Source organism: Bubalus bubalis, chromosome 18, assembly GCF_019923935.1.
Source record: "Bubalus bubalis isolate 160015118507 breed Murrah chromosome 18, NDDB_SH_1, whole genome shotgun sequence".
NCBI lineage: Eukaryota > Metazoa > Chordata > Mammalia > Artiodactyla > Bovidae > Bubalus > Bubalus bubalis.
Genome location: NC_059174.1, coordinates 35,619,029 through 36,564,836, shown reverse-complemented (window position 1 = coordinate 36,564,836; position 945,808 = coordinate 35,619,029). Strand labels below are relative to the sequence as shown.

Here is a 945,808-nt window from a genome sequence, read left to right as displayed (position 1 = left end):
CGTGAGGTGATGGATGTGTCAATGAACCTCACTGTGGTAATCATTTTACGACATGTACATGAATCATCGCATTGTGCACCTTAAACTAACACATTATGTCAATTATATCTCAATAAAGCAGGGGAAAAAATATACTTAACCTGGGGCTTCCCTGTACCTCAAGGCAGACAGATGATGCCTCAGGGATCTGTGTCCTTGTTCAAGAGTAGGGATGGGATAAAAGCCAAAGTTGAATGCATGAGCTACTCCTCCCCGACCCCACATGCCCCATATTTTAACCAACGTGAACCAATCACAAGAGTTGGCAAACAACCATGACTATAAAAACCAAAGTTCAAGGATGAGATACATTCCATCCCAGGAGGAAAGAATGCTTCTACACCCACAACTCACCAAGGCCCAGATGCTCATGAGGGAGGCATCACTGAGGTGGGAGATGTGCCCCTTGAACCAACCCCAGTGGGAGTCCTGGAACAGCAGAGCCTGTCCTCCAGACGTATTCACTGCTGTACTGGCATCGTCTACCCTACTGCTCACCCTGTAATTATACAGAAAACGAACCCAAAATTGTCCTTGAGAGTCTGGACAAGACTTGTGCCAACTCTTGCCCAAATAAGAACAAATGACAACGCCAAGACAGAGCACCATTACAGGCTCAGCCGGACCCAAGGCCTCTGAGGCCATCAGTGCCCCCTGGGCAGTGACGTCAGGCCATGGACTCAGGGTGGGTATTGAAAGGACTCCCACTCCCCAGTCTTTTCTTTCCCCAAGAAAAGGAAGGAGAGTGATGCTGGTACCTTTCTGCCTTTACCCCTAGTTAGTGTGATTGTTTTTGAACTACATGCCAAGGCTCTCTCATTATTAAAAATCATGACCATGGACTTCCCTGGTCCAGGGATTGGGACTCCCCACTGCCACTGTAGGGGGCACAGGTTCAATCCCTGGTTAGGGCACTAAGATCCACACATGCTGTGCAGTGCAGCCAAAAAAAAAGACAAACAAAAAATCATGGCCACATTCAGGACCTGGGACATGGAAGACATGCTAAGCCAAGACTATTTCACCTGAGCTAGGATAGTGTGTTAGTTATCTACTGCTGCATAACAAATTACCATAAACTTTAGCTGCTGAAAACAATATACATTAGTTCTCACAGTTTCTGTCAGGAGCCCAGGCACAGCCTAGCTGGGTCCGCTGCTCACCGACACTCACAGGTGGCAGTCAAGGTATCGGCCGTGCTGCTGCTGTCTCAAGGTTCCAGGAGTATGTGGCTGCTCGCAGGATTTAGTTCCTCACAGGCTGTTGGACGAGGGCCTCGGTTCCTCACTGGCTATTGACACCAAGAGGCCCTCAGTCCCTTGCCATGTGGGCCTCACCACCATGGCAGTTTGCTTCATCCAAGTACACAAGCCAAGGGAATTCCCTGGTGGTCCAGTGGCCAAAACTCCACACTCCCAACACAGGGGGCTTGGGATCGATCCCTGGTTGGGGAACTAGATCCCACATGCTGCAACTAAAGATTCTGCACGCTGCAACAAAGATCGAAGATACTGTGTGTCTCAACTAAGATCCGGCACAGTCAAATAAGTGAATAAATACATACTTACCTTTTTTTTTTTTTTTTTTAAAGAAAAGTACACAAGCCAAGAAGGCAATGGAGAGTCAGTAAGCAAGAAGCAGGTCCCAATCTTTGGTAATTTAATCACAGAAGAGAGAGCCCATCGCCTTTGCAACATTCTGTTTGTTAGAAGCAAGTCTCTAGACCACTCGCACTCAAGGAGAAGGAATGATACCACAAGGTGTGCATATCAGGAGGGGGTCATGGGGGGAACTTAAGAGGCCTGTCCCCTACAGATAAAAATAAGCAACCCACAATCAACTACAATAGGGTTTTCATTTTAAATTTCAGTGCCTAATGAAAACCTTAGAGTAAAGATGTTAATAGAAAATGCAGAAGCAAAACACTCCTCTTGTTTATAAGCAGGACTACCTATTGCCCCCCAGTGGCTTTGGAGGTGACAAACCAAAACAAAATAAAACCCCTAGAGTTAGGAACCAAGTCAATGCTCTTCAGAGATAAGGTGCAAAATCATGGCTGATTAGCAAAAATCAGTTCTGTTTTTAGAGATGCTGGTGAACCTAGAGTCTGTCATAAGAGTGAAGTAAAGTCAGAAAGAGAAAAACAAATATCATATATGAATGCATATATATGGAATCTAGAAAAATGGTACTGATGAACCTATTATGTACAGGACAGAAATAGACACCCAGACTTGTGGACACAGCAGGGGGAGGGGAGGGTGGGACAAACTGAGAGAGTGGCACTGACATACACACAATCGTGTGTAAAGCAAGCTGGCGGGAAGCTGCTGTGTAACAGGGAGCTCAGCTCGGTGCTCCACGATGACCTGGAAGAGCAGGATGGGGGAGAGGCTCAGCAGGGAAGGGATATGTGTATACATACAGCAGACTCGCACTGCTGTACAGCAGAAACAAACATGATATTGTAACAATGTCCTCCAATTAAAAAAATAAACAGGAAAAAAGTCCTGACATACACGTATTAATATTTATCCTTCCTCCCTCCCGAGACTGTACTAAAACGAGAGCGAATGAATGTCAAAGATTTCCTATTTTCCCCTTGCCAACTGACCCAATTTGAGAGGCAGCAAATAAAAGGTGGACAAGGGAATTCGACACATTTCTGGAAGGAGGAAATTAGGAGTAGTGACCAAGCAGCAGGAGCCCCAGCCTAGAATTCACACAGCAGGAGCTAAGCCAACAAGGGTTCTGAGCCAGGAAAGGTTCAGGCTTAAGATCGGAGTTAGTGCCACGGGGGTAAACACAGCAGCTTAGTGGAAAGTCAGTATAACAGAACAGCCAAGCCCTCGTGGGGACCTCTTTGCACAGCTGCAAGCTGCCCGCAGGCAGACCTATCAAAGGAGAGGAAGTTAACTGAGACAGCAGATGAAGCGCCTCTCCTTCTCCAGACTCGCTGAAACAACTGTGAAGAACGCTTTATGAAAAGTTTTAATCCACAAGGGCAGAGAGAACATTAGAGGATTCAGCAATGGGCAAGGTCGTTTAACAGAGTTTGGACATGGAGGAGTGTAACTAACCAAGGAGAAATGTTAACCTCAGACACAGGGAGATGCAGACAGGAAATGAGTGAGTCCTCAGAGACTCAGTACTTAGGGGCAGCAGGAAGGCAGGAAGAAAATTAAAAACTGGGGTATGTAAAAGTTTCTACACAGAAGAGTGGGTCCCCGCCCCCAAAGCCCTGTACAGTTTGGCTCCCTCCACTCTGCTGGCTGCAGGGACTCGAGCCAGAGCAGAAGGCCAGAGGGAAAGAAAAGGTCAGTGGTCAGGACTCCAAGAACCCTGGCTCCTTCCTGCTTCTTACTCCCAGGAAGCCTATAGGCAGGCCACCTGACTCAGGTATAGTCTCCCACTCAGGTGAGGTGCAGAGGACTCATCTCTAGACAAACTGATCACCCCCCAGAAAACAATGACACTTAAGGCTCCATGAGTCCACTAGCCACCTACTGCCCTTACAGCGAAGACCTTCAGGCAAGAGACCACTCATGAGTGTCTTTCTCAGAAATGCGGAGCCAAAATTTCTCAGTAGGGAGTTGTTTTCTTCCTCCTCCTCCGTCTGCACTCATTCTTTCCTGTCTGATGGTTTTGCAGCTGCCACGTCCTGTCCTGCTGACCATCCATTCTGCAGCCTGGTCTTTGAATGGCAGTTTGGGGCCCTAGCCTAGAGTAACCTGGGTTACTGTCACAGATCCAGGCTACAACCAGTGGGATGGTTTGGCTTAAGGGGTTTTCCTCCTTGGGCCTCCATCTTTCTCAAAGCCATATCAGGTACACAACTGGTGCCCACCCCCCATCTATTCTGGAGCATACTTAGATCCTTTACTCCACAGCAGCTGAACTCTCAGCGATCACTGCCAGGCTCTAGGTGCAGCAGACCCAAACGGTTCCATCTTGCCCAACGTTCTGCATTTTTATTTATAACCTATGAACTTATTTGTTTCTGAGCCAGTCTTTTCTCTCTTTTTTATATTTTGTGTTCTCTCTTTTTTTTTTTATGGTTGTGCAGCCAAGAAGCTGATCAAGTCATGAGTTCATGGTACCATTTTGATGGAACCCCCACATTTTGATTTCTAGTACTATTTTAGACCAAAAAGAACCAGGGCTCAGTGGAGGAGTTGATTTTGTGTTTGGGCAAAAACAAAAAACAAGAGTTGGGATTCGATGTCACAGAGACCATCAAGGACATCTGGAGATGTGAAAAGAGAGTCAAGGTGAAGGGGCCAAAATTGTGACAAGCATCAAAAAGAAAACAATGATCACCGTCACTGGGATCGACTGAGTTGGAGCGAGGCCCTGAGTCCAGGATGATGTTCAGAAGGTACAAATAACAGATAGCATGCCAAAGATAAATCACGTGCCCTCTCTGAGTCAGCTGATAGGTGCTTGATTCGCAGCATGGACCACAGGAAAGTGAGTTTGTGACTGTGGAACTTGAACCAACCTCAGAATCAGAGCATCCTGGAGAAAAAGATTCATGGGGCAGACTGCTGAGAACTGAGGAGAGGTAATAATTCTGAGCACTGACTCAATTTTCTTCCCAAAGATGAAACTGGGGCCTTGTTGCTAAGTTTAGCTCAAGACCAAGAACAGCCTGATGTTTATAAGCGTTCCCCTGAATGGAAGCACATAGATCTTTAGTATAAGTTTTTCTAGAAGGTTGCCGTGAGCTCTGATATAGAAGGACAGTGGGGGAGCAACAGCTAAGCTTTCCAAATCCAGTGAGGTCTTACTTATGTAAAGTCTTGAGCCCCACTAAGGACTTTGAGCAGAGTCAGATCTGCTCTTCACTTCCAAAATAATTCTGCAGCTTTGGCTAATTTTATCAGGGACTTATTACAGCATGTAGAGGTGGGGACCCTTCCTGACTGTCTAATTTAACTTGAAACACTTCAGAGTATGAAAAAAAAAAATGAGGTTATAATAAAAGCAAAGATCAGTAATTAGAAACCCTAGGGTTAAAGAGCTGTATGAAGAATACATATTTGTATTACATTATACCATTTAGTTCCGGAGTAAACAGCACTTATATCATTATAGTAATATTAACATTTTTCTTGCTTTTCAGTTTTCTAAATAAACCTTTAGAAAAAGTAGAGCATTATGGTTACAGAATAGAACATAAATGTTTAAAAACAAACAAACAAACAAAAAACTTTGATCATGTAAAAGTACGAGGGAAGATGCCCAGAGTTAGGAGATGGAAATGTGAAAGGACTGGAAGAACAGACAGGGGAGTTCACAGATCCAGTTCCCAGAGTGGCGTGGCAACGGGTCCTGTCCACCACTAAGGCTGTTAAAACAAGAACCTTTTTGAAGGGCAACTGAGTAGAATTTGCTGGGATTTTAAAATCTATCTGGAAGGATCCGAAAGAAACCAGCAACAATAGTTGCCTCCAGATGGTGATCAGAATGCCCAAGGAACAAAAGAGGGGGGCTTTCACTGTGAACCCTTCCTATCCTGGAATTTTAAACCTTTTTAAAACTTTTACTCAGTAGTCCAACTCTAGGACTGCCGACTCCCAGAAAAGCAGCATCGGTGTACAAGACCTGGCCGAGAGGCTTCACCAGCAAACTGCTGGACACAAATGCAGTGCCCATCAGGACAAAGGTGGGTGTGTTACAGAACAACCATGACATGGAATATCACACACTACAGAATTCACTGGACCTAGGCTGACGGGCACGGAACGGTGTCCCTGCTATCTCATTTAATGAGATGAGTTGCTTAACATGTGTAAGATCTCATTTTTAATATACTTTTAAATTATATGTACATATGATTTATACACATAAAATAGTCTGGAAAGACAGCAAACTGAACAGCAGCTACTTCGGGAGATAGGAAAGGGGAGAACAATTTTGACTAGGGATGTTTTATTTGAATTTATTATGAGACGTCTGTATAACACATGAACTTTTGTCAAAACCTCCTCAAAGTACAGCATAGCCCTGTCAAGTGAGAAATGGCTTTGGTGTTGGGGGTAGTGACTTCGGTTGATGAACTCCCAGGAGAAGATGCTCTGCACACCTCTGCCTTCCCCACCCCACCCCAGAAAGACGCCAGATCAGAGCAAGGCTTGATCCGGGACAAAATCACTTCCATGTCAAAAGCATCAACACTGCGCTGATGGGTCCTATCAGAACCTTTAAGTTCAAAAAAGTGGGTGGCAAGCCCCTGGCTGACCATGAGCTCAAGTCCAGGGTATCCCTCTATTATCACAGAATTCAAGAAAACAGGAAATGTTTCTCAAATGAATGGCTACCCAGGAGCTGGTCCTAAAAGCCGTCCAACTTGCAGCCTCGGGCTGTTGATGCTCTGGTGTCATGGCAACTGCCCAGAGAAACCCAGGCCAAAGGTAGCCATGAGGCAAATGAATGAGAGCTGAAGCCCGCGATCCTTGAAGACTGGGCCACCCATCAAAAGTGTGGCTGTCTCAGTTAATGACACACAATTCTCAAAACCAGCAAGGTCATAGCATTTCCACCCCTGTGTGGACCTGGAGGGTCTGTGGGGCCCAGAGACCTTTTGCCTGGAGGACAGTGACTTTGGACACATCCACACCAACACTGCCCACAGCTGCTGATTGTTTATTGCACAAGAAACTGGCAATACCAAGGCAAGGGGGTGGGCATTACAAAACAATCTGGTGACCAACTCAGAGCTACCAAAGGGCATTCCGTACAGACACCTCAGTTATATACACGTATGTACACACACACCCACATGAACGCACTCTGCACGCCCACAAGCCTGAGGCTCCCAAACCCTGCATAGCATGGTGGCTTGCGCCCCAATCCCCAACATGGTGAGACACCGCAGGGAAGCACAGCCAACAATCCGAGGGAAGGAGGAAGTTGGGCTGCGGTGAGCTGAGCTGCTCGCATCAGTACACACAACAGAGCAGACGTGGGCCAGGGTGGCGGGGGGAGGACAAGGACCTGGGAGCACGAGCCTGTCCTCAGACAGCCCCGTGGGTGGCCTGACGACCTGCACGGGGACCCAGCAACAATCACCACTCCAGCCTCCCAGAGGAGTGTGTTCGCCTGGAAGATCTGAACTCATGGCAGGACGCCCACGGCAGAGGTCGGCAGGAGCTCCAGCAATCAAGTCAGACTGTGCACAGCAGCTCAGGGTCCTTCTGCTGGTTTCCAAGAGCGTCGTCTCTTTTGTGCAGGTAAAGCCACACTTCGAGGCAGAGTGAACACACTCTACAGTAGCAGGAACACACTTCATTCTCCATCCGGACGCACGGGCCGCCTGGAGGTCCAGGGTCTTAGCAGGTCAGCCCCACGCACCCCCATCACTCCATCTAGCAAAGGGAGTTCTCCTCTCTTGGAGGCAGCGAGGTTGGGGTGACACTCAGGACAATAATCCCCTTCCCCCCTTCTCTGTCAAAGGCTCGGGGACAAGGCTGCTGGGAAACTGAGCCACTGGGTCAGGCCTGCCGGAGCTCACAGAACTGTGAAGCAGGCTCCTAAGAGGAGCAGCTGTTTGGAAATTCTTGGACCAACGGTGCTGGGTGCCTCTGGGTCCCAGCCATGCCTGGCGCACCAGCTCCTTGACAGGAAGTGACAGCAGCATACCAACCACAGAACACACAGCGGCCCTACACACAAAATGCTTCAAGTTTATGTAAAAGGGAAAAGAAAATCTGAGGGGGTTTCCATCCCCCTGACATCCAAGCAGCTGGTGACCACCCTTTATCTGCTGGAGGGAACAAGCTGGCCAGCACTGAGTAGAGAGAGGGGCCGTGTTGCTCAGCCTCCATGGCTGGAGCTGGCTAGCCAGGGACAAGAGGTGACCTTGGTCCAGAGCTCCCCTCCCTCAGACCTTCATTTATATAGATCACTGGAAAAGCTCTATACAAAATAGAACCTCTTTTACTGACAAAGACCCTGGGCTTCCTCAGCCCAGAACAGCTACCCCAAATGGCCAGTCTCCCTCTCACCTAACCAGCCTGTGAGGCCCAGGGCTTCAGCACAGGGCGCCCTCCCTTGCACACTCACACCAACCTAGGGTTGGTCTCAAGGGAGAAGAAGGATGAGCTTTGCAGAGAGGGTCAGCCCTCCAGACTTTGCAATGGCTGATGGGGCCAAGGGTGACATGGGGGCTTTATTCCAGGCTGCCACCAGTGGGGAGGAGCGAAGGGCAGGGCAGGGCCTCTTGAGGTCAGGCTCTGCTGCCACCAGCCTGATGACAGTGCGGTCCTACACAGGACTACCATCCTCAGGGGCCTCCCGGGGGCTACATGGCCAGCGGCCCCTCGGGCAGGGAGGACTCAAGACTACACATGTGCTGGGGGTTGGGGTGGGGGAGAGCCTCAGTTACTCCTGTCCAAAGCCCTCGGTCTCCTCAACAGCGTACAGCAGCTTCTCCTTCAGCTGTTCATAGCTCTTGTATGGCGGCAGGTCCAGCCGGTTGAAACTGTCAAGAAAGGAGAGTAGGGCAGTCAGCACGGGGCACAGGTCAGAGCTCTAACAGCCACAGGGGTATTGAGAGATCCCATACTGTGACTCAACCACGATGCCAGCTGGCCACACACAACAGGGTGCTCAAAGGCCCCGCTGTGCCCCTGGACCACAAAGGGATTAGAGGCGGGGACAGGGCTACAGGGGAAATGGAGAACTGCAGAAGAAGACCGGGGACAGAGCTCTTTGCCGACTGGAATAGGAGTGTTTCAATACAGCAAGTTCCCTACATATGAACGAGTTCCGTTCCAACAGCATGTCTGTAAGCCCAGTTTGTTCTTAAGTCCAATAAAGTTAGCCTAGGTACTCAACTAACACAGGTGGCTATCCAGTTGTTGTTCTTCAGTCATTAGTGTCTGACTCTTTGCAACCCCGTACACGAACTGCGGCACGCCAGCCTTCCCTGCCCTCCACTATCTCCCAGAGTTTGCTCAAATTCATACTGTAATATCTTTATAATACTTTTCATACAAATAATACACAAAAAACAAAACATTTTCTATCTTACAATACAGAGCTTTGAAAAATAGAGTACAATAGCTGGAATACACGGACTTGGCATCCAGTGAACAGGCAAGAAGAGTTCCTGATTGGAAGAGGAAGACGGTAGAGCTAAAGGATCATCAGCAATAGGAGATGGTGGGCAAGCTGCACTCCTGACGTTGATGCCACAGGTTCTGGTTCCTTGCTGGATTCAACCCTGTCTACCCTCTTGAAAAAAAATGATCCAGTGATGTCTGGGTGGTAGATCTTTTTTCCCTCATCACAGGTGACACGGTAGCACTGGATTACATTCTGAACGGCTGCTGCAACCTTCATATACCATTCTACATTTGGGTCCTATGCCTCAAAAACTAACGGTGCCTCCTCAGATAAAGAAAATCCCCTTGCCACTTTCTGCTCCTTGTAGAGGATGCACGCACGTGACAATGTACGCCAGAGGTGTGAGCGAACTTACATGACTAGACACATGAACTCACGTTCGCATCTTTGAAAGTTCACAAGTTGAAGGTTTGTATGTAGGGGACTTACTGTATTTCATAGCTGGTATGGCTGTCAAGGCACACAGATACTGTCACAACTCCCGAAAGACCAGAGGCCCAGGCACACCTCAGCCCCATCTGCCCAAACCTAAGCACCGCGCAACTACACACAGGTTGCCAGGATCAAGGCACTGAAGCCGCCTCGGCCTCAGGGCTGCTCTTGGGGGCTCACTGGGTCTCGGGTTCCAGCCACCTCCCCCTGCAACTAGCACACTCACCAGGTGTGGCTCCTGGGCAGCCAGGTTTCCTTGCCAACCTTGTCAATGCAAAACTTCTGTGGGCCGTTGCTACCTGTATCCAAAGGAACACATGTTGTCTATGCCAAGTCGGCCCCTTCCTGAGGCAGGACCCTCCGACGCCACCACAGACAAGTCACACTGACTTGCTTCCAGGAAGACATGAGGTCTTGTCCCTGCTTTGGGCTGTCCTCACCTCCAGCCAACAGCACCAGCAGGGCAGGGAAAACGTACCGATGAGTTCAGTGAATCCCCCGACAGGCAGGCGGCAGGTCCCAGTGACAAACTGCAGCAGCCGGATCCTCTTCTCATTGTCCATCTCCTTCACCACCTGGAGCCCCGCAAGCCAGGCAGAGTCAGGGCCCACTCAGACCAGCACTTCACCCTGACCTGTAACCCCGCAATGAGCCAGGGCCCCTCTTTGGGGCTGAGAACATGGAGCCCCAGCGTGGTCTGTGGGGGTGGGTGACAGTTACCCCCTGGGAAGCCCCAAAGCCGCTCTAAGAGGCTGTGTGTATACATCATTCCCACCAGTCTATGCGACATCTCTTGGTTCCAGGCCAGAAATTCTCTTCCTCATCCAAGTTCCACTTTTTAAAAAAATTTGTATTTATTTAGCTACATCGGGTCTTGGTTGCCTCGTGCAGGATCTTCGGTTGTGGCACATGGACTCTCCAGTTGTGGCCAGTGAGCTTAGTTGCCCTGCAGCACGCGGAACCTTAGCTCCCATACCAGGGGTCGAACCAGTGTCCCCTGCACCATAAGGTGGGCGCTCAAGCACTGGACCACGAGGGAAGTCCCCCAAGTTCCATCTTTAAAAACATACAAAGGATGAGACTGACTGCTTTAATAGGTGTGAGATTTCTTTCTGAGGGAAATGAAATGCGTTGGAATTCAACAGTGGTGACGGTGGGCACAGCACTGTCAGAAGCCACTGTAAGAGCCACTCCAAGCACTTAATGTGGCGAATTTTATGGTATGTGAACTTCACCTCCACAGAAACCCTACCTCTGCTCGTTCTGTTTTATGTACGCTATACCGCACAGTGATAACAACGACAAGACCCGCACGTACAAAGCAACTGACTCCTTATATGCAGGACAAGGAGCTCTTTCAGTTTCTCTGGAGCCAAGCCCAAGCTTTCCGTTCCACCCAGCTGGAGACCACGTGACCTGCAAGAACTTTCCTCCCTGCTCATGGCCCCCTCCCCACCAGCCCGCACACCAGCATCCGAGGCTGGCCCACTGCCAGCAACACCTCCTGTCGAATGCAGCGGCCACAACCCAGCTCCTATCGTCCCAAGACTGGGTTTCTCGCCTCCTTTTGGGAGTTGGGGGAGGTGAGGAGAGTGTCGAAGACGAGGAAGGTGATGACACAACAAGTGTCCACAAGCTTGGAGCTCAATCTGGTCTCGCTTCCTGGGGGCACCGCCCAAACACGCCTGCCCAGAGCCTCTGCGCTTACTGTGGGGACAGACCCAGGGCCCACCTGCCAGAACCACTGGATCTGCTTGCTGTTCTTGGTGTAGTGCCGGTAGATGGTGTGCTTCTGCCAGTCGGTCAGGTCTATCTCCTGCATGCCGCACAGCATCAGCTATGGAGGAGAGAGGGGGTGTCAGGCACCCAGCACCAGCCCCGTCCCCACGGCACACACGGCCCCGTCTACTCCCTGGCAGGAGGAAGCACCCCACACGTCTCTGTCGGCAGTTTTAACAGTATGGGTAGCCCAAGTCTTGCATGATAACCCCTTGCAAACAAGAGCCCAGGTAAGGGCAGGTGCAAGACCCAAATTAACCGTATGTGCCTGCTGATGCCATCCTGGGAGAGCATGGAGTTTTACTGGTGACTTGCTGTGGGTGATCGGCAAGGCTATCAAAGGGCAGGACAGCCCCAGGGGCCGGGGGTTCAGGGTCCCCACAATCTCAGCTCTCACCTCCAGCTCTTTCTCGTCAAAGTAGCGCAACCACTCCAGGGGGGCCACCTCGTTGAAGCCGTCCAGGAAGGCTTTGGTCTGCTCTTCCACACCCCGGGTGAAACGCCAGTCGGTCAGCAGCCTGAAACCAAGACTGACCGTCGGGGGAGCCCGAGACCCACTCCTCTGGGGCAGCTCAGGGTCTGCTGGGAGGTGGCCACTGCTGGCAGCAAGGAGGCAGCTGAGAGCCAACCTGGGCGGGCGGGACACCTGGGCAACTTCGGCCCTAGAGCATGGCCTTTAAAACCTCACAGTAACCCACAGACACCTGAATCTTCAACATCTCCTCCTCCTGCTCCTCCCATCACCGCTGACTGACGCTCAGATGAACGGGGGTTAAAAGACTGGCCCAAGGGACCTGAAGTGAACAGGCATGTTCGTGTACAATCCCACAGGTGACGGTGGGTTTAAGCAGGCAGAGCACAGATGCCCTTTCAGTTAGGAGAACAAAGAAGGAGTCGTCGAACTTTTATGCCTCTTCAAAGAAATTCTGTCCTGCAGTCATGAATCTATGACTTGGGAACAAGGAGCACCCAGGGGCTGGAACAGAGGGCCTCGGGCTCTGGCTACCTGGCTCTGGCCAGCACATGACTGCCACGGCAGCCATCTAAGGTCAGTGCAAAACAGAGGGTTCTTCCCATCCCTGGAGACCCACGGGCCACACGAGGGGGCCTAGCTGAAGACGGTGCCCTGGGATAAGAGCGTGAGGCTCTTCCTCTGCGGCCGGCTGTATCTCTGCCCCCACTTCCCGGGCCCCGCCGGCTCCCTAGCACTTTCGACTCACATGATGTACTCTTCCTTGTTCTCTTCCGTCACTCGGATGCTCTCGCCCCCTTCCTTCAGCTCGTGGGTCGTCACCTTGCCCAGGATCTCCATGTCCTGGATGAAGTACAGCTCTAGGCCGCACTCCTCCAGGTTGTTCTCCCTGGGGGCACAAGAGACCAAAAGGGAAGGTGTCTGTCTTAGAAGGGTCTTCCCTCGGTCCTGCCCCGTCACTCACTTTCAGTGCCCGTGGGACACAAGGACTCACAGGTGGCCTAGAGCCCAGAACAGCATCCCAGGACAGGGGGACCTAGAAGCTGGGCATCTCCACCCGCCTACTACCCACCCAGAGACCCCTCCTCTCCCAGCACCGGGCAACAGAGGGGACCCACTTGATCCAGACAATAGAGTTGTAGAATTCAGGGTCAATGGATTCCAGGTCTTTCAGGGTCGGTCTCTTGTTTAGCATCCGCTTGTAGAAAGGGAGTGTGAAGCCTGTATCAATGAACTTTCCATGGTACAGAGCCTGGGGACAGAAGAGGCACAGCAGAGCGGTCTGGTTTTCCTCAGATGCCCCATATCAGAGCCCAGCTACTGCTCCCTGCGGTCCTGAGCATCTGGCTCTCCCAGGGGCCTGAAGGCTAGGTCTGCAGCCCTCTTGATCCCACCTGCAGACCACAAGGACCCACCTCTGGCCCGCTGCGTGCCCACCAGCCCCTCGCTCTAGCAGAGGTCTGCCTCCACGCACACAGAGGAGACTCGCTCAGCACAGCCCCAGGTGGCGGCCCTGACTCACTGCTGCTCAGAGCTGGGCAGCAGAGGCAGCCAAAAATAATGCAGACGCCCCTGCTGCTGCTGGCGGGCCAGCAGTGAGTAATAGTCTAGGGTTTTACTGGTCTGTCCTGTCAGCCACAGGGCCAGGCGGGTCTCTAGACCTAGGAAGAATGTGCCCACTTCCTGAGCCCAAGCACCTTGGCCAAGAACCTCCAGACAAAGGGAAGGGACATACTTAGTCATGGGCTCCTGGGTCCTCCTGAGAGGGGAGCAGGGCTGACGCTCACTCAGGAAGTGAGAAGAAGAAGCAAAGGCAAATAAGCAGCGAAAGCTCTCCAACGACCAAACGTGGCAGAGGGACCGGGCCTTCCATGGGCTCCCCTTTCTCCATCCTGGGTCTTGGTGCTCACGAGGTACTCAACCGGATGCACACAAGGTGACGCCCTTTCCAAATTTACACTGTGCTCCCGTTTCTACATAAATACAAACGCCCAACTCCCCATTCCCTGCTCTTCCCTCCTCCTGCCAGATGACTCCAACATCCTGCACCGGTCGATTAACTAGGGCCCCATTCTCAGCTAGTGTAGATTCCCCATCCCCTTCCAGAAGGCCCAAGTCTCAGTCGGACACTCCCAGACACCGCCACCCAGCTCATGGCAACACCCAGAGACAGCCCGTCATCCTCCACCCTTGACAGCACATGCACTGAGTGTTAAGTGAAGACTTTGATCCGGGGACCCTGGGCTTTCTCTTGACAAGTCCTACACAAATGAACGTGAAAACCTCCTCAGTACTCTGGACTATTTCCAGAACTCTCACTAGCTTTCTGCATCTTTAGTGAGTTCTGTAAAGATGAGGGCAGAGCTCAGAGAGTGGCCACCCAGCCTTCAGAGCTGCTGGTGGTCTACAGGTCTGTGACTGCACTCCCTGGAGGTCTGATGACAGCGAATCTTACCATGGCGATGAATCGGCCGATAAAGCGGAAGTAGGTGAGGTGGTCGGGGTTGATGGAGGAGGCAGGGTTGATCTGCAGGCAGTAGTTGTTCTTCCCGGCGTATTCAAATAAACAGTACATGGGGTTGAGCACCTCGTGGGACAAGAGGAAAAACCACTCTCTGTGAGAGAAGAGAGAGGAAAACAGGACTAGTGGATCACACCCTGCTCACCTGCTCTGCAGGCACGAGTCTCTTCTGCCGTCAAACAGTACATAGTCTGGAGACATGCATCCTGGAGAGGCAGCCCCACTGCGATCAACCCTGGGCTAACCTCTGTGAACAGGGCAGGGTCAGACCTAGGGTGAATCAGAACAACTGCACTGGACAACAATGCTCAGGCAAACCCGTGTGTGTGAGTGTTGGCTCCAGGTGCTGTATTCTGGGGCTTTCCATCTGATATCCAGAGCATCTAATGGCAAAGGGGCTCCTTGCATGCTGGGTTGCCATGCACAGTTGTGTAGACTGTGCACTGCACAAGGACATGACGTTAAAGTATCATAGATGTGTACATTTGTCACAACAAATTTCCTGAAAATAGCATCAAGCTGCCTTTTTTTTTTTCTAATAAAACCAGTATATTGTGACCATTTTCCAACACAGAAGTGTCTTGAGAAAGGACATTTTTTTCTAAATCTTGCAAAAGGGCTCTATGACCAGCAGTCACCCTGCTTCCACCCTACCTAAGCAGTCTAATATGAATACACAGTAATGTGTTCTTAATCCTTGATGCAGGACAATTCTGTTCATCAGGTTGTGTCTACACCTCACTCCCACCACCCCACCATCCCTTTACCCCAGACCCACCACCATACCCTTCCCCGTATGTCCACGAATTCATCTGAACCAACGCCCACACCTTAGCATCTCTTTGCACCCTAGGTACAAGCCTCAAGCCAGAATTCAGAGTCCTTTGAGGCTTGAGCTACACAAGCAGGGGGACGTCCCAAGGGGGGCCAGTCCTTGGCTGCTGGGCTGTTTGTGGCCAGGCAGACGAGGAATCTCTTCGATGCAGAGGGTGCCCCGGTATCCTGTCCGTGGTTCTACCCTGTGGTAGAACAGCATGACGTAACCTACCATAGGGTAAAACCACTGGCAGGACACAGAGAGACAGACACACACGGGGCGGGAGCCACACCACCAAGGAGAGCCTAGAGAGGAGGTCACCACGGTCACCATGGAAAAAAAAGAGCAATCGATCCACGGGGGCCAACACAGAGGGCAACGCCACCAGCACACACAGGACCAGGAGCGAGTTAACCCAACACCAAGCGAGAAGACGTCCCCACACCAAGAGAGGCCAGCAGGCTGAACGGTCACCGCAGCCAAGACGCTCTTCCTCTCTGCCGGGGCCCTCATGCCCCATCGTCCAAGGCAACATTTTGCCAGACAATCTATTAACTTTTGTAGCAGCACTGGGGTGAGGGCAAGACAATGCTTTGAGTCCTTTTTAGGAGTATATCATTTGTTTTCATTTTATTGTCACTGTGCACATGACATGCAGCTGAGTATTGATCAATACCCTTTGGATTGGGACACAGCTTATATATGCCAGATCTATGCCAAGACCCCCAACTGAATCCACCCCAGCTGCCTCAAGAGGAAGTGAAGTCCAGGGTCTATTCCAATGGACAACCACTTAATACCGGTATCTAACCACTGCCCACTGGTGCGACTAGATGGGGTAAAGTAAAGAAATAATGACAAGTTGGTTGGTAAAGAACCATTGTTCTCAACAAAGACCTACTGTACAGCACAGGGAACTCTATTCAAATGGTATGTGGCAGCCTGGATGGGAGGGGGGTTTGGAGGAAAATGGATACATGTATATGGACGGCTGAGTCCCTTTACTGTTCACCTAAAACTATCACAACAGCTTAACTGACTATACCCCAATACAAAATAAAAAAAATTTTTTTAAAAGAGCCATCATCTTGAACCCCTCCCCTAGAAACCACCCCCCGGCCTCCCCTTGACCCAGCAACTAGAGGGCTGATGCCCAGCCCAGAAGAGGACCCCAGGACCCAGTTCTCATGCCCCTCCGGACCACCCACACTCCTGCCCACTCCTGAAGGTGCAGGAGAGCTTTGGCAACTGTCTGAGAAAGGAGGCAGCTTCCTGGCCGGGTGCCCTGCAGCTTGGGGAAGCGGGGTGCAGCACGGCCTTTCAGGGCTCCCAGCTCACCTGGCGATGCCCCCGTAGTCCAGGCCCTCCTCGCCACGCATGATGATGTAGAGCCGGCGGCGCAGGTCGTAGGGTTTCATGTTCATGATCTGGGGAGACAGAAGGTCGTGGCCAGCCTGCCATTCTCCCTTCCATGGCAGGCCAGGGGCAGGCGACCAGGGACTCCCAGGCCTGCTCTTCAGCTGATCCCCCATAACCAAGGCCCACGTCTTAAAAACCATATCATGCGGGTTTAAAGGGCCACACAAGAGAAGATAGGGTGGTAGCAGAGGGCCTTGTCCCTGCCCTGGGTCTTAGACTCAGTGATTATTCTCTAACCTGTTGGAAAGAATCCTCAAAAAGTGTCTGCCTGGAAACGCTGATCTTCACGTGGCTGGGGAGAGCATTTGACTGAAAAGAAAAGGAAAACAGAGACCTCAAATTGGGGCATTGGTGGTAACTATTCAATCTGATCACTTGTCTGTTGAATAGGCTTCCCCTACCCCCTACCCCGGGTTTGGAGGGTAGAGAACTTGGTCCCCTAGGAATGGAAGACAATGTCACATAACTGCTCAGAGTGAGACAAGTGACCTGCTCCCACCTAAGACACAAGTGTTCCAATGCCTGCAATTAGGCTAGGAAGCTGCTGAAATGACTCTGTAACCCCAATCTCCAGGGGGAGGCCCCAGTACCAGAACTCACATGGCAGAGGAAACGGAATTGGTGATACTTCCACCGAAAACTTCGGTCGTAGGCGCCAGGGGACCCTTGTTTTGTCCTGGGAAGAGCAAAGTTGTTCTGGAATCCACGAGATTTCTCAAAACTTGGCAACTTATTAGCCCTAAGGAAAGCTACTGCTCTGTTAATTTAGAGACGAGTAAAGTAAAGCATAAAAGAAAGGAAGGGACTGCCACTAAGATCTTCTGCAGACTTGAAGGTTAAAAAGAAAATCTAGAAATAAAGCCAGACCTCTTGCTTTTAGGGAAAGACCACCGGTGTTAGTCTCAATAGAGAAGCCCCTTCCCTCCCCATCGCCACTGGCGTGGCACCAAAACTGGCCACTAGAGGGTGGTAAGAGCAGCTATACTAGGCCTAAGCTAACAGTGATGTCACCTGCGCAAAGTCCTCGGTGCTGGTGCTCAGGCGCTCAGTCTTGTCCGACTCTTTGTGACCCCATGGACTGTAGTCTGCCAGGCTCCTCTGTCCATGGGATTTTACAGGCAAGAATACTGGAGTGGGTTGCCATTTCCTTCTCCAGGGGATCTTCCTGACCCGGGGATTGAACCCATGTCTCTTTCGTCTCCTACGTTGGTAGATAGATTCTTTACGACTAGCGCCACCTGGGAAGCCCTACATGCAAAGTCCTTACCCTGACTCAAACCCCGGGCGAGGATCCTTAAAGGTGGTGGTGCGGGTATTGTGGTCCACGAAGTAGCGCACCCCCTCGCTGGTGTACTTCATCTCCCACCCTGGGGGCAAAGCCGGCTCCTGGATCATCCTGGAAACACGGGAAGAGAGGGGCTGCAGGGCCTCATATCTCACCTTCTGGGCTTCCATGCTAAGGGGGCTGGGGTCCCCAGAAGGCTGGAGCTGCCTTCTCTCTGCTTTTACCCAGGACCCGCAGAGGCCTCAAGGAAATGTAATTGGCAATACCCAAGGTCTGCAGCGGAGAGAGATCATTACTGTCCCAAGGCGCAAAGAATCCCCGCCCTGGGTGGATGGCCGTGGCCTGAGCGGCCACCAGCAATCCCAAGACATCAAGTGCCCCATCCCAGACTAGCTTCTGGGGGGTGGGTAGTAGAGGAGTATTGGGGTCAGGGGGAGTTCTCACATAACTCTTCTGAAATCACTTCATCAGCAGCTTGTACAACAGAGACCAGCAACACCGGCCACTCAGGCCACACTACAGCCATGAGGAAGGCCAACGTAAGGTGCCACTTTCAAGCTCTCACTATATCGTGAGGGTCTGGGGGCACTTGTGTGTGTTTAAAGGTCCCAGAACATCAGCCACAGAGGCCAAATACAGTGCGAGGCCACCAGGCCAACGGAGGTGCACAGGGCCCACCCAGAGCTCTCCCAGCCTAAGTCCTCACCCCTGGGTGCGAGGGTCTTCCCACTGGGTTGTGCGTGTGTTGTGGTTCACGTAATACACCCGTCCGTTGTCCTGTCTCTTCTCTGCCGGGGAGGAGAAAGAAAAGTGGACGCTCAGATTGAGACACGCTGAGCCCATGTCCTCTCCCCTCTGGCTCCCACCTCCTGGGTGCTAGGTCTGCGTCTCTGCCTCTGTCCCCACCCTGTTAGAGAACCAGAGCAAGCCTGGCTCACTCATGTCTGTCACTGGCGAAAAAAAGGACAAAGAGAATCTTTCCCTACTGGGGAGCAGGGGAGGGGTATACACGTTTTCAACTCAAGATGAAGCACCGTCTTCGGTTGGTCGGTCGGTTGGTTTGCTGGAGGGAAGCGGGCGGTGTGGCAACACAGAGGGGGAAGCAGGCCAGCTGAAACCAGAGGCGTAATTGCATCCAGCTGTGTGCAAAGTGGAGACACAGCCCAGCCTCCCCTCGACCCTGGCGCCCACCCCAGTCCATCACGGCTACTCTCTGGTCCTCGGATGCAGCCAACCTAGGCATCCCTGTCCCACAGGCAGGGTCACTGGGGGTGCGGGGGGGAGGCTACCTTTTCCCTCATACCTCTCTGCTCAGCACCACCGGGCCTCTGTACCCTCCTGCTTAAAGGCAAAGTTTGGTTCTCAAACTCCCACATCCCAGCAAAATCTCTATACTGTGCATACATGCAGACACCTGGGGCTGTGGGCGTCCTGGTATTATTCCTGCGTGTGTGCTTCAAGAGGGGCAGTGTCTGGTGAGCTCAGACATACTTTCTCCTTTGGACAATATTTACTCCCTGGCCCTCTACTGCCGTACTAACGATGGCTCTGAGTTGTTTGAGGGAGAAGCATGGGCTGCAGGGGCAAGCTCAACTCTAGCTGCTGATTCTGAGACGGACTGAAGGGGGCACCCGCTGGTTCCAGGTGGATGGCAGGCAACATAGCGCTCACCTTTCCCAACTTAAAAGTTTCTCGGCTTCCAACACTGTTTCTGTCCTGAAAACAAACAATGTGCATGGCCCTCCCTCTTTACCGATGACAGGGAGAAATTAAAGAAATAAAAATAATCAGTTCCAGAAGCTACAGGGAACCCAGAAGCTGAAAAAGATCCAGAACTATGGAGCCCAGCCCCCACCCCTTGAGCAGCAGCCTGCAATGTTCACAGTATCAACCAAGGGTCCTGGTCCCTGTCTGCCTTACCTGGTATCCATTACTTGATGGAAACTTCAAAAAACAACAGACAAAAGGAAAAGAAAGAAAAGAAGGTGCCTGGGATTATGACAGAGCTCCCATCACCTCAGAACAGCCAGTGGGACCGTTCCACAGAGGACTGGCTTCCTGACAGGGTTGTGAGGGGATGGGGAAGCCACTCCCAGCCCAGAAGCTTCTGCTATGAACTAGATCGTCCATGTATTCTTGGCCAAGGACCAAAGCCAAGCCTGGGGGATCTGTCTAGCCAGCCGATGCCATTGTCACTACGTGAGGGCCTCCCACGGCCCACGGGAACCACCTCGCTGCATACAACGTGGTAGTTTGAGGGCTGGGAAAGTCCTTAAACATCCTAGCCCAACTTCATCTAGGAAGAAAGGGACTCGGGAGCATTCAGTCACACACCCAGGGTCAGAGGAGCTGAGGCGACGTGGATCTAAACCTAAGGTGTCTGGACCCCTGGGTCAGTGCTTGGGGAGAACGTGGAGTCTCTGCTGGAGGAGCAGAAAGGGACCCGGGACTGAGCACAGTAGACTCAACAGCAGGCTTGCCCTAAACGCAACTCTCCTCTGGTTTTGCTACTCTTAGACTCTTAACTCTCCCTGGGGAGACGGGCCCTGGGGAAGCCAACACAAAGCCCAGAGGACTCCATCAGGAAGGTTCCCGGGCCCTTGGCCAGACGCTCCTTTTCCTCTCAGTTTCACATCATCACAGTCTTGTGTGTTTTCCTGATCATTCATAAAATACTGCTGACTCCAGCCATGGCTCCTATTCCCATCTCAGCTATTTCACACCTGGCATCTGGGAGCTGTTCTCAAGACCCCACTGCAGCTCCTACTTGGTGACCATCATTTAGCAGAACTGGTATGGAAACAAACCACTTGACTCTAGGGATCCAGGAACAACTCTGGGATCCCCACTGTAGGTCACAGGGTCTGCCAGATAGCTTTACACAGTTCTCATTTCATCTGATGAGTCCTTTCCTGCCCAGCCAGGGAACCTATTTGACCCGCTCCTGTTTGACTTGCTGTCAAACTCTGAGACAACAATGAACTATGACCTTTCATCCTTTCAGGGAGTCAGATGGATCACCTGTGTGCCTAAGGGATTCCTGAGCTGAAAATCAAGAACTAAATGGGGGACCTCACTAACAGATATATCCCACTAGAAGGACTAGAGGGTCTTTGCAGTGCCCTGGAATGCAGTGGTAATTGACTAAGTGATACCCTCGGGGTCTCTGGGGGTTGATGTAACCCCATAAATTACGACCAGGCAGTAGTTGCGTCTGCATCAACAGGATCCAGCTCACAAGCTGCACTTTCCAGGCGATGCTCATCCTATCATTGTCAGCTCCTTTGCTGGGAAGCACACCCCTGCCCAACTTCACACCACCTGTGAACACCACCGAACCGGCGTCCACTGTCTCCTGCAGACCTAACAAACAAATTAAACCCGACATATGCCAAGTTTTGCAAAGTCTGCCCTCTTCAGCTCCCAAGGACTCTCGGCATACATACTGAACAAAACCCTGACCCAGATCAGAGCTGCAGAATGCGCTGAGTCCCACCATCTCTCATGACCGCTTTTGGCACAACCACTCCTTCCCAAAATAGTCATAAGGCCTACCATCTCTCTCAGGTCACGGCTGTCCATCCCTCTAACTCATTACTGGCCAACGACACGAAGGACTTGGGATTCTCCAGTGACAGGGAGAATCCAGCATGGCATTATAAACTAGCAATGGTACACTTTCCTAATGTCAGCAGCCCACACTCAACTCTCTCATCTGCTTCCCTCTGGCCCCTTTCACAGCCATTTATCACAAGTAAAAAGATGGCTTCCATGATTCAAAATCGAGCTGAAGTCCTCCACCATCTCAACTGCAAAGAAAGGTATGGTAAGGTGTCTCGGCAGACAGCCACAGACCTACAAATGCATCTAGGAATCAGCCAGTGTCACAATGCCTTCATCACATAGGATGGATTCTTGAGGGGGCACCCTGAAAGTCAGCACTGCAACCCAACAGTCCCATGGCTGCTGGGACATTTCTTGCATAGGGTCAGGCCCCTGCACTGACGGCGGAGGAGGTGTTCCAGGGGTGCAGGAGAACTCGGCTATTTTCCCCACCTTCCAGCCCCATCGCCTGCAACTGTTTCAGCTGGGCATCCCTGGAGGGTGTGCTGGAAAGAGTCCAAACAGGGGAACGGAGGCAGGAGAATGAGGAAGACGCATGGGGAAAGAGGACAGAGCGCCATGGAGCCATCAGCTGATGCCCTGAGGGTACAGAACAGAGAACTCAATACTTACCCCAGCCGGAAGGGAGCGGGCCCAGTGGGTCATGGTCAGTGGAAGCACTCGAAGACTAAACACAGAAACACAGCAAAACACAGGGGTTAAAAAAAAAGCCGCTGGATAAAAATAAACCAATCGATCAAAATTAAAACTGCCAAGGACTAGTTTCCACATTTCAGCACTTTGCAGAGCAGACAGTGGGGCCTTAGGTGGCCTCTGCTCCTCTCCAAAGTCTTCTTCTTCTTCGAAGGAAAAAACCCCAAAAGAACCCTGCACACTGAGGGCCGGGACAGGTAGTGAAGAGGGTGGAGCGAGGGGGAGGGAGAGGTGTGCAGGTGAAGGTGAGCCGAGGCCCAGAGCGGGCCCCAGGCGTGGCAGGAGGGCCCGAAGAGGGACCGGCAAGCTCGGCCTGGTGCCTCCTCTCAGCTCCTGCTCAGGGCAGCCAAGGCGACTGAAATCACCACCACCACCTCCAACTTTCTCCAAGAACCACACACGGGAGGGGAAAAAATATCGCAGGCCTTTCCAATGAAATCATTCCCACAAGCCCTGCCCACGCCCAGAGCTTCCTGGCTGGGGGCTGGGCCCTCCTCCCTCCACCCCACTCCTGGGTGCGCAGGGAGAGGGAGCAGCCGTGTGTGCGACGGACTGAGGGCACATTCAGGCCCCAGGCCCCTCACCTCCCCCAGGAACGCTTGGCTTCCCTTCACAAAGCACCTTTATTCTCCTCCGGCCTGAACCTGAAGTTGTTCAGTGTTCTGTGGGCGCCTGTCTGGGGAGGTGGGGCTGGGGGCGAGGTGGTGAGAGAGAAGGGGAGACAGGAGAAAGAAAGAAAGAAGCAGGGTTGGGGAGGCTGACTCCAGGCCTTGAGGGTCACTGTTTACATTAGAGCCCCCCAGCCCCTGCCTAATTCTGCTGTGGGGTCCCTGGGGCTAGGCTGCAGCGGCCCGAGAGTTCTCATATCCTGCAGGGAAGGGGGTGCTGTCAAAGACTCTTCAGAGTGAAATAAAACAAGCATTGTTCCCTGCTTGCTTTCTCTCTTTCTGTTGTTTTTTTTTTTCTTCTTCTTCTTCTTCTTCTCTCTCGCCGAAGCATTTTTATTTCACTTACTAAAATTTAATCGCTATGTTAGGGGGATCAAGTTCTCAGTGCAGACTTCGGGCTGCCTGGCTGGCCCCGTCTGGGGCCGATGGAGCCACACACGGGCAGGAGAATGAATGGAGCTCAGTCTCAGCTTGAGAAAACATTGGTAGAACTCAACGGCCAACGAAACCCCTTCCACCCCCAGCTGAAATGACAGAGCAACTTTCTTTCCGAGGTGGTGGCGACACAGGCCTCTCTTCCAAATCAAGTTGCAACAAAGACGTTTAAGTCTGGAAACCACAGGTCCCTTGATGGAACGGAGTCACCTTTCAGCAAAGGCAGGGTGAGACTGCTCCAAGGTGTGGGACGCTAGGCTGTCCTCAATTTGGAGCATGTTGCCCTCAACCTTACGCTTGTCACCACAATTCAGATTTGTCTGATGGTTACTGGGGGGAAAAAAACACCTCCCAAATTCACAGAGGTTTTTTTTTTTTTGGTGTGTGTGTGTGGAGGTGGGGAAATGAGGGGAGTCAGCATCTCATAAAATCCAAGCTCCTCTGACTTTTTCGTAGCTATACTCGGCAACGAAGGAAAGCAACCACCTTGTGAAACACACATGCGCTTCAGATAATGAAGCCAAACAGAAAGCAGTGGGTGAGCACTGAGCTAGAGCAATGAACGTCCTTGCAAAAGGGAAGGACTACAGGAAAGATTATTTCAAGAAATTAAAAGCAGCAGAATTTGATGTAATTTTTGGTGGTGGGTTTTTTTTTTTTTTTTTTGCTTATTTTTCTGTGTTTTTGTTATTGTTTATTTTGTTTTGTTTTCAGAGTAAACAAATGATCTGCAAAGCATCCAGGAGCTCTGATGGGAAATTAGCTCCCAACTGGTACCAACCAGGCTTCAGTGGGCTTACAGTCATCTCCTGTCTAATTCTACAAATCAATACACCAAAAGGTCTTTCCTCACAGCCTCTGTGACCTGTACTGAACTAGAAATGAAAAATGTGTGGGGCTTCCCTGTTGGCACAGTGGTTAAGACACTGCAATTCCAATGCAGGGGGCATGGGTGTGATCCCTAGTCAGGAAACTAAGACCCCGCATACTGCACGCTACAGCATAAATAAGTAAATAAAGTTAAAAAAAAAATGTTTACAGGCCCCTTTCTTAGGCTTTGCCTTCTTTTAATGTCAGAAACTTTACACGATGTTAACTCTTTCTCATCCAGGTGGTTTTTCTGACAAATGCCTTTGGTATGCTCTCATTCTCATCCTATTAGATCACCCCCTCCCCAGCACGGGGTCAGGGGGAGAGAGAGAGGAAGGGAGAGAAGCCAGAGACTGATAAACATGAGCAAATATATGAAACGGGTCAGTGGAAGCTGACACTCGTGATTTTACCTCTTAACAGTTAAAGCAAAGCACTTGATTATTTCAGATATTTCTTCCCTAATGTATACAGTACAACTTGAAATATGTTTAGAGGAGATGAAAGAAGCCAAGGAGACATTAAAAAAATTAAAATCTATATTTGCTGGCCAGCAAACCCAAACCCCAAAATCCCATGTCTGCAATGAGCCAATCACCTGCCCCTTCTCTTCTTCTTCCACACCTTCCCCTGAAACAAGAGATCGCAAGTGCTACCTGGAGCACAGCCGGGAGAGCACAGAGGGGTGTGGGGAGACTGCTGGCAGAAGGGGGACCCTGGGGTGTGCCAGTGACCCCAAGAGACCAAGATAGCTTCCTTTATTATCAGGAAGAGAAAGGAACGCTGTTGAATGATTTTCCTGGTAACCGTCCCTGGGTGGGGAGAACTGGGGTGCAGGCCATGAGCCAGAGGGCTCATGTGAGTTCAAGTTCCTCAGGGACTGAGCGATAATTTCCAGTAATATTTTAAGATACCAACTCAGAAATAAAGAATGTCTAGCAAATACAGCCGAGGGCAAGACAAATTCTGGGGAGAGCACAGAGGTTACAGTGTGGAAGGCAGGCTCCTTTCTTTTCTTTTTTTTAAAGGATGCAACCAGTAGGCGCAGAAAAAACCTCAGGTGGCTTGAGAATTTGATCCAAGGGACTCTTTACAGAGTAAGAAACACTGTTTCTGCATAGAGCACTTTTGCGTCACACGTTAGCAGCCACAGAGTGATGTGTTTCGGTCTTGCTGACACTGGCTGTTCTCCTCTGATTATTAGGGGAGGATTCATGTGGCAGAGGAGGAGGAGGAGTGGCCACAGAAATGGCAGCAGGCTGCGAGCAGGGTCCTTTTGCAATTAGAAGATGCACAGGAACAGGCTGGGCTTGCTCTGTGGACGGCAGCAAGACCACGAAAACAGATGGCAAAGCAAGACAGCATGGGTCAAACACAAGTGTGCATGTGATGATCACAAGTAACAAAGGCACTCTGGAGCATCAGGAGAGGGAAACGTGTCAGAAATAAGGGACCGAGGGACTTCCCTGGTGGTCCAGTGGCTAAGACTCCATGCTCCCAAGGCAGGGGCCCAGGTTCCATCCCTGATCAAGGAACTAGATCCCACATGCCACAACTAAAGAACCCGCAAGCCACAACAAAGACTGAAGATCCTGCATGCTGCAACTGAGACCTGGTGCAGCCAAAATAAATAAATATTTTTTTTAAAAAAAGAATGATCGGGACTTCCCTGGTGGTCCAGTGGTTAAGACTCTGTGCTCCCAATGCAGGAGGCCCGGGTTCAATCCCTGGTCAGAGAGCTAGATCCCATATGCTTAATTAATTAATTTTTAAAAAGAAGTAAAGGAACAGTAACAGAGAGATAGAAAAAGGTGTGTGTTGAGGCTGGAAGGAATTGCAGGAGGCTGCCATCTGGGATTCCCTAGACTTCCCACGTCAAACTGTATAGTTCATGTTCTCTGCAGGGCAGCAAAGAAGAATGAGGTCTGGTTTTGGCCCAGGAGCGTCAGCAGCAGCAGCAGGGGCGGAGGAGGAGGAGAGGGGGGAGGGGAAGCGCTGCTACAGTATCAGTTCTTAAGTCTTCCGAGTCAAACCCTGGGTCAAGGCCAAACCCCAGAATAACTCTATGAAAGCGACTCTTCTTCCTTGTAACCAGGACATGGCACCACAGCAAACAAGACGGGTAAACCAATTCCAAAGAGGAGGGAAGTCAACAGAGAGACATTGAGAGCTGACCCAAAAAAAAGAGGCCTGCCCATTTTTCAACATGAGTCTTGTTTCAGGGAGAAAAGGGCATCATCACTCCATCTAGAACCCTCCCAGATCCCCAGCCACGCTGAGGAAACCGTGTTAGAGGACTCAGAACGGACTTTTTTATTTTAAGCACTGAACTTTTACTTTCAGGGGACACTCCAAGTCAAAGTTCTACCTCTGCAGGCCCAGAACGGTGTTGCTGAAATGAGAGAGGCAGGCGAGGGGGATGAGGCCTCCAAAAGCACAAGCAGACGTGAGCTCCAGAATCTTCCCTTTCACACACCAAACATCTGGGCCAACCGACAGAACCCACTCGGTGTGTGGGAAGGGAAGCGGGAGAAGGAGCCCTTCAATGGATTTTTCTTTTTCAATTTGAGAAAGTGGGTAAGCAGGGAGACAAAACTATGCAAGGCTCCTAAAATGCGTCCTTGTCTCTAAGTCAAAGGACAAAGCTGCTCAGACCATCCCAGTTTTGCAGCCACGACCACCCAAAGAAATGGCAGGGAAAGTCCTTGGGGCCAACTCAAGAGGAATCATTTCTGAAATGCAGGGAAGGGTCAGAGTCCACCCAGTTTTGAAACATGCCAGAACGTGATACCCAGCATATGTAGAGGGGCTGTGGAGTGGGCAGCCAGATGCCCAGCAGTATAGATGCTGAACTCGGTACACACCACGGGGCGCGGGTGTAGACAGACATCAAGCTGACCTTGGAGGCAACTCAATGTGACAAACAGCAGACTTTCTGCTCATTCATACTAAGCAAACACTATATGGTGAGCAGTCAGCCCCCACGAACAAAAGAAGTAACAAGCCAGCCAAGGGCAATGTCTTATGGTTGATGCGGTGGCTCATGCTTTGGGTGAACAGAGAAAGAGGTGGAAATGATGGCAAAGCTGATGATGAATGCTATTCAGTTAACTGGAATTACAGGTTTTCTGAGCACTTAGACATGAGTTGTAGGGTTGAAGTTCAATTCAAATAGAAATAATGTTTGTTAAACATGGTAATATCATAGACCAGCTCAACAAGTTTCCAACCTCCAGTATACCACACCTCGTACAGGTTCCATATTACAGATCCCAAGCTTCAAATTCAAGAGGCTCAGAGAAAATGCAATCAGAGTTACAACTTGAGAATCCCACCTCTCTGTCAAAGAGGCTCCCCACCAGGCACTGGGTTGCTGGGAAGGGCTCCAGTGAGACAGAGACCCAGGAAGGAAAGTTCCTAAAGGGACACAGGACCACAAAACTCTGAATCCTGGACTAGAAAATTTTAATGTTATTCTGAAGGTAATGGCCACAGAAGGTTTTGAACCAGTGATCAATTCAGAGCAAAGCCCCCTTTCCTTAAACCCTCCACAGCGATTTTTTTAAAAAGTGACAAAATGACAGTGATATTTGAAGACAGCTCTGCTCAAAACAGCACAGATCAGAGAGATGCCAGCAAAGAGACAATCCCAAGGCTGCCTTCACCTTCCAGGTGGGAGGAGAAGGGGAAAATCAACAATCAGAGAGAAGAAAGTTGATCTAGACCGGTGGATCCATACAATTTTTCTGTAAACAGCCATAAAAAAACTATTTTAGACTTTATGGGCCACCTGGTCTCTGTTGCGGCTACTCAGCTCTGTCACTGCAGCACAAAAGCAGCCACAGTCAAAACCTTGACTACCGAGTGTACATGTGTTCCAATAAAACTTTAATTTACAAAACCAGATGGGGGCCAATTTGGTCCAGAGGCCATAGTTTGCCCATCCCCAGATCCAGGCGAACATTCAAGTCCCTCCAGCTTTTAGAATCTGTCAGATACTAGTTATATCTCATAAAACCATTCTTGTGTTCATTTTCGAGGAAATTACTGTAAGTGTATCTTCTAGGGCCAGTGTGTTAAGAGACCTTTTTATGCTGAAATAAAAACTCAGAGAGTTTCAATATCAAAAAAAAAAAAAAAAAAAGAATCTGTCAGATAATAAAGATCTGAAAAGGTGAGGTATGGGAGAGGTCACAGTGACCTTCAGGTCTCAAGGCAGGATAAATGGACCTGGATGGAAGGACCGGAAGAGAAATCCAGTCTCAGAAGGAAGATGGGAAATTCGGTTACAGACACAGGTACTGAGCCCATAAATACAGAAGCTAGACACTGAGTCACTAAGTTAGAAATGCCGGAGTTTTGAGGAATTTCATTGTAATGAGTAAAATCTCCAGGGTCAGAGCACTGACATTTCTACCCACCATTTTCCCTACTCAACCGAACAGGTGGAAGGAGAATGTGTGAAGCTGCCTGTTTCACAGCGCCAGGAGGCTCGCCCTCCGCCCTGCGGCCGGCCCCCGCGTCTCACCTGGTAGAGGAACCTTTGGCTGAAGTGCTGCATGGCGCCCTGGAGCTGGTTGCGTTGGGACTGCCACTGCTCGTAGTTCCGCACGTACTCGGCTGTGGGGCGCTGCCATGTGGTGGTCCGGGTGTTGTGGTCCACATAGTAGAACCTGCCGCGGGGGTCTGTGCGTTTCTCCCAGCTGAAAACATCAAGCTCCGCGTGAACACGGTGACCACCTCACCCCTAGGCTCACATAGAGAAATTGGGCAGGCTGGCAAGGAGGATGGCGAGGAAAGGTCTGGTGTAGGGTCTGGCCCAGGAGCTTGGTTGCTCCAGGGAGGCAGAGCCAGGTAGGACCCAGTCACGGACGCTTTGGGGGCCAGGATGATTCTAACAGACATCTGTGGTTGCCCCTGCAGCAACCAATCTCAATCTTTTTTTTTTTTTTTTTAACATTTAAAGATTTTTTTTTAATGTGAACTTTTTTTAAAGTCTTTATTGAATTTGATACAAGATTGCCTCTGTTGCTTATGTTCTGGGTTTTTGACCATGAGGCCTGTGGGATCTTAGCTTCCTGACCAGGAATCAAACCCACACGCCCTGCACTGGAAGGTGAAGTCTTAACCACTGGACCACCAGGGAAGCCCCAACCAGTCTCTTCTACCAACAGGCCCTGGATTCCATGTCAGAGATCCAAGTGGCTCTGGGGCAGCCGACTATACTCCTGACCCTGGAGTTGAATGGCTGACTGGACCGGGAGTGGGCATGTGACCTATGTCGAACCAATCAGGGTGAATCTCATAATTTTTAGTACTTACAGTGGGAAAAATGTAGTCTTCCTTGCCAGATGTGATTGAGAAAGCATGCAGTGCTGGGACTGGCTAACATCCTGGACCCAAACACAATATGAAGTTGACCCAGTGGATGGCAGAGCAGAAAAATGGAGGAAAAAAGCCAGTCCCCTGGGGATACCATTTGAACCATTGGATCATGGTTCCCTTGAAACCAGGATCTATGTCTAGAATTTTCAGGATCATGAGACAGTGAAATCTCTTCATTATTCAAGCCAATTTAGATCCAAATTTTTCTTCCTTGCAACTGAAACTGTCCTGACATAAGATGCCAGCAAAAATATATTGACTGGTCATAGGAAGAGTTGGTGCAAAAGACAGCAGGACTCTCCATGTTATCTTTAGTGAGGAAGCAATCTTCCAAAGTTGGCGCTAAAATATTCACGGGCAAGGCAGGGCTAGAACAGAGAGTGAAAATTCTCAGCTGTGCTTGGTAGGTGTAGCTTGATTTCCACATATATGGTGAAGAAGTGATCAAAAGAAAGTAAGAAAGAGAGCTCTGCAGGGTGAGAGAAACGTTTTACATTTTGATGGAGTGTGCGTGACATGAATGTATGCATTTGCCAAAACTCAGTGAACTGCATAACAGAGATATGTTTATCTCACTGTGCATAAATTATATTTCAATTTTTAAAAAATGAATTTAAATCTAATGAAGCCTCCACATCTAATGACCAGTTTGCCAGGAAAGATAAGGAATAAAGGAGCATGTATAACACAACACCAGGAATCACAATCAGCCACATTCATTATGTGAGAATTTCTACAAGACAGATGTCCAACATTGTCAACAAATATATAGTTTAAAAAAAAAAAAAAAGAAAAGGTTAAAGGAACTTACAGATTAAGAGAGACTTATGAGATTATCAGCCAAAAGCAATGTGTTGATCTTGAGTTTGGATCTGATTCAAACAAAGCAAGTGTGAAAATGTTTTTAAGACAATCGGGGGGAATGGAACACAGACTGCACATGACATGAGGTAACAGAAGTCCTGCTAATTATGTTGGGATAATGGTATTCTGATTTTTTTTTTTTAATCTCATCTATTAGAGGCGTATGTGGTGTATTTATAGATCAAAGGATAGGATGACTGGGACTTGCTGGACAATTCATCAGTTGCCTCCCCTAAAGAGTGGGAGGTCAGATGAAACAAAATCTTACTAACTGTTAGAACCAGGCCATGGTTACAAGGGAGTTATTGTACTATTCTCTCAAATTTGGTGTATGCCTGAATTTTCCATTATAAGTCTGAAATGAGAAGGGGGAGAAAAGGAGTTTCAAGAAGATAAGATGGAGATACTACTGAAGAAAACAGGATTCACCCAGTGAAAAAAGGAACCCACAATGGATCACACTGGATGATTCCAAAGTGTCAGAGGGTCTCTGTTCCCTGACTACCTTCTCACACCATCTCTGAATTCTGATCTTACTCACAAGATTATAATGCTTTGGGCTGACTGATACTTTCATCAGCTTTCAGGGTTAGCCTCCTAGCTGACTTTTGCTGCCACCTCTTCAATGATTCTTTCAAACTGAAAGGCTCCCTAAAATTGGCTTCTCTTCACCTCCCAAGGCCCGTTCCTGGATTGTGCATGGATTCCGCCTGCTGGACTGCCTTGCTTTCATGATCAGCCATCACTCTGGATTCACCTAAACACCATCATTCTCGCCCCACACCTGAATCTTCCACAGTCTTCCTTCCATCAGTCCACCACCCAGGAATGCAACCACACCATCATTCCTGACTTTCCCTTTCTCACTGATGTCAGTAAGCCGCTCAGCCTCAGGGCTTCTTTTTATTTTGTCTCCCTGTCCTTGACTTTCCATTTTCATGTCCAAGTATCCTTGAATGAACCTTCCCATGCAATCCAGCCCATAAACTACCATCAGGGTAACCCCAGCAGACTGACCCTTTATGAAATGCTGGAGTCAAACTGTCAAATTAGTATTTAAGGCTCACAATAGCCTGGAACCTTCCCACCTTTCTCATAAATTCTCCCAACTGGTGATCTTTATTTATTTTTAGTTGTTAGCAAAGGAATCATGTATCTATAGTTTGAAACACAAACAGTACTACAGGAGAGACAATGAAATCCAGTGTCTCCTGCCCTCTTCCCCATTGCTGAATTCTGCTTCCCGGGGGCAACAATTACCTTCAACTCTTGATTGTATCTTCTAAATAAATGCTTACTCCATAATTTCTTGATTTCTGCCAAGTCAGAGATTACTATGGACTTGCCACTCTCAAAGCTGAAGAATTAGTTCTTGTACCCTACCAGCTAACACACACAAAGCTCTCTCCTTTCCTGTCCTCCAAATTTAGAAAAGCATCATTAAATCAATATTTGGGGTTTGGATTATAACTTTCTAGAATACTATACATACACATCCTTACTTGTACAACTTTTTCTTTTTCTCTAGAGTTAAGAACTGCATGTTTTATTCAGCTTGGACTTCAAGGACCTGCCACTAATTCAGCCCCAGACTCTTGACAGGGCAGGTGCCACCAGGGTCACTTAACTCTTGGCCTCATCTGTCCAGCACCCTTTGTCTGGGGCAGAAAGTTGTTCTCCAGGCCTGCTCTACATTCCTGTCCTAAGTCATCCTCCTTCATCTTCCTCATGGCCCCTGAGCTGAGTCAGTCTCCTGTGTCCTGCATCTCACGATTTCTTTCTCTGTTTCTTCTTGTCTGGTGGAAGGAAACAGCTAGGAGTTTCTGAGAGAGGATGGACCAAAGTTAATTTTTTGAAACCCTGCATATCTGATGATGGCTTTATATCAATCCTCCTGAGTGCTAACATGTCTAAAAGCTGATTTCTGAATTTGCTCACTTGTTTCACTTGAAGATCCTCAAATATCATGATCTATAGTTTTCTCCCCTTAGACTGGTCACTGAAAGAAAGTGAAAGGGAAAATCCCTCAGTCGTGTCTGACTCTTTGTGACCCCATGGACTATACAGTCCATAGGATTCTCCAGGCCAGAATACTGGAGTGGGTAGCCATTCCCTTCTCCAAGGGATCTTCCCAACCCAGGGGTCAAACCCAGGTCTCCCTCACTGCAGGCAGATTCTTTACCAACTGAACCACCTGTCACTACCCCAGCAAAAAAAAAAAAAAAAACAACAACTTTCCAATCTTTTCCCTGAGGATAGCATTCTCACTTAATCCCTTTTTCCTGAGTTCATCTCTGCCTTCAGCTATGACCATGTTCGCCACACTGGTTCTATTCTACCAGGAACTTCTTATACTAGCAGCAGCCATGTGGTTGCATGTGTGTGTGTGTGCACACATGTGTGTGGCAGGAGGTTGTGAGTGATGGCTGACAACCTAGGAATCTAGCTGCTCCCTGCACAAGTTTTAAACTTCAGGTATTTAGTCTCATTACACATAACACATTCACATACACATACCCCGTATGTCCCTGAAGGCTGAGGCTTTCTAGGGCTCCATGGTGCAGACTGGCTGTCTTTTGGGTGGAAACCCCACACTGGAAGCTTGGGTTTCAGCTTTCTCAGTTCTACCAGCAACTAAACTTTGATTACAATCTCCCATATGCTTTTTCTCCTCTTCCATGCCTTTATCATTATACTTTTTTAAATAACTTTTATTGCCATTTTAGTGGGTTTCCAAGAAGAAATGGAAATAAACATGTTTGATCCATATGTTTAACTAGAAGTCCTCTGCATTGGTGAATTTCTGTCTGTCAAACAGCATAATCACACCCTTGATAGCAGGTGAAATCTTACACAGAATTACAATTGATAAAAACAGAGCAGCAGTTGGAGGCCCTTTCATGCTGTTTGATTCCAGGGGGCAACTGTACCAAACCCTAGGACCTTACTAGACATACTTTGATCATCTCTGTTTCACACAAACCCTCCACTCCACCAAAACTGCTCCATGTATCATTCCCTAAATGCGCTTTTCACATTCACACTGTTTCCCTAACCTGGATCACCTTCCTCTTTTCACGGAAGTCCACCCCTAGCCTTTCTTAAAGCCCAAGTTGGAGTCCTCTGTGACAGTGGTCCCCAATACCATGCTCTATAGTGCCTATTCCCCCTGCTCACCTCTGGTCTGAGAACCACCTAAGAGTGTCTGAAGACAAATCATTGCACTCATATGAATTACCAGGTCCAACACTTTTTGCTCCTGGATAAAATGACTGGTTGCTTTTTTTTTTAACTGAGATCTAATTGACATGTAACATATGAGGTTTAAGTTTTATCTTTACAACATAAAGATTCAATATTTGTATATATTGCAAAACAATCACCACAGTAAGTGTAGTTAACATTTGTCGCTGCACCTGGTTACAATTCTTTTTTCCTGTGATGAGAACTTTTAAGATCTACTCTCTTCAGTTCAGTTCAGTTCAGTCGCTCAGTCGTGTCCGACTCTTTGCAACCCCATGTATCACAGCACACCAGGCCTCCCTGTCCATCACCAACTCCCGGAGTTCACTCAAACTAACGTCCATCGAGTTGGTGATGCCATCCAGCCATCTCATCGTCTGTCGTCCCCTTTTCCTCCTGCCCCCAATCCCTCCCAGCATCAGAGTCTTTTCCAATGAGTCAACCCTTCACATGAGGTGACCAAAGTACTGGAGTTTCAGCTTTAGCATCATTCCTTCCAAAGAACACCCAGGGCTGATCTCCTTCAGAATGGACTGGTTGGATCTCCTTGCAGTCTAAGGGACTCTCAAGAGTCTTCTCCAACACATCAATTCTTCGGCGCTCAGCTTTCTTCACAGTCCAACTCTCACATCCATACATGACCACTGGAAAAACCATAGCCTTGACTAGACAGACCTTTGTTGGCAAAGTAATGTCTCTGCTTTTCAATATGCTATCTAGGTTGGTCATAACTTTCCTTCCAAGGAGTAAGTGTCTTTTAATTTCATGGCTGCAGTCACCATCTGCAGTGATTTTGGAGCCCAGAAAAATAAAGTCTGACACTGTTTCTACTGTTTCCCCATCTATTTCCCATGAAGTGATGGAACCAGATGCCATGATCTTCGTTTTCTGAATGTTGAGCTTTAAGCCAACCTTTTCACTCTCCTCTTTCACTTTCATCAAGAGGCTCTTTAGTTCCTCTTCACTTTCTGCCATAAGGGTGGTGTCATCTGCTATTCTCTTAGTGAAGTGAACTCGCTCAGTCGTGTCTGACTCTTTGCGACCCTGTGGACTGCAGCCCACCAGGCTCCTCTGTCCATGGGATTCTCCAGGCAAGAATACTGGAGTGGGTTGCCATTTCCTTCTCCAGGGGATCTTCCCAACCCAGGGATCGAACCCAAGTCTCCCACATGGCAGGCAGGTGCTTTATCCTCTGAGCCATCGGGGAACACATATGGTATTATTAAGTGGCAAGAGCTTTTGTAAGCTATGAACAAGTTAGGACAATATGTATTTCAACCTTTATTCTAACTGGAATAATGATTCTCAATGTGAGGATAAAACATGTAAACGACTGGTCTTTATACAAGAGTCCCATGGGTCAGACAGAGGGGACAGACAATAAAGTGAAGCTTTCGGCTCAGTCTCGCTCCTGGATGACTAGGACTGCTGATACAATGCAATGGCTCCATCTGTAGTTTCAAGATTGCTCGCACCATGGCAATTCTTCCTAGAGCAGAACTTCTCCCATAAATTAGCAATGAAAGCTTGAGCATTCTGTTCTCTCCAGGTTCCCTATTACATCATAGAACTAAGTGCCAGGAGTTCAAAGGGCCTAAAGCTCAGGAAGAACTCATGGGCTATAGAGGGCACAGAGCTGAGCCAATAAAACATTACAGGGCTTTCCTGGTGGTCCAGTGGTTAAGAATCCACCTTGCAATGCAGGAGACCAATTTGATCCCTGTCCAGGAAGATCCCACATGCCACAGAGCAACTAAGCCCTCACATCACAAGTACGGAGCCCTCATGCTGCAACTACTGAAGCCCGAGCACCTAGAGCCTGTGCCCCACAAGAGTAGCCCACGCCCGTCACAACTAGAGAAAGCCCACACACAACAAAGACCCAGCACAGCCAAGAATAAATAAATGAATCTTTTTCTTAAAATATCATTGTAACTCTCTCGAAAATAAGAAAGCTGGCTCTAGTATCCCACCTCAACACTTAAACAAGAGTAAATCCTCAGCCATTCTTAGAAGACACTATTAAATATCTTCATTTAGATATCATCATACGTTCACCAGGTCAAGGCTTCCGTAACTTATAAACCAGAGAGGTTAAGAGGCAAGCAACCAGCACACTTAAAGAGTTTTATGTGCTGTAAACACACAAAGTACAAGTGTGCAACACATCCTGTTAAAAGTTGATGATTAATTTGTGAGACAACTGGAGAAATCTGACTACTGACTGGCTATTTGATGGTAGTAGGTAAACACTTAAAAATACAGTGGTTTTACTTTTAAAAGAGACATTTTTTAGACATGTATACTGAAATTTGGATGAAATAATATGATGTCTGGGATTTGCTTCAAAATAATCTAAGATGGGGTGGGGGAGGGGTGAACGAGGATGACAGAGCAGGAGTTAGCATATGTCTTCTACGAAGGGTTGCAAAGTAAATATTTTAGTCTTTGCTGGCTATACAGTCTGTGTCACAATTACTCAACTCTCCCAATGAGCACGAGAGCAGTCATGGACCGTAAGTAAACAAATGAGAGGGGCTATGTTCCAATAAAACTTCATTTATGAAAACAGGTGGCAGGTGGATTTTGCCAACAGGTCCACAGTTTGCCAACTCCTGGTAATGAAACAAGGATGGCCTTGAGATGATAATTACTGCAGCTAGGTGTTGAGAGTGTGGGGATTCTTTGTGCACATTTGAAAACTTCAATATGAATATTTCTAGAATTTCCATAATAAAATGTTTAATCTTTTTTCTAAGAAGTCAACGTTTAACTTTGGTAAGTTCCTTGGACTTTAAATCAAAGGAGAAAACAGGGACTTCCCTGGTGGTCCAGTGGTTAAGAAGCCGGCTTGCAATGCAAGGGATGCAGGCTTGATCCCTGATTGGGGAACTAAGATCCCACATGCCGTGGAACAACTGAGCCTGCGCACTACAAGTAGAGAGTCTATGTGCTGCAACGAAAGATCCCGCGTGACACACCTAAGACCTGACACAACCAGATAAATAAATAGTAGAAAAAATAAAATAAACGAGGTTTTCTTCGTTTAAGAAAAGCGAAGGGGGGGGCTTGAGAACTAAGGATGGTGGATTACGAGTGTGACTTCCACAAGGACAAGGAAGGAAAGGAAAACACAAGCATTCTACTAGGGAAACTGAAAGTAAAAGCAGTCCATGCATGGAAACCTGTAGGACTGGGAAATGGGGTGGTATTTGCCCAGCACACGCCTGACAGGTGAACAAACCAGAGCACAGGGCTCTCCCTGCCCACTCTGAAAGCCTCTCGCTCCACCAGCTTCAGAAGAGGAAGTCAGTGTTCATGTTCTGCATAGGAGGCCTTCATAGCTACTCTACTGGTGATTCTTTCCTGAGAGCAGAATACATTCCCTTTCAAAAGCTCTCAGGACTGGGAGACACATGTGGAAAGAACTTTCTGTCCCTGGCAGGCAGGGAACCAAACCCTTTCTCCTTGAACTTGGACAGTCTTCCCTTACTTGGAAGCCTCACTTATCCTCGGGTTTTGGAGAACTTAGCTGCGTTCTCACAAAGCCCAGCCGAATGCCGCAGCACACTGTCTCCGGGGGCTGGCGGGACGCAGGGTGCTGCGAAACTCATCAACACCCTCTCTATCTTGGCTTCCTTGTGCACTCTATTCCCCCCATAGATGCTCTAAATATCCTAGTATGTCCTAAGAAATGAGAACAGAATTAAAGTGGGTAGGAAAAGCAGTCAAAGGACCCAGAATAAATGTCCCTAAACTTTGCTACATCTGCTGAAACTGAAAACTGCACTCTATAGGTTATTTCTGCAGGTGAAATGTCTGAAGCCACTGAGAGACCAATGGCTTCAGAGGCCTCCCAAGTCCTCCTTCCTCCAGAACCCAACAGCCATGGGGGTCTGAATATCACTTAAGAAAGCCCAGGGCCAGGGGATTACGTTGGTGGTCCAGTAGCTAAGACTCCATGCTCCCAATGCAGGGGGCCCGAGTTCGATCCCTGGGCACAGAACTAGATCCCACGTGATACACCTAAAAGATCCCACATGCACCAGAAAGGTCGAAGATCCTGCATGTCACAACAAAGACCCAGTGCAGTTAAATAAATAAATAAGAAAGAAAAGAACTCCCATGGCCAAGGCAACAAATGGAGGGAGAAGGGAAAGTGCAATGAGAGAGCAGAGACCACAGAAGAGCAGGACTATGGGAGGAGGGGAAAAGAGACAGAGAAAGGAGGAGAGTGGGGGAAATTGAGAGATGATTGTGGCAGAGTGGTGGAGAAGCCGATAGGGGACTCTTGGTGCCAGTTCTAGAGCCTCAGGGCTCATTGGTCCAAGTCTTACCCTGGAGGAAGAGGCCGCTCCCAGGTGGTGGTCTTGGTGTTATGGTCAACATAATAGACACGCCCGTTGGGGAGCTCTCGCTGCTCCCATCTGCAAAATAAAGTCAAGGGAGGCATGAGACATGCTGGCGAAAGGCATAAGTCCTGGTTCAATGGGGTCCTTCACTACTGATGTGGCTAATTTGACAGAAAACATCAAAGACAACATGCAAAACCAACCCACTGGTCAGACCAGCTCCACGCCATCCCTGATAATGGGACCCATGCCTGCTTCTAGAGAAAACTACGAGAACTCCCCTTTATGGACTCAAGGTTATTAGATATCCCACAGTTAGTGCTAAATTCCCCTACATAACCCCTATGAATCTACATTCCCATGGATTTTTCCAAATCACTGTTTACTGGCCATTTGGGGACCAAAGGTCCTTTTAGGGAGGTAATGAAAGCTGAAGACTCTTTCTCTCCATGCACTTACCAACAAAAATGTGTGCAGTTTCTGGGATTCACAGACCCCCACACCTAAAGTTCACCCATGGACTCTCCAACCCTTGCAACCTGTTACCTCTTAACGTCACAAATTATACAATTCCCCTTGTTCTCCTAGCATCATATATATTCAAGATCACATTTCTTTTTAAGATACAGGACTCATTTACAGAGGGTCTTTAAAAGAGATCTGGATGAACCAAGAAACACAGCAAACTGCTATTTATTGGCTTTTCCACCCCTGTCTCTGTGTGTGGGTGCTAAGGGTGGCTCATCTGTGCCAATGGCAGAAAGACAAGGTAGCAGATGATCCAAACAGTGGATCCAAAGGCAAAATCACTACAAAACAGAGAAAAGGACCACCCATCCCCATACTCCTGTTATTCCCACACTCAACACAGTCTGACAGTAACTCCACTGACCCAGAATATAGTAACCGACATATAAGGGATGCAAAGATTTATCTTTGTTTATAAAATGATTACCATTTTATAAAGGATGCGAATGGTCCCTTCGTCTTTATGTTTTACACGGATTTTATCTACTTCTACTTTTGGGCACTTTCAAGAGGAAGGTGGACTTTACCAGGAAGCTAGTACAGTCAGTTCTGCTGAAATGCGTATTTTAAAGACATAGGTCTATGCCAATGTGATTTGATACTTAAGGGAACGTGAGCATGATGTGAATTTTGCGTTTGCTGTGCATGTATTTGTCTTCTAACCATACTATGAACACAGAAGACTTCCCCGGGCTGAACCCAGTATTGTAGGAACACAAAAAACCACACACATCTACCGGCTACCTCACTTTGGAGCGTGTTACATATCATACTCACCCACATCTGGTGTTACAACTCCTGTCTGAGTTCAGAAAACCCTCCTTGTACCACTTTAAGACAACACTCAACAAGCTCTAATCCTCAGGCATCTGCTTCCACAAGCAAACTGCAGGTCTTCTCGTGGAATCCTGCATCTTTATTGTAGTATTATCATCTCAACCCTTTAACATGTGTAAAACCGTGCTACTATGTTATTACATTCTTGTTTGTGTGTGTGTCACTGACAAATTTTTGTCTGTTGTGTCCTTAACCCATTTCTTCCCATAAACCCTGTGGTTTTTGTTGCATGATTTGGCAGCGGTGATTTCTAGGAACACATACGTTATAGCAGAGTTGACTGTATACTGAAACAAATGTCCTAACTTCTATCACTAAGCCTGCTGTATCTACTCAAATAGATATGAGCTTTATTTGATACTGTTTCTCACATCTGATCAATGGACACCACTGATGAGCCTCTCAGAGGCTAATTCAGATAGAGATACATGCAAGGTTTCCAAGGCAAAAATGGGAAGGGGTAATCATCACCCACAGAGCATCCACAATGAGTTGCAGGCTCCTGTTTTACCTCATCCAGTCCTGCCTCCATCCTTTAAGGTGGGACATGCCTTCATGAGCAAAGAAAGCGAGGCTCAGAGGGGCTAAATAAAACTCAGCTCAGACTCTCTAGCCTATGAGTTTTACCATGGACCCCTGAAAGGAAGAAAGGAAGGGCAAGTGGAACTTATATGGAACCCACAACCCAGCAGACAAGGTGCCGGGTGCCTTTCTTCCACCCACCCCAACGTGAACAGCTCTCCCTAGCACAGGAGTCTAGGTAGGGAGCCCTGCAGGATCATGACGACTGGGGAGACATTACAGTAAATCCACCTCATTCATTTCTAGGCTCCATTTTTAATTAGAAACCCCTGCTCAGATATCTATAGGAAGAGGCTACACACTTTGCACCATTAGGAGGCTTCCCCCGGGAGCACTGAGGTCTGCTTGTTCCACATTCCCTCCTCTCAAAAGGGATCCACTACTGGTTTGAGGACCAGAGTACTACAAACACGATTAAAATGCCCTCAAGGACACTTGTTCTCCTGGGTATTCCCGCTCCCTGGGGCTTCCCTGTAGCTCAGATGGTAAAGAATCTGCCTGTAAAGCAGGAGACCCAGGTTTGATCCCCAGGTCAGGAAGATGCCCTGGAGAAGGGAATGGCAACCCACTCCAGTATTCTTGCCTGGAGAAAACCCAAGGACAGAAGAGCCTGGTGAGCTACAGTCCACGGGGTTGCAAAGAGTTGGACATGACTGAGTGACTAACACTATATTATATGTTCCCACTCCAGCTTCTGGCTGAAGCGGTTACTGGTAACCTGGCCCAAGTGCCCTGGCTCCTCCCTGCTCTGGCAAAAGGAAGATCTATGCACTTTAGTTGGTATTTTATTAAAAGGCCAGAACTAAAAGATCCCCCATGCCGTAAATATAGACCCTGAGTGCTGCAACTAAGACCCGGCATAGCCAAATTAAAAAAAAAAAAAAGAAGAAGAAGAAGCAGTGGGGAGAATCTTCTGGCAAAAGTGATCAGGTGAAAAGACACACAGGGCGAAGTTAAAGCTCTTCTCCCTCTCAATGCCCTTTTGAATTAAAGATAAAAGAGTAACAGATATTGCAAGTTTCAAGAGGCTAGTGTCCCATCTCTGGGGATCAAGTAGGGACTTTTCAGCCACAAAGGAGGCTAACAGAATGATTTCACACCACCTCTTCAAATTCTTCCTGTCTGCTTGGTAATCAAGCAGCAAATTTGATACTCTCTTTGTTCATCTGAATTTGGAAATAAAGAAAGTCTTGAGAAAGATATTTGGCTTAAGGATAAGTACTGAAATATGGAAGCTCCTCAAGGCAAGGGTAGTAAACCACTCTTTCGTAACATTTGCTCCTAATAAAGATTTAAGGAGCCGAGAATTCCTCAGCATTTCCTAAGAAATTAGCTCTATCCTTCCTGTCCTTGGCAATTTCGTGGCACAAAAGCCCCAATAAAACAACTTTGCTCATTTTGAGGTCACTGTTTGGAAAACTGACCATAATAGGCAGGTGGGGCTTCCCTTGAATAAAGACAAAATACGTGGTATTGTAGTTGGAGAGAAAAGGTGCTAAAACACATTTTTCTTTATTTCAACAATTCTTTTGTTATAACTTTCATCTCGTAAGTGGTCTCAACTTCTGGCTTCTTTTCTATTTCATGTGAGGCAAGGAGAGAACTTTGGTTTTATTATACTCTGACTACTATTTTCATTTGAAGAAGGGACAGTTCTTAAAATTCCATGAAGTAAATGCCTTTAATTGACACAGTGGTCTTCCTGCACTGTCAGGAAGGAAATCGGCGTGAAGTCCTCTTTGCTTATATTTAAGAGTTATGGCTGCTCCTCCCAAGCCTAGACAAGACCTGTCTATCCTGTCTTTGATCCCAGTTGATCCTTAGAAATGAAAGGCTCTCTTTCAGACACTATTATTGCCCGGTGAATCTCAGTGTCCTTCTATGAACCCTCTCAATTGGCTTAGCTAGAAAAATACTTACCAAGAGGAATAAGACCTTTCTTCCATTACCTTTCTTTTTCTTTTTCTTTTTTTTTTTTTTTTTGATATCTACATTCTTCCTTTTAAAATTGGACTCCTGCTCGGATTAAATGTCCATGTGGGTCCTCCCTGATCTGTGACCTGGCCTAGCTGCTCTTCCTAGAGAACTCTCAACTCCTCCCTACCTGCACGGCTCCTCAGAATTCATACAAATCCCTCCCCTCCATTCCTGTGGCAGAGTCGGTCGATTCTATCGTCAATCAAATGAGCCTCCCGATTCTCCTCTCCCCTCTGTAGCTGCTGACCCACATAGATTAAGCCTTCTGACTGTCTTGGTTTGGTCTCCCCATGCCAAGAAAGTGATACTGGCAGCAATCTTTCATCAGTGCATCCCTGGCAGGGGTTAGGTTTCTGAACCTTATAAGCATCTTCTTCATGCTGAGATTAAAAGGCTTTTCAATGAAACTACCCATGGGTCTCGATACTGCATCCTGGTCACGTGGGTCACATCCTCTCCCACTGAATAGCTTCCTTTGATGCTCTCAGAAACAGTGTTCAAAAGCCCAAGTTCGATTCAGGTCCCTTCCCAACACATTGCTCCTTGGCCTTCAATGCGTAACATTCAGTTGGACCATGGACTACACAGGGTCTTTCTATTTGAAAGGACTTAAAAAACAGTCTTCAGTTTCAATTAATCTCTGTACTTTTTTAAAAAACCTAGATTCCCTTTGCTCCTATGGATTTTAACTGTCCTTTATTCAGTTTGTAATAGGGAAGAACACATCTGATTCCATATTAGATCTGTTTCTCTTGCTTTAAACTTTGTGTGCTTAGTCATGTTGGCTCTGCACCTATTGTAAAAGAATGTTACATATAGTCTGAAATATACAGGATAGCCCATTCTCAAGGTTCCAACCTTTAAGAGTCCATTCATATAAAAAGTTCCAGAACAGAGAATAATATTTGTCTTGTTGGAGGTTTATAGGAACATCGTGACCTGACCTATGTGGACAGCTGCAAGAACAAAGGATTCCAACACCAAGAAGTCTGCAACAACTAACCACGTCCTTTCCTCACCTTGCCTTTGGAAGTGCTTTGCTGAAACCCTCTGGGGAGTTTGGGATTTTAGGGGGCACAAGCCACCCATCTTCTGTACAGTTCTGCAATAAACCTTTCTCTGCCCTCCAAACCACAACGTTTAGGTATTGTCTGGCCTCACTGTGCATCAAACACACGACCTTGTGTTTGGTATTAATAACAAGTTGTATCTCTTCCATGCCCCAGTTCTGCCCCAAACCACCATCATTATTGAAAAGGTAAAGGCAGAAAATCTCAATTTCATTATTAGGATGGCATGCAATCATTTCTATGTTATCTGAAAGGAAATTGTCTGGTTACCTGAACCACATTTTCTTGTGGAAAGTTTCCTAAAAGGTCTTCAGGAAATCAGTTCTCAGTTACTTGCCGTTACAGTGTATATTCAACCATCCTGATTCACACACATCTTGGTCAGATTCCCGTAAGTTTGGACAGAATCACAGTTTCACCAAGAGTCAAATTAAATTGAGAAGGAATTTAAATCTGACAGTCCAAGTATTTTGGTTTAAGATCAGAGATGAATCACAAATTCTTACTAAGAGCATTATAAACTTGTATTTTTTATAATTTGTTAATAAATTTTATTAACACAAGCACTGGGCATTAGTGAAGCTGACTCTCATTCAAAATACACTCTCTTCATCAGCAAACAAAGTCCTACCAGAATACTTAGGTACCAGTAAACAAAAGATGCCTTGCTGGTTTACTTAGACACAAACTAAACTTCAGAAAAATATACTGAAAGTATTCAGGTATTCTTAAAGCTACCTATGTAGAGATTCAACTTCCCTCAGGCAAACATTACGGGAAATTCATATTTTCTTACGTTATGATCCTATAATAAATTTTAACTCTGAACCAAATCCCATTTATTCCCCAAGCTCTGGCCACTTCCTGGGTGAACCATAAGATTTATTTCCTCTGTAGGGACACTGTCAGACTGTTTTATGAATCAAAAATCTGTGTGCAATGGAACACATCTCCTTGCCACTGTTTTCATTGCTTCAGGAGGTCCTCTATAAACTGGGTAAGAAGTATGTTAAACTCAGACTTTCCCCCCAGAACCCTTCTTGAAACACTGAGCTTTCCTTTAAATCCAAGCACACTAACCCCCTTTTTAAAACTATCAACAACCAGCACTTTATGCCCTCTAAGCATAGTGGGGCACAGTAGTAGCTACTGAGGACTCTGAATTAAGGTCTGTTTTTCTCCTCCTTTTTCAACCATCCCTTTTTTTTTTTTTTTGACTTGGAGAAGTCCACACAGCCCTTCAATGGAAGATGACAACATTAAAAGATATGCTTTCACAGAGATGCAAGACAAGTCCTAGAGATGGTGTCTACTAAAAAAATAAAAACTTTTTTTAAAATCAAATTTGAAGATTTTAAAAATTGTAGATAAGTTTGGTAATGTAGGGAAATAGTCACTCTTAAAAAATAGTTGAAGAGGGCTTCCATGGTAGTTCAGTGGTAAAGAATCCACCTGCCAACGCAGGAGACAAGGGTTCAATCCCCGATCCGGGAAGATTCCACTTGCCATGGAGCAACTAAGCCCATGGGTCACAACTATTGAGCCTGTGCTCCAAAGCCCAGGCGTCACAACTACTGAGCCTACATGCTGCGACCACCGAAGCCCCCATGCCCGAGAGCCTGTGTTCCGCATCAGGAGAAGCCACTGCAATGAGAAGCCCACGTACAGCAACTAGAAAGTAGCCCCCACTCACCACAGCTAGAGAAAAGCTCAAACAGCAGTGAAGACCCAGTACAGACAAAAATAAATAAATAAAATCATTTTTAAAAAATTGTTGGAGAGTGTAGGACACATTGAGAAAGTAGCACTGACATATATCCACTATTGTGTAAACCAGGTAACTATCGGGAAGCGGCTTATAACACAGGAAGCCCTGCCCAGTGCTGTGATGACCTAGAGGGGTAGAACGGAGGGGGTGGGGGGTAAGGGGACTCAAGAGAGAGGAGAGAGATATATCATTATGACTGATTCGACTTTATGGAAGCAGAGACCACCACAACAATGCAAAACAATTATTCTCCAGTAAAAAAAAAAAGTTGGTGGGGGACTTCCTCGTGGTCCATTCATTAGGACTCCATGCTTCCAATGCAGGGGGAGCCGCTTCAATTCCTGGCTAAGGAACTAGGATCCTACAGGCTGCATAGCATGGCCAAAAAAAATTAAATTAAAAAAAATTTAAGTGTTTAAAAGACATAGTTGATAGGAGCAAAAATGGATATATATGCTCCCAAGGGCAGTTTTGCAACTTGGTTAAAAACTTCTCCTACATGAACATCCTTTAATTCAGCAATTCTACTTTGAAGATATAGCCTAAGGAAATAATTATGTGTCAAAGATTTAGCTGTAAGTGTATCTGTCACAGTATGTTGTAACATGTTACAGAAAAACTGGAAAAAACCTAAATGCTTTAAAATGGAAAATTAGTAAATTATGTTAATTCTATAATGAATATTCAGTCATTTAAAATATTATTTACAATATGCTGAGTGGAAAAAATAACATGCATAAGATAAACAAAATTTTGTTTAAAAATTATAAAAGTACTCGGCCGCTGCTGCTGCTAAGTCACTTCAGTCGTGTCCGACTCTGTGCGACCCCAGAGACAGCAGCCTACCAGGCTCTTCCATCCCTGGGATTCTCCAGGCAAGAACACTGGAGTGGGTTACCATTTCCTTCTCCAATAAAAATACACTATTGTTCATTAAATCTAAAATGCCACCAATTATAAGATTTTTAACATATCACCAAGAAAGGAAAAAAAAAAACAAAAACTCTGTCAATTAAACTATAACATTCTAATGCTTGTAAATCACACCTTGATTTTAAAGAAATTAAATGTGAAATAACGTACATATCAGAATCTACAAAACATGGGGGTCAGGGGGAGTCATGTATGCATGTAAAATTTTTGCATAATCAGAGTAAGGAAGTATTTCAGACAAGACACAAAAGGCACGTGAAAAAGATGAACAAACTTGACTACTTAAAATCTGAACTCCTGTACAATAAAAAGCAACACAAAAATGTTTAAAGACAAGCCACAGAAAATATTTGCAATGCACATAACTGAGAGGCAACTGGTACCCAGCACATATTAAGAAATCCTGCAGATTATAACAACAGATAGCCAAACAGAAAAATTGACAGGAATACATGAACAGACAATTCACAAGAAAAGAAACTCAAAAGCCAAATTTTTTAAAAATATAAAAAGCGGTTTAATCTCAAGGATAAGGAAGAAAATTCAAAGTAAACCAGCACGAGACACCCCATTCACATCCCTCAGACTGGCCAAAGTGAAAACTATCTGACAATTTTGCTTTAGCAGGAATGCTTATATATGCTCATGGGAGTGTGAATTGGTGAACTGACTCAAAACGCAATTTGACAGCATCTACTAAAAGCAAAAACCTTCATCCTCCTACAAAGAAGAAATTCCAGTTTGAGTGCTTGCCCTAAAGAAACAAACATGCACACAAAAAGGCATGCACAGAAAACACTTCATTGTAGCACTGTTAATAAAGGCAGAGAGGTAATTATAACATAAACAAACACAAACATAAAATGTTATTTTATATTTATATATCTATCACATACATGGTAAATATAAATTTTAATTATAACAAATAAAATTATACCTATTCATACAACAGAATACCATAGAGCAGTTTAAATGAATGTCCCCAGTTCCATGTATCTCTGTATATAGGGAATGGGATCGAGGAGGCATTCACAGGGACTTTCAACTTTATTTATAATGTCTCCTTCATAAAGAGGTTAAAAATCAAGGTAAGGAGGAGGAGGTTTATACTAAATGCAGCATAATGCTAAAGTTTGATAAGACTGAGTTGGGGAGCCCACAGGTATTTCTTATATTACTTTCTATTCTTATTTGCATGCTTAAAATATTTTACAATTAAAACAATAAAATTTAAAAGCACATGCCCTAAGATTATTAAATTTTGGTAGATTTGTGTTTAATGTTTACATGTACATGTCTGTACATGTGGTCTTGGGCAAACCACTTAAAGTTTCCTCATTTGCAAAATAAGGATAAAAGTAGCATAGCAGCTACTACAGAGTGCCATGAAGACTGAAATAACCCACCTATGAAACCTAGCACTCCCAGAACGCTGAAAGCATTTAACATGTGTTAACTATTGCTAATGATCAGGCAAAAATAGATACAAGGTGCGTGAAATGTGCCAATAGTTATATCTAGGTGGGTGTCTGTTAGTGTTGTTCTGTTTCTTCTATTTTCCCAATTTTTCAAAAAAAAAAACTATAAAAAATTGTAACAGCTATTGAGAATGAAAATACCTATCTAGTCTTTCAACAACCACTTCTCACTCCATCTCTCTAGAAGCCAAGTACTATGCTCGGCGCTGGGAACACAGAAATGGGGGACACAGCAACACCAGCTCCTGAGGAGCTCTCAAGAAAGAGTAGTAAAATGAAAATTCCTAGTTACACACAAAGACATACATAGAACAGGGCAAGAACTTCTCATGGGCCAGCCCTGACACAGTAGGATCTTTGGAAACAAGGATTTCATTCTGAGATGAGGAGGAGGAAGCCAGTAACATGTACTATCTGGCATTACCTAAGCATGTAATAATCCTTGCAGAGTCAAGAACTAAACCATACTACTTAGCACAAAGGCACAGATTCTCCAGTATAATCCTTTAATCCTTTGCTACTCAAACTATGGTCCATGGCTCACACTGTTACTGTTCAGTGACCAGAAAAGTTCAGAAGTTGGTAGGCTTTTAGAAACTTTTGTACCAATTTGACATTGCCACAACATCCAAATACATGATCTGTAGATCTGTTTCATTAAATAGAGGACCAAAGTAAGAGTTCATAAGAGACTGAAAAAAAATTAAAACAAACAAAAACAGTGGGGGAAAAAAAGGACTAGTTTTTCACAGACAGTTTGAAAAGCACTGTTTTAAAACTCCTTGGGTAAGGATCTTTGGCTAGCGACAAAATTGAGTTTGGAATGAAATTCAATGGGAGCAGCTGGTTTATAACTTAGCAGAGAAGCTGCAAATTCCAATGTCTCTTAAAGTGTCTCCAGGAAGAAAACATCAAAGAACTCTTACCAGGTTGTCACCCTTGATACTGTGTCAAGGACCACCTGGAGAAAGGACCTCTAGCTCTGCAGAATTGGACCTGGGGGTAGGGGGAGATGGCAAATCCAACAGATCCAAAGTACACCCTCCTCAACTAATTCTCCTCTGAGGCAGGAAACAGCCGGGGCAGCCAATGACTGCGGGAGGAGAGGGATGGTGTGAAATGGCAGCGCTGAGGTAAGCCGGCAGAGTCCAAACACAACGGCCTCCCTTATGTAAGGAACCACAGCGCAGCGCGGGCTGCCAGGCTGGAATAATGCGCCTCTGTGCGCAAGGGCCTGGGCGAGCGGCGGGGCCCGGGACGCGCTTGGAGTTTATCTAAGCCATGTACACACGGTCTGTTAATGAGCATTTGGTCCCCAAAGTGGGCTCCCTGCTGATAAAAACCAGATGCAGGGCCAGCTGATCAAAGCAGGCATCCCTCCCCACTGCCCTTCGCCCAGGCCACTATCTCACCACGTCTCTCGAGCCTGGCTGGCACCCCTTCCCTTGACAGGCCTTCGCAGCCTGAAAGCGCCACGCCCTTCCAATTGGCTCCTTTCTTGCTAATTAAATTAAAAGGTACAGAAGGCAGGAGGAGGGTTTAGAGACCGGGAGACAGGAAAGGGTGTTCTGTTTGGATTGAGGCAGCCCAGGTTTCGGTGGCCTTCAGTCACTAAAACACAGGCGGATGTGACATCTTTATGACCAGTTGCATCTGCTGCAAGTTTCAGAAAGGCCATGTGGCAACTGGAAAAATAAGCCCTTGGCACCCCCAAGTGAACTGTGCCTGACTGCTCTGTGAAGATGAAGAAGTTGAGAAGGTACGGCTGGAAAGAGACAGAGTCGGCTGGATGTCTCAAAAAAAGCAGTCTAGCGTGGCTCACAAAGGCCACACAAAGGGGGAAACATGCTCTGCAGTGTTCCCCAGGCATAAAGACCCCTAGTGAGCAGGAAGGAGCAGCCCGACCCTGTGAGAGTCATACGTGAACCCAAAGCCAGACAACCTAGTGAGGGATCCATTAAGGTCTTGCTCTTAGGAAGAAAATGTAATTCCTGTCATAGGTCCTCTTTATTTGAGGCATCAAAGAAGCAGAAAACATTCATCCAGGTGGAGGAAAAAAAAAAAAAAAAAATATATATATATATATATATGGCATTTAAACTGATTTATTGCTGTTGCTCAGTCGTTCAGGCATGTCCAACTCTTTTGCAACCCCGCCAACTGAAGCCCACCAGGCTCCTCTGTCCGTGGGATTTTCCAGGCAAGAATACTGAAGTGGGTTGCCATTGACTCCTCCAGGGGATCTCCCCGATCCAGGGATGGAACCCATGTCTTCTGCGTCTCCTGCATTGGCAGGCTGATTCTTTACCACTAAGCCACGTGGGGAATCCTCAAAAAACTGGTTCATTAATGCACTACAAGTATGTCTTGGGAGCTGACTTTGTGCCAGGCTCCTTGCCATCTTGGCATTTACAGTCCAGCTGGGTAGAGGGACGCAGAACACGCAATTACGCATGTGAGAAGAATTGCAATACACAGAGCGGTCTGATCTTGTCTACTGGGGATTGAGGAAGGATTCCCAGAGCAAGTGCTGATTAATCTGAGACTTGAAGATGGAGAGAAATTAACGGACAAAATGGTGAGGAAGGTTTCAGAGTGGTAACAAGCATGACAGTCCCCAACCCAGAGAAAGGGTGCTATACTTGTCAAACTAAAATAAGTCATTATGGGTAGAGCTTAGAGAGCAAAGCAAAGTGTGTCTTCCATGGAAGGTTTGAGGGGTAGATGAGGCCTTGTCCTGCAGAGCTTATCAGGTCTTATTAGGGATTTGAGAACTGACTCCTAAAGACAAGAGGAAACCAGTGAGGGATTCTAGGTGGTGAAACGTTATGTTCAGAATTTTATTTAAAAGGTTAAAAGTAGTTCCCCTGACTCCTGAATGTAAGATACCAAGAAGGGAAGGATGATCCACCTTGTCTGGATCTCCTAAACTTGTAAGTAAGCTGTTAGGGTGGAGACAGCAGGGCTGTGAGTTGGGAGGCTCGGGGTGGAAAGTGTGCCCTTTCTGGCTTGCCATAACAGAACAGAGAACTGAAAGCCTGCCAGCTTCACCACCATGCACTCAGCACTGCCAGTGGCAATCTCCAGGCCCCGAGATAGCCCACAAAGTACCAGAACTCCCAGTGGGCACCTGGAAGCCCCTCTGGGTGGCCAAGACTGGGTCTCAATGCCTTTCTCTGGACCATCACTCATGTTCAAGTGGGAAGCAGCCTCCTCAGACCTACCATCGCATTCTAAACGCTCCAGGGAGAAGATGCTGTTCAAACTCTACCCAAGAGAAGCAGTTCAGCCTCCGGTTGGGGTGGGAGGCCAAGTAGGAAAACCAGCTTCTCTGAGCTGCTCTGACCGCCAGACTCAGAATAAAGAGTGTTTTCAGGGCCTGGAGTTTTCCAGCTGCCTGGAAACAGGAAGGGCCCAATCCAGGAGAACAGTAACCCTCACACACGCCCTACATAAAGACGCCTTGAGCCAGTAGCCCTAATTGCCTGTGACTGACACACGGGAGGGAAGCCCGCATTCCAGGCTTTGCTCAGCGGAAAGCAAACAGGCTCCTGAGGCACCGGGCGGCCATCTTCTCTCCCTCTGCCAAAAGGATCCCACTCTGCTCCTCCCAAATTATATACAGATTTCAAATTATAAACCAAACAAAGGTCTTTCGAGTATTCCTTACCACATACACAAGAGGAAAAAAAAAAAAAAAAAACCTCTGTAGGAAGGAGTTGCACACAAGCAAGTAGTTATAAATCTTTTCACAAAAGGAAAATTTTCACAGAAGACTTTGGAGCCACCTCTCAGTACCCCCTGATTCTCTATGGGTCTGAGGGATTAAAAACCATTTGTGATATTTTTCATGTGTTCATTGTGTTTTGTTAAGAAATGTAAGTTGTGTGCCAGATGCTAGGGATGCGAGATGTAAGTGGTAAAAATCCCAAATGCCTTCAGATTTAGGATTTTTTTGTTTGTTTGGACAATGGGGTTTTCTAAAGTGGCTGAAGAACAGTATGGTGTATTATACATCAGTATACCATCCTTCCCTTTTATCACAAGGGCTTCCCTGGTTCCAAGCTGATAACCAGGATGGGCGGTGGCACCGCATGGAATTGGCCCTGACAAGTGATTGGGAGCCCTGAGATAAGACTGTTTCCCAGTTCAGAACCATTCCCTTCTTCTATGATTCTTTCATAACCACTTCAAAAATATCATTCACCAGGTGTAACACTCACCATTGGGTGAGGGCTTCACATACACTGTCTTACTGGAGCCCCTTAAAGAAATCAATCCTGACTATTCATTAGAAGGACTGATGCTGAAGCTGAAGCTCCAACACCATGGCCATCTGATGCAAAGAGCTGACTTACTGGAAAAGACCCTGATGATGGGAAAAACTGAGGGCAGGAGCAGAAGCAGGCAGCAGAGGATGAGATGGTTGGATAGCATCACTGACTCAATGGACATGAGTTTGAGAAAACTCCAGGATATGGTGAAGGACAGGGAAGCCTGGCATGCTGCAGTTCACAGGGTCACAGAGAGTCAGACATGACTGAGTGACTGAACAACAACAAATTCCTGGGGAGGTAGTTATGCATGATTATCACCTCTACCTTACCTAGATGGTAAGTCACCTGGGCAAGGTCATAAAGGGTCAAGTTAGGATTCAAATCCAGATCTACTTGATTCCCAGGTCCCTGTGCTTCATTTCCTCTCGCTTTTGGCCTACGGGGGCCATCTTCCTATCACCCAAGGCCTTTCGCATCAGATTTCATTCTGAACCAAAAGGTGGGGCAAGAAAACTATGAGTCCACGTTAACATCAGCCTCAGCCATGGAAAAACATACAGTAATACTCAGGGCCTAAAGTCTTCCATGGGCCATTGAGATAAAATGCAAGGGATAAAAGCTGTTTTCTAGGCAGGAGCTGGGCAAACCCAGTGATACTGGAGGGCAAAATGAGCTCCTTGTTCCATAAAAGCCACATTCTTTGAGTCGAGCTGTTCATTTCAAGTCACCGTATAAGGTAGCATTGATTCAGCCCCAGATGATTTAGGTCTTTTTCAAGATTTATGTAGAATAAGCAGTCCTTCCACACCTTCTTCCCTCCTATGCATGGCAGCCTCCCCAGGGACTGCTAGCCACCAGGTAATGAATAACCACGTTGTTTTTGCCCTGGTGAAGGAGCCCCAGTTGGTTTTTTTCTAGGGGGTCGGGGGGGGGGGGTTGCTGTGGTGGGACAGAAGGCTACTCACCCAGCAGGCAGAGCATCGGGGGCCTGGGCGGCTGCAGGGAACTGCTGAGTGCCCGAAGTGCTGGGCTCCTCCCCTTCGGCTGGCGTGGCTGTGGCAGGGATAGCCGCAGCGGTGGGGTTCGGGGTCACACTGGACACTGCAACAGGCGGGGATGCCACACCAACCACAGAGGGTTCTTCGGGATCAGTGGTTGCAGTGGGTTCGTCATTCACTGAAAATACATAAATGGTATTTTACAGATCAGCTCAGCATTGTGTTCACATTTACCAGGTTTCTCACTTAGTGGTATAACACAGAACCTACAAGGCTACCACACATGTTACCCGGTGACAGCAAAAGATTTTACAGAACATAATACTGGAAAAGACAGTAAGTCAGTAAGAGCCTGCAAGAAAAAAAAAAAAAATGGAAGATGGATCTGAAATAAATAGATTATTAAATATTACCTCCTTTATATAACTTTATTAAAATTTTCTAACATACTATGGTTACATTTATTGCAATAAAAGCAGCAGGAAAAGTAAGGCACCAGGGAAGTGTGTTAGTGATACATGGAGCATAGTCAAGGCCAAAGTCAAGTTTATAGGGTTTTCTTTTAAACTTATCACTTGTCTGCTAGGTACAAATAAATATCACCTTCTTTCAAAAAGCTCCATTCACACTAAGAGATAGTAAACTTTGAGTACCGTGCTTGTTCTTTTAAAGATACATACTCAAAGTAAGGAGCAAAGATTAACAGCCTACACAGAAAAGATGGCATCCAAGGGAACAACAGACAAAGATAGAGGTGAAATGAGCTGATTCCTGAGTCTCCTCATTTCTCCAGGTCTTTGATGATTACTCATGTTCACAAGGACCCCAAGGCACTGCAATATCCTCTCACTCAGAAAGGAACCAAACATGGTCTGAAACATTTAAAATTCTTTGAAAATGGATAAGCCATAAATATACAAAGAATTTTCCACATATGTGATTTGGGCTTTACTGTCTGGTGACTCAGACAGTAAAGAATCCACCTGACGATGCAGGAGACCTGGGTTCGGTCCCTGGGTTAGGAAGATCCTCTGGAGGAGGGAATGGTTATCCATTCCAGTATTCTTGCCAGGAGAATCCCATGGACAAGAGGAGCCTGGTGGGTTACAGTCCATGAGGTCGCATTGAGTTGGACACGACTGAGCGACTAACATATATGTACATTTACACTAGAATTCCGTAGGAAAACCCCTTTGGTTTAGCCTCATCTTGGTAATTCAGAATCTCTTTTTGGTGTTTCCTAGTGGCCATCCAGATCCTTATTGAACATTTCTTCTAAGAAACAACTCACTATAGAGCCATTCCATTGCTTCTTTAACTTTTTATTTATATTGGGGTATAGCTGATTAACAATGCTGTGATAGTTTCAGGTAGCTGATAGAACAGCAAAAGGATTCAGCCATACATATACATGTATCCATTCTCCCGCAAACTCCCCTCTCGTCCAAAGAGCCATTCCACTGTTGAACAGAAGTAGCTACCAGAAAGACTTTCCTTATGCTAAACCGAATTCCACTAGATGGTTTTAATTCCCATGCTCTCAAGCAATACAGAATAAATATCTGGCCACCCTGTTTCTCATTCACTTTCTCTGTTCCAGTGAAAGGCCTGCCATTTCTTTAATGTCTCTAGGTCACGCCCTATTCTAACGGCCTGGCTGCCCTTTTCTAGTTATCTTCTATTGCCTTTATTTCTAAATAATGATATCACAAACTGAACATAATAAATGAGATAATATCAGACCAGCAGAGTTAGATTTCCAATATAAATGATAACAGCAATGTTTAAAGAACACCAGTATGTACCAAAGTGCAAAGCCTTTTAAATGATCTCATTTAAGCCCATTTTACAGTTGAGGAAACTGAAGCTCAAAAAGGTTAAATAAACTTCCAAGGTCATAGGGCACCTAATTCGCACCCCTGCTGTCTGCCTTCAGAGCCTGAACCACTCACTTGCTACAGACTACTTCTCCCTCTCTGCACATCCTCTGATGTGACCCAGGATTATAATAACTCGGAAGCAACCACATGATCCTGTCAGCTGATGTAAGATTGGTTGTCAGCTGAAACTATAATTTCTTCACATGATATGATGCCAAGCTTGATCCTAACAAACAGCAAAGAGCCTAGGAACCACCTGTGATTAATTTAAATAATCTGCTTTCTCTCCAATATATTAAATATTGTCTGACATGCAGAGCAAATTAGTTAATAAACAACTTTATTTTGTGCAACTGATGTTTCCCCTAAATAAATGCAAGAATTTTTACTTATATTCCCAGCATCTTGGTTGAGTTAGTAAAACACAACAGATGGCAAGTCTCTTTACACAAAATATATAAATTTTACTCAATTTCAATTTAAAAAACCCTGACTTTTTTGAGAACCAAATACATTTATTCAATAATGTATAAGGAAAACTAAACACAGAAGAATAGCCATAAACATTCTAGACATGAAGAGTCTTGCGTGTATGAGGAAGTAGGGGCAGGGGTGCTCTCCAAAGTATTAGCTGACACATACTATAAAGTTACAACAGCTAAAACAATGTGCACTGATACATGAATAGACAGATGTCGATTAAATAAACAAGAAAGTTCAGAAACAGAATTAAATACACACTCGAATTAAGTAATTCAGTATATGACACAGGTGACATTTTAAATTCCTACAGAAAAGACAGACTGTTCAGTAAACTGTACTACGGCAAGTGGCTAGTGTACTAGACAAAAACTGAGTTACATCCCTATTTCACTCCTTGCATCAAAATCAACTCCAGATAGACTAGAGATTTTGACATAAAGAGGAAACCATGAAGGAACTAAAAGAACATAGAGGAGAATACTTTTATAATCTCAAAGCAGAAAAGAGTGTTTAAGGTAGCATACAAAATCTACCAATAAAAGTCATACTCTGTGCTTCCACTGGTCAGGGAACTTGTATCCCACAAGCCATAAGACATGGCCAAAAATAAATTAATTAATTAACAAAATGACCCCCCAAAATCTAAAAGTCATAAAAGATTGATGAATTCAATTATATTCATTTTTTAATTGAAATGGCAAAAAAAAAAAAAGCAAAAGCAAAATTAAAAGAGAAAACAATGAACTTGGAAAGATCATTATCAACTCATATTACAGACTAGTGGCTAATTTCTTTGATATGAAAAAAGCTTCTACAAATCAACAAGGAAAAAAAAAATGCACAGAGACACTTCACAGTGAAGGAAATACAAATTACCCCATACATATGAAGTACTCCCATCAGGAGACACAGAATGTCTGGTGTCTCTCCTGCAATGGTAGCAGCCATTGATGATTATTGCCTGAATCCACTAATTGGTGAGGGACTGCAAAACAGTAATAATCTATCATGCCTCTAAAGAGGAATTTCACCTATCAACTATTTGGTGGACTTCCCAGGTGGTTAAGAATCCACCTTGCTAAAAAAAAAAAAAAAAAAAAAAAGACTCCACCTTGCTGTGCTGCTGCTGCTGCTGCTGCTGCTAAGTCACTTCAGTCGTGTCCGACTCTGTGCGACCCCATAGACGGCAGTCCACCAGGCTCCATCATCCCTGGGATTATCCAGGCAAGAACACTGGAGTGGGTTGCCATTTCCTTCTCCAATGCATGAAAGTGAAAAGTGAAAGGGAAGTCGTTCAGTCGTGTCCAACTCTTCGCAACCCCATGGACTGCAGCCCACCAGGCTCCTCCGTCCATGGGACTTTCCAAGCAAGAGTACTGGAGTGGGGTGCCATTGCCTTGCCTTGCTGTGCAGTGGACACCAATTCAATCCCTGGTGATGCCACAGGGCAACAAACCCGCACACTGCAACTACTGAAGCCTGCCCGTGCTAGAGTCCACACTTTGCAGCAAGAGAAGCCACTGCAACGAGAAGCCCAAGCACCACGACTAGAGAGGAGCCCCTGCTCTCTGCAAGTAGAGCAGTGAAGACCCAGCACAGCCAAAAATAAACCAATAAATGTATTTTTTTTTAACTATTTGGCTACCTCAAGGTTCAGTTTGTGAAGAAAAAGAAGGAAAATAGTTGGTCTTTCCTTTTATTTACCAGTTTTCAGAAGAATGAGCTGATACTCTCACATCCTCCCAAAAAAGTGAAATTTTATTCTGTTTAAAAATCATTATGAATTCTTGGATTTAAATATGTTTCAAGTATTTCATTCATGCTGGGAAAGATTGAAGGCAGGAGAAGGGGCTGACAGAGCACGAGATGGTTTGATGGTATCACTGACACAATGGACATGAGTTTGAGCAAGCTCTGGGAGACGGCGATAGACAGGGAAGCCTGGCGTGCTGCCGTCCATGGGGTCACAAAGAGTCGGACACAACTGAGCAACTGAACAACAAAAAGCATTTCAATCTGCTGTGATTATTGTTCTTATTGGAACTAAAATTGTTTCCTTCTTTAACTGGGGTTAACAGGAGACAGAAGGGGCAAAGATTTTCAAGTCAGTTTCAAGTTTTTTGGAAAAAATTCTAAGATGATTTAAGTGGGAAAGTGAAGAACAGCAGGTATATTGTGCTAACATTTATGTGTATACGTTCAAATAATATATATGGACATGCTTGTATATTCAAATTAGAAAGAATTATAAGAAACAGAACAGGAACTGCTCTGGGGAGGGAAGGGGAGGCTGGAGGACAAGAACAGGAAAGAGACTTTCTTTACACTGTTTAAGCTTTTTTACTTTTGTATAAAGTGTTGACAACATGTATGTACTGCCTATTAAAAAACTATGATGAAATTGTCAACCAGGAAAAGAATAAAACCAGAGCCTTGGGGCATGCCAGTGGAAAAGATTTGGGGCATGCCAGTGGAAAAGACTGTCCAGTCAATACTATTTGGATCTGACCATTTGTGCAACTGCAAATCTAGTTACAAAGGTTCCCACCAGGACTGAGTCTGTGCGCAGAGCTATCCGAGAGCCTGTGATTTACCAGAGTCATTCATCTGTTTAAGAGTTTTGTGCTATCTCAAGTTTGGATTGGAGACAAAATATGAAAGCCAGATATCCTAGCATTGAAACTTTACGCATCAATGCTTATCCTCTCTGCTCTCAAAAAAACTGTGTGTGTGTGTGTATGTACAGACATACATCAGAGTTATTGCAGGTATGATTCCAGATTACCACAATAAAGCAAATATCATGATAAAGCAAGTCACATAATTGCTTGCCAAGGGCATATAAGTTGTATTTACACTATACTATGGAGAAGGCAATGCAACCCACTCCAGTACTCTTGCCTGGAAAATCCCATGGAGGGAGGAGCCTGGTAGGCTGTAGTCCATGGGGTCATGAAGCGTCAGACACTTACTGAGTGACTTCACTTTGACTTTTCACTTTCATGCACTGGAGAAGGAAATGGCAACCCACTCTAGTGTTCTTGCCTGGAGAATCCCAGGGACGGCGGAGCCTGGTGGGCTGCCATCTGTGGGGTCGCACAGAGTCGGACACGACTGAAGCGACCTAGCAGCAGCAGCAGCACATTATACTATACTCTATGAAGTGTACAATAGTATTATGTCTTAAAATATAATGTACACTTTATTGCTAAAATGCTAACCATCAACTCTTTTGCTGGTAGAGGGTTTGAAATATTGCAAGAATTATCAAAATATGACAGAGACACGAAGTGAGCATATGCTGTTGGAAAAATGGTGCCACAGATTTGCTTGAGGCAGCATTGCCTCAAACCTTCAATTTGCTTTAAAAAAATTTTTTTTTAATTATCTGTGAAGTGCAATGGGCTTCCCTGGTGGCTCAGTGGTAAAGAATCCGCCTGCCAAGCAGGAGATGCAGGAGACATGGGTTCCATCCCTGGGTCAGGAGGATCCCCTAGAGAAGGAAATGGCAGCCCATTTCTACTATTCTTGCCTAGGAAATCCCAGAGACAGAGCCCGGCAGGCCACTGTCCATGGGGTCACACAGATTCGGACACAAGTTGGCAACTAAACAACAAATGAAGCATAGTGAAACAAAGAGTGATAAGATAAGGTGTGCCTGTGTATATACACATGTTCTTAGAACATAAGGACTTGAAATTTCAGAATTAAATCCACCCCATCGCAGCTTATAGTCAGGAGAAACCAAATTTCAGACAATTCAGTTACTGCCCCATGGTCACCCTGGTAAAACAGTGACAGAGCATGATCCTTGAGCCACGACTTAACGTAGAGAGAAAAACTGGATTGTCAAAGACGAGGAGTTACAATTTCACCACCCCTTAGAGAAATGCTGTATGTTACTTTTAAGCTCTATTCAATATAGCCAGTGTTCTTAATCCTAATTATTTGATGTACACAACTTATCTGTCCCAAAAAACTTATTCTTCTTGAAAATGAGGGAAATCTTGTTTTCCTTTGTTTTTTGCTACTTTTAGTCTCTACCTCCTATGTCCTTGCCTCCATCCCTCTCTCACCTCAGCCCCCCTTCTTTACAGGCTCTTCCTACTGCTTCAGCCCAGACGGGTCCCTCTGCAGAGCCCACAGTACCTGTGGTCTCAGCTACTCAACCACACAGCCCCTGTGACATCTACTGTGTTAGCACTTGGCAGACTGTCTTTTCAGCTTCTTTCCCTGAAACAGACTATAGAGCAGAGGCTCATTTTATATTTCTTTAAACTGTCATAGCGCTTAGTAAAATGTCATTTGACAAACATTCATTGAACATATACTTATTTAATAGGCCTAATAATCTAGCAAAAGATATCTGAAATAAATGTGCCTCACATTTGGATAACACTATCATTGCAAAGCAGGTTCTTTTTAAAATTTTTAAATTTGGGAATAACTGCAAATTTATAGAAAAGTTGCAAACACAGTACAAAGATAGCATGCCCTCCATCCATGCTATATAATATTACTACCTTGCTTAACTATGGCACATTTGCCAAAGCTAAAAAAAAAAGTAACATTAGTACATTACTATTAATTAAATCCCAGTCTTTATCTAGGTTTCACAGCTTTTCCACTAATGTCCTTTTACTATTCCAAGATCTAATCCAGGATCCCATGCTGCTTTTCACAAGTTCACTCTCATGAGCTCAATTTTCTTCCTAGTAACCCCATAAGGAAAGTGGTATTATCCCCATTTTACTGAAGGTAAAACAGAGGCTCCCAGAAGTACCATTTAGAGAGGTGACAAGCAAGTAGCAGAATCAGCACTCAAACCCAGAAGACCACTAAACAAACACAATGGAAGGGGCTGGGGGAAAGAGAAACAGAGATGGCTTAGATAGCTCTCATGTATGGGAATGAGAGGGTAAATGGGGTAAGGAGGCAAAATGCCTGATTTCTGCAACTCTGGGTGTTTCACAAAGTTCCCTCTGTGATGCTGGTTAAACACTGTAACTTTATGAATCAGATATTCATTGAGGGCTCAGACATACTCTAGTCACAGTTAGCCAAAAAGAGATCAGGAATTGGAAATTCCTCTGCTTAATCCCAGACCCGCGGCCAGCTCACTGTGTGTTCCAAGATCTTTAGGTGTGTGTGTGGTGCAGCACAGACTCTCACTGTACACACACGTCTTTTCAGCCCCCTCACTCGGGTGTGGAAAAGGCGCCTGCCAACAATGGAAGCTTTTTAAAAGGAAGACCAGCTCATAACATACGACACACAGTAAAGCAGTCAGCATGTCTCACCATGAAACCCAAGCAATGCCTTCCAATGCAACTGATCAACTGACCGCTTCACGAGACCAACCAAAACCAGAAAAACAGTTCATGACTAGCATGACATGGCGGTGGGTGAGGATTATATAAAGAAAGCAATTAAATTAGATGGAAAAAAGGAAAACTTGAAAATGGATCAAGTCATACTATGTCACCTGATGGGAAAGTTCCATCTTTCCTTGGTCAGTACACAGATTCAAACAATTTCCATTTACCTTCCACCAATTTTTTAAAGGCTTCCTTGGCAGGCTACAGTCCCCATGGAGACTGCAAAAGAATCGGACATGACTGAGCGAGTTACACTTTCATTTTTTTTTTAAGTTCCTAAGCATTCAAAGTCTGAAATTTGTTCTGAAAATATATAAGCTATCAAAGCATATCATGGAGAAAAAGCAGTAAGATGGGACTAGCCTTTCCAGGCATTAAAAAAAATGTCAATAATCGAAATCACAAATAAACAGGATAAGTAAAGAGTCCAGAAATGAATTCTCATTGCATATAAGAATATAAGAAAGTAAGAATATAAGAATATAGTAAGTGATAAACATAAAGTATCACCACAATTTAAAAAAAAGCAACTAATGTTCATAGGATAATAGGATCTCGCTACAGGGAAAAATTAATTGAAACTCAGCCTTCATTATACACATAATATGAATGTATACATACATGTGCATATACAGATATACCACTTTAATTTCTGGTGGGATAGTTTAACATGAAAAAAAAAAAGTGAAACAGAAGAAAATATTTATTCCATCTAGAGACATGAGAGAATCTTTTCACTATGGAAGCAAAAGTTGAAATTACAAACACTAAAAAAAATGCTCAGGCATAGTTTTTTTAAGTTTTTAACTACTTTTCTAGAAAAACCACAGAAAAGGAGATAAAAGGCAAAACAAAAATATAATAAAAACTTATAATCATAAAAATAACCAGTAAAACTTGTGTACCTAGATATTTTACACATTAGGATGTGTAAGGATGTGTAAACATTAGGATGACTAAGTATTAAAAAGAAAAAAACAAGTGTTCACAAAGATGTGGAAAAATTGGAACCCTCATTCACTGCCAGTGGGAAAAGAGTACATCTGCTGTGGAAAATAGTTTGAGGGTTCCTCAAAAGCTAAACATAGAATTACCATATGAACCATCAACTCTACTCCAAGGTGTACAGCCAAAGAACCAGAAGCACAGACTCAGACAGACACTCAGACATCCACATTCACCACAGCATCAGCCACAACAGCCAAGTAGAGGACACAACCAAAATGTCTATCAACAGATGAATGGATAAACTGTGTTTACATGTGGTAAACACATACAATGGAATATTATTTAGCCTGGAAAAAGGACAAAACCCTGATACTTGTTACAACATGGGTTAATCTTGAAAACATTATGCAAGTGAAATAAGCCAGAGTCAAAAGGACAAATGATTCCATGTAAAATATGAACTACTAGAATAAGCAAATGCATAGAGACATAAAGTAGAACACAGAGGACGTTTCTGGTGGTCCAGTGGTTAAGAATTCACCTGCCAATGCAGGTGGGTTCAATCCTTGGTCTGGGAAGATTCCACATGCTGAGGGGCAGCTAAGCCATGTGCTGCAACTACTGAAGCCCGCACACTCAGAGCCTGCGCTCTGCAACAAGAGAAGCCACCGCATGAGAAGCCCACACCCCGCAACTAGAGTAGACTCTGGTCACAACAACTAGAGAAATCCCGTGCAGAGCAACAAAGACCCAGGGCAGTCATAAACAAATAAGCAAACATAATGTAGGACAGAGGTTTCCAGGGGATAGGGTTGGGGAACAGAAGGAAGGGAGGATGCTTTTGTGTGAAGGGTACAGAGTTTCAGTTTGGGATGATGAAAAGTTCTGGAAAAGGACAGTGATGAAGCTGCACAACATTGGGAATGCACTCAACGCTGCTAAATTATTCACTTAACAATGGCTTAAATGGTAACTTTTATGTTATGCGTATTTTACCACAATTTTACTAAAAAGACTATATAAATCTCTAAAGTTAACCTCTATAACTCCACAAGTCAAATAACTGAACACTATGAAAGAAGTCACGTAAGAGAAAAGCAACTGATAACTGTAGAAACACGATAAGCTTAAACGATGAGGTGGGACTCTATACCTGTTAGCAAAACGACAAACTAGTATTTACAAGGTCAAGGGAAAAATAATCTTCATATGCCACGAGGAAAATTTTACAATGCCTTGGCATATATGATTATTATAACACCAGATTTAGGCAATCTGGTAACACACTTCAGCTTTTTAAATGTTCACATCCTTTGACTTGGGGCTTCCCTCGTAGCTCAATCAGTAAAGAATCTGCCTGCAGTGCAGGAAACCCGGGTTCGATCCCTGGGTTGGGAAGATCCCCTGGAGAAGGAAATGGCAACCCACTCCAGTGTCCTTGTCTGGAAAATCATGGACAGAGGAGCCTGCAGGGCTGCAGTCCATGGGGTCGCAAAGAGTCTGGCACAACTGAGCAACTAACACTTACTTACTTATCCTTTGACTCAAGAACTTCATTCCAGAAGAAACCAAGTTGTGTGTAAAGATGTTTACATCAGGATTATCTGCTTTATTGACTATGCCAAAGCCTTTGACTGTGTGGATCACAATAAACTGGGAAATTCTGAAAGAGATGGGAATACCAGACCACCTGACCTGCCTCTTGAGAAACCTATATGCAGGTCAGGAAGCAACAGTTAGAAATGGACATGGAACAATAGACTGGTTCCAAATAGGAAAAGGAGTACATCAAGGCTGTATATTGTCACCCTGCTTATTTAACTTCTATGTAGAGTACATCATGAGAAACGCTGGGCTGGAAGAAGCACAAGCTGGAATCAAGATTGCCCGGAGAAATATCAATAACCTCAAATATGCAGATGACACCACCCTTATGGCAGAAAGTGAAGAGGAACTAAAAAGCCTCTTGATGAAAGTGAAAGAGGAGAGTGAAAAAGTTGGCTTAAAGCTCAACATTCAGAAAACGAAGATCATGGCATCTGGTTCCATCACTTCATAGGAAATAGATGGGGAAACAGTGGAATCAGTGTCAGACTTTATTTTTTTGAGCTCCAAAATCACTGCAGATGGTGACTGCAGCCATGAAATTAAAAGACACTTACTCCTTGGAAGGAAAGTTATGACCAACCCAGATAGCATATTAAAAAGCAGAGACATTACTTTGCCAACAAAGGTCCGTCTAGTCAAGGCTATGGTTTTTCCAGTGGTCATGTATGGATGTGAGAGTTGGACTGTGAAGAAAGCTGAACACCGAAGAATTGATGCTCTTGAACCGTGGTGTTGGAGAAGACTCTTGAGAGTCCCTTGGACTGCAAGGAGATCCAACCAGTCCATCCTAAAGGAGACCAGTCCTGGGTGTTCTTTGGAAGGACTGATGCTGAAGCTGAAACTCCAGTACTTTGGCCACCTCATGTGAAGAGTTGACTCACTAGAAAGGACTCTGATGCTGGGAGGGATTGGGGGCAGGAGGAGAAGGGGACAACAGAGGATGAGATGGCTGGATGGCAACACCAACTCAATGGACGTGGGTTTGGGTGAATTCTGGGAGTTGGTGATGGACAGGCAGGCCTGGCGTGCTGCGATTCATGGGGTCGCAAAGAGTCGGACACAACTGAGCGACTGAACTGAACTGAAGAGAAATGCACAAGGACTGAGAAATGGTTATATGAGCTATGGCATATTAACTGATAAACAGTATGAAACCACTAAAAAAAGGTAAACAGAAAGACCCTGAAACATGGACACGTGTATCAAAAATAATGAAATGAGGACCTCCCTGGTCCTCATTTGCCTTCCCATGCGAAGGTGAGAGTGAAGGGGTGAGAGTGAAGGGATACGGGTTCAATCCCTGGTCAGGGTGCTAGGATTCCACATGCCTCTCGGCCAAAAAAACAAAACATGAAACAGAAGTAATAGTGTAACAAATTCAATAAAGACTTTAAAAATGGTCCACAACAAAAACATCTTTAAAAAAAATAATGAAATGCAGAAAAGAACGTCTATCCATGCTACATAATTATAACCATATGAAATGATTTGCCAGGCTAACATCAAGAGCTTACTATGTACCTGGCACTGTGCTAGACATGCTATATGTCTTACATAATTTATTCCTTATAACAAGCCTAGGAGATATAAACTCTTGTCCTGATTTTATTAATTAGAAAATAAGGGCCATCAAGTCCCTGGGCGTTATACACATGCTGCACATGGGGATGTAGAATCTGACCACAGCCTGTGTGACTCCTGACCTTATATGCACGGAAATCACATTTAAGGGAGAATTGAGTGAGAGATGTAATTTTTTGAGGGGGATAAAGTTTTCAATAAAAAAAATTAGAAAGTAAATCACTGCACACAAGTCTCAATAAAGTGCTATGCCATTATCCTAGACCCGATTCCACCACTTCTAAAACCTTAGAAATATTATATTTATACAGACAGGCTGCCATTCACCTTCTTTTTATAAAAAATGGATACTTTACAGTTGTGACAACGTGAAAAAACCACCTGGAACTCAGCTCCCTTTTTGCCCCAGATGTCTTTTTCATGCACAGCTGCAGAGCACAGCCAAAAACAGGCTTGCTGAATAAATCTTGTGGGTCTCTGGAAACCTTCCCTGGAGGCACGGCTCACTACCACCACCATTTTGGAACTGGTCCTCACAGTTCGAACAGAGACATATTGAGTGATGGAGGTGTCCTCAGTCAGAGCCACAACCCCCTTCTCGTTTTGCACTGCCAAAAAGAGGGGGCTCCTGTCTGCTCCCTAAAGGAAAACTGAGATCTTTCTGTACCCTTTGGATAGACATTAAAAAGCCTACCAGGTCCAGGCTGGCTGTGAGGCATGGTGAACCATCTTCAGAGCAGAAAAGAGAGAGACGAGACAGGGGCCAAGGCATTTGAAAGGTATTTGAACAGGCAGAAATCCCTAACGTGCAACGACTGTCCTTCACAGACTGATTTGGGAGCGGTTTGGACATTCAGACACAGCACCATAAAACATCTCTAAGGCAGTTTGGGGTTACAGATACTTGGCTTTCAGAAGACGTGGCTGGCACCTGCCCCGTCTGCTGAAATACATAATGTTCCTGGAGATAAGGACAATACGCGAAGGTACCTAAAAATAAGCCAAGGGGAAACACAGACCTGTTTAAATGTCCAAGGAGACTGACTCCAAGACCGTAACCATAGAAACGGAATTTACCCATAGCTGGGCTTTTTTTTTTTAATGTGGATTTTTTTTTTAAGTCTTTATGGAATTTGCTACATTATTGCTTCTATTTAATGGCTTGCTTTTCTGGCCACAAAGCATAGGAGATCTTAGCTCCCCTAGCAGGGATCGAGCCCACACCCTGTAGGGTGCCCATGGTAGGGACCTACTCCTACCCATAGGAGGGAATTGTCCTTATAAGACAAGCAGAGATGGCTGAGGGAGACCAGCATCACAAGAATGGAGGCCCCTGGAAGGACACAGAGGCTGGTATCATGGCCGTGGCATTGAGGCACAACCGATTCTGAAAGCCAGTTCCTCTTGCCCATCTGTGAACACCTGCCCTCTTCTAGTGACTTGTTTTTCTGAGAAGCACGTTTACTGGCGCCCACGGTGCTCACACAGTTTTCTCCAGCATGACCCATGGCCACCACCTTGCTGTCTCCACCACACAGATGGGAAGCCAGGCCACCCTTGGCTTCTGTGACTGGCAATGCCAGCGCCTGGACACAGTGGCTGGCACAGGAGCGCCAGGTAGGCCGAGACGGCAGCCCAGCCACTCATCCTCCTCACCTCCAGTGCTTCCTCGTCCTCAAGGCTCAGGGCCAGCTGGCCAACTCAGTTTCTGCAGGCAAGTCCCAAACTCCAGAGAGAAAGTCAGGCCACCACACAGACAGTGAATCTCGCAGGACCCAGGCCACTCTGTCCTGCAGTCCGCCACAGACAACATCATGGCCGACACCCTAAGCTATCACAGTGGCTCTGGAGCCCTCAGATGGTGCTGCCAGAGAACTGAAAGTCATTAGAAGGTAGTCCCAAACGATGCCTCCTGCTCAATAAGTTTGTTACAGAAAGGACAGTAACAATACCAGGCTAATGCTTGCATGGAGAAGCTACGCTGCTATGTTCAATCCAATGACACTTAATTTTTAATTTAATACTTCCAGTAAATAAAAGAAATATTAAATAGTGATCTTGCTAAATAAAGATTAGAAATTAAATATTGTGCTGTAAACATAATAAAAAGAATAAAACAAATTTGTAATAATTAAAAAGAAGAAGCTATGCCGCTCCAAATTTCCTGTCCTTGCCACACTTCTGCTACTACAAGCATCTACATTTATTTGTGTCACTTTCTGGTTTAAACACCTGCATTCCCCCACCTACAGTTTATCAAAGCAAGTGGCCATGACCCTTCCCAACTGCCCCAAATTAAGACAAATCACCAATTGACCAGAAATCTCAAAAGATTTGACAATCCTCAAGATGTTTAGAAGAATAAGCCTTTGGGGGTTGGTTTTTCCCTTTTAAATTCAGCACTGTCCCGATGAGACGGAAGGAAAGCGGGACAAAAATGGATTTGTTTTGAAACAGGTCCTTCTCTTCCCACTTACGGGGAAGCAGGATCAAGTGCAGAGAAGTTCGGTGTGGATGTGGAAGGGCTCTCCTCTCTCAAATGGGACAAATAGTCCCAATGGAACAGCTACAGGAGGCCCCCTGGTGGCACCAGGGCTTTGCCCCGGTTCAGCATCCCAACCCACTCAACAGCACCACCATCTTCTCTAAGCCAGCTCTTAACAATAATACTTAGCCTTCTTTCTCCTTAGTCTGATCATTTCCATAAATTAGGGAAATGAAAAAAAAAAGTATCACTTAAAAAAGATATCCCCTCTCAAGAAATCCAAGGTTGATAAGAAATGAATTTAAAAATTAATGCTTTTTATTTCTGTGCCAAGGAAGGTTTGAGAAGCGTGCAGTCATATGGAGAATGACCTTGGCTGTACAGACTATGCCAGAGAGAAAAGAAGATGGGTCATGGAAAGAATGATGAATTCAAATTCCAGCTCAGTTTGGGAGTCTTCTCTCACCCACCCAGCATTCTGACACGGCAGACAGAGCCCCGGCTCCATGTGAGCACTGGGTGAGTCCGGGCTGGTGCTCTGCGCTGTCACTCACCTGTGCCATTGGCCAAGCCACTGTGGCTCGGGTTCTTGACGGGCTGGTGGTGCCGGCTGCTAGTACCGGGGCTCTGCTCTCCGGCTACTGTGGCTGGTCTGGCTGAACCACTTGAATGTCTGTGCGTCCTGCAGGTTCAAAATATAAAACAGACAGACATAAGTTACCATGAAGAAAAAAGAGCTGTGCCCCCACCTAAGTCACCGTATTCCCTCTCTCACTATTTATGGGAAATAAGCCCTGTAATAGTCCTGCTGGTCTTTGACTCAACAGAAGCTGGCCCCAAACGGAGAAACCCAGGTTAAGCTTCCTTCTTGGTAAAAAGTACAGAAGGTAACTTTAGGTAAATTTTTCCACTTGAAGTAAACAAATCCAGAGTGAATTGCCCCTACATCTGAAATAACTGGCAAAATATCCTGTGACCATCACATTATTTTTATTGGGCTTGACCGTAGGAAATAAACAAGAAAATCACTGGATGGGCTACAGACAACATATTTTTCCCATTAGCCAAAAAAGCAGCCCCAAACTTATCCAAATCCATTTGCTCTATAGCTAGAAACATGTCTGCCTTGGGAATAAATGTTAAGGGCATTAGACAACTTCAAGCAATGTGCGTGTTGCCATGTTTTACCCAGAAAAGGTGACTCAACAGTCTATGGAAGTAAATGAGGAACAATGCAGAGAGGGATCTGTTCAAGAAAAGTGGCGGAATCAGCAACAGAGACCGTCTGACATCTTTAGAGAACGCAAGGCAACAGGCAGTATGTGTCTCCACAGTCTTGTCATAGCTTGACTTCTTCATTCAATGAAAATGACTGAGCTTCCCTGCCCTTTGGCTTCCGTTTTGTCAAAGGAGATTATCCTACTACTCCATTACATACAACTTTTCAACAGTGAGAGGATTTCTATACTACCCAGGGAAGAAAAGACCACCCCTGTCCAGAAGAGAGAGATCCAGGGAACAATTTATAACCACAGGACGAGGGGCAATGAGAATACCACCTACAAAAGTGTGGAAGCAAGGACGATGCTGAAGCTGAAGCTCCAATACATTGGCCACCTGATGGGAAGAACTGACTCATTGGAAAAGGCCCTGATGCTGGGAAAGATTGAAGGCAGGAGAAGAAGGGGACGACAGAGGATGAGATGGTTGGATGGCATCACCAACTCGATGGACGTGAGTTTGAGCAGGCTCTAGGAGTTGGTGATGGACAGGAAAGCCTGGCATGCTGCAGTTCATGGGGTTGCAAACAGTCAGAAACAACTGAACGATTGAACTGAACTGAAGGACGAAGGAAGTATTTAATATGCACTGGGCTAGAATATCAGGTTCCAGGTACTAGTGGTATGCTGTGCATTTTGCACATATTATCTCATTTAACATGGCAACCCCAGAGGTCGCCAACTATTATTATGTCCATTTTACAAGTGAGAAAACAGACACCAAGAAAGTGAGCAATGGAGCAGAGATTTGAATCTAGGTACTCTAAGTTCAAGAGTCCATGCTCTCGGGTTGGAGGCTGGGGCAGGGGTGGGGGAAGCCTGGACTTAAGTTGAATCCCTTTCGGGCTATTCATGGGTTACTCGGCCAATGGTGAGATGAAGACCTTGAACAGAAAGCTCCCCCATGGGAAGGTTCCACACCCACCAGAACACCTCTGCTGGTGAGACATTCTGGTCCAGCATGCTGGGAAAAACTTGCAGCACAACAAACTCCCCAGGGGAAAGACGTGGCCCCATGACTACCTTCTCCAACATGATGAGTACACACCCAAGTGTTTACAATGACTGTCTTTGGACGCTGGGAATATGGATGTTTCCTTTTGTGCTTTCCTAGGTTTTTCTGATTTTCTTCATTAAACTTGCCTACTTTTGCAGGAGGAAGAAACACAATTATTTAAAAAGAAAAAGTTTTTCTTGGGCCAAAACTACAAAAAAAAAAAAAAAGAAGAAGAAGAAAAAAGCAACCTAGCAAACCCTGGAGTCCTTGGTACCTAAGGCTGCGTGGCAGTTAAAAATGGACAGGAGAGCACAACTGAGCTATGGAAATAAAGATTTAATTTGGACTGTTTTTCCATCTTATTTTTCCCTGAGCTAATTTCATAAATCAAAGCTGTCAACCACACCTCAGTCAAGAAAAATATTTCAGAGTCCCCACTCCATGGGAAGGAATATTAGCACTGAGCACTTTACCACAAGTCCTCATCGAAAGCAGGAGTGCAGGCTAGTTCCAGAGGGGAAGATGGTCATTAGCTGCTGGTGAACGTGTGTGTATGTGTTGAGGGCTGAGAGCTTGAGAGAGATCAAATTGGTTAATAGAAGGTCTATTTCAGCCAAGAATCCCCTTAAAAGGACAAAAGAAAAAAGCCTCTGTGATTGGGTGCTCAGAGCCCACAGCAGAGGGCTGGACCCTCCAGGCGGGGCAGGCCGTGTAGGGCAGCGCAGAAAACGAGGCACCAGTTGTGTCCCACGCACGGGCTCTGACAGGCCTGTGACTCCTTCCAGCCCCCTGGGCTCCTTGACCCTCTGGAGGGCAGCTGGGCATGACAACAGGGTGGGTCCTGTTACTCTCCTGGCCCCTCCCTCCCTTCCCCGAAAGGGCATGTGGTCAGAGTTGAGAGAGAACACTTTCAGAAATATTCAACCACTAATGAGAGCAGCACACCCGGAATGACAGGCTGCAGCAGCGCCGGGATCAGCCCAGAACCAGGGGCAGCTGGGACCGCTTTGCGTGGATTGCTGCCTCCCTGCCCATGGCCCATGGCCACCCCGCTACCCGTCCACCACCACACACACACACACACACACACACACACACACACACACACACACACGGCCTCCCCACTACCTGCCCACCACACACACACCCACACACCCACACACACACACACATGGCCACCCCTCTACCCGTCCACCATACACACACAAACACACACACACACACGGCCACCCCACTACCCGCCCACCACACACACACACACACACACACACACACACACACAGCCACCCCACTACCTGCCCACCATACACACACAAACATGCATATACACAGACACAGACACACAAGGCCATCCCACTACCTGACCACCATACATACATGCATGCATACATACAGACACACACACACACACACCCTTACACATACATACACACTTCCCCCAGATTCTTCCCTTGCCTTAAATCTGGAGCTTCCACTTTTCCCCTCTTGAATTATCTTTAAAATAAGACTCTTAGAAAGAAGAGAAGGCCTCAACATTTGAGGAAAATCTTTCTCTTCAGCAGTTGCTTCTTTGGGAGGACTCAGTTCAGTTCAGTTGCTCAGTCGGGTCTGACCCTGTGACCACATGGACCACAAGTCAGCACGCCAGACTTCCCTGTCCATCACCAACTCCCGGAGCCCACTCAAACTCATGGGAGGACTCACTCAACCCTTAAAAGATGGGACTGTGTCGTGATTAAAAAGCTGGCCCAAATGCTGAAACCACACACCATAAGCCAAAATAGTACCAGGACGCAAATGGGGTGATGGGTGGAGATGAGCTGGGCTCCACCACAGGCAGCCTGGCTTCGGCTCTGCCAGTGACTTCAACCTTGGCCTGATCCCTCCGCCATTTTGGGGGCAGGAGGGAACAGCTATGCAGACCCTGGGGCAGTCACAAGGTGGCAGAACAGCAAAACTCCACAAATGGTTTTGAGTCCTCTAGTTACCGAGATTCAGCCTCACTAGAGTATGTGCTTTCTCAGAATGCTGGTGTGAACTTATTCCTCTCTCAAGTCAGAAACTAAGGCCTCCCTAAGGAATACCAGTCAAGGTCCGGGTCCTGGGATTATCTCCCCATGTTCCAGAAAATGATCTGATGCAAGTGAGGCCCCCAGGAGAGGGCTCTTGGCTGTCCCTTGCCATTCAAGCTTTGACATTCAGTGTTGGCCTTGGTCCTCAGCTAACCCTGAGAGCCACAGCCTCAAATGCTGTGAGACATTCGGCACTGTCCTTCATGAAAGCCAGTAACTTGAATTCAATCATTATTTTCTGATCTATTAGGCCATGTTCTAGAGCTAGCAACAAAATAAAAAGAAATCCTGACCTCAAGGATCTACATGTTAGGGGAAATGCAGTGACTGATAATTCTGCTCAGACACAAATTTGCATCACTCCCTATGAAGCTGGTGTGTGCGAGTCACTGGCTAGTGAGTGAGCCTGGCGGGTAACTTAGCACTTATCACCCAGTGCAGCTTTGTTAATCATCATCACATATGCAATCGTTTATATGGAGTATAAACAAAACTTTGTTAAAAAAAAAAAGAACAAACAGGCAGCCTTACTATCAGTAATGTAAGTTAAAACAAAATGAAGAGTCAAAAGAAGTAATAGCTCACAAAACAGAAAAACAAAAGTTTCTGCTAAATTAAAAAATGAAATTTAAAATTTGGTGGTGGCTCAGAACTTGGGATTGGTAAGTCTATCATATCCCTTACGAGGAAATGGATTTAAAAGGCACGTCATTAAAATTCAAAACTTCTGCCCTTCCAAAAACACTATCAGGAAAATGAAAAGCCAATCCCTAAACTGGGAAAAACTATTTGTAAAACATGTATCTGATAAAGGATTTCTATCAAGAATATATAAGAAAAAACTTTCAAAACTCAGTAATAAAAAGAATAAACCAATAAAACTAACTGAAAAGTTTTAAAAGAGAAGATCTACAAACAGCAAATAAACACAAGAGAAACGCTCAACATCAAGTCATTGGGAAAATGCAAATTAAAACCACAGTGAGATACCATCACACAACTATACGAATAGACAAAGTAAAAACAAAACAAAAAAGCCTGACACACACAAACAAAAACAAAACAAAAAAAACCTGACAGTAAACAGTGTTAGTAAGAACACAAAGCACCCAGGTCTCTCAAACACCGCTGAAGGGAATGCAATGTGGTTCTATCATTTTGCAAAAATGTTTGGCGGTTTCTTATAAAGTTAAACATGCACTTAGTGTACCAACCAGCAATCCTACGCCTAGGTATTTATACAAGAGAAAAGAAAACATGTTTATACAAAACTTGTAGGCAAACTATTTTGGGTGACTATTCATAATTTTCAAAACCATAAACAACCCAAATCCGTGAATGAACATACCGAATGTGGTACATCCACACAGTGAAACACTACTCAGCAAACAAAAGGAATGAACTGCTGATGATGAAACACCATAGATGAATCACAAATGAATTATGCGAAGCAGGAGACGGACACAAGAGGCTACAGAGTGTATCATTCTGTTTTTATGACATTTAAGAAAAGGTAAAACTGCAAGGACAGGAAACAATTAGTATCTGCCAGTAGCTGGAGAAAGAAGTAGGGGCTGACTGCAAAGGGGCAAGAGGGAACTTTGGGGGGAAATGACACATTCTGTATCTTGATTTTTGGTGGTGGTTACCAGACTCTATGGGCTTCCAGATGGCACAGTGATAAAGAATCCACCTGCCAATGCAGGAGATGCAGGAGACATGGTTTCGATCCCTGGGTGAGGAAGATCTCCTGGAGAAGGAAATGGCAACCCACACCAGTATTCTTGCCTGAAAATCCCATGGAGAGAGGAGCCTAGAGGGCTACCATCCACGGGGTAAGGAAGAGTCTCAGGCACAGCTGAGTGACTGAGGACACACCAGACTCTATACTTCCATCAAAACCCACAGAACTGTACATTGCATAGGGTTTATGTTACTGTATGCAGATTATACCTTCACAGACCTATCTTCATTTTAAAAAGCAATCTGTGTGTTTCAGTCACTGCAAAAACAACTAATCACATGAGAAAAAATTTTAAAGTAATCAAAAAGTTTTAAAAGAAAACTTAGGTATGGTATAAGGATATGTGTGTGTTAGTCACTCAGTCATGTTCGACTCTTTGTGTTCCCACCAGGCTCCTCTGTCCATGAGATTTTCCGTGCAAGAATACTGGAATGAGTTGTCATGTCATTTCCTTCTCTAGGGGATCTGTCCCCCCAAAAAACACCCAGAAAACAAGAACATTGAAGGGAATATGATTCAGGCAATACTCTGCTGCTGCTGCTAAGTTGCTTCAGCCATGTCCGACTCTGTGCGACCCCATAGATGGCATCCCACCAGGCTCCCCCACCCCTGGGATTCTCCAGGCCAGAACACTGGAATGGGTTGTCATTTCCTTCTCCAATGCATGAAAGTGAAAAGTGAAAGTGAAGTCACTCAGTCGTGGCCGATTCTTAACAACCCCACAGACTGCAGCCCAGCAGGCTCCTCCGTCCATGGGATTTTCCAGGCAAGAGTACTGGAGTGGGGTGCCATTGCCTTCTCCGTAAGGCAATACTCAGAACTCTACAAACACTCTGTATTAATATGGGGATTCTTCAATGCCCGAGGACACATCTCTTGCAAATGTCAAGAATTCATGGCTGACCGGATACTGGGTGCCAAGCATATTTTTCTATCTTGGTAAAAGAGGCCCAGAATACTAAAGGGAAGTTCTTTGACCTCAGAATTCAAGCCCATTAGCTGGGCAAAAGAGAAGTTTCTGGGCAGAACCACTGATAGTAGGGTTTTTCCTCCCTTTAAATTTATTAAAGGAAAAAAAAACAGACACAGAAGTTAAAATTGCCTAAATAACTTAAAACTGTTCTCACATCCCAATCCAGGGAATTGATTTTTGCCTAGATGACTAGAAGCAAGAGGGTGGCCATCCTGCCCCTCTTCCAAGTCCTCTTAACTGGGCATTGTCTTTTAATAGCAGCATGGAAACAAAATGAGTGAGGCTGGGCCGGTTTCCAGTAAAAGAATCAGAAAAAAAAAAAAAAAAAAAAAACAGTCACTTAAAATAGAATCATGGAGGGAAAAATGGGAAGCAGTGATGGGAAAAGAAATGGTTTCCCTCATTCAGAGAGGCGTCACTAAGCAAACCTGCTCCCACCTACATGCAGCCTCCTCAATTCTTCCTGTTCATTCAAATGTGGACAAGGAGGGGGGGAATGGGAGGGGGGTAAAAGGGGGCGGTGAAAAGGGAAAGGCACAATTAAGAGTTAAAAATGGGACCACTGGAATCATTCTGAGGGTAATTTACGGCTCCATTCCACACCCTACCCCTGGCTGCCAGCCTCAGAAATGACAGGAAAGGTAAAAATAAAACAACTGCCAAGCCCATTCTACATGACAGAAAGACAAGTGATTTACTTCTGCCCAATCTGGAGAACAGAGAAATATTCTCAACGGTGGCAGCTTTCTGAGACTGAAAAATTCACTTTAAGAGAGACTATATACTACATTTTGACTCCTCTCATCCCAGGTTGTATGCTGGGCTTTAGCGGAAGCGGTCAGTGTCTCATTCCATCCCACCCCCACTCGGAGCAGCAGGGAATGACCTGGGGTTCCCTGAACACAGAAGCCCCTCACTTATTTGTCCCATGTCCTGAGATGGTACAAGGGCACAGGACGCTCCAGCAGCTCAGGAGACTGTCAACCTCCACTGATACACAGCAGGAAGCTGCAGGGGGCCGACCCTGAACACGGGGCTCTAACTTCTGCTTTAGGTGGGCCAGAAAAGGCTCTTCCACCTTCTTCCCCCTGGCATCACCTCTTGCTTGAACCTGGCCCATCCCAGAGCATCCCTGAGCTACAGCCACAGACCTGAAAGGACCACACAGTACCAGAATGACAGCGCCCAGGGCGTTATTTCTAAGTGTTCTGACGCAACAAATCACAAAGGCAGGGATTGAGCAGGAAGGAGGCACGCTCCTAAAAGAATATGCTCATCAGACGTTCCTCCAAACCTCCCTCTAAACTCGTCCCAAGGAAAAGTTGGAGCTTTTGCTGATCGACTCGCTGGCATCCTCTTCTCTGGACTCTTCGCCCAGCTGGCTCCTCATTCAAATCCTGGTCTAAATGTCCCTCACCTCCCAGGCTGCACTAAACTCCCTGACTTCTCTGGCACAGCATTCTATCCTTTTCCTTAATGGCCTTTTTTTTTTTTAACTTTTTATTTTGTACTGGGGTATAACCGACTAACAATGTTGTGAGAGTTTCAGCTGAACAGCTGAAGGGACCCAGCCTTTCTATTTGTAATTTATGTTTGTTTATCTGTTTAATGTCTAACTTCAACAAGGCCCATGAAGGCGGAAGCCATGTCTGTTTAGGTGTAACTTTGTATAACCAGAACCTAGCATATGCTTGGCCCCACAGTAGGCACAAAGAAACATTTGCTGAATGAATAAAAGACGCAAGCTCTCAAGTACAAAAGCACTCTTGGGCCTGTAACCTCTAATATTTCCCATGTTCCTAGCAATCCAGTCACTCCTCACCTCCCTGTCTCCAACCACCTCTTTAAAGAATGGAATCTATGCCAAGAGATGGAATCCACAAGGTAGTAGGTATTGAGAAGTGTCAGAGCTAGTGTCTTCCAAAAAGGTTAGCCCTCAACGTCATGTAAGAACATTCTCTAGTCTACAAATCAAGGTCTACAAATAAAAATCATTTCATTACACTTTTTTTGTGCCACATACACTAAAATTGCAAGACAATCCCCACATCCGACCAAATTTTATTTATCATGGTTTTGTTGTTGTTGTTCTAGCTATAATTTTCAAGCACTCTCCAACAGGTAAAGACTAGGCAAGTGATTGAACATGGGAATTAAGAGAGATACCTTGTGTGGCAGGAATATTTTCTAAAATGCCCCTCCTCCCAAAAACACCCCACCTCAATGCATAAAACCAGGGAATGTGATGACATATCACAGCCTGAGTTCCTGCTGAGCACATGGCCTCACTCAAGTTGGAGGGCTTTATAGAGACATGGCAATGCCCTGTGGAATCAGTGCTCATCTCACAGGCGTGCCATTTCTGTGATCCAAATATCCTTCATGAGACACACACTCCTGACATTCCAACCATCAGTTGGGGATGTGAATAGTTACCTATACGTGGGACATCACTGTTCTCAGAGGGTGAGTAAGTAACACTCTCTCCTGGTAGAGTTCAGGAACATGGACGTTACTACACATGCTTTTTCCAAATAAGACATATTTATGTGTCAGCTTATCTTGGATTCCAATGCTAACCATCGAAGTTGTAAGGACTTGAAAAGAACAATCCAAGAAAAAGGTTCAAAGTGGAAGTATCAATCATGAAGAATAAATAAAACAGGAGGAGCAGAGACTTCCCTGGTGGTCCGGTGGTTAGGACTCCATGCTTCTACTGCAGGGTGCGTGGGTTGGAGTACTGGTCAGAGAATTAGGATCCTGCACACTGCAGCCAAAAAAAAAACCCAGGGGGAACCACCACGCTCTTGGCGGTCTCACTAAGCTTTAGAAATACAAGGCTGTCCTGATAAAAAGTCTCCCCTGTACCCTGTGCCCCTGAAACCATCACTTCTCAGGGAGTCGAGGTGCCAAGGAATGTAAACTGGTAGCAAGACCCACCCTGAAGTCCTGGCAAGTGAGAAGCAGGAACACAAGACTCTTTCAACTCAACAAGGATTCACTGAGCTGCTGCTACGTGCAGCAGAGCACTATTCGGGGGCTGGTGGGGACACAAAGATGCATAAGGCCCAGATAAGTTTGGCTGAGAATTCCCCCTGTACCCCTCCCCAACCTTCAAAACAAGAGTGCCATAGATGGGAGAGAAAAAAAAACAACTCCTCAGGAGTCCCCATTTCATCATTCTTCTCTACATGTAAAGCAAAACTGTAGGGTGTGATTTCAAATAAAGGTTTTGCTTACCATTTTTTAAGGGAAAAATTTTAAACAGAAAGAACAAAACCAACCATATCCTCATCTCCCCTTCTCCTTCATCAAACAGCAGTGATTCACACTATCTCCTACTCTAGACTTTCACGAATCTCACGTTAAAAATTGTTGTCAATTTCTTTTTTCAAAGTTGTAACTTCAAAGGCCATTTACGAGCACACAAAATAGACCCGACACATAGACGTGCCATGAAAGTCCAAGAGAAGTCCCAGTCCAAACAGAAAATCTTCAGACAGGGAGCCGGGGAAGAAATTCTTATTCTCTCTACGCTGTTAGGTGCAGAATTTCGCACTCCATTATCAAATAATTCGTGAGCCCAAGATACCTTCAACTCATAAAGACAAAGAAAAGGCAGGCCAAACACAGGCTTAAAGTGGCTGGTTGGCTTAGCAAAAAGAGACAAAGAAAGCAGAACAGACAGCACTTAAAAGGCAAGAGGATGAAAAGATATCACGAATCACAAGAAACAAATGGACCAACCATAACAGTTTAAAGATACAAGGTATTATATTGGTTTGGGTTTGTTTTTCAATCTTTTTTTTTTTAATTGAAGTATTGCTGACATACAAACTGTATTTCTTTCAGGTATACAACATAGTCTTCCAACATTTCTATACATTCTGAACTGATGTATATAAAGTCTAGGAATCATCTGCCACCAAAGTGATCACAAAATTATTGCCCATATTCTCCACACTGTACATTACATTCTCATGACTTGTTTATTCTATAACCAGAAGTCTGCATCCCTTAGTCCCCCTTCATCTAGTTCTTCCAACTTGCCACCCTCCTTGTATTGTTTGTTAAAAACCCAGTTCAATGATGTTTCGAGCAACACCATCTAATATATAAGCACCAAAAATGTGGAAACTAAATGGATGCAGAAAATATGACAAGAAAATACAAAACAACAGGAAGCTGGGGAAGTTATGTTAATTAATACCAAACTAAACAAACTTTTTAAATGATTTTTAAAATTCAGGCATAATTTACATATAGTAAAATTCACTCCCTTTCAAGGGTATAGTTAAATGAGTTTTACCAGCATATACAATCATGTTATCATCACCACGATCAAGATATAAAACACTTACACTGCCCGCCAAAATTTCTTGGTGCCCTTGGTAGTCAATCCCTCCCCTCAATTCCCAATAATTGCTAACAGGATTTCTGTCCCAATCATTTTGCCTCTTCCAGAATGTTATATAAATGGAATCACATAGAATATAGCCTTTTGTGTCTGGCTTTTTTTAATTTACCATCTTAACCATTTTATTTTACTTATTTATTTACTTTTGACCCCACCACCTGGCTTGCAGAATCTTAGTTCCCCGACCAGGAATTGAACCTGGCCCCAGACAGTGAGGATTCCCTGATAGCTCAGTTGGTAAAGAATCCACCTGCAATGCAGGCTGCTGCTGCTGCTAAGTCACTTCAGTCATGTCCGACTCTGTGCGACCCCACAGACAGCAGCCCACCAGGCTCCTCTGTCCATGGGATTCTCCAGGCAAGAACACTGGAGTGGGTTCCCATTTCCTACTCCAATGCATGAAAGTGAAAAGTCAAAGTGAAGTCGCTCAGTCGTGTCCGACTCCTAGCGACCCCATGGACTGCAGCCCACCAGGCTCCTCCGTCCATGGGATTTTCCAGGCAAGAGTACTGGAGTGGGGTGCCATAGACCTCAGTTAATTCCTGGGTCAGGAAGATCCCCTGGAGAAGGGAAAGGCTATCCACTCCAGTATTCTGGGCTGGAGAATTCCGTGGACTGTATAGTCAGTCCATGGGGTCGCAAAGAGTCAGACAGGACTGAGCGACTTTCACTTTCTCTTTCACCTTCCAGGTAGTGAGAGCGTGGACTCCTAACCACTGGACTACCAAGGAAGTCTTTTGTATATCTGGCTTCTTGCATTTAGCATAATTCTTTTGAGAGTCATCTATGTTGTTTAATGCTATTCCTTTTTACTGCCCAGAACAAATAAAACTTTAAAGGTGCTAGAAAAAGAGAGGATCACAAGATAAAAATTTCAATTCACCCATAAGACATATTTCAAACTTGTATAGTGGGTCCAAGAATAAAACCTTTAAATACACAAAGCAGAAATTCTTGGATACAACCTGGCCCCACCTATTAACTGCCGTCACCTCCTCCTATTTTCCCATCATTCCCTCCACTCCAGCCAGACTGGCCTCCTTCAACTCCAAAGGCCCACTCCCAGCTGGGTTCCTTGGCAAGAGCCACTCCTCTGCCCAAAGTCTTCCCTGACGAGAGAGCCTCATGGAGAAATCCCTCACCTTCTTCAAGGCTTTGTTTACAGGTCGCCTTCTTAACCATACCTCTCTCAACTGCATTATTTCATGCTGCATCCTGTTGCTATGTAACGAGTCCACAAGATCAAACCTGCAGACAAGGTCAGCTGGGCCTTTGCGGCTGTAATCTTAGCAGAATGGTAGGGGGCGGGTGCCAGAATGAAGTGAACTAATACATAAATAGGAATAAGGATGGGAGACTCAGAATATTGAGACTAGTATTTTTGCTATATTTTCAATAGGTATGGGTACATAACAACTTCAAGAAATCCTGTGATGTGTTCTGTGCTTTAGTTCTGTGACTATTTTTACCTAATGCTAAGTGAAAAACCTAAATATAGAATTGTTCCAGTGTATAAAAAGAGTCATTCTATTTAGGTTATTGAGTATGCCATCATAAAGACAGTCGCTAAACCAAACCCTAAATCTCCACTTCCACAGACCTTGGCGCTTTCGAAAGGAGCCAAGCAGGGCCAACAGACTCCTAAAGGAACGTCTAACCTCATCACACCAAACCACAGCCACAAACACCATGGCTTCAGCAGTCCTTTTCCCCGCCATCCACATCCGTCCAAAGCATTTCCAGTCAGTTCTGTTCCGATCTTTGATCATCACATACCCAAACTGTGCTAGTTCCTGTGACTCAAGTCTTTTCTCTGAGATCCATACTCTTTACTGACTTCTCTCTAAACATTTTCCCTTTCGTTGTCTTTTTTTTTTTTTTTAATTATTTATTTATCTGGGTACTCCACGTCTTAGTTGCAGAATGCAGGTTCTAGTTCCCTGATCAGACTACTGCATTGGGAGTGTGGACTCTTAGCCATAGGACTACCAGAGAAGTCCCAACTCTTGCCCTTTCAATTACAATTTTCTAGGACAGAGAAGTCCTAGAATCCAGATACAGGTCTCGTTAAAGTAGAAATGTCACCCCTGCCCCCTGAATCACGGAGACCCTTATACTGTTACCTTATACTGGTACCACTGTTCAATGTCAGGAATACACTTTGTGGTCCTCTGCATCTCCTAGGTTTGGCTTGCGTTCTCCTCCTATGGATACACTTTGAGAGGAACGACTCTGCCGAGTCACTCAGTACCACTGTTCCACAGAGCCTACTAAGCACTAATCACGACCATTATGGGGGAAGTCATTTTAAAGTGACAGCTTCAGACTTCCCTGGTGGTCCAGTCATTAAAACTCCACACTCCCAATGCAAGGGCCCCAGACTCGATCCCTGGTCCAGGAGCTGGATCCCACGTGCTGCAACTAAGTGTCTGCATGCTGCAGGGGAGCCACCACCTGCAGCTAGCCCTCCACTCCTCTCTCTCCAGTTCCCACATCAATGCTCTTGATCCCGAGGTCTTGGGACCTCAATCTAGGAATCTCTAGGTCCCTGAGCCTAGCCTTGGCCTCCACTGTGTCAAGACATTCCTACCTTCTTCTGCCTTCTCCTGTGTCCCTTCTCCTACACCTTCATTCCAGGGGCTAGTAGACTCTCTGACAATAAGGCAGCTAGGTTCTGGAAGCACTTTGTTGTTTTAGTTGCTAAGTCATGTCCAGCTCTTTTGCAACCCCACAGACTGTAGCCCGCCAGGCTCCTCTGTCCATGGGATTTCCCAGGCAGGAATACTGGAGTGGGTTGCTATTTCCTTCTCCAGGGGATCTTTCCAACCCAGGGACTGAACCTGTGTTTCCTGCATTAGCAGGCGGGTTCTTTACCACTAGTGTCACCTGGGAAGCCCAAATGAATGAGTATGTGCTGTATTCAAATAAAATTTTATTTACAAAAAGAAGTGGTCAAGAGGATAAGAAGACAAGACGCAGATTGGAAGAAAATATTTGTAAAACCATATCTTGATAAAAGACTCTTATCCAAAATATACAAAGACCTCTTAAAACTCAACAACAAGAAAAGGAAAAACCTGATTTAAAAACTGGGCAAAAGGCCTGAACAGACATCTCACCAAAAAAGATATATAGATGGCAAATGAGTATATGAAAAGGTGCTCTACATTGTATGTCATTAGGGAAATGCAAACGAGACACCACGACATGCCTATTACAAAGGCCAAAATCTAGAATACTGACAACACCAAATGCTGGTGAGGATGTGGAGCAACAGGAACTCTCATCCGTTGCTGGTGGGGATATAAAATGGTATAGCCATTTTGGAAGACAATTTGGCAATTTGTTACAAAACTAAAAGTACTCTTTTGCTCTTACCATGCAACCTAGCAATTGCTCTCCTTTGTATTAATCCAAAGGAACTGAAAACGTGTACACATAAAAATTTGCACAGGGCTGTTTACAGTAGCTTTGTTCAAAATTGTCAAAACTCGGAAGCAACCAAGATGTCCCTCAGTAGGTGAATGGATAAATAAACTGTGGTATGTCCAGATTATGAAATATTATTTCAGTCAATTCAGTTCAGTCGCTCAGTCGTGTCCAACTGTTTGTGATCCCGTGGACTGCATGCAGCATTCCAGGCATCCCTGTCCATCACCAACTCCTGGAGTTTACTCAAACTCATGTCCATTGAGTCGGTGATACCATCCAACCATCTCATCCTCTGCCGTCCCCTTTTCCTCCCGCCTTCAATCTTTCCCAGCATCAGGGTCTTTTCAAATGAGTCAGTTCTTCACATCAGGTAGCCAAAGTATTGCAGCTTCAGCTTCAGCATCAGTCCTTCCAATGAATATTCAGGACTGATTTCCTTTAGGATGGACTGGTTGGATCTCCTTGCAAGAGTTCAAGGGACTCTCAAGAGTTTTCTCCAACACCACAGTTCAAAAGCATCAATTCTTCGGCACTCAGCTTTCTTTATTGTCCAACTCTCACATCCATACATGACTACTGGAAAAATCAAAGCTTTGACTAGATGGACCTTTGCTGGCAAAGTAATGTCTCTGCTTTTTAATATGCTATCTAGGTTGTTCATAACTTTTTTCCAAGGAGCAAGCATCTTTTAATTTCATGGCAGCAGTCACCATCTGCAGTGATTTTGGAGCCCCCCAAAAAAGTTTGTCACTGTTTCCATTGTTTTCCCATCTATTTGCCATGAAGTGATGGGACCAGAAATATTATTTAGTTCTAAAAAACAAACGAACTATCAAACCATGAAGAGACACAGAGGAACCTCAGATGCATATTACTAAGTGAAGGGCTACAATCTGAGCTACAAATTTTATGATACCAGTTAGATGACATTCTAGAAAAGGCAAACTATATAGACAGTAAAAAGATCAATGGTTAACAGGGAGAGAGGGATGAACAGACAGAATACAGGAGATCTTTAGAGCACTGAAACTATTTTGTATAATGCTATAATGGTGGATGCATGTCACTATACATGTGTCAAAATCATAAAGTACACAACACCAAGAGTGAACTCTAATATAAACTATGGACACTGGGAGATAAAGTCTCTCATTATCATTTGGGATGATGATGTGTCAATGTAGGTTCAACGATTGTAGCAACACGAACCACTCTATTGTGGGATGCTGACGGCATGCTCCCCTCTGCGGGAGGCTGTATGTATGTGGTAGGTGGGAAATCTCTGTACTTGCTGCTTAGTGTTGCTGTGAACCAAACACTGCTCTAAACAAACAAACAAGTGCAGCCTGGATTTGACCTGCAGACCATGGCTGGCTTCAGCTATCATCCTGAATATCTTGTGTCAACATTACCAAATGACTAGTATGTCTAAATGTGCCAAGTCCTCTTATTCTCAATTGCCTTTGGCGACACTGTTCCCTCAGCCTGAGCGACTTCCCTTTCCCCAACTTCACTGGTCTGCAAACTCCTTCAAAATACAGATCAAACGTGTGAAGTCTTCCCCTATTATCCCCTGGTGGATTTAGGTAAACTTTCCACTAGCTTCGCTCACCACCACTATGGGGTCCATCGCACGACACTGAACTGTCACTTCTGTCTCCCACCAGATGCCAGTCCTCAATGTCAAGGGCCATGACTTTTTTATCTTTTTATCTACAACCCAGCTCACAGCCTGGCAATTCATGTTTGTGGAACAAATATTGCCTCCAGCAAAAACTGCCTCCAATAAAGACCAATGAGATAAAACGGATCTGAATAAACAAACATTCAATAGGGAATTCCCTGCTGGTCTAGTGGTTAAGACTCTGTGCTTCCACTGCCAGAAACCTGAGTTCAATCCTTGGTCAGGGAACTAAGATCCACAAGCCACGTGGCACAGCCAAAAACACAAAAACAAAACCCTAAAACAAAAAAAGTACGATAATGCATAATTTTAATCAGTGCAGAATTAATAAATTAACATATAAATAAATGTGTACTTCATCTCGATGATGACTTTTCAGTGAGAATGCAGGGTAGCTCTTGTTCATGGTCTCAACCCTATTCCTTACACACCATCTACACAGAAGAGAGCCCTGCAAGCTCCTTCTGTGCAGGAACCGGGTCTCAGTTATTACTATATGAGTAAACAAATTACTCATATTCCTTTTCTTACTCCTATCTCTTCCCCAGCAATTGTAATGAGCCTACAGCTAGATTTTGAGTAGAAGTTATTGGGTGGGAGACCTGAATGGAGACCATAAAGACATTTGGGTCAGTGTCACGCTGACAGGGTGACATCGCCACATCACTGCAGGTGGAAGGGAATTCCCTCGTGGTCAGTGGTTAGGAATCAGTGCTTTCACTGCTGGGGCCCCAGGTTCAGTCCCTGGTTGGGGAACTAAGATCCTCAAGCGGCAGAGCGTGGCCAAAAATAACTAACTACAGTTCCGAATCAAGCACCTTTAGTCATCTCAGCGGAAGGACAGGTGGCAGTGGCCAACAATGACAGAGAGCGGCCCAGCGCCTGAAGGCTCAGTTCCCATCTGCCTCTTACTCCCATTAGCTTGGCTTCCCGGTCTTCGCTGGTCCCCCAAGGACTTCCAGCAGTGTTCCCAGCAGCCTCTCGCTCGGTGAAGTTTATTTTTCTTTCCTTTCTGGGCTAGGCTGTCTGCAGACACAGCTGATGAGCTATTTAGAGCTCACCAGAGACCTTGGGCCTTTCCATGTCTCTGAGATTAGGGCTTTTAAATCTCCAGAGGTCACTAATGCCAAGGCAAGGGAGTCAATAAATCTGATACGCTTTCATCAGAGCAGGATAAAAAGGGAGAGAGGAAAGGAGGGTGGATGAAAACTCTATCATAGGAGGGTATGAACTCACATGTCAAAGAACTGTGTGGGAGCTTGTTAAAAAGCAGATTCTGACCAACACGGCCCAATACTGACGGCTGATGGGGAACAGAGGCCTCCAGCCCTTCACACCAAACACACACACAAACATGTTCATGCACACTCATGTACATTCACACATATTCTTATAATACATACATATATAGTATATAATAAAGAAAAATTAATTACTTAAGCCCCTGTATCTTCTTAACCAAGATTTCTTTCACAGATTTCAGGCCTAAACTGAAAAACTTTATGAACCCAAAATCCAATTCAATGCATTCTTCCATTTGCTCATACCATTTCCCTGTATGATGATGGAAAATCTATAGGGATTCTAGACAGAGGAGCTAGTTGTTCAAGTTGGAAGAAATCTTTTTTTCTCATCTTTTTTTTTTTTAATGTTTTGTTTTGTTTTGGGGTATAGCCAGTTAAGGATTAACAATGTTGTGATAGTTTCAGATGAACAGTGAAGGGAGTCAGCCATACATACACATGTATCCATTCTTCCCCAAACTCCCCTCCCATCCAAGCTGCCACATAACATTCAACTGAGGTCCATGTGCCATACAGTAGGTCCGTCTTGGTTATCCATTTTAATATAGCAGTATGTCCACACCCATCCCAAACTCCCTAACTGTCTCTTCCCTCCCACCTCCCCACAACCGTAAGTTCATTCTCTAAGTCTGAATCTCTTTCTGTTCTGTAGGTTTATTTGTATCATTTCTTTTTAGATTCTGCATATAAGAGATGTCAAAGGATATTTATCCTTTTCTGTCTGCAAGTCAGAAGGAATCTTAAGTCTGTGCTTGGAGCAACAGCATAGTTCACAGACAGTCCTATGATGGTTTCACCCATCAGTTGATACCACCTTAACTCCCTGATTTCATGTAATTTCAGGTGATGAAGAATCAGCAAACCACAGAGGGATTCCAGTGCTCTGGCTTTCCACCTTCAGTCTGGAATTTCCCAACCATTTCTCACCTGACAGTACCTCTGAAGAGGGCTGCCAGTACCATCGGGGATCCCCCTGCTGGGTTCTTTTTCCCTCCATGCTCACCCCACTGTTAGCTTCTCTAGTTAACACCGTTAGCCCCTAAGCCACTGTACTGAACCCTTGGACGGTGGACAAGTCTCCCTGCAAACTTCTGCCCTCCCTCTCCTCAATGTCTTCCTCTCCACACACTCATCTCTTCTCTCTCAGAGCCTCCCATGGTGTGAAACTTCACATACATTGCATATGCCATGAAGACTGCATGTGGAAAGCAGACACCATGCTTCTGGCAAGCGTCGTGCAAGGCGATGTGTGCACGACACTGGGCACACAGGAGATTTGCAAAACCTGAATTGACTTAGGCACGGTTCCCAAGTCAGCCCTCATTCCAGCAAAATAAAACAAACACTGGGGGATTATTGGAGGGTGTGGAAGGCTTTCCCCATGCCAACTAGCACACACTTTCCCAGGGGGCTCTGCAACACTGGAACAGGGAACTCGGGCTGAGGACGCAGGCCGGGACAGCACACGCACAGACAGAGCCCTGGGTACCCCACGTAACAGTCCCCACTCCAAGCACAAAACGGCACCAGACTGGCCCTCTCGGGCCACCATGATTACTGCTATTCTGACACACGGTCTGGCAGCGGCCAGCTTTCATCTGGATCCTGTTCCCAAGGCCCAGATGACATTCTCCCGCCTGAGATCTTTAAGTGGTGGAAGCGCAGCCGCCAAGGCCAGTGTGGAGCATCGTCTTAGAATCACCAGTTCCACTGCTGTAAAGATGAACAGGGCGGAAGAGAAATGAGTGCTCGTCATCCAGCCTGGAGAAACCCAAAGTTCTGAAACCTGTCTGCCTCAACAGGTAGACGACAATCTCTGCAACCGAACACCATCCCTATTCAGCTTACCTAGATTGGTAGATGATAGTTTCTGTATTGTGAAATATATCATGCAAATGAAAGAATATATTAAATATTCAGTTAAAGAAAAACAAAACAAAACCCTGGGCTAAGAAATAGCATTCCCAGTACTCAGAAGCTTTCATTGTGCTTTTTCTTCATTAAACCCACCCACCAGTGACAACCACCCTCCTGAATTCAGGGTTAATGATTCCCTTCTGTTTTTTACAGTTTTACCACCCACGAAAGTATCCATAAAATATACACACACACACACACACACACACACACACACACACACATGGTTTTGTTTTACCTTTTTAAACTTTATATAAATGACATTATACTATATACTTTTTCTGTCATCTGCAGCTGTTGTTCAACACTATGTTTCTGAGATTCCAACACATTGACATTAACTTTCTATTCCCCATTTTTTTGCTACCAGACAGCATTTCATTGCAAGACTATACAACAGTGTGTGATATGAACTCTTTCTTTACTCAACCAGACCCACTGAGTGGATACTAACGTGGTTGGTCTGCTAATAACTTTATGCCATGGGTGGTGATACCGTGCTGGCTTCCATGTAGCAGCCCAAATGGCAAAACAACTAGAGATGTTCCACTTGATGACCCATAACGAGTGGGAAAGATCCCACTAGGAGACGGAGCTATGAGGTCCTGTTCAGCAAGCACCTGGAAATGTTGCTGGATGAACTTGGGGAAATGAATCCTTAAGATACAGCTCTTACACGGTTCCAGTTCTATAGCTTTATAAAGCAGGGGCAGGATAGGAAAAGGCTGCTTTCACACTGCAATCTTCACCTTCATGGGCACATCAAAGCACCTTTGATCATGGAGAATAGCACCCAAGTCCAAGAAAAACCTACCCTTTCAGACGGCGAAAGCTAAATATTTAGTCTGGGAGGTGGCGGGCCGAAGCCCGTCATTCTCTCTGCCACAGGAAACCAAGTACAGTGGAGGATTGTCCCTGAGTCCTGAAGGTTTGATTCATCACCCTCCTAACTACAGACTCCTGGACAGGAATGCTTCATCATGCGTTACGTCCCAGGTTTGGGGGTGGGGAAGTGGGGCGTGAAAGACAGTCTCCAGATGCAACTCTTGGCCACCTTTACTGCGCAATGCCTGTGTGCAAGGCCCTCAGATGGTACTGTGTGTTAGTCACTCAATTATGTCTGACTCTTTCTGACCCCATGGACTGGAACCCGCCAGGCTCCTCTGTCCATGGGATTCTCCAGCAAGAATGCTGGAGTGAGTAGACATTCCCTTCTCCAGGGGATCTTCCCAACCCAGGGGTTGAACACAGGTCTCCTGCATTACAGATAGGTTCTTTACCATCTGAGCCACATAACTCATCCCAGTTAATTCCTGCAGTGATCCCATGAGGCAGGCGATACCCCCATTTTATACCTGGAAAGACTGAGAGGCTGAGAAGCTTGATGACTTGCCCAATAATGTATAGCAAGTCAATGACAGGTTCAGGATTCAGTCTACATCTGCTGCCAGAGCCTCATGCTCATCCACTAGACCACCCTGCCACTCCCTGTGTGCACGGTGACTTCATAAAGGCCATACATCCACGTGTTTGCCACCAAATGGCAGTGGGTTCCACGCGAACATACAACGAATACCTAGATGGCAGAGGCCTGTGAAAATTCACAGACCACACGTAGAAAATGCAGCAGCAGCCAGACAGACAGAGGAGGCTCCCATATGGCTTCACTTACCTACAAGCACTTTGTCCACTGACAATTAACTACCAATGAATGTCCACTGTGTGTTGTGGGCAAAGTTGCGACCGATTTTCTATTGAAGTCTAGCTACTGCTCTAACAATCAACAGCCCTCAACACAAACAAGAGCACAAAGGAGGGCTATCCAGATATGTGAATTTCAAGGTCTACCAATCAGAGAACTTCAGAGAGCAACAAACAGCTCAAGAACTTAAGTCCGAACCTGTTAAGAGCCTAACGCTGCCTTCCTCCAGCCCCAAATTAAGTGACATCAGTTGTGCTTGACACAAATTTTCCAGTCAGCTCAAAGACCAAGATGGCACTGACAAGCACCAGGGCTCAGAGGCAGTATTCTCACAGCGAGCACCTGAGGTGTTCCTCTCCACCAGCCACTCGTCACTGAGGAGTCTCTGTTCTTCTAGCTCTGGGTGCCAATGGTCTCCCATCCAAGTACTAACCAGGCCCGACCCTGCTTAGCTTCCGAGATCAGACGAGATCGGGCGCGTTCAGGGTGGTATGGCCGTAGACTCTGGGTGCCAATGGTGCTACTGCTGATACAAGATTTGCCAGTTGTATTGTTGGTACTTGACCCTGTGAGACTCCAGCAGTCATGTACGGATGTGAGAGTTGGACTATAAAGAAGGCTGAATGCTGAAGAATTGATGCTTTCAAATTGTGGTGCTGGAGAAGATTCTTGAGAGTCCCTTGGGCAGCAAGGACATCAAACCAGTCAATCCTAAAGGAAATCAGTCCTGAATATTCATTGGAAGGACTGATGCTAAAGTTGAAGCTCCAATACTTTGGCCACCTGAGGTGAAGAACTAACTCACTGGAAAAGACCCTGATGCTGGGAAAGATTGAAGGCAGGAGGAGAAGGGGACAACAGAGGATCAGATGGTTGGATGGCATCACCAATTCAATGGACATGAGTTTGAGAAAACTCCTGGAAATAGTGAAGGACAGGGAAGCCTGGTGTGCTGCAGTCCATGGGGTCACAAACAGTCTGACACAACTGAGCAACTAAACAACAACAACCCTGTGAGACCCAGCTACTTTTCCCAACTTAAAGTCTCTCTTCTCCGTGATAGACTAGGCGACCCATATTCAGGATATGAGGCCAGAGCTCTGTAGAAGCTTGGAGAAGAGACAACAGAGAAATGGTACCTCTGCTCCTAATGATGTTATAGACAGAAGATCCAAACACCTAACCCTCTCTTGTTCCTGACACCTGCTGGCCTTCAAGACCTCACAAGCCCTCAAGACCGCAAGATCCAGACAGGCTGATCGCTGTCCGCAGTGCAGTCTTTCCAGATGCTGTGGGTATATAGCAGCCCCAGCTCGCTATATACTCTGTTTCTTAAAGCATCATTCCCCCATGCCCCAGGACTTGTTTGGGAAGATTCTACTAGTTATTCACCTGCACTCTGATTTACAAACTACATTCCATATGATTCTTTTCCTTAAAATTTCTTCAAAATGTCTTGGAATTTTGTACAGTGTAACAAACAATGAAACAATAAGCAATATATAATAAAAACTCCTTCCCATCTAATATACTTAAAACTACTCCCCTGCCTGGGAATTTAGTGGCCATGGAGATGAGTATGCACCATTAACATAGGTATAAGATGGAGATGCCAATAAATAAAATTAAGTCTAAAAATAACATCATTTGTGATGTGTATATAACAAGTATAATACAGCTCAGACTCTGAGTGCAGGAAGTCTGAACCAGCACTCCAAAGGGAATCATGGATTATCCCCACAAACAAAAATGTACAGAGAGAAAATGTCACATACACAAAAACACTGCTCTGGGCACCTCCCTGGTGGTCTGCTGGTTAGAAATCTTGCTGCTAATGCAGGTCGCAGGGGTTTGATCCCTGGTCCAGGAGGATCCCACAGGCCTTGGGGCAGCTAGGCCCGTGCACCACAACTACTGAAGCCCGTGTGCCCTAAGGCCCATGCTCTGCAACAAGAGAAACCACCACAATGAGGAGCCTGCGCACCGCAAGTAGAGAGCAGCCCCAGCTTGCCGTTAACTAGAGAGAATCTTTGCACGGCAAGCCTAAATAAAAAGGAAAGAAAAAAAAAAAAAAAAGAACCACTGCTCTAAGTGTTCCTTTGTATTTCCTGGAAGGATAACTGTGGCCATGATACCTGATCATCAAAAAGCAGTCAAGCTCTGCTCAACTGAGCAATAAACAACTTGATCCATCCCCATCTTTGTCAAGGAACCACTGACCCGTCTGGGAATCCTGAGTTGTGTATTCCCCTCTGGGCCATATTAACATACTTATAAGTCTTACAAGTCATTTACAAGCTTTCTGGAAATTTCTGACAGTTTCTAACATAAACTGTTCCTCGTCACTTTCCCACATGTTTTCAGGAGCTCTGAGCAACTCCTGGCTCCCCCTCCTTCACAGGGCAGGAGGAGGATGTCTTACCGGGATCTCCCACCAAAGCAGTTTGTGCTGGGGGGCTGGTGGCGGTTCTCTGGAGCAACAGCTGTCCCGCTGGATTCTCTCGAAGGTGGCTGTGAACCTGGAAAAGGGATCCATCGTAAGAAAGAAACATTGAGAAGCTCACACCTCTGTTCGAGATGTGGGTATGGCAACACCGCTAACTGCGTGTTTCCACCCCCAACGGACAGCGAGTGTCCACTAAGCTGCAGCTGCCGGCCCAACAAGGACAGGTGAGATCTGAATGGGGCCAAGGAACAAAGGGGCTCAAACCTGGGAAACACTTCCTCTTCCTCAAGACCTTCAAGAACGTCTCAGGCACTTTACAAGCATGTTGCCTTATATATTAAATGAAACCACACCACGTGAGACAGAGGCCAGATGCTGGCCATGCAAAGTGGGGGCAAGGAATTGGGGCATCTCTCCACATCACAATCAGCGAGCTTTTGAAAAGCCAAATCAAGGACGTCCCTGGCAGTTCAGGGGTTAAGAATTCACCTTCCAATTCAGGGGACATAGGTTCCATCTCTGGTCAGGGAACATGCCACAGGACAACTGAGCCCACAACTAGAGAGTCCGTGGGCCACAATGAAGACCTGATGCAGCCAAAAAAATAAATATTTTTAAAATAAAATTTAAAAAACTTAATAAAGTCAGATCAGATCCAATCTAAATCAAATCATGACACTCTCCTGATTAAAAACCCTTCAACAGCTTTCTGCTTCTTACGTTGTAGTTCCAAATCTTTATTGAGGTCTTGGAGGCTGTGTGGCGAACTGGCCTCATCTCCCACCACTCTACTTTTCTCACTCCTCACTATCCAACTGGCTGTCCCTATGCCTATGAAAGGCCACACTCGCTTCCATCTGAGAGCCTTTGCACCTGAGACCCCTCTACCTCTTACTCAGCCACCCCAACACCTCACGTCCCCACCTTGGCCTGTCTAAACTCATGTTCTAGCAAGTCTCAGCGTCCTCAAAGAAAATCTTCTCTGGGTCCCTAATGTAGATGAGATTCCCCCTAAAGTGGAGGAACCTCACACCACCTAGTGCTCTTCCTTCCTAGCAGGTCAGTTATGATTACATAATTATTTGTGCATTTACTCGTTTGGTATCTAATATCCCCTGCCCCTGCCGAGTAGATCACAAGCTCTAGGGAGCAGAGACCATGTGAATTTTGCCCCTGCCATCCAGCCAGCACCTGGGCCAGGAGCTAGTACATACCCAGTGCTCAATTATGGACATATGTGCTGAACGAGTGAATGATGCGTGTTCTCTAGATGCACCTAAAGCGCCCCAAGCACCATGCAGCCCAGCTGAGGGAGGATTTGCAGCAGTAAGGCCCATCCAGTCACTGAGACTCCGCCCAAATGCCCTTGAAACAGAACTGGAATCTCACCCCTTGCACCTATGGAAAGCCTGGTTGGGGCCTGGAAAACGCCATAGTTACATCACATTTAATGAGAAAAAATTATGTAGAGAGCCAACCCATTTCAGACCTCAGATGTCATGAAATAATTTCCTGCTAGATCCAAAGGTGACTAATTTCAAACTAGATGAAAAGAAACAAACCGCCCACATTCAGGACAAGGCAGAAACCACTCTCCGATTTCCCTGCTTCTTGCCTGTATGTTGCTGGTGTGAATCTCTGAGACACACGGTTCCCCTCTCCCAATCAAGACCATCTCATAAAAGACACTCTCAAGCTCCCCAGGGAGTTTAAGTGCATTGGGACGAAGAAAAACGGGCCCAAGTAACATTTAATAAAGATGTTTTATTTTCCAAAGTCCGTGTGGGATGAAAAGATGTTTCTCTCTGTTCTCAAACCAAAACAACAACACACTCACCAAGACTTGACATTTATTTTGGTCCTTTATCAGCAAGCAGTCCTTGAAAAATCATGTCATGATTGGGATCCACAATGCTCAGAAAAGTCAGGGCTGGCTAAGCAGTACCTGAACCCAGATATCTGGTAGAGAACCCAGCTCTGGGGACCTCCTCAGCCCTGCCCTGCCCTGCCCCACCCTGCCCTGTCCCGGTACAGCCCAGGGGAGCAGGGCGGCACTCACCATCCGTCACGGCACTGCCATTAGGCACGCTTCCCAGATCAACAGTCGGCCCGTCCAGGAAAATTGTCAGCTCACCACCCGAGACAACACCGCCTTTGTTCTCTGTCTGCAGGTTCAGGGTCAGCTGTGTGTTCTCCACTGTTGGACACAAAAAGCAATGTGGATGGACAAACGCAAATGCACACCAAGGTTAAGATTCTGTAAGTTATGAGCTCCCACTTCACCAACTCTAGCTTCCCTGGCAACGTTTTTCACCGCATCTTCAAACTTGTCTTAAGGCATGGAAAACGGAACACGGAGGAATATGCCTAACTGTTTTATCAGGCTGGTGGGGAAGGATGTGCTTGTTTTTTGTTCTAAACATTTTAGAGCATTAGGTTTGCTAGGTAATTTCTATATTACTTATATGTTTGCTTATATGTGCAGGACCGAAAGAAAAGAGTAAGAGATATTGATTGTATGCAGAGGAAGAAAGCAGTTCCAAGCAGCATCCCCCAACCAGTATAGAGTGGGAGCGAAAAGAATCTAAACATGTCAAGAGACACTAAGGAAAAGTCATCAGGAATCATCTCTACATAAATAATTGTAGGGACTTATTATTTGGGCTAAAAAGTTTGGTTTTTTAATTAATTTTTTTGGGGGGCCATGCCTCAAGGCATTCGGGATCTAGTTCCCTGACCAGGGATTGAACCTGTGTCACCCCACCCCTGCCGGCATTGGAAGCACAGTCTCAACCACTGGACCACCAGGGAAGCCCTAAAAAAGTTATTTTTTAATTTTCAATCCTGGAAACGTTTTGCTTTGAAATAAGGGGTAAAAAAAGTTTACAACAAAAGCTCAGTACGGGCAAGTTAGTCCCGTAGTTACATGGTCCTGGCTGAGTTCCATAAGGAGAGACTAACGGACACCTGGCTCCATGAGTTGAGGTGAGAGGGCAGTTCAGAGTCACCCAGCCCCTAGAACACTAGGCAAGTTCAGCCCTATGGGCAAAGAAGAAACAGAACAAGCCGACACGAGGCAGAGGCACCAAACCCCAGGGAAGCTGGAAACTGCTGCATACACACACCCGACCCCACCACTGAGACCGGCCACAGGGAATGGCCTCCATCCAGTTACTGCCCGGGATCCACAGCCTTGCTCAGGGCTGTTCAATAATTACCAAGAAAGGGCAGCGTTTATGAGAACTTCCAAGCAGTCCTTCCATGCCTCCCCGCATCTTACAAAGCCAGACCAGGAAAATGCCATATATTCCAACCTCCCTCCCTGCCCACACTACCCATCAAACCACGACTTCATTTTATCTCTTAGTTGCTACTGTATTATTATAAGCTGGTTTTCTAGAACAAGGCAGGGTATGTATAAATAACTATCTCCATGAGCATTTCCTAGAGACAACCTTACCCCACCAAAAAGAGTCTGCCCTGCATCTCTCTAAGAAACAGATACGGTCCTTTAAGAACTTAGACCCCTAAAAAAGTCTTGATCAATTCAAGGATTTAAGGTAGGAATCAGTTATCCTTCAGGCTTTCGAGCTCTCAAGGCATCACTCACTTCTTTTAACTTTTCTTCCCTGCAATGGATCTCTCTGAATCCTTCTGAGTGTGTTTTCAGTCAGTTTCACTAAGGGGCTTGGTGAGTTCCAAATATTTCTAGAAATGAACATGCGTAGTCTGAAAACTAGTTCCTTCAAAAACCCAAGAGGGACTTCCCTGTGGTCCAGGGACTAAGACTCCATGCTCCCAATGCAGGGATCAGTGTTTGATCTCTGGTCAGGGAACTAAATCCCACAAGTTGCAACTAAGACCTTGTGCAGCCAAATAAATATATATATACTTTAATATTTCTATAGGGCCTCCCTGGTGGCACAGTGGTTAAGAATCAGCCTGCCAATGCAGGTGGTCCCTGGTAAGGGAAGATTTTACATGCTGCAGAGTGACTAAGCCTATGCGCCACAACTACTGAAGCCAGAGCACCTAGAGCCTGTGCTCCACGAGAGACGCCACTGCAGTGAGAAGCCCCTGCGCTGCAGTGTGGCTCCCGCTTGCTGCAACTAGAGAAAGCCCGCACACCACAATGAAGACCCAGCACACCAAAAATAAATTTTTTAAAATTTCTATAAAAGAACACTTGTAACCTGAAAACTAGTTCCTTCAAAAGTCCAAGAATGGAGATCCCTTTAGAAAACTAGGAATAGAACCATATGACCCAACAATTCCACTACTGGGCATATACCCTGAGAAAACCATAATTGAAAGAGACGCATGTGCTCCAATGTCCGTTCCAGCACTATTTACAATAGCTAGGACATGGAAGCAACCTAGATATCCATCAATGAATGGATAAAGAAGTGTGGTGCATATATACAATGGAATATATTACTCAGCCATAAAAAGGACACATTTGAGTCAGTCCTAATGAGGGAATGAACCTAGAGCCTATTACACACAGTGAAGTCAGAAAGAGAAAAACAAATATCATATATTAACACATACATAGATTGAGGGCAGGAGGAGAAGGGGACGACAGAGGATGAGATGGTTGGATGGCATCACCAACTTGATGGACATGAGTTTGGGTAAACTCTGGGAGGTGGTGATGGACAGGGAGGCCTGGCGTGCTGCGGTTCATGGGATTGCAAAGAGTCAGACACGACTGAGCGACTGAACTGAACTGATAATCTAGAAAGATGGTACTGATGAGCCTGTTTACAGGGCAGCAAATTGCTCAGACGGTAAAGAATCTGCCTGCTATACAGGACCTGGGTTTGATCCCCGGGTTGGGAAGATCCCCTGGAGAAGGGAATGGCTACCCACTCCAGTATTCTTGCCTGGAGAATACCAAGGACAGAGAAGTCTGGTGGGCTACAGTTCACGGGGTTGCAAAGAATTGGACGTGACTGAGTAACACTCTCAGTTTCACAGTGGAGATGTAGACAGAGAGAACAGACTTGTGGACTCAGTCAGGGAAGGAGAAGGTGGGACGAATTGAGAGAGTAGCATGCAAAAACATAAATTACCATATGTAAAACAAACAGCCACTGGAAATGAGCTACATGACACAAGGAGCTCAAATCAGGTTCTCTGTGACAACCCGGGGTGGGGTGGATGGGGTGGGAGGCGGGAGGGAGGTTCAAGAGGCAGGGGACATATGCATATCTATGGCTGAATGGTGCTAATGCATGGCAGAAACCAACACAATATTGTAAAGCAATTATCCTCCAATTAAAAAACAAACTCCAAGAGAGGGGAAAGAACCGAGGCATCTGAACCAGCAGCGTCATTTGCCAGCCATGCAGACGAGCCACCGTGGAAATGGACCCTTCAGCCTCAGTCTAGCTTTCAGATTATTGCAGCACACCCAGTGTATTGAGTGCAACTTCATGGAAGAGCTCAGGCCAGGCTGCCCAGCTAAGCTATTCCCAAAACCTGACACACTGAAACTATGAGATAATAAATGTTTACTTTTTCTTTTTTTTCATCAAGGAGCATCTCCCTACTCTTCATGCTGAGATCCAGGGCCTAAGTCCCTAGCAGGCAGTAGAGCTCAGAGGTCTAAGACAAGTAGCAGTTAGGCAGACTGGATTCAAACACAGTACCTGGTGGGCTGCCATCTATGGGGTCACACAGAGTCGGACACAACTGAAGCGACTTAGCATAGCATATCAGTTAGGCAGACTGGAGTACTTACCTTGAGCATTAGTCTCTCAACCTGCAAAACAGGAGGAGTAAGAACACACTTTCCAGAGAATATATGTTAAGAATTAAATAGTATTTTAGTAGATTCCTCGGAGAAGGCAATGGCACCCCCACTCCAGTACTCTTGCCTGGAAAATCCCATGGATGGAGGAGCCTGGTAGGCTGCAGTCCATGGGGTCGCAAAGAGTTGGACACGACTGAGCAACTTCACTTTCACTTTTCACTTTCATGAATTGGAGGAGGAAATGGCAACCCACTCCAGTGTTCTTGCCTGGAGAATCCCAGGGACGCGGGAGCCTGGTGGGCTGCTGTCTATGGGGTCGCACAGAGTCGGACACGACTGAAGCGACTTAGCAGCAGCAGCAGCAGTAGGTTCCTGGTAAGCTGTCATTTTTATTATGTCCCTGTTGTGTTGTTCCTTTAATAATTTTTAATTTAGAAGAAAGTTTTTTTGGTCACGTCATGCAGTATGTGGGACCTTAGTTTCCTGACCAGGGATCAAACTCGAGCCCTCTGCACTGGAAGCATGGAGTCTTAACCACTGGACTGCCAGGGAAGTTGCTGTTATCTCCCTGTTGATGGTCCTGTTTTTAGGCTGGAGAGTCCAAATTTCTCTTGGTCTAACTCATTCATTGTATATTCACTCTTCTCCTGACCTTTCTAAGCCTTTTTCAGGCTTCAGCAAAAGAGTCAACAAAAGTCTTCCAAGGTCACATATCCATCACAAGGACAAATGGTCTTCCATCTTATTTCTAGGACACATCCTAAAGATGTCTGACATGCCATTGTAGGAAATGTGCTGGGATAAGCATTCTAGAAGGGTTCCTCGATTCCCTTCTTGGTATCTCAAAGGCCATCACTTTACTAAGAGAGTGTAGACACCTTCCTCCCTCCTTCCTGGAGGGATGATAATATTTGACAGGAAACTAGAGGAGCCCAAGGCCTCTTGCTGCTAATTTCCACCTCCTGACAGCCACCCCACTGTGGTCTTCTGACAAACCCAGGGGCACAGACTGAATTTTCCTCTCCACTGGGCTCATGTCGAGGCGCCAACTCAATTACTTGCTCACCTTGTCGAGCACTGTCATTATACACACGTAGGTCCAGAAGTTACCTTACAAGTCTTGGAGACACGTTTGACTTTCAAAAAGAGCCAGTGACGGGGGAGGTTTTTCTCTTTAGTATTAGTCGCTCAGTCATGTCCAACTCTTTGTGACCCCATGGACTATAGCCCACCCGGCTCCTCTGTCCATGGAATTCTCCAGACAAGAACTCTGGAGTGGATAGCCATTCCCCTCTCCAGGGGAACTCCCCAACCCAGGGATCAAACCCAGGACTCTGGCACTGCAGGCAGATTCTTTAATGCTGAGCCACCAGGGAAGATCCCTTTAAACTAAGAACATAACCCTCTAGTGCTTTATTTACTAACAGAGAAACACTTCAGAGAGACCTCTGGCCGTTAGTGTCATAACCAAGTAACTGAATTGAGCATCACTAAGAGCAAGACAATCCAACACCCACATGCTTCCTGACGTGTTACAGGATGAAGTACACAACAGCACTTCTAAAGTCTTCTTATAGGACTTCCCTGGTGGTCCAGTGGTTAAGAATTCACCTGCCAAAGCAGGGGACATGGGTTCAATCCCTGGTCCAGGAAGATCCCACATGCCAAGGGGCAACTAAAGAAAGTCTCTGGGCAGCAATGAAGACCCAACACAGCCAAATAAATAAATAAATAGTCTTCTTACAAAAGCATTTAACCTGAATCCAATGAGGCCACTAAACCTCCTTCCCAGATTACATGAAATAAGGGGATAGAGGAACAAATTCAGTGATACCACAAGACAGCAATCAGACTAACCCAGAATATGGGACATCTATAGGGCAACTATCCCAGGCTCCTTGAAAAGCCAATGTCACTAAAAACATTTAAAATGGGAGGTGGGACAGGCAGGAAGAAGACTCTTAGATTTAAAGGAACATAACTACCAAATGTCTTGTGTGAATTTTGACTAAGTCTTAGTTTGAAAAATATATTCTTGGGATGATTGGAGAAATTCACATCCAGATTGGATACTGAATGATGTCTTTAATTACCATTTATTTTCTTAGGTTCAGTAATGGCACTATGTCTGTATTTAGGAATGGTTTCATTCTTGGGAGATCCAAGAGTAAATTAGGATGATATCTGCACTTACTTTCATGGTTTTGTAGGCTGGAAGAAGCACAAGCTGGAATCAAGATTGCCCGGAGAAATATCAATAACCTCAGATATGCAGATGACACCACCCTTATGGCAGAAAGTAAAGAGGAACTAAAAAGCCTCTTGATGAAAGTGAAAGAGGAGAGTGAAAAAGTTGGCTTAAAGCTCAACATTCAGAAAACTAAGATCATGGCATCTAGTCCCATCACTTCATGGAAATAGATGGGGAAACAGCGGAAACAGTGTCAGACTTTATTTTTCTGGGCTCCAAAATCACTGCAGATCGTGACTGCAGCCATGAAATTAAAAGACGCTTACTTCTTGGAAGGAAAGTTATGACCAACCTAGACAGCATATTCAAAAGCAGAGATATTACTTTGCCAACAAAGGTCCATCTAGTCAAGGCTATAGTTTTTCCAGTGGTCGTATATGGATGTGAGTTGGACTGTGAAGAAAGCTGAGCCCTGAAGTATTGATGCTTTTGAACTGTGGTGCTGGAGAAAACTCTTGCAAGTCCCTTGGACTGCAAGGAGATCCAACCAGTTCATCCTAAAGGAGACCAGTCCTGGGTGTTCATTGGAAGGACTGATGCTGAGGCTGAAACTCCAATACTTCGGCCACCTCATGCAAAGAGTTGTTGACTCATTGGAAAAGGCCCTGATGCTGGGAGGGATTTGAGGCAGGAGGAGAAGGGGACGACAGAGGATGAGATGGCTGGATGGCATCACCAACTCGATGCACATGAGTTTGGGTGAACTCCAGGAGTTGGTGATGGACAGGGAGGCCTGGCATGCTGTGATTCATGGGGTCACAAAGAGTCAGACACAACTGAATGACTGAACTGAACTGAACTGAGACAAGTTTTCTGGAATAAAGTGTCATGATATCTGCAGTTTACCTTCAAGTGGTTCAGGGAGAGAAAAAAAAATGCACACACTCACAGGCTCACACACAGAGGTGAAACAAATGTAGCAAATTCTTAACAAGTGTTGGTTCCTGGTAGAGGGCATTTGGGTGTTAATTGTGTTATTCTTTCAATTCTTTTGTATGTTGAAAAAACTGCAAGTTAAAAAGTTGGGAAAGGTTGTTTTTTTTTTTAATTGGCAAGGCTATTACAAAATTAAACCTCTGAGAACAGAACACTCTATTATTCTCTTAAAAAAAAAAAAAAAAAAAAAAACACCTGAGCCAGGGGAGCCCTACAATGCATAATGGGACTAAAGAAACCATTAGCTAATTGAGTGACAGACTCGAACATACAGGGGAGGCTGAAAGAAGTGTGGCTGGAAAACATATACTGGAATCTGAGCTATAAATAGCAGCCTTAGCCACCTCGCCTCTGAGGCCCTCAGGTTTCACTCCAGCCATGCCATGCACTCCACAAAGGGCCTTTCTCTTGCACCAGGTCTTCCCTGGACCTTTTCAGGCACTGCTCAAAAATCAAAAAGCTGATGAAAACATGGGTGTTATAAGTCAAGTTCCAGAACTGGAACCAGATTCAGCATCGGAGGCTCACTGACCTCCTTCAATCTCGTGCGGCCCTGCTCCATCTGCGGTTGTGCCATTCACACGTGTATAGCGAGCGAGCACTCACTCTTCCAGTCTCTGACATCCAACAGGTACGGAAGAGACAAAATGCTGTGCCCCTGGGTGTTTATATTCTAGCTGAGGCAAACAGACACTATCCATTTTTTTTAGTACATCACGTAATTCATTAGATTGCAGCAAATGCAGTAGAAAAAAAAAAAATGAAAGGAGGGAAAGAGACAGGGAGTGACACAGGTGGAAGGAGGCCCTGGGGTGGTGAGAAAGTCTCACCAGGAAGGTGACAGAGAAGCAAAGACCTAAAGAAGAATGAGGCAGGGGCGCCATGTCTCTGTCTGGAGGAAGGGTATTCCAGGCAGAGAGAGAGTGAGACACAGGCACCCCAAATGGGGGCCACACCTGACTGGTCTGAGCAAGGGCAGGGAGGCCGCTGTGGCTGGAGTGGATGAGGAAAGACAGAAGTAGGAGATGAGGGTGGCGGGAAGTGGGAACTCACAAGGAAGGTCTTGGGGCCCTGGTAAAGCGTCTGGAGTTCACTCTGCGTGAGACCAGGAGCCACCAGAGGGCCGTGAACAAGGAAGGGAGGTGATACCTGCGGCAGCGCCGTCACACTGGTTGCAGGAGGAGCGAGAGAGGAAGCAAATGAGACCAGGGAGGAGGTCATGGCGGGCAGCCAGTCCAAGTGATGGCAGTGTCTCCTGGGTATGGGGTGCCAAAGGGAAACACCCCTTTCCTCCTTGCCAGCATGTGTTAAGAAAGCCCTGTGGCTGCCCACCTAGCACACCAGCCAAGCTCCACTGGCCCACCAGGCTCTTGGAATCAAAGCCCTGGGCACATTACTGGCAGGGGCTGCAAAAGTGCCCACTTAGAGCATGGCTGGAAGAAGTCAGGTTCAATTACAATCAAGTGGAACATACATCATGAAAAATTTTCACTGGCAAGAGACTTCAGTTCCTTGAAGAAAGCTAAGGCCCTGAATGCATGTGAACTTTAGCAAGCCTATTTCTTCTCTTCTGTTCTATAAGAACCCTCTGGTTACCAATACCTTGTGATGCTACTTTCTGGAGGTCAAAGACAGCAGTAGGGTTAGCTATTAGAAGCTAGGGGAAAAGAATTAGGAAAATCCTCAAGTACTGTGCCAGGAAATCTCTTTAAATGCTGCAAACTGGGAGAGGCAAGAAGACATTGGGTGCTTCCTAATGGAAGCACACACCACCTCAGCAAGTAGGGACTCATGGACGACTCTTGCCACTTTTGTGGATGCTTGACACTTTCCAGAATAGTTTTTGGGGTTTTTTTTTTAGCCAGCATACTAAAGAACAGAGATTGTAAACTTGAAAAAAAAATACAAATTTAACATTACCTACACATCTTGAAAAACGAAAAAGAAAAAAATATACAATCAACCTGCTTAACGAGTAGCTCTTGACTCTTATTTTAAGAAGCTTGCAAAGCTTCAGATTTGCAAGTGGCTTCAGGTTAATAATTTCCTATTGGGAAGAGCTGTTACGTGCAACGAGGATGAGTAATATTTTTCTAAGAGTTACTTTTTCCCTTTCCTAACTTGGACTTTTTAATATGTTTTTTGCATATGGTACCAATAAGTATAGATAAACAGAGCAAGGAAGTTACCTTCCTCATTCCCACAGAAGAAGAAAAAAGAAATTATATATACCAGAACTGCCAAACTGTGCCCTTATAATGCAGTTCAGTTAAATCCAGAACCCCTACCTGGACAGTCTCGCCACCAAGTACAAAAGGACTTTCTACTTTAGAATCATCTTCTATCATGACTGTCCCTCCCTCCCCTCACACCCCCCAAAATGCATGTGCACATATACACTTCTATCTTATAAAAGGAAAAATATTTTCTTCCCTTTTTCTTCCTGACTAGGAATACAAATGGAAGGATCAACCTGAAAATTTGAGAAAAACCCAACAGGACACAAAGTAGGATACTTTCAGGGGAGACCAAGTCCTCTTGGGCCAGGAGTCTCAGAAGAAGCCCAGTGAAGACGTGACTAACCTGGCCTTAACAGAGCTGTGCAACGGAGCAAACAAACCTCCTTCTTCCTGCCTCCTTCTGCCCTTGATCCCACAGGCCCATCAGAAGAAAGTGAAAATAAGCAGGGCATTCATTAACAGGTCAGTGTTCCTTCTGCACATAGCTGTGAAACACTGGTGCACAGAGAAACGGAACTGCAGGAAATTCCAGAAGGGCAGAGAGTAAACAGACTCCTTTCCCTTCCCTGGATCCCCGTTAACTCAGACACACACAGGCTGGAGACTACCCCAGGTTTAAAGAGAACACCCTTTCACGTTCCCTACTCAGTAAAGGAAGCCAAGGGGCTTCCAGGATTCACTGTTAATGATGTCTCTTTGGCTTCCAACCTCAGTTGGAGCCTAACAAGAGAAAGCCTTTTCTACCAGGCTAGCAGCAGGTCATAAACACTGGAATTCTTGTTGGGGCACCAATGTTGACTTTGCTTCACCCCACCTTCCCGAGCCCCCGTCACTCATGCCCTCTTCCCAGAGCACAAGGTGTGAGAGTCCTAGCATGGCCTGGAAGTCTCTTCTGTAGGCTAACGCTGGGAATCCGTTCTTAATAATCATCTCTAAATTAAAGTCTTGGCTGACAGAGGGTTGCATTAACTCCTCCAGAAATGAGAAGAGCTTCATTTCACAAAGTGTGTGAACTTTTCTTTTTTTCTTGTGTATTCATTCAAGACGCATTTTCTGGGCATCCACTATTGACACTGTGCTAGAAGCTGTGTTATCATGAAGAATGGAAATAGACATGGTCTCTCTGCTTTGAGGAACCTCACCAAGTCAGTGATAAAAACAGAAGTCACTAAATAACCTCCCAGAGAAATGTAAAGCTGCAGCTGTGAAACAGATTTCATGCAGGAGACCTTATGGTGCCATGAGCGCTGGATACTTGGCCTGGTCAGAGCATCAGGAAAAGGTTCCTGAGGAACTGACAACTCAGCTGTGATCTGAAGTCTCAGGGAGAGAGCCAGCAGGTTTGGGGGGTGGGTGTGAAGTAGGCTGGACGGGCACATCTACGGGCAGCGAGATGCATCTGGGAAACTGAACAGAGACGAGTGTGTGGGTGGAATGGGGCAGGAGAGCCAGGTGGTGACCAGATGTGGCAGTGGCTTGTGCGCCCCAGTGTTGAAGTCTTTCTCTATCCTAACAGCAGCAGCATGGTACTTAACAGTTTTTAATTAATCAAGGTGTGACAACATCAGCTTCATGATTTTAAAAATCATTCCACAGTATGGAAAATAGACTGGAGGGGAGTAAGAGTAGATGCAGGCAGAGCAGACAGGAGGCCAGAGGGAAGGACTAGACGAGTAGAGGCAGAGGTTTTAGAAGGGGACAGACTTGCAAAGGTAAAAACCAAGAGAACCAGTAAACAGACCAGCAAAGAAGGTGGACAAGAGGAGTGGACTGTAGCTCAGTTGGTAAAGAATCTGCTTGCCATGCAGGAGACCTGGGTTCAATTCCTGGGTCAGGAAGATCCCCTGGAGAAGGAAATGGCAACCCACTCCAGTATTCTTGCCTGGAGAATCCCATGGACAGAGGAGCCTGGCGGCCTACAGTCCACGGGGTTGCAAGAGTCGGACACGACTTAGTGACAGAGACAGAGACCACCACCAAGAGGAGTGGAGGGATCAAAGACAATTCCTAGGTTTCTCACTTACTTAACTGGGCAAATGGAGGATCTATACATTGAAATATGAAACACTAGAAGAGGTCTAGGTCCAGGGAAGAGGGGATAAGTTCAGATTTGAATACACTGAATCTGAGGTGCTTCTGACATATCCACAAAGAGACGGCAAGACAGCAGTCAGGCACTGGGTACAGAGCTCAGAGGGAAGGTCTAGGCTGGAGATTCAAACCTATGGGTCACCTGCACAAGGTAATTATGCATAAAGAGGATAAGAATGTGAAAACAGAAGAAGCGGGTGGAATGGTAGGAAACTCAGGTCATAATCAAACAGATGAAGATGACCTTGCAAAGAAGACAGAGAAGAACAGGCAGAGAAGCAGCAGCAAAGTCAGAAAGGAGTCCTGAGAAGGCAGGAAAGGGTGGGCTCCAAAGCCTGGATGGAGAGTCTGCCCTTCAGATGGGAGGAAGAGGGATAGCTCGCCTTCAACCACAAGAATTGGGAGGAGAGGTTAGGCACACACATCCTCATTTCGGTTTATGACAGATTCATCAATCATGATTGCCCTAATTTTTTTTCTTAGTAGCTTTAAACTCTTTATTTTGTACTGGGGTATAGCTGATTAACATCATTTTTTTAGATGCAGGGTCCCAGTGTTCTAAAGTCCAAGCCCCTACAGCTACAAATGCTTTACTCTACTTGCAAAAAAAAAAAAAAAAGCACCCGCGTAAACACTCCAGAACCAGCTATTCATCAGAGTCATCTATCTAACAAGTACATTATAGACAAAGAGTCTCTCGTGAATCAACAGAGTGTCCTCTTAACACAGAAACAAACAAACAAAAAAAATGCCTCATTTGTCTTGGTGAATCTCACTGTTTGTCAAGCTATTGCCTATTTTTAAAGTGATTTAGAGGGAATAAATACAGATCTGGGAAAGGTACGTCTTTAGAATAAACTGCCAGTGTACATGAGTTATTGCTGACTTGTCACCAGAAGTCCTCTTCCCCAAGCTGGAGAAAGTCCTCATCACCCATTAATTCCTAGGATTCCTAGACCAGGCCTGTCTTAGCAGCTCATCTATTCTCTGCGCCTTCAGGGAACCTGGGCAACTACATCATCACTCTCCATTGCACAGAATCTAGGCTTTTTATTTTAAATACAGTAGAGATTGGTTTTCAATGAACAAACCTCCTTTTCAACCACATCTGAACAGCAAAATGTAGGAGCCCAGCTAGAAGAGAACTTCCATGGTTTAGGTTCTGCTTTTAAAAAAATCAGCAGAGTGAGGACTTCTTGGTGATCCAGTGGCTAAGACTCCACCCTCCCAATGCAGGGGGCTCAGTTTGATCCCTAGTTAGGGAACTAGATTCCACATGCAGTAACAGAGTTTACATGCTGCAAAAAAGACTGAAGATCCTGCATGCTGCAGCTAAGACCTGGAGAAGCCAAATAAATGAATAAAAATTTTTTTAATTAGCATAGAGGAGGAATTGGATGAAGGCAGTCAAAAAGTAACTACCTCTAGTTGTAAGATCAATAAAGACTGCAGGTGCAATGAACAGCATGGTGACTACAGTTGACACTGCTATACGGCCTACTGGAAAGATGCTAAGACAGAGACAGAGACCGCACCATCAGATGCAATGTTTCAGGGCTGTTTTGTTGGGTTTTTTCTTTTTCTTCTGGAGAAGAGAAGGAAACAGCTCATATCCAGGCAACAGTCTTGTTTTCCTATCACCCATTCCAGGTTCTCTGCAAGGCTACCATTTCATGCCTGAAACAGCAGTCAATTCAGAAGTGGATTGTAATGATCAGAGACAGCATGGGCCCTCTAGGAGGCAGCTCAGCACCACAGTATGACAGGTTTCAGAGGACTGGAGGAAGTTTCTAGAACTGCACACAGAGTACAAACTAGCAACCTGGTTTAGAAGAAAAGTCTCCCAAATCTTCCTTGAGTAACTTAACCTCTAGACATGAGCAACGTCCAATGTGACGGCCATAAGCCACATGTGGTCACTGAGGACTAGAAATGTGGCCTGTCCAGACTGAGGTGTGCTGGGGGTATAAACAATACACCGGGTTTCATATATCAAAATGGTAACACTTGGGATATACTGGACTAAAGAAAAGTGTTAGTTGCTCAGTCGTGCCTGACTCTTTGTAACCCCATGGACTGCAGATCACCAGATTCCTATGTCCATGGAATTCTCCAGGCAAGAACACTGCCATGGGTTGCCATTTCCTTCTCCTGGACTGAAGAAAGCAGATCATTAAAACCGATTTGACCCTCTTGCTTCTGTTTTTACTCTCTTTAATGTGGCTACTAGAAAACTTTAGGTTCCGTATGTGGCTCACTTCTCATTTCTAATGGACAGTGCTGCTCAGGTGCCCTCTTCCTGCCATTTTTTGGGCCATAATCATGAGTGGCTCTCACTGCCCAGGCCCAGCCAGCGTTCTCGTGTGACCTGGGTGAACCAAGTTCATTCCTGCTGCAAAGCTTCCTTCAGCCTGGAATGCTTTTCTACTGTTGGCTTGGACAATCACTTCTCATTCTTCTACAGTTCTGGCGTCACCTCCCCCAGGAAGCCGTCCTCAACAGCCCCTGTCTCCAGGCTGGGTTAAGTACCCTGTACTTTTCCTCCATTGTATCCGTCACAACGGCAACAGTCTGCGCTGGTTGCCTGTCCAGTCTGTCCACTCTCCTTTCTATATCCTAAATTCCAAGATGTCTGCCTCAGTTCACTGCTGCATCTCCAGCATCCAAGCTGATGCTCAAAGGGACTTACTGTGCGAACGCTGACAAATAAAGAAGGGGGACTTCCCTGGTGATCCAGTGGTTAAGACTCCGCGTCTCCCAATGCAGAAGGCATGGGTTCAACCCCCGGTTGGAGAACTAGGATCCCTCATTCTACACAGTATGGGCAAAAAATAAATAAATAAAAAGAAGGAAATTTCCCTGTCCCACAAAACTCTGATCCAACACTGACAAATTCGCAAGTTTAAGGAGGGGAAAAAAAGAAGAAAGGGGAAAACTATCTGACCACATACTATGGATTAAAACCCAAAAGTTCTCAATATATCTCAAGAAAAAGAAAAAAGGGGACCGCCTTGGTAGGCATTCATGCTTTGAGGGGTGGAATCACTCTTTACTTAAATATACATTCCCAAGAGGCTGACTGCCCTCCAAAGCCGATAAGTTTACAGAACACTCTGAAGGCAGCCTGAAACCCCAGGCTACACTGGGGCGGCCACGTACCGCGGGAAAGGCTTTCCTGACAGAAAAAGCTTTTCTTCTTTTCTCAAGTGAGGCTCCACAAGGCAGCCTCTCAGCCAGTGACACAGAGAGCGGGTCTGTTTTCACATGCGTTGCTGGGGCCTGTGTGTTTACTCTTTGAGGCTCCTGGCTAAAAGGACCTTTTCTTTCGACCAGCTCTCCACTGACACCGAAACCACGGATGGGCCCGGCTGTAACTCTGAGAAGCCGGTGGGGGGAAGGGGGGTCTGGGGGAGGGGGAGGGGGTGGCTTCTGGCTTCTTCGGGAATTCCTTGAGGTTCTGGCCCGGCCGTATCTGTCCTGAGGTGCACAATGATGGAAAGCAACACACAGGGAGCTTTTCAGAGACTGTTACAGACAGGTTTAAATCCTAGTGCCTGGCAGCTGGTGCCAATCAAGGAAAACAGGAGTCACCGACGTAACTGAGCCCAGAAGGAAGCAAAAATGAAAAAAGGCTTCTGCATTTGGAGGCTGGGGATGGACTCTGACCAATGTCTCCTGAGAGAGGGCACCCTGCGCCACCCTGGTCCCACCTCTGCTTCAGCCACGACACAGGCCACAAAACCTAAGTCACACAAAGATATGTTCATCCTCACTAATCTAATTAAGTGTGCCTATTTTATATATATAATATACTAATACTAAATATTATCAAATTACATTATATTGTATTAGTATCTTCTTTGTGCTTTAGTCACAAGGCTAGGGGATATACAAGAGTTAACAAAAACCAGACTTCTCTGGCGGTCCAGTGGTTAAGACTCCATACTTCCACTGCAGGGGACATGGATTCGTACCTTGGGGAAGCTCTGCAAGTCGCAAAGTGTGGTCAAAAATAAAATAAATAAACATGTTATATCAGGTAATTGCTAATATAAAAAAAAAAAAAAGAGTCAATAAAAACCAAACAATGACTGCCTTCATGGAGCTAACATACCAGTTATAAAGGACAATAAGTCAGATAAATAAGTAAAATATATATTATATGGCATGTGCATGCTCAGACACTCAGTCATGTCCAGCTCTTGCAACCCCATGAACTTTAGCCTGCCAGGATCCTCTGTCCATGGGATTTTCCAGGCAAGAATACTAGAATGGGTTGTCATTTCCTCCTCCAGAAGATCTTCCTGACCCAGGGATTGAACCCATGTCTCCTACATTGGCAGGCGGATTCTTTACCACTGAGCCACCTGGGAAGTCCAGGAAAGCAGGTAGCTCAGCTTGTATCACGTTAATTTGAGGACACTGATTAGACAGCTGGAAACACAGGGCTGCCCAAGGAAAGGCAAAGGGTACCAGTCATAGGTGTGCAGACCAAATTTATAGTCATACGGCCAGATAAGATCATGAAAGGAAGAGGTGCAAATTAACAGGCGTATGAAAACTAGGTCACTTGGGGTATCCCAATGTTTTCAGACTGGAGAGAAGGAAACTAGCCAAGGAGACTGGAAAAGAGTTACCAGAGAGATAGACAGAACACCATCCAGGCATGGTGTCCTGAAAACCAAGTGACAAGAGTAGGTCAGGAAGCGATGGATTCCAACTCAAGAAATGAGAACTGAGCCACACGGAGGTGACCGCAGACTTGGTACAATATTTGCAGCAGGGCAGTGAGAGTAAAAGCCTGCCTGAGAGTTCCTCAAGAAGGAAATGAGAGGAGAAAAGAAAAGAGATGCAAATGAAAATAACAAAGAGAAATCACTTGTTGTAGCCCAACAGACTGGCAGAGGTTAAAAGACTGGCAGTGCCCATCGCCACTGGGGGTAAGGGAAACAAGTTTACGTGCACACACACAGGGGGTGCATGAACGGATCCAGCCTTTGCAGCAGACCCAGGCCGTGGGCATCATGGAACTTGCAACTCGTCTGCCTTCTGACCCAGCAATGAATGCCTAGGAATTTACTACCCTAAGAAAAATGACAGGAAAACAAAGGTATCTTTACAAGAACTTACTGAAAAGTCATGCTTATAGTAGTAAAGAAGGAGAAACGGCCAACAATAAAAGATCTGTTAAACTATGGTACATTCATAGCAAAAAAATGCTATTGGAGCCATTAAAAGAATCTAGTTTCATTGAAGTAGAAAAACTGGGTGGAAAAAAGCAAGTTACAAGGCAATATGTATAGTCAGTTCCCAGTTTGGGAAAAAAGTTATATATTCACACATACATACATGATTGACATACCCAAAAAAGCTGAGTGGATATATAACAAAATATTAACCAGGTTAGCTCTGAATAAAAAAATGTCCATGTACCTTGTCAATTTTGCTGTGAACCTAAAATTGCTCTAAAAAATTATCTTTAAAATGCACTCCAAAGAAGACATACAGATGGCTAACAAACACATGAAAAGATGCTCAACAGCACTCATTATCAGAGAAATGCAAATCAAAACCACAGTGAGGTACCATCACACGCTGGTCAAAATGGCTGCTATCAAAAAGTCTACAAGCAATAAATGCTGGAGAGGGTGTGGAGAAAAGGGAACCCTCTTACACTGTTGGTGGGAATGCAAACTAGTACAGCCACTATGGAGAACAGTGTGGAGATTCCTTAAAAAACTGGAAATAGAACTGATATATGACCCAGAAATCCCACTGCTGGGCATACACACTGAGGAAACCAGAAGGGAAAGAGACACATGTACCCCAATGTTCATCGCAGCCCTGTTTATAACAGCCAGGACATGGAAGCAACCTAGATGTCCATCAGCAGATGAATGGATAAGAAAGCTGTGGTACATATACACAATGGAGTATTACTCAGCCATTAAAAAGAATACATTTGAAATCAGTTCTAATGAGGTGGATGAAACCGGAGCCTATTATACAGAGTGAAGTAAGCCAGAAAGAAAAATACCAATACAGTATACTAACACATATATATGGAATTTAGAAAGGTGGTAACGATAACCCTGTATGCAAGACAGCAAAAGACACACAGATGTATAGAACAGTCTTTTGGACTCTGGGAGAAGGTGAGGGTGGGATGATTTGAGAGAATAGCATTGAAACATGTGTATTATCATATGTGAAAACTAGATCGCCAGTCCAGGTTCAATGCAGGAGACAGAGTGCTCAGGGCTGGTGTACTGGGATGACCCTGAGGGATGGGATGGGGAGGGAGGTGGGAGGGGGATTCAGGATGGGGAACACATGTACACCCGTGGCTGATTCATATCAATGTATGGCAAAAACCACTACAATATTGTAAAGTAATTAGCCTCCGATTAAAATAAATAAAATAAAATAAAATGATACAAACTTACTTACAAAACAGAAAGAAACTCACAGACTTTGAAAATGAACTTATACTTGCTAGGGGGAAGGATCTGGGGAAGGGACAGTTAAGAGAGTTTGGGATGGACATGTACACACTGCTATATTTAAAATAGATAACCAATAAGAATCTACCGTATAGCACATGGAACTCTGCTCAATATTATGTGGCAGTCTGGATAGGAGGAGAGTTAGGGGAGAATGGATACATGTACATGTATGGCCAAGTCCCTTCACTGTTCCCCTGAAATTATCACAACACTATTTGTTAACTGGCTATAAAAAAAAAAGTCTAAAAAACACAAACATCCATTGGACTTCATAATAACAGAGTATGATTTGAAGCTTTGTAGGGAAAAAATAAAATTTCCAGTGATTTTTAACCTTCTCCTTCTTTGCAAGGCTTCCCTGGTGGCTCAGACAGTAAAGAATCTGCCTGCAATGCAGGAGACCCAGGTTTGATCCCTGGGTCGGTCAAGATCCCCTGCAGAAGGAAATGGCAACCCACTCTGGTATTCTTGCCTGGAGTATTCCATGGACAGAGGAGACTTGCAGGCTACAGTCCATGGGGTCACAAAGAGTTGGACACGACTGAGAGACTGACATTTTCACTTCCTTTGGAAGGTTGTAATTAACAGAGGTTGCAGACAACGACTCAGAGACCAAAAGGCCTAGGTTAAATCCCAGCTCTGCCACCACCTCCTATGTGATCTTGGGCAAGCTATCATCTAAGGGGATGGCAGTACTACCTACCTGACAGGTATACAGGAGGATTAAATGGAAAGAATATATATAATATTATATTATATTATACTATAGCATAGTATAGTATGTTGTATATGTAATATTAAGAATTCAGAACAATACCTGGTACATACTTAACACTCACAAAGTTTTTGTCTTTTTTTTTTTTTTTTCAATAAGCATGAAAAAAAAAAAAATGTCCCCCATTCACACATACAACCAAGTGTGGATCAAAAATATTCAGGGAAGGACTTCCTTGGTGGTCCACTGGCTAAGACTCTGCACTCCCGATGCAGGGGGCCCGGGTCCAATCCCTGGTCCAGGAACTAGATACCACATGCAGTAACTAAGAGTTCACGTGCCACAACGAAGATCGAAGATCCTGCAAGCTGCAGCTAAGACCCAGCACAGCCAGATTAAATAAATAATTAATTTTTTAATAAATATTCAGGGAAAAGAAATTTCAGAAGGTTCCCAGAAGTTAACCTTGAACTTGCTGTGCTCCAGCAACTGTTTACAAAGCACTGAGGTTGTATTAGGGCTGCCCTGGTGGTTCAGACGGTAAAGCATCTGCCTGCAATGTGGAAGACCCGGTTTCGATCGCTGGGTCGGGAAGATCCCCTGGAGAAGGAAATGGCAACCTACTCCAGTACTCTTGCCTAGAAAATTCCATGGAGGGAGGAACCTGGTAGGCTACAGGCCATGGGGTCGCAAAGAGTTGGACACAACTGAACGACTTCATTTTCTCTTTCTTTAGGTTGTATTAGGTGTTATAAGTAATCGAGAGATGATTTAAAGTATATGGGGGTATGTGCACAGGTTATATGCAAATACTATGCCATTTTATAGCAGAGATTTGAGCATCTGCAGACTGTGGTATTGGGGGGAGGGGGTCCCACAGACACCGAGGGATGATTATAATGTTTTCAATTTTAGGAGCAAGGCTGAATTTCTCAGAAGTCTTCTGTGAGCATTCCATAAGACTGAAATAACTAGGTCTTAGTGGTTTGCCAAGTTCATAAAAGTAACTACTTGGCTACGGCAGGACTGGTTTGGCCATTTCTCCCATCAGGCCTAATCAAGACACTGCAGTTTATAGCTATGTTCTAAATAACAGCTCCCTACCAGTTTACAGGATTGTCACATCCTTCCTTTCACTTTTGTCTCTTGCCCGCCTGCTACTTATCTGAAGAAATTGTGAATAATTTCTCAAACTTAAAACTGTTTTTAACTGAGGAGCAATTTTTTAGAATTTTCTCCCTTCTCTGACTCAGATTCCAAGGATCAATGATTTTATTTATCTTTCAGTTGAAAAACTGGAAAAACAGTGTGTTTACTTTAAAACAAATGCAAGCACTGTCTGTCAGGCCTGCCTCCTTGAGATGCCCACCCACCAGAACACTTTATCCTCATAGCAGAGGGAGGGAGGCAGTGCAGCCCGTGTGACTGGCCTATCTGTTCTCGGAACATAAAGTGCAGTAATAGCCCTCTGCTTAAAAGATTTTTAAATAAATAGGGAGCTGTTTGCTTTTTCTCCTGCTCATTTTTTTTTTTAAATCTGGGAGACACACATGGGGAAAGAAAACAGACACATATTGAAAAGGAAGAGCTAAGCAAGGAGCTTTTCGCAGGCACTTCATTTGTCACAGAGGTCTGGGTTCAACCATTCTCAAACCACCTCCTATGTATATAGAACTGAGGAAGTGAGTAAATGTATGGATGATGGTGATAGCCAGGGTTCTCTACGGAAAAGAGGAAAGTTAGAAAGAACCCTGTGAGGCTGAATTACCAATTGCAGCATGAATTCATCATGCAGAATACTGGGCTGGCCAAAAAGTTCATTTAGGCTTTTCCATAAGACGTTACAGTGAAACTGTGTGTGTGTGTGTGTGTGTGTGTATATAAAGTCTTTTAGGAAAACTGAAGGCTCAAAAGCCAAGAACATTTTGAAGAAAAAGAGCAGTGAGACGAATTATGTCCAGGGATTTCCCTGGTGGTCCACTGGTTTAGAATCCGCCTTGCAATGCAAGAGACATGGATTTTGATCCCTGGTGGGGAAACTAAGATCCCACGTGCCACAGAGCAACTAAGCCCATGCGCCACAACTAGAGAGTCCGTGCCCTGCAACAAAAGGTCCCACATGACGCAACCAAGACCTGATGCAGCCAAATAAATAAATAAATAAAAAGAAGAGAGATGTCCAACCTGAGACTGACACTCCCTCCGGTGAAAAGAGTTTAACACTGTGTAAAACCCAGGAGGAAAAAGTACAACCAGATCCTCAGCCTACACCATACATCAAAGTAAACTCCAGATTGGTTAAAGAGTGAAACATCTTAAAAACTAAATAAAGAAAACCATCACAAGTGTTACATAAGGAAGGTATCTAACTGCACTTCTTCCCACGTGGTACCTCAGCGGTTCTCAGACTTGAGCAGGCCTCAGAATCCTCTGGAATGTTTGTTAAAACACAGATCAGTGGGCCTTGCCTGCAGAGTTTCTGATTCTGTAGGACTGGGATAAAGCCTGAGAATTTACGTTTCTAATGTTTCCAGGTGATCTGGAGACCACACTTTGAAACCACTGGGCTAACTGATGGTCCCAATGCCATTTGTTCACCTTTCTTCACTGATTTTATTTCTTTATTTTTGGCTGTGTGTCACGTGGCATGTGGGATCATAAGTTTCCCCACCAGGGATAGAACTTGCGCTCCCTGCAGTAGAAGCATGCAGTCTCTAACCACTGGACTGCCAGGGAAGTCCTTTACTGATTTTAAATGCCACTTTTATCACACAGTAAATTCTATGTATATTAGATGATGTTTGGGAAAAAAAATATGATGGGGACTTATCAAAAGGATGCAGGAGCGAGCTTAAAGAGGCCAAACCAAGGATAACTTGAGCACCAAAATACTAAATTACAACACATGAATAAAAGAAGAATCCATGAGATAATAATACATACCTACATAATAATCCATGAGACTGATAATACATACCTACATAAAGGAAAAGGAAAAGCTCTTCCTTACAGCAGTATACCAAATACTAAATACAGAAGGAATGACTAAATTGGAAAAAAAAAAGTTCTGCAACCATCACAGTATTAACGGATTCAGACAAAAATCGTTCATGAATGCACAAACTAGTAGGTGAAGGCGCCATGAGGAACCCATATTTACATGTTGTCAAAGTATTGTATCTCCCCAGAAATAACTTTTCATTTATAAAGAGAAAAACAGGGCTTCCCTGGTGGTCCAGTGGTAAAGAATCTACCTGCCAAAGCAAGGGACACAAGTTGCATCCCTGGTCCGGTATGATTTCACATGCTCAGAACAACTAAGCCCATGCACCACAACTACTGAAACCCACACACCCTGAGCTTGTGTTTCACAACAAGAGAAGCCACAACAATGAGAAGCCGGAGTACCACAACTAGAAAGGAGCCCTCGCTCTCTGCAACTAGAGAAAGCCTATGCACAGCAACACAGACCCAACCCAGCCAAAAATAAAATATTTTTTTAATGTAAATAAATAAAGGGAAAATAGTCATTTGACAGTAGAGAACCTAACACACCCCACCTTAGCCTGATGGCTAAGTTCACGTCATCAATAATGAAACAAGCTGAGTAGGGTGCCCTCTGCTCTGACTCAATAACAAGGATACAACATCATTTCTAGTGTTCCTGCCAAAAATGTGTACTCCGAATCCACACTGAGGGGATTCCACAAAAAGACGGCCTGAACGCTTGAAAAAGGACACTGCTCTCAAAGACAAAAACAGGCTGAGGAACTGACAGCAGATTTATGGATAACCAAATCCAATGCATAATCTTGCATGGGATCCTGGATGGGGTGGAGGACAGGGGAAGAAATCACTTGAAATTCATTTTTGCAACAACAGGAAAACATGAATTAGATAATAATATTTTAAAAATGTCAGATTTCTTGATTTGGTTAATTTCCTCCAGGGGATCTTCCCAACCCAGGAATCAAACCCGAGTCTCCTGCACTGCAGGCAGATTCTTTACCGACTGAGCCACCAGGGAAGCCCAAGAATACTAGAGTGGGTAGCCTACCCCTTTCTCCAGGGGATCTTCCCAACCCAGAAATCTAACCGGGGTCTCCTGCATTGCAGGTGGATTCTTTACCAGCTGAGCAACGAGGGAAGCCCCTCTTAGAAAACACACACTTAGATATTCAGGGATAAAAAAATATAAGGTTTATAGTTTGAAATGATTCAACAAATCACTACACACGTAGATACAGATATACAGATGATGTTTAAGGCAAACACATCAAAATATTAGCACATGGATGAAGAGTCTAGGAAATTCTTTGTCCAAGTCTTATAACACTTCTCTGAATTTGAAATTACTTTAAAACAAAGAAGTCTGGCTGTTTTTTGTTTGTTTGCTTGTTTTTTTAATCTACTTCAAGCCATTTTCCCTCCTTGAAAGTGGGACAATCTGGTAGTGCCAAGTTCTGCAATGTTGATGAGGCCAGGTGCCAGAGAAGTGAGCTACAAGAGAAAAGTGGGTCTCAGACCCTATCTGCTACCAAGCTAGAAAGAAATGAAGATCACCCAGTGGGTGGGGACAGATGAAACATGCCGACGGTCACTGAAGTTGGGCAGGTAGGGATTATGTTTGAAAATACCCCAAACAAAAAGGTTTTAAAAATCAATATTCAACCTCAAAAGCTGGCTTCCGCACAGAGATGACCAGAACCATCCTTAAGAGCCAGATCAGGACTTTTGGTCAAGTCCTCTATGTGCAGCAACAGCCAGGTCAACATCCCCGCTGAGCTGGCCAAGGCTGACCATTACGTAACTGCCGGACTTGAGTAAAACCCTCCACTGTAGCACTGCTGGCCAGCAGGGACACAGGAAACATAAGCTGGGTCTCCCAGTCCACCTCCAAGTCCACCCAGGGGAAAACAAGGCAGAGAATGAAAGGATGAATTATGTCCCACGGAGCAGAAAAACGCCAGGTGAGGCAAGCGCCACCCTCATGCCCTTTCCCAGGAAAAGTGGTTCCAGGAAGACCCAGCCACAGTGAGAGGAGGATTAGCTCACCTACTGGGAGCCACTTCCCTACGAAACCTTAGATGCCACTGGAAACACTTCTGGCCCAGCAGCTCCCAGAGGAGAACAGATGCCAAGACCACAGTGCTGAAACGTCCTGTGTTCATTCAGCATTCACACTTGCAAAGACTGTATTTGTCCACTCTTTGCATTCTTTCTTGGAACAACCTCAGGGCTGCCTCCCCTTTAGGCAAGGAGGTCTCTGCCTGTCCATCTTTGGGATGTGAACTTTCTAATCTTTGGGAAGGAAAGTATCAGAGGAGACAGAATAATATTAATAACTACCATTGCTACTACTAATATAGTACCAACATGTGTTGGGTACTGTTGTTAGCTTACTGAACCTCAAAACAATATTTTACAGACAAGGAAACAGAAGCATGGAGAAGTGAAGTGACTGTCTGATGTACAAAGCTGGGGGAATCAGGAGTCAAGCCCAGGGAGTTTGACTTCAGAGTCTACACATTCTTAACCACTTCTCTCTACACAACAGATTTGCAATCACCAGAAGCAGCCCTGCTCTGCACGGAAGGCATTATGAGTATTATCTGTTATCAGCTATGCCATTGCCAGGTTAGGTTTGTTTTTCTAAGAAAAAGCAGCCCAGTGCCCAGATTTTTCCATCAGATTCGGATCTGATGTGCCTCACAACTCAACCCAGCCACACGCTCAAAGTGCTAAGGCTGGTGTCAGCAAGAGCAGCACGAGCTGTAGCCACTGCCATAAGCAACACAGCTCCTGGGAGCCACAGAAAACACTCTCCTGAATTGCTCTGGGCTCAAACAGAAAGTCGCAATAGCAATTACAAAAAAAGGAGCAGAATTGGCAAAACATAGGGGATGGTAAACAGTTCACCAGCAGATAGTCTCCACTAAAGCTAAACATACGCCCACCCTATGAACCAAGTCCACAAGATAGAGACAGACAGGTAGACAGATTTAACAGAAGTGCGTGCCTGTGTCCTCCAAAACACGTGTTTAAGAATGTCCACAGCAGGGGACTCCCCGGTAGTCCAGTGGCTAGGACTCCACACTCCCAAAGCAGCGGGCTCAGGTTCAATTCCTGGTCAGAGAACTAGATCCCACATGCCACAATGAAGATTGAAGAGTCCTTGTGCTACAACTAAGACCATGTGCAGCCAAATAAATAAATAAAATAAAAAAAAAAAAGAATGTTCACAGCAGTATTGCTCATGATGGCTAAAAACTGGAAGTAACCCAAATGTCTACCAACAGGAGACAAGACAAATAAACTGTAGTATATTCATACAGTAGGATACCACACCCCAGTAAAGAAAAAAAAAAAAAAAAAAACCTCTCATTTCACACAAAAGCCCAGATGCATCTCACAGATATAATGAAGAGTCAGGCACAAGAAAACACACTAGCTGATTTCAGTGATACCAAAATTCAAGAACAGGCAAAACGAATCAATAATGATCAAATTCAGAATAGTGGTTATCTCAGGGCAGGGCAAGGAAGAGACATGGGGAGACTCCTAGAGTCCTAGGAAGGTTCTCTCTCTTGATCTGAGGGGTCATTACACAGATGTGGACATACGTAAATACTCACTGAGCTGTCTCGCTTAAGATTTGTGCACTTTTAAAAGAAGAAAACAACTTCAATACCAAAGGGGAAAGAAAATCAAAAGCATGATTAAAGCAAGAATGTTTTCATTATTAAATAAGACAGGACAAAAGTAAAAAGGCACTAAGCTTTCAACTCAAACAGCTATAAACGATTGACTGAATAAATAAGGCAAATCTAGAACAAAGGGTTGAAAAAAGTTAACATTAAAAATGGAAATTAACATTAGAAAATACAATATAATTGATAAGTTCAAATACAATAGCTGTCCTGTGAAAAAATAAATCAAAAGCCAAAAATTAAAACAAAAATGTTTATGCCAGGCAAGAGAAAAAAATTGGGAAAAAATACACAAATATCATAGCTCAGTTGGTAAAGAATCCACCTGCAATGCAGGAGACCCCGGTTCAATTCCTGGGTCAGGAACATCCCCTGGAGAAGGGATAGGCTACCCATTCCAGTATTCTTGGGCTTTCTTTGTGACTCAGATGGTAAAGTATCCACCTGCAATTCAGGAGACCTGGGTTCGATACCTGGGTTGGGAAGATCCCCTGGAGAACCAGTCCAGTATTCTGGCCAGGAGAATTCCATGGACTGTATAGTCCACATGGGGTCACAAAGAGTCAGACACAACTAAGCGACTTTCACTTTCACACAAATATCAACATTTTTAAGTGAGAAAAATTAGAAACATTTTTAAAAATGAGAATGCTATCTAAAATCTTTATATTAATACTTTGACTATCTCATGAAATGGTTTTCTCAGAAAATATGAATTAACAAAATTGACACATGATAAATCAGAAAAGCTGAACAAACCAATCATTATGGGGGGAAAAGACTGAAAAAGTCATCAAAGAATTATTTCAGAGAAAGCTGCCAGACCTAGTTGGTTTTATGGGTAAGCTCTTTCCTGCACTCATGGAACAGATAATTCTCATGTTATAGAGTCTATTCCCAAAATTGGAAAGCACTTCAATTTACTTTATAAAATTAGCCTAGCCTCAATTCCAAAGCTGACAAAAATAGTACAAAACTACAAACAAATGTCACTCATGAATATAGATGGAAAATTCCCAAATAAAATATGAACAAGCAATTCTAACAAAATTTTCAAGGAATAATCTACCAGAAGCAATTAGGTATATTCCAGAAATTCTAAGGTTGTTACTACATGGAAATTAATATAATACATCAAAAGGAGAAAAATCATGTAATTATCCTAATGGCCGCTTAAAAACTATTTGCTAAAAATTCAAACCCCATCTAGATATTTTTTTAAAGACAACAATAATTAATAAACCAAGAAGACAGGTTACCAACTAATCCTCAACCTCATACCTGAAGAAGTCACTATAATATAAGCTTGGTTATTAAACAGGAAAGGATACCTATTGCATCGCCACTAAAACAGGAAGTTGTATGCAAAGCAACTGACAAGAAAAAAGTATAATTAACTCCTAAGAGGAGCAAAATTATTGATCTTAGAAACCATATAAACATCTACCAAAGGACTTCCCTCGTGGCCCAGTGGTTAAGACTTTGCCTTCCAATGCAGTGGGTGTGGGTTGATCCCTGGTCAGGGAGCTAAGATACCCTGTGCTTCATGGCCAAAAAAACCAAAACACAGAAAAGCAGAAGCAATATCGTAACAAATTCAATAAAGACTTTAAAAATGGCCCACATTAAAAAAAAAAAATGTCTATCAAAAGAAACTGTTGAAAATCTATACTAAGAAGTCAGCAACTGACTGACTATAAAAAATACAGACACTAACAGTCATATACCAGTAATAAACATTAAGTCAAAAGACATAACAGGAAATTATCCCACTAAAAATAATATCAAAGCTTCTCCAAAAATTAAAAGAATCTATCTGAAGATAACTTCAAAATGACCTGAGTGAATTTAAAGACATTCCATGTTCCTGTGTAGGAAGAATCAGTATGAAATTCTCCATAAAGGAAACTTTACATACATCAGGATTCCAACAAAATCTCAAGGGATTTGGGGTAGGAGAATAGAAAGAGGGGAGAACCCAATAAAATAAAGTTCATGTGACGGTATCATCCAAGCAAAGAAAAAAACAGGAAGATTTTGAAAAGAAGAGAAACTTGAACTGTCAGTTATAATAGCTAAGACAAAGTGATTTTAAAAGGCCAATTGAAAAATCAAACAAGGACTTCCCTGGTGGTCCAGTGGCTAAGACTCCAAGCTCCCAATGCAGGGTTTGATCTCTGGTCAGGGAACTAGATCCCACATGCCACAACTAAAAGATTCCATGCACTGCCACTAAGATCAGAGCAAATACATAAATAGATATTTTAGAAACTAAACAACAAATGAAATATAAAGTCCCCATACAGGCCCAGATATACATGTTTTTAATATATGCTTAAAGTAGCAACTCAAGTCACTGGGGATATAGATTCAATAAGCAGTGCTAAAGTAATCAGTTAAATATTTGGAAAAATTAAATTAGATCCTTATCAAGAGGGAGGGGGTATATGAACACAAGTGGCTGATTCATGCTGTTGTACAGCAGAAACTAACACAACATTGTAAAGCAATTACATTCCAGTTTTTTAAAAAATAGAATAAAAAATAAATGATATCCCTACTCACAGTGAACACAAAAATAAATTCATTTGGATTGAGAATTAAGTTAAAAAAAACAAAATCACAGTAAACTAGAGGAAAATGATCATTTACCTGTTCTCAGAATGAGGGAAGGCCTTTCAAATCATAAAAGAAAAGGCTGAAAACCTAAAAGGTGAAAGATTCGACTACAAAATGTTTAAAACATCTGTATGGAAAAAAATTTTTTAAATGATTGCAAAATTAAAATGCAAATGAAAAACTGGGAAAACAAAAATTATAAGACAAAGAATAACAACCTTAATATATAAAGAGCTCTTTCAAAATCAAGAGAGAAAAATGTCGTATAAATAAATTTAAAATGCAGTATAAATAAAATAAATGCAGTAAAGTAAATTTCAGTACAAAAATGAGCAAAGGACATTAATAAGGCAATAAACACACTTTTAAAAAACATTCTGTCTCCTGGAATAAATCACAGCCTTAAAAAAAGTGGAGTGGAGGTAGAGGGACTTTGAAAACATACCAGCCAAAAGGAGTGAGGGGACCTTGCCCAAACCCAGGTTCAGGGAAATCAACTGTAAAACAATACCTTGAGATAAATGGTGAAATCAAATATGAACTGGGTGTTAGTTGAAAATGAGGAATTCACGTAAATATTGCCAGATGTGACAATGGTACTTTTGTAAAAAGAAAAAAAGTAATTATGTTTAAAAAAAAAAAAGTCCTTTTTTAATGAGATGCATGCTGAAGAATCTAGGATAAAAGCTTGAAACATCTGTAATTTACTTTAAAATACTGAAGTCAAGGCTAATTTGGTGGTCCAGTGTTTAAGATTCCACCTTGTAATGAGGGGACATCGGTTCAATCCCTGGTCCAGGAAGATCCCATGTGCCAAGGAGCAACTAAACCCGTGTTCCACAGCTACCAAAGCCACTGCCATGAGAAGCCCGCACGCTGCAACTAGAGAGTAGCCACTGCTCATCGCAACTAGAGCCCCCTGCACAGCAACGAAGACCGAGCACAGCCAAAAATAAACTAAATAATAAATGAAACATTTTTTAAGTAATAATAATAAAATAAACAAATAATAAAATACTGCAGCCAAAGATAAATAGATGAAGCAAATCTGGCATAATGTTAATTACCAAATACACATGCATATTTTTTCTTCTTACAAACAAATCCAATAAATGTCAAAGTACAATAGAAACCAGCCACATTGGCAAAAACTGATGGCAGGGTAAACGGGGAGAACTTCTCTGGAGAGTAATCTTGCAATATGTGTCCAAAGCCTTGAAAAGTGTTTAAACCCAGCAAGTCAGTGTTCAGTAATTTAATCCAAATTTTCAACAACTGGTACAAAAACCTGTAAACTTGTAAGAGTACCATCACAGCATTATCTGTGACTGTGAAAATTATCTGTGACCACTGAAAATTACTCACGTGTTCAACCTTAAATTTTCACACAGTCATCTGACAGATGACTGCCAGACAGACATTAAAAATTGACTTTTGAAGAACAATTAAAGTTATGTTGATGTATCTTATGGTACTGCAGTGACAGAAAACAGTATGGTAGTTCCTCAAAAAATTAAGAGAATTACCACATGATCCTGCTATTCTACTTCTGAATATACTTCCAAAAGAATTGAAAGCATGGACTTGAAGAGATATTTGCACACCCATGTTCACAATAGCACTGTTCACTACAGGAAAAAAAGTAGCAGTTCAAGTGTCCTTTAATGGATGGATGGACCAACAAAATGTGGTGTATCCATACAATGGAATATTATTCAACATTAAAAAGGTGATTCCAGGGAAATACCTGGTGGTCCGGTGGTTAGGACTCTGCGCTTTCCTTGCTGAGGGCACGGGTTCAATCCCTGGTTGGGGAGCTAAGATCCTGTAAGCCACACAGCTTGACCAAGATAAAATAAAATAAATTTTTAAAAAAGAGAAAAAAGGTGATTCTGATACATGCCACGTGAATGGGCCTTAAGGACATTATGCTGAGTGAAAGAAGAAAGACACAAAAGTGCATGATTCCACTTATAGGCAATATCTAGATTCAAAGAGACAGAGAGTAGAATGGTGGAGGATGAGGGGAGCGAGGAAGTTGCTGTTTAATGGGTACAGAGTTCGAGTCTGGCAAGATGAAAAAGCTCTGGAGATGGATGGAGGTGATAGCTACAGAATCATATGAATGAAATTAATGACACTCAACTGTACATTTTTAAATGGTTAAGAAGATGAGTTTTATGTTATGTGTTTTTTATCACAATTAATATAAAAATATATTAACACATTCTAATTTTTCTTTTTTTTTTTTTTTTTATGGCCATGCCGCTCAGCATGAGGATCTTAGTTTCCTGGCCAGGGATTGAACCCATGCCTCCTACTTAAGACTTTCCTACAGTGGAAGCAGAGAGTCTTAAGCACTGAACCATCAAGGAAGTCTCTATATTAATAAATTTTGAAGAAAAAAAGGCATGTTGCAAAATAATATGATCATGTATGATCTCAATTTTGTTTCACTAACATCTTAAATATTAAGACACTGTATACAGGAAAAAAAAAAACCTCACAATGGTATATATCAAAAAGTTAATAATAATTATCACTAGGTACTGTGCTTCCAGGAGAATTTATTTTATTTTCTTTGTGTGTCTGTGCTTTTGTGCAAGTCCCAGTTTTTCTACAATTACCTTTGCCATTGAAAGCAAAAGTACGCCAACTGGACACAAGAAAAAGGAGAGAAAAGCACACGCGTGTCGGTTGATGATCCTAACAGGAGAATGCCCAGAGGTATATTTCCAAATGACATAGTAAACATAATTACCCTTGAGAATCAAATTATAAAAGGTAGACTAGCGTGTGGGAAAATAAAGACCAACTCAGAAGACAGAGCAGGGGGTAGTTCCCTGTAGAATTAGAACAGAGGCAGGCCCTGATTTCAGACGATTCCCGGATCCACAGCGGATGCACATCACTGTGTGCCCAGCAGAAAGGAAGAGACTGGGGGAGGCTCGCAAAGCACTCACGAGGCCCATCAGAAAGGACAGGCTCAAAAAGGCGAGACCCTTGAATCTCAGCGCTCCCCAGCCCCACCTCTCTCTCAAGCTACATCCACGTTCAGAAAATATTTGCTAGACAGCAGACATCAAGAGAAGAAGGAGGCTTTCTTTCTGTGGCATTCCCTCACCACATCTGGTGCTGCTCTGAATAGAGGCTTTATGAGGGAGGGTCCAGATGCCACAACCATGAGCTACTCCACTGACCACAAACAGCAATAAACAGACGTTAGGATTTAGATCTCTGTGTAGCAGACACACTGAATAATCATGATGGAGCTTCCATCACATTCCAATATCCAGGAAATGTTTATCAAGTGCCTGCACAGGGCACCGTTTGTAACACCATCCCACGCAGACACGCACGCACATGTGCACACACACACACACACACATGGAGCTCCTTTGTTCTGTTTGAGGGATCAGACTGGGAAAATAATGATTTAGGCTGGAAGCATTCAACAGTCTGATTCTACACATCACACATTAGGAAAACAGGGGCAGGGGCAGAAGGACAGCACACATATCCCTGAGGAAAGATCAAGAGGGAAATGTCCCAGCACGAAGGGCCTTGGACCAAGGGGGCTGAGTCCCACAGTAGAGGCAGAGGGTAGCCCTCAGCTTCCCTAGACCTCCAGGGATCCCATGCACAGGGAGCAGAGTCACTGCAGCCCCTGGTCCAGGAGGAAACGGCATCACCCAGGTTTATCCGCCACATGAGAGAGATCCCTGCCTTCATATCCCTTCCCCACACCCACAGATGAATCACGTCAGCCACCCCTGCATCATACATACTTTTGCCCCCATTGTTCTTCAGGACATTGGAGAGGTTGACGGAGGCGGTGCCTAGCAGTTCATTTCTCAAGGTGTGGCAGCTCCAGACCTTCAGGTCTAAATGACTCTGGGCTGTGACATTCCTGGAAAACAAATACTTGATTCATCACATCCAAGCAGACCAGTCATTCCTGCAACTTAGAAGAAGGCAGAGAAATTATACTGCTGTCATCTTGGAGACCAAGGGGGGACCCCAAAGAGGAAGACAGTCACAGATACCCTTCCCCACCCCACCCCCACCCGAGCTGACCCTGTAACCATCTAGCAAACAATGAATGCTCTGTGAGCTCGACAGTGTAAAAACACCTGAAGAGAAGGTGCCTCAGGTACCCAAGGCAGAGGACTAGAGGCTGATACACGAAACCTGGATCTCCCACAACCCCCTTCTCGACCTCCCCCAGGGGAGCTGCCTTCGGAGAGAAGGGGTTTTCTCTTACAAAATGATGATCTCGTTCCAGAGAAGCTCAGAGCTCCCAATTCGCTTTCCAGTCTTCTTGGTCTCGCTGGGGAGTCCATCCACAGCCACTTCCACAAACGAGTTAATTCGAGGTTGACGACTATGCACCTTGGGCTTTGCTGACACCACTGGCCGGGAAAGACAGAAAAAGTCAAGGATGAGTCAGAGGGCTCCCAGCTGCCCCCCTGTGGCACATGTTCTACCTCTTTTTTGTTGTTTCCTTTAAAAAGAGAAATTTTGCTTTTCCCTCATTCTAAAAAGACTTTTTTAAAATGTGAGGATATAAATATATACATATAGCACAAGAAAAGAAGATAAGAAAAAAAAAATCACTCCTAACCTGAAAACACTGGGATGATTATCATTAAGTCATACCAGACTTTTTCTGATATCTGGTAAATAAAGACTTTTTCTAGACTTTCATCTCTTACGTCCCTAATTCCTTAAAAACTCCTCTCCCCCTAAAATTTATTTCAAAAGTTACAACCTAAGCCCGTTTATAAGGATATGCCATAATTTAGTGAACTATTCTTCCATTGTTGAATAAATTGCCTCCAACTTTTGGCTCAGGAAAAACGACCACAAATGTATAAAGTATCTGCATGCATGTTTGAGTATTCTTCCAAAGGATACGAACATTTTCTAAAGTTCTTAAAACCGCTCAATTCCTTTCTAAACCCATGTAGATACCCATCAGCACTATAGGAACATATCCATTTCACCAAACACTGCATAGCACTGAGTACTATGGTTTTTTTCACTCTTGGCAAATCATGTAGGTGAAGCAAAAAAAAAAAAAAAAGAAATAGCATAAAGATAACAGCTAAGAGTTAATGAGCACTTATCACAGATACTATGCTGTGCACACATTATCTCACCGAATCCTTATAGTGAGGCAGGAAATAACCTCATCACTGCATTTCACCCACGAGGAAACAGGCTTGGGGACGCTAGGTCACTGCCCCAGGCTACATATCCAGGAGCTTTGAGCCAGGATGTGCCTCTGGCTGCCTGACTCCACACTATGCCGTACGTCATGACCGGACTTTGCTTATTTGTTCTCATTTGTTCCTTCAGTCACTAGCCAGAGTGAATATTTTTCCCATGTACTTGTTAACCATCTACATTTCCTCTTTTGTTCATTTCCTTTGTGTGGCAGCATTTCTGATGCTCACATGGTACCTACCAGCTAGTCAGGGACTCAGTACCACCTAAGCAAGCATATGCCCAGGGCTGGATGCTAGACAAGCTCCTTTTATAACTATGTATCAGCCACAGTGGAAACTCCAGGTCACTAGGACAAAACCCATCTACACGGCTTCTATCCTATGCCCCAAATCAGAAGACATAACTGACAATCCTCACCAGTGATGAGAAGACTGCCTGAGCCTGAGCTCCCACCAGAAGTTAGCATACTTCTCCCTCCCAGACCTTCTGAGGGGTGACAATCCTGTAAGGGTCCACAACCCGGGACAGGGCAAAGCCACCTCTGATTCTCTTCTAGCAATCCTTTTCTTCTCCAGGCCCCAAAAAACAGGAGAGAGAAATCAAGGAACAACAGCAACAAAGCTGTGGTGAAGTTTCAGAAGCAACAGTGGATGATCCTAGGGAAAAAGGTTGTAGTACGTGGAAATGTGGCCCAGAGTGGGAAAACGAGACTACCACACACAAAGATCGAGGTTAACTGAGGCCACCTAGTGGTAGGAGGGTAGCTCTGCATGCAGACCCTTAAATCTAAAAAGAAAATAGGGACTACTTGCAGAGTCCTACCATTTTGAGCAAGACAGTTTCTTTGAAATCAAAAAGTTCTAGCCTTTTATTTAACAGTTGGGCCAACTAAGATCCAGAGAAGTAAGACAATGTATCCAAAATCAGAGAGCTAGTCAGAGCAGTGCTCAGCCTTGAACCAAGTCTCCCAGGTCCCAGGCCAGTTCTGTGAACTCTGCCATCATGTTTCCTTTTGGCCCTTGTTTTTTGTTTGTTTAATATATTTATTTGGCTGCACCAGATCTTAGCTGTGGCATGTAGGATCTAGTTCCCTGATCAGAGATGGAACCCAGGCTCCCAGCACTGGGAACATGGAGTCTAGCCACCAGACCACCAGAGAAGTTCTGGTCCTTGTTTTTTAGTATTTACTTAAAAAAATAATAATAAAATATATATATATATATATATATATATATATATAATGTGTGTATATACATATAGACATATATATAATAATTTCAGACGTTTAGAAAAGTTGTGAGACAAATACAAAGAATTCTTATAAACCCTTCACCCAGAATCACCAAACATTAACTTTTTACTGTATCTGCTTCATCATTCTCTTTTTCTCCCCTGATTTTCTCTTATACACATATTCATTTTTAACTAAAACTAAGAGTGAGTTGTAAACACTATGCCCCTTTAGTCCTAAATATTTCAGGCTGTCTTTTCTACTAACTATGACATTTTCTAACAGAACCATAGTACAATTATCAACATTAGGAAATTCAACATTCTTTAATACTATTATCTAAGGTACAGACCTTATTCAAATTTTGCCAATTATCTTATCGATGTCCATTATCACAAAAGAGAAAAGGAAAGATTTTTTTCTAGTCCTGGATGCAAGCTAAGATCACGTAGTGTAGTTAGTGTTTTTACCATGAAGTTTCCAATTTACAGAAAAACTGAAGAAAAATAATAGCATATTCTTCACTAATTGTTATCATTTTGCTACATTCACTTTTCCCCCCTCTCTGTGACTATCACCAATGTTACCCGGAGAACCTCTACAATAATAAAAATATCTGCTCCACCACTGTTCAATACACTGCTGCAATATACACATGGCTACAAGGCACCTGAACTGTGCTAGTGAGACTGAGGATTTGAGCTTTAAATTTTATTTAATTTTAATGTAAATAGTTTTTTGTGGCTACACTTTCTAACCTACTGGATAGCACAAAATACAGATGTAAGACATCTATGTCTGTATGTGTACATATATACATATTTATCTACACAATTTAATTTTTGGTAAACTATTTGAAAGTAAGTTGTAGACCTCATGACAGATCAGCCCAAATTACTTTCAGAAAGCAACTGCTAACAATAAAGACATTCTCCCACCCCACCTCTACCCCACTGTTATCATACCTAAAAAAAAATGTATAGTCACTCCCTCTTTCAGTTGATATTCATTCCATATTCAAATCTCCCCAATTATTCTAAATATATTTTTAAAGCTGTTTTTTTCCCCAACCCAGGATCCAATCAAGATACATAAATTATTTTCAGTTGCTATCTCCTTAATCTTTTAACACCTAGAATGCACTCCCTTCTTCTTCCATGACAATGATTTTTAAAGACTTCCACCAGATGTCTCATAAAAACACACTGAATCCTGCATTCTTCTGATTGTTCCCTCGTGGGTAGATGCACATTGAACATTTTTGTCAAAAATACTAACCACTCAGGTTAGGATGTAGACTTACTGTATACACCAGGCAATCCCCTTATGGGGGATTTTGATCCTATGGTTAATGTGGGCCCAGTTTGTCAGGTCACTTCACTGTAAAGATACATTTCCTTTCAACAATTTCTAATTAATTTTGAATGCTTAAAATGGTATTTTGAATGTTTCTTATTCTTAAAAGATAAGTCAAAATAAAGGTCTCACATTCATCTAGAGTTTATTCACTATCTGAGGAAACACAAAATGCCAGTTTTCTTACACACGGAGTCAAATCTTCACATAGCATTTAAATCTTAAAGTCAACAAATAAGGTAAAAATCACATATTTCCAAAATGACATCCCTGAAGAGCTCTTAGGAAGGCAACAGAAGAGAGGTTGGCATATTATCCTTCAATAGATTCCAAACAGCCAGATTTTTGCTTCACTGTGCTGTTTTTGGTGTTCCTTCAGCTAAATATCAGATAAAATAGTTGGCTTACATTTGAGGGCCTTGGTGTCTTTAAAAATTAGATCTTAAAACTCTAGGACTAGGGGAAGGGTAACTGGGAGACTGGGATTGACACATATACATACTACTATATATAAAAGAGATAACTAATAAGGACCTACTTATAGCACAGGGAATACTATTCAGTACACTCTGTAATGACCTATACAGGAAAAGAATCTTTAAAAAGAGTGGATAGTGCTTGCTTTAGCAGCCCATATATTAAGATTAGCATGGCCCTTGCACAAGGTTGACATGCAAATTTGTGAAGCATTCCGTATTTTTTAAATCAAAAATGACACAAACAGATGGAGAAATATACCATGTTTGTGGATTGGAAGAATCAGTATAGTGAAAATGAGTATATTACTCAAAGCAATCTACAGACTGAATACAATCCCTATCAAGCTACCAACGGTATTTTTCACAGAACTAGAATAAATAATTTCACAATTTGTATGGAAATACAAAAAACCTCAAATAGCCAAAACAATCTTGAGAAAGAAGAATGGAACTGGAGGAATCAACCTGCCTGACTTCAGACTATACTATACAAAGCTACAGTCATCAAGACAGTATGGTACTACCACAAACACAGACATATAGATCAATGGAACAAAATAAAAAGCCCAGAGATAAATCCATGTACCTATGGACACCATATCCTTGACAAAGGAGGCAAAAAAATACAATGGCAAAAAGAAGACAATTCCTTTAACAAGAGATGCTGGGAAAACTGGTCAACCACCTGTAAAAGAATGAAACTAGAACACTTTCTAACACCATAACACAAAAATAAACTCAAAATACATTAAAGATCTAATTGTAAGACCAGAAACTATAAAACTCTTAGAGGAAAACATAGGCAGAACACTCTCTGACATAAATGACAGCAAGATCCTCTATGACCCACCTTCCAGAGTAATGGAAATAAAAACAAAAATAAACAAAAGGGACCTAATTAAACTTAAAAGCTTTTGCACAACAAAGGAAACTATAAGCAAGGTGAAAAGGCAGCTTTCAGAATGGGAGAAAATAATAGCAAATGAAACAACTGACAAAGAATTAATCTCCAAAATATACAAGCAGCTCATGCAACTCAATATCAGAACAATAAATGACCCAATCAAAAAGTGGGCCAAAGAACTAAACAGACATTTCTCCAAAGGAGACATACAGATGTCTAAGAAACACATGAAAAGATGCTCAACATCACTCATTATCAGAGAAATGCAAATCAAAATCACAATGAGGCACCATTTCATGCCAGTCAGAATGGGTGCCATCAAAAAGTCTACAAACAATAAATACTGGAGAGGGTATGGAGAAAAGGGAACCCTCTTACACTGTTAGTGGGAATGCAAACTAGTACAGCCACTATGGAGTACAGTGTAGAGATTCCTTAAAAAATTTGAAATAGAACTGCCAAATGACCCAGCAATCCCACTGCTGGGCATACACACCGAGGAAACCAGAACTGAAAGAGACACATGTACCCCCAGTGTTCACTGCAGCACTGTTTACAATAACTAGGACATGGAAGCAACCTAGATGTCCATTGGCACACGAATGGATAAGGAAGCTGTGGTACATATACACAATGGAATATTACTCAGCTATAAAAAAAGAATGCATTTGAGTCATTTCCAATGAGGTGGATGAAACTGGAGCCTACCATACAAAGTGAAGTAAGTTGGAAAGAGAAACACCAAACAGCATATTAACACATATATATGGAATTTAGAAAGATAGTAACAACGACCCTATATGCAACACAGCAAAAGAGACACAGATGTAAAGAGCAGACTTTTGAACCCTGGGAGAAGGCGAGGGTGGGATGATTTGAGAGAACAGCATTGAAAACATATATTACCCTATGTAAAATAGGTGATGAGTGCAAGTTCAATGCATGAAGCAGGGCACTCAAAGCCAGTGCTCTGGGACGACCCAGAGGGATGGGGTGGGGAGGGAGATGGGAGGGGGGTTCAGGATGGGGGACACAAGAACACTCATGGCTGATTCAGGTCGATGTATGACAAAAATCACCACAATATTGTAAAGTAATTAGTCTCCAATTAAAATAAAGAAATTAATCTCAAAGAAAAAAAAAGAGAGTGGATATAATAACTGATTCACTTTGCTGTACAACTGAAACCAACACAACACTGTAAATCAACTACATGTCAATAAAATTTTTAAAAAATCTCTTGGACTGCACTATGGAGAGGCACAGAGAACTAAGGCAGATAGAGGGGATAGCAGGCCACAGTTCCTGAATTACACCTGAGGCTCCACCCATGAAACACACGGGAGGAAGAACAACCCACACTGTTTAAGTGGCTGTTTTTATCCTTCTCTCTTTCCCCCACCACTTTCCTGGTCAGTATTACCAAGTTCCTATAGGTTAAGTGCATGTATGCTGAGATGCACCTGTATTATCAAGTTAGTTCTTGCCACACTAGTAAGAAAATATACACCGGGGAAAGGCAATAGAGAAACCTTCAGAAGTCAGTGTGTTGTGTTCCTGAATAACATGGCCCCAAAACAGGGACCTCAGGATATCGCAGGTTTCCATGGGCAGGCCTCTGTTTTGACCTAGTCCTGCTAATTATTAGATAAGGCAGTACGAGCTGTAATCTCAAATTCAAAACCCTGGCAGTTCACTCTAATCCTTCTCCCAAGTGCCACAACTAAGATCTTGTGCAGCCAAATAAATGAATAATTGTAGAAAAAATAAAATAGGTAGAGTGTTAAATACTACCAGGGGCTGAGAAGAAAAAGATAAAGTAGCAAAAAGAGGAGAGACATGTAGAAATCAAGGTAGGGGGTTTTCAGATGGGGGAGTCAGGGAAGGCCTAGCTGAACAGGGTGACTCTGGAGTAAAGACCTGCAGAAAGTAAGGATGTAGACGAGGTAGATAACTGAGTCAAAATGGTTATTTCACTCAGAAAGGACAGCAAGTGCAAAGGCCTAGGGGTGGGAGCGTGCCTGGCAGGGGCAATGAATAGCAAGGAAGGTCCACATGGACCTGTGCGTCTAGCCAGAGCAGAGTAAACGAGGAACAGGAAATGAGGAGTGGCAGGGGCCGTATCACGTGGGATCTTCAACTTGAACGCTGAATGAGGGAGACAGTCCTTGATATGTTTGAGCAGAGGAGAGACAGGAGCTGGCTTCCATTTTAAGGAGATCACAGGTTGTTGTGTGATCAACAGAATGAAGTGGGGCAAGGGGAAGCAGCAGGAAGCCGGGTTGGGAGGCCTCTGCCTTAATCTTAGGTGGAGATGATGCCAGCTGGTGGGACGGTGGGGGTGGTGAGAAGTGGCTGAACATGGCCTCTGTCTTGAGGGTAGACACAAGCAGATTTGCTGAATACAGGATTTTGAGGAAAAAAAGAAATCAGGAGGTCAGTTCCAGGCATGTCACATTTTGGATGTTTACTAAACATTCAGGAGGAGATGACAAATGGGCTACTGGATATACAAACCTGGAGGTCAGAAACAAGGCCAGGCTGGAGGTACAAATGTGGCAGTAATCTTATTATTGGTGACATCTTAAAGTGATATGGTTGGATGAGCTCACCAAGGGGATGAGCGTAGATAGAAAAGAGCCCTGGGGAGGGAAGGAACTGCCATTTTGTATAATTCTTCCAAAAAGTTCCTTTTTTTCTTCCTCTGCAAGAATTCCAACTTTAGGGTACTTCCATGGTAATTCAGTGCTTAAGACTCCACACTTCCAACACAGGGGGTGCACATTCAATCCCTGGTCAGGGAACTAAGACCCTACATGCTGCATGGTACAGCCAAAAAAATGTTTTAATTCTAAAAAAAATTAAGAATTCCAGCTATAATATGACAACCCTGTAAAAATGAATAGTTTTGCTCGTAAGCCAAGATGTGGTATAATTCCACCTCCTTCCCAAAGATGGATGGGGCTGGACCTTAAATGATAAACTTCATACCGTGCCACTCACCTTTCAGGATAAGCTGAGACTTCTCAAAAGGCAGGGCCACCCCTGCCCGGCTGGAGCTGGCAGATGCCATGTCATCACCAGGACACTGAAAGACAAATATAGCAGCAGGTTTAGAGGACATCTAGTAAGAGACTAAGGAACTGAGCTCAATTTTAATATCTGAGTTTAAAGAGACAGAAGCAAGAAAATTGCAACATTCAAGCAACTGCAGCCATCAGCAGCCATGCTGCTTCCGGCCGAGTGATGTCTGTCTGTCTCTCTTGCGATGACTACTGAATCTGGGCATGACTTGGATGAGCTGAGTAAGACACAGCACTGCTACATCCGAGTCTTAAGGAGAGAGAGCCTAAAATAATATCTCTAAAAATAAAGTTACAGTTCAACAATTAAAAAAAAAAAAAAAGTAGGGGAACTAAGATCCCACATGCTGCAGGGCAGCTAAGCCCACACACCACAACTACTAAGCCCGCGAGCTCTAGAGTCTGTGGTCCACGAGGAAAACCTGCCTGCCACAACTGGAGAAAGCCCAGGACATAACTAGAGAAAGCCCATGTCACAACAAAGACCCAGTGCAGCCAAAAATAAATAAATGGACAGAGGCTTTTAATAAACATTTCTCTAAAGAAGATATACCAGTAAGTGTGCTTATTGAACAAGGAAATGACAGGCCAGGATTCAACCTACATCTTCTGATTCCAAAGCCCCACAGTTACTCAGTCAACCACCCTGTGCTCACCTGCATGTTCACATGAACCAGGCCAATGAGCACGGGAAATTGCCGGGGGCCAGCACGGGAGTCCCCACCCGTAACAAGGTTATGTGGGAGAGTTCTGGTGGGCAAGGCGAGCCAGAACTCGAGGGGTGCCCCTCTGGGCCTGCCTGAGCGTCTACCCCAAAACCAGAGTCTGCCTACTTTAGTGCTTTGTGCTCTCACCTATACCTCTGACTTTACGGGGGGCTATCCCCCACCACCATCTCTCTCTCTGAAAAAGAGTTAACTTACAGCTCCAGTTAATAAAGTTCCTGGGCGTGACAAGAGTGTTTTCGTTCACAAACCCCTCAGATGGCTCTCTAACTTGCCTGACAGGCTTACCCGGACTCCTACAGCTATGCATACGATTGTTTACAGTCTTCCAACCACGAGAGGCATGGGGAGCTTAAGATATTCAAATAGTATAGAGCCTCTCGGAGAGTTAGAAATTGTCAGAATAGAACTAGTAGAAGATTTCATTGTTGAGCCAATGCTTGCTGCCAAGTTTCCACATCCCCTGTATTGTATCCTTGGAAGTGTATTAATTAATATAGTTGGTATGTAGAAAAAATAAGTAGTGGCCTTGGTGTTAACAACTTTAGACCCTTAAGGTAATAAATTCTTTCCTTTGTTGTAAACCCATTGCACCTTTGCCCTGTAGGAATGCAACTTTATCTAACACCTTCGGGAGGATGGTGCCAAACTTTAAAATAATTACTCTTAGAGAAAATAAGTCTTATGGTTGACAAACCTTTGTCAGAGTCATAAAAGGTTAACATGCCTTCTGGCCAGAAGATGATGTAAATCACCTAATCCATTTGTATACGATAAGTTTGCAGAAAAGAAACCCTGGTTTCGATAAGGATCAAAGACTGCGGACTTTGCATGATTTCACATCCCCTATTATCCTCTATGTGCAGTTTAGGGTATAAAAGCCCCTGTTGAAAATAAAGCTACGGGCCTTGCTCACCGAAGCTTGGTCTCCCCATGTCGTTCTTTCTCTCACCTTCTGGCTGAATTCCCATCTGGAGCATGGAGGCTCGTCAAGCCTACTAATTTTGCCTGGGCTTCTAAGATCTGACCAGGGAGGCCTTAATGTCTCCTCTCCTTCGGGAGAACGGGAAGACGCCTGCGGCCTACATAGGTGACGCAAACTCCTTATCTTGGAGTTTTATTGGTTTTCCACGTAAATCAAGTTATTCAGCCTCTTTTCTCCACTGAATTTTCTCACTGAGCTATCCCTATTTAACCATTCTTTATATCTCTAATTAATCTATTCTAAATCGCTGATGCCATCATCCTGAGGGAATCCCTGGATCCAACCGGGGCTGGACCCTGGTAGGAAATAATTCTTAATTGACAACATCAGCCATAAGGCATACCCATCGCTTCATCTTGGCTAGAAGCAGAAGTCTATCTTGCCTTCTGTATGGATCTTTTTACTCATATATAATTGCATAAACATCATCATTTGGAAAATATTGGTTCACTGAGGTCTATAGATAGTCCAAATGTTGACATGTTTCATCAATCTCTATCCAAAAAAGTTCAATTTGTGAATGTCACCGCTGATCTCATCAGACAAGGTTTTGAGTATTGGGAAGCTTTCAAGTTCTTTGTGGTAGATGTAAGGGTTCCAAAATTTCTAATTTTCACTTAAAACTCATATTTTATTGTTGGCAAAAAGTACTGTCAGTTGTTTTCCTTGAAGTGACAGGCTCACTTCATTCATCTTCAGGAAAATGTCTGCCAAACACCCAAATCTATTAACATTAGTTTGTTGATTTTTTTATAAAGCAAAAATGTTATTTCATGAGAAAAGCAACTATATAATTCAGCTCTCTATTCAAACAGTCATACAAGTGCTTTTTCTCAACACAGCCATTATACTGCGGTACACAGGAAAAGGTGTTTTAGGCATATTTTCCATTTTCATCACACAGAATATTAGTCATTTTACTGCTTCATCAAGCACATTTTCAAGTGAAACTGGCTTTTTCTTTCCTCTTTACTGAGTGGGTCGTGGTGAGGAACACAGTGACAGTGGCCCAGGCTGGGCACACTGCCCTGGTTTACACTGTGGCACCAACATGTTCACTGACCTTTGCTTTCACACCATGAGTGCAGATGTGTCACAGTGAAAGAAGGAAAAGTTATCCTGAGAACAGCTTTGACCCTGCAAAACCCTCAAAGTCGTGAGGGGCCACCAGGGCCCTGAGGATCACACCCAAGAACAGCTACTGTAAAAACACTATGACCAGGGCTTCCCTGGTGGTCCATAATGAAGAACAGCCCCTGCTCACTCTTGTGCAGCCTGTGTGCAGCAATGAAGACCCAGGACAGCCAAAAACAAACAAATAAATCTTATTTAAAAAACAAAAAACACCCACTATGACCCAATTTCATTCCTTTTTCTGGCTGAGTAATATTCTATTTGTAGAGACATGGATGGACCTAGAGGCTGTCATACAGAGTGAAGTAGGGCTAAAAGAGAAAAACAAATATTGTATATTAACGCATATATATGGAATCTAGAAAAATGGTACAGATGAACCTATTCGTAAGGCAGTAACAGAGATGTGGACATACAGAACAGATGTGCGGACATGGGGTGGGGGAGGGATGAGCTGGGAGACTGGAATTGATACACTACTATGTGTAAAATAGACAGCTAGTGGGAACCTCCTATACAGTACAGGGAGTTCAGCTCAGTGCTTTGTGCTGACCTACACGGCTGAGATCAGTCAGTTCAGTCCAGTCGCTCAGTCGTGTCTGACTCTGCAACCCAATGTACTGCACCACGCCAGGCTTCCCTGTCCATCACCAACTCCCGGAGCTTGCTCAAACTCATGTCTACTGAGTTGGTGGTGTCACCCAACCATCTCACCTTCTGTCGTCCCCTTCTCCTTCTGCCCTCAATCTTTCCCAGCATCAAGGTCTTTTCTAAGGAGTCAGTTCTTTGGATCAGATGGCCAAAGTATTGGGATGGAGGGGGTCTAAGAGGGAGAGGATACATGTATACATAAAGCTGGTTCACTTCGTTGTACAGCAGAAACTAATACAACACTATAAAGCAATTATACCCCAATTTAAAAAAAGAACACTATGAAATTCCTATTCCATACAACATCATTTGTACCTTCTTTCATTCTATTTGTATCTGATCTCTCCTCTTAACTCCCTCTTCTGAAGAGCTGTTTAGCCTTAAAATGTGGTTATGAATGCACCATATTATTCTAAGAATGGAAGTCCTTTGTATGAGAATTAAATGTAGCTACAGCTAAGTCACACTGACTTTGACATTTTCCACAGAAGAATTCTATGCTTCAAGATTTTAGCAAAAACAAAACAAAACCATTTGCCTTCTTTATGAGATATACCCAGTCCAAAATAAATTTTAAGGGACCAGTTGTTTTTCTAGACTAGTCTGTAACAGGCATGTTTACTTTGATCTTAAATGTAAAGCAGCGGTGGAAACTTCTGGAATGTTATGGGTAACATATAGGAATATAATACTGCAACTATTCTTATCAAGACTTCTGGAAACCAGACATCCATGGTACTAAATCCAATAGTGAATTCTCAATCCTTGTCTTAGATGACCTATTGGCAGCTTCAGACACAATGGATGGTTGACTCTTTCTTCCTTGAAATGCTTTCTCCTCTGGTCTCTTCCAGGACACCACTGCTTGATTCTCTTCCTGCCTCTCAGGCTGCTTTTTCTCAGCCTCCTTCATTGGCTTCTTCTCCGCTCCTGAACCTTCAACCACCTGTGTGTCCAATAGCTTAGCCCTTACACATCTCCCCTTGGTTATCTCAGCACATCTCATGGTTTCAGCTACCATCTCTTTGTGGACAATCCCCAATGGGTGTGTCCAGTATGAACCTCACCCTTGAACCTCAGGTCCTCTTGTCCACTGACAAAATTGAGCTTCTGACATTTGCCCTCAATCCTGTTCTGTGTCTCAGTTAATGACAACTCCTTCCATCCATACTTCTGGAAGCAATGAAAATTAGGTGGTATCTGGCAACCTCTGACTGAGTTAAAGATGCATCCTGAATATTCACTGGAAGGACTGATGCTGAAGGTGGAAGCTCCAATACTTTGGCCCCCTGATGCGAAGAGTCAGTTTATTAGAAAAGACCCTGATGCTGGGAAAGATTGAAGACAGGAGGAGAAGGGGACGACCCAGCATGAGATGGTTGGATGGCGTCACCAACCGATGGACATGAGTCTGAGCAAGCTCTGGGAGATGGTAAAGGACAGGGAAGCCAGGAGTGCTGCAGTCCATGGGTTCTCAGAGAGTCGGATCCGACTGCGAGACTGAACAACAACAACAATAACTGTACCTCCCAGGATTCCACCCGTAGGTATTTGCCGGGAGAAAATCCTCCAACTAGTGCAGAAGAAACCATGTTTAAAATGTTCAACATGGTAATGTTCATAACAGCAAACATTTGTAAATAACCCAAATGCCCAACAGTAAGAGGAATGAATACATTGTGAAATAGTTATAAAATGCGATGCTATAGATTTCTTGAAATGTAGGATTTCGGCCTACACACACAAACACCAAACTATAATACTAGAACTAAAAAGAAAAAAAAACTATCAGCATACCAATAGGACAATGCCAGTGGTATACATTTGAACCTACACAAAACAAGTGCGTCGACTGTTGTGGACACACGTAAGGGAATAAAAGTACAGAAGCATGGACTCGAAGAGACCACACCAAGCTGAGACAGCAGTAACCTCTGGGGAGCAGAGGAGGGAGCAAGGCAACTGGCTCGAACAGAGAGAGACCAAGGGAGCTTCAACTGTATCTGCCACATTTCATTCTTTAAAGGAAAAAATATTGAAGCAAATATGGCAAAATGTTAATATTCATTAAATCCAGATGGTGGCTTTTATGACTGTTATCTTTTTCTCTGAACCACTTCATATGTTTGATCTTTTTTCATAATTTAACAGTAACTTTAAAAGAGAGAGAAAAAAAAAAGATGATATCTTGAGTAATGAAGGAAAGATTAATGATTGCAAATTAAGCCTCAGGGCTTTCAGTAACAGAGGTTCAAACACTAAAAGTTGGAAATCCATTATTTGTAGACTTAAAAAAAAAAAGAAGAAGAATTTAAAAATCTTTACATCTACTGGGACTTGTTTTCTCCTAAAGCAACTCGACTGAGTATAATTTTTAAACTAGCTTGTTCTCCCTGAGCTTTAGCTGTTTTTAGCCTTTGGACGGAACTCGAGAGAATTCTGGAGGATGAAACTCAAAGCCCTCACATGTTCTGTTAAATGGGAGGAAAACCAAACCTCTTGATCTACACTTCATGGCCTGAAAACAAAATCAATCAGATAAATTCCAAAGGCAGCTCAGAACAAAACCAACAGGAAAAGCAGTAGAAATAGATAAAACTACCATGTTTTCTTTCTCTAACGTCTTTCATAATTACCGTCACTGTTTATTTACAATAACTCATATTATTTATGCAGGGCTTTGTCTGTCTCTCCAAATCCATTAGCAAGATACCACCCTGACACTACAAGCTAGGTCTTGAATTGAACCTTTCCAATCCATGTATAAATACAAATAACCATCACTATTGAAAGAAGTCAGATCCTACCCCAAAGTACCTAAGATTTCCGTCTCAGAGCCCCATGTTGGACATGGTTCCAATGGGCATGAGGTCCAAACTCCTAACACCCACTTTAGGAAGTTTATGAAACCTGAGATCCAGATTTTACACTTCGCCTGTCTAAGCAACACAACTAAATGACTCTTTACATGCTCAAGTAAATTTTTCCCCTGCTAATAGTGATGAAAGTATTTGTATTCAAGTCATTCCCAAGAAAACTGAGTTAGCATAAATGTGGGACAGGCTGAGGGAGGAGGCAGAACATGCTAAAATATCACCAAAGTTTATAGATGCACAAAGAATTTCATTATTCAAGGGAGTGATGGATTTATTGGGAGAAAAAGAGGGGAGCTGGAACTAAGTGTGGTAGATCTACCCACATTTCCTTAAAAAATAAAAAACACTGTCTTCTGAACTTCACCTCTACATAAATCTCAACAAGCACTTTTTAAAATAAAATATAAAATAACAGTAGAAAATATAAAAGTATATCATACATAAATGAAAGTGTTATTTCATAGAAACTGTATTTAGGGACTCCCCTGGGAGTCCAATCACTTAGACTCCACATTCCCAATGCAGGTAGGTAGGCCTGCGTCCAAAGCCTGGTCAGGGAACTAGACCCCACACGCTGCAACTAAAGATCCTGAGTGCTGCAACTAAGAGCAGACAGCCAAATGAATGAATAATTAACTAATTAAACACGTGTAAAGGTCACAGCCCAGGGACAGAGACCCATTAAGAGACTCAGATTTAAGGAATTCCCTGGGAGTCCAGTGGTTAGGACTCTGCGCTCTCACTGCCAAGGGCCCAGGTCAGGGAAGTAAAATCCCACAAGTCACGCAGCCCAACACCAACAAAAAAAATGAGATTCAACCATAAAATTATAAAATGCTTTCCCTCCCCCACATTCTGCCACTTTATCAAGGGTCCAAAATATTAATAATAACAGTGGATTACAGTTGAAAGAGCTAAAAGGTATATGCTCTACTTAAGAAAAAGTTCTTAGGAGGACCAGAGACACAAGGGAAACAAAAACAAGGATACTAGCATAATATGAACTGCTGCTGCTGCTGCTAAGTATCTTCAGTCATGTCCGACTCTGTGCGACCCCATAGACGGCAGCCCACCAGGCTCCCCCGTCCCTGGGATTCTCCAGGCAACAACACTGGAGTGGGTTGCCATTTCCTTCTCCAGTGCACGAAAGTGAAAAGTGAAAGTGAGGTTGCTCAGTTGTGTCCGACTCTTAGCAACCCCATAGACTGCAGCCCACCAGGCTCCTCTGTCCATGGGACTTTTCAGGCAAGAGTACTGGAGTGGGGTGCCATTGCCTTCTCTGAATATGAGCTTCAGGTACCTTCAATTACTTTAGTCATTAAATACAAGCCAACTCCAAGCCAGATTACACAAAACGCCTAACTGGATAAAAGCCTGTTCACTCACCCCAGATCTTATTATCTAATACATCATGCCTGGCTTTCAACTAGAAACTATAAGCTATACTAAAAGGCAAGAAAAAATAGTGTGAAGAGACAAAGCAAGCATCAGAATTAGACTCAGATATGACATAGATTTTCAAATGATCAGACAGGGAATTTAGAATAGCTATTATTAATATCTTAAGAGCTCTAATGGAAAAAGCTGACAACATTAAAAACAGAGGGGTAGGTAATAGTAAGCAGAGACATGGAAGCTCTAAGAAAGAATACAAAGAAAATGCAGAACACAGTAACAGAAATGAAGAAGGCCTGGATGTGGCTGAGGGAAGAATCAGTAAGCTTGGAAATAAATTAACAGAAACATTCCAAACTAAAATGCAAAGAGAAAAAACAGAATTAATGAAAAAAGAAAATACAGAAACTGCCAAGAACTGTGGGACAATTTTAAAGGGTATAAAATACACATAACTAAAATACCAGAAGAAGAGAGAATGGGGCAAAAGAAATATCTGAAGTAACGTGGACAATAATTTCCTAAAATTAATGACATACACCAAACCACAGATCCAGGAAGCTCATAAGAATCAAAAATACCAAAGTCAATTTGACTAAAAATAACAAAAATCAAAAAAGAAACTTAAAAAACAAGAAAGAAGAGAATGCAATGGGATGTTTACAGTGTTAAAAGGAAAAACCCACCAACCTAGAATTTTCCGTCCAATGAAGTTACCAAAGGAGAAAAAATGATATTCTCAAACAAAAACCTGCTCTGCAAAAACTGTTGAAAAGAAGTTCCTTAGAAAGAAAGAAAATTATATAGGTCAGAGACTTATATCTACACATAGGAAAGAGCGTGCATGCGTGCGTGCGTCTGCGTGTACACGTGCGCATACGTGAATGCCCAGTCATGTCCAACTCTTTGCAACCCCATGGACTGTAGCCAGCCAGGCTCCTCTGTCCATGGAATTTTCCTGGCAAGAATACTGGAGTGAGTCGCCATTTCCTCCTCCAGGGGATCTTCCTGACCCAGGGATCAAACTAAGTCTCCTGTGTCATCTGCACTGCAGACAGTCTTTACCACTAAGCTACCAGGAAAGAGCATGAGAGAAGAAATAAATGAAGCTCCACCCACTGGCTTCTTTATACAATAAAAGATGGGTACTGAGGGAAATGGCGTGTGTGGGGAGGCAACGTCAAATAGGAAACAAACAAGAGAACTAGAGAAGGGACAAGAGGTATTGGGGAAAACAAAGCAGTGAAGGAACACAGGGATTTGGTGGTGGGAGCTGGAAGTAAGATTTTAAAGGTTGCAGACAAGGCAAGTCTCATTTAGAAGGGGATTTTCCCTTCCGAGCAAAGGTCTGAAGAAGGGAACTGAGGGTATCTGCCTTAGAACATGCCAAGCAGACAGGGGCTTCCCGAGTGGTCCAGTGGTTAAGAAACCACCTTGTTATGCAGGGATCTCCCATGGCATGGAGCAACTAAGCCAGAGCTTCACAACTACTGAGCCCAAACACCACACCTAGAGAGTCTGTGCACAGCAACAAAAGATCCTGCATGATGCAACTAAGACCCAAAGCAACCAAATAAAGAACATTCCAGGCAGATAAAAGGGCAAGAACAAAAGCTCTTGAGATTGTACCAAATTGTACCAAGATTCTTTAGAGTGTAAAGAACAAAAAGGGGCCAGTGCTGCTGGAGGGCAGAGAAAGAGGAGGATGATAGTGTTAAGAGATGTGACTGCAGAATTCCCTGGCAATCCAGAGGTTAGGACTCTGCACTTTCACTGCTGGGGGCACGGATTCAATTCCTGGTGGGAAGACTAAGATCTCACAGGCCTCAGGGCAACTACTGAGCTCATGCTCCACAGCAACAGAAGACCAAGGGCCACACTGAAGACCCAGCGCAATTAAAATAGAAAAACAATTCTTGACCTGGACAGAATACAGAGGTGAAAATGCATGGCTGACTCTCTGTTTTTGTTGAAATATAGTTCAGGTACCATCAGATCAGATCAGTCGCTCAGTCGTGTCCGACTCTTTGCGACTCCATGAATCGCAGCATGCCAGGCCTCCGTGTCCATCACCAACACCTGGAGTTCACTCAGACTCACGTCCATCGAGTCAGTGATGCCATCCAGCCATCTCATCCTCTGTCGTCCCCTTCTCCTCCTGCCCCCAATCCCTCCCAGCATCAGAGTCTTTTCCAATGAGTCAACTCTTCGCATGAGGTGGCCAAAGTACTGGAGTTTCAGCTTTAGCATCATTCCTTCCAAAGAAATCCCAGGGCTGACCTCCTTCAGAATGGACTGTAAGTTCACCCTTTTAAAGCATACAATTTGGTGAGCTTTGGTATATTCAGAGAGTTGTACAACCATCACCACTATTGAATTCTGGAACATTTCCATCACCCCAAAAGAAACCAATAGTCACTTCTCACTCATCTTTGCTCCCCTGTCCCTAACCACTAACCTCTTCTGTCTCTCTGGATCTGCCTATCCTGGATATTTCAAATAAATGAAATCAAACAATATGTAGTCTTTCGCATCTGGTTTCTTTCATTAGCATAATGTTTTCAAGGTTCCCCACACTGTAGCAGGTATCAGTATTTCATTTCTTTTTCTAGCTGAGTAACATTCCATTTGTAAGAACAGACCGCATTTTGTTTACCCATTCATCAGCCAATGGACAACTCAATGTTTGTGTTATTAGGACGGGTTGATTCTTATGTTGCTGCAGTTGGCTGGGCTGCAGGACTTGCAGGATCTCACTTCCCTGACCAGGGATTGAACGTGGACCACCACAGTGAAAGTGCCAGTCCCAACCACTAGAATTCCCAGGATAGGTTGATTCTTTAAGCATGGGTTCATAAAGAGTCAGATACAACTGAGTGACTGACACTTGTCACTTAGCAATGGCAGATTTTGGTATCTGCAGGGGTCATGGCAGGGGACTATAACTGTCAAGGGCACCTCCAGCAAGAGGGCATCTGGCCTTCTGACCGTACCTCTTCCAAACCCCTTTGATTCAACCCAACCAGTCCTGAGCCATGGTCAGTCTTTCAACACATGTTCACAGACCCCTGGTAAGCCCCGGGTCTATGCCAGGCCCTGGAAATACAGAATGCCATGAGGCTCCTGCCCTTTGGGACTCAGATATCTTGATCTAAGAGGCCCCCATTAAATAAATCCTCAGAGAGCTTTTGGCAGGAGAAAGCAACCACACATCAGATTTAGCAAGTGACAGTGTCTGAAGTACTTGATTATTCTTATCACCCAACTTCAGCAAGAACCTTTTAGACCAGTAAGTAAATCTTTTGGAAACAGATTACTTCATCAGTCACTAGCCATCACGTGGCACTGGACAAGTTACTTCTCATCCTCTCTAAATTTCAGTTTCCTAGTCTGTGACATGAACCTAATGATAGCATTTAATGCTTACCTTGTAAGATGATCATAGGGAATAAACGAGTTCAGGTAAAGCAGCCAGCAAATACTACTAAGTGCTCTTTAAGGATTACTACAAGCTAAATGTGTCCTTGATGTTGAAATTCCAGCTCTGAGATTCCTGAAATTCTTGACCCAGGTTTGACTCAAGGAACCACTGAACACTGATCTTGAGACAGAAGAACTTGCACAGCAGATGAGGTAGGGAAGAGCAAAGACAACTCACCAGCACTAAGATTTTATTTTTAATTAAAAAATAGGTAGAAGGGCTTCCCTGGTGCCTCAGTGGTAAAGAATCCACCTGCCAGTACTGGAAACACAGGTTTGATCCCTTGTCCAGGAAGATGCCACATGCCACAGAGCACCTAAGCCATCTAAGCCCTTGCGCCACAACTAACTAGAGCCTGTGCTCCAGAGCCTGAAAGCTGAAGCTATTGAAGCTACACACTCTAGAGTGCATGCCCCACAACAAGAGAAGGCACCATAGTAAGAAGTCCATGCTCGCCACAACTAGAGAGTAGCCCCCACTCACCGCAACTGAAGAAAAGCCCGTGCAGCACTGAAGACCCAGCACAGCCCTAAATAAATAAATAAATATTTGTTTTAAAACAACAGGCAGAGCTTCTTATTCATAAGTACAGACCCATTCTGTATCCACTTCTTGAAAGAAGTGGATGAGACAGATCTGTTCAGAAGATTCCTCTTTCCCCCACCCTCTCATGCTTTTCCAACACTAATGCTTCTTTCTTGGCCTCTTTCCTCTGTCCAGCACTGAGTTCCCTTCCATCCTCCAAAGACCCATCTTGAAAAGCAATCAAATGGAACTGAACTTGGCCGAAGGCCATCCGTACAAAGACCAAGCACATAAAAAGAGAGGGAGGGACAGGGGAGGTCATAGCACTGGAAGGACAGTGGGATTGTAAGTCAGTAATGAAAGAGACAGGGATGTTCCCTGGTGGCCTAGTGGTTAGGATTCTGGGTGTTCACTGTTGTGACCCAGGTTCAAACCCTGGCTGGGGAATTGCAAGCTGCACAGCTGGCCAAAATAAAACAGAGAAGAGGAGACTGGAAAGCAGTTCCAAGGACAAAACAGGAAGCAAAAGGCATGGGTGACACAGAAAGAGGACCTGCCCTAGGTCAGGGCTGCCAAGTCTTGATAGCTGGCATTTTCCTGGAAGGAGTGATTAACGTGGGGACTGGAATGTTTTTCAAGCTGCTGGGGGAGAAGCAGGAGCAGGGGACTGTAACCTTCTCAAAAAGATTCAGTTGGTTCTTTTTAAGAGAAACAAGATTTTCCCTTTTGTCCCTACCTCTCAGAAATTCAAGAGTCTAAAACTGTCTGAAGCAACCCAAAGTCAATCAAAAGCAGTTCACTGACTTGATTCCAGTGGAAGCTGACATTCACGCATCCACTACCACAGGTCCTGCTGACAGAAGCATCAGACCTGGGTTCAGAAGACGAGACCAAGATTCAAACGCCAGCCCATCCACGTCTTAAGTTACACCACCGCGTGCATGGATCACTTCACCACAGAGAGATTCTGTTTGTTTTAAATCTATAAAACAGCAGGATGCCTGGCAACAACATGCATTCAATGCCTCTTAGGTAGAATCAACATTTCCAACAGTAAAAAGTCATTACCCGTCCTTGCGGGCTGTCTTTCTCTTTCCCATCCTTCTTGGAGGTCTCTAAATTGGTTGCCAACCCAGAAAGCCCAACTAATTCCAAAAACTGGAACTCAAATAGATTTTCAGCGGCACTACAGAGACACGCGCTTGGAAGAGTCACCTCCTTAGAAAGAAAAGAAACCCATTAGTTTGTGGTTATTCAAAAGGGTCTTTAGATGAAAAGTGAAAAGGAGAGAAAACCAAGCTCCCCAAGACACACTGCAATGCTTAAAATACCTGCTAGTATAAACCAAGATTTTTGTTTCAAAATTTAAATTCTAGCACTCCTCTTGGCTATGTATCCACATTACGCCGTAAGTGACCTTGCCCAGTCTCCTCACCTCCTCATGCTAACCACTTCCACAGGTACAACCCCAGCCCAGCCTGACTCTGGACTTCCCTACTGAACTGCCCATGACACCATCACTGGGCATTCTACAATCAGAGTCAATGAAATTGAGCCCCAGCCTTGTTTCTCCTACAGTCTTCCTGTTTCAGTCAGTTCAGTTCAGTTCAGTTCAGTTGCTCAGTTGTGTCCAACTCTTTTCGACCCCATGAATCGCAGCACGCCAGGCCTCCCTGTCCATCACCAACTCCCGGAGTTCACCCAAACTCATGTCCTTCGAGTCAGTAATGCCATCCAGCCATCTCATCCTCTGTCGTCCCCTTCTCCTCCTGCCCCCAATCCCTCCCAGCATCAGGGTCTTTTCCAATGAGTCAACTCTTCGCATGAGGTGGCGAAAGTACTGGAGTTTCAGCTTTTAGCATCATTCCTTCCAAAGAAATCCCAGGGCTGATCTCCTTGCAGTCCAAGGGACTCTCAAGAGTCTTCTCCAACACCACAATTCAAAAGCATCAATTCTTCAGCGCTCAGCTTTCTTCACAGTCCAACTTTCACATCCATACATGACTACTGGAAAAACCGTAGCCTTGACTAGACGAGCCTTTGTTGGCAATGTCTCTGCTTTTGAATATGCTGTCTAGGTTGGTCATAACTTTCCTTCCAAGGAGTAAGCGTCTTTTAATTTCATGGCTGCAATCACCATCTGCAGTGATTTTGGAGCCCCCAAAAAATAAAGTCTGACACAGTTTCCACTGTTTCCCCATCTATTTCCCATGAAGTGATGGGACCAGATGCCATGGTCTTTGTTTTCTGAATGTTGAGCTTTAAGCCAACTTTTTCACTCTCCTCTTTCACTTTCAAGAGGCTTTATAGTTCCTCTTTACTTTCTGCCATAAGGGTGGTGTCATCTGCATATCTGAGGTTATTGATATTTCTCCCGGCAATCTTGATTCCAGCTTGTGCTTCTTCCAGCCCAGCATTTCTCATGATGTACTCTGCATATAAGTTAAATAAGCAGGGTGACAATATACAGCCTTGATGGACTCCTTTTTCTATTTGGAACCAGTCTGTTGTTCCATGTCCAGTTCTAACTGTTGCTTCCTGATCTGCATATAGGTTTCTCAAGAGACAGGTCAGGTGGTCTGAAACTTCCTGTTTCAGTTAGTAGCAATTCCATTCTTCCAGGTGTTCACACCACAAAATGCGTTGCCTTAACTCCTTTCTTCCTTTCACATCCCCTCCACACTCGATGTAGGCGTACTTCAAAATAAACCCACACCGAACTGCTGCTGACCACCTCCATCACTGCCACCCACCCATCCTTCACCTGGACCACGGCAGGAGCCTCTAAACTTGTCTCCCTGCTTCTACCTCACTCCTCTTTGCTTTCTCCACAAGGCACCCAGAGTGAGTCTGTTAAAAGCCAGGATGAAATGTGTCCAATCCACTGCACAAAATCCTCCAATGGCCCCAACTCACTCTGAGTGAAAACGAACATCCTCACAGTGGTCTGCAAGGTTCCCACAACCTGCCCATCTCTCCCTTTACCCCCAGCGCCTCTCTGATCTCATCGTCTTCATTCCTCCCCTTTACCCACCCACTCCAATCACATTGGTCTCCTGGCAAGTCCACCAAGCTGCCAAGGGTGGTCCATCCTTTGGGCTTTCGAGCTTGCTCTTCCCTCTGTCTGGACCACTATGTCCCCATTTAGCCACTTGGCTCCTCTCACCTCCTTCAGATATTCACTCAACTGTTACCTTCTCAGGAAGACTTCCTAAGCACTCTCTTCAAAATTGCAATGCCAAGATTTCCCTGGTGGTCCAGTGGCTAAGCCTCTGAGCTCCCAATGCAGCAGGCCCAGGTTCAATCCCTGGCCAGGGAACTAGATCCCACATGCCCCAACCGAGAGTTCAAATACAACTAAAGTTCCCATGGGCTGCAACTAAGGATCTGAGTGCCACAACTAAGACCTGGTACAGCTAGTATTTATTACTTTATTAATAAATAAAATTTTAATGCCAGGCAACACTCCACATTCTGCCTCCCTCCTTTATTACAACATAATGTGCATTTACTTGGTTATTTTGTTCATGTGCCTTTCACCACTAAAATTAAAGATCCACAAGGACAGGGGTTTTTGCCTTCATTGTGTAACACAGTCCTGGTGCTCAGAACAGCACTGTGCACTATAATTTTTAATTTTTCAGGAAGCATTTTAAAAACTAAAAGCAAAGGAAATTTCAATCCTATTGTTTTAACCCAATAAACTTTAAATACTATCATTTGTAGCACATATTCATATTATATTTACATTATCATTATTATAATATTTTTAACAGTTAAATATTTTGCCTTTTTTCTTCATACTAAGACTTCAAAAATATAGTGTGTGTTTTATATTCATAGCCTAACTCCAGGGCTCAACACTGCAGAGTGACCACCACACTGGACAATGTGACTCTAAAACAATGCCTGGCACAGAGTGGGCACTTATAAATGTTCACTGAATGAAAAAATGTTTTCCCAGGAAGAGGCAGCTATGGTATAGCACAGGATTTTCTAAACTTCAGTTACACTCCATGTTCACAAATTTTGCTATAACCTGTACTAGCTTTCCCTTAAAATGTCATCCTTCATAAACTTGAAAAAATATTTTAAAATAAAACTTTATGTTGCTTCTATAAATGGAAAAGAATGTGCTGAAGGATAAAATGCCTGGGCCTGAGTCCCTACTCAGTCACTCACTCCAGATTCTAAAGCAAGGACTTCACTAAGCCTCAGTTTCTTCTTCTGCAGAATATGGACAATTCCAACCTTCACAGGATCACGGTAAAGATTAAATGAGATGCTGTCATAAACTCTTTGCAACTGGGAAAGTAGTCATTAAATGAAGGAGACTGAGAAGCCAACTCAAGCCTTATCTCATGCCCATCATTTTCACATGTACCAATAACAGAACATGGCAAGCACATCTGACAAGAGAAGACCAAGGACTCAGGTTCAAATCTTGTCCTCCACTTACAGGTCTGTGACCTTTAGAAACTCATTTATTTACCAAACACTTACCAAGTGCCCACAATGTGCCAGGAACTAGATTAGTAGTTAAATAAGTCAAATAAGATATGGACTCTACCCCTGAGGAATTTGCAGTCTAGCAGGGAGAAAGAGATCAGTAGATAAGAAAAAGCAAAAAAATGTAAAAAAAAAAAAAAAAATCAAGTCATCTCTCTCAGGTCTGTTTGTTCATTGTGAGATGGGAGTAACACCTTCCCAACCTAACTCACAGGACTGCCAAAAAATCAATTTTTAAATGTTTGTCAAGTACTCCAAAAACTTGAACTCATTATTCATTAGAAAAGTATTTTTTTTCCTACTTGTAATCCAAAACGACTCTGACTCCTGTTAATGCCCAGTTTACACATTCACTCCAATAACACCACATCTGTGAAATTCATTCCACTTTTGCAAATGTTAGTAAACACGAAGAAAATGAAGACGAACAGCTTTAGCACAGGTGTTTAATTTCAAAATCATGATCCAGGTCACAGTTCAGTCTTGCTACCTAGTTACAGCCCGTAGAGATAAGCAGTCACATGGTAAAGCAAACTGAATAATTTAAACTGAAGAAAGAGGAAAAGTCATAAAGTAGTGTAGGTAGACACTGTCCAAGGTTACAGCATATCTATATTGGTGAGGTAATGCTGGGACTAGGTCTTCCTCAACACTGGAGGTTAAAAGCCACTTTAAGGCCAGAGCAACATGCCCACTTTAAGTCTGGAAGTTGATCTGATCTGAGCAAACCGCTAAGATGATCTGAAGGACCAGGTTCCCAAGAAGTGGAAACCATACCCAAGCAAGACGGTCAAGATTCTATGATCCCTCCTGAAGTTTAAAACACTGAATGGGAACAAAATCAAAGTCTGGAGTACTAATCATTTCCAAAGAGGAAGAAAGGAAAAGACTCTCAGGTGAGGCTCAAGCTGCATCTTCTTGCTAATTTCTCCTTTTTTCCCCACCACGTCACTCGCCCATTCTCAGGCGACCCACTACAACTCAATCCCCCAAGTCGCCCCTTCCCCCTGCCCCGCTTCCTCAACAAAGGTCACTCCTCTTCATGCCTGGCACCTATGATGCTTTCCCTTTCCGGGACGACTTGCTGGCCGCCGCACCCAGGACGGCCTTCGCGCCCACCTCGGAGCAGCCCCCGCGCACGGCCAGCGGCGCGCCCACCCCGCTCGGGCGGGAGTCGGGACACCCCTCCTCGGAGGCCGGAACCGCCGCGCCAGGCCCCTCCCACAGGAAGCCGCCGCCCCCCGGCGCCGGGGCCGCGCCTCCCCCGGCCCACCCCGCGCCGCCCGCCGCCCCCGGACTTCCCTGCGCCCCCACCCGCCCGCTGCGTCCTCAGTGCCCGCGCTGGCTACCTGCAGCGGCCACAGAAGCGGCGCCCAACTCCTCTCCCACTTCCGCTTTCCACAGCCCGCACTCGGGCCAGGTCACGTGACCACGCGCGGTCAGCTGACCCGGAAGAGGCTGGCCGGGCCTCAGGTGTGGGCAACCTAGGCCAGGCCTGAGAACCTCTGGCCAGAAGGCTTTCTTGTCTTTTGTACGTTTAAAAAGTGGGAGGATTTTCCACTTGCTAGATGGTCTCCCAGCAAACAAATTGAAGTCTCGCAGAGCGCCAGGCGCTTCGTTTACTCCTCCCATCAACGCTGAGGGCGGGTCTATCTTAGCTCCATTTTACAGGTGAGAGGAGGCGTTCAATCTCTCAAGTCAACAGATATTTATTGAACTCCTTAGGGTTAACAGACAAGATAAAATACAGAACACCGAGTTAAATGGTAATTTTAAACAGCCATTAATACGGAGGTGTGCCCCAAAATATTGTCTGGTACAGTACATATTTATAGTTAAAAAAAAAAAACTAGTTGATACTCATATGTAATGGGCATCCTATGTTTTAATTTGCTATACCTGACAACCCTAAGCCTACTATGTGCCAGGCACGTTTCTAAGCTCTAGAAACTCAAAAGTAGCTTTTGTGGAGCATCTGTTCTTGTGACATAAAACAAAGGTAGAAAAGCTCCGAAACCTTTGCTGTTGTCCATAAGATGCCCCAGCACACCAAACTAACCCCATTTCGATAATATATGGATTAGATAGAACTTTATGAATTGGAAAATAAAACATTTTAAGTCCGTATTCTTTACCAATGGTCAAGAACTTCAGCTTTGACAAGTTGAATGAAGGCTCAATTTTTCACTTTCAATCACCATTAACTAAAATTAGTATTAATCGCCTAATTAGCCTTAAGCACTGTGCACTAATTAGTCCGTTATTCTTAGGTCTTCCAGTTGGAGGGATCAGATATGCATACAAATTAAACTGGTTGAGCATTTAGTCTCTACTTTTCCCATCCCAAATCCATCCAGGAGATGGCCTTTTAAGGAGCTACAGTCCTCTCTTAACACCTTAATTCTTACAGTAATCCCATCTATAAAACTATTAAAATATCTCTAGTATTCTCTAGATGGGAGTTGTACTAATTCTATTCTAGGGGAAGGCCTCTTTGATTTGGTGGCATTTGAGTAGGTGTTCACCCAAAGGAAAAAAGGGATTAGACAAGGCAGTCTCTCACTGTGGGTTAAAGGAGTAAAAGCTTAATATATATCCTGAATAATGGCAGCCCACTCCGGAACTCTTGCCTGGAAAAATCCCATGGACGGAGGAGCCTGGTAGGCTACAGTCCATGGGGTCACAAAGAGCCGGACACGACTGAAAGACTTCACTTTTCTTTCATAAAGTCCCTACATGGTCCCTTCCACCCCTCCCCTTTGTTTCTTTCATCTCATCTCCAACTGCAGTTTCACTCAGTACCCTGCTTCAGCCACTCTAGCCTGAGGGTCTGTGGACTTGCTTTTCCCTCTTCCTGGAAAGCTCTTTTCCTGGGTAGCCAGTTGGCTCACCCCCTCATCTCTTTCATATGTTTGCTTAACTGTCCTTTGCAGTAAAGCCTTTCCTGGTTACACTATTTAAAATCGCAACTCATCTCTTCCTTCCCCTCCTACAAGTCCCTTCCTGATTTGTTTTTTCTCTCCTTATTTCCTCAACTTAGCACTATCTGCCTTTCACATGAATGTGTATATGTATAATCTGTTACTCCCAACAAAAAAATTACGACAACAGGGGCTATAACCCAGCTTCCAAAGCAGTACCTGGCCAATAGGAGGCCTCTTTAAATAATCCGTTGAATGAATAGACTACATCAACTTTTATTGAGCTCTGAACTGGCTGCTATAGGTCCTACAATATAGGAGATATTTTAAGACACATAAAAAATCTGAACTATGTCATCATGAAAGCACCCCCAAAAAATTAAAAAGAAATTGAAATGTTCATTTAAGGAAAAAGGCCCCTAAAACAGTCCCTGACTTCCAACCTACTTAAAGAAGACAACCAAGTAACTGCAATGCAAAGCAGAAGTAATAACTGCTCATTGAGGACTAGATTTGAAATGTTTTAAGTATGGTGGGAAATAAGGGTCTAAATCTGTCCTTGGAGAAAACTCTGATTTGGGTAATCAGGACCAGTTTACAGAGGGAACAACACAGTGGCTTCTTGGAGACTAAGTAAGTGGGGGTTGGCAAGAAGAATTTTCAGGCAGAAGAGAAAACAAGGTCAAAGGCAGAGACAAGAAAGTCCGGGACACTCCCAGGAAAGTCCAGAGGAATTCTAGATATACTTACTGAATTCAAGTCGTGTTTCTTCTGCATCAAGTTTTTCTCTCCCCTACCCAACTGTTAAGTATAAAGTTTTATAACCTGTAAATTTTCCTGGAAGTGAAGTCAAATATTCACTGGCACACAATCAAGACCTTTTCTCTTTCATAAAGGGTCTCACATGTTAAAGTTGTCATTATCTCCAAATGAGTTATACGTGGAGTCCTTCTACATATGTCTGCTGCTGCTGCTGCTGCTAAGTTGCTTCAGTCTTGTCCGACTCTGGGCAGCCCCATAGATGGCAGCCCACCAGGCTCCCCCGTCCCTGGGATTCTCCAGGCAAGATCACTGGAGTGGGTGGCCATTTCCTTTTCCAGTGTGTGAAAGTGAAAAGTGAAAGTGGAGTCGCTCAGTTGTGTCCAACTCTTCGCAACCCCATGGACTGCAGCCTATCAGACTCCTCCGTCCATGTGATTTTCCAGGCAAGAGTACTGGGGTGGGTTGCCATTGCCTTCTCCGCTACATATGTTTGAAAGTGTTCATTTATTAAGGTAAACTGTTTCCAGTGACAATTTTAGTAATAATGTTTGAGATTTCTTCACTTTCTTCATTTTTTAAAAAAACAAGGATTTTCAAACAGTGTGTTTCAGGGTTCACTTCACTTCTGGGTCCTCTGAGGTTTTCTGGGTTTTGTTTTTTTTTTTTTTTTTTTGTATTTTGGCAGCATGTGGGATGGTTTCTCAACCAGGGATGGAACTGGGGTCTCCCAGTGAAAGCTCCAAATCCTAACCATTAGGCCACCAGGGAATTTCTTCCCTTCACTTCTGAGAGAACCTGTCCCCAGACACCTTCAGCTACCAAAGACATTACCCTCAACTCCCTGAACACTCCCTTTGGATTTTCAGACCTCATGAGTCTTTGCCCTCATCATCCTTCAAGATGTGGCTCCAAAGCTTAGGCCTCTAAACTCAAACTTGCCCCTCGACACTACACAGGATATCACTTTGTTCGTAGCTATCACATCACCCAAATCGTGGTGGTGTAAATTAGCTCTCGGTATGTATTTTTTTCCACCAAATGACAGTCCCAAGGCTTCAGGGGACTTGGAGACTAACATTACAGGGAAAGAGAAAAGGGATTAAAGTATTACCAAAAAATGGCAAAAGCTACAAAGTGTCAAGAAACCTATATTGACAAGTATTTTTAATGTTTACTAGAAAAAGAATGGCTCAAAGCCTGATCTTTCTTTTCCTGACTATTCTCCTAAATCAGTGGTTCTCAAGTGTGACCCCAGGTCAGCAGCATCAGTGTCACCTGAAACTTACTAGAAAGGCAGCTTGTCCATCTCTGCCCAGACGTACTGAATCAGAAACTGAGGATGAAGCCCAGCTATTTCTAGTTCTGCAGTCTCTCCAGGTGATTCGGATTTACACTCAAGTTGGAGAACATTGATCTAGGTCATTCTCCTTCACCATAGTGTCCACAGAGTTATTGCTGATTTCAATAAACCTCTTTTATTGTGGGGTCTAGTTTCTATATAATCCCTGCCTTTCCAGGCAGCAGGAGCAGTCAATTAAGGAATAAATTAGAGACAGGAATATTAGTGTTGAGTGAACTATATCTTCTAGGCATGAAATAAAAACTTAATGGGAATGAATGGAGAAGGGACACAGGTACCTCAAACCGTTTCAGAAGTGACATCAATAAACTTGAGCAAGAGGAGTACAGGTTGAAATAAAGATGACTCAGAGATTCTTACCTTGAATGCCTTTTTTGGTGATGCCATTAGTAAAAATAGGAACTCAACCAGTGAAGAAATTTTAAGCTGGGGCAGGAGAGACAATTACCTAGTTTTAACCCTCCTCCTGAGTAACAATGCCAAAAATTTTCAGAAAGATTTGGTCAAAAGACTAGGTTAGGGAATAAACAGGGATTGGACCTATAGATTCCAGAGGTATTCATATAATGTGATCATTATGACCAGTTTTTAGGATACCTAGTACTGGTGAAGGAGAAAACAGAGAGACATGGAGGCCAAGACAGTTCTGTGGATGGTGCCCTGTGCGCAAGGCAGAAGAGAATGCGCTAAAGGAGGCTGAAAAATCATCAGAGATGCAGGGGGACCATAGTGATGCATCACGAGAGTGAAGAGAGGAGAGACAGTCCAGAAAGAGGAGATGGTCAGCCATGTAAAATTCTGCAGAGGAACTGAGAATGTGAGAAATAAGAACAACAACAACAAATTGATATGATAGGGAATTCCCTGGTAGTTCAGTGGTTAAGACCCCCAGAGATATGAATGACTTTTTGGAGGTACAAGGGCTAAATTATAATCAAGGGGTGAAAACTGGAGTGAAGACTAGAAAGACAGTTTAGAATTAACACCACTGAAGATAGGTGACTGAAAACTTAAGACATTATTCAGTCAAGTTCAACAGCATGAATTTCTAACAGACCAGATTTCATAATTACAGAATTTCAGCAAGGAATTATGAGCCTTGCTTTATGTAAGTGGAGCAAGAATATTAAGGTAAAAAATTGAGAGATAGAGATCCCTGCCCCAAATTGCTCAAAATGAAGTAGGGGTAAGAAAGCAGCGGTTGGCCTGGCATAAAGGTAAGAAAGTGGCTCTGAGTTGGTTTGTTTCAGTGTTAATGCACCGTTTAGTCAATGTTAGCCTGGCCTCGTTTTCTTGAGCAACCACCCCTTGCCTATAAAATAGTATTTCATAGAGTTGTTTAGTCACGAAGTCATGTCCAACATTTTTGCGACCTCATGGACTGTAACCTGCCAATCCCCTTCTGTCCATGGAATTTCCCAGGCAAGAATATTGGAGAGGGTTGCCACTTCCTTCTCCAGGGGCTCTTCCCCACCCAGGGGTTCAGCTGGAGTCTCCTACCTTGGCAGGTAGTGTTTTTTAGTACTGAGCCACCAGGGAAGCCCAGTCTTTAGGTCATCTGAACCGACTGACTCAACAATAAAACCAAATACAGACTATTTGAATTCAAGTGTACAGAAGCTGGGGCATCTCCAGGCAAGAATATGACCCCATGGGGTGTCTCCAGGCAAGAACACTGGAGCGGGTTGCTATGCCTTTCTACAGGGAATCTTCCAGACTCAGGGACCCGAACTTGGGTCTCCTGCATTACAAGTAGATACTTTAACGCTGAACCACCAGGGACGTCCTAAGGGCCAATTAAAGTCTCTAAGGACTGCAAGGAGATCAGCCCTGGGATTTCTTTGGAAGGAATGATGCTAAAGCTGAAACTCCAGTATTTTGGCCACCTCATGCGAAGAGTTGACTCATTGGAAAAGACTGTGATGCTGGGAGGGACTGGGGACAGGAGGAGAAGTGGACGACAGAGGATGAGATGGCTGGATGGCATCACTGACTCGATGGACATGAGTCTCGGTGAACTCCGGGAGTTGGTGATGGACAGGGAGGCCTGGCGTGCTGCGATTCATGGGGTCGCAAAGAGTCGGACACGACTGAGCGACTGAACTGAACTGAAGGATCAATAGTGTTAGTCACTCAGTCGTGCCTGACTCTTTGCAACCCCATGGGCTGCAGCCCACCAGGCTCCTCTGTCCGTGAGATTTTCCAGACAAGGACACTGGAATGGGTTGCCATTTCCTTCTCCAGGGGATCTTCCCAACCCAGGGATCGAACCCGGGTCACCTGCACTGCAGGCAGATTCTTTAACGAGTGGGCTACAAGGGAAGCCCCTGAGGGCCAATCATGAAAGTGAAGTGAAGTCGCTCAGTCGGGGCCGACTCTTTGCGACCCCGTGCGACTGTAGTCTATCAGGCTCCTCCATCCATGGGATTTTTCCAGGCAAGAGTGCTGGAGTGATTGCCCTTTCCTTCTCCAGGGGATCTTCCTGACCCAGGAATCGAACCTGAGTCTCCCTCATTGCAGGCAGACGCTTTACTGTCTGAGCCACCAGGGAAGCCCTGAGGGCCAACAGTCGATGCCAAACAGCGTTTTCTCAGGCGACCATCCCTCGCCAGATCCCTCCCAAGATTTGACCGCGCCCACACCTCCCAGGCAATCGGGCGGCCGTACTGCGCAGGCGCGCCGGTGGCCCAGAGCCGGAAAATGCCGGCGCGCCCGCCAGGAGTCGCCGCTTAGCTGCAGCTTCTTTTCTCGGTTCCAAGAGGCCCGGATTGGTACTGAGCGACGGACGGAAGCTCCGCGCGCATGCGCGGTGTGGCCTCGTTGGGCCAACATGGCGCCGGTGGAGCACGTTGTAGCGGATGCCGGGGCGTTTCTGCTGGATGCGGCTTTGCAGGTACAGGATGCTTCTGTGGAGAGGAGCGGGGTCTGGGCTGGTGGCCCCTGACGGAGTTTGGGAAATCCAGCAGCCCGTTGCGTGGTGCGGGATGGTGTGAGCTGGGCTGGTCTCCCCGCAGGACATCGGGAAGAACATCTACACCATCCGGAATGTGATCAGCGAGATTCGGGACAAGGCCACGCGCAGGCGGCTCGCCGTGCTGCCCTACGAGCTGCGTTTCAAGGAGCCCTTCCCTGAATACGTGCGACTGGGTGAGTACCTCTGCCCGATGTTGATAGTGAAGCTGGGTCCCAGGTTGCTGACTGAACCTGCTCTGGTGCTAGTTGGAGCCTGGTTACTTTATCAGAGTTGGTTTAGAAACCCCACGGTCAAGATCCTGGTGGGAGAGAGGCTTCCTGAGTCATGAGTCAGCCAGGCCTTGCTGCTTACTAGCTATGTTCCCTTGCGTGTATCACTCAGACTCTCTAGGCGTCAGTTTCCTCATCTGTAAAATGGGATTAACAAAAGTACCTATCCTCGGGGTTGCTGGGAGCATTAAAGGAAGAATAATGTCACTCAGCACTGTGTCCAGCGTTTTGTAAATATTAAATTTGTTTGGATTAAAAATAGAAGTCCTGCCCTGGAAAGGACCTAGGTGGTTGAAAGTGTTTTTAGGGGTTTTAGGATTTAAAGGCTGATACTGGAGATGATGCTACCTACGCCACTTGTGACTTTAGCTTTCTCTAACATGCTAGCTTTGTGATCTTTGACAAGTTACTTAATCTTTCTGAGGAAATACTAATAGTATTTACTTCACAAGATTTGGCTAAAGCAGTCCCACTCCTAGGGATAGATTGAGACAAAGCTGTAGTAACTCAGAAAGATACATGCACCCCTGTATTCATAGCAGCACTATTTGCATTTGCCAAGACATGAAAACCACCCAAATGTCTATTTATAGACATACAATGAAATACATGAAATACAATACAATGAAATGTATAGAAATACAATGAAATACTACTCAGCCATAAAAAAGAACAAAATAATGTCATTTGCAGCAACATGCATACAACTAGAGAGTATCATACTAAGACAAATATCATATGACATTACTTATATGTGAAATATAAAATGTGACACAAATGACCTATCAGAAACAGAATCACAACCATAGAGAACAGACTTCTGGTTGTCAAGAGGGAGGGAGTTGAGGGAGGGAGGTTGGGTTATTAGCAGATGTAAGCTTTTATATATAGACTGGATAAACAACAAGGTTCTACTGTATAGCACAGAGAACTGTATTCAGTATATCCTATAATAGACCATAATGGAAAAGAACATTTTTAAAAGATATATGTATAAATGTATAGCTGAATCACTTTTTTGTACAGTAGCAATTAACACAACATTGTGAATCAGCTGTATTTCAACTTAAAATTTTTTGTAAAGATTTGACTGAAGGATAAAATGAAAAGCTTTTAACATAGCACTTGATACATAGTACCCAATACATTTTAGCTGCTGTTAATTAATAGCTGCATTTTTAGTGAGCTGTATACTTATTGTTCCTGGTGCTAGAGTAGCAAACTAAGATCATGGCATCTGGTCCCATCACTTCATGGCAAATAGATGGGGAAACGGTGGCTGACTTTATTTTTGGGGGCTCCAAAATCACTGCAGATGGTGACCGCAGCCATGAAATTAAAAGACGCTTACTCCTTGAAAGGAAAGTTATGACCAACCTAGATAGCATATTCAAAAGCAGAGACATTACTTTGTCAGCAAAGGTCCGTCTTGTCAAGGCTATGGTTTTTCCAATGGTCATGTATGGATGTGAGAGTTGGACTATGAAGAAAGCTGAGCGCAAAAGAATTGATGCTTTTGAACTGTGGTGTTGGAGAAGACTCTTGAGAGTCCCTTGGACTGCAAGGAGATCCAACCAGTCCATCCTAAAGGAGTTCAGTCCTGAGTGTTCATTGGAAGGACTGATATTGAAGCTGAAACTCCAATACTTTGGTCACATGCTGTGAAGAGTGGACTCATTTGAAAAGACCTTGATGTAGGGAAAGATTGAGGGCAGGAGGAGAAGGGGATGACAAAGGATGAGATGGTTGGATGGCATCACAGACTCGATGGACATGTGTTTGAGTGGACTCAGGGAGTTGGTGATGGATAGGGAGGTCTGGCGTGCTGCAGTTCATGGGGTCGCAAAGACTGAGCAACTGAACTGAATGTAGCAGAAGACATGTTTCTGTTAATGTGTCAAAATATTATTGTATATGCTTATTATTGATGTCTCAGGAGAATAACAACACAAGAGCTGGAGATCACTTTGTGTTAAATAGGGATGTGGGTTTTCTTGTTGGGGTGGGTTTACATACAAAAACTGTTCAATATTTGTTACCCAGTGTTTTTGTCTCATCATAGACAATAATTATTGGTTGAATCACCTTTCCATCCCACTTGTACTGTGATCATCCATTCTATTAAAAAGAATTGTTAGAATCACAGAACTTTATTGCTGAGGGAGAAGAGACTTTCTATTCTAATATAATACCAGAGCCTAGAAAAGGAACTCTTATCATTTGCAAATATTATGCTAACTTTCAGTGATTTCCTATTAACTTTTTTCTGTCCCTTCATCTGTACTCAATAAGGACATTACAGTAAACTTAACTGGCATAAATCTTGAGAGAGACAAATGTCTCGGTTCTGAGTAGAAAAAGGTCAGGAGATGAATGAGTGAGGTGTGTTTGGGGATACTGATCCAAAGTTCTTTTCATACTTTCATTACAGTTATCCAGAGTCATCTTTGCTTTTATGGCTTTGCTTATCCAGGCTCTTTGCTTTTAACTGAAGTTTGGAATCTCTTGTTTACAGTGACTGAGTTTTCAAAAAAAACTGGAGACTATCCTAGCCTTTCTGCTACAGATATCCAAGTACTGGCACTTACTTACCAGCTGGAAGCAGAATTTGTTGGGGTGTCTCACCTAAAACAAGAACCAGAAAAGGTAAATAAGAAGGATTGTTGATTTCATCCATTTTTACTTTTTTATTATGAGAACTATCAGATGTACAGAAGTAGAGGGAATAGTGTAATGGACCCAGTGTCCCCATCATTCCGCCTCCATGCTTATCAACTTATGATCAGTCTGTTTTCATCTCCACCCACTCCAGCCATGAGCATTTTGAATTCAGACATCTTATTTCACTGATATTTCTTGGTGTGTCTTGAAAGAGATAAGGTATGTCTTTTTAAAAAATAACCACAAAACCAATATTACACCTACACAAAATTAATAGCAATTCCCTGGTATCATCAAATATCCAAGCATGTGTTTGTTCACATTTCTTAATTATTTTATAAATGTTTTAATAGTTTATTTGTTTGAATCAGGATCTAGATAAGGTTCATTACATTGTAGTTAGCAAATGTGTCTCAGTCTTGACCTGTAAGTTCTTGGTGAGATTGGTTAAATTTTAAAATGCTGAAGGAGGAATTTTCCTGGTGGTCCAGTGGCTAAGACACCAAGTTCCCAATGCAGGGGTCCCAGGTTCAATCCCTGGTTAGGGAACTAAATCCCACATGCTGCACCTAAGCAGGTTTGTATACTGTAATTAAAAGATCTTGCATGCCACAGCTGAGACCTAGCACAGCCAAATTTTTTTTTTTTTTTTTAATTTAAAAATGCAGAAAGAGAGTAAAAATCAATTATATTCTCACTACTTTTGAAAAAATAGAATTCTTTTCCAGAAACAAGCAAGAAGGAATATCAAAACTGCTACCATTTTTTTCACCTCTTACTAACCTTCAAAATTCTGGGTTCCTGTTGTGCTTTTACGGGTTTGTCCAGCTCGTTTAAGTTGAAGAGATTAATGGTTTTGTGCCTGGGCACTGACTATTTCCAGGCCAGAGGATTTTGGAAGATAGATAGTTTATACTGTAATAAGTAATTTCAACTAGTGGTTACAAAGAATGACTTGATCTCCACTGTCTAAAGTCATCAAAACTAGTAGACTGTTGTGAGCACTCCACTGTCGTGGACTGGTGTTCCTATTCTAGTTGGAACTGCCTTCACTTGCTCTCAAGCAGGTTTAGAGTCCTCCAGTCCAAACAGTCTAAAAGTGATGCCTAAAATGCAGACTTGTGCATCACCAGAATGTTCTCGGGGGATGGGAGTCAAGGGAATAGTTTTACATAAAGGCTGACTTTGTGGCTGAGCCGGGTTTCTGTTTTGGCATCTGTCAACTTGAGATTCCTAAAAACCACCCTTTCCTGCAGTCTTTTGGGCAGGAGTTAACCTGTTTTGTATCAGAAGCTTTAAAACTCCTGTCTCTTGACCCAGCAATTCCACTTTTGGGCATTTATCCTAAGGATGTAACCAAAGATACTTCCAAGTTTTATACCTAATGATGTTCATTAAAGCTTTATGTCTAGGGCCAAAAAAGAAATGTCCTAAAATGGTTATTTGGTGGTAGTGGACTCCCTGAATAATTCTTCACATATATTTTTATGTTTCTCACTTTTTAAAAAACATTGAATAAATCTTTTTTATTTCAATAACCAGGGAGAAGTATTTTGTTTTCTGTTTTTTTTTTAATTACTCTTCCATATTGAATTTTCAGCCTGTATTTCTTCGCTTACTGCTGTCTCTTGTTTCTTTTTCTTTTTAAAGGTTAAAGTGAGTTCATCGATTCAGCACCCAGAAACGCCTCTGCACGTTTCTGGTTTCCATCTGCCCTCAAAGGTAATTTCTGAGACAGGCTGGGCTCTTCATGCTTTTTTCTGCTCCATGTCAGATCTCCACAAATTCCAGGGAACCAAATTTATCCCGAGAGATGCTGCAATATGTCCAGCCCTGCCTGATCTGACCTGTACATTGTATATCATGTCATCTTTAACTCTCTCTCAGTTTTCAGGTTTTAAAATTACTTTTCTTTTAATCTCAGCCTAAACCCCCACGAGAAACAGTAGAACAGAGACATCCAGCCAGTGAGCCTGAGGACCTAGAGTTCAGTTCCTTCATGTTCTGGAGAAATCCTTTGCCTAACATTGATTGTGAACTGCAGGAGCTGCTGGTAAGGCCCTGCCTTATGATCTGATGACCACAGACTAGCGTCTTCCAGCTGCACCCATGGGCAGGGAGTTTGAATTCTATTAATGTTTCAGATGGACGGAGGTGAGGATGTTCCAAGTGAGGAGGAGGATGAAGAGAATGGACTTGACGAAAGACAGGACCAAGACAGTGATGATGGGGGTGGGTGGATAACCCCCGGCAACATCAAGCAGATCCAGCAGGAGATGAAGCAGTGTGCTGTCCCCAAGGACGTGCGGGTCGGCTGTGTGACTACAGACTTCGCCATGCAGGTGGGTGGGGTGGGTACCTGTCGGCCTGGGCTCAGTGTCATACCTGTACGGACAGTGGTCCCTCGGAGGTTGGGGATGGGATGTGCAGAACTGTTACATAATGCTTCTTTTCCTGGTTCTAGAAACTTTGCCTATCTCTATGGTAATTTGCCGTTTTGCTTGGCAGTTGGGGATTCATAATATATTGACAAAATGTATATAGTACATTACATTTCTAACGTCTGACGTTCACAATCGGTTGGTGCTTTTCTTTCAGTGTGTGTAATGTTCTGTGCTGTGTTCAGTATTTTGAGACTATAGAGGTTTCCAATCCAGAAATGAATAATTTCGCTCTGACACAGTGAATGTCTCCGTTAAGAGAGATTGCTTTAAAAAAAGAGAGATTGCTCATGGGAAGTCTTGGCTAACTAATGCTCACCATCGGTGGCACTTGACATCAGAAGAATCAGGTCCTTGTCCTAGTTTACCCGTCTGAGAGGCATCCTATGCTTGCTTTTCTTGAGCAGAAGCCCTTCAGGAGCCAGACCAGGGTTTGTGAAGTTCTCTTAACTGTGATTATGCAGGTGTTAAAGATAATGTCGGTTTTGCTCTGAGTTCGGTTCCCCATTAACGTGTGTTGGTTGCAGAATGTCCTGCTGCAGATGGGGCTGCACGTGCTGGCCGTGAACGGCATGCTGATCCGCGAGGCCCGGAGCTACATCCTGCGCTGCCATGGCTGCTTCAAGTACGTAGCCAGTAGTGTGGGCGCCGGTGCCCCTTTCGAACACCCGTCTCTTCTTAAACCTTCTGTGGGCTTCTTGAAAGGGAGCCTTGCCTTCTGTGCAGGTGTTCCTTCCACCTCAGATTAGCCCCAGTGACGGGATGGTTTCTTGCACAGAATAATTATTTCCTGACCCCTGTTAAGAGGGTTCTATTTACTTGCATAGACATCAGGTCAGGGGCCTGGCTTCTCTGGCAGTTGCACGCAGCTCTTGTCTCCTGCCCCTGGGAACTGAGGGAGAATTCCTTCAGGACAGACACTGGGGCTCCTGCTTGGTCCCTGAGAGCAGCAGCTTCTCCTGTTCAGAGTCCACCATTGGGGCTTGAGAGGGGAGGAGAGAGGCCTCGGGGTCGGCCTCAACGCCCACACCCATCAACCATAGCAGCTTCGATAGTGCTTCCTGTATGTTTTGTTAATAAGTTTTCAGCATCTCCAGAGCCACCTCCTGGCATCATGCCCAGTGACATGACATTTGGGGCCAAGGTATTCAGTAATAGTTGTAATAATGTAATAGCATGCCGCTGGAGAAGGGGGGTGGTGGTAAGAGCGCTGACTCTGGAGCCATATTCCTTGGGCGTATGCATGCTACTTACTGGCTCTGTGACCTTGAGCAGCTAGCTATCTTGCCTAGCTGCCATTTCTCCACCTGTGAAATGCAGATATACCCACCTCATGGGCTTGTTTCCAGGGTACACTTTTAGCATAATGCCTGACAAAATTCGGTGAAGCGTTCACGGCCACTGTAAAAACATCCTGCTCAGTTTTCTTACTACCTGCGTCATTCTCCCCTGGAACCGTGGGGCAGCAGTGTGCGTGTATCAGCCGCGCGATACAGCCAGGCAGCCCTAGTCCAGGATGGCAGTGCAGTTCAGCCTGTCCGCTTCCACTTCTCGGCCGCCTCCTCCTCCTCCGAGGCCCGAGACTCGCCGTGCGCCCCGGGGATGGGTTTGCTGCCTGAGGCTCCAGTGCAGTGAGGCTCCTCTGTGTCTCTAGGACAACGTCTGACATGAGCCGAGTGTTCTGTGCACACTGTGGAAACAAGACGCTGAAGAAGGTGTCCGTGACCGTCAGCGATGACGGGGCCCTGCGCATGCACTTCTCCCGCAACCCGAAGGTGCTAAATCCTCGTGGCCTGAGGGTGAGTGGAATGGCTTCCCCTCCCCTGACGGCAGGGCCCAGGGTTGGGAAAGCTAGACCTCTTAGCATCAGGAGCAAATATCAGAGAGAAGAACAAACCCTTATGATTTCTACAAGATAGTTCATGAAAGCCTGTGATCCAGTTGGGGAAGGCTCACAATTCAGCCTCCCCATGAGCTTTTTGAGGAGTTTGCAGTCTAAGAAGAAATCACCAGTAATTCCACACATAAAATTACATGTGGGGTCACAGAGAGGTTGTTTGTAGGGTGGTGGAGGTTGGATGTGTGCGGGAGTTTGAGGATGGGCAGAATTTCCAGAAGCTCCAAGAACCACAGGGGAAGGGGTGTGAAGTGCTCTGCACAAGAGTTCTGCCTGGACACACAGCCGAATGGATTTGTCTTGAGGAATCAGGAGAGAAGCATTGAGAGGCCAGCGGGTATTCCTGTGGCCGACCCAGCACTGAGTTCTCTAGGCAGATGCCACTAATGTGAGAAGGGTTGTTCATTTTTAAATTTTCTATTCTGAAATAATTTTAGATTTATAGAAAAGTTGCCAAAAAACAGTACAAATTCCCATTTTACCGTTCACTTAAATTTCCCAATTTAATCGTTTACTACATTTGCTCTGTCATTTATATATATTTTTTCTTTTCCCCTAAAAGCCATCTGAGAGTAAACGCTACCTGCTGCCCTTTGGCCCCTAGATACTTTGCTGTGTGTTTCCTGAATCAAGGACTTTGGCTTTCACACCCACTGTACAGTTACTAAAACCAAGACGTTAACGTTACTCCTGCACTACTGTCCTGGCTTCCCAGATGGCACAAGTGGTAAAGAATCTGCCTGCCAGTGCAGGAGATGTTACGAGATGCAGGCTCCATCCCTGGCTTGGGAAGATCCCCTGGAGTAGGAAGCGGCAACCCACTCCAGTGTTCTTGCCTGGAGAATCCCATGGACAGAGGAGCCTGGTGGGCTACAGTCCGTGGGGTCACAAAGAGTCAGATACAACTCAGTGACCTAGCCTGCAGTTCTGTTGTCTATGGGTCATATTCAAACTTGGACACAGATTTCCTTTACAGCAAAAGAAGAAAGGGTTAGGATCACACATTGTGTTTGTCATCTCTCTTTAAAACTGAAGTAGTTTGTCAAGTCTGTTGTCTTTCACACCTTGACGCTTTTCAATGGTTTTAAAGAGTTTGGAGCAGTTCCCTAACATCACTTACCTTGGGTTTGTCTGGTGTTCCCTCCTGCTTAGGTTCAGGCTGTGCAGTGTTGGCAGGAGCACCCGGAAGTGATGCTGGGTCTCCCCAGTGCGTCCTGTCAGGGGGGGAAATGATAACTAGTTGTCCAGTTTACTGCTAGTAATAACTTTGATCACTTAGTTAAGGCAGTTTCTTATGTAATGCCAGTATAATTAACCAAAACCAAGATGATCAAATTTCCCGTAAGGTTATTATTTGTAATTAATAAGTAACTTAGAGAAAGATAGTCGGAAGTCTGCAGTCTCTCTGTCTTTATCTGAGAGTATGTAGTCAGCATACGGCTTTGGGTTTTGCATCTGTGAGGTGTGGTGAGGCTCAAGTGGGAAGATGCATGTCAGGGGCTTAGTGCACAGCAGGCAGCAGTGATAGACTCCACTGGGGTTGTCAGCCCACGTGCAGAGTTGTCAGCTGAGCTTTACGTTAGCAGGATCTGGTGTGCATGAATACGAATCCCGGTCCTTCTAATGGCCTTTCCCCTTCTTGTGTGCAGTACTCTCTCCCCACTCCCAAAGGGGGCAAGTACGCCATCAACCCCCACCTAACCGAGGATCAGCGCTTCCCTCAGCTGCGACTTTCCCGAAAGGCCAGGCAGAAAACCGACGTGTTTGCCCCTGACTACGTAGCTGGGGTGTCTCCCTTTGCAGAGAATGACATCTCCAGCCGCTCAGCCACCCTGCAGGTCCGAGACAGCACCCTGGGAGCCGGGAGGAGACGGTTAAATCCCAATGCTTCCAGAAAGAAGTTTGTGAAGAAAAGGTGAAGCATAAGCTCAATGGGCAAGCTGGACGGCTGCCAGGAGACCCAGTCTCAGGTCCCCCACTGTGCCAGCCCCACAACCCCCTGGACACAGAGAAGGGGCCTGACTTCCTCAGCGCTGCCTTGGGACTTGCTGTGGTGCCTCGGGTTGAGTTTGTGGTGGAGCCTGGCTAACCCCTGACCTGTGCGCATCCAGAGAACCGGGATTCCTGCCATGTTGAGGGAGTTTGACGAAAACAGAGCAGATGGTGCCTGGAGCAGATCTTCAACCTTTAAAGACAGGAACTTCTAAGTGGTAATATTTTTCTAATAAATGTGATTATAAGCTTCTGTGCATTTTCTTTTTTTCTTTAAGGTAATTTGAGAGAAACACTTAACGTGTGCACTCAAGGATCAAGCATTTAGGTTTTCTTTTTGCCAGAAAGTATACTAGGTACTAATTTTATTATTTAAAAATAAATTATAGCTCTTAATTTTAACTCATTTTGAAAACATTTCAGTCATCCAGGAAAATACCTAGACTCTTCCATTGTTAACATTTTTTATTTGCTTTTCCCTTTCTTCACACACAAAGTGTGTCCTAGGACAATGATATTCTTTTACATAACCACAGCACAGTGATCAAATTCAGGAAATTTAACATGACATTACTATTACCTAATACATACCACTTCAGATTTTACCAACTCACCCCAATACTGTCCTTCATAACATTTTCCCCCAGATCTGAACAATCTCTCTGCCTTTGTCATTTGTGAAGTTGACCTTTTTAATAGTATAAGCCAGGTTTTCAACATGCCCCTCTATTTGGGCTTGACAGGATGTTGCCTTGTAATTAAATGGAGGTGATCCACATGGGACAAGAAAGCTACATACACGGTCATTGGTTCTCAGTGCCTCACCCTAAATGATGGTTAACAGATTACTTGGTAAATAAACCTGCTGAGTAGAAGATTTCTTAAGTTCTTACATTAACAGTGTATTCATAGAGTGCTAGCTTCAAAAGTTCCTTACATCATGTTTTTCCCTGTATGGTTGTCTATTTGCTGCTGCTAAGTCACTTCAGTCGTGTCTGACTCTGCGCGACCCCATAGACGGCAGCCCACCGGGCTCCCCGTCCCTGGGATTCTCCAGGCAAGAACGCTAGAGTGGGTTGCCATTTCCTTCTCCAATGCATGAAAGTGAAGTCACTCAGTCGTGCCCGACTCTTAGCAAGTCCATGGACTGCAGCCTACCAGGCTCCTCCATCCATGCGATTTTCCAGGCAAGAGTACTGGAGTGGGGTGCCATTGCCTTCTATTTAGTATAAAGCTAATTGGGGGGAGCTTAAATTCAGTTTAAGGTATTTCCTGTCCTATGTATTTATTAAATGTGAAAACTCAGTTCCGAAAGTAAAAACTATGTAAACTATATGAAACAGGCGCGTGTAGAACTAAATGGCCTTCCCCTCTCATCCCCATTTCCTCTTTCTCCCTGGCTAATCCATTTCATTTGTTTCTGACTTATCCTTGTGTTTTCTTTTGCTAAAAAGTGTGTGGGTGTGTGTTAGGTTTTGGAAGACAAGGCAGTATCTCGTCCACTGCTCATATGCACACAGAACAGTACCTGGAACGTGGTGGGTGCCCGGTAAATACTTGTTGCATATATTTGGCATTTAATACTAGCCTTGTAAAAACTGAGATATATATATAACCAAACTCACCACCTGCTACTCAAAGTGTTTTGACTAGCTGGCCATGCATCACAACTTTTCTACTGACTGATTTAAGAGTTTCAGTTTCAGTTGTTGAAGACAGAGCCAGAATACTAGCTTGGTTGTGGAGGTTGCCTTTAAACCCTTTAGGGTTGTCTTTATACAGTTTCACTCTTGGCCAACAGGAAGTAAAAGGGTTCATATTTACCCTCTCACCTGAAACAACTTAATAAAGAGCTAAAACACAGAAAACCATGGTATTCAGCTTCTGGAGGTCAAGCAGGTGATCCCCAAGAGAGGAGGAGACAGGTGAGCTCCACAATTGCATTGGTTTGGTATCTAGAGAGAAGTTCCAGAAGGAAGAGGTGGAGCAACAGAGCTGGGAGTCCAGGAGGGCCCAAAGAAAGGAAAGGAGCAACCATCTCAGCGCTTGAGTGCACGCAAGCATTCCAGGTCTGCAGAGGGGCCCCTGTGCATCCTCGGCGAAGTACTGATGAGCACTTAAACGTGAGGAGTTTCCTGAGGCTGGGGAAGGAAATACCCCTCCCCACCCAAACGAGATAATCCTCGAAGCTCACCCGAAGCCAGGGACGCTTCACACTCTTGCTAAACAGAGTGGAAAACTTCCTAATTCACAGGCATCAGGCAGGTACTCCAGATCAGGAAACAATTATTTCCAGACTAAAGGCTGCTCTGGTCTCACCCGACAAAGCCAACCTTGCAAGAATCCTACTCCTAGTTTGATGCCAGAACCAGTCTTGTGGCCCCACCCAATCCCACTGGAACAAGAAACAATCCCTGGGACTTCCCCGCTGGTCTAGTGCACCTGCCAATGCACAGGACATGGGTTCAATCCCTGGTTCGGGAACTAAAATCCCACAAGCTTTGCGGCAACTGAAACTCCGTGTCTTGACTAGAGAGCCCACGCACCCCACCCACCGAGCCTGCCTGCTGCAACTAAGACCGGACGTGGCCAAAAATAATTTTTTTTTAAGAGAAAGTTCAGTGTTCTCACATTTTCAAAACACTCTTCCAAGGAAGCAGTATCATCCTAATTCATAGCCAAGCAGCAACAGTCTGGGGGATCTAGAAGAATACCCCATATATATTATTATCAATGACCCAAGTTTGATCCCTGAGTCAGGAAGATGCCTTGGAGAAGGAAATAGCAACCAACTCCAGTATTTTTGCCTGGGAAATCCCATGGACGGAAGAATCGGGCAGGGTACAGTCCATGGGGTCACAAGAGTCGGACCCAACTGAGCAACTAAACCTACCTATCTACCCCAGTATTTATGTACAGGAAGAAATCTGGAGTGGAAACATTCAACATGTCCACATCACTATGTTTTTTTGTTCATGTATTTGGAGGTAAATTCTTATAAATGAAACCTTTTGTGTAAGACGATGAGGAAACTGCAGTTCTGTGAAGCACAGTGACACTGTGCATGTTCACTAACAGCTGCTTGTACCTCTTCAGACATTGGGTGTTCTCTTTCTACACTGTTCACGAAGCTCAGTGCCTGGATCTTGAATGATACTCAACAAATGCTTGTGGAGCTGAACGCGTGACTCAGACCACTTTGGAGAACATAATTCAAGAGGCAAGAAATACTTTTTCCAAACTTTTCTTTTAGTTTGCTCATGGAAATAACAAATGAGTTCCCCATCCTGAAGGTATTTGTGCAAAAGCTGAAGAGTTACTAGTGATGTGAAAAGGATCAAGCATTGAAAATGGGTCCCTAGGACATCCCTGGCAGTCCAGTGGCTAAGACTGCACTCTCAGTGCAGGGGGCCCAGGTTCAAACCCTGGTCAGGGAACTAGCTCCCAGATGCCTCAACTAAGAGCTCGCATGCCACAACTAAAGATCTCACATGCTGCAAGGAAGAGTAAAGATTTCATTTGCCACAACTAAGACCCAGCACAGCAAAATAAACAATTTTTTTTTTAAAAGGAAAGGAAAAAAGGAAATGAGTCCCTTCTATACTTTATGTTCTCTGAGACCAAAACTCAATTTGCTACATCAGATAAAATCTCTTCACAACACATGTATGCCATTTGAAGAGAAATTTCACTTGAATCAGGGAAGGTCTAAGTCCAACAGAGGATGACCTACTTCACACAATATGTAACAGGACAAAATTCCATCAAGACACACCGGAAAACAGGGAGTCCAACATAACAGTGTGTGTTCTGTGCAGCAGTGATTGTGACTGTGAGACAGGAGGGCAAAATGGGACGGGGCTTAAAGTCGAAGCACCATCTGTCTCCTAATACCAAGGACCTATTCCCTCCATGGATACTTGGCTGGTAGCCATGGGAACCATCGAGGACAAGAGATGCCTGGGTCCCTAGACAGGCCCAAACATGGCTCTGAGCTACTGTGCTAAGTCCATCACCTGCAGCTGGAAAAAACCAAGGGGACTTTGGGGACTTCTGGATGCAGGGCCTTGGCAGGTGACTAATGAGGCTGTTTGTGTTCTTTCATCAAGAGGAGGATGGGGGACTCCTGAGGTTTCTGCCCCTGCTTCTTCTTTCTAGATAACAAAGACGATCAACAAAGCTTACGGCTCCACGGTGCTGGCATGCTCCCTGGGGATGCAGGGAAGGCCCTGAGGACACTGTTTTCAGTTGATACACAATGCCCAATACATACCTACACCTGGGACCAAGGCCTGGTTGGAGACGATCATGGGAACTGTACAGTCTTAAAATGACAGCAAGTTAAAGCTAGAGAGACCTTTAAGACAATGCAGTCCCAACCTGTATTTTTACAGATAAGGCAAACAGGGCTCAGAGAGACAAGCATTAGCAGCTGACCTGGAGCTAGACTCAAGAATTTTGACTCTAACTCTGATAACAAGGAGATAGGAGCTGGCTCTGGAGACCAAGAGCCTGAGTTCCAATTCTGGGCTACACCGCTGACAAGCTGTAGAGCCATGGACAAGCCAGTGAGCACTGGGTGCCTGTTTCCTCATCTGTAAAATGGGGGGTTTATTCCTGACCTCACGGTTTGGCAGTTTCTCAAATGTTAAATATAGAGTTATTAGCAATTCTACATCTATATATACTTACCCAAGAGAAATAAAAAACATATGTCCACACAAAGACTGGTGTACAAATGTTTGTAGTAGCATTACTCATAATAGCCAGACGTGGAAACAACACAATGCCCTTCAACTGAATGAATAAATGAATGAATGAATGAATAAACAAAATGTGGTTTATCCACACAACAGAGTATACTACAGTCATAAAAAGGGAGGAAGTACTGACATGGATGTGTAACAGAGAAAACAAACCTAACTCCATACTGAACCCGTTTCTTTAGCTCTAAGCTTTGAGCTCTGTTGCCTGTGCTTAGTCACGCTGGCTCTGCACCTTTATAAATGAATATTGCCTATAGCCTGACATTTATAGGACAGCCCATTCTCAAGGCTCTGACCTTTAATACTTTTCCATTCATATATAAAGAAAAAAAAAATCCCTGCAGTACAGAAAATAAAAATTGTCTTACTGGGTGTTTATAGGAACACTGTGACCAGACCTCTGTGGACAGCTGCAAGAACAAAGGATTCCAGCACCAAAAGGTTTGCGATGACGAGCCACATCTCCTTCTCCTTCTAGTGTAAAAGAAGCCTGAATTCTAACTAGGGTAAGATTGTTCTTTGGGACAGTATTCCACCATCTTCTGGGTATGCTGGCTTTCTGAATAAAATCACTTTTCCTTGCCCCAACAACTTGTCTCTCAATTTATTGACCTGTAGTACAGCGAGCAGTATGAACTTGGACTCAGTAGCAGATGAACCTTGAAAACATTATGCTAAGTGAAAGAAGCCAGTCTCAAAAGACCATATAATGTATATCATTTATAAGATGCCTGGAATGGCAATCAGAAAGTAGATGACTGGTTGCCTAGGACCAAAGGTCAGGGACAGCCAGGGAAATGGGAGAGTAATTGCTGCTGTGTACAAGGCTTCTTTTGAAGGTGCTAAAATGTTCTAAAATGAGATTAATGTCCTCACAGCAAAACTCTAAAAATATACTAATAGCCATTGTACTAGCCACTTTAAATTGGCACATTTTATGGCTCATATATCCTAATAAAGCTGTTAAAAAATGAGTTATAATAACACTTCTCTCAAAGGGTTTTATTGGGAATTAACATGAGCTAATACATATATAACTATATCTAGAACAGTCCTTGATGCATAGTAAGTCTTCAGTGATTGCATGATCATTATTTCCTACTCTACAGGGATGGAGGAATTAAATCTGTTGACTTTTCTTCCATGAAGGATAATGAAATTAGAAGAACTGTCCACTGATAAGCCTAGCATGGTATATTTTGATCATTTAGAAAAGCACAAATTAATACAATATGGTTTTCATAGTAATATATAAGTGTACATATATTTCATAGTAATATACAGAATAAGGGCATATGAGGGGGTTACCCCTATAATGTTCATTTTGGTAAAATTTCAGAACACTGGGAATAAAAGGATCTCAGGTGCCTACAGAGAAAAATGTAAGTGATCTACATCCAAATGGTCAGGAAGCAAATTGTATCAGATTTTCCATGACAACCATAGAATTCTACACACAACCAAATGGTCTGATATCTAATGGTCAGATATGCAATATATCAAAAAAATTACCTTTCATTTATCCTTTCTGGGGAAACTACTGGAGAAAGTAATCCTGAGTTGGGTGGGGAAGAGTAAACAAAAGAGAAACAGTTGGGCTCTAACACAAGACAGAGGTAAAAAGAATCCCAGAAAGACAGCTGTGCAGCAGACCTCAGAGAGTGATCGGCCCCAAGTGGAAGACAGGACATCCAGCGTGCCTTTCTCCAAAGACTAGAACTGACAGGAAATCTGATGAATTTCACCAAATGAAAAAATAGCATTCATGGTATGTGTGCTATTTGTTGTTTTTTTTTTTTACACATTAGATGGCATGCTTGTGAACCGTGAGTGCTTGCAGTAGAGAAAAATCATGAAAAAAGAGAGGCAAATATTGCTCTAGAAAGATAGGAAGTTGTAGGAGAGAGGAAACGTAATCATAATTCATTGCTTGGTCTGTTGTCATAATAGCATCAACGCTAAGTACTGATTCAGTCAGAGTTTTTGGTATCACCATATTGGAAAAATAGGAGGGAGAAAAGGCAGAGTTGGTGGATACTGTCCAAATACTCGTCCTCATCTTTCATAACAGCAAGCCAATAAGTACTGTCTTAAAACAGGGGTCCCCCACCTCCAGACTGCTCCCGTCTGTGGTCTGTTAGGAGCCAGGCAGCAGAGCAGGTGGGAAGCAGCAGTTGAGAGAGCGAAGCTTCATGTGCCTCTCCCCATCGCCAGCTTCACTGAATCATCTCCGCCCCGGCCCGAGTCTATGGAATAATTGCCTTCCATGAAACCCATCTCTGCTGCCATAAACATTGTGGACCACCATCTTAAAATGAAAAGTCACACACAAGACATTACTTTATTTTTTTTTTAAGACATTACTTTAAAACACAGCATACCACAAGGCATCAAGAATTTGGAAAAGGACGTACTTCCCAGGTGGTCCAGTGGCTAAAACTCTGTGTTCCCAACAAGGCTATGGTTTTTCCAGTGGTCATATATGGATGTGAGAGTTGGACTATAAAGAAAGCTGGAGCGCAGAAGAACTGATGCTTTTGAACTGTGGTGTTGGAAAAGACTCTTGAGAGTCCCTTGGACTGCAAGGAGATCCAACCAATCCATCCCAAAGAAGATCAGTCCTGGGTGTTCATTGGAAGGACAGATGTTGAAGCTGAAATTCCAATACTTTGGCCACCTCATGCGAAGAGCTGGCTCATTTGAAAAGACCCTGATTCTGGGAAAGATTGAGGGCAGGAGGAGAAGGGGACAACAGAGGATGAGATGGTTGGATGGCATCACGGACTTGATGGACCTGGGTTTGGGTAAACTCTGGGAGTTGGTGATGGACAGGAAGGCCTGGCATGCTGCAGTTCATGGGGTCGCAAAGAGTTGGACACGACTGAGCGGCTGAACTGAACTGACTAGACGGACCCTCATGTCCCCCCAAAAACTTACTGAGTAGCAAACTCTTCATTAAACTCTCATACCCCTTAAAAGTTTTCATTCTTAAATATAAACAAATAATCTTCTGTCACTTTTCATTCCTAGAAGAAATATTGTGAAACACTGTATTTAATGGTTCTGGTGGTTACACTCTGATAATGTGCTCTATTTCTTGGTTTATCAACTTTAGACAGTATCAATATAAGTCATGCGGTATTTTAACTTATTACTATTATTATTATTATTATTGGTTGTACCACGTGGCTTGTGGGATTTTAATTCCCTGACCAAGGATCAAACCAAGGCCTTCAGCAGTGAGAGCATGGAGTCCTAACACTGGACTAGTAGGGAATTCCCTAAATCATGCAATATTTATTTACTTATTTATTTATTCATTTATGGCCACACCACAAGGCATGCAGGATCTTAGTTCCCTGATCATGGAATCAAACCTGCTATCCCTACAGTGGAAGCTCGGAGCCTTAACCACTGGACCATGAGGGAAGTCCCAATCATGCAATATTTTTTTAAAAAATCAAAATTAGTGAAGAAAATCCAGGATGAAAAAAAATTAATACACTAAATTGTTTAAAATATGACAATAGCTTTTGCTATGTCCCACATCACCAAACAAATAAAGTTTCTGCTCTCCCAGAAACAGAACCTTACGGTAATCAATCAGGAATTGCCCGATTAGCACTAGATAAGCTGTATGATAGACACTTGCCATTTCCTAAAGGAAACAGCTATTAAGTATAATTATAGTAACAAAAGAAATGGAAAGCAAGTCAAAGAAACAGTTTCCAGCATGGAGTCAGAACTGGCTTTTTCTCTGCAACAAAATCATTCCACATCAAACTTAAGGGCCCCCATTTCCACCCTTGAAGGAGGCCCATGCGTGGACACCTCCCATGTTGACGGGACTCCAAGAGATTCTCTGGTCAACTTTACCAGTTATTTCTTTAAATATCCAGTAGGAAACTAAAATCAAAATTAGTGAAAAACTAGGACTTCCCTGGTGGTCCAGTGGCTAAGACTCCATGCTCCTAATGAAGGGGGCCTGGGTTTGATCCCTGGTCGAGGAACTAGATCCCACTCAACCCAACTAAGAGTTGGCATGCCACAACGAAGACTCAGCAAAGCAAAATAAATATTTTAAAAAACCAAACTGTTCTTGTATTGCAAATTGAGTCTTTACAAGAACTGAAATGTACCTCTAGAAGCAATTCAAACCACACCTTTTCTTTCTTCCAATTCCCAAACCTCTCCTATCCATCCTAAAAGGCTTGTAGATATTGTAAAACCTCTGGACTTGGGGAACAAAATTCTTTCTTGGTGAAACTTAAATTCTTTTTCTGTGCCATGTGATATGTAAATGTTCGACCTGGTCTCCTCTAGAAACAAAGGTAATTCTTATCAGAAGGAGTGTGGGGGGAGGTGATTTGGAAATTAGTGTGTTAGTTGCTCAGTTGTGTCCAACTTTTTGCAAGCCCATGGACTGTAGCCCGCCAGGCTCCTCTGCCTATGGGATTCTCCAGGCAAAAATACCCAAGTGGATTGGCATTCTCTTCTCTGGAGGATCTTCCAGACCTAATTTGGAAATTAGGCCTGTGAAAAAATCTTAAAAATCTTCACCACAAATATTAATGAAAAACTTCAGTTATTGGAGAAGGAAAACTTAACTTTAGTCCATCTGCCAGAAATACAATTTGGATCCAACTGTTCTATTTTACACTAGTGGATTTTGCATCATTGTACTTGTCCCACATATAAAATTGAAAAACAAAAGCCATAAGATCCTATTTGCCTCTGTCTGCATGTTTATGTATGTCTATATGTTATAAATGAGTCATTCTTTTCTAACTCTAGAAGGTATTATTTATAAAGAGCTCTATTCATATTCATGTGATTAGAATAATCTTTGGTATATAAAAGCTAGTTTGTGTTTTGATGAAAACATGCATGCCTTTACAGTTATCAAAATTAAATACTTTTATTCTACCTAAGTTTATTAAAAGTCAAGTCAAGTTTATGTTAGGGCTTCCCAGGTGGCTCAATGGTAAAGAATCCACCTGCCAATGCAGGAGACACAAGAGACACAGGTATGATTCCTGGGTCAGGAAGATCCCCTGGAGGAGGAAATAGCAACCCACTCTAGTATCCCCACCTGGGAAAGCCCAAGGACAGAGGAGCCATCACAAAGAGTCTGACACAACTGAGCATAGCACAAAAGACGACCCCTATGTTCATCGCAGCGTTAAACAGTCAAAGCAAGGAAACAACCCAGACACCTATCAACAGATGAATAAAGAAGATGCAAGGGTCTTCCTGTCTTCCCTGGTGGCTCAGTGGTAAAGAATCTGCCTGCCAATGAAGGAGACATGGGTTCAATCCCTCTTCTGGGAAGATCCCACAGGCCGCAGAGCAACTAAGACTGTGCTCTAGAGCCTGGGAACTGCACCTGCTGAGCCCACAAGCCACAGCTCCTGAAGCCTGGGCGCCTAAAGCCTCTGCCCCACAAGGGAAGCCACTGCAGCAGGGAGCCTGTCACAACTCGAGCGACCACAACTAGAGAGTGGCCCTCGCTCCCTGCCATGAGAGAGAAGCGGTGCATCAGTGAAGATGCAGCATAGCCTAAATGAATTAAAAAGATGTGGAATCTTTTTAACACACACACGATGGAATACTAATCAGCCACAAAAAAAGAATGAAATAATGCCATTTGCAGCAATGATTCTTATAAGTGAAGGAAGTCAGACAGCTGAAGACAAATATCACATGATACCACTTATGTAGAATCTAAAAAATAAATAATACAAATGAACTTATTTACAAAAGAGAAATAGACTCACAGATACAGAAAACAAACTTACAGTTACCAAAGAAGAAAATGGGAAAAACTAGGAGTTTGGGGTTAGCAGATACAAATTATTACAAAATAGATAACCAACAAGGTCATACTATATAGCACAGGGAACTATGTTCAATATCCTGTAATAAACTATAATGGAAAAGAATTTGAAAAAGTCTAGACTGTATACACAAATTACTGAGTCACTCTTCCATACACCAGAAACTAACACAACATTGTAAATCAAGTACACTTCAATTAAAAAAATTCTAAGTGGAGTCTTTTTAAAAAAAATATTTATTTACTTGGTTGTGCCAGGTCTTAGTCGCAGCATATAGGATCTAGCTCCCTGGCCAGGGATCGAACCCAGACCCTCTGCATTGGGAACAGAGTCTTAACCACCAGACCACCAAGGAGGTCCCTAAGTGGAGTCTTTTAAGCTCAAACTCACTTTAAGTCTTTCCAAAAGGCCCCTGGAAAATCAAAAGGATTTGTCACTCACCAGATAAGATGTTGAGCTAATTATATTTATTTGACTTGTTATATTACTTGGGAAGCATTATCAAAAAAAAAAAAGAAGTGATGTTAAGAAGTTGAACCTTCTTAGATTATATTTGTATGATGCATGTTGTTAATATAGGTGGTGTTATAGAAATTCCTAGAAATTTGACATATCCTAGTATAATGTGGCACCCCACTCCAGTGTTCTTGCCTGGAAAATCCCATGGGCGGAGGAGCCTGCTGGGCTGCAGTCCATGGGGTCGCTAAGAGTCGGACACGACCGAGCAACTTCACTTTCACTTTTCACTTTCATGCATTGGAGAAGGAAATGGCAACCCACTCCAGTGTTCTTGCCTGGAGAATCCCAGGGACGGGGGAGCCTGGTGGGCTGCCGTCTATGGGGTCGCACAGAGTCGGACACGACTGAAGCGACCCAGCAGCAGCAGCAGTATAATGTTATCAATCCTAATTCCAATTATGATCTTAAAATTTGTATATCACATAAATGACCAAATTTCCTTATTAATTCCACTAAAAAAACTCTCATCAAATCTTTAATCATGGGCATTTTCAAGTCTTTTGGCTACAGACTACTACTGTTTTATTCTGATGCTTTGCAAAGGTCAGATTCAAGAAAAGGGTGCTACCAAGTGCTTTTGATCACTGATACCCTTGTCAAATTACAAGGTGTTGAACCTTGGGTGCATATCTCACGCCTGAAGAAGGCTCTACCTGACATCTGGTCCTGTGCAAACACTGGAGACCTCAAAATCAAATTGACTAGGAAGAGAAGTAGCCAACTGCAAGGTGGACTGCTTCCTCCAAGATGTCGGACCAAGAATATTTCTACAGCAAAAAACCAAATAACCCCATCAAAAAATGGGCAGAACTCCTAAATAGTCTGTGTGTGCTCACACTATTTGCAGCAACACAGATGCAATCAGAGATTATCATACTACGTGAAGTAAGTCAGAAAGAAAGACAAGTATCTTTTGCTGAGCAAGGGGGTAACTGTGCTGTGTAGAGCCCATACCACTTGCTATACTTGGACTGACACTTCTGAGGAAATTAAGACTCAGCTACGTAAGATCACTGGATAAGCCAGCTGACTTTGAAAAGAGACCCTCCTTCAATAGTGTCTGTCTTTGACTTACTTGATTCTGACTTGCTTGGGTCTTGGGAACTATGGCTCTCAAGTGCACTCTAGACACGCCTCCTTATAAAAATCAGTCGTCTCCTTCATGTGCTGTATTTTCTCAAAAGTTTTAAATGCATATTTGCAACTGCTAACCACCAAACCAAGGATTTCCCAAAGAATCTCAGAAGAAAATCAAAGAAAAAAAAACAACTTAAAGTGAACCTGATAGGAATTCCCTGGCAGTCCAGTGGTTAAGCCTCAGTGATTTCCCTGGCCTCAATTCCTGGTCTGGGAACTAAGATCTCGCCAGGTCCACAGTGCAGCCAAAAAAAGTGTGTCTGATGTTGTGAATATAACACAGAGACTCATAAAAAATTGTGAGAATTCCAGAGTTTTTCTGGGAGTAGCACTAAAACCTTTAAAAAAATTCTTTTTAAGTTACTTCTCTCAGGCTGAGAGTCTGATCAAAAGGAGGGCATTGTTTAAAACAAAACAGGCCCAAAATGGAGTTGCCTAGGCTGCTTCAGGTCACTAAACCTCAACTTAATTAGTTTTGGTTCTCACAGAAATGGACTCTTAAATTTAGTCAATCTGGAATCTTCAGTAATCTGCCTGAAAGATTCCTGCCATCCCTTAAAGGAATGTAACCTTGCAATAATTAACCCACCTTTTGCCTCGCATAACTTCTTCTTCCTGCTTCCTTTCACCTAGAAAATTCTTCAATTTGGACAGCTCCTCAGAACTCCTTTCTGTCTGCTAAGTCTTGAATGCTGCCGGATTCCTGAATTGTTGAATAAAGCTAGCAAGAGCTTTAAAACTTACTCGACTGAATATTGTTTTTAAACAAAATAATCCCTTTCAACTAACTCTTCCTCTTGCTTTAGGTGCAAAATGGCTTGGCTTGGTAAAAGTACTAAGCCCATCTTTATTTAACATTTTAATTTTTCATCTGTTCAAGCTTTTTGCCTTCAAATGGATTTTTAATAAATTGCACTATAAAAGTTATCTTGATTGCTTGAGTTTTCTCATCTCCTTAAATTTTGCTTCTTCCCCTAGTGTGCTTCCCATTTTTCTTCCCTCGAGTTTTCTTAGTTATCACCTGTAAATTTTCTGACGGTTACACTTTTTTCTTCCATCAGCACAGGGCTAACATGCGGGGGATCCAGTTCCCAGACCAGGGATCCAATCCGTGCATACCGCAATGGATGCATAGAGTGATCCAACCACTGGAAGGGTCACCAGGGAAGTCCCTCTGATGGTTATGTTAGTATTTTAAAGTTCTGTTTTTTTTTCCTTCACCTTTTGACAGTGTCTTCCTTCTGTAGGATGAAGACTTTATTATAACTTTTACTTTTGATAAACTTAAAAACGTAAAACTTTGTTCCGATCAATTGTCCTAAGTAGGACTTTGGATAAACAGCACTACACTTTTATCTGTCTTGGCTGGTCTTTTGTTTTGTTTTGTTTTTTTGGCTGGTCTTTAAGTGCTTCCCCTGATGATGGTAACAAGCCTTGGACTAGCTCTTCAGGAAAAAAAGCTCTTCTCCAGATTATGAGGAGAAGGGGTTTGCACCCGGGTAGTGCATTCTAGGGGGGGAGCCCCACCCCCACCCCCCGGCCCCAGCAAGTGTAAAATGTGAACCTTGCAAAAGCAGGAACAAATTCATTTCTCTAGAAGCAAGTCTCCCAGGTCATCTCAGCCCTAGAATCCTAAGTCTAGTCACAATGACTCAGCGAATCTGAGTCTAAAGAACTGCAGTCCTTCGCCTTCCTCTCTCAGACCGGCCCATTCCATTCAGAGCCATTCCCCGGGGCTAGGAGAGGCCTGGATAGTGTGCCCAATGGAACCCCGGACTCCATCGGACACTTCCTCCTTTTGTCCCAGGGTGGTTTCAGAACAGGGTCCAGAAGACATCCTCCCACACCCACCCAGACCCATGGGTTCCTTACTCCCTATCCCCTAGGAACCCTTCTTCCACAAGGGTCCTTAGGCCTGCCTGCACTCAGACTGCCAGTTCTTCCTAGAACCTCAGCCAAGGCGTGCTCCGCCCTGCACCCCAGGGCCTGAGCGGCGGCTCCGCCTTTGCTGGCTCCCTAGTTTATGGGCCGGGCCAGCTAGACTGGGTATAAAGAAGCAGGCGCTCGGAGGCGGGCAGCACCGGTGACGCCTTCTAGATGGCAGCTAGCTAAGCAGCCTGAGGGCCTTGCCTTCCACCCCTCCCCAGCTTGAGTCACCCGGGCAACCAGCAGACCAGCCAATCAGCGCACCGCCGGAGCCATGGCTGGTGAGTGTCCACCCCCCTCTCCGCCCCCCAACCACTCCAGTAGCCTTGCTGTCCCCAGCAGGAGCTTGTAGTTTTCTTCCTCGACTTAAAACTGGAAACGTGGAGGCATTAGAATCGCTGGATGAGCCCTGACAGATGCCGGGAGAGGAGGGGCTCCTGTTTCTACCCCACCCCCAGAAACTACGATGGGCGGTTAGAAGAGAATTGACCTTGGAAGCAAAAGGTTCCTTCCCTCTAGGGTCAGAATCAGCCGTCAGAGACCAAATTGGCCCACTTGCACACCTTTCTTGACCTTAATAGTATTTAAAATCTTTTGGAATAAGTTGCTAACATTTAAAATAATTATAGGCAATTTCACTTAAAAAGGTGGATTCCCAACTTCTGGAGGAAAACTGGAAGATCTGGCCGTGGGGGTGCTTGAGCTGGGGAAGCTGCTTCCTTTAGTTTGATGGACATCAGACCCAGCAGCTCCAGGCTGCTGGGCTAGGAAACTTTTCAGACTGTGACCCGTGGAGTGGGCAAACCTGATCTGGGTGCTCCTCTAGTGACAGAGCCTCCCTTCTCCACCGTCAACCGTAGGGGGACCTTGGAGGCCACAGCTTGAATCTAATGTGTGAATGGCCTCTCACACATACTGGACCAGCTGCAACACCTGCTGCGGCTGGAATCCCTGTTTTCCAGAGAGCCTTACTCTGAGATTGGATATGAGCTAAACTCTAGATATCTATTTCCTTCCTAGAAGGCAGAATTCTACCTTTTTGTAATTTCCTTCCCTATGAACCTAGTTCTACCTTCTGAAAACACACACACAAACACACAACCTCATCTTGCTAAAAGTAAGTGGGTGAGGGAAGACATTGCTTTTGGAGCTGACAGACTACTTAGGTGCTCAAGAGAAAAGGGCTAAGGTAAGCTGGGGACTGGAAGCCCACCCAAGGTTTCAGGGCCTAAGGGGTAGGGCTTGGCTGACAAGGCTTCTGCCTGCAGATTAGTGGCTGTTTCCCTCTAGGTTATTTGTACCTCAGCTGTCTGGAGGGCATCAATACCCCTCTTGAAATACTAGGGCAAGAACTATTTCCCCATTCTCCAATCCTATAGAATGTTCTGTATCTATGTGTAACAGACCAAAAAAAAAAAAAAAAAGGGGTGGGGGTTGGGGGAGCTAGTGAGGGAAAATGGGAAGATTTAGATCTTATATAACTAGTACTAAGCTTCCTAGGTAGCACAGTGGTAAAGAATCTGCCTGCCAATGCAGGAGATACGGCTTCAGCCCCTGAGTAGGGAAGATCCTCTGGAGTAGGAAATGGCAAAGATTTGTTTTGTGTTGATATGTTGATGTATCCCAAATGCCTAGAGAGGTGCCAGGTGCATCCTAAGTGCTGAGTAAACCGAGGTGGGGAGGCTGGGTCCGTGAGAACATTAGCATTTCAAGGTAGGGGAAAGAAGGCTGGCTGGTGTGGATGTGGATTGGAAATAGAAGGTGTAGGATGGTGGGGACACAGAGAAATGAGGACGGACTGGGAGCATATTGCTTAGGGATTGAGACCTGAAAGGGAACTGGTGCAGGGAGAGAGAGGCATTAACAATATGTGCTTAGCTATGTTATATACTCACTCCTAGCAGATGGGTTAATCACAAGCAGGACAAGCAAAGTGAAGTGAAGTCGCTCAGTCGTGTCCTACTCTTTGTGACCCCATGGACTGTAGACCAGGCTCATCAGTCCATGGAATTTTCCAGGCAAGAGTCCTAGAGTGGGTTGCCATTTCTTTATACTGAATGGTAAATTAGAGGTACTGATAATAACCCCATTTGTCTTCCAAGACTCAGCTCAAATGCAGCTCCTTCTCAAGGCCTTTCCTGAGGGGCTGGCCCTGAAGTGAACAGTTTTCCTCTGTTAGTTACTTGTGTATATGTCTTACGCCTTTCTTTGAGTAAATTCTGATAAAGTCAAGCTTGTGTAGCTAGTTAAATGGCAGGAAGGGAAACTGAGCCCTCTAAGTCCAAAAAAACTCAGATTTGGCCATGGAAAATGACCTGAAAACTGGAGAGGTGGGCTTATCTCTTGCTTTACCCGTACCTCGAGCAAATATGCACAACTGTTCTATTGATTGCCCATTTATAACCTTTGACCATTTTTCTACTGGGTTGTTTTTAAGAAATCTATATATTTCAGATTTTGAGCTCTATTAGTTATATTTCTTGTGAATATGTTCTTCCTGTTTGAGTCTCATCTTATTTTTTTTTTTTATTTTTGAAGGTAACAGTCATGGCTGTACTGTAGTTAGTAGATGTAAGCCCTTTGAAAGCCAAGAGATAGATGTCTTGACTTACTCATTTTCTGGGAATCACCTTTATGTTTTACTACTTATAAAATGTTTGTTAATGTTGGTAAGAAGTGAAACTATATATATATAAATTTAAAAATTAAAATATACATATGTAGGTAAGAAGTAAGCCAAGAGAATAAAAACTGACAAAGCAGTATTTAGTAAACTGATATGACTAATGCAAAGATAAATCACAAAGAAAACGCATGTTAGAGTTTAATATACTCACGTTGCTTTCAGTAGTGTTTAGTCCATGAGTTGATAAGAAATTGGGTGAGAATTTGTTGAAGCAGCCTCAGGAATTCCTTTCCATTTTCCCAGGCCACATCAGAAGAAACTAAATCACTTCTGTAGCATTTAAATCATCACCAAATTTATACCCCACCGAATCTGAGTTTATGGAGTCCAAAAGGCCAGGCCAAGCTTGGGAATCCTCTTTTTTGACAAGCAGGAACCTAAAGCTTACACATGACTGAGTTTAAGCCAATGGGAGATGCCTACACCAGGTGTGGTTAATACTGAAATCAGGGAGAGGCCTAAAGGCTTACAGGTGCCTTAATTTTCTTCAAACAACACTATAAGAAGTTGCAGGTGTACTCTCTCCTCAGTTCCACCCACAGTCACTGCTTTTGAAGAGTTAGTAAGGTATGAAATTGTAGCTCCAACTTCAGGAGGATGGTAAACTTCCTTTCTCTGGTACTCTTCCCCGTGCCCTGCATGTTGTTGTGTGGATTTCTCTCTATATATTTTCAAGCTTCACCACTTAACAGGTAAAGTTGGGTAACCTGCTTAAAGTTTCTGTGCCTCAGTCTTCCCATCCCTAATGATAGTCTGTTGACCTCACAGGGTCGCTGTGACTACTGAAAAAGCTACAGAACAATGCTCAGCATGTAGTAAGCACCCTTTACACGCTCTTGTTGCAGAAGCAGGCATGTTCTAACGACTCTATTAACACAAAGGATGTCCAAGAAAAAGCTCATCTTCCCCTCTGCGTCTACCCCCTTGCCACCTCTTGCTTGCCTAAGAAAACTGTTAACAGTGTCCTGTGATCATGCCACATCTTTTTCTCTTCAGAGCAATAGACTGCAGATCTACCTACAAATATGGAGTTTCTTTCTTTTTTATAAAAGTAGATTCACATTCACGTTATAAAGATTTTTAAAATGTGGACCATTTTTTAAAGTCTTTATTGAATTTGTTAGAATATTACTTGTTTTATGTTTTGGTTTTTGGCCACAAGGCACATGGGATCTTAGCTCCCCCACCAGACACTGAATCCACAGTCCCTGCATTGGAAGGAGGTCTTAAGCACTGGATCGCCAGGGAAGTCCCCATTTTAACATTTAGTGATATATCCCGGATATCTTTCAGGGTGATCAATACATGCAGTATTCATGTATACATTCATGTATACATTTCAGTATATCAATACATGCAGCAAACTCATTCTTGGTAACAGCATAATATTCTGTTCAGTTCAGTCGCTCAATCATGTCTGACTCTTTGCGACCCCATGGACTGCAGCACACCAGGCTTCCCTGTCCATCACCAGCTCCCGGAGCTTACTCAAACTCATGTGCATTGAGTTGGTGATGCCATCCAACCATCTCATCCTCTGTCGTCCCCTTTTCCTCCTGTCTTCAATCTTTCCCAGCATCAGGGTCTTTTCAAATGAGTCAGTTTTTCGCATCAGGTGGCCAAAGTATTGGAGCTTCAGGATCAGTCCTTCCAATGAATATTCAGGACTGTTTTCCCTTAGGATGGACTGGTTGGATCTCCTTGCAGTCCAAGGGACTCTCAAGAGTCTTCTCCAACACCACGGTTCAAAAGCATCAATTCTTCTGTGCTCAGCTTTCTTTATAGTCCAGCTCTCACATCCATACATGACCACAGGAAAAACCAAAGGTTTGCCTAGACAGACCTTAGTCTGTCACTGTTTCCATTGTTTCGCCATCTATTTGCCATGAAGTGACGGGACCAGATGCCATGATCTTATTAGTTTTCTGAATGTTGAGTTTTAAGCCGCCTTTTTCACTCTCCTTTCTCACTTTCATCAAGAGGCTCCTTAGTTCTTTGCTTTCTGCCATAAGGGTGGTGTCATCTGCATATCTGAGGTTATTGATATTTCTCCTGGCAATCTTGATTCCAGCTTGTGCTTCATCCAGCCGTGTTTCTCATGATGTACTCTGCATATAAGTTAAATAAGCACGGTGACAATATACAGCCTTGACATACTCCTTTTCCTGTTTGGAACCAGTCTGTTGTTCCATGTCCAGTTCTAACTGTTGCTTCTTGACCTGCATGCAGATTTCTCAGGAGGCAGGTCAGGTGGTCTGGTATTCTCATCTCTTTCAGAATTTTCCACAGTTTGTTGTGATCCACACAGTCAAAGGCTTTGGCATAGTCAATAAAGCAGATGTTTTTCTGGAACTCTCTAGTTTTTCAATGATCCAGTGGATGTTGGCCATTTGAACTCTGGTTCCTCTGCCTTTTCTAAAACCAGCTTGAACATCTGGAAGTTCATGGTTCACATACTGTTGAACCCTGGCTTGGAGAATTTTGAGCATTACTTTGCTAGCATGTGAGATGAGTGCAATTGTGCAGTAGTTTGAGCATTCTTTGGCATTGCCTTTCTCTGGGATTGGAATGAAAACTGACCTTTTCCAGTCCTGTGGCCACTGCTGAGTTTCCCAAATTTGCTAGTATATTGAGTGCAGCACTTTCACAGCATCATCTTTTAGGATTTGAAATATCTCAACTTGAATTCTATCACCTCCACTAGCTTTGTTCATAGTGATGCTTCCTAAGGCCCACTTGACTTCGCATTCCAGTAGTATCATAAAATTTATTCAAATGTGCTCCATAAATAGGCAATTGAGGTTATGTCTAATTTTTGCTAATGACTACAAGGGTCCAAGGGTTCAGTACACATCCTTGCTCATCTATCCTGATGCTTACAGTCTGTAGGACAGATTCCCCGAAGTTGGACAACTAGATCAAAGATTTATGTGTCTTTAAAATGTCTAAAGATTCAGCTTGATTACTCTCACCAAAGGCTGAGGCAATGCATTTTCCCACTGGCAATGTGCCAGGTTTAATGCACTCTTAATAGCCCTTGATGTAATTTGTCTTTAAGTTGTTTTGCCAATCGATCAGTAAATAATGATGTCTCATTTTAATCTGTTCTTCCTCACAGGCCTGGCGGGGCACCTTCTCATTTGTTTATTGTTTTTTTTGTAATTTCCTTCTCTATCCTTATTTTTCTATTGCATTGTCTTTTTCTAATTATTTGTAGGCATCTTGGGGGCATCTGGTCCCATCACTTCATGGGAAATAGATGGGGAAACAGTGGAAACAGTGTCAGACTTTATTTTGGGGGGTTCCAAAATCACTGCAGATGGTGACTGCAGCCATGAAATTAAAAGACGCTTACTCCTTGGAAGGAAAGTTATGACCAACCTAGATAGCATATTCAAAAGCAGAGACATTACTTTGTCAGCAAAGGTCCGTCTAGTCAAGGCTATGGTTTTTCCTGTGGTCATGTATGGATATGAGAGTTGGACTGTGAAGAAAGCTGAGCGCCGAAGAATTGATGCTTTTGAACTGTGGTGTTGGAGAAGACTCTTGAGAGTCCCTTGGACTGCAAGGAGATCCAACCAGTCCATTCTGAAGGAAATCAGCCCTGGGATTTCTTTGGAAGGAATGATGCTAAAGCTGAAACTCCAGTACTTTGGCCACTTCATGCAAAGAGTTGCCTCATTGGAAAAGACTCTGATGCTGGGAGGGATTGGGGGCAGGAGGAGAAGGGGATGACAAAGGATGAGATGGCTGGATGGCATCACTGACTCGATGGACGTGAGTCTCAGTGAACTCCGGGAGTTGGTGTTGGACAGGGAGGCCTGGCGTGCTGCGATTCATGGGGTCGCAAAAAGTTGCACAGGACTGAGCGGCTGAACTGAACTGGGGGGGTGGATTTTAACTCTTTTTGGTAAGAGTTGTGAATATCTTCTCCTGGTTGTCTTTTGACTCTGTTTCTGGAAACTTTCATTAAACACAATTTTTAATGTTTCTGGGGCTTTATCTGTCAAACTTTTCCTTCATGGTTTCAGAAGCTGTAGTCTTTCCTAAAAAGTAGCCTCTGTCCAGAGGTTATACAGCTTCTCCCTTTCGTCCCATACTTTTTTTTTTAAGGTTTTAAAAATAACATTTCTTAAAAGTTAACATATGCATAATAGGAAACAAAAAAACACAAGAAGCAAAAAAAAAAAAGTTATCCCTAATCAGTTTACTTTTTGATGTGTCCTTTCTAGGTCCTACTTGCATATTTATCCAATTAAACATGCATTTTTTTATAATTAAGATTATACAGTTATGTGTCATGCTTTTTTCACAAATCGTGAATATTTACCATTTCAAAGTCCCAAAGCTATGAGTATTTTGATAACCAATGATACACTACACCAACTCAGTCTAGAAGAGAAAAATGTAATCCTGCCTTTCTTGGCAACAAAAATTTCATAAAAGACAAAAATGACAACAAGCCTCTAGATAAAGGTGTTGGCAGAGTTTATAATTTAAATACTGTGGTCCCTTGATGTTCAATTAAAAATGAGACATAAGCAGAGTACATAGAGCATCCCATGCTAGCCTAATAGTTTCAGTTTTTAAAATTTAGATCTTTAATCTGCCAGTAAGTCGTTGCTGTGTGTGGTAAGTGGGAAACTTGTATTGAATATAATAGACACACTGGAAAGTGCACAAGTTCTAAGTGAAGTTTCACCAACTGAACACACGCTTGTATAATCTGCATCCATTTCAAGAAATAGAACAGGGGACTTCCCTGGTGGTCCAGTGGCTAAGACTCTGCTCCCAATGAATGGGGTCCGGATTCGATACCTGGTCCGGGAACTAGATCCCACATGGCCAAAACAATCCTCCAAGCTGTAATGAAGATCATAGATTCCCAAGTGCTGCAATTAAGACCCAGCAAAGCCAAATACATATTTTAAAAAATAGAACACAGACAGCACCCCAGGTGCTTTGTCTCCTTCCGGTCATTATTCCCTGACAGAGGATAACCACTGTACTGACCTCTAACACTTTATATGAGATTTCTAAGGCGATAATTTTATGGGGACGACAGAGAATGAGATGGCTGGATGGCATCACCGACTCTATGGATGTTAGTTTGAGTGAACTCCCGGAGTTGGTGATGGACAGAGAGGCCTGGCATGCTGCAATTCATGGGGTCACAAAAAGTCGGACATGACTGAGCGACTGAACTGAACTAAATTTTATTTTTATGCAGATGTTTGATTAAGTATGCCAAAACGATTTATTAGATTAGCTACTGTTTCCCAGTGAGTTAAAAATTGCTCCTTTGATCAATGGGACTTATGAGAAAATGTATTTCTGGATGCAGTGGACGGGTTGCATAACCCAGTGTCTAACAAAGTCACGTCTTCCATTATGGAGCCCAGCTGGGCTCCCCTGCAGCCTGAGCTTTGCTGGTTGGTGACTGATTTTCTCCATGTGCCTTGTGTGTGTCTAAATAGTCAGAAAGGCACTGATCGTACTGGCCCACTCGGAGAGGACATCCTTCAACTATGCCATGAAGGAGGCTGCCATAGAGGCTTTGAAGAGGAAAGGATGGGAGGTCACTGTGTCGGACCTGTATGCCATGAACTTCAATCCCGTCATCTCCAGAAAGGACATCACAGGTGGGAACGGCTCTCCCCTTTAATTAGGTCTTTGTGGAACTTCTCCCTTGTGGGCTTTCTGGCCCCGCCTTGGCCCTCTGGCGTCAGCTTCTCTTTTCCTCTCTGCAGGTAAACTGAAGGACCCCGGGAACTTTCAGTATCCTGCCGAGACTGTTTTAGCTTATAAAGAAGGCCGTCTGAGCCCAGATATTGTGGTCGAACAAAAGAAGCTGGAAGCTGCAGACCTTGTGATTTTTCAGGTGTGGTAAGACATCAGAAGGGGTGTTGAGACACTTGTTTTTTTTGTCCTAGACCTGACACCTAATTAGCTATGTGCTCTTAGGAAAGTCACACCCCCTTGACCATACTCTCCTTAAAGAAGGATAATTACTTCAAAGGTGCAGGATTACACAGATTTATAGATGTTATGAAGCTGGCTGTGTATTCTTTGAAAGTATGACTGTGACTGCAGAGGTGACATGTGAGCCTTGAGCTCTTTTCCCGAGAATGTTTAGTCTTTTCTTCAATTAGTAATTTCTCATGGAATCACTCAAGTTTGCAGTTCTCACGCCATCTCCATAAGCATCCTGAAAACAGTTTGTAGAGCGAGGCATAAGAGCTTGACTTCTCTGCGATGGGAGCTCCCAGTGCAGTGTGCACTGCCCTGCTTAATGTGTTCTAGCAGCAAAACCATGGCCTTTCTCCTGGAAGCTGCCTCACCATTTAGCAGTCAGTACTGAAACTGGGTATGCTTCTTGTAAGTCACCTTTCCTGACAATGGTGGACTGAAGTCAGTGACTTTGCTGCTACCAATCGCAACCAGCTTTTTGGTATTAAACATGGAATGTATGCGACACTGGAAACTTCATAAGTTTGATACTGGCTGTGATTTTTGCAGTTATTCAATCAGCTGCAAAGACTCTAACCTTTGAAGTCCCTTATTCTACATGTTGCTATGAATCAAAGCCACATAACATTAGCCAGTGCCCCAAAGGATCCCTTTTTGGTCTACATTTTCTACTCTCTTGTTGCAGTACAGCTAAGGCAGTAGCAGTAGCAACTTTCAGTTCTGCTTCTAAGAATCACCATATTTTATAAATTGGAAAGGATGGCCTTTAAATTCAGCTTCTATCCAATGCATATGTTTTCTTTACTACCATACAACTGTATAGGTTGCACACTGCAAAACAGCAACACAAGGAAGGGCAATGTAAACTCCACAGATTTGCATATTTATTATATCAGTTTTGCAACAGATGACAGGAAAAGTCTTGTTCCAGCAAAAGCAGTGTGCTAGAAATGATAGTCTGGCAACATTAAAATAAATGTCCTGAGAAAAGACTGCCCGCATTCATACCAACGTGCCACATGGGCTAGGCCCTGCTCAGCTGTCTCACTTCTCCAAAAGGAACCTGAGAGAGTCAACTTTTAATATCAAGCAAGCCAACCAATTCTATTTTCAGCCCTGACTGTAGAACATTCACAGGGGACCAAATCTACTTGCTCGAATAACCTACACATCCTAAAAGCTGCAGATATGCCCTTCACAATTGGAGCACCTTAAATGTGAGAATATGGGAAGCTACTAGAGACCCCTCAAGCCCCTCTTTTTATGGATGAGGAAGGGGCTTGTGTTGCAGAGTTCATGCCTCACATTATTGGCAGATTCAGGGTAAGAATGCAGGTCTCATTCTCAATCGTGTCCAAAACTTGACTTCCTTATTACTCTCTTTCCTGTGGGTCAACCATTCTTCAAAGAGAGAACTACCAAGTCCTACAAATTTCTTCTCTGTCCTAGCTTTTTCTTTTAACCTCTGGGCATGTTCCTGTCATCATAGCCTTTAAGTGAGTCAAGAAGAAATAATGGTATGGCCTTGCTTGACTTTTACCAGGACAAGAGCCCCAGCAGGTCTTTCTTGTGAGAATTCCCCGATGAACCTTAGTTACACTGATCATTTGATAGCATTTGTGAGTGGTTCTGTTTATTCTAAATGATAAGATTTTACATCCGTGAGCACAAGGTACAGGTCTCATATTTGTGATACCACACCCACGGAAGCAAGTTCTTGAGAAAATATTGATTTAGGTGTCACACACTGAGGCCAACTTTGCCTCCAATCCTTGCCGTTCAGATTTTGCTGCCAAACGAGATTTCACAGAAACAAGTCTTTATTTCACGTGGCTCTCTTCACACCCACCTGATATTTGTTATTTGTATGCAGGAACAGGAGTGTCTAGCTGACTGACCAAGGGCAATGATTTTCTTTAAAATTTTCTTTTCTTGAATGTTCTACCTTCTCCAAGAGGAATGACAGGGCCTGAAGAAAGTTTCCCCCTCAGTGATGTCCTGGACAGCAGCTAAGCACTGGATCTTCTGTGCTGGGGGTGCTCCCAATCTAACCTCTCTGTCCTCTGTCCCTCAGTTCCCCCTGCAGTGGTTTGGAGTCCCTGCCATCCTGAAAGGCTGGTTTGAGCGGGTGCTCATAGGGGAGTTCGCTTACAAGTATGCTGCCATGTATGATAAGGGGCCTTTTCGGGTAGGTGGATAATTGTTCTTGGTTTTCTTTTTTCTAATGCCTGGATTTTAGAAAGACTCTGTCTTGATGCAGAGTTTTGAGTACAGTTAGATACCACAATCAGGCTCCAGGGCCCTTTGGGAGAGATGTATGGAGATTAGATAAACCTAGAATGGCAAAATACTGAGAGTTAAAGCAGGATGGTGAATGTATCATTATACTATTTCCTCTTTATGTACTGATATGAACTTTATGAACGTGTCCCATTAAAAAAAGGAGTCTGTCTTCATTTTCTAGACACCCAAAACTACACAAGAAGTATTTTTGAGACCTTCTAGATCACAAGCCTCGATACATGCCTAGTACTGTGAGGAGACCGATTTAAAAAAAACTACCTAGGCACCAGCAGTCAGCACTGATTTTGCGTTACTGTGACAGCCTTCACATGCCAGAGCATGGAATCCTGGGCCTGCCCCTCTGCGTACCACTTTCCAGGCTGGTACTTCTGCAGAGTCACACTGCATGGCTCAGAAGAGCCAATGTATGAAGTAATATAAGGAGCAGATCTAGGCGGTGGGGGGTGGGGACTTTTATATTCTTTTCCCTGGGGCTGTTTCATTAACTTCCTGTCACCAAAGAGATGTAGATGATAATGACTTTTCTTTTACAGAATAAGAAGGCAGTGCTTTCTATCACCACTGGTGGCAGCGGCTCCATGTACTCTCTGCATGGTATCCATGGGGACATGAACATCATTCTCTGGCCAATTCAGGTATCTTGTTTTCAGTGACCCTTCAGGGGGATTAACTGATTTTTCTATTGGGTCCAAACCCTCCAGATAGCATCTGGAAACAGACCTGAGGTATGAAGATCAAAGAACTATAGAAGGGGCTTCCTTTTAGGACTGACCTGTCTTCCCAGGACCCCAGGCTTGTAGAATAACTCATGTGTGTACATGGTCAAACACCACTCTCCCCTCCTAGCCAGAGGATAGCATGGATGACTCCCCCAGGTTTGTACAGCCATGTGACTGGCATCTCTCGCCAATCTCCCTGTCCTCCAAGTTGTTGCTACAGCCTCACAGACTATCAGAGCCCAAGAAAGTTAAGAAATTATTTAGTTCAGCTAACAAAACTGAAGTCTGAAGCAGGTTTTTTTGGCGGTCACTGGACCCTCAGGATAATCTCCTAAGGCTGGCAAGAAGAGCATGTGAGGTGGCCATCTACAGGATGAGGGAATCAGTATTAGTAATAACACTGGAGAACAAATGGCAAGAATACTTTATGAAGACTCGTCTGATAATGTGGAGAGGCAAAGAAACGCACCTCTGCAGGTCTTGGCAACAGTCAGCTGCTGAGAAGCTGAAACCCTCCCTGAGGTAACAGAACTTTGGGCACTTCTGGCAGATAGTGCCAGGCTGGCACAGTTTCAAAGGCTTTATTCATTAAGAGAAGAGTACAGCTGAATAGGCTAAAATAGGTAACAGCTAGGTACAGAGAGCACAAGGTGAGAGGATGGAGCTATGAACTAATTCTCAAGGCCTTCACATCAGGGTGTCCTATTGGAAAACCCAGATTAACTTTCATTGTCTGTGGTACAAGGTGTGTGGCGTTTGAGCTGTGACTCACCTCTGTGCTTTGTGTATCCTCAGAGTGGCACTCTGCACTTCTGTGGCTTCCAAGTCTTGGAACCTCAACTGACATATAGCATTGGGCACACTCCCGAGGATGCCCGAGTTCAGATCCTGGAAGGATGGAAGAAACGCCTGGAGAATATTTGGGATGAGATGCCACTGTATTTTGCTCCAAGTAGCCTCTTTGACCTAAATTTCCAGGCAGGATTCTTAATGAAAAAGGAGGTGCAGGATGAGCAGAAAAGTAAGAAATTTGGCCTTTCTGTGGGCCATCACTTGGGCAAGTCCATCCCAATGGACAACCAGATCAAAGCCATAAAATAAGATTCACAAGACCGGACTTCCTTCTAAAAATGTAACCTAATCTTGGTTTCTATTTTGAGCTTCCTTGATTTGCTTTAGTTTTTAAGATCTGTGTTTTTCTTTTTCCATGAGGAATGAATAGTAGAGAACAGACTAAATTCATATGTTTTTGGATAGCTTTATTAAATAATGTAACCAATTCTTACAACTGCTATCATGGCAAAATCTGATTAGGCTCAAAAGGGCTCTTAGGATGTAAAGCCAGACAGAAAGGTAGAAAGATGCCAGACAGTATTCTTTAAGGCCCTCTACACAATTTAATTCCTCTCTCTTTAGGGATATATTTTTAGGAATAAATCTGGCTAGAGAACATCCACCTCCTCAATGATCTATTTTTCTTTAATTACCTCTCTGTGGTTTATGACAGAAGGTTTATGGCAGAGGAAGAAATGACAGAATCTGTCTGACCTAAGGGACTTGCTTAATAATTGCTACTCTCTGCTTGTTTGTGATACATTATTAGCTTTATTACTACACAATGATTACCATGCCTATATAGGAATGTCCTTCTTCCTTCAACTTTTGTTGTTAGTTAACACAGATACCTTGAAATGAAAAGTTAATAAAAATCTTTTTCACTTCAATCTTCTGATTTAGTATCTGCAAATAAACCAAGACATCTATAACTACATCTGCTATAATGCATGAATTCACAAAAAGAAATAGTACTCCTAATACCTAAAAACAGCCTTCCACAAATAGTACTTCATTTTTTGATCCATATAACTAACCTGGAAATTTTCCCCGTATCATTTATAAACTGATGACTTTCAAGGATGTGTCTTGGTTCCATGAATCTGGGGGCAAAATTATAAGCCTAGAGTTTCACTAACTTTGGTGAACGATTTTGGCATTCATAATCTAACTTCCCGTTTAAATAACTGAGGTGCATGTCTACTAAGTGTTGGTATAATCCAAGTTGAAAATGATGAAAGAATGCCCTCTTGTGGTCCAGAGAAAGAAAACAGGAGAAACGATGCAAAGCAAGGTTGCCTCTTACCTGCCAAGGAAATGATGGCGTCAGGCAGGAGAACCTCATGTACCAGACGCCAGCAAGCATTGGGTATTCTTTCCACAAAATTCACAATGGCAGATGGCTGGATGCTTCAGTTTGAAAACATGAAAATGTTTTCTTTTGCCTTTATCCTCACTGCAGTTTTATGTAAATTTCTAAAAGTTCCAAATAAAATCCATTTCTATAAAACAAACTCAAATTCACTGGTTTAAGGCAAAAGTGGAATCTACCAGGGAAGGGATCAGAGGATTCAGTGATAAACTGTGGCCAGAAGCCTAAACAGTGACTTGACTTGAGAGCTTGCCCAATAGGGCTGCTTCATTCTGAATGGTAATGGAACCTATTAAGATTCTCTCAAGGGATTTAAAGGACATTTAAGAAGATCGAGGAAGGAGTACTTATTCACTAAGTCATGTCTCTTTGCGACCCTGTGGACTGTAGCTGGCCAGGCTCCTCTGACAATGGGATTTCCCAGGGAAGAATACTAGAGTGGGTTGCTATTTCCTTCTCCAGGAGTCTTCCCAACCCAGGGATCATGAGAGTGGTATAGAAATCAAGAAAAACACGGAATGTAATAAATAAATGCCAAGGGGCAATATTTATTGTGACTTGACTGAATTATCTTGATTAATCAATGGGGCAGGCATTCTTCTAGGCACTGGAAATATACAACAGCAGACAAAATACCTATCCTCATGGAGGTTTGCATTCCATGATAGAAGAACAAATGTCAGTCAGGTGATAAATGCTAGAGAGGGAGAGCAGGTAAGAGGGTTAGATATGCGATCCGAGTTTTATACAGGGTGATCAAGAAAGATCTAATAAGGTTATATTTGAGCCAAGACTTGATAACATTAAGAAACTGAGACATGTAGATCCCTGAAGTATAGGCATACCGGGAGTGATGTGAGCACAAACCCATGAGGTAGCAGCATGATCAGTCTGTTTTAGGGAGGGAAAGGAACTTAGTGTGACCAAAGCAGAGAAAGCAAGAGAAGGATGGGTCAGACACACAGCTGGGACAGACCACAAAGGGCCTTACAAGCATTGTGAAATGCAGAACACAGGAAGTCAGTCACTGGATGGTTTTGAGCAAAGGTGTAACATAGGACTTATGTTTAAATCTAGTTGGTAAGTGAAGAATCAAGTATGAGGAGCAATGAGAGAAGTAGGGAGAATTGCTGGGAAACTCTTATGACAATCAAGGCAACAAATGCTTTGGTTCAAAGTGATAGCAATAGCTGTATTGAGAAGTGGCTGGATTCTGGATATATTTCAAAGGTCAGAGTAACATGATCTGATGACAGATTGTATAAAGGTCAAAAAACACAAACCCTCAGAGGTATTTTGGCTTAAACAACTGGAAGAATGGATATTTCATTTTGCTCAAATGAGGAAGAATCTGGAAAGAGTATTGGGTGCAGAAGATGGGGATGGGAAGGGGAAAATCAAAATTTGATTTCAGACATGTTATGTCTGAGATGCCTGTTGTGACTGTCAAGTAGACAGTTGGGTAAGAGGAACTTGGAGTAAAGTCAACACGTAGAAGTATATAAAGCAGTGTGACTGGATGGGATCAACTGGAAATTGAGTTATGATAGAGAAGAGATCTAATGATCGACTTCTAGAGGTCTCCAACATTAGAAGGTCAAGATGATAAGAGAAAAGGCCAATGAAGCGAGAGAGATGAGCGTCGTGTCCTGAAAGCCAAGGGAAGAAAGTTGTTTCAAAGACTGTCAAATACTACTGATAAGCTGAGTGACTGAAACGGGCATGGGAATTGACTTTTGAGAGGCCATTGGTGGTGCTGACAAGAGCTACTTCTGGAGAGTGGGGTGATAAAACCTGATTGGAATGGGTTTAAGAGGGAATGGAAAGAGAGGAAGTGGAAATAGTGTATATGCGAGATGTGTGATCAAAGAAAATTGTTTTTTGAGATGAGGAACATTACAGAAAATTCATATTCTAGTGGGTACGAGAAAAGGTTTTGATGCTGGAGAAACAGGGTAATTATATATATAAAACTGAATCCCTTTGCTGTTTACCTGAAACTAACACAACACTGTAAGTCAACTATACTCCAACAGAAAATAAAAATCCAATAAAAATATGAATTAAAATTAAAAAGTAAATTACAAATAAAAAAAGAAAGAGGATAATTAAAGGACCATGTATTTGGAAAAGCAAAAGGATATGGATCCAGTGCACCAGAGGCAGAAGAACAAAGCAGTATCAGGACTAGTATGACTAATACAGAGTTAACACTTACTAGGCACTTAGCTCCTGTGTACCAGGAACTAAGTAGTTTTATGCTGATTAACTTATGTAATTTTTATAACAACCCTTAGGGGATCATTCTAGTTTTCTTCCCACCTTATAAAGAAACTGAGGAATGGAGAGGTTAAACCTTTGGTATAGGAGCCAGAACTTTACCCAAGAGGCAAACTCAAGAGCCTATGTTTTTAAATACTATTGTGCCTCAGAACAGGCAGGGACAATGACACCATGAAATAGAGCACAGCAGTAATCAGCTGTCTTCCTGAAAGACCATAAATGTTGCTATTGAGAAACTATAGTGATTTTTAAATTGGAGGATAATTGTTTTACAATGTTGTGGTGGTTTCTGCCATATAACACCACGAATCAGCCATAAGTTGTGTGTGTGTGTGTGTGTATCCCCTCTCTCTTGAGCCACCCTCTCCCTGTCCCCATGCCACCTCTCTAAGTTATCACAGAGTGCCAGGCTAGGCTCCTTGTGTTATATACAGCAGTTTCCCACTAGCCATCTAATTTACACATGGTAGTATATATTTGTCAGTAGCTGCTTTTACACTTCTAAAGTCCCCCTGTATCCCTAAGCAGGGATAAATGATGTTCAGTTCTCTGACAGGCCTAATTATATGGCTGCTGAGAATTGTTTGCTCCTCACGAGTTGACAAAGCAGGACTCCTATCAGCTTGGAGTAAAGCAAGAAAACTCTCTCCCTTGTTCTGGACACTGTAACTTAGATTATGTAACCCAGGACCACATCAGCCTTTCTGGCAGCCACTTGTAGTTCCATCTTCAGATCAAAAATACCCAAATATTTTTGATATTTATACTTACTAAATTGCATTTGGTTACTACTTCTTTCCAATGTTGCTGAAGTCCATAAATGCTAAAAGACAACTTTTAAACATATTTAGAACAATGGCAGCAGTGTTCACACACACACACACACACATATATGTTTAAAAATAATGTTTACCCATGTAAATGACCTAAAATCATTCTGAATGATTAACTTACAGAAGAATAAAAAGAGACTGCCTCTGGATGTGGGACTGAGGGCTGGGGAGACTTTGTTTTCATCAAAAGCACCTCCACAATTCATAACTTGTCACTACATGTACATATTATTTTACTAAACATGAAACACTTTAAGTAAAACAAAAATTCTATCACACCAAGTCACTTTTGTACACTACCTGGTAAAAGAGTAAGTACAAAGTCACTATTAAAAATATTTCTGTATTTCATACCTTTTCCTAATGACTTTAAGTTCAGTCACATATTCATGTTGTTAAAAACTGACATTCTTAGATATGACTTCATTCGCAAAGTCTGAGGAAAAAAGACAGTTAACCACTACAAAATGAAAACTTTCAATGTTTTATTTTTGACTGCAGCTGTTTACAGAAATATAGTTGCGAGTATACAAATGTTCCAATAGAAGCAAAATATCTTTTTAATATTTAACAAGTTATCACAGATAGCTAAAAACATAGATGCAAATGAAGTTCCCCCAGAGAATAAACTGAAGTATCTGGTGTCAGTGCTCTGAAATACCAACTATGAAAGCCATATACACAAAAATGTAACCCTTATATCATTGCAGGACAATGGAAGAAGGCAGCTCAGTGGTTGATCAGTGTACTCAAGCAAATAAAATTAAATAAAAAACTTAAATGGCAGAATGGTAGCTAAACCACTTGAGAACAGGTTAATGAAATAACTGTACTATACTTATTAAAAGACTAAGTAAAACAAATGAATGAACTCAGTAAAAAGTATCCCAAAAAAGTAACAAATACTTGGAGCTTATCAATTCAAAGTAAGGGAACAAGGTGAAGCAGATACATTCATTAGATCAAAAGAAATTAGCTCAATGTCACTGGAGTCAGTTTGTCACTGAAAGTCATAAACACTTCTGTGCAGGACAGTTCTTTAATCTGATTCCAAAGTCACTCTCCAACATCTGAGAAGGCATGTTTGTGTACATGTGTGTGTGTTTGTGTGTGCTGTCCTGAGGCTCATTAGCTAAAATAATAATAGTTATACAAACTATCTCAAATTAGGCAAATTAATTCTGGGAAAAGAAAGCATGGTAATACGGTTAAACACAGAACTTTTAAAGAAAATAATACAAGTTGGAGTTGAATAATATTGTGGTATGGTAGAATGCCTTACGTAATAAGAATATAGTATGCGATAAGGTGGTAAAGATGGTAACAGGAACAAGAAAGCAGGAATGTAGCTAGAGCATCTCCCAACAGTTTGCCTATGTATTTCCAGCACCGAAGTTTGTAGAGTAAGCCACTTACATTTCCACTGCTACTATTAAGCAAACACAGCAGTGGTGATTTTTATTTTGAAATGTGCATTTTTCTTTCATGAATTTAGTAACTGGTGATTTGTAAACACCAGCAATTATGGAGGTACTGAATTATAGAGAGAGATTAAAATGTATAAATAAATCTATTTATCTTATGGTTAGTTGCATATAATTGGAAAGGGAGAAATGCCTAAACCAAATAATACAGTGTCTTGCTTAACATCTCATCTGAACCATAAGTTCCAACCAAGGGTAGTTATATTTCCAGTGCGTCAGTTTTCATATAAAGCAAGCTATTTTAAAAGAAGATTTATCTATTAAAAAAAGAAATTAAATAAGGTGCTTTGTTGACCTGGCTAGCCATGTTGTTTAATAGCTCAGATACAAATGTAAATATAAGGAATGACAAATAATTTTGTTCTGAGAGTTGGTCTAGCCAGGACAAAACTGTCGTCTGCTAGTAAGGTAAGAGGCAATGAAAATGAAGCTTGTATTATCACTGCCCACAATGTACCCATTTTATGGATAAACAGGAGACTTTAGCACCCGTCAATTATATTAGCTACTTAAATGTCACCATAGTTAAAATAAAAAATATAGACCATTGCACCTATATATTTAAATCAGTCATTTAATGTAAACTTTTTAGTATGTGGTAGGAATACACCAAACTAAGTTAACTGAATTTTCAATAACTGGACTAATTGTATATGTACATAAAATATATTTCTATAGGTAGTACTGAGAATAAATTATCATTACCAGTAAATGATTATAGATAACCAGGTTAAACTGAATTTACATTTAGAACAATGTATAACTGTGTGAGTGGGAAAAAAGCCCTTTCTATTAATACATTTTACTGTATACACTATAAACCAGTGGTTCTCAAACTTTGGCATGGATCAGAATCACCTTTAACAGAAGGCTTGTTAAAAACAGAGATTGCTGAGTCCCACTCCAGAGTTTCTGATTCACTGTGTCTGGAATAAGGCCCAAGATTTTGTTATTTTTAACTAGTTTCCAGGTGATACAGACATTGGCTGGTGCGCTGAGGACCACATTTTGAGAACCAATGGTTTATACATACATGTAGAAAACTATATACTATGTTATTAATATGAAAAAAAATATAGGAAGAAAGCTGGTTAATTAACTCTCGAACACATAGATTAGCAAGCTGAACATTTTAATGTTTCTAAAATGATTTTCTGAAGTGTAATCATTTCCCCTTATAGTCAGTTACATCTCAAAGCCTTAGTAAGTCCTACTATACAGTCATTTTAGAGAATATTCCCATAACATACCAAGTTGGCTATCCAAAATAAAAAGGGACATAAATATTCTAAGCAGTTAAAATGTATTCATCAAAAGGAATCATCACTATACAGCATTTTTTACTTCTTTGGAATGATTAAAGTGCATAATATCATTAGGGTATTGAGAATATTGCATAAAGATCTGCAGTCTTTAGAGCCACCAACAGTCATGGAAATACTCACATAGGGAAAGCAGCTCTATCTCTAAGTCACTACTATCCTGACCTGTTTGCTGCTGATGGCCCTTTCTTTAGGCACCACCACTATGGTGAGGAGCTGGAACATAGGCAAAATTAACAAAACAAAGCAAAACAGAGGGACACCCTATCCAACTCTATCTGGCTGCAAGGAATTATTTTAGTTCTGGGGGACTCAGATATAACTTCATTTCTTTTGCAACTATTTTTCATGTGCAGATTACTAAGGTTCTGATGGGCAAGAGGCACAAAACAATGAATTATTTGACTATCATTAGAAAAATTGACATTACCAAGCTTTACCTAAACTATGTGTTATTGATTTATTTTCATCCATCTTATAATTAAGAGCAGAGCAGGTGCTTCAACTTCCTTTCTGAAAGTTAACCATACCCATTTGAGCCATAGTCTCACATATAGTAAAATTTTTGCCAGTTGGTCAGGATGAAGACAAATTTATCTAATTTATATAAAGTCTAAAAGGATCTTTTACTTATCCTCTTTCAAAGAAACAATCCTAGCTATATGTCTTTTCTGTTCCTCTTCTGCCAATGGGCGTTAGGAAGGTTTGAAACTTTTCTATGGTGATCAGGAAATGGAGAAAAGAATTACCAGAAAGAAAAAATGAAAGCCGAGACTATTAAAGTCATTTGCCTATGCGTTTTTGGCAACAATGAAAAATGAAATTATAAGAAAGGGGCACTATCATGGTAAAAAGGCACTTTTCCATAAGCATTTAATCTAGATATAAAATATTAATTTAAAAAATGTCCTAAAAGAGAAAGTGGAGTAAAAATAGATTTATATTAATAAATGAGGCTAGAATGACACAAAAACAAAGGGGGATTAAAGAAGTAATTAGAATGCTGGGACAAATCACAAATGATATTTTAGGTATTATTCTGGTATTTACTACATTATGAACATCATCTTCACTATTTAGCTCTAGTGACAAATAAGCAGATAGGAAAACCTCTTTTTAATACATGTTATGAGATTATACTACCCCATTCACTGGGGTATATGTATTCCGAGTCATTTTTCTAATAAAGCCACTGAACTATACACTCTCTTTTTTATTAAGTCCTTCCACAAAACGAAGGCATGCAGATATAACATAGCTGTCTGTCTAAGGGAAGAAGCCTGTGGTCATAAAGCAGAATGGTCAGAAGCTAATAGGTCTAATATAATTTTCAATTAGTTAGAAAATAATCAACTAGGAAACAAATACTAAAACAGAAATTCTTACCAGAAAGATGAAAAAATTCTCAAGTACTCCCAGTGAGCGTTTATAAAACCATATTTAATTTTGAGGCTTTGATTAATTTTAATTTAAGCATTTAATTTCTGGTCTATAATTGCTGATGCATCTAAACAGGTTATACTTTTCCAAAATAAGCATTTGTAATGGTTTAAATGGTCAAAAGGGATTATTCTCTTAGTTCTAAGGAGGACTTAGATATAGTTTCTTTCTCATTCCCTTTGACACAGTTTTTCCTAGGTGGATTAACTGAGGTTCTGATGGGCAAGAAATGCACTGTAATGAAACACCCAACTACAGCATAAACAATGTTACAAAAAAGAAAGGAAGGAAGGTCCCTCATAATACTGCTTCTATTATAAACAAAGCCCTTTAAAACCTGTTCTAGGGAGACTGGCGAAAACAGATTTGCATTGGTTAAATAACAACATAATACTCTAATTACAAAGGTAACAAGATAAAGCTAAGAAGCAAAACACAACTTTTAATTGTTGTATACAACTTCTCCCATGTTGGTGTAGATATATAATGGAATGACAATAAGGAATAAAGGACAAACACACACATACACACACACATGCAGACATACAGATAAGCTCCAAGCATTCATGTGAGTTCCTAAAGGCAAGAACAATTGAATGTAATATTATAAAGGAATAAAGTGTGGTTTATAGTTCACTTAAGTCCTTCTGCCATAAGTAAATTTAATAAATTGTTGTTTCCAAGGACTCTGCTGGTTCTTGGAATCGCTCTCATATATAGATGTAACTTGTAACAGTAATCTTGAATCTGTATTATTAGCACAAGTATCAACCACTGACAACTAAGCTAGCTCTTCAATAAGAAGACAAATACTTTTTTTAACCAAATATGTTCTGAATGCTGTACTTAACATTGACCTTTTAGCGGTAAGGAACATTTAACAATGTTAAAAAAAAATCATTACTGAATTAAGAATATGGTATCTTAGCACAGCCCTTGTACAAATAACCACAAAATTTATGAAAATAAAAGTTGGGTTTTCTGCCTCCATCCAATCAAACCACTACAGTTCAGGTGTATGTTCTGTTCTAAACTGAGATAGTACAAAACACAAAATTGGTCCCTGGTGACTTGGCATTGGCAATCAGCATTTTACAATGATAAACTTCTTGCTAAATAACAGAAGTCAGCACACAAGCCAGTCTTCTTGCCACCACTTCATCCATAGAGCAGTGTTAACAGTGGAACTTGATGAACAAACAGACTTTCCTGAGTCTCCTGTGTAATCTCTTGGGAAAAAATTCAGAAAACTCAGAAATAAACTTATAGCATTTTATTTCTACTTATTTTTATACCACTGGATAAGCTTTCTAACATCAGTCAATCCTCTGTAATTAGTTATCCATTTTAAAACTGAAGCACTGGATTGTGTGGCTGGTCCTTCTCATAACCTGAACTATACTGGGTAATTTTTCCTGATGGGGTGGGGAGAGAGATATATATATATATATATATATATATATATATGAAAATGCTTTTGGTTTAGAGAATTTATAAAGTAGCTCTGGATATTACAAGATGGGGGAAATGTTATTAAAATTACAAACATGTTTTTTTTAGTGTCTTTATAAATAAAAGGCATAGAATACAGAAAGCCAATTAATAATAACAATAACAACAATAATAAAATATTAAATATATAGTGAGCAAAGACTGGATGGCTCATTCTTGTGAAACACCATTTGACACAACTGCCTAGATGGGTTTCCTTACTTGAACATTTTGCTGAGTGTGTAAGATCCAGCGAACACACAGTAAGCTGACTTTAGCCCACTAATCACATCAAGGAACTGCCTGATGGAATGGCCACAGATGAACAGGTCATTTGTTTCAAAAGATACTTAAATACTCAATAAAGACATAACAAACCCCCCCCCTCACTTTTATCAGACGCCACGTTGTGGTAGAACATCAGACAAACTCACAAATTTACCACAAAAATGTGTGGCAAAAAAAGAATAGTTTATATATATGTATATATATAAATTTCTATATTTATGCCAATGTACTCACTCAGTACAAATAGCAAAATAGTATACCATTTCCTAAATACAAAATATAGCTTTCCAAAAAAATGAAACACACATTAGATATAAACCATCCAAAACTTGAACGATTGAAAACTGTATTCAAAATTAAATGACCCAGAGTGGGTCTCTTTCTGAAAAGTTCCCTTCATATCGGCAAGAAGCCTGTACTACTGAAAACATAATTCAATGCCTCTCAATCAGAGAGAGAAAGAAAGAAAGGGTTGGGGGTGGAGGGAAGGATAAATGAGACCAAAGAGAAAAAAACAAGTTAAAGAAGAGTACATTCAAAGAACCAAGGAAGACCATCACAAAAAGGGGGAAAAATCCGGCTGTATAAACAAAACCAACACCACAATTCCACAAAGTTCAACTAAGTGTATAGGATAGAAAAGACAAAAACAAAAAACAGAAATGTAGCCTTGAATGAACAATTAACAGGCTATTTTTTGCACATTTAAAAAAATAAATGAAACGGACAAGAATGCCAAAACATCTTATCTACATATAGAAGCCACACACAATTTGGCCTTAAACTGTATTAACAGCTTTCTACATGCCAAAAGGAGAATAAGACGTAAGCATATTTCCAGACAACAGGTTGTAGTGAGAAGCAGGCATCCCATGGGTGGTGAGAACACCCAAATCTGTATAACTAATACTACAACTGCAAGTTCTGGAGTGTGTTATTTTGCTCTCTATAGATGTAACACAAATAAATTCTTCACTTTAAGTCAATGATATGACCCTGTAAAGCCTAAGGCTTGTGGGAACCATCAGGTAAATGACCACTTCAAACTGTAAAGCACTGAGGTGACAAGTGAATTACACTCACTACAGCTCAGGGAGAAGTGATGTTTCAAGAAATTTTAGTTTCTCTCTTTTTTAATTAACATTTACACTGCTTCCTATAAGAGGGAAAAATTTGAAGACTTCAGAACAGCACCGTTCATGGGAAAAAAATGCATTGTTTATTTCTCAGGAGTCAGTTCCCCTTATTCCTGAAAGGGTAACCCCCTGCCTGTGCTGCAGGAGTTGCTGGGTAACCCTAGATCAACATGGTCTTTTTATTTAACATACTACAGGGTCACAAAGCTAGTAGCATATTACTAACTGTCTAAAATAAAGTGAAGAGGGGAAGAAAAACATAGATGAACATAAAAAGGGAATACCAGTCCAAGACTGGGATAAGAAGAAAAGACTCAAATTACTGTCAGTTTTAACTACTGTAGGAGGCTATCAGAACATAATTTACCATACATCATCCCCTTCATTTTTTTAATAAAGCAAGGTATTTCTTTTTCTATGCACAGTTATGACTAAAACCCTTAACAGAAACATAAGAGAATTAATGACTCTCTGAAAAATAAAATCAATAGCATTCCAGCTGTTCCCTGTTTGTAAGTGTGTTGTCTGTGATAAATAGAGGCCTCTTATCTGTGCAGAGCTCTTAATACAGCCTACTTGTCAGAATGTTATCCCTTCAGTTTCTCCATAAAAACTGAGAAAAGATTCCTTCACTATAGACAATAGCTGTGCTTTTCATACTGAAAAATCACAGCCTTAGTTATTATTTGAACTCTTTTTCATAAGCCACTACTTGACTAAACAATGCAGAAAAGAAAATACAAACGAACAAAAGTAAACATGAAACATGAATTATTTTCTAATAGCAATAATAACTGAGTGATCCAGCTTGTCAACTTAAACTGTACTTTTAAAGAAAGAGTGTCTACAGAAATAGCAATAATTAATTCTGTCAGCTGGAAACTCAAATAGATTCTCAGTCATCACTGTTATTAGGAACATAAAATATAAAGATGTTAACAATGGTGGTTAATCACTGCAATAGGTAGCCAAGGTGTGCTCTTTTGCAGCCAGAGTAAAATCTATCCATTTACTCAATCACAGTTTTTCATATTTTGTTTTCTTTTTAAAGTAACAGTTCGATAATCCTCATGGAATCACAAGATGTCAGGATATCTTGAAATCAGGATTTTCTTCATGGAATTTCTAAAAAAAGAAGACGTTTAATTTAACTCACTAGGGAGGGAAAGCATTTACAAAGTTCCTGTTGCCCTGAATGATCCCAAAGTATATTACACTACTATAAATGATACTTTACCACATTTATACTGTCATATTTTTTCAGATTCAAGGTTTACTTCTTGAGGAAATGAAATATGAGATGTAATTGTGTCCAATATATAGTACATTCAGCAGATGTTCTGTCATTTCAAGGGCAAAGAAACTTAAGAGCCAGAAGGAATGCCCAGTATTAACAATATGACTGTAAGTTATCATTCAGAGCAATCAATTCAGGGTAAAAAAGGTACCCTGTGAGAAAGCCATATTTTAAAAGATCAGAGTCTAAACAGTGTTAAATTACTTAACCCAAATATGCTAAGAATAATAAAATTTATTGATGCTTTTCAATAAGAAAGAAGCCAAAATGCATTACTTACATATCCAGTTAAAAGGAGCCAGTTAAGTTGTTCCCTTGGTTTTGCAATGAAACAAGCAAATCAATCTTTTCAATGTTCTGGTTGGTGTTTATAGAGGATGCCATTGGAGAATTCTCTGGCATTTGCTGAGAAAGAAGTGTTGTCACAGGTGGTTGGCCCTCGTTTTGTGGCTGGCCTGGTGGACTTATGGCCATCAACTGATCTGGCAATGTAGCTGGTCCAGAAGTTAAAAGCTGACTACAGTCTGCAGAGACATTGAAAACAGAGAAGCTACCTGATTAATTATTTTCTGTTAAGATTCATAAGAAGGTATTTACTAATGGCTGGGGTATATAAATGCATTATTTTGTTAAAAGTGAGGAACCTGACAGCCTCCAAAAAGGTTTTCATCAAACAGTAGTAGAATTCATCCTCCGTTGTCTCTAAGCAGTATAAAAATATAACACTGCTTGGTCATCAACATAAGTCCTATATAATTTCGTTGGTACATAAACATTAAAGAAACGTGGGTTTCTACCTCCTTGGAAACTACTTGCTTTAACTGGCTGAAAAATTTTCTGTCGTTTGTACTTCATCTTCCTTTCAAGGTTATATCTCAAAATGGCAGACACATATATTTAGATATATCACCACCTTTAATCCTCCCAATATCCTTGTCAAGTTTGTAGTATTACCACCATTTTAGATGTGGAAAGTGAGGCTCATGCATGTCAAATAACCTGTCCAAGGTCTCAGTCTGTAAGTGGTACAGCTGGGACTTGAACTCACTTCTGTCCAACTACAATCTATGCTCTTAAAACCACTGTGTTGTGCTTTCTCTGGTAACAATAACGTGACCATTTCAACCAATAACATTTAAGAAATGGGAAATTAGAACGAGTTTCTTACTATTTTGAATGCCAAATAAGAACATTCCAGATGTCTGTTGAGAAGAGCCAGGAGAATTCTGTAGCTGGTTCATTGTACCTCCTGTAGTGTTGTGAAATAAAGTAGCCTGTGGTTGAGGTGAAGATGTGGCTCCCTGGATTCCAGGCATGTTGTTCTGAGGGGAATAAAGGGGAGACTGTTGCATGTCTTGTTGGTTCATACTGGTCTGCAATGCAGACATGGATGCTGGAGAGAGGAAGAGTGTTACTTGCTGCTCTTGAGAACTGGGTGACCCTTGGACCAACTGAATCTGAGGCGAGCTATGGAACAAGGAGGTCTGTGATGATTCGGATTGGGCAGGACCTGGGTTCTGAAGTGCGGAAACCGTGGTCTGGTTCTGAAATTGCATGGGCTGCTGCTCTTGATTCATTGGGGCCATATTATTTTGTTGATGGAAAATTGATTGGTTCTGCTGCTCCTGATTCGGCACTGGATTTTGACTTGGATTGAATATCATGTTTGGTGGTGGCTGCTTTTGAGACGCCATCGGTGCCATGGCGTTCTGGTTACTGAATAAAATGCTCTGTTGTTGCTGCTGCTGTTGCTGCTGCTGCTGCTGCTCCTGGGATGGAGAGTTACTCTGGATGGCAACTATTGAGTGCTGTGACTGAAAGATTGTTCCTTGTTGGTTTTGAGACATTGGGTTAGGAGGAAGGGAGCCCAGGGAAACCTGAGGCTGAAACAGACCTTGCTGGGAGGGTTGTGCCTGTTCCTGGGAAAGCATAGGGGTCTGAATGTGTGATATTGGAGCCTGCTGCTGGAAAGCAGCTTGCTGCTCAGTGTTTGATGTTGACTGAAGTGGAGAAATTGAATTCTGAGCTGCAAAAAATGAAATCTGTTCTTCTTGGGTCACTGTGTTGGTTTGGAGATTATTCATTGGACTTTGGGAAAGAAATATGTTGGCTGACTGTTGGTCTTGAGCAACAGAAGAGCCCTGCAGCACAGCCATGGTATTTTGAGAGTGAAACATTGGAGGCTGCATTTGTTCAGAGGAGGCTGTAGAAGTCTGACTGTGGACAATAGGACTTGGATTATGAAAAATAGAACCTTGAGTTTCCTGGGAAAGGTTCTGAGCATCAGCAATAGGATTCTGAGGATGAAAAAGCTGAGCCTGTGAATGAGAAGACTGCTGCAAAAAATTCCCTGATTGAAGTGACATCATCTCATTACCTTGCTGGAATAAACCATTGCCTTGCTGCTGGGTACCACTATTTTGAACACTTATCATACTTTTTGTAGATGAAAAAAGGCCAACTTGAGGCTGACTGTCCCCACTATGTTGCATTTGGACCATGGTCTGAAAGACACTGTTCTGAATCTGTTTTGCTTGTGCTCCAGTCTCTTCTCCATCTCCTGAATTTGATGTCTGAAACAGGGTACTGCCAGAAGTTGCAACCTGCTGTGTGGTAGTTGTAGTAGTTTCATTTCCAGAAACTGCCGGAGGAGAAGAAAACAATTCACATTGCATTTGCATGTCCTCATTGGCTGATAACGCGCTCATCATATGAGAAGTCTGCTGGTAAACTGGAGACTGCTGAAGGTTTCCATTTGCTGAAGCAGATGAAGGAAACAGCTCTGACTGAATCTGGGCAGCTGCCTGGCAGATACTCTGTTGCATCTCCATCACCATTGCAGCTGAGGAGTCCATCACTTGCTGTTGCTGCTGTTGCTGTTGCTGATTAGACAATGTGTTTTCATTCTGTGGGTGAACACTTTCAGCTCTTCCAGCTATTAAATTATCTGGTCTGGTATGGACTGCTGGTTCTGTTGAGGAAAACATTCCAGGGCTTACGCTATTTTGAATTTGACTGACTTGTTGAAAAATGTCTGCACTAAGCTGTTCTTGAACATTCTCGTTACCATCTGGAGCAGAAAATAAAACTGAAGATAACTGTTGTTGTGCCTCTAAAACTTGTTGGACCAAGTCAACATTTCCATTGCTGCCAGTGGCAGTACTGCCTGTAAAACTCCCTGCCTGCAAGTGTTGTATCGTATTTTGTAGTTGCTGACTCACACTATTTGGTGATGGGAAAATATTTGATGAAATCTGCTGCTGTAAAGTCTGTGCTTGTTCTTGCAGTGGAGACTGCTGCTGTTGCTGTGATGTCTCAGTCAGGTGTGACAAGTTAACCACTGTACCATCTGACTGTAACACCTCTCTAGACTGAGTTTCTCTTGTTTGAAACTGTGTAGCCTGCTGTAGTAGTGCATCATTGCTGGGCAGCTGACTAGACGCAGAAACTGCTGGAAAAGTACCAGGCTGTGAAATGTCCTGTGTTTGGATAGTTGTCAGGGTCTCTGGGTTGTATGCCTTGGGCTGAATCTGTTGTTGCTTTTCATTTTCAGAAGTTAAGTGGGAAGATGATGATGAAAAAGACCCATTTCCTGCTATGTGAGAGATGTTTTCTAACGTTTGTTGAGTTGATCCAACTGTCTTTGTAGTCTAAAAAATAAAAGCCAAATAATATGTATATGTATAAATGAGCTCATATGATTCTTCAAAAATTATTATTATAAAAACATATACAGGACCAATTTCCCAGTCTATATTATTATTCAGAAAACAAGTGTAAGACTATGATTATCAGTGATAACATTATATATTACTGTCATCAGGATTTTTAAAGAAGCATATAAACAAAGACAGTCAAACAACAGAAGTAGACACAGAAGAATAATCAGCTATTGATATGCTTAGGACAGTAAGTACACATTAATTCTATGGTTCATGAATTACTAGCAAATTTTAAAATATCTCCATTTGTGCATCACTTATAACATTATTGGGAAGGGGAAATAAGAGAAAAATGGGAAAGGAAAGAAGAATCTTTCTTGGAAAAAGGAAAAAAGAAATAAGAGAAAAAGGAAAAAAGGAAAGAAGAGAAAGGAAATAAAATGTCTCTATAGTTTTGAAAATGTTAAACCTGTACTTTCATTATACCAAACATCACAAAGGTCCGGCTAATGTATTAATTCCTCTCTTGTCAAAAATGTATATTGGAAGTTGCTCTGCAGGCTATTTTATTTGAATATAAAATCATTTACTCTACAAAGCAAAATTCATTAAGTGCAGCCAAAGAGAAACAGCTATAAGAGAAATAGGAAAAGTAAAAAGCATCATCAGGGAAAAGAAATCAAACTACTCAAACTATAATTATTTTTATATTTGAGGTTAAGATGTGACAGGGCACTCACTAGTCAATATAGCTCACCTTAAAAATAGAAGGCGATCTTTTCTCTGCTGTTACTTCCATTGGAGTAATGTCTTCACTCTTAATCATAGTGCTTGATATGAGCGGAGTGATCAGAGCATTAGGAAGCATATTTACCTTATCTAAGTTACATCCAGTAGTTTTCATTGCTGCACACACACCAAAAGAAAAAAAAACTTGAAAATCACTGAAATCAACTGTATCATTCTACTGTGTGTTGATACCTTAGTCATGATTCAAAACACTAATTTTTTGATGCTCTGATAATAGCATGAAGATACAAATGTGCCCAAAGTGTGTCCTCCCTCTTTTTAAGTAGCAGTCCCTTGAGGACTCCTGGCAGTAGCCTGAGACTATGAGTTAAATATCAACAAGCTTGAGCACTCAGTTATCAAGTTATACCTCTCAGCACTCTTCAAAAGGCCCTGAATTACGCTGCTGGACATGACCATGCAGCCTGGATATCTCCAGGAGGTTAAAGCTGCTCAGTTACAACTGTTATATTCTCCTCTTAGTATCTGGCTGCCGGGAAATTACAAAGTCAAACTTTGGGGGATTATAGGATTGCTTGAACATTTCTCTCCTCAACAAAACTCAAGCTTCTCAGTAGAATGCCATCAACTGATCAAATAGATTCACTTTTCTAAATTAATGTCTTAGAAAACTTGAATTTGCCAAGTTGACATATGAACACATTTTTCAAGAAAGGACTTAATTTTTTTTCTTTTCAGAAATTTAAGTATGACTGATATTTTAGGTTTACCAATTAAATTTCCAAAGCAAAACCAGCAAGTATTTTTCTACTTCCATCTACTTCCATTTTCAGAAGTAGTTACAGATTAGAAACCAAGGAGAGGCAATCTGTAGCAGATAGGCAGGTTCTACCACTTCATTCTAACTGCTTTTCCCCATTGATTCTCTTTCTTCTTTTTTGTCTAGTTAAGCCTGCCAATGGCACTTAGTGGAGCATAGTGATGAAGCATCACTGAAGGCAGGCTTCTGAATTGAACACATAGCCGAATTCTGAGCTAAGGTTTACCACTACTTTGAGACCCTGTGTAAAGAAATACAGATTCCTTAGAAAGCTTAGCTGTTAAACTTTTTTTTTAGTTGAAAACTAACATAATATTTTATTAGCTTCAGGTGTACAACAAGGTGATTTAATATTTTAATACACAGATTTCTTAATTTGATACTGAAAAAGAAATCCTGGCTACAAAGAGGGTTTTAAAATGACATATGGTATATAAGCAGGATAGTTATTTTTGTAAATATTTTGACTTAAAAATATTAGAAATCTTCTGGTCTTTATTCAACCTATCTCACAGCCAATTGGCTAGAAACAATCACTATGAAAACTGATTATACTGGGGGAGGAAAAAGTGCCCACTTTTGATTTTCTGCTTTCATTACTCTAAGAAATCAATCATTTACGCATGAGTTCTCTGGATCTATTTTCACCTAGATTCTATCAATACCACCACAATTCAATTTCAATTCTGTCTGAGTCAAAGCTACAGATACAGGCAGGCATTTAAAAGTATTACAGGCCCACCTCAAAAGATAATTTGAAAGACAATTAGTATTGTCTTACGTTGATCCTGTAACATCAACTGCTATTCTTGCTTTTGGATTCTATTAGAATGTGAGTTTCATGAAGACAAGAGATTTTGTTGTTGTTGCCTGGTGCATACTACGGAATAAATAAATATTTGCTGAATGAAGAAACAAATGCTTTCTATGTCTGTACATAATGTCACATTTGTGTATCAAGTTCTAAATCTTATTGTAATTGATGGCTATTTTAAAGGATGTTATATGGAGGATTATGCCACAACACAAATTTAAGTCATTTATGTTGCTAAGACTTCATCATTAAAGCATAACTAATTAAATCTCTAAGAAGGACACCTGGGTGTTATACTAAAGCTCTGATTCCAAGGAATCACAAAAATAAGCCATTTGTCAAGGGAAATTCCTGCTTGAAAGCGACTGTCTTTTTAAAACTGATCAGGAATCTCCAATTAATGATGTTGTATTTAAAAATGACAAATGAAAAATTTAAACTGATAAAATAGTTTGAAAGTGAAAGTCGCTCAGTTGTGTCCGACTCTTTGTGACTCCATGGACTACACAGTCCATGGAATTCTCCAGGCCAGAATACTGGAGTGGGTAGCTTTTCCCTTCTCCAGGGGATGGTCCCAACCAGGGATCAAACCCAGGTCTCCGACATTGCAGGTGGATTCTTTACCAGCGAAGCCACCAGGGAAGCCCAAGAATACTGGAGTGGGTAGCCTATCCCTTCTCCAGCAGAATTTCCTGACTCAGTAATCGAACCGGGGCCTCCTGCATTGCAGGCAGATTCTTTACCAACTGAGCTACCAGGGAAGTTTGATAAATAGTTTAGTATTCAATTCAATTTTATATCTTCATAAAATTATTTTACATGATTTCAGCTGATAAAATTGTCAAAATAAGGTCTGAAGTGTGAAAAAGAATAATACGTGTGTGTCTGTTTCTTATTCATTTTTTTTAAATGACTATATCATTTTATTACCAAAAATTAAACATAGTGTTTAACACCTTTTAACCTTCAGTCTGTAATCTTGTATGAGAAATTTCACACTGGATGAGATTAGCATCCCTGATACTCTAGGAAAAAAACATCTAGGCGTTTTTGGAGAAAAGCATGAACCCATCAAAGCTGGAAAAGGAAAGATCACAAATGTCCCTAACTTTCTTTAATGATTGTTTAATTATGCTATTATTAACCTAATGAACATGGTTTGAATTATTATTGCTTAGATGTTACCTTACACAATAAAACTTGATCTATCTTTTAAAATCTTAGCTAAGTGACCTTCAGCAAATTATAGAACCTCTCTGGAATCTTGATTTCCTCATCTGTGAAATGAGAATCATAAATTATCCACCTCAGAGTTTGGCTAAACAAGATAATGCTGGTAAAGAGTGTGGTATGCTGACTAGCACTTAATATATGTTCAAGAAATATATGTTCTGCTTTGGTTATCCAAAGCAGAGACTTGTAAATTGTCCTGTAGTTAAATCAGATAATTATGCACTTCAGTTCAGTTCAGTCGCTCACTTGTGTCCAACTCTTTGCAACCCCATGAACCGCAGCACGTCAGGCCTCCCTCTTCATCATCAACTCCCGGAGTTTACCCAAACTCATGTCCATTGAGTTGGTGATGCCATCCAACCATCTCATCCTCTGATGTCCCCTTCTCCTCCTGTCTTCAATCTTTCCCAGCATCAGGGTCTTTTCAAATGAGTCAGTTCTTTGCATCAGGTGGCCGAAGTATTGGAGTTTCAGCTTCAGCATCAGTCCTTCCAAATGAACACCCAGGACTGATCTCCTTTAGGATGGACTGGTTGGATCTCCTTGCAGTCCAAGGGACTCTCAAGAGTCTTCTCCAACACCACTGTTCAAAAGCATCAATTCTTTGGCACTCAGCTTTCTGTATAGTCCAACTCTCACAACTATATAGACTACTGGAAAAACCCATAGCTTTGACTAGACGGACCTTTGTTGACAAAGTAATGTCTCTGCTTTTTAATATGCTGTCTAGGTTGGTCATAACTTTCCTTCCAAGGAGTAAGCGTCTTTTAATTTCATGGCTGCAGTCACCATCTGCAGTGATTTTGGAGCCCAAAAAAATAAAGTCAGCCACTGTTTCCATATCTATTTGCCATGAAGTGATGGGACCGGATGCCATGATCTTCGTTTTCTGAATGTTGAGCTTTAAGCCAACTTTTTCACTCTCCTCTTTCATCAAGAGGCTTTTTGGTTCTTCTTTACTTTCTGCCGTAAGGGTGGTGTCATCTTCATATCTGAGGTTTTTGATATTTCTCCCAGCAATCTTGATTCCAGCTTGTGCTTCATCCAGCCTAATGTGTCTCATGATGTACTCTGCATATAAGTTAAATAAGCAGGGTGACAATACACAGCCTTGACGTACTCCTTTTCCTGTTTGGAACCAGTATGTTGTTCCATGTCCCAGTTCTAACTGTTGCTTCATGACCTGCGTACAGGTTTCTCAAAAGGCAGGTCAGCTGGTCTGGTATTCCCATCTTTTGAAGATTTTTCCACAGTTTATTGTGATTCACACAGTCAAAGGCTTTGGTACAGTCAGTAAAACAGAAGTAGATGTTTTTCTGGAACTCTGTCGTTTTTTTAATGATCCAGCAGATGTTGGCAATTTAATATCTGGTTCTTCTGCCTTTTCTAAAACCAGCTTGAACATCTGGAAGTTCATGGTTCACGTACTGCTGAAGCCTGGCTTGGAGAATTTTAAACATTACTTTGCTAGTGTGTGAGATGAGTGCAATTGTGCAGTAGTTTGAGCATTCTTTGGCATTGCCTCTCTCTGGGACTGGAATGAAAACTGACCTTTTCCAGTCCTGTGGCCACTACTGAGTTTTCCAAATTTGCTGGCATATTAAGTGCAGCACTTTCACACCATCATCTTTTAGGATTTGAAATAGCTCAACTTGAATTCTATCACCTCCACTAGCTTTGTTTGTAGTGATGCTTCCTAAGGCCCACTTAACTTCACATTTTAGGATGTCTGGCTCTAGGTGAGTGATCCCACCATGGTGATTATCTGGGTTGTGAAGATCTTTTTTGAACAGTTCTTCTGTGTATTCTTGCCACCTCTACTTAATATCTTCTGCTTCTGTTAGGTCCATACCATTTCTGTCCTTTATAGAGCCCATCTTTGCATGAAATGTTCCCTTGGTATCTCTAATTTTCTTGAAGAGATCTCTAGTCTTTCCCATCCTATTGTTTTCCTCTATTTCTCTGCACTGATAACTGAGGAAAGCTTTCTTATCTCTCCTTGCTATTCTTGCTATTCAAATGGGTATATCTTTCCTTTTCTCCTTTGCTTTTCACTTTTCTTCTTTTCACACTAGTGCGTAATTCCTAGTTAATCTATTTTGGAAGTGTTGATGGTCAGAAATTATAATGGCAAGCAATACTGAACTGTATATGTGAATGCTGAATTTTACTATGACACAGGGAAAACTTCCATGGAATTTGATAAAATGTATTAAGGATATTATGCCCCTTAAAAATATAAGTATATAAAATTTTTAAATTTAACTCATGAATTTAATTGCAAAAATGTAAGAAAAAGCTAGAATTATAGAATAAATCAATGACCATTATGTAACTGACATCTTAACATATAATGGCACAAAAGCATCATGATTGAGTGTCACAGATGTATTAGAAATCTGCTAAGAAAAGAGTCTACTCTAATGCATTGTAACATCCTGAAGACATTGTTATTGTCTGCTTGGAAATAATGATATCAGAAGAAAGAATGGTACCTAAAGCAACTTTTTCAAATGCCAATAGTTCTTATTTTGGTTCTTCAGCCTCAACGTTAAGTCCTACTCACTGGCAGCAAGAAGCTTTATACAGCTATTTTTTCATACCTTATCGTACTCTATTATACTTTTAAGATTTTTAATATTAGGGAATAAAAAACAAAACAAAAACTCCTTAACTGTAACATATGTTTTTTAAAAAGTTGTTTATATGGCAAATGTTTGGAAATATCAAGTTAGGAAGCAAGTCTCTGCATTCAGTGAAGTTAAACAAGTATTTATTTTACAATATCAAAGATAACCTGCTAACTATTTCAAGTACACAACAGTAAATAAAATAGTAAGGTTTGTTAGATAAAATATATAGCATCACTGATTTACAATTTTTGAGCATAATTAACTTGGTACCTTTCATGGCTTCTTCGAAAGAGCAAGGTCTTGCCGGACTAGATATTTCCTTCTTTACATTCACGTTCAAAGCAACAGCTGCTGTTATTAAACAAAAAAGATTAATGTATTTATTTAAACTTATCCTGAAAAATATATATCTTAAAGTTCTTTAACAGGAGTATTTTCTCACAAAGCATTATTAAATTATTTGTTCAGCAGAAATTCTAGGTTCAGATGAGTTTTTATAAACTATAATCACCAGTTTACCCTCTAAAATGCACCACTCTCCAAGTGGGCAGAAACATATGCTTATTATTAAATAAACAAAATAAAAATAACAGCAACTTTTAAAAATCTTTCTTGTAACAGTACAAATGAGTAGAAGATTGACATGACATCTTTAAAAACGTATTAATACCAAATATACTGTAACACTAGCATGAAAAAAATTCACCATTCACCTATGTAAATTCACCATTCACCTATGTAAATTCACCATTCACCTATGTAAATTCACCATTCACCTATGTAAATGACTTTAAAAATACTGATTCAGAAACATAATTGAGAATTTTTTTTAAAAACTGTGCTGAATATACAAAATATATAGTATTACTTTTTTATAAAGCCTTAGAAATAATAATCTTTGCTATTATTAATGAAGAATTGCTACAATATTATATCTATACATATCAAGTACACCTACTATGAAAATTTTAAATTTAATAAGCATAAGAGTAGTGATCAGTTCTGAATGGTAAAGTTAAATTCCAGCTAAAAAGGTTTTTTTAAATTGACTGTATAATAATTTTATTTAAATAAATGCTAATTTCTATTTTTCAATGTATTTATATTCCTTAACTTATTCAAAATAAGAACTGAGCCAATTTATTATCAATTTATTCTTGACATCATAATGCAAAATGATGGTTAGAGAATATTAAGATAATTAACTGTGAACAAAGAGACAAAATGTACATGTTTCCTAAGAATGAGGTTAAAACATTTATCTAAGCATGCTGTATGTAAGGGCCAACAAATGATAATCTGAACGAACTGTTAATTGAATGAAATTATCAAACTGAATAGAATTGACTGGAAAAGAAATTCATAGACAATTTTAAAGCATAACATTTATTCTAACAATTACAGATTTAAGAATGGAAACTAATCTTCAAAAAAATTTTTAAGTTTCTACTTTAAACACAAGTTTTAGTCATTTGTTTTTAAAGCAACAAAAAATTATGAATAAGTATTTTATCCTCCATTTCTTAGAGCAATTACCACTGCAGAGTCACTGCAAAAAACAACTAATATGATTTCTGTGTCTTAAAAGATAGAAAACAAATTAATGGTCAAGCAGTGGTTCAGTGACTAGCAATGAAACACAGGTTTTTTAAGTCTGCAAAGTAATGGTCTAAAAGGATGCACACGTAATGTATTTTTGGCAGTAGAGACTCAGAGGGCTTTAGAGGGGCTTGTGTCTGGCAAACCATGCAGAGCCAGTTTACGTTCGCTTGAGCCCTTGCTCTAATCCTACTTTTAGACTACATACCCAAATACATAAGATACCAAAATTTTCTGCACAACTACTCTATAGACTGTGTGTGCCATCTTAAGCCTATAGGGTGAACAGAGCTTAGGAGCATCAGCTGGTGCATCAAGGCCCTCCAGGTGGAGGATGGAGCCAGGAGAGGGAAAAGAAGGGTGGCAGGCTGGGAAATCCTCTTTCTTCGTGTTGCCATATTCCAGTTTGGACCTCCAAGCAGTCTGAAAATCCTAAATTCAAATCTGGCCTTCCAGGTTATTATGAAGGTATCTAGGTCAAATTAGGATAAAATATATTTATTTGTTATTTTTTTGTCTGTAACTTAAATATTTTGACAAAATGGTGTAGCAGTCACCATTTCTACTCTTAACTCACAAAAATGAGGGTGGATCTTGTTTTAGCTGTTATAATTGCTATGTGCTAAGTGCTAAGTCTCATCAGTCATGTCCGACTCTGTGTGACCCCATGGACTGCAGCCCACCAGGCTCCTCTGTCCATGGAATTCTCCAGGCAAGAATCCTGGAGTGGATTGCCATTCCCTTCTCCAGAGGATCTTCCTGACCCAGAGATCGAACACACTATCTCTCACATTTCCTGCATTGGCAGGCAGGTTCTTTACCACTAGCGCCATCTGGGAAGCCCTATAATTATAATTATTATATGCCACTGAATATGCAAATCTTTAACCACAGTCCCCAGCTGAGTCAAAACAGCAACTAGTTTATCATAATGAGACAGTGCAAATTATCATAACCAAGTTTTCCTGAAATATTCTCTCATGTGCACACCTAAAAAGACATTCACATTTTATAAAATACAAAAAAGTGAGATTATGGGAAGATTCTTTAATTAGCTATATCATAAAGGCAGAAACTGAATCATTAGATCTCACTATAAAATTTGCACAAAATATATTTATTCAAATAAGAGTTTCTGAGAGCAACTGCTATCTAGTATATATAAAAAACAAGGGGGAAAAACATAAAAGAATAAACATATGTCAGTGATGGTCTAAATGTGGCCAAATATAGCCAATTAGTATAGGCTTTATATTTGGTAATTTATCAAAGGAAAAATTTTAATAATGAGCATTCATCACTAAGAAATGAAGATTCATAGTGCTGATGCTAAGCACTTCAAAGTCCTGAAGTTCTTTATTATTGATCAATAAAAAGAAACAAAGACAACAAGATCTCAGTATTTTAAGGATGGTAGAACTTTAAAGCTATTCCCCCTCCCCCTCCACATACTTCCTTCTCCCCTTCACATAGGAATGTATTAATTACTGTATGGCATTTTTCTCCTTCTATGAGCAAGCTTCTCTTCACATAAAATACTAAATATTCTAGCAATTACTAAAATGCTTTAACTACCATTAGTTTTAAATCAAATTTTCTTGGATTTTTGAGACTTTCCTAGAAAGAAAACAATCAACTGTTTGATTTTTAAGTATAAACCAGTATCCTCTTTCCTAGTTTTGTTGAAGCCAGTATATTATTTCCAAACTTTGTCTTTTTCTGTCTGAAATTTCTACATGTGATCTTTTATTCTGAGACAAACACTAAAATAATTTCATAAGGGCTATATTATGGCACACTTATGTAACAAACTGGTGGGAAATAACCAATGTTGTGAAAGTTGGACATGATTTACAAAAGAAAAAGGGAACAGATAACATTAAGTGATAGAGAATAATTATCAAGACTAATTATAACTCTGTTGTAGCTACTGTGTTCAACACTTCTGTTACCAGGGCTTTCTTTTCTTGCTATCATTTTTCACTTTGCACCTCACTGAATTCTGAACAATTTGGGAAAAAATGTTATCAGTAAACTTGAAGATATGGAAGAACTTCTAATTCTGGAGCATGCCTGAGATACGAATGGAGTAAATCAATGGCAGCATGGCAGCAGCCAAGTCTACATCAACAAAATATCTGAAGCATTTCCATTTCCAAAATGTTTTCTCTACTTTTCCAGGAAAAGGCTTCTCCAGGCAACTAAATGAATGTAGGTAAAAATCTCATAAGATATTTCTTACCCAGAGATATAAATTTTAAAACAACTGCTCTGGTTTCTAAAGCACCTGTTTTACCTAAATGCTTAAAATTATTTTAAAAATACTTGTTCACCAGAAGTCTTTGATATTTTTGACTACACAAATTATAAAATGTTACAGGCATATGACTCTATTTGTGGTATTATCACTTATCTCTCTGAGATTACCTTTCACCTCTCCCAAAATGCACCCTGTAAGACAGCCAGACTGAAAACTACTAGCAGTTTCCTAAAGTAGTCACTTTCACCTTTCTGTACATAAGAGGTATTCCATGAATGGTAATTCTTACCTTATCATACAAGGAGTACTTGTATGATAACTCTGTAGAGCCTGACTTCAGAGAATTCCTAACTTTTCTTTTATTACTAGACCCTAAGGCAGAAACAGTTCTCTTAACTAAGAGTAAAAGCAGGGTTTGGTGACCATCTTCTTGGGAAATAATGACATCTCCAAAAAATACTGGTATCAATTTACCTTTGCACACTACTTCCTCTTTTAGGTTGGTTAGTCTTCATATTCTTCTGAAGAAGCAGAAATGGATTACTCCTTTTGATTCAGAACTTTTTATTTTGACATACCTGGGTCTGGAGTGTAAGTGAAAGGCTGAACATCATGAGATCTTCCAGCATTGGTTACTACATATATTCCCACTGCTACTGGCAAAGTTATATGTTGATCATGATATGGGGGAACCTTCACAATAAGATGATTCTAATTGAAAGAAAATTACAAGAGGCAGAAATAAAGCAATATGTAAATTAAAAATTTGAAATAAAATATTATAATTAAGTACTTTCCTGTTAGCTGTAAAGTTTAAAAAGTTTGACTAGGGGTTCGGGTCCATGGGCATCATGACATCAATCTTAAAATTGCTTTTAAGGTAAAATACCAATGTTTTGCAATGGCATAAAAGGTCCCTGTCCTGTCAACTTTATCTCATTCCCATTCTCCTCTAGCTTGTTACACTCCAGTCACACTGACCTTCTTACACTAACACACTAAATTCATTTTTACCTCAGAGCCTTTACAACTTTGCTATTCTTTTTCACTGGAATACTATTCTCCTTTATCTCTTTAAATATCCAGTTCCTTACCCATTTCCAGGTCTCATTCAAATGTCATCTCCTCAGAGAAGCCTTCTCTGACCATCGTCTTTAAAGTGGCACCCCTCTCCAATCTGATCACAGAATCCTGTTTATTTCTTATCACCACATGAAATTACTGTGATTATCTGCTTGTTTTTTGTCTCCTTTACAACCACAAGAATGCAAGTTCCAAGAGAAGCTAGGATGTTCTGTTCTTCATCCTATCTCCACTATTAAGCACCTCACACAGAATATACTCAAAGAGATTTGTTGAAAAAAAGAATGAATATATTTTCAAGAAAAAAAATTGCCCACCAAGCACAATGTCAGTTACCATATGCTTTGTAAACCTTAACGGTGATATGTACTTTGCAATGCAGTTCACTGCTTTCTAACCACTAACAACTAATTCTCATTTAGTCTATTTAAATTTTAAATATTTCAATTTGTACTTAAAACTAGTAACTAATTCTCATTTAAAGTCAACAGAGTTCAGTTTACCCAAAACCCAGTAAATCAAGGTCATTTTTTTGTGTGTGAAAATAGTGGTAGAAGCATCCTTTTTAAGAGAAGGGAAGAGTTCCATAAATGCTTCAGCAGCACTTATTCAAGGGGACTACATCTTCTTAGAAGATATCATGAACTGCATCTGACTTATTCTCTTCTTCCCTGCTACGTTATAGTACTGGAAAAGAACAGCAAAAGGTAGTGACTGTGCTTTTGTATTCAGTATGTGATATGCAGGAGGCCAATGGTGACAGCTGAGGATGAAATGAGTTTAATGTCATTTTTTACTTATTCAGACTCTGGAAGTTGGCTGACTCAGTTGAACAGAACATGACAAATGAGGCCAAGAGTTCGATTTTTGAGTACTTAATTTGTTTCTAAGCCATCTTAAAACATGCTCTGAAATAATCATAAGTTTAAAAATAGCTTCTTATTTATGGCAATAGTAGAATGCTTTCTGAGTCCAGTAAGCTATCTCAAAAAAAACCACACTTCTAATGCAGGTGGAAAAATATACAAATGTATACATCCACAGGAATTAGGGGGCAAAAATTTGAAAGCACATACTCAATTGTATATGAAGCCATCAAAAAATGTATCTGCATTAACTCAAATTCTAAGAAATAAGAATTTTAAAATCTTGCACACTTTCATTTTTCCTCCTTTGCTTAAACACTGCAACTACATCAAAAGCAGTTCTACCTACAGTTAAGGAGATGGCTGAATGGATGGACTTCTGAAGTATCTTCCCAGTCTTAAGATTATTTGACTAACTCAATAACTGAAATTATTCTTCCAAATAAAAAATTTGTTCTTGGTAATCAGTAACAGAATTAGTATCTAAAAGTCAGATGAATATATATATATACACACATATATATATATATTTTTTTAATCTTTTACTCCACTTGTTTTAGAGTGTAGTTAAACAAACCTAATTTGAAACTTCTTAAAAACCAAATGAACAAATTATTCACACATCCTCAATCTGAAATCATGAAATTCTACAAATGATTTAAATTAAAAACTAAGTAAAAAAAACCTAATCTCAAAAATTAAGAGCAATTAACTACCACTGAACTAGGAGTACAATACACACAAAACATACAAAGGGCTGGGAGACCTGTGGAGCAGGTAGAATGTTTTCTGAGGTAAAAAGGGAAGAATATCTATATTTTAATTTCTTAGAAAAATCTGGTTGGATTCAAAATAACAATTTTCTTTATCCTAGCAGATAATCTTTTTTCAGAGTTTATAAGCAATGGTGCTAGATATTTTTCACTTTCCTAAGGTATAATTTATCATTGTCAAAATTGTCATTTTGCAGTTGGGGATATATACATAAAAATAACTGGAGACACAAAACAAATTCCTAATAAAACCACTTTGAAAACATATAACTTCAAAACTCTCAAGTCTTTGTTTAGCCTAGTTGTTCCCCAAAATTCTGAGGATCTTTTGGGCATTTCTTCTGAGAATTTTCTTTACATATTTCTACTGAAAATTCCATCTTCTTCAAAGCTCCACCTTATTTTTTTTTACTCTTACTCTCTAAAAAATACAGTATAAAGAACCCAGAAGACTAGAAGTTGAGAAATTATACATTTTTCTATTTTTAATAGGCTAATGTCTATTTCATGTTCTGTAAAACAAGTTATACTTATTCATATTATAGACCTCTGATACAAATTAACTTATTCACAAAATATAAACAGATTCACAGACTTTGAAAATAAACTTATGCTTACTAAAGGGGAAAGGTGGGAGGGAGGGATAAATTAGAAGTTTGGGAACTTACATATAGGCATTACTATATATAAAATAGATAATCAACAAGAACCTACTGTACAGCACAGGAAACTCTACTCAATATTCTGTAATAAAATTTACCCATATTAATTGCCTATATGGGAAAAGAATCTAAAAAAAGAATGGATATATGTATACGTGTACACTTTGCTGTACACTGGAAACTAACATAACATTGTAAATCAACTACACTCCAATATAAAGTAAATAATTAAGTGAAAAAAAACAAAAGCTAAAAAAAAGAAAAAAAAAAAAAAAAAAAAAAAAAGAGCTCTCCTAGGCTCTAAAATACTTGCTTCTAGTTTCCTTTTAAAATCACCTCCACATTCAAGCTGCTAATCTCTCCTTCTTTCTTTTAAAACCAACTTATCTTTCAAAACAATACATATATAGGCTGCAGTCCGTGGGGTCGCTCAGAGTTGGACACGACTGAGTGACTTCACTTTAATTTTTCACCTTCATGCACTGGAGAAGGAAATGGCAACCCACTTCAGTATTCTTGTCTGGAGAATCCCAGGGACGGGGGGAGCCTGGTGAGCTGCCGTCTATGGGGTCGCACAGAGTCGGACACGACTGAAGCGACTTAGCAGCAGCAGCAGCAGCAGAGAGGAGATTTGTCTTTAAGATATGTATCTTATATGTACATTTAATAGGCAATTAAGGCCCTACAGAATTCATCTAAAGTTGTTAAAATGTGAGTAGATATAATGACCATGTGCCTATTGCTCTTGGTATACATGAGTATGAGATATATTATGGCGTTGACTAGAAGAGCCAAATATTAACAAAGGATTATTTTCCCAGACTTTGTTAGCCTTAATTTTCAAGTAATAAAAAAGTTTAATACCTGGTGAGTTGATTTTTGGAGTTTCAAATGAATAGCTATCACAATTATATTTGCAATTTGCAAAGTCATCATTAAATGGTCTTTTCTACTTTACCATCTTCTGGTCATTTTTTGTTATTGTAGAGGCCCTTTTAACTTTTCATTATAGGCCTGTTATTTCTTTATTGACCACACTCAAAGTTTCTTTACTTTTAATGTATTTTCTGATCATATTTTCTTCTAAATGTTTAATTTGTGTTTTTTTTCTTTAATATAATATAATCTTTAGGATTTATTTTGTATATCTCAGCTCTGATTCCACTCTAACACACTTCCCAGAAAGCCCTTTAGAAAGAAAGAAAAAAAGAAAGTTTTCTCTGAAAAAGATAAAAAAATTTTAATAAATAGCAAAACCACAGAATTAATGAAAGATCATATTATGATTTACCCTGTTTACATACTTGCTTGCAAGAACCCCAGGGCCTCTATATATAGCCACCAAATGAGGGTATAATTCCTTTCCATTCCACCAAATTTTTATGATTATTCTGCATTAATCCACTGTATAATCTGTTTTACAGAGCATGAAATAGACATTAGCCTATTAAAAATAGAAAATTCCATCTTCTTCAAAGCGCCACCTTATTTTTTTTTTATTCTTACTCTCTAAAAAATACAATATAAAGAACCCAGAAGGCTAGAAGTTGAGAAATTATAATCTGATTTGTGTTCTTTTGCTATAATAAAACTGAAATTGTTAAGTACAGTGCTTTCCTGAGTTCTGTGAGTTCTACTAGCAAATCTTTGGGGGTAGTGGAAACCCTTGAATTTGAAGCCAACTGTTCAGAAGTGAGACCTGTTCGGGGGACCCCTGAACGTGCAGCTGGTGTCTGAAGTGAGGGCACTCTTAGGCAACACTGTACCTTTAGCTTTGAGTTTGGCAATATATTGGATATATAATGTTAAATTTCTTTATTTTTTTCAGAACACAAAGGAATTTTTAAAAATTTTAAACCAAAAATGAATATATACCGAGGTCCTACAAATACAGACTCTAAGTGTAATAAGTAGTGCTTCTTGAGTGCAAAAGCTAAGGAACAAATATAAAACACCTGGCACATAGCAGGTACTCAATAAATAAGTTTCTCTTATTAAAAAGTAGGTGAAGATAACCCAAGGATAATCCAAAGTAGGTAAAGATAGCAAATAAATATTAGGAAAGACATGTTTCATTTATTAATAATGGTAATTTTCTCATGGTCTTAACTTTTCAAATACAGAACTGTCATTTCTAGCATCAGTGGAATAAATCTATTTCAGTTAAAGAAACTCAAGAAAGAAACTTTAAATGATTTACATCAATTCCATATAAATAATATACAAGCAACTCCTACAGCTCAACTCCAGAAAAATATATGACCCAATCAAAAAATGGGCCAAAGAACTAAATAGACATTTCTCCAAAGAAGACATACAGATGGCTAACAAACACATGAAAAGATGCTCAACATCACTCATTATCAGAGAAATGCAAATCAAAACCACTATGAGGTACCATTTCACACCAGTCAGAATGGCTGCGATCCAAAAGTCTACAAGTAATAAATGCTGGAGAGGGTGTGGAGAAAAGGGAACCCTCTTACACTGTTGGTGGGAATGCAAACTAGTACAGCCACTATGGAGAACAGTGTGGAGATTCCTTAAAAAACTGGAAATAGACCTGCCTTATGATCCAGCAATCCCACTGCTGGGCATACACACTGAGGAAACCAGAAGGGAAAGAGACACGAGTACCCCAATGTTCATCGCAGCACTGTTTATAATAGCCAGGACATGGAAGCAACCTAGATGTCCATCAGCAGATGAATGGATAAGAAAGCTGTGGTACATATACACAATGGAGTATTATTCAGCCATTAAAAAGAATACATTTGAATCAGTTCTAATGAGGTGGATGAAACTGGAGCCTATTATACAGAGTGAAGTAAGCCAGAAAGAAAAACACCAATACAGTATACTAACGCATATATATGGAATTTAGAAAGATGGTAACAATAACCCTGTGTACGAGACAGCAAAAGAGACACTGATGTATAGAACAGCCTTGTGGACTCTGTGGGAAAGGGAGAGGGTAGGAGGATTTGGGAGAATGGCATTGAAACATGTAAAATATCATGTATGAAATGAGTTGCCAGTCCAGGTTCGATGCACGATACTGGATGCTTGGGGCTGGTGCACTGGGACGACCAGAGGGATGGAATGGGGAGGGAGGAGGGAGGAGGGTTCAGGATGGGGAACACATGTATACCTGTGGCGGATTCATTTTGATATTTGGCAAAACTAATACAGTTATGTAAAGTTTAAAAATAAAATAAAATTAAAAAAAAAAAAAGAAACTTTAAATGATTTACATCAATTCCATATAAATAAGAAATTTAATCTGTTGATTTAGGAAAATCTTGGAGCAAAACTCAGTTTCTCCGAGAATAAACAATCAAACTATAAAAAGTTTAAATTATACCTGATGAAATAATTCCATATCAATTTCAGCTTCTGACTTCCAAGAGTTTTCATCTGAATGAAATAAAAAACAGTGACTTACTAAAATTATGAAAAATTTTTTACTTTGTAGCTACAACTATATCTTCATAACAAAGTGAAACACCCAACAATTTCTAAGGCAGTGTTATGCCTACTTACCAGAAACATTTTCTTGGAAAATAACTTTAGTTCCTTTCAGAAAGTTCTTGCCAATTAAAAATACTTCTTCCTCTCCTTTCACCGAACAGCTATGCAAGCTCTTCTTTAAGATTTCTGGCACTCCTGCTGGTTGAGCTGTAGGTATATATAAGCATTCCATAAGAAGAACCACCAATACATTTCTTACCTAAAATCAACTCTCAATTATTCAGTTCTGTAAGTTGTCTTTGTTGATCCCTGAATTTGCCTTCTTTTATTCTACAGTGCAGGGGACCCCGATTCGAAACCTGGGTTGGGAAGATCTGCTGGAGAAGGAATAGCCTACCCACTCCCGTATTCTTGGGCCTCCCTGGTGGGTCAGAGGGTATAAGAATACACCTGCAATGTAGGAGACCTGGGTTCAATTCCTGGGTAAAGATCCCCTGGAGAAGGGAATGGCTACCCACTCCAATATTCTGGCCTGGAGAGTTCCATGGACAGAGGAGCCTGGCAGGCTATAGTTCTTGGGATTGCAAAGAATTGGACACAACTGAGCAACTTTCACTTTCATTCTGCAAATTAAAATTTATCATAACAGAAAGCAAAGTTACATACCACCTTTGTTTTCTCATTACATGAAAAAAAAAAAAGGCGTAAAATATGAACTTGGTCATGTTTTTGTTTTAACATTCAAAAAAAATCAATTTAATAACAAACATCTCACAATCCTAACCTTAAAAATGTTAGCTGTGCTACACCTTCACAAGACTTCTGAGGCAAAGTGAGCCTCTGGGTGGTATTAAGAGTATCTTTAAGGATCCAGATCTAGGACTTAGAGGCTCTAAATGAAAAGAACACCTGAAAACAGACTGAATCCATTTCAGAATAATTCTTTCTACCAGAGGATCTCCCTGAATTAGGATACCTTGAGGATAAAAATAAAACACACTCATTTTTCAGTTATAAAGACTAACTAATCACTAGTAAATTAACAAAGAGAGAAGTACTGAGGAGGATCCAGATCTAATAAACTATAACTGGCTTACTAATCTTCCTGATTTTCTTAGGAAAATTTAATATGTACTGTTTAGTAAAATAGGTTCCAAAATTTCCCCAAACATTTCACATTCTGATGTACACTATAAATATCCAAGAACTGGGTGTAGTACACAGTTTTCTCAATATATTTGACCCCAGAAACATTCTTTCATATTGACACCTAAGGACTAGGTTTCCACCAGAATACTCCCTGGAATACTGGTTAATGCAAATACCTACCTTTTAGGTACTCAGAAAACTACTCCCTTAAGATTAAGCACTTTGAAACCGATTACACTATTTGTTGTTTTAGTAAATCCTAATAACATACTAATTATACAATATGTATATTATATCTATAACATATAACAACAAACCTAATAACATACTGCAAAAGTAATTTTAAACATGGCTGTATAACTCATCAACTTCTAAATTAATGAGATAGTCTAATACATGTTGAATGCTACAAACCTCTGTCCATATTCTTCAGGCATTCTGTCTACCAGATCTAATCCCTTGAATCTATTCGTCATTTCCACTGTATAATCATAAGGGATTTGATTTAGGTCATACCTGAATGGCCTAGTGGTTTTCCCTACTTTTTTCAATTTAAGCCTGAATTTTACAACAAGGAGCTCATGATCTGAGCCACAGTCAGCCCCAGGTCTTGTTTTCGCTCACTGTATAGAGCTTCTCCATCTTTGGCTGTAAGAATATCATCAATGTGATTTCGGTATTGACCATCTGGTGATGTCCATGTGTAGAGTCGTCTCTTGAGTTGCTGGAAGAGGGTGTTTGCTAAAACTAATGTTTTCTCTTGACAAAACTCTGTTAGCCTTTGCCCTGCTTCATTTTGTACTCCAAGGCCAAACCTGCCTGTTACTCCAGGTATCTCTTGACTTCTTACTTTTGCATTATAATCCCCGTGATGCAAAGGAAATCTTTTTTAGGTGTTAGTTCTAGAAGTCTTGTAGGTCTACATAGAATAGGTCAACTTCAGCTTCTTTGGCATCAGTGGTTAGGGCACAGATTTGGATTACTGTGATGTTGAATGGTTTGCCTTGGAAACGAATTGAGATCATTCTGTTGTTTCTGAGATTGTACCCAAGCACTGCATTTCGGACTCTCTTGTTGATTATAAGGGCTATTTCATTTCTTGTAAGGGATTCTTGCCCACAGTAATAGACATAATGGTCATCTGAATTAAATTTGCCCATTCCCACCCATTTTAGTTCACTGATTCTTAAAACACCAATGTTCACTCTTGCCATCTCCTGCTTGACCTTATCCAATTTTCCTTGATTCATGGACCTAACATTCCAGGTTCCTTTACAGCATTGGATTTTACTTTCACCACCAGACACATCTACAACTCAGCGATGTTTCTGCTTTGGCCTAGCCTCTTCATTCTTTCTGGAGCTATTTTTCAGCTATTCCCCAGTAGCATGTCAGACAGCTACCGACCTGGGGGACTCATCTTCTGGTGTCGTATCTTCTTGCCTTTTCATACTGTTCATGGGGTTCTTAAGCAAGAATACTGGAGGGGTTTGCCCTTTCCTTCTCCAGTGGGCCACATTTTGTCAGAACTGTCCACCATGACCCATCCATCTTGAGTGACCCTGTATGGCATAGCTCATAGCTTCAAGTTACACAAACCTCTGATTCATGTGATGATTTTGGTTACCTTTCTGGGATTGTGGTTTTCATTCTGGAGGTTGTGGGACTGTAGTTCTTGCTTCTTCTGTTTGCCCTTTGATGGATGAGGCTAAGAGTCTAGTGCAAGCTTCCTGATGGGAGAGACTGGCTGTGGGGAAAGCTGGGTCTTGCTTTGGTGGGCAGGGCCATGCCCAGTAAATCAAATCCCTTACAATTATACAGTGGAGGTGACAAGTAGATTCAAGGGATTAGATCTGATAGACAGAGTGCCTAAAGAACTATGGATGGAGTTTTCTAACACTATAGAAAGCAGTGACTAAAACCATCCCAAAGAAAAAGAAATGCTAGAAGGCAAAGTGGTTGTCTGAGGAGGCCTTACACATTGAGAAAGAGAAGTTTAAGGTGAAAGGGAAAGATATAACTAACTGAATGTAGAGTCCCAGAGAATAGTGAGGAGAGATGAGAAAGCCTTCTTAAGTGAACAATGCAAAGAAATAGAGGAAAAACAACAGAATGGGAAAGACTAAAGACCTCTTCAAAAAAAACTGGAGATACCAAGGGAACATTTCATGCAAAGATGGGCACAATAAAGGACAGAAATAGCAAGGACTTAGCAGCAGCAGCAAAAGAAGCAGAAGGGTTTAAGAAGAATCAGCAAAAATACACAGAAGAGCTATACAAAAAAGGTCTTAATGACCCAGATAACCATGATGGTGTGGACACTCACCTAGAGGTGGACATTCTGAAGTGTGAAGTCAAGTGGCCCTTAGGAAGCATTACTATGAACAAAGCTAGTGGAGGTGATAGAATTCCAGCTGAGCTATTTAAAATTCTAAAAGATGATGCTGTTAAAGTGCTGTAATCAATACGTCAGCATATTTGGAATACTCAGCAGTGGTCACAGTACTGGAAGAGGTCAGTCTTCATCTAATCTCAAATAATGGCAATGCCAAAGAATGTTCAAACTACTGTACAATTTCATAGGCTAGCAATACTCAAAATCCTTCAAGCTAGGCTTCAGTAGTATGTGAACTGAGAACTTCCAGATATACAAGCTGGATTTAGAAAAGGCAGAAGAACCAGAGATCAAATTGCCAACATGTGTCAGATCATCAAAAAAGCAAGGGAATTGCAGAAAAACATCTACTTCTGCTTCACTGACTATATACTAAAGCCTTTGACTGTGTGGATTACAACTGTGGAAAATTCTTAAAGAGATGGGAGTACCAGACTACTTTACTTTACCCGCCTTCTGAGAAACCTGCATGCGTGTTAAGAAGCAACAGTTAGAACCGAACATGGAACAATGGACTGGTTCAAAATTGGGAAAGGAGTATGACAAGGCTGTATGTTGTCATCCTGCTTATTTAACTTCTATGCAGAGTACATCATGCGAAATGCCAGGCTGGATGAATCACAAGCTGGAATCCAGACTGCCAGGAGAATTAAACAACAACTTCAGATTTGCAGATGATACTATTTTAATGGAAGAAAACAAGAGGAACTAAAGAGCCTATTGATGAGGGTAAAAGAAGAGAGTGAAAAAGCTGGCTTAAAACACAACATTCAAAAAACTAAGATCATTAGTATCTGGTCCCATCACTTCATGGCAAACAGGGGGAAAAAGTGGAAATAGTGACAGACTGTATTTTCTTGGGCTCCAAAATCACTATGGACAGAGACTGCAGCCACAAAATTAAGACACTTGCTCCTTGGAAGAAAAGCTATGACAAACCTAGACAGCATATTAAAAAGAAGGGATATCACTATACAGCAAAGATCTGTATAGTCAAAGCTGTAGTTTTTCCAGTAGTCATGTATGGATGTGAGAGTTGGACCATAAAGAAGGTTGAGCACCAAAGAATGAATGCTTTTGAAATGTTTTGCTGGAGAAGACTCCTGAGAATTCCCTGGACAGCAAGGTGATCAAATCAGTCAATCTTAAAGGAAATTAACCATGAATATTCATTGGAAAGCCTGAGGCTGAAGCTGAAGCTCCAATACTTTGGCCACCTGATGCAAAGAGCCGACTCATTCAACAAGACACTGATGCTGGGAAAGACTGAGGGAAGGAGGAGAAGGAGGCAAAAGAGGATGAGATGGTTTGATGGCATCACTGACTAAATGGACAAGAGTTTGAGCAAACTTTGGGAGAAAGTTAAGGACAGAGAAGCCTGGCATGCTACAGTCCACAGGATCACAAAGAGTCGGACACAACTTAGCAATTGAACAACAATAACTAAACTTTAACCAAAGTTTTTAAGTTTTTTTCTCCTTAGGTACTTATATATTTGATAATCAATTTTATCTTTACAAGAAAGTAATGTGGGAAATTACTACTGTCAAAGTATTTATTGCCCTGTTTTCCCTAGGGCTGCCCTTTCTGTCAGAAGACTCTTGCTCCACACAAGGTCATTCTTGCCCCACTCATTTAAGGATTGGCCACATGAATTGTTTATATAATGAAATGTGAACTGAAGTAAATGTGCCACTTCCAGGCTTTACCATCTCCACATGGTTGCACTATCTTTTTTTCCTCCACTAAAAAATAGCAATATCCCAGAAAAAGGCAGCTTCTAAAGCCTGGTTTCCACAGTGAAGAAAAGCTGTTTCTCAACTGCTGCCAATATTATCATAAAATGAGGGAAAAGTAAAACTGCGTTGTATAAGCACTTAGATTTTTTTTGGTTGTTTATTTATTACTTTTAGCATCATTTAGTTTCATTTATTGATACAAACAAGTATCTTATCCTAATTAAATACCAAATAATATTTTCAGCAATGCCTAAGAGTTAAAAAAAATTGTGATTGTGTATACATATATACTGTCTAGAACCACAGGGTTAATGTATGAACAGATGGAAACAGTTATCTGTCATACACTGGTAATCATACACCCTTTTAAAACAAAGAACTAACTGAATTAATTTATAACTTTTTGGAGTAACACTGGAACTAGATACTTGTTTTTAAATGACATTCAAAAGAAAAATATGATAAATATTATTTTGATTAGAAAACAGTAAGAGGTGCAAAATTATATGAATATAGTAACAAAATGAATGGAAAGTCTATAATCTACCCCCCCATCTACTTATAAGATATTATATGGAAACTCCACTTTGCTCATGATTATCAAAACTTTTTCCTATCTCCTTTCTCCCTTTTATGCATTAAAAGGCATAAGATGGCCAAATGAGGCCCCTCTGAAGGTACAATGTTTATTTTATATATTTGTATTTACATTACACAAAGAACTAGTCTGCTCAAGATAATTTAACTTTTGACCTTAAAAGTCTTATCTGTTAAAAAATTTGGTGGTTACCTAACAGGACATACTCTATACCAAATAGAACTGAAGTCAGCATTATTTAAGCATTAGATGTTTTATTTTTACCTTTAAGAAATTAGTAAGCTGCCTCTTGAAAGGGATCACATTGCTTTAAGAAATTATAACAGAAAAAAGCAGCCACTTTTCTGGTATTATAAAGAACAATGTGCTTTTAGATGCTGTTCAAATAGGAGCCTCAAAAATAAAGCTAAAGAAAATGAATACCGAAAAATAACAAAGCAAATATTTCAACCTGTCAAAAGAATTAGAAAGCCTTTTTAAGGTCTGTGAAGAGGGCTGTATATTGTCACCCTGCTTATTTAACTTACATGCAGAGTACATCATGAGAAACGCTGGGCTGGAAGAAGCACAAGCTGGAATCAAGATTGCCGGGAGAAATATCAATAACCTCAGATACGCAGATGACACCACCCTTATGGCAGAAACTGAAGAAGAACTAAAAAGCCTCTCGATGAAAGTGAAAGAGAAAGAGTGAAAAAGTTGGCTTAAAGCTCAACATTCAGAAAACAAAGATCATGGCATCTGGTCCCATCACTTCATGGCAAATAGATGGGGAAACAGTGGAAACAGTGTCAGACTTTATTTTTCTGGGCTCCAAAATCACTGCAGATGGTGACTGCAGCCATGAAACTAAAAGACGCTTGCTCCTTGGAAGAAAAGTTATGACCAACCTAGATAGCATATTGAAAAGCAGAGACATTACTTTGCCAACAAAGGTGCGTCTAGTCAAGGCTATGGTTTTTCCAGCGGTCATGTATGGATGTGAGAGTTGGACTGTGAAGAAAGCTGAGCACCAAGGAATTGATGCTTTTGAACTGTGGTGTTGGAGAAGACTCTTGAGAGTCCCTTGGACTGCAGGGAGATCCAACCAGTCCATTCTAAAGGAGATCAATCCTGGGTGTTCTATGGAAGGACTGATGCTAAAGCTGAAACTCCAATACTTTGGCCACCTCATGCAAACAGTTGACTCATTGGAAAAGACTCTGATGCTGGGAGGGATTGGGGGCAGAAGGAGAAGGGGATGACAGAGGATGAGATGGCTGGATGGCATCACCGACTCGATGGACATGAGTTTGGGTGAACTCTGGGAGTTGGTGATGGACAGGGAGGCCTGGCGTGCTGCCATTCATGGGGTCGCAAAGAGTCTGACTGAGCGACTGAACTGAAGAGAACAAAAGTTTACTGAATGATATTAGTCGTTCCCTAAAGTTGTGGAAGAGCCAGAAATAAGTAAAGAAAGAACTTGTTAATTTTAGTAAGACTTAATACAGTATTAGTAAGATAAAACATTATATTGAAGAAAGCTATGATTAATTTTGCCACATTAAAAATTATTATATTAGGGTAGATACTAAAAAAGTATAAAAATTGATATTTTTACTTTGATCTAGTATATATATATTTTCTGGAGAAATCTAAAGGTGTGAAAGGAGAGGATTCTTCTATCCCCTTAAAAATAAACGAACTAAAAGAAAATGGATCCAATGGCCACTGTTAAACCAACAAGTAGAAGCAAGATTGTTTTTCTAAGGTCACAAGGCACAACATGAATTCTGGCATTAGGCCTTCTTTCCACTGAGTGCCTCTAGAGGGAAGATCAATTATCTGTTTCCTCTCCTCCCTTTCACCTCTAGCACCTTTTGGCCCCTCTTCCTTTCTACTTACCTCTCATCTTCCTGTTTCCTTCTACCTCCCATTCCATTTCTAACGAATTATTATTGCAAAGGTACATCTTTCTTTAAAAGAAAGTATTGCTCAAGTTTACCTAATTCAATTTCACCAAGCAGATGGCAATATAAATGCCAAATAGTCAACTAAAGGAGTAAAAATACATATCCTACACCTCCATAATAACTGACGTTTACAAAAGGAAATGGAAGGGATAATATAGGTATTCAAGCAAAATCCCCTAATATAAATTGAGATCTATTTTCTAAATTCATAAAAAATCTATAAATTACATAACACAAATCTTATAGGTAGAGGAAACAGTTTTCTAACATAATTTCATACTGTAACTATAGTCCTAACCATCTGGAAGCTATAGCTGGGATAAAATGAATCATTCAAATTTTGTTTTAGTACTGCTAAATTTTAAGTGACTGTGGTGGCAACACAACACAATGGCTAAAAAGGAGGCTTTTAATCCTGATCTTACTATATACTAGCTACGTGACCTTGAGGAAGTTATTTAAGTCTCAGTTTCATCAACTGTAGAACAGAAACAATGAAAGGCAATAGTGAGGATAAATGACATAATGCTTATAAAATTGTTAATAAAATCTCTGGCATACTGTGCAGAGTTCAAAATATGGCAATTTTTACTATTAGTTCTATATGCCTTCCACTATATGCTGCTGCTTCTTAGGACTATCATATTCACCCAGACACATTTTCCAAGGGAGATAACACTTTTTGCAACATGAACATATTAATATGTTACCATATTAATATGGTAAAATGGTGATAATTAACGAATGAAAATTATAACTACAGATGAAAAATTTCAGAAAATCATGTTTTCTGTTTCTTTTATATTTTCTATCTTTGGCTGGATACATTTATATTTATATTTTAACAATACTTCAATTAAATAGGAAATAAAGAAATGAACTACTGAAAGAAGAAACAAACAATTATTAATAAAATAAAGTTGAGGGGGTTTCGGGACAGGGGGGGAAACATGTATACCCATGGCTGATTCATGTTGATGTATGGCAAAACCCACCATAATACTGTAAAGTAATTAGCCTCCAATTAAAATAAATAATTAAAAAATAAAATAAAATAAAGTTGACAACCATCCGCCCCCAGTTTCTGCTAAGGCAATATGATCTGAATTGTCTAGCATCTCCTGGATCTGGTCTTCAGAGAGTAGCTATGGTCATGCTCAAAGTATTAGATCATATAAAAGAAGAACTGCATGTACCCCACTAAAATTGAAATTCCATCCTTATAATATTCAAGTTGAGACATATTGTGATTTATAGTAAACTAGTACCCAAATTAAAATAACTTCAGAATTCAATAAACCATCTACAGATTATTTATTCTGTCCCTATCTGAACACAACAGAATGGACAGGGAATCGACAAACTTTAAAAGGAGCATATTTATAAGTGAACATTCTCCAGAAATAGCCCAAGGAAACACTAATACCATAACAAAATTTTCATAATAATGAAAAATATAAGTCTTGTGAGTTCTCTTGAGATCACAAATATATTTACTACTACTCTTTTAAAACAAGGGTATTTGCCAAGCTAACGTATAGGTATTCACATCTGAAATGAATTAAAAGGCAGGGAAAAATAAGATTTACTAAGGGTGAATAAGTTGACAAAACTAAGCTACAATTAAATAACAAAGGCTTTGTAAATGTCTGGGGGTACCAAGGACATAATACTCATAACCATCCAATAGGAAATTCAAGTAAATGGAATTCACTCAGTCTCTTCTGCTCTTCTGAATTCAGAAGCAAGGCCAAAGAACATAATACTTAATGAAAATCTTCTTAAGGGATGTACAAAGGAAAAAATTTTCCTATGTATTACTTGTACTAATACTCATTACAGGGAAACCAGACTATATGGTGAGGCACATACAACAGGACTGAATTTAAATACACACATATACACATCATTTATTTTCTATGCCAAGGTCAGCAAAGTAAGAATTTAATTTCCCATTATACTACAGCACTTTAATTTGTAATCAGAACTCTCACTGCTATATATTTACAAAGTTCTGCTTACCTTTCTGTTTCTTTATGTTCTAACACAAAACACTTAGTATCACAGCAATTTACCACAAAGTGAAGATGCTGTGAAAATCCTTCGGATTTGTAATTTACTTAGGCAAACTATTCAAATTACTTTTTAAATCAGTATAAGAGTAACAGGAAACTACAAAACGCTACATAACTTCTGAATCTTATTAGAAATTACCCACCTTTAGCTTAGACTAGAAAACTTGACTATAGCTTTTAAAATGTTGCAAAGTTTGCATGACCATAAGCTTGAGTATGTAATACAACTGAAATTTAGAGATATCTGAACAATAACAGAAAATGGAAAAAACCCCTCTATATATTTAATATCTTCATATTTTCTTACTTACTACATAAAATTGGAGAAGAGGGTGTTTGCAGTGTCAAAGTGGAGCCATCTTTCCTTGTGATATTAACTCGAAAAACCAATCTGGCACGAGTGCTCTTTTTCTTGGAACCAGCAATTCCTATTCTGGCTTCAACATCAGCATTCCTCAATTTCAATATCCCTACGCAGTCAACCCTAATACAGAAAAAATATATTAATTGATAGTTTCTGCTGTATAAATAGTAATATATTCTTAAATATTTTCTTTTTAAGTATAATTTGCTTCTTTATTAATTTTTGAATATGTAATATAATTATTCCAAATTTTAAAAAATAGAGAAGTGTAAATTCTAAATATTCATAACTTCTCTGGTCAACTTTTTATTTATAATAATAATGGGAAAAAACAGTATAGAAATCACTATTTCAAAATCTGAACATAAGTTACGGTTTATAAGAGATATTTTGACAGTATACTAACACATATATATGGAATTTAGAAAGATGGTAACGATAACCCTGTATGCGAGAGAGCAAAAGAGACACAGATGTATAGAACAGTCTTTTGGACTCTGTGGGAGAGGGAGACGGTGGGATGATTTGGGAGAATGGCATTGAAACATGTATAATATCATATAAGAAACAAATCACCAGTCCAGGTTCCATGCAGGATATAGGATGCTTGGGGCTGGTGCACTGGGATGACCCAGAGGGATGGTATGGGGAGGGAGGTGGGAGGGGGTTCAGGATGAGGAACACATGTACATCTGTGGCGGATTCATGTTGATGTATGGCAAAACCAATACAATATTGTAAAGTAATTAGTCTCCATTAAAATAAATATATTTAAATTTAAAAAAAAGAGAAAAAAAAGATACTTTCACTTTAAAAATTTTAATTTATCCTCTTCCTTTTTGTACCTAATTCAGATATTAAAATAAGGAACAGATTTTACTTGGAAAAAAACTAGCAACTGTCTCCCCCCAAAATGGAACACTGTACCATTAAAATGTACACTTTAAATATTTAATGTTATGGGAAAATGCTCATAGTAAGTGAAGAGTAGGTTACAGAGCAGTGAGTACAGTATCATCTCATTTTATCAGAAAAAAGGATGAAAAAATAAATGTCAAAATTGTAATTAGTTCTATTAAGTTGGAAGCTGGCATTTGAGGAATATGTTTTTAGCTTTCTATTACTACTATTTTTACTAATTTTAAAATTTTATTCTGTTTTCAACTTATAAGGAATAAGTACTATTTTTATAATCAGTAACTCTCTATCTTCCACCATATACATTTACTTTTATAATCCCAAAAGTTAAAAAAAAACTTTATTAAATGTTTCAAAATTTCCCTTTTCCAACTTATTATTTCCCTCTTACTTATTCAAAATAGCTTTAAAAAAAAAACACCAAATAAAGAAGAGTCTTTAGCTATCCAATACAAATAATTACAACAAGGTCTATCCCGTATCAATATTTGCTGCTGTTAAGTTTATCTTTCAGATTAAAGGTCCTCAACAAAAGGGATAAGGAAAAAAAAATTTTAATTTAAATCCTTAACACTTGTAATATATTTCAGGAAATGAAAATGCATAACATGAAAAATAGGTAATCATAGGACATCATTTTTTTTAACACAGGAAAACAGAAATAAAAGGTAAATTTAGACTAACAATATGCTTTTTCATTCCAAGATTGGTTAAAGATACCATGAATGATGTCTGTCAGTTTCTACTGCAAACACTACAAAAGTGGAACTTAGGAAAGCAAATCAAATTGGTTGTAATTTTAGTTTTTAATGTTAATATTATAAAACCAACATATAAGTCTATATTATTTTGCAAAAAGCCAGCATTCCACCTTGCTTTTATATCCTTGCCATTCACTATGGGAATTCTCTAGCAAAGGGCAAGAATTCATTTCCTCCATTACAATTCTGCCATAATCTATTCTTTTTATTTGCAATGCTTAAAACTAAAAATCTTTTATATTTACATTACAAACTAAAAACTTTTCCTTCTATTGCAAAAGTGTAATGAACTAACAAAAAAATTTTTAGTAATTACTCACGCCAGTGTCATATTGTTGCTTGGATCAAGGCCAACTTCTATAACAGTAGTGCCTTCGATATCCACTTCTTTGCAGGGAGTTGTATTTCGCCCAGTTACCCTGCAGGCCTGATAAAATCCATGTGGTTTCACTCGACCAGAGTCATTGCCCACAAACACCTGCAACACCACTGGCTCATTATGGCCTTCCAGCTGGAATGAGATAACATGGAGCATAAACACTAATTAGCATTTCAAATAATCGAACTGTAAAAATCAAACATTTAAGGTCAAGTCTTATATTATTATATTTATAACTGGATTACAGTAAAGAAATAAGTCCTTCAGAAAAACAGAGGAAAAATGTTTTCATAAAGGAGAATTAGCTAAATTTTTCAAGAAAACTTTAAGTTTTAGTTCTGCAACAACCACATTTTAATTAAAATTTTAGATGTGTAATGAAAAATTATCATTTGTAATTAATTTTTACAACCAAATGAGAATGAATACACAATCCTTTGAGGTATTTATAAATTTGTGGACTGCCTAAGCATCTGGGTTACTCAGGATTTACCACCAACACTAATGGAAAATTCACTAAACTGTATTAGTGGCATCATCATCAAGTAAGAGTACATCTGCTAAATCTTTACTCTGTGAAAGTTATTGGGTAGGAAAGCATTTGACCTTCAGCTATATAAATAATAGAGGAACGGGGCTTATTTTCATAGACTAGATGCATATATGCAACATCATAAAATCATGGGCCAGAACATTATGATATGAAAAACTGCTGGTTCAAACCAGGACCTATGGGTCATTTACAGGTCTCTAACAAGCCTTCATAAATTAAACTACAGTTTGTATGCTGATGAATAAATAAATTGGGTTCTTGATAAGGTTTATAGTTAAACATTGAAGCTGCTAATACAGAACATAGAAAATCACAAAATAACTTGTACAATGCACATCAGAGTGCTTAAAAATAACTCATAAATGTTTTTTATTCAAGAATAGCTGCATCTCAGTATCAATGGTATCATAATGAGTCAAATAAGCAGTCTACCCAAGCTGTTAGTCAGCAGTACCACAGAACAGTGTCTGACATATAGAAGGGTACCATATCTGTTGAATGAGTGAATAAATAAACTTTTAAGATCAGGCAATTCATCCCCTATCACAGGCAATTAATCTAACAATACTTCTATAGACAAGTACTTAGACAAAACTTACTTAAAGCCAGAGCAGTTAGGTTAAAAATTTCAAACTATCAAAATGTCTGGCTAAACAAATATTTACACAAAGCGTAATTTAAATGTTTCACTTGCCTGTTACTTGTCCTAAGTTTGGGGGACTAAAGAAGGACTGGTGTGGTGAGCAGTAGAGGGGTAGAAATGATACTGTACATGTAACTATTAACCAACCTTATAATGGTCATGAGTAAGTTTCTTGATTTCAAGTTTCTACCATTATTTCTTTCATGTATAAAAAGAAAGGCAGTTCAATGAAATTGTGTTCAACTAAAACATTTACACAAACTGTATTTACAAGAATCTACCCTGTGACTAGCCAAAATTCCTCCCTGTTTAGTATTTAGCAAGGGGTAGGAACACTTGTTAAATATTCCCTACCCACTTTTATTTTGGTTTGTCTTCAAAGAGACAAAGTCTTTATAATAAGGTAAGCCAGGTGCTGAAATTTAACTGCTCCTTCTTTTTCCTTTTAGTCTAAGTTCTGAAAAGCTAAAGACTCAATTGATATCCTGTTTCCTGAACTGAAAACTTAAGTTACCTATCAATCAACTCTTTTCAGAGTTGAGTAGACCTGATTGCTTTTGACATCTCAAAAACCTTATTTTCCAAGTCCACAATAATTTCTACAATATTTCTTTGGATTCACTTTAAAATATTTTTAAAATACAGGTTTGGAAAGAATGTAAAAGAGTTGCTACCAATGTCAAACATAAAGGGAAAATAGTTCATGATTGCCATATATTTTACTTGTTAGAGCACATTCTGTTTCCATTTAAACTAAAATTCAAATGACATCAGAGCAACAATATTTGGCTTATGATTCAGACTTTTACTTTAATTTCTAATATATACAGCAATTAGTTTTATTTTAGACAGCTTTTATTGGTTAAAAACAAAATAACTAATAAATAAAAGTGGATAAAATTCTTCATTTACTGCTAAATAAAATAAGTACCTTCACTGTAGGAAAGCCTTGCTGTGTTCTGTCCTTTACTGAGCCACGACTACCCTCAGTCAAGTACCGAGCTCTGTGCTGGGTCTCAGGTTGTACAACTATCTTCAGCTCCTTTCCCTCACTTTTAACAGGATACTGTCCGCATAACATAGGGCTCTTCTTTACCCCAGTTCCTTTTTGGTTTTCCAATGTTCTGAGAAATCAAAGCACAAAGTGGAAAAAGTATCAAAAAGAGTTTTCTACAAAAGTCATCCAAGATAAAGGAAGAAAGAGAACAAGCAATAACATTAAAAACAACTAATTACCTTACTGACAAAATAAATACAGCCTAAGGAATGATACATTCCATAAGCAAAGTACCTTTTAAAACTCTGTAATTAAACAGAATGTGTGTGTGTACATATATATATATGTACACACACACATATTAAGTCACTTTGCTGTACAGCAAAGATTGGCACAACATTATAAATCAACTAAATACTTCAATTAAAAAAACTAATAATTGAATTTTGTAATAAAGTTGGACAGGGAAGACAAAGAATGCATATACGTGGCAAGAAGAAGGAAGACTGAATGCAATAAACCAAGCATAACAGGAAAGAGAATAGCTAATGTCACTGTAACCTTTCACATTGTACTTCAGTCAAAATAAAGTTTAAAAATTACATATATGTGTGAGGGTTACATAAAGTTACAAGATTATCATTATCTTCTAATAGGTCTTGAAATGCAAAAGTAGGGGTAGCAAAAAGAAAAACATAAAAGGCCTTAAAAAAAAAAACCAAAGGTACATGTGCATATTCTTTTGGATATCTTCCTCAGTATATCAAACTGAGAAAGCTATACTAAAAAAAAAAGTGATTCGATTTTTATTTGGAAATTAGCTTTATTCTAAACAATCTTTCCCAGAAGTTTAATTTTTCAGAGTATTTTCATTTGTGATTAAATAAGTAAAGCCTTCAGCATATAAAAAATGTATAATCTGGGCTTTACAGATAGGCAATTCAACATTTTTTTAAGTTGGGTTTCCAGTGTTTACTGATGTATCATGCATTTGCTATGCAGAATGTATGTTCGAAGAAATATTTCAAGTGACGGTTAGGACTTCAGGTCAATACATTTAATCTGAAGTACTGTAAATATGTGATAAAAATAAATAGAACACAATACTATAGTTTAAAAATTACCTATGTATATTTAAAAACAGAGTCAGGGCCTATAACGCTTTTGGCATGATTCTCCCAGTCCTAAAGTTTACACTTATATTGAAGATACAGGATCCAAGAGATGACTGTGGCCAAAATCCTGTCCAAAAGCAAACAGGTCCCAGGAGAAATATTATGACTTCAAACATAGTGGCTAAGCAGCCTAAAACCTAGCTCCAATGTTTACCTCTCCATTTTCTTTCTTTTCTTTTAATAAAGTTTTTTTTTTTTTAATATGTGGACTATTTTAAAACTCTATTGAATTTGTTACAGTATAGCTTCTGTTTTATATTTTGGGTTTTTATTTTTTTGGCCTTGAGGCATGTGGGATCTTAGTTCCCTAACCAGGGATCAAACCTGCATCGCCTGCATTGGAAGGTGAAGTCTTAACCACTGGACTGTCAAGGAAGTCCCTACCCCTGTCATTTCTAATCAAACTGTTGCCTCAGTAGTCAATAATAAAGAGGGAAATGCTACATTCTCAGTGGAATTTGGGACTGGGGTGAACACATGGCTAGGAAAGGGACAGAAGAATGGAGGGAAGAAGGGATGCAAAGGAATGCAGTCAGACTGACTGAGAAAAAGGGTTCAGGGTTCTGAGGGGGAAGTACTTTGCTCCATCATCTTCATATTCCTTAAACCTTGCACAATTCCCAAAACAAAAGAAGCTGAAAAATATTTGCTGATGAAGGCAAACTTGTTGATGAAGTTTGACACAATTAAGTCAAAGATTACCTGTATAAGTAATTTAAAAGGCCCTGGAAGAAAAAATTCTATGAACAAAAGTATGGAATCAAAGTCAAAACAAAGGGCAATAAATTCTATTTTTTCATTATTCTGGGTAGAAACTCAAATCTTTGCAGTGAATACAGTATTTTGCATGTGAAATTCTATAGTGATACTGTTTTTTAATCATTTGAAAAATCAAAGCAGGGACTCCTCTGGCAGTCCAGTGGTTAAGACTGTGCTCCCAGTGCAGGGGGTGAGGGTTTGATCCCTGGTTGGGGAACAAAGATCCCACATGCTGCACAGTGTGGTCAAAAAAAAATTTTTTTTATTTAAAAATCAAAGCAAAAATATTCACTCAAACCATATAAAAACATCCCCAAATATGCACTGAAAGGGACTAAAAGAAATTAGTTGCATTGATTTACTAAATTATAGATTATTTCTTGTCTTCTATTTTTCTGCATTTTTCAAATGTTTGTAACTAATATCTATTAACTTTACAATGAAAAATGGAAGACTTTTAGTCTGAAATATAAGAAAACTGTAGCGCATCATTAATTTGGCAAGATATGGCTTGTATTCACTTATGGTAGCCAAAGCAATATTTATGAGGATAAATAAGATACTAAGCTTGATTATTTCAATAAAACATTTCATTTGGGATGAAAACTATTAAGTTAATGAAGTATACACATTATGGTTTAAAGAACAACACATGTAATCAGTTTCTGAAATGATACTTTTAAAAGCCCTTAAAACTAACTTTATTCTCTAGGTTTAAATGTAAAAATGGAATACACACATATTTAGATATCAGGCTGTGTCAAACTGAACATCAACTAATTATTAGAAAAGTATTCATTCAAATTACTAATTTTTAATGCATTATGGCTTATGGAAAAAATAAGAAAATAGCAGCTATTTGTATGGGATTTTACTTTTAAATTGACTATCTAAAAAGAAAATCCACTATCTTGCCATATTCCATTCAGAAGTCTTAAAATGATACTTTAATTCCTCTGTGCTGCACATCGTTCTGGTTGCCTGTCACAAAAATAATTTTTACTACAAAATGCCTAAAACAGTTTCACATATATCATATCTTAATTTCTAGGAATATCTAGAAGAGACACTGGGCTACTGATTCTCAGGATATTTAGGTGAAGAATTTAAGAAAAATATGGGATGCTTAAATAACTCAGTAGTTTTTTAAAAATAGTTTTGTTTTCTTAGCAAATTCTTTCATTTAACATTTTAATTATACAAAATGCTATTTCCATCTTGAAGATAAATAAAAACTGCTGTACCAAAATATTTTAGAGTCTATTTTCTATAACGTAGCTTTATATAAATTGAAATTTTATGGCAAAATTTCTTTCATTTTCTAACATCTATGAACTTTTTTTTGAGATCCTCTTAACAATTGTTTCCAAAGACCTAATTTTTTTATATTTACATATGGTTTTATCCTTTCCTCAATATAGTTCTTATAAATTCAAAGTTTAAACTTCTTCCATCATTTTCATAGGCTAGTGTCAAATGTTTTTCCATTACCTAAGAAGCTGGACATTTCTTCTGCTGCTTGATGAGTTTCTGTTCCATGAATTATTTCATGAGAGATTTTGTCTTGACAAATGTTATTATACTTTCCCTGGGTAACCTCAAATCATTTCTAAGATATATCTATCATACAAAAGCAGAAGCAGAAAAGACGTATGTCAAGATATCTTTTTAACAGCAACTGCAAATCATGTGTGTTGACTAACTGTTAAGTCAAAATTTTATTTGTTCTTCATCTGAACTTTAACATTTTTTTCAGTATAAAAATGAAAATCTCTCTTATGGAACTTAAAAAAAAAAAAAAAACAACCACTTTCTCCACAGAAGCCCAAATAAACATATACCTGTATTTAATGATAGACACATATGAACCTTTTATATCTATGCTACTATGTTTCAGAGCATTATTCTACAGGTAATAGTTCTACAAAATGTCTTACAATTGTTGACTCTGCTAACAGCAATACTTTTGGAAAGGGTATATAAATATTTTTTATATAATTTCCTAACCTGGACTTTATAAAAATGAAAAATATTTAAATGGGCATTTTTATTTAACTACATCACCCCAAAGGAGTAATGGGCATTTTTTATGTAACTTCATCACCCCAAAGGAGTTTTAGATGAGAGCAGAGAAGAGAGCAGTACAGAATAATCATTGCTTAAATGGTAGATATTACTTTTAAAATATACTGAGAAAATATTTAAGGACAAGTTTAATAAACACTAAAGATATTCTAACTCTCAATCAGATTTTTATCTAAAAATCCACCAATGATGTAATCAAATAATGAACCAATCAAAAGCATCTCCATCATATTCTGTGACAACCTAAAATTGTAGGAGATCCTGGTCAACTAAAAGACCATCCAAAAAAAGTAATCTCTCAAGATCCAGTAAGTTAAACTTTATCAAACTACGTTGAATATACTGTAGGAAAATGTAATCAGAAGTCTAGCAATTAAATGTTACAATGAAAGTATCAAAGGAATTGGAAAGCTAAGTCATAGGATTCTGTACTTTAGAAGTGAACGTTCTGTAATATAGCTACTGAAATACATTTAGTATGTGTTGTAAACTGGCAGAAATGAATGAAAACTCAAAATAGGTACCATGATTCTGTTCTATTACCCTTTAAATACATAACCCAGAATCACAGAAAAAAAGTGATATATTTATTTTTAAAGAAATCCTAAACTGGCAAAATATATTAAACAAAAAGCTTAAAATAAATACATGAATCTAAATTGAGACTCAAACTATCAATTTAGTTTTTTGTTTTCATCAAATAAAAGGAAAATAAGGTCTTCACAAAAATGGAAATAAACTGAATCATATGGGGGAGACAATGTGAAAGAGAAAACAAATTAGCCCTCTGTAAAAGTCTGTTTTAGCTAGAGCCATTACATTACTAGTTATCTCAATGAGTAAAAATATTTTAAAAATCTTTTAAAGTATAAATTCATCTGAAATTTAAGTTACTTCTTAAACAGATTATTTTCATTTTCTACTACTTAATCATACCCTTACTAAGGTACCTACTGGCAAAATCTGCTGGTATTTTATTATCTTCTCTTGTGAAACCTGATCATTTTAAGTTAAAATTTTTATGTTTATCAATGATAAAATTAGTATCTTTGCTTTAGATGCAAACTTGAGCTGAGCAATTAAGAAAAATGAGGAATGACTTATTTTTTTGTTTTGCATAATGGTGAGAGAACTTTAAAAAAAATGTGAATACCAACCCATTTCCTGCTTTTGAGCTGCCTTTGTTGTCCGTGGTAAGCTGAGAAAGCACATAGTGAGGTGCTTTGGCACTGTCGGCATCAAATATATCCATATTAGATTCTTCACAATCTCGTCGTTTGACCCCCGGCCTCTGCTTTGGATTTCGTTTTCGTGATTTACGAGGTACCTCAGTGTTATCATTGTAGGAACTGGTGCTCATGTTACTGAAGTTGGAGGGGGAATCCTCCATCCACATACTGCAGCTCTGCTCAGATTCCAATCCACACCCCTCATCCTGGCAGGACATCCGACTGTTATCCAGCAAGTCCTCAGGTGGTGGTGAGATGTACAAGACTGTGTGCCTCTTCGGTGTTGATGGATGCTGCTGAACTGTGTTACTGGTTAACTGCTTTTCACTTACCCCTCGGTTACTTACCCCCAAGGCTGAGGAGCAGCTCTCGACTTGCATAGCCTTGCTGTCGGTGACTGAGGTAGAATAAATGGTAGGGCTGGAAGAGGTGGTAAAGGAGCTGCAAGCACCGCCCATGGAGGAAGAGGAGGGAGCTGAAGAAGCATCTGCAGTGTACAATTTAAGAGTAAATACACTATACATGTTTTCACCTACGCTGGCTAGCAGTCCCAATGAAAAGTGATTTGTGAACTGATTGTTTTCCCCATAATGAATAGTTGGAATTTGGTTAAGTTTTAGAATATAAATGCTTCAAGCAATACAAGGCCTAAAAATGCACAATTTAAAAAAAATGCCAAAATAGCATTATTTTACTTGTTATAATTGATAGATTTTTAAAAATCTAATTTAATGTTTTAGGCTGTAAAGCAAGAACAAAGCTTTTATTGCCTCAGCTGGATATTTCTATTGAATTTTAATCATTTAAAATAATAAAAAAAAAAACCCCAATATGAAACATATGCTTGTGGTCCACATTCAATGCCAATTAAATAATTCATTATAGAATTTGAAAAGTGGGACTGTGCTTAGCCACAAAATATTAAAATAAGTTTCTAACCTATGAAGCAGAGAACTACAGGTCATTTTTAATGCAGACACTCCCTGCTTCAGAGGCAAATCCTGGAATAAAAATATGAGAAAATAAATGAGAAAAGAGCTGCTGATTATTCCAGATATCAATTATAAAATGAGAAATAAATAGAAAAAATATATAATCAACTGACTTGGAGGCAAAATGGAACTGGTACCGTCACTACGATTATTTTAAAATCTAGAAGAATAAAAATGAAAAAGGTTTGATTTGGAACAGGCTGGGCTGCAGAAGATAAGCAAGTTAACTACTGAGGGTCTCCAGAAGTTGGAAGTGGCAGTTCAAAACCATGATCTCTAATAATACCATCCTTTGTGGCAGAATGAAAAACAGAGGAAGGACTTATTAATGGATGGATTTTTCTTGTAAAATACTTGATTACACATTCAGCACTTGGTTACCACTGTCCATTTACTCTCTCTTTAAAAGGTCTACTTGATTTGAACTATTAAGGGAATTTCTTCAGGTGAGTAAACAGTAAATTTTATTGACTGAAGTCTAACGAAAGAGTTGAACAGGAAAAAAAATCTCTGGAGAGAATCAGAATTATTAATAGTTCTTATAAAAAGGTTTTTTATAAAATCATTTCCCTTGCCTATGCCTAACCGAAAAAGTCGAAAGTAGATCTTTTCAAAATGTGTGGCCACTGGCAGATCAGTTCATTGAAAAATACAACTATTAAACCCTTTAACAACATAATCTATGGAAGCACACTTATGTTACCGTTGGAAGTTATCAGTCCTATACAATTTTATCTTGTATAAGATACAGAAGGGTTTATAATCATAAACATATACAAAAATGAAGACAGGCAACATGTGACAACTAAAAATGTTTAAATTAAAATAATTTTTATCTATAGCATATATGCTACAGTTTTAAAGTGGCATGATAAAATTTAAAACTGTGATGTCCAGTTACTAGAATTGCAACATCCACATTAATTATGTAAAGAGTGAAATATAAGAATGCCAATGTTTAGATAATCAAAAGCCAAGTGCCAAAGATCTATTTTTAAATTGAAAAAATGCACCAAAACACTCAAATCATTGAAAGAACTAAATTCATCCATAATTTTTCACTGCTGTCAAGGCTGAAGAATACTGTTACTAATATTAGCCATAAATAATGTAATCTACATGATGCCACATAGAAAGATTTTTCTCAACTACCATGAGTTAAGGCACTTAATGCAATTAGATGATACCAGTTCCATTTTCCAGTTTGTATCCTTGTCAAATGCAGTAGTTGAAATTGGAAAAATTCAGTCACTTTAAACTGCATTCCAATTTAAAGAAAAATTTTATCACTTTTGTATCATGCATTAATGCAATGTTTTCTTAGTAAATAAATATTTTAAAAGATCTGTAAAAACTACAGAATTCTAGATACTAATGTCAGTGACAGTTTAGGAGCTGATTTGTAGCCACTTTGGGTTTAAATAACAAGGTTTTCCTTATTTTTTTGAAAAATATGACAGAATTCATTTTAGAAAAGATAAAAAAGGTATTATGTCTAACATTCCTCCATCTGTTCCAACTATTGGCAAAAAAGAAACATGTTGTTGTATGTATGAGCCTATGTTCATTATTTTCAGAGAAATACAAGTATGCAGCATGCAGTATTTGCAGTGGAACACACAAAGCATGCAACATGAATGCTGTGAACTTGTATTTCTAAAAAAGACATTTTCTCCCACCCACTCTTTGAATCTAGGTACCATGCAAATGAGAATGCAGAATATGAACATCTCAGGGATCCCTGTCCATGAAAGATGGGAAGTTAGGTAAAATGTAATCATGAACTCAAAAGTAAGTTATATGATATTTATGAATTTAATATGCAAGATATAATCTAGCATTGCTCTTTAAAAGCATGTGTGATTAAATCTTGCAAGTCTTATTTCAAAATCATGGTTATAAAACCCAATTGATATAATAGTACATAAATATCTGTTCTGGGACAGGTATGCCAAACTGTGATATCATACCCTACATAAGTTAAAATATTCTCTACATTTTCCACGGACATCTAACACACATTTTGAATATTATACCTGCAGTTTCCTGGATATACTTATTAAATTAAAAAGTTCATGAGCACAAAACTATTAAAGCTGAGAACATAAACTGTCAAAAGACAGTAGCAAGCATCTTTAATTTTTTAAATTATTTTTTAAAGGTTACCTCAGTTCGATCCTAAATTACTAAAGTTCTCCTTATTTTAAGAACATAATGAATATAAGACAATTTTTTGAACTATAAAACTCTTTACAATAGTATCACTGTTCCTCTGATGCTTGATGAAGATGGTGTATAAAACCCTTCACAAAAGCATGTTACATTTTGGTTAGGAAAACATCACCTAAGTGCATTAATAATGCCAGGTGAGGTGGTAAAGTAAGGGGTAAGAACTATGGGCCCCTAGCATGGACAACATCTTTCTCTTCTTAGACTCCCCAGACACGTAACATACTATGACTTCCATGCAGTAAAAATTCTACTTTTTAATTAAATTGATTTACGGGAAGGTCAGTATTTCCTATGTATGCTGAGTTATATTAAACTGGTAAATAAATGTACCGATGTGTTAATAATAGACACCTATCAGGTTTAAAAAAAAAAGATTTACTACTCAAAATGCTTAGACTATATCTTACTATAGCAACATTATCTGCTACAGGAAAAGCTTGGAAGTAATGAGTTCAGAGGTAACTTACTTACTATTTCTACAAAAATGTGCTAAGAATCTTCTTTCTTAAAACTCAGATATAAGTCAAGTGACTTACTTGTGTGCATGCATGCTCAGTCGTGTACGACTCTTTGCAACCCTATAGACTGTAGCTTGTCAAGGCCTCTGTCTATGGCATTTTCCAGGCAATACTGGAGTGGGTTGCCATTTCCTCCTCCAGGGGCTCTTTCCGACCCAGGGATTGAACCCACACCTGCTGCAGGTGGATTCTTTACCACTGAGCCACCTGGGAAGCCCCTACATACTTGTGTATTAATCCATAAATTTACTAAAAAATTTAGCAAATTCTTAATATTATCTATTAAAAATAAATGCATAAAATAATAGCAAGAACATTTTAGATTTCAAATCTGTGGATGAAGAGCCAAGGATACGGAATGCCAACTGTAAAGTAATACATGGATTTTTGACTGTGCTAAGGGACAGCACCCCTACTCACTTCAACCCTCTGTCATTCAAGGGTCAACTGTATTATTAATTTGTTTGGAAAGATGAAAATGGAGTTTTAAATGATACTACATAGAGAAACCCATGTATATTTTACACAGTTTGCTTAAATTACATTTTAAAATTGAGAACTATTAGTTCTAGATTTGTAAACAAGAAATTAAATTATCACATTATTTCCGTGCTTTAAATACCATAAAAAAGAGATGATACTTTGTGGACCTAACTAAACTTTTTATAGAAAGCTATGAAATTAGGAACATTCTTTAAAGTCCTCAAAAGAAACAAATACCTTTCACTGATTTTTAAAAATATAACAGAAATGACATTTAACTAAACTTCCAAGATAAAAATGTGGTCTCTAGTATTTAAATATGCACTTATATTGTATAACTTTTCAATATCAGTGCAAAATCAGTTGAGTTTCCTTAAAAAAAAAAAAAAAAAAAAAAAAGCCATAAAAATTTACAAGTGTGCTAAGTGAACCCAATAGTGGAACGGAGAAGGAGTAAACAAGACTGCTCAGAAAATAGTAATAAAAAGCAACACAGGTTATCTGGAAACCATTTCTGATCTAAAACACTTACTGTTCAGCCTAAGTTATTCTTTTTAAGTATTTCATTTTTCTTACTGGTAACAATGACTTCAAATCTAAACATTTTGTTTGATAAAAGTCACCAGATATAAGAACATATTTTCAGATCAAAGAAGAAAGATATTGACAGAAAAAATTTTATAAGGCCAACATTCATGTTGCCAAGGGATTGAAAAATCTAGAACACACAAAGTGGCTGCAAACCTGCTTTGTCAACACCTTACATGCCAACCTTCATTTTCTACTTTTCTTCTTCTTCTTAAAATATTAACGTAAAGTTTAAAACTTTACATAAAGCTTTAGTTTCAATCAGTATCAATTCACTATTTAGAAACAAAAAAAGAAAGGAAGGAAGGAAGAAAGAAAGAAAGAAAAAAAGACTTATGAAGAAGTCTGAAAACGAGACCGACCTATACCCTGGGTGAGATTGGATGGGTTAAGTGTCTCTGGCACTATTTGTCTTCACTATTGACAGACACTGTCACACAACCCACCACACGATGCCTGTCTCTGAATGGCGAAGCTAGAATGCAAGTTAAGTGTATTAATAGAAAAAACAACTAGCATCCCAGCATATAAAATAAGCAATCCAGATTACTTTACCAAAAAACAAAAGTGAAAACAAAACAGAAAAAAAACCCAAAACCCAAAAATCATAGTGTCTACCATTTAATTTACATGTTTAAAGCAGTTTCAATTTCTCATTTGTACTTTTCCCACCCAACATAAGTTTATATGTTACAATAAGCAATGTTTTAAAACAAACTTTTAAAAATTAAATTATTAATACCCAAATAAATGCATATGGAGAAATTTCTTATTCAAAATTTTTGTTAACTCATATTCACCAATTTGCTCTTTTGTTTACTAATGCAATCTAATCCATAAGCCAGAATGTTTTAAGTGTTTTTAAACTGTTCCCTTACCCAAATTTCCTTAAAGAGTAGAAAATGTTATGTTCTGACAAATACACAAAAGCAGGAAAAAAAAATTTACAGCAAAAGAGTATGTTCATTTCTCAGGCCAGCTTCCAAACACTTCTTCATACCCCTCCCCGACAAAGTTACTAACGTACACTTAAAAAAAATTTTTTTTAATTTAAAAAAATTTTTGCCTGTACTACACAGCATGTGGAATCTTAGTTCCAAACTAGGGATCGAACCCATGTCTCTGCACTGGAAGCTTGGCGTCTTACCACTGAACTGCCAGAGAAGTTCTAATTTACACTTTTAAATTAGATATGCTGCTGTGCATAAAATGCTTGATCCCAGTGGCTCTATTTTGTAAAAAAATTAGCTCTACTGCTGAAACTGAAAGGTTTGTTACTGATTTACTACAGACCATCCTTTTCTCCTCCAGTTCATCAAATTGCCAGTCAGAATTCTAATACTATACAATTAACTACTCTCCCACTAAAATAATTATTTTTACCTTGTCTGAGTGCCATTAATAAATATATTCACATAATATTTATTAAATAATGTTTATTGAAAAATAAAATGCTTACAACATTTGCAAGTGTCCTGACACTTAGAGCAATGTTTTTAAAATATGTATTTTGTCCTATTCAATCCTAAGTATATAAGCACAGGGTAAAACAGGCACTGAGTACACATTATACAATTTATTTTTTAAATCTTCTCGGAAGAGAAAGATGCCTTCTATCATCCAGTGATTTAAATACTACTAGGTAGCATCAATCGTTGATATTATCCTCACCCTCAAATAATTTAAACACAATAGGGAATAACTATACTAGCTGACAACTGTATTTGTTGTTGTCAAAGACCCCAGGAAGAACAGGTTTAAAAAAAATAGACAGCAATTATACTACCTGAAAGGTAATGTTTACTTGAAGACAAAAAGAGATTACCATCACATTAACTTAAGGACTAGAGAGAAAAAGCAGTTCTGAGGGATGCTATTTGAAGGTCACTTCAATGCTTTATCATATAATGCATTTTAAAACAATTTAGATTAAATAATAAAGGCACTCCGGCCAACACCAGTCCAATGTCTTCACACTTCTTTTTTTAGAAGTGACCAAAAAAAGGAAAAAAAAATAGTTTTTGTATCATTAAAATCTTCTAACTTTATTATTCAGAATGGTTTTACAACTGGATCTGGATTAGAGTGTATATTAGATCCAACTGTAGATAAAATAAAACATCTAGACAAAAACCAAAAGCAATAAATTGCTCTACTAAAAAGTTATGATAATCGATCACCCAACTTTATTATTTAATTTTTTAAAAAGTGGGAAGAGCATTCTAGGAAGAATACTTAATCAGTCAAATCTGCAGAATCATCTCACTGGGAAATGTCTGTTCTCCCTATGATTCATAATCCTTCATCCATGTTTTTTTATTTACAAAGGTTCCTAGTGAGAGAGTGTCAACATTAAAGACTTGAGAGAGTGTCAACATTAAAGACTAACTCAGAGAGGAAATCCCACAGCCCATGTGTTGTCTGATACACAAAACTTCAAAATAATGTAAAAAGCAGAGTGAGAATGGAAAGAAAGAAACAAAACAAAGCTTAAAAACTTGTTTTTATAAAAATAAGATCAATTTTTAAAAACCTTACTAACAAATGAAAGGAGAAATCCATGTGGGAGGGAGATCAATGTTCATCTAAACATTATTAATCATCAAGCAACATTAAGTATCTATCTTCTTAATAGCCTTAAAAAAGTTGTTATTACTGTCCAGTTACAGGGGTAATATGAAAAATTTACTCAATTTCCACAAGATTCTGTCTATATGATAGAAATGATAAGAAAGCAATCAGATTCATATTAGTTCTTTATGATTCCAAAGCTCAAGCTAATTTTACTGTATTTCACATATAGGAAAAGAAAAATAATGTCACAGAAATAGGTGAAGTCTCTTGTTATATTCTACCCTTATCAATTCCCCTCACTCTAGTACAGTTGGAGTGTCTTTATATAACTTGATTACTATTATTTATATAACTAATTATTATAAAACGGTTATGGTAGTACCTTTTGCTTATTATCAATCTTATTGGTAACATAAAAAAGTAAGCCCGCTTCTGTACATTAACTTATTAATGTGAAATTCTACAAAACACAGGGAAAAAAGAAACTGTGTCTATTTGATATATGTATTTTCTCTATGAATGGTTGAGAATCTGTGCAGTTTCAAAATGCTATTTCTAAAACTCGGGTGACACAAAAATGTGCTTATTCTATCAGAAAATGAATAAATCACAATATTTATAAAAGCTGCTAGAAATTAAAAGAACAAAAAGGTAAACATTTAGGGAATAAATCATTAATAAGCCATGTGTACTTTTTGTCAATGAAAATTTACAATATGGACAGTCTCCCAAATTGGTAATTGTTTCTGAATTAACCATTACGGTTCAAGTCTGCTGATGCTTTTTTCATTCTAATAATGCAGATGTTAGTAAACATCTATACATAGGTCCATACACACATATTTCTATATGTATAAATATATGTATTTATATGGAATTTTAAAAGACAGAATCCTACTTGGCAACATGTTTGTAACTGAATTCCTTTTGGAAGTGGTCCAGTTTTCTAGGAAAAGTAGGAATTGATCATATGGAATAACCAAGTTCAATTCACCTTTCAGTTTACAACAATATCTTAATAAAGCTGTTATTTAAGAAAAATACCTGCCATATATCTTTAAAACCCCTAAATTCTAATGTGACTGTTTTAGTTCTTCTTAGTAATTCCTACTAATATATTTTAGTGTCTTATAACCTACACTATAGGATTCAAGAAACAACAAAAAGAATCCTTTCACAACTTGAATTTTTTACCTACTCCTTGAACAACTCCTTATTTTGCCAAAAAATATAATAAGTTCATGTGGATAACTTTGTTAGAAAAATGGCCTCTGTCTTAATTACCAAAAACCTACAATATTCTTCAGGAAGTCTGTACTTTAAAACTTTTATACATTCACATATTGAATCTCAAACTACTAAGAAACTTTCTAGTGGGATAAAAACATATGTTTTTTAAAAATGGTTTAAAATACAAATTTCAGACTGCTGATATTCAACTACACCTCCAGACTGTGACACCTGGCCCTCTGGAGAGGAGAGACATTGTGAGGAAGGAAGCCCTCTTTCCCCTACTCCCAGTCCAGGGTCTTACCAGACTAAAGATATTATAAATGACAGTATTAAAAGTGTGTATAATGTAGAGACAGGAAAGGAGGTTTCAGAGACATTCTTTTACCCAATATTCTGGATTGTGGATTAGCAGCATCATGTTTACTCAATCCTTCAGTAATACGTAAAGGGAAAAAAATATAGATTGGCGAATCTGAGAAACACATTTTTAATAATTAAATAATTTAAAATGTACATGACTATCTATATGCCCAGTCTCTAAATTTTAAAATTTAAATTGATTCAGAATTTGTGAAACACAAACCTTTATGGCAGAACTAGAAGTCTGTTCCCACCAGGCCCTCATACCTGATAGCAGCCAATCCAGCTCCTTCAAAACTCTGAAGAATTAACTACATCAAGAGTCATCATTTTTATGCATTTCATATTAAAACAGCAAATGCTATAGATTAAAAAATAAATCACAAAAGTCTAAATTAATGTATCTTTCCCTAAATATCTAGTCTTTTGTCCAGAAAACACTGAGTAACTGGTAATTTACTCCAAAATTCTTTTTGACATTTATGTCGCTAAGGCTATTAATATGCCAAATTTTTAAAAAGCAACTCTAAATATATATACTAACTGAACTCCCTACAATAATTATTCTGCAATTTAAACTCTCTTACCTATATGTTAGATGATGAAAGCTCTACCAATAAGACACTAGAATTCTAGAATGAGTCTATGTTGGTTAAAAGTAAATATGTGTAAAAAAAAAATTACAAATGGGTTTTAAATCACAGAAACATTCTGTGTGTGAATATATGAAAATTGTCAAGGTCACCTCCTTACTCTTTTCACAATCTTACAATGTCAATAACTGCTTGATCTAATAAAAGACTATTACTTCAGAATACTCCCTTTAGTTAATTCTTGCTGCTAAGTTGCTTCAGTCGTGTCCGACTCTGTGCAACCCTATAGATGGCCTCCTACCAGGCTCCTCTGTCCCTGGGATTCTCCAGGCAAGAACACTGGAGTGGGTTGCCATTTCCTTCTCCAATGCATGAAAGTGAAAAGTCAAAGTGAAGTCGCTCAGTCGTGTCCAACTCCTAGCGACCCCATGGACTGCAGCCTACCAGGCTCCTCCGTCCATGGGATTTTCCAGGCAAGAGTACTGGAATGGGGTGCCATTGCCTTCTCTGAGTTAATTCTTACTTTCATGATTTTTCAACTCAAAGCCTTCATTCTAATTTATCTGGAGAGGATTATGGAGGGAGAGAGGGAGGAAGGATCAACATTCCATCAGTGACTCAAATTCAAAAACTTTCAATATTTATATATAAAAACTTCTAAAACCGAGTTTGGTATTATTTAAAAGGAAGTGTTGTTCTTTTTCCAAATCTAGTTAACATTTTTCAGCTTTTAAAAGGAACTGGATCTACTGTCAACAGATGTTAAAAAGCACAGAAGAAACAGACTTTTAGTTCTATACAGATTCAAAATGGCTTAAAAAAAAAATCTCAAAAGATACAAAAGAAATCAGTTAGTCAATTTCTACCTGTGGATTTAAAGTGAAATATTTCATATAAAATTTTTTAAAAATATTTTATTATCTGATACTATTTTAAAACTAAATACTTAAATTCCAGAAAAAAATATTCAGTGCATATAAAATGAAACCAGGTCATCTTTACAATTCAATTTCTAAAAAGTTCACGATTAAATCCACAGAATCTGTTAGAAAATGTCTGGCAACACATGAACAGTGAGCAGGGCTAGTATGTTTCTTGGCCATGGTTAAAGTTTTCCTGCCCTCAACAAGGAAGGCTGCAGATTACACTGTACGGCTCGGGGGAAATATTGGTACACAAAGTGACTGGACTTAGGTTAATGCAAATAAGAAAAATACCCAAAATTCTACTTCAGTACCAATATCCTCATTTAAACCACAACCTTCCACTTCACTGTTCTCTTTGAAACAAAAAGAATTTACTGAAAACAATCCTCTGATGGATTCTAAACCATTTTAAAAGATGAAAGGTATCATATTGGGCAAGAAACCTCTAATTAGTAAGAGACAGATAAAGCTTCAGAGTATGTACATATAATTTTCTAACTTTTTTTAAAAAACCAAACACACTTAGTAATCTGCAAACCCAACTAAAAAAAGAATTACAGTTGGGCAATCTAGTATTATTGAAAGCATTCTTATTATTTATCATAATCAAGACATTTTCCTATTAATTTATCTGTCAATCTTTTAATTCAGTAAAAATTTGAACCAATTTTATATAATTATAAAGTGTATGATTTGAGAGCTGATTAAAAATAAACTTGATAAATTTCAAACATTACTTTCCATACTTTTTCACTGATATAAAAAAGTATCTTTATATAAATATTACATTCAAATCTTCCATTACTTTTGATTGAATTTAAAATAAGTGTAAGGTCACACATGTTTTTAAATGTAGGGAAAAGGTTATAGTAACACGCTACAAACCAAAAAAACACTTGGTGCTTGAGTCCTTTTTCAGATTACACGAAATAAAACATTTTCCCCTTGGAGCAAACTTTCAAAAATAACTGTTTTATAGACTCAAATGTAATTTTCTATCCACAGCTTGGTATTTAATAACTTTATTATGTGCAGTCAACCAAAGAGCTTTAAACTCACTCCCATAGTTGAAGACAAGATCCATTCTGGGAGATGGCACTAACAGATGTGCCAATGTGAAATTTTAAGAAATAATAAATGTATAAAAGTATTTTATAGAAAAAGTTTAATGTTAAAGTATGTATTTTAAAACCTCCTGAAACAAACCCTCAAATCACACTCTTTAATACAAATTTTGCCAGCACTGTTCATGTTGACCAGATAATGCTTTGGTTTTCTTTAAAAAGTAAAATGAAATGCATACCAGCAGCAACTACAGCTGGAGGAGGCGAGCCTGCCTCACCACCACTTGTCTGACTCATTGATGCTACAGGTGTTTCTCTAGATGGAGGTAACTGTAACTCCTTTGGGAGAAGATCATAGACAGATTCTGTTGGGAGAAAGAGAAAACATTTTTATGAGCACAAAATTTAATGTCTTTCCACTCACAAGAATTATATTATTCATACACACACACACTAAACTTCATGTAATTACTGTTGTAAAAATTATTAGCAACCATTTTTATTTTATTATAATTTTAGTGAAAGGCACAATGAACTTTCCATTCATTCTGACTCCCATTTTCTTCTTGGCTTTTCCTTTCATTCTGATTATATACAGAAGAAGTTACCAAAAATTTTAAACCATATAAAACTAGGCAGTAGAAATGCCAAATAACACAAGATGCTCCCACATCTCTGTTTTAAAAAAAGTATTATTTCTCATCCTTTACATGTAAGATGGCATGAACTGGTGTATATCAGCTATAAATTGGCTTCTTCAAACAGACCATTAGTCTACTCCTGCTCTTTTATCCAGCACTTACATAAAATATTTTAATTTGCTATCATATTGAATTTTTCCCTCCTAAAGACACTAAAAAGAGGAATGTTATGACTCAAGGAACTACTTCTTACTCTGAGATATCTCCAACTCAAGAAAGGCACAAGCATAGGATCCTCTGAAATGAAAAAGCATAAATGCCTTTATTAGACTATGATTAGTTTTGTATCCCAGATTAAAGAATACTGTGTATCTTTTAAATATATTTAATAATATTATAATTGTCCATAAAATCAAATTTATATCTACTATTCAAAAATTAGTTTATAATCATTATTACATGCATTTAGGACAGAAATAATAATCAAGATATCCTTTAAAGATAGTAGAATCAATGTTGGAAAAATCTTCAGAAGACCAATTAGAATCCTATGTTCATTTCTGAAGAACCAAGGCACAGAGTTTAAGGGACTTGCCTAGTATTCCAAGAAAAGCAACATTTCAACAACTAAGGAAGATTATTATTTGTACTAAGTGATTAAAAAAATAAAAGTAGCACTAGAAGACGTTTTATCCTCGGTAGCAAACAATATTGCTAGTTAACTGTTTACTGAATTCAAAAATATTTTGAACCTCCCAGTTAAAATATGTATCCTGAGTTTCATGCAGATAGGAATAAGAAAGAATATCATGAAGGAAAGCTAAAATTAGAAGTTGTAGTATTAAATGATCTTTGTTCACAATGAAGAATCAACTGAAATTTTTCTTTTGAAAAACTATTACCTAACACTTCAAATTTTCATCTTCAAAGCATTTGGCAAATTTTACATCTTTCTAAATATAATAAAAATTTTCAGCTTGTTAAACCATTGCTAAAAGCCTTAAGTGTTAGTTCTAGAAGGTCTTGTACGTCTTCATAGAACCATTCAACTTCAGCTTCTTCAGCATTACTGGTAGGGGCATAGACTTGGATTACTGTGATACTGAATGGTTTGCCTTGGAAACGAGCAGAGATCATTCTATCATTTTTGAGACTGCATCCAAGTACTGCATTTTGGACTCTTGTTGACTATGATGGCTACTCCATTTCTTCTAAAAGATTCTTGCCCACAGTAGTAGATATAATGATCATCTGATGTCCAAAAAAGATGTCCTTTTCATTATAGGGGACTGGAATGCAAAAATAGGAAGTCAAGAAATACCTGAAATAACAGGCAAATTTGGTCTTGGCATACAGAATGAAGCAGAGCAATGGCTAATAGAGTTTTGCCAAGAGAACGCACTGGTCACAGCAAACACTCTCTTCCAACAACACAAGAGAAGACTCTATACATGGACATCACCAGATGGTCAATACTAAAATCAGACTGATTATATTCTTAGCAGCCAAAGATGGAGAAACTCTACACAGTCAGCAAAAACAAAACTGGGAGCTGACTGTGGCTCAGATCATGAACTCCTTATTGCCAAATTCAGACTTAAATTGAAGAAAGTAGGAAAAACCCCTAGACCATTCAGGTATGACCTAAATCAAATCCCTTATGATTATAAAGTGGAAGTGACAAATAGATTCAAGGGATTAGATCTGATAGACAGAGTGCCTGAAGAACTATGGACGGAGGTTTGTGACACTGTGCAGGAGACAATGATCAAGACCATCCCCAAGAAAAAGAAATGCAAAAAGGCAAAACGGTTGTCTGAGGAAGACTTACAAAGAGCTGTGAAAACAAGAGAAGCAAATGGCAAAGAAGCAAAGGAAAAATATACCCATTTGAATGCAGAGTTCCAAAGAATAGCAAGGAGAGATAAGAAAGCCTTCCTCAGCGATCAATGCAAAGAAATATAGGAAAACAACAAGATGGGAAAGATTAGAGATCTCAAGAAAATTAGAGATATCAAGGGAACATTTCAGGCAAAGACAGGCATAATAAAGGACAGAAATGGTATGGACTTAACAGAAGCAGAAGAGAGTAAGAGGAGGTGGTAAGAATACACAGAAAAACTATAAAACAAAAGATCTTCATAACCCAGATAATCACGATGGTATGATTACTCACCTAGAGCCAGACATCCTGGAATGTGAAGTCAAGTGGGCCTTAGGAAGCATCACTACGAACAATGCTAGTGGAGGTGATGGAATTCCAGTTGAGCTATATTTCAAATCCTAAAAGATGATGGTGTGAAAGTGCTGCACTCAATATGCCAGCAAATTTAGAAAACTCAGCAGTGGCCACAGGACTGGAAAAGGTCAATTTTCATTCCAATCCTAGAGAAAGGCAATGCCAAAAAATGCTCAAACTACTGCACAATTGCACTCATCTCACACCTTAGCAAAGTAATGCTCAAAATTCTCCAAGCTAAGCTTCAGCAATACGTGAACCATGAACTTCCTAATGTTCAAGCTGGTATTAGAAAAGGCAGAGGAACCAGAGATCAAATTGCCAACATCCGCTGGATCACTGAAAAAGCGACAGTTCCAGAAAAACATCTACTTCTGTTTTACTGACTGTGCCAAAGCCCTTGAATCTGTGGATCACAACAAACTGGAAAATTCTTCAAGAGATGGGAATACCAGACCACCTGACCTGCCTCTTGAGAAACCTGTATGCAGGTCAGGAAGCAACGTTAGAACTGGGACATGGAACAACAGACTGGTTCCAAATAGGAAAAGGAAGACGTCAAAGCTGTATATTGTCACCCTGCTTATTTAACTTATACTCAGAGTACATCATGAGACACACTGGGCTGGATGAAGCACAGCTGCAATCAAGATTTCTAGGAGAAATATCGAAACCCTCAGATATGCAGATGATACCACACTTATGGCAGAAAGTGAAGAAGAACTTAAGAGCCTCTTGATGAAAGTGAATGAGGAGAGTGAAAAAGTTGGCTTACAACTCAACATTTAGAAAACTAACATCATGGCATCTGGTCCCGTCACTTCATGGCTAATAGATGGGGAAGCTATGGAAACAGTGACTTCGGGCTCCAAAATCAGTGACTGGGCTCCAGTGATTTTGGGCTCCAAAATCACTGCAGGTGGTAACTGCAGCCATGAAATTAAAAGATGCTTGCTCCTTGGAAGAAAAGTTATGACCAACCTAGACAGCATATTAAAAAGCAGAGACATTACTTTGCCAACAAAAGTCCATCTAGTTATTAAAGCTTTGGTTTTTCCAGTAGTCATGTATGGATGTGAGAGTTGGACTGTGAAGAAGGCTGAGCGCCGAAGAATTGATGCTTTTGAACTGTGGTGTTGGAGAAGACTCTTGAGAGTCCCTTGGACTGCAAGGAGATCCAATCAGTCAATCCTAAAGGAAATCAGTCCTGAATATTCATTGGAAGGACTGATGCTGAAGCTGAAACTCCAATCCTTTGGCCACCTGATGTGAAGAACTGACTCATCTGAAAAGACCCTGATGCTGGGAAAGACTGAAGGTGGGAGGAGAAGAGGACGACAGAGGATGAGAGGGTTGGATGGCATCACTAACTCAATGGCCATGAGTTTGAGTAAACTCCAGGAGCTGGTGATAGACAGGGAGGCCTGGCGTGCTGCAGTCCATGGGGTTGCAAAGAGTTGGACACAACTGAGTGACTGAAATGAACTGAACTGATAAGGCTTAAGTAAATTATTTCCATCTTTCAAATAATATAGAGGAAAGAGTAGGGAGAAACTAATTAAAACAGAAATGCCCATCATCAAATATTGATTTTAATACAATTATTTTTCTCAATCCATGCTGAAAACAAGAGCTTCTTATATATAAAAGAAAAGCATACTCAAGACCCTTTTTGGGGGGAGGAGATAAACAGAAAGAAATATGAAAGTAAAATTCGCTTAGATAAAAAGAGAAAGGATCTGCCAAAATGCATTTATGTCAAGGGGAAAAAAAAAACCAAACCTAGAAACAGCCCAATAACTAACCACATTTCAGTTTCCCAAAGAGGAATACAAAATTGAATCTAAATTAGAAGTATAAAAGCAGTGTTAGTAAAAATACACTGGAAAGTAACTAAATATAGAACTTCTTATATCTCAGTCTTCCCCACAGCCTACCCTCCAAACCAAATAAGTCAAGTGGAAGGTGTAGGACAGATGGATTCATTCCTTCACCAAAGGTACTTTCTGATTAACTGACTCAAGTGTTTGAAAATTAGAGAATTCAGAAGTGTTATCCTATCTTTCCAAGGAAAACAGCAGTTAATAACAGTTCATACCATCACAGGCTCTGACTTTAGACAGAACTCTGTTGGCTCCGCTACTTTAAGCAACTTAAATCCTCAATAAAACTTTTATTTTAGCCTATTACCTCAAAGAGATTCCCTCCAAGATAAAACTATACAACCTGACCACATACACTGGTCTTACTCTCAGGCCTGCATGAGTGCTAAGTTGCTTCAGTTGTGTCCTACTCTTTGCAACCCTATGGACTGGGGCCCACCTGGTTCCTCTGTCCATGGGGATTCTCAAGGCAAGAATACTGGAGTGGGTTGCCATGCCCTCTTCCAGAGGCTCTTCCCAACCCAGGAATCGAACCCAGGTGTCCCACATTGCAGGAGGATTCTATACTGTCTGAGTCACTAGGGAAGCCCAAAGAAGAGCACAGGCCCTTTAAATACATGAAAACAACAAACAATCCTGCCTCATGTTAAGCAGTCATATCTATTTTCCTTGCATTATCTGTTAAATCAGCTAAATAAATATGGGAGGAATGAAATTCTAGATTTATAAGCATAGGATATGAAGAAAGAGAATGGGAAACCTATAATGGAAAAGCAGTTTGCCAAGAAAAGACTTCCTTAGAAAACAAAAGTATAATCTGTACATTTTTTTAAAAGAACCTACTAGATTTTAAAAGAATTTTCAAGATTTTTCTTTTAGAGAGAGAAAATGGTTACAAGGTTTCTTTTTGGGGTAGTAAGAATTCCAAAATTAGATTATGGCAATGGCTACACAATTCTATAAAATATACCAACCACCACTGACTGTACACGTTAAATGGGTGAATCTTATGATATGCAAATTATACGTGGGTAAACGCTGTTTTTAAAAAAGAGAGAAACAGGAACAGAAAGAATAAAGATAACTGAGAACTGCACAAGAGTGAGCTAGGTCTATGTTCCTAATAAACTTTATGGACAAAATACCTCTTCACATAGTTTCTGTTTGTAAAAAGTAAAACTGTGAAGGCTAAACTGCAAACTAATTTAATTTGCTTTTTAAGGCTCTTCTATTAGATGAGGAAAATTTAACAGCCATAGGTATCCTACATTCAGTAAAATAACCTGATGAAAATCTTTAAAAGTTCTTATGAATAAGATTAATGTAGACTTCATAAAACAGATGCCTCTAAGCAACAGCACTCAAAAATCTTATGGGTTCCCCACCTTGATAAACGCAGTTACATCAACAACTTGAAAAAAGATAAGGAATTTGCAAATGACTCAGGCCTAAGAGGAATATATCGTATGTCGTAATTCATCACAGATAATGAAAAGCTGGAACATCTGCCCAAAAGAATAAAGTGAACTTTGATACAGATCAACATAACAGCTGGTAAAAAACTGCTCTTGTGCAGTGTACTCAAATGTACTCACTCTCTTTCTCATTCTTTTTTTCAAAATCTAGAAATGATTTTACTTTTGCTTTTTAAAGAATTCATTCCTTGGTCTGTCAGAATTGGGATGATCATATTTTTTCCATTAATGTGCTAATAATTTGTGCAATAATAATGTTAATCAACTCATTTAATTGTTCATTATAAATTTTAGTTGACCAAAATCCCAATATAAGTGGGATTAAGTATCCATGTAACAGACTTAAATCAAGTACAATAGAATAGTTACCATAAATTATTAACATAAGTGTAAGTATGAAAAAAAGAAATTAGGCAGAAAAGCAAACAAGCTCAGAAGATCAAGAATTTGTTTTATGTTAGTGCAACAGTGCAGAGCCTACAGCAATTAGAGGAATGAAATTATTTTCAGATATTAAAAGCAAACTAAATGCTTCCTAATGTTTGATGGGAAGGTAAACAATGCAAATATTGGCTGACTGGTTGGTGTGTGTGTTCAGTCAGTCATTCAATAAATTCTAATAGATCCTTTTATATCACTAGTTCTTTCTGGGCAATTTGGTCTTTAACTCTGCAACACTGGCTATAGGGGGAGTCCCATCACACTGCATCAAACTCAAGGAGACAGAAATTCTATCCTGAGGGCACAAGGCAGTGAAAAAGAAGAAAAAACTGGTAACTTAATAGTGAAGCATTTTTTTTATTCTTCTCAATTAGAAACTCTGTTTCCTAACTGCTGATCAACCAAATCACACTGTACTATTTTACATGTTGCCCAGTTTCAAAAACATGAAAGACTTCAAACCCTTATACTCCTAACTTTCCCACAGAAGAGTCCAGGGAGACAAAAACAAATGAAACAGCTGAGAAAAGACATGCTTTTCTAGTTTTTCCCCTTTGCAAAATAACACCATTAATAATGCAATTACATCTACCATTTATTGAGCACTTGGTTGTTGGCACAGGCACTGTTCAAAGGTCTTCTACATACATACTCACTTAATTTCAAAATAATTATGTGAGGTCAGTTTTACCAATAAAGAATGTAAAACTTAATAGTTAAAAAAAAAAAGGAAAAGAAAAACACATATGATAAAACAACGAAAGAAGGGAATGATAAAGTTTAGGACAGCAATTTCCTTTGATGGGGAGACAAGGATATAGGACAAAGGAGTAGCAGAAATAAGTTGGTCTGGACAGCAGGCTCAAGAATTTTCTTTTTACTAAAATATATAATCTAATCAGTAAATACAATAAAAGGCTATGCATGGACAGTGCATAGCCTTCAGAATTGCTATAAGGCTTAACTAAGATGATCTGTTAAAAAGAACTCTGTAAATTATTCTTGGGGCTTTCCTGGTGGCTCAGTGGTTAAGAATCCGCCTGCCAATGAAAGAAACAAGGGTTCAATCCCTGGGTTGGGAAGATCTCCTGGAAAAGAAAATGGCAATTCACTGTAGTATTCTTGCTTGGTAAATCCCAAGAATAGAGGAACCTGGCGGGCTACAGTTCATGGGGTCGAACATGACTTAGGGACCAAACAACAACATCGCCATTTTGCCTTTGTTGACCTGATAGCTAGCATTCAATATTCAGCTGCTTCAGAGTCAGAAAGTAAAGATCAGAACTTTCAGAGTCCACCTACTCTTGAACTTTTCTGAAGACACTTATTAACTTTCAGGTAACCAAACAAATCATAGTTGTACACAACTAATACCAGAGACTTATCTTCATGCTGAGATAAACAATATAAAAGGTGGTAGTAGAGGAATAAATAAATGAATGCTTCTATTCAACTGTCAAGCAATCAGCTAAATGGAAGTACTTGTGGTAAAAAAAAAAAAATGATACTTTGTGTTGGAAATGCTTTAAAAAATTAATGAAAAGTAAATTAATGCTCAGCACAGATATTAGTTATTCAAATAATGAGTGCTCCCAGATACTAGATGCAAACACTCTAATAATACTGGAAATGTATTTATAAATATTTGTATCTTGTTTTTAAAATAGGATTTCACTTTGTTTTTTAAGTCTATATACAAAGCTACCTTAGCATCCAGAAGAGTTAAAAAAGACTTACGAAGAGTTCTTGCAAATGGTTTGGCAAACTAATTGCCTTACTCTTCCATGTCTTTATTAACTACCTCAATAAGCTGGTGAATCCCAAGGCTATGGTTTCACATCAGACATTCTAAAACAAAATGCCTGGCACCTCCACTGTGCCAACATACTTCTGCATTGAAGAGAGACAGCATTCATTCTGTTAAAAACACTTTGGGCTTGACAGTCATCATACTTGGCATCTCCACTGGAAAATGTACTGGCTGCAGGTCTACTGGATATTTGGTTTCTAAAAGATTATTAAGTCCAAGAATAACTTGTATGTGATCTCTGTTTTAATAAAATTTTCTCATTTAAGTTTAAATCCATTTACTAGTTTGCTGTTACTTATTTAATCATATCACCTCTTTTTGAATATATTTTATTACCATTTTCCTCAAGCTAGTGGTCTACAATAATTTTAAACAATATGCAGCAGCACAGATTGCAACAATTTGGGAAATAAGAAGAATAACCTGAGATCTATTTTTTCTAATAGGTATTATTTTTCACTTTAAAATTTCACAATTATTTTCTACATAACTTAGTAACACTTATAAGATACAGAATGGATTACTCTATTTAACCATTTTTGTTATATATTATACTTTCTTAATCTATTTATACTATTTTCAGAAGAAGTTATTTAAGTCTGTTCTAGAAAAAACACTTTCAAAGTCTTACCTATGACCTGACTACTGAGTAAAACCTTTATCAATTTATAATTTCCAAACATCTTATAGGAATATTTTTTCAAATCAGCTTTAAAGAATTGTAGAGTTCAGAGTTCAAGAAGGGTAAGGAGAACTAGGGCTGAGTGTCAGAAGTAAAGAATGAGAAGGGAATCCATGGTACAGGTGGGAGTGGTGGAGGCCTGGCAAATGGTTTCAGAGCCCAAGCAGGGTGAGGAAAATATTAATGGGGACAGGGAGGGAGAGGGAGAAGATTACCAGGTGCAGAGTCCAAGCAATGTAAATAAAATATCTGCAGCCTAGTATGTGGTGTTAGAACCCAAGCATAATGAATAACTTATCTAGGGGTGGGGATGGGGAAAGGTGGGAGAGAGTAGAAGGGTGGGATGGAACCCAAGAAAGCAGGATGAGAAGAGGAAATTTTGCCTGACACACAGGACAACCTACTGGGTTAGAGTCCAAGCAAAGTCAAAGTCTCCTGGGATGGGTAGCCCAAACAGAATGAGGACAGTATGTAGAGGAGGGAAGGCAGAGAGTCTAGCACAGGGTGTCAGAGTCAGAGCATGGTGAGAAATGTAGCCTTAAGGGGATGGCACAGGATATCACAGCTGAAGACAGTGAGGTGATGGAGGATACCTAACACAGGGAAACAAAGCTTGAGCAGGGTATAAAGGGTATTCATGCAAGGGCAGCCAGCTCTAGGTCTAAGAACCCAAGCAATAAGAAGGATGTCCCTATAATAGGGCTGCCTGAGCTGGGTATCAAAGATTAAGCAGGAAGTAGAGTGTGCCCCGGAGAAGGCAGTGGCACCCCACTCCAGCCCTCTTGCCTGGAAAATCCCATGGACAGAGGAGCTTGGTGGGCCGCAGTCCATGGGGTCGCTAAGAGTCGGACACGACTGAGCGACTTCACTTTCACTTTTCACTTTCATGCACTGGAGAAGGAAATGGCAACCCACTCCAGTGTTCTTGCCTGGAGAATCCCAGGGACGGGGGAGCCTGGTGGGCTGCCGTTCTATGGGGTCGCACCGAGTCGGATACGACTGAAGTGACTTAGCAGCAGCAGCAGCAGAATGTGCCCATGAAGGGAGTGTGGAAGACCAACATGGGAATTAGAAATTTAAGCAGGGTGAGGAGGGCATTCATGTGAGGCCTTCAAGCCTGAGCAGGATGAAGAAGACATTCCCATGGATGGGCAGCCCAGCATAAGATGTTGGAGTCCCAGTGGAGTAAACAAGATATTCATGATTTCTATGTAGAGGATCATGTCATCTGCAAATAGTCAGAGTTTTACTTCTTCTTTTCCAATTTGGATTCCTTTTATTTCCTTTTCTGCTCTGATTGCTGTGGCCAAAACTTCCAAAACTATGTTGAATAGTAGTGGTGAAAGTGGGCACCCTTGTCTTGTTCCTGACTTTAGAGGAAATGCTTTCAATTTTTCACCATTGAGGATAATGTTTGCTGTGGGTTTGTCATATATAGCTTTTATTATGTTGAGGTATGTTCCTTCTAGTCCTGCTTTCTGGAGAGTTTTGATCATAAATGGATGTTGAATTTTGTCAAAGGCTTTCTCTGCATCTATTGAGATAATCATATGGTTTTTATTTTTCAATTTGTTAATGTGGTGTATTACATTGATTGATTTGTGGATATTGAAGAATCCTTGCATCCCTGGGATAAAGCCCACTTGGTCATGGTGTATGATCTTTTTAATGTGTTGTTGGATTCTGATTGCTAGAATCTTGTTAAGAATTTTTGCATCTATGTTCATCAGTGATATTGGCCTGTAGTTTTCTTTTTTTGTGGGATCTTTGTCAGGTTTTGGTATTAGGGTGATGGTGGCCTCATAGAATGAATTTGGAAGTTTACCTTCCTCTGCAATTTTCTGGAAGAGTTTGAGCAGGATAGGTGTTAGCTCTTCTCTAAATTTTTGGTAGAATTCAGCTGTGAAGCCGTCTGGACCTGACCTTTTGTTTGCTGGAAGATTTTTGATTACAGTTTCAATTTCCGTGCTTGTGATGGGTCTGTTAAGATTTTCTATTTCTTCCTGGTCGAGTTTTGGAAATTTGTACTTTTCTCCAAAGAAGACATACAGATGGCTAACAAACACATGAAAAGATGCTCAACATCACTCATTATCAGAGAAATGCAAATCAAAACCACTATGAGGTACCATTTCACACCAGTCAGAATGGCTGCGATCCAAAAGTCTACAAGCAATAAATGCTGGAGAGGGTGTGGAGAAAAGGGAACCCTCTTACACTGTTGGTGGGAATGCAAACTAGTACAGCCACTATGGAGAACAGTGTGGAGATTCCTCAAAAAACTGGAAATAGAACTGCCTTATGATTCAGCAATCCCACTGCTGGGAATACACACTGAGGAAACCAGAAGGGAAAGAGACACGTGTACCCCAGTGTTCATCGCAGCACTGTTTATAATAGCCAGGACATGGAAGCAACCTAGATGCCCATCAGCAGATGAATGGATAAAAAAGCTGTGGTACATATCCACAATGGAGTAATACTCAGCCATTAAAAAGAATACATTTGAATCAGTTCTAATGAGGTGGATGAAACTGGAACCTATTATACAGAGTGAAGTAAGCCAGAAAGAAAAACACCAATACAGTATACTAACGCATATATATGGAATTTAGAAAGATGGCAACAATAACCCTGTGTACGAGACAGCAAAAGAGACACTGATGTATAGATCAGTCTTATGGACTCTGTGGGAGAGGGAGAGGGTGGGGAGAACTGGGAGAATGACATTGAAACATGTATAATATCATGTATGAAATGAGTTGCCAGTCCAGGTTCGATGCACGATACTGCTAAGTCACTTCAGTCATGTCTGACTCTGTGCGGCCCCAGAGACGGCAGCCCACCAGCCTCCCCCGTCCCTGGGATTCTCCAGGCAAGAACACTGGAGTGGGTTGCCATTTCCTTCTCCAATGCATGAAAGTGAAAAGTCAAAGTGAAGTCGCTCAGTCGTGTCCAACTCCTAGCGACCCCATGGACTGCAGCCTACCAGGCTCCTCCGTCCATGGGATTTTCCAGGCAAGAGTACTGGAGTAGGGTGACATCGCCTTCTCTGATCAGGGTCTGTAAGTATACATATATTCCCAAGCTCTGTCTTCTAAAAGATTCTGTAAGAAGCATGACCCCAAAAGCATACTCATGGAAAATAAGCTTAGCTAGTATCCAGATCCTGGTTTCTAAATACTCTTTTCTACTGAAAGTAGTTAGGGCTTCTTTGAGAAATAGCTGTTATCAGGACTGGGATATGAAAAGTACAAGATTAGCCTGATATATATATTGTTTTGCTAAAGTAAGGAAGTACTCAAATAACTAAGGAGACATGTCAAAAGGATACAGAAACTATCTTGACCAGGCTCTCACTAAGCACCATGAGCATGAAAATAAGCAATGGAAGTTCCCTGGCAGTCCAATGGTTAGTACTCAGTGCTTTCACTGCCATGTCCTGGGTTCAATTCCTGGTTGGGGAACTAATCCTGTAAGCCATACAGCATGACCAAAAAAGACAGTAATAATAGTAACAGATTAAAATCGAATGAAAACATAAAAGTCCATACTGACATAAAATAGTAATGAATAAACTGGAAGTATGATGAGGAATGAAATATTTATACAGTTTCAAAGTACAACTTCACAAAATATTTACTGATTACAAAGGAGAAATGGGGTAACTTTAGAGAAGTCTGACAGATACCATCTTAATCAAGTGACCAAAGTGAGTATCATCAGTAATGATACAAATCAAAATTGTATGCCACCCTAGGATGCGGAAAGAATATATCATTATTTCTGTGGTATTTGTACCAAAGATGCATTATTTGAATGCAATCATCAGGAACATTCCACAAATAAGTGATCTGTAATCTTCAAAAGTATCAGAACTGTGGCAAGTCCAGGAAAGACCAATGAACTTGTCTGACACCTTATATTCCACACTCATTGGCTCAGTATTTTTAGCTATGCCATCTCATGTTTACTAACACCTTCAACGTGACAGAACAATTAATTTAAACATGCATTCATCATATATTTAGCTCCTGTACTGGACTAAGGACACAACCTAAGAGGAAATCACTCAAGAAATTCACAGTTGAAAGAAAATAAAATTAGTCAAGTTTAAAAATAATGCAATATGCTACAAATGGGAGAAAATATTTGCAAATGATGTGACAGACAAGGGCTTACCCTCCAAAATATATAAACAGCCCATACAATTTAACAACAAAAACCAAACAACCCAACTGAAAAATGGGCAGAAGACTTTAACAGACATTTCTCCAAAGAAGACATACACATGGCAGTAGGCACATGAAAAGATGCTCAACATCACTAATTATTACTGTTGGTGGGAATGTAAGTTGGTATAGTGGCTATGGAAAACAGTATGGAGGTGTCTCAGAAAACTAAAATCAGAATTACCATATGTTCTGGCAATTCTACTCCTTGGACAAAACTGTAATTCAAAAAGACAGATGCATCCCTATCTTCAGAGCACCACTATTCACAATAGTCAAAACAGGGAAACAACCTAAATGTTCATCAACAGACAAATGGATAAAAAAAGATGTAGTCCATATATACTCCACTGTATACTACTGAGTAATAAAAAAGTAGAATAATGCCATTTGCAGCAACATGAATGCAACTAGAGATTATCATACTAAGTGAAGTCAAAATGAGAAAGTCAAATACCATACAGTATCACATATGTGGAATCTAAAACATGCAACAAATCAAACTATCTATAGAACAGAAACAGACTTATAGAGAACAGATTTGTGTTTGCCAAGTTGGGGGGCGGGAGAGGAATGGACTGGGAGTTTGGGGTTGGTTGATGCAAAACTATTACATTCAGAATGGCTAAACAACAAGGCCCTAAAGTACAGCACAGCGAACTATATTCAGCAAGTATTAGTGTCGGTCACTCAGTCGTGTCCAACTCTTTGCCACCCCATGAACTGTAGCCCTAAAGGCTTCTCTGTCTGTGGGATTCTCCAAGCAAGAATACCCGAGAGGATTGCCATTCCCTACTATATTCAATATCCTGCAATAAACCATAATGGAAAAAAATATACAAAATAATGTATATATGTGTATGACTGAGTCACTTCGCTACACAGCACAGATTGGCACAACATTGTAAATCAACTATACTTCAAAAAAAAATTCAATATGTGCTTTAATAGAAATATGGACTGTTACACAACTGGAGAAGAGGGAATCCTAAACACTGTCTATAAAGGTCAGAAAAGGGTGCCTGGGGTATGTGACACCTGAGGTCAACCTTGAACAATGAATTGGGTATTTGACAAATACATTTGTGAAGAAGGAAGAGAAACTGTAAAAGAAAACCTGAACAAGGAGAGTGTTTGCATTTTGCTTATTTCGGTTTTCAAGTAATTTAGTTAAATTAGAATACAGGAGTTACATGTAGAAGTAGCAAGAGATGAGTCTACTGAAGACATGCAGGGGTAAGATCATGAAAGGCCCTGTATAATCATTCTGAGCAATAAAGATTTTATCCCTCAGCACACAGGGAGCTTTTGAGCATTTCAAGAAAAGACATGATAAGCTCAGATTCATATTTGAGGATGATCACCTGCCCAGGATATGCAAAATAAGACTACATCCTAGAGGTGGAGAAGAGCTAAGTTTTTTACAATCCAAGTTCCAAAGAATAGCAAGAAGAGATAAGAAAGCCTTCTTCAGTGATCAATGCAAAGAAGTAGAGGAAAACAACAGAATGGGAAAGACTAGGGATCTCTTCAAGAAAATCAGAGATACCAAAGGAACATTTCATGCAAAGATGGGCTCAATAAAGGACAGAAATGGTAGGGACCTAACAGAAGCAGAAGATATTAAGAAGAGATGGCAAGAATACACAGAAGAACTGTACAAAAAAGATCTTCATGACCCAGATAATCACGATGGTGTGATCACTCACTTAGAGCCAGACATCCTGGAATGTGAAGTCAAGTGGGCCTTAGAGAGCATCACTACGAACAAAGCTAGTGGAGGTGATGGAATTCCAGTTGAGCTATTCCAAATCCTGAAAGATGATAAAAGTGTAAAGCACTGTAAAAGTGCTGTACTCAATATGCCAGCAAATTTGGAAAACTCAGCAGTGGGCACAGGACTGGAAAAGGTCAGTTTTCATTCCAATCCCAAAGAAAGGCAATGCCAAAGAATGCTCAAACTACCGCACAATTGCACTCATCTCACACGCTAGTAAAGTAATGCTCAAAATTCTCCAAGCCAGGCTTCAGCAGTATGTGAACCGTGAACTTCCTGAGTTCAAGCTGGTTTTAGAAAAGGCAGAGGAACCAGAGATCAAATTGCCAACATCCGCTGGATCATGGAAAAAGCAAGAGTTCCAGAAAAGCATCTATTTCTGCTTTATTGACTATGCCAAAGCCTTTGACTGTGTGGATCACAATAAACTGTGGAAAATTCTGAAAGAGATGGGAATACCAGACCACCTGATCTGCCTCTTGAGAAATCTGTATGCAGGTCAGGAAGCGACACTTAGAACTGGACATGGAACAACAGACTGGTTCCAAATAGGAAAAGGAGTACGTCAAGGCTGTATATTGTCACCCTGCTTATTTAACCTATATGCAAAGTACATCATGAGAAACACTGGACTGGAAGAAACACAAGCTGGAATCAAGATTGCCGGGAGAAATATCAATAACCTCAGATATGCAGATGACACCAGCCTTATGGCAGAAAGTGAAGAGGAACTCAAAAGCCTCCTGATGAAAGTGAAAGTGGAGAGTGAAAAAGTTGGCTTAAAGCTCAACATTCAGAAAACGAAGATCATGGCATCCGGTCCCACCACTTCATGGGAAATAGATGGGGAAACAGTGGAAACAGTGTCAGACTTTGTTTTTCTGGGCTCCAAAATCACTACAGATGGTGACTGCAGCCATGAAATTAAAAGACGCTTCCTCCTTGGAAGGAAAGTTATGACCAACCTCGATATCATATTCAAAAGCAGAGACATTGCTTTGTCAAAAAAGGTCCGTCTAGTCAAGGCTATTGTTTTTCCTGTGGTCATGTATGGATATGAGAGTTGGACTGTGAAGAAGGCTGAGCGCCGAAGAACTGATGCTTTTGAACTGTGGTGTTGGAGAAGACTCTTGAGAGTCCCTTGGACTGCAAGGAGATCCAACCAGTCCATTCTGAAGGAGATCAGCCCTGGGTGTTCTTTGGAAGGAATGATGCTAAAGCTGAAACTCCAGTACTTTGGCCACCTCATGCGAAGAGTTGACTCATTGGAAAAGACTCTGAGGCTGGGAGGGATTGGGGGCAAGAGGAGAAGCGGACGACAGACGATGAGATGGCTGGATGGCATCAATGACTCGATGGACGTGAGTCTCAGTGAACTCCGGGAGTTGGTGATGGACAGGAGGCCTGGTGTGCTGCGATTCATGGGGTCGCAAAGAGTCGGACACGACTGAGCGACTGATCCGATCTGATCTGAAGTAAGAAATAATGAGGTCCTGAACCAAGGCAGTGAGAATGGCAAATAGAACACAAATTTAAACATGTTCAGGAAAGTGATTAACTAACTGAACTGGATGACTGGAGAGGGAGAGACAGAAATAGTTCCAGGCAGCACATAGAAATTCTGGCACAAAAAATTAATGTAAGGTGGTACAGTGTCCCATGATAAGAGAGTTTAGGAGTAAGAGTAAAACTGGAAAGTCAACAAATTAAGTTTTAAATGATGAGGCTGAGTACCTAGTGAATGTATAAACAGGAGAGGGATCTACAATTGATACTGGGTACATGACTGCTTTATTTTTCACTTTAATACACATCTTGTGCTAGAACTGGGGCAGAAAATTGTTAAAGTTATTGCTTGCTTTTGAAAATACAGATGTGTATGAAAGAAAGTAAATTTGCCCATGATCTCACCATCTAAAACATAATATATTTATGTTTTCTTTCCCTGTTTTTCTATACATATTTTTAAAAAGTTGAATAATGTACATAAACTTAGTATCAAACTTTTCATTGAACATAACATTAATTTCTCATGTGTAGTGTAACTCTGACACCTTCATATTGTTATATATCATCCTTATGCCTATTTTCTCTCTCTCCAACTACTTGAAAACTCAAGGACAGAAACTATGATATGTCTTCTTTGAATGACTAAAGTTTAGTGGTACTATACGCACAATGGGAGTTCAATGTTTGCTGATGAGGTTATCAAAATACTAAAGAATGTTACTGGGTAATAATTTTTAGTTATGAAATAAACTTCATGAAAATTTCTAATTTTCGTATTATTTCAGAAACATTGCTAATATATAAAAGAAGTAATAAATGACATATCAGCAGTGACAACATTGTACTGCTATAGAATGAAGCACTGTTGAATAAATATTCTCATTCATTTATTCATTCACTCAACAAATAACTACTAAATGCCTAATGTAAGCCAAGCACTCTCTTGGTTCCTGGAGATAAACCAGCTACAAAACAGACAATCTGTGTCACGGACCTTTCACTCAAGCTTAAATTTTGGTGATGGCTTGCTTGCTAAAAAGATAAGGAGGCTCCAGTGTTTCATAATTTTCTGTCCTTACTAAACTCACATTAACTGTGTGTGAAAGTTGCTCAGTTGTGTCCGACTCTTTGCAACCCCATGGACTATACAGTCCATGGACTTCTCCAGATCAGAATACTGGAGTGGGTAGCCTATTCTTTCTCCAGGGGATCTTCCCAATCCAGGAATTGAACCAGGGTCTCCTGTACAGCAGGCGGATTCTTCACCAACTGAGCTACCAGGGAAGCAAAATAAGTTCATTTCTGGAATATAAGCAGTAGAAGCATCTCAACCAAAAGAGTCAGACACGACTGACTAAACATAGTGCATATAATATGTATACACACTTGCAATTTAGCTTACTGTTTCCAAAACCAACACTGAATAGAAACCTGTTCCATTGCTTAACAGTTAACCATCTTAAATAGTCCTATATTTAATAAACTAAAATAACCATGGACTTATCAATGTATATAATAATCAATGAAAATGAAATAGAGCATTATTTTATGCATATTTGGTTTTGAACTTGAAAAGACAGTTAATAAATGATAATCTGCTCATTCATTCATAAAGCACATTATTTAACTGTTCATTATGTGCTAGGCACAATAATAAAATAAATAAAATAGAGTTCTTAAATTCAATGTTATTTCTAATTGCATGGACTTTGGATTACAAGGTACCTCAGGAGTTTATCTTCTAAAAGAAGAAAAACATAATTTTATCACCACTAATTTATTTTGTGTATGTAAGTGTAGACACTAAAGTGACCTGTATCTGTTTTCAAACATTTACAGTCCAGTGAAGTAAACTGCATGGAATCATCAATAATTAAATCCATTCTGCTGTTAAATAATTAATGTTTATAGTTTTTACCTTTTACAAAAATAATGCCATAAACATTCTTATATGTGCATATATATACTTCCATTGGATATATATATAGGTTGAAATCGCTGAGTCAGAAGGTATGGTTCATCAAGTCTTTTACCCATTTTTATATTTGGTTGCTGTTTTTTAAAAATATTAATTTGTAGGAGTTCACTATATATTCTAGATGCAAATCCTATGTTAAATGTACATGCTGTAAATATCTTCTCCCACATAATGGTTTGCCTTTCCACCTCCATAAAGTTACCTTTAATAAACAAGAGTTCTTAATTTTAATCAAGTTCAATATATGAATCTTTTCATTTATGATTAGTGATTTTTACATACTGTTTAAGAAATATTTGCATACCCCAAGAACATGAAGATATTCTGTTTTCTTCTGGAAGTCTTTGTGCTTTATCTTCCATATTTATATCTATGATCCATCTGGAATTGGTTTCATTATATTATTGAACTCAAAGTTCATTGTTTTTCACGTTGATATTCAAATGACTCATCAAAGAACATTTGCTTAATACTCCAGAAAGAACTATCTTGGAGGCATTCATTTTCAGAAAGATGAAGTAGACACATTTTTCACTATTCCTTCCAATAAGTTCAGCTAAAAATCTTGAACACTACATACATTTAAAAGGAAAAAAAAAAACACCAAAACTAAGAAGATTGAAAGGTGAGATAAAAAGAAAGTAGGCCAGCCAAGGATGGTGGGACCTACAAAATTTCTTGCTGACGTCTATGGGGTCACACAGAGTCGGACACGACTGAAGTGACTTAGCAGCAGCAGCAGCATACCAGACTGAGTACTGGGGAGGCCAATAATCTGGTAACACCAATGGGCACAAGTTAAAAAAGCCACAAGTTATTTTAAAAGCAGTTTCAATTTATTGATATTTCTTGTTACATTTTGTAATTTTCTGCCTCTTTCCATGACTGGTAGTTTTTGATAAAAATAAAGCAAACTTTTAGAACCATGGTAATGATTTTTGACTTGATGCCAAACATTGAGAATTTCACTTTGTGTCCTTATATTTTCATATTCCTATAAATATTCTTGAGCTTTACTTTGGGTTATGGTTAAGTTACTACGGAACAGTTTGATCCTTTTAGTTCTTGCTCATAAAGTTTTGTTAGCCGTGACCAGATCATGTTTGGTCCAGTATTACTACCGAGGCAAGATCCTTCTTAACACTACTCATGAGTAAAATGGTATTCTACAGATTCCCTGCTCCTCTGGTGGTTAAGAATCCACCTGCCAATACTGGAGACATGGGTTCAATCTCTGATCAGGAAAGATTCCAAATGCCGAGGGACAACTAAGCCCTTGCATAGCAACTACTGAGCCTTCATGCTGCAATTAATGCAGCTCACGCACCTAGAGCCCATGATCTGCAACAAGAGAAGCCACTACACTAAGTGCCCGTGTACCACAACTAGAGAGAAGCCCCTGCCTGCTGCAACTAGAAAAAAACCCTCATGCAGCAATGAAGACCCAGTGCAGCCATAAATAAATAAATAAAACTTAAAGAAAGTATTCTGCTCTTGCTGCTGCAAACAGGCATCATATCCAGCCCTTAGTGAGATCTGAGCACTGTTTCCTCTCATCCTTTTAGGCAGTTCTTTCCTCAGTCGTGGGTGGTTTTCCACCTGCATGTAATGATCACCACTTAGCTGAATAGTCAAAGCACACCCTCTGCAGATCTCTAGAATTCTCTGGCTCCATTTCCCTCCTTTCTAATATTCTGCCCCTGAGAACTCTAGCTATTTTGGCTTTCCCAGACTCCTAGTTCTACCTCCTCAACTCAGAGACTACTGGACTCTATTTGTACTTCCCCTTTCACACCAAAGCCTGGAACTTTCTCCAGGGAGTGAAGAACTTGCCAGGGCTCTTCTTGCGTTTTTTTTTTTTTTTTTCTTCTTCAAGGATCACTTTCCTTCACTGCCTGATGTTAAATGTAAAGAGAACCACTGTCTCATATTTATCTGGCTTTTTAGTTTCTTCAGGAAAGAGAGTAAGTAAATCTGGTCCCCGTGTTTAGCCTCATCTTGGCTAAACACAGAAGTCATTATAATTTTAACCCATAACAGACTGGTTTCAAATAGGAAAAGGAGTACATCAAGGCTGTATATTCTCACCCTGCTTATTTAACTTATATGCAGAGTACATTACGAGAAAGGCTGGGCTGGAAAAAGCACAAGCTGGAATCAAGATTGCCGGGAGAAATATCAATAACCTCAGATATGCAGATGACACCACCCTTATGGCAGAAAGTGAAGAGGAACTCAAAAGCCTCTTGATGAAAGTGAAAGAGGAGAGTGAAGAAGTTGGCTTAAAGCTCAACATTTAGAAAACTAACATCATGGCATCTGGTCGCATTACTTCATGGGAAATAGATGGGGAAACAATTCAAAGTGTCAGACTTTATTTTTTGGGCTCCAAAATCACTGCAGATGGTGACTGCAGCCATGAAATTAAAAGACGCTTACTCCTTGGAAGGAAAGTTATGACCCACCTAGATAGCATATTCAAAAGCAGAGACATTGCTTTGCCAACAAAGGTCCGTCTAGTCAAGGCTATGGTTTTTCTAGTGGTCATGTATGGATGTGAAAGTTGGACTGTGAAGAAAGCTGAGCACCGAAGAATTGATGCTTTTGAACTGTGGTGTTGGAGAAGACTCTTGAGAGTCCCTTAGACTGCAAGGAGATCCAACCAGTCCATCCTAAAGGAGATCAGCCCTGGGTGTCCACTGGAAGGACTGATGCTAAAGCTGAAACTCCAATACTTTGGCCACCTCATGCGAAGAGTTGATTCATTGGAAAAAGACTCTGATGCTGGGAGGGATTGGGGGCAGGAGGAGAAGGGGACCACCGACTTGATGGACATGAGTTTGAGTAAACTCTGGGAGTTGGTGATGGACAGGGAGGCCTGGCGTGCTGCGATTCACGGGGTCGCAAAGAGTAGGACACAACTGAGCGACTGAACTGAACTGAGTATGTTTACTCAGAAAGAACTTAGAATATCATCATGTTCTACTTGTGACAGTAAAGTGAAAGTGACAGTCACTCAGTTGTGTCCGACTCTTTGCGACCCCATGGACTATACAGTCCATGGAATTCTCCAGGCCAGAATACTGGACTGTGTAGCCTTTCCCTTCTCCAGGGGATGTTCCCAATCCAGGGATCGAACACGGCTCTCCCGCATCGCAGGCGGATTCTTTACCAGCTGAACCACCAGGGATTTAAAGAACTATTTTAGGTTATTCAATTAAATATCTGATAAATACTATAATGTGCCACATGTAAAAAATACTGGGTTAAGTCCTTCAAGGTTTTAAAAAAATGAGAACCATGTAAAATTACAAAAATACTCTGTACATAAAGACCCATACAAATGTACTCTTTGTATTCTATGCACAAAGGAATATGTAAAAGAAAATAAAGACACAGTAGGTTATGCCCCCTAAAAACAGAATATCTGGACTTCCCTGGTGGTCCAGTGGTTAAGAATCCACCTGCCAATGCAGAGGACATGGTTCAATCCCTGGTCGGGAAGATTCCACATGCCGTGGGGCAACTAAGCCCGTGCACCACAACTACTGAGGTCCAAGCACCCTAGAGCCCATGCTCCACAAGAGAAGCCACTGCAATGAGAAGCTCAAGCACAACCAGAGAATAGCCCCCACTCACTGCAACTAGAGAAGGCCTGCGCACAGCAACTAAGACCCTGAGGAGCCATAAATAGATCGTAGGCCAAGGTCTTGAATAATCAATAACATAGACTTTTAAGTCAGATCTAGTAAAATAGGCAGCACAAACCTATCATAAGACCAGTCTATAGCAATAAGCAATTATCAGACTCAGATATCTTCTAAAACCTAGTTGTGATTGTTCATAGCAGCAAGAGTGAAAACTGGGCTATTAAAATGTATAATTATGTGACACTATAATTATAAAATAATAGCACCAATACTTGTTGAATGAATATTTATATGAGTGCCTAATTTATGACCATGTACCATTATCTCTCCTCCTTTCTCTTTCCCTCCACACTCTCAAGATACAATGATTTTCAATACTTTAGCCATGCACTCCCTTATTTTATTTCTTTGCAAATGCTATTGTTTCTTCCTGAAATACTGACTTTTCCCACAGCCCCTTTCTACTGTTATTTCTTCCCCCAAAGCTTTTCCTAACCACTCTAGTCTTAGTTAGGTATCCTTTCTCTGTATTTCCTCTACCAGAACACTCACCACCCACTGTTTCACAATTACCAGTTTACCTCTGTGTAGTTCTTATTAAACTACATTATGTCATGAGGACAGTGGACATGACCATCTCATTCATACTGTCTTGTCAGCAACAGTGCCTGGCACAAACAGGCATTTATTTGATGAATGAACAAGAAAACAGAAGCTGTGGGAATACATAAGAATGCTGACAAACCAGATAATGAATGAAGAGGCAGAAGGGTCAGAGTGATGGAAAAAAAAGCTAGGAAAAAAAACTAGAGAAAGAGTCAGAGGATAGCTTGGAGAAAGTGTCAAAAAGAACAGGCTTGGAAGCTGATGCCCCAAAATGAAAATGCCTCATTTAGTTCGAATAAGAAAAACTGGAAAGAATGTATGTATTTGATGTGACAAAAGATATTTCTTGATACCTTTACCAAGGAAGTATCAAGGGAGTGATGGGGATAGAAGCCAGAAGGAAAAGAGTTGACGGCCAAATGGAAGTGAGGAAATAAATGCAGTGTAAGCAGAAATATAGACTACTATTTCACAAAGTCCCTGCAAGGAGATAAAAAAGAATACTTAAGGAGACAGGGCCAAATAATGGGTTTCTGTTATTTTATTGTGTGGAAGAAGAAATATGTATGCTTGACAGTATAAGGAAAACAGCCAGTAACGAGGAACAGTTTGAAGATCCAAGAGAGAACATACAGAAGAGATTTAATTAAAACACCACCACCATATCTGACAACTGTGAAGTCACAACTGAATTTCCAAAAGAATGCTTGTGTGCTAATAGACAGTTATGGGACAATTAGATGGTAAAGTTGAAATTAGTGTTTCAATGAATATAATAAAACAGTTTTCTAGGGCATTGTTATAGAATTATACTACTATAAGGAGTTTGCTTTCTAACTTTAACTATAATTTCTTTTAGAATTGTATTATTATGTGCCGCAGCAATTCCAGAGAAATTGTAGTTAAACAGTTTGACAACTACTACTATGAAGAAACAAAAAACATAATAAAAAATAATGAAAAACAAGAGATTGCCATGCCCTCCTCCAGGGGACCTTCCCAACCCAGGGATTGAACCTAGGTCTCCCACATTGCAGGTGATTCTTTAGCATCTCAGTCACCAGGGAAGCCCATGAATATTGGAGTGGGCAGCCTATCCCTTCTCCAGGGCCTCTTCCCTACTCTGGAATCAAACCAGGGCCTCCTGCATTGCAGGTGGATTCTTTACCAGCTGAGTTACTAGGGAAGCCCATGAAGGAAAAAAAAAACCATAATAGTAAATAATGAAAAACAAGAGTTGAAAACTATTAAAGCAAAGGAGTACGTTGCAGAGTCAAGTCCCGGGGATTTGAGGGTGCCTTAGCATTTCTTCTACTAACGTGAAAGAAAAATAGAAAAAGAAGAAGACCCAAAAAATTGTTGAGATAAAGAAGCAAAAAGTTGCTTTTTCATGAAGATGGCATGGAAAGTGAAGAAGGAAGCCTTTGCCCCTCCCTGCCAAATGGCACCCCACTCCAGTACTCTTGCCTGGAAAATCCCATGGACGGAGGAGCCTGGTAGGCTGCAGTCCATGGGGTCGCTAGGAGTAGGACGCAACTGAGCGACTTCCCTTTCACTTTTCACTTTCATGAACTGGAGAAGGAAATGGCAACCCACTCCAGTGTTCTTGCCTGGAGAATCCCAGGAACAGGGGAGCCTGGTAGGGTGCCGTCTTTGGGGTCGCACAGAGTCGGACACGACTGAAGCGACTTAGCAGCAGCAGCAGACAAAGCCAAAGCTAGGGCTTTGAAGGCAAAGAAAGCAATGGTGAAAGGCATCCACAGCCACTGCTGCTGCTGCTGCTAAGTCACTTCAGTCGTGTCCAACTCTGTGCGATCCCATAGACGGCAGCCTACCAGGCTCCCCCGTCCCTGGGATTCTCCAGGCAAGAACACTGGAGTGGGTTGCCATTTCCTTCTCCGATGCATGAAAGCGAAAAGTGAAAGGGAAGTGGCTCAGTCATGTCCGACTCTTAGCGACTCCATGGACTGCAGCCTACCAGGCTCCTCCGTCCATGGGATTTTCCAGGCAAGAGTACTGGAGTGGGGTGATCCACAGCCACACACACACACACACACAAAGATCCAGATGTCACCCACCCTCCAGCAACCCAAAACACTGTGGCTCAGGAGGCACCCCAAACATCTTCAGAAGAGCGACCCTAGGAGAAACAAACTTGACCACTAGGCTATCATCAAATTCCCCCTCCTCATTAAGTCAGCTATGAAGAAAACAGAAGACAACACAATGGTACTCATCGTGGATGTCAAGGCCAAAAAGCACCAAACTAAATAGGCTGTGAAGCAGCTCTATGACACTATTGTAGCTAAGGTCAACACCTTGATTAAGCTTGATGGAGAGAAGAAAGCCTATGTTTGAATGGCTCCTGACTATGATGCTTTGGGTGTTGCCAACAAAATTGAGATCATCTAAACTGAGTCCGGCTGGTTAATTCCAAATATAAAAGTTTTCACTATTAAAAAAGAGAGAGATAAAAAGCTGAGGGACTTTGGAGGGAGCACTTCAAAGTGCTCAAAGATAATTCAATTATTTCTTTTAGGCAGTGGCTGTGTGGAGAAGGAAATGGCAATCCACTCCAGTATTCTTGCCTGGAGAATCCCAGGAACAGAGGAGCCTGGTGGGCTGCTGTCTATGGGGTTGCACAGAGTTGGACACGACTGAAGCGACTTAGCAGCAGCAGCAGCACTGGCTGTGCTCTAGAAGTAGATGCTTAAGAGGCATGTAAGAAATCCTGTATCTATTAATGTTTAAAGGGCCAATTATATACAGGAATTAGGGATTAAAACTCAAGGTATGAAACTTCTAATACTAGAGGTTGTCAATATTATTATTAAACAAAAATACATGAATTTTCATTTGACTTCAATCAGAAATCAGTATCAAGAGACATTATACATAGCAGATGGTTATTAGGTATTTCCAATATTATTGTAATCATTTTTGCATGAAGTGGGGTAGGGAGGAAGGAGAAAACCACAAGGTTACACAGAAATGTATAAAAGCAGTATGATCCTTGTGTCAGGATACCATACTGTTTACAATAAATAAGAGGTAAGTAGCACGTCATAATGCAAGAGCAAAGGTAGTGAGAACTGGGCTTTCATTACAGCTCTATCTATTTTCTGACTTTAGGTAAGTTACTCATCATAGTAAGCCTTGACTGCCTCATTTATAATATGACAGTAAGCTTAAAATATAACATCTATTTATCTTGTAGAGTTGTGAGCATTAGCAATAATGTATACAACACACCTAAAACAAACTGTCCAGCATAATGTAGGCATACAATGACTATTATGCTGACAAATAATTAACTCAACCAGAAGTAATTTACTGTGAGCCAAGGATACAAAAATTAAATAAGACTAAAAGGTCCCTGTCCCTAAGGAATTTTTCTGTAATGAGAGAAACAGGAAAACAAGAAATCATTTTTAACAATTCAAAGTGGGACGAATGCTATGAAGAGGTCAAATAAGAATCTGTAATAAAGAACAAAGTGGAAACTACTATAAGAGAAGATAGTCAGGGAAGGCCTCTCTGAAAGGTTCCTGGGTATAAGTGAATCAGCAACTCAAAAAGAGCAGAAAGAGAAGTAAAATCATCTGAGGAAACAACATGTACAGAAGTCAGGAAAAGACGTGGCTTGTTTGAGTAACCAAAAGGTGCACAGTCTGGCAAAAGCAGAATAACCAAGAGAATGTGCTTCCTAGCATGAGATAAGGCAGGGATGGTAGAGGGCAGCTCTTTCAGGACCTTGGCATCTTTGATAAGGTCAATACAGTGTTTGTTAAATGGATGGATAAATGAACAGAAGTATGAAACAGAATTTAAACTTCATACAAACAACACAAGGCAGAAATACCTAATGATGTGGCCAGCACCTTTAAAAAAACAAAAATAAAAACAAGGAAGTACTACTTATTCAAATTAGTTCATTTTTTAGGGAAGCGAAACAAAGTAAAAATACAGAAATAATTACTATCCTCCTAGTAAAGCTAAAAATACAAATGTGAGGGTAAACAAGAGCTAAACACACACTAACAACACAGTACTACAGCTGTTTCCTCAACCTAAAATCTCCCAATCTAAAATGTGCCAGAAGTTTACATGTGAACTGGTTATAATTTATGGCTATCTCTACCCTAAGTCTATAAACTTTGTTATAAAGGGAGCCACAGCTGCTAAAATTACATGTATTCATTGAGGGATTACCAGGAACCATTGAGTTATGGAGATACTAATTGGAGCTCATAACACAAATAAAAGTCATAATTTCTGCCTTCAAATGGGTATGCAATGAGGAGGTTGTTATGGATATGAGACATTCCCCAAGCATTATTTTTTTCATTCCAAAGGCAATCAAGTGAATATTCATGACCATTTTAAAATTACTAATTTCACTTTGAAATGCACAGCTTTTCTTTCTGCAGGTCTTGCACTTTCTACATATCTGGAGGGCAAAAGTGTTCTGTCTGGCCTGCACAGTGTTCTAAAGCATTCTGAATTAGTAGTCAACATTTAATAATGGGATTTTACATAATCCAGATTTCTGGCTTCTCTTGACAAATCACAAGACCTGGCAACATTAAGTATATATTCCCACAAGGAAAACTTTTAGTGTGACTTCCAGTTACTGAAAGTACCACCCAGCCAATTTCACTGTTTTACATTACACCGAGTCCTGTAGGCATCTGAGTTTTCAATCTCTACAATAGGAGTTTTATGACTGAGATTTTCTTGTGAAAAATGAAAGGAGGAAAAAACAAAAGATGAATCTTTCCTGAAGAAACTTTTCAAGAGCTTAAAGACTAAAATGGTGATCTCAACTTTCTTGATCATATGGATGATTTTGATCCCTCTCCAGAGGCAAATTTAATGAGAAGGAAACTGTGTATGATAGTCAAGGGCTGGGAAGTACCTGATCTTCCAGAGTTGTGAAATAAAGATGCAGTACCAAAACACTTCATATTTTTTTAAAAAAGGTATAGACTTTTCCAGAACTTAATAATCTGATTTTTAGAGTTTATTTAGTCTACTTTTTTATTTTATAGATATAGAAACTGTATCTCTATAGGTCATAGATACCTAAACTTCATCTATATAGGGCCAAAGGTTAAGAATTTGCCCCAAATCAGATAGCTGACAGCTATATCAGAATTAGAAAGCAGTCTCAAAACCAATAGTTCATTTTTAACATTTACCAAGCACCTAAATATTTATAAGGCTCCATGCAAGATAATGACTTCCTTGGTGGCTCAAACAGTAAAGCGTCTGTCTAAATGCGGGAGACCCGGGTTCTATCCCTGGGTCGGGAAAATCCCCTGGAGAAGGAAATGGCAACCCACTCCAGTACTCTTGCCTGGAAAATCCCATGGGCGGAGGAGCCTGGTAGGCTGCAGTCATGGGGTCGCAGAGTCGGACACGACTGAGCGACTTCATTTCACTTCATGCAAGATAATAAAGACATAAACATGTACAACAGTACTTTTTAATATATTGCTTTTTCACTTTCTTTTTTGTTAATATTTTTATAGAATTTTAAAGAACCCCTAAAGGCTACTTTCAAAAAAAACCAATAAAAAAACCTACTTCCTATGCCCTGAAGAATAGAAAGCTGGTATTCAAACAAATACATGTATGTGCATATTCATAGCATGTGACTAGCAGCACTACTCACAAGAGATAAAAGGTAGAAACAACCTGCACGTCCATCAGGAAATAAATGGATAGGACTTCCCTGATGGCTCAGTGCTAAAGAATCCACCTGCCAATGCAGGAGGAGACAAGGGTTCAATCCCTGATCCCGGAAGATCTCACATGCCACAGAGGAACTAAGCCCACAAACCACAACTATTTGGAGTCTGTGCTCTAGAGCCCAGAAGCTGCAACTACTGAGCCCACCTGCACTAGAGCCTGTGCTCTGCAGCAAGAGAAGCCACGGACACGAGAAGCCCATGTACTGCGACCGGAGAGTAGCCCTTACTCGCCACAACTAGAGAAAAGTCTGCTCAGCAATGAGGACCCAGCACAGCCAAAAATAAATAAAATTTTTTTAAAAATATATGAATGTATACCTGTGGCGGATTCATTTTGATATTTGGCAAAACTAATACAATTTTGTAAAGTTTAAAAATAAAATAAAATTTAAAATATATATATATGAATGGACAAAATACATTGTGGTATCCATACAACGAAATAGTACTCATCCGTAAAAATGAATGAAGTACTAATAGATGCTACAAGGTGGATATATCTTGAAAACACACAAAGTGAAAGAAGTCAGACACAGAAGGTCACATGTTGTATGCTTCCACTTATGTAAAGTGACCAGAAGGACAAATCCATAGAGAAAGAATATAGACTGGTGGTTACCAGCGGCTAGGGAGAGGGAGAGGTAGGGAACAACTGTTTAATGAGTACAAGGTTTCTTCTGGGGGTGGTAAAAAATATTTTTGAGCTAGATATAGAGACAGCGGTTGCCTAATACTGTGAATTGCTCACTTTAAAATGGTTAATTCATGTGAGTTTCATCAATAAAGACATTTTAAAGAACAATTCCTTATCTGACCACCTAATACAAAGTAACTGCTCTTCCTATTAGGACAAAACAAAAACAAAACAAAAAGTCCCACATCCATGTAACCACCTATTAGGTACCCAAATGCAGCGCTAAATGTTTTAAATATAAATTATCCCAGCAAATCTCACACAACAACTAGGACAGATAAATTTACCATAGGGAAAGGGAGAGGCAGTTTCATTACCAAATGAATACCTCTTGAATGCCAGTTATACTGCTTGCTACAAGGTACCCCTGAACAAGTTACTTTTAGCTTGTTTTCTGAACTGTAAAATAGATGAGCTACGATGTTACCTATCCTTCAGAGGGTCCTTCTAAAGACTAAATGAGATGATTCAAGAATTTAATGACCCAGCTTCTTTGAAAGAATTAATTTTAGCTATTGTTATTATATAATTAAATGATCATTAATATAATGTAACTAATTTCATTAATTACTATTAATATTATTGGAAATCTATAACTGGTAGGTCTCTCAATCACCAAAAACTGCTCGTATATAACAGTACTGACAAGTAAACTGTTCAAATCTCAAGTTCTTTGATTTAGAATGTATGCACAAGAACAGACAATCCTGAAATTATACACATCACAGAAGCAGACCTTAATAGAGAAATATGTTCTAAGCTCTGTATAAATGAAAAACATGAAGAGGACTTAGAGGGCTGAAATAAATGCAAACACTGAAAATTAAAATCTGTGAGGAAAAATTTAAAAGATGGTATAATAAAAGTTTCATTTAGTTACAACATTCTAATACATGAAGCTTCCTGTTTTAACATTTTGTTAAATTATAAAACTGATAAAAGAGACATCATTATAGAAAACTGGGATTATTTTTTAAGTATAAAGGAGAAAATAAAGCCACTTCAAATCCCATTTCTCAGAGATAACCATTTTAACATTTTAATCTATTTCCTACTAGACTCTTTAATAAAATTGGGATCATAATTTTATATTTTCCTTAACATTCATCATGGACATTTTCTTTGATCAATAAGTATTCTTTGAATACATGATTTATAGTCATAGATTTAGTTTCATGAACATTTACTAGACAAAAGATAATGAAGATTTCTTTACCTTTCCTAACAGAAAAGGAAAGGTAAACATTAAATTGTTTTTAATTTAATTAAAAATTAAATTGCATTAAATTGCATTGTTATTGCATTTAAATAACATTAAATTGCATCTGGAAGGATTTTAATTAGCTAAATTTTAAAAAAAGTATTTATTCTTAGTTATAAAATTTTTACAAGAAAAAAAGGTTTTATGCTTTAAATGCCTTTCATTCAACAAACTGGAAAGCTGAAGTTTTGAGTTCTACAACTACAGTTAGTAGCAGAACAAGGATTTGAATTGAAAGCCTTATTATAAGTATTTAACCAAATGCTTTTTATAATTGAACAAAATGTTAAAATAGAAAGCTTCATGTATTAGAATGTTGTAACTAAATGAAACTTACATCCTAAATTTCAGGATGACCTGGGTGTGGTTTTATCTAATTACAAGTGGGTAGTCTCCTTTCAGAGAAGGCAATGGCACCCCACTCCAGTACTCTTGCCTGGAAAATCCCATGGACGGAGGAGCCTGGTAGGCTGCAGTCCATGGGGTTGCTAGAGTCGGACACAACTGAGCGACTTCACTTTCACTTTTCACTTTCATGCACTGGAGGAGGAAATGGCAACCCACTCCAGTGTTCTTGCCTGGAGAATCCCAAGGACGGGGAAGCCTGGTGGGCTGCCGTCTCTGGGGTCGCACAGAGTCGGACATGACTGAAGCGACTTAGCAGCAGCAGCAGCAGCAGCAGTCTCCTTTAGTTACTCCATTCTCAAGATAAAGCTAAAAGATGCACCTCTGAAGGAAACCCCCTGAAATTTAATAATAGAACAAATTTTAAAATAAAAGATAAATTTAAGTGGGTAGACTAGAGCTCACCATAGAGAAAACACTACATAAGTATTAGCTAATAATAGCTAATAGCTCACAGAAAATAATCATACTAGTGCAGAAAAAAAAATTGCATGACGTGTTTAAAACAGTTAAAAACATAAAACATAGTGATGTTTGTAACAGTTAAAAAATAAAATAAAAGCCCATCAAAGATTAGTTGATTTAAGTATATTTTGTTATTACATTATGGAATACAGTCAGCCCTCTGTATCCCCAGGTTCTAAATCCTTGGATTCAACCAACAGCTACAGGCTGGCAATTATTTACATAGCACTTACATTGTATTAGATATTATTAAATAAACCTAGAGATGATTTCAAGTATACGGGAGGATGTGCATAGGTTATATGCAAATACTAGCCATTTTACACAAGGGCTACACATTTTGGTATCCCCGGAGGTCCAATCCAGGATTGAACCAATCCCTGGTGGATACTAAGGGACTAGCATTTGTAATAGTTATAATAGATCAATACATAATAATATCAGGAACCAGATAAGAAAACAGGATGTACTATATCTCATTTATGCAGAAATACAATAAGAACAAATAATCTAAAGTAGATGGGGCTTCCCTGGTAGCTCAGTGATATTAAAGAATTCACCTGCCAATGCAGGAGATGCGGGTTCAATCCCTGGTTCAGGAAGATCCCCTGGAGAAGGAAAGAGCAGCCCACTTCAGTATTCTTGCCTGAAATATCCCATGAAGAGAGGAGCCTGACAGGCTACAGTCCATGAGATCACAAAGAGTCAGGCACAACTTAGCAACTAAACAACAATACATGCAGAGAGTACAGAGAGAGATGTCTGAAAGAATAATTAACATATTAATGGTGGTCATATAGAGATACAACACACTTTCATGTAATTTGTTGTTTTATATCTTTCTATATTTTAAAAATTCAAGATAAATAAATATGTAAATATTCATTATATAGATTAAATATAAGGCAGTATCAACAGGGAAAAGAAACACAAAATGAAAAAGACCAATGGAGAATAACTTCAAGGAATAGATGGTTGTAGGTTGTGTCTTGAGAATTTCTTTATCCACCCCTTATTGCTTTTCTAACATATTCATTCTATTAATCTTGTACAATCCTCAATAACCCTAACCACTCATCGTCAATAACACTAACCATTCATCTTCCTGAACCACAGCATCTAAGTTTCAATGGAGAAAATAAAAACAAACAGATTAGTACCACTATGAATTCATGGTCTTCAAAGTAGCTCAAGAAGTCTTTTTTGTTTGTTTTTTGTTTTATTTTTTGGCCAAGCCACACGACTTGCAGGATCTTAGTTCCCCAACCAAGGATTAAAGCTACACCCTCAGCAGTGAAAGCATGGAGTTCTAACCACTGGACCACCAGAGAGTTCCCTCAGCTCTCCCATCTTAAAGTCACCAACTCACATCTATCATTCTTGGTAAATGAGTGTTCATTGCTCCACAAAGAAAACAGGCAGGCTATAAGACTCGAGTTCCCCACATTCTTCCTTTCCCAGATACAAATTATCCTTACCTTTGTCCCTTTAGGTCCAAGAGAAGAACTAATCCTATGTACTAGATGCCTTTTTCCTTCCTTAGTCCTTCAAAAGTTTCTTCTATCAATAAATTCCTATTCTTTATCTTCAACTCCCTCATTCCACAAAATTCCTATTCCTATTGTATCTCTTTCTAGTTTCCAACTTCGCTTCCCTTTACAATCACGCTTAGTACAACAGTGGTCTTCACTAGCTGCCTCCACTTCCTCCCCTTACATTTATTACTCAACCTACTACTACTTGGCTTCTGTTCCCACTAGTCCATCAAAATTTCTGTCACCAATAAACTCCAATAAAACTGACTTATTTGCAACTTCTGACTCTATTACCGGTAACGCCTCTCCCCATTATCTTTTGTTTCTCTTCTTCCCTCTTTGATTCTTCTTTAGTCCACTAGTTTTTCCATTCCTCTTAAATATTTTGAGTGTTTTGCCCTGCGAAATGAATTTTCAACCTTCTTCTTTCTTATTTTCCTTTCTTGATGGTTAATTTCAATTTCAACCATAACTTCAATGATATTCATAAATTGATGACTATCAATGTTTGCCTCCAGTTCCAGATTGTTAGATATAAATACTGACTAGTATCTTCATTTGGATACTTATATAGACATTTCATCATTAGTATGTCTAAACCCAATCTCTTTATTTACTTCACCCTCCCATCAGTCTTTTACCATCTTGTTAAAAGAGAACTCCATTTTTTCAGCCTGCTCAGTTCAAAAATGTGGTCATCATCTTTCCCTTACTTTCTCTCATACCCTACACCTAATCTTTAAGCAATTCCTGTCCACTTTTCCTACAAAATATATCAAGAACTCTTACATTTCTTGCTACATGTACTACTACTATCCTGATCTAACTGTCTCACCTGGACTGTTATCTACATTGTACCCTGAATAATCCATTTAAAACAATCCATTTAATTCAAAGAAATAACTGGAAAATAAAAACACACACAAAACCTAATTCACATCACTCCTTAGCTCCCATGTCAAGTAAAACCTAAAGTCCTTATGTGATCTCAGTACCTTAACATCTCTCTCACTTTATCTCCTACAACTCTTCTCCTTATCCACTCTGCTCCAGCACACTAGCCTCCTAACTAGAGTTTCTTGAACATGCCAAGCACCTTCCCAGTCTCAAATCCTCTGAACTTAACCATTCTTCCATCTGGAAAATTCTTTCCCTAGATATTACCATAGCTGTACTCCCTCAGTTCCTTCAGGTCCATGTACAAATGAAGCACAACTTCTTTGAGGCACTCCTACTACCTTATTAAAATAGCACCCACTAGCCCAGTGTTCTTGCCTGGAGAATCCCAGGGACGGGGGAGCCTGATGGGCTGCCATCTATGGGGTCACACAGAGTTGGACACGACTGAAGAGACTTAGCAGCAGTAGCAGCATCATTTTATTGGCTTCCCTGCTCAGTTCAAAAATGTGGTCATCATCTTTCACTTTCCTTCTCTCATACCCTACACCTAATCTTTAAGCAATTCCTGTCCACTTTTCCTACAAAATATATCAAGACGGTATAAGCTCAGACGGTATGGCTCAGACGGTAAAGCGTCTGCCTGCAATGCAGGAGACCATCTTTCCTAATGCTACTTAAGTTTTTTCACTCCGTGTCATTTTTTAATCGATGTAATTTATGCAACAAAGGTGTTCCCTTTTAAACTGTGCAGTTCAGTGGTTTGAGTTATATTCACAAAGTTTTAAAGTCATCACCACTACCTAATTCCAAAATACATTAATAACACGAAATGCTATATCCATTAGCAGGTCATTCCCCACTCCCTCATGCCGCAAATCTCTGGCAACCACTAATTTACTTTCTGTCTCTATGGATTTGTCTGATTTTACCCTCTAACATTTGATAATCATTTGTTCACTGTCTCTTTCCAACTACCAGAATATAAACTGGTGAGGGCAGGAACTTTGTTTTCTTTAATTCTGTGGCCCCAGCATCTAGATTAGTGCTTGGTATATAGGAGGTGCTCAATATCCCACAACCACCTTACTTCAACATACTCAGAATGAAACTCATCATCTTCTGCTTGGCTTTCCAGGACATACTAGTGGTAAAGAATCCACCTGCCAATGCAGGAGATGTAAGAGATCCCTTGGTTTGTTCCTTGGGTCAGAAGATCCCCTGGAGGAGGGCACGACAACCCACTCCAGTATTCTTGCCTGAAGAATCCCATGGATAGAGAAGCCTGTCAGGCTACAGTCCATAGGGTCACAAAGAATCGGACACAACTGATGGGACTTAGCCTTACTTTTAGCATGAAATAATAATTTCTAAGCAGCACTTATCAAACTACACTAAAATTGTGTCTGCTCTATTATTAACAATGGTGAGTCTCTTTAAAGCACTCAGCACAAAATACATTGAATAAATGGATAAATGGCCACTTTCCCAAATACCTTAATATTCAGTGTATTAAAGACTAAAATTTGCTTAAAAATTAATAACTAAATACCATTATGGAAACAAATCGTAACTTCCACCCCTCCATTCCTACTTTCTCCCTAACATCTTCTCCAGACAACAAAGACTATTAATGTCTATCAAGGATAACGCTCACTTACTTATTCATTCTCAATTAACTTTGGGTCTAAAACCTAGTTTAGAATACACTGGAGGAAGATTAACCTACACATGCCAGAGTAGGGAAGCGAAGTAGAAATGGCTGTAGCCAGAGCTATCTCCAAGATTCACCAAGGTGAATAGTGCAGTTACCTGTTTTCAACTATCAGGATACTGTGACTTTTACTGTACAAAAAACCACAAGACATATGTAATAACTGTATAAAATGTCACTAGTTGACTATGATACTTCTGTCACATTTATTAAGCTTTCTATGATACTTGATGGTCTCTTTACTTCATCTGTGCTGCACTAATTCAGATTCTTAGCATATTCAGCCTTGGTTTACCACATCTTTCACTGTTACACCTTTTCTCTAGCTTATTCACCCCTTCCTCAATCTCTAGCTCTATGATCCAGCTGTACTGAATTTCTTTCAATTCTCCAACATACTCATCTCAATATTTTCCAATATGATATTCTCTCCTTCACCTAAAACATTCTTCCTCCAACAAAGTCCCTTCATTTTTACCTGATGAATTTTTATCATTTCAGAACTGAGTCTGGATTTCACCTTTTATCAAAAGCCCCTCTCTGATTCCCTGGCACACTGGCACCTTCTCATGTCCTACCTCATCAATCTGTATTTATTTCCTTTTTCAGAGCACCTAAACATACTATTTTTGATGGATTATTTGTTAGTCTGTTTCCCCAACCAGAAGGCAAGCTAAGTTAGGGTAGGAATAACATTTTTTTCTTTTACTATTATATCTGCAGTCAGTTGGTAAATACATGTTATTAGCCAAGATTACAGGGGAAAAAAAAGAACCGATCAGAAGTCAGAATACGTTTCAAAACCTAGCTCTTCTACTGATTAACAGTGCAATCTTAGGCAAGTCTCTCAATCATCTGGGGTTTTGGTTTTATTATCTGTAAGATGCGGATGATAACTATACCTCCCAGGTGCAAAAAGATTAAATGAAGTAATGTATATCAAAGCACTCTACAAAGCTGTGGGCAAAGTGTAACACAAGTGTAAGCTGTCTACTTGTCCATTCTCCAACAAGAGAAATAATCCTACTTGTTTATCATTACATTTTACATCGGTCTATTAAAGTTAAAAGAACTTTTCTTTAAAAGAAACCAGATTTGGAAGATATACTAGAAGCAGAATGGTTCCTATTCCATCTCTTAGCAGTTTCAACTAACAAGCAGTAGATTTTTCTGAATCTGTTAGTCAAGTGCTAAAAGGTTAATGAACAACTAGGTAGAAAAGGATAAATTCAGCCCTCTAACAGCTACAGCTGAAAATAGCACCTGGGGGGAAAAGTTCTAACATAAAAACAGGTTAAAATACAAGTTTTTTTAATTAAAAAATGCTGATAATCTTATACTCTTACACTGTACCAAAAATGGCATCATTTCATATAATAATAAACTCAATTCAATTAATTTCCTCCTATTTCCTTTTTCTCATCCTATTCTACACACCTACCAGTTTTAGAATTATATTTATATCTGTATTCTCAAAATTACTTTGTTAAAAATATAACTGTGCTGAAATATTAGAGGTGAATTAAAGTTATTCTGATGGCAAATGCCATTTCGGTCTTCTCCATAGGTATTTCACTATAATATCTTCTAGAGAGACAGATAGATACAGAAACTTAGTAAAAATTAAAAAAAAAAAAAAACTTGACCAATTAAAATAAAATTCTGACTATGATTTGTTGTTTAAGGACTTCCTTGGAGAAGGCAATGGCACCCCACTCCAGTACTCTTGCCTGGAAAATCCCATGGACGGAGGAGGCTGGTAGGCTGCAGTCCATGGGGTCGCAAAGAGTCGGACATGACTGAGCAACTTCACTTTCACTTTTCACTTTCATGCACTGAAGGAGGAAATGGCAACCCACTCCAGTGTTCTTGCCTGGAGAATCCCAGGGACAGGGGAGCCTGGTGGGCTGCCGTCTATGGGGTTGCACAGAGTCGGACATGACTGAAGTGACTTAGCATAGCATGGCAGTCCAGTGGTTAAGACTCCACACTTTCACTGCAGGTGGCATGAGTTGGATCCCTGGTCATGGAACTAAGATACTGCATACTGCAGAAAGATTTGTTTAATGCATTTATTCATATTTAGTAAAGGTGTACACATAATCTATAATATTCAAAACATACTGGTAATCTAAAACTAGTTTATTCATTTTGGACACTAATATAACTAAAAAATGCGGTTAAATCTGGCATTTTCTCAACTCTCCACAAAAAAAAATAATAATTTTTAATTTTAAAAATGCCTGCTAAGACATATTTAAAATTATTATTTTTTTTGTGGAGAGTTGAGAAAATGCCAGATTTAACCGCATTTTTTAGTTATATTAGTGTCCAAAATGAATAAACTAGTTTTAGATTACCAGTATGTTTTGAATATTATAGATTATGTGTACACCTTTACTAAATATGAATAAATGCATTAAACAAATCTTTCTGTAGTACCCCAATGTTCATTGCAGCACTGTTTATAATAGCCAGGACATGGAAGCAACCTAGATGTCCATCAGCAGATGAATGGATAAGAAAGCAGTGGTACATATACACAATGGAGTATTACTCAGCCATTAAAAAGAATACATTTGAATCAGTTCTAATGAGGTGGATGAAACTGGAGCCTATTATACAGAGTGAAGTAAGCCAGAAAGAAAAACACCAATACAGTATACTAACGCATATATATGGAATTTAGAAAGATGGTAACAATAACCCTGTATATGAGACAGCAAAAGAGACACTGATGTATAGAACAGTCTTTTGGACTCTGTGGGAGAGGGAGAGGGTAGGAGGATTTGGGAGAATGGCATTGAAACATGTATAATATCATATATGAAACAAGTCGCCAGTCCAGGTTCGATGCACGATACTGGATGCTTGGGGCTGGTGCACTGGAACGACCCAGAGGGATGGTACGGGGGGAGGGAGGTAGGAGGAGGGTTCAGGATGGGAACACATGTATACCTGTGGTGGATTCATGCTGATATATGGCAAAACCAATACAATATTGTAAAGTTAAAAAAAAAAAAAATGTCTGCTAAATGCTGATTTCAGTGTTCAAGACTGACATCTGAAGTCACATATCCTGTGCAGCCTTCGCCGATCCTTTACAGTGTTAAGGACTCCCTCTTCTCTACTTGCATAACACCCCTTATTTCTAATAAAGCACATAGTGCATTATTTTAAAGTTTGCTGATTTTATTTTCTCTCAACTGTGAACTTTGTAAGAGTGATTCCCTCTTACATTGTGTCCTGAGTCCAATACAAGAGCAGATGGCAAATATATGTGGAAAAAATGGAAACAGTGACAGACTTTATTTTCTTGGGCTCCAAAATCACTGCAGATGGTGACTGCAGCCATGAAATTAAAAGACACTTGCTCCTTGGAAGGAAAGCTATGACAAATTTAGACAGAGTATTAAAAAGCAGAGACATCACTTTGCTGACAAAGGCCTGTATAGTCACATACTGTGTTTCCAGTAGTCATGTATGGATGTGAGAATTGGACTCATAAAGAAGTCTGAGGGCCAAAGAACTGATGCATTTGAATTGTGGTGCTGGACAAGACTCTTCAGACTCCCTTGGATTGCAAGGACATCAAAAGGAAATCCATCCAGTCTATCCTAAAGGAAATCAATCCTGAATATTCACTGGAAGGACTGATGGTGAAACTGAAGCACCAATACTTTGGCCACCTGATTAGAAGACCCAACTCTTTGGAAAAGACCTTGACACTTGGAAAGACTGAAGTCAAAAGGAGAAAGAGGGCAGAGAATGAGATGGTTAGATAAAATCACTGACTCAATGGATATAAATTTGAGCAAACTCCAGGAGATGGTGAAGGACAGGGGAGCATGCTACATACAGTCCATGGGGTCACAGAGAGTCAGATACAACTGAGCAATAGAACAACAACTAAGGGGAGGAAAGGCCAGAAAAAGAGAACACAGCTTGAAATTTATAAATATTAAATTTAAAATATGACTATCTAAACCACTTTAGAAGTTATTTTCTCCATATAACCTAAGACAAAGTAACTGTAAACAACAATTTTCTAATATTTACAAGCTGAAATTCAGCTGAGTTTTATTTTAATGATACAAAGAAGAAATAATACTGTTCTGAATTACAAAACACCTCTCCTGAAAAATCCTGAGTTTCAGCTAATATGGCTTTTGTTTTTAAATAAATGCTCAAACCTTAAATTACTAGGAAACCATTTTGTTATATATCATTGCCAATCATCTAAAACAAGATTTGTCAATTTATTGGTTCATTCAGAATTATTTATTAATTAATACTTAATCAGTATTAAGTCAGTTGGTATTTAGCACTCATCTAAATCTGTACTGAGAAGACTTACAAATGTCAAAGTAAGGAAAGCTCTTTAGATACCTGGGGTGTCAAAGAATGACCTATGATGACAGATAAAATATACGGAAAAGAATAGTGAAAAATAAAGTAACAACGTATCAAAAAAAAAACCAAAAAGACGACTTCCTGCTGAAGAAAAGAAAGATTTGGAATTCAAGGGCCTTACCCTGAAGACTCAAAGGAGTTATCTGAATCATCCTGAAGTTTCTATTCAATCATAGTTGAATACTAAAATTAGAGATACTGCTTTTTACTGTCTATTCCTAGCTATTTTAACTCAAAAAAACTTCTTTACTCTCTTATTTTTACCAAATATTATCTTTTGAATTTCCACATTGAAGTTTTATCTACATTTAAGGATTTTTAGCAATCCAAATGTGGATTTGCTTATTTGTCCTAATATAGCACATCCACATTTGAATTGCTTAAATGGTACTTTTCTCACAGTATACCCCAACCTTTATGAAGAGCTATGTTTACTACAATCCATGATCTCTTCCCTATGCAATTAACACACAAGTAGATGAACAATGTCCTACTAAAAAGGAAGCAGGAAACCAAGATGGAGCGTAGCGTTACAGGGAGGCCCTTCAATACTCTGGGAAGGACCTTCCCTGTAATGCTCTGTTCATCTTTGGTTCCAGAACTAGACAGTGGTGAATATTCAAACAGTTCTTAAAGGAAGACCTAGAACCTTGCTTTCCACCAAAATACCTCTAATTTGACCTATCCAACAAATGGTTTCTCTCTCCTGGGCAATATTATAGGTTCCAATTTACAGTGATTTTTTTCCCAAAAGACCTTACTTTTCATAGTTCACTTTTTCTGTTTTATTCATAAAATAAAGGTTTGCTAAATTTCACTTTTAAATCTATTTGACTTGGGAAATTCCAACATACAGTTTATCTCTATATTGGTTGATAATTGATGTTCTGAAAAGGCCTAACAGTTAGTTCAAGAAATACTAGTATAAATGCATAGGAGAACAAAGCACATCTAAATTTAAGAGAAAATGCACTTTGGATTTAGACATAAATAAGCAAGTAAGTATGGTGAGAACACAATTACTCACTAGCTATCTTTCAGCTTTAGGTTACCTTTTTATTTTTAGAATTAGTGGCCATCTCCCTTCTGAAGTTTGCCACCTCAAGCAGCCCATCATAATTTCACCAAATGAGTAAAGCCAAGCTTGATTACAGACTTATTCTTACATATTCTTAGGAGTAGGTTGGTTTCTGTAATTAGGGGCAATATTAAGCTTATAGGTTAGTTGGGGAATCTGTGATAAAATCAGTACTCACTAAAAGCACTTGTCATTCTACAAAAATTACTGTAAATTATTTACACCTAAAACATTATTTATTCATAAACCCTACTTGTACACAGATTAATAAGCATTTACCAGTAAACTTACAAGTACTAGTCAAGATAAATTTAACTTCATTAAACTGAATCATATTTAAGTTCTCTCATTTATTCTCAAACTTAAACTTGAGCTGTGGCAATAATTTAAAAGAACGTCCTCTTAAATAGAGAACATTCTAGTAGTCTGAGGACCAAAAGAAAATAAGCACTTTAACGCTTACACAAAACAAATACTGAACTACCCAACAATGCATTTTACCCAGGTCCTCTGATGAACACAATTACACCTTTATTAATTATAGCAGTATTTGAAAAAGAATAGGTACATGTATATGAATAACTGAGTCACTTTGCTGCACATCTGAAACTAACACATTGTTAATCAACTATACTCCAACATAAAATAAAAGTTAAAAAATAATAAAAAGATAAAAGATATCATTAAGAAAATGAACAAAAACTAATAATAATCTGGCAGTTATCCAGTCCTTATTATCCTCTACTAATTATTAATATAAATACAAAAAGAACATCTTTACAAGACTTAATAGGGTTTATAGTTTCCATAAACACTATGAAAAGGCCAGAAGATGAGCCCCTCCAAACCCACGTCAGAAGGTGTCCAATATGCTACTGGGGAAGAGCAGAAGGCAATTACTACTAGCTCCAGAATTACTAATAGCTCAAAGAATGAAGTGGCTGGGCCAAAGTGGAAAAGACCCTCAGCTGTGGATGTGTCTGGTGGTTAAAGTAAAGTCCGGCGCTGTAAAGAACAATTTTGCATAGGAACTTGGAATGTTAGGTACATGAACCAAGACAGTGTACGTCAAGTGGGCCTTAGGAGGCATTACTACAAACAAAGCTAATGGAGGTGATGGAATTCCAGCTGAGCTATTTCAATTCCTAAAAGATGATGCTATTAAAGTGCTGAACTCAATATGTCAGCAAATTTGGAAAACTCAGCCGTGGCTGCAGGACTAGAAAAGGTCAGTTTTCACTCTAATTCTAAAGAAGGGTAGTGCCAAAGAAAGTTCAAACAAAAGGACAACTGTGCTCACCTGCTCACTCTTCATGCTAGCAAGGTTATGCTCAAAATCCTTTAAACTAGGCTTCAACAATATGTGAACCGAGAACTTGCAGATGTACAAGCTGAGTTTAGAAAAAGTAGAGGAAACACATCAAATTGCCAACATTCATTCATTGGATCACAGAGAAAGTAGGGAATTCCAGAAAAACATCTACTTCTGCTTCATTTTCTATGTGAAAGACTTTGACTGTGTGGATCACAACAAACTGTGGAAAATTCTTCAAGAGATGGGAATACCAGACCATCTTACCTGTCTCCTGAGAAACCTGTATGCGGGTCAAGAAGCAATAGTTAGAACCGGACATGGAACCAGAATGACTCAAAACTGGGAAGGAATACAACAAGGCTGTATATTATCACCCTGTTTATTTAACTTATATGCAGAGTTTAACATGCAAAATGCTGGGATGGATGAATCACAAGCTGGAATCAAGGTTGCTGGGAGAAATATCAACAACTTCAGATGTGCAGATGATACCACTCTAGTGGCAGAAAGTGAAGAGGAATTGAAGAGCCTTTTGAGGAGGGTGAAAGAGGAAAGTGAAAAAGCTGACTTAAAACTCAATATTCAAAAACTTATGATGATGGCATCTGGTCCCATCACTTCATGACAAATGGGGAAAAAGTGGAAACAGTGACAGACTTTTTTTCTTGGGCTCCAAAATCACCATTTGGCCATAAAATTAAAAGATACTTGCTCCTTGGAAGGAAAGCTATGACAAATCTAGCCAGAGTATTAAAAAGCAGAGACATCACTTTGCCGACAAAGTTCTGTACAGTCAAAGCTATGGTATTTCCAGTAGTCATGTACAGATGTGAGAACTAGACCATAAAGAAGGCTGAGCACCAAAGAACTGATGCATTTGAAATGTGGTGCTGGACAAGACTCTTGAGTGTCCCTTGGACTTCAAGGAGATCAAACCAATCCATCCTAAAGGAAATCAACCCTGAATATTCACTGGAAGGACTGATGCTGAAGCTCCAATACTTTGGCCACCTGATGCGAAGAGCCGACTTTAGAAAAGACCTTGACACTGGGAAAGACTGAAGGCAAAAGGAGAAGAGGGCAGCAGAGGATGAGATGGTTAGACAGTATCACTGGCTCAATGGACATGAATTTGAGCAAACTCCAGGAGATGGTGAAGGACAGGGAAGCCTGGGGTGCTGCAGTCCACAGGAGTCACAAAGAGTAGGACACAACTTAGCGACTGAACAACAACAAAATAGCTTCCATAGCTATAGAAGCATATCTCACTTCATTTATGCAATTTTTCTTCCTCCTAGCTCACTGTCATTATTGTGTGACATTTATCGGAAAACTGCAATCCTCATGCTACAATTAAATATAAACATTTGCTTTCGAAAAATTAGCAAAATGAATCAGCCATGCATATTAATAGTCAAAAAAATTTCCAATCTAAATGAAGTTAATCTACTTCATGAATTTTTCACAAATTCATCTGTAGTCTAATCGTGCTCATCAAAATTTTGTTTTTGATTATTTAAAATGTAGCATACTCAGTATTGAGATGATGCCATTTACATTTAAAGCACATTTAAATTATTCAGACAGCTAAAGTACACTGTGTTAAATGGGAAAATGAAACAGTCTCCCTTCCATGTGCCACCACACAATTACCTGTTTCATTAACTTTACCCCCAAAAAAGTTACTATATCTCAGTCTTATAATTACTTTCTTAAACATTTCATGTGTGGGGTAAAACATACATAAAATGTACCATTGTAACCATTTTTTAAGTCAACAATTCAACGGCGTTAAGTTCATTCACAATGTTGTACAATAATCATCACTACTATTCATTTCTAGGACTTCTTTATCACCCCAAACATAAACTCTATATATACCCATTAAAAAATAACTCCTCATTGCCCTCTCCCCATAGTCCCTGGTGACCATGTTCTACCTTCTGTCTTTATTCTAGATACTCCAAGGAAACTGACAATATTTGTCCTTCTGTGTCTGGCTTATTTTACTTAGCATACATTTTCAAGGTTAATCCATGCTGTAAAATGATATCAGAATTTCATTCCTTTGTAAGAATGAATAATATTCCACTGTATTTATATACATTTTAGTTATCCTTTCATCTGTTAATGGAAACTTAGCTTTCAGTACAGAGTTGTGCATCCATCATCACAATAAATTTTAGAATAGTTTTATCATTCTCCAAAGAAACTCCAAATGGTTTAACTATAATTCTCCATACCACTGTCCATCCCTAGGAACTACTAATCTACTTTCTGCCTCTCTAGATTTGCCTAGTCTGTAGATTTTATATAAATGGAATCATACAATATGTGGTCCTTCATGACTGACTTCTTCAACTGAGCATATTTTCAAGACTCATCCATGTTGCAGCATGTACCAGTAATTGATTCCTTTGGCCAAATCCTATTCTATTAAATGGACATACTACATTTTGTTTATCCATCCATTCATTAGTTAATGGACATTTGGGTTGTTTCCATACTTTGTCTATTATTAACAATACTGCTAAGAGCATATATATACAAGATTTTATGTGTACATATGTTTTCATTTCTCTTGGGTATGTATCTAGAAACGAGATTGCTGGATATGGTAACTCTGTGTTTAACTTTTTGAGGAACTATCAGATTATTTTCCAAAGTGGCTGTACTGTTTTATACTCCACCAGCAATGTGTGAGTCCTTATCAACACTAATTTTACCTGTCTTTTTGATTATAGCCATCTTAGAAGATCTGAGGTGGTATCTTACTATGGTTTTGTTCTGCATTTCCGTAATGACTAATGATGTTGAAAAATTTTCATGTGCTTATCAATTTAATATATTTTTATTAAATCAGTGCCTTCATTTTAAAACATTTATGTTTATCAATACTTATGAAAAATATATTAAAGCCAATATACTCTTAAATATAACTTAAATAAATGTTTAATAGCATGAGCAGTATTTTGCTATTAAACTAAATACACAGGAACAGTTAACCTAATCAATAAAATGAAGTATAGTTAGATTCTTCATACTGTTTCTTTATAGCCAATCATCTATGTATTTCTTTCATTTAACTAAGCTGTTTTTATTTAAATACCATCAATTCCTGTGCTCAAGAATGTCAGTCAGGTGCAGCCACTAGGAAAACAGTACAAAGGTTCCCCAAAAAATTAAAAGTAGAATCATATGATCCAACGATTCCACTTCTGGGTATTTACCTGAAGAAAACTAAACAACTATCTTGAAAAGGTATCTGCACCCTCATTTTCACTGCAGCATTATTTACAACAGTCAAGACAAGGAAACAACCAAAGGGTCCATCAATAAATGAATGGATAAAAAAGATGTGATATATATACACACATACACAGAGAAATATTATTCAGCCATAAAAGAAGGAGATCCTGCCATTTAACAACATGAATGGACCTTGAGGGCATTATGCTAAGTGAAATAAGTCAGACAGAGAAAGACAAGTATTGTATGATCTCACTTATATGAGCAATCAAAATTTTTTCTTAAAAACTGAACTCAAAGATACAGACTGGTGGTTTTGGGGGTGGGGGAGGGTGGGTGTTGTAAATGAAATGGGTGAAGGTGGTCAAGCTTCAAGAGAACCTTCTTATTTGAGTATCCCAGATTTAGTGATCAAATCTACCTCCATTTTCATCTTAATTACTTAAACCTTTGTCTTAACAGATTAAATAGCTCCAATTCTTTAAAGGCCTAGCATCCTTCCACCTGTAATAATTTTAATTTGATTATTATTCCAATCAATGCTTTCTACATGGTTTATATAACTAGAGCACAATCCTCAGACTTCCAAGACCATTCCTTCCTTCTTTTTTGCATGTGATATTCATTCATTCAGTCATCCATTCAAGCACCTTTCAGATATAAGGCACTTGTGCCACATAAGGGAATGTGAGGTCCTTGAGAAACAAGGTTATCAGTATAACTTTTTAAACAAAACTGGACTTTACTAAATGCTCTTTATGGTTTATTGCAGCTTTAATTTCCATGGTTGATTCTAATATTGTACAGTTACCTTATTGTGGTTTGGGTTTCATTTCCTGATCACATGCATAAGCTATTACTTTAATACTAAAGCTCTCCTATGTTTTGAGAGATCTTTCTTCAAATTATTTCCATAATTTTATTAAAAAACAATGATCAAAAAGAATAAAATACTTTAAAATAGATGTTTAAAAGATGTAAAACTTATGTTCTGAAAACTACAAAACATTGTTGAAAGAAATGAAAGAAAACCTAAATAAAGGAAAACACATCCCATGTTCATAAAGACTGAATACTATTAAAATGGTAATGCGCCTCAAACTGGCCTACCGATTCAATGCAACCCCTATTAATATCACAGCTCACTTTTTTGCATAAATTGAGAAGTTGATTCTAAAATTCAAATGGAAATTCAAGGGACCCTGAATAGCCAAAACAATTTCATAAAAGAACAAAATTTAAAGATTCATTCTTCCTAATTTCAAAGCTATAGTAATCAAGACAATGTGGTACTGACATAAGAATAAACATATAGATGATTAGAAAAGAACTGAGGATCCATATGCCTATAGTCAACTGATTTTCAACAAGGGTGCCAAGGCCATTCAATGGGAAACAGCAACCTTTTCAACAAATAGTACTGGGGGCAACTGGATATCCACATGCAAAAGCATGATGCTGGATCCCTACTTCACACCATAGACAAAAACTAACTCAAAATGGATTGAAGACCTAAATGTAAGAGCCAAAACTACAGAACTCTCAGAAGAAAACATAGGTGTAATCTTTCTGACCTTGTATTAGGCAACAGTTTCATAAATATGACACAAAGCATAAGCAACAACAACAAAAACAGATAAAGTAGATGTCAACAAAATTAAAAAGATTTGTGCATCATAAGACTCTACCAAGAAAGTAAAAAGACAATTCACAGAACAGGAGAAAATTTTGGTAAATCATATATTTAATAAGGGACTTGTAAAAAGAATATAAGAGCTCCTACAATTAAAAGATGAAAAGACAAATAGTTCAGTTTTAAATGAGCAAAGCCTTGAATCGATATTTCTCCAAAGATATTAATGGCAAATAAACATATGAAAAGATATTCAACATCATTAGTCATCAGGTAAATATAAATCAAAACCCCAGGAGACTGCCTCATACCCACTAGAGATAGCTATAATCAAAAAGACAGACAACAGTAAGAATGACAATAATGTGGAGAAATCAGAACCCTCCTATACTGCTGCTGAAAATGTAAAAAGGTGCAGCTATTGTAGAAAGCAGTTTGGCAGTTCCTCAAGAAAATAAATATAGAGTTACCATATGACCCACCATTTGCACTCACAGGTATACACCCAAGAGAAATGAAAGCATCTGTACACAGAAAAACTTGTACATAAACGTTCATAATAGCCAAAACAACCCAGATGTCCATCAACTAATAAATGAATGGATAAACAAAAGTATGTATCCATTTAATGGAATATTATCCATCCATAAAAAGAAATGAATTACTGATACATGCTACAACATGAATAAACCTTGAAAACATTATAAGTGAAACAAAGAAGTCACAAAAGACCACATATATGATTTCTTTTATATGAAATGTCTAGAACAGGCAAATTCTTAGAGACAAAAAGCAAATGAGTGGCTACCCGGGGCTGGGGGTGGGGAAGGGAATGGTGAATGACTGCTAAATGAGTAAGGGGTTTCTGCTTGGGGTGATGAAAATGTTCTGGAATTATATAATGGTGCTGGTTGCACACTATGAATGGACTAAAACTCACTGAATTATACATTTTAAAACTATTAAAATGATAAACTTTATCCTCTATGAATTTCATCACAATTAAAACAAAAAGATAATCTAGAACCAGGTAGGTCTTTAAGAATTTGGATTTCATCCTAAAAGCCCATGGGCACCATTATAGGATTTTTTTAAGCAAGCAATATGATTAGATTTGTATTTTAGGAACATAAATTCCGCAAGACATATTGCTGTGAATATCTAAGCTTTAGCATATAAATTTAACAACATCTGATCTGGGTGTTCACAACCTTATGCGTAATAATAAAACCCTGTTTCCTTACTGTATCTTGAGTACGTATGTTTGCCAAATAACTTAGCTCTACATATGAATTTTATTTAACAAATACTTATATAGTGCTTACTATGTAGCAAGCTCTTTAGAAATATTAACAAATATCCAATCCAATCCTCATAACAAAATATGAATCTATTAACTCCACTTTATAGAAAACAAATAGAAAGGTTAAATAACTTGCTTAAAATTACACAGTTCAGTTCAGTTCAGTCGCTCAGTCGTGTACGACTCTTTGCGACCCAATGATCGCAGCACGCCAGGCCTCCCTGTCCATCACCAACTCCCTGAGTTCACCTAGACTCATGTCCATCGAGTCAGTGATGCCATCCAGCCATCTCATCTTCTGTCGTCCCCTTCTCCCCCTGCCCCCAATCCCTCCCAGCATCAGAGTCTTTTCCAATGAGTCAACTCTTCGCATGAGGTGGCCAAAGTACTGGAGTTTCAGCTTTAGCATCATTCCTTCCAAAGAACACCCAGGGCTGATCTCCTTCAGAATGGACTGGTTGGATCTCCTTGCAGTCCAAGGGACTCTCCAGAGTCTTCTCCAAAACCACAGTTCAAAAGCATCAATTCTTCGGCGCTCAGCCTTCTTCACAGTCCAACTCTCACATCCATACATGATCATAGGAAAAACCATAGCCTTGACTAGACAAACCTTTGTTGGCAAAGTAATGTCTCTGCTTTTGAATATGATATCTAGGTTGGTCATAACTTTCCTTCCAAGGAATAAGCGTCTTTTAATTTCATGGCTGCAATCACCATCTGCAGTGATTTTGGAGCCCAGAAAAACAAAGTCTGACACTGTTTCCAATGTTTCCCCATCTATTTCCCATGAAGTGATGGGACCAGATGCCATGATCTTCCTTTTCTGAATGTTGAACTTTAAGCCAACTTTTTCACTCTCCACTTTCACTTTCATCAGGAGGCTTTTGAGTTCCTCTTCACTTTCTGCCATAAGGCTGGTGTCATCTGCATATCTGAGGTTATTGATATTTCTCCCGGCAATCTTGATTCCAGCTTGTGCTTTTTCCAGCCCAGTGTTTCTCATGATGTACTCTGCATATACGTTAAATAAGCAGAGTGACAATATACAGCCTTGACGTACTCCTTTTCCTATTTGGAACTAGTCTGTTGTTCCATGTCCAGTTCTAAGTGTCGCTTCCTGACCTGCATACAGATTTCTCAAAAGGCAGATCAGGTGGTCTGGTATGCCCATCTCTTTCAGAATTTTCCATAGTTTATTGTGATCCACACAGTCAAAGGCTTTGGCATAGTCAATAAAGCAGAAATAGATGTTTTTTTGGAACACTCTTGCTTTTTCTATGATCCAGCGGATGTTGGCAATTTGATCTCTGGTTCCTCTGCCTTTTCTAAAACCAGCTTGAACATCAAGTCACTCAGTCGTGTCCAACTCTTTGAGACCCCATGAATTGCAGCACTCCAGGCCTCGCTGTCCATCACCAACTCCTGGAGTTCACTCAAACTCACGTCCATCAAGTCGGTGATGCCATCCAGCCATCTCATCCTCTGTTGTCCCCTTCTCCTCCTGCCCCCAATACCTCCCAGCATCAGAGTCTTTTCCAATGAGTCAACTCTTCACATTGAGGTGGCCAAAGTACCGGAGTTTCAGCTTTAACATCATTCCTTCCAAAGAACACCCAGGGCTGATCTCCTTCAGAATGGACTGGTTGGATCTCCTTGCAGCCCAAGGGACTCTTAAGAGTCTTCTCCAACTCCACAGTTCAAAAGCATCAGTTCTCCGGCGCTCAGCCTTCTTCACAGTCCAACTCTCACATCCATACATGACCACAGGAAAAACCATAGCCTTGACTAGACGAACCCTTGTTGGCAAAGTAATGTCTCTGCTTTTGAATATGCTGTCTGGGTTGGTCATAACTTTCCTTCCAAGGAGTAAGCGTCTTTTAATTTCATGGCTGCAATCACCATCTGCAGTGATTTTGGAGACCAAAAAAATAAAAGTCTGACACTGTTTCCACTGTTTCCCCATCTATTTCCCATGAAGTGATGGGACCAGATGCCATGATCTTCGCTTTCTGAATGTTGAGCTTTTTCACTCTCCTCTTTCACTTTCATCAAGAGGCTTTTGAGTTCCTCTTCACTTTCTGCCATAAGGGTGGTGTCATCTGCGTATCTGAGGTTATTGATATTTCTCCCAGGCAACCTTGATTCCAGCTTGTGCTTCTTCCAGCCCAGCGTTTCTCATGATGTACTCTACATATAAGTTAAATAAGCAGGGTGACAGTATACAGCCTTGACGTACTCCTTTTCCTATTTGGAACCTGTCTGTTGTTCCATGTCCCATTCTAACTGTTGCTTCCTGACCTGCATATAGGTTTCTCAAGAAACAACAGAATGGGAAAGACTAGAGATCTCTTCAAGAAAATTAGAGATACCAAGGGAACATTTCATGCAAAGATGGGCTCGATAAAGGACAGAAATGGAAGGGACCTAACAGAAGCAGAAGATATTAAGAAGAGATGGCAAGAATACACAGAAGAACTGTACAAAAAAGAGCTTCACGACCCAGATAATCACGATGGTGTGATCACCCACCTAGAGCCAGACATCCTGGAATGTGAAGTCAAGTGGGCCTTAGAAAGCATCACTATGAACAAAGCTAGTGGAGGTGATGGAATTCCAGTTGAGCTATTCCAAATCCTGAAAGATGATGCTGTGAAAGTGCTGCACTCAATATGCCAGCAAATTTGGAAAACTCAGCAGTGGCCACAAGACTGGAAAAGCTCAGTTTTCATTCCAATCCCAAAGAAAGGCAATGCCAAAGAATGCTCACACTCCCGCACAATTGCACTCATTTCACACACCAGTAAAGTAATGCTCAAAATTCTCCAAGCCAGGCTTCAGCAGTACGTGAACCGTGAACTTCAGGAGTTCAAGCTGGTTTTAGAAAAGGCAGAGGAACCAGAGATCAAATTGCCAGCATCTGCTGGATCATCGAAAAAGCAAGAGAGTTCCAGAAAAACAACTATTTCTGCTTTATTGACTATGCCAAAGCCTTTGACTGTGTGGATCACAATAAACTGCAGGAAAAAATTACACAGCTATTAAGTAATATATGTTTTTGAAATTGTGTTTTTAGTCACAATTCAGATAAGTATATGGGACTTTGATTTACTTATTATCATCTCTAGCACTTTTAATTTATTATGAATTTATTAGAAAATCACTTCATATTCTTTGATTTCAACTCTTCTTTTTATTTGTTCTCAATTCAGGATGCACTAATTTTTTTTTTCCTATGCAGCATTTACAGTGTTACCCACTCTTGTGAAGTTTGGGAAACATTCTCAAAAAAGTCATTTTTTAGTTTTTATTTACTATATTTTACACTATAAACATGTTATTTATGCTTACTATAACAGAGCAGTAATTTGGTTAACTAATAACTTTCTGTCCTTCGATAACTTCATTATCTTGGTTTGTTTGGTTTTTTTTTAAGCAATAAAGAGTTTTTAAAGGAATTAAGTGGTGATTTTATCCAAGGCATATTATTCAATTAGTATATATGAATGTTCACTCTCTACTCAATATCATAGGCAAAAGTAAACTAAGAAAATGAAAAGTTCTTCAAAAATCATTATAAAATTACAAAATTCAAGCTGTATGTTTATATTTCCCATTCATTTACCTTACCTAAAAGTCTAGACTAGAATATAACCTAACAATAAAAATGAAAAAGAATATAGGAAACAGTTTTGGAGTTCACAATACAATTTTATAAAACCTTATTAAAGTAAACTTTTAATTTACAGTGTTTCTCAAGTACTTATAACTGCCCATAAATTGAGCATTTACATTTGTGAACATTCATTTATTATCATTAATTACAATTTTAAGTAGAAATCTTCCTTTCAGAATTCAAACCCAACAAGCAAGTTGTTACTTAAAAACTGGAAAAAAACAGTAACAAACTCTCTAAGACTTTTAACTACAAATCTATTGTGAAGAATAGCTGTTTGTTAAGACTATGTTTGGATTTTTTTACTGCTATCAGACACTTTTAAATACAAGGTTTTAATTGACTCCCCTAGAAAATTGTAATGAAAACTTTATTTTTATTTTTTAAATTTATTTTTAATTGAAGGATAACTGCTTTACAGTAGTATTGCTGTAATGAAAACTTTAATTCAAGCAAATAGTTAAGGTTAATCACACCTTCATCAATAAACATTTAATTGTTCTGTTACACTGTTTTACAAAAGTATTTTAAAGTCTAATGTTCAAACTAGTAGTATAGTAGTATAATATGATTATAGTAGTATAGTAATACAATATGATTACTGGGCAAACATGAATTTTACTCAAAATTAGCATTTATAATTCACAATCAAGCACAAGATAGTACTCACATGGGACAGAAAGCTCACACTTTTACCTTTATGATCAGTATAAATAAGTACATACCCTCCACATATTCTTCAACTCTATAACCTTCTGAAGACTTAAACAGTTTTAAAAAGAAAGTTTAAAGTTTTAAACCTCAATTTACAGTTATTAAATAGGGGGACAAATAACATTCAGATACACTCTGCACAAAAGTATTTTCCTATTAACAAACAGGAACTTCATATTAACTTCATCCTCCATTCTTGAGTGAATTATAAAACCTTTTAAAACTCTGTGTTATCACTGCTTATTTACATACAATCTCTATTACTAAACTATAAGCAATATGTGGCCAGGATACATGGGAATAAATTCACTTTGAGTGAATGAATAATAATATTACTATAATAATATAACAATAACAATAATATGACTCTGTAACGTATAACCCTGCACATAGGCATAAAAGAATTATCTCTAAAATAAGCTACACTTGGCTACATTCAGAATACAGAAATAAAAAATGCCTTACTAACTTTATGTCCTTTAAAAATCTAGTTTTCCTTTTTAGAAGGTTATGGTGGTTGAACAACAAAATTAAAGAGAAGAGTACACACTGCATACTGTAAACAGTGTGTTCTGTATAAATCCATTTATACAAATTTTTTAAAAAGGCAAAACTAATCTAGGGAAAAACAGATCAGTAGTTGCCTGAGGGGCTAGAGTGGGCAGAATTGACTACAAAAGAGTAGAAGTAGCTTCATGGGATGACTAAAACTTTCTATAGCTTGTCTGTAGTGGTTACACAATGTACACACTTGTTAAAAACTCAAGGAACACTTAAAATGGGTATACCTGTGTACATGTATAAAGATGGTTTGTTTTTGTTAAAAGAGAGGAAAGAAAGGATACAAAAAGTAACAGCAGAACCAACAAGCAAAATGTAGAGAGAACCATGAGAAAATGGAGACATAGGTAAAATGGGGAGACTGGGTGAAAAAAGAGAGCGAGACAGTGGAAAGAAGAACCAAAGTAAATTTAATAGGGCCTTTTGCAAATTATCACTATTTTTTTCAAAATCCTCTAACATTATTTCAGTTATTCTTCCTCACAACTCTTAGGTAAGCAAGTCTGATGATAATGTCCCTGATGAAGAAAAGGACCACTTATACGATTTTCCACGTGGTCTAACGGCTTAATCAAAATTAATATCCAGATTTTCTACTGCCTAACAATTTTCAGCAAGCTCAGGAACTAACACCAACCACAGCAAGAAACAGAACTAACTCCCAATATTCTATGAGTACTGCTTTTTCTATTGCTTATTCCTTCTTGGGTTTAGTTAGGCTCTGAAACATACCAGCAGAAATACGGTGCAGTGACTTCTATGCTTCTACAAACTACTGCCAAAGAAATGAAGAGACCAACGGCATCCTCCATTTTTAAAGCAGTCCTCCTTAGGTGGTGGCTTGCTTACCCCTCCCCTTTCTTTTCACTTTTGAGCACCATCATCAGTCAAAACAGGTTCAAACAGCGATGTGCTTCAGATAAATCTTCAAGACACCCACCAAAGGGAGGCATTGATTTGCTAATTTTGAGCATTAAAATATTCCTTAAAAGGGTCATCATCATAATCTTTACTGATTTTTATGTGTGGCTTATAGAATTTCTCTCATTATTTTATAGGAACTGTTAAGCTCAAGAAATCTACACAAAGTATTCTTTTTATACCACTTAAACAGTGGTATAACCTCATTAGGGCCTGAAGTATAAATACCAATTACCAAATATTTGTACTGTTAAAAGAGAGTAAGTAAAAACTCAAAACTCTGGAGTAAAATAGTCAAGTTTCAAATTCCAGCCTCCTCCACTAGCTAACTATGTGACCTTAGAAAAATCATTGAATCCCTCTATACTTCAGTTTCTTCATTGATTAAACAGGGATACTCACAGGATTTTTCTGAGGATTAAATGTGAAAAATATCTGTAAAAGCTGATAAATTGCTCAAAAAATGTTTTCAATTATTACTAACATTGAACTGATTACTCTTTCTTCTCTTTACCAACATTGTTTCTTCTAACATGTCCTACAAAGATGGCTTTACGTAGATTTTTTTTAAAACTAAAACTAAATTTGTAAAGAGTAATCAACAACTTGGCTCACTATTTATTAGTAACTTTTCTGTTCTTGTCTCATTTTAAAAACCAAGTACTAAATTTACTAAAGGACTAATATCATTTCTGAATGGGAAAGACAGGATAAGGATTCATGGCTGGCCTGCAGTAATAATCATTATCGACTTTAGCAACTAAACAACAACTTATAAAAGTAAATATTAAAAATAAAAGAGGAAAAAATCTATTTTAATAGTTATTAATAAAAGTAACTGAAAAATCTCATGCATTGCATCTTTAGTTTAAACCAAAAATATAGATTCTTCATCACAACATGAGGTTTTATTATACTTGGAAGCTGAAATCATTATCTATAGTTAATCCATAAAGATGATTTCTACCTTTTCATTCAAGTACATGTTTATAATTAGTGTATTATATACTTAATTAGATTTTTTAACCTTGATTTTTATTAAGACAGCAGGAAATAAAAGACACATGAATCTCTCTCACGCAACTTGAAATAAAATCTTAATAACAAGAAAAGAGTATAATAAGCAACATTACTATTGAAGAACATCTTTTACCTAACAGAATTATCCTCTCTCACTATATAATCAGGCCCAACTGATGGTTCAGATTAATTTGATCTTTGTTTTTTCTAATTACATGTTATCCTTAATAGAAAACAATCTAATCAGTCAACTTTTTCTAATAAAAAGTGGCTATTTATATAGTTATTGATCACAATAAGAAATGTCTTTCTGTACTTTCATTTTCAAGTTTTAGGGGACTCCTGGAATAAATACAGTAGAGTCAAGAGTGAATGAAGAGCAGACCAAGAACCATCTGATTAAATACGTATTTCTATCCTTTTGCTGTAATAAGCAACCGAATTCTAGTACTGAATAAAAATTAAAATAAAAAAAAAAGAGAAACAGAGTTTAAGAAGAGACAAAAAACAAATGAAAGGAAATTAGAGAGATGGATCCTAGAAACAAAAAGTTGGCATGAACTAGGTATAAATTTGTTATGTTTAAAATTCATTTCTATAATTATTTCAATAATAATATTTTAGTTTGTTAGGTATAGACAAATAGAGATTAATAGATTCTAACCCAGAAAAGGATTCAATAGAGTACTTTTAACATTAAATATTTCCAAAAAGTCCTTTCCAGTAAGTTATCTTAATACATATCATCGTGTATGCCCTGACTATCTTATGAACACAAGCCCTAGGAAAAAAATAAATCAGACTTAAAGGTAATTAAATATCCCAGTAATATCCCAATAAAATCTGTTTAAAAAAAAACCTGCTACTATTTTTAGGATTTTCAATTTTGAACTATAAAGTAAAATTACTGCATGATATAATATCTAATAGATTTAGAGTAGTGGTTTTTTTTTTAAGTAGTTTATTTTTCCCTAACTCATTACAATATTTCATCTTTTCTTTTAAAAATCTTCCAATCTTAAATATTTAAGTCATATTAGGACTACATCATATTGGTGTTTAGCTCTTATCTAACCAGTTCTTTAATTTGATCCATATGTAATTTCTTGACTCATACTTTTAAAAGTATTTTAATGTAATCTCTTAACTCATACTTTTTGAAGCATTTTAAAATTTTAATCCCGTTTTTATTACTCTATCTTCTTCTAATTTGCTTATATTATTTTCCCTGTTTTATCTGATTTTCTACCATCTTATATTACATCTCTATAGGTATTTCAAGAATGACTCCTTATTGCTTATTTAACTTTGTATGTCAGTTTTTACATAGCCAACTATATATGCCAAAATCAACATTTTTTAATATAGAAAGTGTAAGAAATGGTACCTTTTTTTGTAGCTGAACATTTTTTCCAGGCACAACAAAGAAAAATCCTAGCCTTAAAGTCTGAACTCTAAGTATAAACCACTTTATCTTTTAAAAAATATATACAAACTACCTTCTTTAAAGAAAGCAGGGAAAATGCAAAAATAGAATCAAAAGGTAAAAATCTGCAGAATATACTTTTGTCCAGGACTTTTTCTATGCAAGCTATTTTTAATATAATTACAACAATGTCTTTTATTTACTTATTTTATTAGGAGTTTCACATGTAACTATGGGGTCATCAGGAACATTATTTTAATGGCTATGAATCATTATATTAACTAGCTTTTCCTACTGTTGGGCAACCACTACATTAAAACAGCAGTAGCAGAACTACGTAGGGTGACAGAAGGTAACTAGACTTATGATGATCACTTCCCAATATATATAAATATCAAATCTTTGTTGTCAACTTGAAACTAATATATGCCAATTATATCACAAGTAAAAAAAGCAAAACCTAATTTCCTGTTCTTAAAAAGGAGACAGAGTAGAAAGGTCCATCACTGATATGTAAGATAAATGCAAACAAACTGAATAGTAAAAAGATTTTGAAACTATTTTTAAAGCTAAAAACTCAACTGTAGGTTTTCCAACTTTTGTTTCAAATCCTCCCCCCAAAAAAACTTTAATTTGTAAAATCTATGTTCTTTAAAAAGCTTAACAAATTGTATGATAACAACTAAATTCCCTCACTCTGGGCTGTGCACATGTGTTTAGTTGCTAAGACATGTCAAGATTCTTGAGACCCAGTGGACTGTAGCCCACCAGGTTCCTCTATCCATGGGATTTCCCAGGCAAGAATACTGGAATGGTTGCCATCTCCTCCTCCAGGGGATCTTTCTGCATCTCCTATGTCTCCTGCACTGGCAAGCAGATTCTTTACCACTGAGCCATCTGGGAAACCCCACTCAAGGCTGATGTTTTTAGTTATCAGATGGAAATCTGGACTACTGACGTAAGCACACAATAAATATTACTAGACAATACTTCATATTATATATCATAGCAAGTCAGTACAGTTTAGTACTTAAGAGCACAGACTCTAAAGTGAGACTACTTGGGTTGGAATCTTGTCTTTACAACTTCTCAGCTGTGTGACTCTCTCTATGTTACTGAAACTCCCTGTGCCTCCTTAGCTTCCTCATCTGTGAAATGGTGTAATAATAATGATCTCAAATAGCTGTTATGAGAATTGAGTTATTTGTAAAGTTCCTGGCACACAGTAAAAACTATGTAGATGACTGTTTAAATTTTTAAAATTTAGGTAACATTTACTGTGTTTACTATGTGCCAGGCTAAACGCTTTACATGAATTTGCCTCAAATAATCTTAACAACACCTATGAAGATACTATTATTGTCCCCATTTAAAAAACAGAGAAAACCGAAGGACAGAAAGACTAAATGACTAAGCTGAGATCATACACAAATGTTGAACAAGGATCTGAACGTAAGTATGACCACATAACCTACAAATCTAGCATAGATTTTCTTATACACTTGAAGCAGTAGCTTCCTGCTATATCTTGTTGAAATAAATTAGAATATGTATTTCCTGGAATAACAGAGTATTTTAAGAAGTAATACAAGAAATATCACTCTAATACAGAGGTATTTATACATGAAATGATTATGATGTCTGATATTTAATACAGCTTGAGGGAGGAGAGAGGATTAAGAAGAGTAGACATACTTTGATAATTGTTAAAGTCTGGTCATGGGTCTATATGGCTTCATCATTTTATTCTCTCCACTTTTGTATATTCTTTAAAACTTCCACAATAAAAGGTTGAAAATAGAATAGGGTACATAGATTAAACTCTTTTATCACACAAGCAAACAACTTTCTTTTGATACTTTGTATCAGAGATATAAAAGGACATGACAAACTTGATACTTATACATTTTACAATTTATATATAATCTGTAAAGGGTGATCTTACTTGAAACAAGTGAATATCCTCTCAACCAAAATGAAAAATTAGTAAAAGCATTTTGGTTAAACATATACATATTAAATTTCTGTTTGCATTTCAAAACATTTGCTTAAGTAATTAACACTCATATTTTTTCTTTTCTTTCTCCTGCCTGATATCTCTACAATTATAACACTCTAATTTGTTGCCCATATTTATACAGACAAATATAACTTCACAACATGGTCACAAATTGAACATTACAAATAACAACAAATATGCTTCACTAAGAGACGCTTCAGAAATTCCTTGCCTCAAATTGAAGTTGATTTGTATATTAATATATAACTATGGACTTTTATAAGTATAAATATAATAAATAATTCATTTGAGAACATTTTATATGTTTTAAGTTACAGTTAAGACAACTTGGCTGATACTAAAGGAACAAATACACAACATGTAATAAGCCAGACACTATACTAAGCACTTTCATACACATTAGCTCACTAAATTTAAGAGATTATATACATTTTAATAAAAGAATATTAAGACTTAGATAAAATCATTTCCCCGAGGTCACAGAGCTAATAAGTAGCTAAATGATATTCAAATTTAAGCTTACATACAAAACCCACTTTTTCCCTTGCTATATATACCAGGCTACCATATGGGAGGCAAAAACCTACACTCAAGTCAAACTTAAATATTTAGGGCCTTTTTTTAAGTGGACCATAAAATGCTTAAGTTGCGGGCTACATGTATATTACAGTGGCAGCTTGGGTTCGGGTAAAAAGTACCAACTACAACACAAAAGCACTGTTTACTTTGCTACTGTATGACTCTCCCCCCTCCCCAAGTCTCTTAATTTCAGGTTACTCATCATAAGGAAGTTAACATCTTTGCAGTCCAATTCCCAGGGTTATAAGATCCAAAAATGACAAAACTACAAAAACAAAACAAGTAGTCCTCTTTTTTTGTCTAAAAATGCTAAAGGCAACACAGAATAAAGTTTTCTAAAGTAACTGTCAGCCGTTTGTTCTACAGTCTATTAACATTTCCAGAACTTTCTAAAACCTTTTTTTCTAAGCATAACTCAATCAGTATCTCTATTACTTGGCTTTTCTCATCCTTCAAAATGATGCAACAGTAACGACATCAATGCTTTTGTAATAAATAATATTCCATTCTGAAATGCTCAGCCTACAGAAGTTTTAAATTTTGACTTTTCAAACTAAACGTGTTTGGTGTCACTCTTAGTCATATTCATTACCTTACTTAATGTTAGAGCCTTTTTACATTCAGTTTGCTTTGTAAAAAACTTGAATCAAGATACGGAATTCTAAAATAGAACACCCAACACATAATTTTTAAGTTTTGTGGGTTTTTTTCCCAAAGCTTCTCAAAACAGATACAATAGCTAACAAGGACATCAAACACAGCAATAAAATCCACTAAAACATTCAGCTGCTCTAAAAGAAGGATCAGGCTCTTCAGGAGAAAACTACATTGTATGAGTTTGCAAAGTTTCTCATTTAAACTCCATTTTAGAGAAAGCCTTTGCATACTCACACAATATGCTTTAAAATGGCACTTTGCTGACCTTCCAATAGTCCAGCTCTATGAAAATTCTGTGATGGGTGTAACTTCAGAGAATCTGAAAAACACAAAAAGCATTAAGTACTTTTTATGCTGAATGACTAAAAAAAAAGCCAAGGATAGCATACATCTCTTATATAATTGTCACGTATTTTTAAGAGCTAAAGTCCATATTTGCGAATATATTCTCTGCAAAGAAAGGCTGAATTGCCTCTACACTGGCCTTCATGCTAAACTTAGATTTTCATAAAGCATTTGTTTCATGGAAAATTATCTGATGATTACTGCACAAATGGTGTTAATGTCTTGACTATTTTTAACACCCAATTGTATCACATTAGCCCTCCTCTAAGGATCACCTCTAGATACCGTCTCTTCCTTCTGACACTCAAAATTAAATATTTTCAAGCTACTTCAGGTAATGTTGCCCGAAAAACATCCTACAGGATGGTGATTGCCGGCTAAAGTCATCAGAGCAACAACAAGACAATGGCTACAGTCACTAAGTAGGACTCTACAAACGTCAGTCGATAAAGCCCAGTACCTTCCAGAGTAAACCATCGCACTCGGATTCACTTAAGCGATTTAGATAGAAGAAGGTGAGGCTGAAGCCGCCCTTTTTGGAAGAGGTGGGATCAGCGGGTGGATACATCAAACCCAAAACTAAAGAGACCCTGAATTTCTCAGTAAAGAGGTCCACATTGGTATTCATTTTTTTAATACGTCAAAATAAATGGCTAATAGCCCAGTAATATATTTTACCCCCTCTCAATGGTTTAAAAAGTGGTGAAGAGTGCAGTGAGAGAATTTTGGTTTGATGGCCCTTGCACAAGGAACCTGTTCTAACACATTCTTGTGTCCAGTATAGGAATTTAACCCCAGTAGAGATCAGCTCAAGTGTTAATATTTTATATCCCGGGAATCCCCTCCAAGCCTTAGCCAACAGTTTTAAAACTGGAAACTCTGTGCAATGTCCCCTCCCTGCAACAAGCCCCAGAACGGCAACGAAAGAGAAAATTCTCAAAGGACAGCGTCTCTGCCCTGAGCTGGTACCCCTGGGACAGGAGAGGAATAAAACTAATGCAGAGAGAGCACCCCTCTCTTTGTAAAACAGAGGGAGAAGTAAGTAATTAGACTGTCACAGAGATGGAAAGAGAGAAAAAAGAAAAGAAAATTCGGGCTCTTTCCAGCAATAAGATGACGAGGAAAGAAGGACGCCTGGTCGAGGGGGGCCGTCCCAACAAGGGGAGGGAGTGGACTAGGCCGGAGAGAGAGGGGGGAGAACCACGGCGCACAAACAACCTGGAGGGGGAGAAAAATGGTGATCCTGCACCCAGAACCAGCTCCAGGCTACACTGCCCCTTTGGGGGCAACTTTGCTGGGGAGGGTGGTCCTGGTAAGAAGAGCCACGGCGCCCGGATCGCGGCAGCTCCAGCGCGGGGCCCAGTCCTGGGTGATCCTCAAGCCGGGGAGGCCGGGGCCGGCCGCCCGGGGAGAGGGGAGAGCCCGCCACCGAGGGGCGCTCAGAGCCACCGGGGGCCGCAGACCCGGGGGCCGGCGGTATTTGGGCCCCAGGCGGCAGGCGGCTCCGCGGGGGAGGGGCCGCCACTCCTCTTGGGCCCCTTCCACCACCGCCCCCAGCCCCTCGGCCTCTCCTTACCACCCCCACCCCTCGCAAGACAGACCATTCCGGCGGAAGCTCGGCCGCCCCCCAACCGGGACCCCTCCGGTTCCCCCTGGGTCGGGCCTCCCCGCTTCCCCCACACACACCCCAGCCCCCAGCCTGACTCACCTCGTGAGTACAGGGACTTGGGCGACTCCAGGTCTAGGTCCGCGCTGAGCAATGAGATGAAGTCCGAGGGCATCGCAACTCGACCCAGCCCGGCCCGAGGGCAGCGGGAGGGGGGGAGCGGCGGTGGCGGCGGCACCTCCTCTCCGGGACCGCGGGCACCGAACCGGGGGCGGCAGGCGAGGGCGGCTGCCGCTGCCTCCTCCTCGAGGGCAGTGACTTCCACCGAGCCGACGAACCGAGGAAACAGCGGCGGGGTGGAGGGAGAACTCCACGGCGACTAATTCCCGGCGAGCCAGGAGCGGGGGTTCAGGTCGGGGGAAAGGGAAGGGGAGAGCCAACGGGTCCGTTTCGTGCTTCTCCTCAGCGAAAACTGACGGTCGCCGCCACCGCCGCCGCCGCTGACAGGAATCTGAGCCCCGCCTCCCGCGAGGCACTGCGCAGGCGCGGAGGGGGGCGCCCCAGAGCAGGGAATAGCCCAGGCGACTACCGGAGGGCGGGAAGGCGCGCCACGGAACAGCATCAACAAGGGCTCCGCTTCCTGCTGCAGCGGCCCGGGGCTGCTGTTCACGAGCTGGGAAACGGCCCCGCCCCGCTGCCGAGAGGGAGGGAGGCTGGGAGGTGTCCGCGCCTGGGGCCCCGGGGAAGGAAAAGGTATTTGCACCGACCTGGTGGCGGCAAGCCGGAGGCGGCCGGCCCAGCTCCAAGCTGAGCTCAGGAGGACACAAACCTAGGGGAGCCGAGTTGTCTCCGGGAACAGGGGAGAACCACCCCCCTCCAACGCCCCCAGAGTCGGGACATCCCGAGCGGGCAGGCGTGGGGTCTCAGAGGGGAATAGAGTTTCGTCCCTTGGAGTTACCACTCCTTTGGGGTTTTCATAGCAATGTCTGAATTGAGTTGGCCAAAGGACTATCAAACTCATTTCTTAATTAGGAAATGGCAGACCATATCCTGGAAACCTTGAGTTATTAGTTGTTTTTAAATTAAAGAACCTTCTCTACCATCTTTACCCTTCCCCTTCTTTCTCTCCCCCCCAACCCCCAACTTTTAGAGGCTGAAAAAAAAAGAAATTTAAGTCTCTCATTGTGCTGGGATGGCCTGGTGTTTTCAGAGTGGGAGATAAAAGTCAATTTAAAAACTGAGTCCTATGAATCCACCTGACTGTTGTAGAGGGGAAAAAAGCAAACTTAAAAACCATTCTTACAGTTTTTCTTTTTCTTCTTAACCTGTGGACTATACAAGAATGGAGAAAGGACACTTAATTTGAGTTTTTGCTGTTCTATTCATGAGACCAAAAGTTTCCATTGCAAAAACTGAAAATTCTCACATACACCACAGACCGTTTCCTGACTCTAATAGACTTATGAGAAATTTTTAGTCAAGTTATTAAAAATCAATCATATCAATTGGAGTGCAGGGTATGCTACATAGGAAATAATTTTACTCTTGTGTGGAATACTAATGCCAGCAGCCACTGGGGCAATATTTTTAAGCTATTTGAGTTGGTTTAGTTTTTATTATTTACAAAGATAGTTACAAATCATTAAAAAATTGGCCTGTTATTTATATATATATACACATATATGTGTGTATACACATACATGCACACAGGATTTGTGGAACCTTTCCCCCAAGAATTTGAGCAATTCATCTGGACTTGGAGTGGTGGGGATAAGGGAGAAGCCCTAAGCAAAGGAGACCCCTGTCAAGTGTCTCTGGGGTGGGGCCCTCTGCAAAGCTTTACCTGCAGACCAGGAATTTAAACTTGTGTCACCAGGGTCCACCTATCTTTCCATCTTTACATCTGAGTCAGGTTGCCCAATTCTCTTCACTGCCTTGTGTGTAGTAATCAACCCTGTGAACATTCTCTTCCTGTCAGAGGTAAGAAAGCTTTTCAGAGCCACCCCAAGATGGCAAAGCAGAACCAGAAATTATTCTCAAAAGTACATCACCAATGTACGCTGTTGTAACAAGTCCCAACAGAAGTCCCTTCAAAACGGGCCAAAGTCCCATTCATTTGAGAGAGGAAGATTCAGACCCCACATTGCCCAACAGGCCAAGGATTAGGCCAAAGCTTTTGGATCTAAGTGGGTGTGAACACCTATTGGAGACCTCCCCACTCCATTAGTCCATACGTAATGTGAGAAGAGGAAATTCTGCAAGGTACCAGGCAGAACCCCATACAACAAAAAAAAAGTTGAATGAGTCACTCTGAACTTATCCCTCTCCCCCAGATCTATGTAATCATTCAACAGACTTAGGGTATAGGAAATCCCCATTGCTGTCCTGACCCTAGTTAACAAGTCAAGAATTGGCAAGGCCTCTTCCTTCCCCTTTCCCTTAACATTTCTCTGCTCTTTTATGACTTTTTTCCTAGTACTGTGCTAAGCTTTGTTGTTTATGTTAATCAGATTTTCCCTGATTGAGTAAAAGCAAAGTGAATAAGTTTCCCCCAAAAGGTAATTTGACCTCAACTGAATTCCAGGGATTCTTTGGGCTCAGGACCCACTCCATCAAGCCCTGCATCAAGCAGTGATTGTATCTAAACAAACATTTGAAAACTCAGTGGTTAACTCCACCTCCCATCCTTTCACAGAGATACTTAAAAAACAAAACAAAAACGCTTAAATGGATAGTTTTCATGGTCATGCTTTGCAATACCATAGAGACGCAGATTTTCAATGACTAAAAGTACAGATTCACCAGTAAACAGTGTTTGCTCTGCTCTGATCACAAAAATACAGTATGACCTTCCTAATAGTCAGGGTTACCAAAAATAATTATCTGATCATTGTGTTTTTAGTAAATTACATGCACCGTCAAGTTCCAATGGTATTTCCTTTTCTGGTCATTAATATCTCATTTGCTTTCCATTTTATCTGATATTTGAAATAGTCTCATTTTATATTTTAAAACCCACTCTATTACTAGAACATATTAGCACCCCCTTGGTGGCTCAGACTATAAAGAATATGCCTGCAATGCAGGAGATCTGGCTTCGATCCCTGGGTCGGGAAGATCCCCTGGAGAAGGAAATGGCAACCCACTCCAGTATTCTTGCTTGGAGAATTCCGTGGACAGTGGAGCCTGGTGGGCTATAGTCTATGGGGTCGCAAAGAGTTGGACACAACTGAGGGACTAACACTTCCACCAGAACATACTTCTTCATAAAACCTTTTCTATGCCCAACATGAAGTAAAACTTTAAGCATATAAAATTTGGAAATTTCCTTTCACTGGAAATTACAATAGAATCATGGGACAAAACATAAAGAAGACTTAATAGTTTATAGAATTTCTTTACATTACTTCCCAATTGTTATATCATATTCCCTAGTTATTTGATTAAGATGTTCCCAGAAACCCAGATTCAACTACAAGGTTGTGTAGATTATGCAATAGAATGGCAGTTCTTACACTGACGGTGTGTCCTTTAACCCCTCCTGGACCTGTTTAGGCACCTTAGTGAATAGCTGGATCTGCTCTCACTGAAAGAGGTTCAAATATCAACCACTGAAAAGGAATTAAATAAACTCATACAGAATAGAGGCATGTGTTGTCACAAGATCTTCAGAATTTTCGTCATTCTAATACAATTAAGGCTTTTAAAATAATTTTAGTCACGTGTATATTGTAGTGAACCTGCTAAACAAACACAAAACCTGAAAGGAAAATTTCCAGAGCAATTCAAGAAACAGACAAAAAAAAGTTTAGACCACAAATTATCTTTGCCCCACCTTGGGAGCACTCCTTCATAATAATGGAGAATTGATAGTGGTGGGAAATAGCAGGACAGCATTTGTGCTGAAACTGTAACCGAATTCTTATTTGATGATGTTTATGCATCAATTTTCACTCCTAGAACATGTTCTAGCAAATATTTCTGAAGGTGAAATTTGTTTCAATAGTTTTGCCATGGAGTTTAGAATATTTTCACTTCTGACATCTTTCAAAGTGTACCTAAATCTGATAATCAGGCATCTCATTCACTTTGATGAAGTACTTTGGCATTTTATGAGTTGCTTGGTCTGGGTCAGAGTTTTCATTTGAAGACCCATGGAGACAAAAGTCTCTCAAGATTTAGAATGGTTGCAAGTCCTGAGATACAGTGCAATCAGTTTGAATCCAGAGGATTTAGCAGTGAGGAAAGAGGTAAATGCCAGAGGAATTCAAAGGGTGGATCAGGGAGGAGTAACTTAAATGGGAAAATAGAAATTCTTGAGCCCTTTAAACCAAGAAAGGAAGGAAGACATCTCTAGGTCATCCCATCCCAAGAGTAGGCAGGTTAGACTTAGGCAAACTGCTCAAGTCCTTATTCACATTGGCCTTGATACGACCACCTATCTTTGCCATGGTGCTCTTTCCACATCTAATTATAATATATATTGAGTCTAGCAGCCCCACCTTGGCTGTGATCTTAGTTTGACCAAAAGTACAAATTAGAAGTGGTTTTACAATCTCCTATTACCCTCTCAATGGCACCCCACTCCAGTACTCTTGCCTGGAAAATCCCATGGATGAAGGAACCTGGTAGGCTGCAGTCCATGGGGTCACTAAGTCGGACACGACTGAGGGACTTCACTTTCACTTTTCACTTTCATGTATTGGAGAAGGAAATGGCAACCCACTCCAGTGTTCTTGCCTGGAGAATCCCAGGGACGGCGGAGCCTGGTGGGCTGCCGTCTATGGGGTCGCACAGAGTCGGACACGACTGAAGCGACTTACCAGCAGCAGCAGCATTACCCTCTCTCAGTTCATGGAGTTTTAACCTGAGGTCCCTTGGTTTTCTTCAAGACATCTGTGATCTCCTTAAACTTGTATACAAATTTTTCTAAGTGTGTACCTACATATGTCTCTTTCTTTAGGATGAAAGTCTTTAACTTTCTATGTTTTTGGAAAAAGAAATATACTTAACCTGGAAAAAAAAAAATGAAAAACCATTCTTCTGTATGAATACTATCTATTCTTGTGTCTTTCCACAAATGGGCCCTGGGAACTGTGCTAAGTACAAGAAACATGAAGATTTTTACAAAGAGGAATATGAGAAATACGTGTGTGTGTGCTTAGTGGCTCACTCCTGTCCGACTCTTTGCAACCCCATGGACTGTAGCCCACCAGGCTCCTCTGTCCATGGGGATTCTCCAGGCAAGAATACTGGAGTGGGTTGCCCTCCTCCAGGGTATCTTCCCAATTTAGGGATCGAACCAAGGTCTCCCTCACTGCAGGATTCTTTACTGTCTGAGCCACCAGGGAAGCCCTATGAGAAATTTACTCTCCGTCTAATGGAGGAGCTGACCTGTAAACAAGCTCACACTGTGACAGGTGCTAAGCTAGAATTCTGTACAGGTACCTAGAAATGATTTATCCTTTTACTTTCTTAGCTGATAGAGGGGAAGAGAAAGAAATGCTACCTGTCATTCTTTCTCTTCCCCCTACTATCCTCCACAGCTGATATCTCTTCACTCCAACCCTAATTTTGTAAAGTGGTTAAAAGAGGTTAGATCATTGCTGAGCAAAGTTCTAACATACCAATGTTTATATTGTGATGCATCACAGCTATTTTGTGTTGATACAAGTATTCCAAGAAATACCTGGGCTTCACTGGACTTTGTCAGTAGATGGTCAAAGAAGCAGAGTATCTTTTTCTCAGCTTTGCTGAGGATTGTGACTAAATACTTAGGTTAAGGATGCACTGACAAAATAGTTGAATTGGTTATCCATATCTAAGCTCCAGAATTGAAGGGCTAAGCTGAAGTTATAGGATAAACTAGACTGCTTTGGAAATAACATATTCCACCTGCAAACCATGTCTTTCAGCTGAATAAAGAAATGTGGACTGCTCCAGACATGGGGAAGTGACACAAAGGGATCTACCCACAGGTGTTAGGATCTAATTATAAAATATGAGGCTTAGAGAGAATATTCATCTATTTATTTATTCAGTTTCTCTACCTGCACAAATCCTACTTATCCTTCAAAGTCCAGCTCAGATATTAGTTCATCTGTGAATCCATCCTGAACCATTCCAAGCAAGATTAATTTTTCTCCCCTCTGGGTTCCCATAGCATTTTGTTCAAACTGTAGTACAGCAATTAACACAGTGAATTACATTTTATGGGTCTCTCTCTAGTATATTGTGAACACTACTTGTATAGACTCTAAGATCAAAATAGATAAAACACATCCTTGCCTTAAATAACTCATAATTGACTGTGAGCACATAATTTAGTACCAAGACAAAATGAAACAAACTCTCTAATAAGCCATTTATAGATATTTTAATAGGAATTTGATGCTGAGTACAGAGATGGATAGAATGAAAGGAGAAACAAAAGAAGAAAGAAAAGGACAGAGGCGAAAGGCCTTAAGTGTTATGCCAAACATTTTGTTCTTTATCCTGTAGTACTGGGGAACCACTGAAGGTTTTTTGAGGAGGGAGATGACTTGCCCAGAGTTGTATTTTAAGAAAGTAACAGAGGCAGCAGTGTAGAGAGTAAATTGGCAGCTGAGAGGCTGGAAAGAGAACCCAGCCAAGACGAATAAGGCCTGAAAAAGAAGAGCCGGAAAAAAATGGAAGGAAGGCTTTGTGTACAAAGTATGAAAGTAGAATCAGAAGAACTCAAAAATGCTTAAAGGATGAGTGAGGGAGACAGAAAAGTCGGAGGATATTCAAGAAAAGAAGATAATGGGACAAAGGTTTGAAATATCCACATACAGTTTCTTCATCGTTGCAGCCAAAGAGCTTAACCTATCAAAAAAATAATATTTAATGGAGATACAAACACCACTAAATCTGAACTACCCTCAAGAGACTTTACACTTTGTTATCCAGAGCAGCAAAAACTCTAACCAGAAAAGAAATTATCCTGTATTTACTTCTTACCAATAGGAAATCCAAGTAAACACAATTTGCTGAAACTCAGTAAAGGAGTAAACTGGTAAGAAACAAATCTATATGAACTTGTATTCCCAATTTTCACTCTAAACATACATCAGCATTAACACAGAAGCCTTTAAATGCTCACCTTCAGAGTAGCTACGTTTGGAAGAATTTCAAGAATCCTAGGGCTTCCCTGGTGGCTTAGTGGTAAAGAATCCAGCTGCCAGTGTGGAAGATCCAGGTTCGATTTCTGATCTGGGAGGATCCCACATGCTGCAGAGCAACTAAGCCCTTGCACCACAACCACTGAAGCCTGCGCTCCACAAGAGAAGCCGCTGCAATGAGCTGCCCTTGCACCACAACTAGAGAGCAGAGAAAAAGAAGCCCCAGCACAGTCATAAAGGAATAAATAAAATTATTACTTAGAAAAAGAATCCTAAAGGCCAACAATTTTGAAAAAAAGGAAGTAAACAAAAAGGCTCGTAGAAATAAAAAGCAACCACAATGTTTTTAAAGATCAGTTTGCAAACATTCCATTCATGGAAGAGTTGGGTAATAATGGACTTAAGGTTTACTCTGTAAGGTCTGGACCAAGACAAAAACATTTAAAAGTCAGGTACAAAAGAAGGTGCGGGAACTCTGAACTGAGCCCTGCCTGCCTGAACTGGAGCCCTAAGGAACAAATAGATCATCTGCCCTTCATAGTTATCAAGTAAGTATCCTTTTGCAGGTGCAAGAAATAGGAAAAGGGGGGAAATTCAGAAAGAGAAAAACATGAGGAAAAAACCCATGGAGAGGTGATCCAGTACATATCCCTCTAGAATAAAAAAGGAAGATTAATTTTTATTACTGCTCTTGAGCAGATTCACCCTAAGGTCCAAATCTGACTTTGTCTTCAGAGTTGGGGGCAATCTTTTGAGTTCAAATTGTTTCTAGGTAGACTTGGTATTTTCTCTTCAGGGTTCACATATACATCAGTGGCCAAAAACTACCTAAGGAGCATGTGATCACATGATCCAAGGGAATATGGGAGAGATCTGTATTTCTCATGGATGTCACATATGCCTATTTAAGTCTAGCAGAGGGTATTTGATGAAGTGGCAAATAAACTGAATTGGAACCAGGGATCCTCTAAGTTCTAGTTCTCAGCACATACTAAGCAGAGTATGTGGCCTTTTGGAATGCCTAGCAGGCAGTCACACTTCTCCTGAGTGGGGTGAGTTTCCTCCATGGAGGAGTTTTGGCTTGCCCGCTGGACTTAATCGTGGGTGGGGTCAGGCTGGAACAGCTGGCATCACCTTGCCACACAGAGGAAAAGAGCCTGTCTGAGGTGCAGGGAATGGAGAAAGCATTGCCAAGAAGTGGAGACAGGGGGACAAAACACAAATCAAAAAAGTCATTTGAGTTTCTGGAGGAAGCCACACCTGACCTCAATGATTTGAACTGATGAATCCATTTTTAAAGGTTTTTTTTTTTTCCATGGGAGGTATGGCATTGGGTATTCAGTCACTTCAAAGAAAGAAAGTCTTAACTTGATACACTCTGTCCAGGATTATGGAACTTTCTTGGGCCTTTGTCTCCTCTCTGTGAAATAAGTCAGATGATTTATCAGGCAGGCGTTGTGTTTAGATGCTGGAACCATGCTGTGCAGGGCCACTCAAGACAGACGGGCCATGGTGGAGAGTTCTGACAAAACGTGGTCCACTGGAGAAGGGAATGGCAAACCACTCCAGTATCCTTGCCTCCAGAATCCCATGAACAGTGTGAAGAGGCAAAAAGAGAGGATACTGGAAGATGAGCCCCCCAGGTCAATAAGTGTCCAATATGCTTCTGGGGAACAGCAGAGAAATTGCTCCACAAAGAATGAAGAGACTGGGCCAAAGCAGAAACAACCCTCAGTTGTGGATGTGTCTGGTAGTGAAAGTAAAGTCTGATGCTGTAAAGAGCAATATTGCATAGGAACCTGGTATGTCAGGTCCATGAATCAAGGTAAATTGGACATGGTGAAGTAGGAGATGGCAAGAGTGAACATCGACCTCTTAGGAATTAATGAACTAAAATGGATGGGAACAGGAAAATTTAATTCAGATGACCATTATATCTACTGCTGTGGGCAAGGATACCTTAGAAGAAATGGAGTAGCCCTTATAGGCAACAAAAGAGTCTAAAATGCAGTACCTAGATGCAATCTCAAAAACGACAGAATTATCTCGGTTCACTTCCAAGGCAAACCATTCAGTATCACAGTAATCCAAGTCTATGCCCCAAGCACTGACGCTGAAGAAGCTGAAGTTGAACAGTTCTATGAAGACCTACAAGACCTTCTAGAACTAACACCCAAAAAAGATGTCCTTTTCATCACAGGGGGCTGGAATGCAAAAGTAAGTCAAGAGATACCTGGAGTGACAGGCAAGTTTGGCCCTGGAGTATAAAAGGAAGCAGGGCAAAGGTTAACAGAGTTTTGCCAAGGGAACTCACTGATCATAGCAAACACTCTCTTCCAAAAACACAAGAGATGACTTCTACACATGGATATCACAAAGTGATCAATTCTGAAATCAGACTGAATATACTCTTTGTAGCCAAAGATGGAGAAGTTCTATACAGTCAGCAAAAACAAGACCTGGAGCTGACTGTGGCTCAGATCATGAGCTCCTCATTGCAAAATTCAGACCTACACTGAAGAAAGTAGGGAAAACCACTAGGTCATTCAGGTATGACATATCAAATCCCTTACAATTATACAGTGGAAGTGACAAATAGATTCAAGGGATCAGATCTGGTAGACAGAGTCCCTGAAGAACTATGGATGGGGGTTCGTAACACTGTACAGGAGGCAGTGACTAAAACAATCCCAAAGAAAAAGAAATGCAAGAAAGCAAAGTGGTTTTCTGAGGAGGCCTTACAGATAGCTGAGAAAAGAGAAGTGAAAGGCAAAGGAGAAAAGATAAGATATACCCACCTGAATGCAGCGCTGCAGAGAATAGCAAGGAGATAAGAAAGCCTTATTAAGTGAACAATGCAAAGAAAGAGGAAAACAATTGAATGGGAAAGTCTAGAGATCTCTTCAACAAAATTGGAGCTACCAAGGGAATATTTTGTGCAAAGATGGGCACAATAAAGAACAGAAATATCAAGAACCTAACAGAAACAGAAGAGATTAAGAAGAGATGATAAGAATACACAGAAGAACTACACAAAAAAGGCCTTAATGGCCTGGATAACCATCATGCTGTGGCCACTCACCTAGAGCCAGACATCCTGGAGTGTGAAGTCAAGTGGGCCTTAGGAAGCATTACTACAAACAAAGTTAGTGGAGGTGATGGAATTCCAGCTGAGCTATTCCAAATCCTAAAAGATGATGCTGTGAAAGTGCTGCACTCAATATGCCAGCAAATTTGGAAAACTCAGCAATGGCCACTGGACTGGAAAAGGTCAATTTTCATTCCAATTCCAAAGAAAGGCAATGACAAAGTATGTTCAGACTATCATACAACTGTGCTCATTTCACATGCTATCAAGATAATGTTCAAAATCCTTCAAACTAGGCTTCAATAGAACGTGAACCAAGAACTTCCAAATATAAAAGCTGGATTTAGAAAAGGCAGAGGAAACAGAGATCAAATTGCCAACATTCACTGGATCATAGAGAAAGCAAGCCTGTTCCAGAAAAACATCTACTTCTGGTTCATTGACTATGCAAAACCTTTTGACTGTGTGTATGGAAAATTCTTCAAGAGAATTTGGTTCTCCAAACCACCTTACCTTTCTCCTGAGAAACCTGTATGCAGGTCAAGAAGCTAAAGGCAGAACCTGATACGGAACAATGGACTGGTTCAAAACTAGGAAAACGGTACATCAAGGCTGTATACTGTCACCCTGCTTATTTAACTTCTATGCAGAGTACATCATGCAAAATGCCAGGCTGGATGAATCACAAGCTGGAATCAAGATTGCTGGGAGAAATATCAACAACCTCAGATATGCAGATGATGCCATTCTAATGGCAGAAAGTGAAGAGAAACTGAAGAGACTCTTGAGGAGGGTGAAAGAGGAGAGTGAAAAAGCTGGCTTAAAACTCAACATTCATAAAACTAAGATTATGGCAGCTGGTCCCATTACTTCATGGCAAATAGATGGGGAAAAGTGGGAACAGTGACAGATTTTTTCCTTGGGCTCCAAAATCACTGCGGACAGTGACTGCAGCCATGAAATTAAAAGATGCTTGCTTCTTGGAAGAAAAGCTATGACAAACCTAGACAGCAGATTTAGCAAAGACCTGACTTTGCCAACAAATGTCCATATAGTCAAAGCTATGGTTTTTCCAGTAGTCATGTACAGATGTGAGAGCTGTACCATAAAGAAGGCTGAGTCCCAAAGAACTGATGCTTTTGAATTGTGGTGCTGGAGAAGACTCTCGAGAGTCCTTTGGACAGCAAGGAGATCAAACCAATCAATCCTAATGGAAAGACCATGCATATTCATTGGATGGACTGATGCTGAAGCTGAAGCTCCAATACTATGGTCACCTGATGTGAAAAACTGACTCGTTGGGAAAATCCCTGATGCTGGGAAAGATTGAAGTCAGGAGAAGAAGGTGACAGAGGATGAGATGGTTGGATGGCATTATCAACTCAACGGACATGAGTCTGAGCAAACTCCAAGAGACAGTGAATGACAGGGAAGCCTGGTGTGCTGCAGTCCATGGGGTTGCAAAGAGTCAGACGTGACTTAGTGATTGAACAACAACATACCCAGTGGCTCACAGACTTTCTTTTTCTCATGCAATGAGTCTGGATTAGGCAATCCGGTACTAGTCTTGAAGTCCTGCAATGCCATCAGGCACACAGGCTTTCCCCTCTGCCAGAGTTTGAGATTTGGGCCCTTGTTCATATGTTTGCAAGATGACTGTCACCTCTAGGCATCCTGTCTGCATTCTAGATGAAAGGCAAATGGAAAGATGAAGAGTAAAAAGAGCAATTCTGATCCCTGGAACACCCACACAGTGGCTTCTACTTACATATCATTGGCCAGGATGGTGTCACATGATCATCTCAGCTCAAAGAAGCCTGGGAACTGTGTAGGTACACTAGATGGCTACATTGATGCTCTGAATTCAATTGCAAGTCAGTTGGCAAGGAAGAGGGGGAGAACAGATGTTGGGTAGACAATTACAAACGACCTCAGCACCTTCCACAGACTTTATAATAACGAAGGTAACCTCCCTCTCTGAAATTCTGAAATTCTAATCTATTTCATTTTGCCTGTTTCTTTCCTTTTTCTTTTCTGGCTGTGCCTCGAAGCTTGTGCAATCTTAGTTCCCATCAACCAGGGATTGAACCCACAGGCTTGGCAGTGAATGTGCAGAGTTCTAACCACTGGACCACCAGGGGATTCCCCTAATCTTTTCTTAATGAAAAAGAAGTAAATATTTTGTGGAAAGGGAGCACTTTTTTTTTTTTAATTTAAATTTATTTATTTTAATTAGAGGCTAATTACTTTACAATATTGTATTGGTTTTGCCATACATCAACATGAATCCACCACAGGTGTACACATGTTCCCAATCCTGAACCCCCCTCCCACCTCCCTCTGGGTCATCCCAGTGCACCAGCCCCAAGCATCCTGTATCATGCATCGAACCTGGAGTGGCGATTCGTTTCTTATATGATATTATACATGTTTCAATGCCATTCTCCCAAATCCTCCTACCCTCTCCCTCTCCCACAGAGTCCAAAAGACTGTTCTATATATCTGTGTCTCTTTTGCTGTCTCGCATACAGGGTTATCATTACCATCTTTCTAAATTCCATATATATGCGTTAGTATACTGTATTGGTGTTTTTCTTTCTGGCTTACTTCACTCTGTATAATAGGCTCCAGTTTCATCCACCTCATTAGAACTGATTCAAATGTATTCTTTTTAATGGCTGAGTAATACTCCATTGTGTATATGTACCACAATTTTCTTATCCATTCATCTGCTGATGGACATCTAGGTTGCTTCCATGTCCTGGCTATTATAAACAGGGGAGCACATTTTTTAAATCTCAAATTTTGGAGAAGTAGCAGTACATCTCATAAATGAAAAGACCGTAGGTCCATGTGAGCGATCAGATTAATAGTCAGAAACCCTTTACGTTTACTTTCTCTTTTGTGAAACTTCCTTCAACTTTTTAATTTCAGTCTTCAGGAAGCCTGTTCCCACTCAACTCCACTATTCTGATGTCCCCTTTAATTGAACCAAGTTCTCTAGTTTTTCCTCCTAGTTTCCGGTATGTACTTCTCAAATGACTTAGAGTCTCATCTTTTCTCTCTCCAACTAAATTGTAAACTTATAAAGAACAGAGCCCAACACTTAGCACAATGCAGGATGTGTAGAGAGCAATCGATAATGGCTGAGCAATGGCTGGATAAATGAATAATTGACATCTGAATTTCTATTTCTTTTCTCTCCTCAGAACTCTTGTCCTCAATGCACGCTTGTTAACTGACTATATCTCAGAGTCATTACCAAGGCAATTTGTATCCTGGGAAGCCAGCTTTAGAAAGTCTTTGGTTTTCTACCTTTAAGTGTCTCTGGCACTGTACATTCAGGTCAGCCCCAGGAGTCAGCAATCTGATCACCTCCCTTCACTTAAGTGTTTCACCTGTATCTTTACCTTCGCCTCCTCCCACCAGCCTTGCAACTTGCAGGATCTTCGTTCCCTGACCAGGGATCAAATCTCAGCCCACACAGTAAAAGCACAGAGTCCTAACCACTAGAGCACCAGGAAATTCCCTAGACTCTTACCATTTTAACAGATTTGAAGGTCTTACCTTGAAGAAATTTTTATATCTAAACTAAATTCTGTACATAGCCATTTCCTTCCCCTTCACTCTTAAAGTTGACAGAATGTAGCAGTAAATCACATGTTCACTAATGCTTTACAAAGGCCTGAGTAGGGTTTTTTTCATTAAAAAAAGTTATGTGGAGGTTTTATATTGCAAAAACAATATGTGTTCATTGTAAAAAAAAATAGCAGAAAATATAAATAAGAAGATAATAATTAACAATTAGTCAAAAACTAAACCACGACCTAGAGAAGATCAAATTTTTTATGCATATGTGTATCATATATACAAGAATTGGCTGCACCATGTATACTGTTATCCTGCCTTCTTGACACAACTCTGGACGTCAGTACACAGCAATAAATATTCTAAATAATGTGTGATGGCAGAGAAGTACTTAACTGTAGAATCTATCTTAATTAGCCAATCATCTACTTCTGTCATTTAGTTTGCTTCCTTTTTTTGAAAACCTTTGTAAATATGGAACACTTATTCTATGAATTTTTGTTGTTATCGTTCAGTAAAAGTGTCTCTCTATACTATAATCACTGCAGATGGTGACTGCAGCCATGAAATTAAAAGACGCTTACTCCTTGGAAGGAAAGTTATGACCCACCTAGATAGCATATTCAAAAGCAGAGACATTGCTTTGCCAACAAAGGCCCGTCTAGTCAAGGCTATGGTTTTTCCTGTGGTCATGTGTGGATGTGAGAGTTGGACTGTGAAGAAGGCTGAACGCTGAAGAATTGATGCTTTTGAACTGTGGTGTTGGAGAAGACTCTTGAGAGTCCCTTGGACTGCAAGGAGATCAGTGCTGGGTGTTCTTTGGAAGGACTGATGCTAAAGCTGAAACTCCAGTACTTTGGCCACCTCATGTGAAGAGTTGACTCATTGGAAAAGACTCTGATGCTGGGAGGGATTGGGGGCAGGAGGAGAAGGTGATGACAGAGAATGAGATGGCTGGATGGCATCACTGACTCAATGGACGTGAACTCCAGGAGTTGGTGATGGACAAGGAGGCCTGGCGTGCTGCGATTCATGGGGTTGCAAAGAGTCGGACGTGACTGAGCGACTGAACTGAACTGAATACTATAATCTTAAGTGCAAAAAACAAGAGTATATGGACAAAGGCTGAAAGATAGTAGGCAACAATAAGAATGAACTGAGATGAACATCCTTGTAGCTAATCTGTGTTTATAGCCTTATCTTAACTATTTTCCTTGGATATATATCCCTCCATAAGCTTTACTTTGATGAGCAGTAAGGGAAAAAATGTATGAAATGAGAGAATGAAGCAAGTCCATAGTAGTTTTTCACCATTATTTTGGGACCTAAAATGCATTTGGCTTGCAGGTCCCAGGGCTTACTCAGCATAACATAATGCAATGATTTTAAAATATTTTCCTGTGGCTCAACACCTGGAAATCTGAGCTCTCTGCAAAACACTGCAGAAATGCTGATGGGGAAACTTAAAATCACAAGACACATAACTTCATGCTACATCAGAAGCCATCTACTCCAGCATCTTGTACAGACAAGCAAGAGGTATCCATTTAAGAAAAACACATAAGAGAAAAATTTATAACTGAGAAAGTTTGGCCCAATAATTAATTATTGTTCTACTATAAACTGAAAAATGGCTGGCATTATCTGATTTGGTGGAGCTCAAAAACTATTAGTGCAGATGGAAAAGCAGAATAGTTTGAGTCTCTACTCTGCCACTTAGTAAATACATAAATCTCTTAATCACTCTGAAGCCTCAATCTTTTCTTCGGCAAAATGGGCTTATAATAGTACCTTTGCCATTCACAGAGTTATTTTAGGGAAAAAAATGAGCTAAGTTGTGAGAAACTGCTTTGTGAAGTATAATACTGTAACACAAATGTTACTGGTAATGGTTATTATAATTAATGAAGTGTTGAAAAATTCAAATATTCCTAGAACTGAGTTTGTCACAAAGATTGAACAGCATAAATACAATCCTAAATATAAGATTTTAATGATTTGAGAGTACTCTATATCAAAACTGTCATCAAATAAATATAGAAACAAATATTTAAATCAGCCTTTAAAAGATGAGGTTAAAAATTTCCCTTCAGTTCTAAAAGTTCTTTTATTCTGTGACTCAAGTGGGAAGGAACATTAATTCTATGAACTTCTATTGTTATTGTTCAGTAACAGTGTCTCTATACTATAATCATAAGTGCAAAAAAACAAGAGTATATGGACAAGGGCTGAAAGATAGTAGGCAACAATAAGAATATTTGCACCTAGATGGCAGCTTTACAGATTTTTCTTTTTAAAATTCCCCTTGATCATGTTACATCATTTCAAATAAAATTTTAAATGTAAAGAATAAAGTCTTTCCTTTTTGTCTTATCTTTTTCTTTTCTATTTCTTAAAGTTTATAATCACATGGGAAAATTGATTTAAAGAAATGTATCTCAAGTTAACAGTTCTTAGAGTTCTATGTCCCTTAACCAGTTTATTCTTATCCAACTTACAAAATACTTATAATTAGGCAGAAAACATATCTCTAACTCTATGTTCTAGAATAATAAAATCAATCTTCCTACCCTGGTTTGAAACAAGTCACAAGATAAATAAATGTTATAGGTGAGATGGAAAGAATATTTTAAAGGAGACAAACTTATGGTCATCTCAATCAATGTAGAAAAAAACACTGTGTCATATTTATTACTCAGTCATGATGCAAAAAAGAAAAAAGCAACGAACAACAATAAAAACTCCAAGCAAATTAGGAATAAAAAGGAATTTCTTTTATCCAATAGATGTTTAATTAAGATAAGTTTACCTGCAAATGACAAAACAAAAACAGTGGGTGAAACAAGAATTTATTTCTTACTCATGTGAATATGGGCAATTCTGGCTAGCATGACAGCTCCATGATCATCAGAAGATCAGCTATCAAGAAGGTAAGCCTGGGAATTTCCTGGTGGTCCAGTGTCTAAGACTCCGAGTTTCTACTGCAGGGGTGTGGGTTTGATCCCTGGTTGGGGAGCTAAGATCTTGCATGCCTCACAGCCAAAAAATTAGTTAATTAATTTTAAAAGCTCACATACTTTAAAAAAGAGAAAAAGGTGAAGCTATCAAGAGAAAGGAGGAGGAAAGGGAAAGGAGAGAGCATCCCCCCTTCCCTTTAAGGATATGGACCACCTTGATCATACATGCTTGGCTGAAGCTTAGAGAGAACCATATCTTCTAAATGCAAGGGAGGCTGAGAAATATAGTATGCATTTTGTGTAGCTGTTTGATCAGCTAAAAATCTGGGGTCCTATCACTGTAGGAAGAATAAAACAGATAATGAGAGATAACTATATACCAAAAATCTACAGCAAATTTACAGCAAACACCATGGTTAGTGCTGAAAAATTACAAACATTTCATTAAAATAAGAAACAAGACAGGCTTTCCTCTCTGTGCTACTATTCAACATTGTTCTAGAAGTCCTAACCAATGAAATAAGAAAAAAATAAATAAGAGGAATAAAGATTCAAAAATAATACAGAAAAATCTTTGCTATTTGCAGTTGAAATGGTTTTTTATGTAGGAAGTCCAAGAAAAACATTCAAAGAGTTCAGCAACTTGCTAGTAAAAACAACATCCAAGAATCAAAAGCTTTGGTAATGACAAAAAATACAATAAGAGCAACGAAAACTATGAGATATCCATGAAAAAACAGACAAAAGATGGACAAGACCTTTAAGGAGAAATTTACAAAACATTATTGAAGGATATAAAAAATGACTTAGGTAAACAGAGCCTATACTTTGTTGGTGAATAGAAGGACTCAAAATTAGCCTGTAAATTCATTAGTTTATAGTGTCAGTCTAGAAATTCATCATAATAATCAAAATTCCAAAAGGACATTTTATGGCTCTTGATAAACTGATCTTAAATTTCACATGAAAGAACATAATGCCCAAAATAGCCAAGATAATTTTGAAGGGAAAAAATATGGAGGAGGGAACTCGACTTACCAGATAATAAAAATTTATCATAAAGCCATATTTAAAAAAAAACAATTTGAGAATGGTTTAAGGATAGACAAACAGATTAAAGTGACAAAGGCCCAGAAACAGCTGAAATACATATGGAAACTTGGCATAAAATAGAAATCACATTATAAATCAGTGGTAAAAAATTAAAAACTCAATAAATGATGCTGGAACAATTAGCTACTTACACAAAAAAACAAAATAAATTTGTTTCCTACCTTATACTAGATAAAAAGAAATTCCAAGGTAATTTTAAAGTTTTAAGGTAAAAAAGTAACTTGCAAAAATTGTTAGAAGAGAACAAGTAATATTTTTGTGACATCAAAATAAGGAAAGATTTTCTACACAAGACTCAAAAGTACAAAAATAAACAAAAGCATCTGATGCTATTAACATTTTAAATATCTGCCCAGACCATAATATACCATAGAATGTATCAAAGGATGTTTACCAACTGAAGATATTTACAACTCAACACAACAAAAAATTAATAGATGACACAATAAAAGATTAATACACTGAATATATATAAATTCCAGCAAATCATAAAGAAAACAAATGTGTGTGTGTTAATCAGTGTCACACATTCAGTTGTGTCCAACTCTTTGCAACCCCATGAACTGTAACTCACCAGGGTTCTCTGTCCATGGAATAGCACATTTTAAAAGATAGCCAAAGGATATAAGCAAGAAATTCATCAAAGAGAATCCTGGATAGTCAATAAATATATGAGAAGATGCTCAACTTTACCAGTAACAAGAGGAATGAAAATTAAAATAACAATTAAATACCTTTAGGAGTACAAAAAATTAATAGACATTACATTCTGAAATGGCTTTAGATTTATAGAAAATCTGAGAAAACAGTGTTTCCATGTACCTCATGACCAGGTTCCCTGTATGTTGATATGTGTGATACATTTATTACAATTAATGACACATCATTATTCATTAAAGCCCCAGATTTTCTTAGCTGACCTAACACTCTTTTGTATTCTAGGATCTCTCATCCAGGACCTTTACATGTGGTCCTCATGTCTCCTTAGAATTCTCTTGGCTGTGACATTTTCTCAGACTTTCCTTGTTTTTGATAACCTTGACAGTTTTGAGGAATACTGCACAGATATACTGTGGGATACTCCTCTATTCGAATTTGTCTGATATTATTTATGTGATTATATTGAGGCAATGAATTCTTAAAGGAAGACCATGAGTTAAAATGCCACTTTCATCACATCATATCAAGCGTACATACAATCAACATGATTTATGATGTTGATCTTACACACCTGGCTAAAGAGTAGAAACACTTAGGGACCTTAAAATTCAAAATACAATCAGACAAAAAGTAAATGAGAACTTTCATACACTGCGGATCCTAGTGGAAATATAAATTGACAAAACAAAGCATAAACAAATGAACAAATCCCTAACTTTGTGTAGAAATTTGGCAACAATGTTTGGAAAGTAGGACATGTCTATACTCTTGACTTAGCAGTTCCCCTTCTAGATCTGATAAACTTTCACTCATGTATCAGTTCAGTTCAGTTCAGTCACTCAGTTGTGTCCGACTCTTTGTGACCCTGTGAATCGCAGCACGCCAGGCCTCCTTGTCCATCACCAACTCCTGGAGCCCACCCAAACTCCTGTCCATCAGGTCGGTGATGCCATCCAGCCATCTCATCCTCTGTCGTCCCCTTCTCCTCCTGCCCCCAACTCCTCCCAGCATCAGAGTCTTTTCCAATGAGTCAACTCTTCGCATGAGGTGGCCAAAGTACTGGAGTTTCAGCTTTAGCATCAGTCCTTCCAAAGAACACCCAGGACTGATCTCCTTTAGAATGGACTGGTTGGATCTCCTTGCAGTCCAAGGGACTCTCAAGAGTCTTCTCCAACACCGCAGTTCAAAAGCATCAATTCTTCGGCGCTCAGCTTTCTTCACAGTCCAACTCTCATATCCATACATGACCACTGGAAAAACCATAGCCTTGACTAGACGGACCTTTGTTGGCGAAGTAATATCTCTGCTTTTGAATATGCTATCTAGGTTGCACTCATGTATATAAACATGCAATAACATGCTTATTGCAATATTATTTGTAATATTAAAAAAACTAGAAAGCGATAATAGATGTCATCATTTAAGACCCTGGATCCACTGGTGCTGAAGCCTGACCAGCTCTCTCCTGCAACCCAGAGTTTTTCACTTACACAGCCAAATAAAAGTCCATCTTAAGCCTGTTTGAAATGATTTTTCTGTCACTTGCAAGCTTGTTGAGACCTAACTGATACACCTAAATATTATTGTCAAGTACATCTAAATCCATGCCTAGTTTTTTTTTTAAGAAAAGGCAAAAGGCAACAGCTATTAAGCCAAGCCTAAATGCCTAGACTCTAGACCCTAAGAGGATAATTAAACTACAATAACCAACATCTCTGGGGTTTACAGTGTATAAACTATTCCAGACAGGTCTTGCTCAAAGTGCAAAATCAATAAATGAAAGACATGAAATAAAAATAATACTTGAAATTGAAGAAAATATTTTTATGAAGTGATGTCTTACAAAGTTTGACATTCATGTAATCACAGTGAAGTCTTTCCTTTTGTTTATTTTAAAATAGGAAATATTTCAAATGTGCAGGAAATAGATGCCATATATCCATCACCCAGATTTAACAAATTCAACTTTTCCCTATATTTCTTCATAATTTTTAGAAAGACAGGAGACATTATACATAATGTAGAAGTATTTCTCATCCTTTTTTACCTTTTTCTACCCCTACAGTAGCCAGTATTCTGAAGTTGGAGTGTGTCATCCCATGCTTGGTTATGTACTTTTACTACATATATTTATCTCATTGTTCAAATTTGCTTATTATTGAGTTTGAGCATCTTTTCAGATATTTACTGACTAGTAAATGTCCTCTTCTGTTTATTTCCTTTGTCACTTTTTTTTCATTCGGGTGGCATGTCTTTTGTTATAGTCTTTCATATATTCTGGATACAAACTTGTTGGTTATGTGTGTTGCAAACATCTCCTCCTCCCTATCCATAGCTGGTCTTTGCCTTGGTTTATGATGTCTCAAGAACATCTGAATGACCTCAGACTTGAAAGCCAAGTCTTGGGTAAGGTGGGTCTCCATCCATTAGAGATTTGCTTCTAGGTCACAAAACTCTGTCCAATATATGAATGGACAACTGCCTCTAAAATAACTAAAGAAAGCTCTTTGTTACAGGATCAATAATCTGTAAGGCTCTCAGAACTTTCTGAGAATCTGAGAATTAGTACATGGTTGTCAACACATATTCTAATTTATGCCAGTATTCTTTTATCACCGAGTTTTTGGAGTAGCCAACTAAACTTCCTTGAGTGAATTAAGTTTTCTTGAGTGGACACAAAAAGAAGGCCCCCAATTCAGATGCTTCTATGTAATATGAGGGAGTCATATCTTAAACTAATACTCAAAATGTGTTCCACACAGGACATTACTTTTTGGGGATGTTTATAGATGTAAATGGAACAACAGAGTTTTGTGATCAAATATGTGGGAAATGTTGGGTTAAAATTCTTTTTACTTTAAACTTTTTTTTTTTAACTTCTTCACTTTTGATATCTTCCTGTGCACTGTGAATCAAGGGCTAGCTAGAACAGACAGGGTTTCCCAAACTCTTTTGACCACAGAACATTTTTTCCATGGATTTATTTTCAGCCATTAAGATTGATTAAGCAGGATCAAGCTTTCTTTTTAAAGGATAAGAAGATAGCAATAATAAGAATAGAATGAACTAATACCATCTGCAGCAACATAGATGGACCTGGAGATTGTCATACTGAACGAACTAAACTCAGATAAAGACAAATATCATACGATATTGCTTATATATGGAATCTTAAAAAAGGGTCCAAATGAACTTACATGCAAAACAGAAACAAGAGTTACAACTGTAGAAAACAAACTTATGGTTACCAGGGGGCAAGAAGGGAAGAGGGATAAACTGGGAGGTTGGAATTAACATACACACTGCTATGTATAAAACAGGTGGTTTTCTCACTAGTAAGTGAGAACCTACTATATAGCATAGGGAACTCTACTCAAATACTCCATAATGCTTATATGGGAAAAGAATCCAAAAAAGAGTGGATATCTGTATATGTATAACTGATTCACTAAGTTGTACATCTGAAACTAATGCAACATTGTAAATCAATCATATTCCAACTTTAAAATGTTTTCATTTTAAAGAGTAAAGAGATAATAATAACAGCTGTCAGTTCCTTAGTGTTTGCAACATTGGAGGTCCCACGCAAGGCACATTATTATCTCATGTCCTTGTCACAACAACCTAGAGATACATATTATTATGATCTGTGTTATATGAGAAAAGTGATGTTCAAAGGGATCAGGTATGTGGCTGAAGGTCACATAGTAGTTGGAATGGAACCTCATTCAATAGCTGGAGGGCTCTCAGTGCTGGGGAGAAACGGCAGGGAGCACGTGTGCCAGGCACAGTGAGTTCTCGATATTCCTATTATTGTTAACTCTCATCAGTGATCTACTCTGAGGCAGGTACTATTATTGTGTCCATTTTGCAAATGAGGGAACTAAGGTTTTATTCTCCTATCCTGCTCAGGATTCCCACGCCTCAAGGTGGATGTTAAGATGCAGAACAATGGTTATAGTACCAGTACTGATACCTCAAAACAACACTATATGTCACCAATTTTTATGACCTATAAATAGGAATACATGAAAAAAAACTACTCAGAATACCATATATTGTTCATATAAAATTTATGTGTATATTTCTGTATGTATACACACACATATTCAAAAATAAACTGGAAGGGAAAATCCCAACCTCATGATACGGGATGGTGGTTAAATCAGCCCTTAGCTTTATCTTCAGTGTTTCTTTTTTCTTTAAACAAACAAACAAACAAAGATTGGTAGCAAATATTAAAAAATGTTAATGGTTATTCCTGAGTCAGCTGTGAGAACATAGGTCTGGTTTTTATTTTGTTACTCTGCATTTTTCCATATTTTTGAAATGTCTCAAAATATAAAAGAATTTCTAAAGCAAAATGGGAAGGAACTACACCAAAATAGTAATAGTGATCATCCTTTCATTCTTCCTTCTGCTTTTCTATCATAATTTCCAAACTTTTGTAATAAGCACATCTATACTGGGAGGGAAATTACCACATCATTTTTGTCTTGTTCTAAAGTTTTATTTCTAGCAGACATGATCCTAATATCTGGAGGCAATTTCAGTATACAATCAACACTGAGCTATCATTTTATGCATTTTTATATACATTCTTTTTAATATAATCCCAAGGACTGAGTAGCTACAATTAAATAGGAAAAGCCCATACTGTGTTAATACTATTCCTAACTCAGATCAGTAGGTGAAAGCCCTCTCAATGAGCTTGGAGTCATGAGGACATGAGTCATGGACATGATGTCAATGTCTATTAAATCTTTAATTTCTAAAGAATATAATATATATTTGCCTGCACATGTGGGTATTCTGATATCCTGAATTGTGGTTACTGCCCGGAGACAATGGACACATTCAAGATAAATAGAAGTGAGGTATTTATTGGAATTAGATAGGGTTCCCTTACAAACTGTTGTATCATTCACTGCATTGATATTAACAGTTGGGTAACAGGAGGTGTAAGCCGGTAAAATGACCCTAAATCACAATCACGTGGCGGAAGTTAGGAAAACTGTTCATAGCATGGAAACCTTTTTACTTTTGTAACGATCTGAGCAAGCAGAGCTTGCGTTTCCAAGTCTACTGACAGATTTATTTTAATGTAATTGAATAATTGGAGTTTTCCACTGTCAGAAACTTTTATCCACTTTATTACTTAGAGGATTAAAAGAAAATGTGATCTGGTGTTTTATGGAGTTTTCACTTCCCAGGGACCTAGAGAGGGAACAACGGGGAACACATGACCCTGGATATTATCTGTTTCCACTGCATCTGACTGAGCACAGTATATATGAGATCACTGCCAAGAATTTAGAGTCAGCCTCTCCCCTCTATTGTCTCAGGATGATTGTGTTTTACGAGCTGGCGGAAAGAAACCTTAGAAATCGCTGAAACCCTCTCATTTTACAGATGAAGAAATCAGGGCATAATTTTGGCAGGAACCAGTGAAATTAAAATTAGGACTCTCTGTATCAGGCTTCCCTAGTGGATCAACGGTAAAGAATCTGCCTGCAATGCAGGAGATCTGGGTTCAACCCCTGGGTCGGGAAGATCCCCTGGAGGAGGGCAAAGCAACCCACTTCAGTATTCTTGCCTAGGGAATCCCACGGACAGAGACTGGCGGGCTGAAGTCCATAGGGTAGCACAGAGTCAGACACGACTGAAGTCACCAAGCAGCAGCATTAGCATTTTCTATACCTCAGCAATTCTACTCTTGAGAGCAACCAAGGAGATGTTGATTGCTGAATTGTTTGTAACAAAATGAAAATAAAACAGTAGAAACAATTAAAATATTCATCAGTAGGAGAATGGCTGATAAAACATAAAATGGTCGTACCATGAAGCATTATGAAGCAGATAAAAGGAAGGCACTAGATCTAAGTAGACAGATGTCAAAACCAGAGTGAATCCAAGAGCTAAGTTGCAGAAAACTGTGGGAAATACATTTATATAAAAATTCATAAAACAAATGCTTTGAATGTACTTACCAGGGGCCTGAGCTCACCTTTAAGAGTAGATGAGGAAAGCTTCCCTGATCATATGACAATATGGCCTGCTCTTTTCACTAAACATGGACAGCACCTGTCTGCCATGGGCACAGTTCTGAATAAATAAGTTCATGCCAGTGGTCTGTGGCAAGGACATCAGATGGGACTTCTATTATCTAAAGCTTGCTCCACTGGCATATCTTGGGCAGACTGCCATGAACCTAAGACTAAACCAGCTAGGGGACTTCCCCAGCGGTCTGGTGGTTAGAACTTCACGTTCCAATGCAGGGGGTGCAGGTTCGACCCCTGGTTGGGGAGCTAAGATACCACAGGCCTCGTGGTCACAAAACCAAAACGTAACACAGAAGCAGTATTGTAATAAATTCAAAACAGACTTTAAAAATGGTCCATATTAAAAAAAAAAAAAAAAAAACCCTTAAAAAAATAAAAAGACTAAACCAGCTGGTTAAAAAAAAAAAAAAAAAATGGAGCCCGGCTATAGGCACTGTCCTCCTCACAAGAGGTCTGGAGATCATAAATAATAAAGCAAAAAGAAAATCCAGGATTTACCATGTTTTATATTCCTCTAAGAATTTGAACAGAATCTCTCTCTCTCTCAGAATTTGAACAAGGCTCCCTCCATTTAGAGCCTTGACAACAAAAATACAACTGAGTAGAGAGAAATGGAAAAGACCTGTTAGATCACCAAATATCTCCATCCCCAGTGACTACGGGAATTGGGAGTCCCTGGTTGGAAGATGTGATCAGATCTTTGTTCCTTTTCTTAATGAGGCCAAAAGGGACTCCTTGGAGCTGAGGCATCTATTTTAACATGTTGACAATTGTGTTTTGAAAGCACCTTTGCATCCCACTTTAACTTCCTAATTTTTTTCTCCCCTGAAAAAGAGTGGTACCTTGGACTTAAGAGAGGGAGCTTAGCAATCTTTTGCCCTACCCATTGATATTATACATGAGAAAACCAAGGCCCAGAGAGGGGAAGCATCTGACTCACAGTTGCACAGCCGTTTATGACACAGGCATTTTCAATCCTCTTGATCTCTTCTTTCACCTATATTTGGGTGAAATATATATATATATATATACACACAAACACACACATACACATACACACACATACACATACACACACACACACACACACGAGAGAAATGTATGGAAATATATACATACATTCCCAAATATAGGAGAACATATAGATACATAAACTCAAAAGTGACACAGCTAAATGCAATGTGGGTCTGAGAGATCCTGAAACAGGAAAGGGACACTAGAGGAGAACTAGTGAAGTCCAAATAAAGTCTGAAGATTAACAGTAGTAATTTACCATATTGGTTTCTTTGTTTTGACAAATATTCCAAACACCCAAAGATGTTTACAGTAGGGGAAAGCAGATAAGGAGGATAAAGAATCTCAGCACTATTTCTGCATGTTTTCTGTAAATCTTAAATAATTCCCCAATAATATTATTTTTAAAGGTGCATTAAAACGAGTTCAAACAAAACAGAAATGTTCAAATACAAACCAAAAGGAGACCTTGTAGAGTCTTCTACACTGTTGGTGGGAATGTAAGTTGGTGTAGCCACTATGAAAAACAGTGTGGAGTTTCCTCAGGAAAAAAATAGAATTACCACACAATCTAGCAATCTCATTTGTAGGAAAACACCCAGACAAAACCAGCATTTAAAGATACATGCAGCCCTCTGTTCATAGCACCACTATTCACAATAGCCAAGACATGGAAACAACCTGTCCTTTGACAGATGAGTGGATTAAGAAGATGTGGTACATTTATACAAAGGAATACTACTCAGCCATTAAAAAGAATCCAATAATGACATTTTCAGCAACATGGATGTAACTAGGTATTATCATATTAAATGAAGTCAGTCAGACAGAAAAAGACTAATACCATATGATATCCCTTATATGGCAAATCTAAAGTATGACACAAATGAATACTTGTAAAACAAACAATCACAGACATAGAGAACAGACTTGTGGTTGCCGAGGTGGGGAGGCTTGGGGGAGGGATGGAGTAGGAAATTGGGGTAAGCTTTTATATATAGATTGGATAAACAACAAGGTCCTACTGTGCAGCACAGAGAACTAGACTCAATATCCTATGATAAGCCATAATGGAAGAGAATATTTTTTTAAAAAAAGAATGTGTGTGTGTGTGTGTGTGTGTGTATATATATATATATATAAACTGAATCACTTTGCTGCACAGTGGAAATTAACATAACATTGAAGATAACTATACTTCAATTAAAAATATAATATGTACACCAAAATAGGCCTTGTAATTCTGCCCTTAAATTCTAACCCCACTTCTATTAGCTCTTTGTGTCTCTTTCCAGGCATTTTCTTTTTTTTTTTTTTTCCCCCAGCCATTTTCTTTTATGTTTATTCAAAGAGTTGGAGACGACTGAGTGACTGAACTGAACCGAAATACACATATACAGTATTTAAATTCTATCTCATTTAAGCCTTCAACCAACCATATGAAATCACAGTCAAATGAAGAAACTGAGGCTCAGGAGGTTAAGTAACTGGGTCAGGGTCGCAGTCAGACAGTTCAGTTGCTCAGTCATGTCCAACTCTTTGTGACCCCATGGACTGCAGCACACCAGGCTTCCCTGTCCATCACCAACTCCTGGGGCTTGCTCAAACCCATGTCCATTGAGTCAGTGATGCCATCCAACCATCTCATTCTCCGTCGTCCCCTTCTCCAGCCTTCAATATTTCCCAGCATCAGGGTCTTTTCCAATAAAGTCAGTTCTTCGCATCAGGTGGCCAAAGTATTGGAGCTTCAGCATCAGTCCTTCCAATGAATATTCAAGACTGATTTCCTCTAGGATTGACTAGTTTGATTTCCTTGCAGTCCAAGGGACTCTCAAGAGTCTTCTCCAATAGCTAGTAAATATCTGGGACTAGATTCAAAGCAGATTCTACCTAACTCCAAACCCATGCTGTTCCCAGGGTCCAGGAGGCTGTGTACTGCATAAGGGGAGCCCCACTATATACTCCATCAGTCATGCACTCTGGCAAGGGCTGTATCTGACTGTGGGGCGGAGGCCTTGTTTCCTTGACATGAAGGCTTATCTTCCTCTCTCCTATGCCAAGAGGATGGTGATGCTGGCCATGGCCATGATTTTTACAGAAAATAATGAGTGTAATTTTCAATGTGTTTTGCGTTGCCAGTGGTGAAGCGTACAAAGAGGGGCGTATCCTGTAAATATCAGGAAACACAGGGGCATGGCATTTCATAACAGGCTAATAGCCAGCCCATATTCTGCCCATCATGGGCTCACATTTTAGGTCCTCCGATATTAACCAGTAGCAAAAGATTCAAAACACAAAATAGGTTCAGCTCTCTTCCCCAAAGCAGTGTGCTCTGCCTGCCAGGAATGGAATTTTCACACATTTAAGGTCAAAGTGAAATTTCTGGGAGGGATCTCAGTGAAATCATAAAGCTAGTCACCACGTGCAAGGCCTCTGAATAGGAGGAAATCGGAACAATATGCTGAGTTTTTCAGCGCTCGCCTGTGGGCAGTTCCTGAGCCCTGTGTGACCTTCCCAACAGCAGAATCACCTTTGGTTACTTTATCAGAGCAGCATTCTGTAAAATTCACTGCCAAAACAATGTATGAACATTGACCCTTAGAACAGAAGAAACTACACTGGTATTAACCTTCACCCTGTGCCGAGTCTAGCATCGCACACTTTTATGCGCTCTTATTTCATCCTCCCATCTCTCTGTGATTAATGTACTATTTTCATCCCCATTTCACAGGGGAGGAAACTGAGACCCAAGGAGGAGAGGCGACTCAACTAAATGTCACACAACCACTCAGCAGCTTAAAAAGGACTGCAATTCAGATGCATTCGACTTGGAACCACGTGTTTTTTCTAAATGTTTTAAAGTAACTTTGCAAACAAACTATATCTATCTATATCTATCTATCTATCTATATATATCTTTTTTAATCTCCTAAACTTAAAAAAAAAAAAAACTAAACCATTTCTACAGCATATGCTATTCCCACACTGTGGTTTATATTCTGAGACCAGATGGTAAAATAACCAACAGTCCTTTCCAGCACTCACACAAGCTCTGCTCACACTTTTCTACTCAAGGAAGATCTAAATACATTGGGTATGATAACCAAGGAACAGATTACACATTTCAAACTTGGCATAACATGCTTACCTTGTGCCTGACTTTTTCTAAGATTTGCTCCATTTTCTTTTTAGTAAACAGTTCTGAGATCAACTAACATTAATCTACAAAGTTACCCCTTCTCGATATTTTATTATGAAAACTTTCAAACACATAGACAAGTTGAAATCATTATTAATATATAGGGAACATATATATCCACCACCTAGATTCTACCATTAGCATTTTAATACTTAACATTTTTAAAATTGGTTTTAATAGGTGCCTAGAACTTTGCACACCTCACCTCAGCCACGCCATGAAGTTGGTACCACTATTACTCCCACTTAATGGATGAGGACACTGAAGCTCAAAGAACTGGAGTGACAGACAATGAGGATGTCTCCAAAGCCACGATTCTAGTTATAGGCATAAAGAGGGAAGCCAACTTGAGCTGAATTTAATGTAATCTTACTAGTTTAGTTCATTTTGGAGGTTTGTTTCCTGAATCAGGGAAGGAGTTTCCAGGTAAAAAATTCAGCAAAGCAGACTATATGTTGAGCAGGAAGAGGTTTGTTCTTTTGAATTCTTTATTTAAAAAGTGCACAGCAGAGATATATACACAAAGATGTTCCCTGCAGTGTTATTTAAAATAGGAAAAAATCTGAAACAATCTAAATACCCTAAATTAGAAAAGCAGTTGATCACAGTATGCTCAAAAGATGGCATATGATGCAAACGCGAAAATTCATCTTCCCTTTGCCTCATAGAAATATTTGTCAGTATAGCATAGGACATACATGCACAGTCCAAATGTAATGTGATAGTCAGAAATGTAAATGCTAAGACTGCATATTATTCTCTTTGGCATAGGAAAATAACAGATTGAATATCAGAATCTGAAAGGCATAGAACTCCAGGAGAAATGGATCTGTAAAAAGGACTATCACTGAGGACATGTATTGGGTGCGTTTAGTTCAATCTTGAAAAACCTAATATAAAGTGTAACAACAACAAATCACCAGCATCTTTGATGGTGCACACATTTATCAAGTGCTTATTAGATGCAGATACTGGAGACTCACTGGCGGAGGAAAAAGTTGCCTGTCTTAGTGGGGACAACAGTCTCTATAGGAAGTAATCGTCCTACCTCATCTCAGGGTCACATCAAATGACTTGGGTTAGCAAAGACTCCTCCATCTAATAACACTTAGAGCAGTGGTTCTCAAACAGAGGCAATGTTTCCCCTGCCCCCTCACCCCGACGGCATCTAGAAGGAATGGTTTGTCATAGTTTGGAGGGCAGTGCCACTGGCATCAGTGGGCAGAGGTCAGGGATGCCCTAAACAGCCTATAGTGCACAGGACAGCTGCACACTCCCCTCCCTCCCCGAGCAAAGAATTATCTGACCCGAATGTCAGCAGCGATGAAGTTGAGAACTCTGACTTAGAGAGACTCTCAGGATTCCCTTCCTTGGAAGTTACAGAGGAGGAGAAACATGGAAGCAGAAGGGTATCCCAAAAGCAGATGACAGCCCAGGGGGAAGGGGAGGCGGAGAGGATTTACCTGGGTAATTCCAGAGGTTGTTAGGCAACCCAAGGGTAGAGACAGCTCTGATTTATTGAGAATCCTACTGCAAAAGTTAATTTGTAAATATTTCTTTGGCATATCTTGGATCCCCTTGCCTCCCTACAGGAGAAGACCATATGGTCCAAATGAAAGGCTCCAGAGATAAAAATCAGATGATCTGGGTGGAATCCCAACTTTGTAGTGATGAAAATCACTTTTGAGAAATGGGAATGCAAGTGATCCCCCGCCCACTGAGGAGATGAGCACAGGTGTTTGAACCTGCCTGGCTCTCTTCATAGGCTCAAAGGTGACACTGTCATCATTATTGTTTGTAGGTTCACAATGTATCCTTGAGTGAAAAGAACAGTTATATAATAGCACATATGGTATGTGTCCAATTTCTGCTCAGTATGAATACCTAGGAGAAAAGAGTCTGGAGATAATTGTATCAAATGGCTAACACACATTGTGCCTGAGTGAAGAGAAACAAAACAAAATACCAATCTATTGCCAATATATGTTGCTTAAACTCTTAAAAGTTTTCTTTTTCTTCAAAAAGATGTTTTATGATATGAAGAAACACTTGATGCTGCTGCTGCTGCTGCTAAGTCGTGTCAGTCGTGTCCGACTCTGTGCGACCCCATAGACGGAAGCCCACCAGGCTCCCCTGTCCCTGGGATTCTCCAGGCAAGAACACTGGAGTGGGTTGCCATTTCCTTCTCCAATGCATGAAAGTGAAAAGTGAAAGTGAAGTCGCTCAGTCATGTCTGACTCTTAGTGGACCCATGGACTGCAGCCTACCAGGCTCCTCCATCCATGGGATTTTCCAGGCAAGAGTGCTGGAGTGGGGTGCCATTGTCTTCTCCGGAAGAAACACTTAGGATACAATTTAAGCAATAACTAAGGCAAGATAGAAATTGTATAGAGCTGGGCTGATCAACAGTGTTGCCACTAGCCCCATGTATCCACTGAATGCTTGAAACCTGGCTAGCCTGAATTGAGATGTGCTAGAGTGTAGGAGAAAAAGAAAGATTTTTTTTCTTTTTTTTTTTTTTTTGCCATGCCACTCAGCAAGCAGAAACTTCCCCAACCAGAGACTGAATCCATGTTCCCTGCAGTGGAAGTGTGGAGTCCTAACCACTGGACTGCTGAGGAATTCTCCCAAAAAAGATTCCAAAGAGTTAAAAAGAAGGTAAAATCTTTCATTAGAAATTTAATGAAATTATTAAATTTTCAAGATTTATATATTGATTTTATATTGATAAGGTAGATCTACTGGATTAAATAATTATTAAAATTAATTTTACTTGTTTATTTACATTTTTCTTTAATGAGGCTACCAAAACAGTCACATATCTTTTGAATAGTGCTGTCTCAAATATAAACAGCATAAACTTGACTGTAGAATCTGAGGAAAAAAACTGAATGGAAAAATACCAAATTCACCATCATGCCTGAATCTAAATGATAGGACTATGGGTGATTTTTTTTTTCCCCAGCTTCTTTACAGTCTTCTGAGCTTTCCAAGTATTCCGCAGGGTGCAGATACCCCTGTGATAACCTGAAACGGGCACAAAGAACCAAGAATCTCTCACACATTCCAAGGCAAAAACTGTCCTTTCTTCAAATGATCATGTCGAGCGGGGACTACTGTTTTGCGGATTGGAAAATGACCTGGTAGCTAGCTAGCTGCCCTCTCCCCTGGTCCTGGTTATGACAGAGAAGGTCCAGAACTTTGTTCCTGCTCTCCAGAGGAAGGCAGGATGATCCTCCTGAGGTCTTCCCCACAAAAAGGGAGCAGAGGGTGTGAGGATGAGAGGAGCAGCTCGGTGCAGGCTCACATCATCCCCAGGCAAGGAAATGAGTCAGCCAGTGAGTCAGCCCCGCGGCTCGGCTTTCATTCTTGGTGTTGTTCCACCTCACTGCTCCTCTCGGTCTGTCACCCTTTCCCCCTAAACCACATGCGCGGCCTCGCCAGGCGGAGCTGGCTGAGAAGGGCATCCGGGTGTGAGCACCCAGGGTGCCTCCTTCGTCCCTCCTTCATCCTTCACCTGTGGTCCCCACTTCATTTCTCACCCTCATGGCTACCTCCTTCAACATAGGTGTTGTTAGCATTCCCACCTCAAAAATGAGGAAACTGAAGTACAGCGATTCTGAGTCAAGGGCTCACACACAGGAAGAGGCCAAGGTGAGATTCAAAGTCAGACCTGAGTCCAGCCCAAGCCAGTCCTCCCAAACATGACAGACCCCATGGCTTGGCCCTTCCTAGAGCTCTCAGCCAGGTCTACCCCCCTCCACCCCCAAAAAGACTGAGAAATAATCAACGTGTGTCTTTCCATTGCCCTATATTTCAGGTGTCCTGAAATGGCCCAGGCATCTGAAATATAGGTGGTCTGCTTGCTCTCTCCCAAAATATGTCTTTGGGAAAGCATCTAAGAGTCTGATACCAGACATGTAGACCAAAGCATGACTTCAGGCCTATAATTTACTCCTTCAGGAAGAATCTGTAAGGCGAAGTCCTACTGCAGTTGTGGGGTGAAAGAGAGAAAAGAAGAGATTTCTGCCATTGGGAGACATGCGGGAGAGAGGCCTGAGGGAGAACAAGGGTGTTCTCAGTTCTGTTCCCTCTTGAGAATCCCATCGACCCAAGGAGCCAAGTCCCGTCTTCAGTCTATTAGCAGGGTGGGTGGGGCAGAGGCCGAGGAAGCAGACGCTCATGTGATGTGACTGCCACAGAATGCCACCCCCTCACAGATTCCACTGGAGGAGAGTCATGCCTGGGGATTAAAGACTTCCCCTTTTTTTAAACATTTTTATTTTTTTGTTATTTAATGTTTATATGGGTAATACTTTCACGTAATTCAAAAATGACATTTATATAAATGCGTATAAAATGACATACATTTTTAACCATGTGAATGTCTTACACACACACACACACAGTTACACTTAATAGTCTTTCTCCGATTGGGTCCCCCCTGCCCAATTCCTATCCCACTCCCAAGGTCACCTCACTGCGGTTACTAGTTTCTTGTATATCTTTTCACACATACGAATAAAAATAAATACACATGCACAGACTGCCACCCCGTTTTTTTTTCCTATAAAAATTGCAGGCTCTTTTTTCAAAAGTAAAAATGCTGGAGAGAAGAACACATTGTTACTAACACTTTTGTGCAAAGGAGTCTAGCTATTTTCTTCCTTGGGGGCATTGAGCCAGGGCCTCTTCCTTTGTTTGGACATTTTTTTTTTTTTTTAGTCTTTATTGAATTTGTATACAATATTGCCTCTGTTTTATGTTTTGGTTTTTTGATGAGGAGACATGTAGGATCTTAGCTTCCTAACCAAGGATCCAACCCACACCCTCTGAATTGGAAGGACTGCTAGGGAAGTCCCTGTTTTGCCATTTTAAAAGTCAGGTATAACGAGGCATCATTTACATACAGGAGAATTCACCCTTTTCAGTGGACAGTCCTGTGAGTTTTGACTGTCATGTATACAGTCATGCAACCACTACTGCCATCAAGATATTTAAAGATTTTATCACCTCCCCACCTCCCTTCAAAAATTCTTTCCCGACTCTTTGTAGTCATTCACTACCCACCCTCTCTGCCACTCGATTTACACTCCCATCTCTGGCCCCTGAGCCACAATGGGCTTTCCCTGTGGCTCAACAGGTAAAGAATCCACCTGCAATGCGGGAGACCTGGGTTTGACCCCTGGGTTGGGAAGATGCCCTGGAGAAAAGAAAGGCTACCCAGCCCAGTATTCTGGCCTGGAGAATTCCATGGACTGTACAGTTCATGGGGATCATGGTGTCGCAAAGAGTTGGACACGACTGAATGATTTTCGCTTCTCCAGCCCCTAGCAACCTACTCATATGTTTTTTGTCCTTACAGTTGTTCCTTTTCAAGAATGTCATATAAATGGAATAATCCAGTACTGTAACTGCTTATGTCTGCCTTCTTTCACTTAGAATACATTTAAGATTCATCCCCACTATTATTGTATACATTGTGTGTATCAATACAGTTGACTCTTGAACAACATGGGGGCTGGAGGCACCAACTCTCTGCCCAGCTGAAAATTCATGTATAACTTACAGTTCACCCTATATATTTGAGGTTCCTCTGTATCCATGGTTCCACACCCTCAGATTCAACCAATGGCATACCATGTAATACTGTATTTATTATTGGAAAAAACTGGCATGCAAATGAACCAGTATAGTTCAAACCCATGCTGATCAAGGGTCCATTGTAGTTTATTCCTCATTTTCAAGGAGTTCTATTCCATTGTATGGATATATCAGTTTGTTTATGCATTCATCAATTGAAGGACATTTGGGTTGGGGCAGTTATGAATAGAACTGCTGTAAACATTCAAATACAATTGTGTGTATGTGTGTGTGAGCATCCTGGAACATGCATTATCATTTTCTCTTGGGTGAATATATAGGAATGGGATGTCTGGGTCATATGGAAGGTGTGTATCATTTTGTTTTAACCCTTCTGATAGCCCCACATCCTGGTCTTGTTAAGCCTCATTCTCAGAGGGGAAATCTGAGGGCCAGAAAGGTTTAGCAGCCTGTGACCCTTATCACCCATCAAGTTAAGTGAAAGAGCTGCAACTTGAACTCAGATCTGAAAAAACATCCTCTGGTAACTGTGATATAATACAGTTCTTTTTGCTCCTCTTGTTAAAAGAGGTCAGAGACACATATAAGATATAAGGGCTCCAGGTATTAATGAGACACAAACCGTATTTCTAATTCCGGCTCCTTTACAAGAATTCAGACCTCCAGTTGAGAGGAAATCCTAATGCCCTCCCCGCCCCACTTGGCTGGTATACGCTCTGTTGCCTCAAGAACACCAGCTTTTCCAAAGGGAATGATTCCTAATGCTTATGAGTGGGTCTGGAATGTTCTTAAAAGTTTATAGGTCACTTAACATGCATCACCTCATCAGAGAATGATTTCATGACAAGTGGACCTGTCTTTCCCTGTAACCCACCCAGAGCCACTGACAGCTGGTGAGCCTTGTGCAGAGGGATCCTCTTTTATCCCTAATTTCACTCTACCCTGAGTCGCACATCCCTCCCTCCCTCTGTGCAGTGACAACCTGCCAATCCCAAACGCTCTCCCAGCACACCTAGATTGGCAGGGTGGAGGTCCTGGAAAGGGTGCGGCTCTGGGACTCCAGTTCTTCTCTCAGGAATCCATTGGGAATTAGGAGGGCTAATATGGGTACCAAGCATGGGACCTGGCACCCTGAAGACTGTCAGCAAACGCTGGCCTCCTTCCCTTTCCCTAATAGACAAGACAGGTACCGAGCCAGCAAACAAGATGCTCGGGGTTAATTTCTGCCACCAACATACCATTCGCTCGAGCAAGGCACCTCCCAATTCTGCACCTTTGGTCTCCACATTCATACAAGTGGACCACGTCCAAGTTCACTATATGGAATGTAATTATAAATGGAGCCTTTCTTTAAACCTAAAGAAGGGGGATTAAGGAGAAAACTCCTTAATCTCCTGGCTGCCCAGAGGCCCTGTCCTCTCCAAGCAGAGAGGAGATTTTAGAGCCATGGAGGGGAAACAGTAGGGAGAGGCCTTAATCTTACTGATCACACATTACTTCACTAGATCGTTCTGAGGTGAAATGAGACCATTTCATTTCACACCATGAAATGTGAGCCAGAGGTCTCACAAGAGTTCTGTGTGGCCTGCACGTAAGTTAACTAACCTGTCTTAGTTCACAATGCAACTTCCACACCCCAGGAAATCCCTGAGTCCTAGAATAGTTGGTCATTCTACCTACACACCCACTTTTTAAAGTTGAACTCACAGCTAAATTTCAAAATTTAGTCACATCAAACATCCCAAATGTTCAGAATCTCTTAAAAACTAGAGGCTCTGTCAACTCTTTGCCCATATTTATACATGGAAACAATGGGCTGGGGCTGAGTGGTAGCAGCTTTTTTAAGATAAATCAAGCACTCACCACTTTGCCACAGTCCCCACGACTCCCTTTTGTCTTTCACCATCATACCATGCACCTCACTTACTGACATTACCTGCCTGGCTCCTGTAGCACTGAGGTTTGCAACCCTTGGCGTAAATTCACTCAAACTTCAGAACAACTCAAAAATTTAATAGATGTAACCTGTAAATGTTGTCCCTAGGTTGCTCCTTTTCAAATGGTCCAAGATAGTATTACACCCAAATCCCAACATTTTGGTGGCTACAAATCACCATCAATTTTTTTCACTAGTGTTCTTTATTTAAAAACAAAATAATATAAACTGTAATATATATAAACCTATATTGTTTTGCCATGAAACTTAATGTATTGTTGTTTTCTAATGTAAAAGAAAATGCAAACTCAGATGTTCTCCTCCTGAATTGACCCTCAAGCATGAATTCTAGTTGCAAGTAACAGAAATGTAATCTCAAGCAGTTTAAGAAGGAAAAGAGAATGGGGGTGGGGGATGAGCAAAGAGCAAGAAAGCAAAATCAGGTGGGAAAGAGAGATTAATTTAATGGCTACTGTAATCAGGCTGCAGACAAGTGGGAGTAGGGGTTTGGATCTAGGGTCAATAGGATTCAGGAACTTGGGCTCTGCCCAGCTAGGGGACTCTGGCCTAGGTGCTCTCTGCAAATCAGCTTTAGTCTTTCAGGCCAGCTTCTGTATACAAGGGAGGAAAGGAAGAAATGGAGCTCTGGGCTCACATCTTTACGGTTAAGGAGGGAAAGGGGGATTGGTGAACTGATGGTATTTGCTTTTCTATCACTGAAAGATCCAACTGGAAAAATCCTAGGGAAGAATTCTGATCGGTCTTGCTTAATTGCTATGGCTGTTCCTGGACCAATCATTCATCTAGCCCAGAAGAAAAGAGGGATGAGTACTACATCCAAATCGCAGCCACCAACAGGTCGCTCTCTGCGGGTTAAAATGATCTCCGGGGCCCTCCAGCCTGGGACGCTCTTTTCTGCAGTCTAGTTTTTTGGTAGCAATTATGGTGATGATGATTGTGCCAGGTACTGACTTAACTGCTTTGCCTATATTCTCTCATTTAATCTCCTCATTGACCCTCATTAAGGATTTAATCATTTCTGGTTTTACAAAGAGAAGAAACTGAGATGCCAAGCAGTTGAGCAACCTGCCCGAGTGTGCTGTGATCCTGGGGAGTCAGGCCAGAAATCACGTGACCTGCTTGTATCAAAACCACCTATCTGGAAAGAGCTACCTGCTAGACTATAAAATTTTTGTCACAAATGCCCATGTGTTGGCAGTGTTCAAAGGTGTGACCACTAATGGGGTGGCTTTCCATCTGTGAGCGTGGGTGGGGGACTGGGTGAGAGGTCCGGATTCCTGCCACGCTTACTGCCTGTGCTGGGGAAGCCAGCTTTGATCTGCCTCTGAGCCACTGGGCACAGGCTATCTGTTCATCTAGCCCTCTGCCAGGCACCTTGGCCCAGACTTTCCTTTTGCTGCATTTTTGTTCCTCATCAAGTCTTTCTCCAGTGACCCAAGCCCTGAATCAGGAGTCAGAAAAATCGTATTTTGATTTTTGTTTTGTGTTCCTGGTCCTGGCTTTTACTCAAACAGAATACAAATAACAATGTGTTCCTTGTTTGGGTTTTAGGGGAGCTCGATTCAGTCCAACAAATGCGTAGTTTCTTACCCTGAGCCTAACTATGAGGCCAGGGTTAGAGCAATTAAATGAGAAGCAGACTCTGCCCTTAAAAAAATTTTCAGGCTACATTTTTGTTTTTTAATCCCCGTTCCTACACGGCTCCATGCTGGACTAGGCAAAAGCTTTCTTGACTCTCTGGGTCCCTTCAGTTTCTCGATTTTTGGACAAGTCCTATGGACCACAGCCAGCCTAAATGCTTTAAAATGCTGCTTTCATTCACAACTGGGGTGTTATTTTTTTCCCCTAACACTAAGTCAGACCTTTAACTCAGGCCTTGCTTAGAAGTGTGATAGCCTTCTCTCTTTTCCACTCCTACCAAGTGAACTGATTTGCTCCCAGTATCTTTAACCTATTATTGCCTCCTGGTTCACACTTCTTTGGAATTTGCCTTCAACTGCAGGTCTTAGTAGGCTTAGGCAGCCATGTTTGAATCACGAGCATTACCTCCTGACCGCAGTTGATTGGTTCTGAGGGGTCACCTGACCCAGGGTACCCATCTGGAGGCTGGGCTGAGCCAATCAGCTTTTCTTCCCTTGATGTTCTGACCTAAAAGGCTCAGAAAGCCAATGGGGATGGCTGAGCCTGGAGCAGGAGGGTGTTGTGGTGTTAAGGTATGAAGCTTGCACCGAGTAAAATCCTAGCAAAAGAGAGAATCGGGGATGGAAGGGAGCTGCGTGTGGAGGAAGTGGTAGAGGTCAGAGACAATCCAGGAGGTGTTGCAAGGAGAAAGGGAGGGAGAAGAACCAGCCCGGTGTACCAGATCGAGCCTTCTGGTTTCCCTTTTGAAAGAACTCTACTTTCTAGCCTTGGATATCTGGTACACCTTCCAATAGACTCAAAACTAATTTGAGTGAGTTGGGCATGGTCTCAGTTCCTTGCATCCAAACAAACTGTGATTAGAGCCTCAAAAGGTTTCTTCCCTACTCTCATGTGCACAATTATTACAATAAAGTGCAGCCATTCTGTCCACCCCCAACACATGCTGATGCCTTTTGATTCATCTTTAGAGCTCTACCACTTTCTTTGGCCTCAGCACCTGGCAAATGGTCCACCTTCAATAAAAGCTTGACGGAGGAAGGTTGATCTCCTCTACATTTTTTTGCCTGGCTTTTCAGCCTCCCCCTGTCTGGCCCCATATCTAACCTCATTCCCCACTACTCCTCACTACACACCCTTCACTGTGGTTAAACCAGTCTCACCAAGACATCCGACTCATTTCTTGGGGCCTTTCCTCATGCTGGAATGCCCTCCTCCCTCTTCCTCACCTATTTATCCTCCTAACATTGGCCCCCTCCTTCTACATTCCTTCCTTTAATATTTACTGAATCCCCATTCTGTATCAGGCATTATCCTAAGCACCAGACTGCAGCAGGGAACAGAAGACAGAGGCTTTCTGTCACCATGGTGCGTCTGGTCTCTCTCAAGCCTTCTCCCACCTTCTCCCTCTTCTCATGCTTCCTGTAAGATTAGTTCTTGGTACCTCGAAACTGCTGTCAGTTCAGTTTCTTGGAGTCAGTTTTGCCCACCACGCCTCCTCCTGCTCACTGGATTTTATGTGCCTTGAGGGCTGGAGCCTCAATTCTGTACTTTTTCTATTTATATTTATGAGGCTCAGCATTGGGGACACCGTGGACACCTCGAAAATAATTCTTCACTGCTTGGCTGTTTGATTGAAAGTGTCTCCTGCCCTCTTGGCCTGGAAAATGGAAGGACAGAGAGGCATCTGTCTCTGCAATCCCAGGAATAAACACCAGCCTGGGTTTTGGTTGATCCCCATAACCCTGGCCATAAAGCACCATCTAAATCCAGGGGCGAGAGGAACAAATAGAGGTTTCATTTGTTCTGTTTAGTGCTGGGTCCTCTGGGGAGGGCTTCACCGACCTCCTTACCACAAACCCACGCTGACAAACAAGAAGCCACTTCTCTCTGGCAGCCTTCTGAACGGGCACCCTTTTTACCTACGAGTCAACTCTCTCCTCTCCAGGTTTTCTGAAAGACATCTTTCAGCTCTGCATGTCTACTGGGTGGGAGGGGAAAAGAAAAAAAAAAAAAAAAAACAACCAGGGGCACTAGATTTCATTCTCTCCCCAGACATAAGCAAAAGTGGTTCATCCCCAAACCAAGCGCAGCGAGCCCTCACCACAGAATTTCTCTGTATAAAGAAAGTACCTTTTTGAAACACAAAGTTACTCTTTCAACTCAGGAAGGGGGAAAAAAAATTAATCCGCCGAGCAACCCCCTAAACCTGTGCTTGGCTGGGATCCTGATGTCGATGGCGGGATGGAAGTGAATCATTTCTCTCTGCTCTGACTGCATCAGCGACAGAGCAACAGGCAGACGTGTCTGGGAGCTGCTGGGTCCCCAGCAGAGGCCTCACACCACACTTGCGCCTAACTCTGATTGCCTTTTTGTTTGGAAGCAGGGCCATCTTAGCCAATGCAGGACAGGAGTTAGGTTTAACCCAATCAGCTGAGGCCGGGGACTGAGAGTTCTGAGGAAGAATCTGTTGTGTACCCATGAGGGATTACTGCTCCTGAGTCGAAAACTCAAGCCCAACTAGCTCCATCCCTCTGTCCCATTTGAATGCTCATCAAGGCCTTCAACAGGAAGTCTTACTTTATAGGTATCTCTTCACAAAAACAATAACTAGCAATTTTTGAACCAAGTCTTCCTAAGTACCCTGCCTTTGCTAAACGTTGTTTGTATGTCATTTCATTAGTTCCCAAAAACAAAAACAAGCAAAAAAACACCCATTTAAAAACCAACAACAAACCTATGAGGTCAGTGCTAGGGTTCTGTTTTATAGACATGGAGACTGAGATCCAGAGAATTGAGGTGGCTTGTCCACATCTAGTAACTGGCCAAGGCAGGATTTGAACCCACAGCAGCCAACTCCACAAGTTCTTACTCACTATGCTAAAAGTTCTCTTTCTCCTCACTTTTCCAAGGACTCCCCATTCCCCAAAGACTGAATAAAATTCCATCCCCTCCCAGGTATCTGTAGGCCCCTCTGGCCTTCTCTCATCTGACGGACTTCCTCTTACCTGTTAGCATCCCTCAGGCCCTTCTGAAGAAACCATTCACTCATCCAACAAACACTGAGGGGAACTTCCCTGGTAGTCCAGTGGCTAAGACTCTGCACTCCCAATGCAGGGGGCCCAGATTCCATTTCTGGTCAGGGAACAAGATCCCACATGACACAGCAAGGACCCTGCAACCAAGAGTTCACATGCCACAACTGGGGGAGGCAGGGGAAAGGAAGAGTAGACTTCCCTGGTGGTCCAATGTGGTTAAGAATCCACCTTCCAATGCAGAGAGCATGGGTTCAATTCCTGGTAGGAGAACTAAGGTCCCTCATGCCACAGTGAAGATCCTGCATGCAGCTAAATAAATAAATGAATAAGTATTTAAATAAGCAAAAGCTCCCAAATACTGAACACTTACACATGACAGGCACTGTTCTAGAAGACTTGGCAGTGAACCAAACATATAAAAATCCCTACCTTCATGGACTTTACATTCTAGTGGGGGAAGATAGGTTTTAAAAAAATAAACACATGAAAAATACATGTGTCTAAGATGACAAGGAGTGCCAGCAAGAGAAATGAGGCAGAGAAAGGAGAGAGAGAAGACATAAGAAAATGTACAATTTTAGGCAGGGGGGCTAGGGCCTCACTGAGAAAGTAATACCAGACTTAAGCTCTCATAGACAAGAGAAGAAATTGAGCCGCGGAGGGGGGAGGGCATTTGAAACAGAGTGAAGGGGATGTGCAAAAGCACCGAGGCAGGAGTGTGTTCGAGGAACGCCCAATGTGGCTGGAGTAAGACCAGTGAGGCAAAGAGCAGGCAGAAGTGAAGCGAGAGAAGTAAGGAGAGGAGGCCAGGCCGTGCAGAGCCTAGCAGGCCATGGCAAGGATGTTGGCGTTCACTCTGAGTGAGTCAGGAAGCTGATGGAGTATTTCAAGCAGACGTGCATTTTAACAGAATCACCCTGGCTGCTGTATTGAAATCAGGCTGATGGGGGACGAGGTTGGGAGGCTGTTGATAATCCAGGTGAGGAATGCTGGAGGCTCGAATGGAACGAAGGTGGTGAGAGCAGTCAGAGACTGGATGTCTTCTGCACTGAAGTCAGCAGGACTTCCTGACAGATTGGAAGTGGGAGGTGAGAGAAAGGGAGGAGTCGGGAATGACACCCAAGTTTCTGGCCCAAGCATCTGGAAGAATGGAGTTGCCATTTACTGAGCTCTCTGTGGGAGGAACAGGTTTGGAGGAGGGAAAGCAGGAGCTCAGTACTGGGTATGATAAATGTCAGATGCCTATTAGAGATCTAGGTGAACAGGCAGTTAAAACAGTTCCGGCATTCAAGGGAGCGATCTGGCTAGACACACAAATGTGGAAGTCATTAGGGTGTGGATAGTATTTTTTTAAGCCACGAAATTGAGTGGAGTCACAGAGAGTGAAAGTAACTAAATAGGTAGGGTGTAAGGACCATGCCCTGGGGTGCTCAAACATTTAGAGGTCAAAGATGAAGAGAAAGTCGGCAGGAGACGAAGAAGGAACAGACAGGGAGATAAGATGCCACCTAGAGGAGTCTTTCAAGGAAGAGGGAAAGATCAACTGGCAAAAGCTTCTGATCCGTTAAGTGATGAGAGAAATTCATCCATCCGAGCAAAATAAGAAATGTTTAATTGAATAGTTTTGTTTTGTTTAGATGTGCATTCATCTAGACTTCTCAACCAATCACAAGGGTGAGAAGAGCAGAGTTGGATCCTCACCCCACTGTGCTTCTGTCCCCTACTCTTCTCCCCACCTCCCTCTTCTCCTCTCCTCCCCCCATCATCCATTAACCCATTCCCCCCACCTCTAACCTCACCTCTAACTTTTGGTGGGGTTGACTTACCTAAGCCAGGGGAATCTTGGGCCTGAGCTGAAACAACAGAACAATCTCTGAGGCAAGTCATTGCTTCACAGATTTGGTGAAAGGAGCAAGCTACTCCCTCTCTTTAAAAGGGCTTCCCAGGGAGCACTAGCAGTAAAGAATCTTTCTGCCAATGCAGGAGGCAAATGAGATGTGAGTTTGATCCCTGAGTCGGGAAGATCCCCTGGAGGAGGGCATGGCAACCCACTCCAGTGTTCTTACCTGGAGAGTCCCATGGACAGAGGAGCCTGGCGGGCTACAGTCCAAAGGGTCGCAAAGATTCCAACACAACTGAAGTGAAAGAGAGGGGTGGGACTTCCCTGAAGGTCCAGTGGTTAAGACTTTGCCTTCAAATGCAGGGGGTGTGGGTTTGATCCCTGGTCGGAGAGCTAAGATCCCACATGCCTTGTAGTCAAAAAAATCAAAACACTAAAAAAAAAAAAAAAAAAGCAGCAATATTGTAACAAATTCAATAAAGACTTTAAAATGGTCCACATAAAAAAAGAAATCTCTAAAAAAAGCGGAGGGGGGGGAATAGTAAGAGGGATAAACTAAAGGTGGCAGCAAGGGAAGACACAGACACCCACGTAAAGGGAAGACAATTTGTTTTTAAAGAATGCCTGCAGCAATTTTGTTGTTGTTGCCATCAGGAAGCAAAGGAATTTATCTTGGAGCTGTACAGCTCTTTAGTTTAGGTAAAGTCTTTTGTGAGCCTTTTCTAGCTGACTCTGTCCTGGAGCCTAGAACAGGGTAGAGGTTGAGAACTAAATTCCTCCGCACTGAGTTCTCACCTAGCAGGTGAGGGAGATAGGTGTGTCAGAGGCCGGGAGCTGGGAGAAGAGAAATGGGAGGAAAATGGCTGGCAAAGAATTCCCAGGGGTGGGGTGGGGCTGAGGAACCTATTTTAAGAGCAGTGAGGTCTAACAATTTTTTTTCTCGAACTCTTTTATTGAAGTAATAATAGATGTAGAGATAAATGTCTACTACCTGCTAACTTTTCACATACACCCATATAACCAGCACTCAAGTCAGGCAATTTAGCAGCTGCCCTTGGATTCTTTTCCAGTCGTGACTCCACCCCAGGGCAGTCACTATCCTGACTTTGAACAGCATGGACTAGTTTTGCCTGTTTTTGTATATTATCAACATGGGCGTACCCTTTAGTATCTGCCTTCTTTCACTCGTCATTGTATTTGTGAGGTTCAGTCATACTGGTGCATATAGTTATATATCTTTTATTTTTCATTGCTGTAGACTGTTCCATTTTAATGATTATAATGCAATTTATTTATCCTCTCTATTGCTGATGGACAGAGATGTTATTTCCACTGGGGGCCACTGCAAACAGTGCTACTACAAACGCACTTGGACATTATCTAGTATTCACTTTTCCCCCAACAGTTTATTTTCAAATACTACAAACATAGGAAACTGCAATTATTATATAGTGAACATCTATATACATATGACTGGATGCATTTCAAAGCAAGTTGCACTTTCCCTAGCATTTCAGAATATGTGTCATTGACCAAAGTTTACTGTTTATTTATGGGGTTTCCTTTGAGGGAAGACTTACATGAAGAGAAATGCATTCATAGTAACAGTATATAATTCACTGTGTTTGAGAAATGCATACACCTGTGTAATCCAAATCTCTAACAAAATCTGAACTGTTGTTATCATCCAGAAAGTTCCCTTGTGCCTCTTCCCAATTCCCCACTACAGTCTTGTATTCTCCTTTTTTTTTCCATCAAAGATTAGTTTTGCCAGCTTTAGAACTTCATATAAATGAAATGACATAGTATGGACTCTTTTGTCTAAGGCTTCTTTCACTTGGCATAATGTTTCTGAAATTCATTCATGGTGTTGCATGAATAAGTAGTTTGTTCCTTTTCATCGCATGAATGTACCACAATTTGTTTATCCATGCTCATGTTGATTGATATCTGGGATGCTTCCAGTTTGGGGCTTTATAAAGAAAAACGCTATTACCACTCTCATACTAGTCTTTCTGTTGGACATATGCTTTTATTTCTCTTGGGTAAATAACCTAAAACCAAAATTGCTGGGTTGTTGGGGTATGTTTAGCTTCATGTGAAACTGCCATACCTTCATTTCAAAGTGGCTGTATGACTTTAGACTCCCAGCAACAAGACAGGAAAGTTAATACCGGTTCAGTACTTTGCTGACATTTGACGGTGTTTGCCTTTCGCATTTAAGCTGTTATGGTGGGTGTGTAGTGATATCTCACTGTGGTGGTGTTTTTTTTCTTAAAGATTTTTTTTAATGTGGATCATTTTTAAAGTCTTAATTGAATTTGCTCCTGGACCAGGGATCGAACCTGAACCCCCTGCATTGGAAAGCGAAGTCTTATTAACCACTGGACCACCAGGAAGTCCCCTCACTGTAGTTTTAATTTGCATTTCTCTGATAACTAAGCCATCCTTGTTAGTATAGTGGTGATTATCCCTGCCTGTCATGCAGGAGACCGGGGTTTGAGTCCCCGATGGGGAGGCAACACACCGTTTTAGGGCTTCCCAGATGGAGCTTCCAAATGTACTTCCAGATGTACAAGCTGGATTTAGAAAAGGCAGAGGAACCAGAGATCAAATTGCCCACATACGTTGGATCATTGAAAAAGCAAGGGAATTCCAGAAAAACATCTACTTCTGCTTCACTGACTATGCTAAAGGCTTTGACTATGTAGATCACAACAAACTGTGGAAAATTCTTAAAGAGATGGGAATCCCAGACCACCTTACCTGCCTCCTGCAAACGTGTATGCAGGTCAAGAAGCAACAGTTAGAACCAGACATGGAACTTATATGCAGAGTACATCATGTGAAATGCTAAGCTAGATGAAGCACAAGCTGGGATCAAGATTCCCTGGAAAAATACCTATAACCTCAGATATGCAGATGATACCACCCTTAAGGCAGAAGCAGACAGGACGAGGGAACTAAAGAGTCGCTTGATGAAGGTGAAAGAGGAAAGTGAAAAATCTGGCTTAAAACTCAACATTCAAAAAATGAAGATGATGGCATCCAGTCCCACCACTTCATGGCAAATAGATAGGAAAACAATGGAAACTGTGACAGACTATTTTCTTGGGATTCAAAATCACTGTGGATGGTGACTGCAGCCATGAAATTAAAAGACACTTGCTCCTTGGAAGAAAAGCAATAACAAACCTAGACACAGTATTAAAAAGCAGAGACACTACTTTACTTACAAAAGTCCGTATAGTCAAAGCTATGGTTTTTCCAATAGTCATGTACGAATGCGAGAATTGGACAATAAAAAAGCTGAGCACCGAAGAACTGATGCCTTCAAACTGTGGTGCTGGAGAAGATTCTTGAGAGTCCCTTGGACAGCATGGAGATCAAACCAGTCAATCCTAAAGGAAATCAACCCTGAGTATTCATTGGAAGGCCTGATGCTGAAGCTGAAGGTCCAATACTTTGGCCACCTGAAGCGAAGAGCTGACTCATTGGAAAAGACCCTGATGCTGGGAAAGATTGAAGGCAGGAGAAGGGAATGACAGAGGATGAGATGGTTGGATGGCATCACTGACTCGATGGACACGAGTTTGAGCAAGTTCCGGGAGTTGCTGATGGACAGGGAAGCCTGGCTTGCTGCAGTCCATGGGGTTGCAAAGAGTCAGACACGACTGAAAAACTGAACAAGGTGGAGCTAGTGGTAAAGAATCCACCTGCCAATGCAGGAGATGCAAGAGACACAGGTTCAGTCTTTGGATAGGGAAGATCCCCTGGAGAAGGAAATGGCAACCCACTCCAGTAGTTTTGCCTGGAGAATCCCATGGACAGAGGAGCCTGGAGGGCTACCATCCATAGGGTCACAAAGAGTTGGACACGACTGAAGCGACTTAGCATGCACGCACTGATAATTAATGACATGGAGCACGCTATCAAGTGCTTACTGGACATTCATCTCACATCCTTTGTGAAGCGTCTCTTCAAATTTTTGACATTTTTTAGTGGGTTGTTTGTCTTTTGTACTCTTGACTTACAGGAGACCTTTCTAAATCCCAAATACCAATCCTTTGTTAGATAAATGCTTTCTTTACAAAGAACATCTCCCAGTCTATGGCCTGCATTTTCCTGTCTTAAAAAAAAAAAAAATCTTTGTTTATCAACTAGTCACAAAAGATATTCTCCTAGAGAAGCTTTATAGTTTTAGTTTCTACATGTAGGTCTATGCTCCACCTCAAATAATTTTTGTATGTAAGCTAATGTTTGAGTTTTTTTTAAATTACACATATCTAGTTGTTCCAGCATAATTCAATGAAGAGTCTCCTTGCTCTGTTAGACTGCTTTAATACCTCTGTCAAAAATTAAATATTATATTTCTGAACTTCCTATTATGTTCCATTAACCTATTTGTTGATCCTTATAATAGAATCTTGATATAGAGCCTTGACTACTATAACTTTATAGTAGGTCTTGAAATCAAGTAGCAGGAGTCCTTCTTATCTTGTCCTTCAGCTCCTTTTTCTTTCAGTTTGGGTAGTCTATCAATAGGTCCTCCATATAAATTTTAGAATCAGGTTGTCATTTTTAAAAGGTTGCTAGGATTATGAAAGAGACTTGTTGAATTTCCACATTTGTAGTGATATCCTTTCTTTTATTTCTAATGTTGGTAGTTTGTCTTCTCTTTTTGCAGGGGGTGGAGGGGGGAAGTAGTACAGCTGGGGGTTATTTCTGTTGATCTTTTCAAATAGCCAGTTTTGGCTTTGTTAAATTTGTTTATCTGCTCTCTCTTTTATAACTTCTGTCCTCTTTCTTACTTCCTTCCCATCATTTACTTTAGGTTTATTTTGCTCTTATTTTTCTAGCTTCTGAAAGTGAAACCTAAGTCTTTTTTTTGCCATTTGGTTTTAAAGCTATAAATATATCTCTAAGAACTGTTTTGTCTGATCTCACAAAGCTTGTATATTTTATTTTTATAATCAATCAGTTAAAATACTTTCTAATATTTGCTGAGGCTTTTTGTATTAATTATTTGTGTGCATGCTAAGTTGCTTCAGTCATGCACAACTCTTTGTCCCCCTATGAACTGTAGCCTGCCAGGCTCCTCTGTCTATGGGGATTTTCCAAGCAAGAATACTGGAGTGAGTTGAAATGCCCTCTTCCAGGGGATCTTTCTGATGCAGGGATTGAATCCTGCATCTCTTACATCTCCTGCATCTGCAGGCAGGTTCTTTACCACTAGCACCACCTGGGAAGCCCACTAATTATTTAGATCTGTGCTATTTAAGTTCCAAGTATTTGGCATTTTTCTATATACATTATTATTACTGACTCATAATTTCATTGTGGTCAGGTAACATTCTCTGTATGATTTTAGCCATTTTATTTCATTTTATCTTTTATTTTGGCTGCACCACACAGTTTTCAGGATCTTAGTTCCCCCAGTAGGGTTGGAACCTGTGCCCCCTACAGTGGAAGCACTGAGTCTTAACCACTGAACCACCAGGGAGGTCCCAGCTTTAGCCACTTTAAATTTACTGAGAATTGTTTTACGGCTTAGCACATGATCATTGGTGAATACATCAGGGGCACTTGAACATGAAGATAATGTGCATTTTGTTGAGTACACTGTTCTGTAAATATCAATTAGATCAAGATAGTTGGGGGGGGTGTGTGTGTGTGTGTGTGTGTGCGCGCGCGCGCGCGCATGCTCAGTAGTGTCCAACTCTTTGCAGCCCCATGGACTGTAGCCCGCCAGGATCCTCTGTCCATGGGATTTTCCAGGCAAGAGTACTGGAGTGGGTTGCCATTTCCTTCTCCAGGCAATTCTTCTGGACCCAAGGATTGAACCTGAGTCTTTTCCATCTGCTGCACTGACAGGCGGATTCTTGACCACTGTACCACCTGGGAAGACAGAGATAGTTGATGAAAAGTGAAAGTAAAAGTGAGGTCGCTCAGTCGTGTCCAACTCTTTGCAACCCCATGGACTGTAGCCCACCAGGCTCCTCCGTCCGTGGGATTTTCCAGGCAAGAGTACTGGAGTGGGTCGCCATTTCCTTCTCCAGGGAATCTTCCCAACCCAGGGATCAAACCCGGGTCTCCTGCATTATAGGCAGATGCTTTACAAGATAGTTGATAGCAGCGTTCAAATCTTCTCTATCTTTTATGATTATTTTGTCTTGGCTGAAAAGGTGTTAAAAATATCTAATTATGATAGCAGATTTCTGTATTTCTTTGAATTCTGTCACTCTGTTTTTCCTTCATGAAAACTCTTTGAAACTCTGTTATGTATGATTGCTATACCTTCCTGGTGATACTTATTACCCTTTTTATCTCTGATAATAGTCACTGTTCTCGTGTGTCTTGTAGACAGGGTACAGTTGAAACAGGCATTTTTATCTGTTCTGACAATTTCCGCTTTTAATTGAAGTGTTGTAGACTATTAACTTTTAATGTAGTTATTGATTTGGTTAGATATAAGTCTACCATTTTATTATTTGTTCTTTTCTTTGTCCTCTGGTATGTGTTTGCTTCTCTCTTCTTCCTATCTTGTCTTCTTTTGGATTAAATATTTCTTCAGAAATCTACTTTGTCTATCAGATTTTTTGTTATGCTTCTTTGCACCTTTAAAGTGGTCCCTGTACCTTCCTACACTGTTGGTGGGAATGTAACTTGGTGTAGCCACTATGGATAACTTAAATTTTTATGGAGATTCTTTAAAAAACCTGAAAACAAACAAATTAAAAATAGAACTACCATATGATCCAGCATCCTACTCCTGGCATATATTCAGAGAAAGCCATAATTTGAAAAGCTACACTCACCCCAGTGCTCAACGCAGCACTATTTACAAGCTGAGACATGGAAGCAACCTAAATGTCCACGGACAGAGGAATGGACAAAGAAGATGAGGCACACACACACAATGAAATACCACTCTGCCAATAAAAAATAACGAAATAATGTCATTTGCAGCAACATGGTGGACCTAGATATGATCATACTAATTGAAGTAAGTCAGATAAAGGAAAAGTCATATCATATGATATCACCTCTCTGTGGAATCTAAAAAAAAAGTTACAAATGAACTTATTTACAAAACAAAAACAGACTCAGAGTCCTCAAAAACACATTTATGGTCACCAAAGAGGAAAGATGGGCAGGGGTGGGGGTGGGGGGAGGATAAATTAGCAAGTTTGGGATTAACATATACACACCACAATATAAAAAGACAATCAATAAGGACCTACTGAATAAGCACAGGGAACTCAATTCAATATTCTATAACAATTTATATAGGATAAAATCTGAAAAAAGAATCGACATATGTATAACTGAATCACTTTGCTGTACAGCATTGTAAATCATGTATACTCCAATATAAAATAAAAATTAGATTAAAAAATTTAAAAATGAGGTAGTCAATGTAGAAATTAAAATATATATCCTTGGGAATTCCCCAGCAGTCCAGTGGTAAGGACTTGGCACTTTCACTCTAGGCCCTGTGTTCAATCCCTGGTCAGGAAACCAAGATCCTGCAAGCCATGTGGTGCAGCCAGAAAAAATACATACATATATTTCAGGATCTAAATATATACATACATATATTTAGTTTATATATATATATCCTTAGTTTATATATATATATATATCCTTAGATATAGATTATATATATATATATCCTAACATTTCAGTCTATTTAAAATTAATATTGTGCCATTTAATGTAAAATACTTATTATTTCATAAGTATTTTAAAGAAATGAAGTATTTTCAAATGGTTCTTAATATTACTCTTTTTATTTGCCCTTCATTCTTCCCAAGATCCAAGTTTCTATCAGAGGCCATTTCATTTCACTCTGAGAAACACCCCTTTAGTGTTTCTTGCAGTGCAAATTTGCTGGCAGTGAATGATCTTAGACTTTGCTCATCCAAACATATCTTTTTTAAAAATTTAAATAGTTTCCTGTCCTGAACGGTGCTGTAGTCTCTTTGTTCCCCACAAACCTTCAGGAAAGGTCTCTTACACAAAAAGCCTTGTTGCTGATACGTTGGGGATGTGAGGAAAGAAGTGTCTGCATGGAGCGAAAAGCATTACCCAGAGAGGATCACAGCTGCCTGGGCAAGAACTTTTTGAGGGTTAGGGAGTCAGGGTAGCAGAGACTGAAAGCAGGAGCAGAGAGATGCAGTACGAACCCTTCTCCCTTTCCCTTGGGAGCATCCCAAACTATGCAATGATGCCCAAGCCTCTTGTTTGATTGTTAGAGGAAAAATAACCTCAGATTTTGTTGTTATTCAGTCGCTAAGTCGTGTTGCGACCCCGTGAACTGCAGCATGCCAGGTTCCTCTGTCCTCCAATGTCAGAAACATGGAGCATTTGAGAACATTCAGGTGACACCAAAGAGAAGTTGAATTCAATTTGACAGTATTATTAGGTGGGTAATGTGTACCTTTGTGCCTCCGTTAGGACTTTCAGAAGTTTTACTTTTCATCCAGGGAATGTGGAGACTCAGCAGGGAAGACACTCTCCCTCACTGGTCTGTCGGGTCAGCTGACCCCATGACAGCACCTGGCTGCAGGATGTGCCCCGTGAACAGATAAATGTGTCCGAATGGAAAAAGTTGAAAAAAAGTTTTCTCCTGCCATCAGTGATGCCAGGGAGAGAAATTTCAGCTCACAAAGCCAGGCACACACGGGGTGGGTGGTGTGGGAGTTTCTTGCCAGCTTTCCCTGGCAAAGATGTTCAGGGCTGGGGTGAGGCAAGAGAGATACTTGTCTCAACTGCAGAAAATTTAAAGTGGTGCCAAAAATTCAGCAATCAAGATGAATAATATTTTAGTGCAATGTTTTCTCTTCCAAAAAAGAAATATCTGTGATGAATATCAAAATTCTAGGGAAGACAGAATCTGACTCTGCACTTGTAGAAGCCACGTCATTCATCATTTTCTGATTCCAACCCTGCCGGGTCTTGCCTTCACTTAAAATACCAGCATTTTGTTCATCATGCGTTCTTTGATTCTTTTGGATTAAAGAATCAAAATTCTTTAATTTTGATTTTTTAAAAATATACCATAAAAATGGCATTTATCTTGATAGCTGTGGGTTTTGGCAAGCCCTTAAATTTTGCATCTGACTCACCCTTGTACCAGCATTGTGTATCAGTGAGAATCTCTTTAAAATCCCTCCTTCTACAGCCCCATACCCCCAAGAGAAACCCGCCAGCATACCATGATGATAAGAAGGCATTGTTTTTCATATACAAAAATAAAACGCTTACTGGTGACACTGATAACAGCCAAATGAGGAATTTGGGTAAGTTGTTGGCACAGTTCGTTTAGCAGTTTTATAACTGGGAACTCTAAAAGACTTCTGGATCTCAGAGTAAAGACTCACAACTAAAATGATCCTAAATTTTCTCATTTCAACATAATAGACTAAGAATTTAGGCTGAAAATTTCAAGAAATTTGTTATGTTTCATTATGTTTCTGACAGTGCATATTAATGTATTTGTTATATATTCAGGAATGGCTTCAGTTGGATAGAAAAATTAAAACTCAGGTCAGATACTTAGTGGTTGAGTATGGTCATCATGAGTACCATTCATAAGATACTGAATCCCTTTTATTCAGTGCCACTGCATGTGGGTAGAGGTTGCTGCTGCTGCTAAGTCGCTTCAGTCGTGTCCGACTCGGTGCAACCCCATAGACGGCAGCCCACCAGGCTCCCCCGTCCCTGGGATTCTCCAGGCAAGAACACTGGAGTGGGTTGCCATTTCCTTCTCCAATGCATGACAGTGAAAAGTGAAAGTGAAGTCACTCAGTTGTGTCCGACTTAGTGACCCCATGGACTGCAGCCTACCAGGCTCCTCCATCCATGGGATTTTCCAGGCAAGAACACTGGAGTGGGTTGCCATTTCCTTCTCCAATGCATGAAAGTGAAAAGTGAAAGTGAAGTCACTCAGTCGTGTCCGACTTAGCGACCCCATGGACTGCAGCCTACCAGGCTCCTCCATCCATGGGATTTTCCAGGCAAGAGTACTGGAGTGGGGTGCCATTGCCTTCTCCGGTGGGTAGAGGTTACACAGAATAAAAGTAGAATTTGAGATTGAGAATCCCAATTGTATTTACCTGTATCAATTTGAGCAAGTCATTAAATGTTCCTGGGTCTCACTTTCCTCATCTGAAAAAGATTGCTACAATTTACTTTAAATATCATGTCACTTAAAAACAACAACAACAAAAAGGACTTCCCTGGTGGTCCAGTGGTTAAGACTCCACCTGCCAATGTAGAGAACATGGGTCCTATCTCTGATCCAGGAAGATCCCACATGCCAAGGAGCAACTAAGCCCAGGAACCACAACTGCTGAGCCCATGCACCTAGATCTTGAGCACCGCAATGAGTAGACCCTGCTTGCTGCAACTAGAGAAAGTTCACATGAAGCAACAAAGATGCAGTGCAGCCAAAAATAAACAGATAAATAAATAAATATTAAAAAAAAAAGTGGACTTTGAGTTCACGGAGTTTACAAAACACACACACACAAAACATAATAAAACAATGATACTTATCTATATGAGATGATGAATGTTAACTTATTGTAGTTATTTCACAAAATGTGCAAGTCAAATCATTATGCTGTACACTTTAAACTTATATAGTGCTGTATGTTAATTATATCTCAATAAACCAGAAAAAAATTGTCATCTGAATGTTAATGACATCTAAACAAAAAAATCTCTACAAGAGTGTGAAAAAAGAAACTATAATTGCCCTGTTCTTTATTTATGCTAAATAACTATAGGCCATCTTAACTATGCTTGATCTCAAAAATTATAATTTTATGAATAATATAAAAAGAGATATCAAAATTTTACAAAAATTATAAAGCTCTGAAAATCAAAAAATTATTTCTAAAAGAACATTTTGAAAAGGGAGACAGGATTAAGCAGAGAGATCTTATCTGTGGTCCACTGGAGAAGGGAATGGCAAACCACTTCAGTATTCTTGCCTTGAGAACCCCATGAATAGTATGAAAAGGCAAAAAGATAGGACACTGAAAGATGAACTCCCCAGGTTGGTAGGTACCCAATATGCTACTGGAGATCAGTGGAGAAATAACTCCAGAAAGAATGTAGGGATGGAGCCAAAGCAAAAAGAATACCCAGCTGTGGATGTGACTGGTGATAGAAGCAAGGTCCGATGCTGTAAAGAGCAATATTGCATAGGAACCTGGAATGTCAGGTCCATGAATCAAGGCAAATTGGAAGTGGTCAAACAAGAGATGGCAAGAGTGAATGTCGACATTCTAGGAATCAGCGAACTAAAATGGACTGGAATGGGTGAATTTAACTCAGATGACCATTATATCTACTACTGTGGGCAGGAATCCCTCAGAAGAAATGGAGTAGCCATCATGGTCAACAAGAGAGTCCAAAATGCAGTACTTGGATGCAATCTCAAAAACTACAGAATGATCTCTGTTCGTTTCCAAGGCAAACCATTCAATATCACGGTAATCCAAGTCTATGCCCCAACCAGTAAAGCTGAAGAAGCTGAAGTTGAATGGTTCTATGAAGACCTACAAGACCTTTTAGAACTAACACCCAAAAAAAGATGTCCTTTTCATTATAGGGGACTGGAATGCAAAAGTAGGAAGTCAAGAAACACCTGGAGTAACAGGCAAATTTGGCCGTGGAGTACAGAATGAAGCAGGGCAAAGACTAATAGAGTTTTGCCAAGAAAATGCACTGGTCATAACAAACACCCTCTTTCAACAACACAAGAGAAGACTCTACACATGGACATAACCAGATGGTCAACACCGAAATCAGATTGATTATATTCTTTGCAGCCAAAGATGGAGAAGCTCTATACAGTCCACAAAAACAAGAACAGGAGCTGACTGTGTCTCAGACCATGAACTCCTTATTGCCAAATTCAGATTGAAATGGAAGAAAGTAGGGAGAACCACTAGACCATTCAGGTATGACCTAAATCAAATCCCTTATGATTATACAGTGGAAGTGAGAAATAGATTTAAGGACCTAGATCTGATAGAGTGCCTGATGAACTATGGACTGAGGTTTGTGACACTGTACAGGAGACAGGGATCAAGACCATCCCCATGGAAAAGAAATGCAAAAAAGCAAAATGGCTGTCTGAGGAGGCCTTACAAATAGCTGTGAAAAGAGAAGCGAAAAGCAAAGGAGAAAGGGAAAGATATAAGCATCTGAATGCAGAGTTCCAAAGAATAGCAAGAAGAGATAAGAAAGCCTTCTTCAGCAATCAATGCAAAGAAATAGAGGAAAACAACAGAATGGGAAAGACTAGAGATCTCGTCAAGAAAATTAGAGATACCAAGGGAACATTTCATGCAAAGATGGGCTTGATAAAGGACAGAAATGGTATGGACCTAACAGAAGCAGAAGATATTAAGAAGAGGTGGCAAGAATACACTGTAGAAGAACAAGAAGAACTGTACAAAAAAGATCTTCATGACCCAGATAATCACGATGGTCTGATCACTGACCTAGAGCCAGACATCCTGGAATGTGAAGTCAAGTGGGCCTTAGAAAGCATCACTACGAACAAAGCTAGTGGAGGTGATAGAATTCCAGTTGAGCTATTTCAAATCCTGAAAGATGATTCTGTGAAAGTACTGCACTCAATATGCCAGCAAATTTGGAAAACTCAGCAGTGGCCACAGGACTGGAAAAGGTCAGTTTTCATTCCAATCCCAAAGGAAGGCAATGCCAAAGAATGCTCAAACTACCGCACAATTGCACTCATCTCGCTAGTAAAGTAATGCTCAAAATTCTCCAAGCCAGGCTTCAGCAATACGTAAACCGTGAACTTCCTGGTGTTCAAGCTGGTTTTAGAAAAGGCAGAGATCAAATTGCCAACATCCGCTGGATCATAGAAAAAGCAAGAGAGTTCCAGAAAAACATCTATTTCTGCTTTATTGACTTGGCCAAAGCCTTTGAGTGTGTGGATCACAATACACTGTGGAAAATTCTGAAAGAGATGGGAATACCAGACCACCTGACCTGCCTCTTGAGAAATTTGTATGCAGGTCAGGAAGCAAGAGTTAGAACTGGACATGGAACAACAGACTGGTTCCAAATAGGAAAAGGAGTACGTCAAGGCTGTATATTGTCACCCTGCTTACTTAACTTCTATGCAGAGTACATCATGAGAAACGCTGGGCTGGAAGAAACACAAGCTGGAATCAAGATTGCCGGGAGAAAATATCAATAACCTCAGATATGCAGATGACACCACCCTTATGGCAGAAAGTGAAGAGGAACTAAAAAGCCTCTTGATGAAAGTGAAAGTGGAGAGTGAAAAAGTTGCCTTAAAGCTCAACATTCAGAAAACGAAGATCATGGCATCTGGTCACATCACTTCATGGGAAATAGATGGGGAAACAGTGGAAACAGTGTCAGACTTTATTTTTGGGGGCTCCAAAATCACTGCAGATGGTGACTGCAGCCATGAAATTAAAAGACGCTTACTCCTTGGAAGGAAAGTTATGACCAACCTAGATATCATATTCAAAAGCAGAGACATTACTTTGCCAACAAAGGTTCGTCTAGTCAAGGCTATGGCTTTCCCTGTGGTCATGTATGGATGTGAGAGTTGGACTGTGAAGAAGGCTGAGCACTGAAGAATTGATGCTTTTGAATTGTGGTGTTGGAGAAGACTCTTGAGAGTCCCTTAGACTGCAAGGAGATCCAACCAGTCCATTCTGAAGGAGATAAGCCCTGGGATTTCTTTGGAAGGACTGATGCTAAAGAAGAAACTCCAGTACTTTGGCCACCTCATGCGAGTTGACTCATTGGAAAAGACTCTGATGCTGGGAGGGATTGGGGGCAGGAGGAGAAGGGGACGACAGAGGATGAGATGGCTGGATGGCATCACTGACTCGATGGACGTGAGTCTCAGTGAACTCCGGGAGTTGGTGATGGACAGGGAGGCCTGGCGTGCTGCGATTCATGGGGTCGCAAAGAGTTGGACATGACTGAGCGACTAAACTGAACTGATACTGTTTTAAGAGTAAGAAGAAAGGCTTCCCTGGTGGCTCAGTGGTAAAGAATTTGCCTGCCAATGGAGGAGACACAGGCTCCATCACTAGGTCAGGAAGATCCCACATGCTGTGGAGCAACTAAGCCCATGGATCACAACTACTGAAGCCCCCATGTTCTAGAGCCCATGCTCTGCAACAAGAGAATCCACCGCAATGAGAAGCCCTCGCACCACAACTAGAGAAAAGCCCGCTCAGCAACAAAGATACAGTAAACCAAAAATAAATAAATAAAATCATAAAAAAATAAATGTAATGCGAGTTCCTTGGTGGTTCAGTGGTTAGGACTCTGTGTTCTCACTGCCGAGGGCCCAGGTTTAATCCCTGGTTGGGGAATTCAGATCCTGAAAGTCATGAGACATGGCCAAAAATAAACATATACAAATAAATAAAAGTAATAATTTCAATGGTTTTTCCAGCTATGGTTTTTCCAGTAATCATGTATGACTACTGTACACATGTATGATATGTGTGAGAGTTGAACCACAAAGAAAGCTGAGTGCCAAAGAATTGATGCTTTTGAACTGTGGTGTTGGAGAAGACTCTTGAGAGCCACTTGGACTGCAAGGAGATCAAACCAGTCAATCCTAAAGGAAATCAGTCCTGGATGTTCATTGGAAGGACTGATGCTGAAGCTCCAATACTTTGGACACCTGATGCGAAGAACTAACTCATTGGAAAAGACCCTGATGCTGGGAAAGATTGAAGGCAGGAAAAGGGAACAACAGAGGATGAGATGGTTGGATGACATCACCGACTCGATGGACATGAGTTTGAGCAAGCTCCGGAAGTTGGTGATGGACAGGGAAGCCTGGCGTGCTGCAGTCAATGGGGTCACAAAGAGTTGGACACGACTGAGTGACTGAATAATTTCAAAACTTTTGGGGGCCCAACATATTGGCCTGCAGATGCCAGATGCAAAGCAGAGACCACTTTTTTCTTTTTTTTTTTTTTTTTTTTCCATGGGGCATGCAGGATCTTGGTTCCCAGACAAGGGATGGAACCTGCATCTCCTACATTGGAAGCTCAGTCTTACCCACTGGATCACCAGGGAAGTTGCATGACTACTTCTAATCTGAAACTTCAGAGAGTTGAGAGTAGACGCTCTGGGCTAAAGCATCAGTGATCTGATGTTTTTTAAAAAAAATGGGAGGGGCACTTAACATCTGGGCTAAAGCTCCAGCAGACAGGGTAAGAAAACTGCTCTTGACAGTGGCTGACTGTCATAGAGGGTGGAAACCACATTCTCACCAGGACTTAATTAGGAATCCAGGTTCAATTATTAATCTCCTCCCCAAAGTCTAATCTTGTCAGGGTTACAGTTCATGATTCTGATTGTACAGCATTTGGTAGGTTAGAATTACTCTTTAATGATTTTAGCAGAACATATATCTGCTCCTTGCTTCCAATTCCAGCAGTTCTTTTCTACCATGCAGCCAGGTAAATCTCCTAGGACCTTTTCCACGCACCTGGCATGAGAGACATTAACACTGTCATCGAAAAGAACAGGAACTAAACCCCTATGAGGTTTCTAGGATAGCTTGTCTCTTTATAATTTTTTTTATAACAGCCTTATTGAGACGTAATTCACATATACAAGTTACCTATTCGAAGTATACAATTCAATGGCTCTTACTATATTCACAGGGTTCTGCAACCATCACCCCAAATGTAGAACAGTTTCATCATCACTCCAAAAAGAAACCCTGTATCCACAGGTGCTCACCACTCATTCTCCATGCCCCACAGCACTAGGCAACCGCTAATCCACTTCCTGTCTATAGATTTGCCTCTTCTGGATGTGGCATATAAATGAATCTTACAATATGTGGTCTTTCGTGACTGGCTTCTTTCACTTTAGCCAAGATTCATCCATGTTACAGAATGTATCAGTACTTCATTCCACTTTATGGCCAAATAATATTCCACAGAGTAAATATACCACATTTCATGTATCTATCGATCAGTGAACATTTTTTTGGCTGTTGTGAGTAATACTGCAATGAACACGTTGGAATATGTTTCCAATTCTCTCGGGTATATATCTAGGAATGGAACTGCTGGATCATGTGCTTCTCTATACTTTTCAATGGAATAATGTACCAATTATATATTCCTGCACAGGAAATAACCCCGAAAGCTTCATGCATTAAAATAATAGTAATTTCTTATCTGTCAGTTTATGCAAGTCTGAAATTTGGGAGCACCTGGAATACGAGGTTTTGCCTCCAGGTCTCTCATAAGGTAAAGCAGTTAGATGCTGGTCAACGTGGCAGTCGTCTGAAGGCTTGGCTGGAGCCAGAAGATCCACTCAGATGACACTCACATAACTGGCAAGTTAGTGCTGGTTCTTGGCTGGGGGAGGGGGAGGCGCTCAGTTCCTCTCTATCTGGGCTTCCCCACCAGGATGACTGAGTGTCCTCAAAATATTAATAGCTGGCTTCCTCTAAAACAAGCTAGCCAGGAGACCAAGGTAGAGGCTGCCTTAACTTTTACAACTTAGCCTCCTAAGTTAGACTGTTGCTTTCACCATATTCTACATAGGCCAGCCCAAATCCATGTGGGAGGGGACTAGTTCCACAAAAGGGGATACCAGAGGAGGCAAGGTTGGAGACCGTCTTGGAAGTTGGCTACCATCTTGGATAGGATGACTCTGAAGATCTGTTCTCTGTTGCTCCTAAGAAGATGATCCAAATTTAAAGACTCCAGGCAGGAGGTCAAAAAAGTACACATCAAAATCTGTAGGATCCTAACAGCTCTGTGATTCCCTCCTTCTATGGGATGCATTTAACCTGCAGTGAAGCTTCCTGAGTCCCCTGCAGGGGAATTTGAGGAGGAGAACCTTAGTATTCTTAGTGCCTGGTGGAAATAAGATAAAGAACTCCAAGCCTGCTGCTGACCTTGGGTTAATGCTCTAGGTATTCACCTCTGGAAGTGCCAACACTTTGTCTCTCTATCCACACCAGCAAAACCTTCCTGGAATGTCATTTGGGTTATTTAATCCAGAAGTCAAATCCACTTTCTTTCCTGGCAAATCAACAAGTACTTACTAACATCTACAGTGTACCCAAGAGCAAACTCCAGGATCATTTGAGACCAGTGTAGATGGAGAAGCCAAAAAAATTGCCCAGGCATGACCAAAATAGATTGTTGTCAAACCCACCTGTCTTGAGGCTTCAGAGGCAAGGAATTGAAAAGGGCTTTTTTTTTTTTTTTTTTTTTTCTTCGAGTTAACATTTAGAGAAGTCACAGTCATGAAAGTGCTTTTAGATTTAAATTTGCTTAGAAAACTCCCGAGGACATGAAAAAGAAAGACAGACTGGGGAAAGATTCTAGAGTAAAGAAGTTAAAGATACCTATCTCCAAAATGAAATGCTTATTCTGGATGAGATACTGGACAAAGGGAAAATAGCTATAAAATACCTAATTGGAAATTGGTGCAACTGGAATTCAAACTGGAGAGTAGATAACAGTGTTAGATCAATGCTCTCTTTTCTGAATCTTATGATCATATTGTGATTATGTAATAAAATACATTTGCTCTTAGGAAACACAAACTTAAGTATTAAGGGGCAAGTATGTCTACAATATACTTTCAAGTGGTTCTGGAAAAAAATTCTGTATACACACACACACATACATACATACATACACACACACACACACACACACACACACACACACACACACGGCTCCCCTGATATCTCAGATAATAAAGCATCTGCCTGCCAATGAAGGAGACCCACGTTTGATCCCTGGGGTGGGAAGATCCCCTGGAAAAGGAAATGGCAACCCACTCCAGTATTCTTGCCTGGGAAATCCCATGGTCAGAGGAGCCTGGTGGGCTACTGTCCATGGGGTCGCAAAGAGTCAGACACAACTGAGCAACTAACAAACATGGAAAGAGACAGAACATATGCAGCCAACAGACTGAAAGGTATGTAGGAATTCTTTGTGGTATGTTTGGAACTTTTTTCTAAGTTTGAAATTATCTCAAAATAAAAAGCTTTTTAAAAGAAAAGGAAGCTCCTGAGGGTCTTCTGTGAAGAATAGGATTACTTTGGTGCCGCTGCTCCTTCAAGGAATACACAAAGACAAATTGAGGTCAGATGGGTGTCAACTCCCCACATGACCCAGCCAACATTGTGGCTAGGCTGCTGGAGGTGACTTCTGTCTGAATTGACATCTCCTGACAGTTATTAGCTGCTGCTGCTGCTGCTGCTAAGTCGCTTCAGTCGTGTCCGACTCTGTGCGACCCCATAGACAGCAGCCCACCAGGCTCCCCCATCCCTGGGATTCTCCAGGCAAGAACACTGGAGTGGGTTGCCATTTCCTTCTCCAATGCATCAAAGTGAAAAGTGAAAGTGAAGTCGCTCAGTCGTGTCCGACTCTGTGCGACCCCATGGACTGCAGCCCACCAGGCTCCTCCGTCCATGGGACTCTCCAGGCAAGAGTACTGGAGTGGGGTGCCACTGCCTTCTCCGGACAGTTATTAGGAACCTGAGCATTAGGAACCACAACTTTGCACGGTGTTTGTGACCCCACCTTCAGCCCCTGGAAGTGGTGGTTTCAGCTCACTCCATCCCTGACCTCTGGTCTGACAGCCACCTGTATGGCTTCTCCATCATGTCCCAGGCTGGCCAGTGGCATCACCTGACCCCTCACTCCCCAAGAATCAGTGTATTGAGCCCTGAGTTGGAAGACAGAAATCTCTCCTGTTCCCTCCAAATCAGAGGCAGCCTAGCCAGAAAGCCATAGTGCAGAATCCCCCAAGTTTCCAAAAACATCTCAGAGCCACAGAGTTAGCCAAACGTCTCTGAGCTGGCCCTGAGTCAGAAATGCTCAGTCTCAGATGTAGGGCGCACACTCTGATTCCCATTCTATTAGGTGGGTAGGAGGCAGCCTGGAGCTCCACTGACTTAGAAGAAACAGATTCAATCAAGGTCCAGAGGATGCCCAAGTGAAACGGATTGGCCCTCTGGCCTGGAAAACTCACTAAATCCTAATTCTACCAAATACTCTCAATACCAGCCATATCCAAGTATCACCACCTACCTGCTAAAGCCAACTCACTGACTTCCAGTGAACAGTGAGAGGAAGTGGAAAGCTCATCAGTCCCAAAGGCTTTCAGAGAGAAGGAGGTCAGGGAGCTCCCTGACAAGACTCAGTCACAGCACCCACCATGTGGACAGGACAATATGGCATTTCCAGTTCCTAGGAAAGTGGCTACTGGGACTTCCCTAGCAGTCCAGTGGTCAAGTTTCCATGCTTCCAATGCAGGGGACTAGGGTTCAATCCCCGGTCAGGGAATTAAAATCCCATGTGCTGCACAGTGTGGCTAAAAAAAAAAAGATTAAAAAATTTTTAAAAATTGTTTTAATTAAAAATAAAAGTGGTTACTAGACTGTGATGGCCCCCAGTTATCCCACAGCCCGGTGGCCACCTGCTGGGGACAAAGACCTGTCACCTCCAGCTTGAATTCTCTGCTGTGTGTGGGGGAAAGATCTGCCTCTGTCTATTCACCAGTCTCCAGGATGTTCTCAGCCTTCCTGACCACCCGAGACGTGGCAAATGAATCACAGGTCCAACACACAACTTCTCAGCAGCGGCAAACACCGTCATAGCGCTTACCAAGTGCCAGGCGCTGTCCAAGTCACTTTACAGATAACACCTCGTGTAACCTCCCAGTAACCCTATGAACAGGGTACTCTCTTATTACCCCCATCTGGCAGCTGTGGAAACAGGCACAGAGAGGTAAAGCAACATGCCCCCAGCCACTGACCTAGTAAATAATGAAGCCAAGATTTGAACTCTGGTGTCTGGCTTGCATTTGTGCTTCTAGCCACTTCCTTATGTGAGGCCTCCTGGCTTGTTCTGCGAGCTGCTTCTAAAGAACCTGTAAGTGAGGAAATACACACTCATATTTCAAAAATCGTATACAGACAGGAAGAGAGGGATAAGGGCTCTGCAAAGCAGGTTGATGGGTGGTAGGAAAAAGGGAGTGGGTCTCACCATTTCCCAATACACTCATCATCTGTACTGAACCATCCATCTGCCAATTCATTACTCACTCACCCCCTCATATTTGGATTCAGGACCTACTAGATGTTAGGGTGGGAGGAAACAAGAGGAGTCCACTTTAGTTAATGAAATGAAACCTGGGCACACAAATAGTGAAATAATCAGGGAAGGAGGATTTGAGGCAGAGTGAGTGGTGCTGATGTCAGGAACAGGGTGGGATTGGGAAGGGAAATTTGGGCCAACTGCAGCGGCACAAGTCTTGGAAGTGTTACCCTGACCGCCACCACCACCCCCACCGGTTGAGCGGGGGGCCCTTTTTTAGTCCATCTGTATCCACCCACACTCACTATCCCAATTTTAGCATTTCCCACACCGAGTTGAAGTTGCCTATCTGCTTTCCTTCCCGCTATTAATTTCTGTATCCCTTGTGCGAGGCTTGGGATTAGTTACTCAGTATTTGTTGAATGACTTTCTGAATGAAGAAGGCACAAACGTACTTGTGAGGGGGAAAAACAAGCTCATAAGGGTTCTGAGGGAAAATGAGCAAGCAGGCTCATCTGAGCAGGGTGGGTTCGAGCAGTGTTTCTCAACATGCGGGCACATGAGAATTAGGTATCTTGGGAAAATGTAAATCCTGACTCAGCAGGTATGGGGTGCAACCTGAGAGTCTTCCTTTCCTACAGTCTTGCTGGTGATGTGGATAATGTGGATACTGCTGGTCCCTGGATCTCACTTTGAGGTATGGGGCCCTCAATGATCTCTGGCCCCTCCCAGCCCCAAGAGAGCCTCATTCCACCCTAGGACTCCCTTCCTCTGCCCTTGTGCTTCTCCTAAGGCCCTTCATGCTGCCTCAGCCCCTCAGCCTGTGGTTTCCATTTGGTTTTGGCCAATGTGGTCACTGCTAGGAGACCTGAGAGCAAGAAAAGAACATGGAGGGGCTTCCCTGGTAATCCAGTAACTCTGCGCTCCCAATGGAGGGGGCCGGGGTTCAATCCCTGGTCAGGGGACTGAGATCCTGCATGCCTCAAATGAAAAGATTCCACGTGCTGCAACTAAGATCTCAGTTCAGTTCAGTCACTCAGTCATGTCTGACTCTTTTGTTACCCCATGGACTGCAGCATGCCAGGTTTCCCTGTCCATCATCAACTCCTGAAGCTTGCTCAAACTCATGTCCATCGAGTTGGTGATGCCATCCAACCATCTCATCCTCTGTCATCCCCTTCTCCTCCTTAGATCTGGCGTAGCCAAAAAAATAAATATTAAAAAAAAAGAGAAAGACATGGAGATATTCCATCCTCGCTGCAGACTTACACACCTGGGCAGTGCTGCATCTCTATAGCCTCATCCCCCTCAAGGTGACTCCTCCACAGCTCAGCTCTCACTGGGCTCCCTTCGGCCTTGCCACCCCAGGATGCTAACAGCTGTCTGTTGTCACAAGTCCCAAGGCACCTCTCCATCCCTGCTGTTTCTTTCTGTCCTCCCCACTTCACTGGATGGAGTCCTGTCACCAATTACCTTACTTGATTTTATTTTTCAGTTAAACCCTTTGAGTGGACCATCTGTTCCCTGCTAGGACAGAATGTTGCATTTTTTATCAGGTACAAGGTCCTAACTTGGCTTAAGCCAAAGCAATGAAGTTCTGATTGTGGAACCCGGGGCCAGAGGGAGTCCAGAGACAGAAGGTACTTTGTGACAGGGGACGTGTGCTGGTGCCTCTCAGTGACCTTAACATCCAACTACATCAAGACCCAAAAGTTGGCTTTGAGATAATTTTATTCTGTTCCACTGCTGTGTTCCAGACACAGTGCTCAGGCTTGTGGGAACCAAGGGCAATGGAGCCCAGGCTCTGTGTCCCAGAGCCTCACATTCGGAGACACTCAGGCCAAGGCAGAATGAAAGCCCTGGAGTGGAATTGAATGTGACAGGCAGCCAAGCAGGGCAAAGCCGGCTGAGATAAGGACCTAATCAGAGTTCAGACAGAGAACAGTAGCGAACAGCAGGCAGAGGCTTTGTTCCAAAGCTCAAGACCTGGGAGGACCTCAGAGGGTGGAGGAGGAGGTCACACAGGACCTTGGAGGATCAAGAAGCCAGCCAATCAGCTGCCTCAGTGCAGAAGCCAGAGCAGGGCCCCTTTCTGCAGCCTCCTGGGGAAGCCTTCTTGGACGCTCAGGCAGTTTTATTTGCTCTGAATTCTTCTCGCACATCTTAATACTTTCCTCCCACAGCTCACACTGATGGAGAGCCTACCCTGTGCACAGTGCTGGGGCTTTGCACCTATACATGCCCAGTCAATCCTCCAATCTCCCCCTCTTGGTGGATGCTGTTTACCCCATTTTATAGCTAAGGAAACTGAGGCTCAGTTCAAGTGATAGACCCACAGTTTTATGAACAGGCCTTGGAGGAACCAGGATTTGAATCCAGACTGCCTGGCCCAGAAATGCACTCTCTCTGTCAATCACTTTTATTTTATCTGCATTGATTTCTAACTGGAGGCAGCAGTGGCGCTGAGCACTTTGTATCAAGTGCCTCATTTGCTCCTCACAGTGCCCCCATGAGGTAGGTCTGAGTATTATACCCACTTTTTGGAAGCCAAAACTGGCCTCCAAAAGGGCTCTTTCAAGGTCATGGTGGAGTCAAGGTTTGGACCCACGAGATCAACTAGGAATTCATGCCCCCACCCACTACATCCCTTGAGAGCACAGCCTAGGTTACTAACGTTTTAATACATCTTACTTTGTAGAAGGGTTTTAGATATACAGAAAAACTATGAAGATAATACAGAGTTTCCTAACTGTTCTTGCTAGGACTCTCAATACTCTGTTAAATAAAAGTTGCAAGAGTGGGCATCCTTGTCTTGTTCCTGATCTTAGAGGAGAAATTTTCAGCTTTTCACCATTGAAGACGAAGCTAGTGGTGGACTTGTCATCTATGGCCTTATTATGTTGAAGTACATTCCCTTTCTAACTTTGTTATAAACTTTGTTGAGAGTTTTCATCCATAAATGGATGCTGAATTTTGTCAAATGTTTTTCCTGCATCTATTGAGATGATCATGTGGCTTTTATCCTTCATTTTGCATCCCTAGAATAAAACCCACTTGATCATGGTGTTCAATTCTTTTAATGTGTTGTTGAACTTGGTTTGTTAACATTCTGCTGAGGATTTTTGCATCTACGTTCAACAGGGATATTGACCTATACTACAATTATCAACATTCTGTCATTCCTGTTTCATCTATCTCTCTACCCACTTCTACTCTATTTATTACTATTTTCTTATAGCCCACACCTCCCCTTTTTTTTCATCCCCACTCTTCAGGCTTCTTGCACTGAGTATGGTGTCTCTGAGGTTTCCCCACACTGTTGTGTGTGTGTCAGAATTGTATCCCTTTCTGTTACTCAGTGGCATTGCATTGAATGCATTTGCTGCAACTTGTTTATCTCTTCCCCTGTTAATGGGCATTTAGATGGTTAACAGCTTGGGCTGCTGTGAATAAAGCTGCTATGAACATTTTTGTACGCTTTGGGGTGTATGTTCTCATTTCTTGTGGATAAATACCTTTTTATATGTTTCTGTAGCCACCAATGTTTACGAGCTAGTCACTACTCGAAAAAAAAGTGAGATAAAACGAACCAAGAGCTGCTGCTGCTGCTGCTGCTGCTAAGTCGCTTCAGTCGTGTCCGACTCTGTGTGACCCCAGAGACGGCAGCCCACCAGGCTCCTCCATCCCTGGGATTCTCCAGGCAAGAACACTGGAGTGGGTTGCCATTGCCTTCCCAGCAAGAGCTGCTAGGTGGCAATAATCGTTTCATATAGTAAAGTGCATTCCATTAAGTTCCAAAGTTGAGCACAAATGCCAACAGCAAAGCCTGGATAAAAAGAAAGGACATCTGAAGTAGGGACTGAGTGATTCAGTCAAGAATTTTGAAAAAGAACAGGCTGTGAAGAAGAGCCAATATGTAAAGAAAACCAGGAGACTTCCTCCTGCAAGGGACAGAGACTTCTCTCCAAAACATTGGCTGGACTGGGAGACCAGCAGGGTGTCCCAAAGCAGGACAGTTTGGGTGGGGCAGATGCAGCTGGAGCAAAATCAATGTCCAGAGTTTGTTAGTGAGATTTGTCATGATGTTTTATTATGTCTTGTTGAAGATCATTGTTCCCCTTTGTTTTTCCTTTCTAAATCCACTCCTGACCTGCCACACCAGAACAAGAGACCATCCAGCAATCTTTCCTCTTTGGCGTGGGGAGATGTTTGTGTATAGCTGGGAAACCTGGGCTTCTGCCATTAACTAGCCATGTGTGCCTTTGTCTTCAAAGCTCCTTCCAGCTCTGAAATATCATGACCCAGCAACTATACTTCTTTTTTCAATTCATGCTGCTTCTTATTACAAAGGTACATGTATTCACCATAAATAGTTAGAAAATGTAAATAAGAGAGTCGAAGAAAATACAAAATACTCACTGGGCTTCCCTGGCAGTCCAGTGGTTAAGAATCCACCTGCCAATGCAGGGGATGTGGGTTTGATCTCCGGTCCAGGAAGAGTCCATATGCCGTGGGGCAACTAGTTCTGTGAGCCACAACTACTGAGCTTGGGCTCTGGAGCCCATGCTCTGCAACAAGTGAAGCCATTGCAAAGAGAAGCCCTCGCACCACAACTGGAGATGAGCCCTGCTCTTCACAACTAGAGAAAACCTGTGGCCAGCGATGAAGACCCAGCACAGCCAAAAGTAGATACATAATGAAAAATAAAAATAAAATCACTCACCATTTTGTCACCCAGTGCTAACCTTTATTAACCTTCACTCATTCATTAATACATATTCATTGAGTGTTTGCCACGTGCCGAGCAGCATATGAAATATACCTTTCTAGGAGATTCATATTTTAAAGAAATCATCCTGCTTTGTAGCCTGCCTTTCACTTAATAGACAGTTGTGAACATAGTCTCACGTCAGTAAATATTTTCCTACAATGTTCCAGTCTCTCACGTTAATGAACACTCTCAGAGTTAAGATTTTGAACAAACTCATAGCCGTTACTTTAAGATAATTCCCACATGTAGAAATCCTAGATTAATTAGTAATCACCCTGATGAAGCCTCTGGCAGGGGAAGCCAAAAGTCAGCCTTTCTAGCCTCTCTTGACATCCTTCCACTCAAACGTCTGCATTTAAATGGTCTATAACCCCTGCTACCCATTGCGGCAAACACTAGACACACAAGGCTGTGGATAGTTAAGTTAAAACTAATTAAAATATAGAATTCAGGGCCTCAGTTGCACCAGCCACATTTCAAGCACTCCATGGGCATAGTGTTACTGTGGCAGCAGAGAAAACATTTCCATTATTGCAGAAAGTTCTACTGGACATCACTGGTCCAGACGAGAGGTTTTACTGATGTCCATTGTTGTTAGATTGAGGTACAGAGACTTGAGGGGATTTTCTGGAGATTTCCCTTTTTATTGCATTTCTTGGTCCTTTTATCTTATTTGGCCATGAGGCTTGTGGGATCTTAGTTCCCCAACCAGGGACTGAACCTGAGCCCTGACAGTGAAAGCACCAAGTCCTAATCACTGGACCAACCAGGGAACTCCCTCCTGGTCCCTTTATAACGAGCATTTACCAATTATTGTTTTTTACATATATCATATTTAAAAGCTTTCTCCTCTTGGGAAAGGTGTACCTTCTGCTCACTGGTCCCCTGTAGATGTCTAACTATGGGAAAAGCTCAGAGCCCTTACGTCTGGTCACTGGGTTTAAATTCTGATTTCCTTCCTAGAGACAGAGCTCCAAAAGAGTTGCATTAATAATCTCTATCCAGGGACTTCTCTGGTGGTCCAGTGGTAAATAATGCAGGGGACATGGTTCCACCCCTGATCCGGGAAGATCCCACATGCAGCAGAGTAACTAAGCCCATGCCCCACAACTACTGAGCCAGCACTCCAGAGCCCGAGAGCCGCAACAAGAGAAGCCACCACAGTGAGAAGCCCATGCGCAGCAATGAAAACCCAGTGAAGCCAAAAATAAACACAGAGAATCTCTATCCAAATTTACTTACATATACATAAGGAAATTCTGGAAGGATACCAAAAAAAAAACCCTTAGGAACGTAACTTACATTCTCTATGGCATGCACATTACCTGTCTTTGTAGATGAAGACAAGAATGAGGAGATTTTCCATGTGAATGTATCACCAATTTAAAAATAGATCAAAAATAAATTTAAAATGTGTCTTATTACACAAAGAGCATACAATTGTAAAAAAAAAAATTAATAGTAGACAGCGAAATTCCTTTCACTGAAGGTTATTAATGGGAGGTTTGGTGAGACTCCTTTCAGATTTGGGTCTATTATGAACAATCATACATAATACCCTTTTTTTATATAAATAGGGTCATGGGCAATTATGCTCTTCACCGTGCTTAACACTTCTCTAAAATTTTGTCTTGTCAGTGTGATTTCACTCCTTAGACATCACCAGAGCCTGCCTTTTCCTTCCTGACAGCTGGAAAAAGTGGGCTTTTAGAGCTCTAGGAATTTTTTCTCTTATGTCTCCAGGTGGCCCTCGATAACACCTCCACGTCTCCCTCTGGAAAGCCCGTCTGTCAGACCCGTTTCTAGATGACGGCAGAACTGGCGTCAGTTGGTCCAGGTCAGTCCCACCCTCACTGACGTTGCAGAGTCGGCTCCCCCCACAACCCTCTCCCTTCCTCAGGTGTCTCCTGGTCCACACCTCTCCCAGGCAGTGGGAGTGAAGGGACTCAGAGCACTTCAAGATGGGGTGTCAGGGAAGGAAGGAGGCAGGGACACAGGGGTATGAGTCACCTCCAGGTGCTCCCTCTCCTCCTCCAGGCAGCCAATAACAGCCCCATTTTGGATCCACTTCCAGACACTGTCTTGCTGGACTTGTGTCTGAACATGCATCTTTTTCTGTGTTTCTGTGATGGGTTTCCCACACTGACCTTGGAGAATCCCTTCCCTACCCCTGCTTGGCTGCATCCTTGTCCATCATATTCCACAGGAGAGGAGGGGGCATTTCCAGAGGACTGGGTAGGCCTGGGGGGCCACAGCGAAAGATCCCATGTGCCACAACTAAGACTTGGTGCAGCCAAATAAATAAAACTATTTTTAAAGAAAGAAGTAGAGGCAAAGGATGAGTCACCTACAGGTGTCACTGATGCCCTTGAAAGTCACCCAAAACCTGGACCAAAAAGTAACCAGCCCAGCTTCAAAGACTCTGATCCTGGCCCCACACGTCTGGAACCAGCAAGTCCACAGAGACAGAAAGTAGATTAATGGTTGCCAGAAGCTAGAATTGGGGGAATGCGAAGCGACCGTCAGTGGATACAGGGTTAATTTTCATGGTGATGAAAATGTTCTGGCTAATGGTGATGGTTGCTCTGTGAATATGCTAAAAATCACTGAATTGTACACTTTAAAAGGATGAATTTTATGGAATGTGAATTGTGTCTCAATAAAAAAGGAACTTGGAGGGTAGCCAATCTATTGAGATATAATTGACAAGCACTAAAATGCACTGAAAAGGAGTACATCAAGGCTGTATGTTGTCACCCTGCTTATTTACCTTATATGCACAGTACATCATGAGAAACGCTGGGCTGGAAGAAGCACAAGCTGGAATCAAGATTGCCGGGAGAAATATCAATAACCTCAGATATGCAGATGACACCACCCTTATGGCAGAAAGTGAAGAGGAACTAAAAAGCCTCTTGATGAAAGTGAAAGTGGAGAGTGAAAAAGTTGCCTTAAAGCTCAACATTCAGAAAACGAAGATCATGGCATCTGGTCCCATCACTTCATGGCAAATAGATGGGCAAACAGTGTCAGACTTTATTTTTTTGGGCTCCAAAATCACTGCAGATTGTGACTGCAGCCATGAAATTAAAAGATGCTTCCTCCTTGGAAGAAAAGTTATGACCAACCTAGATAGCATATTCAAAAGCAGAGATATTACTTTGCCAACAAAGGTCTGTCTAGTCAAGACTATGGTTTTTCCAGTGGTCATGTATGGATGTGAGAGTTGGACTGTGAAGAAAGCTGAGCACTGAAGAATTGATGCTTTTGAACTGTGGTGTTGGAGAAGACTCTTGAGAGTCCCTTGGACTGCAAGGAGATCCAACCAGTCCATTCTACAGGAGATCGGTCCTGGGTGTTCTTTGGAAGGACTGATGCTAAAGCTGAAACTCCAGTACTTTGGCCACTTCATGCGAAGAGTTGACTCGTTGGAAAAGACTCTGATGCTGGGAGGGATTGGGGGCAGAAGGAGAAGGGGATGACAGAGGATGAGATGGCTGGATGGCATCACTGACTCGATGGACGTGAGTCTAGGTGAACTCCGGGAGTTGGTGATGAACAAGAAGGCCTGGCGTGCTACGATTCATGGGGTTGCAAAGCATTGGACATGACTGAATGACTGAACTGAACTGAAAATGCACCTATCTTAATGTAGAGTTCAATGATTTTTGACAAAGACACCCACACCACCACCACCCTAATCAAAATATAGGACATGTCCATCACCCCAAAGTTCTCCTGTGCCCCTTTAGCATTATTTTTTCCCACAAAATTTAACAGTGTAGAAACTATCAGACTCCATCACACATGGTAAAGGGTATTAATTCATAAAATTTACATTTTACTTATATTTAAAGGTATATATACACACTTTCACTTTTCACCTTCATGCATTGGAGAAGGAAATGGCAACCTACTCCAGTGTTCTTGCCTGGAGAGTCCCAGGGACGGGGAAGCCTGGTGGGCTGCCGTCTCTGGGGTCGCAGAGTCGGACACAACTGAAGCGACTTAGCAGCAGCAGCAGCATACACACACATTATAGGGTTGTGATGTGAATCACAGCAAAAAGATCTGAAAGTTCCTACTGAAACAGAAGTACCATGGAAGGTGTAGGGGGTCGTGGCAGAAATGTTATGCACTTGCTCTGAGGTTGCTATAGGCTGAGATCTCTGCTCAGCACATAAATGCAAGACTTCAGTCAATACTTACAGCCACTTTCTACGATGTGCCTCATCACCTCTTTCTGCAGATGAAGAAACCAAGACTTTACGATCTTTGCTGGAAGCTAGATCTGATTTCAAAACATACTGCCCTTAATGCCTCAGTTTTCTCTTGTTTGTTTTTCAGTCGCTAAGTTATGTCAGACTCTTCTTTTACGACCCAACAGACTATAGCTTGCCAGGCTCCTCTGTCCATGGGATTCTTTTGGCAAGAACACTAGAGCGGGTAGCCATTTCCTTTTCTGGGGAATTTTCCTGACCTGGGGATCGAACCCATATATCCTGCATGGCAGGTGGTTTCTTTACCAATGAACCACCAGGGAAGCCTCTGTTTTCTCTGTGGGCTTAAAATTCCAGCTGAAATGTCAAATCCTAGAGGATGAAGACAGTGTCTGTCAACCTCCGTTCATTCATTCAAGCACAGCAAAAACAATAAAGAGAAGAAGACACAGCCCTCCCTCCATGGAGCTTGGTCTAGTCACAGGTGTGCACACCCACCAGAGAGCCTGAAACACCACAGACAGGAACACATGTCATGTTTCTCTTTGTAAGCCTGGGTGTAACCCTGGGTGTGATGGGCTGGCTTTTCCTGTGTCCAGTTGTTGGGAATGTTGCCCCAGTCTTTTTCTGAGACAATCCCAGGCAGTCAGACAAGGTGGACCCTGCGAGGCCCACTCCCTTCTGGGTTGTTCTGCAAGGACAAAAGGAGTTCTCATGATACACAGAGTCCTGAGGCTCCAAGGACCCCAGGCCAGAGGTCCTGCTGGAAACACTGGAGTCCTCCAGAACCCTCCAGAGTCCTCCTGCCATGCAACTGGCTGCAGAGCAGCAGGGGAAGGATTTAAAACACAGAATTTCTCAGTAGAAATTACTCCTGAGTTACTCCTCCATGATAAACTCGTAGCCACCATCAGTCTCTCATTTCAAGAGTCAAGCCAGGTGGCATAAATTCTACCTTCCAGTCAGCCCTAATTGAGTTCACCCTTACTGAGTTGTTGCTAGTTAATGAGCCTGTTTACATGAAGACTCAAATCCTTCTTTCTCCCTTAGATTCTCTGGCATCATTAAATCTTCTAAACATTAGGGAACATCTCTAAATGCAAGTCTTGGACATCACCGCGCTCAGCACGCCCCATGTTCTGGAACAGTCAGGGGACTCCCCAACAGAGGCTAGTTTTCATCCAAGGAGTAGCTAAAACCCTGCGAGCTTTGAGGTTACTAAGTCCTCCTCAATGTGCTCACCTGGGATGGTGTGGAAAGCTTTGGAACCACGCTGGCCTGGGTTTGGATCCCAGTCTATCACTTGTTATCTTTGTGGCCTTGGGCAATTTACCTAACGTCTCTGAACTTGTTTTCTTATCTAAAAAAAAAAAAAAGAAAGAAAAAAGAAATGAAAGAAAACACCAAAGCAAAACAAAATAAACTATGAGCCTTGTAGGGTTACTGTGAGATTAGATGAAATCAAGGTATGCAGTTGGTACCTAATACATACCAGCTCTCCTCCCCCTCCTCCTCCCTGCCAAGGTGATTAACATTCTGCAGAGACAAGAACAGCCAAGCAACTTTCTCTAAAAGAGGATTCGTTTCTCTGTTCACGTTTTTCCTGGAAGGCACTAACAGGAAACCTTAGACTGGCAAGAGCACCTTCACTTTGGTCCTTCTGCGCAGTAATAAAGGGTTCCCACAGAGCCTCACCCGCCTGGAGCTGGCGTATATGACATGATATGAACCACGTGTGTCCATTGGAAAATGTCTCTGTCTTGCCATCTATGGCCACCAGGAAGTCAGGGCTCGCATCTCCCACTCACCTGGGCCACTAGTCAGCCTCGCTTCGGTCCGTCTTCCACTCTTGCCCTCCCCGAAGACACTTCTTCCGCGGAGGCCAAATCTCAAAATGCAAATCTGCAAATCCAGTCACAGATGCCTGCTCTGCCCCCTCCATTGTCTTTCCTGCAAACCCAACGCGGCCCACCCGCTGCCTACCACTCCTGTCCCCGTCCCGGCCTCCTTTCTCCCGGAAGCTGGACCTTCCTTCTCCCGGAAGCTGCACCAGCCACAGGTGTTTTTCCTTTTCCTTAAGCAGCCCCATTTGTTTCAGCCTCAGGGCCTTTTCAGCAGCTGCTCACTCCACCTGGAGCTCTTCTCCTCCAGATGGAAGCTGCTTTTGCAATATGTAGGTTTTGGCTCCAGTGCACCTTCTCAGTTCACATCTACTACTTCACCCTATTTTATTTTCATCCTTGTCCTTGTCACTACCTTTAAAACTCTCTGGTTCGTTGTCTGTCTAATTCACAGTGCACCCCAGGGACGCAAACCATGCCTGTTAAATAAATGAACCCAGGGAATTCCCTGGCGGTCCAGAGATTATCAGCTCTCACTGTCGATGGCCCGGGGTTCAATCCCTGGTCAGGGAACTAAGATCCCACAAGTTGCACGGTGTGGCCAAAAAAATAAATAAATGAAGCCTCTAGTCTTGCCATTTAAGTATAAATCAATGATCTTCAGGAAGGCCTCTCTTCATAGGAGAGCTTCTAGTGTGTGTCTAGACAGCCCTTTTATTTTTGGCATTTTTGGCAAAATGACTTGCTTCTGGAATTTAACAAAACCAGACAACGCCTGTCTCCCTAGTCTCACCCAAAGCTGTGTTACCTCTTCTAGAATCTCCGAGACTCTGGCTGCCCAGCTCCTTCATAATAACCAGGCATGGATGAGACAGATATTTTACAACCCCCACTGGAATATCCTGCTGCCTGAAAAAGCACCACAGACCTGGAGTCTTGAAACCAGAGGCAGCCCGAATCCAGCCAGTGTCCCTGCTCCTCAGCAGGGGTGATTAATTCAGGCAAGAGCCAGGCAAGAAGTGCTGGGGGAATTTTAAGATCCAGATGGAAAAAAAAAACCTGGGGGTGGGAGCAGGGGTGTGGGGTAGGAAGAACACACTCTTCTTCATCCAGGGGATTTTAACCTCCTAGGATTGATATTAAATGTGAAACTGGGGGTATCTGTGTGTATGTACATTTGGGGGACAGGGTCCATAGTTCTTATCAGAGTTCCGATAGGGTCTCTACCCTAAAAGGTTAAGAACTCTGGATCTGGAAGGCAGGCAATTAGGTTAGCAAATCATCATCCTAAACATGACCTGAACTGAGACAATCACGAGAAAGGAAAAGTGCTTTGTGCTCCAAAGAAAACAAAAGCTATTTCCAACAGGAATTGGCTGTCACATTCTCTGCACTTGGAAAAAAAAAAATCAACAGAGCATCCGCCCAGCCTGCCCAAGGCCCATCCCTTAAGCCCAGGTCTCCAGGGAAGGCTTCGAGCCTTTGTTTTCCAGTCTGTGGGCAACTGGTTGGGCAGAGAGCCAGAAGGCAGAGACCTTGATGGAAGAAAATATAGAGATGTGCCAAATTGTGTGGGCTAGAAGCACCTGAAGGTGGGCTCTGGCTGCTGCCATGACACCCACCAGGTGAGGGAAAAGGTGCCGGTTCAGACCCAGTTCTCTTCTGATGCCTTGCTTTGGCTCCAGCCATGTCAGGCCTGCTGTTTCCTCCAGGTGCTCTGGGCATCATGGTACTCATCGGGGCCTGGGTGCCTATTCCTAAGCAAACTTTGGACCCTTCAGAGTTAGCAAGCCCACTTTTCTCCCTGTGGCCACTGCCTATTTAAGGCTATGTGTCCCATCTGGTGTTCAGAAGGGACACTCCCTTCCCCTGGCCCTTCTTGCCTTTGTAAGGGGAGGACCTCAGACATGGCAGAAGGCCCAATAAACACTGGAAGGAGCCCCACGAGCAGGCAGGTGGGCTGGGAGCCAGAGTGCTGTGCCAGCACTTGGTGTAACCTCCAGGGAGGGTGCAGTCCACACACGTCCTGGCTTCTGAGGCGGGCGCTGGGTGTCAGCCCTCAGCCATCACCTCTCCTCCTTTGCCTCTCTGTGAACCCCACGGACTCTTGCTTGGCCTTGATTTGTTATTCTTCTGCATTTGTATAGGTTCTATCTTTAATATGTCCCTGTGCCAAGGTTTCTGACTTTCCTCCCCTAAACCTGACTCTCCTCTGAGCTTCCCCATCTCGGCCAGCAGTGCCTTCGTCACCTTGGGGCTTGACCCTTCAGGTCCCAGCTCAACAGCGTCTCCTACCTGGAAAGACCTTCCCAGACAGCCACCCATACCCCAGGATGCCCTCCTTCATGTCATCCTGTTTGTTGATCATGTTCCGTAATTGTTTTTTCTCTTTGTCTCCCCACTCAAAACCTAGTTTGTGACAACAGGGGTCCTAGGCAGCTCCCCATTTGCCTCTGCAGGGCCACCGTCCAGCCTCTTCCCTCAGGTCTTGCTGGGTCCTCCTAACCCTGTTGTCTTCCCAGGCCCAGGTGGCATTGGCCGCCAGCTGTTGCCACCCCAAGGTGCCTCGCCACCATTCCTTCACCAGGTATCTCTTAGCCCTGCCCGCACTTCTACAAACTGTCCATGCATTAAACTCTCCTTGGTGACTCCACCTGAATGTGCATTGGCTACCCAACGGTGGTTCTGACCAAAACAAGGTTCATATCTAACTCTCTGACCGCCGTTTTGCCAACAATGTGCTAAGGAACATCTGGCATGTCCTAGGTATTCAATACATGTGTTTTGAATAAATTAATGAACAATAAGGAAACTGTGTTTGTATTGACATTTCTGTTCAGATCTAATTCCCATACCACTGATTAAACGGAACATGCTTGTAATAGTGTGCTATAGAAAGTGTGGGAATCAAAGAATGATGGAGGGCCTGAGGGAAACACTAAATAAATCTCTGATAAGTAAAGAAAAGTTAAAGAGAATTAGGAAAGTTGGTGATCCCAGTAAGCAAAACAAAAATGCTTCCCCATTTGCCTGATGGTCCAGTGGATAGGAATCTGCTTGCCAACACAAGGGACATAGGTTTGATCTCTGGTCAGAGAAGATTCCATATGCCTCAGGACAACTAAGCCCATGGGCCACAGAACTATTGTGCCCCAGAGCCCAAGTTCGACAAAAGAAGCCACAGCAATGATAAGCCTGTATGACGCTCCTAGAGAGGAGCTGGCCTCAGCAATGAAGACCCATCACAGCCAAAAATAAATAGGAAAATAAAGTTGTTTAAAAAAAAAAAAGCTTCTACTCCCATGACCATTGTCTGAGGTTCAACATCAGTTTATCAAAGAGGGGGAACGTCCAGCCAAGACTAGTACCTCAGAAGGTTTAACGGAAGGTTAGAAACACACCTATTTTAAGGTTTGCAGCCTAAATGTCACATAGGAATAAAAAGGAACCCCAGTGAAGGACTCCTCACATAGAATTCCATCACAAATTAATCACAGGTTATCATAAGTTGAGGGAAATGGCAGTATAGCAGAGAGAATTTAATTTATACCTCTAATTAAGCAACATTTGAAACTTTTCTGTTTAGTTGACAGTCTGTTTATCTACTGCTGAATAATAAAATACCCCCAAACATATATATATATGTGTGTGTATGTATAATTCACATACCGTTAAATTCTCCCAAGGCATACAATTCAGTGGTTTTTTCAGTATATTCACAAATTGGTCAGACTTTCACTGCTAATTCCAGAACATATAGTGTCAAGTGTAAACTGTTAGTCGCTCAGCAGTGTCCAACTCTTTGCGACTCCATGACTGTAGCCTCCCAAGCTCCTTTGTCCATAGGATTCTCTAGGCAAGAATACTGAAGGGGTTGCCATTTCCTTCTCCATGGGATCTTTCTGAACCAGGGATCGAACCCTGGTTTTCCTGCATTGCAGGCAGATTCTTTACCATCTGAGCCACCAGGAAAACCAATACCAGAACATATTCATCACCTCAAAAAAGAACCCTGTACCCATCAATGTCACTCTGTGTTTTCCCTGCCCCCTTGCTCCTCCTGGCAATCAGTAATCTGCTTCTCTGAATTTGCCTATTCTGGACATTTCCTATAAGCAGAATGATATGTGACTTTCTGTGTCTGGACTTCCTTCACTTACCACAAAGTTGAAGTATAATCAGTGTTTCATTCCTTTTTACGCTGAATAATATCCCACGTAGGTACAGACCACATCTCACTGATCAGTTGATGGACACCTGGCCTATTTCCACATTTTGGCTATTATGAATAATGCTGCTACAAAAATTCATGCCCAAGTTTTGTGTGAATGTGTTTTCAGTTCTCTTGGGTATATACCTAGATGTGGAATTGCTGCTGCTGCTGCTAAGTCGCTTCAGTCGTGTGCAACTCTGTGCGACCCCAGAGACGGCAGCCCACCAGGCTCCCCCGTCCCTGGGATTCTCCAGGCAAGAACACTGGAGTAGGTTGCCATTTCCTTCTCCAATGCATGAAAGTGAAAAGTGAAAGTGAAGTCGCTCAGTCGTGTCTGACTCTTAGCGACCCCATGGACTGCAGCCTACCAGGCTCCTCCATCCATGGGATTTTCCAGGCAAGAGTACTGGAGTGGGTTGCCATTGCCTTGGTAATTCTATGTGTAACTTTTTGAGGAAGGATTGTTTTATTCTTTTTTTTTTTTGCCTGCACATGGGGAATGTAGTTTCCCCACAAGGAATCAAACCCACGCCTCCTGCACTGGAAGTTTGGAGTCTTAATGACGGGACCACCGGGAAGTCCCAGGATTCTGTGTTTTAAATCTGTGTGTCCCACAGCACCACACAGTAATTTCCTCGTCCTGTGGCCCCAGGTACAGGCATTTGCATAAAAGGGAACCCAAACTGACAGGGACGTGGAGCAAAGCAAGTCACACACAGCAGGGTGTCTCCTGCTTACACACCCACGAGACAGCCTTGCACATGTGCACCAGCATACAAACAAGGATGCTTCCAGTCATACTGCTGGCCCCAAATCAGAAACAATCCAGTGCCCATTCATAGTGCCTTGCATAAACACATCGTGGACTATACATCAAAGAAAATAAACGAACTACAGCTACACGTCACAGCATGGATGCGCCTCACAAACATGGTGTGGAAATAAACAAGTCACAGAGACTATGTGTAGTACAGTTTCCTTTATATAAAGTTCCAAAACAAAGAAAGTGAAATCATGTGGTTTAGGGATGCAAATGCGGGTGGAAAAACTATTAAAAATTATTTCAACCAAAAAACAGGATATTGGTTACTTCTGGCAGGGAGAGCAGGAGACGTGTCAGGGAGGGACACGGGAAGGTCCTCTGAGTGGCAGCCAATTTTCGAGTTCTTGTCCTGGGTGATGGATACACCAGGGTTCACTGTGAATTATTTTTAACTGTACATAGGTACTTACTTACTCATACACTATTCTTAAAGTTTTATTTCACAATTCAAAGGACAGATGGAACACAACCCATGTCAAGGGGTCAGGACACCTGGATTCTAGATTGGGTTACCCCTAAAGAGCCGAGTGACATAAGACCAATTCTTTAATCTCTCTGCCTTGACTTCCTCATCTCTAAAATGGGAACAATGATAATAATTGACACTTACTTAGGACTATTCCCAGGCACCACGCTAAATGTTTTTACCTATGTCATTGGTAATATGTCCCAGGAGCACAACAAACGTAACTGAAGCCAGCTTGGGCAAGAAGCATGACATGGTTGCAGAAATGGCCTCCATCACCTCCAGGCAAGGTGCAGAGAACAGAGAACAGAAGCTGTCTCTCATTGCAGCTCTTCTCTCTGGAACTGTTGCATTCTTCTCCTTTGCTGTAAACTGGTTTTTTGCACTCCACTCACATGTGAGCAAATGACCACCCACAGCTTCCAGGTTTATAACTTCTCCATACAGTAAGAGACTTTATTTTGGGGGGCTCCAAAATCACTGCAGATGGTGACTGCAGTCATAAAATTAAAAGACGCTTGCTCCTTGGAAGAAAAGTTATGACCAACCTAGACAGCATATTAAAAAGCAGAGACATTACTTTGACAACAAAGTTCCGTCTAGTCAAAGCTATGGTTTTTCCAGTAGTCATGCATGGACGTGAGAGTTGGACTATAAAGAAAGCTGAGCGCTGAAGAATTGATGCTTTTGAACTGTGTTGTTAGAGAAGACTCTTGGGAGTCTCTTGGACTGCAAGGAGATCCAACCAGTCAATCCTAATGGAAATCAGTCCTGAATATTCATTGGAAGGTGGGAAAGACTGAAGTCGGGAGAAGGGGACAACAGAGGATGAGATGGCTGGATGGCATCACCAACACAATGGACATGAATTTGGGTAAACTCCAGGAGTTGGTGATGGACAGGGAGGCCTGGCGTGCTACAGTCCATGGAGTCGCAAAGAGCTGGACACGACTGAGCAACTGAACTAAACTGAACTGATTCAAGACACCGGCCAGACGTCTCTCAGTACAGATTACAGAGTTTCTTGGAAAAAGAACTCTTAACTGCTTTAGTTTGCATCTGGCCTCTGCCCTGATCCAATCAACTGTGGCACAGGGCAGAGACACACCATGCAAAATGCCTGCCAGGGACAAACATCATGAAACCAAATGGGAACTATGGACAGTCAGCGTTCAGCCCATGGAAATCTAACTCTGGAGAGATGCCTGTTCCAAAGAGGGCGGCTCTGAGAATGGCATAGAGAATGAAAGACAGACAGTCCAATATCAACCATTATTTCATCTACTCTTCGTAACAATCCAACTAGGTACTGTCAATATCCCCATTGTAGGATGAAGAGACTAAAAATCAGATTAGAGCCAGGGGTTTCCCAGCAGCAGCACTGCTGCCATTTCGGGCTGCACAGTCCTTTACAGTAGGGAGCTGTCCTGTGTGCCGCGGGATGTTTAACAGCATTCGTGGGATGCTCCTCTAGTTGCGACGATCAAAAATGTCTCCATAGGTTGCCATATGGTGGTAAGAACAACTGACCACTCAGCTTGAGTACACTTCACAACACAGTTCCACTGGTAAGACAGAGACAGGATTCAAACACAGGTCTTAGACTCTAAGGTCTGTTCTCTTAGTCACTGTCTCTTTTATGATCATATCTAAATTACCTACCTCACAAGGCTCAGTGAGGATATACTGGATGTGTAAGCACCTTGATGAGTTAGGTGGGACAGAAATTAAGACGTCTCCACATTCTGATGAGCTTCCAGTTCTGCAGGTCAGCGTAACTCCTCAATCAGGACAGGGCTATAAGGAGCTAAGGAATTTGAATTCCATGGGTCTGACCACCAACCAGATTCCCCATTTAGTATCATGATGTAATCACTCTCCAAATCCACTCCCTCATGAGGATTTATATTACCAGCAACTTGCTACCCCAGATCCAGTTCCATTCTCCAACCTACGATTTATGGTAACTTCTATCTTTAAAAAAAAAAAAAAAAAAATTTTTTTTTAAATGTGAATCATTCTTAAAGTCTTTATTGAACTTTTAACAATATGGTTTCCATTTATTATGTTTTTGTTTTTTTGGTTGAGAGGCATGTTCGATCTTAGCTCCTTCACCAGGGATCGAAGCTGCACCCCCTGCATCGGAAGGCAAAGTCTTAACCACTGGACTGCCAGGGAAGTCCCTATGGTAATATTCTTCTTCCACAAACAACTAACTCAACATCTTCCATCCCTTCCTCCATGAACCAGAGGTCTCAACCTAGGCTGCATGAGGTTGCTGGCTGCAGTCTTCAAACTGTGGTTTCTCTGGAGTGGACCCTCCTGTAACTAGAATGCCTCTCTGAGAAAGACCAAGCCTTATGTGGACAGGCACCAGCCTGTTACCTTTCATTTTGGTTTTTAATTGTCATTGTGACTGAACTCTAAAAACGATGAAGTACTTCATCTGTAAGGATGTGACGCCCTCCCATCCAAACCCTACGGGAAAGCATTCTGGCTGAGATTAGAGAAGGCTGGCCACACACTAGCGACAGGGGGTCTTCACAATGAGATTCTGGAAGCCTATCAAAGAAAGCACATCGCTGCAGCTGAGTTTGGCTGCCTAATAAAATGACCACAATATGGCATTCATATCCTTCCACTCAAGTTATAAACAGTTTGTGTGGAGGTCTGGTTACAAGGTAATATCTCTACTAAAAGTTTACTAAAACTTTCTTTTAAAAATTGAAGTATAACCTCCATGCAGAAAAGTACACAAGCCATAAGTCTACAGTCCAATGAATTTATCCCAAAGTAAACACACTCACCAAACCACCACCCAGATCAAGAAATTACCAAGATTCCAGAAGCCCCTCTGAGGCACCCTCCCAGCCACTGTCTTCACCCTCTCCTTAAATGTAACCACGCTCCTTTTAGTCTTATGACCTCCATACTTTTTGTGTATCTGATGGCCCAGATAATTATCTCTGGAGGCCAGAGTTAATCAGAAGCTGGGAGGACTATTTCCCCATGAGTCATTCCTCTTAGGGACAGTTTATCAGTGAGGATGCTTCCAGCTGCAAGTAATAGAAACCCCGACTCAAATGGCTTAAACAATAAGAAAATTTACAATCTCTGCCTAAATGGAAGTCTTGCTGCAGGGTGCGCAAGCAGCTGGCAAGAGTCTCCTGTTCACTGTGCCAGCAGCTGGCAACAGTCTCCTGTTCTCTCCTCCACTCAGCCATCCTGGTGTGTTGCTTTCTTCTCAAGATGGTGCAAAACAGCCATAGCAGTTCTTTCTGTGACCCTTGTCTTTGGAGAGAAAATTTCTTCCACAAGTTTCATCCCACTGGTGAGAACTGGGTCATATGTAGAACCATGCGGGACAGAAGACAGGCCCAACTGTCCTAGACTTATCAGCTCGGGTGTGATGGATGTTGAGAAGCCCATGCCATTGCTCCCTACAGCAAGCCACAGAATGAAAGCGGAAAAATGCCTGCCTCCACTCATGTATATACATGCTTTATACTGATCAGTGGTAGCAAGGGTCATAAACAGGGGAGATCTGTGGCTGAATCTAATGTTAAAGAGATTCAAGGTTAGAGGTAAGTAACTCTCTGGGAGGAGAGATTAAATTGACCGTGGCAAAATAAACACAGCAGCCTTCTGCCCTCTCTCCCTCTGCTCTGAATGTCAATGATCCTTCCTCTCGGAATTGCCCATTTGGGCACTGAGTCATTAACATTTTTTGACGTTACTGGGATGGTGTCTGTTACCAGTGATGTTGAGCACAGAACATAATGCTTCAGTATACTCTTAGGACAAATCCTACCTCTTTAGAGATCCCATGATGGCAGGCAGAACTTATATAGGTAATCAAGGCTGACCTGGTGATCAAGGACAACCTCGTCAATCATACATCTTATTGATAGTATATACCCTTGACATGACACAATAGTAACAAATTACATCTAGAGCTTCCCTGGGCCCCAACCAGACCTATAACCCCAGTCTAATCATAAGAAAAACATCAAGTTCCAATTCAGGGCATCCTTCAGTGTACCTGGTCAACACTCCTCAAAACTCTAAAGGTCATCACAAAAAGTCTGAGAAATTGTCACAGTCAAGCAGAGGCAAAGAAATGATGACTAAATTTAACAGTGGAACAGAAAAAAAAAATTATGTAAAAATAGGAAGTATGAATAAATTGCAGACTTTGATAAGTGTATTGATAGTGGTTCATTAACTGTAACCAATGTACCATGTTAATGTTTAAGACGCTAGTAATAGGGGAAACCAGGTGCTGCTGCTAAGTCGCTTCAGTCGTGTCCGACTGTGTGACCCCATAGACGGCAGCCCACCAGGCTCCCCCATCCCTGGTATTCTCCAGGCAAGAACACTGGAGTGGGTTGCCATTTCCTTCTCCAATGCATGAGAGTGAACAGTGAAAGTGAAGTCGCTCAGTCGTGTCCGACTCTTCGAGACCCCATGGACTGCAGCCCACCAGGCTCCTCCATCCATGGGATTTCCTAGGCAAGAGTACTGGAGTGGGTTGCCATTTATGTCAACTCTTTGTATTATCTTTGCAATTTTTCTAAATTTAAAACTGCTCTAAAAAATAAAGTTCAGTTAAAATATATCTAGGAAACCAACAAATGCTGGCAGCTGAATTCATTTACAGAGAAGACAGAATGGATTTGTAGGGACGCAGGAGTGAATGGGGTTCTTGGTTGTTAGTGATGTGGGAAGAATTAGAATTCATCTCAAAATTCTACTTGGGAGTCCTAGATACTTCTGCAACAAATTTGGATAGGTTGCTCATTTAGACACAGCATGGTAAACCATACGGAATCTACTTGGTCCTTCCTATGGCCCAGTATAAAGCAGAACAACTTGAAGGATGCGGAAGAGGCTTCCTTCAGGAGGCATATAGTCTATTAATGAAGGCACTCAGACAAAATACACAAAGTATATAACAGTACCTGCCTTGGCTGTCTGCTTCCCCCTGATCTTTCTCCCATTCAAACCTGAGGAATGTGTCCCATTGTCTTTGATGGCACCAGAAATGGACACTCTGATACTACCTGGCTAATTACATTCTCACTTCTAAGAGTTAGTCTTCTTCACAGGTTTGGACTGGAAACCAATGTAGCCACCTTGCTTCCTACTGGTTCTAGCACACATGAGGTTCAGTTGTGCTCCCTACCCCTAGGTCCCATCAGATGCTCATTCATAACTGGTTCATAACAAGTGAAGTTCCCTTTGCAACTGTTATCTTACATACATTTATTTATCTTATTCTATGACAAAAATAAACTTGTATATATTTTTTGAATGTGTATCTTTTTAAAGTAATGAATAGTTCTTCTTTGCAAAGATACTTAAGACTTGGCACAGAATAAAATGAATCTCTGCCCTATAGGAGCTAGGTATACTTGGAGAGGCTGAACCTTTTCAAAGATGCTACCAAGGCAGGCATTTTAAGGTCAGGTAAGCTGCAGGGGCCACTGTATTCAAGATGTTTTAGAAACCAAGTTTGAACTAGCTTGAGACAAAAACCAAACATACTGACTCAAACATGAAAGGTCCAGAGGTAGAATTTAGCCCTGGGCAAGGTCAATCAAGATGTTCCAACAGGACTGCACTAGTTTACATGGATGGCCCAGCTTACAAACAAATCAGCTTTATTTCTTCCAAATGTTTTCTAAGACAGGCTAGTGGGTATATTTTTGGACCATAATACTTAAAAATGAAGGGACGCGTAGCTGAGGTGTAACCTTGTCACTTATTAGCAAAACATTAGTTTAAGGGGGCCAGATGGAGCAGAATGAAGTGTAGAAAAAGTCTAAAAACTAAAAAGCCTTAAAAAAAAAAAAAGATTAAAGGAAAAAAAAGTGGGGTGGGGGTAGTGTGTGTGTGTCAGATTGGGAGTCTTGGAAAACTCATTTTCCTGGACTGCTCTTGATTAGATTTCTTGGATAATTAAATCAGAGTGGACAGGTGTGTGAGAGGATTTCTTTTTATTGTGGACATCTCCCTATTGTTCTGTAAGGTAATGCCACCTTCCTTCCTGAAAAACTTAAATGAAGAAACTGGGGGGGAAAAAAAGATCCCCAAAGTAAACTTCTCGAAGAAGAAATGAAATTCAGGCTCCTGGGTTCTTAAATTTTTCTCTTACCAGGTCTATGTGGTTCTGAAGTTAACATCACATTGATGTCTCAGGCACAGAGCTTAGGACCAGGAGCAAACAATAGGAAACTGCTCTGAGACTGGCACTGATGAATCAAAAATGCCACTTGTCACACTTGGAACAAACAGTGTTTGTATGTGCATTATGTTGTGCTTCCTCCAATGACCTTGAATCATCTTCTGCAATGATATAAGAAAAAAAGCCAGAAATGACCGTTTCCCAGTCTCGTGTGCTTCACGGCATGAAGTGGAAGACTTTCATTTTTTGGATTTCCTCATGATATATAGTTTCAGAAGAGGCAAAGGTCAAGCCAACTTACTAACAATTACTCATCATTAATAATTTTAAGTTTACACATATTTCCAGGTTAAATCTCAACCAGAACCCTAGACTGGATTAGAGGATGGAAGAAGTTATGTAAGAACTTCTCATCTCTGCTGCCTAAGGATTTCAATAGTCTTTAACTGTTTTACAGACTACCTTTTCTCCAAAGTTGACTCTAATAATACAGTTCAAATCTAAATTCTCATTAACTAGCATCAAGAAACTGTTTCGCAAGGAAGGGAGTGAGGGTCATTCTAAATTGTTCACACTGAACCAACAGGATTCTCTTCAACAATGAAGACTTTGGGGGTGGACTCCCAAGATAGTATCTACTTTCTAGTATCTACTGATTAAGAAAAATGATTGTATTATTCATGATTCTATTTTATTGACCATACACAGAAATATCTATATATATATATATAAATGATAATCAATAGTAGAATACCAGGCATATTATTTTGGTACAACTAGAGCTCAGTTCGGAGAAGGCAATGGCACCCCACTCCAGTACTCTTGCCTGGAAAATCCCATGGACGGAGGAGCCTGGTGGGCTGCAGTCCATGGGGTCGCTAAGAGTCGGACACGACTGAGTGCCTTCACTTTCACTTTCATGTGTTGGAGAAGGAAATGGCAACCCACTCGTGTTCTTGCCTGGAGAATCCCAGGGACGGGGGAGCCTGGTGGGCTGCCGTCTATGGGGTCACACAGAGTTGGACTCGACTGAAGTGACTTAGCAGCAGCAGCAGAGCTCGGTTTTGGGGTCTTTTTGACCATGATGCATGGCCTGTGGAATCTTAAGTTCCCTCACCTGGGATTGAACTTGTGCCCCCTGCAGGGGAAAGCGCAAGCGGAGTCTGAACCACTGAACCAACAGGGAAGACTCTAGAGCTTAGTTTTCATATGGGAACAACCAACACTAGAAATTGACAGCTGTCGGGTTTAAAGTCCAGCTCACCTCTCAGCTGTGTAGCCTCAAGTCATTGGTAAAATTTGGATATACTCGATTTCCACGTAAAGACCCTGCAGAATCAGAAACGTGTGGAAGTCGTCTAAGATGCTGCGTGGCAGATAGGTGGCACATAAATGAGTATTACAACTGTGTCCTCATGTTTTGCCTAGAATCCAACCCTAGTCTCTCCTGAATGCTTCATACAAGAATTGTTTTCTAAAATGTTAAGTTTGTGATTAAGCTGACTGGCCCTGAAAATGCAGTTCCAGGCTTAGTGTGGTTTAACTTACAGTTTCTCTACTTTATGACAGTGGAAGTGATATGCATTCAGTAAAAATCATACTTTTGAATTTTGATCTTTACCTGGGCCAGCGATATCCAGTATGATATTCACTACTGGGACGTAACCATCTCATAAATGGAGGAAAACCTGCAGAGTATACAGATATCTATTAAGCTAATTAATGTTAGGTTACCTATGTTACCTGCAATTACCAATCATTTAGCACACTGTGTGAGTGCTTGGTCCCTTAAATTTACACAACTGAAATCACAATCTTCCATCTCAGGTTTTCAGGAATCAACCAGGATTTGTCAAATACTTGCCAAACACTCAGCATCAGGAACAGTGAATTATTACGACTGAAGATTAAACATTAGACTCAAACACTAGCAGCAAGAATGGGACTTTTCTATTAGTAATCCTCAATTCATGATAGTGAAATAACTACACCCTAGAACGATGTCTCATGGTAATGTTAGAAGGCTATCAGTGTGTTTTAAAAGGTCATTGTAAAAATGGCTTATTTACCTTGTTTTATTAACAGTCACTAGAACTTCGATCTCAATGCTTAATTTCCCCCAAAAGTTTAGCTATTTCCAAGACAAACAACCATTTGAAGACTGACATTATATATAACAAATATTATTACCTTGAACTGGTTTCTCTTTATCAGATGGTTTCAGTAAAAACCTGTCTACCTCGTTGCCATATCATATCTGTTAATACAGCAAAAGTCTTGGTTTGTGCCTCTCGTGATTATCAAATGAGCAACACACATCAAGGAAAGAGCAACAGCAGCAAGAATCCTGAAGAACCACAGAACTCTCTTCGGTTACACTAAACCCACTATTAGCACAGATACAGGTGGCTTTTATGCTCTCCAATTCTTTTCTTCCAGAACACCTGAGAACTACAGAACCAAAATTTCGACTAAAAAAAGAAATTAAAACAAACAAAATAACTGTAGTCAGGGCAAGAAATGGAAAACAGTATCTTTATTGTGTGTAGTTCTAAACAAACACTCACTGTGTGCACATTCCAGCAGACAAAGATCTTTGTTCAAAATATGCTGATAAAATAGGTAAACAAACTCCATTTATTGAATACACAAAAGGAATGTTAATATTACTTGCTCAGAGTGGAGGGTAAAATCAAAAGAAAGAAAGTGAAATCATCGTGCTTTGCCTGAACAGCAAATGGCGAGTACAGGTGCAGGTGCAAACTGGCCCCTCAAGTTCATGAGTGAGAAGCTGGTGTGGAGTAGGTAATCTGAAAAGTACCTCTCTGCTTCTTGGAACCTCCCCTCTGAGATCACCCCCGACAAATTACAAACCCAGCTCTCTCAGAGCACAGCCGCCAGATGGGACTAAACTCCTCATTACTTTCATGAGATTTGGCAAAAGAACAAGACGGTTGAAAGAAAGAAAGAAAGGAAAAAAAACAACAACAGTCTCTATTGACACAAGACACATGTGAATCCATTTCTCCTGGGGAAGGAAGTAACCAATATTACTGTTCTGTGTTTCTAAAATGGAATTTAATCAGACGGGTATCACTTGAGATTTTAAACTTGAGATACTCTGTAAGTAATGATATATCTGGCCTGAAAAGCATTTTTCTTTGCTCTACATGGGAACTGAGTGAGTGTAAACACAACAATGTTCTTATTTCACAACATGTGCATTTATGACAATTGCTGAAAGAACTTTACAGGGTCAAATTATAGGTTCCAATGGATTTTTGTTGCAGCTTAAGTGATCACATGAGAACTAAACACAGTGTAAACTTTGTCCCCACCACTTTCCTGTCTTTACAAAACGTAAGTCATTTGGAAACCAAAACCAACTCCTGAGAGAGGCAGGAAATCTTGGGACCTGGCACTAACATCCTTATTTGGGGGCACTAATTTCCCCTCATCTCCTCTCCTGTGATCTCCAGCCATTATGCTGACTGTATGGTGGGCGCCGGCGGTTAAGTCTTCCTTGGGAATAAACAACCCAACACTCCAGACACCCCAGGAGGCTCAGGACAACAGGGACTGGCTCCACTGGCTCTGCAGAGGGGTTTTTCACAACCCATCAACGTCGAGGCTGTTTCAAGAATTCCCATCTATGTCTTCAAAGAAAAGTCCTTTTTGATAGATTTGGCTAATATACTGTATTACTTTATTGTTTAGAAAAAAACCTCTGCAAGCTCTCACACAAGCTCTACCTTTCACCTGGCTGTTTATGTAGGCAGCAGAATAATAAGTGGACCCAAAAGTGGTTTTTATAACATAAAGTGACATCACATTAGCAGATCAAAAGAGAGCCCTGGGTATTGGATGGATTTCATGGCTGGCTAAGACAAAGTCTGAAAATCTTTTCCTCTGGCTCTGAATGAAAACAAGTCCAGATGTAAACAGGAAACGACAACCAATATGAAACAGAAAAACATACCTTTTGCAGTGGTCTTTACTGTAAAAAATATCAAAAAACACAAATTTTACTGAAGAATATTGTTCTTTAATATTTCTTCTAAGCCAGATGTTTTCCATTCAATTTTGGGGACTGCCAACACATTTTTAATTGATCCAAGTTATCTTCTGGCTTAGTTTTAGCTTGAATGTTCCCTTTTCCAGCTCTTCAATACTCCTTTGTTCTTCATTTCTACCCCAGTGTGGGCCCATGTCATCAGGTGACTTAAATGATTACAGCAATTAAATATCAATTCTTATTCAAGGAAACCCTTCTTTGCCTTCAAATTGAGGAGTAATCAAGTCACACCACCTCTGTTACATAATCATCAAAGATTTTTCTTTCAGTAAATTGTCTTAAATTGGCATCTTATAATACATACAAAATATTTTCTAAAGATGATAAAAATTTTAAAGTCAAACCCACATCCCTGACATATAAAAGCTGGCCAGAAATCCCCTAAAATTACTCCATAATGTCATAACCAAGTGCACAATTACCAGGTTAATGTTATTTTTATGAATTCTGAATTCGCTCAACTGCTAAATCACAGGATACGAGACCTGGGTTGAACTTTTTCTTAAGCAGTTTGCATGGGCAGACACTGGTTTGCTGTGTAGCTTCCTGTCCTGTCAAGTCTCTGGCAAGCAGGAAGAGGGGAGCAGACGCTGAGCAGTGACCATGGTCCTTCCTGAACCACGCGGTTCCCTGCTGTACGTGACAATGGCTCAGAGCAGACTGGTCACCCTCAAAGGACAGGGAGGAAGAATCACCACAGTCGTCAGCAGAAAACTGCCAGTGGACGGTCTCCTCAGGTGCTTCCAGAGAGGAAGAGAACAGCCAAATTCGCCAGAGAAACGCCTGAACTGAGAAGAAACAGTAATATAATTCTGAATAATAACCTACTCCTCACGGAAACAGTTATCCAAGGGAAAAAAAAAAGTAACTACCACTTTTTTCCCCCCTCTCAATGGAAAAACAACAAAACCACAAATTGGAGCCATGGAGGTAAAATACAGATGAAGTGGAAAACACTCTTGTCCCACTCTCAGACTGCTTCCAAATGCTGCTTTACCATGGGAGTTACTTTACTGGGGCAAACAGAAGATCAAATACTGTGTCTTTTATCAATTTGGAGTCTCTTACTTTTAAAGAATGGGAGATAAAAAATTGCCAATTAATTAAAAAAAAACAGCAAAATCCTTTATAAAATTGTAAAGCTCTAAAGATACACTTACTTGCATTTTACCCATAAAAGATGGTAACTTTAAAAGAAGAAAAAAGATGGTTAGGAACTGGTGCCAAATCAAAATAAAGGATGAAAGTTTTAGTGCTTCTTCTGAACTCTTGCCCTTAAAGTAGTATTTTTCAATATTTTTCAAAAGAAAGATTACTGTGAATCCACTCTGTCACCCTAATTCATCTCTCCCTCTCCCTGTTTCTCTCCACTCCCAATGAACAAAAGGGAAGCAGCGTTCTGCCCAGCACCACCATCTGATGCCTTAGAGGGTGGCAAGGGCTCCTTGCTACACTTGGCCAGTTTTAACAAATACAAACAAGGAACAGGATAATTCTGCAGTTGCATTTTAAGTCATAGATGTGCAACCTGATGCCATGAATTAAAAGCTCTTATGATAAATAATAAAATTAAGTCATAATTTAAAAAATAGGAACATTTACTTAAAAGAAAAAGGGAAAAAGAAAAGCTTCAAAACCAGAACGTGACACGCTGTTAAATATGTCTAGTGTGCGTTTGAAGCACTGGAAAGCAGGCAATTTTACCAAAGGGAATGCCACAATGACATGTGGACTGTAATCATAGAAGACAGTCCTAAAACATACAGGCACTCAAGGAAAAGAGTAAAGAGAGGAAACAAAGGCAACAATACGGAAAAATGATCAGGTGCTTTGAGAGTAAGGCTCTGAGAAATGACTTGGACTCGGCCGTGGAGCTGAGGTGGACGTCTGGCCAACCGTCTGGGTTCCAAGGGGTAAGAATACAAATGGCAGGACTTGAGAAGAGGGCACCACTGCAGGCTCCAAATAAGTCTCTAGTTCTTGCTCCCAAGTGGAAATGCTTTCCAGACTTCAACAAGGTCTCCTCAGGAGGACTTGCTCTCCGCCATGTAGTAACGATACAGAAAACCTAAGAGAATAGCACCCACGATGGGGAAGATCCAATACGACCAGTAGCTAGATGTTCAAGGGGGAAAAAAGCAATAAAATTGTGAACATTTCATACCAAATATTCCCTATCATTCAACATTCACATTTTAATATTCAAGTATTTAAATACTTTCACATTTAATAGTCTCCAAATCAAAGAATTTTGATTTGGATAAAAAAACAAAAACACAAGATTTTAATTAAAGTGAAAGTTCAACAATAATTTTAAAAGGACTAAAAATGGAACATACAGCATGATACCAAAAAAAGATAATACACACACACACACACACACACACCTCAGTATGTTTTCACAAAGACATAAATGATTATTTCTGGGTTATGGGATTACAGATAGTTTAAATTTTTCTTCAAGCCTTTTCACATATTCTACAATTAACATCCTTAAACAGGAAAAGGCCACCATTTTATGTATACAATTATCAGTGTAGAACCAATGAGACCTAATACAATAGCTGATGATATTGTATCTGCCCCAAATATATTTTTAAAATTTAATCCTCACAACAATCCTATGAAATAAGTACTATTATTATTCTCCTCTTACACATAGAAAACACAAGCTCTGCACCCAAGATCACAAAGGGAAGTTGGTCAAGCAGCTTGATTCCTAACCTCGTTTGGACACTAATAAGGACAGACACGCACACACAGAGAACATACTGACAGTGCTAATAAAGTCAGGCAAATGGTAGCCGGCTTAAGAAGTCCTGCAAAGAAATTCTCCTCAGTTTAAGGACAGTCATTATTCTCCTCAAAATAAAGAGAATTCCCTGGTGGCCCAGTGGTTAAGACGACTCATTTTCACTGCGGTGGCCCTGGGTTCAATCACTGGTTGGGGAACTAAGATCTTGCAAGTCACATGGCACAGTCAAAAAAAGAAAAAAAAACATCCTTCTTCGCTATTAGAACTTAATTAACACTGCTAGTTTTAATCCAAATGACCTGGCTGCCCGCAGTCTTAGTATTAAAAGGCTTTGAAGTCCACAAAAACCAGCTGCCGTTCAATAATAAAAATTATTCTTTTTGCCTGAACATGCCAAGTACTTGTACATTAAAGTATGGCAGAAAGCTGTTCTCGCCAAGTTTAGAATGTCAGCCAGGTAGCTTTGCTTAAAGACACAAGCAAGTTGGTCAGTATGTACAACAGCCATATGGCACAGGGAAACATAAAAGTAATCTCCCCAAAAGAGTAATGATTTCAGGTACCTTCCAGGGCAGCCCAAGAGGCAAAAGAGATCAAAAGCAGGACCCTTGACAAAACACAGAAGATAAAGCCTTCAGTGCAAAAGACTAAGAATGGTTGACCATCAGTCCTCAGATAATCCTCTGTAACTTTATGACCACTGAGAACAGAAGTAGAGGAAATGCATCTATACTGCAGCAAAGGAGATACAGGTTTAACAACAACCTCTTGCCCACAAGACAGAACTCTATTCATTCAGATTTATCCAGGTTATTGCCTGTAGCTGTGACTGTTATATTTTTATTGGTTTGTAGTATTCCACTGTGTGAATATCCCAGAATGAATTCATTCATTTTACTAATGAATGGTTATCTGGGTCATTTCCAATATTTTAATATCTTGAATAATGTTGCTATGAGCATTCCCGTAATGTGTTCACTGGTATGTATGTATACACATTTTTCTTGAGTGTGTTTGTGTGTGTGTGTGTGTGTGTATATATATATCTCCCTAGAAATGGAATTGCTGGATCAAAAGTTACTATATTATTAAATTTACTTGATAATGCATAAACTGTTTTCCACAGTGATCGTACCCATTTACATTTCCTCAAGACCCTAACAGGGCCTAAGAATATTGGTAATTCACTTCCTAAACAACTCTTCTTATTTTTATAATTTTTAATTTTGGCCAATAGGTGTGAAATATACCCTATGATTTTAATTTACATCTCTCTGATGACAAATGAAATCAAATATTTTTTTTAATATGCTCATATTTGTGCTTCCTCTTCTGTGAGGTGCTTAAATCTTTTTCTCATATTCTATAAAGTTATTTTTTAATTGATTTGTAAAAATTCTTTATGTATTCTACATAATAATTCTTAACCAATTTTAAGTGTTGTAAAAGTCTACAGCAAGTTTATGGCCTATATTTTCAAATTCTTTATGGGACTTTGGGCTGAGTATAAATCAGCTGAATTTACTAACAGTTTCCTTTAATTTCCACTTTCTAAAAATATTCTGACCATCATATCAAACAAAAAAGACATGGTACTTTTATAGGGGCGGGGTGGGGGAAGACACATTTTCTCTTTCTATGAAATGCCTTAAGTGTGATCTCAGAAAGATGAAACAGCTCTATATAATCTCTGTAAATTTTTATAAGCCAAGGATTCTACAATAATCTCAAGCAGAGACACTATTTAAGGGATGACAAATGCATATTTTTCAGGGCTACCACTACTGTATTAGCAACATTACTGCAAGGGACATTACTAGGTAAACCTTTGAGAAAACTCAAACTCCTGAATATGACTGCAATACACAATTTTTTTCTTTTGTAAAATGTAATAACAGCACCCACATTATAGGTGTGTTGTGAGGATTAAAAGAGAATAAGTTTTTAGTGGAAACTGCATAGCTGGGCTGAGCTGCAGAGACTGTGGGTCTGACTTAGGAGTAGTACTTGTCCATGTACTCTTGCCTCTTACCACGTATGACTCTGATTTATGTCACAATGAGATTTAAAAACTACTCAAGGCAAGAACTTTTTTGAGATTATTCAAGATGACTGAAACTGGAAAATTAATTTTGCTAAAGCTAAGAGACTACTGATTTGCAGTAATTTTGACCAAAAAAAAAGAATGAGCTGTCGAACTATACTCTTAAGTTATGTTACATGTGTATATTTATGGAAGGAACCTCTTTGCCACATAGTATGTTGGAGCATAAGAAAGTCTATTAAGGGAATACCAACCTTTTGCACGTATTGCTTTTCGGAGGTTCCTGAAGAAGACGCATATTTAAAAACAAACAAAACAAAAATAGATTAACACAGAGTATATAAAACTTCTCATGAATCTTCATGTAAACTATGAAACTAAAATAATAACTTCATCTTTCATGTAATTTGATGTTTGCAAGTATCCATATGTAATGGGAAGATGGGCAATTCTTTTTCTGATAATATACTGGCATTCTCTAGTAAAGAACACTATGAAAGCATACAGAAATGACCTAAATTCTTTTTATTTATTGAAAAAAAAATGCCATTGATACAAACTATATTACAATAAACTAATGAACTAATTTGCAGTCACAATGATATGCCTAGTTTAGCTGGGCTTGCCACTGGCAGTAGTTAAAATCACATTTCCTGAAAACATATTTAAAAAATAAAAACTCCTCTGTCGTAACATAGAGATCAACTGGGAAATGCTCAAAAGCATGCAGATGACTGATCTGTGACTTAGAGAAGAAAACTTGTTTACTCTCTGAAATCATAATAATTAAGATTAGAGATCTTAGGGCTTATTTCACACCGAAAACAGGAAGGGTTAAGAAAATACCAAAATAAATTTTTAAAAAAGTGGCAGCAACTAATCAAGAGGTACTGATACATCAGTGACAACACAGATGAACCCTGAAATTGTTACTTGACAAAACCAGACAAAAAGACCATGTATTACATAAGTCCATTTACATGAAATGTTCAGAACAGGCAACCAAAAGGCAAGAAAGTAGATCAGTGGTTTCCTAGGGCAGGGAGAAGAGGATCTGGAGGGACACGGAAAATGACTGCTGAAGGTTATGGGGTTTCTTTTTAGAGTGATGAAAATGCTCAAAAATTGATTTGTGATTATGGTTGAACAACTCTAAATATACTAAAATCCCTTGACCTATACATCTTAAATAGGTGAATTGGATGAAAAGTGAATTACATCTTAATAAAGCTGATACCAAAATTTTAAATTCAATTTATATAAACATCAAATGAACTTATGGATTTCATTAATTAGTTGTAGAGTACAAAAAAGCATGCTAACTTACCGCCAGAGGACAGTAACTCATTAGCATAGGTTACTGCTGCCCGAAAGATCATCTCTGCCAATAGTCAGCAGTATGCCAGGGTATGAACACATAATTACAGTTCTCAGTAATCTCCAAGAATTCCAACAACCCTACATACATATTGGCCTAGATACTTTAGAGCAGACCATGAGGTGAGTTTTAGCTTCCTATATCCAGAACACTGTAATTCAAATGAGACCATGCCTCAAACCTGAAAGAAATTCACCTACAGCCAAGTAAAACCTCTAAAAAGTTTTAGATAAATCTGATTACATTTCTTTGCGATCTCGATAATAACAATCTGGGACATTTCTCCTTGAGTAGAATGAGTCAGGCTAGTTAAAACATGTTACTGTCAATCTTTGAGAAATACAGCAAATGTTTTGCAGAGTTGAAAGGTGGGAGTGGTACTGACGGTTGTGTCTGCATCTCATTTATTACACTGCCTTTCAAAATATTCCACTACAGTAACCGAAAAATGATTGAATTCTATGAATAAAATGTCCATGGTCTTTTATGCTTTCATCATCCACAAATATACCAATGATTTATAAAACAAAAAATGTAGAATTAGCATTTTTTTTAAAAAGAAGGTAATCTGAAAGGCTTACATGAGAGCATAATGAATAATATATGTATCACTTAGCTTAACCTATAAAAACATTAAAAGCCATTAGTTCATATAAAGGAATTCTCTAGTAGTTTTTAGCTTCTTTTACAACCACAAGCACTGGGTGTGTGCTAACTCAAGTGAACCTCAGACAATGCAGTAAGCAACCCAGAGAAGAAAGAGGGCGGGGAAGAGAGGAGACATACCAAGATCGTAATACACTGAAATGGTAATAGTTCCTAACAAGCAATTTTTTTAAATTTAAATGTATATGGTTTCCATCCTTCCTTCCTACTGCTCATTCCTCCTTTTAACCAAGTACCTCAACCCGTTTTAAGATCAAGCTTTCCCTGAAGGCAAAAAGAACTACCACCCTAACACTGGAGCAAAGAGAAGAGAAAGCAGCATATCCTCTTTAGAATACTGACAGCCAAATAAATGCCAAAGGACAGTTACTCTGCTTTTAATCAACTATAAATGAAAGAGTTGTTTAAGGCACACTGCTCATGGTAGCCAAGTGCCTCAGCCAACTTCAGAAAGAAGCCAAAAAAGTTATTTTTAATTTAACAAAATTAAAAAGAAAAAAGTTCTATTAACACAGAATCTTTCTTCGAGTCTACCTTTCTGTTCTCACCGTGCACAGTTCTCATTTCCACTCCAGAGCTCTGTGCTGAGTCTAACAGATTCTTAGGTGAAATTCCTACAGTTTATGATTGACTTTAATTTACCCCTGTGGGTGTTCAGGCATATCTTGGCTGCTTATGTTCTTGCCCACATGTTAATTTACATGCAAGATTGGTCAGGAGAAGGCACTGGTCTCCATCTTTGGCACAGACAGTAATAACTACAATACCCTATGATTTTAGTTACAGAAGAGCAGTTCAAGTCCAGAGTTCTTCTACAAAAAGCTTTCTCAAGTAATTAACATCCATGTTTTCTTTCTCCTCCAACAAGTCTGGAATACACTCCCCAACAACCACATCGTTCTAAGTCTACTCTAACTTTAATTCGAAATTAACAGAAATTAACTGTTTAAACAAGGTGGTTCCTCAAGTTCAAGATTCACTAAGGCTTTAATTCCCTCATAAAATAAATATGTAAATAAATATATGCACATACATATAAATACTAAACAACAGAAATATTTCATAATTCTTGAGTAACCTTTTTATTAATGCTGATTGTAACTGAAATTACATCTGGTATCTTCGGGCTCCATGCTAAATCAGTTTCCTCACTTGTGAATTGAAAAGCTCAGATCAGATGAACCTGAATTCTAAAGTCATATTCAATTAACTCAACACATTTCTCTGAGCCAAGGGCATTGTAGCAAAACCTACAAAAGCAGACTTCTAAAGATTAGAGAAATGTTAATACCATGCTCCCACATCCAGGAAGACTGAAGGAGCACAACCACAAAGAGATGCTTCGATCTCACAGATGCTCTTCTGATATGCTTTCATGTGGTTAAAGGAATGATAAAGAAATCTCATAACTGGCAAACATATGGGAACGGATTTAGGGATCAGTGGGGGGTGATTTCAATATGAACCCTGTTTAGGGAAAAAAACATAGGAGAACACATTCTTAAGGAATGGTGTATTTTGTCACCAGAATATACATAGGAAGCAATGAGTCAAAATTATGGTTATGAGGCATTCAAATATATAGACAGGGCATTATACATATACTTCAAGCCTAAATAGCTTATATTTAGACTTTCAGAGATTTAAATAAAAGGGAAACATAAGGTATATAAGAAGCTTATGTGTTAATTCCTAAATTGAATATTTGCCATTCCTAGAGGATTCCAAGTATTTAAAATGGGAAGAAGTGGATTTTAAGCCACAGGACACCTTCAACAACTTTAATGAGTATTTGGGCAGCCTGGTAGTTTTTGTAGCTTTTTATTTAGAATAGTTTGGTTTGTATGTGGCCAGAAACATGAAAAATAACTTGGGAACTCTGGGCTTCAAACTATTGCAAAGGGTTCTCCCCTCAGAATACAAAAGACTATGTAACATTAGCTATCACTGTATGAATTCTAACGTTAGGTTCATTGTACAATCTAGGAAGTCTGAGTTTTGAAAGTACATGATGTCAATATATTCATGGCCATGGGGTATGGATCTTGAGGACAGCCTTCTCATGAAGCTCCAATGTACTAAGATTTCTTTCTAGATGAGAATACAGTTTTAACAACTACTGTCTCGTAAAGCACAAATGCCTGGTCAGCCCAGTCATACAAAAAATAGTTCCCTGTACATAAGGGCAAATGCAAACATGCAAAACACCCTGAGACAAATTTCTACACGACTTTCTCAAGAACCCACTGTGACAAAATATAGAAGTTAACACGGAAGGAAAAAATTAAAACACTCAGAGACTATTCTACTTATCACCACACTGGAGGGCTGATTTGAAAAAGATGTTACCCTTGTCCTTCTGACATCTTGTTTTGCAAAACTACCCGTCATTCCTAAATAAAGCATTACAAGGAGAGACACTAACCCTTGAGATTTCTCAAGAAGGGTGTTTTGTCTTTCAAGAGTGACCTTGCCACTACAGTCTGCTTTATTTCAAAAGATTATGTTACAAAAAACTAATGTTAGGTAAACAGTCAACAATGAAACAACCAAACAAAATTCTTTGATAAATACCAAGCACTACTCATCCAAAGGCATATCCATTTCAAATATTAATAAATTGGGTTGTAGGTATGATAGGAATATTTAACAATTCTTAAAAGGAAATTTTTAGTATGACACAACCAACTACATCACAAAACTATAAAGTACATGTTCTTTTTAGTTTCCCTCTCATAAAAGAGAAGGTAAACGGAACATTATGTATGTTCCTGTATGTAACTATAATAGAAAACTCTGTATAACAAAAGTCTGTAACACCTGGGAAAGAAAAATGTACTTGCCTTTAAATGTAATTTACAAATTACTTCTAATATAGACAGAACTGACTAGATTTCAAGTTAAATTTCTTAAGTTGAAAAATGAAGTTTAAGAAACATGCTAAGCTTTTATAGACACAACCTTACTTGCTTAAAAAGATGTTTATAAATTGATAGGGAACAGTCACTAAGGTAAAATGCTTTAGCAGAAAGAAGCAAGGCTCAGAACAGCATGTGCGAGATTTTTAAAGGATGGGGTAGTTGGTCTGTTGGTCAATCCATCTGCCTTCCACCCATCCATTTACATTTATGTATGCACAGAATCTCTTCAGAAGAGTAAACGAGAAAATGGCAGCTGGCTACCTCAGGAGAAGGGAACCTGGGAGACACAGCTGGTGATGGGAATCATTTTTATAGTATACTTTTTCGTACTATTTGAATTTTTAACCATGTACACCACAAACTTCCCATTCAAAAAATGGAAAAACGGTCAAGTTATTGGGTCTATTCACTGCAATGAGACTTGACTAGTGAAGCAGTTGGGAACTGTAACCTAGAAAATACCTTCTGAATAAATGAATGAAACAGTACCACATTTTTTGGTCAGGTCGCATCTGTATGTTACCTTATCTCCTGAACTAAAGGTAGACTCTGACTGATCAAGATTCTAACCAAGAATTAAATGCATAATCAAGAGACGTCACTGACCACAAATGTATCTTGATTACTTGCAGCACAGTAGGCAGGCAAATGGGCACAGAAAACAGCTTCTAAGGTGAGTTTCCGTAACTCAAAAGCAGACAAGAAAAATGTTAACTCAAATGTGAACAGAAGACTGGTAGCATGGGGACTAATTCAGCTGAAGAGAGATTTAAGAGAGAAAAATGTTTTTAATTCTAGTTATTTTCAACTGAAGCAGGTAAGAAAAACATCCGCAGTCTCTAAGCTTTTAAGCTTTGGTATTGTAACAAACACTTCAGGGTCTTGAACCTCAGGCATTACAAGGAAACAATGGTGACCATCAGTGTCAAAGCAAAAGTAGTATGAAGAGCAGTTTCTAAAAAACTGGGGAAAGTTCCTGATTTGCACTTGGGAATAGCATGTTTTAGGTGCTTTAAAAAAAGTTTGTTTTTTTTTTTTGCAGGGGTGTGGAGGTAGTTTCAGACGGGGAAGAGGTATGGAGTTGTGGAGGGAAGAGAGAAGCAGAGAAATAAAGGAAGAAGGGAAATGAAAACTCTGTCCATAAGGCGGAAGAAACCTCTAAATGAGGCATTGTAAAAAAAAAAAAAAAAAATCAATTCTTTACAGAGGTTCTGAAACCTTAACTGAAAGCACAGTAATGAAATGAACTTGACATTTACTTCTTCATGATAAATGTAAAAAAAATTAAGAAAAGAGATAGCTGGAGCCTAGATGCAGAAGGGCTTATTTAGAACCTATGTAAGAAATAAATCTGAAGGCTCAAGAATTTCTTTCTGGTACTAAAATCAGGCTGGACTATATAAGCTCTATGACAACCTATGTAGGTGGTCTTGAAATTTTTCCCAAAGGTTTCCCTTGGCTGGTCTGCCTGAAGTACAGCAGTGTGACTGGAAACACTCAATAATCAGACTCTCTATTTAAAGGAGACTGCAGACTTTGAGTACAGCAGACATGAGGAAAACAGAGTCTTGAAAACACTGCCCTTAATCACTGCTTAATTTAAGCTGGGCTGGGGCCAAACTACATTTGGAGACTTCTAAATTCTTATCAAATTTCATCAAATCTCACCAGTTAAAAGCGTTTCTTTTCCTTTATTTCTTATAAAAAGTTCAAGGCTCAATAGTTTTATCTGAGACATCTCTAGTTACTTCTTTGGTCTACAGAAGGCAGACAGCGCTTTCCACAGAAAAGGATTAAAAGCTCCCTAAAAGTTTTCACATGAAAAGATGGGCATGTCATTCAGCCAAATGTCTGGCGCTTGGCTACCTGGGTTACTTTAAATGCAAACTCCCACCTCCAGACAGCATGAATCAGTAGTAGTAATGGAAGCCCAGGGAATACGCACTTTGGAAAACATGCCAAGAGATTCCAATACAGGCGGTACAAGGAACAGAACTGGAAAAACACTGCTCTCCATTCCTAAGGATGGTCCTAACTACATACTATACCAGCAAGGAAGAAAAATGGCAACAAGAAGCAATTTGTAAGACTTCTGGACACTGGAACTTCTCCCCTCACGGATTTTATTTGTTTTAATATAAAAAGTGCTCTCAGGGTGCTATGAACAAGTGGGTTATGATTCCTGAATTAAGGTACATCTCCTGTACAAACAGGCATATCCCTCAAATCAGATGTTGACCTCTGAGAGCAATGGTTTCTGGACATGTTCAATATACCAAACAAGCCATTGCTTAGTTCAAATTTTACCCTAATTACACAAGTGAAGATTCAAGAATGGATAGTACATGTGTTGGGAGGGGAGGACAAACTACCAGTGCTCGCAAAGCCTTTAAGGAACCACTTCACATCCCCTTCATAAACAATTCAACAGTTCAGAGTAGCAAAGTGCAATGAGATGGAAGAGCTAATTTACACAAACACTCTGGATGGTGGGGGAACAGGTGGCAGAATCTGTCAAGCAACCTCTAGAGTTGAAAGAATCCGTGTGTCTTGGCCAACTTTGCTGTCACACAGGTTCAGTAATTCCAGCTTAATGCGGAAAGGGAAGCTAGAAGGAGGAAAAGGGGAAGGAGCATTGCCTCCAAGAAGTTCTGGTGACAACTAAGTGCTGCGTCTTTAAATTAAGAGAGTAGAAGAGTCGAGGAAAAGAGAAAAAAAATGAGGGAATAAGGGAAGTGAGGCATTCAGCTTGTGGGAAACAAAAAGGCATTCAAATTTTCTTCCTGGTACATTATGCAGTACACATTAAAGTTTTCAAATATTTAATCTTCTACTTCTGTGGTATCACCGAGTGAATGGGAAGGGTGTGTAGACCTATTTGAGCCCAGACAATAGGGTAATGTGGACAGAAAGGCCTGTTCCAGTCAGTTACTCAATTATTCCAGTCTACAACTTGTTCTAAGACTTGCAAGAATAAATCAACTTTCCAATTCTTTTTCCAACACAGAAGCAATTATTATCACCTATACTATTGAATGTAAGAACACAAGTCATAGCTTTAGAGTTTCAATTTTTTAAAAAAATGAACAGGGGCCTGAACGAAATGTTCCTATTGTTCAGGTCTCCACTACTTTTTTCTGAGATGGTACTGGATGCAAATTCCTGAAAAATGGGATTTTTGCTTGGAGGGAAAAGTAAACATTTCTCGTTAAAATACTTAAAAAAAAAAAAAAAAAGTAATTCCATTTGAGTAAATAGAAATATAAACACTTGAAACACAAGAGAAATAGAGGACTTCTTACCTTGCTACCACCTCCAGGTTTAAGGTCATTCTGTTTAAAGAGGAAAACAATATTTTAAGACGCATCCAAACAAACTCTCATTACGTACTTATTTCTAACTTTGGGACATGAGACTACCTTCTGGTAGCAATTCCCTAGGAGGTGTCAGGGTCTATAGAAAGGTCCTGCCCACTACCCCCGACCTCACCCCTGCATCCCTGACTCTGAGCACATCATAGTCCCTTGTTAGAATGGCATGGTCCACAGTTACCACTTTTAGCAAAGAATTTGCAAGAACAATCAAAGCATTATTTTAGATCATGATATTAACCTCATTACAAATAAATTAATCAACTAAAAACCCACTTCCAAAATCAGTTCCTTTTCAGAGATACTCTATGTGCTGATTTACAAACAAGAAGCTCCAGCTTAGCACAGTAAGGCTGGATGATTTTGGAGAAAATTTAGCCTGATGGCTGGGCTGAATGAATCTCCACTTTAGTCATTCATTCCCTCATCACGACCTGTGGCTGCTAGATAGCTTCTCTCTACAAGCACTCCTAGCTCAGCTGGTTCTTACCGGGTGCACGTCACCAATGTAGTACTGCTTGAGCATTTCTCTGGCGTCTGAGGAGTGGCCTACATCTTCAAAGCTTTCAGTTGCATCTCCTCCAGCTTGTTCCATCAGAACCTCTTCTCCACCAGGATGCTACAAGAAAAAGATATTTACTAAAGTAAGGGCTCTCTAAAAAGCTAACTGATGTAAAAGCTCCTCCCCTGCTGCCCTCCTCTTTTCCCTTTTCTCCTTTAAATGGCAGCAATGGGATGAACCAGCACTGTATACCCTGTGACAGGAGCAGCGGGGAGAACACTACATAATTACTGTGTCTTCTGGCCAAAAATGCATACTGTGAGTTTATGAGGAAACCTAGGAAAATTGCAAACTGAGAGACATTCTACAAAATGATCTGCCCGTGATCTCCAAAAATATCAAAGTCAAGAAAGCCAAGGAAAGACGACTTTTCTATTCCTGGTCTGGGATGATTCCACATGCTGCGGGGCAACAAGCCCACGCGCCACAACTGATGAGCCCGCAATTACCGAGAAGCACAGGCTCTAGGCCCACAGGTTTCAGTAGATTAGTTATTGCCTAATGGTTATGAAGTTTGTTTGGGGAAATGAAAAAGCTTTAGAAATAGATAGCCGTGTTGGTTGTACAGACTGTGAGTGCAATTAATGGCATCTAATGGTACAGTTAAAAATGGTTACAATGGCAAATTTTATGTGTACTTTACCACACACACATACAAAGCTTGGTTTACATACCTATAATTAACATAACCCAAAAATTTACTTTTGTCTGAATCATAGCAAAATAAAACAAGACCAAGAGAGTCTGGAGGTTAGTGAACTAGACTGGTTACCAGTGCTATTCAAATCTATCACATAGTCATAAATTTCTCCCTGTTTTTATTAAGTAGACCTAACATAAGGTGGTACACATTTCCCATTTTTTTCTGCTTTACTTTTAAATCTCATATGAATCTGCAAAAAAAGATTCTTCTGAATTTGACAGCCTTTATGTTTTAAGACTAATAGATCTTGTCTTAGCTTTTATTGTATAAGCAATTAAATAACATTACAAATATTTCAAATAAACTATATGGCAGTCAAGATCATAAACTTTCAATTGATGAAACAATGCCTGTGATGGATTCATTTCTATTTCAGTCCAGCAATAATCAAATGAAATACTTCACAGATACAAAGGAAACTTTGTGATGTTCTTCTGTGAAGGGTTTTAGTAAATTCACGAACTATATGGCAGGGAGCAAGGGAAATCTTTCAGCTTTTCATTAAGTTCATGTACTAAGTATTATTGAAAGGAGGACAGAAAATTTATATTTTAATACAGAAAAGAAAGAGGACAAATTGCTAACATAAAATAATACTTCTAGATTGCTAATTCTATGGAATGGACAAGGAACAGATGGACATAAAAGAGAGTGTGAAGAATGACAGTTACAGAATAAAAATCTTGTTGGGAAAAAAATTACACAAATTCTCTGTGAATGGAAAAAATCTCTGTGAATGGAATGGTGATGTAATAAAAATGGAACAATAGGATATGCTTAAGACCACCTGACTTGGAAAATGAAATCTAGAAACATTAAGATTACGGAAGCTGCAAAATTAGGCCAGGTTAGCCAAACAGATTAGCAGAATACTAATCATCAAAATAAGATACGGAGGTTAAAGTTTTGGAGAGGATAAAAACTACTTCGTAAAAAATAGTCTGACAACTCAAAGAAAGATAAGAGACCTGGGTGGTGAACAGCAGGAAATGGTGCAGGTCCATAGGTATTTGCGTTTGGATTAGAAAGAACCTAGTAAGGCAGGGATGTCACCTAGGAGAGGTTAACTTGATGGCTGCCAGAAAGGGTGTAACTCTGGCAGTTCCAACTGCTCAGGGTCTAAATATCAGGTCTGCAGATCCAAACGTAACTCATCCCCACCAGATGATACACCCGTATTCCCCACCATGTTAGGTCCTACTGCTACAGATTCTCACAATTCCTTAGGCATCTTCACGGTGTTTATCACAACTGCAATTGTTTATTTAATGTCTTCTTCCTGCACTAGACTATAAGCTCCCTAAGAACAGGAACCATGGCTGTCTTACTCATGGCCATATTCCTGAATATCACAGAACCTGGAACACAGTGAGATCTAGAGGGCGCTCGCGGTGCCCTCCTCCACTCCCACCTGCCCCTTCTCTGCCTCGCTGGCATGTATGCTGCACAAATACACACACCAAAGTCAAAGTGTCGATCAGGGCAGCTCACCTGGGCAGTGCTGGAGGTTAAATTTTGCCTCATGTTATTTCTAGCTTTCCCTAGGACTAGCCACATGGGCCTGTTTGAGAAAATAAAGCACACTTGCTACAGATTTGTTAATTCCACGAGCTATATAGCGACTGAATTGCACTTTCATTTGACCAGCCTTGGAGAAAGTAAGAATTGTGCTTAGTCAAACTCTGAAGCTTTCAGGGGGTGGCACCAAGCAGAGCCCACATTCTGTCTTTCCTAAAGCAAGACTACTCTACCATGCACAACAATTGCTTGTGCACAGATCTCATCTTCCTGGCAAGTCCAAAGCATCTAATTCACCTTTACATCTTCAGGGCATGTGCTAGTTACTATGCACTCAAAAGATGCTATAGGAAACAACATCAGATCAGAGCAGATCAGTTGCTCAGTCGTGTCCAACTCTTTGCGACCCCATGAATCGCAGCTTTTTATATCAGGTACCATGATAAATCTTTGTATGAATTGCCTAAATTAACTGTCTCAACAACTCTGTGGAGTAGATACTATAATCTCCCTTGAACAGATGTGAGCACATTTTCCTAAAGTTAGAGTAAAGTAGGAAACTGAACAAGACTCTTTAACCCCACAGCCCACATCCAGTCATTAGAATGTTTTATATACCAAATGAGTGTATATATACATATATGTGCATGTATATATATACATCTCACCAAAATTCTCTTCAAAAGACACCTAAGAAAACGAGAAGGCAAAATACAGACTGTGACAAAATATTCACAATATATATTTCTGAAAGGACTTGCATCCAGAATATATAAAGACTGCCTTCAAGTAAGTAATAAGAAAACAATACAATTAAAAATGAGCAAGACTGAACACACACTTTATAAGACACACACAAGGCCAATCAGCCCTTGAAGATGCTCAAAATCATTAGTCATCAGGAAAAGCAAGTTAAAACCATTGTCATATACCAACACCCATCTATCAGAATGGCTACAACTAAAAGCACTGACAACACATCATGCGTCAGTGAGGATGGAGAGAAACTGGAAGGCTGACACACTGCTGATGCGACTGTAAAATGAGGGGGCCACTCTGGGGAAAAAGTCTGCCAACTGCTTCAGATGTAAAACAAAAACAAAAGAAAACAAAAAAAATATGAGCTATGGGAATTCCCTGGCATCCAATGGTTAGGACTCAGCTTTTACTGCCAAGGGACCCCTGGTTGGGGAAATAAGACCCCACAAGCCATGTGGTACAGTCAGAAAGGAAAAAAAACAGAACAGCAATCTCACTTGTAGGTATTTCCCCAAAAGGAATGAAAATGTATCTACACACAGATTTGTACATGAAAAGTTCACAACAGCTTTATTCATAATAGTCAAAAAAAAAAAAGAGGAAACAACCCAGCATCAGTCAACAGGTGAACAGCTAAATTTTAGTACAGTTACAATGAAATAATAAGCCCTAAACAGGAACACGCTGCTGACACATAGAAAAAATATAGATGAATCTCACAGATACATTAAAAGATGTCAGGACAAAAAACAAAGTGTGAGATTGCACAAGAACACAGATGGTAGAAATGTTCTAAACAGTGATGGTGATGGGGACTATACAGGTGAGACCTCTGTCAAAGCTCATGGAACTCCACATATTAAATCTCTACGTTCTGTTGTATGGACGTTAGATCTCAATAGAGTTGACTTAGATGGGGGAAAAATCTACACAGCAAAATATTACTAACAACCCAAATGCTTAAAATAGAAGACTGCTTGAGTAAGTCAGAATCAGTTCAACAATTTCTATGAATAATAAGAAAGTGTTCCAGATGTGGATATGGAAAGACTCTTGAGATATACAGTTATGTGAAAAGGCATGTTATCAGTTACCTTATGGGTGGGGGGAAAAAAAAAGAATGAGAAGAACTACATTCACTTTTGCTTACAGGCACAAAATAAAACTCTGGAAATATTCACAAACAGTAGTAGTTAACTTTAGGAGGAAGTGGAAGTGGGCAGATGGGAAGAAGGCTTTGCACAGGATACCTATATGACCTACTCAAAAAATTAAAAAATTACCTGGGTTCCAGAAAAAAAGTGCTAGTTCTAACTTCCCTCTAACACATTCCCACCCTTTCAAATTACATCTAAGATGTGGAAGAAGGTGGCTGTAATACAGACCTAATTCTATATTCTATAGCCATGAAAAAAACAAAAAACAGAGGCAAATCCTAATGCCATGGGCACAGGCTATCTGGTCAGACTGCTTGTATCAGTGAGCATTATGACCTTTTTAAAGTTAATTCTCTGCTCCTCAGTTTTCTCATCTCTAAAATGGGCTATTAAGTGGATTAAAAAAGAAATTATATGCAAGCTGTTAGAATAATAAGCACCTAACACATACTATTACTATTCTGAATCAATTAATAGACACTGTGAAGAAGGCTGAGCACCGAAGAATTGATGCTTTTGAACTGTGGTGTTGGAGAAGACTCTTGAGAGTCCCTTGGACTGCAAGGAGATCCAACCAGTCCATTCTACAGGAGATCAGCCCTGGGATTTCTTTGGAAGGAATTATGCTAAAGCTGAAACTCCAGTACTTTGGCCACCTCATGCGAAGAATTGACTCATTGGAAAAGACTCTGATGCTGGGAGGGACTGGGGGCAAGAGGAGAAGGGGACGACAGAGGATGAGATGGCTGGATGGCATCACTGACTCGATGGACTTGAGTCTCAGTGAACTCCGGGAGTTGGTGATGGACAGGGAGGCCTGGCGTGCTGTGATTCATGGGGTCGCAAAGAGTCAGGACACGACTGAGCGACTGATCTGATCTGATCTGATCTGAAAGCTTGATTATAGAGAAGGCAATGGCACTCCACTCCAGTACGCTTGCCTGGAAAATCCCATGGATGGAGGAGCCTGGTAGGTTGCGGTTCATGGGGTTGCACAGAGTCGGACACGACTGAGCAACTTCACTTTCACTTTTCACTTACATGCATTGGAGAAGAAAATGGCAACCCACTCCAGTGTTCTTGCCTGGAGAATCCCAGGGACGGGGAAGCCTGGTGGGCTGCCGTCTATGGGGTCACACAGAGTCGGACACGACTGAAGCGGCTTAGCAGCAGCAGCAGCAGCATAACTTGATTAAGGAACAATATGATTCTATTTCTGTTTATCAGTCAGTTCAGTCGCTCAGTCATGTCCGACTCTGCAACCCCATGGACTGCAGCACTCCATGGAAGATGGAGGATTCAAATTCTTGGGGTTTAAAGAGTACCTTTCTTCCCTTCTGTATTGTTTTCCCCTTCAATCTAGTCTCAAAACTTCAGCAAAAATAATATATTTGAAATAAATTCCTTCAATGTCACCCCCATGTTAAAACACATCAGTGGTTTTCCATTTACTTATGGTATGGTTCACAAATCCATATCACCTACCCAGCCTTGCCTGTCCTGGCTCCTGCCAAGTTCTTTGGCCATTCTTGACCTTTACTGGATACACTAAAGCCACAGCTGCTTTCAGTCCCACCAACATGCCAAACTCTTGCTTGACTCTGCAAATGCCGTAGGAATGCTCTTTTCTTTCATCTTCCCAAAGCTAGTTCCCTCTCATCAACGAAAAGTCATTTTCACAGAAGCTTTCCCAGATCACTCTTATTAAAGTACATTTCCCCACCACGGCCATTTTACTTTCTCAACTTCTTGCCTGTTTCCTTCCCAGGAAGGAAACATTTGACTGTTTTTGCTTTGTCTCCCTTAGAAGAGTAGCTTCAAGAGGGCAGATCTATGTCTATTTTTATACTACCAGGACCTAGTACCACAGCACTTGAGAAGAGTTAGCACTAAACAAATGTTTGCTGAATGAATAAAATGCTATCCCATCTGTGAAGCAGATCCTAAAGCAGTATACCCACTCATCCCAACAGTCACTAAAAAAGTACATAGAAAGCTTTAAAACAGCATAATGGGTTATTTTAGGTTACTGTTGTCAGAAATGGTTAATTATACATAAGACAATGGTTTCCCAAATTTTCCCACTTGTGACACAGTAGTAAGAATATAAACTGAAACGAAGTTCACAAAATCATATTTACCCTTGCTAAGATGTACTTCGATATTTCATAGTCAATGGCATAAGATATTGTAACCATTTCTACATAATTTTTTTCAAAACCACTAAGTAACAGAAATATGATGTGTACGATTGCAATGTTTTGGTTTTTCATTTGTGATTTCAATAAATTAAATCAATACCACTGACTGAAAACTACGAAATTAATCTATTAGAAGATAATTCAATTATATTATCAACTCTAAATTATCACATTCAAAGTCCAGAGTAACACTCTAACCATATTCATTAATCAAAAAAGAAAGCAATCTATAAATGCTATATATTCAAATGAGGACCCTCTTTCTAAGGAGGAGCCCCAAAGTGAATTCAGATTGGAAAGAAAAGGATGAAAATTGATGTTTCTTCCTGATCTGATCTAACAGCAACCCAATTCCTCCAGACCTGCAAGGCAAAAACCTCAGTCACCCTTGACTCTCAAATTTAAGGCATCATTAAAAAAAAAAAAAAAGAAAGGCATCATTAAATTTATTGGCTCTACCGTCATAGTACATCCAAAATCTGACACTTCTCACTACCACTACCCTAGCCTAAGCCACTATCTCTAGCCCGAGTTACCGTCACAGCCTCCTAACTAGATTCGGGTGTTCCTTCAGTCTCTTCTCAACAGTGCAGCCAGAGATGCTTGAATAATAAACCATTAAGTCACATATTACTGGTCCTCTGCTCCACTATGCTTCGAAGAAGGCAATGGCACCCCACTCCAGTACTCTTGCCTGGAAAACCCCATGGCTGCAGTCCATGGGGTCGCTAAGTCGGACAAGACTGAGCAATTTCACTTTCACTTTTCACTTTCATGCATTGGAGAAGAAAATGGCAACCCACTCCAGTGTTCTTGCCTGGAGAATCCCAGGGACGGGGGAGCCTGGTGGGCTGCAGTCCATGGGGGTCGCACAGAGTTGGACACGACTGAAGTGACGTAGCAGCAGCAGCAGCAGCAGCTCCACTATGCTTACCCATCTCAGAACAAAAGTCAAAATCCAGCAAAACTGTACTTGACCTGCTCCTCACCTTGATCATGCTGACCTCATCTACTACTCTCCAACCACCATAACCTCCCTCACTGTTCCTCAAACACACTGGACATACTCGCACTTCAAGGCCTTTGAATTTGCTTTGAACAAGCTCTTCCTGCTGATATCCACAAGGCCAGCTCCCTTAACTTCTCTCTGATCTTTACTTTAGTCATCATCTTAATAAAGCCATTTCTGGCCACCATACCTAAAATTTCAACCCTTCATCTTCATGCTGTCACTCCATACATGTCCATAGTCCTCTTCTCTGCTTCATTTTTCTCCTTAGCACTTGACTTGGAATGAAGAAGAACACAGGGACAGAGACTCTGGAACAGGGTAAGTGAGAATGGTGAACTGCAGGTAAAGATCTGCAAGTCAAGCTTGAAAGGCCATGCTGGCACACCTATGATATCTCTGGCTTCATCAGCACGTGGTGAACCAAGCTAGTAACTGTTCAAGATTAAACTAATGACCACCACATGCACTGAGTATTCCTTCCAAGTTCATTATCTATTCTGAATTAATCAAGAAGAAATTGGAGGGGAATGAAACCACAAAAAACCCCATACTGGCTACCCATTTTGAACTATGCTTTACTGTGCTACAAGCCGCACTGGAAACTTACGAGGCATACACCAAAGTACAGCGAAGACTAGAATTCCAAAGCATTGCTATGTAGACAAGAGAAACCAAGGAATATATCTAAGACACACCCTGCCACTAATCAGTTGCCTGACCAAAATCTTTCTGAACCTGTTTCTTATATTCTTGCTAAAATAAGGATCAATACTATCCAGTGAAAGTGAAAGTGAAGTCGCTCAGTCGTGTCGCACTCTTTGCGACCCCATGAACTGTAGCCCACCAGGCTCCTCTGTCCATGGGATTCTCCAGGCAAGAATACTGGGGTGGGTTGCCATTTTCTTTTCCAGTACTATCCAACTCACTCTCAATTAGTTACTTCAAGGCTGAAATAACAGGAAAGCACTTTTAAAAGCGTTTAACTGCCATAAGCCCCACAAATACAAGAAGTTACTAAATGCTAAGATGTTAACTTCTTGGCCACTAGAAAGATTTATTAAAATCAATGTTATTTTGGGGGAACTTTAGGTTTTAAAATTTTTTTTAGAGATTTATGAATCAGGATGTAGAGCTTTATGCCCTAGGCCCCAAATTAACAGAAAGAAAACTTTTTTTACTAGTATATTTGTTTCATAAAGAGAACTAAGAGAAATAAAACTTTTTCTCAGTGTTAGTAGGTTTGCTGCTGAGTCACTTCAGTCGTGTCCGACTCTGTGCGACCCCATAGACCGCAGCCCACCAGGCTCCCCCGTCCCTGGGATTCTCCAGGCAAGAATACTGGAGTGGGGTGCCATTGCCTTCTCCAATGCATGAAAGTGAAAAGTGAAAGTGAAATCGCTCAGTCGTGTCCGACTCTGAGCGACTCCATGGACTGCAGCCCACCAGGCTCCTCCGTCCATGGGATTTTCCAGGCAAGAGTACTGGAGTGGGGTGCCATTGCCTTCTCCGGTGAATAGGTTTATATTATACAAATATGTCCAAGAAATTAACCATTAGATTATTAATCTGCTCAAAATAAAAATATACACATCAAAAATAAACCACCAAACACATTTACACTTAAAATATCCCAAATCCTCAGGGATTGGGATTGAGAGGAATGACCGCAAAAAAGCACGAGGGAAATTTTTACTGTAATGAATATGTTCTTTCTCAACTGGAGTTGTGATTACATGGATGAATATATTTGTCAAAACTCATCAAACTGTACATTTTAAACATGCACGATTTATTGTATGTAAATTACACCTCAGTAGAGTTAAACAAATTAAAAGTGTATTTCTTAAAAAAAAAAAAAAAAATCAATTGCACCAGTCTCAAGGAGAACTTGTAAAACCTAATACACATGCTTGATTTACCAAAGAGGTAACAATCTGAGTCAGAAGCCAAAAATAAAAATCTCTAAATCAGCTCATAACCTCTGGCCTCAAAGTCTGCTCAAAACAGGAAAAAGAAACGCAGCATAATGGTAGGAAGGGAGAAGGCATCCCAGCTTCTTCTCAAGAAAATTAAAACCAAACAGTGGTATTACTTCAGAAGGCACAGTGAAAAAAAATGAGTAGAGATTTTGCGCTTTCAGACCTAGGTTCGAATGACTCTAGGCTGTTAGGTGAGAAACTCTGAGGCTCGGTTTCCCCTTTCTGTAAAATGGTGATACCGGTGACTCAAAAGTTTAACCAAGCTAACAGTAAGTGCTCAATATGTGACAGAAGCATATTATTGAAGGTACCAGCACTTAATGGCGGAAGAAATGCACGCAGACCTAAGGTCCCCCCTCAACCCCACCAAACTCCGTCTCGAAGGGTCTCGGTCCCTTTTCGCACGTCTTTTCGTCCGCAGCTAGGCCTCACTTCCCTCCCACACACCCTACCAGCGTTTCGGGGCCCGTACCCCCTCAGCGCAGTCCACCTGCTGGGCCCCACCTCGTCAAGAAAGCGGCTGACATCGTAGACTCGCCCGTGGATCACCAGCCATATGTCCTTCGGGGAATTGCGCTTCGCCACCTCCTCCAGTCGGTAATAGGTGACGGAAGTCTCAACTCCTTGCTCTTCTCCATCGCCGCCGCTTGCTACCACAGTGGCCATTGGGCCTGAGATAACCTCTTTTCCACCGCTATTCCGGTTTCCACTACAACTTCCTGGAAGTCGACCTCCCGCTCTGTCCTCACCAGCTTCCGTTACCGGGGCCAACCTGCCAACAGCCAATCACGCTTACGAATAGTTTCTGGTTCGTTTTCTTTTCACCAATGAAACGAGGAATTCTATTTCAAATTCCCACACACTCCTCACCAGACCCTAGGGGCGTCGGCCTGGTTCGAGGTAAAACTAACCAATCTGGATCACCCATCCCCTCCAATCTCACCAATCAGATACCGTGATTTTGGAAAGGCGCCTAAGAGACACGTCTGTCTGAGAAAGAGGTTTCTTCTTCAGTCGGTTTATGTGCTGTCCTTAGTCGCTCAGTCGTGTCCGACTCTTTGCGATCCCATGGGCCATAGCCCGCCGGGCTCATCTGTCCATGGGGATTCTCCAGGCAAGAATTGTGGAGTGGGTTGCCATGCCGCCTCCTCCAGGAGATCTTACCAACCCTGGGATGGAACCCAGGCCTCCAGCATTGCGGGCGGATTCTTTACCGTCTGAGCCACCAGGGAAGCAGCTTACAGACCTGCAGAATTCTGAAAGACGGGGCAAAGTCACCTTTTCCCCATTTTCCTTCACCTTGTAGAGGATCCGTCTTGAGTCAAGAGCAACTTGTTCTGCTCCTACCACCACCCCAACTCTGCGCAGCTTCTGTTCCAGCCCCAGATGTACATTTTTACTTTGCACTCTCCGGGCTGTGACCTGTCTCTTTAAGGCTCAGGTTCCTCTTCACCAGTAAAACGGGCATGATAATCTCTACTTTATAGAGAAATTTGGCCGATTGAGAGAGAGAGAGCGTGTATCTGCAGAGCGCTTGGTGCCTAGTATTCAGTGTATAAATGACAAGCGGTGAACCGGCACTTGAGATAGTGTTTGAGGGTACGATATGGAGAATCCCAAGTTTGTGCCAATACTGAGAATCTGATTTTCTTGTATGTCAATTATCTCTAAATAAGGCTCAGGGCGGGGTGGGGGGAGAGATCTGTTTTTAAGTGAATTATTAAGTAACCAGGACAAGTACCGGAGAAGGCAATGGCACCCCACTCCAGTACTCTTGCCTGGAAAATCCCATGGGCAGAGGAGCCTGGTAGGCTGCGGTCCAAGGGGTCGCTTAGAGTCGGACACGACTGAGCGACTTCACTTTCACTTTTCACTTTCATGCATTGGAGAAGGAAATGGCAACCCACTCTAGTACTCTTGACTGGAGAATCCCAGGGACGGGGGAGCCTGATGGGCTGCTGTCTATGGGGTCACACAGAGTCGGACACGACTGAAGCAGCTTAGCAGCAGGACAACTACACTGTTTCTACGTGTTCTAAAATAAAATTTCGCCTCAACTGTGGCTGGTTAGAGGTCCCAGCATTTTGGAATTATAAGTTTAGTTAATATGCAATATTATGAGCTACGCATTCTTAACTGCCATTACAAATGACAAACTGGTCATGGTGAGATGTTATTTTCATCATGTCACTCTCCCATATTCTCCATGCATTCATGGATGCTAAGTCACTTCAGTCATGTCATTACTCTACATAATCCATCCCCAGCCATTCCCTTTTACAAGCCTTGTGCACCAGTCCCTGACTCCTAAACCAACTGGTATAAGCCCACATCTGTGGTCATATCAGGTCCACGCACTTATGATGCCTACTCACCTTTCAAGCTCCTCGAATTCCTTCTTTATCACAAACTCTGCTACCATCCTGAGCTCCAGTGATCCCATCTCCATATGATACTTAAGCACATTACTATTTCAGAAATTTCTGAAAGGAACAAAAACATTTACATATATATATAAATTTAAGTGCTAGCAATAGAAATTTGTAGCAAATGCAAAAGGACACAGCTCTGTAAACATATTTGTTAAATGATTATTCATACTTAACCCTGGTGTGCATGAGTCAACTAGAAGGCTATGTTAAAGATGCAAATTCCCAGGAATTCCCTGGAAGTTCAGTGGTTAGGACTCTGAGCTTTCACTGCAGTGAAAGTTTGATCCCTGGTTGGGGGAGCTAACATCCTACAAGTCACGCAGCTCAACAACAACAAAAAAGCAGATTCCCTCCAGTCCAGACTTAGAGACTTTCAGTCACTCAGTCGTGTCTGACTCTGCGACCCCATGGACTGCAGCATGCCAGGCCTCCCTGTCCATCACCAAATCCCGGAGTTTACTCAAACTCATGTCCATTGAGTCGGTGATGCCATCCAACCATCTCATCCTCTGTCGTCTCCTTCTCCTCCCACCTTCAATCTTGTAGGTGAGACTTTTCCTCACCTCAAATCTTGGCTTTCCTTGTTACTTACTTTGGCCAATACATTGTGACAGAAATGGTACTGTGCAAGTTACAACATCCAGACTTCAAGAAACCTTGAAATTTCCATCTTCACCATCTTAGAACACATCATGATGCTGTGAAGAAGTCTGGGATTAAAGATGTTACCTATACATTGGACTTGCCACCTACCTCTGCTGCTGCTGTTGCTGCTAAGTTGCTTCCGTCGTGTCCGACTCTGTGCGACCCCATAGACAGCAGCCCACCTGGCTCCCCCATCCCTGGGATTCTCCAGGCAAGAACACTGGAGTGGGTTGCCATTTCCTTCTCCAATGCATGAAAGTGAAAAGTGAACGTGAAGTCGCTCAGTCGTGTCTGACTCTTCGTGATCCCATGGACTGCAGCCCACCAGGCTCCGCTCTGCAGGCTCCGTCCATGGGATTTTCCAGACAAGAGTACTGGAGTGGGGTGCCATTGCCTTCTCCAGCCACCTACCTCTACAAGGACCAAATTATAAGCCACTGCAGCTGCAGACCTTGAACACCCCATGAAAGGAGTTAAGGTGGAGATCAGGAATGAGGCACTCTGTGCTCTGGGAAAAACTGGCAGAACAAGTCTTCAGATAATTAGGGACTTTCAGGAGATGATTTTATGAGCCCAATTTTTGCATCTCCTTGAATCTAGAAATGCACTAAAATCCTTCATGGTGACACATGCTCCTCGCGACTATCAGTAATCTGCAAATACTATGTGTTTCATTGCATGCACTCTCCCTTCACCAAAATCACATATATATATTGACATTCCCCCCTACCTCTTTGTTGCAGTTTCTCAGAGCTATATGAAATGCTATCTCTTGGGCTATAGAAATGCTGTCTTTTTGGGCCTGCTGCTGCTGCTAAGTCGCTTCAGTTGTGTCCGACTCTGTGCAACCCCATAGACGGCAGCCCACCAGGCTCCCCCATCCCTGGGATTCTCCAGGCAAGAACACTGGAGTGGGTTGCCATTTCCTTCTCCAATGCATCAAAGTGAAAAGTGAAAGTGAAGTCGCTCAGTTGTGCCCAACTCTTAGCGACCCCATGGACTGCAGCCTACCAGGCTCCTCCGTCCATGGGATTTTCCAGACAAGAGTACTGCAGTGGGGTGCCATTGCCTTCTCCGCTCTTTGGGCCTATTTTGCCCCAAATGAGGCAAAACACAGCTCACACATTGTACTTTTTTTCCCCTAGTCGACAAAGATGAGCTACTTAGGGTGTCTCAGCTGAGACTGCCCCTTAATCAATTTAATACAAACCATGACTGTTTTCAGGCTATATCAGCAGGTCAGCCCCATCAACCCCAGCATTATGAGATAATAAAACATTGTTTTAAGACACAAAAAATTTTAAAAAGCCAATTCCCAGCCCCATTTCCAGTGATTCAGGTCCAGCAAGTCTGGATATATAATCAGAAATTAACATTTTTAGCAAGTTATTTTGAATGATGCTGATGCATGTGATCTATGGGTAACTTTGGGAAACACTGAAATTTTTTACACAATTTTTAAAGGTTTCACTCATTTACAGTTATTACAAAATATTTGGCTATATGCCCTGTAGTGTACAATATGTCTTTGTAGCCTACCTTACACTCAATTATTTGTACCTGCCACTCCCGCCAGTACTGCCCCTCCCCCACCCACCTGCACCCACTGGTAATCACTAATCTGTTTTCTATTATCTGTGAGTCTTTTTTTTTTTTTTAAGCCATTCTATTTTGGTTTTTTTTCTGGCCACACCTTGAGGTTTGCTGGATCTTTGACCTCCAACCAGGGATTGAACCCTGGCCCTTGGCAGTGAAAGCACAGGGTCCTAATCACTGGACTGCCAGGGAATTCCCTGTGAGACTGTTTTGAAGCATATTTAATATGTGTTTATCTTCCATACAGTAAATTAGCAAAATCACATGGCATTTCCTTTACTACCTCCACCTCTAGGAAATTGAGTCCAACAGTGTTTTTGAAGATCCTAAGAAGCTAGCAGAGGATGAGATGGCTGGATGGCATCACCAACTTGATGGAGGTGAGACTGAGTGAACTCTGGGAGTTGGTGATGGACACGGAGGCCTGGCATGCTGCAACTCATGGGGTCGCAAAGAGTCGGACACGACTGAGTGACTGAACTGAACTGAACTGAAGAAGCTAGCATGGAAGAAACTCTCCACCAAGGGAGGGGTTGGACAAATATATTTGGAGTACCACAAAAGCTAAATTGGGCCTCCTGAGTCTGGGAAGAAGGAAGCAGTTTGGGATTCCTCCAGTAGCTTTGCCAAAAGGACCTAGGTTAGTGACAGGACTTTGAAGTGGAAAGAAAAGATGCATGCAGAAAGACTGGACCCTTGTTGCCAATGCTCCCAGCTAGCAGATATATTTGAGCATCACTGCAGAGGCTGTCAGCTCTGCCGGATCTTCAGGAAGTGACCAGTGTGGACTGAAGGACCCTCCTGAATGTTCTGCACTATGTAAAATCCCTGGGGCAGAGGAGAGAAATGCTCATAAATGACTGAGACTCAATTTGTGACCATCATGGCAACTGGAATTAGAATCAGATTAAAGTGTTTTTTTTTTAATTAATATTTAAATTTCTTTTTTAGAATTTCAAATGGTTTTTCCAGTAGTCATGTATGGATGTGAGAGTTGGACCATAAAGAAAGCTGAGCGCGGAAGAATTGATGCTTTTGAACTGTGGAGTTGGAGAAGACTCTTGAGAGTCCCTTGGACTGCAAGGAGATCCAATCAGTCCATCCTAAAGGAAATCAGTCCTGAATATTCATTGGAAGGACTGATGCTGAAGCTGAAACTCCAATACTTTGGGCACCTGATACGAAGAACTGACTTATTGGAAAAGATCCTGATGCTGGGAAAGATTGAAGGCAAAAGGAGAAGGGGGCAACAGAGGATGAGATGGTTGGATGGATGGCATCACTGACTCAATGGACATGAGTTTGAGCAAGCTCTGGGAGTTGGTGATGGACAGGGAAGCCTGGCGTGCTGCAGTCCATGGAGTTGCAAAGAGTCAGACAACTGAGCGACTGAACTGAAGTTGAAAGAATAATATAATCAATTCCCACTTTAACTTAGATTCACCAATGGTTATTATTTTTCCATATTTTATTTCATTTATATTTATTTTTATTATTGTCATTAATATTGTTAAACCAAACCATTTCAGAGTTAAGTTGCAGACCTCATGACACTTTACCTCCAAATAATTCCGTGTCTTCTATGAAAAGCCCCTGTATGATTTTCAAGTTCAGAGAATTTAACATGCAGATAAAACTATTATCTAACAGGCTGTCCACATTATTTTCCAATCATTATAATACTGTTCTTTGTGAAATTTTGGTATGTCTATGGGATCAAGGATCCAAGTCAGGGTAATGTATTGCATTTATGTATGTCTCCTTGGTTTCCTTTAATCAGGCATGATTCTTCAGCCCCTGCTTTTTTTTTTCATGACAATAGATTTTTTTTTTAAAGAATAGACATGACAATAGACATTCTTTTTTAAGAATATGGCTTCAAACTGAATTTTATTCAGGAAAATACTATGGCTTAAATAAATTCATATTCACAATGGTAGCCCATGATAGCCAGAAAGTCTAGCTTGAAATCTGTGTCCCTGCTACTCACAAACTTGGTGACCTCAGCTGGCTTTCTCAATCTCTTTTTTCCAAGTGGATACTTAGGGTCTCAACCTATTTGATGAAAACAGTTCCCCACTGAATTGTTTTCATGTTTGTCGAAAACTGACTGACCATGTAAGTGTAGGTCTTTTTCTCAACTTGCTAGTCTGTTCCAGTTATTTGTCTAGCCTTACGCCAGTCCCACACTATCTTCGTTAAGATCGCTTTGTAAGGCTGAGAGTCAAGCTTTTGTGAGTTTTCAAAATTGTTTCTGCTATTCTAGACCCTTTATGTTTTCACCAAAGTTTTAAAATCAGCTTGTTGAGCCACGTGATCAAGGTTAACCTCACCAGTGACAAATCATGTTGATAGTATGTACTCCCTGGTATGTGCTACAAAAGCACTTCCCCACTCTGGCATTCTTCCCCCAAACCCATAATTCAGTCTAAACAGGAGAAAAACATTAGGCACACCCAAACTGAGGAACATTCTACAAAATACCTGACCAATAGCAATCAAAACCATCAAACTTATTTAAAAAATAAAAACAAGGACACAAGGAGAAATTGTCACAGACCCACTTTGACTAAGGAGACAGACAACTCAAATGCAAAGTGGCAACCTGGACTGGATCCTAGAACAAGAGAAAAAGGATATCAGGGAAAAAAACAGTAAAATTCAGATTAAAGTGACAGTAATGTACCAGTGTTGATTTCTTAGCTTTGACAAATGTACTATGGTATATTCAAGATGGTAACATTATTGGAAGTGGGGTGAGAGGTATATAAAAACTCTGTACTATTTTGCAACTTTTCTGTAAATCTGAACGTATCCCAAAATAATAAGGTAACTTTTAAAAATCAGCCTGTTAATTTCTGTAAAAGCACTTATAGATGAATTTACAAAGAATGAACACCTTAATAATCCTGAGGCTCACAATCCACCAACATGGTACACTGCTCCACTTATTTGAATGTTTTTTCAATTTGTGGTTTACAGCACAGAGGTCTTCTACATCTTTTGTCAAAATTATTTCTAAATATTTTATGGTTTTCTGCTATTACAAATGGAACTATTTCATTTTCAATTGTTTGCTGCTATAATAGAGAAATATAATTGATTTTGTACATTGACTTAGTATCTTATAACCTTGCTAAACTCACTTATAGTTCTAGTGATTGTTTGTAAATTTCTTAGAAAACTCTACGTGGCAATCATATCATCTGCTAATAGGGACGGTTTTACTTGTTCCTTTCCAATCTATATGCCTTTTTCCTTGCCTTATTTCACTGGCAAGGAGTATTTCACACTAGCATTTCTAGTGGAACACTGAATAAAAATGGTAAAATGAGCATCTCTGGCTTGTTCCTAATCTTAGTAGGAAAGCATTCTGTCTCTGACAATTAAATATGATGTTTGTAGATTTGTCAGTAGATACTCTTCATCTGATAGAATTCCCCTACCTACCTTGTTTCCTGAGGTGTCTTTTTTTTTCTCTTTAAATCATAAAAGGAGACTAAAGCCTGTAAAATATTTTGTCTGCTCTATTAGGATGATGTTTATATGATTTGATATGATCATCTAGATATGCTATGCTAAGTTGCTTCAGTCGTGCCCAACTTTTTGCGACCATATGGACTGTAGCCCACCAAGCTCCTCTGTCCATGGGATTCCATATGCAGATAAATAAATGTGTATGTGTCCTTACAATGAAATATAATTCAGCAGTAAAAAAAAAAGAGCATGCTAAAACATGAATGTACCTTGAAATCATCGTGCTAAGTGAAAGAAGCCCATCCCAACAGACCACATACAGTATGACTTCATATATATATAATTTCACGAAAAGGCACATCTAGAGACCTCCCTGGTGGCCTCGTGGTTAAGACTCTGCACTTCCACTGCCGGAGGTGAGGGTTCGATCCCTGGTCAGGAAACTTAAGATCCCACATGCTGCAGGGCAACTAAGCCCACCTGCCACAACTAAGACCCCACAAAGCCTACTTAATTAAACAATTATTTTTTAAAAAGGCACATCTATAGAGACAGAAAGTACATTTAGTGGTTGTACATGGCTGAGAGGGTTGGGAAAAACGGTGAATGACCACTAATGGGGATGAAGCTTCTTTTGTGTATGGTGACGATGTTATAAAATTAGATTGCAATGATGCCTGCACAACTCTGTAACTACACTAAAAGATACTGAATTGTATACTTTTGATAGATAATTTGTATAGTATGTGAGTTATAAAGCTGTTAAGGAAAAAACAGACAAAGTTAATTTAGTGGTTAGGGGAAGGGCATAAGGAGGGAATCAAAAAACATTAAAAGACTACAATACTTCCCAGACGTGGAGCCAATGAAAAAATGGATGTAAAAAGATGTTAACACTTAGAAATTCTTTACCCGGTAAAGGGTTCTTTTTGATAAAGATGATCCAGTTCAGAGATTGGATGATGTCATTGTTTTTACTACAATCTACTGAGCCAAAGGCCACTTTGAAAAATCATAATGTTTCCATAAACACAAAGTTTCCTTTAGGCTGGTTTTTGCCTTCAGAATGTTCCAAATGTCTTTGGTCAATGACCTTTATTTAATCTGTGGAGGATGAGGGGTAAAGCACAGAAATCTCCTTCGTGATTAGATTAATCTCCAACGTGTTTTTTAAGTCAGCTTTTTAAAAATATATATGCACTAATGTACTTTTTATAACCATCATCCACATTCATTTAATGAAACACTTCCTCAGGAGAGCGGCTGGAGGAGTGAACAATGGCTATGGATTAAGTGATAAATTAATAAATTAAGATAAGAGGTAGTAAAGGGAAGAAGTTTTAAATTTAATTTTTAAGTCTTAATATATTCACATGGCTCCAAACTAAAAAAAAAAATTAAACATCTCAATAAAAAGTATCTTGCCCACCACCTTTCTACCTACTTTCCATTCCCTTCCACTCACCCACCACAGAAACCATTTAATAATTTTTTTGTGTATCCTTCCTGAGTTTCTCCATGCAAAATGCAAGTAAATACACATATTTATACTTAGTCTTAAGGGCTTCCCTGGTGGTTCAGACAGTAAAGAATCTGCCTGCAATGTGGGTTCAATCCCTGGGTCAAGAAGATCCCTTTAAGAAGGGAATAGCTACCCACTCCATTATTCCTGCTTGGGAAAACCCATGGATGGAGGAGCCTGGCAGGCTACAGTCCATGGGGTCGCAGAGTCAGACACAAGTGAGCAACTAACATTTTTATACTTAAGTTTTCTTTACATATAAAAGGTAGTGAACATCACCCTTCTGCATCTTGCCTTTTTTACTTAATGACATCTTAGAAATGTTTAGATGATGATACATAAAGTACCCCCTCATTTATTTTTACATAGTTTTTACAGTTGCATAGTTTTCTACAGTTTGGTATTCAGAGTTTGGTATGAATATATCATAATTTAACTAGTCTGCTGGAGATTTGGGTTTCTAGTGTTTTGGAATTGCAAATAATGCTGCAATTAATACAACTCTGATCTTTTATCACTGTACACATGTATAAGAAGAAATGGGAATTCTAAGTCAAAAGCACATGCAATTGTAATGTTAGCAATTGCACCAATTTATATTCTCACTGGCGATGTACATGAGTGCTGGATTCCTCACAGTCTCAGAGTGTGTGTTATCAAAGTTTTTGGATTATAACAGTGAGACATTTTTAGGACTTCCCTGGTGGACTCGGTGATAGAGAATCCGCCTGCCAATGCAGGAGACACAGGTTCAATCCCTGGTCTGGGAAATTTCCACATGCCGTGGGGCAACGAAGCCCATGCGCCACCACTATTGAGCCTGTGGCTCTAGAGCCTGGGAGCAGCAACTACTGAAGCCCAGAGCTCGTGCTCTACAACAAGAGAAGCCTGTACAGTGCTCGCCGCAATGAAAGAAAAGCCAGCACAGCACCGAAGCCCCAGCACAGCCAGCAAAACCAAACGATGAGACCTTTTAAAAATTATATCACACTGTGGTTTTGACTTGCATTTCTCTTCTTAAGAGTGAGGTCAAACATCTTTTTTCTATAGTTAAGAGTGAGAGAGGAATTTATCAACCTTCCATCTAGATCCATATCTGAAAAAAAAAAAAAAAAAAAACAACAACCCTAATGGCCAAAAATTTCTTTTTTGAGTCAAGATGGTTTGATTTCTATATGCCAAGCACAAGCCTACTTTGGGGATATTCTCTCTGCCCAACTTCACATTTAGATTTATCAGTCTAATCTCTGGTTAAATGTCAACCCCTGGGTGAGGCCTCGGTGAGCCTCCACATCCTGAGTGGCTGCTCTGTCCAAAACATCATTGTGTTTTCTTTCTATAGAGCTCATGGCTACATGATATTTTTCTTTCCTTTTTCCCTCTCAAAATCAACTTTATTGGCATTCTGGAAACTAAGCAAAAAATTACAACAACCAGGTGAACACTTAATCAAGGAAAAAAAAAAACAGATGAATCTCAGTCAGAGAACTCTGTGATGTTTTAACTTGCCTTGTCTCCATCCCCTGCTCTCCAGTTCGGCAGAAAGCTCTGACCATGGCAGTCCCCATTCCTAGCACAAGTTCCTAGTCCTGGAGGTAGTAGCAGTGATCTCATTCTTCAAAAATTGTGGCTGTTCATTTCAACCAGTCTGGTGACTCTCTGAAGGGCCAGCTCAAAAACTTTACCCTCATTTTGCTTAATTCAGAATTCCTCCAAGTACGAGGCAGCTATGGGGGGCGGGGGGTGCACTTGAATAGATTTAAAGGCAAATGTATTAGTCGCTGCCTCCCAGAACAAGAAATAATGGTTGGGCAAACAAAAGACCAACCAAAAATAATAATATTTAGGTATAAGGCATTTCTTTGAGACCCTGATTTTAATTCTTTTGAGTACCTGGAAATGAAATTGCTGGATCATATGGTAATTATATTTTTAAGTTTTTGAGGAACTGCTATACTATTTTCCATATAGCAGCTATACCATTTTACATTCCTATTCCTATCAATAGTGCACAAGGGCTCCAATTTTTCCACATTCTCACCAATACTTAGTATTTTTAAATTCTTCATACTACTCATCTGAATTGGGGCGATGGGAAAGGAATCTGGCTTTGCTACTGGGCTGCTCAGGCAGCCTCAAACCCTGAGGCTTTATTCTTAAAGCATTTAACTTCGTGCTAACTTTGAGCAGTGGACGTGAGATCCACCCCGGTTAAGTTCAGGTTAGCTTTGGGACACTGGGACATTTTCTTTCATCCATAATCATTGGATCTGGGCCTATAAATCAAATAGTTAAGAAACAAAACACAAACAAGGTCATAATTTGTTTCTTCCTGCCCTCTGTTTTTCTTGGCATGGAAAAACTCAAGCCTTTCCTGACTGGGGATGGGTAATGACACTGTTGGGGGGGCGGGGGGCGGTTGTGATTCATTAAAAGTAGCCTGAGTAACTAGCCTTTTATTTCTTCTCATTCTTTTCCCTTATTGTCTCAACTCATGTAAGGAAACACATGAGGGAACTTTCCCTCAGCTCTTTGTTCATTTGCAGCTATATGCTCCCAGAATCAGAATCAAAATCCTGGGGCTCTGGAGGCAACTATAGTAGATGTGATGGGTATTTCAGAATAGAGAAGGAAGGTCAAGAACCCTGTCTTATGGAAGCCACCTTCCTCACTCGTTTTTCTCAACAGAGGTATCTATTACGTTAGGAAATTGTTTGTGTCCCCTGGGATCCTGGCCACACGGCAGGGGTTGGGTGTGGCTGTGGTGAAGTCACAGTTCCCTGTCTCTAGTGTGATGACACCCACACTTTCCTCTCAGCTGAGGGCCACAGTGTCAGCCTTTGCTGAGGCCACGAGAGGGAAAAGGAAGCAGTGAGCAATAGACAATATTCACTTAATAGTATACACAGATCGTAATACTAAGAGAAATAATCTTTTAAGAAATAGCATAATATTTTCCTCTTTACACTACATGCTGCTATTTTATTTGAAATATTTTTATAATCTTTTTTAAAAGAAATGAAGAATACATTAAAAAATACGTATAGAAAGAAGGCTTGACAGTAACAGACCAAAATCCTAACGATAGCTATCTTAGGGTTGAGGGCTTAGAGTGGATTTCAGTTTTCATCTTTATCCTTTTCTGTATCTTTTTCCATTCTTGTTACAGATTGCATATTACTTCTGTAATCAAAAAGAAATTATAGTGTTATTTTTTAAGTTGATTTGTGTGCCCCAGCTTCCCGCACCTCTGTGGAACTGGAACAATTTATTTTCAAAGAGGTGGGCTCGGAAGGACCCTAGTGGGATGGGAGAGGTGAGAGACACACATGTGACCACACTCAGGGTCAGGGTGAGGTTGTGGAAAAATACCAGCGATGCCACACCCTCAGCACAGTTTTGGTCAAGGCTACTATTTTTACTATTTTTTTTAACCTGTGTTTTTTATTTTATTTTCAAAATTTTTACTTTTTGGCCACGTTATGCAGCATACAGGATCCTAGTTCCCTGACCAGGGATCAGGCCCACACCCCCTGCATTGGAAGCATGGAGTCTTAACCACTGGACCGCCTGGGAAGGTCCAAGTTACTCCTGAATCACCCCTCCACTGGCTTTGCCCCCCACCCGCCCATGTGAAATAATCCCAGTTTACAACCTGCTGTTGTAAATCTAGCTTCCTTGCCTCTTATCATTTTTGTGGCCACCCTCTGAGCCTGCTCCCAGCACTCCACTGTCTCTCCGGACAGCTTCTTCTGTGGGGGACCCGGCCAGGAAGGGGAGCATGAAAGGATGAAATCTGTGGGTCCCTAATAACCGAAGTGGATGGTTCTTGTTGACTTTTGAGAAGGGGCTCAACAAAAAGGACACCTCCTCCCTATTCAGGCTCTGAATCAGCTGGGGGTCTGGGTGGTGAGGAGATGAATTATCTTCTGATGAGGCTATATGTTAAGAGATGTGGCTGAGCATGTGTTTCCCCGGTAGGCTTTCTTGAATCCTAATTAAATAGACTTTCCCACAGTCCCAGGAAACACTGGACCAGGGTGCCCTCCATGGGTGGAGGAATGCTGCTTCCCAGCATCTGGACCCTGAGAGCCCAGGAAGAGGACGACACTGGGAGACTCATCTCCAGCTTCTCCTAATACTCCTTCCCTAAGTGCAGGAGAAGGAAGACATGGAGAGGAGCTGTGAGCGTTAATGCTAATTGATGACCCTCTACAGGAAGGAAATATCTGGAGTGGGGAAAAAGCATTTCCTCTCCCAAAGTTTTACTATTTCTTGGATTATAGAACATTGGGAAGATATGAAGCAAGCTATAAACTACCCCCTCAAAAAGTGCACGTAAGTGCCCATGGCTTTGGTATTAATGGTTTCTATCTGCCTTTCCCTTTCTTCTGATCTCTGTACCCCATCTTCCCAGGAGGAACTGTTCCTGCTGTAGTGTATGCGAAGCTAGCAAGGGCTGCCAATCAGATGCTGTTGGGGCATGTGATCCAATCTGTCCAATTAGAGAAGCTCATTTCCCTGGCCCTACTGTTTCAGGAAGAGACACTTGATCTAAGGTACCCAATCAGGAAACAGGACTAAAGGCAGGAAGACTGCTTAATATGAATACTGGACTTGGAAAAAGAGTAAAGCTCAGAGCTCTCCACAGCTATTTTGTCTGCAAAAGTAGCAAGAATCTAAAGAATAGAGCCCAACAAAGCAGAAAGGTGCCCTGGGGACATTGTTGACCCTAGGATCTAGTCAGAAATGAAATCTATCTAGTCTTGTGGTTACATGAGACACTAAACTTGCCCATTTCTGGCTCAAGCTAGAGTCAGGTAGGTTGTCTGTTCCTTGCAATGTATGCGCACACAGAATTTGGCCTCCACTTTCCAAGGGTGCTTAGGCTGTGAAGCCCAAACATCCATCGGACATTCAGAGCCCCTTCATGGTGCCCTTTATAAACTTGAAAATTGATCAAGTATTCTAAAAGATTCAGATAGCTCTGGTTAATGCATTGGGGCAGCAATACTTGCTTCTTCATGTTGGTGCCATTTCTGCTTGCCAGCAACCTGGACACACAGACTGGAGGGCCTACAGCTTGAGAGAAGACAAGTAATATGGGTGTGCTGGAATGCACAAAATGCTAGGAGAAAGTGACTGATTCTCTTTTCCTTTGTATGTAATGAATGAGAGCTGGAGGTAGAAAGAAGAGCAAGACAACCCCAACCACAAAGAAGAGGATGTGTGGGCAAGTTAACTTGCAAGATGGTGCTAGGATACAGGGCAGTGTAGAAAAAAACCATGGAAAAATAACAGCTAACACTTTATTTAGCATTTAATCAAGAGAGACATTAGGCACTTCACATGCATTGTAACAATTCTGGGTGGCAGGTACTATTGTTATTCCTACTCTACATCCACTAACACTGAGATGAGATGGGTTAGGCACTTGTGGGAGGGTTCCACAACCCTGGAGCCAGGACTCTACATCATGGTCATGTGAACCCCGCACTTCGTAACCATCACGTCCTCCTCTCAAGTTAAACACCTGAATTAGAACCTAGCCTCTGTCTCTTGCTTGTTGAGTGACGGTGGGCAAATCAGCCTCTCTGAGCATGTTGCCTCACCTGGACAACTCATATTATACCAGATAGATAACCGTTTTCTTAAAGCTCTTTTGGGACTTCCCTGGTGGTCCGGCTGGGGGCATGGGTCCGCTCCCTGGTCAGGGAACTAAGATCCCACATGCCACCAAGGGCAGCCAAAAAGTGAAAACAAACAAAAAACCTCTTTGAACTCAAAATTTCAGGAAAACAAAACCAAAAACTTTTAAAACACAACTCCCCAATCTAGGATTTATATTCTTGGCCTGAGCTTTGCCCCTCAAGATCATATAGATTGGTTTTTCCCATGGATTGAGGATCAAAGGGCTCCTTCGGGTTATGTGTTCCTTTGAAATGGATTCAAAGGCATGCGTTTTCAAAGTGCAGGGGAAACTGGAAAGCCTTCATCCTTGCTGAGTGAATCACCATCCCAGAGCACAGGTGACAAGTCCTGACCCATTCCTACACTGTCTGATAAACCCACAGGTCACAGGTCTAAAATCAACCCCACTTTTCCTTCTTCCTGGCTCCTTTGTGGGCTTTCTGATAAGGTGCCCTAAGTCAGCTGTGACAGTGTTTTCTCTCTCTGCAAACAACAGTCCCCAGGGCGTGCACTCTGCCTGCAAGCTCCCCAGCTGCTTCCAGCTCTCGCTCTGCCCAGAGCCTTTTAATTGCTGCATTCCAACAAATTAGCCATGTGACAGAAGATTATTTTTAACTTCAATAGAGCAGCTCCCTCTCTTTTAATATATCATGCTTGGCCCGCATTCCCTCGGTGAAAAGGGCACCATCGGCTACTTCTGAGAACTTTTAATTACTTCAATTGTTTGCAAAATCCTTAGAAGCTTAAAAAGTTCCTTCTCCTTTTCCAGTTTTCCCATTTGCTATTTAATGAAAGCTGAGGCTGACTCCAACATGGGGATTTACCAGCTTTAAGGGGTCTCCCCAAAGCCACTCTATCTGCTGCCATTCTCTGCAGGACAGTTTTCTGAAGTGCAAACCCACTGGGGGTTGAGAGGAAGGCAAGCTCCAGAACAACAGAGGCTCGTTCCTCAGCCCCACATGGAACCCCAGAAGGAGGCAGGATGGGGATGGCTGGCAGCCTTAGGAAGACTGAGTGCTAAACACCTCCTAGGTCTTGGGACCCTCCAAGAGGCTCCTGATGATTGAGCTTGACACTATGCTGAGCCTTTCCCCTTCAAGTAAACCACACAGAACAATGAGCATCTCAGGGACCACCATGTGGACCAAAGACCATTTAATTTTTCTGAATTTCCTCAACTCCAGATATATCTTGGCTCAGGTGGCCAAGTTGGCAGTGTGGCAAAAAAAGAGCAACATTGTGTCACCCACCATCACCTTGGAAGGTAGAGACAGAGTTGCATTTAAGTTCAAGTCTCCCCCAAATTGAGAAATGTACATTTTCTTATGCCTGAGTTTTATAAAGCAATTCATACAGGTTACAAAGTAATTCATACAGAAATGTATCATTCCAGCCATTTTCTATCTAATCCCACCCCTTCCCCACGGTTTTGCTTTCTACCATTTCTGTCACCCACAGTCAACCAAGGTTCAATAATATTAAATGGAAAATTCCAGAAATAAGCAACTTATAAATTTTAAATTGTGCACCACTCTGAGTAGCTTGATGATATCTCGTGCCATCCTGCTTCATCCCAACAGGGCTGTGACAAGTATCCACAATATATATGCTAACTCGATAGTTAGTCACTTAGTATTCTACTAAGTTATCAGACTGTCATCATATCACAGTGTTCAGATAAATCTTATTTTACTTAGTAATGTCCCCAAGGCTCAAGAGTAGCGATGCTGGCAATTTGGATATTCTCTTACTGTGCCTAATTTAGAAATTAAACTTCATCACCCTGAATATTCATTGGAAGGACTGATGCTGAAGCTCCAATACTTTAGATATCTGATGTAAAGAGCCAACTCATTGGGAAAGACCCTAATTCTGGGAAAGATTGAAGGTGGGAGGAGAAGGGGACGACAGAGGATGAAATGGTTGGATGGCATCAACGACTCAATGGATGAGCAAACTCTGGGAGATAGTGAAGGACAGGGAAGCCTGGCATGCAGCACATGGGGGTCACAAAAAGTCAGACATGACTTAGCGACTGAACAACAAAAGTATGTATGTATAGGGGAAAACAGTATATATGGAGTTTGGTACTCTCTGAGGTTACAGGCATCCACTGAGGGTCTTAGAACATACACCCCATGTATAAGAGGGAACTATTTTATATATTTTTTGTATTTGTTTTTATTTTTTTATATATTTCTGATGCACTGTGAATTATAAAAAGACAGATGTGCGTGTGCATGTGTGTGTGTATGGGTGAATGGGTGTGGTTATATGTTGGTAAAAAGGAAGGAGTGTTTCAGGCAGTGGGAACAGCATGCATGCATGCTGACAGGTGAGAAAAAGCACAGTGCACTTGGGGAATGGAAAAAAGGCCAGCATGACTGGGATCTGCAGGGAGCAACATGTTCTATCCTCAAACTCCAGTTCTTTCAAATTTTTTTTTTTAAGTTTTTAAAATTGAGGCATGTTTTACAAAAATCAAATATCTACATTGTAATGTGGGTCAGTGAGTTTTGACAACTGCAAACACTAATGTAAACTACAACCCAAATCAAGATATGTTTCCTTCTCTTCAGAAAGGTGCCTAGTACCCCTTTTCCAAAGTCTCTGCCCCCCCAAACCTTGGGCGGCCGCTGTTCTGATTTGTTACCTAGATTTGTCTCTTTTGTTCTTGGAATCATGCAGTGTGCACTTGTCTTTCTACATTGTGTTTTTGAAATACATCTGTGTTGTTCCAACAGCTCCCACCTGGGTGATGGTTTTCTGATGGATTTGCAGGAGTAAGTGGAAGTCATAAATTCAGGCCTAACCAGAACAATTTCATTAATGATGGATTTTCTTAGAACAGGCGTACATCAACTGCCATGGACCACAGCAGCACTATTTAGACGTGGCAAGGTGCTTCTGATTAAAAAGAAGCTGGCAAAATGTAACTCAAAGCTTATCCTTGACCTAGCTCTTTTACATTTAGGAGTTTCTCTTACATTTAAATATACTCACACATGTACAACATGATGTCTGTATAAGAATATGAATGCCAGGACAATATTTCATAGCTGAGGATTAGAAACAAACTAATGTCCATCAGTAGGGATCTGATTAAATAAATAATAATGAGTCCGGAAATGGAACCCTATCCAGTCATGAAAATAAGTGAGAAGGTTCCTTATGGACAGAAATGAGATGATTTCCTAAGGGCAAGAAGTGGAACAGTGTGTTCATTCACTTTATTCAATGAACATTTATGAAGATGCCATTTATACAGTATGCCAGGCGCCATTCTACATGCTGAGGATCTAACACTATACCATTCAAGTCCCTCTCCTCGTGCTGCATCCATTCTAGTGGCAGGAGTAGAAGGAAAAACAGACAGATGAAAAATGTATTTGTAGGGTGTGCTATCATTAATATAAAATAAAAGAATAAAAGGGGGGAAGAGGAACTTAACCCTGGTGGTCCAGTGATTAAGCCTCCATGCTTCCCCTGTAGGGGGCGCGGGTTTGATTGCTTGGGTAACTAAGATCCCGCATGCTGCAAGGCACAGCCAAAAGGCAGGGGAAAAAAGGGAAAAGAAAACATAAATGCATTCTTTTATTTTTTATTTTTAGCCATGCCTCGAGGCTTGCATGATCTTAGTTCCCTGACCAAAGAGTGAACCTGGGCCCGGGCAGTGAGGGCTCTGAGCCCTAACCACTGGACCACTAGGGGATTCCCAATGTGTTTTTTAAAAATAGGCATAAAATCTCTATCTTGAAGAAGATACTCCAACTGGTAGCACTGGGGAAGAGAACTGGGAAGCTGGGGCACATGGACAGAGGAACAAATACCACTTTGTGTTCTTTGTACCCTCTGAATTTTAAAATTTTGAATGTTACCTAACCCAGAACTAATGGATATAATTACAATTTTTTTTTTTTAAGTTGGAAGAAGTTCTTGGCAGTAGTTCCAAGCACCTGGGCCCTCAAGTTGTGGGAAACGCCCAACTGCTTTTGAATCAGGGCTGGAGGAAAGGGCTAGCTCCAGGCTGTCACTCACTGCTGTCATGAACCAAAGTTATAGCATCACTCCAGGAAGATTAAAGAACCATCAGGGGGACAGAAGGAAATAAAATCAATCTTGAGTCACTTATGTTTCACGGGTATTTATAAAAGGCTTAGGAAGCTCCTTCCTAAATATGAATTAATGTCAAGAGCAAGTCATCTCAGGAAATGCAAGTTCCTTTCTTTAAACTTTCTGGGACCATCCCATTCTGGAATGAACTGCATAGGGCTAAGTTCTTTCACAGGGAACATCTGTGTGTGGGCAGGTGGAGGGATGGAAGCATAATAAAAGGACCACCTTGAAAAAAAAAAAAAAAAGATCGAGGGAGACCGTCTAACACTGAATTTGGACCTCATCTTTTTTCTCAGCTTCCTTTGAGTTCTCCGTATGTTTGGTTGTATGGGAAGGAAGGTCTATAGGATTATTGATTGGGTTTATTCATGTGAAAGTGGCAGTCTGTAAGAGGAGCCTGACTGAACTCTGTTATCTTTTTTTTTTTTTTTCTTAATATTTACTTGGCTGTGCCAGGTCTTAGTTATAGCATGTAGGATCTAGTTCCCTGAAAAAGTGAAAGTGAAGTTGCACAGTCGTGTCCGACTCTTTGCGACCCCATGGACTGTAGCCCCCCAGGCTCCTCCGTCCATGGGATTCTCCAGGAAAGAATACTGGAGTGGGTTGCCATTTCCTTCTCCAGGGGATCTTCCCGACCCAGGGATTGAACCCAGGTCTCCTACATTGCAGGCAGACGCTTTAACCTCTGAGCCACCAGGGAAGCCACCCCTGCCCCCTGCATTGGGAGTGTGGAGTCTTAGCCACTGGACCATCAGGGAAGTCCCTGAAATCTGTACTCTTTGTGAATGTTTGTGTTCCAGAAGCTTCCCAGAATTACTGGATGATGGCTCTGTGACTACGGTCTCTGTGTGGTCTCCAGTCAACCAAAATGGGAAAAAAAAAGTCTGGCTTTGAATAACAGGTCTATAATTATCTTAACTCACAATAAATTACCCCTTTAAAAAATCCTATCATTATTTTTCTTATATTTTTATTAACTTTTAATTAGTAGTTAACATAGGAATCTAATTTTGAAAAAAGTAGATTGTTGGAGATAAAATTTTGGTTCTCTTTAATCATTTCCTACAATGCTAATTTAATTGGTCTGGAGTGTGGCTGGCAAGTATTACTTTCTTACAATGATTCTAATACTCGGCAAAGTATGAGAACCACTTGTCTAACTGATAAAGGACTCCAATATTTTTGAAAACTCAATACCTAGATGTTATGGAAAATATATATATACATTGAACATAATAAATGGTTTTCTTTCTCTAAGTGAAAGGTGAAATTTCCCTTTCAATACGGACTGCATTTTAGCAAAAGCACTTCCATAAACTTTTGGGTTTTGTAAATAAAAAGCCAACTTGTGGGACTTCCCTGGTGGCTCAGTGGCTAAAACTCTGCACTCCCAGTAGGAGGCCTGGGTTTCGATCCCTGGTTGGGGAACTAGATCCCACATACTGCAACTAAAGACGCAGCATGGTCAAATAAACAAATAAATATTAAGAAACAAAAAAGCCAATTTGCAATCCTAGAATGAAACCTGAGGACAATGAGACCCTAAACTTGTATCAAAGTTATCACTGTTGGGGAATGTTGCACCTCTGTAGATCATCAACATGTGGCTTGAGACTGGGGACTGAGGAACCAATGAAGAAGTTTCTTGGCTAGAGACAGAGAAGGTTGTCCAGACCCTTCTGGAAGGTAAGGCTGAGACACTTAAGGACTTGCTGTCCAACACAGTAGCCACCATCTGCATGTCGTTGCTAAATATAAGTGAATAAAAAATTAAATCAAATTAAAAATTCAGTTTCTCAGTCATAGTGGCTACATTTCAAGTGTTCAATAGCCACGTATAACTAGTGGCTACAATACTGGATGCGAACATAGAACATCCCCATAGTCAAAGATAGCTCTCTGGGACAGCACTACTGTAGAAATCATTTTACATGGTCTTATCCGGTTGGTAGTTTAAAATTCCCTTTCCTGAAATGTAATTACGTGCTCTCATTACCAAGCTTTCGACACAGTTTTAAAGCGATAATAACAGCTAACGTTTATTGAACACTTAACATAACCATCAGTTCTCTTGGTTGCAGACAGCAGGTTTCTCTCTTGCTAATTTAAACACGAAGGGACTTATTAAAGGGTATGGCTTTACCTCACAGAATTGGTAAGAAAGTCAAGAAACAGACTCTAGGCTAAACATCCAGGAACCACTCCCAAAATGATACTGTGGAACTCGTTGACAAGCAAGCCACAGCCTCTGTCACCGTCCGGAAGCTTCAGAACTGCTAAGCCGCCACAGCTGCTGGTTCTAGAATCACGAGGCCTTGGCCATGAACGGCCTCAGCAAAATGGATGCTTCACACCTGCCTCTTCCTCCACATAGCTCCTAGTTCTAAAGACTCACACAAATGGAATCCAAGTCATAAACAGAACTGGAGCTGCAAGGGAGTTTGTGACATGTTATGCAGGTTTATCCCTCCAGCCTCCTGAAGTTCAGAAAGTGAGCTAAGACAGGGCTGGAATGGGTTTGGAGCAAACCAGTCAGTCTAAAGTAACTGCCATGACCTGCTGTATGACAAATCCTGTGAACATGCCTGATGGCACTGCTTTCTTACAGGAATTCAGGGAGGAAGGGCCTGTAATCAACCCCCTTTGACAGAGGAGGACACTACAGGAAATGGTGGGGCACACAGTCTTAGCTGCGCTTTGCAAAGTTAGAAAAGGGCCCTCTGCCCACTCAGGGAGAGAAGGAAAGTGCAGCGAGGAGGGCACAGCTGCCTCGAGAAGCAGGGATGGAAGACGACCACACAGGAGAAAAAAAGCAGCAGTTCCAAGGTGACAAAGGACAGCCAGAATGAATTTGAGAACTCACGAGTGCTGCTGCTGTACAAATTCATGCCAGATTCCAGAGTCCCTGCCCTCTCCACAAACCCACGCCACCCCCAGTGGGAAGAACCATAACTTAACGCACAATTGAGACACAAGGACACTTGTCTGTCTACATCCCAACAACCCCAGTTGCATCTGTGGCACAGGACAGGAGTACAAAAGTAAAGAACTCAAGCAGGGAAGGCTTCCAGAAGGAGGTGAGTTTTTAGTGGGTTTGAGAGGAGATGTGTAAGCTTATGCACAGCTGTCAGAAGGCAGAGAGTTTCAGAAGAAAGAGCGCATCCATCCTCATGCCAAGACTCATGCCAAGGCTGAAAGGGGGCAGCCACTGTAGCATATCAAAGCAGTGCCCTTGACTGAGGATGAAGGAGGTGAGTCAGTGTTTGGGAGAGAGCAATAAATAAGCAGGGCTGGGAAGGGAGTTGATTTGCAGGATAAAATCATGTGAAACCCTTCCTATGATAATAATTAAATTCAAATATTCGTAAAGTATGTATTGAAACTGGATTTGAAGCAGAACAAAAATCTCGGGGACTGGGTCCTAGACATTTTCTAACAAACACTCCTGGGTTGATTCTCCTGATCTGCCTGTCCTGAGGACTATTCTCAGTCTTAGCTTTCCTTCTCTGCAATGCAGCTCAAGTTTTGGTGAGCAGGGGTTGGGGTCCCTTTGCCACATCATTCTTTCCTGGAGACATTCTAGTAGGATCAAAAGACAACTACATCAGGGAAAAGAATACAGCCGAAGGAAATGGGACTCTTGGAGTCCCATTTTAAGACTTAAAATTTAAGAAAGGGGTGTCAACACCCCAGACATATGGTAGCAAGTATGATTCTCACTGTGCTCTACCAAACAATACATTTTAATAAGTGTTTCCACCTGCCAAGTTCAATCTTAAGCCATTTAATAATATATTAAATCATTTAACCCTCACAGCAATTACCAACACTAAGCTATCCTCATTTTACAAAAGAGAAAAATGAGGCTTAGACGGTCCACAGCTAAGAACTGGACTCCACAGCCCATGGATTTAACTATCCTGCTATGCTGCCTTGATTTCTTCTTCCTCATCTGTGTTTTCTTATTATTTTTCACGTGTTATGTTCATATACTTGTCAGCTCCAAAAACTAGAAGTTTCTTAAAGTGTAATGATCAAGTCTAATAATTCATCCTTTGATACCCTTACCCCCAGCACTTTCCTGAGATGAGCACACAATGAGTGCTTAATATACATAAGTGAGACAGAACTTTGTGACAAAGTGATCATTCACCTTATACTCATCAATTCTTGCAGACATTCACAGCTTCCAGAGAACAAGTAGAAGGAGCGAATCCTCATTCATAGAGGAACCACAGTCAAGGTTCTTGGATCCTGACAGTCACAGGCTTAAATCTTAATTCCGACACTTTAGTGGTGTAATCTCAGGCAAATGTTAAAAGGAAAAATAAATTTAAATTACAATTTATAGGCACTTCCCTGGTGGTCCAGTGGCTAAGACTCTACGCTCCCAAGGTAGGGAGACTGGGTTCAAACCCTGGTCGAAGAACTAGATCTCACAGGTCATCGCGAAGAGTTTGCATGCCACAATGAAGATCAAAGATCCCGCATGCTGCAACTAAGATCTGGCACAGTCAAAAAACTAAATAAAACTAATTAAAAAAATTATAATTTATAAAGGATTATTCTTTAAAAAAAAAAAAAAGGCACTGCTGTTGGGACATGAAAAATAGCTAGGAAAGTTTATGATTCAGGATTTAAATACATATATTAAGTATGTGTTTTATAGAAGTGGTAGGTGGCTGTGTTCCCAGAAGAGCTCAGTGTCTTGCTAGCGGGCCTACTGACTCTCCCCTGCCCCTCCTATTGAGAAAGACCCAGCAGCAAGAACAGGGACTCATGGTTAAATGTTAACTTGTGTTTATTTCTCTACAACTGCCTGCTGTTTAATTTGGCCAAGCCAGTGAAGATTCTTTCGTAAGCCTGTGTGTAATTTCTAAACACCAGACCTACGACCTTTACACACATGCTAAACATTTATAGAGTGGGAGCGTTCTCCTTTTTTCTCCATCAGTGGAGTGAGTAAATACCAACATCCTCCCCACCCACCCCCTCCCAAAAAGTATTCTTTGATCTGCACTACAGATAAACCAGTAATAATTCATCCTGATCAGCTAAGAGCTATAAAGCAGATTCTTTGATAAGCCAATTAATTTCAGAGGGCACTGGGGCTTGTTTCTTCCTGATGCCGATTTAGATTCTTAAAGTCATAGAGTTTTAGAGCTGGAAAGAGATCTTTTAAGATTAGCTTGTCAAACTGTCTGATGTTAACAGAAGGTTGCTGCTGCTGCTAAGTCGCTTCAGTCGTGTCCGACCCTGTGCGACCCCATAGACAGCAGCCCACCAGGCCCCGCCGTCCCTGGGATTCTCCAGGCAAGAACACAGGAGTGGGTTGCCATTTCCTCCTCCAATGCATCAAAGTGAAAAGTGAAAGTGAAGTCGCTCAGTCGTGTCCGACTCTTAGCGACCCCATGTACTGCAGCCTAATAGGCTCCTCCGTCCATGGGATTTTCCAGGCAAGAGTACTGGAGTGGGGTGCCATTGCCTTCTCTGTTAAAAGGAGATGAGAAAACTGAGCTTCAGAGAGGGGAAAAAGGCAGCGTAGACTCACGCACAGATGTTAAGGAAGAAAGAGCCCTATAGGAATTATTTGTCACAAATTTCTACATAATTTTAAGGTTTCTTTGATATTGCTTTTTGTTTCCTTTGTAATCTGGTAATTCAAGTATAGTTTTTGGGCCTGGAATTGGAAATCTGTGGACACTGATCCTGTTTTACGCTGACATCAGAAATACGTGAGAATCATTGCTGCCCCCTGCTGGAAGTTTAAAATCTCTTAGGTTTTCCAGGTTATAGGGAATTTTTTTTTTAACCAAAAAAATTATAAAAGTAATGTTTCTTTAGGTTAAGAAGTTTAAACAGCATGAAAGGATGAGGGGAAGGGACAGTTAGAGAGTTTGGGATGGACATGTACACACTGCTGTATTTAAAGTGGATAACCAACAGGGACCTACCGTGTGGCACATGGAGCTCTGTCTGCTCAATGTTTGTGGCAGCAGGATGGGAGGCGAGTCTGGGGGAGGCTGGATGCATGTGTATGCATGGCGGAGTCCCTTAGTTGTTCACCTGAAACTGTCACCACATTGTTAATCAGCTGAACCCCAATACAAAATAAAAACTTAAATAAAAAGCATGAAAGGGTATAAAGGGAAACTAGAAATCTGCTTCCCTTCAGTCATACTTCCCAATGATAACTGTCATTAACAATTTTTGGGGAACATTCTTCCACATTTTTTCTACTTATGTATATATATATGCACATGTGTATATATGTATTACACACAAATTGGACAATACTACGCACACTGTTTTGCAACATGTTTTTCTTTTTTCTTTAATTTACTGATTTTTGAATAATACATTCAAACTAATGTTATTTCAATTATACCCCAATTTTTTTAAAAAAAGAATTGTCTTGAACACCTTTCCAAAGCAGTATATATTGACAAACCTTGTTCCTACAATAATATTTATTTCACTGCTTGGGTGTATCACAAATTATTCATTCAGTACTTCTTTGATGGAATAAAACATAAATCTCTATAAAAGTAAGGATTTTATTATTTTCTTGTTAGTGCTGTCTCTCATAATGAGAATAAAGCTCAATAAAAGTTGTTTAATGAATGATTGAAATTTTTCTAGTTTCAATTATTTTTCTGTTTCAAAAATGCTGCCCTGAATATGTTTGTGTCTGTATTTTGGGGCACAGGATAAAATTAGGAAGACATACAGGCTCAAAGGCAAACAAATCTTAAATTTTGATTGATGGCCAATTTGGTACTTTTAATGATCCAGGAATTTAATAATTCTATCATTCCCATCCCTGACTGAGCATCAAAATTCAGATTCTCCCAGAGAATTTAATTTAAAATAACTCCTTTCTGCACATACCTTTCCTGTTCTAATTCAGTTGTGTGTGTGTGTGTATGTGGAGGGAATATATATATTGAATAGCCCCTCCACAACACCGTGATTCCAATGCATACTCAGGACCAGGAACACCTTACCCACTTCTTGCTACACTGCAGCAGATGGAAATGTGCTCTCTTATATGCTGATTGTAACATGGTTACTCATTTGTTATGCACCTGATGCTTATCGCGTGCCTACTATATGCAGGACCCTGTGTTCCCTCTCCCAGAGGCAAGGCTGTACAGGGGTGTGGTATGGATTTCACCACTCCCATGGGTGGTGGTGCTGGGTTAAGTGGGTGAGTCTGTTGGCTGTACTTGTGTTGGCCGGTGGCTGGGGTTTGGGGAGGGAGCAGCATGTGGGTGAAACTTAGGAATCCTGCAGCACTACAGTGGCAAGAAGCTTTAAGAGGCCTCGATGACATGTCTGTGTGTCTGACAAACACGGAGCCAGTCCAGTTCTAGGTCCTCTTAGGCGACTGCTACTGGGGTTCCCGACAGGTGATGTGTGGGGTGGGGCACAGTCCTTTTCCTCTGGGCCCTTCTAAGGCAGATACAATGGAACGCAGATGAAACACACATGGGAAATGCACTGTGGACAGCCAACAGATCGGGGTCATAAAAAAGGATGACAGATTCCACGTCATTCGTGACCCACCCAAATGTCACATCCTTTGGCAGTTCCTGCCACAAGCAGGTTTGTTTCCACATACTTCATAGCGCTGGAAATATAACAATGGAAAGAAAAAAAATATATGGCTACTACTGCCACTTGAGGTTTATTATGTCAAAACTTCTAGTTGCTTTACTGGGCAACCCCATCATATTCCCCCAATAGTGCAGGAAACTCAGGGAAGTTAAATGACTAGATAAAAGCCACACAATTTGTTTAATGGAGTGGTCTTCATAGTTTTTCTGCTTGTAAATGTCATCACATGGGCTTCCCTGGTGGCTCAGTAGTAAAGAATCTGCCTGCCAATGCAGGAGACTTCGGTTCGATCCCTGAGTCGAGAAGGTCCCTTGGAGAAGGAAATGACAAACCAATCCAGTGTTCTTGCCTGGGAAATCCCATAGACAGAGGAGTCTAGCTGGCGACAGTCCATGGGGTCACAAAAGAGTCAAACACAACCTAGTGACTAAATAACAACAAATGCCATCAAATAATTTTGAAAAATGGTGTATCCCTAGAAGCAGACATACTTCTATGGACGTTTAACTTAAAACAAAGGAGGCACTACAAAGAGTGGGAAAAGATCTTTTTAAAAAATAGCGCTAGGATCCCCAGATACCTAATGGAAAAAAATGAAATTGGACCTTTCTTCATTTCATATACAAACATAAAATCCAGGTGGATAAAGACTTAAATGTGAAAGGCAAAAATCTACAGTTTTTTAGAAGATGATATTATCTATATCTTTATGACTTATGAATGAAAGGATTTCTTTAACAAGTCCTGTCAGCTCTCATGATATAAGAATGATAAATTAAATTATACTTAATACGTAAATTAAGATACCCAGTGGTTCTTAAGTATACTCTCTGAAGAGTATAATAATAGATAAAGCACAGAGTGAGAGACGATATTTGCAATAGGTAACCATATAATCGGGGGAGCCTGGTGGGCTGCCGTCTATGGGGTCGCACAGAGTCGGACACGACTGAAGTGACTTAGCAGCAACCATATACTCAACAGACTGTTGCATTATTAAGCTTAGGCAGCATGGTTAAATGGATTTACTGGAAAACAGGCATTCTTTGAATGTATATTTCACAAGAAAAAAAGAAAAAAATTACTGCCTAAGAATATGTATCCCCTTGTCAATTTTAAAGTTGATATCTGGGAGGGAGGCTCAAGAGGTGCAGATATATTTATACTCAGAGCTGATTCACATTGTTGTACAGCAGAAAGGAACGTAATATTATAAAGCAATTTTACTCCAATTAAAAAATAAGTTGACCTCTAAAAGTTTTTCATCTTATTTACATGTTTTAAACTTGTACAATAATGCTCACAGCAGCCTTATTTGTAACTCTCAAATTGGAAACAGCCCAAGTACCTATGGAGAATGAATAAACAAATTGTGGATTTTTGTACAACGGAACATTACTCAGCAATAAAAGGCACAACAGGGATGAATCTCAAAAACATGGTGATACAAAAGAAGTCCAGCACAGAGCATCTATTACACTACATGATTCTGTTTATATGAAATTCAGGAACAGACAAAACCAAGGTGTTGAAACCCAAAGAGCAATTGGGGATGGGGATTGGCTTGAAAGGGGCATAAGGGAATTTTCTGAAGTGGTTCATCATGTGTTAACTAGATACAAAAGATGTAACTTCTGCACATTACAGATCTTAACATTTAAAAATAAAACCATTATATTACTGTCATAAATATATCCAATGAAATATAAATGCAGTAGTGATTTGATATCTACCATCATCCATTTAAAAATAAAAAGATATGGGGATTTCCCTGGTGGTCCATTGGCTAAGACTTGGCATTACTGATGCAGAGGGCCTGGGTTTGATCTCTGGTCAGGAAACTAGAGCCTGCATGCCACAACTAAAGATTCCCTCTATTGTGTCTGAATCTTTGAGACCTTATGGACTGTAGCCCAGCAGGCTCCTCTGCCCATGGAATTTTCCAGGCAAGAATACTGGAACAGATTGCCATTTCTTCCTCCAGGGGATCTTCCCAACTCAGGGATCGAACCCGCATCTCTTATGTCTCTTGTGTTGGCTGGTGGATTCTTTACCACTGGCGCCACCTGGGAGGCCCCAAAGATTCCTTCATGTGGTAACTAAAGATTCCTGCAACTAGAGATCCCATGTGCCACAACAGAGATCCCTCGTTCCTTAATTAAGACTTGGCACACCCATATCAATAAATATTTTTAAAAATTCAAACATATCTGATCTAAGATCTAACTCAAACATACTCATTATGGTATCTTGGGCAAGTCAACCTCCTAGAGACTCAGTTCACTCAACAGTAACACTGGCAAAATGAGACCTCTTTTGCAGCATTTTGGTTAAGATTAAATGAAATGGCAGATCTAAGTCACCTTAGCATAGTAAGTGATAAACAGTAAACATGCAAAAAAATTTTTATGAGTATTATTTCTATAAATTTGTTGTCACATTATATGTTTCTATCCTTTTTCTCTTATTACCTCTTGAGCATAAAATAATCTTTGGGTCCATAATTATTATTTTATGGTGAGGTACAATTTTTATTACCAATAAAAATTCCTTACTATGAACACACAATGACTTAGTTAACAATTTTATTATCTTTTGAGTTCTGATTTTTTTTACATAACAAATAATGTTGTGATGAAAATCCTTGTACTTAAATCTTGGTGCTCTCATTCATGATTATTTCCATAGAGTAAATCTCTGAACAAGGCAATTTGTATGGCTTTTGCATTTTTTTCCCCTTTTTCTTTTTCTGAGTTGCTCTCTGGAAAAGCTGTACTGATTTACTCTCACCAGCACTGGCTGAAACTGCTTATTTCACAGCACCCTCCCTGACACTGGGTATTAGTATTTGTTAAAATTTTACTATTACTATGATAATTTAACTGGAGTGTATCAGGCATTGTTTACAGGCCTTATCTCATTTCCTCTTCACTACAACCCTCTAAAGGCTCCATTTGGTAGTCTGGTGTCCTTAGAAGACTGGGAAAACAAGGCTTCCAGAGGTTAAGGTCCTAGCCAAGCTAGTATAGGCACACCTCATTTTATTGTGGGTCACAGACGTTGAGCTTTTTTTTTTTTTAACAAATTGAAGGTAATTCGTGCGACTCACTTTATTGCAGTGGCCTGGAACCAAACTTGCAATATATATCTCTGAGGTATGCCTGTAACTTCATAGGGCCAGGATAAGCCTATTTGGTCCCTAACATGCTAACTATGGGGCTTCCCTGGTGGCTCCGCTGGTAAAGAATCTGCCTACAATGTGGGAGACCTAGGTTCAATCCCTGCCTTGGAAGATCCCCTGGAGAAGGGAATGGCTACCCTTCCATGGACTATATAGTTCATGAAGTCTCAAAGAGTTGACCACGACTAAGTGGTCATGCTGACCATGGCTTCTCCCCTATATCACACTGCCCCCTGCTGGTGCCCATTGAGAGGGCAAGAAGTCCTGAAACTCCTCCAATCAGATTCCTTAGATGAGATTTGGGTATTTGTGGTCAGGAAGAGAGTGATGCTGGGACAACCACATAATAGTGGGACTCTGAAAAATGAGAAAGCTCATCAAGCTTTTCCCTTAATATTTATGCAATTTATGTGTTACACATTAACTTTAAAAAAGAGAAAACAAGAAATGAGATTTTTGATATAGAAGAAAAGGAAAGGCTTTTCAGGCAGGCAGGCAATGAATGGATAAGTTAATAAAAGTAGCTCACACTTACTGAGCCCTCACTACAAGCCAGACCCCCTCACCAAGGGCGCTGGAAATACTAATTCATTTAATTTTTATACAACCCCTATGTGGTACCTCTGTTATTTGTGCTTGACAGATGAGGAAACAGAGGCACAGAGATGGTTAAGTAACTTGCTCAAGGTTACACATCTAGCAAATCGAACAGTCAGGATTTGAGGCAGGTAATTTGGCTCCCGGTTAGAAGCAGATAGGCTGGAGCTTCTCTGGTGGTCCAATGGTTAAGAATCTGCTCTGCAATGCAGGGGATACTGGTCCGATCCCTGGTCCAGGGAGATCCCACATGCTGTGGGGCTACTGAGCCCATGAGCTGAAACTACGGGAGCCTGCACATCTAGGGCCTGAGCTCCATTACAGGAGAAGCCAACGTAATAAGAAGCCTGTGTACTGCAACCAGAAAGTAGCCCCCATTTGTTGCAGCTAGAGAAAGCCTGTGCAGCAATGAAGACCCAACTCAGCCAAAAATAAATAAATAAGGCAGGCAGGCTGGGATCACAAAGCAGCCACTGTCACCAAAGATCTGACAGAATGAGAGGCCTCTTCCCCTATCCTGGAATGTCCACCATAAGGAGATTTTGTCAGACCAGGATACTGAACAGTTTAAGGTCCAAGTCTAATTCATTCAAGGATCCAGCATGTCATGTCACATTCTCAATGATGCTGCCACTTGTCCTCCTGAGTTCTCCTTTAGTGGCCCCAAAATAGATCTCTGCTGATTATGGTCCAGTGGCATTAGTAGAAAAACGTTTGAAGCTAGACCAATTACTGGGCCTCCCAGAGAAGAGACACATACACCCACCAGAACTGCGATTTCTCTGTTTAGTTCCGATGATGTGCGATGAATTCCAAGTGCATCAGAGACACCTATAGGTGGCTCACATCCTATGTCCCCACTTGCTATCTACACCCACAGCCCACCTAGTCCTTCGGAAATGCCCCTTATTCACTAACTCCCTTGCCTGTGGAAGATATGGTAGATGTGGAATGAAGAAGTCTCTCTAAGGTCAATGTGGCAAATCAAACACAGAAATGTAAAGAAGTAAGTAAAGCTCAGGAACCCAGTTCATGTAACCCCAAGCTGGAAGTGGATCTGGAACTGGGATTGGACAAGAAGACTTAGAAAAGGAGAGATGGACCTCTCCAGGCCTATCTACAAGGATAGAAATGGAGAAAATAACTCAGGCTATGTATCCTGTAAAGTCATAAGATTATGCAGTCAGCGGCTCTGTAGCTAGAAAATCATAACACAAATATTTAAGAAAGGGGAGGCAGTTACAAGAATGTCCCTGTTTGAGTAAATATAGTTTCCTGGTGGACACAGAATTAAATTTCAGTAAAAATAAAACACTGGTGGTACAGTTTTCCAACATGTATCAAAAGCCTTACTCATGTGCCTACTCAATTCTATCCAACCTCACATGGCAGGCCCTGGGCTAGGCTCTTGGATGCATGGCAAACAAGAAGACAGAGTGCCAGCCCCCAAATGAGCTGACTGTGGAGAATGTATTTCAGGAAGGGTGAAGTATGAGGTGCTCAGGACACAGCACAAGCAGGATTTGACCTAACCCAGAAAACCAAGAAGGGGTGAATGTCTTTTCAGTGACACCTGAAGGACAGGAAGGATTTAGGAAGGCTAGAATGGACAAGTGAAGTGAAACTCGCTCAGTCATGTCCAACTCTTTGCGACCTCATGGACTATACACAGTCCGCAGAATTCTCCAGGCCAGAATACTGGAGTGGGTAGGCTTTCCCTTCTCCAGGGGATCTTCCCAACCCAGGGGTCGAACTCAGGTCTCCCGCATTGCAGGCGGATTCTTCAGTGAGCCACAGGGAAGCCCAAGTGAAGGCTCTGAGCAAACTGAGTAGTAGGTGAAAAGGAAATGATAGAAGTTGTATACACACACACACACACACACACACACACACACACACACACGAAACAAGAGCCCAAAATGAAGTTGGCAATAGGCTACTTCTTCAGGCTTTAAAAGCCATTTTAAGGGGTCTGCATCATGTTCAAAAGTAAAAGGGAAGAGTGATGAGTGAAATTCTGATCAGTGTTCTACTGTATATTCTTTAACTCAGTAATTCTACTTTAAGGAAATTATCCTAAGGAAATAATTATGAATTTGTGCAATGATACATTTAAAAGGGTATTTCTAATATTGAGATAGTCTAGAATTACAAAATTTTGAAATAAACTGAATAACTTATAGTGGTGAAAGTGATAGTCTCTCAGTTGTGTCGGATTCTTTGTGACCCCAGGGACTGTAGCCTGCCAGGCTCCTCTGTCCATGGGATTTCTCAGGCATTGGAAGCAGATTCTTTACCATCTGAACCACCAGGTAAGCCCCCTTACAGTAGTTGTTTAGATAAATGAGACTTTGGTTCATTGGTAAAATGTTCAGTTCAGTTCAGTTCAGTTCAGTCACTCAGTCGTGGCTGACTCTTTGCAACCCCATGAATCGCAGCACGCCAGGCCTCCCTGTCCATCACCAACTCCCGGAGTTTACCCAGACTCACGTCCATCGACTCAGTGATGCCATCCAGCCATCTCATCCTCTGTCGTCCCCTTTTCCTCTTGCCCCCAGTCCCTCCCAGCATCAGAGTCTTTTCCAATGAGTCAACTCTTCGCATGAGGTGGCCAAAGTACTGGAGTTTCAGCTTTAGCATCATTCCTTCCAAAGAAATCCCAGGGCTGATCTCCTTCAGAATGGACTGGTTGGATCTCCTTGCAGTCCAAGGGACTCTCAAGAGTCTTCTCCAACACCACACTTCAAAAGCATCAATTCTTCAGCGCTCAGCCTTCTTCACAGTCCAACTCTCACATCCATACATGACCGCTGGAAAAACCATAGCCTTGACTAGACGGACCTTTGTTGGCAAAGTAATGTCTCTGCTTTTGAATATGATATCTAGGTTGGTCATAACTTTCCTTCCAAGGAGTAAGCGTCTTTTAATTTCATGGCTGCAGTCACAATCTGCAGTGATTTTGGAGCCCAAAAAATAAAGTCTGACACTGTTTCCACTGTTTTCCCATCTATTTCCCAAGAAGTGATGGGACCGGATGCCATGATCTTCATTTTCTGAATGTTGAGCTTTAAGGCAACTTTTTCACTCTCCACTTTCACTTTCATCAAGAGGCTTTTGAGTTCCTCTTCACTTTCTGCCATAAGGGTGGTGTCATCTGCATATCAGGTTAATGATATTTCTCCCGGCAGTCTTGATTCCAGCTTGTGTTTCTTCCAGTCTAGCGTTTCTCATGATGTACTCTGCATAGAAGTTAAATAAGCAGGGTGACAATATACAGCCTTGACGTACTCCTTTTCCTATTTGGAACCATGTTATGTAGCTGCTAAAGACACCATAGGAAAAAAAAAAAAACAATGACGTGCAAAGATGTTCATTACATGTTGGATGCAAATTGAAGTTTATATAAATATACATAGTATAATCTCAATTTTGTATATATACACACACACAGCGAAATAGGTATACAAGATATTGGAAAGCTATAAACCTAAATTTCAACCTTTCTTTTCATGTGGGATAATGTTAATATTAATAGCTGATTTAAACTTAAACCTTTTATTTTTTCTAATTGTTCTATATGTGCTACTTCTGTGATTTTAAAAAATTATGTCTTAGAAAAAAATTTAAAAAAAACGAAAAAAATTAAAAAAAATTTATAAAAAGAAAATAAAAAATTTTTAAAGATTATATGTCTTACATGTTTAGAGATTTCTGGGGTGCCGACCATATTCTATTTCTTGACCCCTGATGGTTTAACACTGGCCTTTTGCTTTACTTACTAAAACGTAAACTTTAGAATAAAGTTTCCTCCCTGCATATTACATTTCACGATTTTAAAAATGCTTAATAAGATGCACGTATTTTTCAATAGTTTACACATAGCCCCGCGTCTCTAACGTTCCGTAATTTCGGAGTTGACAACCGCAAACCGTGGTTAGTGTATCCGTCTCGGCAACATTGACTTCAACTCCCAGCAGGCATTGCGGCCAGCACACTGGGATCTACGGGGTCCGAGAGGGAGGCTGGGAGCCTCCGGTTCTTTCCCTCCCAGAAGCCCGCGGGCGGCTCGGAACGCCGTCCGTATCATGGCCGCGGGAGCCGGGACGGCGGGCTCCGCTTCCGGCCCGGGCGTCGTGCGTGACCCAGCGGCGTCACAGTCGAGGAAGCGTCCCGGCAGGGAGGGCGGGGAGGGCGCGCGGCGATCAGACGCGATGGCGGGAGGAGGCGGGAGCAGCGACAGCAGCGGGAGGGCGGCAGGCAGGCGGGCGTCCCGTAGCGGCGGGCGGGCTCGGCGGGGGCGCCACGCGCCCGGGCTTGGGGGAGCCGCGGAGCGCGGCGCGGGGGAGGTGCGGCTGGAGGAGGCGGTCAACCGCTGGGTGCTCAAGTTCTACTTCCACGAGGCGCTGCGGGCCTTTCGGGGTAGCCGGTACGGGGACTTCAGGCAGATCCGGGACATCATGCAGGGTGAGGGCCGGCCCTGGGGAAGGAGGCTGGGGGCTCCTGGGAAGGGGATCTGTGCACACTCCCCGCGCCCCCACGTGTCGCGGCTGGGGGTCGCCGAGTCAACGATGTCTTCTTTCCCAGCTTTGCTTGTCAGGCCCTTGGGGAAGGAGCATACCGTGTCTCGGCTGCTGCGGGTTATGCAGTGTCTGTCGCGCATTGAAGAAGGGGAAAATTTAGGTATGGCTATTTTTTTATGTTCTTCTCGTAGCTTATTTAGGGTTACATTGTTTTCAAACTTATATCCTGAAGGATTCGGGGTCTAAGGTGGGCTCTTATGTTTCAGTCACAGTGGTCTTTTTCCTTCTAGGACGAGTTTATTCTCTGGCTCTACTTTTCTCCACTTAGTATTCTCTTGGCTGCTTTTTTGTGTTTATTTCCTCCCACCTGTTTCTTGCTCGCCCCAACTTTGTTGCTATCTAAATTGAATTATGTGAAGATGGACATTTGTCCTCCATAGTAGAGTGTTTTTAAAGTATGAGCACTTTTTTTTTCTTTTCCTAAATTGATCTTGACAGCTGTTTAGCAAAATGATCTATAGTTTCTCTTTGTATCTGATTCTGATATTTAAGATGCATATGCATGTGTTAAAAAAAAAACAAAAATTTTTTACCTGTCCTGAAAATTACTGAAGGTCACTTGAAATTCAGAGATTTGAATCTGGACCCTTAACATGTTTGTAAGCCTGTAGCCAGGATATCAACAAATTAAATGCAAGTCTTAACTATATTTGCATGTTTTCTTTTATATATATAGACATAATTCTTCTGCTCTTTAGAAAACAGTTAAAGTGAAAACTGTGCTTTTTGTCCTAGACTGTTCCTTCGATATGGAAGCTGAGCTCACACCACTGGAATCAGCTATCAATGTGCTGGAGATGATTAAAACGGAATTTACACTGACAGAGGCTGTGATCGAATCCAGTAGAAAACTGGTCAAGGAGGCTGTAAGGCTCTATTTTTAATTTCTTTTTTCTTTTAACAAAGATAAGAGTTCTTTGAGGAATCAGTGCTTATCTTTCCTGTGTGGGGTGGAGGACAGACAGGGATGGAGAGAGAGCAAGTAAGCACACTCAAAACACATTAACTCACACACACAGGTGTTACTTCATCAGGTGACCCTTCCTCGTAGCCCAGTCTTGGAAAGGACTGTTGAGGCACATGCTCAGCTTTTGTGATTTTTGATGGTCTTCCTTGTGGCCATGACAGGAGGGGCCACAGTACACAGGAAGTGAGTTGGCATTGAAGAATGACATTTTGGAGGTTGTACCATTCAGAGCAGCATGTTGAAAGTGCTCAAAGTAACTGGCCTAGGATATGGTCACCCTTGTTTATTATAGACTAAGGAGAAGAGCTGGTGCCTTGGAAAATGTGGGACTGCATTGCGTTCTTTCATGCAATTACTGAGAGGCTTAGGAAACATTCCCTTTGAGCAGACAAAATCAGAGATGCTGAGATAATCAGCAAATTAGAAAAACAGTAATGGTAGGAGGTTGGTGCAGGCAGCATTCTTGACAAGAAAAAAGCTTGTAGAGTGTCTAGGAATTTGGGACTGGAACTATGTTATGGTTCAGTTAGCTTTAAGTAGTGGAACTTATTTATATTTAAAACATTGAAGTGGCCATGGAACCAGTCAGAAAAAGCTTTTTCTTCTCCAATAACTAAGGCTGGGGGTATGGAAGCAGATGCAGAGATGGAGACTGAACAACAATAGCTCAGCATTGTCTTGGTGGTGAAAGTAAGGAAATTGGTAAGAAAAGATAAGAGCACCTCCTAAAAGGATGAGATCTCAAGAGCAGAGAGGTAGGAGATAAAACCTTGCTTAGCAAAGACTTTCGGACCCTTGGCTGTGTGCTGGGTACTCAGACACCCTGTTTAAAAAAAAAGTTAAAAAACTGTGTGGGATGTTTTATTTATTCAGTTAAGGACCTTGGGGCAGGATCTACTTTTGGTATTGCAAAGAATGCTGATAAAATTCCCATTCCAAGGAGGAATGATTACAAGAATAGATTTTTAGTATCGGTGAGTCAGGTTTGTGTCAGAGATAAAATGCCAGAAAAGACATTAGCAAAGGAGAAATCCATGCCTACTTGGAAAATAGCTTAAGAATCTTTTGAATGGGAAGAAATGGTGCTAGTTCAGGGTAGGAATCTGGTAGTGATTTAACTGTGTTTCTATCTGGAAGTCTCTGATGAGATTATAGTGAAGCTGCCCGCTACGGTTGCAGTTAGCTGAGTTTTGACTCAGCCGGGGCTGATGAGTCCACTTCTGTGCTCACTCCATTGGTTGTTAGCAGGACTCACTTTCTTGCTGGCTGTTGGCTTGAAGACTTCAGGTCCTTGTCTCTCCTTAGGGCTACTTAGAGCATAGTAGCTTGCTTCCCCTAGAGCAGTAGTGATCGAAGAGAAGAGAAAGCTGTAGTCTTTTATAAACTAATCTCAGAAGTGACTTCTGCCATATGCTCTTGTTCACATAGACCTGACCAGCTGGATTAGTGTATGGAATGGGACTATGCAGGAGGTGAGGATCACTGGGAGCCATCTTAGAGGCTGGCTACCATAGTAATATCCAAGTTATTAAATGATGTTGTATCACTTGTCTCTTCAGTATATTTATTTATTTAAAAAATTTCTTATTTAGTCATAGAATCTGTTAGTGGTCATCTTTAGGAAAATATCTTGGAATGCCGAGGCTCACTGAGGCTTTTTGTTGCATTTTTAAGCTTTGTAAAGTATCACTGCAATTTATCTTAAAGTTTATTAAATTTATTTTTTAAAGTTTATCAAATAAGTTATTTGTTAAGTATGAACTTCTCCATGCATGGTCCGGGGATCTTTGCAGGTCTTTGGGACCCTGAAAGGGTTCAAAACTATCTTCATAATAATGCCAAAATGTTAATTGAGGTTTTCAGTGCACTGGCATTTTACACTGATGATGCAAAAGCAGTGATGGGTAAAATTTCTGGTGTCATAGCATGACCAAAGCAATAATAAAATGTATTAGTAGTCATTGTATTCTTCATTGGCACATGCTTACAGTTTAAAAAAAAAAAAAAGCCAGTTTCCGTTAATGTCTTTGATGAAGCAGTAGAAATTAATTTTATTAAGCCTAATTAATTTTATTAATACACCTAAGAATGTCTGATGAAGCAGTAAAAATTATAATTTTATTAAGCCTTGAACAAAATGTTTTTTTCAATATTTCATCTGACAAAATAGGTAATTTTCCTTTAGTATTTCTATTGCATACCAAAACATGATGGTTTTCTTCAGGAAAAGTACTTGTGTGATTGGGCTGCATGCTGACCTAGCTGCTTTTGTAATGGAACACTGTTTTTGAAATAATTGACAAAGTTTGGTTTTTTGGATGTGGTAAATCTGGTAGTCATTTTCTTGAGAGAGCAGAGGGAACTTGTCATGTCAATGAAAACAATTGGGAGCATGTGTTGCCAGAGATAAAATTTAAGCTTTTCAGCTGAAAATTAGAACTTTGGAAAACCTACATTCATATGCTAGTTATCTTTCCAATACTTAATTCTGATATGATTGATAATAATATTAATAACTGTGATTTTGAAAATATTTTTAATGAATGTATCAAACACATGGAAGATCATAGCTCAGTAAACCAATATTTTCCAAATGACCAATGAATTGTATTGCAAAACCATTCAAGGGTAATAGATCCATTAAAAGTGCAAGCTAGACTATCACATTTTAATATAATAATGATGAAAAGTTCACTTGCCAAAGTTTGGTGCAGAGTCAAAGAAGAATATCCATATTTTCTAAAAGAGCTCTTAAAATAATTCTCCCTTTTTCAACCTTGTGTGAGGCTGGAATTTTTTAATATCCTTCAACCAAAACAACATATCACAAAAGAATGAATACAGAAGCAGAATACCATCTTTCTTCTATTAAGTCAGATTTGCAAAAATGTAAAACAATGCCACCCTTCTCATTAAACTTTTGTCTTAGAAAATAAGTAGTTTTCATAAAGATATGTTATTTATATTAACCTGTAATAAGTTTATTGTTATTTTTCAATGAATAAATATCTTGAATTTTTATGTTTTATATTTCTAATAACAGTAAATATCAATGGATATAATCCATGTAAACAAAAATTCTTTGGGGTCCTCATTAACATTTAACAGTATAAAGAATCCTGAGACCAAAAGTTTGAGAACTGCTTCTGTAAGCTGTTAATGATATTGAGACTATGTTGGTTTTCTTTTTATAACTAAAAGAGGCCCCAGGTTTTGGTGAACACAGGAGAATAACATATATGGCATGTCCTTGGGGAAGCATTTATGTGTTGCTTTTGCTGTGCACCTTTGGTAATAGCACCTTGATTTTCTTTGGGGGGGAACTTACCCCATTTGAGGGACTGGTGCATCTCACATTGTCTTAAAATTTTAATTTCTTGAAACAGAAAGCTTTGTCAAGGCTTTTTGAGCATTTGTGGTTCCTTAACATCCAGGTTTCTTTCTGAGTTTGCTTCTTTAGCCTTTCTTCACTTCTTTGAGTTTGGCTTTCTCTTCTTAGGTCCTTTCTGGCATTTCCTCCAACATAAACCTATCTCAGCTATATTGAAAATCTGTGCTTGGAATTTTGCTTTTGTTTAAGCTATCCAGAGACCATTGCTGTTGCTTACATGATAACCTTAACAGATACATGAGAAGAAATTATCCTTATCTCTGAAAACTTCCAAGTTTTCAAAAAGCAAAGTTTCATCTCTTAAAAAAATAACAGCAGCAAACAAAAACTTCCTGGGAATCAAATTAATGCATGGTTTTTTAAAAGCTCATAGTACAAACTTTGGAGGTAGGCTTTAAATTTATATTTTGAAAGCATTCACATTTCCTTTCTTGTTTCACAAATTAAACACAGTTGGGCCTGTATTCCAGTTCTAGGGAAGATAGATAAGCATACTCTTCTGTGTTTCTTAATGCAAGTATAAATCTTGGACAGAATGAATGGAGCAGCTATCTGAGAACACAGAAATGTAAAGGCCAGTAAGCAAATGGAGAAGACCAGAGTATGAAGGTCTACCAAACTGCTGATGGGTAGATGACCATTTTTCCCCTTTCTAGTATCACCAGGCCTGGACTTGAAGGATTCTGAAACCTGGAAGTACACTCCAGGTGTGAACAGAAATAACTCCAAGAGAAGCTCTTTCTCTGGTCTGAAGAGTAGGAAAGGGGATCAGCTAAGGGTCAGAGAGGGTGGAAGAAATCTCGGGGGTTTTTCCTTCCTTTTCCCCCTTCCCTGTCCTAGCACCCAGGCAGTGTTACACTGGTGGCAGCAGTGACACAGTAACGATTACAGTGGGGGGGGGGGGGGGGGGCACCTAAAACCAGAGGAAGACAACCTTTTTCTTTAGCAGTGGAGCTGTAATTCCCAGAACTTGAAATGGATTCCCCCCCTTTTTTTTTTTGGTCTATTCTGATGCTTAGTCCTGGATGCAGATACAGTTAGTATGTGGCAGAATGGGGAAACTAAAGCCCAGGAATGCAAGGCTGGTTCAATATTTGAAAATCAATGAATGTACTTTACCCTGCTGGTCCAAAGAAAGAATCATATGATTATATCAATTGAAGCAGAAAAAGCGTTTGACAAGATTGAACATCAGTTCATGGTAAAAACACAGACCAAACTAGGAATGGAAGGAAACTTACTCAACCTGACAAAAGGCATCTACAAAAAACCTACAGGGAACATCATAGTTAATGGTGAAGAACAGAATGCTTTGACCCTAAGATCCAAAATGAGAGAAAGCTGTCTGTTCTCACTTCCATTCTACATCATACTAGAAGACCTAGCCAGTGCAGTGAAGTCAAGAAAAATAACAGATTGGAAAAGAAGGAATAAAACTGTCCCTTTTTTCAGATCACATGGCTATCCATATAGAAAATTCCATGGAATATATCAAAAAGCTATATAATAAATAGTTTAGCCAGACTGCAGGATATAAGATCAACACACAAAATCAGTGAAATGCTAGCAGTGAAATGAAATTATCAAAACAGTATCATTTATAATAGTTCCAAAGAAGAAAAGAAAAAATACTTAGGTATAAATCTAATAATAAAACATGTAGGTGGGACTTCCCTTGTGTTCATTGGTTAAGAATCTGCCTGCCAATGCAGGGGACATGGTTTGATCTGGGTCCAGGAAGATCCCACATGCTGCATGCCAACTAAACCCACGTGCCACAACTGCTGAAGCCTGCGCGCCCTAGAGCCCATGCTCTGAAACCGGAGAAGCCACCGCAAGGAGAAGCCTGACACTGCAACCAGACGGTAGTCCTGCTCACTACAGCTAAAGAAAGCCCATGCACAGCAACGAAGACTCAGCCAGCCAAAAACAAACAAAAAATATAGGATCTGTATGTGGAAAAATTATAAGATGCTAACGAAATCACAACCTAGTAAATGGAAAGAAATACCCTGTCTATGGATTAGAAGACCTAATATAGTTAAGATGTCAATTCTCTCCAACAGATCTATGGATTTACTATAATTCTAATCACAGCCTCTGCAGGATTTTCTGTTACAGACAGACTGATTCTAGATGACATATGGTAAGGTGAAAAAAAAAAAAAAAAAACCCACTAAAATCACGACAGTTCTGTAAAAGAAGAACAAAGCTAGAGGACTCACACCCAATTTTAAGAATTACTATAAAGCTACAGTATTCATGACTATAGATAGATGAGTGGAACAGAAGAGAGAGTCCAGAAATAGACCCATACAAACATGACTGATCAATTTTTAACAAAAAAATGTGAAGGTGAACTTCCCTGGTGGTCCAGTGGCTGGGACTCTGTGCTCCCAATGCAGGGGGCCTGGGTTTGATCCCTGGTCAGGGAAGTGGATCCCACATTCTGCAACTGAAAGATCCTGCATGCCATAGCTAAGACCTGATGCAGCCAAATAAATATATATATTTTTAATGTGAAGGAATTTTAGTGGAAAAAGGATAGTCTTCCATAAATGGAATTAAAACAACTGGATGTCCATATGCAAAAATAAAGGAACCTTGACCTAAAGCTCCTACAAAAATTTGATTCAAAGTGGATCGTAATCTAAATGTTAAGCAATAAAACTTTTAGAAGAAAACATTAAAAAAAAACACCAAAAACTATGTCCTGGACTTAAGGTAAAAAGCTTCTAGATATGACACTAAGAGCATGCTCCACAAGAGCATGAAGTAGACTTCATCAAAATTAAAACTTGAGAAAAATACTGTTCAGAGAATGAAAAGACAAGCTATAGAGTGGGAGAAAATATTTGCAAATCACATATCTGACAAAGAATTTATATCCAAGATATCTAAAGACCTTTCAAAATGAACAAGAAAACAAACACCCCAAAGAAAACAACTAGAGAGAATATACTGTTGGCAAATAACATTAAAAGAGGCTCACTATTTAGTCAGTGGGGAAATTCTGGCACATACCTATTAGAATGGCTAAACTTTAAAACTCCTCTAACACTAATAAGTGTGAGTGTGAATATGGAGCAACTGGAATCTTCATACATTGCTGATGGGGATGCAGAAAGGTATCTCAAGGGCATTATTGTACTAAGGGAAAGACACAGGTCTCAAGGGCATTACACTAAGGGGAAGAAGCCAGACTCAAGGCTATATCCTTTAAAAACTAAGCTGAGTGACTCCATTTATATGATGCCATGTATATGACATTCTGAAGAGATGAAATAGTGAAAAGATGAGGGGTTAGGGGCGGGGAAGAGGTAACTACAGAGTGCAGCATAAGGGAGGTTTATTGGATCCGTGGCTCTGGCATCATTGTGGTGGCCACAGGAGTTGACACGTGTCAGAACAGTACACGCAAAAAGAGCTAAAACATAATAGGACCTAAATGATTTATAAAAGGTAAAAACCTTTGTATTCTTCAAGAAAGTAAGTATAGTCTTAGTATAGTTTTTCTGCTGATAATGATGTAAAAGTGAATATGATGATCTGATTAAAATGAAAAGACTTACTTCGTCCCCTCCCTGGCAGCAGGAACTTAGTGTTGTAACTGCTATTCAGAAGCATGTGACGCCCGTTTCCTTTGCCCTGTATGGTTGTGCTCAGCCTGTTGAGGACAGAAGCACCAGAAATTTGTATTTTCTGAATTCCTTTGCTAGTCCTCCTTCCCTTGATCTGTATGTATCTCCTTAAACTCTTCCCTGTGAAGAACTGAAAATATCTGTGGACCAGTTTTCCTTCCTTTTTTTTTGTGTGTGAGGTATGTTTCTTTGACACTGTATTTAAATTAGCTCCTTTATCCTATTAGATAACTCCAGGTGGTACCAATTTTTTCCTGGCTTTCCTCATTTTTAAAAAAATGTGCACATATGTTTTTAAATATCCTTTTTAATTTTCAATCACTGTTATTTACACACTGTGTGTGTGCTCTTGGAACATAGAACATAGGTTTCTTGACTGAATGACTCTCCTTTTTCTCTGTGGCTGAGGAGACCTTCTCATCCTACGTGGAACTTGGTCCTGTTTTCTGTGCTGCTTGTGGAGTTAGCCCCCTGGGGTTTATAGTATGAGAGGCTGTGCTGGTTCTCCTACTGAATTGGCCTGAGTTCCACTAGTGGAACTCTGGTCAGCAAGTCCCTCCCCCTGTCCATCCCCCAGTATATCCTCCTCTCATTCCCCCGTTACATCAAAGCTTGTGCATCCCAAAAGAACAAAACCACCTGTTCCAGGGGTCTGCTGTCCATTTTGCCTTTCCATAGGAGGCCCTATTCAGATTGAGTAAATGGTCTGTAATCCAGTAGATCAGATTCTGCTGTATCAGCTGTCCTTTTTTTTTTTTTCCAATGTAATATTGAATTAGTGGAGGTGATGAAATTCCAGTTGAGCTAGTTCAAATCCTAAAAGATGATGTTGTGAAAGTGCTGCTCTCAATATGCCAGCAAATTTGGAAAACTCAGCAGTGGCCCCAGGACTGGAAAAGGTCAGTTTTCATTCCCATCCCAAAGAAAGGCAATACCAAAGAATGCTCAAACTACTGCATAATTGCACTCATCTTACACTCTAGTAAAGTAATGCTCAAAATTCTCCAAGCCAGGTTTCAGCAATATATGAACCTGAACTTCCAGATGTTCCAGCTGGTTTTAGAAAAGGCAGAGGAACCAGAGATCAAATTGCCAACATCTGCTGGATCATCGAAAAAGCAAGAGAGTTCCAGAAAAACATCTATTTCTGCTTTATTGACTATGCCAAAGCCTTTGACTGTGTGGATCACAATAAACTGTGGAAAATTCTGAAAGAGATGGGAATACCAGACCACCTGACCTGCCTCTTGAGAAACCTGTATGCAGGTCAGGAAGCAACAGTTAGAACTGGACATGGAACAACAGACTGGTTCCAAATAGGAAAAGGAGTATGTCAAGGCTGTATATTGTCACCCTACTTATTTAACTTATATGCAGAGTACATCATGAGAAACGCTGGGCTGGAGGAAGCACAAGCTGGAATCAAGATTGCCGGGAGAAATATCATTAACCTGATATGCAGATGACACCACCCTTATGGCAGAAAGTGAAGAGGAACTCAAAAGCCTCTTGATGAAAGTGAAAGTGGAGAGTGAAAAAGTTGGGTTAAAGCTCAACATTCAGAAAACTAAGATCATGGCATCCAGTCCCATCAGTTTATGGCAGTAGATGGGGAAACAGTGGAAACAGTGTCAGACTTTATATTTTGGGCTCCAAAATCACCACAGATGGTGACTGCAGCCATGAAATTAAAAGACGCTTACTCCTTGGAAAAAAGTTATGACTAACCTAGATATCATATTCAAAAGCAGAGACATCACTTTGCCAATAAAGGTCCATCTAGTCAAGGCTGTGGTTTTTCCAGTAGTCATGTATAGATGTGAGAGTTGGACTATAAAGAACGCTGAGCGCCGAAGAATTGATGCTTTTGAACTGTGGTGTTCAACAAGACATTTGAGGGTCCCTTGGACGGCAAAGAGGGTCCAACCAGTCCATCCTAAAGGAGATCAGTCCCGAGTGTTCATTGGAAGGACAGATGTTGAAGCTGAAACTCCAATACTTTGGCCACCTGATGTGAAGAGCTGACTCATTTGAAAAGACCCTGATGCTGGGAAAGATTGAGGGCAGGAGGAGAAGGGGACAACAGAGGATGAGATGGTTGGATGGCATCACCAACTCAATGGACATGAATTTGGGTAAAGTCTGGGAGTCAGTGATGGCCAGGGAGTCCTGGTGTGCTGTGGTCCATGGGGTCACAAAGAGTCGGACATGACTGAATGACTGAACTGAACTGAATACTGAAAATCTAGTACCTTACACACTGTAGTACCTTACACAGTTGTTCATATGGTTGAAAAATAATTGTTAGTTTTTTATACAGGAATTTGATAGAATGTGAAAAGTTCTTGGGTATATAAGACTCAGTTTTACTTTTCAGTAGAGCTTATTTTGATATTTGATATTCTGATTATATCTTTCATTATTACAACAGTTAAAAAAATTTTTCCTCCTTTTTTAGGCAGTCATTATTTGTATCAAAAACAAAGAATTTGAAAAGGCTTCAAAAATTTTGAAAAAACATATGTCCAAGGACCCTACAACTCAGGTAAATTTGATATACTTTGCTTCCATTACCTATATCCAGCTCATTGCTTTTTATGGGGAAACAGGGAAAGGGTTCTCTGTCAGGAATGTTAATATTCAGTTTCTTGAACATGTCTTTTATATCTAGGATAATTTACTGTTAGAATGGCTTTTCAAAAATTTGAAAAATTTACAGAAATCATTTACTTGACCATTTCTGCCAGGTATGTGACAAAACTAGTGATCAGCACCAGTACTAACACATCTGACTTTATTTACATAAATGCTGATCCTGCAGACTTGAGAATCTGCCTTACTGAGGACTCAATGCCTCTGTTTTCTGGTGTCAAAAACTCTGCTGGTACCCCGCTCTTTTTTTAATATATAAATATAAATTTTATTTTTGAAAAGTTAACACATGTATATAATACAACATTCATAAATACAACAAAATAGCTTAGTGAAAATTCTCTCATCTCTGACTTGGCTATCTCATTCCTCTCCTTAGAGGGAACCAATGCTTTTTTCTCCTTAACAGATTCTGTGCATATGTAGGCAAATAAGTGTGCATGTGTGTATGTACAGACATACACATATATCCAGTCTTCCTGTTCTTCCCATATACATATGTGAGTGTATTCTACATACAAACTTGACCATTAAATTGCTATTTTCACTTAATGTATCTTGGAGATCTTTTTATACTAGTACATACGGAGCTTTTCATCTGTTTCGGTTTTCTTTTTTGAAAGTTTAAAAATCTATATGTAAAAGTAGAAAGGTACTTTAGATCCTAAGTTCTTCATCTTTTTTTTTTTTCCTTTTGTATAGCTAAATAGTAACCAACCGTGACTGGTCAGTAATTTTTGACCTGTTCTACACTGTAGTGGAGAAGGCAATGGCACGCCATTCCAGCACTCTTGCCTGGAAAATCCCATGGATAGAGGAGCCTGGTAGGCTGCAGTCCATGGGGTTGCTAAGAGTGGGACACGACTGAGCGACTTCAGTTTCACTTTTCACTTTCATGCATTGGAGAAGGAAATGGCAACCCACTCCAGTGTTCTTGCCTGGAGAATCCCAGGGACGGGGGAGCCTGGTGGGCTGCCGTCTGTGGGGTCACACAGAGTCAGACACGACTGAAGCGACTTAGCAGCCGCAGCAGTTAACACACTGTGGTAGGCTTCCTTTTCTCCCAGTGCTATTCATTGACAGCACTGAGAAAGTTCTGATAGTGTTGTCTTAACTCATCACTGAATCTTTACTGGAGTTTTTCTTTCTCATGTTTCAACTATTGGTCCTTTGTGTAGAAGCTGAGAAATGACCTCCTAAACATTATCCGTGAAAAGAACCTGGCCCACCCTGTGATCCAGAACTTCTCCTATGAGACCTTCCAGCAGAAGATGCTGCGCTTCCTGGAGAGTCACCTGGATGACGCAGAGCCCTACCTCCTCACGGTGGGGCTTGGAAACATTGGTCATCCTAAGTTTCAAAGAAAACCAAAAGTCTGGCTTTTGCATGTGACCCCAAAGGTCTATGTAGGATTCAGAAACTAGATTAGGGGTGAGAGTAAAAGGACAGAAGAGGAGACATAAAGTAAAATCACTTAGTTTGTTGTCCAAAATAACTGTTTGGAATTCTTGCAACATCAAGATCCTTTTAGTACCACTCAGATTGAGTTCTCCTTTAGTATAGAAAACTATGAGCCATTGTGTGGGGAAGGAAAGAAGAAAGAAATTTAAGACAGTTCTTTAAGTTTTCTCCCTTTTTATGTCCTCCTGTAGTCTTTGCCTAAATTGGGTTTGTAAATGAAACATGCTTGCATATTGAATATGTTCATGGTAAAAGCAGAGAGTTAATGAAATTCTGTGACTTCCTATTCTTGACGTTATTTTTCCTTTCTCAGATGGCCAGAAAGGCTTTGAAATCTGAGTCCTCCGCCTCAGCCACAGTGAAAGAACCACAACCTCAGCCAGCACCAGAGCCTGTGGAAAAGCCACTCAGAGAACCTGCCAGGTAAGAGGGATGCACTTTTGTGATGTTGGGATGAAAAACAGAGGTTGTTGGAAGCATAGTCGTCATCTTAGAGCAGAGTCAGTTCTTCCTGGTGATTTGACTTCCTAACATGTTACTGAGCTACTCAAGGAAGGCACTGTGGGTTTCACAGAGCACACCCTGGGAAAATGGGAATATTGAAAACAGGATGTTAGGTCTTAGGCAGAAGTTCCCGACTGGCTATTTATTCTTCAAAGGCTCTTTCCTTCTGTTTCTCTGTCTTTGCCTCAGTACTTCCCTATTGATATGTTATCTCTTAATACAGCGTTCAGACTTGTGAATCAAATTGCTGAGACCAGTTAACAAAGCAGAGATCTCTTTGAGGGCCCTGTAGGAGATGTAAAGGAGCAAAGTGGGTCCAGGATAATACAGTTGATGGTATGGGACTGCGACCCAGAGAAAGCATGCTTTCCAGCTTTGTGTGATTGTTGCAAAAAATATTTTTTGAGATTTCCCAATTTTTGAATGTTGGTAGTTAGTCTAATTAAGGGGAAAGAAAAAAAGGTTAGACAAGACACATCTGCCAGCTAGGATTGGCATGCAGGCTGCCAGTTTGCCTTCTCCTTACAGTGTTTTCTTAAAACATACTAGCTATTCCAAATGCTCGATGAACTTTATTTTGAACAGGCAGTTTCTCATTGTTCCAAGACTGTGGCATGCCCCTCACTGAGACTTCTCAAGATCCCATTTATAAGTGTATTGTAGGAGAAATAGGGCAGAATTGAGACCACTCTTTAACTAGTCTCACATGAGGGTTGGACTGGGACGGCTGGAAGAAGAGTTTAGACTTGAAGGTGAGATTGCTGGATTATCAGTTGGTCATCCAGATGGACTTACAGCTGTTAGACATTCTGCAGAGCTCTTGCATTAACGGAAAGCATTGCTTTAGTCCATGCAGAGTAACGGATTAGTGCACCCGCTGAAGAGGTCTCTGGAGGGAGTATCATTGGCCCTAGTTCCTTTTAGGTTCTCTTGAAGTTTAAGCTTCATAATTCAATTTCCATATCATATTTAAAACCTCTGCTTAACACTTATAAATCGAAGTGCTTATAAATAAAGGCTGTATCACGCACTTTTCTTTTTTTTTAAATGAAGCGTTCTCAACTTGAGTCTATAATTTGAAGCTTCACAGTTTGAAAAAGTTGCAGCTGCTTGGACAGGCCTCAGCAGTGGTGAAACTGATTTCTCTGTGTTTGCGTTGTTTGTAGGCAGCTACAGAGCACACCCACCACCATTGGGATTAGGACTCTGAAAGCAGCTTTCAAGACTTTGTCCAGTGCACAAGATTCTGAGGCAGCCTTCTCAAAACTGGACCAGAAGGATATGGTCTTTCCTAATAAAGCGCGCCCGCCATCACCAGCCCTCAAAAACAAGAGAACAAGAAAAGATGATAACGAAAGTTCTGCCCCCACTGAGGGTGAGGGTGGCTCTGAACTGCAGCCCAAGACCAAGCGCATGACAATAAGCAGACTGGTTTTGGAGGAGGACAGCCAGAGTACTGAGCCGAGCTCAGGCCTCGACTCTTCCCAGGAGGTCACACCGGCATCACCATCCAAGCCCACTGTCCTCAACCAACCCCTCCCTGGGGAGAAGAATCCCAAGTATGAAGACCTTCTTTGTAGAAGTTTGGGGGCTGGTTGGTGGTCCTGGTTAGGCCTGGTATTGCTTCCATGAATGAAGTAACTTTCAGCTACGTTATTCACCACCAAGGCTTGCTCAGACTGCTAGAGTGTGACTCAGGGTGGGGAGGGACATCATAGCCATTCTGCCAGTTCTGAAGCCCTGTGCTGGGCTTCCAGGCATTGCACTAGGTGGGAGTGGAAGGGTGTCAGAGCCTCCTACTCACCACTGCTTCCATTTTTAGTGAACTGCTGAGTGCCTTGACTACTAAATAGTAGTCTTCTTACAAGAAGTTTGTTTGAATTGGGCCACATTATACTCTGATCCTTAAAAGAGATTTATGAATATTTATAGTTTTGCACGTTCAATGGACATTTGAAACTTGGCAAATTCAGTAAATACTAATCTCTCACATTCTGCTAGGCTCTGTGGGGCAGTGGTTAGAGTGCTTTCATTTCGCTCCACTTCATGACCCCAACCTGGCTTTCAGTTTTGCTACCTTTGTGCCCTCTTGTGGATCTTTGCTTTAGGCTGACTGGTCTGCTTGTTCCCCTTAACCCTGTTTCTGTCAGTCTGCTTTTCTTGGTGCCTCTCATTCCCCACATTTGGACTATCATTCCTCCATCGCTTGTCAGAACCCCATCCGTCTTTCAAAGGGAAGAGAAGCGATGTTAACTGAATACTTTGTGGGCCAAGCACTTTCAATTATCTTAATATCTACGCTCCTCACTCTGAGTGATTTATTAGCCCCATTTTATTGGTGAGGAAGGTTCAGAAATGTTACTAACTTACCGGAAGTCATACAGCTAAAAAGTGGCAAAATTGGGCTTTGGGATTTTTAAATCCTAGTTAGTCTTGACACAAAAACCCATGTTGATACACCATGTACACCAAGCTGCTTCACCTCCATAAATTTCCCCTGGTCAACCTGCTGTAAGTGATCACCTCACTGGTCTAAGGTCACTGCCATCTACTTCTGCACTCTGTTGTAGTTGTTTGGGGACCTATGCCCCAGCATGCTTGTGCTAGGTACTGTGTGGGGCTGTGGCATCTGATAAGTGATTTATACTCAGGCACAGTTCTGCACTATATACCACTATCTGCATTTGGAAGTGAGTCAGTCATTGGCTGGGCTAAGCTGAATAACACACAATTATTCTCATTTGATACCTGATCTCTGCCTCTCACAGCAATTCTATGAAGTATAGGTGTTGCTCCCATGAACAGATGAGGAAACTGGAAAGAGTATGATTACAGTGGCTTTATAAATGGAAGGATCTGTCAAAGGTATGAGGAAGGATGGGTACTCTTTTAAAGCAGAGGTTGGCAAATTATGGCCTCTTGATGAGTCCACCTGTTGCCTGTTTTTGTAAATAAAATTTTATTGGAACAGCCACACTTATGAATTATGTATTGTCTGTGGCTGCTACCTTGAGTTGAGCAGTTGCAACAAAGACAGTAAGGCCTGCAAAGCTTAAGACACTATATGCACTTTATAGAAAAAAGGGATTCCCTGACTCTGGTTCTAGAAGAAGCTTATGTGAGGTGCCCTGGGAGCTGCAGGGAAGAAGAGCTGACCTGGGCAGCAGAGTTGTGGGTGGGCAACCTTGCAGAGGGGCTAGCCTTGGAGAATGAGTAGGAAGTCATCCAGCATATTGGGAGCTGTGGGGTTCTGGGCAGTGGGAACCTCTTACAGCTCAAGAAAGCCTGGCATGCCCCAGAAACTGTCATGCAGTCTGTATGGCAGGAGAATACAGTGCACAGAGAGGATGAAGGGAGAAGGGTCTGGAAGGTAGATGGACCAGATTTTAGCTCCTATTATGTTCTATCAGGCAGAGATTCTCAAGTGGGGCTTCACATCAATTACCTGCAGTGTTGGGTTCCTGACTACTGAGTGAGAAGGGACGGGGAGTGCTCTCTAATCTGCTTTGCTGTGCCCCAGATAAATCTAATACACCTAATCTGAAAGCCTCTGAGCAGACATCACTGACAGCTTTTGTACCAACACTGAGGGAAAGGAGAGGAGGGTGGTGGAGCCTGCTGCCTGGTGAGCAATCAGGACTCAGGGGAGGCTGGGCCAGTGGAATCTCAAAAAAGGCGGGGAAGGCAGGCTTAGGGTCTGTCACCTTGATGGGGCTTTCATATCCCTCATGGCACCTGGCACAGAACTAGTGCTTTAAGAGGTATTTTATCAACCAAACAAAGTAACAGTTCTTGGTTCTCGGAATTTAAGGAGCCACCAGCAAAACTTCTATAAAAGGGTAAGAAAGGAAACATTTTAGCCTTTGTGGGCCACTTGTGTCTCTGTTGTATATTATTTTGTTTTTTTACCACCCTTTGAAAAATATAAAAACCATTCTTAGTTCAAGGGCTCTATAAAAACCAGTAGCCACAGGCTGTAGTCTGCCAATCCCTCTAAGACCATTAAGTTGTTCTAACTTCACCACTTAGGAGCGCAGTGAGCCAGGAGTCTGCACAGCCAGCTAGCAGTCAAGATGAGAACCAGGTCTGAGCCCTGTCTACAACATGAGAAGTTAGGAAATACTGAAACGTTTATACATGTAATAAATGCTGAGTTCAGAGGAGGCGCAGAAAGTACCAAAGTGATCTGCAAAGACAGTCTACAGAAGAATGACCAGCCACTTAGGTGAAAATGATGGACCTAGAGGTAAAAACCAGTTTTATCCCAGGACTTGGATAAATTGATGGAAAACTTAAACTCTGATCCTGACTTTTATTTATGAGTAGTACTTAACACAGCTAACATCCTGAGATGGATAAACCTCATGTAATTTTTACTCTGTCTCAAATCAGTTATTCTTAGAAATATCCTTTTGGAGGTTATGATCTAATTTAAAAACAAAGAAAAGAGTCCACTATTTGTCTCAGTCACTTAGTTAAGTAACTGTATAGAAAACTTATGAAATTTTTTTCAAGTGTATGCATTTATTAAGCAAATTGCTTTCATTGCTCATTTGAAAAATACCCAGACAGGCTTTGCAACAAAATTTCATAGTGGGGAAGAAGACAGCAGTTTGTCTGTGCTCTCTTGTCAGGTTTTTCAGGTGATTTTGATCTTTATAAATTCTTCAAAACTTAGTTCAGATACTTTCCATGTTTGTTTTGTAAAGGATGTTATAATTCTGAGGTCGGATTTGTGCTATGTACAGTAAGACTGAATATATAATTCCATTTATTTAGCAACTTGGATTTTGGATTATTTTATAGTTTTGGAACTGTTTTTGGTTGCAACTAGGTACTAAAAATTTCATGTTTACAGGGAGGATTCTTGTTTGCTTACTATTGTAATCTTTGATAGTATAATTCCTTTATGGCTCTTTGATAATCCAATTGTTAGTTTAGTTAATCTCTCTCCAGCTTCTGTTAGGGTATGTGTTACGGTGCAAGGTGTTTGGGGTAGACAAATGAGGATAATGGTCTCTGATGTCAAGGTGCTTATGGTTACAGGTATGGCGTGAAATGGTTGTGTAGTACAGTGGAAGCAGAGGAGCAAGGGATTTTTGTATGTGTCGGGCAGTCTTCATTGAGAATAGTGGCCTTGAAAGACTTCACTTGGCAGGGAAGGGAATCCCAAGCAGAGAGAACTAAACAGAGAGGCAGGAAAGTAGAGCTCATAGGAGGGAGGAGGATGAGGCTGTCCTGTTTGAGTGAGTGTGTGGGTGGTGTGGCAGGGATGTTGGTGGGGAAAGGAGGAATGGATGAGAAATTGATGGGCCAGACTGGATGATCTTGGCTCCCCTATATGGCCATTTAGTCTTAACTGTTTACAGGGTGAGAAGTATCACTGAATAGAGAGAGGGGTCTGTAAGTTTAGGATGACTGTTCAGGTGGCTTTGGAAGGAGAAGGGGCTGGAGGGGAGAGATTCCAATTAAGAGGCTAGTATGATACTGGTGAAAGGTACTGGACCGTGGGCTTGGGCTTGAGGAATGGGGAGGAAAAGGAGAACACACCAAAAAAAAAAGGAGAACACTCCAGAGATAGGAACAGAGCATCTCTATGACAGAGGGGAAGAAATTTGCAGCTTCTAGGTTAGAATAACGCTGAAATCTTTAGGAGTTCAAACCAACCAAACAAAAAGCCCCAGGAAAATGAACAGGTTGTTGAAAGGGGATGGTGATGTATTCAGTGCTGAGTTTGGGATGATTTTGTTTTACACCTTGTCCTCTCATTGATTTTACCTCAGAGTAACTAAAGGCAAGTGGAACAGCTCTAATGGGGTTGAAGAAAAAGAGACTTGGGTGGAAGAGGACGAACTGTTTCAAGTTCAGGGTAAGCCAGAAGATTCTCACTGGTCTCTCTCCTTGACACTTGCTGAAGTACAGATGCATGCTACTGTTACATCAGTGTTCCAGAAACTGCTCGTCTCCAAAATAGAAAAAAGTTTAAAAGTTCCATATAGTGATTCATGAGGAATCAGTTTTGTCTTTTCCTATTAAAGAATGGAGACTATCAAAGCAACATTTTACAGTTAAAAGAAAATTCTTGGTTTGGTTTAATAAACCCTATATTTAATGGTAGTTGATATTCTTCCCAAAGTATTTTAATTAGAAAAGGTAGACGTGGTCATTCCCTACATTTCTTATTTAACTAAATGGTCAGTTTGTGTATAATAAATGTTTTTTTTCCAAGATGAGAAATGTTCCTTTCCCTTAATGAATACTAAGCTTCATAGCATTTGCATTAGGATCCCCCGCCACCCCACCACATACTTTGCACTCTAATGAAAATATCTACATGCTAAACCTTAGTCTTGTAGATGCTGAAGACTTTTGTAACACAGCAGCAACCAGTAATCTTTTGCCGGTCTCAAAGATTTTGTCCTTAAGAATTACCTTTTGTTGGCAAAAACATAGTTGGCAAAATCAAGATTACAGAGAAGATGGGAGAAATAACGATTAATAAAAGTGGCATTAAATATGTTTAAAAACAGGATATAAAAGTTCTAGAAAACATCCACTTCTGATGCAGTCCAGATTTGTCAGTTTCAGAAATCTGCTTCTACTATATATAGTAGGAAATACTTCATAATTTAAAAATAATCTGGTCCTGTAAGTACCCCTTCTTCTGCGTTACCCTCCCTCATTCTTTAGGAAGCATTCCTGGGACAGTGATGTCTGCTAAGGCAGACCCTGCAGCAGGTTCCACGTTTATGCAACTTTGCCTTATGCAGCTTTTTAACTGGCTCTTGTTGGCTTGAGATGGCATGTGTTGTATACCCTCCTGTAGCCCTCTGGTCCTTTAAAAAATTATCTTGGTCCTTGTTTTATGAAGCCTGACCTATATCCATAATGATGAAAAGGTAGAATCTGAATAGATCTCACATGGTCTGTTGGAGTGGGAAACAATAATTATTACCCCATTCTTTTTGTTTGAGGAATTGAGCCAAATTTTACTTACATCTAATATTTTGGAAATTAAAAAACAATAAAACTGGGTTATTTCAAAGGAGTGGTTAACAAGGAGTTAACAAATTATACACACACACACACACTCATAGGTGTATGTATATACACAAATACATATATTACATATTCACACATATATATGTATGTGTATATTAGGAGTATATACATATATTAATATATATATTAGGATTTTAAATACCACAGTTCCTCAGTTAAGTTTAGAAAATGATATTGGTTTTACTAAAGAGCCTGAAATCCTGACCGTTTACTGAATGCCTGTTTGTGAAGTATTTGCTTTGTACAGATTCTCATGGACTGAAATGATTGGTATCTTGCAAGCAAAGGACAAAGACAAATTATCCTTTAGTGATATCCTTTATTCTCTCAAAGTTTGTAAAATCTGAATCAAGTTTTCCCTTTGGGGATGTTCTGTGTCTTTTTCTTGTGGGTTGTGCTGAGAAAGGTGAGCTCTGACATGAGTCTGCTTCTAATGTTTTCCAGCAGCACCAGATGAAGAGAGTGCAACCAATACAACAAAAAAGCAGGTAATTTTTTTTAAACTGTCTTTTCTAATCTTTTCTGGTTGTAGGGGTAGAAGAGAGGTAAAATAAGTACCCACATTTCACAGGCATAGACTACCCATGCACCTGGTAAAAAAATTTAATTGTAGTTTTCAGATAATCCAAACTAAAGTAATAGTTACTCTCTGGAAGAAAAATCTAGGTCAGAAAGCTGACAAATTTCCCAACCATAAACAATACATGTTTAAAGTTCTGAATGCAGAAATGATTATTAGTTGAGGACAAAACAGTAAGACACTGAGAATTAGTAGATGTTCAAATCCATGGTGTTAACTTATAATCTGTATCATGTTTTAAGAGTATAAATCCTTCCTTTGGGTTCAGGTTATTCTCCTAGACCTCTTCACTATATGAAAATGTAAGTGGAGTGAACAGGTGGTGATAAATCCTTTGCTTCTCTCTCTTCTTTTCCCTTGCAGAAGTGGACTGTAGAGGAAAGCGAGTGGGTCAAGGCTGGAGTGCAGAAGTATGGAGAAGGAAACTGGGCTGCCATTTCTAAAAACTACCCATTTGTTAACCGAACAGCTGTGATGATTAAGGATCGCTGGCGGACCATGAAAAGACTTGGCATGAACTGAAACAGGCTTTCATTTCCACAGAATTCACAGGAGCATGGTTCCTAATAATAGCCCCTGGTAGTCTGCTGTTTCTTTCAGAAGGTGGGCTGGGATGAGAATTTTGGGCATCCTCCTCTCATGTGGGGGAGGTCCCAGTTCCACTTCATCACAGTTGGAGATCATGGAGCTGAGAAACAAAGCCAAGTCCACCCCATGTCCTTGGCAGAGATGACAGGCACACAGCTTGTACAGTGCCAGAATACCATTAGTATTTCCCTTCTTTAGTGGTTTGCTTGAATTTAAATCCCTGGTAATCAGTAGAACCTTCTCCTAGGAAATGGTGGAGTCTATTAGGAGCCCCTTTTGACTCCATGACCTGTTAAAACCAGCAACATGAGCATTATTTGGAGTGAACGTCTTCCAGGTAAAGCTTTGGCCTTCTGATGCAAATGCAAAGGAACTTCAACTGTCGTGAGCCCAGGTTGATGAGAGCCCAGTCCTGGTGGAATCAGAGTCCCTTTAAACATTGTTCAGCCAATTGTGACATCAACACCTAGAAACGTGACTGCCTTGGCATTTGCTCTATTTGCTGGCCTCCGTAGGCAGGTTTAACCTCCACTTCTCACGTGGTTGAACCAGTGTGTTTTTTGGTAAAATGGTGATTGTAGATAAGCTTAGCCCCTGTCCCCATCCATTCTTCCCAATTCCCTTCTTTATGCTGGACTTTTAAAGCTTAAAAAAATCCTGATTAAGTATAAATGCCTAATTCCATTCTTTGTGAAATGGTTGCTTCCGCCTGGTTCCCTAATTGTGCTGTGTTAGTGTCTTGCACTGGAATTCAACATTCCCTTCTCCTTTTGTACTGTGTTGTGCTTGCTGTCTCTCAGATCCTTAATGACTGTCTTTTTAGCAAAAAAGAATTTCAGTAAAGTGTTTTCTGTAATCTTTTTTTAAAATGAGAACTAATTATTGTCCATAACTTGTAGCATTCTTCATTAAAGTCTTGCTTCTCTCAAATTTAAGTAGCTGTTTAATTGCAGCTGAAAAAACGGAGATAGCAAAATGCTGAACAAGCTTTGGTAAACCCTGCTGTTTGTGTTAAGAAACTAATGTCAAACTGTATTGAATGTTCTAATCCTTAGAAGCTGTGCCATACAGACATGTGGAAGTTTTTCTTAATCTGTCTCATTTCTTCATATACCATACCTCTGAGGACAAAAGAATTCCCTTTTGTCCATTTCTTTTGACAAAACAAATGTTAAAGTTTAAAAATTCATCTTGTAGTTAAAATTTGGAAACTTTGTACAGCTTTAATACCTATTTACTACATGTTTGGGGGTTTGGTACTGCTGTTTTTCTAACAGTTAGCCCCAAATTAAACTAGTAAGAAGGTGAGAACTTGGTCTCCACTTGATGTTGGTGGTAGCTAGTTGCTGTCTCCCTCCAAACCAAGCTTTAAGATCCAGTAGATTCTTTATTTTCAACTCTCACATTGTTAGATGGCACACTCTAAGTAAAAGTGTGACACTGGGATATACTTAAGGAAGCAAAATATTCCATTAAGTGTTTCTCCAATTTGAGAAATGCATAGATCCACTAGCCTCCCCCCCTCCCTTTTAATATAACTTCAATGTTATTTTTTTTACTATAATGTTACGGAATGTGTACAGAAAAACCTCTGCCTATAGTTTCTATGGGACTAGACAACTTACCATGAACTGATGACTGTTTTGGTGAATCTGTCACTGCTTACCACATATTGGTGAGCAGCGATAGGACTGGGGCAGTGGTGGGACTCCAGTGGCGGTGCCGGTCACTGCGTCACTGGGAAATGATCCCGGTGTCTCCTACCTTCACCTTAGCAACACTGCAGCCACTGTGCCTCCAGATTGCTGTGATGTCATCTGGCCTTTGCTGGAATTGACCACAATTATGAAGTACGTTCTTCATAACAGCACATACTTGGTGACAGTTAAAAGTATTACCACTCGGATTCATTGTGATGCATTCTGAAGCAATACTTGGTTAGAAGGTACTCATGCTTAAGATGATGGCTGAGAGAAAAACATGTAGAATCTGTCAGAACTCAGAGACTGACAGACATACTGTCCTGAGGGGTAGGAGTGTGAGGCCTACTCAGGGCCCCAGCTGTGCTTGTAGATGGTGAGTTAGCCCCTGGACCCTGGATGTCCATTTCATTTCTAATGTAGTAGGTAATGGTACTTCCGTTGTAGGCTTATGTGAGAATAAGATGCAGGTAAATCTCTCCTCCATGAAGACAGTGGGTGTTCAATAAGTCTTTTTCCCTCTGTGGGTGCTAAAGAAGCCACAGATAAAAGAAGACATATCAAGTGTTTGAACAACGTAACAGTCTTTCAGTGGGTTTTGGATAGCTTTAGGGGTGACTTATCATTCAGGTGGATGGTAGCAGAATGAGGAGGGTTATCTGTGGAGGAGTTTGACCACTGTCTCTTGCTCACTCTTCATCCATTTAAATGCTTCTACACACTTCCATGCTATGCTTTGCTCTCCTATGCTGTAGCACTGGGCAGAAAGAAGTCCTGAAACAGGTTTTGCCCCTTGTATCTTACAGGAGCAACAGGTATCATCTAACAATTTGATATGAATTAAAAAAACCTCCCAGCGACTGTGAGAAATAAGTCCATACATTCAAATAGTTGGAAATAAACCTACTTAATGTTTATTCCCAACAGGTAAAAACTGAAAAATGACAGCTCAAAGGAAGGGTGGAAATCGCTCTTCTGAAGTAATAGTCTATGTAGAAACCCATTAAATAGGTTTGGTAAGCCACTGAGTTTTTGAAGTTAAAGCAAAAATTCTTCCTGTGAGCCAAATGTGGGGTATCATGCCAATTCTATTCTGGAATATCTTATGCGTGGCCCTGAGACTGGCCTAAGTGTTACTTGTGGAGTTAATCATTACCCCAGCAGTGGTCTAAATTGCTTGATTCCGTGCTTGGTTCGATAGTACATATACTAAACTGCTTGATTCCACTGGGCTGCACACACAGGAGTCTCCAGGGAGCAGCATGTTCCCTATGCTTTTTGCGGCTGGACTGGTGGTTCTGAACCTAGTGAGCTCTGCTAGGAGCCAGAAGACAGAACCCCTTAGTGGCACTGGGGACCAGTCCCTCTTCCGTGGAGCAGATCGACACGACTTTGCCATTGTGATCCCTCCAGGAGGCACAGAATGCTTCTGGCAATTTGCCCACCAGACTGGCTACTTCTATTTCAGTTATGAGGTGGGTACATGGTCATACTGGGGACTTGTTTTGCTTGTTTGTTCATTTCCTTTTATAAAGGGGGTCAGGTTTTAAATAAACACAAGGTTCTAGTTGTCTTTATTATGCTATGACTCCCCACCTGTTAGTGAAATAGGTCTGCAGTTAAATGGAAACTTGATAGATGAATAATCACTAAAACATATGGCTTGGTTTCTCAAATTTGGGGCTATGGCAGTGTGCTCGAAGTCATGGGACAAACTGGGTGCCTCTTCCTGGAGAGAGAATCATCACATTTACTTGAATTTGGAGATGAGAGGGGAAAGAAAGAGTCCATTTTTTAAATATTAAAATAATATGGATATGGTACCAAGCTGAACGAAAAAAATCACACGGACTTTGGAGACAGACCCAGAGATTTCAAAGACGCTTCAGTTTATGAAGTTGGGGAAACAATATTACTCTCTTGCCTTTAGGGGTAATTCCCGCAAATTGAAGAATCACCAACTCAAGGTTTCTCTATGTAATCAGTCCTGTTGCTTAAATACTTTAAGCCAAGTACTTTAATCCATGCTGTGCCCAAGGATGGTCTGCTCACCAGTAACTTAGTTGTTCATTTCCTTTGTTCTTTACCTTGGAAACCTATTAACTTTCTAAATTTTATTTACATGTTAAAAAACTATATTAGTCTTATGCCAATGTAACTTAAAATTCATTTTATACTAACTCATCAGAGATTTTCCTTATCTCTGAATTAATAATAGAATAGTAGCTACCACACAGCTCACAGCCTGGGCTTATCCAGCTTGGAGACAAGTACATATTGAATGCCTTACTTGCTGTCAAGTATCAAAAAAGCCCAAGTCTGGTATACCACTGGGGACGTCAAAACCAAGTTGAGTTCAGCCAAGAACTACATGGCCAGATTCAAGGTCTGAGACATGTTTTCTCACCAGGTGCTATTGGCATTTTGGACAATTCTTTGTCTTGCTTACTGTTTCCAACTGGCAGGATGTTCAGCATTGCTGCCTCCCTGCCCTCCCCTACTCGCACGCAACATCAATGCGATACCTCGACCCAAATTCAAGGTGGGGGTTGGGCAGTACCATCCCTGACTGAGAACCACCATACTGATGGTCACTGGATGTCAATCTTACCATTCAGTTAGCTTCCTGATGATGTAGCACGGGCTTTCCTCCCTCTTTAATGTGTCTCGGCAGGTTCAGCGGACACTAGGAATGTCACATGACCGGCATGTTGCTGCCACTGCACATACCCCACAGGGTTTCCTTATAGAGACCTCTAAGAATGTTCGGGGACAGATTAACTTCTCTACCCACGAGACAGGTCTGTTTTCATTCTCACAGCTATTGTATTTCTTTGAAATTGGGAAAATAATGAGGAAATATTGAAATTAATAAGTACTGAGATGCAAAAGCCCTGACTTTTCCACATATGGATGGTGAAACAGTAGGGGAAAAAAATTAACCTTGAAAACCACAAACCAGATTTCCTGTAGACTGCCAATGGCCAAGGACATTAATCAGATGTCCTTGATTGGGCTCCAGAAGCTCGATTTTATTTCATCATCTCCAGTGAACCAGATTATGGGAAAGTGATCAAAACAGGCAGATCCATTTATGATACAGAATTACAATTAATAAATTTATTATGGGATAGTACCCCAGTCATCAGAACAACTTGAGCCAGTTACCAAAAAGCAGACTCAGAATATAAGGAAAATGCATGGCCATGACAAATATCCACATTCTACAACAAAGCACTTCTCCAGTCGCCATAAAATTCCCACAGTCAGATCGAGCCCGTCCTCACTCCGGACAGCACTACTCAGTATGAACTGTTCTCTGTACCAGCCAGGTGCACAAAAAAAGACAGTATTTCTCAACAGGTACATAAGACAATCCTTCAGTTCACAGCACAGGGTATCAGCATTATTATTTAACATCTTGGCCCCGATATGCCAGTAGTGCCTTCCAGTCACTTAAGACAATCAAATACCCTGCCACATCTTTCGAACCCTGCTCCTCCCCACTGCGCCCCCACCGTCACGAGCAGGAGGCGACCCCAGTTGAGAATAAGCATCAGTACATACCCCAAACCAGCAGCCCCCATACAAACCACCTTGCAGGAAGTCACTCCCGGATAGCTTCTTTCATTCATACAGCATCCATCTTTTTCCTACTTTCAAGATCAAGATGATATCCCAGCTCTAATGGTGTACAAGCAGGCAAACAATATGCTCTTAATATGCTTGTGGTTAGAAATAGCTTAGAAGATGTGAGAATTACAGGTTGAAAAAGACGAAAATGTTTTCTATCCAATACAGAGCTCAAGTTACTAAAATTTGGCAAAACATTATGGTATTTAGTAAAATACATTTCAGGTAGGATCTTCCACATCAAAAACTGAATCTTTGCAGTTTTGTCTATAGTAGCACATTTAATTTTGGAGAACAGTTATCTCCAGGGAAATTTAGAGGGCCGGAGGGTAGGAGATCAAGAACTTGGTAATGATCTTGGAATTCGTACAGGTTTTTATCGGCTTTGTCTAGCAAACCAGCAAAATCGCTTTGCTTCCGTGCAAGTATACCTCAACTTTGGAGTCTTCTACGAGGGGCCTGAGATGGACCACAAAGAGAAGGAAAGAAAACAACTGAACGATACTCTGGATGCAATTGAGGTAATTGTTCCATGGGAGAGAAACATCCATGGAAACTAAGTTTAAATTTGGAGGAAAGATTAGAATTAGTGGGAATAATATCATACTAGTGAAAGCTCATTTGGGTAGAAACCAAACAGGCAAAAAGATTTGAAGCCTTTAATTTTGTGACTTGGAGCTCTTGAAATTCCTCACTTGATGCCTCTACCAGGCATCAGCAAATAATGGCTCACAGCCTTTTAATTTAGATACAATACACCACTTTTAGTGTACAGTTTAGTGGTTTACAAGGTCCTGCAACCATTACCAGCATCTAATTCCAGAAGTTTCATCACTCCAAAAATAAACTGCATGCCTGTTATTCACTCTCTGTTCTCCATGCCCCCCTAGTCCTGGGTAATCCCTCACTAATCTATTTTCTGTTTCTACAGATTTGCCTCTTCTGTACATTTCACATGAGGGGACTCATACAATGTGGCCTTTTGTGTTTGGCTTCTTTCATTGAGCATGTTTTCAAGGTTCAGCCACATTGTACCATGTGTTAGTACTTCATTCCTTTTTCTGGATGAATAATATTCTATTGTATATAGGCACTGTATTTTGTTTCTTATCAGCTGGTAGGCATTTGGGTTATTTCCACTTCTTGGCTATTATAAATAATGATGCTGTGAGCACCAGCATATAGATTTTTGTATGAACATACTTCTATTTCTGTACACATAAAAGTGGTATACTCTGCTAGTATGATAACTTTTTAACTTCAATGAGGAACTGCTCTTTTCCACTGTGGGTAACACATTTTACATCCCACCAGCAGTGTCTGTTGAGAGCTGCAATTTCTCTATATCCTTGCCAATGTGTTATTGTCTTTGTTATAGCAATCCTAGTGGGTGTAAGTGGTATCTTGTGGTTTTTGAGTTGTGTCTCCAATGACTAATGACACTGAACATTTTTCCATGTGTTTTTTGGCCTTTTCTATATCTACTTCAGAGAAATATCTATTCAAATCCTTTGCCCATCTTAAAATCTAGTGTTTTTAAATGGTGGACTTCTAAGAGTCCTTTATATAGTCTAGATAACAGTCCTTTATCAGATATATGGTTTGCAAATATTGAATTGGCCAAAAAAGCTTGTTCAGGATTTTCTAGCCTATCTTCCAGAAAAACTTTTCAGCCAATACAGTATTTTATCCCACTGTTTGGGATCTCTCTCCACTTTCTTGATAGTCTCCCTGATGCACAAAAGCCCAGTTTTTGTAAGTGAGGTTTTACTGGGACAAAACAATGCTCATTTGACAATTACAGTTGGTCCCCCTCTGTATCTGCAAGTGGAGAATCTGAAGATATGGAGGGCTGACAATGGGACCAGAGCATCCTCTGCAGGTCCTGGGACCAACCTCCCTGAAGATACTGGGGGACAGCTAACTGGGCACATGTCCGTGGCTGTTTTTGTGCCACAGTGGCAGAGTTTAGTAACCACAACAGAGACTGTATGGCTTTCAAAGCCTAGAATATTTACTGTCTGGCCCTTCAGTAAAAAATTTGCAGGCTCTTATCTTCTACCATATACAAAGAACAGAAGACACTGCCCAGAACATCACTGATGTGCTGAGTATATGTCTACATCTAGACACACTCTGGAAGAGCTTTCTGGTTTCAGCACTGAAGTTTTTCATTGTAAAAATTATTTTTTAAAAACTGAAGTCCAAGTAATTTTTTCATATACAACAAAACTAGCCATTTACCAACAACTCCAATAGCCCTTGTTTTTTTTGTTCTGCACCCTCAATAGCCAACTTTTACATATCATAAAATCACGTGAATATAGGAGGTTAGTGCTGGTGGGTACCCAGGTGAGGCTAGATGGGAAGTAGAAAGGAACCCTTTCTGTATTTCACTTTCTGTCCCACAGGAGAGCACACGAAAGGTGCATTACAATATCTTTCACATGTGGCGACACTACAACTTCGCTCGCATGAGAAAAACAGCGGACTTTTTCCTTCTCCAATCAAACTATAACTATGTGAATTGGTGGTCAACAGCCCAGAGCCTTGTCATTGTTCTTTCTGGGATCCTGCAGCTGTATTTCTTGAAGCGTCTCTTCAATATCCCAATGACTACAGAAACACAGAAGCCAAGATGCTAAGCTCAAATGACTACAGTGCCCTAGCTCTTTCCTTCTGGGCACAAGCTTTGTCAAACCTTTGTAAAGTTGGGAAAAAAATCAATTTTAGAAAGTTGTACTCTATGGTTCTTATCTACACAAGCAAAACAGCAATAAAATAATAAAATGTGTTAAGTTCTGACACTGATTATTTCTAAAGTATGCACTAAATACTATCATCAAAATATGGCCCATCATATTGCAACCTTTTAACCTTCACTATATCTATTTAGAAATTAACAGAGAACCTTGGAAGGGAGAAGAGTTGAAACAAATGGGACAAAAATATATAAACTGGGGTTTATATGTTGCACACTAAAACAGGAGTTGTAGACTGCTTTGCTATAACTGAAAAATGCTTTCTTTTTAGAGATGTCATCTTCGGAATTTAAAATAAGCAGTATATGCACTAAGGAAACTACAATGCTATGCTAAGTCGCTTCAGTCGTGTCCGACTCTGTGCGACCCCATAGACGGCAGCCCACCAGGCTCCCCCGTCCCTGGGATTCTCCAGGCAAAAACACTGGAGTGGGCTGCCATTTCCTTCTGCAATGCATGAAAGTGAAAAGTGAAAGTGAAGTCGCTCAGTCGTCCGACTCTTAGCGACCCCATGGACTGCAGCCTAACAGGCTCCTCCGTCCATGGGATTTTCCAAGCAAGAGTACTGGAGTGGGGTGCCATTGCCTTCTCCAAAAGAAACTACAATACAGGGAGTTAAATTTTTTCTATGATATGCTTTTTTGCTAAAAAATACTTTAATAATTCTAAAAGTAATTTTGGAAGGCATGGGGGAGGACGGAAGAGCTGAATTATTATTGCAGGGTCTCTGATTAGTGCTTTTTGTCCAATCCAGTGAGGTAATTAAAGATTTATAAGAATATACATATAAATGAATCACTCTGCTGTACACCTAAAACTAACACAATATTGTACATCAACTATACTTCAAGAAAAAAAAATTGAATTAAAAAACCTAAAGATTTATAATAGAAATCAAGGTGATAAAAATAACATTCAGCAGGGGATCATACCATTCAAGAAAAAGATCAAGAAAACTGCTTGTTAAAGCCAAGGTAATATAATCAAATTATATTCATAATATCCTATTCTTAGTAACAGAAATACTCAGTATAAGTGTTACAAAAACAAGTCTTAGCATGTATTCAACACCATCATTTGCCAAGCATTGTGTTAGGTGCTTTACAATCATGATTCTAAATTCTAAAAACTATTCTTAGGAAGATGGGTAAGGTATTTTGAAAGAAGGAGAAAATGAAGCTTATTGAAGTTTAATGACTCATCAAAGACCATATAGCTGGTAAATGTGAGAAACGGTGTTTGAATCAGAGTTTTTTCTTCCATACCACACAGTACCTATCATATAGAAAAGCCACAGAATAAACTGCCCTTACTATTTTATCTATATTTCATTTGTAAAATCCCAAACATGACCTACTATTTTGATATGGCAATATCTATTTTTCATAATATTAATAAATAGTTAAAAAATTCATTATGTTCTTATCACGTGTTTGGAAAAGTGTTATCACAGATAACAATAACAAGCTATTCTTGTCCTCAGTTCCAACAATTTAGAACCTGTTACTCAGACATGAAGCCCTCTGATTCAAATATAAAACACAGTAATCTATTGAGTCACAATCACAAAGATCCAAAACCCCATTTTTGAGTCATTTCTGCATAGTAAGAATCCAGCCTGCATTTGTCCGTGATAGAATATTAAACTAAGAAGTCCCTGAAGAGGTCACAGTGTTGACAAAAATTCAACATGACGGTGGCACCTACAGAGACACAGGAAACCAAACTAGGCCCTTCCACACAGCCACAAGTCCTTGTGACGATTTTGCTTTAAGTCAATGTCTCTTCATGTCGCACATATTCCCCAATGTCTGCTTGATGAAATACCACAATCGCCATGGGGTCTACTTTCCTGCAGTCTTGTGTGGACTTTGCTGCCACCCCAAAACCCTGGGATTCAAAAGAAGAGACACTGATTCACTCAAGTCATTCAATAAATACGCATTGAGGTCTGGAAACAACAAAGACGAAAAAATACAGTTTCTTGAAGAATTCAAAAGGTGCCAAGAATTTAGCCTCTCAAGAGCAGACTGAAAACACATCCTTCTTGAAAGAAAAGATACTTGATTATTTAACAGCCACCATCTCTACTCACCAGAGGGACATCTGCCATGGAGTACACCACGACTCCCTGGTACTGAGAAGTGTTTTCAGTGATTCGCCCAAGTCCAGATTTCAGCACATGGTTCCCATACAGAAAGGACTGCTCTGCTCCAGGTTTTATCCACACTTTATACTAGAAGAAAAAGAATTAAACCCAAAAGACATAAAAATGCTAACAGTTACACCCTTGTAAATTAGCTAGCTACCATGTCTGTGGTTTATTTTTCTTATGAACTAAGCTTTCTTACTTTTACATTGAATTATGTGCGTGTATGTGTATATTCAGTTGCTCAGTCGTGCCCGACTCTGTGACCTCAAAACTGAAGTACCCTGACCTATAATACTATGTCAGTTGGAGGTACAAAACATAGTGATTGTTATTTCCACACATCATTTATTTTGTCATATGGATTTTCAGGGAAAGAGGCCTGTTTCCCTTAAACCGTTCACTGCATGACGAGAACTACCAAGAGATTCTTTCCTCAACTCTTCAATTTCTCCCATGGGCTAAACGTTTAACAGCTCTTTTTCTGTACCCCACTGGGCTCCTCTTCATAGCCACCTATTTGCTTTTCAGTCTCGAGCTGCGTCTGCATAGGCTTTTCAATTTTTGCTGGAGATAAGGACCACTACGCAGCCCCACAGGGTTAGCTCCTAGCCCCCAGCCCCAACGACGCCAGGTAGCAGATGTACAGCTTCAGGTGCTGGCACTGACCCTAGGCACGGTCAGTAACTCCGTTGCATAGCAGATGTGCCTAGTTCTACGTTCTGACGAGGCCCTCAGCCTACACTGACTCCATCCCTAGTGGCGAGCTGAAACCACCCTACAAACCTTGGCATAGGGTGCTAGGTAATCCAGAGCCGTGATGTGTAACCGAAACTTATGGGTCTTGGTGAATTTTCCGAAGCACGTCCCCAACGACACCAGCTTGTCACCGGAGATATTGGCGGCCAACTTCAAAATCTTCTCGCTGAAGGGATAGGGAAGGAGGAGGTGAGGGAGTACGGTGGGACCCAGGCCCGCACCCGCTCCACGCTGCCTACCTGGCCCCGCGCCGCCTCACCTCACGTAGTACACCCGGTCGTTGTGCAGCCTGAAACAGTAGGTGCCGTCGGGCCTGTCGACCAGCAGCTGAAGATTCTCCCCGATGCTGAGAGGAAAATGAGGACTGGAGACCGCGCCCGCAGTCGTCCACGCACCGCGACCCCCGCCCCACCCACGCCCGTCCCCGCCAACCACACACTCCCTCTTCTGCTCCAGCGCTCTTACTATTTTGCTATCTTCTCAAACATTACTCGGGTCTCCTCTTCAGTAAGCGGCCGCATTTTCCCGCTGGGTTAGAACGCCGGATCCTCGTGCCTCAGTTAGCGGAAACGGAAGCCCAGCCGCCGGGCTCTCCTTGGCAACCCCAAAGCCGGCCTCTCTAGCTGCTTTCTAATCGTTCCCCACGCTAGCGCCCCGTAATCTGGAGGACTCGCGGAAAAAGAAAGCCGGCCTGACGAGAAACCATAGAGACCGTGACACCCCCCCCCCCCCCCGCCGCTTCCGGTTCTAGATTAGAAAGTCAGCGCCCTCCCTGGACGGGAGAGGAAGTGACGCTGTTGCCGAAAAGATGGCGGCGACGGCGACGATCCCATCTTCAACTACGGCCTCGGCCACGACGACAGCCACCGCGGCTGCTCTCGGGGAGGTGGAGGATGAAGGGCTCCTGGCGTCGCTGTTCCGGGACCGCTTTCCGGAGGCCCAGTGGCGCGAGCGGCCTGACGTGGGACGCTATCTCAGGGAGTTGAGTGGCTCAGGACTGGAGCGGCTGCGGCGGGAGCCCGAGCGCCTGGCCGAGGAGCGAGCGCAGCTGCTGCAGCAGACGCGCGACTTGGCCTTCGCCAACTACAAGACTTTCATCCGCGGCGCCGAGTGCACCGAGCGCATCCACCGCCTCTTTGGGGATGTGGAGGAGTCGCTCGGCCGCCTGCTCGACCGCTTGCCCAGCTTCCAACAGAGCTGCAGGTGCGGCGGGCCCGGAGCTAGAGGGGCTTCTAATAACTGTAATAGCTGTCTTTATGATGATAGAAATACTTAACACTTAGTGCTTACCATATGCCAGCTTCTCCTCTGAGCATTTTATTAATCTTTTTAAGCATCACAGCAGCCTTCGAGGTAGGTACGCCATTCCCATTTTGTGTATAAGGAAGTTGAGACCGCCGCACGATGTTTCGAAGTCAGAATTGGAACCCAGCAGCACGTCCCTCTTATCGGGCTGTTGTGAGCACTAAATGGAATGCATACAAAGCACTTATCATTGGGTCTGACATATCATAATTTACTTAACCCTACAATTGTCAGTTTAATATATGTGCATATTTACATAAACATACACAAATCACACATACAAACAACACACACGTACATAACGATAGCTTTCAGAGATCATCTGATCCAAAACTTTCATTGACAGGAGACTGACGGGAAGTCCCATTTGGGAGCAGTAATAATCCTCAAAAAAAACCCCACAAAAACCCCACCAGACTTCCTTTTTGAACCATATTCTGCCTCTCTCCATCATAATCCCTAATTCTGCCTTCCAGCCTTTCATGAGAAAAGTGTTTTCTTTATAGAGTCTTTCAATATTTGAGACTAGCTTTCATATTCTTCCAGTTCTCTAGAATAGAGAGGGCTTCACAAAGCAGGCCTCTGCAGTTACAGAGAAGAAAGGGAGACTAGCAGGAACTAAGGTTGGACAATAGCAGAGAAGATTAATAAGAGGCTGAGGGAACTTGAGGATTAGGTTGTAGTTCAAAGCTACTTGGGGCATCACACAAATAAGAACAGCTGTTATTAAAGGAACATTTACTCCATATCAGATTCTGTGTTAAATGGTTTATACCCATCAACTCATTTAATCCTCACATCCTTACGAGGTGCGTCGTAGTACTATTTTACCAATGAAGAAACAGTTCAGAGAGACTTAAGTACCTTGCCATGGCTTGTTAAGTGGCATATCTGGATTCAAATCTTTTTTTTTTTAATCACTTACTAGTTGTGTGATCTTAGACAAGTTGCTTAAAATCTCTGGGATAAAAGTACCTGATGAGTTTGGTGTGAAGATTAGATTAATCGTCTAGCCTGGTGTCAGTTCATAGTAAGTGCTTGGTAACTGGATGCACAGTAGTGAACCACCAAATGTTCTCCTGACTGTTGCTAGGAATTTTGTGAAAGAGGCTGAGGAGATCAGTTCCAATCGCCGGATGAACACCCTGACTCTAAACCGGCACACAGAAATCCTGGAAATCCTGGAGATCCCTCAGCTCATGGACACCTGTGTCCGGAACAGCTATTATGAAGAGGCCCTGGAGCTGGCAGCCTACGTACGCCGACTAGAAAGGAAATACTCCTCCATCCCTGTCATCCAGGTAGCCAACTTGCCCAGAGAAGACTCAAACCGATGTTCTTATGGTCAGTAATTCTGTGGTTATCACTGACCCTTTAGGCATAAATCTTGGGGAAACTCCTTGCATATTTCACATCAGTTACTGCAAGGCAAGCAGGCTGGCTCATAAAGCATACATTCATTATTCAGTCAGTTGATAAATATTAACCACGGGCCAGACAATGATCTAGGTGCTGGGGAAGTAGTGTGAACAAAGGCAAGGCTGTGCTTCGTGTGACTATAAGCTGTTAACTGGCAAATAAATAATATCTTTTCAGATAGTAAAATATGCCAGGGAGCGGCCTAGAAGAGTAGGTGGGTTGCTCCAGGAAGAGTGGTCAGGAAAGGCTTTTCTAGAGAAGTAACATTTAAGCTGAGACCCAGACTATGAGAAGCCAGCCACATGATGTGGGGAGAGACCAAACCAGAAAGTGTCCAACCAAGTATAGCAGGCTAAGGAGAGAAGAAGTTGGGAGTGTTTAGAAGTAAACAAGACAGCCATTCTGGCTGGTCTGTGGTGAGCAAGGGGAGAGCGTTAGGACGCAGGTGAGGGCAGGAGAACCAGGCGGGGCCTGTGGGCCACAGTGAACCAAATCTTTGTTGGTGATCCTGCATGCATCAGTTGTAGGAAGTCTATCATACGTCAGGACAGCAGTGGGAATGTTGGTTGGCAATATTCAGGGCTAGTGGAATAGATTGTGGGGAGTGTCTTCCCCAGCGTACTGACTCACCCTGTGTTGTCAGGGCATTGTGAACGAAGTGCGCCAGTCCATGCAGCTGATGCTGAGCCAGCTGATCCAACAGCTGAGGACCAACATCCAGCTCCCTGCCTGCCTCCGTGTCATTGGCTTTCTACGGCAAATGGATGTCTTCACCGAGGCTGAGCTGAGGGTCAAGTTTCTTCAGGCCCGAGATGCTTGGCTCCGTTCCATCCTGACTGCCATCCCCAATGATGATCCCTATTTCCACATCACAAAAACCATTGAGGCCTGCCGTGTCCATCTGTTCGATATTATCACCCAGTACCGTGCCATCTTCTCAGATGAGGACCCTCTGCTGCCTCCTGCCATGGGTGAACACATGGTGAATGAGAGTGCCATCTTCCATGGCTGGGTGCTGCAGAAAGTCTCACAGTTCCTGCAGGTGCTGGAGACCGACCTTAACCGAGGGATTGGCAGCCGTCTGGACTCTCTGCTGGGCCAGTGCATGTACTTTGGGCTGTCCTTCAGTCGAGTAGGGGCTGATTTCCGGGGTCAGTTGGTGCCTGTTTTCCAGCAGGTAGCTATCAGCACTTTCCAGAAAGCAATTCAGGAGGCCGTCGAGAAGTTCCAGGATGAAATGAACTCTTATACCCTCATCTCGACTCCAGCCATCCTGGGCAGCAGTGCCCTGCCGGCTGCTGCTCCAGTCACTCAGCCGGGGACCCTGCAGCCACCCATGGTGCTCTTAGACTTCCCGCCCCTTGCCTGCTTCCTCAACAGCATTCTGGTCGCCTTCAATGATCTGCGCCTCTGCTGCCCCGTGGCCCTGGCGCAGGAGGTGACCAGGGCCCTGGAGGACGCCCTTGACAAGGTGAGCGCAGACTGTTGGCTCTCTACTGCGGCCTCTTTTTTTTTTTTTTTTTTGCCGGGGGGGGGGGGGGAGTGGGGGGTGCTCCTTTCGTTACAGGTGGCGACTTTTGTAATACACCAGTCCGTGTGACAGGGTGTCTGTTGACTTAGGTTTAGTGTGGTTTTAGAGGTTTTTCTAGTTGAAAAGGTCTGGTTAGTCCTCCTTCGTGAAGTGGCTCACCTGTAGTAATTTTTCAGTGATGTATTGGTTTTCTGTTGCTGCATGACAAACTCACACAAACATGGCAGCTTAAAACAACACATATTTATCATGTCTCAGTTCTGTGGGTCAGGAGTCCAGGCACAGTATAACTGGGCTGACCTGCTCACAAGGTTGCAGTCGAGTTGTTGGCCCGACCGACCGTGGACTCATCTGGGTCTCAGGATCCCCTCCTTTCAGGTTCATTCACGGTGGCGTATTCCTATTCCTTACAGTTGTAGGACTGAGGCCCTCAGCTCCTAGAGACCACCCCACTCCATGAGCAGTTCACAGCTTTTGATTCTTCAGAGCCAGTGGGAGAGCATCTTTCCTGCCTGAGTCTCTTTCTCAGTCCTCTTTTTAAGAGGCTCATCTAATTAAGTCAGGCCCACCCAGGATAACTTCCTTTTTCATTAATTCACAGTCAGCCGATTTGGGATGTTAATGAAAACTGCAGAATCCTTCACCTTTGCCATATCCTATTGGTTCTGCCTGTGCTCAAGGAGGAGGAGAAAACACAAGGGAGTGGGTACCAGGAGGTGGGGATCACAAGAGCCATCTTAGAATTCTGCCTAATATAAGTAACACTGCTGATCCCACTAATATCCGAGTATGGTGCACATTTTTAAACATTAAATCTTTAGATGTTGAGGTGCTTCTTATAATTGATGGCATCTTATAGTCCCTGTCAGCCAGGTGGCAGTTGTGACGTGCTTGCATCAAGTCTTTCTGTTGATGTCCTCCTGTAAGAAACAGCAAGAAAGCATGAGCAATGAAGCTTTATAGGGTCAGTGAAATTCAGGTAATAGTAATTAGCTAATATCCATCTAGAGCTTACCTCATGTCACATAGTTCATCATACTTTATACATATTCAGCCTTTATCCTCACAACTCTATGAGGTTAGGTCCTTCTGCTGGCTCTGCTTTATAGATGAGCGAACTATCAGACACAGAGGGCTTAATAATCACTTAGAGGCCACAGAAGCACTGAGTGCACAGCTGGAACTAGAGCCCAGAACATCTAGCACCAGAGGCTCTGTTATTTACTTGTTTGTTTGGCGGTACATTGCAGCTTGTGACCAGAGATTGAACCCAGGCAGGCCCTTGGCATCCTAACCACTGAACCACCAGGCAGTTTCCCAGAGTCTCTATTCTTAACCCTGTCACAGCTGTCTGTAATGTTAGCTAGGCTTGCTCTGTTATTTGTATGTGGAAATAGTGAATGTTCTTAGTATGTGGAAATAATGTATGTTCTTTTGCAGCTCTGTTTTCCTTCTCTTTTACAATTTTCTAGTGGTTCTAGCATTCTGGAACGTCAAAGGCCTTATTCAGTAAAACCTTTTATGGTATTGCTGGTATTTTCCTGGATCCATCAGAGTTCTAGTCCATCTCCCATGGGAGCCAAAAATGAAGTATTCTGTGTATTTCATGATGTTCCTGCACTGGAATTGGAAACTGCACCAATAATAAAACTAGTTGAGTAAGAAATACATCATTGAAGTGACAGAATTGTGAAGACTGACCACAATTGTGAATTTAAACAAGATAATGATGTACTGTTTGGAAGGACTGTTCTTTTGGAAAACTTGAGGGCTGCACATCTTTGTCACTGCTGATGGGGATAGATTAACAGGTAATTGGTGGTGCCCTTTTCTCCTAGGTAACTAAAGTAATCCTGGCCTTCCATCGTGCGGAAGAGGCTGCCTTCAGCAGTGGGGAGCAAGAGCTCTTTGTCCAGTTCTGCACTGTCTTCCTGGAAGACCTTGTTCCTTATTTAAATCGCTGTCTCCAAGTCCTTTTTCCTCCAGCCCAGATAGCACAGACCTTAGGTAAGAGAGGAGAAGATAAAATTTTTAGAACTATTTTATTGACATAATTCACATACTAAGTAACTCACCTATTTTTAAAATTCAGAGTTTTTAGTAAAAATGTACAGAGGTGTGCGCAACCATTGCTATCATCTAATTTTAGAACATGTCCATCATCCCAAAGATCCCTGGTGCTCATTGTGGTCATTCCCCAATCCCACCCTTGAGTGAAGTCACTCAGTCGTGTCTGACTCTTTGCGACCCCATGGACACCAGGCTCCTCCGTCCATTGGATTTCCCAGGCAAGAGTACTGGAGTGGGTTGCCTTTTCCTTCTCCAGGGAACTTCCTGACCCAGGGATCGAACCCGGGTCTCCTGCATTGTAGACAGATGCTTTGCCGTCTGAGTCACCAGGGAAGTCTCTAATCCCACCCTTAACCCCTGGCAACTACTAACCTACTTTCTGTTGCAGTAGATTCTCCCTTTCTGGACATTTCTTATCAGTAGACTCATTATATCTGGCTAAGTGAAAGAAGCCAATCACAAAAAACCACTATGATTCCATTGCCATGAATGCTTATAAACGGTGCTTATGAAGTATTTTTTTGTAATTTACTTTCGTATCCCTTTGTGCACTGTCTCTGTGCGGTGAAGGGCATGCGGGAGAGCAGTGGGCAGTGGTCCCACCAGCAGAGTGGCTGCTCTTGGCTCCCCCAGCTTCTCCTTGGCCCTGTCCGGGGAAGCTGGTGCCTGTCCAGGCTCTCCTGGCACTGTCTGTCTCCATCCGCCCTGCGCTGTGCTGTTAACGATTACCTTCACAGTCTGGCTTTACGGCACAGCTCCCTGTCCCCTATCACAAAGGTGACTTACAGTACTGAAATGTGGTAACTGTGTTCGTTACTACCAATAAGTATTTTGGGTTTTTTCCCCTTGTGACACATCAATATTTAAACTTATTAAACGCTTTTTTCACTTATGTTCTTTACCTTCTGGGTCAGGCATTCCACCCACTCAGCTCTCCAAGTACGGAAACCTGGGGCACGTGAACGTCAGCGTCGTCCAGGAGCCTCTGGCCTTTATTCTGCCCAAGAGAGAGCCGGTCTTCTGTCTGGACAAGGAGCTAGTCCCTGAGCTCCCGGCTCCAGCGCCAGCACTGCCGCCCAAGGCGCCGAGCCCCGAGCCCGTCACCCCGGTCACCCCGGCTGTCCCTGACGCGGGGCAGGAGGAGGTGGAGTCCGCGGGGCCCCCGCAGCCCGACGAGCCTAGTGCGGGCATCTGACCGGCGCTGCCTGCCCCCCAGGCTGATGCGGCGGGTATCTGGGCGTGGGGCCGGGAAAAGTTAGGCAACCCCGGTGGGAACGGGTGTTGCCGCGCGTGGGAGAGGCTGCAAAAGGCGTAATTCAAGAGGGAACCCCCAATACTGTAAAGCAACCATATTCCAATTAAATTTGAAAAATAGTGAACCTCTTGGCTATTCTTGAAAATGCTTGGTTGAACTATCATAAACGGGACTTAATAAGGCTGAAAGCCGCCGCGGAGAGGCAGGCTGCGTACGGGAAGCGGCGCCGGCGCTCCCGGAAGGTGCACGGGAACTTTACTTCCCGGCGTCCCTGGCGGCGGAGCGTCGGCTACGGGGGCCGGCGAGGGACTCGGCCGGGCGGAAGACTGCTCCACGAGCCATGGGTCTCCTGGGGCCTGGGCTGCTGCTGCGGTGGCTGCGGGCGCCGCACTGCGTTGGGTCGGCCCTGCTGTGGGGAGAGCGGGTAGCGGTCGGCGGCGTCCGGGCCTACAGCTCCACGCCCACCCGGGATGGACTCGAGGGGCCGGCGCGCCGGCGCTCCTACTGGCGCTACGTGCGGCGTCTGGTGCAGGGAACGCCGGAGCCGCCGTATCCGCGTGTGTGCCAGGTTGGGGATCCGGCGCTGCGGGCCGTGGCGGCCCCGGTAGAGCCCGCGCAGCTGGCGGGACCCGAGCTGCAGCGGCTGGTGGAGCGGCTAGTGCAAGTGATGCGGCGCCGGCACTGCGTGGGCTTGAGCGCGCCGCAACTCGGAGTGCCTCTGCAGGTATTGGCGCTGGAGTTCCCCGAGGCGCTCTTCCGTGCTTGCGCGCCGCGTGTGCGCGAGGCCCGTCAGATGGAGCCCTTCCCCCTGCGCGTGTTCGTGAACCCCAGCCTGCGGGTGCTGGACAGCCGCCTGGTCACCTTCCCTGAGGGCTGCGAGAGTGTCGCCGGCTTCCTTGCTTGCGTGCCCCGCTTCCAGGCGGTGCAGATCTCAGGTGCGGAGAGGTGGGGTCCCTGGGGCGGCGACTGGGTGCCTGTGTGATCCCCTTCAACCTATGTAGGCGGCGGGCTCGGATCCCACGAAACAGTTTACGCCAAGTTGCAGTTAAAGTGTAGACATGTTGATGGCTGATCTGAGGAGCCTACCGACATGAACAAAGAGCAGACCCTAGAGTGGACGAAATTCAGGACTGATGGGATGGGGCAGGAGGTGCCTCTGAGAGCACAGCCAGCTCAACTGGGGCACAGGGGTGGGGACTGGAAGGGTGGCCTGATTCCACTGTGAGCTCTCACCCCGTCCTCTGCCCTGTCGCTCACCCTGTGTCTCTTTACTCTCTCTCTCTCTCTCTCACACACACACACACACATCTCTGCTGCTATTAGATGTGTCATGGTGGCTTGGGAGAAGTGGAACCCAGCTTTGCCTAGCTCAGGGTGATAAGCCAGTACCTGTCTGTCATACCACAGGATATTCTGCAGAATGTGATTCTTTGCTGGAGGGTTGTGATGGTGGTTCTTGAGCAAGCCACTTGGGAAGATCATGTCTCATTTTAGCCCCATAGTGAGCCTAGCAACCCACCTGTCAGGGTTGGGAACCTGGTTGAATACTTGGTAGAGTCACAGTTCAGACTTCGTTTTTAGGATGGAGAGGCGCTGCTATCTGCATTCCCTTCTGATGTTGCCTCTTGTAAACACAGCCGGGGCAGGGAAGGTCTCAGTAGGTTAAGAATGACGCAGTTCCAGCATGTCCTCACCCAGGCTGTACCTTCCTTTGCAGGGTTGGACCCTAGAGGAGAGCAGGTGGTGTGGCAGGCGAGTGGGTGGGCAGCCCGCATCATCCAGCACGAGATGGACCACTTGCAGGGCTGCCTGTTCATTGACAAAATGGACAGCAAGACGTTTACAAACATCCACTGGATGGAGGTGAATGACTAACCAAGACACACACACTCCAGCTTTGAGCTGGGCACATCTTCCTTGCTGGACTTCGTGCTGGCTCTGCTCTGACAGAAAACAACAGATTGCCAAAGCTGCCGAACTGAGTTGGAGGAAGATGCTAAAAATGTGTACCCTGAAATGAGCTATGGACAATATATCTTCAACTTGAAAAGAGAAACATCTCCCCTAAAGGAGTGGGCATTTCCTAGCAATTTTGTATAGAGATGGGAGGTGAGGGGTGCAAATAAATAGCCACTCTTAGTAGATGTGATTTCAGAAGAGTGTAGCCATCTATTCCCCAAGCCAAGATTAGATTATGATGTAACCCCCAAACGTCTGAAAGCTGTGTTTAAAATGCAGATTAAGGCTGTGGTTGCTTGTCTTCAGCAATGTCTTATGTTACAAAGGGTCCATGTGTGTTACTTGCACAGTCTCTGTTTGTTTTGGATACCAGTCTGCCTGTGGAAGCAAAACACAGGACAGAATATCCCCAGTTCAATGACAGTCTTAACGTAACTGAGTGGTCATACATTTTCCAAGGTTCAGATACAGTTTAGGTCTCGGGCTTTTGCTTTCCACCTTTAACAGGCCTGGGGAAGGTTTTCCTGCGGAGATCTCTTAGGTAGCTGGTACGTGGCTCGTTCTTTGGGAGGAGGCCATGGAGCAGGGCATGGAGTGATACAGGTTTCTCCATGACCTGAAAGAACGTTCTGACGAAGCCTTTCCTAAGCTGAAATAGCACACAGGGAAGAAGCAGTTACGGAGGACACATCATGCTAACAGATGCACAGAATAAATCGAGATGCAGCACAAGCGCTCACAGACCAAGTGCAAAGCGATGACGGCTGGATGCTGAGATGCTGAGTGTAGCTCCTGGGGAAGGAGCTTGGTGGTGCCACTCTGGCTGCTCTGAGTGCTCGCTGCTTCTGTAAGAGCTTGCTGCAAAACAGAAGTGGAATGCTGTTTTGGCTTTTGCCTTTTTTGTTAAAGTGAAAGTCCTCTTCAAGTTTCTTTCCATTAGTGAAAACAGGTACTAATGTAGGTCTTTCATAGAAGCAAAGCAGTGCAAAGTGGTTTCAACAAGTGGGGACTGCCTGTAGTTGAGAAGGAGCAATGAGCCTTTTCCTGTCACAGTCAGGGCAGAAACAGAAAGCAGAACATCTGTTTCCTCGTCACCACACTTATTCTGAAAAAATAAACCAGCGTCATGGCGACCACAGTTTTAGCTTTAAGATTCTGTCAGAGCTTTGTCAAGAGGTGAAGGAGCTCATTTTTATGTTGAGTTTTGCCATGCAGGTACTCTTACCGAAGTCCTCCAAAATCCAAATACAGGTATAGTAAGAAGTCCAGTAAGCTGTTTATAGAGAAAATGTATCTTAAACAGTAGTTAATCAAACGACCCAGGAAAGACCCACTCTCCCCAAGTGCTTTCTCTAAACAGCCAAGTCTGGGGGGTGTGAGGCCATGCAAGCCAGCCAAGTCTGGCTTTGTGTCCCTCACACTTCAGGGAGGAACAGGGCCTAGCGCTGCCCTGAGGTAAGGACAGACTCAGCACTCTCGGAATCTGTAGTAAGCTCTCATTTATATTGAAAACGTAGCCCCTTAGGAAAATTAGGATTCAGTGAGCCTCCTTTCCCTTGCAGGATGGCATTAAAACATTCTGAAGGCTCCTTACAGGCCCTGAGGTAACAGTCCTTAATCATGCCTTTGTTATACAGATTGGTAGTATCTGCTGGACACTTCCTGACTTAAGGCCCAAAAGAAAATGACGGCTCAGTGTGGACCTCGGGGAAAGCCTGAGATTCTGTTGCTGACAATAGATAAGATTTATGGTTGTAATAAACAAGGATGGATTTGATCAATTAACCCAAGACAGTACAACCCAAAGACAACAAATCCTTGCCTTTACGAGGAAGAAACTCTCTTCCATCTTGGGCACATAGATCAGCTGCAAAACCAAACACATGATTCAGCACCTTGAGCTTATGAAAGTTTTAGAAGTCAACTTCCACAGTGTAAATCAATGTAGGCAGAGGGTTAAGAATGGAATCCCCAGGTAGGGAGGAAGTGAATTTCAGAGTAAGCACTTAGGGAAGGAAGTTCCTCTGCACTTATTAGCCATGTTGAGCATCAACATGGCTGTGCCAGCCTCAGCAGCGAACAAGACAAGTGTTTGCCCTGTCACTCAGGGTAAAGAGAGAAGTGGGAAGGCAGGGCAACTGTGATGAGAACTGTGGCGATGAGCCCCAGCAGCCCTCTGGTTTCTGCTAACCCCTGTGACTTGCCAATGTGTTCAAGCAGCGGCAAGAAGGAAGCAGGTTGGGGGAAAAAAAAAAAGGCAAGGGCCTTCCGTTTTAAATAAAGGTAACGAAACACAACTGACTAAATTGAAGCAATACAGGGAGGGGGTGGCCAGTAGTTTTTGAACGGTATTTTCAAATGGTAACTGGTGGCTGAGGGTCCATAACTAACTAATCAGGAACATGATGTGGAAACTCTCCAGCAAGTGATACAGCTCCCCCGACCCAGCACAGCACCATCTGGAGGTCAAGCCTACTGACGCTCCAGGTAACAAGAGCGGGGCTGACCCACTGCACTGGAGAAGAGCACTGTGCCTATGTCTTCAAGGAACCAAGCAAAAGCTGGCTCAATTCAGCAGACACCCCTACCCAGATCAAAGAAACACCACGGTGCAATGCTAACAATGTGGGCCATTCTGGTTGAAGGCACTGACACGAAGTTTGGGAGGGGGAGGAGAGCTAGAGCAACCGGATGCCAGGCTGCTCCTGCCGCCCCTCAGACAGTACTCCCAGGCCTGCCACCAGCTCTGGAGCCGTGGCTGCCTCACTTCCAGGAATCACCAACTCAAGGGGCCACTGGGGCTGGACAGGAAATGCCAAGGAGTGAAGCAGTCCGGATGGGGAGGGTGAGCAGGAGGGCACAGTCCCCTGACGAAGAAGGCAGATCCTGGATGCAAGGCCAGTGTTTCCCTAACCTGCTTCAGAAGCCAGAGATCTCAATTTTTGTCAGCTCTTGACTTTTAAATGTTGGCAGCAGACCAAACCAAAGGACAACCACAGGCCGTGTCTAGACCACAGGCCTCTCAGCTTGCAGCCTCTCATTTGGAAGTTGAACAAGAACTGCCCAGGTCCCTGAAACACACCCACCGCTTCCAAAGCCTTGGGGGAAGAAAGGTCTCGTGAACGCGATGGGAGAACAGGCCCGGAACTGCAGCCGCTGGTGACATTCCTGTTTACTTGCAGCTCCACTGAAGAGAAGAGAGCAGAGACCAGAGGGTCTTTCTAGGGGAAGCAAGTGTGGCCTTCAAGGAGCCCCCAGACAGGAGTCAAAGATGAGAGCACTCTCAGGTGGCTCAAGAAATGAAAAGGGTTTATTAGCCCGCTTCCAGGACAGGGACCCGGGGCAGTGGTGGGCTCAGTGTTCTCACATTCAGAGGGATTAAAAAAGAGGCAGCAGTGACACCTGCCTGACTGTGTTCCCTCGGTCTGATCTACACAGCTTTGTGCTCACAAAATCCATCCTCTCCTCCTGCAGGGAGGACACAGGGCCCGGAGGAAGCGAATGGCTTGGCTCTACTCGTGGCCCATACAGGCAGAGTCTGGACTGGGGATCCCAGGCAACAGCCATTTGGTTCACACAGAGCAATACTTGGATCTGGAAGGGAGGGGCAGCGGGGGGCGCTGGGCAGCCATTCTGAAGGGCCGCTGCGCCAACTCCAAGGCCAGGGGCTGCTCCCACTCGGGCAGGTTTTAAATTTATAAACAAGTCAAAAATCCAAGCAGCATTAATTTAGGGAACAAAGAATGGTTTAAAAAAAAAAACCATGGGAGGAGGGCAGGACAAGGAGATGGTGAGCATCCAGAAGAGGAGGAGGAAGCAGGAAGAGCCAGTACCCGCCAGGTACCGAATGTGCTTCTGCGACTCCGCAGCGGGGAGGCCCTTCCTTCCTGCTCCCCCACTGACGGCCAGTCAGCAGGGGGACGCTGCAGCGGCCTTGGGACGAGCCCTGGAGCTCTGTGTGGCCACTGACCTGGGGAGTACCGTGGATTGACCCCAATCAACCTCCCACCTTCACCATCAGGCAAATGAAGAAGCTTTTAACTCTCCTGTCCAAAGTCCTCTGAGAATTTCTTCACTTTCATGAGGTCTTCTGCATTCACAGTGGGCCGAGTGGTGGCCAAAGACCGGAGCATGTCCGACTGCAAAGAGAAGTGCAGGCAGGTGAGGGGGGCTGGGCTCCGAGCCCAGCTTAGTCTCAGCCCCACAGAGTCCAGGGTGGAAGAGGGGTGGGAAGAGCCCTGCCTCTGAGGTCACCCCCAAGTCCCAAATGCAGAACTCCCACTGCCTGCCTTCTGCCCGAAGGCCTCCTGGGGCAACCTATAACATTTCTAGACAGCCTACTTCCGGTTGAGGGAGTCTTAAGTTCCTGTTATCTCTTAACTCCTGTGAGAAGCTCTTTGTAAGTGCACGCCCACCACACCAGGCCCAGTGATCTTGCCTGACACCACCTCACAGGACAGGCAAGACCACTGGCAAGGCTGAGGTAAGGACAGGCCAAGAACAGTGAGCTGTGCCTGTGCAACTGCACCAAATCCACAGTGCTAAGGACAGTTACTGGTTCCTTCTGGGTAAGGAGGCCAACCCCAAAGGTACCAAAGCAGCAGTCCTCACCTGGCCTTTACTCTTCCTGTTGAAGAAGATACAATTCTAACACTACGGCCTCCATCCTGGGTCCCCACTGAGTCTGGTATAAGGAGCGCCAGCTCCAGAGCCCCAGAGACCATTCTGTCTAGGAGGAGCCACAACAGCACAGAACATGGGAGGGGAGGAGCAGATTTTATTCTTGGACCAAAACCCCCGGGTTCCTGGGCTCTCTGTAGTCCTCTCTCCCAGCCAGCCACTTACCATGCAAACCACAGGCTCTAGGAGTTTGTCACCAGGGACGTCCATCCAAGTCATCTCTATGGCCCCTGGGTCTCCCGGTGAGCATGGGGTCAGGAGGTCATCAATCATAACGCTAGGGTTGGTGCGGGAAGGGCCACAGACCTGAAACCAAACGGGAGCCTGACTGGCTGGAAGGGCTGCCCCTTGGCACCTGGGGAAGGGGCGGGACACCTCGGGTTTCTGAGCCCTGAGGAGAAGGTGACAGCGTGATGTGGACGAAGGCCTGGGTTTCTAGATCAGCAGTCTGATCTGAGTGATGGGCTCCTTCAAACTCTTGGGCTCTGGGAGTCTGGGTAGCTCTAAGCTGTTCCAGCTGTTGTTCTCCAGAACCACAATCTGTGACCCAAAGACCTAGAAAGCTTCCTTTCTTCATCAACTCCATCAAATCTCACCATGAACGTGGTGACGTCAAAAGTGTTTTTCCAACAGAAGGCTGCCTGCTCCGTTGGCAACATTTCCCCAAGTATCTCCAGGGCTCAACACTTACGTCCTTCAACTCCTGACTCAGTTCACCCAGGGTGCCCCATCCATTAAGAGTGCAACCTACCCACACCCGCTCCAAATCGCAGAACACCAGACCTCCCTCCCTTGCTGTTTCCACCACCCTCTATGAAAGGAGTCTTTGCCGTCTGTCCCCCCCTAGAGATGAGGCTCGTGTAAGGGTTTCCATCTGCTGTGGTCACGGGTGTCTCCCCAACACCCAGAGCACAGCCAGCAGCGCCCGCGGTGACGCTGACAGCCATCTACCGCGTGAATGCATTTCCTCTGCGTGGTGTGCCATTTTATGCCCCTCGCTTTCACACACACCGCAGGGCCCACCACGACTGGCACAGGGCTGACACAGGTGGCGGAGGTGGTGGTCACAGCGCCCTGTCCTCTGGCATCACCTGATTTGAGGTGGTTGCCCTCAAGCCAGCATTGCAGGGGTGGTGGGAGCAGGTACAGCCCTGGCCCCTGAAGGCACTTAGCCTCGGCTCCCAAGATGCGTTGTCACCCAAGCAGCCAGAGACCCAACATCCCCTTTCCTGTGACACTTTCTAAGCGGCTCCTTGTGGGCCCACTCACCTTTTTGAAGTGTGTTGCCGACTGCACTTTCCTCACGGGCTGCATGAGGGAGTCCCGCACAATGACGCTGATGTCTGCACCCGAGTAGCCTTCTGTCTTCCGGGCCAGCTCATGGATGTTGGCCTCTGTGAGGTTGTGAGGAGTGCTCCCCAGATGCAATCGGAACATCTGGGCACGGGCGGCCTCCTCCGGCAATGGGATATAAATTCGCTTTTCAAACCTAGAGAGCCAAGCACACGGCAGGACTTGAAAGCGGAAGGCGGGATGGTCTCAACGGAGAGGCTCGGGGGCCCTCCAGAAGCCGGCCTCACTAAAGGCTCTGTAGACTCGGAGAAGCCGCCAGAGAAACAGGGTCCAGCTACATGCCTGCTGCCAGCTGCAGGCTGACCATGGCTGGAGACAGACCTCGGCCCTGGGCTCCTCCAGGGAAGACTCACCTCCTTCTAATGGCCGAGTCCAACACCCACGGGATGTTTGTGGCACCTAGCACCAGAGTCCCATCATTGTTGTTCCCCACCCCTGTGGACAAAGGGAAACAGACGCCAACTCAGCACCTGCCAGGCTCAGTCAGGACCTGGGAGGGAAGGAACTTGGGGGCTCTGTGTCCTGAACTGGAGCTGTCCCCTGATACCCCTGGCAGGGCCCTGGCAAGCCTTACTGGGGTACAAGCCCCACAGCCCTGCCCACCTCGGGAGGGGCAGAGAGGCGGCCGGCCAAGGCCTCAATGAGAGGGAGCCAAGACCTGCTTCTCTGCTAGTCCCTCCACTGTAAGAGTAGTCAGATTCAGCCACAGCTAAATACCAAAGCCCAGGACTGGCTTCAGGTGGGGCAAGGAGTGGGGAGGGGACCTGGGACTGGCACACACCCTGCATCTGGACTAGGAACTCGGTTTTGATCCTGCGGGCAGCCTCGCTCTCATTCTCGTTGCGGGATCCACAGAGTGAATCCACCTCGTCGATGAAGATGATGGAGGGCTTGTGCTGGCGGGCCAGCTCAAACAGGTTCTTGACTAGCCTGTGAGGGGAGACAGGGGTGGGATCCCGGCCCAGCCCAGGTCCCTGGCACCACCCTCCTCTCGCCCTTCCCTCGGAGAGGCTGAGTCGACAGAAAAAACAGTAGTAACAAGTCCTCAGGCAGGCCTGCACTGGGAGGAAGAGCAAGCCTCAGCATCAGTCTCGAATCCCGGCAGCCCTGTTCGTTAGCGCTGGACAAGGACAAGTCCCTTCCCTTCCTCTCAGCCTCAGTCTCCTCATCTGCAAAATGGGAGCCGGTGTGGGGAATAAGTTAACCGTATAAAGTCCCCAACAGAGGACACTTAGCTGAAACCCAGTTACTGTGAGTGCCTTTCCTTTCCCCTCATGTGGACTCATGGCTCCCAACTGACCTTCCAGGCTCGGCTGGCTCTGTCAGGACAGCGTCCCACCTGACAAGCTAACAAGACACCCCTCTCCCGGCGCCTCTGGGAGGCGAGTCCAAGGGCAGGGAAGCTGGGCCGCGAGCAGCCACTGCGGCTGCTGTGGGAGCGGAGCCTGGGTGGACTCACTTCTCGCTCTCCCCCAGCCACTTAGACATCAAGTCTGAGGAGGACACAGAGAAGAAGGTGGAGTTGTTGGCCTCCGTTGCCACTGCTTTGGCCAGGTAGGATTTCCCTGTGCCGGGTGGTCCAAAGAGCAGTATCCCCCGCCAAGGGGTGCGCTTGCCTATGAGAAAGAATGAACTCGAGTGAGCTTCTTCCTGACTGGGGAAAGGGAGAGAAAAAAGCAGAGGGGCCGGAGTCACGGTAAATATGGCCGGGAATAAAAAGCTCTACAAGATGACTTTGCTGTAGGAGCAGAAGAGTCAAGGCAACTAAATCACCTGCCGAGAGCTTGGTCCCAGCCCTGGCTCCGGACCCCCAGGACCTGGCAAAGTGACAGTGGCTGGCGCTGGTTCCTGACCCTGCCTACCACTGGAACAATTCAAGGTTCTAGTCACAAAAGTGTCTCTGACATGGAAAGAAGCCAAGGAGTAGGTGACCGCGGCGAGCTGGCCCTGGACCCTCCCTTGACGGAGCGCACTCGGGACAGCCAGGCCCTCGCCTGCTAGGGGTGAAGGGAGCTGAGTTGCCACCTACCCCCTGGATGCCTGCATCACGGGGGGCCTGAGCTGGCGCTCTCAGAAGCCTGACTTTTGTGCACTGGGGCCTAAAGTGGCTTAACTCTTACCTGTGAACAAGTGCGGGAATTTAATTGGCAAAATGACAGCTTCTTTGAGGGCCTCCTTGGCTCCCTCCAGCCCAGCCACATCATTCCACCGGATGTTGGGCTTCTCCATCACGACGGCACCTGCAGGACCAAGACAGAGTCTTCAACCTGGAGCCCGACCCATCTGGGGGTCCCTGCCACCACCCACCACCACCACCCTCAGCCCCTCCCACCACCACGGGCCTCAAACTGCTTACCCATCAGCTGCTCTTGCAATTTCTTTTTCTCTGGATTATCCCCTTCACTGTCACTATCACTGCTGGGAAAGGAGACAGAAGACGACAGGCTGCAGTGAGAGGCAGCTAGCAAGGAGGCTCAGAGAACGAAGCCAGGCTCTGACAGCCAGCCCGGTGCTAAACACACACTTTCCCTGCTTGACAGTGGTTGAGGGGTGCGCAGACAAGGCACCCCAAGGACGTCGTGGCTACACATAGTCAGCAATCCCCTCTGGATCCTCCAGGAAACACTCTCCTCACCAACCCTCGCTTCTTCACGAAGGGCAGAGAACTGAGACGTGTGCGCTCTCAAGAAGGCCAGTGGGGGCCCTATGCTCTGGCTGGACATCAGGAGCAGCCGGGCAAGCACTGGGAGCTGCTCCTGGCCTTTCACAGGGACTCACAGCAGGACAGTATGTGGCTGTGCCTCCAGGGCCAAGCCCGATCCAGACACAAGTCATGTGTCATCCTTAGAACTCTTCCGGGCCCCTGGGCGGGTCCTCTCAACCCAGGAGCAGAGCTCCTCACTTGGCGGTCGGGGGGAGAGCTGACACATCACCTTTCTCTCTCCTGCTCCACCACCTCTGGGCTGCGCACCCGCCCTTCACCTCCAGGACATCACTGGCCTTTGTGCTCAAACCACAGATGTGAGGTGACAGGCTGTGGAGGGAACGCTGGCTGTAGAGTCCAAAACAGAGGCCCCAGGTCTGGGTCCAGACTCCATCAAGGAACAGCTCTGTGACCGTGGCCATCCCTGAACCTCTCTGAGCCTGCCGCTGTCCATCACATGAAGATGAGACCCCCTGATAACACAGCTGGCACTTATTTGATCCCTACTGCGCTCCAAGCTCTCTTCTCCGGGCTTTTCCTGCATCATCTCATTTGCTCCTTAGGGCAACACTGGGAGGGAGGTCCCACTACCTTCCTCCTCCTACAGATGAGGAACCTGCAGGCCCAGCAGGGTCATGGTACTTGTCCAGGGTCACATGACTAGGAAGTGGCAGAGCCAGGCTGGATCCTGACAGTCTGGCTGCAGAGTCCAGGGCTGACTCCCCACCCTGCCCACAGCTTTTCCATACAGATCTAGTGCGACAACGGATGTATGTTTCCTGTAAAGGGCTCGGTGAAAAAAAAAAAAAGGGCTCGGTGAAGGCAGCTGCAGGCATCATCTCTATTACAAGGAGAATTCCCCAAAGGACAGCACCAAGGCAACAGCACGCAGGAAACGGACCCTGCTCGCGGGGGTGTCGGGCCCGCCGGGTCCTCCACTCCTCCGTACTCACCCCTTACTCTCGCTTTGATTCTCTTTGACTGGCTTCTTGCCATGCTTCTCTTTGTTTCGTAAGTAATCCTTCAGCTTCTCCGCCCGGTCCAGGTACTGCATGCACTTGGCTCGAATGCTCTCCTTGGCTTTGTCACTGTGTGCTTCATCTGCAGAAGGGGGACCACAGAGGGGCCCCTGTGAGCTCCGTGTGCCCGCCCTCCTCTCACCGCGGCTCTGAGGCTAGGGAGGACCCTGTGGGGGACTCACATTTGATAGCGTGCAGGAAGTACTCCACGGCATGCTGGTAGAGCCGGAGCGCCTCCTCGTAATTCTTGGCTTTATCCTCTTCTGTGGCTTTTGTCACCAGATCAATGGCTTTCTGGAAATGCAAAACACACAACCCACGAGATCCAGAAAGCCCCTGGGTTCCAGGCAGCAGGAGTACACTGATAAGAGATATTGCCAGACCCGGGAATCCATCAGCTGCAGACCTTTATGTTGGCCTACTTGTCCAACATCAACTAGAAAGGCCTTGAAAGGAAGCCTTAAAAGACAGCTGTTCTGCTTCACAATATATTCATACAGTTCAAAGCAACTACCTTCTCAGTCAAGTGGAAGCCTGATCAAGTATCTCAGGTTAGGGCTCAAAAGGAGAGTTCACTTTCTATTTCGCAATTTCAGGGGAAAGAGAAATAGAGCAGGACTGAGAGCCTGCAACAGGGCAAACAGCAAAACCAACTGATTGCTGCACTGGTCAGCATGGAGGCCAGAAACTGCCCTTGACCTTGTGGGCCAGAAAGGACCCAGCCAGCTAGGAAAGTCCTTCATCAATCCAAGAGTTTTATGATATGGACTTAAAGGGATCTCTACTTTTTTGTATTAGCCTAGCTCACTTCTCTAGGCTGAAAAGAGAAGACAGTTTCCCTAAAGTTGATTCCTAGGGAAGGGATGCTTAGCCATGTGACTCAATACACGGATACCTCCAGGAAGAAAAGTGCCTGCTTACTTCAAAGGCATCTGTGTGCTGCCAGTGGTGGGGAGTGAGCTTCCAGACCCTCCTAAGAACTCTGCAAGAGTGTCTTTGTGAACCTGCTAAATCCCGCAGGCCTGTGCTCTGGAGTGAACTGAAAGCCTGCTGGATCTCTCAGGCAGCTGCCCCACACCTACACATCCAGTTTTAGAAACCATGGCTTCACCAAGTTGGGAAGCACTACCAGAATTATCCTCTTCAAACTGAGACAGCACTAGACAGCAGGCAGGCAGAGACCACTGGCCATACAACGAACAATAAGCCTCCTGACTAGCCCTTGGCAGGGCCCAGGGCCCTTTCTCATCTGAAAGTAAGGAGTCTCAGAAAGACACAGAGCGTTCTACAGAACTAACAGACTGGGACAGGTCAGGCCAGGCTGATGGTACACAAGCACACCAGCTTGAAGAGATGAGGAAAGGCTACTGTTTTCTAGCTCCCTATACTCCTTACAAACAGATAATGGCTGGGAGCCCTGAACCTTCCCAGATGATCAGCTTAAACACAAACTTCATGTGTTTACTGTCCTCCACGAGGCCTCTCTTCAGACAGACATGAGACGGGGTGCTCCTGTCACCAGTGGCTTCTCATCTCCAGAACACACCTCCAGGTCCTTGGACTTTTCCACTCTACACACTTTGCTTGGGTCTTTTTTGAAAGGGGGGGCTCAGAGCGATACTCTAGGAATGCTCTGCTTCTCAGGTGGCAAAGTAGGCCTATCCACTCCCTCTTTCTAGATCCTCAGTGCACCTCGGAGCATATTCACTGTTTCTGGCAACCATACATAAGTTTTTCACATACAAGAGGCATGAGTTGCAATTTAGAGTCAAACAGTTTTGCTTAACAGGAGGGAAAGGCAACAAAACTGTCTGTGGAATCTCCAGTAACAGGTAAGAAAAGGGTAAAAAAGACATGCTAACATGTGGCAAACTTTCCATAAAAGACCAGAATGTAGATATTTTAGACTCTCCTGCCATATAATGTCTGTTGCAACTACTCAACTCTGCCTTTGTAGCCCCAAGGCAACCAGAGACAATACGTAAATGAAATGAGCAGGGGTGGGTTCCAATAAAACTTTACAGACACTGGAATTTCAATTTCATGACTGTCACATATCATGAAACATCCCTTTTTCCAGACACTTAAAAATGTAAAAACCGGGGCTTCCCTGCTGGCTCAGTGGTTAAGGAATCTGCCTGCCAATGCAGGAGACATGGGGTTTGACCCCTGATCCGGGAAGATCTCACATGCGATGGGCACCACAACTATTGAGCCAGTGCTCTAGAGCCCGGGAGCCACGACCACTGAAGCCCTTGCACCCTAGAGCCTGTGCTCTGCAACAACAGAAGCCACCACAATGAGAAGCCTGTGCCCTGCAACCAGAGAGTAGCACCTGCTCTCTGCAACTAGAGAAAAACCCACACAGCAATGAAGACCCAGGACAGCCAAAAAATAAAATGAAATAAAATTTTTTTTTCAAAAATGAAAGAACCCATCACACAGGATCACATATTACTGATATATACTTCCATTTATATGAAATGCCCAGATTAGACAAATCCTTAGGGACACAGAATGGATTAGTGGTTGCCTAGGGTTGGGAGAAATACAGCTGGGGACTAGAGAAGTGTGACTGCTAAAGGAGGCAGCATTTCTTTCTGGAGTGATGAAAGTGTTCTAAAAGTGATTGTGGCGATGACTGCACAACTCTGTGAAAGTCGCTCAGTCATGTCCAACTCTTTGTGACTCCATGGACTACACATTCCATGCCATGGAATTCTCCAGGCCAGAACACTGGAGTGGGTAGCCTTTCCCTTCTCCAGGGGATCTTCCCAACCCAGGGATCAAACCCAGGTTTCCCGCATTGCAGGCGGATTCTTTACCAGCTGAGCCACAAGGGAAGCCCAAGAATACTGGGGTGGGTAGCCTATCCCTTCTCCAGCGGATCTTCCCAACCCAGGAATCAAACTGGGGTCTCCTGCATTACAGGGGGATTCTTTACCAACTGAGCTATCAGGGAAGCCTCTGAATATACTAAAAGCATTGAACTGTACACTTCAAATGAGTGAATTGTATGGCATGTGAGTTATATCTTAATAAAGCTTTCCTTTAAAGAAAAAAGGAAAAGGCATTCTTAGCTCACAAGCCCTGGGAAGGTGAGATCTGCAAGCCATGTTGGTCCACCCCTGTGATAACAGCTTCCACTGGTAGCTGGTAAGGTTTGGCTCTGGACACCAGCAAATTCTTGGCCTAGAACCCACTGTATTCCATGCCTCTGTTCCCCTCTTTCTCTCCACCTGGAGTAACTATCCCTGCTAGTATCTGCCACCCCCCCCTCCCCGCCCCCATTCTTTGACTACGGACCCAAATGCCTCTTCTTCCTTGACCTCTTGCCCAACTCCCCGAAGCACTGTACCTGTCACCACTTAATGAGCACTGAATATGTGCCGACACTGCGTTAAGAATGCGCCACCTGAATCACTCGATCTAGAGCCACAAGCACAACCACCCTACGGGGCATCATCCCATTTCACTGACAGGGAACCCGAGACCCCAAGATCAGCTAACGAGCCCAAGGTCACATGCCAGTGAGTGGCAGAACCAAGATTCAAACTCAGGTCTGAGACAAGAAGAGCGCGTTCCTGTTTCCCGGCCCACCTAGGTCCAGCAGCACCTGGAGGACGGGTCAGTCATGCATCCAGGTGGCGCCACCCCAGCACCACCTAACGCGATCCAAGGAATGAATGAAGGGTCTTAGGCCGAGAAGAGGAAATTGGAGACAGGGGGAGGAACGGGGGTCTGTTCGAAGGGAGGCAGGAGGAGAAGAAGGGAGATCCAGCAGCCCGACCGCGGGCCCGGGCTTCCCGGGCGTCGCTGTGAGGCCCGGGTGAGGCTGATCCCCAGGGCAGCCCCGGGTCGCCAGCTACACACAGCGACCTCGGGGCTCGGCCCGGTCTAGCGGGCCCGGCATTCTAAACGCGAAGCGACCCACGGTTCAGAGCGCGAGAAAAGAGAAACGGGCATAGAGCCACGGGGCGGGGGCGCGAGGCCGCGGCTAGGAGGAGGCCGCCCGCCCGCCCGCAGGCCCCACCGCGCTTCCTTCAGCCTCAGTAAGCCGGGCTGGGCCGCGGCGAGGTACCTGGAGGGTTGACGTTGTCATTTCATCTCCTGGGTCTGCCCCACACCCCGCAGCGCTGCTTGCGGCCTCGGTCCTGCCCCGGGAGCCGAGGAGCTGGTCCGGCGCGGAGGGCCCGATGGGTCAGCGCTGGGCGCGGGCAGGGCGGCCGCTCGCAGCCGGAGCGGAGTCCGAGGGCGAGCGAGGAGCGCGGCCCAGAGCGGTCGGGCCAGAGCCACGCGGCTGCCCCCTTGCGGCCACGGCCGGCACTGCAGGCCGCCGCTTTCAGCCGAGGCTGTGGTGCCAGGGCTTGAGCAAAGGGGCGTGTCGGGGGCGGGGGCGAGGCCAGAATCGGACCGGAATGAAATCATCAACTCCTGAATCCCACTTGGAATAAAACATCATCTGTTGGGCAGGTTTTTCTCTCACAATAAGCCTGTTCTGATGTTTAATTAAAGTTTTTAATTAGTATCTGCCTTGTCTGCCTTTTAGAGGAAATGAATGAGCGAGCTAATGTAAACAGTGTACCCCACACTGGGTCTTATTAGACCCTCTTTACTGTTATTAAGATGCCAGTGGCTCTGTCTAAAGCCAGTTCTGTTTTCCTTTATATTACTTTTCTCCCTAGGAAAGTGATTTTCTTAGGTCTCCAAAGCTAGGGGCTCAACCCAGGAGATCTTAAGCATAGCAGATTGGTTATTAACAGAAGCGCAGCGTGTTTACAAACCAATAGGAAGAATCCAGTAAAGAAAGCTAGCCAATGGGAATGGGACCAAAGCCTAGGTGGGTGGATAGGCTGTAGACAGTAAAGTGGGAGCTGAGAAGATAGATGCCTACCTTGGCTGGGCAGAAGATAACAAGACGTTAGGAGAGTACCTTTGGATGGCTTCTGTTTTCTTGGTGAATTAGAAGAAACGAGAATCTTCTGATAGAGGGAGAGAAAGTGGAAGGCCTGTGGTTTGAGGAGTAAGGATGGTTTGAAATCATTTCAAGTGAACAAAGCTGGTAAAGGGTGGCAACTCTATAAATGTATAGAGGTGACAATTTGTGTATCTGTTAATCCCAAATTCCTATCATCCCCCTTTCCTGCTTTAGTAAGTTTGTTTTCTATGTCTATGACTATTTCTGTCTTGTAAATACATTCACTTGTACCATTTAAGATTCCACTTATAAGTAGTTATAAGTAATATATCTGTCTTTCTCTTTCTGACTTCACTTTGTATGATCATCTCTGTTGTTGTTGCTGTATAGTCTATAAGTTGTGTTTGACTTTTTTGTGACCTCATGAACCGTAGCCCTCTAGGCTTCTCTGTCTGTGGGATTTCCCCAGCAAGAATACTGGAGTGGGTTGACATTTCCTCCTCCAGGGGATCTTCCCGACCCAGGGATCAAACCCTCATTTTCAGCATTGCAGGTGGATTCTTTACTACTGAGTCACCTGTAAGGTACATGGTCGTCTCTAGGTCCATCAGCTTCATCCATTTTACTGCAAATGGCATTATGTCCTTCTTTTTTATGGATGAGTAGTATTCTATTGTATATATGTACCACATCTTCTTTATACATTCCTCTGTCAACAGCCATTTCGGTTGATTCCATGACTTGGTTATTGTGAATAGTGCTGCTATGAATATTGGGGTGCACGTATCTTTTCAAATTAAGAGTTTTCATCTTTTCTGGATATATACCCAGGAGTGGGATTGCTGGATCATATGGTAAATCTATAAATTTTTTTTAAGGAACCTTCACAGTGTCCTCTACAGTGTCTGCATAATTTGTTCTTTCTCACACAGCACTTTACTATATTGGGTTCTGATGAAGCTGACAATGTGACATTTGTTGTAAACCCAAGCTTGGACCAGTAAGTCAACTCTGCTTAGCCCATACAACTTCATAAAATCAGACTGGCTCATGCAAGGAATGGGTTCTGAGAAATTTGTTAAGGAGCTTCTTGGCTGACAGCAAGAACCGTGTGGGGGAGGAGGAATAAAAACAAGGTTTAGGTTTGTAACATTTTGGAGAGGTAGGGCCAGGGCAAAATTATGCTGAGATATCACACAAAGTGACTGATACCAAAATAAATGGAGCACTGAGCTCCTAGCAAGATTCCTGAGAAACTCTCACCTCACTTTCCTCTGCGCGACTGAATGTATGATAAAGCTCAGATTGATCCAGTGATTAAGTTCCCATCACACAGATGGTCAGTGGTAGAACTAAAACAAAAACTAAGTTTTTAAGAGTTTGGAGTTGCCCTAAATCTGTTTAAAAATAGCATCAGAAGAGGCTAAGATGTGACAACCAAACACATGTGATACTGGATAGGATCCTGTGCCAGGAAGGAAATGGAGACATTCATTGTTGGGAAGACTGGCACCATTAAATGGGGTCTGTAGATGGGTGGCAGTGCTGAAGCAAAGTTGACTTCCTGATTGGGAGGGCTGTAGGGTGGCAGTACAGGAGAGTGTCCCTGTGTTTGCAAAGTACACACTAGAGAATTTAAGGGTGATGAACATCATGTCAGAAAAAGAGGACAGGGTAACGCAACAAATGTGGCAAAACGTTAACAATCGGGAAATTTGGGTGATGGGGATGCAGTTCTTTGTATTTTTTTTTTTTAAAGATTTACTTATTTTGGGCTGCACTGGGACTTCATTGCTGCACTCGGGCTTTCGCATGTTGTGGTGTGCGGGCTTCTCATTGCAGTGGCTTCTCTCGTTGCAGAACAAGGCTCTAGGCACATGGGCTTCAGGTGTTGTGGTGCATGGGCTCAGTAATTCCGGCTCATGGGCTCAAGAGCACATCATCAGTAGTTGTGGTGCACTGGCATGTGGGATCTTCCCAGGTCAGGGATCGAACCTGTGTCTCCTGCATTAGCAGGTGTTTTCTTTATCACTGAGCTGCCATCGAAGCCCCTTTGTACTGTTCTTAAAACTTTCCTGTAAGTTTGAAACTATTTTAATATTAAAAAGTGAAAAAACAAGTCTAAAAGCAATTCTTTTATTTACAGTATAAAGGTTACAAAGGTATATATGTATTTATATATATAATACCCTTAAGGTACAAACTTCATTGTAATGTACAATGCTCTATGTTGATGTGCAACTCAAGGGAAAGTGTTGTCTATGCATTACACTTACAGAGGACACATAAAGCTTTTCATTATTAAGAACGCAAATACTGCCCTGTTTTACACCATGGGTTTTGATTTGGTAGTCTGGTAATGCCAGAAGACTTGAGACCTAAATTTTAAACAATACTTAAAAAGAAGTCTTGTTGAAATGCAGGATTCCAAAAGGAAGGAAAAAACCAGAATATCACATACTTTTAACTCCTTGTAGAAGTGTTATCTTAGCTTTCTAGGTCTTAATACTTAAAAAAATGAGAGTTGTGTGGGACAGAACACATACAGAAGGGTATAATCGGAGTTTGCACAGATCAGCCAAAACAGGCCTTCATAGGTGGTGTTTTGCCACATTAGTTTCTAAAAGACCTTGGGTCTGGTACCACAAAGGAAACAGATTCTTTGGGTACCCAAGTCTTATCACACTGAACCCATCAGTTTTACAGTGTTACCCAGACTTTAAAACATAACACTGGAGTCCAAACTAGAGAAAAACAATCGGAAATTGGTTCTTATGATAGAGAAGATTTGGTTTAAAGTATGAAGAGTGTCATCAAGATTGATGACTGTGCCAAACCCCAAACTTGTAGTTTAAATCATTTCTTTTCCTCTAAATTCTATTAACTCACAAAATAAGAGGTGAGAAAATGTAACTGACACCCACCTGAACAGGACTGAGATAGATGGAAAGAACTTCTTCCAACCTAGGCAGAACAGACATTCACACAATACATGCTGGTTCCAACAGAATCATTAGCACCTGATTGTCAAAGGGGGTGGTACAAAGTGAAGACCAAGACATTATAGGGATGACCTAAATTCTGTGCACAACTACAGGACACTGAAAAGCGTGGAGAAGGAGCCCAGGAGACTGTGTTCCCTATGCTGTTCTAGTCACTAACATTTCAGCACCTTTCTGGGCATGACAAAGGCTGTGGCCGAAAGCCTGCCTCTAGTGATGGATGGGAAGCAGCCTGGATAGAAAGGGACTGACATTGAAGGAAAAAATGGAAAAACTCATGCAACCTCCCTTATTCTTGTAAGGTGCCCTTTTTACTGAGTTTGAATGCCCCAAAGTTCTAGATTAAGTGAAATTTTGCTAAGTTTTAAATATCTTCATTATTTTGATTTCTCAGATGAAGCAACAGCCTATCTACCACATGTAAGGAGTTTGAGCAAATGAGATGTTTAAAGGCTGTAAGTGTGGAAATGATTGGATCAGCAGAATCTACAAAGGGGAGTAGATAAAATATACATTGATCTCTTCTGTTGATAGGTAAGTATTTCTTTAACAAAGACTTTCTCATTGATCCACTTAGGGCAATAGAGCTTACTTTTAGTTGTGATTTGCCTTACTAAGAATATTCCACATTATTCTCCTTCCCAAACTTAAGTCTGATTTTGCATTAAGAAAAAAAAAAAAAGATGCATGATGAAAAGACCAACCTTCTTAAATGTGCTTGGAGTTCTTTCATGCTGGCGTGGACCGATGACTGAGCATCCTTTTAAACACTTTCCAGTTTGCCAGGTGAGCAGAACTGGAGGTTTACTTTGGTAAAAATGTGAGGTGGTTAATGACTTAACCTCTGACTGATAAATAGATGGCATGGTATGACTGAGAAATAATGCATGAGGTGTTGCTTGAGGGCAGGAATTTTCATTTGGACCCTTCAGAGTGCCTGTGAAGAACTGCACATGAATAAATGCTTATTAGATGAAAGAATCCATGAATTAATATATAATTAACTAGATTTGTCATTTCAAAAATTTCTCTAGGGCCCCAAAGAACCTTTTGTCTATCCATTAGGGACTTCTGTCACCTTGGAAGAGGTGATAATCAGACTCCAAGGGTCTATATGGGACTAGGATAAAGACGGACTCAAAACATTTTGCATTTGTGTCAATGGCATGGAGGTAAGATTATTATTAAACTGAGCAAAGTACTTCCAGGACTCAGAAGTTAGAAATATGCCAGAATACCTAATTTTACAATAAAATGAAGTATCATTTCTCTGTTACATCTTTTTAGTTTCAAGCAATCTATTTTGTGGCAATTCAAAGATTACAGGTCATATGATAGACTTTTGTTGAATACAATCAAATGTTCATTGGAGAGCAAGCAATATATGGCATATTTGTGCATTACATCAAGGGTAGATTTACTTTTAAAACCAGAATAAGCTTTGGTTCAGTCAGCTAAAGTGGAAAGTAAGAACAGAGGTGACAAGAAATTCAGCTCAAGTTGATAAAAGAAGAAATCCTGTTAAGATATTTTTTAAAGTTAATACATAGCAACCATTCTTCCAGTTGGCAGTTTAGCTAGTGTTGAAGAGACAGATGTGTTCTATGTGTCTATTAATTGTACCTTAACTGGAAATTACTGATCTGCTAGAAGTATGTTTGTGTGTGTGTGTGCTTTAGGGAAAGGGTTTCAAATCAACCACCTATGTAGTCTATTACTAGTGTAAAATAAATTTCACTTAATATCATTTACCATAGAAGTAGCTATATTGCTCAAAAACACATAATCCTGATATACAGCATAATTATTTTAGAATTGTCTGTCATCACACATTTAATGAGTGTCTCCATGCCCAGCACAGTGAAACATACAGCTTAAAAAGGTGGGCAGGGGTGGGAGGACTGCTGCTGTCAGTTTTTAAAGACAGTATGTATAACAAAATAATTCTAGATCACCAAGCAATTAAAGTAGGGACATAGAATGGTAGAAAATGGCAGATTCCTCTACTTTGATCTAATGGAGGGAAAAAAAGCCATGATAAGAATTCATATTTAAATGAAAGGTATTTCCAACAGGATGTAGTACCACTTGGCATGTAATATATCTGATAGACATCAGTAAAACAAATGAATATGACTATAATCAAATACAACTTAAAGTTTAAGCAGAATCCCAAATCAGTCTCTCTTCCATACACAGATATGCAGATCTCAGTATGCTTTGAGACAAAAGAGATCTAGCTTTTTACTTCTTCATTGGATATTGGGGGGAAAAAAATGACCTTTGGCTTTCTAACCAGCCATTTCATTCACGGCATCAATAGTGGATGGCAGTGACATGGAAATGTATGCTGGATATTTGGATGGTTTAAATATTATGTACAATCAATAGCTTATAACCAGTGAAAATAATAACATAATTCAGCGTGTCTAAGATATAAGAAGAAAAAAAAAAAGCAGAGAAAGTGCTTAAGTCTACAGGTCTTCCCTGAAAACTTCAAAAATGTTTATAACTTTTTAAGTAGGTAGGGCTTTTAATAGATTTTGCATAGCAGCTTACAATTTGAATTTAAAAATATGGATATAAATTAAACAAGAAGACTGGAGGTTCTCTCAAAATTAAAAACAATCCATTATAACTTTTTCTCAAAAGTGAACACACTTTTGTCCCTCAAAACCATTTACAGTGAAATGTAGTCTTGTCCAGATTCCACACAGCTTAAATTTTTTTTAAAGAGTAAATTTTGGTTTATTAGCTAAGTGCATGTAATCAGCTGAAAAAAGCTTTGTTACCATTCTGTTAGGATGATAAATTAAGAGAATAATCAGTAACAACTTTAATTATTTGTTGGTCAGAGAGATTTTTCCACTTATAAAAATATAGGAAATAAACACTTTGATCTCGCCTGCATGCAATAATTTTCAATAACTTTGAGTACAGATGACAGGAACAGGCACTATCAGACTTCGCCTAGCCTAAAAGGTGCTAAAACATGGCTTTAAAATAGGCAAATGACCTTCAAAGTAATATTTTTTATTCCTGGACATGTCCCAATATTTAATCTGAAACTTTTCTAGGTAGGTGAGTTTACAGTTATGACTACCTAATAAATACTGTATAAACATACATTAAGGTATTTCTTCATATAAAAAATTAGATACTAATTTCCAGGTAAGGTTTGCTTGAAGACTTGAGGAAAGGACTCACATTTTCCAGAAAAAGTATAATTGAGCCTTTTCTTCCTTTCCTTTTTTTTTATTTTTGGAGACGGAGGGGAGAAGTTTTAGAGAATGAGGAGGAGGAACGCTCACACCCCAGCTGGCTGCTTGTAGGCATCTGTGTGGAATGTGGAGAAGACGTCTACACCCTCAGGTGGGTCCTGAGGACACAGGACGGGTCCATCAGGATGAGGGATGCTACTCTGCGGCTCCCTTCCACTTGACACAGGGAAGCCCACCACATCCTCAACAGTCTTCCTAGTTCAAAATGAAAGAGAAATGAAAAGTCAGCTGTTCTAGAAAAGAGGTAAAATATCAAAACTGCCCATCTGCAGTTACTATTTGAAGATAATTTGCCACATTTTGGCATCTTGATACAAAATACCTATTTACCAAGGCTGTCTCATTCATAAAAAGCACTTCATTTGTGGTATGAGAGTCCCACAAACATACTTACTTGAAGAACAACCTAGTTACCCATGATTGGAAAGCTGCTGACATTTGTTAAACAAGCAGCTGAAGGGCTCTTGCTCTTGGGGGTGCTTGTGGTCAAAGGAAACCCCCCATACACTTTCATTTCGCATCAAGACTCAAAAGATGTTAAGAAACCCTAGGGATCTTGGTGCTATGACAGTTAAACCTTGAGCAAAATGAGCCAAAATGCACACAATGCCTTACCTCTCCTGCCCACATTTAAATCACACCTCTTTAATAGATCTTTTTCATATAAGGAATGAGCAGTGTGGCTCAGAAGTTGCCCCAGAAAAAATTCTCAGTGTCTTATTAGCCTTTCATACTAACACAGAAAACCTCACCAAATGACTTTGCTGCGAAGTCTATGACTGTATTGTTCAACTTCTCAGATTAATAATACTCTCACTGCAAAAAGCATCTAAGCTCACTTATCTGAGGGTATCGTGTGTTGACATTCTGCTTCTGGAAATCTTAGCTGGATCTTCAAGATATTTTCCTTCTTCTCTGACTTGCAACATATCCCAGATGGAACCAAACTTAGATTTATGAAATTTCAAAACATAAGAAAAGCTCTTAAAAGTTATACTCTAGCCTCGATTTTAATTTCCAGTTTTAAGTAGAACATTTTGGGGACTGGAGTTGGGAGAAGAACTGACTTATGGGGCGGGGGAAGACAATGAGTTTACAAAGTCTAATTTGAACCGTCTCTGCTCATTGGTCTGCTCTATGTCCTCCTGTCTATAGGTTTGTCTGCGCTCAAACCAAATAGCTCTTTGCAAATAGTACATCTGTGGGTGTTTTTTTTTTTTTTCTTTCTTATCTTTGGATTGCTATCCTCCAACACCCTCCATAGTACATACATCCTCTATGGCATTCCTAATGACTCTAGTAAATGAGAACTATTCCTAGACCCTTCCGCAGAGAGCACAGAGGACAGCCAAGTCAATGTTATCTTTTCTTTTGGATCTGGGGACTGTACTAACCTTGACATTTTATATAGCTATTATACTGTTGTAAATGGTTTCAGATATATACCTCCTTCATAATTAGGAAAAAGAAGCTGAATGCAGTTCTCCAGTACCGCAGAACCAGCACTTTCGCTGCTGCTGTGGTCTTCTGATGACACATCTGGTGATGCTGAGCGAAGCCCAGGTAGCTGTTCCATGATCTCGTTGCCCTGCCCACTGCAGGAGGTGTCACTGAGCCAGCACTGAGTGAGCAGTGCTGACGGATGCCACTCTGCTGCCCCGGAGGGAGAGGGCCTGGGCTTGGATCCCGCCTGGGCTCACACAGCCCAAAGCGACGCGACACGATGTTTGTGCGGAAGGTGTGCTGGCTTCACTGATGTGTACTCTTTAAAACAAGCTGGCTCTGCAGGATTTATCTTGCTTCAAAAGATCTACCAGTTGGAAAAGATACCACACTAAGGAAACCCACCTCAAAGACTGTTCCTCAAAATTAGAATAGATGACTTCCCTGGAATGGCAGTGATATCCAGTTATTCAAACAGTGACTAATAAAGCTCCATTAACCCTCACCAAAGGCACATTTGGTCAGCAATAAAAAATGGCTTCAGCTAAAATGAGGATTTTCTTTTAAAAGAAATCTTATCCCCTGGCTCCTACCAAAGAGAAAAATCAGAAAATCCTAAAACAAGCAAAACTTTGCTTTCAGAGCAGTGGTTACCAACTTGCTCTTCAAGTTGGTCACTACTAGAAAGGGAGTGGAAAGCAAGGCAAATCAAATCTCCTAAGTTCTAAGTCCTAAAGTGAGCACTTAGGTTTGACAAAGCCAGTGATGTGGCGGGATGTGATGGTCAGGGTGGGATACAGGGAGAGCCAGGACATGTGAAGAACCCTTTGGTGATACAATTCAAGGACTTCTGAGGGTAGGAGGAGTAAATAAGGACAGTAAATTCCAACCAAATGTCTAACCTACACAGAGTGACCAAGAAGCCCAGGCTGCTGCAAACTAGCACCTGTGAAGGGATGGTTGTTCTAAGTAAGTGGTCAAGGTTAAGCCTGAAACAAATTCTACTGGAAGGAGGAGGAGAAGAAAACTTAGATGTTTGATTACGCCCAAAATGAAAAAGAATGAGCCACCCTTCTTAGCAAGGGAAATAAACCTAATTACTTAGAAACCACATTAGGAGACTAGACAATAAATTAACAGATTCATTTTGGAGCTTATTAGAGTCCTAGAATTTCTGGCCAAGGTAGCTTGTAAAAGGCAAGCTCTTCTTTAAACATGGTTACATTTCAGCAGTGATTTGCATGTCCTTGTCAAGGCACTGTGCTGGAGGAGAGAGCAAAGAGCTTTCTTTTTGTGCTTTTTTTTTTTTTTTTTTTTGAGGTGTAAATACTTCTTATGACATTCAAGGCTCTTTAACTGATTTTTTTTTTTTTTTTTTTTGCTGCTCATACAAGCAGTCCCATGCGAGTGACTTTGGCCGACAAGAATGTGTGCAACACAAATACAATCGGCTTCGGACAGGAGTGCAGGTCCATGGTCTGTGGAGAAAGGACATTAATTATCACTACTATATAGAGATGCTTTAATACACAAACGTGCAAAGTAAACAAATTTGAACATGATATTCTACTTTTAAAAAAAAGATTTATTCATTAATTTTTTGCCTGTGCTGGGTCTTTGCTTCTTTGAGAAGGAAAACTTTCTCTGGTTGTGGCGAGTGGGGGCTACCCATCCTTGTGGTGCTTGGGCTTCTCATTTCGGTGGCTTCTCTTATTGCAGAGCATGGGCGAAAGAGAGCTCGGGCTTCAGCAGTCATAGCTCACAGGCTCTAGAGTGCTGACTCAGTAATTGTGGCACACAGGCTTAGTTGGTCCCTGGCATGTGGGATCTTCCTGGACCAGAAATTGAACCTGTGTCCCTTGCATTGCAAGGTGGATTCTTAACCACTGGATCACCAGGGAAACTACTTTTTAAAAAGAACTTGGGTAAAGGATGTGCCAGATTTATGGCCACACTTGGGCAATTAGAGCTGCAAATGGAAATATACTCAGAAGTAAGGCTATTCCATGGCATAATTAAACACTAGCGTGAGAGTTCACATCCACAATTAGGACACTATTAGGGGTGTACTAGATTCCACCATGCCAGGTAGGAAGAACTTAAAAGTAGAAGAGGTAAAGAAAAGAGGAATATCCTATATGGAAACCAGTAACTGTAAGTATATTTCCCACAGGGAATCAGTGAATGCAGCTGAAGTGTGATCATCTATTAAGATTTTTGACACCCCTTATCAGTTTGTGGTGGGAATAGCAAATCTTGAAGCTAGTTGGGAGGGCTAGCTATACCTTCCTAAGCTCAGGCCTCTAATTTGGACAGCTGACATCCGATGAATAGGCTTCAACAGGCTTTTGAAGTCCATGGCTATCCATAGTTTCCTAAAGGTTCATCATTTAAAAGATTACTAGTCACAGTTTTCTCATTTGGAGTTTGAACTATATTATTCCTAAGATCTCTGTTAGTTCTAAAACTTCAAGATTCTGTTTTCCAAATTTATACCTGTTGTGACTATATCAATAGACATAAGATTTCACATATAAGACAAAACTTGAACTACTGGCTCAATACCATAAGACATAGAGGCATGACTTTTTGAGTCCTTTATCATAATTTCTGGTTTCTGAAGTACCCTTGACACACTTCTCTTGTTCTCCAAGGGGACTCAAGAATTCCTGTGCGTATTTCCTTTAAAGGACAAGGAAGTCAAAACAGATGATGGGAGTATGGACATATATTTGCATTTTTTTTTCTGACCAGCAGAATTTCTATAGCAACTAAGTCACTACTACTTTTAACTCTTATCCCAACAAATTGCTGATAACAGCAATGGATAGAACTCATTTATTAAAGTGTGCCAGGTTTAGTATTTTATATCTTACATTTGACAAAAGCCTGTTTCTTATAAGGTTATCTAATTTCTCTTGCTGATATTCAAACAAAACTTTAAAAAGGCAATGATTCCCTAATGTGGGGAAAACACAAAACAAAACCCCAAAGCCAAACCCATGCATCTTTGAAACGTGAAGAAGAATTTCCTTGGCTTCAAATGGAATATTAGATGGTAAGTCCATAATTTTCTATAACAAGAGGTAAGAAATGATAAGAAAGAAAATACCTATTAGAATAAACATGTTTTTCAGAAACATGCTTACCAGTTCTCCTTCGGGACCACCAAAATCCAGATACAGATTTCTGATGCCATCATCAGCAGACATTTTCAGCCTTTCGAAGGGGTAGCGGTATAAGATGCTACTGGAGCCTCCGTTTTCCCTGGAGATAGTGAACCCGCTTTCATAGTGGATGGTGAGTCTCACCTCTTGGCCATTTAACGTGCAGCCTATTGAAGACAAGCAACAGACATCACTGATGAAGTTCCTACTTCAGTTAAGAGAGTGACAAAGGCTTCTTCTGACTTCAAACAAGGGAAAAGGGAAAAGAAGCTTTCTGAGAATATGTGATACCTAACCTATTTGGAATGTCCTGAAGTGAATTCTGTTTTGGTCACTCAAGTCAACATCTTGATTGCGATGAAGAAGAAATTACCATAACTTTACTTGACATCTGATCTGATTCAGTTCAATTCAGTGAGTATCAACTGAACACTGTGCGGACAGGAGGCTGTGTGGGGTGCTGGAGAAGTAAGAGGCATGGTCTCTGCTCTCAAGACCTCATAAGTGACAGGCGTAGATGTGAAATCCCTAATTGCTTAAGGTAAAGGGTATAGAATAGGACTAAATACCAAACTCAATAAGGCCCAAGTTGAGGAATGGTTTCCTGGAGGAATGGGACTTGAGAAAGGCCCAAAAATGTGGTCAAACCTGACAGGCAGTGAGGAGTAGGAAGAAGGTTTTGAGTGCGCAAGGAGGAACAGCCAAATGACAAAAGGCAGAGACACCTTTCAGGGGCAGTGACATGGTTGGTAGTTGGGAAGTCACACTGTCAGTCCTACCAAAGATAAAATTCGAAAAGATACGTCTGAATTGATGGGACCAAAAGAACTGATCATCAAGATTGGCAAATGTCTCCTGTCAAGACTGGTGAAGTCCCGGTTTCACCAACATTTAAGCTGTTTTATTGTTAGTACAGGGGCTACTGGTGAGAGGCCCTATGCCCCATAGGAATTAACACAGTCCTCTGAGAGCCAAGTTCATCATCACTCAAAGGGCCAGAGCCGAGAGAGGAAGAATGCTGTGAGCAGGAAGGATGGTTCCCAAACAAGCAAGTCCTCATACCCAGACCAATGTATCCTCTCACTGGACATGAAAAACATGCAGTCAAGGCAGCTGGCGTGTTCAAGAAATAAGGAAAAGGAATAACTCACAGAGGAGAGTTTTGCACAATGAACTCTGAATATTAATTACTTCAGAAAAGGAGCCAACAATGTAACAGAAGAAGGTGGTAACATGCATCTGAAGGACATGCCGGCTTATTTATGTCTGTGTATACATGTGTATGTGCACACCAAGCACACACACCCTATTAAAGGTGTAACAGACTAAGCGCCTGCACCACGCATGAGGACATGCACACACACACATTTTAAAGAAATCCTGGTTCTTTGCAGAGTGATTTACTTTCAGCCAGTTTAGTATGTCTGGAAAGCTCTAAATACAGAATAAGTGATTAATAAGTATATCAACTGACTTGAATTGTGGAAATGAAAAGTATTACCAAGGTAAAATATTGAAATAGAGCTGTGAATGAGAACAAAAAAATTCAAAATTACCAAAAAACAAGTTTCTTTTGTCCATTTAAAAATATAAGGAACCAGGTGGTCCTTATTTTCTCTCTATTCAAGCCATTTGTATTTAAACAATTGTGAGCCAAAGACTGAATAGGTTTTGCTTTCCTGTAATACGAAGTTTACAGACACCAAAGGAACAACACAAAACTAAAAAATGTTCAAAAGCCACATTGTACTCTTTGTTTTGGGAAGCATATCTCTCCAGATACTTGAAGATATGGTGACCCCATGTGCCAGTGCCAGACCCCTGGGACTCCACACAAGGACACAGGGCATCCAGCCTGTCCAACTGAAGACTTCTCCATCCCAGAAATCACATTCTGTGGCCAAGACAAAAACCAGAGTCCCAGAGTCCTTAATGTGGTGACCAATCACAACGGGTGGGAGACAGCAAGTGAGAAAGACAGTGTGGTGTGGTGACTTTGGTCAAATTCCAAGGCGGGATCTAGTCATTGGTGTCATCGCTTGAACCGTCGTTGTGGTTGTAAGGAAAATACAGAGCACGTCCTAAACAGCTAAAGAATTGTTACAACACTGAAAAAGCTGTCTGGTGTCACTGTTAGAAGATGGCCCATGGAAATGCTGCTCATGCAGTTCTAAAGCCACAGAGACCCCTCACTTTCCAAAAGCAACGGAAAGGAAGATAAATCACAAGACTTTCTGCTCTCAAACATTTTCTCTTTTTACATAAATCCTGTAAAACTAGGTTTAGGAAACAAAATTTAAGAAAACAGGAGCAAAACTAAACCAACTTCCAGGCAAGATGTTCAAAGTAATTAAAACCATATTAGAAACTGTAATTGTGTCTTAATTTTGACAACTCTGTGTTCTCGTTAAAATGAAAAGCAATCTGGAAATATCTATATATAACCATATACACAGACACACATGAACCCATCCCTTCAAATTCATACAGACAAGCCACAAGAGGGCGCTCCAACAATGGAAAGAGACCACCAGCGTGACTTCCTTTAGATGCTCATTTCAGTACTTACTGGGCACACCTCTTCCAACTTTGCAACAGAAACCCCAATTCCAGATTCTTCGCTTTTCTACAGATATAAGCTTTTCCAGATGGTCGCACTTTTAAGGGTGTCTATCCATGTTCCAAATCTTAACAAGAGGGTCAACACACCTAGTATTTAGTAAATGAGTCCTCACATTATTAAATATTTAAATAATGAAGAGTAAAACTGCCATGTTATGTTGTACAGAAACTGTTGTGAATGTGTTCAGAGTCACATAAAAAACTTACGAAAACTTTGCTACTGAAATAGAGAAACTCAGTTTCTTTCCATCATGATCACCTTCAGGTGTCTTATTTCAGAACATTTTTAAGTCTGGCACACAGGATAATGATTTTTACTTTAAAATAAAGAATGACAGTTCCATTTAATTACTGTTAGGAATGAAATGCCAGGATCTATACCTAGAGAGACTTCCTTGATCAACTCAGCAGCTGCATGGCAGCCCTGAACGAGTATTCGGGTCCAGGTGGACAGATCCCGGTGTGTCTCCACCCTGAAGAGATGCATCTCGATGCCCTGCCGAGAGCCTGTCCTGGTGGCGAATGTCAGGTCAGATCCAAGGGAGGGTGAGCGACACCCAGAGCCAGAATGAACCAGCCTAGGACCACAAACACAGCAAAGTTCAAAAGTCATTAATGTACTGTCAGAGGACAATCTCAGCAATTTATGCTGATAAAAATGCAGAAAATTATAAACGTCATCAGCATTTTTTAGGTAAGTATATCTCAAAACAAGATTATAGTCTTTGACATAGATACTATTCTGTTTTCCCATAAAAATGACTCCTGGTGTCACAAGCAGAACACTAGGTCAGATGGCCCAAGAACCCCAATTTCCCATTTGCTTTTTCATGCTCCCATGAAAGGCTGTACTGTGCTTAGTCACTTGGTCGTGTCCACCTCTTTACAATGCCACTAGGGAAGCTCTCCCAAGAGGCTAGGCATGTCAAAAAAAAAAAAGACTCAATTTTGATTAAGAAATAAGCCACAAACAGGCATATCCTCCCCCACTGTCAGTATCACCAGAATGGCAATTTTTTACCAAGGATAAATGTATACCAATACATCATAATCAGTCAAAATCCAGGTTTGGACAAATATATCAATATAAATACATATAGCCATTATTATTATATACAGAGAATTTTCATTGCTCTGAAAATCCTCAGTATACTGCCTACTTATCCTCTCTCTCCCTGGGCAACACCTGATCTTTTTATTGTCTCCTGGAGAATGTCAGATCTACAGCAGAAAATATACTGTTCTATCATAACAGCTAATATGGCAATTCTCAAATATCTTTTTTTTTTTTTTTTTGCCACACAATGCAGAACTTCCTTGACCAGGGATTGAACCCATGTACCCTGCAGTGGAAGCATGGAGTCTTAACCACTAGACCACTGGGGAAGTCCTCAAATACTTTTATATAAAAGCCCTATCAAAAAGGCTCAGAAGTCCAGCTGAAGAGGCTACTATAGGCCAAAGATAGACCATGATTTTTTCTTTTTTTTTTAAACTGACTGGTTCCTCAAAAAGTTAAACAGAGGTACCATATGATCCAACTATTCCACTCCTAGGTACATACCCAAGAGAAATAAAAACATATATTAGAATAAAAATTTGTTCACAAATGTACATATCAGCATTATTCTTAATAGCCTAAAAGTGGAAATAGCTCAAATATCCATCACTTGATGAGTAGATAAAATGTGGTATGTACATACAATGGAATATTATTCAGTCATAAAAAAGAAACTTTGGAACTACTTGGCTACAGCTCTTGACTCTCATTCACTTAAAATATGACACTACTCTACTACAAAAAAAAACAAAAAAAAACAAAAAAAAAATGATGTGACATCTTTTTACTTGAAAAAGTGAGTTCTAGGAATTCCCTGGCAGTCCAATGGGTAGGATTCAGCACTTTCACTGCTGTGGCCTGGGTTCAAATCCTGGCCAGGGAACTAAGATCCCATAGGCTGTGCAGCATGGCCCAAAAAAATCATCCTGGGGAGAAGAGTCAAATCAAGAATGAGACAGCAATGAAACAAAACAGAGAAGAGAAAAAAACATGAGAAACATAAGCAAGAAAGAACCTTAGTTTCTACAATGTGTCCTACATATTCTGCCCTATGAGATGCTCCTAAGAATAGGGTTTCGAGGTCAAAGATAAGAAATGTGACATTCATGAACTAAAAAATATTTTCAGATAAAAGGGAAAGAGCAGAACATTGTCTAAGAAAGTATGACTGTTAAAGCATTTTAAAAATCCCTTCAACTAATAGTGAAAAGCTTCCTACAAAGAAAATCTTAATCCCAGATGGCTTTGCTGATGAATTCTATCAAAAATTTAAGAATCAGTACCAATTCTTTATAAAGTCTTCCAAAAAACAGAAGAGGAGGGAATACCTCCCAACTCTTTCTATGAGGCCAGTAACACCCTAATACCCAGACCAAAGACATCTCAAGAAAAGAAAAACCACAGACCAAGATAATTCATAAATAAAAGACACAAAAGTTCTCATCAAATTATTAGCAAATTGAATCTAGCAAAACCAAATAAGATTTATCTCAGAAGTACAAGGTTGGTTTAATATTCAAAATCAATATGGTAATTTATTTATAAATTGATTCAATTTAAAAATTGTTTTAAAATTGATTTATAAACTGATAAGTAAAACCATATAAATAGAATAAAGGACAGAACCTACAAGATCACTGTAATAGACTTGGAAAAAACATTTTAACAAATCCAAAATCATTTAATTAAATCCAAAATTGAAAACACTCAACAAATGTGGAATAGAAGGGAACTTCATCACTCAGATGAAGTGTACCTATAAAAAAACCCATAGCTAACTTTGGGTTGTTTAGGGCTGAGGGAGAGGAAAATGAAGAGTGAATGCTAGTGGGTAAGGAGTTTCTTTTTTGGGGTGATTCAAGTGTCCTAATATTGACTGTGGTAATTGCATAACTCTGTGAAAATATTAAAAAGCATTAAACTTTAGGGCTTCCCTGGTGGCTCAGTGGTAAAGAATCTGCCTGCCAATGCAGGAGATACAGGCTTGATCCCTGGTCCAGGAAGATCCCACACGCTGCAGAGCAACTAAACCCATGTGCCACCACTGCTGAGCCTGTGTTTTAGAGCCCAGAAGCTGCAGCTAGTAAGTCCATGTGCCGCAACTACACAAGCCCACGCGCCTAGAGCCCGGGCTCTACATCTAGAGAAGCCATGGCAATGAGAAGCCCCATGCGCCACCTGCTCTTCGCACTGTATTTACTATATTAGGAAATACAGTATATTTACTATAACGAGAAATTAAAACTGATAAATCTTTAAAATATTAATTCATTTTAAAATAAAAATAACAAACCTATTAGGTGCTAATATAATAACATACTTTTATTAATAATATTTTTCAAAATGAATGTGAAGACTGGCACTGTTTTAATTTTTTTCAAATCTCTTTCATATACAGCTTAATAAAAGACAGATGAATTCTCTTATGTGTATCTGTATTCTGTCACAGTATGTAGCTGAAGTATACTCAGCCTCACACAGGTATGCAGTTGGACAAGGAAAGAGTCTTTTAATAGCTATTTCAGATAATTATGGCTATCTTTCTGTCCACCAAACCAAAAATCAACAAGTAGTTTCTTAAAGGTTAGTTGCAAGGTAGGATCTGAAACCTTATCAATAAAGTTTTTATGTGTGCTAAGTTGCTCCAGTTGTGTCTGACTCTGGGATCCCATGGACTGTAGACCTCCAGGCTCTTTTATCCATGGGATTTTCCAGGCAAGAATACTGGAGTGGGTTGTCATGCCTTTCTCCAGGGGATCTTTCCAAAGCAGGGATCGAACCTGCTTCTCCTGCATTGCAGGCAAATTCTTTACCACTGAGCCACCAGGAAACCCTCAATTATCTTGTTACATTAAAAAATCCAATGGTCTCTCTTGCAGCTTGAATAGATTTTTTTACCCTTGCATGATTTTGCAGCATGCAACTGAATTGGTCATTTGGAATATATTTTTTCATTGAGTTATGCACATTTCCAAATGTTAAAAGCATTTTATTATATAAAAAAGTCACATTTGGTAATATTGCCACTGATCTCATCACATAAGTCTTTAAGTACTAGGAAGCTGTCAAAATTTATAGTGAGAGACACAAGTTTTCCAGAATTCTAATTTTTTGTTTGAAAGATAGAAATTTTTAATTGTTAACAAATACCATCAGTGTTGTCTTTAAATGACAAATTCATTTTGAATTTTATTTTAGAAAGAATTAAAAGTCTGACAAATACCCAAGTCTGAATAGCCATAGTCTGTCAGTCAGTTTTTTTTTTTTAAAGGGAAAGTGGTGTTCCATTAAAAACAAAAACAAAAAAAAACAGCGAGTTCAGCTCACAAAAACCACACATGCTTTTCTTTGCAGCAAACCATCACACCTCCATATGCAGCAGAAGTAGACTCTAAGCACTTCCCACATCATCTCACAGATTATCAACAAGATGAATACTCAAGGGCTGAGATTAAATAAAACTAGCAATTTTCTGCCTCAACAAAGGCATTCTGAGGTTAAATTGGCATGTTTTCTCCCTGCAAGGCCATACAGTTCGGTGCCAACTGCCTTGATTCATGATAAGCAATTTTTCCAAACTCAGTGCAAATGTCAACAGTGAGAAAAGCAAACAACATGTTAGTATTACTGTGAAAACAGTTTTGAACTTACAGACGCCCTGAAGAGGGTATCCCCAGAGACCCACAAAAGTATTATTTGAGAACCACCTCCCTGAGCTGATCCCTGTAGAACCAACATGCCAATTACACATTAGCTACCTCAGCAAGAGTTAAATGAGTTTCAAAACTACTCCACATACAATCCAAGTAATACAGAGTGTGAGCAAAGTGTCAGGGTGTATTCCCCCATATTCAGTTTGATTGCTAATCTCAAATCAGACCTTAAAAAAATATAAAGTCCAGGAGAATTTTTCCTACAGATTTGATTATGAAATATTTGGCAGAGGGAAACTAATTCAAACCAGCTGCTGGACTCTTGCTGCACAGCAGTTGGTTAGAACACACTGTCAAAAGGGCCCCCTTAGTGGGAAGGCCCGATGAGCTCATGCAAAGGCGGCTTTGGCCCCATAAATCCCATAAGCATACCACCACTCAATTTTCCACATTGTCAAGTAGCCATGCTTTCTCTGGATCTTTTTCTTTTCCAAAGAAGGCATATAGGAAAAGACTACAAAATGCACATCCTGCAAAATCTACAGCACCTGTATCTAATTCTCTACCTCTATCGGGCACTTGGCTTTAACCTCAGGAAATGTGTCAAATGAAATAAGAAGAATAAAATAAAAATCCTCTTCATTTATCACTTTCTTTTACTTAATTCCCTGACCATCCCAAAATATCAACTATTAGATCAGCTTTGGTTTCTAAGAATCTGTAAATATGCAAGCCAATGTAAATAGTAACTCATGTTAATTTATATCACCCTAACAGTGTTCTTTGATTTTTGAGCTATAATTAATTAATTTATTTATCAGAGACTATCTGCCTTTGCTATTGAATCATCAAGGCCCTTTCTGCAGGACCCTTATATCCTGAAGGAATTAAACAGGGCACACCTCTCTAACTCTGAGGCTCAATAAATCCTTCATCTCTATTCTGTGATCTAAGGGCTACAGCTCTAAATTACAGAGAAACTTCTGAAAAGCTATGTGAAAATTATATTTTTAAAAAATAATGATATATATAAGGGAACTTGGCAAATTGAAGGAAATCCTACATAACGTAGAAGTCTTCCTGTAATTTAAGAATTCTTTCCTCACATGAATCTTTGTCTCCTGAAAGCAGGAGCCCCTACACTGCTCCCCATGGGACGTACTAGAGGACGCCATCATTTAGCCTTTTTGACCGCCAAGTACTTCTTTGTGGGGCTCCTTTTTAATGTGTAGTTTTTGAGCTGTATCAAAACTGGATTCTTTTTTAAGCCCAAATTAACACTGAATGTGAATATGTTTCCTAGTTTCACACTAGATAACTAGTGTCTGGTTATTTCTTAAGACATATTGGCCTCCAAATCTACACTTCTCCTTTCTTTTCCTTCCAGCTCCCTACATCTGGCATACTAGAAACATCCTGTTGCTTCAGGTCAAATAAATGTTTACTTGATGGAATCAAATTGTACTCTTATACTAGAAAGAGAAGTTGAAGAATATTTTGGCTGAGTTGTGTAGTTTATCCACAGTACCACATTCTGGTTTAAATGATTTCATCACTCGGTCAAAATGCTGCCACAATTTCAGTGGTTTTCTAGTCACAGTCAATAAGGGAAAGAAAACACCAAAACACAATTTATTTATCTTCATGAGTAAGCAAGTCTTGAGAAGAGCAGTTAGGGAGCTGCTTCGACAACTTAAAAAATACACACAAAAATACTAGTGACAGAAACCATATATTCTGAGCTAGGAGCTGCAAAAATGATCAATAGTGTTGTGAAAGAAAAGTTTTTGTCTAAATCGTCTACATCACTGCTTGAAGGCTATTTTAGGCACCTAAAAGATAACAGAAGTCATTTTAAAATTCCTTAGTAGATTCAGAGTAGGACAGATATTTTGTTGTCTTTAGTCTTACCTTGTGGCAACAAGAGGGTAGCTATGACATGGTGATGCCCAGGCATCCCTGGTCCATGGCATACAGTCATAAAGCAGCAGGTCCTTCTCAGTCACGGCCATGAGGACAGGTCTCCACTGCTGCCTTCCACCATCTAGCTTTGCCTGTTACAGAGGTGAGATCCAGAAAGTAGAGCTAACTATAATAATATGTAACCGTGAAAGTTCCTTCAGTGACCACCTAAGACAGTGGGTCTCCATTCTGCCTCCCCATCCTAACCCATGTGAGACAAAGGAAATGCCCCACAGATTCCTTCCCACTGGCAGGGCCTCTCCACTGGGAGGTGTGAAGTAGATTGTGTGTAGCTGGAGAAAGTGCTCCCTGAGTGAATTACACACATTTTCTAATGATATGACACAGTTTCTTTCCCCTACTCCACAATAACTGCTGCTGCTGCTGCTAAGTCGCTTCAGTCATGTCCGACTCTGTGCGACCCCATAGACGGCAGCCCACCAGGCTCCCCCATCCCTGGGATTCTCCTGGCAAGAACACTTGAGTGGGTTGCCATTTCCTTCTCCAATGCATGAAAGTGAAAAGTGAAAGTGAAGTCGCTCAGTCATGTCAATAACTAATTATCACCAATTCTAATTAAATACATAGCACTCAGTTCAAAATGATAGTGGTTTTAGTATATCTGATGTGGGAGTAACATCTTCTAAGTGCAAGACAGAAACTGTTACCAAGTCCGTATAATCTAAACATCAGTGTTTTTCAAATATTTTTGATCAAGACTTGCAATAAGAAATACATTTTACATTGCAACTCAACACATATATATAAATACTGAATTTTAAAATTTCCTAAAGAACCATAATTCCTATCCTTTGTACAATGCACTCTGATAATTTCTATTTTATCTTTTTAAAATGGCAAAATGACCAACTATGTTCTATTTTGGAAAACACTGATATAAACTACTGTCAAAGAGTTGCCCATTACAGTTCAGGAAGTTTATGCTTCAGTTTCAAATGTACCATTGCAGTTAATTGCATAAAGCTCAGTTATCTCTGTGATAGTTTAAAAACAAAGGAAAACAACCACTATTTATATGTATTGTCAAGGATCCAAGGCCAAAAAGCAAAAGACTATGTTCAAGTAAAACCCTGGTATCATCAAAATGTTTGCCTTCCTAAGATGAGACCTTTGAGCAGGGAGTGCGTAACAACAGTATTTCAACCCTCAACTTTTCAGCTCGCTATCACTGACAGCTTCGAGATAAATTTAAATTGATGAATCACTTTTCTCTCACTTGTCTTCAGATCCACCTTTTATCTTCTCTTCCTTAATGACTTCTGAAGGTAATTTGAACATGTCAGAGCATTTTAAGAATACGTTTATAATCTGAAAAGTGGCCTGAGTGGTTCATTTCTGTGCTGTAACATCTACACTGGGCCTCTATTCTTGCTAGAGCTATGACTGGATTCCACGAGCGGGAATGAATTCCAGCCAGTGAAGCTACCCATGTTCAACCACGTGCTGAAAGCCCAAAATACATGACCCAACCCTGAGAATTCTAGCAAAATACGGGAGAAATAATTGATTCTTTCCTTAGTGGTGAACCTGAGTTTTCTAAGACTTTATACGTCTAGGGGTAAAGATTGTGATGTCTTTCTAAGATTTTATGTGTCTAGGGGGAAAGACTAAGATTGTGATGTCTGGAGGGAAAGTATCAGCTGTAAAGAGGTTCTCTTGGATTCAATTTTGGGGTCACAGATACTACAAAGGGATTTCTAACTTATATGCACTACTAAGTCTTTGTCTCTGAGATTGTTATGGACAATGTTTCATAGGGAAAATAATATAAAAATCTATCTTCCCAAAGGGATAAAATGATAACCTGATTTTTCAAATTAACTCTTTTTGCTAAGTTATAAGACAGATTGTGAATGCTAGGTCACAGTATATGCATTTAGGAAATCTGAATTAAATGTATTTCTTCCCAAAGAAGAGAAAGGAAAACTGCCAATGTCAATAGAAACAATATCCAATTTAAAGACAGAGAACTTGTGTTTTCAATAAACAATTTTTAAAAAGTGTTTTTTCTTTAGCTCTTTCGAGTCCTTCACTTTTGGAGAATATCTTTTCCCTCTTCTACTTAATCACTGGAGAAAAATGAAACCTCAGTTTCAGTCATTCTGTTTGCCTATCTGCCTTAACTTATAAGGGTACTGTTTGCCTTCACTGGAATCAGAATGCCGCCAGCTATATATAGCACGTGCTTTCAGTTGTGGTATCAGTACAAGCAGCCTTGGGGCTCAACTGCTGAGGTGGTTTTTTTCCCCTGCTATCGAGTTTTTGGCCAGAGAAAAAAAGGATACTAATGTTAGGGTTCTGCTTTGCTTGTGTTTCAACAACCACACAAGTGTACACCTGGCCAAACAATAGTCCTCTCCAAATTTTGTTTTTTAACAACTAGAGTTGAATAGCACCAAAGATGAAAAAATTAATCATAGTTATTATTCATTCCCTAAATCTCTTCATCCTACAAATCTTTTTAAGAGGTGATATACTTCTGTTCTTTATGCATTTTAGTATTACAATAGAAAACATAGAGCAAAAAATAAACTGTGCCATTAATTCTGATTTAGTGTATATGTTTCTAATTTGAATCTTTACACATTTTGAGAATAATGAGGGACAAAGTACAAACTGTGAAAACAAAGCTTTCTTTGGCTATCTTGGTTTTCCCAACAATACTCAAATGCCTAAAATACTTATTTTGTAGATAATATATGTCTCCACACTTGGTAGGCTTAAAGAAAATTACCTCTTAAGAATATATAGTTCTTAAAAAAAAAGAATATATAGTTCTTAAGAATATAAGAGGTATAGTTAGAATATAAGACTATAAAAGTTATAGTTATCAGTCACATAAAAATCAGCATCAATAAAGAGATAAGTCCCTTGCACAGAAATTATTTATTAGTTATCAAACATCTATAGCCTAGGTTTTCCCTATTTTAGGCAAACTCAATTTATGATAATGTGAAATAACAAACAGATAAAGAAAAATCATTTACAGTTAAATAAATAATCCTTCCTTAAGTTATCTGCCCCAAATGCCTATCTTTTCTAGGTACAACTAAAACAGTTTCATTTATGTGTATGCTTTTCAGGAAATATATCTATTGCTAAAAGAAATGCTTACCTATTTTAAAAAGATTACATGATCTGAAAACAGACTGGCCATTTTCACACTCATAGAATTAAATATTACAATTAAAGAAGGCTTTGGCATTTACCTAGTTCAACTTTATCAAATATGTAAGTTCATTATAAAATTCCTCTGAGAAACAATATCCAATCTTGCTTGAACACCTTATTCTAAATGTATTTGATTTGGGTGACCGAAACAACTACTTGGAAAAAGTAAAAATCATGAACAGTTTAAAAACAGCACTTTGGATTAGTTCTGTAGTACTATTTTTTAAAGAACTTGAAACTATTCAACTTAGTATTATTTCCCAACCCTGAGCTTGTGTTCCTGGATAGTGTTTTATAATTAATGACTTGTCTACTTGCTTTTTGCATGTATATATGTAGACAAAGAAAAAAATTACTGAATATCTACTATATACAAAGCATTAGGCTAAGTTCTCTGGGGCAAAAGATTTGAGAGAAATGTGCTCCTGTCTTTGAAAAGCTCACAACTGAGTGGAGGAAACACAAACATAAAATATAGTCCATCCAGGGCAGACTGTGATAAATTTATGGCTTTATTTTTTTTCTCCTTTCTTCTGGTCTGTATGTAGCATAAACCAAATTAACTCCACTTTAAAGGTCTGGCAACTCTCATATATTGCTGGTGGGAATTTAAATTAGTTCAATCTTAATGGAAGGCAATTTGACAATATCCATCAAAATTATTGATACAAAGTGTTAGTCCTAGTGTTTGTGGTTGTGTGTGTTAGTCCCTTGGTCCTGTCCGATTCTTGGCGACCCACATGGACTGCAGCCTGCCAGGCTCCTCTGCCCATGGAATTCTCCAAGCAAGAATACTGGAGTGGGTTGCCATTTCCTTCTCCAGGGGATCTTCCCAACCCAGGGATTGAACCTGGGTCTCCTGCATTGCAGGCAGATTTATTACCATCTGAGCCACCAGGGAAGCCCACTGATACAAATGCCTGTATCTTTTGTGGTAGTTTAAAAAGATGTCCACACATTCTTTACCATTCTTCCCTTTAAGAGCTGGAGCCCTGGGGTGTAGACTGGACTTAGTAATAACTCACTTCTAATGAAGAGAGAAGAAGAGCCTAGGTCATAGCCACATAGGTATTGTAGTGTCCATCTTGTTCTCTCTCTCAGATCACTTGCTCTGAGGGAAACCCACAGCTGTATCTTGAGGACACTCAGGCAATTTTGTGGAAAGGCCTGCATGGCAAGGAGCTGAAGACTTCTGCCTACAAGCAGCAAGAAACTGAGACTTCCTGCCAACAGTGATATAGATGAATCATGTTGGAGGTGCACCTGCCAACCCATCAAGCCCTCAGATGACTGCTGCCCTGGCTGACAGCTTGACTGCAACTTTCTGAAGGGTCCTGGGCCAGGACCACCCAGCTAAATGGCTACCAGATTAACTGTGGGACATAAGCGTTATTCCAAAAACACTAAGTCTTGGGGGTAATTTGCCTTATAGAGATAGGTTATTAATAAACCCTTTGAAACAGCACTTCTGAGATGTATCCTAATGTTAATGTTAAGTCGCTTGCTCAGTTGTGTCCGACTCTTTGCGACTCCGTGGACTATAGCCCACCAGGCTCCTCTGTCCATGGGATTCTCCAGGCAAGAATACTGGAGTGGGTTGCCATTTCCTTCTCCAAGGGATCTTCCCAACCCAGGGATCAAACCCAGGTCTCTCGCGTTGCAGGCAGACGCTTTAACCTCTGAGCCACCAGGGAAGCCCAACAGATATACACATATTCAGTTCTATGAACTCTAATAATCAAAGCTCAGGAAATGATGCTAAAATTTTGGATAAATCCTTTTCTAACCAAAGTTTTACAACTTACTACCAGAAACTAAAGAACCAAATACATTCAGATAATGTGTGTTCTCTTGTTATCTGCTCTATCTGGATTCTGGAACCAAAGAGTTTGGACAACACATGTGTGAAAGGACAAACCACAAGGTTATTCATTATAGCAAGGTTATTCATTCTTTGTAAGGGCACAAGATTATGACGACACTGGAGGAAATGCTTACTTAACTACAGCCACACAATGAAAACTATAAAGTTGTAAAAAAGAATGCTCCATATATTTTGATATAAAAAGATCTCCAGGTTATATTGTTTCATGAAAAAAACCAGCAAAGTATTGATATAAAGTAGTGTGCATAATATACTTTCTTCTTTTATAAAAGAGAAAAAGAACATATTTCATATTTGCTTTTACCTGCATAAGAAAACTCTCAAAAGAGTCACTATAAAGGGATCAAAGTGATTATCTTTCTGGGGGCTGAGGGGTGGGAATTAGGTGGATGGGGAACCAGAAGGAGGGTAAGACTTCACCTATTAACTTCTCCTTTTAATCTTGGAACCTTGCCAAAGTATTTTTTTAAAGCATGCAGATTTCTAACATTGCCAAAAGCACAGAACAACTACCACTCCATTGAGTTTTTCAACCAGCATATAAAAACATAGAAACCATGATAAAATACTAAAACTTTCAAAGTCATTAAGTACTTATACCATGATTTTCATTAGTTTCTTCTGCTTATTCTAGTCATGCCTCCTAGAAATCATCACAGTACTAATTCTGTGTTCTAATTTATTAGAATCATTATTTGAAGTGTTCATAAAATTTCATGGCTGAAAATAAATAGATCAGTGGAGTCCAAAACTGATTCACCACACTATCACCTGGGGGAGCGAATGAGATTGCCAGGCCCCACCATCAGTCTACCAAATGGGGACTCCTGAGGGGGACCATGGGGAGCCAGACCCTAAAACTGTATTTAAAACAAAACAAAACAACAACACAAAGGAACAGAACCTTTATGGGCTGATACTGATGCAATCCCTGCCCCCCTGGCACACATGAAGGAACTAGGGTGCAAAGATATAAAGGAACTTTTAAAAAGAAAACCAATGAAAAACAGAGTTAGCCCCTGAACACTCATCTCTGACTCCCTAACCCTGTTTGTTTTCAGCTCCCTCTGGCTCAGCTGATGGTGAAGGCCCTGAAAGAAAAAGGATGTGTTGTAACATCATGTACAACTTTTAGTCTCCCTTTTGTCAAACTTTGGATCTAAACTAACTAGGGTTATGTTCTTCCTTTCCTTTCACCCAACCTCTATTTAAGTTTTCTGGTTTCTTTCCATTTGTCAGTTGTAGAAGACAACTATACGTGTGTTTAATAGCTTGTAAAATATTTTGTATATTTTAAACTTTACCCAGATCAGGGTAGTAAGCCTGTTGTCTCTGAAACTCTGTCAATAGACTAGAGCAAGAATTGGGGAACTATGGCCCATGGGCCAAATACAGCCCACTTTCTGTTTCTGTAAATAAAGTTTTATTAAAGCACAGCCACATCTATTCATGTTCATGTTGTCTATGACTGTTTTGCTGCTATCATGGCTGAGTTAAGTAGTCGTGGCACTAATAGCCCTTTGCAAAATAAGTTTGCTGATTCCATTCTAAAATCATGAAAATTATCTCCTGTTATTAAGGACAGAAATGATAAAAATCTCTTCATAGTTATGTTATGATGATGACTATCATGACAGTCAATTCTTCTGGTGGAAGTGATAATTAGCAATAAATAGCTAAAGACTAGGGGAGGAGAAACAAAAGATCTACAAGTTAGACACTGGAGACCTGACTGTGTGATAAACATTCCAGACATACGAAATGGGGGAACCATCCTGGCTCTGAACGGTGACCCGGTGAGACCTTGCCCTGCCTCCCAGCCTACCTGTTCTGCCAGCCAGGCAATGTGCTTAACCTCCTTGCTGCCTCCCGCTGTACTGGTTGCACCAAGCATGGCATTGAGTTCAGCCAACACCTGTGGGAGGAGAGCCATTATGTTGGTGTGGATAGCTACGAACCAGGAGTGTGCTGTGGCTGTATCCTTGCAACGGAGGATCAATGTGTTCCTGCTATCAGGAGAATGGAGCTCTATCAATCTGTGTGGAAAAAGAAAAAAGAAAATGAGCTAGATCAGAAGCCATCAAAACTGCCACGGTTTAACATATATAACTGAAAATCAACTTTAATTTTACATTCCAGAATATAAATGCTTTTTCTCAATTCCTTAGAGTCCAATTCCAGAGAAATCCACATGTGGAAAGATCATCACCAGAAAGACTAAATGCTGGGTCTGCTGTTTCAATATTCATGAAATGACCTGAAATGAGAGAACCTAGTGTAGAATCCATAGTAAGAATACTTCACTCCGCCTTCATTTCCAAGTCAAAGAAATGGAGAGCCTGCTTGCTGAATCTCATAGGCACATTGTAATGAAAGAATTTTTTTTTTAAATACTTAGAAAATTCTGGTATATAGTATTGCTAGGTAAGTAAAACTTATTGCCAAAAATTGAACTGAAATTTCCACTGTGTGAAATAAAATAGCTGAAGAATATGACTCTCTATGAAAATTTGGAATTGTTTTCTAGGGTCTGGGTAATGTCATATGATTAAATCATCCTCCAAGTAGTGGAGGAAAAATAGTTAAGAAATCTTCAATTCTATGACTATTATTTATTAATGCTCAACTAAGAACAATCTCTACTTCAAAAGTAACCTTTAGGACTTATTTAAATTTTTTTAAAGATACACGCAACCAATTCCTTATAAAGCAATTTGCTGGGTACTATCTTGTGTTTTGAGCAAAGCTTTTGCCAAGATGAATTTTAAAAATCAATCAATAAATGACTAACATATGTTCACTGCTGTGCTCTAACAGTGAACATATATATCTTTTAAAAGGGAAAAAATTAAAAGCTCTTAGGAGTGTTTTTCATGGTAGGCTGAAAACTGACAAACTGCCACTGACCAAGGAGAGAACTTTTTATTCTTTCATCTTTCTGAAGACAGTTTTTGCTTCCTTGCAGCCCTGTCACGAGATCCCTCACTGCCTGACCAACATGACTGGTTTACAGGTACAGCAATGTCTGCCTTGAAGCTTGCATCCCTCTCTCTGGTCATATTTAGAAATTCCTTTATAATTCCATTTTAACTTGCCATACTTAATGTGGCAAATATTCATTCTCATTTGAGCTCTGGTCAGTCCATCCTTTCTTAAATAAACATTTAATGAAAACCTACTGTTTTCTAGATTCTATGCTAGACACTGTATTAGAGATACAATAGTGAAAAAAATTGAGAAAAACTAGTCTCTCCTCTCACTGGGCCTATCATCTAATGGGGAAGGCAGAAAGTTTATATTTAACTAATATACAAGTTACAAAAACTACTTCTATAAAGAACTGTGATGACTACCACAAAATTCTTGGCTCAAAAAGGTACTCCTGAGATGTTAGCAGCAAAGCAGGACTGCAATGGGGGCCTCTTCACCCCTGGGGCACACTTACCGAGCTGGTATACAGCTTATAAACACACCTATCCATGCTGCCTACCTACTTATCCACTGACACGCCCTCCCACTAGACTTACCCTGCTAGCTACCTGAAGGTCTACCCACCAGTCTATCCATGTTTCATATGCCTTCACAGTTTTACAGCAATAGTTCTAGAAAACAGTCAAAACATAAAATAAGATCTGTGACCAGTCGAAACACTTCACAAAGCCCATACCTGAAGCATCTTCATAGTCACAAGCTATTTTGCTTCTGTTTTAGTTATAGTTCTGATGAGTTTATTTGATTTCCTATCCTATAGCTAAATACAGCAAGAAACAGCTTGAGATAAAAACTTTGGGGGTTTTGAATAGCAGGTTAAGTCTGGATATTAATTGGTAAGCAACGTGGAATCACTGAGGATTCTGAACAAGGGGACAATATGATCAAGACAATGAATTAAAAAATTAACTTTATGAGATATCTGTACACCTAGGTTCAGAGGAGCATCATTCACAATAACCAAAAGGTGGCAACAACCCAAATGTCCATCAATGGGATGGATAAACAAAATGGGATACACACACACACACACACAATATTCAGCTTTAAAAAGGAAAGAAACTCTGTCACATGCTATAATATGAGTGAACCTTGAGAGGATTATTCTAAATGAAACAAACCTATCACAAAAGGGCAAATATTATATGAGTCCACTTATATGAGGTACCTAGAGTAGTCAAAGTCACAGAAACAAAAACTAGGATGGTAGTGGCTAGGGGATGGGAGGAGAGGGAAATGGAGAGCTGTTGAATGGGTACAATTTTTATTGTGCAAGAGGAAAAAGTTTTGAAGATTGATATTATAGTAATATGAATATAATTAATACCATTGAACTATACATTTAAAAATAGTTAAGATGGTAAATTTTATGTTGTGTGTATATGTGCGTGCTCAGTTGCTCAGTCATGTCTGAATCTTTGCAACCCCATGGACTATAGCCCACCAGGCTCCTCTGTCCATGGGATTTCCTCGGCAAGAATACAGGAATGAACTGCCATTTGCTCCTCCAGAAAAAGAGTTATGATGGTAAATCTTATGTTATGTGTATTTTATCACAATTAAAAATAATAAGCTAAAAAATAATTTGATGGTGGGATGTAAGATGGATTACAATAGAGAAATGGCCTAGGGAGATTTAATTGGACCCAAAAAGGATGAGACTACATGCTGAGTCACCAGCAGGACACATACTCCTAGGCAGGAGGAACTCCTCCATCCAAAAAGCCCAGAAAAAGCAGAGAGAAGGAAAGAGATTTCTGACAAATAGCTTAATATTCACACTGACCTTTATTTAGTTTTCTATACTATTTTATGTTTTTTTCTTTTTAATACTATTTTTCACTATATCAATTGTTGCTGTCATGGTCCTTAACATAAATATTGATACTTGTTGGCTAAAAAATGATTATATTCTCTAAAGAAAACAATTATACACTTGTTATGGGAAGATTTAAAATAGTACATTACCCCCACTCCCTGGCTCTGAACTCCTGGCAACTATTGATCTGTTTCCAAGGAATCCTGTAGTATGTAACTTTCTCATTTAGCGATATGCATTTAAGGTTCCTCCATGTCTTTTGTGGCTTGAGAGCTTATTTCTTTTTATGGCTGAATAATATTCCACTGTCTGGAGGAACCATAGTTTGTTTATCCATTCACCTATGGATGGTCCTTTCGGTTGTTTTCAAATTTTGGCAATTATGATGAAAGCATTCATGTGTAGGTTTCTGTGTGGACCTAAGTTTTTGACTCCTTTGGGTAAATACTAAGGAGCACAACTGTGGGGTCACATGGTAAGACTACTGTGTTTAGCTTTGTAAGAAACTGCCAAACTGTCTTCCAAAGTAGCCGTTTCATTGTGCATTCCCCTCACTGATAGATAAGCTTTCCTGTGGGTGTACATCTTTACCAGCATGTGGTACTGTTTGCTGGATTCTGGCCATTCTAGTACATGTACAGTGACATCTTAATGTTTTAATTCACAATTCCTTAATAGAATATGATTTTAACACTTTTCATTTCCCTATTTGTCATCTCTATTTCTCCTTTGGTGAAGTGTCTGTTGCCCATTTTAAAACTGGGTTGTTTTCTTATTACTGAGTTTTAGAATTCTTTATATATTTCAGATGTCAGTCCTTTATTTCATGTGTATTTTACAAAGATTTTTCTCCCAGTCCTCAGCTTATCTCTTTGTTCTCTTAACAGTGTGTGATGATTAATTTTATGTGTCAACTTGACTGGGCTAAGATATGTCCAGGTAGCTGGTAAAACATTATTTCCAGGTGTGTCTGTGAGGGTGTTTCTGCAACAGATTAGCATCATCAGTAGAATGAGTAAAGGAGATGGTCCTCGCCAGTGCGGCTGGGCATCATCCAATTCACCGAGGGCATAAATAGAATAAAAAAAGCAGAGGAGAGGCAAATTAGCTCTCTTCTTAAGTTGGGACATGCATCTTCTCCAGCCCTCAAACACTGGTGCTCCTGGTTCTTGGGACTTTGAACTTGGGGTGAATTTTAAGACTGGCTTTTCTATTTCTCCAGCTTGCAGACCATGGGACTTTGTCTCCACAACTACATGAGTTAATTCCTATAATGAGTAAATAAACCTATCTATCCATCCTATTGTTTGTTTCTCTGGAGAAACCTAGTACACAGTGTCTGTTACACAGCAGAAGCTTTCATTGTTAATAAAGTTCAACTTGTAAAGTTTTCTTTAATGTACTGTGCTTTTGGTATTTTATCTAAGGAGTCATTTACAAATTTAAAGGGAATTTTTAAAAAGCATAATCTTATAAGCTCAGGGAGAAGATGAGAGGAGCGACTACAACAAAATTTTGGAAGCTGGCAAGCAGACAGAGTAGTTAAATGATTTAGCAAACCTAAGAAAAGTAGGGGAAAGTCAAATCCGAGCCAGTCTATGTTGCAGAATCCTAAAGAGGCCGAGGAATTGGAGGCACCAGTTACCTCTGGAAGTGGGAGTAGGGCACGCAGCTAAAATAGAGAGGCCAGCTGACCGGTTCAGCATTCCCCACACCCAGCAGCTAGTGACTGTCCCACCCTCAGTCCAGCAGAAGCCTGACCTCCACCCTCATCCCATCAAACTGAATGCAAGAGCCAGGGATGTCCTTAGTTTAGACTCTCTACCGGGCTGACCATTTTCTACAGAGGCTGTTCATTTCTACCTGGTTGCTTTGGCACTGTAACCAGCTTAACACCCTTAATCACATGCTAAAAGTTCAGTCGCAAAACCATGATGAAAAATTTCTTTCACTCCTCCTACTGACCTACTTAACACTAAAGGCAAGAATCAGCTCATCCTTCTCTGGGCACAAAACGTTCACCTTCTGAAAAAGCCTTCAGACTTCATACAGTTCCTGGGAAAGTCTCAGATACAGGTCCTTGGCCATAGTTAAAAGTCTGAAAATCCTGATGTTAAAGTTCCTACTTATTAATAAGTGAAAGAAAGGAAAATAAGTCTGTTACAAAATAACCTGATTAAGCAGAAGATCATGGAACCACTAGGCTAAAAAAGGGGAAAACAGGAAGTAAAACAGTTCCCTTGGACAGAATCACAAACTTTTCATCAAAAGAGAAAATCTGTAGTGTTTCTTAAAATGTGATTGTAAAATAGGAAATTAAATTAGAAGAAACAGAATATAAACTCCACAACAGGACTAATGATTCTAGGATCCAGAAGTCTGCCTTTGAAGAAGCAGCCCCTGGAGCTGATAAAGGGAACAAAGTGTTTCCTAATGTTGACTGCTGTTTTAAAAGACAAATTCAAATGAAAACTACTAAGAGTTTTGAGGCAGTCTGCCAGTCATTGTTTGGGCCCACAGGAGAGAGGAGGAGACAGCTACAGTGTGAAGAGGTCTGGCCTCCAGTCAAACCACTGAGGATTTCCTGAGAAAAGCAATTACATTCTGACCAGATGAATCAGATCATGGTTAGGTCCACAGAAGCATAAGATTCTTTAAGTCTAGCCTGCTTATTCTGTTCAGAAAAGTCTTTGTCATAAAGTATGAGTTCAATTTATAATAATGTTCAATTAATAATGTTGTTTTGTATGTTATAAAGCCAAAATTTACCTTTTACATGGAAAACAGCCAAAGCTAAGATGACCCAGACCTTGAGAACCTCAATGATAACAGTTACATTTCCAAAAAGCAGCTTTAAGAACACCGTGTTCTCGATAAACTCTGCACTGCCCATAATGCTGTTTGCTAAGGAACAGGCTCATGTTCTCTCCCTGGAGTCTGTCATTATTTATTTAGCTTTCAGTTTCCACAATGAACTGCTTATAATGATCAGAAGCATCTAGTGAGGTCTTGAAAGAGGAGAGGTGGAAAAAGCAAATAAATTTCTTCCCCCTCCTCACTTATACATTCTGATAGTCAGCACTTTTTTCCAGCTCTAGATAGTCAAACTAAATCAATGTAGTGAAACAGAGGGGAAAAAAAGGCTGCTTTCCTCTCCTGTCAAAGAAGTCTTTACATAAACACAAAGGATGAACCACAAAGAGATTCCACTATATACTCATCAGAACAGTTAATGTTAAAAAGACTGACACTCTCAGTGTTGGTATGGATGTAGCTGGTAGGAATGTAAGACGGCACAACCACTTTGGAAAAAAGTCTCACAGGTTTTTTAAAAAAATAAACATACACCTATCCTTTGAGTCAGCAGTTTCACTCCTAAGAACTTACCCACAAGAACTAAAAATGTATGCCCACAAGAATTGTAACCATCAATAGGAAAATTGATCAAGAAACTGTGGTATATCCATAAAATATGCTACTACTTAGCAATAAAGAGAAAGAACTATTGTTACACATAACAGGAAGGATGAAGCTCAAGAATCCTACACTGGAAACCAACACAACACTGTAAAGCAATCTTACTTCAATTAAAAAATAAATTAAAAAAAAATCTTACACTGAGTAAAATAATTCTATCACAAAAAGTACACATGACATGACTATAATTTTATGAAGTTTCAGAATAGTTGAAACCAATACATGACAGCAAGTCAGAACAGGAGTAGCCTTGGACGGTGGGAGAGGGAATTGACTGTGGAGGGCAAAAGAAAACTTCCCAGGGTAAGAGTAATGTTCTGTATCTTGACAGGCTTGGGTCACACAATTGAATGCATCTGTCAAAACTTATGGTTTGTATATTTTATTGTATGTAGATATTATCTCAAAAGAAAAAAAGTTACAACAAAAATACTGAACTCTATATGCATGTTTGAGTAGAGGGAAGCATAGTAATGTATGCAATTTACTTTGAAACGAATCAAAAATATAAGATGGACTGATGGATGGCTAAATGGGCCTATTTGTGATAAATCAAGCATAATAAAATGTTAATGGTAGAATCTAGGTGGTGGAAAAATGAGTGTTGACTGTAAAATTATTTCGACTTCGCCCAAGTTTGAAGATTTTCACAATAAAACATTAGGGAAAAAATTAGAGCTACAATGTGATAAATATCTTGGTGACAGATATCCTGATAAAATTTATTTTTATTGTTCCTAAATGAACTGTTTCTCTCCATGGCTTTAAACATCGCAGTTGTGTTACCTGTCATGACATTCCCTTTGACAAAGCTGAGATAAATTTAAGGATGAATGAGCTAGAAGCGATTTTATAGATACTATCTTATTTATTATTGAAGTAGTTCTAAAAAACAGAGTTGAACATGTATTATTATGTTCATTTTATGGAAGGAAAAAAATAGGAGGACAGAGAAATTAAGGGACTTATTTAAGGTTACAAGGACACCAGCAGCAGGTATAATAATAATATACTGAGAGTATTCTATGCCAATTTTATAATCATTCTCTTATTTAATCCTCACACAAGCTTTCATTTTCTACAGGAGGAAACCATGGCTTATGGAAAACAAATAGCTTGGCTGAAGTGTCAAAGTCCATCACCCTAACTTCAGTCTAACGAGTCAATGGTTCTGAACTTTTTTTTTTTTTTTTTTTTACCAAGATACACACATAGGATAAAGATCCACATTCCTGTGGGGATAACCAAAGTCACAAGTAATTTTTCCAGGTACCTGTAATTCTACTGCTTTTCTTTTTCTCTAGAAAGCACGCTTGGAATGCAAGTAAGAGTGACATGAGAATAACTTTGAATCTCTTTCGATTTATATTTTACAAAAAGCAGATCATTTGCAAATTTGGTATTTCTTTTTTTGGCTGCACCGTGGGGCATACTGGATCTTAGTTCCCCGATCAAAGATTGAAACTGTGCCCCCTGCAGTGGGAGCATGGAGTCAACCTCAGGACTGCCAGGGAGGTCCCCAAATTTGGTATTTCAAGCCACATCAGAAATGAATTGTTTTGCAGAATTAAGCCTAAGAATCTTCAACAGCCTGACTCTTCTAAGAACTTCCATTGTATAGTACACTCTGGTCAAGTAGACCAATCAATGGTCTTACTAAAAAGCATGGTATGATACACTCTTGTAGCCCAAACTGCCCTTTCCATTTGGTTCTAAAAATCTATTTCAAATCTGATCATTGATCAAATACCTTTAGCATATGTGCTAAAGAGCATGCAGCCCCAAGTTTCAATAAAGGTCAAGACTATTGAGCTCTGAAAGACGTCTTCATGGATGATAAACTAGCACGGCTTTCAGCAATAGAGCCAAGTCATTTCATCTTCCTCCTTCCTTCTTTCCTCACTCCCACAACTCCAGTATCCTACAGAAACTGTGTAATACTTTTTCTTTTCTTACAATACTCAGATATAGCAGCAGCACTCCAAGCGCTATAGACTAAATGTTTGTGTCTCCACCTCAAATCCGTATGTTAGAATTCTAACCCGAATATGACAAGATTAGCAAATGGGGCTTCTGGCAGGCAATTAGATCATGAGGGCAGAGCCCTCACAGATGGGACCAGTACTCTCCTGTGAGAGAGACCCCAGAGAGCTTTCTAGACTTCTCTGCCACTGCAGACATGGCAAGGAAATGACCATTGGAAGCGGGCCTTCACCAGACACTAAGTCTGCCAGTGCCTTGATCTTGGACTTCCCTCCTTTTCCCTAACCATGAAAAATAAATTTCTGTTGTTTATAAGCCACCCAGTTTATGTTTTTTTTCTTTTTTTTTAACAGCAGCTTGAATGGACTAAGACAACAATCTACTCTCATTCTCAGAAATGATTTATAATGGAGGGACATAGCCTGAATACTTTCCTCAGCCTGACAATCAGTTGACAAATTTAGTCACATTATAACTCTACTCTAGTCCTTACTATTTAATTTTTTTTAAGTCCATGATTAACAGATCAAAGTCTCTACATAAATCTAACTCATTTGAGAAAAAAAATTTAATTTGGATTTAAGAGGTGATTATTCACTTTACAAATTAGATTCTTACTGTATAAAAAAAATAAACATAGCATTTCTTCAAAGATCAAGCTGTTTTGTATTTACATATGATCCAATATATATATAATCTTTAACAAATAAACCTGTATGTCTGTATGTAACACAAAGTAATTTCTATGTCTTGAACTTTTAAAAGAAAGCAAATAAAAACAATACAAACATATCAGAACATAATTTTCAAAATATGTATATATGAGAATTCACTGGTGGTCCAGTGGTTAGGTGGAGAAGGCAATGGCACCCCACTCTAGTACTCTTGCCTGGAAAATCCCATGGACGGAGGAGCCTGGTAGGCTGCAGTCCATGGGGTCGCTAAGAGTCGGACACGACTGAGCGACTTCCCTTCCACTTTTCACTTTCATGCACTGGAGAAGGAAATGGCAACCCACTCCAGTGTTCTTGCCTGGAGAATCCCAGGGACAGGGGAGCTTGGTGGGCTGCCGTCTATGGGGTCGCAGAGTCAGACATGACTGAAGTGACTTAGTAGCAGCAGCAGCCAGTGGTTAGGACTCCACACTTTTACCTCTGTAGACTCAGGAACTAAGATCCCACAAGCCACATAGCAAGGCCAAACAAAACGTGTGTGTGTGTGTGTGTGTATAGGATTCCCTGGTGGCTCAGACATAAAGAACTTGCTTGCAATGCACACACACAGAGTTAAAGTTAGCAGTTAAGACTTTTTAAGCTACTATTTCTTATGATCCTGCTATGTGTTTGACTCTATGCAAAGGGCTGCATGTGGTTATCTCATTTAATCTGCACAGTTAAGCCTTTTTTCTTAATCAATGAGAATATGAAGGTTTATAGAGGTCCAGGAATTTGCTCAGAGCCCTCCTTGGAGCAAGTGACCTAGTTGGGACTCAAACCAAGGCCTGTGTGATTGCAGAACTCAGCTGTTTCCAGCATACACACAATATACTACAGAGCAGGAGCTTCTATGTCCCTATGACCTACAATGCTCAAGGTCATTCAGTTTCTGGTTGTCTTCTGTGAACCATCCCATCCTGACTAGGCACCTGGCTATGCAATCAGATCAGAGGAGACCATAAAAGTCAAAGTAGATTATAAAAAGTTTGTCCTTGTGAATGCGAAAGTTAGTCACTCAGTTGTGTCTGACTCTTTGTGACTCCATGGACTGTAGCCCACCAGGCTCCTCTGTCCATGGAATTCTCCAGGCAAGAATTTGGGAGTGGGTTGCCATTTCCTTCTCCAGGGGATCTTCCCAACTATTGTTATCTTTCTTTTTACCCTTAATGTCTATTCTAACACTAAGTTTAATGGTACCACTGCATGGCATTAATGAAGACAAAGTCATAGAAACCAAACGGTGATAGAACTAGGAGGGACATTAGAGATTATCCAATGCTCTCATTTTCAAATGAGGAAGCTGAGGTCAAGAGAAGCTAACTTGCAAGGGTGATATTAGTAGTTGATGCAATCTGATCTATAATGAAGATCTCTGATTCTTTACACTATCCATAGTATAAGGAATTTCCTTCTATGGAGATATTTTTAAAAGTTTCTTGAACAAGATTTTTTTCAGTTATTAAGTCATAATCACAATGAAGGAGTAATATTAACACTCCATAAAGGTATAAAATGAAAAGTAAAGGCCTCTTCTTTCCTTCTACCTTCTAATCCCACTTCACTCCCCAGGGATAACCATTATTAAGTTTCTTGTGTGTTCGTCCAAAATTGTTTGGCCACCTGATGCAAAGAGCCAACTCATTAGAAAAGACCCTGATGCTGGGAAAGATTGAAGGCAGGAGGAGAAGGGGACGACAGAGGGTGAGATGGTTGGATGGCATCACCGACTCAATGGACACGGGTTTAAGAAAACTCCAGGAGATAGGGAAGGACTGGGAAGCCTGGCGTGCTGAGTCCAGAGGGCTGCAAAGAAGTCAGCCAAGACTGAGAGACTGAACAACAACAATACACATATATGTGTGAAGTAATTTAAATATGGAAGCCCAGAAATGACTCTCTCCTCTCAGATTGATGTTTTTCTTTACCTAATTTAGTCAACAGTCATAATATTGCACAAAACATGCAAAAGCAGTATTATAATATATCCGTTTAAGTTTGCAAAGCTGTGAGTAGGTAGGATGTTCTCCTTAGGTACAGCTCACCTGTTCTCCAGGTCCGGCATGCTTAAGTTTCTAGCAGCAAAGCACATTTTGAGCGGGATGACCTTCCTGTCCTTGGTGCTGTTCTGGTGTTTTGGAGAACCAGAGTCCTCACTGCCACTAAAGCTGGGTGACTGGGGAGCAGCACCTTCCCAGGGCAGATCTGACACCAATGATGGCTTCTTGATATATGGCGTTACTTCTCGTATGAATTTAACTACAAACAAAAGTCAAAGAAGAAGGTCAGTATTTTTACTTCCTATGAAAAATAACAACTGAAATATATACATACAGGAACTATCTTGCATGAAGTGAAAAAAAAATACACAAAGTTAAAGAGCCCGCACACAGAGTCTTAGGATTAGAGGGTGCTTTAAGAGCACAGGTAATCCAAATGATACACCACTACTCTATCCTAAAAACTGAATTCTGAGTCTTTGCATATTGTTTCTTCTTAGGACTCCCTTCTCCCTTTGCCTGCCTGGTCAACTCACCTCCTCAGCAGCCTATTCTGTTTACTCTCTCCATGGTCCTGCCATTTACTCACTCCTCTGTAATAACTTCTAAGCACCCTGGGGGTGTAATCCTTTGTTAATAATACTTCAGTTCCCCTTCTGGCTGCAAGTTCCCCAAAGGCAGGGTTTATGGTTTATTCAATCTTGATGTCCAACATTCACACCAGTGCCTGTTCAGTAAATGTTTGAATACACGAGTAAAGGGAAAAAATGAACAATTAAATACTTGAATTATCTCAGTAGTGGGACAACACAAATGAATCTGGATATAGATTCATTACCTCCTGAGACAGCCCCATCTAGCTTTAAACAACTCTTCTCGTTCCTGGAAAATCCCATGGATGGAGGAGCCTGGTAGGCTGCAGTCCATGGGGTCGCTAGGAGTCGGATGCGACTGAGCGACTTCACTTTCACTTTTCACTTTGATGCATTGGAGAAGGAAATGGCAACCCACTCCAGTGTTCTTGCCTGGAGAATCCCAGGGACGGGGGAGCCTGGTGGGCTGCCGTCTATGGGGTTGCACAGAGTCGGACGCGACTGAAGCGACTTAGCAGCAGCAGCAGCATTTAGAAAACTTGAAACTTTCACTCATTGGTTTGCTGTCTACAGAGGCCATACAGAACAAACTTAATCTCTTCTACTTGAGGGCCCTTCAAACATCTGAAGTTCGAGATTATCTCTCTCTTCTCCAGGCTAGGTATCTCTACTTCAATTAGATTCAACTCAATCAACATTTGTAGCTACCTTCCAAGTATCAGGCATTAGGCTAGCCGCTGAGAATACAAGAGCAGCTTAGGCGTGGACTCTGCCCTCAGGAATGCCCAGTCTAGTAAGAGAGACAGTTATGAAAACAAATCATCATAGCTTTGAAAAACAAGTACAAAGATACTGTACTTGTTTTTCTATTAATGATAGCTTTCTATTAATGGTATTAAAGGGTTTTTCTATCAATGGTAGTCCCAAATTAAGATATGGCTTTTAATCAAAAGAAAACATTTTTCTTTTTAAGTTCACTTTTAAGAGGTACACTTCTTTTACCTCCTTTATGACTGGCGACTACTGTCATTTGAGGTATAGTGTTCTTATTTCAAAAACTAGATAAAGTGAACATTATTAAAATCTTAAAAAGCATTAAAATGTCAATAAATAGTTGAATATAGATAAATCAGTCATCATTTCCTCTGCTAACATCAATATATGTTACCGCAGGCATCTACCTCCTCTCAAATTACACTGTGGTAGCTCATTAGAGTAGTATCAAGGGAACTGAAAAACTAGAAAGATATGATCATTATCGATGCTTATCAATGTCATAATAGCTAGTATTAATCTTTTATAGCATTAGAAACTTTACAAGCCTTTGAAACTTTACTAATAGATTGTACGTATGTGTGTTTGTTAGTTGCAAACAAGTAAAAATTCTAGGCATATACTAAACATTCAATAAATAGTAGGTGCCTTTCTTCTTCTCTAAATTAAAAAGCTAGAAAAGTTAAAAAAATTTAACAGCCATCAGTAGAAGAGGCAAAATTATTTTCTTATAAGTTATTCAACAAGATCTGCTAAAGTTAAATGTACTTCTAGGAGATACAATAATACTAATGTCAACATTTAGAAAGATTTCTGTGTGTTTATGTGGGTGCTTTCTATGTCTAGTTATAATACGTGTATTTTCTAGGTGGAGAGAGTAAGAGTTAACTGCTTCAGGTTGCCAAGGAGACTTTTTCATCCTAGAAAAATGAGCAGGGCTACACCTCGTATATGCCTTGAGCAGCTGACTCGGGCATCTGAACACAAGCGTTAGTGCTTTCAAGAGAGAATAAGATCACAACAACTTTGGCAGAAATTCTTCAAGTTTCCAGGCACTGCTAATGGCAGAGATTTACTTTTTAAACATTTAAAGCAGTATACTAACTTTTGGGCTCACAATTGGGAGAAATTAAAAGACATTCTAAATGACTATTCTTAAATACTATAGTGTTAGAAAAGCCCCCTTTATGACATACTCAGATGTTCACTTGATCACAGAGTAGCATCAGCGAGCTTATTACTATACATATTTAAATGAAACAGACATAAGCACATAGCCTCCTGCACGGCCTTATTAAAGGAGCAATGAGTTTCACTTGAGTTGATGACAATGGCACCCATACCCCATCTAACCGGCCATCCACAACAGCTGGAGAACCATAGACAGATATCTAATTTACCTGGGAAGCAATACACAGGCTTATGTGATTTCAGTGTTCTGCTTTAAAACAAAGTAACTATCGCTTGTGTTTGTCCTGAGATTTTCAATTAATTTCATTACCCATCATCCTGGGCTTCCCTGGTGGCTCAGAGGGTAAACAATCTGCCTGCAATGCAGGAGACCTGGGTTTGATAACCTGAGTTGGGACGATTCCCTGGAGAAGGAAATGGCAATCCACTCCAGTATTCTTGCCTGGAGAATCCCGTGGACAGAGGAGCCTGGCGGGCTACAGCCCATCGGGTCACAAAAAGTAGGACACGACTGAGCAACTAAGCACAGCACCCATCTTCCTACTCCATTTCACTCCAAGGCCTGTCCAAGTCCACAGAAGTAGGAGATACATCCTTTCTGAGGATCTCAAATTACTACTGAGACGACAAAGGAGAACTCAAATTTCCTTTTAAACCTCTAAGCTACAGTGGAATAAATCCAAACAAACCAGAAATAAGGTAGCTCTGAAATTCATCCCCAACAATTAAAATTTTAGGATTTTAAAATTATGGCCTTTTATAATAAATTTATGCAAACTGGCAAAAAAGGGTATTTTTTAGGCCTCAATTAAATTCTAACATGGCTATCTATTACTTTTATTCAAAAGTATTAGCTTTCATGCTTTTATATATATGAACATAGAACAAACGGTTGAAATAATTTGGGTGTTTGGACTGTTTACTGTATAATTTCTCCTTGGTAGTCTTCTTCAACTACTAATCTTATATGGTAAAACCCACTGTGGGTCATTTATAAAGTAAATATTTAAAAAATGAATTTAAAAAGTGATTTTCTTTGGAATGTTTCTTCAAACTGCAAAAGTATATGCAAGCTTTTCATTTTTTAACAAAAAAATGTTTTAAACATCTTAGGTCTGCATTTTTAAATGTTTTTATAAGGAAGATAGCTACCAGCAAATTTCCTTGTGGAAACTGCTAAACAGTAAGTAGATGTTTGTTGAAAATCCTTTATATAACTCATCCACAACCAGAAAACACTGTGCATTTGAAAAATTACTTCAAGGTACATATTTTTCTTTTCTTTTTGGTGCTGACATTTATGTTTATTTTCTGTGACATATCTCTGTTTTTATAAGTCAATTCTACTCTTAGTACTTCTCCCTCCCCTAAAAAGAAGTACTGCTTTATGTGAAATAATGCTCCTATCTGTGTCATTCCCCTCTTGCTTACTTCAAAACATACGAAAGCAGGGACTTCCTTTTGGTCCAGTGGCTAGGACGCCACACTTCCCATGCAGGGGCCCAGGTTCGACCCCTGATTGGGAAAGTAAATCACACAGGCCGCAACTAAAGATCCTGCATGCTGCAACTAAGACCTGGCACAGCCAAATGGATAAAATAAAATAAATAAATAAATAAATAAATAATATATATATATTTTAAATAGAAAGCAGAGGACTGTTGACAACTGTAAGAAAGTCTTGACCACCTATAGTATTAGAAAAAATGGAAAGATAAAGACTTTTATTTTCACTAAAGCAGAGGCAACAAGAAAGGCACTTTGCATAAGGCTGCTTAGGAATAATTTATAATGCTTCTTAATCTCCTGCTAAAATACAAAAGTAGAGGCTAGTTTTATTTTGTTTTTTAATTAACCTTATCAGATTTTTAAAAACGATGTAAAATGACTCAAACAGTATAAAACCAGAGGCAGAACTCAGGGTATATCAGAGTTACTAGGTGAAAAAAGTAAGTTCTCAAAAGAAAAATAAAAGCTTTTATGTTTTAAAAAATTATATATAATTAGTATGTTCATAAAGTACTCAAGAAAATATGCCCATTTGCTAATAATGGTTACATCTGTATTGTAATTACAGTGATTTCTTCTATTGAAAGTTATTTCTACAATGCTTGAACTTTTAAATAAGCATGTGTTCTATTAAATAAATAATACTAAAGTTAATTCTGGGCTTCCCTTGTGGTTCAGCTGAAACCCCCTGCAATGTGGGAGACCTGGGTTCGATCCCCGGGATGGGAAGATCCCCTGGAGAAGGGAAAGGCTACCCACTCCAGTGTTCTGGCTTAGAGGATTCCATGGACTGTAGTCCATGAAGTCACAAAGAGTCGGACACAACTGAGCAACTTAATACACGCCATCAAATAACAAAGAAAAACATGGATTAGAAGCCAATTTCAGGAAAAGATTCAAGGACAGAGACAACAACAATGGGGAAAAGTGACTGTTCCATAAATGCTGAAAGAACAATGGAGTATCAGCATGTAGCTGTCGTACGTCTGTATCTCACATCCTCCAATGCATTTGCTAACCTACAGTTGATGCTCTTTGGATAATTTTTGCAAAGTCACTGAAGCATAAAAACAGAGCAACAAATTTTAAAGTCAAATGAAATTCAGTACAAGCCTTGATATTACCATTTACCTTTTGAGAGGTCTGAAGCACATAATTTTCTTGTCTAAGCCTCAGTTTCCACATTTGTAAAATGTTAAATACCAACTTCAAATGGCTATGGCGGTTGAATGAGAAATGTAAGAAAAGTGCCAATGCCTGTGCTTGAGCACACAATGAATATCAGTGTGTATTTTGGTGTGCAATTAATACAATATACTCTGGACAATGTGGCTCAGAGGTTAAAGCGTCTGCCTGCAATGTGGGAGACCCGGGTTCAATCCCTGGGTTGGGAAGATCCCCCCGGAGAAGGAAATAGCAACCCACTCCAGTACTCTTGCCTGGAGAATCCCATGGAGGGAAGAGCCTGGTAGGCTACAGTCCACGGGGTTGCAAAGAGTCGGACATGACTGAACTACTTCACTTCACTCTGGACAAAGTAGGTAGAGGCTAAGGTAAGAAATTGAACAGACCATATTTGAATTTCAGTTCTGTCAATTATAAACTTCATGATTTGGACAAATAATTCAACTTTTCAATTTCAATTTCTAGTCCACAAAACTCTAATATTAACCTTAATACCAACTATCCTGAATAACTGAGAGGATTAAATAAGATTAACTATTTTCCTGGGTTCTAAAATCACTCTGGGTGGTGACTGCAGCCATGAAATTAAAAGCTGCTTGCTCCTTGGAAGGAAAGCTATGACAAACCTAGACAGCATATTAAAAAGCAGAGGCATCACTTTGCTGACAAAGGTCCGTATAGTCAAAGCTGGTTTTTCCAGTAGTCATGTACGGATGTGAGAGTGGGGCCGTAAAGAAGGCTAAGCCCTAAAGTCTCAGGGGCTCAGAAGATTGTACAAAATCTTGATGGACTGCAAGATCAAACCAGTCAATCCTAAAGGAAATCGGCCCTGAATATTCTTTGGAAGGACTGATGCTGAAGCTCAAATTCTTTGGCCACCTGTCATGGAGAGCTGATTCACTGGAAAAGACCCTGATGCTGGGAAAGACTGAAGGCAAAAGAAGAAGCGGGCAGCAGAGGATGAGATGGTTGGATGACATCACCAACTCAATGGACATGAATCTGAGCAAATTCCAGGAGACAGTGAAGGACAGGGAAGCCTGGCATGTTGCAGTCCATGGGGTCACAAAGAGTTGGACACAATTTAGCAAATGAACGATAACATATGTCACAGTTTCTGGTTTGCTCATCTTTTCCATTTGACCAAGGGTCACTGAAGGGATTAAAAGCCAAGACTACAAAAGTCAACAATAATTACAACACATCACTTCTGTAGTGTTTATCTATCCATGGTTCTTCACTCTTTTTAGTCACTCCTCAGAACTGCATTGCTGTCTTTGCAGGACTACTTAAGGTCCTGAATACATTCTCTTGCACATTCATGAGGTGAAATTCATGTACTTTCATAACACATACACAATCTTTTTGTGACTCTGGCTTGACATCACACTTGCTTCCAACCTTTCAGAGCAAGTTTTACCCCAATCCATATGACATCACTGTAACAATATGTGTACTTAGTTTTAGTACAAATGAATGTAATACAGTGGTCAAAATTTGGCAGTATCTTGATAAAGTGCTCACAACAGGGATCATGAACATATAGATGAACCACAAATACTGGCTGATGAACTATGAAAAATTCTGTCACAAATATAGATATATTTTATAGTCCTAATTTCCCTATCCTGGGGAAAACATGAGAAATATTTATGGCATGGGTGGTAAAATCCAGTTAAAAACTGCTGCTAATAGCTCTAGATTAAGGATTTTTGCAAATATTTGAATAAAGCATCCATGTTCAACACTATCATCTTCTTTTTGATTATGTGGAAACTGGTCACTCCACAGACCAAAGGTTATCACACAAAATGCACATGAATGATCTTTGTTGAGGTTCTCGTCAACTAAATCTGTTATTAGAAAACATAAGCCATTAGAACAAAATTCTACTTAATAAACTATTATCTACTTAAACACATGGTTTGCGGATGAGCAGTTTGTTCTTGAAGTGATATAAAAATATAATATTATAGGGAGTCAATAATGGTTTAAAACATACTTCTATAAGAAAGCCCTTGTCTCACAAACCCAAGATAACATGCTTTTATCTACTCTTAACATAAATGAGCTTCCCTCATAGCTCAGTTGGTAAAGAATCCGCCTGCAATGCAGGAGGCCCTGGGTTGATTCCTGGGTTGGGAAGATCTGCTGGAGAAGGGATAGGCTACCCACTCCAGTATTCTTGGGCTTCCCTTGTGGCTCAGCCGGTAAAGAATCCACCTGCAATGTGGGAGACCTGGTTTCGATCCCTGGGTTGGGAAGATCCCCTGGTGAAGGGAAAGGCTGTCCACTCCAGTATTCTGGCCTGGAGAATTCCATGGACTGTATAGTCCATGGGGTCGAAAAGAGTAGGACAAGACTGAGCAACTTTCACTTTCAGTAACATAAATGATAGGATTTCCCTCATAGCCCAGTTGGTAAAGAATCTGCCTGCGATTCAGGAGATGTGGGTTCAATTCCTGGGTCGGGAAGATCCTCTGGAGAAGGAAATGGCAACCCACTCCAGCGTTCTCGTCTGGAGAATCCCATGGACAGAGGAGCCTGGCAGGCTACAGTCCATAGGATCACAAGAGTCGGACACAACATAGCGACTAAACCACCGACATAAATGATAGGAGACAATTTTTACTATTAAAAAAAAAAGATTGTAATGTTTCCCCCTTTTCAACATCAATGTCTATGTACAAAGCATGTAGGTTACTTAAAATGTTTAATACACACTCTGACCTCAAGTTGTTTAGTTGAAAAGGAAAAGAAAGATATACAACCCGCCCCCAAAAAGACCAATTAATAAAGGAGAAATGAGAAAAGATACTATATGATGAAGGCTGTTAAAGAAATAGAAATAAAATGTTACACAAAACTGGATGTAACAACAGCAAACAAAATTAAATAACTGAAAATTATTTAATAAAAACACTAATAAAGTAATGTTTTTCTACTAAACCAGAAAAAAAAGACCTAGCAGTTTAAGCACAAGGAAATGCTTATCCGTTGCAAAGTGGATGTCCTGGACTAGCTGGACACACCGGATGGTTTGTTTTAGACAGGCACGCCAAGTGATAAACTATAGACGGAAACACAGTATTAACCCAGCACAATAGCTGTGCTCAAGGGGTCAGCAAGCATTCCATCCTGAACATCCAGTCACTTACCACGGGGGAACAAGAACGCCATCCAAGTTTCCATCTCTTTAACCACTTCACAATTTTTTTATTGTACAAAAGAACTGCTATTAGTAACTGCCAAGCTTTTGTTGTCACGAGGGATTTTCTGACCAAATTGGCAGAATTAACTGAGTTCAGAAAGAGGAGAAAAGACAAAGATGTGTTCATTTTCTTTTCCTCCTCCTCCTTTTTTTTCCCTTCATTCTTATATAACACATGACTGAGGAGTTCAGCTGTGGTAAACCGAGAATTGCCAGAGTGCACAGACATCAACCACCGTAGTGAATTTAAGCTACAATGCAATGTACTGGTCAACCCACAACAAATAATGGCTTTCACTTATAATTCGTTTTATTAACTTTTTAAATTAAAGGGTAATTTTCAAAAAGCTGGAACAATTTAAGCATCAAAATAAATAATAGTGGTATGGGATTATAAATATCCATGAGTCCACACAGATATAAATAATTGAATAAATAAATAAATGAGGGATAAGGGATAGCTCTTAAAGATGAATTTCAATTAGAGAATTCCCTGGTGGTCCATCCACTGCTTAGGTCCATTCTTATGGCAGAGGGCCCAGGTTCAATCCCTGGTCTGAAAATTAGGATTCCACAAGCCATGTGGTGCAGCAAAGAAGCAGAAGGAGAAGAAGAGGAATTCCAATTAACAAGTGTTAAAGGAATGAGAAAAAAAGGAAATCATCATTAGGACACTACACTAATAACTGTTGTACACCAAACCAGTAATGAACACTAAAATTAGTAAAAGGCTTAAAGAATAAGGGTGAAAGTTCAAATAGTAATAGGATACTTACAGTCTCAACAGATCTTCACCAAGATATTTATTAATTACAAAGGAGGAAATGGTAGCTTTATGTGGAGAGATTCGATAGTTCTAAAGTATTAAGACATATGACATCATGCACCCTACCCTCCCATATATACTGAGAAGGCTATATCACTTCTGTAGTATTCTTGCTCAAAAAATATACAAGGTCCATTTGTTCATGATAAAATGTGACACAAATCCAAATTGATAGATATTTTACAAAATGATTCAAATGGTTCAAAATCGATTCCCACAATGAGGTTAGTTAACACATCTATTACTTCACATAATTACAATTTTTAAGTGTGGTGAGAACATTCAGATCTATTCTCTTTGCAACTTCCAAGTATATAAGACAGTTTTGTTACCTATAGTCACCAGATTGAACATCAGATCCCCAGAACTTATTCATCTTATAATCGGAAGTTTGTACCCTTTGACCAAATACCACTTTGCATTTCCCTCCACTCACTTTTAGTTTTACTTATTCTTAACAAGTCAGAGTAAATTTGAGAGGTCAAAATCATGACAAAACCAAAGAACAGTGTCATTCTAGAGGCCATTCCCTTCTCCAGGGATTGAACCCGAGTCTCCTGCACTGTAGGCAGATTCTTTACCAGCTGAGCCACCAGGGAAGCCCTTTCCATTTTAAAGGCATCTACATGTAATTCCAAAATTTCATGCCAAGCGTTCCTGTCAAATAATACTAAGTAATATTATAGTGCATCTTTGGATATGTGAGAGTTTGCCCTTGCAACTGACAGTCAATTTGTGTTAATATTAGCTTCCTATAATCAGTAAGAGTGCTTATCTTGAGATTATGTTTATCTTCATGCATTCTAAATCCATCTCTCTCCCAGAGATTATTCTAGGAAAGGAGAAAGATCCACAAGTGTAGAGTGTAGTATGTACCCTTGAATTATAGAGCTACAGTCAATATAGCCTAAATAAATGATCATATTTAGAGGTGAATGAAATAGCTATCAATTTCACATGCATTATGTTTTGACTCCTTATACACACACACAGCCGTCCAGAGTGTCCTGTGGACAAATACTAATCTAAATAATTTACAAAACTGCAGAGCTAGAGGAGACCTCAGTGATCATTTGTATAAACTGTTCATTTTTAAGGATGCTAAACTGAAACTCTAAGAAAAAGGAGGCTCAAAGAAATTTAGAAAACTTCTTCCAAGCTGCAGTCTGTGGCAAAGCCACGGCTAAAAACCCATGTCATCTTTTCCTGAATATGTCCTCAACTTTTAGTTTGGCTTTTGAGATAGTGGAAAGTCATAAAACACTGTTTCTATAAATCCATCAGCCACCAGTACAAATGAGTCAGCACTCAAACTTGCTCACTGGGTCTATACAGTTAAAAAGTGGAGTAACCAGGTCTTATCTAAGATTAACAGCATAATCTCACCGTGTGTGCAAACAAGTGAGCATTTCAATTCATGTTTCAAGAATGGGGGGGCGGGGGAATAAAAAAGAAAAAAGGGCTGGCTAACAACCTTGCAGAAGGGTGTGTATTTTATGAAGACCTTTCCATTAGCATATTTTTAAAACTCAGGTCAGAGTCCTTTCACCCTGTGGTAATTCACTTTTTCTGTATCAGACACAAGACTTTAATAATAACAACCAGGGATCAATATTTAACTCACTAGCCTGCCCATACTGACAGCACACGGTGCTCTGAGCCGGCAGCAGCACAGAGGCGCCAGGACAGTCAGAGCCACGGTCTCCATCCCCGCCGTAGGTGTGGCAGAGATAGGGCGGGGGCGGAAAAGCAGCTGGAAAGCCCCAGCCAAGACAAAACTAAACAAAAAGCACGAGTCAAGAATGCTATTTTTCAAAAGCAAATGATTACTTTTTGGAAAAGAGTGTGCTTCCATGTGTCCATCCTTCAGAAGAATTTACATCCATGCTCGTGGCTTAATTCCATTTTTTTGGAGTTCAGCTTCCTTATATGTAAAAATCATCAAGTCTATCCTTAGGGGGTTATTGTAAAGATTAAATAAAGCATGGACTGGAAAAGGATTTTATGAATTATAACAGCCATACAAATTTGAAATATTACTATTATGACCTAGTGCAGAACCCGACCGTCATTTTCACCAGTTTCACAAATTAGCACAGCACATGGTAAAAAGCATCTGTTAAATGAATGAATGTACAAACTGGTTAAGACCTCCTCCCCAGGAGCATTACCATAGAACATAAAGGATTACATGTGGTGTGAACTCAGAAAAATGACCACTGTGCCTTTCTGCATCTGCCCTAATCACAGCAGAGAACTACCGTGAGGGTTAATGAACAAAGCTCACAAAGCAGACCTGATCTCAGAGGAAACAGGCCCCTCTCAGCCCTGCCATCTCTGAAGGATGAATAAAACACATCCCATGTCTCTACCAGTCTCAAGATATAATAGAGGACACAAATATTCAATCGCCGACCTCAATACTCAGTGTTCAAAAACAGAGTTAAGTGTTTTATGTGAATAATTTCACTGAATCTCATGATACCCCTAGGAGGCAGGGACATTTATTACTTCCATTTTACAAATGAGGATATTGAGACCTTAGAGAAAAAAAAAACAAAAACTTTGCATGTGCCACTCTACTAGTAAATAACAAAGACAGAAAGACCAACCGTGTAAATACTACTATATTTTACCAATGAATAAGTAATAACAACTCACTATATTAAGCTCCATTACAGAACTATATATAGAATGTATTACACAAAGTAATAGGAGACTTATCACTGAAAGATAGCAGAAGTACCCCAGGCAGACAAGGTGGAAGTGAGTGTGCCTGGCTGAGGTTACAGCATCCAGTCGAGGACATGAAACATTCAGAGAAATGTAAGCGGTTAGGAAAGGCCATAATCAGGGTCAAGGTAAAATGCTGTGATCTGTTCTAGAAAGGTTGTTGATATTTAGTTAAGGGTGATCAAATACTGTGAAAAGTAGCCCTGGCTGTTATGGATCATTTCTCCTTAAAGAACTACCAAGGTGAATATTCAAAAAGAAAAAAGTGAGGTCACTACTGAAACACAGATCACAAACTTCATAATAAAATGGATAAATACGTATTTTAAAGAACTGAGTTAAAGAAGGATACAACCTAGATGTCACTCAACACATCACTTGAGTTGTGAGCAGGATTAGTATAAACTGTGTGCTCTGGAGCTCCTCTCCTCAGTGGCAAAATGTAATCAAGTCAAAGGATTGTTTGTCTGCACTCCAAACATACCTGCACAGGATATTTCCAATTTGTCCCTAGCCTAATCTACACACCTATGTGGGCAAAATCTGAAAGAAGTAGGCTGGAAATGCTAGATACTGGGAAGAAGAAATGGGAAGGAAAATATTATCCAATTAAAAGGAAAAGCCATTATGTTACACCCAACAAACAAGACACCAGAACTACCCCTCCACACACCCAAGGATCAGTAGGCAAGAGAAGGAAGGAAAAAGGAAGGCTAAAACTGGAGATCTTTCTCCCTGCCTTACTAGGAGCCTGTGAAATACCAATTCTGGTAACAACCTCTTCCCTGGGATGGATCTGAGGGCAAATGCAGAGAAAGTATTTCATATAACTTCCCTTAAGCTCTAAGAAAGTAAATTAGGCCATGCATATGAGAATTCTCCTTTTGCTAAGGATGGTAAAGCATCCACCTACAATGCAGGAGACCAGGGTTCAATCCCTGGGTCGGGAAGATCCCCTGGAGAATGGCTACCCACTCCAGTATTCTTGCCTGGAAAATCCCATGGACAGAGAGGCCTGGCAGGCTACAGTTCAAGGGGGTCACAGAGTTGGACATGACTGAGCAACTTCACTTCACTTCATGATTCTGTAAATAGGCAATTAAAAATATAACTTCAGGAAAACAAACTATATACATACCATGACAATGTGTGGCCAATGCAGCAGTAACATCACAAATACTTTTCATTTCCCCTTCCATAAATGAATTCAGCCCAACGGTCAAACTAAGGATTTGAACTAAGTAAAAATGTAATTGATGCCAAGAAAGATGTGGTAAACTGAAGAGCAGAAAAATACTTGTTTAAGCCACAAGCTATTCAATTAAGACAGACTATTGAAGGGGCTGAAGTTGCCAGTTTTCATGTTGGTAGGGTATTGAAAATATCTTGCTTCAGTTTAAGACTGCTACTGCTAAGTCACTTCAGTCGTGTCCGACTCTGTGCGACCCCAAAGACAGCAGCCCACCAGGCTCCCCCGTCCCTGGGATTCTCCAGGCAAGAACACTGGAGTGGGTTGCCATTTCCTTCTCCAATGCATGAAAGTGAAAGTGAAGTCGCTCAGTTATGTCCAACCCTCAGCGACCCCATGGACTGCAGCCTTCCAGGCTCCTCCATCCATGGGATTTTCCAGGCAAGAGTACTGGAGTGGGGTGCCATAAGACTGGATGCTCTTAAATATGTTTTAGGTTTACCAAAGCTTAAATCTGTAGTCAGTTCATTTAGGTGTGGGTGATGTATTTAACCTGAGATCCTTTCTTTCCATAGAGCAAAATTAATGAATCATCTGTCCCTGTGAAAAATCTGTGCTTCTGAAAGAATTTTAAATCTAAGCTAGGAAAGGCCTGAGGTGTTATACCTAAAAGGAATTGTGGCAAAGTCTGACTTCTTAGAAACTACTGTCTCAACATGTTTTCTTTTGAGGAGCAATAAAATTCCATATTTGGAATAATACCTGATGACATGAATACAACCAGTGAATCTGGAGCTAGGGGGAAGATTTCTGGTGCTCCTGGTGCTCCTACGGAAGCAAAAGCCCTGAACAGCAATGCTACCCACTCTTGCTTCCTCACACTCTGAGCCAAGGAGGACAGTCCTCACCAGTCTCTAGCTTATAAGACAACATTAAGAGAAGAATCTCAATAATAACAGATTACTAATGGAGTTAAAAAAAAAAAAAAGGCAGGAGGAAAGGGTTTGACGAAATATTGTAAATGGAAAAGGCAAAAATCCAAAGGTTAATATTTTTAGAAATTCCAATAGTACATAAAATTCACAACCTACATGTTGTATGAATAGGAACCATCACACTACCTTCTACTATAAGCTCTTTAAAGGTAGACATTTTTCTCTGTTCAAAATAATTCCTACTAACCAGGGAGGTTCAAGGACTTACTCCTGCTCTTCATAAGCCTTAAGGTAAAAACTGGGAAGGACAAACACAAGGAGAAAGCCTCTAAGCCAATGAGAAGAGAGGAAGGAGACAGGGCCAGAGGCTGTACACCCTTAAATAAATAATAAATGACTGCAAAGAAGTTTGCCTAGGTCAGGGTTAAATCTGATATGCTGGTAAGGGATCACAGAAAGGCTGGGAACAAACAGCTGTAGCTAAACATTATAGATATTCAGGTAATTGCTGAAGTCACATGAGTAGATGACCTAAACACTGGGTGTATACAAGGGAGATAAATAAGGCCCTGCTCCTAAACCAGCTAGCACCAGTTTCTCCAGACAGGCAGAAAGAGACCCTAAAATAATTTTCCATCCAGGTATAATGCATAGAAGGGAAGGAAAATTAACATTGTTTGAACACCTGTTATGTGCTTCATATAAATGGACATAAATTTGAGCAAACTCCAGGAGACAAGTGAAGGAAATGGGAGTCTGGTGTGCTATAGGCCATGGGGTCACAAAGAGTTGGACATGACTTAGTGACCGAACAACAATAACTTCATATAAAATAGTTTATGTAACCTTCGGAATCATTTGACTGAGAAACAGAGGCTTAAAGAAAATAAACTGTCTTCCCCACAACATGCAGAGGTCTAGGTCTGCTAGGTTCCAAAGCCAATGCTATTTCTTCTACAACACAATCACCTGTATGGATTCAGTCGGGTGTATTCTGCTCAACAGTAAAACTGGTGGCCTTCTGATCACCTTATTTTGTGGACCTACAGGTTCCTAGAGCATAATAAGCCACTGATTTCCTAGCTCTTGCCTTGATGAAAGCTCCTGGGCTGTGCCTATACTGGCTGACAGCTGTACAACTTACTCCTGCTGCTGCGGAGACACTGCTGGGACAGGATCATGAAAAGGCATGCGTGAACAGCCAGGAAGCTAAAAACACGTGAAAGCAGGATTCTATGGGGGTCAAGACCTCCAATTCCACCATTCTCACTAGTTGAAGAGATAAGGAAAGAGTTCACAATAGTGGATACTCCCAAAACAATGTAAATTTATGGGACTTTTTTGTTATTTTGTAGCAGCAGCTTTATCTCCAATTACATTTTGCTCAAATACTGGCCTTCCCTTGTGGCTCAGCTGGTAAAGAATATGCCTGGAGATGCTAAAGATCTGCCCAAAGATCCCCTGGAGAAGGGAAAGGCTACCCACTCCAGTATTCTGGCCTACAGAATTTCATGGACTGTACAGTCATGGGGTCACAAAGAGTAGACACGACTGAGTGACTTTCACTTTCACTTTCTTTCACTTTCAAGCAAATATTAAAATTCATCTTCTATCTCATAGTAAATGCTGCAGATTATGGTAATTCACTCTTCACCCAGAGCCAAAGAGGACAAGAGAAACTCAATTAAGATGACATATATTAGGAAAATAATAGCAAATCTGATTAATCTCATATGAATAATTCAGAGTTGATTACGCAAAAAAATGTTTAAGACAAAACTCAAGATTATTACCCTTCAAATAAGAAATCTAAAATAACCTGCTCAAAATTTTTCCTGAAAATCTGAGAATAATTTCAGATTGGTATTTTTTTTTTGGTAGTGTTGTTGACAATAAAGATGATCTAACAGGATTAACATTCCTTCTAGCTGTAATCTGTATCCTAATCTGGTTAATATCCAATGATTTAGCAACTGTTCCCCACCCCCAACTTAAAAATATACTCCTTTCTTAATTTCAGATCTCTACAAATGGATAAAATGAATACCTTACTAAGCAGTATTAAAGGATTTTGTGTCCTTGCCTCCTTAATCCTTTCTATTTTGCCACAGCCCCCTCCCCTATTCAGTATATCAACATTACAAAAATAAGTTAGTTGCTGCTTTAAGTACAGATCTGCATTTAAGAAAGCCTTAGGTTCTAAGACTGCTACTTTTGGTTCAGTGCGTTCTCTCCCATTTATTACTGTTAATCAATGGTCCTTCTAGTTCTGTGACATTAATACATCACAATGCTAATACTGCACAAGATGCTTAAACAAATGGTAAGGCATCGAAATCCTTAAATAATCATGCAGTCACACGTAATACTTCATTATCTCAATGGCAACCCTTAGGCCAGGACGCTGTTTTCCTATGGCTTTCCTGAATACCTGCTATAAAATCAGGCCCTTGGAGGCCCTGAAGGTGTAATGGGGTGTAATTACAAAAAAGAAAACAGAGAGAGATGACTCAATTTGTCTGAGATTTCAGTGAGACACCACTGAAGAGGGAAAATACAGAAATAAACAGGCAGCAGCAGTGTTTAAAGGGTTTGGTAAAAGTTATATAGAGAGTCCCCTGCCATTACCCCCAAAGAGAAATAATGAGAATATTAAAGGTAGATAACTTTTAGCAGTCAGGTTGAGGGCTATCTATAGCAAAGAAAAGTAGTCAATATACAAAAGATGACTTCAAGATGGGCTGTAGCTCTAAATTTGAAACACAAGCACAAAGCTTCTGGAAGAAAACATGTGCCCGTGAAGTGGGCAAAGATTTCTTGGACAGGAAGCATAATGCCACCATGAAAGAAAAAACTTCAGATCATCCAAATCCACCATTAAGAAACTGAGTGGTCTTACAGTTCAGGGCCTATTGACCTGTGGCAGCTCCCTATTGCTGGAGAAGGAGAGAAGGGTCTCAGATCCTTTCAGTACTCTTGGTCTTTCAGGAGGGACACAAAAGGGTCGAAGGGAAGAGGGAGGAAAAAAAATCCCTTAGATCTCGGCACAATTTACTCAAAAAGAATATAAGAGAAAAATATTCAACATGCAAAAGTCTTGTGAAGAAAAAGGAGGAAAACCACAGAACATGCCAAAGGCTGAGGAAGACAGCCCTTGGGACAGGAGGCAGAAGGAAATCCTCAACTCTCCAAAGAAGGTGCAAGCCCAGGAAGCAGAAGGAAACCTTAGAGGGCTGACTCTGCCTGGTCAGAGACACAACCATTGGGCATCTGGACCATGAAGAAATGATAAGAGGAGCAGATGAGTTGGAAAGCGTTAGAGAAGAGATAAGAAGACTAAGAAATAAATTTGTGATGATGGACTAGAAACTGGAAACAGTATGAGCAGTATGAAAAGGCAAAAAAATAGGACACTGAAAGAGGAACTCTCCAGGTTAGTAGGTGCTCAATATGCCATTGGAGAAGAGTGGAGAAATAACTCCAGAAAGAAAGAAGAGATGGAGCCAAAGCAAATACAACACCCAGTTGTGGATGTGACTGGTAATGGAAGTAAAGTCCCATGCTATAAAGAACAATATTGCATAGGAACCTGGAATGTTAAGTACATGAATCAAGGTAAATTGGAAGTGGTCAAACAGATGGCAAGAGTTAACATTGACATTTTAGGAATCAGTGAACTAAAATGGACTGGAATGGGTGAATTTAACTCAGATGACCATTATATCTACTACTGTGGGCAAGAATCCCTTAGAAGAAATGGAATAGCCCTCATAGTCCACAAGAGTCCAAAATGCAGTACTTGGATGCAATCTCGAAAATGACAGAATGATCTCTGTTCGTTTCCAAGGCAAACCATTCAATATCATAGTAAGCCAAGTCTATGCCCCGACCAATAATGTTGAAGAAGCTGAACTTGAACACTTCTATGAAGATCTACAGGACCTTCTAGAACTAACACCAAAAAAAGATGTCCTTTTCATTATAGGGGACTGGAATGCAAAAGTAAGAAGTCAAGAGATACCTGGAGTAACAGGCAAATTTGGCCTTGGAGTTCAAAATGAAGCAGGGCAAAGGCTAACAGAGTTTTGCCAAGAGAATGCACTGGTCATAGCAAATACCCTCTTCCAACACCACAAGAGAAGACTCTACACATGGACATTACCAGATGGTCAATACTGAAATCAGACTTAATCAGTCTTTGCAGCCAAAGATGCAGAAGCTCTATACAGTCAGCAAAAACAAGATGGAGCTGACTATGGCTCAGATCATGAACTCCTTATTGCCAAATTCAGACTGAAACTGAAGAAAGTAGGGAAAACACTAGACCATTTATGTATGACCTAAATCAAATCCCTTACAATTATACAGTGGAAGTGACAAATAGATTCAAGGGATTAGATCTGACAGAGTGCCTGAAAAACTATGGGCGGAGGTTCATGACATTGTACAGGAGGCAGTGATCAAGACCATCCCCAAGAAAAAGAAATGCAAAAAGGCAGAATGGGTGTCTGAGGAGGCCTTACAAATAACTGAGAAAAGAAGAGAAGCTAAAGGGAAAGGAGAAAAGGAAAGATATACCCATCTGAATGCAGTTCCAAAGAATAGCAAGGAGAAATAAGAAAGCCTTCCTCAGTGATCAGTGCAAAGAAATAGAGGAAAACAATAGAATAGGAAAGACTAGAGATCTCTTCAAGAAAATTAGAGATACCAAGGGAACATTTCAGGCAAAGATGGGCACAATAAAGGACAGAAATGGTATGGACCTAACAGAAGCAGGAGATATTAAGAAGAGGTGGCAAGAATCACGAACTACACAAAAAAGATCTTCATGACCCAGATAACCACGATGGTGTGATCACTCACCTAGAGTCAGACATCCTGGAATGCAAAGTCAAGTGGGCCTTAGGAAGCATCATATGAACAAAGCTAGTGGAGATGATGGAATTCCAGCTGAGCTATTTCAAATTCTAAAAGGTAATGCTGTGAAAGTGCTCCACTCAATATGCCAGCAAATTTGGAAAGCTCAGTAGTGGCCACAGGACTAGAAAAGGTCAGTTTTCATTCCAATCCCAGAGAAGGGCAATGCCAAAGAATGTTCAAACTACCGCACAATTGCACTCATCTCACACACTAGTAGAGTAATGCTCAAAATTCTCCAAGCCAGGCTTCAACAATATGTGAACCATGAACTTCCAGATGTTCAAGCTGGATTTAGAAAAGCCAGAGGAACCAGAGATCAAATTGCCAACATCTGCTGGATCATGGAACAAGCAAGAGAGTTCCAAAACAAAATCTACTTCTGCTTTATTGACTATGCCAAAGCCTTTGACTGTGTGGATCACAACAAACTGTGGAACATTCCTCAAGAGATAGGAATACCAGACCAGCTTACCTGCCTCCTGAGAAATCTGTATGCAGGTCAAGAAGCAACAGTTAGAACTGGACAGGGAACAACGGAGTACGTCAAGGCTGTATACTGTCACCCTACTTATTTGACTTATATGCAGAGTACATCATGAGAAATGCTGGGCTGGATGAAGCACAAGCTGGAATAAAGATTGCCAGGAAAAATATCAATATTTCACATCTCAGATATGCACATGACACCACCCTTATGGCAGAAAGTGAAGAAGAACTAAAGAGCCTCTTGATGAAAGTGAAAGCAGAGAGTGAAAAAGTTGGCTTAAAACTCAACATTCAGAAAACTAACATCATGGCATCCGGTCCAATCACTTCATGGCAAATAGATGGGGAAACAATGGAAACAGTGAGAGACTTTATTTTGGGGGGCTCCAAAATCACTGCAGATAGTGACTGCAACCATGAAATTAAAAGATGCTTGGTCCTTGGAAGAAAAGCTATGGCAAATCTGCTGCTGCTGTTGCTAAGTTGCTTCAGTCGTGTCCGACTCTGTGCGACCCCAGAGACAGCAGCCCACCAGGCTCCCCCATCCCTGGGATTCTCCAGGCAAGAACCTAGACAGCATATTAAAAAGCAGAGACATTACTTTGGCAACAAAGATCCGTCTAGTCAAAGCTGTGGTTTTTCCAGTAGTCATGTATGGATGTGAGAGTTGGACTATAAAGAAAGCTAAGCACCGAAGAATTGATGCTTTTGAATTGTGGTGTTGAAGAAGGCTCTTGAAAGTCCCCTGGACTGCGAGGAGATCCCACCAATCCATCCTAAAGGAAATCAGTCCTGAATATTCACTGGAAGGACTGATGTTGAAGCTGAAACTCTAATACTTTGGCCATCTGATGCAAAGAACTGACTCATTGGAAAAGACCCTGATGCTGGGAAAGATTGAAGGCAGGAGGAGAAGGGGACGACAGAGGATGAGATGGTTGGATGGCATCACCGACTCAATGGACATGAGTTTGAATAAGCTCTGGGAGTTGGTGATGGACAGGGAAGCATGGTGTGTTGCAATCCATGGAATCACAAAGAGTCGCACGTGACTGAACTGAACTGAACTGGAAACAAAGACATTCACGCTGCCCTCTTCATCCTGTTCGCTTTAGGCCTTGAATTCTTTTAGGTCTAATATTAAAAACTGGCCTCTGCTTTCTTTCTGTTAGCATTTTCTGGTGTTTCTCTGATTTTTGTTTTATTTTTAATCATCTGGTAGAGTTTTGTTTTAGGTAGTTTCCTTGTTACCAGCATCTGGATTTTCTGTTTTGACACATTCTCCAGGTCTATTTTTCAACTGGGAAGCTTCACACATATGCATGAAAATATGTTCACCCCATATCATAAAGTAAAATATAACAGGCTACAAGGCAGTATATTTAGTATCAGCTTACATACATAGAAGAAAATCTCAAACTGTGTATGTGTGTGTGCACGCACGTTTGTATACATACATACATATATCAAAAATTTAACTGTGCCTATTTCTACATGGTATTTCTTTCTTTTTCCGTATACATATTTCTTAAAGAACACATCAAACACACAAAAAGAATTAAAGGTTTTTGCATAATTAAGTCAATCAAAGAATCTGCAATCAGTTTATATAAGGGCAACTGGAGCACCTAAACTCTTGATGAAAGAATTGTTTAAAAAAATGTAAACCTCAAATAACCTCTTGATCTATAAGCCAGAGGAATAAAACTGGCAATTTTACAGCTTTAAAAAAAAAAGAAATTGAGTAGACAAGATACAGGATTGAAAAAATAGTTACAACATAGACATCTGACAACAGATTTGTGTCTAGAATATATAAAGAGTTCTACAAACCAACAACAAAGAGATAAACAACCCAGTAAAAATTTAGGTAAAAAGATGTCGACATTTTTTATTCCATCCCAACAAATTTCAAGAACAGAAAAAACTGGGACTTACCTCATGGCACAGTGGATAGGAATCCACCTGCTAATGTAGGCAACGAGAGTGCCATCCATGATCCAGAAAGATTCCACATGCCTCAGAGCAACTAAACCCATGTGCCACAGCTACTGAGCTCTCTCCCTAGAGGCTATGAGCCTGTGTGCCCTCGAGTCTATGCTCCACAAGAAAAGCCACTGCGATGAGAAGCCCTCGCTTGATGCAACTAGAGAAAGCCTGCACGCGCGCACACACACACACACGGCAATGAAGACCCAGCACAGCCAAAAACAGATAAATAAAATTTAGGAAAAAAGGAATAGACAAAACTAATTTGTGGTGAAAGAAATTTAAAAATGGTTACCTAGGGGTGGGGTGGGGAAAGGAATTGACTGGAAATGGCCATGAGGGAACTTTCTGGAGGTGAGAGAAATGTTCTATAGCTTATGTAGTGGTTACACAGCTGTATAAAATGGTAAAAACTCATTGAAATGAACAACTAACAACACATTATTGTATGTTAATTATACTTCAAGTTTTTTTAATGTTAAGAAGTCAGAATCAAAGTGATAGTTAAGTGATCCAGCAAAAAGAAAAACTGGACAGTTGTCTAAATTTTATCTGAATTTTAAAAACTGTGAAATATTTAAAATATGCTTAAATACATAGAGTACAGTACAATGAACATTCACATAACTCATCTTTATTGATCTTAAAATTCTGTCCTATTTGTTCAGTTTTATTTCCTAACAAAAAGCCCCCATGAACCTCTCCCCAACTCCATTTATCTTCCTCGTTGCTGTTGTTCAGTCAGCTGTGTTCTACTCTTTGACATCTAAATTCCTAAATTTATTCCATGAATAAATTTGCTTGACAATAATGGTCAACACAAATAAATATAATAAAGGGCATACTAAAAAGTGCAAAGAAGAAGGAATTATTTGGCATCTAAGTCCCAGGTTTTGGTTTTTCTTTGCAATATTCATTAAAATAGTTTTGCCCTCGCTCACTAAGAACAATGAACAAACTTCAAGTAACACAGTAATCAGTGGCAAAATTAATTGCCATCTAGATCGCTCAGTTTTCCTTCTTTCTTAAGTGATTCTCCTCTGCTTGGAGTAAAAGATAGCTTAATAAACGTTGCCTATGTTGTTCTAAAGGAGATTAGTTACTAGTTATAATGAAAGGTAGACACGACTAAAGAACAACAGAAGAGCAAAAGCTGATTTTTCTGCAAATCTCTTATCTGGCACTTCTGTGTATCTCTCTCTCAACAATAAAGTTGAGGGAATACCCTGACTGTCCAGTGGTTAGAGCTCCATACTTCCACTGCAGGGGACACGGATTCCATCTCTGGTCAGGCGAACTAAAAAATCTTGCATGCCCTGAGGTACAGTCAATAAATAAAGTGCAGAATGAAGTATTATAAACACTGAGGTTCCATCTGAATGATCAGAGAGCTTCACTATATTTAGAATATCTTTACTATTAAAATTAATTGGATTATATCCTCTCTGACAATCCATCTATTTCTACAGTCAGTTTATAGTAACTGTAACTGTGCATTCTCTATCTCATATTAGAACTATAAAATGTGAGAACTAAAAAGCATTTTATTTTTAATAGATAAGAAATGCAAGGCTTGTAATGCTAATATTTTTTCCAAGGTCACATAGGGAGCTAATGGCCACTAGAAATGCTTTGCTGTATTTTTTTTATTATTCCTATGTATCCTGTCCTCTCATGCTTCAGTTTGGGACCTAAGCATTTTTGGTACAAGATTCAGTTTCTATGACTATATCCCTAAGGGTGGAGATGCTTGAAGATCCCAAAGACTTTTCTTGAGTCCCAAGCACAGAGGAAGTAGGAGGGAATATGAGAAATAAATGGAGAATAGTGGGAGTCAACTGGTGGGTGGTAGAGAAATAAGAGCAAATTGAGATCTTTCTCTAACCACAATCTCCTTAGAGAGAGAGCAGAGGAAAAACATTCAAGAAAACATATTTCTTATCAAAATATATTGTGGGAAAAAACCCTACAAATTTGCCTTTCTGAGAATACCTGCCAGACCTGGCTGCTACAAACCAGCTTGCTAGCATTTAAAACTATTACAGTTATTTATTTTCCACTATAAATGCTTTACACTCATTTTGTGAGGATATCATTATTCTGCATCCTAAGATGAAATTAACAAGTATAAAAATCAACTATATTGTACTGTAAATGGATAAAGCAGATCAATATTAAAACATCTGTTGTGAGCAATGATTTTTAGAATTTCACTTTAGTCTTTTTTGTTGCTGTTTTGGCTGATGCTGGGAAAGACTGAAGGCAGGAAGAGAAGGGAACGACAGAGGACGAGATGGTTGGATGGCATCACCAATTCAATGGACATGAGTTTGAGCAAGCCCCAGGAGATGGTGAAGGATAGGGAAGCCTGGCGTGCTACAGTCCACAGGGTCGCAAAGAGTCAGACATGACGAACGACTGAACAACAAAGAGTCAGCTTAATTTTTTCAGTTACTTTTACTTTACGTTCACTGTAAAAATAAATGCAGTTCACAGAATTCCTTGGTAGTCCAGTGGTTAGGACTCTGCTTTCACTGCCCAGAGCCCAGGTTCAGTCTCTGGTCAGGAAATTAAGATCCCACAAGCCCGACAGTGTGGCCAAAATAAATAAATAAATAAAGCACAAATGCAGTTTTATTCTAGCATGTAATCAATAGCCTTTGAATAAATTAATACCTTCATCTTCCAGACGCCCCACGCCCATTCTACAGCCTGGCCCTCTCACACCTGAGAGAAACACATTTCTAACGTCCGTCATTCCTGTACTGCAAGTTCTCTCAGTATTTGTCCATCACTTGCATAACATGTATGAGACAATCTAGATTATGTCCGTTTATTAGCATTTAGAAAGCCATTTGGAGGTAAGGATGGTGGGGCTCATGTTTTCTTTCTGCTTCTCCGAGTGTCCAGCAGAAATGTGCATATTCAATGAACTGATTAATCACATACAGCTATCTATTTGTGCCTGGCATGGAAAATCAAAGACTGGGAGGCACTAACAATAATAACCTTCAGAGGACCAATGCAACAACCCAGAATCCAGAGCATGACTTCCTGCACATGAAGCCAATCATAGTGATAAATTCTACTGGTCTTCAGGCTTGCTAGCTTCTTAAACTGATTCATTGGAGAAGCAATCTATTAAAACAGTAAACAGCAGCAGCTGTGGAGTCTGATAAATCTGTGCCTCTACCATCCAAGTGCTGCAACCTTGGGCAAATTATTTCATCTCTGCAGGCTTCAATTTCTTCATATTTAAGATAGGCATGATGATACCTGCCTCACGGGGCTGTTAAAAGAAACTGACAATGCATGTAAACAGCTTAGCAGAGTAAAGGTCTCAATAATGTCATTATTACTTATTTCTACTGTTTTAACTTTTAAAAACTTTACAATTTAGCTACAAAAATATTTCAAGCACTCTAGCTTCAAAGTCTGCATTATTATCATGGACATAAGTTTGCTTAGCATCTACTCCATTCCACATTTCATAGTTTGGTGATGCTGCCGATCTCAACACACCAAGGATGGGTACATGAGGCAAGCCTAGATTATAGTCTCCACCATTGTGGAAACAGAGATACGTCCCAAGGGTAGACAAAGCAGAGTTAATCAGAGTCCTTCCCAGAAACTTCAGGTGCTAGAATAAAAACTTTCCTTTTTTAAAGGGGTTACTAAGTTAGGGCAATACATTCCTACAACTGCTGGCGCCATCTTAGCTGACTACACAGAATTAGATTCTCCACAGCAGATGTTGCAGCCAAGATAATTTGAGCCTTTGGATCCCTCTGGACCTAAACCTAGATCCACCCCCAGTCTTAGCAGTTATATGAGGCAATACATTCCACTTCTGCTCCGTTTGGTTTGGGTTTCTGCAAACCAAAATAATTCTTACTAAAAAAACTGTCTATGTCTGTTCTGATAGACAAAGATTTTTCTCCATCCCAGTCTACCTCTGGCGTCAGGGTCCACCTGCAAGCTCTAGATAGTTTTCTTTCCCTAGTTATAAAACAATAATCATAATACAATCTTGAAAAGTTTCTTGAAGTGTATATAAAACTGATGTTCAAAAGAGAATGCTGAGACTAATAATTTATTATGCACTTTGGAGTTTCAAGAATCTTGTGAAATGCTCCAACTAGCTCGCCTGTACCCAAGCAAAGGTATTCTTCTTGCTTTCCCTTTACAGCTGTTTATAAAGTTTCTAAATCTCTTAACTAATATGGTAATTTCTCATTTAATCTCTAATACGAACCTCTGGTGGTTTTAGAACATTGGTGTGGGTGTCAGTTGTTTATGTCTGCCTACCATCCATTCCCCCTTCTTTTGGGAACATCAACTTGATTATCTTTTGAGAAACTCCCATGTGATTTAGGCCTGGCTAACTGGAACATCCCATTATCTCCTGCCACATGCCTGGAATATATGAGTGAGGTCCAATACTTCTGGCAAAATGACTGGGAAAGAGATACTACAAAGATCTCAGTTCTCTTAAAAATTAATTTATGGATTTAATACAATTTTAATCAAAATCCCAAAGGATTTTTTTTAAGAAATGATAAAACCACTCCAAAATTTATCTGGATAAATAAGTAATTACACCAGCCTCTAATTATTCATTGTTATTTTTCCAAATTCTTCTTGACTGGTGTAATCCACTTGAATGATCAGTTATTAACTGTTAAAGTTACAACATACAGTATGGTTACAAAACACTCAAATAAAAAGTCCAGAATCAGATTGCAGAATATAAAAATTAAATATATAAACAATGGTGCAATTCAAATCAGTGAGGGAAGAATGGGTCATCCCTACAGTGGCAGGTATGTAGCATGTGTATTATATACCTCAACACAGCACACTCATTGCAGATGTCCCTAGTTAAGCATAGACTGTTCTCCTGCTGCACCCAGATATGACTTTGGAATCTTTCCCCACATGGCACTCCAGGCAGCCCCATCAATCTAGCAGACAGTGCATACAAGAGGTTATTTGACAAATGCTGAGACAATCGTTAACTATTTGGAAAAGCATAGAAAGTGGAATGTCTTGCATACCTATGTCAAAATAAACCTGGTGTAGATTAAAGAGTTAAACGTAAAAAGTGAACCCGTAAAAGGACTAGAACAAAGCTGTTGCAAAAGAACGTTCTCAGAGAGAAACAGAGAAGCTCTGAGATGAGGAGACATGAGCAAAAGTGGAAAGCGTAGTCCTCAGCACTGCCTGGGTCCTTGACATTTCTGAGGCCTGGCTGCTCAGCTTTTCCTGGAGTCCTGAGACCTGTCTATATCTTTCCAATACTTTCACCCTTCAATTTGAACTGGTGGTGAAACCAAAAAAGCCTTGAATAACACATGTGCATTATCTTTTCTTAAAAAAAAAACAACTCGTTATCAACTGATTTTACCAAAAATAAACCTTTGTCTCTTTCAATGAAAAATCAAAACTTCCCAATTTCCAAGTGTGAGGTGTAAATATTTTATATATACAACAGCTTAATTAAATTTAAAGATAAAGATTCAACTTTCTCATCTCTCTATCCCATTAACTTTACTTTCATAAAGCATTCTGAAATACTTGTAAAATTAAAAACAAGAGTAGAAGATGGTAGAAAGAAAAAAATGTTGCAGAAAAGTCAAAGTAATTTTTGTAAAAAGCTGCACTTTGGGATTTCCCTGGCAGTCTAGTGGTTAGGGCTTTCACTTTCACTCATGGGGTACTAAGATTGGCAAGCCACGAGGTTTGGCCAAAATAAAAGGTTGCACTTCACATATTCTTCACTAGTTTACATGTCGAATCATTCTAGCAATGTCATGGGAACCGAATCACAGAAACCAAACCAAATTTGAGTTTTGTAACTCTACTCTTTTTAAATCTACTGATATCATAATCACTGGCACTCTGTTTATATACAGAATTATTTCACAAATTTTTGTTTTCACACTGAAATCAAACACACATTTTATGAAAGACTCAGTGCATATTCCTTAGAATGGCACTTAAGTAACTAAATCAACTGTTACTTCTCCAGATACAAAATATTAAACTCACCCAAATATACCATCCTTTCTCCAGAAGCCCAAAACTCCTTTCGCTAATCTAGGGGGATAAAACCTTTAAAGGAAGAATATGTTCTTATGCCATGTGACTAGATGTGATGTTTATAAACTAAAATTTTTCTTCTCAATCTCCACAGCCAGCTGACAAGAGCTACGCTGCCTAAGGGCTTTATAACATGGCTGAGTGCTCCTGCTGTCCCTGTCCCAGAGTTAATTCACTATGTCCAATCTACCCCCACATCCTGTCATTTCTTCCTTCAAAACAGTGGCTCTCTAGTTTCCACTCCAGCGACTCTGAGTGATCAAATTCCTGTGCTAGTAACAGAGGCCAGAGATTCTCTACAAGTGCTCAAACTTTGGGTGTCCCAGGCAGTCAGAAGGAGGCTATCTGGGCAGGAAAAGGTCCCTAGTGGATTCTGCTGTTCCCTGGCAAGAAACCACCTGCCTTAAAGTGTTTCCTGAATTGAACCAGCCCCTGTTCCCAGTGCCACCACCGTCACCCCTCCAGCAGTTGCCATCTCTGCGTCGGCCTCCTCTTCCCTGCAACAGCTGTCCTTTTTCCTACCTTTGCTCTCTCCTCTCGCATTGCATCCAGAGCATCCGCTGCTGCCAACCCAACATTCTGTTCCCATCATGTCACCTCCTGGCTCGGGAATGGATCACATCAGTTCCCCATCCCTTCTCTCTCTTCAACCTCTCCCGGCTCGGGAATGGATTGCATCAGTTCCCCATCCCTTCTATCTCTTCAACCTCTCCCTTCTCGCCGGCCTTTTCTCCTTACTGTACAAATAGGTTGCAATTCTTTCCCTTAAAACAAAATAAAAACCAAACAACTACAAAAGTAGGATTCTTCTTGGATACTTTATTCCACTCTAGTTACCACCTTTGTGGCATTTATTTTTCTGAGAAGCTTTAGAAGCTGAGAAGTATGGTCTATTCACTGCTCTCTGCTCCTGTCACTCAGCTGAAATTGCTCTTAAGAGAACTCTCATGATTTTGTTCTCTAATCACCAAATCCAATGGACTTCTATTTCCTTCTTGACTCCTCCAGCATCTCAAGATGCTGATCACCTTCTCCTTTTTGAAACCACTCCTTTCCAGATTTCTGTTCCTCCACTCTTGCTTTTAAATAGAGCAGCTCTGCAGGGTTCCATCCTGTCCCTACTTCTCTTTTTAATTTGCACTCTCCTAACGATTACATCGACACTTACGGCATCAATCACCCCTCCTACACTAACATCTCATGAATCTTCAGCTCATTTCTGACAGTTCTCTTGACTGCAGACGTGTACCAGCCTTCTGCACCAGGATGTCACACAGGTGACTCAAATTCTACAAGTCCAAAACCAAACTTCTCTTCCCCACAAAAAAACTAGTTCCTCCCCCATTCATTCTGGTTTCACAGTTATCCACTTTCCAAGGCCAGACATCTAGGAGTTATCCTCTCTCTCTTTTCCTTTCCCCCTCAGTCTCCAAACATCATTTAGAATCACCACTTCTATCTACTTAATGTTTTTCAGTTTCATAACTGTCCTATCCAGTCTCACGAGCCTCATGGTGTCGCAACAAGCTCCTAAGTGCTTTCCCTGACCTCATAGTCTTGAGCTCCTACACTCCGCATCTGCCATGCTCTCTGGCAGATTGCTCCTTTGTTTAAAGCACTCCTTATTTAAAGCACTTTAACAACTTGGGTGGCTTGCCAGATCTAAAACTCTTGATAGTACACACCCATCAATAAACATGTGAGTCTACGCGCTCATCCTACGAATATTCATTAAAGCACACATATTATAAAACACATACAAGACATAAACATCAAGAATGAATGAGATAAAGATGAAATAAATACCCTAAATATATCCCTGATGAAGTCATGCCATGATTAGCTACTGTATGATTCAAAGTACAATACAGCCTTATATAGTTCATTATTAATGGTAATGTGTTAATCCACATTTCAAATACTCTTCTTGATGATTTCATTTTTTAGGCTGACGTCTTAACAGACAGGATTACCCTGAAATGTGACAAAGAGCTCCTACCAGGAGAAAAGTACAACTCTACTTTTTTGTTATCATTTGTATTGCTAGAATTATCATGAATCCAAGGTTTCTCTGTGCAAATCTTTAAGCCACCTGTTCACTTTGTAAAGATAAATGCAGTTAAAAGCAGATAATATATCATAAATCCACTCAACCAGGCTCAAGTAATAAGTTGCAATGATAGGAGCATAAAAATGAATAAAGTCACCACTCTCAACTCCTGTGCTCTGTGAAGTTTTCACTCTTCCCTGGAGACATCACCCTGTGTATCAAGTATGAAATGTCACTGTCTTATAAGACTGAGGAAGAGAACCAGGGTTATCTATAAACACTAATACAACTAAAGTTCTTCTTTTAGGTTTTAGGTTGCAAATATAAACTCCACTTAGAGACTACTGCTTGGCACTGCCCACAAGACCCTTACCAATCTGGTGTCTGCCCACCTTTCCAGCCCGCTCTGCTGCTACACCCTTCCCACACCTTCCCACGCTTCACTTCTCGCAACACACCAGCTACTCATCACTTCCCTGCCTTTGATAGGCCATCTCCTCTTCACTTCTACCTCTGCTTCCAGGGCACCATGTTCTCATCTCTTTTCAAACATGTATCACAGTCTGCATAATTGCTTCCCTACAAGCCTAAAGGGCAGGGATTCCTCCCAATTTTGAGTTCCCAGCATCTACCACAACACCTCACTTGCAGTAGATACTTAAGGTTGACAGAATGAAAAAGGTCCAAATTCCTCGGCCTGCTTTCAAGGCCTTGCATAATCTGGTTTCAATTTATCTACTTGGCTTAATTTTATTCCTCCAAGTCCATTCCTATCGTCACTTCCTATCACAAGTCATGCTTGTTCTGGCTTCTGCGCATGTTACCTCCTTACATTGAACTGCCTTCCAACTACAGAGAAGTGACTCATCCTTCAAACTCAGACAAAATTATCCTTTCCCCATGAGGTCACACTTGACTCTTCCATCCCCCAGTGGGTCACCTCTTCAGAGAATTCTTGAAGAGTGAGTACTATACATTGCAGCAATTACTCTCTGTTGGGTGGGTTCTCTCCCCAGTTTCAGTCTAAGTTCTCCGATGCCAGGGACCGACCACCTTCAGCTGCTTTTGCGCGCTGCAACAAGATGATGCACATGAGACGCCGGAAGTTCTGACTGACTGGCTGTAGACAGCATGGTACCAGGGAGATAGCAGTGAATTAACTGGGTCTTAGTCCAAGTTCCATAACTGGTTAGTTACATGACCTTCAACATGCTTATTTGACCTCTTTGGTCATTAAGTCTTCATCTGCAAGGTGAGACTTTTTTTTTTTTAACAATTTTCAATATTCCAGGTAAGACTTTTCCTCATGCTCACAAGAAACATGAACATTTTTCCCCTAAAAATAAAGAGAAATTCTGAGACATTCAGTAACTCACTTAACATGAATGAACTTCAATGCAATCAACATCAGCCTCAAAGGACGGTGTAAAGGTCAAATGAGAAAATACACATGAACATGCACATATAATTTTAAAACCCAAGTAAAAAACTTAAGGCACTGTCATGCTATTCAGTGGGAAATGCAAGCAAGCAGCATCATTTGTTCAGCTGGTGAGGAGAGTATGCTAGCCTAGCCAAGGACAGTGATTGAATCCTCAAATGACCCAGTCTGCTAAGCCCAGCAGAACACTGTTCCATAGCCACAGGCCCTCATCCCTCAGGTATAAAGATACACATCTGATCACAAAGTAAAGTAATCTTTATCCTTGAAGGACTATAGACCAGGGAATACATCAGTTGAAGTTCTGAGTTACAGTTGAGACCTAAATTAAAGCCCGGGTATGGTTTCCAAAAATGCTCTTAGAATTTTCATAACCACTCTGTATTAGAACCAATAAATTTCTCATATTTTTCTAATAATTTAGAGAGCATATTTTAGCAAGAAGGGGACTCTATAAGAAATAATCTGGTTACAAAGATATGGCTGCTCATATAAACATGCTTAATCACTCAAATGAAACACAATGAGGCTAGTCAAAAAAAACCAAAATCCAGAAACATAAAATGTCCTGACAATTTAGTGGTTCTTTAAGACACAGACTGATGAATATATATGGCAAAGTCTCAAAGAAAATATAAAATGTTTTCTCTAGAAGACTCTTAAACTTTCCAACACACAGTGAAGAAAACAGCAGTGTAAGAACCCAAACTAGCTTCTTCAAATGAGCAGCCTATTAACATCAGCAGTTAAATGTCCTTTAACATACACAAAGCATTAGTCATATATAACACTCAAAATCTCAAACTATAGATACAAAAATTATTTTCAGCTCTGAAATTAAATTTCATATCAGTCTACTTCCTCTATATACTTAACTATTTTCTTTTCCATAGCTTTGATAACAATAATTTTAGAATCATATTTACACAATAAAAGATGATTTTCCAGCAATATTCCAACGAGAATTGCTTCAAAATTTTACTGATCCTTTTCTCAAATTTCAGATCTTACGTTGAACACCATTCTGCCTTTCCTAACCTCCTCTGGAACACTTTTCAATGTGTAGTCTAATTCAAATATAAATTCTAGAAGCTTTCTGGATAGACTGTCTCTAACACAGAGATATAGTTTTACTCATACAATATGATGGAAGAGTTGTCACCCCTTTATGCTGAGAATCTGTGTATCTCTGCATATCTTAACATCAGACATTAGTCAAAATTACAAGTACACGGTTATTAGCAAGTTTTAAGGTTCTGAGCGACAAGTGTGAAGGAACAGGAACAATCAGAGGGATGGAAAAGTAAACGCAAAATTTAAGGATAAAAAAGTTGGCCTACATGAGAGATGACAGGAAAACAAGATTAGAAAAAGGGGTTTGCACGCAAGAAATGCAAAATCATTCTTGACCTATTCACCTAAAATAACTTATTCTTATCATGTATTTCTTTTCAAGTAAAATGGAGCCCTGGATTTTAACAACTTGATATTCTGGCTATTCTGAGTGTCTGTGTTAACTCGTAGCATACCTTCACGACCCAGTCCTACCTTCCTTATTCGGACTTTGTTTTCATTACTGTTGCTTACTGCTTCTATTCCCAGTTCCCCCAAAAGGCTCCCGGCACGTAAACTGTCAAATGAGCAACAGCCCTGTGAAGAGGTGTTATTATCATCCTGGTTTTACAGATGAGGAAACTAAGGCGCAACAAGGTTGAGTAACTTGCCTAGGGGTTACAAACCACTAGCCAGAAACATGCCCTGGTCTAGCTGACCACAAAGCCCTCATTTGTGCTCTAACCTCCCTGGGCAAAGTGACTTCTTCAGGTCTCTCACTTGTCTTTACTGGTGGTAGCTCTCTCCTTAGGGGAAGGCTTGATTCAAACTGGAACTTCTCCATCAACCTTTTCTTGGGCATCCTCAACCTCTGATGCCCACAAGGGTCTTTCTTTGTACTGCACCCTCTCCAGAGTTGTATTCTCACACTGTTTTTAGCCCTTAGCTGTACTATTTCTTAACTCTCTCTTATCTCAACTCCAAACTTCCTGAGGGCAGAAATCAGACTATCTTTAAGCGCCTCTGGCAAGTGGAAGAGCTGAATAAACCTTTGATGTATGAATGAATAATCCCTACAAATCCATGAGATTAAAAAAAAAAAAAACAACCTTCAATTCACTGGGTTCCCTAACCACAGGCAACCAGAGACTACAGCTTTGCTTTGCCCGGGGGGTGATAAAGGCATGCCTAAAATTCCCTGCACTCACCCAAAGAGCATCACGGTGCTATGCTAAGGTAGTTTTTCAAGTTTTGAGACATCAAATGGAAGGATCATTCAGTTCTAAAACTCTAAGGGCTAAGCATAAAAATCTATCTTTTAAAAGTAGCCTTCCTGGATGGGTCACTAGCTCTCAATTTTAAACGTCTGACTGATTCTATGAAATCACTGTTTGCAGTGGTTTTGCATATTATAAGCAATTTTATTTTTATATCCTTTGATTTTTAAAGTTCAGTTTCATATCTCTCCACACATATAAAAACAAAAATGCCTTGTCTTTTAGAAAATGGGAAAATAAAGTAGAACCTGTGTTAGGTAAACAGACATTCACTAAATGTTATGCTGCCATTTGTAAAGCCTCCTTCTAAAAGCACATGCGGCCTATTTTAGGTGAATGAATACTGTGAAGTGTTTACTAGATGATTTTTATTTAAGTGGTGTGAATACCAGGTTCAAATTATATCTAAACAAAAACTAGATTAAAAAAATATAGATATGGGGTTAAGAGCTGAAACATCTGCCCATCACCACTGAGCACCACATAAATAGTACTACAGTCAGTATTCTGGCTCTAAGAATTTATAACCAAATTCTTAGCTAGCACAATTTCAAGATACACATTTATGGCAACTTTTTCTTTTTTTACACACATTCCACCCACACCGCCACAATTTATAATTTTACTCCTTTTATTAACACTAATTTCTGAGTAGTGCCTAGCCCCACCTAAGCGAAATATAAGTATTTATAAATAGGATATTATAAGGTGGGACACTGGAATTTCGCAATTAGAGCACATTAAAATATTTACTTGGAAACTAACACTTTCCCAAATGTTTACTAGCAGATTTAGGAAAAAATGAAAATCACTTTGCCAAGCTGGACTTCTGGCCCCTCAGTCAGTTTGATGACTGGCCCCTTCCTACCTCCACTCTCCACCCCTTCCCTTCTGTTCTTCCTCTGCCAGGAATACCCTCTTGACTCATCCCTGCCTATGTCCATCACTTCCTTGGAGACCTGGCTCAAGACTCAGCTTCTTGAAAAACTCCTCCCTGATCAAGCTGATTTCCACTACTTTCTAACTTTGCACTCCCTTGGTATTCATATAGTTTGCACTCCACAATCTATAATTTGTAAGTTGTTTTGCATTTTTCTATCATTTTCCCAACTAGACACCAAATAGAGACACATCATCATTTATATTCTCTTCTATATAGCCAGCAATAAATGCCTCTTAAATGACTGAATGGGTGAAATAAGGCTGATTGCTCAAAAATTTCTGAAGTAATATTACCTCCAACATGCATGAGTCCTTCAAGAAGATAAAATTTATTTTGCCTTAGTTCCATAAAATACCCAGGTAATAGATCACATTCAAACTTAAAAGAATAATCCTGACTATTCAAACATAACTTGAGATTTAACACTTCAGGCTTCTGAATAAGCTTTAAAGCCTTGAAGCCTGTGAATGGTAGGAAGCTGGCACCCTGTCTCCTGCAAAAAGGGGCAAAATTCTAGTTGGCAGTAAATGTTCAAACACGTGAGCCTCCACTGTTAAACAAGGCTCATTAACCACACAAACTTGCTGTTTCAGCTTTCTGGCTTCGATGAAGTGCTATGATCTCCTTTGGTTATTGTTGAGAGCCAATGATGGGTTAAATTCCCATAAATTAACCAGCGTTTTGGTGGTTTGCCCAAGCATACCGCTGGCATCGGTGTGGATGAAATTTTTTTTTTTTTTTTTTAACAGACCTGCCTGCCCTGAGAAGCCAGAGGTGAGTGAAGAAAGCGTCACTCAGGAGGCAAACGGAGACCTTCAGAAGTCCTGCTCTAGTTCTTCGAGTCAGCTTAGCGTGCAGAGGCGGGGCTTCAAGCACGGCTACTCCAAACTAAAACCTTCCTAGGGGACTGCAAGCCACACTTCGGCGGCTGCCCAACTTTTCCTGCAGGGAGCATCAGTTTTTCCATTCTCAAAGCCCCAGCAACGGGGTTGTGGGGAAGCCTGCCGCCAGCAGAGGGGAAGGTGAGGTCTCCGGGTGGGAGGGAAGGGGCTGGCCCCGCAAAAGGGGGCAGGGTGGCAGAACAAAGTGAGCGCCGGCCAGCCCAGCCCAGCGCCGCCCGCCCGCCGGCCCGGCTCACCCTCCAGCAGCACCTCCTTGCCCGCGCGCTTCAGCGCCTGCACGGCCTGGTCGTGGGTGGCCTGGCGCAGGTCGGTGCCGTTCACCGACAGGATGGCGTCGCCCAGCCGCAGCGCCCGGCTCTGGTCGGCCGCCAGTCCCGGGAAGATCTTGGAGATGAGGATCGGCATCCGGTTCTCGCGGCCGCCCTTGATGCTGATGCCCAGGCCGCCCGCCTCCTGCTTCACCACACGGACGCGGCGCACCGGCGGTGACGCGCCCGCCTCGCCCGCCGGGCTCCGCGGCGGCGCGGGTGGACTCGGGGGGCCCAGGCCGCGGCTCGGGCTCCCGGGCAGCGAGTCGCCGGCGCCGCCGCCGTTCGGGAGGCCGTTGAAGGCGGCCGCCGCAGGCCCGAGAGCAGGCTCAGACTCAGCCGCCGCGGCGTCGCCTGTCAGGCTCAGGCTCTCCCCGCTCAGCTCGGCCACCACTCGGACCCAGCGCTCCCTCAGGAGCAGCTCCACCAGCCCCGCTTTGGTGGCCCGCGTCCACACCGCCATGGCCGGCCCCGCTCCCGCCGCCGCAGTCGCCGCAGCTACCCTCATTCCAGTGAGGCAGCCTCGGCGCTTCCCTCTTCCCGCCCGTGGGGGCGGGCCCGGCCCCGCCCTCGGCGGCGATTCATTATTCATGAGGCCACGCCCACCTTCCGGAGGTGTCGGGAGAGGACAGCCGAACCGCTTCCGGGAGGTTAAGGAGTTGCCCGCAGTCCCGTGGGTTACAGTGGTAGCTCGCGTGGTTTGGGCTCTGTCTCACCTTCTCCCTCGTACGCCTCCGATCTCCCCACCCCCAGCTCCTGACCTCTACCGTGCAACTCGCCAGAGCTGCCTGGGCACGGAGAGTAAAATCAGCTTCGAGAGGCACTTTGCAAGCCTGCAAGACCCAGTCGCAGGTACACTTTTGCATTGATTGGTTTACAGAACGAGTTGCAGATTCACTTTTGCATTGATTGGTTTATGGAAAGCTCCGCCAAGTGTGCTCCTTTTTGAGGCCTGGAGATGAGATGAATAAAATGCACCACAGCTGAGAGTCTAGTTGGGGAGGAAAAATGATAATCAGCTAACCTGATGTTATAGTATGTGGTGAGTGTCAAGTAGAAAATGCACTGTGAGCAGAAGAGAACATTTAGTTGGGCCTGGGGTCAGCCTTAACAGAGGTGACAATGAAACTCAAAAGTCCAAGCATTTGTCACTCTGTTTTGTAATCCCGTTTACTTGCCAGTAATGTCAGAGGAAAGGTATCTTTAGCCCCGCAGCCACGATAGATAGGTCTCAAAGATATCTGTAAAATGATGGTTACTTAGGGAGATGCCAGAATCCAATGTCAACAGAGGATAGGGTCAGTGGCAATGACAAGATACGAGTGTAAAAAGCCGCATATAACCACATATTTGGAGGTGTTTGGACTTGAATTTTTAGATCTAACTTTCTCACCCTGGAGGTCATGGCTTTATGTTGGGGCAAGTGCACATGGGCCTCCCCAGAAACACTGCACAATGTAGGGCCTGCAGCAGCTTTTATCCAAAGATATAGGTGATACACTCCACTTGCTTCTTCCAGTTTCATGGGCTCCAAGAGCAGAAAGTAACACAACATTGTAAAGCAATTATACTCAAAGGAAAAAAAGACATTGATTTAGTAGAATGGGGAGAATAAATCAGCTATCTCACCTTAAAATTACAAAACAAAAAAAAGAGCTGAGGAAACTGAGGCCCAGAAAGTCAAAGATTCTGGCCCAAACCCCACAATGAAGAAACAGACAACTCACGCCTCCCACCCTCCTGGTCCAGTGTTTTTTTTTTTTTTTTTTTCTTTTTAAAAAAAGAAGTCCTGACCTCAAGGATGAGGTCCAGAAATCACGCTGGGAAGATCGATCTCAAAAACATGAGATCACCGTGCCCTCTAACGTTCCTTTTTTTGGGGGGCAGGAAAAGCAAAATTCCCCTATTTTCATTTGGGCAGGAGGGGAGCTGGTGGGGGGGGCGGAGAAGGGGGATGCCAGCCCAGGGAGTGTACACCAACTCCTGTAAAAGGGGTTTGTATACCTGCTTGCTCATGAAGTTCATGTTGAAGCTCGTAAGCTGTATCCATACAACACTCTGAATGCGCATTCAAGTATGGGCAGAAACTTTCAAAGAGCCTCCTATACCAGAAGTGAAAACAATAAAAATAGAGACTAGAAGTCACCCAGAGCCCAAGTGAAGAAAGAATTCACAATGAGAAGAGTGTCTTACCCCTAAAAAATCATTACAGCAGAATCCTCTTTGCAATTGGCAGAGCAGGATTTTCCAAGCTGCAAGTGTCAGCAGAAGCTCAACCCTCCAGCCTCTCCTAAATCAACTGCAGTGAGGCCAGCTCACTGTTCCGGCAGGTCCCGATGTGCCCACGTGCACCTGCAGTCACAGACGTTTCTGGCTTTGCTCCAGCTGAGGCGTGAGCCCCCAGAGGCCTGAGTTATGTGAAATTTCTGCTTATTAGAGAGCACTTGGCAGCTGATTCCTTAGAGTATAAGCAGAATTTTGAACCTTTTACGTACATAATCACCCAAAGGTTGGGCACTTGAAGATACCCTGATGAGCAAAAGGGAAGTGCTGGAAATTCTTTCCAAAAATGTCATGACCTTTTGGTCAACAGAACTGAAGGAAGTCATAGATCTTACAACTAAATAGTAGGTGAGGGCACTTACATAAGTTATATAGCAAAATAACCCTAGGAAGAGAGAAGGTAATGGAGATTGATATTGGGATTCCAAACTATTGAACTGGTTTTATAAGCTCTTCCATCAGAACTTAAATTAATTTTCCATATTCTCTTTCATCACTACAGATTGGCCAAACTCACCCAGAGTCTCCCAAGGACGCCCCACACATTCCTGCTGGAGGCCATCCTTCTAAACGCTCCCTGCCCCTTTTAACCACTTAACCACCTTGCAAGATCTCATCCCAGTTTTCTCGTCTTCCCAATTTGTTGGGATTCTTTTTCCTTTGAACAACTTTATTCTATGCCTTGCTTGTTTGTCTAAGTAGGTTACAGAATACAGGAGGGCAGGAACCACCCATCGACTTCCTTTTGTTCCCCACTCTTCCAAAAATACCACCTTGCAGAGAAGGAACTCATTAAACACGTGATTGACTGAAATTCAGTGCCTCCTGTGCTGCAGTCATTTCAAATAATCCCTCTGAAGGTTATTGGTTCCTTGCAGAGTGAAAATTGCCATCTAGGAAATCTCAAATAGTCCGTGGAAATCTACTTACTGTGGATAATGAAATCTGAATTAAAAAGAGTACACATCTGTTCCCATAGTTTCTTAGGGATGGCAAGACAAGCACACGTAATTCTTTGAACAAGCATGCTATTTTATCTGCCTCTAAAAAAGGGAATGGCTGTGATAATTCCTAATCACCTTTCATTCCTGTCACCTATCAGTAGGTATTCTCTGCTCAAGCTGTTATCTTACCGTTTTCTCAGAATAAGGCAGGCATCATCACTACAATACTTTAAAGTGAGGGGGTTGGGTTAGCACTCTCAGATCCATAATTTCCTACAATTCTGACTCAGGCTCTGATTCTAGGCTCTCTCAAAAGCCAATGACCCTTCTTCCCCTTTCTTCTTTTCTCTCATACTACGTGTGCGATATAGCATGGTAATTAAGAGCACAAGGTTCAGCTCTGTGATGACTTAGAGGGGTGAGAGAGAGGCTCCAGAGGGAGAGGATATATGTATACATATGGCTGATTCATGTTGTTGTACAGCAGAAACTAATACAACGTTGTAAAGCAATTATACTCCAATTTAAAAAATTAACAAATAAACCTGTATCAGGTGCTTGCCTCAAACAAACAAAAATAAAAGCACAAGGTTCAAATCATAGTCTGGCCACTTACTAGTTATATGACAGCACTCAAGGGACTGAGGTCATAGGCCTCAGTGTTCTTCGAAAAACTTCAGACATCTACCTCAAAGGGCGGCTGGGACGGTTGACTGGGATGATGGTTGCAAAGTGCTTAGCAGTACTGTACCTGATACGAGTTCTATGAAGAGTGCTGCTGCTGCTCTCATTACCTGCTGACCTTTAGCAGCAGCCACAATGAAAACCTTTGGAAGAAACTCTCCAGCTGAGAGTCTATACTTTATCGAGGAATGAGTCCACCATCCTATTATTTGATTCCAGGCTTAAAGGGCAAATGGCCAAATTAATTTTGGTAACAAACAGATCTTGCGTAAAGCTACACTTCGGCTAAAAGGGAGTACAGAGTGCCAAAAGTCCGCCAAAGGAAAGAATTAGTGGATCTGGGGCTGCTTCCAAGGTTTGAGTGTTGTGTAATTTCATGAGGAAGGAGGGCCTCAGGCAAAACTGCAGCCCTTAGCAAGCCTGAAGGTTACACCACAAAGGCGGCCTGATGCCAGAGGAACAAAAGCAAGAGCTGCTCAGTCACTACTAACGAAGAGGCCAGAGGGAGAAAGCAGCTTGGAAGATAACCAATCCAACATCCAACTCTGAAAAAATATCCACCCCTGTTAGGGAACAGTGAGATCAACTGTCCCTTTCGACAGTATGACTTTGTCTTCCAGGAGAAATATCCTAGAGTGTGTTTTTCTCTCCAGCACAAACATGAAGTGCAAGAGGAAAAGGCGCCTACAGTACCCTTTAGCTGATGCAAGCGTATTTTAAAATTCATCCCACCAAGATAAATCACTATCCATCTGAAACCCACAAAAATGGATTAACTATCTCAAGCGTTATAACTGAAAACCCACATCTGTTAACCACATTCCTAATGAGAAGCAGCTGGTGACAGTTTTGTAGTTCTGTGACTTTCCTTTTAGGAAAATATTAGGACATTAACAAGCAGAAGTTTAGTTCATTGAATCCACTTAAGTTACGGAAATTCACCAGTGTTTTTTATTGACAATCATGGTAATTATATAATTTCCCATGAAATTCAAATAAGGTCCAAAAATAAAAATCCACTTTCCTTCCATACCAGTTCTAATGGAATTTCCAGTGCCTTGCAGTTAACACCTGTAGTCTTCTAGTCAGCTTAAACTCTCTTTCTTCATATACAAGTGAACAACAAATCATGTTTATCGATGCCTGTGGCATTTCCAGTAAGGCCTTCGTCTCACATGAACAGCCAACTGGGGAGGGATCATGGATCCTTTGAGCTTCCCAAGTGGCACTAGTGGTAAAGAACCCGCCTGCCAATGCAGGAGACAAAAGAGAGGCAGGTTCAATCCCTGGGTTGGGAAGATCCCCTGGAGGAGGGCATGGCAACCCACTCCAGTATTCTTGCCTAGAGAATCCCATAGACAGAGGAGCCTGGTGGGCTATAGTCCACATCCACAGGGTTGCAGAGTTGGACGTGACTGAAGTGATTTTCACGTACACATGGATCTCCTTGGGAATCAGCTGCCTGCTGGGGACCCACCCACCTCAGACACATGCACATTTGTGTAAAACTCAGCATTCAAACCTGGGGGCTCACAAAGCCCCTGAAGCCCTTCCACACACACTGTCATGGGCTGAATCGTGTTTCCTCAAAATTTATAAGGTGAAATCCAGGTCCCCAGCACCTCAGAGTGAGACTGTGTTTGGAGACAGGGTTTTTAAAGAGGTAATTAAATTAAAATAAGGTCATTAGGGTGGGCCCTGATCCAATGTAACTTATAAACAGATTAGGACACAGACACACGGGTAAGACTCAAGGAGAAAAGGGCCCTCTACAAACCAAGGAAAGAGGCCTTAGAAGAAACTGAGGAAATGTTACTTCCTTGATCTCAGATTTCTAGCCTCCAAAATTGTGAGAGGATGAACTTCTGTTGTTTAAGCTACCCAGTGACTGTGATGCAGTATGGCAACCCTAGCAAACTAATACAAACCCCGAGGTAAGAACCTACACAAGAGCCTGTTATTTGCCTCCCTAACTGCCAGTCTCTTCTGCCCTTTACTTACACAAGTGGACATTTTTACTGTGCCATCTCTTTGAATGTGAGTGGTTCATAACTGTGTCTTCCACTGAATGATAATTCTTAACTGCAGACTTCAAGGTCCACTCCCATCTGGCCCTATTTTTCACTACACATGGGCTTAAGGGCTCTTGATCCAAATCTCCTTACCTAAGCTGCTTAGCTCTCCTCTGCGCTCTCCACTCTTACCTTTCCTAGGTGCTTCATCTGCTGCTTGTTACTATCAGCTGGGGAAGCTGTCACCCCCCAGGGTGTGCCCAGGACTACGTACCCTTCAGCCCCATTTTCCTCCATTTCTGATCTATGCTGTGTTTCAACCTCATGGAACTACTGGTGAACCCTTGGACAGGCTATGCTCTTGCTTCAGACCTTTGCATGCAGAATGCTGCAGGAAGGCCTCTTGTCTTTTCCTTTCCACCTTGCTAATTCCTACCCAGTTCTCAAGGACTGTCTCCTACCTTCAACCTCATTAGGTGCCCCTTCTTTGTACTCATCTCTAATGTTGATGGGCTTCTCTCCTCAACTAGGGAGTGAAGTTCTTGAGGGCTAACACCATCTTCTGTCTGTTGGCTGATACAAAGCATATAGCAGACACTCAATAAATGTATGTTAAATAGATATTAAGTTCTAAAGACAGAACTGACACAAGCTAAGCCTTAATATCTAGATCTGTGTTGTCCACTAAGAAACCCACTTGCTACACATAGCTATTTAATTTTTTTTTTTTTTTTTGGCTGCACTATGTGGCTTATTAAATTTTAGTTCCCTGACCAGGGACTGAACCTGGGCCCTCAGCAGTGAGAGTGCAGAGTACTAACCACTGAATAGCTAGGGAATTCCTAGATTAAAGTCAATTAAAATTTAAAAATTCAGTTCTTTTGTCATACAAGCCACATTTCAAGTGCTCAACAGCCAGATGTGGCTATGGTACAGCACAGATACAGAACATTTCCACCACCACGGAGAGTTTATTGGATACATCATAAAATGCCTTGAAATATGAAAGAAAGAGACAACACATTAGGAGGAAAAGGAGAAGAGGTCATGCCATTTACACAATTAGCCAAATAGCCAAATACACCAAAAAGTGAGCAAACTCATGAGTAAACAAGAAAAGGCAGAACACTATTTTTCACCCATTGGACAGGCTAAAACTAAAGTCTATCACTACAGTGTCAAAGTTTTAAGGAAATAAGTAAGTGCTTTCAAACCCTTCTGACGGACATATATTCAACTCCAAAGGGAAACTGAAAGAAAATGAGCACCATATGAGTTAGCAAGTCCAGCCCTAAGAATGAACCTCAGAGTAACATCCCCATGAGAGCACCAGCAGACACCATGCGAGGTCATTCATTACAACACTCTCTGGTTTACACACAAGACTGCCCAGAGAACTCATGCTAATAGCGAAATCAAGTGCTCATCCAGAGCAAGAAATGCTTAAACACCTTTTCTGCAGCCTGTGGAATGGAAAATCCTTAGCAGATCACACCTGCTAATCCTATTTATGAGTGCATCCCTCCTGCTAAGAGACAGTAGAAGAATAATTATTAAGGATGCTACCTTGGCTTCTAATGAACCATTGTGTAACCATGGGAAAAATCACCTTCTCTTGTTCTCCATTTCCATGAGTGTGAGTATAAAAATGAGGCCAAGAGCCACATAGGTTTCTTTCAGAAAATCTTGGGCCTCGTTCCCCCACCCTCACCCCCAAAAGCCTAAACAGCTCCACTTTTATCTGTAGCATATATTTCAGTTCAGAACAAAGTTCCATTTGAAGAAAGTTTTGATACGTAAAAAAAAACAAACTTTAAAACCCTCAGAGTACATGATCTCTAACTTTCTTCCAATATTCCAAGATTTCAGTTTCTCTCCATCTAAACTGGTGTAATCTCCCTGGTAAAGGTTTCATTATCCATTCAGAGATCCAATTACTAGTTGCTGCATGAGAAAAGTGAATTTTTAAAGCAATTGAGTCAGGTTCGCAAATATGACCTTTCTCAAGTTGGTCTCAGCTCAAAATTTTTCTGTGGCACTCAAGTATGAGCAGCAGTCTGCAAAATGCCTGAAACAGAAACATAATGCGTCTAGGTTACACAAACTCCTAAAGTAAAATCACCCTAAAATGCAGGCCCCAAAGTGTCCCTTACATACACTATTTCCCTTTCCCTTCCCCCAATTTCTCTAACTTTCTGCCCCAATCACTTTCTGCTTCATTTGTAATTCAGAAACTCTCCGCTTAGGAAAAATTTCAAGGCCCAAAGCTTTTACTTCCCATACCATTTATGGAAGTCCAAGTCATTGGCTGGAAATGTTGCAAAGGAATGCTTTCTACTTTCAGAAAAGTTTTACTTCCTCACTCAGATGATCTGTGAGCCCTCTCTGTCAGAATTACACCTGCCACCATCAACAGGATTTCAGAATATGTTTAAAGTTAAGTAAAGCAAGTCTTAAACTAGATTCCAGTTAATAAAGAGTCTATGAATTTATAGCTCTACAGTCAGGGAAAAGCGAGTGAGTTAATATTTAAGGCATTCTAGCCTCCTTCGGAGAAAGAAGGCAATGGCAACCCACTCCAGTACTCTTGCCTGGAAAATCCCATGGAAGGAGGAGCAAGGTAGGCTGCAGTCCATGAGGTCGCTAAGAGTCGGACACAACTGAGCGACTTCACTTTCACTTTTCACTTTCATGCATTGGAGAAGGAAATGGCAACCCACTCCAGTGTTCTTGCCTGGAGAATCCCAGGGACGGGGGAGCCTGGTGGGCTGCCGTCTATGGGGTCGCACAGAGTCGGACACGACTGAAGTGACTAAGCAGCAGCGGCGGCAGCAGCCTCCTTCTGGTCATAGTCACTGTAGCTCAGTGACTTGAACTTTGATTGCAATCACACAAAAGAAGACCTCCAAGATTTCTTAGGAAGGGCAGGATATTCCAGTCTACTGAAAGCCTGGGCTAGACCAGTCAAATGCAGACTGGAAGAATATGTCTCACTAAGAAGGTGTACTTGAGAGAGAGGAGAGTTACTTTACACAAATGACCTGAAATGTTGCATCTATTTGTTTACTCTTCTCACTGGAAAAAAAACATAAAAAGATGGGGCAAAAAGGACATTATAAACCAACCATTATACACCTTGTTATATCTATTCTCTCTTAGCAAACCCGAAATAGGCTTTCCTTTATATTATATATTATAAGGCTCTGTTTATCTTATTACCTCTGTTAGTTCTACTAGAAATTCTCATTTTTTCCTCCTTTCCAGGCTGGAGGGCAATACCAAAGAATGCTCAAACTACTGCACAATTGCACTCATCTCACACGCTGGTAAAGTAATGCTCAAAATTCTCCAAGCCAGACTTCAACAGTATGTGAACCATGAACTTCCAGATATTCAAGCTGGTTTTAGAAAAGGCAGAGGAACCAGAGATCAAATTGCCAACATCCATTGGATTATCGAAAAAGCAAGAGTTCAGAAAACTTCTCTTTCTGCTTTGTTGACTACGCCAAAGCCTTTGACTGTGTGGATCACTGCAAACTGTGGAAAATTCTTAAAGAGATGGGAATACCAGACCACCTGACCTGCCTCTTGAGAAATCTGTATGCAGGTCAGGAAGCAACAATTAGAACTGGACATGGAACAACAGACTGGTTCCAAACTGGGAAAGGAGTACGTCAAGGCTGTATATTGTCACCCTGCTTATTTACCTTATATGCAGAGTACATCATGGAGAAATGCTAGGCTGGATGAAGCACAAGCTGGAATCAAGATTGCCGGGAGAAATATCAATATTTCACACCTCAGATATACAGATGACACCACCCTTATGGCAGAAAGCGAAGAAGAACTAAAGAGCCTCTTGATGAAAGTGAAAGAGAATGAAAAAGTTGGCTTAAAACTCGACATTCAGAAAACTAAGCTCATGGCATCCAGTCCCATCACTTCATGGCAAATAGATGGGGAAACAATGACAGACTTTATTGTTTGGGCTCCCAAATCACTGCAGAAGGTGACTGCAGCCATGAAATTAAAAGATGCTTGCTCCTTGGAAGAAAGGCTATGACCAACCTAGACAGCATATTAAAAAGCAGATATATTACTTTAACAAAGGTCTGTGTAGGCAAAGCTATGGTTTTTCCAGTAGTATAGGTTTTTCCAGGAGTATAGATGTGAGAGTTGGACTATAAAGAAAGCTGAGCACCAAAGAATTGATGCTTTTGAACTGTGGTGTTGGAGAAGACTCTAGAGAGCCCCTTAGACTGCAAAGAGATCCCACCAGTCCATCCTAAAGGAGATCAGTCCTGAATATTCATTGGAAGGACTGATGCTGAAGCTGAAACTCCAATACTTAGGCCACGTGATGCAAAGAACTGATGTACTGGAAAAGACCCTGACACTGGGAAAGACTGAAGGCGGGAGAAGGGGACGACAGAGGATGAGGTGGCTGGATGGGATCACTGACTCTATGGACATGAGTTTGAGTAAGCTCCAGGAGTTGGTGATGGACAGGGAGGACTGGTGTGCTGCAGTCCATGGGGTCGCAAAAAGTTGGACACGACTGAGTGACTGAACTGAAGCTGGAGGGTGGGGTTCATCTCAGTAAAAATGTTTCTCATCAGCACTTTACTCATGATGTCATCAGAGCCCTCATATTCCTCTGTCTGTACCACAGCCTTTCACCTATCCCAAACAAAACCACACATACTGGGTTTCCACAGGCATGCAACAGAATATATCCACATAGATGAGAAAGAAATCTATCTGCTTCGTTCAGGTCAACTTTAGTTCTTCATGTTCTAATTTAAAAGATCACATTAAAACTCATCAACTGATGACACCTATAAGAATAACAATGTCAAAGCAAGCAAAAGAGAACAGAAAGGGTAAAATACTATACATCAGGCTTTTGGGTCCCCACCTCCACTCCTGCTCTGTAAGAAAATGCCCAATGTTTTCCCTAACCTTTGGAATGGGCTTAGAACATAAAAAGATGTGTTACTGAGACTGATATCCCCAAACCTGATTGTTTCCTTTCAAATAAAATTTACTAGTTCACTACCAGTGGCTAAGGGCATCTATTTTTCAGATGGAGCATTACAGTTAAAATTCACTTTTGAAACATAACCCTGATTATGGCTTTTGGTAGTGAGGCCAGCTTGGATAAGCAACCCCAGTTTCCCTATCCTCGAAGGCAACTTGGGCCAAGTCCCCACACCTCTGACGGGCTGTGGGCTACAGGCTGGTAGACAATGAAAGTTGTCAGCCTTTGGAAGCCTCAAGCACGTGTTAGGGAATAGATGGCAACTATCGCCTTCCCCCACCTCTGGGAGTAAGGTCTGAAGAACAGGATACTAAAAAAAGTTGGATGAATTTGTGGTTAACTGGAACATTATCCAAATGACAAATACCTGGCAGTTTCTGTTTGCTTTCAGTCGATGAAGGGAAATTACTGTCCAGTATTTTAGAAAGTAACATTCATAATGACTAGTCCTAAAGAATAACTTTGTTTTATTATCATGATTTGTGAAAACAGGGTAGACAGTTCAAGGAAGGACACAGATGGTGCCCTTTTCAGGTTCCAAATTTCTTCTTTTTGATGGGTGGTGGGAGCTGAGCAACGATGTCATCCAGAGGCCGTTCTACCGCCACCAGGGTCTTTTCATCCAGGAGATCCACAAAGAGCAGAGGCTGGAGAGAGATGGTAAGGTTCTCACCAGGAGTTAGATTCCAGGGCTAGTTCTCAGCTGACTATCTAGGGCCAAAAGGCTCGCCTCATGCGAGCTGGAGGAGGGTAAATCTCCGATGAGCCTTCCTGCCCTAGAACTCCAAAGGTTGGGAGCTTTTATAACTGAATCCAATCATTTAAGATTTTAGCAGGATTCTTCATTTTTCTCTGTAAAGAAGGTCTGTGAGCCTCTAATTTCTTATGAATTGATGGTAACAGAGGGCTCTGGAGCCTAAACTTGATAAATGGCAAATTGCAAATTACTTAAATTTAAAACACCTCCTCCTCTAAAAAATTCTGCAGACCCCCAAGAAAATGTTCTAGGATTCAATGAATACGTATTCTATCAGAGTGGAAAGCCTAGTCCAGAAAGGGGATCATAAATTCAATGACTTCCATTTGCTTGAAACTTATCCTGTGGAAGAACTATTCTCCACTGGAAGTCAAATTTAAAAGCCCAGCTTTAATCCAAACAGAGACCCAACTGAGCTCCACCATCATTTCTCACAACCTACGTATTTCATTTTTGTAAAGTATGATGTGTCTGGCTCTAATATACCGAGGCAAGAACAATCAACTACAAACCTAAGGGACAAATAGCCTCAGAAAGGCAGCTTATTTCCCCAAACCAGGTTCCCTGCATGTACAATGAAGGCACTCTTGTCTTCCTCTTGTGGGACTTTACTACATTTTGATAATATCACAGGGAACCAACCACTCAGAATATGATGGAAGATGTATTACCTTATATTTCTTAGAAATTTTAAAGGCATGAGCTGTGCGCCTCCTGATGACATCGGATTCGTTTGTGGGAGGCAGTGGGTTGTACAGTAAGGTTTTATCATTTGGAAGAGGCTAGAAAGACAAAAATATGTTGTTTAATAATTATTACTGTTTAAATTGGGCCTCTACAGACCAAAGGACTCTAGTGATTTTTCAGGAAAATTCCATCTTCTAAACATCATATTATACACTTACTACCTCTCTGATTCTTCTTTTTTTTAAATTAATTTATTTTTGACTGTGCTGCACGGCATGTGGGACCCTAGCTCCCTGAACAGGGACTGAACTCACACTCCCTGTGTTGGGAGTGCAGTCTTAACCACTGGATCACCAGGGAAGTCCCCCTCCCTGACTTTTCTTAGTTCAGGGAGAAAGCTAGAGCCACACCCCCAGCTCTACTGTATAGCGGGGGGAATATGTGGCAAAGAGAGCTTGGTACCCTCTGCCAGCAAGATCAAAGGGCTGGCCCGGGGCTTCTGGCCAGTCTCGTCAGTAACACTTTGTGAGACGGAAACAAACTGGCGTGCATAGGAGCTCAGCTCGTGCAGGCTCTGCTTTCTAGACTCTCCCCCAGACAGACCGTGGGCTGCCCAACTGACACAAACCACCCCCACTGATGTCACTGACACCATGAGAGATGATGACCTCTAGCCAAGCAAGTGATTATTTCATTTCTGACTTCCTTGGGAAATAGCTCTGCCCTTCATGAGGAGGCGATGGACTTATCACCAATGCTGGGGGAACAAAACAGCTTGGGCTGATCTGAGTTGAGTTATAAAGAGGCAACCGAGTGGGAGGGGCCCTTCCTGTACCATCATCTCGCAAAAGGCACTTGTCAGCCGGCTCTGCTTCCCACACCCAGAGCACGCAGGGCCCACGAGATGAGTTCCAGTGACACATCAGCATGCACACCTCCTTTAGAGCCATCTGCTGCTCTCCCCGTGCTGCTCCCACCCCACCTTCACAATGCACCAAAACACCGTGGGCCGGCTGCTCTAAGCCCAGACTGCATTACGGCGTGGCCACAGCTCACACCACTGCTGGGAAGACAGTGCCTGCCCAGAAAAAGACACGAAATTCAGGGTGAATCAAAAGAGCAGCTGGCAGAGGCTGGAATCTGGAACGGAAAAAAAAAATGTTCACATCCCACCTAAATCACAGCCACGAAGGATGGAATTTTCCTAACTGGCCTTTTCTCAAGACACTAACAACAGCTCCTCAAACTGGCAGATGGTGTGTCAGTAAATTCAACCCAGGGGGGCACAAGCGGTCAAAACCCCAGCCTGTATGTATATCCTTCAATGAAATCGTGTCAGTCACCCCAGGGTGCAAAAGCGGAAGTGACTGAGTGCCTGATTATGGCTACTTTCTGAATATGGACCTCATCTTTTTCCTACTTAATTTTATGTGCTTAGAGGCAAAGCAGGGAAATAGTCAAATCAGCAAAAACCAGCACACCAAGGCCTGCCCCCTTCCCTCAGAGCCTCCGGAAACTGCGAAGAAAAATGAGGAAATCTGCAAAACTAAAAGCTCCTTCCCTCCAAAGAAGGTACCAGCAACCTTTACTCTGATTCTCCCTCCTCTAACTCATGGTCCTCCTTTGCTTTCAGAACGAAAGACTGCTACGGAAAGCAGAAGCCAGTGAGAGGACAGGTGGCAGTGGAGAAGGACTCACCAGTGACTTGTCGATGAGGCAGAACATGTAGGTGTCGTGGAGGAGGATGTGCATTGGTCTCTTGGGATGAAAACTGATGTGTGTGATGGGAGTGTCCCTCTGGAGCCAAAGATGATGAAACCCCTGCTTCTGGACAGTCCGGCTCCATTCCGTGTACTGTTTGTCTGGGATGCTGTACTCAAATACCTGAGAAAGGATATGACACAGAGGAAATGCAGGCTGGTACCCAGAAAACCAGAAGGTCATTCCTGACCAGAAAAACAGCTATATAAACCTTGCCTGTATCATATTCAGGATACGCATTTTCACTACTTTTTTTTTTTTGGTTGCACCACACAGCATGCGGGATCTTAGTTCCCCACCTGGGGATCAAACCCACGACCCCTGCAGTAGAAGCACAGAGTTTTAACCACTGGACCAACAAGGAAGTGTCGATTGCTGTTTTTTAAAATAAAAACAATTTAAGGTAAATTACAGAACAATAAACAATTCAAACAGCACAGAAAGGTTTATATAGTGAAAAATCACCCTGCAATCTTAATATCTCTTTTCCCCAAGAAAAAAGTAGCGTGTTCCTTATTTACATCTTTTCAGAGATATTTTATGCACAGAGTACACACTGTTCTGCATGTTGCATTTTTCACTGAGCATTGTATCATGGAGACTGACTCATACCAACATCCACACACGTCACTTATGCTTCCTTTGAAGAAGGCATAATAATAATCTATTCACTTCCTGCATGTAGCAGGATTTTTCTATCTGTTTAATGAGCACTGAGGTATTTCCAATCTTTGGCTACTACACATGAGGCTGTAATGATTCTCTCTGTATCAGTGTCTTTTTTGTACAAATGAAAGCATACACCTGCGGCGAGAACTTTTAGAGCCAGAACTTCTGAATCAAAGATGATGTGGATTAAAATTTTTTTTTAGGTTTCTCCAAATGCTCTCTAAGGGGGTCATACCCAATTTATGCAATATATGAAGTGCTGTCTCCTGGTATCCTCACTGCAGTGTGTGAGTAACGCTGCGGCTGCTGCTAAGTCGCTTCAGTCGTGTCTGACTCCATGCAACCCCGTAGACGGCAGCCCACCAGGCTCCGCCGTCCCTGGGATTCTCCCGGCGAGAACACTGGAGTGGGTTGCCATTTCCTTCTCCAATGCATGAAAGTGAAAAGTGAAAGTGAAGTCGCTCAGTTGTGTCCAACGCTTAGCGGACTCTTAGACTAAGACTCTTAGTCTTACTCTGGTAGACTGTAGCCTACCAGACTCCTCCATCCGTGGGATTTTCCAGGCAAGAGTACTGGAGTGCGGTGCCACTGCCTTCTTCGGTGAGTAACGCTATTAATCTCTAATTAGCAGATACAAAAAATTTCCCGCTAGTTTTAACAAGAGAAGAAGTTAAAATGAGAGATTCCATTTTCTTCATGTAATCGATATGTCTGTGTAAAAACTGCTAATCAAAGTAGCCAGCATCATCTGCCTAGTGGTCTACTCAAGCGTGCTTCTTAGAGCCCTGCATTGAGATGGTTCAGCTTTTTAAAATGTTTCTGAATTTTATGATAATTTATAAAGTCATATGTATATCTATATATAATATTTATAAACTTAATAGAATTTATAATAATTTGGTTTTTTAAAACAGTGCTTCTTGAATCACATTTGATCTTTTGTATACTAGCTCAGTGAGGCAGGTATTATCAAGCCTATTTGACCAGAGAGGTTTTATAAGTATTGATAAATTCATGCATAATGTGTTCTGTAGCTCAGATATTCTACAGCTCTTATAATTATATTCTCATTACAACTTGGTATGGAAAAAAGTGGTAGATAAAGCACTAATTTTGTCCATTGTATATTCTTGTCTCCTTTGTTGAAGATAAACCAACCCATTGGTGGGTGGGTTTATTTCTGGGCTCTCTAGTCTGTTCCATTGATCCCTATGTCTGTTTTTGTGTCACTACCAAGCTGTTTTGATTACTATAGCTTTGTAGTAATGTCTGAAGTCTCGAAGGGTTATGCCTCCTGCTTTTGTTCTTTCTCCTCAGTACTGCTTTGGCAATTCTGGGTCTTTTATGATTCCATATAAACTTTAGGATTACTTGTTCTGGTCCTGTGAAAAATGTCACAAGTAATTTGATAAGAATCACATTAAATCTACAGACTACTTTCAGTAGTATGGTCATTTTAACAATATTAATTCTTCCCATCCAAGAGCAGGGGATATCCTTCTATTTCTCTGAATCATCTTTGATTTCCTCTATTAATGTTTTATAGTTCTCAGCATAGATCCTTTCACTTCCTTGGTGATGCTTATTCCTAAGTATTTTATGTTTTTTATGTGATTTTAAAAGAAATTGTTTTATGTGAAAGCTTTATTACACACAAGAGGAAACTGCTTTTATATCATTCAGTATTTGTGAAGAAAAGCTCCTCCAAAATTGTTATTATCTCAGCTTTTTAGTTCCCATCCATTTGGAGGGAATTAGAAAGCACTGGGATCTCTTACCTGCTGGTCAGAATGAGCAATGACAAGGTTGTTGGTATTGGGTGCGATGGCCAGAGCAGTCACAGGGAAGTTGTAAGCAGGCACTGTGCAGTGAAGCTGGGGACAAATCAAAGACACAGATCAGATCAGATCAGACAAATCAAAGACACAGGAAACTCTAAAACGGGATTCCATACCCCAGGAAAGACCGGATGGTCTAGGTCAGTAGTTTTAAAATAGTGTTCCTTGGAACTCAAAACGTTCTATTCTACGGAAGTTCCTGTAAATGTCAGGTATTTCCCCAAACAATAAACTTTAATTTCATTTTTTTTAAAAGTGCAAGTTTAACTGCCAAGAAAAATGACAGTGTTCACAAAAGACCTGGAGGTAAAGCCTTCCCTGCTGTCTCTACACAGGTATGAATTGCTCATAAACACATCACTGAACAGGGGATCTACAGCTCTACACTGAACTTAAAAGAAATTAATGCCTGTACAGCAACCATATGCCAATAAACATTAATTAAAAAAAAAGAAATTAATGCCTAGGCAAGGACATATATGTCCATCACAAGGCATGTGCACTGGTACACAGAACACTTTTAAATGCCAGGCAAGGCTCAAAGAGCAGTACATGCTCTTGCCACTATGCAATAAAGTTATTAAGTTTAGGGTAATTCTTTTTCTTTTGTATTTTCTTTTTTTAACTGAAGGATAACTGCTTTACAAAGTTTTGTTGTTTTCTGTCAAATATCAACATGAATCAGCCATAGGTATACATATGGCCCTTCCCTCTTGAGCCTCCCTCCCATCTCCCCCGCTATCTCATCCCTCTAGGTTGATACAGAACCCCTGTTTGAGTTCCCTGAGTCATACAGCAAATTCCCATTGGCTATCTATTTTACATGTGGTAATGTAAGTTTCCATGTTGCTCTCTCCATACATCTCACCTTCTCCTCCCCATCCCCACCCCCCTTAAGTTTATGGTAATTATTATCTGGCTTTTAGATGAAGATGACAACCTATAAGGGAACATTAGTAATTCAATCTGGGGATGACAATATCATTGCTAATTAGTGAAAAATGTTTTCCTGCTATTCCTAGTTCTGTTTAATTTGAAAGTATCCTGAGATTACAAGGCAAGCTATTGAAGGAAATTGTTTCTATCTGCATCTATTCCTCTGTAGATCAGAATTTTCCTCCTCAAAATACAGACAAAACCTAGATGTAGATTTCATTACTCATAAATCCTTAACTTCAAATTTCTGAGCATGAGTGGCTTCACTGTTCCTATTGACTGATTTTTAATTTAAGATTATAGCTCTGGGGTTTCAAACAGGTAAAACAGGAAAAATTTTTTGTTAAAAAAAAAAGGCCAGTAATTTTCCAGGTCCTCTCAGTCTTCCTGAGTCTTATAACTGCAGGGCTAACTTCCTCCTGTTTGCTGCAACCAAACCTCATGCTCACCTTTAGCTGTTTCACGTTGTACACGTGGACACCGGCACTGGAGCCTGAGGCAGCGAGCCAGTTTCCGTCTGGACTGACTGCTAGCAAACACATGGACTGCACGGTCCCTGTGAGGACAGAAGAGCAGCTCAGTCTCTGAATTCCGTGTCCACAGCCAGCCACCCCTTCCCTGAGTCTGACGGCAAAAGCCACCTCAGTTTCCGATTACTGACAGGACAATTTCTCGACAGTTTTACAAATAAGTTCTAGGTGCTAATCTGTCTACTACTGTAATTTAAGCAGCCATTCTTCATGTAAAGAGGAGCCAGAGAGAGAGAAACCGGAAAGCAGCGCTTGCTCAGGAACGAGATGAGCTCTCAACTATGAGAGTGGAGAATCCGAGTTTTTAAGAGCTATCACCAAAATCTGTACCTCAGTTGTTCAAACGTCCTTTCCTATCAAATGTTTTTAATCAAAGTTACAAGCAGCAAATTCAATACGTCTGAGGCAGATCTTTAATTTACAAAGTGCCTGCTATATATTTGACACTAAGGGAGCATGGGCACTAAAGATGAGCCATCTCTGTCATTAAAAGAATTTGAAACCAATGTGGCAACATGAAGATTCTTGTGGGATAAAAATCAGACAGTGATGTGATATGCCAAAGTAAGTGCTGCCTATAAAACATCCCCAATGAAAAAGCTTTACAACTAGGCATAAACTAGATGCTAAAGGATGAGTGAGGTGGGTAGAAAAGGGTGGAGAACACTGTGAGCTAAGTGACAAGGACAGGAAAACACAGGTTTGAGGCCTGTGAAGAAACCAGCCTGACCATCAGAGGCAGTAAGATGAGAGAGGAGGACAAAATAAAGTCACGTATATAATGCAGACCACAATTTTAAATGAGTGCTAAAGGCAAGGTAAAGAATGTAAGTTTCATAATAAAACCACATATAGGTGCTCAATAAATACTATCAGTTTACTTCATCTGATTCCTGATTCGTATGTTTCCTTCTCCTGTTTGCTTCTGGGGCTGCTTATGAGCAGTGAGACTTTAAGTTGATTTTAAAAAGCTGATTTTCCAGGGACTTCCCTGGTGGTTCAGTGGTTGAGATTTCACCTTCAATTCAGGGGCCGTGGGTCTGATCCCTGGTCAGAGAACTAGGATCCCATATGGTTGGTGGACAGAAAAACCAAAGCATAAAACAGAGACAATATTGTGGCTAATTTAATGGAAACTTTGAAAATGGTCCACATTAAAAAAAAATCTTAAAAGTTGATTATCCAGACAGATGGAGTCTAAATAATGGTGAAGTCATTATAATCCTGGACAAGGGAGAAAAATAAAAGACCCATGGGAAGTACTGAGTACTAAGTTCTTAAGGGTCAACTCACTAAAAGTTATCTACCCATAGTCACACATTCATGCACACTCATGTTCTCAAAACATACAGAAACGTAGCCAAAAACATTAAGACAGGTAGTGAAACTGTATGCACAAGTTCATCGGTATAAAAAAAATAACAAACCCAAAATTAACGTGTCCACAAAATACCTACATACAAGCACCTCCTAGAAATATACACAGATAATAATGGTGGTTATCAGGATCACAAATGATTTTAAGTTCTTCTTGCTCTACTAACAAAACTCCAAGAAGCATGATGAAACTTCTCTGGCCCTAAATAAGGAATCAAAAACCCAGTGAGAAAAGAGTAGGTGTGAGCAACACTTCAGATCTCATCAAGCGTTTTCACTTGCCAGGTATCTCCTCCTGCTTTAAATCACAGATACGTGTGTGTGTAGTTTTTCCAGGACTGAGAGGAGCATTAGTGAACCCCCGACAATTGAGACTCAAGTGAAAAAATAGAAACATCGGAGACTGGCAACTCCCTCCCGAGGCCAGGTCCCAACTTGTCACCTGACTGGGGCTGGAAAGCACGCGGGTGCGTGAAGCCTCCTTCCAGGAGCCGAATGACGCGAAGAGACCCTTGATTTGATGCCACAAAGAGCTTTGTTGAATCCTCAGAAAACAAAATCTGGAGGGCAGAGCGAAGGAACACTGGCATTTTGGAAACCTTGGGGGAAACAGTGGTAAAGGTCAGAAGGAGAGAGAAGTTAGACCCAAAGCCCATAAAAAATTAGCAGCGCCAGGCTCACATCACATGAGTGCTTCCTGTCTCCAAGGAGGCCCACTGGCCAAGGGCCTGGAACACTGACGTACCTACTGTATCCCCTCCACTTCCCCCGTCATCTCCTCAAAAGCCTAACCTTTTACTGCCATTTGGTGCCATTTACCTACTCCTCCAAAAACATAATTTTAAATTTGGCAATAAGAAACCATTTTGTAAGTTTTCTCACTGAACAAGGATTCATATCCTTGTTCAGAAAATTTCCACTTCACACAAAAATCACCCACTATAATGTTTCTTCTTATTCAACCAGACCCCGGGTTATCACTTACCCTCTGCAGGCTTATGTTGTCATGTTCGTAATTCAGTCGATACAGAAAAAAACGAGACGCTGTAGAACAGGCTATCCAACCACCACATGGGGAGATACAGCTGCAGATAATGTTCTCAGGACCCTGGCAGAATGAGGAAGCAGGACAAACGGTCAAGTTAAACTTCATTCAAGGTTCACTGTGACATGGATCCTCAAGCTACTGCCACTCTGAACCCACAAATACCTACACGCAATCCCGACGGTCATGTGCTGTGCATCACTACGATTATTTCACAGGTGGAGCATCTGAAGGGTGCGGCTTTGATTTCCAGAACAGAGGTCTCTGAATAATGTCAGCTTATCGCAGCCCTTCACCTACTTCATAGGTAGCTTCCTACTAAACCTAACTCTAAATACCTGATCAGGCAGGCATTGAATGCAAGGGAGCTTTGGAGGCCTGGTGACTTGGGGACTGGTTTTCTGTTTTGTCAATGACAACCTCCTTTAAAAACCTCTAAGAAATATTAAGTGAGAAAAAATTTGCACTACAAAGGAAAAGTTTAGTGTAACATTTGTTATCATTCAAAAAACTCAAAGAACGTCTAAATTTAGGTAAGGGGACTGCCCTAGAGGTCCAGTGGTTAAGATTTCACACTCCCAAATCAGGGGAGTACAGGTTTAATCCCTGCTCAGGGTACTAAGATCCCCCATGCTGCCCAGCATGGCCAATAAAAGGAAAAAACATTTAAGTATGTATGTACACACACATACATACACTCATATGCAGAACAAGGTCAAGGAGCATATATAGCTAATCAATTAACAGCAATCACTTCAGGAGGGGTGACTAGAATTAAAGAGCTGGACAAAAATATGAACTATCACTGTTGTTTGAATTCTTTATAGGAAGACTGTAATTCACAAGTATTGTGCAACTAAACATGTTTTAAAAGGAAGATACAAAAGCTGTTTGTAGAGCACAGTCCCATTAGTACCGAAAGAAAGAATATATACACATGCACACAAGTGAACATTTTCTCTAAAAGAATATATAAGAAACCGTTGGCAGCAATCATCTCTGAGGGGTGGAGGGTTAGAAGGAGGTTCATTTTCACTGCATACTCTTTTTGCACTATTTGAATTTTTTAAGAATATGCATGTTATCTTCATAATACCAAAACAAGAAAAACCAATTTCTTATATTAATTCATCTAATAAATTCTGAATGCCTGACTTATAATCACAGGAAACTCAATCCTCTTGATAATAGTACTTCATTCAAATAATTTTACATTTTACACAGTTTAGGATATCAGCTAAGGACCCCCACCCAAATTTAGAACAGGAAATATGTTCTGGATTTCAGAATCTGAACACCCAGTTCAATTTCCTTACCTTTGTCTTGAGGTGAAGTAAGTGATCTGCATTTTTAGAGAGTGGAAGGGTATCCCCATTCTTTCCTGGAACAAGAAACATCTTTGATATTTTTCTTCCCAAAGGAAGGCTATACAAATGTTTTTTTCTTTTAAAAAGAAAAAATGGGTAGAATGGACTCTCTACAAATCAAAAACATGTCTGACAGAGTGAGCTTAGAGTCTTCTGGGGGTATGTATATGAAGAGGAGAACAGCGAGCACTCTCTTCGCCTCTTTGTGGGGGCCCTGAATATGGCCATGGCGCTTCTTTTCTGAAGCTGCTCCCCACAGCCAGGCATGCAGGTGGATGGATGTGAAGTTTGTGTGGCCTCAACTTCAACTTCTTTTGTTCATCGTGGAGCCTAAAGCCAAAGCCTCTACTATAAAACAACAGCACCCACACGTGTGTCATACCTAAGGCCACGAGGCTGTCACCCTGATAAGATCTGCATGACCTTCTTCATGAAGGCTTGACAGAACTCAGCATGAAAATCTGTCATTTTTCAACAGCCTGTTCTGATCCCAGTCCAGCCAGGGCGAACTATTCCACTACCCCTGCCTCCCCTATACCCTGCGGTGTGCTGTACGGAACTGCACACTTTCCAAAGGTGATTCGGTGTCCAGCTAATGATTTTCACACTCTGAGGAACTCCTCTGCTCTATCTAGTGGACAGGAAACAGTAAGGATGTCAAACAGAAAAATAATCGACTTCCATTTTCCACAAGCAGAATTTCAACTGCAATTTCTGGCTTCTCTCTCCCAGTTTTCTTGTTGTGAAAAAACCTTCTCCCAGCTTACCTGTTGCAACTGTGGATCCCAGTCGCCAGAGTTCCAAGTGATGAGCAAACTGGAAGAGGAGGAGCTGCTTCTTTTTTGCACAGGAAACAAGCCGTCGCTGTACCCGTCCAGGAATCAAAAAAACAGAAACAAGCTGGGGTCATCTAGCGCAGCAACACCTCAGAACACTTTTACTGTTGAAATCCACTGACTTGACAAGTATTTCCTAAGTACTACCATACACCAGGGACTGTCATAGGATCTAAAAACACAGCGGTAAATAAAAACCTAGCTACTGGGACGTCCCTGTTGGTCCAGTAGTTAAGAATCAACTTTTCAACATAGGGGATGTGGGTTTGATCCCTGGTCAAAGAACATGCCAGGGGGCAACTACTGAGCTCCTGCGCTCTACAGCCTGTGTGCTGAAATAGGGGACGCCCGTGAGCCGCAGCAAGAATCCAGCGCAAACAAACGAACAGACGAAAAACCTAGCTACTGCTCTCAAGCTTACAGTTTAAAGGACTGATGTAAAATTAAACAGGCAATTACACTAAGGGTGCAAAGAATTTTAACACGGCTAAGCACAATATGTGATGAATAAAAGTAGAAAGGATATTTAGTTTAACCCCATGGCAGTAATGGGCTTCCCTGGTGGCTCAGAGGGTAAAGCGTCTGCCTACAATGTGGGAGACCCAGGTTCGATCCCTGGGTCGGGAAGATCCCCTGGAGAAGGAAATGGCAACCCACTCCAATACTCTTGCCTGGAAAATCCCATGGACTGAGAAGCCTGGTAGGCTACAGTCCATGGGGTCGCAAAGAGTTGGACACGACTTCACTTTCACTTTCAGGGCAGTAAAGACAGGAGCCCAGACATGGTTCACTGGTAAAGATCACTCAGGAAGGAAAGCGGGTCAGGATGTTCCAGGCAAACACGTGGCTCGGGAAACATCTCAAAGATAAGAGAGCACTGCAGGGAGTAAAGAGAAGTCCTTCAGAACTGCCAGACTGGGTAGGGGTGGTGATGGAGGTGCTGCAAGAGTGTAAGAGTAGAGGGGAGGGAAGAACCTCTCTTCTCCGTATCAAGACAGGTGTCATGAGCCATGCTAAGGAAGCAGGTCTTTATGCTGAAGGCAACGAGGGCCAACCAAAGGCATTTAAGCATGGAGCAATGAATAAAGTTGCTTTCTAAACAAATCATGTGGAGAATAAGCTGGAATGTACTAACATACACAAAACTAAATAAAAGGAGATCATTAACAAGCTATTGTTAAAAAATCCAGATGAGAAAAGACATGGACCCAAACTAGGATCATGGCAGTGTAGACAAAGAGAAATGGCTAGATTTGAGAGAGGATGAGGAAACAGACTCGGTAAGGTTTACTGGTTGAGTGGAACGTAGAAGCAGGTAGTGGGTAGAAGAGTTTCTAGCCTAGAAAGATGATGAATTTACCTAGAAAAGAACTCTGGAAGCCTGGACTTTTTTTCTCTCATCCAGAATAATAAAGAGCCCAGCCTCCAAAACAAACAAAATCTCCATAAACCACACTAAACTGGAAAAAGGAGTGATTTCCCCAAAAGCTGAACTAGGAATGCTGCCCTAAATCTCTTGGCCAGAGGCTTGCTGAGAAACAGACAGAAGAAAGAAGAAGGCAGGTAACTACAGAAGACCTACAGATTTGCCCAAGAGTGAGTGCTGCTGTCTTGCGGGACAGATGGACGGGGAGGTGAGGAGGCGGTGGGGTTAGAGGATGATACTCACGTGGGGAAAAGTGATTTTTCGGAGAGCAGCATCGTAATTCTTTACCTCCACCTTCTCCATCAGAGGACGAATAACTAAGTGGGTGTCGGTGCCTGCAGTGAAAAGGAGAGGGGAAAAAGCATCGGAATTAGAAAAAGCTCCACATGAACATAACTGGAGACGGGCAGAGTAAAGCAGCAGCCAGGCGGAAAGCAAAACCCACCTCCAGATATCAGTGCGGTGGGGCTGTGAGCCACGGCTCGCACGTCGTGGGTGTGATGCTGAAATGGCTTTGTCCGCACCCACTGCTTCTCGCTGCTGCTGGAAGTCACAGAGACCAGCTGAAAATGGAACACTGTCCCCTCGGCTGTGCCCACCACAAAACTGTCTTCTTGCTGAGAAAGGAAATCATCAGGGAGGTACATTTGAGCAAAACAAAGCCCAGTGTTAAAATATTCCCCGAGGTTTTCTACCTGGAAAGCTTATGGGGGAAAATGCCCAGAATTGGGGATAGGAGGTTTGCAGGGGTCTTTTTTCCTCCAGAAGCTAACAATTCTATGAATAGGTCACAAGGCGCCCCCTGCTGACAGAATAAACAGGAAGTACTTTAAACTTATGAATGCTTTCATATAATGCAAACTAGACCTCAACAGCGGAGAAGGCAATGGCACCCCACTCCAACACTCTTGCCTGGAAAATCCCATGGATGGAGGAGCCTGGTGGGCCGCAGTCCATGGGGTCGCTGAGAGTCGGACAAGACTCAGCGACTTCACTTTCACTTTTCACTTTCATGCATTGGAGAAGGAAATGGCAACCCACTCCAGTGTTCTTGCCTGGAGAATCCCAGGGATGGGGGAGCCTCGTGGGCTGCTGTCTATGGGGTCGCACAGAGTCGGACATGACTGAAGCGACTTAGCAGCAGCAGCAGCAGACCTTAACAGAATAGCAATAATATTGGGCAAAAGAGGAGGGGCCTCAAAAGAGGCAGCCAGAAGACAGAAGTTCAGAAAACCCTAAAATTCACTGTTCTTTTTAGAGAAGCAAGGGCAGCCTGAGGAGGGGAAGTGGCCTGATCAATATCACAAAGATGCAGGTTCCCTGGTTCCCCAGTTTAAGGCTCTTTCTGGTCAGTATGTTGAGCATGGGGATTTCTGTTAGTTTTAAAAAGTCTTGCTGTGTCTACAACTACTTTTTAAAATTTCTCTAAAATCATTTTCATTGTAACTTTTTTTTTTGCACATAATTCTGAGTAAGAAAAAAACAAAACAGGATACTTGATAGGGTAGTGAGAAAAAAATCAGGAACCTGGATCAGTAGTTAAACCAGTCAAATAGTGTAAAGAGTAGGTGAACTGATCAACACCAGTTAGAAGTCTGAACACATGAGAACGGAGCTGCCGTCAACTACACACGGTGCTAGGAACTTGAAGTCATATCATCTCTAATCTTTCACCAGCTGGAACGTTAAGTTTCATTTGCCCTATTGGGAGCAACTCTAAAGGACTGAAATGAGCATAGCAAGTCCTTGTCAAGGGAGCCCTTTGATTGTTCAAGAGCTATTTCACAAGTCTACGAATTGTGAAAATTTGAGTGATGCAAAAGATTCTCTTGCATAGAGATGCAAAGGGATTCTGCTTCCTAGAACGCAGTGGATGACTGCCCTGTGGACACTGAGTTTGCAACAAAATCGTAAAACATTTCACATTCCTGATGGCCTGACATAACTGTGTTCTCTGATTTCTCCCTTTGAACTGCTTGTGACATCTTACTGGCTCCCTCATTAATTAATGAGTTACAGAAAATCTTGGACATACATCTATTTCATGTTTGTATGAATCATGATTTTACTTTTTCTTTCCCCTGCCTAATCATCATTTAATAGGCCTCTGCCCTGATAAGGAATCTGGAACTTCAAGAGTTTACCTGCTTGTCCATTTACAGACTTGACAAAGCTACATGCTCTCTGCTGCTAAAGCCTTTGCTCTGGACACAGGCCTCTCCTTTACCTCCTCTGAGGGTACAGTTTGAAAGGCATCAGTCCAGAGCAAAAGGGAAAATACTGAGCTGCTTAGGAACTCACGTGCTCTTTGCCTCTACCTCCACTAAACAGATCAAGTGGCCATCTGCTCGAAGTCCTACCTACAGAGAAGAACTGGGAAGGCAAGTCTCTCACCCCACATTCTCTTTCCTTGAGGTCGCATCATAAAAGCACTAAGGAAACAAAAGCTCTCTTGGGGGCTTCCCTGGTGGTCCAGTGGTTAAGAAGCTGCCTGCCAATGCAGAGGACATGGGTTCGATCCTTGGTGGCAGAACGAAGTCCATGGGCCACAACTAGAGAAGCCCAAATACCACAACTACTGAGCCCATGCTCCACAACGAAAGCAGCTTGCTCACTGTAATGAGAGAAGCCCTTGTGCCACAACTAGAGAAAGCCCATGCTCTGCAATGGAAAGCAGTGCAGCCAAAATAAAAGTTAAACTAAAAAAAACAAAAAAATTTTTTAAAGGGCTTTCTTGGGAGTGCAGCAGGAACCAAGCAAGGGAAAAGCTGAGTGAGTGGAGCTTGGAAGAGGTGTGTATGTGATTGTGGACACACACAAGGCCTCCAAGTATCAAAGGACTGGGTGTTTGCCAAAATTCACTCTTTAATCAATGAAAAACCATTAAAAAGAAACCTAAAAATAATCATCTGTTCTGGCAAGAGAGTGTGGAGAAAAGCCTGAAATTAGGATTGGTTTTAAGAGATGTAAAAATGGTACTAGCAGACTCACTGCGCCAGACACCGTACCTAGCACTTCACGAGTACAACCCATTTAACCTTTCCTCAGACGGCTAGGAGGCATGTATTACGAACATTGCTGTTTTCACAGAGGAAGAAACTGAGGCGTAGAAAGCAGCAACCTGCCCGAGGAAGATATGGAACTATATTAAGTGGCACAACTGGGATTCAAATCAAAGTCTGCCCAGTTCCAGAGTTTGTGATAAGCATTTCTGAGGACTGGAATTTGTATCACTGCATTTTTTTCAGTTTTTTTTTTTTTTTAAAGTACCACAATCCTTTGATTCTCAGGTACACACTCTCCCACATTTTAACATCTCTGAAATAAAAATCTTATATCTGTCAATCTTTGTATGTGTGACATCTTCAGATAAAGAATGAATATCAAAACTTCTGGAAGAGTTGTCAAAAGCCTAAAAGAAAACTTTGTGACCACAGTGGGGCATCTTCTATGAACACCGTGGATGGCAGAGAGGCATGTGTGGGAACCATGGAGCCTGAGAACTGAGTCCAAGTGATTCAGAGTCCAGCTGAACATGAAAAAGTTCTAGGAATAACCTCATTGCTTTATTTCACACACTTTCCATTTTATATATGCATAAGAGTAATATGACAACAATTTATGTTGAAGTCGCAAGCAGCTTTTCAATAAGAAAACATAAATTCTACATTTAAGAAAGCACTGTAGTCAGGATGGCCATCATCAAAAAAATCTACAAACATTAAATGCTGGATAGGATGTGGAGAAAAGGGAACCCCCCGGCACTGTTAGTGGGAATGTAAATTGATACAGACCCTATGGAGAACAGTACCGAGATCCCTTAAAAAACTAAGAATAAAACTCCCATATGACCTAACAATCATACTACTGGACATATACCCTAAGAAAATCATAATTCAAAAAAACACATGTACCCCAATGTTCATCACAGAACTATTTACAACAGCCAGGACACGGAAGCAACCTAGATGTCCATCCACAGATGAATGGATAAAGAAGTTGTGGTACATAGATACAAGGAATGCTACTCAGCCATAAAAAGGAATGAATTTGAGTCAGTTCTAGTGAGGTGAATGAACCTGGAGCCTGTTAACACAGAGTGAAGGAAGTCAGAAAAACAAACATTGTAATATAAACGCATATATATGGAAATTTAAAAACGGTTCTGATAAACCTATTTGCAGGGCAGGAATAGAGATGCAGACAGAGAGAAAAGACGTGTAGACACAATGGGGGAAGGGGATGGTGGGACAAATAGAGAGAGCAGCACTGAAGCATATATATGTGTAAAACAACTAGAGGGAAGTTTGCTACATAACACAGGGAGCGCAAATCTGTGACAACCCAGAGGGGTGGGAAGGGGGAGAGGTGGAAGGGAGTTTCAAAAGGGAGGGAGCATATGGATACTAACGGCTGGTTCACGTTGTTGTATGGCAGAAACCAAGGCAACATAGTAAAGCAATTATCCTCCAATTAAAAATTTTTAAAAGCACTGTATCAGTTTATATTGTAAAAGCTTATATTATATGTTTATAAAATATGAATTTTACATTAAAAAAACCCCGCTCTGTCAAAAGGTGGGTTAACCAGGAATGAGGAGGCTCTGAAAAAAGCCTCTCAGCTAACTAACCTTTTAGGGACTATTCTCTATCTGTTGGAGAGTAAGAGTTCAGGCAAATTCTGTGGGTTTTGAGACACACTGCTCTAAGCTCATCTTCCTCCACTACAACACTCAGGATTAGGGAACAGCGTTGGTGGCACAGCACCGACGCAGCCTTCTCGCCCCCCTGCCCAGGGTGGACAGGAACTGCCCCAAAGGGGCTATACTCACAGCGGATACGGCAATGGACTGCACGTCAGCATTCGAGACCAGATGGTTCTTCACGAGGGTCCCGGTAGCTGAGTCCCAGATCTGCACCTTCCCAGCAGAGTCCACGCTTATGACAGTGCCGTCCGACAGGAAGGCCACACCCCAAATGATGCACTTCCGCTTCGACACGCCCATGTACTGCCTATCCACCAGCATCTTACCAATAGCGCTCCCTGGTAAAAAAAAGCAAAGCCCACGTTTGAACAGCACTCATTTCTCCTTAGTCTTGAAAAGCTGTCTGTGTTAGCATCTGGTAAGTTCAGCTGCTTGAGCCCAGACCACAGAGAGCCAGTAAACAGTGGTTATGGTGAACTCAAGTATGGAACACCAAAATGTTACCTAGAGAAGGAGGGTGGGGCAGGGGCTTGTTGACAGAAGAAATTTGTGGTGAGGAGGTGAGATGGAAAGGAGACGTTTGCTACTTCACTTAAAAATGGCCAGCTGTGCATACATATGCTCCTCTGCTTGTTTCCAAATCTCCATGAGAATGGGACAGAAGACAACAGTGTCAAAATTTGGGGATTGGAAAGCAGACACAGAGTAGTAACTGACTTACTAGAACCTGAAAACTAAGTCCCAAATTAGCAGTAAGAAGAGCCAAGAAACCACCTGATTTCTACCATGGAATCCTCAGAAGACCCAGCAACTGGTGACTCCAGACACACTGGAAATAAGAGGTGAAAGTGGGGTTAAAAGGAGGGACCGGTTGAAAAAAAGTTTAAGAAACCTGAGATGCTAAAGGCAAAGGAGAAAAGGAAAGATATATCTATCTGAATGCAGAGTTCCAAAGAATAGCAAGGAGAGATGAGAAAACTTTCCTCAGTGATCAATGCAAAGAAATAGAGGAAAACAATAGAATGGGAAAGTCTAGAGATCTCTTCAAGAAAATTAGAGCTACCAGGGGAATATTTCATGCAAAGATGAGCACAATAAACGACAGAAGTGGTATGGACCTAACAGAAGCAGAAGATATTAAGAAGAGGTGGCAAGAATACACAGACGAACTGTACAAAAAAGAGCTTCACGACCCAGATAATCACGATGGTGTGATCACTCACCTAGAGCCAGACATCCTGGAATGTGAAGTCAAGTGGGCCTTAGAAAGCATTACTATGAACAAAGCTAGTGGAAGTGATGGAATTCCAGTGGAGCTATTTCAAATTCTAAAACATGATGCTGTGAAAGTGCTGCACTCAATATGCCAGCAAATTTGGAAAACTCAGCAGTGGGCACAGGACTGGAAAAGGTCAGTTTTCATTCCAATCCCAGAGAAAGGCAATGCCAAAGAATGTTCAAACTACCGCACAATTGCACTCATCTTACACGCTAGCAAAGTAATGCTCAAAATTCTCCAAGCCAGGCTTTAATAGTACATGAACCGTGAACTTCCCAATGTTCAAGCTAGATTTAGAAGAGCCAGAGGAACCAGAGATCAAATTGCCAACATCCGCGGGATCATCGAAAAAGCAAGAGAGTTCCAGAAAAACATCTGCTTCTGTTTTATTGACTATGCCAAAGCCTTTGACTGTGTGGATCACAACAAACTGTGGAACATTCTTTAAGAGATGGGAATACCAGACCAGCTTACCTGCCTCCTGAGAAATCTGTATGCAGGTCAAGAAGCAACACTTAGAATTGGACATGGAACAACAGACTGGTTCCAAATAGGAAAAGGAGTACATCAAGGCTGTGTATTGTCACCCTGCTTATTTAACTTATATGCAGAGTACATCACGCAAAATACCGGGCTGGATGAAGCACAAGCTGGAATCAAGATTGCCAGGAGAAATATTAATAACCTCAGATATGAAGATGACACCACCCTTATGACAGAAAGTGAAGAAGAAATGAAGAGCCTCTTGATGAAAGTGTAAGAGGAGAGTGAAAAAATTGGCTTAAAATTCAACATTTGGAAAATTAAGATCATGGCATCCAGTCCCATCACTTCATGGCAAATAGGTGGGGAAACAATGGAAACAGTGGCAGACTTTCTTTTCTTGGGTTCCAAAATCACTGCAGATGGTGACTGCAGCCATGAAATTAAAAGATGCTTACTCCTTGGAAGAAAAGTTATGACCAACCTAGATAGCATATTAAAAAGCAGAGACATTACTTTGCCAACAAAGATATGTCTAGTCAAAGCTAAGGTTTCTCCAGTGGTCATGTACGGATGTGCGAGTTGGACTGTGAAGAAAGCTGAGCACCGAAGAATTGATGCTTTTGAACTGTGGTGTTGCAGAAGACTCTTGAGAGTCCCTTGGACTGCAAGGAGATCCAACCAGTCCATCCTAAAGGAACTCAGTCCTGAATATTCATTGGAAGGACTGATACTGAAACTCTAATACTATGGCCACTTGATGTGAAGAACTGCTTCACTAGAAAAGACCCTGATGCTGGGAAAGATGGAAGGCAGGAGGCGAAGGGGACAAAAGAGGATGAGATGGTTGGATGGCATCACCAACTCAATGGACATGAGTTTGAGTAAGTTCCGGGAGTTGGTGATGGACAGGGAAGCCTGGTGTACTACAGTCCACAGGGTTGCAAAGAGTCGGACACGACTGAGTGACTGAACTGATATGATATCCCTTAGATCCTGCCTGACAGCTAAGAAGCCAGGCAACTCCCTAAATTCCACTTCTCAGAGGAGACTAGAAACTTATTCTCTGAAGAGGGGTATCAGTGTAACTGAGGGTGGGAGTGCTATATGGAGCATAGATTAAGTGGCAACTTGTCACTCAACATTAAGAACACCAGATTTCTTAGAATGCTGAGGGCCCTGCTTGTTATCACCCCACAGGAGAACAAAAAACACTTCTGGGAAATATGACTTGGACAAGACAAAAGACCTGTCTTTAGAGCTTCCCCATACTGACAGTCAAGCCAGACCATTCCTCAGTGAAGTTTAGATGCAATAAACCTGTCTGGTGATGAAAGGAACCCCTAGACACTGGAAGACAGCCTTAGTATGGAAGGCAGAGGCCCAAGAGAGGGGTAGAGAAAAATAAATAACAGTTGCAGAAGAGAATAGTGTTGGAGAATAGTATACTATATAATGAAATAAAAAGAGAATGCTATAAAAAAGAACATTCAGGAAACAAAGAAGAAGTCTAGAAACTAACAGCAGAAAGGAAAATCTTAAGAAAAGGTCTAAGATAAAGATGACAAACTCTCTAAGGAAGCAGAGTAAAAAGTTACAAGATGAAAAGTAACAGGAAAAAGAAAGAAAGAAAATAAATGAGAAAAACCAATATTCAAATGATAAAATTCTAGAAAAAAATGGAGAGCAACTCATTTAGAAAATGATTATAAGAATTTTTCCTCAGAAATGGAAAACATGGGTTTTTGGATTAAAGGAACCTATCAAGTTGTCCAATATAATCGATATTAACAGATCCGCACAGCAAAGAACATAATTATTAAATTCAGAACAGTAAAGATAAAAGGAAGATCTTAAAAACTCCCAGGAAACACAAACCACAAAAACCTACACAAAGCATCTACTCCCAGAAAGGCATCAGACTTCATAACAACAATAGACGCTGAACAGCAGAACCAGGGCTTCAACATTCTAAGGAAAAATAATTTCCAACGTAGAATTCTTTCTCATAAAAACCCTTTCTCAGGATCCACCAAACAAAGTGATAAACTAGGAAAGTGCATGACATGGCCATGGGGAACTCCACATGAGAAACAAGCAAAAGAAATTCCCAGAATGGTTGAAAAACCAGAATTCAAGATCTCAGAGTTGTGCAGCAGGCCCAGAAACTGGCTCCACTCGACTGAGGCAGGGCACAAGGCTCTGGGAGAGAATCCTTCAAGGAGGCAAAAGTAGTAGGAAGAAAACCAGAAGTGGGAATTACCTAGTGGTCCGTGGTTAGTGGCGGTCTGGTGCTTTCACTGCAGGGGTCCAGGTTCAATCCCTGGCCAGGGAACTAAGATCCTGCAAGCCATGCAGTGCACCCCACTGCACCCAAAATGAGAAAGAAAACCAGATGTAGCAGAACCTACCTTATACAACTAGAAGAATGTAGAGATGAATTACTGATATAGGTATCAATCACACACAGGAGAGAGAGACAGACACACAATATTAACGAAAAGAATACAGGGTACTTTCCAGTTAAAAATAAAATTTAAAAAGACCATACAGGAAAGGAAAAGACATTTACTCTGCAAGTAGTACCTATATAGTCTGAGAATAAAAACATCAACTGCTAATCTGAACAAAATTACAATATAACCGTCCTAGGAGGATCAAGAAGAAATGAGTACATGTAGCAAAGTGCAAAGAAAGAGGGTTAATAGAGAAGTCAATAAATAATGGGCTAAAACAGAGAAAATAAAGTACAGTGTTTTAAGCATACTATGTATAGCACAGAGACAAATACCCAAAGGAACAACTAAGAGTTGCAGGTTGTTCCCTTTGAGGAGCAGGAGAAGGGATACTGGGGGAGTCCTGCTTTTTTGTAACAAGCCTTACGGAGTTCTTTGACTATATGCATATATGACTGATAACAATAAAAAACTTGCTTAAGCAGTACAGAGAAAGAGAAAGGCAACATCCCTGCCGTGTGTATCCTCTCATCTTAGAGGGGAGTACAGACGGCCACCTAACAGGGTGAAGTCAGTCTCATCACTGAAGGAATCCATCAGCCAATCCTCCAGGCCAAGGGCAGAGGAAATACGTTACTGTGTTACCAAGAACTTAGGGTCCTCAAAGACAGACATCTTCTTTTATGAAGAACTGGTATATATAAATAGGTACCTACTGATTATTTATATTAACTTACTGGTTGAAGGCAAATTTTAGTGTGAATTCTTATGACGAAAAATACTGTATTTAATTGAAGAATCAAGATTCTCCTAAAAGCAGCAGTAGGAATCTAAGAAAGATCTGAAATTCATGGTGACATCTCAGAAGGCTGGTGAAAGCACAAGGACACAAGCTTTTGGAAACAGACAAATGTGAATCTGCAAACAAGACCCACATCCCAAATGAGCTGAGAGAAACAGTCACCTGATTTGGAGTCAAACACGCTAATATAGTCTATGGAGCCAGCCGCAACGTGAGTACCAGCAGGATGCCAGCTGAGACTCAGGATTCGACCTGGGGAGTTTTACAACCAAGGAGAAAGTGACATACACGTAAATATACAGCAAACGGTAACTGAGTTCTCTTTCCACAGTGATCTACAGGGCTAGCGTTCTATAGTCTTAGCGCTTACCTACTGCATTTTTGAGAAGAACTGTTTTGTAACAGGTGAGGAACAACTTTTTCCTGGGACTCACATGACATATTTGATGCTTGCTTTTAATAATGGATAAACGGTTGACAGGAGTGTAAACAAGCACAACCTTCTGAGGGCGATCCGGCAGTAACCAAACACAATACAAACGTGCCTATCTGTCACAGCAACTACACTGGCAATTTCACCCCAGAGAAATAGTACTGCAGTGCCCAAGCGAGAGAAGAATGTTCGTGACAGCACTGGCTTGAGTAGTGAAAAAAATATTAATAATAATATCTATCAATAGGAGTTTGGTCAAATTATGGAACACCGTAAAATGGAATGCCACTCATATGGGCACAACTCAGCTCACACAGGAAGATGTCTGTGATATAGCAAATGAAAAAAAAGTAAGCTAAAAAGCAGGTGCAAGCACTCTTGGAAATGTATCCGTCAATGTATCCATCCATTTGAAGATACAAAAAGGTCTAGATTCATTTAAAAATGTTGCCTACAGACTGAAATGAGCCACTTATTTTTTCTTTCACCCTTAGCCAAACACATGAAAATTTTTTTTTCAAACGCATGCAATTTTTAACAACACTGTGTCACCTTTGTAATTTAAAAAAAACAACACCTGCAAGATATTAAAAACAAACATACAGGAATTTGATGAGGAGAGAATGAATATTACTGTTGGACACAGAGAACATCTCAGACACCACTCTCCAGAGGAGAAGTCAGCATATTGTAACCCAAAGGCCAACTTGGGGTGAGTTGTCGTTAATGAAGTTTTAGGCGAGTACAACCATGCCCATTTGTTTAAGCATTATCCAGGGCTACTTTGCTGAAGCCTACAATATTTATTAGCTGGTGTCTTTACAGAAACAGGTTGCCAACCTCTGATCTGGAAGTCAGTGTCAGTAGGTGCAGCTGGAACAGGGGCAACTGTCTATAAAATTCCCACGTTCAACTTGAATGTACTAGCAGGACTGAGAACCACAGCTCCTACCTACAGGAAAGTCCTAGTTTTGAGACTTTATGCACATTTATCAAAACTTCACTAAAGTGAGTGAGAACTAACAAACTGATTCACACAGAAACACTTGCTGGATTGCCAGTTTTCTCTATTATTACTTAACCAGGCAGTCACAACTACGCTATGCTACACAGTAAAGAAAACCTGAGCTAAGGACAGCAGCTAGCATATACCCTGCATCACAGAAAGTTGGCACACAGATAAAATATTCTCTGGACCCATGGGAAAGTATCCCATCTCCAGTGGCACAGAAACGTAACTTCTTGTTAACACTACTCACTGCCCTGATGACAAATAACCCTTACTTTTCTGACGATCAAAATTTCTTTCAAACTGGATTTTGTCTGGGGTGATCTGAAATAATTTCACAGATCCATCTTCACAGCCAACCTATCATGCAAAAGGGGGTGGAAAACAGAGAAAGCATTTTAGAGAACCAAATATACACATTTAAAATATATACATTTCTTCCCTCAAGCTAACACTTGCTCTGAAAGAGGAAAAATAGTTTGTGAGATGAAAAAAGTACTGGTATCAAGAAATTTGGTTCCTGGCAGCCTTCATATCCCAACCAGAAAGCAGGCCAATGAGTGGCCTAATTTCCTGCACAGGACATGGAGGAGAAATAGGATTTCACGGCATGTCTGTGCTAGATACGACGGCCTAAATTAAAGACCCATTAACTGTGTCACCTTCATGGAGATATGTCAAGATACTGTAAAATAGTACCAAAAAAAAAAAAAAATCAGAAACTCACTACAGAAAATTAATGGTAAGAATGTGCAGGGAGGAGGGAAATCTTAAGTCTGTGCTCAAAAAATTTTTGAGAAACATGGTTCCACAAGTTGACTTGTAAAAAGACCTATCAGAACTTTTAATATACTAACATGTGTTGTGAATCTACAGAAGGATTTAATACGTGGTAATTCTGAAACAAAATGTATCATAAAACACAAAGTACAGCAAAACAAAAGACAGTGTCTGTATCTCCCAATTCCAAAGGACACAATTTGGGAGATGCTGAACCACACTGAAACCTCTGGTGTCATAAATGAACAAACAAGATCCAAAGTAGAAGCAGAAAGGGTGCAAAAGGACACGGGATTTTTACATCTCCAGTAATAATCCCAATCGTGTATCTCCTATTGGAATCCAGGTACAATTGGTTGCTTGAGTTCAGCTCAGACTGGGAATTGCGACTGGCCACAATGTAACTTCACCTTCCTATGAACACAGGGAAGCAAGTGTAAATGGGCGCAAGAGGAAAACTCGGTTTGGATTACCAATAGTTGCATACTGACCAAAAGTTGAGAGCCACTGGGGCTGGCGGCCATGCTCCAGATGGGCCCTCCAAAGGCATCCACAGCATACTTGATGGTCAATGCCTGTAAATCATACTCGATAATTTCTCCATTGAGTCCAGCACTAAACAGTCGCTGTCCTTTCGCCCAGCACAGAGCTTCTGTGGCCCGAGACTCATGACCTGGGAAAAACTACAGAAACACCATAACTTTTCAACCCACCATGAATTCACCCGCTACCAGCACTGAGTGATCACAGGCAAATGGGGAAAATTAAAACGCCTCTCTAGAAATAACTTAGTGTAGAGTTTCACATTATCTGAAGATCATGATACAGATATTTTCATTTTTTTTCAGGCTCACATTTTAGTTATACGGTTGGTTTTGTTTCTTCTTCTAGGACTTGTTCTGCAAAATGTTTTCGGACAATAAAGTCTGCAAGTAATTGTATTTGATGTTATCTGATTTTTAAAAGTTATTGCAATGATCTTGATGGATGATCTCAAAGGTGTATACATGTCAAAAGTTATCAATATGTATACTTTGAAAACATGTTGCTTATTGTGGGCCAATTTCACCAATAAATGTCTAAAAAATGAAAATAAAAGAAATGAATGCAGCTCACTCCAGCTTTTCATTCAAGTCTCAGATTTCTAAGTGTTTTCTTCTTGCTCAAAAAGCATTCATACAATCAAGGAATCTTATTCTTATAGCTGCTTGCCACCAAAGGGAATGAAAGTGAAAGTGAAGTTGCTTAGTCCTGTCCGACTCTTGGCGACCCCCTGGACTGCAGCCTACCAGGCCCCTCTGTCCATGGGATTTTCAAGGCAAGAGTACCGGAGTGGGTTGCCATTGCCTTCTCCAGGAGAGATACAATTTTTCCTATCTGAACTTGAAAAAAGCAAAGCACCTGTAAATGGTCTGCCCAAATTGCCAAAGTCAATGACACAAATAGAAGATAAGTCTCCTTACTACTGGTCTCTACTCTTCACTCTCATGATCTGAGAGTGATCACCCAAGGTAATCAATCTTCAATAGCCAGGAAAGGAACAAGGAAACAAAGTGGAAGACTAGACTGAATTAATTGTTCAAGAAAAAAGAAAACTGATGGGAGTGGAAAATAAGATGTACTAGGTAAAGACCAGTCGAATACACATTAACTCAGTGATGCCTTTGTATTAAGCACTTGCTAAATGCTAGGAATACAGCCATATCACTGACAAGATCCCTTTTTCATAAAATCTGAAGTTCAGCAGGGAAGAAGACATTAAACAAATAAACAATTATATAGTTGCAATGATAATAACAAGAAAAATCACAGGATGCAACAAGCGTGCATCACAGCATGTTTTTCATGCTATAGAATGAGACTCATTTTTTCTGACCAGTGATTTCTTAACTCTGTTATTGCTTCAGGGGTCAGCTCAGGTAAGTCATCCCTTTCCAGGAATCCTAAACCCACCTCATCAGAGCAAGGCACCTCTCCACTAAGATTCTATGCCCATGCTTAGGTCTATCATAAAACTGACCACACTATTTCAAAACTGTATACTCATCTTTCCCCCACTGGATTTTGAGCTCTTTGAAGGTAGGGCCTCTGACATTCATCTTAATGCCTAATGCTTGCAGTCATTTAGAAACAGTTACAGAGTACCTAAATTCCAAGTACTAAGCTGCAAGACACTGCATTCCTTTTTCCTTCTATTCATTTGTATCATGGTGTTGAGGGCATGCAAGGCACTCAATAAATGTGAACTGAATTATTTTGCTGCATCTGAAATCTGTAATCAAAGACTTTGAAAAATATGCTGCTGTAACAGCCCTGTGCGTCTACCCAAATGATATTTTACCTAATTCAAAATCTTCTTTACTTCCAAACATTAGGTATATAAATCTACCTTCTCTCAAATAGATAGTTTAGGAATTCATCTTCTTGCTATCACATCACCAAAAAGTTTGATACTAAAACATCTCATCAAAATTTTTTTCTGAATTAACAGTGAAATGGGTAATAACACCGCAGGAAATGCCATTTTACTAAAGTTACAATGGTGCAGAGACTGATAGGAAGCAATGATCTTGACAATAAGAATGCTGTGCCCAACAGATCTAGTAAACATCAGTTTCCAAATGGCAGTGAGCACCACAATTCCTAGGTAGGATCTTTCTAACCAACATTACATAGATTGAAGCTCTAAGCTCATCAGTCAGACAAGAGATTGTATATTTGTTCTGTGTTTCTAAACAATAGAGAGAGTAGGGGAGAGTCATTTTCTTCTTATCTCTTTGCATACAAAAAGGACATAGAAGATTTTGCAGAATTGAACTTAAGAAAAAAACATTAACATCGACACCACCAAATCAGGCTCCCAAATGACTTACTTTCTCCTGAAAGTAGTTTGCTGACAAATTATAAATTTCCACAGTGCCATCTGTTCGTGAAACAGCCAATCTGTTTGACTGGTTATTGTAAGCCACACAGCGGATCCCTGATGGAACATAATTAAAGAAACGCACTCGATGGACATTAAATTCACCCATTCCTAGGAGAGGAGAAAAGAATCATTGTTAAACAGCAGTATGTCACATCTATTGTTATTACCACTCTTCTGGACTTTCCTCGTGGCTCAGATGGTAAAGAATCAGCCTGCAATGAGGGAGACCTGGGTTCCATCTCTGAGTTGGGAATATCCCCTGGAGGAGGGCATGGCAACCCACTCCAGTATTCTTGCCTGGAGAAGCCCCATGGACAGAGGAGCCTGGTGGGCTACAGTCCATAGGGTCGCAAAGAGTTGGACACGACCGACTGACTAAGCACAGCACAGTACCACTGTTCTACGTGGCAGACTCCAAATGTATCTCACTGAAGTTCATTTCTATTTTTCCCTCCTTTTTTTGGGGTGGGGAGAAGGCCAGGCAGGAACTGGGGGTGGGGAGGATATGGGATCTTAGTTCCCCTGCCCCCTTCACTAGAAGCTCCCAGTCTTAATCCCTGGACCGCCTGGGAAGTCTGTCTGAGGTTCATTTTAAAATATTCAACTAAAGATGCTTTCATGGTCCACAAAGAATCTATCAAATAGTCTCCAGAAGCTCAGGATTCTTCCACAAAAAAAATTCAAAAATCATCACATAGAGCATCACCCAGCCTCCTAGCAATCCTGCAAACTGCCTGAAGGAAGTGCTCCAGGAAGAGAGGTGAGAATCTAAAACTTGATCTTAGAGCAAAAGACTGAACATAACCTCATTTTTTTACTGGGAGTGCGCGCTTGAATGGAGCCACAAGGAGCTGACCAAATGTATTCGAAAAGAAAGTGAAGTCGCTCAGTCGCGTCCAACTCTTTGCGACCCCATGGACTGTATGTAGTCTACCAGGTTCCTCCACCCATGGGATTTTCCAGGCAAGAATACTAGAGTGGGTTGCCATTTCCTTCCCCAGGAATTGTATTCGAGGCAGAACTAAAGTCTCCTTCGTATTTGGTGCGTGAGGTTTCTGGGGCTGGGGGTGGTGAATAGGAGGATCAATACCTCGACCATTCTAAGAAAGCAAGAAATGCTGACAGTCTAAAGGAGTCTCTCAAAGTCAGGTCCGCAGAACTCCTAAATCAAAACGATCTTTAACAAGGCAGGATTCCGGGTACTAATCCATAGCTCCAGAATTCCAGTCTTTTGGGGTAGGAGATGATCAAGGAACCTGAATTTTGGCAAACATCTCCATCTCCACTGCATGCTAAGTCTGCAAATCACAGACTCAACCACGGTGGTGACGGTGGGGCTGATGGGCAGGAAGAACCAAGAGCTTCTTAGCGGGAAGAAGCGACAGGACTGATCTGGCATCTGTCAGTTACTTTCTCTATCCCCAGCTCCGCCGCCGCCAACAGACGCACTCGGGTCAAGTTCGGCCCTTTACTCATCTCCCTTCAAGGTGAAGAATCTGCCAGGAGAGAAGGCGCGTTCGGCCCAGCTAGGTAGGCTATGTGTGCATCCGAGGCGCGCGAGGGCTCCGCCGCCCCTTCCCTCTCCGGGGATCTCTAGAGTAGCCCCCACCCGGACTCGGCAGAGGGGAATCGGCGAGTTTCCCGGGGGGCCGACCTGGAGCAGGCCGCACTCGCTAGATACACCCTCATTCCATCCCCGCCCCTACGCCCCTTCCCCAACTCACCAGTGGAAGGGCTCGCCACTCAGGGAGCTCGCCTCTCTCCGCCCCGGCCCCACGTGCGCGCGCTCGCGTGTTCTGCCCCGGAAGTGCTCGCGGCGCAAGGCCGGAAGTGCGCAGGCAGTGCTCGCGGCGGCGGCGACGGCGGCGGGAGGTTCGGTTGTCGCCCGTTGGCCGCGCGGCGCCGCGATCGGCGGCCGCCATTGCAGGTCAGGCCGCGGGCAGGGAGCGCGGGAGGCCGCGGGGAGCGAGGGCTGAGCCGGGGATGGGGGGGCGAGGGTGCGAGGGAGCCGGAAGCTAGGAAGCTGGGGCCGGGCGGGGCGCGCGGCTCGAGGAGAAGAATGGCGAGCTGAGGGGCGGGGAGCGGCGGGCGGGGGAGGGGAGGCCGGGAAGGGGGAGGGGAGCGGGGAGGGCCGCGCAGAGGTGGGGGCGACCCAGAGGCGCCCTCGGGGTAGGAGAGCCGGGAATTGCGGAGAAGGGAGCGGTGCGGAGTCGGAAGGCGGAGGGAAGGGAGCGAGCTGGGCGGAGCGGGAGAAGGGCGGAAAGAGTGGCCGAGCGCGGGCGGAGGACGGAGAAGGGGGCGGCGCGGGCCGGAATCTCGAGGTATGTGCGGGAAGGGGCTTTTCCCTGGGTTGGGAGGGAACCCAGCACGCGATGCTTGCTAGAGCTGGGGAGACCTGGAACCCAGAAGTAGCGGGAACATCAGAAAGGGTCTAAGCGGGGGGTAGGACTGTGAGTTCTTTGGAGGGGACATTTTTAAATCTTGAGGGGAAGAGGCTATTGGGAGCGGTAGTTGGGAGGGTAACTGGAAGGAAGAGACTGGAGAGTGATCCAGCTTCTTTTGTGGGTGGAGTGAGAGGCCGGAGAAGAGTGGGGTGGAGTCGGGTCCTGGAGGAGCGAAGTACTTAAGAATTGGGGGACATAGGGAACGATTTGGAAGATGAGGGTGGTAGAGGAATAACGTTTAGAGCGATCTTTAGGAGGGTGAACGGTTTGGAAAGACCATTCTGGGGTTGGAGGGTGGAGTTTAAAATAGTTTCCTTGGGAGGTAGGAGAAAGGCTTGGTAAGAGGTCCTAGAGAAAGTCGAGGGGGGGGGTTGGGGGGGTGGGCAAGAGAGGGGAAGCGGACAGAGAAGTCCCAGAAAGTGGGAGGGGCTAGAAATAGGAAGTGCTTGTAGCTCAATTTCCAGGGAGAGGAGGAGGGGGTCGTGGGAGATGGTGAAGATGGGGCTGGTGGGAGGGAAATCCACTATAGAGGGAGACCTCTAGCAGAGCTAGACTGGAAGGGACTTTGGGCAAGGGAGGGGCTCAGGGCAGTAAAAGGAGGAAGGGTAGATGGGGCCGCAGAGTAGCAGAAGATGGAGAAAACTGGAGTAACTCAGAACGACTGAAGCCATCTTTTCTACCTATTGTCTACGAATACCAGTAATTGATTCCCTCCATCATGGGAATCTTAAAACGTGATGGGAAAGTCCCACATGTATGCATAGTGTCCACACACGTTTTTGAACACACTGTTCACTAATGAAAAGTTCGGAAGCATTCAGTTCCACCTACCCTCCATGGCCCCTTTTCGGAGGAGAGCAGGCTTTTCATTTAGAAACTGGATTTTAGCATTTAATAAGTCTGTCAAGAGACAAGGTCTTCCCTTGAAACTTAGATTATCCCCATCAGTCACAAAACCACTGTAACACTGCTAATAAAAGTAATCTGTATCCAGTTGTATGTAAAAGTTCATGAATTGTTCATTTGCTGGAAAGGCACACAGAAATAGCTACCATGCTTAGAGAAGAAAACCTTCCAGAACTTAATCCCTGAACCTTAATCCCAGCTTGGTAAACCCTGCCTGCCATGTTTGAATTGTTCTCCCATTGTGTAAACTTGACTTTATTCTTAGAACATGCTGCTTTTATAGGATGTTTTAGTCCACTGTAAAGATTAAAATAATAATTAAACAGAGTAAAGTCACTCTATTGGACATGTACTAAGAAAAATGCCATGTTCCTCCAGGTAATCAGTAGCTTGACCATAAGTTTTACCATATGTTAGGCACGTGCTAAGGACTTTACATTCATAACTTCATTTAATAAAACAACCTTTTTGAGATAGGTTTTTTTATGCTCAGTTTATTGGTGGAGAAACTGACATTACATTACCTCCATCATACATAGGCTAGAAAGATGGTAGACTCACAGAAGGCAGGTCTGACACTGAATGCTCACTAAATCCCTGAACACAGAATAGTCTTTGGGACTGAATATGGACTCAATAAATGCTAATTGTTGGCCCAGCAATTTGCAAATATTTTGTCATATTTAATTTTTTAATAAAAATGAATTTAAAAAAAAGTGAAAGTCTTTATTCCCCTTTTTTTAGAAAAAATTTGTAAGGGCCTAATGAAAACAATTTTAAAAAGACTGTTTAGCTCTAATAAAATTTAATTCTGTGTAGTTAGGTTAAACCATTGAGTCAGAGCCCATTGTTTCCATAAAAGCTGCATGTTGTGTTTAATACCGTACATACCACACTTTCTGCTGCATCTTATTTTGGGAGCTGTTAACCATTAAGGATCCTTGCTCACTGCTATTCTCTGTTAAGCGCTTAGTAATATTAACAAACAATTCAGAAACCAATGGATAAAAAATTTTGTAGATAAGATCAATCAGTGAGAAAGAATGCTCTGTTCTTTTGACTGACTTTGTCTAACATTAAGGAAACGGGTTTGGGCCCTAATTTTGAATCCTGGAGCTGACCTTGAGTACATCTCTAGGGATTTCAGAAACTTAAGCCTCATCAATTGGATATGATGAAAAGCAGGCTTACTTGATTTCAGCTGCCTACCCCACAGATGTCATAGTGGCAGTATGTAAGATTTTCCTCATAGGTGGTTTATTTGCCATCCTGTGGTAGATGCTGTAAGAAGAGCAGTGTTTATAAAGCAAGTTCCTCTATAGACATCAGGCATGGGGGTGGGGGGTCCTATGTGAGAGGACCGAAGGAAAGGGTGGATTGTGGGGGAGTTACGGTCATACTCCGCAGCAGCCACTCTAAGGTGTCCGACCAGTTACTTAACCTTTCGCTTCTCTGCGCTTGTTTCCTCACTGTAAAAAGGCAGTGACAGACAGTGCCTGTATCATAGCATTGTTTGCAAGATGAAAAAAAATCCAGGGAAATGTTCAGAGAGGTTTAGCTATGTTAGAAATGAAGCTTTCTGTATTAAAAAGATAATGCTTTGCCTGAACTTTTCTTCCTAAGAAACTGGTGGCACTTTTGATTTTTCAGGTTTTAATAACTTTAATAGTAACTGACTTCAAAATGACAGTTAAGATGTATCCCAGATTTGGTCTGATTTCAGACAAACCTTTTGAGTTTTGATTAGGGCTCCCATTGTGAGTATGCGTTTGTTTTGAGAAAAAGGGATTCCTTTGCTACTCTGTGGTTTGTTCAGGCCTCTTGAAGTCATGCAGACTACTGTCTTGAGAAACAACAGTGTTTCAGCTTTACTTGCAACCTCCAAAATATCTCCAGGTCTTAGGATTGGGAATGATCTGAGGTAACCTCAGATATTTCTAAAAAAATTTTAGATACTATTTCCAGAAATCTTGAAGCCCCCCACAAAAAGACATTTTGTTTTTGTCTTTCCATAAAGGAAAAAAAAGGAGTTAAAATGTACACAATGCTTTTTAAAAAGTTTCTTTTACATAGCTAAAGTCATTTGACTAATGAGTACAGAACATATGTATTTATTTAGCCATGTAACAGCCTCAAAAACTTAGGTAGAAAAAAAATTTCCCCTTTTATAAGAGGGGATAGGGAGTCAAAATAATTCATTGCAGGGAAAAGGTGTTTGGTTTTTTCCATACCTTCCATCTCCAAGTCCATACTGTAGTCGTGGGCTTTGAGACTCCACTCTGAAATACATTGAATTTAAACATCTTTTTGAAAAGTAAGATCATAAAATTCTTCCTGGCTCTACAGGAACTTGGAATTATTATTCTTAACCAAAGACAGTTGATCCTATCTAAATCTGGGATTAGACTCAAGGCTGTTGAGAGAGAGAGGTGCTGGGCAATCTTTTCCACTGACTTTTAGTTTCATGATTTGATATGGTACATTGGTCAAACTGTGCCTTCAGATATTGCTCTTGGTAACAGCTGCAGTTTCTACACAAGCGGTACCTTAGAACAGACACTTAAAAGTTGCGTTGGTTATTTGTAAATGTTGGAATGAGTTGAGACTGAAGACTTAGAAATCTCTTTGTTTTACAGAAATTTTTCATTATAATGTTACTTGTTACCAACAGGATTTGACTTGTATTTTACTTCTTCACCTCTTTGTTTTCCTACTAACTTGCTCTGCCTGCTCTCAAGGGGATGGGGACATATTGGACTGCATGTTCTCATGTTTTTACTTTGACTTTTCACTTTCATGCATTGGAGAAGGAAATGGCACCCCACTCCAGTACTCTTGCCTAGAAAATCCCATGGACGGAGGAGCCTGGTGGGCTGCAGTCCATGGGGTCGCTGGGAGTCGGACACGACTGAGCGACTTGACTTTCACTTTTCACTTTCATGCACTGGAGAAGGAAATGGCAACCCACTCCAGTGTTCTTGCCTGGAGAATCCCAGGGGCGGGGAGCCTGGTGGGCTGACGTCTATGGGGTCGCACAGAGTCGGACACGACTGAAGTGACTTAGCTACACTGGGTGAAATGTGCCTCCATTAGGTGTGTTATTAGTGAAGTGCCCAGGTAAACATACCTAGTTTTAAGAACAGCTGTTTAGAGGATGGAGCAAGAAAAAGAACAGTCTGATTCAGCCAATAGGATATTTTAAGGTGCTAAAGGAGAATTTTAAAATTCAAAGGGATGCGTTCCCCTGCATTATTTATTAATACTAACTTGGTAAATACACCCCCATGTACATAAATACAGCCACATCAGTCCACGGGTTCCTATGAGCTAGACTTTGGCAAGCTGGGTGTGAACTTCATTTGTCATCACTTTCTCCAGCCTCATTAGGTCTAAAGTGTTTAGGTCACAGGATTTTTGTTTTTAGGAGAATTGCTAGCTGCCTGCCTGCATCAATAGGTGTACTCAAGCAGGGCCACCTACATAAGTGGCATAAGTGGATAGAGAGCTGTGTGGTCTTGTTGGAGCATTAGCAACAAGTATGGAAGTGCAACTACTCTGACCCAGCTACCAGGCATCTGTTTTCCTTTATCCACTTCGACCACTTTTTTTCTGGTTTTTGTTTTTATTTACTTAGCTTTTTTGGCCACACCGCGCAGCTTGTGGGCTCTTAGTTCTCTGACCCAGGCCCATGGCAGTGAAAGCCCTAAGTAGGCCACTGTTCTGAATTCTTGTTCTGGCAGGAGACTCCAGGAAATAGGGAATGCACCAAAAGTATTTCTATTAATACATCCCCTTTTTCTAAACGGTCTGTACATTCCTACCTCAGAGTCAGAGGTCTTCAGAGGTCTTAAGGGTTAATTGCCTTCCCTGCTGTGATTTTCCTAAAATGTGTATCTGTGTGAACGCTTTATTGCTTCTCTGAAACTACCTGTATTTTACCATCACTTGCACTTACCAAGGAAAATACACTGTATCATCAGTCACCAAAAGTTTATTTAAATCAAACGAATATTGTAAAGCAGTTATCAGGCAAAAAATAAGTACAATTTTAAAAACTCATTTACAAGAACTCTTTCTTGATCTACATGTATTTATTAACCCTTAGAAACTTCACAACTTCAGTTTCAGTTATTGAGCCTTTTTTGATTTATGGCTAAAGTGTACCTACCATGCTCTTAAGTTTTATAGTTATAATGTGTAAATGCTGATTTACTTATCCTTTGAAAAATTAGCTATATGTTAGTCTTTTAAAGCAGTTCCACATCTTACAATATTTGGTCTTCATAATAGTTAAATGAAGCCAACAATCTAGGTTTTAGCCCCACAGTGACTTGGGTATGATGAGTGTCCACACTTCAGGCTGGAACCTGAACTTAGGGCTTCTAATTTTAAATTGTTAGTCTTTCTCCTTCAGGAGACCTTGGGAGAATATTAAAAGTGCTTTGGTTGGTCTGTTGGTGGTGGAGGTAGGGCCTTCTTACCTGTGAGACCTTTGTTCGCCTGCGCCAGTGTATCACCTGCGGTCAGGGGGTACCACGCTTGGCAGTGCTGCAGCAGGTCTGGCGTATTCAAGCATGCCTTCTGGATGAAGCTATTGCTAAATGCATGTAAGCAGTGCCTGCCTGATGCTTTCATGCCTTTTTGTCCTCTCTTGGTTTTCTCCTTGGTTGAGAGGTATTGATTACAAGTGTGAAATCAGATGGCCTACGTTTTTATGCTGGCTCTGCTACCTGCTAGCTGTGTTTGTACCACATATAAGCAAGAGTATATCCCTCAGTAACTTTTATCTGCAAAATACGGCTAAGTCCCTGTCTCACAGTAGTTGAATGAGATACCATCCATAATATGTATATGCACAGCATCTGATTCATAGTAAAAATTGAATAAATACTGCTGCTGCTGCTAAGTCACTTTAGTCGTGTCCGACTCTGTGTGACCCCATGGATGGCAGCCCACCAGGCTCCCCTATCCCTGGGATTCTCCAGGCAAGAACACTGGAGTGGGTTGCCATTTCCTTCTCCAGTGCATGAAAGTGAAAAGTGAAAGTCAAGTCGCTCAGTCGTGTCCGACTCCCAGCGACCCCATGGACTGCAGCCCACCAGGCTCCTCCGTCCATGGGATTTTCTAGGCAAGAGTACTGGAGTGGGGTGCCATTGCCTTCTCCAGAATAAATACTAACTGCTATTTATACTTGAAGTCCAGTAATTGACCAGCCTCATGATTCCAAAGTGTGTTTGGTGCTCAAGAGTAAGAGGTTCTGCTGTCTTACAGGGCTGCTGGCAGTATATTGATACTTTTCCCTGGAGATCCAAAACAAAGATTGACATGTCAATAAGGAAACCTGTTTAAGCAGGTGTTTGCTGATAGTGAGCACAATTATAATACCTATTAACTTGTTCTACAGTTGGTAAACACTGATCTGATAACCTTACACTAGGCTTCATCTATTCATTGGAAAGATTTTTACAGAAGTCATAATTTAGATCCCCCATCCCTTTAGTCCCCCCATTAATCTACCTTTCTTAGGAAGACAAGTATAAGAAGCCAGTTTCAGGCAAAAATGTCCCATTTTAACTCATTCTTGTAGAGTACTGCAAACTTGCCACCAGGTGGGGCCATTGTATAAAATGAAGGATTAAGCATCAGGGTTGTTTCAGTGTCTAAATGAAAGATGGGCAATGTGTTTGATGAGAATCACGTTAGAAATAAGCTTTACCATTCACTAAAGTCTGAAGGACCTTTTCCATTCTCTCAGCTTTTAGTTCAGAGAGATCCTTTGAATCTTGAAATAAAAGATAACCAAAGTGGCAGACATCGACTTACACCATCGCCAAAGGAAAAAGTAAATCTAAAAGAATTCCTTAAAAAAAAAGAAAAAAAAAAAAAAGAATTCCTTAGTTTCTTAGACAAACACAGAATGGAAAATATAATGCCCCTAAGAAAGGCAAGTTAGCATACTGACGAGAGGGTGGGCTCTGCAGTATATGTCTTAGGTTCAAATCTTGGCTGGTTGAACACACTGTGGTACCTATTAACTTTGCACACTGTGGTTGACCCTTGGTGATCTGGAGCAATTCTCTATGTATAATACCAGTTTAAAAAATGTACATGCTATGGAGTTGTTAGGGGAATGAAACTAAATGTGTCTGAAGCATTTAGAAAGTGCCTGGCACACAGCATTCGTTACGATTATCCTAAAAAATATATTTTTCCTCTACAGCTTCTTTTCCGTTGCTTTTTAAAGACGTAAAGCTCATGGTGCAGATTGTTATTTCCAGGTGAGTAAATTTTGAGGGTTTTAATTTAGCTTGAACGATCAAGTCTATATAGGTTTGAAATTTCCCTGAAAGAATTGGGGTCCTCAGATGCATCCAGCACAAATCCCAGCCTTTCAGTTTTGAGTTCAGTGCATGGCACTGCCCAATTTCCCAAGAACTTGTGCTCAACAAGGAGTTCCCTTGGGCCTTGAATGGTGGTGTAGGACACTATGATTCATCCTTCACCCCTCCAAAATAGTGTAACCGCCAGCCCTTTGCTTGCAGTGCTGGGGCTGGAGGCCTGGCAGAATGGGTGCTGATGGAGCTACAGGGGGAGATCGAGGCTCGCCACAGCACTGGATTAGCTGGAAACCTCCTGGGAGACCTACATTACACCACTGAGGTGAGGGGACTTTTCTTTCCCTGCCTAATGCCTCAGGAAAGCAAGCTACACCAAGGTGGTGCTCCCAGGACCCACAGTGAGGACTGCCCTCAGGTTTGTTATTCAGGGTCTAGCCAAGCCCCTCTTGTTCTCCCCCCGCCACCCCTGACCTCTGCAGTAGCAGGGTAATTTAGCTTTGGGGAATCTGGAAAGGTCACAGTTCTGAAAGTAGAAATTCTCTCACCTGGGGCCGGAAAGAGTAAAAAGGATATGAGGGTGGGTTATCCGTTGTGGCTTCTCAGCAGTGGTAGAGGGAGTGGAGGTGCCAGCATTGACTCCTAAGAGCATCTCTAGAAGGCACTTGAATGTTATGACTTCGCCCTGAACCTCAGGCATCTCATTCTTGTTCTGCCAAAGGGAATCCCTGTGCTGATCGTGGGGCATCATATCCTGTATGGGAAAATCATCCACCTGGAGAAACCTTTTGCCGTCCTTGTTAAACACACGCCCGGGGAGCAGGATTGTGATGAACTTGGCTGCGAGAGTGGCACCCGGTACCTGGTGACTGCACTCATCAAAAATAAGATCCTTTTCAAAACTCGTCCCAAGCCCATCATCACCAACGTCCCCAAGAAAGTATGAAAGAACCTCGGATTTTCCCTCGAGAGCGGCCAACTCCTTGGACTCGTGCCCCCCTGCCACCTCGAGGACGGCTGGACGGTTCCCTGGGACCCCAGGGGGGTCCTGTTCTAAACACAGGCCACCCACTGGGTATGAACTCAGATCCCTTCCTTATGGCAAGCAGTTCTCTCGGTGGAAATTTGGCTCCATTTCCAAGGAATCCCTCTCCTTTTCCCACTTCATCAGGCTCACTGGCTTCAAATCCAGCACCTTTCCCTGCTGGTGCTCATGACCCAGGCCTGGCTTCTTTCCCAAGAGGGATGAACCCCCCTAGCACAGGTGCAGTTTCTTTCCCAAGGCCGGGTGGTCTCTTGGGCCCAAGCCCAGGGTCAACTCTGAATCCTAGGGCAGGGGCTCTTCCAGGCCCAGGGCCTCTGTCTAACCCAAGGCTAGGGGCTCTCCCAGGGCCAGGTCCAGTGTCCAACCCAAGGCCAAGTGGTCTTCTGGGAACAGGTCCTGACCCCAGAAGTGGTGGCCCCATGGGCCCTGGATCTGGACCCAGCCTGAGAGCAGGTGTCCTGTTGACTCCTGGAAACGGTCCTCCCAATCCTAGACCTGTTGGCCTGGGCCCTGGACCGAGTCCCAATCTGAGGTCAGGCTTTGTAGGTACAAACCCTGCCCCGAGGTCAAGTATGTTTCCAGGTCCTGGCCTTGGGCCCAACCCAAGATCAAGTGGCCTGGGCCCAGGCCTTGGGCCTAATCCAAGGGCAGGTGGCCTGGGCCCAGGCCCTAATCTGGATGCCAGAGCAGGTGGCCTCTTGGGCACAGGATCTGGTCTTAACTTAAGAATGGCTGGGCCTCAAGGCCTAGATCTTGCTCCCATTCTAAGAGCAGCAGGTCTTTTAGGAGCAAATTCAGCTTCTTTCTCACAGGCTTCTGGAAACATGGGCACAAGCCCATCTTCCATGGCCAGGCTTCCTGGCCCCATAGGCCCAAATTCAGGGCCTGGCTCTCGGGGAATTGGCCTTCCAGGGCCAAATCCATCTCCCCTGTCAAGGGCTCCTGGCCCTGTTGGCCCTAATTCAGCTCATTTTGCAAGGCCTGCTGGCCCTATGGGAGTAAATGCTAATCCCTTTCCAAGGGGGACAGGTTCAGGGGGGTTGAACCCAGCTGCCTTCTCTCAGTCTTCTAACACATTGGCTTCAAACCCAATTAACTTCCAGAGGTCTGCTGGCCTCCAGGGTTCAAGTCCAGCAGTTTTCCCAAGAGCCTCTGGGCCACTAGGTCCCAACCCAGCTAACTTCCCAAGGGCCACTGGCTTACAGGGTCCAAGTCCAGCTACCTTCCCCAGGTCTATTGGCCCGTTAGGCCCTGGTCAGGTTACCTTCCCCAGGCCAGCTCCAGGGCCACTAGGCTCTTCGCCAGCCGGCCCCGTGGGTATCAACCCAGCTCCTTTTGCAAGGCCAACTGGGACCCTGGGTGTAAACCCAGCTTCCTTTCCAAGAATGAATGGCCCTGTGAGCAAGACTTTGGTTCCATTTCCTAGAGTGGGGAGCCTCCCTGGCACAAACCCAGCTGCTTTCCCTAGACCAGGGGGTCCAATGGCTACAATGTACCCAAATGGAATGTTGCCCCCTTAAACACCATTTTCTCTCCAGGACCACCTTGGTTTCCAGGCACTGTGGTTCTGGGCAGGTAAAGTAGTAGATATGGAACTACAGTCTGAAGTACATACCTGGGGCTCAGGTTCAAATGAGCCGTTTTCCCCACTCTGCGTCTTTCTTGACTGAAGGAACTTTAACTGTGGGATGTGGACTTTGGCAGGTGGGAATGATCCCACCTTGAGAGAAGGAATCTCCAGCCTTCAGGAGCCTGCTGTGCTTTTGTCCCACAGCTTTCTGCCCCTTGTTTCTTACTAGTTTCTTGAATTGTTCTTGTGGACCTTTCCTCAGGGATACATTGGCCTGCAGGTCCCAATTCATACATAGTCCCCTGCTCACCACTGGAGAATGAGCTCAATGCTCTCTAGAAATGTTGCATTGGTGAAAGGACCATGCTTCTGCAACACTGACCTGGTCATCCTCTACTGCCATACCTTCTTCCCCTGGGGACTTGAACACAGAACAGGGAAGTGCAGCCACTTCAGAGAGCCACCAAATACAGCATCCGCTTGACTGACTGGGTCTGCAGCTTCCTTCTCCTGGGACTTAGAGGAAGCCAGAACCAAGGCTACACTGCTCATCCAACTCCCTCTCCACTGGTACTCCCAATCAAAAGAACCTCAAGATTAAACTGATGTGGATGGGATTATGGGAATTGGGGTGGGGGGTGGGGGATAAAGGGGAGAAATCACTGTGCTTTGTTCAGCCTGATGTGAAAGGATGGTTGGTGTTTTTCCCACATTGTATCTTTTCTTACTGTTTCTTTAATAAATGAGATGAGAGGGCTGTTGATTTCACTCCCTTTTTATTACCTGTTCCACAGGGAAGGAAGTTTACCCACTGCTTTTCATTGTTTCAGCTTGGCCACAATCCTCCATGACCTCTCAGATAATATACTTTCATTTAAGGAGGAAGCAAGCTTTGGTTTTTAGCCTTAACTGGTTAGCTAGGGCTAACTCATTGGCTCAGTAATTTCTCCAAAGACCCTATGCATCAGCTACAGTAAAAACTAAGCCACCACAGGTGTGCAGTTACTAAGCAGGCCTCCTGTATTCCCCAGGTCCAGAGGCCTGGACAGAGGCTTTGACAACTTACCTGCTTCTGAGTTCCATTGGAATTACCTTGACAAAACTAGTTCTGCCTCAAATACCCATCTTGGAACTGAATTAAAGACCTTTCATTAGTTCAAAGAGGGAAGGAGGAGTTCAGAGATACCAGCCTTAAGTGAGATTCTTTATTTTGACAAATAAGTGCAGTATAAAAAATTTCACCAGAAAGTAAAAAAAAAAAGTAAAAATAAATATGTTTACAAATTGTAGAAATTAATACAAAAGAGGGTTAAAATTCTCATTGAGGAAAAACCAAAACGTGTCCAATTGTATAAAGGCTCTTCCCTTGCAAGAAAGGGAATAAAGCTGAAGACCCAGTTTGGTTTCGCTGCTGAAAAATGTACAAAATAACTTAGAAAAACCAGTCGAGGTCAAACGTTGTGAGCCCACTTGTACCTGCCTGCTCGACCTGGGGAAAGTTGGTGATCTCTTAAGTGCAAGGCAGAGCTGAGAGGGGGACTGCCCAGAGCTCTCCATCTGGGCGTCCATCCCACGTTAACCTTCAAGTAAAAGCTGAAGAAAAACAAGCCCTTAGTGAAGTCAGCTCTGCAGTTGGCTGACCGGATTTCCTCCATTGTAGTGCTCAAAATAGTTTACTTCTTGGCCAGCAAAAACACGGAAGAGCCCGGAACAACTGCCTTTAGCAAATGCCTGCTGCCTCTTCCTAGCCTTCTGGATTAGGCCTGATGTCAACCAACAGTCTTCTCAGAAGCTTGAGGCCTATGCGATGCAGCAATGTTGGCGCACCTGGAAAACCCACGAGTTGGCGGGTGATGACGGGAAGCACCAGGGTTTGCCACTCTGGCTCAGAGTGCACCTAGTTCCTTTGTGGGTAGCACCTGGGCACACTAGAGGCTTGCCCCTCAACTACTCTCCACCTTGGTGCTGGTTCTGACAGGTCAGCAGGCTCTCTGGAGTGGACATTTGGAGAGAGCACACTGGAGCAAGTGACCCCTAAGTCAAAGGCTTAGTCAGTATCCCAGGTTTTAAACCCAAGAGCTCAGAGCAGTCTTGTGGATTGCAAATCTGTAGAATACGGCCTTCCCTCACACCCTCTCCAAAAAAGCAGAGGAAAACCAAACATCCTCAAGAGGCGTGAGAGAAGACAAGAACCTTAGAATTTAGATACCAGTTCCCTCCCCTTGTTTGGTTTCTGGACAGGAGCAAACAAGTGCAGTAGTGACTATCCACAACTTGGCTGTAAGAACTCCCTGGAGAAGCCACTGAGGAGAATGGACAGTCTCAACGATGACCAGCTTGGACTGAGGGCTCACTTAGGGAATGCTGAAAAGCTTTCCATTAGAGCTGATTGTCAAGAACTGTAGCCTGAATGTCATGTGTGCTGTCCAGCTGCCAAGGAACCTGTCCAGGCAGTTCCAGGCTGCAGCCAGTTTGGTCAGAGACTCCTAATAGTTTTCCCCCCACATGCTGACAGCAGGCTGGCCTACTGCAGAGGGGCCAATGAGAGCCCTAGGCTCTGTCTCACTTGCCACCTTGAAAAACTTAACTCGGTGAGGAGGAGGGTGGGAGAGGTGACTTATCACTGTGAAGGGAAGCCAAGTGAGAAGGCTGGCTTAGACTCAGAGCTGAATTTGAGAGAGGAATTCAGGAGTATACAGCTTGTAATACCCAAGTCCTCACTTCCTTTCTCATCATGTTAGGGTTAATCTTCTTGGTAGATGACCAGAACATTTTACCTTCTCAGAAGAGATCACAGACAAGCTAATCTAGATGTCGGGGCAATTTCCAGGTAGAATTGTCAGCTCCCAGCCTCCATGTAACCCATGGCTTTTAGCACCACCACCACCACCGTTTGGTCCTCCTGGCCAGCTTTCCTTTTTAACATATATACACACACATACACACACACACACTTAAAAACAGTACAGTGCTAACTCCCTGCTAGTCTGGCTCATCCTTGGGATGCTGAGATGCGGAATGAGGTACTTCACATAAGAAAGCACCATTCCCGGACCCTGTTTTCTGATGCCCAAAGATCAGGCTTCTGGGCCTTGTATTTCAGGCACAATCTTATTGCATTGATAACTAGATTGAGGTGGGGACATGTTACTAGCTGGCCCAGATCACTCAGAAGTACTCCCACCACCTCTGATTGTGTTCAGGTGGACTAAGAGAACCCCTTCCCTTGGGCCCTCGTTGCTCACTCACCCATGAGAAGTTGCCACTGAATGGAACTTAGTATTTGCTTTAGCACACTTCTGAGTTCCCTCTGGATCTCAGGGGAGGAAGTGGAATCTTGCCCAGAGGCCACCTGTATGTGCGGAGGCAACAGACAAGCGGCCTGAAAACAGTATGCCTCCTCTGCCTCTCCTCCGCTGCACTGGACTTGCCTCCTTGAAGCAGAGCTGTCCCAGGCCATACGACAGTCACCATTCTTTGCACTTTGGACCATTAAAAAACTAAAACAGCACCCCCTCTCCCTCCCACCCTGTCTTTTCTGTTCCCCTTCCCTCCCTTACCCATTGCACTCATCCCGCTCTGCTTGGGGGCTGCATCACACCTCAGCAAAGGCTAAGCTATACTGTTCTGGCTTCTTCCCGCATCGCCGGGCAATGATGGCCAGGTACAGCATGAGGAGGGCCACCCAGTAGCAGCCGTACAGGATGGCCCCAGAGACCAGGAAGGCCAGCTCTGTCTCACTGAACAGATCCTGGCAGTAAGCTGTGTAGGCCAGCCCCCCAAGGAGGACTGCCACCCAGATGGACACAGGGATGAGGCCAATGAAGTTCACCACAATGGTTTTTCGGCCAGAGGTGCCCCAGCCAGACTTGTTGATGGTAGCAATGGCAAAGATCTTGGCCGGCAGGAGGCTGGACATATAGAGAAGGGAGTAGAGCGACATGAAGATCATCTCTGCGTTGCCCCGCAGGAAGCAGGCGTAGGTGGCCTTGATAATGCCCACTAGCTGCACTGTCAGCAGAAAGAGGAGAATGTTCCATATGCGGCCCCGGTAGAAGAGCTGTATGACCGTGGCAATGAGGAAGAAGGGGAAGAAACCTGTGACCACTGACTCATAGGTCATCCAGAGGTGGTGCTTGTGGAACCACAGAGAGTTGTAGAGCCACTCCCGGAAGTAAGACTTACTCCAGCGAGTCTGCTGGTTGAGCCACCGGAGGTACTTGGTGGGGGTCTCCGTGAGGCATTTAGAACGAGCTGTATACTTAGTCCTGTAGCCAAGACTCAGGACTCGGTTGGTGAGGTGCCGGTCATCCCCAAAGCTGCACTTGCTGCCCAGAAACTTCTGGTGGTACCAGTCCTCTAGGAATTGCTGAAGGAGGCTGTTACGGTACATGCCCAAGGGCCCACTGATGCACTGCACACAGCCAAAGTAGGACTGGCAAGCCCGCTCCACATTGAAGGCCATCCAGTACCGCACACTGCTCAGGAAGGAGATCCATGAATCGTACTTGTTGAGGATCTGCAAGGGAACCAGAGATTCTGGGCCTCCTTGCCTGATGAGAGCCCCAGGAGACAGACACCAGAGAACAGGAGGCCTCCCTACACTCTGAGATCTGTAGCCCTTTGCTCTAGTTCCTGGCCACAAGTCCCAGCTCTCTCAGAGATGGGAAACCAGAGGCTGAGAGGAGGCAACCACACCCAGTCAACTCTTCTCAGCACCAGCCCCACCTCTCCTCTGTGTCATATGCACCAACTGTCCCAATGAAGTGCTCTAGCAGCCAAAGCCACCTTCAATCTCAGGAGGCAGCCTGTGGTGGCGGCTGAGAGAAAGGCTTGAGAAAGAAGCAAAGTAACACTCCAGCCCCCCACACTGACCCTTTCTGCAGTTGGAAAGCTTCTTGGAAAGACATGGTATGTTGCCAGCAGTTCCCTTGGAAGAAGATCTGGCCCTTTATTCATACCATACTGCACAGAGCTCTTCAGTGCATTGTGCCCAACAGCAAGCGTTTTTCAGGGGGTCTAACTTTGCAGGTGCGTGCTGCACCACTGGCCAAAAAGGAAGCCTCCTCTAAGATGGCTGGCCTCAGAACACTGTGCCCCTCCCAGCAGCACAGGCTCTCTACATACCAGTCAAGTAATTTTCTGCCCCCCTGCCCCTGGTGGAAATAGAACAGAAAAGGGGGTGGGTAGCAGATGAGCCCTTTGGTACCAATGAAACTGTCAAAGAGGAAATCCCCCTCCCAAACAAAATGCCCACTTCCCCAGTATATCCAATTAGATGAAGAAGCAGAAAGAATCCAGACCCTCCACCCACAGGAATCCTTGGTTACTTCTTACTTGGACATCTCCCCCGACTCCCCCTACTTGAGGGTCCTCCTCCAGGACTCGAAGCATCTCAATGGTGCAGGCTGGATCCAGCACAGTGTCAGAGTCACACACCTGCAGAAGGAAGGCACTGTCAGTCCATTCTGACACACATACACCCACCAACCCCACCCCTGGTGGCTCACTGCCCGAGGGACATAACCCCTTCACCAGACACACTTCAAACCACTAACAAAGACATCTATGCCAAACAGAAGGGGTGAGATGAATTACCGAGGGAAGTAAGAAACAGGAGAGTTCAGGTACCGACTTGATAGCTGCTTGGCTGAGAGAGGAACCCAGGGGACTTTCAGTGGTGGGCCCAGAAAGGGAAAAGTGTCTAGTACTGGACAGATCTTTAGCCCTGATTGAGCCAGGCTCCTCAGAAGTGGTCTTAATATATTTCTCTGGGGTCCTTGGGAAGAAAGGAAAACGTCACTGAAATCAGACTGACAGGCACTGTGGCTAGAGCAAGGCCAGCAGACATTGCTCAGAAGGCTGAGAAATGGCTCCTGCCAGAGGCTACCACCAAAGCTTGCTCACGGGATCATCATGAACCAGGCTGCCCTGTTTCAGTCTCTTAGACAGCCAGCCCAAGTGGAAGGTGTATCTAGCCCAGTCATAGCCCCACCAGTGTGGCTGCCAGGCCATTTGTGCCCTGTTGGCCAGGTCTCCCAGACTAGGGCCCAGCAGAGCCAAGGGCTGTTCTCACCTAGATTCCAGCTCTGGATGGGCCTAGAAGCTGATAGCAGCTCCTCCACTCAGAACCTGGATCAAATCCTGCCCACCCACCTTCCCCTCCATGGGAGACTCCTGGTTTGATTCTGTTAGGCGACCCATTATTGTTAATAGTTGAACCTGTACTACAAACACTTACCCTATTGCCTGACTCCTTGTCTACATTTTAGAAAATACTGAGATGCTGTAAAAATCCCAAATAGCCACTGGGTAGGGGAACTGGCTTCCTGACCCCAACAGAGCAAGAAACAGTATCCACAGATGAGCCCAGAGTCTGCAAAAACCTAAAATTCTTCTACTAAAGTTGCTGAGTGAGAGCCCACTAGCCTGCAGGAAAGGGGCTGCACTCCAACCCTCTGCTCTCTCTCTCCATCCCTGAAGATTCAGTGACTGCAGACAAGCAGCAGAGGGCAGAGGGGAACAGCCAGAGTCATCGCAGCCACTCCGACCTGCCTCCCCACTGACACATCCTTACAGTACTGGCCCAGACTGGGAAGGTCGCAGGAGGCTCAGGCCACACTCCCAGAACCTCCTCAGCTTATAGGCCAAGCTTCCCAGCACTGCTGGTCACACAACTACTCCAGCCCTGACTGTCATTCCTCACACTGCGGCACTTCCTTCATCCCAGGGAGGTCTTTCCAACTGAGCAAGGTTAGGAAACGGCTGCCAGGGCTTCCCCACTGGCTGAAGCAGGGTTATCTCCTGAAAAGGGAAAGACACCTTCAGCGGGCTCGTGAAGACAGACTGAAATCCAAAGTGTTCACTGACAGGCAGGCCCAGGGCTGCCCCAGGTGAGCCCATGTGCCGACCCACCAGAACACACTGGAAAGGAAGAGGTGTGGGAGGGCAGGGTTGAGGGGATCCTGTGCTTCGAGGGAATAGACAGCAGTCATTATGGCTTGAGCCTGTGCCAGGGCTCCAGGGCTTTTCTAAGTCGTCTGAGTCCACTGGCAAGTCTCAAAGGCCCCTGACCCTAGACGGACTGCAGAATCAAGACCTGTCTCACAGCCCTCCCTCTCTGGCGCTGAGGAGGCCCTTGGGCCTAGGAAGGCAGGAAGAGGTAGGTGTACCAACTCTTATGCGAGGGTACAACTTTCCAAACAGCCAAGACAAAAAAATCTGCAGCAAGCTAATTTTAGGTGGGTACCGTATAGAAAATTTAAATATTGGAGTACGCAACATGCTGTCAGCAAGACTGTGCTGGTACGTAGGTGGGCGACCACAGCAGCTGCTATTCATTCAAGCGATGGGCATATGTGCAGAAGGGCAGGAACAGAGAAGCGGGAACAGATGCTGGACCACAAATCTGGGTCCTGGGTGTCAGTTTCTACTCGGTACTGAGATGCATAATCTTTGATCAGTTTTCTCTAGGTTTTGTTATATGAAAACTGGAGCCGTGTTACCTTGTCAACATAATAAAATTTTCAAGGAGGTGTCAATGCCCGCTTTAGCTGGAAGCGAGGCAGGGTCTGTTGGGGTCCTGGCCCTGCCAAGATGGCTGCAGCCCTGAGCTGGGGGGTAATTCGCACCTGTGTCCCTCCGCCTCACGGATAAGAACTTGACACCAGAAAGAGTGAGACTTTTCATCAACCCATAACTAAAACTATCTGAGTGCTTTGGAGCATGATTCTTTTTTGCTCTTCCCCACATTTTATGAAGAGGCTCATCCCATGCTGTCAATGGTGAGGCAGTATTGCACAAGGACAAACGGCCTGGGCCCCACTCCTGGCTCTGCTCATGACTGCTGTGTGACATGAGGCAAGTTAGGCATTAGGCAGCTGCACTGCAGGCTCAGTTTCTGTAAGTAGAAATAAGCATGGTACCCATCCCCTAGAAATATTGTGAGGATTAAAAGAACTAAAACACATCAAGTACTTATAACAGTGTCTGGTATAAAGTAAATGCTATACACTTGTTTGACACTCTGGGGATACCAATCCACAGACCTGCCCAGAGTCCAGAGACCTGCCCAGATTCATTCAGCTAAAGCACCAGCAGATCCAAGATTCCCGCCTAGGTCTTCTTGACCCCAGGACAGCTGTTGAAAATTACTGTGTTTACTGCCTTCTGAAGTGTAGGGGAGGAAAGCACAAGACACAAGGCACCTAGACTGGACCTAAACTTCCCCAGGAGAGTATGCCTGGCTGGCTGGACACATCCACACATCCACACACACCTAGGGAGGCACCCTCACCTGGATGTAGTCCACCGAATCACCAAGGGCCTTGAAGGCCGTGTACATGACCTCTCGCTTGCCTCCCCACTTCTGCATGATGCACGAGAAGGTGCTGGCCCGCACCACGTCCCGAACGCGGTCCATGCCCTCCTGCAGGCTGGCCTCCGTCTCACCCTCACCCGCCTCATGGAAGTTGCTGCGCCACACGAAGAAGCCGGCTTGCTCAGTGCCACCGAGCACCTCGTGGAAGATGTCCAGCATGTAGGCATCCTCCTGGCGATTGCCATCCACCACCAGGACCACTTTGAGGTCGGGGAAGGCGATGCGCTGGGCTGAGCGCAGGCACTTGCGCAGGTAGTCGGGGTCCTCCTGGTATGCAGCGATGCAGAGCGCCACCGAGCGCCGCAATGGGGAGGGCAGCTTCAGGGTCCGGCCTGCCCGTCGCATGCGCCGGTGCTCCAGGAAGGCAAACAGGCTCTGGATGAGCAGGTGCAGGCCCAGGATGGCACCGTACAGCCCAAAGGACAGGTAGTGTTTTTCTGTGTGGATGAACTGGTAGCCTGTCACGTAAGCTGCCAGGATCCCACCCAGCACTGCCAAGGCAAACAGGCTGGTGCCCACCACACGCAGGGCTGTTGTCAGCTGCACCGGCATCTGGTGGGAGAAGGTGGGAGAAGTGGGTCAGCGGGAGGCAGTTTCTCTGGTCAATGGCCGTGGGGGCATGTTCTCTGGGCCTGGCCTAGAACTGGGGAAATGATCCACTAATAACAACCATCACCATTTATTGAACATGACCAAGACTGGAGACTCGAAAGCCAGACCAATAGTAGTAGTAGTTTAGTAGCAGACAGAGGACAGGCAGGATCCTCTGTCCATGGGATTCTCCAGGCAAGAACACTCAGCTCTGCCACTTACTGTGTGCCTGTTCTACCCCTTATTCATCTGTAAAATGTGTGTTGCAGCACTAACCTCCTAACATCTTTGAGGATTCAATGGGTTATATACATAAAGCACTCAAAGCAGCGTTTACTATCATTAGCTAAACCCAAGCCAGAGAGATCTGAGAGAGACCTAGCTGGTGGCAGAACTGGGATCTACCTGACCCAAAGCTCTCACAGGTAAGCTTCAGTAGGGGTGAGCCTGAGGCCAGAGGAAGCTCTGAGCATCTGAGAAGCCAAGAAGAGGGAGGAAGTGGAGGGGCAAGGGCAGCTAGGCAGCCTTTATGCCCTATACCCACCAGGGGATCACACCCATGAAGAAAGTGGGGAAGGAAAAGATGAGAAAGAGCAGGAAACAGAGAGAGGTGCCTGAGGGAAAAAAGGAGGAAACAGCTTCCCTTTCTCAAAACAACTAAATCTGTAAGAGAAAGTTTACCAATGTTCTCTGTTTCTCATCTTTTTCTCTTTGACTTGAGAGGCAGCAAAAAAAGGGAAAGTAACCAGGAAAAGCAGACAAGGGAAAGAAAAGGAAATGAGAGCTGGGGTGTGGACAGCCCTCCTAGAAGCCCAGCACTGGGGCACCAGGGGGAACTGCAGCTGCCACTGCCGCAGCCCAGCAGCCCGGGACGGGTGCCTGCCAGGAAGCCCCATCCACTTGGCCCTAGTGCCCGCATGGAATCTCCGTCCACGTACCCCTGTACCCCTGCCCCGCTACTCCAGGAAATGCTGGCAGGTTCTTTTAGGAACACTCAGGACTTCCAGCATCTGCCCATCTGAAAAGAGCTGTGTTTTAGTGAGCCGAGTCGAGCACTTGGTACTTGAAGCCTTGTGCTGGAGACACAGCCCTACTATCGCCCTGGCTGCCTGATCTTGCCCAAATTCTCTGGGACTTAGCAACTCCTTGGGGAGGGATTCCAATAGTTTCTTGTTCCATAGGTCCCAGGTAAATCATTATACTGAACAGTAGCCCTGAAGGACTGAGTGGGGGAGGGGAGGGGTTGGGGGAAGGCTGATGAGGCCCTCTCCCCATCTCCTCTCCTTGCCACCTGCCTGATCTGGAGAATCCTGTTACCACCACCGCCCACCCTTTACAGACAAAGGGGTCTCACTTCCAAGCTTGCTCCAAGTCCAGGTCTCACTCAAACTGACTCCTGACTGCCACCTCAACACAAACATACTTTCTTGCTAGGGGGCTGGTTCCCCTGCCACCTCTCACACAGGAGGGGTGAGGAACACGTAGTCGGTGCCTAAATCAACCGGAGACTCAGGCCTCAGCAGCATTCCAGCAGCTTCGGTCCGGAAAGTGCTGTTGGCAGCCTCACCTCTCCGGGAAGCTCGGCCTCCGGGCGCTCTGCCCCGCTGTCCCGGGGAGCCTGCCTTGTGCTTCCTCTGCAAGATTCCCAGCCGTCCTTGTCTCCCCCGCCCCACCCCTCGGGGGGCCCTCGCACGCGCTTGCAGTCCACGGGTCCCTAGGCCCTGCATCCACCACCTAGGAGAGCCCCCACCCCCCTCTAGAGCTTATATGCCATGGGGGCGCTGCGGGCATTGCTGCCTGCCTGCGCGCTGGTAAAGAGCAGGGGGCGCCGAGGCCAACCCAGCAACCTGCCCGGCGCTGGCGCCCCGCCTCGGTGCAGTGCCAGAGGCGGTGCCCACCAGGTTAACGCAGCCCGGAAGGCACTGGCCATGCTTCTCACCCCCACCAGACCCTGGCTTTCTAACGAAGGCGGTGCCAGCCACACCCACGTGCCCGTTTCCCACGACCCAGCCGGGAAGAAACGGAAAACGCAAGGAATCAGTCGGACCAGGCCCCACTCACCTCCTGGGGGGAGGGGGGACGGGCGCTACCTTGGCAAAGTGTGTCTGCAGACAAAGGCGGCATCCTCAGTGTCGCCGGCCCCCTCCTTTCCGGGCAGGACCCCTCCTTCCCCGCTCAGGAACTAAAGGCTTTATCCTGGCACCCCTATACCACAGAGGCCCCAAGAAGGTCCCGCAGCCAGAGACCCCATGTGCAATCAGGCTCTGGTGCCAGCTCCGCCTCAAGTGGCCCTGCTCAGACAGGGGACCCCTCAAGCCGGCGGAGAGGAGCCTCTTGTCCCCCTCCACCCGCTTTTCTCAGAGGAGATCCAGGAGAGCTCAGCCCCTGTAGCTTAATGCGCACCCGGCTTCAAGGGCAAGAGATTGGGGACGCGCCCTAAGCCCTCCTCCTACCCCGAGAGACGTGGAAAAGAGAAAACCTCCAGCCAAAGACGAACGCCCCCATCTACTCCCGACACTGCGCGGGGCTGCCCAGTCTGTAGCCTCTCCAGCTGACAGGTGTGCCCTGCTGTGGGGCCCACACGCGGCGGGACGGAAACTTGTGCGCGGGGCAGGGGCTCTTTGCGCCCGGCCTCCCTCCCAGCTCCTCCGAGCCCGCAAGGAAAGGGAAGCCCAGGCCGCGGGTACTTGCGGCCACGGCCCGGCTGACCCGCAGTAACCGGGGCCCCGAGCATCTTGGTGCCTGGACAGGTGCGAACACCCGGGCGGGCCTGGGGCAGCGAGACTCCAGCCAGCCTGGTGCGCCTCCCCGTCGTCCACCTCCTAATCCATTCACAAAACAGAAGCCGCAAGGGAGGAAGGGAGGAGAGGCTGGAGAAGGAGAGGATGAAGAAAGGGAGGAGGGGTCAGTGGGGAGGGGGCTACAGGAACGGCCGCCGGGAAGCCTGGAGATGCCGCAGCCCTCAGCTTGCCTCGCGGCGCTGCACGCAGCACCCACACGGCTGGCTGGGGGAGCCGGCGGGGTCCGCGGGGCTGAGCAAGCGCCACCCCTGGAGCCCGGGTTCCTCGGGCAGCCCGCCCCTCTGAGAGGGCTGGCCGGCTGGCCAGGCCCGCGCTCACCGTGCCGCCGGCTGCCCGCGCTCCGGTGCTCAGCAGGCCCGCGGCGGCTCCATGCCCCTCCTCCCGCTCCTCGCCGCTGCGCCTCGCTCCACCGTGCGCCGCTGCTGCTGCCGCGCGCTCCGACTGACGAGCGCTGGCCCCGCCGAGCAGCCTTTAAGTACCGAGCGCGCCCCCGCCGGGAGAAGCGCCCTCCTCCGGCCCTGGGGCCGGGAAAGTTGGGAAGAGTGGGAGGGCTCCCCTGAGGGCTGCGAGGGGGCATCCCCTTCTCGACTCGGCCGGGGGAAGCCCGGCGCGCGGTGGGACGCAGGGTCCCGAGTGGACGCGGCTCCTCCTGTTCGGAAAGACTCGCAGTCTCCGCACACTCCGAAATTGGGTTTCCCAACCGAAGCCAAAAGCCGAGTTCCTCCGCGTTCAGCCCGGGACCAACTGCCCAGGGAAGAGGTGGTCATTGTGCTCAACATGGAACCTGAAGCAGTTAACTTCAGTATAACCCATAGGGGCTTCCAAAATTGTGACTCTGACTTGCCCTCTGCCCCACGCCCCGTCTTCTAAGCCTCGAACCCTACTCACCCTGCAAAGCGAGCAAGCAGGTAGAAATCCCCCGACTGCTGCAGGCGAAGGAGCTGTGCTTTGTGTAGAACACAAAAAACTAAACCTAAAGCTAAAACAGCAGAACCTTCCTGCTGGGGGTAAAAAAGGCTCAGAAGACAATACTCGTTAAATTAAAAAAAAAAAAGTCAAAGGTTTTAACAATTGTGACAAGCTCTTGAATTCTGCAGTGGGGCGCTGATGACTTTAAGGCTTTCAAGAGCTACAACGGTTTTGCAAGAACCTTGAAAGTTCCCTGTGTCCTAGAGCCAAAACCAATTCCTCCTCCCCTTTTTTACACCTTTACTTCCGACACCCACGACTTCCTAAATTCCCAACTGACCTTATCACCAGAGGTTTCCAAGTTCCCTAAAGCTGACGCTAGACCTGGGTGAGGTGAGATGGAGTGGGGTCGAGTTGGGCAGAGATGAGTTCTTAGCATTCAAGGAAGGAAGTTTATAAACAGCTGAACACAATGGTTTCTAAATCTCGGAAAATCTTGGATGTATTATAATTGAAGACTAGTAAAAAATGAATTTACATATCTCCTGGATACCCCTGGGACAACTGCTATGAAAATTTATAGGAATGTGAGTTGCAGTCTGCAAGTTGCGCCTCTCAGAAGTCTGAGGGGCTCACCATGACTCACACTGGGCCACAGAGCTCATGCCTCAGTCCCCCAGGTAAACAGACCTTGACACATCTCCACCCACTCCCATCTTGCAGTATATAAACCAAATCATTTTGGACTCTTGCTTGAGAAAATCATCACTAATATGCTACATAGTTTAAACATTCCTTTTTCGTGTGCTTTTTATAACAAGTGTTCAAGGACTTCCCTGATGGTCCAGTGGTTAAGGATCTGGCTGCCAATGTAGGGTACACGGGTTTGATCCCTGATCCTGGAAGATCCCACAAGGGGATCTTCCAAGGAGCAACTAAGCCTATGCACCACAGCTACTGAAGCTCAAGTGGAGAGAGAAGACCTTGGTTAAGCCCTTGGAGTAAGTTCTGTCACTAGCCAGCCACGTGGCACTAACCTCAGTGTCTTCACCCCAGAGATGGGACTGATTATCTGCTTGACAGGACTGTCATAAAGATTGAAAAGACCAACCAAGAGTAAGTGCTCAGTAAAGGTTAACTCCAGCCAACTTCAACCAGAGAAGGGCATCTGCTTGCCAATGCTATGGATTCTACATACTTATCCCTCCAGGGTGTGACGCTTGGTGGCAGGAAGTTCAGTATTCATGAAAAATGCCCTATCTCAATTGCATTACGGACTCCCTGAGCTCTAACTACTGCCTCTACACGCAGGGGCATTACAGAGCCTGGAGTTGCCAGACTGGAAAAGCTATCTAATTCTACCTCCCACTGCAATCTACAAATTATTAGAACAGGGGAAACAAGCAGAGGCTGGGCAGCAACAAAAAATTAGTGATCAGCTTGGTGGGAAGTGAATGTCCCATTTAAAGGGGATGTCCCTTTGAGAGAGATAGCCCAGCGTGGCCAGGTGCTCTATCGTTAGGAGAAGCCAGAAATTCAGATTCTTATATGAAGTCTTCTCCCACTGAAGTGTTAGCTACTAATTCAAACGTTAAAAAACACTCCACAGGTCAGGCCAAATGTGTCCGAGTCAGATCCGGCCAACTGGCTGCTTGCAAGTGACCTGTTTAGACAATTAAGGAACAGAGCAGCCAGTTTGGAAAGATCCCTTCTGCCCTCAGCAACACAGCAGCATGACTTCTCCGGGTGCAAGTTTCCTGGGGCTGCTCCGGGATCATCTCATGCCTAGTTAATTTCCAAGACTCCAAATTTGTCCCACAGGCTTAGTGCCTAACTCACTCAGCTGGTTCCAGGGAGGTTTATAGGTGGTGAGCTGGTATAGCACCACCTCACTAGTCAATTAAAACCTCCGAAATAAACAGCAGGCCCAGGGCACCATTATGAGAACAGTAAACACTCTGCCCATATCCACTGGCTTGGCCCCTTAAATGGTTTCCCCTGGTGAGCAAATTCTCTTTTTCTGGTCTTCAGGGCCAGGTGACCTAGTGTGATCAGGCAGCTAGGAGAGCTTTACCCTTGTGGCCAGGCAGAATTTGCCTGTAATTAACATCCACTTTGCTGGGCCCTATTTGCATTAGTCTCTTCAGGGGGAGGTGGGTTGGGGAATCTTTAAGGGGCTGATACAACAAAGCTCACATTTATCTCTGCCTACCACTGGGGATTTAGAAATAGGAATAATTCCATATCCAATTACTTAAAAACGTGATTTCAGAGGGTGCTGAACTAGCTGCTACCCAGGTTCCAGAGGGTAAGCCACCTATTCAGTTCTGTGGCAGAAGGTTCATGCAGTATTTCAACATTCACGTATGACCTGCTCTGAGCCAAGAAGGATGCTTTGGCCCTGCAAAGTGTCAGGCTGGTCTCTGCTGTCTAAATGGTTATCCATTTTGAAGACAAATACACTTAAAAACTTAAGTTACCATAGAAGAAAGTTCATAATTAAATGTTGCTGAGAGACTCCAATTAGAAGAATTTGCAGATTTTTTCAGGAAAGAGATCTCTGAGCTGGTATGGGCTGAGCAGAGTTTCACAAAAAGCGGCAGGAGCATTCTAGACAGAAGGCATCATTTACAAATAAAGAGTATATAGAGGAGGAACTTCCCTGGTGGTTAAGAATCCATTGGTCTTCCAAAGCAGGGGACATGGGTTCCATCCCTGGCTGGGGAACGAGGATACCACATGTGTGCTAAGTCACTCAGTCGTGTCTGACTCTTTGTGATCCCATGAACTGTAGCCTGCCAGATTCCTCTGTCCGTGGGGATTCTCCAGGCGAGAATACCAGAGTGGGTTGCCACGCCCTCCTCCAGGGGATCTTCCCAACCCAGGGATCGAACCCAGGGCTCCCATATTGCAGACGGATTCTTTACCATCTGAGCCACCAGGGAAGCCCAGGATCCCATGTGGTGGTGCAAGGCAACTAAACCCTCGTGGCAGCACAGCTACTAAGCCTGTGCATAGCAACTAGAGAAGCCAGTGAGCCACAACGAAGATCCTGCATGCCACAAACTAATACCTAACACAGCCAAACAAACATTCTAAAAGAGAGAAAGTAGAGGAATGCGTCCAGAGAAGACAATGGCAACCCACTCCAGTATTCTTGCCTGGAAAATCCCATGGACGGAGGAGCTTGGTAGGCTGCAGTCCATGGGGTCGCTAGGAGTCAGACACGACTGAAGCAACTTAGCAGCAGCAGCAGAGGAATGCGTGAGGTGTGTTCAAAGCCCAGCAAAGACCAGTCAGGATGAAACAAAAAATTTACACTTAAGACCCTGCATCACTGCTGCCATGTAGAAAGTGCCTGATAGTCTACCTGCAGAGGAAGAAGCTGGGAACGGATTCTGGAGGGCCTTGGGTGACAGAATGGTCTGGGTTTTATCCAGTAGGTAACAGAGACCTACTGAAGATGTCAGAGCAAAGCAGTAAGAGGTTATAAGTCTTGTTTGGTACTTTGGGGTAAAGACTAGGAGTTGGGTAGGAGACCTGTTGGGAGGCAGAAGGGATCCTCCCAACTCAGGAATCTAAACAGAGTCTCTCAAGTCTCCAGCACTGGCAGGTGGGTTCTTTATCTCTAGCGCCACCTGGGAAGCCCTAGAATGCAGATAAATCACAACAAAGGGGTGAGAAAGGGCTGTTGTGTGAATTGTTGGTGCTGCCTCCAGGAAGTGGAGGTGAGGGCTGGCAGTGTCAACTACCAGGCACAAGTGAGACTACAGGTGGTGGAGTAACCAAGGGAAAGAGACTTCTAGAGTTTGGAGGGCTGAAGAGGCCATTCTCAAAGCTCTGGAGGGTCTGAGGTGACTGAATCTGACACTACTACAAACCAATATCTCACCTTTCAACTAATTTTCAAATCCAAACCCATGAAATATTCAAATACCTGTGCCAATAGGAGCCCGCTGTTCGATCCCTGTTGTCATCACTCATGCTTGAAGCTGTGGGATAGCCCTGCCAGGTGCTGCTCTGCTCCACTGGTTGCCTACTGAGTCACTGGGCAGAGGAGGGGTAGAGGGATGTTCTAGCTCCACAGCTCCCCCGTGCCCTCTGACCTCACGCTTCAGTGCTCCACCCTGGCACCCAGCCCACAGCTTCTAGCAAAGCAAGCAGAATGGAGGATGGCAACCAAGCCACGAGGTCTCCTCCAATCTCTCCAGGCTTCATCCCATCAACTTCCTCTGGGCTGACCACAATCAAAACCTCTCAAAGCTAATGAAGGTGAAATTTAAATTGGCCCCCAAAAAGCAGCAGGCTATGTCTCCCAGGTGACTAAATAGGGCTTTGTCCTCAAGGCAGCTTAATCTGCAATACTAGTTAATACATAATTCAAAGTGGAAGGTGTGTGCCTTGACAGCAGCCAGGCAGCTACCAGCAAACAAAGTTATCCTTTCATAGCTCTCCCCTCTTACCGACAAGTAGTCTGTGATCAGTACCATTTCTAGGTGCTACGTTTGAAGGAGGCTTAAGGACTTCTCTGTCCTGCAGTTACAGTGGTTAGATTTTAACTCTAGTCTTTCTCTCCTTGGATGGAAGGGTCGTTTTCATTTCACGTTAAGGGGCCTCTGCTCGACTGGAGGCAGGGCTGCCAATTCCTACTAAGGGGTCAGGTTCTTTTATGGTGGCTTGAAGGTCAGGATTAGAAGGGCACACAAGAACGATAACCACTTGAAGTATCAAGCCAGACTTGGAGATGCTTTTCTTGGAATCCTGAACAGGAAAAGCTCTTCCTGGCCATCTTTCCTTCCTCTCCCTCCCTCAGGTGAATGAAGAAAGAAATCCAGAAGGCGATTTTAAAGCATAATCTACCTTCTTGGTGGAATATTGTGCAGCTACTAAATATAATGTTCAGGAAGAGAATGAAGGAATATGCAAAAAATAATGCAATATTAAATGAAAAGGCAGGATACAAAAATCATCATGTATGAATGACTGCATTAACATTGCTGTTTTCTTTTGAATCCTATGAATTAAAAGGCAGGAGAGAAATTCACCCAGATATTAATATCAGATTTGGGTGGTAGATCAATGAATTTTTCTCTTTGCTTTTTTCTCTGTACTCTCCAAATATTCTATTAATGGTACAGTGGATAGGAATCTGCTTGCCAATGCAGGGGTCATAGGTTTGATCCCTGGTCTGGGAAGATTATTCCATTTGCCTCGGAGCAACTAAGCCCATGAGCCATAACAACTGAAGCCTGCATGCCCTAGAGCCCATGCTCTGCAATAAGAGAAACCACTGCAACAAGAAGCCACCTCACTGTAACTAGAGAGCAGCCCCCGCTCTCTGCAACTAGAGAAAGCCCGTGCAACAATGGAGACCCAACACATCCAAAAAATTAATAAATAAAAATAATATAAAATTATATAAATTGTAAATTCACAGAAACTGGTGCTGGGTGGGATATAGCATCATATATGGGTTCATGTTCAAAAGGTCTGGCAACCTCAGTCTAATGAAAAAGCAGGGAAGTTGGGAGGGCCAGCATACAGGATTAGTGGCCGCCGCCAAAACTCCAGTAATTTGCTTTATTTAAATCCCTCGAACTGTTCAAGAGATTTTTTGCGGGGAAGAAGGGAGTATGTAGATCTGGGCCTGCTCATCCAGCAACTCTGAGTGAATTCCAAAAAGACTCTTTCCTTTTGGCAACACAACCCTGAACCAGGGCACAGGATTTGCCTGGCACAACCCAGCTGGTTGTCAACCTCCACTCAGTCCCTCATCCAGGGTCATGGTGATCCTGGGGAAGCGAGGCAGGCACTCTAAATGTGGGCTCTAGGAGCACCCTGAGAGGATGCTCTTCCTGAAAAAAACGTATTTCCAAGAATGATGATGTCAGCAGCATCGTACTCCTGCCTAGGGAGAGGCTGTCTTTTCTGGGTGCTGTAAACTGACTCCCATCCTGATACCCATGGGCATGTCCACACCCACACATGCACATAACGTACTGTACCCAGAACCAACACGTGCATACTCGCTTATTACACAAGCACACACTCACTTTTCCCAGACCTGATCGGGACACAATCCCAGCCTAGAGCCCCAGTTGTACGATCAAGGATCAACAGGAGGGGAACAAACTGCTTAAGGTAACCTCGTTCCATATTCACCTGGGCTTTGTTACAGTATTGTCAATTACAGTTCTTAAATGTGCTCGTACTTCTGCTTCATGTCCTCTTTCTTGATTAAAGACACAGTTAGTCACTGTCACAGAGGAGGTCCAAAGCTCCATCATCCATAAAAGCAACTGGAGAAGAGCCAATGGTAGGGGCAGTTCCCATCAGTCCTTTGTGGGGAGAGACCCCCCCAAATATGTCCCACACTCATATTTTTTGTTAGGACACCTCCCTAACACACACACTCTGTGTCCTTCTCTCTTCCTGCTCCCTGCCACCCTTTTCTCACCAGATAAGCTAATGCAGCAGTTCTCACGTCTGGCTACTGCACATTAGACTTTTAAAACTCCAGGAGGTTTTTTAAAAACATGAATGCCTGGACCCTATCCCGGATCAATTTAGTCACAATCACTGGGGGTGAGCTCCAGGCTTGAATTTTTATTGAATTCCCTAGGAGATTCTATTATGCATCCAGCATTGAGCACGCATCACATGGATTCTCCTCACATGGGTTTGCAAGCACATCTCTGCGACCCGGAGGACAGCAACCAACCAGCCAGTCCCGGGGCTGAGCTCCAGAGTAGACGACTGTCTACCCAGCACCTTGCCTGCCACACTGGTCTGAATGAAGTGACCTTAAAGACTTAACAATGAACCAATGAACTACTGAGCCACAAGGTAAAAAGGAAAAGGAGAAAAGACATTAATTTGAGGTAGAAATTAGCAGGGAGAGCCGAGGAGATAAACAGAGGTGGATGGGGACTACCTAGGTGTGTACCCAGATCTCTGAATCTACCTGGAATGGGGTTGATACAACCTCTCCACTGGCAAAAGTGTTGCCTGCTTTTTCCAGGATAACAGGGGTAAAGCCAGGGAGGAGAGAGTTGCCAAATAGCAACCAGGATTCGTTTATTTCACAAATGACAGGACTTCTGTGCATGAAGGGCTTTTCCTCCCTGAAGGATGGGTTAGGGTGGTGGATCTGGGCTGCTCTTTTTTGGGGCACAGAGTCCCTACGACTTTCTCTCACATGGTCCTGGCCCTGGCCACAGAGCAACTCCCACAAGGCAGATGCTGGAGCCTTGTTCTTTGCAATCTCTGAACAACACTGATACAGTTTCTTTGGGAAGTGGTGGTGGGAGGGTGGAGACTCACCCCAGGCCCAGCTCTCTGAAGCATCAGCACCACATTTCTTTTAGTACAGACAGCCTAATTTCAGGCAGGCCTTTCCCTAGGATTAATATGGTCACCATAGGTTTTAAAGTGTGGAAAGTGGGTGTGTGGTCTAATAAAGGTGTGTGTGAATGTGGGGGGTGGGGCGGAGTAGGGGTTGGGGAGCCTTTTCAAGCTCTAGAGACTCTGGAAGCTTGGAGCAGGCAGCTTTGTTCTCCCCAGCGCCTGGCTACCTATGCGTGTGATGTCTAGGGCTGTACCTCTGAAAAGCCCCACCCAGGCACTGTTCTAAGCAGGCTTTAGCTCTTAGGGCAGACAATGAAGATTAAACCTTACATCATTTAATAAACCACTTAAAGGCCCAGTAGCTGTCCCCAGTCCCCCAAGCAGAGAGGATGCTCCTGCAGCTCCGAAGCGGCTCCTCACAACAGCAGCTCCACCCTTGGTGCCCCTGCATCTCTCTGATGGAGTAGGTGCTGGCTACCTGATTCCTATAAGAACCAGTGAACAGGGACTTCCCCAGGGTCTAGTGGCTAAGACTTCTTGCTTTCAAATGCTGCAGGCCCAGGGTTCCATCCAGATCAAGGAACTGAGATCCTGTGTGCCGCAACTAAGACCCAGCAGAGCAAACAAACAAACAAAACTAGCGAATAACGTCAGAAGCTTCTCTGCTCTAGTGCACTCATTTCTCCGTTTCTCTTTCCATTTTTAAGAACTTCTCTCTCTGAACCCTATTTTCCCCTTCTGCAAAATAGGCCCATGAATTCCAGTCTCATTTTCTTTTCTCTGAAGGAATGGTATGGAATAGAGCTATCAGTGTATATATGCAGGAAATATATACCCAAGAATTAAAACCATCCATTGTTATCATTCTGAGATACTGAAATCTGAGAACTGAAACCCTGCTCATAAGAGGTGAAAAGTTGAAACAAACAAAAAAAACAACCTTTAAGAAGACATTTCTGGGTTCTGATTAGAGCTCATGGGAAGACTTGCTACATTTTCTATGCCCCTACACAGCAGCTCTGCAGCCTCAGAGGTCTACTGCCTTAGCTACCCCAGAAAGAACAGGTATGTCAATGAGCGATTTACAAAAGCTGTCTAAGTACAGAAGCAGACAGGCTAGGGGGCTTGAGCAAATCTCATGTCCAGCTGCTGAACAAAGGACAAGGTCAAATACAGTATGTGTAACAAGTTCTGGTGTTTGAAGTAGGGTTTTGATGTACAAGGACACTATCTGGAGGGAGTCTGGCCTGAGGTTTACCTTGAAACACATGCTCCATCTCAACAGGCAGAAAACCATTGTCTTTATCCTCACTGATATTAAGAACAGTTTTTTGGATTTCCCTGATGGTCCAGTGGCTAAGTCTCCATGCTCCCAATGCAAGGGGCCCAGGTTAAATCCCTGGACAGCGAACTAGATCCCACATGCCGCAAGTAAGGATTCACATTCCGCAACAGAGAATGAAGATCCACGAGCTGCAACTAAGACTAGCACAGCCAAATAAATAAATATTAAAAAAGGAAAGGAAAAAAAAGTGTGTGTGTGTTTTTTTACCACTTGGAAACATAGTGTCTGTCTATTGGGTAGCAAAGCACAGTGGCTAAAAGCCCAGCCTTGGGAGTCAGACTGAGTCCAAATACTGGTTTGGCTACTTTTCACTAACTACGTAATCTGGAGCAAGTAATTAGCCTCTTATGTGTCTCAGTTTTCCCATCTACAAAACAGGGATAATAATAATACCTCCCTTATAGGCCCAGTGTGAGGATTTAGTGGATTAATAAAGGTCAGGTATAGAGAAGAGCATAATAAGCTCTTTATAGTGTTAACGTGATGTGGAGCTCCAGCCATCATTCCACCTGGGTTTTACAGGATGAACCTGATACCCTGAGGCGCCGTCAGACCCTAGGTCCTGAGTATGCCTTGGGAACCATGGTCATTATCAAGGGGGCACTTCTAACCCCGTGAGAAGGCACACCCTGAACACACAGGACTGAGTCTCAGAGTGGAGAGCCTTGTCCAAGCACTTCTGAACAGACCTGCGGGGACTCGGGCTCTCTCTCCAGGATGAGTACTCGTAGCTGGCTGCCGGTGAGCACAGCTGCAGAGTGTCACTGTGCCCCATTAGTGGCTTTGATCCACAGAAAACTCCATCCTCTGAAGACTCCTTGGGCCGGAATGTTTTAGAGAATGGTGCTAACACTGCACTGTGGTGACTGAACCTGTATGGCATGGCTATTTAACACACTGTCAGCTGAGGATGGAGGAACATGATCAGCACAAGTGGGTTCATGGACGTTTTGGTACAAACACTGAAAACATTTGTATCTTTTGAATCTGTTCTTCCAACCTCTTAGGACTTATAGAAACACTTCAAGATGCAAAGAGTTATGTTTGAGAAGCACTGGAAATTAGAGATAATTCAGTTGACAATCAAGAGGCAAATGCCTAAACCAGCTGTGGCTCATCTATACAATGGAAGACACACCACATCACAGGGCAGAGTCTGTAAGTACTGAGAATGTCTCCAAGATATGTGACTAAGAAAAAAATACACAGGACAGTCTTTACGGTGACAATCCCATTTTTCCTTTGGAAAGCAGTAATGTACATGTGAGTGTTCATTTGGGAAAAGGGGGAAAGGAAGGAAAGATCTGGGGATATATACCCAACTGCCGATCAGTGGTAACCTTGGGTAGGAGTGGAGGTGAGTATATCTTTGTCACATATACTTTAAGTCTGTTATAATGCATAAAACATATGTAACACACATGTGCATGCACAGACAGACAGATGCAGCCAGGGCGTTTGTACCTGAGGAGCTGGCTTTGCTGCTCGTCAGCACTCTGAGGGCAGGGGACAGCACAGGGCCAGCATCCCTCAGCACAGGTCCTTGGAGATTCAACCACTGCTTCGTGGGACTCATGTGCTGGGGGCTTCTGTGTGTACATGAGCCCCTGAATGTTTCCCAAACTGTGCTCCAGTTGGAAGTGTTTTCCTTCTATACTAGTTTTGTAGGGAGAGGCTCCCTAGCATTCAATGGATGTTCAAAAGAGTCTGCTTCAACCCCTCAGGAGACTTTGGCCAAATTCCACCGAAGAGGAGTAACAATAGCTTGCCTCTCCGATCCACGATGCTGTCCTGAGAATCAAACAACCTCATGGATAAAAAACGAAAGGAAACTAAAGGAAACCCAGAGGGACTGACCTTGCTCTTCTATGCCCAGGGATGCAGAGTGTCTTGGGGGTGGGAACAGGTAACACCTGAGCCCTTCTGGGAGCATGGACCCCCTGAGTCAGCACGAAGGACAGTGGGGAGGGACCACAGGGAGGACCCTTTGAGTAACTGGAAACAGCCCCTTTCAAGGCTGGTGATGCGGGTCTGTGCTCCCTCTACACGGCTGGCAGGCACGGGTACACTGAGCACAGCCCTGAGCCCTGGCAGCAGCCGGTGTTGTAGGAAGACAACTCCCAACCCCCAGGCAGCTCAGAGCAAGTGGTGCATGGAAGGGAGAGGAGCACGCACTGCAGTGAGGCTGCCGCGTGTGACTGCAGAAGCTCCGTGGCTGCAGAACTCGCTGGAGGACACAGCTGGGCCCTTAGAGGTCATGCCTGCTGCTGTCCAGGAGGCAGGGGAAGAAGCACATGCCTACTCCTCTTCCACAGTCAGGCACAGTGGCTGCCTCCCACAGCCCACCCTGAAACTCAGTTCCCATTTTCTGACTCCCCCCCTTGCACTGAAATTCCAGCTGAGCCTTTGATTCTGTGCAGAGACTGCAGAGGCCAGTCTGACTGTGCACAGGTCAGATGAATTGTCCTCCCACCCACTGATCAACTTTCACTCGCCCTGGCTGTCCCTCCACGGAGGGACTGCCCGCGAGTCACAGGCAGGTGGCAGGCAAGGCTCCATTCACTCACAGACTCACAGACAAAGAGCTGGAGCAGGGCAGGGACGGAGGCCAGACACACAGGGCTGCTGTCCTCTTTCTTCTGCTGCCAAAGAAGGAGGGTGGTGAAAGGGGACAGGGCTCACTGCTTCCATAGGACTCAGGGGGAAAAAAATCCACGGTTGGGTATGAATTCCCTTTGCCTCAGTGTATTTCCCATTTTACAGCTTTCATCACCTTGGCCTCAAAGTACTTTCCAAAAACAAGCTGAAAGAGACTTCACCTTCCAACGCAGGGGGTGCAGGTTTGATCCCTGGTCAGGGAACTAATATCCCACATGTCTCCTGGCCAAAAAACCAAAACATAAAGCAGAAGTAATATTAAACAAATTCAATAAACACTTTAAAAAGGTCCACATTTAAAGGAAAAAAAAGAATCTGAAAAAAAACACCAAAAACATGCTGACGGGGCTTCAGCTGGAAATAGGTCTGTGGCTGCCCCTACCTCACTCAAAGGGGTCCACAGGCCAGGCGCCCCACACCCCTCCCCTCCATTTCCAGTGGGCTCACACCATCCCTCCTCTTTCACCTCTCTCCTCTCCCACCTTGGACCCTGGCACTCGCCACTTCCTCTGCCTGGACTGCTCTTCCTCCAAGTATCTTTATGTCTGCTCCTTCATCTCCTCTGATCTTTACTCAAATATCAGCTTCTCAGGAGACCTTCTCTGGACAACTTATCCAAGCTTATAGCTCTCAGCCCATACACAGCCCAATTCCTGACCTCAGTTTTCCCTATAGCACTTATCACCATTTGATATTCTATTCTTTATCTTATTTCTTGTCTGGCTCCTTCTGCTATAGTGTCAGCTCTCCCTGAAGGTCTGCTGTGTTCTCAGTGCCTGGTACAGCATCTGGCACACAGTAGGTGCTCAACAAACTGTTGTCACTGTGATTTGCTTTCCTACCCACCGTCCCTGGTTGGCTGTTATCTGGGGATGGATTGGCAGAGCCATAGGAAAGTGAAGGAATGGAGAAGAGAGGTGAAGAAAGAACAAGAACATGAAAATATGGAAAAGTATGTGTTTGGAGAGATGATATGGAGCAAAGTGCAAGTTAGGAGATTTCTGATTAAATAACAGAGGGTGGAGATGTCCCTGGTGGTCTAGCAGTAAGACTCCACACTCCCAATGCAGGGTTTGATCCTTGGTTGGGGAACTAAAGATCCCCCATGCCACACAGTGCAGCATAAATGAATGAATGAATAGATAAATAAATAAATAACAGAGGGTGTGTAAAAGGGCAGGTATGTGCCAAGGAGGAAGGACAGCACACCAGAGAGGGAAGCCATCCAGAGTGTCCGAGAAGTCTAACCTGATGAAGCAGTTGACACTTGGGCAGAGTTCCTGGGTTTGGCTGCAGCCACAGCTTTCGGCCCCTTGCTGGTCTTCTGCCACAGTCCCATTCTCTGGAGATCAAGGGAGCTGTGCCAGTGGGCCTGGAGGAGGAAGAAGCAGGGAAGGGAAGGGGCGCGAGTAAAAGACCCATGAGTGATACAGGGGAGCTTGGGGCCACTATGCAGTGGAAGAACTGGAGGTGAGAGGCCAGGAGAGCTTCGGTGGCAGAGACGGAGGGAGGAGACCCGAGGAGCAGCAGGAGAAGATGGCCCCAGAAGGAGGAGAGAAGAGCAGAGGCGGAGGCAAGTGGAGGGACGCAGCTGTGACACAGAAGCAGACACACCTTACGGGCCTGTGCAGGAACTGTCACCACTGCTCCTGCCATCTGCCCCTGGAGTTCTGCACCTTTTTCTAAGTTTTGTGTTCTTATTATCCTAAAGCTCTAAATGCTCATGCTCTTTCTCAAGGATGGAAATGTATACAGATATACATATCTATATAATATCTATATAGATAAACATGGGAGATTATAATTTGGAAACTTTTCATGTTTTAGTCATATTTGGTGTTTAGGAGGGTGACATTAAGGTATCCCTCCCCTTGAGTTTGGGCTTCCCAGGTGGTGCTAATGGTAAAGAATCCACTTACTAATGCAGAGATGCAAGAGACATGGGTTCGATCCCTGGGCTGGGAAGATTCCCTGGAGTAGGAAATGGCACCCCACTCCATTTTCTTTCCTAGAAACTTCCATGGGCAGAGGAGCCTGGCAGGCTACAGTCCAGGGGGCCACAAACAGTCAGACACGACTGAGCAACTAAGCACACACAATGACCCTTTGAGTTTGGTAACAAGGACAGAAAAAGTCACTCTCTGAAATTGAATCCATCAAAATCAATAAAGAACAGATGCTTTTAGCCACTTGCCAAATAATTCAAATTAAGAGACAACTTCTAAATGGAGATAAAGGGACCAGGATGCTCTGCAAGGCACTCCCTAGATGGGTATTTAGATTGGAGAGTTTCTCAGTCTAATCAAGTTGATCCATTAGGGTATGTCCTAAGAATTGTAATGCATTTAATGCAAATAAAGTTGTAAATTAAACCAATGGTCTGACACATCTGATTATCTTAAGAGGGTGGTATAGAGTTTAGTTAGAGGAAGGCCAAGAAATAAAAACTTCCAGTGTCTATCCAACTGGTCCACAGGAGATTCGTCTCTGATCTGAAGGTCCAATCCTGATGTTCTAGACATCTTTGATCTGGAGAATGGAATAATCTTAATATCCTAGCTGAATGGAAATATTCCTTAAAAACACCTGACTCCCTATGTTCTAATTCACTGCTCACCACAAAGGTTCTAAGCTAAGGACCATGTCTGTAATTTGGCCAGAGGGAAATAGTCTGAGGTTAACTGGCAAATGGACCTGCTTGTAGACAGATCCTTCAGTCACTTGAGAGTTTTGGGAAACTGTGTTTTGCTTCTGCTGGGGCCTGGTCACCAGAGAGTGGGGATAAGACTCCAACAAAATTCATCCCTGAGGACTGGTTAAAGACTCTGGGTTAGCCTCACCAAGGTGTTGATGACAGAGAGGGCTTGTCTGAAGCAGTCATCCAGTTTCTCCGTTTTGTCTTCTCTTTTAGCTGCAATCAAAATTCAGAGGTCGAAATATGTAAATTGGTAAGACATCTATAGCACTACATGTGAAATGACTTCAGTAAACATGGCACCAGGTCACCAATAAACAGCACACTTCCAACAGGCATTTAGTATGAACATGCTGTCCAAGCATTCCTCAATCTAAAGGAGCATAAGACTGAAGGCAGGATATAAGCTCTTATCTGAGATGTTCATGGCTCTTTTCTCCTATTATCAGGGCAACTCTGTGCAAACAGCAGCAGAGGAAGTGAAAGAAAAAGGCCTGGGAGGGCAAACACAGCGCTTACCCTTCTTCTCTGGAAGATTCAACCAGTTTGATTCTTTTCTCTGGAGATCAAATCCTCCTCAATGCTACAGCTTTTCATCTCAATAGCAGAGGACCAGATTCAGACCTGTTATTCTTTCCAGCTGAGTTTATTTTATTCCATTTTTGCACGTTTTGGTAACAAATTCCTTTCCCTCCCTACCACCAACTGCATCTCCATCCTCTGAAATGCCTCCTGAGCAGCCAAGGATGACAAGCCCTGGCTGCTCCTCATCACAAAAGGGACCATCAGCAGGGAAGAATATCAGGTATGTGATAGGTGAGTGGTCAACCTCTTCTATACTGAAGTCGTAAGAGAATGGTTAATTAACCAAACTCCATCGGTTGTGTTAAACAGATACTTCCATCAGGTAGATGTCCTCTGAATGCTGCAGGACAGTGAAAAATGTTCAGATCAATGAGACCTGTAATCTCTTCCATTGGTACACACTTTAAGCTGGATGCAGTGTGACTAAACAGATGATACAGGAAGGTCCGCCTGAAGACACACGTGACCAGAGACAGAAAGCCACCTCCAGGGGCAGCCATATTGCCAGCTCCAAAGGGGCAGTGGGGCCACCTGCTGGAAGGCCTGGACACTGCTCAGGATGCTTGGTCCCTCTGCCTTCTCCGAGTCCTTCAAGGCTGGTCTATGGCAAGACTGTGATCTTTTTCTCCAGCTTCTGTGGCGGAAACAGGAAGTTTCTCATGATCCCATCCAGCTCTTCCAGGGCCAGCTGGGCATGAAGCCTGGCCACGTCATCAGGCTCCAAACACACCACGTGCTTCAGCAGGTGGTAGAGATCCTTGAGGACGTCCCTCAGCACCTGGACGAGAGAGACAGAGTCAAGGCCATCTGTCTACTGTGCCAAATTTTCTCTGAGTGACCTAAGTGCCTTCTCCTATCTGAGGTATTCTGGGAGGAAACCCACAGGCTCCTTTAAGAAGATAAAACGTGGTCCTCTCAGGTGGGAGAAGGGAGTGGGGCAGCTGTATTGAGATAGGCTTCCCTTTGGGTTTCTCACGCACTCTTGACCCCTTACTACGCTGGCCTTTGTGGTTGCCTTTTAGCCCCTGACCCAAGTAGAGATCCCAGATCCCTTCCTTCAGTCCCAAAGCATGGCACCAACCTCAGGACCACAGGCAGGCAGTACTGCCCAATGCAGGTGTTCCTAGCATCCTCCCCTACTAACTCCCACAAAGCCCTCTGTGATACCCACAGAACTGGCATCTAGCTCATGAAACCAGGAGGCTATTCTTTGGCAACCATGCTTTCCCTTGCCACTCCTTTAAAAATTTTCCACCAGTTTCATTTTGGTGCAATTCTCTCAGCCACTCTGTAACTTTTTTTCAACTCCAACACTGCAATGGGAAACAAGATAGGACTCCACAGACACAGTCAGACCCATTTCTTCTTGTCCAATACTCTAATCTCATGGTCTCATATGGAACTGGGAAGGTGCCAAAGAACAAAGCACCTCCTGCTAGAAGCTTCTAATTTTTTCCCAAATCCTCCTGGCTTGGAAGTCAGAACTTCTAGCAAGAAATGGGTTCTTCTAGCAAGAGAGCAGGGCAACTCAGTATAAGGGAACTTAGGGATCATTTGGTCAAACGAAGGACTGAAGAGTCCAGGTCACCAGTGGGTCAAATATCTTGTCTGCAGCTACTTGCAAAGTTACTTCTGGTCTAGGACTCTTTGCCTCAAAAGCTACATTTTTTGGTTCAGGTACTATACTAGATATTTTCTTTATATTATCTAATTTTTATGCCAGTCGTATAAAGGGAAGTTTTTAGCCCCACTTTACAGATGAAGAAATAAGAGTTGATTAGAGGGTTAAGTAAACTCCCAACATCATTTGGCTAAAGAAAGGAGGAGCCAGTTTTTAAACTTTCAGAGTCTGTGTTCTTACCTGTTTATTTTTATTGAAGAGGTAATACAGTATAAAGAAGACCATATTAAAAAATAAGTCTCTCTTCTACCAAGACTCCTAATTTCTCTTCTCAGAGGATATCGTTCTTAATTGTGCAAAATATTCTAGGTGTTTATAAGCGCATATATATATATATATATATATATATATAAAATCTGCCTTTTTTTCCTTCCCCTTTTTAAAGCACAGAATTAAATGCTACACTGCTAAGTACCATGATTCCCACTCCACCCAATGTATTTTGAAGATCTTTTCCTATTACAAAAATTATTGCAATAAACATTCGGATACCTAATCTGCAGACATGCACAAGTATATTTGCAGGACAAATATCCAGAAATGGAATTACAAGGTCAAAGGGTAATGTGCAGTAAAAATCTTGCTAGCTGGCCAGAGAGGTTGTAATAATTTATATTTTTACCTATCACTTTGAAAACTCCTACTTCCCCATATTCTCATAAGTATTGCAAACTCTTTATCTTTGCTAATTAAATTAATGGAAAAATAGCACCTTGCTGTTTTAAATTTGCATCTTTCTAATAGATAAAAAAAGGAATAGGAGAATGGAGAAATTCTTTCATTCTTTCGCTTCTATGGCTTTTCATAAAAACCATGTAATAAATGTATATATAACAGTTTATATACAATAGACACAGATTATCTCTGCAAAATACTGGCTGCCTCCAGCAAGGGAAACTGGAGAGAGATGTGGGGGATTACATACCCTTTTGTGCCAGTTTAATATTGTATTTTATGAATATAAAATCTATTAAAAATAAATATGCCTTTTTTGAACTGGATTAACTACTAGACAAAGATTTTCTTAAGGCCATTTAATAGGTAAAGGAGACACAGAACCTGCTTTTAAAAGCTTACCCTCTGGTGGTGAGTCTGCTTACCCTCTGGCAGTAAACGAAGACAATATAGAACCGAACATGGAAAGTTCCTGAGAGCAGAAAGTGTGTGAAAAGAGGTTTGAGGAAACAGAGGTCATATTTTAGGAATAAGAAGTGAATTGGAAATGGTGAACAAAAATGATGGGAAATGGTTAATTCAGTGGGTAGCTAGTACACTTACATCTGGCCCCACGATCCCCTGAACATTCCACACAAGTACACTAAGCATGTAGCATCACACATCTTGAACTTGCTAAAGAACAGAGGATGAGGGACTTCCCTGGTGGTCTGATGGCCAAGATTCCATGCTTCCAATGCAGGGGGCCTGGGTTCAATCCCTGGTCAGGGAAATAGATCCCTTATGTTCCAACTAAGAATTTGCATGCCTCAACTAAAGATCCTACATACTCCAACTAAAAAAAAAAAAAGATTCCTTATGCTGCAACTGAGGATCCGGGACAGTCAAATAAATACATTGATGAAAAGAAAACAAAAGAATAGAAACAGAACCCTTTCCATCATTTGATATTGTCGAACAGCATGGGCACTGGAGAGTGGAAGGAGGTAGGTAGGGGGTGGGGGACACAAAACCAGCTCCCCAGGCCATCTGCTGGTCTCCCTCTTGTCCCTGGGCTCCAGCTGTGAAGGCCTTCTTCTTCCCTTGTCTGAGCAAAGCCCCGCCCCAGCTCAAGGCCTTTGCTTATGCTGTTCCCTCAGCCTGGGAGACCACCCTTGCTCTCTCTTCACCTACAAGTCCTCCTCACCCTCAGCCTGAAATGCCACATCCTAGCTCCCACCTAGGTAAGCCTTTTAGAGTTGCGTCTGTAGCCTCTCTCACACTTGGAATTTAAACACTCACTGTGTAACTAAAAATATGTATTTCCTCACTAGCTCACAGGTACTACTGATGCTGATGCCATGTCTTGCCTTGTACACTCTGGTGTAGTCGCAGTGTCTCATAAAGTGACTGGCACATGGCAAGTATCTAAAAACTATTTATAAATGAGAGAAGGCTCACATGCATGCTATTCCTGGCTAGTCTGTCACTTGGTAAAAGCTAAAAATTCTGAGAACATCCACTGAAACAGTGTCATGAAACCAGGCCTGATTCACAGGTGTGTGACCTGTGCAGCCACACAGGGTCTCATGATCAAGAGGGCCCCGTGCCTGGTTTAATGGTCTGCTGCTGCAACCTGACACTTAATAATTGCATCTTTGAGCCTGATTTTATAAGTGAAGTTCAATAGGACACAGGAACCTGAGAGTGAGCAGAGGAGATCTGCCCCATACGTGTGTCCCCCATTCCTGCCGCATGAGCTCAGCTCTGATGCACCTACGACACGTGGGAGTTCAGCTAGTCCTGAAGCCTCTACCAGGGGAGGGCATCTGTTACATTCATGACTGAAAAGTGAAGGCACTGAAAGCCTGCAGAGGCCACACTTTCGTTGAAACCATCACTCGCTTCAAATATAGTAAGCAGGCGACGACTTTTCAAGAAACATGGATGAGGAAGGAATCCATCATATCCTCTGCATGGATTCCCCGTGTTAGCCAGCCATCTATGCTGAAAATGATGACACAGAAGGAAACAGGACCGCCCACAGTTCTTGTTCTTTCACTTTTTCCTTATCCATGAGTAAACTGAAGATAAAGGGTGCTGGTAAGATGAGCGTGTATCAAGATGTGAAATAAAACCAGTTAATTTTGTGCAGACTTTCCACTGTTCTGCTAGGAAGGAAATACATATGCATGTACCAGCTACAGAATACAAACTGTATAATTTTGGTGATCCCACATGTAAGTTAAACATGTGTGGGTTTAAATGAGTTAAACATTTGAAATTGGCATCACACAATATAAAGATGTTCAGTAAAATCCATGCTAATGGTTTAACACATAAAAGGTTCTCAACTTACAACAGTGTTAACAGCAAATAATAAACACCTTGACAAGGCAAAGGACAGAGAGACTGTGGAAGAAAGGAAAACAACTTGATATTTAAAAACCCTGAATGGTACTTTCTCCTTGTTTTTTGTTTGTTTGTTTTTAAACAAGTGACCCTGCATTTTCATTTTGCACTGGGCCCCACATATTATGCACTTGGCCCTGCAGACAACTCTCTCTGCTCTTTGCCCAATGTCTCGGCATTAAATGCCTGAATCCTACAGGCAAAGTCCACAAAGATGCCACCCCACCTCTGCCATGCGGTTGTCTCCATGTTCTCTGGAGCTGCTGGGTCATGAGGCTCAGGTCGGTGTCTGACTCTGGCACTATCGCTTGCTGCCCTCTCATAACCTAGCTTTCTCCTTCCCCAGGGCTGCCAGTGTGAAAAGGAGAGACGATTCTAGAAAGAGGATGACTCCCTGCAGCGACTGCCTCATGCTTACTCACTCATTCAATAATCATTATTGAGGGCCTACTTCGAGCCCAGGCAGTGTGCTGGTGATAAAAGGTGAATAATGTACAAACCCTACCCTCCGGCAGCTATAGCCCAGCAGGGAGGCAGACACGCACACTGGATGGTGTGATCCTCAGTCTAAGAGATAAGCGTACGTGATTCCACAGAAGCAAAGGAAGTGGTTTCTGCCTGTGGAGGTGAGGAGGAACATTTCCCTGCCATGCGAAAAGGCCTTCGCTCTGACTTTTATTTGTAGCCAATGGGTGGCACCACAGAGTGGCCAGGGGAAGTTTTACTGTCTGTCCCCTCACCCTCAAACCACCTCAAATAAATGCAGAGTCTAAGCAAACCAGCATGCCTGTTTGTGAATAAAGCTTAAAGACAAATCTTCCAACATGCTCTTTAATGGATTATAGCCCAGTGTCTCTTATACAGAAATTCTAGTGCTCCCATTGTTTATTATAAGGTCATCTCTTTTTCTTCTTTCACCTAGTCAGAAATATCTTAAAAATTTTTTGCAAGAGCCTCCTAATGGGAGATTTGGATTGACATATATACATGACCATGTGTAAAACAGAGAGTGGGAAGCTGTGGTATAGCACAGGGAGCTCAGCTCATTGCTTTGTCATGACCTAGAGGGGTGTGATGGGGAGAGTGGGGAAGTCCAAGAGGGAGGGTATATATGTACGCATACGGCTGATTTACTTCACTGTACAGGAGAAAACGAAAACAAAACTGGAAAGCAATTGTATTCCAATTTTTAAAAAGAAGACAAAAACAAAGTTAAGATGAGCTTTTCTTTGTTAAAAAGGAGAGTTCTAAGGCATTCTGGTCGCTAGGGTGCTTTTTCTTTCCTGGTGTGGGTAGGAATTTTTTCTTGGCACTGCTGTGTCCTTAAAACAACAATAATGCTTGTGCAAACACCACTTCATACTTGAGGGGTGCTGAGTCCCTTGTTATCAGTTACCGGATCTCCTTTTTTAGGTAACTGAGTGTTAGGAAAAAGGCTCCTTCTTAATTAATGGGTCTGTCTTAGCAACCCGCCCTGAGACTTCTCCCCAATCCCTATAGCGCTGAGGATCCCACACATCACAGGACTTCCTCTGGACTCCCCAAGGATCAAAGCTTTCCGCCAGCCAGGGATTGTCACCAAATCCCGTGGATCAGGGGCTGAATACAAGGAGAGTTCAAAGGTAAAGTTACTCACAGGAGCCTCTGTGGTGGGCAGGATATAGGCAATCCCACAGAGGAAACCTCTCATTAAGAGTTCAACACACCTGCTCTCATCCCCCCACGCAGCAAGGCCCCAGGACTCTAGGGAGAGGCGGTGGAGGGTGCGAGTAGGGTGGGCCAGGGATGGCTTCAAGAAGTACCTGGATTCCTAGTCTAAAAGCTCTTTGGAAAGGGATGGGGTTCAGGTGCTTTTAAGAAAAGAATGTAGAGTGTGGGTGCAACACACACAATTCCTCTCCCCCCTCCACCCTCGCCCTTGCAGGGGCCAGTTCCCTGGAGTGCACAAGGCTGATGCTTCAGGGACACAGGCGGTCTTCAGGGTTAGATGGCTTAGAAAAGCCAGATGAGGCACGACCCACCGAAAAGGGACTGTATGAGCAAGACTGCCTTGAGAACACAGGTGCCTTTTCAATGGAAAACCAGGAAAACTATTTGACCCTTTCAATGAGCTTGACCCCAAACACGCCCAGAGTGGTGGTTATATCTGTGTTAAGATCAAAAGAAGAAATACATGGCGAATTGCTTTCTTCACTTTAATTCCTAAGCTTATTTATATATTTGATTATAAAGACAATATAACCACAACCCAGAATATCTGGGAAACAGGAAGGAAAAAAGTCTCTAGTCAAACTACCTAACACAAACTCCATGAGTAAATACATTTAGCAATTAGTATTCATTTACATTTAAAAATTATTTTAAAAGTCACACTTCCAGGTGATTTTACAAATGAAACTAAAGTAAGTGAAATTACTATTCTTTTGTATTATTATGTGAGATCAATAAGACATACAAATGGCCATAGATGAGACATTTACAGAAATAAGAATTTCAGAAAGCATAATCTAGAGGAGGACTTTCCATCTCTATTTTTGTAATATTTAAGGAAAAAATGGATTACTAAATATGAAAGGATTAAAAACTTAAATGCTAGCACACACTAACTGTATTTAGAAATTCAGTCTTCTATAGAGCTAGAAGAATTGTGATTCCTTTTGTGGTTAAGAAGTAAGTGCTGAGCACAAAGACAAAAGCAGAGAAAGAACAGGGAAGTCAGACATTGAAATAAAAGGCAGGATCTGACATGAGAAATAAGTGAACTGGAGTTGGTGGCTGGATACTGACCTGGCAGACAAAAAAATTTTCTGACTGGGTCCCAGAAGACGAGGCGACCCCAGAATCCAACTATGTTTAAAGACAGGCTGAAATAAGCATCAGGTGTGGCATGAGGAAGTCAGGTCAACCTCTGAGAATCCTCATCTTGACCCCTGTGCTTCCATGTTAAAACCAATGTTTGGGGACTTCCCTGGTGTCCAGTGGCTAAGACTGTATGCTCCCAATGCAGGGGACCCAGGGTCGACAGCTGAAGGAACTAGAATCCACTTGCCACAATTAAGGGTTTGAATGCCACAACTAAAGATTCTGCATGCCAAAACTAAGATTAAAGATCCCACATGCTGCAACTAAGACCTGGTGCGGCCAAATAAATTAAAACCAAAAACCAATGTCAGCTTGATGTCTGAGGGAAGTGAGCAAGATCAGAAGAGACTAGTTATGGGACAGAGTCAAGCATCAACAAGAGAGCACAAACTGGCCAACATTTCCCGAATGTGTGCAGGAGACTGAGCTCAGCAAGCTGGGTGCTGAGGGCCAGCTCCAACCTTCAGGAGCTCACCGCTGACTGGGGGAGACAGACATGCAGAGTCGAACCTAATGGTCTGCTGGCAGGTGAACTCAGTGAAGTGAATCCTGGCACCCCAATTACCAGCTGGGGAATCCTGAGCAAACCACTTGGGCTTTTGGAACACCAAAGATTTCCTCTTGGGATGGGAATAACACTGCCTCCTTTTAAAGCTGTTGTGAGAATTGCTATTTGTAAAGATCCAAGCACAAGGATTTGCACGTGGTGGCAGCTGCACAGGTGGCACTAATACTGTGATCTCGGGACTTCCCTGGTGATCCGGTGACTAAGACTCTGAGCTCCCAATGCAGGCGGCCCAGGTTCCATCCACAGTCAGGGAACTAGATCCCGCTTGCCGCAACTAAAGTTTCTGCATGTTGCAACAAAGACTGAAGATCCCATGTGCTGTCCAACTAAGAGCAGGCACAGCCAAACAAATAAATATTTTTAAAAATACTGAGACAGCTCTGAGGCCAGATTGTGTCCATCTTGCTGCTCTTGCATCACTGAGACCGCAAGCAGAGCCTGGCAGATAAGAATCTTTGATGAACATAAGAATGAATGAACATGTGATAACAGCAGCTAATCTCCACATAATATCTATTATGTGCCAGATGTGGTTCCAGGCAATTTATCTCTAGTAACTCATTGAATCCTCACAACACCACGAGAGAGGTACTATTAACTCCAATTTGTCCACACAGCTGGTGACAGCAGGATGCAGGATTCACACCCTGGCTGTCTGGATTTGAGTCAATGCTCTTTATTAACCACTAGATTATCTTGCCTCTCCAAGTGGTTATTACTTTCACTACTAGGAGTGGGGAACATAAGCACATATATTGCCTACCTTACAAGTTTACTGTGAGAGCAAAAGAGATAATGCAGGTGAGGGTACTTTGCTATCACAGTGTGGTGATCAATAATTCAAAGTATCAGTGGTACTACTATTCTGACATTGAGGTAATTGGATTTACCACCCAGGGGCTAAGAAAATAAGGGGAAAGGCTCAGCTCTGAAAATGAAAAATAGAGAGCAGGAGCCAAAGAAGGAGCAGTCAGGAAGATGAATAAATGGAGGAGAGTCAGAAGACAAGGGGAAGGCTGTAAAAGAGGGGAAACAGGACTGATGCAGCCTGAGCATGGGATCGGGGCCAGAGTTGAATTCTGGTGGTCGGGAACACAGTGCGCACCCTGCACAGAGCTGAGAGCACCAGCAAGGGCTCTTCTGGGCAAGCAGAGAGCAGCCCAGCTCTGAGGTCTCCCTTGGATAATGGGCAGGAAACAAAGTAAACTGGGGAAGCAGGATGGAGGCAGATAATCTGAACATTACTGAGGAAGTTCAGTCCAAAGAAGGATAAATGCTTTACTGATAAAACCTAAAACTTCACTTTTATGGCTCTTCTATGAAAAAGAAATCAGGCCCAATTCAAACAGAAAGACCTGGCTTTTGAGACACTTCATTGAAAAGCACTGGGTGGGTCAGCAGAGAAAGACAGGATTACTAATGGCTGAGAGATTCCTATCTGTGCCTGACAGATCATCTCAAACATGCTGAAGTTCAGGGCGGCATTCTTATTAATGCTGGAGGTTACTGAGCTTTTCAAAACCTTTTAAAGTATTTTTCTCTGCTAGGCCTAGAAATAAATGGCATTTCTACCCTTTCTGGGTTGTGTCTGGCTATTAAATAAGAAAGGCATCTCAAGTGCAAGGTGGAGATGGTGGGTGAGGAGGGGATGAGGGGGTATCAGGCATGATTTTCATTGAAGAATAAGGGGAAATTTGTAACTAGTGATGTGCTGAAAATGCTACAGGGATGTAGACAGGCTGGGCAGGTGAGGGGCAAAGACTAAGACGGGCTTTACAGTGAACCCCTGGGAGAGGTAACAGCTCAGGGATCCCAAACAAAAAGTAGGCACTGGGGCTGTTCACTCATTGTGGCAGGGACTGGAGCAGCTGCCGTGGTGGTGCTAGGAGCAGCAGGGGCAGCATCTCTCAGAATGTCTTTAAATAGCAACCTGAGGAAGGCAGCAGTTTTCCTACATCCCCACAGGCACGGAAATAGAACAAAGAAGGCAGGAAAAAATGGCCGGAGGATGTGCAAAGGCAGCAGGCTGCTGCTCGCAGGAGAGGAGATGGGGCGCTTTGTCTGTGGAAGGGGATTACAATCCCAGCTTTCAAACTGTACTCAATTACCGCATCTGGGAGAAAAGGGCTTCATTTTTCTTGGCCCTCGAAGCTTCCCATGCAGACACCCTGCCGAGGGAGAACCGGCCTGCGCCTTTTCTACACTCATGCTTCCCACGTGGGATTAGACAGTGCCTGTCAAGGCTCACTACTACCATTCACTGAGTGTTTACTAGCTTCAGTCACTGCTAAGCCATTCATGCGCATTATCTCATTTAATCCTATGAGGTAGGTGTTATGAGGTCCAGTTGACAAAATAGGGACAGGGGATTTAGAGAGGTTTAGTGATTTGCTCGGAGAAGGCAATGGCACCACACTCCAGTACTCTTGCCTGGAAAATCCCATGGACGGAGGAGCCTGGTAGGCTGCAGTGCATGGGGTCACTAGGAGTTGGACACGACTGAGCGACTTCACTTTTACTTTTCATTTTTATGCATTGGAGAAGGAAATGGCAACCCACCCAGTGTTCTTGCCTGGAGAATCCCAGGGACGGGGGAGCCTGGTGGGCTGCCATCTCTGGGGTCGCACAGAGTCGGACACGACTGAAGCGACTTAGCAGCAGCAGCAGTGATTTGGTCAAGGACACAGCTAGAATTCAAATCTGCATCCATCAGGTCTCACTACAAACCCTGCTCTTACTAGGAAATCCAACACACAGGCAGATGCTCTGGAGACAATCTGACCTTTTTCCTGCACTTTTAAAGCAGCTGATTTGGATGAGGCCTGGCTAGGGAGGAGGAAGAACAGCAGCTAGGTTACTGGCTGACTACAGGTGGTGGGTTTCCTCTGGGGCACTGCTTAGCTTGGGGCATCTCACAGCACCCCAGGCTCCTGTGGCTCACACAGCCTCATGTCCAGCTTGACTGGCCGTCAGGAAAGTGCGGGCCACTCCCCTTAAGGTGAAAGTGAAGTTGCTCAGTCGTGTCCCGACTCGTTGCGACCCCATGGACTGTAGCCTACCAGGCTCCTCAGTCCATGGAATTTTCCAGGCAAGAGTACTGGAGTGGGTTGCCATTTCCTTCTCCAGAGGATCTTCCCAACCCAGGGCACTCCTCAACCCTTTTGGCACCAGGGACCAGTTTCATGGAAGGCAGTGTTTCCATGGACTGGGGTGTTGGGGGATGGTTTCAGGATGATTCAAATGCACTACAGTTATTGTGCACTTTATTTCTATTATTACTACATCAGCTCCACCTCAGATCATTAGGCATTAGATTCTGGAGGTTGGGGACCCCTGCTTAGAGGGTGTGCCTAGTGGAATTCAGGCTTCCTAGATGGCTCAGAGGTAAAGAATCCATCTGTCAATGCAGAAGACGTGGGTTCAATCCCCAGGTTGGGAAATCCCCTGGAGGAGGAAATGGCACTCCAGTATTCTTGCCTGGAAAATTCCAAGGACAGAGGAGCCTGGTGGGCTACAGTCCATGGTGGGCTACAGCCTGGTAGGCAAACAGTTGGACACGACTGTGCGACTGAGTAGGCATGCACACACACTAGTGGAATTCAGCGCTCTGTGCAAAATGCCTCAGGAAGAAAAGGTTATAGTTACACCAACAGGTCAGAGAAAACCATAGTGACTGAAGTCCTGGGGGGGTTGGTAGTATGTGTTCATATATATACGGTATGGACTAGAGCAGAAAAAGCAACCTGCCCACCAATGCTTAAGTATTGCTACACAGCCCAGACTCTGCCTCTGAGCAACACCACCATTCTAACACAGTGATTCTCTACCTCTGCTGCAGATTACAATCCCCTGGAGAACTATGAAAATGTGTGGGCCCCCACTTCACACCTAAGAATCAGAATATTAGGGGTATGGCGTTAAAGGCTTAAAAGAATTTTTTAAATTTCTTTTTATGCTCTCCAGGTGACTCTAATGAGCAGCCAGGATATAGCAATACAACATGTCAGGCAAAAATACTGGGTGTTGCCGTTGTTGTTTAGTCACTAAATCACGTCCAACTTCTTTGTAACCCCAAAGAGCAGGCTGCCAGGTTCCTCTGGCCATGGGATTTCCCAGGCATCCCATGAAATTTCCCCAAGCAATCCATTTCCCAGGAGTGGGTTGCTATTTCCATAAGAGACATGTCATGGTTTCCAAAGAAGGTTCACTATGACAACTTGGGCCATGAAAAATCCAAGTGCCAAGAGCAAGGGTAATGGGATCAAGACATGATCTGTTGCACTTTGTAGAATTTTCTTAACTATCAACTACTAGATTTTGCATTTTCTAGCAAGGGGACTGGGTCAAAAACATTTTGATCCACAAATTAATACTGCATCTTTTTTCCTGAAATATTTAAAAAATTTGTTCTTAAACATGTACATTGGAATATAATTCTTTTTTATTTTTTGAATGCAACTCTGAAGACAGAGAAAGTTATAGGCTCCCCAAAAATGCATGCAGCTGCCTCCATTACTAGGTTAGCTGTAATTACAGCAAAAAACCTCTGCTCAGATGGGAGGAAGTAAGGAAAACACATATGCTACAATTTTGACAGCAACGTATACACACACACACATACACAAGTGTGTGTGAGTGTGTGAAGCCAAGTTTTCAAATGCAGCCAGTTCTGGCTGCTTGTCAGTATTCTTTCTGTCACCATGCCTCAGGACTCCTCCCAGCTGATCTGGGGACAGCATGTCTACAACCCAACTGCAATGAAAACTGTAGGCGTTTCTGAGTAAGGAAGGTAAAACTCCCTCCTAACGAGAACACCTATTTGGGCAACTTCTGATCTGGGGAAAGGTGAACACTGGACAAGTTAGGAAGCCCCAGAATTTCCAGTTTAAGATCTAAGCAGTCTATTTGTTGCAAAGGCGGGTACAAAGAAATTTTAGACATGTATTGCTCCATGCATCTTAGACAAAAGATTCCATGCACTCTCTTAACAGACGTTTATTAAGTGTTATTCTGTGCAAAGCAATGTGCCAGATTTGGGGAATATAAGAGTGAGTGGAAAAGTAGTCAGATTCACAGAGACGGACAGGACAGAGATTGCTAGGGGCTGAAGGGTGGGCTTCCCTGGCAGTTCAGTTGGTAACGAATCCACCTGCAATGCAGGAGACCCTGGTTCTATTCCTGGCATTGGGAAGATCTCCTGGAGAAGGGATAGGCTACCAACTCCAGTATTGTTGGGCTTCCCTGGTGGCTCAGCTGGTAAAGAATCTGCCCGCAATGCAGGAGACCTTGGTTTGATCCCTGGGTTGGGAAGATCCTGGGTTCGATCCCTAGATTGGAAGGGGCTGAAGGAGGGGGAGAGTTAGCATTTAATGGGTACACAGTTTCTGTTTTATGAGACGAAGAGTCCTGCAGAGGGATGCCAGTGGTTGTAGTACAAAAATGTGAATGTACTTAATGCTACTGACGTGCTGTGTGTGTCATGTATATTTACTACATTTAAAAAATTATTCATTTATTTGTTGCACTGGGTCTTAGTTGTGGCATTTTCAATCTTTGCTGCAACATGTGGGATCTTTAGTCTTTAGTTGCGGCATGTGAGATCTAGTTCCCTGACCAGGGCCCCTGCATTGGAAGCACAGACTCTCAGCCACCGGGCCACCAGGCAAGTCCCTTTACCACATTTTCTTTAAAAAAAAAAAAAAAATATATATATATATATATGTATATATATATATATGATCAGTGTGTTCAGGGGCTGCCCCCTGTCAACAACAGAGGTGAACAAAGAAGTGCAATATCTACTGTGGTCCTGAGCTGATACATAAACTACTGTAGAGCCTGGAAAAAGAAGGACTAAATTTGCCTGAGAAATCAGGATAGGCTTTTTACAAAGACCAGAACATTTAACATTTAGAGTTCTAAACGATGAATACAAGTTTATCAGATGGACAGGTTGGGGCAGGAGAAGGCATTTGAGGCATAAGAAACAGTATGGACAAATATCTGGAGGCAAGAAATATTACACTGACTATGTGGGGTTGGTGCGAGGTTCTCAGGGCTCCTGGGGGGAAGTATAGGAGACAGAGTTATAAAGTCCAAAGGGGTCCAGATTATAAAGGACCTGCCCGTCATGCTAGGGAGCCCGGCCTTTATCTTAGGGACCACAGGGAACCTTTGAAAAAAATGTTAGCTGAGGACAGGTCTTCAGATTTGCATTTCAGAAAGATCTCTTTGGCTGCTCCCTTACCACACTGAGTAACTGAATATCTGCTAATCAGGAGAATTAAAGAGTAGAAGTCCCATGGTGAAGGAAAGAAGTCCTAGGAATCCAGGTTTGTCCTAGTACACTTGTAACAGTTTACCTCTTCCTCAAGTATAATCTCAGGCCTATTCTTCTTAGTTCCTTCAGAACAGACAAGCTGGCAATGAAGCAACCTGGGTTTGACTCAGCTCTCTTCTGTCTGACTTGGGCACCTAAATGTAAACTTTCCGGACTTAAATTTTTTTACCCATAAACAGGGTTATGAGCATAATTATCTCACAGGATTGTCAGGATTCAATGAGATAAAGCATGCGAAGAACTCAGTGCTTGGGATTTCCCTGGTGGTCCAGTGATTAAGAATCACCTTCCAATCCAGGGGATGCAGGTTCAATCCCTGGTCAGGGAACTATGATCCCACATGCCACAGAGCAACTACGCCCACATTCCGCAACTAAGACCTGACACAGTCAAAAAAAAAAAAAAAAGAATTCAGTGCTTTGCCTGGCATATGCGATGCTAAGTCACTTCAGTCGTGTCCAACTCTGTGCGACCCCAGAGTCGGCAGCCCACCAGGCTCCCCCGTCCCTGGGATTGTCCAGGCAAGAACACTGGAGTGGGTTACCATTTCCTTCTCCAATGCATGAAAGTGAAAAGTGAAAGTGAAGTTGCTCAGTCGTGTCCAACTCCTAGTGACCCCATGGACTGCAGCCTTCCAGGCTCCTCCGTCCATGGGATTTTCCAGGCAAAGAGTACTGGAGTGGGGTGCCATTTCCTTCTCCTGCCTGGCATACAGTAGGCCCTTAATACATGTTAGTTACATCATTATTAAATACTAAACCTCAGAGAACACAAAATTTGTTTGGAGCAGATTTGCTAAGAGCAAACACACTGTGGGGTGATGAGCAATGAGCTGGAACAGACCCCAGAGCATTAATCCAAACTGTCTTTTTAAGTTACTCCAAGGAGACTACCCTTAGTCAGAACCTCGCCCTTTCAGAGGATGGAGCAAAGATAAGTGGGTTTTGCAACCCAGAGGCCTATCTGATTATTAGCACAATCACTCTTAGAGGAAGAGCAGATTCTCAATCAGGCTGCAGGGCAGGAGGGAAGTCCCAAGCCTCACTTCCCAGCCTGCAGCCCCAGAGGTACTGTGTCTCTTTCAGTTTTTTTCAGCTCCCTTCCTTTTCAGTTCTGGGTCCATTATGAGAAGTTGCTAGATGGCATAGTCCATGGTTGGCTTATGCTTTTGGCAAGGGCTAGAGGAACATGAGGAAGAATAAAAATGAAGCCTGGGCTGTTTTCTGTCTCTGCTCTCTGAACAGTTCACTCTGGCAAGTCCCAGGAGCAGGGCATCTGGGTCCGAGGCTGGTCCCAACACTCTCCTCTCCCTCTCTGTCCTTCTCCAGGGTAGACAGTAAACCATCAGTAAAGAGAGACTCTGGTCTGTTTTCCTTTTGGTTTCCAGGATCCGAAGTCACCTTCCATTAGCTGTGTTCTATGTAGAAAATGCCCAAGTGACTCAGTTTCTGAGTCCTTCAGATGACAGTCACAGAACCTGTGAGTACAAGTTCAGGAGCTGCACTGCCCAGGTTCACTGACTGGGCTGTAACTTACTACTAAATAGTTGCTGAACAAGTTACTTATCTTCTCTGTCTTAGTTTCCCCATGTATAAAATGGGGATATTAATCGTACCTAAGTGGGATCATTATGAAACTTAAATGAATGAATTAATTTAAAGCACTTAAATATATGTGCTACCATCTAATAAATGCTCAATAAAAGTATTTTCACTAGGTTGTATTATACACTGAATTTTTTAAGAATGTAAGAACTATATAAATTGAGAGAAGATAATATTTTTATGGATTTGGAATTTTACAGAGAGCAGTTTACCAGTTTGGAAAATCAGGCTACTCAACTTACTTCTCAGTAGCTGGTATAAGATATTTATTATTGATTTGTATTTGTAACCGTTACATTCATGATGATTCTACATAGAAGAGGAACTGAACAGTTCATTGTATCTTTAGAGTTGGCCTAGATATTTCTATATTAAAATATGTTATTATAAAATACTATTATTTTATTCCTTCTTTATATTATAGTTGAATATTACATTGATTTTTAAATATAGGTAGGTTAAGGAGCTATACATTTCATTTCAGGAGGATAAAAAGGGGAGCTCTAAAATATTTGTTAAAATAACTTGTTGTAATCAAAGTATGTTGGTTCTGATCTAGAGAAAGGGAGCTGACACTGATGTTTCCACATATGATGGTTATCTTGTGCTCCAATTCACCTTCATGATGTGACCTAAGACACTATGGATAAAAAGGTGAACCTTGTTCAAGTGGGTGAGAGAATTAAGCAAGAGGAAGAGGGGGAGATACTATATTCTCACGAGCCCTTGACCAACGTAAGCTCCCAAGAATAACTGGAAACAATGCTAATCCTTCCTGGCATTACCTTCGGAAAATCTTAACTGCAGTCTCTTCATGAACTTTGTTTCTTCATTCATAAAATAGGATGGTTGGATTATTTTCTAAAGTATGTCCCATGGAACATTATTACTTGGCATGCTTATAATGAAAACAGGGTTCCTTGTTAAATGGCTGAACAGCTGAGGAAGCTGCTAGTTTTCTTTGTTGCAGGATTCTCAAACCCCTTAACAAGCAAACGCACACAGAATCTCCAGGAGGGGAGTATACAGCAGTACACAGCATTTTCCAAAGTTATTTGACCATGGACACCTCATGTTGAAGGAGCAACTCACGGAACTAACAAGCAAAGTGAAATTTTTTGTGAATTATAAATGAAATAGGCTCTAAGGCCTTTTCTACCACGAACATTTCAAAATTCTGTGCTTAAATGATAGTATCTTCTTGGCGATTTTAGATCAGATTAGGAAGGGTAAGGATAAAGCTATCCTACAGAAAATAAAATAGCTTAAGTCTGATGCAGAAGAAGAAAACTCAGGTTCTAACATATGTAAATCTATGTAAATGATTATGCAGAACAGGCAGAAAGGGAGCAGTCTTTAAATGTTAGGTCTTCCAAACTGTCACTTATGTTATCACTAGAAAAAGTTGCACATTTATATTTTAGCAGAAACAGTACGGTACTGAGTCCCAACCTTTTCAGTTTTACTTCTTAAATCCATCACTAATGTCATATTGATTTGGCCAAGTTACTGTTGAGGAAATCTACGGGACTATCCCCTACTCCCAGACACTGGCTCCAGCCTCTTCTCTCATAAATGGCTATGGGGGAGGCTGAACCTGGTTTTATACAAATCAGCAACCCCACACGCCCCACTTGGCCCAGCCATGCTGGCTGACCTGGGATGGGTATCCGATCTTAGCTGGCACATTATGTTTCTTCCCAGAAATTTTTGCATTTGAGGCCAGAGAGAGAATATTTCAATGTTAGACGTAAGATGCCACACTGGGCTACCATCAGTGGTCATGCTGCTGTTAGAACAAAAAGAACTAACAAGGCCATGGCAACAAAAGTTTAGATGCTAGAAAGCAGCTGGATGAATCCTAGGGTCATGGTTCTGATTTGCCCAGGTTAGTACAGATTACATCTACTGTGATGCTATAATTATTAATAGTGTCCTCTCAGAAGTGTGTGATTTGGATAGTAAATTGATTCTTAAATCTAAGAAGCCCAGAACAAGTCTAATGCACCACAGAAACGCAAAAAACTTTAGGAGTTGATGGGCTATACTTCTTAACATGGAGATGAACAGAAGCCCTGGTTAGAAGTGTGTATGAGTAGTATTAGGTCCCCTAATGTCTTCCACTCAGAGTATCCAGGTGACTGCCTCTCCCCAACCACAGCAGAAGTCTATAGAGTTTTATCTTCTTGAGGTCCAATTAGAGAGACTCTGGATAGATGGACATCAGATGTAGTTAAGGATGAGGTTGCCATGTTGAAAACAGAACAATTATGTGAAAGTCCACACACTGAATGGTGAGACTGCCATCTTCCTCCTTACACCTGTCTTTCAGAACCCGGGCAGCCAGGCTCACATCCTCTAGGAAGGAGACAAGACAGTTCTTCTCTAACCAGACTCAAAGACAAGACTTCAAACTAAGTCAGAATCTCCCAATGAATTGGCCAGATCACCCTCCTATAAAGTCCACCTGTTCATAAGTATTGCCCATGCACACAGAGCATCATGAGCTTTTAAGTGTTCTATTCTTAAATCTTGCAACAGGTTTAGAAAGTAATGGGTCCAGAGAAGGGCCAGTGGATGAAGGGTTGTAGGAGTCATGTGAAGATATTAGAGTACTTGATGTATTTGAAACTTTTAAGAGATTTATAAACTTTTAGCAGAGATTGGGGATGAATTCATAATAGATTTATAGAAAAGGAACAACTGTAAACCTGAGACATTTATTAACCTCAGAGAAAGCTGAAATTCATATAAAAAAGGAAATATAATCATATTACGTGGCTCAGCTATGGATAACAGTTATAGTCAGAATAATATAAACATTAAATGCTGTACAGTAAAAACTGTAATGTAGTTATATAGGGAGAAGAGGGAAAAGGAATGCATATATTTGTGGGGAACACACTAATAATAACTAATACATATTGAGTTTTTAGAACCTATACATTCCAAATACTTTACATAAAGAAGTTCATTTAATTCTCACAACAACCCTATACAATAGTACTATTATTATCCCCATTTTACAGATGAGGAAACCAAAGGGACTCAGTCTTAGACATTCTAGTCCTAGAGTTCATGCTCTAAGTCTAAGCCACATATACTCTGCTGTTTCATTCCTTCTCACTGCAGGCCAGTTTTTTATACCTGAGGAACATAATGACGACATCCCACTTGTACATATTAGATCTAGTCAGAAGTCATTAAATGAACTGAAAAATCAAGAAAGAAAAGTATAAGCATGCTACTTAGAAATGTAAGAGTAAACATTTTAAAAAGCACTCATCAGCAAGATACAAGATTAATATACAGAAACCTGTTGCATTTCTTTACACTAATAGTGAAATATCAGAAAAGGAAAGTAAAAAACAATCCCCTCTAATATAGTATTGAAAAAAAAAATACTTGGGAATAAACCTGACAAAGGAGGTGAAAGACTTATATGCAGAGAACTTTATAAAACATTGAAAAAGGAAACTGAAAATGATTCAGAAAGATAATCCCTGCTCTTGGATTAGAAATGTTAATATTGTTAAAATGACCATAATACCCAAAGCAATCTACAGATTTAATATGATCCATATCAAATTACCCACATTTTTCATAGAACTAGAACAAATAACCTTAAAATTTATATGGAATCCAAAAGACCCAGAATTGCCAAAGCAATTCTGAGGAAAAAGAACAAAGATGGACGCAAAATCCTTCCAGATTTCAGACATTACTGCAAAGCTACAGTAATCAAAACAGCATGGCATTGGCATAAAAACAGACATATGGATCAATAGGACATAATACAGCCTAGAAATAAACCCAAATCCTACAGTCAATTAATCTTTGACAAGGAGGCAAGAGTATACAGTGGAGAAAAGACAGTCTCTTTGACAAGTAATGCTGGGAAAGCAGGACAGTGGTATGCAAGTCAGAACACTTAACACCAACACAAAAATAAATTCAAAATGACTTAAAGGCAAATAAAGACATGCCACCACAAAACTCTTAAAAGAGAACATTAATCATAAATCTGACATAAATCACATAATCATATTACATGGCTCAGCTATAGATAATAGTTATAGTCACAATAATATAAACACTAAATGCTATACAGTAAAAACTGTAATGTGGTTGTATAACGAGAATGGGGAGGAAGAATGCATATATTTCTTATGTCAGTCTTTCAAGACAATAGGAAAAAAAGCAAACAACAACAAATGAGCACTAATCAAACTAATAAGCTTTTGAACAGCAAAGGAAACCATAAACAAAAAGAAAACAACCTACAGAAAGGGAGAAAATATTTGCAAACAATGGAACCAACAAGAGCTTTATTTCCCAAATATGCAAATAGCTCATGCAACTCAATAACAAAAAGACAAATAACCCAATCAACAAATAGGCAGAAAATGTAAATAGATATTTCTTCAAAGAAGACATACAGATGGCCAATAGGCATAGGAAATGATGCTCAACAACGTTAATTATCAGAGAAATCAAATAAAAATTACTAAGTTAAAAAAATACACACCAGTCAGAATGGCCATCATTAATGGCCATCAGTGAAAATTCCACAAACAATAAATGCTAGAAAGAGTGTGGAGAAAAGGGAACCCTCCTAAACTGCTGATGGGAATGTAAGCTGGTATAGCCACTGTGGATAACAGCATGGAAGTTCCTGAAAAACTAAAAATAAAGTTGCCATATGATCCAGTAATCCCATTTATGGGCACATACCTGGACAAAACCATAATTCCAAAAGATGTATGTTCATTGCAGCACTATTTACAATAGCCAAGACACAGAAGCAATCTAAACGTCCATCAACAGATAAATGAATAAAGAAGATATGGTCACATATATACAATGGAATACTACACAACTATAAAAAAGAATGAAATAATGCCACTTGCAGCAACATGGATAGACCTAGAGATTATATTAAGTGCAGTAAGCCAGACAGAGAAAGACAAGTATCATATGATACCACTCACATGTGGGAACTAAAATACAAGTGAACTTATTTATGAATCAGAAACACTCACAGACACAGAAAACAAACATATGGTTGCCAAAATGGACAAAGGGGAGGAAGGATAAATGAGGAGTTTGGGATTTGCAGATACAAACTACTCTATACAAAACAGATAAACAATAAGGTCCTACTGTATCATGTAATAACCTACAATGAAAAAGAATACATGTAACTGAATCACTGTGCTGTGTATCAGAAACTAACTTAACACTGTAAATCAACTACAATAAAATCTAAAATAAATAAAGTACACCACTTTACACCCAGTAGGATGGCTATAAATCTGGTAAATGATAGACAATAACAAGAGCTAATGAGAATGTGGAACATTTGGAACCCTCATGTGCTGCTGATAGAAATAAAAAAAGGTGCAGCTGGAGAACAGTCTGGCAGTTCCTCAAAAAGCAAAACACAGAGGCACCATACAACCCAGCAATTCCACTCCTAGGTATATATCCAAGAAAACTGAAAACATATGTTGCACAAAATCCTGTACACAAATGCTCATAGCAACATTATTTAAAATACCTGAAAAGTGGAAATAACCCAAATGTCCATCAATGAATGAATGAATGGGTAAACAAATATGCTAGATCCACATAGTGGAATATTATTCAGCCATAAAAAGTAATGAAATTCTGATACATGCTACAATATGGATGATCTTGACCACATTATTCTAAGCAAAAGGAGCCAGACACAAAAGGTTGCATTTTATGGTTCTTTTTTATAAGAAGTATCTAGAAAAGGCAAATCCATAGGCAGAAAGTAGGCTATCCACAGTAGATATCCATAGGCAGTAGTGGTTGCCATGGGTTTCAGGGGGTCATGGGGGAATAACTGCTAATGAGTACAATGCTTCTTTTTGAAAGTAATGAAATGCTCTGGATTAAATGGTGGTGATGTTTGCACAAGTTAATGAATATACTAAAAACCTTGAGTTGTAGACTAATTTTATAGATATGCGTTACATCAGTTATATCTCAATTTTAGAAATTATGTCAGAAAAACCTACAAGGTGAGGGGAGAAGGGGCTACTGTGCTATTGATGGACAGAGCACGGTCATTTTACCTTCCTCTGGGTCAGCAGCAGTGGCCTTGCAGAAGTGTCTTTGTCTGCCTGGACCTGGCCTTGCCTCTCTTCTGTTCACAGCTTCCCTCAGTCTGGGTCTGTCTCCAGCCTGGTCCTACTCCTCTCCTGACAACTTTCCAGTGCCTCTCTAGGACCCTGGCTCAGAGCTTAGAACAAATACACCACTGAAAAATGCCCCTGACAATCTCCAGGGTTATCTAGCTGCAAACCCTCTTTAACTCAGGGGTTTCAAGGCATGACTTCTGAATCACTATCCCATATAGAAATTTTGAGAGAGATGGTAGAGATCCTTGGAAAAACAAGCATTCATTACTGACTAAACATTTAATTTCTAATGTGTGGGAATGAACATTTGAAAAGTTGTGCTTCTGGTCTGACTGGGTCTTAGGAAGTAAAGAAAGTCATCACAATTTCTTGGCAACACCTTGCTAGAGGGAAGGGATGAGAACTTGCTATTTACAGAGAAAGTATATGGCTAAATAGGAACTGAAACTTGGTACCAAGTCTCCACTCAATAAACTGCAACACTGCTTTAAACATTCTCAGCATGGGAAATTAAACCAGTGACTGCTTATTGTATATTTTCACATATTATTGGTGTAATTCTTTGCATTAAAAAATAATCTTTATCCAGTCTTTGTTTTTTAAAAAATAAGCAGTTTAACATTCAGAACAGTAAAGCCAGCTAGAGCACAGGCCTTACAGAAACGCAGCCAGGGCTTAAACCTCTACCACTCAATACTAGCTGTGTGACCTTGAGTGGTTTGTTTAACCTCTGAAGGGCTTCCTTTAGCTATCTGTAAAATGGTGGTAACAACACCTACCCCTCAGAGGTCCTGAAGGAATCAAGTGAGACAATACAGCAACGAACTAGCTCAGTGCCTGCGTTATGAGAGCAGATAACATGATTCTTCTTATTTTGTGGTGCTGTATCCACCGCTTCCTTGTGGTAGGGAAAACAACAGTGTTGGAGGTTAAATCAAGTCCAAACATATAAGTCCTTTTGGTTCAATAACTACAAAGCTTCTAGGTTCTTGTGCATTTTCCCAGTCAAGCTGGTAACAATCATGAGGAGGAACGAGGTGATGTATGCAATTGTGAGATGCTTGCAGAGTTGAAAGGCTCAACTGCAAAATCTGAGATGACTGAGGGTGAGGGGCTGATATGATAGAAAGAAATTTCCTATTCATTTGGATTGAATATAAAATGATCTTTGGTGGGTTTTCAACAGTCATTCAACAACCCAGCAAATCTGTGGATCAGACATTAGTGGTGGTTATGGTGGTAATGATAATAACAACATCCCCACTATAATCCTCATCATTGTTGTCTTTGATATTTGAGACACTCCACACAGAACAGGCTCTTCTCAAGATGCAACAATAACGAACAGGTGGAGAAGCATAAGCACCAAAAGAAAGGACTATGGAACCCTAAGGGCCTGTTATGAGTTAAATTTTGTCTTCCGCTCCCCCTATGTTTAGGTCCTAATGCCTAGTACCTCAGAATGTGACTCCACGTTATTTGGAAACAGAGTTGGAGTGATACAATTAGTTAAGATAAGGTCATACTGGAGCAGGGTGGGCTCCTGACCCAATATGACTGGTGTCCTCACAAGAAGAAAGCCATGTAATGACAGACACAGAGGGAGCATGCAGATCACCACAGAGGCAGAGACTGGAATAAAGCAGTGTCAAGCCAATAAACACTAAGGATTGCCGGCAAACCACTGTAAGCTGAGGAGAAGCAAGGAAGAATTTCCCAATTAACCTTGGAGAGAACATAGTCCCCTTTGATTTTACACTTCTGGCCTCCAGAACTACAGGACAGTAAATATTTTACTTTATTATATTATTTTAAAGTTATTTCATTTTATATTTTTTTGGCTGTATCATGTGGCATGTGGGATCCTAGTTCTCTCACTAGGGATCAAACCCATGCCCCCCCTGCAATGGAAGTGCAGAGTCCTAACCACTGAACCACCCTGGGGAGTTCCAAGGCAGTAAAATTTTGTTGTTTTAAGCCACCCCATTTGAGGTACTTGTTATGGTAGCCCTAGGAAACTGATACAGGGCCTAAGAGGACTTTTTCTCTACGACTGAAATGGGGCAACAGCAAGAAGAATGTCTAAGAGTGAGTCAGAGGGAAGTGTCTGTAGGGGATATAACACACTTTAAAACCCTTCTATGCCTCTGTCTCCAGAGCATCATAAACGATGTCCCAAAATGCTGAATTCCTATTAAATGCCTTTTATTAATACTATCAAGAGGTAAACACCTAAGCCCGGGCCAGTAGTGGATGATCGACAGAACTCCTGCCTTGCTCAACTGGCAGTGGCTTTATGCTCCCAGAAAGGGGTGATGCTCCTTAATTTCAGTCTTGAAAGGGCTCTCCCCAGCTCTTTTTCAAAGTTTACAAAGGAGTAATTATTACCTGGATCCCAGTCATTTTAAAATAAATGTTCTTTTCATTTGCTCGTCATATGGAACTTCTGATCTGTTAAAAGGAGTGGTGTCTGTGGAACCAGCTCTGGGAAGGAAACTGGGCTCATTTAACTGCACCCATAGCACCAAAAAACCCCACAACAAATGTCAAAATAACTTTGGGGATAAAACAAAGCCAATAAAATGAAGAAAAGATTCCATGTAGTCTGTCAGTTCACTTATAACCTGCTGCATCAGAGACTGTCACACCCCCCTTGGGTTCTAGTTCTCAGTCTGGACAGACAGGCACAAGGTTGAACCCAGGATGCATTCACTAATCTTTTGGATGAACCATGTGTGACTGCTGTCATAAAAAAAACATAACATCATACACACATCTCTTCTTTTTTCTTTCTTTTTTAAGCCTTGGTTTTTGCCTTTTCTCTCACAGAAAAGTAGAAGAGCAACTTCCAACTGCACAAAAGTTAGTGAACCCACTATTTCTAAAGTTACTGGGAACAGACTTCTAGTATCAGAGTCCAACACTGGACTCGAAAGAAGGAATTAAAAACCATTCCTGGGACTTCTCTGGTGGTCCACTGGCTAAGACTCTGTGCTCCCAATGCAGGGGGCCTGGGTTCAATCCCTGGTTGGGGAACTAGGTCCCACAAGCTGCAACTAAGACCCGGCACAACCAAATAAATAAATATAAAAAAAAATTCCTGGGTGGAGGCCTGTATTTGGCTCTGAACTTGACTCAACCATCAATTAATAATTAATCTCAAACTCTTCTCCCTGAAGATGTTTCTAGATTTTGCATATTTTTGAAGATACAAGATGGTGTTGAGGGTTGGTTGTCATCTTTAAGGAATAAATTCTAAAGCTGACTTACTTATCTCCCATTAGAGTATAGATTATTCTTTTGTCACTTAAAATTAGGGATTAGAAGGAAGAAATGGTATGTGCTGTAATTACTTTTTAATGTTAAAAAACAAGGGAGAAAACTTCAATATTAAAATGCCATCATACTTAGTCACTACAAACCTGTGTGCAAAGTTCTAAAGTATTTCACAGTTTTTTGTGTTTTTTTTGACCACACCATGCAGGATCTTATTTTCCTGACCAGGGATCAAATCCATGTGGCTTGAACCCATGCCCCCTGCAGTGGAAGTGCAGTGTCTTACCTACTGGACTGCCAGGAAAGTCCCTCACAGTTCTTCTAAGTCAACTTTCAGTAAACTATGCAGAGGACTGTGGTATTAGTTACCTACATAAATCTAGAACTATGGTCAACCCCAAATCATTCATTCTTTTTCTTAAGATACTCAACCTTTTCCCCAGTGTATATATAGTTGATTCTTGTTATTCATAATATTAATAGTTATGTTCTATAAAATTGTGTGAACACTGAATTAACAGATCCTGAATTAATGGATACTGAACTATTGTTCCTAAGGGAAATATACGGTCAGGATTCTGAGAGCCTCTCGTCACACCAAATCACTCATTCAAAAATCTTTAAAAGGGCTTTCCTGGTGCCTTAGTGGTAAAGAAGCCAACAGCCAATGCAGGACATGAGGGTATGATCCCTGAGGAAAGATCCCCTGAAGAAGGAAATGCAACCCACTCCAGTATTCTTGCCTGGAAAATTCCATGGACAGAGGAGCCTGGTGGGCTTCAGTCCATGGGGTCGCAAAAGAACTGAACACGACTTAGCAATTAAGCATGCATGCACCCCTAATGCACTGCGTGCCTCCCAGATACAACTGGTAGGCTGTTGCTCAGCCATTACTGTTCCAATTATTCATTACTGTCTTTGGAATGAATGAATGTTCTAATAATATGGATGCTCTAAACATTTACCATTGTCAGAATAAACAAGTCACCTTGCAAAGACTTAACTTAGGAAGAGTTAGAGAGTTAGGCACAATTTTCCCATGCTGTCTCCCATCTCATAATCTCCATGATAAGGAGGGCTGTTCTTAACTCTGAGGCCAACAGAAAGCACAGGTCTAAACATATCTCCTCTCCTGGGTATTCCTTGTAAATTCAATTTTCAGCAAAGGTAAGGCAGAATTAGCTTATAAAGGGGGTTCCCTTCTGGCTGCAGGTTATACTTGGGAATGAGTAAATAAACAGATATGATCATAAGGCCAAAACAGGGCTAAGCAGAGAAAGTGCTTCATTAAGAAAGAGAAGGCTATATTTCCCTCCAAAGTGGCTATTCTAGCTATGTACAAATGGGAAAGAGGTAAAAGCTACCCCATTGGTGGGGGTGGTAATGTCTTCCCTCTCTGATTTCATCCTATCTCCTGATCTTCTGGACCTCACTTCTTACTGGACTCTTTGCTTTCTTTTCAAGCTCCTGGGACCACAGTTTGTAGGCCGGCACATCCACGAGACACAGAGAATTCACTGAAACCTAGGATTATCTTTTGGCACTCTGCAGCTTGAGAGACAGTGATTAAGAGGAAACAAAACAAAACAAAACTTCACCAACAAAGCGGCATTTTCATTTCAGCTGTTCCTGGGGGCAAAACAGAGCAGTGAAGAAAATCTTAGATTGAAAGCTCTGTGGTTATCTCCGCTTCTCATTAAAGTGTCCCTGATGATAATCACACCTACGATTACAAGACTTAACACACCTGGTCTCAAGGGCGCAACAGGAAGAGAAATCGTACACTCATCCCATCTCATTTCCTTTTCTTTATTCACTGAGTAAGCACAATTTATAAATTTCAGTGAGTACAGACTGGAGACAGTTTGGAGAACAGAGGTTTTTCATTCACGTGGCTTTCTGAAAGTGGCACAAACCTTCCATGGCTACAAATTATTTCAGTACTGGTGAGACAACCAGTGTTGCTTTCAGTGGCTATATACAGATGTGAAAAAATCTGGATACCATTTCTATTTCTTCTTGCACTTTACTAAAGAGACATTTGCTATGCTACACACATACACACACACACTTTTTCTCTCTCTCACTGAGTAAGGGTGTATGCACTTACAGAGTTTTAAAGATTCAGTTTAATAGTGTTGTAACTCAATTTTTAAAATAAATTTTTATTTTGACATAATTTTAGACTTACAGAAAAGCTGCAAGGACAATAAAGAAGATTCCTGTATACGCCTTACCCAGTTTCCTCTGTTGTTAACAACTTACATAACAATGCTATATTTGTCAAGAGTTTTGTAGATTTTGACAGTGGGTTAAAAAAAAAAACAAAAAAACACTGACTTTTAAAATTCCATTTTGTACAGCAGATTCTCAACAAGAGCAGTGAGTACCCTAAAACCATTATCTGAAATGTCGAGTTACGATCTCTCTGTCCCCCACTCCAGTCAAGGTCCTAGATAAAATAACTGGGGGATAACTAATGCTTGTACAAAAATGGTGACGGGAATTCGATTTGGCAAAATTCTAGCATGAACAAAGCCAAGTGTTTAACAAACACTTTCCTAATGGCTTCACTGACACTTGGTTAAATACTGATGTGCCAGCCGTAGACAAGCATTGTGGATGCCAAGAAGTGAATTATTAATGCAAACTCTCTTTATAAAGTCAACTGGGAATGTGTTTCCAATAAAATCAAGCAGAAAATTAATTTAGAGGCCATTCATTCTCAGCACACACATGAATAGATATACTTTCTTCCTAGACTGGCCACACACTGGGGAGAAATCCAGCCAAACCCACTTGGAGGAGGAATAAAAGTTTAATTTATGCAATGACTAAAATCTCATGGATTGCACTCACAGCTAGAAAGGAGACATTTGAAATGAAGCCCTTTAGTGATTCCATATGAACAATGAAATGAGTCAGGAAGACAAATCACTCAAGTTCACGCTATAAAAAGCAGGCTTGGTGCGGTCCATAGCTCACCCTGGAACCTGTCCCTCTGAAGGGAATGCTGAGGCCCAGGACCTCAACCTATAAACTTGTGTCCTGGTTTTTCTGGAGGTTAGTGTGCAGTTTGCCCAATGTGACACAGAGAAAATAGAGACTTACTGAAGATGCAAACAACAGAATTTTCCTGCTATAAAAATCCCTGATGACTGATTCATCTGTATGAATTCACCCAGGAAAAAGGTTCCAGGCCTGTCCTGGTGAAAGGAAGACTGATGAACAGATAAAGAACAAAGAGGGAGGGAATCTGCAAATGGTAAGAGACTGACTTACCTCAGTGGCCTTCTGGCTGAGTCCCCGAAGCAGCAGCACAATCACGTGGATGGCAGCTCTCCGCACTTGAACTTCATGGTCTGTTTTCACCACAGCAATCAGACAAGCTGTTACCTAGGAGGGTGAGAGAAGACGAAGTCAATAAAAACCAGAGTTGCACAATTACCTAAGGCCTTTCAACTGTGTTCCACTTTCTACACATTCATTGCAAACAATCTGGCTTAGCCAGAGATGGACTGCTTCCTCATTCTCCATGAAGAGGGAGAGATCTAGTGGTGGAGACCTTGATTTAGTCTGGCTTTTCTGGAAAGGGGCAAAATCTGGTTTGGAATTCAGGAGGGAGATTAGGGAGTGGGAAGGAAATATACGTGCATATAATAAAGGCATGGTCAGAGGTAAATATCTCCTCCAAAGTGGGATGAACTGTTACCTACCCCACTTTGGGGACATCAAGTCAAAGAAAGAAAAACTGGTCTGAAACATGATGGTGTATAGGGACTTGAGGCCCTTTAAGATTGAGCCAAGCAGGCTTTCGAGTTCAAGGCCTGGCATGAGGATCAACGTGCCAACTGATGAAATTTTCAGTCCAGGGATAGAGAAATACATAAATATTCAAACTGATATTCTAGTGCATCCAGATACCCCATCCTACAAGTCCAGTGTATGGCCCATGGGAGTCACCAGGGGTCAGTTTCTGAGATTCCCTGCCTGGGCATCTTCGCTTGTGGAATGGGTCTTTTAGCGTTCATTTACTTGAAAAGACAGTTCTATAACAGAAAAGACTCGGGAATTCTTTGCAAAACATGGTGCAAGATATATGGTAATAATTATATAACATAAAATGAAAATTTTCTATACCTTGTACCAGCTATCCTGCTCCCACCCAGCTCCTGGTAGGCACAACAAAAATATTCTAAAACCTCCATAAAAAGATACCACTAGAAACAGCAGCAACGATCCTTTATGAGGTATTTGTGCAAGATCGAGAAGGAAAAAACAAACATTGTGAAGTGTAACCAATGACAGCAAAAATCTGAAGGTAAGTCTAAATTATTCACTTGGTTTTTTACATACTTTGTTATGTGATTTACTGTGTGAGTGTATATCTTGGCCAACTGGAAGGATTGCTAACCATGATAGAGAAAATAGCCAGATTGTGTGCTTGGGAACATGTATAAATACATATTACATTTAAAGAATGGTTTTTTAAAAAGGTTTAAAAAAAGCACGTAGGCACAAATGAGGAAATAGCTTGTGCAGAAATTTTAACTATGCAGGTTGTATTTTTCACAGCTTTCAAACAGTTGGGCATAGTTCAAAGTGTCTAATTAATCAGCAATGGCAAAGGGATTAGAAGAAGTAGCCTGTTCTTGAATATAAATGCATCTGTGATACACTGGCATTTAATCAAGTTGTACATCTATTAGACAAGCCTGATGCTTACAAGTGAAGGGAAATTCCAGAAAAACTCAACTCTTTGGGGACTGTTTCTCAATAAGACTCAGCAGGCTGCTTCTGCTTTTGACCTGGGACCCCCAACCCAATGCCATCAGTGGCTTCCATGCCTCTGGCATTAACGGTAGAAGCAATTCAGTCCTCGGAGGAGTACCTTGGGTGACCTCCAAAAAGGCAACAGTATAATAGGTACCTCCACTTGCAGGCTTAGTATTTACGAGGTAAGAGCTGAAATCAGAGAACAAGTTGGAGCTAGGTCCGAGGCCTTCCTGACACATAAAAGTTTAGCTTATTCAGTCTGATAACTGAAGTATGAAAGCCAGCCCAGGCCCATGTAATACATAGACTCTCCAAAGCCTTTTGCCTGCTTACTTCAAGGTTTAGTTTTGGCCCACATTTCTACATTTGGTGGACAAAAGCCTCCTGGTCTGGAACCCCGCCTGATCCAATGCTTCTGCCTCAAGGCTCAGTGTAGAATCAGCTCTGACTGTCAGGCATTTATTCCACAGTCAGGATAGGCAAAAGAATCTTGACTGGAAAAGGGCTTCTGCTGTAAGGCCAGCATTGAATCTCTGTGCTACCTTAAAGGTGCGACTGGGAGAAGCCAGTTATTCCACACCTTGCTGAGACCAGCCGTAATGGCCTCCTGCTCTTGATGACTTATGACCAGACTGTACCAAGCCCATCTGCAATCAGCCACTCAGGACAGGAAGGCAGAGGTCTGTGACCAGAAGTATTTCTGGACCTTCCTCAACACCTTCATCACAGTACCAAATCCCATTACATGTATACAATGTTCGGTTGTGCAAAATGTTTTTTAAAGCATCAGAATTTTAATCCGGTCTTGCACATACCATCAGAAGATACAAACAGCTTATTCTGTTCAGGTCAAGCTCCCATAACCAACTCAGAACGCTGTCCTTCGGCAGGCCAGTGGGGCAGACTCCTCGTCAAACACTGCGAGCAGGGAAGATGCCTGGCCACTCTCTTCCATCTGGCCAGTCTGAACAAGTCACTCTCATGGCTGGTTGCTCTCACCTCCAGCCCCAAGGACATACTCAACACTGCCTTCCACCCCCCTAAAAGCTTTGGAGAACAGATAGATGATGTAAGGTCTTTACTAATTTATGAATTGGGATAGTATTTCTCTTCTAAGTCTTCCCAAAGGGCAGAAACCCATTCCATGGTATCTTCATGTCACCTGCCCTAAGGGCCAATGCACCTATTCTAATAAACCAAACTATGGAAGGCTTTTTTTTAATTGGCTAAACTATGTAAATCATCTCCACTTCTGAAAGCCATGCAGAGAGAAAAACGACGATTGCTTTGGAAATGCTAAAGGTCAGTTTAACCAATTTGACACTTGATAGGAGCCAACAGAAATATGGAAAAATATCACTCCCCAAATGGCTGGTGCACACCAAGCATGACCAGAACTATATAAATAAAGATAAAACAAATGGCAAGAGGGCCAAAAATAAACTTTGGAAAATTTCAGAAGAGAGGTAGGCAGGGTTCAGGTATCAAGAAAGCATGATTTCAATTTTCCAACAGCACCTTCCTCCCCTTTCCCAAAACTTCCTCTGTTAAAATCCAGTCAGTCTGCTAACTTGTTCAATACTAAATCATTTGTCTTTCTGTCAACTAAGAAACTTTAAGGTGGGACAAATTGAGAGAGTAGCACTGACATATATATACTATCACATGTAAAACAGCTAACAAGAAGCTACTGTATAGTACAGGGATCTCAACCTGGGGCTCTGTGATGACCAAGAAGGATGGATGGGATGAAGGTGAACATGGGAGGGAGGCTCAAGAGGGAAGAGACATATGTGTACATACAGCTGATTCATGTTGTTGTATGGCAGAAGCCAACACAACATTGTAAAGCAATTATTCTCTAATTAAAAATAAATAAAAATAATCTTGCAATTGAAAAAAAAAAAAAAAACAACTTTAACAGCCAGGCAGGATCCCTCTAATTCCGTGTTCTGCTTGCTCACTTAACCTGATGAGAAACAGAACCGCGGTGGCTCTGTTCGCTTCCCTGAGGTTTCCCAGGACAGCCACACGAGCCCTCATCTCGGTGCACGAGCTGTTATCGAGAAAACAGCACTGATGGTGACAAGTCTGGTCATCAAATCTAATCATCATTCACTGGAATCAGAGGCGACAGCTCTGCATCAGCCTTCAAAGCCCGGGTTTATGGAATTCTGGGCACCACCTTACAAGTGGCGCTCCTGCACTTGTCACCTGGGGCATATCTTATCTGCTGTTCTGAGGATGGGCCTCTCACTGCAGTTCGCTTAAATCGTATTTACTTTTCACGGAGAATGATAAAGATGAAAGAGACTATCAAGATTTGGTTTTAAGCAACATAGTTCTTGACAAGAACAAGGAGAAATTGGGGAAAAATAATAATAGTTTCCAGACAGGTTAAATCTTGACATCAACAGAGAGGAAAAACCTGAATTCCCAGTAGAGGCTGTGAAAGGGCTGGTCCTTTCATATCCTTTTATGTTCCTTCCCTACCTGTAAGCAGTGTCACGGCACAGACAGTACCCAAGTCTGGACTACCCAACAGAGTAGACAGCTTTGTTCAGAAGCCCGAGAGCCATAGCTATGACCCCTGGATCAGATCATGTTAGACGCGCCTATGGAGGCTGGTTTGTTCAATTTTATATCAAAACAGGTTATACTTCCCTTTCCTCTGCCTGCCTCATGCTTGATCAATGTGACTTCCTCGCTGCCCCGACAGGCCTACCTGAAGGTCCCAGCTCTGTGTTCTCTCAGGACCTTGGGCTTGTCATGGGATAGCACTCTATTCCACTGTCTATTTATTCCTGTGTGCCACAGTTTACTGAGATTTCCCTGGGGGAAGAGATTGGCTCCTTTGTGTCCTTTCATATACCTGACACATGACAAACACCCATGAAGAAGAATTCCTTCAGTTTGCAGCCAAAGACACATTTCACCAGAGGTAAAGCTCCTTCTCCACTAGTACATGCTGGGGTCAAGCATTTCTGAGACTACAAAAGACTTCAACAGCTTTCATGAGACAGTGAAAAAACTGCAGAAGAAGAAGACACAATAAACTTTTAAAATACATAGGACTTCCCTGGTGGTCCAGCGGATAAAAATCTGTCTGCCAATGAAGGGGAGGCTGGCTCAATCCCTGGCTGGGAAGATCCGACATGCCGCAAGGCAACTGAAGCCTGTGTGCCACAGCCACACTCTAGAGCCTCTGGCTACAGCAAGAGAAGTCACTGCAATAAGAAGCCTGCGCGCTGCAACAGACAGCAGACCCTGCTTACCGCAACTGGAGAAAATCCATATGCAGCAATGAGGACTCAGCACAGCCAAAAATAAATAAATAATTTTTTAAAACTAAGTTAGATAATTTCATTCCTCTGCTCTGGTTACCCATCTCACTCACAGTAAAAGTCAAAGCCCAGAAGGCCCTCTCCCCATGTATCTGCCAGGATCTGCTCCTGCTCCTGGTCCTTCATGTGTGCTTAAGTCACTCATCACTGAAGCTTTCCCTATTCATCCTGGTTCACAGATTCACCTACAATAGCAAACTCCCTCCATGCCCTTGCCTGACTAGACTCATCTCCTTAGCACTTACTCTATATGACACAGTACATATTTGTTCACTTGCTTGTTTGTCACCCAACTGTCCTCTTTAGAATGTCAGCTTCATGAGGACAGAAACCCTGTTCTCTGTTCAGAGCTGGATCCCAAGCATGTGGCTTGGCTCCAGTCTTATAACTGGCACAGAGGAAGTGCTCAGGAAGTATTTTTCAAATGAAAAACGAATGAACAACTACAAAAAAACCCAGGCCAAATCTCCCACTTATTTGATGTGAATGAACAAGAGTAGCCTGACTACAGGAGGACTCAGTGGCTGAAATACTAAGACTGTCAGGTGTCCAATCATGTTCAAACTTGCAGTCCACCAAGGCAGCTGGTTTGGCACTGATGACACAGCAAGCGTGGGGTACTACATAAGAAAGAGCATCTAAAAAGAAGAGACAGGAATTATGTGGGATGGAAACACCTGGTTTTTCAAATCAGAGGAATACATTGTCTTCTGAAGTTTCACTGCCAAAAGCAAGTGCTGTTAAAACAAAACTGCATGACCCTTCCTGTCAGGAGCTTTTCTCATATGGCAACTCTCCTTCTTTTTCAAGGGCACAAAAGCAATCTTATAAACAAAATGAAAACATTCATTGAGAGACAATACAGAGGAGTCGTTAAGAGCACAGGTTCAGGAACCAACTGCCTGCATTCAAATCCCAGCCTGGCATGACCTTGGCAATGAATTTAATCTCTCTTATTTATTTACGTAGGCTGTGTCGGGTCTTAGCTGCAGTGCATGGGCTCTTCGTTGTGGCACGCTGGCTCAGCTAAGACCCGCAGCACATGGGGTTTTAGTTCTCCGATCAGGGATTGAAAGTGTGTCCCCTGCATTGAAAGGTGGATTCTTAACCACTGGACCACCAGGGAAGTCCATAACATACTATACATTTTAACAAGTATATTGTCTGTCTCCTCTCACTAGAACATCCCATCCAAGATGATGGGAGTCAATGTCTATTTCGAAGAATGATACATATCCATAATGCTGTTTAGCATATATGCTGTTTGGCTCTCAATAGCAATTGTTGAATGAATCACTGTATATTGTATCTAGGCATATATATTATCCCTAGATCCTTGTAACAATCCTGCATTATAGATATTTTAATCCCATTTTCTAGGTCAGGAAACCAAGTTCAGAAACTAAGTCATCTGACCAAGTGAACACACAGATAAGTGGCTGGTAGAGTCGGCCTCATTCATTCCCATCCCCAAGTATGCTTGGAAATTTGGTTCTCTTCCAACAGGTCAAGTGGGTCTCCAGAAAGATGACACTTCTTTTTTTTTGTGACACTTCTTAAATGTTGCAAAACCTGCTTTGGCACAATCTTTCTAATTAACCAAACCACGAAATTTCTCTAACACTTTCAACAGGAAATCATATGCTATCAGCATGTTACAGTTTCCTTAAGAGAAGAAAGGAAAGATGAATGGTCTCAGTTTCTGGGTTCAGAGAAGATCATGATGTCAAGCATAGTTTGAGTTCATTGGTTTTAGAAAATGTATGGGATATGGTCAAATCTGAACTGATTCACTTGGAGATCTGGATGACATTTTTATTCAGGTCATATATTGTATTGTTAGTCATTCAGTTGTGTCTAACTCTTTGCAATTCCATGGACTGTAGCCCACCAGGCTCCTGTGGGCTCCTCTATTCATGGGATTCTCCAAGCAAAAATGGAAATACTCCATTCCCCATGGAGTGGGTTGCCATGCCCTGCTCCAGAGGATCTTCCCTACCCAGCGATCAAACCTGGTTCTCCTGCTTTGCAGGCAGATTCTTTACTGTGTGAACTACAGGGAAGTACCTATTCAGCTCATGGCTATGTTCAACAAAATTGGGGCATGCTCCCTCAACTCTGAATATACTAAAAACCATTGAGTTGTACTCTTTAAGTAGGTGAATTATGTACAGTATGTGAACTCTATCTCTGTTATTGGGAATAATAGTATTTGGGTTTGGTTCAGATCATGGTCCAGGAGTTTTTTTCAGTTCATGGTTTATGGTTCAGTTTGGGTTGAGTCACATGATCAGATCAAATAAACGGACGGAAAAAAATGGGAGCCATTTCAATAATGGACCCAGACTGAAATCTTTAGCTGATATAACAAAACAGGCCTGCAAAGTCCTTAACTGTTTCAAGTTAATAGACTAAACAGTAAGAGAGTGCAAAGTGCCATCTAAAAAAAGTAAAAACCAAATGCCCAATGGTTCATGTGTATTAGCACACTGAAAGATTTTAAGTTGGGAAAAATCATTGTTTTTAAGTTATTAAAAACTTAAATACAAAGGGGCCAACCTGGTGATCCAGTAATTAAGAATCCACCTGGCAATGCAGGGGACATCAGTTCGATCCCTGGTCTGGGAAGATCCCATGTCCTGTGTGGCAACTAAGCCCGTGAGCCACAACTACTGAAACCTGTGCACCTAGAGGCCATGCTCCACAAGCGAAGCCGCTGCAACAAGCCCGCACACTGCCACCAGAGTAGTCCCTGCTCAGCACAACTAGAGAAGAGTCCGCATGCAGCAACAAAGACCCAGCAGAGCCAAAAAATAAACATAAATAATTAGATTTCAAACAAACAAACAAACAAATACAGAAAGTTGGGCATAGGGCTATGCCTCTTGAGTTAAAGGAAACAACTGATGTATAACTTCCTAAAAATCCTATGTTGGAATTTAACAATAAGAGGAGCCTTTACAATCAATTCAACAAAGCATATAAGCTGAGGAATCAGGAAATACCATAAATTCAACTGTATGTAAACATCCACGAGTATGTTTTGCCACCTGTTGATAAGACATAACCAGACACTGAAGAAAATTCCTTCTCAGTAGGTACTTCTTAAGATTTGATGTTCAACATGGTCAGTCCTAGGACACTGAGTAATGTGAAAGAAGCCAGTATTACAAATTTTCTAAGTTTTTGTTCTTGTAATGTGCTCCGTATAAAAAATCTAGTCTCTCAAAAATAAAAAGGTAATATAAACTGTATTCTATTTACATATTTATAATTTATAAGCCATCTTCTTCCATAAAAGATTTAAGATGGTGAAGCCCATTAGTAGTAAAAAGACTCCTGGTCACATATTAACTAGTCTTTTTGCCCATCATCCTCAAATAGCAGAATGTCTAATACATAGTAGGTGTTCCAGATACATGTTAATATACTGATGACTAAGTAAACACAAAGGCAAAGATAAAATTTAAGAGGCTAGAGAAAGATATTCATAGAAGACAACAGTGTGATGTACCTTTCACTAAATCTGTAACTCTTAACACCAGTCTTTTAAACTCCAAACACTGGGGAAGCGAGCATCCAGTGCTGATATCTGTATGGCTATTATTTTTTGCTGCTCATTTATCCTTTACCTACTAGGTACTAGGCACTAGGTATAAAGTGGTGAACAAAACATGGAACTTAATTAGTCTCTTCTAGTAAGACCCTGTCTCCCTGAACACAGGATATCTCCAATCAGTGGGGGCCAATTAGAATACGTATTTGCCTGAGACGTTTCTGTGAACAGAGATGACACTCATAGATGGCCCAGAGATCTAGGGTAAAGTTCTGTTTGGCCTTCCTCAAAGTTTCTTCTGTTCTGTTTCCTTGGAATCTTTACAGTATATCCTCTTTTATGGCTTAAAGGAGGTTAAGATGACTTCCTGTCACTTGCAATTAAAAAATTCCTACTAATACAACTTTCAACATACATATGAGACTATCAAGGCTGAGGGTGGTTAAATGACTTTCTAGATCTAGGAAAAGAACACAGGTCTCCTAACTCCCAGGGCCAAGCTACATTATAGGTCCAAGTAAAAACAAGCTATAGAGAAAGGAATCAATCTGCAATACCTCATGAACCACGGAGCCCAGCATGAAGTCCAGCCTCTGGCACAGCTCTCCAAGGTTGGACAGGCTGCTGGCTCTGTGAGCACTATCGGGATCTCTTGCTCCTCTGAGGAAGGTGTGGATTAAAGGCTCTCGGTACTTTGAGACCATGTCCCCTGTAGCAAAAGAGAAGAAATCACAGTCTTTTAAAACAAACTTTCAACTTCTTAAAGAAGGAATAATATGTCACCATTGAACAGTGTATGGTGTTTTATGCTTTTCAAATTACTTGTATAACCATTAAAAAATCATATCTGGAAGAATAATGTTAGGGAAAACATGCATGATGAATTATTTTGTGAAAAAGCAATTTATATATATATATATGAAAGAAAAATATGTATATCATAAGTATATAGCTTAGTAAACTTTCACAAATTCAATACAACTCTCACAGCCACACAAATAGCAAGTTTGGTCCTAGGCTAGACCCCGGTCATCAGCCTAGTACTTTTCCTACACTATCACCCTACGTATTCAAGCAAAGTGAGTGAAAGACAATCAAGGCATTTTGGATCCTTGTCAAGGAAAGCTCGATGACTTATTTATTGAGAGACCTACTATGTGCTAAGCATAGTTGCTAATACTTGGGACACACCTGTGAACAAAAGAAACAAAGAGCCTTGCCCTCTTGGAGCTTCCATTGCAGTAAACTATACAGTAGGTTAGAAGGTAATAAATGCCATGAGGGGCAGCAGGAGAAAAGCAGGGTAAATATATCAGAAGGAATGAGGATGGTGGCAGATTTGTTTTTATTTTATTATTACTATTTTTTGGCACACAGGATCTTAGTTCCCCAAGCAAGGATTAAACCTCTGCCTCCTGTGGTAGAAGCTCAAAGTCTTAACTACTGGACCACCAGGGAAGTCCCAGACTTCTTCATTGAGATGGTTGAGACATTTAGTCAAAGGCTAGAAGGTGAGGCTGTCCCCATGTGGATATGGTGGGGAGGAGCACATCAGGAAGAGGGAACAGCCAGGGTAAAAACCCTGTGGAGGAGCATCAAGAAGGCCCAAGATGGGACTTCCCTGGAAATCCTGGCTAAGACTGTGCACTCCTAATGCAAGGGACCTGGTTAGGAAACTAGATTCTGCATGCTGCAACCAGCCAAATAAATAAATTAAATAATTTTTTTTTTAAAAAGAGAGAAAGCCCAAGAGCAGGCTAGAGGGGAGATGACAAGGGCGGGTGGTGGTGCAGATCTTGCAAGGCTTTATAGACCTCTGTAAGGACTTGGACTTTTTCAGAGTAAAATGAGGCCTTTGGAGGATTTTAAGCAAAAAGATCACTCTGGCTGCAGTGCTAAGAACACACCCTAGTGTATGTGAGTATGTATGTCTTGTGGAAACAGGGTACAAATCAGGAAGCTGCTTGACAGAGAATGGTAACTTGAGTAGAGGGGGTGAGAAAGATTCTGCATATTTTCTAAAGATTGTACCAACATGACTTTCAGATGACTCCAATGATGACTCCGAGGATTTTTGCTTTTGTGTGGTAGGATGAAGTTACTACCAACTAAGATGGGAAAGGCTCCAAGGAAATCAAGTTTGGGGCAGAAGAAAAAGTCAGAATTCAGTTTTAATATGTTGAGCAAGTAGAAGATATACAAAGTGTTCAGAAAAGAGAAGTCTAGGTTGAAGATACGCATTTTTGAGTCAAGGGAATGTAGATACTTAAAACCTTGAAACTAGATATATAATCAAGGAAGTGAGTTTAGGTAAGGAAGGCAAGTAGACCAAGGACCAAATCTGTATGCTTCCTTCAACCTTAAGTCTGGGATGAGTCTGGGAAGGGAAGAACCAGCAAAGGAGACTGAAAAGAAATAACCAGCCACGTAGGAGGAAAATTAGCATGGTATCCTAGAAATTAAGAGAAGAAAGTCTATCAGAGAGGAAAGAATGGTCTGCATTAACTGCTGCTAAGTAAGGTAAAAGAAGACTAAAAACTGACGATGAGATTGAGCAACAATGAGGTCACTGTTGACCTTGACAAGAACAGTTCTGATGGACTGGTAGGGGTGAGCACATGACAGAAGTGGGTTTAAGATAGAAAAAGAGAAAAAAGTAGATCATTTAAGGAGTTTTTCTGCAAAGCAGATCAAAAAAATGGGGTGATAGCTGGTCAAGGAAATAGAGTCAAGAAAAGTTTGGGGGGGACTTCCCTGGCGGTCCAGTGGTTGAGACTCTGCGGTTCCAATGCAGGAGGTGTGAGTTTGATCCCTATTCAGGAACTAAGATCCCACATGCCATGCAGCCAAAACAAAGGAAGAAAAATTTGTGTTTCATTTTTAAAGAGAGGAGAAATAGAATGCTAAAGCACTCTGAACTGACTTTAAAAACAAAACAGAAATAACTTCTTCCTCCATGGACATGCTGAGAACTAAAGCTGTTTTGGCTTGATCTTGGCTTTGAGGCCCTAGTCCCAGAACCCAAGTTTAACACTTCACTTTCAGCCTATTTGTAGCTCCAAAATCACTGCAGATGGTGACTGCAGCCATGAAATTAAAAGACACTTACTCCTTGGAAGAAAAGTTATGACCAACCTAGACAGCATATTCAAAAGCAGAGACATCACTTTGCCAACAGAAGTCCGTCTAGTCAAGGCTATGGTTTTTTCAGTGGTCATGTATGGATGTGAGAGTTGGACTGTGAAGAAAGCTGAGCGTTGAAGAACTGATGCTTTTGAACTGTGGTGTTGGAGAAGACTCTTGCGAGTCCCTTGGACTGCAAGGAGATCCAACCAGTCCATTCTAAAGGAGATCAGCCCTGGGATTTCTTTGGAGGGAATGATGCTGAAGCTGAAACTCCAGTACTTTGGCCACCTCATGCGAAGAGTTGACTCATTGGAAAAGACTCGGATGCTGGGAGGGATTGGGGGCAGGAGGAGAAGACGACAGAGGATGAGATGGCTGGATGGCATCACTGACTCGATGGACTGAGTTTGAGTGAACTCTGGGAGTTGGTGATGGTCAGGGAGGCCTGGCGTGCTGCGATTCATGGGGTCACAAAGAGTCGGACACGAATGAGCGACTGAACTGAACTGAAGGTTACATGACATCTAAACAGTGACAATGGTTTCTGAAACATACGTTTAAAGTCACCAAAATGATAATTACACAGAAAAATCAACAACCTGCTCTATCAGGCCCAGCTCTGTGCTGTCCTATGCTTAGTTGCTCAGTCATATCCGACTCTTTGGAGACCTCATGGACTGTAGCCCACCAACCTCCTCTGTCCATGGAATTCTCCAGGCAACAATACTGGACTGGGTAGCCATTCCCTTCTCCAGGGGATCTTCCCAATCCAAGGATTGAACCCAGGTTTCCCTCATTGCGGGCAGATTCTTTACCGTCTGTCTGAGCCACCAGGGAAGCCCAAAGAGTAAGGCGGACTCTTTACCATCTGAGCCATCAGGGAAGCTCCAGGCCCAGCTCAAATGCTTCAAATTCTACTTCATTTGTGAAAACCTTCCTTAATATTCTATTAGCCTTAATTAGGCCTCCTTGGAAACCCCACAATACTTTGGTTTAAATCACATTTGTTACTAACACCTTGATTCCTAGATGTTTTCAGCCTATATCTATTTCTCACATTAGACTTTAAATCCCTTGAGGGAGAACTTTGACTGCTTCATCTCTGTTGTTATCAGTTCTTAGTAATCTTTGCACATCCTAGATACTCAACAAATGCCAATGTTGACTTGAATTCACTCATTTCTTCAACTAAATATAATTATGCGCTGGTATTATGCTCATGTTTGAGGGATACAAAAATTGATAAAACATAATCCTTACCCTTTAAAAAGCCCAAAGTTTAGGGGGTGGGTATAAACAGATAAGTACCAACAATTATAGTCCTGTGTGGTTAATGCCGTCATAGAGTCAAGCAGAGGTTGCTTAGTATAATTTCACTAATTTTAGTCACTTGGAAGGGGGAAGAAGAGAAAGTTTATTTTTTGCTTTCCCTCAAAGACAGGAACACAATGTACTCTCCTTATAATGTAAGAAAAAGATGAGGGGTAATTTCTCTAAAATGCTCCCAGTTCCTAATATAATACATGCAGCATGAGACTCAACCCCCTGCCCAGTAACATCAACATAAAATGCAGAAATTGAACCAGTGATGACTTAGTCATACCCTGTTTTCAGAACAGGAAAGAGGGGACTGTGCCTACTAAGACCTAGTATTTGTATTTCTGAAAACCAGGCCTAGCGAATGCAGGCACATGTTATGCACAACAATTTGCATAAAGGCTTCTCTGTAGAGCTGTAATCATGAAAAATGAGAAGATATAAATTAAAATGAATTAGCGTGAAAGTGGTTAAGTAACTATGCATATTATGGAATACTACATGGTCATTAAAAGGAACAAGACAGAATTGGAAAGGTATCCCTGGGACTGTCCTGGCGATCCAGTGGTTAAGACTCTGTGCTTCCACCGCAGGGGGCTTGAGTTTCATTTCACAGGCCTCTTGGTCAAAAAAAGAAAGAGGAAAAACTACTAAAGAAATATTTTAAGATGATATTAAGTGAAAGAAACTAATAGAACCCATATCATTCCATGTATGTACATAAAATGCACACATGTAACTTCTCTCAAAATTAACAAACCACATCTACAGATTTAAATATGTATATTAAGTATACAAATGCATAGAAAGAAGAGAAAAAGGATATATTGAAATAGAAAGGTTAGATAACTTGTCCAAAACAACCAAGATCAAATGTAGGTAGTCTTACACTTAACTCCTATGATACAATGCATTTAAGATATTTCCAACTAAAAGAAAAACATACTTCTCTACTTGTGGTATAACACTGTCCTTTTCTGGAGTCAGAAAGGAGCTTGCTTCTTCTGCAGTGAGATGTGCATCTAGAGTTAAGAGCTCTACATTTTAATTTTGTTTAATTTTTATTTTTTTCGCAGCACCACTCAGCATGCAGGATGTTGGTTCACCCAACCAGGGATCAAATAGGTACCTCCTTGTAGTAGAAACGTGGAGCCTTAACCACTGGACTGCTGGGGGAGTCCTGCTGTGTTCTAATTTCTTCCCTGAAGCCAACTAGCAGTGTGACTTAGGGCAAATCCCTTCACCTTCTCAGACCAACTGGAGATGAGTCAATTAGACGAGACGGTCTCTCTGGCCCCTTCCAGTTGGAAGTCTATGAGGTGATGAGTCACCTTTGGCTTAGCCATCGGGGGAATGAGATTCAGGAGAGCAGGAAGGGAAGAAAAAGCATCTATTCATGAGCCCTGGAGTGGGAGGCTGCTGTGGTTAAAGGAATGAAGGTCTCTGTTGGGAAGGAAGTCACTGAGGAATGACAGAAGTCTGGAGTCCATAAGGAGGGGAAATTGCAGGTTGAAAAGGTAAGAGCAGATGACAAACTAGTTATTATTTATTAATGTAGGGATTTAAAGTTAAAAATAAGAGGTAAACTGTAAAGCAACTATATACCTCAATTAAAAAAATAATAAGTGGAAAACAGTGCTGTAAATTAGTTATATTTCAATTTAAAAATGGATTAAAAAATAAGTAGTAAAGAAAAGGTACTATTTGTCAGGTAGAGTCCCTCCTCTCATGGTATTCAAAGCATACTGAGGAAAAGGAAAAATACTGACCAAGCAACAACACTGAAGTGAGATGTCCCCAAAATGGTGACAGAGAAAGATACTTTTATGAGTAATATTTTAATCTGGTTCCAATTTCCATTAACAACAGCTCCAGTATTCTTATTCATCCAGACTCAAAAGCCTGGTGTTCTTTTCTGACTTCTCCCTGTCACCCTTCAGTCAGTCAGGCAGTTCATTTATTATTCTTCAACCCTCATTTACTTCCCTATGGGATTTGAGGCAACTTTCAATAAATAATACTGAAACTGAAATGAGTATTTTTTAAAAGCTCTATAGTGAGGAAGTACTGATATTCCATGCTAAGAATGGTTATTGCAAATGAACCCCAAATTTAGTTTAGCAATTCTAACAGCTAAGGCAAAAAGGGAAACAGAAAACACAGTTCCCATTAGTCAATAAAAGAAGGTACATCTATTTCCTTCTTTAGGAAGAATACCAAGAGGTATCTCACTCATTCATTCAGCAAATCTTAATTAAGTGCCTAAAACGTTCCAAGTATGATTTCGGCACTGGAGATAATATATAGCATGAAAATGAAAGTAAAGTTCCCATCTTTATGAAGCCTACTTCTACTGGAGGAGAAAGACAATAAATAGTAAATAAACTTTCCAGCAGCAATAAGAGCTATGAAGAAAAATAAGGAAGGGGGAGCAGTTAAGAGTCAGGGGTGAGGGTTCAAGGAAAAGGTATCAGAGGAGAAGAGCTGAAGGAAAAAGTCACGTGAAGACCTGGGGGAAACTGAAGAATAGAACGGACAACAGTTTTATATTCAATGTAGGAATCATATGGCTGCCTCTTGCACTTTCTCACCGTAAAAGGTAAGGGCGTACCATTACGTTAACAAAATCAAATTTTAACATTCCATTTATATAAATTCCTGCCTTGCCTGAGCTTCATTACAACTTTCCAAATGAGCATCCATTTAACTCCATGTTCCACCAACCCCACTGCCAAGTGTACCTAAGAACCAAGAGGAGCTAGTGGAGACCCGGAATCTTGAAAGCCCACACTGAATCCAGTCAGCTGGCTCCGGGCCCACCTGCTGCCTCGTTTTCCAGGTACTGGGCTGGGCGAGCTGGAACACTCCCTGCACCCACTCTGCATTTCTCAAAGTGTTGCGCCGTCATGTCTTCCGCAACCTGACCTCCCTCAGACCTCATATACACAGCCAGGACGTGTCACACCTTGCTCAAACCTGGTCTTCTTTGGGGATTTACATCTCTGCCCCCATTTCCTGAAGGCTCTGTTAACCTCTGACGGTCTTCACTCTCCCTTGCTCCTATTGTGCTGTGTGGTTGGTTTCTTAAGATTGTACTGGATCCCAGTCGCCAGTTAGTCCTGACCAGGTTTCTATGCAGAACAAAATGAATGCATGTGAACAGAGAATACAGCTTCTGGGGCTACATGTGACACCAGCACAGAATTCAAAGATCCTACAAAAAGGGTTCTTAGTTTTAGCTTAAGGGATCTCTATGTGTCAAATTTTCTTGTGTATGTCTCACTGGCATTCTCCCATTCTTCCTTGTAAAACCACTCTAACTTTGCTCAAATATGCATCTTCTCCCTGTCCAGCCACCACTTATCTGACTCAGGCTAAGGACTTTATTGCTCTAAATGAATCATGGTGGACATATCCTCTTGTCTTAATTGCTCTGGGCATGTGATCCAGTGTGAACTAAGAGATGTGAAGTAAAATCTGATGGAAGACCCTAAGAAAATACTTTGCCTCTGGTTATGTATAGCCTGGCGGGCTACAGTCCATGGGGTTGCAAAGAGTCAGACATGACTTAGCGACTTAACAACAACAAATGATTTTAAGAACATAACATCTCAGAGTTGCTGCAGCCAATGGAAACTATGAGGGACTAGGAGATGAGGCTGGCAGAGTAGAAAGATGAAGAGATTTGGGGTCTTGAATGATGTAATGGAGGCAAAGAATTAACCAATTCAGGGCTTTTTGTCATGTGTAATGATTTATTCCTTATTGTTTAAGCCAGTTGAGAATTTGTTACCTGTAGCCAAAAATATTCTGATTTGACATATGAAAATTTAAGTGTGGAGGTCTTCTACATCAGTTCTATGTCTATCAACACAAAGTCAAAAAAGTTAGATTTGCCAAAACAAAGAAACTTAACAGTGTATGTTTTTAAAAGGATCCAGAAGTCAATTTTATAACATATAAAAGAAAAAAATAAGCCCGATACTTTTCTTTCTTCTAATTACAATTTTAATTGGGACAATAGCCTAGTATACAGCATGACTCAAAATATCAATGTATATATATTCTGGGTTGACCAAAAAGTTCATATGGGCTTTTTTCCACAACATCTTTTTTTGAAACTTGCTTTACCGTATTGTGTTGGTTTCTGCCGTACAACAACACAAATCAGTCATAATATATATTTATCCCCGCCTTCTTGAGCATCGCTCCTCTCCCCCTCATCCCATCCCTCTAGGTCATCACAGAGAGCCAGGCTACACCCCCACGTTGTACAGAAGCTTCCCACTAGCTCTTTCACACATGATAGTGTATATATGCCAATGCTACTCTCCCAATTCCTCCCATGATCTCGTTCCTCCGCTGTGTCCACAATTCCATAAATTTGATTAAACCTTTTGACCAACCCAATATATACAGCTTTACCAAAGAGCAGAGTCATCTTTATACATCTGCCAACTTATTAAATAAAGAAAAGTGAGTATCTACAGTAGGCGCTCATGTAAAGGGGTTACCTGCTGAGCGTATTTCACAACTACTGACTAACCACCCATTTCATTATGAACTAAAACCTCAGGCTCTGGGACATTCACTGCTATTCCCTAATTTCTGATTAAGCAACAAAATCTCAATTATCCCATCTGGGAGGGTGTTGGTTAATATATATTTTTGGCCTCTTTTTCTGCTCTTCTTTATCCAGATGAGATGTTTGTATTTCTTCAGTTTGAACTTACCTGAACCACAAGGTTCTAAGATCCTAATTCACCTTTTGTTAGAAAAGGTGGCATACACTTGCCCCCTGACAAGGGCAAGTATTTGTTACCAACCTGCTATCTCCTTCAAAGTATGCATACTGTACGGCTTTTACAAAAAATAGTATTGATTTCTGAACTCCCTAATCCCCATTTTCAGAAAGTATTCACCATGGACTACAATATTTAGACTAAGATATACCCATGGAACTGAAGTTGGAGAGACCATCATCTTTTCCTTAGGCATTTAGCAACAGCTTCAGGGAAATGAACACAGTAAACTTTAAAACTCAATCCAATTGTTGGGTTGTGGCCAATTACCTGTGCCTATTACTTCTGGGTTACCTTGGTGGATTTCTGTTCTTAGGGCTCTGATTGGATACCCTTAGGAAATTTGTTTTAGATGAGTGTTCAGTCCTGTTCTATCTATTCATAATAATTCTAGATGGCATCCTCTCACCTGGCCAATTAAAAATACCTGCTCTGAGGCTGGCCATAGATTTAAGTTTTCTCTTAGGGTCATTTAAACTCAATCTGAGTGATGAGCTAAGTCTCAATAAAAAATTAACTTCTCATCTATTAAAAAGAAAACTCCTACAATTATGGGGAGGATCTACATGGTTAACACCAGGCTATGGTCATTTAAGTTTAAAGGCTCCTCTATGTTGGGAATGGTTAAATCATACTAAAAATGATCAACCTGGCAATTATGAGACAAGGCTGGGTGCTTTATGAACTATGCCTGTTATTACCCTTAGAGAGAGTGATTGGTATGGAACTCAGTGCATTTGTGGCACTAATTTATGGCCTTGACATCTACAGGGATGATACGAAGGTGTAGCCTAGGATTCCCGTGAATTTAAGGTCATACATATTAACAAGTTACAGGTAACCCCAAACAATCTACCACTGGTATGATCCCAATGGGTCAAAGATCTGTATTCTACTGGTATGACCATTTAGCAGCTTGTGTGTGTGTGTGTGTGTGTGCGCGCCTTCAATGGGGATGGAGGATGTAACTGACCATATCTAAGCCTTGACAACTTTCATAAGCTTTAAATGATAGTAACCGGGCTATCAGCCTATTGAATTCTGAGATCTCTATGATGAGAAAGGCAGTGCTACACAACTGCAAGACCCTTGACACCTTACAGCATCTCAGGGAGATATTTGTGCTATAATTCAAACTGAATGCTGTATTTTTGTACCTGATAAATCCTTTAATGTAACACACTTGAACCACATGAAAAATCAGATTTCTGCTCTAAGTGACCCATTCCCTAGTCTTGACAATCTTTAAAAAAAAAACTGGTGTGGGAGGCTCATGGCTAAAATATTTACTTTTAATTCCACTAATGTTATTAACTATACCATTTGTATTTTGCTTATTTCACAAGACTATTATTCTTGTATTACCAAGTATATGACTGAGCCTTCAACGGAAATGATGACTAGACTTGAAGCAGTCGATCAAATGTAGAGTTCGATATATGATCAATGATTATAATAGTGTAACTCTAGAAGGCAATGGCAACCCACTCCAGTACTCTTGCCTGGAAAATCCCATGGACGGAGGAGCCTGGTAGGCTGCAGTCCATGGGGTCACGAAGAGTCAGACACGACTGAGCATCTTCCCTTTCACTTTTTACTTTCATGCTTTAGAGAAGGAAATGGCAACCCACTCCAGTGTTCTTGCCTGGAGAATCCCAGGGAAGGGGGAGCCTGGTGGGCTGCCATCTATGGGGTCGCACAGAGTCGGACACAACTGAAGCGACTTAGCAGCAGTAGCAGCAGCAGCAAACTCAAGACCAACTTTTAGAAACTTTCTCAAGCTGATTTTAGTTGAGTTTATCCTAGTTCAGCTCTAATGGATTTTACTTTGTGCAATGACAATGATAACACCTGGCTATTTGCATCTCTGTATTCTTCTCAAGAAGTCAGCAATAATCAACCTTATTTTAAAGCAAACAGCTGTGCGTTCAAGGGAGTAAATGAAAGATCTAGATTTGTTTGATCAAACAATTAAAAAATGAGTTTCTTTGGAAGGTGAAAAATCAAGTGCATAGTGAAAAGAGAGAGTTGAAAGAATTTTCACCTGGCTTTGACTTGTGTGTATCAATTATCATCTATAGGAAAAGATTCCTTCAACAAATTAGGATTCAGAAGTTTTTTTTTTTTTTTAATCAAGTTTTGCTATGGTACTTTGAAGTCTAGATTGATGGATTCATTTATGCCTATCAGATCCTTCCTTCTCTCATAAAGGATCTGAGATGATCATCTGCAACAAGAGACACTTACACAGTGAAAGAGCACCATCAGATCTGAACTGACACAGCGAACTTCAGTAGTTGGGGGATCTGCTGATTTCAAGGCTCACCTACTCTTCTAGTTCACTGAAACATATCATAAAAGTGATAGCAAGAAGAATTAAGTGAGAAAGAAGATCCCATCCTTGGTCAAATCTTTACAACATCCTTTCAAAACTCTATTATTAATGTCTGTGTGTGTGTGCTCAGTCGTGTCTGACTCTTTGTGACCCCATGGACTGTAGCCTGCCAGGCTCCTCTGTCCATGGGATTTTCCAGGCAAGAATACTGAAGCCATTCAGAATACTGAATACCATTTCCTACTCCAAGGGATCTTCTTAAACCAGGGATCGAGCCTGTGTCTCCCAAGTCTCCTACACTGGAAGGTGGATTCTTTACCACTGCGCCACCTGGGAAGGTCTGGAGGGCCTCTATTCCTTCCTTCTTGCCTCTCTCTCTCTTTCTCCCCCCCCCCTTTTTTTTAAGACATAGAACTGAGTACAGATAAAATCATTCCTAACTACTCTCTTCTATCTACCAACAGGAAGTAACTAAGAAATATCATATTCTGCTAGTGAAGGTGCTGCTGGGTAAAAGTAATGATATTTTCCAAAGATTGAATGATCACGTACAGCCAGCACTCCTCTGTAATCAGAGGTTTACATACATTCTGAGTAATGTTTTAGATCAATGTTTGTCAAACACAAACATGGGCACTGAAATTGCGCAGTGCAACTTGATTATAATGTGTATCCAGGTGATTCAGAATTATCATTAAAATGAAAACACAGTATTTAAACAATTCTTTTAAAGAATTCACAGATCCCTGAATTATATCAAAATTTAATCTCCATACTCCAGCCCTTCCATGTAGCCAATTCAATGAAAACATTTAATGTGTACTACTACACACAAGGGACTCTGCAGGTCACTAGAGATTTAGTGAAAGTGAAAGTTGCTCAATTTTGTCTGACTCCTTGCAACACCATGGAATCTACAGGCCATGGAATTCTCCAGGCCAGAATACTGGAGTGGGTAGCTGTTTTCTTCTCCAGGGGATCTTCCCAATCCAGGGATGGAACCCAGGTCTCCCACACTGCAGGCAAATTCTTTACCAGCTGTGTCACCAGAGAAGAGATTTAAGGGTGAAGGAAATTTTGCATATACACATCCAGTTGTTCCAGTACCATTTGTTGAAAAGACTGATAATGCTTTTTTGAGGAAAGGAATGGTTTAACTGGAGATTGGGTTTGGAGAATCTGATTGTATATGTGTGTTCACAAAGAACAAAAGTATTTGTTCTATGATGGAGAGTGAGGTTTGCATTGCAATAACTTATATGCAGAGTACATCATGAGAAATGCTGGGCTGGAGGAAGCACAAGCTGGAATCAAGTTTGCTGGGAGAAATATCAATAACCTCAGATATGCAGATGACACCACCCTTATGGCAGAAAGTGAAGAAGAACTAAAGAGCCTCTTGATGAAAGTCAAAGAGGAGAGTGAAAAAGTTGGCTTAAAGCTCAACATTCAGAAAACTGAAGATCATGGCATCTGGTCCCAACACTTCATGGCAAATAGATGGCGTAACAGTGGAAACAGTGGCTGACTTTATTTTTCTGGGCTCCAAAATCACTGTATATGGTGACTGCAGCCATGAAATTTAAAGACACTTACTCCTTGGAAGTAAAGTTATGATCAACCTAGACAGCATATTAAAAAGCAGAGACATTACTTTGTCAACAAAGGTCTGTTTAGTCAAGGCTATGGTTTTTCCTGTGGTCATGTATGGATGTGAGAGCTGGACCATAAAGAAAGCTGAGCACTGAAGAATTGATGCTTCTGAACTGTGGTGTTGGAGAAGACTCGAGAGTCCCTTGGACTGCAAGGAGATCCAACCAGTCCATCCTAAAGGAGATCAGTCCTGGGTGTTCATTGGAAGGACTGATGTTGAAGCTGAAACTCCAATATTTTGGCCACTTGATGCAAAGAGCTGACTCATTTGAAAAGACCCTGATGCTGGGAAAGATTGAGGGCAGGAGGGGAAGGGGATGACAGAGGATGAGATGGTTGGATGGCATCACCAACTCAATGGACATGGGTCTGGATGAACTCCAGGAGTTGGGGATGGACAGGGAGGCCTGGCGTGCTGCGGTTCATGCGGTCACAAAGAGTCGGACACGACTGAGTGACTGAACTGAACTGAATTTATCTTCAGATAGATCACTTCTACGACAGAGGATGAGATCGTTGGATGGCATCACCAACTCAATGGACATGGGTTTGGATGAACTCCGGGAGTTGGGTGATGGACAGGGAGGCCTGGCAGTGCTGCGGTTCATGGGGTCGAAAAAAGTAGGACAGGACTGAGTGACTGAACTGAACTGCAATGCCTTCAGTGTACTCTTACTCTGTTAACTGGTTGTAAAGTCACAGTCAGACAAAGGACATGATCATCTTTTAGGGATCAACTCCCCCCACCAAATGAAGAATGATTCAAATAGTAAGGGGTTTCTCTACATAATAAGGGTAGTAAATAAAATATTAAGATTCATGGAATGATTGAAAACTTTTACATTCTTTAGCAAGAGAAAGTCTTTCTATGATAGTCACAGATGAATCAGGTCATTAACCCAATCACTGCATGGTGTGGCCTTATCAGCTCAGAAGTGCTAATACCTCCTTCACTCTCAATGTAGGATGGGTTTGTGTGTGTGAGTGTGTGTTTTCCAGTCACAACCAACTCTTTGAGATCTCACGGACCATAGCCTGCCAGACTCCTCTGTCCATGGGATTTCCTAGGCAAGAATACTGGAGTGGGTTGCCATGCCCTCTTCTAGGGGATCTTCTTGACCCAGGGATCAAATCCAGATCTCCTGCACTGCAGCCAGAGTCTTTACCATCTGAGCCACCAGGGAAAGATACAAAGAACTCTGACAACACAATTAAAAAAGACATAAATAAGTCAGACTGACATGCACATAGCTGATTCACTTTGTTGTACAGCAGAAACGAATACAACATTATACTCAAATAATAAAATAAGAAAGAAAAAGCCAAAAAAAAAAAAAAAAAAAAAAAAAAAGCCAGTTCAAAAAAAAGGCACATGTTGTATGACTTCATTTATAGGAAATATCCACAGTAAGAAAATCCTCAAAGAGAGAGAGTAGGTTAGTGACTGCGTGACTGGTAATGGGTATAGGTTTTTCTTGGGGTAGTGAAATGTCCCAAAATTGACTGTGGTGGTGATGGTTATACACCCTTGTGAACATACAAAAAATTTTGATTTGTGCACTGTAAACTGTTGAATTGTAAGGATGAAGTATATCTCAATAAAGCTTTTTTTTAAAGTAAGTTTTTGAATAAGAGGGGTAAACGCAGGGCTGCAGAATCTAGTTTATGTTGAAGCTGGAAAAATATATAACAGAAAAATCTTTACATATTACAAGAGAAGAGGTGTATGTGTATAAGCAGAATCTGATAATGAAACATAACTCTGCCTTCCAAAAGCTCAGAGATCAAAGGCTTGAGGCAAATCTCACAGACAATTCACAATAGTGGCTCCCTTCAAACATGAAGCGGGAGATCTGGATTCTTTGATGGTATGCCCACTACAGGAAACAGGTCCTGCCCTTGACCGCCAGTCAAGCGGAACCCAGAGCTTTCTCAATGCTTTACAAATGGCATTGCCTCTCCTAGCTCTATGCTTCCTTATTTGTCAGTAAAAAATGGTGCCAATACAGTTTCAGTCTTTACTACCTCATAGCTGGCAGTTTAACAGGTAACATTTTTAAAAACCTTTTAATTTTCACTGCATCAGCTAAAAAAAAATTAGTATAATATAAAAGTCTCTTAAAAGAGGCAAGGAAAATATTGAAGAGATAGACTCAGAGGTTCTTACATATTGTTATAGCCATTTGGACCAATACTCCATCTCTGGGTATGCCAAACCACACTTGACAAACACTAACCCAGGGACAGTTAAGACCTCCTGCCAGTGTTTTAAAGCTTTTGTGCTCCAGCCTTTTTATTAAGTCTGTCCCAATTGCTTCTTTTTATTTTATTTCCTCTTAGGGACCAGACTCAAGTGGAGATGAAGAACTGGGGTCTTTGTGTGCATATCTCTGAATCTTATCTTTCCAGGTTCCAGGATCTCAATTATATTGTTTGAATCCCCTTTGTAATCTAAGCAGTTCAGGTAGTCTCTTCCTTTTCCAAGACAGTACTTTTAGATTTGATATTAGATATTCTGGGGAGAAAATAAGAATAAAGGCATAAAGAGGTCAAATGTCACAACACACACTTGACTTCACTAAATCTACTACTGGAAAAAGGGATCCAGAAAAACTACCTTTTCTCCCATTTATTTGGGAACTAAAGTGACTAGATCTTTGGGGAAAGTACATGGTGGAGAGCCACATGCGCTCATAGAAATATTCCTGCTGACCCAGTCATTGAGGAAATAGGAGACAAAATACAGATCTGACTCTCTTCATAGACACTTTTATGTCCTTCATAACATCTATTAATTTTTCCTGCATTTCAGGGCCTAGAATTCTATTTCACTACTGAAAGAAATATAGTAGAATTATTACTGGTTTCTTTTAACATTTCATGATTACAAATTATTGCCACATGTGGACCAGAGTCAACAGAGACAATAATTTCAATCAAAGTCAGAAGGAAATTAGATTGACACAGCAGATCCTAAAGCTGTTTAGAGAATTAAATAATTTAAATGCAATTAATTTTTTATGAAATTCATCATTTAAAAAATTCATAGGTAAATTTTGATCTATTAACAACAATTACTTTTCAGCCATGAAGTTTCCCTACAGCTCTAGGGAAATCACTTCTTTTCTGATTTTAGTTTCCCTTCTCCACACAGCCCTTTACAAACACAGAAGAGATTTTAGTTATGATAAAATGTGCAGCTACAGTACAGTGGGAAAAAAAATGGTGTGTGCATTTGTAAGCCTCTTTATCTGCAAAACACCTGTGTGCCTATAAGTGCATAAGAATTTGACGTTGGTAGAAAAAAAAATGTTCTTAACTCTGTACTAAAGAAAGAAAGAATTTTAACAGGCTGATCCCAGGTCACACAGCTACAGAAAGACAGATACATTCTCTAGTCTACCGGGCAGAGGGCTCTTTCTTTCTACTGCCATCAGGACATTTACTTGGCTCATTAACAACAGCAGGAACTTCCGCTCTAAAACAAAGGATATCACTGTGGCCCGCTGATTCCCTGACACCTCTGACATTTCACGGTCATCACCAATTTCCATTCTTGTTTAACCTCATAAGGCATGAGTGGAAGAGAAGCCAGGGATTTATGTCTTATAAAAGGGCATAAGCAACGGGGCATAATGGGAATAATTTCCTAATTCTAGCCTGAAGAGGAGAACAAAAAAAATTCCCCTCTTCTTTACTATCTTCAAAGTGGTAACACTTCCGGTTTCCTAAGAGTAGGAGATGACTGGTAAAAGGCCTTGTGAAAGCTGCTAAAGCCCTATGCTTGATGCACATATTAGGGCATTAGAGGGCTGGAGCCAAAGCCATCTTCTGGTCTTGATGGGGCTTGCCAGGGAGGCAGGAGTCACTGGGCAAGAATGCTGGGTAGTCCCTGGACAGATTCTTCCTTACTGGTGTCTACATGTCAGGACCCCTTTTCTCCCTCAGGCTGATTGTTGATTTGCTGTTTTTTGTTTTTTCCATTCATACTGTTATCCTTTTTAAGGTAATGTAACCAAAAGGTGACCCTGAGCTAGGAATAGATCAGCAAAGATCTGAGGGGCTAGTTTCATTGTACCTCATCACACAGACTACATAGGACTGGATGATCTGGATATAAGTTATAGGGAGACAGACTTTGACAGGCTTAGATGTAACCAAGGGAAGATTTCTGTGGGACAAGTATTAAAACAAACAAACAAACAAATTTGTTAGTAGGACTATTGTTGGTGCAACTGACTTACCAAGTGTGCTTTAAAGAGATACAGAGACCGTCTTGTCTCCAAATATCTCTATTTGCAAACTGTATTGCGTCAGAGTCTGTTTAATCATTAGAACTATGTTTCTTTAGCCTAAAACACCTCCTTATTCAAAATGCAAACCATTCCAAGAAGGCAGCACCATAGGAGGCTATCATTCACACCTTAGTAAATATTAATATACCTGCCACCTCCTTTCAACAAACTGGGAAAAACAAGAATGATTTGACATGATTTCTAAAATTTAATGACTTTCTGCTGATGGTCAAGAAGAAAGTTTTAAGTGAGAGGGGAGAAGAAAAAGGTGAATGATGGGCACTAAAAGGAGAGGAAAAGACTGTACTTTACACTCTGACTCTTCCCATGTCTTCAAATAAGAGCAACATGCAAGTAAGAACCATAGATAAATATCTTTTGGACAATGTAAAACAATGGACAGGAAATGCTTTGTACCACTGGATTTTTGGCAACCGAATGAACTAAGGTAATAAAGAAAGAAAGACAGCTTGAAACAGAGGATGCCAAGATTTCTGTAGTTGTGTATTAACTAGGTTACTCATTCCATCTCAACAGGTCATTGAATTCCAAGATTGGTTTAACCAGTGTATAAACTTTCAGTTTACACAGTTACCCTACAAGGAAAATCTACAACAAATGACTCTACCCCAGGTTACTGACAAGACAGAGATTAATTCTTCTGAAACCTGTGCTGAGACAGTAACAAACTTCAGAAACATGGTGGAATTTTCTTAAAGGGCAGAATTAATAAAGTAAAGCCAGAAATGTGATCACAAGGGAGGAAAAGTCCCAGGTTTATGGTAAGTTATTTTAAAAGATGAAAGAAGAAAAAAAAAAAAGTAGATATTTTAAGTGAAGTAAACTCTCTTTATGATTTTGTAATGATGAAAGTATTAAAATCATTCCAGTGACTTAATTAATTTAATTTGCTACCTAAATGTTTGAACTCGTTAAAGCATGCCCAAGAGTTAGTGAACCTCATAATATTGACAAACAGAAATCAAGAAGCCTGTGGCCTAAGAATAAAACTTCATGCATAAATTCTTAACAGAAAATCCCTTAAGTGCTATGAAATCAGTCTTTACCACATCAGGTTCAGGAAAAAGAAAACCAAGTTACAACTTCTTTCTAAAGGGAATATTCCAATCAGACTGCTAGCTTACTCTCTTGCAAGTCCGTAAGTAAAAGTGAATGCAAGAATCTATTCTGAATCCAAGAATCTATTTTAAAACTTGTAAATAAAAGATGAGATGTTTCACTGTCCTTTGTTTCATAGTCATAAGAAAGAAACCAAATTAATGCTTTAATTTACTCTAAAGTGGAACTGGAGCTTCCCTGGTGGCTCAGTGGGAAAGAATCTGCCTGCTAAGCAGGAGAAGGGTTCAATCCCTAGGTCGGAAAGATCCCCTGGAGAAGGAAATGGCAACCCACTCCAGTATTCTTGCCTGGGAAATACCATGGACAGAGGAGCCTGGTGGGCTACAGTCCATGGGTCACCAACAGTTGGACATGACTTAGTGACTAAACAACAACAACAACAAAATTGGAATTAGGGGTGTGAGATGAGAAAACAAAAGTATGAAGACAGGAAAAATAAAAATAACAGCAGAATAAAAAACTGAAACATTCAAGTATACAGTGTCCTTCAATATCTGTGGGAATACTGAAGTTTGTTCCAGGACTCCCTGAGAATATAAAAATCCATGGATGCTCAAGTTTCTTAGCTGGCCCTTCATATCTGCAGGTTTACAGAAGCAGGGCCAGCTGTAACTGTGTCATCTTTAAAGCAAGGACTCTTTGTCAGTGACATCTTCTATCTCCTGAGCTAATAACTGCAGCTGGTGATTTTAGAAAAGAAATGTAATATCTATCCAAATCTATTTAAAGAGCTCTAATTATAAAGGGTAAGGTTTCTGCTGTTTAAGACACAAAACTTGATGTAGCAGGAAGAAAAACTTAAGAATGATTTTGAAAGATGAGTTATCCTTCCAAAGAAACTTCACTGATGAGCAAGCAATAAAGTGTTGCCAAAGAAATATATACATATGTATTTACTTGAATAATGGTTACCTTAGAAAAGTAACAGCAGACTTTTTCTATAAAGAACCAGACAGTAAATAAATATTTTTGGCTTCAAGGACCAATTTATCTTTGTCATTGTAACTACTGAATTTTGCCAATGGAGTGCAAAAATAGCCATAGACAATACATAAATAAGCATGACTATTTTAATAAAATTTTCTATGGACATTAAAATTTGCATTTCATTTGTCACAAAACATTATTATTCTTTTACCTCCCCCTCTCCCAAACCATTTAAAAAATGTGAAAACCATTAGCGGCTCATGGGCTATATAAAACAGGCAGCAGGTAAGATTTGGCTCAAGGGCAGGGGTTTGTCAACCCCTACAATTCCCTAACATAAAAGTCCCATGGAATGTAAACTGATGTAGCCACTACGAAGAACAGTATGGAGGTTCCTTAAAAAACTAAAAATAGAGCTACCATGTGATCCTGAAATAATTTGAAAAGATGCATGTACTTCTATGTTCACAGTAGCACTATTTACAACAGCCAAGATAAGGAAGCAACCTAAATGACTATCAACAGAGAAATGGATAAAGAAGACATGGCGTGTTATGTGTGATACACACACACACATGTTATGTTAATACATATACACACATACAATGGAATACTACTCAGTCATAAAAAGAATGAAATAATACCATAGCAGCAACAAGAATGGACCTAAAGAGTATCATGGGCTTCCCAGGTGGCTCAGTGGTAAAGAATTCGCCTGTCAATGCAGGAAACGTGGGTTTGATCCCTTGAGAAGGAAATGGCAACCTGTTCCAGTATTCTTGCCTGAGAAATCCCATGGACAGAGGAGCCTGGCACACTACAGTCCATGGAGTTGCAAAAGAATCTGACTTCATGACTGAACGACAGATATTATCATAATAAATGAAATCAGAAAGCAAAAGACAAATATTATATGATATCACTTATATGTGGAATCTAAAAAGATGATACAAATGAACTTACAAAACAGAAAGAGACTCACAGACATAGAAAACAGACTTGTAGTTATCAATGTGACAGTAAGAGGAGTGGGAAAGATAAATTACGAGTTTAGGATTAACATACACACACTACTAAAAAGTAGAAAGGGAAAGATATACCCAACTGAATGCAGAGCTCCAAAGAATAGAGAGGAGAGATAAGAAAGCCTTCTTAAGTGAACAAAGAAAAGAAATACAGGAAAACAATAGAATGGGAACGACTAGAGATCTCTTCAAGAAAATTAGAGATATCAAGGGAACAATTCATGCAAAGATGTACACAATAAAAGGACAGAAATGGTAAGGACCTAACAGAAGCAGAAGAGATTAAGAAAAAATGGCAAGAATACACAGAAGAACTGGACAAAAAAGGTCTTAATGACCCAGATAACCGGTGGTATGATCAGTCACCTAGAGCCAGACATCCTGGAATGTAAAGTCAAGTGGGCCTTAGGAAGCATTACTATGAACAAAGATAGTGGAGGTGATGGAATTCCAGCTGAGCTATTTCAAATCCTAAAAGATGATGTTGTGAAAGTGCTACACTCAATATGCCAGCAAATTTGGAAAACTCAGCAGTGGCCACAGGACTGGAAAAGGTTGGTTTTCATTCCAATCCCAAAGAAGAGCAATGCCTAAGAATGTTCAAGCTACTGTACAATTGTGCTCATTCCACATGCTTATAAGGTTATGCTCAAAATCCTTCAAGCTAGCCTTCAGTAGTACCGGAACCAAGACTTTCAGATGTACAAAATGGATTTAGAAAAGGCAGAGGAGCCAGAGATCAAATTGCCAACATCTGCTGGATCACAGAAAAAGCAAGAGAATTCCAGAAAAAAATCTACTTCTGCTTCATTGACTAGACTAAAGCCACTGTGTGGATCACAATGAATTGTGGGAAATTCTTAAAGAGATGGGAATACCAGACCACCCTACCTGCCTCCTGAGAAACCTGTATGCAGGCCAAGAAGCAACAGAACTGGACATGGATCAATGGATTTTGGTTCAAAATTGGGAAAGGAGTTTATCAATGCTGTATACTGTCACCCAGCTTATTTAATTTATATGCAGAGTGTATCATGCGAAACTCCAGGCTAGATGAAGCACAAGCTGGAATCAAGATTGCTGGGAAAAATATCAATAACCTCATATATGCAGATGACACCATCTTAATGGCAGAAAGTGAAGAGGAACTAAAGAGCCTCTCGATGAAAGTGACAGAGGAGAGTGAAAAAGCTGGCTTAAAACTCAACATTCAAAAGCGAAGATCGTGGCATCCGGTCCCAACACTTCATGGTAAATAGATGGGGAAACAATGGAAACAGTGACAGGCTTTATTTAAGCTCCAAAATCACTGAGATGGTGACTGCAGTCATCAAATTAAAAGATGCTTGTTCCCTGGAAGAAAGGCTACGACAAACTTAGAGTATTTAAAAAGCAGAGACATTACTTTGCCAACAAAGGTCCATATAGTCAAAACTATGGTTTTTCCAGTAGACATGTACAGATGTGAGAGTTGAACCATAAAGAAGGCTGCTCAGTTCAGTTTAGTCACTCAGTCGTGTCCAACTCTTTGCGAAATAACTCCAAAGAGTCATTGGAGAAATAACCCCAGAAAGAATGAAGCGATGGAGCCAAAGCAAAAACAACGCCCAGCTGTGGATGGGACTGGTGACAGGAGAAAGGTTCGATGATATAAAGAGCAATATTGCATAGGAACCTGGAATGTTAAGTCCATGAATCAAGGCAAATTCAAAGTGGTCAAACAGGAGATGGCAAGAATGAACATCAACATTCTAGGAATCAGCAAACTAAGATGGACTGGAATAGGTGAAATTTAACTCAGATGACCATTATATCTACTACTGTGGGCAGGAATCCCTTAGAAGAAATGGAGTAGCCATCATAGTCAACAAAACAGTCCGAAATGCAATACTTGGATGCAATCTAAAAAAAGGACAGGATGATCTCTGTTCGTTTGCAAAGCAAACCATTCAGTGTCACGGTAATCCAAGTCTATGCCCCGACCAGTAACGCTGAAGAAGCTGAATGGTTCTATGAAGACCTACAAGACCTTCTAGAACTAATACCCAAAAAAGATGTCCTTTTCATTATAGGGGACTGGAATGCAAAAGTAGGAAGTCAAGAAACACCTGGAGTAACAGGCAAATTTGGCCTTGCAGTACAGAATGAAGCAAGACAAAGGTTAATAAGAGTTCTGCCAAGAGAACGCACCGGTCATAGCAAACACCCTCTTCCAACAACACAAGAGAAGACTCTACACATGGACAATACCAGATGGTCAACACCAAAATCAGACTGATTATATTCTTTGCAGCCAAAGATGGAGAAGCTCTATACAGTCAGCAAAAACAAGACCGGGAGCTGACTGTAGCTCAGATCATGAACTGCTTATTGCCAAATTCAGACTTTAAGTGGGGAAAACCACTAGACCATTCAGGTATGACCTAAATCAAATCCCTTATGACTATACAGTGGAAGTGAGAAATAGATTTAAAGGACTAGATCTGATAGACAGAGTGCCTGATGAACTATGGATGGAGGTTCATGAAACTGTACAGGAGACAGGAATCAAGACCATCCCCAAGAAAAAGAAATGCAAAAAAACAAAATGACTGTCTGAGGAGGCCTTACAAACAGCTGTGAAAAGAAGGGAAGCAAAAAGAAAAGGAGAAAAGGAAAGATACACCCATTTGAATGCAGAGTTCCAAAGAATAGCAACAAGAGATAAGAAAGTCTTCCTCAGGGATCAATGCAAAGAAATAGAGGAAAACGACAGAATGGGAAAGACTAGAGATCTCTTCAAGAAAATTAGAGATACCCAGGGAACATTTCATGCAAAGATGGGCTCAATAAAGGACAGAAATGGTATGGACCTAACAGAAGCAGAAGATATTAACAAGTGGCAAGAATACACAGATCAGATCAGATCAGATCAGTCGCTCAGTCGTGTCCGACTCTTTGCGACCCCATGAATCACAGCACGCCAGGCCTCCCTGTCCATCACCAACTCCCGGAATTCACTGAGAGTCACGTCCATAGAGTCAGTGATGCCATTCAGCCATCTCATCCTCTGTCGTCCTCTTCTTCTCCTGCCTCCAATCCCTCCCAGCATCAGAGTCTTTTCCAATGAGTCAACTCTTTGCATGAGGTGGCCAAAGTACTGGAGTTTCAGCTTTAGCATCATTCCTTCCAAAGAAATCCCAGGGCTGATCTCCTTCAGAATGGACTGGGTGGATCTCCTTGCAGTCCAAGGGACTCTCAAGAGTCTTCTCCAACACCACAGTTCAAAAGCATCAATTCTTTCGCGCTCAGCCTTCTTCACAGTCCAACTCTCACATCCATACATGACCAAAGGAAAAACCATAGCCTTGACTAGACGAACCTTTGTTGGCAAAGTAATGTCTCTGCTTTTGAATATGCTATCTAGGTTGGTCATAACTTTCCTTCCAAGGAGTAAGCGTCTTTTAATTTCATGGCTGCAGTCATCACTGCAGTGATTTTGGAGCCCAGAAAAATAAAGTCTGACACTGTTTCCACTGTTTCCCCATCTATTTCCCATGAAGTGGTGGGACCGGATGCCATGATCTTCGTTTTCTGAATACACAGAAGAACTGTACAAAAAAGATCTTCATGACCCAGATAATCATGATGGTGTGATCATTCACACTCACCTACAGCCAGACATCCTGGAATGTGAAATCAAGTGGGCCTTAGGAAGCATCACTACAAACAAAGCTAGTGGAGGTGATGGAATTCCAGTTGAGCTATTTCAAATCCTGAAAGATGATGCTGTGCAAGTGCTGCACTCAATATGCCAGCAAATTTGGAAAACACAGCAGTGGCCACAGGACTGGAAAAGGTCAGTTTTCATTCCAATCCCAAAGAAAGGCAATGCCAAAGAATGCTCAAACTACCGCACAACTGCACTCATCTCACACACTAGTAAAGTAATGCTCAAAATTCTCCAAGCCAAGCTTCATCAATACGTGAACCATGAACTTCCAGATGTTCAAGCTGGTTTTAAAAAAGGCAGAGGAACCAGAGATCAAATTGCCAACATCCGCTGGATCATCAAAAAAGCAAGAGAGTTCCAGAAAAACATCTATTTATGCTTTATTGACTATGCCAAAGCCTTTGACTGTGTGGATCACAATAAACTGTGGAAAATTCTAAAAGAGATGGGAATACCAGACCACCTGACCTGCCTCTTGAGAAACCGATATGCAGGTCAGGAAGCAACAATTAGAACTGGACATGGAACAACAGACTGGTTCCAAATAGGGAAAGGAGTACGTCAATGCTGTATATTGTCACCCTGCTTATTTACCTTATATGCAGAGTATCATGAGAAAAGCTGGGCTGGAGGAAGCACAAGCTGGAATCAAGATTGCCAGGAGAAATATCAATAACCTCAGATATGCAAATGACACCACCCTTATGGGAGAAAGTGAAGAACTAAAGAGCATCTTGATGAAAGTGAGAGAGGAGAGTGAAAAAGTTGGCTTAAAGCTCAACATTCAGAAAATGAAGATCATGGCATCTGGTCCCATCACTTCATGGCAAATAGATGGCGAAACAGTGGAAACAGTGTCAGACTTTATTTTTCTGGGCTCCAAAATCACTGCAAATGGTGACTGTAGCCATGAGATTAAAAGATGCTTGCTCCTTGGAAGTAAAGTTATGATCAACCTAGACAGCATATTAAAAAGCAGAGACATTACTTTGCCAACAAAGGTCCATCTATTCAAGGCTCTGGTTTTTCCAGTGGTCATGTACGGATGTGAGAGTTGGACTATAAAGAAAGCTGAGCGCTGAAGAATTGATGCTTCTGAACTGTGGTGTTGGAGAAGACTCTTGAGAGTCCCTTGGACTGCAAGGAGATCCAACCGGTCCATCCTAAAGGAGATCAGTCCTGGGTGTTCATTGGAAGGACTGATGTTGAAGACGAAACTCCAATACTTTGGCCACCTGATGCGAAGAGCTGACTCATTTGAAAAGACCCTGATGGTGGGAAAGATTGAGGGCAGAAGGAGAAGGGGATGACAGAGGATGAGATGGTTAGATGGCATCATCGACACAATGGACATGGGTTTGGTTGGACTCCAGGAGTTGGTGATGGACAGGGAGGCCTGGCATGCTGCGGTTTATGGAGTCGCAAAGAAAAAAATTAAAAAAATAAAGAAGGCTGAGCACCAAAGAATATGATGCTTTCAGACTGTGGTGCTGGAGAAGACTACTGAGAATCCCTTGGACAGCAAGGAGAACTAACCAGTCAATCCTAAAGGAAATCAGCCCTGAATGTTCATTGGAAGAACTGAATCTGAAGCTGAAGCTCCAATACTTTGGCCATCTGATGCAAAAAGCTGACTCACTGGAAAAGACTCTGATGTTGGGAAAGGTCAAAGGCAAGAGAAGGGTCGACCACAGATGAGATGGTTGGATGGCATTACAGACTCAATAGACATGAGTTTAAGCACACTCCTGGAGATGGTGAAGGACAGGTAAGCCTGGCATGCTGCATGCAGTCCATGGGGTCGCAAAGTGTCAGACACGACTTAGCAACTGAACAACTATTACTACTATATATAAAACAGGTGAACAACAAGGACCTACTGCATAACACAGTAAAGTATATTCAATATCTTACATTAATCTATGATGGAAAAGAATTTGAAAAAGAATGTATATATATTTTTTAAATATATATTTATAGATATAAAACTGAATCACTTTTCTGTATACTTGAAAATAACATAACATTGTAAGTTAATTATAATTCAATTTTTAAAAGTCCCCGTAAGTTTTTTATCACAGAAATTCTGTGTTGCTACTGCAGTCACCAAGGTATATTTTACCTCTAGGAATTCATGCCGATATCAGACAGCTGATTTTCTAATTTCACACTAAAATTTGGCTTTTACAATCTTCATATTAATTCAAACAAAAATTTGGGTTAAAGCAAACAACTGTTTATTACAGTTGTGATTAAGGGCATGATCTTTGCAATCAGTAAAATCAGGCTTTGAGTCCCCGATTGAGCACCAACCTGCTATGATCCTGGGGAAGCACTAAGTACTCTGAACATGCTGCTCTCTCTATAAAATGGTAATGATAATAAAAGGAATCACCTTTGTAAAGTCATTTCAAGGATTGTGTGAGCACATGTACATAAAGTGATTAATGGAGAGCCTGGAATAAAATAAGTATTCAACTATGATTTGCATTCTTGAATAGGACAGGATGATCATACATTTTACTTGTCTGAAGGGCTGTTTATTCCAGGTTGGCTTTGGCCATGGGAGAATGGAGGAATACATTGTACTAACTGAAAAATAACAAAAGAAAATAATAGCAACATTTATTCACCCTTTACCATGAAAGATGCTTGTTGTGAACACTTTACATATATTATCCTTTTAATTTCATAACCATGCTATCAGGAAGCTACCATAATTATCCCCATTTTACAGAAAAGGAATAGAGAGGTTATGGAACTTGTTCATAGCTATTAAATGTTAAGTCAAGATCAAAACTGAGGAAGTTATGACTCTGGGGTCGCAGTGCATACTCCTGACAGAGAAAGGTTAAATCTATACATCAAATTCCTATTTCCCTACCCAATGACTGCCATTGTAGATAGTCCTACCTCTCTTCATTGGTCTCTGGCAACCTCAGTACAGGAATTAATATAGCCATAAATATATCTCTATAATGATACTCAAATGTTTCTAAGTGATTTTATGTGTGTGTGTGTGTGTGTGTGTGTGTGTATTTTATTTCATTTGAGCCTCTCAACATTTCTATGAGAAAGAATAACTGGGTGGACTACACTAGGTAGAATTGCTGGGTGGATTATAACTTCATCTCCACTACATGTTAAAAAATATGACAGTCTCTCATTTCTTCCTCTGAATTGCCTATAATATCTACTTTTTCTCACCATTCTCACAGACATCCCTCTAATCAAAGTCTTCATCTCTTTATGCCAGGGAATACCACAAAAGCCTCTTAGCTATCTCTCTGGCTCCAGCCTCTCCTTTCTTCACTCATGTTTCATGCCCCTGCCAACCACACCTATACATCTCTCATCACATTGCTTCCTTCCTTAAGAATCCATAGTGATTCCCAAATGCCCATCACATCAAGTCCTAACTCCTCTGCCCAGTCTTCAAGGCTCTTTGCGGTCTGCCCCATCCTCTCTATCTAGCCTCACTTCCCCAAGGCACCCAACACAATTTGCTGCAGGGAGACAAGTGAAGTCTCTATTCTCCATATGCAGTACAAGCATCCCACTTTTGTTCTGTTCTCACACTTTCTTTCTTATCTGGGGACATCATTTTCCCTCTTTATCACATGTAAACCCTCACTCAATATCCATCCCTAACAGACTGTCCAACAACATCCTATCAGTCTCCCTTCTAATCTTGTCTCATTCTCATCTTCATAGCAGCCAAAATGATTTTGCTAAAAAGTAATTATGATCAATTCTTCCCTTCTTAAAATCTCTCCCTGACTGCCATTTAAACTCAACATATGTCTGGAACTCTGAGGTCCAATGCAAATGGAGACCCATTGCCTCTGTTCCAGGTAACCCTATAGACATCTGTCAGGAATATACAAATATCTTGTTTTATGGTCATATATTTTCTTTTTATGTTTATAATTGGATCAATGAAATAATATATAAATGAAATTGGTGAAACTTTGTTCAACCATAGAAAAGTGGTTAGGCAAGAAATTCTATTAATATACTTTAAAAACAAATGTAAATTAGGAAATTTATGGTACAGGGATGTTATTATTTGGCTAAGAATGATATAGTTATGGATAAGTAAATTGTTTATGTTCTCTATGTCATATGTCTATGATCTGTATCAGTGTCAAGATTGATATTGTTCATTTACCTAGGAGAAACTAAAGTATAAATGATCCCAATTCACTACCTACTTAAATGACTAAATGAAACATGGAATTCAAAGACTAATAAAAATAATATAAAAAAATAATAAAGTCAACATAAATCCAAATCCCTTAACACAGCACATATAGCTCTTTATGATTTTGGTTTCCTGAGCTAAGCCAAGCCATAGCAACCTGGCCTGGGTTTAAAAAAGGATGAGAATGATGGCTTCTTCTTTTTTGACGTTATTTTCTCCCAAAGTAACAAAAAAGCAGGACAAAGATTATAAGGAAGGTAAGTATTCAGGTGGCTGAATATAGTCTCCCATTGTTTCTCTTGGATCTCAGGGAAATGTGCTGAAATTATGTGTAGAACAGCCACAAAATAGCTTGCAGCTAAGACTAGAAGAACTGAAGTGAGATTTGAATTACTGCCCACTTCAGGTAAGACAAAATCTGAAGTTTGAGTCTAATTTAATTGCCTGCTAAAACAAAAATTTAACACTTTGAAGGACTATAACAGAATCCACAGCCTTCTCAACATAATTTAATAATGTCCAGGACATAATCCAAACTGATGTGCAATATGACCCATTCTCAAGGAGAAAGATACTCAACAGAAGCCAGGACTGAATGATGTAGACATTTCAGTGATCAGAGACAGATTTTAAAGCAGCAACTATAGCTGTGCTCAGTGAGGTAAAGAAAAATACAATGAATGAAAAGACAGGAAAAATACCTGAAGTTTAAACAAAAAACACCACATTTCTAAGTAAGCCATGGTAGAAAAAGAGATCACAAGCAAAGTTAGAAAATATTTTGAAATGAAAACATATCAAAATTATGGGATTCAACTAAAGCAATTCTTATAGGATAATTTACTAATAGGGCTTTCCTGGTGGCTCAGATGGTCAAGAATCTGCCTGCAAGGCGGGAGATCCACTCCATGAAATAAGTCTTATTACAATGATCATTGTACAAATGAAGAAACTAAGACACAGAGATGTTAAATAACTGGCCTATGGTCACATATTCAAGACTCAAGAAGTGGCAGCTTTCAGATTTGAAAAGAGCAGCCTGACTTCAGAGCAAGGGTTTTGTAATAGTTCATATAGAGGGAAAATATGGGAGTAAGGATTCATCATACAACATATAAAAATTTGGGCATGCTGCTCTAAAAAAAAATTCTTCACCATAACATCAGAATCATATTTACACTGTGAGCAGTGACTTCATCTCATTTCTCATTTTAGCAACACATGATGTATCATATCAAAATAATGTCATCAATTTGATTTTTTTGTTGCCATTAAAATTTTAAATTTGTTCTTAAGCTGCAAATGAGCTAAAATATATAACTAATTTTATGTTTTTTCATAATAAATTAATATCATCATTAATATTATGATAAATATTTTCACCAGAAAACGCTGTATCTCCTCAAAAGACACCATTAAAGAAAACACTGGTAGAAACTATTAGCAATACATATATGTGACAAAGGACTTGTATTTACTCCACACAAAGGACTCTTACAACTCAATAAATACTTGGAGAAATAAAGAGAAATAATCCAATTAAGAAATGGAAAAAGATCTTAACAGTTACTTCAAGAAAGAGATATAGGAGTAGAAAATAAGCACACGAAAAGACAAGAGCTCAACATAAGTAGTCATCAGGGAAATATAAATTAAAACTATAATAACATAACACTACACATCTTTTAAAATGGCAAAAAATTTTAAAGAATGATATTAAGTGTTGGTAAGGATATGGAGCAGCTGGAACTCTCATATCTTGCTGGTCATAATGTAAAATGATACAATTCCTTTGGAAAACATTTAGGTAGATTTTTATACACCTATTATATGATCCAGCAATTCCATTCCTAGTACTTACCCAAGACACACACACACACACACACACACACACACACACCCCCCGCTTGATTCCTGGGTCAGGAAGATCTCCTGGAGAAGGATATGGCAACCCACTCCAGTATTCTTGCCTGGAGAATTATATGGAGAAGCCTGGTGGGCTACAGTCCAGAGTAAAGAGTCAGACATGACTGAGCATGCACCACCACCACATATCTTCACACTAAGACTTGTACCAGAATATTCACAGCAACTACACTCAGAATAGCTCAAAACTGGAAACAACTTGAATGTCCATCAACAGGTAAATGTATGAACGATTGTGGTATATTCAAATATAGTACCACTACTTAGTAATAAAAAATAGTGAACTACTAATATACACAACAAGGATGAATGGCAAAAACTTTTGCTGAGCAAAAGAATTCAGACACAAAGGAGTATACACTTTATGATTCCATTTACATAAAACTCTAAAAAATAAATCTAATCTACAGCAGCAGAATGCATATCAGTGGTTGTCTGAGTTGGGGTGTGAAATGGGAGATGATGTAGGAACAAAGGAACTTTCTAAGGTGACAAAAATGTTCTATATTTTGACTGTAGTGATGGTTACATGAGTTTACAGCAAACCTCATTGAAATGTACGCTTGAAATGGGGGCATTTATTGGATGTAAATTACAACTTGGTAAAGTTGATTTCAAAGAAAGCAAACTGCAGACTAATAATATGTAATAGTATATAATTAGAGAAAAATAATAGTATGTTAAGATTCTGTTTTTTGTAAAAGAAAGCCAGTGTAAAAAGCCCACATGTTTGCTTATATCTGTAGGAACACAGGAAGAGGTGTGAAAGAATACATACCAAACTATTATCATTGTTTACGTCGGGAGGTAAGAATATTAACTATAATATTTGGCAGAGACTGGATTTTTCTTTATATACTCATACATATCCATGTATTGTTAGGCTTCTGTCAACAAACAAAATAAGCATGCACTAGTATGCAGATATGTTTACCAATACTCCATCCCTGAATGTGGTTTCTCTCATCAAGAATCAGAGGCTACTTCCCTTCCCCTTGAACCTGGGCTGGTTTGGGGACTGACTTTGACAGCAGATTGTGGCATAAGACATACTAAGCCAATTCTAGGTTTAGCTCTTAAGAGGCCTGGCAGCTTCTGTTTCTGTTCTCTGGGAAACCATTCACCATACTGAAAAGAAGTTTGGCTTAGACTGCTGAATGATGACCATCCAAATGTAAGAACAGGCAGAAGCCATATGGAGGAGCACTACGGTGCCCCAGTCAAGGTCCCAGCTGAATGCAACCTCCTGGGTGAGCTTAGCTTATCTGAAGGCAGTAAAAGGGCCACCAGGTGAGCCCAGACAACACCATGTGGAGCAGAAACGAGATGTCCCTGCCAACTATTATGTGGTTCACAGAATTTTGAACAAATAAATGGTGGCAGTTTTTTGTTTTGTTCTTGAATTATGGCCATATCCCGTGGCAAGTGGGACACTAGCTCCCCAACCAGGGATTGAACCTGCACCCCTTGCATTGGAAAGCAGAGTCTCAACCACTGGACCTCCAGGGAAGTCCCCAAATGGTGGCTGTTTTAAGCCATTGTGTTCTGAACTCTTTTACTACATATAAGGGAACCACAACATATGCTATGAAGCAAAAAGCCCTTCAGTTCAGTTCAGTTCAGTTCAGTCACTCAGTCGTGTCTGACTCTTTGTGACCCCATGAATCGCAGCACGCCAGGCCTCCCTGTCCATCACCAACTCTCGGGAGTTCACTCAAATTCACGTCCATTGAGTCAGTGATGCCATCCAGCCATCTCATCCTCTGTCGTCTCCTTCTCCTCCTGCCCCCAATCCCTCCCAGCATCAGAATCTTTTCCAATGAGTCAACTCTTCGCATGAGGTGGCCAAAGTACTGGAGTTTCAGCTTTAGCATCATTCCTTAACACCCAGGGCTGATCTCCTTTAGAATGGACTGGTTGGATCGCCTTGCAGTCCAAGGGACTCTCACGAGTCTTCTCCAACACCACAGTTCAAAAGCATCAGTTCTTCGGCGCTCAGCCTTCTTCACAGTCCAACTCTCACATCCATACATGACCACTGGAAAAACCATAGCCTTGACTAGATGGACCTTTGTTGGCAAAGTAATGTCTCTGCTTTTCAATATGCTATCTAGGTTGGTCATAACTTTTCTTTCAAGGAGTAAGCATCTTTTAATTTCATGGCTGCACACCATCTGCAATGATTTGCAGTCCAAAAAAATTAAGTCTAACACTGTTTCCAATGCTTCCCCATCTATTTCCCATGAAGTGATGGGACCGGATGCCATGATCTTTGTTTTCTGAATGTTGAGCTTTAAGCCAACTTTTTCACTCTCTTTCACTTTCACCAAGAGACTTTTGAGTTCCTCTTTACTTTCTGCCATAAGGGTGGTATCATCTGCATATCTAAGGTTAATGATATTTCTCCTGGCAATCTTGATTCCAGCTTGTGCTTCCTCCAGCCCAGTGTTTCTCATGATGTACTCTGCGTATAAGTTAAATAAGCAGAGTGACAATATACAGCATTGACGTACTCCTTTCCCTATTTGGAACCAGTCTGTTGTTCCATGTCCAGTTCTAATTGTTGCTTCCTGACCTGCATATCGGTTTCTCAAGAGGCAGGTCAGGTGGTCTGGTATTCCCATCTCTTTTAGAATTTTCCACAGTTTATTGTGATCCACACAGTCAAAGGCTTTGGCATAGTCAATAAAGCATAAATAGATGTTTTTCTGGAACTCTCTTGCTTTTTTGATGATCCAGCGGATGTTGGCAATTTGATCTCTGGTTCCTTTGCCTTTTCTAAAACCAGCTTGAACATCTGCAAGTTCACGGTTCACGTATTGCTGAACCCTTTAAACTAACATTTTAAAATTAGTAAATTAAAAGTTTAAATATTTCTGGAAACTAATTAATTAGAATGCCCTAAAGTGACTGATTATAATGCTGCGTCTTTAAACAAGTTTTGTTGAGCAAGATACTTCCAAAAGCAATTTGTCATTCCTTGACTAGTATTATGTTATTTAATAGCAAAACACATTAATAATTTATTACTTTTTTTGGCTGCTGCTGTGCAGCTTGCAAGACATTAGTTCCCCATCCAGGAATTGAACCCACGCCCTTGGCAATGAAACCGTGGAGTCCCATCCACTGGACAGCCACGGAATTCCCAGGAATTTATTACTTAAAATGCCTTTCTTCCCATCGCAGTCAAGACAAACAACAAAATAACACAAAAGAGGGCATTTTTAGTCCACTCTCCTTGAAAAGCAATTTTCAAAAGATATTTTTCTCTACTTGACAACAGACATAGCAGGGGGCTTCAAAAAGCCCTATCTCACCTACAATTTCAGGAAGTAATCTGCTAGTATATAAACAGTTTAAAATAGAAACAGCCAGTGACTGAGTGAATCCATTTTGGCAAGTATCAATCTCACAGAAATAAAGGTCCATTACTTTAATATGTACATATATATGAACTTTGCATATATACATATCTAATAAATATTTCCATTGGCCCAAATATATGAGAATTTATATTGCAGCACTGCATGTCATGGGAAAAAAATAGAAAAAAAAAAAAATGAAGTTTCAGCCACAAACAGCTGAATAAGTGAACTGTGGTGCATCTACACTATAAAATTCTATGCAGCTGTTTAAAAGCATCTCTCTTTGGACTTCCCTGGTGGTACAGTGGGTAGGAATCTGCCTGCCAATGCAGGGGACACGTGTTTGTTCCATGGTCCAGGATGATTCCACATGCCACGGAGCAACTAAGCCCGTGTGCCACAACTACTGAAGTCCGAATACCTAGAGCCCGTGCTCCGCAATGAGAAGCCACCATAATGAGAATTCCTCCCACCACAACAAAGAGTAGCCACCGCTCACCACAACTAGAGAAAGCCCTCACACAGCAACCAAGACCCAGCCCAGCCATAAATAAATAAATAAAGTTTAAAAAAAAAAAAAAAAAAAAACTGACTCAAATTAAAAAAAAATTTTTTTAAAAAAAAGCTCCTCTCCTCATTTTAAATCCCAGGCAAACCCAACTGGGTTAACTCACAGTAGCCTGCTGGACAAATTCAATTATTCCATTTTCCTTTGTTTTCTACCACTGGCTAGAAGGTGTTCATCAGAGCAGAGCCTGGTGCTGAATCTGCTCCTCTATGGGCAGGGACAGTCAGGTTTTCTAGAATCAGACTACAGGCTTCATCCTGCAGTTGGATGGGATCATGGGCTACTTATCACGTAGATGAACTGTACAGTGGCAACACTGAACTAAAACAAAAGCAGATGATACAGAAAGAGTTGACAAAACACATTAAATGAGTGTTACGCAGGCTGTAAGAGATATATATATATATATGTAATACACACATATATACATCTCTTAAAAGCCCAGGACCCACCCTTCTCAGGGCATATAGAGTAATTTGAGAAAAAGTGCTTTCTAACCAAGAAGTACAAGCTGCTGTGCCCCAGTATTCTCAGTGTCACTAGCTGCCATGGCACAGTCTAAAAGAGACCTGAAATTTAGTTCTCTCCTCTCATTCCTCATTCCAAATATTAATTCCTTGTGCTTTCTTACAGTGTTCCCTGAAGGTAAACTCTTCAGATGAAACAACGTGAATTTGACTTTCTATTTCTGCTCTCAATTTTCGACGATTCTGACCTAGAGTAAACTAGAACTTGTCTAAGCTTGCTGATTAGAAGACTACGTTCTGTCTCTAAAAATAAAGTGCTGTTCTTTGTATGTCATGATGACACTACCAGATCTGAGTTGCTCTTCCAGGGCAGCTCTGAGTCATGCACCCACCCTTTCATCCATCAGTCCCTCCCTGACCTCTTTCCCTTCACCCACGCCCCATCCCTCCAACATTCTCTGACAGATTCCTCCATTCATTCTGGGAGCAAAGGTACACATTTCAGAGATGGCTGGTCAGGGTTAGCGGAGAAAGCCATGGCAACCCACTCCAGTACTCCTGCCTGGAAAATCCCAAGGATGGAGGAGCCTGGTAGGCTGCATTCCATGGGGTCGCTAAGAGTCGGATACGACTGAGCGACTTCACTTTCACTTTTCCCTTTCATGCATTGGAGAAGGAAATGGCAACCCACTCCAGTGTTCTTGCCTGGAGAATCCCAGGGACGGGGAAGCCTGGTAGGGTGCCGTCTACGGGGTCGCACTGAGTCGGACACAACTGAAGCGACTTAGCAGCAGCAGCAGCAGGTCAGGGTTAGAGGATAAGTATGAAGCCATGGAATAATTTTTCTCTGTGAGAAATTGGCAGTCTCTTTCACTACTGACAAGAGAGTACAGATCTGGAGGGCAACTTAGCACTAAATATCAAGAGTCTTAAAGTACAAGCATGCACATACTTTGACCGAGTAATTTCCCTGTAGGAACCAACCCTAAGGAAAGACTCAAAGATTCACCAAAGGATTTATGTATAAGAATAATCAATAGCACACTTTTCATAATCCTCATAAAGTTCCTCATAAAGTAAGAAACCAGAACCACCTAATTAAACACTAATATCTTTTGAGAAGATAATTAAATAAAATTATAAATTCACTTGATTAATTATAACCAATAAATCTTATATTTTCAAGAAATATTTAATGACATGGAAAAGTGCTTATAAATAATGTTAAATGTAAAAAAGGCAGCATACATACAGTATAATTACAATTCTCAGAAATAAAAAGAAACTAAAGGAAACATCAAAATATAAACAAAGAATGGTTACTTCTGAATGGTGAAATTATCAGTGATTACTTTTTTATACTTTTTAATAATTTCCAAATTGTCCAAAATTATTACATATAACTAATACAATCAGGAAAGGAAAGGTCTATAAGTAACTTTTAAAATTATACCTCTAAAAAAAATTGACAAGAGGAAAACAGAAAGAAGTGAAGAAAAAAATTATTCAGCCTGAGCTTCAACTTTTAATTTTGGCCAGATTAATATTTTTAATTCACATTAATCTAAGTATTTGTTGAACTATACTGATGCTAACCTAGGCAAACTTGGCAAGAAGCATTTCATTTGATTTTCTGAATTTTGCTGAAAAATTCTCCTTTCAAAGTATGTAAACTCTAATACTTGACAGTCATTCATTGCTGCTGAAATCTATGAATACTGAACTCCCAGACTGGTATCCAATTATTCACACATTCAACATACTTTTTCACTTTAGATCAAGCTTTGCTGTTAGTTAAAAATCTCTGAAAGCTGACATACAAAAGCTGTTTTTCAAAAATTAACCTGCTGTGTTTGATAACGATGCAGAACTGATGTAGCCCCACAGCACTCTGCCACATTTAACTGCAGGGTCTGAGCAGAAAAAGGACAGATGAGACTGTTTCCTCTGAGCTCCCACAACACTCCACACAGGCCTCTCCATAAATTAGCAGGTCACCTCACAATGATGTGTGTATGAGCTGACCTCTCTGACTAAACTATAAGCTCCTTGAAGGAAGAGACTGGATTTCCCGTGCTTCTATCTCCAGCCTCAGGCACAGAACCCACTGTTCAGTGCATAATCAAAAAATATTTTTAAACTCAACTACACTGATGACTTTATGCCCCAAATTAAGAAAAAAAATAACCATATTCAAGATAAACAAAACCAACTTCGAGCATTAGGAAGAGTTACCAAATAACTCAGGAATGTATATGATTTAGAACTTGACAAAAGCAGGAAATTAAATAAGCATTCAGAGAATGTTCGGGTATTACTACAGGCAGAGGCGGAAACTATTCTTCCACCAAAGACTTCTGATCCAAGCTCCAGATTGAAATGAGAGCCACAAATGAGTAAAAAGCAGTTCTATTTATTTCTCTCCCTTTTTCCTTAGAATGAGAAATAAATATTAACAAAGGATATAAAATATTCCCTAAATACAAGAGATAATTTTAAAATACACTTTAGTTCTCATTATGGTTCATTAAATGTAAACAGAAGGCAAAAAAAGAGATATATGTAACTGCTTCAAAGGTGGTCACAAGCTCTAATAAGGACACACTCCTGTAGTTAGTAAAAATCAGAAAAGGCTATCCACTAAAAAGTATGCTCGTAAGATTGGTATAAAATACATAATATTAGCCATGTGCAGAACCTCCCATATGCAAAAGCATTTGTAACTACATTACAAAAATGAATGAATAACTTTTTCCAACTCTCTCCAGTGAGAGGGCAATCTAGGTTGCAACTGAGATGGGGGATAGGCTGGAATTCAGCTAAGGCCATGAGGATGACTGCACAGCGGAGTATGGGGACAGCTCCAGAGCATGCCATTCAATACAAGGATGTTTCTCAGACTTTCTGATCTGTGAACAACCTGCACAATTGTATGTGGCAGTCCTGGATTTAATTAACGCATCTGTGATGTTATGAAACAGAAACAGGAGCTCTGGAACAGGGCACATCAACAGAAGGCCTACTGACATTCTTGGCCAGGTCAGGGGGTTGTCCTAGGCACTGTAGGATGTTAAAAAACTTCCCTAGTGTCTACCCACTTAATGCCAGTAACATCCTCCCTGACCCCAGCTATAACAATTAAAAATGTCTCCAGACATTGCCAATGTCCCCTGGGGGACAAAATTCTTCCCTCCACTCCCCCATTTGAGACTCACTGTTCTAGAGGAACAAAGAATTGGGTAGTGTTGGTCCAGCTCTGCTGAAGAGAGCGAATACACTGTATCTGCCATATGTGAGCACGGAGTGTAGTCTACAACAGATCAGGAAGAACACTAGGCAATCTCAGAAGGAAATATCCTCACAGATGAACTCAATACCTTTTGCTTTAATTGCACTTGCCAGGTGTTGTCCCAATTATCAATTCAATATCTTGAGCACAGTTACTTAATTCTATACATTTAAAAGAAGATTTTAAAAAATGCAATGACATATAACAACCCACAGGTTATTGCTGACACTGGGCCATATAAGAGGAAACAGATGGAGAAACATTTGGAGTGACTGGTAATTTAGCAATGTGTTAAGATTAAATTTCTAAAAGTACAATAAAAAAACTAAATAGTTCTTTAAATAAAAGAAATGAAACTAAAAAAGAAGAAATGGAGAAAAAAGGAAATGAAACTAAAATTCTTCCACCATATTTTCTACGTTAAGGAATAGAGATTAAAATATTGGTTTGCCAAAAACTTCATTTGTGGTTTTCCATAAGACTATACAGAAAACCCCAAACCAACTTTTCAGCCAACACAATATATAGATTCATATTTATACGACGTTGCTTTAAGAAAGCTTTTCTATATAAGAGAGAAACCATAAAGGAAAAGATAGATTTGCCTACATCAAAATAAAAAGCTTCTGCAACTCAAAACAAGTTAAACAGAAAATGCGAACAAAACTAAAATGTAAACCCAAAGAAAATATTTACAACATAAATGTTAGTGGTTCAAGATCTATAAGTAAATAAAGCTTTACAAATTAAATACCAAAATAAACACCACAATGGAAAAATGAAGAAAGGATAGGAAGAAGCAGTTCATATGCACACGCACAAACAAAAATTTAGCCAATAAAAATATGAAAACTATTTAACCCTATCAATTGAATAAATGGAAATAAAAACACAATAACATTTCTTTATATATCTGTTTGATAAAAATAACACACAGCATAATAGTGCTGATGAAGGTACAAATATTCTCAAACATTAAGATATAAACTGGCACAATTTCTTGGGAAGACAATTTAGCAACAATACATTTAAAAATATGCACATGCTTTTAAGAAATTCTACTTTTAGAAAATTTCCCTAGGAAATTGTCATGGGTCTGAACAAAGATTTAGCTATAAGAATAGTCATCTTAATATAATTCAAAATAGTGAAAAATTAGAACAACTGTAAGCTGGTCAGTTGAAAAAATTATGATACATTCAAATGATATATTATCATGCAATCATTAAAAATTATAGAGGATGTGGAAAATGTGCGTGTTAATGACAGGAAAAAGATGCTTACTGAGATGGGAAAATTTTCAGGATGTAATATCGTGCAGTGGGTAAGAGACTGGGTCTGGAGTCAGAATGTCTGGGTTAAATTTTGGATCCATCATTAATTAGCTGTATAATATTAGGCAAGTCAGTAACCCTCTCTGAAGCTGTTTCCTAATGTGTAGAAAAAGGTAACTTCTATGAAATAATACCAACAATCGAGGCAACAATCACCAGTGCTTACTTAAAACCAACAGAGGGAAGGTTGATGGGGAAGTTTATTATGGATTTATCCTATGGGAAACATCACTGATCAATCTTCACATCACTAAAAGAGAATACCAGACATCATACACCTCGAAATGTGAGACAACAGGAAACAGAAGGCACAACATAGCCTGTGATATATTCTTGCCCCTTAAATCTCACCCAAATTTACCCAAGCGCCTGTTATCTATCAACTTACTGGAAATACGGGGATTTAATTCCATTAAAATGAGATTCACAAGACAATCAAAATAAACTAATGCTGATAAAATGTCAGAAGAGTGCTTACCTCTGGGGCAGGTATAGACTAGGCAGGAAAAAAAGGAAACTTTATGGGTTATTAGAAGTCTCTCTGTATTGATCTGGGTGGTGGCAAATATGTAAAGAATCATAAAACTACACTATTAAAATTAGTGTACTTTATATACTTTTTTTTAAATTTTATTTTATTTTTAAACTTTACGTAATTGTATTAGTTTTGCCAAACATCAAAATGAATCCACCACAGGTATACATGTGTTCCCCACATGTGTATATATATATATTTTTTTACATGTATATATGTATATATATATTTATATACTTTTTTACATGTATGCTGCTGCTAAGTCGCTTCAGTCGTGTCCAACTCTGTGCGACCCCATAGACGGCAGCCCACCAGGCTCCCCAGTCCCTGGGATTCTCCAGGTAAGAACACTGGAGTGGGTTGCCATTTCCTTCTTCAATGCATGAAAGTGAAAAGTGAAAGTGAAGTCGCTCAGTCATGTCTGACCTTAGCGACCCCATGGACTGCAGCCCACCAGGCTCCTCTGTCCATGGGATTTTCCAGGCAAGAGTACTGGAGTAGGGTGCCATTGCCTTCAATACTTCAATTGTTTTAAATGAAAGTGAAAAAAAAAAAGCTCCAGCTGACTGTTCACCATTGTCTAGTGGTAGAAAGAAAAGTAGGGGTGGTTAGAGAATTGAAGCCAAGAGGAAGTGGTGGTGTACAGCACCTGGCTGCTACATGTGGGTCTCATGCTCCCATAGAACTCCCCCTGCTGCAAAGAAGAGCTGGAGGGTGGGGAGAGCACAAGGCCTGGACCACTGGGAAATTAGGGTACTTACTAAAGAAATCTTATAAAGTGGCTGTCACAAGGATTTCCACACCAATAGGAAACTAAGGATATTGGCTACATTGTAAAAATGGGTTTTAATTTCACTTAAAGGATTTCAATAAGCCATCTCATCTATGCACCTGGACAAGTTGGTAAAGTGAATTAGAAAGTAGCAGTTAAATCTACGGCAATGTTTACAGCTGGATACTTGTTGGAATAGACATCAGGAAGATTAGAACTCTGAGCATTGATGGAATATGCTCTGAGATGCCAGAAGGCAGTTTTGGAAACTGGCTAATTATAGAAATATGTAAGGAGGAGCAAAACCTGTCTCCCACTCAACCTAGACTTTCATCCCCACTTTCACTCTCACCACAGGAAGTGATTTGGACTGGCCCATGGAGACAGAGAAGCGTGCATTTTCAGTGTTTATCTTCCCAATGGTAGAGGTTTACCAGAAGTTTCAGAGAAAAGACATGTTCTGCTGACACCATCTATGTATCAGACACATTCTTCCTGAGATGAACAGGCACAATGTTACACACAAATGGAAGTCAGAAGTTGCACTCAATCCTGCAATTCATTAAACTCAATACTCACACCTACTGTGAGAGAGTCATTGCTCGTAATGGGTCACTTGCCTGCCATGTTTCAGATCATACTTAAGACAAAGGCAAATATAGAAAGTCTGCTATTCTTCAGAGGAGAGAAAAAAATTATCTTTTTAATTTCACTCTCATGAGATTTCCCTTTCAGTTATGAAAGAATTGAAGTGTTTGGAGATCTAAGTTCTATCTTCTTTAGCCAGAAGGGTCACCCAGAAATTAGGAAAATTAAAGGCTATATCCATAGACATGATGCATGACTATGTGAAATCTTTTGAAATCCTTGGAAGTACTGGTGAAGGAAGAACTCAGTGAGATTTCGTGATACCAGAGGCAAAAAAGCTAGCTAGTTTTCCAAAATCTTCCCCTAGTGAGTGAAGAGTAAAATTTGACCCTTACAATAGGCATATGAGGTTAAGTGTTATTAATATCTTCTTATTATATATGAGGACACTGACGCATCATGAGGTCAAGAAACATTCCTATGATCAAAAGCCACGAGCAAGCAGCTTGGGATCTGATCCCAGGCAGTGCAACTCTGGAGCCCACAGTCTTAATACTCCCAACTCATGGTTGTGGTTTTGAGCAACCTCCTTTGAGTTGGCAGGTTCACTTCTTCTTTTTTTTAATTATTTATTTGGCTGCGCTGGGTCTCTGTTGTGGCATGCAGGATCTTTAGTTGCGGCATGTGAACTCTTAATTGGGGCATGGAGGATCTAGTTCCCTGACTAGGAATGGAACCCAGGCCCTCTGCATTGGGAGCGTGGAGTCTTAGCCATTGGAGCACCAGAGAAGGGCCAGCAGATTCAATTCTTAGCACTACTATTTACCAGCTGAATGAGTCTTGAACAAATTGCTGAAGTTCTTTGTGCCACAGTTTCCTCATCTATGAAATGGACCTAACAACAGTCTCTTTATAGAATGTCTTGGGAAAATTAGATGAGATCATAAATGTAGATGCCCAAGGACACAAGAGCCATTTAACCAGAGTTAGCACCCCTCCTTCTCTGTCTGACATTCCCCTTCTTTTCTCGCTCACTGCTGCTTAGCAAGTGGGAAACCTCTCATCCCAGCTCTGAGGAAAATCAGGCCCTGACATAGCTCAGGGGAGGAGACTAAGCAGTTGCAAGAGCATGGGCACTACTGGGCCAGTCTCTTGGTGTGCACTGAACATCTGCTAAATCCTTGAACATAAAATAGTTCATCTCAGCTCCCAAACTGTCCTCCCCTTGCTAGCATAACAAGCCTCCAAGGTGCACAGACTTTGGTTCCACAGCCACACCACTCCCTGAACCCATTTCAGAGGCTGGAACAAGAAAACTCACCTAATGCCCTGACGATTCGCATCAGGATTTCCCCTATTTTCATTCTGGTCTCCGGTGTGTGCCTGTCTTTACTGCTGTCATACTGAGCCAGCAGGCCAGGCAAGATTTTCTCAGGGTACACGTCTGAGAGGAGGGCAACTCCTAGGGTTAAAAATAGAAAGAAAGGATTCATTACTGTTTAGCGCTGAAAGGAAAATAAGCCCAGACAGCTTGTGGTGGGATGAACACAGAGGCATTTAAATCCACCTCTGTAATTCCACCAGCAAGAGCTGCCCTTCATTTGGAATGACAACATTGGTAGTGGAAAGAACATGGGTCTTAGAGTTCACACTCCTGGATTCTTCTGGTCTCAGCCCTATATGATCTCTAAGATCACATTCAGCACTGACATTCTATGACCTATGGATTCTAGACTCTGGAAGCTGAGGCTAGATGATTACATAACATAGCAGGGATCCACAAAGCCGTGGGAACAGACTCAATCAAATGCCCTGGAGGGAGTCTTTCCGGTCTGAGTCAGTAAGGTTCTAAGTCTAGTATCGCTCCTGCCAATCCATCAGCCTGGAGCACAGTAGTGCTTCCTATCTTTGCTGCAGTTCTTTACCCTAGAATGAGTTTCCTCTGTAAAACTGACAATGATGAGAGCAATTTCCATAAGGAAATAAGGAATGCAAATTCTGGGCATGATGAGGAATAGAGACCTATGCTTCCAGCTGAGTTTCCTGATCAGAAGGAGAGAAGATCCTGCTCCTGATTCCTCCTTCCTAGTACTTGCTGACACCCTCTTTCTTCATACAGCACACCTAGAGGTGGAATCTGCAGTAGTGGTAACATTATCTGAGCCCAGATCCATAGCAAGCAAACTTCACAGAAGTTGAGAGAAGAAGGGAGATAAGACTAAGACAGGACCAGAAATAAAAACCCTAGTCTCAAAGCTATATAAACACAAATTCCATTACTTTGGGGTGAGGGAAGGTTTGGGGAGAGGTTATGTACTTCTAAAGAACAGTGAGGAAAAAGAAACACCTGCAGGTGTTCTACCCCTGATGTCATCACAAGGCCTAGTACATATTACAGATCTGTAGCACCATAACTCCTACTCCATCAGAAGTGCCCAACTCAGCAACTCCACGGATCTGTCTCCTTTTAGGAATATAGTTATACCTTTATAATGAAAATCAGTGGGGACAGGGGATTTGCTCTAAAAAACTATGATCTGTATCTAACTTCTCTGAAAAATATATATTACCAGAGTCCCTTCTACTGTCATTTATGCCTAATTTTCTCTCACTAATCTTTAGCAGAGAAGTTATTTACTTCTGTGAGCATATCCTGGTGTATACTTCAAAACCAAATGAACTGGGACTTCCCTGGTTAAGGATCTGCCTTCCGATGCAAGAGGTGCAGGTATGATCCCTGGTCAGGGAACTAAGGTCCCACGTGCCACGGAGCAACTAAGCCCACACACTACAACTAGAGAAGTTAGTGCACTGCAACAAAGGCCCAGTGCAGCTGAAATTAAAAAACAAAACAAAATCCAAGTGAGCTCTTGATTTTCTCTCTGTAGCAAACAGACTTTGGTGGCACATAGCATCTATTCTCTCTTCTGGTAGCGACACCTGTTGTTCCTTTAGGAAATACTCCTTCCCTATTCTCAGTCGATGTTGTTTGAGTGGGGTTAATGACCCACTTTCTCTCTCTCCACATGTGAACAAACTCATATCAAGGGTGCCTTAGGATGTTTCATCCCATCACCACCACAATGTCTGGTTCAGGAATGAGGAAAGAGACTCAATCCTAGAACCAATTTTGGAACTGCTAGGGAAGATGAGCTCCTGCAGTTTGTGTTTGTGTGGATGGTTATTTTGGCTCTTTGTTTTCTTGCCTGTTGAAGTGATTAACCTGGAGCTCCCAGTGGCAATCATTGGGAGAAAGTCTGCCCCACAATGGTGCCAATACAGAGGAGGGTCGAACCAAGAGACCAAGGAGGAAAAGAGAACTGCATCATGCTTTGAGCCCCTGGATCCAAATATACTTCTACTCATTAGAACCTTAGGGTACATAAGCCAATAAATATCCTTTTACGTTTACAGCAATTTGATTTTTTTTTTCACCCAAAGGAATCCTAATATATCTTTCTTCAGATTAAAGAAACAAATCCAGGTTAAAAAATAAAGTTTCCCATAATGCTAGACTTGTAGTTCTACCAGGGAGCTTTAATTCTTCTAATCTTTCATTAAAAGGTTGCCAACAGCACAGTACAGTTTCCTTGCTTCCCACAGTTCCAGGTTAGCGATTGTTTATCTTCCTGCTGGCCTGCTCCACTAAGGGCTGCCAAATGGCTCTCTGTTTCAATTTATGTTCTAGGATACAGTTGCTACCTATGAATTTATAAATCCCTAGAGAACACTGGTTCCTTCCTTACTCTTATATGAAGCAGTGAAGAGAATCACATATGATGGTTAAGACTACAGAACAAATTTTTTTTTTTTAAAAAAGATAAGATTTTTAAAATTTTGACAACTGAGGAAACCTGGCCTTAACCTTCCTATGACCCTTGGTCCCTCCTTTGTAATCTGAAAAATTGGGTAATTTCTGGGTCAGTCTGGGCTTTAAGGAAATATGACACATCAATCCCTTTGGCAATAAGGACCAAATGATTGTGTGAGAGATACCTGCTCCTGCTCTGATCACAGGAAAATGACTAGGCATTTTGAGATGTGGTGGAATAGATAAGATACACAGAAAGCAAAGGTGAATCAGATCTGGCAAGAGTTCATAAAAATGTTCTGATCTGTGTTTGGAGGCAAAGCATAGGATAAGGCAAATTAACCAACTGAAAAAATATTACTGAAAGTAATTATGCAACAAAATAGAGATAGTCAATTTTGTAAAACAACTGTTTTTTTCCCCCAAAGACTTTCATTACAAAGCCAGAAATGTATTCTGATCCAGTGCTGACTTCAAGATGATCCCTTAGCATACTGCTCAGTGATCTGCAGACCTTGGAAAGTCATGGTAGTTTAGGTCTCACTTTACACAGGAGTTTTACATTGTACGAAAGATAGTCTAATCCCAAATATCTTTGCTAACTAACTCTCTCCTGGAAATCTGCTAAGTCAATCCCCACTTTAAAACTAACCTGACTTACTCTCCTGAGTAGATAACAACTTACCTCCCAAAATACCCACATCAACTTGGAAAAGCACCTACTCACTTGAATTTCTGCTGAAAACTGTAAGAAACAGAAATGCCTGCATACTGTATGACTCTATTTACATAAAAATGTCCAAAATAGGCAAATCTGCAGACAGAAAGTAGATTTCGTGGTTGCTTAGGGCTGTGGGAGTTGGGTAAGAAATAGAGACTGACTGCTAATGATATGGAATTTCATTATGAAGAGATAAAAACATTCTAAAATTAATTACAGTGATGGTTACATACACTGTGAATATAATAAAAAGCACTGAATTGTATACTTTAAATGGGTGAATTGTATGAAATATGAATTATATCTCAAAGACCAGTTATTTAAAAACTGTAAGATTCATAAAACTCAATAGCAAAAAAAAAAATCTGACTTAAAAATGAGCAGATGATCTGAACAGGCATTCTTCTAAAGAAGACAGACAGATGGCTAAGAGAGGCATGAAAAGATATTTAACATCACTAATCACCAGGGAAATATAAAACAAAACCACAATGAGATACCATCTCACACCTGTCAGAAAGCTATTATCAAAAAGATAAGAAATAACAAGTGTTGGAGAAGACATGGCAAAAATGGGATTCTCATGTACTGTTGGTGGGAAGGTAAACTGGTATGACTACCATGGAAAACAGTATGGAGGTTCATAAAAAAATTAAAAATAGAGCTACCATAAGACCTAGCAATTCTACCACTAGGCATTTATCTGAAGAATATAAAAACACAAACTCAAAAAGATATGTGCACGTCTATGTTTATTACAACACTGTTTACAATAGCCAAGACACAGAAACAATCTAAATGTCCATCAATGGGTGAATGGACAAAGAAGACATGGGTAAATAAACACAATGCAATGCTAATCATCCATAAAAAGGAAAACTCTTAAATTTTCAACATGGATGGACCTTGAAAGAACTATGTTAAGTAAAATAAGTCAGATACAGAAAGATATTCACAAGAAAATGAGAAGCTTTTAAAGAACTTTTATGGAATAAATTCTAAGATCCATTGTTAAGTGAAATGCAAGGTGCAAAACAATGTGTATAAAAATTCAACAATTTGTGTACAAAGGGGAAATATTCATGAATAGTTCTGTAAAGATATACAAGAAACCAATGATATTGGTTCTTTCTAGGGAGGGAAAAACAGTAACTAGAGGATAGATAAGAGGGGTTTTTTAACTCTGTATCTTTGTATTCCTTTTTAATTTCGAACCATGTCATGTATCAAACATAAATAAATAAAATATAAGTTAAAAATCAGTGCTAAGGGACAAGGTCTTTTAAAATAGAACAGCCTCTTTTAGAGGTGAAATGTAAAAATAATTTTCAATCAGATGTAACAGAATGACCACAAGCACCTTCCCCCTGAAATCTCTCTACAGTTAACAGGCAAGGAGTGAATAAGGAATAAACTGATAAGAATGAAAAGAATACAGATATCAAAGGCTGAAGTATGGGTAAAGAGAACAAAGATGGGACAAAATAATGACACGCATTTGCTAGAGCTGTTGGATCATTTTGGGAAAAACAGCAATTATTTGATAGAAAACTAAGCAAATACACAAGAAAGGACAACTGAACTAGGCGTAGCCATGAATAATATTCAGAGAGTCAGCAGCAAACACTGCCCAGTGATTTAACCAAAAACTGTGAAAGGGAAATGGTAGGAAGAGAAGGGATACAGGTATGTGTGTACAGGCATGCGTGTGCATGTGGATGTTAACCCTCCATCCAACTTACAGGAAATGAGTAGATAATGTGCAGAAATTTTAACGTTGAGATCTGTGAAAGAATTTTATGTATAAATATACTAGAACAAACTACTTAAGGTGGGTGGAGGGGATGATTATCACTGAGGACTAACTGTGAGGGGTAAGCTGAGAAGGAGACAAGCTTCTCAATTCTTCACGAAGGATGTTCAAAGAAATTAACAGATACATATTAATTTAAAAAACTAGAAAAAAGGTAAAATGTATATTAACCTGGGAAGAAGCTCTAGTTTGAAAGAACAATGATGGTGAAGATGTAAGGCACAAGGAACTTTTCCTTCTGATTCCAAAAAGATAATCACCAGCCTGTGACTGTCCTCTCCTGCTGCAGCTATAGGACACAAAGGGAAGAAAGGTTGACCCTGGAGAGGAGACCGCTACCCTCTAGCAGATACTTCAGTTGTTACATTAGAGACTGCTCATTATAATGAAAATTAACAATCATTTCAGCTCCAAGAATCCAGGAAGCTGTTAGTTGGTTATTAAATCAAGGAAGTATGGGGAACTCAACTGAATAGCCAGGTTGTCTTTGTAATTAGAGTAAATGATAATGTCTAGCATGCCAACATAATGTTCAGTTTCTCTAAAGCTCCAAAGTTGTGCTAAGTATGGACAAGCCCCAACACATTTATGAAGATTTAAGGTGAGTGAGTGTTCCTCAGTCCTGAGGAAAAAAGAAGGTTAGACTAATAAGTTGAATATTTGTTAAGAATGGCGGTATAGTACCTACAGTCTGCAGCTTTAAACCAAGATCTAAATAATATACTCAAACACTAAAACCAGGCAAATATATTTACTTACATTGTTCTCTAATTCCCATTTTGGAAGGAAAAAAGCTATAATCTATATTTAATGACAGTTAACTGTAGCCAGAAGCCATTTGGATTATGAAATATTTACTTATTATAATAAATGAAAATCTTGTAGCAAAGACGATAAAAATTCTTAATGTTTAATGAGTGTTTTCAATATGTCAGGCATGGTCTTAAGCATTTTTATGCATTCATCTGTTTAATGCTTCCAACAATCCTTTGCAGTAGATGCTATTAATACTATCATTCCTGATTTTACTGAGGGAGAAGTTGAGGAACAGAAGGGTGAAAAATATGGTCCCAGATCACACAGCTGCCATGTGACAAGAGCAGGACTGCAAGCCCGCATCTGCTCTCCCACCAAAAAAGTACCAGCTTTGCAAATCCTAACCCTAAAGACAGCAAATCTTACATTTTCAAGTGTTTCTCAGCCATAAGATTTACTTTCCATTAGACTGCAAGGTCAGAGGAAGGAGAGGCACTCTGCACCCTGTATGAAAAGGCAGAATCCTCTTGGGTTCCAATTGGGCTTCATAGGAACTGCTTTGTTCTTAATTGGTATATTTATTTATATTTATCTCAATGTGGAAAAGGGAAGTAGCAAGGTTAATGAAATTCACAAATGACTTTGACTTGAGATGTTGCTGACATTAGCGATGACAGAGGAGACCTACAGGGAAACTTGGATTTTAGTGAGTTTCTGTTTTTAATCAGTGATTCTCAAATATCTCCATGTCACTTCTTTATGGGCTACTGCAATTCCCCTAAATCTCTTATTCTACTACCCATCCCCCAAATAAATAAAACCCAGGTCAGCACCAAAAAGCTTAGACTCTACCTTGTTAGGACTGCCTGTATCAATTACTTCTGGGCGATACAGAACGGAGCTGAGAAAAGTGAGCCTTAAGAACACGATGATCAAGGGCTCTATTGTGAGTACAGAAATACAAACAAAGCTGCCCTAATACTGACTGAAGGCATAAGTGAGGAAGGAAGGAAAACAGCAATTAGTGCTGCTTTGAGAGTAATCATTGCCCTGTGCATTCAGAGAAACTTGCATTTCAGCTGATCCTGGGTGAGAAAGAAGCAGGATGTTATTTATTGAGTTCTCTTTATGGTACCTTTCAAACATTAACATTCTCTTTATGCCATGAAAAGAAACAATTGCTGATAATATGAAGAGAGGGCCTTCTGATTTTCCAGAAAACAGTCTGTAGTTCTCTTTTAGCTGAATCTAGGCAAGAAACAGTCTTGGAAGACCCCCAAGCTAGGTGGTCCCAGTAAAGGGAGTACCACCTGAACTCCAGATTGACTTCTTTCTAAGTTTTCTACTGACATTTCACCTCAAACTTAGGCAAAGAGAAGCTGCAGAATCAGCAAAGCTGACTGATGCGTCGGGTTCTCACTAGTTTTGAGAGAGTCAGACCTCCCAGGGGAGTGATCACCTGGCCTGAAGCTCTAACAAGACATGGCTGATCTTTCTCATGATCCAGTGTCTTAAGGCTTGGAGATCTGCTCTGTGCTTTGGGTACCAAGCAGTGATAGAGCCAAGATAGAAACTCCGAGTTCTCCCTTTTTTTCCTTCAGTTGAACGTAGCAGATATCCTGATAAGATGATTAGGTAAGTCTTTAGGTGCTCTGGGCCAAGACTGGCTTAGAAAAAGTGACTGTTGTGAAATCAGTAACCATGACACGTAGGATATAAATGGTAGTTTCATATGGAAACCAGGCAGTGCTGCTATAAATCTGCCCTGATAAAATGCATATATATACTTAAACACCCTGCCTACAATCCTGGCAAGTGACCAGACCTTTAGTCAGGGCCCTCAGGTTAAAAATCACTCTGCTAAGCAGGGCACCTATAAACAGAGGAGAAAAGGAGAAACCTTGAAGAACTATTTCCACAATCAAAAGAACGTGACTTTTCCCGCCAACCATACATAAAAAACGCATGGTCACTATAAAAAATTCAAATACTAGAGAAAAACATAAGAAAAAAGTCACCCATGGATGTATGGGAGGATTGAGGAATAAAGGCTATGGGGAACCGGTCTCTTTTTAGGGTATTGCAAATGTTCTAAGATGGATTGTGGTGATCAATATGCAACTCCAACTACACTCAAAGCTATTATATTACACACCTAAAAAAAGCAAATGGTATGGTATGTGAATTATATCTCAATAAAGCTGTCTTAAAAAAAAAAAAAAACTTGAAACCTGAAATCAACATAAGCATTTTAGTGCCCTCTCATCCATACCTCACTCTTGTGAATAAATACATGCACACATACACACACACGTATACACACTTTTTATAGTGAACAATTTTGTTTTATTTAACAGTCTTCTTTTCTTCTGGGAAGATTGGGGGGGGTGGGTGTTTATTCCCCCAGATGGCTTGGCTTTCACACTAGGTCATTTGGAGTTGTCTAACAATAATAATGAAAACTTTAATAGTGATACTATTATTTAGCATGGAGAAATAGTAGGGATTCTTTTCAATTTTACTTTCTTTAAAAAGAGGGGGAAAGGGGTCAATTAAAAAATATAAATTGGTTATATAAGAGCATACAGAAGTAATGCACAGCTATGGTATAAATCCTAAAGCTTGGAAAACAGCTTTAGAATAAAGGCAATAGATATCATTCTTTCACACATTCACACATTAACAGAGTTCTACTATGTGCCAGGTACTAAGTGTCACAAACGTAACGAGGCACGACAGTGCCAATCTAGAGAGACAAACCAAACAATGATTACAAGACAGTGTGGTTAGTACAGCATTTTTGAGTGTAATGAGAACACAGGGAGACAAAAGTGGAAAAAAGGGTTTAGGAAGGGGTGGGGCTTCCTGGAGAAGGGGACAAATGAGCTATGAAAGCACAAGGTTCTTCAACTGGGTTCTTCAACTGGGTCCTGTCCCTGGACCAAGACCAATTTGCACAATTATTCATCGATGGAAAACATTTCATAGACCTTGTTAGACAGAATTAGTATAAGCACCTAACTCCCATTTATATTCTTAGGGTAGGTTTCCCCAAAGATAAAGAACTGGCTCCAAGGGCATAAAAACATTTTCAAAGCTGCCTTCCTAAAATGTTCCAATTACTTTTCCTACCAATAGAGTTCAAGGGTGCCTATTTCACTACAACTGGCCAGCACTGAATATTCCCATCTTAAAAAAATCTGTTTTATGAAATGGTGTAAAAAACTGTATTTCATTATTATTTTAATCTACATTTCTTTGCCTATTAGAAAAGTTCCTTAAATCTTTATTCCCTGGAGAAGGGAATGGCAACCCACTCCAGTGTTCTTGCCAGGAGAACCCCATGGACAGGGGAGCCTGAAATGCTACAGTTCATCGGGTCTCAAAGAGTGGGACACGAATGAGCAACTTCCACATTCCTCTACCATGAACTGCCTATTTTTTTATTGAAGGATAATTGCTTTACAGAATTTTGTTGTTTTCTGTCAAACCTCAACATGAATCAGCCATAGGTATACATTTATTTCCTCCCTTTTGAACCTCCCTCCCATCTCCTGCCCCATCCCACCCCTCTAGGTTGATACAGAGTCCCTGTTTGAGTTTCCTGAGCCATACAGCAAATTCTGGTTGGCCATCTATTTTACATATGGTAATGTAAGTTTCCATGTTACTCTTTCCATACATCTCACCCTCTCCTCCCCTCTCCCCATGTCCATAAGTCTATTCTCTATGTCTGTTTCTCCATTGCTGCCCTGTAAATAAATTCTCCAGTACCATTTTTGTAGATTCTGTATATATGCATTAGAATATGATATTAATCTTTCTCTTTCTGACTTCACTCTATATAATAGATTCTAGGTTCATCCACCTCATCAGAACTGACACAAATGCATTCCTTTTTATGGCTGAGTAATATTCCATTGTGCATATGTACCACAACTTCTTCATCCATTCATCTGTTGATGGACATCTAGGTTGCTTCCAGGTTCTAGCTACTGTAAATAGTGCTGCAATGACAATGGGATACATGCATCTTTTTCAATTTTGGCTTCCTCACAGTATATGCCTAGGGGTGGGGTTGCTGGGTCATATGGTGGTTTTATACCTAATTTTCTAAGGAATCTCCATACTGTCTTCCATAGTGGCTGTATCAATTTACAGGCCCACCAACAGTGCAAGAGCATTCCTTTTTCTCCACACCCTCTCCAGCATTTACTGTTTGTAGACTTTTTGATGATGGCCATTCTGATACGTGGAGGTGGTATCTCACTGTGGTTTTGATTTGTATTTCTCTAATAATGAGCAACGTTGAGCATCTTTTCATGTGTTTGTTAGCCATCTGTATGTCTTCATTGGAGAAGTATCTGTTTAGGTCTTTTTCCCACTTTTTGATTGGGTTGTTTGTTTTTCTGGTATCGAGTTGTATGAGCTGCTTGTATAATTTGGAAATTAATCCTTTGTCAGTTGTTTCATTGGCATTATTTTCTTCCATTCTGAGGGCTGTCTTTTCACCTTGTTTATAGTTTCCTTTGCTATACAAAAGCTTTTAAGTTTAATCAGGTCCCATTTGTTTACTTTTGTTTTTATTTCCATTACTCTAGGAGGTGGGTCATAGAAGATCTTGCTTTGATTTATGTCATTGAGTGTTCTGCCTTATGTTTTCTTATTAAGAGTTTTATAGTTTCTGGTCTTACATTTAGGTCTCTATTCCATTTTGAGTTTATCTTTGATATGGTGTTAGGAAGTGTTTAATTTCATTCTCTTACATGTAGCTGTCCAGTTTTCCCAACACCGTTTATTGAAAAGGCTGTCTTTGCCCCATTGTATATTCTTGCCTCCTCTGTCAAAAATAAGGTACCCATAGGTGCATGGGTTTGTTTCTGGGCTTTCTATCTTCTTCCATTGGTCTATGTTTCTGTTTTTGTGCCAACACCATACTATCTTGATGACTGTAGTATAATCTGAAGTCAGGAAGGTTGATTCCTCCAGCTCCATTCTTCTTTCTCAAGACTGCTTTGGCTATTCAGGGTCTTTTGTGTTTCCATATGAATTGTGAAATTTTTTGTTCTAGTTCTGTGAAAAATGTCATTGGTAATTTGATAGGGATTGCACTGAATCTGTAGATTGCATTTGGTAGTATAGTCATTTTCACAATATTGATTGTTCTTACCCAGGAACATGGAATATCTCTCCATCTGTTTATTTCATCTTTGATTTCTTTCATTAGTGTCTTCTAATTTTCTGTGTAGTTTGTCTCCTTAGGTAAGCTTATTCCGAGATACTGAATTTTTTTTTTTGCTGCAGTGGTGAATAGGATTGATTCCTTAATTTCTCTTTCTGAATTTTCATTGTTAGCATACAGAAATGCAATTGTTTCTGTGTAGTGATTTTCCATCCTGCAATTTTGCTAAATTCACTGATTAGCTCTAGTAATTTTCTGATACAATCTTTAGGGGTTTCTATGTGCAGTATCATGTCATCTGCAAACAGTGAGAGCTTTACTTCTTTTCTGATCTCGATTTTATTTCTCTTTCTTCTCTGATTGCTGTAGCTAGGACTTCTAAAACTATGTTGAATAGTTGTGAAAGTGGACACCCTTGTCTTGTTCCTGATCTTAGGAGGAATGCTTTCAGTTTTTCACCACTGAGAATAATGTTTGCTGTAACCTCTCTTGGAGAATTTTGAGCATTACTTTACTAGCATGTGAGATGAGTGCAAATGTGCAGTAGTTTGAACATTCTTTGGCATTGCCTTTCTTCGGGATTGGAATGAAAAATGACCTTTTCCAGTCCTGTGGCTGCTGCTGAGTTTTCTAAATTTGCTGCCATATTGAGTGCTGCACTTTCACAGCATCATCTTTTAGGATTTGAAATAGCTCAACTGGAATTCCATTACCTCCACTAGCTTTGTTCATAGTGATGCTTCCTATGAACAAAGGCTGGACTTTTGTGTGTGTTAAGATGTTGGAAGTAACACACACAAATTACTAAGTAACAAGGCTTCCTATACTCAAAGAAAAATAAGATGAGCTTGAAAATATCTTCAGGGATAGAAAACAAACAAATCTGATGTAGCACATTTGAAAAACAAACCAAAGAAAATGTTAAAAATAAAGAGTAGGATAAAATTAAAACAATGAATGAGTTTTACAGTAGACACAGCAAAGAGAGAGTTAATGAACCAGAAGATAGAAAGGAAGACATTATGCAGAATGCAGCACAGGGAGACAGTATATAGTCTCTGGATAGAGAAATCAAAAAGAAAAAATTAATAGATGTCATCTCATAAAAGTTTAAAGCTCATTAATGTCAAAAGAATTTAACCTTAATTGAAATGCAAAGTATAATTGAAGAAAAAAGATTTGCAATGAGGACAAATATAAACCAGCAGAGACAGAAAACAGATTTGCTGTTGCCTAGAGCAGGGAGTCTGGACAGAAAAGGAAGGTAACTACACAAATGAAGGAACGAACTAGAAACAGAGAAGTCCAAATAAATGAAGAGGAAATAGGCAAACTACCTGAAAAAGAATTCAGAATAACGACAGTAAAGATGATCAAAAACCTTGAAAACAAAATGGAGAAAATGCAAGAATCAATTAACAAAGACCTAGGAGAATTAAAGAATAAACATACAGCGACAAACAACACAATTACTGAAATTAAAAATACTCTAGAAGGAATCAACAGCAGAATATCTAAAGCAGAAGAATGAATCAGTGAGCTAGAAGATAAAATGGTGGAAACAACTTCTGAAGAGCAAAACAAAGTAAAAAGAATGGAAAGAACTGAGGACAGGCTCAGAGACCTCTGGGACAATATCAAACACACCAACATTTGAACTATAGGGGTCCCAGAAGAAGAAGAGAAAAAGAAAAATAATTACTCTGTGATGCATTTTGCATAATGTCTTTCTTTCTATCTTCTGGTTCATTAACTCTCTCTTAACTATGTCTACTGTAAAACTCATTCACTGAAGATTTAATTTTATCCTACTCTTTATTTTCTTTCTTTCTCAACATGGAAAAGGAACTAGTCAATCAAGTCTAAGAGGCACAAAGAGTCCCATACAGGATAAACCCAAGGAGAAACACACCAAGACACATACTAAGCAAACTAACAAAGACTAACATAAAGAATATTAAAAGCAGAAAGGGAGACACAACAAGAAACATACAAGGGAAACCCCATATGCTTAACAGCTGATCTTTCAGCAGAAACTCTGCAGGCCAGAAGGGAATGGCAGGATATATTTAAAGTACTGAAAGGGAAAAATCTACAACCAAGAATAATGAACCCAGTAAGGATCTCATTCAAAATTGATGAAGAAATAAAAAGCTTTTCAGACAAGCAAAAGTTAAGAGAATTCAGTATCACCAAATCAGCTTTACAACAAATGTTAAATGGACTTATATTATATAGTCAAGAAATACAAGAGAAGAAAAAAAGACCTACAAAATCAGCCCCAAATAATTAAGAAAATGGCAATAGGAACATACATATCAATAATAACGTTAAATGTAAATGGACTAAATGCTCCAACCAAAAGACACAGGCTGGCTGAATGGATACAAAAACAAGACCCATATACATGCTGTCTACAAGAAACCCATTTCAGACCTCAAGACATATATAGACTGAAAGCGAGAGGATGGAAAAATATATTCCATGCAAATGGGAAGCAAAAGAAAGCTGGAGTAGCAATCCTCGTATCAGACAAAATAGACCTTAAAATAAAGAAGATTACAAGAGATAAGGAAGGACACTACATAATGATCAAGGGACCAATCCAAGAGGAAGGCATAACAGTTTTAAGTATCTATGCACCCAACTTAAAAGCACCTCAGTACGTAAGGCAAACACAAACAGACATAAAAGGAAAAACTGACAGTAACACAATAATAGTAGGAGACTTTAACACCCTACTCACACCAATGGACAGATCATCAAAACAGAAAATTAATAAGGAAACACAAGTCTTAAATGATAAATCAGATGAGATGGATCTCATTGATATCTTCAGGACATTCCATCCAATGCAGAAGAATACACCTTCTTCTCAAGTGCACATGGAACATTCTCCAGGATAGACCACATCTTGGGTCACAAATCAAACCTCAGTAAATTTAAGAAAACTGAAATCGTATCAACCATCTTCTCTGACCACAACGCTAGATATCAATTACATGAAAAAAACTGTAAGAAACACAAACACATGGAGATTAAACAACACGTTTCTAAATAACCAACAGGTTACTGAAGCAATCAAAAGGGAAATCAAAAGATTTCTAGAAACAAATGACAATGAAAACACAGCAACTCAAAACCTATGGGGTACAGCAAAAGCAGTTCTAAGAGAGAAGTTTATAGCAATACAATTCTATCTCAAGAGAAACAAGAAAAACATTGAACAGACAACCTAACTTTATACCTAAAACAACTGGAAAAAGAACAACAAAAAAACCTCAAGATTAGCAAAAGGAAAGAAATCATAAAGATGTGAGCAGAAATAAGTGAAAAAGAAATGAAAGAAACAACAGTAAAGATTAATAAAACTAAAAGCTAGTTCTTTGAGAAGATATATAAAATTGACAAGCCTTTAGCCAGACTCATCATGAAAAAAAGAGAATCAAATCAACAAAATTAGAAGTGAAAAAGGAGAGGTTACAACAGACAATGCAGAAATACAAAGGATTATAAAAGACTATTATAAACAGCTATATGGCAATAAAATGGAAAACCTTGAAGAAATGACAGATTCTTAGAAAAGTTCAATCTTCCAAGACAGAACCAAGAAGAAATAGAAATTATGAACAACCCAATTACAAGCACTGAAATTGAAGCTGTGATCAAAAATCTCCCAAAAAACAAAAGCCTAGGATCAGATGGCTTCACAGGAGAATTCTATCAAACATTTAGAGAAGAGCTAACGCCTATCCTTCTAAAACTCTTTCAAAAAACTGCAGAGGAAGGAATACTTCCAAACTCATTCTATGAGGCCACCATCACCCTGATACCAAAAACAGAGACAACACAAAAAAAGAAAACTACAGGCCAATATCACTGATGAACATAGATGCAAAAATCCTTAACAAAATTTCAGCAAACAGAATTCAGCAACACATCTAAAAGCTCATATACCATGATCAAGTTGGGTTTATTCAATTAGGATTCTTCAATATGTACAAATCAATCAATGTGATACACCATATTAACAAATTGAAAGATAAAAACCATATGATAATCTCAGTAGATGCAGAAAAAGCCTTTGACAAAATTCAGCACCCATTTATAAACTTTTCATAAAATGGGCATAGAAGGAACCTACCTCAACATAGTAAAGGCCACACATGATAAGCCTATAGCAGACATTATTCCCAATGGTTAAAAACTGAAAGCATTTGAAAGCATTCTAAGATCAGGAACAAAACAAGGGTATCCACTTTCACCACTATTACTCAATATAGTTTTAGAAGTCCTAGCTACAGCAATCAGAGAAAGAAAAGAAATAAAAGGAATCCAGATAGGAAAAGAAGATGTAAGGCTCTAACTGTTTGCAGATGATGTGATACTGTACATAGAAATCCCTAAAGATAGTATCAGAAAATTACTAGAGCTAATCAGTGAATTTGCGTTTGAACTGTGGTGTTGGAGAAGACTCTTGAGAGTCCCTTGGACTGCAAGCAGATCAAACCAGTCCATCCTAAAAGAAATCAGTCCTGAATATTTATTGGAAGGACTGATGTTGAAGCTGAAACTCCCAATACTTTGGCCACCCAATGCGAAGAACTGACTCCTTGGAAAAGACCCTGATGCTGGGAAAGATAGAAGGCAGGAGGAGAAGGGGATTACAGAGGATGAGATGGTTGAATGGCATCACTGACTTTATAGACATGGGTTTGAGCAAACTCCGGGAGCTGATGATGGACAGGGAAGCCTGGTGTGCTGCAGTCCATGGGGTCGAAAAGAGTTGGACACGACACAGTGAATGAACTGAGCTGAACTGAAGTCCAACATCCAAAGTCTTCTAGGACATTGTTTCCTTGTGCTTGACTATTTTGTGACTATGTTCTAATTATTATACATAACTAAATATACAATAATTATTTTGAGAGAAGGAATGGGTAGTTATTGCTTAATGGTTAAGGGTTTCTGGGTGGGCTGATGAAAAAGTTTTGGAAATAGAAGTGACACAACATTGTAGATATATTTAATGCCACTAAATTGTACATTTAAAGATGGTTAGAATAGCAAATTTTATAATAAATTTACCATAATAAAATTTTTAATCATTAAAAATTAAAAAATTATTATGAGGATTCTTTTGGGTCTAGGGTGATGGTCCCGTCTTCTATAGAGATATGCTTTCTTGTAAGACATCCACAGACACCATGAGTATATAAATATTTAAAACTCTAATTCCCAGTTTGAACTTTCCTGAATCCCAGTAATACAAATCTGCAAGAGAGGTGGAACATTTTGGGATTACAATCTCTCCAGTGACAAGACAATGCCCTTCCCAGACCCTGGGGATAAGGTGAAGGAATACCATTTTCACTTTTTATTCACCTGAAGGTGTATTCCTTTGGGATCTAAGTAAGCTTAATGCTAGAGGTCTTCTATTAGACTCCCCATTTCAAGTTGGGACTAGCCAGGCTTTCATTTCTACAGGTCTGACCTTCAAGAGCAGGAAACTAAAACTTAATTTCAGCAAATGCCCTGAGGGCAAATGCAGGTTCTTAAGCTCCATTTACCTTTTAGAATCTTGCTTTCTCTTAAGAACACATTCCAGTATTCTGGGCCAGAGGATTCCATGGACTGTACAGTCCATGGGGCTGCAAAGAGTCAGACATGACAGAGCCACTTTCACTTTCTCTTCAGATGTTGGCTTGGTAATTTGCTGTTTTCTTGTTAGCTCTTTTACGCTTTTAAAGTGTCTTAAATATGTTAACCTGCATAAAATTGTTTCAGCTGAGGTATCTCATCGTGGGACATCATCAACTCAATGGACATAAGTGTGAGCAAACTCCAGGAGATAGTGAAGGACAGGGAAACCTGGTGCACTTCAGTTCATGGGGTCCCAGAGTTGCACATGACTGAGCGACTGAACAACAGTATCTCATCATTGGCTTCCCTGGTGGTTCGGTGGTAAAGAATCTACCTGCCAATGCAGGAGACACGAGAGATGTAGGTTTGATCCCTGGGTCAGGAAGATCCCCTAGAGGAGAAATGGCAACCTGCTCCAGTCTTCTTGCCTAGAAAATTCCTCAGATAGGAGCCTGGTGGGCTACAGTACAGGAGGTCACAAAGAGTCAGCACATACTGAGCATATATCTCACCATTACTGGAAATGGAAGAGAGAACTGTATTTTCTTCTAGATTTTTGTCTAGTCTGAATAGAAGATTTAATGTTTTAACACACCTGACAAACATGGTACATACTGAGGTTTCTTTGTTGTTAGCAATAGTTAGCATGTAAGATTTTCCACTTATCAAATCTGTCATCCTAAACAGGTGACAGTGCCTTTCCTTTACACTGCTGTCTCACTTAGCTTAACCTGAAGTTATTTTCACATTTTTCACACACAATTTTTGACCCACTCAACAACCTAACAAGTGTCACATACAAAAACTTCTAATATGAACTGATGAAAGACCAAACACACGGTGCCACCAGAGAATCATTTAACAGCAGAGCAGGGTGGCTCTACGACTATAGTTTTCCTTTTATGTCCTTGTTATGAATCGCATCTAGATAAGACATATCTGGACAAAATTTTGCTTCTATTTTAACCATTTGGTCGCTCAACTGCAAGACAAGAAATAATAGATTCCATTTTATCTAATTAGTATTCCTCGACTTAGTAATTCTGAAAACGGAATCACTTTGCAACCTAAATATAGAAAAGTTATTATTATGGTCTGGTTCCTAAGCAACCATTTCATTAAGAAAAGCTCCACTTGGGAAAAACATCTGTTTGTCAGTAAGGTTTCTGCTGTTATCATATAATTTCACAGTGAAAAAGCCATGGTCACCCCGTGCCTTAGTAATCCCTAGTTGTGAAAAGGTCAACAGAGGGTACTATAACAGAGAGCCATCTGTTTCAATCTGGGATAGTCCTTGAAACTTGTTACCAGCTTTCCTAAACCACCACATAATTTAAAGGCCATTATCTTCTGGTTATAAAGGCAATAAATGTTCATGCTAGAGAACATGAAACCTGTAAGAAAAAAGGCACAAAGAAAATAAAAGTCATTTGAGTTTTTGATGCCTTCATATTAGATCTCACTTGAAAAATGTATTCTGCTGCTATAAAAAAAAATTTGAAAACCACTGACCTAAAATAACTCCATATGTTTTGCCTTTGTCATCTGCAATAAGAGTATTTTTTGTAAGGTTTAGGGGCTGTGTGTTGGACAACTGAACTGAGAGATTTCTACAGACAGTCAAACATTCAGTGACAATCTGACGGGATGAGAAGGTGATGAAAGGTATGTGTCACATGACATATCACATGTGACACGGATTATAAAACTTGTCAGGTCATGTAGATGGCCCAGGACAGTGATTTTTTGAATCTTTTGTTGTTATTTTTAAAGCAGCAGAATCTTGTTTTCCCATATTTTTTAGAGGAGGCTCAATGAAAGAGAGAAAAAGAAAAGAGCCTATCCAGCCCACCCCTTCTTCACTGATCTTTGGGGTCGTCGGGTCTGCAGGCTCCTCCCCTGGCACAGCACTGCTACTTCACTGTGCCCTGGGTCTGGATCACTGGTCCCTCCCTTCTTCACTAGGCACCAGATCTCAGCTAAAGGGTCACTTCCTCCTACCCCTTTCTGTCAGGTAAAATGTCTCCAACACAGGCTCTCGTATCACTGTGTACCTTTCTTCCCAGCATCTGTCAAAGCCACATTTCACATTTGTGTGACTTTTTTTTAACTTTTAAAGATTTTTTTTTTCCTTTGATGTGAACCATTTTTAAAGTCTTTATTGAGTTTGTTACAATACTGCTTCTGTTTTATGTTTTGGTTTTTTGGCCCCGAGGCATGTGGGATCTTAGCTCCCCAACCAAGGATCGAACTCACACCCTCTGCATTGAAAGGTGAAGTCTCAACCACTGGACTGTTTGAGGAAGTCCCATGTGTATGGCTTTTTGATTAGCATTTGTCCCCTGCATCTCCTCCCTGCCTCAGACTATATATTCCATGGAGGCAGGGCACGACTGTTTTTCCTCAGCAGTATACTGAGCACAGCACCCTTACACAGAGTAGGTGGTCAATGAATATTTGTTGAGTGAATGACCATTTAAAACTATTAAGGAAAAAACCAACAGCCAAAGATATTTTACAGTCTGTCACTGTCTAAAGTCAGGTTACCAAAAATGGAAAACAGATGTTGAACATAAAATACAAAAGTGCTTCAGAAGGGCTTCCCTGGTGGCTCAGTGGTAGAGAATCTGCCTGCAACCAAGCTTGTGCGTCACAACCACTGAGCCTGTGCTCCAGAGCCCAGGAGTCACAATTACTGAGCCCACGTGCAGCAACTACTGAAGCTCGAGCACCCCAGAACCCGTGCTCTGCAACAAGAGAGTAGTCCTTGCTTGTCACAACTAGAGAAAAGTCCTCACAGCAATGAAGATCCAACACAGGCAAAATTAAATTTAAGAAAAAGAAAAGGAAAAAAAGTGCTTCAGAAACCACCTTCGCCTAAGAAAGAAAAGTTCAGCAATCGTGCCTTGGCAGGTGGACGGAAGGATGACCTAATTAGGTCTTTGGTAGTGCAGAGTCTGTGATCTGCATTTCCTGAGGCTCAGTTCATTCCCTCTCTTCCAGCCTCCTTGGGGACAGTAGAGATATCACAAGGTCAGGAAAAAAAATCAAGTGTAAAAGTCTAATGCAAAAATCTAAGTGAGCTGCTCAAAACTGTACCGTTAAGTGCATTTTTCCACCACTGCCCAAGATTTTGACGTGACCACAGAGGGGGAAATTGATGTTTCAATCAGTTAAAAATGTTAACCTATGATTCAGCAACACAATTCACTATGTCAAGGTGAATAAAAAAATATAATTGAGCTTATTAAGTGTGTGAATAACTTCAAGAATCATCTTAATCACACTGGGTGTGATTAGGAATTTTAATTTGTATTTGAAATGAAGGGTAAGATAAACACTTCAGTTTGGGAGGGAAGAGCAAGAAAGGGTGACCCTCCAGCTGTTGCCTCAAAGAAGTTCCAGTAAAATATGGGACAGACATAGAAAATGGACTTGTGGACACAGGACGGGAAGGGAAGGAGAGGGTGGGATGAATTCAGAGTAGCACTGACATATATACACTACACGTATAAAACAAGGGCTTCCCTGATAGTTCAGTTGGTATAGCATCCACCTGCAATGCAGAAGACCCCAGTTCGATTCCCAGTTCGATCCGTATTCCCAGTATTCTTGGGCTTCCCTTGTGGCTCAGCTGGTAGAGAATCCACCCACAATGCGGGAGACCTGGGTTTGATCCCTGGGTTGGGAAGATCCTTTGGAGAAGGGAAAGGCTACTCACTCCAGTATTCTGGCCTAGAAAATGCCATGGACTGTATAGTCCATGGGGTCACAAAGAGTAGGACACAACTGAGTAACTTTCACTTCACGTGTAAAACAGGCGGCTAGCGGGAAACTGCAGTACAGTGCAGGGAGCTGAACCCGGTGCTCTGTGATGACCTAGAAGGGTGGGATGGGGGGATGGGAGGGAGGGTCAAGAGAGAGTGGATATGTGTATACTTATGGCTGATTCACACTGTTGTACAGCAGAAACTCATACAACACTGTAAAGTAATTATACTCCAATTAAAAAAATTTAATGTAAAAAAAGATTAATTCCTTAGAGATTAAAGGAATACTGTACTTAAAGATAAGTCTTAAGAATAACTTGCTATTTTAGTTGTGAGCTCTCTTGTTCTTTTATCCTTAATTTGTCTTCAAATATCAACTTGACTAAAGAAAGGACGGCTCCAGGGCAAAATTTAAATAGCTGTTCTGCAGGGAAGGTATTTACAACCTTCTTAATAGCTTGTAGACATTGAAGCAACTGAGTTTTTATCCCTAGATGTCTCATAAGTGCCTTATAGGTAATAAATTCTGCCTTAGTGACAGCTAGTTTACATGAATAGGAGGTAAAGGATTTGAAACGAGCCGTGGAAACCAAGAAATTAAGACATATGTAACTGCTTAGCAGAAAATGTCAAGATCCACTGGTTCCATGGCTTAATTCTACTGCCTGAAAGAGCAGAGGCCATGGTGACTGGAGATGGTGAGAAAAAGGAATGGAGAGAGAGGAGGGAAGGACAGAGAAGTCTATGGCCTTGACTTTGGAGTTGATGCTAGACTTCATCACTCACTGGTTAGCCTTTTATTGGCAACAATCTTTGAGCTTTGGTTTCTTTGTCTGAAAAACCAGTATATAAAGATATTGACTCTTATAGGGTTTTTATGAGGAGTAAATCAATTAATGCAAGTTACATCTGATATTTGGTTGGTGCTCAATAAACCATGAGTGAATATATAGTGGGTTGGCCCAACATCTTAACCTAAACGAACTTTTTGGACAGTCCACTAGAAACAAGGAGATAAAATAACAACCATCAACAAGCATGATACTTTCAAATCCAGGCAGCCCATCACCAAGACATTACTGGTGGACTGGCAACAACAAAAAGCCTTTAAAGCCCTCCTAGAGCCCACAAAGAAAGTTCAGCTGCCTTGTCTTGGCATTCTGACAGCTTTTGGATTCTAGCCTAGTCCCACTTCTCCCCATCCTTCCCAGTTTGTTCCGCTAACAATCTGAACTGCTTACAGTACTACCTGCCTTTATACTTGCCCTGCTCTTGACCACCTTCTTACCTTTGCTTTTCTTTCAGCCTCAGTCCCCTCACTCCACATCCACATTCTAAATCCTGCTCATCCCTATTAACAGTCCTAAGAACTCCATGAAAAACTGTTTTGGATTTTTCTAAGTTTATTTTTTAAAGTATATATAATGCTATTAAACTGAGAACAAAAAATAAAAGTATGTAACTCAGTGATCTTTAGTATATTACAAGGCTGTCCAATGATCACCACTATCTAAGCCCAAAACATTTCATCATCCCGCCAAAGAAACCTCTTATTCATTATCAGTCACTCCCTGTTTCCCTCTTCCCATTCTCAGGCAACCACGAAACTGCCTTCCATCTCTATGGATTTGCCTACTCTGGACATTTCATACAAAATGTGGTCTTTCGTGTGCGGCTCCTTTCATTTATCATGTTTTGAAGGTTCAGTCACTTTATAGTATGAATCAGTACTTCCTTCTTTTTTGCTGCTAAATAATATTCCACTATTTAAATATACCATCTTTAATTTATCCATTCATCAGGTGATAGAAGTTTAGGTTGTTTCTACTGTGAATGAAAAATATTGCCTGCCCTACCGGTAAATAAAAGATGTTACAGCCGTTAAGCCATCACATTACAGTCTCTCTGATGGTGAGCTCTGGGGGAACTCAGGATGAAATAGGATGCCCGTCATCTAGCAGTCAGCCACCCCCTGACTGCAGCCACCCTGACAGTGCCCCCTGAGGAGACTCAGGATGAGAAGGCACAGGATGAGGCAACAGACAGCTGAGGTGCATAACAAAGGAATCACTTCAGTGAGCCCAGACTCTTACATCTTTCCATATACAGAAAAGCACTAAATTCCTTAACTGGACATATCTGGTTTCTTTAATTAACAGTAATCTTTTCATGTTCTGAATACCTGGTCTTTGTGGCAAAAACTCCTATATATCCTGGTTCCTCCCTTATTTCTTCAGAGTTATCTAAGATGTTGTGTCCCAGGCTTGAAGTCCTCAGAAAGTCTGCCAAATAAAACATAATTCTTAACTTGTAGGCTGTGCATTTTTTTCAGTCGACACTACTTTTTTGGCTATTACAAATAATGCTGCTATGAGGATTCATATGTAAACTTTTGTGTGGACATGTGTTTTCATTTCTCTTGGGTGTATATCTAGGAGTAGAATTGGTGGATCATATGGTAACTATGTTTAACCTTTTGAGAACTGCCAGACTGTTCTTCAGAGGAGCTGCACTATTTTATGTTTTCACCAGCAGTGTATGGGCATTGCTTTCATAAGTTGTATTATTTTAAAGTAAGTAATTTTAAAATGCAATTTATTGGCATCAGAAATGTAACAAATTATCAAAAGTCCTATACAGAAAAACAAGTCCTATACTTGTTTTTCTAATCCACAATCTCAGTAAACTATATATATATATCCCAGGATTGTTCTGAAGGCTCTCTCCTGACACTCCTAAAATGAGACTGGTGTCTCTAGTGCTGAAACCGTAATGACCAACAGTGGGAATAAGGACTGGCAGTGTGAGGTAACATATATACGCCACTAATGGAAGATGAGTTAGAGATACACATAGAGATTGCTTAAAAAATAACACAGTACTGGGCTTCCCTGGTGGTCCAGCAGTTGACAATCCACCTGCCAATGCAGGGGACATAGTTTCGATCCCTGCTCTTAGAAGATCCCACATGCCACAGAGCAACTAACCCCATGCATTGCATCTACTGAGCCCAGGCCCCACAACCACTGAAGCCCCCAGGCTCTAGAATCCATGCTCCACAACAAGGGAAGCCACAGCAAGGAGAAACCCACACTTGGCTACTAGAGAGTAGTCCCTGCTCGCCACTACTAGAGAAAGTCCCTGTGCAGCAATGAAGACCCAGCCCAGCCAAAAATAAATGAATAAATCTTAAAAAAAAAAAACAGTACTCGCTGCCAAACGAGTAAAACCACATACACACACACAAAATCAAGCAAACATGAGATCAGCATATTATTAAGCTATAGGAAGAGTTCATTTGTAGTGAAACCATGTCTCATACACAGGCCTGGTTCTCCCATACCTTTGACCATCTGAGAACTCAGCCTTTGTGCCTTGGAAACGAACAACTATTTTAGAATTAATTATTTTTCCCTGTGGCAAGAGCAGTCTTCAGAGATGGAGAGACTTAAGATTCAAATCATGGTATTAACATTTGGTATCTGTGTCACTTTGGGCCAGCTGCTTAACCTCTTTGAGCCTCAGTTCCCTCATCTGTAAAACAGGGATAAAAATTTCTAACTCGTAGAGTTACTATGACAGGCACATAATAATAAGTGGTGACTTCTATAATGCTTATTTCCATCTCTTATATAGCAGTTATCCTGGGAAATCTTAGAAGGTGAAAATAACTAAACCTGAAGTAGCCAATTATCTTTTACTTGTAGGTAAAAGTACTAAATTGCTAAATGTGTGCATGCACGCTAAGTCACTTCAGTCGTGTTCGACTCTTTGTGACCCTATGGACTGTAACCTCTAGGCTCTTCTGGCCATGGGATGCTCCAGGCAAGAACACTAAAGTAGGTTGCCATGCCCTCCTCCAAGGGATCTCCCTGACCCAGGGATGGAAGCCGCATATCTTATGTCTCCTACACTGGTAGGTGGGTTCTTTACCACTAGTGCCACCTGAGAAGCCCAAATTGCTAAATATTCTGATGTAAATGTGAGTGAATCAATTTTCAACTGATAGAGGAAATCACTGGACAGGTATTTCAAAAATGAGCTCATGTAAAATGCAAGTATTGGGGGCTATAAAATATAATCTCTGATTTGGAGAAGACATACTTCATCTGCACTGCAGTAAAATCAGGTACAATGGACTGGGAATCCCTAAGACATGGGTCTGGTGTTCCATTATTCTCCCAACTTTTATGACTGTAGGCAAGTCAATTCTTCATTTATAAAAAAAAATTTAATATCTGTTTTTATTGTATTTCAAGACTGTTCAAAGAATCAAAAGGCTTTCTAGATGATTAAGCATTATTCAATTTTAATACTGATAATCAACATCAAATCTGTTTTCCATCTTTAAAAGTACAACAATAGGAGCAAATTCTACCATGATTTGGAAAGTTCTAGAGTAACCAAGTGTATTGGGGAAGCAGCAACAAGATTTGAAGGTCAACAACAAGGTTCAAATTATTACTTGCTATGTAATCTTTGAAAGGGGACTTAACCTGTGTAAATCTCAGGATCTTTAGCTATAAAAAGAGGATATCTCTCATCACACCCAAAAATTAACTCAAAATGGATCATAGATAGACTTAAACATTTAAGAGCCAAAACAATAAAACCACTGGAAGAAAACACAGAAGTAAATCTCAATTATCTTGGATTAAGCAATGATTTCTTAGAAATGACACCACAAGTGCAAGCAATAAGACAGGAAACTGATAAGTCAGACTTCATCAACAGGAAGAAGTTTAGTGCTTCAAATGACACTAGGTATTTTTCCAAAGAAGATTAGAAATGCACAATAAGCTCGTGAAAAGATGCTCAGCATCATTAGTCACTGGAGAAATGCAAATCAAAATCACAATGAGATACCAACTTCACACTCTAATACGGCTATATAAAAGGATAGACAATAACAAGTATTGGTCAGGACGCAGAGAAACTGGAGCCCTCATACATTGTCCCTGCTGCTGCTGCTGCTGCTAAGTAGCTTCAGTCGTGTCCAACTCTGTGCAACTCCATAGACGGCAGCCCACCAGGCTCCCCCGTCCCTAGGATTCTCCAGGCAAGAATACTGGAGTGGGTTGCCACTTCCTTCTCCAATGCAGGAAAGTGAAAAGTGAAAGTCAAGCCACTCAGTCGTGTCCGACTCTTCACGACCCCATGGACTGTAGCCTACCAGGCTCCTCCATCCATGGGATTTTCCAGGCAAGAGTACTGGAGTGGGTTGCCACTGCCTCCTCTGTACATTGTTCCTGGGAAAGTAAATTGGTGTGGCCACTCTGGAAAACAGTTTGGCAGCTCCTCAAAGGGTTAAACATAGAATTACTATAGGACCCAGTAATTCTGCTCCAACGTGTATACCCAGAAGCAATGAAAACGTATGTCCACACAAAAACCTGTACATGAATATTCATTACAGTGTTACCCATAATAGCTTAAAAGTGAAAACAAGGCAAATGACCATCAACTGAGGAATGGATAAACAAAATGTGGTTAATTAGTAGTACAATGTAACATTATTCAGCCATAAAAAAAGAATGAGACCCTGATACATGCTACAACAGGGATGAACCTCACAAATGTTAGGCTAATTGAAAAGAACCAGACACAAGAGTCCACACATTGTATGATTCTGTATTATGAAACATCCAGAATAGGCAAATCCATAGAGACAAAAAGGAGATTAGTGGTTCCCAGGGAAGAGGGGGAGTGAAGAATGGGAACCAACTGATAATGGATATAGGGTTTCTTTCTGAAATGATGAAAAGTTCTGAAATTAGTGGTTTGACTGTACAAATACTAGAAACCACTGAATTGCACATTGTAAGACAGGTGAATTTCAGGTGTGTAAATTAAATCTCAAGAAGTTTAAAAAATGGGGATAATGCCTATTTCCCAGAACTTCAAGAATTCACTGAGCTAGCATATATGAGAGATGTTCTCTAAATGCCCATTTGTTAATTAGGTGCTACAGAACACCAAAGGAGTCTTCCCATTTCAAGGAAATAAGCGGAGATGATAAACTTCCCAGGGCCACATTCCACATTTCAATGCCCTACTCAATTAGGTGGTCCTTCAAGGGGTAGAATTATTTTCAGCTGCTGAGCGCCAAAGAATTGATGCTTTTGAACTGTGGTGTTGGAGAAGACTCTTGAGAGTCCCTTGGACTGCAAGGAGATCCAACCAGTCCATTCTGAAGGAGATCAGCCCTGGGATTTCTTTGGAAGGAATGATGTTGAGACTGAAACTCCAGTACTTTGGCCACCTCATGCGAAGAGCTTACTCATTGGAAAAGACTCTGATGCTGGGAGGGACTGGGGGCAGGAGGAGAAGGGGACGACAGAGGATGAGATGGCTGGATGGCATCACTGACTTGATGGACGTGAGTCTCAGTGAACTCCAGGAGTTGGTGATGGACAGGGAGGCCTGGAGTGCTGCGATTCATGGGGTCGTAAAGAGTTGGACACAACTGAGCGACTGATCTGATCTGATCTGAATGGTTACCCAACTTACTTTATTTGAAGTAGAAATCTGAGAATCAGGGAGTTCAGTCTCTGACAAGTTAAGACATGTAATCCTGCTCAGTTTGAAACTCTGTAAAAACAATTTCACTTTGTATCTACTCTCCTGCCTTCCAGGCTTTTTGCCTTTCCCTCCTCTTGGCTCTTCTGCCAGAAATGAAAACTCTTCTGTGAAAGGAAAAGGGTGGAAGAGTCAGTGCAATTTGTTCAGGCATGTTATGTTGAGATGACTAGATTCTCTGCACGATACTGGCATACTTTCACCTCTCATGCTTGGCTCAGAGCCTACAGTTTCTTTCTTTTTTTCAATGAGCCAAGAAGTTTCGCCCAAAGATTCTTTTGACACGGATGGGGATCACTTGGAGCTGTGAAATGCATCTATTGCTGGTGTTGCTTTCAAACTGTTCTTTAAATAATTAAAAGTGACCACGAGGACCCATGAGTAGATCCATACTAAGATAGATAACTGGGCCATAATATCTTATTTGAAGAATATCACGTGTGTATCACATTCATTACTGGAATGTGTATTTCAAGACTGAAATGTGAAAAATGCTCAAAACATCAAATATACATTATGGGACTCTTAAGGACATATTTCATCTCCTATTTTTGAAGAGAGGAAGACTTTTACTTTCTATCTTATACACCTTCTTGCCATTTAAATGTTTTTTAAAACAATAAGAATGTATTAACTTGTACTATAATGATGATAAAACAATGAGAAAAAGAATATACAAGGAAGTCTGAAAAGGAGAGACACTTAAAGGACACGTCTAAGATTAAGTGTCTATTTATAAACTCTGGATTGTAACTGGAACTTAGCAACTTGTATAGAATTCTCTGCCTGAAGAAGCTGCTACTGAGTGTCTGGGAGCAGCTGCTATGAGAATTAAATCAACCATCACTTTCTCAGAAGAAATAAAAAGAGATGTGGTCTTTCATAAAACTAAATTTTAACTCATAGGGAATTTAGTCCTCAGGCTATTGTGATGTACAGATAATATGTACATCAGAAATTTCTGGGATCCTGGTGGTTCAGTGGTTAAGCACCCACCTTCTGATGCAGCCCCCTTGCACTACAGAATATCTACATGCAGGCTGGTCTTGTCTGCCTGCCTGACTGGAGTCCAGAATGACGTGGCTCTGGAGTGTCAGGCCTAGGCAAATGACACTGACATGCAGGTGGGAAAATTCAGCTCTTTCCTTTCTTAATGGGAAATTCACCTAAGGCCTTGGCCTTGAAGTGTATGGTACAAACACCAAAAACATCAATTAATTCAAACTTGTCTGCTGTGGGGAACTGAGAACAGAAATTAGACCTCTACCTCCCACATTCCTTCATCTCCAAATTAGCTACTAACTGATTAGCACACCAATTAAAAGTACTATAAACAAACACAAAACCAGCAGTTGTGATTTTTATAGCAGACCCTAGAGGCTAATGAGCTCAGTGGGTTAAACAGCTAAGAGGTTTACACAGCAGCGATGCTGTATGAGAATGACACACCGCCACTTCCCGAAAACTCCGTCCAAAAAAAAAAAATCAACGAGAAACATCTCCTTGACAGTATTACAGTTTCCTGGAAAAAGACAGGATGACTTGTTTCTGAGACTTACTAATTGTCAGCATTTCAGGTCCTTGCCTCTTTGATTTATTTAATTCCCATAAGTGCCATTCACTGTCATGTGGAATCCTGAGCTCCATCAAGTCCTCAGGCCTATCTGAGTTCCTGGCCTCTGTGACCTCTCAGCTGCCAATAATTACTTCCTCTCTCAACACACTCCACTCTTCTGCTCCCTCCTAGTTGTCCTTTTTCCTTGATGAGTGGTTATTTTTGTCTCCTCTGAAGAGTTGCCTCTTGAGTTTATTCTTGCTCTTGCGCATTTCGGCCATCACCATGTGAATGTACCTGGGGAGGCCTTGGATCAGGAAGGATCAGTAACAAGCACAGCAGAGAGATGCACAGGGAACAGCAGGACTGCCCAGCCCAGGCTAGGTCAGCCGAACCCCACTAGTCTACAGATGTGTGAGTGATCATAAACAAGTGACAATAAATAAATGATACTGAATGTTGAGGTATTCTGTTACATAGCAGAAGCTACCTGATAGAATACACCTACTTCAAGCTTTAGCTCTGAGAAGTTACACATATCACCATGTTATTACCTAGCAATCTAACAAAAGAAATGGTAGTGACATGCACTGCTATATTAAAATGGATAACCAACAAGGTCCTAACTGTACAGTACAGGAAACTGCTCAATGTTATGTGGCAGTCTGGATAGAAGGGGAGTTGCAGGGAGAATGGATACACATATATGTATGGCTGAGTCCCTCTGCTGTCCACCCGAAACTATCACAACATTGCTAATCAGCTGCTAATAAGCTATACTCTAGTATAAAATGAAAGTTTAAATCTGAAGAAAAGAAATAGTAGTGATATGACGACAATGATGATGAAAACATTAAAATCATAATTAGCTAACACATACTGAACACTTAATATGCACTAAGCACTTTCAAAGTACTAACTCATTTAATGTTAGCCCCCTTCATAAATGAACTTTTACTGACAGAACAGTATTCAATTTACAGATTTATTGAGAAGATGCACACAGAGTTCCTGTATACTGCATACCTGCTGCTGCTAAGTCACTTCAGTCGTGTCCGACTGTGCGACCCCATAGACGGCAGCCCACCAGGGTCCCCCGTCTCTGGGATTCTCCAGGCAAGAACACTGGAGAGGGCTGCCACTTCCTTCTCTAATGCATGAAAGTGAAAAGTGAAAGTGAAGTCGTTCAGTCGGGTCCGACCCTCAGCGACCCCATGGACTGCAGCCTTCCAGGCTCCTCCATCCATGGGATTTTCCAGGCAAGAGTACTGGAGTGGGGTGCCATTGCCTTCTCCGATAATGCATACCTAGCTGCCCCCTATCACTAACTTTCACTTTAGCATGGTACATTATCACAATTAATGAACTACTACTGACATTTCGTTATCAACTAAAGTCTATAACTTACTCAGATTTTTTAAGTTTTTCCCTAATGTCCTTTTTTTGCTCCAGGATCCTATTCACCACATTATGTTTAATCTCCTTAAGCTCTGACGGTTTAATCCCTCTCCTCCTCACTAAATTCTATTTTTTTTTTGGCAACAGCTTTATTGAGACACAAGTCACATACTGTAAAACTCACCAATTTAAAATATACAATTCAATGGTTTCTACCATACTGACAGAGTTGTGCAACCATCACTACAGTCCATTTTAGAATTGTGTGAGCTTTCATCACCCCGTCAAGGAAATCCTGTACCCTTTGGCCATCACCTCCCAAACCCTTCCCCTTTCTCTCCAGCCCTAGACAACTGCTAACCTACTCTCTGTCTCTATAAATTTACCTATACTAGACATTTCATATGAAGGAACCATACAAAATGTGGTTTTCTGGGAATGGTTTCTTTCATCTATGTTTTCAAGGTTTTACCCGCATGTTTCAGTACTTCATTTTCATTGGCTGAATAATATTCCACTGTATATACACACCACATTTTGTCTATCTGTTCATCAAATAGTAGACATCTGGGTTCTACCTTTTGACTACTACGAACATTAATGAACAAGTTTTTGCACGAGCATGTTTTCATTTTTCTTGGGTGAATACTCAGAATTGCTGGGTCAAGTGACAACTCTGCATTTATTTTTTTCAAAGAACTGCCAGACTATGTTCTAAAGCAGCTGTAGGGACTTCCCTGGTAGTCCAGTGGCTAAGACTCCACTCATCTAATACAGGGGGCCTGTGTTCAATCCCTAGTCGGGGAACTAGGTCCCACATAGCAAAACTATGACCTGGCGTAGTCAAATAAATAAAGCAAGCAACTGTACCGTTTTACATTCCTACTTAGCTCCCTTTTTCACAGGTAAGAAACTGAAGCCCAGAGGGATTAAGTACTTTGCCAAAGTTCACATAGCTGAAAAGCAGGAGGGGTGGGGGAGGGTTGGTGCATCCTGGTGATCAATCTCCAGACCCCAGCTCCTGAGGACTACAGCACACTACAGAACCCAGAGACTGTGAGTTCATTCTGCCTTCTTACCAGGTCTGCCTCTCACCCTTCTGGGGAAAGGTGTTTAACTCTCCATACCCTTTTTCGTAAAGCCCCTCTCTAGATTTAAAATCCACAAATTAACAGAAGACGGAATCACAACAAAGAATCATAAATGAGAAATAAAATGACTGCAAAAAATGTTTTGATAATGAAATATATTCTGAGATTCTTTTAGTTTAACAAGAGTGCAAAGGTGCACAATGACAGTAGCCATACACCTAAAACGTCAATGTAATGGGAGCTCACATGTGAGGCATTCTTTACCTCCTTAAATTTGAGGAAACGGGATTTAATCTATAGAATGATAAGTAAACATAAATAAAGGCTTCCCCATCATTATGAGATACTGAACTCTTCAGGGTCCCTTTAGGAACCCTCCAGAAATATTACTATCATGACTGAAATTAAGTCCTAGCTAGGAGGCAGGAAAATGGACAAAATGACCAGCAGGTTATGATTCTATGACTTTAGAGATTTTGTGAAAACACATGATTTAATTTTTGGTCCACAGACTTCAAGTCCTAAGCAGGACTAACTTACCCTGAATAGCAGACAGATATACAAACGTGTCTTCATGCTCCAAGTTCTCCAAGAATATCTGAAACCACAAAATATAGCAGTGACATGATTCACAAACAGCAAGCGAGATTTAAGACACCTTTAGAGCAGACTCAAAAGAATAAATGCTTGTACTCCTCTTTGCTGTAGCTAGATACTGGTCTGACTGTGAATCTTGTAGGGAAAATAGTATATGTTTGAAGTTCCATTTCTATAATGGTTACAAAAGGGCAGCGATCAGTCGGAGATACTTCTTGAAGTTGTCTAGTATACATTAAAAGTAGGCATGAAAACCAAAATCTGGAAGAACAATTCTCACATTTTTTCCACTACAGTCTATGGTAGATAGCCTGTTCTTAGGCCTGTGACAGACCACAGGCCCTGACACACAAGAAGCCAGGTTTGGGGCTACATTCAATGAATGGCATATCTGCTATAATTTGATCCTTTTCTCTTGCACTCAAGAAAGCATATGGAAATGCAAGGGCAAGACAGAGATGTTATTACTGGGATAACCTTGAATCTGTTCTAATTTATTAAAAAAAAATCTTTTGCAAACTTCAGCTCTTCAACTGATATTAGTAGCAGCCTGTAAAACCTTTGGCCTTCTGCTCATGTTCAACTGAGTCTTGCTTCTGTAGAACAATTACAATTTCCCCAAGGGTGGCCCAGGACAGGGCTTGATACACAGTCAAGGCTCCTGGACAGTGGCCTCACCGTGTGTGTGTGTGTGTTTGAGTGTGTTCTACTCATCATGTGTATGTGTCTGAGTGTGTTCTACTCACCTTGAGAAGCTTCTCCTGCACATCAAGGACTTTTGCTTCTCTCTGCTCTATCCAGCGAGAAAGAGTTCGCAGGGCAGCAGCCCGTGTTGGAATTTGAGGATCATAAGCTGATAAAAGAGCTTCCTGGAGCTCTTCTGTGGTTACACTTTCTGATTTTTGCTTTGCAGTGGTGCTGGGCTCACGGACTTCATGAGAAGCAACATGGCTTTGCTGTGGTTCAAGGTGGCCATGAGACACATCGCTGTATCTTTCATAACTGGTTTGTTGCTGCTCTTCCCTTTTACCTTCTGGATCCTTTTTGTTTAGGGTACTCTGGGCGGCCACACTGACAGTCTCAGTGGAAAAGGCTCCATGAGTAGAGATGGTAATGCGGAGATCAGCAGCAAGTTCCTGGATGACAGGGTCAGGGTATGTGCTGGAGACCTTCTCCAACAGAGGCAGCAATTGCTTCAGGACAGCAAAATCACTTGACTTCAACTACAAAATGAAATTTAAAAAATGCAAACCCAAATTAACATAGCAGATGCTAATATGACCACAATATGAGCACAATATGACGCTAATATGAGCACAAGGCAACAGACACTAAGAAAAAGGGGCTGGAAGCAAACCTTGTTCCTGGTGTGATTTGCATATAGGCTGAATCTGGCATTCTAACACTATGGTCTTATAATTATAATTAACATTTATTGAATACTTACCGTGTACAGGTACTTTTCTAAATCAAAAAGTACATCAGGAACAAATATTACTCTTTTTTCCCCCTCCCTACTCCCTCACCTATTATTACTCTTAATATTTATAATCTGATGGGCAAACATGGCTGTTATTTTAATTTGCATTAATCAGACTAATAGCACTATTAAGCATCCTTCCATGTTTATTAACTGTCTACATTTCTTCTGGGAACAGCCTGTTTTCATCCTTTTTACCCCACTCACCTCTTAGTCTTATTTGTCTCTACAGTTTCTTTTTTTTTTAATTTATTTATTTTGTAATTGAAGGATAATTGCTGTACAGAATTTTGTTGTTTTCTGTCAAACATCTACAGCTATTCTTACCATGACATATTTTAATACCCAGTCATATGGTGAAATTCTTTTATATTTTGAATTGTATTATATTATATTTTTTTACTAGGATGTACCTTTTGCCATAAAAAGATGAGTTCACATTAGCAAAGTACTTAGTGCTTGACACACTAGTAAGTACTATGTGAATGGTTTAAATATAAATACAATAAACAAACAAATCACACACACACATATTCACAGCCCTATAAAAGAGTTACTATCTATATGTTAAACAGGGAAGGGATTTCATGAGTGGTCCAGGGGTTACGATTCCACACTTCCAGTGCAGGGGATACAGGTTCAGTCCCTGGTCAGGAAACTAAGATTCTACATGCAGGGTGGTGCAGCCAAAAAATTTTTTTAATTTAATTAAAATTAAAGTCATACAGCTGAAAGATGGTAAGATGTGAACCTAATAAATCTGGCTCCAGAGTCCACACTCTTTAACTAAACGCTACACAGTCTCATTTGAATGAGTAAAGCTATTCTTAACTGCAAGATCTAAAGTGGCTGGTCAGCATACAAGGGTGCCTCAGGCCTGGAAGGGACTGTGATGGTAACTGGCAGAAGGGAAGTTCCCCTAGAAAATCAGAGTTAAAACTACTTAGGATTTTATTCTCTCTAGAAGCTTTGTTCTAATAAAGCCTTACTAGGAAAGGTGCATGGGCAGTCAGTGAAGAAAAATCAGGGGTGATCCTTTTCTGTCTGAAAATACTGGAAAAACTGTCATATGAAGCTTCATGAAGCCCTGATCATTTGAAAACCTTACACATCTTAAATCCTTTTTAGAACAAGGCAGGGTATTTATTACTCACTCATTCACACACTTCATTATCCAACCAACCAATCAATTAACCAACTGTTTTCATAGGACCTACATAATATTCTCATATTACACTTCAGCTTCACAGAATTGTTATTGTTCATTTTCTCTACCACTTTCCTCCCAAGTAAATGAAAACTTGAGATATATGTCAGGTTTGTACCTGGAATTTCACAATAAAAATATATATCACCTAAGAAAAAGGTCCATTTTATCAAAAATCTATGTGGTACTGGAAAAGATATTTCAGGATAACTGGGCTAGCATTATCACCATGCTGGACTTCATTCAGTGCCTCTGTAGTATCATGTGTCTTTGTTTTTTCTTCAAGTATCTGAAATGAGAATATCTACTTATACCTATAGTGTATGGCTTCTTTTTCATTTCTCATATATATAACAATTTCTTCTTAAAAAAAAAAAAGTAAGACAAATAGACCAATGGAACAGAATAGAGAGACCAGAGATAGACCCACATAAATACAGTCAACTGATCTTTGACAAAGGAGCAAAGGCACTACAATGGAGAAAAGATCAACTTTTTAATAAATGGTGCTAGAACAACTGGACATCCATAGGCAAAGAAATGAATCTAGACACAGACCTTACACTGTCACAAAAATCAACTAAAAATGGATCACGGACCTAAATGTAAAATTGCAAAACTATAAAATTCCTATAAAATAACATAAGGGATATCTAGCTGACCTCAGGTATGGTGATGGCCTTTTTAGGTGAAATACCAAAGAAATTCATGAAAGAAAGAACTGATAAGCTGGACTACATTAAAATTCAAAACTTCTGCTCTGCAAAAGACAATGTCAAGAGAAAAGACAAGACAGACCACAAACTAGGAGAAGGTATCTGCAAAAGATATATTTGATAATGGACAGTAACCTAAAATACACAAAGAATCCTTAAAACTCAACAATAAGAAAACAAACAACTCAATTAAAACATGGGTGAAAGACCTGAACAGCTACCTCACCAAAGAAGATAGCAATTGAAGATATGCTCAACATCATATGTCATCAAGGAACTGAAAATTAAAACAACAATGTGATAACACGACACAACCATTAAAATAATGAGAATCTAACACCAACACCACCAAACACTGGTGAGGATGAAGAACAAAAGAAACTCTCGTTCAGTGCTGGTAGAACAAAATGGTATAGCCACTTTTGCAAGACAGTCTGGTAGCTTCTTACAAAATTGAATGTATTCCTACTATACACTTGAACAACTGAACTCCTTGGTATTTACCCAAATGAGCTGAAAACTTATGTCTGCACAAAAACCTACACACAGATGGTTATAGCAGCTTTACACATAACTTCTAAACCTGGTAGCAACCAGATGTCCTTCAGTAGGTGAATGGATACAGATTGTGATATATCCAGACAATGGAATACTATTCAGAACTAAAAAGAAATGAGCTATCAAACCACAAGACATTTAAGAACCTTCAATGTGTATTTCTAAGTGAAGGAAGTCAATCTGGGAAGGCTACAGAGTATACGATTTCAACTACATAATGGTCTGGAAAACACAAAACGGGGGAGATGGTAAAAGATCAGGAGTTAGGGGGAGGAAGGGATGAATAAGCAGAGGATTTTGGGGTTAGACTAGCTATTAGGTACAACACTATAATGGTGGATATTATGCATTTGTCAAAACCCATAGTGTACAACACTAAAAGGGAACCCTAATGGAAATCACAGACTGCAGGTGATAATGATGTGTCAATGTGTGTTCATGGATTGTACCAAGGTACCATTCGGGAACCAGATGTTGATACAACAGGAGAGGCTTTGCCTGTGTGGGGGCAGGGGATGTACAAGAAATCTCTGTACCGCCTGCTCAATTTTGCTCTGCACCTAGAACTGCTCTAAAATATAAAATCTATTTTTAAAAAATAGCCATGTTTTCTATTTTCAAACTTGGTCACTGTGCAATTAATCTTATTCCACTAGGTAATGTCTCTAATCACCATGGGCAGCTATGTGGATTCTGAACCAAACAGTTTCTAAGGAAATGAAAGTTATGTATTCGTTCAGCTTCACAAGGCTATAGATTTCTCACTATGAGAATAAACAGGGAAATCTAAGACTACAAGTGCCAACTATTTGTTTATAAATGTTTAAAAAAGTTTTTGAGGTATAAAGTAATATTTACTTAATTGATAAATGAGAAAACTGAAGCATTAAGTAATTATCAATTATTTTTCAAGAGTCACCAAGGGCCACTACCAAAATTGAGACGTGACTGTAGTCCTCATTTTTCCTCCTGCCATTGCTTCTCAGCATAGATCTCAGATCTAGATCTCAGAACTCTGTATAAAAGTCCCGAGGCTGGAAAGAGCATCCCACAAGTGAGTGACAGACTCCTTCATCTGGCTGCCTCTTTCCCAGTTTCTGGAATGTTTCAGAAACAGAACGAGCCATGCTATGTCAACCCACTTCTACAATCTCCTTTAGGAATGGAAGTTAGGTAATGACTTGGAGTAGAAGTTAGATTAATTACTCGTTCTAAATTTCTGCAAATTCTCAAATTTAGAAACTGGTGGTTAGATCAGTAGGGGTGGGATTAAGGGTGGTGGGTGGTCGAAGAGGGCATGTCCTCTAAGACCATGGTCCCCAACCTTTTTGGCATCAGGGACCGGTTTTTCCTGGAAGGCAATTCTTCCGTGGGCTTGGTGGAAGGGATGGTATCGGGATGACTCAAGTGCATTACATTTATTGTGCACTTTATTTCTAACCGAATGCCACTGATGATCTGACGACAGATGCTGGTCTTTGGCCTGGAGGTTGGGGACCCCTGCAACAGAGGAGAACTTGGGTGGTCAGCCAGAGGAGGGCATATGTACCTGAAAACCCCCCACAGGAGACTTTACAAAGCTCCCCTGGAGGACAAACACACTCTCACTCTGCCTTACCTGATGCAGTGAGAATTATTATTTTGGAAGAATCCAAAAGTCTCTTCCAGCAATAAAATGCTGACCAAAAAATTTCTAATTCTGAAAAATATTTACATTTACCTTGTGTTCTCATTTTTGTATATCACCTATGTTTCTTCATATATTTAGCTGAGCAATTTATATGTCTAGGTCCTTATTTATGATGTTACTGAATTAACTTACAAGTGGAACTTGAAGGTAAACTCCATGAGGGAACAGACACTTGATAAACATTTCCTGAATGAGTTCATCCTATGATACTCTTGGAAAAGTATTAACAGCATGAAATCTCAAGGTTTGGGTTCAAGTCCCAGCCCTCCAAGACCATGTCTGCTCCACGCGGCAGGGCTTCAGAGGGCTCTGTGGGCCCTGGAACATCATGCATAAACTGCTTCCTGAGGGCACAGGGAAGTCATCAACACCATACTTTTATTGATGATCAGTCTTGACATTTAGAAAATACGTTTGGAATTACAGCTGTCTAGCTAGCAGCCTTAAACCTATACTTTCTCCAAATCAGCTCCTCTTCTTAGACACTATGTTCTAATAATCATCTTATTTACATAAATTAGAAAGGAAAGAAAGGTTCAAAAGCTGTTAGATTCTGTTTCATTAGCTAAAACAATGAATCATGATCAGGGATAGGTACAATGAAACCTTCTAGACTTGGAAGCAAAAACCTAGCCTAGCCTGACAATGAACATCTGAAAATATAATTCAGGATCATGACTTTTTTTTCTAATAGAAAGTCAGAAAACCTAGCATTACTATAGAAGCCACTTATAAATCCTTCAATCAAAGGGGAAAAAAAAATTAATAGATCTAGGGCAAAGGTATAGGGGTGACGTGTTATGTTCACTTTAACTGCAAAGTCAGAGGAATTCAGGATATAGTCGGTGAGTCAGGATGGCTCATGGAAGGGCAGGGTCACGGTAAAGGCTATACTACATGTGCATCAGTCAGGTGAATATCTGTTAGAACAGGACTAATCTGCATAACCAGCCCCACAATGATGGACTTCAAAAAGGAACTGGAGATTTCTGTGTTCTGTTTTGCGACATGGTTTGAAATTCTAAGTGTTAAATAAGCAAAAAAACACACTCTCAACTATGGAAATAAAGATTATTCAAATCAATACTCAACGAGAAAAACACAAATCAACCAGGTCAACTAAATCCATTAACAGTACAACTTAAGAAAAATTATTCCAGGGACTTCCCTGGTGGTCCAATGATAAAGATTCAACGTTCCAAAGGCAGGGGGTGCCGAGTTCAATCCCTGGTCAGGGAAACTAAGATTCCCACATGCTGCTTAGTGCAGCCAAAGGGAAAAACAATTTCATTGGTGAACTCCTTGACAGTTCTAACAGGAGGAATATAATACAGTAACTGAACCGAAAGTGCTTTTTTCCAAAAAAATAAAAAATTAGGAGTGCTAAGTAAATCTACCAAAAATGGGTTTCACATTAACAACAGGCCCAAATAAAATTTCTTTTCTCCTAAAGGACAAGCTAGAGAGAGGCAAATTCTAATAGATCAAGAATCAATATCAGAATTTAATCCTTAAACTCAAAAATCCATTCCCAGAGAAGTTCCCTACTCATTGCTAAGAGTTCTGTCCAGTTTGATTTCAGGGAAGTTTTCATAATACTTGCACTAATCTACTTCACTTTCTCGCAGTCTTCTAACCTAATGTGATATGTCACACACACAGGTGCTTACCTTTCCACCTTGTTCTGACTCCTGTCTCTACAGTTCAGCTACACAGCCTTCTATCAGTGTCTTAAGTATACAGAGCTCCTTCCTGCTTCCAGTCCTCATACATGATGCTCTGTCATTGAAAGAGGCCCCTCCATCTGCCCTACACACACTCCCAAACTCTTATGCATCAAGTCTTAGCTTAAACTTATACAGATAGTCCTTATGGAAATCTCCCCAGCCTAGGTTAGATGTTATGTTCTCTTGGTACCCTCTACTTCTTGTTTGAGGTACTTCACTCAGTTCTATTTTTTGACACATCATTTAATGCCTGGCTCCCTCACGGGTTCTAAGCTTCATGGCAGGAGGGACCATGTCTGCTTCATCCACTGCCCCATTTCCAGCACCCTGGCTCAGCGTCTGGCACATAACAAGTAGGCAATATATATTTTTTGAGTGAATAAAGTTAAAAAATCATAAATTAAGTATGTAAAAGATACATGCACTGGAAACAAAACTTTTAACATGACACATGATATGAGTTGAACAATGGATCCTGTGCCAAAATGGAACTATTGAAAACATGCAATCCTATGTAGCCGGTAGGTTACAAAGATTCTTCCCTGACAACAGCAGCAGCGACAAGGGCTGAGCTTCAGAGAACCAGTACAGTGAAGGCCAGAGAATCTAGTATTCACCATAGATGCAAAACAGGTATTTCCAAATCCAGCTTATGCCCGGTCGGAAAGGGCCCTGCCCTTTTGATGGGGAAGTCTACCCAAAGAGGAAGTGGTACTGTTTTCTTGTCTTCTACTTGGAGAGAATTCTTATCAACAACCTGACTTGTTTGGCCCAGTTCTCCTGTGTGCAGTAGCCATTCTGACTTCTCACAGGGTATGGATGGGAAGGTTTTTCTCTTCTCCCTCCTTTCAAGTTTGGCTCACTTCTCCAACTCACCTGAACGGCTCCTCCCAGCATGACGGCCACCAGCCCCATGGACATGCTCAGTGTCTGTGACTCCACGGTGCTCTCTGCCTGGTGGGCCAAGCTTGCACATGCTCTCTGCAGGGTTGCTGCTACAAAGTCCACAACCTACCATAGAAATGAAATCTAGAATCAGCAAGGAGCAAGAAAAAAACAAACTCAAAACGCTCTTTACATCTGATGTCTACATCTTCATTTTCTCCTTCATCAACGTCACGACAACAAGAAGCTTCAAGAACAACTGATACTGTGAAGCAGGCATGGTGCTCAGGGTTCTACATGCACCAGTTCACCTAAGTGTCACATCAGCTCTAGGATGTATTCTTGTCCTCATTTTCAGATGAAGAATCTCAGACTTAGGCGATTTGGAGGACTTCCCTGATAGTTCAATGGTTGAGAATCCACTGCCAATGCAGGGGACATGGGTTCAAACCCTGGTCCAGGAAGATTCCACATGCCACGGGGCATAAGCCCTAGACCACAACTACTAAGCCTGGGCTCTAGAGCCCAAGCTCTGAAACAAGAGAATCCAGCACAGTAAGAAGCCCGTGTAAGCAGCTAGACAGTAGCCCCGGCTCGCCAGCACTGCAGAAAGCCCCTGAGCAGCAGCGAGGACCCAGCACAGCCAAAAATAAGTAAATAAACACAATTTTTAAAAAGAGGTGATCTGCTCAAAGCCATACAGTCAATAAATGAGAAAGTCCACTTACACTTTGTCAAATCTTTTAATACACCATCTTACCTTCCTTTACTTATTGTGAATTTGGCTGGGAAATTTAAATGAAAGATGATTTGTTAAATTTCTGACCATCTCCGAGTGTCTTAGATCTGTTTCTCCTAATGAGGATTCCTCCTCAAATATTCCGTACTCCCATTTTGATAGACTAGTTCTAGTAGGCAAAGAATATGCAAAAAGGCATTCATTTTATTTAGAATTCAATGTCCCCAAATGATCTGCACAACCAATCCAGAGTCATTTTTCAAAGTATTGAATGGTTTTAAAGGGTTAAGATTATTCATATACAAGAGTTTACACAGCATCTGGGTAACAACTAAGCCTTAAATGAAATTAATTTGGTCAGCATTATTTTAACTGTGCTTTGATTAATCATCTTAAGTAGAAACACATGTGAATAAAAGACGCCTACACATACCTATATATGTGCACACACACATACATGTACACACACTCACACTTACATTTAGGATTAATGGCTCAAAAGGGAAAAATCAACTTGAAAATGGGATGGCTGAGATAGGTCATAATAAGCCTCTAAATAACATGCAAGCTTGTATGTTCAACTCTCTAGGCAAATCACATGCTATGCTAGAATCTTTATTGCAGACTTAAAGTCAGGAGAATGGCTTGTTAACACTTGTCTTTTGGAGGTAAGGCAGGAAACTAGAAAGGTTATTAAAAGTTCCACTTACTGGAATAAACAACATGGGTTATGGCAATTTTCACCACCCTCTCAAGCCTGAGAATTTATTGATTACTAGAAGTTAAGGACACTGGCTTTTCCCAGAGAAACTGGTGCATCTACCATCTTGGGTTCCACCTATTTTGCCTTCAAAGAGTCTTCTAAAACACTCCTTGATTATAGGAAGCTTCTATTTCAGCACAAATACACTGTTAAAATGCTGGAACAGAATTATCTAGTCTTCCAACTTATTCTAAATTCCTCTCCTCTATCTCTCTGCCTAACTACCTACTGATCTATCTACCCCCCTAGATTGATCTATCTACTATGCTTAATATTGCTAAACAAGTAGTATGATCCTAATTTTGTTAAGAAAGAAACTTTCAGTTTGTATGTGTATTAAAGGGAAAAAAAAAAAAAACCTGGGCACTGTTAACTGGTATGACAGCCAGCTGGTATTGTTATTTATGAAGTACCTCTGTCCCTAAACTTTCCTGTAACAACAAAACCTCTATACCCATTTTGACAACACCTCCTCCCCCACTAATCATTTCCTGTGATTTTATGAACTGTCAGCCATGAGAATAGGTAGGTATGTGACTGCTGTTGGTTTAGAATTTATGTGTATTGAGCAGACAATGGAAGACACCTTTATTTTTTACTTAAACATTTTTGTAAAGCTATGTCATTCTAAAAGCCAAATACTCGTGAAAGTTTATAAGGAAAAAATGGCAGTTGCCTACCCTATTTCTCCCCATCTGATTCTACAGAGGCAACTGGTTTTACTTAGCTATTTTAGTGACAATAGTAAGCATTTACAATTTACCAGGTACTGTTCTGAATGTATTATAGGTATTTACTCACTTAAATCGTCACAATGATCCTTTGGGGATATGTAAACCTGTTGCCAACAGTGCCCTTACAGATGACTGTAAGGGAGCTGAGGCCTCACTGTTAAGTCTGCAGACTTCGACTTAATCCTCCCATTCTGAAGCGTGCTGCATCAGCCAAGTTCAAAGTCTTTGGGTTCAACCTCTCTCAACAATAAACCTCTAGTTTTTTGCTGGGGAGGGGAGGTGGTTGTACAAAGTTAAAGAAGGAATCAAATAGTCTTCTGACTCTTGTGGAGCTTGTCAACATGGTTCAAATTCAGCTCCATCTTTAGGGCTCATCTGGTGCCCCGAGTCCTTCCAGACTTCTGCAGGGAGAAGTGGTTTGCTTTTTCTCCCCTTTTTTCAAAAAACTTTTAACAGCTCTTTAGAGGCACATGGCTTTGCTTCCTGACTTCTCTCATGCAAGCACTTGGCTTTCCATTTTCTGAAGTTGCTACTATCTTTTAGTTTCCAAATATTGTTACTCTCTTTGACCCACTGTATCTCCTCTCCTGCTCTGCTGGTCACTGTGGTTTCCAGAGGGAACAGATAAACACCATCTTTTGTTCAATATAGCATCTTTAATCAGAAGTCTCTACTTTTTAAAAAATTTGTACTCTTATGTGGCTTAAATATTTTTACAGTGAGCAGGTGCAGGTGTTACTTATGTTAAAAAATGTAACATATGAAAATAGAACCCCTTTTACTCTGCGAATTACAGTGATCTAGTTACAGAATGGTGCAGCAGGTGGCAGTTTCCTGGAAGGGCAGGAAAAAGGGAATCTTGTTCATTCCACTCCATATACACTGGCCCCCTTCCTGACCCTGCCACACTCTGGGCATACTCCCTCTCATCTGAAACACTCTTCCCCTAGGTATATCAATGGCTCCCTCCTTCCCTGCTTCAGATCTTTGCTCAAAAGTTACTTTTCTCAGTGAGATTCTCCATGACCACCCCATTTACCTTACCACACTCCCTTCACCATCCCTTTACTTGTTAGATTTTTTCTCTCTGGTGCTTATCATCATCTAACATGCTGTGTATTTTGCCTTGTTTACTGTCTCTCTATATATACATATGAATGTAAGCTCCAGTTAGAACTGGACATGGAACAACAGACTGGTTCCAAATAGGAAAAGGAGTACGTCAAGGCTGTATATTGTCACCCTGCTTATTTAACTTCCATGCAGAGTACAACATGAGAAACGCTGGGCTGGAAGAAGCACAAGCTGGAATCAAGATTGCCAGGAGAAATATCAATAACCTAGATATGCAGATGACACCACCCTTATGGCAGAAAGTGAAGAGGAACTAAAAAGCCTCTTCACGAAAGTGAAAGTGGAGAGTGAAAAAGTTGGCTTAAAGCTCAACATTCAGAAAACGAAGATCATGGCATCTGGTCCCATCACTTCATGGCAAATAGATGGGGAAACAGTGGAAACAGTGTCAGACTTTATTTTGGGGGGCTCCAAAATCACTGCAGACGGTGACTGCAGCCATGAAATTAAAAGACGCTTACTCCTTGGAAGAAAAGTTATGACCAACCTAGACAGCATATTGAAAAGCAGAGACATTACTTTGCCAACAAAGGTCCGTCTAGTCAAGGCTATGGTTTTTCCAGTGGTCATGTATGGACATGAGAGTTGGACTGTGAAAAAAGCTGAGCGCCGAAGAATTGATGCTTTTGAACTGTGGTGTTGGAGAAGACTCTTGAGAGTCCCTTGGACAGCAAGGAGATCCAACCAGTCCATTCTGAAGGAGATCAGCCCTGGGATTTCTTTGGAGGGAATGATGCTAAAGCTGAAACTCCAGTACTTTGGCCACCTCATGCGAAGAGTTGACTCATTGGAAAAGACCCTGATACTGGGAGGGATGGGGGGCAGGAGGAGAAGGGGACGACAGAGGATGAGATGGCTGGATGGCATCACCGATGCGATGGACGTGAGTCTGAGTGAACTCCGGGAGTTAGTGATGGACAGGGAGGCCTGGTGTGCTGTGATTCATGGGGTTGCAAAGAGTCGGACACGACTGAGTGACTGAACTGAACTGACTGAAGCTCCATGAGAGCACAGATATGTCTGTTTTGTTCACTGCTATGTCTCTGATACCTAGAAGAGTAGGTGGCACATAGTAGGCCCTCAATACATATTTATGGAATAAAAGAACTTGGGAGTTGGAACAGGGCTCTGAATCAGTAAAGACCATTCCATGCCTCATTCTTCTCTGCATTATCTCACATACTAATATACCATTTGCCAACACAGTTTTTTTTTTCCATTGTATGAATATATCACAATTTAATAATCATTCTTCATTTAACTGAACACAGTTTTTTAAATTTTTCATCTTTCATCCAGGAATCCTTCAATATGCATTTGTAATAAATAGAGAGATGTGTATTTTTACATAAATGTGCTGTGTTTAGATGCTCAGTTGTGTCCGACTCTTTGTGACCCCATGGACTGTAGGCCACCAGGCTCCTCTGTCCATGGGGACTTCCCAGGCAAGAATACTGGAGTGGGTTGCCATGCCCTCCTCCAGAGGATCTTCCCAACTCAGGGATCAAATCCAGGTCTCCTTCATTGCAGGCAGATTCTTCTTTACTGTCTGAGTCACCAGGGAAGCCCAAGAATACTGGAGTGGGTAGCCTATCCCTTCTCCAGGGGATCTTCCTAACCCAGGAATCAAACTGGGGTCTCCTGCACAGTAGGCGGATTCTTTACCAACTGAGCTATCTGGGAAGCCCCTTTTACGTAACTACCTTTACTACAAATACACAAAAAACAAATTCCTTATATCTTCTAACACTGGGTCCATGACTTTTACAAGAATGTCTTGGTACAATTGGTTTGTTTGAATCAAGAACCACTCATTACACTTCCCTGATAGGTCTCAAGTCCCTTTTAAGCTGCAACAGCCCTGTCCCTCCTTAATGCCATTTATGTGATGAAGAAACTGGGTCATTTGTACTATGGAATTTCCTGCATCATGGATTTGGCTAATTGCTTCTTCATTGCACTTAATTTGCTCCTTTATCCTGTGGGGTGGTAAGGGGATGGGGATTGTTTTATATTGTTTGGGGGTTTGGAGAGGAAGAACACTTCCTGGTGGTATGGCATATGTCGTACTGCATTACATGAGAGGCACATAATAATGTCTGCTTCTCTTCTTATAGTGATGCTAAGATTACTCAGCCCAGTGAATTCCCTGGCAGTCCAGTGATTGGGACTACTTGCTTTCACTGCTGAGGGTGCAGGTTTAATCCCTGGTTGGGGAACTAAGATTGCACAAGCCGCACAATGCAACCAAAAAAAAAAAAAAAATTAATCAGAATAAGCTGAAATATATAGGGAAACATATACTAACACTCTTTCTTTGACTCTCTGAAATGAGTCAAAGCGTCAGACATGACTGGGCAACTGAACAACGACATACTGATATTAGCATTAACCCTAAAATCCACCAAAAATAAAATGGACAGGCAGATGGAGATATAGATAAAAATGTGATAAAGCAAATACAGTAAAAGACTAATGACAGAATCTAGGTGGTGGACATCCAGATAATCACTATAAAATTCTTCGAAATTTTGGAAAGTTTTTATAATTAAATGCTGGGAGAAGAAAGGATCAGATGGTTTGGGTATATTTGGCCTAATACATTCATTATAAAGTATCCCTAATGGTTTTTGTAGACACTGATGATTGCTACCTCAATCAATTATTTCATTAGGGGATTGAAAAATATTGATATAATTTTATAGTTCTCATTTTGAATTTTCCAGCTGTGGCTCTTACACAAAGAAAAAAATTTCTTCATTGACTAATTACATGGAAACATAGTTCCCACAGGAAAGATAAATGTCTTATTCTTTCCCTGCATTTATCGATTTACAAAGTAGTGAACTGATCACCTAGGAACCTCCAAAGATGTCCTACAAAATACCTTTTGGGGGGGACCTAGATGCATTTCAATCCACTGCAGGCATTATTCTTTTTCATGCTCAAATTGTCCTACCTGTGGTCAGTGCGAGCCCCTCCAAAGTTAACTTCTGAACACTACTGACATGAGCCTGTTAATCTCAGACTGCTTCCTGGTTTTCAGGCACAACAAGATGCCCTAAGGCTTACACTGTACAATTTCTGCCCTGGACCTGAATGAACCTTTAATCCAATGAGCTTTGTGTTCTTCTGGTAGGAAGTGGTGATTAGAAACTATAATCTGGTACTAGTGATGCTTAGGGCTACTGGACTGTCATTGCTTCTTGGCACGGACAATGGACTGAGCTAGGAAATATCTGTTTTTAAAAACGAGAAAAATAAACTGAGTTCAAACAAACACTTCCAGTTAAAATGTAATATGACAGGGGTTCTACTTAACTTAAATTCATTAAACTCTTTTATTTTTTACACTGAAAGTCTTCATTCCTAATGATATTAACAAAATTACTTTTAATTTATTACTTATCATTTATCCATATGCATGTATGTATTTCAAAATAATATACCAAAATTATCACCATCACTTAGTCTACAAGATGCAGTTCAGTGGGGTTTTGTGTGGTCCTTTTTGTTGTGATACAGTTCAACCTCAGATGAAGGAAAATTTAATGGGACAAATCACTTTTGTATCAGCCTAATGCCATTGTTCCTTAATTAGGAGCAAAGGGAGATAAGTGGGAAAGTGTAAGTCATATCAGTTTTTAAACCATTTCCCTTTCCAATGGGCATTCTGAGACAAAAACAAGGTCTGGGTGAAAAATTCTTTAGCGAATTGATATAAACACAGGAGAAACAAATCACCCTACCGAGTAATACAGGGTCAATGAGCTGAAGGAGTAAGAGGCCAGAAAAGAAATCATGAGCATAAATCTCATTAAACAGGCACCATAAGTCAGAGCTGACAGGCAGCTGCAAATTTTCTCAGCAGGAGCTGTAGTGAAATGCTGCTTAGCAACACCCGAAGGCAGAGGACAATGACGATGATACAAAGAGCTGGAGTGTCAGATTTAAGTGTGACAATCAGACCATCTTACAGCTGATTATTCACCAACCAAGCCACAACCAACTGTGGTAAAGGGTAAAATATGACTACACTGCCTATGCTTTAGTACTTTCAATTCCTACTTTTAAAAAATGCTGGCAAAAGGTTTCCCTAGTGGCTCAGAGGTAAAGAATCTGCTTGGCAATGCAGGAGACACATTCATTCCCTGGTCCAGGAAGATCCCTCATGCTGTGGAGCAGCTAAGCCCATGCACCACAGCTATTAAGCCATGTTCCAGAGCCCCTGAGCTCAACCACTGAGTCCATGTGCCACAGCTATTGAAGCCTGCAGGCCCCAGAGACCATGCTCCGTAACAAGAGAAGCCACTGCAATGAGAAGCCCGTGCACTGCAATGAAGAGTAGCCCCTGCTCGCTGCAGCTAGAGAAAAGCCCTTTCAGTAGTAAAAATCCAGCACAGCCAAAAATAAATAAATAAATATATATGTATGTAAAAAACACTGGCTAAAAAAAAAAAGGCTGAGCCATTAAATTCAAGCACTGATCTGATCCGCAGTTACTTGATCCTGAAAGCACTAAATAAAATCTGTAAACTTCATTGGCAAAATAAAAAGGCAACAAAAACACTTCACAGGTTGTGATAAGCTATGAGTTAGAGGACCTATAAAATTCAATGTGATCTTATCATTAGTGATTTTTTTTTTCAAATTTGAGTTTTAATCATTCTCAACTTTTTTTTTTTCCTGCCATGACATATAGCTTACAGGATCTTAGTTCCCAGACCAGGGGTTGAACCCGTGCACTCTGCATTGAAAGGCCAGAGTCCTAACAACTGGACTGCTAGAGAAGTCCCTCATTCTCAACCTTTAGTGTACATTAAAATTATCTATGGAGCTTAAAATAAAAAATACATATGCCCAGACTCTAAAGTAGACATGCTGAATCAGAATTTCTAAAAGTGGGCTGGGCATCAATATTAGGAAGAAGATCCCAGGCAATTTATTTGCACCAAAAGTTGAAAACCACTGAGATATATAAATATTTAAAACAGTTCTGTTTTATGTGCACAAGAACCACTTCAAGAGCTTGTTAAACATGACGATTCCCAGGACCTATGAAAGTACGGATTCTCTTAGTCTGGTGTGGGCTCAGTAATTTACTTTTAACCAGAATTCCAGGTGTAGCACTGATACAAGTGTCATCAAAACACACTCTGAGTGACATTTTAAAAAATATCTTTGGGAAAGAATGAAAGAAACCAAAACAGACAAATACCACCAGGCTGGGATCCCGCTATGTGGCAGCCACTGACCTGAGTGATGTTGGTGAATATCTGCTCAGACATTCTCTCACACAGAAGAGCCAACAGTTGAAGAACCAGCAGCTTCCGCTCCTGACCTTCCACCAGAAGAGTCTGGTGCTGTTCTAATTCCAAAAGGCTTTTGCTGGAGAAAGACTTCATTTTTAACTCTGTTTCATTTTCCACAGCCACGTGAGTTAACTCCTATCAGTGTGGGAGAAAAGAAAAAGTAAAGAAAAATCCTACAGAACTAAGGACTTTAAAAACAGAAAACTCATTTGAAATGTATATATGGAGAACCAGTCTCTGTTCATTACAGCATTAGTTATAATAGCCAAAAACTGGAAACAAATGTCCTTCGATAAGAGAATGAATAAGCTGTGATGTATTTACTATATTGCAGCAGTTGAAATAAATGAACTAGATCTACACAGATATCAATATAATCTTAAAAACACAACTGAATGGAAGAGGTAAGTTGCAGAGTAATACATATATCAATGTGCCAAGTATATGAAAATGATAAACTTTACAATAAAAATCATAAACACACACAAAGAACTAGCCTGACAAACTACTTACTTTATCACTATTTTTATGATCTCTACCACTAGCCTCCCTTGAACTGAGGTCATATAACATTTCCAAACCCTTTTCAGTGACTATTAGATGCTTTTACCACCAGAATTCTTTTTCCCTAGGATATTCAGAACTGAACTTCTACTAACAGGTAATTCATTACTGTGGGTTTTATAAGATTTTCCCTAGCTTTCATCTGTAAATTTCCTTGGGAAGGGAAAACCTTAAGTTCCATAATAATGAATACTTTAACCACAGTATTAATAACTGACAGTTTAGAGCAGTGGAGCCCAACTGTTTCTGGGCAATTTTGCTCTCCAGTGGGCACTTAGCAATGTTGAGGGACATTTTTGGTTGTCATAACTGGGAGATGACACAGACATCTCTGAGTAGAGGTCAGGGATGCTGGTAAACATCCTATGATGAACAGGAAGCCCCCACTCAAAGAAACAAATACCTAGCTCAACATGTCAATAGCACCAAGGTAGAGGAACTTTGGTTTAGAGCAAAGCCTTTTGACTTTTTGAAACAAATTTTAAAAAATCATCCAATTAGGAGAGTATTTTCTTGGGATGTTATTTACAGTGAGTGGCTGCACAGGGGTATGAATGTGAATAAGAGAGGTGAGAAACCTCAAAAAAGTATCCCCCACTTCAATTCTAGGAACGTTAGCCCTGATTTCCTCCTTTCATTCTCCCAACCCACACCAACCTTAAACTCCAAAGACATTCTCTTAGAGTGGACATTTTTTTTAGGGAAAATAAAAGAAGGCAGAGATCAATGACAGGGAATCAGAGACACTGACTCATGGCCTCTAACAATGCAAATAAGGAGTAACAGGGTGTAAGTTACTGACATTAGAGCAAAAGAAAACAAAGCCACCAGGCTAAGAAATAAACCCGGAAAAGGTTTCAAGTGGCTACAAAATGAAATGAGAGGGGCAGAACTGCTAAATCTCCTTTGCAAATACCTGACAAAACAACAGTCAGAAAGGATGAGGGATTATTCCACAGCTGTAAAACCTGCTATTAACTTCAAAAGAGTTCTTACTGTCAACACAGAGCAAAGATTAACCCTTTCGTAGATCAATCGCTTTACTTTGGTCATCTCTAAAAATTCAGTGGAGATTACCTCGCAAAGGAGTTCGATCCTATGTATACTGCTGAAGGTAAATTTCTTTTTGACTGAACCAAACGCTACTGAAAAGAAAATATTACCCTATGAACTTTATTTCTCCTAAATTAAGACCTAATTTTAGAACCTAAAATTATGACTGCCTGGCAAATTCAAAGGTGCTCCTGATACTACCCTAGAATAAAAATGACAGTGAGCTATACACAATTCTTACCTTCAAGCAGAAGATGAAGAAGTCACCTGCTAAACCACATTCCTGGCAATGGGACAGCAAGCCCCCAAGGTGCTCCACTCGGCACTGCTCTGAGGACACCTTTTGATACAGGGCTTCATCTTCATCTTCATCACTGCAATGCAGGGGGAGATTTATTTCCCAGAGTTATTCTTTTTTTGGAGACCCCATTAATAATCTTCTAAAGTAACATGTTAATTTCATACAGTAAATCATTATAAAGCTCAAAAATGTTTAAATTATTTTCCTGTTTCTCCATGCTGAAAAAGTTATTTATTCTCAGAAGCTAGGCTATCATGTTTTGTGTAGTCATTTGCTCAAATGGGGAAAGATTCATTTGAAGATGGACGTTGAAAGATCACTATTGATATTATTTCAATAAGCTTCAAATGCAATGAGGAATTAAAGTACAGGTTTATGCATATATTCTGGTTCCTGAAGAAGAGAAGAGACAAGAGAAGGCTGAAAAGCGAGGCCAGACCACAGAGAATGCTGGATGCCAGTCAAATGAGCTTGGATTTTTTTTCAATGAGCTGCTAAGGGTTATGAGCAGTGGGAAAAAGACATAATCTTCATAGGAAGAGATTCAGTCAATCTCAGTGAGCCAATTGTTGACTTGTAAAAATCCATAGATTCAGAAAACTGAGCAGGCTGAATTTCCAAGTAATACTGTGGCTAAATTATCAAAAACAGTGTTGTGATTTCTGCAAAAAGTTTAAGGAAAATTCCCATAAGGTACTATGGCTTCTAGTTTTCATTCATCAGACAAGTGAAAAAGCCAACATATAATATTCTTATACTATATCATGTAAATAAATACAAAGGTACAGAAGATACACTAAAAACAAGACGCTAAAATCGTGTAAACTGTGATTAGGATAGTTGGTAACTTTTGTTTCCTCTTTATGCTTTTTTATATTATACAAAGAACATTTACTATTTTTGTGATAAAAGAACAAAACTTCTTTCAGATTAAATTGAGGGAAAAAATGACAGGTGCTGCTTCATTTCAGTGAAAAGTACAATTATTAAAGTTAATTCAGCACACAGTCTCACTGGGCAGTATGTCCCAATCTGCTGGTTCACTAGTAACATAGTATTTATAATCCTTTAGTAGAATGAATCACCTAGAAGTTAAGTTTAGGATTACTTCCTATATTACCCTATCTTTTAGAGATCATTCATGTTATCTCCAACACATTTTAAGTTAGAAGAAAAGCTGAAATTGTGTCTAACCTTCTGTGAACCATCTTATCAAAATGAAATACCATATTCAAAGATTCTTGAAGAAATAAAAAAAGATATGCTAACCATTACCTTCAGAAGCATTGTTTTATTCATTCTTAAAACTGCAATGGAAGAATCAATTTCAAATAGTCATATTTAGCTCCAGAAAAGTAAAAATTCTGGATCCAAAGATGATAAAATCTAAGTTGCTCTTCTAGTTTCTTTAATCAGACTTCTTATTGATAACTAATGCTGCTGGGCAGAATGGTGGAGTGAAAGGTAAGGGGCGATAAAGACCACAGGCTTGGGGGATGAACACCACGAGCAGTTTTAGAAGAAATCGTAAACACACACACCAGACACCACCACCACTCCACCATCCCAGTCTGGTACAGTGTCAACTTACTGGAGAAATGGAATGTCTTCAATATGTAATGGAAGCTATGGACCCTATTTTCAGCAAAGAATCTGTATTTGCATATAAAAAATCCCTTGTGTGTAATTTCAAGGGGATTATAGAGTCCCAGAAGTCCATGTAGAGACCCCTAGTTAAGGATCTATTGCTTCTGGCAGTGAATGGAGATTCATTCAATCACTGCCTATTTACTTTTTTTCCTGCCAAGGAGAGAAACTATAGTTTCAATAGAAACTATTGATTTTGACATACTTGCACTAAAGACTGTTAAGATAGCAGTAAGTTTTAACTGCTGATAAGTCAAATACTATGAAATTTTCTATGCAGTCACTAAATTGGTTCTAGTCTAAACTGTTTCAAAATGGTTTTAAATAAACATGACAAAAAATATTAAGCTCCCTTTGTTCAGGGGCATAGTTGTAACTGCAAAACCTACACTGATGGTTCTATTTGCAATCAATATTTTTTTTCTGTTCGAAATATAGAAAAATTTTCTGATTGAATAAGTGTTTTAAAACTTAACCAAAAAAAAAAAAAAAAACAACTTAATCAAGCTGACCATGAATAAAAATATTAGACTTAAACACTTAAACAAACAGCAGGACTTTGAATGTGATGTGCCATTTGAGTAGAGCAGCTGCCACCAGTTAAATATTACATGGACTCTGATCAACAGGAATTTATGTTCTGAGGTGGAAACATATACACATATCACCCAGAAAATGGAAATAATGTAAAATACATTTGTGAGACATAGGAGAAATAAATTATCCATTCCACTAACATCAGTTAGCTGCTTTCTAAACAATCCCTAAGAGAAACAAACCTCTATCACAAAATTACCGTAAGAGTGCTCTGAGAGAATTTCCCTTAGGGGTAAGTCTGACTCTGAACACACATATACCATTTTGAATGTCAGAAAGAGAACTGGATTGTTACAGTGTTGAGGGTGAAAGGTGTTTGCCAGTTACTCTGATTCACTGGCAAAGACTCTGCGAAATAAGTGGGCTTGTTATGACACAGAGCTGTGAGACTGCAGTAAACTGCACCTATTATTTAGCATCTAGGAAAAACCTGGAGGATCATTTAAGGCTCACCTTTCACTTAGAGATTATAAATAGCACCTCAGCTGCTAATTTCTGGTTTCCTTTCTATCAGCGCCCCTTAGTGGACAAGTCATAGAACAGCCTTTTGGGTACAATTAAATCTGAAGAGAGAGCAAAGAATGGGTGGACTCACCAAACAGCCTCTTTGATGGCGATCATAATGCCGCCCTGAGTGGCAGCTCTAAAGTGGCACAGAGAATGGAGAGAGGGCACAGATTTGTCCAACCCTGCAAATCCTTTCAGGCTAGCAATTGCCTTCTTTCTCTCCAGTCTCCCCAGAATCCATAATAAGATCTCTTGGCAAAGTGACCTGGCAGAAAAAAGCAGTTATAAATGAGCTTGTCATCATACTCTACATGTCTAACAAGTTAACACAGAAAAAGAAAGAATGACTGTCAGGTTCCATGCATTCTAAACGCTGGCACAATCACCTAGTATTACTGACGTGTGGGAGCGGAAACTATGCTTAAGAATTTCAGAAAGCAAACATCCTAAAATTTGATGAGCGACTGACTAATCTCTGGCTGTAGAAGCAGCTCTGATATGACACATGAGCCCCACATGGTTTTTTTTGTTAATTCCAAGTGTACTCACTGCCTTTGGATCAGGCACTGTGAAAGAGAGCTGGCACGGATCAAACCAACTACCGTCAATGGGACCAATAACTGGTGACCAAGAAATAGTACACCAGCAAATTCTTGCTGATTCCTTATCCCCTCTTATCTGTGCCAGTCAACCAGGACAGAAGTGGAATAAATGTTTGCTTCTTCCTTCTCAGTCTGATGAGACATGATAGTGCTGTGAGGACTTCAATTTCAAAACTAGAACAAGAGTTATTATAGGAATGGTCTTCAGAAGCCAAATTCACACATTTATACCCTCCATCTTCCAATGCACTTTCTCTTGTCACTTCCCTCATGGCTGTAGGCTTCAGTGACACCCTAACCAAAAGGCAATATGTAAGCTGTGAATAATATGCCGGACTGAGTACTTCCCTTTATCAGTTAACAATGATGATGATAATGACTATTTATTGAGCTTATAATTTGCCAAGGACAGTGCTATACACTTACTTCAATATAATTAGTCTTCATAATAACCCTATGAAGAAGATACTATTACTGTGTATGAGATTACATATGGGGGATTTCCAAACACCAAAAATCAGAATTCTGTAGGACTTCGGAAAGGATAGAAATTTTTTAAATTTTTATTGGAGTATAGTTGATTTGCAATGTTGTATTAGTTCCAGGTGTATAGCTAACTGAATTAGTTATACATATACATATATCCATCCTTTTTTAAGGTTCTTTTCCCATATAGGCCATTATCGAGTATTGGGTAGAGTTCCCTGTGCTATATAGCAGGTCCTTATTATCTATTTTATACCTAGTAGTGTGTATGTGTCAATCCCAATCTTCCAATTTAAGTCTAATAAAGAGAGAGAAACAATATAAATCACTGTGAGAACAGTGTCCATACATAATGAGTCCTACTTAAATTTCAATACAGAAGATTATTTTCTGGATGACTGAGGGACTCCTTCATTCTCATTAACACTGTGCACAAACACCAAATCCAGGCCTAAATTACAGAGTGCCACATTCAGATCCAGGTTTCCCAAACTTGATTTCTAACTGCTCACAAGGTGTTCATGGTCTAACCTCTATTTCCTCCTCCCCAGACATATAGTAGCAGTATTGTTCACTGGTCAAACAGGGGCATGCTCATACGTGTACAGAGATTTTCCCTCTGATGTCTAAAACAGAGGCTGAGGAAGGTCATTTTAGAAACTAAATCCAATTCCCCTGCAATCTGCAAAGCGCTCTTTCTTTTCTAGAGGACTGTCAGAAGTTTTTCTGACCTTGAAAGCAAAAAAAAAAACAACTACAAAGAGGCATAAGTCATATTCAAAAGGAGAACAACATGCAAGACAGACTTCACTGTTTACAAACAAGAAGGTTCTCTAGGTTGTTTACCTTATATGAGACACACTCTGCTTGGTAAAACAGTAAAGAGAGAAGAGGACTCCCAGGACAGGAAGCAGAGAATCCACCAAAACTGATAAAGGTTCATTCCCGACCACATACACCTAGGGAAAAGGACACAGTGGTACAGTGAGTGCAAGGCCTGAGGAATGGGAGTCAAACACTGCACACTTATCAGCAGGGCTGAAGGCTTACCTTAAGTAACACTCCAGTCCTAAGGTGAACATTTTTAAGTCTAAGGCTAAGGAAAACACCTGAGATTGGCAGACAGGTTGAAACACAGCGAGACTGAAATGAAGCATCACCCTTCATGCATGCAGCCTGAAGAACTGCTGGGGAACCAGGCAGATGGACCCATTTTCTGACCTATTCCTTTCCTACTTCTGACTAGCTCAGAGCCTCCTCATCTACTATTCATCTATACAATAGTTATCTTACTGCTAAAGGCCCTGCTACTAGGACTAACAAGCAAACAGAAAAGCTTAAGACTAGATTTGAAAGAAAAAAAGCAAAATAAAAGTTCGCTCTAGGTTTGTCCTTTTTTTTTTATATTTGTTTTTATTTATTTATTTGGCTGTGCTGCGTCTTAGTTGCAGTATGCAGAATCTTCTACCTGTGGCATGTGGGATCTAGTTCCCTGACCAGGGATTGAACCCCGGGCTCCCGGCATTGGGAGCACAGAGTCTCAGCAACTGGACGACAAGGGAAGTCCCTAGATTTGTCATTCTCCAGATGTGACTGCCACATGGGCAAGTCCTATTCTCCCCAGTTCAATCAATGTGCACCTAGATCTGCACTGGCTTTATAGGGTTAAGCGTGTGAGGATGCTGAAGCTTATTAACAATAACTATGTTAAATATTTTATTTGTACCTTTCAAAAAGGATTCAACAAACTTTTCTGAATACATACTGGAATCAAAGTACTGTTCTAGGCACTGCACTACTCTGAATACCAAAGTGAAGAAAAATTGTTCTCTTTCATTGCTTGTGATCTAACAGGAAGAATAAAATGAGTTAAAACAATAATACTGTTATTATTATTCAAGGTGGATAATTTAAAATACCTTACAAAGTGCTAAAATGCTATTCAAAACTCCAATCAGCATAATAGGATTTTAAAATGTACTTAATTCTGTTCTAATAAATTAACTAAAACCTGACGGTGTCAACTGTAATAATAATAAAAGAAGAAAAAAGAGGCTCTGACAATGATTACACACTTGACAATGGAACACACGTATGTGTTCCAGGAACTATGCTAGGATTTTTATCTTCCAGGTACCAGGTTAGATTCTTTTAAAGACCTGGCTCACTGAAATTATAACAATCTCACAAAGTCTGTATTAGCAGACCTATTTTTTTTAAGTATAATTGTTTTACAATATTGTGCTAGTTTCTGCTGTACAAGTGAATCAACTATACGTTTGCATACATTCCAGCTGAGCCTCCCTGTGCCATACAGCAGCTTCCCACTAGCTACTTTACACACGGTAGTACATATATGTCAATCCTGCTCTCCCAATTTGTCTCGCCTTCCCCTTCCTCCAAGGTGTCCGCATGTCTGCTCTCTACAAGCAGACCTATCTTAAAGGGTGAAGAAAGGAAAACTTAGAAGAGGCCCTAATTAACACAAAGAGGAGTGAGGTGGAAATCAATGATGTTTATGGGAAACTAAAGGTCAAGGAGGCACAAGCTGGAAAAATTTCTGTGCTTTTCCAGAGAACCCTGTCCCTTTAAATCAACCCTAATTTTTCATACTCCTTAAGCCTCCCAACTCCTCTGTGGAGCCTGATAACGAAGGAGCCAGCTTCCTGTGCATGATCTAATCTCCATAAGCCCAGCTAAATGAGGTACATTGTATGGCAGTGTTCAGAAATAATATGCAGGCCTAATTATGATATCACAAATTACAGGAGGTAAAAAAGGAGATCCTCCAGATAACGTAAGGGCCTATTGTTTGGCTCTGGATTGTGTGTTCCCAGAGGTAATCCCTGTGGAGCCATCCTTCCTTACCAGCATCTTCAATACAAAAAACTAAAAAACAAATGAAGCTAAATCTGTATTATTTACTGGGCCAAAGCACTTCAAACTTTAACATGAATTCATATCAAGCACATCTCTCAGAGGGTATGCTGTTGTTGATAAATTCCTCCAATGCTTAAATTCTCCTCTAATACTTTTCTATATTTTCTTAGAAGGAACAGAAAAAACTGTAGTTAACTTATACAAATGAAAATGTTACCCATTTTTACATAAAGGTGCAGCATATGTTTACTGAGTGCCAATTTTGTGAGACATATTCGTGGTTCTAAGGATATAGTGGGAAACAAATTATCTGCTTCATTCTAGCGAGAGGACAGAAACTAAATAAATATAAAATATCAGGTAGTGAAAATGCTAGGAAGAAAAACAAGTTTAAAAGGACAGACCATGATGAGGGGAAGACCATGTGAAAAGAGGGAGAAATTAAGAGTAACTCTTATCAAGTCACCAACTAATAAACCATTAAGTTCATAGATAAGAACAGAGAAAAAAATTTTTTCAAAGTAGAAAGATTTAAAGTCTCCTTTGGCTCAAACTGATCAATTAGCTTTTTCTATGAGAGTTCAAAGAACTTGAATGACTTCTGCTTGATACAAACAGGATTGTCACCTCCCTTTCAACATTCATTCAGTTAAAATTCTTCCTTGGACTGAGCTCCAATCTACTTCTCTTTAAATGTCCTTACTGGAAGTATATCTATTTTCCAAAAGTTTTGGACTGACCATCTAAAACAATCATCAAAATCTGTTTTTTTTTAAATCCACCCTACAATTGCTCTGCATCCTAATGATCAGACAGCATTTCACAGATGAAAGACAGGCAGTGGTACTTATGAAATTGATCCAGCTTAAGTTCTACCTCTTCCATTGGCCTGCTATATTAGTTCATTGTTCAACAGTCCATTCATTCATTCTCTAATTCAAAACCATTAAGCAAATAACCACCATCAATGACTTTTCTTCTATAAATTCCAAAAGCATTTTAGAGCTTGTAACATATAATCGGTCCTTGCATATACAGTTATCTCTGACCTCTTCAACTAGCCTGGAAGGCAGAAGTCAAGTTTCCTACTTTAGCACCTGTAAGAATAGATGATTAAGTTGTGTTACCTGAATTTTTGGTGAATAAGCAGTTGAAACGCAGCAGTATACAACTTAAAGGCACCACACTGTTACCACTTTTATTAAGCAATCAGTAACAACCATTTATTGCATGTCTCCTCAAGAATGAACCAGGTATTCAGCTAAATATTTAACATATGATCAATCCTCACAAGAGTCTTGCAAGTTAAGCATTTTATTCTCATTCTAAAACCGTGGAAAACTGAGGCTCAGAGAAGCGAAGTTAGATGGGCAAAGGTAGACTGTTAGGAAATGGCAGGGCCAGGATGAACCCAGATCTGTCTAACATAAAAGCCATGCACAACCCAGAGACAGAAAACAGATTAGCAGCTCCCACGGTGGAAGGGAGGGAGAAGTGGGAACCGAATGCTTAATGGGTATGGGGTTTACATTTGGGATGATGAAAAAGTTCTGGAACTAGCCAGTGGTGATGATGGCTGTGCAACACTGTGAATGCCACTGAATTATACATTTTAATGTAAAATGTATAATTTTATGTTATGTGTGTTTTATCACAGTAAAAAAAAAAAGAGCAAAGCATATACCCCATGGCCTCTCAATACTGATCTCTTGTGCATAATATTTTTCTTTCTTCAATCCCTAACCCATACCAACTTTATCCCTGCTGGAGCCCCTCAGAATCAGTGGATCCCAGCTTGTTAGGCTATTAATGGCCCTGTTTCTGCAACCTCTGCAAAGTAGGGCTGAAGCTCCCAGTGGCACCATGGACAGCACCTCTGTGTGGCCTCCTCTTCCTTCTACTAAGAAACTTATATAGCCCCTTTCTATCAAGGTTGCCATAAATCTCCAGGGCCACAATGTAGCCAGTCTCTTCCAAGGACAGCCCCCTCCTTCCAATGTCTTGCCTCACATGCAGGTTAACAGTGTGGTCTGCACCTGACATCTAACATTACCTTCCACTTATGCTCCCAAAGTGAAATCTGGTCACTTTCCCCTTAATGTGGATGTTCCACATCCCTGACTTGTATCCAGAATTCAGTGAACCACAAAGGGACACGGAAGACTGGGCTGACTCAGCCAACGCTGCAAAGCGATCTCTTGGTGCCAGCACTGACAAGGACCAAATGCACTAGGGGAAAAAAACCCTTGCAATGAAGTCACACCACAGATGGAAAAAACTGTTGGGGCCGGTTTTCCTCCTAATCGCGTGCACACTAGGCTGGTGACAATACCAACTGAAGAAGCAACAAAAACACAATAGGTAAGTTGTTCCTGCCCAACCAAGGGGAGGATCTGACTGCCCTACCTCTGCGCTCTAATACCCAAATGTTGTGGAATTTCCTTGGACTATGCTTATGTGCAGTCTCTTTCTAGTGGACAGTCTTCCCTGCTCACTAGGAGGCAAAGTGGGATGGGGATTCAAGTTATGAAACACAATCTAATACTTGTTATCTTATTTCTTCCTGTGATAAAGATGTTCCACATCATTTGGAAGTTTCCTTTTTTTGGCAGTAAAACTATCAGGTGTGTTACACATAGGATTGCTTGTAAATACTTCCACTGACCTGTTGAGAGATTTAACATGAATCAATTGACTTCTCTGAATCTTAGTTTCCTTATCTGAAAAATAAAGTAGTAGTAGTAGTAGCAGCAGTAGTGTTAGTCGCTCAGTCATGGCCAACTGTTTGCGATTCCACAGACTGTAGCCTGTCAGGCTCCTCTGTCCATGGGATTCTCTAGGCAAGAATACTGGAGTGGACTCCCATTCCCTTCTCCAGAGGATCTTCCTGACCCAGGGATCAAACACGAGTCTCCTGCACTGCAGGCAGATTCAGAAAAATAAAGAGGTTGGTTTAATCACACTTTAAAACTCTTTCCTATCTTATCTAGCATTCTCTGACTGGACTGCAAGTTTGCTCATGGTGGTCTATACTTTTCTGGTACCCCAGCCACTGAGCAGTAAGACTAGTTGAAAAAAATGGACCATTCTTCCCTACCCCCAAATATTTGAAACACTGACTCTTCAACTTGCCTAAGATATAATAAATTTCTAACCTTTCCTCACATGATCTCTGTTCCATCAGTTCTGAAGTTAATACTCTAAAGATGAAATCCTGTTTAGCTGAAAGGTTTCCTGGTACCTCAAGGGTACTTAAGGTATCTGTACAACTAGGGATCACCAAACAAAATACCAAGAAATGGGAAAGCTAAAGCAGGGATGGGAGAGACAGACTCTTAAGGTATCTTTTTAATTCTTTGGTGTGAAAAAGCCTCTCTGAGAATAAGTGAAAAATGGTGCTTTGAAGAAAAGTGGAATTTCTATAACAACTTGTGACTTTTTCAGTTTCAGTATAAATGCACAGGACAAGACACAGAGGCAAAATAAGAGACCAGTATGTATCTAGTAAAACCAAAACAGCTCAGAAAAGATTAGACAAGGAGACAGATGGGTACCAATGACCCCACTGGCAGCCTCGGGATTTCCTCGTTCCTTTTTGGGGATTTCCACATCCATTTAGGAATGCATCTTGGCCTACTATTACAGATCCAGCCCTGGGAAGAGGCGTCTGTGGTTAAGCCTCACAATCCTTCATCTAAATCTAGAGGACTGCTGCTCTGACAAGTAAGAGAGGCACGTTTCTGGGTGCTCTTAACTGTAAATCACACTCTACTGTAACTCTTTCTTTGCTTGATTGGGAGCTCCTTGAAGGTAGCAGCTGATTCTTAGTCATTTCCCTACTTGTAAACCGAGCAGAGTGGCATTCAGTAGGTACTTGGTAAATTTTTTGGCATCTGATTGACTGAATCAGAGTGAACAAAGTAGACTGGATGCTGTTTACTTTCTCAAAAGTTGTATTTTTGTGGGGAAGTTACAATGCCCTCTCTATTTTCATTTTTTCTTTAAACAAAAGCTGCAGCATCTAGAAATTATTAGTCAATGCAAATTAACTAAACAGAATCACAGAACTTCAGCCATGGAAGGAAGAGCAGATTGAATAGGAAGTTTGATTTTATTCTATTGACTTGTTCAGCATCTAGCTTCATGTCTGGAGGGCTGAATTTCTCTGGGAAGATTGACTGGAAATCTGAATTTAAAAAGAAAGGAAAAACTAGTAGGAAACAAAACAGTCAAAAGTATTAAGAATAAATATATGTTTCTGTTTCAAAGCAAAACAAAACAGAAAGCAGCCCTCATGTGCTCATTTCATAGACTTCCATCATATTGTTAAACACATCCCTTAGACATCCCTGCAGAGTAGCTGCAAAAGCACCGGGAAGCACTGAAAGAGCATCTGGTAGTCCACTGGTTTAGACTCCAAGCTTCCAATGCAGGGGGTGTGAGTTCAATCCCTGGTTGGAGAACTAAGATCCTACATGTCTTATGGCCACACACCCCCCCAAAAAAAAACATAAAACAGAAGCAATATTGTAACAAATTCAGTAAAAACTTTAATTGAAAAAAAAAGGAAACATGGGTGTGAACTTTGTTTCAGCCACCTATATGGTTGCTCAAATCTACACAGTAAGTGAACACATTTAAACCTCTCCAGGTCCCAGTTTCCTCATGTATAATGTAGGCATTAAGCTTTTAGCATAAGCACTGATTAAGATAATTCATGTTAAAATATTTTGTAAAATTTACAGCCACGTGCAAATGTTAAATTTAGTCCTAAATATTTTATTATTGTTGCTGCTACTGTAAATGGAACGGTTTTCTTAATTTATGGCCTTATCTTCTGCAGAGATGTACGTGTATGGAAATACAAATATGATGAGGCTATTCAGAATCAAGCTGACTAAATCCTAACATTGAAATTCAGTACAGGCTGGAACTTGATTTTACCCCTGTTAAAGATTAAACTAGTCAAATGCTGGCTTCTAAAATATCCCAGTGATCCTTTTGATTAGTAGTGTTCTAGAATTTCTAATGCACTTACTGAGTTTAATTAAGACTTGTAAGAAGCAGAAGAACCAAGCAAGTTACTTAATATAGTACTTTGCACTGTTCATGCTTTCAGAGCATAATGCATAAAATAGTCTTTTAAAAAAAGAGTTTCCCTGAACCAAAAAGGAACTGATGTTTTTTGAGCACCTATTATAGAATATAATGAGCCCCTATTATAGAATATAATGAGCCTACCAAAAGTTACTTTATTCATCCAGTAGGCAACCCAAGTGTCAAATTTAAGTGACCCAACATCACCTAGATAGTCAACCTTGGAGCCAAATTCCAATCTTAAGTCCATTTGACTCAAAAAGCCAAGTGCTTTTCACTACATTATACCACAGAATCTGAACTGCAGCATTTAAAAAATTTACTGTTTGAATCTCCCACATCCTTGAAGGATTTTTTTTTTCCAGTCCTCTGCATGTTAATCAAGGTTACAGTTCAACAGGAGACGGAAACATCCAGAAAGAATGACAGCCTTTAGGGAGCGTCCACAGGTGAAAGGGAGACTAATGTCTCACTGCAGAGCCTTTGGCACTTATTAAATTCGTACCTTGTGCAAATATTGTCTTTCTAAACAAAGAAAGAGTAAGAGAGAAAGAGAGAAGGAAACATTGGTCCCGGGACCAGCTCTGCCACTCACTCGTATGGTTTGGGACAAGTTACTTCACAATCTTTTGGATTTTGTTACCTCTACTGTAAAAGGAGGGATTAATTTGTCAAAACCCAAAGAATGTACCACATCAAAGGTGAACCTTAATGTAAACTATGGACTTAGGGTGATATTGACATGTCAATATCAGTTCATCCACCATGACAAATACACCATCCGGTGTAGGATGTTGACACTGGGGGCAGCTTTGCACATGTAGGGGCAGGGGATACATGGGAACTCTATACTTTTCACTCCATCTTTCTGTGAACCTAAAACTGCTCTGCAACATAAAGTCTATTAAGAAAAAAAAGGATTACACTAAATAATTTCTAAAATTCCTTCCAGCTCTAAGATTGTAATATTCTAATTTACTTCACACAAATCATTAAAAAATCAGAAGGAGGAATAAACTGGTCAATCTTTCATTAGAAATTCATTACGATTAGATGCAGGGGTGGGGTGGGAGAAAGACTTGGATAATTTAAGTCAAGATTTCCTAAACCTGGAAACAGAGAGATAAAATGGAAATGAGAATGTAGAAAATAAACTAGGTCCTTTCTAGCCTTTCCAATCCTAAAACTTATTCTGCCATTAGGGAGTCTTGGGCAAGCACAGTGAGGAATAAAGAGAGGCAACATCCCTCCACCTCCAGTATTGGATTCTGGTCAGTTCTTTTAAACGCAAGAAATGTGCTCATCAGAAAGAACTGGAATTCTTTTTTTGGCTGTGCCACACAGCATAAGATCTTAGTTTCCCTGTCAGGTATCAAACCAGGACCCCTGCATTGGGAGTGGAGTTTTAACCACGGAATCCCAGGGAGTTCCCAGAACTGGAATTCTTCTATCCTGTCCTACCCAGAACCAATCTCCATGCCATCTGGGCCTCTCTTCACCTCTGTAGGTAAAGAAAAATACACGAATGAATCCCTTTCATACCAGGGAGGACAAAAGAATATAAACATTCTAGAGATCAGGCCCCAGACACTCAGAGGCAGGAGACAGAAAGGAATGCCACTGAACTAAAAGCTATTTGAGAGGCGTATACCTTTTTTTAGCTTAATTTTACCAGAAATAAAGCACACACATAGAAATGATGACAGCTTTTTATGCAGATCAAGTACAAGTGGCTACGCCAAGTTTCACTTCAGTTCGACCAGCACCTGTATATATACTACCTGTACTGCTAAGAACTTTCCCCCTGGCCCACAAGGGTCACCCGGCTCCAGCCCGTGCCGTATGTGAAGGATGCAAGTATAAGAAGGCCTTCCCTTGTCATCGTTCCTGCCATAAAATTTTCATTCAGAGAGCTGGTAGCTGATTCCTTTAAATACCAAAATGTATTTATAATCTAACAGTTTTGGAAGGAATTATATCTAAGATGAATTGTGTGTAACCCTTGCCTTCTTAAACAAAGTACACTGAACACAAAATACTTTGTTTTTCAACTGGTTATATACCCTTTGGGGGTATATTTTTGTGTCTCCTTTCTTGATCTTCTATGCTCTTGTCACTGTGCCTTAGTCAGTCTAACTTCTGTTACTTCTAATTCTGCTGTGGTCTTTAAAAGATAACCAGTCTGATCAGGACTGCTTATAAAGCAGAGATGAAACTGGCTCTGAGGACTGAGGGACTTTGAGGAAGACTAAGAGAGCAGCCAGTTGGACATCTGTCATAACACAGGTGACATGGGATGTTAAATTCGAAATGTCAAGTAAAGCAACAAGATAAAATGGACTTAAAACTCCAAAGTAAGACATCAGACTTTGATGCGATCAAGACCATAAAAACTCCTCATTCGGAAAGAGGGAAGGAAAGATCAAAGGTGTGGAGGCCGAGAAGTGACTGATGAGGAGGATTTCTTCAGAAAAAGCTGCTGGTGACAGTGAGACCCACTCCACAATCCACCAATAACAAAAAGACAATAACCCAATATAAAAATAGGCAAAGGCTCTCAGAAATTTCTCCAAAGAAGACATGCAAATGGCCAGTAAGCACATGACAGGCTGTTCAACATCATTAGCCACATTGTTGTTATTTAGTTGCTAAGTCGGGTCTGACTCTTTTTGTGACACCATGGACTATAACCTTCTAGGCTCCTCTGTCCACGGGATCTTCCAGGCAAGAATACTGGAATGGGAAGCCATTTCCTTCTCCAGGGGATCTTTCCAACCCAGGGACTGCACCTGTGTCTCCTACATTGCAGGCAGATTCTTTACCACTGAGCCACCAGGGAAGTATGTATGCCTCATTAGCCATGAGGGAAACATAAATCAAAGCCAAATAAATATTTTTTAAAAAACCATCAAACACTGAAGAGTCAACTACAAAAGACCACATATTATATAATTTCATTTACATAAAATATCCAGAATAGGCAAATCTATAGAAATAGAGAGTAGATTAGTGATCACCTAGGGTTAGGGGCAAAGCAAGAAGAATGCGAGATAGCAGCTAATAGATATGGAATTCTTTAGGGGCATAAAAATATTCTAAACTTAGATTGTGGTGATGGCCGCACAACACTGTGAATGTACCAAAAAACTGAATCAAGCATGTAAATGGGTAAATTGTGTGGTATGTGAGTGCCATCTCAATTAGTCTGTTAAAAAGACGCAAAGAAAGAGAGCAAACACCAGAGCTGGAAACATTCCCAAATGCCTCTCTAAAATTAAAACACCCTCTTGTACCCTCTCTTGTTTCCGAGTGAGTTGCTGGATCAATTCAACCACCCCAGATGTTTTCCTTGTTTCCTGCCTTTGAGCTGTACTCTATAATTTAGTATTAGCAGAAAGTTAATAAAGACAACATACTCTTTGTTGCTCAATTTTACACCATGTTTACCATTTCCCTCCAACATACACATTTCCTCTGTTTTCCCTCTGCAGCTGAGCTGCCAAAACCTTGTAGAGGGAATAATTACCCTTCTGTACCCCTTCCTGCTTTCAAGACGGTCCCAGTCCTTGTGCATAATCAAGTGTCTACAGCAAACTAATGTTTTGCCTGTCTCTTCAGGAAGTTTTTACTTCACTCAACTGTTCACTATGAGGGGATTTTCCCCCCTCATGGGGGGCAAGAATAGGAGAAATGGACAGGACTCACTATTTCTCCATCTCTTTGATTTTTAGAGGCCAATTCACTTACTTGCCAGAAAGAAGTTGTCTTGCTTTCTTTTTCTTCAAAAGCAATTTATTGACTTCCACTGAACACTATGAGGAGGAGTTTGTACCAAAGTTTAGTCAAAATTAGTCCTATCCCTACCAGCACTTTCAAGTCTTTCTAACATTCCACACCTGGCTATTTTACTATTTTTCATCATAGTATTTCTTAGCTGGAATATGACTGAAGATAATCTTTCTAAAAGTTATTTGGGCCTTGTTCTTTAGTTCAGAACTTTTGCTTTCTAGACTGTTCTGTATAATTTCTTATCTTCATGTTATCTGAAAAGTACCTGCCTACTAACAGGTAGAATAGGATATAAGAACTTCCTTTTCATAAGTCTCTAAATGAGCCATTAAATAAAAACAAACAGTATTATAGCCACTAAATCATCATGTCTTGTTTTATCCATGAACAATTTAATTCTGTACTAGTGTGCCAGATCAACGTTATGAAGGTTATACACTATTTTTTTCAACAGCAAAATTTAATAAAAGGTTAGTAAACATCAAACTTTAGGAAAAGTGACTGTTACAGAGAATGAGTTTTGAATGTTTAAGCAGCATGCATTTATATCTACCAATTTGTTAGTATTATACATAAAGCGTAAACCTAACCAAACCAGAAGCATCTGCCTTCCCTTTGGGTTTTTTTGGCCGTGCCACATGGCATTTGGGATCACAGCTCCCCGACCAGGGATTGAACCTGAGCCCCCTACATTGGAAGTGCAGAGTCCTAACCACTGGACCACCAGGGAAGTCCACATCTGCCTTCTTATCTGAAAGAACATGATCTAAGATTAACTTTATACCCTTATACACTGCTGGGAGCAATGTAAAATGGTACAGACACTTTGGAAAATGATCTGACAGTACCTCAAATGATTAAAACACAGGATTACCATACGATACAGCAATTCCATTTCCAGGGATGAGAAATAAAATCGTATGACACACAATAACTTATACATGAATGTCCAGAGCAGCATTATTCATAATAGCCAAAATGTAGAAATAACCCAAATGTCCACCAAACGGTGAATGGATAAGCAAAATAAGGTACAACTTACAACAGAATACTATTCAGCAATGAAAAGGAGTGAAGTGCTGCTTCATGCTATAATAGAGATGAACCTTTAAAGCATCATTTTAAGTGAAAGTGAAAGTTACCGAGTTGTGTCCAACTCTTTGTGATGCTATGGACTATCCAGTCCATGAAATTCTCCAGGCCAGCATGCTGGAGCAGGCAGCCTGTCCCTTCTCCAGCAGATCTTCCCAACCCAGGAATCGAACCAGGGTCTCCTGAATTGCAGGGGGATTCTTTACCAACTAGGCTATCAGGGAAGCAAGAAGGTAATCACAAAAGACTACATACTGTATGATTCCATTTATATGCAGTGTTCAGAACAGGCTAATCTATATTAGACAGAAAGGAGATTAGTGGCTGCCTAGGGCTGGGATGTGGGAAGTGGTGTGGATTTCTTCTAAGGTAACAAATGTCCTAAAGCTGACTGTGATGACAGCTGCACATACCTGTGAAGATTCTAAAAGGCCAGTGATCTGCACACCGGAAATGGGTAAATGTATATTATGTAAAATATATCTCATAAAGTTGTCTAAAAAGAAGATTTACTCTAATGCAAGACCATCAATTGATGACAGAGTATGTTAGATATTCATAAGATTAAATATTTTACTTATAATAAAAAGGGCCAAAATGCTAACTCACGCAACAACCTGGATGAACCACAGAAACACAATGCTAAGAGAGAAAAAGAAGCCAGTCACAAAAGAACACATGTTGCATGATTCCCTCATATAAAATATTCACAAAAGGCAAATCCACAGAGATATAGAGCAGATTAGTGGTTATTAGGGATTAGAGGTGGGAACAAAAAGTGACTATACATAGGCACTAAGGATCTTTCTGGGGTGATAGAAATGTTAAAACTGCACTGTGATGAGAGTCTCACAACTCTGTAAAATTACTGAAAAATCACTGAATCATATACTTAAAACATTACTTTTTGATCTGTAAAGTATATTTCAATAAGGCTGTTTTATAAAAAAAAATTATTCTAAAAACATTTTAAAGAGACAAATAACTCAATTATAGAAAAAGGAGTACGTCAAGGCTGTGTATTGTCACCCTGCTTATTTAACTTATATGCAGAGTACATCATGAGAAACGCTGGACTGGAAGAAACACAAGCTGGAATCAAGATTGCAGGGAGAAATATCAATAACCTCAGATATGCAGATGACACCACCCTTATGGCAGGAAGTGAAGAAAAACTAAAGAGCCTCTTGATGAAAGTGAAAGAGGAGAGTGATAAGGTTGGCTTAAAGCTCAACATTCAGAAAACGAAGATCATGGCATCTGGTCCCATCACTTCATGGCAAATAGATGGGGAAACAGTGGAAACAGTGTCAGACTTTATTTTTCTGGGCTCCAAAACCACTGCAGATGGTGGCTTCAGCCATGAAATTAAAAGACGCTTACTCCTTGGAAGGAAAGTTATGACCAACCTAGACAGCATATTCAAAAGCAGAGACATTACTTTGCCAACAAAGGTCTGTCTAGTCAAGGCTATGGTTTTTCCAGTGGTCACGTATGGATGTGAGAGTTGGACTGTGAAGAAAGCTGAGCACCGAAGAATTGATGCTTTTGAACTGTGGTGTTGGACAAGACTCTTGAGAGTCCCTTGGACTGCAAGGAGATCCAATCAGTCCATCCTAAAGGAGATCAGCCCTGGGTGTTTGTTGGAAGGACTGATGTTGAAGCTGAAACTCCAATACTTTGGCCACCTCATGCGAACAGTTGACTCATTGGAAAAGGCCCTGATGCTGGGAGGGATTGGAGGCTGGAGGAGAAGGGGACGACAGAGGATCAGATGGCTGGATGGCATCACCAACTCGATGGACATGAGTTTGGGTAAACTCCAGGAGTTGGTGATAGACAGGGAGGCCTGGCGTGCTGCAATACACGAGGTTGCAAAGAGTCGGACATGACTGAATGACTGAACTGAACTGAACTGAACTGATGATAATTCCACGTTTAACTTTTTAAGGAACTGCCAAACAATATTCCCAATGCAGCTTTACCTTTTTACATGAAATATAATTCTGAAAGCTATTTACTCTTGTAAATGTTTTTAATAGTATGGTATCATTATAAATGCATTGAAATAAACTTTAAAGAAGAGTATTTACCCCAATACCATCTGGGCCTAACAGTAATGAATTTCATTTTTGTCAAAAATAAGTATTTCATATATATTTAAGATTATAATCATAGAGAACATATAATTTGTATAAATATTTTTTCACTTTTACTGTATATTTAGGAAGTCATTTCCATAACTCATTTACTCAAACTTACTTCTTCATGATGATGATTCTATCAAAAATTATAAAGTAGATTCAATATTATCATACATGTTTAGGAAGCCAACAGTATTGCAAATACCTTTGTTAATTTCTTCTAAGAATATGCTTTCATCACTGGCATATGCACTTAAGAGAATCTGAACTGCTTAAGATTCAAAGTAAATGATAAAATTAACAGCTTATAGTTTCCAATTTTCAAAGTAAAAAGATTTTGATGGTTTGGAATTTAAGATTAGTAATTCCAATCTTGAAGAATCAGTTTAAAAGACAAAATTATTTTAAAAGACTAACTACAAATATTAGCTAAAAATATTAGTGACTTAAATTACCAACCTTATATATATCCTCAATACATCTGCTAAGTTGTTCTTCTGTCACCAAAATGGTCCCTGGCACCATGTCACTCTCTGGAATCTCTAAAGGACAAAAAACAAAATTACTCATCTCAGTATCTCAATGAGCCTAAGGTAAAATGCTTTACTAGAAAGTTTGGGAAGTAACAGCTAAAATCAGAAAATCAACATGGTTATAATACAACACCATTCAAATACAATATTTCACAGACTGTTTCACTGATTACAAACATGCATTATTTTATGCATCAATAAGAAAGGGGAAAAAAAGCACTTCCAAGTAACCTATGAAACATTATCACTTAGAATTCTAATTCTAAATTAATGAACGGGAAGTTGGAGATTAAATTAAATGAAAATGGCAGAATCAATAGCTGTATCTGGGTTACTGGTATACAGATGTTCATTATACTACTCTCTGTACATGTATTTGAAAATTTCCCTATAAAATTTAAATTTTTTTAATTAAAAAATTTTTAATTTAAATTTTAAAAATATAAAAATTAAAAGCTGAACTTTTAAAACAGAGCTTTAAAAAAAAATTAAGAGAACTCAGATTTATTTTACACAGTTTTGTTATATATCATTCTTTTTTTTCTTTGCTATTCTGCATAGCATACAGGATCTTAGTTCCCTGCCCAGGGACTGAACCTGTGCCCCCTACAATGGAGGCATGGAGCCCTAGCCACTGGACCACCAGGGGAAGTCCATATCATTCCTGATAAAAGCTAAATAATTGGAATAAACATGATAAAGAATTAAAACTTCACAGTAATTAGTGTCCAACTCTTCTGAAACCTTTTTGGTATCTGTGTCGTGCCATAATACACTGACCTGTGAGGCAGAGTGCAGTGATGTGATACCCTCAAGAGCCCTTGGTTTTATTACTGTCATCACAACTTTCTTCAAAGTCACTGACATCCATTCTACAAGTTTTAACACTCACTTGCAGACATAAACAATACCACAGTTGCTACCTGGCCAACGATGATAGTGAGACACATCTAGATATTAGAGTTACTACAATGTGAAAGAGATTTCCAAAATAAAGTTTTTTTTATGTGAAAAAAAAGTGCATCTTGGAATTGATAAAATATGGTAATTCATCATACTTGCTACATATCCCTAAAAAATGTGCTGCAATATGAAAAACAAAATAAGAAAGCGTATGCGTTAGACTGTTTTTCCAGTGGCAATGATGGGGTTTACATAAAAGATCAGTCATATTCTAACCCAGTCCTTTTTGTTAGCAACAGATGTTATATGCAAAACATGTAGCTGGCATTACAGATGTAACCTAACGCATGAGAATGCCTGGTAAAGAGATGCCCAATAAATATTCTTTGAATGAATGAATAAGGCCCAGGACAAAAATAACTGACCCACAAGTGGACTGAATCTAGGCCTCCCAAGCATTGTGCTCTAGCAGTAGTGTCAGTCACTCAGTCATGTCTGACTCTTGCGACCCCGTGGACTATATAGCCTGCTAGGCTCCTCTGTCCATGGAATTCTCCAGGCAAGAATGCTGAGTGGGTTGCCATTTCCTTCCACAGGGGATCTTTCCAACTCAGGGATTGAACCCAGGTCTCCTGCACTCCAGGCAGATTCTTTACCACTGCACTGCCTGGGAAGCCCTAGTGCCCTAGCCCAGGGCTCAAACTCGAACACACACTTGAATTACCTAGTGGGCCAGTCAAAACAGTGCTGGGCGCAACATCAGAGTTTCTAACTCTGTAGGTCTGAGGCAGAGCCCAAAAACTTGTTATTTCTTATAAATTCCCAGGTGATGCTGATGCTTCTGTTCTTGGGACCACACACTGAGAACAACTGCTCCAGACTAAAGGAAATACCTGGTCAGTCACAGGCAAGATAAATAGATTAGGAATGAGGTATGCTCTCACATGAAATTAGATATAAATGAAGTCCTAGGCCTGGATGATGAGTGCCAATAGAAATAATACTTCATTTTTTGAGGAATATACTAATCCCAGACTAGATTTCTATTAAATACATAAAGGAATTTTAATTATTTATTCAAATATCATGTTTATGATGTTTGAATAATCACAAGTTTCACTTCACCAAAGCTCAATTTGGTGAAGCTTTATAAGCGCAAGAATTAGGCTTTCTTTATTCTCACCCACTGAATATTCACTGGAAGGACTGATGCTTAAGGTGAAACTCCAATATTTTGGCCATCTAATGCAAAGAACTGACTCATTTGAAAAGACCCTGATGCTGGGAAAGACTGAAGGCGGGAGGAGAAGGGAACAACAGAGGATGAGATGTTTGGATGGCATCATCGACTCAATGGACATGAGTCTGAGTACACTCCAGGAGTTGGTGATGGACAGGGAGGCCTGGCCTGCTGCAGTCCATGGGGTAGCAAACAGTTGGACACAACTGAGCAACTGAACTGAACTTAAACCCCTCTACACAGATTCAGAAACATTTATACTATAAATGACTTCTATACAAAGTCTACACAGAACTGAATTGGGCTTAACCACACATCAATTTTTCTCTTTATTTTTAACCTCAGAAAATACTATTATGGAAAGGTTTTGTTTTTTTTAAAAACTCACTAAAAATGCTGAAATGATCCTCTGTATCCTAGCACTAACCTCAATAAAGCATGAAAATATACAGAGGGAAGTGGTTAAAAGACATTAAAACACAAGGCAGGGAGGCTCAAGAGGGAGGGGAGGTATATATACAGTTATAACTGATTCCTGTTGTAGGGTAGAAACCAACACAACACTGTAAAGTAATTATCTGCCAATTAAAAATAAAAAACAAATACACTTAAACTCTCTGGCCAAATGTGGGAAAATCTGAGCATCAAAATGAATACAGAAATATTCAGTCATCCACTGAATCTGTTTTTAAAGAGATGAGCCAAGGAGAAAAGAAAAGCTCTTCCTTACAGAAGAATATCAACTAACAAAATAGAAACAATTAAAAAAAAAAAAAGAACGTCACCATTTTACTGGCAAAAATTATCAGGGGATACCAAACCACAGTATGAATGACTGTTTGGAGACAGGATATTCACACTGTCTCATATGTCGACCATCCCATAGATTATTATTAATTAAAAAGGGAGGAAGGTATTTTTACAGTGGAGAAATCTGGTTGCTACCACCTTAATCAAATAATCACATTTAACTTCACTAATGGAATAAACTGATGACATGTGTCCATAATCTGATGGACTGAAAAATAAAATCGTATACAGTATTCCTGCCAAAATGTTTAACCTGGATCTAATCATGAGGAAACAATTAGACAAATACAAACTGAAGAACTGTCTATAACCTGGGCTTCAAAAGTGTCAGAGTGAAAGACCATTAGGGATCTGTTCTACATTAAAGAATTAATGTAACAAGTAAATGCAATGTAATTTAAAAAAAAAAAACAGATATAAAGGAAATTCTTCAGACAAATAAGAAATCTGAATAAAGTCTATATATTAGAGGATGTCTGCAACTAATTCTCAAATGCTTCAGGAAAAAAAATATGTATATGTATAGGAAGAGAGAAAGAGAAAGTGAACATGCCAAAATGTTAATTATGTGAAGTATACAGGGATGAGACAATGTATTCTTCTTAGAACTTCCATGAAGTGGATTTTTCAAAATAAAAACTTGAGGAGAAAAAAACAAAACTAAAGACACTGAACTACATAGACTTAGGTCATTTAAATCCAAAACACGGAAGAAGGTCCTTTAGAGGGACCCCAAACCACCAGACTTCCTTGTTTACCTGCTGTATTTAAACATCGATGAAGAGGCGCTAACACGGGCTGCAGTAAGTACTTGGCTGCCAGCCGTGGCTGTTCTCTTGACATAGTTACAAAGGTTGTGGTGGCCACTCTCTGAAATTGTCGTGCTGCCAATTTATCTTGAAAGTGAAATAAATCCAAAATCTAAAAGAAAAATTCCCTAAGGTAAATACCAGGCTGTTTGTAAGAAGCAACAACTAAGAAAAGAACACATTTCACATTAATTTCTTTACACCAAAAAATAAATTCACTGCAGTAACACTGATCCAACAGAACTGTTTGTTTTTTTTTAATTAATTTAACAACCCAGCACCAAAGGGTATGAGAACTGAAGGAGCTATGTTTTTATTAAACAATTTTATCAGATTTATAAAATATGTGTTATTTGTAGAAAACCTGGAGAATAATTTTTAACAAAAAAAATTAAATTCCAAATTACTATAAACACTTTTGGTGTTTTTTTTCCAATATGTTCCCTGTATAATTCTTTCCTCTTTTCAATTGAGGCAATACTTAATATTCAGTTTTGTGTATTGCTGAAACTTCCTCATATTGTTATAAATTCCTCAAAAATATTATTTCCAGATACTCAGATTTTCTCCCAAATTTTGCTATGATAAACAGCAATTATGGGGTCAAGGCATATAAATATATTCAGAATCTGAAGAGCCTGTCAGATCTGACCAAGGGTCTACTTTATTCTCAAAAAATAAACTTAAAAAACAAAAACCAAACAAACCAACCACTGATATCTCATATTTGAGTCTAAGTACCCAACAGCAAAGAGCATTCTGTTCCTGGCTTAAAAGTGACTCAAATGTTTTGTAGACAGGAGAATCCACTGTCCCAAAACTGTATGTGACCTGTGATGCTGCCAAAAACAGGCTCAGCAACACTAAAACCTATGACTTGATTGTCTCATTTTCTTAAGTGCCAAAATTATAGCTACTAGTTTTAGAAAATGTTTACTCATCATTGCAAATAACTTTATCCTATAAGATAATTTCTATTTAGTATCTTCCACTGTAAGATTTTACATCATGATATTTTTTGCCATGCATGCTTCCCTGGTGGCTGCACGGGCGCCAGAGGGCCTAGAGGAGTTACTCCATGTTCAAGGTTGGGAGGGGTGGCAGTGAAGAGATACCCCTCATCCAAGGTAAGGAGCAGCGGCTACACTTTGCTGGAGCAGCCGTGAAGAGATACCCCACATCCAAGGTAAGAGAAACCCAAGTAAGACGGTAGGTGTTGCAAGAGGGCATCAGAGGGCAGACACACTGAAACCATACTCACAGAAAACTAGTCAATCTAATCACACTAGGACCACAGCCTTGTCTAACTCAATGAAACTAAGCCATGCCTTGTGGGGCCACCCAAGACGGGTGGGCATGGTGGAGAGGTCTGACAGAATGTGGTCCACTGGAAAAGGGAATGGCAAACCACTTCAGTATTTTTGCCTTGAGAACCCCAATGAACAGTATGAAAAGGCAAAATGATAGGATACTGAAAGAGGAACTCCCCAGGTCAGTAGGTGCCCAATATGCTACTGGAGATCAGTAGAGAAGAAAACTCCAGAAAGAATGAAGGGATGGAGCCAAAGCAAAAACAATACCCAGCTGTGGATGTGACTGGTGATAGAAGCAAGATCCAATCCTGTAAAGAGCAATATTGCATAGGAACCTGGAATGTCAGGTCCATGAATCAAGGCAAATTGGAAGTGGTCAAACAAGAGATGGCAAGAGTGAACGTACATTCAAGGAATCAGCGAACTGCAATGGACTGGAATGGGTGAATTTAACTCAGATGACCATTATATCTACTACTATGGGCAGGAATCCCTTAGAAGAAACGGAGTAGCCATCATGGTCAACAAAAGAGTCTGAAATGCAGTACTTGGATGCAATCTCAAAAACGACAGAATGATCTCTGTTCGTTTCCAAGGCAAACCATTCAATATCACAGTAATCCAAGTCTATGCCCCAACCAATAACGCTGAAGAAGCTGAAGTTGAACGGTTCTATGAAGACCTACAAGACCTTTTAGAACTAACACCCAAAAAAGATGCCCTTTTCATTACAGGGGACTGGAATGCAAAACTAGGAAGTCAAGAAACACCTGGAGTAACAGGCAAATTTGGCCTTGGAATAAAGAATGAAGCAGCGCAAAGACTAATAGAGTTTTGCCAAGAGAATGCACTGGTCATAGCAAACTCCCTCTTCCAACAACACAAGAGAAGACTCTACACATGGACATCACCAGATGGTCAACACCGAAATCAGACTGATTATATTCTTTGCAGCCAAAGATGGAGAAGCTCTATACAGTCAACAAAAACAAGATCAGCAGCTGACTGTGGCTCAGATCATGAACTCCTTATTGCCAAATTCAGACTTAAATTAAAGAAAGTAGGGAAAACCACTAGACCATTCAGGTATGACCTAAATCAAATCCCTTATGATTATACAGTGGAAGTGAGAAACAGATTTAAGGGACTAGAGCTGATAGAGTGCCTGATGAACTATGGACGGAGGTTCATGACATTGTACAGGAGACAGGGATCAAGACCATCTCCATGGAAAAGAAATGCAAAACAGCAAAAGGGCTATCTGAGGAGGCCTTACAAATAGCTGTGAAAAGAAGAGAAGCGAAAAGCAAAGGAGAAAAGGAAAGATATAAGCATCTGAATGCAGAGTTCCAAAGAATAGCAAGGAGAGATAAGAAAGCCTTCTTCAGCAATCAATGCAAAGAAATAGAGGCAAACAACAGAATGGGAAAGACTAGAGATCTCTTCAAGAAAATTAGAGATACCAAGGGAACATTTCGTGCAAAGATGGGCTCGATAAAGGGCAGAAATGGTATGGACCTAACAGAAGCAGAAGAGATTATGAAGAGGTGACAAGAATACACAGAAGAACTATACAAAAAAGATCTTCACAACCAAGATAATCACGATGGTGTGATCACTCACCTAGAGCCAGACATCCTGGAATGTGAAGTCAAGTGGGCCTTAGAAAGCATCACTACGAACAAAGCTAGTGGAGGTGATGGAATTCCAGTTGAGCTATTTCAAATTCTGAAAGATGATGCTGTGCAAGTGCTGCACTCAATATGCCAGCAAATTTGGAAAACTCAGCAGTGGCCACAGGACTGGAAGAGGTCAGTTTTCATTCCAATCCCAAAGAAAGGCAATGCCAAAGAATGCTCAAACTACCGCACAACTGCACTCATCTCACACGCTAGTAAAGTAATGCTCCAAATTCTCCAAGCCAGGCTTCAGCAATATGTGAACCGTGAACTTCCAGATGTTCAAGCTGGTTTTAGAAAAGGCAGAGGAACCAGAGATCAAATGGCCAACATCTGCTGGATCATGGAAGAAGAGAGTTCCAGAAAAATATCTATTTCTGCTTTATTGACTATGCCAAAGCCTTTGACTGTGTGGATCACAATAAACTGTGGAAAATTCTGAAAGAGATGGGAATAACAGACCACCTGACGTGCCTCTTGAGAAACCTATATGCAGGTCAGAAGCAACAGTTAGAACTGGACATGGAACAACAGACTGGTTCCAAATAGGAAAAGGAGTATGTCAAGGCTGTATATTGTCACTCTGCTTATTTAACTTCCATGCAGAGTACATCATGAGAAACGCTGGGCTGGAAGAAGCACAAGCTGGAATCAAGATTGCTGGGAGAAATATTATTAACCTTAGATATGCAGATGACACCACCCTTATGGCAGAAAGTGAAGAGGAACTAAAAAGCCTCTTGATGAAAGTGAAAGTGGAGAGTGAAAAAGTTGGCTTAAAGCTCAACATTCAGAAAACGAAGATCATGGCATCTGGTCCCATCACTTCATGGCAAATAGATGGGGAAACAGTGGAAACAGTGTCAGACTTTATTTTGGGGGGCTCCAAAATCACTGCAGATGGTGACTGCAGCCATGAAACTAAAAGACGCTTACTCCTTGGAAGAAAAGTTATGACCAACCTTTCAAAAGATAGCATATTGAAAAGCAGAGACATTACTTTGCCAACAAAGGTTTGTCTAGTCAAGGCTATGGTTTTTCCAGTGGTCATGTATGGATGTGAGAGTTGGACTGTGAAGAAGGCTGAGCACTGAAGAATTGATGCTTTTGAACTGTATTGTTGGAGAAGACTCTTGAGAGTCCCTTGGACTGCAGGGAGATCCAACCAGTCCACTCTGAAGGAGATCAGCCCTGGGATTTCTTTGGAAGGAATGATGCTAAAGCTGAAACTCCAGTACTCTGGCCACCTGATGTGAAGAGTTGACTCATTGGGAAAGACCCTGATGCTGGGAGGGATTGGGGGCAGGAGGAGAACGGGACGACAGAGGATGAGATGGCTGGATGGCATCACTGACTCGATGGACGTGAGTCTGAGTGAACTCCGGGAGTTGGTGATGGACAGGGAGGCCTGGTGTGCTACGATTCATGGGGTCGCAAAGAGTCGGACATGACTGAGGAACTGAACTGAACTGAACTGATGCTTCCCCATGAGAAAGTGAAGACCAGCATAACAGCTGAATGACTTTCTTTACACTGTACTCCAAAAGGCATATCTTACATCTAAAAGCATGTGGAGTGGTGACTAAGAACACTGCCTTCCACATTTTCACCTATCAGATTAACAAAGAAAAGTTTGTTAATACAATATTGTAAAAAATAATAATAATAATAATAAATAAAAATAAATAAATAAAAAATAAAAATTAAAAAAAAGGAAAAAAAAAGAAAAGTTTTGTAACACACTGTGTAGGCAACGGTGTGGGAAAACAAATACATATATATCCATCAAAAATTTAAATAAATATACTTTTTAAGCCCATCATTTCAATTCTAAAAATTTTCCCTATTAAATGGAGCATTGTAACAGCAAAACAATGGAAACAATTTAAATGTCCATTAATAGGAAGCTGGTTAAATAAATTATGGTACATAATATGATGAAATACTATGCATCCAAGAAAAAGAATGAGACAGCTTAATATGAAATCATCTCCAAGGTACATTGTTAAGTGAAAAAAGCAAAACTGAAAAATAGTGTGTGCAGCATATTATCATTGGGTAAAAATTAGAATATAAAAACAAATACATACACATATAATTGTATACACATTATTCACAGATTGTCTCTGCAAAATAAATAAGAAATCGGTACAGAGACAGGAGAGAGACATTTTTTCGCTTTCTCTTTTGTGCTTTTTAAAATTGTACAGCATACTAATTTACCTTTTTTATTTACTACATATTTTTAAAAAATAATTAAAAACACAGAAAAGATAATAAGTATGACAAAACTAGTTTTATATTCCAGTTTTGAGGGCAGGCTAGTCAGTTACTAATGATGAAAGTGAAAGTCACTCAGTCATGTCTGACTGTTTGCAACCCCTTTGATACAGTCCATGGAATTCTCTAGGCCAGGATACTGGAGTGGGTAGCCTTTCCCTTCTCCAGGGGATTGTCCCAACCCAGGGATTAAACCCAAGTCTCCCACACTGCAGGCAGATTCTTTACCAGCTGAGCCAGAGGGGAAGCCCAAGAATACTGGAATGGGTAGCCTATCCCTTCTCCGGGGATCTTTTCAACCCAGGAATTGAACCAGGGTCTCCTGCAGTACAGATGGATTCTTTACCAACTGAGCCATCGGGGAAGCCTAACAGATCAGTCTCTCCCACAGGTTTTTAATGTTATTAAGAAAGTCCTTCACTGAATAATAAACATTATATTAACTCAATACTGTTGTTGTTGTTTAGTCACTAAGTCGTATCCAACTCTTTGCAACACCATGGACAGACAGGATTTTCCAGGCAAGAATACTGGAGTGGGTTGCCACTTCCTTCACCAAGGGCATCTTCCCCACCCAGGGATCAAACCCGCGTCTCCAGCACTGCAGGCATATTCTTTACCGCTGAGCCACTGGGAAAGCCCCTAACTCAATATTAGGTGAACATTTAAAGTCCTCTTTCTATAAATAAACAGATAATCCTCAAACAGACAAAAGAAACACGATTTACCTGGGGGCAGATATCTCTATAATAATCCTCTGGTGAAAGAGACTGCTGGGGACAAGAGGCCAAAATCTTTGCAATCAAGTCACACTTCTTCCAGTCGGCAGCTGTGGCCTCAGCATCACTCCCTCCAGCCGCCCCAGCTGTCAGCAATGGATACAGACGTCAAAAATTCATAGCACCTCACCACATAAGGTCCTTAAATTAGAGGAGAAACTACTTTTTCCCTATTGAAAGTCGCTAATTTCTTCTGTAAGATAAACTACCTCTTCGTACTTTCGTTTTGATGTTGGTCTCTGGCAAGTTCAGAGAAAAAAAATAGCACTTAACCATTGTAATTAGAGTATTCATATTACCTGAACACTAGTTTCTTCTTTGTGCTTATTACTGACATGTTTTAAATGATTAATATTTCTATTATTCTGTCTCTTTATATGCAACTTGTCATTCAAACTGCCTTAAACTAGAGTTAGGGAGTAACAGGTATCAGATTTACTTAACGCCCTTAGAAAAAATAATGGTGGCTTTCAGACACTGGATAAAAGCAGCCCAAGATACTGGTCCCTAAGAGAAGGGAAGCAAACAAGGTGAGCCCCATGAACACCCTAGCCTACTACCTTGAGAGAGGTGGCTTTTTTTTGTCCATACTACGAGGCATGTAGGAACTCAGTTCCCTGACCAGGGATTGAACCAGTGCCCCTGCACTGGCAGAATGGAGTCTTAACCACTGGACCGCCATGGCAAGTCCATAGAGAGTTCTGAGGCCACACCACAGGTAAAGGAGAATCCAACAAAGCTTGCTACGCTGCTGAATTAAAGAAGAAAACACAGTTCAGAATTCAGGGACGTCAACACAGCTAGAGCTTTCAGGGTAAAACAGCAGACAGGAGAAAGCTACACAAAGAGGGAATTCCAGAGATCAGCAGAGGAATCCTCTCTCAAGTCTTCTGCAGAGTATGGCGTGTGTGTGTGTTGAGAGAGAGGGAGAGCAACAGAGAGAGAAACCCAAGGCAAGAAACACCAGAAAGGAGTAGGGAGAACACTCCCCAGCGTTCATGCAGGGCTTGGAATAGTTAGTGTTCCTACTGGTGAGCATGGAAAGCCTCTTAATACATACAGAATCAAGTAAAATCCCAGAAAGGTATCACTTTAGTATTGGTGCCAAATCACCTTAAGTTAAAGGCTGTTATCCACCCACAGTAACAAGGTTTAAGAGCCAGAACTGAAGGACTCAAACTGATACCAAGAAAATTAACTGCATCCTAGCACAAAGCCCAACAAAGGAATACAACAAAATATAGCATTCAGCAGTGTTAAATTAAAATGCCTGCTATCCATTCAAAAATTACCAGGCACATCCATTCCAGTGAAATATTTTTTAATATAAGGATTATGGTTAGAAAAAATATCAGAAGACACCTGCTCAAAATGTTCCAAGTGGTTGCTTCTGGGGATGGGAAATGGAGTGAAAAGCCGCTAAGGACTGCTATTTTTCTCTAAAAGCATTATAGACCTATTGATTCTTTAAAATTATGTGCATATATAATTTTGTTTAAAAGTCAAAAAATATAAATTAAAAACTACTACCATACTTAGTATGATAATTAACATTTCTTCTCTTAATGAGGACTAAGAGAATATAACTGGAAACGAATCTAAAATTTCATTCCAAAGCTTTTATCTCTTGGGTATCTCAAACTTGAGGAGAATGCTTTTGTATTTTAAGTCCTGAGGTGAAGTACTCTTAGGACCTCTGGCCTTTTCCACAGAGAATTTCTTGGTTTCTATAGGGTTTACTTAAATTTTCTGTACAATGTTTTCCTCTGATATTATAACTTATTTGAAACAGTTGACAATATTATGCAACATGAGCAGTGTATCACAACTATTTTGGGGGAAAATAGCAAGAAAATGAGTTTTTGGAAAGGGAGTTCATTAAAGTTTAACTTCCTCACGCCCCACAAAGGCACAAACAAAGCCTAGTCTACATCAGGTTTTACAGTCAAAGGCTAGAGACCAATAAAGAAAAGTGGATGCCGAAGTAACAAACGTCTATTTCTTACCACCTGCTCCTTCCAAAATTCCCCGGACTACTGCCTGAACACCGCTGGGTCTCATCAACCTTTCAGAGAGGAGCTGCCCACACAGACGCCGGAGCCAAGCTGGGGCCCGACACCTGTCTTGCATCTTCCCTTCTGAGCAGGACTGAAAAACGAAGGGAAATGTGTGAATGAATGTCAGCGTAATGGATAGGATTTTTTCTGTTTGTTTTTCAGACAGGATTTACAGTCCAATCTGAAATATACAAATATACTGAGTCAGACTGATAATTAACAGTACGCTATACAGACTTCAAAAAGGCAAAAATTTTTCTTTTAAAAAAAAGGGGAGGGGAGAGTTCTCTGGTGGCCCAGTTGTTAGGATTCTTTCAACTAGGATTCCTTCAACTTTCGCTGCCATATATACAAATATACTGAATCAGACGGATAATTAACAGTACGCTATACAGACTTCAAAAGGGCAAAATTTTTTTGTTTAAAAAAAAGGGGAGGGGAGTGTTCCCTGGTGGCCCAGTTGTTAGGATTCCTTCAGCTAGGATTCCTTTGACTTTCGCTGCCATGGCCTGGGTTCAATCCCAGGTTGGAGAACTTAGATCCTGCAAAGCCATCATGGCAAAAAAAAAAAAAATTTTTTGTAAACATTTATAAAATCTTCTTCAGCCTCACTTTTAATTTTAAGGAAGTAAAAATACAGTGAAACGTCTTCAAAAAAGTATCAAGTGAAATTTCAAGCCCAGAAATATACAAATGTTTGTGAATAAAATATAGACTTGGGGGACACAAGATCCATGTAACCAATCTGAATGCAGTCCTTCCAATCAAATGCAGCTTCCAAAGAAGACTCACCACTAAGAGGAGAGTCCCCAACAGTGAGAGGGCACTGTTTATTTGGCTGAACCAGGCCTTAGTTGCAGCATGTGGGATCTAGTTCCCTGCCCAGAGATTGAATCCAGACCCTCTGCATTCAGAGCACAGAGTTTTAATCTCTGTACCACCAGGGAAGTCCCATCCTTTGGACCCTCATGCTTTACTCACCTAAACTCGTAACTAAAATTTAGATACTAAAAGAAAATAGATAATTCCAGCTACATCACCAAATTGAATAGTTCTGGAAAAATAATCACTTTTAAGGAAAAAAGAAACTATATTATGCTGAGCAGAATATATACTATTACGTTTTTACTCTAGTTTTAATTCCTTGACTTCAAATACTCCAAAGAATAAGATGTCCAAATACTTTTGCCAGAAGAATACTGTCAAACAGCCAAATTTTAGTTTTAAAAAAAAGACCCAGTTTGAGAATGAATAAAATATATTTTTGTCATAAGCCCTAAAAAATTATCACAATATTATTGGGAAAAGTGTCCATTTTTCATTAAAAGAAAAATCCCTTAAAATTATCCCAGAGGTCGGTGTAATTTAGTTTGGCAAATACCAATTAACAATCTAAAAGATGAAACAGTATTCAACTAGACTAACTTTCAGGAGAAGACAGTTGTTTAGTCACTCAGTCGTGTCCAACTCTTTGCAACCCCACAGACTATAGCCAGCCAGGCTCCTCTGCTCATGGGATTTCCCAGGCAAGAATACTGGGGTGGGTTGCCATTTCCTTCTTCAGGGGATATTCCCCACCCAGGGATCAAACCTGGGTCTCCTGCATCGCAGGCAAATTCTTTACTGCTGAGCTACCAGGGAAGAAGACAATACACTACACTCTATCATTAAAGCTTCACCCACAAGAATCCCCAGGTGTGCATACCTGGGGCGGTCCTCCCTGGAGGATAAGTAATTCTCGGACTGCTAATGGCTGATACACTTGATCCAAGATGTCTCTTAGGGCCTTCCTCGATAGGGCTCTTTCTTCTTCAGTTAACACCTAAAAGAAACACATCCTTGGCTTCTGTGAGATAGAAACCAGGCAAGCAATAGAAGGTAATGCTCTGCAACAGTGAACAAAGACGCTTGTGAGGGGAGCAGGAGGCCGACTTCTTTTGCCTTTTTTTTTTTAACTTTTTATTTTGTATTGGGGTATAGTCAATTAACAACGCAGTGATAATGTCAGGTGGACAGCAAAGGGACTCAGCCATTTATATACATGAATCCATTCTCTCTCAAACTCCCCTCCCATCCAGGTTGCCACATAACACTAAAGAGTCCCATGTGCTATATAGTAGGTCCTTGTTGGTTACCCATTTTAATTCTTTTGCCTCTTGGTTTCCTTCCATTCAGAGGAAGCTATAACAAGGAAACACTCCTGGCCCCTTCTCCATTCCCTCACCCACTTCTGGGCAGGAGACTGCATCCACTCATCTGATTGCTGAGTTCTGGCACACACAGCTCGCTCCTCTTCAGTCTCTTGGGCGTGAGTGCACAGTCTGTTCTGCTCTTCTGTGCCATAGATTTTTCAGGGGCATGCCCTCTGCATTAGGGCAGAAGGAGCTGCAGTTTTCTAGAACCCTTTAAAACTGGGTGAGAAGTGCATCTCATTGTGGAATGCACTGTTAGGAGACCCATGGGTCTCTCTCTATAGACCTTCCAGCTCTGCCTTGATGAGTAATAAAGGTGACATTCTGACTTGTCATCTCTTACTCTGTTAACTGTCTTTTCACTCATTCAGAATCTGGGCAGCAAAGAGGGTGCTGTTTAATTGGGTCCCTGCTCCAAGCCACAACAGACTGACCCCCTTTGGGAGCGTCACAGTCAAGACTCAGAATCCTGCTCGATACAATTTAGTAAATTGTGATGCAGATGCTGATCGGAGCAGGAGCTGTTGCGGGACTTGTCCAGTTTCATACTGTCCACCCACCATGTTTCCCCTTCTCCTTCCACCCCATCACTTGGTCCTTTCTGTGTTTCCCTTTTCTTTTCTCTCTTCTGCCTGAGACCTCTGGGTACTGCTCAGCTCAAAAAACAGTCATAAGACCTGCTCTAGACCCCTCATCTCAAGGAAGTGCAGGTAGCAGGCACTGATGGAGCCGTCAAGACGCACACCCTGTTGTAAAGAGCACAGAGCTCTGCTCCGCAAAACATAAGGGCGCTGGAGGAGACCATAATTTCATGTGACTACTCAGGTGACAATGGCTTTTAAATGTTTTCTGTTTTCTTTTCTTTTGTGAGCACAGGGAGAACAAATAGAAAAGGAACAAGTTGGAGGGTGACATAGAAAGGCTGACAGAAAGATAAGTGAGTGGACATGATAAAATCTGGAGGCAGGAACAAAGGAATTACACTGCACGTGACCCTGGTTACATTTACACCTTAACAGGGTCTTCTGTTTGGGTTCCTGTGCTAAGGCTGCAGTGCTCTCATGGGGAAGCAGTGGTCCCTGTTCTGTTACACTTGTGAGTCTTGTCTCCCCAGTGACTGTGTGAGCTGTTGGAGAAAAGGGCCACATCTAATGCTTTTGTATCCTTCACATCACTTCATCGTCCAGACGCTCAAATCCTTACTGACTGTCAACAGAACACTTGCCTGTACCCTCAACACCTAACAACCAACACTGACTGGATTGTGGAGGGCACCCAGCGCTTGCATACTTCATCTCACTTAATCTTCCCAAGAACTTAATGAAGGAGGCGTAAACAGTTTAATATTAATAGTAGTAGTAGTAACTTTTTGGTGAGCACTGCTGGGTATTGGGCCAGGTAACTTACACACATTATCCTTATTCCTCACAGCCACCTTCCAAGGTAGGTATTGTTTTGTTTCTCAAGGCAGGCATTAATAAACACATTTTACAAAGTTGGAAAGAAACAGAGATTCAAAGAAATAGCTTGCAACAGCTGTTTCAAAAAATGTAAAGAAGGGAACAGGTGAAATGGACTCTCCAGGAGTGAAAGGACTCGTATTTAATAAATGAAAGGTCCAACCCCCTAAAAAGATTTGTCTATCCACCAGAGATGCTTAGGCATTTAATAAAAATTCTAGGTCTTTCCATCAGCACTCTTCCAAAGAACTGAGATGATCTCTTATAGCAATCACACACAAGGACACACAGAGATTCTCACACTCTCTCTCTCTCCCCTCATGGATGCTTACCTCTTCCTCAGGACTCAGCGGTGATCTCTTGCTTGGGCAGAACCCCAGCTGGCACAGACCCGCTGCGATATCCCCAAAATGGCGGCAGGAAACCAGGCTCCCCAGAGACGCGTGCTGAGCAACACTGAGGAGGACGCTGCAGCTCGTGTACAGCCTCCGGGTTGCGCTGGGAGCAGCACTGAGACACACCACTTCCTGAACAACGGCCCCAAACTCAGTCCTGACTCTCAGAGGGACTCCAACACCAGGCGCGAGATAGGGGCAGACACCCAAGGTCACTACAAACTGCAGAACTGACTGGACAGTCTTTTGCTGGGAGATGCTAAGCGTGTCCGGGCTCAGGGCAGGAGCAGTTTCTGGAGTCTTCGGGTTGGGTTTACCTGGACTGAAATCAGCTGCCAGGCGGAGCATGGTTTCCTTCAAGCACAGCAGCAGCAATAAAGTCTGGGAAGTAAAACGCCAGGTGACATCCATAGAGTCTTGTGGCCATTCTGCCTCATTAGCAATTTCATCCCGTAGGAGTTTCAGTATCGTCCAGTGAGGATCTTTCAGGAACTTGTCCTCCAAAGCAGACAGGTTAGATTTTAAAGTAGCCAACAGGATATCATGTTTTGTGATCTGCAGTGAATTTGAGCCTGATCCTTCTGAAGAAAAATTTATCAAATTACATACATGGAAAACAAATTTTTTTTTAATTTTATTTTATTTTTAAACTTTACATAATTGTATTAGTTTTGCCAAATATCAAAATGAATCCGCCACAGGTATCTATGTGTTCCCCATCCTGAACCCTCCTCCCTCCTCCCTCCCCATTCCATCCCTCTGGGTCGTCCCAGTGCACCAGCCCCAAGCATCCAGTATCGTGCATCGAACCTGGACTGGCAACTCGTTTCATACATGATATTTTACATGTTTCAATGCCATTCTCCCAAATCTTCCCACCCTCTCCCTCTCTCACAGAGTCCATAAGACTGTTCTATACATCAGTGTCTCTTTTGCTATCTTGTACACAGGGTTATTTTTACCATCTTTCTAAATTCCATATATATGCGTTAGTATACTGTATTGGAAAACAAATTGTGCTTCCCTCCATGAGGAATGCCTTGCCCACTCCAGTTCATCTTCTGAAGCCTGACTCAGATGTCATTACTTCTAGAAAGAGGCCCCCCAGCTGTGCCTCCCCAGCCAAGGCAGAATTCCAGACCACATTTCCTGCCTTACCACAGCACTTTGCATGTAGTTAGAATTATGTACAGAACACATTATATTGGGTTAGCCAAAAAATTCATTTGGGTTTTTGAGAACATCCTATGAAAAGACCGAGCGAACTTTTTGGCCAACCTAATACTTCATGGAGTTTGTTTCCATTTCCCACACGTTCTGAGGGGACAGGGTGCTTGTTGCCCCAGAACCAAGAGGCCAGATCTTAATCAACTTACTGGGCTGAAACTATAGCGAGAAGAGAAACCTAAAAAGGTAAACATTTACCACAGAAGGTTCATTCAAGCTGTTCTAGATCCCAGGGATAAGGCATTGAAGAAAAAAAAGTCCTTTCCATCATAAAATTACAACCAGTGAGGCATATCGCAGAATATGGACATGGGATGCAAAGAAATTCAATCATACACACTCCCTAATATCTATTCTCAAGTTTTCCTGAACTCTCCCAAAATGGTCTTTACTGCCCTCTGCTGGTGAAGGAGCTCGTGCACACTCTCAGCAGCTGACATCCTTGCTGACTCCCTCCTTGAAACGCTCCTCTCTTAGGTTCTGGGGCAGCAAGCGCCCTGTCCTGGTTTTTTCCCTCCTACCTCAATGGCCATCTCGAAATGTCTCCTCTACTGGTTCTTTTCCTCTACCAGATATCAAAGTGCTCCAAGGCTTGTCCTGAACTCTGGATTATCTTCCTCGACAGTCTTAATCTGGCCTAGGTCTTTAAAAATGAGCTATAAACTGCTGCTGCTAAGTCGCTTCAGTCGTGTCCGACTCTGAGACCCCACAGACGGCAGTCCACCAGGCTCCCCCATCCCTGGGATTCTCCAGGTAAGAACACTGGAGTGGGTTGCCATTTCCTTCTCCAATGTATCCAAGTGAAGTTGCTCAGACTCTTAGCGACCCCATGGACTGCAGCCTACCAGGCTCCTCCGCCCATGGGATTTTCCAGGCAAGAGTACTGGAGTGGGGTGCGATTGCCTTCTCCGGAGCTATAAGCTAACAGCTTCCAAATTTACATGCCTGGCCCATGACTACTTAAGAGCCCATGATTCTAAGTTTCAGAGACATATTTCCAACTGCTGAATGAAATCTTCACTTGGATATTTCTTAGGCTTTTCAAATTCAACAAATTACTGATTCTCACACGTACCTTACACTCCTAAGTACAATCTAACCTGGTTACTAACTGGTTACATCTCCACCTTTTTCTTTTATCCAACCCATCACCAAGTCTTTCCTGTTCTGCTTACTAAATCATTCTCAAATTTATTTTTCTCCATCTTACAACTACAACCTTTGTCGAAGCCATTAACATCTTTAAACTGAAGTACATCAGAACCCTCTTGACTGGCTTCCCTACTTTCACTCTCCTAAAAATTTACTTTTCACACATCAGATCCTCTTAATATTTAAAACAGATTTCTCTTGAGAATTCCCTGGCAGTGTAGTGGTTTCCAATATTGGAGCACAGGTTCAATCCCTAGCTGGGGAACAACCTAAGATTCCCACATGCCATGTGGTATGGTCAAAAATTAAAAATAAATAAAACAAAAAATAAAATAGATTTCTCTTGGTGGAAGCACACACACACATTCCTGATATGTATGCACCTAAAAGCAGAAATGCTGAGACACAGATATCCAGAATCTCAATCTAAATATTATCTCCTCAGAGGTGGCCTTCCTTGACCACTCTAAAAGCCATCCCCCACACTATTAACTCTGTGATAACACCCAATTTCTTTTCTCTATAGTACTTATCATAATCAATAATTATTTTATTGGTATTTACTTTCCTTCTTCTATTAGAATTTAAACTTAATGACAGTGGGTACCACATCTCTCTTGTTTAGTCGGTGCTTTGCACAGCTGACATAAAGTAAGCCCCAAATGAGCATCTGTAGTTGACTGAGTAAAAGAATGAATAAAGAGTGATAATAAAGATCTCCTTAGAACTCCTATAAGACCAAGCCTCTCACAGATAACTATCAACTCTGAACAAAGAGTAAAAAGCAAATATCTGAAGATGCCTGAAGGTGATGAAAGGGAACAAAAACTAGAGAAGGCACCCAGGAGGGAAAAAACAGCATTGAAGAAGTTTCTGCTTTTCAGTCTGGGGTTAGGTCTTTGCATACCAAAAACACTAGAAGAAATTCATCTTACTGACAAGAACCAAAGCATACAATTCAGGGCGATTACAGCAGGCAGAAAATAAGAAATCTCAGAAAGTATAGAACCAGAGAGGAAGGGCTCCCAGCTCTGCATTCAGTCAGTTCAGTTCAGTCGCTCAGTCGTGTCCAACGACTCTTTGCAACCCCACGGACTGCAGCACGCCAGGCTTCCCTGTCCATCACCAACTCCCGGAGCTTGCTCTTACTCATGTCCATCGAGTTAGTGATGCCATCCAACCATCTAATACAAACTGTGCTTAAATCTATGGCTAATCTTTGAACTAAGCATCTATGGGAAGAACTTTAAATACCTCAGCTAAAATGGAAAGAACTGAAAAGAGCTGCTGCCCATTGCAGAAGAGACAGAGCTTAGAGTATGAATCAGTCAAATGAACTGCCTACTTCAGGGAACTCCCTGGTGATCCAGTGGTTAGTACTCAGCACTTTCAAGGCCGTAGGCCCAGGTTTGATCCCGAGTCGGGGAACTACGATCCCACATGTCATATGGCATCGCAAAAAAAAAAAAAAAAAAAAAAGCCTACTTTAAAACAAAACCAAACCAAAAAAGATCAATCTTCTCTGGAGGACTGAAACAGAATCTAGAGTTTCAACAGCATATCCTTCATGATGTCAATTATACAATCCAAAAGTCCTAGACAGATGAAGAAACCTGAAAATGTGATCCACCTCAAGAGAAAGACAATCAAATAGAGACTGATCCGAGATGACCCAGGTTTCAGACTGAGCAGACAAAGATTTTCAAGCAACTCTTATAACTGTGTTCAAGCATGTGATGGAAAGTACTCATTATGAATGAATACAGACTCTCAGCAAAAAAGTAGCAAGCATTTTTTAAAAATCCAAATGAAAATACTAGAATTTAAAAACAAAATATCTGAATTTTTAAAAAAACTCAATGGATGGACTTACAGCTTTGAGATGACCCCCCCCCCCCGCCGCCAAAAAATAAACTTGAAGATATATCCCTAGAAATTATCCAATCTGAACAACAAAGAAAAAAAGATTTTATAGAAACAGAGCCTTAGTATCTGTGAACACTATCAAATGATGTATTTGTAATAAAATAGAGAGTAACTAGAATAAAAGGAGAGAAAATGAAGCACAAAAAGATGTGGAGAAATAATGATCAAAATTTTCCAAAATTTAGTGAAAAAACATAAATTTACAGATTCAGTAAGCTCAGTGATGCCCAATCAGGATAAGTAGAAAGAAAATCACATCTAGGCATATTAGAGTCAATCATTGAAATCAGATAAAGATCACACTGATAGAGGGCAGAAATCAACACAAATACTGTAAAGCAATCATCCTCCAATTAAAAATAAATAAATTAAAAATTAGACAAAGAGAAAATCTTCAAAGTAGTCAGAAAAAAGCAGTCAGCATAGGAGACCAACGCTATGAATGACTGTGAACTCACAAGCAATGACTTAAAAGATAATGGAAAAACATTAAAGTGGTAACAGGGTAAAAAACAAACAAAAAACAACCACCACCACCTGATGTGATGACAGGAGAAAAAAAAACCACCTATCAAGTCTCAATTCTATATCCAATAAAAAGTAACCTTCAAAAATGAAAGAAAAAGGAAGACATTTTCAGATCAATAAAAACGAAGATAACTGACTGCCAGCAGATCTGGAATACAAACAAATGCTAAAGGAAGTTCTTCAAGCTGAAGGAAAAGAGTACTAGATGGAAACTTGGATCTCTGGGAAGGAAGGAAAAGCATCAGAAATGGTAAATATGTGGGTAAATATGCAAGATTCATTTGTTTCCTCTTTGTTTAAATACATATAACTGTCTAAAGTAAAATCTATAAAACTGTATTATGGGGTTTATATCTTATATAGATACAATGAACATGAAAACTATAGCATAAAACCCAGAAGGGGTGGAAGGCTAAAAAGAACCCTTACAGTTACAAGGCTTTTATGTGTCCTATGAAGTGGTACAAGATAAATTCCAAACAGATTGTGAAAAATTACAATGTATACTGTAATTCTAGGATGACTACTAAAAATGTAATGCAAAAAGGTGGGTTATGGTTATAAAACTATAATAAAATGCTGAAAACATAAATGAAATCAAACAGCAATAGACTTCAAAACTAAAGTTAATATCTCTTCTAAGAAACATGCAACTGATGATAACTAAAAGGGTGTTCAACAATACATTATTTATAATAGTGTAAAATTAGAAATACACGTTGAGTAAATTATAGTCTACCTGTATCTAACATACTGTATTTTATATGTAACATTTGTTTTGCTTATTATCGTCTCTCCACCACCGAGAACAAAAACTCCTTGAGGACAAGGATATTGCTCTGTTTTGTTCACTGCTGTTTCTCCTTGCCTGGAACAAGGCCTGTCTGACACAGTAGCTGTTCAAAATAAGTAGTTATTTATTGAATGAATGAATGAATGACAGATGGATTATTTGAAGCCATTATACTATGGTGAACATTATTCAATGACATGTTCACTAAAAATATTCTAAAGGGAACAGAGCATGAAGTACTACATGGGGAAAAGATACGAACAGTTTACAGAAAAAGAAATGCAAATTGCTCTTAAACATGAACATATGATCAACCTTGCTCCTAAGAGAAAAGTAAATTAAAACTATACTGAAATATCACTTCCCATCTATCAAGTGGCTAAAATCCAAATGTTTTTATAACACATTGTGTGTTTTGGGGAAACACTTTCATACACGGCTGGTAAGAGACTAAAATGGTACATTCCCTAAGAAGAGAAATTTGGCAATATCTAACAAAATTATATAGGCATTTAACCATTGGCCCAGCAACCCCTCTTTTAAGAATCTATCCTATAGATAGATACACAGGCAAAAATGCAAAGTGACATATACACAAAGCTTCTCATTGCCATATTGTTAGATATGCAGCAGTAGGAAAGGGATGGGGCTGAATCAAAGTGTGCTTTGTCTTGCAGAAGCTAACCCTTAAATTGCACCAGGTGTCTCCAAAAGGTTATAAAACATCCCACAAGACACTGTAGTACACGCAAACACTCAAGCACCTGTTTGCTTTCAGTTTTGGGCAACCTAGAGTAACCGCTGCCTCTTTATATTGCTTATGGATGATCATGCCTGCCCTTTCAGGAATATGCATGCCTCCCAGGCTTAAAACTACCCTGGTCCAATGGTTAGGGGAGATAGTGCTTTGAGGCCTATTTAACACAGAACAAACCTGACTCCAGATTGGGTCTATTCCTTTAGCTCTAATCTTTGTGCCCTAGCCTTTTCTCTACCTCCTAGGTTTGACCTTTAAAGGTATAAGGCCTATCCACTTACACAGAGATAAAAAGTTGCAGAAAAGAAAATAACATTTCTCTCCATTGAACATTTTTCTCAGTTGGAGGTTTACAGGAACATCATGGCTAGATCAACAACTGCGCCAAGTCTGCAACAAGCCACACCCTATCCCCTTTTAGTAAAAAAGAAGCCTGAATTCTACCTAGGTTAAGATGGTTTTCTGGTACCACCATCTTCTCAGTCTGCTGGCTTTCCAGGTAAAGTTGTTATTTCTTGCCCCAACACCTGTCCCCCAATTTACTGTCCTGTCATGGTAGAGCAGTGAACAGTAATAGCTTGAACTTGGTAACACTATCTCCCTGACTCCTTACTCGTCATGTGTAATAAATGCTTCTACTTTAAGAAAGTACTTGGTGTGTTCACTAAGGACCCCAAACCCACTGAGTCTGGTAAAACTATTTTTTTACATTAACAAAAGGCTTAAAACAACCCAAACATCCATTCATAGAGAACTGATGAATAAACAGTGGCACATTCACATAATGGAATACTATGCAGCTGTAAAAGGGAAAGAGGAAGATTTCCACCTACCACTATGCAGCTATCTCTAAGACATATTAAATTTTAAAAGGTATAGAAGAATGTATATAGTATGCTAACTTTTGTGTTAGAATGGGAAGGTACACAGATTATTTTTATTTTTTAAAAGTAGTGGAAGAACAAATTAAAAATTCACTACAATGAACTGTCTATAGAGAAACAGAAAAAAAATCAGTGGGAGTAGACAGGGATAAATGTATCCAGTTTTAGAGTTTTCCTCTTAAAGCACTGAATGTTTCTCATGAGCTTCAAAGGTGGCGCTACTAGTGAAGAATCCACCTGCCAATGCAGGAGACATGGGTTCAATCCCTGGGTGGGCAAGATCCCCTGGAGAAGGAAATAGTACCCCACTCCAGTACTCTCACCTGGAAAATTCCATGTACAGAGAAACCTGGTGGGCTACAGTCCATGGGGTCACAAAGAGCTAGACACGACTGAGCACACACACATTTTTCATAGTTTTAAAAAAACAAATCAAAAAGAAAATTCAAAATATTCCTAAAGATAAAAAACAAATAAACCTAAAAATTCTATACTTTATGTCCAGGGTTGCCAAAATACAAGCTACAGGTCAAATCTGGCCCTTCACCTATTTCCACAAATAAAGTTTTACTGGAACATAGGCATGCTCATTTATTTACATATTACATATGGCTGCTTTCGAGCTATGATGGCAGATGTGAATAGCTGTAACAGAGACAGTATGGATCACAAAGCCCAAAATATTTACTGCTTGCTTTTTACAGAAAAAAATGTTCCAGCTCTTTCTCTAAACCAAATTAGCAGCATAACCACACATAATTATTTCAAATGACTTGACATATAGAACTCTGTACATCCTGAGGGCAAAAACAAACAAACAAAATCCCTTAGAAACAGTAGGTTTGTTGATGATAGTAATGTTAGACTTGTTATTTTAAAACACTATATGCATGTGTGAGTATATATGAATATGTGACTATATATTTGTGTGCAAATATATATGAAGTAAGTAAATAACTATTAATTTTATTAGGAATCAATATTTATAGGTAAGAGAAAAGAAATACAAAGATAAAAATATAAAATACAGTAAAGAAAAATGGCTAGGTGGACAAACACATGTTAAAGAGTCTAGGTCATGGTATATGAGTTTTCATGGTAAAATTCCTTCAACTTTTCTATAAGCTTAAAATTTTTCTTAATGAAATGTTAGGAAAAATTTAAACTCTGTAACATTTCATTTTAATTGGGAATATCAGTAAGAACTTACAATTTGCTTTTTTTTGTTTTCTGAAAATCCACATATTTCCTGGCTCTAATCACTGAAAAAGTCTGGAAGCAATGACATCTCAGTGGCAATAAATATTACTAGTGTCCATCTTGTGGTCCCTAAATATCACTTATTCTTAAAAAGAATTGCTTTCAAGCATAGAGCAAGAAATGTATAAGATGAATCTGAATATCTTATGTCTTAAAGCAAAGAAGCAATCAAAGACTACTAGGTCACATCAAAGAGTCCAACAGCTAACTTGAATGACTCCCACAGGCCACAGATGGAACAAATAAGAGTATCAAGAATAATCACTACAATAAATTGAAACATATATATATATATATATATATATATATATACAAAAACATGATTACATAATAAAACAAAACCAAAAAATATCACTCCGTTGGCTAAATTTGGAGACTAAGACACTAATGTATTTTTCTGAAAACCGATGGATAAAAAAACAGGATGAACCTAACTATGAAAACTTACATGTATGTGTGCCTCAGTACACACATAGAAAAAGATCTCAAAAGCTAAACTTCAAAGTGTTAACAGTGATGATCTCTGGATGGTAGGGCTTTGGGTGATTTTTCTTTTTTGCTTCATTAAAATTTTTTTCAGAGTGAATATGTATTATTTCTGTACTAAAAATATATTTTAAGGTTAGAAAACAGTATGTAGTATATGAGATCATTTTTGTAAACAAATTATACATATATATATCTCTCTCTCTCCAAAATGTAATCTCTGGATTGTGGGATTAAGGTCATTTTAATTTCCTTCTTTTAGCTTCCCTAACTTTTTTTTAAAGCTTTATAAGTAATAGTAACTACTTCTATGAAAAGAAAAAGGAACAATAACATTTAAAAATGTTATTCAATTTAGTGAGAATCACTAAAATAGTGAGAATCAGAAGAGTAAGATTTTTCAGGACTTCTCTAAGACTGATCAGGGCAAGTGTTCCGACTCACTGGCATGAATATCTGTTGCCTTTGAGTAATATACACCTAAACAGGAAATGAGTGCTTTCATAGCTTGTTGCCACTAATGATTAAGATCAATAAACAATCTCTAAGTAACTTCCTGTGACTTTATAAGATCTTGGAACTTAAACATGGGACACAAAGAAAGTGATTAACAAAAGCTGCTAGCCCTTTTTTCTTAAAAGCCCCTTATAAAGTGGTCTCCTCTGCCCTCTTCTGGTGATAAAAATAAAAGCTACTTGAAAATAAATGGCATTCTCTGAGAGCAGCAGTTCTCAAAAGTGTGGTACAGGGTCTCAGGTTCTGAGGGCCTCCCCAAGATTCTCTCAGAAAGTCAGCAAGGTCAAAACTATTTTCATATTAATACTAAGACAGTGCCTTTTATGTTCTCATTCTTTCTTGAGTGTACCAAGTATGAAAATTCATTAATATGAGTTCATATTCTATATTAAAATCAACCTTTTAAGAAATTACCTCTCGTTGAGTTTTAAAGAGGAATACACAGTTATCTGAAAAGATGATCTAATTTCCTCCCTTTCCACTTACATATATAGATGTGTGAGTCTAGATATCCATCTGTTTCAATAAAAAAAACCTGTCATGACAGATTGAACACAGAAGCAAATATGAAAACCCAGCTCTCTTACAATAAGTCAGACACTTAAGATTTGCAAAAGTGTAATAAAACAATGCCATTCAAAAGTAAAACAATGTTACTCTTCCAACTGTTATTTCTGTAGGTAAAATATATTTTTTTATGTTAACATGTAACAGGTTTGTTACTGTTGCATTTAAATAAATTTAAGAGTTCTCTTAAACTCTTAATTTGTCATACAGTAAATACTGATATACATAACCCACATAAAAGCTCTTTTAAGTCCTCAACACTTTTTAAGAGTGTAGGAGTACTGAAACCAAAAAGTTTGAGACCTGTAGCCTTAAAACAAAGTTTTTCAAACTAGAGTCATATAGTGCTTCCACAACTTTTTGGCCATTTATTTTGAGCACCAGCTGTATTGTTATTTGCTTTATTCATCTATTTCTTCAAGTTAATCTTTTAAAACTTAAATTAGTAATAGTTAATATACTATCCTAAGGGATATGTATTTAATTCAATCCTTCCACCAACTCTGTGAGGTATGTGTGTGTGTGTGTGTGTGTGTGTGTGTGTTGCTCAGTCCTGTCCGACTCTTTGCGACCCCATGGACTGTAGCTTGCCAGGCTCTGCTGTCCATGGGATTCTCCAGGCAAGAATACTGGAGTGGGTGGGTGGGTGGGTGGGTGTGTGTGGGGGTGGGTGTGGGGGTGTGTGTGTGTGTGTGTGTGTGTGTGTGTGTGTTGCTCATTCCTGTCCGACTCTTTGCGACCCCATGGACTGTAGCTTGCCAGGCTCTGCTGTCCATGGGATTCTCCAGGCAAGAATACTGGAGTGGGTTGCCATTGCCTTCTCCTCTGTGAGGTGTAGAGTATTATATTAACATCCTTATTTCCAGATAAGAAGACTCAGGTTAAGGCATTTGCCAGAGAACATGTTCAACTCTGGCAACCCAGTTCCAGAATCCAAGCTCTTGATCACTGTTTGAAGCTTTTCAGCCTCAAAATGTTTCTCTACATACTGCCTACAATCATCCCCATCATGCTTTGGGAAATGCTGCCCTCATAAAGTTATTTATTCTTCCCACCACCCATTTAAAAGTCTATGCTTTGTGACATTTAAAAGCAGACTTCATAATTTGTGTGGTACTTTTTAGTAAATTCAAACTGGAAAATAAGGGACTTTACTGGTGGTCCAGTGGCTAAGATGCTGCACTCCTAATGCAGGGGGCCCAGGTTTGACCCCTGGTCAGGGAATTAGATACCACATGCCACAAGAAAGATCAAAGATTCTGCATGACACAACTAAGGCCGGGTGCAGCCAAATACATATATGTGATACAGCTTCATCATATACAAATCACCAAAATTTACAGCCCCCCAGTTCAGTTCAGTCGCGTCCAACTCTTTGCGACCCCATGAATTGCAGCATGCCAGGCCTCCATGTGCATCACCAACTCCTGGAGTTCACTCAGACTTACGTCCATCAAGTCAGTGATGCCATCCAGCCATCTCATCCTCTGTCGTCCCCTTCTCCTCCTGCCCCCAATCCCTCCCAGCATCAGAGTCTTTTCCAATGAGTCAACTCTTCGCATGAGGTGGCCAAAGCCCCCCAGCCACCACATAATTCAATTGTAATGACTGAGTTCAATGAACATATATTTAGTCTGGCAAGTTATTTATTTATTTATTTTTTAAAGAAAACTACTGCTAAAATGCTGGGAAAGACCAAGGGCAAGAAGTGGGGAACAGAGGATGAGATAGTTGGATGGCATTACCAACTCAATGGACATGAGTTTGAGCAAATTCCGGGAGGTAGTGAAGGACAGAGAAGCCTGGCATGCTGCAGTTCATGGCATCACAAAGAGTCAGACACAACTTAGCAACTGACCAACTGCTGAGATGACCTCAAGCAAAACTTCACTAAAACTGACAACCCCTTTCCAATTCTGCTTAACACACTTCCTAATAAGGGAAGTGGAGCTATTACTCTTACTTGCCCCACAACTGAGAACAGAAATGGAAGGCAGGTGAAGAGAAAATACTTAATGCTGTAGGCCTTTTAATAGCTCAAAAGGGAAAGACTCGGTATTTTCCTTCCTTTCTGTCTATTCAATTTCCATCTAGACTGAATTCTCCTTCCTCTTGTATCCTTCCACAGCTCCTTCCTCAGATAACTCCTTCACTAACTAACCAACTGCTACCTGTACCCTCCATTCACCACTAGTATTAATACTATCTGCTATGCTGAATATATTGGCCTGTATGTGGAGTGGGGCTTCCTCATGGGCTCAGCAGTAAAAAAAATTGTCTCCTGCAGTGCAGGAGACACAGGAGACCCTGGTTCGATCCCTGGGCCGGGAATATCTCCTAGAGGAGGAAATGGCAACTACTCCAGCATTCTTACCACCAACAGAGGAGCCTGGCAGGTTACAGTCCAAAGGGTCGCAAAGAATTGGACACAACTGAGCGACTGAGTACACTATATTTGGAGTACAGTCTCCCCAAAAAAGATACTTGAGAGCACAAGTTGTTAAATAATATTTCTATCTTCAAAATCACTGAGGACAGAATACTACATACAGTTGACTCCTCAAAAGGAGTCAATTGAAAGACCAAAAGAAGTTGAACTAGCTGGAGGTACTTCTAGCAAATACTTTCATCTTGTCTCAAAACCCTCAGGAACATATGAATACTTATTATGCACAGGTATTTTTGTAATTCCTTCAGCAGCTGATATGATAAAAGAAAACAGCAGAAAGATTCACAAAATATAACCTGTGAAAATAATATCATTTTACCAAATTATTCTTTTTCAAATAATAATGCTTGTTTTCTCTTAAGCTAAATGAATACATGTAGTAACTCCACCACATACTCTTGAGAGTTTGGGTCTTCCAAAAACGAAGTGCATGTGCTTTGCAACAGATGACTACTTCCAGACTATTTAACTTATTGAATCCCTGTTCTCAGTAATGTTCTAGATAGTTGCAGTTGCTAGACAAGCAACCACTCCACTAACAAGTTAAAAATGTATTTTCCAGTTTAATTCTTCACTGTGGCAAAGTAGTATATATAGTTCAATACTACAGTTGAAGGCATCTGAAATTCAAATCCTAACTCTACCACTTAGGAGACTGGCATTGGGCGATTTCCAATGTACCTGAGCCTTGGTTCTTTCATCTGTAAAATGGAATACACATAATACCTATATCATGGAATTGTTGTGAAGATAAAAAGATCCATACTTAAATAGCACACTATAGGGGCTTGACACTTAGCACGCACTCAATTACTTTTTTTTTTTTCTTTTTGCTCATACTTCTCGGCTTGTGGGATCTTCGTTCCCCCCCCAGGGATTGACTCAGGCCCTCCGCAGTGAAACCAGGGAGTCCTAACCACTGGACTGGCAGGGAATTCCCCCTACTAGCTTTCACTTGCCCCTAGTATGATATACTACTTACTGTTTCCTGACTTTTCGAAGTTTGGGGTGGAGGTGGGGAAATCTCAAAATGTGAGACTGGGAACATAACCTTCACGTACCTTACCTTCCTCACCCTACAAACCCCTTCCTCCAAATTGTACACTCTAATTTAAAGTAGGGCCCTATTTCATGTGTATCTTCCCCAAAGCTCCAGATAACATCAGAGGCTCCATACTGAATAATCTGCCTTGGTCTGACAAGAGGGTTCGGTAGACCTTGGTTCTAAGTTCGTGTTCTGCCTCATATCTGACCATCTGATCTTGGTCAGGTTACTTATTCTTTGATGAGCCGGGGGTATCCTCAGGAGTAAAAGAAGAGTGCCAGGCTACACCACTCCCAAGGTCCCTTCTGATTCTAAACTGGGAAAGATTAAAAGTGACTGTAAATCCCTACCACAGACTGTAAATCCCTAAATACTCTCCCCAAAACGCAGTTCAAACGTCACTGCTTCCTTTCTCTGGACTCCTTGGCACTCTGTACAAATGTCCAGTGTCCACATCAGACCCTGCGCTCTCAAGAAGCTGGGACCTCTCCGAGGCAGCTCTGGGAGACTCTCAGAGGCTGTGGTTGCAGTCCTCGCAGAGCTGCAGTGAGGACGGATGAAAACACGTACCCACGGTGTTTAACACGGTGCCTGGCCCAAGGTAACAGCTCGAGATACTTCGGCTAGTATAAATATTCAACGGTTCCCATCCCTCCTTGAACCTCGGTTTCCTCAAGGGTAAAATGACGCTGGACAGACCCTGCCCAAAGGCCCCAGGTGCAGCCCGGCGCCGAATTCCGTCCTCTCACCTCCCGGGCTCAGCAGCAGCTTCAACGCCTCCAAAATCTGCTCCAGACCACACTTTTCCAGAACCCTGCTGCAAGCAGCCTGACTGACCGCCGCCATGACTGAAGCGCAAAGCTCCACTGGCGAGCTGCGCATGCGCCTCAGCGGAACGGCGCCGCTGCCGGGTGGCGTGTGGCGGACGCACTAGGGGCGGGATCGACTCGGCTGGGAACGCCCCCTTTGGGAAAAAATGTTTTTCTCTCGCCACCTGAATTTCCCTGGGGTAGGGGATGTAAAAGTAGCTAACACAAACCGTCAACGTGCACGATTTGAGAAACTCAACGTGATTAACTTCTGTATAAAGGATGAGAAGCAGTTTATAAAAAATATGAATTTTACTCAGTATGAAAACATTTGGTCACCAAAACACTGAAGTAGTGAAGTAATCAGATGCCGCACCTTCGTATAATGAAGTTCGGTATGTAAAATAATATTCAATTGTTTAATTTCTTCACTAATGATATTTGTGCTTCCCTGGTAGCTCAGACGGTAAAGCGTCTGACTACAAAGCGGGAGACCCGGGTTCAGTCCCTGGGTCGGGAAGATCCCCTGGAGAAGGAAATGGCAACCCATTCCAGCACTCTTGCCTGGAAAATCCCATGGACGGAGGAGCCTGGTAGGCTGCAGTCCATGGGATCTCTAAGAGTGGGGCACGACTGAGCGACTTCACTTTCACTTTTCACTTTCATGCAATGGAGAAGGAAATGGCAACCCACTCCAGTGTTCTTGCCTGGAGAATCCCAGGGACGGCGGGCTGCCGTCTATGGGGTCGCACAGAGTGGGACACGACTGAAGCGACTTAGCAGCAGCAGCAGCAGAGGAGCCTGGTGGGCTACAGTCCATGGGGTTGCAAAGAATCGGACACGACTGAGCGACTTCACTTCAGTGCTATTTAAAAACAACTAGTAAACACACACACCGATTGCAAATAGCTGCAAATATTGTTCTTGATGATACGATTTCTTAAAGGAACTAAGTACAGCTCCCAATAAAAGCTCCATCTTTGCTCTATTCACAGACATTCCTGGAAAATTCAGTGTTTGTTAAAATCGTGCCACATCAAAATTGTGTTAATATGTAAAACAGAATGGGTTGGAGATATATCATCAGTAACAGCTTTTCACTTACAGGAATCTCGGTGGGACATTCAAAATTCATGTTGTCTGAAAGAATGTGAAAGTGAAGTCCGTCAGTTGTGTCCGACTCTTTGCGACCCAGGTCTCCCGCATTGCAGGCAGACGCTTTACCATCTGAGCCACCAGGGAATGACATGCTGCAAATCCAGGACAATGCTTCTGAGGGCAAGACTAGCATGCCTGCCTCTCCTTTCATTAAAAGTCAGTAACCTCGCCTACCATTGTCACAACCGGCTCCAACACCCTCTCTGTGAGACTGCTCCCAAGAGGCTGTCCTGCCTCTCTTTGAGATCCCTTAAGTTAGCCTGACATCATGACTGATGACTGCTCTTCAGTACTTAGCTGCTGAAAGCCTTGGGAAATGGGATGTGTTCCATATGCAAGACCATGCCACTGGGGGAAGAAATGGTTCATTTAACTCTCAGTGAGTCAGGCCCCTTCCTAGTCACTCCCATTTCTCTGGACTCCAGCCCTATGCCATCAGCCATTTCCTACTCTCAAAGGTAACAGAATCATTTTCACGAGGCTATCTTGGGGAATCAAAGTGATACTGTTTGTCCTCAAGTATTTAGGACAGAAGGGATGCTTAATAAATTGCACCTGGATCTTCATCTCTTCCTTAAATAAAACCTACTAAAACATCTTTAAATTGGAAACTACATTTTTCAAAAAATATTTATTTGGCTGCACCAGGTCTTAGTTGTGGCAGATGGGATCTTTAGTTGCAGCATGTGGGATCTAGTTTCCTGACCAGGGATGAAGCTCAAGCCTCCTGTATTGGCAGCACAGAGTGTTAGCCACTGGACTGCCAGGGAAACCCCAGCCTTGCTTCTTTCTATCCCTCCGTGCAACCCACAGTAGCTTCCCCCTGACAAAGAGATTTTATTGGTTTCACCACATGCCACATCACAGGCCACATGGATGGATATCCTTCAAATAAATTGACCTTAGAAACACAGTTTCCCCTTCCCCCTATTCAGTCCCAACAGAATGACACAAAGTTCAGGAATAGACATTTTAATATGAAGCTTCTCTCTCCATGTTTTGAATGAGCTTACCTACCATTTGTCTGACCTGGAATTTTGCAATCAAATAAAAGAAGTTTGACAATGGTGTAACAAAATTCTTTAATAAAATTTATAAAAAACAAATAAGAATAATTTTTGCAGCTTGAATTGCTTTCCTTTTCCACTCCCAAAGAAAATACAAAATTATCGGCACCCACACACATATTACACTCAAAACTATAGTGACATTCTCTACGTAGAACTACATTAGAGTTTAAATTGCTGAAAAATCAAGACAATTCTAAGAAGTGGTTGAGAGATGTTCCTTTTCTTCTAAAAACAGTTGATAGGGAAGTAATTTAGATAAAATTCTTGTCTATGGTTGTCAAAAGTTTCTTAAAAGATGCATTTCAACTAAAAGAAGATCCAAATTAATGTACTCCCTACCCTCACCTTCCTTTGCTAACACCCTTTCAGCGAGTGTTTTCTTCCTCTGCAAAGGAAAAACAAATTGGATTTGAAAAATATTCTCAAGTTTCATAGCTGAAATTTGGGGCAAATGTGTCCAGACCAGCTAGCATTCTCTATAAATATCAACAAAAGCAGGCTTGGGGATTCTGTGCTTTGGGTCCAAGGATCCTGGCAAGAAACACATGTTGAGATTCCTCTAGTTCAGAATTTCTAGGGGGTGGAGGTAGAGCCACCTCAACTGTCTTCAGCTTCAGCTGGCTCAATTGCCAGGCTTAGTGGCAATTGCCCCTGCCATCTCCAAGCCCATTTTTCACATTTGCCCTCTGCTGTGCCCTCTTGCCAGCTTCTGTCTTTGGCTACAGCACTTCAGGCACTATTCTAAGTCCTGGAATATATCACTCTTTTGTTTTAGCGATAAATAAACATTAGAAGTCTAGTAGTGGGACTTCCCTGGTGGTCCAGTGGTTAAGAATCCTCAATTCCTCTGTTAAGGGACGCAGGTCTGATCCCTAGTCAGGGAACTAAGATTCCTCATGTCCTGCAGTGTGGTCAAAAAAAAAAAGTTCAGTGGCACCTGAAACTCACCACCTTTTCTGGCCCAGCCTCCCTATTTAGAACCAAAGTACCTTGTAATGACATTCACATGACCAACACCCTTACTCAGAACAAGTTAACTGGATAGATGCCCATTACAAGTTACGTACTCAGAAGATAAAAATGAAAAACCATTAAGCTGTTAAGGTCTTAAGAGTACACAATACCCACACAGTACATGGCCAGCCTAAGACATAATCCTCTTTCCCTAAAAGGGCCCAATAATGTCTGCATCAGAGAAATGTAATAAAATTCAGAAGGAGTAAGAGTGGATCTCAGAACACAGGACATCAGTGCAGTGATGGGAAGAACAAAAGCACACAATTTACATATATATATATATATACACACACACACAGTAGGGAAATTGACCCCTCCCCTTCCTTTTAAAAATGAGACAACGCCCTTAAGGAAATCTGTAAGTTCCTAGCAGAAACTTCTGAAACTGAAACTATTCTTTTGAAGTATTAAAATTTAGGAGTCTTTTGGACATCATAACCATGTCAACAATGATGAAAGGAAAAAGATTATTCAAGGAATAAGTCTAAATCATTCTAGTACACAGATTAGATCTATAAAGTGGAAATCAGGACTATGCTATCACTGATCAGTCTCTTCTCCAGAAACGTATTCCAAGTGAAGGGAGCTGGCAAACAACCAGGAGTATGTTTCCCGCATTTTCCATCACACGAGTGTAGGAACCCATCTCTCTTCCCATCAGTCTTGAGTCCCTTAGTCATCCTCGCCGCCTCCATACATGTCCGCCAGCTTCTTGAAGCGGTTGCCCCATTCATTCAGGTAGTCATAGTCCTGGTCTTGGTCTGACTCTGAGGAGTTCAGGGAGCTCAGACTAGCAGCTTCGGAACCACTTCCTTCATAATCAAACACCAGCAGAGAGTCATAGGGTGGGGCAGTGGGGTCACTATCAGCTGCCTTCAGGTTCTACAGAAGGAAGACAATAGGATCTTTTATTGAGAGGAACTGCACACCTGTCATCTTAAGCAAAATACTTTCTCTTGGTGAATAAAGCAAAATGCACACAACACACAACAATGCAACCATCCTGCAGAACGCCAGGGGCAATGAACACCAACAAAGTAAATTTAATACAGACTGGAACAGAAGATGGTCATTATATATCTCTAATGAAAGGAAAAAGTCTGTAGTGGAATGTTAAAAGTGGTAAATTATATGTAGGCAGGGGAGATGAGCACCAGCCAATCCAAATGGACAGACTAACAACAGTCATTCCAGGATAGTCTGGTGTGCGTGCTAAGTTGCTTCAGTCGTGTCCGACTCTTTGCGACCCACTGGGTTCCTCTGTTCATGAGATTCTCTGTCCATAGGATTTACATTCTTTTCTTTATATACATTTTCATAATTTATATTTTTAAAATAGCAAACATTTTACTTTTGTAATTAAGAAACAGCTACAAGCACAAATAAACATAAATGGAAGAAAAGACCTGATCCAGATGTATCTAAAGGGATGGTTTAAACTAGCCCTTCCTGTTCTCAGTTTTCTCTAACACCCAGTGCTAGAATGGATCTGGCTTGGTCCTGTCCAACACAGCTGTGCTTTTAGAATCCCTGGTGATGACAACTCCCCTAGAAAGCTAAAAGCCATGAAGACTCACTGAAGGCCAGTGGACCATCAGACCAGCCCTGAAAATCATTCCAGTGACCGAGCAAGTAATCAAGTAACATAGTTTAAGGAAACAGATCCCACTGGACTATTATTTTCCCTGGTTCTTTGCTTAATCCCACCATTTCTTCCTCATCCTACCTGAAGCTAATTAAAAGTCCTGACCAATAACCTAAAGGATGAATTTCTTTCTTGCCTAACAGTTTGCTAGAAAGATTTTGGTCCTCTGCTCTGCTCTTCCTACTTCTTGAATGGAAAACAGGCCCAAGGCCTGGAAGCGTGGCAGCCATCTTGTGATCAGGAGGCAACAAGCTTGAGAACAAGGATCTACATGCTTAGATCATGCAGCAGAAAGATGGAAAAAGCTGATGCTCCAGCCGAGACTACTTACCTCAGTCTTCTATTTGCACAAGGTATCGTATCTATTTAAGCTTCTGGTATTTATAGCTGAATGCATTTCTGATGTATACAGAATGCAAGCTATTTTTCTGGCCCTCAAGTAGCCTTGCAATTACACATTTAATATTACATCCCAGTGCAATGCAGGGAAAGAGACCCATTAGTGAAACCAAACTGAATCTACTATGAATCTCTTTTTCCTTCCCAATTCTATTAAATCTTTTCAAACAAGTCTCAGTTTTTCAGTATAGACTTTGCAAATTCCCAAAGACTAATTCAAAGTGCTTTTAGTTCTGAAATTTAAATGAGGCACAAATTAAAAAAAAAAAGGTGGGGAGAGGGGCGGTAGCTCAGGGATCATGCAAGATGAAAACATGGTAAAGGAAAGAACCTAAAGACTTTTTCTCACTTTTGACGCAATTGCTTCTCTCCAAATTTACAGATAAGCTTGTTGTGCCTTGACTTTTGACTGTGCTTACTTACTTCATCAATAAAGTTTCCAATTTCATCAGGATTGGCAGGGCGGGGTCGGTACTGGGGCACACTCATGAGGGTTGGTGCTACGTCATTACGAGTCACTTCAGGCCGGGCATCCAGGCCTCTATGTAACTGGCTCAAATCAAAGTCCTTTAGAAAAAAAGGTAAAAACAGGGTCAAGAGTAAAATAGAAACAGTCATAAACACAGGGTCATATATGGTTTACATATTATACTGGATGAGGCCTTAAGTGTCAGCTGTATGATATCTACAACCATGTACCAATGTAATCTGAAATGGCAGTTTGGTTTTGTTTTTTTTTTTTTCCTGAAATGGTAGTTCTCAACCTAGGAGTCTCCAAAACAGCACTGGAAGGAGATATAACATAAAAGCCTTGTGAGGAACACTTGTGGGAAGAGATGGAGATTGTTTTAAGAACTTTTCAAAGGATATGATTATTAGATTATTATTCAACAAATATTCACTCCTTTCCCACCGTATCCTCTGTGAAAAGAACAGAAATCTATTTATGTGGGGCTTTATCCTTTGACTTGCTTTGACCAATGGGACATTAAAACATGTGACAGAGGCAAAGGCTTTAAGTGTACTTTTCCGGGACAAAGAAGGCAGGAATTACATGGAACCTATCTGAGTGCAGGAACAAAATAAATGTTAACAATGTTTATTAATGATGATGGTTAATGACAACATCTATTTTCTTGGGTAAGGTCTTTAAAAAAAAATACACAAAGTAACACGGAACTATTTTACATGTCTGCCTTCTCCTAATCATTGCTTCCTCCAAATAAAGAGATTGCCATTAAGCTTTGTCCCATGGTTTTCAACACCCACCTGGTCTTCTTCTCCACCTCCTTCTTCATCATAGTAATACACGTTGTCCCGGGTGTCGTCTTCTGGGGGCAGTAAGGGCTCTTTGACCACCCTTCTCCTCCGAACAAGTAGCAGAAGCAGCAGAATAAGGACTGGAGTAGCGAAGAGAGAGATGAGAGCCACAAATCAGCAAGGCTGTAAGCAGCAGCCGGCACAGACTGGATAGACGGCTGTTAGGCAACTTACATGTCTTCACAGCCCTGAAGTTAATATATGCAGCACAACACAGTAGACAAGTACATGTGACCTCAAGTGTGGTCTTTAATTGGACCTTAAACCCATCAGTCATTTCTCAAAATCTGGGACAAAGTACTCCGGGAGCAGAAATGGTCCAAGTAAAGGCCTTGCAGCAGGAGCAAATTGGTGTGATTAAGGAAAGGCCAGGTCAGCGGAGGGACCTCGTGTGGACCTCTGGAGAGACTGATTCTAAGTGAGTTAGAGCTGTTGATGGTTTGCGACAAGGCTGTGTCAGCCTCAAGGTTTCTGATACATACATATTATTCTTATTCAGTTATGGGGGTGGGGCACAGCCTATAAAATCACATAGCACACGATGAAAAAACATTAAAAAATTTAAAAATTAAAAATAAATGACAGCAAAAAAATTACTTGGCATATGCTTTATCTTAAGATAAGCTTTAAAATCTATTAAATAATTTTCAAGGTTTTCATCTGATCTTGGGTTATATACAGTTAACATTGTAAAAGCAAAAGGCTGGAACACTCGCCAGCAGTACTTACTCAGAAAAGCAAGGATGCCTCCGAGGATCCCCAGGATGGCGGGAACTTGCAATCCTGCTTCGGCCAAGACTGTGGCCTTCCTGCAGTTGCTGACGATCCCATCACAGTCACACACGTGCACATCAAGTGTGGTCACCTGGTCTTTGTTCTGGTTGTCTATGAGCTTGAGATTGATTTTGTGGTCACCCAGCTCTAAGGTTTTCTTTGGCTTCAAAATCAGAGACTCACGTTCTGGAGGAAGCAACAAAAATGAGGGGATTGGAAGAGAAAAAGTTCATTCCAGACTAAAATGATTAAGGAACTAGAGACATTCCAAAACTGAGTGAAGATGACAACTATTTGAGCTGCAGCTTAATGGGCAGCATGTCACAGACTCAGATGGGAGAAACACAAAAGGACCTTTGGTTCAATGTCACAAATGTAGATGGGACCAGGAAACATACCTTAAAAGGGGTGACAAGTGGATACTGAAAAGCGAAATTCAGAAGGGTGGGGGAGAAGGGAAGCAGAGGGTCAGAGCAAACTTTGCAAAATAAGAAAGGCTCTGGTGCCCACCTTGGTCATTGTACTCAATGGTCCAATTGACACTCGCCCCATGTGTCAGTTCTGCTGTAAAGGGGGAGGTGTTCGGAGGGAGATCAGGATCATTGATGTTGATGATGTGAGGCTCGGGATTCCTCTGGCAGAAGTCCATGGTCCGGGGTTCTGGTACGGGGCCATTGTCATTCACATCATCGAGGAACAAGAGCAGGGTGCCTGTCCCAGTGGCAGGTGGAGAACCTAGTACAGACGAAATGTCACAGCTCAGGATGACCAATGAATCCCTACTGCCTCCCATCAGACTGAATCCAAATCTTGTTCTGGCTCTTCAGGGCTACAGGACCAAACCCCAAGCTCCCCTCCAGAGTCTCCGCTCCTGCTGGTCCTTGGCCACCCTCAACTCCTGGATGGGCAGACCTCTGACTTGCTTATTCCTCACTTTGATAACAGTTACTCAAGTTATTTCTCACACCAAGGACTCCCTTTGTCTTCATACATAACTTTATTCATCCATTAAATTTATCCTCTCTATGCCAGGGTGGGAGGTGGGTAGGGAAGGGAAGGAATGAGATGAGCTTGGGATTAGTGGAGGCAAACTATTACATATAGGATGGGTACACAAGGTCCTACAGTATAGCACAGGGAGCTGTATTCAATATCCTATGGTGAATCATAATGGAAAAGAATATTAAAAAGAATATATATGTATATAACTAAGTCACTCTGCTGTACAGAAGAAATTAATACATTATAAGTCAACTATACTTCAATATTGTCACCCTGTTTATTTAACTTATATGCAGAGTACATCATGAGAAACGCTGGACTGGAAGAAACACAAGCTGGAATCAAGATTGCCGGGAGAAATACCAATAACCTCAGATATGCAGATGACACCACCCTTATGGCAGAAAGTGAAGAGGAACTAAAAAGCCTCTTGATGAAAGTGAAAGTGGAGAGTGAAAAAGTTGGCTTAAAGCTCAACATTCAGAAAACAAAGATCATGGCATCCAGTCCCATCACTTCATGGGAAATAGGTGGGCAAACAGTGGAAACAGTGTCAGACTTTATTTTTCTGGGCTCCAAAATCACTGCAGATGGTGACTGCAGCCATGAAATTAAAAGACGCTTACTCCTTGGAAGGAAAGTTATGATCAACCTAGATAGCATATTCAAAAGCAGGGACATTATTTTGCCAACAAAGGTCCGTCTAGTCAAGGCTATGGTTTTTCCTGTGGTCATGTATGGATGTGAGAGTTGGACTGTGAAGAAGGCTGAGCGCCGAAGAATTGATGCTTTTGAACTGTGGTGTTGGAGAAGACTCTTGAGAGTCCCTTGGACTGCAAGGAGATCCAACCAGTCCATTCTGAAGGAGATGAGCCCTGGGATTTCTTTGGAAGGAATGATGCTAAAGCTGCAACTCCAGTACTTTGGCCACCTCATGCGAAGAGTTGACTCATTGGAAAAGACTCTGAGGCTGGGAGGGATTGGGGGCAAGAGGAGAAGGGGACGACAGACGATGAGATGGCTGGATGGCATCACTGACTTGATGGACGTGAGTCTGAGTGAACTCCGGGAGTTTGTGATGGACAGGGAGGCCTGGCGTGCTGAGATTCATGGGGTCGCAAAGAGTCAGACACGACTGAGCGACTGATCTGATCTGATCTGATACTTCAATGAAACTTAAAAAATATATATATTTTAAACCACTTTAAAAATTCCTCATCACAGGACTTCCCCAGGTGGTCCAGTGGCAAAGAATCTGTGCTCCTGATGCAGGGTTCATGGGTTCAATCCCTGGTCAGGGAACTAGATCCCGCATGCCACAATTAAAAAGCTGCACGCCACAAGGAAGATTGAAGAGCTTACATGTGGAAACTAAGACCTGACGCAGCCAAATAAATAAAGGAAAAAAAAATCCTCATCACCCCCTATTCATTCACCTTCTCTGAACTTCTAAGGCTTTTAGGGTCATTATCACAGAGTTGAACCTTTTAAAATCACTGCAAATCGATTTTCAAACAAAATTTGGAGATTTGTACATATTTCTGTTTATATTTCTTTCACATCCTGACATAGCACTTGATAATACAAAAGGAAGGTCCTCAAGGAATCATAGGGAAAAAAAGCCCGGGGGAATATATCTCAAATCCATAAATATTTATACCTGGGTGGCTGTAGTGATTTTTTTTAACCTCTTCAAAAAATTGTGAATTAAAGAAATTTGCCATTTTAACCATTTTTAAAATGTACAGTTCAATAGTGACGGTATAATCATGTGCTGTGAAACAGCTCTCCATAACTTTATCTCACAAAACTGAATTCTGTACCCACTAAACAATTTCTCATTTCCCCTTCCAGTTCCTGGGAACCACCATTCTATTTTGACTCTATGAACCTGATCACATTAAAATCTCATCTAAATGGAATCACACAGTATTTGTCATTTTGTGACTGGTTTATTTCACTAAGCACAATGTCCACTGGGGAGAGAGAGGGAAAGAGACTTAACCAGAGGAACTAGCAGTTCTCTTTAACAGTAATTCTGCTTCTGAATATCTATCTGAGGGAAACACTTGCCCCGCAGAGGCATGTACAAGGATGTTTACTATCATTCACAGAAATAATGGAGAACTGGAAACAACCCTGGTGTTTTTTAATGTGTGAACAGTTAAATTATGCTATATCCACAAAGGGCTTCCCGGGTAGTTCAGCTGGTAAAGAATCATCTGCGTAACATTTTACTGAAAAGAGGCAGATCTACAATGTGCCAAGATAGATCTCTGCGTCTTCAAGGCATATGTTCAAGGGAAAAAAATTAAACACGCATATGGTAATAGGTTTTTTGTAATAAAAACAAAAATAGGCTATAAATCAGACAGTAGCTTTATAATAAACCATATTTCCATATGTATATAAATGTATTCGAATACACAGAGTCTGGAAGGAGCCACACTTCACTAATGGTGATGATAATACAAAGAAATGGCAGTCCTTACAGAGCATAGAATAGGTTAGCAGGCACTCTTCCAAACACTACTACATAAATCTAAGCTAGATAGGGTATTATCATTTTGTCGGATAAAAGTAGTAAGAGACATAAAAATTAGGTAATAAGTTCAAGTTCACACAGGTATTAAACTTTGGTGCTAGGATTTAAGCCCAGGCCGTCTGGCTCCCATGGGGTTACAGAGCGAGTGGTAAAAAGGAACTTCTGCTTGACCTAAATTCGTGCACTTTGGACAATTATTTTGAGAATGCTTTAAGAATGAAAGAAAAAGAAAGAACTCATGCCTCCAAAAGGACAGGGGCAAGGAGGTAAGCTATTTAGGAGCGGGAGACGGCAAACAGTCGATGGTAGGGGCATCCTCACCATTGTCGGTGGCTATAATGAGGGCCGTGTACGTGCTGTTCTTCACATGGTCGACATCCTCTCTGTCCAACTCAGCCCGAGTGGAAATGGCACCCGTTTCTGGATTAATCTCCAGCCAGTTGGCAGTGTCCCTCCAAATCCGATACCTGGAAATACACAAGCTCTGGTTTAGAACAGGAACAGCAAACAGCAGATGGCTGAAGAAGGTGAAGGTTCCTCTTTGTTGATATATACTTTGCTTCCCTATTTCATTAAAAAACAAAAAAATCACATCTATAGAAATTCTACCAGAAAGGTTTGAGGACCATCCACATACCCTTCATCCAGATTCACCCATTGTCAGTATTTTGCCGTATACATAAGTGGATGCACATATAGATATAAATTCTTGTTTTGCTAAACCATTTGAGAATAAGTTGCAGACACCATGTTCCTTTACTGATGAATACTTCAGTTTGTTTCCTCCTAATAACAGAGGCATTCTCCTATATAACTATAATTTGATTTTCAATTTCAGGAAACATCACTTCATACATGGTACATATTCAAACTGTCAACTTCCTCAGAACTGTCCTTCACAGCATCCCCCCTCACCCCTGCCCCATTTAGAATCTAATCCAGGATCGGACACAGCATTTAAATGTCAGATTTCTTTCTTTTCTTTATAAACAGTTTGCGGCCATGTTTTTCATTTTGTTTTTAATTTATTTACTTGGCTGCTCCAGGTCTTAGTTGTGGCACTCAGGATCTTTCGTTGCAGTGCATGGACTCTCTAGTTGTGGTGTGCAGGCTCATTAGTCGTGGCACTTGGGCTTAGCTGTTCTGCATGTGCCAAGTAGGATCCTAGTTCCCCAACCAGGAATTGAACCCATGTTTCCTGCACTGCAAGGCTGATTCTTAACCACTGGACCACCAAGGAAGTCCCAGACATCAGATTTCTTTAGTTTCTCTCAGACCAGCCCCCAAAGGGTACAGTAGTTCTCAACTGGTCACAATATGGGACCCAGCATCTCTGCCATGAGCATTTGGAGATCTGTGTTGATACAGTGACTTGGAGATGTGTTGCACTATTGGCATGTAATGGGAAGTGCCAGGGAGGGTAAAGTTCCTTCTGGTCTTACACAGTCAAAAATAAATAAATAAATAAAAATGCCAAGAAAATCTTGTTAAGCAGCATCTTATTAGGAATACCAGAATCAGAAGAAACCTAAGCATGAGAAACAGATACACTGCCCAGTTACCTGTCGAGGTCATGGAAAGGCTCAGAAAGGGAAATAAAGAAACTGAAGGAGGAAAGGGTCCTGGATAATCGTGGACTTATCCTCAGGACCTAAGAAGTGCACAGCAATGAACTACATATACAGAGTGGTCTTTATTCCAGGGGTAAGGGTCTCTGCAAACATTATTAAGACTTGATCCTTTAACTTCCCCCAAATAGATGCTTTGAACATCTGTTTCACTACCATAAGCTAAAATATTAACATAGCCTGGAAAACATAGATTCCCAGGCTTTATTTCCAAAACAAAAATCCTATAATATCACGTCACTAACACACCTAGCAAAAATAATAAGTACTTAATAATGTCTGTTCTATGTGCAAGTTTCTCTATTTGCCTCAAGGCTGTTTTTTATAGTTGGATTGTTTGGCTCTGTCTTCAAACACATCACAGTTGGTTGATTTGTCTCTTAATTAATATCCTTAATCTATGGAAGATTAAGACCTTTGCCGTTTTGTCATTATTTGTGAAGAAACCCAGTCATTGGACATAGAGCTCCCATATTCTGTATTTGACTGACTGCTTCCTTGTGGCATTTAACTTGTTCATTCTCTGCATTGCATCTAAATCAGATCCTAAGGCTTGATTAGATTCTGTTTCAGCCTTTCTTGTCTCTCTCAAATATTTATCACATTGAGTGGCACATCGTATTGAGCTGTCCTTGCTTTTTCAGTAGATGTTGACATCTATCAGGAGGTTTGGATGATCCCAGCTGAGTTCCTCCATTAAAAACTTCTCATTGTCCTCCATCCCATCGCTTCTAGCAGCCGTGAGGATCACTACCTGGAACCTTCACCCGGTCCATCCTGTACCATGCACACGCACAGTTCAAAGGTATTTATGAGTCATTCCAATCAGGGTGCCAGGATGACCTGACTTCCCAAGATAACCTCAAAAATTGAGGTTGCACTTAAACTCTTTTTGTTCCATTTACGTATAATAAGTTACAGGCAATGATACTAGAATACAAACACCCCTCCCCTAAACATGAATATGCTCAATTAATCACTAAGCCTGACTCTACTCTGGATTTGCATAACTTTTTCTTAGTAGTTCAGAACATTCTGACAGTTCCTCTAAAGTAAATATTAGCTGACAGGAGTCTCTCTCTGAGAAGAGGAAGTGGGCATTACTGATCAAGGTGTTTGTTATCCCTGGAAAACATGCCCTTACTAACAAGACCCAGACGTGCCATGCTCGGATTTGTGCTGATAGTCTTCCCTTTGTGCTTCCACCACTGTCACACTGGATCACCAAGCATGCAATCAGACCCAGCCCTCAAAACAACGTTCTTTTTCATGCATGGCCACAAGGGCCATGCTTTCCAAGTCTGTGGAAAGCCCCTCACACTTACGTGATCTTCTGTTCCATAAATGTGTCTGGCTCCCGGGCGGTATAGGATGTGATCTCCAGGCCCATGCCAAAGTCCTCGGGCACGTCCACTCTCTTTTGAGGAGGCACAAAGATGGGGGCTTCATTCACATCTATCACATCCACAGTCACGGTGGCTGTGGAAGTGGGGAGAGTGACTTCAAAGGGGGCCACGTTTGTTACTGCTACGTACAGGATGTACTGCTGCTTGGTCTCAAAATCCAAGCCCTAAAGAACAGAAAAACCAAGTTTAAAAAAATCCATTCTGTCTTAAAAAAAAACACACATTAAATCCTTTTTGGTTAGCAATATATCAGTGGTTCTGAAATCTGGCTGTAGTAAGAATTAACATGAGGGACTTCCCTGCTGATTCAATGGCAGAGGCTCTGAGCTCCCAGTGCAGGGAGCCTGGGTTCAATCTCTGATTAGGGAATGAGATCCCACATGCCACAACTAAGACCCAGCACAGCTGGGTCTGTGCTGTGTTTTATTCTTAAATAAAAAAGTTTTTATAAAGGAAAAGAATTAACTTGAGAACTTTTTTTTGGCCATGCAGCTTGTGTGTGGGATATTAGTTCCCCCATCAGGGACTGAACCTGGACCCTTGGCAGTGAGAGCACAGAATCCTAAGCACTGGACTGCCAAGAAATTCCCTTGAGAACTTGTAAAGAAAACAGATGCCTGGGTCCTAACCCTAGAGCCAGTGAATAGGAATCTCTGAGGCTGGGGTCTGGACGCTGGTATTTTTAAAAAGCTCCCAATGACTAATATGCAACCAATTTACGGTGAGGTCCCCAGGAAAAGAATAAAGATGAATTACATGAAATCTCAAGTGGGAAGCCTCTGTTAATAAACATAGCCCACCGAGTCATTTATTAACCCAAGACTAGTAAGAATGTTCACATCCTATGCTGACAAGCTGTTTGTGTGGCAGCGGATAGACAGACAACCCTGCCTGGCCATCTCTTTAAACCCAGTAAGTTTAGTGGCAAGAATATGAAGTTCAGAATCAGTCAGCAGCGAGCTCAAATCCTGGCCAGGACATTTCCTAGCTGTGTGATTTAAGCAATTTAACCTCAGGGTCTGTTTCCACACATATAAACATGTAGGAAAAGGAACTATCTCACAGAGGCACTGTAAGGAATAAACTGGAACTTTTAGGAAGGACCCTGTACATGAAAGGAACTCAATACTACCTTCTTTCTTTTTTTGACAGAATAACATGAGAAATCCTTAACATCCAATCTTTAGTGGGAGAAAAGACTACATACTAAGTGATTCAGAAATGAATCACCCCCTCATTTGCTCAAGGGGAGGTCAAACCTCTGGGGCTAATCTTGGGATTCGCTAACTTTTTGACTAACTTCAAGAAAGAAATCACTCAGCTTCATAGGGTTTGAGTTTCCTAGACGTTTTTCACAGGCATATCTGTCCCACTTCTAAAGTCATCTGGCAAAACAGCAGTAACCATAAACCATTTTTCTTCTCATCAGCAAAACAGTTGTGGGAGATGGGCAAATGTTTCAGAGAAAGAGTATATTAAAAGAGACAGATATGTATGGCTAAGTCTCTTCACTGTTCACCTGAAGCTACCACAATACTGTTTATCGGCTATACCCCAATACAAAATATACAGCTTTTTAAAAACTGTATTTTTAAAAATGGTATTTCCTGGTAGTCCAGTGAGTCCTAGGCTCTCACTGCCAAGGGCCCAGGTTCAATCCCCGATCAGGGAACTAAAATCCCACAAGTCATGAGGTGTGGGCCAAAAAAAAAAAAAGGCAAAAACATTTAGGGTGCTATGTAGGAGCTTCCTGACTTCCCACATGAGCCCAAAGAGTCACTGCAAGCCCCAAATGGTCCACTGGCAACTGGGAGAGCCATCTACCCCCACTCCACCCAGGCCACGCCAGGCTACACTGGAGAAGGCATCAGGGACAAGGGTCATTGGCTGGGTGGTCAATTTCTGCATTTTGCAGGAACCATACAAACCTTAGCTGTTTTCAGAGTGCCTTCATTGGTGACTGGGTCTGTGACAACGATAAATTGCTTCTCGTTATCATTTAATACTGTGTAAACAGCCTCCCACGCCGGGGTGTTGGGGTCGTCGGCATCGGTCACTGTGAGTGTGGTGATGGCCACGTTAGCCTCGTTCTCAGGCACCGACCCCACGTACTGAGGAGCAAAGGAAAAGATGGGTCACTTGGGATGTACTCAGACCCAGCAGTGGAGCCAGAACTCAGGGGTCTAAAGGAGTCCTTTCTTGAGCCCAAACTTTGAGAAGAGTCTGGGAGAAGTGCCCACTCTACAAGCACGATCCTTATTTCCTGTCACTGCAGCAGCCGGCACTTAGGTGCCCTGTGGGTACCTGAAAGAGCCAAGGCCCTGCCTGTCCACACCCCTCAGCACACTCTGGCCCAGTTGCTGACACTATCGTTTATCCCCTACTCCCCTCTGCTCCCATCGCTCTCAGTGGTACCAGTGACTTTCATAAAAGTCTGGCCATTGTAACCTCCTGCCCTTTGATAACATCCCACTGCACTTAGGATACATCCTGAAGTTCTAGATTCATTTCACAAGGTTCTGTAAGAGGCAGTTTCATTTGGCTCACTACACTATTTTTCAGTTCTTGCTATGCAGCAAGCTTTCTCTTGATTTGGGGCATCAAACTGTCTGTCCGAAGCTTCTCTTAAACTCATAAAGCCTAGGCTAGAGTGGCAGACACTGCTGTTTACTGAATATCCATTCTCCTCTTCTTCTCTAACATTAATACATGGTTGATGGCAGCAACATACCCAGATAAAATACTGTATTTCCAGTGTTCCTTTGCAGACAGCAGTAGCTAATGAGAGATAAAGGAAATTTATGGGATGGGTCTTCATAGAAATAATAAAACTTGACTTTTTCAGGTTCTCAGTACCTTCTTCTTGACTGCATTTACTAAAATTACACACAATAATTAGTTGTCTAATGTCTCCCTAGCTAGACTCTTAAGCTCCATGAGAACAGAATTATTGTCTGCTGTGTTTGTGATAATATGCCCAGTGTCTAAGACAGTGCCTGGTATAAACCCAGAGGATATTTATTCAACAGATAAAACCTGGTAAGATCTGCTACCAAGATGCCCAATATGAGGACATGGATTCAGGAGATGCATTTTGCAACTCAGAAACATAGGCCAACAGGCATCAGGCTGAGGATGACAGACAACTGGCACCTCGACCCGCTTGCTGTTTAGCTTGAAGTTGACTCGTCTGGGAAAAGTTACCTAAGGGTTCACCCCTGAGATACTGGGAAACAACCAAGGACCTTTCTTTGGAGACTGTCTAAGAAGGGGCAGGGTTACCGTGGTTGGGTTGAATCTGGGAGCATTATCATTGGTGTCCAAGACTGTGATCACGGCCGTTGCAGTTGTGCTCAAGCCTTCGCCGTTAAGGTCTGCTGCTTGGACCATCAGGGTGTATGTGGGGAAACTCTGCAGAGATCAAACACAGCCGAGTCAGGACCCACAGCTACATCAGGTCCCACCCGGCTCCCAGCAGAGAAACAGATTACTTTTTCATCTGCTTAAATGCCAATAACTCCACCGGCCTGTCTGGCCTCAAATCTCCAGACAAACACTGAGATGCAAAGCTCAGACCATCACCATGCTAAATGGTGACCAGCCTTGGCAGAGTTTTGCATCATCCAGGAAATCGGGTTAATGTGTATTTGCCCTCCACACCCTCTGGATCCTCCTGACCCCTGACCTCACGGTCCAGCCCGGTGGTGAGCACACTGATGACGCCTGTTTCCCTGTTGATGGTGAACATTTTGTTGTGCGGCAGCATGGGATCTTGGGCTAGGATTTTGTAGCCGATGGCAGCGTTGTAGGTGTTCACTTCGTCATCTATATCTGTGGCTGTGACCTGCATCACAGAGGTTCCTGGAAGCAAAGAAGATTTGTTTCCAAAATTCTGACCCAAGTGCTAGTGGAGGAAGAAAGCATTCTACCAAATGAATTAATGGTGTTCCCAGAATCCAGCTGGTTCAACTGAAACATTTTAGTTCAACTGAAACATTTTTGCTCTTTCTCATACACTAAATGAATAGTGCATAAGACAGGAAAAATCCCAGAAATTTCCACAATTCGCTTCTTAGCCACATTTCCACCTGAGAGAATGGTCATCTGAGATCACTGCCTTCAAGGCGAAAGGAAATACTTATAACATTCGTGACAAAGCACTAGTTACCAGGATACTGAAATAACTCTAAGAATCAATAGGCAGGGAATTCCCTAGTTGTCCAGTGGTTAGGATTCTGTGCTCTCACTGCCAAGGGCCTAGGTTGAATCTCTGGTTGGGGAAGTAAAAGTCCCCAAACCGAACAGTGGAGCGGGGAAGGGTGGCAGAGGGTGGGGAGAAGGAGAGAACCAATAGACGAAAGACAAAAAGCCCAAGAGAAAAAAAAAAAAAAAGGGCAAAAGACTTGAACATATAAGTTGTAAAGAAACCCAAATGGTCAGCAAACATATGATGCTTCTTTATTCCATTAATAATCATAGAAATGCCATTTTACATTACACTGAGATATAATCACATACTCAACAGACTGGCCAAAAAGAAGTCTTACAATTCCATGACGTATATTGCTGGTAGGAGTGTAAATTGGTTCAACCACCTTAGAAAACTGTTTGTCACCGTGTAGAAAAGTAAGCAAAACAAGATGTTACCCAGTGTTAAGTACACACATCAGAAAAGATGAATGAAAATAAGGGAATAATTATCACAAAAGTCAGGGTGAAAGTTGCTCAGTTATGTCCAACTCTTTGTGACCCCATGGACTGTACAGTCTGTGGAATTCTCCAGGCCAGAATACTAGAGTGGGTAGCCTTTCCCTTCTCCAAGGGATCTTCCCAACACAGGTCTCCCGCATTGCAGGCGGATTCTTTACCAGCTGAGTCACAAGGGAAGCCCATAAAAGTCAGGGTAGTGGCTGCCTTTTGGGGACAGAGAGAAAAATGTGAGCAGGAAGGGACTGTACAGGGGCCATAAACTACTAACAAGATCTGTTAACTTTTCTTGGCTGCACAGCATGGGGAATCTTTAGTTCCCCAACCAAGGTTTGAACTCACACTCCCTGCATTGGAAGTGTGAGGTCTAAACCACTGGACCACCAGGGAGGTCCCCAAGGATCTATTTCTTAATAGGGGAAGGTTATTCTTAAACTGCTCTATATTTGTTTATTTATTTAGCTGCCCCAAGTCTTAGCTGTGACATGTGAGATCTCTGGAGTATGGAATCTTAGCCACTGGACCACCAGGGAAGCCCAAATTGCTCCTTTCTTAAGCTGGGCTTGAACATTTTCTACATGTTTCTGTCAGGAGGATATTTTACACACACACTATCTTCCAAAGAAGTTCTGTGCCTATGAAAGGCCTGACCCCAAATGCCAGCCCCAACACTTGGGGAAGGGGGGTGGTCCAAAGAATCTAAATTGTCTTGGTGGGTGTTGAGTTCCTCGTGGCTGGACACACCTGGAAGAGCGCCTTCCAGGACGGACCCCTTGAAGACCTCCTGGGTGAACTGGGGCTTGTTGTCATTCTGGTCGGTCACGGTGATCACAATCTCCATAGGCTCTTCAATGGCTTGACCGTTCGAAGACACGGCATGAGAGAAGAGCTGCAAGAGCCAAGTGAGGGTTACTAGGGAAGAGGACATGGGAGAAGTGGTCCGATCAGAGCAGCGTGGGCTCCACTGGACCGCACTCCCTTCCACTCAAGTAAGGACTCCCCAGCACAGAACTTATCCCACACATGTGCTGCTGCTTCAGTGAGGTCATGGCACTGGTTAAGACCATGACATGGGAAGACCCATGGGCTGGAGAACACCAGGTCAAAGGCCCCATTGCCCACATGGGGGCTGAGGACCAGGGCTAGGAGATAAAGGTGGAAACCTGAGACTCTCTGACTTACTCCAAGCAGGGTCAGATCTACTCTGGACACTTGAGTCTAGGGTTTCCCCAAGACCTTTCTGCATTTGGCATCAAGGCATTACCTCCCAACTTCCCTGCTCTCAAGACCCAGAAATGATTTTTGTTCTCCAACATCATCCCCAGCCTCTGCCTTTGTGTCGTCATTGTTGTTTAGTAGCTAATTTGTGTCTGACTCTTTGTGACCCCGTGGACTGTAGTCTGCTAGGTTCCTCTATCCATGGGATTTCCCAGACAAGAATACTGGAGTGGGTTGTCATTTCCTCCGCCAGGGGATCTTCCTGACCCAGAGACTGAACCTATGTCTCCTACATCAGCAGGCAGATTCTTTACCACTGAGCCAGCAGGGAAGCCTGTCTGCCTTTATGTCAGGGACTTTTAATCCCAAGAATAGGTTGACATCTTGGGTCTAAGATCATGTCTGATACCTCGAGACTCTCTCCAACTTTATTCCTAACAAAAACAGCCCCTAGTTTTTCCCAGGTTCTCCTGTCATTTCTCCTTATTGACAGGTCTAGACAAGTCAAGCTCTTCAAACGTCCAGAGCATCTGATCTACGATCAACATGAGTTGACCAAAATATTTTGGAAACATGTAACCCCATCATTAACAAGCTTCTAAGAGACACTCACAATGTACTTGGCAATCTGTTCTCTATCCAGAGGCTGTGTCACTTTTAACCATCCTGTTTCTCTTTCAATAATAAAAATACCGACAGGGGGTGTATCAGCTCCTTGGCCAGTGATGCTGTAGAAAACTTGGGTTTCTTTCTCCTTGTTAGATTTGATCTGGAGACAAAGCAGAGAGAGATGAATGAGCAAGAAAGGATCCTGACATTGGTTGTTTCCCCTTTCTCTCCTAGGTCCTTCTCGGCCAAATTCCCTCCCAGAGAAATAGGGAACTTCCTTCTGTACCTGGACCAGCGACTTAGGAAATGGGCCTTTCTCATTTTCTGGGCAGCTGATAGGAGGAATAACCCAGTCTCTCTTCTGTCTCCTGAGACCATGGTGGGGGCCAGGAAATGTGAGCACTTCTGTCTGGGTTCCAAAGGGAGAGTCCTGAAAGGAAAGAAGTTGAGGAACAAAATGGGATCATTTAGGCGAGATGATACAGGCTGAACAGTTCAAACTACCCAATAAGAATCTCCAGTCTTCTGAGAGAAGGACATGGTTTCCACTTAGTAACAAAAGAAACAGCCAAAACAAAACCGAATGAACCCTTTACCATATCACCAAGCTGGTTTCCTCTTTGGATCTTTCTTGGTGTCCGGAGTTCAGGCAATCATGCATACAAGATTACAGGGTTTGAGGGTTTGACATTACTTTATGAATTATATCAAGTCCACATCTCACACCCGTGTTGTTTTGGGGTTGTTTTTTGTTTTTTGGCTGCATAGCATGCAGGATCTTAGTTCCCTGACCAGGAATTAAATCCTCACCCTCTGCAGTAGAAGCACAGAGTCTTAACCTCTGGACCACCAGAGAAGTCCCAACATTTGTTATTTTTAAAGGACATTATGCCCCCAATGACTTAATATCAGAGCTTATGCAACAATTTGATATCCCAGTGTTTTAAATTTTTTCTCTTATATTTTTCCTAGGGATACAGGTCTCCAAAGTGGAGTTAGCCTACAGAATAAGTTTTAGGAACTGATACTAAGGATTACTTTGTGATCAATACTAATCCCTTAATCTCACTGTGTTATTCTATTGGTTTGGTTGCCATTTGCTCTAACAGAAGTTGTTGGGATGGGAACCAAAAACGCCCTTTGAGACTTATATTGAACAGTTTTCATGTGCGATAAAGATAGCTTTTTATGCACACACAGCGAAATGAGATAGCTGAAGATGGAAGGAAAGATCTTCCGAATTGTTTAAGTTAAAGTGATTGGCGGTAACACAGTAAAGGCTCCAGAGGACAATTCCATCTGCCATCTCCCACACTGTCACTGATGCCTGTCTATGACGTGTGTGTCAAACCTTATTTCTTACCTTTAAAAATGTGATTCAAAATGCACAGGACAGACATGAAACATGACCAGACAGCATCACAAAATCCTTCTCATTCTTTTGTACTAGTCACTCACACACTCCTTAACACACACACACACACACACACACACACACACACACACACACACACACACACGAGCTCTGCATTTATCTTCTAGAGAAGCAGTCCCACCCTGGCCACGGGCAGGCTGTGGAGCCAGGCTGATTGGCTTTGCATCCTCACTGTGACACCTTGGGCTAGTTATTTAACTTCTGTGTCCCACATTTTCCTAATGTCTAAAATGAGGATTATATCAGTACCTGCCTCACAGGGTCCTCGAAAAGTGAAAAGTGAAAGTCACTCGTGTCCAACTCTTTGCGATTCCATGGACTGTAGTCTGTCTCTCTCCTCTGTCCATGGAATTCTCTAGGTTGCCATTTCCTTCTCCAGGGGATCTTCCCAAACTGGGGATCAAACCCAGGTCTCCTGCATTGCAGGTGGATTCTTTACCAGCTGAGCCACAAGGGAAGCCCTATAGGGTCCTTGGAAGGATTAAATGTGATACCAGTGTTGCAATAAAGCACTTAGGATAGTGTCTGAGGAATTCCCTGGTGGTCTAGTGGTCAAGAATCTGCTTGTCAAGGCAGAAGACACAGGTTCAATTCGTGGTCCAGGAAGATTTCACATACCATGGGGCAACTAAGCCCATACCCCACAACTAATGAAGCCCAAGTGCCTAAATCCCATGCTCCATAACAAAAGAAGCCACTGCAGTGAGATACCCCTGCCCCTTCAACAAGAGAAAGCCCACAAGCAGCAAATGAAAACCCAGTGCAGCAAAAAAAAAAAAAGAATAGTGCTTGAAACAGTAAGTGCTCGACAAATGCTAACAAAGATGATGGTTGGACTGGTTGGAAAACAGAGTTATAGTTTTAATGAAATGGAATTTGAGGTATGACCTGAACACAGGAACAAATATTAAACTGATTCTTGATACAGCATCTTAAGCCTAAAAATGACCATCTTGCACAGCCATGGTGAACAAACAGACCTTGATATATGAATGCAAATTCATTTGCCATACTGAAGAGGAAGGCAAAGCGCATACTTTGCTGACATCAAGATTACAGAATATTTTCAGAGAATGATAATAATTAATGATGAACACTATGCTGGCAAAACATAACATTAACATCTTTATGTGTGAGATTATTATTTTTTTTTTTAAAAGATATTTATTCATTTATTTAGCTGTGTCATGCAGCTTGCAGGATCTTAGTTCCATGACCAGGGATTGAACCTGGGATCTTGCCAACCCAGAATCCTAACAACTAGGCCACCAGGGAACTCCCATCGTGTGTGAAATTAAAGGGAATCATGCTTAAGCATAAACAAACTGAATATAGGATCCATCCCTCAGGAAAAAAGGATACCAGACCAGAAAACTTATCCAACCTAAGAGAAAGAACTAGAAAGTTAGATCTATTTATAGTCTTCCCCCAGCTTTCTTGAGGTATAACTGACAAAATAAAAAACTGTTTCTATTTAATAGAAAACACCATGTGATGTTTTGATATAAATATATAGGATCTATTCTTATACGAATGAAGAGAGGTAAGATTATCACCCCTTCCAATGTAGGGCCACCTGGAACCACAAGAGTGCTTTGAACTACAGACAAACCAAAGTAATCCTCAAACCAGTTGTGGCAGACTTGCCACCTTACCATCCAGGCTTCCCTGGTGGCTCGGATGGTAAAGAATACACCTGCAATGTGGGAGACCTGGGTTCGATGCCTGGGTTGGGAAGATCCCCTGGAGAAGGTAATGGCTACCCACTCCAGTATTCTTGCCTGAAGAATTCCATGGACAGAGGAGCCTGGCAGGTTATAGTCCTTAGGGTCACAAAAAGTCAGACACAACTGGGAGATTTTCACTTTCACTCAATATCTGTTCTTTTTTAAAAACAAAAACTTCTTTCCCTTTCTCCCACGCTTTCTCTCGAGATTATATATATAATCCAACAATGTACCCAAGTAAAACTACATTTCCTGTACTATACCTGTTGCTAGGTGTGACCATGAAGCCACGTTCTGACTAATGAGATGTAAGAGGAAATACTGCTTCAAAATTCCACAAAGTCTTCTTTAAAATGTGGACAGCTAAGTGATACATTTTGGGGCTTCATCCCATTCAACTTCCTACTGTCCAGAGGAAAGATGTGATGACTGGAGCTCCAGCAGCCATCTTGGACCACAAGGTATCATTGAGGACACAAGCCATATATGTGCTAAGGATGACAGAATAAAAAAGAAAGAAAGAACCTAGCCTCCTGATGACTGCAAGAGTCTCAATAATGGTCACAAGTTACAACTGAATTGCCTAAACTTGAAAGACAAATACTGTTTTACATAAATCACTGCAATGTGTGCTTTTCTATAACGTGTATTTGAACCTAATCATGAAGGCAGATGGCAAAGGTGGAGAAGTAAAGTTGAAAGACCAACTTTGTTTCCATCTTCGGCTCACAAGAGGCCTCCATGCACCACTACCTAGCAAGAACTTACCAGATAGGACTAACATGAATGATGGTATCCGTTGGAGACCTGAGTCAGGAAGCTATGTTAATTTAGTTCTACTAAGTTCCCCATTTTTCTGGTCTGTCCAATTACACCAGAGAGAAAAAAAAAAAAAAAAAGATCTCCCAGGAGTATTAAATTCCTAGACTCTCAGCAGTCTTCAGGGAGAAAAACTAGAGCCAGCCTGAATGGCCTTGGCACTTACAACACTTCTACACTCCCAGGATACAACTACTATAGCCCCCTAGAGAGACGCTCAATAGGAAGCACCATGGGAGCAGTTTAGAAACTGGCAAAGGCACCTGGCTTTGGGTAACAATTTCAGAAACATTCTTGCCAAGAACCTGGGCAGACTTATATCCTTTTCTCTGTGGCCAATCCACCCATCTGTCCACTCTGGGCTCCTGGTATGTGCCAGACTCAAGGGCCAGGCATTACAAATTCAGTAGGGAAGGAGCTCGTGGAGATTGCAATCCGATCAGGCCAAAGATTCATAGTGATTCCTCCCCTTCTTTGCCAAGACCCTCCCCACTAGAGACATGAAGAGCAAAATGACCAGAAAACTGACTTTGTGTAAATTCTTCCTCCAGGTAGAGAATGAGCAGAAAAGTTAAAAATGACTGACTTACTTGTTATAGGCCTTCCATAGTTTCAGCATCTTACAAGTATTAATTTATGTAGTCAGTATCATCTCCATTTTACAGATAAATTCAAGCACAGACAGATTAAATAACTCCCCCATGGGACTTCCCGGTGGTCCAGTGGCTAAGACTCTGTGTTCCCAATGCAGGGGGCCCAGGTCAGGGAACTAGGGAACTAGATTCCCCATGCTGCAACTGAGAGTTTGCATGCTGCATACAACTAAACATCTCAAGTGCCACAATTAAGACCTGGCACAGTCAATAAATAAATAATTTAAAAATAAGTACTCAATCCCAGACAGAATCCATGCCCTTACCCTTATTCTACACTATCTGCAGAAATAAGGTAGTGTATCCTGCCATCAGCCTAACAACAACAACAAATCAACAGCAAGAATTAGTTCAGTTGGACCATGCAGCTATTTTGCATCCCATCCCTCCACCCCCAGGGCGCATTGGCGGGGTCTGGAGGCAATTTTGGTTGTTACAGCTGGCAGTGTTACTTAGCTTCTAGCAGTTAAGACCAGGGATGCTGCTAAATGTCATAGAGCGCAGAGGACATCCCCATAATCCCCATAGAAATTATCCAGCCCCAAATGTAAATTAAGCAGCAGACTAAAATAATAGTGAACTTCCAAGAAACACTCCAACTTACATGATGACGGCGGTGGTGGTGGTGGTGCGCTGATACCTCCAGTGTCACTTTGGTGGAGAGCTTCCTGTGGGTGGAGTCCCAGGCATGGACAAGAAAACTTAGCTCTGGACGATGAAGGTGTACAGGCCGTCTGACTGTAAGCACGCCATCTGTGTGCACTTTGAATCGGGTGTCGTCAGAAACATAGACTGTCCTTGGTAGGCCAGCACATCCTTCAAAACTCACTGCAGGGCGTAAATGACAGTGATTAGAAAACTGGGGAGATGAATCGGCATTCCTTTTCTAGAAACTGAACTTCATTCACCCACTAAAAGTCTAACTCACACAAAACAGGCACAAGGAAAACAAACCGGAGTCTGGTGACAAACGGCAAAGACGAGAAAGTAGCAGGTGCCATCTCCACAAGCCCAGGGCGATTTAACTGTGGTGACTCTTTTCTCATCACTTGGGGACTGAGAACGATAACCTGCCTAGAAAGTAACCTCCTTTTCAGTAACAAAAAAGGGCCTCTCCTTCAGATGACTCTTGATTATGTGAAAAATAACTGAGACAGAATACCTATTGAGTCCCAAAGTTACAGACTGAGGTACAATGAGATACTATGGATTAACGACATTTAAATAAACAGTGTAGGGACTTCCCTGGCAGTCCAGCAGTTAAACAATCTGACTTCCAATGCAGGGGATGCAGGTTCAATCCCTGGTTGGGAAACTAAGATCCCACATGCCGCAGGGTAACTAAGCCCACAGCTACTGAGCCCGTGTGCCTCAACAAAGAGCCCATGCAGCCAAAATTAAAAATAAATAGATAAATAAGCAAACAGTTTATATTTCAATAAACAGTGGCAGATAACAAGAGGAAGCCAGCAGGACATAATGGTTAAGAGTAAGGGCTTGGGCAAATTTTTTAACCTCAGTCTCTTCATCGGGCTTCCCTGTGCCTCAGCTGGTCAAGAATGCACCTGCAGTGTGGGACACCTGGGTTTGATTCCTGGGTTGCGAAGATCCCCTGGAGAAGGAAACAGCTAACCACTCAAGTATTCTGACCTGGAGAATTCCATGGACAGAGGAACCTGGCAGACTACAGTCCAAGGGGTCGAAAAGAGTCAGACACGATTGAGTGACTTTCACTTTCTTTTCTTCATCTTCAAAATGAGGATAATCATAGTGCTAACTCTTCAAACATGGTCTTATTTACTGTCAAGGGCAGGGCTCAAGTCCCAGCTCTGCTTATTAGCTCTGAGACCTTGGGCACATCACTGAATCTCTCGGTGCTCCAGTTTACCCATCTGGAGAATGAAGGTATTTGACAACAACTACTTCCTAGGATTGTTTTAAGATACACAGAACAGTGCTTGGCACATACTAGACACTTCATTTATTTAGTATTCCACAAAAGACATTGATAATGGCAGATATTCATTTAGAACTGATTATATGCTTACTTTCTGAAGCATTGAGAAGTAATGCCTGCTTGCAATCTGAGACCACCCAGTGGAGAAGCTCATCACTGTCAGGGGAGACAGTGAAGATTTCACAGGAAAATCTTCAACCTGATCATACAGTGCAGTGAGACAAATGCAAAAGACAGAAGACTACTTGGATGAGGGAACTTAGGATCAGTGGCTTAGAGACAAAGCTACTTAAAACTTTACTGTCGTTAAAGTATTAAAACTTAAAAAGTATTAATACCCAATGCTGGAGAAGCTGTGGTGAAAAGTGTCTGCATTACACACCAGAGTCTCAAAGGACTCATTTAACAAGTTTCCATCAAATAATTTGTCAGACATTGTGCTGGGCAGTAAGGACAAAATTGTGAACAGACAGGCAAGGCACCTGCTTCCATTGAGCTTATACTATATTGTGAAAGAGATGGACACACAACAAAACTGAATCTCAGGTAGTGACAAATGCTAGACATAAAGGAATTTAAAAAGAGGATAATATAAGAGTGATGGGGGTTGGGCGGGGAAGAGAGATGGAGAAGAAGTATGGGGAGTGTATAACTTTTACTGGATGGTGAAAGCTGGCCTCTCTGAAGTTGTAGGTGTCTGAGCTGAGACCTGAAGGAGTCAGCCTTATAGAGATCTTGGCTCAAGAGCCTTCCAGGCAGAAGGAACAGTCGATGAAAGTTCCTTCAGGGAAACTCAAATCGGTCTATTCTCCCTTTCAAATAATTATCTCTCATTCCTCCAGTGCAATTTTTAGTTTTTCCAAGAGATCTTTTATTTAAAAAAGGTTCTGTTCTTTTGCCTATTTTACATGGCTAAACTAAGCACAGCATAGACACTTCTACATGGACATGGATCGGGTCTCTGCCAGAAAGCCCTCAAGTCGGTTATGGTGTCTGGGCTGCAGTTTTCATTTGTTCCACTAGGGGCCACCATTGCCAACTTTTCTGTCACCAACAGCCCCACCCTTGCTAGAGAAAATAAGACCTTGGTCGCTAAGAGTCGGACAGGACTGAGTGACTTCACTTTCACTTTTTACTTTCATGCATTGAAGAAGGAAATGGCAACCCACTCCAGTATTCCTGCCTGGAGAATCCCAGGGACAGAGGAGCCTAATGGGCTGCTGTCTATGGGGTCGCACAGAGTCGGACACGACTGAAGAGACTTAGCAGCAGCAGCAGCAGCAGCAGGGGGCAGGAGGATAAGCACCACGATTATTCCCATTCTGTAGATGAAGAAACTGAGGCTCACAGAGGTTAAGACATTTGTTTGATCCCTATAACTAGTGAACAGCAGAGTTGGGATGGCTCTTAATATGAGTAACCTAGTTTCAATCACTCCCTGAACCCTCCTTTGCCAGTTTGTTAAAAAAAAAATCAAAACCATGTCACATGCCTACCCTCACCTTTTAGTCTGGTTCTACAACTGATTTCCCAAATTTGAAGGGGTTGGGGAGGGGTGAGCATGGCAAGGATTTTTTAAAATGACAGGAAGAGTTTGACAAGAAGAGCCTCAGAGTCTGTGACTGGAATGATTATATAAACCCAGATTTTTTCATGTTCTTGCAGAGTGACTTTACACGAAATGTGTAACTTCTCTGGGCTTCAGTTTTTTCTACTGGCACCTGAAGGATACCACTGACTGAGCCCACCTCTTCAGGGTTTTGTGAGATTAAACAAGACAGTGAATGGGATCACAACATTCTCCCAACCACACCCCAGCAGAAACAATGGGGCCACTGGGTTGTGTTTGGGGGGCTGGCCATATAAATCAGGGAACAAGAGCCGCCCTCATTTTCCACACTGAATTCTGTTCCTCAGCTGGCCCAGACCTGGGCAGTGAGAGCTGGGACAAGCATGATTGGACTTGCCAAGCGTGGCAGCCTGAAAAAATGAAAATGGTTTTGCAAATAACTTAATGCAAGGCTCTTAACCTGCTGTGGGGCATCTTGGCTTAATGGTGGCTAAGCCCTGCCCTGTGAGAAGTGACAGAAGCAGTGAACGCGCCACAGGCAGGCCCAACCTGAATTTCCAGGTGCTCATTAAGGCCCATTATCTTTCTGTGCAACCTGAGCCTCTGAGCTGATTAGCCAGAAATTACAGAAAAGACTGAGGGGATCTCCAGTTCTGAGAAGGCTCTGGGAAGCTGGCTTCAACCCTGGCAAGGGCTGGACAGTGCCTCAGACCCACAGGGAACACTAACGCCAGCATGTAGGGGGAAACAAGACTGGCAAACTGTAGAAACCAGAAGATCAGTATATGAAGATGGGTATATTTGAACAGTTCTTTAAAGAAAAAAAAAAGGTGTTATTTTTTCTGTCTGCACTGCACGACACGTCTTAGTTCCGTGACCAGGGATTGAACTCTCGCTCCTTGCAGTGGAAGCGTCTCAGCCACTGGACTGCCAGGGAAGTCCTACTTGAACATTTCTAAAATAAAAAGTTAAATAAAAAAGACAGCAAAGAACTAAGTATTAAATCAGCATGTTGTCCTTTCCTAAACCAGTCATTTGGTCACTTGGTTTCAAAACTAGATCCTAATGACAAGAGCCAAGAACCCACTGGCCATCTCTAAATGGGAAGATCTTTTCACCACAATAACATCATCATCACCATCAAAAACTAGATTCAACAGCTTCAACTACCTTTTATTCAGTATTTTCTTAATATCTAAACATGTGAGAACATTGTGTGTTAGGTTCTCCTCTAAGCACTTCACAAATACTAACTCATTTAATCCCAGAACTCTGTGAAGTTGCTGTCATCAGTGTCCCCTTTTTATAGACAGGGAAACTGAGGCAGTTACTAAGTGGCAGAGCCTAGACTGGGACTTAGGTACGTCTGAGAGCTCACAATCCTGACCACTCTGCCTCTCTACAAGTCAGACTCTTGTCCTGTGCTCCTTATGTCTGTTAGGGGAAGCACACGGACTGAAACCGCCCACCCTGGCCAGGCACCATAGTAACCATCTTCATGAGTTGTTTTATGACAGGAGATCCTGATAAAGAATAGGGAACTAATAAGCCACCACCAACCGGAAGAGTTCAGGAAATGTCAAAAGGAGACGCTGCGTGTCCGTCCACTTCCCAGAATCCCTCTCGCTAGCATCCATCTTGGCTGAGCGATGCATGTGCCACCAGGAAAGATTCTGAATTAGAATGATCGGCCAAAGAGCACCCGGAAACTAATCCCATCACCATAAAACCCGAGACTGTGAGCCACGTAGCAGAGCAGTTCTCCTGGGTTCCCTTACCCTACTGCTCTCCAGCCGGGTGCCCTTTGCCAATAAAATCTCTTGCTTTGTCAGCACATGTGTGTCCTCAGACAATTCATTCCTGAGCATTAGACAAGAGCCCAGTTTCGGGCCCTGGAAGGGGTCCGCCTTCCTGCAACATGTCCAGTTTTCTGATTGAACCCCCATCCCAGGCCATCTTGTGGTGTAGGCATCACCAGTCCCATTTTCTTTGCCCTGAATTAAAGGCTGGTGGGCAGAGGGGCCAGGCTGTCTGATCCCAGAATGAGTGTTCTTCACTACTCTTCCCATTTGCAATATGGGGATGGAATACTTCTTATGGCGGGGGGGGGGGGGGGGGGGCGCCGTGCGCAGGTAGAAAAAAGACATTCCAGAGCAGTTGGAATTCTACGCAGCAGGAGGTTGACAGTAATTTGAGTGGAAGTGGAGGGAAGGTTGAAAGAGGTACAGATCAGATCAGATCAGTCGTTCAGTTGTGTCCGACTCTTTGCGACCCCATGATTCGCAGCACACCAGGCCTCCCTGTCCATCACCAACTCCCGGAGTTCACTCAGATTCACGTCCATCAAGTCAGTGCATCCTCTGTCGTCCCCTTCTCCTCTTGCCCCCAATCCCTCCCAGCATCAGAGTCTTTTCCAATGAGTCAACTCTTCGCATGAAGTGGCCAAAGTACTGGAGTTGCAGCTTTAGCATCATTCCTTCCAAAGAAATCCCAGGGCTCATCTCCTTCAGAATGGACTGGTTGGATCTCCTTGCAGTCCAAGGGACTCTCAAGAGTCTTCTCCAACACCACAGTTCAAAAGCATCAATTCTTTGGCACTCAGCCTTCTTCACAGTCCAACTCTCACATCTATACATGACCACAGGAAAAACCATAGCCTTGACTAGACAGACCTTTGTTGGCAAAGTAATGTCTCTGCTTTTGAATATGCTATCTAGGTTGGTCATAACTTTCCTTCCAAGGAGTAAGCGTCTTTTAATTTCATGGCTGCAGTCACCATCTGCAGTGATTTTGGAGCCCAGAAAAATAAAGTCTGACACTGTTTCCCCATCTATTTCCCATGAAGTGATGGGACCAGATGCCATGATCTTCGTTTTCTGAATGTTGAGCTTTAAGCCAACTTTTTCACTCTCCTCTTTCACCTTCATCAAGAAGCTTTTTAGTTCCTCTTCACTTTCTGCCATAAGGGTGGTATCATCTGCTTATCTGAGGTTATTGATATTTCTCCCAGCAATCTTGATTCCAGCTTGTGTTTCTTCCAGTCCAGCGTTTCTCATGATGTACTCTGCATATAAGTTAAATAAGCAGGGTGACAATATACAGCCTTGACGAACTCCTTTTCCTATTTGGAAGCAGTCTGTTGTTCCATGTCCAGTTCTAACTGTTGCTTCCTGACCTGCATACAGATTTCTCAAGAGGCAGGTCAGGTGGTCTGGTATTCCCATCTCTTTCAGAATTTTCCACAGTGTATTGTTATCCACACAGTCAAAGGCTTTGGCCAAGTCAATAAAGCAGAAATAGATGTTTTTCTGGAACTCTCTTGCTTTTTCCATGATCCAGTGGATGTTGGCAATTTGATCTCTGGTTCCTCTGCCTTTTCGAAAACCAGCTTGAACATCAGGAAGTTCACGGTTCACATATTGCTGAAGCCTGGCTTGGAGAATTTTAAGCATTACTCTACTAGCGTGTGAGATGAGTGCAATTCTGTGGTAGTTTGAGCATTCTTTGGCATTGCCTTTCTTTAGGATTGGAATGAAAACTGACCTTTTCCAGTCCTGTGGCCACTGCTGAGTTTTCCAAATTTGCTGGCATATTGAATGCAGCACTTGCACAGCATCATCTTTCAGGATTTGGAATAGCTCGACTGGAATTCCATCACCTCCTCTAGCTTTGTTCGTAGTGATGCTTTCTAAGGCCCACTTGACTTCACATTCCAGGATGTCTGGCTCTAGGTCAGTGATCACACCATCGTGATTATCTGGGTCTTGAAGATCTTTTTTGTACAGTTCTTCTGTGTATTCTTGCCATCTCTTCTTAATATTTTCTGCTTCTGTTCGGTCCATACCATTTCTGTCCTTTATCGAGCCCATCTTTACATGAAATGTTCCTTTGGTATCTCTGATTTTCTTGAAGAGATCTCTAGTCTTTCCCATTCTGTTGTTTTCCTCTATTTCTTTGCATTGATCGCTGAAGAAGCGATCTCTTCTTGTTATTCTTTGGAACTCTGCTTATTCTCTTCTTATCTCTTCTTGTTATTCTTTGGAACTCTGCATTCAGATGTTCATATCTTTCCTTTTCTCCTTTGCTTTTCACTTCTCTTCTTTTCACAGCTATTTTTAAGGCCTCCCCAGACAGCCATTTTGTTTTTTTTGCATTTCTTTTCCATGGGGATGGTCTTGATCCCTGTCTCCCATACAATGTCACGAACCTCATTCCATAGTTCATCAGGCACTCTATCTATCAGATCTAGGCCCTTAAATCTATTTCTCACTTCCATTGTATAATCATAAGGGATTTGATTTAGGTCATACCTGAATTGTCTAGTGGTTTTCCCTACTTTCTTCAATGGAAAGAGGTACAGTTGGAGGCAGTTTTTAAAAACGTAACTTCCTGAAACATTTTTGTATTGTATGGTATGTTACAATTACAGTGAGTCACTTTTTAAAATGACAAAGAGAAGAGTGAGGTAACAAGTGCCTTTAGGGATTTCCCTCATCGTCCACTGGCTAGACTCTGTGCTTCCGTGCAAGAATTTGCAAGCCACAACAAAAGATCCCACAACTAAGACCTGGTGCAGCCACGCAGCCAAACAAATAAAATATTTATATATGTGTATGTTCTAAAAAGCATCTTCAGAACACTGTGACTCCTGTAAGTTGTCATTCGTCTTACAAGTGCCCCATTTTCTTGCGTATTTGGCAGAAGCAGTAGCTTAATCAGAGAAGGCAATGGCACCCCACTCCAGTACTCTTGCCTGGAAAATCCCATGGACGGAGGAGCCTGGTAGGCTGCTGTCCATGGGGTCGCTAAAAGTCGGACACGACTGAGCGACTTCACTTTCGCTTTTCACTTTCCTACATTGGAGAAGGAAATGGCAACCCACTCCAGTGTTCTTGCCTGGAGAATCCCAGGGACGGGGGAGCCTGGTGAGCTGCCGTCTCTGGGGTCACACAGAGTCGGACACGACTGAAGTGACTTAGCATTAGCATTAGTAGCTTAATCTGAGGACCCTGGGAAGAGATGCCTGAAATCCAAATACAAATGAAACCCAAATCCATGAAAAGCTTTGTAGTCCTAGGGCAGCAACATTCTTTGCTTGGAATTGTGTCGTGCCACAAACAGTCTTGCCTGAAGGCTCCCGTTTCTTCTCTCACCCCCGTCCAACTGGAATGTGAATGGGTAGGAACAAGATAGTCTCCAAAGCCTCCATATATTTTAGGGAGATGTAAGGACCGGGCCTGCCATCAGATTCAGCTACGCATAGTTATTTGGTAAGGAGCGGGATCACCTGGTCTCTCAGAAGCAACTATCTGCAAGAGGGGTTTTCCCCACAACACACACAAAAAAGTGCCTTCTGGGATGGCTCCTTCTCCGCAGGAGGCATTTTCCATGGCTAACACCAAAGAACACTGCATTTGTTTTTATATCAGGGACCACTGGAAGAAAGCATCAAATGAGAAAATTTTACACGCGACCTCAAGGGCAAGATCACAAGCCTTCTGAGGCTCTTGGAAATCCTGGGGGCCACACTGCCATTGTGCACCCCCAAACCAAGGGTTTCGGATTCTAACTTAAATACTCAAGATAAGGAACAAGAAGTCTTACTTGATGGACGAAAGGAACCCTGGGAGACCAGACATGTACTGTCTGGCTGGGCAGGCGTTCACTTCTCTAGAGAGCCACAGTGTTTCCAACTCCAACCACAAAGCCCTAAATCTCCATGGGTACCACCACCTAGAAAGTTCCTTTCTAGGCTCCATTTCCCTTGATGGACTGGGTGACTGGAATGTCTTCCTTTGGTGGGTGTTCATGAAATTACTAGCCATTCCAGGTTCAGTAGGCAGCCATGCTCAGCAGAAAATGTAATTCAATGTTTAAAAAAATGGGAGAGAAAGGATGAGGAGGCCTCCAGTTTGTCCACACTCGGGCAATGTTGCACCAGGAAGACTATCTTTTAGCCCCGATAAATCTCCAGTATGTGTGCCCACTTGTTATTGAGAATTACGGGCAGTAACACCACCTAACAGCCTGACTAGACATAGCAGCCTTGGTGGGTAGAGTCCAGCAGCCCCAGTTTCTAAATGAGGAAGTGGGCTCAGAAGTCTCAGTGAACAGACGTGGCCAAGCCACCTAGCTATGAAGTGGCAGGGCCTGTGGTCTGACGCCCCATCAGGACTTACCCACCAGGCAGCCTGCCTCCTGCTTTGATGAGCCATTTGTGAGACTGGTTGCTAGCCGAATGGCCACAGGGAAGTGAGTTCACAAGACAGAATGGGACAGGTGGAGGGGAACCAGAATAAAAACAGCCAAGTTTCCCTGTCCCTATCTCCACAAGACACACACTCAGCCCCTCTCTCCTCGAATGAAAGATGAAAATGACACCTTGGAAATCCAGTGCCGGGGCCTAGGAAAAACATAAGGACAACCAGACAGGCAAAGGAGGGAGTTTTAAAGATTCAAGAATGTTCTGCCTTAGGTCACTGCATTACGTAAGTTGAAATAAGTCGGAGTTCCTTTGATGGGCCAACTTAACTCCCAGACATTTTTTCTGGTTAAGATAAGCAGCTTGGAATATCACGCTGCACAAGCACAACTCGTAGGTGTGTCCACAAGAGCCTGTGCATTTTGCTCCCTGAGGGTGCTCTCGGCAGGGGCACCGGCAGCCCATCAAATTGGCAGCCCATCAAATCGCCCTTGTCCACAGGCAGCTCCCGTGGATCCCACGGATGGGAAATTTCATTTTTAATACTTATTTGTTTGACTGTGCTAGATCTGTGGTGTTTGGGATCTTCAAAGGAAGTTTATTTTCATGAAGCTTATCGAGTTGTTTCTCCTGGCCTCCCAGCATGTTGTTGCCCAGAACAAATTATAAGTGGTCTCTGTCTTCATTTAACTCACACCCTAAAAACAGAGGTCAACAATGGGAACTGCCTTGGAGGGAGGTAAGGAACAAAGTCTCCTCCTGTCTGTTTCCATCCAAACAGACTGGGGTGGAGGGGGCAACAGCGTGCAGAGAAAATGGTGAGGCTGCGGTGGAAGGACAAGTTATCCCAGAGCCCTGTGAAGATGTGCCCACAGGATAAAGGGGTGATCATCACCCTGGATCTCCCGCTCTTTTTTAAAGATGTATGTATTTATTTCTTTATTTTTGGCTGTGCTGGGTCTTCATGGCTGCATGTGGGCTTTCTCTAGGTTCAGTGAGCCAAGACTACTATCCAGTTGGGGTGTGTGGGCTTCTCACTGTGGTGGCTTCTCCTGTTGCAGAACGCTCAAGCTTTTGGAGTTGAGGCATGGGACTTCAGTAGTTGTGGCTCCCAGGCTCTAGAGCACAGGCTCAGTACTTCTGGCACACGGGTTTAGTTGCTCTGTGGCATCTTCCCAGACCAGGGATTGAACCCATGTTCCCTGCATTGGCAGGTGGATTCTTAACCACTGGACCACCAGGGAAGTCCTCCACCTTTGTTTTAAGGTTACACTCATGCGGCCTGGGTCACTCCAGCAAGGCATGTTTGCTCCCAGATTGTGTTTCTGCTTGGGCTAACGCAGAACATTCTCAGACAGCAAACACCATGGATGCTGATCACAATCAGCACAGTGAAAAATGTCACAAACAGCACTTCCACAGTTGGGTACAAGCCAGTGCAAATATTTTTATGGTTTTACATTTGTGTGAACAGGATCAACCACAGTAGGGTCAAACCCCAGCTTTGCTTTTTTAGGTGCTACGGTAGACAAGTCACTTCAACCTCCCTCCTTAAGTATCATTTTCCCCTTTCCGTAGAAGGAGGCAGCTTCATTTCCTTCAAGGGATTGCTTCAAGGATTCTTTCTTCAACAGATATTTACAGAGCCTTTACTTGTTGCCAAGCATCATTCTAAGGCCTGGGAAATACAGCAGTGAACAAAGCACGCATCCTGTCCTCATGGGGCTTTCATTCCAGTGGGGAAGAGATAATTAACAAATAGAATGAAAAGTGTTAATAGAGAAAAACAAATAGGTAAGGGGGTTCCAAGCTTCTTTGCAGCAGCAGGGCTGGAGGGGACAATTAAATGCATTTAGGGAAGGCTCAAAAAGAGGCATTTGAGGGACTTCCCTGGCAGTCCAGTGGGTAAGATTTTGTGCGTCCACTGAAAAGGGCATGGGCTGATCCCTGGTCGGGGAACTAAGATCCCACATGCCACAAAGGTGTGGCCAAAAAATAAACTAAATAACAATTAACACACACACAATATTCCACTGTATGGCTACAAGAACATGAATAATCTTCCCTGGTGGCTCAAAGGGCAAAGAATCTCCCTGCAATGCAGGAGACCCAGGTTTGATCCCTGGGTCAGGAAGATCCCCCGGAGAAGGAAATGGCAACCTACTCCGGTATTCTTGCCTCGGAAATTCCATGGACAGAGGAACCTCGTAGGCTACAGTCCCTGGGGTCGCAACGAGTTGGACATAACTGAGTGACTAACACATATACAACAACAGGAATAATAAAATAATTTAGGGAAAAAAAGGAGGGGGAGCATTTGAAGAGATGGCCCCAGCTTCTGGCTGCGTGCCAGACCCAGGGACCAAGCCACATAGCAAGGGGCAGTAGGTGGCCTGCTCAGCACAGCATACCCACTGTCGCTGGGCTCTGTTCCAGGGCTGAAGACCCATGTAGTGATCCCTGCCTTCCCAGAGCTCATGTCCTAGTAGAATGAGAGGAACACTAGCACATGGGTCCCACACAGGCCTGGGAGGGGCGTTGGCTCTGTCCCTCCAGTTTAGAAGGAACAGGGGGCCTCCCCAGACCACCTGCCCTCAAGATCAGGGCCAGAAAAGAATTCAGTTTGAAATCCTTTGCCTTTCTGGGCCTGTCCTGGACAGTTCAAAAACAAACCCATTGATAAAAACCTCACCCTGTTCAATCATCATCTTCCTGCCTAGATGGGGGAGAGGCTCTGGTGTCTCAACTGGAGAAGCAGGGGTTGCTTCTCTGCTCAAGTCTGAGTCCAAGGCCTTGGCTTCAGTTTCCAGGGTGGACACTAACTGCCAAGGAATCTCACTGCCATTCATTTTAAAAAGGGAGGCAGGTGAACCCCACTATTAAAGAAGGAGCTGGCCGCCTGCCCACTGCAGAGGTGCAGAGGGACCTCTTTGCTGTCACAGGGAGGAGGGAAACTGGTTTGGTTTCATCCAAGAGAACGAGAAGCCCTCTGGCTTACACACTTAAATTGGAGGAGTTTTATTATCCAGCTTCTGGCTGCCAGTTAAATACACAAACACCCGACCTGTCTGCCTGAATAGAGGTGCTAATTGATTATTCCCACTGGCTGCAACCAGGAAACATTCCTGTGGCCAGGTTGGGCAACTTCAGGAACTGTTTGCTTATTGATTAGAAAGAAAAGACTTCCACCCACACCACAGAATCTGCCCACTTTTCCTTTCTGTTGGGCTCCCAGAGGCCAGGGAGCGCCCTTCTCCCTTCACCTTCTGCTGACTCCTCAGGGGAAGGGGCGGCTGGCATTCCTGGGCTGGGGGACTGGCTCCTAGGTCCCCATGCACCAGGAAGGGGTCTCCAGTTCTTGGCTGCCCACTTACGAAATAAAGCACTTTGACCAAAATACCCCAACCTCATCTCCATCTGGGGTCTAGTGTAAAGTGCCCTGCACAGAGACTATCCTCATCAATTCAGTTGCTCAGTAGTGTCTGATCTCTTTGCAACCCCATGGACTGCAGCAGACCAGACTTCTCTGTCCTTCACTATCTCCCAGAGCTTGCTCAAACTCACATCTGTTGAGTCTATTTGATTCCATCCAACCATCTTTTCCTCTGTCGCCCTCTTCTCCTCCTGCCTTCAATCTTTCCCAGCATCAGGGTCTTTTCCAATGAGTCAGCTCTTAGCATCAGGTGATCTATCCTAGAGACTACCCCAGCATGCTTCTTAAAAATACCCAGGCTTGGGCTATGACAGGCAAACTGATCCCTGAGGCTAAAGGATATTGAATTTTAAACCTTTCCCCCAGACACTTGGAGCAGGCACTTGGTGGAGAATGGTCCTACAAAGGCTTCCCCAGGGAGAGACAAAAGGCAGAAATAACACAACAACCAATGAGGGAAGTTATCACTCAGGTTTTAATGACAAAGGCTCAGAGATGTTAAGTGACTCTCCCAAGGTCACACAGCAATAAGCAGCAGAGCTGGGATTCAAATCCAGGTCTGGCTGGTCCCAAGACCCATAGTAGGGACCCTGACATTGTTCTGCTTCTCCAGCAGAACAAATTGTCTAAGGTAGCTCAACTCTGTGAATATATAGAAAAGCCATTGTATCCTCCTACACTTTAAAAGAGGGGAATGTTAAGATGTGTGAATTATATCTCAGAGCTATTATCAAAAAAACTAAAGAGAGGAGAAAAAAAAAAAGAGAGAGCCAAAAGCACAAAGCATTCATGAACCCAACCACGCAGAAGCCGCTTTTTAAACGCTCTGTTCTGTGTCCTTCAGATCCTGGTCCACCCCTCTCCTGATTCGCTTACTTAACCCTGATATCCATCCTATGATATTCTCTGTTTTTCTAAAATTAGAGTATGAACACTACTATATTTTTAAACATCTTTTTTCCCCATTTTCTTCTTTCTCCCCATTTTCCCATTAAAAAAAAAAACCAACTATATAGTTATTAGGATGGAGAAAATATGGTATAGCTACTCATCAATAGAAAGGGACAAAATACAATAGCATAGGGACTTCCCTTGTGGTCCAGCAGCTAAGCCTCCATGCTCCCAATGCAGGGAGCCCAGATTTGATCCCTGGCCAGGGAACCAGATCCCACGTGCCACAACTAAGGGGTTGCACATCACAACTAGAGATACTGCATGCTGCAACTGGAGGGGTTCACATGCAGCAACTAAGACCCAGTGTGGCCAAATAAATATTTTTAAAAGATTTAATAGCATAGATAAACCTTAAAGGTGTTATGCTAAATTAAAGAAAATGACAAAAGACTACCAGTCATGGAGATAGGCTTCAGTTAGTCTGGAGCAGGGTTCTAGAAATTCTAGGAAACCAGAGATTCATTGGAAAAGACCCTGATGCTGGGAAAAATTGAAGGCAGGAGAAAGGGATGACAGAAGTGGATGAGTTGGCATCACCAGCTCGACAGACATGAGTTTGAGCAAGCTCTGGGAGTTGGTGATGGACAGGGAAGCCTAACATGCTGCAGTCCATGGGGTTGCAAAGAGTCGGACACAACTGGCAACTTAGCACGCATGCACGAAAGAGTATTCTAAAACTAGGCTATGCAGCTACCACACAGCTGCGTACATTTATAAATATGACCTGGCTGTATGCAGTGGGTAAACTTTATGGTATGTAAATTACATCTCAATGAACCTGTTAAAATATAGTTATTACTAAGATTTCCTTTGAGGAGGACCCCATGAGTTCGAGTCCCAGGGTTCAAAAAAGACACAAACCCATTCATCTAAAAACACAAGGTCAAAGTGATGAAAAAGTGGGGAAGGAAAAGAGGCCATAAATCATTCTTAATGAATAATAATTAGAAGAGTAAATATTCCACATAATGACAGTCATTATGTGCGGGCACTGCACTGAGCGCTTCACAAACACTGACTCCTAAACTGCTAGGAAGCAGGTGGGGTTTTTTTAATCCCCTTCATCCTGATGAGCCCCTGAGGCCCAGAAAGGCTTGAGTCACCTGTTCAAGGTCGGAGAGCCAGTCAGTCTATGAAGCGAGAGTCACACACCCAGGACCAGCCAAGGCTGGTTGAACCACTGGGCTAAAACTGCTCTGCCCTGAAGGAGAGAGGCTTCAGGGGAAGGTGACTGCCAGATGAGATGGGTCCAAACCCACGCTGGGCACAAAGGCAGGTTGCTGTATATGGATATAACCCAGATAGATGTTTCCAGTCTGGGGGCAGCATTTCCCCAGCACTAATGGATGTGGAAACATGCTGACACCAGCACGGAGCTCCAGATTTTGAATCATTCAGTAAGTCATGAACAAGGTCCAGAAACATCTTATCCAACACAAAGAATGAATATGAGGCTTGTACCATTTCCAGCTGTGGGCTGTGCTGGAAAAGCTTGGGCCCTCTGCATCTGACATTTGGAGCAGAACTCCCCAAGCACAGCTGGACACCAAAGCTGCACAAGTCAGGCATTTCCCACAGAGTCTCCAGGTCACATGCACTTGCAGATGACTCCAAAACAAGTGCTCACTTGTCCAAGAGCACTTACAAGAGGAGGCTTTCTCTTTTTCAATGGAGGCCAGCATCGTTTTTCCTCATCAAGAACAAATAAGCATTGATGGGAAAGGCCATTGCTTCCAAGAGCGTTTGCCTGATCTGCTCAGCTGGCTCTGGAGGTGAATGCTTGGCCCCCACGTGCGCAGGCTCCTGGGAAAGAAGCCACACAACCATTCCCTTCCCTCCGAGTCCCAGGGAAAAGCATAAATGTCTCAGGCCAGGGAGCTCACCCCAAGACTTCCAAGTAGGCAAGACAACAAAAAGAAGAAAATTACATGAAGACTCCCCAGGCCACAGGTCCCACATGAAAGCATGTGTTGGGCACAGCCGGGGTCCCGGGGCTAATTCTCAGGATACACTTGCTGCCACAAGGCCCTGTGGCCCCTGCCCCAGCAGTGCTTCTCACACTTTATTTTTCTGGTCGCGGTTCTTACAAGATTCAGTGGTTTCTCTACCTGGCTTCTTCCCACTTTCCAATCAACAATTGGAAACTTGCACACATGCAGAATGACGTATGTACAAGGTTATTTTCACTAAGGCATTGTTTGTACTAGCAAAACATGGCAGAGAACTCAAGCATCCGTCAAAGGAGGGTTAAACTGTGGAATTTTCTTACAATGAAATCTGATGTGGCTCTAAAACGAATGAGAAGGTTCCTGATGCACTGCTGTGAATGTACTTTAAGACATTAATGTGATAAAGTGAAAGTGAAGTCGCTCAGTCATGTCCGACTCTTAGCGACCCCATGGATTGCAGCCCACGGGGCTCCTCCATCCATGGGATTCTCCAGGCAAGAGTACTGGAGTGGGGTGCCATTGCCTTCTCCGTGATAAAAGCAAGGTGCAAACCAGTGCAGGGGGATTAAGAATACAGGTTCACCTTTCCTTGTATTTGCATCTCAGAAAAATAACTGAGATAACCAGTCTAGGGGAGGGGCTGTTGTTGGACCCAAAGAGGATCGGGTGGGGGTAGAAATTTTTCCTGTATGATTTTTTATATTGGTTGACTTTCCAGCCAGAAATGTATTATCCGTTCAAAAGTTTAAGAAATAAAACCAAAAACCTCACAGGGAGCACAGGCAAATTGCTCACTATTTACTTTGTAGGAAAACATTAATTTTTGCAATTATTCAGAGGACCTCGATCCCTCTGAGAATCTCAGCAACCCAAGATGCAGGAGACTATAGGAAGGGCTCAGTGGGAGTGGTGAGAAAGAGCAGGGATGACCCACACATGACTGGAGAAGGAAGAGGTGCTGCGGGGGAAATGATCAGCTGGTCTAGGAAGAACTAAGTCAGGTGATGGATACTCTCTGGGGTTTGTCAGGAAGACAAGTGCTCAGGCAAGTCCCTTTCATTCATTCATTCAGGGTTAATTTACTCATTGGTGACACAGAGGCTGAAGTGTAAGAAGTAGTGCTCGAAGGCTGTGTTGAACAGCGTGGCTAGTAGAATCAGTATGACTTTTTTCAGAGGGCATCCAGACTACATGTATAGATGTCACATGCTCACATCCTCTCATCCAGCAGAGCCCACACACAGGACCTCATCCCACAGAGGGACCCACACATGTGCATGAGACAGATACACAAGGAACCTCACCATGGTAGCAAAACATGGAAACAGCATCAATAGCAGCCTGATGAAATAAACAATGGCCAACCACTCAATCCGTTCCAATCCCAAAGATAGGCAATGCCAAAGAATGCTCAAACTACCACACAATTGCACTCATCTCACACGCTACTCACAGCTCAGTTGGTAAAGAATCCACCTGCAATGCAGGAGACTCCGGTTTGATTCCTAGGTCAGGAAGATCTGCCGGAGAAGGGATAGGCTACCCGCTCCAGTATTCTTGGGCTTCCCTTGTGGTTCAGGTGGTAAAGAATATGCCTGCAATGCAGGAGACCTGGGTTCGAGTCCTGGGTCGCAGAGATTCCCTGGAGAAGGGAAAGGCTGCCCACTCCAGTATTCTGGCCTGGAGAATCCCATGGATTGTATAGTTCATGGGGTCACAAAGAGTCAAACACGACTGAGTGAGCTTCACTTTCACATGCTAGTAAAGTAATGCTCAAAATTCTCCAAGCCAGGCTTCAACAGTACGTGAACCATGAGCTTCCAGATGTTTAAGTTGGATTTAGGAAAGGCAGAGGAACCAGAAATCAAATTGCCAACATTTGGATCATCGAAACAAGTTGGATCATCGAAAAAGCAAGAGAGTTTCAGAAAAACATCTATTTCTGCTTTATCGATTATGCCAAAGCCTTTGACTGTGTGGACCACAACAAACTCTGGAAAATTCTTCAAGATATGGGAATACAGATCACCTGACTTGCCTCCTAAGAAATCTGTATGCAGGTCAGAAAGCAACAGTTAGAACTGGACATGGAACAACAGACTGGTTCCAAATAGGAAAAGGAGTACGTCAAGGCTGTATACTGTCACCCTGCTTATTTAACTTATATGCAGAGTACATCATGAGAAACGCTGGGCTGGAGGAAGCACAAGCTGGAATCAAGACTGCCAGGAGAAATATCAATAACCTCAGATATGCAGATGACACCACCCTTATGGCAGAAAGTGAAGAGGAACTCAAAAGCCTCTTGATGAAAGTGAAAGAGGAGAGTGAAAAAGTTGGCTTAAAGCTCAACATTCAGAAAACTAAGATCATGGCATCTGGTCCCATCACTTCATGGCAAATAGAGTGGTAAGCAGTGGAAACAGTTTTTGTTTTCTGTTTTTATTTTCAGTGGAAACAGACTTTATTTTCTTGGGCTCCAAAATCACTGCAGATGGTGATTGCAGCCATGAAATTAAAAGACGCTTGCTCCTTGGAAGAAAAGTTATGACCAACGTAGACAGCATATTAAAAAGTAGAGACATTACTTTGCCAATAAAGGTCCGTGTAGTCAAAGCTATGGTTTTTCCAATAGTTATGTATGGATGTGAGAGTTGGACTATAAGCAAAGCTGAGCCCAGAAGAATTGATGCTTTTGAACTGTGGTGTTGGAGAAGACTCTTGAGAGTCCGTTGGATTAAAAGGAGATCCAATCAGTCCATCCTAAAGGAAATCAGTTCTGAATATTCATTGGAAGGACTGATGCTGAAGATGAAACTCCAATACTTCGGCCACCTGATGCAAAGAACTGAGTCATTGGAAAAGACCCTGATGCTGGGAAAGATTGAAGACAGGAGGAGAAGGGGACGACAGAGGATGAGATGGTTGGATGGCATCACCAACTCAATGACATGAGTTTGAGTAAACTCCGGGAGTTGGCAATGGACAGGGAGGCCTGGCACGCTGCAGTCCATGGAGTCGCAAAGAGTCGGACACGACTGAGTGACTGAACTGAACTGAACCACTCAATAGGAAACACTGCAGAAATTTTAAAGAACAAGGTAGCCACTAAAAACAATCAAGTAAATCTACATGTAATAACATGAGAGGAATCTGTCTGTAAAGAAAAGTCAAGAAGCAAAATAATATGGTAGAGAAATGTTTAGAACATCTTTCAAAGGATACAAGAAACTGGTACCACTGGAGAAGGGGGCGGCAGTGGATAAGATGGTTGTTGTGTATCACTGACTCAATGGACACGAGTTTGAGCAAACTCAGAGAGAGAATGAAAGACAGGGAAGCCTGGAGTGCTGCTGTTCACGGGGTTGCAGAGTCGGACATAACTTGGCGACTGAACAACCACCACCACCACTGGTTGTCTCGGGGGATGAACTGCTGGTGGAGGAAGTAAAAGATGGGAGGGCTGCTAGCCTTTATATTCTTCTGTACCACTGGAATTGCTTCATGTTTGCTTTCCCATCATCACATAAACAGACATTTTTCTTTTCTTTGAACTGAAGGAGGGAAGGTGTTAGGTCGACTGACTTCAACGGGAAAGCCCTGCACTCAGGCTCCCCAAACCCCTAATGCTGACTTCAGTTACATTATCCGAAACAAGACACCCAGGATAGGGGAGGCCATCTGGTCCCACTCTAGTCGATTCTATTTGCGGTTTGCTAAGTACACTTCTCTGGGTTACAATCTAATGGTCTAAATTACGACTGCTGTTTTTTCTCCCAAGAGTCATGCTTTAAGAGGGACATTGACCTGTGGAACTGGTCCAGAGGAAAAGGGGCACAGAGGGTAAGTGGCAGAGGGACAGACTGGTCCTAAGATCCACAGGGCAGTCCTTCTAGAAGGGTTGGTGATGGTGGCACCAGAGGGCAAGATAAGGGCCAGCGTAGAGTAGGATTAGTGAGGCCACCTGAGAAGAGAAGGAAATGTTTTTGCTAAGAGCTGACCCCAAACACAGAAGGGGGCTGCCAGCCTCCCATACCCTGATGGCTTCCTCGGGTGCAGCTTCTACATGGGCTGAGGTTCTGTGTATAAGCCTGAAGTTAGAAGAAGATGGCAACCCACTCCAGTGTTGGAGAATCCAACTGGAAAATCCCAAGGACGGAGGAGCCTGGTAGGCTACAGTCCATGGTGTCACAAAGAGTCAGACATGACTGAGTGACTTGACTTCCCTTCATAGATCTAGATTTTAATCTCATCTTTGCCTCGAGCCATGTGACTTCAGCTTCCTCTTTCTAAAGAATGGTCCCTATGCATGGGCTCTTTGGACAAGATAAGAGTTCTTATCAAGAGCTCAGCAGAGCCTTCTTTGTTCATGTTATATCAATAGATTTATGGAACTAGAAACTTCTGCAGCTGTCTGAGGTCACCCTGCTGGAGAGACAGGGCCACCAAGGAGGTAGAGTCTGGGATGCTCTCACGAAACCAAAACCCTATCAGTGCCTCCCTCTGGCCCATCCACACCCGCGCTCCTGCTGTGGGGTGTGGTGGTCCCTTGCCTGTGGGCAGGCTCTAAACCAGACTGATGGGAGGTCAATCTGCTCCCATCCTTCCTTCCAACCTTTCAGGCCCAGAGGGAGCCGTATCATATCTGAAAGTGAAAGTCACTCAGTCATGTCCTACTCTACGACCCAGGTCAGAATACTAAAGTGGGTAGCCTTTCCTTCCTCCAGGGGGTTTTCTCAACCCAGGGATCAAACCCAGGTCTCCCACACTGCAGGTAGATTCTTTATCACCTGAGCTATCAGAGAAGCCATCATATCTGAGGTTACTAATATTTCAGTAACCTCAGATATACAGATGACACCACCCTTATGGCAGAAAGCAAAGAGGAATTCAAGAGCCACTTGATGAAAGTGAGAGAGTGAAAAAGCTGGCTTAATACTCAACATTCAAAAAACGAAGACCATGGCATCCAGTCCCATCACTTCATGGGAAATAGATGAGGAAACAATGGAAACCTGTGAAAGACTTTATTTTTGGGGGCTCCAAGATCACTGCCAAGGATGACTGCAGCCATAAAATTAAAAGACCCTTGCTCCTTGGAAGAGAAGCTGTAACCAACCTAGACAGCATATTAAAAAGCAAAGACATTACTTTGACAGCAAAGGTCCATGTAGTCAAAGCTATGGTTTTTCCAATAATCATGTATGGATGTGAGAATTGGACTATAAAGAAAGCTGAGTGCCGAAGAATTGATGCTTTTGAACTGTGGTGTTGGAGAAGACTCTTGAGAGTTCCTTGGACTGCAAGGAGATCAAACCAGCCCATCCTAAAGAGATCAGTCCTGGATGTTCATTGGAAGGACTGATGTTGAAGCAATACTTTGGCCACCTGATGTGAAGAACTGATTCACTGGAAAAGACCCTGATGCTGGGGAAGATTGAATGTGGGAGAAGAAGGGGACAACAGAGGATGAGATGGTTGGATGGCATCACTGACTCAAAAGACATTAGTTTGAGCAAGCTCAGGGAGTTGGTGATGGACAGGGAAGCCTAGCATGCTGCAAACCATGGGGTCACAGAATCAAACACAACTGAGCGACTGACCTGAACTGAACTGGAGCAACGTCCACCCCTTTGCAGGCCACCTGGGAACCTCTCTGTGGCCATGAGAAGTTTCTCATGTCACTGTTCTGCTCAGTCTGATGCCCTCCCTGAGGACTTAGCAGTGAGCACCTGTGACTTAAGCCAAGGTTCCAGGTCTGTGAATGGGTGTCAGAGAAAATGCAAGCCCCTGGAATTAGAGTGGAGACATGGAGACCTACAGAATGCTCCATGGTCTTCGATAAAGGGGCCCTACACTAGACATGCTTAGGGTTTAACATCATGGATGCTGGGAGGGAGGAGGAGAGAATGAAAGGGCTCAACCAAGGCCACAATGACTGGCTGCTTCCAATGCCTCCCAACCCCACTGATCTGAGCACCAGGTGATAAATTCACTTCAAACCTCTAAACCTTGAGTCCTGTGAATAATAGAAACAAAGCACATGTGATGAGCAGGGGGATTAAAATGGGGCATGAGAGACACATCAAACACCCGAGTCTTTGCTTCCCATAGACCCGCTTCATTTCTTGACACCTGAATTATTGCTTGTGTAAGTGTTCAGTCGTGTCCGACTCTTTGTGATCCTATGGACTATAGCCCACAAGGCTCCTCTGTCCATGGGATTTTCTAAGCAAGATATGGAAGTGGATTGCCATTTCCTTCTCCAGGGGACCTTCCCAACCCAGCAACTGAACCCACGTCTCCTTCATTGCAGGCAGATTCTTTACCGCTGAGCTACTGGGAAGCACCCTGGACAATTGCAGTAGCCTCCAGATTGTCTTCCCAATTCTTGCCCATGTCCCCAAAGCCTCTTCTCTGCACAGAAGTCCCAGTGAGCTTGTTAAAATCTCAGGTAGATCCTTACGTGCCTCTGCTCTCCTCACAGCCCTCCAGAGATGGGCCTCTCTCCTTTCCTTCCCTCACAGGTCACCCCCCTGCCCCCAGCACTCCTTCCTCATCCTTCTTCCCTGCTTCACTCATTTGGTATATCCTCCCAGTAGAATGTAAGTTCCATGAGGGCAGGGGTTTTGCCTGCCTCTAAAATGCCATTTCATCACTGTATGTGTGTGTGCATGCTAAGTTGCTTCAGTCATATCTAACTCTTTGTGACCCTATGGACTGTAGCCCACTGACTGAGGCACCTGCGGTCAGCCCCAAGAGAAGAGAGGAAAGGATGCTCACTGAGCCAGAAATACCCACACAACTTCACGAGTCTTTGCAGGCAGATTAGGACTCTAATCATTCCATGCTATAGTTACCACCAAGTGATCAGCAAGTGACCAGTTACCAGCAAGGCATGAGAAGCACCATGGAGACCCTCAGTCAGTCCTCACACCCTGGCAGGCAGGTACTGTGGCCTCATTTTACAGGTGAATAAACCGAGACAAGATTTACACAGGTGAAGTGACTCGCCCAAGGTCACAGAGCCAGCAGACAGGCAGAGCTGGAAACTGAACTCAGGCCAGCTTACCCTGAAGCTGTCACCTCCACCCCGCCCTGCCCCTCTGATGTGCTCTGTCGCTATGTCTCCTCCCTGGTTGTCTCTGCCTTTTCTCTCCATGCACAAAGCCACCGAAAGGCAGTGTCGTGTTCCAGATGGGAGCACTTTGTTCCCGAGACAGCCATTGGGCATCTCATTAAACCTGCAGTGCAGGTGGAAGGCTAAAGTGCTGACAGGCAGGCATCTGAAAAGTGTGCAGACATCTGAAAAGACCCTTTTAGATGAGGTCTTTGGGGAGTTTCCATGGCACAGGAACTGGCTCTGAGAGCTGCAAATAAAGCTGGCTCAATACCCCGGCTGGTAATGGGGCTCGCTGGCCCCAGCAAAAGCTGAGCATCCACTGGCCATCCCCGAAGGCCTTAACTTGCTTAAACGAGAGCACCACCTTTGGGTGTTAATTCCCAGAGAACTTCCTGCTTTCCAACATAAAGGAGGTAGAACTAGCATGCCAGGACTTGGGGGAAAAGCCCTCCCTCAGTCAGTCAAGCCCACAGGAGGACTGGGCATTAACTAAAACCCATATGACAGGGCTAAGGCATATCACTCATGCCAGCTTTCATACTTCCCCTCTCATTCTTAATGCGCCATTTCTGCTGACTGGGCAGGAGGTTGGAGAACCTGTCGGGCTACAGCTTTCTCTTCTAAACACCCTTTTAAGCCATTAGCTTAGGCTCATCTGGAAAGTCTGCCTGCCTGCCTTTTGATTACACAATATCTCAAACTTATCTGAGTATCCATTTTCCTGGGCAGGTAGGTGGCTATGGCTTCCTGGAATCCCTTCTGTTTATGTGAAGCCTGTGAACCAAGGTTCTTCAGAGAGCAGGGTGGTGCGGACCCACCCAGCAGCTCAAGGTTGGTGACTAACAGCTCATAGCAGCAGCTCTCCTCCCGCCAAGAGCTTTCTGTTTCATCAATGATCTTATTTTCTCCCCCTTGGCATTTTATGTTCAAACTGAGATATTAATTCACATAAAGTTTCACCAACTCAAAGTATACAATTTCAGTGGTTCTTAGTTATTGCCTATGTTGTACAACCAGCACCACTGTTTAATTTCCAGAACATTTCCATCATCCCAAAAGGAAGCCATGTACCCATCAGCAGTTAGCCCCAATTCCTCTCTTCCCCTGGCCCCTGGTAACCACTCGTCTGTTTTCTATCCCTATGGATTTGCCTCTTCTGGACATTTCATCTGAATGGAATCATACAATATATGGCCTTTTGTATCCGGCTTCTTTCACTTGTATTTTAAATTCATTCATGTCACAGTGTGTATTAATATTTCATTCCTTTTTTGTGGCTGAATAGTATCCTATTGTATGGATATACCATGTTTTGCTTACCCACTTACTGGCAGATGAACATTTGGGTTGTCTTCACTTTTTGGCTACTCTGAATAATGCAATAAACAGTTTTGTGTAGACATATATTTTTAAGGCTCTTGAGTATATACCTAGGAGTGGAGTTGCTGGATTATATGGTAACTATGTTCAACTTTTTGAGGAAACATCAGACGGTTTTCCACAGCAGCTGCACAATTTTACATTCCCACCAGCAGTGTATGAAGGTCCTAATTCCTCCATATCCTCCAAACACCTGTCATTTTCGGTTTGCTTTTAGGGGTGTTATCTCACTGTGACTTTGCTAATGACCTTTTTTAAAAATTTATTTTTATTGAAGTATAGTTGAATAAAATGACTTTTTCTTTTTTTTTTTTTATTTGACCAGGGATCGAACACAAGCCCTCATCAGTAAAAGCATAGAGTCCTGACCACTTGACCACCAGGGAATTCCCACTAATGACCTTTTAACGGAACATCTTACTTCCTAACAAATATTTCTCTGAGTATTATCACCTAACAAATACTATTTTGAAGGCAATCGTGGCTAAAGCCTTTGGTGGTCGTCGTAGTCGTAAGAATACTAACAACAGCTACTGCTACTACCATGAACACCGACACTTTCCGTAGCACATCCTGTGTGGCCAGGCTCATTATACTAGACATTGTATCCTCACAATAACTGGATGAACTGAGTGGTATTATTTTTTCCATTTCACAGATGGAAAAACTGAGGGCAGAGGGGTTGAGCAGTTTGCTCAGGGTCACATAGCTTACCAGCCACTTGTATGAACCTGGAATCTGAGCATAAGCAGTCTGGCCCCAGAGCTCTGGAGCACTGCTTTCAGGTATGACTTTCTGGCACAAAGTCTGTTGGGAAAGCCTGGAGGTAGCACAGGAAGCACACTATCAACATATCTGAGCACCACCCAAAATAAGCCCAGGATGATTCTTCAGCCCAAGGTACAAAGCTGTACACACCAAGATTCCATCCGTGACGGGCAGGACTATCAGCACAGGATGTGGGACCGAATGGTGGTAACGCGTGACAGCTCAGAAGGCAGACACACCTGGGCTGAGGTGTCAGCTCGACCACTCAGACCTCCAGCTAAAGTGAAGCCATCTGCCCTCCCCCAGTTCCTCATCCATAAGAGGGGTCTAATGGGGACCTCAGAGGACTGTAGTAAGACATACTGACAGAACACATCAGAGAAAGTACAAGAAAGAGACCAATAGGCTTGCTGACATTCAAGCCTGGCAGACTCAGATTCTACCCACATGTTGTTTTGCAAAAAACCATCATCACTCAAAAAGCACTAAGTTTTCCCTTAAAAGTAGATGTGAAGGATTCCCATTCTTTAAAAGTTGCACATAAAATGACACTTTACCATGAGGGGAACTCCCTGGCAGTCCAGTGGTTAGGACTCCAATCTTCCACTTTCAGGGGCCTGAGTTTGATCCCTGGTTGGAGAAATGGGATCCCAGTTTTTTGGTGGTACAGCCAAAAAAATAAAATGAGACTTTCCTATGCAAAACCTTAGAGTGCAGTTTCAAGTCTGACTGATTCAAATTCACAGAATGTGAGTGCCATGTTCAAGGGTTAACATCCAACTCTGTGTGCATCAGACATCACATAAGCACTGAGTCATTTAAGTTTAGGAAATGGAGATCGCAATTATGCAAAATAGCAGAATTATATGAACTGCGCTTGTTACCTGTCATTGTATTAAAAGAATGTAATAAGATAGCTCTATTGGGGGACTTTTTTACTTTCACTGCTAAATAACCCCCCTTTGTGATCTGTGGAAGACACAGGAAGAGAGGAAAGGGGGGTATTTAGCTAAAGAGAAAGGCCAAATATCAGAAGTGAGACCTCTGGAAAAGCCTCACATCTGAGCTTATACGGTCTTGCACTTGAGGTCTAATTTCAGGGTCTATTAAATCATAACCCTTTGTTCCTTTTGAAAGCAACATGCTGACACCGTCAACTCTGTTCACCCTTAGAAGCCTCAGATCTGGAAATGCCAGCTAAGCTATATTACAGGGGAGGGAAATATAGTAGGTCTTTTAAAATTACAAATTACAAGTTTGTAAAATTAAAATTACAAATTTGAATTCCATATACGGCTGTGTGTACATGGGTAGAGCTTACATGAAACTCGTGTGCTTATAAACACAAAACAGAAACTTCCAACCCGCCCCTCCTAGCGTCCAACAGATGCTTGAAGTTCTGCCCAAAAGTGGGGGAATCAAAGGAGGCTAGAAGGCTCTGGTGGGAAGGCAAGAAGCCATCTTTCTTCTCTCACTGCCTGCTGTGTGGGGGCTATGATCACTGAAGCCAGTGCTTTAAATGGCTAGAGTGTAAGAGTCGATAATAAATAAGAGACATTCTTGAGATTCTTGGGGATATTTGAATCTGGGGCAGATGGTTAGATGATATTGTAAATTTTCTTTGCTGTGATAATGGTTCAAAATGAGAGCACCCTTACTCTTGGACAATGCAGGCTGAAGTATTTAGTGGTGAAATGTCTGTAATATACTTTCAAGTGGCTCACAAAGCAACCATTCGTACAGATAGAGCCAACAAGATAGTATTGGTTATAAAATGAGGGTATTCGGATGTTTGCGGTACTTTCTCTCAACTTTTATGTATTTTTAATGTTTTTAATAATTAAAAGTTCTGGGGGTGGGAATTAACAAAATTAACTGAAAATGTATTCAGAACTGACCGATATTCAGCTAGTTTTCACTGACACAGATGGTCCAAATATTGAAAGAGCCCCCTTTCAGTTGGTGAAGAGCCTCTGCCCTGAGCCTCCTGGGGGTTGCCCCCATCCCCAGGTAGTGGGCTGCCCCTATCCTCCAGCTGATGCTCAGGACCCTGGCACCTGCTTGACTACCAAACTGCAGGCGTTCCCTTTGATCAAAGGGTCCGTGCTGCATGGGTCATCATTAAACATTTCAAAACATCACTTCTGCATCATCTCGACTACTGGCCATTCATCACGGACCATGCTCTCCTTGGGGTTCCAGAATCTCTCCTCCTGACCAACCCTGTCCATACGACTTGCTTCCCGGGAATGCGAATGGGAGAGCCCTGTGGCACAGAGGTTAAAGGGTATGATGGACCACAGTGTAAGTCCCAGCCCTGCCACCTCTCAGATACATAACCCTGTGGCCACTTTAATTTGCCAAAACTCAGTTTACCTCACTGCAAAAAAGAACTCACTAACAGTCAGTTATTCTCTAATGCTGGTTTTGAAAATCAGATGTTTTTCTCAGCATGAATGATAGGGAACAATTTGAGCATAACTCAAAGTTTCAAATTTGTTCATGTTGTGTGATTTTGTCTGAGAGAAGCACTAGGTGAACGTGGAAAAGTATACTCAGCGCAAGTGTAGGAATGAACAAAACACGAATCTCTCAGTTCCTAGCGTGGTATGTGCCACACCCATTCCATCTGGGGTTACAACTTTCCACTTCCTTCCAGACTATCCACCTTCCACAGTAACTCACAGGCTACAGCCCTTCAGAGTTACTCCCATAAGCAAACTGTTTTTCAAGTATCACAACGAAGTTTCTGAGTGTCATGCCCCTAGCCATTTATTTCCCCATAAACCTTGGTTTTTATTGGGCAGTTCTGCAAAGTGTGGTGATTAGGAAGGCCTCCGTCACCTTACCGCAGAGCTGACTGGGGTTTCTACCTCCCAGAGCCTGGTGAGGTGTATACAGACTTACACAGGCAGAGGTTAGCCCAGTGCTGGGCATGCTGTAAGCACTTAGTCAACGCTGGTCTCTTGCTCTGAATGCAGACAAGAGCCTGGTGTATAAAACGTGCTCAGTAAACCTTTCCTTGAAAGGTCTGTGGCTCACTAATTTTAGTGGATTAATTAAAGAGGCTTATCCTTCTCTCCCAAGAGGTTGGGAGGGGCAGCAGTTGTCAAACTGCAAATTTGAGCTGGGGCTTCAAAGAGCTGATGGAGCCCTGACCTTCACAACTGGCCCAAGGATAAGAGTTGTGACTGTGTGTCTCTTTTGTGCAAAGAGTCCAGGACTGTTGACCACAGGGCTATACAGGGCCAATTTTGAGACAAGGAGCCTAGACTCTGAGTACTTAATTCAGGGCCCTGGTAGAGTATTAAGTGGTTAAGAGCCCAGGTGAGAGGTCATATGACCTGAGTTCAATCTGAATTTTACCCTTATCAACTATGCCACCTCAGACCCTAATTCAGGGCCCCGATAGAGTATTAAGTGGTTAAGAGCCCAGGTGAGAGGTCATATGACCTGAGTTCAATCTGAATTTTACCCTTATCAACTATGCCACCTCAGACCCGTAAGGTCACCTCCTGCCTCCCACTCTCCCCAAGTACAGCAGAGAGATTGATGGTTCCTATTTCCTAAAGGGGTGAGAGGTCAAGTCCTTAGCATAGTGACAGACCCAGCAGGAAAGTTCAATGCACACTAGCTACTACTTTAGAACTAGGGGAAAAAAAAAATTAGAGGCTACCAGAAACAGAGTTGGCGCAGGAAACTGTACGAATGAACAAGCAGCAAGGGGAGGTCTGATTTGGCTGGAATTGAAAAGGCAGGACACTGTGGGCAGGAACTCATTTCTACCAGCCATCCAACCCTAAATCCCTTCTGACATGGAGCCCACACTCAGCTAAGCCATGTTCACTGAACAAACTTAATGGTTTGGTCTCCAGATGGTAATTTCCAAAAGAAACAGAGAGCCTCCTCCAGCTGAGGGCAAAGGTTCCCTAATTAGCCAGAAGGATGCATCAGCCGCATGGACTGGTTCGCGGCACTTCATCTAGGTGGAAACTGATGCAGAGACATTCCTCTGCCCTTCAGAAGAGAGAGCCCAGACCAGAGACAAGCTTTGGCCTCCTCCTGCCCCTCCAGTGTCGTCGGTCACCTGTGACCCCATCGTGTGCACCAGGCCCTCGCCTCTTCCAGCTCACACTGAGCCCTCTGGCCTCAGAAGCTTGGTCCTTGGGGCTTCCTTTTCTGGGGATTCTCTTCCTACAGTTCTTTTCACAGGGTCCTCCTTCCCGACATTACAAACCACGCACACTTCCCTGTGGCCACTTGCCTGCCCCACTCAGCTACAGAGGACCCCTCCACACCCAGTTTCTCCCTTCCCCATTTTTCCACTTTATTGCTCCATAGATAGATGAAAATCGGCTATGGAAACCCACTCCCTGAAATCCTATTTATTTACATGCTAATGTCTACTTAGACACTAGAACTGAACTTCCTAAAGGCAGAGGCCTGGTGTGTCCCCTCTGCAGTAGCTGTGTACCTGGACCAGTACCTGGCACACACAGGCCCTGAATACACATGGACTGACTGAGGTGGGTGTGGAGATAGTTATTTACCCATAAATAGTAGAGGGCTGGGTTCTATGCATGGGGTGGTGGGGGGAGAGGGGATAAAAAGAGACCCAAGCCCTGACCTCAAGCCCCATGGGAAGGATGCGGTGAGAAGGGGCCTAGCCAGGAGTGATGTCAGGGGAAGCAGGCCCTTTGTAGAGGAGGTGGCAGAGGCAGTGCTGCCCTGGGGCATACACCTGGTGGTGGCAGGCAAGGCTCTCAGGCCAGCAGGTGGGAAGCTCGACCATCTAGGCCAGAGAAAGGGCTGGACCACTCTGCTCCCAAGAGCCTTTCCACCTCTGAAACTGTGATTCTTGGGCAGAGGTAAAGAAAACCAAATAGTGATGAAGATAGGACATGGAACTGATTGGGAGGAAAGGTCTCCAAGATGGACTATTACCTAAAAAAGCCAGGTGCACAAAAGACTCCTGACAGGAACCCAGAAGCAGCCAACAGCTGTTCAGTAGGTACAGCATAGCAAGATCATGGTTTGGAATCACCCACAGGTACACACATCTCTGTCTACAAAACACTTACATAGGCCTTTATCTGTAGTTACTGATAGAGATCATATCTGTAGTAAATACAGAAATGAGAGATATATAAGACCTACTATGTGGACTTCCCTGGTAGCTCAGTCAGTAAAGAAGCTGCCTGCAATGCAGGAGACCCAGGTTCGATCCCTGGGTCAGGAATCCCCTGGAGAAGGAAATGGCAACCCAATCCCAGTATTCTTGCCTGAAAAATCCCACAGACAGAGGAGCCTGGCGGGCTAGTCCATGGAGTTGCAAGAGTCAGAAACGACCAAGTGACTAAAGCACCACCACCACTAAGCGTGTGGTAGTATTCTGAGCCTTAGAAGTACAACAAAGGATAAAACAGACTAAGTCTCAGGACCTCCCTGGTGGGCCAGTGGCTAAGACTTTGCACTCCCAATGCAGGGGGCCTGGGTCCGATCCCTGGCTGGGGAATTAGATCCCACATGCCACAACTGTAAGTTAGAATGCTGCAACTGAAAGATCTTGTGTGCCACAGGAAGACCGGATGCAGCCTAATTAATTAATTAAAAAAAAAAAAAAACACCGGATTAAGTCTCATCTTTAAGGGACTTACATACTAAGAAAAGGAGACCAGGAAATGATGGACAATATTTAAGTTGAACAGTAACCAAGACCACAAGGGAAAACACACACACAGGGAAAGGCGGCACAGCGATAGGATATGACGTGCACTATTACACAAGACGGGCTCTGGTGAGGGTGAACCTGGAACAGAGACCTGAATGACCTGAATGAAGTAGGAAGAGAGCCCCAGGGTTACCTGGGGGAAGGAGGGGTGTCCCAGACTCAGGAAACAGTAGGCACCGTGGCTGGAGGCAGCAGAGTGCTGGGGAATGATACCCTTAGTAAAGTCTCCACCATTACATATTACTGCTTTAATAGGCATTTATATGATATCACCACCTACAAGGTCGAGTAACAGAAACTTTCTCCAAAATGTTTCCTGCAGTGTTATCTAGGTAGTGATGCTATGTACACTTTTTCCCTTCTTAGCTATCTACATTGTCTAATGTTTCCCCACAGCAAATGCATACTAGTTGTATAATGAAGACAACCACAATATAAGAGGTACAGGGAAGATAAGGGAATAAGAGGTACTGCCAGGATTTCAGGCAGGCTCAAGGTCTTTGGAACAGCCAGATTCCCAGCTAAAGCACTGATTTGTGCTTAATGCACAGAAACCCAATCATGCAACTAATCTTATTTTGCTCTGTTTTGACTGGTAGCAAGCTCAGAGTCAAATTAGTGGTCTGGTTTTAGCTGGGATAGAGGCTCTGTGGCAAGCATCTAGCTACTCAACTCTCCTCACTTTCATCTTTATTTTTCCTTAATCCATTTCTGATTCCTATCTGAGACACATGCATTATATACCTAGGTACCTGTCCCACATCTTTATGATTCTTCATTGGAATGAGGTGAGAATGAACAAAGTAAAGAAAGAGACCAACACAGGCCAGAGGTTCTTAAAGAAGTCTTGAAAGGTAATTAATTCCCTGACAGCCCAGTAGTTAGGGCTGAGCTTTCACTGCCAAGGGCTGGGATTCAATTCCTATTCAGGGAATTAAGATCCTGCAAGGGGACTTCCCTAGTGGCCCGAAGGCTTAGACTTTGTGCTCCCAATGTAGGGGGCCTGGGTTCGATTCCTGGTCACGGAACTAGATCCCACATGCCTCAACTAAAGATCCAGCATGTGCAACTAAGACCCAAAACAGCCAAATAAATATTAAAAAAAAAAAAGATCCTGCAAGCCTTGGCATGGTCAAAAAATTAAAAAATGATAATAAAATGATTCTTCTAAAGCAGAAAAAGTAGTCTTGAAAAAGGAATTGTTTCAGGAAGATTTAGCACCGTGGGAAAGAGAACCCCCCTTCTCTAGGGGATCCTAACTTGACCATCATTGACCATTGCCTAAAATGGAAAAGAGATGATCCAGTTCACCAGCTTCTCTCATGAAGAGGATAAGACTTTCTTGAAAAGTGAAAGTCACTCAGTCGTGTCCGACTCTTTGTGATCCTATGGATTATGCAGTCCATGGAATTCTCCAGGCCAGAATCCTGGAGTCGGTAACCTATCCCTTCTCCAGTGGATCTTCCCGACCCAGGAATTGAACCAGGGTGTCCTGCATTGCAGGTGGATTCTTTACCAGCTGAGACTTAAGGCCTTCTAAGTAGCAGATCTCTGTGTCTCGGTGGACCCCAAGCTAAATGAACCTCACTGAGCCTCATTTCCTCATCCACAAATGGAGTCTAGAACCTACTACTCCCTCAAGAGTGGTGGGGAGAATTATATAATGCTCTGTAAAGGTTCAGGGCACTGCTCAGAAAATAGTAAGAGCTCTATCAATTCTAATAATAAAAATATTATATTTTACAATTATCAATAATAGTAAAAATCAATACTATTTCTGACTGCCCAGTGAATGCCTGACACTCTGTAGTCCCATTTTGTAGATCATCAGTCTGCTCATCCACCAAATGGGAATAATTATAATAGGGTTGATATGAAAAATACATAATACCAAGTTTGTATCAAGAACTGAAGGGTTCTTTATAATATCCTTTAATTATGTGATTCAGACATTGAGGTAGATTAGCTGAGAAAAGGCACAGGATATAAGGAAAAACCAGATCCAATTACAACAGGGGACTTTCCCATGAGAGAAAAATCAATCTTTAAAAAGTGTTCAATATCTAAAAGTCATGACATGTCCAGAAATATTGGGCTGGTCAAAAAGTTCATTCCGTAAAATCTCACTTATTAAAAAAAGAAAGACAGAAAAGGAAATGAATCACATGTTTTAGGGAAAGCCTGTTCAATAGTAAGCAAAGGCAACCCAATAGTCCTGGGGTTCATGATCAATTGCGCTCTCCAAAATAAAAATATCTGAAACATCTTACATAGTCTCCGGATCTGTTATCAAATTCCACACGTATTAATCATAAACCACTCCTTCCTCCCCCCACCAAAAAAATAGAAAAGCAAACTTACTCCCTGTCCACAGTAAGGAAAGTCCCTAAAACTATTTTTTGGCCCGACCTAAACCTGAAACTTCAGCTGCCTTATCTCCGTGTGGATCTGTTTTCTGCTCCACTTGAGTTTCATGCAGGCTTTGCCAGGATAGCAGCAGGGCTTGTGAGGCATTTTAATATTGGGCTGGGTGACTCATAAATTAAGGAGCTGTGTTTGTAGGCTCATAAGTGACACCTTGATCCAAAACTATGTAAGTTAACTTGTCAAGTCATCCAGCAGCCTGAGCTATCCGGGCTGCCCTCCCTGCTCCCGCAGCCTGGATGGCTAAGATCTTGGATAAAGCAGATGCCCAGTGACTATCCGAATGGAAGAATGAATATGGTTGGATGGCAGGATGGCTGGATGAACAGATGATAAGGAGGGAGGAGCCCCTTGGCCATCCAAGCTCTCCTCTCCAAATACACTGAAATTCTTCCTCCAACGTTTTTGCTGTTTGTCAGACGTCTTACATATTTTGTTCCTATTTGCTTCTCCAAGAACACTTGGGGAGTTTGTAGCCCTCAACCTTAACTTCCCTTCACCCCTGCCTCAATGGACCTGGAACTGGTTCCCACTCCAGATTGATTATTCCACAGACAGCCAAGGCTTGACCACCTATTTTGGGGAAACTTGAGTGCCTCAGAATATGATAAAAGCTATGGATCCTCTGAGCCAAAAACTGCATGCACACACACTCATCTTGTCTACAGCTTTGGGTAGGTTCATAGACCCTGGTCCCTTCACCACCACCACCAAGAATCATTTGGAGAGTGTTTTAAAGGGGGAAAAAAAAATCCCCTCAAGTCCTCTTAGCCCTCTTGACTCCATCTCTGGAGGGAAGGACCCACTGAGTCTATACCTCTAAGTCTTCCTACAGAGCCTGACTCTAGTCCAGGTCTAAAGTGCCATCCTGGGACCTCTAAAGCAAGCACAGAGTGGAGCTTATTTAAAAATGCAGATTCCTAGATCCCACCCAGATTTATAAACTGACAACTCTGAGGGGGTGAGACCCAGCAGCCTGTATTTTTAATTAGTTCCACAGGTGGTTCTGAAGCAGGTAAAGACTGAGACCTGTTTCCCAGAATAAAGGGTTTAACACTTTCAGGCTGAAAGCCTGTAAACAATTGTTAATTAATGCATCAGCATTTCAAACGGCAGAGCCTGGGTGACCACATTCCAAGGAGTGGGGAAGGGGAGCGAGAGACACCTGCCTTGAATGACCACATCAGCCCACCCCTCCCCCGCCCACCTATTCCCAGTCCCCCTGAGCCCCTCCCACACAGACACCCACAACCCTCTTCCAGTTCCGTCTGCCCTCCTCCATTTCCCTCACCCTCCCAGCCACTTCCTCAACTGCCCAGACACCCCAAGTAATGCCCGCTGTTCCTTCTCTCACCCCCACCTCTGAGTTGTACAATGGAAGGGGCCTGGGACCCACAGCAAAATTACAGGTGCAACCCCCCCCATCAAGACTCCTCTCCCACCCACCCTGCTCACTCAGGCTTTCCAGGTGTGTACAACCACCTTCTGACACTCTACTTACTGTTTGTTGTCCCTCCTCCTTCACTTCTAGAATGGACAATCTGCACAGTGGGCGGATTTTTCACCTGTGACCTGTGTCTTCCCAAGGCCTGGTCTGAATGCCCAGCACAGGGCAGGCACAGCAGATTGCAAACTTGAGTTGAAGTTTTGGGTCCAGTCCCTGGCTGATGCTAAGCAAACACTCAAAAAAGCAGTAGCGATCAGATCACCCTAACTTCCCTTCCATGTAAAAAGCAGGAATTGAACACTTTCAATTGAGCTGCTTTTAACAACTGATTTATCTTTAGGAAGCAAACAGCCACGGAGAGAGGATGAAACTTTTTAAAATTCCATTATTGTTTAAAAGGATGACCACAGGGATTGCATCTAAGCTCAGCTGAAAGTGGGGTTTTTTAGTTTGTTTTTCAGAAGAGGAAGATCAAAATCCAATGGAAAAGATCAGAGACCTAGGAATCTGGCTTCCTCATCCACATTATAATTCACTACCCCATCCCCAGGGACCCTACACCCTCATTCTCCACAGCAAATGGGCCCCTCAGAGGACTACTTATTGTCAACTACATTCTAGGCGCCATGCTGAGGACACGTCTCAAGGCACACAGCCTGGTGGGTGGGGAGGAAGGAGAACCCAGGGGATCTGAACCTGAGAAGGTGTTGGGGAGACAGGGGCATGTCCTGACTCACGCCTTGAGAGCAGAAGATCAGGGATGGCTTCCTGGAGGAAGTAACCACTGAGCTGGCCCTGAGAGAGGAGTTACTCGGGCAGGGAGCATAGGAAAAGTGTGCCGGTAGAGGCGTGGAGAATCCAGATACCCTGGGGAAGGACCCATGGGCCCCATCAATGAGAACCCCGGGAGAGGCCCCAGGCCTCCTCGGAGCTCACCTCCAGAGCCTGGGCGGTCAGAGGGCAATGTCCAAGCTACAACCACCAGCCTAGTCCTCCCTAAGGACTATCCCAGGGCCCAGAATAGAGCTTGGGGGGGGCGGGGGGTGGGGCACGGCAGTGAGAAGACAGAGCTGGCAGGATATGGGGACTGGATCTGGACTGCAGTGGAGAGACACAAGGCCCCCTCCCATCACCCCTGCCCCGATCCCTGGAATCCTCATTCGCAGGGCTCTGGACTCTCCTGCTCTGCCCCAGGCCTCCACTTGCCACTCCCAGGGTCTGGAACACACTTACCCACATATCCTGATCCTTCACGTCTCTAGATCTTTGCTCAAAGCACCCCTTCCATGAGGCTCTTCTCAGACCACCCACCACTTCTCAGCAACCGCTCACTCATTCTTAAACACCCTAAACATTTCACATATTTATTATGTCTCTTGCCTGTTCCCATCAATGCACTAGAATATAAACTCCACACAGAAAGAGATTCCTATGTTTCTGGTTCTCTGCTGTACCCTCAGTCCTAGATCAGTGCTTAGCACATAAGAACTACCATTATTTATTCAACGAATGAATGAACGACATGAATGAATGAATAGAACTGGTGTGCCATTTGAATGAATGATGAACAGGTGTTGTCATTTGTTGAGAAGGGAAGCAAAGTTGGGGACAGTAGTGGATTTCGGATAAGCATTTGGAGTGGCTGAGGGACAGACAGGTAGACCATGCTGGCCTGAGGGCCACACGGATGGTGGGGCTCATTTCTGGTTATCTGAGGCCACTCTAGATGGCCTCAGAGGAGCCTGGGACTGAGTCAGTCCAGTGGCCCCAGGGCAGACAGAGGGAGGAGAACCTGCTGCTCCTGTTCCCCGGGTTCACCCAGCCTGCCCAGGTCTCTGCCCACAGGGCCCCACCCAGGCAGCCAGCAGCAGCCTTGTGATATAGTCCTTTTATGGCCTTTGTCAGCCAGAGGCCAGGCCAGAAAAGCCATGGGGAACAGGGTGGTCCTGATAGCCCCCGACCCTCCTGGTGGGGCTCCAGGACAGGAAGCTCAGTTTTACCTTGGCTACCTGAGTCATCACCCAAACATCCCCTGTGTCATATTCCTGGCCCCCAGAGTCTGCATGAGAGGTCCCTCCCCTCCACCTAGGCTAAAGGCACCCCCCCTCCCTTGGCCAACAACAGACATCCCACTGCCTCCTCCCCCCTCGCCTTCCTGCTCACATGCCACCCAACACCCCAGACCCGCCTCCCCCTGCAGAAGCTCCGCCAGCTGCTCCAGCCCACACAGGTCTTCCCCTACCTGAGTTGTGAATGCACCCATTGTCTGATAACTTGGCATCTCAGCATTTTGATGCTCTTCACCTCATTTCCACAGCTCTCTCTCATTGCCTGCCTCCAAACCCCCAGGGACAGGAGAAACTTTGTGACTAACACAGAGCACACAGTAGGCACTCAAACACTGTACTGAGGGGACTTGGTTGGCTTCTGTGATCTAAAAACACCTTCCTGAGGTTAGAATGAGAGGAAAAAACTCCATACACTGATGGTCACATCTTACATTGCCATTTGCAGAAAACTTCAGTTTTTTAAAAACCCACAAATACAGGCACATATGTCCTGTAAGTGATTAGAAAAATGTCTGGGAGGATGCACGCCAAATCGCTAATGTCAGCCACTTGAGAAGGGGCGGGGGGCGGTGTTTGAATTTTCTCTTACAGATTATTTAGGTTTTCCTTGAATGGTTTAAGCTTTACAGTGGAGAATTTAAAACATATTCCAAAGTAGAGAAAATAGAATAATGAGCCCCATGTATTGAGTGCCCAGCACCAACAACTAACTGCACGGTGGTCTTACTACATCCACACTCCATCTCAGACCCCTTATCTTTCCAACCATAAATAATACATCCCTGGTTATCTCCAAGGGATCAAGAACTATAGATAGACAACTAGCCCTTGAACAGGCACTGGGTCAAGAGTGTCTTAGATCTGGGGAGGTCAGGAAGCCAAGTGACAAGGCGATGCAGCTCTCCTCATCCTCAGTTCTTCTATCTGGCTCCTTCGCGCTTTACATTTTTTTTTTTTTTAACCCCCTTGACACAAGTCTAAAGTGGAAACATCTAATAATAAAAACTCAGTAGTTAAAAGAGTGTTTGCTGTGTGCCAGGCACTGAAAGCACTTTATGTCCGTTAACTCATTGAATCTTCATAGCAGCCCTGTGAGGTGGGAACTACAATTTTATCCCCTTTTTACAGGAGAGGGAACTGAGGCACAAAAAGGTTAAGTAACTTGCCAAGGACACAAGGCAAGAGTTGAATTAGGATTTGAACCCAGGCAAATCTGTTTCTCATTCCACCCTCCCCAATTCATCTTCACTCTCGGAGGCTCAGGGAGGCTGACTCCTTCATTTCACAGGTTAAGAGAGAAATAAATGCTGAAGATGAAAGCCACAACCTTGATATCAAATCTCTGTTGAAACTAAGAGTCAAGCCTCACACCTGCTAAGTGATGTAAGTTTTCTAAGCTGAACAGCCTCCCCAGGTATTTAATTCCCAAAGTCTTAAGTACTCCCATGGCTTAGGCGAGAAGATTAGCAGAGGGGAGATAAAAGAAAAGAAAAGAAACCATAACTGAATTCCAAAGTCCAAAGAAAAATCAGCACAATTTACACAGAAGTTTCAAAACCAAAGACTCTGAGAAGCTCTGAAATATCCATCTGCAAGGCACAAATGAGCATTTCTTTAGAAAGGCAGACTTGAGAAGGCAAAAGGTACAGGAAGCACACCCACAAATTCTCATTTCTCTATAAAGTTTAGTCATGATGACAAGCCCAGGAGGTGGGGTGGGAATGAAATCAACCACATGACCCTCCCCAGCAGCTGCTGAACCCAGTCATTCCCGCAAGGCCGCAGGCTCCTTGTTAAGAATGCAGAGATCTAGGGCCAGTATCTCCCAGGATTTATGAGTAAGAGCCAGCACCAAGAGTACCTGTGACCATGAGAGGTGATGTCAGGGAGTTGATTCAATCTCTGATACAATAACCTCACCGGGAGAGGCCTCTCAATGGCCGTGATTCAGGGCCCTGCCCCAGCTGTCAATAGGGCTCAGGTTCTTAGACCAAGCTGACTCAAGGGGTGACGTTCTCTATGGAAAAGCCACAGCTTTTCCACAAACAAGTTGGTCAACTCATTCCCTTTTCAAAGACTCCCACACAGTTGTCATGAAGAATTTGTGGGGGAGGAAGTCTGCTGTCTGAAAAACCTCGTATGAAACCAGGCTTCATTCTAACTGTCAGGTCCTGGGACCCTGGTAGACATGTGACCCTCCCCTGGCCCCCTCTGCCACGAGGAAGAAACTATGTGGAGCCGCAATCCTCTCGGGCCACACACCAACATGGGAAGGGGGTTGGGTAGCATGGAAGAACTGGATCCTGGTTTTTGTGACAATTAGTTCTCAGGATTATTCTTTTAGAAAAATGCCTGCCCGGAGTATGGTCATTACCTGGCACCAATGTGGCCTTAAAGAATGTGGGGAGGGACTTTCCTTGTGGTCCAGTGATTGATTCCCCGTTTCCACTGCAAGGGGTGAGGGTTTTATTCAGGGAACTAAGTTCTCTCAAAGCAGAGACATTACTTTGCCAACAAAGGTTTGTCTAGTCAAGGCTATGGTTTTTTCAGTGGTCATGTATGGATGTGAGAGTTGGACTGTGAAGAAGGCTGAGCGCCGAAGAATTGATGCTTTTGAACTGTGGTGTTGGAGAAGACACTGGAGAGTCCCTTGGACTGCAAGGAGATGAGCCCTGGGATTTCTTTGGAAGGAATGATGCTAAAGCTGAAACTCCAGTACTTTGGCCACCTCATGCAAAGAGTTGACTCATTGGAAAAGACTCTGATGCTGGGAGGGATTGGGGGCAGGAGGAGAAGGGGACGACAGAGGATGAGATGGCTGGGTGGCATCACTGACTCGATGGACGTGAGTCTGAGTGAACTCTGGGAGTTGGTGATGGACAGGGAGGCCTGGCGTGCTGCGATTCATGGGGTCGCAAAGAGTCGGACACGACTGAGCGACTGATCTGATCTGAAGTTCTCTCATGCTGCCCAGCCAAAAGAAAAAGAAAGAATGTGGAAAGTCCCGCTTACTCAAGAAACAGCCCAATTCTAATTACATATTCAGCGTCTCACTTCTTCAGGTCTTTACACTAATGTCTTTCTTCTTAGTGAAGACCTCCCTCAAATCCCCCCACCCCAGCACACCCAATTCTTATCACCCTTCCTGCAGTATTTTCTTTCCCTTCCATAGATCAAGATCCAACTGCCTCCCCCAGTCTCCTCCAATGAGAAGGGAAGGAAATCCAGGAGGACAGGGATTGTCTTTTGTCCTCTGCGAGATCCCCAAGAACAGGACACAACTGAGCAACTGAACAACAAGATCCCCAATGTGTAGCACAGTGCTAGGTAAGTGTCCAGCGTGAACTTGTTCCATGGACAAAGGAATGCCTCAGTCATCCCAAGGGATGTTGCTCCGAGTCATTCAGAGCAGAAACTATCCATCGCTTTCACTTGGCTGCTCACAGACCGTCTGCTTAGTTGGCTTTTTCTGCTGTGAAGAGTGTGGACTTTGGAGTCCAATAGCCACTGAACAAGCAGCCAGGCTCTCCCACTTCTGGTCTGTGTGAACTGCAGCCGCTCAGGGTCTGTCACTTACCACTGGCTTTGTGAGGTGTAAGGGAGACACAGCATTGGGGAAGAGCACATACTACCCGTACAGTGTTATGATAACAAGTTTTATGTCATAAGAAGAAAGGATTATTGTCTTTGAGTTTTTTCCATCTTCCAGTTCTCTACCAGCTCCCTCCAGGCTCCTGTGCATTGCCAAGAACTGGAAGAACGGAAACTGAGTCTTGAAGAATTAATGGGCCTGAAGGATACCTGGGAAGGTGTTGGGTGTATCTGGAAGCCCTGCTCAAGGAAGGTGTCACTCAGACAATAGGAAGCCAAACAGATGGCTCTGGCGGGCTCAGATCTCTTGTTTAGATTTTGATCAGGTGCTTCTTTACACCAAGAAGTGTGGGGAAGAAATGGCTCATCTGACCTTTCCACTCTAGTCTGCAAGCTGTTTTGTGACAAGACAAAGAGGTAAGGTTACACCAGGGATGTGCAGGGCTCAGAGAAACTGGGGAGTGCCAAGTGGAGACACAGGCCCTGAGAACATCCTCTTCTCCTCATGTCCCTTCTGTGACTGATACTGAGAAAATTTCCTCTTTTCTTTAAAATAAAAAGCACAATAATACCTGAAACTAATATATGTCAATTGTATCTCAATTTGTTTGGAAAAAGGCACCACAGTGGAATAACTTCTAAAAGCAAAAGATATGTACAGACCTATATGTACACTCTGAAACCTCATTCATTCATTCAACAAATAGTTACTGACACCAAATATGTGTCAGGAACAATTCCAGGGGCAATACCAATACAGCTTGTGAACTCAACAAGACAAAAAGCCCCTGGCTTCAGGGAGCTCTTGTTCTAATGGGAGGAGACTGACGGTAGACAGGAGAAATAAGTGAAATATTCGTTAGATGGTGAAAAGCAATACAGAGGAAAATGAAGCAAAGAAGGGGGAAAGGGTTACCGCCTCAAACACAGGGTTCAAGAAAGGCCTCATGGAGAGGGTTACATTTCAGCAGAGACTTGAAGACATAAAGGAGTGAGCCATGCAGTTGGCAGGGGGAAACGACTGTTGATGATAGACAGTGCAAAGGCCCTGAGGCATAAGTGTGCCTGATGTGTTCTAAATACAGTTAGGGCAAGAGGTAAGGGGTAGGGCGGGGCGGGGGGGTAAGGGAGGCAGATTGTGGAAGGCTTGTAAGTTTGAGAAAAGACTGGTTTTCACCCTGTGTAAAATGGGAAACTATTGGCAGATATTGAATAGGAGTGATGGTCTCTAACTGAAATTTTAAAAGCCATCACTCTGACTGCTGAGTGGAGAAAAGATTGTGTTGGGGGAAAAAAAGAGAGATAAGACTGTGTTGTGGGAGGGGCAGAGGAAGCAGGGAAACCAGAGGGGAGGCTGTTGCAACATTGATGTGAAGACGCTGGGGGAAAAAAAAAGTCTTTTGGGAAAACTCTCCTGGGAACAGAGGAGGTGCATCGGTGTGTCTGAGTGCCAAACCACAGAAACAGGTGTTCCTCTTAGCCTTCAACTTGCCCAGGTATCGTAAATCTGAAGGGCTTTCGGCCTGTTACATGCTCCTCTAATTACAAAGCCCACTAATGATTATCTAGACCTTGGCCAATTATCCCACAGGATCCTGGGCTGGCCACCATTTATGGTTTTCCTCAGGGGGAACAGGTTCAACTCTTCAGGTGGGTCCCAGGTGGTCCCAGCAGTGACACCTGAGCTCACAGGGACCCAGGCACGTGTTCCCTCTTCCTGGTGTGGACAGATCCACACCCAGACCTCTGCCTGGCTCTCACACCTTGAGTTGGTCCCAGGTTAGAACATGAGTTTGTTTAGGACACTTTCCCTCCCAACCCGCCTGGAATGCCAGTATAATTGCACTTTCAGAGACCCAGAAAGTCGAAAAGACAGAAAGGGAAAAAAAGTGCTGTTCACCTAGCATTTTTCTGAATGAAAGTCAAAAGGGACAGAGGCTGAAAATGGCTCAGAGGTGAAAGACAAAAGAGGTCCTCAAAAAAACAGGCTGAATTCTAGCATCACAACTAAAAGTAGTGAAATGCAAAAGGTGTGAACACCTGTTTTTCAAAGGGGAGAAGGAATTCGCCTCAAAAAGGTGAATTAGCAGGCTTCCCTGGTGGTCCAGTGGTTAAGAGTCCCTCTTGCCATGCAGGTTCGAAACTACTAGAACCGTGAAACTACTAGAAAACTACTAGTTTCTACTAGTGAACTACTAGAAAGCTGAAGCTACCAGAACCCATGCACCTAGAGCCCAAGCTCAACAAGAGCAGTCACCGCAAGAAGCCTGAGCACCACAACGAAAAGCAGCCACCACTTTCTGAAACTAGAGAAACCCCGCACACAGCAGCACAGACCCAGGGCAATCAAAAAAAAAAAAAAAAAACGCTTTTTTTTTTTAAGGTGAGTCAGTTTCACTGGAGATGCAGTGTGGCGACAGGGCGGTCGAGGGGCGTGGGAAAGGGCACAGGTTTCAGAAGATAAAAGTCCATCCCTGCCACTACCTGGCTGGGTGAGCCGACAAGCTGTCCAACTTCTGAGTCAAGGAGATAACAACACTTCCTGCCTTGGGCCACCGGGAGGATTAGCTCAGCTGTCGGGTCTGTGAGGACCCCACTTTTGCAGGTCCCGCTCCTAATACTGGTTAGAAACAAATACTTGTATTTTTATTTGTTGGCCGCCTCCAGATAAATACCCTCAGCACAGCCCTTCCATCACGTTCTCCTCCAGTGTGTGGGGTCCCTGTAACATCTCTGCACCTACTGACACGGGATTAAGGGAAAAGGAGCACTGCCCTATACAAATTCCCATTTATACTGGTGCCTGCTGTTCTTTCAGACTCCAGACCTGAAATTCCCAAACGCCTCCAAGATGATGCCACTTCTGGGTCTTTAGAAACTAACTCTCTCCTAACCAAGACTTAATTTTCCTTCTCCAACTTGCTGCTCTTTCCTCTCTCTTCCCAGCAAAGGACCACCATCTCATTCACCAAGATCCAGGGGTATAACTGACTGCTGCTCCAATCCTCTGAATATTTTCCCACACCTACAACTTTCTCCAGTAAATGGAAATAGCCACTGGTTGGGGGCGGGGAGTCTCAGAGAATTTCTGGAATCTCCCTGAAGACCCCCAGCACTGGGTGCACAATGGGGAGAGGTTGGTGTACTGGCTACTTCCCAGCGCTCCGCCATCTCCATCCCATGGGCTCTACACATCACCCTTAGAGGTCTCCTTCACTGGCATGGCGGAAAGATCCTTCTGGATCAAGGGTGCCCTTGGATCCCTGGACAACAGATGCCCACACCCTGGCTGCCACTGGGTATTTACTCATCAAACATTCGGGATCAAGCCACTGGAGTCGTCTGGGGTGATGAATCAGGTAGACTTTTGGGGAGCTTTTTAAAATGCCCTGTCAGAACTGCCCCTTTCAGAGACTGTAGCTCAGTGAACCTGCAGGGGATTTTTGAGGTAATCTGATGCTTAGCCAGGGTCTCAGGGGCTGAGGCACAGCATTTTTTGAAACTGAGGAAAAGACAGGCATCCTTAAGCCACGTGTACTATGAAATATGTTTCAAAACCAAGCAAAGGCTTCCAGGTTCAAGGTTATCCTCATTTTCTGGCCCCTGCCCTGACCCAGTTGTTCCTTGCCCACTGACCCCTCCCACCCCAATTCTGAACAACATTTATGGGCAGGTCCACAGGCAAGCCCACCCCAGCCTCCCCTCCCACCTCCCAGTACACTGCACAGCGGCAAGCAAGAAAATACTGCAACATTTCCTTTCCTAGCAAAGGGCACTTTGGTCTAGTCACTGTTTGCTGTTGGCAGAGCAGTGTTTGCTTTAACACAGAAACAGGGAGAGTGAGGAAACTGGTTTGGCTGGTTTGCTGCGTGGGAGAGCACACAGGGAAACGTTTGAACCAAAGCTAAAACGAGGGAGAGTCTCAAACAGAAGGCACCAAATACTCTAGGGCTTTAATGTGTCACCTTCATTGGGCACCTGATACACAAGATGACACGCGAACTATTACGCCCATTTAACAGAAAGGGAATCTAAGGTTTAGAAAGTCCTGGGCCAACGTCTCTCAGCTGGCAAGGAATTCCTGATTCCATTGAAGGCAGTCTGACTCAAGAACCTTCTGAATCTTCTTGGGCCTTGAGAGGTGGGGGAGTGGAGGATTGAGGGTGATATGAGGAAGGAAAGGGAAGAGGAAATACAACAGAAAGAGGGGGCTTAAAACACTCCCAACAGTAACAAGCAAAAGCTGAAGTATATAAAAGGAAAACTTCAATCAGTAACAGAGAAAAAGAGAGAGGGGGGAGGGAGAAGAAGAGAGACACCACAATTTTTTTTTTAAATGGACCAAAGACCAAAAAAAAATTTTTTTTTAATGTCTAATAACTGCCCTTCCATTTCCAGAATCAGGTTTGAGGTCTGCCCTCTGTGCCCTCGCTGGCTTTCAGAGGGAAGCACTCAGTACCCTATATCCGTAGACACACTTATCACTATACCCCAGCCTCAAGAGCCACTGGCTGGGCATGAAGCCCTCACAAGCATCTTTTAGAAAGTTCTAACAGACCCCACTCTCCCTGACAATTACAATCAATATCAGAGGCTAGCCCCAGGCCACAGTTTGAGATGAGAAAAATCAACCAAGGGGTGAGAGGTAGTGAATATTCATTCATTCATTTGTTCAAAAGAATGAATGCATACTCTGTCCTTAAGAAATATGAGCCATTTAATGACTCTTCCCTGTTTCCTTACATCCTTCTCACTTTATGTTCAACCCACATCAGCTTTACTCATGACTGTAATCCCAGATCCAGCCCGATGCTGACACTCAATCTGCACTCAACTCACATTTGTTGACCAGAGAATCCAAGTGAAGAAACAAATATGCAAATGTAATCCTCACAACAATTCTGTTTAAGTATTATTGCCCTCCCGCCCCCCAGTTTTACAGATGAGGAAACAGGCTCATTAGAAGTAACATGATTTCCCCAAGGTCACACAGCTAGACCAGTCAAAGCTGTGGTTTTTCCAGTAGTCATGTATGGATGTGAGAGTTGAAGAAGGCTGAGTGCTGAAGAATTGATGCTTTTGAATTGTGGTGTTGGAGAAGACTCTTGAAGAGTCCCTTGGACTAAAAGGAGATCCAACCCAGTCCATCCTAAAGGAAATCAGTCCTGAATATTCATTGGAAGGACTGATGCTAAAGCTGAAACTCCAATACTTTGGCCACTTGATGCAAAGAACTCACTCACTGGAAAAGACCCTGATGCTGGGAAAGATTGAAGGCAGAAGGGGACAACAGAGGATGAGATGGTTGGATGGCATCACCCACTCGGCAGGAGTTTGAGCAAGCTCCAGGAGTTGGTGATGGACAGGGAAGCCTGGTGTGCTACAGTCTATGGGGTTGCAAAGAGTTAGACACGACTGAGCAACTGAACTGAACACAGCTAGTAGCAGAAATTCAAGTCTCGTCTTTCAACTTAGCCCCAGCCCAAGCGCCTCCTTGAAAGCCTACAGCCCTGAATGGAGATGGGGGTGGAGGCAGAGTGGAAACCCAGGAAGTCTGATTGTGATAGTTGCCTCTAAGGGATTTTTGGGTTTTGGCAGCTTCTGGGAGATGTGAGAGCTGATTATTTCAGCGTCTGGCATATCTGAGGCTGGAAGGAGCATTCCAGAAAAAGGTTCACCCAATAAAACGCCCCAAAAAGCAAACAGGGATTTTCCTAGCAGAGGGGAAAGGCAGTCTAGTGGCCAGTAGAGAAGCACCAGTCTTCCTTAGGTGGCCTTCCTCAGGTCTTTTCTGCCACTTCTCATGAGACACAAAGGCAAGGGCAGGATGATGGTCCATTAATCTCCTCCCCCAGGGTCTAGGCACCAATCCTTGTCACAAAGCCAGTAAGGGGAAGTGACGTCTAGGAGTTTGAGGGTCAGGGAAGTGGGGATCTTATGATGTAAGGTAACCCCAAGCAGGCTTCCATATTTGTTTTTTAAAGCCTGGTTTAATTAGGGGGCCTGCATACTGTTTCCATCACCTTTCAGCACATCTTTTAGAAGGAGGGGGAAATGGGTGTATTTAACCCGCACAGGTGGGTGCCTGTGAGCAAGGGCCATCCATCAAGCAGTCAGAGCTCAAATGCAAAATATAAGCCTTGTTTGCCTAAAGCCAGGTGGTGAAGGAAGCAAAGAAACCATCAGTTTGAAAGCCTGCCTGTTTTTTTTTTTTTTTTTTTTAACACCACCCCTCAATCAACTCAAAGCTGAGTGCACTGGGATAATACTCCTGAGACCCGAAACTAACGCCTGGGTTTCACAAACAAGTTTGTATTTAAAGAAAAAAGAAAGGAAACTGATCAGAAACTCTGAAGACCAATTTACAGTTGTGCTTTTGGTGTTTTTTGTTTGTTTGTTTGAACATTCTCCATTCTAAAACCTGGAGAGAAACCAAACTAATAAATACAAAGCTGAGTGAGATGGTGGGGTTCAGCCATTTCACAGGGCACAGGACCCAGAAAACTACACCTCAAGACCCCCTGAATTTGGTCAAAACCCTATTTCTGACATTCTTCAGCCACCTGTAGACATAACATCACAGTCTCCTCGTTCTCACACTCCCATGCAGCAAATTTCCCACGAGGCCAATGTTTAAACCTGGCACTAATAATATCCCAAGCCTCCATCTTCCTGGACTGTCCAAAGGGAATGAGGCTGCCTCCCTAAATCCTGGTTGCCTTTTTAAAATCACAAAGCCAGTTCCCTGAAGTTGCATGTTTTTACCAGAAGGGCACTTTCATCCTGGGGCAAGTCCACAATGGGTTGGAAAGAGAACTTATGGTCCAAAAAGGCCAAAAAAATTAAATGTCAGGAAATTTGTTGAGTGGGGCTAGGTGTGTGTGTGCTCATTTATGTCTGACTCTTTGGACTATAGCCCACCAGGCTCCTCTGTCCATGGGATTTTTCAGGCAAGAATACTGGAGCAGGTTGCCATTTTCCCCTCCAGATGATCTTCCCCACCCAGGGATTGAACTCAGGTCCCCTACATTGACACATGGATTCCTTACTACTGAGCCACCAGGTGTATAGACATAAAGGGAACTGGAGCCAACATCATGAGCACCAGGATTCCAGAGGCTGTTTCTCCCATCAACACCACCAGCTACAGGCTCCTTCCACCTCCCACTGGGTCTGGTCCACCTCCATCACCACCAGCCCCTGTCAGGGTCCAGGCCTTTCACCACCTCTGCTCTCCAGGGCACACAGGGAGGAGGACTTCACAATGCACACGAGTTCCCCAAATACACTTTCTTTTTTGTTTTTGAGATTGAGAGGAGGAAGGAATGGGAGAAAGGCCAGCTGTTGATCCCTGAGCAGAGTATGGAATTGCCTTATGAGGCAATTCCAGTTTCCTCATCTCAAAACATAAATAACAATGGTGCCCACTGTCATAAGATTCAATGAGTTGAAATATGTGATACATCTGCCCCAGAGTCAGGTTCAAAAGTGAATAGGTGTGGCTATTAATAATAATAAAATAATAATATTTGTATTATTATCATGTAATAATATTATCATGTAAAAATAACAATATCATGTCAGATATAAGGACTTGGTGGTGGGGGTGGGGGATAAAAACTAGACTAGCCCACCTTTGGTGTTACCAGATGTCTTGGTGAAAGAAAACAAAGTGACCAATACTTGTGTCGCAACACCTCACACACAGATGTACACACAGTTTCTAAACTTTGCCCTGAATTCAAGGTTCAGTCAACTTTGCCTCCTCCCAGAAGCCAGTCTTTACTCCCCACTGATACCCATCCCCGGCCACCCACACTGTCACCTAAGTGCCCATAGACCACAGTGTCCCCTAAGCAGGTCCTGGGACATTTTGGGACATTTCTCATCAACCTGCTGGAATGGGAAATACCAAGGGCAAGGGTGGGGATTCCTTTAAGTCCTCAATCACTCCTGGGGTCCAGCAGGGCCCAGCAGAACATCAATCTGAGATGGGCCAAGTAATGGGGGACCCACTGCAAAATCAAGCAGACAACACTTCATTTTTTTCCTTTTTGACCCAATAGAAAGCTCCACACAACACAGACTGGCCTCAGAAAAACAAATATGTTTAATCAGTCAAGCTGCAGTTTGTCTGTTTAAAAAAAAAAAAAGTCGCCTACTGTTGGAACAACTTCCAAAATTCAAAAAAAAAAAATTTATAGCATGATTGCTGCATTTTTCACATGGCCAAAGACTGGAAGAATAAACAGTGAACTCCCTTAGGGGTATTGTGGGTGAGTCCTCCTTTCAAAAAATGTTTCTTTTATTGTTAGGATGCTCGCCCAATCAACTAAATCAAGGAGGAGGAGAAAGTCCTTTGGTAGAAAATAAGCACCTGGAGATCAGTGAAACCAGAAGAGAAACCAACCTTTCCTTGCTCTCACTCCCGGGCAAAGCGAAACAAAGCAAAATCTAGAATCCTGATCATCACAGTTATAAGACCCAGAAGTACACTGTCTGTTTTTCATTCCCTGAGTCAGGGCTACCAGGCTTTAAAAAACAAAAAACAAAAAAACACATATACACACACACAGGCCCGCGCGTGCGCACGTGCCACTATTCCTTGGGGAAACAGTACCTGTATATAAAAAAAATTTCATCTCTATGAGCAAAAGCCACAGCCTAGTAACCAAGAGAGGACTCCTCAGTCATTCCAGAGATGTTGAATGGGGCCTGGAAGTCAGAACCTAGATCAGATTCCTACTTTGACCCTGGGGCCAGTGGACTCCACCCTCCTGAGCCTCTCATTCGCTCATCTGTAAAAAAACGGGAATTATCACCTCCCCCACCACCCTCTTCCCACACATCAGGTTTTAGACGTTGGAAAGGACAGACTGTCTTAAAGTGGTCACACTGAAGACCCCTAATAAGTGTCCCCCATAACTAAGTCAACCATACAAGACAGCCCCTCAAACCCAACGCTTTATCCTGGCAAAAGTTTAGATCCCCGCATCTGTGTAATCTACAAAGGGTGTCACCTAAGCCAGGAAAGACGGTGCTCGCCCAGTCCAGCCCGCGGGCGTAGGAGCGCCGTTTCTCCTACCCTGCCCACTCCCACCCAACCCGGCTCAGGGACACTGGCGGCGCGCCCTCACCTCTGCCTAGGACTCGCCCTCTCTCCAAGTTCCGCCGGGGCACGGTGAACGTGTAACTCTCAGCACCAAAGCCAGGAATGCAGGGCTCCGGCTCCTGGCAGAGCCACGATGACACCTGGGGTAGGGGAAAGGTATGAAACCGGGGTGACTCGGTGGGGGGGTCTCCTCCTACCCACATCGAAACCAACAGCGCCTCCCTTCCCTCTGCTGGCACCAGGACTGTGGGAGGGGTGGGCCCACCCACCCCCCACCACCTCCATTCTCCCGCATTTCCCCCACCCCCATTCCCCCCAATTCCTCTCCACAGGGCAGCCAGCCAGCCACGTCAAACTCTTTCATTCGGAAACCTGTGGCCGCCAAGCCTCCAGGACTTCTCAGGAGGGAAGGCTGCTGGCTCACCTTTTCCAGCCTCAGCACCCCTTTCCTTTCAGTCTCCTTTTCAATTTCACTGGAGGCATCTTTACTTTTCCCACTTCCACTCTCCCTATACCAGGACCGCTCGCACCCCTAAGTCCGGTTCCTCAGACCGCGGGTGCTCCAACCTTTACATCCTTTCTTATCCTGGGGTGGGTGGGGGGTGGGGGGCATACCTATTCACTATCCTTTTCAGGGCAGGTGCCTTTATCTATTGGTTCCGCTTTCCTTTCCTCGTTCCCACTACTCCCAGCTCCGCCCGGACTTACACCAGGGCTCCCCATCCCATACCCCGACGCCCACCCTGCTCCATGCCCTCTACTCCCCGCCCGTCGCCCACCCGAGTACCCGGAGGCTGCAGTGAGGCGCGCCCCCACCTCTGGCATTTGCGGGAGGTCGTCCGCAAAGCCGCGCTCGCCCTTCACCCTCACTGGCTCCCTCTCCCACTCCCTTCCCCATGGAGTCCTGAGCGCGGCGCAGTTTCCAGGACATTCAGGCCCTTTGGACCCAAACTTTTTTGGAATAAGAGGAAACAGGGGACGACAGGAGAAGAAGAGAGAAGAGTCTGGGGGCTGGGGCGCGGCTTATGGAGCCGGAAGGCATCCAGCGCAGTCAGGGGACCCAACGTACCTGCAGCAGCAGCAGGAGCGCAGAGAGGTTGAGGCACCGAGGGCCCATGGCAGGCCGGGCGGGGGCTGAGTAGGATCTAGCTGAGTTGGGCCGGGCTAGAGTCTGGCAGAACTTCTACGAACTCACAGGTGCTTTGAGGCTCCGGACGCCACTGAGCTGCGGGGCGCGGCGGGAGCCAGGTGAGCCTCGACGGTCCCGCCCCCCGGCACCAGGATTGGCTGAGGATGCACCTGCCGGCCGCAACCAATGAGCGGCGAGGCAAGGCCTCCGCTTCCTCCGCGGACTTGGGCGGACGCTCCGCCCCTGATCCCGCCCCGAAGCCGCGAGCAGACCGGGTGACCTGAGAGTAGTCAGAGTAATGCAATAGTAGGGGCTCCACGATTCCTATTTCCATTTGGTTTGAATACCAGCCTCGCAGTGGCTCACTAACATCTGGGGCCAGAGAGGATTTTACCCTTTAACTACTTCTGTCTTTTAAACTTCAGATCTACATCGGTCCTTGTCGACAAATCAGTTCACTGGGCAGAATCTTCCCTTTCAAAGCCTCAGTTTCTTCACCTACTAAATGGTAAAATAATCACAAATGCCTTCCTGTGTTGTTGTGAAGTTGTCATACAGTTAATTAAGACCAATGTTTCGTGCACCACAAAAGCTCTATGCAGATGTGAGGGACAATAATAAGTAACGATTGATACTGGGCATTAAAAGTTACTGTGCCACAGGCTGTGTGCTAAGCATTTGACATTAACCATCTTATTTCATTTCATCTCAAAACAACACAAGAGTTGTGCTATTATTCCCATTTAACAGAGGGACAACCCAGGCATAAAAAATTTGAGGCCAGTAGGAAGTAGCAGGGGGCTTCCCTGGTAGCTCAGATGGTACAGAATCTGTCTACAAGAATAACTCGCTTCAATGTCCCATGCAAGGGACATTATCTTTCCTTTTACCCTGGGTTCGATCCCTCAGTCGGGAAGATCTGGAGAAGGGAATGGCAACCCACTCCAGTATTCTTGCCAACAGAACTCCATGGACAGAGGAGCCTGGTGGGCTATACAGTCCATGGGGTCGCAAAGAGTGGGACACAACTGAGCACTTTGAAAGATACAAGACTGGAACCCACCTCCACAGCCTGCTCCATTGGCTTCACCTCATGTGGCCCCACATTATCTTCCGGCTGGAGTTGCAGGTTTCAATCTGTCCTTTAATGTTGACAGGAAGAGATCCATCAGAGATCAGCCAAACCTGTCATTTGCGAATAACTCGCTTCAATGTCTCATGTAAGGGACATTATCTTTTCTTTTACCCTTGAAGCATGATCAGAACTACAGTGTGTTTAAAAAGAAATGGTAATTATGTGATATTATGGGGGTGTTAGCAATGAGTCAGGTATGTGTTAGCTAAGTGTTAATTATTATGGTAGTAATCATTTTGCAATATATGTGTCAAATCAACATTTTATTTTTGATAAATTTATACAATGTTATATGTCAATTATATCACAATAAAGCTGGAAATGCTGAAGAAGGCACAGACTACCCACTCCAGTATTCTTGGGCTTCCCTTGTGGCTCAGCTGGTTAAGAATCTGCCTGCAATGCAGGAGACCCAGGTTCAGTTCCTGAGTTGGGAAGATCCCCTGGAGAAGGGAAAGGCTACCTACTCCAGTGTTCTGGCCTGGAGAATTCCATGGACTGTATAGTTCATGGGGTTGCAAAGAGTTGGACACAACTGAGTGATTTTCACTCACTTACTCAAAGCTGGAAATGGGTTTCCCAGGTGGTAAAGAATCTGCCTGCAATGCTGGAGACCCAGATAACCTGGGTTCAATCCCTGGGTCAGGAAGATATCCTGGAGAAGAGAATGGCAACCCACTCCAGTATTCTTGCCTGGGAAATCCCATGGACAGAGGAGCCTGGTGGTCTACAGTCCGTGAGGTTACAAAAAAATTGGACACGATTGAGCATCTAACACACAAAGCTGGAAAAATACAGTAATAACAACAATAACAAAAACTACAGTGTGTAGCTATGTGACTTTGGGCAAGTCAGTATTTTCATCCATAGAAATGGGTCCTTGGGAGCTAATATAAGAAAACCACTGTGACTTTCCTGGTGGCTCAGTGGTAAAGAATCTGCCTGCCATTGCAGGAGACACAGGTTCGATCCTTGATCTGGGAAGATCCCATGTGCCTCGGAGCAACTAAGCCCTATGGGCCGCGACTACTGAGCCTATGCTCTAGAGTCATGGAGCCGCAACTGCTGAAGTCTGTGCATCCTAGGGCCTGTGCTCTGCAATAAGAGAAGCCACTGCCAAGAGAAGTCCGAGCCCCACAACTAGAGAGTAGCCCGCATTCAGCACAATTGGAGAAAAGCAACAAAGACCCAGCATGGCCAAAATGATAATAATAAAATAAAATTATAAAAAATATAATAGAAGGCTGAATAATATTTTTTTTTACTTGAATAATATTTTTTTAAGAAAGAAAATCACTAAGCAGAGTACTTGGCACCTGGTAGCAAATGCTCAGTCAGTGCTGAGTGTGGAGGTTGTTCTCTAGAAAGAACCAGCCCCTATCCCCTATGCTCATGGGGAAAACCATGTTTAGAATATTTCACCCAGAGTTAAAGCTCAATCTGAGCCCACTGCGGCTACTTTCTCAACCCCAGAGAAGGGGCACTGTCTCAAATCAAGACATTGTTTCAGGTCAGTACGGCTCCCTAGCCCCCACCTGTCCCCTCCATTTAATGGGCTTCTGAGCATGCGCCCAGGCCATTTGGATTTCTGCCTCTTAACCCACCAAGAGGTTTGGAGGATAAAGGCTCCAGTATTTCCTTTCCCACGGGGGCTCCAGCAGGACTGCACATTAACCAAGATAATGGAAATACAGAGAGGCGTTTCCCCCATGGGGTGGCTCATCCGTTTATTTTTTTTTCCCTCAGTTATGTAAAAATTCATATTTTATACCATCGCTTGGCCCAGGGAGCCTTTAGGGCTTTGCTTTCTTCCTCTCAGCAAGCCCTGGCCTTGCAACTCCACAGCGGCTCTCATCGACTCCTCCATTAAACTCTGATAATTCAATATAAAGGATTTTAGAGAACAATTAGAGGCAGTGAGGACAGGTTGGGCATGAGCTTGCTTCAGACTTCTCGGCAAGCCCTTCTCCAAGCTCCAGGGAATGGGCTGCCTGCCCTCAGCTGTCCAGGATGAGCCAGGGTGAACAGGGGACCCACAGGGTGTCCCTGTGGAGACAGGGCATTGTGTGGCCCTCTGTGAACTGCCTCAATGTCTTCTTCCATCAAAAAAGGATACTTTATTGTGAGGCTCAAATAAGCGAAGGTGAGCCTTTCCTACCTGACCTCAGGCTGATGGAGGGTTCAAATTCCTGCTCTGCCATTAGCTGTGTAGCATGTCTAGTCTCAGTTTCCTCATCCATAAAATGGGGGTGTTGGTAGCACTTAATTCACAAGGTTCTTGGAAGTGCTAGTGAAGTCAGCTATTAGCTCTCTAGGCTCAATGTATTCCCCTCTCACCAGTGAAGTTGCTCAGTCAGACTCTTTGCAATCCCATGGACTGTAGCCTACCAGGCTCCTCCATCTATGGAATTTTCCAGGCAAGAGTACTGGAGTGGGTTGCCATTTCCTTCTCCAGGGGATATTCCCGAACCAGGGATCAAACCCAGGTTTCCTGCATTGCAGGCAGACGCTTTACATCTGAGCTTTACATACCAGGGAAGCCACATTCCCCTCTAGCTTCCAGGAAAAACTGTGAGCCCCCATGAATATGCCTCACCCCCAGGCTGTTAGTCTCTTTTACGTATCCCTCACCTCTCTTGGGAAAATCTCTTTCATGGGGGCTGTTTAGTCATTTAGACCTGCCCAGAGTCATTCGCATTTTAAAGAAAGCACTGGGATAATTCTTTCAAAGGCAGGAAAACTTTGAAACTAGTTAGTAAACTCCACCCAGTGTTCTTTACCTGGTGTCTGTGGGTGGGTGCCATGGGGTGAGAGGTCCTGAAACTCCTGAGATTGTTAGCAAATCTTTTGGTGCAGGAGGTAATGTCCATGGCATTCATTAGCTTCTCAACTTTGGGGAAGAAAAATAAAAATCTTGGAGTCAAGGTCTCTCTGAAGGCTGGTCCAATGTAAATGGTAGGATTTCAGGCATCAACCGGGAAAACAAATGTTGAAAGGGGCCTTGCAGGTACCACCCCAGGCGGACAACAGACCCTACTACTCCTGGTGCTAACCAAGCTTTCATGGTTGGCATGACCAACATCAGATTTCCTTAGTGCCTGCAGGGTGTGTCTCAGAGGACGTTCAGTTCCTGGGTGTCCTGGCAACTGGTCACTCTGGAGGCTAAAGATTAACTCCCCAGGCAGTCCTGCCCCTTTCATCTTCTGGCAAAGGGGTGATGATAACGGCACTCAAACTGGGAGGGGCACCTCTCCCCGGCCTCTACCAAGAGGAGCCCAACCCCCTAACCCACTGGGGAGGAACCCCAGGGAAGATGGAATTGCTGGGGACTGCAGCTGGATCAGGCTTCCCATTGAGTGGGGAGAGGAGGCTCCATACCAGCTCTCCCTGGGTCTCCTGACACCTCTGCTGGGCTGCTTGCTGGCAGGCAGGGGAAAAACTGGATATCCTACTTCAGTCTCCTGTTAAAATGTGGTAGCTGATAGGGGTGCCACCTCTTCCAGCTCAATCTACAAAAAAAAACTTTCATTTCAAACACAAGGAAAATAGTATAATGCACATCAGCATATAGTATAATAAACCACCATGTATCCATCATCCAGCTCCAAAAGTTATTTTTTTGCAATTTGTATAATTTTGTAACATGGGAATGTTGTATCAAATCTTGTTTCATAATTTCATCCTTGAGTTTAAAAAGAAAATTAAAAGACTATTTCTTATGGGAATTTGCTGTATGACTCAGGGAACTCAAACTGGGGCTCTTGACAACAAAGAGGGGTGGGATGGGAAGAAAGGTGGGAGAGAGGTTCAAGAGGGATGGGACATATGTACACCTATCGCTGATTCACGTTGATGCTTGGCAGAAACCAAGGCAGTTCTGTAGAGCAATTATTCTTCAGTTAAAAAAAAGAAATACATTTCAAATTGAAAAAAAAATTAAGACTATTTTTAAAAAAGTAGTTTTAGGTTCATAGCAAATTTGAGTAGAAGATACAGAGATTTCCCAAATACCTCCTCCCCACATGCATAGCCTCCCCATCAACAACCCCTACCATAACAATGCATTTATTAAAACTGATGTGTGTGTGAAAGTCACTCAGTCATGTCTGACTCTTTGTGACCCCATGGACTGTATAGTCCTTGGAAATCTCCAGGCCAGAATACTGGAGTATGTAGCCTTTCCCTTCTCCAGGGAATCTTCCCAACTCAAGGATCGAACCCAGATCTCCTGCATTGCAGGTGGATTCTTTACCAGCTGATGAACTGCCCTAAAAATTCACTGTGTCTGGCCTGCCTGCTCATCTCTCCCTCTTCCCAACTCTGGTCAGCTACTGATCTTTTTACAGTCTCCAAAGTTTTGCCTTTTCCAGAATGTCATGTAGTGGGAATCACAAAGTATACAGACCTTCAGACTGGCTTCTTTTACTGAGTGATATGTATTCAAAGTTGTTCCATGGCTTTTCCTGGCTTGATAGCTAATTTCTTTTTTTAGCACTGAATAATATTCCGTTGTTGTGATGTACCACAATTTTCATATCCATTCACTTACTGAAGGGGATCTTGCTTGCTTCCAAGTTTTGGCAATTATGAATAAAGCTGCTACAGACACCTGTGTGCAGTTTTCTGTGTGGATGTAAGTTTTCAACTCCTTTGGATAAATACCAAGAAGCATGGCTGCTGATTATATGGTAAATATTTGTTGAGTTTTGGAAGAAAAAAAAAAAAAAAAAAGGCCACACTGGCTTCCAAAGTGGCTGCATCATTTTGTATTTCCACTGGCAGTGAATGAGAGTTCCCACTGTGCCACATCCTCACCAGCACTTGGTGGTGTTAGTATTCCAGACATTTTGGGCATTCCAATATGCATGTACTCCTGCATTTTTATTTTTGCAGAATATTTAAAAACAAATCTGAGATAACATAATTTCCCCTGTAAATATTTCAGTCTTCATCTCTGAGAACATGACCATCATCCAATTAAGTCATAATGCCTGATAAAATTCCCAATAATTTCTCAATATTGTCCAAAGGCTAAAAAATGTTTTTCTTAAACAACTTAAGAACATATATTTATTTACTTATTTGGCTACACCAGGTCTTAGTTGTGGCACTCAAGACCTTTATTTGTGGCATTGTTGTTTAGTTGTTAAGTTGTATCCAATTCTTTTGTGACCCTGTGGGCTATACCACGCCAGGCTCCTCTGTCCATAGCATTTCCCAGGCAAGAATACTTGAGTGGGTTGCCATTTCCTTCTCCAGGGGATCTTTCCAACCCAAGGATCGAACCAATGTCTCCTGCCTTGCAGGTGAATTCTTTACCACTGAGCCACCAGGGAGTTCAGTTCAATTGCTCAGTCATGTCCAACTCTTTGCAACCCCATGGACTGCAGCACGCCAGGCCTCCCTGTCCATCACCAACCCCTGGAGTTTACTCAAACTCATGTCCATGGAGTCGGTGATGCCATCCAACCATCTCATCCTCTGCCATCCCCTTCTCCTCCCACCTTCAATCTTTCCCTGCATCAGGGTCTTTTCCAAAGAGTCAGTTCTTCGCATCAAGTGGCCAAAGTATTGGAGTTTCAGCTTTAGCATCAGTCCTTCCAATGAATATTCAGGACTGATTTCCTTTAGGAAGGACTCGTTGGATCTCCATGCAGTCCAAGGGACTCTCAAGAGTCTTTTCCAACACTACAGTTCAAAAGCATCAATTTTTTGAGCCACCAGGGAAGCCCCATGCAAACTCTTAATTGCGGCAGGCGGGATCTAGTTCCCTGACCCGAGATCAAACTCCAGGCGCCCTGCATTGGGAGCATGGAGTCTTAGCCACTCGACCACTAGGGAAGTCCCTACAATATTTTTGTATCAGAATTCAAGCAAGAGTCACACATTACATTGGGCTGTATGTCCCTTGCATCTCTTTATCTTTGTAAAAGTCTCCCCATCCTTTTTTGACCAGCTTTTTCAAAGTATAATTGACTGCATGTATTTCAGTAGACAATTTGACATTTTGGCATATACAAATACTCTGAAACCATAAACACAATCAAGAAAATGAACAGATACTTTTTTGTTTATTTGCTTCTGCTCTGATGTAATTCCAGATTTTTGTTTTTGCTAGTTTCTGTTTTGATGTAATTCCAGATTTACAGAGTTTGTTTGTTTTTAAGTGGCATTTATTTTTTTAAGATGCCAGGTCATTTGTCCTGTTAGAGGTCTTGCATTTTTATATTTGGCTGAATGCATCCTCAGGATGTCACTTACCATGTCCCTCTCTCCCATATGTCATGGAAACTGGTACTCAGATCTAGAGCTTTGATTTGAGTCAGATTCAATTTTTTTTTAGGCAAAAATATTTCATAACTGGTATGGAGTCCTCCCTATGGCATCATATCAGGAAGCAAGAAATTGGCTGACTCACTTTTAGGATACCAAGATTCAGCTGGTGTCAGCTGATCCTTCTATTTTCACTTTCTCCACCAGCCTTTCACCTTGTGGTTTTAGCACCATGGATGATGGCTGCCCACATCTATTATACCATTAGGGAAAACAACAAACATTTATTAAGCACTCCCATGTGCCAGCTACTCTGCTCAACAATGAGGACACAGAAATAAACAAAATATGCCCTTAAGAAACTCATAAGGTGACAGATGCAGACAGGTAAACATTCATCCACTTATTTATTAAATATTATTTGAATGCTTACTAGGTACCAGTATCATGCTAAATGCCAGTAATTATAATATAGTGTGTAAGAAAAGTGACAGCTACCATTTGTCAGAACTCACGATACTCTAAGTCAACATACAGCACTTTGGGGGCTCTCACTACACCCATTTTATACATTTGGAAGCAGAGGCTCAAGGGGTTAAAGAGGTCTGCCCAAGGTGACATGTTAACTGACAGAGCTGGAATTTGATGGGTTCAAAGCCTTTTCATCTCCATGCTGTACTGCTGAGATCAGGGCAGGTTTTTATTTCCAGATGCCATTTGAAATGAGAGGCAAACCTTGCTTAATTTAGCAAGAAATGGTCTGTCAGTTGACTTGCCATTCCAGACCCCGGGCAAATATGGTTTTTGGGGCTTCCCTGGTGGCTCAGACAGTCAAGAATCTGCCTGCAATGTAGGAGACTGGGGTTTGATCCCTGGGTCGGGAATCTGAAGAAGGGCATGGTAACCCACTCTAGTATTCTTACCTGGAGAATTCCATGGACACAGGATCCTGGCAGGCTACAGTCCTTGGGGTTGCAACGAGACAGACATGACTGAGCAACTAACAGTTTCACTTTTACTGGTTTTTTAGCCAGGCTGGAGCTTCCAGTACATGAGGAGTGGGATAGGGGTAATATTGAGAGCTGGGTCCTGGATCGAACCGTATGGTCCTCCAACTTGCCCACAGAGCAAAAGATATTCTCCCCATTTTGCAGAGGAGGCAACTGATGCTCAGAAAGATGAACAGTGAGGTTATGGCAGAAGCAGGCCTCAGGTGGATGCTCTGGCTTCAGGACCAGTAAGGCAAAATGGTTCCCAGCACAGATGTTAATGCCTCTCTGCCTGGTTCTGAATTCTGCTCTTCCCGCTGTTGGCTCTAAACCTTTGAATGAGTCACTTAAAACACTCTGGACCTTAATTTCCTTATCTGCATAAATGGGAATACTATTAATAATAGCACCTACCTTGTTGGGTGGCTGTGGGAATTGGGTAAAATAACCTAGGTAAACGTGGAAGGCAGGAAGCCCTAAGTAAACATTCAGATCAGATCAGATCAGATCAGTCACTCAGTTGTCTCCGACTCTTTGCGACCCCATGAATCACAGCACGCCAGGCCTCCCTGTCCATCACCAACTCCCGGAGTTCACTGAAACTCACATCCATCGGGTCAGTGATGCCATCCAGCCATCTCATCCTCTGTCGTCCCCTTCTCCTCTTGCCCCCAATCCCTCCCAGCCTCAGAGTCTTTTCCAATGAGTCAACTCTTCGCATGAGGTGGCCAAAGTACTGGAGTTTCAGCTTTAGCATCATTCCTTCCAAAGAAATCCCAGGGCTCATCTCCTTCAGAATGGACTGGTTGGATCTCCTTGCAGTCCAAGGGACTCTCCAGAGTCTTCTCCAACACCACAGTTCAAAAGCATCAATTCTTCAGCGCTCAGCTTTCTTCACATCCAACTCTCACATCCATACATGACCACAGGAAAAACCATAGCCTTAACTAGACGGACCTTTGTTGGCAAAGTAATGTCTCTGCTTTTGAATATGCTATCTAGGTTGGTCATAACTTTCCTTCCAAGGAGTAAGCGTCTTTTAATTTCATGGCTGCAGTCACCATCTGCAGTGACTTTGGAGCCCAGAAAAATAAAGTCTGACACTGTTTCCACTGTTTCCCCATCTATTTGCCATGAAGTGATAGGACCGGATGCCATGATCTTCGTTTTCTGAATGTTGACCTTTAAGCCAACTTTTTCACTCTCCTCTCTCACTTTCATCAAGAGGCTTTTTAGTTCCTCTTCACTTTCTGCCATAAGGGTGGTGTCATCTGCATATCTGAGGTTATTGATATTTCTCCCAGCAATCTTGATTCCAGCTTGTGTTTCTTCCAGTCCAGTGTTTCTCATGATGTACTCTGCATATAAGTTAAATAAACAGGGTGACAATATACAGCCTTGACGAACTCCTTTTCCTATTTGGAACCAGTCTGTTTTTCCATGTCCAGTTCTAACTGTTGCTTCCTGACCTGCATACAGATTTCTCAAGAGGCAGGTCAGGTGGTCTGGTATTCCCATCTCTTTCAGAATTTTCCACAGTTTATTGTGATCCAAACAGTCAAAGGCTTTGACATAGTCAATAAAGCAGAAACAGATGCTTTTCTGGAACTCTCTTGCTTTTTCCATGATCCAGCGGATGTTGGCAATTTGATCTCTGGTTCCTCTGCCTTTTAGAAAACCAGCTTGAACATCAGGAAGTTCACGGTTCACATATTGCTGAAGCCTGGCTTGGAGAATTTTGAGCATTACTTTACTAGCGTGTGAGATGAGTGCAATTGTTAACTATTATTATTTCCACATTAATGAAGCTCAAGGAGGTTGACTTTTCTACATGAGCAGCAGGATTGCTTGGTTCACTGAGAGAGGGGGAGCCCATGGCTTCAGGGTTCCATAGCTGGCTGGGTGCCCCCTCTTGGCACAAACACCTCTCTAGCTGGTCTCTCAAGATAAGGTGCTACAATAAAAAAAAATAAAATAAAAAGATAAGGTGCTACAGAAGAGCTAGAGAATATAAAACCTCAAAATAAGGCTCCTGCCTCCCACCTTCAAGCACAGAAGGCCCTATCCCTCCTCTTGGAGCCAGGGACCTGTCCATGTGATGAGTGGAGACAGAGTTCTTTCTAGTCTCACATCCATGTGGAAAAGACCAACCCTCTCCAGGACCAGCAGCCAGAAAAATCACTTTGTGCCACATTGGGCCTGGCATAACCTTAACCAGTCAATCTTAAAGGAAATCAACCCTGAATACTCTTTGGAAGGACTGATGCTGAAGCTGAAGCTCCAATACATTGGCCGCTTGATGTAAACAGGTGACTCACTGGACAAGACCCTGATGCTGGGAAAGACTGAGGGCAGAAGAAGAAGGGGGAGACAGACGATGAGGTGGTTGGATGGCATCACTGATTCAATGGACATGAACTTGGGCAAACTCCAGGAGATGGTGAGGGACAGGGAAGTCTGGTGTGCTGCAGTCCATGGGGTGGAGAATAGTCCATCACGACTTGGCAATTGAACAACAACCCTAATCCTAACCCAAAAGTTCATTCAGGTTTTTCTGTAAGATATTATAGAAAAGCCTGAACTTTTTTCGCCAACCTAATACCAAACTCCAGGAGGCAGCTAGAGCAGTGTAGGGAATTGACCTTGTGACTTGAAGCAAAATCTTTCCTTCCCCAAGTCTTGGTTTCTTGTCTGTAAAATGACTCAGTTGGCTTGGCTGGAAAGATCCTTTAGTTTTCTTCTGCTTCTAAAAACTATGATTTTGTGCTTTTTGAGACTGAGTCAGTGAGCACTGTATGTGTGTGTGTGTAGCATACACACATGTGCTCACCTACTCGTGGGTTCATGAAAGGGGTGCATCTTGGTTGTCCCGGGCCCAACAGTTCTCAGCGAGAGTACAAGTCTTGCAGGAAGGGAAGGTGAAGCTGACCAGACAGGAGCCAGACTGTGGCAGTTGGAGAGACAGCTTCCTGCAGGGGTGGAGACCAATAGAGCAATAAAACCTGGGCAAAGAGCAAGGTTTTCACCGGAAGTCTAAGAGAAAACTCCAGAGTTCAGACTGAGGATGGGGGTCCATAATTATATGGAAAGACTCTCCAACACTTTAGAGCACAGTCATTCATTTACTCATTCATCCATCCTTTTATTCAGTAGACACTCACCATGTGCCTAGTGCTTTGCTGGTGAGGGAGGTGCCTCCCCATCCTCAGAGAGCTTTCAGTCTGGTGGAATAAGACAAGGGAACCAGGTATTTATGATCCAAGGCAATAAGCAAGGATGACATTAATATTTAACAACTGGTAGAACCAGGCCAATCAAAAATGAATACCAGCCAACACATCAACACACCAACATAAGGTCCTCAGTCCTCCTGCTGTGCCAGCTTTACCCTTTCAGTTGCTGGGTCGGGTCGTGGGGAGGCGTGGGGGCGTGGGAGGGGCTGGGGTTTGGGGGCCACTTGAGGGACTCAGGGAAACAGCTGATTACCAACTGATGTGAAAAATTTTCAATACTGTATTTTAGCCACTAGAATAGCCATATCAGTGATCCTGGTTGGAGGATAGCCCTGGTGATAATGATTCAAGATTAACAAGGCCCATGAAGACAAGGCACAGGGGCTCAGGGAAAGCTCTGTTGGGGGAGTGACATTTAAGTTGAATTAGCCAGAGTGTGCTTGCCCGGGGAAAAGGAGGAGGGCTCAGCATTTTCAGGTGATTCGGTTTTGCTGGAGGAGAAAGAGGCGGAGATTAGACCCAGCAGGCAGGTAAGGAGAGTGTATGTTGTAGGGTTCGGGGTAGGGGCCATGTTAGTCATGCTCAGTGGCTTGGACTGCATCTCTGGAGCAACGGTGAGCCATTGAAGGATTTTAATTAGGATCAGGGGAGTCACCCGATCCAGTTTGCAAATCCCCCAGGCAACACCAAGGAACCCATTTTTCCAAAGACATGAACCAAGGCTCAGGAAGGTTAAAACACCTATCAGATGATATGCCACAGGTGGGATATAGTATAAATAGAACTGCTCACTTCTGGGTCCCCTTTTCTATTGAATACCACGTGTATCAGAGGCTGCCCCTTTTGTATGGAGCTTTAGAGTCAGCAAAGCAGACTAAAGAAACTCCAGAAACATATATGCCTAAGTAGGAAAAAAAAAAATTTGAGGGCTTACATACTAAAAAGCACATGATGGGTGGACTTCAGGCATGGATAGCTCCAGGTGGTCAAATTATGTCATCATAGAGCTGTCTTGCTCAGTCTTTGCTTTCCTCTATGTTGAGTTTTTTCTTAGATTCTTCTATCAAGGCAGAAACAGGCTACTAACCCACCAGTTTAGCAATCCTAGCCACTAAATACCATACTTTTCTAATGGGTACAGCAC

At 41.7% G+C, this 945,808-nt stretch overlaps 16 protein-coding genes, 4 long non-coding RNA genes, 3 other non-coding genes and 1 pseudogene across 65 annotated transcripts; 11 read left to right on the top strand and 13 right to left on the bottom strand.

Moving 5' to 3' along the window:
- Positions 1-6,673: 6,673 nt before the first annotated feature.
- On the bottom strand, positions 6,674-150,745 carry WWP2 (WW domain containing E3 ubiquitin protein ligase 2). Of its 2 annotated transcripts, XM_025268966.2 has the most exons (25): positions 150,551-150,745; positions 144,651-144,696; positions 132,841-132,925; positions 124,900-125,047; positions 124,424-124,545; positions 92,869-93,006; positions 90,786-90,882; positions 67,396-67,523; positions 52,446-52,656; positions 38,016-38,105; positions 28,715-28,889; positions 22,133-22,187; positions 18,603-18,684; positions 17,879-18,007; positions 17,212-17,287; positions 16,849-16,920; positions 16,531-16,619; positions 14,310-14,469; positions 12,973-13,106; positions 12,603-12,743; positions 11,780-11,900; positions 11,336-11,440; positions 10,082-10,178; positions 9,830-9,902; positions 6,674-8,524 (listed from the first exon to the last, which is right to left on the bottom strand). In XM_025268966.2, exons 3-25 carry the CDS (start codon positions 132,908-132,910, stop codon positions 8,425-8,427), a joined length of 2,613 nt encoding a protein of 870 aa, XP_025124751.1. In that variant the 5' UTR covers positions 132,911-132,925; positions 144,651-144,696; positions 150,551-150,745; the 3' UTR covers positions 6,674-8,424. The 2 variants fall into 2 exon arrangements, with proteins under 2 accessions (XP_025124751.1, XP_025124750.1); XM_025268965.2 differs by lacking the exon at positions 144,651-144,696 and having other exon boundaries at positions 150,551-150,744.
- On the top strand, positions 129,069-129,155 carry LOC112580534 (annotated as a pseudogene).
- Positions 150,746-156,842: 6,097 nt separating the features above from the next.
- Positions 156,843-166,731, top strand: NOB1 (NIN1 (RPN12) binding protein 1 homolog). The gene is made up of 9 exons (XM_006047605.4): positions 156,843-157,137; positions 157,259-157,391; positions 160,003-160,133; positions 161,799-161,870; positions 162,073-162,201; positions 162,293-162,490; positions 163,117-163,214; positions 164,244-164,388; positions 166,136-166,731. The coding sequence occupies exons 1-9, from the start codon at positions 157,075-157,077 to the stop codon at positions 166,403-166,405; spliced, it is 1,239 nt and encodes a 412-aa protein (XP_006047667.4). The 5' UTR covers positions 156,843-157,074; the 3' UTR covers positions 166,406-166,731.
- Positions 164,759-183,763, bottom strand: LOC123330433. Its single transcript, XR_006546368.1, has 3 exons — positions 183,501-183,763; positions 165,607-165,700; positions 164,759-164,869 (listed from the first exon to the last, which is right to left on the bottom strand). It is a non-coding gene; the product is annotated as an uncharacterized LOC123330433 (long non-coding RNA).
- NQO1 (NAD(P)H quinone dehydrogenase 1) lies at positions 180,788-198,426 on the top strand. Of its 3 annotated transcripts, none has more exons than XM_006047604.4 (6): positions 180,788-180,944; positions 188,827-188,991; positions 189,100-189,230; positions 191,394-191,507; positions 192,157-192,258; positions 193,138-198,426. In XM_006047604.4, the coding sequence occupies exons 1-6, from the start codon at positions 180,938-180,940 to the stop codon at positions 193,441-193,443; spliced, it is 825 nt and encodes a 274-aa protein (XP_006047666.1). In that variant the 5' UTR covers positions 180,788-180,937; the 3' UTR covers positions 193,444-198,426. The 3 variants fall into 3 exon arrangements, with proteins under 3 accessions (XP_006047666.1, XP_044788049.1, XP_044788050.1); XM_044932114.2 differs by lacking the exon at positions 180,788-180,944 and adding an exon at positions 183,837-183,916; XM_044932115.2 differs by lacking the exon at positions 180,788-180,944 and adding an exon at positions 183,907-184,041.
- Positions 198,133-320,755, bottom strand: NFAT5 (nuclear factor of activated T cells 5). Of its 9 annotated transcripts, none has more exons than XM_025268955.3 (15): positions 320,348-320,755; positions 318,560-318,613; positions 258,322-258,447; positions 246,448-247,006; positions 241,206-241,398; positions 239,020-239,210; positions 236,968-237,140; positions 226,821-226,955; positions 226,642-226,694; positions 220,472-220,604; positions 216,305-216,385; positions 210,542-210,690; positions 207,291-209,772; positions 206,403-206,646; positions 198,133-205,950 (listed from the first exon to the last, which is right to left on the bottom strand). In XM_025268955.3, the coding sequence occupies exons 1-14, from the start codon at positions 320,418-320,420 to the stop codon at positions 206,411-206,413; spliced, it is 4,638 nt and encodes a 1,545-aa protein (XP_025124740.1). In that variant the 5' UTR covers positions 320,421-320,755; the 3' UTR covers positions 198,133-205,950; positions 206,403-206,410. The 9 variants fall into 9 exon arrangements, with proteins under 9 accessions (XP_025124740.1, XP_025124741.1, XP_006047674.2 ...); XM_025268956.3 differs by having other exon boundaries at positions 216,305-216,382; XM_006047612.4 differs by lacking the exons at positions 318,560-318,613; positions 320,348-320,755 and adding exons at positions 247,459-247,520; positions 251,695-251,807.
- Positions 320,756-365,591: 44,836 nt separating this feature from the next.
- On the top strand, positions 365,592-365,663 carry TRNAD-GUC. The gene has a single exon. It is a non-coding gene; the product is annotated as a tRNA-Asp (tRNA).
- Positions 365,664-391,454: 25,791 nt separating this feature from the next.
- Positions 391,455-395,881, bottom strand: LOC123330319. 4 transcript variants are annotated; one of them, XR_006546154.2, is made up of 3 exons: positions 394,086-395,881; positions 393,520-393,637; positions 391,455-391,503 (listed from the first exon to the last, which is right to left on the bottom strand). It is a non-coding gene; the product is annotated as an uncharacterized LOC123330319 (long non-coding RNA). The 4 variants fall into 4 exon arrangements; XR_006546153.2 differs by lacking the exon at positions 391,455-391,503 and adding an exon at positions 391,580-391,633 and having other exon boundaries at positions 394,086-395,878; XR_006546152.2 differs by lacking the exon at positions 391,455-391,503 and adding an exon at positions 392,552-392,649.
- A 12,444-nt stretch (positions 395,882-408,325) lies between these two features.
- On the bottom strand, positions 408,326-435,345 carry LOC102394407 (cytochrome b5 type B). Its single transcript, XM_025268953.3, has 6 exons — positions 435,284-435,345; positions 433,413-433,680; positions 423,508-423,636; positions 422,949-422,978; positions 414,936-414,964; positions 408,326-411,997 (listed from the first exon to the last, which is right to left on the bottom strand). The coding sequence occupies exons 1-6, from the start codon at positions 435,328-435,330 to the stop codon at positions 411,907-411,909; spliced, it is 594 nt and encodes a 197-aa protein (XP_025124738.2). The 5' UTR covers positions 435,331-435,345; the 3' UTR covers positions 408,326-411,906.
- A 23,081-nt stretch (positions 435,346-458,426) lies between these two features.
- NIP7 (nucleolar pre-rRNA processing protein NIP7) lies at positions 458,427-501,012 on the bottom strand. 4 transcript variants are annotated; one of them, XM_025268952.3, is made up of 5 exons: positions 500,680-500,946; positions 500,474-500,560; positions 500,242-500,380; positions 499,402-499,542; positions 458,427-458,459 (listed from the first exon to the last, which is right to left on the bottom strand). In XM_025268952.3, exons 1-5 carry the CDS (start codon positions 500,733-500,735, stop codon positions 458,442-458,444), a joined length of 441 nt encoding a protein of 146 aa, XP_025124737.1. In that variant the 5' UTR covers positions 500,736-500,946; the 3' UTR covers positions 458,427-458,441. The 4 variants fall into 4 exon arrangements, with proteins under 4 accessions (XP_025124737.1, XP_025124736.1, XP_025124735.1 ...); XM_025268951.3 differs by lacking the exon at positions 458,427-458,459 and adding an exon at positions 468,505-470,667; XM_025268950.3 differs by lacking the exon at positions 458,427-458,459 and adding an exon at positions 489,710-491,441 and having other exon boundaries at positions 500,680-501,012.
- Positions 467,871-490,141, top strand: TERF2 (telomeric repeat binding factor 2). Of its 2 annotated transcripts, none has more exons than XM_006047620.4 (10): positions 467,871-468,249; positions 468,370-468,465; positions 469,101-469,231; positions 478,823-478,909; positions 480,195-480,341; positions 480,791-480,900; positions 482,148-482,540; positions 486,765-486,850; positions 488,491-488,531; positions 488,987-490,141. In XM_006047620.4, exons 1-10 carry the CDS (start codon positions 467,871-467,873, stop codon positions 489,143-489,145), a joined length of 1,629 nt encoding a protein of 542 aa, XP_006047682.3. In that variant the 3' UTR covers positions 489,146-490,141. The 2 variants fall into 2 exon arrangements, with proteins under 2 accessions (XP_006047682.3, XP_006047681.3); XM_006047619.4 differs by having other exon boundaries at positions 488,488-488,531.
- On the top strand, positions 491,200-497,342 carry TMED6 (transmembrane p24 trafficking protein 6). 3 transcript variants are annotated; one of them, XM_025268949.2, is made up of 5 exons: positions 491,200-491,287; positions 492,156-492,386; positions 493,586-493,712; positions 494,917-495,065; positions 496,956-497,342. In XM_025268949.2, the coding sequence occupies exons 1-5, from the start codon at positions 491,285-491,287 to the stop codon at positions 497,187-497,189; spliced, it is 744 nt and encodes a 247-aa protein (XP_025124734.1). In that variant the 5' UTR covers positions 491,200-491,284; the 3' UTR covers positions 497,190-497,342. The 3 variants fall into 3 exon arrangements, 2 of the variants coding, with proteins under 2 accessions (XP_025124734.1, XP_006047683.1); XM_006047621.3 differs by lacking the exon at positions 491,200-491,287 and having other exon boundaries at positions 491,441-492,386; XR_006546367.2 differs by lacking the exons at positions 491,200-491,287; positions 493,586-493,712; positions 496,956-497,342 and having other exon boundaries at positions 492,287-492,386; positions 494,917-496,891.
- Positions 501,013-501,022: 10 nt separating the features above from the next.
- Positions 501,023-509,943, top strand: COG8 (component of oligomeric golgi complex 8). 3 transcript variants are annotated; one of them, XM_044932111.2, is made up of 6 exons: positions 501,023-501,417; positions 502,613-502,820; positions 503,582-504,409; positions 506,308-506,476; positions 507,454-507,627; positions 509,512-509,943. In XM_044932111.2, the coding sequence occupies exons 1-6, from the start codon at positions 501,023-501,025 to the stop codon at positions 509,667-509,669; spliced, it is 1,932 nt and encodes a 643-aa protein (XP_044788046.1). In that variant the 3' UTR covers positions 509,670-509,943. The 3 variants fall into 3 exon arrangements, with proteins under 3 accessions (XP_044788046.1, XP_006047687.1, XP_025124733.1); XM_006047625.4 differs by lacking the exon at positions 509,512-509,943 and having other exon boundaries at positions 507,454-507,918; XM_025268948.3 differs by lacking the exons at positions 501,023-501,417; positions 502,613-502,820; positions 503,582-504,409; positions 506,308-506,476; positions 507,454-507,627 and adding an exon at positions 507,969-508,729.
- On the bottom strand, positions 509,941-523,784 carry VPS4A (vacuolar protein sorting 4 homolog A). Of its 9 annotated transcripts, none has more exons than XR_006546366.2 (14): positions 523,591-523,783; positions 519,692-519,803; positions 519,444-519,591; positions 518,143-518,204; positions 517,907-518,026; positions 517,246-517,402; positions 516,568-516,716; positions 516,140-516,221; positions 515,703-515,922; positions 514,599-514,739; positions 513,763-513,892; positions 512,840-512,940; positions 510,979-511,026; positions 509,941-510,611 (listed from the first exon to the last, which is right to left on the bottom strand). XR_006546366.2 is itself a non-coding variant. In XM_025268946.3 (12 exons), exons 1-11 carry the CDS (start codon positions 523,609-523,611, stop codon positions 513,791-513,793), a joined length of 1,314 nt encoding a protein of 437 aa, XP_025124731.1. In that variant the 5' UTR covers positions 523,612-523,783; the 3' UTR covers positions 509,941-510,611; positions 513,763-513,790. The 9 variants fall into 9 exon arrangements, 4 of the variants coding, with proteins under 4 accessions (XP_025124731.1, XP_006047685.1, XP_006047686.1 ...); XR_006546365.2 differs by lacking the exon at positions 512,840-512,940 and adding an exon at positions 511,576-511,620; XR_003104568.3 differs by lacking the exon at positions 512,840-512,940.
- Positions 523,785-526,549: 2,765 nt separating this feature from the next.
- On the bottom strand, positions 526,550-598,866 carry SNTB2 (syntrophin beta 2). The gene is made up of 7 exons (XM_025268944.3): positions 598,223-598,866; positions 562,723-562,936; positions 551,520-551,730; positions 544,567-544,709; positions 538,324-538,520; positions 535,303-535,487; positions 526,550-533,631 (listed from the first exon to the last, which is right to left on the bottom strand). Exons 1-7 carry the CDS (start codon positions 598,800-598,802, stop codon positions 533,539-533,541), a joined length of 1,623 nt encoding a protein of 540 aa, XP_025124729.1. The 5' UTR covers positions 598,803-598,866; the 3' UTR covers positions 526,550-533,538.
- On the top strand, positions 539,814-539,885 carry TRNAE-UUC. The gene has a single exon. It is a non-coding gene; the product is annotated as a tRNA-Glu (tRNA).
- Positions 598,867-598,894: 28 nt separating the features above from the next.
- Positions 598,895-601,391, top strand: LOC123330432. The gene is made up of 2 exons (XR_006546362.1): positions 598,895-599,146; positions 601,080-601,391. It is a non-coding gene; the product is annotated as an uncharacterized LOC123330432 (long non-coding RNA).
- Positions 601,392-609,708: 8,317 nt separating this feature from the next.
- Positions 609,709-639,220, bottom strand: UTP4 (UTP4 small subunit processome component). Its single transcript, XM_006047635.4, has 17 exons — positions 639,085-639,220; positions 637,308-637,468; positions 634,926-635,117; positions 633,930-634,014; positions 632,375-632,464; positions 627,319-627,530; positions 622,933-623,104; positions 622,731-622,822; positions 620,993-621,089; positions 620,175-620,239; positions 618,799-618,921; positions 618,256-618,412; positions 616,356-616,462; positions 614,911-615,006; positions 612,401-612,586; positions 610,687-610,797; positions 609,709-609,905 (listed from the first exon to the last, which is right to left on the bottom strand). Exons 2-17 carry the CDS (start codon positions 637,464-637,466, stop codon positions 609,789-609,791), a joined length of 2,061 nt encoding a protein of 686 aa, XP_006047697.1. The 5' UTR covers positions 637,467-637,468; positions 639,085-639,220; the 3' UTR covers positions 609,709-609,788.
- Positions 639,168-647,991, top strand: CHTF8 (chromosome transmission fidelity factor 8). 2 transcript variants are annotated; one of them, XM_006047633.3, is made up of 4 exons: positions 639,168-639,287; positions 646,931-646,988; positions 647,253-647,370; positions 647,767-647,991. In XM_006047633.3, exons 2-4 carry the CDS (start codon positions 646,966-646,968, stop codon positions 647,989-647,991), a joined length of 366 nt encoding a protein of 121 aa, XP_006047695.1. In that variant the 5' UTR covers positions 639,168-639,287; positions 646,931-646,965. The 2 variants fall into 2 exon arrangements, with proteins under 2 accessions (XP_006047695.1, XP_006047696.1); XM_006047634.3 differs by lacking the exon at positions 639,168-639,287 and adding an exon at positions 639,560-639,681.
- Positions 647,988-650,417, top strand: DERPC (DERPC proline and glycine rich nuclear protein). The gene is made up of 2 exons (XM_044932110.1): positions 647,988-648,695; positions 648,756-650,417. Exons 1-2 carry the CDS (start codon positions 647,988-647,990, stop codon positions 649,608-649,610), a joined length of 1,563 nt encoding a protein of 520 aa, XP_044788045.1. The 3' UTR covers positions 649,611-650,417.
- A 147-nt stretch (positions 650,418-650,564) lies between these two features.
- Positions 650,565-857,153, bottom strand: LOC102397999 (hyaluronan synthase 3). Of its 12 annotated transcripts, none has more exons than XM_044932099.2 (21): positions 857,004-857,153; positions 842,602-843,245; positions 840,323-840,439; positions 838,567-838,708; positions 836,510-836,646; positions 830,459-830,621; positions 826,674-826,756; positions 812,059-812,171; positions 810,213-810,389; positions 807,314-807,446; positions 805,399-805,590; positions 796,765-796,899; positions 789,257-789,733; positions 788,454-788,511; positions 756,916-757,056; positions 714,772-714,923; positions 705,821-705,934; positions 657,957-658,592; positions 654,998-655,099; positions 653,221-654,179; positions 650,565-651,487 (listed from the first exon to the last, which is right to left on the bottom strand). In XM_044932099.2, exons 1-20 carry the CDS (start codon positions 857,134-857,136, stop codon positions 653,256-653,258), a joined length of 4,773 nt encoding a protein of 1,590 aa, XP_044788034.2. In that variant the 5' UTR covers positions 857,137-857,153; the 3' UTR covers positions 650,565-651,487; positions 653,221-653,255. The 12 variants fall into 12 exon arrangements, with proteins under 12 accessions (XP_044788034.2, XP_044788035.2, XP_044788036.2 ...); XM_044932100.2 differs by having other exon boundaries at positions 842,602-843,242; positions 857,004-857,128; XM_044932101.2 differs by lacking the exon at positions 756,916-757,056.
- TRNAG-UCC lies at positions 823,636-823,708 on the bottom strand. Its single transcript has one exon. It is a non-coding gene; the product is annotated as a tRNA-Gly (tRNA).
- Positions 857,154-859,286: 2,133 nt separating the features above from the next.
- Positions 859,287-933,146, bottom strand: CDH1 (cadherin 1). Its single transcript, XM_006047636.4, has 16 exons — positions 932,975-933,146; positions 931,931-932,045; positions 882,800-883,023; positions 877,848-877,991; positions 877,566-877,721; positions 876,479-876,623; positions 874,713-874,888; positions 874,310-874,438; positions 872,956-873,138; positions 870,947-871,191; positions 868,315-868,460; positions 864,957-865,181; positions 864,402-864,632; positions 863,622-863,752; positions 862,776-862,919; positions 859,287-861,190 (listed from the first exon to the last, which is right to left on the bottom strand). Exons 1-16 carry the CDS (start codon positions 933,020-933,022, stop codon positions 860,981-860,983), a joined length of 2,652 nt encoding a protein of 883 aa, XP_006047698.2. The 5' UTR covers positions 933,023-933,146; the 3' UTR covers positions 859,287-860,980.
- Positions 933,147-943,922: 10,776 nt separating this feature from the next.
- Positions 943,923-945,304, bottom strand: LOC123330386. Its single transcript, XR_006546254.2, has 3 exons — positions 944,780-945,304; positions 944,593-944,652; positions 943,923-944,400 (listed from the first exon to the last, which is right to left on the bottom strand). It is a non-coding gene; the product is annotated as an uncharacterized LOC123330386 (long non-coding RNA).
- Positions 945,305-945,808: the final 504 nt, after the last annotated feature.

Excerpts from the sequence above, each read along its gene's own strand:
- TMED6 (XM_025268949.2), top strand. Across the intron at positions 493,713-494,916 it reads CTTCTCTACCCACGAGACAG|GTTTTTATCGGCTTTGTCTA; the intron begins GTCTGTTTTCAT and ends GAATTCGTACAG. Across the intron at positions 495,066-496,955 it reads ATACTCTGGATGCAATTGAG|GAGAGCACACGAAAGGTGCA; the intron begins GTAATTGTTCCA and ends TCTGTCCCACAG.
- UTP4 (XM_006047635.4), bottom strand. The coding sequence starts at position 637,466 with ATGGGTGAATTTAATGTCCATCGAGTGCGTTTCTTTAATTATGTTCCA. Across the intron at positions 621,090-622,730 it reads GAAAAATCACTTTTCCCCAC|CGACGGCTTGTTTCCTGTGC; the intron begins GTGAGTATCATC and ends GGACGGGTACAG. Across the intron at positions 610,798-612,400 it reads GCCTCATCGACAAGTCACTG|CCTCTTCCAAATGATAAAAC; the intron begins GTGAGTCCTTCT and ends TTGTCTTTCTAG.
- WWP2 (XM_025268966.2), bottom strand. The coding sequence starts at position 132,910 with ATGGCATCTGCCAGCTCCAGCCGGGCAGGGGTGGCCCTGCCTTTTGAG. Across the intron at positions 14,470-16,530 it reads GACTACGGGGGCATCGCCAG|AGAGTGGTTTTTCCTCTTGT; the intron begins GTGAGCTGGGAG and ends CTTCTCTCACAG. Across the intron at positions 8,525-9,829 it reads CTGCCCAGGAGCCACACCTG|TTTCAACCGGCTGGACCTGC; the intron begins GTGAGTGTGCTA and ends CTTTCTTGACAG.
- CHTF8 (XM_006047633.3), top strand. The coding sequence starts at position 646,966 with ATGGTGCAGATTGTTATTTCCAG. Across the intron at positions 646,989-647,252 it reads GTGCAGATTGTTATTTCCAG|TGCTGGGGCTGGAGGCCTGG; the intron begins GTGAGTAAATTT and ends CTTTGCTTGCAG. Across the intron at positions 647,371-647,766 it reads ACCTACATTACACCACTGAG|GGAATCCCTGTGCTGATCGT; the intron begins GTGAGGGGACTT and ends GTTCTGCCAAAG.
- NFAT5 (XM_025268955.3), bottom strand. The coding sequence starts at position 320,420 with ATGCCCTCGGACTTCATCTCATTGCTCAGCGCGGACCTAGACCTGGAG. Across the intron at positions 226,956-236,967 it reads CTCTTCTCCAATTTTATGTA|CTCAACCAGCAGGAGTGCCA; the intron begins GTAAGTAAGAAA and ends ATATACCTACAG. Across the intron at positions 226,695-226,820 it reads TTTCCAAGAAAATGTTTCTG|ATGAAAACTCTTGGAAGTCA; the intron begins GTAAGTAGGCAT and ends TATTTCATTCAG.
- DERPC (XM_044932110.1), top strand. The coding sequence starts at position 647,988 with ATGAAAGAACCTCGGATTTTCCCTCGAGAGCGGCCAACTCCTTGGACT. Across the intron at positions 648,696-648,755 it reads CTGGCCTTGGGCCCAACCCA|GGCCCTAATCTGGATGCCAG; the intron begins AGATCAAGTGGC and ends GGCCTGGGCCCA.
- NOB1 (XM_006047605.4), top strand. The coding sequence starts at position 157,075 with ATGGCGCCGGTGGAGCACGTTGTAGCGGATGCCGGGGCGTTTCTGCTG. Across the intron at positions 160,134-161,798 it reads TAAAACAAGAACCAGAAAAG|GTTAAAGTGAGTTCATCGAT; the intron begins GTAAATAAGAAG and ends TTCTTTTTAAAG. Across the intron at positions 162,491-163,116 it reads CTACAGACTTCGCCATGCAG|AATGTCCTGCTGCAGATGGG; the intron begins GTGGGTGGGGTG and ends TGTTGGTTGCAG.
- VPS4A (XM_025268946.3), bottom strand. The coding sequence starts at position 523,611 with ATGACAACGTCAACCCTCCAG. Across the intron at positions 516,222-516,567 it reads GTTCCTAGTCCAGATGCAGG|GGGTGGGGAACAACAATGAT; the intron begins GTGTGTGCCAGT and ends CTTTGTCCACAG. Across the intron at positions 513,893-514,598 it reads TAGAGCCTGTGGTTTGCATG|TCGGACATGCTCCGGTCTTT; the intron begins GTAAGTGGCTGG and ends TTCTCTTTGCAG.
- SNTB2 (XM_025268944.3), bottom strand. The coding sequence starts at position 598,802 with ATGAGGGTAGCTGCGGCGACTGCGGCGGCGGGAGCGGGGCCGGCCATG. Across the intron at positions 562,937-598,222 it reads CAAGGAGGTGCTGCTGGAGG|TTAAATTCATACGAGAAGTA; the intron begins GTGAGCCGGGCC and ends TTTTGTTTGTAG. Across the intron at positions 533,632-535,302 it reads GTGGTCCCGAAGGAGAACTG|ACCATGGACCTGCACTCCTG; the intron begins GTAAGCATGTTT and ends CTTTCTCCACAG.
- CDH1 (XM_006047636.4), bottom strand. The coding sequence starts at position 933,022 with ATGGGCCCTCGGTGCCTCAACCTCTCTGCGCTCCTGCTGCTGCTGCAG. Across the intron at positions 873,139-874,309 it reads CCAGATTCAACCCAACCACG|TACGTGGGGTCGGTGCCTGA; the intron begins GTAACCCTGCCC and ends TTTGCTCCTCAG. Across the intron at positions 861,191-862,775 it reads TTGGAAACTTTATTGATGAA|AACCTGAAGGCAGCTGATAG; the intron begins GTAAGTAAGCAC and ends TTCCTTCTGTAG.
- COG8 (XM_044932111.2), top strand. The coding sequence starts at position 501,023 with ATGGCGGCGACGGCGACGATCCCATCTTCAACTACGGCCTCGGCCACG. Across the intron at positions 502,821-503,581 it reads CCTCCATCCCTGTCATCCAG|GGCATTGTGAACGAAGTGCG; the intron begins GTAGCCAACTTG and ends CTGTGTTGTCAG. Across the intron at positions 506,477-507,453 it reads CCAGATAGCACAGACCTTAG|GCATTCCACCCACTCAGCTC; the intron begins GTAAGAGAGGAG and ends CTTCTGGGTCAG.
- LOC102394407 (XM_025268953.3), bottom strand. The coding sequence starts at position 435,330 with ATGGTAGCAGAGTTTGTGATAAAGAAGGAATTCGAGGAGCTTGAAAG. Across the intron at positions 423,637-433,412 it reads TCAGCCGCTTTCTTGACGAG|CATCCTGGTGGAGAAGAGGT; the intron begins GTGGGGCCCAGC and ends TTTTTCTTGTAG. Across the intron at positions 414,965-422,948 it reads AACCTGGAGGTGGTAGCAAG|GAACCTCCGAAAAGCAATAC; the intron begins GTAAGAAGTCCT and ends CGTCTTCTTCAG.
- NQO1 (XM_006047604.4), top strand. Across the intron at positions 189,231-191,393 it reads CAGACCTTGTGATTTTTCAG|TTCCCCCTGCAGTGGTTTGG; the intron begins GTGTGGTAAGAC and ends TCTGTCCCTCAG. Across the intron at positions 192,259-193,137 it reads TCATTCTCTGGCCAATTCAG|AGTGGCACTCTGCACTTCTG; the intron begins GTATCTTGTTTT and ends GTGTATCCTCAG.
- NIP7 (XM_006047626.4), bottom strand. The coding sequence starts at position 500,735 with ATGCGGCCGCTTACTGAAGAGGAGACCCGAGTAATGTTTGAGAAGATA. Across the intron at positions 500,561-500,679 it reads TTTGAGAAGATAGCAAAATA|CATCGGGGAGAATCTTCAGC; the intron begins GTAAGAGCGCTG and ends TTTTCCTCTCAG. Across the intron at positions 499,197-499,401 it reads CCATGGCAGATGTCCCTCTG|GGTTTTGGGGTGGCAGCAAA; the intron begins GTGAGTAGAGAT and ends TTTGAATCCCAG.
- LOC102397999 (XM_044932099.2), bottom strand. The coding sequence starts at position 857,136 with ATGCGCAGCTCGCCAGTGGAGCTTTGCGCTTCAGTCATGGCGGCGGTC. Across the intron at positions 840,440-842,601 it reads CGCTGAGTCCTGAGGAAGAG|GTGTTAACTGAAGAAGAAAG; the intron begins GTAAGCATCCAT and ends TGTTTCTTTTAG. Across the intron at positions 655,100-657,956 it reads ATTCGGTGGACTACATCCAG|GTGTGTGACTCTGACACTGT; the intron begins GTGAGGGTGCCT and ends TTCCTTCTGCAG.
- TERF2 (XM_006047619.4), top strand. The coding sequence starts at position 467,871 with ATGGCCGCGGGAGCCGGGACGGCGGGCTCCGCTTCCGGCCCGGGCGTC. Across the intron at positions 468,466-469,100 it reads TGAAGAAGGGGAAAATTTAG|ACTGTTCCTTCGATATGGAA; the intron begins GTATGGCTATTT and ends TTTTTGTCCTAG. Across the intron at positions 469,232-478,822 it reads GAAAACTGGTCAAGGAGGCT|GCAGTCATTATTTGTATCAA; the intron begins GTAAGGCTCTAT and ends CTCCTTTTTTAG.